At 39.3% G+C, this 1119790-nt stretch overlaps 4 protein-coding genes and 8 pseudogenes across 20 annotated transcripts; 8 read left to right on the top strand and 4 right to left on the bottom strand.

Annotated features, from left to right (window-relative positions):
• The first annotated feature begins 109120 nt into the window (after window positions 1-109120).
• On the top strand, window positions 109121-110571 carry LOC129024981 (FERM domain-containing protein 8-like; annotated as a pseudogene).
• Window positions 110572-126683: 16112 nt separating this feature from the next.
• On the top strand, window positions 126684-148912 carry LAS1L (LAS1 like ribosome biogenesis factor). Of its 12 annotated transcripts, none has more exons than XM_054471333.1 (14): window positions 126684-127101; window positions 127846-127971; window positions 128951-129020; window positions 130142-130223; window positions 131680-131964; window positions 132300-132346; window positions 133189-133298; window positions 136464-136549; window positions 136899-136949; window positions 137250-137456; window positions 137805-137952; window positions 143042-143535; window positions 146532-146682; window positions 148593-148912. In XM_054471333.1, exons 1-14 carry the CDS (start codon window positions 126803-126805, stop codon window positions 148717-148719), a joined length of 2283 nt encoding a protein of 760 aa, XP_054327308.1. In that variant the 5' UTR covers window positions 126684-126802; the 3' UTR covers window positions 148720-148912. The 12 variants fall into 12 exon arrangements, 9 of the variants coding, with proteins under 9 accessions (XP_054327308.1, XP_054327310.1, XP_054327312.1 ...); XM_054471334.2 differs by having other exon boundaries at window positions 126771-127101; window positions 146535-146682; XM_054471335.2 differs by lacking the exon at window positions 136899-136949 and having other exon boundaries at window positions 126734-127101.
• Window positions 148913-153581: 4669 nt separating this feature from the next.
• ZC3H12B (zinc finger CCCH-type containing 12B) lies at window positions 153582-617200 on the bottom strand. 2 transcript variants are annotated; one of them, XM_054471568.2, is made up of 10 exons: window positions 616711-617200; window positions 575907-575975; window positions 285310-285438; window positions 283071-283240; window positions 208888-208982; window positions 172074-172837; window positions 164207-164346; window positions 162223-162457; window positions 161465-161571; window positions 153582-159665 (listed from the first exon to the last, which is right to left on the bottom strand). In XM_054471568.2, exons 6-10 carry the CDS (start codon window positions 172679-172681, stop codon window positions 158245-158247), a joined length of 2511 nt encoding a protein of 836 aa, XP_054327543.1. In that variant the 5' UTR covers window positions 172682-172837; window positions 208888-208982; window positions 283071-283240; window positions 285310-285438; window positions 575907-575975; window positions 616711-617200; the 3' UTR covers window positions 153582-158244. The 2 variants fall into 2 exon arrangements, with proteins under 2 accessions (XP_054327543.1, XP_063516669.1); XM_063660599.1 differs by lacking the exons at window positions 283071-283240; window positions 285310-285438; window positions 575907-575975; window positions 616711-617200 and adding an exon at window positions 258969-259053.
• LOC129024108 (AP-1 complex subunit mu-2-like) lies at window positions 192677-194160 on the bottom strand (annotated as a pseudogene).
• On the bottom strand, window positions 251171-252832 carry LOC129024475 (transducin-like enhancer protein 1). Its single transcript, XM_054471569.2, has one exon. It carries the CDS (start codon window positions 252181-252183, stop codon window positions 251581-251583), a length of 603 nt encoding a protein of 200 aa, XP_054327544.1. The 5' UTR covers window positions 252184-252832; the 3' UTR covers window positions 251171-251580.
• LOC129024106 (peroxiredoxin-like 2C) lies at window positions 304485-305180 on the top strand (annotated as a pseudogene).
• Window positions 336243-339635, top strand: LOC129024473 (mortality factor 4-like protein 1; annotated as a pseudogene).
• ZC4H2 (zinc finger C4H2-type containing) lies at window positions 617124-732704 on the top strand. Of its 5 annotated transcripts, none has more exons than XM_063660601.1 (6): window positions 617124-617351; window positions 619744-619860; window positions 726858-727284; window positions 728848-729020; window positions 729893-730055; window positions 731198-732704. In XM_063660601.1, the coding sequence occupies exons 3-6, from the start codon at window positions 727129-727131 to the stop codon at window positions 731309-731311; spliced, it is 606 nt and encodes a 201-aa protein (XP_063516671.1). In that variant the 5' UTR covers window positions 617124-617351; window positions 619744-619860; window positions 726858-727128; the 3' UTR covers window positions 731312-732704. The 5 variants fall into 5 exon arrangements, with proteins under 5 accessions (XP_063516671.1, XP_054327541.1, XP_063516670.1 ...); XM_054471566.2 differs by having other exon boundaries at window positions 617209-617351; window positions 727113-727284; XM_063660600.1 differs by lacking the exon at window positions 619744-619860 and having other exon boundaries at window positions 617240-617351.
• A 213809-nt stretch (window positions 732705-946513) lies between these two features.
• LOC129025170 (biogenesis of lysosome-related organelles complex 1 subunit 2-like) lies at window positions 946514-946882 on the top strand (annotated as a pseudogene).
• Window positions 946883-975003: 28121 nt separating this feature from the next.
• LOC129025426 (grpE protein homolog 2, mitochondrial-like) lies at window positions 975004-975692 on the top strand (annotated as a pseudogene).
• Window positions 975693-1023278: 47586 nt separating this feature from the next.
• Window positions 1023279-1033604, bottom strand: LOC134739013 (uncharacterized; annotated as a pseudogene).
• Window positions 1033605-1041284: 7680 nt separating this feature from the next.
• Window positions 1041285-1042035, top strand: LOC129024717 (14-3-3 protein zeta/delta-like; annotated as a pseudogene).
• The last annotated feature ends 77755 nt before the right edge of the window (window positions 1042036-1119790 follow it).

Genomic DNA, 1119790 nt, shown 5'->3' with positions numbered 1-1119790 from the left:
TATTGTGAATAATGCTGCTATGAACATGCAAGTCCATGTGTCTTTTTGGTAGCATGATCTATTTTCCTTTAGGTATATACCTAGTAATAAGAATGCTGGCACAAATGTAGCTCTGTAATAAGTTCTTTGACAAATCTTCAAACTGCTTTCCACAGTTGCTAAAGTAATTCACATTCCCACTAACAATGTATAAGCATTCCCTTTCTCCACAGCCTCGCCAGCATTTGTTGTTTTTTTGACTTTTTAATACTAGTCATTCTGACTGATGTGAGGTGGTATTTCATTGTGGGTTAGATTTGCATTTCTCTGATGGTAAGTGATGATGGACATTTTTTTTCATATATTTGTTGGCCACTTGTATGCCTTTTTCTGAGAAGTGTCTGTTCATGTCCTTTGCTCATTTTTTTTTTTTTTTTTGAGACAAAGTTTCACTCTTGTTGCCCAGACTGGAGTGCAATGGCATGATTGCGGCTCACTGCAACCTCCACCTCCTGGGTTCAAGTGATTTTCCTGCCTCAGCCTCCCGAGTAGCTGGAATTACAGGTGCATGCCACCACGCCTTGCTAATTTTTGTATTTTTAGTAGCGACAGCGTTTCACCATGTTGTTCAGGCTGGTCTTGAACTCCTGGCCTCAGGTGATCCACCTGCCTCAGCCTCCCAAAGTGCTGGAATTACAGGCGTGAGCCGCCACGCCTGGCCCTTTGCTCATTTTTTAATAGGGTTATTTATTTTTAGATTATTGATTTGTTTAAGTGCCCTATAGATTCTAGATGTTAAGCCTTTGTCAGTTGAATAGTTTACAAATGTCTTCCTCATTCTGTAGGTTGTCTGTTTACTCTGTTGATAGTTTCTTTCGCTATGCAGAAGCTCTTTAGTTTAATTAGGTCTCACTTGCCAATTTTTGCTTTTGTTGTAATTCTTTTTGAGACGTAGACAAAAATTTTTAACCAAGGCCTATGTCAAGAAGTGTGTTTCCTAGGTTTTATTCTGTGATTTTTATAGTTTGAGATCTTAAATTCAAATACTTAATCCATATTGAGTTAATTTCTGTATATGGTGAAAGGTAAGGGTCTAGTTTCATTCTTCTGCATATGGCTAGCCAAGTATCTCAGCACCTTTTATTACATAGGGAGTTCTTTCCTATTGTTTGTTTTTGTCGACCTTGTTGAAGATCAGATGGTTATAAGTGTGAGGCCTGATTTCTGAGTTTTCTATATATTCTGTTCCATTGGTCTATGTGTCTGTTTTTGTACCAGTACCATGCTGTTTTGGTTATGATAGCCTTATAGTATAGTTTGATGTTGCATAGTGTGATGCCTCAAGCTTTGTTCTTTTTGCTTAAGATTGTTTTGGCTATTTGGGCTCCTTTTTGGTTCCATGTGAATTTTAGAACAGTTTTTTCTAATTCTGTAAAGAATGACATTGGTAGTTTGATGGGAATAATGTTGAATCTGTAAATTGCTTTGGGCAGTATGGCCATTTTAATGATATTGCTTCTTCCAATCCATGAGCATGGGATATTTTTTCATTTATTTGTGTCATCTCTGATTTCTTTGAGCAGTGTTTTGTACTTCTCCTTGAAGAGATCTTTCACCTCCTTGGTTAGCTGCTGTACTCCTAGATATTTCATTTTCTTTGTGGCTATTGTTTGGTTTTGTTTTGAGATGGAGTGTTGCTCTGTCATACAGGCTGTAATGCAATGGCACAATCTCAGCTCATTGCAACCTCCGCCTACTGAGTTCAAGCAATTCTTCTACCTTGGCCTCTGAGTAGCTGGGACTACAGGCATACACCACCATGCCTGGCTAATTTTTGTATTTTTAGTAGAGACAGGGCCATGTTGGCCAAGCAGGTCTCGAACTCCTGACCTCAGGTGATCTACCTACCTCAACCTTCCAACCTTCCAAAGCTAGGATTACAGGTGTCAGCCACAGCACCCAGTCTCTTTGTGGCTATGGTAAATGGGGATGTGTTCTTGAGAAAAACTGGTACCAGTCCTACTGAAACTATTCTAAAAAGAAATTGAGGAGGTGGGGCTCCTCGCTAACTAATTCTGTGAAGCCAGCATCAGCCTAATACCAAAATCTGGCAGAGACAAAATGAAAAAAGAAAACTTCAGGCCAATATCCCTAATGAGCATAGATGCAAAAGTCCTTAACAAAATACTAGCAAATGAATCCAGCAGCACGTCAAAAAGTTAACATGCCATGATCAATCGGCTTCATTCCTGGAGGGCAAGCCTGGGTCAATGTATACAAATCAATAAATGTGATTTGCCACATACACACAATTAAAAACAAAAATTGTATGGTCATTTCAATAGATACAGAAAAAGTTTTCAATACAATTCAACATCCCTTTATGATAAAAACCCTCAACAAACTAGGCATCAAAAGAACATACCACAAAATAATAAGAGCCATCTATAGGTGGCTCATGCCTGTAATCCCAGCAGTTTGAGAGACCGAGGTGGTTAGATCACTTGAGGTCAGGAGTTCGAGACCAGCCTGGCCAACATGGTGAAATCTTGCCCCTACTAAAAATACAAAAATTAGCCAGGCATGATGGCAGACACCTGTAATCCCAGCTACTTGGAAGGCTAAGGCAGGAGAATCACTTGAACTTGAGAGGCGGAGGTTGCAATGAGCTGAGATCACGTCACTGCACTCCAGCCTGGGTGACAGAGGAAGACTCCATCTCAAAAAAACAAAACAAAACAAACAAATAAAAGAGCCATCTAGCACAAACCCACAGCCAACGTCATACTGAATGGGGAAAAGCTGAAAGCCTTTCCCCTAAAGAACTGGAACAAGACTTGGCTGGGCACGGTGGCTCACGCCTGTAATCCCAGCACTTTGGGAGGCCAAGGTGGGCGGATCATGAGGTCAGGAGTTCAAGATCAGCCTGACCAACATGGTGAAACCTCATCTCTACTAAAAATACAAAAATTAGCCAGATGTGGTGGCACGTGCCTGTAATCCCAGCTACTTGGGAGGCTGAGGCAGGAGAATTGCTTGAACCCAGGAGGTGGAGGTTGCAGTGAGCCGAGACCACACCACTGCACTCCAGCCTGGCAACAGAGCAAGACTCCATCTCAAAAAAAAAAAAAAAAAAAGAACCGGAACAAGACAAGGATGCCCATTCTCCCCACTCCTATTCAACATAATACTGGAAGTCCTGGCCAGAGCAATCAGGCAAGATAAAGAAATAAAAGGTATCCAAATGGGAAAAGAAGAAGTCAAACTATCTCTCTTTGCAGATGATATGATTCTATACCTAGAAAACCACATAATCTCTGCCCAAAGGCTCCTAGATCTGATAAACAGCTTCAGCAAAATTGTAGAATACAAAATCAATAGCATTTCTATACACCAATAATGTTCAGGCTGAGAGTCAAATAAATAAAGCAATAAATTTTGAGGGCTAGAGCCAGAGAAGTAGTGCCTTCCTCCCCACTTCACCAAACAGAAGCTGGTTATGGTGATTATGGTCAATAGCTAGACATTGTTTAGGGGCTAGACATGAAACCCTTTGGCTAGGAGGGACTCATCTCAGTTATGCCCGTCTCCAGAGCAGAGCAGAGGCAGCTGAGGTGCTATCTTGTTCTTTAAGACCGCAGTGAAACAGCTTTGTTTCCTACCTCCTTGTAAACCATTTCATGCCTATATTCCCCAAACTTCTGATAGTCCCCCCACCTTACCCCCTACTGTGATCCTATTTGAACTGAGAGTTAGATCAATCATCCTGGGGCCAGAGTAATATCCATGAGTAGGTTTAGATCTGATGAGGTTTATGTCAGTGTTTCTAGAGAGAAGACATAGAAATAGGAGCCATACATCCACATATAGGTTGGTTACTCTGTGAGAGGAATGTAAGGGGTATGAAGAGATTTGGGTTTTTAGACAAGCTAAATTCAGAAAGTTCTAAGGGAGACAGGCAAGTCTTTTTCAAGCAGTACAGCTAATGAGGGCCAATATGAGCAGAGGTGGTACAGGGACATTCTGGAGCTGGAGTCCAAGAAAGCTGGGGGCATCTGAGTCAGTGGGCAGGAGATGCAAAGGAATATTTGGTCAGGGCTTTAGGGCCAGACTTGGGGTCCAGTTGGAAAGGCTCAGGATTCCCTGGGGGATGGGAATGTTCTGAAGCTGCAGCAAGTCTGGGCATCAAAGTCAAGGGAACAGTAAGCAAGAACTGCATGAAGCTGATTTATGTGATGCCGGGAGTGATGGCACATGCCTGTAATCCCAACACTTTGGGAGGCCGAGGCTGGTGGATCACTTGAGGCCGGGAGTTTGAGACCAGCCTGGCCAAAATGGTGAACCCTATCTCTACTAAAAATACAAAAAATTAGCTGGACAAGTTGGTACGTACCTGTGGTCCCAGCTACTTGGGAGGCTGAGGCAGGAGGATCTCTTGAACCTGGGAGGCAGAGAGGTTGCAGTAAGCCAAGATTGCGCCACTGCACTCCAGCCTGGGCAACAGAATGAGACTCCATCTCAAAAAAAAAAAAGAAAAGAAAAAAGGTGGCCAGGCACGGTGGCTCATGCCTGTAATCCCAGCACTTTGGGAGGCTGAGGAGGGTGGATCACCTGAGGTCAGGAGTCCAAGACCAGCCTGCACAACATGGTGAAACCCTGTCTCTACTAAAAATACAAAAATTAGCTAGACACGGTGGCATGTGCCTGTAATCCCAGCTACTCGGGAGGCTGAGGCAGGAGAATCGCTTGAGCCCGGGAGGTGGAGGTTGCAGTGAGCCGAGGTTGCGCCATTGCACTCCAGCAGCCTGGGTGACAGAGCAAGACTTCGTCTCAAAAAAAAAAAAAAAAGAAAAAGAAAAAGAAAAGAAAAATTAAGCTGATTTATATGAAAGTCTACGTCCAAGCTCAAGAGAGAAATGAAATTGGACTTTTAATTATCTGCAAATACATTGTTCCCATCCTAGATCTAAGTTCACTGCAATAAAGAAGCTTCTGCATTTCAAGTGGCATTCCTCCTTCAGGGGATGCAGTGCAGTGCAGAGGAGGCAATACCAGAGACAAACTGGTTGGGGAACAGCAAGGGATACTTTGCAAAAAGAATCCCCCCCAACCCAACAATCCACTGAACGGTAGCAATTGAAAGTTCCCCATCACTCAAAACTTTCTGAGGGCTGCTTTTCATTTTCATCCTTGTTGGAAAGTCCTTCTGCTTCACTCAGCACATTTGCTCTTGGGTTTTTCTTGCAGGAAGAATTAACTAAGCCCCTGAGATTGCTGTTCTAGCTTCATTCATAGAAGAGAAATGTGTCAGAGACAGATGAGAAAAAATATCAGCTTGGGGCCCCACACTCTGAGACTTTCTCTCTCTCTCTTTTTTCTTCCCCTGGGTCAGTAGTGCAAAGACTTGACTACTTGTGCCCCTTACACAGAAAAGAGAATAAACTAAAGTATTCTTGAGCTTATTCTTTAGATACTGTTGTCTCCCCTAAGGAAAAAGACCCTCTCACAGCATAATGTGGCTGAGAGTACAAACTGCAGTAGTAGGAAAATCATGCTTTTAACCATCCTCAGTCTTGTAGCTACTTCTTAGGAAAAAAAGCTAGCATCTGGGTAAAAGGAGAGAAGATAATATTAAACAAGGCACCTACTATGTGCTGAGCATTAGGGAGGCCATTTCAATATCTAACCTCAATGTAACCCTCACAAGAAATGATGGTTACATTGGTACAAATGAGGACATTGAGGATCTGAGGAGTGATGTGACTTATCCAAAAGTCACAAAAAGATTTGTTGATGGTGGCACAGGGATCTGGGCCCAGGTAGTGTCAGACCAAAGTCCACCTTCATCCCATCAGCCTGAATCTGTGACCTTCTCAGTCCTGAGCTATGACCAGACATACTCGAGGAAGGGGGTGTATTTTAAGATTCGCATCACCCCCGCACCTTGGTGGTCAGACTAATGGCTCGAGATAGCAGGTGGGTAATCATAAGCAGGGCTGATAAGGCGTTTTGCCAGTATCAAGTGTCTGGGAATATTTATTATTAATCACACTAATGGACCACCATGAGAGGACAAAGTTTCTCTCTGGCTTTTCATCTGATAGAGCTGGAAGCTTTTCAAGCACTTTCCCCAGCCAGCCAATATCAATTTAATTTGACCCACTATCCTCTTGGAATATGAAACTGGCTCCATAGACAGGATCTCCCAGTGAAGTCATCAGCCCCCCAGCCCTGCCCCCACTGACCAGTCACCCTGCATATGTGACCAGTCTGCATGTGCCCAGAGAGAAAACAGCCTGCTGAGCTCATGGCCCGTCTGTGAACCATCCGCATCCATCTGTGACCAGGTGCCTGTTAGGTGCCAGGTTCTATGAGAGGCTCTGTGAGGGGTGCTCACCCCCCTCTCCCCTCAAGCTCTCCTTCCCAGCAGCTCTGTATCTGTTGGTGGTTTTGCTGTTGGTGCCGTCTTTTATGTGCACAGTTTTATCATCTTTAACTCTGCCTGACCCCTGCCATCAGTCACCAAGCCCTGCTCTCTGTCTGTCTGTGTTTCCTTCACAGCTTCACTCCATCCCTTCTCCACTGCCAGTGCCCCAGGTCAGCCCTCCCCGACTCTGGCCTCAACTATCAGAACAGGTTCCTCCCTGGTCTCCCTGCCTCCAGGCTGCCTGTCCAGGCCAGCCTCCACGTGGTCACTTGGTGATCTTCAGAAACACAGCCTTTCATGTGTACTCAGAATTGGCAGGTGAACCCTCACACACACACCAATGCACACACTTACCTTCCCAGCCCTCTCTTCCTCCCACGGCTCCTCAGCACAGGCCGTGCCCTCTAGCTGGGCTACTTACTGCACGCAGCAGCACCATGTGCTTGCTCTTGTCTCTGGGCTTCCCGGGCCCTACCTCCTGCACTACGCCCTCCCTTGGTCTTTCCTGCCCTCCTCGTGCTCTCTGTCTCCCTCAGCCCCGCAGTGCCTGCAGTAGGTTCGCAGTGCTCATCTGGCCTCCCTCCCACATCCTGCTTTGTCTTGTCAGCCGCTGCTTTTTTTTATTTTAATTTTCCATTCCAGGCTGGGCTGTAGTTGCTCCCATAAAGGGATCACGGTTTTTGTTCCATGCAGAAGGAGTCCAGAACACTTCTAGGCATAATCTTGGAGCTCATGATAGGTTGCTCAGCTAGGCCAGAGAAGAGAGGGATCTGCTCATTTCCAGCCTTGCAGGCCTATCAACTTGTATTATGTTCAGTTTCTCTAAGGGCACACATTCCCCTTCACATTGCCTCAACTTATCCTGTTAGGAGACGAGACTAATGGAATAGAATCTCCTATGTCATCACTTCCTCTCTCCCAACTCACAACAACAAAAACAACACACACACACACACACACAGGCATAGATCTTTTCAGCTCTGCTCCCAGTCTGCCTTAGATAAACACTATACTGTGTACAAAGAGGCATTTACAAAGACATTCACTGCAATACTATAATAATCAAGGGAAACAACATAAATGTCCATCACTAAAGCACTAATTAAATACATTATGGTATATCCGTACAATAATTCAGCCTTTTGAAAACACAAGGTATTGGCCAGGCATGGTGGCTCATGCCTATAATCCCTGAACTTTGGGAGGCCAAGGCGGGTGAATCACCTGAGGTCAGGAGTTCGAGACCAGCCTGGACAATATGGTGACACCCTGTCTCTACTAAAAATACAAAAATTAGCCAGGCATGATGGTGGGCACCTGTAGTCCCAGCTACTTGGGAGGCTAAGGCAGGAGAACAACTTGAACCCGGGAAGCAGAGGTTGCAGTGAGCCAAGGTCATGCCACTGCACTCCAGCCTGGGCGACAAGAACAAGACTCTGTCTCAAAAAACAAAACAAAACAAAATAAAACAGAAAAACCACAAGCTATCATGAAAAGATGTTTCTGATCTATTAGACCTATTAGAAGATTCAGGGAGATGTCTATGTCTTCTTCTGAATCAGACTTCTGAATGCCAAGAGGCAGAGCTGGATCAAGTGGGAGAAAGCCACAGTGGGACATGAGGGAGAAGGTTTATATAGTCACAGCTGTCCAAAACTGGAGAGAGTCATTCAAAAAGTACTGAGGTCCTCATAATTGAAAGTTTGTTAACAAAGGTTAGATGACCCCGTACTCTGGGAGGTTGAAGAGAAAATTTCTATGCCCTAAGGGTCTATAAAATCAATATGTAAGAATCCCTCAAATAAAAACAGAGCCATTTTCAAATCATTATGTCATTCACTACCAAGAACATCTTAGGTAATCAGAGTGTCAATCCATATTTGACAGATAAGGTAACTGAGGCTCAAGAAAGTAAGGTCACTTGGCCATGATCTCATTATAAGTAGGGTCTTAAAACAAGTCTATATGACTTTATTATTCATCCTATAATGAAACAAGCCTATCTGACTTTATTATCTAACTTTATTATTCATTCGTTCAATTATCTGACTTTGTCATTCATTCATTCAACAATTTTTTGTGTGTATGCTTACTAAACAAAAGGCACTGTACTAGGCTCTGTGTATACAGACATGAAAAAAACAAAAGTTTCTACCCTTACAGGGCTCACGACCTAGTGAGGGAGACAGACAAAAAAAAGTAATATAATATATTTTTTCACCACTCCCCACATCCTAAGTGTTGAGGTATGGGGATCAAAGACTTCATCTCAGCAGGGCCAATAAAAACTATTACCCCGGCTTAAAAAGCTCCCACCTACAATGCTCTGAAAAAACAGTCATGGGTGACTGGACAAGGAACAGAAAGCAGGATGGCTCAGGGCTTTGAGCAGACCCTTCCCCTCTTACTAAGACCTCCATGAGAACACAACCCAAAAACTCCTGCTGGCCACTGGTGGTATATATGCTTTATTCATACGTATATGTCTTTACGTATATATAGCAAGATAGCTGCACATTTTTTTTCTTTAGTATATGTATGAGGGAAAGAGAGAGAGAGAAAGTGCCACCTTGAAAGCAGTAAATTTTGGAAACAGAACACCTGGTTTTAGTCTGTTTTTCCAATAACTAGTTCAGCAACTTTAGGTAAATCAATTGATTAACCAAAGCCTCAGTTTCCTGTAAAAATTAAGGTAATAATAATAGCTACCTCCCAATATGTTTGGTCAGGAGGATATATAAGGTTGGCTATAAGAAGGGTCTTTGCAAGGCCAGGCGTGGTGGCTTGCCTGTAATCCCAGCACTTTGGGAGGCCGAGGCAGGCGGATCATGAGGTCAGGAGATCAAGACCATCCTGGCTAACATGGTGAAACCCCGTCTCTACTAAAAAATACAAAAAAAAAAAAAAATAGCTGAGCGTGGTGGTGGGCGCCTATAGTCCCAGCTACTCAGGAGGCTGAGGCAGGAGAATGGCGTGATCCAAGGAGGTGGAGCTTGCAGTGAGTGGAGATCGCGCCACTGCACTGCAGCCTGGGAGACAGAGCGAGACTCTGTCTCAAAAAAAAAAAAAAAAAAAAAAAAGAAGGGTCTCCATAAAAATGATTGCATAGGGCCAGGTGCAGTGGCTCACACGTGTAATCCCAGCACACTGGGACGCTGAGGCAGGCGGATCACCTGAGGTCAGGAGTTCAAGACCAGTCTGGCCAATGTGGTGAAACCCCATCTCTACCAAAAAATACAAAAAATTAGCTGGGTGTGGTGGCAGGCATCTGTAATCCCAGCTACTCGGGAGGCTGAGGCAAGAGAATCACTTGAACCCAGGAGGTGGAGGTTGCAGTCAGCTGAGGTCACGCCACTACACTCCAGCCTGGGCAACAAGAGCAAAACTCCATCTCAAAAAATAAATACTTGCACATAGAAAAAGTGTGGTCTTAGCTATGTGTATGTGGCATATAAATGTAGGTTCTGGAGTCTTCCTGGGCCCCCAGATGTGCCTTTGTTTGGCCATGTGTATGTTATCCATACACATGGATAACATACACATGGAGCAAACAGGCTCCCATGCTTGCCTGTTTATGTGCCCATTTGCTTGTATGTGTGTTGTTGGGTCTAATCTGTATTTCCAAGTCAGCCTAATATATAGTAGCCCCTTCCTCCCACCACTTACCTTCCTAAAACACTTTTTCTCATTCTTTACTCCCTAGTCTCAGACGAGAACACATTTTAACATTATTTTTTTCTGAGAAATACAGGCCTCAAACATTCCTAACTATTTTTAAGAGACTTCCCCCTACTTCACACTACACCAAAGGCACTGGTTTATATTCAGCCTAGCCATGTATTTACATGAAGATGTGAGCCCATATGTGGCTGTGTCTCAGTGGGGAAAATGCAGGGCCATCCCTCATGTTTGAAGTGCCCCTTCAAAGCAGCCACATCATGTGTTCCTGGGCCTCTCCAGTGGCTCCAGAGAATGTGGTGTTGGCAAAATCATGCCACAGGGGAAGAGGAGAAGCCATTCTCCAGTTTCCTGTCACACACATACCACTCCCAACTCTCCAGCCTCCACTTTTCTAAGACTTTGGGATTGGGGGCCAAGAGGTCTGGTTCTACTTTCTGCAGGCCAACAAAGTCCTAAATATACTGCCATATGACTGGTTCCAAAGACATCCAGTCATTTATTCTGAGTATCAGAATGCTTGGGAGAAGAGAGAGAGCCCCGTGTTTAACTCATAGAGCCTCTGAATCTTAGAGCATGGTCCTTCATCACTGCCTAAATCCACCTCTCCCATATCCTCGTGAAAGAGTAAAAACAGAAAACAGAATCTTAAAATATTACACCTTTAACATCATCTAGGCTACGTGTCCCAATTTTACAAGTGAGAAAACTACGGCCAAGGGAAGTGAATGGACTTGGTCAGGAAAAAGACTAGTTCTCCTGACTCCCAGGTTAGGGTTCTTTCCACTGGGTCTCCAGACTCAAGAGCAATAAGAATCAAGCAAATTAATACAAAAGATTAATGATCCCATGCTCCTGTTGCTTTGGGGGACATCTGAAAATAGAAGCTGAGAAGTTCTTAAGGAGGGAGAAAAAAATTACAGGGGCTTGCTGGTGGGTCTCTCTGCTGAGAGCAGACCTGGACCAAGTACCTACCATGGCTCGGGGCCAGATCTGAGACCCAGGAGAAATGAGAGTTTCTCTTGTTTAGAAGCTGACCTGGAAACTGAAGAAGTCTTACTCTTCCTGTGACATGGGTTCTGGATCTCCAACAAAAGCTCCTGAAGGCAAGGATTGTGGCTTGCATTCTCTTTTCATCTCCCAAAAACTTACCCAGCTCCAGGCCTCCTGATTGATTGATGATGCTTGCCATAGAGATGAAATCATCCTGGCTCTGTGGGCAAAGGTCTCTGTCTTGATTAACCCTCAGACTGGCTGCATCACTGAACTGCAAGTGCACCAGCCTTCCGGTGCTCCACATTCTAATTGCCCCCATCTTCCAGGGGGCTGGATTAGCACAGCACATCCCAAGGGTCATGGGCTTGCCTGCTGGCCTAGGGAGGTTGCTTCCCATCCTCAGGGCTCTGACCTCATAGACTGCACAGGGGATGAAAGTAGAGGCTGGTCTTGAACTCCTGGCCTCAAGTGATCTTCCCACCTTTGCCTCCCAAAGTGCTGAGATTACAGACATGAGCCACCATGCCTGGCCTGGGATGGTGTTAATATGACTAGAGGGATGTCTGATAGAAGGGAAACACAGCAAGTACAGAGCAACTAAAAGGCCAGGTGCGGTGGCTCACGCCTGTAATCCCAACGCTTTGGGAGGCCGAGGTGGGTGGATCACCTGAGGTCAGGAGTTCGAGACCAGCCTGGCCAACGTGGCCAACGTGATGAAACCCCATCTCTACTAAAAATACAAAAAATTAGCTGAGCATGATGGCGGGTGCCTGTAATCCCAGCTACTCGAGAGGCTGAAGCAGGAGAATCACTGGAACCCAGGAGAGGGAGGTTGCAGTGAGCTGAGATCATGCCGTTGCACTCCAGCCTGGACAACAAGAGCGAAAGTCCATCGCAAAATAATAATAATAATAATAATAATAATAAATATTACTTCTTTCCTTGCCTATTTTTACTAAAATAGAATACATCCCCCAAAAAAAGAGCACCATATTCTCAATCTCAGAGATTTGTTTCTTTCACAGCACTTATAGTTTGAAATAACGTATTTTATCTGTGTATTTCCTTGTTTAATATCTACCTCCCTGTAGTAGACAGAATAATGGCACCCTGAACATACATATCCACATCTTAATTTTCTTTTCTTTCTTTCTTTTTTTTTTTTTCTAGATAGAGTCTCACTCTGTCCCCCAGGCTGGAGTGCAGTGGTGTGGTCTTGTATTTTTGGTAGAGACAGGGTTTCACCATGTTGGCAAGGCTGGTCTCAAACGCTTGAACTCAAGTGATCTGCCTACCTCAGCCTCCCAAAGTGCTGGAATTACAGGCATGAGCCACTGCGCCCGGCCTCTAATTTTCAAAACCTATTAATATGTTATGTTACATTACAAAGAGGAATTAAGGTTGCGGATGGAATTAAGGTAACTAATCAGCTGACCTTGAGATGGGAAGATTATCCTAGATTACCCGCCTGGGCACAGTGTAATCACAACGGTCTTTATAAGTGGAACAGTGGAAGAGGGAGGCATGAGAGGATGTCAGAGTGATGCAGTGTGAGGATTTGACCTGCTATTACTGGCTTTGAAGAGAGAAGGGACCACAAGCCAAGGAATGCAGGCAGTCTCAATAAGCTGGAAAAGACAAGAAAATTTATTCTTCTCTAGAGCCTTCAGAAGGAACTCAGCCCTGCTGACCATTTTGAACTTCTGACCTCCAGAACTGTAAGAAAATTAATTGTTGTTTTAAGCCACTCATAATTTGTTACGGGAAACATGGTAAACTATTACACTCCCCCATTAGATCATGATTTTGATGAGGGCAGGAAATAGGTCTGTTCTGCTCACCATCATAGCCCCAGCATACATTGTAGCACCCAGCACAGAGTAGGACCTCAATTAATATTAGGTTAAATAAATGAATGAAACTTGGGCATGCCTTATGGATCCTGCCTCCATAATGCCCCTTAATGTGGGATGCCATTTCATCCAAGGGGCTGAGCCCAAAGGAGGCTGGCACCTCCCCAGCCAGAACCTGGTAGGAGAGAAGCTGGAAGCCTGAGAACACCTACATCTTTTATGTCTCAGAAAAGGAGCCCCTGTTGGCTGGGTGCAGAGGCTCATGCCTGTAATCCCAGCACTTTAGGAGGCCAAGGGGGGGTGGATCACTTGAAGCCAAGTGTTCGAGACCAGCCTGGCCAACATGGCAAAACCCCGTCTCTACTAAAAATACAAAAATTAGCTGGGAATAGTGGCATGCACCTGTGGTCCCAGCTATTCGAGAGGCTGAGGTGCAAGAATCGCTTGAACCCAGGAGGGGGAGGTTGCAGTGAACCCAGGAGGGGGAGGTTGCAGGAGAGGGAGGTTGCAGTACCACTGCACTCCAGCCTGGGTGACAGAGTCTCACTCTGCCTCAAAAAAAAAAAAAAAAAAAAAAAAAGAAAAAGAAAAGAAAAAAAAAAGAGAAAAAAGGAGGCCTGTGGAGTCTATATTAACCACCTGTCTATCCACACAACAATGTGCACATGGTTTTTTTTTCATACCTATATATACAGAGAAATGATGATTCTCGTTCCAGAACCTTTTCTGGAGCACCTAGTGTGTGTCATGTGCAGTGCCAGGAGCTTGCACATATGTTATTTGTGGATGGTGGTGGTAGTGGTCTGTTTCACGTGTTATTTTTTTGTTATCTCATTTGTTCCTTGCTTTGGTGGGGTAGGGATTCCTAGTCCTACTATGAAAAGGCAAAGACAAAGTATGAGCCCAGCTCAAGGCCACATAGCCAGTGAGCTGGAACCCAGCTCTCCAGACAGACACTGTACCCAATTTTATATATATATATATATATATATATATATATATATATATATACACACACACACACATATACACACACGCATATACACACGCACACACACACACACACACATATATATATATATTTTTTTTTTTGAGATAGAGTCTCGCTCTGTCACCTAGGCTGGAGCACAGTGGCATGATCTCAGCTCACTGCAACCTCCGCTTCCTGGGTTCAATCGAATCTCCTGCCTCAGCCTCCCAAGTAGCTGGGACTACAGGCACCCATCACCACGCCTGGCTAATTTTTGTATTTTTTTTTTTTTTTAGTAGAGATGGAGTTTCATCATATTGGCAGGCTGGTCTTGAACTCCTGACCTTGTGATCCGCCTGCCCCTGCCTCCTAAAGTGCTGGGATTACAGGCGTGAGCCACGGGATCCTGGCTATATATATACATATATAAATTTTTTTTAAGCTACCACTTACCAGCACTTCTCCCTCACACACAAGATTGTACACATTGGACCTATGTTGTCTCTTCCCTTAGGCCATATCTTGAGCAGTCTACCTTCTCCCTGCTGAAGTAATACACTCTGCCTTTCGGCAACCATTTTTCCTCCTGGTAAAAAGAAGTAGTAAGTTGAGTAGAAAGGTCACAGGATTTGGCATCCCAGCCTAGATTCAGGTGTTTACTTGGCCACTTACGGACAGTGTGATCTTTGGCATTTTCTCCTCATCCACACCCAGGCCTTACCTCTCATTTCCAGCCACATCTTTTATTTTATTTTTTTATTTTATTTTATTTTATTTTATTTCATTTTATTTTTGAGATGGAGGCTCACACTGTCACCCAGGCTGGAGTGCAGTGGCATGATCTCGGCTCACTGCAACCTCCACCTCCCAGGTTCAAGCGATTCTCCTGCCTCAGCCTCCCAAGTAGCTGGGATTACAGACGCGTGCCACCACGCCCGGCTAATTTTTTGTATTTTTTGTAGAGACGGGGTTTCACTGTGTTAGCCAGGAAGGTCTCGATCTCCTGACCTCGTGATCCACCCACCTCGGCCTCCCAAAGTGCTGGGATTACAGGCTTGAGCCACCGTGCCCAGCCCTCTCTTTTATTTATTTTTTATTTTTACTTTTATTTTTGAGACGGAGTCTTTCTCTGTCGCCCGGGCTGGAGTGCAGTGGCACAATCTTGGCTCACTGCAACCTCTGCCTCCCAGGTTCAAGCAATTCTCCTGCCTCAGCCTCCCAAGTAGCTGAGATCACAGGCGCCTACGACCACACTCGGCTAATTTTTGTATTTTTAGTAGAGAAGGGGTTTCACCGCGTTGGCCAGGCTGGTCTTGAACTCCTGACCTCAGGCGATCTGCCCACCTCGGCCTCCCAAAGTGCTGGGATTACAGGCATGAGCCACCGCGCCTCCCAAAGTGTTGGGATTACATGCATGAGCGACCACTCCAGGCCTCAAAAACCCTTCTGATCATTCCTCTCCTCAAACTTGTCCCCTTCCAGAGATCTAAGAGTCATCTTTAATATCTTCTTTTTCCTCACGACCCCCCACCCCCTCCGGCCATTTCAACCCATTGCTAAGTTCTATCAATGAGCCATTCTAAAAACTTTCAAATTGGTCTGCTTCTCTCTATGTCCACTGCCACTACCCTGGTCCCAGCCCAGTCGAATGGACAACTACAGCAGGTTCCTGATTTTCCCACATCGTTTTTGGCTCTCCTCCATCCGTTTGTCCACAAAGAAGCCAGAGAAATATTTTCAATATGCAAAATCATGTCATTCTCCAGCTTAAAAACCTTCAATGGCTTCTCCCCTGTGCTTTTATGATGAAAAGAATCTTTGTCGTGGCCTTTAAAAGGCATTTATGATATGGCTCCTACCTATTTCTCTAGCCTCTCTCTACCAACTCTCCCTGTCACTGCTTGCATTCCAGCCACACTAGCCATTTTTCCATCTCTAAAATGTGTTATGCTTCCTCCAATCCATCCCCCATGAAGGTCTTTGAATACTGTTTATTCTACAAGGGAGCACATGTTTCCCCACCTTCACCATTTACGTAGTTAACACCAATTCAATCCTTCCTTTAGATCAAATATCACTACTTGTGGAACTCTCTAAAACCCATCATATGTCAGGATCCCTACCATATGTCCTTAGAGAACTAACCACCTGGCTGGGTGCAGTGGCTCACGCCTGTAATCCCAGCACTTTGGGAGGCCGAGGCAGGCGGATCACGAGGTCAGGAGTTCGAGACCAGCCTGCTAACATGGCAAAATCTCACCTCTACTAATAATCCAAAAAATTAGCTGGGTGTGGTGGCAGGCACCTGTAATCCCAGCTGCTTGGGAGGCTGAGGCAGGAGAATCGCTTGAACCCGGGAGGTAGAGGTTGCATTGAGCCGAGATCACGCCATTGCACTCCAACCTGGATGACAGTGCAAGACTCCATCTCAAAAAAAAAAAGAGAGAACTAACCACCTTTCCCCCATAGAACTTACCAACTTACTACAGTTTGCAAATATACAATTATTTGAGTCTTGAGTTGATTAATGTCTGTCTCCCCAAGTAAACCATAAGTTTCATGAAGGCAGGAACAGTGTTTGCTTTTTATCTCTATTGAACACCAGTGTCTATAATAAGAGTGAATGAGAGGTGGTGAATTCACAAAGGGCCTTGTACCTCATACTAGGGTTTGTTTTTTTGTTTTGTTTTGTTTTGAGATGGAGCTTCACTCTTGTTGCCCAGGCTGGAGTGCAATGGTGCGATCTCGGCTCACCACAACCTCCGCTCCCCGGGTTCAAGAGATTCTCCTGCCTCAGCCTCTCGAGTAGCTGGGATTACAGGCATGCGCCACCACACTCAGCTAATTTCTTGTATTTTTAGTAGAGATGGGGTTTCTCCATGTTGGACAGGCTGGTCTTGAACTCCCGACCTCAGGTGATCAGCCCGCCTTGGCCTCCCAAAGTGCTGGGATTACAAGCGTGAGCCACCACGCCTGGCCATACTAGGGGTCTTGAATGTTATCCTTGGGATAATGTTTTAAAGCAGGGAAGTGACTTGATCAAGTTTTTGTTTTTAGAAAAGATAATGTCACATGCCAAAGGAAGACAGAATTGAGGGGATGAGATGAGATGGGGGATATAGAACTCAGTTTGGAAGCCATTGTAATAGTTCAGGTAAAAAATAATGAGGATGCGAGCTATGTTATCTCCTGTGGGCCAGCTATCTCTCAACTCATTCATCTCTCAACTCATTCCACAAATGATTTGAAGTAACTCACCACAAGAAAGCAATAAAATTGTAAAATTAAATAAATACAACTTTAAAATCAGGATGAGAGAAGTGAAGATCAGGAAGTTAAAACTGAGGAACCCTGTTGAGGGGGGAAAAGGAAAGAGGAGAAATTATTAACAATAGAGTACAGACATGGAAGCCACATGCAACTGAGCTGTGAAAAGGGACACCCAGTTTTTATTGCAGAAAAGGAAAAGACATACTCATGCTTCAGTTATGGACTTGGATGGTAGTAGAGGTTGAATATTCATTATCCAATATGCTTGGAACCAGAAGTGTTTTGAAACTATGATTTTTCCAAATTTTGGGATATTTGCGTTATACCAATTGAGCATCTCTAATCCAAAAATCCAGAATTCAAAATGCTTCAAAATCTGAAACTTTTTGAGTGCCAACTTTTCGGATTAGGGATACTAGACCTATATTAGAAATGGGGAGAAGAGGATAAATTTGAGGGATTAAAGAGGTATTACAGAACAGATAGGAATTAGTGATTAGAAGCCCTATAATAGCACCAACTTGTGGAGCAGAAGGAAGAGAATGAAGTTTTTGGACATGGTGAATTTGAGGTACCCATGAACCATCAAGGTGGAGGCAGCTGGGCAGTTTTATCTCAATGTTTCCTCCTTCATCCCTGCTCTCTTTCACCTCACCAAGCATTTCCTCTATGTTGGAGCCACACCTAAGCATTTCCACATAGATTCAAAGTTCTGTGTCTTTGAGCCTTCTGCTCCTCAGTTTTACAATCTTTTTCCACCTGACCAACTCATACTCACCCTTCACAATACAAGTCAAATGTCATGTTTTGTGAAAAGAAAAGCTGTCCCCCTCACCACCCCCCTCCGCCACGCCCACAGAAACTCCCTTTCTTCTCTGTGCCCCCGCAATGCTTTGGACACTCAACTCCAGACAAACATACTTTAGGGAAAATCCATGGGGGCAGAAAGAAAGGAAAATCTGTGCTACCGAGACCTGGGAGTAGGAGGGTTCATTACATGAATCCCAGAAGACAGGTAGGAAAAACTCCACTGATACAGATGAGAGCAAGAATCAAAGCAGAGACCTTGAGGGATGCTTTGTCAGAGGCCAGCTATCAGCTATCAGAAGCCAGGAGGGTCCTGATATCTCCAGGCTCAGAGCAGCCTGGGAAGCACACTTGGGGAAGGATAGCCTGAAGGCCTGCCAGCCTAGGCCTGGAGTCTACATGGCTCAGCCTAAACCAAGCCCAGACAGGGGAGGGTGGGGCTGGGCCTCCTCCCAGCCCAGTAGCCCAGGGATGACTCAGGGCTTGGCGTCAGCTCCAGTACTTGGCAGTTTGTGCTAGAAGAGTGAGTGTTAGCTCTGTTCTGAGATTGGGGGTAACTAACTTTTCCATTGTTTTCAAAATCCCCCTCTGTTTGCCCTGGAGTTATGAGTGGCTATTTAAATCCCTTCATGGTGTTCTGACACCTACAGGGAAAAGTCCAAATTCCTTAGCAGGGCATATATGATCAGTCTCATCTCTTGTCCCATCACCCTGCTCTCCACTAATCCCAAGCCCTGGATTGGACTGAAAAGCCATGTTGTCTGCCTCCTCTGGGTCATTGGACATGTTTCCACTGCCTAGAATGTCATTCTGCTAATGGCTTCCCCCACTTACCGGGAGAACTATTACTTTTATTCTAGTCTCAGCTCACCTCATCTGAGAAGTCCCTGACCATAGCTGCTTCCCCAGTATGAATTTGATTCCCCCTGCCCTGAGCTGCCACGGTCCCTTTAGCTTCCTTTTTTCTTTGTACTCAAAGAGTATTTGTGGGAGAAATAAAACATAATGTCCTTTTTATGGGATTATGGGGGTCAGAGAGGTGGTTGGGCAAGTGATACGCAGTTCTGAGACGACGGAGCTGGGCATAATGATGTGCTAAGTTTGAAACCCAGCTCTGCCACTAATAAGCTGTATGATCTTGAATCAGTTATTTTACCTCTCTAGGCCTCCATCTTTCCATCTGTTTGATGGTGGGATAGGACTAAGAAGTGTCTATGGTCCCTTCCAGCTCTGATATCCTAAGATTTAGGGGAAAAGGTAAAGGAACTCATGGGAGAGAAGGAAAGAATATATGAAAGCCAGCCTACCACCACAAAGGATGTTACAGATTTAATTGGCAAGCATCCTGTGACCTTTTCAGCCTGGCAGGTACTGCTTATTATTTATAACATTCCATCCTGAAGTGCTATACAGATCACTAAGCCCTTTTGCTAATGTTATTCCATTTTGCAGCAGCCAGTGAGAGAGGCAGAACAAGCATTTAAAGGTTGGCCCCGTTTTACAGAAGAGAAAACTGAGGGAGAGAAAAAAGTGGTTGTCCCAATCAGTGCTCAAATAACTTAAGATCTAAATACTTGCAGTCACCCTGTGTAGGGTGACCGACATTTCCAGTTTGCTGGGAATGCAGAACTTTTCCGTTTCAAAACCAGGAAAGTCCCAGGCAAACCAGAAAGTTAGGTCACCTTACATAGGTAATTAGCTTTCCAGCCCTCGGTCACCCTTGAGACAATGGGTTGTAGCTGGAGAGCAATGGAGTAGTACCATACCTTCCCAGTGGGTCCCACCTGACAGGGGACCAAGAAGCTAATCCAGTTCCTTTTTCTTCTCCCTCAAACTAGATTACATCTAACTAGGCTTCTCTTGGTTTAGTGATTCATAGCCCTGGCTGCACATTAGAATCACTTGGGAAGTTTTATAAAAACAACTATGTCTGGACACCACCCCAGGCCAATTAAATTAGAACTTTCCAGCTTGAGTACAGTTGCTAGAACTTTCTAGCATCAATATTTTTAAAAGCTCTCTGGGTGATTCGAATGTGCGCTGGGCCTAGGAACTATGGAGCCTAGCTGGTTCTAAGATTTAACCACAGAGTACTTGGGCCCTTGAATAGAAAAACCACCTCCCCAAACGTCTCCTCCTACTCTTGCCTTGCCCAGCCTCCCAGCCTACAAATCTTCCTCTAAACACTCAGAAGCAGTCCTGTGCAGAATACAGAAGCCCTTCCCCACCCCTCCCCTTTCCTGGCAGCTTAAGGTGATCCTCTTCCCGGAATTATTGGCATTTTTGCAAAGGAATTTTGGAAAGCATTCAAGATTCAAAGTACAAAGCACTAATGAAAAATCAGACATTGGGGAGGTATCTTGAAACAAGGGAATAGGTCTAGCGCCCTTGGGAATCACACCACCTAGGTAACCACCTACCTATTCAGCCTAATAACAGAGCCAATTTGAGTTCTCTGACTCAGAAGAAGGGAAGAGGAGGAAGGAGTTCTAATCTAAGGGCTAGAAGACCTGCAGTTTCCACAGGTCAGATGCTCTGAGATAAGGGAGAAGCCAGTGGGATGGGGTGGCTGGGGAGGGGAGATCTCTCTGAGGGGATAGGGGTGGGAAGCTAAGCTGACTGGCCTTTGCTCTAACTCACAGCAGGTCCCATTGGTCTTTTTTCCCTGAGGCCCCTGCCCTTGCCTTTCCCGTCAGCCTCAGGCAGGCCATGCACGTCCACATTTGTCAAGTCTGAGCCTCTCAGAAACTAGAAAAGAATGGACTCAGAGGTCATCTGACTCCCTGACCATCTCCTTACACACCTTCAATGATGAGAAGCTCACTCCCAGTCCCTAGCTAGACAGCCTACTCAATCACAGGAGAGCTAGGGATTCAAAGAGCTGCATTTATATAAGTCAAAATCAGTTTCCCTGAGATTTACATTCTCTCTGGCCCAGATCCTTCAACTGTTTCCCTGACTTGAGTTCCACTCCCTCTCAGCTTACTTGCTTCCCTCTGGACAGACTCCAATTTGTCACTTGTTTGTATGACTTGTCTATGACTTGTGTTGCTTTGTGTGATATGCCGTGCCCAAACCTGGACCCTGGAGGACTCTGCCCAATGTACCTCCTTTCTTCCAAAATAATATATTTATTAGTATAATCCAGGATAACACACACACACACACACACACACCATAATGTACACTCTACATTCTGGTTTATAACCTGCTTTTTTTCACTCAACAGTATTCTTGGGCATCTTTGCATGCCAACTAATATAGGTCTATTTCACCATTTTATGTAGCTTCATAGTGTTTCATTGCATGGATGTATTATATATTTTTTTTTGAGATGGAGTTTCGCTCTTGTTGCCCAGGCTAGAGTGCAATGGCACGATCTCGGCTCACTGCAACCTCCGCCTCCCAGGTTCAAGCGATTCTCCTGCCTCAGCCTCCCGAGTAGCTGGGATTACAGGCACACACCACCACACCCGGCTAATTTTGTATTTTTGGTAGAGATGGGGTTTCTCCGTGTTGGTCACGCTGGTCTCGAACTCCCAACCTCAGGTGATCCACCTGCCTTGGTCTCCCAAAGTGCTGGGACTACAGGCATGAGCCACCGCGCCCAGCCAACACTGAGTTGTTTTCAATTTTACACTATCAAACAATTTTGTGATAAATAACCTTAGGCATATATTTCTACACACTTAGGTACATTTATTCCTCAGTAAACAAATTTTAAATTTTGATACATGATTTCAGTCTCCAGAGACAGTTTTCTAGCTTCCATTTCCATGAGAAATGGATACAAGAGCTATTATCCCCACGTGCTCATCAACACTTGGTATCATCAGTCATTTTAATCTCTGCCAATATGCTAAAATATATATATATACTTCACTTTTTTTTTTTTTTTTTTTTTGAGACCAAGTCTCACTCTGTTGCCCGGGCTGGACTGCAGTGGCGTGATCTCGGCTCACTGCAACCTCTGCCTCCCAGGCTCAAGTGATTCTCCTGCCTCAGCCTCCCAAGTAGCTGGGATTACAGGCTCACACCGCCATGCCCGGCTAATTTTTGTATTTTTAGTAGAGACAGGGTTTCGCCATGTTTGCCAGGCTGGTCTCAAACTCCCGACCTCAAGTGATCGGCCTGCCTTGGCCTCCCAAAGTGCTGGGATTACAGGCGTGAGCAACCACACCCAGCCTATCATTTGTCTTTTGAATTTGCTTTAACTTTTGCAACACAAAATAGTTTTTATTTTACTTTTATGTAGTCAACTGTACCACTAAAATAATACTTATTATTTCTGTCTTATGCCAAGATTTATTTATTTATTTATAGACAGATTCTTGCTCTGTCGCCCAGGCTGGAGTGCAATGGCGCGACCTTGGCTCACTGCAACCTCCGCCTCCCAGGTTCAAGCAATTCTCGTTCCTTAGCCTTCCAAGAAGCTGGAATTACAGGCATGAGCCACCACACCCAGCTAATTTTTGTATTCTTAGTAGAGACGGAGTTTTGCCATGTTGCCCAGGCTGTTCTGGGACTCCTGGCCTCAAGCAATCTGCCCACCTCGGCCTCTCAAAGTGCTGAGATTACAGATGTGAGCCACTGCGCCTGGCCCTGTGCTAAGATTATAAAATTATTAATACATATTTCCTTCTAGTACATTTAGGCTACCATACTTTTCCTCCTCCTTTCTCTGCCCTCCATCAGAACTCACCATCTGCTACCCACTCCCCTCTGCTTCCTGCTAGGTGACTGATAAATTAAAGCTGATAAACTGAGATATGATAATATCAGGCCACCAAGTATGCTGTTCTGATATTTTAATAGTGAATTATTGGAGAAGCTAGTGTTATCCCACAGAAGTATCTCTCTAATGGTGACATTTTGTTTGTTTGTTTTGTCGAGACGGAGTCTCACTCTTGTTGCTCAGGTTGGAGTGCAATGGCACTACCTCGGCTCACTGCAACCTCCACCTCCCAGGTTCAAGCGTTCTCCTGCATCAGCCTCCCGAGTAGCTGGGATTACAGGTGACTGCCACCATGCCCAGCTATTTTTTTTAATTTATTTTTAGTAGAGATGGGGTTTCACTATGTTAGCCAGGCTGGTCTTGAACTCCTGACCTCATGATCCACCCACCTTGGCCTCCCAAAGTGCTAGGATTATAGGCGTGAGCCACCACACCCGGCCAATGGTGACATTTTGAGTGCTGAAACAGGAACGTGAGGGAAATGATTTGGAGGAAGCAGATTCAGGGAGGTGGGGTGGTGTAATGGAAAGTGTATCAAGTTTAAAGATGAACAAATCTGCATTTTGAGTCCCCACACTAGCTGTGTGATGTTGACAATTTATGTCCCCTCCTAAGACCCACTTTCTTTACCATAAAATAAGAAGACTACCATGTGTTCTTTACGATTGTCACCTGTTTGCCATGTGTGTCCTTCCTTTCTGGTCTCATTCACTGGGGCACCCCTAGCATCTAGCACACCACCTGGCAGATAGTAGGTGCTCAGTAAATGTTTATAATCTGAATTAATGGATATGTGAGAAAGTAGCTAGCAAACAGTAAGTCCTGTGTACAATGGTTCCCATGCTTACCTTCCCTCTCAGAATCCTCCCAGATCAGGCCTAGCCTTCAGCTACCTCTCATGAAAGGAAGCTCTTAAATTTCTACTCCCTCCAACATCAGATAGTAAGGGACTGCCTTCTGCTTCCTGATTAAGATGTTGAGGTAGCCAAGAATCCCTGTACTAAGGAGGATCTGGAGGCAAAGCGGGACTTCACTCTGTTTCCCTTGGTGGAGCAGGTCATGCTGTCCAGGAGGTGCCAGTCTTCTCTAAGAGCAACACACAATACCCACATGCTGGCTTAGAAGCCAGGTTTTCCTGGCAGACAGCAAACCTCCAATCTGGGAGATTCTGATTTGGGTTCTGGCTCTTTCACTTATTTACCCTGCAACCTTATAAAATGAACTTTCAGGCCAGGCATGGTGGCTCACGCCTGTAATCCCAGCACTTTGGGAGGCTGAGGCGAGTGGATTACCTGAGGTCAGGAGTTCGAGACCAGCCTGAGCAACATGGTGAAACCCCATCTCTACTAAAAATATGAAAAATTAGCTGGGTGTGGTGGTGGGTACCTGTAATCCCAGCTACTCAGAAGGCTGAGGCAGGAGGATTGCTTGAACCCGGGAAGCGGAGGTCGCAGTGAGCCAAGATTGTGCCATTGCACTCCAGCCTGGGCAACAAGAGTAAAACTCCATCTCAGAAAAGAAAAAAAAGAAAATGAACTTTCTCTTTTCTGGACCTCTATTGATTCTTCTGAAAAATGAAGCTTATAATACCTGCCCTATTTCCCTCAGGAGGAGCAAGTGAGATATCTAAAGGTCCACAAATTTGTTCTAGCATGCAGAGTTATTTCATTGTGTTTTTACCATAACACCTTGCAGTGAGTATCATGATGCCTGTATTATAAGGTATGTAACTGAGACGCAGGAAGTGAAGTAACTTGCTGAAGATCACACTAGGAAATGGCAGAGGTGGATTCATATCCAGGTTTTTCTGGCAGGGTGTGGTGGCTCACACCTGTAATGCCAGCACTTTGGGAGGCTGAGGTGGGTGGATCACTTGAGGTCACGAGTTTGAGATCAGCCATGGCCAATATGGTGAAATGCTGTCTCTTCTAAAAATACAAAAAATTAGCCCAGCATGGGCTCACGCTTCTAATCCCAGCTACTTGGGAGGCTGAGGTGGGAAGATCACTTAAACCCAGGAGGTGGAGGTTGCAGTGAGCTGAGATCGTGCCACAGCACTCAGTCTGGGTGAAGGAGTGAGACTTTGTCTCAAAAGAAAAAAAAAAAGCAAAAAACCAAAATCCAGGTCTTTCTGATTATAGCTGCTCCTGCTAAATGCCAGGTACTATGCTAGGCACCGCAGATGCCACCATCAATAATTCCTAGTGCTTCAAGGTACTTACAGATTAGTAGGGGAAGCAGATGTATAAATATACTATCAAGTCACAGAGTGGTAAACATAATGGCAGAAAGCAGAAATGCTATGGGAGAATGGAAGGGAAGCACAAAAAAAGATGGAGCTTAAGCAAATACTTAAAGAGTGAGCAGGAGTTCTCCACGTAGATCACAGCAAGAGAAACTCATGCTAGGCAGAGGGACCAGCATGTACAGAAGCCAAAAGTATGGCAGCACACATCAAGTACAAAATACTGTTCTACCAAAGAAAGGGCAAACAAATCAAATGATTAGAATACAATCTAGAAGCAATCTGAAATAGGTAACAGAATTTATGGTTATCACCTGTTGAATTTTATGCAATGAGTATTTTTATTGACAATCCATGATCTAGCAGGTACTCTATCATGTACTGGGGAGATAGCCATGCTGAAAAATCACTACCATCATGGAACTTACATTCTAGTGGGGGAAGACGGGCAATAAACAAGTAAATCAGTCTAATGTATAGTATGTTAGATGGTAATAAGTGCTAAATAATAAAGCAGGGAAGGAGGTGTGGAGGACGTTGCAAATGTAGACAAGGAAGGTCAGTGAATGCCTCACTGAAAGGTAACGATTCAATAGAGGCATGGTGGCTCACACCTGTAATCCTAGCACTTTAAGGAGGCCAAGGTGGGAGGATCGCTTGAGCCCAGGAGTCCAAGACCAGCCTGGGCAACATAGTGAGACCCCGTCTCTATTTAAAAAAAAATGAAATAAATAGAGACATGAATGAACTGAGGGAAGAAGCAAGATATTTGGTAAAAGAGAATTCTAGACAGAGAAATTAACAAAGGACAAAGTTCTTAAGGTGGAGCTCGTATGTTCTAGGAACAGCAAGGAGGCTCTTTATGACTGGATCACTGTGGGGTGGGGGTTGGGGACAGAGAATATTAGGAGATTAAGTCAGAGAGGTGGGGAGGTCTATCTTTGGATAGGAGTAGGGTGTGGAAAGCTTAAAGAGTTTTACTTTTCTTTTCTTTCCTTTCTTTCTTTTTTTTTTTTCTTAAGATGGAGTTTCGCTCTTGTTGCCCAGGCTGGAGTGCGATGGCACGATCTCGGCTTACCACAACCTCCGCTTCCTGAGTTCAAGTGATTCTCCTACCTCAGCCTCCCGAGTAGCTGGGATTACAGGCATGTGCCACCACACCTGGCTAATTTTGTATTTTTGGTAGAGATGGGGTTTCTCTATGTTGGTCACGCTGGTCTCGAACTCCCAACCTCAGGTGATCCACCTGCCTTGGCTTCCCAAAGTGCTGGGATTTCAGGCATGAGCCACCACGCACGGCCTAATATTCTTTTCTTTTTTTTTTTTTTTGAGACTGAATCTTGCTCTGTCCTCCAGGCTGGAGTGCAGTGGCATGATCTTGGCTCACTGCAAGCTCCGCCTCCTGGGTTCACGCCATTCTTCTGCCTCAGCCTCCCAAGTAGCGGACTACAGGTGCCCACCACCACACCCGGCTAATTTTTTTTTTTTTTTTTTTTTTGTATTTTTAGTAGAGACGGGGTTTCACCATGTTAGCTAGGATGGTCTCGATCTCCTGACCTCATGATCCACCTGCCTCGGCCTCCCAAAGTGCTGGGATTACAGGTGTGAGCCACCGCGACCCTGGCCCTTCTTTTCTTTTCTTTCTTTCTTTCTGTTTTTTTGTTTGTTTGTTTTGTTTTGTTTTGTTTTTGAGATGGAGTTTTGCTCTTGTTGCCCAGCCCGGAGTGCAATGGCGAGATCTCGGCTCACTACAGCTTCCGCCTCCTGGGTTCAAGCAATTCTCCTGCCTCAGCCTCCTGAGTAGCTAGGATTACAGGTGCCCACCACCATGCCCAGCTAATTTTTTGTATTTTCCCATAGAGACAGGATTTCACCATGTTGCCCTGGCTGGTCTTGAGCTGCTGAACTCCTGACCTCAGATGATCCATCCACCTTGGCCTCCCAAAGTGCTGGGATTACAGGCATGAGCTACCATACCCAGCCTGCTTTTCACTTCTCTATGCTGTTTGAATTTCTATCTGCAGGCATGTGAGAGAGGAAGAGACAAAGAGAGGAAATAATGTCAGTTTGGGAGAATGGTAGAGAGTTTGGAAGGTTCTAAAGGGAAACACAGCAAGTAAGAAAGAAGTTTGAAAAGGTGAGTGGGGGCTAAATCACAAATAGGCTTATGTTTCAGGCTAAGGGGTTTTGGATTTTATCCAGTAGGTAGTGGGAAACTAGTGAAAACTTGAAGTAGAAGTGATACAGTCAGGGCTGCCTCTCCCCTGCACCCCACCCGAAAATATGATAGGTCTATCTGTCCAGTATAGAAGCTAGATTGCCCAGGGAGAAACTGGAGGCAGAGAAACCAAGCTGTTGCAACAATCCACTCCAGAGAGAGTAAACTAGGGCAGAGATGAAGGAAATGGATTTAAGAGATTCTCTTTTCTCCCTTCCTTCTTGAGAGATATTAATAGTGCCCTCTCTGGTCTTCACATATAAATATTTAAGGAGTGATATTAATAGCGCCCTCTCTGGCTTTCACATATAAATATTGAAGGGGTGATACTAGCTGACCTTTAGGATCCCTTCTAGCTTAGATACTTTGGGGTCTTGGGAATTGAGGCACACGTTATTCATCCCTTCCCACTCTCTGGATGGCTCATGATCTGCTGCTACTACTCTCCTCTCTTCCATGATGTCCCAATCTGGGCACAGCGTTACTGTTGTTTTGTCAGTGGCTGGTGGAAGCTAAGGAAGAATACAGGACAGGCTTCAGTTATGCTATCTTCAGTGAATCCTCTGGCATCCCAGACTGAATGGAGGGGATAGACACGCCTTCTGGGATATTTTGAAAGCTTCCAAAAATAGCCTCAAGGCCTCAGTCAGAGAGTGTAGGGCTGGGACCGCATTGGAACTCACAGTCTTTGCCAAGTTCCCACCCCAGTCTCCATCCCCTGACTGAATAAACCAGCTTTCCCTCCTTTTTCCTTAACGGTCTGCTGGAGGGCCCCCACCCAGGCCTGAAAAGTTTAAATTTAGCCCTAAGTCACCATTTCTATCTCTTCTGGAGAGAGAGCCCAGGATATAACAGCTTACCCTCTGTAAAGGTCCCTGTGGGCTCTGGGATGGGAAAGAAAATGAGACAGACAAAGACAGGGAGAGGTTGAGACTGAGACACTCACCCATAGATGTCAAAAAACAAAAGGAGAGACTGGAGTATGGGTAAGAGAGAGAAGAAAAGACAAGAGGCAGATCGACAAACAGAAAGGATAAGACAAAAGGAGAAACAGTCCAAGAGACTGGGGCAAAGAAGGAGAAGGACTAAGCAATAGGAAAGAATACAGCGGACAAGAAAAAACAAGAGATATGGGAAAAAGTATACAGAGTCGGAGACAGGCAGAGAGGAAAAGGGAGAGTAGGAGCCATAAAGACAGAATAAAAAAGGAGCCTCAATTATTTGTCCTGCCCTAAACCCTTGCATCAGGCCAACAGCCTGGGCTGGAGGGTTGGGCTGAGCCTTGGGAGTGGTCCCTGTGGAGTCCAGTGTCCGAGGGGTACTGACAGGGCTCCCAGGGGCCTTAACAGACAGAAGGCCCAAGGTAGGTGAGCCCAAGCAGCAGTGAGCCCAAGTGGATCAGGCACTCACATCCACCATGTACTGCAGATGTGTAGATAAATAGTCACCCTCAAACAAGTGTACAAAAAACTAGCCCCCAAAATGAGAATACTTTCCTATCTGATATTTAAAAACATTTTATATTAGTCATCATGAAGGTGATCAGAATATTAATAAACTTCCTTGTACTGATTTCAATGGCTTTTTTTTATTTTTTATTTTTATTTTATTTTGAGACCGAGTCTGGCTCTGTCGCCTAGGCTGGAGTGCAGTGTTGTGATCTCGGCTCACTGCAACCTCTGCCTCCCGGGTTCAAGTGATTCTCCTGCCTCAGCCTCCCGAGTGGCTGGGATGACAGATGTGTGCCACTAGGCCCAGCTAATTTTTGTATTTTTAGTAGAGACAGGGTTTCACCATGTTGGCCAGGCTGGTCTCGAACTCCTGACCTCAGGTGATCCACCCGCCTCGGCCACCCAAAGTGCTGGGATTACAGGCGTGAGCCACCGCACCTGGCCTTCAATGGCTTATTGTTGTTTTTCTTTTGCATTATATACGGACAGGAGCATCACATTCTGTTCATCTTCTAGGGCCTCTAAAGCCTTAATCTGGCCCTGCCACCATGGCTCTGGGTTGCACTGTAGGGTGAAGGGAAGGACATGCTCCCCTCCTGGGCCTGTTTCAATGCCTCTCTGACTGTTCTTCTCAGTCCTCTTTGCCAGGCCAAGGATTCTTGGGTCTCTGGACAGCAGTAGATTCTTTTTAGCATAAAACTGTCCTTTGTGGTGTGGTGGTTGGGTCGTGGGAGCTAGTCAGGGGAAACAAGGAGATGAGTGAAAGGAATTGATAAAGAAGGTGAAGAAGGGGATGTGGTCTGGTGGTAAGACGCTGGACCGAGTAAGTTCAAGGCCATACTCTGCTCTTGAACTGATGAGTGACATTGGACACATGACCATTCTTCTGAAACACAGCCTCTTTCTTAATAAAATGAGACTAATATCCATCATGTTAGGGTTCTCATGGCATTTCTGTGAGAATGAACTATCGAAAACTACAAGTGTGAGAAAGGTTCCTTCCTATTATTACAAATACTTTTAGAGAATGTTAGACTATTGAAGGCTGACATGCTTCCTGATACAGATAATGTAACTGAGGCTCAGAGGAAGAAGAGGCTGGCCCAAGGCAACACAGCCCAGTTTACAGGAGACTAGTCCTAGAATGCAGGTTTCCTTATCAGGCCAAAGTTTTCTGAATTTCACTACAGCAGGGACGAAGGAGAGAGCAGGAAAGCCTGTGAGAGGCCTGGGGAAATACAGGTCACACTGGGGCAGTGAGTTAAAGAATGGAAATCTGGGATCTGGGTTTATTGTCTTAATAAGAACTGAGATGTGATTAACTAAGTGTTTATGGCCATGTTTGCACTTTGTTTGGTGGTAGGTTAGAGAAGAATTGTAAATATGCGTAATACATAAAGAGCTTTTTATAACAGAAGCCCTTGAAAAGGGAGCATGCCAGCCTACCAAGGGTCCCATGAAGAAGTCACCTCCTTTCCAGTGGGCATCTGGGCAGAAATTTCTAGGAGAAAAGGGGTGCAAAAAAAGTCTCCACCTCAGTCAGATATCACTCTTGGGGATTCTGTGGCTCTCCAATGTCTATGGGGGTAAAGTCTAAACTCTTTTTTTGTAACAAGTAGGTCCTTGCTTGATCCCTCACAATGTCCTCCCCAGCTACATCTCTGGCTTATTCCCACTACTACCTCCCTAACCTACAGCCATATTAAATCTGTGGCTACCATAATATGCCCTTTCTGTCCTGTCTGCCTGAAATGCATCCATGCCAGCCCTCCCTTTGCTTAGCTAAGCTAACTTCTCCTTCAAGGCTTAGCTGAGGATTACTTCTCCTGAGAAATCCTCTGTGATGATCCTTCATCTTCAGTCTGGAGTCCCATATTTTTTGGATCATGACTCCTCCATTTAGCAATCTGGATTAACATTATTTGTTTCCACATCTTTGTCTTCCATGAGATAATAACTACTTTGATAGCAGGGACCATGTCATCTCCATCTATGTAGTAATAATTATAGCTAACATTTATCTAGCTGTGCCAGCCACTTTATACACGTGAACCTTCACGAGTCCCACTGAGGTAGGTACTATATGCCCAAGTCATACAAAGAGACATCACTACATAGCTATCAGAATGGCTACAATTAGAAAAACAGTGACAACACCAACGATGTGAAGAAATTTAAGGAACTGAATCAGTGAAGGATGTGGAGAAACTGAATCACTCATGCATCGTTGTTGGGAATGTAAAATGATACAGTCATTCTGAAAAACAGTTTGGTAGTTTCTTATAAAACTAGAAATGCAGCTACAGTGTGACCCAGTATGTCTTAGTCTATTTCATTCTACTATAACAGCATACCACAGATTGGATCATTTATAATGAACAGAAATTTATTGACTCTTGTTTTCTGGAGGCTCGAAAGTCCAAAATCGAGAGGTTAGCATCCGGCAAGGGCCTTCTTGCTGCATCATCCCATGGCAGAAGAGCAAATAAAGGGTAAGGAAGAGACAGTAAAAGGGGCCCAAACTTCCCCTTTTATAATGAGCCCACTCCCACGATAACAGCATTAATCCATTCACTCCAGCCTCATGGCTTAACAATCTATTATTAGGCCCCACATTCCAACACTGTTGCATTAGGGGTTAAGTTTCCAACACATGATTTTTGGGGGACATATTCAAACCATAGCTCAGTAATTGCATACTTAGGCATTTATCCCAGAGTAGTAAACATTTCTGTTCACATGAAAACCTGTACAGGAATGCTCATAACTGTTTTATTAATAATAGCCCAGGCTGGGCATGGGGGGGTGGGGCGGGTCATGCCTGTAATCTCAACATTTTAGGATGCTGAGGCAAGAAGATTGCTTGAGCTCAGGAATCCGAAACGAGCCTGGGTCTTTAGTTTGATTCCATGTCTACAAAATATAAAAATGAAAAAATCAGCCAGGTGTACCAGCACATGCTTGTCCCAGCTACTTGAGAGGCTGAGGTGAGAGGATCACTTGAGCCCAGAAGGTTGAGGCTGCAGCGCGCCATGATCATACGACTGCACTCCAGCATGGGCAACAGAGTGAGACCCTCTCTCAAAATAAAGTAATAATAATAGCGCCAAACTAGAAACTGCCCAAATGTCCTTCAGTGGGTGAATGGATAAACAAGCTGTGGTGCATCAATAACATGGAATACTATTCAGCAGTAAAAAGGAATGAACTATTGATATAGGTGACAATTTGGATTAATTTTAAAAGAATCATACTGAGTGAAAAAAGTCAATCTCAAGAGTTACACATTGTAAGAATCCATTCATATAACATTTTTGAAATGACAAAATTAAATGCGTGGAAAACAGAATAGTGGTTGTCAGTGGTTAAGAAGGATGTAGGGGGCTGGGCATGGTGGCTCACGTCTGTAATCTCACCACTTTGGGAGGCCAAAGTGGGCAGATCATTTCAGGTCAGGAATTCAAAACCAGCCTGGCCAACGTGGTGAAATCCCATCTCTACTAAAAATACAAAAATTATCCGGGCGTGGTGGTGGGTGCCTGTAATCCCAGCTACTCGAAGCTGAGGCAGGAGAATTGTTTGAGCCCGGGAGGTGGAGGTTGCAGTGAGCAGACATGGCGCCATTGTATTCCAGCCTGGGCAACAGAGTGAGACTCTGTCTCAGAAAAAAAAGAAGAAGAAGAAGGATATAGGGGTAGATGGGAGGTAAGTGTGACTATAATAGGACAACATGAGAGATCTCTGTGGTAGTGAAAATGTTCTGCATCTTGACTATATCGATGTCAGTATCCTGGTTGTGATATTACACAACAGTTATGCAAGATTTTATGAGTGCAGGTAACTGAGGAAAAATGCAGAGGACTATAGTATTTCTTTCAACTGTATGTAAATCTACCATTATCTCAAAATTAAAATTTCAAAAAATTATTAAAAGGAAATATTGACACATGATATGATATGAACCATTCAAAATTATACCAAGTGAAAGAAATCAGTAACAAAAGACCACAAAATGTATGATTTCATTTATATGAAATATTCAGAAAAGGCAAATCCATAGAGATAGAAAGTAGACCAGTGGTTGCCTAGTGCTGGGGTAAGGAGGGTGATAGGAATGGGAGTGACTGGTAAAAGGTGCAGGGTTTTTGAGGGGTTTTTGTTTGTTTGTTTGTTTTGTTTTGTTTTGTTTTTGAGGCAGGGTCTCATTCTGTCACCCAGGCTGGAATGCAGCGGCTCGATCATAGTTCATTGCATCCTCCAGCCCCTGGGCTCAAGTGATCTTCCCACCTCAGCCTCCCCAGTAGCTGGGATTATTACAGGTACATACCACCATACCCAGCTAACATTTTCTTTTTTGTTTTATTTTATTTTTTAAGAAATGGGCTCTCACTATGTTGCCTAGGCTGGTTTCAAACCCCTGGGCTCAAGCAATCCTCCTGCCTCAGCCTCCCAAAATGCTGGGATTATAGGTGTGAATTACTGCACCCAGCCTTTAGGGTTTCTTTTTAGGGTGACACAAATATTTTACATTTTGATAGTGGTGATGATTACACAACTCAGTGAGGACACTAAAAGCCAATGAATTGTACACTTTTTTTTGTGAGTCAAAGGCTCGCTGTATCACCCAGGCTGGAGTGCAGTGGCATGTTCTTGGCTCACTGCAGCCTCTGCCTCCCAGGTTCCAGCGATTCTTGAACCTTAGCCTCTCAAGTAGGTGGGATTACAAGCACCCGCCACCACACCCAGCAAATTTTTGTATTTTTTATAGAGACAGAGTTTCACCATGTTGGCCAGGCTGGTCTCAAACTCCTGACCTCAAGTCATCTGCCCACCTCAGCCTCCCAAAGTGCTAGGATTACAGGTGTGAGCCATCTCGTCTGAGTGAATTGTACACTTTAAAAGACTGAATTCCATGGTGATATGGTTTGGCTGTGTCCCCACCCAAATCTCAACTTGAATTGTATCTCCCAGAATTTCCACAAGTTTTGGTGGGGACCGGTAGGGGTGTAATTTAATCATGGCGGTGAGTCTTTCCCATGCTATTCTCATGATAGTGAATAAGTCTCACAAGATCTGCTGGATTTATCTGGGGTTTCTGCTTTTGCTTCTTCCTCATTTTGCTCTTGCTGCCACCATGTAAGAAGTATCTTTCACCTCCTGCCATGGTTCTGAGGCCTCCTCAGCCATGTGGAACTGTAAGTCCAATTAAACCTCTTTCTCTTCCCAGTCTCGGGTATGTCTTTATCAGCAGCATGAAAACAGACTAATACAGTAAATTGATACCAGTAGAGTGGGGCACTGCTGAAAAGATACCCAAAAATGTGGAAGCAACTTTGGAACTGGGTAACAGGCAGAGGTTGGAACAGTTTGGAGGGCTCAGAAGAAGACAGGAAAATGTGGGAAAGTTTGAAACTTCCCAGAGACTTGTTGAATGGCTTTGACAAAAATGCTGATAGTGATATGAACAATAAGGTCCAGGCTGAGGTGGTCTCAGATGGAGATGAGGAACTTGTTGGGAATTGGAGCAAAGGTGACTCTTGTTATGTTTTAGCAAAGAGACTGGTGGCATTTTGCCCCTGCCCTAGAGATTTGTGGAACTTTGAACTTGAGAGAGATGATTTAGGGTATCTGGTGGAAGAAATTTCTAACCAGCAAAGCCTTCAAGATGTGACTTGGGTACTGTTAAAAACATTTCTTTTTTTTTTTTTTTTGAGATGGAGTCTCGCTCTATTGCCCAGGCTGGAGTGCAGTGGCATGATCTTGGCTCACTGACTGCAACCTCCACTTTCCAGGTTCAAGTGATTCTCCTGCCTCAGCCTCCTGAGTAGCTAGGATCATAGACACCTGCCATCATGCCTGGATAATTTTTTGTATTTTTAGCAGAGACAGAGTTTCACCACGTTGGCCAGGCTGGTCTCAAACTCTTGACCTCAGGTGATCCACCCACCTCGGCCTCCCAAAGTGTTAGGATTACAGGTGTGATCCACTGCACCTGGCCAAAAACATTCTATTTTAAAAGGGAAACAGCATAAAAATTCAGAAAATTTGCAGCCTGATGTTGCAGTAGAAAAAAAAAAAAAAAACCATTTTTTTTTTTTTAGGACAAATTGAAGCTTGCTGCAGAAATTTGCATAAGTAGCAAGGAGCCTAATGTTAATCCCCAAGACCATGGGAGAAAATGTCTCCAGGCCATGTCAGAGGTCTTCACTGCAGCCCCTCCTATCACAGGCCCGAAGGCCTAGGAGGAAAAAGTGGTTTTGTGAGCCAGCCCCAGGGTCCCTGAGCTGGGTGCAGCCTAGGGACTTGGTGCCCTGTATCCCAGCCACTCCAGCCATGGCTGAAAGGGGCCAATGTAGAGCTCAGGCTGTGGCTTCAGAGGGTGGAAGCCCCAAGCCCTGGCAGCTTCCACATGGTGTTGAGCCTGCAGGTGCACAGAAGTCAAGAATTGAGGCTTGGGAACCTCTGCCTAGATTTCAGAAGATGTATGGGACGTGGATGCCCAAGCAAAAGTTTGCTGCTGGGGCAGGGCCCTCATAGAGAACTTCTGCTAGGGAAGTGCAGAGTGGAAATGTGGGGCTGGAGCCCCCACACAGAGACCCTACTGGGGCACTGTGAAAAGTGGGGTACCGTCCTCCAGGCCCCAGAATGGTAGCTCCACCAACAGTTTGCATTGTGCACCTTGAAAAGCCACAGACATTAATGCCAGCCAGGAGGGAGGCTGTATCCTGCAAAGCCACAGGGGTGGAGCTGCCCAAAACCATGGGAACCCATCTCTTGCATCATTGTGAACTGGATGTGAGAACTGGAGTCAAAGGAGATCATTTTGGAGATTTAAAATTTGACCATCCCACTGGATTTCAGACTTGCATGGGCCCTGTAACCTCCTTGTTTTGGCCAATTTCTCCTATATGGAATGGTTGCATTTACCCAACACCTCTACCCCCATTGTATCTAAGAAGTAACTAGCTTGCCTTTGATTGTACAGGCTTATAGGCAGAAGGGACTTGCCTTGTCTCAGGTGAGACTTTGGACTATGGACTTTTGGGTTAATGCTGAAATGAGTTAAGATTTTTGGGGACTGTTGGGAAGGTATGATTGGTTTTGAAATGTAAGGATATGAGATTTGGAGGGGCCAGGGGCAAAATGATATGGTTTGGCTGTGTCCCCACCCAAATCTCAACTTAACTGTAACTCCTAGAATTCCCACAACGGGACCCATGGAGAGGTAATGGAATCATAGGAGCCAGTCATTCCCATGCTATTCTCATGACAGTGGAAAAGTCTCGTGAGATCTAATGGGTTTATCAGGGGTTTCCACTTTTGCATCTCTCTCATTTTCTCTTGCCACTGCCATGTAAGAAGTGCCTTTTGTCTCCTGCCATGATTCTGAGGTCGCCCCAGCCATGTGGAACTGTAAGTCCAATTAAACCTCATTTTCTCGACAGTCTCAGGTATGTCTTTATCAGCAGCATGAAAATGGACTAATACATATGGTATGTCAGGTAAATATCAATAAAGCTCTTATTTAAAAATTATAGACCATGCAGCAAAATGGCAGTATAGACAGCTTCAAGTTCTCATCCTTCCACAGAAATATCAAAAAACAAGCAGAAACTGTCAGAACCAACTTTGTCAGAACTCTGGAAAACAGTCAAAATTTTTACAACAACCAAGTAAATCAAGGAAAAGAGGCAGCTGAAAATGGTAAGTAAATTGTGTAGTGTGTTTACTTGTCCGTGTCCCATCTCCTCCAGGATGTAGTGGCAGTCTTAAAGCAGTGGCATCCCATGTTCCCAGTGTGGGACCCTGATCCCTGGTTCCAGCAATAGCATAGCAGTTATTAATCACAAATCATAGTGTAAGTCCATTCTAATCTCTCTGGAGGCTTCCTGAAAGACTGACACAAGGTACTTGTTTTGTTTATTTTAACTCAGAACTTAGACCATACTAAGCATTCACTTCAGGCTCAGTGTAAGCCTGGATAAGTGTTGGATTGTCTCAGCACAGAGACAATCTGCAAAGACTGGAAGAGGTGTTTGGTTTTGATTTGGGGGTTTTTCGGCAGGAGGAGGAGGTTGCTTTTTTGTTGCTGTTGTTTATTGTTTGTTTTTGTTTCTAGCTTCTGGGATTCAAGGAAATCTCTATGAAAACACCAGCTGAACATAAGCTTTTAAAAAACAACCCAGAAACTTCAGTGACCATAAATGACAAGGGATACAACCTTTGCAAAAATAGATTAGAAAAGTTACTAAACATACAGACTACAACAGCCTTCAACAATCAACAAAACAGCAAACCCTGAAAAAAGAGGAGAATCTGATTTCCACAGTTACCACACTATAATATTCAAACGTACAGTTTTCAACGAAAACAAATCACAAAGCATACAAAAAAATGGGAAAGTAGCAAAATAAATGGATAGAAGCCATCCTCACGGAAGTCCAGACAATGGACTTGGGACAAAGACTTTAAGAGGCCAGGCACGGTGGCTCACGCCTGTAATCCCAGCACTTTGGGAGGCCGAGGCGGGCAGATCACAAGGTCAGGAGATCGAGACCATCCTGGCTAACACGGTGAAACCCCGTCTCTACTAAAAATACAAAAAATTAGCCAGGCATGGTGGTGGACGCCTGTAGTCCCAGCTACTGGGGAGGCTGAGGCAGGAGAATGGCGTGAACCTGGGAGGCAGAGTTTGCGGTGAGCCGAGATCGCACCACTGCACTCCAGCCTGGGCGACAGAGTGAGACTACATCTCAGAAAAAAAAAAAAATTGTATTAAATATGTTCAAAGAGCTAAAGGAAAACTTGGACAAAGTACTAAAGAAAATCAGGACAGATATATATTTGAAATTTTTAATATCAATAAAGAGATAAAAATTATTTAAAAGGGAAAAAGGAATACAAAAATCAAGTAGCAAAAAGGTAGAAGTAAGTTCTTCCATATCAGTAATCACTTTAAATGTAAATTGATTAAATCATCCAATCAAAAGGCAGAAATTGGCAGGATAGTTAAAAAACATGATCCAACTATATGTTGTCTGTCTACAACAGTCTCACTTTGTATTCAAAGACACAAATAGGTTGAACATAAAAGGATGGAAAAAAAGCATTCCGTGCAAATAGTAACCAAAAGATAGCTGGGTGGCAATATATGTATCAGACAAAACAAACTGTTACAAGAAACAAAGAATGAAATTATATATTGATAAAAGGGTCAATTCATTAATAATGTATAATTATTATAAACATATGTGCAACAAACAGTTAAAACCTCAAAATATGAAATAAGCTGACAGAAATGAAGGAAGAAATACACTGTTCTAAAATAACAGTGGAAGACACAATACCCTATTCTAAATAATGGATAGAGAGAAGATGAATAAGAAAGTAGAGGATTTGAACAGCACCATAAACCAGCTAGACCAACAAATATAGAACACTTCACTCAACAACAGCAGAATACATATTCTTCTCAAAACACACATTCTTCTCAAGTGCAAATGAAATATTCTCCAGAATAGACCATATGTTAGGTCATAAAACAAGTCCCAATAAATTTTTTAAACATTGAAACCATACAAAGTATCTTCCTCGACCACATGCAATGAAGTCAATAACTAAAGGAAAACTGGAAATTTTGCAAATATGTGGAAGTCAAATGACATAAGCAACCAATTAGTCAAAGAAGAAATTACAAAGGAGGTTAGAGTATACTTAGAGATGAATGAAGATGAAAACACAGCATACCAAAAATTTGGGAATAAAATGAAGACACTGATTAGAGGGAAATTTGTAGTTCATCCCTTGCTTCCTTCCTTCCTTCCTTCCTTCCTTCCTTTTTTCCTTCCTTCCTTCTTTCTTCTTTCCCTTTCTTTCTTTCTTCTTTCTTCTTCTTTCATTTCTTTTCTTTTCTTTTCTTTCTTTCTTCTTTCTTTTTTTTTTGACAGAGTCTCCCTCTGTCGCCCAGGCTGGAGTGCAGTGGTGCGATCTTGGCTCACTGCAACCTCCACCTCTCAGGTTCAAGCAATTCTTGTGCCTCAGTCTCCTGAGTAGCTGGGACTGGAAATTTATAGTTCTAAATGCTTACATTAAAAAATAAAAAGAGAAAGCTCAAGTCAACAACTTCACTTTACCCACTGAGGAAAAAAAAAAACACTAAACACAAAACTAGCAGAAGAGAGGAAATAATAAATATTAGAGTGGAGATAAACAAAATGGAGAATAGAAAAACAGTAGAAAGAATCAATGAAACCCAAAGTTGGTTCATTTTTAAAAATCAACAAAATTGACAAACTTTTGCCCAGAATGACAAAAAAAGAAAGAGGGAATACGCATGTAAGTAAGTAAAATCGGCCGGGCACAGTGGCTCATGTCTGTAATCCCAGCACTTTGGGAGGCCAAGGCAGGTGGATCACCTGAGGTCGGGAGTTCGAGACCAGCCTGACCAACATGGAGAACCCCCATCTCTACTAAAAATACAAAAGTAGCCAGGTGTGGTGGTGCACGTCTGTAATCCCAGCTACTCGGGAGGCTGAGAGAGGAGAGTCGCTTGAACCCGGGAGGCGGAGGCTGCAGTGAGCCGAGATTAAGCCATCGCACTCCAGCCTGGGCAACAACAACAGCAAAAAAAAAAGTAAGTAAAATCATAAATGAAAGTGGAGATATTACTACCAGCCTTGCAAAAATAAAAATTATTACAAAAGAATACTATAAACAATGGTTCATGAATAAATTAAATTAAGTGGACAAATTACTAGAAACACAAAAATTCCCTAAAGCAACTCAAGAAGAAATAGAAAACCTTAACCTACCTATAACAAGTAAAGATTGCAATAGTGGTGAAAAACCTCCCAACAAAGGAAAAACCAGAGCCAGATGATTTCACTTATAAATTCCGACAATTTTTTTTTTTTTTTTGCGATGGAGTTTCTCTCTTGTCGCCCAGGCTGGAGTGCAATGGCACGATTTTGGCTCACTGCAACCTCCGTCTCCCGGGGTTCAGTGATTCTCCTGCCTCAGCCTCCCAAGTAGCTGGGATTACAGGTGCCTGCCACCATGCCTCAGGTAATTTTTGTATTTTTAGTAGAGACGGGGTTTCACCACGTAGGCCAGACTGGTCTTGAACTCCTGACCTTGGGTAATCCACCCGCCTTGGCCTCCCAAAGTGCCGAGATTACAGGCGTGAGCCACTGTGCCTGGCCAAATTCTACCAAATATTTAAAGAAGAATTAAAGCCAATTATTTTCAAACTCTTTCAGAAAACAGAAGAAGGGGGAATACTTTCTAATTCATTATTTGAGGCCAGAATTAACCTGATACTAAAGCCAGATGAAGACACACAATGTAAAAAAAAAAAAAAAAAAAAAAAAAAAAGAAAGAAATAAATAAATTACAGGCTAACATCCCTTATGAAACTCTTTCAAGACATAGAAGGGGGAATGCTTTCTAACTCATTATTTGAGGCCAGAATTAACCTAATACTAAAGCCAGATGAAGGCATACAATGTTAAAAAAAAAAAAAATACAGACTAAACTCCCTTATGAATTTAGAGGCAAAGGTCCTCAACTAAATACTAACAAAGCAAATCTAGTCACATATTAAAAGGATTATACATCATAAAAATGTAGGATTTATCACCTGAATTGAAGGAACATTCAACCTAAGAAAAGCCAATCAATGTAATACATTACATTAATAAGAAGGAGGAGGAAAAACCCACATGGTCTTCTTAATTGAGATTGGAAAAGCATTTCACAAAATCTATACGTTTTGATGATAAAAACACTCAGAAAACTAGGAATAAAAGGAAACTTTCTCAACATGAAAAAGAACATTTATGGAAAAACTCCCAGCTAACATACTCAATTGTGAAAAACTGAAAACTTTTCCCCTTTAAGATCAAGAACAAGACAAAGATGCTGACTGGGAGCAGTGGCTCACGCCTATAATCCCAGCACTTTGGGAGGCCGAGGCTAGTGGATCACTTGAGGTCAGGAGTTTGAGACCAGCCTGGCCAACATAGCAAAACCCTGTCTCTACTAAAAATACAAAACCTAGCTGTGTGTGGGGGTGTGCACCTGTAATCCCAGCCACTCAGGAAGGTGAGGCAAGAGAATCACTTGAACCCAGGAGGCAGAGGTGTCAGTGAGTGGAAATCATGCCACTGCACTCCAGCCTGGGTGACAGAGTGAAACTCCGTCTCAGAAAAAAAAAAAAAGACAAAGATGCCTAGCTTCATCACTGCTATTCAAAATTGTACTAGAAGTTCTGGCTAGAGCAATAAGACAAGAAAAAGAAATTAAAACATCAGAATTGAAAAGAAGAAATCAGGCCAAGTGAGGTGGCTCATGCCTGTAATCCCAGCAGTTTGGGAGGCTGAGAAGGGTGGATCACTTGAGGCTAGGAGTTGAAGACCAACATGATTAACATGGTGAAACCCCACATCTACCAAAAAAAAATACAAAAATTAGCCAGGTGTGGTGGCGGGTGCCTGTAATCCCAGCTACGCGGGAGGCTGAGGCAGGAGAATTGTTTGAACCCAGGAGGCAGAGGTTGCAGTGAGTCAAGATGGAGCTACTGCACTCCAGCCTGGGCAACAGAGTAAGACTCCATCTCAAAAAAAAAAAAAAAAAGAAAAGAAAAGAAAAGAAGAAATAAAACTACCTCTATTCACAGATGACATGATTCCATATATTTTAAAATCCCAAATAATCCGCAAAAAAAGCTATTAGAGCTAATAATCAAATTCGGCCAAATTGTGGGGTACAATGTCAACACACAAAATCACTTGTATTTCTATTCAACAGAATCCAGAAAGGTGATTAGGAAAGAAATTCTGTTAAAATGGCATCTAAAAGAATAAAATACCTAAAAATAAATTTAACCAAGGAGTTGAAAAACTTGTACACTGGAACTAGGAAACTTTGATGAAATAAGTTTAAGAAAACCTAAATATACAGAAAGCATTCCATGTTAATTGGTATGAAGGCTTAATATTTTTTTAAAACACAGTACTATCTCAAATGATCTACAGATTTAATGCAATCCGTATCAAATTCCAACAGGTTTTTTTCTTACAGAAATGGGAAGGCTAATCCTCAAATTTTTTTTTTAATCCTAAAATTTATATGAAACTACAACAGGCCCTGAATAGCTAACACAATCTTGAAAAAGATGAAGAAAGTCGGAGGACATTTTTCTCAATCTCTAAAATTACTATGAAGGTACAAAAATCAAGACAGTGCAGTACTGGCATAAGTATAGTCATATAGATGAATGAAATAAAATTGAAAGGCCAGAAATGAATGCAGCCATCTGTGGCTAACGGCTAATCGATTTTTGATAAGGATGTTGAAACCATTCACTGGGGGAAAGAATAGTCTTTCCAACATATGGTGCCAGGACAATTGAATTTCTATATGAAAAGAATAAAGTTGGACCCTTATCTGACACCATGTACAAAAATCAAGTCAAAATGTATCAACCTTGTTTGCACATGTTACTAAAATTTTAGAAAGTATCAATCTGGGCAGGGCTTGGAGGCTCACGCCTGTAATCCCAGTGCTTTGGGAGGCCAAGGTGGGTGGATCACGAGATCAGGAGATCGAGACCATCCTGGCTAACACAGTGAAACCCCGTCTCTACTAAAAATACAAAAAATTAGCTGGTCGTGGTGGCACATGCCTGTATTCCCAGCTACTCAGGAGGCTGAGGCAGGAGAATGGCTTGAACCTGGGAGGTAGAGGTTGCCATGAGCCGAGATCACACCACTACATTCCAGCCTGGGTGACAGAGGGAGACTCCATCTCAAAAACAACAACAACAAAGAAGTATCAACCTAAATATAAGACCTAAAACTGTAAAACTCTCAAAAAAAAAAAATAAGTGAAAATCTTCATAATCTAGTATTTGACAATGGATCCTTGGAAAGGAAACCCAAAGTAACAAAAGAAAAAAAAATAGGTAAATTGGATGTCATGAAAATTTAAAACTTTTATGTATCAAAAAACATCATGGTTCAGGTGCAGTGGCTCAAACTTGTAATCCTAGCACTTTTGGAGGCTGAGGCGGGTGGATCACTTGAGACCAGTCTGGCTAACATGGTGAAACCCCATCTCTACTAAAAATACAGAAATTAGCCGGGTGTGGGGGCATGTGTCTGTAGTCCTAGCTACTTGAGAAGCTGAGGCAGGAGGATCGCTTGAACCCAGGAGGAGGAGGTTGCAGTGAGCTAAGATCGCAACACTGCACTCCAGCCTGGGCGACAGAGCGAGACCCTGCTTCACAAAAACGAACAAAAAACCATTACGAAGAAACAGAAAAGACAAGCTACAAAATGGGAGAAAATAGTTGCAAATTATATATGATAAGGAGTTAGTATCCAAAATATATAAAGAATTGCTACAGCTCAGCAACAAAAAGATGAATAACCTGAGTCCATTTTGTGCTGCTATAACAGAATACCCGAGAGTAGGTAATTTATGAGGAACAGAAAAGTATTGGCTTACACTTGTGGAGGCTACGAAGTCCAAGATTAAGCAGCTAGCATCTAGTGAGGGCTATCTTGATGTGTCATCACATAGTGGAAGGCTAGAGGGCAAGAGAGGGTGAGAGAGAGAGAAAAGGGGACCAAACTTGCTCTTTTATAATGAACCTTTTCCCACAATAACAAACCCACTCATGTGTTAATACACTTCATGACCTAATCACCTCTCATTAGGTCCCACCTCCCACCTCCCAATTGTTGCATTGGGGAGTAAGTTTCCAACACACTTTTGGAGGGATACATTCAAACCATAGCACAACCCAATTTAAAAAATGGACAAAGTACTTGAATAGACATTTATTCAAAGAAGATATAAAATATCAAATAAACACATAAAAATATGCTCAACATTTTTAGTCATTAGGAAAATGCAAAACAAAACCACAATGAGCTACCATTTCACAACCATTAGGATGGCTATAACCCAAAAAGAGTGGAGTATTGGTGAGGATATAGAGAAATTGGAGCTTCTGTGAACTCTTGGTGGGAATATTAAATGGTACAGGCACTTTGGAAAACAGTATGACAATTCCTCAAAAAATTAAAAACCAAATTACCATGTCATCTGGAAATTTCAATCCTGGGTATATACTCAAAGTAATTGAAAGCAGGGTCTCAAAGAGATACTGATACATCCATGTTCACAGCAGCATTGTTCACAATAGCTGAAAGGTAGAAGCAACCCAAGTGTCCATCAAAGGATGAATGAAATACACTAAATGTGGTATAGACATACAATGGAATATTATTCAGCCTTACAAGGGAAGGAAATTTTGACACAAGCTACAACATGGATGAAGCTTGAGGATATTATGCTAAGTGAAATAAACCAGTCACAGAAATACTGATACTGGCCAGGCACAGTGGCTCACACCTGTAATCCTTGCACTTTGGGAGGCCAAGGTGGGTGGATCACCTGAGGTCAAAAGTTTGAGATCAGCCTGGGCAACATGGTGAAACTCCGTCTCTACTAAAAATACAAAAATTAGCTGGGCATGGTGGCACACACCTGTAATTGCAGCTATTTGGGAGGCTGAGGCAGGAGAATCGCTTTAACCTGGGAGGCAGAAGTTGCAGTGAGCCAAGATTGTGCCACTGCACGCCAGCCTGGATGAAAGAGCAAGACTCCAAAAAAAAAAAAAAAAAAATGAAAGAAAGGAAGAAACTGTATGATTTAACTTGTATAAGGTAACTGAAGTAGTCAAATTCACTGAGACAGAAAGAAAAATTATGGTTTCCCTAGGGCTGGTGGAAGGGCAAAATGAGGAGTTGTTGTTTAATGGGTATAGAGTTTCAATTTTGCAAGATGGAAAGAGTTCTGGAGATTGGTTATATAACAATGTGAATATGCTTAACACTACAGAACTGTAAATCTACAAATTGTTAAAATGGTAAATTTTATATTATGTGTATTTGTTTTTGAGGAGTCTCACTCTGTCACCCACGCTGGAGTGCAGCGGCATGTTAAGTGTATTTTGCTACAGTTAAAAATAAACAAGTATTAAAAGCTTTAAAAAAGAATAGAAAGTAAATGTTGAAAAGTTGTGGGGAAATTCTAAGTTTCATACATTGTTGGTGAGAATGCAAAATGGTGCAGATGCTATGGGAAGCAGTTTGGCAGTTCCTCAAAAAACTAAACGTAGAATTACCATATGATCCAGCAATTCCACTCCTCAATATACACCCAAAAGAGTTTAAAACAGGTATTCAAACAGATACCTGTATGCCAGTGTTCACTGCATACAGCTATTGCATTCACAATAGCCAAAATATGGAAACAACTCATATGTCCATCAACATATCAATGGATAAATAAAATATGGTATATACATACAATGGAATATTATTCAGTTTTAAAAAGGAATGAAGTTCTTATATACGCTGTAATGTGAATGAGCCTTGAAAACATTGTTAATGAAATAAGCCAAAAACAAAAGGACAAATATTATATAAAGACACTTATAAGAACTATTCAAAATGGGCAAATTCATAGAGACAGAAAGTAGATTAGAAGTTACCAGGGACAGGAGGGAGGCCGGGAGTAGGAAGTTATTGCTTAATGGTTACAGAGTTTCCGTTTGGGATGATGAAAACGTTTCAGAAATAGATAAGTGGTGATGGTTGCACAACACTGTGAATGTAATTAAAGCCACTGAATTGAACACTTGAAAATGGTTAAGTTGGAAAATTTTGTGATATGTATTTTGCCACAGTTAAAAAAATACCAAAAAGAAAAAAATGGTAATAACGGCTACAATAAATATAACTCTTATGGCTATAATCTATTGTAACCATTTATGAAGTACCTACTCCATGCTAGGTCTAGGTACCGGGAAAATAGTAGTGAAGAACATTCTAGTGAGAGGAGACAGACAACTTACACACAAATAAGTTGTCAGGAAATCTACTTTTTTTTTTTTAGGTGGAGTCTTGCTCTGTCACACAGGCTAGAGTGCAGTGGTACGATCTCAGCTCATTGCAACCTCTGCCTCCCGGGTTCGAGCGATTCTCCTGCCTCAGCCTCCCGAGTAGCTGGGCCTACAGGCACATGCCACCATGCCTGGCTAATTTATTTGTATTTTTAGTAGAGATGGGGTTTCACCGTGTTAGCCAGGATGGTCTCGATCTCCTGACCTCATGATCCGCCCACCTTGGCCTCCCAAAGTGCTGGGATTACAGACATGAGCCACTGCGCCTGGCCAGGAAATCTACTCTTTATCCTTAATACTGTTATGGCCCTGGGACTATGTGGCTTCTGTTCTCCATGACCACTTGCTGAGCCCTGGCTTGGGTCAAGCCCTAGAGACTAGGTTGTAGAGCTACGTACTTTATATGTGATCAAGTTCACAGCAATGGGCATTTCCCGTACAAGCAGTCTCTGCCCCTCCCTTTCCTCTGCTCTTTAAGGGGTCAATTTTGCCTTGTTCTGGGCAGGCCTGAGCCTTAAACTCAAGAGCTGTCTTGGAATAACGGAGGCCAGGGTAGGCATGGAAGCCCTATATCCCTTTGCATTCTGGACACTTCACTGGCCTTTACTTCTCCTTGACTCAGTTCCTTGGGTGCATAGAGTGTTCTTGGCATCTTCCCCTGGTTTTTGCCCAGGCCTGTCTGATTGGCTTTCCAACCATCTCTTCCCTTCCCTACTCCCCACCAACCCCTTCAGGGACTTTGTATATATAGCTCCAGGGTTCTCAACATAATGAGAGCCCTGGAGCTATAAATATAATAAAAAATAAAATATAAATGAATAAAAAATAATGAGCTAATACAAGCCCCAGTTAAGTTATCAATTGGCTTTTTGGTGTTAAGCAGGCAAAACCAAACCAACAAGTCATTTATTCTTCAGTTTGGTAAACATTTAATGAGCTCTGTCTCAGGTGTTGGCAATTTCATTTCACAACCAGAATCATGGTAGTAACCATTTCTTGAGCACCTATTGTGAGCAGGACAATTCTCATGGATGAACTCACTGAATTTTTATACAACCCTGTATGTGGGTGGGGCTTATCCTTTTTCAGCAGAGAAGTTGAGGTTCAGAGAGACATGGCTGAGGTTATTGAGAATGCCTGGTACACTTAGACCATTCCAAAGCTCTTGTTTACTCCACACAGACAGCATATCATGTACTCTGCCAACACCTCACCTCAATGTTCCCCCATAATCCTCAGCACACACTGCATGCTTAGCCCCATTTTCCTCTTACATGTCTCACATATAAAATCTCCCTGATACACACTGCCTATATCCTGTGTTTCTTGCATTCCACACAAAAACTGAAATGCACATCCAGACTGACTTTACAAGGACACTGACACCCACAACTTTCCCTCCCCTGACACTTCGCATACACACACACACACACACACACACACACACACACACACACACACCCCTCACATACACATATTCCTGCATGGGCCTTGCATAAATAAGCCCTACCTTCCACCTACCCACTCAGGTATGAACACATCTCCTAGAAATACACAGTCACAACTGTGTTCTAGCAACAAAACTGGGTACAGAGGTTCTTCACTCACCCTGCCTCATGCTCCTCCCTTTCTCCTCCTCTCCCAGGCCTGCCCTGTCTCCATGCAAAACCGTCTTCATTTAACTCACACACAGTCTCATACCCACTGACAAGCTCTGGCCAGCCCATATCCAAAGATTGTAAATCCCTCCCACCCCCTTTCCTTGTTTGTCTGCCTCACACTGTGGCATTTGGAATCAGTTCGCAGAGGTGACTACACAGACAGAGCTTTGTCCTGCACCTCAGGGAAGGGCAGTCTGGTAGGGCTATGCCCCTTTCCATCTGCCCTTGCACCCTGCCTCCCTTTCAGTGTTGAAGACATTTCCTTATATCTTTTTATTTCTTAATTTTAATTGAGACAGAGTCTTGGGCTCACTTGGGCAGATCACTTGGGCTCAAGTGATCCTCCTGCCTCAACCTCCTGAGTAGCAACAATTACAAGCATGTGTCACCACGCCCAGTGACTTTTCCCTATATTTGCCTGTATGGTGGGAGAGGTTGAGCTCCAGAACCATGTCCCCTCCCTCCTGTCTTTCAAACATTTGGCTCAGGATAGGGCAGAATTGGAAGTGAGGGCAGGGAATGGTCTGGAATAGCAAAGACCTCCTGGGTTCACATAAAGGCATGGAGACAGGATCTTACCCAAGAACCCAGGCTTAAGATTGACAATTGGGTACTTGTTCTGTAGCCACCACCACTGGTCTCCTTCCCGAAGTTAACTCTCCGTGCCTTATTCTATGATATCCTGAATACAAGGGTGCCAGGGTCTTTCTTCACTACTAAATGTGCCTTTGGGTGACTCCTTCCCTGACCCTGTGTCTCTATTTTCCCCATCTGTCAAAGGAAACCCAGTTATGAGGTCTACTCTATCACCATAAGGAATGGAGAGTACATCAGGGTTATATCAGGCCTGGTGTTGGCTGGGAGTTTTCTCCATGGCTTCATTTTCTCAAGATCTCCCTCTGGGTCAAGCGCCCTGCAGGGGTTCCTTTGTATCATTTTAGAGCCAGAACTGACTTGTCAAAAGCAGTATGTTATAGTGTGATGAGTAAGCTGGCAAGCTTTGTGGTCAAACTACATACACTTGACTGCTTACTACTTAACCTAAGGCAAGTTGCTAAACCTCTCTGACCTCAATTTCTCTGTCTCAGAAATGGGGCTAGTGATATCTCTCTCACAGGGTTGTTTCACGGATTAAATGAAAAGATGTATAAAATACCTGGTCCATTGAAAATACTCAATAGATGTTTGTTGAATAAATGAATACACTAAGTAATACAGTTCTACTCAGGCTTAGCATCACAGATCCAATAAATATCAAATATAATTCCTGCCACTCAGTGTGTGTCCCACTGGAATGTAAGCTCCATGAAGGCAAGTCATTTATGTCTGTTTTGTACCTCAAGCTCCTAGAACAGTAACTTGCAAATAGTGACTGTTTGATAAATAGTTTTGAATGAATGAATAAGCAAATGAATTAATACTATATTGCAGCTACTGTGTTAGGCATATGGGACAGAATTCTACGACGGACAGTCCCTGTTCTCATGGAGGTTACAATCTAGTTAATTAAATTGATGATCAGGCTGAGAGCAGTGGCTCATACCTATAATCCTAGCACTTTGAGAGGCCAAGGCAGGAGAATTGCTTGAGTTCAGGAGTTTGAAACTAGCCTGGCCAACATGGCAAAACCTCGTCCACTAAAAATACAAAAATTAGCTGGGCATGGTGGCACACGCCTGTAGTCCCAGCCACCCGGGGGGCTGAGGCAGGAGAATAGCTTGAACCTGAAAGGTGGAGATTGCAGTGAGCCGAGATTGTACCACTGTATTCCGGTCTGGGGAACAGAGCAAGACTCTGCCTCAAAACATAAAAACAGGCCGGGTGCGGTGGCTCACACCTGTAATCCCAGCACTTTGGGAGGCTGAGGCGGGTGGATCACGAGGTCAGGAGATCAAGACCTGCCTGGCCAAGATGGTGAAACCTCGTCTCTACTAAAAATACAAAAATTAGCCAGGCATGGTGGTGGGCACCTGTAATCCCAGCTACTCGGGAGGCTGAGGCAGAGAATTGCTTGAATCCAGAAGGCGGAGGTTGCAGTGAGCCAAGATCGTGCCACTGCACTCCAGCCTGGGTGACAGAGCAAGACTCTGTCTCAAAAAAAAAACAAAAACAAAAAACAAAAAACAAACAAACAAAAAAACAACAAAAAAAAAGCATAAAAACAAAAAACAAAAAAAACCTCGGTACGGTGGTGCATACTTGTAGACTCAGTCACTTGGGAAGCTGAGGTAGAAGGATTGCTTGAGCCTGGGAGGTCAAGGCTTCAGTGAGCTGTGATCATGCCACTGCACTCCAGCGTGGGGGACACAGCAAGACCCTGTCTCAAAAATTGATTGATTAATCAATTAATGAAATTAACGATTGAACCTAGGCTTAACGCTGTGAAGGAGAATGATGGGATGCTGTGAGAGTGACACACAGAAGGAATTTCTTAGTCTGGGATATGGAAAAGAGTCTCTCAGAGCCAGTGAATATCTGAGCTGATGCCTGAGGAAGGAGTGAATCAGGTGATAAGTAAGGAGAGGAGGTGGTGATGGGTTTGAGTTGTTCAAATACCAGAAAAATGATCAGAGTGGCTGAATCGTGGTGAGAAAAGGAGTGAGTAGTAGGAGAAGGAGTTGGAAAAATTTGCAGAAACTAGATCTTGTAGGCTCTTTTGGGCTATGGCAAAAAATTTGGCTTGTGGTCCTCATGTGATGGAAAGACACTGGAGAGTTTCATGCAGGGGATTAGCATGATCTATGTTTTACAAAGATTCTTCTGGATTTATTGTAAAGAATGGGTTGTAGGGGGCAAGGGTAGAAGCCAGGAGACCTGTAAGGAGGCTAGGGCAAGTCATCCAGTTGACAAATGATAGGGACTTGGACTGGATTGGTGGGAAGTAAGTGAGGAGAGAGGTGGATGTGTTAGGGATATATTCTGAGTGTAGCAGGACTTGCTGATAGGCTGAATGGTTAGGGGTAATAAGAAAGAGGAGGCAAAGCTAACTCTTAGATTTCTGGCTTGCTACCTGGGTGGATGATGGTGCCATGTTTCTTTGGCAGGAAAGATTGTGTAGGAACAAGCTTTGGAGTGGCAATGTTCTGTTTTGGCTGTCTTTGATTTACCAGTGGTAAATGGAGAATTTACCAAATGGAAACGTCAAACCAAATGGAGATGTCAAATTATCAAATGGTAATTTATCACATGGAGATGTCAAACATTAATCTGGAGCCCAGGACAGAGGCTGAGGCATCTTTAATAGGATTGTAAGTCCTGAGTGTGCTGGAGAAGCCATGGGCTAGGTGCGAACAGAGGAATGACATAAACCAACTTTTGTTTTTAACATGATCACTCTGAATGCTGGATTGAGCATTGACTGTTGGGAGGTAAGTATGGAAGCAGGGAGACCAGGAAGGAGGCCACTTCAGTCATATAGGTGAAGTGTGATGATAGCTTAGAACAGGGTATTGGTGGTGGAGGTGGGCAGAAGAGGTTAGGTTCAGGATAAATTTTGAAAAGAGCCAATGGACTTTGATAATAGATTGAATATGACAGGTGAAGGAGATGGAAGAGTTAGAGGTGATCCCCAGGTTCTGGGTTCGTCCAATTATGTTGATGGCAGAGCCATTCACTGAGGTAGAGACCACTAGAGAAGAGCAGGTTTGGGGGAAAGATGTTTAGTTCAATCCCTTTCTCTGCCCTTCTTGCTCCCTATGCTTATTTCTGATCTGCTGCCACCTTCAAAAGGAGCCTATTCATTCTACCTGAAATCCACTATCAAATAATCCCTCCTTTATGTTGATGCATAGTGTTTCCTAACCTCTATAAACACCGCACACTTTCTCTGTGGGATGACTTGGATTCCTGTGGCTTCAACTGCCATCTTTATGCTGATGATTTCAAATATTCTATCTCTCTTCTCTGAGCTTCTCTGAGCTTGAAACCCACTCTTCTCTGAGCTTGAAACCCACATGGCCAGCCATCTACTGGCTATCTCCCTCTGGACATCCCACGTGCACCACAACCCTACCATGAACCAAACCAAAGCTGTCATATTGCTCCCTGGACATTTGTCCTCTGCTCCAGTGCATGATATAGAGTAGTTGTTAAGACATTGGGTTCTAAAACCAGCCTGCCTTGGCTTATATCCTGGCTCTGCAACTTACTAGTCACTTCAACTTTCTGTGCCTCATTCCCTTACCTGCAAAATGGGAATGATGGTAATGGTACCTAAGCCTACTTCATAAAGTTGTTATAAGGATCAAATGAATTAATCTATGCAAAGCACCTAAACCAGTTGCCTGGCACATAAGTAAGTACTTAATCACCTATTAATTTTACTATGATAATGGTGATGATGATGATAGTGATAATAATGATCTCTCAAATATGTTCCCTTCTGTCCCTCTTGACTGTGACTACCATATTGTAGGCTCCCTTTTTGCCTGGATCACAAGAGCCTGCTAACCTAACTGAATTTGAACATAATGGTAGATATGTCATGCACAGTGCTGGGCACTGTAATGACATAAAAGTTTATTAGATGTGGCTCTTATTCTTCTGGAGTCTGAAGAAGCACTATAACCTAGAACCATCCTGTCCAACATGGTAGCCATTAGCTTCAAGTGGCTATTAAATTTTAACTTTAGATTTATTAAAATAAATTATTATTAGAAATTAAATTCCTTAGTCACACTAATCACATTTCAAGTGCTCAGCCGCTTGAGGTCAGACTACTTAGATTCATAACCTGGATCTGTCATTTCCAGCTGTGTGACCTTAGGCAAGTTACCTAACCTATCTGAGCCTGTCCTTTCATCTATTAAATGGATCTAATAATAGTACATACTACCCCTGCTATCGACCTTACAGGGCTACTGTTAAGATAAAATGAGTTAACATTTGTAGAATGTTTTAGTTGTGGTTTTGGAATTCATTTTCTTTCTTTTGTTTTTTGAGATGAAGTTTTGCTCTTGACACTCTAGGCTGAAGTGCAGTGGCATGATCTCAGCTTGCTGCAACCTACACCTCCCAACTTCAAGCAATTCTCCTGCCTCAGCCTCCTGAGTAGCTGGGATTACAGGCGCCCACCACCACGCCCGAATAATTTTTGTATTTTTAGTAGAGACGAGGTTTCACCATGTTCGCCAGGCAGGTCTAGAACTCCAGATGTCAGGTGATCCACCCACCTTGGCCTCCCAAAGTGCTGGGATTACAGGTGTGAGCCACTGCACCTGATCTGGAATTCACTTTCTGTGTAATCTTGAGCATGTTGTTTCCCCTCCCTGGCCTCAGTAGGGGTAATCAGACTCCTCTATGTGATCTCTAAGGTCCCTACCAGTTACAATAGTCTTTAAGAGAAAGGAGCCTGTTTCAGATGGCGTAAAGGAGCTGAGATAGAAATGAACATGACACATCTGAGGCATGGTAATTAGAACTGCCATTTATCAAGTGTTAACTCTGTATGGGGCACCATATATACATTATTTCATTTAATTCTCACAACAGCCCCGTGAGGTAGAATTTATCTTCATTTTGTCAATAAAGAAGCTAAAGCTAGAGAAATAGCGGTTTGGAAAAGCAAAACCACTGCCCACTGTCACACAGCCAACAGTGAATGGTAAGGTACCCACTCAAACCCAGGTCTGCCTGACACCAAGACAAAACTCAAAGCCACCCTGCCACACCATCTAGGAGGCTTGATGAGAAGAGTGGAGCTGGAGAGTGGAGCTGGAGAGCCTTCCTCCATAATTATATCGGAGTCACTTCAATATAATTATGAAGGAAGCATTGGAGGGGAAAGACTGGAAACAGGGAGACCCATCAAAAGACTGTTGTATACAGATGGGAAATGATGGGTGTTCCTGAACTGGAGCAGCAGCCTTGGGGATGAAGAGATGGAAACAGATGGAGGACATCCTACTGTTACTCTGTCACTCTATCATTAATTCCCTGAGGGCAAGAACTCTTTTTTATCTTTGTAACTCACCCACTACCTGTGTTGTCTCCCCTGCCACACACAGACAGCACAACACAGCACTTTGCACACAAATCCACTGTTGGTTAAAACGGAATCACAAGGTCAGGAGATCGAGACCATCCTGGCTAACACGGTGAAACCCTGTCTCTACTAAAAATACAAAAAAATTAGCCGGGCTTGGTGGCATTGCCTGTAGTCCCAGCTACTCGGGAGGCTGAGGCAGGAGACTGGTGTGAACCCGGGAGGCGGAGCTTGCAGTGAGCCAAGATCGCACCACTGCACTCCAGGCTGGGCGACAGAGCAAGACTCCATCTCAAAAAAAAAAAAAAAGAAAAAAAAACGGAATCAATTAGATTTAATTAACAAGATTTGGTAACTGATTAGATCGGAAGAGAATACAAGATAGCTTCCAAGTTTAGAACTTGGGTCTTTGGAAGAATTTTGAAGTTGCTATCCATGGAGCTGTAGAATGCTCAGAGTAGGCCCTAACTGTCTTGCTTCCCTACCCTAAGATCTATTCTTGGCAGGGGCCAAGCTAGGGTAAAGCAGGCCTTCCCTCCCAAGCATCTGACATTCTGGGCTGGGAAGGAGGCTCTTTCTTCTTCGGCCTCCTTTCCACTTTCCCTAGCCTGGGCAATGAGTCCCTCTTCACAGTATTTGAATCAGAGGAAACAGACTGAGGAAGTGAAGAAAAAACAGGCTGCCTGAGCTCTGAGAGCCAATGTAAACACTCAGTGGTTTCCTGTTGTTGCAGCCCAAAGCGTCCCATGACATCATTCCTGGCCTTTCCAGAACACGCTGGTTCAGCCCAGCCTGTCAACCTGCCAGGGCTGAGTGGCAGTCACCTCCCTTCCCAACCAGGGTTAGATCTTCCAGAAATGGGGAACTTCTCCAAGCCAACCATTTCCCACCCGCCCAGCCAGCCGCCTTGGCCTTTCTAGCCCTATAAGGCATTTAGAGGCTGTGGGCTGGACACGCTGTCCCACTTTCCAGAGGCCCAATGGCTTTTGGGTCAGAGAATGATTTCCCAAACCGGAAAAGTTATTCTACTTCTTTTAATGGAGATTTGGAGTCAGGGGAGAGGGAGGAAGGTGTGACACACAGCTTATGAGACAGGCCCCAACTGCTTCCTCCCCTCCTCACCCCACCCCAAGGGCCCACAGGTTTATATTCTCAGTGTTGGTCACAGATTCCTAGGAGCAGAACTAGAAAGGCCCTCTGAATACCTTGTAGCCTAATCTTCACACAGTGCAGATGAGAGCACTGTGGCCCAGAGGGGTAAAGAGACTAGACCCAGTCACACATTGGTTAGAGCAGTATAAGCCCTCCACTGCCCGAGGTCTGAACCTGAGCTATCACAAGGCAGGATGACATTGTTGCAAGAGTTCTTGACAGGAAATCCAGAAACCAGGATTCAAGTTCAAATCCCTCTGTGAGATCTTGAATAAATTTCTCCTTTTCTCTGGGTTTTGGCTTAGACAGCTATAATTCAATTTCAAGGCAATAAATACTTATTGAGAGCTTACTGTGCTTGGTAGAGCTGATGGCTCTTGAGAAAGAGAAGAAAGCATGATGAGAACACTCGCCATTTCACAGGCTGGAATGGAAATAAAATGAAAGAAATGGTCTAAATTCTATAAGAGACCTTAAGCCTATGTGGACTCCATATCTCTGTCTCTGAGCAAAATCAAACCATAATCAGGGTTGTGGGGTCCTTTAAGGCTGCATTCCCCTCCCTATTACCTTCACAAGGCAGCAAAGAGTTCTTAATGGGCCAGAGTTTTGTTTGCAAAAAAGATTCCCAGTTCCGCTTCTCATTTAGCTGGGTAGATCTGCATAGAGAGGTGGCAAGGTCCTAAATTACTGTCTGGAAAATCAAGCCAAACACATTATGGTAATTCCTGTAGCCAGCAGTAATAGGATTTCAAGCTGTAGCTATGCCACAGAGCACAGGCAATTCGGAATAGCTCTTTTAGCCAATCAAATCCACCACAGCCTAGCTTAGCAAACACAATTTAGAAGCACGTTTGGGAGCAAAGATGCTTATTTCTGCACTTTAAGATGCATGAAGCAATGTGAAGTCATTCCTTTAGCCAATCAGTTTAACCACAGCATGGATTAGGTGAAACACGCACAGAGCAAGGTACAGACGCATTTAGACGCCTGGAGACGCCCATCCATACACAGATGCATATGCAGGAGGTTGCTCATGCACATTGGGAGACACACAAACTCTCAGAGCAGCCAACAGAAATTTTTAAAAAGACACACACACTCCAACCATAAGCTAGGAAAAGACAGCTACCTGTCTGGAGTTTTGGGTGGCTGCCTTTTGGCCCTCTGCTCATCTCTCTCCTTAGTCCTCCAACAATGGTCTGAATTCAGATCCTATGTTTTCTCTAAAGGAAACTTAGAAAGCCACCCCCAAAACCACTGCATCTATACCCACCCCCACCACACCACATCAGATTCTTATTACCTATCTGTCACCTGGACAACAGCAAAGATCTTCTGTCACGGCTCCCTGATGTCAGTATCTTTTCTCCAATCCATCCTCCATAGGGCTGCCTGCCAGAAGGAATCTTCCTAGAACTCAACCCTGTTCTTACTGCATCCCTTCTCAAAAGCCTCCCTTTCCTCCTCACTGTCATCAGAAGCCAACCCAGACACCTGTCATTCATGGGGTGACTAAAATCTTTTTCATGCCCTCTGCCCTCCAGAAGGCAGATGACACCTTGCTCAGCTGCCTATTCATGTCCTCTTCAAGCACTCCTACCCTCTGTGCTATTCCCTCGAACTAGAACCACCCGGTTCTGCACCTATCAAAATCTTACCTACTTTGGATATATTTTTTTAAGATGGAGTCTCGCTCTGTCGCCCACGCTGGAGTGTCATGGCGCTATCTCGGCTCACTGCAACCTCCGCCTTCCGGGTTCAAGTGATTCTCCTGCCTCAGCCTACCGAGTAGTTGGGACTACAGGCACACGCCACTACGCCCAGCTAATTTTTGTATTTTTAGTAGAGATGAGGTTTCACCATGTTGGCCAGGATGGTCTCGATCTCTTGACCTCATGATCTGCCCGCCTCAGCCTCCCAAAGTGCTGGGATTACAGGCGTGAGCCACTGTGTCCAGCCTTACTTTGAATTTTTGTAAAGAATAAGTGCATCTTTGAAATTCATTTTTTTTTTTTTTTTTGAGATGGAGTTTTGCTCTTGTTGCCTAGGCTGTAGTGCAATAGTGCAATCCCGGCTCACTGCAACCTCTGCCTCCCAGGTTCAAGTGATTCTCCTGCCTCAGCCTTCCCAGCAGCTGGGACTACAGGCGCGTGTTACCACCCTCAGTTAATTTTTTTTTTTTTTTTAATTTTTAGTAGACATGGGTTTCACCATGTTGGCTAGGCTGGTCTCGAATTGCTGATCTCAGGTAATCCACCCTCCTTGGCCTCCCAAAGTGCCGGGATTACCAGCGTGAGCCAGCACGCCTAGCCGCAATTAAAATTTTGGTTGTTTTCATCCTTCAAGCCCTGACCCACAAGTCACCTCCTCCATGAAGTCTGCCTCTAATCTCCCAAAAGTGCTGTGTAATAGAACCAAACTTACCCTAGTCAGCCTTAATAGGCATGCATGTATGTTGTATGTCTTCGTCCTCAGAGGAAAGCTGATGGGGGAAGACGGCAAAACTCCCTGATGCCAGTGCCTCCTCTGCAGCAGACAATGTGCTAGCACTCTTCCTGTGTTATTACATTACCCACAGTCCCTCAAAGACAGACTGACAAACCTCAAGGCCCCTAGACTCTCAGGCCAGTCTGTTTTGAGCTACTCTATCCTAGTCTTGGGTTTGAGTCCCGGCACTTCCACCAGCTTGCTGTGTGACTATGAACAAAGCTCAATTGCTCTCTGGCCTCGATTTTTTCAAGGGTTCTTTCACTTCTAGATTCTATTCAATACGTAGGATTTTATGCAGCTTCTCTCATGCGGCTGCCTGGGACTAGGTATATCCACTATCATATTATCATATTCATTCATATTTTTTCTCTCTCTCTATCTTTCCTTGTTTCTGTCTCTTTTCCCCTGTTTTTCTCTCCTCGCTCCTCTTCCCTTCTCTGTTTCTTTCTCTCTTCTGTTTCTCTGTCTCTCTGTTTCTTTCTTTTTCTTCCTGTCTCTATCTGTTTCTGTCTCTAATTCCTGCTCTCTATTTTTCTCTCTCCTCCTTTTTTTCCTCTTAGTCTTTCCCTCTTCCCCCCCACCCCACCTCTTTCTTCCTTTTCTCTGTCTCTTTGCCTCTGTCTCTTTGCCTCTTCCTTTATGCCTCTCTCTTCTCCTTCTCTGATTCTGTCTCTGTTTCATGAACTTCAACCTCAGAATCTGGCTAAATAACTTCCAATCCAAAATAGTTCTGGTGCTTCCTGAGTGTTGCTGGTGAGGAGAGGTAGAAATGGGGTCCCTCTGAGGTTTTCAGAAAGCTCAAGTTCCCTGCTCCTTGGGAAGGGTACCTCACAACGTTAAGGAGGAAGGCAGCAGGATGAAAGGTCTCATAACAGGCCCAGCTGGCTCCTACTCTCCAGCCTTTTACCCAAAGAAACAACACTGCCCACACATTACAAAGTGTCTTCATCTCCTAAATGATCTGAGCCAGAAGTTCTTAGAAACCATATTCCTACTCTCTTCTGACCCCATCCCACAAAATCATTTTGCAGATGTGAAAACTGAAGCCCATGCATAGGAAAGGACTAGCTCACTATTACACAGTGAAGTAGCAGAACTAGAACTAGAATGTTAGTGTTCTGACTCCTAATCAACTTCTGAAAAGGTTATAAAATTGATTCAATGTCACCAGCCAAAAAGCACTATTGGACTGGGCATGGTGGCTCACACCTGTAATCCCAACACTTTGGGAGGCCGAGGTAGGAAGATCGCTTGAACCTAGGAGTTTAAGACCAGCCTAGGCCACATAGCAAAACCCCATCTCTACAAAAAAAATTAAAAATTAGCTGGGCGTGGTGTTGCATGCCTGTGGTCCCAGCTACTAGGGAGGGCGAGGTGGGAGAATCACCAGAGCCCAGGAGGTTGAGGCTGCAGTGAACTGTGATCACACCACTGGACTCCAGCTTGGGCTATAGGGCCAGACCCTGTCTCAAAAATAATAAAACAAGGCTGGGCCAGGTGGCTGACATCTGTAATCCCAGTGCTTTAGGAGGCCAAGGTGGGAGGATCACTGGAGTCCTGGAGTTTGAGACCAGGCTGGGTAACATAGTGGGATGCTGTCTCAAAAAAAAAAAAAAAAAAAAAAAGCCAATCATGGTGGTCCTAGCTACTCAGAAGAGGCTAAAGTGACAGGATCACTTGAGCCCAGGAGGTTGAGGCTTCAGTGAGCTGTGATCAAGTTCTGCACTGCAGCCTGGGGAACAGAATGAGACTCTGTCTCAAATAAATGTGTAAGAAATAAATAAAATAAAATAAAGCACTGTTGGGGTTATTTTTCTAGTAGAAGAAGAGAAAGCTGATGATTGAAATGGGCAGAGTGGTGACCTAATCAATATCCAGGTTATGAACACTTAAAGGCAGGGTCTCTGTCACCTTTGTCTCCAATGAAAGCCCAGTACAGTATCTGGCCCCAGCTCAGTGATTAATAAATGAGGGAGGGAGCTGTCATCAGGCATTTGAGGGACACTGATGTCTCCTCTGGGACTCTGGGTATTTATGCAGACACTCCAGAAAGCTTGAAATCAGAGGACTGGGGATTTAGTCTCAGTCGGTCCAACACTGGTTCAGCTCCCCCCTCATTCCCCCCACCCCTCCATAAATGAATTTCTTCTTTATAAAAGAAGAGGTAATGGTATCTGCCTCGTCTGGCTCCCTGGAGCTTGAGGAAGCTGAAATGAAAAAAAAAAAAAAGAAAAATCGGAAAGAGCTTTGACAAAAACAAGACACTACTCTGCAAATGTGATGGCTGGATGCTATGGTGATGTCCCAGCTAGCAATTATGTTCTCAGCAGCAACTGTGGGCAATGAGTGAGTCATCTTCTCACTCTGAAAGCCAGAGGCCTTGAAAGGGGAGAAATGAGGTGAGTCTTTTCTTAAGAGTTTTTTGGAGGGGACCAGAGCAGACTCCCTCCCTCCCAACACACACACATACACACTATGCCCCAGATTCCAGCCTCCTGGGGATTCATAGTCAGCTTAAGCAAGGACTGCATCCCTACCTCTGTTATTTAATTCCAAGACACTGGGGTCCCTAAGTTATTGAGGTTTCTTGGAGACTAGAAGTCAGAGTCCCCAGTTTCCATTCAGTCCCAGTTCTACAGCCAGCCTTGGGCTCCGGTTCTGATTTTCACTAATTCACTCTGTGGCTTCAGGTAAATTACATTCGCTCTCTGAACTCTTTTCATCTATAAAGAAAAAAAAAACCAACAGGATGAACTAGATGCCTAACATTATGTTTCTGAATCTGGACTGGGATTCAGAAGACCTGGGTTTGAGTCCTAGCTCCATCACAACGACTGTACAACCTTAGTCAACTTCTTTCCGGGGCCTCAGTTTTCACAACTATAAAATGAGGCATTTGGGTTAGATGCTTGGCAGTGTGTTTCAAAAGTTCTGAACTGGCATTCAGGAAACGTGGATTCTAGCGCTAACTGCCACAGAGTGAATCACTGTCGGAGTTTAGACTGGTCTCATCTCTTCTCTGGGCCTGTTTCTCTATCTTTATCACGAGGATATTCAAATATAAGTTATCTAAACACACCCTCTGATTCTGACAGCCTGTGGTTCTAGAATTTTACAAGCACTGAAAATGAAGTGAAGAAAGGGAGAGGCCACACCCAGAGTAATTTCTCATAAACTGGCAAGTGGTTGCCCTCTATGGATCTGACCTGGAAGTGCAGGCCCAACTAGACCACTTGCTGTAGCAACCGCTAAAGAACTGAGGCCAGATGGGGGCGCAAGAGATCACTGAGTACTTCACTAGATAGGGCCAGAATCAGGCTGAGGTTGGCCTACAGACCTCCCAGTACCTCACAATGAGAGACATCCAGATAAGAAGTGTGTGCTGGGAGACTGGACCTTCTCTCCTAGTGACTAGAAACAAGAGGCTTTCCAGGGCTGTGCAGAGAGCATGGCCAGTAGGGTCTCTGCCATGGGCAAAGTGAGTAAATGTCGGGGGTGTGGATGAATAGGGGTGGAGTGTGACTGTGCTATGAGAGAGGGTATGGGAACAATTTAGTTCCATGGCTGAGAAGTTTTCACATGTGGGGCAAAGATATGGCAAGAACTGCTCAAATTAAAGTGTTTTTCAGCATCCCCATCTACTCCCTTCCCTCCTCAGAGAAGATAGAATTTATGCCCGGGCAGAAAAAAGGAATGACCTTAGTGTGAGAGCGAGAACCTAATAATGAGAAAGACTAGGGAGTGCTTGGTATTCAGGGAAGGCCCTACTGTCTAGAGGATTTGTAGTCTCAGTCTTGAGGTATTACTAAATTTGAGGGGCTTCTTGGACTCAGTATTGCAGGGCATTACATGCTGGAGGTGTAGGGTGGGTTCAGATATAGGGTTATGTTACAGAAACAGGTGTATACTAAGGCTTTCATGCTGTCATTCTATAATGTTTAATTATATAAGTAGTTCTAGGCAGGCCATGAAACACTGGGCTCCCCTCCCTCATCTCTCTTTCTTGGTTAAAAAGTCTGACCATCCAACTCAGATGCAAGGGAAACAACAAAGGCAGCCAGTGTTTCTTCTTGTGTGACAGGGATGGTTGCAGCCCTACTTCTCTCCTGATTCACTGTAGAAACCAGGTCAAGTTTTCAGCCTCTCTCTAGGCCTCAGTTTCCCCACCTGAAACAGGAGTGAGCTGGACTTGATGAGCTTCCAGGTTTCTCCCAGCCCTGACATTCTATCTGTTTATTTTTATAATGTTCTGTGGTATTCCATGCTTCTCTGCCCCTACCCAAGTAGGGGCCACCAATTCCCAAAGGTCCTTTCAACCCTAATATCCAAGCCTACTCATTCAAGCTTCCAAGGCTTTCCATTACATCCTAGTTCCACCCCCACCACTTCATCCCACCACCATCTCCTCATGCCACTACCACCATTGCTGCTGCCTAGAACAGGGTACAGTCTTCTCTACTTTTGTTTGGAAATTCTAACAACCCACCTCTGATGCTAATGAGTTGACAAAGATTGATACAGTATTGCTCTGAGGTAACAGAACTCCCAGTTCTGCCACTACTCGCCTTTGTGCCCTTAGGGAAATTCCCCCACTTCTCTAAACTTCATTTTTTCCCAACTCTAAATTAAGGACGGTGGACTAGAATGGTCTCTGAAAGCAGCAAATTGCTCCAACACCTTTCACTTCTAGGCAATGAGAAGGTCGAGATTGTCTTTGATGTTTTGCCATAATTCTGATCCTCTCTCAGTGTTCCTTAAATGGAAAGCTCTCTGCCTACAACCTCCCACCTCTGATAAGTACCCACAGTTTCCACCAGCAACTCCTAGACCTGTCTCCTTCCCTTCCTCAACCTGGTCCCAACACAAACAAAAAGTTTTTTTCTCCCAATCAAGGTGTCTGTGAGTGATAATAGTTTATTGTGAGGAACAGACTCAATGAAGATAACAAACTGCTTTTTACCCTATCAAATAATTTGCCTGCCGGGCGCAGTGGCTCACGCCTGTAATCCCAGCACTTGGGCGGGTGGATCACCTGAGGTCAGGAGTCCAAGACCAGCCTGCGCAACATGGTGAAACCCTGTCTCTACTAAAAACACAAAAATTAGCCGGGAGTGGTGGCATGCGCCTGTAATCCGAGCTACTCAGAAGGCTGAGGCAGGAGAATCACTTGAACCTGGGAGGCAGAGGTTGCAGTGAGCTGAGATCATGACATTGCACTCCAGCCTGGGTGACAGAGCAAGACTCCCTCTCAAAAAAATAATAAAATAAAATAAAATAATTTGTCTATAAGGTCTTGTCATTAGTTTATTGCACCACTCCACCACTGCTGATTCCCACAAGCCTCTCCCAGAAAAACCACAAACAGACCCTGGGATGGAGACTTTGAAGGATATTTTGAAGGATATTTTATTTAAAAGTTTTGTAAACAGAATTATTCTCACAGCTTCAGCAACAGCAAGGACTCAATTCAACCTCCCAGTCCAGACTAGTTGCTTGGGGTACTTCTCAGACAACTCAGTGGCTTGATTTGAAGTCAGACCTGAGATGGTCCCTTCTCTTCCTCCTGGAAGCCATTTCCAAAAGATGTGTATGGTGGGAAGCACCACAGGAAAAGGAGGGAGGAAAAAACATACAGGTAGTTAAAAAAAAAAATAGAAGAGGTGGGAAGGTAGCAGCGAGGATTGGGGTAGACCCATTGTAGGTACTAAAAAGTGTTTGGAAAAAATAATAAAGAATTAATAAATAAGCAAAATCAAAATTGGTCTTGGTTTGAGATGGAGTCCCTCTCTGTCTCCCAGGCTAGAGTGCAGTGATGCGATTTAGGATCATTGCAACCTCCTTCTCCTGGGTTCAAGCGATTCTCCTGCCTCTGCCTCCTGAGTAGCTGGCATTACAGGTGTGCACCATCATGCCTGGCTAATTTTTGTATTTTCAGTAGAGACGAGGTTTCACCATATTGGACAGGCTGGTCTCGAACTCCTGAGCTCAAGTGATCCGCCCGCCTCAGCCTCCCAAAGTGCTGGGATTACAGGTGTGAGCCACCGCACCCAGCCTCAAAATTGTTTTTTTAATCTGGAAGAGGAAATTGCTTGCCGATTGTTGCCAAAAATCCCAGTTTCTTCATTCCTGTCCATGTGATGTGCAATGATAACATTTCACATCTATAGGTGATTACATACTGTTATCATGGCTGAGATATTGTGACTAATACTGACTAATACATTATGATCAATGATGGCTAATACTATATCTAAAATATTATGAAAAAGTCACAGAGATGAGGACGAGTGGGCAAGGATAAAATGGGATGAAGAGAGACCAGGCACAGTGGCTCACACCTGTAATCCCAGCACTTTGGAAGGCCGAGGTGGGCAGATCACGAGGTCAGGAGTTCGAGACCAGCCTGGCCAACGTGGTGAAATCACGTCTCTACTAAAAATACAAAAATTAGCTGGGTGTGGTGGCACGTGCCTGTAGTCCCAGCTACTCGGGAGGCTGAGGCAAGAGAATCGCTTGAACCTAGGAGGCAGAGGTTGCAGTGAGCCAAGATGGCACCACTGAACTCCAGCCTGGAAACAGAGCGAGACTCCATCAAAAAAAAAAAAAAAAAAAAAAAAGGGGGGGATGAAGAGGATATCATGCAGTTACAGTACTTTGGTTCAGACCTGACTGACCCGCATCTGCCTGGAGTCTCTGAGGACCTTCAAAGGCCTTCTTATAGCTCTAAGGAGCATTTGTCCCAGGAGCAGTAGGGGGAGCAATGCTACAATCTGGCTATGCTTGGGCACTGAAGGTACCAATTGTCATCAATAGCCATAACCAGTTGCTGTCAGATCTCACAAACAATTAACTATCAATACCCACAGACAATCACAATTAATACTCATAGGCAATTGATATTGATATCCTGTGGCCACCATCACTCAGAAGTCTCTCATCTGGACCCTAGTCTAGATGGCAGGGGCAGGGATGAGGGGATGGAAGGGGAGAACTAGTTGAGAGGGAGATATAACACTAATCCAGGAAGAACTACTTTCTATCCTTTCTGGTCACTCCAGGGTTAAGAAAAAGGCCTGGGGTAGGGTAAGGGAAAGCTGAAGCCTAGCTAGCCTTGCCCCAGGCCCCTTCCTTCAGGGTGTTCCCTTGATAATAGGGAAAAGTATGACCTGCAGGTAATGGTTAGCTGATCCTGACTAGCAGGAATTGCCATGATCTGGGGCTCCTTCGTATCTGTAACCAGAAACTGGCAAAAGGAAAGAAGGGAAGGTGGGGTCCATCCCTCTGGATCAATAGGCCTATTTACAGGGTCCTACTGGGCCTTAGTTTCTGGCGAGCCAGGGCCACAGCATAATAGTGCTGGAAGTGGACCAGGAGCACAGGAACCAGCAAGACACCAGTGCACATGCCTGCAGTGGCTGTGACAGCAGCAGTGAGCTGGCCCAGAGCAGAGAGGGGATAGACATCTCCTTAGCCGACAGTGGTAAGAGTTATGACAGTCCACCAAAGACATGTAAAGATGTCTCCTAAGTGGGGCTCACTTTGACCTGAGATAGACATGCCTAAGAGCTCCCCATAGAGGAAGAGCAAGCCAAAGGATAAGATTTCAGCCACCCAAATCAGGAGAAAGGCAGACACCTCTTTCCAGGAAGAATGGAGGGTATGAACAAGGACTCTCATGGCCAAGGACTTCTCAAGGAAGCCCAGGAGACGAACCAGCTTGAGGACATGAGAGAATGAATGGCCCCAAGGATTAGGCTAAGATAGAGTTGCCGTACAGCCTTGTCACCTACCACCAATTCCAGCAATGCAGGCAACAAACAGAAGATATCAGCTAGACTGAGAGGGCTACACAGGAAGCACACCTTATTAGGGCAGGAAATGGTCCGGGCAAAGAGGTCAGTTCCAAACCAAAGGGGACAGAGCAGCTCCGGGTATAGCAGATGTGGGGCACGGCGGTAAACAAAACTGTTGTTCTGCTGCTACTGCTGCTGCTGGTTTTCCCCCACCCTCATCCCATGTTCCATAGTAGTGAAGTTGCCAGAGAAGTAATTCAGCTGGACTTCCATCTCCTGGAAGAAGATGCCCAGGGTACACACAGCAGAGTGTGGAGATCAGGGAAAGGCACTAGAGAAAAAGATGCTTGTCAGAAATCCCATTTGCCAGCATCTCCACCTCTCTAACTATACTTCCACCATTCTTGGCTTCCCTTTTTGAGGGATGCCCTCAAATTGTGCCGGAAGTCTATAGATTCGAGTCCCAAGCACCATGCCAAGTGTGTAGCCATTGTGGCATTTTGGGAGGGTCCTTTGGGGGTAGGAGTGTCTAGCATGGTGCCACACACTGTTAATGAGCTACCCTGGCCCCTAAGGAAGACTGAGGTTGGTCAAGAAGCACCCAGAGCCACGGTTTCCAAGTATTTTGCAGTCCCTGGCCTTCTATGTGGTTCAGCAGAAGGCATTCATGCATGCAGGCATTCTCACAGGCCTCCCAGGACAGAAAGTCCTGGGTATGGGTCTCCTTGCCACTTAGCTTGAGCCAGCAGCAAGGTGCCAGGGGTGCTTCCGCCAGGCCCCAATAAGCCAACTCCTCCTCTAGGACATCCCAACAAATGTTGGCAGGGCAGTGCAGCTGCTGAATATGGTAGTAGCCCAGCAAGTAGCCAAAGAGCTCAGGATTACAGTCAAAGAAAAACTCTTGGCCGGCCCTGGTGGCTCACACCTATAGTCAGGAGTTCCAGACCAGCCTGACCAACATGGTGAAACCTCTAAATACAAAAAAATTAGCTGGGCATGGCGGTGTACACCTGTAATCCCAGCTACTTGGGAGGCTGAGGCAGGAGAATCGCTTGAACCCAGGAGGCAGAGGTTGCAGTGAGTCGAGATTGTGCCATTGCACTCCAGTCTGGGCAACCAGAGCAAAATTCCATCTCAGAAAAAAAAAGAAAGAAAGAAAGAAAGAAAAGAAAAGTAAAGCTCTTGGACCAGTGGGCCCTGAGCAGCTGGGGTGCCAGGTGGGGATGGCTCAGTCGGCTTGTAGAGGCGGGTACCTGGAAAGGCCCTCATGGTGCTGATGTAGATCAGGTGGCGTATGCCACCAACATCCAGGATCAGTTTATTATCCAAGCCCTCCATGGAAAACTGTGAGCCTGCTTCTAGGCTGGCTGGGATCTGCTGGCAAGAGGAGGGATGAATGACAGGGGTTAGGACATGGCCCTCCTGCCTTCCTCTCCCTTCCCAGGTTTGGCCAGGGCAGAAAGGGGGCTGAGAGCCACAGAGGTGATGTGACAGCCCAGGCACCCAGGCAGGGAGCTGGAGTGCCTTTTCCTCCTGGGTCTTCAGGAATCAGGAGGACAGTGAGCTCTCAAGTGTGGTCACAGTGACTGGCCAGTCTCTCCTGGGCCCAGCGGTTCCAGGAGAAAAACCAGCCTAGCCTAGAAACAGATGTCTTTCAGGGGCTCTTGGGAGGCACCTGGTGGCTCTGAGAGAATAGTTGTGCCACGGTATACAGCAGGGGAAGTTACAGACAGGCAACTGCAGACTAAATGGCCAAGATAGGAATGGGGCGTCTCTTAATCTTCTGTCATCACTTTGAAAACTTGGGACTGGAGTGGGGTGGGATGGGGAAAGAAGTAAATGGAAGAGCTACCAAGGGAGGCTAAGTGCAGGGGATAGAGAGTGGAGTGAAAATGGGAGTGACAGGGAAGCTGTAGGGCCTTAGAGATCCCCAGGCCTCCACAGGGAGTAGGAGGTACCTGACGGGAGAAACTGGCTTGGGGGTCAGTAGATCTGACAGTGATGGTTATTGACTCCAACTCCCCTGGTGCCTGGTCCTGGGCACTCCTCAGCAGCAGCACCAGCAGCATTGGCACTAGCAGCCTCTGTGAATCTCTCCACTGGGCACCCTAAAATTGCTTTGGGCCTAATGAGTCCCTTGCCTGGGAATAGAAAGGAATAAGAACAGAGTGGGGAGTTGGGGAGGAGAGAGAGAGAGAGAGGGAGAGAGGGCAAGAGGAACACAGAAAAGCAAATGGTTGGGGGGTGGGGGTCAAAACACCTACACTGATCAACATTTCAGTGACCCCTATCCCCTGAGAAGAGTTTGCTTAAGCCTCCCATGTTTGTCCCTGAGGGCAAAAAAGAGGGCACAGGCTGGCACTTCCAGTCCAGGAACCTCTCCCAACCCCTAGCCAGCCCCGGTTCACTCACTTGGTTGTTTTGCATGGTCCACGAACACTGGCAGTTAAGGGACTGATGGCTGGTCGAGCGGTGGGGCCGGAGGTGGCTGGGCGGGTGGTGTGGCCAGCCTTGCTGCTGCCCCCGGAGCTCATGGCTGCCCCTGCATGGAGAGATCTCAGGCCCCAGGGCCAGGGTATGCTCAGGGAAGAGATAGCCAAGAGCTAGGGTTTTCCGGGCGCCTCTTGTTCCTGCTGTGGCCAGATGAGTAAGGGCAACAACTCAACCCAGGGCTATATGTGCCCCCACCTGCTTGTTTAGGGAGGCAGTCCTGGCCCCCAGCCAGAAGGACCCTGGCCAACTTTGCTTCTCCTCCTTCCTCCCCCTCCTGCCACTCGCCGCCCTTAGTTCCAGCCTGCAGCAGAGGGAAAGGAGGAGGCAGCAGCTGGAGGAAAAACAGTAAGTTAGGTGGTCAGGCTCCAGCCAAGAAGACATCTCACAAGACCAGTTAATATTTAGAACAACTTTCTCCCCCATCACCCAGCCCCACTCTAATTCCCCACCCTTCCCCCAGCTCTGCTACAGTCCTCCTATCAGAAGCCTGCAGAGGAGGAAGGGGCGTGGGGGGAGAAGCAAAACAAGGACCAGGAGACAGTCCGGGAGGCCAGATGTGTTCCTGACTGTATCCAGCTGTTTCTGCCCACTCATTTTTATTTTCTTTTCTCTAGAGGCCCTCATGCCAAGGCAGGGGATAGAGATTGGAGAAGGGGAGGTGCAGAGGAACAAGAGAGAATCCTGCTTGCCTGTGGCCTGTGCCAGAACTGGCAGATACTCCAGCCCCTTTGAGACAAGCCATAGCCCCTCCTTCCACCCTTCCCCGACTCCTGCCTCCAGGACCCATCCCTGAGGATTGGGCCAGTCTCCTATTTTGCTGAGAGTTTGCTAATGGAGCACCCAGATGAATCTAAATTCCAAGGTAGCCCCCACCCCTTGGCCCAGCCTCCATGCCTCTCTCCCTTCACCAGACCAGAAATTTCTATGAGGAATAAAAATTCCTGCCACAATCCAACACCCTCCCTAACTCTTCCTTTTCAGCCCATTCCTCCCTCAGAGCCAGGGCTGAGCTGAATTGAGAGTTACAAGACATGCGAGCAGGCTCCTGGCTCCTCTTCCCTCTTCATTACTGACTTGCTGTAAGGCTGGTGCAGCGGGTGGTTTCCTCAGTGGACTTCATGGCTAGAATGAGAGTGGAGGGGAGTGGTGACAAACATAAAGGTATACAGGGACCCCTGAGTTCAGCTCTACAGAGCCGGATTCTTAACAAAAAATGGCAAATAAGAATTTGGGCACTTGGAGATTTTCAGAGTGGGGAGGGTGGAAGCAGCTGCTCCCTCTCTCTGCCCGCCCCCTTTCCCTTCCCCTCACCTGTGCTTCTCCTCAACCACTCCAGCGCATTTGCTTCTTGCTTCCCTAAACCTGCCAGTCTCTTTTATGCATGGTGCTTTTCTTCGGGACACTGCTCTATCCCCTCCAACTGTATATCAACTACTTCTTCCATATCCATCTCTAATGTCTCACCACTTTGTGGGAGCCTGCCTTGATGCCTTTCCTCCAAGACAGGGTCCTGTCCTCTGCATTCTCATAACCTGCTTTGGTTTTTTTTTTCTTAGAGTACTTTTCATACTCCTCCCTCCAGCCATGCTCCTGGCATTGAGTGGGCACTCATCGGCTATTGAACAAACACAAGTTATAACCTCTTAAGGTTACCAGATCTCTCACTCTTCAGAATACAGTCTTCTGCTTTCCTTAAGTCTGACCTAAATCCCACCTGCTTTATTATCCTAACTAGATTGATGCCAGCTCCCATAATGCCTCAGCCTTTTCCTATTTGCCATGGGCTGGTGAGGTCTAACTGGAAACAAACTGTTTCTGCAAATGCCTAGTTCTGCAAATGCAGCCACAGCAGAGGCAGTTTGCCAGGTTTCCTGGAATGACTCTTCCATCCTTGAAGCAGGACCTCTTCTTGTTCCTCATAGGTCAGACCTTTAAAGCTTCTACCAAGTTGCCAAAAGCAATTGCAAAAATAAAAATTAAAATTGCCTGTAATCCCAGCACTGTGGGAGGCCAAGGGGGGGTGGATCACTTGAGCTCAGGAGTTCGAGACCAGCCTGGCCAACATGGTGAAACCCCATCTCTACTAAAAATACAAAAATTAGCTGGGCATGATGGTGGGCACCTGTAACCCCAGCTACTAGGGAGGCTGAGGCAAGAGAATCGCTTGAACTTGGGAGGCAGAGGTTGTAGTGAGCCGAGATTGTGCCACTGCACTCCTGCCTGGGTGACAGAACGAAACTGTGTCTCAAAAGATAAAATAAGGCTGGAAGCGGTGGCTCACGCCTGTAATCCTAGCACTTTGGGAGGCTGAGGCGGGCAGATTGCCTGAGCTCAGGAGTTCGAAACCAGCCTGGGCAACATGGTGAAACCCTGTCTCTACTAAAAATACAAAAAAATTAGCCAGGTGTGGCAGCGTGCGCCTCTAGTCCCAGCTACTCGGGAGGCTGAGGCAGGAGAATTGCTTGAACTCGGGAAGTGGAGGTTGCTCGACAGAGCAAGACTCCATCTCCAAAAATAAATAATAATAATAATAATAATAAAACAAAAATAGAAAATTAAAAAATAAAAATTGGCAAATAAGACCTAGTTAAAGAGTTTCTGTACAGAAAAATAAACTATCAACAAAGTAAACACAATCTACAGAATGGGAGAAAATATTGGCAAACTGTGCATCCAACGAAGTCTAATATCCACTATCTATAAGAAACTTAAATTAACAAGCAAAAAACTACAACCCCATTAAAAAGTGGGCAAAGGACATGAACAGACAGTTTTCTTTTTGTTTTTTGTTTTTTTTGTTTGTTTGTTTGTTTTGTTTTGTTTCTGAGATGGAGTTTCACTCTTGTTGCCCAGGCTGGAGTGTAGTGGTGCGATCTCAGCTCACCACAACCTCTGCCTCCCGGGTTCAAGGGATTCTCCTGCCTCAGCCTCTGAAGTAGCTGGGACTACAGGTACCTGTCACCACGCCTGGCTAATTTTTTGTATTTTTAGTAGAGACGAGGTTTGACTATGTTGGCCACACTGTTGGTCTCGAACTCCTGACCTCGTGAACAGCCCGCCTCAGCCTCCCAAAGTGCTAGGATTACAGGCATTATCCACTGCGTCTGGCTGACGCTTTTCAAAAGAAGACACGCATGCAGCCAACAAGCATATGAAAAAACGTTCAACATCACTTATCATTAGAGAAATGCAGATCAAAACCACAATGAAATACTATCTCACACCAGTCACAATGGCTAGCATTAAAAAGCCAAAAAATAACAGATGCTGGCAAGGCTGTGGAGAAAAGGGAATGCGAATACACTGCTGGTGGGAATGTAAATTAGTTCAGCCATTGTGGAAAGCAGTGTAGGGCCAGGCATGGTGGCTCACTCCTGTAATCCCAGCACTTTGGGAGGCTGAGGCGGGAGGATCACTTGAGACAAGGAGTTTGAGACCAGTCTGGGCAACATAGCAAAACCCTGTCTCTACAAAATAAAAAAATAATAACATTAGCCAGACATGGTGGCACACACCTGTAATCCTAGCAATTTGGGAGGCTGAGGTGGGAGGATCACTTGAGCCCAGAAGTTTGAGGCTGCAGTGAGCTATGATCATGCCACTACACTCCACCCTGGGTAACAGAGACCCTGTCTCAAAATAAATAAATAAACAAATAAAAGCAAGCAGTGTGGCAGTTTCTCAAAGAACTCAAAACAGAATTCCCATTTGACCCAGCAATGGGATTGCTGGGTATACACCCAACCAAAGGAATATAAATTGTTCCATTATAGAGACACATGCATGCCTATGTTCATTGCAGCACTATTCACAATAGCAAAGACATAGAATAAACCTAAATGACCATCAACGATAGACTGGATAAAGAAAATGTGGGGCCAGGTGCGGTGGCTCATGCCTGTAATCCCAACACTTTGGGAGGTCAATGCAGGAGGATTGCTTGAGCCCAGGAGTTCAAGACCAGCATGGGAAACATCGTGAAACCTTATCTCTACTAAAAATGCAAAAATTAGCCAGGTGTGTTGGCACACGCCTGTAGTCCCAGCTACTTGGGAGGCTGAGGCACGAGAATCACTTGAGCCCGGGAGGCAGAGGTTGCAGTGAGCTGAGATCATGCCACTGCACTCCAGCCTGGGTGACAGAGTCAGACCTTGTCTCAATAATAATAATAATAATAAAGAAAATGTGGTGCATATAAACCATAGAATACTATGTAGACATAAAAAGCCTGCATGCAGTGGCTCATTCCTGTAATCCCAGCACTTTGGAAGGCCAAGGCTGGTGGATCACTTGAGGCCAGGGGTTCAAGACCAGCCTGGGCAACATGGCAAAACCCCATCTCTACTAAAAATACAAAAAGTAGCCGGCCATGGTGCTACACATCGGTAACCCCAGCTATTCAAGAGGCTAAGGCATGAGAATCCCTTGAGCCCAGGAGGTGGAAGTTGCAGTGAGCCGAGATCATGCCACTGCACTCCAGCCATGTCAATAGAGCAAGAATCTGTCTCAAAAAAAAAAAAAAAAAAGGAATACCACGTAGTCATTAAAAGGAGTGATATCATGTCCCTTGCAACAACATGAATGGAACTGGAGGCTATTATCCTAAGTGAACTAATGAGGAACAGAAAACCAAATACCGCATCCTCTCATTTATAAGTGGGAACTACATGATGAGAACACATGGACACAGAGAGGGAAACAACAGAAACCAGGGCCTACTTGAGGGTGAAGGGTGGAAGGAGGGAGAGGATTGAAAAACTACCTATCAGGTACTGTGCTTATTACCTGGGTGACTAAATAATCTACAATCAAACCCCCGTGACATGCAATTTACCTATATAACAAACCTGCACACGTACCCCTGAACCTAAAATAAAAGTTAAATAAGCCAGCCACAGTGGCTTACGCCTGTAATCCCAGCACCTTGGGAGGCTGAGGCAGGTGGATCACCTGAGGTCAGGAGTTGGAGACCAGCCTGGCCAATATGGTGAAACTCTGTCTCTACTAAAAATACAAAAATTAAACAGGCATAGTGGTGAGCACTTTAATCCCAACTGCTCAGGAGGCTGAGGTTGCAGTGAGCTGAGTCTTTCATGCCATTGCACTCCTGCCTGGGTGACAGAGCGAGACTCTGTCTCAAAAAAAATAATAATAATAAAATAAGTTAAATAATTTTTAAAAGCTTCTACTATGTAGATTTTAGGACAGAGGAGAGTGGAATACTCGCTGTTGGAAGACTGCCCTCCTTCAGAATGCCCTCTCAGGCTCCCTTCCCCTTTAATCTACCATACTTTCAGTCAGGCTTGCCTGCCTTGTTCACCTTAACTGTCCCTTGGTGGCCTTGTATACGTGAGAAGTACTGGGTCTGGGTCTTGCCCTCTCCATACGGGAGGGCTAGAACTCTGTCCATATCTTGGGAGCCTGTCCCATACACTCTGTACCTTATTTGGCCAGGTGAAAAGTCTCTGTAAATCCAGAATCTGGCCCCAAACCATTTTTGTGAACTCTTTTCCTACTCCATTTCTCCTGCCACCTCAGACTACTCCTTATTCCCCCAAAACAGCATAATATACCCATCCCTCTGTTTTTCCTTAAGCCATTCCTTCCGCCCAGAAAGCCTGCCTTTCCCTCCCCCTCCTGCTTTCCCTTTCTCCAAACCCCGCCCCCACCACACACAGACATCTGTTCATCTTTCAAAGCCCAGTTAAAATGGCTCCTCCTCTTTGAGACCTTTCTTATCTGGTCAGAATATATCCCTCCTTCCTCCCTGTCACCTCCAGCAGTTTATAGTTCTATTTAGCACAGACTCCATTCTCCCTTGTGTACTGGTTATTTGTTTATTCATCTATTCCCCACTGGCTGGTAAACACTTTGAGATTTACTCATCCTGGTGTCCCACCCGCCATTCACTTCTCTCCCACCCACCACCACAGCCTTGCCTCTATCACACAGTGCCTGGCATCTAGTTTGTGATCAATGTTTACTAAGCAAATGAATGGCTCCTTATCTTTTCCCTAGCGCCGTGGAAGGCTCAAGAAAAATCCTGGCCCATGTGTTGTAGAGGATCCCTGCTTCCATGACCACCCCCTTCTCACCCTCACCCCCAAACCCATGCCTTGGCCCTTGTGCGCTTTTTTTTTTTTAACCCACCCTGTGTGTGACCCAAAGGCCCAAAATTGCATCGCTTGGATGATCATTGGGAATTCACTCACATAGTTGCAAAATTATGAAGCTGGAAGGGATTTCAGGGACCCTCCATCTGTCTCCTATTTCACAAAATGAGGAACTGAGGCTCCTAGAGGTCAAGAGATTTGCCGAAGTACCCTCAGCATATTAGGAGCCTAGTCAGAACTAGATCCCTGAAAAGTTTTGATATTTGGTTTGCTTTGCGTGTAGCCACCGCCCACTAACCTTGCACAGAAAAATGGGTAAATGGCGCCACATAGTGGCTAAGAGGCTTAGCGTCACCTAATGGTCCTGTTCCTTAAAAGTGTAATTTCCAACCACATCCTGCTTTGCCTTTGTCTCCGAAAGAGGAGGATACAGGGAGGTCACCTTCCAGGAATATCCCACAGGATATTCACGTAGCCCCAGCTGCTCCAGGCAGGAAACAAGACACAACCGTGTTCTTCAGTGTCTGCACCAGAAAGAGAGGGATTGGGGACAGCAGGCAGCTTGAAAGCCAGAGAGTCAGGCTTCCTAAAGGGGCTTGGAAGAAGGGTCTCAGACCTTCTGTAGCTGAATCAGCTCCGAAGGCTGCCTCCTGGGCCTGTGTTGCTGGGCTAGCTGCTTTACTGAATGGTTCTTTGCCACATTTGGCCTGCCAGGAACTGGCTTCACAGCCTGACACAGGCCCTTCTACCCAAAATACGCAGGTCTGAAAACTCAGCGTCCAGAGCTGAGAGGTAAATACCCCTAGATTCTTTCAATAGAAATTTTAAACAAGCTATCTTGGAGGTTCAGAAGCTGGGCTTTTCCCTCTTCGCACATAGAATTGCACTCTAGTTGATGCGACCCACCACTCCCCTGCCCCGCCCCACCCCACGAAACCTTCCTCATCCAGCAAGAATCTTCTACATTGTTGGTCAAAGGAAAAGGGACATTTAGACTCAGGCAGAAGAGGGAAAGGGAGACATGTTTGGTGTCATATGCCAAGATCTGACAGCATGCCTCATCTGGGAATGGAGATTCTTGGAAGTTCAGGAGAAAACAAGAAGCTCCCTAGGGCTAAACCTAGGGCAGGGCCACCTGCTTGGCCCTGCCAATGAGCCGTCATCCTTGACCCCCATTTGGCCTATGGCTTGAAGCCTGGATGGAAGGAAAATGGGGGAGGAATTGGGCCCCCAGGAAAATGAGGCTTGGCCCTCGCTGGCTCTGGGAATAAAATTGGGGGCTGATGACTGAAAATCAGGCAGAGGCTCAATAACAAATCAAGCAAGAGTCCTGGGGTAAATGAATCTTCATTATTCTCCCATCTGGGCTGTGAGTTCTAGGAATTTGTCCAAAGGATGAGGCCCTGAGTGAGCTGGCTGCTGGCAGGCTGGTTGTGGTGCTTAGAAAATTGGGTGAGGGGAGGAAAGGATAATAAATGAAGGGAAAATGGAGAGCAGTGGGGGTAACAGGAGCTTAGGCAGAGGTCAAAGCATATTTTGTGGGCTGGGATGGAATTTATGCAGCCAAATGATGTTTAAATGAAGTGATCTTAGAAATCAATTTCCTGGTTGGCTTGGAACTCCTAGGAGTAAAGCAAGACAACTTTCCACACATGAAGGGCTCAGACCACAAGTTTCTCTTCCATCCATTCCCCTCTTCAGACCTGGAGCATACAATGCCATTGTCCCCTGGAGTTGTCCCCTCACCCCAAAGGGGTGCTGATTCTGGAGCTGGGATGATTCTAATACTTGTTTTCTAACCTATTTACATCCATGGAGTATTCCATATACTTCAGCTACTTTTCAACATCTAACAGTTAGAATACCAGGGCAATCTGGCCATAATAGGTTACCACCTGGATGGCCATCTAATTAGCACCCCCATAGCTCTGTGAAGTTGGCAGGATGTCGAGAGCTCTCTGTCTCTCTCTCTCTGTCTAACAGAGATGGAGTCTCTCTGTGTTGCCCAGGTTGCTCTTGAACTCCTGGGCTCAAGTGATCCTCCCACCTCCCAAAGTGCTGGGATTACAGGTGTGAGCTACTACACCCAGCGGAGTTATCTCTATTTTGCAAAAGAGGAAATTGAGGTTCAGAGAGATGAAGTTGATTAGATGCAGAATATCAGTACTGGATAGATCTCAGATCATTCTAGTCAAAATCACATTTTGATAATCAAGGCCCAACTCCTCCTACCCCTCAATGCCCATTTCCAGTGACTAGGTACTCAAACACCTGCAGCAACTTGGAAATCTCTATGATCTAAGGCAAACTTTGTCCTTAACCCATAGCCTATTAGGTATGGGGCTTGAACTAGGAACCCAGGGTTTTAGAGAGGAGCTGGCACCTGACTTTGGGGAGCTTAGTGTTTCCCAAGTTGAAAGCTTTTACATGGTTTTAGCTAGTTTGCATCAGACATCCTCTTATGCTGTAGCCAAATCAAGACTCAAGGCGGGAGGGGGCAAAATCACCTGAGCAAAAGAAAGAGATAACAAGCAATAGAGTGCTGAAAATAAGCCTTTATCCTAGAAAAGTGTCTGGGCCAGGTAAAGGATGGGAGAGATGGGGTAGGACTGGAGGTGGGAGGGAAATGAAAAGTCTAACCAACTCCATGGAACCCAGAAGATTTGAAGGATATCCAGCCAGCCTAGGATTAGAAGTTTGGGTGCTGGTTAGAGGAGGCAGCATTGGGGTCTGATCCCAACTGGAGTGCTACTCCAATTGGGCCACTTTGTGCAGACCTTCCAGGTTAACAGCTGCCATGTTGCAGATAAACTCCTCATCCTTCACTGGAATGTCAAAGAATGAAATTTTAAGAGGAGGAATGCATGCCTGGGTGCGGTGGCTCATGCCTGTAATCCCAGCACTTTGACAGGCCGAGATGGGTGGATCTCCTGAGATCAGGACTTCGAGACCAGCCTGGCCAACATGGAGAAACCCCGTTGCTACTAAAAATACAGACATGAGTTGGGCGTGATGGTGGGCCCCTGTAATTCTAGCTACTGGGGAGGCTGAGGCATGAGAATCACTCGAACTCAGGAGGTGGAAGTTGCAGTGAGCCAAGATTGCACCACTGTACTCCAGCCTGGGCAACAGAGTGAGACTCTATCTCAAAAAAAAAAAAAAAAAAAAAAAAAAGGGTATGTGGGGGGTATAATGCAGCTCTCTTCTAGCTCTGAGTAGCTGTTAAAAAAAAAGGAATGCAGCTCTCTTCTAGCTCTGAGCAGCTGTTTTGGAATTGAAGGTGGGGGAGAAGTATGTCCCGAACCAGAGAAACTAACCTAAGAAATAATCCTGTAGTGTTGCTATTATATAAGTAATAGGCATCATACATAAGACTAGTATTAGTAGGAAAACTGGGGCCCAGGGAGAAGTTATTGTTTACATGACATCAAAACTAAGCAGACCATTTGGTCCGTTTTGGTCAAATTGGTTCACCTGATTGATTTAGTGGAAAACAATCAGCTGAGCTTCTTGGCATGAAGCTTACCAAATAAAAAGTTCCTTCAACTAAATTTTTTGCTTTTCCACTCCATATTTTTGATTCATGGAGACACTAAGTCTGGTTCTCATCTCACCTTGAATCCTCAGCACAGAGGACAGAGGCACTTTTGTACGCATCCCATGCCCACCACTGTTCCCTCTGCCCACCCTGCCCTTGCCAGACCTGGACTTACATCTAAGGAAGAAAAGGGTTCTGTAGGAAATAGCTTAGAATATACTACTTCTTTTTCCCTCTCTCTCCCTCTGCCTCCTTCTCCCTCTCTCCCTGTTTACCTCCCTCCTATGGATATATAAAGGGCTCTGGACTCCTAATCCAGGGCCCAGCCCTCTATACTCTGCTAGCAGGGGCTTCCTCTCAACCAGCTTATCCACTCACTGGTTTTGACAGTAACCATCTGTCCCTGGGGAGACCTAAGGAAGCAGTAGGAATGGAAATGGTTTCCTTGCTCTCTCTTCAGTTAAAGAAACGTGAGGAGGAGAGAGTCATTTCCACACAGTCCTCTTATTCCTTGCATGGCCCTGCTCTTGAAAGTCACCCCTGGTGAGGGAGACTTTGTCATATTTAAAGAAAAGGAAAGCAAGGAATTTTTCAAAGGAGTAAGAATAAGGAAGAGAAAAAACAAAAAAGGAAAGGAAAGGAAAGGAAGGGAAGGACATGGGGTCTTTCTCAACCGAGGTTGGCTAGCCTGATCCCTGAATTCTCACTAGGACCTCTGCTGAGTTTTGAAGACCTTGGGAACAATGAATTGCTCTACAACATCTATATCCTCTTCACCCTGCTCAGCATTCCCCCAGGAATTAGAGAGCCATCTTTTGTACAGCTGGGTATAAGTGAATGCATTTGTGAGTATTCATTTTAGGTTTTTTTTGTTGTTGTTGTTGCTGTTTTTTCCGAAAGAGAGTCTTGTTCTGTCACCCCAGGCCAGAGTGCAGTGGCGCCATCTCAGCTCACTGCAAACTCTGCCTCCCAGGTTCAAGTGATTCTCCTGCCTCAGTCTTCCAAGTAGCTAGGATTACAGGCACACACTATCGTGCCTGGCTAATTTTTTTTTTTTTTTTTTTTTTTTTTTTTTTTTAAGTAGAGACTGGGTTTCACCATGTTGGCCAGGCTAGTCTCGAACTCCTGACCTCAAGTGATCCACCCACCTCGGCCTCCAAAAGTGCTGGGATTACAGGCGTTAGCCACTGCGCCCAGCCGAGTATTCATTTTGGATGCTTATGGCCAGGGAATGATAGGCAGGAAGCAAAACAATGGAAGAATGGTAGAGAGGGCTGTTGGGGAATGAGAGGAGTAACAATCAAGAGACAAAAGAAGTTAAAGGAAAAAAGGAAAAGAGAAGGCTGTACAGAGGGAGCTTTAAAAAAGGTATGAAGCTGAACCCTCAGCCTGGAGCCACCCCCACAACCCCTCACCCCATGTGGTACTGCCATCTAGTCTAACTAGAGGATGGCACCTCAATATCTGGATACATAGGTCCTGCCTCCTCAATGAGGAGGAGACCAAAGTGTGAAGGCTTCTTTCCAACTTCCATGAAAACACTCCACCAAGAAGATACCTAATGAATAGGCCCTGATAAACTATGCATTCATGAGATAGACACTTATCTCTGGAAAAATAATCTCAGGGCCTGTCTAGGTCAATGCTCCTCTCTGCTCTCCACCACCACTGACTTGAAGGTGAAGAAGCCTAAAGGGAAGTTGCTCCTGCAAGTCAGCCACAGTTTATCTCACATTTGGGGATAAAGAGCCCCTAAATACTCCTCTAGCCATGTTAAAGGACTCTGGAGTAGTCAGCTTTAGGGTGCAGAGCCCAAATTATGGGCCCTGAAAAAGCAAATGAGGACTCTATACACACTCTGTCCTCTTGTCCTCATCCCAGCAATCCAGATAACCCACTGTTCAGGCCTCACCTTCAAGCAGGAGTGCCACACCACTTTTTAAACAGAACCCTGGAAAGGGCATAAGACAGCAAGTTGACTGCATATCCTCAAAGGATCAAAAAGCAATGAATGGGCCGGGCACGGTGGCTCATGCCTGTAATCCCAGCACTTTGGGAGGCTGAGGTGGGTGGATCACTTAAGGTCAGGAGTTCGAGACCAGCCTTGGAGACCAGCCTGGCCAACATGGTGAAACCCCGTCTCCACTAAAACAGGCATGGTGGCGGGTGCCTGTAATCCCAGCTACTTGGGAGGCTGAGGCAGGAGAATTGCTTGAACCTAGGAGGTAGAGTTTGCAGTGAGCTGAGATCATGCCACTGCACTCCAGCCTGGGTGACAGAGTGAGACTGTCTCAAAATAAATAAATAAATAAATAAAATAAAATAATTAAAAAGCAGAGAATGAAAAGGTTAGGGAAACATCTTTGCTAGTCATTTTCCTTCAAGTCAGAGGTTCCCAAATGTTGCTTGAGCAACCAGAGCCAGGCTCAAAACCCTAGAAGAATGTGGTAACAAATTGAGAAGGAGTTTCAGATTAGAACTAAGAATTTCCCTAAAGAGGCAATGTGCTATGAACAAGGCTATATAGAATATTTCAAAAATTAACTGTGCTCTCAAGCTCAAGACCAGAGAAATCATTTGCCTATTGTTCTGCAAGGATGTTCACCTTCCAGATACATTGTTCAGCGCTCTGATACCCACAATCTAACTTCTGTAGGAAACCAGGTCTACATGTCATCTAGTTTATTTTGCATGCAGACATGTCTATACCCAACCTTCAAAGACTGTTCTCCAATTGCCCTGGGAAGTGGGCAGGGCAACTTACAATGAATCCATTTTATAGCTGGAGGAAACTGAGGCCAGAGCAGCAAAGAGATTTGCATCAGATGGCAGAATTAGGAAGGATGAAACTTAAGTTATCCAAAATCCTAAGCCAGTTTTCTATCCCTATATTTTCACTTCTAGGTAGAGGCTGGAGAGAATGAGACCATACAAGACTTGTAAACAGCCCAAAAAAAATAAAGGAAGGAGCTTTGTGGGTGTCAGGAACTGAAAGGTGGAGATTATGTGGAAGAGGAAATCTGTGTATCAACATACAGACTGCCTGCATATCTGCCTAAATCAGCTTGCTTGCAATGAATATAGTTGATGGCCTGGTAGAGGAAAATGTCCACTTTGCAGAACATGAACATCATTTTCTGCCTATATAAAGGAGACAAAAACAGGCTTGAACTCAGGACTAAGGCTCAGTTATCTTTGGACCAAGTCAGGCACCCTGGTTGCCATGTCATGGGTCCTTAGCATGGGCCCCAGGGATCCCAGAGAGGTAAAAGAGAATCCAAAGCCCAGACCCTTGACCAAAACCTTGTCCAGTCTCAACCATTAAATCCACCCTTATAAAGGACTTTCAGACATTTGCAGAGCCCACAGGTCTCTATCCCAGGCCATCTGGCAAAAGAATTTCTAGAGCTCTGACAACTGGAGGAAATAGGCACAGTGGAAGAAGGTGAGTTTGACAGTCTGTGGAGCAAGAAAAGGGAGGTGATGTGAGGGAGTCAGGCAACTGCTCTGGCCCCAGGCTCTGATAATCTTCCGACAATTCCTCTCCCCCAGACATGCACTGGCCTCTTTTTCTGTTTTCTGGGAGGAGGGGGTAAGGTACGTGATACAGTTTGGCTTTTTGTCCCCTCCAAATCTCATGTTGAAATTTGATCCCCAGTGTTGGAGTTAGGACCCAATGGGAAGTGTCTGAGTAATGGAGGTGGATCCTTCAGGAATGGCTTGGCGTCATCTTCATGGTAATAATTGAGTTCTCTCTCTATTAATTCACGTGGAAGCTAGTTGTTTAAAAGAGCCTGACACCCCCTCACCTTCTTCCTCCCTCTCTCGTCATGTGACATATTTGCTCCCCCTTTGCCTTCTGCTATGATTGAAAGTTTCCTGAGGTCCTTACCAGAAGCAGATTCCAGCACCATGCTTCTTGTACACTCTGCAGAACCTGTTTTCTTTATAAATTACCCAGTCTTAGGTATAGCAATGCAAAATGGACTAAGATAGTGGACCTCTAGCCCAGTCCTAACCAGGGGAAATAAGAAGGGGAGAAAGGAAAAGGGATAGGATAGGACAAGAGACCTTTGATTCCTGGAGGAGACAAGTGAAAAGGCAGTTGGGTGGGTATCAACCAACTTAGGTTTTCAGTGAGCTGAGCCCCAGGAATAGAGGTGGGCTTTGCCCAGGCATCCCTGCTTACAGTAACAGGCCTGAGACAACCACAGGGAACAGAGCATCCAGTGACTTTAGAGGCCAACTTGGAGCCTGCTGCTCATAGACACTGGGGGTGTTGCAAGGGGAAGAAGGGGGCAGGGAGACGGGAGCATAGGAGAAATTAGCTGAGGGCTGTGAGTTCACCTTCACCACTTCCTTATTCTTATCTATGAGGTGGAAGAAAGAGCAGGGGACTAAACCTGTGGCAAATCTGATCATGGAAGAAGGTCACATTCCCTTTGTTCTCCAGACTACCCACGAAGTTTCTAAACATGACCACAGTTCTTGCGCGGACACGGCCTTCCTCCTGTGCAGATTAAGGCTATGTGTCTACAGCCTTGTGTGCCTGGGCCCCAGCCCAGCCATGACAGCCTATTTCTGTAGCACTCAACCTCTGTTCCCCAGGCAAGCGATACAGGACATAGTACACTCAGATTCACAGCCCTGAGTAAGTCACCATTACTCCTTTGGCACACACACACATAAGTTTACCATTAAATACTCACATGCAACTTGCTCCTTGATCAGAAACACATGTACCTACCTCCCCCGAAGATGTATGTGTGTATGACGCACACATACACTATCATAAAATATCCACAAGTACACACACCTGGACATACAGACTCTCACACACTACATATGCATACACTCAACTAAACCTGTACATATACATCTAGCCACACTCAGAGCATTCATATTCATCTCCTTTGGACATAAACATGTCCACAGTCTCTCACAATGAAACCTCCTTTGCAAACACACACAACTATGTTTCTTTACACACTCACATAATGATATACAGACACAGAGACACACAACCACACTCATTCACACAGGCTCTCACCCTCTGTGCTTACCTATACACATCCAGTACTTCCTACATGTACTCAGCAGATTGGTTTGCAAGTACTAATGCTTTATGTTGCTTTGCAAGTTCTTCTAGGTCTGTGTGATATCCTTCCTTCTGGCTCTTTGTCTTATACTCTTTTTCTTTTTTAAAACTTTTCCATATGAAAGTTTTCAAAACTATACAGAAGTAGTAAGAATAGTAAAATGAAGGCCCATGAACCCATCACCCAGCTTCAAAAATTATTTATGCATGTTTTAAGTTAAACAATTCAACAGACATTTCCCATGTTTCAGTTCTCTGCGTGTGTATGATGTTAGGACATAGCGGGGTGGCGAAGGGGAGCTGAAGACATAGTAGGTATTCAATAAATATTAGTTGAGTTGAAAATTTCCAGTCCCTGGATGGGCCTCTGAGGTTAAAGAAATGATGACTAAGTCACTATCCCTGCCCTTGGTGTGGTAGAGGAAACAAACATGAACACAAAATGCCCATAATTCATAGGGCTCAGTATTACACTAGAACAGGGGTTGGAAAATTATAGGCTGGGGACCAAGTCTAGATGGAAAATAAAGTTTTCATTTTGTTTGATTTTCTTTTCTTTTCTTTTTTTTTTTTTTTTTTTTGGAGACAGAGTCTTACTCTGTCACCCAGGCTGGAGTGCAGTGGCACAGTCTTGGCTCACTGCAATCTCCACCTCCCAGGTTCAACCTCAGCCTCCCAAGTGGCTGGGATTACAGGCGTGAACCACCATGCCTGGCTAATTTTTGTATTTTTAATAGAGACAAGGTTTTGCCATGTTGAGCAGGCTGGTCTTGAACTCCTAGCCTCAAGTGATCTGCCCTCCTCGGTCTCCTAAAGTGCTGGGATTACAGGCGTGAGCCACCGCACCCAGCCTGTTTTGGAAAATAAAGTTTTATTGGCACATAGCCATGCCCATTCAATTACATGTTGTCTGTGGTTGCAATGGCAGAGTTGAGCCATTGTCATAGAGACCATATAGCCCACAAAGATGAAAATATTTACTATCTGGCCTTTTACAGAAAAATTTTGATGACCCCTGCACTAGAGGGCTGGGGAAAAGACTCTGGGAGCTAATTTGATTCTGCCTTGGAGGGAACGTGGTAGTGGTAAGGGTCAGACAATGCCTCCCAGGGTGGCATGTGGACCTGGGTCTCAGAGGCAGAGTGTGAGTCATCATCTCTCCACTGTACCCATGCTCTGTACACTTGGTTCGCCCACCTACAACCTCCATGGAACACATTTGAAGAGCCCCATGTACCCCCCAAATACACATGCAGCCATTCCCTTTTCACATTTTACATCATCAAAGAAGAACTTTGAGGAAAGAGTGACGTCAAGGCCCAGGTTCCCATGCGTTACTTACCCAATGGGTAGAATATGTCTGACAGGACACTCATGCTGGCCAAAATCACCTACTCATTGGTCTCAAAGAATGCATTCAGAAGGGCTGGCAGCTAGGCCTGATGGAAACTACTCTGGGTCATCAAGCACAGACACACGGAAAGTTAGATCAGGAAGGCACCTCAGAGATCCCTGGATCCAAATGCATCCCTCTCTACTGACAGGTGGGAAAACTTACATGAGGCCCAAAGTGATTTGAACAAGGTCACACGACAAATTGGTAGCAAATTGGAACTGAGACTAGAACTTAGGTGTCCTGACTCTTGAAGCAAAGTGCTAGGCATCTATTAATAGTACAAACCTTTTACAGATGGGAAAAATAAGTTCCAGGGAAATGAAGATATTTTCCCAGTGTCACACTGCATGTTAGGGACAGAATTGTAGTGAGAATCCAGGGTGACTGAATCCCAGACCAAGGTTCTTTCAAGTATTAAACATCTAACTCGAGTGCCCAGAGGAGGCCTAAGATGCCCCAGATATTAACAGAAAGGCCAGGGGTCTTTCCACTAAGCCCCACTGCCTATCATGGAGCACACTAATGCTTTCCCAGCAAGGGGAGGAGGGTGATGAGAAAATCCACCTTCCCCAGCTTCCCCATTCCTGGAGGATGGCCTTTGCTAAGGGAAGGTCTGAGGTAGTGGTGCTAAAGCATTCCTCCCTTCCTCCCTCTGCTCAGAATCGCACCACACATTTGGGCCCTGTGCACCCAATATACCTAGGGTGTGGAAGATGTTATTGAAGCCATGCAGACTCACTAACCTCACCATCATGCTCCTGGCACAGATGCCTTTACACAGACAGCTCAGAAACGAGTCTCAAAACAACAACTTGGACACCAGAGAGCTTCAAAATGCTGGAAGAGTCAGTCCCTGAGGTTTTTGGCCCCTGAAAGGCTTTCCAGCTCATATTCTGCCAGCTGAGATGAGTCCTCCCCAAAGCAGGAGGCACTTCTGCCCTCAGTGCCCCTGTTACCAACCCACAACTACCCTGATCTCAGAGGAGAAATGACCATTGGAACCACATGCTGGTGAACTGAAGGAACTGTATAAGACTTGCACCTGCTAACCATAATCTGGGTCATCCCAAGTCTGTCCCTACCAGAGTAGGAACAGAGGCTTGGTGTCTGTTCTCTTCAAGGAGATAAAAGGTTTCAGGAGGGCAAGAAAAATTCTACGGGATCTCCCCAGGAATCTTCTTGTCTTAAATACTATGGATTTCCATATTCTCTAGTCTGAACCCCTCATTTTCCAGATGACCATACCAAGTCCCAGAGTCAATGGCTGGTTAGAGTCATACAACAATACAGACAATGAGCAATGTCCTGCACAAAAGCAAGTTACATTTGGAGGAAGATATACATGTCTGTCCTAGGCCAGCTCCTGGCTTCTGTGGGGTGGAGGTAGTTCTTACCTTGGTGAAGAAGACCATGGCTGCAATTCTGTGCTTCTTATCCTCAGTCTGGTATACGATGATGGAATACAAGAGAATTCCTGGAATCTGGAGACAGCAGAACTCCACCATGGCCCTGGAACAGAGAAACTTGAGCCATAAGACTGGTATCAAAACCAGCATTTAAGAAGGCTGGTATACTGTCTCCATAGCTGAATATGGCCTGGGGACAGTGGCAGCCTGAGAAATTCTTGCAGGAGATTTTGGGGAGGGACTTGGGAGCTTGGTTTTTTTTTTTTTTTTTTTTTTTTCTATAGAGAAGCTGAAGGTTCTCAGATTTGACCCCAAACTCCTAGACTGAGGCCCCTGCTGGCTCCCTCTCTGAGCCAAGCAGAGCCCAAGAGTAGCTGCTAATGGCCAGGGTCCTGCCTGTGACCCAACGTTTAGATCTGTCTTGCAATTTCAAGGAGTAAAAAGTCTAACGCTTTTGTTTCCCTAGGGTAGACCCTGGGGACATCACATCCCTTCGTTTTTTCACATCTAAGATACAGGATTATTGGGCTCTCATACTACCTCCATCTTGCCCATGGGCACCAAGAGGAGTGAGAAAACAGCCAGGTTGTCTCTTGTTCAATGAATAGGGGTCGGGGTGGCTTTAGGATCCAGAGGAGAAATGAATAGAGAAGTATAACAAAAAACTGACTCTTCAGCCAGCCCCCTTGAATCCTTCTCATGGATCCTGGGGTTACAGCCAGGATACAGAGGCTGACCGTCAGGGTTTCCTCTCTTTTTCTGCTCCTCTCTTTCTCCACTCCATTGAACAGTGCTCAATGACTCCCTGTGTCTGTTTATTGAACGAGCTGCTACTCTCTATCTACTTCCTCAGGGGAGGGGGTGGTATTCCCAGGCCCTCTTGGTACCAGGTTATGTATGAAATAAATGCCATGGCTGAAGGTTATAGGGCTGACAAGATTTGTTCAGGCTTCTTGAGCTTCAGAAAAATGAATTCCTCCAAGAGGCCTATTTTGCAGAGGAGACTGTACCACTTCTATGGAAATGCTGCAGCCACGTCCTCACCTGGGTAGTGTCAGCCAAAGTGCTCCTTCTGCCCCGCCCTCCTTTAGTGATGCCCATTCTCCCCCAAATCTCCAGGGCTCGGATAAGGTGAGTGAGGATTATCTCTGAGAGCAGTTCTGCCATGGGCAACTGTCAGAGGACAAATTTGGGGAAAATCATAGTAGTTTGGAAGCCAGAGACCTGAGTTTACAAGGGCTGATTTGTAGTCAGTTTTGATACTCACTCACTGTGGCTTTGGAGGGCCTCTTCCTTCTTGAGACTTAATTTCCTCATCTAACAAGTAGAGATGAAAGCACCCACTTCACTGATGGGCATTAAGAATATGAACATAGCTAGACTCAGGCAAGATGGCCGAATAGGAACAGCTCCAGTCTGCAGCTCCCAGCGAGATCAACGCAGAAGGCGGAAGATTTCTGCATTTCCAACTGAGGTACCTGTTTTGTCTCACTGGGACTGGTTAGACAGTGGGTGCAGCCCACGGAGGGCAGGCCAAAGCAGGGTGAGGCATCATCTCACCCGGGAAATGCAAGGAGTTGGGGGACTCTCTCCCCTAGCCAAGGGAAGCTGTGAGCAACTTTGCCATGAGGAATGGTACACTCTGGCCCCAACACTATGCTTTTCCCATGGTCTTCACAACCCACAGACCAGGAGATTCCCTCGGGTGTCTATGCCACCAGGGCCCTGGGTTTTGAGCACAAACCTGGGCAGCCGTTTGGGCAGACACTTAGCTAGCTGCAGGAGTCTTTTTTTCATATGCCAGTGGTGCCTGGAACCCCAGTGAGACAGAACTGTTCACTCCTCTGGAAAGGGGGCTGAAGCCAGGGAGCCAAATGGTCTAACTCAGTGGATCCCACACCCATGGAGCCCAGCAAGCTAAGATCCACTGGCTTGAAATTCTCACTGCCAGCACAGCAGTCTGAAGTCAACCTGGGACACTGGAGCTTTGATGAGGAGAGGGGCGTCCGCCATTACTGAGGCTTGAGTAGGAGTTTTTCCCCTCACAGTGTAAACAAAGCCCCTGGGAAGTTCCAACTGGGCAGAGCCCTCCATAGCTCAGCAAAGCCACTGTAGTCAGACTGTCTCTCTAGATTCCTCCTCTCTGGGCAGGGCATCTGTGAAAAAAAGGCAGCAGCCCCAGTCAGGGGCTTATAGATAAAACCCCCATCTCCCTGGGACAGAGCACCTGGGAGAAGGGGCTGCTGTGGGCACAGCTTCAGCTGACTTGAATGTCCCTGCCTGCTGGCTCTGAAGAGAGCAGGGGATCTCCCAGCACAGCACTGGAGCTCTGCTAAGGGTCAGACTGCCTTCTCAAGTGGGTCCCTGATGCCCGTGTCTCCTGACTGGGAGACACCTCCAAGCAGGGGCAGACAGGCACCTCATACAGGAGAGCTCCAGCTGGCATCTGGTGGTTGCCCCTCTGGGACAAAGCTTCCAGAGGAAGGAACAGGCAGCAATCTTTGCTGTTCTACAGAGTCTGGTGGTGATACCCAGGCAAATAAGGTCTGGGGTGGACCTCCAGGAAACTCCAGCAGACCTGCAGCAGAAGGGCCTGGCTGTTAGAAGGAAAACTAACAAACAGAAAGTAATAGCATCAACATCAACAAAAAAGGATGTCCACTCAGAAACCTCATCTGAAGGTCACCAACGTCAAAGACCAAAGGTAGATAAATCCATGAAGATGGGGAGAAACCACTGCAAAAAGCTGAAAATTCAAAAAACCAGAATACGTCTAAAGGATCACAACTCCTTGCCAGCAAAGGAACAAAACTGGATGAAGAATGAGTTTGACAGATTGACAGAAGTAGGCTTCAGAAGGTGGATAATAACAAACTCCTCCGAGCTAAAGGAGCATGTTCTAACCCAATGCAAGGAAGCTAAGATCCTGAAAAAAGGTTGGATGAATTGCTACCTAGAATAACTAGTTTAGAGAAGAACATAAATGGCCTGATGGAGCTGAAAAACACAGCACAAGAACTTCGTGAAGCATACACAAGTATCAATAGCCAAATCAATCAAGCAGAAGAAAGGATATCAGAGTTTGAAGATCAACTTAATGAAATAAAGTGTGAAGACAAGATTAGAGAAAAAAGAATGAAAAGGCACGAACAAAGCCTCCAAGAAATATGGGACTATGTGAAAAGACCAAACCTACATTTCATTGGTGTACCTGAAAGTGACCAGGAGAATGGAACCAAGCTGGAAAACACTCTTCAGGATATTATCCAGGAGAACTTCCCCAACCTAGCAAGACAGGCCGGTTGGGAGCAGGCCCCCCAAAATCTGGCCATAAACTGGCCACAAAACTGGCCATAAACAAAATCTCTGCAGCACTGTAATATGTTCATAATGGCCCTAACACCCACCTTTAGTTATTGTGGGTTTATGGGAATGAGGGAAAGGAACACCTGGCCCACTCAGGATGGAAAACTGCTTAAAGGCATTCTTAAGCCACAAACAATAGCATGAGCGACCTGTGCCTTAAGGACATGTTCCTGCTGCAGTTAACTAGCCCAACCTATTCCTTTGATTTGGCCCATCCCTTCATTTCCCAAAAGGGATACTTTTAGTTAATTTAATATCTATAGAAACAATGCTAATGACTGGCTTGCTGTTAATAAATATGTGGGTAAATCTCTGTTAGGGGCTCTCAGCTCTGAAGGCAGTGAGACCCCAGATTTCCCACTTCACACCTCTATATTTCTGTGTGTGTGTCTTTAATCCCTCTAGCACCACTGGGTTAGGGTCTCCCTGACCGAGTTGATCTCGGCACAGGCCAACATTCAAATTCAGGAAATACAGAGAACAACAGAAAGATATACCTTGAGAAAAGCAACCACAAGACGCATAATCATCAGATTCACCAAGGTTGAAATGAAGGAAAAAAACGTTAAGGGCAGCCAGAGAGAAAGGTCAGGTTGCTCACAAAAAGAAGCACATCATACTAACAGCAGATCTCTCTGCAGAAACCCTACAAGCCAGAAGAGAGTGGGGGCCAACATTCAACATTCTTAAAGAAAATAATTTTCAACCCAGAATTTCATATCCAGCCAAATTAAGATTCATAAGCAAAGAAGAAATAAAATCCTTTACAGACAAGCAAATGCTGAGAGATTTTGTCACCAATAGGCCTGCCTTACAAGAGTAACTAAAGGAAGCACTAAACATGAAAATGAACAACCAGTGCCAGCCACCATACCAAATTATAAAGACCATCGACACTATGAAGAAACTGCATCAACTAACAGGAAAATAACCAGCTAGCATCATAATGCCGGGATCAAACTCACATATAACAATATTAACCTCCCTCTCCCTCTCCCTCTCCCTCTCCCTCTCCCTCTCCCTCTCCCTCTCCCTCCCCCTCTCCCTCTCCCTCTCCCTCTCCCTCTCCCTGTCCCTCTCCCTCTCCCTCTCCCTCTCCCTCTCCCCTTTTTTCGGTCTCCCTCTGTTATCGAAGCTGGACTGTACTGCCGTGATCTCGGCTCGCTGCAACCTCCCTGCCTCGGGCTCCGGTGATTCTCCTGCCTCGGCCTGCCGAGTGCCTGGGATTGCAGGCGCGCGCCGCCACGCCTGAATGGTTTTTGTATTTTTGGTGGAGACGGGGTTTCGCCGTGTTGACCGGGCTGGTCTCCAGCTCCTGGCCTCTAGTGATCTGCCCGCCTCAGCCTCCCGAGGTGCTGGGATTGCAGACGGAGTCTCGCTAACTCAACGCTCAATGGTGCTCAGGCTGGAATGCAGTGGTGTGATCTCGGCTCGCTGCAACCTCCACCTACCAGCCTCCTGCCTTGGCCTCTTAAAGTGCTAAGATTACAGCCTCTGCCCCGCCGCCACCCCGTCTAGGAAGTGAGGAGCGTCTCTGCCTGGCCGCCCATCGTCTGGGATATGAGGAGCCCCTCTGCCCGGCCGCCCTATCTGGGAAGTGAGGAGCGCCTCTGCCCGGCCACCCATCGTCTGGGAGGTGAGGAGCGCCTCTGCCCGGCTGCCACCCCGTCTGGGAGGAAGTGAGGAGTGCCTCTGCCCGGCTGCCCCGTCTGGGAGATGAGGAGCACCTCTGCCCGGCCGCCCCGTCTGGGAGGTGAGGAGCGCCTCTGCCCGGCCGCCACCCCGTCTGGGAGGAAGTGAGGAGCGCCTCTGCCCAGCTGCCCCGTCTGGGAGATGAGGAGCACCTCTGCCCGGCCGCCCCGTCTGGGAGGTGAGGAGCGCCTCTGCCCGGCCGCCACCCCGTCTGGGAGGAAGTGAGGAGCGCCTCTGCCCGGCCGCCCCGTCTGGGAAGTGAGGAGCGCCTCTGCCTGGCCTCCACCCCGTCTGGGAGGAAGTGAGGAGCGCCTCTGCCCGGTTGCCCCATCTGGGAAGTGAGGAGCGCCTCTGCCTGGCCGCCACCCCGTCTGGGAAGTGAGGAGCGCCTCTGCCCGGCTGCCACCCCATGTGGGAAGTGAGGAGCGCCTCTGCCCAGCCACCCCTTCTGGGAGGTGAGGAGCGCCTCTGCCCGGCCGCCCCGCCTGGGAGGTGAGGAGCGCCTCTGCCCGGCCGCCCCGCCTGGGAGGTGAGGAGCGCCTCTGCCTGGCCACCACCCCGTCTGGGAGGAAGTGAGGAGCACCTCTGCCCAGCTGCCCCATCTGGGAAGTGAGGAGCGCCTCTGCCCGGCTGCCACCCCCTATGGGAAGTGATGAGCGCCTCTGCCCGGCCGCCCACTCTGGGAAGTGAGGAGCGCCTCTGCCCGGCCGCCCACTCTGGGAGGTGAGGAGTGCCTCTGCCCGGCCGCCCCGTCAGGGAGGTGAGGAGCGCCTCTGCCTGGCCGCCACCCCATCTGGGAGGAAGTGAGGAGCATCTCTGCCCAGCTGCCCCATCTGGGAAGTGAGGAGCGCCTCTGCCCGGCTGCCACCCCCTATGGGAAGTGAGGAGCGCCTCTGCCCGGCCGCCCACTCTGGGAGGTGAGGAGTGCCTCTGCCCGGCCGCCCCGTCTGGGAGGTGAGGAGCGCCTCTGCCTGGCCGCCACCCCGTCTGGGAGGAAGTGAGGAGCGCCTCTGCCCGGCCGCCCACTCTGGGAAGTGAGGAGCGCCTCTGCCCGGCCGCCCACTCTGGGAAGTGAGGAGCACCTCTGCCCGGCCGCCCACTCTGGGAGGTGAGGAGCGCCTCTGCCTGGCCACTCCGTCTGGGAAGGGAGGAGCGCCTCTGCCTGGCCGCCCCGTCTGGGAGGTGAGGAGCACCTCTGCCCGGCCGCCACCCCGTCTGGGAGGAAGTGAGGAGCACCTCTGCCCGGCTGCCCCGTCTGGGAAGTGAGGAGCGCCTCTGCCTGGCCGCCACCCCGTCTGGGAGGAAGTGAGGAGCGCCTCTGCCCGGCTGCCCCGTCTGGGAAGTGAGGAGCGCCTCTGCCCGGCCGCCACCCCATATGGGAAGTGAGGAGAGCCTCTGCCTGACCACTCCGTCTGGGAGGTGAGGAGCGCCTCTGCCCGGCCGCCCCGTCTGGGAGGTGAGGAGTGCCTCTGCCCGGCCGTCACCCCGTCTGGGAGGAAGTGTGGAGCACCTCTGCCCGGCTGCCCCGTCTGGGAGATGAGGAGCACCTCTGCCCGGCCGCCCCGTCTGGGAGATGAGGAGCACCTCTGCCCGGCCGCCCCGTCTGGGAGATGAGGAACACCTCTGCCCGGCTGCCCCGTCTGGGAGGTGAGGAGTGCCTCTGCCCGGCTGCCACCCCGTCTGGGAGGAAGTGAGGAGCACCTCTGCCCGGCCGCCCCCTCTGGGAAGTGAGGAGCGCCTCTGCCTGGCCGCCACCCCGTCTGGGAGGAAGTGGGGAGCGCCTCTGCCTGGCTGCCCCATCTGGGAAGGGAGGAGCGCCTCTGCCCAGCCGCCACACCGTCTGGGAAGTGAGGAGCGCCTCTGCCCGGCCGCCCCCTCTGGGAGGTGAGGAGCGCCTCTGCCCGGCCGCCCCGTCTGGGAGGTGAGGAGCACCTCTGCCCGGCTGCCACCCGGTCTGGGAGGAAGTGAGGAGCGCCTCTGCCCGGGCGGCCCCGTCTGGGAAGTGAGGAGCACCTCTGCCCGGGCAGCCCCGTCTGGGAAGCGAGGAGCGCCTCTGCCCAGGCGGCCCCTTCTGGGAAGCGAGGAGCGCCTCTGCCCGGGCGGCCCCGTCTGGGAAGTGAGGAGCGCCTCTGCCCGGCCGCCCCGTCTGGGATGTGAGGAGCGCCTCTACCCGGCTGCCCATCGTCTGGGATGTGAGGAGAGCCTCTGCCCGGCCGCCCCGTCTGGGAGGAGAGGAGCGCCTCTGCCCGGGCGGCCCCGTCTGGGAAGCGAGGAGCGCCTCTGCCCGGCCGCCCTGTCTGGGACGTGAGGAGCGCCTCTGCCTGGCTGCCCTGTCTGGGAGGTGTACCCAACAGCTCCAAAGAGACAGCGACCATCGGGAGCGGGCCATGAGGACGATGGCGGTTTTGTTGAAGAGAAGGGGAGGAAGTGTGGGGAAAGGAAGGAGAGATCAGATTGTTGCTGTGTCTGTGTAGAATGGGGTGGGCATAGGAGACTCCATTTTGTTCTGACTAGGAGAAATTCTTCTGCCTTGGGGTGCTGTTGATCTATGGCCTTTCCCCCAGCCCCCTGCTCTCTGAAACATATGCTGTGTCAACTCAGGGTTAAGTGGATTAAGGGCGGTGCAAGATGTGCTTTGTTAAACAGATGCTTGAAGGCAGCATGCCCTTTAAGAGTCATCACCACTCCCTAATCTCAAGTACCCAGGGGCACAAACACTGCAGAAGGCCGCAGGGACCTCTGCCTAGGAAAACCAGAGACCTTTGTTCATGTGTTTATCTCCTGACCTTCTCTCCACTATTATCCTATGACCCTCCCATATCCCCCTCTCCGAGAAACACCCAAGAACGATCAATAAATACTTCATAAATTTAAAAAAAAAAAAAAAAAAAAAAGGAAAAAAAAAAAAAAAAAAAAAAAAAAGTTTAAAAGCACCAGCCTAAGGCCGGGCGCAGTGGCTCATGCCTGTAATCCCAGCACTTTGGGAGGCTGAGGCGGGCAGATCACAGGGTCAGGGGTTCGGGATGGGCCTGACCAGCATGGTAGAGCCCCGTCTCTGCTAAAAATACAAAAATTAGCCAGGCATGGTGGTGCATGCCTGTAGTCCCAGCTACTCGGGAGGCTGAGGTGGGGGAATTGCTTGGGCCCGGGGGGCGGAAGTTGCAGTGGGCCAAGATCATGCCATTGCACTCCAGCCTGGGCAACAGAGCGGGACTGTGTCTCAAAAAAAATAAATTATTGTACATTTAAAAATAACTAAAAGAGTATAATTGGATTGTTTGTAACATAAAGGATAAATGCTTGAGGTGATGGATGCCCTGATGAGATTATTATGCATTGTATGCCTGTATCAAAATATCTCATGTACCCTAAAATAGATATACATACTATGTACCCACAAAAATTAAAAACTTTTTTTTTTTTTTTTTTTTTTGGGACGGAGTTTCGCTCTTGTTGCCCAGGCTGGAGTGCACTCGATCTCGGCTCACTGCGGCCTCCGCCTCCCGGGTTCAGGTGATTCTCCTGCCTCGGCCTTCTGAGTGGTTGGGATTGCAGGAGCCCACCACCACACCTGGCTAATTTTTTTTTTTTTTTTTTTTTTGTATTTTTAGTAGAGATGGGGTTTCGCCATGTTGGCCGGGCTGGTCTCGAACTCCTAACCTCAGGTGGTCCACCTGCTTCGGCCTCCCAGGGTGCTGGGATTACAGGCGTGAACCACCAGACTCAGCCAAAATTAAAAACTTTAAAAAATAAATTAATAACCACAGCAGTAGCTAGTAGCTAATGGCTACCAGATTGGACAGGACAGTGCAGCACCAGACTGTAAGCTCCCTTTGGGCAGAGACTGGACTATCTTGTTCACTCTTATGCCCTGATACATAACACAATTCCAACACATAAACAGCAGCTTGTTATTTTCTTTTTTAAAGACAAAAAATTGAAATTGTAATTTTTATTAAATTGTAAATAAAATGTTAAAAAAAAAAAAAAAAAGACAGTTACTTTAAGTCCATTTTAAACCCTCGGGCTAGAAATCGTATCACTGTTAATTAGCCACATTATTTGGTCTAACAGTTTTTCTTTATCATTCTGAAACTGGGTTTACCTAATACATTGATAAATTATTTCAAAGGTATTTTTATGGTTCAAATCACTTCACTTTTACCCTGACACGTATAAATGACTAGGAATGACCTTCAGATAGCGTTTAGCATCTGTAACCAATCTGACAATAATGTGTTCATCAGGTACCTATGGATTAAATCACATACGGGCATATTTAAGGTGAATGTCAGTCTGAAAAATAAATGTACTATATTAACTAAAAAAAAAAAAAAAAAAAAAAAAAAAAAAAAAACAATATTAACCTTAAATATAAATGGGCTAAATATCCCAGTAAAAATACACAGACTGGCAAATTGGATAAAGAGTCAAGACCCATCGGTGTGCTATATTCTGGAGACCCATCTCATGTGAAAACACACACATAGGCTCAAAATAAAAGGATGGAGGAATATTTACCAAGCAAAAAAATAAAAAGCAACAACAACAATAAAAAACAAGGGTTGCAATCCTAGTCTCTGATAAAACAGACTTCAAACCAACAAAGATCAAAAGAGACAATGAAGGGCATTACATAATGGTAAAGGGATCAATGCAATGAAAAGAGCTAATTATCCTAAATATATATGCACCCAATACAGGAGAACCCAGATTCATAAAGCAAGTTCTTAGAGACCTACAAGGAGACTTAGACTCCCACACAATAATAGTGGGAGACTTTAACACCTCACTGTCAATATTAGACAGATCGATGACACAGAAAATTAACAAGGATATTCAGGACTTGAACTAAACTCTGGACCAAGTGGACCTAATAGACATCTACAGAACTCTCCACTCCAAATCAACAGAATATACATTCTTCTCAGCACCACATCACACTTATTCTAAAATTCACCACATAATTGGAAGTAAAACACTCCTCAGCAAATGCAAAAGAATAGAAATCATAATAAACTGTCTCTCAGACTACAGTGCAATCAAATGAGGACTCAGGATTAAGAAACTAACTCAAAAACGCACAACTACTGGAAACTGAACAACCTGCTGCTGAATTACTACTGGGTAAATAATGAAATTAAGGCAGAAATAAATAAATTCTTTGAAACCAATGAGACCAAAGATACAACGTACCAGAATCTCTGGAACACAGCTAAAGTAGTGTTTAGAGGGAAATTTATAGCACTAAATGCCCACAAGAGAAAGCAGGAAAGATCTAAAATTGACACCCTAACATCACAATTAAAAGAACTAGAGAATCAAGAGCAAACAAATTCAAAAGTTAGCAGAAGACAAGAAATAACTAAGATCAGAGCAGAACTGAAGGATATAGATACACAAAAAAAAACCCTTCAAAAAAATCAATGAATCCAGGAGCTGGTTTTGTGAAAAGATCAACAAAATAGATAGACTGATAGCCAGAATAATGAAGAAGAAGAGAGAGAAGGAGCTGGTATCATTCCTTCTGAAACGATTCCAAACAATAGCAAAAGAGGGACTCCTCCCTAACTCATTTGATGAGGCCAGCATCATGCTTATACCAAAACCTGGCAGAGACACAACAAAAAAAGAAAATTTCAGGCCAATATCCCTGATGAATATCAATGCAAAAATCCTCAGTAAAATACTGGCAAACCGAATCCAGCAGCACATCAAAAAGCTTATCCACCATGACCAAGTCGGCTTCATCCCTAGGATGGAAGGCTGGTTCAACATCCGCAAATCAATAACTGTAATCCACCACATAAACAGTACCAATGACAAAAACCACATGATTATCTCGAAAGATGCAGTAAAGGCCTTTGGCAAAATTCAACACCTTTTCATGCTACAAACTCTCAATAAACTAGGTGTTGATGGAATGTATCTCAAAATAATAAGAGCTATTTATGACAAACCCACAGCTGATACCACACTGAATGGGCAAAAACTGGAAGCATTCCCTTTGAAAACTGGCACAAGACAGGGATGCTCTCTCTCACCACTCCTCTTCAACCTAGTATTGGAAGTTCTGGCCAGGGCAATCAGGTAAGATAAAGAAATAAAGGTACTCAAACAGGAAGAGAGGAAGTCAAATTGTCTCTGTTTGTAGATGACATGATTGTATATTTAGAAAACCCCATCATCTCAGCCCAAAATATTTTTAAGCTGATAAGCAAATTCAGCAAAGTCTCAGGATACAAAATTAATGTGCAAAAATCACAAACATTCCTATACACCAATAATAGACAGAGAGCCAAATCATGAGTGAACTCCCATTCACAATTGCTACTAAGAGAATAAAATACTTAGGAATACAACTTACAAGGGATATGAAGGACCTCTTCAAGGAGAACTACAAACCACTGCTCAAAAAAATAAAGAAGGACACAAACAAATGGAAAAACATTCCATGTTCATGGATAGGAGGAATCAATATCGTGAAAATGGCCATACTGACCAAAGTAATTTATAGATTCAATGCCATCCGCATCAAGCTACAATTGACTTTCTTCACACAATTAGAAAAATACTACTTTAAATTTCACATGGAACCAAAAAAGAGCCCGCATAGCAGACAATCCTAAGCAAAAAGAACAAAGCTGGAGGCATCACACTACCTGACTTCAAACTATACTACGAGTCTACAGTAACCAAAACCACATGGTACTGGTACCAAAACAGATATATAGACCAATGGAACAGAATACAGGCCTCAGAAATAACACCACACATCTACAACCATCTGACCTTTGGCAAACCTGACAAAAACAAGCAATAGGAAAAGGATTCCCTATTTAATAAATGGTGTTGGGAAAACTGGTAAGCCATATACGGAAAAATGAAACTGGACCCCTTCCTTACACCTTATACAAAAATTAACTCAAGATGGATTAAAGACTTAAGCATAAGACCTAAAACCATAAAAACCCTAGAAGGAATCCAAGGCAATACCATTCAGGACACAGGCATGGACAAAAACTTCATGACTAAAACATCAAAAGCAATGGCAACGAAAGCCAAAATTGACAAATGGGATGTAATTAAACTAAAGAGCTTCTGCACAGCAAAAGAAACTATCATCAGAATGAACAGGCAACCTACAGAATGGGAGAAAATTTTTACAATCTATCCATCTGACAAAGGCTAATATCCAGAATCTATAAAGAACTTAAACAAATTTACAAGAAAAAAACAAACAACCCCATCAAAAAGTGGGCGAAGGATATGAACAGACACTTCTCAAAAGAAGACATTTATTTTTGTTTTATTTTATTTTATTTTATTTATTTATTTTTTGAGATGGAGTCTCACTCTGTCACCCAGGCTGGAATGCAGTGGTGCGATCTCGGCTCACTGCAACCTCCACCCACCCAGGGTTCAAGTGATTCTCCTACCTCAGCCTCCCAAGCAGTGGGGATTAGAGGTGCCTGCCACCGTTCCTGGCTAATTTTTGTATTTTTAGTAGAGACAGAGTTTCAGCATCTTGGCCAGGCTGGTCTTGAACTCCTGACCTCATGATCCACCCACCTCGGGCTCCCAAAGTGCTGGGATTACAGGCGTGAGCCACTGCACCCAGCAAAAGAAGACATTTATGTAGCCAACAAACATATGAAAAAAAAGGTCATCATCACTGGTCATTAGAGAAATGTAAATCAAAATCACAATGAGATATCATCTCATGCCAGTTAGAAAGGGGATCATTAAAATGTCAGGAAACAACAGATGCTGGAGAGGATGTGGAGAAATAGGAATGCTTTTACACTGTTGGTGGGAGTGCAAGTTAGTTCAAACATTGTGGAAGACAGTGTGGCGATTCCTCAAGGATCTAGAAACAGAAATACCATTTGACCCAGCAATCCCATTACTGAGTATATACCAAGAGGATTATGAATCATTCTACTATAAAGACACATGCACACATATGTTTATTGTGGCACTGTTCACAATAGCAAAGACTTGGAACCAACCCAAGTGTCCATCAATGATAGACTAGATAAAGAAAATGTGGCACACATACACCATGGAATACTACGCAGCCATAAAAAACGATGAGTTCACGTCCTTTGCAGGGACATGGAAGAAGCTGGAAACCATCATTCTTACCAAACTAACACAAGAACATAAAACCAAACACCTCATGTTCTCACTCATAAGTGGGAGTTGAACAATGAGAACACATGGACACAGGGTGGGGAACATCACACACTGGGGCCTGTCAGGGGGTAGGGGGCTAGAGGAGGGAGAGCATTAGGAGAGATACCTAATGTAGATGACAGGTTGATGGGTGCAGCAAACCACCATGGCACATGTATACCTATGTAACAAACCTGCACGTTCTGCACATATACCCCAGAACTTAAAGTAGAAGAAGAAGAAGAAAATTGAAAAAGAAGAAAGAGTATGAACATGGCCAGGCATGGTGACTCACGCCTGTAATTCCAGCACTTTGGGAGGCCAAGGTGAGCGGATCACCTGAGGTCAGGAGTTCAAGACCAGCCTGGCCAACATGGTGAAACCCCGTCTCTATCAAAAATACAAAAAAATTAGCCAGACATGGTGGTGCACACTTGTAATCCCAGCTACTGGGAGGCTGAGGCAGGAGAATCACTCGAAGCTGGGAGGCGGAGGTCGCAGTGAATTGAGATCACGCCACTGCACTCCAGCCTGGGCAACAAAGAAAGACTCCATCTCAAAAAAAAAAAAAAACCAATGTGAACATGAACAGGTTTTGTTGGATAAAATGCCCACTACTCACAGGAAGGGTTGTTGTGAACTGTATTCTCTCGATCCTTTCCTGGCCAGGTCCTGGTCCTTGTTTTTGCCTAGGTCAAGACTCAAATCCCAGCCTTCAAGCCTACAACTTGAACCAGCCTCTGACAGATGGATAAGATGCTTCAGCTCAGAGTGTATGTGTAGGGGAAAGGCGTGTACAGGCAAGGGAGGAATGTCCTCCTGAAGACTAGGAAGATGGACATGAATCTTACTATTTTCTCTATTTATTTATTTATTTAGAGATGGACTTTCACTCTTGTTGCCCAGGCTGGAGTGCAATGGTGCAATCTCAGCTCACCGAAACCTCCGCCTTCCGGATTCAAGCGATTCTCCTGCCTCAGCCTCCCAAGTAGCTGGGATTACAGGCATGTGCCACCATGCCTGGCTAATTTTGTATTTTTAGTAGAGACAAGGTTTCTCCATGTTGGTCAGGCTGGTCTCGAACTCCTGACCTCAGGTGATCTGCCCGCCTCAGCCTCCCAAAGTGCTGGGTTTACAGGCGTGAGCCACCATTCCTAGCATATTAATATTACTTTTAAAAAATAGAGATAAGGTCTAATTGTGTTGCGCAGGCTGATCTCAAATTCCTGAACTCAAGCAATCCTTCTGCCTTGTCCAAAGTGCTGGGATTATAGGAATGTGCCACTGTGCCATTTCTATTTTCTCAAACGTTTACCAGAGAAACTCTTCTCTATGCCTAGTTGAAATTGGAATTAGATTGTGATTAATCCCAGTCCATGCCCCCTGAATATCTGTGTTCCAAGGAGATGGAACATAGATGTGCCCTATCAACCACGTAGCCTTTCTTTGGGTGATTAAAGTTGGATCCCAAAGAGGCCAGCTTCACTACCACTTCTGCCAGGATCCTTCACTCAGCCTTCTGTTCCTCATTTTGTTTAATTTTCCCCCAGGAGACATGAACCTCAGCTTAGATTAGGAAAATCTACGATAAAGACACATGCACACGTATGTTTATTGCGGCATTATTCACAATAGCAAAGACTTGGAACCAACCCAAATGTCCAACAATGATAGACTGGATTAAGAAAATGTGGCACATATACACCATGGAATACTATGCAGCCATAAAAAATGATGAGTTCACGTCCTTTGTAGGGACATGGATGAAATTGGAAATCATCATTCTCAGTAAACTATCGCAAGAACAAAAAACCAAACGCCGCATATTCTCACTCATAGGTGGGAATTGAACAATGAGAACACATGGACACAGGAAGGGGAACATCACACTCTGGGGACTGTTGTGGGGTGGGGGGAGGTGGGAGGGATAGCATTGGGAGATATACCTAATGCTAGATGACGAGTTGGTGGGTGCAGCGCACCAGCATGGCACATGTATACATATGTAACTTACCTGCACATTGTGCACATGTACCATAAAACCTAAAGTATAATAATAATAAAAGAAAAAAAAAAACAAAAAACAAACAAAAAAAAAGAACAAGATTAAATACTCTAAAAAAAAAAAAAAAAGCTAAGTGTTTGTTTGTTTCCCACAAAAGAAATTCTTTTTATTTTATTTTATTTTATTATTTTATTTTATTTTATTTTTTGAGATGGAGTTTTGCTTTTGTCGCCTAGGCTGGAGTGCAGTGGCGTGATGTAAGCTCACTGCGACCTCCGCCTCCTGGGTTCAAGCGATTCTCCCGCCTCAGCCTCCCGAGTAGCTGGGATTTCAGGTGCCCATCACCACACCTGGCTAATTTTTGTGTTTTTAGTAGAGACGGGGTTTCGCCATCTTGGCCAGGCTGGTCTTGAACTCCTAACCTCAAGTGATCCGGCCCCCCTTGGCCTCCCAAAGTGCTGGGATTACATGTGTGAGACACCGCACTCAGACAAAATGACTTAAAATTTTTTTTTTTTTTTTGAGACAAAGTTTCACTCTTGTTGCCTGAAGGCTGGAGTGCAATAGCACGATTTCAGCTCACTGCAACTTCTCCCTCCTGGGTTCAAGCAATATTCCTGCCTCAGCCTCCTGAGTAGCTGGGATTACAGGCATGCTCCACCACCCCTGGCTAATTTTATATTTTTAGTAGAGACGGGGTTTCACCACGTTGGTCAGGCTGGTCTCCAACTCCTGACATCAGGTGACCCACCCACCTCAGCCTCCCAAAGTGCTGGGATTAGAGGCGTGAGCCACAGTGGCTGGTGATAAATTATTTTAGAAAAGCTTCTAGTGTATCCTGAGATTGATGGAATTCTATGATTATTGTCAGAAGCAACTTTTTAAAATTGATAGTTAACAACAATGTATTGTATATTTCAGGAGCAACTCTTTGAAAGTAGCTAGTTCTAAAGAGAATTAAGGAGGAACAATTAATTTTCTAGAAGGTCTAGCTAAGGAAGTTAAAAAGTTAATTAAGGCAGCAGTCTGACTCAAAGATAGGTTTCAGAGAGAAGCTGAAAGAATTCAGTCTTAGGGGCTGATAGGTAAGGATTTGCAATGAAGTTGCTGGGGCTTGGCACGTTCAATGAAAATTTCTCATGCAGTCCCCACAAATTACTGATGTTAATGAAAGCATCAACTTCTTTTCTTTTCTTTCTTTCTTTTTTTTTTTTTTTGAGACAGGGTCTTGCTCTATTGCTCAGGCTGAATGGAGTGCAGTGGAGCAATCATAGTTCACTGCAGCCTCAAAATTCTGGGCTTAAGCAGTCCTCCCACCTCAGCCTACTGAATAGCTAGGACTGCAGGTGTGCGCCACCACACCTGGCTATTTTTTATTTTATTTTCTTTTTGTAGAGACAAGTTTTCCATATGTTGCCCGGGCTGGTCTAGAACTCCTGAGCTCAAGCAAACCTCCTGCTTCAGCCTCCTAAGTTGCTGGGATGACAGGCATGAGCCACTGCATCTGGCTAAAACATCAATTTATTAAACGGTCTTCATAGATTGTTTTATGTCAGGGAAATTTAAAAACTGATTTTTTATGATATTAAGGAATTCTTTAATGTGTAACAAGAGCAAATATATATATAATATATTATATAATATATATAATATATTATATATATTATATATATATATATTTTTTAATAATCCTTATCTTGGCTGGTCGGGGTGGCTCAAGCCTGTAATCCCAGCACTTTGGGAAGCCAAGGCAGATGGAACACTTGAGGTCAGGAGTTCGAGACCAGCCTGGCCAACATGGTGAAACTCCTTCTCTACTAAGAATACAAAAATTAGCTGGGTGTGGTGGCAGGTGCCTGTAATCCCAGCTGCTCAGGAGGCTGAGGCAGGGGAATCTCTCGAACCAGGGAGGCAGAGGTTTCAGTGAGCTGAGATCACACCACTGCACTCCAGCCTGGGCAACACAGCAAGACTCCATCTCAAAAAAAAAAAAAAATGTTGATCCTGTAGCTGGCACCAAATCTCTCCAGATCCCCAGGGTTTCAAGGACACTCCTCTCCTCTGAGATATCCTTTTGTGGAAATATTTGAAAAGCACTAGTCTGAGGGAAATAAGCAGATTTAGGGGTGCTAAGCTTGAAATGTTAACTATAAAGTAGGGAAAATTCCAGATGGATCTAAGATTTAAATGCTAAGAAAGAAAGAGACTAATGAATGCATAAGAAGAAGATTGTATAACCTTTAAGTGAAGAAACTCTAAATGTCATACAAAATCCAAAAGCCATACAAGAAAATATTGATGCATTTCACATAACATTTAAAACTTTTGCATCACAAAAATATATATGACAAAGTCAAAACACAAACAACAAAGTGGTATCAGATTTTATAATACATAAAACAAGTAAGAGAGGGGCTACTTTTCTCAATAACAAAAAGATCATATAAATCAGTAAGATTAAGATGAATAACAATGCAAAATGGGGAAAGGGCATGCACAGTAAGTAGACAGTAAGAGAGATGAATTACTGATAAAGATGCTCATCATTGCTCATAATGAAAGAAATTAAAATTAAAGTGAGATACAACTTTTCACGTATAAGATTATTAAGTTTGTTAATACTTAGTGTGAGTGACAGTGTGGGAAAACAGTCCATCTTCTACACAGCCTATTAAGAGTATAAATTGGGCAATCTCATTGGAGGGCAATTTGTCAGTATTAATCAAAAATGTTAAGTGTGTGCCAGGTGTGGAAGCTCATGCCTGTAATCCCAGCACTTTGGGAGGCTAAGGTGGGCAGATCACTTAAGGTCAGAAGTATGAGACCAGACTGGCCAACATGATGAAACCCCGTCTCTACTAAAAATACAAAAAAATTAGCCGGGCATGGTGGTGCACGTCTGTGGTCCCAGCTACTCGGGAGGTGGAGGGACGAGATTCGCTTGAACCCGGGATGCAGAGGTTGCAGTGAGCTGAGATCACATCACCGCACTCCAGCCTAGGTGACAAAGTGAGACTCTTTTGTCTCAAAAAAAAAAAAAAAAAAAAAAAAGTTAAGTGTGCATACTCTTTGATCCAACAGTTATATTTCTAGGAATTTAGCCTGCAGATATATCATACCTGTGCATGGACATGTGTACAAGGATAGTCACTATAGCATTGTTTCTAGTAGCAAAAGACTGGGTGGAGGGGGTGGAATCCCTAAACATTCATCATTTAGGGACTGATCAGTTAAACTACGGTATAAATTCTACCTCCATCTATATCTCTATTAAAAAGAGTGAGGTGAATATGTTTGTACTGATATGGAAAGTCATCCAAATAGTTAAGGGAACAAAGTAAGTCAGAGAACAGTGTAACTGGTTTGAGTCCATTTGTGTGAATAAAAAAAAAGGTTGTTCTGTAGAAATATTAACATTTTTTCAAAGAAACACACAAGAAACTGTTTTCATTGGGTACCCTTGTGGAATGAACCTGGTAATCTGGCTGTTTGTACTGTTTAAATGCTTTACTATGTGCAGGTATTGTTTTTAATATTTAAAAAAAACTAGTTAATTTTAAAATAACTTTTACCTACTGCCCAAGAAAAGAGAGTACAGTAATGCCTAAATCCTTTAGTTATTGTTTTTGCCACTTTCAGTGGGAGGGGGACAGGACTAAAGTCAAAGTGTGTGTGTCCCTTGGTAAAACCCAAACAGGAGATTTTTTTTCCCAGTGACAACCAGTTTAATTTAGCAGAGCTTGGAGGCAGAGCACTATACTGAGTATTCTATAAAGATGTATTCTCAGGCCGGGCACGGTGGCTCAGGCCTGTAATCCCAGCACTTTGGGAGGCCGAGTCAGGCTGATCATGAGATCAGGAGTTCGAGACCAGCCTGGCCAATATGGTGAAATCGCGTTTCTATTAAAAATACAAAAATTAGCCGGGTGTGGTGGCATGTGCCTGTAATCCCAGCTACTCGGGAGGTGGAGGCAGAAGAATCGCTTGAACCTGGGAGGTGGAGGTTGCAGTGAGCCGAGATCATGCCATTGCACTCCATCCTGGGTGACAGAGAGAGACTCCGAAAAAAAGAAAAAAATATGTATTTTCAAGGACAAGTAAGACCTATTTCTCTGCACCCTCACCCTTGGAGGCACAAAGGCACAGGAGTGCTGCTAGACTCCTTGCTCTACATGAATTCATCCTTCATAGTGAGGAAGTTTCTGAGGGGGATATCTGATATTGGTGACCCCCAAACATCTCAAAGATGTGACACTATAAAGCAACCACATAAACAAGTGTACAAAATAACCAGCTAAAATGATGACAGGATCAAATCCACACATAACAATACTAACCTCAAATTGAAACAGGCTAAATGACCTAATTAAAAGACAGAGAGTGGCAAGCTGGATAAAGAACCAAGACCATTGTTTTGAAGAGACCCATCTCACATGCAATGACAAACATAGGCTCAAAATAAAGAGATGGAGAAAAATGTACCAAGCAAATGGAAAACAGAAAAAAAGCAGGTGTTGCAATCTTAGTTTCTGACAAAACAGACTTTAAACCAACAAAGATTTTTAAAAAGACAAAGAATGGCATTACATAATGGTAAAGGGTTCTATTCAACAAACTTAACTATCCTAAATATAATATGCACCCAACACAGGCGCACCCTGATTCATAAAGCAATTTCTTAGAGACCTTCAAAGAGACTTAGACCCCCACAGAATAATAGTGGGAGATTTAAACATCCCACTGACAATATTAGACAGATCATTGAGACAGAAAATTAACAAAGATATTCAGGATCTGAACTCAGCACTGGATCAAATGGATCTGTTACATATTTACAGAACTCTCCACCCAAAAACAACAGAATATACATTCTTCTCATCACCACATGGCACATGCTTTAAAATCAATTGCATAAGGCTGGGCACAGTGGCTCACACCTGTTATCCCAGCACTTTGGGAGGCCGAGGCGGGCGAATTACCTGAGGTCAGGAGTTCGAGACCAGCCTGTCCAACATGATGAAACCCCATCTCTACTAAAAATACAAAAATTAGCCAGACATAGTGGTGCATGCCTGTAGTCTCGGCTCCTCAGGAGGCTAAGGCAGGAGAATCGCTTGAACCCAGGAGGCGAAGGTTGCAGTGAGCCAAGATTGTGCCATTGCACTCCAGCCTGGGCAACAAGAGTGAAACTCCATCTCAAAAAAAAAAAAAAAAATCATCACATAATAGGAAGTAAAACACTCCTCAGCAGATGGAAGAGAACTGAAATTATAACAATCTCTTGGGCCACAGCACAATCAAATTAGAAACCAAGACTAAGAAATTCACTCAAAACCATACAATTACATGAAAATTGAATAACCTTCTCCTAAATGGTTTCTCGGTCAATAATGAAATTCAGGCAGAAATCAGGAAGTTCTTTAAAACTAATGAGAACAAAGATACAACATACCACAATCTCTGGAACACAGCTACGGCAGAGTTAAGACGGAAATTTGTAGCACTAAATGCCCACATCAAACAGTTAGAAAGATCTCAGATTAACAACCTAACATCACAACTAAAAGAACTAGAAGTAGCTGAGGTCTAGAGAAAATGAGGGTCAGTGAGCCATCCCTTAGGAGGCAGAGGTAAAAGGAGGAATGACTTCTCTCAGGCTTACTGGCCCCAATCCCAAGAGGCAAGGCTGAAGGTGGAAGCTGGAAGGAAGAAGCCGGTCCATTCCCCTACCCTACACCACCTTCACTGACTCAGAGACTCAGGAAGATAGAGCAGAATGGATCCCACAGAGACCAAGAAGTCCCTCCCTGTCTCATGTTACAGAGATCTAAGAAGAAATTTGCCCAAGTCACACAGCAATTCAGTGGCAGAGCTGGAGCTAGAGCTCAGACTATGTGGCTCCAAATTCAGTGCTCTTTCCATAATATTAGGCTGCCCTAGCAACTCAATGGTGGACAAACAAAATGCCCCCACTAGCTTGCAAGGGAGTCTGGCTGAGATCCCATGGTTCCATCAAAGAGAGGAGATGAAACTGAATCACCCCGGCCTCCCTAAACCCGCATCCCAGCAAACATTCCTCATAACCACTACCTTCACAATCTGGGAGCTGTTTATAAGAACTTTCTCAAATGTTCTGGGATCTCTTGCTCCACTTCCAAAGTCACCTCTGACTGGCTGCCACCGTGATGGACCTTTTTCTTCTCTCTCTCTGTTTGGCTGCAGCTTTCCAGAAGAGCCCTGCTGGACAGCCCCAGGAATGCTGAGGTAGTGAAGCTGACTACACCCTTCATTTAGGTTTTGCTAAACTATCCGAGGCTTGGGGTCAGTAGCCTGCCCTGAAATCTCATATTATCCCTCTTGGCCTGGGTTCCCATTAAGGAACCCCCAATGCTAAGGAAAGGCTCTGCCCCTACCCCTTTCTACCAACTTCCCAAAGATGAGGTGGGCACTTTGGGAGGCTGAGGCAAGCAGATCACCTGAGGTCAGGAGTTTGAGACCAGCCTGGTCAACATGTTGAAACCTCGTCTCTACTAAAAATACAAAAATTAGTCAGGCGTGGTGATGGGCTCCTGTAATCCCAGCTACTTGGGAGGCAGAGGCAGGAGAATCACTTGAACCCAGGAGGCGGAGGTTGTAGTGAGCTGAGATCATGCCACTGCACTCCAGCCTAGGCAACAGAGTGAGACTCCATCTCAAAAAAACAAAAACAAAAGAAAAATGCAAAGATGAGTCAGGAGATAAAGAGGTGTGGAGAAGTGGCCCTCAGTCAAGAGACAGGAGGCAGACTTCTCTGGCTTCCTTGCCCAAAGATGGCTCATTTCTGGCCCCTGGGGAAAAAGGGGAATGGGATAAAATGGATGTCAAGGTCAAGAAAGAGTCTCCTATGAGGGAGAGAGATGACTCTAACTTGACTACTGTTCAAGTTCCTTTCTGCTCTCCAGCAAAAGCTTTCACAGAGCATTGAACTGTCCAGACCCTTGTAGGACAAAGGGAAGAGTGAAGTCCACCAAGAGAGGGAGATGGTGAGGAGGCAACTAAGCCCAGACTGTAATCTTAGCCTTTTGCTACACTGTAACGGTGTAGATATAAAACAGTCTACACCATTCCAGGGCATAGAAATGGGTGTCTTGCTACACTGTAATGGTGTAGACATAAAACAGTCTACACCATTCCAGGACATAGAGATGGGTGTCTTTCTTGGAGTCCCTAGAGACTGATATGGTTTGGCTGTGTCCCCACCCAAATCTCATCTTGAATGGTGGCTCCCATAACTCCTATGTGTCATGGGAGTGTTTGAAATGCTTGTTCCCCAGTGCCATAAAGAAATAGCACTTGAACATAAATTTAATTTCCTCAACAAGGCCATTTTTATACTTTCTGCAGAAAGGGTACACTTGCCAGCAGTTTTGCCACGAGAGTACACTGAACAAGAGACAGGGTCATTTACAACCTGACACGTCCACCCTTCTGCTGTATCCAGTTTCCATGGGGTGGAACGGGACCTCAAATTCTGTATTTGTCCCGACTGGCTAGCAACTTAGAACTTTCTAAAAGAAGCAAAGGCAGAAGAGAACAAAGGAAGGAGGAAGTAACTTGTGGAATGCTGAGAAAGGTAAAAACACCTTCAAATAAGGAAGAGGAACAGGCTATGGCCTAATGCTTTGCTTGGACCAGTATAAACATGCCAGGGCAAATATTTAGGCTAAATTGTGGGAGCTAAGAACATAAAGTACATTGATGTCTTTATTACAGCTAGCAGATATTTAAGAATGTTAGCACAGGTCTTTGAATAAATTTTGCTTCTAAGAGAAGTTACTATTTATTCCTAATTAGACGGGGAGGAAAGTCTTTGAAGAGGAACCTCTACTTTACTTTTTGCAGGAGAGACCTGGTGAATCATGGAGGTGGGTCTTTCCCTTGCTGTTCTCATGATAGTGATTAGGTCTCACGAGATCTGATGGTTTTATAAAGGGGAGTTCCCTTACCCAAGCCCTCTTGCCTGCTGCCATGTAAGATGTGACTTTGCTCCTTATTTGTCTTCAGCCATGATTGTGAGGTCTCCCCAGCCATGTGGAACTGTGAGTCAATTAAACCTCTTTCCTTTATAAATTATCCAGTCTCGGGTATGTCCTTATTAGCAGTGTGAGAACAGAATAATATAGAGACTATGCCCCAAACAGCCACCAGCTACCCTATCTTGGTAAACTCCACAGTGTATGAGAGAGGAGAAAAGAGCTCTTCAGCATTGGGGCAGCTGAGTTTTTGAGACCCTAGAATTGGGCCTGATAGGATTTCTTTAGAGAAACCAAGGTGAGTGTTTGGAGAAAAGATCAACATGTGTGTGTATAACTACACTAATAAGGTAGGCATTAACTCTACTGGGACTGATATTTGGGTAGTATGCAGGGATAGAGCTGTACAGGCTGTTAAAATATTTAAAAACTTCTATACTGATTGGTATCACTCTTCACTTGCACCACCACCGCCTTGATTCCTTCATGAGAACTCCTCCCCCTAGGACCTCCCCATATAATTCAACAACCAAAGGATTAATGCCTGGCATAGCAGGGGCCTCCAGGACTCTGCTCTAACACTAGGGCCACAAGAGTTTGTAGGTTGTCAGACTCCCTTCCAGGTGTCAAATATTTAGACTATCATCCCTAATTATCTCTACATACCCTGGGGAGAAACCAAGGTGCAGAGAGGTCAAGGTCACACAGCTAGTTCTATGGCTGATTGTATCCCTTCAAAATTCGTATGTTGAAGCTCTGACCCCCAGCACCTCAGAATGTGACTGTATTTGGAGACTGAGTCTTTAAATAAGTAATTAAGTTAAAATGAGGCCGTTGGACCGGGCATGGTGGCTCACTCCTGTAATCCCAGCATTTGGGAGGCTGAGGTGGGCAGATCACGAGGTCAGGAGTTCGAGACCAGCCTGACCAACATGGTGAAACCCTGTCTCTATTAAAAATACACAAAAAAATTAGCCGACTGTGGTGGCGCATGCCTGTAATCCCAGCTACTCAGGAGGCTGAGGCAGGAGAATCGCTTGAACCAGAGAGGCAGAGGTTGCAGTGAGCCGAGATCGCGCCACTGCATTCCAGCCTGGGTGACAGAGCAAGATTCCTCGGGCTTGGCGGCGGGGCAGGATTCCGGGCAGGAGCCTTGACTCTCAGGTGGCGGGCTCTGCGACCCTGCGAGATGGACGGGACGGAAGGCAGTGCCGGGCAGCCCGGCCCCGCTGAGCGGTACCACCGAAGCAGCGTGTCCTCCGTGGGAGCCCGAGCGGCTGACGTGCTGGTATACCCGGCGGATGACACGGTGGTGCCCCTGGCTGTGGAGAACCTGCCCTCGCTCAGTGCCCATGAGGGGCACCGCGCCGTCCGCAAGATCCTGCAGCTTCCAGACATCGCCCTGGATGTCTTCGCACTCTGGCTGGTCTCCCCTCTGCTGGAGGTGCAGCTGAAACCCAAGCACCAGCCCTACAAGCTGGGACGCCAGTGGCCGGAGCTGCTGCTGCGCTTCACCAGTGCCCCGGACGACGACGTGGCCACGGATGAGCCTTTCCTGCGGTTCCGAAGGAACATGTTCTTCCCAAAGCGGCGGGAGCTCCAGATTCGCGACAAGGAGGTCCTGCGGCTGCTCTATGAGGAGGCCAAGGGCAACGTGCTGGCTGCACGGTACCCGTGCGACGTGGAGGACTGCGAGGCTCTGGGCGCCCTGGTGTGCGCGTGCAGCTCGTGCCCTACCAGCCCGGCTGGCCGGCAGCCTGTGACCTGAGGGAGAAGCTGGACTCCTTCCTCCCTGCCCACCTCTGTAAGCGGGGCCAGGGTCTCTTTGCTGCCCTCCGGGGCCATGGGGCCAGGGCCGGGCCGGGCCGGGCGAGCAGGGCCTGCTGAACGCCTACCGCCAGGTGCAGGAGGTCAGCAGCGACGGTGGGTGCGAGACCGCCCTGGACACCCACTACCGCGCCTACCTCCCCAAGTGCCACGAGCTGCCCTTCTATGGGTGTGCCTTCTTCCACGGTGAGGTTGACAAGCCAGCCCAAGGCTTTTTGCACCGGGGCGGGCACAAGCCAGTTTCTGTGGCCATCAGTCTGGAAGGTGTGCACGTCATCGACAGCAGAGAGAAGCACGTCCTGCTAGGCCTGTGCTTCCAGGAGCTGTCATGGGACCACACCTCCCCTGAGGAGGAGGAGCCCATCCTGTGGCTGGAGTTCGACGGGGACAGCGAGGGCACACCTGTCAACAAGCCCCTCAAGATCTACTCCAAGCAGGCTGAACTGATGAGCAGCCTCATTGAGTACTGCATCAAACTGAGCCAGGCGGCGGAGCCCGCAGGCCCCCAGGACAGTGCGACTGGCTCGCACTCAGACCCCAGCTCCTCGCCGGCTCCTGTTCAGCGCCCCAAGCTGCAGAGGCAGGGCAGTGTGGTGTCCAGCCGGATCCAGCATCTCTCCACCATCGACTACGTGGAGGACGGCAAGGGGATTAGGCGAGTGAAGCAGAAGCGCACCACGTCCTTCTTCAGCCGGCAGCTGTCCTTGGGCCAGGGGAGCTACACCGTGGTGCAGCCCAACGACAGCCTGGAGCAGGGCTGAGGACGCTGTACCCCACAGGAGGAGGGCAACTGGGGGCCCTGGCCCGGCACTGTCCTCCTGAGGGGCAGGGGCCAGCTGCAACAGTCTCATGGGTCACCACAGGAGGAGGGCTGCCTCAGCAGATTTCTCAGACCACGGAGAAGTGATTTTTGGGCCCGGGGCCATGCCCGGGCTGTGCAGAGCTGGCCAGGCCCTCCCGCAGGGCCCCTCTGCAGCTTGCCCTCCCTTCCCCCCATTCCCCCGGATGCTGGGCCCTGCTGCTATCTCAGGACCATCCGATCAAGCTGCAGCTGCCACCCTCACCTAGAAACATGCCTTTGTGCTCACCTCAAGATGGGCAGTGTCCCCTGTTCTGAAGTGCCCGGTGGCAGCTCCAGTGGCAGAGGACCAAGGATTGAGGTTTGGGACCTGAAGGTCCAGTGTGTGCCTTTGGCCTCTTCCCTGGACTTGGGTGACCAGTCCCCACCTTCCTCCTGGTAGTGCTCCAACCCCTGGACTTGGATGATCAGTTTCCTGCCTTCCTCCTGCTGGTGCTCCACCCCCCACTGCCAGGCTGGGCCACCACCCTGAGGAGGGTGGGAGGGGCCTCCCTGGATTGAACCCGGACAGAAACATGGTGAGGGCCCCCACCACACCTCCCTGTTGAACCAGGAATGGAGGGAGCCAGGTAAGCCCCTACCTGGGGTCCTGTGCCCCTCGTTCTGGTCTCCTTTGCAGGCACGAGACACCAGAAAGAGCATGCCTTTCTGATAACCTTTGGTGATGTCACTGCTGGAAGGTGGCTGTCCTGTGGACCACCTGGCCTCCAGACCCACACTCACAGTCTGTGAAAAACTCCTGAGAATCCCCTGGTGGGCACTCCTTGGAGCCCAAGCAGCTCCCCTAGGGGACTGACCGGACCTGCCCTCTCCTCCCCGTGTCTGGGTCTTCAGGTTTTAGTTTGGTCTTTGTTCATCTGAGTTGTGCCGGGGCAATGCCAGGAAGGGCCCTGGGTAACCTCTGGTGCGCGCTCCTTCTCAGGTGGCACCATGGATTCCTCTGGGGGCCGGTGCACGCCTGGAAAAGCCTGGGCCACACGGGACAGTCTCTCTTTTCTCGAGGACACTTGGAAAGGTGACTGATGTGGGTGCTTGGCTTCTCTGGTCCCAGCTTGCCCTCCAGGGAGCAGGGGCTCTGTCTTGTCCCAGGTGAGCTGAGCTCCTGAAAGGAGGGCTTTCCCAGCCCTGGGACCCTCCGAGGTGGTTGTGTGGGTCTCACAGGTGCTTCCTGGGATTTCCTGTGGCAGCACAGGGCTTGGTTTTGTCTTCCGTTCCTGGTGGAAAACCATGGGAGAGGAAGCTCAGACCTCTACTCTAAGTATCAGAGCCCGTTCACCCTCTTCCCTTTGGTAGCTTGTGAATGTGCCAGGAGTTTTGAGGTGGGCTTGCCTTCTGGCAGCATGGACTTTATTTGTTAAAATAATAGGCGGAAAGAAGAGGCCTCTTTTGGAATGTCCTGGCCACAGGGTCATGTCAGCTGCCAGTTCTCGTCTGCCATCCTGGAGTTGCTCGGTCTCACCGAGCTGCCTGCCCGCCTGTTCTGGCGGCTCCAGTGCAGGTTGTCCCTGCTGCTTTGATTCCAGGTGATTTTATTATTTTTTTTATTTTTTTTTTTGAGATGGAGTCTCGCTCTGTTGCCCAGGCAGAAGTGCAGTGGCGCATCTCGGCTCACTGCAACCTCTGCCTCAAGCGATTCTCCTGCCTCAGCCTCCTGAGTAGCTGGGATTACAGGTGCATGCCACCACGCCCCGCTAATTTTTGTATTTTTAGTAGAGACGGTTTCACCATGTTGGTCAGTCTGGTCTTGAACTCCTGACCTCATGATCCGCCCGCCTCAACCTCCCAACGTGCTGGGATTATAGGCGTGAGCCACCACCCCCAGCTGATTCCAGGTGAATTCTTCTCTGATGGGCGGGCGAGGGTGTGTCCATGTGATGGGTTGGAGTGTGTGTGTCTGAGTACACAGATGATGTGTTTTCCCTTCAGCTTCTTACGTTTTCTGAGCATCCATTGTGCCTTAACATTTTCTGCTTGTCCTTTGGGACAAAGCAGTATTTTACTCATTCTTTGAATGTTCTCATTCTGTTGTATCATGTGACTTATTAATAAAATCAGTTTCTACCAAAAAAAAAAAAAACAAAAAAAAAAACACTGAAGCTGTTAGGGTGGGCCCTAATCCAATCTGACTGACATCGTTTTAAGAAAAGAATATAGGCTGAGTGCCGAGGCTCATGCCTGTAATCCCAGCACTTTGGGAGGCCGAGGTGGGAGGATCACGAGGTCAGGAGATCGAGACCATCCTGGCTAACATGGTGAAACCCCATCTCTACTAAAAAATAGAAAAAATTAGCCGGGTGTGGTGGCGGGCACCTGTAGTCCCAGCTACTCAGGAGGCTGAGGCAGGAGAATGGCATGAACCCGGGAGGCAGAGCTTGCAGTGAGCCAAGATGGTGCCACTGCACTCCAGCCTGGGAGACAGAGCGAGACTCCGTCTCAAAAAAAAAAAAAAGAAAGAAAGAAAAGAATATTAGGCCTGGCGCGGTGGCTTATGCCTGTAATCTCAGCACCTTGGGAGGCTGAGGTGGGTGGATCATGAGGTCAAGAGATCGAGACCATCCTGGCCAACATGGTGAAACCCCGTCTCTACTAAAAATACAAAAATTAGCTGGGCGTGATGGTGCATGCCTGTAGTCCCAGCTACTTGGGAGGCTGAGGCAGGGAGAATTGCTTGAACCCGGGAGGTGGAGGTTGCAGTGAGCTGAGATTGCACCACTGCACTCCAGCCTGGTGACAGAGCGAGACTCCGTCAAAAGGAAAAAAAAAAAAGAGAATATTGGAAAAGACAGACAGACACACCAGGGATGCATTAATACAGAGGAAAGACCATGTTGAAGACAGAGCAAGAAGGTAGCCACTGGCAAGCCAAGGAAAGAGGCCTCAAAAGAAACCAACCCTGCTAACACCTTGATCTTGGACTTCCAACCTTCACAAGTGTGAGGAAATACATTTCTGTTATTTTAGGCCACCAATTCTGTAGCATTTTGTTATGGCAGCCCTTACAAACTAACACAACTAGGTAATAACAGAGAGAGAAATTCATCCCAGGTCTATTTGCCTGCAAGCCCGTGCTCTGAGCAGGTCTTGCTTTCTCCATTTATACAATGAAGGGAGCCAGCTCTTATGAGAATTCAGTGAGGGAAACGATTTAGGATAATATTGAGAGACATGACTCCTCAGAGAGTATTCTTATCTGCCAGGAAAGATCTAAGAGTAGTGCCTTGTGCACAGTAAGTGCTCATAAAATGTGTATGGAGCTAAATGAGGGTATACCTCAACAAAGGGCCTGAAAGGGAAAAAATAACAAGTTTCCTAACCCTAGAGTGCCCAAATCCCAGAAACTGCTGCTGAAAGGAATTCACTGGAAAGCCTTTACTGAATGATGCGAACTAAGGAGTAGAACCAGGGTTGCCCAATTAACCCACTAATTTATTCTCCATACCCACACACTCACATGAAACAATGTAAGCCCTCCCCTCCCCATACCATACACACTCACCTCAAACTCTGACATACACTCTCACTCACATACAGGTACTTGCAAAGCTTACATGAGCTCCCATAGACACATCTTGCCCACACTTTCATATATATTCCACCATAGTCTTATGCCCTACACTCTGATACAAATGCATTTATTCATATATATATTCTCCCAGACACCATAACCTCCTGCCATTCACATATATTCCACATACTCACATACAACTCCACTACAAGCTCCCATATTTTCACATGCATTTCCTTTGTTTACATACACTTATATGCTCACATATACACATATGGATATTTGAACATACATAGAAAATAATCTAGCTGGGCACAGTGGCTCACACCTGTAATCCCAGCGCTTTGGGAGGCCAAGACAGGAGGATCACTTGAGCCTGGGAGCTCGAGACCAGCCTGGGCAACATAGGAAGACCCCATCTCTAAAAATACTTTTTAAAAATTAGCCAGGCATGAGAGTGTACACCTGTGGTCCTGAGTACCCAGCTACTCAGGAGGCTGAGGGGGGAGGATCACTTGACCTCAGGTGGTCGAGGTTGCAGTGAGCTGTTATCATGCTACTGCACTCCAGCCTGGGTGACAGAGGAAGACTCAGTCTCAAACAAAACCAAACAAACAACTCATATGTTGGACCTTAAACCCCAAGGTGATGGTATTAAAAGGTGGGGACTTTTGAGATATGATTAAGTCATGAGGTCTCTGCCCTTGTGAATGAGATTAAGGTCCTTATAAAATAGGCTTCAGATAGCTGCCTGGTGCTTTTATGTCATCTGCCATGTGAGAACACTGTGTTCATCCCTTTTGCTCTTCTACTATGTGAGGATGAAGCAAGAAGAAGCCATCTCAGATGCAGACAGCAGCCCTCACCAGACACTGAATCTGCCAGTGCCTTGATCTTGAACTTCTTAGCCTGTAGAACTACGAAAAATAAATGTATGTTGTTTATAAATTATCTGGCCTGTGGTATTTTGTTATAGGAGCAGAAATGAACTAGGGCACCTTCACTGTTGTTCAGAGATGGAACTGATCACTCCTTCTTTCGCATTCCCTCTGGCTTCTCTTACAGTACTCATATTCAGCCCCGATTTCTACTTATTTAAGGAGCAAAGCCCAGAAATGCTAAACAACTTGCCGAAGAATTCATTGCTAGTAAGAGGCAAAGACCTGGGTTGGGGAGGTGCTTATCTCATTGAGGGCAGGGATTCCATCTGATTTCTTTGTTTTCTTAGTTCCCAACACAAAACCTGGCACGTAGAAGTGGCTCAGTTTGAAAGGATGGAAAGAAGAGGGATAGAAGAGGAAAGAAAGAGGAAAAGCAAACTTGCTTCTGGGATTAGTTTGGTATTTGGCACTAGTTACCTTCCCTGAAAACTGTCAGACAGAGGGCACTTTGCAAAGGATCATGAACCAGACCATGTAAGGTACCTCCATCCTAATCAAACTCAGCAAGTTGAGGAGAAGGAGGCAGTAAAGGAAAGTGGAGGATATTCTAAGAGAAGCAGAAAGGCTGAGAAGAGTTTGAGAAAAACAAAAAGACAGATAGAATCCTGAGGTGCAAATATAGACTTATTCAGGAGGCCGAAAAAGAGGCCAGGATGTGGTAAGAGGGATGAAGATTAGAAAAGGGCCAAAGATTAGCCAGATTCACATCGTGGCCAAAGTGCTCCATGACAAACTTGAGAAAAAAGGCACCAGTCCAGCCCCGGCTTGAGCTTATAGGGGAGTGCAGAACTCATCCAGGATATCAGTTGCTAAATGTGAGGGGAAGGAGAATCAGGGAAATTAAGGCTCAGAGTCTCCCAGCTCAGGCCTATGTAATCACCTCTGCCCTAACTGGTATACCACAGTAATTGAAGCCAGGGGTCAACTAGCAAAGGCCCAAGGAACATATAACCCAAATAATGAAAGGCTTGAGGCAGGCTCAGAGGACATGGTCAACTCTCAGTTATCCATATGCTAATAAACAGTGGATTATTCACAAGGTTTTTTGTTGTTGTTTGTTTTGAATTCAAACCTGGTTTTAACCACTTCAACGTACCACCTCTTCCTCCTCCTACCACCTTCCCCAGGCAGCCAGCATCCCCTGAGAGACTGACTGTGACTCCTTCTGGGTCTTGAAGGCCTGTACCTATACCTCGCTGGAGTCAGGGTTCTCAGGGAGGAAGCTTTGGAGCACCTGATCCAAGACCTTCGCCGTCTGCCCATAGAGAACCTGGAAGGGAAAGAAGATTAAACAGTCATGGAATGGTTGAGGCTCCAGGCTCTCAGTGGGAGTAACCATAGGTGTGGAATGCTGTTATTGAGTTCCTGTCAGATGCCATAAACACCTTTTCTTTTTTCAAGCTTTCCTCACAAATCACCCTAAAAGTTAGCATGCATTGACAACATTTTGCAGGTTGAGGAAACAGACTTAGAAGGGGACGTAATTTCAGCCAAAGTAATAGAGCATTTAAGTAGGAGGTAGATTCTGCACCCATGGTTCCCTGAGTTCTAACTTCATGTTCTTGCCAATATATCTGTTGCTTCTGAAAGACCTTTCAAATCACAGAGAATTCTTTCTTTTCTTTAATCAACACATGTAGCGATGTATATTATTTCTTTCTGTCCCTTTACTTTTTTCTCTTTTTTCTTACCTTTCATTTTGTTCTTCTACTTTAGTTTTCTTCTTGCCAGCCTTCCATTATTTTCTCTGTCTTCTTTCCTCCCTCACTTTCCATATACATTTGCTTCCTAATATGGAGGATCCTGCTGTAAGAATTGTGGAAATCAATCAGCTCATAACCCCTGTTTTCAAGGAGTTCCCAGTAAAGCACCTACAGATACAAATTCACATGTCCACAGGATCACATGGGATATAAATAAATTCACCCCACTGCTTCTAGTACAGCATAATAAAAAGAGAACTTGGGTTGGAAATCTGGGTCTCAGTCTCTGCTTTGTCACTTACAGTATGACCTTGGGAAAATCACACTACTTTCTTGAGCCTCTGTTTTCTTATCTAGAAAATGGAAACAATAAAACTTGGTCTACAGCCTTCACAAAGGAGCTTCAAGGCTGGGCGTGGTGGCTCATGCCTATAATTCCAGCACTTTGGGAGGCCAAGGCAGGAGGATCACCTGAGGTGAGGAGTTTGAGACCAGCCTGGCCAGAGTGGTGAAACCCCGTATCTACTAAAAAATACAAAGTATATATATATATATATATATATATATATATATATATATATATTAGCTGGGTGAGGTGGCAGGAGCCTGTAATCCCAGCTACTCAGGAGGCTGAGGCAGGAGCATCACTTGAACCTTGGAGGCGGAGGTTGCAGTGAGTCGAGATTGCACCATTGCACTCCACCCTAGGCAACAAGAGCAAAACTTCATGTCAAAAACAAACAGAAAAATTAGCCGGGCGTGGTGGCACATGCTTGTAATCCCAGCTACTAGGGAGGCTGAGGCAGGAGAGTTGCTTGAACTCAGGAGGCAGAGGTTGCAGTGAGCCAAGATTGTGCCACTGCACTCCAGCCTGGGTAACAGAGCAAGACTCTGTCTCAAAAAACAAACAAGCAGACAAAACACACACACGAGAAAGATAAGAAGATATAAATAAGGAAGAAAGTGTTATGTAAAGCATCCAGTCTATAGTAGAGAAGTAATAAATGATAGCTCCTTTTCCAATACCATGATGCTTCTTGTGTCATTAATTGAGCTGGAGTTGACCTGGCATGGTGGCTCATACCTGTAAACCCAGCACTTTGGGAGGTCAAGGCAGGAGGATTGCTTGAGTCCAGGAGTTCATGGCTAGCCTGGGCAACATAGTGAACCCCATATTGAAAACGCTGTTGCAAAATTGTAACAGAAAATTGTTACAGTGAAAGAGGTCTGACCTAACCAACTCCATCTTGCTTCTAACCTCCAAACTGTCTTTGTTCATTCCTGGGCATAGGCCGAACTAACTCTGGGAGGAACTTAGTTTACAGTTTAACTTTGGAACAAAGATGATAACTGTCCTTTCCCAAAACAAACCCCCTTCCTGCCTGGGGAGTAGACTGTTTTCGTAGGACTAATAAATTAGCCACAAGATTAGAAATCATGGTTTAGGGCCGGATGCGGTGGCTCATGTCTGTAATTCCAGTACGTTGGGAGGCCGAGGCAGGTGGATGACTTGAATCAGGAGTTAGAGACCAGCCTGACCAACATGGTGAAGCCCCGTCTCTACTAAAAATAAAAAAAATTAGCTGGGCATGGTGGCACGTGCCTGTAATCCAGCTACTCAGGAGGCTGAGGCATGAGATCGCTTGAATCCGGGAGGCAGAGGTTGCAGTGAGCCGAGATCCTGCCACTGCTCTCCAGCCTGGGCGACACAGCAAGTCTCTGTCTAAAAAAAGGAAGAAAGAAGGGAAGGGAAGGGAAGGGAAGGGAAGGGAAGGGAAGGGAAGAAGGGAAGAGAAGGGAAGGGAAGGGGAGGGGAGGGGAGGGGAGGGGAGAGGAGGGAAGGGAAGGGAAGGGAAGGGAAGGGAAGGGAAGGGAAGGGAAGGGAAGGGAGAAAGAAAGAAAGGAAGGAAGGAAGGAAGGAAGAAAGAAAGGAAAGAAAGAAAAGAAATTATGGTTTAGGAGTCATGAAGCTGGAGGCTACAAGATTCTGACCCTCCCCAAATTGCTCCTGGGAAGCAATAACATCACTATTGTAAAACCTGTGAACCCTGAATAGCTGAGACAGGTCCCAGTCAATTTAGAAAGTTTATTTTGCCAAAGTTAAGGACATGCGCACCAGTGAAACAGTCTCTGAAGGTCCTGACGACATGTGCCTAAGGTGATTGGGACACAGATTGGTTTTATACATTTTAGGGAGACATGAGACATCAATCAATATATGTAAGATGAATAATGGTTCGGTCCAGAAAGGCGGGACAACTGGAAGCATAGGTGGGACAACTCGAAGCAGGGATGGGGCTTCCAGGTAGTAGGTATGTAAGAGACAAATGGTTACATTCTTTTGAGTTTCTAATTAGTCTTTCCAAAGGAGGCAATCAGATATGCATTTATCTCAGTGAGCAGAGGGATGACTTTGAACAGAATGGGAGGTGGCTTGGCTGGACAAGGTGGCTCATGCCTATAATTCCAGCATTTTGGGAGGCCGAGTTGGCGGATCACTTGAGACCAAGAGTTCAAGGCTACAGCAAGCTATGGTCACACTATAACTGTCCAATGGGTTCTACTTGCCTGCTGCCCAGATAGAGCCATTCTATCAAGATAGGAGAATTGCAACAGAGAAAGAATTCAATACACGTAGAGCTAGCTAAACGGAAGACATGAGTTTTATTATCACTCAAATCAGCCTCCCTCAAAATTAGGAGGCTAAGGTTTTCAAAAGGAGAGTTTGACAGGCAGAGGGCTAGGGTAAGGATCCTGCTGATTGGTTGGAGATGCAATCATAGGAGTGTGGAAAATGGTGCTTGTATGTGGAGTCCACTTCTGGGTGGGGGATCACAGGGGAATTGCTGGTCTAACTGGGGCCATGCAACAGTCAGAAATGCAAAAGTCAGTTGGGCACGGTGGCTCACGCCTGTAATCCCAGGACTTTATGAGGCCAAAGCCAGGAAACTGTTTGAGCTCAGGAGTTTGAGACCAGCCTAGGCAACATGGTGAAACCCCATCTCTACCCAAAACACAAAAAGGTAGTCTGGTGTGGTGCTGCATGCCTGTGGTCCTAGCTACTCTGGAGGTTGAGCGGGGAGGATCACTTGAGCCCAGGAAGCAGAGGTTGCAGTGAGCTGAGATGGCACCACTGCACTCCAGCCTGGGTGACAGAACGAGATCCTGTCTCAAAAATAATAATAAAATAAAATAAAATAAATGCAAAAGCCTGAAAAGACACCTCAAAAGGCCAATCTTAGGTTCCACAATAGTGATGTTATTTACAGGAGTAATTGGGGAAGTTGCAAGTCTTGTGACCTCCGGAATAATGGCTGGTAATCATTTAATTATGCCTACATCTTAGCGGAATTCAGGGCCCTCTCATCCTCCTAACTTGGAGGTCTTTCATTAGTTTTACAAAGGTAGTTTAGTTTTGAGAAGGGCTATTATAATTTAAACCATAAAGTAAATTTCTCCCATAGTTAGCTTGGCCCACACCCAGGAATGACCACGGACAGTTTGTAGGTTAAAGGCAAGATGGAGTGGGTTAGGTCAGATCTCTTTTACTTTCACTGTCATAATTTTGTTACTGCTATAATTTTTTGCAAAGGCGCTTTTAGCACCACTATACTGTAGCCTGGGTGACAGAGTAAGACCCTGTCTCAAAACAAACAAACAAACAAACAAAGGCTGAACTCAGTAACTTACGCCTGTAATTCCAGTAATTTGGGAGGCCTAGGTTTGTGGCCAGGAATTTGAGACCAGCCTGGGCAACAGGGTGAGACCCTATCTCTACAAAAAAAAAAAAAAAAAAAATTAGCTGGGTGTGGTGGCATGCCTACCCAGCTGGTAGGTAGGGGTCCAGTCCTAGCTGTTTGGGAAGCTGTAGCGGAAACATCTCTAAAGCCCAGGAAGTTGAGGTCGTAGTGAGCTATGGTGGCCTCACTGCACTCCAGCCTGGGTCACAGAGTGAGATCCTGTCTCAAAAAACAAAAGAAAACAAAACAACAACAACAACAAAAAAATTTTTTTTTTTTAAGACAGAGTCTTGCTCTGCTGCCTATGGTGGGGTGCAGTGGTGTGATCTCAGCCCATTGCAACCTCCGCCTCCCAGGTTCAACCAATCCTTGTGCCTCAGCCTCCCAAGTAGCTGGGATTACAGGCTCGCTCCACCATGCCTGGATAATTTTTGTATTTTTAGTAGAGACAGGGTTTCACCATGTTGTCCAGGCTGGTCTTGAACTCCTGACCTCAAGTGATCCACCCGCCTCGGCCACCCAAAATGCTGGGATTACAGGCGTGAGCCACCATTCCAGGCCAAAAAACAAAACTTTGAAAAGCTATTTAATGCCTACTATTTCAGGAAAAGAGTCTAGGGATTTATTATTCTAACAAGATAAGTTTCCAGTTTATAGGACCCCTTCTCTTCTATGTAAGGGATGGAAGCAGAGAGACCAGTTAGGAAGATAGTACAGTGATCCAGAGAAAACCAAGGCCTGAATTAGAACAGTGGCCATGAGAATGTAAAGAAGAGGACTGATTAAAAAGATAGTAGATTACGTAGTCTTGGGGGAGGGTGGCACCAAGGGTGAGGGAGAAGATGGAACAGTGGAAGTGAGTGAGGAGGTGAAGTAGTGGAGAATGATAATACTGTTACAGGACCCCACCACTTACCCAAAGTTAGCCTTTTGGTAGGGGGTTTCCTCACCAGAGTTCCTTTGAGGTTTGCCAGAAAGATGTTACAGGAAAGGGGTCCAGATCCAGTCCCCAAGGGAGGGTTTCTGGATCTCGTGCAAGAAAGAATTCAGGGCGAGTCCATGGAGTAAAGTGAAAGCAAGTTTATTAAGAAAGTTAAGGAAGGCTGGGCGCGGTGGCTCACGCCTGTAATCCCAGTACTTTAGGAGGCCGAGGTGGGTGGATCACAAGGTCAGGAGATCGAGACCATCCTGGCCAATATGGTGAAACCCTGTCTCTACTGAAAATACAAGAATTAGCCAGGCATGGTGGCGGGCGCCTGTAGTCCCAGCTACTCGGGAGGCTGATGCAGGAGAATTGCTGGAATCCGGCAGGCGGAGCTTGCAGTAAGCAGAGATCACACCACTGCACTCCAGCCTGGGTGACACAGGAGACTCCGTTTCAAAAAAAAAAAAAAAAGAAAGAAACAGAAAAAAAAGAAGAAAGTAAGGGAATAAGAGAATGGCTACTCCAGAGACAGAGCAGCCCCGAGGGCTGCTGGTTGCCCATTTTTTTTATGGTTATTTCTTTTCTTTTGTTTTTTTTTTTTTTTTTTAGAGACAGAGTCTCACTCTGTCACCCAGGCTGGAGTGCAGTGGCTTGATCTCGGCTCACTGCAACCCCCAACTCCTGGGTTCAAGTAATTCTCCTGCCTCAGCCTACCAAGTAGCTGGGACTAGAGGCGCACGCTGCCACGCCTGGCTAATTGTTTTGTTTGTTTGTTTGTTTTGTATTTTAGTAGAGACAGTGTTTCACCATGTTTCACAGGCTGGTCTCGAACTCCTGGGCTCAGGCAATCCACCCACCTTGGCCTCCTAAAGTGCTAGGATTACAGGTGTGAACCACCGAACCCGGCCTGATTATTTCTTGATGATATGCTAAACAAGGGGTGGATTATTCATGCTTCCCCTTTCTAGACCATATAGGGTAACTTCCTGACTTTGCCATGGCATTTGTAAACTGTCATGGCGCTGGTGGGAGTGCAGCAGTGAGGAAGACCAGAAGCCACTCTCATGGCCATCCTGGTTTTGGTGGGTTTTAGCCCGGCTTCTTTACTGCAACCTGTTTTATCAGCAAGTTCTTTATGAACTGTATTCTGTGCTGACCTCCTATCTCATCCTGTGACTTAGAATGCCTTAACCATCTGGGAATGCGGCCCAGTAAGTCTCAGCCTTATTTTACCCAGCCCTTATTCAGGATGGAGTTGCTCTGGTTCACATGCCTCTGACAATACGATTAACAATATAGGCGAGGCTGGGCGAGTGGCTCACACCTGTAATCCCAACACTTTGGGAGGCTGAGGTGGTTGGATCACCTGAGTCAGGAGTTCGAGACCAGCCTGGCCAACATGGTGAAACACTGTCTCTACTAAAAATACAAAAATTAGCCAGGCGTGGTTGCATGCCTATAGTCCCAGCTACTTGAGAGGCTGAGGCAGGAGAATCGCTTGAACCTGGGAGGTGGAGGTTGTGGTGAGCTGAGATCGTGCCACTGCACTCCAGCCTGGGCGACAGAGCGAGACTCTGCCAAAGGAAAAAAATATATATATATATATACATATATATATAGCTTAACTAACAGCTGCAAGTGCTTACAGTGTGTCATGCACTCTTCTAAGAAGTCCCTCCCCCCTCTCCCACCAGCTCTTCTTTCCTTTCTGAGACAGAGTATCCCTCTTTCGCCCAAGCTGGAGTACAGTGGCAAGATCTTGGCTACATAGTCCTAAACACATTTTAGCCAACCTGTAAAATCAGAAGGACTTCACTGCAACCTCTGCCTCCAGGGTTCAAGCCGTTTTCATGCCTCAGAATAGATGGGATTACAGGCGCATCACCACACCCGGCTAATTTTTGTGATTTTTAGTAGAGACAGGGTTTCACCATGTTGGCCAGACTGGTCTTGAACTCCTGGCCTCAAGTGATCCACCCTCCTCGGCCTCCCAAAGTGCTGGGATTATAGGTGAGAGCCACTGCACCTGGCCAATGCTCACCTCTTTTAATCCACATACCAGTCCTTTGAGACTATTATGCGAGCAATATTAATAAGTGCTCTTATTATTTCCGTTTACAGATGAAGTAAACGAGGCATAGAAAAGTTAAGTAACTTGCTCAAAGTTTCAAATAGTAAGTGGTGAAGACGCAATTCAAGCCCAAGCTACCTGAGTGCAGATACTGAGATTCAGATGACTCTGAATACTGTTGCCATGTATTGAATGACATAGGAGGAGGGACAGATTTTGGGGGAAAGTATTTAAGATTTAGACAGGTTGATATTGGGTTGCCTGCGGGATCACATGAGTGCAGCAGAAAGTTGATTAAATGTGTCTGGAGCGCCACAGAAAACTTAGCTAGAGACTTGAAGAATATCAACATATAGGTGTTTGCTTAGCCGGGGCCACAAGACTGCTCTAGGTGAACTAGATAACACAAAAGTGGAGGTTGGGGTGAAGTGAGGGGGAAGGAAATGGTGGAATAATGAAGGGGAAGCAGTAGCTTGAAGATACATTTGATTAACTTCAGGATTTCACAGACAATGCCTTGGACTTGGAGACTTTATTTAATTCATGCCCACTGGCACTGCTAGGAGTGTCCTACATCACTACAAGCCTAGGGATTCTTAGGATTCTTGAGCATCTGCCAGGACAGATCCATATTCCCTGTGGTAAGCTGAAATCATTGTCCCCCAAAAGATACTCACATCCTAATCCCTACAACCTATGAATGTTACTTTATGTGGTTAAAAGAAAAAGAAAAAAGAAAGAAAAACATTGGACTTCATTGCAATTAAAGATCTTGAGATGTGGAAATTAGCCTGCATTATCTGGGTGGACTCTGCCACCACATGTATCCTTTTAAAAGGGAGGCTGGGGGAGATTTTACAAACACAGAGGGGAAGATGGAGCAGAGAGAGATTTGAAGATGCTGGTCTTGAAGTTTGGAATAATATGCTCCAAGCAAAGGAATGCTAGCAGCCACTAGAAAAGACAAGGAGTGTATTCTTCCCTAGAGCAGCTGGAGGAATCACGAACCTACCAGTACCTTGATTTCAGCTCAGTGATACTGTTATCAAACTTTTGGCCTCCAGAACTATGAGAAAATAAATGTCTGTTGTTTTAAACCACCAAGTTTGTGGTAATTTGCTATAGCAACAACAGGAAACTAACGCAGTGCTTCTTCAAAATTACCACTATTTAACACACTTTGTCCACTAATTCCTAATTCTCAATAGGTCTCAGGCCCCATTTGCCACATATTAGACATAATGCTCTTGTTATATGCTTTGGTCATGTTTTCTTAGAACACACGGAATAGAGAGAACTTCAGCTCTATGTGGATGGAATGGGGATAAATAGGGGTCTTTGCCTGAAAAGTACTATGCAAAATTTTTAGCCTATAAACCCCAAAATGTGTGTGAATGATTGCCGCAGATCTAGCAGCTCCTCTGACTGGACTATATCTTGAGGAGTCATAGAAACCACTCCCCAGACTTCTTTGACAGCACACCGTCATGATCCTGAAGGAAAAAGGTTATCTGGTTTCAGGCAGACACCTGGCCAACTGGTTGGCATGGCTACTTGGGACAGAGTAACTGTCAGTCATGAATCATAGGCAGGCCAGGCACGGTGGCTCATGCCCGTAATCCCAGCACTTTGGGAGGTCTGGGCCGGTGGATCACTTGAGGTCAGGAGTTCCAGACCAGCCTGGCCAACATGGCGAAACCCTGTCTCTACTAACAATACAAAAATTAGCCAAGCATAGTGGCAGGCGCCTGTAATCCCAGCTACTCGGAAGGCTGAGGCAAGAGAATCACTTGAACCCTGGAGATAGAGGTTGCAGTGAGCCTAGAATTGTGCCACTGCACTCCAGCCTGGGCGACTGGGCCAGACTCCATGTCAAAAATAATAATAATAATAAAAGAAAAAGAAAAAAAAGAAAAATAAAATAACCATAGGCAGACTATATCTGAGGAAAAGTTGGCTGGAGAAAGAAGCACACATAGAGGATGAATTGGGATTTGTTGCTGTGAAGCGTAAAAGTGCCACTCACAGCAATGCTGTTAAGATCGTTAGCAACAGTTCTCTCTCTCTCTCTCAAGTGTTACATTGGAAAATAACTTCTGCAAGAAGGATTGGGACATAGTCCTAAACATATTTTAGTCAACTCGTAAAATCAGAGGAACTTCATAATACTGCTTTTCTCCCAGAACTCCAAAATACCAAGGAATTTTGCAGAAAAACTAAGTATACCTTGGTGGATGTTGAAACCAACATAGCAGTGGAATGTTGGCAGAGTAAAATTCTACAATTTTCTGCTATGACAGAGAATCTAGAGACCAGTCTACACCTCTCACTGTACAGATGGGAAAACTGAGACTAGTCTAAGTCCACATAGTTAGTGGCAAAATTTAGAGTAAAACTCAGGTCTCTAGGCTGGTACTTATTTATTTATTTATTTTATTTTATTTACTTTTGAGACAGAGTCTCGATCCGTCACCCAGGGTGGAGTGCACTGGTGCGATCTTGGCTTGTTGCAGCCTCCGCCTCCAGGATTCAAGCGATTCTTGTGCCTCAGCCTCCTGAGTAACTGGGATTACAGGCATGTGCAACCATACTAAGCTAATTTTTGTATTTTTACTAGAGACCAGGTTTCACCATTTTGGCCAGGCTGGTCTGGAACTCCTGACCTCAAGTGATCCGCCCGCCTGGGCCTCCCAAAGTGCTGGGATTACAGGCGTGAGCCACCACGCCTGGCCAGGCTGGTACTAATTTAAAAGGCAGGGCCCCTGGTTACCTGCCACAAAAGCAGATTTTTCCAACCCAACTGTAACTATTTCGATATGAGATATTTCCTCTGTAGCCCTGCTTCAGTGTCCAGTGTTTTACTAGGTTAGATCCTGATTCACGGCAATAAAAACATACTTAAAATCGCATTTTCAGTTCGCTGGATGACTACAATCAAGCTGCCACCCGCCGAGGGGAGCAAAATAAAGTTCCTCTTGCAGTGAAGACACACCGTTTCCGGTCTGGTACAGAAGCCGGTTAGCAACCAGGAAATTGGCGGAACCTAGAGGCTGAACTCTTGCACCTGGTGGGTTTGCTTTGTGAAAAGCACACTTCCGGCCGGCGAGTTTTTAACCCCGCACGTCATTAGGTCGGCGCCCAACTCTCACGTTCCGATTGGCCATGCTGACGCTGGAAGGCGGGCTTGCGTATGGGGTCACGCTCTCCTATTGGCTGCTGGTGCGGTGGCGGTTCGGAGTGAGGGTAGCATGTTGAGGGGAAGGCTGTGCGGAGCGGCGCGGGGCGGCACAGAGCTTGGTGTTGAGCTCAGTATGTCGTGGGAATCCGGGGCCGGGCCAGGTCTGGGTTCCCAGGGGATGGATCTCGTGTGGAGTGCGTGGTACGGAAAGTGCGTTAAAGGGAAAGGGTCGTTGCCACTCTCGGCCAACGGCATCGTGGTCGCCTGGCTCAGCAGGGCCGAGTGGGACCAGGTGACGGTTTATTTGTTCTGTGACGACCATAAGTTGCAGCGGTACGCGCTTAACCGCATCACGGTGTGGAGGAGCAGGTAAGGTGGCGGGTTCGGCCCTTTTGCCTGCGTGCTGGTGGCGCTGCACCTCTTCCTTTGTCGAGTTTCTATAAGGCCCTGTTCTCCAGTCTTCCCCTAAGTCGCCTAAAGTTGTCCCTCTCCCAGATGCCTGGGGGAACGCGGCAGCCATCTCTTGCGCTAATCCCGTTAGCGCAATGGAAAGTAAGGGGTTGTGCCTCAGCAATTCTCTTGTTGTATCTGTGAGGTTTACCCATTACCTCCAAAAAGTGACCTTCTCCCAACTTGGAGAGGATGCCGAAGGGACTAGTGAGGCCTGAGCCAGGGCTTAAGGAGTAGGTTAGTACCCTAGGTTAGATTTCCGATTCCAATGGGGAGGAAGTCTTGCCTGCAAGACAGTGTTTGAGTGGGGCACCTCAGTCCAGTTGGTAAGATTGAGTTGGGAGCCGACTAACAAGGGATAAGGGGCTCCTCTAGCTCAATGAGTTGATTTGGGGGTGAAAGAAAGGGATGTGTCCACACAACTGTTGATTGACAGTCTACCAGTTAGGTGTCCTGTATACGGCCTAGTCAGCCCCTCATGCCCTGTATACTGTTGGATCCCACAGACATTACCCTGTCTCCTCCCACCTTCTTGTTTTGTGTCTGTTCATGCTCTCTTGAACCAGAATATGATGGGTGTAGCCTGCAACAACCTAGGTTCTGAGGTGGAGGGTGGACCAGTGTAAGGTCTCTTTATGATGGTGCTGGACTGTGACCCTTTAGGTCAGGCAACGAACTCCCTCTGGCAGTGGCTTCTACTGCTGACCTGATACGCTGTAAGCTCTTGGATGTAACTGGTGGCTTGGGCACTGATGAACTTAGACTGCTCTATGGCATGGCATTGGTCAGGTAAGACCTGCATGGGGTAGGGGTGGAGGTTGGCTTTGGGGACTGGAGGCAGGGGAGGCATGTGATAAGCAAAACTTGGCTTCAGGTGTTACCTGAAGCAAAACCCTGCGTGTACCTCATTGTGGATCAGCCTGTGATTATTGCTTGACTTACCAGCTTTTGTTACCCTCGTCAACACATTCCTCTTTTTCTTCCTTTTTCCTGAAAGCCTTCTCTTCCATTTTTCTTTCTATCTTGGAATGTGGAGGAGGGGATTCAGACCAGGTGATCTCTGTGGGTCTCTTGGTGGTCTGATATTTTTTCTTACCTTTGAATTCTTCACCCAGAGGAACTTGTCTGAATGGCTCAACGTCCTCGCCTGTGATTTAATGTGGACTTTCCAACCCTGTCCCTGTCTATTCCTAGCACCACCCTTTTCCCCTTCTCTCCCTCATGAACACTGAAAGATTGCTGAGTTATGGAAGTGGAGACATGGGCTGGGAATTCCTGACTTACAAAGTGACTCATAATGGTTCTAGCTGTATACACGTCGGAAACAAAGGTTGCTACTGAGTTTTCATATCTGTCAAAGTCTTTGTTTATCTATTTTCCCCGTGTCTGCCTTGAGATCCTCCCTTTCTCTTCTTATTTTCTCCATTGGTTAGCTGTGCTCCCCATTATCTGATGTAGTCCTTTGCAGCATTTATAACATATTATGTTCTAGCCTAATACGTTACATTATATCATGATTATTTATCCTAGACCGAACTGTTCAAGGCTAGAGCAGTGTCTTATTTGTCTGTATGGCTTCATTATAGGGCAGACTCTCATTAAATGTTGGAATGGATGGAACTGTCCCTGCTCTGGCTGACACCAACTTGTAAGAATAGGACAGGACAGTCAGTGGAAAAGTGGAAATGCAGGGTTTCAGTAACTCAGCAAAGCGTTTGGAATAAAATGGTTCCTTGGGTTGTGCCACTTATTTCTCCCTCAACTCCAGGTTTGTGAATCTTATCTCAGAGAGGAAGACAAAGTTTGCCAAGGTCCCCCTCAAGTGTCTGGCTCAAGAGGTGCGTATGATTCAGTGAACTTGCTCAATTCTCTCTCCAAGACTGCTCAACAAATGGAGCATGGGGTAATGTGGGCACACAGTCAGACTAGCTCATCCCATCACTACCAGCCAAGCCCAGCAAGAATCCCAGAGCCTCAGCTTCCAGCCTGAAGGAGGCACAGTTGCTCCCTTGCTCTCATATGACTGGTATCTCAGAGGGCTTGGCCTGCCCAGCTTGCTGGGAGGAGCCCAAATGTAGCACTGGGTGGGGACAGGAAAGATGTGACAGTCACAGCGCCTGCCCTCAGGGAGCTGACAGTCTGAGGGAGGAGACAGCTCAGCTACTATGAGTCACTTTGTAAATCAGGAATTCCCATCCCATGTCTCTACTTCTGTAACTCAGACATTCCTACCCTGAGGAGTATGTGAAGTGTGTAGAGGCCCAGAGGGCAGGCATACTGTCAGTCATTAGCGCTTCCCGGAGGAGGTGTAGGAGGGAAGCAGGGGTAAAGGATACTCAGGGAGAAGGACAGGGGAGAGGGAGGCTGGAGAATGTGATTGTTAATGCTCATTCACAGGTATTTCTTTGTTGTAGAAGGGTGGTTGGTGGTTAGGGGAGGTGTGTGCCTTTTCTGTTTCTGATTTTCTTTTCTTTTTTTGAGACAGAGTTTTGCTCTGTTGCCCAAGCTGGAGTGCAGTGGCATGATCTTGGCTCACCACAATCTCCGCCTCCCAGGTTCAAGCAATTCTCATGCCTCAGCCACCCGAGTAGCTGGGATTACATCTGTATTTTTGGTAGAGACGGGGTTTCACCATCTTGGCTAGGCTGGTCTCCAACTCCTGGCCTCAAGTGATCCACCTGCCCTGGGCTCCCAGAGTGCTGGGATTACAGGATGAGCCACTGTGCCTGACCCACTTTTCTGACTTTCAATACCTCCTCCATAGAGCAGTAAAAAAAGAATAAGGAGAGCTAGTTTTTTTTCTTGGCTCTATCACTATGATTGGAATCTTCTTTCAGGACCTCAATTTCTCTAGTTGTAAAATGGGGCAGGGGGTGGTCAGGATAATTAATCTCTGGCTCCCTTCCAACTTTAATAATTATTTTCCAATTTCTGTACTCACACCCTCCCCTGTAATCAGGTAAACATTCCGGATTGGATTGTTGACCTTCGCCATGAGTTGACCCACAAGAAAATGCCCCATATAAATGACTGCCGCAGAGGTGAGTCCTCAGAGGGTATACCTATCACAGTTAAGCCCAGGGGCCTGGGCTTGGTGGCGCTGAGGGTAGAGGGATAGGCAGGAGAGTCTCCACCTGGAGTCAAGGCTGGGACTAGGGTGAAAGAAGTGAGTCCTCGCCTTGGGCACAACATTTAAAGTGGGGAGAAGTCAAAAGTTCCATAATCAAGATAAATAACATATTAATGTGGAAAAATTCATGATAAACATAATATCAAAACTTTAAGTAAAACAGGATTAGTATTACTGATTTCTCCTTTTGTTTCAGCTTCCAACATGGCTTGGCATATTTTGATACCTTGACTACAGAGGTTTTTTTGCCTGCCCTTAAGTTGTTTTTTGTTTGTTTGTTTTGAGACGAGTCTCACCCTGTTGCCCAGGCTGGAGTGCAGTGGCACGACCTTGGCTCACTGCAGCCTCCACCTCTCAAGTTCAAGTGATTCTCCTGCCTCAGCCTCTTGAGTAGCTGGGTCTATAGGCACATGCTACTATGCCTGATTAACTTTTTTTTTTGAGACAGAGTCTCACTCTGTCACTCAGGCTGGAGTGCAGTGGCACAATCTCAGTTCACTGCAACCTCCACCTCCTGGGTTCAAGTGATTTTCCTGCCTCCGCCTCCTGAGTAGCTGGGATTACAGGCTTGCGCCTCCACGCCTGGCTAATTTTTTTTTGTATTTTTAGTAGAGATGGGGTTTCACCATGTTGGTCAGGCTAGTCTTGAACTCCTGACCTCATGATCTGCCCGCCTCAGCCTCCCAAAGTGCTGGGATTACAGGCATGAGCCACTGCACCTGGCTGTATTTTTTTAGTAGAATTGGGGCTTCATCATGTTGGACAGGTTGGTCTCAAACTCCTGACCTCAAGTGACCTGCTCACCTTGGCCTCCCAAAGTGCTGGGATTATAGGCGTGAACCACAGTGCCCGGCCACTCCCCTTAAATGTTGTTCCTGAGGTAGTGCCTCATTAGTCTTACATACCTCTCCATAGTTGAGGTGGGGAGGTTGCCAGGCATGAGCCATCAGCAGTGTCATGAACCCAGGGGTTCCTTGGACATCCACCCCATCCCGATTAAGAATCCTGGATTTAGCCTCACTCTTTGTGATGGGAAAACAGATCTAGAAAAGGGGAGACTTGGCCAAGGCCATGTAACTAGCTAATGGGGCTGATTCCTGCTTCTCCCACTTACTAGCCCCTTGTTTTTGGCATCCCGTCTCTAAGTCCAATAATAGGTTTTTTTCTAGAAAAAGTGCTGGTGAGCAGGATAAAGCAAAGAACAGGGGGATAACCCAGAATGAAAGAGGCTGCTTCTGGATATTTGAGATTTGAACCTTGGAGCCAAGCCTTTTCCTGGGGCCTTCCCATAATACCCACAAGATGAGGCTGGAGGTCTGCTAGCTGCCTGCCTGATCCTGTGGCACTGCCTGCCTTCCCCCCTCTAGGCTGCTACTTTGTCCTGGATTGGCTCCAGAAGACCTATTGGTGCCGCCAACTGGAGAACAGCCTGAGAGAGACCTGGGAGTTGGAGGAGTTCAGGGAAGGGATAGAAGAAGAGGATCAAGAGGAAGATAAGAACATTGTTGTTGATGACATCACAGAACAGAAACCAGAGCCTCAGGATAATGGGAAAAGTACGGAGTCAGATGTAAAGGCCGATGGAGACAGCAAAGGCAGCGAAGAGCTGGATTCTCATTGCAAAAAGGCCCTGAGTCATAAAGAGCTATATGGTAGGTGTTTTGGAGGGCAGAAAGGGGCCCATGAGCCCAGAAGGCTCAGGCTTAGAGTTAACGCTGTTTATTTCCCTGGCTCAGCATTTCACCTGGGGCTGTGGTGAATCTTAGCTTAAAAAATTACTGTCACAAACCATCTTCCTGGCTAGTTGCTGTAGTATAATGGCTGTCACATTCGCCTCACAAACCATCTTGAGCCCTGTGAAGTAGTTGGGGAAGGAATTCTAGTTCCTCAATTACAACTCAAGAAATGAGGTGAGAGAGGCTCAGAATCCCATCAGGAGAAGGGGTCTGCGCTGGCAGTCCTATCTGTCTCCCCATTCTGTTTTCAGAAAGAGCCCGAGAACTGCTGGTATCATACGAAGAGGAGCAGTTTACGGTAAGAAAGTGCCCTGGACTTGGTGTGCTCTCATCTGCCCCAGCCATTTCTTCCCTCTTGCCAGCTACCTGAGAGAAGTCTTGAGAAGGAATTTGAAAGAAAAGTGACAAAGCATGAGGGAACTTCTCGGAAAGAGAGAGGGGGGAACTAGGAAGGAAACAAGAGGAGCAGAGTCCAATTGGCTGATCCTCCACACCGATGGAAGGGAACAGATGATGAAGTTTGCGGATAATCTGCCCCACTGGGTGGTAGGGAACAACTGGGAATGGGTAGTTGCGCAGTCCTGCAATTCCGCAGCTGACCGGTAGATGGGGCCCAAGAGCTTCCCTAAATCAGGTGAGCTGGAGGGGTGCTGTTTTTAGGGAGGTCACTCAGAAACCATTTAGCTCAGCCCTTCCTTTTCACAGATTAAGAAATTGAAGCCATGGATGAGTGAAGGAACAGGCCCAAAGTCACATATACAGTTAATGATAGAACCAGGATTAGCACCTGGATCTCCCAGTTATCTTTCTTCTATAACTCATTGCCTCCCCTCATCCCTGGCCCTTTGGCCTAAGAGTCTCTGTCTCCAGCCAAATTCCCCCATTGAACATCTCAGTATTTACCCACAGGAAATTCAGTTGGAGGAGGGAGGGAGGGAGAAGGAGGAGAAAGTCTCACATTTGAGAATCAGGCTATTTTTAGTTGCAAGGCCAATAGGGGAGTTGTGGGCCCACCCCTGCATGCCCTGCCCTGTCCCCTGCAGGGCAGTGCTGAGAGGTCCTATGGGAAGGGATCCTGGAGGGGTGGAGGTGGGTTGCTTGGCTGAACCAGCCTTCTGATGGGACCCTCTTTGCTGGCAGGTGCTGGAGAAATTTAGGTATTTACCTAAGGCCATTAAGGCGTGGAATAACCCGTCCCCACGTGTAGAATGTGTCCTGGCAGAGCTCAAGGGCGTTACATGCGAGAACAGGTGTGTAACTAGGTAACCGGGAGCTGCGTATTCTCTAGGATAGAGGGTAGCAGCCTCATTGAAATCGGTTTCCCTATCCTAGCTTGCCAACCTCTGCTCTACAAAATCCCAGGGATAATCCTGATCCCCTCCACAGTGACCCTACATTTGGCAGAACTGTCTGCCCTCAACCCTGCCAACTTCCAGGTGGGGGTTGCCTATACTAGAATGGCCAGAGGCAGGAATGCCCACTATCATCCATCTCCTGACCAGCTGCTTTCCTCTCTGTCAGGTGGCATGTGGAGCTCTTGACAACTAGGAAAATCCCTTGATAGTTACCACCTCACTCACTGCCTAGCCCTTGTCTAAGTTTGAGGTAAAAGATATATGTATGGTGGGCACTGCTAGTCTTGTCTTGTTTTTTGTTTTTTGTTTTTTGTTTTGAGACAGTGTCTTGCCCTGTTACCCAGGCTGTAGTGCAGTGGCGCAATCTCGGCTCACTGCAACCTCCACCTCCCAGGTTCAAGTGATTCTCATGCCTCAGCCACCAGAGTAGCTGGGACTACAGACGTGAGCCACCACACCTGGCTAGTTTTTGTATTTTCAGTGGAGACAGGGTTTCACCATGTTGGCCAGGCTGGTCTCAAACTCCTGGCCTCAAATGACCTGCCTGTCTGGACCTCCGAAAGTGCTGGGATTACAGGCATGAGCTACTGTGCCTGGCCTTTTCTCTTTTTTTACGATAGGGTCTTGCTCTGTCACCCAGGCTGGAGTGCAGTGGTGCGAACATAGTTAACTACAGCCTCAACCTCGCACGCTCAAGAAATCCTCCCACCTCAGCCTGCTAAGTAGCTGGGACCAACAGGCATGAACTACCACATCTGGCTAATTTTTTAATTTTTTGTAGAGATGGGGTCTCACTATGTTGCCCGGGCTGGTTTCAAGTTTTGAGATTCAAGAGATTGTCCTGCCTTGGCCTCCCAAAGTGCTGGGATCACAGGTATAAGCCACTGCAGCCGGCCTGGTCTTTTTTTTTTTTTTTGAGATGGAGTTTCGCTGTTGCCCATGCTGCAGTGCAGTGGCACAATCTTGGCTCACTGCAACCTCTGCCTCCCGAGTTCAAGGGATTCTCCTGCCTCAGCCTCCCGAGAAGCTGGGACTACAGGCACATACCACCACACCTGGCTACTTTTTGTATTTTTAGTAGAGACGGGGTTTTGCCATATTGGCCAGGCTGGTCTGGAACTCTTGACCTCAGGTGATCCACCTGCCTTGGCCTCCCAAAGTGCTGAGATTACAGATGTGAGCCACCACACCTGGCCTGGTGTTTTCTTTTGAACTGCCATTGGAGGGTATTAGCATCCCTTGGATAGTCATGGTTAGGGGAATAGAGGCGGGACCTTCTCAGGGTCTGGCTCCTAGAGACTAAGTTCCTTGTCTCTCAAGTATGGCTGTGAGCCTTTGTTTCCGAAACAAAGTGCTCAGCTCAGTCCAGAGCAGGCGCATAGTATGTCTACCATTCCTTCCTCCCTAGCTCTTGGGGGCTTTCTACCTAAATTCAGCTGGAAGGGCTTTGGGAGACTTTCCGCTAAGAACCTGTGGAGGCAATGCTAAACCTCAGCTAGAGAGAAGTTGGAGAGTATAGGTAGGTGGTGTAGGTAGCAGCGTAACCCTGGGTGAGAACTGCAGTGTAGGCTGGGATTGCCCCTGGAGTCTTTTCGTCATGTCCAGGATACTCGTTCCAAAAGTATTTTATCAGTGTTTGTCCAGCCTAGGTTTCTTGGCTCTACCCTTCAGCAAAAGGGTTGGTGGTGGCTTCATTAGCAGCTGGGAAAACTGTGCCCCTAACACAGTAGTGTCTGCTGGTAATGCTGGAGGGAAGGATCTAAGTATGTCAATTTTCCAGGCATTAGGACAACTTGGGAGCTCTTTTTTCCACGTCTAGGCTTGGTCAGTTAGGAGAATGTCTATTATCTGTTTAGTGTTGCTATAAAGGAATACCTGAGGCTGGATAATTTATGAAGAAAAGAGGTTTGTTTGTCTCATGCTTCTGTATCCTGTATGAGAAGCGTGGTGCCAGCATCTGCTTCTGGTTAGAGCTTCAGGCTGCTTCTTTCCCTCATGGCAGAAGGCAAAGGGGAGCCCACATGTGCAGAGATCAAATGGCAAGGTGGAGGGGGAGATGTCAGGCTCTTTTTTAACAACCAGCTCTTGCAGAAACTAATAGAACAAGAACTTAATACTGTGGGAACAGCACCAAGTCATTCATGAGGGATCCGACCCAATGACCCAAACCTCTTCTACAGGCACTAAGGTCAACATTGGGGATCAAATTTCAACATAAGATTTGGAGGGGACAAACATCCAAACTGTAGCAGAGAGCCTCTTGGGAAGCCACTAACTCTGGAGGAATCAGCTTGCTGTTGCTGGTGTAGGTTTGCGCTATTAACCCGTTTATGCCAGAGGTTGCAAAATTTTTTTTTTTTTTTTTGAAAAATCAGACCTTGGTGAAGACCTTGAGCAGTAGGATATAAATAACTCCCACAAGCTTAGCGTTCCAATAATGGAACACTAGGCATAAATGGGTTAATAGATAGGGATGAGAGATTACCCCTACAGCCTACTCCTGCAACCCCTCTAACTATGTTCTGGGTTTTTAGAACCCCTGGTAATAAGGCCTATGGACCATATTTGGTCTAGCAGTTGGGTCCCCAAGGTTTCTACTTCTAGGATCTAAAAGAAGGTAGCCAGGGAGAAGAGAAGGGGTAGGGTACTGGAGAATGGTCAAGAGAAACAGACTGCAAGAACTGAGTCTAAAAGCCCTTGACCCCATATCCCAGCATTTAATTCCTTCTGTGGATGTGGAACTTTTTCCTGTCTGTGTGTTGAAGTGTATTCAGACACTACTGCTCTTGTTATGGGCCATAGATCAGCATTAGTGCTTGGTAAGCGCTTGTTCAAAACCCACTGATCCCAGCCTCTAACCAGCCCCTGCCCGAGGAGGCTGAAGCCTAAGATCCAATTGTCAACTCCCTTCCTCCCCACTCCTACCCACCCACCACCCCTCTCCCTGTGCTGCTTCAGCCACTTGAGCCAGAGGCATTAGCTGCTTTGGAGGTGGGTGGAGGAGTAGGAGAGGGTCTTCTGCCAGCATCACTTTGCTAAAGTACTGTCCTTTTGTTCCAGGGAGGCTGTGCTGGATGCTTTTCTGGATGATGGCTTCCTTGTCCCCACATTTGAACAGTTGGCAGCTTTGCAGATAGAATATGAAGGTAGGGTTCTGGGGACTCACTGCACCCTTAGGGTTCTGATTCCTGGGTGGGAACACCTGGGGTGGGCTGGGGGCCCTGGGTTGGGGTGTGAAGGCTGTTTCCTGCCATTCCATGGCCTCTGAAAGTCCCTCAGCCTTCCTGGCTGAGCAGAACAGGTAGCCCCACTGACAGTTGTGGGGCTGTCCTTAAGTGGTCTGGAATGGGGTGGAGTGGGATGGGGTGGGGTTGGGGAGTCTTAATGACATTATTGTGCCATGTTCGTTGTGATTTAGCTGCTAGCTAGAGAGCTAGAACAGCAGAATTGGAGGGGCCTTGTGAGGTCATCTAGTCCAACATCCTCATGTTACAGATGGTCAGACTGAGGTCCAGAGAGGGGAAGGTACTGACCCAAAGTCACACAGTGAGTTATTGATAAAGCTGAAGCTAGAACCAGATCTCTGTTTTGTTTATACTTTATTTTGAGTCAGTTGTTGGTTGCCAGATACTAACTGGTTTCTCTCTCCCCACTGTTCTGCTCTCCTCTTTCCTTTGTTCTGCGGTGGCAACTCTGTTGTTGGTGGGGGGCTTGGCTCATGCGCGCGCACACATTCTCTTGCTCTCACTCTCACTTCCTTTCTCTTGCTGTCTCTTGCTCTCTCTTCCGTGCTCTCCTGCTCTCTCCCTCCTATTGCCCCCCAAATGGGTGTCCCTTACAAACCAGAAAACGTGGACTTGAATGACGTCCTGGTGCCAAAGCCGTTCTCTCAGTTCTGGCAGCCCCTGCTCAGGGGCCTGCACTCCCAGAACTTCACGCAGGCCCTATTGGAGAGGATGCTCTCTGAACTGCCAGCCTTGGGGATCAGCGGGATCCGGCCTACCTACATCCTCAGATGGACCGTTGAACTGATCGTGGCCAACACCAAGACTGGTGAGGGAGACTAGCCCTAGCCCTAGGGCCTAAGGCAGCCCAGGCAGGAGCCTCTGCCACTGTCCTCAGCTCTCTGCTAAGAAGCACCAGGCAAACACCTCCCGTGATAAAGGTTTAGGTTTGCCCAAGAGGGCCCCACGGCAGCAGTGGACAAATCTCCCTTTTCCTTTTCTTCTCAGAGCCAACTAAACTGGGCTGGGGCAAAGTGCCCTGAATTCTTTGAGCAGTTGGGAGGTATAGGTGGGGAGTCTGGGGGGATGGGGAGGGACAGAGCCAAACTTTCTGAGGTGAAATGTTGGGTGGGGGGCTCACTGCTTCCTTCTCCTTAGATCCTCTCTTCTCTCTCAGGACGGAATGCTCGCCGATTTTCTGCAGGCCAGTGGGAAGCAAGAAGGGGCTGGAGGCTGTTCAACTGCTCTGCCTCCCTTGACTGGCCCCGGATGGTTGAGTCCTGCTTGGGCTCACCTTGCTGGGCCAGCCCCCAACTGCTTCGGATGTAAGTCTCTTGAATTCCATCCGGTAAGAGGGTGAGGCCCTTCAAGCCTCAGGGCCACACTGCCCTAGAATGACTGAGTTAGAAGGGCCCTTTGGGGACAGTCTAGCCCAGTCTCACTCCCACTGACAGATGGGACAACTGAGTCCAGAGAGGGGAGGGGTAGGGTTTTCTTACCTAAGGTCATACAGCTTAAGACCTGACTGAACTGAGTCCAGTGTGGGAATGGATAAGACAATCCCCCTAGAGTGCTTAGCACAGTGGCCTGCACAGAGTAAGTGCACAATAAATGGTAGCTGCTGTTATTATTGAACCCAGGTCTTCTGACTCCAAGCCCAGTGCTGTTTCCTCTATTATCTTTCCAAAGTATACCTCTGATAGTTGTTTAGCAACCTTCAGTTGCTCCCTATTGCCTTCCTGTTAAGTCTAGGCTTCTTAGCCTGACATTCAAAGATCTTTCTGATTCTGGCCCAACTTACCATGGTAGCCATACCTCCTGTGAGTCTCCTTTACCCTATCCACCCTGGGTTCTATGGTCAAACTGAATATTGCACTGGTAAATACCTGTGGTTGTCTCCCTTTCCTTTTCTCTGTCATTTCCTGACCCTGAGCCACTTCCCTCATAATCATGGAAGCCTTTAGCACCTGATTCCCTTCTTGCTTTCTTGAGCAATATCTGTTTCATTTGGATGACTCATCTGACACTCTACAGCTCCTCAACTCCAGTGACTTTCATTCTCCACTACACTCAGCAACCCATTTCCATCATTCGGAGCTATTCCACCTCTGAAAGCTCACATCCCAGCATCCCACTCGGTGACCACCACTTCTCGTCCTTCTAGTTCTCACCCTTGCATCCCATGACATCTGCTCTTTGCCTGCATCCAGATCTCCATCCCTCCATTTCCTGCATCCCTTGACCTTGCTTCCCCTCTATCCTGTCTGTGGTTGCTCAGTTCGGCCACTCATCATCAGCACCTTCAGCTTCGCCCATCCTTTGGCCATATCTGACTTGCAAACCCCTGAGCTGGAATTGATCCTCCCCATTCTGCTCCCCTGCTCCTCAGCCCGGGTAGCTGAGCTCTGCTGGAGAAAACCACATAGCCCTGCGGATTGCTGCCACTGCAGAGGTATGATTTTTAATCTCGGGCGAGGCCTCAGTTCTGCTTGTCTGAACTTTTACTTGTTTTCTGACCACTTTCTCTCCCATTTCCTCACTATTCTAAACCCTTACCGCTCACCTCAAGCCCCTCCCCCTCTCCCATTTCACCCTAGCTTCCTCGAGCACATGGAGGCATCCGGCAGGGCCCCCTCGACCTGAGGTCCAGCCCTCGTGAACTGATCTGCGGCTGCACTCAACCTTCTCGCCAGTCTCAGGATGAGGTGGCCTTGCCCCACCTCAAAGCCTGCTCCTCCACCTGTGCTCTGGAGCCACCTCTGCCAGCATCGCTGGGGCCTCACCCCAGCCTCTACCTTGCTCTGCTGGCTCTTGCTCTTCAACCTAGGAACGTGCCTGAGCTTTTCTCATCTTAAACAAAACAACAATAACAGCAACACAAGCAAAATCTCCTTTGACCCTGCATCCCTCTGTTGGGTTATCATCAGCTTATCATTCCCACCCTTCCCATCAAAACATCTCAAAAGAGTAGTCTACACTCAACACTCCATTTCCTCACTACCCTCTTACTCCTCAACCTGCTGCAATTTGACATTCACCCCCAGAGTTGCTTTGACCTCCTAATTACCAAATCAGTGGGCCCTTGTCAGTCTCTGTGTCTGCTGCATTGATGCTGTTTACCACCCCCTCCTCGAAAAATGCCTGTGCTTATTACTAGTTCCTATAAAGTGCTGAGACCCAAATCTGTCTAGCCCTGCCCCTCCCCCAAGATTCAGCCTCCTGTACTCGACTGCATGTCAGACATCTCCCCTTGGATGGCCCACAGGCACCTTACTGTGACCAAAAGAGAACTGGTCGTCTCAGTCCCCATCTCAACTCTAAAGTGATCTTCCTCCTCTGTTCCCTATCTCACTTGGTGGCGGCACCATCTACCCTGTCCTGTTGACTCTCGAATACTTCCCAAATCTGAGGTTTTGTGTTGCCGTGTCTACTTCCCTTAGTGTCTCCTTCCCTCTATCAGACTAAGCTTTTCAAGGGCAAGGACTCTACATCAGCCGTCTGTGCCCCAGCACACCACACAAGTCTAGGCACCAAACAGGCCTCAGTAAATGTCGTTGAATTGAACCGTGCTCTGCTCTCTCATTCCCAGCAGTGCTGTCCTTGGTGGGAGCTGACCCAGTGCCTGGGGAATGAATGAAGTGGGAGTCTGGATGCCAAGACCCTCTTAGTCCCTGATCCCCCTATTGAGTCCAAAAGTCTTTCTTTAACCCTGATGGCATTTGGGACACAGAGGTATTTGTAAGGTTTTAAAAGTGGCTTTGTAGACAAAGTCAGTCAAGACAAGACTTCCAGGAGTTGGAACTGAACAGCCACATTGCCAGATGTGTGCTCCAGACTAGAAGTGATGTGGATGGGTGGGAAATTGGGAGGAGAACCAAAAGGGCCTGGATGAGTCAGAGTTTCGAGAGGAGGCATTTGAACAATTCAAGCAGGAGAAAGAATAAAGCAAGTTTCAAAGTCCAGAAGGAACATGGCATGTGTATATAATGGGAGGGAGGGAGTGACAAGAGCAGCATGGAGAGGTTTGGATAGGTGGCCTTCAAGGTACTTTCCAATCCTAAGTGCCTGCAGAGTGGAAGCTGCTGGTCTCGGAGAAGTCTGGACCACAGAGATCTTCTCCCAACCCAAGCATACCAGAGGGATGCGACACATGCCAGCAGTAACAGCGGCTCACTTGGGTACGATTCCTTGTGCACAGATCCTGCCTTTCCCAGATAAGCAGTGAATCTAGTCCTAATCGCCCCGTTACACAGAGTGGGGAACAGAGGGGGTTTGCCCAGGTATTATGCTGCAAGTTGGAGCTGGGGCCAGAATCCAGATAGCCTGTCCTTAGTCCCATGCTCTTCTGTAATACTCCACTAGATTGTATTATTGCAGAAAGCATCTGTTAAACACAGAACTTGGCTTTTGTTTTCCCCAGAGAAAAAATAAAAGATACTATTGGAAATTAAGTGTCAGGCATGGTGCTGTGTTTTTTTGTAGAGGTTAACTTCATTTACTTTGACACAGCAGTCTTGGGAGGTGGAAGTATTATATATTATACCCTATTTGACAGATAAGACATTGAGGCTCTAAGGAGTGATGGGACTTATCTAATAGCCACATATTTGTTGTTGGTGGGACAGGGATCTTGGCCCAGGTGGTGTGAGCCCAAAGTCCACCTTCATTCCATCAGCCTGAATCTGTGACCTTCTCAGTCCTGAGCTATGACCAGACATACTCGAGGAAGGGGGTGTATTTTAAGATTCGCATCACCCCCGCACCTTAGTGGTCAGACTAATGGCTCGAGATAGCAGGTGGGTAATCATAAGCAGGGCTGATAAGGCGTTTTGCCAGTATCAAGTGTCTGGGAATATTTATTATTAATCACACTAATGGACCACCATGAGAGGACAAAGTTTCTCTCTGGCTTTTCATCTGATAGAGCTGGAAGCTTTTCAAGCACTTTCCCCAGCCAGCCAATATCAATTTAATTTGACCCACTATCCTCTTGGAATATGAAACTGACTCCATAGACAGGATCTCCAGTGAAGTCATCAGCCCCCCAGCCCTGCCCCCACTGACCAGTCACCCTGCATATGTGACCAGTCTGCATGTGCCCAGAGAGAAAACAGCCTGCTGAGCTCATGGTCCGTCTGTGAACCATCCGCATCCATCCGTGACCGGGTGCCTGTTAGGTGCCAGGTTCTATGAGAGGCTCTGTGAGGGGTGCTCACCCCCCTCTCCCTTCGAGCTCCCCTTCCCAGCAGCTCTGTATCTGTTGGTGGTTTTGCTGTTGGCGCCGTCTTTTGTGTGCACAGTGTCATCATCTTTAACTCTGCCTGACCCCTGCCATCAGTCACCAAGCCCTGCTCTCTGTCTGTCTGTGTGTCCTTCACAGCTTCACTCCCTCCCATCTCCACTGCCAGTGCCCCAGGTCAGCCCTCCCCGACTCTGGCCTCAACTGTCGGAACAGGCTCCTCCCTAGTCTCCCTGCCTCCAGGCTGCCTGTCCAGGCCAGCCTCCACGTGGTCACTTGGTGATCTTCAGAAACACAGCCTTTCATGTGTACTCAGAATTGGCAGGTGAACCCTCACACACACACCAATGCACACACTTACCTTCCCAGCCCTCTCTTCCTCCCACGGCTCCTCAGCACAAGCCGTGCCCTCTAGCTGGGCTACTCACTGCACGCAGCAGCACCATGTGCTTGCTCTTGTCTCTGGGCTTCCCGGGCCCTACCTCCTGCACTAAGCCCTCCCTTGGTCTTTCCTGCCCTCCTCGTGCTCTCTGTCTCCCTCAGCCCCGCAGTGCCTGCAGTAGGTTCGCAGTGCTCATCTGGCCTCCCTCCCACATCCTGCTTTGTCTTGTCAGCCGCTGCTTTTTTTTTCTTTTCCTCCATTCCAGGCTGGGCTGTAGCTGCTCCCATAAAGGGATCACAGTTTGTGTTCCACGCAGAAGGAGCGCAGAACACTTCCAGGCATATCCTTGGAGCTCAAGACAGGTTGCTCAGCTAGGCCAGAGAAGAGAGGGATCTGCTCATTTCCAGCCCTGCAGGCCTGTTGGCTGTTTTGTGTATTTATGTAGCTTTTAAGTGCAGACTAATAGCTATCATTTATTGCATGCCCACTATGTGCCAGGCACTGTGCCAGGCATTCTATGTGAGCTTTCTTATTTACTCCTCCCAACAATCCTATACATTAGGTATCATTATTGCCCTCATTTTACCTGAGAATGGAAGTGAGGCACAGAGATGAACCACAGAGCTTGTTCTGGGTCCATGGTCCTGTTGTTTCTATGTTCTGTCTGCTCTACTACACTGCCTTTCAGAGGCAGGTCTGGAAGTTCAGAGACCAAGTTCAAACCCTGGAGTGTTGGGGTATGAAGTGGCTTGAGATTTTGAATCTTTCCTACCCCATCCCTCCCTTTGCTCAGCATCTTCAAAGCCATGGGGCAGGGCCTGCCAGACGAGGAGCAGGAGAAGCTGCTGCGCATCTGTTCCATTTATACCCAGAGTGGAGAAAACAGCCTGGTGCAGGAGGGCTCTGAGGCCTCCCCCATTGGGAAGTCTCCATATACACTAGACAGCCTGTATTGGAGCGTCAAACCAGCCAGCTCCAGCTTCGGGTCTGAAGCAAAGGCCCAGCAGCAGGAGGAGCAGGGCAGTGTTAATGATGTCAAGGAAGAGGAGAAGGAGGAGAAAGAGGTCTTGCCAGACCAGGTAGAGGAGGAGGAAGAAAATGATGACCAAGAGGAGGAAGAGGAGGATGAAGATGATGATGAAGATGATGATGAAGATGATGAAGAGGAAGACAGAATGGAGGTGGGGCCTTTCTCTACAGGGCAAGAGTCCCCCACTGCCGAGAATGCTAGGCTTCTGGCCCAGAAAAGAGGAGCTTTGCAGGGCTCTGCATGGCAGGTTAGCTCAGGTAAGAACTACTTTGTCCCCACATGAACTTCTTTTCTCTTTGGCTGGCTCTTGAGGCTTCCTTCTACCCTAGGAAGAGATGGAAAGTAGCAGGAGGTAGCCAATGTGAGGCAAGCCTGGAAGGCAGCCTGGTGCATAGATGACAGCTGGTTTCCCCCACCTCTTAGGATGGAGCCTGTGAGTGCCAGGGACCACTGTCAGGCTGCTGGCTACCTCACATAAGAGCACATTCTGAGAGGATGACATGGGTATGAGCCCTGGGCAGTAACAGAGGCAGAAGATAGCAAGAAGTAGGGAGTGTGTACATATATGGTTCTGCACGTGTTTTTCACTTGCAGTGAGACAGTGCTTTCTGTGTATGTGTGTGTGTGCCTTGAGGCTGGCTGGTGGTGAGACAAGATTTTGCTGTGTGTATTAGAAAGAAGGAACCTAGGAGGCCGGGCGCAGTGGCTCATGCCTGTAATCCCAGCACTTTGGGAGACCGAGGCGGGCAGATCACGAGGTCAGGAGATCGTGACCATCCTGGCTAACATGGTGAAACCGTGTCTACTAAAAATACAAAAAAAAAAAATTAGCCGGGTGTGGTGGCGGGCACCTGTAGTCCCGGCTACTCGGGAGGCTGAGGCAGGAGAATGGCGTGAACCCGGGAGGCGGAGCTTGCAATGAGCCGAGATCGAGCCACTGCACTCCAGCCTGGGCGACAGAGCGAGACTCCGTCTCAAGAAAAAAGAAAGAAAGAAGGAACCTAGGGCATTAAGTCAGAGAAACAGGAAGTGAGATCACAAGAGAGAATAAGGAGTGCTGTGATTTTTAGGTGAGCACACAAATTAGTGAGGCCAAAGCTAGGAAGAGGCTGCAGGGAGGGTTAGTGATAGGGATCTGCTCTTCCTTTTGAGTACCCTTGCTTAGGTTAATGAACAGGAACCTCGGAGGCCGGAACACCCAGAAGGGATGACAGAACAGTGTGGTGTCTGTGTGCTGAAGCCTGGGGAGGGAGGGAGAACAGCTGGGCCTGTGTGATGTGGGGTGTGCAGTGGCAGAGAGTGAGAGGGGAGGCAGTGAATGAGTTTATAGAGAAAGATACTATGGCCTTTGTTTGTCCTTGTATGGACAGGGTGGAAGGGCTGGAACATAAAACATAAAGTCTGTCTCTGTGTGTGTGTGTGTATGGGCGTGTGCCTGTACCTGCTGGCCAAACCATAGCCCAGTGACAAATAACTTAGGGCAAGGAGGGCTGTGTTGGGGGGTCTTTGTAAATATTGAAAGGGAGGGGCATTGACATAAGCAGAATTGTGTGTGCGTGTGTGTGTGTGTGTGTGTGTGTGTGTGTATAGGAAAAAGGGAAAAGTAGGGGCAGTTAAAGAAGTCATGGCCAAGCAGGCTGTCGTACAGCTTTGTGAAGAGGAGGCAGCGTTGCTGAAATCCATGAGGGCTAATAGGTAATCTGTGTGAGAGAGAAGTGATAGCATTGAGGTTGGCGGCTATGGAGGGGTAGTGGGAATAGGCAGTGAGATATAGCCATCCAGAGATGGCCTGTATGTTCACGCCGTCACTGGGGACATGTACAAGGGTATCAGGCTAAAGAAGCAGGGGTAGTGATGTAGACAGCATTGGGGATATTAGTGATGATAGAGAGATGATCGGGTCAGTGACAGAGCCTATGTAGGTAGTGGCCCCTGTGCACGAAGGTGTTTCTGTATCATGGAGTAATGCAAGACATTAAGACAGGCACAACTTCCAGTAAGAGAGCCAGGGGAGGGGGATGGACAAGTAGAGGAACAGTCCTTCCTGAGGAGCTCTGGGTTACATAAAAAGCTGGTCCAGGGTTGACACATTATAGAATGCCAGGGGCATCATGACAGGGAGAATTCTTTGAGTACCAGGGAGATGCAGAAGGCCAGAAATGGAATCTACATGGAATGCACCAGTGAAGGCTTCATTTGAAAACACTGAATGCATTTGTGGAAGGATGGGGAGGGACATTTAATATAATACTGTGTGGTAGGTGTCTCAGTGATAGGACAGAGGGGGATGGGGGATGCCCGGCATCCCCATTCTAAAGTGGAGCATCTGTATGTGGGGGGATGTGAGTTGTGAATGTGGAAAGTCTAGAACGTTAATTCTTTTCCTCTCTCCTTTGCCATTGCTCCTTCTGTGTGTACACATGTGTGGGAAGGTAGGGACAGGAAGATTCCTGGTTGTATGCCAGTGAATGAGGGGTGTGGGAGGCAGGGAGTGAACAGGACAGTCACTGAGTGAAGGGCTTAGGTATGTGTGCTTCTGTATACATATTTGGGTGGCTGTGAGGGGTGGGATGTGTGGTGAGACAGCCGTTCCCTAGAAAAGGGGTGTACCTTGTGCATCTTGGGGCAAGAACTGCAGGGGGCAGGGGAATATATTATCTCAGGGAGTCCACCCTGAGATGGGCATGGGGGTGTGTGTGTATCTCTGCATTAAGAAAATATGTGGTATTCAAATAGGCAGGGGAGTGTGTGTGTAGATTTGTAGGAAATCTAGGTCATTCAGCTACTCTGAGGTACTGGTGGGTTTGGGGTTTGGCGGGGAGGTGCTTTGGGAATTCTGGGACATCCAGACCCTCCATGATGTGTCCCTGTGTGTGTGTCTACAGACAGGGAAATAGGGATGAGGATGAAAAGTTGAAGCAGTGATACAGCCAGGTCAGAAGTTGTTGTTTGTGTCCGTGTGGAACATGCCTGGGGAATTAGGAAAAGAGCAAAGAGGGACAAAAATGTCTGTAGTTGTATACTTGTATATGTAAGCACATAGAGGGGGAGAAGGACCATAAAGAATGTGTGGTGAAGCACTCTGGTGGAGAGGGGCTCATGAGAAGTGATACCGAGAGCAGTGAAGCTGGAGATCCTGAGAGAGCCCACCTGTGCTAAGTGGGGTGGGTGGATGGACAGGGTGAACAGGCCTGTGCACCAGTCGGAGAACCAGCTCATCAGCCCAGTCTTGCCACTTCCCTTTGCTCCACAGAAGACGTGCGATGGGACACATTTCCCCTAGGCCGAATGCCAGGTCAGACCGAGGACCCAGCAGAGCTCATGCTGGAGAATTATGACACCATGTATCTTTTGGACCAGCCTGTGCTAGAGCAGCGGCTGGAACCCTCAACATGCAAGACTGAGTGAGTGCCCATGGCAAAAGGATTTCTCACCCCCTTTCTCTGCCACCTGTGGGAGGGAGAGAAGACAAGGTGAGGTGGGTGGGGGAGGTAGCTGTCCCCAGTCAGGGCCTAAATGAGTGAAGTGTAAGCCTCAGTCCCTGGCTGGGCCCTTGCCAGCTCTCCCTGTCCCTAGTGTGGAGAGCCAGTGAAGTAGCCACACACAGCTGGGCTTGGCATCCCTCTCAGATTGCATACAGTTTGTGCTTATGGATGGATGTGTGTGTGTGTGTGTGTGCACGCACACACACACATTTTGGGAGGAGAAGGGTCCATAGCTTTCAGCAGATTCTCTAACTGGTCCACCACTCCTAAAAAGTCAAAAATAGATGCTCTCATCCAGCTTTTTCATGTTCCTGAGGAGAAAACTGAGGCCCAGAAAGGGGAAGGGATTTGTCTAATGGTGCACAGAGTAATCAGTAGGCCTCCCCACACTGTCCAGGCACCTTGGTAGCAAGGCCTGCACAGGGCTTCGTGCTCTCCCTCAAAACTCGCCTCTGGATCACAGGCGTTGGGAGCCCTTGGGTCACCAGGGAGCCAGGAACCAAGCAGCCCTTGCTGAGGGGCTATGCTAGTAACACAAAGGAGCCCATCCAAAGGGCCTGTACATTCCAGAATGCTGGGCCATTCTGACCAGAGAATCCTGTGAGTACTAGAGAGGAACCCCTGCGGGCCCCTGAAACTGAGTCTTTCTCTTTGCTGCCTGCCCACTCCCTGGGAGATGAACCCCTCTTCATCTGGGCATTCTGGGAAAGGGCTATAGAATCCAGGGGCCCCAGAAGCAGGCCAGACCCAAGGCAATGCAATGGACTCTGTCCAAGGCCACGGGCCAGCAGGCCTCTTGGAGAGGAGAGGTGGCAGCTGGGGAAGCCAGGAGATCTGTAGTTGGGAGTGGGATTCACATGTCTGAGAGAGAGGTGCCCTTACCCCTCCTTCCCAACCAGCCTGGCCCTGGGTAAGGATGGCTTATTGAGTACCATGGATATCAAGGGTGAAGTGTGGGCAGCTGGAGCTGTTCAGTCAAGAAGGAAGCTGATTCACCCCAGCTCCCACACCCACTGTAGTAGGGAGGTTTCCTCTGCTGTGGAGGGGCATGCCCACCCCTGCTTCTTATCTCAGCTCCACCCCTGACTTGGCTATGTGGCCTTGGGCAAGTCCATTCCCATCTCTGGGCCTCAGTTAACTTGTCTGTAAGATTGTGGGTGATGGGAGGTGGTGGGACTAGATTATCCGTAAGGGTTCTTTCAGCTGCAGTAGTGTAACCATGGATCTGCCTGAGGGTAGGGTGATGGCTTTGCTCTCAGCTGTCACCCTCACCCAGCTGGAAGGACCTTGACTTGTGGGAAGCAGGGGAAGCAAGAGTGTTATGAGCAGGGCCAGGGAGAAGGAGGGCAGAGCCACCCTCCCTAAAGCAATCTTGCGATCGTGGACCTAGTCTTATAGCCCAAGCCTGGCCTTGGGCCCCTTAACCAGCTATTGGGTGTGGGAGGGATCCAGGCCCCCAAGCTGTAAGGCCTTGAAAGGATGCCCTGTTAAGGCAGCTACTTTCAATGTCTTGGGAGTCAGGTTATGTGGGGCCCCCTCCCCTACCTCAACCTAAACAGCTCTGCTTGAATCTGGTTTATCTACTAGGGCTCTGCATAAAGCTTCATTTGAAAAGTTCTTGCCTCCTTCCCTCCCTTCCCCAACTGAGGAGAGGGCCAAGCCAACCCTGGGGACCACACGAAGTCGTTTCTTGGATTTGCTCCAGTCTCTGTGTAAAGCCAGGCAGGAGAGTGGGCCCGTCCCACAGATACACACATGTCAAGCACTCTTGGCTCCTCCAGAGCCTAAAGCTGCCTCCTTCCCTGACTGACCTCCCACTCTCTCCTCAGCACCTTGGGCCTGAGCTGTGGTGTCGGCAGTGGCAACTGCAGCAACAGCAGCAGCAGCAACTTCGAGGGCCTTCTCTGGAGCCAGGGGCAGCTGCATGGGCTCAAAACTGGCCTACAGCTCTTCTGATGGCCATCCCTGGTGCAAGTGTTCATCCAGCCCGGCCAGGGCAACAGCCCACCCCCTAGTACAACTGATGCTCCCTGAGACAACCTGGGAGACAGCCTGGATCAGCCACATCAACTCAGTTGTCCACCACAGGGGAATTTTGAATGTCTTCTGTTTTTGTTTTGTTTTGAAAAATAATAAACAGGCAACTGTAGTTTTGGTGTTTGTGAGATGAAGAGTGTGGGTGCTGGGGCAGACCAGTATAGTTTTCCCTTTACTGTGGAGGCTCCAGACAAGGCTTTGACCAGGAGCTAGGTCCTGAGGTCCTTTGGGCCTCTGGCTTTGATTGCTCCTATAACCAGGCTCCACCCATATCTTATTCCGGACTCCTCAAACCATTTCTGTTCTCAGCTGTAGTATGAGGCCAGCTCACTTGGAAGCATCAGGCCCCAGAGGGATTGCTGGCTACAGAGCCTAGCGAGTGGCCAGGTGGTTTGCTTAGAGCCTCCCTGACAGCGGGAAGAGCCAGGCCACCTTGCTGCTACCCAGCAGGCTTCCTGCTGTTCTCCACACCTGCCCTCACTATGCACCAAACAGCAGTTGAAAGCCAGAGAGAATATTTTCTTTGTCACTTCTGCACTCTTTTGGCCTAGAAAAGTTGAGAGTGGGCTTCCCTGTGGTGTGCATTAGAGCCAGAGAAATATCTTAGGGACTGATCCAGAGCCCCTTCTCTGTGGTCACCAAATCCCCTCAGAAACTCACCTCACCTTAGAGTGCCTACCCCATGTCAGCCGTGAGCTACCAAGAGATAGGGATGAATAAACCATGTTTTCATTCCTTAGAGCCTTCAGCCTGGTGAGGAAGGACAGAGTGACCAAATGATAACCTAATGCCTCTGCTAGGTGCCTTAAGGGATTTCTGTAAATGGCCGCACCAAGAAATGACGGAGAGAGCTTATGCTAAGAAAATGCCAAAGAGGAATTTGGTAAAAGTGCTGTGCTAGAGCCCAGTCAAGAGTTTTAACTTGGATTAGGACCCCTAGAGTGTCTACAACACTTGAAAGGATATACTAAGTATCATTGTGGGTATATGTATAATCATTTTTCTAGCTTTTATCAAGTTGTCAAAGGGATCCATTAGTCCAACAGCCCAGCAGTGTTAAGATCTTTCCTGTGTATGATCCAAGCATTAGGCATGGGCAAAGCAGTCTTGTGCAACATCAGTTTCCTTCCAGCTCTTCCCTGTCCCCTCACAATGGCAAATGCTAGAAGTCTGTTGGCATCTTGGAATGGCAGAGCTGGAAGAGTCCTCAAAGAACATATAGGCCACATCTAGTGAAGGGATTTGCAGATGTGTACTCCAGGAGGTACTCCAGTGCCTGCTCTGTGGGGAGATAGGTGCCATAAGCTCTGGGTTCCCATCCAGCACTTCACCAGATTCTTATGTACTGGAATCATATATGAGATTTCTTTGGAAAGATGTTTTGGTTTGGTTTGGTTTTTGTTTTTTTTTGAGACAGCCTCACTCTGTCGCCCAGGCTGGAGTGCAATGGCACAATGTCGACTCACTGCAACCTCCGCCTCCTGGGTTCAAGTGATTCTCCTGCCTCAGCCTCCCAAGTAGCTGGGATTACAGGTGCCCACCACCAAGGCTGGCGAATGTTTTTGTATTTTTGGTAGAGACGGGGTTTGGCCATGTTGGCCAGGCTGGTCTCAAACCCCTGACCTCAGGTGATCCACCCGCCTTGGCCTCCCAAAGTGTTGGGATTACAGGCATGAGCCACCGCACCTGGCCAGAAAGATGGGTTTTGCTGCTAAAAAAATAAATAAATAGGGTCTGGAAGTCACAGTTCTAGTCTACGCCCCCCCACCCCCGATTGTATGCATTGAGACAGTGGGGCAGAAAAAAAAGAAGGGATTTGCCTAAGGCCGCAGAGCAAGTTAATAGGTCAGTATAGATCAGTGTTTTCTAGCAACTGTCAACATCACCTGGGTACTTGTTAGAAATGCAAATTATTGGACCCTATTGCTGACCTGAATCAGAAAGGGTGAGATTGGACAGCAATCTTTGGCTTAGCAAGCCCTTAAAGTGATTCTGATGCACACTGAGGTTTCAGATGCACTGGTATACAGGAAAAAGCTCGCCAAAGACCTGGGTTCCAGGCAAGCTCCACCACTTAAGAGGAGCAACCTTGGGCAAATCATGCCACAGTTTTTTCACCTGCAGGGAGATAATATTGCCTCACATGCTTGTAAGGATTGAAACAGACAATAGATGGGAAAGTGTTGTCTAAAGCATATCATGCTTTGTACGTGTGAGTGGTGTAGGTTCATGCCAGGGTCGGTAAGCCTTGAAATTGGGACTCAGGTCTCTATATAACCCATTGTCATGCTTTCCCCTGGCCCTCAAAGACTGATCTAAAGATGAGGAGCAGACTACATGAGCTCATTTCTAGTCTAGGTCCAGAGAGTAAGAGCCAAGGGTCATTGTTGGCTGGTATCCTTCTGGAACCTGGGAATTCTGAGGCCAGGTTGAAGGGCTTCAGATGGCAGGGATTGGTGGGTGGGGAGTGGAGCTGTCAGGAAGCAACCTTACTTAGCCTAGTGCCCATGGACCTTTTCTTTCTGATTAGAGATAAGAGCCTGATTAGAAAGTCAACTGCACACAATTTTCATTTTTGTTTCTATTTTTGGAGACAAGGTCTTGCTCTGTTGCACAGGCTTGAATGCAGTGGCACAATCATGGGCCACTGCAGCCTCCAATTACTGGGCTCAAGTGATCCTTCCACCTCAGCCTCCTGAGTAGCTGTGACTACAGGTGTTCACCACCACACCTGGCTAATGTTTGAATTTTTTTGTAGAGACAGGGGTCCTCCTGTGTTGCTCAGCTGGTCTCAAACTCCTGGCCTCAAGTGATTTTCGTGTCTCAGCTTCTATAGTGCTGGAATTATAGGTGTGAGCCACTGTCCCCAGCCTGAAATGCACACATTTAACTGGGAAACAGGGATAGGGGTCAAGGAAAGAGAGCATAGATTATATTATTATTCAACAACAGTAATTCAGAGATTCCCCTCTGATTGATAGGTAATTCATCAGTGGCAAAGAACATGGTTCCCGCGCCCAAGGAACTCCCTGTTTTGTGGTAGAGACGGTGTGCCAAAGTGAGGGACAAGAGCTAAGAGGTATTGCTCAATATTCCTGCAAGGCCCACCGTTGGGAGGGACTAACAGTAGCTTGACCAGGGGGTTGGACAGCTTGATAGAGGAGGTGACATTGGCACTGGGTCTTCAAAGGCAAGACTACTAGTCAGAACAAGGAGTAGAAGGAAGGTCAAAGTCTGGAGAGGTTGAGAAAGCATGGTTGGGGGCACCAATGCAGGATACAGGATAATTGGAACATGGTAATATGAAGGACTTGGTATTACATGAGGCTTGAGGGGAGGTGGAGAGGGATATGACCAGACTAGTTCATTTTCCACCTGAGATTAGGGCAGAAGCACTGGACGTTTGTTGATTGTCCCTTCTTGGAATTCTAGTAGTTCTTACCACTCTCCTTACCCTCATGCTGCCACTGCCCTCCAAGGAAGTCTTAATGTCTTACTTTATTCTCTGAGTGTGCTTCATTCCCCCACTGAGTGCAAGTTCCCCAAGATGGACTATTCCTCTTCTGTCTGCCTAGCTTAGTATAGGCCAGACCCCTATCGGGTACTCAGTAAGAACTTGATACATGTATGTCCAAGGAATGTGACAGGAAGAGTAAGAGACAGAACAGGAAAAAGGTAGGGAGAGATAAGCACTCTTAGTCCCGTGGAGGATGATAACAAAAAAAGATTCTCAGATTCACAAATAGCCTCTTCTAAAGGCTCATAGACTGGGCTGTGCTGCAACCATCATGGCCACCTCTACCTTTAGAATGAGACTGGCTTGGGGTGCGGTGGAGGGTGGGTAGGAGGCTCCAGAGAGAGGAACCAACTCCACCATGATAAAGGGCTTACCGGCCTGGGAGTCATGAGGCCTGGGCTTCCAGTACCTGCCTTTGCCACTAATTCTGTTCGGCCTTGGTCAAATCTCTTCAGTGCTCTTGGAGCCTCAGTTCATGCACTATACCCTGAAGAGGTTGATGCAGCTGAGCGCTCTGAGTGTGAAGTGTAGGCTAGTAGGCTCCTTTTGGCTCTGATATTCTGGCTGAGACAGCAGATGATGTATCGTTGGACCTGAGGCTATTCATTCAGGGGAGAAACTACAGGCTGCGTACAAAAATCAAGTCTGGGCCCTAGGCCCACCACTTGGTTCTGACTGGTGGGCAAAAGCAGGCCCAGCCCTGCCCTGCGGGGAGCACCAGTTCAATTAGCACTTGGAACTGTTAGTCTTCAAAATTTTGAGGACATATACTTACTGTGGTAAAATTCAGATGAACACATTTGGGGAAATCCCTGCCTTTATAGTTTATCTCAAAATATAAGTCACAAGGACATAAATCTAATACTTAGGAGCAAACTAGAGTATATGTATATGTATGTGTGGTATGGCTTTTGTTGTTGTTTTTTGTTTCTTTGTTTTGTTTTTTGAGATGGAGTCTCACTTTGTCGCCCAGGCTGGAGTGCAGTAGCACGATCTCGGCTTACTGCAACCTCCAACTCTTGGATTCAAGCAATTCTCCTGCCTCAGCCTCCCGAGTAGCTGGGATTACAGGCGCGGGCCACGACACCCGGCTAATTTATGTATTTTTAGTAGAGACAGGGTTTCGCCAGTTGGCCAGGCTGGTCTCGAACTCCTGACCTCAGGTGATCCGCCTGCTTTGCCTCCCAAAGTGCTGGGATTACAGGCATGAGCCACCATGCCCGGCCCATTGTTGTTGGTATTCTTAAAGAAACAGAGCCATGAGTGGTTAGTAGACAAATAGTTTATGCAGTAAATAACTGTGGTTACAGTTCATTGTTGTCAGCAATACAGCATTTTCCATCACAATTATAGGTGAAACAAAACCTCATGAAGTAGTCATAGCACATTCATGCTAGTGAGAGCATATTACAAAGCAATGCACGTGCATTATAGGGGCAGACAAAACTGGGGAAGGGCTATATTTTCACTCACCTCTGGTTAACTTTGTGTATTTTGTCATTAAGACTTACATTATGTTTGGGTCAAACAAAAAACCCAAAGAGATTTTATAAAAGTTTACAACCATTAAACAGTATTGTTTAATCCCACAAATGGATAAAGCAAACTACTATAGCTCAACAATACACAAACCAGGACTAAAAATAGTCAATCTATGTATATAGCTAGCTACCGTACAATAGATATTGAATATGCTGAGTCTTTACAAAGGCATTGACTATTTTAGACAAGCAGGTTCCAGAAATACACTTGTTTGTTTCCAATGAGAACTAACTGTAGTGCCATTTCAGTTGAAGACTATGCACTCCTCAGTGTCAGACGTGAGGATAAACAAACTAGGGGAAGGCAGAGGAGGGTTAGGAGGGAGACCTGAGCGGACTCTTTGGACAGCTCAGCATTACTTTCTCTGTGCAGATCCAGACCTGGTTCACAAAGTAGAACAAAGTGTATTGAAATTTTTGGCCCTCAAAAAGGGCATTTGTACAAAGTCCCATACTTACAGCACAGATTGAATGGTAACTGAGTGCCTCTCAAAATTAACTCTTCTATGTTAGAAGAAAACTCAGGGCCAAAGGTTAATGGAAATGAGTGTTTGAATTACTGTATAAAGATAATTTATTCCAAAATAGAAAAAAATGAATTTTAGAGAAGTATTCTCCTGGAAACTAGCAGGGGATGGGCAGAGAGAGAGAGAGAGGGAGAGAGAATCATGCTATGTGTTTTATTACTTAGAAGAAGAAAAGTTTTGTAGACCATTTCCATAAGGCATCTGTCATTCTCCCATACCTGGCACCTTAAGAGAGAGTGCAATGGCTCGATATTACCTTTGAAAAGGCTTCTTTTCCTTTGAGTTGTCTTACAGAAAGGGTGCCCTGGATTGACCATGCCACTCCGGGGTCACACTTCTCCTTTAGATCAAAATGAAAACAACAATAAAATCACAAAAAGAAGAAAAAAAATCAGAAAAGCTACAAAATTGAAGGCCTCAACAGGCACAGACTTCCTATGAGGTCAGAAAATCAGTGAAATAATTAAAATTACAAAGCACCTCTTGCAAAATATACTGTTTCTTGAAAACCACACAAAACGCTTTATAGTAACCCCTGCTGAGTGCTTAGAAGTAAGTATCCTGAAGGACACATGCTTAGTCCCATGAAGGAAGCTTGATTTTATTATCAAGGCAGCCGAGGGGGTCCCAATGCTTCTTTGTTATTTGCTGTTTTATAATTACAGACAAAATGGAAAGTCAAGAAGTGCGTAGACCTCAATATAAAGAAAATGTTTCTCTAATAACTAGGAACCATGCTGTATTTATGTATTCATAGTTGTATAGCTCCATTTGCAGATTCTTGCAGATGAGTCACTAACACTGACACTTTTTACACAAAATCCCTTTTGCAAGGACATATTAAATTTAATAGGCTAAAGAGAACTTATGCAATGTAATGCTTGAAATTGTACACATGATAGCTGTGCAGTGGTAATAAAGAGGCCTTGAAAAATTGTTTTTGTCTATAAATTACTACTGCCCTTTAGAAATAAAAGCTCCCTCACAACCCCTGAGCTACTTCCCTGTGACACACAGTGCCACAAACCTCATGGTGAAAATTCAGTGCCAAACCTAGCTTAAGATGAGTTTTGTACATTTGTTTCTATACAATCAGGAAAAAAAGAGATACAATTTGTATCAACAAAAGGTCATTTCTGGTCATTTGAGGCATTGCTCCTAGCCGCTTTTGGTTCATACCAAAAAGAAGAATGAGAGGAGAATGACAATCGTTTTTAGTAAATCAGAAATACATATGCTGCCTTAAAAAATATTTTCTGTATTGGGAGGAGCTTACACACTTTTTGAGTACTAAATATGAACATGTTCAAGACAAATTGTAGGTGACAAGATGAATCTTGTGCTTCTCTGTAAATTGTACAGCTAGTGGATAGTGTGGTGCCATTCATGATCTTGGTAGGAAGATGAACTAACTGGCACATAGGCAGTAGCATCATCTGAGATTGTCAAATACCCTGATTTAGACACGGGTCCGATTTAGAAAGTCCAAGAAGTTGAAGGTATGAAATGGTGTTTGTGTGAAATAGCAAGCACTGCAGTGGCAACTGTCACTCTGTGGATCTACCTGATAGAAAATACTTTTACTCTTTTTCAATATGCTGGGGTATATGAAGATCAGAGGATAGGAGATAGAATGTAAAGCTGTGGTTAACTCAAGTGAAACATTGGTTAAGATGCAGTATTGATCAACTTGGACAGAGACAGAAAGCCAGAAAGCAGCATGCAAGCCATTGTCAAACCACCAGAAACAACCCTGACTACAGCCTCACATTCAGAGTGTTTCACAGTAAGAAACATTTATAGGCAGTGTCACACCTTCTCATGAAGAAACAAAAGGCCAAGGCCCGGCCTTCTCAACTTTCATGAAAAAACGATCATAGAAGTTAGCAAGTTCCAGCTCAGGAAACAGTGAGCTGATCATGGTTCGAAATATTGAAATATACAATGGATTCAAAAAGGGAATTCGTTCAGTGCAGCTTAAAAAAAACAATAAACACCTCTTCTAGAGGCATTTAGCTATGAAGTTTTCCACCCTGAGCAAGATACAAGTTGCGCAAATGGTGTCGCCCAAACCAAAAGTCCTGCCTTCTAATAACTCATCTAACAATTATTTAACAGCAAGTGCACTCTTTGCATGGATTTAAAGTGCATAACTGAGCCAGCTATTAGTAAAGATGCAGTATCCCCTTTTGGAAACTTCCTTTTTCCACAAAGAAAATCCCCTGGTTTTGTTTCCTAGAGAAATTCTGTTCCACCAATGGTTGACCTTATTACCCAAAGGGTGGACAGGAAGAGAAAGTGGATACATGGCTGTGCACTGTCCTCCATTACATTTCATCCAATAATGTTGAATACTGCATAGGTCAGAAGTCCAAAGAGCATCCAATAGTCCCTCCTTGAGTGAAGCTTTTTTATTCACCATTTAATGCCACATGGGTTTGGCCATCTCTCCTGGGATAAGGGAAGTGGATTGTGGTAGTAAGTCCCCTGGTCCTTGTCAAACTCTTCTGAGCTTGTGTAGCACACACATACTATGCTTGGAACTTGAGCTTAACCATCAGTTTCTCTGCAGAAGACTGCAACCTGATCCCTAATTTGCTAAGGTGAAGAGACTTGGAAGGTAAGAACTGTTAATAAATGTTGGCAGGTAAAATGTGCAAAGGAAACAGAGTTGCTTTGCTCTGGTGCCTAAGAAAGCAATGTTCAAATATTGCCATATAATTTCACTCTCATAACTAGTTGAAACTGTGAAATGTGACTTAAAATCATCAAGTCAGATTAGTGACCTATACAGCTATAGATGGACTGTGTAGAGCCTACCCTCTCATTATCACTATATAAAACGTTATACAGAGATACACATACATCTCAAACCAAATATATATATTCATACATGCAATATAGTTGTTAATAATAGATTTAAAATATAGTTCTAGAAGCTTCAATGTGACCCTATAGCTTCGTTAATAAAGATTGAATGATCAGATATCCATGCAATAAAGTATGCATTTACTTTTAAATAGCTTTAAATATTTCTATTAGAAAAAACCTAAAAGGTTAATTCAACATATGATCTGATCCTGATGCTTTTGCTCTCTAAAATTGGATATATCATCCATACTTTGTAATATAGAATATGTGACTATGAAAACTCTGGTAGGCTGGGCGCAGTGGCCCACACCTGTAATCCCAGCACTTTAGGAGGCTGAGGTGGGCGGATCACTTGAGGCCAGGAGTTTGAGACCAGCTTGGCCAACATGGTGAAACCCCGTCTCCACTAAAAATACAAAAATTAGCCGGGCATGGTGGTGCAAGCCTGTAATCCCAGCTACCTGGGAGGCTGAGGCCATAGAATCGCTTGAACCCTGGAGGCGGAGGTTGCAGTGAGCAGAGATAGTGCCACTGCACTCCAGCCTGTGTAACAGAGTGAGACTCTGTCTCAAAAAAAAGAAAGAAAAAAGAAACGAAAAGAAAAAAAGGAAAACTCTGGTAATGGAATCCTCTGGGATTTCTTACATCTAGACCTCTCCCCCTGGGTTTTGTCCTCCATTACCTGCATGGTGCAGTGCAAAGGGGCATGGGACTTGGATTTAGAGGACTTGGGTGTGTGTCTTGAGTTAGTCATTTGCTAGCAGTGTGACCCTGGCTAGCCACTTAATTTCACTGACCTTCACCTTCCTTCTCTATAAAAGAGGTTGTTAGTAAGACGTACCTCACAGGGTTGTTAAGCGCTTAAATGATATAAACACTCTGTAACTTGTAAAGCGCAACACAAATTATTAGTTACTATAATTATTGTATTAGTGTATTATTAGTATTAATATTCATATTTGTATAAAGAAATCAGTACTATGTCATATCAACGTGCAGCCCTAAGCTTAGCAACAATCAAGGCTGCCAGTTGCTGGGCATCTGCTGTGTGGGGATTCTTCTCCATCACTGCAAGGACGATGTTAGAAGGGAAAATATTGCAGAGGTTCTTGTAGGTCTGATACTGGTGCTCTGGGATCATATGCTCCCTGGAATCATTGCACATTCCAACCCAAGGATTCCTCCAAAGCTGCTCCATCTTTTCAGGCACACTCCGTACCATGACTGGCTCATAACATGGTTGCATGAGGCTGTTACTCAAGGGATAGGAGTGGTAGCCATAGGAGTCAGTTGCACAGGGCAGCGGGTCCCAGCTGGCATGCTGTTCCCGGCACAGGGGAGGTCGTCTTTGCCTCACGGGGTTGCTCTCATAGAGGCGGGAGTCAGAAATGCTATCCATCCGAGTCATCACCAGGGCACGGCCTGGCTGGGGGGTTGCCCCAGGATGGATATTGGGAGGCATGGGGTAGTCTGCAGGACAGCTGGAACGTGTTCCAGTTGATGGGTGCTGGGCATGCAGAGCTAAGTGGGGGACTGACTGTTTGTGGGGGCCTTGCTTAGAATCCTCTGGGCCATAGCTCTGCACTCGTGTTAAGGCTTCATGGTAACCATGAGGAAAAGGCTGAAGTCGGTTCTGGGATGCTGAGCGGTGCAGCTTCAAATTGCCTTCAGGATGGGTATCAGCTACAGCCAAATACACGTTGTTGTAAGAGGAATAGTTGTCATTCCTGGTATGGCTCACACGGCTGTCAGAACAGAGGTTAGGATTCCGGGCATACACCCCCCGGTCTACTTCAGCCATGTAATACTCTCGGTTGTGCATGCTGTTGATGTTCAGTTTGGAGAAGTCACCTAACATTGAATAGTAGCCATGGTCCCCCATGGATTCAAACTTTGGGTATTGCTCAGCATAGCTAATAGGGGTCCCATGGCTGTTGGTAACCAGGATGGGAGGATACTGCATGCTGGCCATATGCTCCAAAGAGGCCTTCTGGTGGGGGAAATGGGAGGATCCTGGCACTGGGCTGCTGGCCGAACGGGTGTTGAGTGCACCCACTGCATGGCTTTTGGGGGGTGGGATTGTGGGAACACTTAGGGCAGTCACCAGCGAGGGGACAGAACTAGCCTCAGGCTTACGGGCAATGGACAGCCATTCCTCAGGCTCCACAGCCACAGACCGGATGCTGGGATCTGATTGGCGCTTGGGGGCCACACGTTTGACCTCTGAGGTTATCTCACCTTTGGCACTAGATATCCCTGTGCCACACTTGGCCAGGGTGCCTTCACTCATAGTTTTCACTGTGGACAGTTTGGCACTGATGCGGAGCTCATCAGCCACCGAACGCTGGGGTTGGTTGGCCCGCTCCGGATGGTAGTATTTGCACTTGTGGCCGTAGGTGCATTTTTTGCCTGAAAAATAATGCCTTGGGGTAAGACTCTCTCTCAGTGATGGAACCCTCTGTGCCAGAAACTGTTGTAATAATCTGGTCATTCAGGTTAGGGTTTTACTGTTTGGGGTAAAGGCAGAAAATTAACTGTCCACAAAGATGAGAGACAGACAACACCAAGGAGGCATCATACACTGTGATGGGAGAGAGAAGGTGGAAAGCTATGGAGAAAATTGCAGCATAAAAGCTAAGAGCTGGCTGGATGCGGTGGCTCCTGTCTGTAGTCCCAGCAATTTGGGAGGCTGAGGTGGGTGGATCACTTTAGCCCAGGAGTTCGAGACCAGCTTGGGCAACATTGTGAAACCCCGTCTGTAAAGAAAAATACAAACAAAATTAGCTGGGCATGGTGGTGCACGTCTGCAGTCCCAGCTACTCAGGAGGCTGAGGTGGGAGAATTCTTGAGCCTGGAAGGTCAAGGCTGCAGTGAGCCATGATCATGCCACTGCTCTCCAGCCCAGGTGACAGAGCAAGACCCTGTCTCAAAAAAAAAAAAAAAAAAAAAAAAAAAAAAAAGCTAAAGCTGAGCAGTTGAGCAGTTTTAATTTTTCGATAATGTACAACTTTGCCTAGGCATAATCTGCATGCTGAAGCAGTGTAGAGTAACAGAAAGCAGCATAGTGCAGTGCAAAGAGCACAGGTTTGGAGTCCAGTCAGATCTGAATTTCAATTCCAGCTACGTCCCTTACTAGCTGTGTGACCTTGGTAAGTGACTTTATTTTGTGAGCTTCATTTTCCTCTTCTGTAAACAAAGTTCATCATCATGCCTATATTATAGGGTCATTGTAAAGATTAAATGAGATAATGAATACGAAAGTACTCTGTGACTTAAATGTTAATTGAGGACAAAAACCAAAACACCCCACAAAACAAATGATCATCCAAAAAAACAGACATTCAAAGTAGCCTCAGATCAAGTAGCCCATGTCGCAATGTTAGGCACACAAATGTATCAGAGGGACTGGGGTAAGAGCATGAAACACTCTAGAAAACTATATTTATTAAAAAAAAAAAAAAAACTGGAAAGGGGCCGGGCATGGTGGCTCATGCCTATAATCTCAGCACTTTCTGAGGCCGAGGTGGGTGGATCACTTGAAGTCAGGAGTCCGAGACCAGCTTGGCCAACATGGTGAAACCCCCATCTCTACTAAAAGTACAAAAATTAGCTGGGCTTGGCATCATGCACCTGTAATCCCAGCTACTGGGGAGGCTGAGGCAGGAGAATCGCTTAAACCCGGGAAGCGGAGGTTGCAGTGAGCCAAGAGTGCACCACTGCACTGCAGCCTAGGTGACAGAGTGAGACTTTGTCTCAAAAAACAAACAAACAAAAAAACTGGAAAGGACAGATCTAAAGGAAAGGTTACTATTAATTGAAAGAGGGTGCAGTCACCTGCCTGAGACACATGTTCATCTTAGGGCCAAACTCAGTTTTGGTATTGCCCTTTCTACTTCCACAGGCCATATAGATTTCTTCATTTCCCTGCTCCCAGCAACATAGTTCAGGACTTAGGCAGCTAGAACACATGTGCTATTGTCACAAGTGACAACCAGTCTTCCCTTCAATTCTAGCTACCTTTTCCTCATTCAGTTTCTAAGATTTTTCTTTAAATACCTAACAGTGTACATGCAGACACAAACTTTAACTCAAAGACAGTGGACAAGCCAGGATTTCCCATTTGAAAGGGAAACCTGGAAGGGAAAAGTGTTCACAGAATCCTTATGTTTCCGGTGGTACAGAACTCAGTTTTGTATGTAGGTACTCACCATAAGGACATGGTTGCTTCTTATGCTCAGGAACAATGGGTCTCTTTCTTAAGAAATTTTCAAGGCTTGGGCCATGGCGTCCTAGTGGATCATCTGGAGGCATAAATCTGAAAGCAAGTAAGCAAGAGGTGACTGTCTTCCTTTCTGTCCCCTACTCCTTACTAGGAGTTCAGATTTTCATTACCTCTTGCCTGTACTGTTGTCACAGCCTTCTAATTGCCCTTCCTGCCTCAAGTCTATCCTCTGCTAATCTAGCAGTTCTTCCCTTTGTTGCCACTTTATCACATAGAAAGGATGATTTTCCCTGTTCATCATTCTTCCATGAACTACATGTTTGAGCCATGCTGGCATGTCTGCTGGTTCCCCCAACATGCTACCCACTTTCACACCTTCATAACTTTATTCATGATGTCCCCCTCACCTCTCATGCCTAGCAGCCCCCTTTCCTCCATCTGTAAACTTGATCTGAAATGTCATCTCCTCTGGGATGCCTTTTTCTATTACTTCACATAGACAAAGCAATTTTTAAAAAACAAATTTTAACTGTAGCTCTTATAACAAAACATTGTGGTTGTCTCTTTCGCTCCTCCACTACACTTTGAGTCCCTTAAGGGTGAGTCCTTTTCCTTATTCATCCTTTTATCTCTGTGGCAACTAGCAAAATGTATGATACACAGTAAGTGTTTGGTAAATGTTTGTTAAAATGTAATCTATTTCTACTGATAACTTGGTTATAGGCCTACTGGAAAGAAACGCACTTGTCATTCACAAAAGAATACATCAGCAACCGCTCCTCTATAAACTTCTTCCATTCTGGCTTTTCAACTTGAAGGTCTCGGTAGTTATCATTGGACACAATGATGCCATCAGAATCAAAAGCCAGTTTGACTATGAACCGGTCATCATAGCAGACAACCCTCCTGCCTTGGACTCTTCGGGATGGTGTGAAGACAAGAATCTTTTCCTTCTCCAGTTTTCGTAGAATATCTTGATCTGTCAAAATATGATCATATGCCACAGGGCAGAAATCATCTTGGGAAATTAACAATATTACCCCAATATTAAAAAGGCAAAAGTTGGTACTGGATGAAGATATTATTTGCCCTTAGAGGGAAAGTAGGCCCTGTTCCTGGCTACGATATCAATCTGGATTATGACCTTAGGCAAGTCATCTTCCTCTTTGGACTTCAGTCTTCTTTTTGATAAAATGAAGGAACTGGATTCAATGACATTTGAGTTTTAAAAACTACCATGAAGAGTGAGAGTGACACTGATATCTTAGCATTCTTGATGCTTGTTTTGCCCTTTGGCCAAAGCACCAGCTTTTTGGTTGTTGATTTCTAACAGGGAAGTACTGAGGATGTGTCTGCCAGGAGGAAACTAAAGCATCTCTCCTAGGGACTTACATTTTTGCCTTCTGCCTGAGGGAAGGCCAAAACTAGGGTGAAACATCAAGATATAGCAACTGAGTGCTGACCCCCTTTCCTTTTGGTCGCCTAGTTGCTGAGGCAAGAAAGCCTGCTGGCTGGGCTTGAGCAGGGCTAGGATCTATTCTCAGACTGAGGCTCAAGAGCCTGTTCAGCAGAGGGCAAATAGCTTCACACACAGCTCAGACAGCCATTCACGGGACTTTCTCATTAGGCACATCAGGCAACAGCTGATGCTCAGAAGACTGTTGTAAATGAACGTAGAGACCCCTCTGCCATTAGGACTGCGTCATGACTTTTGAAAACCTTAGGCATTTTTGCTTTCCTGAGCCCCTTCCTCCATAAGAAATGTTAAATATTGGCTGGGCATGGTGGCTTATGCCTGTAATCCTAGCACTTTGGGAGGCTGAGGCGGGCAGATAGCTTGAACCCAGGAGTTCAAGACCAGCTTGGGCAACATGGCAAAACTCCATCTCTACTAAAAATACAAAAATTAGCCAGGTGCGGTGGTACGCGCCTGTAGTCCCAGGTACTCAGGGGGCTGAGGTGGGAGAAAAACCTGAGCCCAGGGAGGCAGAGGCTGCAGTGAGCCATGATCACACCATGGCATTCTAGCCTAGGTGACAGAGTGAGACCCTGTCTCAAACAAAGATAAATATTAAATATTGAAAATTTCATTTTCAATTGCTTCGGTATAAAGCCAAGGATAACCCAGCTAGATACAGCATTATACATGCATTGCTATTATATTCAATTTTTTCTTCTGATGTGAGAAGAAAATAAAATTAAGACATTTCCATGGGACCTTAGCAATATCATTGGCCCTAGGTGCCAGACCTACTGTGTCTCCTGGATAAGTTGGCTCTGACTGCTGTGGGACTTTTCTTTCTCTCTATTTTATTCCCTAATTTGCAGACCCCACAATCACTTCTTTGGTACGGAATGAGATCCATTGTCCACCATGGTGTTTTTACTGTCTTGAAAACTTAGTCATGCTCATAACCAGATTCATCTCCCTTTAGTCGGAAGTCATCTCCCTTTAGTCGGAAGTCTATGGTCAAATAGAAAAGCACTCCTTTTTTTAAAAAACTATGTGCTTTATCTTTTGCCGAATTGAAGTTTTCTTTATTTAACTGTCAGATGCTACAAAATAATGATGACTTTCTTTGAATCTTTTTTCAAATATATGCTTAATAAAAATACTTTAAATATACTTAACAACTTTGAAAAATAAATATCTAAATTGGGACCATCCCCAAACTATCTTTCCAGATTTGCCTCTAGATGCAAAGAAATGTCTTATTTGACACAGTACCTGTAATTGGTGCATCAGGGCGGGATTGCTCCTTTCTCCATGCAGGCACAAATACAGTAATATCTTTATGGCCTTTATCTAGAAACCAATCCACAGCAAGCTGTATTCCTCTGCAGGAGAATTCTTCTTTATTCCCATGGCTTTAGGAAGATACAGAATAAGAGGAGAGAAGATTGATAATAGATAGCAAAGAAATATCTGAAGCAGGCTTTTTCTTAGTACCAAGGTATTAATAATAGACATTTACATTATTTTCCTTCTCTCTCTCTTTCTTTCTTCCTTTTGCTTCTTTTCTTTTCTTTTTTTCTTTATTTTGGCCTCACTTTGTCACCCAGGCTGGAGCACAGTGGCACGATCTCGGCTCACTGCAACATCCACCTCCCGGGTCCAAGTGATTCTCCTGCTTCCACCTCCTGAGTAGCTGGAACTACAGGCGCGCACCACCATGCCCAGCTAATTTTTGTATTTTTAGTAGAGACGGGGTTTTGCCATGTTGGCCAGGCTGGTCTCGAACTCCTGACCTCAGGTGATCCGCCTGCCTCGGCCTCCCAAGGTGCTAGAATTACAGGCATAAGCCACTGCGGCCAGCCATGACATTTACTTTCTTGATAATGCCAAGTAACATGCTTTTTAAAGAGCAAATCAAGATATTTTTATGTAATTATTACAAATTTGCCATTATTATTACAAACTTCATTCAAGGCCACAGATGGTTAGTAACAACTCCCAATTTATTGCAGCCCTGATGGCTATCTCCTATCACTAGTTCCATTTTCTCTCTTCTCTTTCTGTTTCTCCTACCACTTTCTTTTCAAAGATTAAGATATTCACAAAAAATGAAAAAAGTAAAGGTATCACCAGAGGTTTAAAGTTTATATAGAGTATTAATCGGGGATAAGTCTTAAGCACATATATATTAAGCTTCAAAAATAACATCGACAGCGAAAAAGATATGCACATAAATGCTCACTGAAAATTCTTATTACATATATCCATTTAATACAATGCACCAACAAAAATCATATTCATGAAAATTTTAAGATGTAGGAAATGCTCATAATTCTGAAAGAGAAAAGAAAAAATACAGACTATATATAATGTAACACCAATTTTGTAGAAGAAAACCTATGTATAAGCTTAGAAAAAATATGAGAAATAAGTACATCGAAATATTAATAAATATTGTTGTTCTGTGTGAGAGGGTTATAAGTGATCTATTTTCTTCCTCTAGTTCCAAAATATCCTCAAAAAATCAAGTATTTCTGGCTGGGTGCGGTGGCTCAGGCCTTTAATCCCAGCAGGTTGGGATGCCAAGGTGGGAGAATTGTTTGAGCCCAGGAATTTGCGACTAGCCTCGGCAACATAGCGAGACCCCATCTTTATTAAAAAGAAAAAAAAAATTCAAGTATTCTTTCTATAATCAGAACATGATATAAAGGAGAAGAAATTCTATCAGAATTACTTATAGGAATAAACATTGTGAAAACTTAAAAAGCCAAACAGAATTCATTTAAATAGAAATTGGAAGAGGGAAAATTTGCAGATAAATTGGGAAAAGATGCACTAGATTTGTGCCTCGTTTGGCTGTGAAAATTACGATCTCTTAGCATGGTATCTAGTGCTCTGACATATACATAAATCACACTAAATTATAGTTAATTAAACAGCTTGGATGGTAACAAATGGGCATACATGTACCAATTCTACTACAATCAAGTGGCTATTGTCTGTTAAGACTGATCAGAAGAAAATAATTGTTTTGTTAGAAGGCTAATTAAGACAATGTGATGGGGCTTCTCGCTTTGGATTCCTCACCTTCTCACTGGCACTAGCTCACTCAACTACAACAAAAATGAACTCCAACGTATTGTTCCCTTTCGATGAATTCATATGTAATATCCAGGGCCTCATCAGTTCTTGTACTGCAAGACTTCCCACTGTCTTATCACTCTTGAGGCAAATTGCAAAAACTTATTAAATGCTTTTATTAACATTTCCAAGCACATGCTAATCATGTTTAAAGCTCCCCAGTGAGTACCATAAAACAATTATACTACTCAACTGAAAGTTGAAAGCACTTAAGAAACAAAAGGAAAATATATTTAGCTGTCAATACACTCTAAGGTAGCCTTAGAGATAACTACCACTGACTCCTAAAAAGTTGAACAATGGGGAAATTATGCAAGACCACACTGCTTAAAGGGTTAATATTGGATGAACTCTGGAAGAGAAGACATTCAGTTGTGAATTTTCCCACTGCTACAGTGCTGGTAAGTATAAAGAATAACAGAACTTGGGAAAATTATCAGAATTGCCATTAGAGAGGATTTGAAGGAAAGGGATGGAATTTCATTTGGCTCTGCAGTGCTATGATCTTCTCCCAAACAGTCTAAGTCCAGAAATAAATATGAGAGTAACATTTGCTGTTAGATACTGCAACTTTATATTTTATTTATTTATTTATTTATTTATTTATATATTTTTTGAGACAGAGTCTTGCTCTGTTATCCAGGCTGGAGTGCAATGGCACCATCTCGGCTCACTGCAACCTCCGCCTCCCGGGTTCAAGCGATTCTCCTGCCTCAGCCTCCCGAATAGCTGGGATTACAAATGCACGCCACCATGCCCAGCTAATTTTTGTATTTTTAGTAGAGACGGGGTTTCACCATGTTGCCAAGGCTGGTCTTGAACTCCTGAACTTGTGATCCACCCGCCTCAGCCTCCTAAAGTGCCGGGATTACAGGCGTGAGCCACCACGCCCAGCCAACTTTATATTTTATACTGCCAAATTCTGTGTTAAAATTTTTTTTTTTCAGCCTTGGCAACATGGTGAGACCCTGCCTCTACAAAAGATTAGCTGAGTATGGTGATGCACACCTGTAGTCCCAGCTACTCGGGAAGCTGAGGCAGGAAAATCACTTGAGCCCAGGAGTTTGAGGTCACAGTGAGCTATGATCGTGCCACTGCACTCCAGCCTGGGTGACAGAACAAGGCCCTGTCTCTAAATATATATACATATAATCATTAAAAATGTAATATATGGTTATAGTATAAAATGTGGAAAATACATAAAATATAAAGAAAAAAACTCCAAAATCCAACTGTTTTACTACAATCCAGAGACAAACACTGTTAATATTTTGATATATTTATGTTCTGATATCAATTTCCTAACATACTGAGAATTATGTTAAGAAAAAATGTAACATACCTATAGCATCCCATTAAAATATATTAAAAATATGCCATTGAAGCATTTCATGAGGCACACCAAATGCCCAATAAGAATCAGAAGGCACTTTCAACATTTATCAAGGTGGCAATGAATACCTACACAACAGCCAAGTATGCAAAGTTTATTGCCCCCCAAACATTTAAGGAATGAATAATTTAAAAAAAAAAAAAAGAGGAAAATAAAGTAAAGCTTTTCAAGTGGCTTGTTTTTGCTTAAACCCACACAATGTCCTTTTGCAATCTAAAAAATGCCGAAAACCCTGGGACCTGCAAATTCACAGAGTATCTTGGTGACACTACAGTTCACTTTGTCTTGTAAACTTGCTTAGGAACCTCTCATGATCCAGGTTCCCAAGCCAAATTCAGCTTAGCAGATAGGTCATTTGCCCCACCCTCTGCAGTTGTTTTCTCTGGGGTTCAAATGTTTGGGCTTCTCCTAGACTTAACAAAGAATATGGTTGTATTTACACTTCAAAGCCTTAATTCCTCTGAAATGGATTTCTCCTCCCAAAAGAGACAGCTCTCAGAATGAATGTACGCTTTAGGATCTTAGCATATATCAATCAGTATGTGGACCGCAGGTGCACTACTACTGCAAATGTTAACCAAATGCTGCTAATGGCAAACGAAGCACCATAATTTTTTCTTTTTTTTTTTTTTTTCCAGACGGAGTCTCACTCTGTCACCCAGGCTGGAGTGTAGTGGCGCAATCTCGGCTCACTGCAACCTCTGCCTTCTGGGTTCAAGCGATTCTCCTGTACAGGCATGCCACCACCACATCCGGCTAATTTTTGTATTTTTAGTAGAGATGAGGTTTTGCCTTGTTGGCCAGGCTGGTCTCGAACTCCTGACCTCAAGTGATCCTCCTGCCTCAGCCTCCCAAAGTTCTGGGATTACAGGTGTGAGCCACCAGGCCCGGCCCATAATTTTATTTTATTTTTGGAGACAGGGTCTTGCTCTGTCACCCAGGTTGGAGTGCAGTGGCGTGATCATGGCTCACTGCAACCTCAACCTCCCTGGGCTCAAGCGATTCTCCCACCTCAGCCTCCCAAGTAGCTGGGACTATGGGCATGCACCCCCACGCTGGGTTATTTTTTGGTATTTTTAGTAGAGATGGAGTTTTGTCATGCTGCTCAGGCTGGTCTCGAACTCCTGGGCTCAAGCCGTCTGCCTGCCTTGGCCTCTCAAAGTGCTAGGATTACAAGCATGAGCCACTGTGCCTGGCCAGCATCATAATTTTAATGCAGGATAATCCAACAGGCTGAGAAACAACAGACATTAACATGTAGTTTGTCTAAGAAATACCAATCTCACCATAAACTTACAGCTAACTAATGAGGAAAACAAACCAAATTTAGATGAACAGTAATAACAAATCCATAAGTAGACTACAGCGCTGAACTTTGAGCATGTGAAATGTGATTGCAGAATAAATGGGACTCATCAGTAATTTACTACTCAGACAAAAGAAAAAGATGCTAACAAGGACTCAACTGGCAATTAAAAAAAAATTACATGGTCTACTCTGCACTATTTTAATATGCTCATAACAATAAGGTTGCACGCTATTTTTTGGCTCTATTTAAATCATGCGAGATGCCTTTAATTTAGCAAAGTAACTCATACAGGAGATCAAAGTTCATTTTCCTGTCAGTATAATAGCTTGCTACTGACATAGACCAGATATGTTGAAACTAATTATCCAAGTAATTAATCTCTGCATTATTCCTTAAAAAGCGAAAGAACCAGAGTGTCCTTCGTGATCAGCAATCCTTGAATAGAAGTCCAAAGAGAAGGAAGATATTACATTACCATGAAGCCAAAGTCCCCAATAATGCCTTAGGTTCTTCTCAACCTTAACTCCGAAACACAAAACCAGACCAGAGCAAAAAAAACAAAACAAAACCAAAAAAATGGTAGGCCTTGGGAATCAGGTCCGATCTAGGGTGTGCCGGGTGGTCTGGTTTGGTGACAGATTGAGTTGGACACATCCCAAACTCCTTCCCCTCAAGAATCACTCTTTCTTATGCCTGTTAGGAGGGGAGCAGAGACACCTTTGGCCTTTTGAACACAGACATTATCCTCTGCTTTTCACTGGCCCACTGCATCATTCTGATTGCTGTAGTATTGTGTGCAGGCCATTTAACTTTCTTGTTACTAATCTTTTGGTTTCCCCTCATTAAAACAAAGGAGCTGTCTAGCCTGCTTTACGTACCTTATAATTATGATGATGTCATGATTTTAAAAAATTGAAAAAGGAAATCTGTAAATGCATTCTCTGATACTAGCAAATATGCCATATATATATATATATATATATATATATATATACATATTTTTTTTTTAATAGGGTCTCACTCCGTCACTCAGGCTGGAGTGCAGTGGCGAGATCACTGCTTACTGTAGCCTTGACCTCCCGAGCTCAAGAGAACCTCCCATCTCAGCCTCCTGAGTAGCTGTGACTACAGGCATGTGCCACTATGCCTGGATAATTTTTGTATTTTCAGTAGAGACAGGGTTTCGCCATGTTGCCCAAGCTGGTCTTGAACTCCTGGGCTCAAGCAATCCTCCCACCTTGGCTTCCCAGTGTGTCGGGATTATAGGTGTGAGCCACTGTACCTGGCCCAAATATTCTTAATAACACTAATAGCCACATAATACTGTGTGATATTATGAAAAGAGAATTGGAGTCAGATTAGTGTTTTAATTTAAGCTTTGTAAGCTTGGGTAACCTTGGGTAGTTACTCAAACTCTCTGAACCTGAATCTCTTCACCTGCAAAGATGAACCAAATTAGTTTATTCTTATAGGGTCTCCAGTGGGGATTAATTCACATATGTAAAAGAATCTGGCACAGAATCAGTATTCGTAAATGTTAGCTTGTTTCATTTCATTCATTTGAAGTCAGAGGACTTAAGTTCGAGTTCTCACTTTACTGCTTACTAGCTATGTAAACTCAGGGAAGTCACTTACCTTTGCTGAGCCTTATTTTTTCATCTGTAAGATAAAGTTGATGTGAGGATTAAACAGGACTATATACTAAAGTGTATTTCCAGATAGTCTGCTAAGCATTTCCTGTATACAGCAATGGTACGGTTCATGACTTTCTCCCATCCTCACTCTCTCATGTCTCTGTGGGAGCACCCAATACCGTGGGAAAACAAGGCAAGATCCCTGCTTTCAAAGACAATGGCATAATCTAAGTTAAAACTTGCTAGACTAAGGCTTTCACTTTGCTCTGATTGCCTACTGTCTAGGGATTCTAGTGAGTCCATCAAGCAATGATAGACTCAATAGGAAAAAGGCTCCTGATTACTGGGGTTTTTTAAGCAAGGCTGGATTACAATTCATTTGAGAAATAGAAGAAGGGATTCCTATGGCTCTCTGACACAAAATTTAAAAAATGATATGAGAGAGTATGGAATAAATTATGAAGGCACTATAGGTACTATGTTAGTCTACTACTGCTGCTGTAACAAATTATCACACATTTAGTGACTTAAAATAGCACCAATTTATTCTCTTACAAGTTCAAGAGGTCAGAAATCTAAAATCAAGGTGTTGGCAAAGCTGTGTTCTTTCTGCAAGCTTAAAGAGAGAATCTGTTTCCTTGCCCTTTTCAGCTTTCTAGAAGCCACCCACATTCTTTTTTTTTTTTTTTTTCCTGAAACAGTCCAATGGGTGAGAAAGGCCACCCACATTCTTTGGCTCATAGTCCCTTTCTTAACGTCACTCCATCTTCTTGTTTCTGCCATTCCATCTCTTTCTACTTATTCTGATCTTGCTGCTTCCCTCTAATAAAGACACTTGTGATTACATTAGGCCCACTTTGATAATCCAGGGTAATCTCTCCCATCTCAAAAACCTTAATCACATTTGCAAAGTCCATTTTACCATATGAGATAATGTATTCAGAGATTCCAGGGATTAAAATGTGGACATCTCTAGGGGGCTATCATTCAGCCTACCACAGATATTGTAGTTCAGAGATCATCATTGGAATCAGAAAAATTAGGAAGTTCTTTGTGGAGATGGTGCATTTTGAAGGCTATGAAGATACAAAGGAGGCCACTTCTAAGTTGGGAAAAGACATGAACACAGGTAGTGGGGATAGAAATCAGCATAATTTTCATGGAGACCATTAAAGAGGTAGATGTAAATGCAGTAAGCATGAGAGATGCAATCAAATAGGAGGAGGGACAGGCCAGATCACAAAGAGCCTTAAAGCCAGGGAAAAGGATCAAAATTTTGTATAATAACAGTTGAGAGTTACTGAAAGTTCCTAAGTAAACCCCAAAGTGACTTTATAAAAGGAGCATTTTCAGGATGGTTAGTCTAGTAAAGTAGGGGTAGGACAGCAGACCACAAAAGGAACAAAGCTGAATGGCTATGTCTCCTCTGAAGCATCATCACTGATGTTGAAGCTGCCTTTAGAACACCTGAAAACAAGTTGGCAGCAACTTCAGTGGAGGAAGAAAAGGCAAGGGCAGGATAATTTTAGTCTCTGGCCACCTTCAGAAACACATGCCACAGTCAATAGCCATGCTCCTCTTATAATGATTTGCAAAGGAAGAAAATTTCTATGAGCTCAGGGCAGTTTTTTAAAATGAGAGAAAAAAACATACCAGGCTTACCTCATTGCCACATTACTTCCATCAATGACAACTGGCCTCAAATTGTCACTGTTATCTATTTCATCTTCAAGAGACAATTCAGGGCTTGCAATCTCTCTGGAGCTGGGCCCACGAGGCACTAACAGACTCAAGTTGATCTGCCCTTCTGAATCACCTTTGTTCCCAAGTCTGACAAGTTCTGCCAATACATCATTAATAAGTGATTCGGGGCCCAGCTTGTTTAGCACTGATTGAATCTGTTCCTCTGCATAGCCCAGCTTTAGCGCAAACTCCATCTTAGCTTGGTATTCCTTCTCCAAGTCAAGTTTACCATCCTGTAAAATGCTGCTCTGGGAGAAACTTGGACGATCTAGGCAGGGTGATCGACAGAGCTGGCGGTGTGGCTTGGAGTGCATCTCCTTTTTCTTCAACTGACCATCCCTAGGTTGGCAGCTCTTGCTGTTGTCACTACTCTTAAGGCTTATCTGTTCAGGGTCACTCTCAGAGCTCATCCACTCTTCAGAATCAGCATTGCCCTGCTCTGTGCTGTCCTGCTTAGGCTGCTGCTTCTCTTCCTTGGAGGCACTCTTCTCCATTTTTGGTGTCTCTACCTCAGCTGTGGCCGTCATCCCGTTTAGTGGGTCGTCTGAGGTCTAATCAGTTCTTTTTTTTTTTAGCCTGCTTGGAATCCACATGCAGTGGCATTCTTTTGTAGTAAAATGTCGTGGTAGTGATGGTGCAAGAGTTTGACTGTGTGGTTTGGTATGTTCAGATGTTACCAGTCCCTACAAATAAACACACATACCACATCATATTTAGTAAACTTTAGGAAAAGCATTTTAGAATACAGAAGTTTCTTCTTAAGAAACTACAGGTTTTTTGGCATTTGATTTTTCTGCTTACAACTTACATTAAAGATAAAGAGTCCCTAATTCTATAATAATTCTAGACATAAAAATTTCAGTGGTGGTAATAATGCTGTAATTCCCGCACCCCACCCCCTCCTGTTGCCCCCCTACCCCGCCCTGCGACATGGACACAAAATAACAGCTAAAGTTATCTGCTTATCACAACAATTTGGAGAAAGAGAAACATCATATTTCAACAAGGTGCAAGAATATATATATATATATATACACATACATATATATATACACACATACATATATTTCCATGGAAAGACTCTCTTTCTTCCTTTCTGCCAGGAAGTGTTTCCAGATCCCACACCATATCCTTCTTGCTAAGGCTAAAATCCACTCCTGAAAAGCACATGCGGGCTGGGCACAGTGGCTCATGCCTGTAATCCCAGCACTTTGGGAGGCCGAGGCGGGCGGATCACAAGGTCAGGAGATCGAGACCATCCCAGCTAACACGGTGAAACCCTGTCTCTACTAAAAATACAAAAAATTAGCCGGGCATGGTGACAGATGCCTGTAGTTCCAGCTACTCAGGAGGCTGAGGCAGGAGAATGGCGTGAACCTGGGAGGTGGAGCTTGCAGTGAGCCAAGATCGCGCCACTGCACTCCAGCCTGGGTGACAGAGCGAGACTCTGTCTCAAAAAAAAAAAAAAAAAGAAAGAAAGAAAAGCACATGCTCTCCAGCATTCCTCTTACTCTTTACAAAATATCAGGAACCCCATCTACTAGGGAGACTAGAAAACCATTAAAATTGCTTCAGACAATGGAAGCAGGCTCTAAGGGTTAACAGAGAGGTGTGTTTCAGATAAGAAAGGGTGTGTGTGCACTTTCCTGAATGTGTCTGAAATCTCTTTTTTAATTGTAATTGATAAACAAAAGGAGAAAAGGATAAAATCAGCTCAACTTGCAAGAGAAACCAGAACATAATAAAAAGTATTAATTACGAAGAGAATTAGGGACAATTTTTTTTCTTTTTTTTTTTTAAGACGGAGTCTTGCTCTGTTGCTCAGGCTATAGTGCAGTAGCGCGATCTCGGCTTACCACAACCTCCGCCTCCTGGGTTCAAGCGATTCTCCTGCCTCAGCCTTCCGAGTAGCTGGGACTATAGGCACATGCCACCATGTCCGGCTAATTGATGTATTTTTAGTAGAGATGGGGTTTCACTATGTTGGCCAGGCTGGTCTCAAACTCCTGACCTCGTGATCCGCTGGCCTTGACCTCCCAAAGTGCTGGGATTACAGGCGTGAGCCACCTTGCTCAGCAAAAATTTTATTTCTAAACTCCTTCTCTAACCTATCTCATCTGTCCCAGCAGGTTTCAGTTCTAACCTGGCCTAAGTGTGTTCTTTCCTTTGAGCCTCAGTTTCTTCATATGTAAAGTGAGGATATTGATAGCTACCTCATTGGTTAATTGTAAGGATTATATAATATATGTTAGGAAAATGCTTAGAAAAGTGAAGAGAACACAATAGATTCTGAATATACATAAAGGGGGTAATGATACAAGCATGGGTTTGGTTTTCTTTTTAAAAGAAGACTGACAGTGAGATAAGGCTATAGACCCGTGAGGACTGATGAGGTCTTCAGGCAGAAGCTGTGCTCACTCATCTAAAAATAGGCTACTGGCTGGGCACGGTGGCTCATGCCTGTAATCCCAGCACTTTGGGAGGCCGAGGTGGGTAGATCACTTGAGGTCAAGAGTTCGAGACCAGCCTGGCCAACAAGGCGAAACCCCGTCTCTACTAAAAATACAAAATATAGCTGGGCGTGGTGGGGGGTGCCTGTAATCCCAGCTACTTGGGAAGCTGAGGCAGGAAAATTGCTTGAACCTGGGAGGTGGAGGTTGCAGTGAGGTGAGATCACACCACTGCACTCCAGCATGGACGACAGAGTGAGACTCCGTCTCAAAAAATAAATAAATAAATAAATAAATAAATAAATAAATAAATAAATAAATAAAACCAGGCTACTTATGTGACCAGTGTGCTAGAGATTTCTAGTTACACCTCAATTCTGTTTCTTTTTTTGTGTGTGAGACGGAGTTTCGCTCTTGTTGCCCAGGCTGGAGTGCAATGGCATGAGCTCAGCTCACTGCAACCTCCACCTCCTGGGTTCAAGCAATTCTCCTGCCTCAGCCTCCCAAGTAGCCGGGATTACAGGCATGTTCCACCATGCCCGGCTAATTTTGTATTTTTAGTAGAGACGAGGTTTCACCATGTTGGCCAGGCTGGTCTTGAACTCCTTACCTCAGGTGATCCACCTACCTCGGCCTCCCAAAGTGCTGGGATTACAGGCGTGAGCCACCACACCCTGCCTCGATTCTGTTTCCACAAACAAGAAAAACCTCTAATGGTTTGAAGAATGCTATGGATAACTGCATGCTTACTTTAGGAATCACATTTGGAAACAGAGCCAAATGTAATCAACATCTCAGAAACGACATTCAGTCAACATATAATGACTCCTGGAATGATTACATTACCATTTGCGACTTTAAAAATTTCCCTTAGTGAATTAGTCAACACATAGACACCAATTTCCTTATAAGTTCCACATTTACTATCTGACTTACAATTTATTTTCTTCAGAATAATTTCTAGTGTACACAGGATATTGAAATATTTCCCCTGGATTTATTCAAAGCTTCAAAATCACTTAAAACCAACTGTTTATAAGATTAAATGTATATTTTCTTGGCAAATGGGAGGTACCTGTAAAATATAAGCTAGACTACTCTTAGCTAGTGGACTAGCTAGTATGAATGCTAGATAGTATGAATGTTTATTTCATACTATCAAATATTTAGTTCTGTCCAAATTGTCATTGGTGTGAATAATTTCACCATGCTTATGTAGACATACAATAGCAAATTTAAATTCAGGGAAAATATCACAAACATAGGAAACCCTTATTGAAATTACTTATTATTATGGAAGTTTCCTACTCAATAACCTAAAGTAGAAGAGAAATAAGTGGCTTAGCAGAAATAAACTCAGATTTCTCTTTCAAAACCTTAAGCAAGAATATCTTAAGTAAAATGTTGGTGATCTTTCCTAAAACCTGTGTAAGTGTGAAGGTGTCATGTGTTTGTCTATGTGTGTGTGTTTCTTTTATAATGCAAAAATCCTTGGGACAAGATAGCAAGAGTGTGTTTTTATTCAAAAGAACAGTCCCTGAGTGCCAGAGACTGTGCTAAGCCCCAGGGTGAGAAAGATAAACCAGAACCAAGCCTGTCCTCAAGAACTCAACCAACTAGTAAAACATTGGCTAGAAGTGACCCTAGAAATGCACTTCTATAGAAGATGAATATTTCAATTACAGTTCAAGCTGGGATACTCTTGTGAATGAAGGGAGTGTTTACTAATAGTTATGCAAGAACAACAGGCATAAACTAGGGATGTCTCAGGTAAACCTGGGTATATGATTGGTCACCTAAGTTACTTGCAAATTTTCATTGACATACAGAAGAGGAAATACTCAACTCTGTCAGGGTGGGAGATAGGTGTGGTGGTTGAAGAGATTAGGAAAGAATTCAAGAAGCATATAATATCTAGTCATCTGCTGACATTACTTAATTAATTCATTCAAAAATATTTATTTAGTGCCAACTATGCACCAGACAACATGTTAGAAGCTGAGGATATAAAATAAGATGAGGACTCTGATCTCAAGGAGCTTATAGCGATGTGGTGAGGAATGGGGAGACAGACAATAATCAAATAATCATATAATTCATAATTATAAACTGGCTAAGTGATTAAGCATTAAAAAGCACAGGGAGCTATGAGTTGAGCCTTAAAGGAAAGAGTTAAAATTTGCTGGGCAGGGAAGACTTTTTAAAATTACAAGTATATGAAGATTAATATGATATAGTGCCCTAGTCAACACCTCATGCCTAATATTATTGGCAAGGAGTAACAAATGAAAGCATTGAAGATGGCTAAAGCAAAAGAGTCACTTTTGCTCAAAAAAGAAAGGTGATTGGGAAGAAAAGTTTCAAAGATGTTGTTTTAGCTTATGACGTGTTAAAAAGGGTTGTTGGCTGGGCACAGTGGTTCAAGCCTATAATCCCAGCGCTTTGGGAGGCCAAGGCAGGAGGATCGCTTGAGCCCAAGATTTGAGATCAGCCTGGGCAACAGATGGTGAAACCTTGTCTCTACAAAAAAATACTAAAATTAGTCAGGCATGGTTGCACAGGCCTGTAGTCCCAGCTACTCTGGAGGCTGAGGTGGGAGAATGGCTTGAGCCCTGGAGGCAGAGGTTGTAGTGAGCCAAGAGGGCACCACTGTACTCCAGCATGGGTGACAGAGCCAGACTCTGTCTCAACAACAACAAGAAATAGAATTGTTACCTTTTATTGTTACTGTTTGAAAAAATCCACAAATGAATGCATTAAAGACTGGCATACTTTGGAAAATCACATTAGTCAGATGAAATTATAGAACTGGATGTAATTTGTTTTAAGAAGCTAAGAGCTTTGTAACCAGATAGCCACGTGTGGAAGATACAGAGCTTGCCTATAACTTGTTTAAGAATATGATCAAGCAAATGATTGCAAATTTGCATCTGAATCTAAAAAAAGCAGAGAAACATATGCAGGCAAAATCTGCTAAAAGTGACCTCGAGGAGGAATTTCCACCAAGAAAAAAAAGATCAAAGTCTTCTACTTTCTTTTCTCTCCCACTAATCTTTTTATTAGGAAATACAACTTATTCAGCTTGCATTTGCATAGAGAAATTTTCCAAGATGAGTCTTCAGGTTCTACTAAAAACTTGACTTCATCTTTTCCAGAATCTGCCAAATGACATCCTATACAGAGGCAGAAACATCTGGCCATTTCTAGTGAGCCAAAACCTTTGGAAATGTTCAAGAAAGCCCATTAACCACATAGAACAGAGTTACCCAGCAGTAATCAAGTCAAGAACAAAATAGTAAGTTCTCAATTATCTGCAGGTGGCCAAGCCACTTGTTATTGTGTTTTGTAAATGCATGTTTTGATAGAGACTTAGGGATGCCTACTTAGACAGCTGCCCTTCCCGCCACTTCTAGCAATTTTTTTTCATGAAAGGCATTCTCAAAGAAAATACACATATCAAAAATTATCTGCTGTGTGGGATTTCTGGTGGGCCCAGATAATTGAGAAATGACTATAGTTCAATCATCATAAGAATACTAAGCTTTATTTTCTTGGTTTCTCCTCTGAACTGGACCACTGTTTTTAGAATTACTTTTTTTGTTAACTTTTATTTTAAGTTCAGGGGTACATGTGCAGGTTTGTTACATAGGTAAACTTGTGTCATGGGGATTTGTTGTACAGATTATTTCATCACCCAGGTATTAAGCCCAGTACCCATAGTTATTTTTCCTGATCCTCTCCCTCCTCCCATCCTCCACCCTCTGTTAGGCCCCAGAGTGTGTTGTTCCCCTCTATGTGTCCTCAAAGACCTAAAGACAGAAATACCATTTGACCCAGCAATCCCATTACTGTGTACATACCTAAAGGATATAAATCATTATATTATAAAGACACATGCACGTGTATGTTCATTGCAGCACAATTCACAGTAGCAAAGACATTCAACTTAAATGCCCATCAGTGATAGACTGGGTAAAGAAAATGTGGTACATATACACCATAGAATACTATGTAGCCATAAAAAAGAATGAGATCATGTCCTTTGCAGGGATATGAATGGAGCTGGAGGCCGTTATCCTTAGCAAACTAACATAGGAACAGAAAACCAAATACTGCATGTTCTCACTTATAAGTGGGACCTAAAGGATGAGAACACATATAATTAGCTTCTAAGAGAACAAATTCAAATCTGTATCGTATCAAATAATCACATTTTACTTTAAAATGGCAAATAAAATAAGTTATAAAACTTCGATAACAGTAATAATATATAAACAATCATTTACATTTGCATTACATCTTAGAGTTGCCTAAGAGCATTCACATATATGCTCTCAATAGAGCCACATAATTACCTACACAATCCAGTTTTGAGATGTTATGACTTATATAGCCCATCTCCAATCCCCTGTGTCAAGCACATCAGCTAAAGAAGTTACACAAGCCCCTGAAAGAGCTATAAAGTAAAGGCTTTCTCAGATACTTTGGAGATAAAAGAGTTTGAAAACTTTACTGATTCTCAAAATGAAAAGGTTCACATAAAGGCACTCTGAGAAAATTGAAAATTCAAATCTTTCCATTTTTATTTATAATAAATAAATCACATGCAGGAATTATATCATAAAGGAGGTAAAGATTGTTTCTTAACCTCCAACTATACCCATCTGTTTGTGTGCTCTTGAATAGTTTATAGGTAGTAACACTTAGCAAAGAAACAAGTCTAAGAAAGCATATTTTCTGTGGTTTGTAAAAATGGGATTTCCCTCAAGCAATTAGAGCACTCTTGTCAGCCTATCTGGTTTTACATTACCATCCAAACAAAGTTGTTTTTTATATTTTACCCTCAATGCATTCTCAAAATGATACATGTCACAGCAAAAACTGTCACAATCAGAGCTAAAAACAACTGAGCTTATTCAAAATTTAGGATTTCATTTCAAAGGAGACCCAAGAGCTTTGTATGATTAAACTACGTCAATTCTTGTCCTCCCACTCCCGCACCAAATGTTGAAGCTTTAGACAAAATGTTTACAAAAAAGTAACAGTCTGTTGATTTTCATTACTCATTCATTTTTTTCAGGACTTCAAGCAAAGTAGACACACAATATTTTGATTTCAAGACCCATTATTCCCAGGTTTTGAACAGGGGCTCATTTTTCTGCTACCTTCCACAGTCACGTGTTCCATTAGAAAGGACGTATGTCTCCAGGATATCTAAAACATTTAGTACTACACACACTCTGTTGTCCAAACTAATTAAAACCACATTGTTAAATGTAACCTCAATTTATACTTGATTCAATCTTCCCCCACAAAAACATTTCTAGTGCTTGACACTCCAGAAGGACAAGAAAACTGTAGGTTACATACTTACTATTTTCTTCTCTCTACATAAAGAAGGTCTAGGAAAAGATCATTTCAAATTCATGCAGAGAAGCTGCATCGTATGCTACAGGAGACGGTCTCTGCTAGAGTAAGGGTTCAGTGAATGTGTGTTCTCTGGCCATTAGTGACAGCTGAGGAGCTGTTATGAAAGTGGCTTCTTCAGAAAACACACCCACTTCTATGATTCATTGGTGAAGTTTATTTTTTTTCTCTCTCTCTCCTCCTCTTCTGTCTTCTTTCTCTCCTCCCTCTCTTTTTCTTTTTGTGCCACCTATCCCCATCCCAAGACCCTTAGTCAAAAGCTATAGGGAAATATGGCTATGTCATTCTATAACTTATAGTAAATTGGAAAAAAAGAGTGCCTTTCTTATGACTTTCATAGTGATAAATATATCTTGAGCATCTCATTCAGTTAACAACACTGGGCTTGATCTTTCTTGATTCTCTCCAATTTAACTGCTTTGTTAAATGTATGGAATAGAGTACACCCTATTTTCTCTCTTTATAATTAAATCATTAGCCAGAATGAGAAAGGACACAAGGTTCGGGGCAATTCTGAGGGGTAGCGGCAGGATTGTAGCCATGACATCATCAGCTGAAGTCTAGTTAGTTCCAAAAATCTCCCAGATGAAATTCGAGATATATTGGGTGGCAAATAGGAGTAGGAGGGAAAGAGGGAATAGAAGGATCATAGAGGTTACAAGTTTTAATTGTTATTATTTCAACTAACATGCTGTTTGTTGTCACTTCCTTTCTCAAACAATTATATATTGCTTTTTTTCAAGAGCTGCTCTGTTTTATCTCAGCTGCAGGAGTAATTCTGTGGCCAGCAAAGTACATAAGAAACACAGTTTTAAAAGTATTTCAGAGGCTTTCAGAACAAGGAATGCTTAATAATGCATTCTTGTTATATTAAATATGTCAACCATATAATGACATAGGTACACTCTTGGCTGTCCCCCCATGAGTTGAGGATGCTGGTAATCCTTGAAGGCTCCCTGCAAGAATGGTAAGAGGTGTCTTAGTATAGTGAGAAATCTGCATTTGGAGGAGGAGTCAGGGTATTTGGGTTCAAATATTCCCTCTACCACTAATTTTTAATTCCCATCGTGGATACTAGGTACTTAGCACTGCTCTAGGTGCTGAGGCTTCTAAAATAAATAAGATGCAGTCCCTGTGAGGTGCTCACATTCTGGTAGGTGAGATAAACATGTAAACAAATAATCACAGAGCATAGAATATGTTCTCGTAAGGTTGTTTATAAATGCTAGGGGAATACCAAGGAGGTGTAAGAGGTAAGTAATTCTTCTGTCTGAGGTAAGAGAGGTGAAATTTGAGCTGGTTTTATCAGGAAAGGGGGAGTGAAAATGGGGAGGACATGCTAGGCAGATGGTATCGCATATGAAAGGGCATGGAGGTGTGAAAGACAATGGTGAGGTCAAGATTAGTGAGTAATGCTCTCCACACTAGTTCTCTCCCCTCTAGTTCACCCACTTAACTCCTGCTAGTTGTAACATTTGTTTCTCTCCCCAACTAGACAGTGAACTCTACTAAAAGTAAGAACTGTCCACATTCATGTTTGTATCTCTGCTTTCCCCAATCCCAACACCTAGCATACCTTTATGTATGTGATACGTTTTCAATGAATATTTTATTAAATATTTCATCCTTGTAGTACTCTTTTTTTTTTTTTTTTTTTTTTTTTGAGACAGAATTTCACTCTTGTTGCCCAGGCTGGAGTGCAATGGCATGATCTCGGCTCACTGCAACCTCCGCCTCCCAGGTTCAAGCAATTTTCCTGTCTCAGCCTCCCGAGTTGCTGGGATTACAGACATCTGCCACCATGCCTGGCTAATTTTGTGTTTTTAGTAGAGATACGGTTTTGCCATGTTGGTCAGGCTGGTGTTGAACTCCTGACCTCAGGTGATCCGCCCCCCTTGGCCTCCCAAAGTGCTGGGATTACTGGTGTAAGCCACCGCGTCTGGCCCATCCTTGTACTCTTATAGCCTCTGGCATACTCATAGAAGCCTGAAGTGAAGTTCAGCTGATCAAAATTATAAAGACCATTTGACATTAGACTAGTTATATATAGCCCTGGCTTTTACTCAAATAGTGGTAAGTTGGGTTAAAATGATTTCTTGTGAGTCATTGATTATCCAGGAAAGATATAATTAAAAATCTGTCTATGAGTGACTTTGTATTTCAGTTAACATTAATATCAGCTTGTTTAGAAAGCACTTTTTTTCCCACAGTAGAAATTAAAAATAGTGAAAACGATGTATAGTAACAAACCTCCAAATGTTTAAAAGTTCATGTAATTATATTTATGCCATGAAATCTTTTGATAGTTATATAAATTTAAATATACTAATGATGATGTCAGTGGGAACGACAGTGAAAGGACCTTAAAAAATTTGCTTGTCAGTAAAAGCAATGACAACACTGGCAAATTGTTAAAATCAACTTTTCCAGAATTCTGTTAGGCAGGAGAATAGGGTCTGGAAGTAGGGAACATAAGGCGAATTCGTACTTCAGCTATGGCAGGAAATATCATCTCCATAGGGTGTAGGCCAAGTAAATAACTTTGTAACTCTACTTCATCCTCTTCATTTACATAGGGTGTACCCCAAGTAATCAATGGAATCCTCTAGAGGGTATTTAAACTCACTAAAATTCTGTAATGGGGCCCTTGAGGCCCTGTGCTCTGGCCCGCTCCCACACTGTGGAGTGTACTTCAATTTTCAATAAATCCCTTCATTCCGTCCTTGCTTTGTTTGTGAGTTTCGTTCAATTCTTTGTTCAAGACACCAAGAACCTGGACACCCTCCACTGGTGACATCTGGAACTTAACGAAAGGTTTTCAATAACCCAAATAGTGTTTATTTAGTCAGGTGCGGTGGCTCTCACCTGTAATCCCAGCATATTGGGAGGCTGAGGCAGGCAGATCACCTGAGGTCAGGAGTTCAAGACCAGCCTGGCCAATGTGGTGAAACCCGTTCTCTACTAAAAATACAAAAATTAGCCGGGTGTGATGGCAGGCACCTGTAATCCCAGCTACTTGGGATGCTGAGGCAGGAGAATTGCTTGAACTCAGGAGGCAGAGGTTACACTGAGCTGAGACTGTGCCATTGCACTCCAGCCTGGGCAACAAGGGTGAAACTCTGTCTCAAAAAAAAAAAAAAAATACAAGTAGTGTTTATTTAAACAACAACAAAACAAAAATTCAAAGGCCTGGCTGAACCTCAGTAAGAATAGGAAAATTTGTGGCATTTGAATGTGCTCTATTCCCGTCTCCTCTTCCCAGAAACATGGTGGCCTTGAAAGCCAACAGCCTCACAATCACAGTAGCCATGAGAATTAGCAGCCTAGAAGCCAACAGAGGAAACTCAACAAATTTAGAGCTTCTCCAAAGTCCCATCTCTATAGAATTATTATTATCTGACCTGTCTGAAAGTTCCTTGGAAAACCTGACTTTTTCAAGGGCTTGTGTTTATTTTATGTGATTTAGAGCTCACTAATAATGAACAGCTTTTTCCTCAGGGATGTTTGTTGAAAACAATTAGAGACACTTGAAAAAAATATCACAGCTGCCTGAGGGGGTAATGACAGCTAGAGCAAACAAGAAGTTGACCAAAAAAACTTTAAAGGAAAAGCTGGGAATCAGATGTCCATAAGGGGCTTTGAAAAGCTTCCACATATTCCTGGGGATCTAGAAGGACACATGCTTGTGTAAGGTTGTGCATGTGTTCATGGAAGACCTGAAAAGTCCCTTATCCCTCACCTTTGGTTGACATTAAAGGTTTATGTAATCAGGAAGTGAAGGCTATAGCAAAGTTGTCAAATGCTTTCTAGGTGTTGAGAGTGTGCCACAATATGCATGCAAAGCCTCTTGGCAAAGGGAGGAAGACTTACTGGTTCAAGGCATTTAAGAGAAATGTTTTTGAACCAATAGCTGACAAATAAGCTATTCCAAGAAGAGATGTCAGTGGCCACACACAACAAATAATACAGACGTTTAAGAATTACTTCACAGGTCACTAAACAACAATTACAAAAACAAACCTTAGGAAGAAGAGAGAATCTGATTTCCAAGGTTGCCAATTATATTATTTAAAATGTTCAGTCTTCAACAAAAAAATTATGAGATATGCAAAGAAACAAAAAAAGTATGGCCTATATAGAGGGAAAGAAAAAGTCAATAGACATGAACAGACACGTCTCAAAAGAAGTCATTTATGCAGCCAAAAAACACATGAAAAAATGCTCACCATCACTGGCCATCAGAGAAATGCAAATCAAAACCACAATGAGATACCATCTCACACCGGTTAGAATGGCAATCATTAAAAAGTCAGGAAACAACAGGTGCTGGAGAGGATGTGGAGAAATAGGAACACTTTTACACTGTTGGTGGGACTGTAAACTAGTTCAACCATTGTGGAAGTCAGTGTGGCGATTCCTCAGGGATCTAGAACTAGAAATACCATTTGACCCAGCCATCCCATTACTGGGTATATACACAAAGGACTATAAATCATGCTGCTATAAAGACAAATGCACACGTATGTTTATAGCGGCACTATTCACAATAGCAAAGACTTGGAACCAAGCCAAATGTCCAACAATGATAGACTGGATTAAGAAAATGTGGCACATATACACCATGGAATACTATGCAGCCATAAAAAATGATGAGTTCATGTCCTTTGTAGGGACATGGATGAAATTGGAAATCATCATTCTCAGTAAACTATCGCAAGGACAAAAAACCAAACACTGAATGTTCTCACTCATAGGTGGGAATTGAACAATGAGAACACATGGACACAGGAAGGGGAACATCACACTCTGGGGACTGTTGTGGGGTGGGGGGAGGGGGGAGGGATAGCATTAGGAGATATACCTAATGCTAAATGACGAGTTAATGGGTGCAGCACACCAGCATGGCACATGTATACATATGTGACTAACCTGCACATTGTGCACATGTACCCTAAAACTTAAAGTATAATAATAATAAAATTTAAAAAAAAAAGTCAATAGAAACCATCCCTCCTGAGTTGGGCATAGTGGCATAAGCCCATAGTCCCAGCTACTCGAGAGGCTGAGGTGGAAGTATTGCTTGAGCCAAGGAGCTCAAATCTAGCCTGGGCAATAAAGTGAGACCCCATTTCTTTAAAAAATATTTTAAAAATACTGTCCCTGTGCAGGCCCAGATGTCAGGCTTACTTGACAAATATTTTAAATCAGCTGTTTAAAATATGCTTAAAGATTATAAGAAAGTATGTCAAAGAACAAAAGGAATGTAAGATGTCTTATCACATAGAGAATATTAATGGAAATTCTGAAGTTGAAAAGGACAATAACTGAAATAAAAAATCCACTGGAGAGATCAACAGCAGATTTTAGCTGGCTATAGAAAGAAGCATCAAACTTTATGTTGATAGGTTAAATGAGATTACCTAGTCTGAAGGGCAGAAAGAGAAAATAAAGAAAAATGATCAGAGCCTAAGAGACCTGTGATATATCACCAAGTGTATACACACACACACACACACACACACACAGGAATGTTTTTGAGTTTTTCCAACTTTGAGTTTGTTGAATTTTTTTTTTTTTTTTGAGACAGAGTCTTGCTCTGTCACCCAGGCTGGAGTGCAATGGCATGATCTCAGCAGCTCACTGCAACCTCCGCCTCCCATGTTCAAGTGATTCTTCTGCCTCAGCCTCCGGAGTAGCTGGGATTACAGGCACCTGCCACCATGCCCGGCTAATTTTTGTATTTTTAGTAGAGACCTGACCTCAGGTGATCCACCCACCTTGGACTCCCAAAGTGCTGGGATTACAGATGTGAGCCACTGTGCCCAGCCTATTGATCTTCTTGAATGTGTGGATTAAAGTTTTCCATCAAATTTTGGAACTTTTCAGCCATTAGACATCAAATATTTTTTGTTTTTTATTTTTCCTCTACTTCACACAACTCCTGTTTGTGTGTGTGTGTGTGTGTGTGTGTGTGTGTGTGTGTGTATAATGCTTGTTTAACCTCCTTGTAAAGTTTGTGTCTTCTAGGTTGCAACAGTCCCACACCAAATGATGGTCATGCAAGGATTCCAATCAATCCCTGCCTCAGATTTAGACTCTCCTGATGACCCTGCCTTGGATCCCCTAGACCAGTCAGCCAGAGATTTCCATGCCCTTGCTAGGCAGTGCCATTACCCCTAATCATCAGGAAGGAGGATGAACAAAGAATTCCAGGCAGGCTGTTCATGGTGGCTCATGTCTGTAATCCCAGCACTTTGGGAGACTGAAGCAGGCAGGTCATTTGAGGTCTGGAGGTTGAGACCAGCCTGGCCAACATGGTGAAACTGTGTCTGTACTAAAAATACAGACAAAAAAATTAGTCAGGAGTGATGGCGCATATCTGTAGTCCCAGCTACTCGGGAGGCTTAGGCAGGAGAATCGCTTGAACCTGGGAGGCAGAGGTTGCAGTGAGCTGAGATCATACCACTGAACTCCAGCCTGTGTGACAGAGTGAGACTCTGTCTCAAAAAAAAAAAAAAAAAAATTCCAGTCAGCAGTTTCACATGACTAGAGGCTATGGGCTGATAAAACCATGAAAAACAGGGTGTGGAACAAGTTGGCTAAGACTGACTGAATCCAATATGGTGCTGGATTTGACCTAGGTTTCACCTAGGACCTCTCTATATACTCATTAACATACTAAATCACACACCCACCAGCACCATGACAGTTCTGAGATTACCTATTATTGGTGTAAAAATGAGTGGCACCACAGTTCTGAGAAATCTTCACCTTTTTCCAGGAATCTTCATAAATATTCTACTCCCTGGTTAAATAAACCCATAAAAGTAGAAGCTGAAAACTCTATTGTGTGACTGACTCTTGAATATGCCTGCATGCCTCTTTCTTGAGTGTGTACTTTTCACTTTGCAATAAGTCTCTGTACTTTCAAAAAAAGAGAGAAAGAAATTAAAAACCCAATAAAGAACTTCAACAACATAATTGATCAAGAAGAATCTGTGAACTTGAAAATAATTGAAATTATCCAGTTAGAAAGACAAAAAGTAAAAAGAATCAAACAGACTGAAGAAAGTCTGTGTGACTTACAAGATAGTATAAAAATATAATGTATACATTATAGAATTCAGAAGGGGCAGTGAAAAAAAGGAGTAGAAATCTCATGTAAAGAAATAAATGAAAGAAGACTTTCCAAATCTAGGGAGGAAAATGAACATGTAGATCCATGACGTGAAAAGAATCCCAAATAGATCTTCACTGAGACCCATTATAATCAAATTGTCTAAAGTCAAAGATGAAGAAATCATTTTGAAAGCAGCAAGAGAAAAGTAAAATCTTGACATGTAGCGGATTCCTGTAAGACTATCAGTGGATTTCTCAACAGAAACCTTGCAGTCCAGGAGATCTGGTTTGGCTCTATGTCCCCACCCAAATCTCACCTGGAATTGTAATAATCCCCACGTGTCATGGGAAGGACCCAGTGGGAAGTAATTCAATCACAGGGGTGGGTGTTTCCCATGCTGTTCTTGTGATAGTGAATAAGTCTCAGGAGACCTGATGGTTTTATAAAGGGGAGTTCCCCTGCACATACTCTCTTGCCTGCTGCCATGTAAGACATGACTTTGCTCCTCCTTTGCCTTCTGCCATGATTGTGAGACTCCCCAGCCACGTGGAACTGTATGTCAATTAAACCTCTATATAAATTACCCAGTCTTGGGTATGTCTTTATTAACAGCCTGAGAATATACTAAAACAAACAAGGATGAAGAAATAATTTTGAAAGCAACAAGAAAAAAGTGAATCTTCACATGTAAGGGATCCTTGTAAGACTATCAGTGGATTTCTCAACAGAAACCTTGCAATCCAGTAAAGAGTAGGAACACATATTCAAAGTCCTGAAAGAAAAAAAAAAAACCTGCCATCAAAGAATACTATATCCTGCAAAATTATCCTTTAAAAATAAAGAAGGGAAACCTTTTCCCAGACAAACAAAAACTGAGGGAGTTCATTGCCACTAGATCTGCCTTACAAAGAAATATTTATGGGAACTCTTCAAACTGAAAGAAACACATGCTAAATAGTGATATGAAAGCATAAAATAGAGATATATAGATTAATGTAACAATGTAATGGTGGTGCATAATTTACTTTTAGCCTTTATATAAAACTTAAAAGATAAAAATTTTTAATGGATACAAAATATAAAAAAGCAGATTCTGAGTACACGAACACAAAGTGTGTGTGTGTGGAGGGATGTAAAAGTATAGTATTCTTTGTATGATATTTAAGCTACATTGTTATCGACTGAAAATCAAAGCATAAAACTAGAATATATTTTATGCAATCCTCAAGGTAACTGCCAGAAAACCTTTAATAGACACACAAAAGATAAAGAGAAAGCATCAAAGCAAATCACTACCAAAATAACTCATCAAACAACAAAGGAAGAGGCTGGGTGTGATGGCTTATGCCTGTAATCCCAGCATTTTGGGATACCAAGGCAGGCGGATCACCTGAGGTCAGAAGTTCGAGACCAGACTGGTCAACATAGTGAAACCCTGTCTCTACTAATACAAAATTAGCCAGGCATGGTGGCATGAGCCTATAATCCCAGCTATTTGGGAGGCTGAAGCATGAGAATCACTTAAGCCCAGGAGGCAGTGGCTGCAGTGAGCCGAGATTGTGCCACTGCACTCCAGCCTGAGCAACAGAGCGAGACTCTGTCTCAAAAAAAAAAAAAAATGGAAGAGAGCAAGATAGAAAAGAGAAACAAAACATCTGCAACATAGACAGAAAATAATTTAAAAATAGCAATAGTAAGTACTCACTTATCAGTAATTACCTTAAATGTAAATGGATTAAACTCACCAATCAAAGGCAGAGTATGGCTGAATAGATTTTTTTCTTTATTATAGAAATCCATTGCTTGCTAATGAATAGATTTTAAAAAAACAGGATCTAGTAATATGCTATCAATGACAGTCACTTTAGATTTAAGGGCACACATAAGCTGAGAAGTGAAGGGGTGGAACAAATATTTCATGCAAATGGTCACCAAAAGAAAGCAGGAGTGGTCATACTTATATCAGACAAAATATATTTTATGTTTAAAACTCTAGAGACAAAGAAGGTCAACTATGTAATGATAAAAGGGTCAATTAAGCAGGAAGATAAAACAATTATAAATATATACACACCCAACATCTGAGAACCTAAATATATAAAGCAAATATCAACAGATCTGAAGACAGCCATTGACAACACAACAATAGTAGAGGACTTCAATACCCCATTCACAATATCAGATACAGCATCCAGACAGAAAATAAATGAGGAAACATCTGGCTTGAAAAACATTACAAAACAAATGAAACTAATAGACATACATGGAACTTTCTACACAACAGCAGAAGAATACACATTTTTCTCAAGTACACAGGGAACATTTTCCAAATAGATCACATGTTAGGTCACAAAACAAGCCTTAACAAATTTAATAAGATCAACATCATTCCAGGTATATTTTCTGACCATAATGAAAAAAACTAGAAAGCAATAACAGCAATATATATGCTATGGGAAACAAGAAAAGGATAACAAGGAAAGGATGAAGATTATCATCACTTCTACTCAACGTGGTACTGGAAGTCCTAGCCAGAACAATTAGGCAACAGAAAGAAATAAGAGGCATCCCAATCAGAAAGGAAGAAGTTAAATAATCTCTGTAGGTGAAAGACTTATACACTGTAAATTATAAAACATTGATGAAGGAAATTAAATAAGACACAAATGAAAAGACATCCCATATTTTTGGATTGAAAGAATTAATATTGTTAAATGTTAAAATGTCCATACTACCCAAAGTGAGCTATACAGCAAACTTAATCTCTATCAAAATCCACTGACATTCTTTACAGAAATGGAATACACTCCATAAATCATATGGAACCATAAAAGACCCTGAATAGCCAAAGAAATTTTGGGCAAGAGGAACTACGATGGAGGTATCATACATCTCAATTTAAAAATATATTACATACTGGGTGTGGTGGCTCATGCCTGTGATCCCAGCACTTTGGGAGGCCGAGGTGGGTGGATCACCTGAGGTCAGAAGTTCAAGACCAGCTTGGCCAACATGGTGAAACTCTGTCTCTACTAAAAATACAAAAAAATTAGCTGGGTGTGGTGGCATGTACCTGTAATCCCAGCTACTTGGGAGGTTGAGGCAGAAGAATTGCTTGAACCCAGGAGGCAGAGGTTGCAGTGAGCCAAGATCGTGCCATTGCACTTTAGCCTGGGCAACAACAGTAAAACTCTGTCTCAAAAAACAAACAGATATATATATATATATATATATATATATATATATATATATAAAAAACAAAGGTATGGTAATCAAAACAGTATGGTACAAGCATAAAAACAAACATAGGCCAAAATAACAGAATTGAAAACAGAGAAATAAATCCACACCATTACAGTCAATTGATTTTCTACAAAAATGCCAAGAATGCACAATGGGGAAAACAGTCTCTTCAATAAACAGTTATGGGAAAACTGAATATCCACATGCAGAATAATGAAGTTAGACTATTATCTCATACTATACAAAAACCAACTCAAATTGGATTAAAGACTTAAACATAAGATACAAAACTGCTGAATTAACAGAAGAAAACATAGGAAAAACATCTTGACTTGGTCTGGGCAACGATTTTTTGGTTATGATCCCAGAGGCACAGGCAACAAAACCAAAAGTAGACAAATGGGATTATGACAAACAAAAACAAACAAACAACAAAAAAACAAAAAAAAACCCAACTTCTGTACAGTAAAGGGAACAATCAACAGAGTGAAAAGGCAACCTATAGAAAAGGAGAAAAATATTTGCAAAACATATATCTAATAAAGGATTAACATCCAAAATATATTGAGAACACTTGCAACTCAATAATAATGAAAATAAATAACTCAATTTAAAAATGAATAAAGGACCTAAATAGACACTTCTCCGGATAACACATATACTCAGCAGAAACCTTACAAGCCAGAAGGAACTGGGGTCCTATTTTTAGCCTCTTTAAACAGAATAACTGTCAGCCAAAGATATTTTTATGCAGCAAAACTAAGTTTCATAAATGAAGGAGAAATAAAGACTTCAGACAAGCAAATGCCGAGGGAGTTTTTCACTACCAGACCAACCCTACAATAAATGCTAAAGGAGTTCTAAAATTTAAAACAAAAGATAGATATGTGCCAGGATACCTTTGAGAGCATAAAACTCACAGGTCCTATAAAATAATAACACAATGAAGAAAACAAAACATCTAAGTAACATTCCTCATAATGACTGGAACAGTACCTCACATTTCAATATTAATATTGAATAAAATGATCTAAATGTTCCACTTAAAAGATACAGATTGGCAAAATGTATTAAAAAACACAAACCAGCTGGGTGCGGTGGCTTATCCCTGTAATCCCAGCACTACGTGAGGCGAAGGTGGGCAGATCACTTCAGGTCAGGAGTTTGAGACCAGCCTGATCAACATGGTGAAACCCTGTCTCTACTAAAAATATAAAAACTAGCCAGGCATGGTGGTGCATATCTGTAATCCCAGCTACTCAGGAGGCTGAGGCAGGAGAATCACTTGAACCTGGGAGGGAGAGGTTGTGGTGAGTTGAGACTATGCCACTGCACTCCAGCCTGTGTGACAGAGTGAGACTCTATCTCAAAAAAAAAAAAAAAATCACAAACCAAATATCTACTGTTTCAAGTGACTCACCTAACATGTAAAGATTCTTTAGACTCAAGATAAATGGGTAGAATAAGATATTACATGCAAATAGAAACTAAAAGCAAGCAGGAGTAACTATTCTTATATCATAGAATAGACTTTAAAGCAACAACAGTTAAAAAAAAAAGACAAAGAAGGTCATTATATAATGATAAAAGGATCAATCCAACAAGAAGATATATGTACCTAGCTCTGGAGTCCTCAGATTTATAAATCAATTATGAGACTTAAGAGAAGAGAAAGCAACATAATAATAGTGGGGAACTTAATCCACTGACAGCACTAGACAGCTCACTGAAGCAGAAAGTAAATAAAAAAACACTGGACTTTAATTGCCCTCTAGAGCAAATGGACCTAAGAGATATTTAAAGAACATTCTACCCCCAAACTGCAGAATATACATTCTTCTCATCAGCACATGGAATATTCTTCAGTATAGACCATATGATAGGCCATAACACAAGCCACAATACATTTTAAAAAATCAAAATCATATCAAGTATATTCTCAGACCACAGTAGAAAAAAACTAGAAATCAATTCCAAAAGGAATCCTCAAAACTATACAAAAATGTGAAAAATAAACAATTTGCTCCTGAATGATTTTTGGGTTAAAAACGAAATCAAGATGTAAATGACATCCTAAAACTCAGACCAGTGGGCCAGCAGGGCCTCTGGGCTCAGCAGCTATGAAGGAGGGACCCACAACACCCCCTAAGGCAGGTCATTGCTAGAAGGCACTCAGGATGGGGTACTTCAAGCCCCTCTTGTATTTCTTCGAATAAAATCAGGGGGACAAGGGAAAGCCCCAAGGGTGAGGACGGCAGGGAGACTCCCTCCTAGCCTATGGATTAAGGAAGAGGTGAGGAGGGGGCGGGTGCTGGGAACAATAAATTGCTAAGTCCAGAGCCCATCCTCACACACACATACACACCCACATTTCCTCCCTCTCTAAAATCTGCAGCAGGGACTATACAGAGGCCCCGTGTTCCAGCCCCCATCTCTTCTCCCTTTCTGTTGGTAGGAAGTTCCCAATGACCACTCTGCGTGATGTAGCGAAGCCAGGGCAAGACCTGATAACCTCTTTTCTCGATGATCTTCATATATCAGACCTGGATCCCAGAGACCGTGGAGTAGGGGATCTCAGACTTGACCCTAATAAGGGGCTGGCCCTCCACCTCCTTTTTCTCCACTCTAGGGAGGCCAAAGTAGGCTCACATCAGGTACTTCTTGCCCCCTCAGAAGGACTTAATACTCCAAATAACGATGTTTTTCTCCAGCACATACTTGGCACTGCACACGCTGGTCTTCAGGTGCGGGGAGTCGGCATCGTTGGGTATGGGTACAGACATCTCCACACTATTGGCCACTGACTGTTTCTTAAACTGCCTCTTGATCTTTTTTGTTTTTTGTTTTTGTTGTTGTTTTGAGACGGAGTCTCACTCTGTCGCCCAGGCCGGAGTGCAGTGGCGCAATCTTGGCTCACTGCAACCTCTGCCTCCCAGGTTCAAGCAATTCTCTTGCCTCAGCCTCCCAAGTAGCTGGGATTATAGGCACGTGTCCACACCCAGATAATTTTTGTATTTTTAGTAGAGATGGGGTTTCACCATGTTGGCTAGGCTGGTCTTGAACTCCTGACTTCAAGTGATCCACCTGCCTCCGCCTCTCAAAGTGCTGGGATTACAGGCGTAAGCCTCAGCGCCTGGCCTGCCCCTTGGTCTTGACAATGATCTCCACATGGCTGTGGGAGAACTTCCCAAGGACAGAGTCAATCCAGGTCAGTGGCTAGACCTGGGTGCTGAGGCAGTAGTACGTGAGCTCAAAGTCATCAATGGGCGAGATGGTGTGGTCATTGCCAAAGCACGAGAGCAACATGCTGGAATTTTACATCCTCCAGCTCTACCAGTTTGTTCTTGTGGCAGCCAGTGAGCTCGAAGAGCATGTAGTCATTGAGGCCCAGCCGCAGCTCTGGCATTCCCGACAGAAACACCTTGAGCTTGATGGTGCCAAAGATCTCACTCAGCAAAATGCTGCCTTTGGCATGGACCAGCAGGTTGGCAGACTCTATGACATCGATGAAGACCTCATTCCTCTTGTATTTGATGCCCTCGGAGCACCAGGACACAGCGTTGTTGATGGTGAGTGGCACCTGTGACTTGCCCCTTTGCAGATTGTTGCTCTGCTGTGTGGCGTACTCCTGCAGGATCTTGCTGTTGGTGGTCTGCTAGAAGCCTAAGTCAATTAGCTTGTTCAGTAACTCCTAGGCAATGACAAAGTTGTCCTGGATGCTGTCCTACTGTAGCTCCTTAAAGAGCGAGGTCTTTATCGATGTCATAGAGCCTGCCAAAGAACTGGTTGTATGAAGAAATACAAGAGGGGCTTGATATCCCCCTCGTTAGTGCCTTCTTGCAATGACCTGACTTAGGGGGTATTGGGGGTCCCTCCTTCATAGCTGCTGAGCCCAAAGTCCCACTGGCCCAGTGCTCGGAGTTTTAGGGTGTTGTTAAAAAGATGAATCTAAAAAATAAGGAAAAAAAAAAGAGAGAAAATTTCCATACTGCACAAAGCAATCTACAGATTCAGTGCAATTCCTATCAAAATACCAACATCATTTTTCACAGAATTAGAAAAAACAATCCTAGGCCAGGAGCGGAGGCCGAGGCAGGCGGATCACGAGGTCAGGAGATCGAGACCACAGTGAAACTCTGTCTCTACTAAAAATACAAAAAAAAAAAAAAAAAAAAATTAGCTGGGCGCGGTGGTGGGCGCCTGTAGCACCAGCTACTCGGGAGGCTGAGGCAGGAGAATGGCGTGAACCCAGGAGGTGGAGCTTGCAGTGAGCCGAGATGGTGCCACTGCACTCCAGCCTGCATGATAGAGTGAGACTCCATCTCAAAAAAAAAAAAAAAAAAAAAAGAAAGAAAGAAAAAACCATCCTAAAATTCATGTGGAATCAAAAACAAACCTGAATAGTCAAGGCAATCCTAAGCAAAAAGAACAAATCTGGAAGCATCACATTATCTGACTTCAAATTGCTCTACAAGGCTATAGTAATCAAAACAGCATGGTAATGGTATAAAAGTAGATACATAGACCAAAGAAAAAGAATAGATAACCCAGAAATGAAGCCAAATACTTACAACCAACTGATCTTCAACAAACCATATGAAAACATAAATTGGGGAAAGTACACCATATTCAATAATTGGTGCTGGGAAAAGTAGACAGACACATGTAGAAGAAAGAAACTGGATCTCTATCTCTCACCATCTACAAAAATCAACTCAAGATGGATCAAAGACATAAATCTAAGACCTGAAAACATAAAAATTCTAGAAGAAAACACAGGAAAAATACTTCTGGACATTGGCCTAGGCAAAGAAGTTATAAGTAAGACCCCTAAAACAAATGCAACTACAACAAAAATAAATGGGACCTAATTAAACTAAAAAGCTTCTGCACAGCAAATGAAAGAATCAATAGAATAAGCAGACAACCCACAGAATGGGAGAAAATATTTTTAAACTATTCATCTGACAAAGGACTAATATTCAGAACTACAAGGAACTCACACAAATCAGTAAAAAGAAAAATAAACAATGCCATCAAAAAGTGGGCAAGTGATATGAGTAGACATTTCTCAAAAGGAGATATACAAATGGCCAACAAACATATGAAAAAATACTCAACATCACTGATTGTCAGGGAAGTTCAAATTAAAATAACAATAAGGTATCGCCTTACCCTAGCTAGAATGGCCATTGTTAAAGTCAAAATGCAAATAGATGTTGGCTTGGATGCAGTGAAAAGAGAATGCTTATACGCTGCTGGTGATAATGTAAATAGTACGTTCTCTTTGAAAAATAGTTTGGTGATTTCTCAAAGAACTAAAAGTAGATCTGCCATTCAATCCAGCAATCCCACTACTGGGTATCTATCCAAAGGAAAAGAAGTCATTATATCAAAAATATACCTGCACATGTATGTTTATCACAGCACAATTCACAATTGTGAACTGTGGCACATAAGTGCCCATCAACAATTGAGTGGATAAAGAAAATGTGGTACCTGTATATCATGGAATACTAGTCAGCCATAAAAAGAATAATAAAATAATGTCTTTTGCAGCAATTTGGATGCAGCTGGAGGCTATTATTCTAAGAGAAGTAACTCAGGAATGGAAAACCAAATATCGTATCTTCTCACTTATAAGTGGGAGCTAAGCTATGGGTATGCAAAGGCATACAGAGTAGTAAATGGACACTGGAGTCTCAGAATGGGGTAGGTTGTGAGGTTAGTGATGAGAAACTATTACCTGGTACAATGTCCATACTCTAGTGATGGGTGCACTAAAATTTCAGACTTCACCACTATACAATTCATCCATGTAACCTAAAAACATTTGTACCAAGAAAACTATTGAAATATATATATATATATACTTTTATATATATATCGTTACATATATAAATATATAGAGAACAAAATTTAAAAAATACAAATGCCCAAGAAGTATAAGAAAAGGTGCTCAAAATTATTAATCAGGAAAATGCAAATCAAAAGCACAATGAGATAACACCTCACACCTGTTAGAAAGGCTATTATCAGTATGATGAACTATAACAAGTTTTGGGCAGGAAGTGAAGAAAAGAGAACCCTTATATATTGTTGGGAGAAATGGAAATTGGTATGCTTTATGGAAAATAGTATGGAGTTTCATTTCAAAATTAAAAATAGAATTACCTTACAATCCAGCAATCTCACTTTTGAGTACATAGGCTAAAGAAATAAAATCAGTATCTTGGAAAGAAATCTGCAATCCAATGTTCATTTGAGCATTATTCACAATAGCTGAGATGAAGAGAAAACCTTAATGTCCACTGATGGATAACAGGATAATGATAATGTGAGATCTGTCTATTTATCTATCTAATAATAATAATATGATATATATAGATAATGTGAGAGATGTGAGATATATAATGGAATATTGTTTAGTCCTATAAAAGAAAAAATCATTCTATTTGTGAAAACTTGGATGAATCTGGAGGGCATTATTCTAAGTTAAATAAGCCAGATGTAGAAAAATATATACCCCATGATCTCACTTATATGTAGAATCTAAAAATGTCAAACTAACAGAAACAGAGAGTAGAAGAGTGGTTACTGGGGGCTGGAGAGAGGAAGATGTGGGAGGATGTCTGTCAAGGGGTATAAAGTTTCAGTAATAATGAAAGACAAATAAGTTCTGGTGATCTAATGTACAACAATATCACTATAGTTAACAATATTGTATCATATACTTGAAATTTGTTCAGAGGGTAGATTTCAAGTGTGCTCATCACACATAAAAATGATAACTATGTGAGGTGATAGATATGCTAATTAGCTTTTTTGGGTGACTATTTTACAATGTGTGTGTACATATATATATGAGTATATTATATCAAAAATATATATATAATCATGAAGTTGTATGCCTTAAATGTATATAACTTAAAAATGTTAAATATACCGAAATTTGGAAAAAATAAAAGATATTAATATAACCTGCAGAATAATCTCTATGAAAATAACTCAAAAATATAATAAAAGAGATAACAAGAGATTAAAATAGTACACTAGAAAATCACTATTCAACACAAAATAAGGCAGTATTGGATGAAAAGAGTAAAAAAATTATCATAATACATATAGGAAATAGAAAGCAAAATAGCAGAAGTCCTTCAAAATCAGTAATTACATTCAATGTAAATGAATTAAACTCTCTAATTAAAAGACACAAATTGGAAGAATGGATTAAAAGACATGATCCAAATAAATGCTGTCTGCAAGAGACATACTATAGGTTAAAAGGCACAAATAGGGTGGAAGTAAAAGAATGGAAAAAGATATACCATGCAAACAGTAGCAAAAAAAGAGCTGGAATGGCTATACTAGTATCAAATAAAATACACTTTGAGAAAAAAATGTTACTAGAGAAAAAAAGTGGCACTTTATAATCATAAATGGATCAACCAGTCAAGAAGACAATGCAATTATAAATATATATGTACCTAGTAACACAGCCCCAAAATACATAAAGCAAAACCAGACAGAACTGAAAGGAGAAACCAACAATTCAACAATAATATTTGAGATCTTTAATACTCTCTTTCAATAATGGAAAGACCAACTAAGCAGAAGATTAATAATAAAACAGATGATTTCAACATTTCTACAAACCAACTAACCACAACAAGAATCTACAGAACATTACATTTGACAGCTGCAGAATGCTTATACTCCTCAAATACATATGGTAATATGTTAGGGCATACATAAGCATCAATAAATTTAAAAAGATTGAAATAATATAAATTATGTTCTCTATAAAATGAAATTAAATATACAATTAATGATGAAAGGAAGTTTTTAAAATTCAAAAACATGAAAAATATGTGGAAATCAATCAGATGATTCTAAATAATCAGTGGCTCAAATCAGAAACCACAAAGGAGATTAGAAAATACTTTGAGATTAATCAAAACAAAACCACATTATACCAAAATTTAGGAAATGCAGCAAAACAGTGCTTAAAGAAAAGTTTTCTACCTATAAAAACCGACATTAAAAAGAATAAAAATATCAAGTCAATAACCTAACCATTCACCTTAAGAAACAAACAAACAAAATCACAACAAAAGAAACTAAACTCAAAGAGAATGAAGAAAATAATAAATATTAGAACATAAATAAATACATACAATAAAACAGAATAAATCAATAAAAAGTAGTTTTTTTTGACAAAAATCAATAAAATTGACAAACCTTGGCTAGACTGACAGAGATTAAAAAAAGGAAACATAAATTACTAAAATCAGGAATAAAAGGGGATATTAATGCTGAACTTACAGAAATAAAATTATATGGAAATGCTGTAGTATGAATATTTGTATTCCAACCAATTATATAATTTAGACAAAATGTGCAAATTCCTAGAAAGACAAAATACTAAAATGGACTCAGGAAATGACTCGAAATCTAAACAGACCTATAATAAGTAAAGAGATTGAATTCATAATCAAAAAACATAAGAACCCAGTTAGGAAGTCAAAGTATCCCAGGGAAGCTCAAAGCTAAGAACAGCTGCATTGAAATAGGTATGAAAATGCTTTTAATTTTATCCATATCAGGCCCTCTCTCAGGTTAACACATCTCCCATTGGGAGCAAAAGTCCAACATACATTTTCTCCTTTGAGAGAGTAAGAAAATAGTAGAACATATATCTAACATTCTGACTTTTTGGGAAGCTGCTGTTTTTGTCTCACTTGACTCAAACAACTTATGGGAAACAGGAATAATTTGGATGGTTAGGAGCCACTAAGAAAAAAGAGGGCCCAGGAGCTGTGGCAGCACCAAAGAACTTGTAACAACAAAGACAGAAGCTGATACAGCTTGGCAAAACTGGGAAAAAGCAACTAGCTCATGGCTTCAGCAGTGGGAGAAGAGAAAAGTGAAATGTATATTCAATGGTCTGGCTCCTCGGGGAGCTGCCTAAAAAGACTGGTTTCTGTCTTGCGTGACTTAGAGTGGTGACAAGAAACCAGCATATTTTGAATGCCTGGGAGCCACTGAAAACAAAAGAATGCGCAGTGGGAGACACATATACAAAAGAGAAGGTGATGTAATGACAGAACAGGGAAAGATGCAGCTGCAAGCTTAGGAATGCCAACAGTCACCAAAAGCAGGAGAGGCAAGGAAGAAATTCTCTCTTATAAACTCTGGAAAGAGTGCAGCCCTGCCAACACCTAGATTTCAGACTTCTGGCCTCCAGAATTGTGAGAAAATAAATTTCTATTGACCTAGCTTGTTACAGCAACCTCAGGAAATGAAAATAAGAAACTTTCTGAAAGCCCACTAATTCACTTTTTATTTTTTAAAAGGAATCATAGATGACATAAAGAAATGGAAAAACATCCCATGCTCATGGGTGGGTAGAATCAATATTGTGAAAATGACCATACTGCCAAAAGCAATCTACAAATTCAATGCAATTCCCATCAAAATACCAGCATCATTCTTCACCATTTATTTTCGATTCAAGGGGTACTTGTGCAGCTTTGTTACATGAGTATATTACATTATGCTGAGGTTTGGGGTATGTTTAATCCCATCACCCAGGTAGTGAGCATAGTACCCAAGAGTTAGTTTTTCAACCCTTCCCCACATTTCTTCCTCCCCCCTCTAGTAGTCCCCAGTGTCTGTTGTTCCCATCTTTATGTCCATGAGTACTCAATGTTTAGCTCCCACTTATGTGTGAGAACACACACTCTTTGGTTTTCTGTTCTTGCATTAATTCACTTAGGACAATGGCCTCCAGAAGTATCCATGTTGCTGCAAATGAAATGATTTTATTCATTTTTATGGCTGTGTAGTATTCCATGGTGTATATACACCACATTTTCTACATCCAATCCACCATTGATGGACAACTAGGTTGATTCCATGTCTTTGCTATTGTGAATAGTGCTGCAATGAACATGTGAGTGCACGTGTCTTTTTGGTAGAATGATGTGTTTTCTTTTGGATATATACTCAGTAATGGGATTGCTGGGTCAAATGGTAGTTCCGTTTTAAGTTCTTTGAGAAATCTCCAAACTGCTTTCAACAGTGGCTGAACTAATTTACATTCCCACAAACAGTTTGTAAGCAAGAACCTGCCTTTTAAGGTCAAGCTATACTTCTTTCAAGCTACACAACTTCAGGGATGTCTTTTAAGTTCTCTGAGCAAATAAAACATTACTTTTAATCTATCTGATTAATGAAGTTTTTTATTTTACTTTTATTTTATTTTATTTTATTTTATTTTATTTTATTTTATTGAGAAGGCGTCTCGCTTTGTCCCTCAGGCACAGTGGCTTGATCTCACTGGAAATTCCACCTTCCTCGTTTAAGCAATTCTCATGCCTCAGCCTCCCGAGTAGCTAGGATCACAGGCGCCTGTCGCTACGCCCAGCTAAGTTTTGTATTTTTTAGTAGAGATGGGATTTCAACATGTTGGCCAGGCTGGTCTTGAACTCCTGAACTCATGTGATCCACCCGCCCCAGCCTCCCAAAGTGCTGGGATTACAGGTGTGAGCCACTGCGCCTGGCCTTGAAGTTTTTAAAAATGTGGTAATACCCAGTGCATAACAGGGTGAAGAAATAGGCACCTGAATATGCTCTTGGTGGCATTTTATTATATTTTTAATAGGCAATTGAATCATATTTATTAGGGTGGATTGGAAAAACAGCCAAATTCTTTTGATCTTTTTTCTTCAATGTTATAATTAACCACATCATTTAATTTTTTTAAGGTAGAGCTTTTTATATTTATTTATTTATTATTTTTTATTTCAATAGGTTTTTGGAGAACAGGTGGTGTTAGTGGTTATTTCTGAGATTATTCTTTTTTTTAAATCCTGAATTATTTGAGTATAAATTATTTTTTTATTATTTTATTTTATTTTATTTTATACTTTTAGGGTACATGTGCACAACGTGCAGGTTTGTTACATATATATACATGTGCCATGTTTGTGTGCTACACCTATTAACTCATCACTTAACATTAGGTGTATCTCCTAGTGCTATCCCTCCCCCTTACCTAGACCCCACAAGAGGCCCCAGTGTGTGATGTTGCCCTTCCTGTGTCCATGTGTACTCATTGTTCAATTCCCACCTATGAGTGAGAACATTTGGTGTTTGGTTTTTTCTTCTTGTGATAGATTGCTGAGAATGATAGTTTCCAGCTTCATCCCTGTCCCTACAAAGGACATGAACTCATCATTTTTTATGGCTGCATAGTATTCCACGATGTATATGTGCCACATTTTCTTAATCCAGTCTATCATTGTTGGACATTTGGGTTGGTCCCAAGTCTTTGCCATTGTGAATAGTGCCACAATAAACATACGTGTGCATGGGTCTTTATAACAGCATGATTTATAGTCCTTTGGGTATGTACCCAGTAATGGGATGCCTGGATCAAATGGTATTTCTAGTTCAAGATCCCTGAGGAATCGCCACACTGACTTCCACAAGGGTTGAACTAGTTTACAGTCCCACCAACAGTGTAAAAGTGTTCCTATTTCTCCACATCTTCTCCAGCACCTGTTGTTTCCTGACTTTTTAATGATTGCCATTCTAACTGGTGTGAGATGGTATCTCATTAGGTTTTGATTTGCATTTCTCTGATGGCCAGTGATGGTGAGCATTTTTTCATGTGTTTTTTGGCTGCATAAATGTCTTCTTTTGAGAAGTGTCTGTTCATGTCCTTCACCCACTTTTTGATGGGGTTGTTTGTTTTTTTCTTGTAAATTTGTTGGAGTTCATTGTAGATTCTGGATATTAGCCCTTTGCCAGATGAGTAGGTTGCAAAAATTTTCTCCCATTCTGTAGGTTGCCTGTTCACTCTGCTGGTAGCTTCTTTTGCTGTGCAGAAACTCTTTAGTTTAATTAGATCCCATTTGTCAATTTTGGCTTTTGTTGCCATTGCTTTTGGTGTTTTAGACATGACATCCTTGCCCATGCCTATGTCCTGAATGGTATTGCCTAGGTTTTCTTCTAGGGTTTTTATGGTTTTAGGTCTAACATTTAAATCTTTAATCCATCTTGGATTCATTTTAGTATAAGTTGTAAGGAAGGGATCCAGTTTCAGCTTTCTACATATGGCTAGCCAGTTTTACCAGCACTATTTATTAAGTAGGGAATCCTTTCCCCATTGCTTGTTTTTGTCAGGTTTGTCAAAGATCAGATAGCTGTAGATGTGTGGTATTATTTCTGAGGGCTCTGTTCTGTTCCATTGATCTATATCTCTGTTTTGGTACCAGTACCATGCTGTTTTGGTTACTGTAGCCTTGTAGTATAGTTTGAAGTCAGGTAGTGTGATGCCTCCAGCTTTCTCCTTTTGGCTTAGGATTCACTTGGCAATGTGGGCTGTTTTTTGGTTCCATATGAACTTTAAAGTAGCTTTTTCCAATTCTGTGAAGAAAGTCATTGGTAGCTTGATGGGGATGGCATTGAATCTATAAATTACCTTGGGCAGTATGGCCATTTTCATGATATTGATTCTCCCTACCCATGAGCATGGAATGTTCTTCCATTTGTTTGTATCCTCCTTTATTTCATTGAGCAGTGATTTGTAGTTCTCCTTGAATAGGTCCTTCACATCCCATGTAAGTTGGATTCCTAGGTATTTTATTCTCTTTGAAGCAATTGTGAATGGGAGTTCACTCATGATTTGGCTCTCTGTTTGTCTGTTATTGGTGCATAAAAATGCTTGTGATTTTTGTACCTTGATTTTGTATTCTGAGACTTTGCTGAAGTTGCTTATCAGCTTAAGGAGAATTTGGGCTGAGATGATGGGGTTTTCTAGATATACAATCATGTCATCTGCAAACAGGGACAGTTTGACTTCCTCTTTTCCTAATTGAATACCCTTTATTTCTTTCTTCTGCCTGATTGCCCTGGCCAGAACTTCCAACACTATGTTGAATAGGAGTGGTGAGAGACGGCATCCGTGTCTTGTGCTGGTTTTCAAAGGGAATGCTTCCAGTTTTTGCCCATTCAGTATGATATTGGCTGTGGGGTTGTCATAAATAGCTCTTATTAATTTGAGATATGTCCCATGAATACCTAATTTATTGAGAGATTTTAGCATGAAGGGTTGTTGAATTTTGTCAAAGGCCTTTTCTGCATCTATTGAGATAATCATGTGGTTTTTGTCTTTGGTTCTGTTTATATGCTGGATTACATTTATTGATTTGCATATGCTGAATCAGACTTGCATCCCAGGGATGAAGCCCACTTGATCATGATGGATAAGCTTTTTGATGTGCTGCTGGATTCGGTTTACCAGTATTTTATTGAGGATTTTTGCATCGATGTTCATCAGGGATATTGGTCTAAAATTCTCTTTTTTTGTTGTGTCTCTTCCAGGCTTTGGTATCAGGATGATGTTGGCCTCATAAAATGAGTTAGGGAGGATTCCCTCTTTTTCTATTAATTGCAGTAGTTTCAGAAGGAATGGTACCAGCTCTCCTTGTACCTCTGGTAGAATTCTGTTGTGAATCCATCTGGTCCTGCACTTTTTTTGGTTGGTAAGCTATTAATTATTGCCTCAATTTCAGAGCCTGTTATTAGTCTATTCAGATTAAACCTCTTCCTGGTTTCGTCTTGGGAGAGTGTATGTGTCGAGGAATTTATCCATTTCTTCTAGATTTTCTGGTTTATTTGTGTAGAGGTGTTTACAGTATTCGCTGATGGCAGTTTGTATTTCTGTGGGATCGGTGGTGATATCCCCTCTATCATTTTTTATTGCATCTATTTGATTCTTTTCTCTTTTCTTCTTTATTAGTCTTGCTAGCAGTCTATCAATTCTGTCGATGTTTTCAAAAAACCAGCTCCCGGTTTCATTGATTTTTTGAAGGGTTTTTTGTGTCTCTATTTCCTTCAGTTCTGCTCTGATCTTAGTCATTTCTTGCCTTCCACTAGCTTTTGAATGTGTTTCCTCTTGCTTCTCTATTCTCTAGTTCTTTTATATGTGACGTTAGGGTGTCAATTTTAGATCCTTCCTGCTTTCTCTTGTGGGCATTTAGTGCTATAAGTTTCCCTCTACACAGTGTTTCGAATGTGTCCCAGAGATTCTGGTATGTTGTGTGTTTGTTCTCATTGGTTTCAAAGAACATCTTTATTTCTGCCTTTATTTCGTTATGTACCCAGTAGTCATTCAGGAGCAGGTTGTTCAGTTTCCATGTAGTTGAGCGGTTTTGAGTGAGTTTCTTAATCCTGAGTTCTAATTTGATTGCACTGTGGGAGAGGGAGAGCATCAGGAAGAATAATGGATGGTAAGCTTAATACCTGGGGTGGGATGATTTGTGCAGCAAATCACCATGGCACATGTTTATCTATGTAACAAACCTGCACATCCTGCGCATATACCCCTGAACTTAAAATACATGTTGAAGAAAAAAAAGAAAATGTGGGCCAGGCATGGTGGTTCATGCCTGTAATCCTAGCACATTGGGAGGCCAAAGCGGGTGGATCACCTGAGGTCAGGGGTTCGAGACCAGCCTGGGCAACATGACAAAACCCCCTCTGTAGTAATAATACAAAAATTAGCCAGGCATGATAACATATGCCTGTAGTCCCAGCTACTCAGGAGGAGGAGGCAGGGCAATCTCTTGACCCAGGAGGTGGAGGTTACAGTGAACCAAGATCACACCACTCCACTTTAGCCTGGGTGACAGAGTGAGACTCCATCTCAAAAGAATTAAAAAAAAATTGATATGTATACAAATGGAATACTACTCTGACATAAATGAGAATGAAATAATGTCTTTTGCAGCATCTTGGATGCAGCTGGAGGCCATTATTCTAAGAGAAGTAACTCAGGAATGAAAAGCCAAATACTGTATGTTCTCACTTATAAGTGGGAGCTAAGCTATGCATACACAAAGGCATATGGAGTGATATAATGGACTTTGGAGACTCAGAAGCATGAGGGTAAGAGGGGGCTAACAGATAAAAAACTATATGTTGGGTTCAATTTACACTACTCAGGTGACCAGTGTGCTAAAATCTCAGATTTCATCACCATACAATTCATTCATGTAACCAAAAGCCACTTGTACCCCAAAAGCTATTGAAATAAAAAATACATATTTTTTAGGCTGGGTGCGTTAGCTCACGCCTGTAATCCCAGCACTTTGGGAGGCCGAGGAGGGTGGATCATGAGGTCAGGAGTTCAAGACCAGCCTGGCCAAGATGGTGAAACCCTGTCTCTACTAAAAATACAAAAATTAGCCGGGCATGGTTGCAGGCACCTGTAATCCCAGCTACTCTCTGATAGGTCCTAGTGTGTGTTCTTCCCCACCATGTGTCCGTAACACATTTTCTTTTCTTTCTCTTTCTTTCTTTTCTTTTCTTTTCTTTTCTTTTCTTTTCTTTCTTTCTTTCTTTCTTTCTTTCTTTCTTTCTTTCTTTCTTTCTTTCTTTCTTTCTTTCCTTCTTTCCCTCCTTTCTTTCTTTCCTTTCTTTTTCTTTCTTTCTTTCCTTCCTTCCTTCCTCTCTCTCTTTTTCTTTCTTTCTTTATTTCTTTCCCTCCCTCCCTCCCTCCCTTCCTTCCTTTCTCCCTTCCTTCCTTCCTTCTTTCCTTCCTTCCTTCCTTCCTTCCTTCCTTCCTTCCTCTTTCTCTCTTTCTTTCTTTCCTTTTCTTCTTTTTTTGGAGTATCATTCTGTCGCCCAGGCTGGAGTGCAGTGGTGTGAATCTCGGTTCACTGCAACCTCCACCTCCTGGGTTCAAGCAATTCTCCTGCCTCAGCCTCCTGAGTAGCTGGGATTACAGGCATGTGCCACCACGTCCAGCTAATTTTTATATTTTTAGTAGAGATGGGGTTTCACCATGTTGGCCAGGCTGGGCTTAAAATCCTGACCTCAGGCGATCCACCCACCTCAGCCTCACAAAGTGCTGAGATTACAGGCATGAGCCACAGTGCCCGGTCCCACATCTTCTTTATCCACACATTTGTTGATGGCCACTTAGGTTCTTTCTATATCTTTGCAATTGTTAATTGTGCTGTGATAAACATACACGTGCAGGTGTCTTTTTGATATGACTTATTTTCCTTTAAAGGGGTAGATACCCTGTAGTGGGATTGCTGGATTGAATCATAGATCTATGTTTAATTATTTAAGACATTTCCATAGTATTTTCCATAGAGATTATAATAATTTGCATTTCTACCAGCAGTGTATAAACTTTGCCTTTTCACCACATCCATGCCAACATCTTTTTTTTTTTTTTTTTTTTTTTTTTGAGACAGAGTCTTGCTCTGTTACCCAGTCTGGAGTGCAGTGGTGCGGTCTTGGCTCGCTTCAAGCTCTGCCTCCTGGGTTCACGCCATTCTCCTGCCTCAGCCTTCTGAATAGCAGGGACTACAGGTGCCCACCACCACACCCGGCTAATTTTTTTTGTATTTTTAGTAGAGACGGGGTTTCACTGTGTTAGCCAGGATGGTCTCGATCTCCTGACCTCGTGATCCACCTGCCTTGGCCTCCCAAAGTGCTGGAATTACAGGCGTGAGCCACCATGCCCGGCCCTTTTAACTTTTCAATAATGGTTATTCTGGCTGGGATAAGGTGGCGTCTCATTGTGTGGTATCTCATTGAGGTTTTAATTTGCATTTCCCTCATGATTAGTGATGTTGAGCATTTTTCATATGTTTTTCGGCCATTTGTACATTTTCTTTTGAGAAATGTCTATTCATGTAATTTGTCCGCTTTTTGATGGAATTATTATTATTATTTTTTCTTGCTGATTTGTGTGATTTCCTTGTAGTTCTGGATATTAGTCCTTCATCAGATGCATAGTTTGCAAATATTTTCTCCTATTCTGTGGGTTGTTTGTTTACTCTGATGATTCTTTCTTTTGCTGTGAAGAAGCTTTTTAGTTTAATTAGGTTTCATTTATTCATTTTTGTTATAGTTGGATTTGCTTTTGGGGTCTTAGTCATAACTTCTTTGCTTACACCAACATTCAGAAGAATTTTTCCTAGGTTTTCTTCTAGAATTTTTATAGTTTCAGATCTTAGATTTAAGTCTTGGATTTATCTTGGGTTGATTTTTGTAGATGTTGAGAGATAGAGATCCAGTTTCATTCTTCTACATGTCTCTATCCAGTTTTGCCAGCATTATTTATAAAACGGGATGTCCTTGAATTATTAAATTAAAAAAATCACAAAGACAAACAACAGACTTGATCAAACAGAAAAATAATGTCAAATTTAAAAGACAGGTCATTTGACATTATCTAGTCAGAAAAAAAGGAAAAAGAAAAGAAAAAGAGTGAAGACAGTCTACAGAATTTATGAATCACCATCAAGTGGGCTAATATACATATAATAGAAGTGCAAGAAGGAGAAGAGGGAGATTAGATTGGGAAGAGGGCTTATTTGAAGAAATGATTGCTGAAACAGCCCAAATCTGAAGAACCAAATAGACATCTAAATTAAGAAGCTCAAAGGACTCCAACAAAATTTATCCTAAGGAAGTCCATACTGAAAAGCATTATAATCAAATTGTCAAAAGTGAGAGGCAGAAGACAGAGTAAAATGGCTGAATAGAACCCCCAGTAATTGTCCCCACACCACAGGAACACGAAACTGAACAACTATCGACACAAGAAAGCACTTTCATAAGAACCTCCAATCAGGTGAATGGTCACAGTACCTGGTTTTAACATTATATGAAGGAAAGGGGCACTAAAGAGGATAAGAAAGAAAATCTTGAATTGCTGACACCATCCCTTCTGTATTCCTCTGCAGTGCCTGTGAGGCACAGAGAATGAAACTGTGTGTTTGAGGGAGGGTGAATACAGTGATGATGCGACTGTACATTGGAACTCAGTGCTACCCTGTCACAGCAGAAAGCGACACAGGACAGAATTTATCCAGTGCCCATGAAGGGAGCATTTAAACTAGCTCTAGCCTGAAAGGAATCATTTATCCCATCCAGCCATTGGAACCTGAGTTCTGGCTAGCCACACCACCAAGCATTAAAGCGCTCTGGGATCCTAAATAAATTTGAAAGGCAATTCAGGGCACGAGGACTGGAATTGCTGGAGAAATCCTGGTGCTGTGCTGGGCTTAGATCCAGTGGATTTTGAATGCACGTGACCCAGTAAGACATCAGCAGGAACAGCCAAGATAGTGCTTGTGTCACCTCTCTCCTAACCCCAGGCAGTTCAGCTTGCAGCTCTGGAAGAAACTCCTTTCACTTGAGGAAAGAGAGAAAAAGGTAAAGATGACTTTGTCTTGCAACTTGAATGTCAGCTCAGCCACAGTAAAATAAAGCACCAAGCAGTGTCCTCAGGCCCCCATTCCAGGCCCCAGTTCCCACATGACATTGCTAGACACAACCTGGGCAGAAGGGAACCTGCTGCCTTGAAGGAAAGAACCCAGTCCTGGCAGGATTCATCACCTGCAGACTAAAGAGCCTTTGGGCCTTGAATAAACATCAGCAGTAGCCAGGAAGTACTCACCATGGGCCTTGGGTGAAACCTGGTACTGGGATGGCTTCAGGTGTGACCCAGCACATTCTTAGCTGTGGTAGCAATAGAAAAACACTCTTTATGCTCTAGGAAAGAAGAGGACAGAGTAAAAAGCACTTTACCTTGCAACTTGGGTATGAGCTTAGCAACAATAAAATAAAGCAACAAGTAGATTTCTAAAATTCCTGACTCCTAGCCCCAGCTCCCAGACAGCATTTCTAGACCCATTCTGGGCCATTAACAGAATATGCCATCCTCAAGGGAAAGACATAAGCTTGGCTGGATTCACCAACTGCTGACTAAAGAGCTCTTGTGCCTTGAATCAAAATCAGTGGTACCCAGGCAATAGTTGCCACAGACCATGGGTGAGACCCACTACTTTGCTGACTTCAGGTCTGACCCAGTACAGTCCCAGTGGTGGTGGCCTTAGAGGTGTTTGTGTAAATCCACTTCTAACTCCAGGGAGCTCATTATGGAAAGAGAGACTCCATTTGTTTGGGGGAAAATAAAGGAAGTGAACAAGAGACTCTGCCTGGTAATCCAGGGATTTCTCTTGAATCGTACCCAAGACAACCAAGGCTACAGTGACCAAAGACTTAGATCACAACACTCAATTCCCTTTGAATACCTGAAAGCCTTCTCAAGAAGGATGAGTATAAACAAAGCAAAGCTGAAGATTACAATAAATGCCTAACTCTTCAATGCCAGACATCAAAGAACATCCTCAAGCATCAAGACAATCCAGGAAACATGACTTCACCAAATGAGCTAAATAAGGCACCAGCAACCAATTTCAGAGAGATACAGATATGTGGTCTTTCAAAGAGAGAATTCAAAATAGTTATTTTGAGGAAGCTCAGTGAAATTAAAAATAACACAGAGAAGGAATTCAGAATCCTATCAGATAAATTTAACAAAGAAATAGAAATAATTTTTAAAAACTAAGCAGAAATTTTGGAGCTGAAAAATTCAATTGGCATACTGAAGAATACATCAGTTTCTCAATAGCAGAACTGATAAAGTGGGAAAAAGAATTAGTGAGCTCGAAGACAAGCTATTTGAGTATACACAGTCAGGGGAGATAAAATAAAAATACTAATAAAAACAACAAAGTATGGCAACAAGATATAGAAGATAGCCTCAAAAGGGCAAATCTAAGTTATTGGCCTTAAAGAGGAGATAGGGAGAGAGATCAGCATAGAAAGTTTATTCAGTCTGTAGGAAGTTCCAAACTTTTCCACGTTTTCCTGTCTTCTTCTGAGCCCTTCAAACTGTTCCAATCTCTGCCTGTTACCTAGTTCTAAAGTCGCTTTCACGTTTTCAGGTGTCTTTTCAGCAACACCCCACTCTACTGGTAGCAATTTACTGTATTAGTCCATTTTCATGCTGCTGATAAAGATATACCTGAGACTGGGCAATTTACAAAAGAAAGAGGTTTAATGGACTTACAGTTCCACATGGCTGGGGAGGTCCCACAATCATGGTGGAAAGTGAAAGCCATGTCTCACATGTTGGCAGACAAGAGAAGAGAGAATTTGTGCAGGGAAATGTCTGTTTTTAAAACCATCAGGTCTCGTGAGACTTATTCACTACAATGAGAACAGCATGGGGCAGACCTGCCCCCATGATTCGATAACCTCCCACCAGGTTCATTTCACAACATGTGGAGAATTCAAGATGAGATTTGGGTGGGGACACAGCCAAACCTATCAGCTTGCTTCTTTGTTTTTAAATTTAGTGTGAAATTTTTATTAGTTTAAAGTAATGGGTTATAAGATGTAATTTGCAAGCCTCATGGCAGTCTCAAATAAAGAAACCAACAACAAATACACAAAAAGAGAAAGCAAAAATTAAAATGTAACACAAGAGAAAATCTTTCTCACAAAAAGGTAGATAAGAAAGAAGGAAGAAAGAGAAGACCACTAAATGAGCAGAAAACAGATAACAAAATGACAGCAGTAAATTCTCAATTATCAATAATAACATTGAACATAAATAGAGTAAACTCTTCAATCAACATACATAGAGTGGCTCAATGGATTAAAAAACAAGTCCCAACTATCTTCTGCCTACAAGAAACACATTTTACCTGTAAGAACACACATAGATTAAAAATAAAATGATGGAAATAAATATCTTGGTGTTGGGAGCAAGTCCCCCAAAGTCTGGCCATAAACTGGCCCCAAAACTCGCCACAAATACAATCTCTACAGCAAAGTAATATGTCCATAATGGCCATAACACCCAAGCTGGAAGGTTGTGGGTTTACAGGAATGAGGGCAAGGAACACCTGGCCCGCCAAGGGTGGAAAAGAGCTTAAAGACATTCTTAAACCACAAACAAAAGCCTGAGCGATCTGTGTCTTAAGGGCATGTTCCTGCTGCAATTAATTTGGCCCATCCTTTCATTTCCCTTAAGGGATACTTTTAGTTAATTTAATATCATCTATAGAAACAATGCTAATGACTGGTTTGCTGTTAATAAATATGTGGGTAAATCTCTGTTTGGGGCTATCAGCTCTGAAGGCTGTGAGACCCCCGATTTCACACTTCACACCTCTATATTTCTGTGTGTGTGTCTTTAATTCCTCTAGCGCCTCTGGGTTAGGGTCTCCCCGACCGAGCTGGTCTCGGCAAGTGGTGTCCATTCGTGGGGGCTCGAATCCAGGTTGAAGGGTCACCAGAGCGATGGTTGGAATGGAAAACTAGCTGGAGGACACCTGAGTACTCTTAAAGTAATCCCCATGGTGAGTAAGAAGGGGAGCTCGGAAGTGTCAGGGTAACAATGGGACAGGTATGGGGTCTGGTTCGTTTCACCTTGGAACTTTTTCACACTGATAATGAGGAGGAACAATTATAGCAAAGTGACAGAAGAGGTTACAGAGCATGTTTATTTGCCAGCTAAAGCTAAAGTGGCAAAGGAAGGAGAGGTTCATCCCTACCCTTCTGCACCCCCTCCTTATTATTTTGAGGAAAATGACCCCCCAGATCTTTCTTTTCCAGGGGACACTGGGTGAAAAGTAGTTGCCCCAGTGACTGTTCAAGCAGCACCTTGAGCGACAGCTCTTAGTTCTATTCAGGCAGGAATTCAGCAAGCTAGATGAGAGGGTGATTTAGAGGCTTGGCAGTTCCCTGTTAGAATACATCCCCCAGATCAAGAGGGAAATATTACAGCTACATTTGAGCCTTTTCCTTTTAAATTACTCAAAGAATTAAAACAAGCAATAAACGAGTATGGACCAGGTTCTCCTTTTGTAATGGGACTGTTAAAGAATGTTACTGTTTCCAGTTGGATGATTCCTACTGACTGGGACACTCTTACTCAAGCTTGTCTAACTCCTGCTCAGTTCTTACAATTTAAAACTTGGTGGGCAGATGAAGCTTCCATTCAGGCTGCTCGCAATGCCCAGGCCCAACCTCAAATTAATATAACTGCAGACCGACTTCTGGGGGTTGGCGTCTGGGCTGGTTTAGATGCATAACTGGTCATGCAGGATGATGCCATAGAACAGCTTAGAGGAGTGTGCATTAGAGCTTGGGAAACAATAACTTCAGGTGGAGAACAATACCCTTCCTTTAGTGCTATAAAACAGGGACCCAGAGAACCATATGTTGATTTTATAGCTCGGTTATAGGAGTCTCTTAAAAAGGTGATTTCAGATTCAGCTGCTCAGCATATAATGTTGCAGTTATTAGCTTTTGACAATGCTAATCCCGATTGCCAGGCTGCTCTGTGACCTATCAGAGGGAAAGCACATTGAGTTGATTATATCAAGGCCTGTGATGGTATCGGAGGTAATCTGCATAATGTTACCTTGTTGGCACAGGCAATGGCAGGACTGAGAGTGGATAAAGGAAATACTCCATATCCTGGAGCTTGTTTTAACTGTGGGAAGCATGGTCATACTAAAAAAGAATGTAGAAAAAATCAGTAAGTCAGGCCACCAGATAGGCGAAAAAAGAAAATTGATGAGCCTGAAATATGTCCAAAATGTAAAAAAGGAAAACACTGGGCTAGTCAGTGTCACTCTAAGTTTGATAAACAAGGGGACCCGATTTTGGGAAATGCCATGAGGGCCCCATTCTAAACCGGGGCATTTCTGGCTCAGGCCATTCCCTCACCCCTGTACAATGTCTGTCCCCCGCCACAGCTGGTAGTGCCACAGTAGATTTATGCTGCACAAAAGCTGTGAGCCTTCTGCCTGGGGAACCCCAGCAAAAGGTCCCAACTGGAGTCTGTGGACCCTTACCAGCAGGGACAATGGGATTACTTTTAGGAAGGTCTAGTTCAAGTTTAAAAGGCATACAAATACATACAGGAGTCATTGATTCAGATTACAATGGGGAAATTCAAATTGTTATATCTACTTCTGTTCCCTGGAAAGCAGAGCCAGGAGAGCGCATAGCACAACTCCTGATTGTGCCATATGTGGGAATGGGAAAAAGTGAAATTAAATGAACAGGAGGATTTGGAAGCACAAATAAACAGGCAAAACAGCTTATTGGGTAAATCAAATTACTGATAAACATCCTACCTGTGAAATAACTATTCAGGGAAAGAAATTTAAAGGTTTGGTAGATACAGGAGCAGACATTTCAATCATTTCTCTACAGCACTGGCCGTCTATGTGGCCAATTCAACTCGCTCAATTTAACATAGTCAGAATTGGTAAAGCCACTGAAGTATATCAAAGTAGTTATATTTTGCATTGTGAGGGGCCTGATGGACAACCTGGGACTATTCAACAAATTACAACTTCTGTACCTATAAATTTATGGGAAAGAGATTTATTACAGCAATGGGAGGCACAAGTTCTAATTCCAGAACGATTATATAGCCCACAAAGTCAACACACAATGCATGAAATTGGGGTATGTCCCTGGCATGGAACTAGAAAAAAATTTGCAAGTTTGAAAGAACCGCTTCAAGCAGAAAAAAAAGTTCCCACCAAAGATTAGGAAAAAAATTTTGATGGCAGCCATTGTTAAGCCTCCAGAACCTATACCTTTAAAATGGTTAACAGATAAGCCAATTTGGATAGAACAACGGCAGCAAAGTAAAGAAAAACCGGAGGCTTTAGAGAAATTAGTTGCTGAACAATTAGAAAATGGGCACATAGCTCCAACATTTTCTCCTTGGAATTCTCCAGTTTTCATAATTAAGAAAAAATCAGGTAAATGGAGACTGTTAACTGACTTAAGAGCCATCAATTCAGTTACACAACCTATGGGAGCATCACAGCCAGGATTGCCTTCTCCTGCTATAATTCCAAAAAATTGGCCTTTAATAGTCATAGGTTTAAAAAACTGTTTCTTTACTATCCTTTTAGCTGAGCAAGACTGTAAACGGTTTGCATTTACAATTCCTGCAGTAAACAACCTGCAGCCTGCTAAGCGTTTTCATTATTTTACAGATGGGTCTAGTAATGGTAAAGCTTCTTATTCTGGATCAAAAAGTAAAGTTTTCCAGATGTCCTGTACTTCAGCTCAAAGAGCAGAGCTTGTAGCTGTAATTGAGGTATTGACTGCTTTTGATATGCCTGTTAACATGATTTCTGATTCTTCATACGTGGTTCATTCCACACAGTTAATTGAAAATGCTCAGTTACAATTTCATATAGATGAACAACTGATGACAAAAACAAAAAAGGAGGAAAAATAGAGATTACAGGACAGCCCATACACAGTTGAATCTAGCATTATTTGGTGAAAAGATCCAATAACAAAAAGTTGGGAAATAGGTAAAATAATAACTTGGGGTAGAGGTTATGCTTGTATTTCTCCAGGCCAAAATCAACAGCCAATTTGGATACCATCAAGACACCTGAAACCTTATCATGAGCCAGATGCCAAGGAAGAGACTCCAGGAGGATCTCAAGTATCCCCCAGTTACAGCCATGTTGAGACTGATGCTGAGGAGGACCCCAACTGTCATGAGCAACACCTGTCGAACACAGCCACCCACCTAAGGACAGATCAAGAAGCTGTCGCAGATGGCAGAAGAAAACCTGAGGAAAGCGGGACAACCAGTCACAATGAATAATTTAATGGTAGCTATGATAGCGGTTATCACCACTGCCATGAGCATTCCTTCAATAAGGGCTGGTAATAATGCCTGGATGCAACCATTCTATGACACAGTAACACATGCTTTCTGATCTCAGTATTTACCATAATAAATCTGCTCCTATAATTGAGGCATACTGCCCTCAAAAACCTATTTGGAAACAGGATTGGACCCAGTTAGAAAAAATGAATGTACTTGTTTAGGAAGATTGCTTTGTAGAACAGGCAGAGGTGCTGCACAATGATTCCTATGGAATCATTATTAATTGGTCCCCTAAGGGGATGTTTAGATCAAATTGCACCTCTCAGTCTGCTTGCCACTGCCACACTATGTTCAGATGATCTGAAGAAAATGGTAAGATGGTAAGTATAATAAGAAGTATGGCAAAAGTTCTTATTATCTAGAACCATGGTGGTACAGTGGCACCTCAACCTCAAATGATATAGCTGGCTCTAGGAGCTTAACATAAGGATTTAAAATTAAAAGAACAAATATTTAAAGCATCCCAGGCACACCTGACCTTAATGCCAGGAACTGGAGTGCTTAAAGGAGCTGCAGACAAATTAGCCACTAGTAACCCATTAAAATGGATAAAAACACTTGGAAGCTCTGTGATTTCAATGACTGTGCTTTTAATCTCTGTTGTTTGTCTTTGTATAGTCTGCAGATATGGATCCTGACTCCTGTGAAAAGTAGCTCACCATGACAAAGCTGCCCTTGCTTTTATCTCTTTGCAAATCAAAGAAGGGAGACATGTTGGGAGCAAGCCCCCAAAAGTCTGGCCATAAACTGGCCCCAAAACTGGCCATAAATACAATATCTGCAGCAATGTAACATGTCCATAATGGCCATAATGCCCAAGCTGGAAGGTTGTGGATTTATAGGGATGAGGGCAAGGAACACGTGGCCCGCCCCAGGGCGGAAAACTGCTTAAAGGCATTCTTGAGCCACAAACAAAAGCCTGAGCGATCTGTGTCTTAAGGGCGTGTTCCTGCTGCAATTAATTTGGCCCATCCTTTCATTTCCCTTAAGGGATACTTTTAGTTAATTCAGTATCTATGGAAACAATGCTAATGACTGGTTTGCTATTAATAAATATGTGGGTAAATCTCTGTTTGGGGCTTTCAGCTGTGAAGGCTATGAGACCCCTGATTTCCCACTTCACACCTCTATATTTCTGTGTGTATGTCTTTAATTCCTCTAGTGCCTCTGGGTTAGGGTCTCCCCGGCTGAGCTGGTCTTGGCATTAGGAAAAAAGTTAAAGAAATGAAAGACCTCTATAATGAAAACTATAAAACATTGATGCAAGAAATTGAAGAGGACATAAAAAAGGAAAGATATTCCATATCATGGATTGGAAGAATATTGTGAAAATGTCCATACTACACCAAGTAAGCTACAGATTCAGTGCAATCCGTATCGAAGTATCAATGACATTCTTCACAGAAATAGAAAAAAATACTTTAAAAATATATATGGAGACACAAAGGACCGAGAACAGCCAAAGCTATCCTGAGCATACTGAATGAAACTGGAAGAATCACACTGCCTGACTTCAAAATATACTACAGAGCTATATTTAAAAAAACAGCATAATACTGCCACAAAATCAGACACATAGACCAATGACACAGAATAGAGAAACCAGAAATAAAACTAGACCTTTGACAAAGGTGTCAAGAACGTATAATGGGGAAAGGACAATCTCTTCAATAAGAGGTACTGCGAAAACTGGATATCCATATGCAGAAGAATGAAACTAGACTCTTATCTCTTGCTGCATACAAAAAGGCAGATTAAAGACTTAAATATAAGACCTCAAACTATGAAACTATTAAAAGGGAACATTAAGGAAACTCTCCAAGACATTGGTCTGGGCAAAGATTTCTTGAGTAATACCCCATAAGCACAGGCAATAAAAGCAAAAATGGATGAATGGGGTTATTTCAAGTTAAAAAGCTTCTGCACAGAAAAAAAAAGAAAGAATCAACGAAGTGAAGAGACAACCCATAGAATGAGAGAAAATATTTTAAAACTTCATCTGACAGGGGATTAATAACCAGAATATATAAGGAGCTCAAACAATTCAATAGGAAAATAATCTAAAAATATAATTAAAAATTAGGCAAAAGATTTGAATAGACATTTCTTAAAAGAAGACATACAAATACCAAACAGACATATGAAAATGTGCTTGACATTATTGAAGATCAGAGAAATGTAAATTAAAACTACAATGCGATATCATCTCACCCTAGTCAGAATGACTTCACCTAAGCCAGGCATGGAAAGACAAATATTGCATACTTGCAGTTATTTGTGGGAGTTAAAACTTAAAACAGTTACATTCATGGAGATGGAGAGTAGAAGAATTATTATCAGGGGTTGGGAAGGGTATAGAGTCGGGGAGCGGGGATGGTTAATGGGTACAAAAATATCATTAGAATGAGCTGGATGTGGTAGCTCACACCTGTAATCCCAGCACTTTGGGAGGCCGAGGTGGGTGAATCACTAGAGGGCAGGCTTTCAAGACCAGCCTGGGCCACATGGTGAAACCCTGTCTCTACTAAAAATACAAAAATTAGCTAGGCGTGGTGATGCACACCTGTAGTCCCAGCTATTTGGGAGGCTGAGGCAGGAGAATTGCTTGAACCCAGAAGGTGGAGGCTGCAGTGAGCCAAGATTCCACCACTGCACTCCAGCCAGGGTGATGGAGCAAGGCTCCATCTCAAATAATAATAATAATAATAATAATAATTAAAAATAAATAAAATGAATAAGATCTAGTTTTTGATAGTACAACAGGATGACTAAAGTCAATAACCATTTGTTGTACATTTTAAAATAACTGAAAGAGTATAATTGGAATGTTTGTAACACAAAGAAATGATAAATGCTTGATATGACGAATACTCCATTTACTCTGATGTGATTATTACACATTGTATTCCTGTATGAAAATATCTTAGGTACCCCATAAATATATACACCTACTATGTACTCACACAGTTTAAAAATTAAAAGTTTTTTAAAAAGCGAAGGGCCAAGAATCTTGAAAGCAGCAGGAGAAAAAGTGGCTTATCACGTATATGAGCTCCCATTTGATGGTTAATTTCAGGTGTCAATTTGACAGTGTAAAAGCATACTAAGATAGCTGGTAAAGAATTATTTCTGGTTATAGCTGTAAGGGTGTTTCCAAAAAAGGTTGGCATTTAAATTGGTGGACTGAGGAAGGAAGATCCACCTCACCCAATGTGTGTGGACACCATGCAATTGGTAAAAAGTCCGGATAGAACAGAAAACAAAGGAAAGTTGAATTTATTCTTTGATCTGGAGGTGGGACATTCATCTTCTACCTTTGGAGAATCATGTTGAGTTGTGGTTCCCAGTGTTGGAGAAGGGGCCTAGTGGGAGGTTATTGAATCATGGGGGCAGACATCCCCCTTGCTGTTCTTGTGACAGAATTCTCACAAGATCTGGTTGTTTGAAAACTGTGTGGTACTTCCCTCTTTACTCTCTCTTCCTCCTGCTACAGCCATGTAAGACGTGCTAGCTTCCCCTTGGCTTCTGCCATGATTGTAAGTTTCCTGAGGCCTCCCCAGACATGCTTCCCATACAGCCTGTTTATCCATGAGTCAATTTAACCTGTTTCTTTGTAAATTACCCAGTCTCAGGTAGCCATCTGTAGCAATGTGAGAACGGATTAACACAAGGTTCTCTTGCTTTTGGCCTCTGGGACCTGCATGAGCAGCTCCCCATATTCTCAGATGTTTAGCCTTTGATGGAAGAGTTACACCATTGGTTCTTCTGATTCTGACTTTCAGATTTGAATTGGGCTAACCTACTGTCTTCTCTGGTTCTCTAGCTCACATACAGTATACTGTGGAACTTCTCAGCCTCCCTAATAGTATGAGCCCATTTTCATAATAAATCCCCTCTCATCTATCTGACTATCTATCTATCTATCTATCTATCTATCTATCTATCTATCCTATTGGTTCTGTTTCTCTGGAGAACATTGACTAATACAGAGTTTGGCACCAGGAGTGGTTCTATAGAAACAAAATTTTAAGAATGAGTTTTATAAATTGGTTTTGGAAGATTTTTAGAACTGGCTCTCTAATGTCATTAAACTTAAAAATGCTAAGGACTCTATTTCCAATAGTACAGAAAGCACTGATTGTCCATTGTATGAACTGTATATAAAGATACACAAAATATTTGCCTTTGATATTCCTAATCAATCACTTATAAGAGGCAAGAAACTCAGTGACTCTGTATATGATACTTTCAAGTATTTGTGGAAAACTAAGAGATATAATGATGGTTGTTTGCTCCGAATGTTGCTGGATGAAGTGATAAAATAAAAGGATTAGCTCAGGGATTTAAATTCCTAGCTCAAGCACTGTATAAATAATCTAAGAGCTTCTAGGTGTGCCCTGAAGGAGAATCTTATCTCCTATAGCCACAGTGCTAAAACTGTTAAAAATCAAACACAGTTCCTTATCATGCAAATGGTTGAATTACAATGAAAGATGAACCCCCAACCTTGTAGGTTGTCTACTGTTAAAGTGAGGGCTTTGATTGGCAAATAATAGGATTCTGTAAGTTGGGAAGGAGATGTGTGAGAAGATAAAGCTGGGGACACAGCTTCTACATTCTGATAAGCCCTTTTTTTTCTTTTTGCCAGAGAAAGTGGCCTCTCCACTCCTAGTAGCAGCAGCCTCCACATTCCTAGTGATATTGGCCTTACCACCTCTGCCTAAGGGATCTAACTGCACTGCCTGAAAAGACAGTAATGGCCTCCAGGGAGGCAGTTATCAAGCCAGACAATGATTCTCCTCAGGACTCACCCACTACCCTTCTTTTCTTCTAGACCCATAACTAGACTCAAGTTCTAGCAGGCCCCTATAGATGAGGTACAAAGTGTGACACATGAGTAGGTTCAGCACACTGCAAAGAACTACTTGAGTCTTCTAATTTATACAAGTGAAAATCTGGGTAAAATGTAATAACATGGAAATTAAGGGTATGGGATAATGATGGAAGGAACATAAAGTTAGATCAGACCAAATTTATTGTAATAAACCCACTTAGCAGTGATTTTGCATTTAATACTGCAGCTCAGGGAGTTAGAAAGGGCTCTAACAATTTGTTTATTTGTTTAACTGAATGTGCATTAAAAAGTGGTCCACTGTGAACCAGTTGGAGATGCCCAATCTCCCTTGTTTTAACATAGAGGAAGGGATTCAAAGGCTTAGGAAGATTGGAATGCTACAGTGGATTTGTCACTTAAAACCTAATCATCTATACTGGGAGGGTCCGGAAAACATATATTTTACCAATACTATGAGAAACATATTTGTGAGGGGAACCCCAGCACCTTGATGAGCTCTGTGGTTTCTTTTCTCTGCAGGCCAGACCTTACAGTGTGAACTTCAGTCACTCAAATGAAAAACTTAAATGTAATGGGAGTAATAGGATCCCAAGGAGGCAGGAGCCAAGTAACAGCACTCAACTGCCAAAGACAAGATTGGCATACTTACTATAATGGACATCAGAGTCAGAGAAACAATCAGGATAGTGTGACTTACATGGACCTATGGCATCGATCATGGTATTACTGGAAGTGAAATATAAAAAGCCTACTAAAGTCTTACTTGACCAATATGAGGAGAAAACTTCCATGTCAAGTAAAGAAAAGTCTCACTCAAAGCATAAAATCAGAGAATCATGACCCTTCAAACAATTCTCAGAATTCAGATAGCTTACAGAAACAGAAACTCTTGAATGAAGGATAGGCCAGCTCCTCATGATGAAGAGCATAAGATACATTACTAAAAATGTATACCTTTAGTCTTTCTCCCAGCCTTCTCCAAATGGTCTTATGGCCATTTGCCAGGGAAACTGTACATTGGGTAAAAGAAAATAATCAGACCTTCTAGCGACTACTAGACATTAAATCTGAAGTGATCCTAATTCTAGGAGACTAAAATTGTGGTTTATAAGAGTAGGAGATTTAGAGGTCAAGAAATCAATCGAGTTTTAGCTCAGATTCATCTCACAATGGGCCCAGTGGATCTTTGAACTCATCCTGTGGTTAGTTCCCCAGTTCCAGAATGCATAACTGGAATAGACATACTTAGCATCTAGCAGAATCCCCACATTAGTTCTCTAACCTGTGAAGTGAAGGCTATTATGGTGTGAAAGGCCAAATGGAAGCCATTAGAGCTGCCTCTACCCATGATAATAGTAAACCAAAAGCACTATTGGATTTCAGGAGGTATTGCAGAGATTAGTGCTATCATCAAAGACTTGAAAGATGCAGGGGTGGTGATTCTCATCTCATGACTATTCCACTGGCCTATTTGCCTAGTGAAGAAGATAGACAAATCCAGGAGAATGACAGAAGATTATTATAAACTTAAACAAGTGGTAACTCAAATTCAAGCTGCTGTACCAGATGTGGTTTTATTGCTACAGCAAATGAACACATATCCTGGTACCTGTTATGCAGCTAATAACTTGGCAAATTCCTTTTATTCCATATCTCTCCATAATACCCGCAAGAAGCAGTTTGCTTTCAGCTGGCAATCCCAGTAATACAACTCTACTGTTCTACTTCAGGGGTATATCAACTCTCAAATCCTATGTCCTAATTTAGTTTGCAGGGATCTTGATTTCTTTCTTCTTCCACAAGATACCACACTGATCTACTATATTGATGACCTTATACTGATTGGACATAGGAGCAAAAAGTGGCAATGACTCTAGACTTACTGGTAAGACATTTGCATGCAGAGGGTGGTAAATGAATTTGTCCTTCTACCCAAGTCAAATTTCTTGGGGTCCAGTGGTGTGAGGCATGTCAAGATATTCCTTCTAAGGTAAAGGATACATTGTTGCATCTGGCCCATTCTACAACTGATAAAGAAGCATAATGTCTAGTGGGCTTATTTGGATTTTAGAAGTTACAAATTCCAAATTTGGTTGTCTTATTCTGGTTCATTTACGGGGTGACCCAAAAACCTGCTAGTTCTGAGTGGGGCCCAGAACAGGAGAAGGTTCTCCAATATCATCAGGTTGCCCTCCAAGTTGCTCTTCCACATAAGCCATAATATATAGCAGATGCAAAGGTGCTTGAGGTGTCAGTAGCAGATAGAGATGCTATTTGGAGTATGTGGCAGGCTGTTATACATGATTTGCTGTGCAGGCCTTTAGAATTTTGGAGTAAGTCACTGCCATAATCCACAAATAACTACTCTCTTTTGGGAGATCACTCTTGGCCTGCTACTGGGACTGAGAAGAGACTAAATGCTCAACCATAAGTCACCAAGTTACCATGCGACCTGGGCTGCCTATCATGAATGGAGTATTATCTTACCCACCAAGCCATAGAGTTGAACATATACAGCAGTACTCCATCATAAAATGGAAGTGGCATATATGTGACCAGCTGCAAACAGGTTCTAAAGGCATAAGTAAGTTATATAAAAAAGTGGCCCTAATACCCATGGTGTCTACTCCTGCTGTGCTGTCTTCTCTCTCTTAGCTTATACCTGTGTCCTCATGGGGAGTACCCTAGGCTCAGTTGACAAAAGAAGAGAAGACTCAGGCCTGGATTACAGATGGTTCTTCATGATACACATGCACCACTCAAAAGTGAACAGCTGCAGCATAACAGCCCGTTTCTGGAACATTCCTGGAAGACAGTGGTAAAAAACAAATCTTCCCAGTGGGCAGAAACTTAGACACAGCATTGTACTTGGTTGTTAATTTTGCTTGAAAGGAGAAATGGCCAGACGTGTGATTACATAACAATTCATGGGCTATAGTCAATGGTTTGGTGAGATAATCAGGGACTTGTAAGACATATGATTGAGAAATTGGTGACAAAGAAATGTGGGGAATAATTACATAGATAAATCTCTCGGAATGGGCAAAGAATGTGAAGATGTGGCCCATGTGAATGCTCACCAAAGTGTGATCTCACTAGAGGATAATTTCAATAATCAAGTAGATAGAATGACTCATTTTGTAAATATCCATCAGCATCTTTCACCAGCCACCCCTATAATTGCCCATTGGGCTCATAAACAAAGTTGGTGTTGGTGAAAAGGATGAAGATTATGTATCAGGTGAGCAACATGAACTGCAACTCACCAAGCCCAACTTGGCTAAGGCCACCACTGAGTCCCCAATCTGCCAGCAACAAAAACAAATACAAACCTCTGATATGACAACATTCCCAGAGTAATCAGGCATCTACTTGGTGGCAAGTTGATTACACTTGACTGCTTCTATCATGGAAGGAGCAGTATTTCATCCTTACTGGAATAGACACTTACCCTGGTTGTGGATTTGCTTTCCATATAGTCAATGTTTCTGCCAGAACTACCATCCATGGACTTACAGAATGCCTTAATCACCATCATGGTATTCCACACAGCATTGCTTCTGACCAAAGAACCCACTTCACAACAAAAGAAGTATGGTAATAAGCTCATGCTTAGATATTTCTTTTCACTGTGCATGTCTTACCATGTTCCCTACCATCTTGAAGTAGCTGGCTTGATAAAACAGAGGAATGGGGGGAGTTGGCGAAAGTGGCCAATTAGAAGCAGCTGCAGTCCATGGCACTCATGGAGAGGAACAAAATGGGTGAGTGAATACAGCACCGTCAACTGAAATATCCTGATTCTTGCATTGGGACTGATTAGGCAAACAACTCGATCCTTGGAGAATGAAGAAAAGCAGGATGGGGTGACAGCCCACCTGGGAATAACATGGAGCCAAGTGAACCCCCATCCTCAGCCAAAAGAAATGGTGAGTGCAATAGCAAAGACTTGGAACCAACCCAAATGTCCATCAATGATAGACTGGATTAAGAAAATGTGGCACATATACACCATGGAATACTATGCAGCCATAAAAAAGGATGAGTTCATGTCCTTTGTAGGGACATGGATGAAGCTGGAGACCATCATTCTCAGCAAACTATTGCAGGGACATAAAACCAAACACCATATGTTCTCACTCACAGGTGGGAATTGAACAATGAGAACACCTGGACACAGGAACGGGAACATCACACACCGAGGCCTGTTGTGGGGTGGGGGGAGGGGGATGAGATAGCATTAGGAGATATAACTAATGTAAATGACGAGTTAATGGGTACAGCACACCAACATGACACATGTATACATATGTAACAAGCCTGCACATTGTGCACATGTACCCTAGAACTTAAAGTATTAAAAAAAAAAAAGAAGAAGTGGTGAGTGATTGTGCAACTCTGCCAGGAAACCATGCTTCTCCCATGGATCTTTGCAACCTGTGGATCACGAGATCCCCTTGTGAGCCCACACTATGAGGGCCTTGGCTCCAACACACAGATCTGTGTGGAATCTTGGCAGAGCAGCTGCTCAGGCACACACAGAGACCCATGAGCTTTACATAATCTGGCCCCAAGATTTCCAACAAATGTGTGTGCAACACAGGCAAGGTGGGAGGTTTGTACATACCCCTAGGAAGGGGGCTGAATCCAGGGAGCCAAGCAGCATCATTCTGCAGGCCCCCTTTCCATGGCACCTCACAAGATAAGAACCCCTGGCTTGGAATTTCAGCCAGCCAATGGCAACTGGGTGGAGTCTGCCTGAGATTAGAGGGAGCTCCTGGTGGGAGAGGTGGCCACCATCTCTGTGGTCTAGTTGACTCAGCCATTCAAGACTGCTGGCTTTGGAGAGTCCAAGTAGTCTGAATGAGAAAGGGATCCCTCTAATGCAGCAGAGCTGCTTTACGAGATCATGGCTAGACTGCTCCTTTAAGCAGGACCTGATCCATTCCTCTTCACTGAATGGGACCTCCCTGCCAGGGCTTCAGACACTCCAGCCATTTATCTATGGACAGAGCTCTGATATCTCCATGGGACAGAGACCCCAAAGGGAGGGGTGGTCTCATGGTGAACAGTCTCTGCAGTTTGGTTGACTCAGCCACTCAAGCCTGCCAGCTTAGGAGAATCCAAATGGTCCAGGTGAGAAAGCCCCCCACCCTCTTCATTGCAGCACAGCTGCTTTGCCAGATTGTGGCCCGACTACTTCTTTAAGTGGGACCCCAATCTATTCCTCCTTACCGGTTGGAACCTCCCAGCCAGGGCTTCAGCCATCACAGCCAGTTTTCTACAGACAGAGCTCTGATCTCTCTCTGGAATGGAGTGCATGGGGGATGGGGCAGGCTGCCACCTTGGCTGTTTCAGCTTCTCTGTCAATCTAGCCTGTGGGCCCTGGAGAGCCCACATCAATTGCAGGCTGAAGAGATCACCAACACAGCATGCCTGCTCTACCCAAAAGCAGCCAGATTGCTTCTTTAAGTGGTCCCTCATCCTGTTCCTCCTGAATGGATGAGATCTTTCAACAGAGGTCTTCAACCACTCCTATAGGCATGTTCAGGCTGGCAATAGGGCAGTAACCTCCTGGGATGGAACTTCCAGAGGAAGGAGCAGCCTGCCATCTTTGCTATTTCACAACCTTCACTGGTGATACCACCAGGTAGGAAAAAAACCGAGGCAACTAGGGTCTGGAGTGGAACTCCAGCAAACTGCAGCAGCACTACGGAAGAGTGGCCTGACTGCCAAAACAAAAACAAACAGAAAATAACAACAACAACAGCATTAACAAAAAGACCCCCCAAAACCCCATTCAAAGGTCACCAATCTTAAAAATTAAAGGTAGATAAGCCCACCCACAAGGATAAAAAAGAATTAATGCAAAAATGCTAAAAACTTAAAAAGTCAGAGTGCCCTGTCTCCTCCAAATGACCACAACACCTCTCCAGCAAGGGCTCAGAACTGGGCTGAGGCTGAGATGGCTGAAATAACAGAAATAGGCTTCAGAAGGTGGGTAATAACAAACATCACTGAGCTAAAGGAACATGTTGTAACCCAATGCTGGAAGCTAAGAGTCATGATAAACAATACAGGAGCTGACAGCTAAAATAGCCAGGTTAGAGAGGAATGTAACTGACCTGTTAGTGCTAAGAAACAAACTACAAGAACTTCACAATGCAATCATAAGTATTAATAGCAGAATAGACCAAATGGAGGAAAGAATCTCAGAGTTTGAAGACTCTTTCTGAAATAAAACAGGCAGACAAGAATAGAGAAAAAGGAATTAAAACATGAACAAAACCTCCAAGAAATATAGGATTATGTAGAGACTGAACTTAAGATTGATAGAAGTACCAGAGACAGGGAGAATGTAACCAAGTTGGAAAACATACTTCAAAATATCATCCAGGAAAACTTCCCCTATCTAGCAATACAGGTAAACATTCAAATTTAGGAAATGCAGAGAACCTCAGTAAGATACTCCACAAAAAGATCAACCCCAATACACATAATTGTCAGATTTTCCAGGGTTGAAATGAAAGGAAAAATGTTAAAAGCTGCCAGACATAAAGGCCAGGCCACCTACAAAGGGAAGCCCATCAGACTAACAGCAGATCTCTCAGTGGAAACCTACAAGCCAAGAGAGATTGTAGGCCAGTATTCAACATCCTTAAAGAAAAAAGTTTTCAACCTAGCATTTCATATCCAGCCAAACTAAGCTTCATCAACAAAGAAGACATAAGATCTTTTAAGACAAAGAATGATGAGGGAAATCATTACCAGCAGATGTGCCTTACGAGAGCTCAAGAAGGAAGCACTCAATATGGGGAAAAAAAAACATTACCAGCCACTACAAAAACACACTGAAGTACAAACACCAGTGACACTATGAAGAAACTACATAAACAAGTCTGCAAAACAACCAGCTAGAATCATGATGACAGAATCAAATCCACATATAACAATACCAACCTCAAATCAAAATGGACTAAATGCCCCAATTAAAAGACACAGAATGACAAGCTACATAAAGGGCCAATACCCATCAGTATGCTGTCTTCAAGAGACCAATTTCATATGCAAAGATACACATAGGCTCAAAATAAAGGGATAGGGCCGGGTGTGGTGGCTCATATCTGTAATCTCAGCACTTTGGGAGGCCAAGGTGGGTGGATAAGCTGAGCTCAGGAGTTTGAGGCCAGCCTGGTCAACATGGTAAAACCCCATCTCTACTAAAAATTCAAAATTTAGCCAGGCATGGTGGCATGAACCTGTAGTCCCAGCTACTTGGGAGGCTGAGGTGGAAGAATCTCTTGAACCTGGGAGGCTGAGGTTTAAGTAAACCAAGATCATGCCACTGCTCTCCAGCCTGGGCGAGAGAGCACGACACCCTCTCAAAAAAATAAAAATAAAATAAAGGAATGGAGAGAAATCTACTCTGCAAATGGAAAACAGAAAAAAAACCAGGATTTGCAATCCTAGTTTCTGACATAGAAGACTTTAAACCAACAAAGATCAAAAAAGACAAAGAAAGGCATTACATAATGGTAAAGAATTCAATTCAACAAGAAGAGCTATCTATCCTAAATATATATGCACCCAATATGGAGCATAGATTCATAAAGCAAGTTCTTAGAGACCTTCAAAGAGACTTAGACTCCCACAAAATAACAGTGGAAGACTTTAACACCCCACTGACAATATTAGACAGATCATCGAGACAGAAAATTAACAAAGATATTTAGGACATGAACTTACCTCTGGATCAAGTAGACCTGATAGATATCTACAGAACTCTCCACTCAAAAGCCTCAGAATATATATTATTCTCATTGACACATGGTACTTACTCTTGATCACATAATTGGAAGTAAAACAATCCTTAGCAAATGTAAAATAACTGAAATCATAACAGTCTCTCAGACCACAGTGCAATCAAATTAAAAATCAAGATTAAGAAATTCACTTAAAACCACACAACTACATGAAAATTGATCAACCTTCTACTGAATGACTCTTGGGTAAAAAGTGAAATTAATATAGAAATTAAGAAGTTCTTTGAAACTAATGAGAACAAAGATACAACATAGCAGAATGTCTGGGATGCAGCTAAGTCAGTGTTAAGAGGGAAATTTATAGCACTAAATGCCCACATCAAAAAGCTAGAAAGATCTCGTTAACAACCTAACATCTCAATTAAAAGAACTAGAGAACCAAGAGAAAACAAACCCCAAATCTAGAAGGAGACAAGAAATAACCAAGATCAAAGCTGAATTGAAGGAGATAGTGACACAGAAAACCCTTCAAAAAATCAGCGAATCCATGAGCTGTGTTTGTTTGTTTGTTTGTTTGTTTTTGGAAATAATTAACAATATAGATAGACTGCTAACAAGAATAATAAAGAAGAAAAGGGGGAGGAGCCAAGATGGCCGAACAGGAACAGCTCCAGTCTACAGCTCCCAGCGTGAACAACGCAGAAGATGGGTGATTTCTGCATTTCCATCTGAGCTTTGAAGAGAGCAGTGGTTCTCCCAGCATGCAGCTGGAGATCTGAGAACAGGCAGACTGCCTCCTCAAGTGGGTCCCTGACCCCTGACACCCGAGCAGCCTAACTGAGAGGCACCCCCCAGTGGGGGCAGACTGACATTTCACATGGCTGGGTACTCCTCTGAGACAAAACTTCCAGAGGAACGATCAGAGAGCAGCATTCGTGGTTCACGAAAATCCGCTGTTCTGCAGACACCGCTGCTGATACCCAGGCAAACAGGGTCTGGAGTGGACCTCTAGCAAACTCCAACAGACCTGCAGCTGAAGGTCCTGTCTGTTAGAAGGAAAACTAACAAACAGAAAGGACATCCACACCAAAAGCCCATCTGTACATCACCATCATCAAAGACCAAAAGCAGACAAAACCACAAAGATGGGAAAAAAAAACAGAGCAGAAAAACTGGAAACTCTAAAAAGCAGAGCGCCTCTCCTCCTCCAAAGGAATGCAATTCCTCACCAGCAATGGAACAAAGCTGGATGGAGAATGACTTTGATGAGTTGAGGGAAGAAGGCTTCAGACGATCAAACTACTCTGAGCTACAGGAGGAAATTCAAACCAAAGGCAAAGAAGTTGAAAACAATGAAAAAAATTTAGACGAACATACAACTAGAATAACCAATACAGAGAAGTGTTTAAGGAGCTGATGGAGTTGAAAGCCAAGGATTGAGAACTACAGGAAGAATGCAGAAGCCTCAGGAGCAGATTCAATCAACTGGAAGAAAGGGTATCAGTGATGGAAGACGAAATGAATGAAATGAAGTGAGAAGGGAAGTTTAGAGAAAAAAGAATAAAAAGAAATGAACAAAGCCTCCAACAAATATGGGACTATGTGAAAAGATCAAATCTACATCTCATTGGTGTACCTGAAAGTGACGGGCAGAATGGAACCAAGTTGGAAAACACTCTGCAGGACATTATCCAGGAGAACTTCCCCAATCTAGCAAGGCAGACCAACATTCAGATTCAGGAAATACAGAGAATGCCACAAAGATACTCCTCGAGAAGAGCAACTCCAAGACACATAATTGTCAGATTCACCAAAGTTGAAATGAAGGAAAAAATGTTAAGGGCAGCCAGAGAGAAAGGTCGGGTTACCCACAAAGGGAAGCCCATCAGACTAAGAGCGGATCTCTCAGCAGAAACTCTACAAGCCAGAAGAGAGTGGGGGTGAATATTCAACATCCTTAAAGAAAAGAATTTTCAACCCAGAATTTCATATCCAGCCAAACTCAGCTTCATAAGTGAAGGAGAAATAAAATGCTTTACAGACAAGCAAATGCTGAGAGATTTTGTCACCACTAGGCCTGCCCTAAAAGAGCTCCTGAAGGAAACACTAAACATGGAAAGGAACAACTGATACCAGCCACTGCAAAAACATGCCAAAATGTAAAGACCATCGAGACTAGGAAGAAACTGCATCAACTAACGAGCAAAATAACCAGCTAAATTCATAATGGCAGGATCAAACTCACACATAACAATATTAACTTTAAATGTAAATGGACTAAATGCTCCAATTAAAAGACACAGACTGGCAAATTGGATAAAGGGTTGAGATGCATCAGTGTGCTGTATTCAGGAAACCCATCTCACATGCAGAGACACACATAGGCTCAAAATAAAGGGATGGAGGAAGATCTACCAAGAAAATGAAAAACAAAAAAAGGCAGAGGTTGCAATCCTAGTCTCTGATAAAACAGACTTTAAACCAATAAAGGTCAAAAGAGACAAAGAAGGCCACTACATAATGGTAAAGGGATTAATTCAACAAGAACAGCTAACTACCCTAAATATATATGCACCCAATACAGGAGCACCCAGATTCATAAAGCAAATCCTGAGTAACCTACAAAGAGACTTAGATTCCCACACAATAATAATGGGAGACTTTAACACCCCACTGTCAATATGAGACAGATCAACGAGACAGAAAGTTAACAAGGATACCCAGGAATTGAACTCAGCTCTGCATCAAACAGACCTAATAGACATCTACAGAACTCTCCACCCCAAATCAACAGAATATACATTTTTTTCAGCACCACACCAAACCTATTCCAAAATTGACCACATACTTGGAAGTAAAGCTCTCCTCAGCAAATGTAAAAGAACAGAAATTATAACAAACTGTCTCTCAGACCACAGTGCAATCAAACTAGAACTCAGGATTAAGAAACTCGCTCAAAACCGCTCAACTACATGGAAACTGAACAACCTGCTCCTGAATGACTACTGGGTACATAACGAAATGAAGGCAGAAATAAAGATGTTCTTTGAAACCAACGAGAACAAAGACACAACATACCACAATCTCTGGGACACATTCAAAGCAGTGTGTAGAGGGAAATTTATAGCACTAAACACCCACAAGAGAAAGCAGGAAAGATCTAAAATTGACACCCTAACATCACAATTAAAAGAACTAGAGAAGCAAGAGCAAACACATTCAAAAGCTAGCAGAAGGCAAGAAATAACTAAAATCAGAGCAGAACTGAAGGAAATAGAGACCAAAAAAACCCTTCAAAAAATTAATGAATCCAGGAGCTGGTTTTTTGAAAGGATCAACAAAATTGATAGACTGCTAGCAAGACTAATAAAGAAAAAAAGAGAGAAGAATCAAATAGGCATAATAAAAAATGATAAAAGGGATATCACCACCGATCCCACAGAAATACAAACTACCATCAGAGAATACTACAAACAGCTGTACACAAATAAACTAGAAAATCTAGAAGAAATGGATAAATTCCTCAACACATACACTCTCCCAAGACTAAACCAGGAAGAAGTTGAACCTCTGAATAGACCAATAACAGGATCTGAAATTGTGGCAATAATCAACAGCTTACCAACCAAAAAGAGTCCAGAACCAGATGGATTCACAGCCGAATTCTACCAGAGGTACAAGGAGGAACTGGTACCATTCTTCTGAAACTATTCCAATCAACAGAAAAAGAGGGAATCCTCCCTAACTCATTTTATGAGGCCAGCATCATCCTGAAACCAAAGCTGGGCAGAGACACAACCAAAAAAGAGAATTTTAGACCAATATCCTTGATGAACATCTATGCAAAAATCCTCAATAAAATACTGGCAAACCGAATCCAGCAGCACATCAAAAAGCTTATCCACCATGATCAAGTGGGCTTCTCCCTGGGATGCAAGGCTGGCTCAATATAGACAAATCAATAAATGTAATCCAGCATATAAACAGAACCAAAGACAAAAACCACATGATTATCTCAATAGATGCAGAAAAGGCCTTTGACAAAATGCAACAACCCTTCATGCTAAAAACTCTTAATAAATCAGGTATTGATGGGACGTATCTCAAAATAATAACAGCTATCTATGACAAACCCACAGCCAATATCATACTGAATGGGCAAAAACTGGAAGCATTCCCTTTGAAAACTGACACAAGACACGGATGCCCTCTCTCACCACTCCTATTCAACATAGTGTTGGAAGTTCTGGCCAGGGCAATTAGGCAGGAGAAGGAAATAAAGGGTATTCAATTAGGAAAAGAGGAAGTCAAATTGTCCCTGTTTGCAGATGACATGATTGTATATCTAGAAAACCCCATTTTCTCAGCCCAAAATCTCCTTAAGCTGATAAGCAACTTCAGCAAAGTCTCAGGATACAAAATCAACGTACAAAAATCATAAGCATTCTTACACTCCAATAACAGACAAACAAAGAGCCAAATCATGAGTGAATTCCCGTTCACAATTGCTTCAAAGAGAATAAAATACTTAGGAATCCAACTTACAAGGGACGTGAAGGACCTCTTAAAGGAGAACTACAAACCACTGCTCAATGAAATAAAAGAGGATACTAACAAATGGAAGAACATTCCATGCTCATGGGTAGGAAGAATCAATATTGTGAAAATGGCCATACTGCCCAAGGTAATTTACAGATTCAATGCCATCCCCATCAAGCTACCAATGACTTTCTTCACAGAATTGGAAAAAACTACTTTAAAGTTCATATGGAACCAAAAAAGAGCCCGCATCACCAAGTCAATCCTAAGCCAAAAGAACAAAGCTGGAGGCATCACGCTACCTGACTTCAAACTATACTACAAGGCTACAGTAACCAAAACAGCATGGTACTGGTACCAAAACAGAGATATAGACCAATGGAACAGAACAGAGCTGTCAGAAATAATGCCACATATCTACAACTATCTGATCTTTGACAAACCTGAGAAAAACAGGAAATGGGGAAAGGATTCCCTATTTTATAAATGGTGCTGGGAAAACTGGCTAGCCATATGTAGAAAGCTGAAACTGGATTCCCTTCCTTACACCTTATACAAAAATTAATTCAAGATGGATTAAAGACTTAAACGTTAGACCTAAAACCATAAAAACCCTAGAAGAAAACCTAGGCATTACCATTCAGGACATAGGCATGTGCAAGGACTTCATGTCTAAAACACCAAAAGCAATGGCAACAAAAGCCAAAATTGACAAATGGGATCTAATTAAACTAAAGAGCTTCTGCACAGCAAAAGAAACTACCATCAGAGTGAACAGGCAACCTACAAAATGGGAGAAAATTTTTGCAACCTACTCATCTGACAAAGGGCTAACTAATATCCAGAATCTACAATGAACTCCAACAAATTTACAAGAAAAAACAACCCCATCAAAAAGTGGGTGAAGGACATGAACAGACACTTCTCAAAAGAAGACATTTATGCAGCCAAAAAACACATGAAAAAATGCTCACCATCACTGGCCATCAGAGAAATGCAAATCAAAACCACAATGAGATACCATCTCACACCAGTTAGAATGGCAATCATTAAAAAGTCAGGAAACAACAGGTGCTGGAGAGGATGTGGAGAAATAGGAACACTTTTACACTGTTGGTGGGACTGTAAACTAGTTCAACCATTGTGGAAGTCAGTGTGGCGATTCCTCAGGGATCTAGAACTAGAAATTCCATTTGACCCAGCCATCCCATTAGTGGGTATATACCCAAAAGACTATAAATCATGTTGCTATAAAGACACATGCACACGTATGTTTATTGCGGCACTATTCACAATAGCAAAGACTTGGAACTAACCCAAATGTCCAACAATGATAGACTGGATTAAGAAAATGTGGCACATATACACCATGGAATACTATGCAGCCATAAAAAAGGATGAGTTCATGTCCTTTTAGGGACATGGATGAAGTTGGAAACCATCATTCTCAGCAAACTATCGCAAGGACAAGAAACCAAACACCACGTGTTCTCACTCATAGATGGGAATTGAACAATGAGAACACATGGACACAGGAAGGGGAACATCACACTCTGGGGACTGTTGTGGGGTGGGGGGAGGGGGGAGGGATAGCATTAGGAGATATAACTAATGCTAAATGACAAGTTAATGGGTGCAGCACACCAGCATGGCACATGTATACATATGTAACTAACCTGCACATTGTGCACATGTATGCTAAAACTTAAAGTATAATAAAAAAAAAGAAATCCTCCTCTCCCCAAAAAAATTCTGCATTGTATTCTTACAGTTAAATACCTAAACATAATCTAAAAATAAAGTTAATTAAATAATAATCATAGTACATTAAAAAAAGAAAAGGGAAGTATCAAATAATCAGAAATGATAAGGGGGATATCACCACTAACACCACAGAAATGCAAACAACCATCAGAGAATACTATAAACACCTCTAGGTAACCAACTAGAAAATCTAGAAGAAATGGATGATTTCCTGGACACATACAGCCTCTCAAGACTGAACGAGGACGAAACTGAATCCCAGAACAAACCAATAATAAGTTCTGAAATTGAGGCAGTAATAAATACCCTATCAAGAAAAAAAAAAATCCAGGATAAGAGATATTCACAGCTGAATTCTACCCAAGGTACAAAGAAGAGCTGGTACCATTTGTACTGAAACTATTTCAGAAAACGTAAAAGGATGGACTCCTACCTATCTTATTCTATGAGGTCAACATCATCCTGATACCAAACTTGGCAGAGATACAACAAAAAAAGGAAACTTAAGGCCAATATGCTTGATGAACATCAATGCAAAAATCCTCAGTAAAGCACTGGCAAATCAAATCCAGTAGCATATGAAAAAGCTTATCCACCATGATCAAGTTGGCTTCATTCCCTAGGATGCCAGGTTTTTTCAACATACACAGATCAATAAATGTGATTCATTGCACAAACACAACTAAAGTCAAAAACCACATGATTAACTCAACAGATGCAGAAAAGGCTTTTGATAAAATTCAATATCCCTTCATGTTAAAAACTCTCAATAAACTAGGTATTGAAGGAACATACATAAAAATAATAAGAGCTATATATGACAAACCCACAGCCAATATCATACTGAATGGGCAAAAGCTGGAAGCATTCTCCTTGAAAACTTGCACAAGACAAGGATGCCCTCTTTCACTATTCCTATTGAATATAGTATTGGAAGTTCTGGCCAGGGCAAGAGAAAAAAAATAAAGAGTATTCAAAAAGGAATAGAGGACATCAAATTGACTTTGTTTGCAGATGACATAACCCTATATCTAGAAAACCCCATAGTCACAGCCCAAAAGCTTCTTAAGCTGAGAAGAAACTTCAGCAAAGTCTCAAGGATACAAAATAAATGTGCAAAAATCACTAGCATTCATATACATCAACAACAGGCAAGCAGAGAGCCAAATCATGAATGAATTCCCATTCACAAATGCCATAAAATGAATAAAATACCTAGGAATAGAGCTAACAAAGGAAGTGAAGGATCTCTTCATGGAGAGCTAGAAACCACTGCTCAAAGAAATCAGAGATGACAGAAACAAATGTAAAAAACATTCTATGCTCATGAATAGAAAGAATCAATATCATGAAAATGGCAATACTGCCCAAAGCATTTTATAGACTCAATGCTATTCCCATTAAACTACCATTGACATTCTTCACTGAATTAGAAACAACTATGTTAAAATTCATATGGAACCAAAATAGAGCCCAAATAACCAAGACAATCATAAGAAAAAGGAACAAAGCTGGGGGCATCACACTACCCAACTTCAAACTATACTACAAGGCTACAGTAACCAAAACAGCATGGTACTGGTACAAGAATGAAACATAGATCAGTGAAACAGAATAGAGAACCCAGAAATAAGACCACACATGTACAACCATCTGATCTTTGACAAACCTGACAAAAAAGGCAATTGGGAAAGGATTCCCTATACGAAAAATTGTTCTGGGAGAACTGGCTAGCCATATGCAGAAAATTGAAACAGGACCCTCTCCTTACACCATAAACAAAAATCAACTCAAAATGGAATAAATACTTAAACGTAAAATCCAAAAATATAAAAACCCTAGAAGAAAATCTGGGCAATACCATTCAGGATATAGACACAGGAAAAGATTTCATGACAAAGACACCAAAAGCAATTGCAACAAAAGAAAAATTGACAAATGGGATCTAATTAAACTAAATAGCTCCTGCAGAGCAAAAGAAGCTATCATCAAAGTGAGCAGACAACCTGCATAGTGGGAGAAAAATTTTGCAACCTATTCACCTCACAAAAGTCTAACATCTAGCATATACAAGGAACTTAAAAAATTTAAAAGAATGGAAAAAACAACCCCATTAAAAAATAGGCAAAGCACATGAGCAGACACTTCTCAAAAGAAGGTGTATGTACGGCTAACAAACATTTAAAAAATACCTCAATATCACAGCTCATTAGAGAAATGCAAATCAAAACCACAATGAGATACCATCTCACATTAGTCAGAATGGCTGTTATTAATGTCAAGTCGGCTTCATCCCTGGGATGCAGGGTTGGTTCAACAGATGCAAATCAATAAGCACAATCCACATAAACAGAACCAATGACAAAAACCATATGATTATCTCAATAGATGCAGAAAAGGCCTACAATAAAATTCAACACCCCTTCATACTAAAAACACTGAACAAACTAGGTATCAATGGAACACATCTCAAAATAATAAGAGCTATTCATGACAAAACCCAAAAGGCAATTTGAACAAAAGCCAAAATTGACAAATGGGATCTAGTTAAACTAAAGAGTTTCTGCACAACAAAAGAAACTATCATCAGAGTGAACAGACAACCTACAGAATGGGAGAAAATTTTTGTAATCTATCCATCTGGCAAAGGGCTAATATCCAGAATCTACAAGGAACTTAAACAAATTTACAAGAAAAAAAAACCCCATCAAAAAGTGGGCAAAGGATATGAACACATACTTCTCAAAAGAAGACATTTATGTGGCCAACAAACATGAAAAAAAGCTCATTGTCACTGGTCATTAGAGAAATGCAAATCAAAACCATAATGTGATATCATCTCATGCCAGTTAGAATGGTGATCATTAAAAAGTCTGGAAACAACAGATGCTGGAGAGGATGTGGAGAAATAGAAATGCTTTTACACTGTTGGATGTGTAAATTAGCTCAACCATTGTGGAAGACAGTGTGGTGATTCCTCAATGATCTAGAACTAGAAATACCATTTGACCCAGCAATCCCATTACTGGGTATATACCCAAAGGATTATAAATCATTCTACTATAAAGACCCATGCACATGTATGTTTATTGTAGCACTATTCACAATAACAAAGATTTGGAACCAACCCAAATGCCCATCAGTGATAGATTGGATAAAGAAAATGTGGCATGGCCGGGCGTGGTGGCTCATGCCTGTAATCCCAGCACTTTGGGAGTCCGAGGCGTGCAGATCACGAGGTCAGGAGATCAAGACCATCCTGGTTAACAAGGTGAAACCCCATCTCTACTAAAAATACAAAAATTAGCCGGGTGTGGTGGTGGGTGCCTGTAGTCCCAGCTACTCAGGAGGCTGAGGCAGGAGAATGGCGTGAACCTGGGAGGTGGAGATTGCAGTAAGCTGAGATTGCACCACTGCAGTCCAGCCTAGGCAACACAGTGAGACTCCGTCTCAATAAAAAAAAAAAAGAAATAAAAAAAAGAAATAAAATGTGGCACTTATACACCATGGAATACTATGCAGCCACAAAAAAGCATGAGTTCCTGTTTTTTCAGGGACATGGATGAAGCTGGAAACCATCATTCTCAGAAAACTAACACAGGAACAGAAAACCAAACATCCCATGTTCTCATTCATAAATGGCAGTTGAACAATTAGAAGACATGGACACAGGGAGGGGAACATCACACACCAGAGCCTGTCAGGGGTGAGGGGCAAATGGAGGGATAGCATTAGGAGAAATACCTCATGTAGGTGATGGGTTGATGGATGCAGCAAACCACCATGGCACGTGTATGCCTATGTAACAAACCTGCATGTTCTGCACATGTATCCCAGAACTTAAAGTATAATAAAAAATAAAAATAAAACATCAAAAAATGTTTAGTCAAATATCTGAACATCCCGTGACCCAGTCAAGTTGATTCAAAATTTACCATCACAGGTCCACACCTTTGTCAATTTGGGACCATATACATTTTAAACTATACTTAATCTCCAAATATAGACCAACAAATGGTCAGAATTCCACCTAACAACTAATCGATATTGTGTCTCCTAATGGAAACATTCCCCTCTTGGGAACTAAGACCTTTCTGTCAGCAGAGCATAAGGTCTTAGGTACAGGAAGAGGCCAAAATTTTGCTAGCTGTTCACTAGGGGGTATCGTGAGTGGTGCCACTCTCATTTCCACCCTTTGATACTTGGATCCATGAATGCTGGCTATGGGAGAAAGAGCAACGTATATTGAATGCTGATTCTGAGCGTATATAGTCCTATGGAGAACCTCGCCTCAGCCCTGAAAAGTATTCCCACCTAGCTGACAATGTAACTGCAACTCCAAAAGGCCATTCCACCATGCTATCAAACCAGCTGCTTCAGAATGGTGTGGAACATGGTAAAACCTGTGAATTTTATGAGTATCAGCTCATTGCTGCACTTCTTTTTTTTTTTTTTTTTTGAGACGGAATCTTGCTCCGTCGCACAGGCTGGAGTGCAGTGGCGCGATCTCGGCTTACTGCAAGCTCCGCCTTCCGGGTTCACGCCATTCTCCTGCCTCATCCTCCCCAGTAGCTGGGACTACAGATGCCCGCCACCACGCCCAGCTAATTTTTTGTATTTTTAGTAGAGACGGGGTTTCACCGTGGTCTCGATCTCCTGACCTCGTGATCCGCCCGCCTCAGCCTCCCAGTCTTGGGATTACAGGCGTGAGCCACCGTGCCTGGCCCATTGCTGCACTTCTTTTGCTGTGAAGTGAGTTCCTTGATCAGAAGCAATGCTGTGTGAAATACCATGATTGTGGAGACAAGGCATTCCATAAGTCCATGGATGGTAGTTTTGGCAGTAGCATTGAGTGTAGGGAAGGCAAATCTGTTTGTGATTATTCCAGTAAGAACAAAATTCTGCTCCTTCCCTGGTAAAAGTAGTCCAATGTAATCAACCTGCTATCAGGTAGCTTGGCTGACCGTGCCAATAAATAATGTTGTATTGAGGACTCAGGGTTGGTCTCTATGGCTGGCAGATTGAGTAGAGGTGGCTGTACATAGGTTGGCCTTGGTGAATGGAAGTCCATGTTGCTGAGCCCATGCATAACCTCTACTCCTACCATCATGACCATTTTGTTCATAATCTCATAAGGTGGTGACAGAAGTGGCTAAGAAAAGAGGCTGATTGGTATTCATAGAACAGATAATTTGACTTTTAGTAAGATTTATTTCCCTCAGTCTGACACACAAATATCTTACCAATAAGTCTAGTGTTGTTGCTACTTCCTGTTCACTAGGTCCAGTCAGCATAGTGTCATCAATGTAATGAACCAATCTGATATCTTATGGAGGGAAAAACAATCAAGATCCCTGTGAATTAAATTATTGCATAGGGCTGGCAAGTTGATATACCCCTAAGATAGGACAGTCAAGGTGTATTGCTGGCTTTTTCAGCTGAAAGCAAACTGCTTCTGGTAAACTTCATTGACAAGAATGGAGAAAAAGTCATTTTGCCTGATTAATAGCTGAATATCAGGTACTAGAGAATGTGTTAATTTGCTCAAGCAATGAAACCACATTTGGTACAGTAAATGCAATTGAAATTACCGCCTGGTTAAGCTTATGATAATCCTTTGTCATTCTTTCAAATTTTTGTTTGGCTTTTTTTTTAATGGTTTCTATTTATTTATTGAACTTCTAATTTTGTTCATGTATTGTTTTCCTGATTTCATCTAATTGTCTATTTGTGTGCTTTTGGAGCTCACTGATCTTCTTCAATTGACAGGCAGTCTGTAGGTCTCTGTTTCTTTAGGGTTGATTGCTGGTGTTTTATTTTGTCCCTTTTGGTGTTGTCATGTATCCCTTACTGTTCATAATCCTTATAACCATGTGTTGGTACTTGTGCATTTGAAGAAGTAGATGCCTATTCTAGTCTTTAAAGACTGGCCTTAGCAGAGGAATCCCTTCACCAGTCTGCCCATCCAGATTCTGGATGGACTATCTGGTAGGTTCTACAAGCAGCCTGCTGCTAGAGTCCTCAGGTGGGATGGCCTATTGTATGGATCAACAGGTGGGTGAGCCTGGATCCTGGGCCCATGGCAGCTGGAGTTGCTTTGGGTCCCATTGGGGTTGATCTGCTGACAGGGTCCTTGGGTGTAGGACTGAAGTCTGTGTCTGTGAGGGGTGGTATGAAGCCTGGATTTGTAGGGGCCAATGTGGTGCCAGGGCAGACTCAAATGTGGTGCCAGGGCAGGCTTTGGGGCCTGTCCTAACACTGGGATAGGCCTTGTGCCTGGGTCCATGCAAATGAGCCTGAAGACTGAATCTATGAAAGCTGGCCTGGCACTGGAGTAGGCCTGATGCCTGAGTCCATAGGGGCTGGCCTGGAGCCTTGGTCCACATGGGCAGTCCTGGACCCTGGGTATTTAGGGGCTGGCCTGGTACCATAGTATGCAGGGGTATAAGTCTGAAATTTGTATCTGGTAGAATGAGCCTGGATCCTGGCTCCACTGAAGCCTGAGACTACTGGGACTGGCCTGAAGCTTGAGGCTGGGCTGGAGTCTTGATCTACATTGGCCAGTCTGGAACCTAGGCCCATGAGGGCGGGCCTGGTGCTTGGATCTGTGGAGACTAGCCTGGAAGCTAGATCCATGGGTGCTAATCTTGATCCTAGGGCCATAAAAACTGGCCTGGGGTCAGGGTCTACGGGAGTGGGCCCGGGTTCTAGGGCCATGGGGGCTGCCATGGTGCTGTGTTTCACTGTGGTGGGCCTGGGGCTGGAGTTGGAACAAAGCCATTTGTTTACTTCATTCTCAATGCTGTGCTCCCTGGACTTTGGGGAGGGGTCATATGTGTAATGTGAAACTGTCCTTCCTACCCTATTCAATTTGTCTTTTATTATTTCTATGCACTCCCAGGTGCTGTAATCCCTTACCTAGACTTACCATGTTTCTTCAAAAGAACAATCACTGAAGTGTCCTATTATACCATTTGCTGACCACAATTGTGAATCCACTGTCACTCTCCAAGATTCAGGCCAGTTGAATTGGGATGTAGTGCGAATCACCACCCCTGCATCTTTTAATTCCGTGATGGTGGCACTAATCTCTACAATCTCTCCAGAAATGTAATATTGCTTTTGGTTTATGATTTTCCTAGATAGAGGCAGTTCTAATGGCTTCCATTTAGGCCTCATTCCACAGGCCAGGGAACTGATGTGGGGATTCTACCAGCTGCTGAGTATATTTATTCCAATTACACTATCTGGAACTGAAGAAATAATCACAGGATGGATTTGGGGCTGCATGGGCCCACCATAAGATGAACCTGAGCTAGAACTTCATTAATCACCTGACTTCCATAAGCCCCTACTCTGTCTGAGGGGCCACAGTTACATTTTGGGTCTCCTAGAATTAGAGTAAGTTCAGATCTAATGCCCAGTAATCCTTAGAAGGTCTGATAATTTTTTCTCCCTTGCACAGTTACCCTGGTAAAAGGCCATAGGTCCCTTTGGGGAAGGCTGGAGAAAGATGAACAGTACAGGTTTTCAGTAGTATACCAGGGTTCTTCACCAAGGAGCCCTCGTCTTCCCTTCATTCTAGGGGTTCTGGGTCTGTATGCTGGTTCAAGTCTTGAAATGGACTTAGGGGCAATGTCGCTTAGTTTTCACTATTCAGGTAAAACTTTTGTTCACTTGACCTAGAACTATCCTGCTTATACAGATCAAGTAAGAATTTAGGAGTCTTCTTATCTATTTCACTTCTATTAATACCATGATCAGTGCCATAGGTCTGTGTGAGTCAGGCTATTCTGATTGTTGCTTTGACTTGGTTGTCCATTAAGGTAACCACACCCACTTTGCCTTTGGAAGTCGACTGTTATCACTTGGTTCCTGCCATCCCAGGTCCAATTACTCCTATTGCATTTAGGTTTTACCATTCAGTTACTGCAGTTCCCACTCTTAAGGTCTGGCCTACAGAGAAGAGTAGTGACAGAACTCAAGAATACTCATTTAAAGTGCATAGGAGTACAATAGATTTTTGTATTTAAAATTATCCATTACAGGATGTCTAACTTTTGGAATGATAGGCCAGTGTATCTCAAATTCCTCCATCAGAGCACTGGAATTGTACACAATGAGCTAGGGTATTCCATTATTTAAATAAAATAGTAATCTTATCTCAATTAATTAATTAATTATAAAACAATTAAGGTAGCATTCTCTCAACTTGAAATTCCCCTTCTGTATGTATTTTTAATCTTTTGACACTTGCTATAACTTCTCTGTATTAAAATATAAAATAAAATAGTAATGTATCTTCATAATTATATACTTAGCCCTTTATGTTTTGTTAAGCTAGTTCATAAAATTCTAAAAGACTTCAGGTCTCTGCAATCTGAACACAATTTGAAACTCACTGGGATAGGTGAAAGACATGAAGTAGATGGATAACAGCATGAGAATACAATAAGAAAAAGCATTAGATTGTACAATGAGAAGACCCACTTGGAGTGGATAGTATGTATCTTCTGGATTAGTAGAAAATAATGTTGGTTGGGTAATAATAAGGTACAGTACTATCTACCAAGGTCTGTCTCAGAGTCCCATTCTCTCCTGAAAGAATGAAATGCTCAGGATGCTCATTCAGAGGGAACAAAGGGCTTTGCCCATGCAAAAAGGCTGGGACTACTGATCAAATCCTTTAGGGGAGGAGATAAATGCTGACAGGAGTGCTTAGACTAGAGAAAGGCCAGAAATCAATTAGCTCCAGAGAGAATAATTTAATCTGCCATAGAATGTGGACCCTTTTGGTACAGAAGCTTTCCTACCCATTCCCTACTGAAGGTACACTTAAAATCCAGAAGGACAAAATAAAAGGCCTCTGAGAAGCCTAAGATGATTGAGTCTAGGAAATAAAGCTCATACACCTTTACTCATAGGAGAACTCCTTCATTCTGCTTATAAAGCCAACTAACTCATGGTATATAATTAAATTTTAATTCAATTTTTGTATGTAAAAGTATAAATAAACATGTTTGATTTAGGAGAAAATGACATCTTTTATAAAATCAAGAAAGGCTGATACTGTTTTCACTCAAAGGAATAATTATGGATAAAAGACATAAAAAACAAAATAAAATAAAAACACTTATAAAATACCTACTATATAAGGTTCTAGGAAATTACTACTCAGAGTGTGGTTTACCACCATGTACATAGGTATTACCTAGGAGCGCATTAAAATGCTGAACCCCAGACCTATTCGAACAGAATATGCATTTTAGAAAAATCCCCAGGTAGGTTTGAGAAGTAATGGTCTAGGCTTGGGAAATATTTCTCCAAGTGTGCCTTTTGAATACTTTCATCAGAATAATCTGGGGAATGGGTTAAAAAATCAAGGCTGTTAAGTTCTACCCAAGATATACTAAATCATATCTCTTGGAATGAGACCTAAGAGTTTGCAGTATAAACAAGTATAGTCAGGCAATAAATATCAAACTTGAAAATAATCAGAATCTATTGAAGGTCTTGTTAACAAATTGTGGGGCTCTGCCCCAGAGTTCTTTGATTCAGTAAGTCTGGAGTGGGCCTAAGATTTTGCATTTCTTTTTTTTTTTTTTTTTTTTGATGGAGTCTCGCTCTGTCACCCAGCCTGGAGTGCAGTGGCGGGATCTTGGCTTACTGCAAGCTCTGCCTCCCAGTTCACACCATTCTCCTGCTTCAGCCTCCCGAGTAGCTGGGACTACAGGCGCCCACCACCACACTCGGCTAATTCTTTTTTTTTTTATTTTTATTTTTAGCAGAGATGGGGTTTCACCACGTTAGCCAGGATGGTCTCGATCTCCTGACCTCGTGATCCGCCCACCTCAGCCTCCCAAAGTGCTGGGATTACAGGCATGAGCCACTGTACCCGGCCCGATTTTACATTTCTAATAAGTGTCTTGGTGATGTTGATGCTACTGTTCTGGGGATCACAATAGGAGAAACACTGTATTAGACATAATTTTCATAAGTTTTGTTATCTGGGTTTCCAAGTCTATAGTAACAGAAAGAATTAGAAGGGGAGTAGCCAGAGGCAGGTATACCAGTAACAGCAAGAAGCAACTTCTGACAGGCTGAGAATGAGGGGGAAAAACAGAAACTATAAAAAAGAGACATAAGAAATAAATATTTTTCTGAGGCTATTGAGTGTAAATGCAAATAATCGTCTGTGTCTCAATCCTGCCCCTCTCCCATGACTGCCAGTCTTCCAGTCCTTGGGGGCTAAGATCGTACCTTATATAATAGAAATGTGTGGTCATGGGTGTTAATTAATATTGAACCCCAATCATCATGAAGAAGTTTAATTCTGTTCAGACTACTGTTTAAGAAGGTATAGAATTGTACAATATATTTTAGAAATATTTTCATCAAGGGTCAATTTTTAAACACTAATTTTTAAATTGTCTGAAAAATTTGTTTTTGGAAAACATGCCCCCATTTCAAATGATGCAGGATAAATGAGGATTACTTGAAACTGAATCTCAAGTGATCTAAAGACAGTAATAACGATAACTGAAAATTTAAAAGCAAGTTAATTTTTTCATGTAATATCCACAGTAATACTTTGAAATATATTATCACAATTTCATAGAGGATAAGTATTTAAACTAAGGTTCAGAGAAGTTAATTAAATTTGTAAAACAAAAATAAAATTCTAAGCCCCTCAACCAACTGAATGGACCCCTCCTCTCAGCCAAGGGCATTCTATTGTTAACCTGAAAAACTAGTTCAGGCCATGATGGGAAGTCAGGGTCGGACAAGCCTCATTATGCCCTACTCCCTTTGGAGTTAAGACACAGCTGACCAGCATTAACATTAAAACAGAGATTTTAAGACTGATGAAACAGACTGTAGCAATAAGACACAAAATTCCAACCTAACTTTACTAGAGTATCACATAATAGATAGCAGGCCCTGAAATAAATAGAAGTATTTTACCCCAAAATATACTTCTTTGTCATATTTTGAAATGGCACTGCAAAGCTGTCTCTTGTGGAGAAAATCTACATTCTGTAGAGAATCTCCATTCCTTTCCATGTCTTTCCCCCCATCCAGGGGAGAATTAAAAAAGTTGGGTAATTTTTAGGTTTGCTAAGAGCTCTGAAGCCTGCTCCCTGGAGCCTTCATCAGCATGATAAAACCTTTGTCTTCACAATCCCTTATCTTCACCTAGACATTCCTTTTTATTGATTCTAGGTCTTTGGATAATAACTATTTTAACCAATTGCCAATCAGAAAAATATTTGAATCCACCCATGACCAGAAAGCTCCCACTTCAAGTTATCCCTCCTTTCTGGAGCAAACCAATGTATATCTACAGGTATTAATTGATGTCTTATGTCTTCCCAAAATGTATAAAACAAGCTGTAGCCCAACCACATGTTGGGCACATGTTCTTAGGTTTTCCTGAGGCTCTGTCACAGTCCATTGGTCACTCATATTTGGCTCAGAATAAATCTCTTCAAACATTTTACGAGTTTGACTCTTTGTCAACAAATCATTATGTATGCCATAAGTACATACACCTACTATGTTGCTGAAGATCACACAGCTAGCTAACCAGTGGCAGGTCCCAGATTTGAACTTAGATCTATCTGATTCCATCTCTCTATGTCATTCTGCTTTCTTAACAGTGAAAAAAGAAGCGAAGGTAGAGAATCTGGATACATAGACAACTCTGCTGGGTCTCTGAAGGCCATACTCCTTGTGGAGCTTCTTGTAAGACAGGCATCCAAAGTTTATTAACATGAGCAGTTTCTCTCACTTACAGAGGAATGACCAACCAAGAAACCACAGGGACTCCCCTAATGCTCCTGTGTGCCATAACTTACAATATATCTTCTTCCTCCTTCACCTTGACAGAATCAATAGAAATAGATAGTTCTATACTCTACATTTTATAACAAACAGAAAAATTACACAAAAAATCAAGAAGGCAATAGAGAACTTGAACAACACCATAAACCAGCTAGAAACCTAGTAGAAAAACATAGAACACTTCCAGCAAAGAAAAGCGCAGAACCAGATGGCTTCTCTGGGGAAATGTAGCAAACATTCAAAGAAGAATTAATATCAATACTTCTCAAACCCTTCCCCCCCCCAAAAAAAAAACAGAAGAGGAGTGAACACTTCCCAATGTATTCTATGAGGCCAGCATTATCCTGATTCCCAATCCTGCTGACAAAATCACAAGTACACAACAATATTCCTTATTTCTATAGATGAAAAATTCCTCATCAAAATTCTAGCTAATCAGATCCAATAGCATAATAAAAGGGTTACACACCAGCAATTAACATCTGAAAAAGAATAAAACAATTCAATTTACAATAGCACCAAAATGAATGAAATACCTAGAAATAAATGTAACCAAGGAGGTAAAAGACTTGTACACTGAAAACTGGTAATTAAAGAAGACCAAAATAAATTAAATGACATACTGTGTTCATAAAATGGAAGAAATAAAATTGTTAAGATGGTAATAATACTCACCTAAAGTGATCTACAGATTCAATGGAATGTCTACCAAATTTACAATGATGCTTTTTGCAGATGTGGAAAAGCTGAACCTCAAGTTCATATGGAATCACAAGGGTCCTCAAATAGCCACACATACAAAAAATCTTTAAAAAGTAAGAAAAAAGTTGGAGGACTCACACTTTCTGGTTTCAAACTTTACTATAAAGCTACAATAATCATAACAGCGTGGTACCATATAAAACTAAGCAGATAGACCAATGTAACAGAATTGGGAGTAGAGAAATAAGTCCATAAACCTATAGTCAATTAATGTTTGACACAGGTGCCAAGACTATTTGAAGAGAAAAAATAATTGCTTTAACAAATACTGTTAGAACAACTAGATAAAAACATAGAAAAGTTTGACCCCTACTTCACACCATAAACAAAAATTAACTTAAATGGTTCAATGACCCATATATGAGTGAAAACCATAAAACTCTTAGAAGAAAACGGGTAAAATTTCACAACCTCAGATTTTGCAATGGATTCTTAAATATGACACCAAAAGAAAAGCAACAACAAAAAAATAAATTAGACCTTACAAAAATTAAAACCTTTTGTACTTTAACAAACATGATCAAGAAAGTGGAAAGGCAACCCATAGAATGAGAGAAAACATTTGCAAATCATGTCTGATAAGAGACTAGTATCCAGAATATATTTAAAAATGTTTAAAATTCAACAACAAAAGGACAAACACCCCAATTTTTTAAAAAAAATGGGGAAAGGATTTGAAATAGATATTTCTCTACAAAGATATACAAAGGCAAACAAGCACATGAAAAGATGCTTAACATCATTAGTCATTAGGGAAATGCAAATCATAACCACAGTAGAGTACAACTTCACTCTCACTAGGAAAAAAAAACCCCAGAAAATAACAAGAGAATGGTTGGTGAGAATGTGGAGAAAATGGAATCCTTAAACACTGCTGGTGGAAATGTAAATTGGTTCAGACACTGTAGAAAACAGTTTTATAGTTCCTCAAAAAAACAAAACAAAACAAAACATAGAATTTACATAAAATCTCACAATTCTAGGGCTAGGTATATAATAGAAAAGAATTGAAAATAAGACCCGGTGCAGTGGCTTATTCCTGTAATTCCAGCACTTTGGGAGGCTGAGGTGGGTGGATGGCTTGAGCTCAGGAGTTCAAGACTAGCCTGGGTAGCATGGTGAAACCCTGTCTCTACAAAAAATACAAAAATTAGCTGGATGTGGTAGTGCATTCCCGCAGTCCCAGCTACTTGGGAGGCTGAAGTGGGAGAATCAATTGAGCCCCGGAGGTCAAGGTTGCAGTGAGCTGTGATTGTGCCACTGTATTCCAGCCTGGGGGACAGGGTGAGTGAAACCCTGTGCCCTGCTCCAAAAAAAACTTGAAAATATGTACTCAAACAAATACATGTACACATGATCATTGCAGCATTATTCACAATAGGCAAAATGTTCATCAAAGGATGAATGGCTAAACAAATGAATATTACTCAGACATAAAAAGGAATGAAGTACTGACACATGCTATAAGTATCGATACATGCTATATTTCAAAAGAATCTTGAAATAATGGTAAATGAAAGAAGCAAGGCACAAAAGGTCACATATTGTATAATTCCATATACATGAAACATTCAGAATAGATAAATACACAGCGACAGAACATAGATTGGTGGTTGTCAGGGGCTAAGGGCATTGGGGAATTGAAGAAACTGCTTAATGGGTAAAGGATTTTACTTTAGAGTGATAAAAATGTTTTATGAAGGGAATAGAAATGGTTGCACAACACTGTGAATACATTAAATGCCACTGAATTTTTTGCTTTAAAATGGTTACTTTATATTATCTAGATTTCACCTCAATAAGTTAATTTTGAAAAATTATATATGTATTTATTATTTGTAATATTGTTTTCATTTATTTTATTTTTATTTTAAATTTTTGTGGGTGTCTATATTTGTGGGGTACATGAGATATTTTGATATAAGCATGCAATGTGAAATAATCACATTATAAAAAATGTGGCATCCATCCACTCAAGCATTTGTCCTTTGTGTTACTAACAATCCAACTACACTATTATTTATTTATTTATTTTGAGATGGAGTCTTGCTCTGTCACCCAGGCTGGAGAGCAGTGGCATGAACTCGGCTCACTGCAACCTCTGCCTCCTGGGTTCAAGCGATTCTTCTGCCTCAGCCTCCTGAATAGCTGGGATTACAGGTGTGCACCACCACACCCAGCTAATTTTAGTATTTTTAGTAGAGATGGGGTTTCACCATGTTGGTCAGTGTGGTCTCGAACTTGTGACCTCATGATCTGCCCACCTTGGCCTCCCAAAGTGCTGTGATTACAGGCGTGAGCCACCAAGCCCGGCCACAATTACATTATTTTACTTATTTAAAAATGTACGATTAAGTTATTATTGACTAAGGTCACCCTTCTGTGTGATCAAATAGTATGTCTTATTCATTCTTTCTAACTATATTTTCATAGCCATTAGCCATCCCTATCTCCTCCTAGCCTCTGGTAAACATCCTTCTACTCTCTATGTCCATGAGTTCAATTGTTTTAATTTTTATATCACACAAAAGTGAGAACATGTGATTTCTCAGTCTGTGCCTGGCTTATTTTACTTAACATAATCATCTCCAGTTCCATACATGTTATTGTAAATGACAGGATCTCATTTTTGTGGCTTAATAGTACTCCATTTTGTATATGCACCACATTTTCTTTATCTGTTCATCTGTTGATGGATACTTAAGTTGCTTCCAAATCTTAGCTATTGTAAACAGTGCTGTGATAATCATGGGAGTGCAGATATCTCTTTGTTATACTGATTTCCTTTCTTTTAGTTACATATTCTGCAGTGGGATTGCTGGGTCATATAATAGCTCTATTTTTAGTATTTGTAGCAGCTTCCAACTATACAATATAGTGGTTGTGCTACTGTACATTTCCACCAACAGTGTACAAAGATTCCCTTTTCTCTACATCCTTGTCAGCACTTGTTATTGCCTGTTTTTGGATATAAGCTATTTGCACTGGGGTGAGATGATATCTTATTGTACTTTGATTTGCATTTTTCTAATGATTAATTATGTTGAGCACCTTTTCATATGCCTGTTTGTGGGTTATGTGTCCTTTGAGAAATTATTCAAATCTTCTGCTGATTTTTTTGTCAATTTATTATGTTTTCCTATAGAGTTCTTTGAGCTCCTTATATATTCTGGTTATTAATCCCTTGTCTGATGTGTGGTGTGCAAATATCTTCTCCCATTCTGTGGGTTGTCTCTTCACTTTGTTGATTGTTTTCTTTGCTGTGCAGAAGCTTTTTAGCTTGATGTAATCTCATTTGTCTATTTTTGCTTTGGTTGCCTGTGCTTAAGGGATATTGCTCAAAAAATTCTTGCCTAGACCAATGTCCTGGAGAATTTCCCCAATGTTTTCTTGTAGTAGTTTCATAGTTTGAGGTCTGATACTTAAGTCTTTAATCAATGTGGATTTGATTTTTGTACATGGTGAGACGCAGGGGTCTAGTTTCATCTTTCTGCACATGGATATCTAGTTTTTCCTGCACCATTTATTAAAGAGACTTTTTCCCCAAAGTATGTTGGCACCTTTGTTGAAAATGAGTTCACTTTAAGTGTGTGAATTTGTTTCTGGGTTCTCTATCATGTTCCATTTTTTTTTCTGATTTAATACCAGTACCATGCTGATTTGATTACTATAGCTCTGTAATATAATTTGAATTTGGATGTGATTTCTCCAATTTTGCTCTTATTGCATAGAATAACTTTGGCTATTCTGGGTCTTATGTATGCCTATATAAATTTTAGCATTTTTTTCTATTTCTGTGAATAATGTTGTTGGCATTTTGATAGGGATTACATTGAATCTGTAGATTGCTTTGTGTAGTATGAATATTTTACCAATATTGATTCTTCTAATAGATGAACATGGAATGTCTTTCCATTTTTTGGTGTCCTCTTCAATTTCTTTCATCAGTGTTTCATAATTTTTGAGAAATCTTTTTCTTCTTTGATTAATTCCTAGGTATTGAATTTTATTTGTGGCTATTGTAAGTGGGATTACTTTTTAAATTTCTTTTTAGGATTGCTCACTGTTGGGATGTAGAAATGCAATTGATTTTTTTTGTATGTTAACTTTGTAACCTCCTACTTTACTGAATTTATCAGTTCTAATTGTGTGTGTGTGTGTGTGTGTGTGTGTGTGTGTGTGTGTGTGTGTGTGTGGCCTTTAAGCTTTTCCAAATATGTGATCATATTGTCTGCAAACAAAAATAATACTACTTCTTTCATTCCAAGTTGGTTGCCATTTATTTCTTTTTCTTGTTTGATTGCTCTAGCTAGGACTTCTGCTACTATATTGAATAACAGTGGTGAAAGTGGGCATTCTAGTAATGTTCCAGATCTTAGACAAAAGGCTTTCAGGTTTTCTCCATTCAGTATGATACTTGCTGTGGAGCTGTCATATGTGGCTTTTATTTTTTTCAGTTTTAAAAATGGCTTTTATTTATATAAGTCATTGCACATTCCTAATACAGTGATTTCCTGAAAATTACAGTATTTGGTAAACATAAGATTTACAGTTTAGCCATACACAAAGCCTATTTATTTCTTGACAGAATAAAATACTTTTTTTCAAAAAATTAGTCAACTGCAATTTTGCCCAATATTTAATGCATACTAGAATTAAAGCCTATGAAACTAAGTAGTAACAGACGCAATTATCAAACCTTTCATTTGAACACATTCACTTTCAAATTTAACTTCTTATTTCGCCCCATTTAACATTACTTTCTTTGAAAATTACCCAATTAAGCAGTTAACAGTTTTCCATAATATGGTACAGGCCACTGGCATTAACTAGGCAGTTGCCAAGATGTCAAGATGCCTGCAATCTAACCAGATTGAGAAATCTACATATGCCCACAGCAAACCCTGCAAACTTCCAGGGTGACCTGTGTTTCAGTGGAAAGCTTTGCGACGGTTCCTCTTATCTCATTGTTTGCTCTCTGTATACGTTGGGGCTCTCTTTAGCGATGCACACAACTGTGCAGCACTGTAAGAGTATGAGGACAAAGTCCTAATCTGGCTTGCCGGGCCTCTCACCTCTGTGGTGCTCTGCATCGTGATGCTTCTTGTCATCTTTTATTGCCAAGTAAGACTGCCCACTCAGAGCACTAGACAGTGCAAGAAGGCCGGCACTGCCCCCGAGGGGCGGGATTCTAGGAGGCTGAAGTCCCGAAGGGTGAGGCGTAAGGGGAACTGGGGGTCTGTGGCCATGAGAACGATGCTGAGCTTGCAACTGCTGCTGCCCGATGATGGCATTCAACTCTGCCATGGTCACCTGTTTGGCACGTTCGACAGCCTGGGCCACCTGTTGTTGATGTTCCTGAGACAGAAATGGGATGACTTGTGCACAAATCGTATTCAATCTCTTGGCGATTTCAGTCTGTTTGTGCATTTCAATGTTTAATCCGTGTAACATTTTGTAATACATCACATAGTGCCTCTGCATTTCTGTCTTTTCACTTGCCAGTTTCTCACATTCCAATTTAAGGCTGCGACACTGCGCCTGCAGGAACTGGAATTCCTCTTTAATCTGGTCCAGGGACTCCGGGATAGTGAACTTGAAGGGCTGGCCTGCAGCCTGGTGCGGCGTCGGGTGCCTGCTCTGCGGGAACATCGCTCTGGCGGCGGCTGGGGCTCTGTTCCCCAGCAACTCAATTCTCCGGTCAATTTCCAACTTTAATCCCGCCGAGGAAAATTAAGCCGGAAAGCCAGGCAGAAACGGGGAGCGCGCTGGCCACGCACGCAGGCGCGCTCGGCCGGGCGCACCGGCCACTCGGCGCCCGCAGCTGCTCCGGCTCCAGCTCCCGTCGGTGCGGGCTCCGGCCCTCAGGGCCACATTAGTGGGCGCCCCAGGCCCAGCTGCTTCAAGAACCTGCGCGGAGACGTCGGGCGCTCCGGGACTGTGCGCGGGGGCAGTGCTCCAACCCCCCGGCCTCAGCCGCCCGGGCGGGGAGGCGGGGGCGCGGTGACTCCGACCGCACTCCCCTCGGCGATCCGCGTGCGCGGCGCCAGTCCTGGGCAAACAAATCCAGACGAGCTGCTTTTCTTTGCTCTTCTCCTGGTCTGCCTCCTCTTCGGGTTTTCCCCGAGGCGGCGGCGGGCGAGGTGCAGGTGGCGCGGCGGCCCCCGCTAACCCCACACAAACCCGACGCTTTCGGGGCGACTCCCGCAAGACTCGGCTGCGCCCTCGGCCGGGTGCTCGCAGGCTCCCGGGACGCAAAAGGGAGCGAGGTTGAGGACGCGGCGGAGGCTCCCGGCCGGGGAGCGAGGGATGACGAGGCGGAGAAAGTGCGCAGGGCGCGCCGGGAGGCGGCTCGGCACGGCCCGTGCGACCAGCACTCGGTGTTCTCCGCGGTTCTACAAACCCTGCGGCCCGAGGGGGCTACTCCACCGAGAGCAGTCCCGCAAGTGCCCGCTGCTCCTCGAGCCCAGGGAGCATCGGGGCGCTGCGCCTCGCGCGCACTCGCCCTGCACTGCCGGCCCGGCCGCTCCGGACCCTTCTTCCGAGCCCGTTCTTCCTCGGTCTTCTTTCTTTCCTTCCTTCACCTTCGTGTGCTTCGCCGCAAAGGGCGCTCCAGCCCACTGCAAAGTTCTCCCACCACCCGAGGGACTACATCCACGAGATGGTGGGGAAAACAGCAGGAGTGCGCTCCGCCAATCGGCCACCCTCCCCGGCGGGCAAACTCTGCGGGCGAGTCCGGAGTAGTCACAGCGGTGGGGCCAGCGGGGATTTTGGTCGCCGCGGGACGACGGTGGTCCGGGCTGGTGGCGCGGGTCCCGCCCGGCCGTGCGACGGTGGGGTGGCGCAGTCGGCTGCCTCCGGGACGCGGGGCACAGAGTTCCCGCAGCTGCTTCTGCTGCTGCTGCTCCTGCAGCCGCCGCTCCCACCACCACCACCGCCGCCGCCGCCGCCCGTGCCTCTGGCGCCGGTTACATTAACACGCGGTTTCACACTCCCGAGATAACCAGCGCCGGCCCCGCCCAGCCCCGCTCGGGCGGGGGACGGGAGCGCGGCGCCCTATCTGGATTTTATTATGTGGAGGTATGTTCTTTCTATCCCGTTTTATGAGAGCTTTTTTTTTTTAATCATGAAGGGATATTGAATTTTATCAGAAGCTTTTTGGCATCAATTGAAATAATCATATGGTTTTTATGCTTCATTCTGTTGCTATGATGTATCGCATTGATTGATTTGCATATGTTGGACCATCCTTGCATCCCAGGGATGAATCCCACTTGGTTATGATGAATTTTTTTTTTAAATTAACACTGAATTCGGTTTTGCTAGTATTTTGTTGAGGATTTTTGCATCAATATTCATCAGAGATACTGGACTGTAGTTTTCTTTTTTTGATGTGTCTTTGTCTGGTTTTGGTTTCAGGGTAATGCTGACCTCATATAATGAATTTAGAAGTATTTCCTGTTCTTCTGTTTTTCGCAATAGTTTTAGTAGGATGGGTACCCGTTCTCTTTAAATGTTTGTGGAAATCAGCAGTGAAGCCACTGGGTCCCTAGCTTTTCTTTACTGAGAGACTTCTTAATATGGCTTTGATCTTATTACTTGTTATTGGTCTGTTCAGGTTTTGGATTTCTTTCTGGTTCAATCTTGATAGGTTGTATGTACCTAGAAATTTGTCCATTTCTTCTAGATTTTCCAACTCATTGGCATATAGTTGCTCGTCATAGCCACAAATGATATTTGAATTTCTGCAGTATCAGTTGTAATGTCTCCTTTTTCATTTCTAATGCTTTTATTTGAATCTTCTCTCCTTTTATTAGTAAGTTCGGCTAAAGTTTTGTCAATTTTGTTTTACTTTTCAAAAAACCAACTTTTTGTTTCATTGATCTTTTGTATTATTTTCTTCATTTTAAATTCATTTATTTCTGTTTTAATCTTTATTTTATTATTATTATTATTATTGAGACGGAGTCTCCTTCTGTCACCCAGGCAGGAGTGCAGTGCTGCTATCTTGGCTCACTGCAGCCTCCGCCTCCTGAGTTTGAGTGATTCTCTTGCCTCAGCCTGCAGAGTAGCTGGGATTACAGGCACCTGTCACCACACCTGGCTAATTTTTGTATTTTTAGTAGAGGCAGGGTTTCACCACGTTGGCCAGGCTAGTCTCAAACTCCTGACTTGAATTGATCCGCCTGCCTCGGCCTCCCAAAGTGCTGGGACTGCAGGCGTGAGCCACCACACCCAGCCTATTAGTTCTTTTCTCCTACTAATTTTAGGTTTGGTTTGCTTTTGCTTTTCTATTTCTTTAAGATGTATCATTAGATTGTTTATTTGAAGTTATTCCTCTTTTTTGATGTAGGGACTTACAGCTATAAACTTCTCTCTTTGTACTGCTTTTGCTGTATCCCATAGATTTTGGTATGTTGTGTTTCCATTGTCTTTTGTTTTAAGAAGTTTACAAAAATTGTTTCATCAACCCACTCGTCATTCAGGAACATATTGTTTAACTTCCATGTGTTTTTATAGTTTCCCAAATTTATCTTATCATTAATTTCTAATTTTATTTTATTGTGGTCAGAGAAGATGCTTGATGTTATCTCAATTTTGTTGTATGTTTTCAGACTTTTTTGACCTATCATATGGTCTATTTTAAAGAATAATCCATGTGCTGAAGAAAAGAATGTGTATTCTGCCACCATCAGATGAAATGTTCTGTAAGTATCTATTAGATTCATTTGATCTATACTGCAGATCAAGTCTGATGTTTCTTTGTTGATTTTCTGTCTTGACGATCTGTCCAATGCTGGGAGTGGGGTGTTGAAATCTCCAGATATTATTGTATTGGGAACTATCTCTCTCTTTAGCTCTAATAATGTTTCCTTTACTTATCTAGGTGCTCTAGTGTTGGGTGCATATATATTTAAAATTGATATATCCTCTTACTGAATTTACCCCTTTATCATTATATAGTAACTTTCTTTGTCTCTTCTTATAGTTTTTGTCTTGAAATCTATTTTGTTTGATAAGTATAGCTAATCCTGATCATTTATTGTTTCCATTGGCATGGAATGTCTTTTCCATCACTTTTCTTCTAATCTATTTGTGTCTTTATAGGTAAAGTGTGTTTCTAGTAGGCAACAGAATCTTATTTTTAATACACTCAGCCACTCTATTTATTTTGATTGCAGACTTTAGTTCATTTACAGTCAACATTATTATTGCTAAGTAAAGACTTACTCCTGCCATTTTGTTATTTGTTTTCTGGTGTTATTTCTTTATTTTCTTCTTTAGTGAAGGTGATTTTCCCTGGTGATATGATTTATCTTGCTTTTTGTTTTTCTGTTTCCATTGTATTTTTTTTGTTTGTTTGAAGTTACTGTGAGGCTTGCACCTGCTATCTTATAACCTGGTAACTACTCAACCCTGTTTTCATAAACAAATAAAGAAACAAAAAGAAAACTAATACAAAATTCTATGCCATAACTTTATTTTCAAGTTTTTTAACTTTTTTGTTTCTATTTAGATCTTATTGTACTATGTCTGAAGAAGTTGCTGTAGTTATTATTTTTGTTTGGTTCATCATTTAGTTTTTCTAGCTAGCATTTTAGTTGATTACATGTCACAGTTGCAGTATTATAGCACTGAAGTATTTGGTGTTTTTTTCTGTGCACTTACTATTACCCATGAGTTTTGTACCTTCAGATGATTTCTTGTTTCTCATTAATGTCCTCTTCTTTCTGATTGATGTACTCCCTTAAACACTTCCCATAGGACAGGTCTCTCATGAATGAAATCCCTCAGCTTTTGTTAGTCTGTGGAAGTCTTTATTTCTCCTTCATGATTGAAGGGAATTTTTGCCATATATACTATTCTAGGGTAACAGTTTTTTCCCTTCAACACTTTAAATATGTCATGTCACACTCTCTTAGCCTGTAAGGTTTCCACTGAAAAGTCTGCTGTCAGACATATTGCAGCTCCATTGTATTTGTGTCTTTTTTCTTGCTGCTTTAAGTATCCTTTGTTTATCCTTGGTCTTTGAAAGTTTGATTATTAAATGCCTTGAGGTAGTCTTTGAGTTAAATATGCTTGGAGATATATAACTTTCTTGTATTTGAGTGTTAATAACTTTCTCTAGGTTTCAAAAGATCTCTGTTATTATCCTGTTGAATAAACTTTGTACCCCTATCTCTTCCTCTATCTCATTTGTAAGGCCAGTAACTCTTAACTTTGACACTTTGAGGCTGTTTTCTAGATCCTGCAGGCATGCTTTACTGTTTTATATTCTTTTCTCTTTTGTCTCCCCTAGCAGTGTATTTTCAAATAGTCTGTCGTCAAGCTCACTCTTTCTTCTTCTTGATCAATTCTGCTATTAAGAGACTGATGCATTCTTCAGTATGCCAGTTGTACTTTTTAGATCCAGAATTTCTGCTTGATTTTTAAAATTATTTCAATTTCTGATAAATTAATTTGATAAAATTCTGAATTTCTTCTTTGTATTATCTTGAGTTTCTTCAACACAGCTATTTTGAATTCCCTGTCTGAAAAGTCACATATCTCTGTTTCTCCAAGATTGGTCCCTGGTGCCTTATTTAGTTCATTTGGTGAGGTTATGCTTTCCTGGGTGGTGTTGATGCTAGTAAATATTCTTTGGTGTCTGGACATTGAAGTGATTGATATTGAATTTTAGTTTTCACAATCTGGATTTGTTTATACCTGTCCTTATTTGAAAAGCTTTCCAGAAATTAAAAAGGACTTGGGTGTTTTGATGTAAGCTGTATCTGCTTTAGGGAGCACCCAAATCTCAGTAATGCTGCAGTTCTTGCAGACTCATAGAAGTTGCACCTTGATGGTCATAAACGAGATTAGGGAGAATTTTCTGGATTACCAGGCAGAGACTCTTGCTCTTTCCCCTTATTTCTCCTAAACATATAGAGTCTCATTCTCTGTTCCAAGCCTCTTAAACCTGGGGTTGGAGGTACACAAGCATCCCTGTGGCCATCACCACTAGGACTAGGACCGTGCTGGGTCAGACCTGAAGCCAGCACAGCACTGGGTCTCACTCAAGGCCTGTTGTAACCACTTCCTGGCTACTGCTTATATTCACTGAAGGCCCTGGGACTCTATAATCACCAGGTGGCAAAGCCAGCCAGGCCTGTGTCCTTCCCTTCAGAGAAGTGAGTTCTCCCAGGTCCCAGGTGGGTCCCTAGGTGTCATCTAGGAGTCAGGAAATAGAGTGACAAAACTTAGAAGTCTACCTTGTGTTCTATTGTATTGTGGCTGAGCTGGCACTGAAACCATGACACACAGTTCTTTCAACTCTTCCTTCTCCTTTCTAAAAGAAGAGAACCTTCACTCTGTAGCAACCACCACCTTAGGCCATGAGGAGTTCTGCCAGACTACCACCAATGTTCTCTTAAGGCCCAAGAGCTCTGACATCCGCTTTTGGTGAATGCTGCCTGGCCTGCAACTTACCCTTCAGGGAAGAGGGTTCCCTTCTGGCCCAGGGCAGACCCAGAGATGCCATCCAAGAGTGAAGTCCTGAAATTGAGGACTCCAAGAGCCCACTTGGTGTTATATCCTCCTATAGTCATGCTGATATCTGAAGCCAGCAATTTCAGAGGCTTGCTCAAGGCCCTTGATGTAGCTCAGGGTCCAAGGCGTCTTCAGTTATCAGGTGATAAATGCTGCCAAGACTGGCTCCTTCCCTTCAACGCAGTGGGTTCCTTTCTGGCTCAGGGCATGTCTTGAGATGTCATCAGGAAACTAGAGCCTGAAATGGGGGCCTCACAATTCTGGTCATTGCCCTATCCTGCTGTGGCTGAGGTGGTATCTAAGATGCAAGGCAAAGTTCTCCTCACTTTCCCCATTACTCTCCTAAAGCAGAAGGAAAGGATCTGTTTTGGAGCCTCAAGCTGTGCAGCCTGGGGTTAGAAATGTGGTGATTTCAGAACTCCCTTAACTGTGCTGGCTGGTGTTTCAGTAGATCGTGTGGCCTCCCAGTCCATCGTCTCTGGGCTCAGTTTAGCCCTAGGACTTGCCTAAGAATTGCAGTCCTGATGACCTAGAATGCTTTTCAGGTTTACTTAGAGATACAGAGCACTTTGTCTCCCAGTAGCGATGTGTGAGGGAACTCAAGTTCAGACCACTAGGCTAGGTGACTCCCCTCTGGCTAAGGTTTCTTTAAATGCTCCCTCCATTAGTTCGACATGCATCAGGTAAGTTTGGTCCGGTTTTCCTCTCTGCTCTAAAAGGATTGCACTGAGATTAATGTCTCACAATTGCTGTGCTCACCTTCCCCCACCATCCAAAGAAGCTCTCTGTACCACACTGCTGCTGCCAAGGGTGGGGAAGGGGTGGCATTCGAGATTCAGGAATGTTTTTTCTGTCTCTTCAGTGCGTCTTTCAGCAGTATAGAGTTAAAAGCAGGTATTATGAGGGCTCACCTGATTTTTGGTTCTAATGAAGGTGTTTTTTGTTTTTTTTTTTTTTCCTCTGTAGATAGTAATTAAATTGGTGTCCTTGCGAGGGTGACGATTGGTGGACCCTTCTATTCTGCCATCTTGGTCCTCTCTGAAAATGCATTTTGTAATATTGTTGTTTCCTTGGAAAATATGTTTGCAGCTGCAGAAAAATAACTAACATTACCTTTGGATTAAACACCTATACTGAGTACTTCCTTGAAATGATTACCTACTGTGAAGTACAATCTGATCCAAAATAGTGGTAAATTCTTCCCTGAGATGAATTATCACCTAGGTAGATATTATTATCCAGATTAAGTAAATTGAAAAATGAAGCTGTTGAATCTTCTTTTCATTTTCTGTGCTTTGTGTTAGAACATCTCCCCAAAGAGTCAGGGTTTTTATTGAGGAATAAAATGACTGTGGGCTTCACTTTTAGGAGTATAATTCAGTAACAATGAGTAGAAGAACTAAGCAGACTGCTTTCCCGTCTTCCCCTTGCAAATTTTTTGAAGATTCTGCATTGAAATAATTATAACACTTTGATTTCAATCAACATTATTAAAATCTTTACAAGCATAAAAAAGGTGAATTCAATACAATTTGTTAGACTTATGAAAAATCTGTAGTGTTACTGTCTAAAAATAACAGAATTTGGGAAGAGAATGACAATAACAAGATATAGATAAGTTCCCTCAAGAGATTCCAGAGTCTTTTTACAAGCACCAGATGAGGCATAGATCTGATGACCTTTGAGTTTATTTCCTACTCTGAAATTTTAAAATTCTCTGATTTCTAAAATTCTCTGAGTTGTCCATCCATAAACCAGTTTCTCACAGCCAGCTCTATGGGCATATATAACATATATTCCCACTTTCATACTTTGGCAAAATAACAATAACAGCATTGATAACATCGATTGATGCTTCGGTATTTTTTATTTTAAATATTTTTTATTTTAAAATATTGTTTACTTTTTACTATAGTCACCCTGTTGTCCTAGCAAATACTAGTTGTCATTTATTCTTTCTATTTTTTTTGTGCTCGCTAACCATCCCCATTTTCCCTATCCCCCAACTGCCATTCCCAGCCTCTTGTACCTACTCTTCTACTCTCTATTCCCGTGGGTTCTGTTGTTATTTTTAGATCCCACAAATAAGTGAGAAAGTGGGATATTTGTCTTTCTGCCTGGCTTATTTTACTTAACATAATGACCCCCAGTTCCATCAATGTTGTTGCAAATGACAGAATCTCATTCTACTTTTATGGCTGAGTAGTACTGCATTGTTTACATATATTACATTGTCTCTACCCAGTCATCTGTTCAACACTTTGGTTGCTTCCAAATCTTGGCTATTGTGCATGGGGCTACAATAAACATGGGAGTGCAGATATATTTTTGATATACTGATATACTTTCTTTTGGGTATATATCTCACAGTGGGATTGCTGGAACATATGGTAGTTCTATTTTTCTTTTTTTGAGGAACTTCTAAACTGTTTTTCATAGTGGTTTTACTAATTTACATTACCACCAACACTGTATGAGGTTTCCTTTTTCTCCACATTCTCGCCAGCATTTGTTATTGCCTGTCTTTTGAATAAAAGTCATTTTAATTGAGGTGAGATAATATTTTATTGCAGTTTTGATGTGCATTTCTCAGATGATCAATGATATTGAGCACCTTTTCATACACCTGTTTTCCATGTGTATGTCCTCTTTTGAGAAATGCCTATTCAGGACTTTCACCCATTTTAAAATCTGCTTATTATATTTTTCCTTTCCTATAGAGTTGTTTTAGCTCCTATATATTCTGATTACTAATCCATTGTCATATGAATAGTTTGCAAATATTTTCTCTAATTCTGTAGGTTGTCTGTGCATTTTGTTGATTGTTTTCTTTGCTGTGCAAAACTTGTGATCGCATTTGTCCATTTTTGTTTTGGTTGCCTGTGCAATAAATAGCACTTAATAGTGTATTACTCAAGAAATCTTCACCCAGTCCAATGTCCTGATGAATTTCTCCAGTACTTGCCTTTAGTAGTTTCACAATTTGAGGTCTTATATTTGCATCTTTAATATGTTTGGATTTGACTTTTGTATATGGTGAGAGACCGGGATCTAGTTTCATTCTTCTGCATACGGATATCTAGTTTTCTTAGCACCACTTATTGAAGAGACAGTCCTTTCCCCAAAGTGTGTTCTTAGCACCTTTGTCAAAAATGAGTCCACTGCAGGTGAACAGACTTATCTCTGACTTCTCTATTCTGTTCCACTGGTCTATTTGTGTGTTTTTGTGTCAGTACCATGTATTTTGGTTACTATAAGTATTAGTACATTTTCATGCTGCTATAAAGAACTAACTTAAAAATGGGTAATTTACAAAGAAAAAAGGTTAAGTTGACTCACAGTTCTGCAGGCTTAACAGGAAGCATGACTGGGCAGCCTCAGAAAACTTATAATCATGGTGGAAGGTGACTGGAAAGCACATGCATCTTCACAATGTTGGAAGCATGCACATCTTCACAATGGCAGGACAGGAGAGAGAGTGAGGGTGTAAGTGTCACACTTTTAAGCCATCAGATCTCATAAGAACTCACTCACTATCATGAGAACTGCATGGGGGAAATCCACCCCAATGATCTAATTACCTCTCACCAGGTCCCTTCCCTGACACATGGGGATTACAATTCGAAACGAGATTTGTGTGGGGACACAGCCAAACCATATCACTATAGTTCTGTAGTATAATATGAAATAAGGTAATGTGATCACTCCAGTTTTTTTCTTTTTGCTCAGGATAGCTTTGGATATTCTGGGTCTGTTATGGTTCCCCATAAAATTTAGAATTGTTTTTCTATTTCTGTAAAAAGTATCAATGGTATTTGGAAAGGGATTGCATTAAATCTATAGATTGCTTTGGGTAGAATGGACATTTTAAAAATATGGATTCTTCCTATCCACAAACAGAGAATAACTTTCCATATTTTGGTGTTCTTTTTCATTTCTTGCATCCATGTTTAATTTTAAAAAATTTCACTTCTTTGGTTAAGTTAATTAATTCTATGTATTTTATTTTATTTGTAGCTATTGTAAATGGGATTGCCTTCATGATTTCTTTTTTTAGAAATGCTACTGATTTTTAATGTTAAATTTGTATCCTGCAAATTTATTGAATTTGTTTATCAGTTCTAATAGATTTTTGGTAAAGTCTCTGGGTTTTGTGAAGTATAAAATGATATCATCTGCAAACAACAATAGTTTGACTTCTTTCATTTTAATTTGGATGGTCTTCATTTCCTTCTCTTGTCTGATTGGTCTAGCTTGGACTTCTAGTACTATGTTGAATAACAGTGGTGAAAGTGAGCATCCTTGTTGTATTCCTGATCTTAGAAGAAAGGCTTTCAGGTTTTCCCCATTCAGTATAATACTAGCTATGGGTCTATTGTATATGCCTTTTATCATATTGACATATGTTTCTTGTATACCTAGCTTTTTGAGGGTGTTATTCTTTATGAAATGATGTTGAATTCAATGGATCTCTCTGCAGAAACCCTACAAGCCAGAAGACAGTGGGGCCCAATATTCAATATTTTTAAAGAAAAGAATTTTCAACTCAAAATTTCATATCCAGCCAAACTGAGTTTCATAAATGAAGGAGAAATAAATTTGTTTACAGACAAGCAAATGCTGAGGGATTCTGTACCACCAGGCCTGCCTTACAAGAACTCCTGAAGGAAGCACTAAATATGGGAAAGAAAACCGGTACCAGCCACTGCAAAAAGACACCAAAATATAAAGACCAGTGACACCATGAAGAAACTGAATCAACTAATGTGCAAAATAATCAGCTAGCATCATGATGACAGGATCAAATTCACATATAATGATATTAATGTTAAATGTAAATGGGCTAAATGCCCAAATTAAAAGACACAGACTGGCAAGTTGGATAAAGTCAAGACCTATCATTGTGCAGTATTCAGGAGACCCATCTCAAGTGCAAAGACACACATAGGGTCAAAATAAAGGAATGGAGGAATATTTACCAGGGAAGTGAAAAGCAAAAAAAGCTGAGGTTGCAGTCCTAGTCTCTGATAAAGCAGACTTTAAACCAACAAAGATCAAAAAAGACAAAGAAAGGCATTACATAATGGTAAAGGGATCAATGCAACAAGAAGAGCTAACTATCCTAAATATATATGCGCCCAATACAGAAGCACCTAGATTCATAAAACAAGTTCTTAGAGACCTACAAAGGGGCTTAGACTCCCACATAATAATAGTGGGAGACTTTAACACCCCACTGTCAATATTGAACAGAACAATGAGACAAATTATTAATAAGAATATTCAGGACTTGAACTCAGCTCTGGACCAGGTGGACCTAATAGACATCTACAGAACTCTCCACCCCAAATCAACAGAATATACATTCTTCTCAGCACCCCATAGCACTTATTCTAAAATCAACCATATAATTGGAAGTAAAACACTTCTCAGCAAATGCAAAAAAAAAAAAAAAAGACAAAAACGAAAAACCGGAAATTATAACAAACGGTCTCTCAGACCACAGTGCAATCAAATTAGAACTTAGGACTAAGAAACTCACTCAAAACCACACAACTCTATGGAAACTGAACAACCTGCTTCTGAATGACTACTGGGTAAATAAATAAATTAAGGCAGAAATAAATAAGTTATTTGAAACCAATGAGAATGAAGACACAACATACCAGAATCTCTGGAACACAGTTAAGCAGCATTTAGAGGAAAATTTATAGCACTAAATGCCCACATCAGAAAGCAGAAAAGATATAAAACCAACACCCTGACATCACAGTTAAAATAACTAGAGAAGAAAGAGCAAATAAATTCAAAAGCTAGCAGAAGACAAGAAATAACTAAGGTCAGAGTGGAACTGAAGAAGATAGAGACATGAAAAACCCTTCAAAAATCCATGAATCCAGGAGGTGGTTTTTTGAAAAGACTAACAAAATAGATAGACCACTAGCCAGACTAATAAAGAAGAAAAGAGAGAAGAATCAAATTGACCCAATAAAAATGATAAAGGGGATATCACCACTGATCCCACAGAAATACAACCTACCATCAGAGAATATTGTGAGCACCTCTACACAAATAAACTAGGAAACCTAGAAGAAATCAATAAATTCCTGGACATATTCACCCTCCCAATATTAACCTGAGAGAAGTCACATCCCTGAATAGACCAATAACAAGTTCTAAAATTGAGGCAGTAATTAATAGCCTACCAACCAAAAGAAAGGCCAGGACCAGACAGATTCACAGCCAAATTCTACCAGAGGTACAAAGAAGAGCTGGTACCATTTTTTCTGAAACTGTTCCAAACAATAGAAAAAAAGGGACTTCTCCCTAACTCAATTTATGAGGCCAGCATCATCCTGATTCCAAAACCTGGCAAAGACTCAACAAAAAAAGAAAATTTCAGGCCAATATCCCTGATGAACATCGATGTGAAAATTCTCAATAAAATTCTGGCAAACCAAATTCAGCAGCAAATCAAGTTGGCTTCATCCCTGAGATGCAAGGCTGGTCCAACATATGCAAATCAATAAATGTACTCCATCACATAAACAAAGCCAACAACAAAAATCACATGATTATCTCAATAGATGCAGAAAAGGCCTTTGACAAAATTCAACAGCCCTTCATGCTAAAAACTCTCAATAAACTAGGCACTGATGGAACATATCTCAAAATAATAAGAGCTATTTATGACAAACCCACAGCCCATATCACACTGAATGGGCAAAAGCTGGAAGAATTCCCTTTGAAAACTGGCACAAACAAGGATGCCCTCTCTCACCACTCCTATTCAACATAGTATTGGAAGTTCTGGCCAGGGCAATCAGGCAAGAGAAAGAAAGAAAGGGTATTTAAATAGGAAGAGAGGAAGTCAAATTGTCTCTGTTTGCAGATGACATGATTTTATATTTAGAAAACCTCATCGTCTCAGCCCAAAAACTCCTTAAGTTGATAAGCAACTTCAGCAAAGTCACAGGATAGAAAATCAATGTGCAAAAATCACAAGCATTCCTATACACCAATAATAGACAGAGAACCAAGTCATAATTGAACTCCCATTCACAATTACTACAACAAGAATAAAATACCTGGAAATACAACTTAACAGCTTAGAAGGGACCTGAAGGACCTCTTCAAGGAGAACTACAAGCCACTGCCCAAGGAAATAAGAGAGGACACAAACAAATGGAAAAACATTCCATGCTTATGGATAGGAAGAATGAATATCATGGAAATGGCCATACTGTCCAAAGTAATTTATAGATTCAATTCTATTTCCATCAAGCTACCATTAACTTTCCTCACAGAACTAGAAAAACTACTTTAAATTTAGTATGGAACCAAAAAAAGAGCCTGTATAGCCAAGACAATCCTAAGTAAAAAGAACAAAGCTAGAGGCATTAGGCTACCTGACTTCAAACTATACTACAAGGCTACAGTAACCAAAACAGCATGATACTGGTACCAAATCAGATATGTAGACCAATGGAACCGAATACAGGCCTCAGAAATAACACCACACATCTACAACCATCTGATCTTTGACACACCTGACAAAAACAAGCAATGGGGAAGGAATTCGTTATTTAATAAATGATGTTGGGAAAACTGGCTAGACATATGCAGAAAACAGAAATTGGAACCCTTCCTTACACCTAATACAAAAATTAACTCAAGATGGATTAAAGACTTAAATGTAAAACCTAAAACAATAAAAACCTTAGAAGAAAGCCTAGGCAATACCATTCAAGACATAGGCATGGGCAAAGACTTCATGGCTAAAACACCAAAAGCAATGGCAACAAAAGCCAAAATTGTCAAATGGGATCTAATTAAATTAAAGAGCTTCTGCACAGCAAAAGAAACTATCTCAGAGTGAACAGGCAACCTACAGAATGGGAGAAAATTTTTGCGATCTATCAATCTGACAAAGGTCTAATATCCAGAATTGACAAGGAACTTAAACACATTTACAAGAAAAAGAACAACCTCATCGAAAATTGGGTGAAGGATATGAACAGACACTTCTCAAAAGAAGACATTTAGGTAGCCAACAAGCATATGAAAAAAAGCTCATCATCACTGGTCATTAGAGAAATGCAAATCAAAACCACAATGCGATACCATCTCACACTAGTTAGAATAGAGATTATTAAAAAGTCTGGAAACCATAGATGCTGGAGAGGATGCAGAGAAATCGGAATGCTTTTACACTTTTGGTGGTTATACAGTGTGGTGATTCCTCAAGCATCTAGAACCAGAAATACAATGTGACCCAGCAATCCCATTACTGGGTATATACCCAAAGAATTATAAATCATTCTACTATCAAGACACATGTACACATATGTTTATTGCATATGTTGTACTTATACACCATGAAATATTATGCAGCCATAAAAAGGATGAGTTCATGTCCTCTGCAGGAGTATGGATGAGGCTGGAAACAAAACCAAACACTGCACTTTCTCACTCATAAGTGGGAGTTGAACAATGAGAACACATGGACACAGGGAGGGGAACATTACACATTAGAGCCTTTTGGGGATTGTGGGGCAAGGGGATGGAGAGCATTAGGACAAATACCTAATGCATGCGGTGCTTAAAACCTAGATGATGGGTTGAAAGGTGCAGCAAACCACCATGGCACATGTATACCTATGTAACAAACCTGCACGTTAAGCACATGTATCCCAGAACTTAAAATAAAATTAAATTAAAAAAGAAAGGATGTTGAATTTTATCAAATGCTTTTTCAGCATCAATTGAAAGGATCATCACTGCAGGACTCAGTGTCCATGGAGCAACTACCTTGTTCTCTACTAGCCCCATACCTACAGCCCAAGGGACCAGCAAACAATTGCCCTCCATCATGTTGGGTCCCATATCCCCCACTGGCTCACAGCCTCAGTCAACCAGGGACCTGACATCATTGCATGAATTATCACAGTATAATTCACTGTAATTCACATAATCACACCATTGTTATGAATCAAAATCTGCCCAAAAAGAGATATCTTAGTTTTCTCAAAATCAAAGAATGTTTTAAAAGACCACACAGCTGCTGAATAATCAACTTGTGAAACTGAGATGTTTCTAGAATGAAACAGTAAATGTGCCTGTAATAACTTAATTTTTTTATGTCAGAAAATTATATTTGTCTCCATCTTTTTTCCCACAGTATATTAAATAAAAAGGGAAATAAGGTATAAATAGACTTTGTAAACTTTTTACATTGAAAAAGCCATGAAGTAAGCAGATAAGACAGATATTCTGTAAATTGGAGGGGCATATAGGATATTTTTGAAAAGGCACCAAGTCCTCAGATGGGCTTAGAAAATTCACTGTATAATCCATATATCATTTTACTTGACTTGCACGTCTTCAGGTGCTTGTGTTTACTGTGTTCTTGCCATTAACTAAATGTCTCAGTCTGTCACAGTGTATAATATTCTGTGAATTTTCTTGTATTATAGTTTTATTGTTGGTCTCTTTGCATCGATGATACAGCAGCAACAACATTTTAAAATTATTGTTATTATTGATTCCTAGTTTTATTCTGTTTTGCCAGAGAAGATGCTTGATATTATTTCTATTTTGTTGAATACTTTAAGACTTACTTCTTGACCTAACATATGGTCTATCCTTGAGAATGATCCATGTGCTGAGGAAAATAATGTGTATTCTGCAGCTGTTGAATGAAATGTTCTGTAAATATCTCTTATGTTTATTTGATCCATAGTGCAGATTATTTCTGGTGTTTGTTGATATATTTTTAATGGTCTAGAAGATACATCCCATGCTGAAGGTGGTGGGGGGCAGTTTGAAGTCTCCAGGCATTATTGTATCTCTCTTATTCTATAAGAATATGTGCCTTATATATCTGGGTGATCAAGTGTTAAGTGCATATAAATTTACAATTGCTATATCTCCTGCTGAATTGACCACTTTATGGTTATATAATTATGGTCATTGCCTCTTCGTATAGGTTTTGTCTTGAAATCAATCTGATTTCAAGTATAGCAACTCCTGTCTTTTCTTTTTTTTTTTTTTTTTTAATACTTTAAGTTCTAGGGTACCTGTGCACAACATGCAGGTTTGTTACATATGTATACTTGTGCCATGTTGGTGGGCTGCACCCATTAGCTCATCATTTACATTATGTATATCGCCTAATGCTATCCCTCCCCCTCCCCCCACCCTACGACAGGCCCCGGTGTGTGACATTCCCCTTCCTGTGTCCAAGTGTTCTCATTGTTCAATTCCCACCTATGAGTGAGAACATGCAGTGTTTGGTTTTCTGTCCTTGCAATAGTTTGCTCAAAATGATGGTTTCCATCTTCATCCATGTCCCTACAAAGGACATGAACTCATCCTTTTTTATGGCTGCATAGTATTCCATGGTGTATATGTGCCACATTTTCTTAACCCAGTGTGTCATTGATGGAAATTGGGTTGGTTCCAAGTCTTTGCTATTGTGAATAGTGCCACAATAAACATACGTGTGCATGTGTCTTTATAGCAGCATGATTTATAATCCTTTGGGTATATATACAGTAATGGGATGGCTGGGTCAAATGGTATTTATAGTTGTAGATCCTTGAGGATTCACCACACTATCTTCCACAATGGTTGAACTAGATTACAGTCCCACCAACAGTGTAAAAGCATACCTATTGGGGGTGGAGCCAAGATGGCTGAATAGGAACAGCTCCAGTCTGCAGCTCCCAGCATGAGCAATGCAGAAGACGAGTGATTTCTGCATTTCCAATTGAGGTACCGGGTTCATATCACTGGGGAGTGTCAGAAAGTGAGTGGAGGACAGTGAGTGCAGTGCACCGAGCGTGAGCTGAAGCAGAGCGAGGCATCGCCACACCTGGGAAGCACAAGGGGTCAGGGAATTCCCTTTCCTAGTCAAAGAAATGGGTGACAGATGGCACCTGGAAAATTGGGTCACTCCCACCCTAATACTGCGCTTTTCCAATGGTCTTAGCAAACGGTACACCAGGAGATTATATCCCCTGCCTGGCTCGGAGAGTCCTACGCCCACGGAGCCCTGATCATTGCTAGCACAGCAGTCTGAGATCAAACTGCAAGGCGGCAGCGAGGCTGGGGGAGGGGTGTCTGCCATTGCCGAGGCTTGAGTAGGTAAACAAAGCAGCCGGGAAGCTGGAACTGGGTGGAGCCCACCGCAGCTCAAGGAGGCCTGCCTGCCTCTGTAGACTCCATCTCTGGGGGCAGGGCATAGCCAAACAAAAGGCAGCAGAATCCTCTGCAGACTTAAATGTCCCTGTCTGACAGCTTTGAAGAGAGTAGTGGTTCTTCCAGCACACAGCTGGAGATCTGAGAACGGACAGACTGCCTCCTCAAGTTGGTTCCTGACCCCTGAGTAGCCTAACTGGGAGGCACCCCCCAGTAGGGGCAGACTGACAGCTCACAGGGCTGGGTACTCCTCTGAGACAAAACTTCCAGAGGAACAATCAGGCAGCAACATTTGCTGCTCACCAATATCCACTGTTCTGCAGCGTCTGCTGCTGATACCCAGGCAAACAGGGTCTGGAGTGGACCTCTGGCAAACTGCAACAGACCTGCAGCTGAGGGTGCTGACTGTTAGAAGGAAAACTAACAAACAGAAAGGACATCCACACCAAAACCCCATCTGTATGTCACCATCATCAAAGACTAAAGGTAGATAAAACCACAAAGGTGGGGAAAAAACAGAGCAGAAAAACTGGAAACTCTAAAAATCGGAGGGCCTCTCCTCCTCCAAAGGAATGCAGCTCCTCACCAGCAATGGAACAAAGCTGGATGGAGAATGACTTTGACGAGTTGAGAGAAGAAGGCTTAAGACGATCAAACTACTCTGAGCTAAAGGAGGAAGTTCGAACCCATGGCAAAGAAGTTAAAAACTTTGAAAAAAAAATTAGACAAATGGCTAACTGGAATAACCAATGCAGAGAAGTCCTTAAAGGACCTGATGGAGCAGAAAACCAAGGCATGAGAACTACGTGATGAATGCACAAGCCTCAGTAGCCGACTCGATCAACTGGAAGAAAGGGTATCAGTGATGGAAGATCAAATGAATGAAATGAAGCAAGAAGAGAAGTTTAGAGAAAAAGAATAAAAAGAAACGAATAAAGTCTCCAAGAAATATGGGACTATGTGAAAAGACCAAATCTGTGTCTGATTGGTGTACCTGAAAGTGACGGGGAGAATGGAACCAAGTTGGAAAACACTCTGCAGGATATTATCCAGGAGAACTTCCCCAATCTAGCAAGGCAGGCCAACATGCAAATTCAGGAAATACAGAGAATGCCACAAAGATACTCCTTGAGAAGAGCAACCCCAAGACACATAATTGTCAGATTCACCAAAGTTGAAATGAAGGAAAAAATGTTAAGGGCAGCCAGAGAGAAAGGTCAGGTTACCCACAAAGGGAAGCCCATCAGACTAACAGCAGATATCTCGGCAGAAACTCTACAAGCCAGAAGAGAGTGGGGGCCAATATTCAACATCCTTAAAGAAAAGAATTTTCAACCCAGAATTTAATATCCAGACAAACTAAGCTTCATAAGTGAAGGAGAAATAAAATCCTTTACAGACAAGCAAATGCTGAGAGATTTTGTCACCACCAGGCCTGCTCTAAAAGGGATCCTGAAGGAAGTGCTAAACATGGAAAGGAGTAACCAGTACCAGCCACTGCAAAAACATGCCAAATTGTAAATACCATCGAGGCTAGGAAGAAATGGCATCAACTAACGAGCAAAATAACCAGCTAACATCATAATGACAGGATCAAATTCACACATAACAATATTAACCTTAAATGTAAATGGACTAAATGCTCCAATTAAAAGACAAAGACTGGCAGATTGGATAAAGAGTCAAGACATATCAGTGTGCTGTATTCAGGAGACCCATCTCACATGCACAGACACACATAGGATCAAAGTAAAGGGATGGAGGAAGATCTACCAAGAAAATGGAAAACAAAAAAAGGCAGGGGTTACAATCCTAGTCTTGGATAAAACAGACTTTAAACCAACAAAATCAAAAGAGACAAAGAAGGCCATTACATAATGGTAAAGGGATCAATTCAACAAGAAGAGCTAACTATCCTAAATATATATGCACCCAACACAGGAGCACCCAGATTCATAAAGCAAGTCCTTAGAGTCCTAGAAACAGACTTAGACTCCCACACAATAATAATGGGAGACTTTAACACCCGACTGTCAACATTAGACAGATCAACAAGGCAGAAAGTTAACAAGGATATCCAGGAATTGGACTCAGCTCTGCACCAAGCAGACCTAATAGACATCTACAGAACTTTCCACCCCAAATCAACAGAATATACATTCTTCTCAGCACCACACCACACTTATTCCAAAATCGACCACATAGTTGGAAGTAAAGCTCTCCTCAGCATATGTAAAAGAACAGAAATTATAACAAACTGTCTCTCAGACCACAGTGCAATCAAACTAGAACTCAGGATTAAGAAACTCACTCAAAACCACTCAACTACATGGAAACTGAACAACCTGCTCCTGAATGACTACTGGGTACATAATGAAATGAAGGGAGAAATAAATATGTTCTTTGAAACCAACAAGAACAAAAACACAACATACCGGAATCTCTGGGATACATTCAAAGCAGTGTGTAGAGGGAAATTTATAGCACTAAATGCCCACAAGAGAAAGCAGGAAAGATCTGAAATTGACACCCTAACATCACAATTAAAAGAACTAGAAAAGCAAGAGCAAACACATTCAAAAGCTAGCAGAAGGCAAGAAATGACTAAGATCAGAGCAGAACTGAAGGAAATAGAGACACAAAAAACCCTTCAAAAAATCAATGAATCCAGGAGCTGGTTTTTTGAAAAGATCAACAAAATTGATAGACTGCTAGCAAGACTAATAAAGAAGAAAAGAGAAAAGAATCAAATAGATGCAATAAAAATGATAAAGGGGATATCACCACTGATACCACAGAAATACAAACTACCATCAGAGAATACTTTAAACACCTCTACGCAAACTAGAAAATCTAGAAGAAATGGACAAATTCCTGGACACATACACCCTCGCAAGACTAAACCAGGAAGAAGTTGAATCCCTAAATAGACCAATAACAGGATCTGAAATTGTGGCAATAATTAATAGCCTACCAACCAAAAAAAGTCCAGGAACAGACGGATTCACAGCTGAATTCTTCCAGAGGTACAAAGAGGAGCTGGTACCATTCCTTCTGAAAGTATTCCAATCATTAGAAAAAGAGAGAATCCTCCCTAAGTCATTTTATGAGGCCAGCAACAGCCTGATGCCAAAGCCTGGCAGAGATACAACAAAAAAAGAGAATTTTAGACCAATATACCTGATGAACGTCAATGCAAAAATCCTCAATAAAATACTGGCAAACCGAATCCAGCAGCACATCAAAAAGCTTACCCACCATGATCAAGTAGGCTTCATCCCTGGGATGCAAGACTGATTCAACATACACAAATCAATAAATGTAATCCAGCATATCAACAAAACCAAAGACAAAAACCACATGATTATCTCAATAGATGCAGAAAAGGCCTTTGACAAAATTCAGCAGCCCTTCATGCTAAAAACTCTCAATAAATTAGGTATTGAAGGGATGTAGCTCAAAATAATAAGAGCTATTTATGACAGACCCTCAGCCAATATCATACTGAATGGGCAAAATCTGGAAGCATTCCCTTTGAAAACCGGCACAAGACAGGGATGCCCTCTCTCACCATTCCTATTCAACATAGTGTTGGAAGTTCTGGCCAGGGCAATCAGGCAGGATAAAAAAAAAAGGGTATTCAGTTAGGAAAAGAGGAAGTCAAATTGTCCCTGTTTGCAGATGACATTATTGTATATTTAGAAAACCCCATTGTCTCAGCCCAAAATCTCCTTAAGCTGATAAGCAACTTCAGCAAACTCTCAGAATACAAAATCAGTATGCAAAAATCACAAGTATTCCTATACACCAATAACAGACAAACAGAGAGCCAAATCATGAGTGAACTCCCATTCACAATTGCTTCAAAGAAAATAAAATACCTAGGAATCCAACTTACAAGGGATGTGAAGGACCTCTTCAAGAGAAACTACAAACCACTGCTCAACGAAATAAAAGAGGACACAAACAAATGGAAGAACATTCCATGCTCATGGATAGGAGAATCAAAATCGTGAAAATGGCCATACTGCCCAAGGTAATTTATAGATTCAATGCCATCCCCATCGTGCTACCAATGACTTTCTTCACAGAATTGGAAAAAAAACTACTTTAAACTTCACATGGAACCAAAAAGGAGCCCACATTGCCAAGACAATCCTAACCCAAAAGAACAAGCTGGAGGCATCATGCTAACTGACTTCAAACTATACTACAAGGCTACAATAAACAAAACAGCATGGTCCTGGTACCAAAACAGAGATATAGACCAATGGAACAGAACAGAGCCCTCAGATATGATACCACACGTCTACAACCATCTGATCTTTGATAAACCTGACAAAAACAAGAAATGGGGATAGGATTCCCTATTTAATAAATGGTGCTCAGAAAACTGGCTAGCCATATGTAGCAACTCCTGTTCTTTCTTTGTTTCAAATATCATAGAATATCTTTTTCCATCCCTTTATCTTCAGTCTGTCTGTGTCTTTACAAGGGAAGTCTGTTTCTCATAGGCAACATATCATTGGGTCTTTTTAAAATCAATTCAGCCACTCTATGTTTTTTGATCGTAGAATTTAGTCCATTTACATTTGATGTTATTAGTAATACTGAATAATTAGTAACATTCAATGATAAGTGAAGACTTACTCCTGCCATTTTGTTATGTGTTTCCTGGTTGTTTTGTAGTCTTATTTCTTTCCTTCCTTCTCGTCTTCCTTTTAGTGAAGGTAATTTTGTCTGGTGGTATGCTTTAATTTCTTAATTTTTTTTGTATCTGTTGTTCATTTTTTTGATTTGAGATTACCATGAGGCTTGCAAATACTATCTTATAACTCATTATTTTCAGGGTGATAATGTCTTAACACTCTTTACTTAAACAAACAAGAATAAAGTAAACTAAAAAACACTCTACACCTTAAATTAATCTCAAGTCTTTTTAATCTTTCAATTTCTATTTATATCTCACTGTACTGTCTTTGACTTGAAAAGTTGTAGTTCTTTTTGACTGGTTCTTCTTTAAGTGTTTCTATTTAAGATAGGGGGAGTTTACAAGCCATATTTATTGTGTTATAATATTTTGAATTTTCCTTTGTGCTTATCAGTGAGTATTGTAAGGTTAGATGATTTCTTTTTTTTTTTTTTTTTGAGACAGAGTCTCGCTCTGTCACCCGGGTGGGAGTGCAGTGGCATGATCTCCACTCACTGCAAGCTCCACCCCCCAGGTTCATGGCATTCTCCTGCCTCAGCCTCCCGAGTAGCTGGGACTACTGGCACCAGCCACCATGCCCAGTTAATTTTTTTGAATTTTTAGTAGAGATGGGGTTTCACCGTGTTCGCCAGGATGGTCTCGATCTCCTGACCTCGTGATCTGCCCGCCTCAGCCTCCCAAAGTGCTGGGATTCAGGCTGAGCCACCGTGACCGACCTCCAGATGATTTCTTATTGCTCACTAATGTACTTTCTTTCTGATCGAAGTACTTCCTTTAGCATTTCATGTAGGCTAAGTCTGGTGTTGGTAAAATTCCTCAGCTTTTGTTTGTCTGGGAAAATCTTTATTTCTTCATTATGTTTGAAGAATATTTTTGTTTGGTTAACCGTTTCTTTTTTTTCCCTGAAGCTCTTTAAGTATGTCATGTCACTTTTTTGTTGCTTGCAAGGTGTCCACTGAAAAGTTTGCTGCCAGGTGTATTGTGGCGCTACTGTATATTATTTGTTTCTTTTCTCTTGTTGCTTTTAGGATCCTTTCTTTACTCTTGACCTTTGGGAGTTTGATTATTAAGTGCCTTGGGGTAGGCTTCTTTGGGTTAAATCTACTTGGGGTTCTGTAAACTTCTTGTACTTAGATATCGATTTTTTTTCCAGGTTTGGTAAGTTCTGTGTTATTATTCTTTTGAATAATCTTTCTAATCATATCTCTTTCTCTACCTCCTCTTTAAGGTCAGTAACTCTTAGATTTGCTCTTATGAGGCCGTTTTCTAGATATTCTAAGTGTGCTTCATTGTTTTTTATTCTTTTTTTTGTCTCCTCGGACTGTACATTTTCAAATAGCCTACCTTCAAGTCCACTAATTTGTTCTTCTGCTTGATTAATTCTATTAAAAGACTTTGGTGCATTCTTCAGTATGCCAATTGCATTTTTTTCAGTTCCAGAATTTCTACTTGATTCTTTTTAATTATTTTAATATTTTTATTAAATTTATCTTATAGAACTTTGAATTCCTTCTCTGTGATATCTTGAATTTCTCAGTTTTCTCGAAACAGCTATCCTGAATCATCTGAAAGGTCACATATCTCTGTTTCTCTGGGATTGGCTCCTGGTGCCTTATTTAGTTTGGTGGAGTCATGTTTTCCTATATGGTCTTGATGCTTGCAGATGTTCTTTGGTGTCTGGGCATTGAAAAGTTATGTATTTATTGTAGTCTTCACAATCTGGGTTTGTTTGTACTCAGTCCATCTTGAGAAGGCTTTCTGGGTATTTGAAAGGACTTGGGTGTTGTGATCTTAGCTGTATCTGCATTAGAGGGGAACCCAAGCCCAATAATACTGTGGTTTCTGTAAACTCATAAAGGTATCACTTTGGTGGTCTTGGATAAGATCTGGAAGAATTCTATGTATTAAGGCAGAAACGCTTGTTTTCTTTCCTTACTTTTCCCAAACAGAATATCTCTCTTTGCTGAGCTGCTTGGAGCTAGGTGTCAGATGGCTTAAGCAGCCCAGTGAGTACCAACACTGGATATATGCTGGGTCAGACCTGAGGCCAGCAAAACACTCGGTTTCACCCAAGGCCCATTGTAACCACTGTCTGGCTACCACCTATTTCCACTCAAGGCTGGAGGGCAATACAATCTGCCGGTCATAGAGCCAGCCAGGGTTGCGTCTCTCCCTTCAGGGCAGCAAGTTTCCCCAGTACCAGGGCAGTCCAGAAATACTGTCCAGCCACCAAAGACTAGAGTCAAAAACCTTAGAAATCTACCTGTGCTATTGTACTATGGCTGAGTTGGTGCTCAAACAATGAGATGCTTTCCCTATCCTCTCCACAGGAAACAGAGCCTCAGCTCATTACCACCACCATCACAGGCCCACTGGAAGTATTTTCAAGCTACCACTGATGTTCACTTAATGCCCAATGGATCTTTAGCATGTGGTGAATGTTGCCAGGCTTGAAACTCACCCTTTAGGGCAGTGGGCTCCCTTTTGGCCCAAGGCACGTCCAGAAATGCTGTCTAAGAGCCATGGTCTGGAATCAGAGACCCCAAGAGCCCACTTGCTACTCTACCCTCCTGTGGCCAAGCTGGTACCTAAGGTGCAAGACAAAGTCCCCTTTACTTTTTCCTCTGCTTTTCTCAAGTAGGAGGAGTCTCTCACTGTAGCTATCACAGCTGAAAATGTGCTGGATCTCACCTGAAGCCAGCATGTCCCAGTCTCACCCAAGGCCTATGGTGTACTACCTGGGCATTGCTGTGGGTTATTCAGGGGCCAATATATCTTTAGGCAGCAGGTGATGGGTCCTGCCTGGATTGGGTCGTTTCCTTCAAGGTGGTGGGTTCCCTTCTGGCTCAGGATGTATCTAGAAATGTCATCCAGGAACTAAGGCCTACAATGGGGGACTCAAAACTTTGATCAGTGCTCCCCCCTACTGTGGCTGAGCTGATATTCAAGGTTCAAGACAAAGTCCTCTTTACTCTTCCCTCTCATTTCCACAAGTGGAAGAAAGGCGTCTCTTTTGCAGCCATGAGCTATGCTGTCAAGGGTTGGGGGCGATGTGGCATGTGCTCCCTTAGCCACTATGGCTGGTGTCTCAGCAGGTCACATTCCCCCGATGTGTACTGGCTCTTTGCTTAGCATAGCACTAGGACTCAGCTAGGAGTTGTGGTCCTTGTGTCCTACACTGCCTTTAAAATTTATTTAGAACCCCAAAGCACTTTAGTTTGCAGTGAACTCAAATTCCACCTGCTGGGTTGGATAATTCCCCTCTGGCTGGGGCTGGTCTAAATGCCTCCTCCATTGGCGGGCATCAGCTGAGTTCAGTCCTGTTTTGCTTTATGCTGTGACAGGGCAGCAAAACTCAAGTCTCACTGTGAAACTTGAGCTCAATGCAAGGTTTCACAACTGCTGTATCCTCCCTTTCCCAAGAGCACAGATTATTTTCTCACACCACACATCTACTGCTAGAGGATAGTGGAGAAGGAGTGGCATTAGAGATTCAAGACTTTCTTACCTACTTCAGTGCCTCATATGATTTGGCTGTGTCTCCTCTCAAATCTCATCTTGAATTGTAGTTCCCATACTCCCCATGTGTCATGGGAAGGACCTGATGGGAGGTAATTGGATCATGGGGGGCAGCTACCCTGCTTTTCTCATGATAGTGAGTGAGTTCTCACAAGATCTGATGGTTTTATAAGGGGCTTTTCCCCCTTTGCTGGACACACATCCTTGCTGATGCCATGTGAAGAAGGACATGATTGCTTCCCGTTCCCCCATGATTGTAAGTTTCCTGTGGCCTCCCGAGCCCTGCAGAACCTGAGTCAATAAAACTTCTTTCCTTTCTAAATTACCCAGTATCGGGCAGTTCTTTATAGCGGTGTGAGAGTGGACTAATACAGTGCCTATTTCAGTGATATAAAGTTAAAACCAAATACTATGAGTGCTCACCTGATTTTTTCTTCTTATGAATGTGCTATTTTTGTTTAGATAGTTATTACATTTGGTGTTCCTGTGGGAGGGATGCTTGATGGAGCCTTCTATTTGGCCATCTTACTCCATCCATAATCAATTAATGCTTAGTAATTTTTTTTTTTTACTTAAAAAATTTCAACTTTTGTTTTGGATTCAGGAGGTATATTTGCAAGTTTGTTACATGGGTATGTTACATGATGCTGAGATTTGCGGTATGATTGATCCTGTCACCCAGGTAGTGAGCGTAGTACCCAATAGGTAGTTTTTCTATATATATTACTATACTTTAATTTCTAGGGTACATGTGCACAACGTGTAGGTTTGTTACATGTGTATACATGTGCCATGTTGGTGTGCTGCACCCATTAACTCGTCATTTACATTAGGTATATCTCCTAATGCTATCCCTCCCACCTCCCACCACCCCACAACAGGCCCCAGTGTGTGATGTTCCCCTCCCTGTGTCCAAGTGTTCTTATTGATCAATTCTCACCTATGAGTGAGAACATTCGGTGTTTGGTTTTTTGTCCTTGCGATAGTTTGCTGAGAATTATGGTTTCCAGCTTCATCCATGTCCCTACAAAGGACATGAACTCATCCTTTTTTATGGCTGCATAGTATTCCATGGTGTATATGTGCCACATTTTCTTAATCCACTCTATCATTGATGGACATTTGTGTTGGTTCCAAGTCTTTGCTGTTGTGAATAGTGCCACAATAAACATACATGTGCATGTGTCTTTATAGCAGCATGATTTATAGTCTTTTGGGTATATACCCAGTAATGGGATGGCTGGATCAAATAGTATTTCTAGTTCTAGATCCCTGAGGAATCACCGCACTGTCTTTCACAATTGTTGAACTAGTTTACAGTCCCACCAACAGTGTAAAAGTGTTCCTATTTCTCCACATCCTCTCCAGCACCTGCTGTTTCCTGACTTTTTAATGATCACCATTCTAACTGGTGTGAGATGGTATCTCATTGTGGTTTACAAAATGGTTTTATATATGCTATCTCTTTCAATCCTAACAATTGTACTGTGGGGTGAATGGCATAATGCCTGTTGTATAAATGAAGAAACAGACTCAGATACATTATTCTTTCTTCCTTTTTCTCTATTTAGACAATCTACAAGGCCCACCATAGGAACTATATTCTTCACAGGAAAAACATAGACTGATTAACGTCCAACTTGAATTCAGTTCACCCTTCTCTGAATTCTTACTGTAAAGTCAGTTTTATGTATTTTACTACTGACATGCTATTTTTTCTTTTCAGTCTTTTCCTGTGTATTGTAATTTAGCAATGTAAAAAGACAAGCATAGATTTTACATTTAATGAATTTGATTCCTAACTGACCTTGATGCATACTTGTGTGATTTTATGCAGGATATCTAGTTCTCCAAACCTCAGTTTCCCCACCTGTGAAATGTGGATAACAATGCTTACCTCCCAATATCGTTTGGTTTATCAAATAAGAAAATTGAAAGTTTTCCTTCCTTCCTTTCTTTCCTTCCTTCCTTCCTTCCTTCTTCCTTCCTTCCTCTCTCCTGTCCTCTCTTCTTCTTTCCCTTCCTTTCTTAAAATATGTTCGCATTCAAATTGACGTTTTCCTTCCTTCTTCCCTTCCTTCCTTCCTTCCCTTCCTCTCTCCTGTCCTCTCTTCTTCCCTCCCTCCTTTCTTAAAATATGTCCACAATCAGGCTGAAAGCCCCATGATGTCAGTGCACATATCTTAAACCTCTGTTTCTTCCCCAACAGAGTTGAATTCATAATATTTGATACCTACATTTACTTGGAATTGGAAGGCTTGGAATGCATGTTTTTGGAGTACTAGGCTTCTACATATAGTCTCATCATCTAAGATCAACTTTCAGAGCCTTTGAATCTAAAATACTTTTGCTGGATCTAATTAAAATTTCAACATGCTGATAAGCAAGTTAATGGCTTCCATCTTCACAAATCATTTATTTGTCAAAAAGGGAAATGTAGTTTCTTTGATTTTAATGAATAGGTTTCCCCAGAAATTACACATTTTCTGAAATCATTATTAATACCAATTTTAAACACAAACTCTCCATTGGTGGCTTTTATCGTTGCTATGACACCAATAACAAGCAGTCACTACACTCATTGACAGAGAGAACTCACTTTAAATCCCTTAAAGTCTGCAATTACTTTTGGTTGGAGGTTAGTGAAAGAAGTGTGAGGTACACTTCAGCAGTTTCTAAAAAGTCTACACTAACACAAGGACTATGATAGACAATCCCCTAGAAAAATTGACATCTTCTTATATTCCATTCTTTATTCTTTCTCTTTCTGTTGTATGCCTGAGGGCTACAGCTCCAAATATTATATTTAAATAACCAGTTTCTTCAAATGATATTAAAGTGCTTTACAAATACTATTTCTTTAATCTTTCATAATGTCTAGAGCTCTGAAAGATGCATTAATATTTATTTGTACATTTGCTTGCATCTTGTTCAGAGCTTCAGTCTCAAGTCGGAAGAATTTTTTAAAAGAATATAAAACATTATCCTTATTCTTAAGTATTCTTACCTGTTCATACTTTTAGCATACATAAATAACAGTGACTCTTCCCTTTTTAATTCATTTTCCAGATGAGTTTCATTTATTCTAAGCCTGGATAAAATAATGTACAGCTTGCGGTAGTGGAAAAAAAAATGGGCTTAGAAATAGACCACAGATGGATTTCTGGATCCATCATATACTGGCTATGTGACTTTATACAGACCTTTAACCTCCTTGAGGCTCAATTACTTAATTTAGTACATAAAGATAAATAATAAAATGTGGTCATTATTATGAGACTCAAATGAGATGGTGGATCTTTGAAATACTTTGAAAATGTAAAGGATTATGCTAATTCTACCTCCGATAAAGCTATTAATGTAAGTGAATGTGTATTGTAATTCACAACAGAGAAATAATTTGTGCATTTTTTCTTTTTCCTTTTGAGGTATAAAATAGCATCCTAAAAATTAAATATATAATTTAAATCTTTCTATTAAAATTAAGAATAGGATATTAGAATATCAATGTTGGAATAGACCTTAGAGATAATCTAGTCCATCCCACATTACTGTATAAAAGGAGACAGGGAGGCCAAGAGGAAAAATAAACTTTTTTTTAGGTTATACAATTAGGCAGTGGTAAAATCAGGATTGGAACTCTGGTCCCCTTTCTTCCCATTCAATGTATTTCCTACTCTACTACAATGTCTTACCTAAATGGTCCTGTTGGGCTTTGTTATGAAGCTACTGTTCATCTCCAACTTTTCATTCATTGCTTTGAGCCAAGATTTTAATATGAACTGTTAAGCAGGCTTCTCCTTGGTGGGAGATTACTTTTCACAAAGAGAATGACCTAGAAGGCAATTCTTTCACACATTTTACCTTTCTGCCAGTAGATTGTAAACTATTGCATGGCTACTGGGGCAATAGGTAGGACAACCAGAAAATGTGACCCAAGGCTGGAGGTCATGTTATTTTTTCCTTAGGGATATATAGATATTGGTCTTGCTGGAGCAACAATAGAAAATAAGTTAGTGACTAGTATATGGTAAATATTCCTTTAGTGTTCATTTTATTCCATTTCTCCTCACATTATGCTAGAATGTTATTGCCTACAAAGTACTTTCATATTTTTTATTTCAAGTTATTTTCACAACAAATACATGAGGTAAGGATTATTCTCATATTACAGATGAGAAAACTGAGACTCTGAGAGAGTAAATTAATAGCCAAACTTCACACAGTAAACAAGAGAAGTAAGAGTTCAACCTAAATTCTCTGACCTCAAGTGAAGGGATCTTTCCACTATACCATAATGGCCTGCGATTTTGCCGTACTTAGTCAATTTTGAAAAATATTACTAAAGATGCGACTACAAATTAATAAATGCCATGTGGAAGAGGTTCTAAAGATTGTAACTAAACAAAAACAGACATATCTTAACCTTTCTTCGAAACTATATGAATACTTTTTTTCTTCCTCTTCTTTTTTTTTTCAATACAGACGAGGTCTCACTATGTTGCTCAGGCTGGTCTCGAACTCCTGAGCTCAAGTGATCCTCTCACTTTGGCCTCCCAAAATGCTGAGATTGCAGGAATGAGCCACCATGCCCAGGCAGCCACCATGTCTGGCCAACTACCTAAATACTTCTAAATTATAACAAGAGGCTTCAATTGCTTAGACTGATCAAGTGTCCAAAAGTATGCAACACAAGTCTAGAATCAGTCAGAATTAACCTTGCAATGCTGATTTAGCTAAACAAACAGATCTCAAAAGTTGGAAGGGCTTGATTCTACACTTACAAAGGATACTCTTATTCTGGAAATTTTGGTTCTCACTTATGTATTAATAATATATGGAAAAATGCAGAAGGAAAAATTAAAAAAAAGAACCATAGATGCTTCATTCCTGAGAATGGTTGCTTCTTTCTCTAGTGCAATTTTTTTAAAGTTGCATATATTGTGGTTGTGAAGTATTTTCTGAACATACCACGTGAAAAACTTTCCTCCAAAAACTATATAAAGTAGGGGCACAATGAAGTAGAGGTAGAATTCTTCATAAGAAAAGTATGAAATGATACAGTCACAGTTTTCTCTTAGATATTTAGATCTTTCTAAGCACAGTGTTAGAAGTCAGAGAGATCTGGATATAAAACAAAACCCTAAACTTAATAGCTATATGATCTTAGGCGAGTCAAATAACCTGCTTAAGATAGTTTTTTAATTTGTAAAATGGAGATGATAATACTTACATCATAGGATTGCTATGAGGATTAAATGTGATAACACATGTAAAGCTCTTGGTTCTTGATTTGTAAAGTTCCATAAGTGATATTCCCTTTCATCTCACTGCTTCCTATGATGATTTCCTGTTAATTCCAAAAGCCTACATATTTTCAACCTAAGAAGATAATTTTATTAGCTGTGTTGTTCAAATTTTCACCACTGATTTGATGCCTCAATCTTTCTGGAAGGAAGCTTCACTTTCTTATAAATAAAATGCCTTAACTTTTCATATTACACAGATTACCTCACTATAGTTTACTCTTTCAAACACACACACACACAACAACAACAACCACCACCACTAAAGTACCCACCTCTTAACACCTCAAAAATGTCCAATGTCTGGCATCGATCCTCAGCATGCTCAATTCTTCTTTGGAGGCCTGTAGTCCATGTCTGTATTTTTTACTTTTGTGACTTATCCATCACAACATGGCTTTTATCCTCTGTTGCTGAGGCAGAAATGCCGAAAGTAGTCCATAGCCTTGAGTAAAATAGATTCAATGAGCAGAAGGCAAACCTATGATGAGAACTTGATAAATCGACCACTGAAACACCTTTTACCCATTTAAAGTTCAGTATTATAATTAGGGCAGAAAGATATTTGGATCTCAAAGGCTGAGATAATTGTGCTAATTATTCAATAATTGTGCTAATCCAAGATGTAGCACTTTTTTAGTCTTTTATACATATTGACCCTGAGAATATTCCACAAGCCTAAGAAAACTTACTTTGTGACTGTAAGATTCAGTCTAAAAGAATAATAGCTGAGTTATATGTATAATTTTGAATTATATTTACATAAATTATAAATAATACCATTTTTAAAAAGAGAACCACGGATGAACAGTGAATTTCATAACTATTATCTAAATTTTATTAAGTAGCAAAATGTTTTTATATATATTCTATCTATGATTTACAGATTAGGTATGACTACTTCCTCTTTTTGACCTTTTATGCAAAACAAAATAAGATCATAAATCTTAAAAGACCACAATTTAGAATAAACATGAATTCATAACTCCTTGAAATACACTACATTTTCACCATGAGGAGAATTTTCTGATCTAATTAAATGAAAAGACATGTGCAGTTTACAAACTTGACAGAAACATACAAACAAAAAAACACTTGAATAAGAATAGCCATCCCTTTCTACCTCACTCCAAAATAAAATAATGTCATTTTGAGAACATTAAAATTAAAATGTTAATCATTACACTAATAACCACTTGACATTTTATAATTTTAGGTGGTTCAAAAAATGTTTTCTATCTGGAAGTCAGATCATTAAACTATGGTCCAGAAGCAAAGTGTGGCCTAACAAAGGTTTGTGGAGGGTCTTTTTATTCTTCCCACTACCCAGCTTTGGGAATTTTTCCATTCCTTAAAGATTTCTTTTAGTAGTATAGTGTCTGTGTTTTCCAAACTCCAAATCAGGCCATAAATTCTGACACATGAGGGTTTTGTATTGTTTCTTGGTGCCGGATGCAATCCAGGAGGTGTAACTTAGATATCAAAAAATTAGAATTTCAGGACACATGACATTAGGACCTCCTAAGGGTGTGTCAAGAAAATAAATAGATAAAACAAAAGAAAAAAATTAGAAGTTTTGGGATATTCTGAAGGTTTATAAAGATAATAAAAGGGAATGTTTGAAATTAAAGAATGCCTTGGAAAATTTGTTTACTGTGTGAATAAAACATTTGAGTCAAGGTTACTGGATAGGTAAAAAAAAATCAGTTAAAATCGAGAAGAAACTGGAAATCTTATTTAATCTGAAATTATTAGAAAGTATATTCTACAGTTCATTTATACATAAGCAAATTTCAAAAAAATGGTATGTAGCTTTATGTAAATATACTCATAACTCTCTATTAGATGTGTGACATGTTCAAGAGTGAGGTGCTTTTCTAGAGTTGATATTGTAGGGATCTTAGGGTTACTGCCCAACTTTGTATTATCAACCTGTGGAAAAATCTGTTCCCATGAAGCACTGAGATTTGAGCTGGCTATACTAGCAAACATGTTATTTGCAGCTCCTTTTTGCCACAGCTGTCATGATGAAAGAGTCAGTCTTGTGTACCTATATCTGCTCCTGAGAAGTCCCCTTCTGATTCTACAGTTGTAATGATTTATAGATGCAATAACAATATCTTTGTAGGTAGCCAAGAAAAGGGTCACAAGTTGCCTCCACAGTCAGGAAGGACACTAAGAAGAAAGTTCTGACTAGCTTTCATTCTGCTATACTGAGCTTCACGAGGACAGGGTGAGTGTTATTCATCTCTAAGGCCCTGTACTAAGCCTTACATGTAGTAGATGCTCAATAAATGTCTGCTAAATAGCTTGTAAGATCCTCAAGAGAGAAAGCATTTTCCTGATCTTCCAAGTTTTTCATTATGTACTCATCACTGAATAGCAGCTATTTTTGTGAGTTGACTATCATCACATAGGGAAACATAATAAGAAGCAATGTTTTGAAGAAGCAGATAAAGTGAGTCACGTAATAGTGCAAATGTAGATATGTATCCTAGAGGAGCTGCTACTCACCTACCTTCCTGTGTGACCAGGATGAAGGAGATAGGTGGTCATTATCTCTTCTTTCAAGTATCACCTGGAAAACCCATCATTCTTAAAAGAAGCAGTGGCATCTTGCAACTTGGCTATTTAGTCTATTTCCTTGTAGAGGGGTAAAAACAAGCAGAATTGGTGACTGTTAATTACATAACCCCCTCAGAGTTAAATCTTTATAGAAGACAGAGGTAGTGAAAGGGATTACAAAAGAATATTAGCCTTTGCTAGCTTTTCAGAAATTAATCCTCACGATTGTCTGACTAGACAGACAGAAAGAGAGAGGGAGGTAAACTAAAATAAACATGGCATAGCAATGACAAAGAACAAATACATATACAAACACAACATGATCCAAAGAATTTTCTAAAATTCATAAGCAAGTTAAAGGACTATCTGTCAGGACAGATGACCATCATGAAGAAGAAATAAGCTTCTATTAAAAGAAGAAGCCAAATAAGCCTACTTCCACCACTTGGAAAAAAGCAACATTCTCTTTGGTAGAACCGACAAACCAGAAACCATTTCTCCCCCGATGGGGAAAACCACCTTTCTTCTGCTTGGGCTTTTTTTTTTTTTTTTTTTTTTATTCTATATTTACCAAGAAATATATCGCTGCGATAGACAGTTCATGTATACTAAATCATCAATATAGTTTAAGCCAATAAAAGCCAAATTGAGACTATTAAGTAGCCTAATGCTGTGTAACAGTCCAATGCTTGACTTCCTTAAAAAAATATATATATATATTCTTTGGTGAAATCAGCTTCATTCAGTTTTATGTTTTTTTTTGTTCTTTTTTTTTTTTTTTTTTTTTCCAACAAGGCTGTTTATTTCCCCTGGGTGCAGGAGGGCTGAGTCCGAAAAGAGAGTCAGCAAAAGGAGATTGCAGTGGGGCCGTTTTATAGGATTTGGGTAGGTAATGGAAAATTACACTCAAAGGGGGTTGTTCTCTGGCGGGCAGGGGCGGGGGTCACAAGGTGCTCAGTAGGGGAGCTTCTGAGCCAGGAGAAGGAATTTCACAAGGTAATGTCATCAGTTAAGGCAGGAACAGGCCATCTGGATATATACGTGCAAGTCACAGGGGATATGATGGCTTAGCTTGGGCTCAGAGGCCTGACATTCCTGTCTTATATTAATAAGAAAAACAAAACAAAATAGTGGTGAAATGTTGGGGTGGCAAAAATTTTGGGGGATGGTATGGAGAGATAATGGGCGATGTTTCTCAGGGCTACTTCAAGCGGGATTAGGGGTGGTGTGGGAACCTACAATGGGAGAGATTAAACTGAGGGGAGATTTTGTGGTAAGGGGTGATATTGTGGGTTTGTTAGAAGTAGCATTTGTTGTATAGACTCATGGGTGATAGCCTGGATGTGGTTTTGTATGAATTGGGAAACTAAATGAAAGACACAAGGCCCAAATAAGAGAAGGAGAAAAATGTATGAAAGGACTAAGAATTAGGAGGAACCAGGACATCCAATTAGAGTACTCAAGAGGGTTCAGTGTAATTACTTGCTTGGTTGGTGAGTTTTTAGGCTCTATCCTTGACAGAATCCTCCTTTTTAAGTTGGAGGCTGAGCTTGGTGAGGTATGCTTTTAAAAGACCATTAGTCAGTTCTGCCTTTCCTGAAGATTGAGGATGGTAAGGGGTATGAATGTTCCACTGAATACCAAGAGCCTGAGAAACTGCTCGGGTGATTTGACTAACAAAGGCCAGTCCGTTATTGGACTGTATAGAGGTAGGAAGGCCAAACCCAGGAATTGTATCTGACAGAAGGGAAGAAATGACTGTGATGGCCTTCTCAGACCCTGTGGGAAAGGCCTCTACCCATGCAGTGAAAGTGTCTACCCAAACCAAGAGGTATTTTAGTTTCCTAGCTTGGGGCATGTGAGTAAAGTCAGTTTGCCAGTCCTGGGCAGGGGCAAATCCCCGAGCTTGATGTGTAGGGAAGGGAGGTCACAGGGCCTGAACAATCCCTGAGGAGTAGTAGAATAGCAGATGAAACACTGAGAAGTGATTCCCTTGAGGATAGATTTCCACGATGGAAAAGAAATGAGAGGTTCTAAGAGGCGGGCTAGTGGCTTGTAACCTACAAGGAAGACGTTATGAAATGACAACAGAATAGAATGGGCCTGTGTGGCTGGAAGGAGATATTTTCCTCGGTCCAAGAACCATTTGCTTTGTGTGTGAAGAGACTGATAGGTGGAAGTTTCAGTGGGGCAGTAGGTGGGAGTGACCAGTGACAAGGAGAAAAACTGCTGTGAAGGATAGAAGTTGGAATGCTAGCTGCCTTTTTAGCTACCTTATCAGCATAAGCGCTGCCCTGAGTGATGGGATCTGATGCCTTTTGATGGCCCTTGCAGTGAATGACTCTAGTTTTTTTTTTTGGAAGTAAAGGTACCTTGAGAAGAGTTTTTATTAAAGAGATATTAATGATGGAGGACCCTTGTGTAGTGAGGAAACCTCTTTTTGCCCATGTAACAGTAGGGTGGTACAGGATATGGAAGGCATATCTAGAGTCAGTATAAATATTGATGTGTAGTTCCTTTGCAAGAGTGAGGGCTCGAGTTAAGGCAATGAGTTTGGTTTGCTGAGAAGTAGTGGAGGGGGGCAGAGCAGTAGCCTCAGTGATAGATTTCGAATATACTATAGCATAGCCTGCCTTTGCTGGTGTGTAGCGATTAGACCTGGTGGAACTGCCATCAATAAACCAGGAGTGATCAGGGTGAGGAACAGAAAGAAGGAAATATGGGGAAGTGGAGTGAATGCCAGGTGTATCAGAGAGATACAGTCATGGGGGTCAGGTGTGGTATCAGGAATAATGTGGGAGGCTGAATTGAAGTCTGGGCCAGCAAAAATGGTAACTGTGGGAGACTCAACAAAGAGTGAGTACAGCTGAAGGAACTGGGGAGCAGAAAGTATATGTGTCAGGTGTGAGGAAGAAAATAGATTTTGGAAGTTATGAGAACTGTAGAGAGTGAGATGAGCAGTTTGTGATTTTGAGGGCCTCCAAAAGTATTAGGGTGGGAGCGGCCGCTGCATGGAGACATGATGGCCAGCCTAAAACAGTAAGGTCAAGTTGTTTGGACAAAAAGGCTACAGGGCACAGTCCCGGTCCTTGTGTAAGAATTCCGACTGCATAGCCCTGCATTTCAGCTGTGTGTAATGAAAAGGGTTGGGATGAGTCAGGGAGAGCTAGTGTGGGAGCAGTCTCTAAAGCTGTCTTCAAGGAATGGAAAGAGGAGTGGGGAAAGGATTTAGGATCCATGGGATCAGCTAGATTTCCTTTTGTGAGTTTATATAATGGTTTTGTTAGGATGGCAAAAACAAAAATGGTTTTGTTAGGTATCCAAAGGTGAAAGTATCCAACCATGCCCAGGAAGGAAAGGAGTTGTTGTTTTGTAGAAGGGGTCAGGGTTTGAGAGATCAGTTGGACATGAACGGCAGGGAGAGCAGGTGTGTTTTTATGAAGAATTATGCCGAGGTAGGTAACAGATGGAGAAGAAATTTGAGCTTTGGAGGGGGATACCCGATATCCTTTGGAGAATAAATGTTGAAGGAGCAGGAGGGTGTCTTGTTGAGAAGATTCAAAGGAGGGGCTACAAAGTAGAAGGTTATCAATATATTGAATAAGGTGAGAAGCAGAGGGGTGGAAAGAAAGTAAATCACGAGAAAGAGCTTGGCTGAAGTAATGAGGGCTGTCCCTGAAGCCTTGCGGCAGTACAGCCCAGGTAAGCTGCTGGGACTGATGGGTGTCAGGGTCAGTCCAAGTGAAAGCGAAGAGGGTCTGGGATGAAGGGTGCAAAGGAATAGTAAAGAAAGCAAGTTTGAGATCAAGAATGGAATAATGGGTTATGGAGAGGTTGTGGAGGGAGGTATTGAGGATAGGAGAGTATATGGGTTTGGCTCCACGGGGTGGATAGGCAAGACAATTTGGTTGATAAGGCGCAGATCCTGAACTAACCAAGATTAAGGCTTGTCCAGTTTTTGGACAGGTAAAATGGGGGAGTTGTAAGGAGAGTTTATAGGCTTTAAAAGGCCATGCTGTAACAGGTGAGTGATAACAGGCTTTAATCCTTTTAAAGCATGCTGTGGGATGGGATATTGGTGTTGAGCAGGGTAAGGGTGATTAGGTTTTAATGGGAAAGTAATGGGTGTATGATTGGTTGCCAGGGAGGAAGTAGAGATGTCCTATACTTGTGGGTTAAGGTGGGGGGGATATGAGAGGAAGATGTGAAGGAGGCTTTGAACTGGGGAAAAGGGCAGCAATGAGGTGTGGCTGTAGCCTAGGAATAGTCAGGGAAGCAGATAATTTAGTTAAAATGTCTCGACCTAATAAGGGAACTGGGCAAGAGGGGATAACTAAAAAGGAGTGCATAAAAGAACACTGTCCAAGTTGGCATCAGAGTTGGGGAATTTTAAGAGGTTTAGAAGCCTGGCCGTCAATACCCACAACAGTTATGGAGGCAAGGGAAACAGGCCCTTGAAAAGAAGGTAATGTGGAGTGGGTAGCCTCCGTATTGATTAAGAAGGGGGCGGACTTACCCTCCACTGTAAGAGTTACTCAAAGTGTCTGTAGGCTTTTGAGGTGATCGGGCAGTGTCAGTCTTCAGCCACTAAGCCAAGAAGATCTGGGAAGGAGTCAGTCAGAGAGCCTTGGGCCAGAGTTCCAGGGGCTCTGGGAGTGGCTGCCGGGTTGGACAGTCCAATTTCCAGTGGGGTCCCACACTGATGGGACATGGCTCAAAAGGAATCCCAGGCTGTGGGCGTTTCTTGGCCCAGTGGCCAGATTTCTGGCACTTGAAGCAAAATCCTAGGGTAGGCAGTCCTGGAGGAATGCCTGGCTGCTGCGGTTCAGATGTTTGGAAGTTATTGTGTGCTGGAGATGTGGCTGGGGTTTGTCTCGCAGTGGAGGCAAGGAATTGCAACTTAGAAATATGTTGCTACTTGGCTGCCTCTACTCTATTATTGTACACCTTGAAGGCGAGGTTAATTAAGTCCTGTGGTGGGGTTTGAGGGCTGGAATCTAATTTTTGGAGCTTTTTTTAATGTTGGGAGTGGGCTGGGTAATAAAATGCATGTTGAGAGTAAGATGGCCTTCCTCTGGGGCCTAGGACAGTAAAGTGTCTAAGGGTCGTTGCCAAATGGGATATGAGCTGGGCTGGGTTTTTATATTTGATGAAAAAGAGCCTAAATGCTAACTGCAGTTTTATGTTTTTACACAAAAATGTTTTTAAGAGGAACAGTAAACCAGAGAGAAGAAACCTGCAGAACTTTGGAGCCTTACTTACATGTGTTATTTGTAATTATATTTTCTAACAATAAAGATATGTTCCAATTTGAAGGCATTATTCGAGTTTGGCCTTGTAAGAGTAAAAAATGGACTGGATATTTGAGTGCCCAAAATCTTTTATTGGGGGCAAGAACCCAAAAAATATAATTCAAAGACTGAGTATGAATATTTGTTAATGTGCTAAAAAAATCAACAATCAGTCATGATGATATTTTTGTCACCCCTTATACTAGCCTTCTGTGTTTCACAGGAAGTAAATTATCAAACACAAATGAACCTTCCAAGAATGTCAAAATGTATCAGTTATTAGCTAAGGACTTAAAGAAAAACTTCTAAGGCTATAGCCTTCTTTAATATGATAACACATCTGAAGAAAGAAAAATTAAAATTTCAGAAAATATAATTTCATAGATGCAATCAGAAAAAAATCAAGAAAAGTTAAAAACTAATAAAATGTCATAAAATTATAGCTTACCAAATAATTCCATATATTTACCTCATTTGAGTTTTAGAACCAACATATAAAACAGGGAAATATTATTTCCTTCATTGTCTAAATAAGAACAGTGACAAATTTTAACGTTACTGTACTTATTCTAACTCATGAAACTCCAGAACTGGAATACAGGTCTTCTGATCTCTAGTACACATTTTCTTCTGCCTGCTAGAATGCATATACCACAATTTGTTGACTCATTCAACTGTGATGAACCCTTGAGTTATTTCCAGTTTTCCAAATTAAGTTGCTATGATTATTTGTATACAAGCCTTTGTGTAGATATATTCTTTTATTTGCCTTGATTAAATATCTAAGAATGAAATGACTGATCCATGTGGTAGTTGTATGAGTAACTGAAGAAGCTGCCAAACTGTTTTCCAAAGTAGTTGTATCAATTTATATTTCCATCTGCAGCGTTTGTAGGAGTTCTAATTGCTCTATATCCTTGCTATTGTTTTATATGGTCCATTTTTCAGCCATTGTAATAGGTAAGTGGTGGTATCTCACTGTGGTTTTAATTTGCATTCCCCTAATAGCTAATGATACTGAGCTTCTTTTCCTGCATTTATTTGCTATTGCTATCTCTTTTATGGTGAAGTGTCTATTCAGATATTTTGTGTTTTTAAAATTGTTTTCTTATTGTTGAATTTTCACAAAACAGGTTTATTGAAGTTTAATTCATATAACATACAATTCATCCAGTTAAAGTACAAGAATACCTTGAAAATATTGCATATTCAGTTCCAGACCACTACAAGAAAGCAAATATTGTAACAATGTAAATATCACAATAAAGTGAGTCACATGATTTTTTAGTTTTCTATTTCATTTGAAAGTTGTTTACACTATATTGTAGTCTATTACGTGTGCAATAGCATTATGTCTAAAAAATGCACATTTTTTTGAAAATATTTTATTGCTTGCCTGAAAATGCTAACAATCATCTGAACCTTCGGTGACTTGTAATCTTTTTACTGATGGAGGGTCTTGCCTTGATGTTTATGGCTGCTGAATGATCAGGGTGGTGGCTCCTGAAGAATGAGGTAGCTGTGGCAATTTCTTAAATTTAGAAAACAATAAAGTTTGCCAAATTCATTGACTCTTTCTTTTATACCATTTCTCTACAGCATGTGATTCTGGTTGATAACATTTTATCCACAGCAGTACTTCTTTCAAAATTAAAGTCTATGTTCTCAAACCCCACCACCACTTTATCAAATAAGTTTATGTAATATTCTAAATCCTTTGTTGTAATTTCAACAATGTTCACAGCATCTCCACCAAGAGTAGATTTCATTCCAAGAAACTGCTTTCTTTGCTCATACATAAAAAACAATTCCTCATTTATTAAAAAGTTTTATCATGAGACTGCAGCAATTGTTACATCTTCTGGCTCCGCTTCTAATTCTAGTTTTCTTGCTATTTCCATCAAATCTGCAGTTATTTTTTCCAGTGAAGTCTTGAACCCCTCAAAGTCATCCATGGGGTTGGAATCAACTTATTCCAAACTCCTGTTAATGTTGATATTTTGACCTCCTCGCATGAAGTGCAAATGTTCTTAATGGCGAGAATGGTGAATCACTTCCAGAAGGTTTTTAATTTACTTTTTCCCAGATTCATCAGATGAATCATTATCTCTGGCAACCATAGCCTTATGAAATGTATTTCTTAAATAATAGGACTTGAAAATCAATATTACTCCTTGATCTCTAGGCTGCAGGATGAATGCCGTATTAGCAGGAAAGAAAGCAACATCAATCTTCTTATACATCTCCATCAGAGCTCTTGTGTGACTAGATGCATTTTCAATGAGAAGTAATATCTTGAAAGGATGTTTTTTTCTGAGGCAGTCTCAACAGTAGGCCTAAAATATTCAATGAACCATGTTGTAGTGCTGTAAACAGATATGCTGTTATATGGACTTGGTTCCATTTATAGAGAATAAGCAGAGTAGATTTAGCATAATTCTTAAGGGCACTAGAATTTTCAAAATGGAAAATGAGCATTGGCTTCAAATTAAAGTCACCAGCTGCATTATCCCCTAACAAACAAGGCAGCCTGTCCTTTGAAGTTTTTTTTTTTTTTTTTTTCTTTCTCATGTTTTATTTTATCATTTTTTTCTTTAGGTTTTTTCCATTTTTTCTAATTTTTATTATTTTATTTTTCCATAAGTTATTGGGATACAGGTGGTATTTGGTTACATGAGTAAGTTCTTTAGTGGTGATTTGTGAAGTTTTGGTGTACCCTTCACCCAAGCAGTATACACTGCACCATATTTGTAGTCTTTTATCCCTCACCCCCTCCCAACTCTTTCCCCCAAGTCCCTAAAGTCCATTGTATCATTCTTTTTTCTTTTTTCTAAATTTTATTATTATTATACTTTAAGTTTTAGGGTACATGTGCATGACGAGCAGGTTTTTTACATATGTATACATGTGCCATGCTGGTATGCTGCACCAATTAACTCGTCATTTAGCATTAGGTATATCTCCTAATGCTATCCCTCCCCACTCCCCCCATCCCAAAACAGTCCCCAGTGTGTGATGTTCCCCTTCCTGTGTCCATGTGTTCTCATTGTTCAATTTCCACCAATGAGTGAGAACATGTGGTGTTTGGTTTTTTGTCCTTGCGATAGTTTGCTGAAAATGATGGTTTCCAACTTCATCCATGTCCCTACAAAGGACATGAACTCATCATTATGTATGGCTGCATAGTATTCCATGGTGTACATGTGCCACATTTTCTTAATCCAGTCTATCACTGTTGGACATTTAGGTTGATTCCAAGTCTTTGCTATTGTGAATAGTGCCGCTATAAACATACATGTGCATGTGTCTTTATAGCAGTATAATTTATAGTCCTTTGGGTATATACCCAGTAATGGGATGGCTGGGTCAAATGGTATTTCTAGTTCTAGATCCCTGAGGAATCGCCACACTGACTTCCACAATGGTTGAACTAGTTTACAGTCCCACCGACAGTGTAAAACTGTTCCTATTTCTCCACATCCTCTCCAGCACCTGTTGTTTCCTGACTTTTTAATGATCGCCAATCTAACTGGTGTCAGATGGTATCTCATTGTGGTTTTGATTTGCATTTCTCTGATGGCCAGTGAATAAGTGGTGCTGGGAAAACTGGCTAGCCATATGTAGAAAGCTGAAACTGGATCCCTTCCTTACACCTTATACAAAAATTAATTCAAGATGGATTAAAGACTTAAATGTTAGACATAAAACCATAAAAACCCTAGAAGAAAACCTAGGCAATACCATTCAGCAAATAGGCATGGGCAAGGACTTCGTGTCTAAAACACCAAAAGCAATGGCAACAAAAACCAAAATAGACAAATGGGATCTAATTAAACTAAAGAGCTTCTGCACAGCAAAAGAAACACCATCAGAGTGAACAGGCAACCTACATAATGGGAGAAAATTTTTGCAACCTACTCATCTGACAAAGGGCTAATATCCAGAATCTACAATGAACTCAAACAAATTTACAAGAAGAAAACAAACAACCCCATCAAAAGTGGGCGAAGGATATGAACAGACACTTCTCAAAAGAAAACATTTATGCAGCCAAAAACACATGAAAAAATGCTCATCATCACTGGCCTTTGAAGTTTTAAAGCCAGGAAATGACTTCTCCTGTCTAGGTAGATAAGTCCTAGGTGGCAGCTTCTTTCAGTACAGGGCTGTTTTGTCCACATTGAAAATCTGTTGAAAAGCTTGCCTTCTGCTAGCTTTTGAATTTGTTTGCTCCTGCTTTTCTAGTTCTTTTAATTGTGATGTTAGGGTGTTGATTTTAGATCTTTCCTGCTTTCTCTTGTGGGCATTTAGTGCTATAAGTTTCCCTCTACACACTGCTTTAAATGTGTCCCAGAGATTCTGGTACGTTTTCTCCTTGTTCTCATTGGTTTCAAAGAACATCTTTATTTCTGCCTTAATTTCGTTATTTATCCAGTTGTCATTCAGGAGCAGGTTGTTCAGTTTCCATGTAGTTGTGCGGTTTTGAGTGAGTTTCTTTTTTTTTTTTCTACATAAAGAATTTATTTAAATATTTACAAAACATTTTATTACAATTATTTACCTTTCTTAAAATATGACATAATAGTTTTTGAAGGAAAAACTGCTTATATACACAAATCATATCAATGAACTGGAAAACACTACTGATTAATATTTAATTGTAGCACTAGGCTCACTGAAGGGAGCAAATGGAAGGCATGATGTCTGTTTATAAAGGAGTTTAGAACTTATATGGGGAGACCAAAGTGCCATAATCATTCTTCAATAACTTTGAATAAAAATGGAAAAACCAAACAAGGAAAAATTAAATGTCTCCACAGTGAGCTGAATATTATTTTCAAGGAGAATTCAGTACACATATGCTCCTATAAGCATTTAAACACAAGCATTTAAAACACCTAAGCTGTGGTGTTGGCTTAGCATTTTAACAAATATTTTATGTAGCAGTAAGGCTTTGACTTGGAATTTGAGAAGATAAATAGGTGAATATTTTATTTGTGAAAAATGCTAACATTTAGGACCTCATTTGTTTAATCGCTGTGTATAAATAATTTTATGACTATTAGGTTTTTGAAGATGCTTTGAAAAGATATTAGCAGCTCAAATCAAAGCAAAATATTAAAATTATTCTTTTTTTTCTTTTTATTATTATTATTATTATTATTATTATTATTATTATTATACTTTAGGCTCTATGGTACCTGTGCACAACGTGCAGGTAAGTTACATATGTATACATGTGCCATGCTGGTGCACTGCACCCACCAACTCATCATCTAGCATTAGGTATATCTCCCAATGCTATCCCTCCCCCCTCCCCCCACCCCACAACAGTCCCCAAAGTGTGATGTTCCCCTTCCTGTGTCCATGTGTTCTCATTGTTCAATTCCCACCTATGAGTGAGAATATGCGGTGTTTGGTTTTTTGTTCTTGAGATAGTTTACTGAGAATGATGATTTCCAATTTCATCCATGTCCCTACAAAGTACGTGAACTCATCATTTTTTATTGCTGCATAGTACTCCATGGTGTATATGTGCCACATTTTCTTAATCCAGTCTATCATTGTTGGACATTTGGGTTGGTTCCAAGTCTTTGCTATTGTGAATAATGCCGCTATAAACATACGTGTGCATGTGTCTTTATAGCAGCATGATTTATAGTCCTTTGGGTATATACCCAGTAATGGGATGGCTGGGTCAAATGGAATTTCTAGTTCTAGATTCCTGAGGAATTGCCACACTGACTTCCACAAGGGTTGAACTAGTTTACAGTCCCACCAACAGTGTAAAAGTGTTCCTATTTCTCCACATCCTCTCCAGCACCTGTTGTTTCCTGACTTTTTAATGATTGCCATTCTAACTGGTGTGAGATGGTATCTCATTGTGGTTTTGATTTGCATTTCTCTGATGGCCAGTGATGGTGAGCATTTTTTCATGTGTTTTTTGGCTGCATAAATGTCTTCTTTTGAGAAGTGTCTGTTCATGTCCTTCGCCCACTTTTTGATGGGGTTGTTTGTTTTTTTCTTGTAAATTTGTTGGAGTTCATTGTAGATTCTGGATATTAGCCCTTTGTCAGATGAGTAGGTTGCGAAAATTTTCTCCCATTTTGTAGGTTGCCTGTTCACTCTGATGGTAGTTTCCTTTGCTGTGCAGAAGCTCTTTAGTTTAATTAGATCCCATTTGTCAATTTTGGCTTTTGTTGCCATTGCTTTTGGTGTTTTAGACATGAAGTCCTTGCCCATGCAAATAATTACTTCTTGAATACTAAATTCTGATGGAATTTTATTGTCACAGCTACAATAGAAATTGATGACATCAGCTCTGTATTTCTAATAGAATTATAACAATGGTAGTGTAATTTCTGTAGTATTCAATAAACATTGAGATATATGAATATAATCCTACTATTAATGAAGATTATGAAAACAGGTTAATCTAAGTTCCAAGCTAGTGAAAAGTATTTTGTCTTTCTAACCACTTTATATAATAGAAAATATATTATTCAATGTTACTGAATAAAACCTTTGTTCTGAGGCTTTTAACAAATTTAACAGACTTCACATTTACAACTGGAAATATAAATAAGAATTTCCTCCTCTTTGTTTTTTTGGTAATTGCTTATTGCTAGTATAGGTTATAGCTGCTGATTTTTTTTTGTTTTAATCTTCTACCTAGACAATTTACCACATTGTTTTATTTCTAAAAAAATTTTAGTAATTTGTTTCTATTTTCTATTCTTTTTTTTGAAAAAAGAAAAAGTTTTACAATTATGGTTTGCAATTACTAAAGAGCATTGTATACAACTGACAGTGTCAGTATATATAGATAAACAGTTGCTTAATAAGCTTTTTAAAATTTTATTATTATTATTACACTTTAGGTTTTATGGTAAATGTGCGCAATGTGCAGGTTAGTTACATATGTATACATGTGCCATGCTGGTGCGCTGCACCCACTAACTCGTCATCTAGCATTAGGTATATCTCCCAATGCTTTCCCTCCCCACTCCCCCCACCCCACAACAGTCCCCGAAGTGTGATGTTCCCCTTCCTGTGTCCATGTGTTCTCATTGTTCAATTCCCACCTATGAGTGAGAATATGCAGTGCTTGGTTTTTTGTTCTTGTGATAGTTTACTGAGAATGATGATTTCCAATTTCATCCATGTCCCTATAAAGGACATGAACTCATCATTTTTTATGGCTGCATAGTATTCCATGGTGTATATGTGCCACATTTTCTTAATCCAGTCTATCATTGTTGGACATTTGGGTTGGTTCCAAGTCTTTGCTATTGTGAATAATGCTGCAATAAACATACGTGTGCATGTGTCTTTATAGCAGCATGATTTATAGTCCTTTGGGTATATACCCAGTAATGGGATGGCTGGGTCCAATGGAATTTCTAGTTCTAGATCCCTGAGGAATCGCCACACTGACTTCCACAAGGGTTGAACTAGTTTACAGTCCCACCAACAGTGTAAAAGTGTTCCTATTTCTCCACATCCTCTCCAGCACCTGTTGTTTCCTGACTTTTTAATGATTGCCATTTTAACTGGTGTGAGAGGGTATCTCATTGTGGTTTTGATTTGCATTTCTCTGATGGCCAGTGATGGTGAGCATTTTTTCATGTGTTTTTTGGCTGCATAAATGTCTTCTTTTGAGAAGTGTCTGTTCATGTCCCTTGCCCACTTTTTGATGGGTTGTTTGTTTTTTTCTTGTAAATTTGTTTGAGTTCATTGTAGATTCTGGATATTAGCCCTTTGTCAGATGAGAAGGTTGCAAAAATTTTCTCCCATTTTGTAGGTTGCCTGTTCACTCTGATGGTAGTTTCTTTTGCTGTTCAGAAGCTCTTCAGTTTAATTAGATCCCATTTGTCAATTTTGGCTTTTGTTGCCATTGCTTTTGGTGTTTTAGACATGAAGTCCTTGCCCATGCCTATGTCCTGAATGGTAATGCCTAGGTTTTCTTGTAGGGTTTTTATGGTTTTAGGTCTAATGTTTAAGTCTTTAATCCATCTTGAATTGATTTTTGTATAAGGTGTAAGGAAGGGATCCAGTTTCAGCTTTCTACATATGGCTAGCCAGTTTTCCCAGCACCATTTATTAAATAGGGAATCCTTTCCCCATTTCTTGTTTTTCTCAGGTTTGTCAGAGATCAGATAGTTGTAGATATGTGGCGTTATTTCTGACAGCTCTGTTCTGTTCCATTGATCTATCTCTGTTTTGGTACCAGTACCATGCTGTTTTGGTTACTGTAGCCTTGTAGTATAGTTTGAAGTCAGGTAGTGTGATGCCTCCAGCTTTGTTCTTTTGGCTTAGGATTGACTTGGCGATGTGGGCTCTTTTTTGGTTCCATATGAACTTTAAAGTAGTTTTTTCCAATTCTGTGAAGAAAGTCATTGGTAGCTTGATGGGGATGGCATTGAATCTGTAAATTACCTTGGGCAGTATGGCCAGTTTCCACGATACTGATTCTTCCTACCCATGAGCATGGAACGTTCTTCCATTTGTTTGTATCTTCTTTTATTTCCTTGAGAAGTGGTTTGTAGTTTTCCTTGAAGAGGTCCTTCACATCCCCTGTAAGTTGGATTCCTAGGTATTTTATTCTCTTTGAAGCAATTGTGAATGGGAGTTCACTCATGATTTGGCTCTCTGTGTGTCTGTTATTGGTGTATAAGAATGCTTGTGATTTTTGTATATTGATTTTGTATCCTGAGACTTTGCTGAAGTTGCTTATCAGCTTAAGGAGATTTTGGGCTGAGAAAATGGGGTTTTCTAGATATACTATCCTGTCATCTGCAAACAGGGACAATTTGATTTCCTCTTTTCTAATTGAATACCCTTTATTTCCTTCTCCTGCCTAATTGCCCTGGCAAGAACTTCCAACACTATGTTGAATAGAAGTGGTGAGAGAGGGCATCATTATCTTGTGCCAGTTTTCAAAGGGAATGCTTCCAGTTTTTGCCCATTCAGTATGATATTGGCTCTGGGTTTGTCATAGATAGCTCTTATTATTTTGAGATATGTCCCATCAATACCTAATTTATTGAGAGTTTTAGCATGAAGCGTTCTTGAATTTTGTCAAAGGCCTTTTCTGCATCTATTGAGATAATCATGTGGTTTTTGTCTTTGGTTCTGTTTATATGCTGGATTGCATTTATTGATTTGCATATATTGAACCAGCCTTGCATCCCAGGGATGAAGCCCACTTGATCATGGTGGATAAGCTTTTTGATATGCTGCTGGATTCGGTTTGCCAGTATTTTATTGAGGATTTTTGCATCAATGTTCATCAAGGATATTGGTCTAAAATTCTCTTTTTTGGTTGTGTCTCTGCCTGGCTTTGGTATCAGGATGATGCTGGCCTCATAAAATGAGTTAGGGAGGATTCCCTCTTTTTCTATTGATTGGAATAGTTTCAGAAGGAATGGTACCAATTCCTCCTTGTACCTCTGGTAGAATTCGGCTGTGAACCCATCTGGTCCTGGACACTTTTTGGTTGGTAAGCTATTGATTATTGCCACAATTTCAGCTCCTGTTATTGGTCTATTCAGAGATTCAACTTCTTCCTGGTTTAGTCTTGGGAGGGTGTATGTGTTGAGGAATTTATCCATTTCTTCTAGATTTTCTAGTTTATTTGCATAGAGGTGTTTATAGTATTCTCTGATGGTAGTTTGTATTTCTGTGGGATCGGTGGTGATATCCCCTTTATCATTTTTTATTGCATCTATTTGATTTTTCTCTCTTTTTTTCTTTATTAATCTTGCTAGTGGTCTATCAATTTTGTTGATCCTTTCAAAAAACCAGCTCCTGGATTCATTAATTTTTTGAAGGGTTTTTTGTGTCTCTATTTCCTTCAGTTCTGCTCTGATTTTAGTTATTTCTTGCCTTCTGCTAGCTTTTGAATGTGTTTGCTCTTGCTTTTCTAGTTCTTTTAATTGTGATGCTAGGGTGTCAATTTTGGGTCTTTCCTGCTTTCTCTTATGGGCATTTCGTGGTATAAATTTCCCTCTACACACTGCTTTGAATGCATTCCAGAGATTCTGGTATGTTGTGTCTTGGTTCTCGCTGGTTTCAAAGAACATCTTTATTTCTGCCTTCATTTCCTTATGTACCCAGTAGTCATTCAGGAGCAAGTTGTTCAGTTTCCATGTAGTTGAGCGGTTTTGAGTGAGATTCTTAATCCTGAGTTGTAGCTTGATTGCACTGTGATCTGAGAGATAGTTTGTTATAATTTCTGTTCTTTTACATTTACTGAGGAGAGCTTTACTTCCAAGTATGTGGTCAATTTTGGAATAGGTGTGGTGTGGTGCTGAAAAAAATGTATATTCTGTTGATTTGGGGTGGAGAGTTCTGTAGATGTCTATTAGGTCCGCTTGGTGCAGAGCTGAGTTCAATTCCTTGGTATCCTTGTTGACTTTCTGTCTCGTTGATCTGTCTAATGTTGACAGTGGGGTGTTAAAGTCTCCAATTATTAATGTGTGGGAGTCTAAGTCTCTTTGTAGGTCACTCAGGACTTGCTTTATGAATCTGGGTGCTCCTGTATTGGGTGCATATCTATTTAGGATAGTTAGCTCTTCTTGTTGAATTGATCCCTTTACCATTATGTAATGGCCTTCTTTGTCTCTTTTGGTCTTTGTTGGTTTAAAGTCTGTTTTATCAGAGACTAGGATTGCAACCCCTGCCTTTTTTTGTTTTCCATTTGCTTGGTAGATCTTCCTCCATCCTTTTATTTTGAGCCTATGTGTGTCTCTGCACATGAGTTGGGTTTCCTGAATACAGCACACTGATGGGTCTTGACTCTTTATCATATTTGCCAGTCTGTGTCTTTGAATTGGAGCATTTAGTCCATTTACATTTAAGGTTAATATTGTTATGTGTGAATTTGATCCTGTCATTATGATGTTAGCTGGTTATTTTGCTCGTTGGTTGATGCAGTCTCTTCCTAGTCTCGATGGTCTTTACATTTTGGCATGATTTTGCAGTGGCTGGTACCGGTTGTTCCTTTCCATGTTTAGCACTTCCTTCAGGAGCTCTTTTAGGGCAGGCCTGGTGGTGAGAAAACCTCTCAGCATTTGCTTGTCTGTAAAGGATTTTATTTCTCCTTCACTTATGAAGCTTAGTTTGGCTGGATATGAAATTCTGGGTTGAAAATTCTTTTCTTTAAGAATGTTGTATTTTGGCCCCCACTCTCTTCTGGCTTGTAGCGTTTCTGCCGAGAGATCCGCTGTTAGTCTGATGGGCTTCCCTTTGTGGGTAACCCGACCTTTCTCTCTGGCTGCCCTTAACATTTTTTCCTTCATTTGAACTTTGGTGAATCTGACAATTATGTGTTTTGGAGTTGCTCTTCTCGAGGAGTATCTTTGTGGCATTCTCTGTATTTCCTGAATCTGAATGTTGGCCTGCCTTGCTAGATTGGGGAAGTTCTCCTGGATAATATCCTGCAGAGTGTTTTCCAACTTGGTTCCATTCTCCCCATCACTTTCAGGTGCACCAATCAGACGTAGATTTGGTCTTTTCACATAGTCCTACATTTCTTGGAGGCTTTGCTCGTTTCTTTTTATTCTTTTTTCTCTAAACTTCCCTTCTCACTTCATTTCATTCATTTCATCTTCCATGGCTGATACCCTTTCTTCCATTTGATCGCGTCAGCTCCTGAGGCTTCTGCATTCTTCACGTAGTTCTTGAGCCTTGGTTTTCAGCTCCATCAGCTCCTTTAAGCACTTCTCTGTATTGGTTATTCTAGTTATACATTCTTCTAAATTTTTTTCAAAGTTTTCAACTTCTTTGCCTTTGGTTTGAATATCCTCCCGTAGGTCGGAGTAATTTGATCGTCTGAAGCCTTCTTCTCTCAACTCGTCAAAGTCATTCTCCTTCCAGCTTTGTTCCGTTGCTGGTGAGGAACTGCGTTCCTTTGGAGGAGGAGAGGCACTCTGCTTTTTAGAGTTTCCAGTTTTTCTGCTCTGTTTTTTCCCCATCTTTGTGGTTTTACCTACTTTTGGTCTTTGATGATGGTGATGTACAGATGGGTTTTTGGTTTGGATGTCCTTTCTGTTTTCCTTCTAACAGACAGGACCCTCAGCTGCAGGTCTGTTGGAGTACCTGGCCGGCCGTGTGAGGTGTCAGTCTGCCCTGCTGGGGAGTGCCTCCCAGTTAGGCTGCTCCTGGTTCAGGGGTCAGGGACCCACTTGAGGAGGCAGTCTGCCCATCTCAGATCTCCAGCTGCCTGCTGGGAGAACCACTGCTCTCTTCAAAGCTGTCAGAGAGGGACATTTAAGTCTGCAGAGGTTACTGTTTTCTGTTTGTCTGTGCCCTGCCCCCAGAGGTGCAGCATACAGAGGCAGGCAGGCCTCCTTGAGCTGTGGTGGGCTCCACCCAGTTCAAGCTTCCGGGCTGCTTTGTTTACCTAAGCGAGCCTGGGCAATGGCGGGCGCCCCCCCCCAGCCTCGCTGCCGCCTTGCAGTTTGGTCTCAGACTGCTGTGCTAGCAATCAGCGAGATTCCGTGGGTGTAGGACCCTCTGATCCAGGTGCGGGATATAATCTCCTGGTGCACCGTTTCCTAAGCCCATCAGAAAAGCACAGTATTCGGGTGGGAGTGGCCCGATTTTCCAGGTGCCGTCTGTCACCCGTGGAAAGGGAACTCCCTGACCCCTTGTGCTTCCTGAGTGATGCAATGCCTGGCCCCTGCTTCGGCTGGCACACGGTGCACTCACCCACTGACCTGCACCCACTCTCTGGCACTCCCTAGTGAGATGAACATGGTACCTCAAATGGAAATGCAGAAATCACCCGTCTTCTGCGTCGCTCACGCTGGGAGCTGTAGACCGGAGCTGTTCCTATTCGGCCATCTTGGCTCCTCCCTTGAGTGAGTTTCTTAATCCTGAGTTCTGATTTGATTGCACTGTGGTCTGAGAGACTGTTTTTTATGATTTCCGTTCTTTTGCATTTGCTAAAGAGTGTTTTACTTCCAATTCTGTTGTCAATTATAGAATAAGTGCGATATGGTGCTGAGAAGAATGTATGTTCTGTTGACTTTGGCTGGAGAGTTCTGTAGATGTCTATTAGGTCTGCTTGGTCCAGAGCTGAGTTCAAGTCCTGAATATCATTGTTGAGTTTCTGTCTCATTGATCTGTCTCATATTGACAGTGCGGTGTTAAAGTCTCCCACTATTATTGTGTGGGAGTCTAAGTCTTTTTGTACATCTTAAGAACTTGCTTCATAAATCTGGGTACTCTTGTATTGGGTGCATATATATTTAGGATAGTTAGCTCTTTTTGCTGCATTGATCCCTTTACCATTATGTAATGCCCTTCTTTGTCTTTTTTGATCTTTGTTCGTTTAATGTCTGCTTTATCAGAGACTAGGATTGCAAGTGCTGCTTTTTTTTTTTTTTTACTTTCAATTTGCTTCGTTAATATTCATCCATCCCTTTATTTTGAGCCTATGTGTGTCTTGGCACATGAGATGGGTCTCCTGAATACTGCACACTGATGGGTCTTGACTTTTTATCCAATTTGCCAGACTGTATCTTTTAATCGGGGAATTTAGCTCATTTACACTTAAGGTTAATATTGTTGTGTGTTAATTTTACCCTGTCATTATGATGCTAGCTGGTTATTTTGCACATTAGTTGATGCAGTTTCTTCATAGTGTTTATGGCCTTTACAATTTGGTGTGTTTTTGCAGTGGTTGGTACCAGTTTTTCCTTTCCATATTTAGTGCTACCTTTAGGAGCTCTTGCAAGGCAGGCCTGGTGGTGACAAAATCTCTCAGCATTTGCTTGTCTGTAAAGGATTTTATTTCTCCTTTGCTTATGAAGCTAGTTCGGCTGGGTATGAAATTCTCAGTGGAAAATTATTTTCTTTAAGAATGTTGAAGTTCAGCGGTGGTGTTGCCCCTGTCCAGGCCCTGAGCAGCCCTGAGCATGGGCAGCCCCTCGTGGCTGCCATAGCCGAGCTGCCAGTGCTGGACTCTCACGGGTAGTTGGTGCCGTTTGGGGCTCTCCTCTGGGAGCGCCACACTATGGTAGTGTTTGTGTAACATTTCCTGTTTTACATTTGCAAGGAATATGTAGAGGATCTGCCCAAAATACCGAAGAGTTTCCTACAAGAAGCAAATGTCACTCTTATAGTGATTGAACAGTCATCCTACCATCCTATTGAGTCTTTTTGCAAACTGCCTGGATATTCTCATGAAATCTATTTCATCCTGAGAGGGAAATTTATAAAAGATTGGGAATGAAAAGAGGTGAAGAAATGGCCTCCTCAGGACAGAGCTCCCAGGTAAAGTCAAATATACTCTCAGGAAGCCTTTGGAGCTTGTGGTTGGCAGTGACTGGCCCTCTCTTTTATTTTCAAGGAGACCCAGCTCAGCAAGGTGGAACTCTCATTTTAGGTCCAGGTAACAACATCTATTTTATACACCGTGAGAGGAATATGTTGGATCACAAACCTGTCAACTCTGTTTTACAGCCTGTAGCAGTTTAGCATGTGAACTTTACAAACAGACTTTCAATTATCCATGTGTGAGTTAACATGGTATCTCACTTTCAACTGGACCTCCTGGAATGTGACCTTCAATGCTGGGTGTAATATCCCTGTGTAGTGTCTAACCTGCTGTTTCTTCCCAGCCTTTGAGGATTTAGGAAAGCATAAAGAGGCCTTGAACCAGTTGAACTGCATGCTGAGAAGCATCAGTTGTCAAAAATGTGATATATACTTTCATTTTATAGCTTTTAAAATTTTATACAAAATAACATATATGAATATACAAAATATAACTTTAAAAATTATAAAATCATAAATACCATTTAAATTATTTTACATTATGGTATATACAGTTAATGAAGGATTTTTTTTGGCAATTAATACAAATTCTGATGAAGAATATATAAAGGGAAGGGAGAGCAACACAAGAACATTTTATTCAGTGAAGAAAGCAAAATATTAAATTCTGTCAACAATATAACTGCATTTTTATATGTATATATTTGCATTTTTGTGTGCTTTGGAAAAAGACAGAAAATAAACACCAAAATGTTGCCATTAGGTATCTCTGTGTTAAGATGTCTTTTCTGCATTTCCCGACTGTTCTATAATGAGCATGATTAATATTGTGGGGCCAGGAAAAGGTCTTTAAACATTATCTGACAATTTTATGCCTAGAAAACAACCTTCAAAAGTGCAAATTATACAGGTTGCAGTCCATGTTTCCACCCTAATTGCTTTACTCAGAGGAAGTGTGGCAATCCGAACATCTCACATATAGCCAGTGTCCACAGCACCTTCTCACTACACACTTGCTATCCATTTCACTAGGATTTTTGGGAATTGGGGGAGCTATGGAGAAAAAAATTTTTTTAGATATTTAAGATATGTATTTAAAATACGGTTAGTGTGCCTTTTGAAAGGGGACTATAAGAATTTTATTTTATTTATTTATTTATTTTTGAGACAGAATCTTGCTCTGTCACCCAGGCTGGAGTGCAATGGTGCTATCTCAGCTCACTGCAACTTCTGCCTCCTGGATTCAAGTGATTCTCTTGCCTCAGCCTCCCAAGTAGCTGGGATTACAGGCACCTGCCGCTACACCTGGCTACCTTTTGTATTTTTAGTAGAGACAGAGTTTCACCGTGTTGGCCAGGCTGGTCTTGAGCTCCTGACCTCAGCTTCCCAAAGTGCTAGAATTACAGGCATGTGCCACCATGCCTGGCCAAAAATTGTTTAAATTTTTTAAAACTTTATGACTTAAATGTACACTATGGTTTAGTGTGCATTCCTAGAGAACTGGTATTTCTCACCCCCAAATTGCTCTTATTTGGAAGACTGTTGTCATTTTTATTTTTCTAGAATCTTAGTTTAGTTGGGAAGTGTCCCAGAATTCCTGATGAAAAAAGTGTAGCAAAATCAGAATTTTGGTAATTATTAGCAAGTATAATACTGCTTTGAACTCAATGCTTTTATATGAAGCATATGAAGTTACAAAAAATTAATGTATTAAAATATTTAAATATATTTTCATGTTTGTATAATCATGTTTTTATTCAATAAAAATGAAATTTCTCATTTAAATTATTTTAGAAAAAGAATGTTGAATATTGACCCCCACTCTCTTCTGGCTTGTAAGGTTTCTGCAGCGAGATCGACTATTAGTCTGATGGGCTTCCATCTGTAGGTAACCCAACTTTTTTCTCTGGCTGCCCTTAACATTTTTTTCTTCATTTCAACCTTGGTGAATCTGTCGATCATGTGTCTTGGGGTTGCTCTTCTCGAGGATTATCTTTGTGGTGTCCTCTGTATTTCCTGAATTTGAATGTTGGCCTGTCTTGCTAGGTTGGGGAAGTTCTCCTGAATAACATCCTGAAGAGTGTTTTCCAACTTGGTTCCATTCTCCCCATCACTTTCAGGTACAACAATCAAATGTAGGTTTGGCCGTTTCACATAGTCCCGTATTTCTTGGGGGCTTTGTTCATTCCTTCTCATTCTTTTTCTCTAATCTTGTCTTCACGCTTTATTTCATTAAGTTGGTCTTCAATCTCTGATGTCCTTTCTTCCACTTTATCAATTTGGCTGTTGATATATGTGCATGCTTCATGAAACTCTTGTGCTGTGTTTTTCAGCTCCATCAGGTCATTTATTTTCTTCTCTAAACTGGTTATTCTAGTTAGCAATACCTCTAACCTTTTTTCAAGGTTCTTAGCTTCCTTGAATTGGGTTAGAACAGGCTCCTTTAGCTCAGAGGAGTTTGTTATTACCCATCTTCTGAAGCCTAATTCTGTCAATTCATCAAACTCATTCTCCATCCAGTTTTGTTCCCTTGCTGGTGAGGAGTTGTGATCCTTTGGGGGAGAAGAGGCATTCTGCTTTTTGGAATTTTCAGACTTTTTGCGCTGGTTTTTCCTCATTTTTGTGGATTTATCTACCTTTGGTCTTTGATGTTGGTGACCTTCGGATGGTGTTTCTGTGTGGACGTCCTTTTTGTTGATGTTGATGCTATTACTTTATGTTTGTTAGTTTTCCTTCTAAAAGTCAGGCCCCTCTGCTGCAGGTCTGCTGGAGTTTGCTGGAGGTCCACTCCAGACTGTTTGCCTGGGTATCACCAGCAGATGTTGCAGAACAGCAAAGATTGCTGCCTGTTTCTTCCTTTGGAAGCTTTGTACTAAAGGGGCACCCGCCAGATGCCAGCTCTCCTGTACGAGATGTCTATCGAGACGCCTGCTGGGAGGTGTTTCCTCATCAGGATGCACAGGAGTCAGGGAGCCACTTGAGGAGACAGCCTGTCCCTTAGCAGAACTCGAGCGCTGTGCTGGGAGATCTGGTGCTCTCCCTTCAAAGCCGAGAGGTAGGAACATTTAAGTTTGTTGAAGCTGCGCCCACAACCACCCCTTCCCCTAGGTGCTCTGTCCCAGGGAGATGGGAGTTGTATCTATAAGCCCCTGACTGGGGCTGCTGCCATTCTTCCTGAGATGCCCCACCCAGAGAGGAGGAATCTAGAGAGGCAGTCTGGCTACAGTGGCTTTGCCAAACTGTGGTGGGCTCTGCCCAGTTTGAACTTCCTGGTGACTTTGTTTACACTGTGAGGGGAAAACTGCCTACTCAAGCCTCAGTAATGGTGGACACCCCTCCCCACACCAAGCTCAAGTGTCCCAGGTCGACTTCAGACTGCTGTGCTGGCAGTGAGAATTTCAAGCCAGTGGATCTTAGCTTGCTGGGCTCCGTGGTGATGGGATCCACTGAGCTAGACCACTTGACTCCCTGGCTTCAGACCCCTTTCCATGGGAGTGAAGAGTTTTGTCTCACTGGCATTCCAGGCGTCACTGGGGTATGAAGAAAAACTAGCAATTTTAATTATATTCAAATCTTTCCTTTGCATTCACAACTTGGCTGAATGTTTGGTGCAAGAGCCTTGCTATCTTGGTTGTCAACATGCCTTCCTCATTAAGTTTAATGACGTCTAGTATTTGTTCTAAGGTTAGAGACATGCGACTGACTTTTCCTTTCACTTGAACACTAATTGTAGGATTATTAATTGACCTAATATCAACATTGTTTTGCCTCAGAGAATAGGGATGCCCAAAAAGAGGGGGAGATATGAGGGAACAGTTGGTTAGTGGAGCAAGTGATCTTTGTTTTTGTTGTGTGTTTCAGAACACACATTTATTAAGTACCCTGTCGTATATGGGTTGCAGTCCATGGCATCCCAAAACAATAGCAATTGTAATATCAAAGATCACTTATCGCCCACACACAGTGGATCATGCCTGTAATCTGAGCACTAAGAAGGAGGCCAAGCGGGGGCAGATAGCTTGAGCTCAAGAATTTGAGACCAGCCTGGACAACATGGTGAAATCCCATACACACACACACACACACACACACACACACACACACACACACACACAAATTAGCTGGGGGTGGAGGCGCGCACCTGTAGTCCCAGCTACTTGGCAGGCTGAGGTGGGAGGATCACTTGAGCCTAGGAGGTCCAGGCTGCAGTGAGCCATGATCGTGCCGCTGCATTCCAACCTGTGTAACAGAGAGAGACCCTATCCCAGAAAACAAAAACAAAAACAAAGATCTCTTATCGCAGATCACTATAACAGATACAACGATAGTGAAAAAGTTTCAAATGCTATGAGAATAACCAAAATGTGACACAGAGACATGAAGTGAGCATAAATTGTTGGAAAAGTGGTGCCAATAGACTTGCTTAACACAGGATTGTTACAAACCTTCAATTTGTAAAAAAGGCAGCATCTGGGAAACATAAGGAAGTGAAGCACAGTAAAAACATATGTATGTATAAAGCTTAGTGAGTTTTAGTATATAGAGAGTTGTAAAACTGTTATCACGATTTAATTCCAAAAAGATTTTATCACCCCCCAAAATAAACCTATACCCGTTGGCTATCACTTCCCTTATTTTCTTTTTTTTTTTAAATTATACTTTAGTTTCTGGGATACATGTGCAGAATGTGCAGTTTTGTTACATAGGTATGCACATGCCATTGTGGTTTGCTGCACTAATCAACACATCACCTACATTAGGTATTTCTCCAATGTTATCCTTCCCCTAGCCTCCCACCCCCCAGACAGGCCCTGGTGTGTGATATTCCCATCCCTATGTCCATGTGTTCTCATTGCTCAACTCCCACTTATGAGAGAGAACATGCAGTGTTTGGTTTTCTGATCTTGTGATAGTTTGCTGAGAATGATGGTTTCCAGCATCACCCATGTCCCTGCAAAAACATGAACTCATCATTTTTTATGGCTGCATAATATTCCATGGTGTGTATGTGCCACATTTTCTTTATCCAGTCTATTATTAATGGACATTTGGGTTGGTTCCAAGTCTTTGCTATTGTGAATAGTGCCACAATAAACATAATTGTGCATGTGTCTTTATAGTAGAATAATTTATAATCCTTTGGGTATATATCCAGTAATGAGATTGCTGGGTCAAATGGTATTTCTAGTTCTAGATACTGGAGGAATTGCCACACTGTCTTCCACAATGGTTGAACTAATTTACACTCCCACCAACAGTGTAAAAGTGTTCCCATTTCTTCTATTCCTCTCCAGCATCTGTTGTTTCCTGACTTTTTAATGATTGCCATTCCAACTAGCGTGAGATGCTATCTCATTGTGGTTCTGATTTGCATTTCTCTAATGACCAGTGATGATGAGCATTTTTTCATATGTCTGTTGGCTGCATAAATGTCTTCTTTTGAGAAGTATCTGTTCCTATCCTTCACCCACTTTTTGATGGGGTTGTTTGTTTTTTCTTGTAAATTTGTTTAAGTTCTTTGTAGATTCTGGATATTAGCCCTTTGTCAGATGGATAGAATCCAAATTTTTTCTCCCATTTTGCAGGTTGCCTTTTCACTCTGATGATAGTTTCTTTTGCTGTGCAGAAGCTCTTTAGTTTAATTAGATCCCATTTGTAAATTTTGGCTTTTGTTACCATTGCTTTTGGTGTTTTAGACATGAAGTTTTTGCCCATGCCAATGTCCTGAATGGTATTGCCCAGGTTTTCTTCTAGGATTTTACAGTCCTAGGTCTTTTAAGTCATTATTCCATCTTGAGTTCATCTTTGTATAAGGTGTAAGGAAGGGGTCCAGTTTCAGTTTTCTGCATATGGCTAGCCAGTTTTCCCAACACCTTTTATTAAATAAGGAAAGATTTCCCCATTGCTTTGTCAGGTTTGTCAAAGATCAGATTGTTGTAGATGTGTGGTGTTATTTCTGAGGCCTCTGTTCTGTTCCATTTGTCTATATATCTGTTTTGGTACCAGTACCATGCTATTTGGTTACAGTAGCTTTGGAGTATAGTTTGAAGTCAGGTAGCATGATGCCTCCAGCTTTTTTCTTCTTGCCCAGGATTGTCTTGTTTATGCGTGCTCTTTTTTGGTTCCATATAAAGTAGTTTTTTTTCCCATTCTGTGAGGAAAGTTAGTGGTAGCTTGATGGGGATAGCAATGAATCTATAAATTACTTTAGGCAGTATGGCCATTTTCATGATATTGATTCTTTCTATCCTTGAGCATGGAATGTTTTTCCATTTGTTTGTGTTCCCTCTTATATCCTTGAGCAGTGGTTTATAGTTATCCTTTAAGAGGTCCTTCACATCCCTTGTAAGTTGTATTCCTATGTATTTTATATTCTTAATAGCAAATGTGAACGGGAATTCACTCATGATTTGACTCTCTGTTATTGGTGTATAGGAATGCTTGTAATTTTTGCATATTGATTTTGTATCCTGAGACTTTGCTGAAGTTGCTTATCAGTTTAAGGAGATTTGGGGCTGAGACGATGCGGTTTTCTCAATATAAAATTATGTCATCTGCAAAAAGAGACAATTTGACTTCCTCTCTTCCTATTTCAATACAATTTTTTTCTTTCTCTTGCCTGATTGCCCTGGCCAGACCTGCAAATACTGTGTTGAATAGGAGGTGTGAGAGAGAGCATCCTTGTCTTTTGCCGATTTTCTAAGAGAATGCTTCCAGTTTTTGCCCATTAGCTGTGGGTTTGTCATCAATAGTTCTTATTATTTTGAGATACATTCCATTAATAGCCACTTTATTGAGAGTTTTTACCATGAGGGGGTGTTGAATTTTGACTATTGAGATCATCATGAGGTTTTTGTGATTGCTTCTGTTTATGTGATGGATTACATTTATTGATTTGCGTATGTTGAACCAGGCTTGCATCCCAGGGATGAAGCTGACTTGATGGCATTGGATAAGCTTCGTGATATGCTGCTGGATTCGGTTTGCCAGTATTGTATTGAGGATTTTCACCTTGATGTTCATCAGGGCTATTGGCCTGAAATTTTCTTTTTCTGTTGTGTCTCTGCCAGGTTTTGGTTTCAGGATGATGCTGGCTTCATAAAATGAGTTAGGGAGGATTCCCTCTTTTTCTATTATTTGGAATAGTTTCAGAAGGAATGGTACCAGCTCCTCTTTGTCACTCTGGTAGAATTTCATTGTGAATCCATATGTTGTTCCTGGACTTTTTTTTTTGGTTGGTAGTCTATGAATTAGTGCCTCAATTTTAGAACTTGTTATTGGTTTATTCAGGAATTCAACTTCTTCTTGGTTTAGACTTGGGAGGGTGTGTGTCGAGGAATTTATCCATTTCTTCTAGATTTTCTAGTTCATTTGTATAGAGGTGTTTATAGTACTCTTTGATGGTAGTTTGTATTTCTGTGGGATCAGTGGTGATATACCCTACACTTTTTTTATTTGATCTATTTGATTATTCTCTCTTTTCTTTTTTATTAGTCTGGCTATCTATTTTGTTGATCTTTTCCAAAAAACAGCTCCTGGATTCATTGATTTTTTGAAGGGTTTTTTGTGCCTCTATCTTCTTCAGTTCTGCTCTGGTCTTAGTTATTTCTTGTCTTCTGCTACATTTTGAATTTGTTCGCTGTTGCTTCTTTAGTTCTTTAAATTTTGATGTTAGCGTGTCAAATTTACATCTTCCGTGCTTTCTCTGGTGGGCATTTAGTACTATAAACTTCCCTCTATACAGTGCTTTAAATGTGTCCGAGAGATTCTGGTACATTGTGTCTTCGTTCTCATTGGTTTCAAAGAACATCTTTATTTCTGCCTTCATTTTGTTATTTACCCAGGAGTCATTTAGGAGCAGGTTGTTCAGTTTCCATGTAGTTGTGTGGTTATGAGTTAGTTTCTTGATCCTGAGTTCTAGTTTGATTGCACTGTGGTCTGAGAGACTGTTATGATTTCCATTCTTTTGCATTTGCTGAGGAGCGTTTACTTCCAATTACGTGGTCAATTATAGAATAAGTGTGATGTGGTACTGAGAAGATTGCATATTCTGTTGATTTGGGGTGGAGAGTTCTGTAGATGTTTATTAGGTCCACCTGGTCCGGAGCTGAGTTCAAGTCCTGAATATCCTTGTCAATATTCTGTCTCGTTTATCTGTCTAATATTGACAGTGGGGTGTTAAAGTCTCCCACTATTATGGTGTGGTAGTCTAAGTCTCTTTGTAGGTCTCTAAGAAGTAGCTTTATGAATCTTGATGCTCCTGTATTGGGTGCATATATATTTAGGGTAGTTAGCTCTTCTCGTTGCATTGGTCCCTTTACCATTATATAATGCTCTTCTTTTTCCTCTTTTGATCTTTTTTGGTTTAAAGTCTGTTTTATCAGAGGTTAGGATTTCAACTCCTGCTTTTTTTTTTTTTTTTTTTGCTTGCTATTTGCTTGGTAAATATTCCTCCATCCCTTTATTTTGAGCCTATGTGTGTCTTTGCATGTCGATGGGTCTCCTGAATACAGGACACTGATGGTTCTTGACTCTTTATCCTATTTGGCAGCCTGTGTCTTTTAATTGGGGCATTTATCCCATTTACATTTAAGGTTAATATTGTTATGTTTGAATTTGATCCTGTCATTATGATACTAGCTGGTTATTTTGACAATTAGTTGATGCAGTTTCTTCATAGTGTCAATGTTTTTCACAATTTGGTATGTTTTTGGAGTGGCTGGTACTGGCTGTTCCTTTCCATGTTTAGTGCTACCTTGAGGATATCTTGTAAGGCAGGCCTGGTGGTGACAAAATCGCTCAGCATTTGCTTCCCTGTAAAACATTTTATTTCTCCTTAGCTTATTTTTTTATGTCTAGAAATTTTATGATTATTTTTAAATTATACTTTAAGTTCTAGGGTACATGTGCACAACGTGCAGGTTTGTTACATATGTATGCATATGCCATGTTAGTGTGCTGCACCCACTGACTCGTCATTTACATTAGGTATATCTCCTAATGCTATCCCCCCACTCCCCGCACCCCACAACAGGCCCCGGTGTGTGATGTTCCCCTTCCTGTGTCCAAGTGTTCTCATTGTTCAATTCCCACCTATGAGTGAGAACATGCAGTGTTTGGTATTTGGTCCTTGTGATAGTTTGCTGAGAATGATGGTTTCCAGCTTCATCCATGTCCCTACAAAGGACATGAATTCATCCTTTTTTATGGCTGCATGGTATTCCATGGTGTATATGTGCCACATTTTCTTAATCCATTCTATCATTGATGGACATTTGGGTTGGTTCCAAGTCTTTGCTATTGTGAATAGGGACACAATAAACATACGCGTGCATGTGTCTTTATAGCAGCATGATTTATAATCCTTTGGGTATATACCCAGTAATGGGATGGCTGGGTCAAATGGTATTTCTAGTTCTAGATCCCTGAGGAATCGCCACACTGACTTCCACAAGGGTTGAACTAGTTTACAGTCCCACCAACAGTGTAAAAGTGTTCCTATTTCTCCACATCCTCTCCAGCACCTGTTGTTTCCTGACTTTTTAATGATCACCATTCTAACTGGTGTGAGATGGTATCTCATTGTGGTTTTGATTTGCATTTCTCTGATGGCCAGTGATGATGAGCATTTTTTCATGTGTCTGTTGGCTGCATAAATGTCTTGAGAATTGTCTTTTCATATCCTTTGCCCACTTTTTGATGAGGTTGTTTGTTTTTTTCTTGTAAATTTGTTTGAGATGTTCTGGTTTTTGGAATTTTCAGCCTTTTTGCACTGGTTTCTCCCCATCTTTGTAGTTTTATCTACCTTTGGTCTCTGATGTTGGTGACCTTCGGATGGGGTCTCTGAGTGGATGTGCTGTTCCTTTCTGTTTGTTTGTTAGTTTTCCTTCTAAAAGTCAGGCCCCTCTGCCGCAGGTCTGCTGGAATTTCCTTGAGGTCCACTCCAGACCCTGTTTGCCTGGGTATCACTAGCAGAGGCTACAGAACAGTAAAGGTTGCTGCCTGATCTTTCCTCTGGAAGCTTCGTCCCAGAGGGGCACTTGCCAGATGCCAGCCAGAGCTCTCGTGTACGATGTGTCTGTCGGTCCCTAGTGGGAGGTATCTCCTAGTCAGAATACACAGGTTTCAGGTACCCACTTGAGGAGGCAGTCTGACCCTTAGCAGAGCTCAAGCGCTGTGCTGGGAGGTCCACTGCTCTCTTCAGAGTCATCAGGCATGGACGTTTAAGTCTGCCGAAGCTGCGCCCACAGCCGCCCCATTCCCCAGGTGCTCTGTCCCAGGGAGATAGGGTTTTTATCTATAAGTCCCTGACTGGAGGTGCTGCCTTTTTTTCAGAGATGCCCTGGCGAGAGAAGGAAAATCTGGCAGTCTGGCCACAGCAGCCTTGCTGAGCTGCAGTGGGATCTACCCACTTCAAACTTCCCAGTGGCTTTGTTTACACTGTGAGCATAAAACTGCCTACTCAAGCCTCAGTAATGGATGACTCCCCTCCCCACACCAAGCTCAAGTGTCCCAGGTCAATCTCAGACTGCTGCTGTGCTGGCAGCGAGAATTCCAAGTCAGTGGATCTTAGTTTGCTGGGTTCCATGGGGGTGGGACCTGCCAAGCCAGACCACTTGGCTCCCTGGTTTCAGCATCCCTTTCCAGCGGAGTGAATGGTTGTGTCTCGCTGTTATTGCAGGCACCACTGGGCTATGGAAAAAAAGAACTCCTGCAGCTAGTTCGGTGTCTACCCAAATGGCCGCCCAGTTTTGTGCTTGAAACCCATGGCCCTGGTGGGGTAGGCACCAGAGGGAATCTCCTGGTTTGCAGGTTGGGAAAACCACGGGATAAGCACGGTATCTGTGCTGGAGTTCCTCAGGCTCAGTCTCTCATGGATTCCTTTGGGTAGGGGAGAAAATTCCCCGACCCCTTGTGCTTCCTGGGTGAGGTGTCACCCCACTCTGCTTCAGCTCGCCCTCCATGGGCTGCACCCACCGTCCTACCAGTCTGAATGAGATGAACCGGGTGCCTCAGTTGGAAATGCAGAAATCACCCGCCTTCTGCGTCTATCTTGCTGGGAGCTGCAGACCAGAGCTGTTCCTATTCGGCCATCTTGCCAGCCTCCTATCACTTTCCTTATTATCCCTTATTATTTTCAATCTTTCTTTATATATTTCATATATGAGTCCTTTATTAGGAATGTAATTTGTAAATATTTTCCCCAGTGTGTGGCTTGTCTTTTCATTCACTTGGCAGTATTTTAGGAAGATGAGCAGTTCTCAATTTAATGAAGTCCAACTTATCAATTTTTTCTTTCATGTGCTGTTCAACTTTTTCCTCTTTCAAATAGGGATAGTGATTGTTTAGGTCTTTTTGGAAAATTCCCCAATCCAAACTTCAAACCCCTGTACCAATTTGCACCAATTTTTTTTTTTTTCTTTTTTGAGACAGAGTCTCGCTCTGTCACCCAGGCTGGAGTGCAATGGCGCCATCTCAGCTCACTGCAACCTCTACTTCCCAGGTTCAAGCAATTCTCCTGTCTCAGCCTCCCAAGTAGCTGGAATTACAGGTGCCCACCACCATGCCTGGCTAATTTTATGTATTTTTAGTAGAGATGGGCTTTTGCCATGTTGGCCAAACTGGTCTCAAACTGCTGACCTCAGGTGATCCACCCACCTAGACCTCCCAAAGTGCTGGGATTACAGGCGTGAGCTACTGTGCCCAGCCCAATTTGCACCAATTTGAAGGTAGGCTCTAGCCAGTTACATAGATTGTTTGATCCATGGTGTTGCAATTAATGTATGTATAGGGATTAGCACGAATTGGGTTCCAATTTTTTGTTAAGAGCTATTTATTTGTCCCAAGTCTTAATAAGTGGATTATTTCCAAAACCATGTGACAGTCACCCAAATTACTGGGCAAAATAATTTATGAAGGGACAAACAACCCAGAGATAGTAGTATGGAATCAAGTAACTCCCAATGGTCTGCAACAATTTATAAACAATCTTGAACCTAATTTACTAAGAAGGAACACAGGCTAGCAAAAACAGAGTAATCACCTAAATCTACAGAAAGTGCCACTGGATTTAATTTTCACTGGCAAAACCTATCAGAAAAGAGCAATAAAAATCTTAAATTCAAACCTTCTTCAAATGACTATAGCTCCAACTAATAAAATGTCAAGTATGAAATCAGTACATATTTTAGTTACCTGGGAATTTCTTACAAAACCTTGTTTAACCATATAGGATCTGGGCTTTTGTTTTGAAACCAACCAGCACACAGAACCATAAATAGCTGATATGAGTGGTTAAGAAGACAATATTTGAAGAAGAGACTTATTATTTTACAAAATGAAAACATTTAAATCCAAAATGGTTTACAAAATAAAAAAGGACTTGCCTTATATTTAAATCTAGAAGTGATTGTGATTAAAAAAATACTTTCAACTTTTTATTGACTAGTGTTCTACTTTAGGACAATATAGAGACATAGTTGAAGAACTCTAAACTTTATTAGTTATTTCATCTGTAATAAATATTCCCACATTTTTTAGTAAGAAAGAATTTATTAACATTCAAAGATATATACTTTATTGCATATTTACCGTAAACTCTTCCAAAAGTCTTTTATACTTGTAAATATCAAGAAGGGTATATCAGCACATGAATTCTGCTTCAATTGCTATGCTCACCAAAGAAAATAGTTACTATTTTAGACTAATACTGATGACACATAAGTAGATTTGCTGTGGTACACAGTGCTTATTTCCACATATTCTTTGTTGTAGTGATAAGCAGCAAGTAAAACAAAGAATAATATTAAGTGAGCTATAAATAGAGTAACCATTTCTATTAGATTAGGATTTAACAACACACATTACTGACAAAAGTTTAAAAGGCTTGGCTTGAATTATTATGAAAGGAAGTTCTTTTGAAAGAAAAGAAACACTGTATAATGCAAATATTCCAAAATCTGAAAGATTCTGAACTCTCAAACACTTCTGGTCCCAAGCATTTTGGATAAGGGATATTCAACCTTTACTAAAATCAGGGAAGGGAAATGGAGACAAAACTTCACAAACTTAAGCTCAGGCTTTCAAATTAAATGCTAAGTATTTCAGATTAAATAGTCTCCAACTCCATCGGATACCATTGGAAGCAAAAAGGAAACTAGATCCAGGAAGGTCAGAAAAACATGGAATTTTTTTTTACCACAGAATGCCACATAGAAAAACAACATAGAGAAAGTTTGGGCAAATTTTGATAAATGTTGTTTGGGTAGAAACCTATTTTTAGGTAACAAATGTGGTTTTTATTAATAATTGCTGGGGGAGATGTATGGAAAGAAAATGTGTGCATTAGGTCACTTCAAAAATTCTGTTTAACTTAGAAAGGGTGTATCTCTAAAGATAATTTAAAGAAGAACAGAACACATGCAAAAAAAAATAATGGGGACTTGATAAAAACTCAGGAATACTCTTTGGTAAAAACCATATAACTAAAACTATGAAGTATTAATAATCTGAAGTGGTACATCTAAGTTTAGTATATTTACTGCCATTTTAATATTCCATGCCTAGAATATACCAATTTAATAGAAACAAACGTTTTGCCAACCAGTAATGGCAGAAAAACTTTACATATTTTTAAAAAACATTAATTTTGTGAAAGTGGATGAAGTAGCACTCAGTAGTGAGCAATGAGTTTTGCCAAAGTTATCATCTTTCATTCTCCATTGTCAGCCCACTGTCTACCTTCTCTATTAATGTAGGTTAACCTAAATTGAGTGTTTCTGTGGCTTAAAGTTGTCAGAAGTCGATCACTGTATATTTCTATTTAAATGAGGCATGCATTTTTTATGTAGCAGTACAAAAACCCCTGTCATTATTCAGTTACCAAAAAATATACATATTTACATATGTATGTTACATGACACTGAGGTTTGGGGTATGAAAGATCCTGTCACCCAGGTAGTGAGCATAGTATGCAATAAGTGGTGTGTCAGCCCCAACCCCTCTGCCACTCTTCCTTCTCTAGTTGTCCTCAGCGTCTATTGTTCCCATCTGTATGTCTATATGTACCTAATGTTTAGCTTCCACTTATAAGTGAGAACATGTGGTATTTGATTTTGTTTCTGTGTTAATTTGCTTAGTATAATGGCCTCCAGTTTTCATGTTGCTGTAAAGGGCATGGTATTCCTTTTATGGCTGCATAGTAGTCCATGGTGTGTATGTACCACATTTTCTTTATCCAATCCACTACTGATGGGCACCGAGGTTAATTCTGTGTCTTTGTTATTGTAAATAGAGTTCTGATGAACATACAGGCACATGTGTCTTTTTGGTAGAATGATTTACTTTCCTTTGGGCATATACCAGGTAATAGGATTTCTGAGTCAAATGGTAGTTCTGTTTTGAGTTCTTTTAGAAATCTCCAAACTGCTTCCCACAGCGGCTGAGATAATTTACATACACAACAACAGTGTATAAGCATTCCCTTTTCTCCACAGCCTTGCCAGCATCTGCTGATTTCTAACTTTTTAATATTAGCCATTCTGACTTGTATGAAATGGTATCTCATTGTGTTTTTGATTTGCATTTCCCTGATGATTAGTGATGTGAAGGCTTTTACCATTTTTTTTTTTTTTTTTTGCCTCTTGTATGGCTTTATTCTTTCCAATTTTATTTCAGGTTCAGGGGATACATGTGCGGGTTTGTTACATGAGTAAATTGTGTGTCATAGCGGTTTGGTGCACAGATTATTTCATCACCCAGGTAATATGCATAGTACCCAATAGGCAGTTCTTTGATCCTCACCCTCTTCCTATGCTCCAACTTCAAGAAGGTACTGGTGTCTTGCTTTCTTCTTTGTGTTCATGTGTACTCAATATTTACCTTCCACTTATAAGTGAGAACGAGAACATGCCATATTTGGTTTTCTGTTCCTGTTCACTGAGGATTATGCCTCCAGCTGGATCCACATTGCTAAAAAGGACATAATTTCATTCTTTATAATGGCTGTGTAGAATTTCATGGTGTACATGTACTGTATTTTCTTTATCCAGTCACCATTGATGGGCATTTAGATGGAATCCATGTCTTCACTGTTGTGAATAGTGCCACAACGAACATATGTGTGTATGTGTCTTTATGTCAGAGTGATGTATATTCCTTTGGGTGTATACATAGTAATGGGATTGCTGGGTCGAATGGTAGCTCTAAGTTCTTTGAGAAATCTCCAAACTGCTTTCTGCAATGCCTGAATTAATTTATATTTCACCAGCAGTACATAAGCATACCTTTTCTCCAAAATCTTCCCACATTTGTTATTTTTTGCCATTTCCATAATAGTCATTTGAACAGGTGTGAGATGGTATCTCATTATAGTTTTGATTTACATTTCTCTGATGATGAGTGATGTTGAGTATTTATTCATATACTTGTTGGCCTCATGTATGTCTTCTTTTGAGAAGTGTCTGTTCATGTCCTTTACTCACTTTTTGATGTGGTTACTTGCTTTTTTGTCTGTTGAGTTGTTTAAATACCTTATAGATTCTAGACATTAGTCATTTTATTATTTATTTATTTATTTACTTTTTTTGAGACAGAGTCTTGCTCTGTTGCCCAGGCTGGAGTGCAGTGGCACGATCTCGGGTCACCACAAACTCTGTCTCCCGGGTTCAAGCGATTCTCCTGCCTCAGCTTCCCAAGTAGCTGGGACTACAGGCATGCGCCATCATGCCCGCCTAATTTTTGTATTTTTAGTAGAGACAGGGTTTCACTATGTTGGCCAGGCTGGTCTCCAACTCCTAACCTCGTGATTCACTGGCCTCGGCCTCCCAAAGTGCTGGAATTACAGGCATGAGCCAACGAACCAGACTAGTCCTTTATTGAATACATACTTTGCAAAATTTTTCTCCAATTCTGTAGGTTGTCTGTTTACTCTGTTGATAGTTTCTTTTGCTGTCTAAAAGCTCTTTAGTTTAATTAGGACCCACCTGTCAATTTTTGGTTTTGTTACAATTGCTTTTGAGGACTTGGTCATAAATTTTTTGTACAGAATGTAAAAAATGATAATTTTGGGGTTTTCTTCTAGGATTTTTATAATTTGAGGTCTACATTTAAATCTTTGAATCATCTTGAGTTACTTTTTGTATATAGTGAAAGATAGGGGTGCAGTTTCATTCTTTTGCATATTGCTAGCCAGGTATTTCAGCACAATTTATTGAATAGGATTCCTTCCCCCATTGCTTGCTTTTATTGAGTTTGTCAAAGATTAGATGGCTGTAGGAATGTGGTTTTACTGCTGGTTTATGTATTCTGTTCCATTATACTATGTGTATTTTTTTTTTTTAGTAGTACCGTTCTGTTTTGGTTACTGTAGCCTTATAGTATAGTTTGAAGTCAGGTAACAGGGTGCTTCTGGGTTTGTTCTTTTTGCTTAGCATTGCTTTGGCCATTTGGGTGCTTCTTTGGTTCCATATGAATTTTAAAATATTTTTTTCTATTCTGTGAAAAATGACGTTAAAAGTTTGATAGGACTAGTTTGAGTCTGTATATTGCTTTGGGTTGTATAAGCATTTTAACAATATTGATTTTTTTCCAGTCCATGAACAGGGAATGTTTTTCCATTTGTTTTTGTCATCAATAATTTCTTTCAGCAGTGTTTTGTAGTTCTTCATGGAGAGATCATTCACTTCTTTGATTAGATGTATTCCTAGGTATATTTTTATGTGACTATTGTAAATAGAAATGCATTCTTGATTTGGCTCTCAGATTGAGCACGGTTGATGTAAAGAAATGTTACCAAATTTTGTACATTAATTTTGTATCATGAAATTTTACAGAATCGTTTATCAGTTCTAAGGGATTTTTGGTGGCGTCTTTCTTTTTACGCTTAAACTTTATTTATTTAAGTTTTATTTTAAGGTCGGAGTACATGTGCAGATTTTTTATGTACCTAAACTCATGTCATGGGGGTGTGTTGTACAGATTATTTTGTCACCCATGTATTAAGCCTAGTACCCATTAGTTATTTTTCCTGATCCTCTTCCTCCTCCCAACCTCCACCCTCCAGTAGGCCTTAGTGTCTGTTGTTTCTGTCAATTTGCCCGTGTGTTATCATTTAGCTCAAATTATAAGTGAGAACAAGCTATATTTGGTTTTCTGTTTCTGTGTAAATTTGCTAAAATAATGGACCCCAACTCCATACATGTTTCTTCAAATGACGTGATTGCATTCTTTTTTATGGCTGCATAGCATTCCATGGTGTGTATGTACCATATTTGCTTGATCCAGTCTACCACTGATAAGCTCTTAGGTTGAGTCCACGTCTTTGTTATTGTGAATAGTGCTGCAATGTACATATGCATGCATGTGTCTTTATGATACAATGACTTACATTCCTTTGGATATATACCCAGTAATGAGATTGCTAAGTTGAATGGTATTACTGTTTTTAGCTCTTCATGGAAATGATACACCACTTTCCACAACGGTTGAACTAATTTACTCTATCACCAACAGTATACTTGTTCCTTTTTCTCTGCAATCTCAGCAGCATCTGTTATTTTTAGCCTTTTTAATAATAGCCATTTTGACTGGTGTGAGATGGTATCTCATGGTGGTTTTGATTTGCATTCTCTAATGATGAGTGATGTTGAGCTTTTCCTCATATGCTTATTGACCTCATGTATGTCTTCTTTTAAAAAGTGTCTGTTCATGTCCTTTGTCCACTTTTAATGCGGTTTTTTCCTTGTAAATTTATGTTTCTGATAGATTCTGGATATTAGACCTTTGTCAGATGCATAGTTTGCAAAAATTTTCTCCCATTCTGTAGGTTGTCTGTTTACTCTGTTGATAGTTTCTTTTGCTGTGCAGAAGCTCTTTAGTTTATATCTCAGTTTTCAGTTTTTGCTTTCATTGCATTCACTTTTGGTGTCTTCATCATGAAATCATTTCCCATTCTTTTGTCCTGAATGGTATTGCCAAGGCTGTCTTTGATAATTTTTATAGTTTTGGTTTTACATTAAAGTTTTTAATTAATCTTGAGTTGATTTTTGTATATGGTGTAAGAAATGGGTCCAGTTTCAGTCTTCTGCATATGGATAGCCAGTTATCCAAGCACCATTTGGTGAATAGGGAGTCCTTTTCCCATAGCTTGTTTTTATCAGTTTTGCTGAAGATCATATGGTTTAGGTGTGCAGACTTATTTCTGGGAACTCCATTCTGTTCCATTGGTCTATGTGTCTGTTTTTGTACCAGTACCATTCTGTTTTGGTTACTGTAACCTAGCTTTTTCTAGTTCTTTGAAAAATGTCATTGCAGTTTGATAGGAATAGCATTGGATCTATAAATTGCTTTGGGCAGTGTGGCCATTTTAACGATATCAATTCTTCCTAAACATGAGCATGGAAAGTTTTCCTATTTGTTTGCATCATCTCTGATTTCTTTTGAGCAGTGTTTTGCAGTTCTCATTGTAGAAATCTTTCAACTCCCTGGTTAGCAGTATTCCTAGATATTTTATTTTTTTGTGGCAATTGTGAATGAAATTGTGTCCCTGATGTGGCTCTTGGCTTGACCGTCATTGGTGTATAAAAATTCTAGTTATTTTTTACATCAATTTTCTATCCTGAGACTTCACTGAATTTGTTCATCAGCTTAAAAAGCTTTTGGGCTAAGACTATGGGATTGGGATGTTGTAGATGTATAACCATATCATCTCCAAACAGGGATCATTTGACTTTCTTTCTTCCTGTTTGGATGCCCTTAATTTCTTTCTCTTGCCTTATGGATCTGGCCAGAACCTCCAATACTATGTTGAATAGGAGTGATGACAGAGGGCATCCTTGTCTTGTGCTGGTTTACAAGGGGACTGCTTCCAGCTTTTTCCCATTAAGTATGATGTTGGCTGTAGGCTTATTATAAATGGCTCATTATTTTCATCTATGTTCTTTCAATAAATGCATTATAATGAGTTTTTAAAAGGAAGCGGTGTTAAATTTTATCAAAATCCTCTTCTGCATCTTTTGAGATAGTTATATGGCTTTTGTCTTTAGTTCTGTTTAGGTGATGAATCACATTTATTGATTTGTGTGTAGTGAACCAACTGTTTATTCCAGGGATAAAGCCTCCCTGATGGTGTTGGATAAGCTTTTTGATGTCCTGCTAGATTCACTTTGCCACTATTTTGTTGTGGATTTTTGCATTAATGTTCATCAAGGATATTGGCTGAAGTTTTTGTTGTTGTTGTTGTTGTTGTATCTTTGTCAGGTTTTGGCATCAGGATGATGCTGTCCTCATAGAATGAGTTGGGAAAGAGTCCCTCCTCCTCAATTATTTTGAATAGTCTTGGTAGGAATGGTACCAGCTCTTCTTTATACATCTGGGCAGAGCTTGACTGAATCAGTCTGGTACTGGGCTTTATTTTTTTTTTTAATTTGTTTGTAGGCCATTTATTACTGAACCAACTTCAGAACTTATTATTGGTCTCTTGAGGGATTCAATTTCTCCCAGGTTCAGTTTTGGGAGGGTGTATGTGTCCAGGAATTTATCCATTTTTTCTAGATTTTCTAGTTTGTTTCCATAGAGGTGTTTATAATATTCTCTGATGGTTATTTGTATTTCTGCGGGGTAAGTGGTAGTATCTCCTTTGTTGTTTCTAATTGTATTTGGAATGTCTCCCTTTTCTTCTTTATTAGTCTAGCTAGTCATGTACCTATTTTATTAACTTTTCTAAAAAACAAATTCTTGGATTCCTGGATCTTTTGTTTTTTTTTTTTTTTTTTTTGGTCTCAGTCTCCTGCAATTCAGCTCTGATTTTGATTATTTCTTGTCTTCTGTTAGCTTTGGGGTTGGTTTGCTCTGCTCTTTGTTCTCTAGTTCCTTTAGTTGTGATGTTGGTTGTTAAATTGAGATCTTTCTAATTTTTGGATGTGGGCATTTAGTGCTATAAATTTTCCTCTTAGTACTACCTTAGCTTTGTCCCAGAGATTCCAGTATGTTGTATCTGTGTTCTCATTAGTTTCAAACAACTTGTTAATTTCTGCCTTTTGTTATTTACTCAAAAGTAATTCAGGGGCAGGTTATTCAATTTCCATGTAGTTTCATGATTTTGAGCTATTTTCTTAGTCTTGACTTCTAATTATATTGTGCTGTGTTCCAAGAGAGTGGTTGTTATGATTTCAGTTCTTTTTCATTTGCTAGAGTGTTTTATGTCCAATTACGAGGTCGATTTTAGAGTATGTTCCATGTGGAGATGAGAATAATGTATCTACATTCTGTTGTTTTGGGGTGAAGAGTTCTGTAGATGTCTATCAGGCCCATTTGATCCAGTGCTGAGTTCAAGTCCTGAATATGCTTTCTAAATCCAGGTGCTCCTGTGTTGGGTGCATATATATTTAAGATAGTTAGGTCTTCTTGTTGAACTGAACCCTTTACCATCATGTAATGCCCTTTTTTGTCATTTTTTGATCTTCGTTGGTTTAAAGTCTGTCACTTTCTGAAATTAGGACTGCAACCCCTGTTTTTTTTTTCTGCTTTTCATTTGCTTGGTAGATCTTTCTCCATATCTTTATTTTTAGCCTGTGTGTGTCATTCCAGGTGAGACTGGTCTATTGAAGACAGCATACTATTGGGTCTTGGTTCTTTATCCAGGTAGCCACTCTGTGCCATTTAATTGGGGAATTTAGCTTGTATACATTCAGGTAGCCACTCTGTGCCATTTAATTGGGGAATTTATCTTGTTTACATTCTTAGTTAGTACTAATATATGTGGATTTGATCCTGTCATCATGATGTTCATTGGTTATTATCCAGATTTTTTTTTATGGTTGCTTTATAGGGTCACTGATCTGTGTACTTATGTGTGCTTTTGTAGTGGCTGGTAACAGTCTTTTCTTTCCATATTTAGTGCTTTTTTCAGGGGCTGTTGTAAGGCAGGTCTGGTGGTAAGTAATTCCCTCAGTATTTGATTGTTTGAAAAGGCTCTTATTTTTCCTTTGCTTATGAAGTTTAGTTTGGCTAGACATGAAATTCTTGGATGAAATTTCTTTTCTTTAAAAATGTTTAATATTTGTCCCTAGTCTCTTCTGGCTGGCATGATTTCAGCTGAGAGGTCCACTGTTAGTCTGATAGGCTTCTCTTTGTTGGTAACCTGACCTTTCTCTATAGCTGATTTTAACATTTTTTCTTTCATTTTGACCTTGGAAAATCTGACGGTTATATGTCTTGGGGATGATCTTCATGTGAAGTATGTTACTGGGGTTTTCTACATTTCTTTAATTTGAATGTTGGCCTCTGTATCTATATTGGGAAAGTTCTCATGGATGATATTCTGAAATATGTTTTCCATGTTTCTTCCATTTTCCCCATCTTGTTCAGAGACACCAATGAGTCATAGTATTGGTCTTATTACATAATTCTATATTTCTCAGAGGTTTTATTTGTTCCTTTTCATTCTTTTTTCTCTATTCTTGTCTGACTGTCTTATTTCAGAAAGCCAGTCTTTAAGCTCTGAGATTCTCTCCTCAGCTTGGTCTATTCTGCTATTAATACTTGTGATTGCATTATAAAATTCTTGTAGTGTGTTTTTTTAGCTCTATCAGGTGGGTTACATTCTTTTCTATTTTGGCTATTTTGTCTGTAAGATCCTGGGCCATTTTATTGTGATTTTTAGCTTCCTTAGATTGGGTTTCAATATATTCTGCATCTCAATGATCTTTGTTCCTATTCATATTCTGAATTTTATTTCTGTCATTTCAGCTACTTCAGCCTTGTTCAGAACCCTTGCTGGAGAGGTAGTGTGGTCATTTGAGGAAAGAAGGCACTCTGGCTTTTTGAGTTGTCACAGTCCTTGCACTGGTTCTTTCTGATTTTTGTGGGTTTATGTTCCTTCAATACTTGAAGTTGCTATCCTTTGGATGAGTCTTTTTCTTTTATCCTAATTGGTGACCTTGAGGGTGTGATTGTGGTATAAAGTAGGTTCAGTTGATTTGCTTCATTTCTGGAAGATTTTAGGGAACCATGGCTAAGCTCCTAACTCCTGAACTGCCTGCTCTAAATCTGGGAGACCTGTATTGGGCCCTAACTTTGTTCTTTGGTTCCTTGAAGTTAGAAACCCACTGCATTGGGGAATGGAGGTGCTGCCAGACCACTGGTAACTACACTCTGATGGGTGGTCCTAGCCAGAGTGTTTCATAGGGTGGTGGCAGCAGGATCCATTTTGCATGTGTCAGCAGCAATGGCAGTGTTAGGACAATGTGGTGCATGACTGTTGGCTGTGGCAGGGTGCCATTAGATGCTGAGATACCTGCGTATGTGTGGGTGTTCACAGCAGTAGTGAAGGCAGCATGGCTCAAGTAATCAGGGTGCCCCCACCGGCAACTGTGTAAGTGGTTGTTCTGGTGGTGGTGTTAGCACAGAAGCAAGGAGCTGGCAGGTGCCATTCTGTGGGATCCTTCTGTGCATTCATGGAGGTGAGGGTGGTCACTCACGTGAGGGAAGGCTCACTGTTCTCTTTTGCTTGTTTCACTCTGGCAGCAGTGTTGGTGCAGGAACGGGTCACTGGTAGGGGTTTGGGGTGCTGGTGGGCTCTTTGCCCATCAAGGCTCTGACTGCAATGGTGGTATGTTGGTTGTGGGGGTGAAGTGCACTCCCACCAGCAGTAGTGACAGGTCAGGGTGTGTGTGCACACATGCTCTATCAGAACATTAAAGCCAAAACCCAGCCCCCCACCATGCCAGAAAAGCAATGCGGGGGGTGGCTGTGGGCCTGGGGGAAGCTGCAGTGTAGAGAGGAAGTGGGTGGGCTTGTATGTGATCATGGGGGCCACCCCACTTGAGCTCTCTGCCAGTCAGGCATGGTTCATCATTGCAAGAGCTATGATCTGAGCCCCCAAAGCACTGCACACAGGCAAATCTAGGCTGGGGTCCCAGGAAACCCCAGCACACCAAGGGCTGCTCAGGTCAGACTGGCCTTGTCTGATGAGCAAGATCACCGTGTAGAGTTCAGGTCTGACATTTCCCCTAGGGCTAAAATCTCCTATGGGAGCAAATTGAGCCTAGGAGGATGGGCATCGCTGGCCATGCTCTGCTACAGATGCTCCTGCAACAATACTCTGGGACCAATATCAACTGACATGCTGCCCTTACCACTTCTCTAAGCAGCTCTCTTTGCCAACTCAAGTGTCTGTGATGTTTGAGGGGTCTTCTCTTGCCAGAATTCCAGAGGCCTGTGGTGAGAGCAACTTGCTTTTTCCCAGTTCAATTCATCCATTTCCCCAAAGTCACTGGGGGCCAGAAATGACTCCTGGTGCACTGTAGACCCATGCAGTGTTCCCAGCTTCCTCCCACTTCAGCCCAGCTTCTGTGTCTTCCCTCTGTCCATTCTCCATGCCTTCCCTCTGGAGATCTGTTAGGAGTGTGCTAGTAATCCTAATTCTAGTCTCTTGGTGGCAATTGTTGCTCCTGGTTGTGTGTAGTTGGCCATATTTTCCCTGCTTCTTAATGGAGTCTTTAGGGGTTTCTTTACGTATAGATTCCTTGTCAGGAAAGAAAGATGATTTGACTTCTTTTACTATTTGGAAGCTGTTTATTTCTTTCTCTTGCCTTATTGCTCTGGCTAGGACTTTCAGTACTATGTTGAATAAAAGTGTGGGCATTCTTGTCTTGTTCCAGTTCTTATGAGGAATACTTTCAACTTTTGTCCATTCAGTATGATGCTGGCTGTAGGTTTGTCATAGAAGGCTCTTATTATTTTGAGATATTTTCCTTCAACACCAATTTTGTTGAGGGTTTTTGTCATAAAGAGATATTGGATTTTATTGAAAGATTTTTCCTGCATATATTGAGACGATTTTATGGTTTTTGTTATTAGTTCTGTTTATGTGGTGAATCGTATTTATTGGTTTGCATGTGTGGAACCGACCTTGTATCCCAGGAATAAAGCCTACTTGATCATGGAAAATTAAGTTTTTGATGTGCTGCCAGATTCAGATTGCTAGTATTTTCTTGAGCACTTTTGCCTTATGTTCTTCAGAGATATTGGCATAGAGTTTTATTTTCTCTTTGTGTCTTTGCCTGATTTTGGCATCAGTGTAATTCTGGCTTTGTACAGTGAGTTAAAAGGAAGTTCCCTCCTTTTCAATTTATTGGAATAGTTTCAGTAGAATTGGTACCAACTCTTCTTTGTATGTCTAATGGAATTCAACTGTGAATCTATCTGTTCCAGGACTTCGTTTGGTTGGTGGGTTTTTAACTTACTGATTCAATTGTCCAATTTAATATTGGTCTCTTCAGGGTTTCCATTTCTTCCTGATTCAATCTTGGAAGGTTGTGAGTTTCCAGAAATTTATTCATTTCCTGTAGATTTTGTACACAGTTTGTGTACATAATTACTGCTAGCCTACCCTTATGAGAGAGCCTCATGGGAGTTCTAAACATGAAAATGAAAGAATAATACCTGCTACAAGAAAAAAATAACACTTAACTACACAGCCCAAAGACTCTATTAGAGCAACCATACAATAGAAACTATAAGGCAATCAGCTAACAACTTCAGGATAGGATCAAAACCTCACATATCAGTATTAACCTTGAACGTGTAAAAGGTGTAAATATCCCACGTAAAAGGTACAAAGTGGTAAGTCAGACAAAAAACAAGACTGATTCATCTGCGGTCTTTAAAAGACCCATCTCACATGTAATGACACCCAAAACATTTTTGAATGCCAAATATCCCCTTGTGAGTACTAAGGATTGTTCTGAAGACACAGAATGTGAGCTGGTGGCAGAAAGCTAGAACATTACTATGTATCCAGAAGGAACTTAATAGATATTTTCAAATCATGTAATAGTTTCTGATTAATTTTCAAAAAGGTCTTTTATCTGTTTCTCCAACTTTAGGATCACTTTTGTACTAGAGAATCATGCATGCTATCAATATCCTTCTAGTTAATTTTAAATTGTATATTGAAAAACTATAATTGTATCTATTTGTGGAATAGAAAGTGATGTTGTGATTTTTAAATATAAGGTGGAATAATTAAGTCAAGTGAATGAACATGCCCATCACCTCAAATCGCTAACAATTTTAGTAATGGAAACATTTGAAGTTACTTTCAGTGATTTTGAAATGTATAGTACTCGATTATTAGCTATATCTACCACATTGTACAATAGCTCTTAAAAAAGTCAGGCTATTCTGTCTATGGAGTAGCCATTCTTTTATTCCTTTACTTTCTTAATAAACTTGCTTTCACTTTACTGTATGGATTCACCTAAAATTCTTTCTTGCACAAGATCCAAGAACCCTCTCTTGGGGTCTAGATTGGGACCCCATTCTGGTAACATCTTTCTGATGAACCCCAAAGGGATGATACTGAGGAGACCCTTGGCTGAAAGGAAATAGACTGCAGCACCAATTGGCTGACTTTGGGTAAGTGGTGGGGTAGCCGGGTAAAGAATGGGATTGGGTTAGAGGTTCAGCTTAGAGGAGTTGGAGTCTCTTCTAAGACAGAGAGAGTTAAAAGACTCCTCTTAATAAAAGGCAAAAATGCTTGACCGAACTTGGGTTCAGGGCCCAACTTAGGAAGATTATAGCCCTTCCAAATATTTAGGGGGGTGGAGGCCCCCTTCTCAGTAAAGTCCCTTTTGGCTAAGAGTGAGTTTGGCAGTATGAGATGTTAACTCCTATTCTTTTTGGATTAATCTGCCTTGCACTCTTTGCTGATGTCTGTGGATGACAGGATTTGGCATGTACGGGGTCATGGGACATGAGAGCTTTTCTTCTCCAAAGGGGAAACTTGAGAGCTAATGGAACTGGTGGAAGGGGTCTCTTTGCTACTGACAAACCTGGACTTTTGATTCAGTGTTGCTGCAATAGGTGGGCCTTTCTCTGGCCTCCCTGAGATCCTTGCCTTTCCCACTCTGCCACAGGCAATGCTTCTCTACCTTCCTCTCCTTTCTCTTTTCTATATTTTCTGTTACTCAGGGTGACCATCTTGCCCAGAGACCACATGTTGAAACTCCTTCAATTCACTTCGAATAAATTAAAGATGACAGGACACAACCTGGGGCAAATTTAAGTCTTGCCAGTTCGATATTTGGTGCTAAGCAGCGTGGATAATATCTGTTTTGCCACATGTATTTTGCTCTGGCTGGAATGGAAAATGTTAATCTAGCTTCCCCAGGCAGTCCACTGGGGGACAACTTGCCAAACTTAGAGGGTTTTGCTTTTGGTTCCATGATTTTCCTTTGTGTTGTGGCTTGGCCCCCAGGGCAATGGTGTAGCGGCCTGGGTTGCCAGGGTCGCTCAGGGAAAGAAAACCCAGAAGCCTGGCAAGCCAGCAAAAGGGTATGAATTTCTTACCAGTCATGTTTCCAGCTTCTCTGTTTGTGCAAACTTGTTGAAGGAATGATAAAAATCACTATTTATCTTCTCTGTAAAGTTTTAATTAATAAGAAAAAGGATTCAAGAGGTTAGTCTTAAGCTGTAGTGAATTTGTTGTACTTTGTGTTATGAATTTGTCTTTCTGTATCTTTCTGTCAGAAAGAGGGGTCCCTTAGGATAGAACATGGGCCTAGGACCCCTGTAAGCCTGCTGTTCAAGATGGCCTAGCAAACTGGTCAGTTACAAACTATGCTACACTTCCCTGAAAAGAAAACAAAAACAAAAACAAACAAACAAAAAACCTGGATGAAGTTTCCTTCTCGTCTTTTTTCATGTCCTTGGGAGCTTGACCTTGAAACGATTTTGTGGTACTTTCTCTTGGTCTCTGCCATCCAGGGAACAGGAATTTTGGGGTTCATGTTGTAATTAGCCCTAAAAATTATCTCGAGCAGTTAAAAGTCTTTGCAAGCTCAAAATTGTCCTGCTCTAGGCTCTCTCTGGGAAGAGCAATGAAAGCTGCCCAATGATGTAGTCTGGCAGTTAAGGCTTTGCCATTTTACAATAGTACCCAGGTTCTTTTCTCAGCTTAGGGAATGAGTCGTTTCTCATTTGATATCTGTGTGACCTTTACAATTTGTTGATTCTATTCCCCTCCAAGAACTGTCTTGAATTTTCCCTTCTCTGAGCTACCTTTGAGGAGTCTAGATTTTGTAAAAACTCTTACCACCTCTTTGAAAATACCTTGTACACTCGTGGTTAAGTTATGACCTTAGTAAAGGCTTATTGGTTTCAATTGAGAGGTTAACTTTGGTAAAGCTAAAAAGCCAGAAATATTGGCTGTTTGGCCTGGCTAAAGATGGGTAATAGATTTAAAAGGACTTTCTTTTTTAAGCACTATGGTTAAAAGTCAGCTTAATTAAAAGTGGATATACGAGCTCTAACAGCCTGGGACTCCTTCAGAAAAAAAGAGGAGGCGCCACAGACCCCATTTTGAAAAAAATCCTCTGTCTTCCTTATGAAACCCTAGGAATTAGAAGTGGATAGATCCTTCTCAAAATCTAAGGCTTTGTTCTAGTTTGCATTGCATTATCTGATGTATAATACTTTAGGGGTATCAGAAATTACTTCATATTATGAGAGAGCTTTCATGTATAATAACTAGGTAGGAAATATACTTTTCGGGATAGCATATGGCAGTTATGAGGGAATACTTCAATCTCTGCACGTTTGGATCAGGGAAGCATGCTCTTAGCCACCTGGAAGGTACAGAAGTTTCCCCACACTGCCACTGAGAGATAAGACTCCCATGGGGGATGGGGCAATCACAGAACTGGCTGATTGGGTTGCTTTGTAATGAAATGCATGATAAAATCATTGCACTGTCTTGTTTCATAGCATTTCTCTTTTTGGAGATCTAAGATTTGATATAAAAATGGGACCCTTAATTTTGGGGGATCTGTTTTTGCCTTCAAGTTGTGCCTGCTTATTAGGTCAGAGAAACTGGCACTGTTCCTCCAAGAGCTCCACCCTGAAGCCAGTAATCCAATTAAAAATTGGCAAATGAAAAATCTTATAACTACTGGATTTTCTTCTGTCTCTCTCTACATTTATATGTGTTGTGTGTGTGATGTTTATATATAAAGGTGCTCCAATTAATTGGCTTAAAAATATTTTTTTCAGAAAAGCAAAAAATGTAATGCTCTTTAGTTTACATGACTTAAGTAATCTTTGAAAAATAAAAACAATTTTACATGCAAGATGTGCAAGGAAAGTGAAATATGTTTTTGGTAAAATATTATAAGAAGGTATGGGAATGTAGATTTTTCTGCCTAGATTAAAGGGTTAAAGGATTGTTTTAAGTTAGAGGGGAAAAAGCTGAAGGTTTCAGCAAGTGAAAGGTTTGTGAAAAATTAATCTTGTAAAAGAAATTCTGCATGTGAACATATTAGCTAAAGTTAAAGGAGTATTATTCAGTTTTTTCATAAATTGAACATTGGAATAAAAGCACAACAGGGTTTCCTGAGAGCAATGACCTGATCTTTAATAAAAAATTGTAAAGGGTTATAAAAGTTTATAAGAATATTACCTATAGTCATACTGATTAAGATTGGATACATTTGTCTATAAGGTTTTATTAAGAATTAGGTTTGACATCAATAGTACACTAATGCAATGGTGAAATATGGCTTATGTGGTATAAAAATCATACAGGAAACATTGTCAAAAATGGAATGGTTTTTGGCTTTCTTTGGACTGTATTTGTGTAAATATGATATTGGTATGTGTTCCTAATTTGTGAGAAACTCCTATAATTCTGATATGACTTACTGTATGTTATTAATAGTTATAATTGTTGTGTAAAATTGTTGTATGCTACAGAAGAACCAAAGTTTCCTTATCAATTGTGGTTTTAATAGTGGCTGTCCTAAGACATTTTGTCATACACAGACAATTGACTTGTTTTGGTCCTCTTTAGAAGGTTGTTTCATAATCAACTATAGAACTCTAACAGGTGTTTTTAAATGCAGGTTTCTGATAACTTTGGAGATAGTGACATTAGAATAGAGGAAAAAAATTTTGAGGACTCTGTTGGAGAGCTGAAATGTTCATGAATGTCAAGCAGGACAGGTGATAACTGCATGGACTGAACTAATAGAAGACTGAATTAATCTTTTTGACTTTTTGCTTAAAACATTGCTGATCCTTTGTTTTGTTTTTCAGTCAAGAAAACTTTTTTTGGGGAGCTATATACAGCTTTTAACATTGAGTAAACTATACTGCTGTGAAAAAAATTTGGAGGATTTTTTTCTCTCTACCTGATTTCTCCAGAATTTGGAAACTAGTTGTGATTATACTTAACTTATTGCAACATAGTTATTTGCATAAGTACAATAAGAATCTATTTTCCTTTGCAACAGGACACAGTTGGAGAAACTGGTTATTTTACCAAGCTTTGACTGGAATGGTGTGCTTTTCTTTAAGAAATTAAACTTGACTTATACAGCCAATAAAAGCCCCTTGGTAAAACTGGCCTCCTACCTTGTCTACACAGTACCTGTGCTTAGTTCCTTACCTGTAGTAAGTAAAGATTGTCACTTTCTGACAGGCCCAGGAGCCCCAAGTTTATATTAGGACCTCAGGAGGAGAAGAATTTACCCAACTCACAGGTATTTGATGGCACAAAACCATGACTAGGTTCAGCTTTTAAAAAAAGAGTCATATCTGAGATTCCTTATGGAACAGAGTTCCATTAAAGTCAATTTAAAAAGAGCTTATGTGACAAATAATTATTCTTGCTGCACTTATACAAATAAACAGGCCAAGTATAATAAGCCAAATTGGTCTTACCATGATTTATCTTTAGTACAAATGGAAGACTGGAGAGAGAAAAATTATGTTTCAAAAACTATGTATCTAATAACAGGTTTTTGAAACCTGTTATTAGATTCTAATCTCATCAGTTGTTTTTGAGTTTCTTTTTTCTGCAATTTAGGCTGATTGCTTATTTCTGTGAACCAACCAGTGATCTCTGGCTGCATCTCAGAAGAAACAAGAGGGATAGGTAATATAAAAATCCAGATAAGTATCAGTATTCTAATTCTAAACACATACTGGACTCATCTAGCAACCCCATATCAGTTTGATTCCAACAGTTGCACAGTTCATGGAAGGCCTTCTTATTTAGTTTACTTTGGATGATTTTGCTTATTTTGCTTTATTGTTGTAGGATATAGTGCAGTTGTACTCTTTGTGTAGGAACACAAGATAAGCTTACTGAATGTTTTCTTAAATTGAACATTTATTAATCTTCCAGATATCACCTTTTGTTGGAACTCAGTTATGCATGCCCCTGGACATAGCGATGCTTTCTGACTGATCTCCTCTCTATCCCAAATATGAGAGACCTTAATAATTAGGGAGGAACGTTATTGCCCCTGTTCAGCCTGAAGAAGTTACAGAAGACAAATTTTCATCCCTCTACAACCCTTAGGATTAAGGGTTCTCTTATAAAAGGGAGGGGAGAAATATGTAAGAGGTGTTCAAACCAGAGCAACTCCATCTTGAATAGGGGCTGGGTAAAATAAGGCTGAGACCTACTGGTCTGCATTCCCAGGATGTTAAGTTATTCTTTACAGGATGAGATAGAAGGTTGGCATAAGATACAGGTCATAAAGACCTTGCTGATAAAACAGGCTACAGCAAAGAAGCCCGCTAAAACCCACCAAAATTAAGATGGCAACAAGAGTGACCTCTGGTCGTCCTCACTGCTCACAATACACTAGTGATAATGCATTAGCATGCAGAAAGACACTCCCACCAATGCTGTAAAAGTTTACAAATGCCATGGCAACATCAGGAAGTTACGCTATATGTTCTAAAAAGGGAAGAAACACTCAGTTTTGGGGATTGCTCACCCCTTTCCCAGAAAACTCATGAATAATACACCCCTTGCTTAGCATATAATCAAGAAGTAATAATAAATATCTTCAGTTGAACAGCTCAAGCCACTGCTCTGCTTATAGAGTAGCCATTATTTTATTCCTGTACTTTCCTAATAAACTTGCTTTCACTTTACTGTAAAAATAAATAAATAAATAAATATATATATATAAATAAATAAATATTAACATTATTTTTCCTGTCTCACAGGCTTTGTACCCTTAGACTATGATCTTTCCATTCTACCTCCAGCCTTTGGTAACCAGCATTCTACTCTCTGCTTCTATAAGTTAAATCATTTTAGATTCCATGTATAAATGAGAATATACAGCATTTGTCTTCCTGCGTTTGGCTTATTTCACTTATCTCAATGCTCTCCGATTTCATCCTTGTTGAAAAAAAAAATTCTTCCTTTTAAAAAGCTAAATTGGAGCAAGTAGGAGTAATAGTCAGGGGTGCTGGAAGAAGGAGGAGGCAGTGAATCACTTATAAATGATGCCAAAGGAGGAGCCAAAGCCTAAACTCCAGGAGGGTGAGTGAGTGCTGCACTCTTTTGGACCCCTTTTTTATGAAGCAAAGTGTGTAGAGGTTGCCATAAAGGACAAACAAGTGAAATACTTTGTACATTACAATTGTTGGAATAAAAATAGGGTTGAATCATTCCAGAGAACAGAGTACTCAAATACGTGGACACCAATATGCAGAAACAGAACTTCAAAAACTCATTCAGGAACAATATGCAGACGGAAAGATGAGAGGGGCTGCCCCAGGAAAGAAGACATCTTGTGTGTAACAGAAACATGTTGAAGTAAAAGAACAAAAGAAGAAACAGAAAAAACCTGGAAATAGAGATGGTGGCAGTAACAATGAGATTCTGCAGCCTTTTTGGAAGAAAAGGGCCTGGGTAGATAAAATACTGGCAAACCGAATCCAGCAGCACATCAAAAAGCTTATCCACCATGATCAAGTGGGCTTCATCCCTGGGATGCAAGGCTGGTTCAACATACGAAAATCAATAAACGTAATCCATCACATAAACAGAACCTAAGACAAAAACCACATGATTATCTCAATAGATGCAGAAAAGGCCTTTGACAAAATTCAACAACGCTTCATCCTAAAAACTCTCAATAAATTAGGTATTGATGGGACGTATCTCAATATAATAACAGCTATCTATGACAAACCCACAGCCAATATCATACTGAATGGGCAAAAACTGGAAGCATTCCCTTTGAAATCTGGCACAAGACAGGGACGCCCTCTCCCACCACTCCTATTCAACATAGTGTTGGAAGTTCTGGCCAGGGCAATCAGGCAGGAGAAGAAAATAAAGGGCATTCAATTAGGAAAAGAGGAAGTCAAATTGTCCCTGTTTGCAGATGACATGATTGTATATCTAGAAAACCCCATCGTCTCAGCCCAAAATCTCCTTAAGCTGATAAGCAACTTCAGCAAAGTCTCAGGATACAAAATCAATGTGGAAAAATCACAAGCATTCTTATACACCAATAACAGACACACAGAGAGCCAAATCATGAGTGAACTCCCATTCACAATTGCTTCAAAGAGAATAAAATACCTAGGAATCCAACTTACAAGGGATGTGAAGGACCTCTTCAAGGAGAACTACAAACCACTGCTCAATGAAATAAAAGAGGATACAAACAAATGGAAGGACATTCCATGCTCACGGTAGGAAGAATCAATATCATGAAAATGGCCATACTGCCCAAGGTAATTTATAGATTCAGTGCCATCCCCATCAAGCTTCCAGTGACTTTCTTCACAGAATTGGAAAAAAACTACTTTAAAGTTCATATGGAACTAAAAAAGAGCCCACATTGCCAAGTCAATCCTAAGCCAAAAGAAGAAAGCTGGAGGCATCACGCTACCTGACTTCAAACTATACTACAAGGCGACAGTAACCAAAACAGCATTGTACTGGTACCAAAACAGAAATATAGACCAATGGAACAGAACAGAGCCCTCAGAAGTAATGCCGCATATCTACAACTATCTGATCTTTGACAAACCCGAGAAAAACAAGCAATGGGGAAAGGATTCCCTATTTAATAAATGGTGCTGGGAAAACTGGCTAGCCATATGTAGAAAGCTGAAACTGGATCCCTTCCTTACACCTTACACAAAAATTAATTCAAGATGGATTAAAGACTTAAATGTTAGACTTAAAACCATAAAAACCCTAGAAGAAAACCTAGGCAATACCATTCAGGACATAGGCATGGGCAAGGACTTCATGTCTAAAACACCAAAAGCAATGGCAACAAAAGCCAAAATTGACAAATGGGATCTAATTAAACTAATGAGCTTCCGCATAGCAAAAGAAACCACCATCAGAGTGAATAGGCAACCTACAAAATGGGAGAAAATTTTTGCAACCTACTCATCTGGCAAAGGGCTAATATCCAGAATCTACAATGAACTCAAACAAATTTACAAGAAAAAAACAAACAATCCATCAACAAGTGGGCAAAGGATATGAACAGACACTTCTCAAAAGAAGACATTTATGCAGCCAAAAGACACATGAAAAAATGCTCACCATCACTGGCCATCAGAGAAATGCAAATCAAAACCACAATGAGATGCCATCTCACACCAGTTAGAATAGTGATCATTAAAAAGTCCGGAAACAACAGGTGCTGGAGAGGATGTGGAGAAATAGGAACACTTTTACACTGTTGGTGGGACTGTAAACTAGTTCAACCATTGTGGAAGTCAGTGTGGCGATTCCTCAGGGATCTAGAACTAGAAATATCAATTGACCCAGCCATCCCATTACTGGGTATATACTCAAAGGATTATAAATCATGCTGCTATAAAGACACATGCACACGTATGTTTATTGAAGCAGTATTCACAGTAGCAAAGACTTGGAACCAACCCAAATGTCCAACAGTGATAGACTGGATTAAGAAAATGTGGCACATATACACCATGGAATACTGTGCAGCCATAAAAAATGATGAGTTCATGTCCTTTGTAGGGATATGGATGAAGCTGGAAAGCATCTTTCTCAGCAAACTATCACAAGGACAAAAAACCAAACACTGCATGTTCTCACTCATAGGTGGGAATTGAACAATGAGAACACATGGACACAGGAAGGGGAACATCACACTCTGGGGACTGTTGTGGGGTGGGGGGAGGGGGGAGGGATAGCATTAGGAGATATGCCTTATGCTAAATGAGGAGTTAATGGGTGCAGCACATCAACATGGCACATGTATACATATGTAACAAACCTGCATGTTGTGCACATGTTCCCTAAAACTTAAAGTATAATTTAAAAAAGACAAATAAATACAATGTGGTACACATAAAAAAGAAAGAAAATGAGGAAACATTTATGAACAGAGTTGAAGATAAAGATTCCTGAAGAGCTAAAACTATGGCTTGTTGATGACTGGGACTTAATTACCAGGCAAAAACAGCTCTTTTATCTTTCTTCCAAGAAGAATGTGGGTTTCATTATAAAGGATTATGCAAATTACAAGAAATCTCATGGAAACACAGATAATGACTATGCTGTTAAAGAATTTATGCCAGGGATAAAAGAATACTTCGACTTAATGTTGGGCACCCACCTACCCTACAAATTTGAGAGCATAGTATGCTGAAATTCTTGTAGATCACCCTTATGCAGCCATGTTCCAAGTGTATAAAGTGCCATATCTACTGAGATTATTTGTATAAATTGGAGCAATGTTGGCCTAGACACTGCTGGATGAGAAGATCCCTGCTTTATTACTGAATTATCTTCCTTATTTCCTAAAGTACCTGGCAAAGAATTCTGCAACTTTGTTTAGTGCCAGCAATTATCAAGTGGTTCCTCCTGAGTACCACTGTAAAGCTGTGTGAGAGGCACTATCGCTCAGTTATGTTTGGATCTCTGTAAACATATTTTTGTTGTTAGTCTTTCTCTTGTACAAACGATGTACTTTGAAGATGTTAGTGTATAACAGAATTGATGTTTGTTTTCTGTTTGATTTTAAACAGAGAAAATAAAAGGGGTTATAGCTCGTTTTTTCTTTTCTTTTTAAAATTTCAAAGTTGCTAGTGGTGTATTCAGTGATGGATGACAGAGAAACATGATATAGAGTGTTTTATTGCCTAGTTTATGAAGCTGTTTTTGAATGCTGTTGTTTCTATTCCTTTGATACTATGCCTTTTTATAATACCTGGTAATCCTATATGACAAAATGCTCTCATTCCTAATACCAAAGGTTCAATTCATTGTAACAACTGAACACACTCAATCATTTGTGCTTCTTTTTTTATGGTGCATAAAGAGCTCATCCTTTACAAGTCATCCATGTTGTTCTTTAGAGATTTTATCTTTGCTCAAATTGTTGGAGAATGGTGGCTTGTTTCATGGTTTTTGTATTTGTGTCTAATGCAAATTTTAACATAATAGACACAATGTATGCATACCTAGTTTTCTGGAAGAGTCAATCTTTTAGGAATTGTTGTAAAAATCTTCAATAAAATATTTTTAAAATTCCCAAAAAGCTAAACAGTATTACACTGTATGTATATCTATATATAGATATGTAGATACAGATATAGATCTATGTATATTTGTATAGATCTATATGTATCACATTTTCTTCATCCATTCATGTGTTGATGGACACAGGTTGATTCCATAACTTGGCTATTGTGAACAGTACTGCAATGACATCTCTGAAATACTAATTTTAAATATTTTGGGTAAATTCCTAGAAGTGGGAATGCTGGATCATATGGTAATTTTATTTTTAGCTTCTTGAGGAGTCTCTACACTGTTTTTCATAATGACTGTACTAATTTATATTTCCCCCAACAATGTACAAGGTTTCCCTTTTCTCTCCATCCCTGCCAAAACTTAATCTTTGTCTTTTTGATAATAGCCATTCTAAGAGAAGTGAGGTGATATATCACTGTTGTTTTAATTTGCATGTCCTTAATGATTAGTGATTGTGAGGGCTTTTTCATATATCTGTGGGCCATCTGTATGTCTTCTTTTAAAAGTATCTATTCAGGTTTCTAGCCCATTTCTTTTTAAAAATTGAGTTAAATTTTATTTTATTATTTGAAGTTAATGTGATTATTTAATACATTCATATAATTTGTAAAGATGTAATCAGTGTGCTTGGTATATCTATCACTCTAAAAAAGTTGTGTTTTCTTCATGTTAGAACCATTCAAATTCTTTCTTCTATCTATTTTATAGTAATACATAAGATTATTGTAAACTATGGTCATGCTGACAATCTATCTAACACTAGGTCTTATTTTTTTTTTCTATCCAAGCATATATTTGTACCTATTAATCAACTTCTCTTTATCGTCTCTACCTTATACTATTCCTGGCCTGTGGTCACCCTTTATCTGCTCTCTGTCTTCATGAGATCCACCTTTTTATCTTCCATGTATAAGTGAGAACATGCAGGATTTGTCTTTCTGTGCTTGGCTTATTTCACTCAACAATAATGACCTCCAGTCTCATCCATGTTTTTTGCCAATTTAACTGAATTATTTGTTTTCTTTCTATGGAGTTTATTGAGTTGTTTATAGATTTTGGTCATTAACTGCTTATCAAATACATGGCTTTCAAATATTTTCTCCATATGAGTAGGTTGTCTCTTCACTGTACCAATTGTTTCCTTTGTTGCACAGAAACTTTTTATTTCAATGTAATCCCATTTGTCTATTTTTGCTTTTGGAGTCAAGTATTAAATAACATTGCCCAGGCCCCTATGCTTTCTTCTAATGGATTTTGTAGTTTCAGTTCTCATGTTTAAGTCTTTATTTTGAGTTAATTTTTTATAATGTGTCAGACAAGGGTCAAATTTTATTGTTTTGTATATGGATATTTGGTTTCCCCAACATCATTTATTGAAGATATTGTCCTTTTCTCATTGTACATACTCGAAACCTTTGTTGAAAGTCAATAGACCATATATGTATGAGTTTATTTATTTATTTCTGGGCTGTATAGTCTGTTCAATTTTTTGATGCATCTATTTTTATCCAGATCCATGCTGTTTGAATTACTAGCATGTTGTAGGATAGTTTGAAATCAGGTAGCATGATATCTCCAGCTCTATTCTTTTGCTCATAATTGTCTTAACAACTGGAGATTTTATGATTTTTTTATATTTTTAAGAAAAATGACATTGGAATAGTGCTGAATTTGTAGATCACTTTGAGTGGTATAAACATTTAAAAAATAATTCTTCAAATCCATAAACATGGTCTAACTTTTTATTTACTTATTGTTTTTTCAATTTCTTTCATAAATGTTTTTATAGTTCTCATTATATAGATCATTTGCTTTGGTTAAATTTACTCCTAAGTAATTCATTAATTTATTTTTTGGAATAGTTATTGTAAATGGAATTTATCTCTTGATTTATTTTTGGGATAGTTCATTGTTAATGTAAAGAAAATCTATTGATTTTTGTTTCTTGATTTTGTAGCCTGAAACTTTATTAAATTTGTTTACCAGTTCTAGCTTTTTAGTGAAATATTAAGAATTTTTTCCATATAAGTTCATGACATCTGCAGATAGCAATAGTTTTATATCTTTCTTTCTCATTCAGATGGCTTTTATTTCCTCTCTAGCCTTATTTCTCTGACAAGGACTTTCAATACTATGTCAAGTGGAAGTGGCAAAAGTGGGCATTTTTCTATTATTCTGGATATTAGGATACATGTAGAGTGAAAGTCAAAGAATAGAAAAAGGTATTCCATGCAATGAAAACCAAAAGAGATTTGGGGTAGAAATATTTATATAAGATAAAATAAACTTTATGTAAAAACAACTGCAGAAAGAGACACAGAAACATTATGTAATAACAAAAAGACCAATTTGTTAAAAGAATATATATGAAATTGCAAATTTACATGTACCTAATACTGGAGCACCTAAATATTAAAAGCAAATACTAAAGAATCTGAAGACATAGATTGCAATACAATAAGAGTAGGGTACTTAAATACCCCACTTTCAATAATTATCAGATATTCAAACAGAAAATTAATAAAAAACAGAAGACTCAAACAACAGTTTTGATCAAATGGAAACAAAAGACATACAGAGAATAGTCCATCAAGCAGGACTAGAATACACACTCTTCTCAAGTACCCACGAAACATTCTCCAGGATAGACCATAGGTTAAGCCACATGAGGAGTCATAGCAATTTTAAGAAAACTTAAATCATATGAAGTAACTTTTCAGATGACAATGGTATAAAACCAGAAATCAATAACAGAAGAAATTTTTAAAAATTCAAAAATACATGGAAATTAAACATGTTCATGGGCAACCAAGGAGTCAATAAAAAAATTGAAAAGGAAATTGAAAAACATCTTGAGACAAAAATGAAAACATATTATACCAAACTTATGGAATGCAGCAACAACAGTTCTAAGGGAAAAGTGTATTATAATAAATGCTCACATGAAAAAAGAAAGGTCTCAAATAAACAACCTAACATTATGCCTCAATGAAACAGAAAAAAAGAAGAAACTCAAGATGGATTAAAGACTTAAATGCAAAACCTGAAACCATAACCCTAGAAGAAAACCTAGGCAATACCATTTAGGACATAGGCATGGGCAAAGACTTCATGACTAAAACACCAAAAGCAATTACAACCAAAGACAAAATTGACAAACGAAATCTAATTAACTTAAAGAGCTTCTGCACAGCAAAAGAAACTATCATCAGAATGAACAGGCAACCTACAGAATGGGAGAATATTTTTGCAATCTGTCCATCTGACAAAGATCTAATATCCAGAATCTACAGGGAACTTAAACAAATTTACAAGAAAAAAACAAACAACCTTATCAAAAAGTGGAAGAAGGATATGAACAGACCCTTCTCAAAGGACAACATATATGCGGCCAAAAAACATATGAAGAAAAGCTCATCATCACTGGTCATTAGAGAAATGCAAATCAAAACCACAATGAGATACCATCTCATGCTAGTTAAAATGGCAATCATTAAAAAGTCAGGAAACAACAGACGCTGGAGAGGAATAGAAGAAATGGGAACACTTTTACACTGTTGGTGGGAGTGTAAATTAGTTCAACCATTGTGGAAGACAGTGTGGCAATTCCTCCAGTATCTAGAACTAGAAATACCATTTGACCCAGCAATCCCATTACTGGGTATATACCCAAGGGATAATAAATCATTCTACTATAAAGACACATGCACACATGTGTTTACTGCAGCACTATTTACAATAGCAACGACTTGAAACCAACCCAAATGCACCTCAATGGTAGACTGGATAATGAAAATGTGGCACATATATACCATGGAATACTATGCAGCCATGAAAAAGAATGAGTTAATGTCCTTTGCAGGAACATGGATGAAACTGGAAACCATCATTCCCAGCAAAGTAACACAGGATCAGAGAACCAAACACCACATGTTCTCACTCATAAGTGGGAGTTGAACAATGAGAACACATGGACACAGGGAGGGGAACATCACACACCAGGGCCTTTCGGGGGATGTGGGGGCCCCCCACAACCTGGTGTTGGGTCTGATCACCCCATCACTCAACACAATAATAACTGTATATGATAAGGCAACAACATTATACTCAATGTTGAAAAACTAAAACCCTTTTATCTAAGATCCAGAACAACACAGGGATGCCAACTCTCACCACTTAAATTCAACACAGTATTGGATGTCCTTGCTAGAGTTATCAGGGAACAGAGAGAAATAAAACGTTTCCATATAGGAAAAAAGAAGTTAAATAGTTGCTGTTTGTTGACAACTTAATCCAAAATAAGAATACAAAATACCAAATACAAAATCACCACACATAAATCAGTAGTGTTTCTATGTACCAAAAATTAACTTTATAATAATTCCATTAAAATCACTAACACAAAAAATATAATACTTAGAAATAAATGTAACACTGAAAACCAAAAAACATTAATAAAAAATTGAAGAAGTAAAAAATAATTGGAAAAATTATTCTATGTTTACGGATTGGAAGAATTTATATTAAAATGTTCATAAAACTTAAGGTCACCTCCATATTCAATGCTATTCTGATCAAAATTTCAATATTTGTAAACAGAAACAGAAAAAAAAATCCTAAAACTTTGCATGGAATCAAGAAGAACCCTAAATAGCCAAAGCAATCTTGAGTGAAAGAACAAAGCTGATGAAATCACACTACCTGATTTCAAAATCTACGACAAAAATATAGTAATCGAAACAACATGGTACTGGCATAAAAACAAACACATAGACAAATGGAAAAGAATATAAAACCAATAAGTAAATCCATACATGTATGGTTAACTGATTTTCAACAAAGATGCCAAGAACACAAAATGAAAAATGAGCAGTCCCCCCAATAAATGTTGTTTAGGAATGTGAACATCCACACATGCAGAAGAATGAAATTAGTAGCTTGTGTCACACCACACACAAAAATCAACTTGCTTTAGTTTTGTCTGTTTAACTCCTCAAAAACTCGGGTGGAAATTTAATTTCCAATATCGGAGTTGAGGTCTAATGGAAGCTGTTCCAGTCATGGGGCCAGATTCCTAATGTATAGATTAATGCCATTCTTGAAAGGTGGGGGATGGTGAGTGAGTTCTTGCTGTATTAGTTCCTGTGAGAGCTGTTTAAGAGAAGCTGGCACTTCCCTCCCATCTCTATTGCTTGCTCTCTCACCATGTGATCCTTGCATGACAGATCCCCTTCAAGTTCGAACATGACTGGAAGCAGCCTGAAGTACTCACAAGAAAAAAATGTTGGTGACATACTTTTTGTCGTTGCTGTTTTTGATTTTATTTTAGGTTTACGGGTACATGTGCAGGTTTGTGATATAGGGAAATAGCATGTCATGGAAGTTTGTTGTATAGATTACCTAATCACCCAGGTATTAAACATAGTACCTGATAGGTAATCATTCAACTCGCTCCTTCCTCCCTCCCTACACCCCTAAGTAGGCTCCGGTGATATTGCTCCCTTCTTTGTGTCCATGTTTTCTCATCATTTAGCTCCCACTTATAAGTGAGAACATGTGACATTTGTTTTTCTGTTTCTGCATTTGTTTTTAAGGATAACAGCATACAGCTCCATCCATAATGGTTTTACATTAAGTCGTTAATTCATCTTGAGTTTATTTAGTTTATTTTAAGGATAACAGCATACAGCTCCTACCATGTCCCTGCAAAGGACATGTTCTCACTCTCTTCTATGGCTGCATGGTGTATATGTACTGTTTTCTTTATCCAGTCTACCATTGATGAGCATTTAGGTTGATTCCATGTCTTTGCTATTGTGAAAACTTCTGCAATGAACATACATGTGCATGTGTCTTTATAATAGAATTATTTATATCTTGGGGGCATATACACAGTAATGGGATTGCTGGGTCAAATGATAGTTCTGTTTGTAGGTCTTTGAGAAATCGCCACACTGCTTACTTCAATGGCTGAACTAATGTACACTCACACCAACAGTGTACAAGCATTCCTTTTCCTCTGTAAACTTGCCAGCACCAGTTAATTTTGACTTTTAAATAACAGCCAGTCTGACTGGTGTGAGACAGTATCTCATTGTGGTTTTGATTTGCATTTCTCTAATAATCAGTGATGCTGAGCTTTTTTGTTTCCATATGTTTCTTGGTCGAATGTGTGTCTTTCTTTCTTTCTTTTTTTTAAAGTGACTGTTGTGTCCTTTGTCCACTTTTTAATGGAGTTTTTTTTTTGTTGTTGTACATCTGTTTAAGTTCTTTATAGATGCTGGTTATTAGACGTCTGTCAGATGCATAATATGCAAAAATTTTCTCCCATTCTGTAGGTTGTCTGTTTACTCTGTTGATAGTTTCTTTGGTGGTGCAGAAGCTCTTTAGTTTAATTAGGTCCCATTCATCAATTTTTGCTTTTGTTGTGACTGCTTTTGCATCTTTGTCATAAAATTTTTACCAGGTCCTATGTTCAAAATGGTATTGCCTTAGTTGTCTTCTAGAGTTTTCATAGTTTTTGGTTTTACATTTAAGTCTTTAATTCATCTTGAGTTTATCTAGTTTATTTTTGTATACGATGTAAGGAAGGGGTCCAGTTTCAGTTTTCTGCATTTGGCTGAGCAGTTATCCCAGCACCATTTATTGAAAAGAAACTCCCTTCCCCATTACTTATTTTTGTCAGCCTTGTCAAAGACCAGATAGTTGTAGGTGTGCAGCCTTATTTCTGGGCTCTCTATTCTGTTCCATTGGTCTATGTGTGTGCTTTTGTACCAGTACTATGCTTTTTAGGTTGTTGTAATGCTGTAGTATAGCTTGAAGACAGGTAGCGTGATGCTTCCAGCTTTGTTCTTTTTGCTTAAAATTGCCTTGGCTATTCAGGCTTTTTTTGGTTCCACACAAATTTTGAAACAGTTTTTTTTTTCCTATTTCTTTGGAGAATATCATTGTTAGTTTAATTCGAATAGTACTGAAACCACAAATTGCTTTTGGCAGTATGGCCATTGTAATGATATTGATTCTTCCTATTCATGAGCATGGAATGTGTCTCCATTTACTTGTGTCATCTCTGATTCCTTTGAACAATGTTTTGTATTTCTCATTGTATACATTTTTAACCTTCCTGGTTAGCTGTATTCCTAGGTATTTTAATCTTTTTGCGGAAATTGTGAATGAGATTGTGTTGATTTGGTTCTTGGCTTGACTGTTGTTGGTGTAACGGAATCCCAGTAATTTTTGTACACTGATCTTTGCATCCTGAGACTTTTCCGATATTGTTTATCAGCTTAAAGAGCTCTTGGGGTGAGACTTTGAGGTTTTCCTAGACATAGGATCATGTCGTCTGCCAACAGGGGTAGTTTTACTTCCTCTCTTCTTATTTGTGTGCTATGTCTTTCTCTTGCCTGATTGCTCCGGGCAGGATTTCCAATACTATGTTTAATAGGAGTGGTGAGAGAGGGCACCCTTGTCTTGTGCCAGCTTTTGTCCATTCAATATGATATAGGATGTGGGTTTGCCACAAATGGTTCTTATTATTTTGAGGTATTTCCTTCAATGCCTAGTTTACTGAGGGTTTTTATTTAACACGAAGAGATGTTAAATTTTATCAAAAGCTCTTTTTTCATCTGATACAATCATGTGGTTTTTGTTTTTAGTTGTTTATGTAATGAATCACCTCTATTGATTTGTGTATGTTGTTCCTAATTTGTATCCCATGGATAAGGCACACTTGGTCAAGGTGGATTAGCTTTTTGATGTGCTGCTAGACTCGGTTTACTAGTATTTTGTTGAGGATTTCTGCATCTTTGTTCATCTAGGATATTGGCCTAATGTTTCCTTTTTGTGTGTGTGTCTCTGCCAGGTTTTGGTATCAGGATACTGCTGGCTTTATAGAATGAGTTAAGGAGGAGTCTTTCCTCAATTTTTGGAATAGTTTCAGTAGAAATGGTACCAGCTTTTCTTTATACATCTGGTAAAATTTGGCTGTTAAGCCATCTAGGCCTGTGCTTTTTCTGGATAGGAGGCTTTTTATTACCAATTCAATTTGGAACTCGTTATTTGTCTGTTCAAGAAGTCAATCTCTTCCTGGTTCAATCTTGGGAGGTTGTATGTTTCCAGAAATTTATCTATTTCTTCCAGGTTTTCTACTTGGTGTGCATAGGGTGTTTATAGTAGTCTCTGATAATTTTTTGTATTTTTGTGGGTTCAGTGGTAATATCCCCTTTGTCATTTCTGATTGTGTTTATTTGGATCTTCCTCTTTTTTCCCTTTATTAATCTAGCTAGCAGTTTGTCTAACTTATTCTTTCAAAGAACCTACTCCAGCATTCTTTGACCTTTGTATGGTTTTTCACAACTCAATTTCCTTGAGCTCCACTCTGATTTTGGTTATTTCTTGTCTTCTTCTCTGCTAGCTCTGGGGTATGTTTTCTCTTGTTTCTCTAGGTCCTCTAGGTGTAATGTTAGGTTGTTCATTTGACATATTTTTAACTTTTCGATGCCAGCATTTAGTGCTATACTATTCCATCTTAACCATACTTTAGCTGTGTCCCAGAGATTCTGGTATGTTGCATTTTTGTTCTAATTAGTTGAAAATTATTTCCTGATTTCTGCCTTAATTTCATTGTCCACCCAGAAGTCATTCAAGAGTAAGTTATTTAAATTAGCAAACAAAACAAAACAAAAAAAATCCCAACAAAAAGTGGGCTAAGGACATGAATAGATAATTCTCAAAAGAAGATATAAAAATGGGCTGGATCCAAATGAGAGAAAAGTTTCACAACCTACTCATCTGACAAAGGGCTAATATCCAGAATCTACAATTAACTCAAACAAATTTACAAGAAAAAAACAATCAACCCCATCAAAAAGTGGGCAAAGGACATGAACAGACACTTCTCAAAAGAAGACATTTATGCAGCCAAAAGACACATGAAAAAATGCTCACCATCACTGGCCATCAGAGAAATGCAAATCAAAACCACAATGAGATACCATCTCACACCAGTTAGAATGGCCATCATTAAAAAGTCAGGAAACAACAGGTGCTAGAGAGGATGTGGAGAAATAGGAACACTTTTACACTGTTGGTGGGACTGTAAACTAGTTCAACCGTTGTGGAAGTCAGTGTAGTGATTCCTCAGGGATCTAGAACTAGAAATACCATTTGACCCAGCCATCCCATTACTGGGTATATACACAAAGGACTATAAATCATGCTGCTATAAAGACACATGCACATGTATCTTTATTGTGGCACTATTCGCAATAGCAAAGACTTGGAACTAACCCAAATGTCCAACAATGATAGACTGGATTAAGAAAATGTGGCACATATGCACCATGGAATACTATGCAGCCATAAAAAATGATGAGTTCATGTCCTTTGTAGGGACATGGATGAAATTGGAAATCATCATTCTCAGGAAACTATCACAAGAAGAAAAAACCAAACACCACATATTCTCACTTATAGGTGGGAATTCAACAATGAGAACACATGGACACAGGAAGGGGAATATCACACTCTGGGGACTGTTGTGGGGTGGGGGGAGGGGGAAGAGAGAGCATTGGGAGATATACCTAATGCTAGATGACAAGTTAGAGAGTGCAGCGCACCAGCATGGCACATGTATACATATGTAACTAATCTGCACATTGTGCACATGTACCCTAAAACTTAAAGTATAATAATAATAAAAAAAGTAAAAAAAAAATAATAATAAAAATAAAAATGGGCTGGATGCGGTGGCTCACACCTGTAATCCCAGCACTTTGGGAGGCTGAGGTGGGTGGATCACCTGAGGTCATGAGTTTGAGATCAGCCTGGTCAACATGGTGAAACCCCATCTGTATTAAAAGTACAAAAATTAGCCAGGTGTGGTGGCATGTGCCTATAATCCTAGATCCTAGTTACTTGGGAGGCTGAGGCAGGAGAATCACTTGAACTCAGGAGACAGAGGTTGCAGTGGGCTGAGCTGAGATCACACCACCACACTCCAGCCTAGGCAACAGGAGTGAAACTCTGTCTCAAAAAAAAAAAAAAAAGAAGAAAGAAGAAGAAGAAGAAGGAAGAAGAAGAGAGAAGAAGGAAGAAGAAGGGAGAAGAAGGAAGAAGAAGGAAGAAGGAAAGAAGAAGGAAGAAGAAGAGAGAAGAAGGAAGAAGAAGGGAGAAGAAGGAAGAAGAAGGAAGAAGGAAAGAAGAAGGAAGAAAGAAGAAAGAAGAAGAAAAAAGGAAGAAGAAATACAAATGGCCAGCAAATACATGAAAAAGTTCTCAATATCACAAATGACCAGGGAAATGCAAATTAAAACCACAGTGCAATACCACATTACTCCTGCAAGAATGGCCATAATCAAAAAATCAAAAAAATAATAGATGTTGGCATGGATGCAGTTAAAAGAGAACACTTCTATCCTGCTGGTGGGAATTTAAAGTAGTACAACTACTATGTAAACAGTGTGGCAATTCCTTTAAGAAACAAAAGTAGAACTACCATTTGATACAGCAATCCCATTACCGGATATCTGCCCAGAGGAAAAGAAGTCATTATACAAAAAAGATACTTGCACATGCATGTTTATAGCAGCAAAACTCACAATTGCAAAAATGTGGAACCAGCCCAAATGATGACCATCAATCAGTGGATAAACTCTGATATATATATATATATATATATGTATATAGTGTGTGTATATATATATATAGTGTGTGTATATATATATAGTGTGTATATATGTGTGTGTGTGTATATATATATATATATATATATACAGTGTGTGTATACACATACACACAAAATAGGATACTACTCAACTATAAAAAAGTAATGAAATAATAGCATTTGCAGCAACCTCGATGGAATTGGAGACTATTATTCTAAATGAAATAGCTCAGGAATGGAAAGCCAAACATTGTACGTTCTCACTCATAAGTGGGAGCTAAGCCATGAGGATGCAATGGCATAAGAATAATACAATGGACTTTGAGGACTCATAGGGAAATGGTGGGAAAGGGGTATGGGATAAAAGACTACAAATTGGATTCAGTGTATACAGCTCGATGATGGGTGCACCAAAATCTCACAAATCACGGCTAAAGAACTTACTCATGTAACCAAAGACCACCTGTTTCCCCAAAACCAATGGAAATAAAAAAATTTAAAAGAGTAGGTTGTGTAATTTCCATGTAATTTTATGCAGTTCAGCAATTATCTTAGTATTGATTTAAATTTTTGTTGCACTCCTGCCCGAGACCCTGGTTGCTATGATTTTTTTTTTTTAATTGGTTGAGGATTGTTTGATGTCTGATTTTTTGGTCAATTTTAGAGTATATGCCATGTGCTCTACTATTATTTTGTGGCTAAGTCTCTTCGTATGTCTCTAAAAGCTTGCTATATAAATCTGGGTGCTCCTGTGATGGGTACATATATTTAGGATAGTTAGGTTTTCTTGTTTAATTTACCCCCTTACCATTATATAATGCCATTCTTTGTCTTTTTTTATTGTTGTTGGTTTAAAGACAGCTTTGTCTGAACTTAGAAGAGCAACCCCTGCAATTTTCTGTTTTCCATTTGCTCTGTAGATTTTTCTCCATCCCATTACCTTGAGCCCATGGGTTTCACTGCATGTGAGATGGATCTCTTGAAGACAGTATAACCTTGGGTCTTGATTCTTTATCCTACTTGCCACACTGTGCCTTTTAATTCAGTTATTTAGCCCTTTTACTTTCAAAGTTATTATTGATATGTGTGGGTTTGATTCTGTCATTGTTTTGTCAGCTGATTGTCATGCAGACTTTATTGTGTACTTGCTTTATAGCATCAATGGTCTATGTACTTAAGTGTATTTTTGTGGTGGTTGGTAACAGTCTTTCATTTCCATGTTTAGCATTTTCAAGGACTTTATTTAAGGCAATCCTGGTGGTTATGAATTACATTAGTACATACTTCTCTCAAAATAACCTTGTTTTCCTTCACTTATGAAGCTTAGTTTGGCTGGATATGAAATTCTTAGTTGAAATTTTTCATTACAAATGCTTAATATAGGCCCTAATCTCTTCTGGCTTATCGGGTTTCTGTTGAAAGGTCCACTGTTAGCCTAATGCTGTTACCTTTTAGGTCACCTTTCTCAACCCTCTAGGTGCCTTTAACATTTTGCTTTCATTTCAACCTTGCAGAATCCAATGACTATTTTATAGTACTTCACAGGGGTTCTCTCCCTTTCCTGATTTTAAATGTTGGCCTCTTTAGTGATATTGGGAAAGTTTTCATGTACACTACCCTCAAACATGTTTTCCAAGTTGCTTGATTTATCTCTCTCTATTTCAATGCTGATATGTTGTAGCTTTGGTCTGTTTATATAATCCCATCTTTTTTGGAGGCCTTGTCCATTCTTCTTTATTGCTTTTCCTTTTTTTTTTTATTTTTGTCTGACTGAATCGTTTCAGAGTATTGGTCTTAAAGCTCTGAGATTCTTTCCACAACTTGGTCAATTCTGCTGTTATTACTTGCAATTATATTATTAAATTCTTGAAGCCAGTTTTTCAGCTCTATCAGATCAGTTTGGTTCTTTCTTAAAAATGACCATACCGTTTTTCAGCTCGTGTATGATCTTATTTTACTCCTTAAGTTCATTGGATTGGGTTTTGACTTTTTCCTGGATGTGGATGATCTTCATTCCTATCTATATTCAGAATTCCATTTCTGTCATTTCAGCCATTTCAACTTTGTTAAGAGCCATTGCTGTAGAACTGGTGTGGTTGTTTGGAGGTAAGAAGACACTCAGGCTGTTTAAGTTGCCATAGTTCTTGTGCTGGTTCTTTCTCATCTGTGTGGCCTGATGTTCCTTCAATCTTTGACGATGCTCTCCTTTGGATGGATTTTTTTCTTTTTGGTTTTACCTTTTCTGATGTCTTTGGGGTTTGATTGTGACATAAGATGGGTTCATTCAACTGGCTTCATTTCTGGATGATTTTAGGGGGCCTAGGCTCAGCTCAGCATTCCTGATCTGGGTGCTCCAGCTCTGGGGGGCTGCTACAGGCCCCTGGCTTTTTTCTCTGGCACGTGGAGCTTAGGTTAGTGATTGTCACATCATTTACAGTATCCTTCTTTTGCTTCTCAAATGTATTTTCAAATGGTACTTTATCATTTCAAATATAATGCAAGAAACCTAAAACTGTATACTTCCATTTTTCTTCTCCCATTCTTCTGTGCTGTTGTCATATATTTTACTTCTACAAATGCTAAAAACCATAAAATTTATTATTTTTTCTACTTATTTAGAAAAATCAGTTATTTTATCATACTTCTACTTTTAATCAATCCGTATCATAATATTTAAAGTAGGTTTATTGTATACCACATATAGTTGAGATATTTAATTGTACAAATTAAATAAAAATTAATTGTATCTGAATTTAGAGCTGCCATTTATATATTTATGTTTTCTCCTTGTGTTATTTGTTCCTCTACTCCCTGTTTTAAGAACTTCTTTTGGATTTTAAAATAATTTTTAGTATTCAATTTTAATTAATTAGGTTTTTTGCTATATCTCTACCGTTTTAATGATTGTTCTCGAGATTATAATACAGATACTTAACTCCTTACAGTTAATTTAGAGTTAATATTTTACCACCTAAAATAAAAATATAGAAGTCTTATTACCATACAGTTTCCTTTATTCTCTCTTTTATATTGAAGTTGATATATGTCTTATGTCTACATACACAAAAATTTTCCCAAATTATATTTTACTTTCAATAGATAGTTATATATATATACTAAGGAAATTAGTCTACAAGGTTTACCCAGAAATGTACCATTTCTGTTGCTCTTCATTTCTGAATTATCAGTTTTCTTCTGGTATCATTTCCCTTCAACTTAAAAAAATATTTTTGGCATATCTTTTATGGAAGGTGTGCTGGAAACAAATTCTTTTAGATTTCCTTTCTCTGAGAATGTTTTCTATTTCACTTTCATTCCCGAAGAATATTTTCTCCAGATATAAAATTTTAGATGGATAGTTCATTTATTCAGCATTGTAACAATGTTGTTTCCATCTTCTGATCTTCATGATTTCTGGCGAAAAATCAGTAGTAATTTAAATCACTGTCCGCTGTACTTAATGTGTCATTTTTCTCGGTCTGCCTTCAACATGTTTCATTTATCTTTGATTTTCCAGCATTTTGATTGTAATGTGTCCGGGTGTGATTTTCTTTGTATTTCTCCTAAGCTTCTTAAATGTGTAAATTTACATATTTCACCAATTTGGGGTAAATTTCAGCTTTTATTTCTTCAAATTTTTTTCTGTACTCCTCTCTTTCTTCTCTCTGCCAGGAACTCAATTAATACCCACATTAGACCCTGTGATATTGTTCCACATGTCCCTGAGAATCGGGACTTAATTTTTTTTTTCTCTGTGTTCTTCTGAATGCATTAGTTCTACTGCTGTATTTTCAAAATCCAAGATAGTTCCTTCTATCATCCCAACTCTTCTATTAATTTCATCCAGTAGTTTATCTAAAATATCAGATTCTGTATTTCTTAAATTCTAAGATTCTTATCTTTCAAAAATAGTTTGTATCTCTTAGCTTAGGACTGCTGTTTCAATTCATTTCAAGAGTATTCACCTTGGCCTCACAGAGCATGGTTATAATATCTGATTTAAAATCTTTGTCTTTTAATTCCATCATCTGAGTCATTTCAGAGTTGGCATCTGTTGATTGTTGTTTCACTTGAGAATTTGTCAAATTTTTCTGGTTCTTTCTAAGCAAAGTAATTTTGGGTTGTATTCTTAAAATTTTCAATATTATACTATTAAGAATGGTATTAAAATTCTGAAAAAAACTTAATTTGTGTGTGCTTTAGCAGGCAGTTAACCTGGTTATATTTGGATCACAAATTCTGTCTCACTTTCTGTGCTTGTTACAATGTCATTTAAGTTTTCAAAACCTTTGATAAGCTGTTTGGGCCTGCCCTTTGTAAGTGCGAATCATAGTTTGTCTGCAACTTAGGCATTAGTTTACATTATAGTTCAGTTCTTAAAGCCTTTGCTATGCTTCCCTGGACATATTATGTGCACCCACAAATAGAAGATGAGTCTGAAGTTGTATAGGGTCACACACAAAATTAAGAGATCAACTCTTCAGCTCTCTCTTCTCCAGAATTTTTCCCAAATAATGTGAATAGCAAGAGCCATTTTCCTGATATTTGACATAAAAATAAAATTCTCCCATAATTTTAGACTCCACACTTAAAATAGAAACCATCATTAGTGTAATGTAGTAAGAGAAAATACAGAAAAATAATTATATGGGTTGAATGTTTGTGTCCCCCTCAAAATTCATGTTAAAAACTTAACAACCAGGCAGGGCATGGTGGCTCATGCCTGTAATCCCGCCCTTTGGGAGGCCAAGATGAGCAAATCACTTGAGATCAAAAGTTCAAGACCAGCCTGGCTAGCGTGGTGAAACCCCACCTCTACCAAAAATACAAAAATGAGCCAGGTGTGTTTGCATCTGCCTGCAGTCCCAGCTACTCAAGAGACTGAGGCAGGAGAATCACTTGAACCCAGAAGGCGGAGGTTGCAGTGAGCTGAGATTGCACCACTGCACTCCAGCCTGGGCCATAGAACGAGAGTCTGTCTCAAAAAACAAACAAACAAAAAAAACAAACAGACAAAAAAACAACTTAATAAGCAAAGTAAGAGGTGATTAGGTCATGAGGGTGGAGCTCTCATGAGAGGGATAAATGTCCTTACAAATAGATGTCCCAGAGAGCTGCTTTTCCCTTCCACCAGGTGAGGACACAGAGTGAAGACATCATTTTAAACTGGGAAATGAGACCTCACTATATATTCAGTCTACTGGAACCTTAACCTTGGACATCCCATTCTCCAGAACTGTGACATAAATTTTTGTTCTTTATAAACTTCCTAGTTTATGGTATTTTCTTATAGCAGCCTGAGAGGGCTAAGACAAATAATAATTGTGATTTCCCAAGCTTTCACAAGAGGGGCTCATTTTTTTTTTTGGCTCCTTTATCCAAAGAGATGGGTTTTTCCTCACAGTTTTTGGTGCCTGTGCTGCCAGCACAGAGGTGCAGATTCATTACTGTGGCAGGCATTGGAGAAGGGCTGAAAAAAAAAAAAAATAGAACCTCAGTGATTCCTTTCACACTATCCAACCCACAGAGGCCACTGTTCTGAATGCTCTGACCAGAAAGATGGGTTTCTCCCAGAGGTATTGTCTGTTCCCTTTATGCAACTCACCATTCCAGCCTGTCTTCAGATTAAATTTATGGGATAGTAGAGGGAGAAAACCAAGAAGCATATTGCTACTATATTGGTTGTTCTTCAAGTTTTATTTCACTCTCCAATATGCCAGCTATTAGTTACTTTTTTTTAATTATACCTTAAGTTCTAGGGTACATGTGCACAATGTGCAGGTTTGTTAAATAGATATACATATGCCATGTTGGTTTGCTGCACCTATTAAGTCGTCATTTATATTAGGTATTTCTCCTAATGCTATCCCTCACCCTGCCCCCACTCCCGGACAGGCCCTGGGGTGTGATGTTCCCCACCCTGTGTCCAAGTGTTCTCATTGTTCAATTCCCACCTATGAGTGAAAACATGTGGTGTTTGGTTTTCTAATCTTGTGATAGTTTGCGGAGAATGATGGTTTCCAGCTGCATCCATGTCCCTGCAAATGACATGAACTCATCCTTTTTTATGGCTGCATAGTATTCCATGGTGTATATGTGCCACATTTCTTTAATCTAGTCTATCATTGATGGACATTTGGGTTGGTTCCAAGTCTTTGCTATTGTGAATAGTGCCGCAATAAACATACGTGTGCATGTGTCTTTATAGTAGCATGATTTATAATCATTTGGGTATATACACAGTAATGGGATAGCTGGGTCAAATGGTATTTCTAGTTCTAGTTCCTTGAGGAATCGCCACATTGTCTTCCACAGTGGTTGAACTAGTTTACAGTCCCACCAACAGTGTAAAAGTGTTCCTATTTCTCCAGATCCTCTCCACACCTGTTGTTTCCTCACATTTTAATGATTGCCATTCTAACCAGTGTGAAATGGTATCTCATTGTGGTTTTGATTTGCATTTCTCTGATGACCAGTGATAATGAGCATTTTTTTTCATGTGTCTGTTGGCTGCATAAATGTCTTCTTTGGAAAAGTGTCTGTTCATATCCTTTGTCCACTTTTTGATGGGGTTGTTTTTTTCTTGTAAATTTGTTTAAGTTCTTTGTAGATTCTGGATACTAGCCCTTTGTCAGATGGGTGGATTGCAAAAATTTTCTCCCATTCTGTAGGTTGCCTGTTCACTCTAATGGTAGTTTCTTTTGCCTTGTAGAAGCTCTTTAGTTTAATTAGATTCCATTTGTCTATTTTGGCCTGTGTTGCCATTGCTTTTGGTGTTTTAGACATGAAGTCCTTGCCCACGCCTATGTCCTGAATAGTATTGCCTAGATTTTCTTCTAGAGTTTTTATGGTTTTAGGTTTAACATGTAAGTCTTTAATCCATCTTGAATTAATTTTTGTATAAATTGTAAGGAAAGGATCCAGTTTCAGCTTTCTACACATGGCCAGCCAGTTTTCCCAGCACCATTTATTAAATAGGGAATCTTTCCCCATTTTTGTTTTTGTCAGGTTTGTCAAAGATCAGATGGTTGTAGATATGTGGTGTTAATTCTGAGGCCTCTGTTCTGTTCCATTGGTCTATATATTGGTTTTGGTAGAAGTACCATGCTGTTTTGGTTACTGTAGCCTTGTAGTATAGTTTGAAGTCAGGTAGTCTGATGCCTCCAGCTTTGTTCTTTTGGCTTAGAATTGTCTTGTCTATGTGGGCTCTCTTTTGGCTCCATATGAACTTTAAAGTAGTTTTTTCCAATTCTGTGAAGAAAGTCATCGGTAGCTTGATGGGGATAGCACTGAATCTATAAATCACTTTGGGCAGTATGGCCATTTTCACGATATTGATTCTTCTTATCCATGAGCATAGAATGTTCTTCCATTTGTTTGTGTTGTCTTTTATTCCGTTGAGCAGTCTTTTGTAGTTCTCCTTGAAGAGTTCCTTCACATGCCTTGTAAGTTGGATTCCTAGGTATTTTATTCTCTTTGTGGCAATTGTGAATGGGAGTTCACTCATGATTTGGCTCTCTGTTTGTCTGTTATTGGTGTATAGGAATGCTTGTGATTTTTGCACATTGATTTTCTATCCTGATACTTTGCTGAAGTTGCTTATCAGCTTCAGGAGATTTTGGGCTGAGACGATGGGGTTTTCTAAAGTATGCAATCACATCATCTGCAAACAGGGACAATTTGACTTCCTCTTTTCCTAAATGAATACACTTTATTTCTTTCTCTTGCCTGATTGCCCTGGCCCGAACTTCCAACACTATGTTGAACAGGAGTGGTGAGAGAGGGCATCCATGTCTTGTGACAGTTTTCAAAGAGAATGCTTCCAGGTTTTGCCCATTCAGTATGATATTGGCTATGAGTCTGTCATAAATAGCTCTTATTATTTTGAGATACAGTCCATCACTACCTAGTTTATTGAGAGTTTTTAGCATGAAGGGCTGTTGAATTTTGTCAAAGGCCTTTTCTGCATCTATTGAGATAATCATGTGGTTTTTGTCTTTGGTTCTGTTTATGTGATGGATTATGTTTATTGATTTGCTTATGTTGAACCAGGCTTGTATCCCAGGGATGAAGTCGAGTTGATCGTGGTGGATAAGATTTTTGATGTGGTGCTGGATTCAGTTTGCCAGTATTTTATTGAGGATTTTCGCATCAATGTTCATCAGAGATATTCGTCTACAATTCTCTTTTTTGTTGTGTCTCTGCTACAGTTTGGTATCAGAAGGATGCTGGCATCGTAAAATGAGTTAGGGAGGATTCCCTCTTTTTCTATTGATTGGAATAGTTTCAGAAAGAGTGGTACCAGCTCCTCTTCGTACCTCTGGTAGAATTCAGCTGTGAATCCATCTGGTCCTGTACTTTTTTTGATTGGTAGGCTATTAATTATTGCCTGAATTTCAGAGCCTGTTATTGGTCTATTCAGAGATTCAACTTCTTCCTGGTTTAGTCTTGGGAGGGTGTATGTGTCCAGGAATTTATCCATTTCTTCTAGATTTTCTAGTTTATTTGCATAGAGGTGTTTATAATATTCTCTGATTCACTGATTTTTTTGAAGGGTTTTTTTTTGTGTTTCTAGCTCCTTCAGTTCTGCTCTGATGTTAGTTATTTCTTGCCTTCTGCTAGCTTTTGAATGTGTTTGCTCTTGCTTCTCTAGTTCTTTTAATTGTGATGTTAGGGTGTCGATTTTAGATCTTTCATGCTTTCTCTTGTGGGCATTTAGGGCTATAAATTTCCCTCTACATACTGCTTTAAATGTGTCCCAGAGATTCTGGTATTTTGTTATTTACCCAGTAGTCATTCAGAAGTAGGTTGTTCAGTTTCCATGTAGCTGTGCAGTTTTGAGTGAGTTTCTTAATTCTGAGTTCTAATGTGATTGCTGTGTGGTCTGAGAGACAGTTCGTTGTGATTTGTGTTCTTTTACATTTGCTGAGGAGTGCTTTACTTCCACCGATGTGGTCAATTTTGGAATAAGTGTGATGTGGTGCTGAGAAGAAGGTATATTGTGTTGATTTGGGGTGGAGAGTTGTGTAGAGGTCTATGAGGTCCACTTGGTGCAGACCTGAGTTCAAGTCCTGGATATCCTTGTTAACTTTGTTTCTCATTGATCTGTCTAATATTGACAGTGGGGTGCTAAAGTCTCCCATTATTATTGTGTGGGAGTCTAAGTCTCTTTGTAGGTCGCTAAGGAGTTGCTTTATGAATCTGGGTGTTCCTGAATTGGTTGCATATATACTTAGGATAGTTAGCTCTTCTTGTTTAATTGATCCCTTTACCATTATGTAATGGTCTTGTCTCTTTTGATCTTTGTTGGTTTAAAGTCTGTTTTATCAGAGCCCACGCTTGCAACCCCTGCTTTTTTTTTGCTTTCCGTTTACTTGGTAGATCTTCCTTCATCCCTTTATTTTGAGCTTATGTGTGTCTCTGCACGTATTTTTATGGTTTTGAGGGTTTCTTTTGGAGTTGTTTTCTAATTTTATTCCAATGTGGTCTGAGAGAGTACTTAATATAATTTTGATTTTCTTAAATTTACTGAGACTTGTTTTGTGGCCTATCATATAGTCTGTCTTCGAGAATGTTCCATGTACTGATGTAAAAGCATGTATCTTGTAGTACAGGTCTTCTTATGAGGAATTTCCACAGCATTTGTTTGACTAAAAATGTGTTTGCTTCACATTTGTTTTTGAAGAATATTTTTGCTGAATATAGTAAACTTAACATGCCAGTTCTGCTTTATTTTAGTGTTTTATTAAAGGTTGCATTCTATTGTCTTTTGCCTTTCACTGCTTCTTACAAGAAATCAAAGTAAAATTTTATCTTTCTCCCATAAAGAAATGTGTTTTCTTTCTGGTGACAACTTTAAATGTTTGTGTTTAACACTGATTCCAACAATTTGCTTATGGTATGCTTCAGGGAGTGGCTTTCTTGTGTATTCTACTACAGGTTTGTTTAGCTTCTTGATTCTGTGAACAATAATTTATTCAAAAAATCTGTACCTTGTTTTGGACTACACATATATATTAGACTACTTGATACTGTCTCACAGATAATTAAGGGTCTAGTCATTTTTTTCCCCAGGATCATTTTATTCTGTAGTTTATTGTGGATAATTTGTTTTCCTATGTTTCCAATTAACTGGTTGTTTATTTTCACTAATAGTCTGTAAAAATCTTCAAGACTTTTGATTTCTCTTATTGTATTTCTTAGTTTGAAAAGTCCCATTAGGTTCCTTTTCCATTGCTCATTTATCTGTACAAAAAGTTTATATTTTATCTTATATCCTAGATTATACTTAAATTCAAGTTTTAAAGTCTTCAAGAATTCTAAACCTTAGGCATTTGAAGATGCTTTTCTATTGACTGAATTTTATTCTAATTCATGGACACATATCTCTGCTTTTTGAGTTATGGTAATTTTTGACTGGATACTAGACACTTTATTTACATTGTTGAATATCTGGATATTGCTATATTACTTTAAAGACTGTCAAAACTCTAAACGCCTTCACTAAGATATAAGTACATAACAATAAACTAAATATTTACACTCTACAATTTTATAAGTTTTCACATACGTGTATGCCTAGAATACTATCACCACAAGCAAGAAGATGAGTATATCTACTATCCTTAACAATTTTCTCATGCTTCAATATAGTTAATTCTTCCAGCCTCTCACCATACCCACTTATCTGCTTTCTATCATGGGAGATTAGTTTGCATTTTCTAGATTTTCATGTGAATAAAATCACACAAAACATTCTAGTTTGTCAGGCTCGTTCACTCAGCATAATTACTTGAGATTTATCTAATTTATGGCATGTATCCATAGTAATTCCTTTTTATTGCTGAGTGGTATTCTACTGAAGGAATATACAACACCTTTCTTATTCAATCGTTAATAGACTTTTGGGTTATTTTCCTTTTTAGAGCTGCTATAAATATGTGTATAGTAATCTCTGTATGCACCTATGCTTTCATTTATCTTAGTTAAATATCTAAGATTAGGCGGGGCACAGTGGCTCATCCTGTAATCCTAGCAGTTTTAGAGGCCAAGGTGGATGGATTGCCTGAGCTCAGGAGTTCGAGACCAGCCTGGGCAACACAGTGCAACCCCGTCTCTATTAAAACACACAAAAAATTAGCCAGGTGTGGCAGAGTGTGCCTGTAGTCCCAGCTACTCGGGAGGCTGAAGCAGGAGAATTGCTAGAACCCGGGAGGCAGAGGTTGTAGTGAGCCGAGATCGCACCACTGCACTCCAGACTGGACGACAGAGCGAGAATCCATCTCTAAGAAAAAAAAAAATACATAAATAAATCTAAGAGTGGAATGGCTGAATCTATATCAGTGTACATTTAACATTTTAGTAATGTCAAACTTTTCCCCAAAATGTTGGACAATTTACAATCCCCCTAACAGTGTATGAGAGCTCTAGTTGTCCCATAACCTAGCCAACATTTCTTATAATCAACTTTTAAAAAATATATTTGTAACAAAAAGTTCATTTCTATTGATGGATTTGCAATTATCACAGGCAAAAGAAAATCAGAACTGCATGCAGAAAATTACTTCTTTCCTTATGCTACATCTGTAGACATTTGATTTTTATCATGATAGAGAAGGTATGAGTTCTTATATTGCTTGGCACAGTAGAAATAGAAGAAATAAATAAATATAACAAAAGGTCATTTCTCAGTGATTTCTATGTATGCTTTTTACTGGCAGTAAAACAGCACTTGGGTAAATCAGACAACAGTAAATTTAGAAATAATATTGGAAGCTATCTAGCCCAACATCCACTATTTACAGAAGAGAAAATAGAGGTTCGGTTAAATGACTCATGTAGTTATAGTGTTCTTGCCATTATAACACACTGTCCATTTAATAGGCATAAATGAGCGATATCACCCATTTATTAACCCACTGACCATGAGCTACAATTGTGAAGGGCACTGAGGAGTTCCTCCAGGAACTCAAAATCCAATTGGGAAAATGAACATTTAAATAACGAATAATAACATAACAAATTTCTTATCGATACAAACTGCAAAGAAAACACAATAAGAGCAATGAATTGTTCAAAGGATTAAAAGAGTGAGGAAAGAAAAAAGAAGAGTGGGAGTTTATCAGGCAGAGAAGGAGAGAAATGCTTTCTAGATAAGAGGGAAACCTTGATAGTGTTACCAAATAACTAACGATCCCAAGAGATGCTTTAGACTGATAGATCGTTATCTTTTAATGAGTCTGATTTCCAACACTAAATAAAAATAAAACCACTATTTGCTTAGTTTCAACTTCCTATGCTACCTACAATATATTAAGTGAATGGTAATATCTTCTTCTTTTCTTTTTAATGTTGCAGATTGGGAAAGGATTGTGGAGTGAGACAGACCTGGAGTTCAATCCCTGCTCTGTTTAATATTTGTATGGAGTTTGGTGATTAAATTGTAGTTCCCCCTTTCTCTGAGATTTAAAGTTTAACTAAATAGTACTTAATCCCTGGGGTTATTATGTATTCCAGAACTTAAAGTATAATCAACTTTTTAAAGCTAAGACAGTGTAATAGATGTGTGGTGTTATATCACTGTGACTTTAATTGCATTTCTTTAATGAGAAATAGTATTTATCATTGTTTCTTGTGTTTATTTGCCATCTCCATATCTTCATTGATAAAATACCTGTTCAAAGCTTGTGTCCATTATTTATGTTTTTTTATTACTTCTTATTGAGATTAAAATATTTATTACACTTGTACAATGTAAATATTTTTTCCATGTCTATAGCTTGTCTTTACAATATTTTTAAAATGTCTTTCAAATAGCAGAAAAATTAATTTTGATGAAGTCCAATTTATTATTTTTCTTTATTGATCATTCTATGGTGTCACACCTAATAAATTTTTGTCTAACCTAATAACACAAAAATTATTTCCCTTTTTTTCTTCTAAAAGTGTACTTTTTTATTTTTGGTTTTACATTTAGGTTTATGACTGGGTTGGATTTAATTATTGTACACTGTGAGATATGGGTAAATGTTCTTATTTTTTTTTGAGATGGAGTGTCGCTCTGTCCCCCAGGCTGGAGTGCAGTGGCGCGATCTTGGCTCACTGCAAGCTCTGCCTCCCGGGTTCACACCATTCTCCTGCCTCAGCCTCCGGAGTAGCTGGGACTACAGGCGCCCGCCACCACGCCCGGCTATTTTTTTGTATTTTTAGTAGAGACGGGGTTTCAGTGTACAGGTCTTGCACATTTTTTTATCAGATTCATCTCTATGTATCTGGTAATTTTTATGCTATTGTAAACAGTATTGACTTTTAAAATTCTCAAAGTTTATTGCTGGTATATAGAAATATGTTTGAGTTTTGTAAATTTACTTAGTGTCCTTCAAACTTTCATGTTTGATTGTACTGACTAGAAGTTATAGTACAATGTTAAATAAAAGTGTTCAAATGGAATTCTTATTTTGTTGCAGACCTAAGTAGGATGGCATTCAGTCTTCCAACATTAAGTTTTACACTAGCTATATAATTTTCAAAGAAGGTAAAGAAAGTTTCCTTCTGTGCCTAGATTACTGAGATATTTTATTAAAAATGGATGATGGATTTTGTCGAATGCATTTTCTGCATCTATTGGAATGATCAGACGGTTTTTCTTTAACCTGTTAATATAGCAAATAACATTGTTTAATTTTTCAAATGTTAAACTATTATTATTTTAAAAACTTTTATTTTAGGTTCGGTGGTACACATGCAGGTTTGTTATATAGGTAAATTCGTGTCACAGGGTTTTGTTTTACAGATTATTTTATCATCCAGGTACTAAGCCTGATACTCAATAGTTCTTTCTGCTCCTCTCCTTCCTCCCGTCCTTTGCCCTCAAGTAAGCCCTGACTTTAAGTTCTTGAAAAAAACTTAAAGTTTTTAATTTAAATGAAGTCCAGCTTATCAATTATTTCTTTCATAGACTGTGTCTTTGGTATTGTTGAAACCATCACAATACTCAAATTAACTTAGATTTTTTCAGTGTTATTTTTAGGAGTTTTATACCTTCACATTTAACCTTTAGGTTTGTGATCCATTTTAAATGTATTTTTGTTAATAGTGTGAAATCTGTGTTTAGATTTTTTTGTGTTGCATGCAGAGATCCAGTTATTCAAGTACCATTTGTTTAAAACGTTATTTGAATCACTGTATTACCTTTTGCTCCATTTTCAAAGATCAGTTTACTGTATTTATGTGAGTTTATTTACAGGTTCTCCATTCTGTTCCACTAAATTATTTGTGTATTTTCTAGACAGTATCATCCTGCCTTGATTACTGTACTTTATAGTAAGTCTTGAATGCAGGTAATGTCAGGCCTCTGACTTTCTTGTTCTTCAATTCTAAGTTGGCTATTCTGGGTCTTTTGCCTTCTCATATAAACTTCAGAATCAGTTTGTCAATATTCACAAAACAACTTCCTGGAATTTTTATTGAGACTGCACTGAACCTATAGAATAATTTGCAATGCAGTGACATCTTCAAAATATTTTCTTACTATCCATAAACATAAAATGTCTTCCCATTTATTAAGTTCTTCTTTAATTTTTTTCATCAGAGTTTTGTAGTTTTACTCCTATATCATGTACTTATTTTGTTTTATCTGTACCCAAGCATTTTATTTATTGGGTGCTAATGTAAATGGAATTGTGTGTTTAGTTTCAAATTCCACTTATTCATGAGATGTAGGAAAGCAATTGACTTTTGTATATTAATCTTGTATCCTGAAACTTTGCTATAATTGCTTTTTAGTTCAAAAGTTTTTTTGGTCAACTCAAAATTTTCTGTATAGACAATTATGTCACCCGTAAAAAAAAAAAAAGCAGTTTTTTCTTCCCAATATGTATATAATCTATTTTCTTTTCATGTCATATTGCATAACCTAGGACATCCAGTATAACATTGAAGAGTAGTGGCTACCAAGGACATTCTTGTCTTATTTCTTATCTTAGCAAGAAAGCTTCTAGTTTCTTTCCATTAAGTATAACGTTAGGTGTAGGTTTCTTGTACATTTTTCAGAAAGCAAGTTGAGGAAGTTCTCTATTCCTGGTTTGCTAAAAAGTTTTTTAAAAAAATCATAAATGGAATGTGGATTTTGAGAAAGGCTTTTTTTTAAGCTATGTATATGAATATGGCATTTTTCTTCTTTAGTCTGATAATGTAATAGGTTACATTAATGATTTTTAAAACATTTGTTATTTCAATAGGTTTTGGGAAAACAGGTGGTGTTTGGTGAAATGGATAAGTTTCTTTAGCAGTGATTTCTGAGATTGTGGTGCACCCATCACCAGAGTGATGTACACTGTACCCAATGTGTAGTCTTTTCCCCCCACCCGTCCCACCCTTTACCCCAAGTTTCTCAAGTCCATTGTGTCATTCTTATGCCTTTCAATCCTCATAGCTTAGCTCCCACTTATGAGTGAGTACATATGATGTTTGATTTTCCATTCCTGAGTTACTTGACTTAGAATAATTGTCTCCAATACTATTCCAGGTTTCTGCAAATGCCATTATTTCATTCCTTTTTTTTATGGCTGAATAGTATTCCATGGTGTGTATGTATATGCATATGTGTATATATATATAATTTTCTTTATCCATTTGTTGATTGATGGGCATTTGAGCTGGTTCCATATTTTTGCAATTGCAAATTGTGCTGCTATAAACATGAATGTGCAAGTTTCTTTTCTGTATAATGACTTCTTTTCCTCTGGGTAAATACTTAGTTGTGGGATTGCTGTATAAAATAGATCTACTGTTTGTTCCTTACTAAATCTCCATACAACTTTCCACAGTGGTTGTACCAGTTTACATTCCCACCAGCAGTGTAAAAGTGTTGCTTTTTCACCACATCCACACCAACATGTAGTGTTTTTTTTTATTTTTATTGTGGCCATTCTTGAGGGAGTAAGGAGGTATTGCATTGTGGTTTTGATTTGTATTTTCCTGATCAATAGTGATGTTGGGCATTTTTTAAAATATGTTTGTTGGCCATTTGTATATCTTCTTTTGAGAATTGTCTGTTCATGTCCTTAGCCCACTTTTTGATGGGATTTTTTTTTTTTTTTCTTGATGATTTGTTTGAGTTTCTTGTAGATTCTGGATATTAGTCCTTTGTCAGATGCATGGTTCGCAAAGTTTTTCTCCCATTCTGTAGGTTGTCTGTTTACTCTGTTGATTATTTCTTTCACTGTGTATAAGCTTTTTAGTTTAATTTAAAAAGTAGCAGGGGAGTGAAGTGGACTCTGTGAGGTTTTGGTACTAATTTTGTTTAGTTCGGTAGTTTTATGTTGGTTGGCGTTTGGTGGTTTTGTGTTGGTTTAGTCAGAAGATGGCGCTTTCAAGACAGCATCAGCTGTGGTGGTATAGGTAGGATACAAGCTTGCCCTAGGATTATCTGGATAAGTACTCAGGTTCCTCTTGTGATGGGCAGGGCCATAGTCTTCCCAAGAGATTAAGTCATTTATCTTTGGCTACCAGGGTGGGTAGAGAAAGACCACCAGGTGGGGGCAGGGTTAGGCTATCTGAGCTCAGACTCTCCTTGGGCGGGGCTTGCTTTAGCTGCTGTGGGGGATGGGGGTCTTTTTCTCAGGCTGATGAAATTGCATTCCCAGAAGGATTATGGCTGTCTCTGTTATGTCATACCGGTCGTCAGATGAGTGGGAGAAAGCCAGGAGAGGCCTCACCCAGCTCCCACACAGCCCAAAAGGCAAGTCTTACTACCACCCTGCCCCCTCAGCAGCACCAAGTTTATATCCAGGCAGCTGGTGAACAGGGGAACTTGCCCCAGGCTACAAGCCCTCCAGCTGAGAAAGCAAGCAGGGCTTTCAGGTTTCTTGACTGCCCTCCTGCTGTGGTTTCTGTGCTGATATCTGCATGCCCCATTCACCGTTCCCCCAAATTCTGTCCAGGAAACTTCGTGTTCAGTTGAAATTGTTACAGAGTTCATCTGGAAGTTTCCTTCTCCCTGTGCTCTTTCTCCAAGTCTATTGGCAGCCCTACCCAAACACCCCTGTGAGACAAACTCAGGAATGACTTCTCTGGGGACCAAGAGTGCCCACAGGGCTCATCCTGCTGCTTCCCTCTACTCCTATATTTCACTTGGCTCTCTAAATTCATCCCAGCTCTATGTAAGGTCAAATCCTTCTCCCATAATCTGGAACCTCAGGTTCCCCAGTAAGGATGTGTGTTTGGGAGTAGACGTTCCCCCTCTCACACTTTGGGCACTCACAGTTTTTTAGCTATCTCATGGAGCCTCTAGCAGCAAGCCACTTTCTTCAAAGGGTCTGAGATTCGCTCAGCTTTCCTTTTCCGGAAGTAGTTCTTGGAGCAAAATTTCATACTGGGAGTCTCCACACACTGCTCTGTCTGTTTGAGTGGAAGCTACAATTTAGTCCTGCCTGTTAGCTGCCATTTTTCTCCTAACGTTTAATTTAATTTAAATGCAGAATTTGAGCTCTCAGACCGAGGGCATTCCATCTTTGATGCTTATATTATTATTGGTCGGTTCAGGAACCTCCCCTCTTTCTGTCCATTCAGGCTTTCCAGTTCCTTTGTAATCTCACATTAATGACTTTTGAATGTTAAATCAGCCTTGCATGCCTGGAATAAATACCACTTGTGCTAAATAATTATTTTTTATATATAGTTGGACATCATCTGCTAATATTCTGTTGAGAATTTTTACATCTGTTTATGAGAGACATTGGTCAGTAGTTTTCCTTTATTGTGTTTTTCTGTGGTGTAGGCCTTATAGTAATGATGGCCTCACAAAATGAATTAAAAAATATTCCTTTTTCTTGCAAAATCTAAAAAACACTGTAGAGAATTCACACAATTTCTTCCTTAAATATTTGAGAAAATTCACTAGTCAACCCATCTGAACTTCATGCTTTCTATTTTGAAATGTCATTATGTAGTTCGTGACTGTATATCACTATTCATTTATCATCACCTGTTGATATGGTTAGGCTTTGTGTCCCCACCCAAATCTCATCTTGAATTATAATTTCCATAATCCCCATTATCCCCACGTGTCAAGGGAGAGAACAGGTAGAGGTAATTGAATCATGGGTGCAGCTTCCACCATGCTATTATTGTGACAGTGAGTGAATTCTCATGAGATCTGATGGCTTTATAAGGGCTATTTCCCCTTTGCTTGGCACATCTCTTTCCTGCTGCCTTGTGAAGAAGGTGCCTTGCTTTCCCTTTGCCTTCCATCATGATTGTAAGTTTTCTGAGGTTTCCACAGCTATGTTGAACTGTGAGTCAAATAAACCTCTTTCTTTTATAAATTATCCAGTCTCAGGCAGTTCTTCATAGCAGTATGAAAACTGACTAATATACCAGTCAACAAATCTTAGTTTGTTTCCATATTTTTGCTCTTATGAATGAACAATGAGCATAGGAGTGCAGATTTTTCTGTGAGGTCCTGATTTCATTTCCTTTGGGTATATACCCAGAAGAGGAATTTCTGGGTCATATGGTAGTTCCATTTTTAACATATTGAGGAACCTCCATACGATATTCCACAATGGCTTGAATTTAATTTGCTAGTCTTTTCCTAGTATCCTCTGGTAGAAGAAGCTCAGATCCTCAATTTTAGATCTTCATTGTTGTATAATATATGCATTCAATGCTATGAATTTCCCTCTAATCACTTCTTTTACTGCATCCCACAAATTTTAATAATTAGTATTTTCATTTTTGTCTAGTTAAAATTATTTTTTAAATTCTCTTGATGGGATTTTTTTTTTCTTAGTAATTTGTCTGAATTCCTTGTAGATTCTGGATATTAGTCCTTTGTCAGATACATAGATTGTGAAGATTTTCTCTCACTCTGTGGGTTGTCTGTTTACTCTGCTTATTGTTTCTTTTGCTGTGCAGAAGCTTTTTAGTTTAGTTAAGTGCCACCTATTTATCTTTGTTTTTGTTGCATTTGCTTTTGGGTTTTGGTCATAAAGTCTTTGCCTAAGCCAATGTCTAGAAGGGATTTTCCCATGTTATCTTCTAGAATTTTTATGGTTCCCAGTCTTAGAAAATTTAAATCTTTGATCCATCTTGGGTTGATTTTTATATAAGGTGAGAGATGATGATCCAGTTTCATTCTTCTACATGTGGCTTGCCAATTATCCCAGCACCCTTTGCTGAATAGGGTGTCCTTTCCCCACTTTATCTTTTTGTTTGCTTTGTTGCAGATCAGTTGGCTGTAAGTATTTGAGTTTATTTCTAGGTTCTCTATTCTGTGCCATTGGTCTATGTGCCTATTTTTATGCCAGTACCATACTGTTTCGGTGACTATAGCCTTATAGTACAGTTTGAAGTCAGGTAATGTGATGCCTCCAGATTTGTTCCTTTTGTTTAGTCTTGCTTTGGATTTGTGGGGTCTTTTTTGGTTCCATGTAAATTTTAGGATTTTTTTTTTTCTAGTTCTGTGAGGAATGATAGTGGTATTTTGATGAGAATTGCATTAAGTTTGTAGACTGCTTTTGGCAGTATGGTCATTTTCACAATATTGATTCTAGCCATCCATGAGCATGGGATGTATTTCTATTTGTGTCATCTATAATTTCTTTCAGCAGTGTTTTGTAGTTTTCCTTGTAGAGGTCTTTCACCTCCTTGGTTAGGTATATTCCTAAATATTTTATTTTATTTTGCAGCTATTGTAAAAGGAGTTGAGTTCTTGATTTGATTCCTCTTGGTCGCTCTTGGTGTATAGCAATGCTACTGATTCAGGTACATTGATTTTGGATCCTGAAAATTTACTAAATTCATTTATGAGTTCTATAAGCCTTTTGGATGAGTCTTTAGGGTTTTCTAAAGATATGATTATATTATTGGCAAACAGTGACTGTTTGACTTTCTCTTTACTAATTTAGATTACCCTGATTTCTACCTCTTGTCTGATTGCTCTGGCTAGGACTTCCAGTACTATGTTGAATAAAGAGGTGAAAGTGGGCATCCTTGTCTTATTCCAGTTCTCAGGTGGAATGCTTTCAACTTTTTCCCATGCTGTATAATGTTGGCTCTTGGTTTGTCATAGACGGCTTTTTTTTTTCTTTTATTATTATTATTATTATTATTATTATTATTATTATTATTATTATTATACTTTAGGTTTTATGGTACATGTGCGCAATGTGCAGGTAAGTTACATATGTATACATGTGCCATGCTGGTGCGCTGCACCCACCAACTCGTCATCTAGCATTAGGTATATCTCCCAATGCTATCCCTCCCCCCTCCCCCCACCCCACAACAGTCCGCGAAGTGTGATGTTCCCCTTCCTGTGTCCATGTGTTCTCATTGTTCAATTCCCACCTATGAGTGAGAATATGTGGTGTTTGGTTTTTTGTTCTTGCGATAGTTTACTGAGAATGATGATTTCCAATTTCATCCATGTCCCTACAAAGGACATGAACTCATCATTTTTTATGGCTGCATAGTATTCCATGGTGTATATGTGCCACATTTTCTTAATCCAGTCTATCATTGTTGGACATTTGGGTTGGTTCCAAGTCTTTGCTATTGTGAATAATGCGGCAATAAACATACGTGTGCATGTGTAGATGGCTTTTATTACCTTAACTATGTCCCTTCTATGACATCATTGCTGAGGGTTTTGCTCATAAAGAGTTGTTAGATTTTGTCTTCTTTTTCTGCAGCTATTGAGACAATCACATAATTTTTGTTTTTAATTATGTTTATGCAGTGTATCACATTTATTGACCTGTATATGTTAAATCATTCCTGGATCTCTGGTATGAAACCCACTTGATCATGGCGGATTATCTTTTTGATATGCTGTTGGATTCAGTTAGCTAGTATTGTGTTGAGACTTTCTACATCTATCTTCATCAGGGATATTGGTCTGTATTTTCCTTTTTTTGTTATGTCCTTCCCTGGTTTTGGTATTAGGGTGATACTGACTTCATAGAATGATTTAGGGAGGATTCTCTCTTTCTTTATCTTTTGGAATAGTGTCAATAGAATTGCTACCAATTTTCATTTGAATGTCTGATAGAATTCAGCTGTGAATCTCTCTGGTCCTGGACTGTGTGTGTGTCTGATTATTATTATTATTTATTTCAATACGTTTTTTGGGAACAGATGGTGTTTTGTTACACGAATAGTTGTTTAGTGGTAATTTTTGAGATTTTGGTGCACCCATCACCTGAGCAGTGTATACTGTACCCAAATGTGTAGTCTTTTATCCCTCACCAATCTCTGCCCTTTCCCCAAGTCCCCAAATTCCATTGTATCCTTCTTATGTCTTTGCTTCCTCATAGCTTAGTTCCCACATCTGCGTGAGAACATAAGATATCTGGTTTTCCATTCCTGAGTTACTTCACTTAAAATAAGAGTCTCCAATTCTATACAGGTTGCTGCAAATGCCATTATTTCATTCATTTTTATGCCTGAGTAGTATTCCATGGTATACATATACTGCATTTATTTATTCATTCGTTGACTGATGGGCAAAAGAGTTGGCTCCTTATTTTTGTAATTGCAAATTGTGCTGCTATAATCATGCATGTGCAGGTATCTTTTTCGTATAATGACTTTTTTCCTCTGGGAAGATACCTAGTAGTAGGATTGCTGGATTAAACAACAGATGTACTTTTATTTCTTTAAAGGATCTCCACACCCTTTCTGGATATATTTTTGTTGGCATTTTTTTTTTATTACTGTTTCAATCTCGCTACTTCTTATTGGTCTGTTAAGAGATTCTATTTCTTCCTGGTTTAATGTAGGAGGGTTGTATATTTCCAGAAATTTATCCATCTCTGCAAGGTTTCTAGTTTGTGCGTGTAAAGGTGTTCATAGTAGCCTTAAATAATCTTTTGTATTTCTGTGGTTTTAGTGGTAATTTCTTTCATTTCATTTCTAATTTAGCTTATTTGGATCTTCTCTATTCTTTTCTTAGTTAATATCACTAATGTTCTCCTAATTTTGTTTATCTTTTCAAAGAACCAGCTTTTTGTTTTATTTATCTTTTGTCCTTTTTTTGTTTGTTTCTATTTAATTTAGTTCTGCTCTGATCTGTGTTATTACTCTTCTTCTGTTGGGTTTGGATTTGGTTTGTTCCCATTTCTCTAGTCCCTGGAGGTGTGACCTTACTTTGTCTATTTGTGTTCTTTAAGACTTTTTGAGATGGGCATTCAATGCTCTGAACGTTCCTCTTAGCACTGCTTTTCCTGTATTCCAGAGGTTTTGATAAGTTGTGTCACTATTAGCGTTCAGTTCAAATAATTTTTTTAATTTCCATCTTGATTTTATTGTTGACCCAATAATCACTCAGGAGCAGGTTATTTAATTTCCATGTATTTGCATGGTTTTTAAGGTTCATTTTGGAGTTGATTTCCAATTTTATTCCACTATAGTCTGAGAATACTTAATATAATTTCAATTTTCTTAAATTTTATTCCACTGTAGTCTGACAATACTTAATATCATTCCAAGTTTCTTAAATTTACTGAGACTTGTTTTGTGGCCTAACCTATGATCTATCTTGGAGAAATTTTCATGTGCTGATGAATAGAATGTATATTCTGCAGTTTTTGGGTAGAATGTTTTGTAAATATCAGTTTAGTCCTTTTTTTTCTAGGATATAGGTTAAGTTCATTGTTTCTTTGTTGACTTTCTGTCTTTATGACCTGTCTAGTGCTGTCAGTGGAGTAATGAAGCCCCCCATTATCATTGTGTTGCTGTCTATCTCATTTCTTAGGTCTAGTACTTATAGTTTTGTAGATTTGAAAATTCCAGTGTTAGTTGCATATATATTTAGGATTGTGATATTTTCCTGTTGGACAAGTCCTTTTATCATCATATAATGTCCCTCTTTGTTCTTTTTGACTGTTGTTGCTTTAAAGTCTGTTTTCTCTGATATAAAAATAGCTACTCCTGCTCACTTTTGGTGTCCATTTGCATGGAATATCTTTTCCCACCCCTTTACCTTAAGTTTATGTGAGTCCTTATGTGTTAGGTGAGTCTCCTGAAGATAGCAGATAGTTGGTGAATTCTTCTCCATTCTTCCATTCTGTTTCCTTTAGGTGGAGCATTTAGGGCATTCAACGTTAGTACTGAGAAGTGAGTTACTATTCTATTCATTGTTTTAGTTGTTGCCTGAATAACTTGTTCTTTTTTGTCATTATGTTATTGTTTTACAGGTCCTGTAGGATTTATGCCTTTAGGAGGTTCTATTTTGATGTATTTCAAGGATTTGTTTCAAGATTTAGAGCTCCTTTTATCACTTCTTGTAGTGCTGGCTTGGTAGTGGTGAATTCTTTCAGCATTTCTTTTCTGAAAGGGACTATATCTTTCCTTTATTTATGTAGCTTAGTTTCGCTGAATACAAAATTCTTGGCTGATAATTTTCTTGTGTAAAGACGCTAAAGATAGGACCTCAATGTTTTCTAGCTTGCAAAATTTTTGCTGAGAAATCTGCTGTTCATCTGATAGGTTTTCCTTTATAGGTTACATGATGCTTTCACCTCATGGCTCTTAAGATTCTTTCCTTCATCTTGACTTTAGAGAATCTCATGATTATGTGGCTAGTTGATGATATTTTGGCAATAAATTTCCTGGGTGTTCTTTGAGCTTCTTGTACATAGATGTCTAGATCTCTAGGTATGCCTGGGAAGTTTTCCTGAATTATTCCCTCAAATACATTTTCCAAACTGTTATATTTCTTTTTTTCCTTGGGAACACCAATTATTCTTAGGTTTGGTCGTTCAACATAATTTCAAACTTCTTGGAGGCTTTGTTCATTTTTTAAATTCTTTGTTCTTTGTCTTTCTTGGATTGGGTTAATTCAAAAGCCTTGTCTTCGAACTCTGATGTTCTTTCTTCTACTTGTTTGATTCTGTTGCTGAGACTTTCCAGTGGATTTTGCATTTCCCTAAGTATATCCTTGATTTCCAGAATTTGTGATTTTTTATTTATGCTATGTATTTCTCGGGAAATTTTTCTGTTCATTTCCTGTATCTTTTTTTTTATTTCTTTAAGTTGGTATTCACCTTTCTCTGGTCCCTCCATGAGTAGCTTAATAACTGACCTTCTGAATTATTTTTCTGGCAATTCAGAATTTTATTCTTGGTTTGGATCCATTGCTGGTAATCTACTGTGATCTCTCGGGATGTGTTAAAGACACTTATTTTGTCACATTGCCAGAATTGCTTCTCTGGTTTCTTCTCATTTGGGTACACTATGTCAGAGCGAAGATCTGGGGCTCAAGAGCTGTTGTTCAGATTTTTTTTTGTCCCAAGGTGTGATCCCTTGATGTGGTGCTCTTTCCCTTCCCCTAGGGTTGAATTTTCCTGAGAACTGAACCGCAGTGATTGTTATTTCTCTTTTGGGTCTAGGCACCCAGCAGAGCTACCAGACTCCAGGGTAGTACTGAGGAGTGTCTGGAAAGAGTCCTGTGGTGTGATCCATCTTCCAGTTTCTCAGCTGTCGATACCATCACCTGCTTTTTCTGTGTTTATTTAGATGATCATGTAATTTCTCTTGAGAATTCTTCTTTGACCTATGAATTATTTACAGGAATGTTGCTTCATGTCAAAGTATTTGAATGATGTTTCAGCTATCTTTCTGTTATTTTATTCTATTTTTTGAGACAGGGTCTTGCTCTGTTGCCCATGCTTGAGTGCAGTGGTACAGTCATGGCTCATTGCAGTTTTGACTGTTCAGGTTTAAGTGATCCTCTTACCTCAGCCTCCTCAGTATCTAAGACCACAGGCAAGTACCACTATGCCCAGATAATTTTTTTATTATCTGTAGAGATAAAGTCTTGCTATGGTGCCCAGGCTGGTCTCAAACTCCTGGGCTCAAGCAATCCTCCTACCTTGGCCTCTGAAAGTTCTGGGATAACAGGAATAAGCCACCATGCCTCGCCTCTTTCCATTATTGATTTCCAGTTATTCTCAATAGTAAACTGAGAATATATATTGTATGCTTTAAAAAAAAAAAAAACTTCTATTTTAAGTTCAGAGGTACATGTGCAGGTTTGTTATATAGGTAAATATGTGCCAGAGTAGTTTGCTTGTTGCACAGATCATCCCATCACCCAGATATTCAGCCCAGTATCCATAGATCCTCTCTCTCTTCCAACCCTCCACCCTCCAGTAAGCCCCAGTGTATGTTGTTTCCCTCTATGTATCCATGTGTTCTCATCATTTAGCTCCCACTTATAGTGAGAACATGCTGTATTTGGTTTTCTTTTCCTGTGTTGGTTTGCTAAGGATTATGGCCTCCAGCTCCATCCATGGCCCTGTAAAGGACATGATCTCATTCTTTTTTGCATGCTGTTTATTCTCTTAAACTATTTAATGTGTTTTATGGCCCAGAATGTGATTTTTCTTGAATTTTCCATGTGAGATGAAGAATTGTGTTCCGTTGTGACTAATAGTCTATAGATGTTAATTACATCAAACCGATTGATTTTGTAGTCCAGTTAAATTATGTCTTTACTGACTTCTGCCTCATCTTTCCATTTCTAATATAAAACTTTTAAAGTCTTAATATGTAATAGCAGATTCATCTGTTTCTTCTTGTATTTCTCATAATAAGTTGTCACCTCACATATTTTGACATCCTATTGTTAGTTTCATACATATTCAGGATTGTTATGTCTTTAGAGAATTAATCCCTTCATCATTATGTAATGCTCCCTTTTATCCCTGATAATTTCCCTTACTGTAAAATCTGCTATGTCTGAAATTAACGCAGGTAATGTTCTTTTAATTGGTGTTAGCATTGTATATATTTCTCTATCTGTTGTTTAAAAACTATTATTTTGGTAAAAGTACTTAACTTGAAATCTACCCTTTAACAAATTTTAAAGTATAGCATACAGTATTAACTATAGGCATAATATTGTAGATATCCAGAATTTAATTATCATCACTAACTAAAAAATTATACCCATAGAATAACAACTACCCATTCTCACCAGCACCCACTCCTTAGCAACCACCATTTTACACTCTGTTTCTATGTGTTTCAATATTTTACATGCCTTATATAAGTAGAAGCATATAGTAATTGTCATTCTGTGACTGGACTATTTCACTTGGAATAATTTCCTCAAGGTTCATTTATGTTGTCACATATGGCAGCATTCCTGCTTTTTGAAGAGTGAATAATATTCCATTGTGTGTACATACTACATTTTGTTTATCTATACATCCACTGATGAACACTTAAAAGTTTCCACATCTTGGTATTTTCAATAGTACTGCAATTCACATGATAGTGAAAATATCCCATTAAGATCACCATTTTAATTCTTTTGAATAAATACCAAGAAGTAAATTTTTAAATATTATTTCTTAATATTTCTATTTTACTGTTTCGGGGAATTTCCATACTGTTTACATAGTGGTTGCACAATTTTACAGTTCAATAAGCACTGTACAGGGACTCAATTTCTCCACATTCTAGCCAACACTTATTTTTGTTTGTTTGCTTTATAATGGCCATCGCAAAAGATGTGAAGTGATATCTCATTTTGTTTTTTCTTATTTATATTTTAATTTGTTCAAATTCAGAGACTACATAAGAATTTTTTTACATGTATTTAAGGCATAGTGATCAAGTCACGGTATTTAGCATGTCCATCACCAAAATCAAATACATTTTTATAGTCATCCTACTCTGCTATCAAACATTGAATTTATTCCTTTTATCTTACTTTATGTTTGTACCCTTTAACACACTTCTCTTCATCCTTCCACATCCCCCCATTCACCTTTCCAGTCTCTATTATGTATTTTTCCACACTCTACCTCCTTGTGTTCAAATTTTTTAGCTCCTACATATAAGTGAGAATATGTGGCATTTGTCTTTTTGTGCCTGGCTTATTTCATGTAAGATGATGACCTCTAGTTCCATCCATGTTGCTGAAAATGATGTGATTTCATTATTTTTTAATGGATAAAACTATTCCATTGTGTATATGTACATTTCCTTTGCCCATTCGTCTATTGAGAATACTTGAGTTGAATCCATATCTTTGGTATTGTGAATAATGCTCCAATTAACACGAGTGCAGGTATTCCTTTGATATATTGGTATCTTTTCCTTTGCATAGATACCCAGTAGTAGGATTGCTTAAGTGAATGGTAATTCTACATATAGGTTTTGTTTATTTATTTACTTTTTTGGGAAGTCTCAACATTGTTTTCCACAGTGTTTGTATCAGTTTACATTCCCTCCAACAGTATATAAGCAATTCTTTTTCCCCACATCTTTGCCAAAACGTGTTTTTTTGTTTTTGTTTTGTATTTTTTTAAATAGCCACTCTGCCTGGCATAAGATAACATCTTACTAGGTTTGATATTCATTTTTGTGGTGATTAGTGATGTTCAGCATTTTTCATATATCTGTTAGCTATTTTGCATATCACCTTTTAAGAAATATCTATTCATGCTCTTTGCCCATATTAAATGGAATTATTTGTGTTTTCCTGTTGATTTGTTTGAGTTCGTTTTATATTCTGGATATTGGTCCCCTGTCAGATAAATAGGTTGGAAATATTTTCTGCCATTCAACAGGTTATCTCTTCATTCTGTTATTATTATTATTATTTTTTACTACATAGAAGCTTTTTAGTTTAAGCCCCATTTCTCTATTTTTGCTTTTGTTGACTATGCTCTTGAGGATGGATAATAAATTCCTTGCTTACGACAATGTCTAGGACAGTTTTATCTGTTTTCTTCTAATAGTATTATAGTTTTGGGTGTTATGTTTAAACTTAAACATTTTGGGTTGATTTATGTACATAGTGTGAGATAGAAGTCAAGTTTCATTCTTCTGCATATGACTTTCCAACATTCCCAGCACCATTTATTGAAGAGTGTCCTTTTCCCCAATGCAAATTCTTGTCAGCTTTGTCTAAAATTAGTTGGCTGTATGAATTTATTTCTTGATTCTCTATTCTGTTCCACAGATCAATGTCTCTATTTTTTACCAATACCATGCTGTTTTGGTTACTATAGCTTTTATATATAATATTAAATTAGATATTATGAATATAAAAATATTTATAATTATATAAAATATATACATAATAATATATAATATATCACGTACTCCCTGAACCTAAAATGAAATTTGAAATAATTTAAACATATACAGGTTTGTTACATGGGTAAATTGCATGTCACTGAGGCGTGGTTATGAATAATCTCATCATCCAGGAAGTGGGTATAGTATCTGATAGGTAGTTGTTCAACCCTCGCCCTCCTCCCAACCTGTAATATATTTTCAGGTTAGATAATATGATGCTTGCATTTTTGTTCACTTTTCTCAGGATTGCTTTGGCTATTCAGGCTCTGTGTCCCATGTGAATTTTTAAATTGTCTTTTTTCTAATTTTGTGAATAATGCCACTGGTATTTTGATTGGGATTACATTGAACTTGTAGATAGCTTGGGCAATATGGTCACTTTAATAACGTTAACTCTTCTGACCCATAAACATGGGATATTTTTTCATTTGATTATGTCATATTCAGTTTCTTTCATCTGTATTTTGTAGTTTTCCTTGCACAGATATTTTACCTCCTATATTCAATTTATTCTTAAGTATTTTTTTCTTTTTGTAGCTATTGTAAATGGGATTGTCTTCTTCATTTCCTTCTCAGCTAGAACATTTTTAATGTATAAAAATGCTAATATTTGTATGTTGATTTTGTATCCTGTAACATTACTAAATTCATTTATTAAATCTAAGAGTTCTTTTGTGAAGTCTTCAGATTTTCTAAATATAAGACAATATCATAAGCCAAGAGAGACAATTTGACTTTCTTTTTTCAAATTTGGATACTTTTTACTTTTTTCCCTTGCCTGACTATGCTGAAGAGAAGTGGTGAAAGTGGGCATCCTTGTCTTATTCGAGATATAAGACGAAAGGCTTTCAACTTTTCCCCACTCAGTATCACGTTAGCTGTGGATTTATCATATATGGCATTTTGTTGAAATTTATTAAGTGCTTTTTCTGCATCTATTGAGACAGTCATATTGTTTTTGTCCTTTATTCTGTCATGTGACATATCACATTTATTCTTTTATACGTGTTAAACCATAACTGCATCCCTTGCATAAATCCAATCTGATTTTGGTGTATTATCTTTTTTATGCACTGTTTTATTTGGTCTGCTAGTACTTTATTCAGAATTTTAGCATCTTTGTTCATCAGGGATATTGGCCTGCAGTTTTCTTTTTTTCTTGTGTCCTTGTCTGATTTTTGCCTCAGGGTAATTGCTGGCCTTATTGAATGAGTTATGGAGAATTCCCTTCTCTTCACTTTTTTGAAATAGCTTCAGGAGGACTGGTATACGTTCTTTGTACATTTGGTAGAATTAAGTGAATCCACCTGGTACTTGGCTTTTCTTTGTTGGAAGACATTTTATTATTAAGTAAATCTCACTACTTGTTATTGGTCTGTTCACATTTTCGGTATCTTCCTGGTTAAATATTGGGAGGTTGTATGTTTCCAGGAATTTATCCATTTCCTCAAGGTGTGCAAAGTTGTCAGCATGTAGCTGTTCATAATAGTCTGGTGATATACATATATATATACATATATATATATATATATATATATAAAAATTTCAGTGGTATCAGCTGTAATGTCTCTTTTTCACTTCTGATTTTGCTTATTAGGGTCTTCTCTCATCTTGTTTAGTCTAGCTAGTGGATTGTGAATTTTGTTTATCTTTTTGAAGAACCAACTTTTTGCTTCATTGCTACTTTGTATTTTTTAGCCATCATTAATTCTGCTCTGATACTTATTATCTCTTTTCTTCTACTAATTTTGGTTAGGTTTTTTCTGGTTCCTTGAAGTGCATTGTTACATTGTTAATTTGCAATTTTTTGCAGTTTTTAAATGTAGGCATTTATTTCTATTAACTTTCCTCTTGCCACTGCTTTCGCTGTATCTCACAGATTTTGAAATATTTCCATTTTCATTTGTTTCAAGGAATTTCTTTTTGTAAAGATGGCGTCTCACTATGTTGAGCAGGCTGATCTCAAACTCCTAGACACAAACAACATCCTAGACCTGCCTCAGCCCCCCAAAGTGCTGCGGTTACAGGTGTGAGCCATCACACATGGCCTCAAGGAATTTCTTAATTTCTATCTTCATTTCTTTCTCGACTCAATAGTTATACTCAAGCACATTTAATTTCCCTGTGTTTGTATAGCTTCCCAATTTCCTCTTGGTATGAATTTCCAGTTTTATTCCATTGTGGTCTGAAAAGATATTTGATATAATTTCAAATTTTTAAAATATATTGAGACTTGTTTTGTGCCTCAAGATATAATCTACCCTAAAGAATGTTCCATGTGCTGATAAACTAAAGTATATTCTGCAGTTGTTGAATAGAATGATCTGTAAATGTTTGTTAGGTCCACTTGGCCAAAAGTCCAGTTTAAATCTGACTTTTTTCTTATTGATGTGCTGTCTAGATAATCTGTCTAATTCTGGGAGTGGGGTGTTAGGGGTCCCACACTGTTACTGTATTGCAGTTAATCTCTCTAGATCTAGTAATATTTGCTTTATGAATCTGAGTGCACCGGTGTTGGGTACTTACATATTTAGAATTGTTATATCCTCTTACTTGATTGATTCATTTATCATTATATAATGATTTTGTCTTTTTTGCTTACCGTTTTGACTTAAAATTTGTTTTACCTGGTATGAATATAGATACAACTACTTGCTTTCGGATTCCATTTGCGTGGGATAACTTTTTCCATCTCTTTACTTTCACATGTGTATACATGTGTGTTTGCTGGTAAGGACAGTTTTTTGTGAGCAGCATATTATTGAATCATGTCTTAATATATATATATTTTATACATATATACACCTATGTATATATGTAGAGAATATATATGTATATGCATTTGATTGTTGGAAATGCTTTATTTTTCCTTCATTTCTGAAGATTATATGTATATGTATGTATTAGATACGTGTGTGTGTGTGTATACACACACATCCAGATATTCTATATTTTTTTCTCAACTTTTATTTTAGGTTCAAAGGGTTCATGTGCAGGTTTGTTACATGGGTAAATTGTGCATCACTGATATTTGCTATGTAAATTATCCCATCACCCAGGTAGTAGGCATAGTACTTGATAGGCAGTTTTTCAACCCTTCCTTCCCTCCAACCTCCCCGCTCTCATATTCTCCAGTGTCTGTTGTTCCCATCTTTATGTGTACCCAACTTTAGCTCCCAATAATCAGTGAGAACATGTGGTATTTGGTTTTCTGTTTCTGTGTTACTTTACTTAGGAGAATGGCTTCCAGCTGCATCCATGTTGCTGCAAAGGACACAGTTTCATTATGTTTTTATGGCTACATAGTATTCCATGGTTTATTTGTACCACACTTTCTTTATCCAGTCCATTGTTGATGGGCATCTAAGTTGATTCCATGTCTTTGCTATTGTGAATATTCATATGTTTAACATATGAGTGCATGTGTCTTTTTGGTAGAATAATGTATTTTTCTTTGGGTATATACCAAGTAATGGGATTTCTGGATTGAATGGTAGCTCTGTTTTAAGTTCTTTGAGGAACCTCCAAACTGCTTTCTATACTGGCTCTCTTTTAAAAGGAATATTGAACCCATTTACATTCAAGGTTGTTATTAATATGTGAGGATTTATTCTGTCATATTCTTAATATTTTTGGTTGTTTTCTATATTCTGTGTTCCTTTCTTTTTCTCTTATTGCCATTGTGGATTGGTAAATTTCCATAGCGGTGCCATTTGGGTCCTTTTTGTTCTTCCTTTGCTTGCTTGCTTTCCTAAAAAATTTTATACTTAGTGTGATTACATAATGGTGAATGCTGTCCTATCGCTTCTAGGTTTAAGACTCCCTTGAACATCTGTTGTAGTACTAGCGTAGTGGTAACAAATTCGCTCAGCATTTGTTACTTGGAAATGCTTTATTTTTCTTTTGTTTCTGAAAAATAATTTTGTTGCTGGGTGGCAGTATTTTTTTGTCAGCACTTTGAATATATCATCCCATTATCTTCTGGCCTATAAGGTCTCTGCTGAGAAATCCACTGTTAGTCTGATGGGGTTTACTTTTTAGGTGACTAGACACCTAAAAAGTAGGTTTTATCTTGCTGTTTTTAGAATTTTACTTTTAAACTTTTACTTTAGACAGCTTGATTATCATATGGTGTGGGGAAGACTTTTCTGCACTTGAAGTTCTATGCCTGGGGTTCCCTGAGGCTCCCGTATCTGAATGTCTAAATCTCTTGCTAGAAGGCATAAGAATGATGCCATGGACTTTGGGCACTCAAGGGAAAGGGTGGGAGAAGGGTAAGGGATAAAATACTATACATTATGTACTGTGCACATTACTCAAGTGAAGGGTGTACCAAAATCTCAGAAATCACTGCTAAAGAACTTATGCATGTAACCAAACACCACCTGTCTCCCAAAAACTATTGAAATAATAATAATAATAATAATAATAATAATAATAATAATAAATCTCTTGCTAGACTTGGGAAGTTTTCTTCTATTATTTTATTAAATAGGTTTTCTAATCCTTTCTTTGTTTCTTTGACCTAGGGGATAGCAATAATTTGTAAATTTCGTCACTGTATGTTTTCCCAAAAGTCATGAAAGATTTGCTCATTCCTTTTCATTTATTTTTATCTAATTGGATTATTTCAAAAAACCTTCAAGTTCTAAGATTCTTTCTTCTACATGGTTTCATCCATTATTGCAGCTTTCAAATATAGTTTTTATTTCTTTCAATGAATTCTGCAGTTTCATAATTTCTATTTGGTTCTTTTAAAAAATATCTGTCTCTAGTAAATTTCTTTTCTTTTCTTTTTTTTTTTTTGAGATGGAGTTTCACTCTTTTTGTTTAGGCTGGAGTGCACTCTTTTTGTTTAGGCTGGAGTGCAATGGCACAATCTCAGCTCACTGCAACCTCTTCCTCCCAGGTTCAAGTGATTCTCCTGCCTCAGCCTCACAAGTAGATGGGATTACAGGCACATGCCACCACACCCAGCTAATTTTGTATTTTTAGTAGAGACAGAGTTTCACCATGTTGGCCAGGCTGTTCTGGAACACCTGACCTCAGGTGATCTGCCTGCCTCAGCCTCCCAAAGTGCTGAGATTACAGACATGAGCCACCGTGCCCGGCCTTGTCTCTGGTTAAATTTCTTATTCATATCCTGAATTGTCTTTCTGATCTCTTTATATTGTTTTTCAGAATTCCCTCTATCTCACTGAGATTGTTTAAAACCAGTCTTTTAAATTCCTTATCTGGGATTCCAAAAATTCCTTCTGATTAAGATCTATTACTGGAGAATTGTTATATTTCTTGGAAAGGTTTCATATTTCCTTGCTTTTTCATTTTTTTGTGTGTGCTTACATTGATATCTGTACATCTGGTATAATAGTTACTTCCTATTTTTGAATTTACTTTCTTAGAGGAGGACTATCATGAAGATGTAGCTATGGTAATGGCTGGGTTGGGTACTTTGTCTTTGATTCTAGGTGCAAATAATAGCATACTCTCTGTATAATTTATTTGGCTGTAAGATGAAAAGTGCACATCCCCCTCACTCCTCAGTCCTGCTGGGGATCGATCCCCCATCCTGGCTGAAAGAGCCCACACTCAGCTGAGAACCAAGTCCAAGTAGTAACTCGAACACACTCACATCCTTGTATCAAATATCAGCAGCACAGTGCTCAATTATTGACACTGGGAACTGCTGCCCAGGCTTCACCCACTTCCTGACCCTGGCTGTAGGATTTCTCCCAGTTTGCTCCCCATCCTCGTAGCAACAGCCCAAGTTTCCATAATGCTCCAGTCTCAGTATCACTGGGTATCATGACACTGTACAGTTGCCACTGGCTACTTTTGAAAATGACACCTTTCTTTAGCGGCTTCTGTGTCAGAAAAGGTGTGGAATCTAGTGCTAGCTCCCTTCCTGGAGCAGTTCTGTCCCAAGGCCTCCCAGCAGCCTCCAATGTTAGTTTCAGGGTTTGCACTCATTCTTTGCTCACTTTCAAGCCCCAGATGTGAGAGCACTCCCAGATCATTTCCCTGTCCCAGTTGTGATAGCCCAGGTTTCTATAATACTGTAGTGCTGGTGCTGAGGGGTCCCAGGACTTTGTGTAGTTTGCCAGAGGCAAGTTTACAAAATGGTTCCTTGCTTAGCCACTTAGGTCTCAGAATGGGTATGAGACCCAGCATGAACTCCCTCCCTAGAGCAGGTCCCTCCCATGGTCTCTCAGCAGCTTCCCAAGTTAGTTTCAGGGGTTGGGAAAGACAAGGGGTTCTCCTGAGGCTAATAATACATAATTCCATGGTTCAGATGTGGGCCACTCAAACTCTCTTCATCTCTTCTTTGCATTAGGAAGTCAGTCCTGGCTTCCAGCCAATCCCATTCAGACAGGCCTCCTCTCTCCCTAATGCCCTTCTTTTGGCATACCCTGTCACTTCTTTGTTAAATTCCAGCATTCTATTTTGGATAAAGTACTCAAGTGTGATTGTCTATGCACTACTTTGGTCCTTCTAAGTAAAGAAGGCAGGCATGAAATGCTTCTAGTCAGTCATCTTGAATGCCCTTCTCTCATTGTAGTTTGATTTGCACTTCCCTGATGATTAGTAATGTTGAACATTTTTTTTCATGTACCTTTCGGCTATTTGTATGTGTTATTTGGAGAAATGTCTATTCAAGTCTTTTACTCATTTTAAACTAGGTTGTTTTATTTTTCTTATTGAGTTATAGGAGTTTGTTATGTGTTTTGAATATTAACCTTTCATTACACATATGGTTTGCAAATATTTCCCTCTCATTACACAAGTAGCTTTTTTACTTTGTTAACTGTTTCCTTTACTGTGCAGAGATTTTTGATGCAATCCCACTTGTCTATTTTGACTTTTGGCTGTGCTTTTGGTGACACATCTGAGAAATAATTACTAAAACCAATGACATTAGCTTTTCCCCTATATTTACTTCTAGGAATTTTAGTTTCATGTCTTATGTTTAAGTAATTAGTCCATTTTGAGTTGACTTTTGTGTATGGTGAAAGATAAAAGTTAAGTCATTTTTTACATGTGGATATCCAGTTTTAGTAATACATGTGGATATCCAGTTTTCACAATACCATTTGTTGAAGAGATTATTATCTCCCCATTGTGTACTCTTGTCATCCTTGGTAAATACAAATTGAGTATATATGCATGCATTCACTTCTGAGCTTTCTAGTCTGTTCCAATGGTGCCAATATCTTTTTCTCAGTACCATACTGTTTTGATTATTGTAGTTTTGAAATATAATTTAAAAACAGAAGGTGTGAGGCCTCCAACTTTGGTCTTCTTTTATTTTTTTTAATCTCTTTCTTTTTTTTTTTTTTTTTTTTTTTGAGATAGAGTTTCACTCTTTTTGCCCAGGCTGGAGTGCAAAGGTGTAATCTTGGCTCACTGCAACCTCCACCTCCCAGGTGCAAGTTATTCTTCTGCCTCAGCTTCCTGAGTAGCTGAGATTACAGGCATGTGCCACCAAGCCCAGCTAATTTTTGTATTTTTAGTAGAGAAGGGGTTTCTCCATGTTGGTCAGGCTGGTCTCAAACTCCTAACCTCAGGTGATCAACCTGCCTTGGCCTTCCAAAGTGCTGGGATTACAGGCATGAGCCACCACAACAGCCTCCAGCTTTGTTCTTACTGCTGAAATTGCTTTGGTGATTTGAAGTGCTTGGTGTCCATATGAGTTTTATTATCATTTTTGTATTACTGTAAAAAATGCCATTGTGATTTTGATAGGAGTTACATTGTATCTGAAAAATGCTTTGGGTAAACACTATTAAGTCTTCCAGGGCATGAACATAGGATATTTTTCACTTACTTCTGTTCTTAGTTTCTTTCATTAATGTTTTGTGTTTTCTTAGGATAGAAATCTTCTGCCTCCTTAGTTATGTTTATTCCTGCTTTATTCTTTTTGATGCTTTTGTAAATAGGATTTTCATTAATTTTCTTTTCTTACAGTCTATTTTTTAGTATATAGAAACAAGACTGTTTTCATGTCGACTTTTTATCTGGCAATTTTACTGAATTCATTTATTTCTTCCAATGGATTTTTTGTGTGAAACCTTTAAGGCTTTCTACATATAAGATCATATCAGTTCCAAAAAAGAGATACTTTTATTTATTTATTTATTTCTTATTATTATACTTTAAGTTCTAGCATACATGTGCACAACGTGCAGGTTTGTTACATATGTATACATGTGCCATGTTGGTTTCCTGCACCCATTAACTCGTCATTTATATTAGGTATTTCTCCTAATGCTATCCCTCCCTCAATCTCCCACTCCACAACAGGCCCTGGTGTGTGATGTTCCCCACCCTGTGTCCAAGTGTTTTCATTGTTCAATTCCCCCACCTATGAGTGAGAACATGCAGTGTTTGGTTTTCTGTCCTTGTGATAGTTTGCTCAGAATGATGGTTTCCAGCTTCATCCATGTCGCCACAAAGGACATGAACTCATCCTTTTTTATGGCTGCATAATATTCCATGTTGTATATGTGCCACATTTTGTTAATCCAGTCAATCATTGATGGACATTTGCGTTGGTTCCAAGTCTTTGCTATTGTGAATAGTGCTGCAATAAACATATGTGTGCATGTGTCTTTATAGTAGCATGATTTATAATCCTTTGGTATATACCCAGTAATGGGATTGCTGGGTCAAATGATATTTCTAGTTCTAGATACTTGAGGAATCACGAGACTGTCTTTCACAATGGTTGAACTAGTTTACAGTCCCACCAACAGTGTAAAAGCATTCCTATTTCTCCACATCCTCTCCAGCACCTGTTGTTTCCTGACTTTTTAATGATTGCCATTCTAACTGGTGTGAGATGGTATCTCACTGTGGTTTTGATTTGCATTTCTCTGATGACCAGTGACAATGAGCATTTTTTCATGGGTCTGTTGGCTGCATAAATGTCTTCTTTTGAAAAGTGTTTGTTCATATCCTTTGTCCACGTTTTGATGGGGTTGTTTGATTTTTTCCTGTAAATTTGTTCAAGTTCTTTGCAGATTCTGGATATTAGCCCTTTGTCAGATGGGTGTATTGCAAAATTTTTCTCCCATTCTTTAGGTTGCCTCTTCACTCTGATGGTGGTTTCCTTTGCCCTGCAGAAGCTCTTTAGTTTAATTAGATCTCATTTGTCTATTTTGGCTTTCATTGCCATTGCTTTTGGTGTTTTGGTCATGAAGTCCTTGCCCATGCCTATGTCCTGAATGGTATTGCCTAGGTTTTCTTCTAGGGTTTTTATGGTTTTAGGTCTAATATTTAGATCTTTAATCCATCTTGAATTAATTTTTGTATAAGTTGTAAGGAAGGGATCCAGTTTCAGCTTTCTACATATGGCTAGCCAGTTTTCCCAGCACCATTTATTAAATAGGGAATCCTTTCCCTATTTCTTGTTTTTGTCAGGTTTGTCAAAGATCAGATGGTTGTAGATGTGTCGTGTTATTTCTGAGGCCTCTGTTCTGTTCCATTGGTCTATATCTCTGTTTTGGTAACAGTACCATGCTGTTTTGATTACTGTAGCCCTGTAATATAGTTTGAAGTCGGGTAGCGTGATGGCTCCAGCTTTGTTCTTTTGGCTAGGATTGTCTTGGCAATGCGGGCTCTTTTTGGGTTCCATATGAAGTTTAAAGTAGTTTTTTCCAATTCTTTGAAGAAAGTCATTGGTAGCTTGATGGGGATGGCATTGAATCTATAAATTACCTTGGGCAGTATAGCCATTTTCATGATATTGATTCTTCCTATCCATGAGCATGGAATGTTCTTCCATTTGTTTGTGTCCTCTTTTATTTCGTTGAGCAGTGGTTTGTAGTTCTCCTTGAAGATGTTCTTCACATTCCTTGTAAGTTGGGTTCCTAGGTATTTTATTCTCTTTGTAGCAATTGTGAATGGGTGTTCACTCATGCTTTGGCTCTTTGTCTGTTATTGGTGTATAAGAATGCTTGTGATTTTTGCACATTGATTTTGTATCCTGAAACTTTGCTGAAGTTGCTTATCAGCTTAAGGAGATTTTGGACTGTGATGATGGGGTTTTCTAAATATACAATCATGACATCTGCAAAGAGGAACAATTTGACTTCCTCTTTTTCTAATGTAATATCCTTTATTTCTTTCTCTTGCCTGATTGCCCTGGCCAGAACTTCCAACACTATGTTGAATAGGAGTGGTGAGAGAGGGCATCCCTGTCTTTTGCCAGTTTTCAAAGAGAATGCTTCCAGTTTTTACCCATTCAGCATGATACTGGCTGTGGGTTTGTCATAAATAGCTCTTATTATTTTGAGATACGTACCATCAATACCTAGTTTATTGAGAGTTTTTAGCATGAAGGGCTGTTGAATTTTGTCGAAGGCCTTTTCTGCATCTATTGAGATAATCCTGTGGTTTTTGTCTTTGGTTCTGTTTATGTGATGGATTACGTTTATTGATTTTCATATGTTGAACCAGCCTCGCATCCCAGGGATGAAGCCAACTTGATCTTGGTGGACAAGCTTTTTGATGTGATGCTGGATTCAGTTTGCGAGTATTTTATTGAGTATTTTTGCATCGATGTTTATCAATGATATTGGTCTAAAATTCTCTTTTTTGTGTGTGTGTCTCTGTCAGGCTTTGGTATCAGGATGATGCTGGCCTCATAAAATGAGATAGGGAGGATTCCCTCTTTTTCTATTGATTGGAAGAGTTTCAGAAGGAATGTTATCAGTTCCTCTTTGTACCTCTGGTAGAATTCAGCTGTGAATCCGTCAGGTCCTGGACTTGTTTTTGTTGGTAGGCTATTAATTATTGCCTCAATTTCAGAGCCTGTTATTGGTCTATTCTGCAATTCAACTCCTTCCTGGTTTAGTCTTGGGAGGGTGTAGGTGTCCCAGAATTTATCCATTTCTTCTAGATTTTCTAGTTTATTTTTGTAGAGGTGTTTATAGCATTCTCTGATGGTAGTTTGTATTTCTCTGGGATTGGTGGTGATATCCCCTTTATCATTGTTTATTGCATCTATTTGATTCTTCTCTCTTTTCTTCTTCATTAGTGTCGCTAACAGTCTATGAATTCTATTGAACTTTTCAAAAAACCAGCTCCTGGATTCATTGCTTTTTTGAAGGATTTTTTTGAACCTCAAAAAGAGATAATTTTACTTCGTCCTTTTTGACTTAGATGCCTTTTATTTTTCTACGTTGTCTTATTGCTCTGGCTAGGACTTCCAGTACTGTTAAATTCAAGTGACATAACGGAAAATCCTTTCCATCTTTATGATTTTAGATTTCACTTAATTTTGTTGTTGTTGTTTTTGGTTGTCTTTTTTTGTTGGTTTCTTTTTTTCTTTTTTTTTTTGAGAGATGAGATCTTGCTGTGTTGCCCAGGCTGTCCTTGAACTACTGGCCTGAAGCAATCATCCCACCTTACCTTCTAAAAGCATTGAGATTACAAGTGTGAACCACTGTGCCTGGCTAAGATTTTGCTTTCTAAGTACTGAGTATAATATTAATTGTGAGCTTTTCATATATAGCCTTTATTATGTTAATTTCCTTCTTCATTAAAAGTTTTTCTTTTTTTAATCATGAAAAAGTGTTGAATTTTCCCAAAAGCTTTTTTGGAATCTTTTGAGACAATATATTTTTAAATCATTCTTTAATGTGGTCCATCACATTTATTGGTTTCCCTATGTTTAACCGTCCTTGCGTCCTAGGGATAAATATCATTTCATTGTTGAACTTTCTTAACATTCTGTAGGTTGTCTTTTCACTCTGCTGATTGTCTCCTTTGCTGTGCAGAAACTTTTTCGTTTATATTAATCCTACTTGTTCATGTTTGCTTTTGTTTCCTGTGTTTTTAAGGTCTTATCTGTCAAATATTTTCACAGACCAATATCCTGAAGTGTTCACCCTGTGTTTCTTTCTAGCAGTTTTCCATTTCAGCTATGACATTTAGGTGTTTGGTCAATTTTGAGTTGATTTTTGTATAACGTAAGAGGTAGGAGTCCAGTTTCGTTCTGCTGCATATGAATGTAGTTTTTCCAGCATCATTTACCAAAGACACTGTCCTTTCCCTAAGGAGTGTTTGTGAAACATTTGTCAAAGAACAATTGGCTATACAGCCAGGTGCAGTGGCTCATGCCTGTAGTCCTAGCACTTTGGGAAGCCGAGGCAGGTGGAATGCTTGAGGCCAGGAGTTGAAAACCAAACGAGCCTGGCTTACATGACGTAACCCTATCTAAAAATACAAAAATCAGCCAGATCACACCTGTAATCCCAGCTGCTCAGGAGACTGAGGCATGAGAATCGCTTGAACCTGGGAGGTGGAGGTTGCAGTGAGCCGAGATCACTCCTCTGCATTCTACCCTGGGGGTGAAAGAGCAAGACTCTGACTCAAAAAAAAAAAAAAAAAGTTGGCTATAGATATGTGGATTAATTTCTAGGTTCTTCATACTATTTCATTGGTTTATATGTCTTTCTTAATGCCAGTACCATGTTGTTTTGGTTGTTACATCTGTTTAGTATATTTTGAGGTCTGGTAGTGTGATACCTTAGCTTTATTCTTTTTAATCAGAATTACTTTGGCTATTTGTGGTTCCATACAAATTTTGCAATTACTTTTTTATATTTTGTAAGAAATGTCATTGTATTTTGATGGAAATTGCATTGAATCTGTAGATTTCTCTGGGTTGTATTGCCATTTTAACAATATTCTTCCAGATCCATGAGCATAAAATGTCTTTCCATTTGTTTGTATAATCTTTGATTTCTTTTTTCCAAGTTTTATAGTTGTCCATGTAGTCTTTCACCTGCTTGGTTAAATTTATTCCTAGGTATTTTATTTTTTTGGTAGCTATTGTAAATGAGATTGCCTTCTTGATTTCTTTTTCATGTAGTTTGTTGTTCGTGTATAGCAATGCCACTGATTTTTGTCTATTAACTTTGTAACCTGCAATCTCCTGAATTTGTTTATCAATTCTAAAAATTTTCTGGTAGTCAGTCTTCAGGTTTTTCTGTATATGTGACCATGTTGTCTGCAAACAGGGGCAATTTGACTACCTTCTTTAGAATTTGGATACCCTTTAACTCTTTTTGTCACCTGATGGACTTTCAGTACTATGTTGAATAAAAATGGTGAGAGTGGGCATCTTTGTCTTGTTCTAGTTCTTAGAGAAAAAGCTTTCAGGTTTTCCCCATTCAGTAAGATGTCAGCTGTGGGTTTGTCATTTATAATCTTCATCATGTTGAGATATTTTCCTTCTGTACCTAATTTATTAAGAGTTTTTATAAGAGTTTTTATTATAAAGTGATAATGAATTTTACCAAAAGCTTTTTATGCATCTATTGAGACGATCATATGGTTTTTGTTCATAATTCTATTGCTGTGATGCATGATGTTTATTGATTTGCATGTTTTAAACCATACTTGCTGTCCTGGGATAAATCCCATTTGGTCATGGTGTAATCTCCAATGTGTGGTTGAATTCAGTTTCACAGTAATATTTTGAGGATTTTTGTGTGTATATTTGTCAGGGGTATTGGCCTGTGGTTTTCCTTTTTTGTTGTGTCCTTGCTGCTTTTGGTTTCAGAGTTATGCTGGCTTCATAAAATGAGTTAAAAAGAATTCTCTCTGCTTCAGTTTTTTGGAATATTTTCAGAACAACTGGCATTAATTTTTTGTTAAGTGTTTGGTAGAATTCAGCAGTTAAGCCATACGATTTCTTTTTAGAAGTGTCTTTTCATGTCCTTGGCCCACTTTTTATTGGGGTTGTTTGTTTTTCTCTTGTAAATTTGTATAAGTTCCTTATAGATGCTGGATAGTAGACCTTTGTAAGATGCATAGTTTGCAAATATTTTCTCCCATTCTGTAGGTTGTCTGTTCAGTCTGTTGATAGTTTCTTTTGCTGTGCAGAAGCTCTTAAGTTCAATTAGATTCCACATGTCTATTTTTGCTTTTGTTGCAATTGCTTTCCGTGTCTTTACCATGAAATCTTTGCGTGTTCCTATGTCCAGGATGATATTGGTTAGGTTGTCTTCCAGGGTTTTTATAGTTTTGGGTTTTACGTTTAAGTCTTTAATCCATGTTGAGTTGACTTTTGTATATGGTGTAAGGATCGGGTCCAGTTTAAATCTTCTGCATATGGCTAGCCAGTTATCCCAACAACATTTATGGAATAGAGAGTCTTTTCCCAATTGCTTGTTTTTGTCAGCTTTGTCAAAGACATACATGTGGCCAACAAGCATATGAAAAAAGCTCAATATCACCAATTATGAGAGAAATGCAAATCAAACCAAAATTAATACCATCTCACAACACTGAGAATGGCTATTGTTAAAAAGCAAAAAAAAAAAAAAAAAAATGCTGGTAAGGTTGCGGAGAGAAGGGAACACTTAGACACCATTGGTGAGAGTGGAAATTACTTTTCAACCACTTTGGAAAGCACTTTGGCAAGTTTTCTTCAAGAGTTAAAAGCAGAAGTACCATTCGACCCAGCAATCCCATTACTGAGTATATATGCAGATGAATAGAAATCATTCTACCATAAAGACCCACACACACAAATGTTCATTAATCACAATAGCAAAGGAATGGAATCAATCTAAATGCCCATCAATGATAGATTAAATAAAAAAATGTGGTAATACACACCATAGAATACAATGCAGCCATAAAAAAGAAGATCATGTCTTTTGTGGGAACATGGATGGAGCTGGAGGCTATTATCCTTAGCAAACTAATGCAGAAACAGAAAACCAAATACTGCATGTTTTCACTTATAAGTGGGAGCTAAATAAGCACTTATGAACACAAAGAAGGAAACAATAGACACTGGGGTCTACTTGAGGGTGGAGGGCAGGGGGAGGGAGAGGAGCAGAAAAGATCACTATTGAGTACTGGGCTTAATACCTGGATGATAAAATAATCTGAACAAACCCCAGTGACATCTGTTTACCTATGTAACAAACTTTCACATGAATCCCTGCAGCTAAAATAAACATTAAAATAAAAGCCACATGATCCTGGACTTTACTTGTTGAAAGACTACATTACTGATTCAGTTTCATTTTTATTGTCTGTTTAGGTTTTCTATTTCATCTTAGTTCAATTATTTTTTAAGTGAAGGCAAGATTATCAAAAAAGTAAAGGAATAAAAAATGGCTATTCCGTAGGCAGAGCAAAGGCTTGAGCTGCTCAACTAAGGATACTTATTATTATTTCTTGATTATATGCTAAACAGGGAGATTATTCATAAGTTTTCTGGGAAAGGGGTGTGCAATTCCCGGAACTGTGGGTTTCTCCCCTTTTTAGACCATATAGGGTAACTTCTTGATGTCGTCATGGCAGTTGTAAACTGTCATGGTACAGGTGGAAGTGTCTTTTAGCATGCTAATGCATTATAATTAGCATATAATGAGCCACGAGGACAACAGAGGTCACTCAATGTGTTGTATGTGTCCAGGAGTTTATCCATTTCCTTAGGTTTTCAAATTTATTGGCATGTATTTGTTTATATTAGTCTTCATTACTCTTTCGTATTTTCATGTTATCCATTGTGATGGATCACACACAATGTTGAAAACACAGTGTTATCTATTGTGATGGATATTATTTATTTTTGAAGTTGGGTTGCCTTCTTTTAGTTTGTGATTTTATTTAGGTCTTTCATTTTTTTTCTTATTTATTCTATAAATAACGTTTGTCAATTTTGTTTACCTTTTCCAAATAACAACTTTCCTTTCATTGATCTCTTACATTCTTTATTGTCAATTTCATTTATTTTTGCTGTAATCTGTATTAGCTCCTTCCTTCTACTAATTTTGGATTTTGTTTACTTTTGTTTTTCTATTTACTGGAAGTGTATTATTAAATTGTTCATTTGAAATCTTTCCAGTTTTTTGATGTGAGAATTTATTGCCATAAACTTGCCTCTTAATACTGCTTTTACTGTTTTTCATAGGTTTTAGTATCTTGTGTTTCTATTTTCATTTGTTTCAAAAAATTTTTATATTTAATTGTTAATTTCTTCCTTCACTAATTGCTTATTGAAAAGCATGCTGTTTAATTGCCATGCACTTGTATCATTTCAAATGTTCCTCTTGTTATGGATAACTAGTTTTATTTTATTGTTATTAGATTAGATATTTGACATGATTTTGATTTTTTAAATTTTTTTTGAAACTTGTTTCTGTCCTAACATATGGCCAATCCTGTAGAATGTTCCATTTGCTGATTAAAATAATGTGTATTCTGCAGCTATTGGGTGAAATATTCTGTAAACGTCTCTTAGGTCCATTTGGTCTATGTTAGTTTAAATCTGATGTATCTTAGTTGATTTGCTGTCTAAATGGTCCGTCCAATGCTGACATTAGGGTGTTGAACTCCCCAACTATTACCCTATTATAGTCTATCTCTCTCTATAGATTTAGTAATATTTGCTTTATACACTTAAGGGCTCCAGTGTTGATACACATATATTTACAACTGCTATTTTCTCTTTCTTAATCGATCTCTTTATTACTATATAACTCATTTTTTGTCTCTTTTTAAATCTTCTTGACATCAACTTTGTCTGACATAATTATAGCTACTCTGCTCGCTTTTTGTTTCTGTTTGCATGTAGTACCTTTTTCCATTTCTTCCCTTTTAGTCTATGTGTGTCTTTACAGATGAGGTGAGTTTCTTGTCAGAATATAGTTGGGTCTTGTTTTTTCATCCATTCAGCCAATGTATATCTTTTCAATGAGAAATGTACATTCAAGGTTAATATTGATAGATGAGGACTTGTGCTTGTCATTTTATTGATTGTGGTCTCACCTTTTGTTCTTTACTCACTCTCCTATTATTTATTTTTGAAGTTGGGTTTCTTTCTGTAGTGATAAGTTTTGATTCCTTTTCCTTTCTCCTTTGTGTGTCAGCTCTACCAGTGAGTTTTATAGTTTCCAGAGGTAAGACTCACTTGAGCATTTCTTCTAAAACTAGTCTAGTGGTGATGAATTTCCTTAGTTTTTGCTTGTCTATGGAATATTTTATTTCTCCTTCATTTCCAAAGGATAGCTTTTCTGGAAATAAAATCCTTGGCTTATAGTTTTTTTTTTCTGCCAGACACTTTAAATATATCATCTCACTTTATCCTGGCCTGTAAAGTTTCTGCTGAGAAATTCACTGTTAGTCTAATGGAGATTCCCTTATACGTGACTTGATGCTTTTCTCTTGCTGGTTTTAGAATTCTTTCTTTTTCTTTAATGTTTTACAATTTGACTCTAATGTGTCTTGCAGAGGACCTGTCTGGGTTCAATCTGTTTGGGGTTGTTTGAGCTTCCTGGACATAGATGTTCATATCTGTCCCAAGATTTGGAAAGTTTTCTCCTATTATTTCATTCAATATGTTTTCCTCAGCTTTTCCCTTCTCTTTCTGAAACACCTGTAATACAAATAATTGTTCACTTAATGGTAATTTATAAATCCTGTAGGCTTTCTTAATTCTTTTTATTCCTTTTTCTTGCTTTTTTGTCTACCTGCGTTATTTCAAAAGTCCTATCTACAAGTTCAGAAAACCTTTCTTCTGCTTGGTCTAGTCTGTTGTTGAAGCTCTTAACTGTATTTGTTACTTAATTCATTGAATTAATCACTGCGGAATTGCTATTTGGGTTTTCTCTACATCTATCTCTTGGTTGAATTTTTCATTAAAATCATGGATTGTTTTCCTGATTTTATTGAACTGTCTAACTGCATTCTATTGTATTTCATTGAGTTTCCTTGAGATTATTATTTTGAATACTTTTTTTGAAATCGTGTATGTTTTCCGATGATTGGAGTCTGCAGAATTACTCTTTTCCTTTGGAGGTGTCATGTTATTTGGCTTCTTCATGTTTGATGTATCCCTATGTTGATTTTCATGCATCTGGTGTAAAAGTTGTCTCTTTCAATTTTATGGATTATATTTTGTAGGAAAAGAGATTTGTATAAATGGGTCTTGAAGTGTTGGTTTTGTGAAGTGCACTCACCTTTCTTCTAGGTGGACACAGTAGTGTGGCCTCTGTAATTTCTTCAGCTGTATTTCAAACTAGTAGCATCTGTGAGTTTCTCAGTTGCTTAGGCTGAGTGTGTGGTGGCAGTTGGGCAGCTTGCTAGGCATAAGCTTGCTAAACTATTTCTCAGGTCAGGAATACATGCATGAAGATAGTGGGTCAGTCAACTTTAGCCTGCTTCACTGCACTTGGGACATGGTGCTATTACTCTGATTGGGTGCATAGGCACACAGTTGCTTGACCTGCCTGGAGATATGCCTGCCAGGAGCAGCCTGCAGGGCTGTTTCTCAGTTCTGGCACTTGGACTGAAGGCTGTTTGGCTGGCCTGGGGGCTTATATGCCAGTGGTGGCTTATCGTGCTGTTTCTCTGGCTTGGAACATGGGTTCAAGACTACGTAGCCAGCCTGAAGTCATGTCTGCCTGAAGTGAGCAGAGGGTTGTTTTTCTCAGACCCATGACACAGTTGCACAGCTGCTTAGCTGGCCAGTGGGGCATTTCTATGGAAGGTAGTCCACAGGGCTGTCTTATAGACCTTGGATGTGGGCACAGAGCTGCTTGAGTAATCTGAAGATGTGTCCACCACAGGCGGCCTCCAGGGTTGTTTCTCAGTCATGGAATATGGATACACTGCTGCTGGCCAGCCTGTGGGTGTGTCTACCAGGGGTGGCCCAAGGATCTATTTCTCAGGTCTTGGATGTAGGTGCTAGGCTGCTTGGTTGGCCTGGAGCTTGTCTGCCAACAGTCCCTCGGGGTTGTTTCTTAGGTCCAGGACATAGGGTATTGGATGCTTGGTCAGACTGGGGGACTGCCTGCAAGAGGTAACCTGCAGGACTGTTTCTCAGCCCTTTTTGGGGGCACATGGCCATTGGACAGGATAGGAGTGTGTCTGAGTTGGGAGGGTGCTGTGGGGATGTTTATCAGGTTCTGAGTGGGAGCACATAGCCACTTCACTGGTCCAGGAGCATGTCAGCTTCTTGGAGTCTCAGAGGTCTCTTCTGCTTGGGGTTGGGTATGCAGCAGTCTGTCTGGCTCAAGAGTGGGTTCATCATGTGTGGGACTGCAGCTCTTGATAGAAGTGTGGCAATGGGGGTTGGTTTTCTTGCTGTGTAGAACCAGAGTCAAAGCCTATTTTGGACTCAGGCTCCACACAGCTGAGGTTGTGGCATTCAGTTACCCACGTGGGCTTGGGAGTAATAAAGATGGAGCCTCAGTGCTGGAGAGATGCAGTAGCTACTGGCCCCTAGAGCAGGCTGCACTCGGGCTCTGGTCTCAAGATGGTGCTGAGCTGTTGCAGCTTAGCTCACAGAGCAGGGGAAGTGCACATCTTGGGCTCCTAATCTGGGGCAATGCAGCTGCATGAATTCTCAGCAACTCTCCAAACTTGGCCCAGGACATGCAAGGATTGTGGAATTCTCCTAATGTAAGGACTGTAAGTGTTTGCAGTAGAAATGGGGAGTAATGAGGATCTTCTGCTTACTTTTTCCCCACAATGGGGAGTCCCTCCTGACTCCAGGAAGATCCAGTCTGAGTGGGGGAGACAAAGCTGCAGAGACTGGGTGACTCCATGCTGTCCTCCTATACTTCCAATAACCACAGCTGCATCTCCACTCTCCTGCTGCACTCCAACAATCTCCTTTGACACTGCAGTAAAATCTTAGCTGTTTATTAATTGCTGTGTTCCCTTCTTGGGTAAGGAGGATGAATACAAGTCATCTCTAGTCAGCCATCTTGCTGATGTTACTCCTATTTTTAATTTCTGAAGTTTAGTTTTGGCAGGCATTGTATCCATATTTGGCAAGTTTTTTTTTCCTTTCAGTATTTTGAATCTATCATTCCACTCCCTTATGTTTTGCAATGTTTCTGATTAGAAATTTCCTGATTATCTTATGGGTTTTCTTTTATGTCACAAGTCATTTTTCTCTTGCCGCTTTCAAAACTCTTTGTTTCTAACTTGACAATTTGATTATAATGTGTCTTACTGTGGATGTCTTTGGGTTCATCTCATATGGGACACAGTGAGTTTCCTGGACTTGACTGGCCATTTGTTTCTCCAGACTTGGGAAGTTTTTATCCATTATGCCTTTAAATAAAATTTTTACCCCTTTCTCTTTCTCTTCTCTTTCTGAGACTCCATTATGCATATATTTGCTTGTGTGATCATGTGCCACAAGTCCCTTAAGCTTCTTTACTCTTTTCCATTTTTTTTCTATTCAGACAGGATAATTTCCAATGACCTGTCTTCTACTACACTGGCATTTCTTCTGCTTGATCTAGTCCACTGTTGAAACCCTCTAGTGAATTTTTCAGTTCAGTTATTGTATGCTTCAGCTCCCAGATGTCTATCTGATACATTTCTTTTTAAAACTTTGGAAATATTTGCTACATTTCTTTTAACATTTTGGAACTAAACACTTAATCTTTTCTTTAGATTGTGTCAATATAATTTCAAGTAAGTGCTAACTGGAAGACCAATCCTGGAAATTCATAGAGAAAATATCATTCCAAAAATCAAGGATAACCAAGATACTCTTCTTCCACTGAAGTCACACTGTTAGTGGCCATAACAGAACAGTCAGCCAGTGTTATCCAGAATGTTAAGTGTTTGCCATATCATCCAGTTTTAGAATGTCTCAGAGACTTTCAGTTGCTAAAGTCAGAACACCAATTGAAACCAACAGAGGTTGGGTAGTAATTTCTTCTAAAATGTTAAGAATGCCACCTTTTTGGACAGTAATGCCTACAGTATTTACTTCTTGTAGATATTGATTTCCTAGTTCTGCTAATGAAGAAATGTGATTCAGGGCAGTGTTTTTAGATAGTGTAAATGAAGTTACCTCCATATCATCTGTAAAGTCATAAATGCAGTAGGATTCTATACCTCTCAATGTTCATGAATATTCAGGTAATTTTAGAGCTAGCTCTGATTTCTGGAGCACCATATCTTGTAATAAGAGCTCTATTCTTCACTAAATAGGAAATAAAACATAGGGCATCATAAATGGAGCATTTAGCTTTCCAATCATCAGTTTATTAGAATCATGAACAACAACTATAACTGCTTTTCCAGGGCCTGCACATCCTGCAGTCTTGAGCAATTTGCCGAACTATTTAAATGGACCCCTTTGGCTAAAGGAGCAGCACCCAGCATGTTAGTAGTGAATTGGTCAATATAAGCAACTGGCTTGTTTCCAATTGTTTTACAAATAAATTCGATGCCCTCTTTTCCAATATCCTTAATCACCATAATCTTCATTTTGTTTAGAAAGTGTAATTCAAGATCACTAAGAGCACCAATTAGAAGAGACTTCTGTGTGAGCAAGATGTTATCTCCAGTTTTTTTTTTTTTTTTTTTTTTTTTTTTTTTTTTTTACTAAATTTAGTATTAGGCTCTTTCTTTTATTTTTAATTTTTTTTGAGACAGAGTCTCCCTCTGTCGCCCAGGCTGGAGTGCAGTGGCGTGATCTCGGCTCATGGCAAGCTCCGCCTCCCAGGTTCATGCCATTCTCCTGCCTCAGCCTCCCTAGTAGCTGGGACTACAGGCACCTGCCACCACGCCTGGCTAATTTTTTGTATTTTTAGGAGAGACGGGATTTCACCGTGTTAGCCAGGATGGTCTCGATCTCCTGACCTTGTGATCTGCCCGCCTTGGCCTCCCAAGGTGCTGGGATTACAGGCGTGAGCCACCACACCCGGCCTAGGCTCTTTCTTTTCACAGCACTTGTTCCATGTGGGTAAGTCTGAAACTATTTGATTATCCATCTCTTCTGGGAGCAGAGAAGCAAAACTGAATAAGCCCAATTTTAGCCTTTTCAACTCTGGCTATCCCAGAATTTTCCACCTTTTGGGTGATAATCCCTTTCACTAACTCATTGCAATCAATTGTCCTGCCAAGTTACTTAACTACTTTAATATCCCTAAGATCCACAATGGTAGCTGTGGCTAGATCCATATCATCTGTAAAGTCAAAATCAAGGATAACCAAGATACTCTTCTTCCACTGAAGTCACACTGTTAGTGGCCATAACAGAACAGTCAGCCAGTGTTATCCAGAATGTTAAATGTTTACCATATCATCCAGTTTCAGAATGCCTCAGAGACTTTCATTTGCTAAAGTCAGATCACCAATTGAAACCAACAAAGGTTGGGCAATAATTTTTTCTACAATGTTAAGAATGCTAACCTTTTTAATCACTGGATTTACACTCATTGGAGAAATTAGACTGGAATGCTGAATAATAAGCATTGAGTTCAATAAATTGGTTGTACTATTTTAAAATGTTTCTTTGTCATTTACTTCCATAGGTTAAGACATGTCAGTTATAATTTTAATACCATTTCCCAAAGCCTTCTAGAATGACTCAGAGATGATGGCTAGATTAATCCCTTTCTGAAGAAGCTTATTATAGGAATATAAGAGAGATCCAGCAATAATGACCACTGATGTGGTGTCATCTCCGGCTTCTATATCTTGGAGCCTTAGACAGCACCACTAGGATTCTGGCTGCTGCATGTAACACTTAACATTTGTTTCAGAATGGTGGCAGCATCATATGTAATGGTCATATCACCTTCTCTATTTTTACTTTTTTATCCTTTCCTTTTGGTTGAAAGCTTGTTCTAAGAGCATTAGCAACCCTTTTACCATGTAGATGTTTCCCAAATTGATCTGAAATGACTTTTCAGTCTTTATAGGAACATTTCCTGTAGCCTCCAGCAGTCCTGGTGGGGATGGTGCTCCAGGATGCCATGGTCTGAGGCATGACAAACTTGGCTGGGTCTTCATGGGCTTGGAAATGATAGATGGACATGGATTCCAGCCAGCCATAAAATAGTGGTATAATCCTATTGCCTTCATGACTCTTCCAGAAGTCAGTGCCAATGCCAAGAGGAGAATGTTTTGTATTTTTTAATATTTTCTATCTCTTTGTTAAAATTCTCACTTTGTTCATGCATTTTTTTCTATTGAGTTGTACAGTTTTAACCCTCTATCAGTTATGTGGTTTGCAAATAATATTTTCCCAGGCTGTAGGTTGGCTTTTTATTGTGTTGATTATTCTCCTTACTACACAGAAGGTTTTTAGTTTGATGTAGTCCCATTTATTTATTTTTGCACCGGAAGTCTGAGCTTTTGGTATGATATCCAAAATATGATTGCCAATGCCAGTGTCAAGGACTATTCTCCTTATGTTCTCTTCTAGAAATTTTATAATTTCAGGTCTTACATTTAGGTCTTTTATCCATTTTGAGTCGTTTTTGTGTATTTTGTAAGTTAAGGGTCCGATTTCTTGCTTTTGCATGTTGAAATTTAGTTTTCCCAATACCATTTATTGAAAACATTCTCCTTTCCTCATTGTGTCCTCTTGGTGCTCTTATCAAAAATTAGTTGATCATATGTGTTTGGATTTATTTCTGGGCTCTCTATTCTGATTCACTTGGTCTATATTTCTGTTTTTATGCCAGTACCATACTATTTTAGTTACTATAGTTTTGTAATATAATTTTAAATCAGAAATTATGATGCCTCCTACTTAGATTTTCTTTCTTAGAATTCCTTTGGCTATTCAGGGATTTTTGTGGTACCATGCAAATTTTAGAATTTTGTTCTATTTCTATGAAAAACAACATGGAGATTTGATAGAAACTACCTTAAATCTACATATTGATTTGGGTAATATGAACATTTTAATAATATTCATTCTTATTATCCATGAACATGAGATATCTTTCCATTTATTCATGTCTTCTTTATTTTATTTCAACAATATTAGTTTTATAGTTTCAGGTATATAAATCTTTCACTTCCTTTTTTTAAAAAAATTATTCCTATGGTGGGTATGGTGTCTTATTCCTTTAAGCCCAGCCCTTTGGGAGGCTGAGACAGGAGAATTGCTTGAGACCAGGAGTGCAAGACCAGCCTGGGCAACATAGCAAAACCTTGTCTCTACAAAAGAAGAAAAAAAAAGCCAGGTGTGGTGGTGCATTCCTGTAGTCCCACCTACTCAGGAGGCTGAGGCAGGAGGATTGCTTGTGGCCAGAAAGTTGAGGCTACAGTAAGTCATAATCACATCACTGCACTCCAGCTTGGGTGACAGAGTAAAATCCTGTCAAAAAAAACTAATAATAATAAAAATAAAATTTTTATTTTTAATATTTTAACTTTAAATACTATTTTAAATTAAATTAAAATAGTATTTAAATGTTATTTAAATTTAAATTAAATATAATTTATTTAAATTTAATTTAAATTTAAATAAATTATATTTAATTTAAATTTAAATAAATAATATTTAAATTAAATTTAAATAAATTAAATTTAATTAAATTTAAATTAAATTTAAATAAATAAAATTTAATTAAATTTAAATTAAATTTAAATAAATTAAATTTAATTAAATTTAAATAAATTAAATTTAATTAAATTTAAATTAAATTTAAATAAATTAAATTTAAATTAAATTTAAATAAATTAAATTTAAATTAAATTTAAAGAAATAAATTAAATTAAATTAAATTAAATTTAAAATATTTAAATTAAAAAATTAAAATACTGCAACCTCCACCTCCCGGTTTCAAGCGATTTTCCTGCCTCAGCCTCTTGAGTCAATGGGACTACAGGCGTGCACCACCACGTGCAGCTAATTTTTGTATTTTTAGTAGAGATGGGGTTTCACCATGTTGGCCAGGATAGTCTTGATCTCTTGACCTTGTGATCCACCTGCCTCGGCCTCCCAAAGTGCTGGGATTACAGGCATGAGCCACTGTGCCTGGCTGAGATAATACTGATTTTTCTATGTTGATTTTGTATCTGCAGTGTTACTGAATTTATTTATTAATTCTAACAGGCTTTTTATCTCTATGATTTTCTAAATTTAATGTCATGTAATCTGCAAACAGACATACTTTTATTTCTTTCTAATTTGAATGCCTTTTTGCATTTGCTTGTCTGATTGCTCTTACTAATACTATGATAAATAGAAGTAGTGAGAGTGGGCATTTTTGCCTTGTATTATATCCTAGTGAAAAACTTTCCAGTTGTTTCCCAATGATTATAGTAGGTTTTTAATATATGGCCTTTATTATGTTGAAGGACTTTCCTTCTATACCTAAATTGTCAAAAGTTTTCATCAAGAAAGGGTGCTGAATTTTGTCAAATTATTTTTCTGTTATCAATTGAGATGATAATGTGAGTTTTATATTTGGTGAATGTAATGTATCACATTGATTTGCATATGTTAATGCAGCCTTGCATGCTAGACATAAGCTTCAAATAATCACAATGTATAATGTTTTTTATATATTGAATTTGGTTTGCTAATATTTCATTGAGAATTTTTGCATCAATGTTCATTAAATATATTGACTTGTAGTTTTGTTTTCTTTTGGTGTCTTTTTTTTGGTTTAGGTATCAAGGTGATGTTGGCCTCATAAAATGTGCTTGAAAGTGTTCCCTGTAGCTCTCTTTTTTGAAAGAGTTTAAAAATTATTATTGGTAACAATTCTTCTTTGAACATTTGGTAGAATTCAGCCATAAAATAATATGTCCCTGGGCTTTTCTTTGAAAGGTTTAAAATTACTTCTTCAATCTCTTTGTTATTGACATGTTCGAGCTTTCTAATTCTTCCTCATTCAATCATGGTAGGTTATATTTTTCTAGAAACGTATTTGTTTCCTCTAGGTTATCCAATTTGTTGAAATATAACTGTTCATAATACTCCCTTATATTCCTTTTTATTTCTGAGGTATCTGTTGTAATGTCTCCATTTTCATCTCTGGTTTTATTTATTTGAGTGTCATGTCTTTTTTTCTTTGTTATTCTAGCTAGGGCCTTATCGATTTTAGTTTTTCAAAGAACCAACTCACAGGATTATCATTTTTTCCTGTGGTTTTCCTGCTACTTGATTTTTTGCTCTGTTCTGATCTTTATTATTTCCTTCCTTCTGCTAACTTTAGGTTTAGTTTGTTCTTCTTTTCCTATCTCCTTGAGATATAAGGGTAGCTTATTTATAATATCCTTTAAAAAATTAGGCATTTATTGCTACAAACTTCTTTCTTAGAACTGCTTTTCTTGAATCATAGCGATTTTGATATGTTGTGTTTCCACTGTCACTTTTCTCAAGATACTTAAAAATTCCCCGTTTGATTTCTTCTTTGACTCACTGGTTGTACAGGAGAGATATTCTATATTTAGTGAGACATTGCTCTTGTGGTTATATTTAGATTTTTGTATACTGTACCTTTCAGATCTTTAGGCATATTTAGCACAGACGATTTAATTTTTTTTCTAATGAGTCCCATATCTGAGCTTCCTTATAGACAGGTTTTTTTTTTCCTTTTTTCCCCTGTGTATAGACCATATTTTTATAGCATACTTCTTCATTTTTTGTTGAAACCTGAAATTTTTGCATATTGTAATGTGGTAACCCTGGAACTTAGGTTCACTCCCTTCTACAGCGTTTGTTGTTGCTTTTTGTGGGTTGGTATTAGCCTGTTTAGTGACTTTTCTAAACTAAGTTTGTAAATTCTGAATTCTTTTTCTTGTGTAGCCAGTGAATTCTGTTTTGTTAGCTTAGCAGCCAGCTAGTATTTTAAACATAGTTTTCTTAAACAACTAAAGCCAAAAAAAAAAAAAAAAAAAAAAAAAGAAAGAAAAAGAAAATACTCTCACTCTTTGCAGATTGGTCTGTTTTGGGGTACTCCTTCAAAACTTAGGCAGGCTTTTTACAACCCTGCTTTAGTTTTCACATCCTGCTCGTGTGGAGCCCGAATGTCAGCCAGAGGTGAAAGCTTAGTGTCTTCTCAGGCCTTTTCTGAGCATTTGTCAAGCTCTGAGGATGCATGTGGACTTCTTAATTTCCCAGGGAGCTTTCAAACGTCCTTATTCCTCTATGTGTTGCCTCTCACAGACTCTTCCTTCCAGGCTTTTCAGTCTATTGCTTGTCCTGACTATTGTTCCTTGCCCTGGTGTGCTGTGACCAATATTTGTACCTTTAAATCCTTTCAACAAAAGCTGCCCATGAAGCCACCTCAACCATTAAAATTCTGATTGAGAGGAAACAAAGGCAAGCCCTTGCACTGGTCAAGTAGTTGTCAGAGAGGTGGAAAACCCACAAACACAATTCTTTGAGAATAGGGTTTGTTGTGCTCCCTCTGGCAGTAGCAACTTGCATCAGGAACATAAGCTTTTGCCCTCACGGCCACTACTAATCTAAGGTGTGGGGTATGGTAGGTAACAATTCAACAAATAAGCTGTTGTTACTGCAAAACAACAGCTTATTTATTCAAGCCTCTTTTTGGTTGTTTTAAGTTTTTTCATAAATTCCCTAACTTTGCAAAAGTTGATTCTGATGGTTATCTTCAGCTCATCAGTTGCTTTTGTGGAGTAATAGAGCCCTCGAGTTTCCTAATTTGCCATTTCCAGTGATGTCAGCCCCTTCTAGGTTTGTTTTAAAGCTTTGACAGGGCAGATCTGGAGTGGCTTTCATTCTTGGGATAGTTTGGTATTACAATTAAGATTTGACTCTTTGGGGATCTCATTCCTGAATGCCTGAGACTGTAATAAGGATATTTCTAATCTGTCTAATTGGAATTTTAGTTCCATGTACCTCTGTGTGAGTTCTGAGAAGTAGATTACAGTTCCTGGTAGTTGTCTTTACCAGGCATTGCTGAATTTCACTACATGTATATGCAGCTTTTTATTTGGCCAAATACTCAAGAGAATTTTTAACCAATTTTCTGGAGCTTTTTCTCTCTATAGTTATGGCCTCTCTAATACTCTCCTGCAAAATTCCCAGCCATTTCAGCCTCCTCAAATTCTGATCTAGCTTCTCAACTCAGGGAGACCACTGTGCTCTAGTTGTGTTACCACCCACTATGCCACAGTCTGGAAACTGCCTTCATGTACAAAGTTAGGGTGAACATTGGGCTCACTTGATTTGTTTCCCTTTTCTCAGGGATTATGGTCTTGTGCTGTTGGTTGTCCAATATCTGATAACAGGTTTCATTTATTCCCCTCTCCCTGCTGGTTTTCTTATTATTTATGTCAACAAGGCAAGTTGAATTCCAATTACTTTGTCATGGCCAGAAGCAGAAAGTTACAAACAACAGTAACAATAACAAATGATGTGCTCACTTAATATCTTCGACATTAAAATAAATTGATTAGGCTTCAGAAGGTTAAAAAAACTGGCAGAAATACAGCTACAGTATGTGGAATGGTGGCAACGATGTAAATGGTCTATAGACCTATTTTCATACATTAGGAAATGTTTACAAGCCTTTCCTTTGCTCATGAGATGAGACCGCTAATGGTTGCCATAATACAGACATTCAATTTTCACTAAAATTCCTACTAAGAAGTAGTATAAAGGCTGCCACCTGGCTGCCAGTAGGCTGGATATGGCTCACTAATTAATTTTGTTTGACCAGTACACTAATTTAAAAACTTGAATTTCAATGTCTTTTGGTGGACCATGCGCACTCCAGTTGCCCATAATCCTTATTTTCTTAGACACACTGTATCAGATATTTGTTATTTCATTAGTCTGTAAATTTGGAATTAGGCTCCTATGTTTAAATCTTGATTATCTGCCTACTTTTATTCTTGTACAAGCTAATTAACTTCTCTGAGCATCAGGTTTCTCTGAACAGCGAAGGAGATAATATTACTTACCTCAGAAGATAAAATGTACATATCTACATAAAATAGTACTTGACACTGATTATGTTAGAGATCGTAATTATTATGCCTCTGGAAGGTTTTGCCTAAGGCCGTCTTAATCGCAGAGAGGAAGTCTGCAGCCCCGAATTCTAGTGTTCGCTCTACCACTGTTTTGCTGTGTGACTATTTCTCCTCCCTAAATCTCAGTTTCCCATCCATACACTAAATGGTCTGATGCTGTATTCAACTTGTACATTCTATGATTCTATTTATTTGGGGGTCTCCTTGACTAATATGAATGAGAAGAAACATTTATACACATGAAAATGATCCTAACCTGATCACAACTAATTCTACCAGCAGACGTGTACTATAGTGGAAAGTACACAGACATTTTGACTTAGAAAATGTGGGCACAAGACTTGCTTTTACTATTTAACCCTGTGTGACCTCCAGCAAGTGTCACTTTTCTGGACTTCAGTTTTTTCATCTGTAAAATGAAAATAATAATAATCTCTGACTTCTTCACAAAGTAGTTGGCAGGACCAAATGATACAATGAATATAAACATAGGCAATGAGCTATAAGATGTTTAATGAATATTATTGGTTATTTAAAATTTTTTTTTACCTATGTCTGCCACTTCCCTTCTGGTGTGGAAATGAGATATGGGTCAATTCTGTATAGATAAAAATTAGGTAAATAACAAACTGAGTACATAAATGTTTTGTAAAAATTTAAAGCAATGACAAATTCACAGTAAGCAAAATAAAATTTGAACTTGAAACTGACTGAATGAATTGTATGCACTTGTCTTCATTTCCATTACACTTAAAACACTCAATTTTTTTTTACTTCAATAGCTTTTGGGGTACAAGTGCTTTTTGTTCACATGGATGAACTGTATAGTGGTGAAGTCTGAAATTTCAGTGCACTCATCACTTGAGTAGTGGACATTGTACCAAATATGTCATCTTTTATTCCTCACTTTCATCCCACTCTCCCTGCTTCTGAGTTGCCAATATTCATTATACCACTCTGGAACCCTTTGAGTATCCATAGCTTAGCTCCCACTTATAAGTGACAGGGTATTTGGCTTTTCTTTCCTGAGTTACTTCATTTAGAAGGATGGCCTCCCAGCTCCCTTCAAGTTGTGCAAAATACGTTATTTCATTCTTTTTTATGGCTGAGTAGTATTTCATGGTTTATATAGAGTACATTTTCTTTTTCTACTCATTGGTTGATGGGCACTTAGGTTGATTCCATATCTTTGCAATTGTGAATTGTACTGTGATAAACATATGTGTGCAGGTGTCCTTTAGATATATTGATTTATTTTCCTTTGTTAGATAGCTAGTAGTAAGATTTCTGGATTGAATAATAGATCTACTTTAAGGAATCTGCACAATGTTTTCTATAGAAGTTGTACTAACTTACATTCCCAACAGCAGGAAACATCCACTTTTAAGGCCATATCCCTGTAATATCTTTCTATCACTCAGATTACCTGCATATTAAAAATCTTGATATTCTGATATTACTATCTTATATTACATTTTTAGGCCATAATCTCCTATTCTTCTAGTTTCCTCATTACAATTACTCTTTTACTTTACAGAGTAAAAGTAAATGTTCCAGTTTCCTGGAATATTTATCCATGTTACCATGGTTCCATTAATTCAGCCCATGCATTTTTTTAATTTGAGGACTTTTCTCATGCTGTTTGCTCTACCTAGGATGCTCTTTTGCTTGCAAACTCATCTATTAAGTCCCAGATAATATGTAATTTCTATACGAGACATATACTCTCCCTACTAAGCACAATTAACCATCCCTCTTTTATGATCCCAAAGCAGTTTTAAAAAGATACCTATCAAAGCCCTATCACAAGATATTATAATTATATATGTGTTGCTTCTGTTAGTCTGTGAATTGCTCCAAAATTTTTTTATTGATAATAGCATGACTATTTATCAAGTGATTATCTGCCAACCATTGTACAAATGAACCTTATGCATATTATTTATTTTTAGGCACATAAAAGTCTCATGAGAAAGAATATTATCCCATTTTAAAGGTGAGAGAAAAAAAGCTTAGTGAAACTAATGAATTTGCCCAAAGTCATACAGTTAGTAAGCTCTAGGACGTGAACTCAGGTTTATATGACTTCAAAAATGGTACTCTTAACCACTATGTAATATTTTACAAACTATGTAGACCATGTCTTAGTTGTATCCCTATAACATATATTATAAGGAGGGGAGGGAGTGAGGCAGAGCGAGTAACAGGGGGTGGAGTGGGAGAGAAAGAGAATCTAGCAAACAGCAGATATTTAATATATTTACTGACTGAATAAAAATAACAATGCGTGAAAATTAATGAATACAATAGACTGTTTAATGAGGGAGAAAATGACCTTGCTTTACTAGCATTGTGATCTTGGACACATTGTGTCACCTCTTGGAGCCTGTGTCTTCAAGTCTTAAAACATAGCTACTATTTATATTCCAATGTTGTGAGAATTAGATAAAATAATTTAAAAACCTACATAGTTTATTTTTCCATTCTATATCATGGTATTGACAGGAATTTGTTTTTATAGTAGGAAGATGGAACTTATTATGTTTTTATCCTTACCACGATAAAACTATCAAACAAGTTACACAACATCACCCAAATTGACCAAAATGATTAAATTTCAAACACTGCAGGCTCAGAAAATAGAGAACCATTGAAATCATAAGTAGTCTGCCAGAGGCTGCTGCTGGCAGAATCTGCTTATTTATTTGGGAACATGAATGATTCCTCAGAAGATAATATCGACTTCCTTCCAGATGGTCACTACTGAAGGTTTTTCACTCAACTTAGTAACCTAACTTAATGCCAATTAAGATCTGTAGGTAGGTACCAAGTCCATATAATTGAGGTCAAATGAATGACTTGAAAAACTGAGTTTCCTGGTTATCAGAAAACTTTGCATTTTAAAACAATTAAAATACTAAATTGATTATATAGTAGGTTATATTTGGGAAAGAGATAGTGTGAAAGTACTTCCTTTCAAATAAGTCTACTTCTAACCATAGACTTTAAAGACCCTATAAAAAAGGAGCCTATAATAAAAGAGGGTGCCGGTAGAAATGAATACTATAAAATTTACTAAGGACACATGAACTCTTCAAAGACTGACAGACCAAAAAAATGAGCTATACTAAATTACATCTAGGGAGTGAAACCTAAGATATGTGCTAAGCATCTGCATATTTAGGCACTTTTCTCTTTAGATAAGTGACTCCTATGTTTCAGTTTTTTTCAAACCACCTTCCCAAGTTTTGACATATCTAGATATTTACTACCTGCATTATAGTATCTGGGTATTACCTGTATTATGATATTTTTTTGAGTTGACTCACTTTTATTTAACCTTTTCTTAAACTTTCCTTAAAATACTTTTCTTAAATCTTTTGCTTAGCCTTTTGTTAATTTCATTCATGAAATTATGGGTTTGATGTGATAGGTAGATAATTTTTCCTAATAAATATTAAATAAACACATAACTATTATAGGTAAAACAAAATAAATCCATCTAAGTATTACTTCAAATCATCTCAGGTGCCAGCAGTGGTATGGATGTATACCACACTCTGGGCAACACTGCCTCAGATTAAGAGAGATCACTGAAAGTCTATATACTTTGCCCATATTAAGTCAATGTCTTAGAGAATCATCACTGGAAAGTGTACTTTAATGCTATGCTGCCATAACATTATGGAAGGCTATTTCTGGAAATAGTCATATAAAATGACTAGACATACAAATTGAAATTGCTGTGAAAGGGTTAAAGACATTGCTGATTATCTTGTTTAATATCTGTGCAAGGTCCCAAATGAAAACTTTACTTTCAAATTTAGTGTCAGAAAACACTTAGTTATCTCTGTTCTCTTTCATAATGAAAGCTCTGTTACTATACATTTTTTTTTAACTTGGTTGCTAAGAAGCTCTACAACACCTCTGATGCTCAGTCTTAGCAACTATGTTAATCTCTGTGGTTAGCATAATGTGGTTTTTATAATTTGATTTAATGAATTTACTTTATATGTTTTATTTTAAGCACTTAAAATCATTCTTGTAAGAAAAGGTGATGAAAAGCAGAGAAAGAAAATATTACTGAATGCTTATAGTATATAACAGGCACTGTGCTATGACTTTACATTAGTTATCTCATTCATTGCTTAATAATTCTACAAGGCACATACTATTTTCTTAACTCTATAGATAAGCAGTATGAGATTCAGATAATTTTCTAATTTGTCCAAAGTCAAACAGCTAATAAGTGACACAGTTGTGAATTTATCCCAGTCTCTGAATGCAAAGGTGAATTTCTTTTCAGTATATTATACTAACCTCCATGTAAAAAGGTAGAACATCAACAAAAGGATTTAAAGAGAAGAAATTTTAGTTATATTTAATTTTTAAAAATCTCCCCACAGTTATCTATAGATGTTGTACTAGTTTACATTTCCACAAACAGTGTATGAGCATTCTCTTTTCTCCACATCCTCACCAATATCTGTTATGCTTTGTCTTTTTAAACATTTATTTTAGGTTCAGGGTACACGTACAGGTTTACTATATAGGTAAATTGCATGTAACAAATATTTGATGTGCAGGTTTATTTTGACAGCCAGGTAATAAGCATAGTAATCTACAGGTAGTTTTTTGATCCTTAACCTTCTTCCCGCCCTACACCCTCAAGTAGTCCCTAGTGTCTACTAATTAAGAATACAACCCCATTCTAATTTTCATTGTAGAGTTCTTTTGACCTTCCTGATTAGCTGTATTCCTAGGTATTTTATTTCTTTTTGGTGGCTACTGTGTTCTTAATTTAGTTCTCATCTTGCACATTCTTGGTGTAAATGAATGCTACTGCTTAAAATTTTTTTTATTTCAATAGGTTTTTGGGAACAGGTGGTGTTTTATTATATTAATAAGTTCTCTAGTGGTGATTTCTGAGATTTTGCTGCACCCATCACCTGAGCCATCTACACTGTACCCAATGTCTAGTTTTTTTATCCCTCTCCACTTCCTACCCTTTCCCCCGAGTTCCCAAAGTCCAGTGTATCATTCTTATGCCTTTGCATCCTCATAGCTCAGCTCCTACATATGAGTGAGAACATATGATATTTAGTTTTCCATTCCCGAGTTATTTCACTTAGAATAATGGTCTCCAATTCCATCCAGGTTGCTGCAAATGCCATTATTTCATTTCCTTTTATGGCTGAGTAGTGCTTCACTGTGTATATATATATTTTCTTTTTCCACTCATTCATTGATGGGCATTTGGGCTGGTTCCATGGTTTTGCAATTGAAAATTGTGCTGCTATAAACACGTGTGTGCAAGCATCTTTTTCGTATGACTTCTTTTCCTTTGGGTAGATACCTGGTAGTGGGATTGCTAGATAAAACAGTAGATCTACTTTTAGTTCTTTAAAGGAATCTCTACACTGTTTTCCATAATGGTTATACTACTTTACATTCCCATCAACAGTGTAAAAGTATTTCCATTGCTGTGCAGAAGCCCTTTTGTTTAATTAGGTCCCATTTGTCAATTTTATTTCACTTGCACTTGGTTTTGGAATCTTCATCATGAATTCTTTGGTAGGTCCTATATCCAGAATGGTATTCCCTAGGTTATCTTCCAGGGTTTTATAGTTTTAGGTTTTACACTTAAGTCTTTAATCCATCTTGAGTTGATTTTCATATAAGGTGTAGAGAGGAAATCTAGTTTCAATCTTCTGCATATGGCTATAAAGTTATCTCAGCACAATTATTGAATAGAGAATTTTTTCCTCATTGCTTGTTTTCATTGGCTTTATAGAAGATTGGATGGTTGTAGGTGTGCAGCATTATTTCTGTGCTCTCTATTCTGATCCATTAGTTTATGTGTCTGTTTTTGTACCAGTACTATGATGTTTTGATTATTGTTGCCTTGTAGTATAGTTAAGACACTGGGCACTGTGATGCCCCCAGTTTTGTTCTTTCTGCTTAGGATTGCCTTGACTATCAAGCTTCGTTTTGGTTCCACAGCATTTTTAATTTTTTTCTAATTCTGTAAAGAATGTCACTAGTAGTTTGATAGGAATAACATTGAATCTGTAAATTGCTTTGAGCAGTATGGGCATTTTAATGATATAGATTTTTCCTACCCATGAGCATGGAATGCTTCTCCATTGATTTGTGTTAATTCTGATCTCTCTGAGCAATGTTTTGTAATTTTCCTTGTAGAGTTCTTTCATCTCCCTGGTTAGCTGTATTCCTAGGTATTTTATTCTTTTTGTGGCTATTGCGAATGGAATTGTGTTCTTAATTTGATTCTCATCTTGCATATTGTTGGTGTATAGGAATGCTACTGATTTTTGTACATCGATTTGGTATCCTGAAACTTTGCTGAAGTTGTTTATAAGATTGAAGAGATTTAAGAAAGAAACTACGAGTTTTTCTTAGTATAGAATCATATAGTCTGCAAGGAGAAATAGTTTGACTTCCTCTCTTGCTATTTAAAAGCCTTTATTTCTTTCTTTTGCCTGATTGCTGTGGCTAAGGCTTCCAGTACTATGGGGAATGGAAGTGTTGAGAAAGCACATCCTTGTCTTGTTCCAGTTTTCAAGGAGAATGCTTACAGCTTTTGGCCATTTAGTATGATGTTGGCTGTAGGTTTGTCATGGGTGGCTCTTATTATTTAGAAGTATGTTCCTTTAATGTCCAGTTTGTTGAGGGTTTTCAACATGAAGGAATGTTTAATTTTATCAAAAGCCTTTTTTACATCTATTGAGATAATCATGTGATTTATGTTTTCAGTTCTGTTTATGTGATGAATCATTTACTGAGTTGAGTATATCAAACCAGGCTTGCATCTTAGGGACAAAAAGCCTGCTTGATTGTGGTGGATTAGCTTTTTGATGTGCTTGATTGTAGTAGATTAACTTTTTGATGTGCTGCTGGATTTGGTTTGCTAGTATTTTGTTGAGGATTTTGCATCTACGCTCATCATGGAAACTGGCCTGAAGTTTTCCTTTTTGTGTGTGTGTCTGCCAGGTTTTGGTATCAGGATGACACTGGCCTCACAAAATGAGTTAGGGAGGAGTTTCTCCTCCTCAAATTTTTGGAATAGTTTCAAGTAGGAATGGTACCAACTCTTTTTTCTATACATATCTGGTGGGATTCAGCTGTGAATTTGCCTGCTCTTGGGCTTCTTCCAGTTGGTAGTCTTTTTATTACTGATTCAATTTTGAAACTCATTATTAGTCTGTTCAGGGCTTCAGTCTCTTCCTGGTTCAATCTTCGGTGGTTGTATGTTTGCAGAAATTTACCCATTTCTTCTAGGTTTTCTAGTTTGTGTGCATAGGAGTGTTTTAGTAGTCTCTGAGGTTTTTGTTTGTTTGTTTTTTGTATTTCTGTGGGGTCAGTGGTAACATCCCCTTAGTCATTTATGATTATTTCAACCTCTCTTTTTTATTTATTAGTCTAGCTGGCAGTCTATCTTTTTTTTTAAAGGTTCTTTTTTTTATTATTATACTTTAAGTTCTAGAGTACATGTGCACAATGTGCAGGTTTGTTACATAGGTATACATGTGCCATGTTGGTTTGCTGCATCCATCAACTCGTCATTCACATTAGGTATTTCTCCTAATGCTATCCCTCCCCAAGGTCCCCACCCCCCACAGGCCCTGGCATGTGATGTTCTCTGCCCTGTGTCCAAGTGTTCTCACTGTTCAATTCCCACCTATGAGTGAGAACATGCGGTGTTCGGTTTTCTGTCCTTGCGATAGTTTGCTCAGAATGATGGTTTCCAGCTTCATCCATGTCCCTGCAAAGGACATGAACTCATCCTTTTTTTATGGCTGCATAGTATTCCATGGTGTATACGTGCCACATTTTCTTAATCCAGTCTATCATTGATGGACATTTGGGTTGGCTCCAAGTCTTTGCTATTGTGAATAGTGCTGCAACAAACATGACACGTGCATGGGTCTTTATAGTAGCATGATTTATAATCCTTTGGGTAGATACCCAGTAATGGGATCACTAGGTCAAATGGTATTTCTAGTTCTAGATCCTTGAGGAATTGCCACAGTCTTCCACAATGGTTGAACTAATTTACACTCCCACCATCAGTGTAAAGGCATTCCTATTTCTCCACATCCTCTCCAGCATCTGTTGTTTCCAGACTTTTTAATGATCGCCATTCTAACTGGTGTGAGATGGTATCTCATTGTGGTTTTCATTTGCATTTCTCTGATGAGCAGTGATGATGAGCATTTTTTTCATGTGTTTGTTGGCTGCATAAAGGTCTTCTTTTGAGAAATGTCTGTTCATATCCTTGTTGGCAGTCTTATCTTATTAATTCTTTCAACAAACAAATGCCTGGATTCTTGAATCTTTTGTATGGTTTTTCTTGTCTCAATATCCTTCATTTCAGCTCTGATGTTAGTTGTTTTTTGTCTTCTGCTAGCTTGGGTGTTGGTTGGCTCTTGTTTCTCTAGGTCCTCTAGGTGTAATGTTACGTTGTTAATTCGAGATGTTTCTAGGTTTTAATGTGAGTGTTTAGAGCTATAAACTTTCCTCTTAGCACTCCTTTAGCTGTGTCCCAGAGATTCTGGTATGTTGTATCTTTGTTCCAATTAGTTTCAAAGAATTTCTTATTTTCTGCTTTGATTTAATTATTTATCTGAAAGTCATTCAGGAGCAGGTTGTTTAATGTCAATGTAATTATATGACTTTGATTGATTTTCTTATTATTGATTTCTATTTTTATTGTGCTGTTGTCCTGGAATGTGTTTGGTATAATTACAGTTTTGTATTTAATTTGCTGGAAATGGTTTTATGTCCAACTGTGTAGTTAATTTTAGACTATGTGCCATATGTAGATGAGAAAAATGTATATTTTGTTGTTTTAGGATGGAGAGTTCTGTAGATGTCTGTCAGGCCCATTTGTTCAAGTGTCAAGATCAGTTCCCAAATATCTTTGTTAGTTTTCTGCCTCAATTATCTGTCTAATATTTTCAATGAGGTGTTGAAGTCCCCTGCTATTATTGTGTGGTTATGTATATATCTTCATAGGTTTCTGAGAACTTGTTTCATGAATTGTGTCCTACTGTGTTGGGCACATATGTATTTAAAATAGCTATGTCTTCTTGTTAAATTATGCCCTTTACTATTATGAATTGGCCTTCTTTGACTTTTTTGATTATTGTTGGTTTAAAGTCAGTTTTGTCTGAAATTAGAATAGCAACCCCTGATTTTTTCTGTTTTCCATTCATTTCATAGATTTTTCTCCATCCTTTTACTTTCAACCTGTGTGTGCTATTGCATGTGAAATGGGTCTCTTTAACACAGCTTACTGTTGGGTCTTGCTTCTTTATCGAACTTTCCACTTTGTGCCTTTTAATTGTGACATTTAGCCTGTTTACATTCTAAAGTTAGTACTGACTGGTATGGGTGTGATTCTATTATGTTGCTAGTTGGTTATTATGCAGACTTTTTGTATGGTTGCTTTATAGTGTTAATGGTCTATGTGCATAAGTGTATTTTTGTGGTGGCTGGTAATGGGTCTTTCATTTCTATATTTAGCACTCTCTTAAGGACTTTATTTAAGGCAGTCCAGGTGGTAATAAATTCCTTTAGTATTTGCTTTTCTCAAAAGAACCTTATTTCTTCTGCACTTATGAAGTTTAGTCTGGCAGGATATGAATTCTTTTCTTTACAAATATTGCTTATAGGCCCTCAATTTCTTCTGGCTTGTAGGGTTTTTATTGAAGGTTCCACTGTTAGCCTGATACTTTCCCCTTTGTTGGTGACCAGCCTCTTCTTTCTAGCTGACTTAACGTTTTTTCTTTCAATTTGACCTGGGAGAAGCTAATGACTATGTGTCTTGGGAATAGTCATCTTGTATAGTATCTCACAGGGGTTTTCTCCATTTCCAGTGTTGGCCTCTTTAGTGAAGTTGGGAAAATTTTATTAGATGATATCCTGAAATATGTCTTCCAAGTTGCTCAATTTCTCTCCCTCTCTTTCAGGGACACTGATGAATCACAGATTTGGTCTATTTATATAATTCCATATTTCTCAGAGTTGTTTTTTATCCTTCTTTATTTATTTTTTATTTTTATTTTTTGGTCTGAGTTATGTCAGAGAACTTTTCTTCAAGCTGAGATTCTTTCCTCAGCTTGGTTGATTCTGCTGTTAATACTTGTGACCGTATTCTGAAATTCTTGAAGTGAGGTTTTTCTGCTCTATCAGGTCAGCTTGGTTTTTTCCTAAAATGGTCATTTCATCTTTTATCTCCTGTATCATTTTATTGTATTTCTTAGAATTCCTGGATTTGGTTTAGACTTTTTCCAGAATCTTGGTGATCTTCATTCCTATCCATATTCTGAATTCGATTTCTGTCATTTCAGCCATTTCATCCTGGTTAAAAGTTATTGCTCAGCATCTTGTGCATTCTTTTGGAAGTGTGAAGACACTCTGGTTTTTTGAGTTACTAGGGTTCCTGTGCTGCTTCTTTCTCTGTATAGGCTGATGTTCCTTCAATCTTCGAAGTTGCTATCTTTTGAATGTGTTTTTCCTTTTGCTTTTATCTTCTTTGATGTCCTTGGTGGTTTTATTGTATTATAAGATGGGTTCAGTTGACTGGCTTGGTTTCTGGAAGAGTTTATCAGATTAAGGCTCAGCTCAACACTGTTGTGCTGCCTGCTGTAATTCTGCGAGGCTAGTGTTGGCCCCGAACTTAGTTCTCTAGCTCCTTGAGATTAGAAACCTGCTCTGATGGAAGGGTTGACGTGTTTCCAGACCACTGGCCACAACAGTGCAATGGGTGGTGACAGTCAATATGCTCCATTGAGTAATTGCAGTGGCATCCATAGTTGTTAGCATGTGGTTGCAGCAGCAGCAGCATGGCAAGGTGGGGTACCTGCTTGTCACCTGGGGCGGGATACTAGCAGGTGCAAGGGTGTTAGCATCCATTCAGGTGTTTCCAGCAGTGGCAGTGGCATGGTGGCAAGGGGCCACTGGTGTCTGTGCACATTTGTGCTGGCAGCAGTGACTGGGGGGGGTGGAGTGCTGGCAAGCACTGAGATGGAGGTCTCCATTTGTGTGTTCACACTGGCAGCAATGGCAGTGCACGGTGGAGCTGGGGCCGCTGGTCTCCTTGTGAGCATTTCCACAGGCAGTGGTGGTGCAGCAGGGTGGAGTGGGGTAGGGCAGGGTGCACTCGCGCTAGCAGCAGCAGCATGGTGGGGTGCACAGGAAGACCTGAACTGGTGGAGAACTGGAGTCAATGTCTGCCTCTGCTCACGGTGCACTGCCAAAATGATCTGGGGCCTGGCTGTGGGTGTGTGCCAACAAAACAGCTTGGGGGAGGCTGCAGTGGGAGAAAGATGCCAGTGTGCTGGTGCACATCGGTGTGGGCCACTCTGCTGGAGCTCTTTCATGGTCAGGCATGGTCTTCCAGCACAAAGCTATGATGCGGGCCCTTGGCAGGCACCCTATTTGGGCATCAAAGACTGTACTGCAAGCAGGCATGGCCAAGCTGGGGCCCCAGAAGAGGCCAGCAGACGGGGGGCTGTCAGGTAGAAGGGGTCACATCTCATCAGGAAGATTCCCTTGTTCTGTTCAGGTCAGACAGTTCCCCTAATGCTGAAGTGTACTAGGGGAGCATGGAAAACCTTGGGGTTATGGGAGTCCCTGGCTGTGCTTCACCACGGATGTTATTCCTGCACCAAGCCCTCTGGTCTGTGCGCCAGCTGGAGTTCTGCCCCTGTCAACTCTCTAAGCAGGTTTCCTTGCCACTTAAGTGTCTGTGGGGGTCATGGGTTCTCCTGCTGCCAGTATTCTAGAGGTAGTGGTGAGAAAAGGTTGCTCCCCATCTGCTCAACTTACTCTTTCCCTAGGAGTTGTTGGGGACCAGGAATGAATCCCGGTGCATGAGAGATCTATGCAGGGTTCTCTGCTTCCTTCTCCTTCAGCCCAGTATCTGTGTTCTCCCTCTCTCCATTCTCAATGACTCCTCTCTGAAGATCTGGCTTGAGTTCACCAGGCTTCCTGATGTCCTGGTCCCTTGGTGGCAGATGTTCCTTCCGGCTGCATTTAGTCAGACTACTTCCCTCAAGAATGAATTTTACTTTTATGTGAGGGGATAAATTGGCTATAATAAATACTTCATTAGTTTCTTGCTTCAAAAATTAAAATTTCTTAATGAATTTACTAATTTATTGCTGCTCTACATGTTCACCTAACTTCTAACATAATCCCAAAAAAGTATAATTTAAAGGCAAAGCAAATAAGGTCTAATGGAAGAATAATGTTAACAACAATATTATTTTATTTATTCTTGAGGAAATTTACCATGGGAGTTTATGTAAATGATCATATACTCACAGTACTTTTCTGAACTTTCTCCTAAAACACATACACGTAATGGTACAGGGTACTTTTAATCACTGACAACATATAATAATGAGAAAAAAGCCACCAAAAAGATCTGTATTAGACCAATGTAAATGGCCAATTTAAAAACTGACTGGTATTATATTGAGAGGCTAAATGGAGAGGTGAAAGGCTATAATAGAGACAAGGGCAAACTCCAGAAACAGGCTGAGCTCACTATACAGCCCTAACACTTGCTTGATATTTGACCTTTGGAAATTCCCTTAAGTTTTCTGTGCTTTGGTTTCCCAATCTGGAAAAAGAGGGTAATAATAGTATTTACATCATAGGGATTTTGTGTGTATTAATTTTTTAATACAGATAAAATGCTTAGAATAGTGCCTGACGCTGGCAGAGACACAATAAAAAGAGAGAATTTTACACCAATATCTCTGATGAACATCGACGCAAAAATTCTCAATAAAATACTGGCAAACCGAATCCAGCAGCACATCAAAAAGATTATCCACCATGATCAAGCGGGCTGCATCCCTGGGATGCAAGGCTGGTTCAACATACACAAATCAATAAACGTAATCCAGCATATAAACAGAACCAAAGACAAAAACCACATGATTATCTCAATAGATGCAGAAAAGGCCTTCGACAAAATTCAACAGCTCGATAGGGAGCCAAGATGGCTGAATAGGAACAGCTCCAGTCTACAGCTCCCAGCGTGACCAACACAAAAGACGGGTGATTTCTGCATTTCCATCTGAAGTACCGGGTTCATCTCACAAGGGAGTGACAGAAAGTGGGCACAGGACAGTGGGTGCAGTGCATCGTGCGCGAGCTGAAGCAGAGCGAGGCATTGCCTCACTCAGGAAGCGCAGGAGGTCAGGGAGTTCCCTTTCCTAGTCAAAGAAAGGGGTGACAGACAGCACTTGGAAAATCGGGTCACTCCCACCCTAATACTGTGCTTTTCCGACGGGCTTAAAAAACGGCACACCAGGAGATTATATCCCGCACCTGGCTCAGAGGGTCCTATGCCCACGGAGTCTCGCTGATTGCTAGCACAGCATTCTGAGATCAAACTGCAAGGCGGCAGCGAGGCTGGGGGAGGGGTGCCCGCCATTGCCCAGGCTTGCTTAGGTAAACAAAGCAGCCGGGAAGTTCGAACTGGGGGGAGCCCACCACAGCTCAAGGAGGCCTGCCTGCCTCTGTAGGCTTCAGCTCTGGGGGCAGGGCACAGACAAACAAAAAGACAGCAGTAACCTCTGCAGACTTAAATGTCCCTGTCTGACAGCTTTGAAGAGAGGAGTAGTTCTCCCAGCACCCAGCAGGAGATCTGAGAATGGGCAGACTGCCTTCTCAAGTGGGTCCCTGACCCCTGACCCCCGAGCAGCCTAACTGGGAGGCACGCCCCCAATAGGGGCAGACCGACACCTCACACGGCCAGGTAGTCCTCTGAGACAAAACTTCCAGAGGAACCATCAGACAGCAGCATTCACGGTTCACAAAAATCCACTGTTCTGCAGCCACCACTGCTGTTACCCAGGCAAACAGAGTCTGGAGTGGACCTCTAGCAAACTCCAACAGACCTGCAGCTGAGGGTCCTCTCTGTTAGAAGGAAAACTAACAAACAGAAAGGACATCCACACCAAAACTCCATCTATACATCACCATCATCAAAGAACAAAAGTAGATAAAACCACAAAGATGAGGAAAAAATAGAGCAGAAAAACTGGAAACTCTAAAAAGCAGAGTGACTCTCCTCCTCCAAAGGAATGCAGTTCCTCACCAGCAACGGAACAAAGCTGGACGCAGAATGACTTTGACGAGTTGAGAGAAGAAGGCTTCAGACGATCAAACTACCCTGAGCTACAGGAGGAAATTCAAACTAAAGGCAAAAAAGTAAAAATCTTTGAAACAAATTTAGATGAATGTATAACTAGAATACCCAATACAGAGAAGTGCTTAAAGGAGCTGATGGAGCTGAAAGGCAAGGCTCGAGAAATACGTGAAGAATGGAGAAGCCTCAGGAGGCAATGAGATCAACTGGAAGAAAGGGCATCAGTGATGGAAGATGAAATGAATGAAATGAAGCGAGAAGGGAAGTTTAGAGAAAAAAGAAGAAAAAGAAATGAACAAAGCCTCCAAGAAATATGGGACTATGTGAAAAGACCAAATCTATGTCTGATTGGTGTAACTGAAAGTGACGGGGAGAATGGAACCAAATTGGAAAACACTCTGCAGGATAATATCCAGGAGAACTTCCCCAAGCTAGCAAGGCAGGCCAACATTCAGATTCAGGAAATACAGAGAACGCCACAAAGATACTCCTCGAAAAGAGCAACTGCAAGACACATAATTGTCAGATTCACCAAAGTTGAAATGAAGGAAAAAATGTTAAGGTCAGCCAGAGAGAAAGGTCGGGTTACCCACAAAGGGAAGCCCATCAGACTAACAGCGGATCTCTCAGCAGAAACTCTACAAACCAGAAGAGAGTGGGGTCCAATATTCAACATTCTTAAAGAAAAGAATTTTCAACCCAGAATTTCATATCCAGCCAAACTCAGCTTCATAAGTGAAGGAGAAATAAAATCCTTTACAGACAAGCAAATGCTGAGAGATTTTGTCACCACCAGGCCTGCCCTAAAAGAGCTCCTGAAAGAAGCACTAAACATGGAAAGGAACAACCGGTACCAGCCACTGCAAAATCATGCCAAATTGTAAAAACCATTGAGGCTAGGAAGAAACTGCATCAACTAATGGGCAAAGTAACCAACTAACATCATAATGAAAGGATCAAGTTCCCACATAACAATACTAACTTTAAATGTAAATGGACTAAATGCTCCAATAAAAAGACACAGACTGGCAAAATGGATAGAGTCAAGACCCATCAGTGTGCTGTATTCAGGAAACCCATCTCATGTGCAGAGACACACATAGGCTCAAAATAAAAGGATGGAGGAAGATCTACCAAGCAAATGGAAAACAAAAAAAGGCAGGGGTTGCAATCCTAGTCTCTGATAAAACAGACTTTAAACCAACAAAGATCAAAAGAGACAAAGAAAGGCCAATACATAATGGTAAAGGGATCAATTCAACAAGAAGAGCTATCTTAAATATATATGCACCCAATACAGCAGTACCCAGATTCATAAAGAAAGTCCTGAGTGACCTACAAAGAGACTTAGACTCCCACACAATAATAATGGGAGAATTTAACACCCCACTGTCAACATTAGACAGATCAACGAGAAGAAAGTTAAAAAGGATACCCAGGAATTGAACTCAGCTCTGCAACAAGCGGACCAAATAGACATCTACAGAATTCTCCACCCCAAATCAACAGAATATACATTTTTTTAGTACCACACCACACCTATTCCAAAATTGGCCACATAGTTGGAAGTAAAGCTCTCCTCAGCAAATGGAAAAGAAAAGAAATTATAACAAACTGTCTCTCAGACCACAGTGCAATCAAACTAGAACTCAGGATTAAGAAACTCACTCAAAACCGCTCAAATACATGGAAAATGAACAACCTGCTCCTGAATGACTACTGGGTACATAACGAAATGAAGGCATAAATAAAGATGTTCTTTGAAACCAACGAGAACAAAGACACAACATACCACAATCTCTGGGATACATTCAAAGCAGTATGTAGAGGGAAATTTATAGCACTAAATGACCATAAGAGAAAGCAGGAAATATCCAAAATTGACACCCTAACATCACAATGAAAAGAACTAGAAAAGCAAGAGCAAACACATTCGAAAGCTAGCAGAAGGCAAGAAATAACTAAAATCACAGCAGAACTGAAGGAAATAGAGACACAAAAAACTCTTCAAAAAATTAATGAATCCAGGAGCTGGTTTTTTGAAAGGATTAACAAAATTGATAGACCACTAGCAAGACTAATAAAGAAAAAAAGAGAGAAGAATCAAATAGACACAATAAAAAATGATAAAGGGGATATCACCACCGATCCCACGGAAATACAAACTACCATCAGAGAATACTACAAACACTTCTACGCAAATAAACTAGAAAAATCTACAAGAAATGGAAAAATTCCTCGACACATACACCCTCCAAGACTAAACCAGGAAGAAGTTGAATCTCTGAATAGACCAATAACAGGCTCTGAAATTGTGGTAATAATCAATAGCTTACCAACTAAAAAGAGTCCAGGACTAGATGGATTCACAGCCGAATTCTCCCAGAGTTACAAGGAGGAACTGGTACCATTCCTTCTGAAACTATTCCAATCAACAGAAAAAGAGGGAATCCCCCCTAACTCATTTTATGAGGCCAGCATCATTGTGATAGGCAGGCAGAGACACAAGCAAAAAAGAGAATTTTAGACCAATATCCTTGATGAACATTGATGCAAAAATCCTCAATAAAATACTGGCAAACTGAATCCAGCAGCACATCAAAAAGCTTATCCACCATGATCAAGTGGGCTTCATCCCTGGGATGCAAGGCTGGTTCAATATACAACAATCAATAAATGTAATCCAGCATATAAACATAACCAAAGACAAAAACAACACGATTATCTCAATAGATGCAGAAAAGGCCTTTGACAAAATGCAACAACCCTTCATGCCAAAAACTCTCAATAAATTAGGAACTGATGGGACGTATTTCAAAATAATAAGAGCTATCTATGACAAACCCACAGCCAATATCATACTGAATGGGCAAAAACTGGAAGCATTCCCTTTGAAAACTGGCACAAGACAGGGATGCCCTCTCTCACCACTCCTATTCAACATAGTGTTGGAAGTTCTGGCCAGGGCAATTAGGTAGGAGAAGGAAATAAAGGGTATTCAATTAGGAGAAGAGGAAGTCAAATTGTCCCTGTTTGCAGATGACATGATTGTATATCTAGAAAACCCCATTGGCTCAGACCAAAATCTCCTTAAGCTGATAAGCAACTTCAGCAACGTCTCAGGATACAAAATCAACGTACACAAATAAGAGGCATTCTTATACACCAATAACAGACAAACAGAGAGCCAAATCATGAGTGAACTCCCATTCACAATTGCTTCAAAGAGAATAAAATACCTAGGAATCCAACTTAAAAGGGATGTGAAGGACCTCTTCAAGGAGAACTACAAACCAATGCTCAATGAAATAAAAGAGGATACAAACAAGGAAGAACATTCCATGCTCATGGGTAGGAAGAATCAATATCATGAAAATGGCCATACTGCCCAAGGTAATTTATAGATTAAATGCCATCCCCATCAAGCTACCAATGACTTTCTTCACAGAATTGGAAAAAACTACTTTAAAGTTCATATGGAACCAAAAAAGAGCCCGCATTGCCAAGTCAATCCTAAGCCAAAAGAACAAAGCTGGAGGCATCACGCTACCTGACTTCAAACTATACTACAAGGCTACAGTAACGAAAACAGCATTGTACTGGTACCAAAACAGAGATATAGATCAATGGAACAGAACAGAGCCCTCAGAAATAATGCCACATATGTACAACCATCTGATCTTTGACAAACCTGAGAAAAACAAGCAATAGGGAAAGGATTCCCTATTTAATAAATGGTGCTGGGAAAACTGGCTAGCCATATGTAGAAAGCTGAAAGTGGATCCCTTCCTTACACCTTACACAAAAATTAATTCAAGATGCATTAAAGACTTAAACATTAGACCTAAAACCATAAAAACCCTAGAAGAAAACCTAGGCATTACCATTCAGGACATAGGCATGGGCAAGGACTTCATGTCTAAAACACCAAAAGCAATGGCAACAAAAGCCAAAATTGACAAATGGGATCTAATTAAACTCAAGAGTTTCTGCACAGCAAAAGACACTACCATCAGAGTGAACAGGCAATCTACAAAATGGGAGAAAATTTTTGCAACCTACCCATCTGACAAAGGGCTAATATCCAGAATCTACAATGAACTCAAACATATTTACAAGAAAAAAACAAACAACCCAATCAAAAAGTGGGCAAAACACATGAACAGACACTTCTCAAAAGAAGACATTTATGCAGCCAAAAGACACATGAAAAAATGCTCACCATCACTGGCCATCAGAGAAATGAAAATCAAAACCACAATGATACCATCTCACACCAGTTAGAATGGCAATCATTAAAAAGTCAGGAAACAACAGGTGCTGGAGAGGATGTGGGGAAATAGGAACACTTTTACACTCTTGGTGGAACTGTAAACTAGTTCAACCATTGTGGAAGTCAGTGTGGCGATTCCTAAGGTATCTAGAACTAGAAATACCATTTGACTCAGCCATCGCATTACTGGGTATATACACAAAGGACTGTAAATCATGCTGCCATAAAGAGACATGCACACATATGTTTACTGTGGCACTATTCCCAATAGCAAAGACTTGGAACTAACCCAAATGTCCAACAATGATAGACTGGATTAAGAAAATGTGGCACATATACACCATGGAATACTATGCAGCCATGAAAAATGATGAGTTCATGTCCTTTGTAGGGACATGGATGAAACTGGAAATCATCATTCTGAGTAAACTATCGCAAGGACAAAAAACCAAACACCACATGTTCTTACTCATAGGTGGAACTTGAACAATGAGAACACATGGACACAGGAAGGGGAACATCACACTCTGGGGACTGTTGTGGGGTTGGGGGAGGGGGTAGGGATAGCATTAAGAAATATACCTAATGCTAAATGATGAGTCAATGGGTGCAGCACAGCAGCATGGCACATGTATACATATGTAACTAACCTGCACATTGTGCACATGTACCCTAAAACTTAAAGTGTAATAATAAAAAAGAAAAAAAAATTCAACAGCTAAAAACTCTCAATAAATTAGGAATTGATGGGAAGTATCTAAAAATAATAAGAGCTATTTATGACAAACCCATAGCCAATATCATACTGAATGGGCAAAAACTGGAAGCATTCCCTTTGAAAACTGGCACAAGACAGGGATGCCCTCTCTCACCACTCCTGTTCAACATAGTGTTCGAAGTTCTGCCAGGGCAATCAGGCCGGAGAAAGTAATAAAGGTATTCACTTAGGAAAAGAGGAAGTCAAATTGTCCCTGTTTGCAGATGACATGATTGTATATCTAGAAAACCCCATTGTCTCAGTCCAAAATCTCCTTAAGCTGATAAGCAACTTCAGCAAAGCCTCAGGATACAAAATCAATGTGGAAAAATCGCAAGCATTCTTATACACCAATAACAGACAAACAGAGAGCAAAATCATGAGTGAACTCACATTCACAATTGCTTCAAAGAGAATAAAATACCTAGGAATCCAGCTTACAAGGGATGTGAAGGACCTCTTCAAGGAGAACTACAAACCACTGCTCAATGAAATAAAAGAGGACACAAACAAATGGAAGAACACTCCATGCTCATGGATAGCAGAATCAAAATTGTGAAAATGGCCATAGTGCCCAAGGTAATTTATAGATTCAATGCCATCCCCATCAAGCTACCAATGACTTTCTTCACAGAATTGGAAAAAAACTACTTTAAAGTTCATATGGAACCAAAAAAGAGCCCACATTGCCAAGTCAAGCTTAAGCCAAAAGAACAAAGCCAGAGGCATCACGCTACCTGACTTCAAACTATACTACAAGGCTATAGTAACCAAAACAGCATGGTACTGGTAGCAAAAGAGAGATATACATCAATGGAACAGAACAGAGCCCTCAGAAATAATGCCACACATCTACAACTATCTGATCTTTGACAAACTTGACAAAAACAAGCAATGGGGAAAGGATTCCCTATTTAATAAATGGTGCTGGGAAAACTGGCTAGGCATATGTAGAAAGCTGAAACTGGATCCCTTCCTTACATCTTATACTAAAATTAATTCAAGATGGATTAAAGGCTTAAATGTTAGACCTAAAACCATAAAAACCCTGGAAGAAAACCTAGGCAATACCATTCAGGACATCGTCATAGGCAAGGACTTCATGTGTAAAACACCAAAAGCAAGGGCAATAAAGCCAAAATTGACAAATGGGATCAATTTAAACTAAAGAACTTCTGCACAGGAAAATAAACTACCATCAGAGTGAACAGGCAACGTATAGAATGGGAGAAAATTTTTGCAATCTGGTCATCTGACAAAGGGCTAATATCCAGAATCTACAAAGAACTCAAATAAATTTACAAGAAAAAAACAAACAACCCCATCAACAAGTGGGCAAAGGATATGAACAGACACTTCTCAAAAGAAGACATTTATGCAGCCAAAAGTCACATGAAATAATGCTCATCATCACTGGCCATCAGAGAAATGCAAATCAAAACCACAATGCGATACCATCTCACACCAGTTAGAATGGCTATCATTAAAAAGTCAGGAAACAGGTGCTGGAGAGGATGTGGAGAAATAGGAACACTTTTACGCCATTGGTAGGACTGTAAACTAGTTCAACCATTGTGGATGGCAGTGTGTCAATTACTCAAGGATCTAGAACTAGAAGTGCTATTTGACCCAACCATCGCATTACTGAGTATATACCCAAAGGATTATAAATCATGTTGCTATAAAGACACATGCACACGTATGTTTATTATGGAACTATTCACAATAGCAAAGACTTGGAAACAACCCAAATATCCATCAATGATTGACTGGATTCAGCAAATGTGGCACATATATACAATGGAATAGTATGCAGCCATAAAAAAGTTGACTTCATTTCCTTTGTAGGGACATGGATGAAGCTGGAAACCATCATTCTCCGCAAACTATCGCAAGGACAAAAAACCAAACACTGCACGTTCTCACTCACTGGTGGGAATTGAACAATGAGAACACTTGGACACAGGAAGGGGAACATCACACACTGGGGCCCGCTGTAGGATGGGGGGAGGGGGGAGGGATACCATTAGGAGATATACCTAATGTAAATGATGAGTTAATGGGTGCAGCACATCAACATGGCACATGTATACATATGTAACAAACCTGCATGTTGTGCACATGTACCCTAGAACTTAAAGTATAATAAAAAAGAAAGAATTCAGCAAAGTTTCTTCATACAAAAATCAGACAAATGTACACAAATCAGTAGCTCTTCTATACACCAAGAGCAACCAAGTGGAGAATCAAGTCAAGAACTGAACCCCATTTACAATAGCTGCAAAAAAAAAATTACTTAGGAATATACCTAAGCAAGAACTTGAAAGACCTCTACAAGGAAAACTATAAAACACTGATGAAAGTAATCATAGACAACACAAAGAAATGAAACATAGTCCAAGCTCGTGGATGGCTAGAATCAATATTGTGAAAATGATCATACTGCCAAAAGCATTCAACAAATTCAACACAATTCCCATCAAAATATCACCGTCATTCTTCACAGACTTAGAAAAAATTCTAAAATGAATATGGAACCAAAAGTCAGCCCACATAGCCAAAGCAAGACTAAGCAGAAAGAACAAAACAGGAGGCATCACATAACCTGATTTCAAAGTATACTATAAGGCCAAAGTCACCAAAACAGCATGGTACTGGTATAAAAGTACCAATTAGATCAATGGAACAAAGTGGAGAAACCAAAGGTAAAGCTAACTTATCTTTGACAAAGGAAACAAAAACATAAAGTAGGGATAGGACACCATTTTCAACAAATAGTGCTGGGATAATTGGCTAGCCACATGTAGAATAAAACTGGATCCTCATCTTTCACCTTACACAAAAATCAAGATGACTTAAAGACTTTAATATGAGAAGTGAAACTATAAAAATTGTAGAAGATAACATTGAAAAACCCCTTCTAGATGTTGGTTTAGGCAAGGATTTTATAATCAGGAATCCAAAAGCACATGCAATAAACACAAAGATGAATTGCTAGGACTTAATTAATCTAAAGAGCTTTTGCACTGCAAAAGAAACAGTCAGCAGAATAAACAGAAAACCCACAGAGTGAGTAAAAAACCTTCATGATCTATCCATCTGACAAAAACTAATATCCAGAATCTACAATGAAATCAAAAAAATCAACAAGAATGAAACAAACAATCCAATCAAAAAGTCAGCTAATGACATGAATAGGCAATTTTCAAAAGATATACAAATGACCAACAAACATAAAAGAATGCTTAACATCACTAATGATCAGGGAAATGTAAATCAAAACCACAATGCGATACCACCTTACTCCTGCACGAATGGCCATAATCAAAAAATCAAAAAAATAGTAGATGTTGGCATGGGTGCGGTGAACAGGGAACACTTCTACACTCTTGGTGAGAATGTAAACTAGTACAACCACTATGGAAAACAGTGTGTAGATTCCTTAAAGAACTAAAAGTAGAACTACCATATGATAGTTTGACATGCCATGAAATGTAGGCTCAATGAGAGCAGAGATCTTGTTATACTCACTGTTGTGTCCATAGTGCCTTTTAAATAGTGCCAGCATCGTAAGCACTGAATAAATATTTGCTGATTTAATATGCTAGGGTTTCTATCCAGGCTAAATATTGTATCCATTGAGTAATATATCAGTTCTTATTCCAAGACTACATTTTTTGAGTATTTTAGCCTGAAAAGTCACTTTAATACCTGATGAGGGAAGCTTTCCCAAATACTCCTTTCTAAAAAATGTTCTGGCTTGGTGCGGTGGCTCACGCCTGTAATCCCAGCACTTTGGGAGGCTAAGGTCACCTGGAAACAGGAGTTCGAGACCAGCCAGGACAACACGGCCAAACCCCATCTCTACTTCAAGAAATACAAAAATTAGCTGGGCGTGGTGGCGGGCCTGTGGTCCCAGCTACTCAGGAGGCTGAGACAGGAGAATCGCTTGAAACTGAGAAGTTGCAGTGAGCAGAGATCATGCCACTGCACTCCAGACTGGGCGACAGTGCGAGACTCCACGTCAAAAAAAAAAAAAAAAAAATTCGTGGCTAATCTTTCCTATTTGATCTTCCAAACAGAATTTCAAAACAATTCTGTCAATTTTCAAACATATTTTCAAACTTGCCTTTTATTATAAGTTTTTAAGGCATGTTAGCAATTTCAAATAGGCAAAAATAAAAGTACACTAAACACTTTTTAAACGTTTATTATAATTTCAAGGCTACAAGTACAGATCTGTTACACAGGTAAACCTGTGTCATGCAGGTTTGCTGCACAGATCATCCCATCTCCTAGATACTGAGCCTAGCATCCATCAGCTATTCTTCCTGATGCTCGCTCACTCTCTCTCCTCCCCAGCAACAGTCCCCAGTCTGTGTTGTTTCCAACCATGTGTTCTCATAATTCTGCCCCCACTTATGTGTGAGAACATGCAGTGTTTGCTTTTCTGTTCCTTCATTAGTTTGTTGAAAATAATGGCTTCCAAATCCATCCATTTTCCTGCAAAGGAAATTATCTCATTCTTTTTTACAGCTTCATAGTGTTCCATTGTGAATATGAACCACATATTCTTAATCCAGTATCCCATTGATAGGCATTTAGGTTGATCCCATGTCTTTGCTATTGTAACTAGTAATGCAATGAACATACGTGTGCATGTGTCTTTATAGCAGAGTGATTTATATTCCTTTGGGTATATACCCAGTAATGGAATTGCTGAGTCAAATGGTATTTCTGTCTTTAGGTCTTTGAAAAATCACCACACTGTCTTCCAGAATTGCAGAAGTAATTTACACTCCTGCCAAAATTGTATAAGCATTCCTTTTTCTACACAACCTCACCAGCCTCTGTAATTGTTTGACTTTAATAATAGCCATTCTGATTATTGTTACACGGCCTTCATTGCGGTTTTGGTCTAATGATCAATGATGTTGAGCTTTTTCTCATATGATTGATGGTCGCATGTATTGAAGTGTCTGTTTGTGTGCTTTGCCCACTTTATAATGGGGTTGTTATTTGCTTGTAAATTTGTTTAAGTTCCTTTTAGATGTTGATCTTTGTCAAATGCATAATTTGCAAACATTTTCTCCCATTCTGTAGGTTGTCTGTTCACTCTGTTGACAGTTTATTTTGCTGTGCAGAAAATCTTTAGTTTAACTAGGTCCCATTTGTCAATTTTTGTTTTTGTTGCAATTGCTTTTGGTGTCTTCGTCATGAAATCTTTGCCGGTGTCTATGTCTTGAATGATATTGCCTAGATTGTCTTCCAGGGTTGCTACAGTTTTGGGTTTTACATTTATGTCTTTAATCCATCTTAAGTTAATTTTTGTATATGGTATAAGGAAGGGGTTCAGTTTCAATCTTCTGCATATTGCTAGCCAGTTCCCCAGCACTATTTATTGAACAAGGAATCTTTTCCCCATTGCTTTTGTCAGGTTTGTTGAAGATTGAATAGTTGCAAGTGTGCAATCTTATTTCTGGGTTCTCTATTCTGTTCCATTGGTCTGCATGTGATTTTTTGTACCAGTACCATGCTGTTTTGGTTGCTGTAGCACTGTAGTATAGATTGAAGTCAGGTAGCATTATGCCTCCAGCTTTATTCATTTTGCTTAGAATTGCCTTGGCTATTCAGGTTTCTTGGTTTCATGTGAATTTTAAATTACTTTTCTCTAGTGCTGTGAAGAATGTCAATGGTGGTTTAATAAAAATAGCATTGAATCAATGAATTGCTTTGGGAAGCATAGCCATTTTAATAATATCAATTATTCCTATCTATGAGCATTAGATGTTTTTCTATTTTTTTGTGCCATGTATGATTTCCTTCAGCAGTGGTTTGTGGTTCTTCCATAGAGATCTTTCACCTCCCTAGTTACCTGTATTCCTAGGTATTTCATTCTTTTTGTGGCAATTGTGAATGGAAGTTCATTCATGATCTTGGGTTGACTATTGTTGGTGTATAGGAATGCTAGTGATTTTTGCACATTGATTTTGTATCCTGAGACTTTGCTAAAGTTGTTTATCAGCTTAAGTACCTTTTGGGTGAAGGCTATGAAGTTTTCTAAATATAGAATCATGTCACCTGCAAACAGGGATAGTTTGACTTCCTCTCTTCCTATTTGGATGCCCTTTCTTTTTTTTTTTTTTAATACTTTAAGTTCTAGGGTACATGTGCACAATGTGCAGGTTTGTTACATATGTATACATGTCTCTTGCCTGATTGCACTGGCCAGAACTTCCAATACTATGTTGAATAGGAGTGGTGAGAGAGGGCAACCTTGTCTTGTGCCAGTTTTCAAGGGGACTGCTTCCAGCTTTTGCCCATTCAGTATGATGTTGACTAGGGGTTGCTCATACATAGGTCTTATTATTTTGAGGTATGGTCCTTTGATGCTTAATTTATTGAGAATTTTTTTTAACATGAATGGATGTTGAATTTTATCAAAAGCCTTTTCTGCATCTATTGAGATAATCATGTGGTTTTTGCCTTTAGTTCTGTTTGTATGATGAACCAAACTTACTGATTTGCGTATGTAGACCCAACCTTGCGTTCCAGGAATGAAGCCTACTTGGTCGTGGTGAATAAGCTTTTTGATGTGCTGCTGGATTCTGTTTGCCAGTTATTTTTTAGAGGATTTTTGCATTTATGTTCATCAAGGATATTGCCCTGCAGCTTTTCTGTTATTGTATCTCTGCCAGATTTTGGTATCAGGATGATATTGGCCTCATAGAATGAGTTAGGGAGGAATCTCTCCTCCTTACTTTCTTGGAATAGTTTCAGTAGGAATGGTCCTGGGCTGCTTTCGGTTGGTAGGCTATTTTTTACTGCCTCAATTTCAGAACTTCTTACTGGTCTGTTCAAGGACTCAATTTCTCCCTGGTTTAGTCTTGGGAGGTTGTGTGTGTTCAGGAATTTATCCATTTCTTCTAGATTGTTGAGTTTATGTAGATAGAGGGGTTCATAATATTGTCTGATGATTGTATGTATTTCAGGGGAGGGTCAGTATTAACATCACTCTTGTCATTTCTGATTGTGATGATCTGAATCTTCTCTACCTATCAAGATGTCATATTTCAGGCAACTGTAACCAATAGTAAAGAGAAAAAAGACTTCAAATGAAGACCCTAAGATAGCTATCCTAAAGACTGAGCTTTGTAACCATATCAGGTATCATGGTAAAACACTGAAAAGTTTGGACTTTGTTGTCATTTCTTAATCGAATACACATAATAAGTATTAGAAACTATAATCTACAATACAGACATACCTTGTTTTATCATAATTTGCTTTATAGCACTTCAAAGAATTTGTTTTTTTTTTTTTTTTTTTTTGGCAAGGTATTGTTCTGTCACGGAGACTGGTGTGCAGCAGTGCAGTCATGGTCCACTGCAGCCTCAATTTCCCAGGCTCAAGCAATTCTCCTGCTTCAGACTCTCGAGACCACAGGTGCACACCACAGGTGCACACCATCACACATGGCTATTTTTTTTTTCTTGTACAAAAAGAACCTCACTATGTTACCTGGGCTGGTCTGAAACTCCAGAGCTCAAGCGATCTTTCTGTCTCAGCCTCCCAAGGTACTGGGATTACATTTGTGAGCCACCACACCCAGCATTTTTTTTTTTTTTTTTTTTTTTAAGAATTAAGTATTGTGGCAACTCTGTGATGAGCAAGTCTATTGGATCCATTTTTCCAAGAGCATATGCTCACTTCATGTTTCTGTGTTATGTTTCGGTAATTCTCACGATATTTTTTCATTATCATTACATCTGTTATGGTGATCTTTGATTACCGTTATTTGTATTTTTTATTTTTTTAACTGTTATGGATACATAACAGCCATAAATATTTTGGGGGTATATTTGATATTTTGATACAAGTATACAATGTATAATGATCAAATCAGGGTAACTGGGGTAGCTATCATCTTAAACATATATCATTTCTTTGTGTTAGGGATAGTACCATTCCACTCTTCCAGTTATTTTGAAATAGGTAATAAATTACTGTTAACTATAGTCATGCTATTGTGCTATTGGACACTAGATCTTTTACCCTCTAACTATATTTTTGTCCTCATTAACAAATTTTTCTTTAAAACTCCTTCCTGCTACTATTTCCAGCCTATGGTAAGCATCATTCTGCTCTCTGTCTCAATGAGTTTAATTTTGTATTAGCTCCAACATATGAGCATCAATAAGTAGTATCTGACTTTCTGTTCCTGCCTAACTTTGTTTAATATAATGTTCTCTAATTCCATCCATGTTGCTGAAAATAAAAAAAAAAAACGTCATTATTTTTATTGGTGAATAATATTCCATTGTGTATTTTTGGCACATTTTCTTTATTCGTTTATCCATTGATAGACACTTAGGTTGATTCCTATCTTGGATATTGTGAAAAGTGCTGCAATAAACATGGAAGTGCAGATATCTCTTCAATATACTGATTTTCATCCTTTTGAATATATTCCCAATTGTAGGATTGCTGAATGATATAATAATTCTATTTTTAGTTTTTTGATGACCTTCTATACTCTTTTCCATAGTGGCTATACTAATTTACATTCCCGCAAAGAATGTACAAAATTCCCCGTTTCTCTGCATCCTTGCCAGCATCTCTTATTATTTTTTTGTCTTCTTGATAAAAGACATTCTAACTGGAGTAAGATAATATATCATTGTGGGTTACATTTGCATTTCTCTGATAAATAGTGATGTTGAACATTTTTCATATACTTCTTGGTCATTTCTATGTCTTCTTTTGACAAATGTGTATTCAGATCTTTCACCCATTTGTAAAACAGAACATTTGTTTTTCCTATTTTCTTACATATTCTGGTTATTAATCCATTGTCAGTTGTATAGTTTGCATATATTTTCTCCAATTCTATGTGTTATCTCTTCTGTTCGTTGATCGTTTCCATTGCTGTGCAGAAGCTTAATACCTTGATATGATATCAATTGTCCATTTATAATTTGATTGCCTGTACTTTTTGGGTCTTACTCAAAACATCTTTGCCCAGACTGACGTACTTGGGAATTTCCCCAGTGTTTTCTTCTAGGAGTTTTATAGTTCCTGGTTTTACATTTAAGTCCTTTATCCATTGTGATTTGATTTTCATATATGGCAAGAGACGGGAGACTATTTTCTTTCTTCTGCATGTGGACATCTAAGTTTCCCAGAAACATGTATTGAAGAAATGGTCCTTTTTCAAATATGTTCTTGAAACCTTTGGCAAAAATGAGTTGACTGCAAATGTGTGGATTTATTTCTGGGTTTGTATAAACTATTCCATTAGTCTATGTGTATGCTTTTATGACAGCATCATGATGTTTTGGCTACTATACCTTTATAGTATAATTTGAAGTTAGGTAATATGATGCTTCCAGCTTTGTTCTTTTTGCTCAGGATTGGTCTGGATATTTTGGGTCCTCGTGGTTCCATATAAATTTCAGCATCTTTTAATATTTGCAAAAAATGTCATTGGTATTTTGACACAAACTGCATTAAATTTGTAGATCACTTTGGATGGTATGGATATATTAACAACATTGATACTTCCAATCTGTTAACACAGAATATTTCCATTTTTATGTCCTCTTTAATTTTGTTCATTGTTTTATACTTTTCATTATAGAGATCTCTCATTTCTTTGATTACGTTTATTTCTAGGTACTTTATTTTATTTGTAGCTATTGTAAATGAAATTAATTTCTTGGTTTTTCTGACTGTTCACTATTGGTTTATGAAATGCTACTGACTTGGGGAAACAAGCCAAAATGGCAAATTAGAAGCAGTTGCCGTCCGCGGCTCTCACAGAGAAGAATGAAAACTTCAAGTGAATTCAGCACCTTAGACTGAAATATCCAGGTCCTCGCATTGGGACCTGGTGACTAGGTGAATGGCTAAACCCACAGAGAATGAAAAAAGGCAGGGTGGGGTGATAGCCCACCTGGGAGTGGCACCAACCCAAAGTAACCCACGCCCATAGCCAAGGAAAGTGGTGAGTGATTGTGTAACCTTACTCGGGAAACCACACTTCTTCCACAAATTTTTGCAACCCACGGATAAGGAGATCCATTCGTGAACTCACTCCACCAAGGCCTTGGGTCCAATACAAAAAAGTGTGCAGAGTCTTGGCAGAACACTAGTTCAGGCTCACAGAAACCCAGGAGTTTTACTGACTCTAGCTCCACGAATGCTGGCAAGGTAGGAGATCCATTGGTACATTCTACTGAAAAAAGGGCTGAATCCAGGGAGCCAAGCATTGTTGTTTTGTAGGTCCCACCTCCATGGTACCTCACAAGTTAAGACCCACTGGATTGGACAATAGGCTGGAGACTGCCTGACACAAATGAATTTCTGGTGAGAAGGACGGCTGCCATTTCTGTGGTTAGGTTGAATCAGCCATTCTAGCCTGCTGGATCCAGGGGTTCCAGGCAGTCTGCCTGAAAACAAATCCCACACAATGCAGCACAGCTGCTGTGCCAGATCATGGCCAGACTAATTTTTAAAGTGGAACTCCAATCAATTCCTCCTCACTCAGGGGCGACCTCCCTGTGGGAATTTCAGCAACTCCAGCCAGGATTATACAAACAAAACTCTGACCTCTTCCAGGGATGAAGCCCCCAGAAGGAGGGGCAGCTGCCATTTTTGTGGTTCAGTCAACTAGGCAGTTCTAGTCCGCTGGCTCCAGGCAGTCCAGGTGGTCCTCATGAGGAGTCCTGCCACAATACAGCACTGCTGCTGTTCCAAATGGTGACTAGATTGCTTCTTTAAGTAGGACCGCAATCCATCCCTCCTCACTGGGCAGGGCCTCCCTGTGGGAATTTCAGCAACTCCAGCTAGGGTTATACAAACAGAACTTTGATCTCTTCCTAAATAAAAGCCCCCAGGAGGAGAGGTGGCTGACACCTCTGCAGTTCAGTCAACTCAGCCTTTCCAGACTGCTGGCTCTGGAGAGTCCAACAGGTCTGGACAAGGAAGAGTTAACACCCAATGCAGCATACCTGCTCTACCCAAAACCAGCCAGTCTGCTTCTTTAAGTGGGCCTCTGATTCTGTCTCTCCTGACTGGGTGAGAGCTCCCAAAAGGGGTCTCCAGACACCTCCTACCGGAGCATCTGGGTGACAACAGGTCAGTACCTCCCCTGGGACAGAGCTCCCAGGGAAAGAAGCACCCTTCACTGGTGATAACTCCAGGTAAGGGGAAAACCGAGGCAACTAGGGTCTGGAATGATCACCCTACAAAACACAAGAGCCCTATAGGAAAGTGGCTTGTTAAAAGAAAAACAAACAAATGAAAGCAACAACAAAAACATTATTAACAAAAACTGCTACAAATATCCCATTCACAGGTCAGCAGTACCAAAAACCAAAGATAAATAAGCCCACAAGGATGAAAATGAATCAGTGTGAAAATGCTGAAAAATGAAAAAATCCAGAGTGCCTCTTCTCCTCCAAATGACCACAACAGCTCTCAAGCAAGGGCTCACAACTGGGCTGAGGCTGAGGTGGCTGAATTGACAGAAGTAGGATTCAGAAAGTAAGTAATAACAAACTTTGCTGAGCTAAAGAAGCATGTTCTAGCCCAATGCAAAAACACTAAGAATCATAAAAAATATACAGGAGCTGAAAACCAGAATAGCAACTTTACCCAGGCATATAAAAGACCTGATGGAGCTTTAAAACATATGAGAAATTGACAATGCCATCGCAAGTATCAAAAGCAGAATAGGCCAAGCAAAGAAAATAATCTCAGAGCTTGAAGACTATCTTTCTGAAACCAGACAGACAAAACAAAGAGAGGAAAAAAAATTAAAAAACAAACTAAACCTCCAAAAAATATGGGACTATGTAAAAAGACTGAACCTATCACTGATTGGTGTACATGAAAGAGATGGGAAGAATGGAACAAACTTGGAAATCATACTTCAGGATATCATCCAGGAAAACTTCCAAAACCTAACAAGAGGTGCCAACATTCAAATTTAGGAAATTGAGAGAACTCCAGTCAGAAACTCCACAAGAAAATCAACCCCAAGACACATAATCATCAGATTCTTCAAGATTGAAATGAAATAGAAGATGTTAAGAGAAGTGAGAGAAATGCCAGGTCACCTGCAAAGGGAAACCCATCAGAATAACAGCAGAGCTCTCATTGGAAACCCTGCAAACAAGAAGAGATTGGGGGCCAATATTCCACACTCTTAAAGAAAAAAAAATTCTAACCCAGAAATTTATATTAGCCCAAACTAAGCTTCACAAGTGAGAGAGAAATAAGATCCCTTTAAGACAAGCAAATGCTAAGAAAACCTGTCACTACCAGCAAGCCTGCAAGGGTGCCAAAAAAAGCACTAAATAAGAAAAAGAAAAATTGCTATCAACCACCACAAAAACACACTGAAGTACACAGACTAGTGACACTATCAAGAAACCACATAAACAAGTGTGCAAAATAAACAGCTACCATCATAACATGATCAAATTCACACATAAAAATATTAACCTTAAATGTAAATGGGAGAAATGCCCTAATTAAATAACATAGAATGGCAAGCTGGATAAAGCGTCAAGACCCATCCATATGCTGTCTTCAAAAGGCCCACCACATGTGCAAATAAACACACGTGCAAATAAACTCAAAATAAAGGGATGGAGGAAAAAATATCAAGCAAATGGAAAAAAAAAAAAAAGAGCAGGGGTTGCAATCCTAGTTGCTGAAAAAACAGACTTTAAACCAAGAGAAACCAAAAAAGACAGAGAAGGGCATTACATAATGGTAAATGGGGTCAATTAAACAAGAGCTAACTATCCTAAATACATATGCACCCAATATGGGAGCACCAAGATTCATAAAGCAAGTTTTTAGAGACCTACAAAGAGACTTAGACTCTCATACAATAATAATGAGAGACTTAAACACCCCAATAACAATATTAGACCACTGAAAAAGAAAATTAACAAAGATATTCAGGATCTGAACTCACCTCTGGATCAAGCAGAACCATCTACAGAACTCTAAACCCAAAAACAACAGAATGCACATTCTTCTTATTGCCACATGGCACTTAATCTAAAATTGATAACATAATCGGAAATAAAACACTCCTCAGCAAATAAAAAAAACCCTGAAATCATAAGAAAGTCTTTCAGACCACAGCACAATCAAATTAGACCTCAAGATCAAGAAATTCATGGAAAACCAAACAACTACATGAAGATTGAAAAATCTGCTCCTGAATCACTCCTGGGTAAGTAATGAAATTAAGGCAGATATCAAGAAATTCTTTGAAACTGGTGAGAAGAAAGAGACAACGCACCAGAATCTGAGATGCAGCTAAAGCAGTGTTAAGAGGGAAATTTATAGCACTAAATGCCCACATTACAAAGCTATAGAATCTCAAATTAACAATCTAACATTACAACTAAAAGAACTAGAAAATTAAGAGCAAACAAACCCCAAAGCTAGCAGAAGACAAAACATAACCAAGATCAGCGTGGAATTGAAGGAGATAGAGACACAAATAAAACTTCACAAAACTCAGTGAATCCCAGTGCTGGTTTTTTGAAAAAAATATTGATATGTTAGCTAGACTAATAAAGAAGAAAAGACAGAAGAATCAAATAGCCACAAGCAAAAATGATAAAGGAGATATCACCACTGACTCCACAGAAATACAAACAACCATCAGAGAATACCACGAACACCTCTATACACATAACATAGAAAATGTAGAAAAAATGGATAAATTCCTGGACACACACACCTCCCAAGACTGAATGAGGAAGACATTGAATCCCTAAATAAACCAATAACAAGTTCTGAAATTGAGAAAGTAATAAGTATCCTACCAACCAACAAAAAAGCTAAGGACCAGGCAGATTTACAGCTAAATTGTTCCAGAGGTACAAAGAAGAGCTGGCAACTTTTCTACTGAATCTATTCCAAAAAATTGAGGAGGGACTCCTCCATATTTTCTACTAAATCTATTCCAAAAAATTTAGGAGGGACTCTTCCTCATTTTATGAGGCTAACGTCATCCTGATATCAAAACCTGAAAGAGATAAAAGAAAACTTCAGGCCAACATTCCTGATGAACATCGATGCAAAAATCCTCAATAAAATGCTGGCAAACTGAATCAAGCAGCACATCAAAATGCTTGTCCTCCACAATCAAGCTGGCATCATCCCCAGTATGCAAGGTTGGTTCAACATACACTAATTAACAAATGTAATTCATCACATAAACAGAAATAAAACCAAAAAACACAAGATTATCTCAATAGATACAGAAAAGGCCTTCAATAAAATTCAACATCACTTCATGTTAAAAACTCTCAATAAACTAGGTACTAAAGAAACATTCCTCAAAATAATAACAGCCATATATGAGAAACCCACAACCAATATCATACTGAATGGACAAAAGCTAAATGCATTCCCCTTAAAAACTGGCACAAGACAAGTATGTCCTATCTCACAACTCATATTCAATAGAGAATTGCAAGTTCTGGACAGGAAAATCAGGCAAGAGAAAAAAAAAGGCATTCAACTAGAAAGACAGGAAGTCAAACTATCCCTGTTTGCAGATGACATAATCCTATATCTAATAAATCCCATCATCTCAGCCCAAAAGCATCTTAAGCTGATAAGCAACTTCAGCAAAGTCTCAGAATACAAAATGAATGTGCAAAAATTGCTAGCATTTCTACACACCAACATGCAAGCAGAGAGTGAAACCACAAATGAACCCGCATTCACAAATGCTACAAAAAAATCAATTACCTAGAAATACAGCTAACAGGGGAGGTGAAGGACCTCTTCAAAACAAACAAACAAACTACAAACCACTGCTCAAGGAAATCATAGAGGACACAAACAAATGGAAGAACATTCCATGCTCATGGATAGGAATTGATATTATGAAAATGGCCTTATTGCACAAAGTAATTTATACATCCAATGCTATTCCCATTAAAATACCATTGACATTCTTCACAGAATTAGAATAAACTACTTCAAAATTCATGCTGAACCACAAAAGAGCCCAAACAGCCACAGCAATTCTAAGCAAAAAGAACAAAGCCAGACACATCATGCTACCCAACATCAAACTATACTCCAAGGCTACAGTAAGCAAAACAACATGGTACTGGTACAAAAACAGACACATATACTAATGGAAGATAATAGAGAACTCAGAAATAAAACAACACACCTACAACCATCTGATCTATGACAAACCTGATGAAAACAAGCAATGGGAAGATGATCCTCTATTTAATAAATAGTGTTGGGAGAATTGGCTAGCCATATGCAGAAAATTGAAACTGGAAGCCTTCCTAACACCTTATACAAAAATTAACTCAAGATGGAGTAAAGACTTAAATGTAAAACCCAAAACTATAAAAACCCAGAAGAAAATCTAGGAAATACCATTCAAGAAATAGGCATGGGCAAAGATTTCATGATAAAAATGCCAAAAGGAATTGCAATAAAAGCAAAAATTGACAAATGGGACCTACTTAAGTGAAAGAGCTTCTGCACAGCAAAAGAAACTATCTTCAGAGTGAATAGACAACCTACAGAGTAAGAGAAAGTTTTTGCTATCTGTCCATCTGACAACAGTCTAATATCTAGATTCTAAAAGGAATTTAAACAAATATAAAAGAAAAAAACAACCCCATTTAAAAGTGGGTAAAAAACATGGACAAACCCTTCTCAAAATAAAACATTCATGTGGCCAAGAAACATATGAAAAAAAAGCTAAACATCAGTGACTGATAGCCACAGGAAACAGAAATTCCAAGGCAGACAGGAACAGGTCCCTGGTGAAACTCGACCTTCAAACCAAAGAGAGCTGAAAGCCTGAAATCTGAGCTGCCTGTTCCAGATACAGCCCACAACCAGAGTGAAAACTTCTATCCCTGTCTTAGCCTCCCTCTCTTGTTTATTTCCTTCTGATAGATACCTTTTACAAAATAAAATGGTGTTTTTCCCAAAGCCCAACCATAAACCAATCAGCAGGCATTCCTCCATTCTAAGCCCATAAAAATGCTAGACTCAGCTTCAAAGACTACTGCATGCTTTCAGGTCCACTCTCAGAGCTGAGAGCTTTCCTTCTGTTGCTCAATAAAATTCTGCTCTGTGTTACTAACTCTCTGGTGTCCATGTACTTTATTCCACTTGGTCATGAAACAAGAACCCAGAACGTGACAAAAGGTGGAAGTAAAAACTGAGGTAACACCGTCCCACTTGCTGAGCTATGGAAGTAAAGAGCTGTGACATCTCTTGGAAGCTCAGACCTCAGGATTCCCTGATCAAGAGCTGTAACACCCTTGAAGCACCGTGATTGCTGGCATCTTCAAGTTTTGGGGCACCACCATGTTTCCCTGATATAGATATAGGCACCCAAGTTGGAATCTGCTTGCAGCATGCCCAGGCTAGCTGTGGGCTGAGTGCAGAGCCACAGCAGGCAAGCAATCCAGGCGGGGATGCAAGCTGAACTCAGCCTGCCAGGCTGAGTGGGCAAAGTGAGCCCAGCAGGCCCTGAGGGAGGCCCAGGCAGAGATGGCAGTGGCTGGAGAGATTTCCAGCTGGTGAAATTGCACCAAAGGAATCCTGTAACATGACCATTAGAGAAGTGCAAATCAAAACCACATCATGCCAGTAAAAATAGCAATTATTAAAAAGTCAAAAAACAACAGATGCTGGTGAGGTTGTGGAGAAAAAGGAACGTTTTTACACTGTTGGTTGGAGTGTAAATTAATTCAACCACTGTGGAAGACAAAATGGTAATTCCTCAAAGATCTAGAGGAAGAAATACCATTTGACCCAGCAATTCCATTACTGGGTATATACCCAAAGAAATATAATTTATTGTAGTATAAAGATACATGCATGCATATGTTCATTGCAGCACTATTCACAAAAACAAAGACATGAAATAAACCCAAATAGCTATCAATAAGAAACTGGATAAAGAAAATGTAATACATATACATGAAAAATATACTATGTAGCCAAAAAAGGAACAAGGTCATGTCCTTTGCAGGGACATGGATGGAGCTGGAAGCCATTATCCTCAGCAAACTAACGCAGTAACAGAAAACAAAACACTACATGTTCTCAGTTATAAGTGGGAGCTGAATGATCAGAACACATGGGGAGGAAACAACACACACTGGGGCCTTTTTGGAGAAGTGGTGGGGGGAGAAAGAGCATCAGAAAAAAATAGCTAATGGATACTGGCCTTAATACCAAGATGATGGGTTGATCTGCGCTGCAAACCACCATGGCACACATTTGCCTATGTAACAAACCTGCACATCCTGCACATGTATCCTGGAACTTAATAAATGCTACTGATTTTGTATACTGAAACTTTACTGGTTCTCTTTGTCAGTTCTAATAGACTCCTTTTTTTTTATTATTCTTTTGGTAGAGTCCTTAGATTTTTCTAAATATGAAATCATACTATCTGAAAACAAAAATAATTTGACATCCTCCTTTCCAAATTAAATACCTTGTGTTTATTTCTCTTGCCTAACTGCTGTGGCTAGGACTTTAAATACTATGTTGAATAATAGTGGTGAAAGTGGGCATCCTTGTCTTCCTCCAGATCTTAAAGAAAAGGCTTTCAGTTTTTCCCCATTCGGTATGATACTAGTTGTGGGTTTGTTATATATTGACTTTATCATATGGTGGTATGTTCCTTCTGTACCAAGTTCTTTAAAGAGCTTTTATCATGAAGAAATGTTGAATTTTATCAAGTATTTATTTGGCATATATTGAAATGACCATATGTTTTTTGGCCCTTATTCTGTTGATGTGATGTATCACACTTATTGATTTGCATATGCTGAACAATCTTTGAATCCCTGAAATGAATTCCACTACATGATGATGGATAATCTTTTTCTTGTGGGTTGAGTTGAGTTTGCTAGTATTTTTGCATGCATATTCATCAGAGATCTTGGCCTGTAGTTTTGTTTATTTTGTTTTTGTCCGGTCTTAGCATCAGGGTAATACTGTACTGGTAGAATGAATTTAGAATTAGTCCCTTCTCAGAATAGTCTGAAAAGGATTGATATCAGTTCTTCTTTACATAATTGGGTTGATAATACTCTCTCATGATGCTTTCAATTTCTGTGGTATCCACTGTAATGTCTCTTTTTTTGTCTCTGGTTTTATTTTTGTCTTCCCTGTTTTTCATAGTCTGGTGAAAAGTTTATCAATTTTGTTTATCTTTTGAAAAAACAACTTTTCATTCCATTTATCCTATATTTTTTCTCTCAATTTCATGTATTTCTTTTTTGATGTTTATTATTTCTTTTCTTCTACTAACTTTGGGTTTGCTTTGCTCTCCTTTTTCTAGTTCTTTAAAATGCACTATTAGGTTGTTTATTTGAAGTTTACATTTTAATATGTAGATGTTTATTGTTATAAATATCCCTGTTAGTACTGCTTTTTCCATATCCCATAAGTTTTGGTATGTTTTGTTTTAATTTTCATTGTTGATTTTTTTTAAATTTTCTTCTTAATTTCTTCATTGGCCCAATGGTCATTCAGGAGCACATTTGTTTAATTTCCAAATATCTGTATAATTTCCAAAGTTCTTCTTATTATTGATGTGTAGTTTTATTCCATTGTAGTCAGAGAAGATATTTAATATGATTTCAATTTTTTTGAATTACTTAAGACTTGCTTTGTGGCCTAACATATAGCCTATCCTTGAGAATGTTTCATATACTGGAGACAAGTGTGTATTCTGTAGCTGTTGGATAAAATGTTCTGTAAATGTCTATTTGGCCCATTTGGTCTATACTCCAGATTAAGTCCAATGTTTCTTTGCTAATTTTTTGTCTACATGATCTATCCAGTGCTGAAAGAGGGGTTTCAATGTCCCCCACTGTAACTGTAATGGGGTGTATATCTCTCTCTTTAGCATTGATAATATTTGCTTTAAACATCTGTGTGCTCCGGTGTTGGGCACATAAGTATTTACAATTGTTATATCTTCTTGCTAACTTGACCCACTTATCATTATATAAATCACATCCTTGTCTTTTTTAATATTTTTGGCATAAAAACTATTTTATCTGATATAAGTATAGCTGCTCCTCCTCATTTCTGGTTTCCATTTGCAGGGAATATGTTTTCCATCCTTAATTTTCAGACTATATACATCTTTACAGTTGAAGTAAGTTTCTCCTAGACAGCATATAGTTGAGTCTTTTTTTTTTTCCCATCCATTCAGCCACTCTATGTCTTTTGGTTGGATAATTTAGTTCATTTACATTCAATGTTAATATTGATATGTAAGGACTTACTACCGCTATTTTGTTATTTGTTTTAGTGTTGTTTTGTTAGCGCTCTCTTCCTTCCTTCTTGTCCTCCTTTATGTATGAGTGATTTTCTCTGGTAGTATGTTTTAATTTCTTGCTTTTTATTTCCTGTGAATTTATTATAATTTTTGCTTTGTGACTACCATGAGGCTTGCAAATAACACGTTATAAGCAATTATTTTAAACTGAGGATAACTTTGATCACAATGAAAAGCAGAATAACAAGCAATGAAAATACTAAAAACCCTGCACTTTAATTCCATCCGTACCACCTTCTGATTTTTTGTTCTTTCTTCATCTTTTTATATTGCCTGTTGCGGGAAGTCAGGGACCCTGAATGGAGGGACCAGCTGAAGCCATGGCAGAAGAACATAAATCGTTAAGATTTCATGGACATTTATTAGTTCCCAAAATCAATACTTTTATAATTTCTTACACCTGTCTTACTTTATTTTATTTTATTATTTTTTTGAGACAGAGTCTTGCTCTGTCACCCAGGCTGGAGTGCAGTGGTGCAATCTCAGCTCACTGCAAGCTCTGCCTTCTGGGTTCACACCATTCTCCTGCCTCAGCCTCCCAAGTAGCTGCGACTACAGGCACCCGCCACCATGCTTGGCTAATTTTTTTTTTTGTATTTTTAGTAGAGATGGGGTTTCACCGTGTTAGCCAGGATGGTTTCGATCTCCTGACCTCGTGATCTGCCCACCTTGGCCTCCCAAAGTGCTGGGATTACAGGCATGAGCTACCACACTCGACCTCCTGTCTTACTTTAATCTCTTAATCACGTCAACTTTGTAAGCTGAGGATGTATGTCACCTTACGACCCTGTGATGATTGCATTAACTATACAAATTGTTTGTAAAACATGTGTGTTTGAACAATATGAAATTTGATTGTAAAACATGGGTGTTTGAACAATATGAAATCAGTGCACCCTGAAAAAAACAGAATAACAGCAATTTTCAGGGAACAAGGAAAGATAACCATAAGGTCTGACTGCCTGTGGGGTCGGGCAGAATAGAGCCATATTTTTCTTCTTGCAGAAAGCCTATAGATGGATGTGCAAGTAGGAGAGATATCACTGAATTCTTTTCCCAGCAAGGAATATTAATAATTGAAACCCTGCAGAAGGAATGCATTCCTGGGGGTAGGTCTATGAATGGCCGCTCTGGGAGTATCCGTTTTATGCGGTTGAGATAAGGATTGAGATACACCCTGGTCTCCTGCAGTGCCCTCAGGCTTACTAGGATTGGGAAACTGCAGCCTGGTAAATTCTCCTCAGACTGGTTGTCTGCTCTCGAACCCTGTTTCCTGTTAAGATGTTTATCAAGATAACGCGCGCCCAGTGAGACATGGACCCTCATCAGTAATTCTAATTTTGCCCTTGCCTTGTGATCTTGCTCTGCCCTTTGCCTTGTGATCTTTTATTGCCCTTTGAAGCATGTGATCTCTGTGACCCACTCCCTATTCATACACCCCCTCCCCTTTTGAAATCCCTAATAAAAACTTCCCGGTTTTGTGGCTCGGGGTCCGCCATCATGGTCCTACCAATATGTGATGGCACCTCCGGAGGCCCAGCTGTAAAATTTCTCTCTTTGTACTCTTTCTCTTTATTTCTCAGACCGGCCAACACTTAGGGAAAATACAAAGGACCTATGGTGAAATATTGGAGGCTGCTTCCCCCAATAATTGCCCACCTTCTAACAAATTGTTATAGTTATTATCTCAAATAGGTTTATCCTTAAGTCTTCATACTAAAGATAGAAGTGGTTGACACACCAAAATTACAGCATTAAAGTAGTCTATCTTGGCCTGTGTAGTTACTTTTGATAATGAGTTTATAATTTCAGAAAAATTTGTGATGTTCATTAGCATTCTTTTCTTTCAGACTCAAGAATTTCCTTAAGCATTTCCCTATAATAAAGGTCTGATGTTGATATAAATCCATAGGTTTTATTTGTCTGGGGAAATCTTTACTTCTCTTTCATGTTTGAGGAATAACTGCTGAATATAATATTTAGGCTAGAATTTTTTTTCTATGCTTTTAAAAATTTCAATTGTTTTTTTTTTTTTGGCGCTGGGGGAAGGTGACATTTGTTTATAAGAATAATTTCTTTACTGGTGATTTCAGAGATTTTGGGGAACCCATCACCCAAGCAGTGTAGACTGTACTCAACTCATAGTTTTTTATCCCTCACTACCTTCCGACCCTTTCCCGAGTACCCAAAGGCAATTGTATCATTCCTATGTCTTTGCATCCTCATAGCTTAGCTCCCACTTATGAGAACATATGATGTTTGGTTTTCCATTCCTGAGTTACTTCACTTAAAATAATAATCTGCAATTCCATCCAGGATGCTGGGAATTCCACTATTTCATTCCTTTTTATGGCAGAGTAATATTCTATTGTATATAAATACCACAGTTTCTTTACACCTTCATTGACTGATGGGCATTTGGTCTGGTTCAATATTTTTGCAATTGTGAATTGTGCTGCTATAAATATGCATGTGCAAGTATCTTTTTCATATAATGACTTCTTTTCCTCTGGGTCGATACCCAGGAGTGGGATTGCTGGATCAAATGGTAGCTCTACTTTTAGTTCTTTAAGGAATTTCCACACCATTTTCCATAGTGGTTGTATGAGTTTACATTCCCTCATCATCATATCCATGTCACAATAACATCTATTATTTTTTGATTTTGTGATTATGGCCGATCTTGAAGGAATAAGATGGTATCACATTGTGGTTTTGATTTGCATTTCCCTGATCATTAGTGATGTTGAGCATTTCTTCATATGTTTGTTGGCCATTTCTATATCTTCTTTTGAAAACTGTCTCTTCATATCTTTGGCCCACTTTTTGATGGTATTGTTTGTTTACTTCTTACTAATTTGTCTGAGTTCTTTGTAGAGTCTGAGCATTGATTGTTAGAAGTATAGACTATAAAACTTTCTCCCACTCTGTGGGTTGTCTGTTAACTTTGCTGATTATTTCTTTTGCCGTGATGAAGCTTTTCAATTTAATTAAGTCCCATCTATTTATCTGTTTTTGTTGCATTTACTTTTGGGTTCTTGGTCATGAAGTCTTTGCCTAAGCCAGTGCCTAAAAGGGTTTTTCTGATATTATCCCCCAGAATTTTTATAGTTTCAGATCTTAGATTTAATTCCTTCAGCTGTCTTGAGTTGATCTTTTTTTTTTTTTTTTTTTTTTTTTGAGACGGAGTCTCCCTCTATCACACAGGCTGGAGTGCAGTGATCTGCAGTGATCCACAATGCCCGGCCGAGTTGATTTTTGTATAAGTTGAGAGATTAGGATTCAGTTTCATTATTCTACCTGTGGCTTGCCAATTACCCAATACCATTTGTTGAATAGGGTGTCCTTTCCCTACTTTATGTTTATGTTTGCTTTGTCAAAGATTGGTTGGCTGCAGTGGCACGATCTCAGCTCACTGCAACCTCCACCTCCCAGGTTCAAGCGATTCTCCTGCCTCAGCCTCCCGAGTAGCTGGGAATACAGGCATGCACAACCACACCTGGCTAATTTTTGTAATTTTAGTAGAGACAGGGTTTCACCATATTGGTCAGGCTGGTCTTGAACTCCTGACCTCATGATTTGCCTGCCTTGGCCTCCCAAAGCGTTCAGATTACAGGCATGAGCCACAATACCCAGCCGAGCTGATTTTTGTATAAGGTGAGAGATTAGGATTCAGTTTAATTCTTCTACCTGTGGCTTGCCAATTACCCAATACCATCTGTTGAATAGGGTGTCCTTTCCCTAACTTATGTTTACTTTGTCAGAGATCAGTTGGCTGTACGTATTTGACTTTATTTCTGGGTTCTCTATTCTGTTCCATTGGTCTATGTGCCTATTTTTATACCAGGACTATGCTGTTTTGGTGACTATAACCTTATACTATAGTTTGAAGTCGGGTAATGTGATGCCTCCAGATTTGTTCTTTTTGCTTAGTCTTGCTTTGGCTATGTGGGCTCTTTTTTGGTTCCATATGGATTTTAGGATGATTTTTTTTTCTAGTTCTGTAAAGAATGATGCTGGTATTTTGATGTGAATTGCATTGAAGTTGTAGACTGCTTTTGGCAGTATGGTCATTTTCACAATATTGATTCTAGCCATCCATGAGCATGGGATTTGTTTCCATTTCTTTGTGTCATCTATGATTTCTTTCAATAGTGTTTTGTAGTTTTTCCATGTAGAGGTCTTTCACAGCCTTGGTTATGTAATTTCCTAAATGTTTTATTATTATTATTATTATTATTATTATTATTTTGCAGCTATTGTAAAAGGGGTTGAATTCTTGAATTTATTCAGAGCTTAGTTGCTGTTGGTGTACAGCATGTCTGCTGATTTGTGTACATTAATTTTGTATCCAAAAACTTTGCTGAATTCATTTATCAGCTTTAGAAGCTTTGTGGATAAGTCTTTAGAATTTTTAAGGTATACAACCATGTCATCAGCAAATAGTCACAGTCTGACTTCCTCTTTACTGATTTGGATGCCATTGATTTCTTTCTCTTTTCTGATTGCTCTGGCTAGGACTTCTACTACTATGTTGAATAGAAGTGGTAAAAGTGAACATCCTTGTCTTGTTCTGGTTCTCAGAGGCAATGCTTTCAACTTTACCTTGTTCAGAATCATGTTAACTGTGGATTTGTCATAGATGGCTTTTATTACCTTGAAGGATGCCCCTTCTATGATGCTGCTGCTGAGGGTTTTAATCATAAAGTGATGCTGGATTTTGTAAAATGCTTTTTCTGCATCTATTGAGATGATCATGTGAGTTTTGTTTCTAATTCTGTTTATGTGGTGTATTACATTTATTGACTTGCAGATATTAAACTACTCCTGTGTCCCTGATATAAAACCCACTTGATCATGGTGGATTATCTTTTTGGTATGCTAGTAGCTTTTGTTAGCTTGTATTTTGTTGAAGATTTTTCTATCTATGTTCATCAGGAATATTGGTCTGTAGTTTTTTTTTTTTTTTTTTTTGTTATGTCATTTCTTGGTTTTGGTATCAGGGTGATACTGGCTTCATAGAATGATTTAGAAAGGACTTCTGTGTTTTTATCTTGTGGAATATTGTCAACAGGACTTGTACCAATTCTTCTTTGAATGCCTGACAGAATTCAGCTCTGAATCCATCTAGTCCTGGATTTTTTTTGTTGGAAATTTTTTTTTTTAATTAAAATTTCAATCTTGCTCCTTGTTATTGATCTGTTCAGAGTTTCTATTTCTTCTTGGTTAAATTTAGGAGGGTTGCATATTTCCACAAATTTATCCATTTCCTCTAGGTTTTCTAGTTTGTGTACATAAAGGTGTTCACAGTAGCCTAGAATGATCTTTCATAATTCTGTGATATTGGTTGTGTTATCTCCCGTTTTGTATTTAATTGAGCTTATTTGGAACTTCTCTCTTCTCGGTTAATTTTGTGAATGGTCTATCAATTTTATCTTTTCTAAGAATCAGCTTTTTGTTTTATTTATCTTTGGTATAGTTTTTTGTTTGTTTGTTTCGATTTCACTTAGCTTGGCTCTAATCTTAACTATTTATTTTCTTCTGCTAGATTTGGGTTTGCTTCTCTAGCTTCTTGAAATGTGACCCGAGATTGTCTATTTCTGCTTTTTCAGATTTTTTGATGTAGGCATTTAATGCTATGAACTTTCCTCTTAGCAACACCTTTTGCTGTATCCAAGAGGTTTTGATAGGTTGTGTCACTATTATAATTCAGTTCAATTAGTTTTTTAAATTTCCATCTTGATTTCATTGTTGACCCAAGCATCATTCAAGGGTAGGTTATTTAATTTCCATGTATTTGCATGGTATTGAGGGTTCCTTTTGGAGTTGATTTTCAATTTTATTCCACTGTGGTCTGAAAGAGTACTTGATATAATTTCAGTTTCCTTAAATGTACTGCAACTTGTTTTGTGGCCTATCATATGGTCTATCTTGGAGTATGTTCCATGTGCTGATGATTAGAATGTATATTCTGCAGTTGTTGGGCAGAATGTTCTGCACTATCTGTTAAGTCCATTTTTTCTGTGGTATAGTTTATTGTTCATTTGTTTACTTCCTGTCTTGATAACCTGTCTACTGCTATCAGTGGTGTACTGAAGACCCACACTATTATTTTGTTGTTGTCTGTCACATTTCTTATGTCTAGTGGTAATTGTTTTATAAACTTGGGAGCTCCAGTGTTAGGTGCATATATATTTAGGATTGTGATAGTTTCCTGTTGAACTAGTCCTATTATCATTACATAATGTCCCTCTATGTCTTTTTTATCTGCTGTTGCTTAAAACTTCGTTTGTCTGATATAAGAATAGCTACTCCTGCTCCCTTTTGGTGTCCATTTGCATAAAATATCTTTTCCACCTCTTTAAATTTATGTGAGTCCTTATGTGTCAGGTTAGTCTTTTGAAGACAGCAGATATTTGGTTCGTGAGTTCTTATCCATTCGGCCATTCTGTATCTTTTAAGTGAAGCATTTAGGCCATTTACATTCAATGTTAGTATTGAGATGTGAGGTCCTATTCTATTCATTATGCTATTTGCCGTCTCAGCACCTTGGGTTTTTTTCATTGTGTAGTTGTTTTATAGGTACTGTGAAATTTATGCTTTAGGGAAATTCTGTTTTGGTGTATTTTGATGATTTGTTTCAAAATTTAGAGCTCCTTTTAGCAGGTTCTGCAGTGCTGGCTTCATAATGGTGAATTCTCTCAGCATTTGTTCGAAAAGGACTATATCTTTCCTTCATTTATGTTTAGTTTTGCTGGATAGAAAATTCTTGGCTAATAATTGTTACGTTTGAGGAGGCTAAAGATCGGACCCCAATCCCTTTCAGCTTGTAGGGTTTCTGCGGAGAAATCTGCTGTTAATTTTATAGGTTTTTCTATACAGGTTACCTGATGCATTTGCCTCACAACTGTTAAAATTCTTTCCTTCATCTTGAATTTAGATAAGCGGATGACTATGTGCCTATGTGATAATCTTTTTGCAAAAAATTTCCCAGGTGTTTTGTGTGTGTGTTTGTGTGTGTATGTGTGCTTCTTGTATTTGGATGTCTAGATCACTAGCAAGGCTGCAGAAGTTTTCCTTTATTATTTCCTCAAATATATTTTCCAAACTTTTACACTTATTTTCTTCCTCTGGAACACCAATTATTCTTAGGTTTGTCATTTAACAAAATCCCCAACTTCTTGGAGGCTTTTTACATTTTTTACAATTCTTCTTGTCTTTGTTGGACTGGGTTAATTCAAAAGCCTTGTCTTTGAGCTCTGAAGTTCCTTCTTCTACTTGTTCAATTATACTTCTGAGACTTTACAGTGCATTTTGCAATTCTCTATGTGTGTCCTTCATTTCCAGAGTTGTGATTTTTTAAATTTATGCTATCTATTTCACTGGACTTTTTCCCCTTCATATCCTGTATCATTTTTTGATTTCTTTAAGTTGGACTTCACTTTTCTTTGGTGCCTCTTTGATTAGCTTAATAGTTGACCTTCTGAATTCTTTTTCTGGCAATTGAGACATTTTATCTTGGTTTGGACACATTGCCGGTGAGCTAGTGTAATCTTTTGGGGGAGTTAAATAACCTTGTTTTGTCATATTACCAGAACTGTTTTTCTGGTTCCTTCTCGTTTGGGTAGACTATGTCAGAGGGAAGATCTGGGGCTCAAGTGCTACTATTCAGATTCTTTTGTCCCACAGCATGCTCCCTTGATATGGTGCTTTACCTTTTCCCCTAGAGATCGAACTTCTTGAGAGCCAAACTGCAGTGACTGCTATTTCTCTTCTGGATCTAGCCACCCAGTGGAGCTACTAGTCTCCAGGCTGCTACTGGAAAGCATCTGCAAAGAATCTTGTAATATGATCTGTCTTCAAGTGTTAAAGCCATGGATACCAGCACCTGCTCTGTTGGAGGTAGCATGGGAGTGAAGTGGACTCTGTGAGGGTCCTTGATTTCATTTTTTATTAAGTGCACTGTTTTTGTGTTGGTTGTCTTCCATCCAGGAGGTGGCACTTTCAAGAGTGCATCAGCTGCAGTAGGATAGAAAGAATCATGTGGCAGGTGGGGCCATAGAGCTCCCAAGAGATATGTCCTTTTTCTTTTCCTACCAGGGTGGGTAGAGAAAGACCATCAGGTGGGAGCAGGGTTAGGTGAGTCTCAGATCAGACTCTGCTTGGGCAGGGCTTGTTGTGGCTGCTGTGGGGGATGGGGGTGTGGTTCCTGGGGCAATGAAGTTATGTTTCCAGGAAGATTATGTCTGCCTCTGCTGTGTCACACAGGTCACTAGAGAAAATGGGGAAAGCCAGCAGCCACAGGCCTCACCCAGCTCCCATGCAGCCTATACCCCAAAAGTCCTGTCTCACTCCCCCCCACCCCACGAACAGCACCAAGTTTATTTCTCAGCAGACAGTGAGGAGGGCTGAGAACTTTTACCAAGCTACAAGCCTCCTAGCTGAGAAAGCAAGCTGATTCAGTTCCTCGGCTGTCCCATGTAGCCTGCAGTGGCAATCCACTTCCTTCAAAGGGTCTGTGAATTCTCTTGGCTTTCCTTGTATGTTCATGCGGTAATTCTTGGAGCAAAATTTCATGATGTAGATCTCCACATGCTGCTCTGTCCATCTAAGAGGGAGCTGCAAGTTAGCCCTGCCTCTTATCTGCCACTTTCTTCCTTCTTTTCCTTCAGTACTTAGAATACATCACATCATTCCCTCCTGGCACATAAGGTTTCTGCTGAGAAGTAAGATGTAACAGAGTCCCTTTATATGTTACTTGCTTTTCTTTTGCTGCTTTTAGAATTATTTATTTTATCTTTGAGAGTTTGATTATTACATTGAACATTTGATATAGTCTTGAGTTAGTCTTATTTGTGTTGAATCTTCTTGGTGTTTCTTGACTTTCTGGTATCTGGGTCTTCATACGTTTCTCTAGCTTTGGGAAGTTCTCTGTTATTATTTATTTGAATAAAGTTTCTACCCCCATCAATTCTCCACATCCTCTTTAAGGCCAATAGCTCTTAATTTTTCCCATTTGGGCTTTTTCTAGATCTTATAGGCATGCTTTATTCTTTCTATTCTTTTTCCATTTTTCTTTTCTTTCTGTGCATTTTCATACAGCCCATCTTACAGCGCAGTAATTATTTCATCTTTTGATTAACTTTGCTGTTGGAAGACAATGATGCATTTTTCGGTTTAGTTGAATTTTATAGCTTCAGAATTTCTACTTGTTAAAATTATTTTAATATCTTTGTTAAATTTATCTGATTGAATTCTGATTTCCTTGTCTGTTATCTTGACGTTTGTCAAACTTCCTGAAGAAAGCCATTTCAGATTCCATGTCCAAGAAGTCACATATCTCCATAACTACAGGATAGGTCACTGGTGCCTTATTTAGTCTGTTTGTTGAGGTCTTTTTCCTGTATATTCTTGGTTCTTGTGGATGTACATAGATGTCTGGGCAATGAAGAGTTGGGTATTTATTCCAGTCTTCACAGTTTGGGCTTCTTTGTACCCGTACTTCTTGAGAGGGCTTTCCAAAAATTCAAAGGACAATGAGTATTGTTAACCTACGCCTGTGGTTCCTGCAGCCATTTCAGCACTAGGAGAACCCTCCTAAACCCTGAAACACTGCGACTCATGCAGATTCCTGGATATGCAGGCTTGGTGGATTTCGAAATGATAAAGAAGAATTCCCTGGGTTCCCAGACAAAGGTTTGCTTTTTTCCATCTCTTCCCCCAAGCAGGAGTCTCTCTCAGTGCTGGGCTGCCTGGAGTTGGAGGAGAAGCAATATAAGCACTCCTGTGGCCACAACAGTTGGTACTGCCCTGGGTTGCTCCTGAAGCCTATGACCTGGATCAGCCAAGTAAGGGCACCAGTCTAAGGCCTGTGGCTGATACTACCTAACTGCCACTAATTCAAGCCCCAAAGCCATTTTAGTCGGCACGTGGTAAATACTCCCTGAACTATATCCATCCCACCAAGGCAGCATATTCTCTTATGGCCTGGGGTGGGTCTAGAAATGCCATCCAAAGGAAAAGACCTGGAATATGGGGATTAAGGAATCCCTCTGATATTTTTAGCATGGCTCAGCTAGTACACATGTTGTAAGAAAAAAGTCTTCTGATCTCTTCCTTCTCCTTCCCTCAGGCTGAAGGAGTCTCTCCCTGCACTGCACTGCCTGGTGGTGAGGAAAGAGTGAAGTGGGCACTCCTGTGATTACTGCAGCAGGTGTTGCACTGGGTTGTATCTCAAGCCCACTGCCTCAGAGACCAATGCCGTACCAGGGCTTTTCCAAGGACAACGTTCTCTGTAGCCTGACTGACACTCAAACTCATTTAGAGCCCCAGGACACTTTAGTCAGCCAGTGGTATTAGGACTCAAATTCCTTCCTCTGGGGTGGAAGGTTCCCCTCTGCCCCAGGGCTGTTATAAATGCTCCCTCCATGGACACCAGCAAGGTTCTGCCCAGTGTTGAGTTCTGTGACAGGGCTATGCTGAGTTCCAGTGTGAAGTCCCACACTCACTTTGCTCTCTCTCCCTCAAGAACACATATACTCTCTCAGTGCTTTACTGCCTAGGATTGTGGTATAGGCAATATAAAACTGTCCTTCCTACCCTTTCCAATAACCCTTTCCTTGTTGTTATGTTGAAACCAGATACTGTGACCACTTGTCTGGCTTTGCGTTCATATGAAGGTGCTTTCTTTTGCATATATCGTTGTTTAATTCAGTGTTCCTGTGGGGAGACAACGGCTGGAGGATTTTATTTGACCATGCTGCTCTTCCTTCTTCCTTGATCAGTGTTCTTTGATGATATAACAATTATATGGGTGCTACAAACCACACCCATATGTGGCAAACTTAATCATTAATTGTTGGGCTATAATGACCGGCCATTTCCACATCTCTCTTCCTCTCATCAGGCTTCTCTATTCCCTGATACAAAAATATATTGTAATTAAAATAATTGATAACCCTATAACAGCCTCTAAGTGTTCAAGTAACAGATAGAGAAGCACATCTCTCTCTTTAAATCAAAGGCTAGAGACGATTACACTTAGTGAAGAAGGCATGTTGAAAGCTTAGATAGGCTGAAAGCTAGGCCTCTTCTGCCAAACAGTTAGCAGTTGTGAATGCAAAACAAAAGACATTGAAATAAATTAAAGTGTTACTCCAGTGAACATGCAGATGATAAAAAATTGAAACAGCCTTATTGATGTTAGTGAGAAAGTTTTAGTGGTCTGGATTGAAGATCAAACGAGCAACAAAATTCCCTTAAGCCAAAACCCAATACAGGGCAAGGCTGCAACTCTCTCCAACTCTATGAAGGCTGAGAGAGGTGAGGAAGAAAAGTTAAAAGCAAGCAGAAGTTGATTCATGAGGTTGAAGTAAAACAGCCATCTCCATAAGATTAAAGTGCAAGGTAAAGCAGCACATGCTAATGGAGAAGCTGCAAGTTTCCCAGATCTAGATAATAGATGATGGTGGCTACACTGAAAGTGTAGACGAAACAGTCTTCTATTTGAATAAGCTGCCGTCTACGACTTTCACAGATAGACAGAAGTCAATGCCTGACTTTAAAGCTTTGAAGCTTCAGGATGACTCTTGTTAGGGGCTAATGCAGCTGATGACTTTAAGGTGAAGCTAATGCTCATTTACCATTCCAAAAGCTCTAAGGCCATTAAGAATTATGTCAAATTTACTCAACATGTGCTTTGTAAATGGACCAACAAAGCCTGGATGACAGTACATCTGTTTATAGCATTGTTTACTGAACATGTTAAGCCCGTTTTTGGGACCTACTCATCAGAAAAAAGAATTCTTTTCGAAACATTACTGCTCATTGACAATGCACCTAGTCACTCAAGAGCTCTGACGGACAGCTATAAGGAGATTAATGTTGTTTTCATGGTGTGTGTGATATTAACACAACATCCATTCTGCAACTCATGAATCAAGAAGTATTTTTAACTTTCAAGTATTATTATTTAAGAAATATATTTTGCACAGCTATAGCTGTCAGAGATAGTGATTCCTCTGATGCACCTGGATAAATTAAACTGAAACCCTCTGGAAAAAAATCACCATCCCAAATGCCATAAAGTACATTCATGATTCATGAGAAGACGTAAAAATGTCAACATTAACAGAGATTTAGGTAAGTTTATTCCAAACTTTATGGATGACTTTGAGGTGTTCAGGACTTCAGTGGAGGAAGTCACTGAAGATGTGGTAGAAATAGGAAGAGAACTGCAATTAGAAGTGGAGACTGAAGATGTGACTGAATTGCTGCAGTCTCATGGTAAAACGGATGAAAATTTGTTTCCTATGACTGAGAAAATGAAGAAGTTTTTGAAGTGGAATCTACTCCTGGTAAAGATGATGTGAGCATTGTTGAAATGACACAAAATATTTAGAATATTACATAAATTTATACGACAGAAACTCAGTTCATAAAGAAGCAGCAAAATTTTAGAAGATTGACTCTAATTTTGAGAGAAGTTTGACTGTGGATAAACTGCTATCAAACAGCATCACATGCTACAGAGAAATTTTACATGAAAGGAAAAGTCCATTGATGTGGCAAATTTAATTGTTGTTTTATTTTAAGAAATTGCTACAGCCACCCTAATGTTGAGCAACCGCCACCCTTATCAGTCACCCTGATCAGTCAGCAGCCATTAACACTGAGGCAGAACCCTCCACCAGTAAAAATATTACAACTCACTGAAGACTGAGATGATCATTAGCATTTTTAGCAATAAAGTACCTTTGAAATAAGATATGTACATTTTTTAGACACAATGCTATTTCACACTAAGAGAATACCATATTGTGTAAACATAACTTTTATTTGTACTGGAAAATCACAATATTCATGTGACTTGTTATATGTGTGTGCGTGTGTGTGTGTGTACATATATGTGTATGTGTATATATATATGTGTGTATATATATATTTTTTACCTTGTTGCCTCCAAATGATTTACTTTATAGTGACATTAGCTTTAATACAGTGGTCTGAAAGCAAACCTGCAATATCTCTAAGGTATGCCTGTATATTTAATGAATGCCTACAAATCAGTAATAAAGATGAAGAGCCACAGGTATTTCAAAAAATAAGTAATCATTAAAACTAAAAACGTGACAACATGCTGAAATTCATCAGTAATTTGAGAAATATACACAAAAACAAAGTAACCACTTTATAGTTATCTGACTAGAAAAAACTAGAAAGGTGGAGCCTCCCACCAGACTCCATCTCCAACATTGAGATCACATTTCAACATGAGATTTGGAGGGGACAAACATTCAAACTATATCAACCATGTATAGTGCAAATATTTCAAAATCCTCAACATCTGAAATCTGAAACACTTCTTGTCCCAAGCATTTTAGATAAGAGATACTCAACCTGTATACCCTATGAGCCAAGTGATCCCGTTATGAGAAATTTTCACAGAGTATTGAGACACATATGAGAATTTTAATTGCAATAATATTTGTGGTGTTGGAGTGTTAGAAGCAAATTAGGTGCCCATCACTAAAGTAGTGAATAAATAAAATGTGGTAGATAGAGTATAAAAAATATTAGGCAGCAAGCCAAACAATGGACTTGGTATACTCATGGACACATTGATAGATTTTTTTTAAGTGCTGAATAAAAAGCAACAATTAGATATATAATATCATTCGTATAAATTTTATAATATATGCACAGAAAAAAATAAACAATTTACAAGGATTCACACATAAGAATATAGTACATATCAGAATAGTATAATATGGGGAGGTGGAGAAGAGAGTAGGGAATGGATAAAAGATAAATAAGTGAAGAAAATTCAAAAACCAACAAAAACAAAAACAAATAATGGCATTACACAGACCAATGATGGTAAGTGCCATGAACTAAGAATAATTAAGTGAACAAACTGGTTGGACTTTATTATCATTTATTAGTTCATAAAATATTTACAGACTATTCAGTACATTCCAGGCACTGTGCTAGATGCTGGAGATACAATGTTGAGCAAACCAGATATAGTCGATGTTCTCATAGAGCTAATAGTCTAACTAAGGGAGACAGAAAAACATTAAGAGAAATATATGTATATAATTACAGGCATAATTATAATTTTAAGTTGTTACGCCAATCTGTGTTTGGCATCCAACTCTATCAATTACTAGATGTATGACTTTGAGCAAGTTAATTAACCTTTCTGGAATTTAGTTTCTCTGTTTCTAAGATGGAAATAGTACCAACTAACTGATAAGGCTGTTGTGAAGATTAAACAATATAATGCATATTAAAGAATTTAGCATGGTGCCTAGAACATACTAAGTGCTCAGTAAATGGCAACAATTATTATTATTACCTAGCAACTCTTTGGTTTTTAAATTTTATTTTATTATTGTTATTTTTTATTCCCATAGGTTTTTGGAAAACAGGTAGTTTTTGGTTACATGAATAAATTCTTACAGCAAAAGAAACTATCATCAGACTGAACAGGCAACCTACAGAATGGGAGAAAATTTTCGCAATCTATCCATCTGACAAAGGGCTAATATCCAGAATCTATAAAGAAACAAATTTACAAGAAAAGAAACAAACAACCCTATCAAAAAGTGGGCAAAGGATATGAACAGACACTTCTAAAAAGTTCTTTAGTGGTAATTTCTAAGATTTTGGTGCACCCATCACCCGAGCAGTGTACGCTGTACCCAATGTATAGTCTTTTATCCCTCACTCCCTTCCCACCATTTCTCTTGAGCCCTTTAAGTGCATTGTTATCATTCTTATGCTTTTGCATCCTCATAGCTTAGCTGCCACATATCAGTGAGAACATATGATGTTTGGTTTTCCAATTCAGAATTACTTCACTTAGAATAATAGTCTCCAATTCCATCTGGGTGGCTTCAAATGCCATTATTTTATTCCTTTTTATGGGTGAGTAGTAGACCATGGTGTGTGTGTGTGTGTGTATATATATATATATATATACATATATATATATACACACACATATATGTGCTGCTATAAACGTGTGTGCAAGTACCTTTTTTGTATAATGACTTCTTTTTTTCTAAGTAGAAACCCAGTAGTGAGATTGCTGGATCAAATGATAGTTCTACTTTTAGTTCTTGAAGGAATCCCCATACTGATTTCCATAATGGCTGTATTAGTTTTCATTCCCACCAGCAGTGTAAAAGTGTTTCCTTTTCACCACATCCATACCAACATTTTTTTTTATTTTATTTTTTGATTATGGCCATTCTTGCAGGAGTAAGGTGGTATCATACTGTGGTTTTGATTTGCATTTCCCTGATAATTAGTGTTGTTGAGTATTTATTCATATATTTGTTGGCCACTGCTATATCTTCTTTTGCAAATTGTCTCTTCATGTCCTTAGCCCACTTTTTGATGGGATTGTGTTTTTCTTGTTAATTTCTTTGAGTTCCTTGTAGATTCTAGATATTAGTCCTTTGTCAGATGTACAGATTGCAAAGATTTTTTCCCACTCTGTGGGTTGTCTGTTTACTCTGCTGATTGTTTCTGTTGCTGTGCAGAAGCTTTTTAGTTTAATTAAGTCCTATCTATTTATCTTTGTTTTTGTTGTGTTTGATTTTGGGTTCTTGGTCATGAAGTCTTTGCCTAAGCCAATGCCTAGAAGGATTTTTCTGATGTTACCTTCTAGAATCTTTATAGTTTCAGGTCTTACATTTAAATCCTTAATCCATCTTGAATTGATTTTTGTGTAAGGTGAGAGATGAGGATCCGTTTCATTCTTCAACATGTGGCTTGCCAATTATCCAAGCACCATTTGTTGAATAGGGTGTCCTTTCCCTACTTTATGTTTTTGTTGCTTTGTCAAAGATCAGTTGGCTGTAAGTGTTTGGCTTTATTTCAGTGTTCTCTGTTCTGTTCCATTGTTTTATGTGCCTATTTTTATGCCAGTACCATGCTGTTTTGGTGACTATGACCTTATACTACAGTTTAAAGTCAGGTACTGTGATACCTCCAGATTTGTTCTTTTTGCTTAGTCTTGCTTTGGCTATGCGGGTTCTTTTTTGGTTCCACGTGAATTTTAGGATGATTGTTTTCTAGCTCTGTGAAGAATAATGTTGGTATCTTGATTCAAACTGCACTGAATTTGTAGACTGCTTTTGGCAGTATGGTTATTTTCTCAACATTGATTCTAGCCATCCATGAGCATGGTGTTTCCATTTGTTTGTGTTGTCTATGATTTCTTTCAGCAGTGTTTTGTAGTTTTCCTTGTAAAGGTCTTTCACGTCCTTAGGTATATTCCTAAGTATTTTACTTTTTTTGCAGCTATTGTGAAAGGGGTTGAGTTCTTGATTTGATTCTCAGCTTGGTTGCTGTTGGTGTAGAGCAGAGCTACTGATGTGTGTACATTAATTTTGCATGCAGAAACTTTGCTGAATTCATTTATCAGCTCTAGGAGCTTTTTGGATGAGTCTTTAGGGTTTTCTAGGTATATAATTATATTACCAGCAAACAGTGACAGTTTGATTTCCTTCTTACCAACTTGGATGGTCTTTATTACTTTCACTTGCTCTGGCTAGAACTTCCAGTACTATGTTGAAGAGGAGTGGTGAGAGTAGGCATCCTTGTCTTGTTCCAGTTTTCAGGGACAATGCTTTCAACTTTTCCCATTCAGTAGCATGTTGGCTGAGGATTTGTCATATATGGCTTTTATTACATTAAAGTATGTCGATTCTATGCTGATTTTGCTGAAGGTTTTAATCATAAAGGATGCTGGATTTTGTCAAATGCCTTTCCTTCATCTATTGAGATGATCACGAGATTTTTGTTTTTAATTCTATTTATGTTGTGTACCAAGGAGCCCTTTGACTGTCATTCAAGTCTATTCACTTTTATTAACATACAACTCTTTAAAATTCTGGTTACTTCTTTTGCTGGTAAGTGCTAGATTTAGTTAAACAAACTAGAATTGGGTTTAATGACAATGACAAGTGACAGCTATGAAAGAAGGGAGAAACTGGAAAATAGCATTAAAGAATGTTAATGATAATCTGGCTGAATAAAAAAAAAGTCAAAATACATTTGGTATTTTCTATTGTGAAATCAAAGATTCTATAAGTACTCATCAAAATTGAAAATATTTTCTCCCATGAAGTGAAAAGCTACCATTCCTACAATACATATATTTACATGTAACAAGTTATTCTACAATTAAGCTAGGCAGATAATGGATTACTACAGTTCCAAGGCCGGAAGAATAGTAGTTTTGAATAACAACTGTGAAATACTAACACTAAATTGTCTTAAAAATAAGATCTTGCTCCTTCCCAAAATCTTTCGTATAAAAGCTGCAGAGAAAAGAAGTAGGAAATGATCAGCAGATAACAGCTTACTGACAGTTTCTCAAATTCAAATATATAGAAAATCCATTGAAACACAATTAAGAAATAAAGAAAGAAAAGAGTTATTTCCAAAATATGTGAGGTTTTTAAGAGCTAATTTTGTTAACATTGATGATGCATGTTCAGTTTAGAAATCGAGCTACTTTTATAACCAGGAAAATATATCTCAAAAGGTAAGTCTACCACTTTGTAAATAAATCTTAATTACATGTTGCCTACCCATCTTAATTTTCACTGTGTTAACAAGCCAGGGAAAAGAACATCCACAGTTTGCTGATATGAGTTTGTGTTGTGTCTTTATAGGTATTTTAAGCTAAAGTCTAGGAAGAATGAAAATGTGATTTTCTCTGTCAATAATTATCATTATTTTATAATAGATACTAATCATTGATAATACTATACTTTTGAAAAATGACAGGCATTTTAGAAGGAGCAAAAAATAAAGCACATGATTCTAGTTAAATCTAAACTCGCTCTCTCCAAACCTCTAACTTACCCATTTAAGAATAAAATAATTCAGATGAAAGAGGGAGAGCTAGATGGCTGAATAGAAGGATCCACCGATCAGCTTCCCAACAGGAACACAAAATTGAACAAGTATCCACATAGAAAAGCGCCTTCATGAGAACCAAAAATCAGATGAATAAATGCAATACCTGTTTTCAGCTTCATATTCCTTAAAAAGGCACTGAAGAGGGTAGAAAATACAGTTTTGAATTGACAACACTGCTCCTCCTCCATATCCTGGCAGCAGCCACAGGGGATAGAGAGAGAATGTGCATTTGAGGGAGAGAGAACACAATGATTGTGGGACTCTGCATTCGAACTCAGTGTTGTCCTGTAACAGTGGAAAGCAACATGAGACATAACAAAGCTGGAACACATGGAGGAACCATTTATAACATCCCTAGCTAGAGGAGCATCACTCATCCCAGCATTTGGAACCTCAGTTCAGGAAAGCCCCACCATGACAGGCTACAGTGCTCTATGGTCCTCAACATAATGTGAAAGGCAGCCTAGACCATAAGGACTGGAATTCCTGGGCAAGTCCTGGTGCTGTGCTGGGCTTAGTGCCAGCGCACTTGCAGGGCATGCAACCTAGTAAAACACTAGCCAGGGTGACCAAGAAAGTGCTTGCCACCCCAATCCCGCAGCTCCAGGCAGTGCAGTTTGCAGCTCCAGGAGGTAATCCTTCCTTCTGCTTGAGAGGAGGAGAAGGGACAGTAAAGAGGACTTTGTCTTGCAACTTGGATACCAGCTCAGCTACAGTAGGATAGGGCAGCAGGTAGAGTCTTGAGGCTCCCATTCCAGGCCCCAACTCCTATACGACACTTCTAGACCCACTCTGGGCCAGAAAGGAATGTGCCACCTTGAAGAAAAGGACTCAGTCCTGGCAGAATTCATTACCTGCTGACTAAAGAGCCCTTGGGCCCTGAATGATCAGCAGTAATAACCAGGCAGTACTTGCATGGGCCTTGGCTGTAACTTAAGGTGTGCTGGCTTCAGGTGTAACACAGAACATTTTGGGCTGTGGTGGCTATGGAAAGAGATTCCTTCTGTTTTAGAAAAGGAGAGGAAAAAGTAAAGGGGACCTTGTCTCACACCTTAGGTACAAGAGGTGGAAGAGCTGTAAGCAACTCCTGGAGTCCTCAGTTTTAAGCCTTGGCTCCTGTATGGCATTTCTGGCATGCCCTGAGGCAGAGAGGAGCTCACTGCCCTGAAGAGAAAGTTCCAGGCTGGGCAGCTTTCAACAAAAGCTGACTGAAGAGCACTAGGGCCTTGAGTGAACATTGGCGGTAGCCAGGCAGAACTTGTCATGGTCCTGGGGCAGTGGTGGCCAGAGATTCTTCTGATTGAAAAAAAGGGGACAGTGGGAAGGACTTTGTTTGTGGCTTGGGTGCCTGCTCAGTCACAGTAGAACAGAGAACCAGGTAGGTTCCTAAGGTTTTTAACTCCAGGCCCAAGCTCCTGGACTACAGCTCTAGACCTTCCCAGGGCTGGGGGGAACTTGCCACCTGGAAAGGAAGGACACAAGGCTAGCTGGCTTCACCAAATTCTGATTGTAGAGTCCTAGGGCCTTGCAGGAATATAGGCAGTAGCCAGGCAGTGGTTACCACAGGCCTTAGGTAAGATCCAATGCTGTGCTGGCTTCAGGTCTGAACCAGCACAGTCTCAGTGGTAGTGACTACAGGAGTGCTTGTGTCACCCTTGCCCAATCTCCAGGAAGCTCAGAACAAAGACATAGACTCCATTTTTTTTTGTTTGTTTGTTTTCAAAGACAGGGAGGAGAACAAGAGCATCTGCCTGGTAACCCAGACACATCTTCTGGTTGTTATTCAAGACCACCAAGGCTGTATTCTGAGTCTGCAAAGCCACAACACCACTGGGATTTGAGTGTCCACTTATGCTACAATGACCAAAACCTTAGATCACAACAACCAAGTGCCTTTGGATTCTAGAAAAGCCTTCCCAAGAAGGACAGGTACAAACAATACTAGACAGTGAAGACTAAAATAAATTTCTAACTCTTCAAAGCCCAGAGACTGATGAACATTCACAAGCTTCAAGACTATCCGGGATAAAAAGACTGTATTCATCTGTTTTCACACTGCTAATAAAGTCATACCCAAGACTGTAATTTATAAAGAAAACTTATATTATATTATATAATATACAATATATAATATAATATATAATATATATTATAATATATAATATGTATTATATAATATATAATATATAATATGTATTATATAATATATAATATATAATATGTATTATATAATATATAATATATAATATGTATTATATAATATATAATATATAATATGTATTATATAATATATAATATATAATATAATATATATTAATATAAACCATATAATATAATATATATAATATAATATATGTTATAAAGTAATTTATAAAGGAAAGAGGTTTAATTGACTCACAGTTCTGTATGGCTAAGGAGGCCTCAGGAAACTTGCAATCATGGTGGAAGGCACCTCTTCACAGGGTGGCAAAAGGAGAATAAGAGCTGAGCGAAGGGAGAAGCCCCTTATGAAAGCATCAGATCTCCTGAGAACTTGATGACACGAGAATAGCATGGAGAAAACCAACCCTATGATTCAATTACCTGTCACTGGGCCCCTCCCACAACATGTGGAGATTATGGGAACTACAATTCAAGATGAGATTTGTGGGGGGGACAGAGCTAAACCATTTCAAGGACCTTAACAAACAAACTAAGGCACCAGGGACAAATCTTCGAGAGAGAGAGAGAGAGACAGATGTGATCTTTCAGACAGAGAATTCGAAATAGCTGTTTAAACAAACCCCAAAGCTAGCAGAAGACAAAAAAATAACCAAGATCAGAACTTAACTGAAAAAGATAGAGGCACAAAAAATCCCTTCAAATAATCAAGGAATAAAGAAGCTGTTTTTAAGAAAAAATTAATAAAATAGATCACTAGCTAGACTAATAAAGAATAAAAGAAAAAAGTATCAAATAAACAAGAACAAAAATGATAAGGGGGATAGCACCACTGACCACACGGAAAAACAAACAACCATCAGAGAATATTATAGACATCTATATATACATAAACTAGAAAATCTAGAAGAAATGGATAAATTCCTAGACACACCCACCTTCTCAAGACTGAACAAGGAACAGATTGAATCCCTAAATAGACCAATACCAAGTTCAGAAATTGAGGTGGTAATAGCCTACCAACCAAAAAAATAAAAATAGCTCAGGACCACAAGGATTCATAGCTGAACTTTTCCAGAGGTACGAAGAAGAGCTGGTACTATTTCTTCTGAAACTATTCCAAGAAATTGAAACAAAGGGACTCCTCCCTTACTCATTCTATGAAGCCAGGATCATCCTGATACCAAAACCTGGCAGACATACAACAAAAAGAGAAACTTAAGTCCAACATCCTTGATGAACATCGATGCAAAAATCCTCAATAAAATACAGGCAAACCGAATCTAGCATCACATCAAAATGCTTAGCCATCACAATCAAGTCGGCTTCATCCTCTTGATGCAAGGTTGGTTCAATACACACATATCAAAGATTTCATGACAATAATGCCAAAAGCAATTGCAACAAAAACAAAAATTGAAAAATGGGATCTAATTAAATGAAAGAGCTTCTGCACAGCAGAAGAAACTATAATCAGAGGCCAGGCAAGGTGGCTCATGCCTGTAAACACAGCACTTTGGGAGGCTGAGGTGGGCGGATACACTGAGACCAGGTTTTCTAGACCAGACTGGCCAATATCGTGAAACCTCATCTCTACTAAATATACAAAAAAAAAAAATTAGCCTGGTGTGGTGGTGTGCACCTGTAGTCCCAGCTACTCGGGAGGCTGAGGTAGGAGAATTGCTTGAACCTAGGAGGTGGAGGTTGCAGTGAGCTGAGATGATGCCACTACACTCCAGCCTGGGCAACTCAGTGATACTCTGTGTCAAAAAAAAAAGAGGAAACTATCATCAGAGTGAACAGACAACCTACAGAATAAGAGAAAATTTTTGCAATGTGTCCATCTGACAAAGGTGTAATATCCAGAGTCTACAAGGAACTTAAACAAATTTACAAGAAGAAAACAACCCCATTAAGATGTGGGCAAAGGATATGCACAGACACTTCTCAAAAGAAGACACACATGCGAGTAACAAACATATGGAAAAGAACCTCAACATCACTGATCATTAGAGAAATGGAAATCAAAACCACAATGAGATACCATCTCACACCAGTCAGAATGGCTATTATTAAAAAGTCAAAAAATAACAGATACCAGCGAGGTTGTGGAGAAAGGAATGCTTTTACACCATTGGTGGGAGTGTAGTTCAACCATTGTAGAAGGCAGTGTGGTGATTCCTCGAAGACCTAGAGGCAGAAATATCATTTGAAATTTGACCCAGAAATGCCATTACTGGGTATATACCCAGATAAATATAAATCACTCTATTATAAAGATACACACACACATATGTTCATTGCAGCACTATTCACAATAGCAAAGACATGGAATCAACCTAAATGTCCATCAGTGATAGATTGGATAAAGCAAATGTGGTTCATATACACCATGGTATACTGCAGCTACAAAAAAAAAAAAAATGAGATCAAGTTTTTGCGGAAACATGGATGGAGTTGGAAAACATTATCCTCAGCAAACAAATGCAGGTACAGAAAACCAGACACTGCATGTTCCCACTTATAAGTGGGAGCTGAATGATGAGAACACATGGACACATAGTGGAGAACAATACAGACTGGGACCTGTTGGGGGAGGTGGGGTTAGGGAGAGCATCAGAAAGAATAGCTAATGGATGATGGGCTTAATACTTAGGTGATGGGATGATCTGTGCAGCAAACCAGCATGGCACATGTCTACCTATGTAACAAACCTGCACATCCTGCTCATGTACCCCTGAACTTAATATAAAAGTGAAGAAAAATAAATAGCTGCCTTGAGGAAACTCAATGAAATTCAAGATAACACAGAAAAGGAATTCAGAATTCTATCAGATAAATTTAATGAAGAGATTGAAATATTTAAAAGAATCAAAGAGAAATTTTGTAGAAGAAAAATGCAGTTGAAATACTGAAGAATGCATCATAGTCTCTTAACAGCAGAATTGATCAAGCAGAAGAAAGAATTACTAAACTTGAAGACAGGCTACTTGAAAATACACAGTCAGAGGAGACAAAAGAAAAAAATTAATAAAAAACAATTAAGTATGCCTATGAGATCTAGAAAATAGCTTTTTAAGGGCAAATCTAAAAGTTATTAGTCTTATCTTTGGGGGGCCAACGTGGGCAGATCATATGAGGCCAAAAGTTTGAGACCAGCCTGGTCAAAATGGCCAAACCGCATCTCTACTAAAAATACAAAAATTATCTAGGTGAGATGACGATGCATGCTTGTAATCTCAGCTACTCGGGAGGCTGAGGCATAAGAATCGTTTGAACCTGGGTGGCTGAGGTTGTAGTGAGCTGAGATCATGCCATTGCACTCCAGTGTGGGCAAGAGTGAGACTGTCTCAAAAAGAAAAAAACAAAGTTATTGGTCTTGAAGAGGAGGCAGAGAGAGAGATTGGTGTATAAACTTTATTAAAAGGGATAATAACAGAGAACTTCCCAAACCTAGAGAAAGAAATCAATATCCAAGTTCCAGAAGGTTACAGAACAGCAAGCAAATTTAATCCAAAGAAGACAACCTCAAGACATTTGATTTTCAAACTCACGGAGGTCAAACATAAAGAAAGGATCCCAAAAGCACATCTGGCAGCAGACTTTTCAGTAGAAACCTTAAACGCCAGGAGACAGTGGCATGACATTTTTAAAAATCTGTACGAAAATAACTTTTATCCCAGAATAGTATATGCACCAAAAATATTCTTCAAACAAGAAGAAGAAATGAAGACTTTCCCACCCACAAAAATGTTGAGGAATTTCATCAACACTGGACGTATCCCACAAGATATATTAAAGGGAATTCTTCAATCTGAAAGAAAATGATGTTAATCAGCAATAAAGATATCATCTGAAGGTACAAAAACTTATTGATAATAGTAAGTACACAGAAAAACACAGAATGCTATAAAACTGTAAATATAATGTGTAAACTATTCATGTCTTGAGTCGGAAGTCAGATAATCCAATAAAAAATCCAATAAAAAATAATAAAGTGAGCTGGCAATCTGGGCATTGTAGGATAATTTGTTTTGCCAGCCTCTTGGTAAGTTGAAATTGTTTAGATAAGTTTCTCCAAATTTGGTGGAAAAATTGATGCGATTGGGTGGCTTGGTCTAGCAGTGATATCATAACCTGAAGGTCGGCTTAATCACTGCCATAAGCCAATGGCCAGGCAGAGAGCTGTGGGATCGAATGTGTGTAATAAAAACGGCTGTGTACGTTGATCTAGCAATTGCTGAAGTTGGAGAAAAAGAGTGAACAGGGCTGGCTCAAAGACTGGACTAAATCAGTGCTGTCTCAAGGTTTTGTAGTAAATAAACAATATGCAGAGTCACTAGCCATATTTATGGGCTGAGAGGAAAAATTTCCCAAGGCCAGAATCAGAGCCCCAGTTTCAGCTCTCTGAGTGCTAGTAAACCTAGATCGAGTGATTGAATTGTGTGGTCTCCACCAGGATGCCGCTTTTCCATGTTTACCAGACCCATCAGTAAACAGTGTTAACGCATTAAGTATGGGAGAGTAAACTATTTTTGTAGGTAAAACATTTACTAGACTTTTGGGGAATGACATAAATAGGTAAATTTCAAGGGCTGTTAGTAGAATATCACCCATAAAATGAATAAACCTGTAATTAGGAAACTTTTCTTACTGGGGAGCAAAGTTTGCTTTTAATTAGTCCTTAATTAACTCATTGGCCTTTTGTAATGTCTCTCCCTTTAGAGGTTGGTTTACTTAAATTGAATTTGGAGACAGATAATAATAGTGGCCATTATTAGAAACAGGTCTTTCAAATTCTTACATTTTACTTAAATTTTAGCAGAGAATTATAATCTGGGATGTCGCTTGTAAACAAGGAGCACAGGAGATTTTGCCTTGGGTTGCCTGCTGAGCTAGAGAGCTGAGCAGGCGGGTCCCTGGGCGGCAGCTGTTTTAGGTTTGTGAAGGCGCAGCTTTTTTCCTGTGCCATTTTTTGCCTGTGCTGGCTCCCTCCCCCAGCCGCCGGGTGGCTGTTTCCAGCCAGGGCGGACGCCCTAGTGCACGCCTCTGCTGGGGTGGACTTTGTCTCGCGCCTTTTGCCTTTCCCCAGTAGGCTCTTTGTTGCAGCTGCTGCCCTGTGGGTGGAGTTCCTGGGGGCACTTGCTGGCTCCATTTCTGTGAACTTCCCTGCTGCCAAGCCTTTCTTTTTTACTTACTGCTTGCTCTGCTTTGGCTTTGGCTTCTAATGCCTTTTCTTAACCCTTTAGGTACCTGATCGCTTTGCCAATCTTGCATTATTGGGCAGGCTAAGAGCCTTCCTTTTAATTCAGCCTGCTTAAGACAGGGACTGATAGCTGTAGCATATCCTCTGTCTTTTTTTCTGTCTATTGGAGGAGGAAGCTCCGGTAAAACCTCCGTTTCCTCTTTGTTATTTTGGCCTGGTGATATTAGGGCTGAGGGAAGAGGAGGTGATAAGGCAGGTGCCATTTTCTCCTCATCTCCCTTTTTAGGCTCTTGTGTGTGTAACGGAGCCAGGGCTACTCTAATTAAAGCCCATAACATTAAAGCTGTTACTGGGACCTGTTGTCTTTGTGCCTGATGTTGTTTAAGATTTCTCCCCATTGTTCCCAGAGTTCTATGTCTGGTGGTCCTTCTTCTGGGAACCATGGGCTTTGGGTTACAACAGTTGGCATTATAATTGAGCCTGTGAAACTGATGCTCTGCTAGCCTTAAGCAACTGCTTCAACACTTTTATATACTGTTTATGTTGCGCTAATAACTGTTGTCCCATGATAAAACCTCAGCTTGACCCAACTTCCCCCCAGAATTTGGTAACTTCGAGTGGGCACCTATGACTTACTGATTACTCACTGACTGGACCCCGCAGTTCCTTTTTTTACCCTCATTTTTTGGGGGGTCGCATTTCCTTCACGCTTCCTTCATAGCTTTCCTCATGAGGGCGGTCCTCACACTTCCTTCCCAGCTTGCCTCACGAGGGGCTCCAACTGCAGGGGGACTGTTTCTGCAGACCCCTGGATGTCCTCACAGGGGGCACCAGCTGAGACAGTGCTCCTTTCGGGGGGGCACGAGCTGTGGGGGGTGGGGGGAAGGGGCTGTTCCTGCAGACCCTTGATTCAGCGACCGATGAGTAAAGTCCGCTGACACACAGATATTCTGCTCTGCCAGTCTAGCTGAGGGTCTGAGCCACTTACTGGCTGCAAGCTGAGTTCTGTAAACAGTTCCACTTGGCCCTCATCAAAAAGTGAGGCTTGCATTTATTCAGTAAGACTAATTAATAAAAGCTGTGAGTAAACACCACTAGAGAGTAAAGATTAAAGGCCAGGTTCCAGGCCTAAAGCAAACAGCATTTGGGGGCAATAAACTTCTGCCAACTACCTGAGTAGGAGGCAGTAAAGTAACAGTCAATAGGACAAAGGTGTTAGTCTTAAGCCCATATAAGTAAACAGGTTAGTAAGGTAAACTTCCCACATTCCTTTGTACTTGCAACCTAATCTTTCTGGCTCCTGCAAAGAGACCCTGGCTGCTTTCAGCCAAGCAATCTGAAGCTATGCAAACTCTCAGGCATTCCGAGAGAGTTTTTGACTAGTACTATAACTACCTTTAATATTTTTTCCACCAGCCTGATCGAATCCCAACAAAATACAGTAACTTTTCAAGACATAGATAGTACAATAAGACATACATAGAAACAACAAAAAGTTAAAAAGCAGGGTATGAAGTTAAAGTGTAGAGTTTTTATTAGTGTTCTCTTTGCTTGTTGGTTTATACAATCAGTGCCAATTTGTCATCAATTTAAAATAATAGGTTACAGGTATTTGCAAGCTTCATGGTTACCTCAAATAAAAAAACCCACAAAGATACACAAAATGTAAAAAGTAACAAATTAAAGCATAACACCACAGAAAATCACCTCCACTGAAAAGGAGACAGGTAGGAAGAAAGAAAAGAAAGAAGACCACAAATCAACCAGAAAACAAATAACAAAATAGCAGAAGTAAACCCTTACTCATCAATAATAACATCAAATGGAACTTGATTAAACTCTCCATTAAAAAGACAGAGTGGCTGAATGCATTAAAAAAAAAATACCCAATGATCTATTCACTACAACAAATACACTGCATCTTTAAAGGCGCACTAGACTGAAAATAAAGGAAAAAGATATTCCATACAAATAGAAACAAAAAAAGACAAGGAGTAGCTACAATTATTGCAGACAAAATAAATTTCAAGACAAAAACTATAAAAAAGATAAAGATGGTCACTATATAATGATGAAGGATTCGTTGAGAAAGAAGATATCACAATTTTAAATATATATGCATCCAACACTGGAGTACCCAGATATATAAACCAATAAATTATTAGAGCTAAAGTGACAGGAGACAATACAATAATAACTGGAGACTTCAACAACCGAAGTTCAGCACTGGACAGATCATTCAGACAGAAAATCAACTAACATTGGAGTTAATCTGCACTATCGACCAAAAAGACCTAACAAATATTTACAGAACATTTCATTCAAAGGCTGCAGAATAGACATGATTCTCCTCAGCACATGGATAATTCCTAAGGATAGACCATATATTAGGTCAAAACCAAGTCTTAAAACATTCACAAAATTTGAAATTACATCAACTATCTTATGTGCCCACAAAGGAATAAAACTAGAAATCAATTACTAGAGGAGTTTGGAAACTATGCAAACACAGAAATTAAACAAAATATTTCCCTGAATGATCAGTGAGTCAATAAATAAATTAAGAAGATAATTAAATTTTTTGAAACAAATTATAATGGAAATGTGACACATCAAAATCCATGGGTGATATGATTTGGATCTCTGTCTCTGCCCAAATCTCATGTCAAATTATAATTCCCAGTGTTGGAGGTGGGGCCTGGTGGGAGTTGATAGGATCATGGGGGTGCATTACCCCCGTGCCACTGCTCTAGTGATATCTGGTTGTTTAAAAGTATGTGACACGTCCATCCTTCTTCCTCTTGCTCCAGCCACATGAAGTGTTGGCTCCCCATTTGCCTTCTGCCATGATTGAAAGCTCCCTGAGGCTGCCTCAGAAGCAGAAGCCACTATGGTTCTTGTACAGCCTGTGGAGCCATGAGCCAATTAAACTTATTTTCTTTATAAATTTCCCATTCTCAGGTATTTCTCTATAGCAATGTGAGAACAGACTAATACAATGAGATATAGAGAAAGCAACACTAAGAGGAAAACTTATAGGTAAAAATTCCTACATCAAAAATGTAGAAAAATTTCAAATAAACCACTTAATGATTCACCTTAAAAAACTAGAAAAGCAAGAACAATTGAAACCCCAAATTAGCAGAAGAAATAATAAAAATCAGAGCAGAAATAAATGAAATTAAAATGAAAAAAAAAAACCAACAACATAAAAGATCAATGACAGGAAAAGTTGGTTTTCTGAAAAGACAAACAAAATTGACATACCTTTAGCTAGAAAAAGAAAAAAGAGAGAAAACCCAAATAAATAAAATTAGAGATAAAAGGAAACATTACAGCCAATACTGCAGAAAGTAAAAGGATTATTAGAGGTTACATTGAGCAACTATGTGCCAATAAATTGGAAAATTTAGAAGCAAGGGATAAATTCCTAGACACATATAACCAACCAAGATTGAACCATGAAAAAATTCAAAACTTAACAGACTAATAACAAGTAATGAGATTGAAGACAAGATTAAACATCTTCCAGCAAATTGGCTTCACTGCTGAATCTCACCAAACATTTAAAGAACTAATGTCAACCCTCCTTAAACTATTCCAAAAAATTGAGGAGGAAGGAAGACTTCTATACTCATTCTATGAGGCCAGAACTACCCTGATAACAAAACCAGACAAAGACACATTAAAAGAAAAAAAAAAAAAACCTTCAGGCCAATATCACTGATTAATATTGATGCAAAAGGCCAGGTGTGGTGGCTCACAACTATAATCCCAGCACATTGGGAGGCTGAGGCGAGTGGATCACGAGGTCAAGAGCTCGAGACTATCTTGGCCTACATGGTGAAACCTTGTCTCTACTAAAAATACAAAAATTAGCTTGGCGTGGTGGCACGCACCTGTAGTCCTAACTACTCAGGAGGCTGAGGCAGGAAAATCGCTTGAACTGAGTCGAGATTGCGCCACTGCACTCCAGCCTGGCAACAGAGCGAGATTCCATCTCAAAAACTATCTATCTATCTATCTATCTATCTATCTATCTATCTATCTAATTTGTCTATCTGGGAAAATCCCCAATAAAATATTAGCAAAACAAATTAAAAAACATAAAAATATCATTCATCATGACCAAGTGGGATTTATCCTAGGGAGGGAGGAATGGTTCAACATATGCAAGTCAGCCAATGTAATCCATTGTATCAAAAGAATGAAGGACAAAAATCATATGATAAATTCAACTGATGCTGATAAAGCATTTGATAATATTCAACATCAATCCTAAATAAACCCCCCAAAAAACTGGGTATAGAATAAACATACCTCAACAAAATAAAAGCCATATACCACTGACCCACAGCTACTATCATACTGAGGAAAAACTGCAAGCCTTTTATCTAAGATCTAAAACATGACAAAGATTCCCACTTAACACCACTATTATTAAAAATGGCATTGAATGTCCCAGTTACAGCAATCAGACAACAAAAAGAAACAAAGGGTATCCAAATTGGAATGGAAGAAGTCAAATTATCTTTGTTTGATTATAGGATCTTATATTTGAAAAAACGTAAAGACTTTAGAACTAATATTAAAATTCAGCAACATTGCAGCATATAAAATCAACATACAAAAACCAGTAGTATTTCTACATGCCAACAACAATCTAAAAAAGAAACCAAGAAATAAACTCATTTACCATAGCTACAAATAAAATAAGATACCTAAGAATAAATGTAACTGACATTTCTCACAAGAAGACACGCAAATGGCAAACAGGTATATGAAAAGGTGCTGAATATCACTGATCATCAGAGAAATGCAAATCCAAACTGTAATAAGACATAATCTCACCCCAGTTAAAATGGCTTATATTCAAAAGACAGGCAATAACAAATACCAGCAACAACATGGAGGAAAGGGAAACGTTGTACACCGTTATTGAGAATGTAAATTAGTACAACTGCTATGAATAATAGTTTGAAGGCTTCTCAAAAAAAAAAAAAAAAAATAGAGCAACCACATGATCCAGCAATTTCACTGCTAGGTATATAGACCAAAGAAAGGAAATCAGTATATTGAAAAGATAGCTGCACTCCTGTGTTTATTGCAACACTATTCACAATAGCCAAAATGTGGAAGCAACCTAAGTGTCCATCAACAGATGAATAGATTTTTAAAAATGTGGTTCATATACACAATGGAATAATATTCAGCCATAAAAATGAATGAGATCTTATCATCTGCAACAATGTGGCTGGAATTGGAGGTCATTATGTTAAGTGAAAAAAGCCAGGTACCAAAAGACAAACTATGCATGCTCTCACATATTACTGAGTGTTAAAATTAAAACAATTGAACTCATGTAGATCAAGAGTAGACTGATGGTTACCAAAGGCTGAGAAAGATAGTGGTTGGAGGGTAAGGTTAGGGATGATTAATGCATGCAAAATTATAATTAGATAAAATGAGTAACATCTAGTATTGGATAGCACAACAGGGTGGCTACAGTCAACAACAGTTTATATTTTAAAATAACTAAAAATATAATTAGACGGTTTATAACACAAAGAATGAATGAATGCTTGAGATCACAGATACCCCATGTATTCTAATGTGATTATTATGCATTGTATACCTGTATCAAAACATCTCATGTGCTCCATATATGTATACCTACTACGTACCAGAAAAAAGTAAAAAAAAAAAAAAAAAAAAGTAAAATCAATAAAAATATTTAGGTTGGGTTGGTGCAAAAGTAATTGCGGTTTTTTGCCATTAATAATTATAAAGTCATTCTACCATAGACTTGACTAAATACTGTCCAAATCACTTTTTCCATTTGGTAGATATTTTTCTCTCTTCGGTAATCTCCTCTGAATTAGAAATGTATTTTCCCACCATAGTAGAGTCTCTTACCATTTTCCGTACATCATTAGAAAATCAAAAGATTAGCTCTGAAAACCTTTATAGTTTAGAATTTTAAAGCATTTTTTTTTCAGCCATCCAGAAAGAGCTGACCTGAGGCCTGTGAGCCCTGACCCTTTTACCCATAGAAACTGAGCCAGATCCACACTATCTTCTAACTTTTTCCCAATGGTCTAAAATTACATCCACCAATGTGAAGGGCAATTCACCAGCTGTCCACCTTAACAGGTGCAAGAACAAAGAGAAAGAAGAGAAATCACACAATAGTGCATAGAAGTTAATATGAAACTGAGGAAAGCTAAGAAAGATAGGTGGGATGCTAAAAAATGAAAAACAGTGGGGAGATTCCTTAAAGAACTAAAAGAAGATCAATCATTTGATCCAGCAATCCCACTGCTAGGTATCTACCCAGAGAAAAAGAAGGCATTATACGAAAAAGATACTTGCACACACGTTTATAGCAGCACAATTTGCAAGTGCAAAAATATGGAACCAGCCCAAATGCCCACCAATGAGTGGATAAAGAAAATGTGGTATATATATACCATGGAATACTACTCAGCAATAAAAAGGAATGAAATAATGGCATTCGCAGCAACCTGCATTGAATTGGAGACTATTATTCCAAGTGAAGTAACTCAGGAATGAAAAACCAAATATCATATGTTCTCACTCATATGTGGGAGCTAAGCTATGAGGATGCAAAGGCATAAGAATAATACACTGGACTTCAGGGACTTTGGAAAAAGGGTGGAGGGTGGTGAGGGGTAAAAGACTACACATTGGGTACAGTGTACACTGTTTGGGTGATGGGTGCACCAAATTCTCAGAAATCAACAATAAAGAACTTATTCATGTAACCAAACACCACCTGTTCCACAAAACCGTATTGAAATTAAAAAAAAAAAGAAAGAAATATAAGCTATTTTCCTGTCACTTTTTTTTTTTTTGAGACAGAGTCTTACTCTGTGGCCCAGGCTGGAGTACAGTGGTGAGATCTTGGCTCACTGCAACCTCGGCCTCCTGGGTTCAAGGGATTCTCCTGCCTCTGCCTCCTGAGGAGCCGGGATTACAGGCACCCTCCACCATACCCAACTAATTTTGTATTTTTTTGTAGAGATGGGGTTTCACCATGTTGGCCAGGCTGGTCTTGAACTCCTAACCTCAAGTGATCCACCCACCTCGGCCTCCCAAAGTGCTGGGATTACATGTGTGAGCCACTGCACCCAGCACCTGCTACTTTTCTATCACAGAAAAACCATAGCAACTAGGGCTTTGTAAATTGTTCTGTTGATGTCACTGTGAAAGACACAAAGAGTAATAATTTGGTACTCCAACTCCAAGCTACCCAAGGTGCTAGAAAGTTATTTTCTATGGAAAACCCTCCATAAACAATATAATCCAGACTGGTTTGATTCCGAAATGCGTGCCTTTCTCTGATTGTAGTACTGTTAAACTTTAATTTGTTTAGGTGCACTTGCTAATATAGATTTTGGGAAATCACAATAGACCAAAGCTGTGGTAGATGAAGCACATTCATTGCTCTGTTGGCATCTTACCATTCACACATCAATAAATAAGCTATATGAGCTTTAGGAAATCTTTCAAGATTTGGTTATCAAGAATGGTGCAATAGATACTTTACTAATTCTGCTTGCAGTTCCTGATATGCCATCTTTGGTGTGTGGTTATTTATATAATTTTACCTGGACACTTTCCAACTTTTGTTGTCATAAAAAATCCAACTCTACTATAAGATGCTGTTAAGCAAATTCTCTGTACTTTAGTTTATCTTCTGCATCATATTGATCTTGAGGTATTTATGGATATTTGGAGACTATTTCCTACCTCACTGATGGTGCAAATGAACCAACTTAAATTGTTTTAAAAACAAGAGTTTTGCCATAGCTCATAAAGGTTTTAGGAGCTACTGAATTACCAACTATGCAACTAGTCTAAAGAGACATAGGAAATACTGTCACTAGAACAGACTAACAGAATCAGGTTGTAGATGCACTTTCACTTTTCCCTAGCCTGCTTACTAAAGCAAAAACTAATATTTTGAAGAAAGCTGCAAGAACAATGTCAAAAATCACAGCTATCTGTCAGGACCCCATACAAGTTCCATTCTTTTTGCTTTCCTCTAGTCATTATTTGTTGGCTATTTTGACCTTCTCTTAAAGGCAGATTTGAAGATACACAAACAAGCTGTATGGTTAGTCACTATTTATACAAGTGAAGAAACAGGTGAACAGATTGTATACCATCCATATCCATTATGGCATGATGGAACCACTAAAAAACCTTTGAAGTTTAAAATATATTGTGATTGTCCTAATTATGCTTTACAGCTGTTGAGAAACTAGCTGAAACTGGAAAAAAAAAATCTTAGTACGGTGAAGAGCATGGAGATCTGGACAAAACTGAAGCTCTTCAAAACCGGAGAAAAAGTCTATGTAGATTTCATTAAGCTTAATTGAGACATTTTCTGTATAAATGAAGAAAATAATATATACAATGCACATATGTATGAAAACATCACTCAGTACCTCATAAATAGGTACAATTATTAGGTGTCAATTAAAAACAAAGTAAAACATAAAAATGAATATTATGTCAAAATCTATTGCTGATGGGCTACAGTTCAGGATTATACGCCTTAGACTTTCAGTTTTACATATTACTAATGAAATAGTTTGCTGTATACCATGTTTCTCTAGTAAGATCTCTTTTTACATGTGATTTGTAGTGCAGCACTTTTTACAACTCAAGTACACTTCAACAGTTCCAAACTATACATACCTTTAATAACCCCTCTCTAATCCCTTTCCCAAAGGTTTCTATTCTCAATTTACATATTACTGTTTAAAAGGTCCTAGTATCCACCAATCTCTGACTGCCCTTTTTACTAGTTTACAAATTCCATCCATCACAAAATCCACCTTCTGCAATATCTCACAGATTCAGTCAGTTGGTATGTATTGAGATCTATTATCTAGCAGGATGTGGAGTTCTGTTCATCCATCTGCTTGCTGTGAAACCCACAGCAATGTTGCTCTAAAGATCAAATGAGATGATCTGCAAAAAGACTCTGTAAAATACAACATGGTATACTATACATGAGTTTGCTAATGTTGCTATTGTCATCATTATTCTGTCAAAAGGGGAAAGGGGGTTGAGAAAACAAAAAATAATATAAGACATGTTCTCTGCTATCAAGATATAAACAACGTAGAAATATCAAGATAACATACCTCAAACAAGTTAAATTCTAAAATGCCTCATGGTATCAGGAAAAGGAAGAGGAAGGCAACTAACATTTATCTGATACTTACTATATATTAATGTGTTGTATGCTTTACATACATAATATCAATAGGAGTTCAAAACTGAACAAGTTCAACCTCACCTGGAATTCCAAATATGCTGGGCAGTCCATTTACTTCCTATTTCAATTCTTCTCAGAGTTGACTTTAAAATTATCCCACACACCACCCTCATTTACCCACAGAATGCCTCTTTTCTACTTTGCCAACATAATAAAGGGCATCAGGTAAAAACTTCCCCAAATTATTTCCTAATTTCCAACTTATCTATAAATATTCCTTGAACCATTTACTTGAATGCATTTACTACATATTAGGTATGATCAAGACACCAAGGATTCAACAATGAACAATAGGGATAAGTACCTTACATATTCTATTTGGGAAGACAGATAATAAACAACCAAACCTGTAACTATAAAAATATATTCATCTTTACTACCTTTATTTCCATCAGGAAAAGATAAGTATCTCACCAATAAAAATAACTTCTCCAAGTGTAACGTTGATTCTACAACCATAAGACTGTTTTCTTCATATATGTATAATCTTCTTAACTTTTATTTCAGGATCAAAGGTACATGTGTAGGTTTGTTATGTAGGTAAATTGCGTGTGACTGGGGTTTGGTGTACTCAGATGATGAGTATAGTACCCAATTAAGTAGTTTTTTGATCCTCACCCCCTCCCACCCTCCAACCTCAAATAGACCCGTGTCTGTTGTTCTCTTCTTTGTGTCCACATGTACTCAATGTTTAGTTTCCACATGTAAGTTAGAACACGTGGTATTTGTTTTTCTGTTCCTGTGTTAGTTTGCTTAGGATAATAATACCCAACTCCATCCATGTTGATGAAAAAGACATGATCTCATTCTTTTTTTATGGCTGCATAGAATTCCATTTTCTTTATTTTCTTTATTCAGTCTACCACTGATGGGCACCTAGATTGATTATATGTCTTTGCTATTGTGAATAGTACTGTGATGAACATATGTGTGCATGTGTCTTTAGACTGATTTACATTCTTTTGGGTACAAATACAGTAATGGAATCTCTGGGGCAAATGGCAATTCTGTTTTAAGTTCTTTGAGAAATTGCCAAACTGCATGCCACAATGGCTCAACTAATGTAAACTCCCATCAGCAGTGTATAAGTGTTGCCTTTTTTTCACAACCTAGCCAGCAACTGTTCATTTCGACTTCTTAATAATAGCCATTCTGGCTGGTATGAGATGATATCTCGTTGTGCTTTTGATTTGCATTTCTCTAGTAATTAGTAATATTGAGCAATTTTTCATATGCTTGTTGGCTGCATTTATGCTTCCTTTTAAAATGTGTCTGTCCATGTCATTTGCAAACTTTTAAATAGGGTATTTTGGGTTTTTTTTGTTTATGAAACTGATAAAGTTCCTTAAAGATTCTGGATATTAGACCCTTGTGAATGCACACATTGCAAATATTTTCTTCAATTTTGTAGGTTGTCTATCTACTGATAGCTTCTTTGCTGTGCAGAAGCTCTTTAGTTTAATTGGATCATATTTCTTAATTTTTGTTTTTGTTACAATTGCTTTTGGTGTCTTCATCATGAAATCTTTGCCATGGCCTATGTACAGAATGGTACTGACAGAGCAGGAGCATCATGATCTTGGACAAGCACTGCCATTTTATTTTTATTTATTTATTTATTTTTTAATTAATTCACTTTAAGTTCTGGGATACATGTGCAGAACGTGCAGGTTCGTTACATAGGTAAACATGTGCCATGGTGGCTTGCTACACCTATCAACACATCATCTAGGTTTTAAGCCACACATGCATTAGGTATTTGTCCTTATGTTCTCCAACCCTTGCCCCCACCTCCCAACAGGCACTAGTGTGTGATGTTCCCCTCCCTGTGTCCATGTGTTCTCATTGTTCAACTCCCACTTATGAGTGAGACTGAGCAGTGTTTGGCTTTCTGTTCCTGTTTTACTTTGTTGGGAATAATGACTTCCAGCTTCATCCATGTCCAGGCAAAAGACACGAACTCATTCTTTTTGATGGTTGCACAGTATTCCATGGTATACATGTGCCACGTTTTCTTTATCCAGTCTATCATAGATGGGCATTTGGGTTGGTTCCAAGTCTTTGCTACTGTACACAGTGCTGCAATAGACATACGTGCACATATTTCATTATAGTAGAATGACTTATATCCTTTGGTTATATACACAGTAATGAGATTGCTGGGTCATACGGTATTTCTGGTTCTAGATCCTTGAAGAATCGCCACACTGTCTTACACAATGGTTGAAGTAATTTACACTCCTACCAACAGTGTAAAAGCGTTACTATTTCTTCACATCCTCTCCAGCATCTGCTGTTTCCTAACTTTTGAATGATCACCACTGTAGCTGGTCTGAGATGGTATGTCATTGTGGTTTTGATTTGCATTTCTCTAATGACCAGTGATGGTGAGCTTTTTTTCATATGTTTGTTGGCAGCATAAATGTCTTCCTTTGAGAAGTGTCTGCTCATATCCTTTGCCCATTTTTTGAGGTTATTTTTTTTTCTTGTAAATATGTTTACTTTTATTGTAGATACTGGATATTAGACCTTTTTCAGATGGATAGATAGCAAAAAAAAAAAATTCTCCCATTCTGTAGGTTACCTGTTCACTCTGATGATAGTTTGTTTTGCTGTGCAGAAGCTGTTTAGTTTAATTAGATCCCATTTGTCAATTTTTGCTTTTGTTGCAATTGCTTTTGGTGTTTTAGTCATGAAGCCTTTGCACATTCTTATGTCCTGAATGGTATTGCCTAGGTTTTCTTCTAGGAATTTTATAATTTTAGGATTTATATTTAACTATTTACATCATCTTGAGTTAATTTTTTGCATAAGGTATAAAAAGGGGGTCCAGTTTCAGTTTTCTGCATATAGCTAGCCAGTTTTCCCAGCACCATTTATTAAATAGAAAATCCTTTTCCCATTGCTTGTTTTTGTCAGGTTTCTCAAAGATCAAATCATTGTAGATGTGTGGTGTTATTTCTGAGGCCTCTGTTATGTTCCATTGGCCTATGTGTCTGTTTTGGTACCAGCATCATGCTGTTTTGGTTACTGTAGGTTTGTAGTATAGTTTGAAGTCAGGTAGCGTGGTGCCTCCAGTTTTGTTCTTTTTGATTGAGATTGTCTTGGCTCCATGGACTTTTTTTTTTTGGTTCCATATGAAATTTGAAGTAGTTTCTGGTAATTCTGCGAAGAAAGTCAATGGTAGCTTGATGGAAACAGCATTGAATCTATAAATTACTTTGATCACTATGTCCATTTTCACGATCTTGATTCTTCCTAAAATTTTTTTTCAACTTCTTTGGGTCCTCTCTTATTTCCTTGAGCAGTGTTTTGTAGTTCTGCTTGAAGAGGTCCTACACGTAAATTCTAAGTTGTATTCCTAGTATTTTATGCTGTTTGTAGCAATTCTGAATGGGAGTTTACTCATGATTTGGCTCTCTGTTTGTCTATTATTGGTGTATAGAAATGCTTGTGATTTTTACACATTGATTCTGTATCCTGAGACTTTGCTGAAGTGTCTTATCAGTTTAAGGAGATTTTTGGCTGAGACAATGGGGTTTTCTAAATATACAATCATGTCATCTTCAAAGAGAGACAATTTGAATTCCTCTCTTCCTATTGTCTTGTGCCAGTTTTCAAAAGGAATGCTTTCAGGTTTTGTCCATTCAGTATGATACTGGCTATGGATTTGACATAAATACCTCTTATTATTTTGAGATATGTTCCATCAATACCTAGTTTATTGAGAGTTTTTAGCATAAAGAGATGTTGAAATTTATCAAAATCTTTTTCTACATCTATTGAGATCATTATGTGTTTTTTGTCATTGGTTCTGTTTATGAGACAGATTATGTTTATTGATTTGCATATGTTGAACCAGCATTGCATCCCAGAGATGAAGCCAACTTAATCATGGTGGATAAGCTTTTTGATGTGCTGCTAGATTTGGTTTGCCAGTATTTTATTGAGGATTTTTGCATCAAAGTTAATCAGGGATATTGGCCTGAAATTTTCATTTTTTGTTGTGTCTCTTCCAGGTTTTGGTATCAGGATGATGCTGGCCTCATAAAATAAGTTAGGGAGAAGTCCCTCTTTTTCTATTGTTTAAAATAGTCTCAGAATGAATGGTACCAGCCCCTCTTTATACCTCTTGAAGAATACGCCTGTGAAGTCGTCTGGTCCTGGGCTTTTTTTGGTAGATAGACAATTAATTTCTCAATTTCAGAAATTGTTATTGGTCTATTCAGAGAATTGACTTCTTCCTTAGTTTAGTCTTGAGAGTGAGAATATGTCCAGATATTTATTCACTTCTCCTAGATTTTCTTTGTAGCAATTTGCATAGAGTTTATTTGCATAGAGGTTTTTTATAGTATTCTCTGATGATAGTTTGTATTTCTCTGGGATCAGTGGTGATATCCTATCATTTTTTATTGTGTCTATTTCACTCTTCTCACTTTTCTTATTAGTCTAGCTGTTGATCTATCTATTTTGTTAGTCTTTTAAAAAACCCAGCTCCTAGATTCATTCATTTTTTGAAGGGATTTTTGTGTCTCTATCTCCTTCAGTTCAGCTCTGATCTTAGTTATTTCATGTCTTCTGCTAGCATTTGAATTTGTTTGCACTTGCTTCTCTAGCCCACTTTTTAGATCTTTTTTTTAAAAAAATAACTTTAAATTATGAGATACATGTGCAGAACATGCAGGTTTGTTACACAGGTATACACATGCCATGGTGGTGTGCTGCAACCATTAACCCGTCATCTACATTACGTATCTCTTCTAATGCTATCCCTCCCCTTACCCCAAACACCCCGACAGGTCCCATTCTGTGATGTTCCCCTCCCTGTGTCCATGTGTTCTCATTGTTCAACTCCCACTTATGAGTGAGAATGTGTGGTGTTTGGTTTTTTGTTGCTGTGTTAGTCTGCGAGAATGATGGTTTCCAGCTTCATTGATGTCCATTCAAAGGGCAGGAACTCATCTTTTTTATGGCTGCATAGTATTCCATGGTGTATATGTACCATATTTTCTTTGTCCAGTCTATCATTGACGGGCATTTGCATTGGTTCCAAGTCTTTGCTATTGAAAATAGTGCTGCAATAAACGTACATGTGCATGTGTCTTTATGGCAGAATAATTTACAATCCTTTGGGTATATACCTAGTAATGGGATTGCTGGTCAAAAGGTAATTCTGGTTCTAGATCCTTCAGGAATCGCACACTGTCTTCCACAATGGTTGAACTAATTTACACTCCCACCAACAGTGTAAAAGTGTTCCTATTTCTCCACATCCTCTCCAGCATCTCTTGTTTCCTGACTTTTTAATGATCGCCATTCTAACTGGCATGAGATGGTATCTCATTACAGTTTTGATTTGCAATTCTCTAATGACCAGTGCTGATGAGCTTTTCTTCATATGTTTCTTGGCAGCATAAATATGTCTTATTTTGCGAAGTGTCTGTTCACATTCTTCACCCACTTTTTTGATAAGGTTGTTTGTTTCTTCTAAATTTGTTTAAGTTCCTTGTAGATTCTGGATATTAGCCCTTTGTCAGATGGATAGATTGCAATTATATTCTCACATTCTGCAGGTTGCCTCTTCAATCTGATGATAGTTTGTTTTGCTATGCAGAAGCTCTTTAGTTTAATTAGATCCCATTTGTCAATTTTGGCTTTTGCTGTCATTGCTTTTGGTGTTTTCATCAGGAAGTCTTTGCCCATACATATGTCCTGAATGGTATTGTCTAGGTTTTCTCCTAGGGTTTTTATGGTTTTAAGTCTTACATTTAGGTCTTTAATCCATCTTGAGTTAATCTTTTCTATTGTTTCCCAACCCCTTGAGCTTCCCAGGTGAGGCAACGCCCCATCGTGCTTCATGAGTTTTTGGCTCATCCTTTGTGAGCTGCACTCACTGTGCAACCAGTCCCAATGAGATGACCCACGAACCTCAGTTCAAAATGCAAAAATCACCCACCTTCTGCATTGATCTCCCTGAAAGCTGCAGACCAAAGCTGTTCCTATTCGGCCATCTTGCCAGCTAACAGTTTGACTGCATTTTGACTGTAACCCATCACATGAGTTCAGGTATAGAATATTTCATTTGCTCAAAAAAGTTTTTGATTTTGGAACATCTCAATCTTTATATTTTCAGATTAGCAATTCTTGAGCTGGATAGTCATTACATTGGTTCTTATATAGCCATCAAAAATGTTTACAAATAAATTTCATGACATGGGGGAAATTTTTAAGTAAAAAAAAAAAAATGTTACATGCAAAATGAAGAGAGATGTGGCAAGAAGGCCAAAGGAACAGCTCTGCTCTGCAGCTACCAGAAAGACCAATGCAGAGGGGGGGTAATTTCTACATCCCCAAATGAGGTATACAGTTCATCTCACTGGGACTGGTTAGGCAGTGGGTGCAGCTCACGGAGGGTGAGCAGAAGAAGGGTGGGGTGTCACCTCACCTGGGAAGTGCAAGGAGTTAGGGACCTCTGTCCCCCATCCAAAGGAAGCCACGAAGAACTGTGCTATCTGGCCCAGATACTGTGCTTTTCCCACAGTTTTTGGAAACCCAAGACCAGAAGATTCCCTCATGTGCCTACACCGAAGGGGCCTGGGTTTCAACTACAAACCTGGGTGGTTTTTGGGGCAGAAAGTGAGCTAGCTGCAGGAGTTTTTTTTTTTTTTTTTTCCTCCATTGGCACCTGGAACCCCCGCAATACAGAACCATAAACTCCCCTGGAAATGTGGCTGAAGGCAGGGAGCCAAGTGGTCTCACTCAGCAGGTCCCACTTTCATGGAGCCCAGAAAGCTAAGAACCACTGGCTTGAAATTCTCACTGCGAGCACAGCAGTCTGAAGTCAACTTGGAACAATTGAGCTTGGTGGAAAGAGAAGTGTCCACCATTAGGGAGGTTTGAGTAGGCGGTTTTCCCCTGACAGTGCTAAGAAGGCCAGGAACTTCAGATTGGGCAGAACTCACCACAGCGCAGCAAAGCGGCTGTGAACACAGTACCTCTCTAGATTCCTCCTCACTGGCAGGGCATCTCTGAAAGAAAGGCAGCAGCCCTTGACAGGGGATTATAGATAAAACTCCCATCTCCCTGGGACAGAGCACCTGGGGAAGGGGCGGATGTGGGCACAGCTTCAGTGGTTTAGTGGACTTAAACATTCCTGCTTGCCGGCTCTGAAGAGAGAAGCAGATCTTGGCACATCTTCAGAGCAGCTACTGTTATTCTGCCAAAAGGAAGTGGAAATTTAGATAAATCTTTCAATCCTTGGATGGAAAAAAGTCCATTTTTACACAACGTCACTTTTGAAAAACAAGGAGTATTCTTCCAACACAGGACTTGAGCTCTGCTAATGGACAGACTACCTGTTCAAGTGCATCCCTGATCCTGTGCCCCCTGACTGGGAGACACCTCCCAGCAGGGGTCAACAGACACCTCATACAGGAGAGCTCTGGTTGGCATTAGGGTGGTGCCCCTCTGGGACGAAGATTCCAGAGGACAGAGCAGGCAGCAATCTTTGCTATTCTGCAGCCTCCACTGGTGTTACCCACGCAAATAGTTTCCGGAGTGAACCTCCAGCAAACTGCAGCAGACATGCAGAAGAGAGGCCTGACTGCTGGAAGAAAAACTAACAAACAGAAAGCAATAACATCAACATCAAAAAAAAGGACCCCCACATAAAAACCCCATCCAAAGGTCATCAGCCTCAAAAATCAGAGACATAACAAAAAAGAAAAACTTCAGGCCAATATCCCTGATGAACATCAATGCAAAAATCCTCAATAAAACACCAGCAGCACATCAAAAAGCCTATCCGCTACAATCAAGCTGGCTTCATCCCTGTGATGTAAGGCTGGTTCAACATACAAAAATCAATAAATGTAATCAGTCACATAAACAGAACAAATGACAAAAATCACATGATTATCTCAATAGATGCAGAAAAGGCCTTTGATAAAATTCAACATCCCTTCATGCTATTAACTCTCAATAAACTATGTATTGATGGAACATATCTTAAAGTAATAAGAGCTGTTTATGACAAACCCATAGCCAATATCATACTGAATGGGCAAAAGTTGGAAGCATTCACTTTGAAAACTGGCACAAGACAAGGACGCCCTCTCTAACCACTCCTATTCAACATAGTATTGAAAGTTCTGACTAGCACAATCATGCAAGAAAAAAAAAAAATAAAGCGTATTCAAACAGTAAGAGAGAAAGACAAATCGTCTTTGTTTGCAGACGACACGATGTTATATTTAGAAAACCCCATCATCTCAGCCCCAAAACTCCTTAAGCTGATAAGCAACTTCAGCAAAGTGTCAGGATACAAAATCAATGTGCAAAACCCACAAGCATTCCTATACACCAACAATAGATAAGCAGACAGACAAATCATGAGTGAACTCCCATTCAGAATTGCTACAAAAAGAATCAAATACCTAGGAATACAACTTACAAGGCACATGAAGGACCTCTTCAAAGATAACTACAAACCTCTGCTCAAGGAAATGAGAGAAGACACAAACAGATGGAGAAACATTCTATGCTCATGGACAGGAAGAATCAATAACGTGAAATTGGCCATACTGCCCAAAGTAATTTATAGATTCAATGCTATTACCATCAAACTACCACTGACTTCGTAGGCAGAATTAGAAAAAACTACTTTAAATTTTAAATGGAATAAAAAATGAGCCCATATAGCCAAGACAATCCTAAGCAAAAAGAACAAAGCTGGAGGCATCACACTACCTGATTTTAAAGTATACTACAAGGCTACAGTAATGAAAACAGCATGGTACTGGTAGGAAAACAAATACATAGAACAATGGAACAAAACAGAAGACTCAGATGTAATGCCACACATCTAGAATCATCTGATCTTTGACAAACCTGACAGAAACAAACAATGTAGAAAGGATTCCCTATGTAATAAATGGTGCTGGAAAAACTGATTAGTCATATGCAGAAAACAGAAACTGGACCACTTCCTTACACCTTATAGAAAAATTAACTAAAGATGGATTAAAAACTTAAGTGTAAAACCCAAAACCATAAAAATCCTAGAAGAAAACTTAATACTATACAGGACATAGGTATGGGCAAAGTCTTCATGACAAAAACACCAAAAGCAGTTGAAACAAATGCCAAAATTGACAAATGGGATCTAAATAAACTAAAGTGCTTCTGCTCAGCAAAGGAAACTATCATCAGAGTGAACAGGCAACATATAGAATGGAAAAATTTTGTACCCACCAGAAAAAGGTCTAATATCTAGAATCTACAGGGAACTTAAGAAATTTACCAGGAAAAAACAACCCCATCAAAAAGTAGGCAAAGGATATGAACAGACACTTCTTAAAAGAAAACATTTATGTGGCCAATAAACATATGAAAAAAAGTTCGTCATCACTGGTCATTATAGAAATGCAAATCAAGAGGTTCCAAGATAGCCAAATAACAGCTCCAGTCTACAGCTCCCAGTGTGAGTGACACAGAAGAGGAGTGATTTCTGCATTTCCAACTGAGGTACCGGGTTCATCTCACTGGGGCTTGTCAGACAGTGGGTGAAGTCCACAGAGCAGGGCGGGATATCGCCTCATCCGGGAAGTGCAAGGGGTCGGGGAATTCCCTTTCCTAGCCAAGGGAAGCTGTGACACATGGTACCTCGAAAATCGGGACATTCCCAACCTAATACTGTGCATTTCAAATGGTCTTAGCAAACAGCACACCAGGAGATTATATCCATCGCCTGTCTCGGAGGGTCTCATGCCCATGGAGCCTCACTCATTGCTAGCACAGCAGTCTGAGATCAAACTGCAAGGTGGAAGCAAGGCTGGGGGAGGGGCGTCCGCCATTGCTGAGGCTTGAGAAGGTAAACAAAGCAGCTGGGAAGCTCAAACTCGGTGGAGCCCACCGCAGCTCAAGGAGGCCTGCCTACTTCTGTAGAGTCCACCTCTAGGGGCACAGCATAGCTGAACAAAAGGCAGCAGAAACTTCTGCAGACTTAAACGTCCTTGTCTGACAGCTTTGAAGAGAGTAGTGCTTCTCCCAGAATGGAGTTTGAGATCTGAGAACGTTCAGACTGCCTCCTCAAGTGGGTCTCAGAACCCCAAGTAGCCTAACTTGTAGACACCTCCCCATAGGGGCCGACTGACACCTCATACAGCTGGGTACCCCTCTGAGACGAAGCTTCCAGAGGAAGGATCAGGCAGCACTATTTGTCGTTCTGCAATATTTGCTATTCTGCAGCCTCTGCTGGTGATACCCAGGAAAACAGGGTCTGGAGTGGAACTGCAGCAAACTCCAACAGGCCTGCAGCTGAAGGTCCTGACTGTTAGAAGGAAAACTAACAAACAGAAAGGACATCCACACCAAAACCCAACCTGTACTTCCCCATCATCAAAGACCAAAGGTGGATAAAACCACAAAGATGAGGAGAAACCAGAGCAGAATAGCTGAACATTCTAAAAATCAGAGCGCCTCTTCTCCTCCAAAAAAACACAGCTCCTCTCTAGCAATGGAACAAAGCTGGACGGAGAATGACTTTAACAAGTTGAGAGAAGAAGGCTTCAGACAATTGGTAATAACAAACTTCTCCGAGCTAAAGGAGGATCTTCAAACCCATTGCAAATAAGCTAAAAACCTTTAAAAAATATTAGATGAATGGCTAACTAGAATAAACAGCATAGAGAAGACCTTAAATGACCTGATGGAGCTGAAAACCGTGGTAAGAGAACTATGTGACACATGCACAAGCTTCAGTAGCTGATTTGATCAACAGGAAGAAAGGATATCAGTGATTGAAGATCAAATGAATGAAATGAAGTGAGAAGAGAAGTTTAGCGAAAAAAGAGTGAAAAGAAATGAACAAAGCCTCCAAGAAATATGGGATTATGCGAAAAGACCAAATCTATGTCTAATTGGTGTACCTGAAAGTGACAGAGAGAATGGGACCAAGATGGAAAACACTCTTCGGGATATTATCCAGGAGAACTTCCCCAACCTAGAAACACAGGCCAACTTTCCAATACAGGAAATACAGAGAACGCCACAAAGATACTCCTCGAGAAGAGCAATTCCAAGACACATAATTGTCAGATTCACCAAAGTTGAAATGAAGGAAAAAATGTTAAGGGCAGCCAGAGAGAAAGCTCAGGTTATCTACAAAGGGAAGCCCATCAGACTAACAGCAGATCTCTCGGCAGAAACTCTAAAAGCCAGAAGACCGTGGGGGCCAATATTCAACAATCTTAAATAAAATAATTTTCATCCCAGAATTTCATATCCAGCCAAATTAAGCTTCATAAGTGAAGGAGAAATAAAACACTTTATAGACAAACAAATGCTGAGAGATTTTGTCACCAACAGGCCTGCCTTAGAAGAGCTCATGAAAAAAGCACTAACCATGGAAAGGAACAATTGGTACCAGCCACTTCAAAAACATGCCAAATTGTAAAGACCATTGGTGCTAGGAAGAAACTGCAGCAAGTAACGAGCAAAATAACCAGCTAACATCATAATGACAGGATCAAATTCACACATAACAATATTAACCTAAAATGTAAATGCGCTAAATGCTCCAATTAAAAGACACAGACTGGCAAATTGGATAAGGAGTCAAGACCCATCAGTGTGCTGTATTCAGGAGACCCGTCTCGCGTGCAGAGACACACATAGGCTCAAAATAAAGGGATGGAGAAAGATCTGCCAAGCAAATGGAAAACAAAAAAAGCAGAGGTTGCAATCCTAGTCTCTGATAAAACAGACTTTAAACCAATAAAGATCAAAAGAGACAAAGAAGGCCATTACATAATGGTAAAGGAATTAATTCAACAAGAAGAGCTAACTATCCTAAAAATATATGCACCCAATACAGGAGCACCCAGATTCATAAAGCAAGTCCTGAGTGACCTACAAAAAGACTTAGACTCTCACACAATAAAAATGGGAGACTTTAACACCCCACTGTCAACACTGGACAGGTCAATAAGACAGAAACTTAACAAGGATATCCAGGAATTGAACTCAGCTGTGCACCAAGCAGACCTAATAGACATCTACAGAACTCTCCACCCCAAATCAACAGAATATACATTCTTCTCAGCACCATATTGCACTTATTCCAAAATAGACCACATAGTTGGAAGTAAAGCACTCCTTAGCAAATGTAAAAGAACAGAAATTGTAACAAACTGTCTCTCAGACCACAGTGCAATCAAACTAGAACTCAGGATTAAGAAACTCACTCAAAACCACTCAACTACATGGAAACTGAACAACCTGCTCCTGAATGACTACTAGGTACAAAAAGAAATGAAGGCAGAAATAAAGATGTTCTTTGAAACCAATGAGAACCAAGACACAACATACCAGAATCTCTGGGACACATTTAAAGCAGTGTGTAGAAGAAAATTTATAGCACTAAATGCCCACAAGAGAAAGCAGGAAAGATCTAAAATTGACACCCTAACATCATAATTAAAAGAACCAGAGAAGCAAGAGCAAACACATTCAAAAGCTAGCAGAAGGCAAGAAATAACTAAGATCAGAGCAGAACTGAAGGAGATAGAGACACAAAAAACCCTTTAAAAAATCAATGAATCCAGGAGCTGGTTTTTTGAAAAGATCAACAAAATTGACAGACCGCTAGCAAGACTAATAAAGAAGAAGAAAAGAATCAAATAGATGCAATAAAAAATGATAAAGGGGATATCACCACTGATTCCACAGAAATACAAACTGCCATCAGAGAATAGTATAAACACCTCTACAAAATAAACTAGAAAATCTAGAAGAAATGGATAAATTCCTGGACACACACACCCTCCAAAGACGAAACCAGGAAGAAGTTGAATTGCTGAATAGACCAGTAAGAGGCTCTGAAATTGAGGCAATAATTAATAGCCTACCAACTAAAAAAGTCCAGGACCAGATGGATTCACAGCCGAATTCTACCAGAGGTACAAGGAGGAGCTGGTACCATTCCTTCTGGAACTGTTGCAAACAATAGAAAAAGAGGGAATCTTCCTTAACTGATTTTATGAGGCCCACATCATCCTGATACCAAAGCCTGGCAGACACAACAAAAAAGAGAATTTTAGACCAATATCCCTGATGAACATAGATGCAAAAATCCTCAATAAAATACTGGCAAACCGAATCCTGCAGTAAAACAAAAAGCTTATCCACCATGATCAAGTGAGCTTCATCCGTGGGATGCAGGCTGGTTCAACATAGGCAAATCAATAAATGTAATCCAGCATATAAACAGAACCAAAGATAAAAACCATATGATTATCTCAACAGATGCAGAAAAGGCAATAGACAAAATTCAACAGCCCTTCATGATACAAACTCTCAATAAATTCGGTATGGATGGGACATATCTCAAAATAATGACAGCTATTTATGACAGACCCACAGCCAATATCATACTAAATGGGCAAAAACTGGAAGCATTCCCTTTGAAAGCTGGCACAAGACAGGGATGCCCTCTCTCACTACTCCTATTCAACATAGTGTTGGAAGTTCTGGCCAGGGCAATCAGGCAGGAGAAAGAAATAAAGGGTATTCAATTAGGAAAAGAGGAAGTCAAATTGTCCCTTGTTGCATATGACATGATTGTATATTTCGAAAACCCCATCATCTCAGCCCAAAATCTCCTTAAGCTAATAAGCAACTTCAGCAAATTCTCAGGATACAGAATCAATGTGCAAAAATCACAAGCATTCTTATACACCAATAACAGACAAACAGAGAGCCAAATCATGAGTGAACTCCCATTCACAATTGCTTCAAAGAGAATAAAATACCTAGGAATCCAACTTAAAAGGGATGTGAAGGACCTCTTCAAGGAGAACTACAAACCACTGCTCAAATAAAAGAGGACACAAACAAATGGAAGAACATCCCATGCTCATGGATAGGAAGAATCAATATCATGAAAATAGTAATACTGCCCAAGATAATTTATACATTCAATGCCATCCCCATTAAGCTACCAATGACTTTCTTCACAGAATTGGAAAAAAACTACTTTAAAGTTCATATGGGACCAAAAAAGTGCCTGCATTGCCAAGACAATCCTAAGCTAAAAGAACAAAGCTGGAGGCATCACGCTACCTGACTTCAAACTATACTACCAGGCTACAGTAACCAAAGCAGCATGCTACTGGTACCAAAACAGAGATATAGACCAATAGAACAGAACAGCGCCGTCAGAAATAATACCACACATCTACAAACATCTGATCTTTGACAAACCTGACAAAAACCAGAAATGGGGAAAGGATTCCCTATTTAATAAACGGTGCTGGGAAAACTGGCTAGCCATATGTAGAAAGCTGAAAGTGGATCCCTTCCTTACACCTTATACAAAAATTAATTCAAGATGGATTAAAGACTTAAATGTTAGACCTAAAACCATAAAAACTGTGTAAGAAAACCTAGGCAATACCATTCAGGACATAGGCATGGACAAGTACTTCATGGCTAAAACACCAAAAGCAATGGCAACAAAAGCCAAAAGTGACAAATGTGATCTAATTAAAATAAAGAGCTTCTGCACAGCAGAAGAAACTACCGTCAGAGTGAACAGGCAACCTATAAAATGGGAGAAAATTTTTACAATCTACCCGTCTGACAAAGGGCTAATATGCAGAATCTACAATGAACTTAAACAAATTTACAAGAAAAAATCAAATAACCCCATCAAAAAGTGGGCAAAGCGTATGAACAGACACTTCTCAAAAGAAGACCTTTATGCAGCCAAAAGACACATGAAAAAATGCTCATCATCACTGGCCATCAGAGAAATGCAAATCAAAACCACAATGAGATACCATCTCACACCAGTTAGAATGGCGATCATTAAATGTCAGGAAACACCAGGTGCAGGAGAGGATGTGGAGAAATAGGAACACATTCACATTTTTGGTGGGACTGTAAACTAGTTCAACCATTGTGGAAGACAGTGTGGCGATTCGTCAAGGATCTAGAACTAGAAATACCATTTGACCCAGCCATCTCATTACTGAGTATATACCTAAAGGATTATAAATCATGCTGCTATAAAGACACATGCATACGAATGTTTATTGCAGCAGTATTCACAATAGCAAAGACATGGAACCAACCCAAATGTCCATCAATGATAGACTGGATTAAGAAAATGTGGCACATATACACCATGGAATACTATGCAGCCATAAAAAACGATGGGTTCATGTCCTTTGTAGGGACGTAGTTGAAGCTGGAAACCACCATTCTGAGGAAACTATTGCAAGGACAGAAAACCAAACACCGCATGTTCTCACTCATAGGTGGGAATTGATCAGTGAGTACAGTTGGAAACAGGGTGGGGAACATCACACACTGGGGCCTGTCGTGGGGTGGGGAGAGGGGGAGGGATAGCATTTGGAGATATACCTAATGTAAATGATGAGTTAATGGGTGTAGCACACCAACATGGCACATGTATAACTATGTAACAAACCTGCACGTTGTGCACATGTACCCTAGAACTTAAAGGATAATAAAAAAGAAAGAAAAAAAAAGAAATGCAAATTTTTTTGTTTGAAAATTTCTACAACAAATGTCTAGTTTTATAACATCAAAATATAACTTTGTTTAAAGCACTTCATTTCCTCTATGTTCTCTAAGTTTTTCTTGTAAGTTTTCTCATCTCCCTCCCCAACTAAACTGCATAATGCCTGAGGACAAATAGTATGATTGATTTTATTTTCTGATTTATGTGAGAAACTTTGCTATGAGACTCTTGTTAATATTTTCAAGAAAGCTTCCTAATCCTGTGCTCTAACATTATTTAAACATACTATGGGCACATCAGTATTCACACAGGGCTACTTTTGAGGGGAAAGTGCCAGTATCTCTTTTTTCAGAGTACATAAGCCAGACCAACAGTTTGAAAACTCTTTATGATAGATGTTGATGAAAGTGTCTTTTCAAAAATTATGACAGTAAAAGAAATCTAACATAGCAGACTCCACCTTGCTTCTAACCTTATAAGCTGTCCTTGCTCATTCCTGGACAAAACAAAGCTAACTATAAGAAGCATTTAATTCGTTCAACTTTGAAACAAAGATACTAATCTCTTCCTAAAACTAACCTACTTCCTTTCTCAGGGACTGAAACCACCTTTGTAAAATGAACAAATTGGCAAAAAAGTTAGAATCATGCTTCAGGAGTCATGTAGCCAGAGGTCACAAGAGTTATATCCTCCCTAATTGCTCCTATAGATATTATCATTATTATAAAACGGGAGTGGTGTTTGAGGTGTTTTTCAGATCTTGCATTCTGATGGATCAACTGATACCACCCAGCCAAGTAACCACACCAAAAAACTGATTCAACCGGTTCTGTAACCCACACCCAGTAACTGATTCAGTGCAAAAAGACATCTTTGACCCCCTGTGATTTCATTCCCAACCCAAACAATCAGCATTCTCTATTCCCTAGTCTCTGGCCACCAAAATGTCCTTGAAAAACCCTAGCCTCCAACTTCTTGGAGAAGTGGATTTGAGAAATATCTCCCATCCTCTCACTTGGCTACCTTGCAATTATTAAACTATTTCTTTGTTGCAACACCTGTGATTCTCAGTGTATTGATTTTTATGGGCAGTGAGCAAAGAGAAATCATCAGGCTATAACAATAGGTAGTTTTTAACAAGCTAGGATAAATTTAATATTCAAATGAAATAAAATATTTGCTTACATTAAAAATCTGCCTATATAATAAAAGATATTTTATTTTCTCTGTATGCTTTTCTTAAATCAGTGTATCACTTCCTACTTCCCCTGAATCTGATAAAAGAAACCCATCAATTTATATCAGTGGTGGAAAGCTAGGAAAGAGAAAAAAAAGAAAAAAAAAAAAACAAGGAAATTCAGTATATATTAGTTGGTGATGTTTATGGTTAAATGGTAAATTCTGGGCATTTCCCCCAAATTCAACACGGTATGAGGAGGAAGACTAGGTGGGACAGTGTTAGGAGTTCAGTGAAAACTGTTCTTCCTCTCCTGTTAATCTTTTATCTTATATTAATAGTTTAGTTGGGAAGGTTGACTAGACAATTTCTCCATCCTTTTCTAAAAGTGAAGAAAGAAACAGGAATGAAAACTGTAACAATAAGAATACAATCAAGGTATGGCATTTCTTGTAAATAATAGTTTTATACCTATGTTTATAAGAAATAGAGGCATTATGCTATGCAATGAAATTCTTCAGGGGGGAGGAGCCAAGATGGCCGAATAGGAACAGCTCCGGTCTACAGCTCCCAGCGCGAGCGACGCAGAAGACGGGTGATTTCTGCATTTCCATCTGAGGTACCGTGTTCATCTCACTAGGGAGTGCCAGACAGTGGGCGCAGGTCAGTGGGTGAGCGCACCGTGCGCCAGCCGAAGCAGGGGCGAGGCATTGCCTCACTCGGGAAGCGCAAGGGGTCAGGGAGTTCCCCTTCCAGGGGTGACAGACGGCACCTGGAAAATCGGGCCACTCCCACCCGAATACTGTGCTTTTCCCACGGGCTTAGGAAACGGTGCCCCAGGAGAGTATAGCCCGCACCTGGCTCAGAGGGTCCTACGCCCACAGAGCCTCGCTGATTGCTAGCACAGCAGTCTGAGATCAAACAGCAAGTCGGCAGCGAGGCTGGGGGAGGGGCGCCCGCCATTGCCCAGGCTCGCTTAGGTAAACAAAGCAGCCTGGAAGCTTGAACTGGGTGGAGCCCACCACAGCTCAAGGAGGCCTGCCTGCCTCTGTAGGCTCCACCTCTGGGGGCAGGACACAGACAAACAAAAAGACAGCAGTAACCTCTGCAGACTTAAATGTCCCTGTCTGACAGCTGTGAGGAGAGCAGTGGTTCTCCCAGCACGCAGCTGCAGATCTGAGAACGGGCCGACTGCCTCCTCAAGTGGGTCCCTGACCCCTGACCCCCGAGCAGCCTAACTGGGAGGCACCCCCCAGCAGGGGCAGACTGACACCTCACACGGCCGGCCAGGTACTCCAACAGACCTGCAGCTGAGGGTTCTGTCTATTAGAAGGAAAACTAACAGAAAGGACATCCACACCAAAAACCCATCTGTACATCACCATCATCAAAGACCAAAAGTAGATAAAACCACAAAGATGGGGAAAAAACAGAGCAGAAAAACTGGAAACTCTAAAAACCAGAGTACCTCTCCTCCTCCAAAGGAACGCAGTTCCTCACCAGCAACGGAACAAAGCTGGACGGAGAATGACTTTGACGAGCTGAGAGAAGAAGGCTTCAGACGATCAAATTACTCCGAGCTACGGGAGGATATTCAAACCAAAGGCAAAGAAGTTGAAAACTTTGAAAAAAATTTAGAAGAATGTATAACTAGAATAACCAATACACAGAAGTGCTTAAAGGAGCTGATGGAGCTGAAAACCAAGGCTCGAGAACTACGTGAAGAATGCAGAAGCCTCAGGAGCCGATGCGATCAAATGGAAGAAAGGGTATCAGCCCTGGAAGATGAAATGAATGAAATGAAGCGAGAAGGGAAGTTTAGAGAAAAAAGAATATAAAGAAACGAGCAAAGCCTCCAAGAAATGTGGGACTATGTGAAAAGACCAAATCTACGTCTGATTGGTGTACCTGAAAGTGACGGGGAGAATGGAAACAAGTTGGAAAACACTCTGCAGGATATTATACAGGAGAACTTCCCCAATCTAGCAAGGCAGGCCAACATTCAGATTCAGGAAATACAGAGAACGCCACAAAGATACTCCTCGAGAAGAGCAACTCCAAGACACATAATTGTCAGATTCACCAAAGTTGAAACGAAGGAAAAAATGTTAAGGGCAGCTAGAGAGAAAGGTCGAGTTACCATCAAAGGGAAGCCCATCAGACTAACAGCGGATCTCTCGGCAGAAACCCTACAAGCCAGAAGAGAGTGGGGGCCAATATTCAACATTCTTAAAGAAAAGAATTTTCAACCCAGAATTTCATATCCTGCCAAACTAAGCTTCATAAATGAAGGAGAAATAAAATACTTTACAGACAAGCAAATGCTGAGAGATTTTGTCACCACCAGGCCTGCCCTAAAAGAGCTCCTGAAGGAAGCGCTAAACATGGAAAGGCACAACCGGTACCAACCACTGCAAAATCATACCGAAATGTAAAGAACATCGAGACTAGGAAGAGACTGCATCAACTAACGAGCAAAATATCCAGCTAACATCATAATGACAGGATCAAATTCACACATAACAATATTAACTTTAAATGTAAATGGACTAAATGCTCCAATTAAAAGACACAGACTGGCAAACTGGATTAAGACTCAAGACCCATCAGTGTGCTGTATTCAGGAAACCCATCTCACATGCAGAGACACACATAGGCTCAAAATAAAAGGACGGAGGAAGATCTACCAAGCAAATGGAAAACAAAAAAAGGCAGGGGTTGCAATCCTAGTCTCTGATAAAACAGACTTTAAACCAACAAAGATCAAAAGAGACAAAGAAGGCCATTACATAATGGTAAAGGGATTAATTCAACAAGAAGAGCTAACTATCCTAAATATATATGCACCCAATACAGGAGCACCCAGATTCATAAAGCAAGTCCTGAGTGACCTACAAAGAGACTTAGACTCCCACACATTAATAATGGGAGACTTTAACACCCCACTATCAACATTAGACAGATCAACGAGACAGAAAGTCAACAAGGATACCCAGGAATTGAACTCAGCTCTGCACCAAGTGGACCTAATAGACATCTACAGAACTCTCCACCCCAAATCAACAGAATATACATTTTTTTCAGCACCACACCACACCTATTCCAAAATTGACCATATACTTGGAAGTAAAGCTCTCCTCAATAAATGTAAAAGAACAGAAATTGTAACAAACTGTCTCTCAGATCACAGTGCAATCAAGCTACAACTCAGGATTAAGAATCTCACTCAAAACCGCTCAACTACGTGGAAACTGAACAACCTGCTCCTGAATGACTACTGGGTACATAACGAAATGAAGGCAGAAATAAAGATGTTCTTTGAAACCAACGAGAACCAAGACACAACATACCAGAATCTCTGGGATGCATTCAAAGCAGTGTGTAGAGGGAAATTTATAGCACTAAATGCCCACAAGAGAAAGCAGGAAAGATCTAAAATTGACACCCTAACATCACAATTAAAAGAACTAGAAAAGCAAGAGCAAACACATTCAAAAGCTAGCAGAAGGCAAGAAATAACTAAAATCAGAGCAGAACTGAAGGAAATAGAGACACAAAAAACCCTTCAAAAAATAAATGAATCCAGGAGCTGGTTTTTTGAAAGGATCAACAAAATTGATAGACCGCTAGCAACATTAATAAAGAAAAAAAGAGAGAAGAATCAAATAGATGCAATAAAAAATAATAAAGGGGATATCACCACCGATCCCACAGAAATACAAACTACCATCAGAGAATATTACAAACACCTCTATGCAAATAAACTAGAAAATCTAGAAGAAATGGATACATTCCTCAACACATACACCCTCCCAAGACTAAACCAGGAAGAAGTTGAATCTCTGAATAGACCAATAACAGGAGCTGAAATTGTGGCAATAATCAATAGCTTACCAACCAAAAAAAGTCCAGGTCCAGATGGATTCACAGCCGAATTCTACCAGAGGTACAAGGAGGAGCTGGTACCATTCCTTCTGAAACTATTCCAATCAATAGAAAAAGAGGGAATCCTCCCTAACTCATTTTATGAGGCCAGCATCATCCTGATACCAAAGCCTGGCAGAGACACAACAAAAAAAGAGAATTTTAGACCAATATCCTTGATGAACATTGATGCAAAAATCCTCAATAAAATACTGGCAAACAGAATCCAGCAGCACATCAAAAAGCTTATCCACCATGATCAAGTGGGCTTCATCCCTGGGATACAAGGCTGGTTCAATATACGCAAATCAATAAATGTAATCCAGCATATAAACAGAACAAAAGACAAAAACCACATGATTATCTCAATAGATGCAGAAAAGGCCTTTGACAAAATTCAACAACCCTTCATGCTGAAAACTCTCAATAAATTAGGAATTGATGGGACATATCTCAAAATAATAAGAGCTATTTCTGACAAACCCACAGCCAATATCATACTGAATGGGCAAAAACTGGAAGCATTCCCTTTGAAAACTGGCACAAGACAGGGATGCCCTCTCTCACCACTCCTATTCAACATAGTGTTGGAAGTTCTGGCCAGGGCAATTAGGCAGGAGAAGGAAATAAAGGGTATTCAATTAGGAAAAGAGGAAGTCAAATTGTCCCTGTTTGCAGATGACATGATAGTATATCTAGAAAACCCCATTGTCTCAGCCCAAAATCTCCTTAAGCTGATAAGCAACTTCAGCAAAGTCTCAGGATACAAAATCAATGTGCAAAAATCACAAGCATTCTTATACATCAATAACAGACAAACAGAGAGCCAAATCATGAGTGAACTCCCATTCACAATTGCTTCAAAGAGAATAAAATACCTAGGAATCCAACTTACAAGGGATGTGAAAGACCTCTTCAAGGAGAACTACAAACCACTGCTCAAGGAAATAAAAGAGGATACAAACAAATGGAAGAACATTCCATGCTCATGGGTAGGAAGAATCAATATAATGAAAATGGCCATCCTTCCCAAGGTAATTTACAGATTCAATGCCATCCCCATCAAGCTACCAATGACTTTCTTCACAGAATTGGAAAAAACTACTGTAAAGTTCATATGGAACCAAAAAAGAGCCCGCATCGCCAAGTCAATCCTAAGCCAAAAGAACAAAGCTGGAGGCATCACACTACCTGACTTCAAACTATACTACAAGGCTACAGTAACCAAAACAGCATGGTACTGGTACCAAAACAGAGATATAGATCAATGGAACAGAACAGAGCCGTCAGAAATAATGCCACATATCTACAAGTATCTGATCTTTGACAAACCTGACAAAAACAAGAAATGGGGAAAGGATTCCCTATTTAATAAATGGTGCTGGGAAAACTGGCTAGCCATATGTAGAAAGCTGAAACTGGATCCCTTCCTTACACCTTATACAAAAATCAATTCAAGATGGATTAAAGACTTAAATGTTAGACCTAAAACCATAAAAACCCTAGAAGAAAACCTAGGCATTACCATTCAGGACATAGGCATGGGCAAGGACTTCATGTCTAAAACACCAAAAGCAATGGCAACAAAAGCCAAAATTGACAAATGGGATCTAATTAAACTCAAGAGCTTCTGCACAGCAAAAGAAACTACCATCAGAGTGAACAGGCAACCTACAAAATGGGAGAAAATTTTCGCAACCTACTCATCTGACAAAGGGCTAATATCCAGAATCTACAATGAACTCCAACAAATTTACAAGAAAAAAACAAACAACCCCATCAAAAAGTGGGCGAAGGACATGAACAGACACTTCTCAAAAGAAGACATTTATGCAGCCAAAAAACACATGAAAAAATGCTCACCATCACTGGCCATCAGAGAAATGCAAATCAAAACCACAATGAGATACCATCTCACACCAGTTAGAATGGCAATCATTAAAAAGTCAGGAAACAACAGGTGCTGGAGAGGATGTGGAGAAATAGGAACACTTTTACACTGTTGGTGGGACTGTAAACTAGTTCAACCCTTGTGGAAGTCAGTGTGGCGATTCCTCAGGGATCTAGAACTAGAAATTCCATTTGACCCAGCCATCCCATTACTGGGTATATACCCAAAGGACTATAAATCATGCTGCTATAAAGACACATGCACACGTATGTTTATTGCAGCATTATTCACAATAGCAAAGACTTGGAACCAACCCAAATGTCCAACAACGATAGACTGGATTAAGAAAATGTGGCACATATACACCATGGAATACTATGCAGCCATAAAAAATGATGAGTTCACGTCCTTTGTAGGGACATGGATGAAATTGGAAATCATCATTCTCAGTAAACTATCGCAAGAACAAAAAACCAAACGCCGCATATTCTCACTCATAGGTGGGAATTGAACAATGAGAACACATGGACACAGGAAGGGGAACATCACACTTTGGGGACTGTTGTGGGGTGGGGGGAGGGGGGAGGGATAGCATTGGGAGATATACCTAATGCTAGATGACGAGTTGGTGGGTGCAGCGCACCAGCATGGCACATGTATACATATGTAACTTACCTGCACATTGCGCACATGTACCATAAAACCTAAAGTATAATAATAATAATAATAATAATAAAAGAAAAAGAAAAAAAAAAAAAGAAAAATTAAGGTGAAATAAAGACAATTTCACACATAAAAAAAAAAAAAAAAAAAGAAATTCTTCAGGTATTTTATAACCTCACGGATACACATTGAAATGTAATATTTATTAAAATATAGGTTAGGCTTTTAAAAATTAAACATTGGTAAACCAGATAAATAATTAATTTTAATATCATTGAGGAAGCACTACAAAGAAGGAAATGCATTCTGGGAATTTTTTTTAACAAAAAAATACTTTTCATAAAGGAATACAGTAATATGATGCTCAAACATAAAAATAAAAGATATTTTCCATAGGTCATTTATATAAAACATCACCTCTCCTTTTGTACTTTTTTTATAAATAGCTATTTTTAATTAATTATATTTAGTTTCAGAATATTAACTTTCCAGTTTGGGTGGGGGCCATTAACAGAAGCTTCCCATGAATCCTTTCTATTTGTCAGGATATTAGGATTCAGTTTAACTACCTGTAGAATACCAGGAGTAAAGATAAATACTTTGTCCTGACTTATACCATAAATTTCTTAGAAGCAAATGTTCTAATTACATGAAATTTTATATGATTCCCTTACATAATTATAGTTTCAAATGCAGTATTTATATGATGCAATATTCAAATTATAATAGTGGACTATTTAGGTTTTCAGGGGAAGAGAAATAATTCTCAAAATGGTAAAAGAAACAAATTTGCAGTACATTGGGTCATAATTTATTAAATATTTTTGATGCTTGAGAAAATAACATAATGTGAGGAAATATTCCGAAAGTAGCAATCTTAGGAAGGGTAGAGGTCTCAAGAGATGGATATAAACCCATCCAAATGATCTTAGAGTTGGGGAAAATACCCATTTCAGACTAGTATATTATTCTTGGAGAAAAAACCCAGTTGACACTAGGATATTATTCTCCATCTACTACTCAGGTTTCCAAGCAGAGAAGCTTTGTGGAAGAAGCCAGTGTGCCCTTGGTATTCACTGTTGACGAATTGAAGAAAAAAACGGCAAAATTATATCTTTTAGGAGTTTATATCTGAAGTCACACCTTTAAAGATTAAGGGAATTGCTAGATTCCTTGGTAATCTGAGTAATTAAAAATTTAAAATTTATAGGGATAGCTTCATTTCCATTAAACAAACTTATTTCTTGCTATTAGTAGGTATAACACAATTTGATGCTGTCACATACAGTTAATTTTGACAGGATGAACATACCCTACATGTCAATTTTTTCTATAAACTTGGTTTATTCCGAATACCTTATTAACAAGAAAGTCTCCACATTTTGGAGTGACATATTTTCAGTTGAACAATGTTTTAAGCCTTTATTTGTACTTTTATCATTTTGTAAATTGCATTGAGATTCTGAATGGAAAAATTTGTTTTTTGGTTTCTGATTGTATTTGTAGGAAGAAATGTAACCCTCATTTTGAAATATTCTACTGAAAAAGAAGTCTGTTATATTTTTTAGTGATGTTGTTTTTACAAGACATAGAAATCTTAAACAAAAATTAACTGCATAACAAATTTCTTCATAGTTATGAAAACAAAATTACAAAGGACTAAATTTTGATGTCAAAAAACATTCAATAACAAATGCTTGCATAAATGAATCATTATACATGTTATTTTTCAATTCTCTGTCCTCCAGAGTGATCAGAATAAAACCCCATAATAAAATGGGATTGTGTGCTTATCATTGGAAACAACTAGGATGGGAAGGCAGGGGAGAGTACATAGCCACTTTGCAGCCAGATTTATGGAGACTAGAATGCCAAAAGACAGAAAGAGTAGTGATAGGTTTCATTAGTAAAAGCAAGCAAGCAAAATCTCATCTGCAAAGAAGAAAGGGGAAGCAGGAAGGTAAGACAAATGGCACAAGACATGAAAAATAGAAAATCCTGTGTGGTTTTACAAAACTAAAATATTCAGACTATGCAGCCATGAAATGAAATGAGATCATGTCCTTTGCAGGGACATGGATGAAGCTGGAAGTCATCATCCTCAACAAACTAACACAAGAACAGAAAACCAAACACTGCATGTTCTCACTTATAAGTGGGAGTTGAACAATGAGAATACATGGACACAAGGAGGGAAACAACACACACCAGGGCCTGTTGGGGGGTCGGGGGCAGGGAAGGAACTTAGAGGATGCGTCAATAGGTGCAGCAAATCACCATGGCACACGAATATGTAACAAACCTGAACGTTCTGTATATGTATCCCGGAACTTAAAGTAGAATTAAAAAAAAAAAAAAATATTCAGTCTTTGTCTCAGCAACTATGAAGGTCCAGAAGGAGTGGGTTCATTTGATGTAGGTGCTGAGAAAATATTTATTTCTAGCAATAAATGAGTAATGTTCATATTGCTTCATTATGAAATCTCCTTGAAGATTCCTGCCACCTTTATGTTCAGTAATAATAACAGTATAAATATAATAAATTTATATAATAAATATATTATATATTATATATAAATATAATAAATATAATAAATATAAGCAGTAATAATAACATATAGTAAAACTGCAGCAATAGGAAAGGAAAGGGAAAAGAGATACGACAAAGTTAAAATTCAAAGGACTTCTCAACTAATTAGATATAGTGGAGTAAAATAAAAATAAAATATGACACTGGGGTTTCAAATGAAGAAAGAATATGCTCATAGATATTTAAGTTGTTATGGTAATAGTTTATAATAAAGTCAGGTACTTAAGGAACTCAATCAGTTTACTGGCTTTCTGTTGATTTTTACTTGGACAATGTGTGGTATATTGTTAAGTGGTTTCAGAAGTAAGATCTAAACATTACTATAAGTAGCATTATACAAGGGTAGTTACAGAAGATGCCCATAATACTTTACGTTTTATTTATTATTATTATTATTTGAGATGAAGTCTCACTCTGTGGCCCAGGCTGCAGTGCAGTGGCGCGATCTTGGCTCACTGCAAGCTTCGCCTCCCGGGTTCACGCCATTCTCCTCCTGCCTCAGCCTCCTGAGTAGCTGGGACTACAGGTGCCTGCCACCATGCCCAGCTAATTTTTTTTTTTTTTTTTTTGTATTTTTAGTAGAGACGGGGTTTCACTGTGTTAGCCAGGATGGTCTTGATCTGACCTCGTGATCTGCCTGTCTTGGCCTCCCAAAGTGCTGGGTTTACAGGCATGAGCCACTGCACCCGGCACATAATACTTTACTTTTAAAAGTGCTTTTGTCCTAAGGGAATGTTAAATAACTATCTGCTATGTAATTTTAACCTAATAACAACCTCAAGAGCTAGAAAAGTGTTATTCACATTTTTATATAACTGACAAAGAAACCTGCGCACAGAAAAATCAAATAACTCAAGTTCACACATTCATTAGAGGCAGAGACCAGGTGAGGATGCAGCCCAGCTGGTGTTCAGAAAAGCAAATGCTTTGTCACAGGACTGGAGATTATGTGGGCTTGGTAAAGCACAGGTAGATGTCTCATAGGGAACACTTGATGCATCTTTCCTCCAAGCTTAAGGCTTCTGAGATTTTAGATACCTTGGGGGCCTGAGACAGGATGGATAGTGTGGGAAATGAGAGCAATGGGGCCAGGTAGTCTCTCCTTCACAAGTCCTAACCAAAAAAACACAGAGAAACACACTTTAAACCCAAACAACTAAAGCTTCTATTAACCAGTTAACACTAGTATGGATTTGTGGAAACATAAAAGGAGACAAAATAAAAAAAGAGAGAGAGACAGGAGACATGAAGAAGAAGAAAAAGAGCACTGACAGGTCCAGACATCAGCGAGATGGCGGAATAAAATTTTCCAGTGCTTATCCCCACACAGTAACATCAATTTGAGTAACTGTCCATACATGAAAACATCTTCACAAGAACTAAAGAAACCAGATGAGACATTACAACATCTGGGTGTAGCACAGAAATAAGAAAAGACGCAATAAAAGGGTAGTAAAGACAGTTATGCATTATCCATGTAACCCCTCCCCAAACCCCAGGCAGCATAGTGCACAGGGAGAGATACCCTCTGCTTGGGAGAAGAAGAGGGAAATGAGCACTAGACTTCGCCTTGGACCCCAGCACTGGGTCTGCCCTAACAAAGCCAGTGCTGTGCAGGCTAGACTACTCAGACTCCAGACTGGTACCCATATACTGAGCCTCCAAGCCCAACCTGGTCTCCAGATGCATGCCAACACTAGGCTTGCCTCCAAAGACTCAGGGTCTAGGCATGCCCCAGGACCAGACTGGCCCCAGCAGCTTTGGGCTCTGGACCACCAGCAGTACTAGGCTGATCCCACAGCCCCAGGCTTCAGGCCAGCCTCCATGAACCCAGCCTCCAGGCTAGCTCTGCAAATACAGTCTCCAAGCCCACGGAGCATTATGCCATCCCTCACAGTCCCAGGCTCCAGGCCCGTCCAAGATTTCAGATCAGCCCAGAGCCAGGTCAGCCGACATAGCCTCACACTTCAGGCCCACCTTAGCATCAGATTGGTACTCCTGGCCTCAGGAACCAGGCTGGCACCTGTGGATATAAGTCCCTGGACTGCCCAATGCCAGGCCAGTCCCTGTGGCCCTATCCTCCAGGCTGGCCCCTATAGCCCCATGCTCCAACAGACTTAGGGTCCAGGCTTATCCCATTAGACCCCAGTGTTTGACCAGCCTCCAGAGACCCAGGTTCCAGGCCAGCCTACATGGCTTCATTACCAAGGCCTTGAAAACCTAGCCTCCAGGCAAGTACTCACATACCCAGCCTGCAAGCTCCCCCCAGGAAACTCAGGCTCCAGGCCTGTCCCCATAGCCCCATGCTGAAGGCCAGCCCATGAACCCAGGCTCCAGATAAGCCCCCACAGACCCAGGCTCCATGCTTTCCCCAGCATCAGGCAAGATCCAGGCTCCAAGATGATCTCTATGGCCCCAGACTCCAGTAGACCTTGGGTTCAGGGATACTCCAGTAGATCAAGGGTCCAGGATCATCCCTGATGACTCAGGCTCTAGGCCAATTCCCACAGACACAAAACTCAGCACTGCCTCCATGGACTCAGGCTTTAGACCTGCCCTAGAACTAGGCCAACAAACATGGATTCAAGCTGCAGGCCTGTCCCAGTGGACCCAGGTGCCAGGTCAATCCCAAGACCTACCTTATTTTTGCAGACTCATGCTCAAGGACCATCAAAGAACCAGGTCAGCCCCTATAGACCCAGGCTTCAGGCTGGCTCCTAAGGACACAGGCTCCAGGCCCACTCTCATAGGCCCAAGCTCTGAGCCCAACCACACACACCCAGTCAACAGGTACATCCTAATAGATTCAGGCTTAAGATCCAATTCCACATACTCAGGCACTGGGCCCATCCAAATTCTGACCAAGGTACCAGATCAGCCTTCCTGAAGACTGCAGCAGCAAGCCTGCCAGCAGACTGTACCAGACAGCCTGCCCAGAATCTCTGGATGAGCTGACTGGTGAAGGGCTTTCCCAAAGTCAGTATGTAAAAACTGGAATAAGACGCCACTTCTTCAAATGTGCAGATCATATCAAGCATCTTTTCCAACCACGATAGTATAAAACTCAAATTCCATAACAGGAGGAATATTGGAAAGTTTACAAATACATAAAAAGTAAACAACATGCGAAAGGAGGGATCATTGCGGATGAGAAACAGGACTAGATTTCAGCTTCAACTCGGATGGACACAGCGGCATGTGGAGGCTTGTATCATGAACTTTTGCTCCAGAACAGCTGCAAGAATAAATCAGAAAACCTGAGAGGACCCACAGACCCCTGCTGAAGGAAGCAAATTGCTCCTGCAGGACCTGGGAGACATTCCAAATACTGTGCTTGTATCTATGGCTGACAGACTCACAGATGGTTCACATCACAGGACTCTGAAAAAAATCCCCAATACCAGCCTGGAGCCTGGCAAACTTGCTGGGTAGCTAGATCCAGGGGAGAGATAATAATCACTACAGCTTGGCTCCCAGGAAGCCACATCAATACAAAAAGGGGGAGAGTACTTCATAAAAGGAACACCCCATGAGACAAAAGAATCTGAACAAGAGCCTTCGGCCCAAAACCTCCCTTCTGACAGAGACTACCTAAATGAGAAGAAACTAGAAAACCAACTCAGGTAATATGACAAAAAGATGTTCTTTAACACCCCCCAAAAATCGCACTAGCTCATCAGCAATGGACCCAAACCAAGAAGAAATCCCAGATTTACCTGAAAAAGAATTCAGAAGGTTAGTTATTAAGTGAATCAGGGAGGCATCAGACAAAGGTGAAGCCCAATGTAAGAAAATCCAAGTGAAGGGAGAAACATTCAAGGAAATAGCATAAATAAAAAACAAAACATCAGGAAACAATGGACACACACAGAAATGCAAAATGCTCTGGAAAGTCTCAGCAATAGAATTATACATGTAAAATAGAGCACTTCAAAGCTTGAAGACAAGGTCTTTGAATTAACCAAATCCAACAAAGACAAAGAAAAATGAATAAGAAAATATGATCAAAGACCCCCAAAACCCTGGGTTTATGTTAAATGACCAAACCTAAAAATAATTGATGTTCCTGAGGAAAAAGAGAAATCTAAAAGTTTGGAAAACATATTTGGGGGAATAATCGAGGAAAACTTCCCTGGACTTGCTAGAGACCTAGACATCAAAATACAAGAAGCACAAAGAACACCTGGGAAATTCATTGCAAGAAGATAATCACCTAGGCATTGCCATGAGGTTATCGAAAGTTAAGATGACGGAAAAAATCCTAAGAGCTATGGGACAAAAGCACGAGGTAACCTATAAAGGAAAACCTATGCGATTAACATCAGATTTATCAGCAGAAACCTTACAAGCTAAGAGGCATTGGGACCCTCTCTTCAGCCTCCTCAAGCAAAACAATTATCAGCCAAGGATTTTGTACCCAGCAAAACTAAGCTTCATAAATGAAGGAAAGATACAGTCTTTTTCAGACAAACACATGCTAAGAGAATTCAGCACTACCAAACCAGCACTACAAGAACTGCTTTAAATCTTGAAGTCAATCCTGGAAATACATCAAAACAGAACCTCTTTAAAGCATAAATCTCACAGGACTTATAAAACAAAAATACAATTTAAAAAACAAAAACATAAAACAACAAAAAAGAAGGTATACAGGCAACAAATAGCATGAAGAATAAAATGGTACTTCACATCTCAATACTAACATGCAAAGTAAATGGCTTAAATGCTCAACTTAAAAGATACAGAATTGCAGAATGGATAAGAATTCACCAACCAATTATACACTGCCTTCAAGAGACTCATCTATCACATACGGATTCACACAAATTTAAGGTAAAGGGGTGGAAAAAGATATCATGCAAGTGGACATCAAAAGTGAGCAGGAATATCAGACACAACAAACTTTAAAGCAACAGCAGTTAAAAAAAAAAAAAAGAAAAAACGAAGAGGGACATTATATAATGATAAAAGGCCTTGTCCAACAGGAAAATACCACAATCCTAATCCTAACTATATATGCACCTAACATTGGTGCTCCCACATTTATAAAACGATTAATAGCAGACCGAAGAAATTAGACAGCAACATAATAATAGTGAGGGACATCAATACTCCACTGACAGCACTAGAGAGGTCATCAAGACAAAAAGCCAACAAAGAAACAATGGATTTAAACTATACCCTGGAACAAATGGACCTTACTGACAAATACGGAACATTCGATTCAATAACTGCAGAATATACATTCTATTCAACAGCGCATGGAACTTTCTCCAAGATAGACCAAATGATAGGCCACAAAACAAACCTCAATACATTTAAGAAAATCAAAATTATATCAAGCACTCTCTCAGACCACAGTGCAATAAAACTGGAAACTCCAAAAGGAACCTCCAAAACCATACAAATACATGGAAATTAAATAACCTGCTCCTGAATGATCACTGGGTAAAAAATGAAATCAAGATGGAAATTAAAAAAAATTCTTCAACTGAATGACCATAGTGACAACCTATCAAAACCTCTGGGGCACAGCAAAGGCAGTGCTAAGAGAAAAGTTCATAGACCAGAACACCTACATACAAAAGTCTGAAAGAGCACAAACAGACAATCTAAGGTCACACTTCAAGGAACTAGACAAACAAGAACACACCAAACCCAAAACCAGGAGAAGAAAGGAAAAAACCAACATCAGAGCAGAAGTAAATAAAATTGAAATAAAAAAATACAAAAGATAAATAAAACAAAAAGCTGGTTCTTTGAAAAGATAAACAACATTGGTAGACCATTAGCAAGATTAACTATGAAGAGAGAAAATCGAAATAAGCTCAATAAGCAACAAAACAGGAGATATTACATGTGACACCATGGAAATACAAAAGAAGGCTACTATGAACACCTTTATGTAGACAAACTAGAAAACCTAGAAGAGATGGAAAAATTCTTGGAAAGATACAACCCTCCTAGCTTAAATCAGGAAGAATCAGATACCTTGAACAGGCCAATAAAAAGCAGTGAGATTGAAATTGTAATTAAAACATTACCAACAAAAAAATCCCAAGACCAGACTGATTCATAGCAGAAGTCTACCAGACATTCAAAGAAAAATTGGAACCAATCCTACTGACACAATTCCACAAAATAAAGAGGGAACATTCCCCAAATTATTACATTAAGCCTGTATCACCTTAATAAGAAAACCAGAGAAGGACATAACCCAAAAAAGAACTAAAGACCAACATGCCAGATGAACATAGATGCTAAAATCCTTAACAAAAATACTAGCTAACCAAATCCAAAACCTTATAAAACAGATAACTCAAGGCCAGGTGCAGTGGCTCACGCCTGTAATTCCAGCACTTTGGGAGGCCAAGACATGCAGATTACCCATCGTCAGGAGTTCCAGACCAGCACAGACAACATGGAAAAACCCCATCACTACTAAAAATTAAAAAAAAAAAAAATTAGTTGGGCATGGTGGTGTTCACCTCTAGTCCCAGCTATTCAGGAGGGTGAGGCAGAAGAATCACTTGAACCCAGGAGGTGGAAGTTGCAGTGAGCCGTGATCGCAGCAGTGCACTCCAACCTGGGCAATAGAGGGAGACTCCATTTCCAAAAAAAAAAAAAAAAAAAAAAAAAAAAGATAATTCACCATGATCAAGTGGGTTTCATACCAGAGATGCAGGGATGGTTTAACATACACAAGTCAATAAACGTGATACACCACATAAACAATATTAAAAAAAAAATCACTTGATCATCTCAGTAGAGGCAGAAAAAGAGTTTGACAAATCCAGCATCCCTTTATGATTAAAGCTCTCAACAATATCGGCATGCAAGGAACATACCTCAATATAATAAAAGCCATCTATGACAAATCCACAGCCAAGATCATACTGAATGGAGAAAAGTTGAAAGCATTCCCTCTGAGAAATGGAACAAAACAAGGATGCCCACTCTCACCACTTATCTTCAACACAGTACTGGAAGTTCTAGCCAGAGAAATCAGACAAGAGAAAGAAACAAAGAACATCTGAATTATTAAAGAGGAAGCCAAACTGTCACTGTTGGCTGATGATATGATTGTTTACCTAGAAAACCCTAAAGACTACTCCAGAAAACTCCTAGAAATGATAAAAGAATTCAGCAAAATTTCTGCATAAAAAATTAATGTACACGAATCAGTAGCTCTGCTGTATACCAACAGCGACCAAGTAGAGATTCAAATAAAGAACTCAACCCCCTTTAAAATAGCTGCAAAAACAAACAAACAAAAAAATCTTAGGAATATACCTAATCAAGAACGTGAAAGAGCTCTACAAGGAAAGCTACAAAACACTACTGAAAGAAATCACAGATGACACAAACAAATAGAAACACATCCTATGCTCATGGATACGTAGAATCAATATTGTGAAAATATCCATACTGACAAAAGCAAGCTACAAATTCAACACAATTCCCATCAAAATACCACCATTATTCTTCACAGAATTAGAAAAATAAACAATTCTAAAATTTTTATGGAACAAAAAAAGATTCCATGTAGCCAAAGCAAGAGTAAGTAAAAAAACAAATCTGGAGGCATCACATTACCTGATTTCAAACTATACTATATGGCCATAGTCACCAAAAAAGTGTGGAACTGGTATAAAAATAGGCACATAGACCAATGAAACAGAATATAGAACCCAGAAATAAAGCCAAATAGTTACAGCCAACAGATCTTTGACAAAGTGAACAAACACCCAAAGTGGGAAAGAAACACCCTTTTCAACAAATGTTTCTAGGATAATTGGCTAACCACATGTAAGAGAATGAAAGTGGATCCTCATCTCTCACCTTATACATAAATCAACTCAAGATGGATTAAGGACTTAAATCTAAGACCTGAAACTGTAAAAATTCTGGAAGATAGCATTGGAAAAACCCTTCAAGACACTGGTTTAGGCAATAATTTCATGCCTAAGAAGCCAAAAGCAAACGTAATAAAAACAAAGATAAATTGCTGGGAATTAAAGAACTTTTGCACAAAAAAAGGAACAGTCGGAGGGGAGGAGCCAAGATGGCCAAATAGGAACAGCTCCGGTCTACAGCTCCCAGTGTGAGCGATGCAGAGGACAGGTGATTTCTGCATTTCCATCTGAGGTACCAGGTTCATCTCACCAGAGAGTGCTAAACAGTGGGTGCCGGACAGTGGGTACAGCGCACTATGCACGAGCCGAAGCAGGATGAGGCATTGCCTCACTTTGGAAGTGCAAGGAGTCAGGAAATTCCCTTTCCTGGTCAAGGAAAGGGGTGACAGACAGCACCTGGAAAATCGGGCCATTCCCACCTGAATACTACACTTTTCCAACGGGCTTAGGAAACGGTGCACCAGGAGATTATATCCTGCACCTGGCTTGGAGGGTCCTATGTGCACAGAGTCTCACTGATTGCTAGCACAGCAGTCTGAGATCAAACTGCAAGGCAGCAGTGAGGCTGGGGGAGGGGCCCCCACCATTGCCCAGGCTCGCTTAGGTAAACAAAGCAGCAGGGAAGCTCGAACTGGGTGGAGCCCACCACAGCTCAAGGCCTGCCTGCCTCTGTATGCTCCACCTCAAGGGGCAGGGCACAGACAAACAAAAAGACAGCAGTAACCTCTGAAGACTTAAATATCCCTGTCTGACAGCTTTGAGGAGAGCAGTAGTTCTCCCAGCATGCAGCTGGAGATCTGAGAACGGGCAGACTGCCTCCTCAAGTGGGTCCCTGACCCCTGACCCCCAAGCAGCCTAACTGGGAGGCACCCCCCAGTAGGGGCAGAATGATACCCCACACGGACGGGTACTCCTCTGAGACAAAACTTCCAGAGGAACGATCAGACAGCAGCATTCACGGTTCACGAAAATCTGCGGTTCTGCAGACACCACTGCTGATACCCAGGCAAACAGGGTCTGGAGTGGACCTCTAGCAAACTCCAACAGACCTGCAGCTGAGGGTCCTCTCAGTTAGAAGGAAAACTAACAAACAGAAAGGACATCCACACCAAAAACCCATCTGTACATCACCATCATCAAAGAACAAAAGTAGATAAAACCACAAAGTTGGGGAAAAAACAGAGCAGAAAAACTGGAAACTCTAAAAAGCAGAGCGCCTCTCCTCCTCCAAAGGAACACAATTCCTCACCAGCAACGGAACAAAGCTAGACGGAGAATGACTTTGACGAGTTGAGAGACCAAGGCTTCAGACGATCAAACTACTCCGAGCTACAGGAAGAAATTCAAACCAAAGGAAAAGAAGTTGAAAACTTTGAAAAAACTTTAGATGAATGTATAACTAGAATAACCAATACACAGAAGTGCTTAAAGGAGCTGATGGAACTGAAAGCCAAGGCTCAAGAAATACATGAAGAATGCAGAAGTCTCAGGAGCCGGTGCGATCAACTGGAAGAAAGGGTATCAGTGATGGAAGATCAAATGAATGAAATGAAGTGAAAAGGGAAGTTTAGAGAAAAAAGAATGAAAAGAAACTAACAAAGCCTCCAAGAAATATGGGACCATGTGAAAACACCAAATCTGCGTCTGACTGGTGTACCTGAAAGTGACGAGGAGAATGGAACCAAGTTGGAAAACACTCTGCAGGATATTATCCAGGAGAACTTCTCCAATCTAGCAAGGCAGGCCAAAATTCACATTCAGGAAATACAGAGAAGGTCACAAAGATACTCCTCGAGAAGAGCAAATCCAAGACACATAATTGTCAGATTCACCAACATTGAAATGAAGGAAAAAATGTTAAGGGCAGCCAGAGAGAAAGTTCGGGTTACCCACAAAGGGAAGTCCATCAGACTAATGGCTGATCTCTTGGTAGAAACTCTACAAACCAGAAGAGAGTGGGGGCCAATATTCAACATTCTTAAAGAAAAGAATTTTCAACCCAGAATTTCATATCCAGCCAAACTAAGCTTCATAAGTGAAGGAGAAACAAAATACTTTATAGACAAGCAAATGCTGAGAGATTTTGTCAACAACAGGCCTGCCCTAAAAGAGCTCCTGAAGGAAGCACTAAACATGGAAAGGAACAACCGGTACCAACTGCTGCAAAATCATGCCAAAATGTAAAGACCATCGAGACTAGGAAGAAACTGCATCAACTAACGAGCAAAATAACCAGCTAACATCATAATGACAGGATCAAATTCACACATAACAATATTAACTTTAAATGTAAATGGACTAAATGCTCCAATTAAAAGATACAGACTGGCAAATTGGATACAGTCAAGACCCATCAGTGTGCTGTATTCAGGAAACCCATCTCACGTGCAGAGACACACATAGGCTCAAAATAAAAGGATGGAGGAAGATCTATCAAGCAAATGGAAAACAAAAAAGGCAGGGGTTGCAATCCTAGTCTCTGATAAAATAGACTTTAAACCAACAAAGATCAAAAGAGACAAAGAAGGCCATTACATAATGGTAAACGGATCAATTCAAGAAGAAGAGCTAACTATCCTAAAAATATATGCACCCAATACAGGAGCACCCAGATTCATAAAGCAAGTCCTGAGTGACCTACAAAGAGACTTAGACTCCCACACAATAATAATGGGAGACTTTAACATCCCACTGTCAAAAGTACACAGAACAATGAGACAGAAAGTTAACAAGGATATCCAGGAATTGAACTCAGCTCTGCACCAAGCGGACCTAATAGACATCTACAGAACTCTCCACCCCAAATCAACAGAATATACATTTTTTTCAGCACCACACCACACCTAATCCAAAATTGACCACATACTTGGAAGTAAAGCTCTCCCCAGCAAATGTAAAAGAAAAGAAATTATAACAGACTGTCTCTCAGACCACAGTGCAATCAAACTAGAAGTCAGGATTAGGACACTCACTCAAAACCGCTCAACTACATGGAAACTGAACAACCTGCTCCTGAATGATGACTGGGTACATAATGAAATGAAGGCATAAATAAAGATGTTCTTTGAAACCAACGAGAACAAAGACACAAAATACCACAATCTCTGGGACACATTCAAAGCAGTGTGTAGAGGGAAATTTATAGCACTAAATGCCCACAAGAGAAAGCAGGAAAGATCCAAAACTGACACCCTAACATCACAATTAAAAGAACTAGAAAAGCAAGAGCAAACACATTCAAAAGCTAGCAGAAGGCAAGAAACAATTAAAACCAGAGCAGAACTGAAGGAAATAGAGACAAAAAAACCCTTGAAAAAATTAATGAATCCAGGAGCTTGTATTTTGAAAGGATCAACAAAATTGATAGACCGCTAGCAAGACTAATACAGAAAAAAAGAGAGAAGAATCAAATAGACGCAATAAAAAAAGATAAAGGGGATATCACCACTAATCCCACGGAAATACAAACTACCATCAGAGAACACTACAAACACCTCTACGTGAATAAGCTAGAAAATCTACAAGAAATGGATAAATTCCTCGACACGTACACTCTCCCAAGACTAAACCAGGAAGAAGTTGAATCTCTGAATAGATCAATAACAGGATCTGAAATTGTGGCAATAATCAATAGCTTACCAACCAAAAAGAGTCCAGGACCAGATGGATTCACAGCTGAATTCTACCAGAGGTACAAAAAGGAACTGGTACCATTCCTTCTGAAAGTATTCAAATCAATAGAAAAAGAGGGAATCCTCCCTAACTCATTCATGAGGCCAGCATCATCCTGATACCAAAGCCAGGCAGAGACACAACCAAAAAAGAGAATTTTAGACAAATATCCTTGATGAACATTGATGCAAAAATCCTCAAAAAAATACTGGCAAACCGAATCCAGCAGCACATCAAAAAACTTATCCACCATGATCAAGTGGGCTTCATCCCTGGGATGCAAGGCTGGTTCAATGTACGCAAATCAATAAATGTAATCCAGCATATAAACAGAACCAAAGACAAAATCCACATGATTATCTCAATAGATACAGAAAAGGCCTTTGACAAAATTCAACAACACTTCATGCTAAAAACTTTCAATAAATTAGGTATGGATAGGACGTATCTCAAAATAATAAGAGCTATCTATGACAAACCCACAGCCAATATCATACTGAATGGGCAAAAGTGGAAGCATTCCCTTTGAAAACTGGCACAAGACAGGGATGCCCTCTCTCACCACTCCAATTCAACATAGTGTTGGAAGTTCTGGCCAGGGAAATTAGGAAGGAGAAAGAAATAAAGCGTATTCAATTAGGAAAAGAGGAAGTCAAACTGTCCCTGTTTGCAGATGACATGATTGTATATCTAGAAAACCCCATCGTCTCAGTCCAAAATCTCCTTAAGCTGATAAGCAACTTCAGCAAAGTCTCAGGATACAAAATCAATGTACAAAAATCACAAGCATTCTTATACAGCAATAACAGACAAACAGAGAGCCAAATCATGAGTGAACTCCCATTCACAATTGCTTCAAAGAGAATAAAATACCTAGGAACCCAACTTACAAGGGATGTGAAGGACCTCTTCAAGGAGAACTACAAACCACTGCTCAATGAAATTAAAGAGGATACAAACAAATGGAAAAACATTCCATGCTCATGGGTAGGAAGAATCAATATTGTGAAAATGGCCATACTGCCCAAGGTAATTTATAGATTCAATGCCATCCCCATCAAGCTACCAATGACTTTCTTCACAGAATTGGAAAAAACTACTTTAAAGTTCATATGGAACCAAAAAAGAGCCTGCATCGCTAAATCAATCCTAAGCCAAAAGAAGAAAGCTGGAGGCATCACGCTACCTGACTTCAAACTATACTACAAAGCTACAGTAACCAAAACAGCATGGTACTGGTACCAAAACAGAGATATAGATCAATGGAACAGAAGAGAGCCCTCAGAAATAACACCGCATATCTACAACTATCTGATCTTTGACAAATCTGACAAAAACAAGAAATGGGGAAAGGATTCCCTGTTTAATAAAGGGTGCTGGGAAAACTGGCTAGCCATATGTAGAAAGCTGAAAATGGATCCTTTCCTTACACCTTATACAAAAATTAATTCAAGATGGATTAAAGACTTAAACGTTAGACCTAAAACCATAAAAACCCTAGAAGAAAACCTAGGCATTACCATTCAGGACATAGGCATGGGCAAGGACTTCATGTCTAAAACACCAAAAGCAATGGCAACAAAAGCCAAAATTGACAAATGGGATCTAATTAAACTCAAGAGCTTCTGCACAGAAAAAGAAACTATCATCACAGTGAACAGGTAACCTACCAAATGGGAGAAAATTTTTGCAACCTACTCATCTGACAAAGGGCTAATATCCAGAATCTACAATGAACTCAAACATATTTACAAGAAAAAAACAAACAACCGCATCAAAAAGTGGGCAAAGGATATGAACAGACACTTCTCAAAAGAAGACATTTAGGCAGCCAAAAGACACATGCAAAAATGCTTATCATCACTGGCCATCAGAGAAATGCAAATCAAAACCACAATGAGATACCATCTCACACCAGTTAGAATGGCAATCATTAAAAAGTCAGGAAACAACAGGTGCTGGAGAGGATGTGGAGAAATAGGAACACTTTTACACTGTTGGTGGGACTGTAAACTAGTTTAACCATTGTGGAAGTCAGTGTGGTGATCCCTCAGTTTTCTAGAATTAGAAATACCATTTGACCCAGCCATGCCATTACTAGGTATATACCCAAAGGACTATAAATCATGCTGCTATAAAGACACATGCACACGTATGTTTATTGCGGCGCTATTCACAATAGCAAAGACTTGGAACCAACCCAAATGTCCAACAATTATAGACTGGATTAAGAAAATGTGGCACCTATGCACCATGGAATACTATACAGCCATAAAAAATGATGAGTTCATGTCTTTTGTAGGGATATGGATAAAATTGGAAATCATCATTCTCAGTAAACTATCGCAAGGACAAAAAACCAAACACTGCATGTTCTCACTCATAGATGGGAATTGAACAATAAGAACACATGGACACAGGAAGGGGAACATCACACTCTGGGGACTGTTGTTGGGTGTGGGGAGGGGGAGGGATAGCATTAAGGGATACACCTAATGCTAAATGACGAGTTAATGGGTGCAGCACACCAGCATGGCACATGTATACATATGTAACTAACGTGCACTTTGTGCACATATGTCCTAAAACTTAAAAGTATAAAAATAATAAAAAAAGAAAGAAAAAGGAACAGTCAGCAGAGTATACAGACAACTCATAGAGTGCAAAAATTCTTTAACAATCCATACATATGACAAAGAAATGATATCCAGAATGTACCATGAACTCAAACAAATTAACAAGAAAAACAATCCCATCAAAAAGTGGGCTAAGGACATGAACAGACAATTCTCAAAATAAGATGTACAAATAGCCACCAAGCATATTTAAAAAATGTTCAACATCACTAATGATCATGGAAATGCAAATCAAAACCAGCATGTGATACCACCTTACTCCTGCAAGAATGGCTATAATAAGAAAAATAGTAGATTTTGGCATGGATGTGGTGAACAGGGAATACTTCTACACTGCTGGTGGGAATGTAAACCAGTACAAGTACTATGGAAAACTGTAGAGATTCCTTAAAAAACTAAAAGTAGAACTACGACTTGATTCAGCAATCCCACTACTGGGTATCTGCCCAGAGGAAAAGAAGTCATTATACAGTAAAATTGGTTGCACGCGCATGTTTATAGCAGCACAATTCACAATTGCAAGAATGTGAATCCAACCCAAATGCCTATCAATCAAGTGGATAAAGAAACTGTGGTGTATATATAGTTGACTACTACTCGGCCATGAAAATGAATAAATTAATGGCATTCACAGCGACCTTGATGAGATTGTGGACTATTATTCTAAGTGAAGTAACTCAGGAATGGAAAACCAAACATCGTATGTTGTCATTCATATGTGAGAGTTAAGCTGTGAGGGTGTAAAGGCATAAGAATGACACAATGGATGTTGGAGACTTAGGGGAAAAGAGTGGGAAGGGGGATAAAAGACTACAAATAGGGTGCAGTGTATACTGTTCAGGTGATGGGTGCACCAAAATCTCACAAATCATCACTAAAGAACTTAGTCATGAAACCAAACACCACTTGTTCCCCAATAACCTATGGAAATAAAAAATAAATAATAATAATAGAAAAAAAAAAACAGAGGGCATATGTAGCTACTGAAGGGAAATAAATAGAACTCTTATTATAACAACACTATTATGAGGGTAAACTAAAGAGCCCATGTATGTGTAGTATGCCTTCAAAATGCTATTGTGATTTATATTAATAAATTATTATAAATTAAATTTAAAAAGTAAGCAACATGCTCCTGAACAAAAATGCATCAAAGAAGAAATTAAAAGGAAATTTTTTTAAAATCTTGAGACAAATGAAAATTGACATGCAACATACCAAAACATGAAATTCAGTAAAAACGGTTCTAAGAGAAAAGCTTTTAGTAATTAATGCCTACATTAAAAGGAAGAAAGCTCTTAAATAAATAACTTTACACCTCAAGGAGCTAGAAGAAGATTTAAAAAAGCCCATTGTAAAAGGAGATCAATAATAAAGATTAGAAAAGAAAGAAATGAAAAAGAGACTAGAAAACAGTAAAAGAAAAAAAATCAATGAAAGTAAGACTTGGGTTTTGAAAACATAAAACAGAATCAACAACTTTTAGTTAAACTAACAAATAAACAAAGAGAAGGTTCAAAATCAGAAATGGAAGAGAAGACATTACAAACAATATGATAAAACTGCAAGGATCATAAGTGACCACTAAGAACAACTATGTACCAACAATTTAGACAACCTAGAAACATAGGTAAATTCCTAGATGCATACAACCTAACAAGTCTGAATAAGGAAGAAACATAACATCTGAACAGATCAATAACAAGTAAGGAGATTAAATCACTAATAAAAATTATCCAATCAAAGGAAAGCCCAAGAACTGATGGCTTTACTGCTGAATTCTACCAGATATTTAGAGAGAAACTAATATTAATCCTTCTCAAACTTTTCCAAAAAATTGAAGACGTAATATCAAAGCCAGTGGACACTACAGTGGACACAAGAAAATAATAGAAAAGAAAATTATGGCCAAAATCTCTGATGAATATAGATGTAAAAAGTCTTCCATGAAATACTAGCAAAATAAATCCAGCAGCCCATTAGAAGGTTTATTCATCAAGATCAAGTGTGATTTATCACAGAACTGCAAGGATAGTTCAATATATACAAATTTATAAATGTGATATGCCACAATGACAGACAAAAAGACAAAAACCAGTTGATCATCTGAATAGATGCAGAAAAAGCATTCAACAAAACTCAACATCCCTTCATAATAAAAACTCTCATCAATGTAGGTATAGAAGGGAGGTACCAGAAGACAATAAATAAAGGCCATATATGAAAAACCTACAGCTAACATCATACTCTTCTCAACAGTAAAAAGATGAAAGCTTTTCTTCTAAGATCAAAAACAAGACAAGAATGCCTACTCTCAACACTTTTATTCAACATAGTACTGGAAGTCCTTGTCAGAGCAATTAAGCAAGAAAAATAAATAAAAAGCATCCAAATTGGAAAGAAAGAAGCTAAACTGTCCCTGTTTATAGACAACATGGTCTTATATAGAGAGAAAGCTAAAGATTCCAACCAAAAAAAAACTTTTAGAACTAATATAAGGATTCAGTAAATTTGCAGGATACAAAATCAATGTTCAAACGTTAATTGCATTCCTATATACTAACAACAAATTATCAGGAAAAATAAATCTAGAAAACATTCCAATTTATAATAGCTACACAAAAAGTAAAATGCTTAGGAATAAATGTAACCAAGAAGGTCAAATACCTCTATACTAATAACTATAAAACATTGATAACAAACTGAGAATGATACAAATGAATAAATGAAAAGCTATCCTGTATTCATAGATTGAAATCATTAATATTGTTAAAATGTCCATACTACTCAAAGCAATCTATATATTCAATGTAATCCCTATGAAAATTCTAATGACATTTTTTCACAGAAATATTAAAAGGAATCCTAAAACCCATAAGGGACCACAAAAGGTGCCAAACACACAAATGAATCTTAAGCAAAAATCACAAAGCTGGAGACATCACACTACCTGACTTCAAAGTATACCACAAAGCTATAGCAACCAAAACAGCATGCTACTGGCATTAAAACAGACATATAAGCCAATACAGAAAAATAGTCTAGAAATAAATCCACACATTTATAGTCAAATAATTTCCCACAAATGTACCAGGAATGCATAATGGAAAAAGGAAAGTCTCCTCCATAAATGGTGTGGGCAAAATTGCATATCCATATGCAGAAGAATAAAACTACACTCTTATTTCACACAATATGAAGAAATCAACTCGAATGGATTAAAGATTTAAAGATAAGACAGGAGACTCTAAAAGTAATGGAAGATAACATAGAAGACTAGTTTCTTGACATTGGTGTTGGCAATGATTACTTGAATATAATACCAAAAGCACAGACAACAAAAACAAAGTAGACAAATGAAACTATGTGAAACTAAAAATCTGCTCAGCTAAGTAAACAATCAACACAGTGAAGAGACAACCTATGAAATGGGATAAAACATTTGTAAACCATAGACCTGATGAGAAATGAATCTTTAAATTTTTACTTATCTTTAAATTTAAATGATTTAAACATTTTCATTAGAAAATCTAAAGTGCATGTGATTGTCTTTATAGCCTCACAGCTGATATTTTATAAATTTTTTATAAATTTTATATATTTTATATATTTATTTATATTATAAATATATTTATAATATACATTATAAATAAATAAATTATAAATAAACAAAATTTATAAAAAATTTATTTTTGCTAATAAATTTTATAAATTTTATAAACATTTCTTTAAATGAAAATCTTTAAATCACATGGTCCACTTTTTGCTTTCAGGAAGACAAAACAGACATTCTTTTCCCTATTTCTCCTGCTAAGTACAAACGAAACTCTTGAACATTATATATAAAACAAAAATAAGAAGACTGAAAGGTAATGAAAAGAAGGCCGCCTAGCTAGGGACTTCATGAGTTGAGGGACAACATAGCAATGAGTTCCCCTGGGTTCTCATTTTGTCTGTTATAGCCCAGACTTGGAAATGAAGAAGCCAGCATTCCAAAAATGCCATTGGGACAGACAATAAAAGTCTCAACAAAAGCCTGCTCTCTCTAGCCAAAAGATCATAAAAGGGGCAGTCTAGCAGGACAAAAATCTTTTAGCAAAACACCACAGAAAAAACTGTGAGATTACCCCAAACCATGCAAGCAAAAATTGAATGGGGGGCCTAGATAGCCACTCTTGCAAGTCTATAACAAGTAGCCTCAACACTCCTACCAAGACAGTGTCTCAGAAGGCCAAGTAGGAAGCCAAGACTTTCATCTCATCAGCCAGTAATAAACCTCTCCCACCAAACACACACAGTGTCAGTAAAGGCTATATGGGGATACAAAACTCTCACCCCTACCCAGGAGTCATGAATAGCCCTCCCCATTGGTCCTCTGTCAACAGAGGCTCAGTGAGAAACCTGGACTATTACCTCCACCTAGAAGTAATGAGGTAGTTCTCCCATTAGCTGTTGTAGTATCAGTGAAGTCCAGTTTTAAAACAGAACACTTAACCAAGGCCCAAAGTCTCATAACATAAAGCAAAAATTCTGAGGTTTCAATTGAAAATCTTTCATCATATTAAGACCAGAAAGGTCTCAACCAGAATTTCAAAAGACAATTAATAGATGACAACACTCAGAAAATAGAGAAATTGCAATAAACTGACAAACGTTTGAAAGCTGATATAATAGAAATGCTTCAGTAAACAACTATGAAAACACTTGAAAGAAATGAAAATAGAGAACTTCAGCAAAGAAACAGAAGATATAATGAAGAACCAAATGGGAATTTTAGAACTGAAAAATAACTGAAATAAGGCCAATGGATGTGCTCAACAGAATGAAAAGGATGATGAAATAAAAACAAAATCAGTAAACTGTAAGGCAGAAAAAATTACTCAAAAAAAAGAAAACAAACAAATAGAGCATCAGAGACATGTGTGGCTAAAAAAAAAAAAAATATCTAACCAACACTTGTATCATTGAAGTTTCAAAAGGAGAGAAGAAAAAGGCTGGGTCTGAAAAAGTACTACAAGAAATAACTGGCTGTAAACATCCCAAATTTAGCCAGCGTTACAAAATTACAGATTCAAGAAGGTGAGGAAAACCCAGAAAAAATAAGCTCAAATATATCCATTATAATATATATTATAATTAAACATGTGAAAATTAAGACAAAAAAATCCTGAAAGCAACCAAAGAAAAAGAACACCTTATTTAAGGTAAGTCCAAAAGAATGAATGAAGGAAGTCTCTAAACAGAAAAGAAATTAAAAAAAAATAAAATTTGGACTTTCAGGAAAAAGAAAAAACAACCTAGTAACAAAAAATATGAGTAAATAGGTTTCCCTTCTCCTCTTGAGTTTTCCAAATTATGTTTGAGAGTTTAAGCAGAAATTACAACATTGTGTGATGTGCTTCTAAATTTACATAGAGGGAAGAAAACTATAAATGTGGGAAGGTTAAGGAACATAAAAGTTGGTAGACTTTATACACTTCACTAGGAAAAAAATAATAACACTGGTAGACTGTTTTTGCATATATGTGTGTATACATACTTCATTATATATATTGTCAGGCCTCTGAGCCCAAGCTAAGCCATCATATACCCTGTGACCTGCGCATACGAAGTGGCTGAAGCAAGTGAAGAATCACAAAAGAAGTAAAAATGGCTGGTTCCTGCCTTAACTGATGACATTACCTTGTGAAATTTCTTCTCCTGGCTCAGAAGCTCCCCTACTGAGCACCTTGTGATTCCCGCCCCTGCCCACCAGAGAACAACCCCTTTGACTGTAATTTTCCATTACCTACCCAAATCCTACAAAACTGCCCTACCTCTAACTCCCTTTGCTGACTCTTTTCAGACTCAGCCCGCCTGCACCCAGGTGAAATAAACAGCCTTGTTGCTCACACAAAGCCTGTTTGGTGGTCTCTTCACACGGACGCACATGACATTTGGTGGCGAAGACTCGGGACAGGAGGACTCCTTCGGGAGACCGGTCCTGTGTCCTCACCCTCACTCTGTGAGGAGATCCACCTATGACCTTGGGTCCTCAGACCAACCAGCCCAAGGAACATCTCATGAATTTCAAATTGGGTAAGTGGTCTTTTCACTCTCTTCTCCAGCCTCTCTTGCTACTCTTCAATCTCCCTCTTTCGCTACCCTTCAATCTCCCTGTCCTTCCAATTCCAGTTATTTTTCCTCTCTAGTAGAGACAAAGGAGACACATTTTATCCATGGACCAAAAACTCCGGTGCTGGTCATGGACTAGGGAAGACAGTCTTCTGTTGGTGTTTGATCACTGCAGGGATGCCTGCCTGATTCTTCATCCACACTCCATTGGTGTCTGATCACTGAGGGGATAGCTGCCTTGGTCATTCACCCACGTTCCCTTTGTGGCAAGTCAATTGCAGGGATGCTTGCTTTGGCTGCGCACCCACATTGCAGCCCAGGGCTGCTCACCACCCCTCTTCTCTGTGTCTCTACCCTCTCTTTTCTCTGGGCTTGCCTCCTTCACTATGGGCAACCTTCCACCCTCCATTCCCCCTTCTCCCTTAGCCTGTGTTCTCCAAAACTTAAAACCTCAACTCTTGCCTGACCTAAAACCTAAGCATCTTATTTTCTTCTGCAACACCGCTTGGTGCCAATACAAACTCGATAATGGTTCTAAATAGCCAGAAAACGGCACTTTTGATTTCTCCATTTTACAAGACCTGTGTGATTTTTGTCGAAAAAATGGGCAAATGGGTCTGAGGTGCCTGACGTCCAGGCATTCTTTTACACATTGGTCCCTCCCTCATCTCTACTCCCAGTGTGACTCATCCCAAATCTTTCTTCTTTCTCTCCTGTCTGTTCCTTCAGTCTCCATCCCAAGCTCTGAGTCCTTTGAATCCTCCTTTTCTACAGACCAATCTGACCTCTACCCTCCTCCCCAGGCTGCTCCTCGCTAGGCCAAGCCAGGTCTCAATTCTTCCTCAGCCTCCGCTTTCCCACTCTATAATCTTTTTATCACCTCTCCTTCTCACACCCAGTCCGGCTTAGTTTCTTTCCACAACTAGCCGTCACCTACCTGCCCAACAATTTCTTCTTAAAGATGTGGCTGGAGCTGAAGGCATAGCCAAGGTTGATGTTCCTTTTTCTTTATCCGACCTCTCCCAAATCAGATAGCGTTTAGGCTCTTTTTCATCAAATATAAAAACTCAACCCAGTTCATGGCCCATTTGGCAACAACGCTTAGACACTTTACCGCCCTAGACCCAGAAGGGCCAGAAGGCCATCTTATTCTCAATATGCATTTTATTACCCAATCCACTCCCGACATTAGAAAAATCTCCAAAAATGAAATTCCGGCCCTCAAACCCCACAACAGGACTTAATTAGCCTCACCTTCAAGGTGTACAATAATAGAATAGAGGCAGCCAAGTAGCAATGTATTTCTGAGTTGCAATTCCTTGCCTCCACTGTGAGACAAACCTCAACCACATCTCCAGTACACAAGAACTTCCAAACACCTGAACCACAGTGGCCAGGCATTCCTCCAGGACGGCCTGCCTGAGGATTTTGCTTCAAGTGCCAGAAATCTGGCCACTGGGAGAAGGAATGCCTGCAGCCTGGAATTCCTCCTAAGCCATGTCCCATCTGTGCAGGACCCCACTGGAAATCGGACTGTCCAACTCACCCGGCAGCCACTCCCAGAGCCCCTGGAACTCTGGCCCAAGGCTCTCTGACTGACTCCTTCCCAGATCTTCTCAGCTTAACGACTGAAGATCGACGCTGCCCAATCACCTCGGAAGCCTCCTAGACCATCACAGACACTTTGGGTAACTCTTACAGTGGAGGGTCAGTCCGTCCCCTTCTTAATCAATACGGAGGCTATCCACTCCACATTACCTTCTTTTCAAGGGCCTGTTTCCCTTGCCTCCATAACTGTTGTGGGTATTGACAGCCAGGCTTCTAAACCTCCCCAATTCTGATGCCAACTTGGACAACATTCTTTTATGCACTCCTTTTTAGTTATCCCCACCTGTCCAGCTCCCTTATTAGGTTGAGACATTTTAACTAAATTATCTGCTTCCCTGACTATTCCTAGGCTACAGCCACACCTCATTGCTGCCCTTTTTCCCCAGTTCAAAGCCTCCTTCACATCCTCCCCTTGTATCTCCCCACCTCAATCCACAACTATGGGACACTTCTACTCCCTCCTTAGTGCCGACCATGCACCCCTTATCATCCTATTAAAACCTAATCACCCTTACCCCACTCAATGCCAGTATCCCATCCCACAACAGGCTTTAAGGGGATTAAAGCCTGTTATCACTCACCTGCTACAGCATGGGCTTCTAAAACCTATAAACTCTCCTTACAATTCTCCCATTTTACCTGTTCAAAAACCGGACAAGTCTTACAGGTTAGTTCAGGATCTGTGCCTTATCAACCAAATTGTTTTGCCTATCCACCCTGTGGTGCCCAACCCATACACTCTTTTGTCCTCAATACCTTCCTCCACAACTCACTATTCTGTTCTTGATCTTAAAGATGATTTTTTCACTATTCCCCTACACCCCTCATCCCAGCCTCTCTTTGCTTTTACCTGGACTGACCCTGACACCCATCAGTCCCAGCAGCTTACCTGGGCTGTACTGCCACAAGACTTCAGGGACAGCCCTCATTACTTCAGCCAAGCTCTTTCTCGTGATTTACTTTCTTTCCACCCCTCCGCTTCTCACCTTATTCAATATATCAATGACCTTCTACTTTGTAGCCCCTCCTTTGAATCTTCTCAACAAGACATCCTCCAGCTCCTTCAACATTTATTCTCCATTATTTTGGAGGGGGATATTGGGTATCCCCCTCCAAAGCTCAAATTTCTTCTCCATCCGTTACCCACCTTGGCATAATTCTTCATGAAAGTACACATGCTCTCCCTGCTGATCATGTCTGGCTAATCTCCCAAACACCAACCCCTTCTACAAAACAACAATTCCTTTCCTTCCGACGCATGGTTAGTTACTTCCACCTTTGGATACCTAGTTTTACCATCCTGACTAAACCATTATATAAATTCACAAAAGGAAACGTAGCTGACCCAACAGATCATAAATCTTTTCGCCACTCCTCTTTCCATTCTGTAAAAACGGCCCTAGAAGCTGCTCCCACACTAACTCTCCCTAACTCATCCCAATCCTTTTCATTACATAGAGCCAAAGTGCAGAGCAGTGCAGTCAAAATTCTTACACAAGAGCTGAGACCGCACCCTGTAGCCTTTCTGTCCAAACAACTTAACCTTACTGTTTTGGGCTGACCCCCACCCCCATGACTGTATCTCTCTCATCCACCTGGCATTCACTCCATTTCCTCATATTTCCTTCTTTCCTGTTCCTCACACTGATCACACTTAGTTTATTGATCGCAGTTCCACCACGCCTAATCACCCCTCACCAGCAAAAGCAGGCTATGCTATAGTATCTTCCTCATCTATCATTGAGGCTACCACTCTGCCCCACTCCAACACCTCTCAGCAAGCCAAACTCATTGCCTTAACTCGAGTCCACACTCTTATAAAAGGATTACAGGTCAATATTTATACTGACCGTAAATATGCCTTCCATATCCTGCACCACCGTGCTGTTATATGGGCTGAAAGAGGTTTCCTCATTATGCAAGTGTCCACCATCATTAATGCATCTTTAATAAAAGCTCTTCTCAAGGCCACTTTATTTCCAAAGGAAGCTGGAGTCATTCACTGCAAGGGCCATCAAAAGGCATCAGATCCCATCACTCAGGACAATTATGCTGATAAGGTAGCTAAAAAAGCAGCTAGCATTCCAACTTCTATCCCTCATGGCAGTTTTCCTCCTTCTCATTGGTCACTCCCACCTACTCCCCCACTGAAACTTCCACCTATCAATCTCTTCCCATACAAGGCAAATGGTTCTTGGACCAAGGAAAATATCTCCTTCTAGCCTCACAGGCCCATTCTATTCTGCTATCATTTCATAACCTCTTCCATGTGGGTTACAAGCCACTAGCTCACCTCTTAGAACCTCTCATTTCCTTTCCATTGTAGAAATCTATCCTCAAGGAAATCACTTCTCAGTCTTCCATCTGCTATTCTACTACTCCTCAGGGATTGTTCAAGCCCCCTCCCTCCCCTACACATCAAGCTCAGGGATTTGCCCCTGCCCAGGACTGGCAAATTGACTTTACTCACATGCCCCGAGTCAGGAAACTAAAATACCTCTTGGTCTAGGTAGACACTTTCACTGGATGGGTAGAGGCCTTTCCCACATGGTCTAAAAAGGCCACCACAGTCATTTCTCCCCTTCTGTCAGACATAATTCCTAGGTTTGGCCTTCCCATCTCTATAGAGCCCAATAACGGACCCACTTTTAATAGTCAAATCACCCAAGTAGTTTCTCAGGCTCTTGGTATTCAGTAAAACCTTCATACCTCTTACTGTCTTCAATCTTCAGGAAAGGTAAAACTGACTAATGATTTTTTAAAAACAGACCTCACCAAGCTCAGCCTCCAACTTAAAAACAAGGACTCTGTCAAGGACAGAGCCCAAAAACTCGCCAACCAAGCAAATAATCACACTAAACCCCCTTGAGCACTCTCTAATTAAATGTCCTGGGTCCTCCCAATTCTTAGTCCTTTAATACCTGTTTCTCTCCTTCTCTTATTTGGACCTTGTGTCTTCTGTTTAGTTTCTCAATTCATAAAAAACCATATCCTGACCATCGCCAATAATTCTACATGACAAATGTTCCTTCTAACAACCCCACAGTATCACCCCTTACCACAAAATCTTCCTTCAGCTAAATCTCTCCCACTCTAGGTTCCCATGCCACCCCTAATCCCACTCGAAGTAGCCCTGAGAAACATTGCCTATTATCTCTCATACCATCCCCCCAAAATTTTCGCTGCCCCAACATTTCAACACTATTTTATGTTATTTTTCTTATTAATACAAGAAGACAGGAATGTCAGGCCTCTGAGCCCAAGCTAAGCCATCATATACCCTGTGACCTGTGCATATACATCCAGATGGCCTGAAGCAAGTGAAGAAACACAAAAGAAGTAAAAATGGCTGGTTCCTGCCTTAACTGATGACATTACCTTGTGAAATTTCTTCTCCTGGCTCAGAAGCTAACCCACTGAGCACCTTTGACCCCCGCCCCTGCCCGCCAGAGAACAACCCCTTTGACTGTAATTTTCCATTACCTACCCAAATCCTATAAAAGTGCCCCACCCTAACTCTCTTTGCTGACGCTTTTTTCAGACACAGCCTACCTGCACCCATGTGAAATAAACAGCCTTGTTGCTCACACAAAGCCTGTTTGGTGGTCTCTTCACACGGAAGCATATGACATATATACTCTAGTGTGTACGTATATATATATATATATATATACACACACACACACATATACACACATACATAATAGAGCCATTAAAATTGATATACAAAGAGATACACTCAAAAAACACTATAGATATATCAAAATGAAACTCCAAAAAATGTTCAAGTACCTCAAAGAAGGCAAGAAAGGGTGAACAAAAAAAAGAAACAAAGAACATTCTGAAGCAAACAATAAAAAGGAAGACTTATAGGCCCTAACATGTCAATAATTACATGAAATGGAAATAAATTAAATACACCAACTAAAAGAGAGATTGATAGAGTAGATTAAAAAACATGACCTAACAATATGCCACCTACAAGATGATCACTTCAAATATAATAGACAAGTTGAATGTAGAAAGACAGAAAAAGATACAACATGCAAACCTTAACCAATGGAAAGCAGGAGTGCCTCTGTGTCAGAGTAAAGAAAATACAAGAGACAAGAAAATTATGCTATTATAAAAGGTCAATTCACCAATAAGTCTCAGCAACCATAATTGTGAATGCACCAAATAATAGAGCTTTAGAATGTGTGAAGTGAACACCGACAGAATTGAAAAGAAAAATAGACAAATCTTATAATTTTAGTTGGAGACTTCAACAACCCTCTCTTAACAAGTGATAGAACAATTATAAAATAAACAAGGATATAGGAGAATGCAAGAACACTACAAACCAACAGGAATTAATCAATATTTATTTAGAATAATCCACTCCAAAACAGAATACACATTCTTTCAATGCACCAACAAAACATATATTAATATAGACCATATCTGGACCACAAACAAAATTCAAAATATTTAAAAGAATTGAAATCATACCAAGGGTGTTTTCCAACCACAATGAAATCAATCTAGAAATTGATAACAGAAAGTTAATAGGAAAATCTACAAACACTTTGAAGTTAAACAACAATCTTCATATTCCATAGGTCAAGAAGAAAATCTCAGGAGAAATAAAATATATTGAACTGAGTAAAAACAAAAATATAACATCAAAATTCCTAAGATACTACCCCATTCTCCATGATGTGATTATTACACATTGCATGCCTGTATCAAAACATCTCTGGGCTTGGATTAAGATGGCAGATAGGTGGCAGAACTAGCTTGCAGCTCCTACTTGGATAGACAAAGCAGCATGTGGAGACTGACATTGTGAACTTTCATCCAATAACTACCACAGAAGCATACCAGGAAAGCCAAGAAACCACAAACCTTTTGAAGGAACTAGGTCACTGCTACAGGCTCCCTAAAATGCCAGAAAAACTGTGAGTCTGCTTGCTTTTTCAACAAGGAGGCTCATGGTCTGAGACAAGTTCTCAGTCTTGGTAGCTGGCTGCCTGAAAACAGACTGGTGCTATTGGTAGGGAAAATGATTAAAGTGAGACTGACCTTTGGGAATGTAAACTGTGTGGGAGGGGGGTGAGGCCCGTGACTGCCAGCTTTTCCCCACTTCCTGACAACTGTATGACTCAGCAGAGGCAGCCATAATCTCCCTGGGAATATAACTTCAGTGGACTGAGAACCGTATCATCATCCTCCACAGCAGCCACAGAAAGCCACACCCAAGAAGAGGCTGAGCTGAGACATACCTATCCCTGCCACAACCAGGTGGTCTTTCTCTACCTACCCTGGTAGCCAAAGACAAAGATCATAATCTCTTAGGAGCTCTGTGGCCCTACCCACCACCTGAAAAACCTGAATACTTAACCAGGTGTCCCTAGGGCAAGTTTGCATCCTCCCTATAGGACTGCCACCTCCTGGCTGGAGGTCAACCAACACAAAACCAATGCACTAAGCAAAAACACAACCAAGAACCATGCCAGAGTCCACTTCACTTTCCTGCTACCTCCACTAGAGCAGGTGCTGATATCCACAGCTGCAAGACCTGACGAAGAATCATGTCACAGCTTTCTTTGCAGACATTTCCCAGTACTAGCCCGGAGTTTGGCAGCTCTGCTGAATGGCTAGACCCAGAAGAGCAAAAGCAATCACTACAATTCGGTTCTAAGGAAGCCCCTTTCCTAGGGGAAGGGGGAGAACACCACACCAAGGGAGCACCTTGTGGGAAAAAGAATCTGAACAGCAGCCCTTGAATTCCAGATCTTCCCTCTGACATATTCTACCCAAATGAGAAGGGACCAGAAAATCAATTCTGATTAATATGACATAGCAAGGTTCTTTAACAGCCCCAAAAGATCATACCACCTCACCAGCAATGGATCCAAAACAAGACTAAATCTCTGAATTGCCAGAAAAAGAATTCGGAAGGTTGAATATTAAGCTAATCAAGAAAGCACCAGAAAAAGGTGAAGTCCAACTTAAATAAAAGCATTACATAAAATATAAAAAGAAATTTCTTCAGTGAAATAGATATCATAAATAAAAAAAAATCACAATCTTGATTTCTGGAAATCAAGGACACACTTTGATTAAATGCAAAATATGTTGGAAAGTCTCAGCAATAGAATTGAACAAGCAGAACAAAGAGCTTCAGAGCTTGAAGACAAGGCTTTTGAACTAACCTAATCCATCAAACCAAAGAAAAAAAAGTAAAAAAAATAATTGAACAAAACCTCCGGAAGCTTTGGACTATGTTAAACGTTCAAACCTAAAAATAATTGGTGTACCCAAGAAAGAAGAGAAATCAAAAAGTTTTGAAAAAAATATTTGAGGGAATAATCAAGGAAAACTTCTACAGCCTTGCTAGAGATCTAGACATCCAAATACAAGAAGCTCAAAGAACACCTGGGAAATTCTTCACAAAAAGATCATTGCCTAGGCACACAGACATCAGGTTATCTAAAGTCAAGATGAAGGAAAGAATCTCAAGAGATGTGAGGCAAAAGCGTCAGGTAACCTATTAAAGAGAACCTATCAGATTAGTAGCATATTTCTCAGCAGAAATCATACAAACTAGAAGGGATTTGGATCCTATTTTTAGCCTCCTGGAACAAAACAATTATCAGCCAATAATTTTGTATCCAGCAAAACTAAACCTCATAAATGAAGGAAAGATACCGTATTTTCCAGATACACAAATGCTGAGAGAATATGCCACTATCAAGCCAGCACTACAAGAACTACTAAAAGGAGCTCTAGATCTTGAAATAAATTGACTCAAAATATACCAAATATACTCAAAATATACCAAAACAATCTCCTTAAAGGTTCTGAATGAAAAAAAAAAAAAAGAAAAAGAAAACACACACAAGGTATTCAGGCAACAAATAGCACAATTAATAGAAGAGTACCTCAAATCTCAATACTAACTTTGAAAGTAAACGGCCTGAATGTTCCACTTAAAAGATACCGAATGGAGGAACAGATAAAAATTCACCAACCAAGTTTATGCTATTTTCAGGAAACTTCCCTAACACGTAAGAATTCACACAAACTTAAGATAAAGGGGTGGAAAAAGATATTCCATGCAAATGGACACCAAAAATGAGCCAGAGTACCTATTCTTATATCAGACAAAACAAACTTTAAAGCAACAGCAGTTTAATAGACAAAGAAGGAAATTATATAATGATAAAAAGGCCTCATCCAACAGGAAAATTCTAAATATATATGCACTTAACACTGGAGCTCCCAAATTCATAAAACAATTACTATTACACCTAAGAAATGAGACAGATGGCAACACAATAATAATGGGGGACTTTAATACTCAATTGACAGCACTAGACAAGTCATCAAGACATAAAGTTAACAAAAAACAATGAATTTAAACTATACTCTACAACGAATGGACTTAACAGATAATTACAGAACATTCTACCCAAATATACATTCTATTCATCAGCACATGGAACATTCTCCAAGATATAAGATAGTCCATAAAGAAGTCTCAGTACATTAAGAAAATCAAACTTATATCAAGAACTCTCTTAAACCACAGTGGAATAAATTTGCAAATCAACTCCAAAAGGAACTTCCAAAACCATGCAAATAAAGCAAATACATGGAAATTAAATAACCTGCTTCTCAACAATCATTGGGTTAACAATGAAATCAAGAAGAAAATTTTAAAATTCTTTGAACTGAATGACAATAGTGTCACAACTTATCAAAACCTCTGGGTTACAGCAAAAGTGGTATGAGGAAAGTTCATAGCATTAAATGCCTACATCAAAAAGTCTGAAAGAACACAAATAAACAATCTAAGGTCACCCCTCAAAAAATTGGAGAAAGAAGAAAAATCCAAACCCAAAGCCAGCAGAAGAAAAGACATAATGAAGATCAGAGCAGAAATAAACGAAATTAAAACAAAAAAATTACAAAAGATAAATGAAACAAAAAGTTGGTTCTTTGATAAGACAAAAAAATTGATAGACCATTAATGAGATTAACCAAGAAAAGAAGAGAGAAAATCCAAATGTCAATAAGAAATGAAATGGGAGACATTAAAACTGATACAACAGAAATATAAAAGATTGTTGAAGGCTACTATGAACACCTTTACACGCATATACTAGAAAATCCAGAGGATATGGATAAACTTCTGAAAATAAACAACCCTCCTAGATTAAACTAAGAAGATATAGAATCTCTAAACAAGCAAATAACAAGAAGCAAGATTGAAATGGTAATTAAAAAATTGCCAAGAAAAAAAAAAGTCCAGGACCAGACAAATTCAAAGCTGAATTCTATGAGATATTCAATGGAGAGCTGATAACAATCCTATTGACACTATTCCAAAACACAGAGAAAGAGGGAATCCTCCCTAAATCATTCTAGGAAGCCAGTATCACCCTAATGCCAAAACCAGGAAATAACATAAAAAAAGAAAACTACAGACTAATATCCCTGAAAAACATAGATGCAGAATCCTCAAAAAAATACCAGCAAACTGAATCCAACAGCATATCAAAAAGATAATCTACCATAATCAGGTGGGTTTCATACCAGGGATGCAGAGATGGTTTGACATATGTAAATCAATAAATGTGATGATATATCCAATAAACAGAATCAAAAACAGAAATCACATAATGATCTCAATAGACACAAAGAAAGCATTAAAAAAATCCAGCATCCCTTTACATTGAAAACTTCCAGCAAATTGGTATAGCATGGACATACGTTAATGTAATAAAAGCCATCTATGACAAACCTACAGCCAACATTATAATGAACAGGGAAAAGTTTGAAAGCATAGCCACTGAGAACTGAAACAAGACATGATTCCCACTTTTACCACTTCTATTCAACATAGTACTGGAAGTCTAGCCAGAGAACTCAGACAAGAGAAAGAAATAAAGGGCATCCAAAACAGTAACGAGGAAGTCAAACTGTCACTGCTTGCTGATGATATAATCACGCACTTAGAAAACCGTGAAGACTCATCCAAAAAGCTCCTACCTCTGGTGAATGAATTCAGTGAAGATTCAGTATAAAAAATTAATTTACACAAATCAGTAGCTCTGCTATACACCAACAGTGAACAAACTGAAAATCCAATCTATAACTCAACCCCTTTCACAAGAATTGCAAAAAAAAAAAAAAAAAACAACTTAGGAATATACCTAACAAAGAACATGAAAAAACTCTACGAGGAAATTATATTACACTGCTGAAAGAAATCACAGATGACAAAACAAATAGAAACACATCCTATGCTCATGGATGGGTAGAATCAATATTGTGAAAATGACCACACTGCTAAAAGCATTCTACAAATTCAACGCAATTGGAATCAAAATACCACCATCATTCATAACAGAACTAGAAAAAAACATGGTATTCAAATGAATAGAAGAAGGGGGAATCCTCCTTAACTCATTTTATGAGGCCAGCATCATCCTGATACCAAAGCCTGGCAGAGACAAAAAAAAAAAAAAAAAAAGAGAATTTTAGAACAATATCCTTGATGAACATTGATGTAAAAATCCTCAATAAAATACTGGCAAACCAAATCCAGCGACACATCAAAAAGCTTATCCACTATGATCAAGTCAGCTTCATCCCTGGATGCAAGGCTGGTTCAACATACACAAATCAATAAACATAATCCATCAAATAAACAGAACCAAAGACAAAAACCACATGATTTTCTCAACAGATCCAGAAAAGGCCTATGACAAAATTCAACAGCACTTCATGCTAAAAACTCTCAATAAACTAGGTATTGATGGGATGTATCTCAAAATAATAAGAGGTATTTATGACAAACCCACAGCCAATATCATACTGAATGGGCAAAAACTGGAAGCATTCCCTTTGAAAACTGGCACAAGACTTGTTAACTTTCTGTCTCATTGATCTGTCTAACATTGACAGTCAGGTGTTAAAGTCTCCCATTATTATTGTGTGGGAGTCTAAGTCTCTTTCTAGGTCTCTAAGGACTTGCTTTATGAATCTGGGTGCTCCTGTATTGGCTGCATATATATTTAGGATAGTTAGCTCTTCCTGTTGAATTGATCCCTTTACCATTATGTAATGGCCTTCTTTGTCTCTTTTGATCTTTGCTGGTTTAAAGTCTGTTTTATCAGAGACTAGGATTGCAACCCCTGCCTTTTCTTGTTTCCCATTTGCTTGGTAGATCTTCCTCCATCCCTTTATTTTGAGGAGGGAGGAGGGGGAATCTAGCATTAGGAGATGCTAGATTTATTTTGCATCCCTTTATTTTGGGGAGGGGGGAGGGGGAATCTAGCATTAGGAGATATACCTAATGTAAATGACGAGTTAACAGGTGCAGCACACCAACATGGTGTATGTATACACATGTAACAAACCTGCACGTTGTACACATGTACCCTAGAACTTAAAGTATAATAAAAAAAGAAAAAAAAATCCTAAAATTGAAATGGAACCAGAAAAGAGCCTGCATACCCAAAGCAAGACTTAGCAAAAAGAACAAATCTGGAGGCAACACATTATCTGACTTCAAACTATACTATAAGGCCATAGTCACCAAAACAGCATGGTATTAGTATAAAAACAGGCACATAGACCAATGGAACAGAATAGAGAACCCATAAATAAACCCAAATACTTACATCCAACTGATCTTAGACAAAGCAAACAAAAACCTAAAGTGAAGAAAGGACACCCTATTCAACAAATGGTGCTGGGATAATTGGCAAGCTATATGCTGAAGAATCAAACTGGATCTAATCTCTTACCTTACACAAAAATCAACTCAAGATGGCTCAAAGACTTAAATCTAAGACCTGAAACTGTAAAGATTCTAGAAAATAACATCAGAAAAACCCTTCTGGAAATTGGCTTAGGCAACAACTTCATGACCAAGAACCCAAAAGCAAATGCAACAGAAACAAAGATAAATAGATGGGACCTACTTAAACTAAAAAGCTTCTGCATAGTAAAATAAATAATCAGCAGAGTTAACACACAACCCACAGACTGGGAGAAAATCTTCACAGGCAATACATCTGACAAAGGACTAATATCAAGACTCTAAAAGGAACTCAAATGAAGAAGAAAAAAACAATCCCATCAAAAAAGTAGGGAAAAGACATAAAGAGACAATTCTCAAAAGAAGATATACAAATGGCCAAAAAGCATATGGAAAAATGCTCAATATCACTAATGATCAGGGAAATGAAAATCGAAATCACAATGTGATACCATCTCACTCTTGCAGGAATGGTTATTATCAAAAAATTTAAAAAATACATGTTGGCATCAATGTAGTGAAAAGGGAAGACTTTTATATTGTAGGTTGGAATGTAAACTGGTACAACCACTATGGAAAACAGTGGGGGAGATTCCTTAAAGAACTAAAAGTAGGTCTACTGTTTGATTCAGCAATCCCATTACTAAGTATGTACCCAGAGGAAAAAAAGGCATTATACGAAAAAGATACTTGCACGTGCATGTTTATAGCAGCACAATTAGCAATTGCAAAAATATGGAACCAGCCCAAATGCCCAACAATCAATGAGTGGATAAAGAAAATGTGGTAAATATATACCACTGAATAGTATTTAGCAATAAAAATGAATGAAATAATGGCATTCACAGCAACCTGCATGGAAGTGCAGACTATTATTTTAAGTTAAGTAACTTAGGAATGGAAAAGCAAATATCATCATGTTTTCACTCATATGTGGGAGCTAAGCTATGAGGATGCAAAGGCATAAGAATAATTCATTGGACTTTGGGGACTCGGGGAAAAGGCTGGGGCATGACGAGGGATAAAAGTCTACACATTGGGTACAGTTTACCCGGCTCGGATGATGGGTGCACCAAAATCTCAGAAATCACTACTAAAGAACTTATTCATGTAATCACATACCACCTGTTCCATAAAACCTATGGAAACAGAAAAATAAAAAAAATAAAAATTTCATGTACCCCCTAAATATATAAACCTATTATGTACTCACAAAAATTTAAAAACTTTTTAACGTAGAAAATACATTGTAAACATCTGTGGAAAGTAAAAAAAAAAAAAAATCCTGAGATACAACTAATGCAGTGCTGAAAGAGAAATTAATAGCACTAATTGAATAAGTCAAAAAAGAATAAAAGTCTCAAGTTCATAATCTGAGCTCCCACCTCAAGAACCTAGAAAGAGAACATAATCCCAAAACAAGTGAAAGAAAGGAAATAGTAAATAAAATCAGATAAATCAATGAACTTGAATAAATTATTTTAATATTAGAGAAAAATCAATTAAACAAATATCTGGTTCTCTGAAAATATCAATAAAATTAGTAAATCTCAATCAAGATGGACAAAGAAAAAAGTAAAAAACACAATTTATTAGTATCAAGAATGAAACAGGGGATGTGACTATAAAACCTGCAGACATGAAAAGAAAAATATGGTAATACTATGATGAGCTCTTCACACAGTCATCTGACAACTTAAGTAAAATAAACTGTTTATTATAAAATAGAAACTCTCACAAGAAATTCAATATGAAACATATTATTAGAATAGCTCTAGAACTCTAGAGAAAATTGGATTCATAATTTTAAAACTCCCAAAAAGAAATCTCCAATCACAGATGGTTTCACCAATTAAGTCTACCAAGTATTAAAAGAATTACAAGCAATCGTTTATAATATTTTCCAGAATGTAAAGAACTCTTTCCAATTCATTTTATGAAGCTACTATTTCACTGATATCAAATTTAGAAAAAAAAAAGTAGAAGAAAACTGCAGACCAATATCCCTCATGAACAAAATACAAAAATATTTAGCAGACTACTGGCAAACAAAATTCAGCAGAAAATTTTAATATGTATCATGACCAACTGGCCTTCATTCCAGTGGTATAAGACTTGCTCAATATTCAAACAAACAAAAATCAATGTATTTCACCATATTAACAGGCTAAAGATGAATATATATATATATATATATATATATATAAGCATATCTCAGATATTGCAGTTTCAGTTCCACACAACTGCCTAAAGCAAGTATCGCAATAAAGTGAGTCACATAAATTTTTCGGTTTCCCAGTGCATATAAAAGTTATGTTTATACTACACTTCAGTCTCTTAAATGTGTAATAGCATTATGTCTAGAAATGTACATACCTTAATTTAAAAATACTTCATTGTTAAAAATGCTATCTGAGCCTTCATTGAGTTGGAATGTTTTTGCTAGTGGAGGGTCTTTCCTCAATGTTGACAGCTGCTGACTGATCAGGGTGGTGGTTCCTGAAGGTTGGAGTGCTGTGGCGTTTTCTTAAAATAAGACAACAATGAAGTTTTCAACATCAATGGATTCTCATGCAAGATTTCTCTCTAGCATGCAATGCTGTTCGATAGCATTTTTTTTTTTTTTAAACAAGGTCTCATTCTCTCACCCAGGTTGGAGTGCAGTGGTGTTATCATGGCTCGCTGCAACCTCAAACTCCTGGCCTCAAGTGATCCTCCCACCTTGGTCTCCAAAATCGCTGAGATTACAGGCATGAGCCCACACACCTTGCCTGATAGCATTTTACCCACAGTAGAATTTCTCTCAAAACTGGAGTCAATCCTCTCAAATCCTGCCACTGCTTAATCAACTAGGCTTATGTAATATTCTAAATCTTTTGCCGTCATTTCAACAGTGTTCATAGCATCTTCACCAGGAGTAGATTCCTCTCAAGAAACCACTTTTTTTGCTGAGCCATAAGAAGCAACTCTTCATCCGTTATAGTTGTATCATGAAATTGCAGCAATTCCATCACATCTTCAGGCTCAACTTCTAATTCTACTTGTCTTGCTATCTCCATCACATCAACAGTGGTTTCCTCCACAGAAGCTTTTAACCTCTCAATGTCATCCATAAGGGTTGGAATCAACATATTCCAAATTCCTGTTAATGTTGATATTTTCACTTCCTCCCCTGAAGTACAAATGTCCTTAATGGCATCTATAACACTGAATCATTTCCAGAAGGTTTTCAATTTATTTTTCCAAGATCCATCAGAGGAATCATTATCTCTGGCAGCTAGAGCCTTATGAAATGTATTTCTTAAATAAGACTTGAACGTCAGAATTACTCATTGATCCACAGGCTGTAGAAGGGATATTCTGTTATCAAGCATGAAAACAACATTAATCTGTTTGTACATCTCCATCAGAGCTCTTGGGTGACTAGATGCATTGTCAATAAGCAGTAATATTTTAAGAGGAGTCCTTCTGAGCAGTAGGTCTCAACAGTGGGCTTAAAATATTCAGTACACCATGCTGTAAACAGGTATGCTGTCATCCAGGCTTTATAGTTCCATCTATACAGCTTACACTGAGTAGATTTAGCATAATTTTTAATGGTCCTAGGATTTTAGAATGGTAAATGAGCATTGGCTTCAACTTAAAATTCACCATCTGCATTAGCCCCTAACAAGAGAGTCAGCCTGTGCTTTGAAGTCAGACATTGACTTCTCCTAGATGGCAGCTCCTTCCAATAGAAGGGTGTTTATCAACATTCAAAATCTGCTGTCTATTGTAACCACCTTCCTCAACTATCTTAGCTAGTTCTTGTGGAGTACTTGCTGCAGCTTTTCCATCAGCACTTGCTGCTTCACCTTGTATTTTTATGTTATGAAGACAGCTTCTTTCCTTAAACCTCATGAAACAACTTCTGGTATCTTCCAATTTTTATTATGCAGATTCTTCACCTCTCTCAGCCCTCATATAATTGAAGACAGTTAGGGCCTTGCTCTGAATTAGGCTATGGCTTAAGGGAATTTTGTGGCTTATTTGATCTTCTATCCAGACCATTCGAAGTTTCTTCCTACAACCAATAAGACAGTTTTACTTTTGTGTCATTTATGTGTTTACTGGAGTAGCACTTTTAATTTCTTTTAAGAACTTTTAGTTTACACAACTTGGCTGTTTAGTGCAAGCAACCTGTTTTCAGACTATCTTGGCTTTCAAAATGCCCTCTTCACTAAGTGTAATCATTTTTCGCCTTTGATCTAAAGTGAGAAATATGCTACTCTTCTTTTCACTTGAACATTTAGAGGCCATTGTGTCTCAGAAAATAGGGAGACAAGACGAGAGGGAAAGAGACAGGAAATGGGAGGGGAAGGGGGTTAATGGCCAGTCCATGGAGTAATCAGAACACACACATTTATTGATTTAGTCTGTTGTCTTATATGGGCATGGTTTGTGGCACCTCAAAACAATTAGAATATAGCATCAAAGATAACTAATCACAAATCACCACAATAGATATAATGACAATGAAAAAGGTTGAAATATTGTGTGAATTATCAAAATGTGACACATGCTTTTGGAAAATGGCACCCATAGACTTGCTTGACATAGAGTTACCAAAACCCTTCAATTTGTAAAAAAATAAAAAAATAAAAAAATTGCAATACTTGCAAATTGCAATAAAGTGAAGCACAATAAGACAAAGTATATATATCCTTCAGTGCAGAAAAAGCATTTGCTAAAATTCAACACATGTACATGATAAAGACTCTCTGAAAACCAGGAATACATGGGAACTTCCTCAACTTGATAAAGAACATCTACAAAATGCCTACAGCTAGCATTATACTTGATGGTGAAAAGCTGAATGTTTTCTCCCTACAATTGGGAACAAGGCAAGGATGTATGCTCTTACTACTCCTAATTGATATAGTTCTAGTCATTCCAGACACTGCAATAAGGCAAGATAAGGATATAACAGTATACAAATTGGAAAGGAAGAAATAATAGTATCCCTATTAGCAGATGATATACTGTCTATGTAGAAAATCCCAAGGTGCCCACAAAACACTCCCAGAACTAGTAAGTGAATTCAGCAAGGTCTCAGGATACAAGATCAACATAAAATCAAATGTATCTCTAAATATTAGCAATGACCATGTGAACAACAAAATTAAAAATACAATACCATTTATAATTTACATTTGGCCAAAAGGCTGAAATACTTAGGTATAAATATAACAAACTATAGAGAGGATCTGTATGCTGAAAACTACACGAGGCTGATGAAAAAGTATTAGGGGAGATTTAAATAGATGCAGAGATATGAATTCATGGATTGGAATACTTAAAATAGAAATATGTCAATTTTACACAATTCCTACAATAACCCTAGCAAGATATTTGGTAGATATAGACAAGATTATTCTAAAATGTATATGGAAAGATAAAGAAATGAAAACAGTTAAAACAATTTTGAAAATAAGAAATTGGAAAGAAACATTCTTCCTAATTCGAACAGTAATCCAGATTGTATGGAATTAATGCTGGAATAGACAGGCTAGTGGAACAGAAATAGACCCACATAAATATGCCTAATTTTTGACAGAGGTGCAAATTCAAGTTGCCTTTTCAAAAATGGAATGCTGGAGCAATTGTGCATCCATAGGTAATAAACCTCTATCTGATTCTTATGTCTTATACCAAAGTTACTCAAAATGGATCAAAGACTTAAATGTAATACAACAAACTATAAAAATTTTAGCAAAAAAAAAAAAAGGGCAGAAGAAAATACATAGGATCTAGGACTAGGTGGAATTTTTAGACTTAACACCAAAAGCACAATCCATAAAAGAAAAATCGATAGACTGAATTTTTTCAAATATAAAATTTTTGTTCTGCAAAATACCCTGTTAAGAAGATGAAAGACAAACTACAGGCTAGGCGAAAATATTTAACTGCATATCCAATAAAGGACCAGTATCTAGAATGTAGTCTCAAAACTTAAGAGTAAAAATAAATCAAATTAGAAAGTAAGTAAAAGGCATGAAAATACATTTTAGCAAAGAGGATATACAGATGGCAAACACGCACATAAAAAGATGATCAACATCACTAGCCACAAAGGAAATGCAAATTAAAAACACAAATGAGATATCACTGCACACCTGTCAAATGGGCTAAAATACAAAGTAGTCCAAAAAGCACAGGAAAAGATGCTCAGCATCATCGCTCATTAGGGAAATGCAAAACAAAACCATGAGATACACTTCATGCCCACTAGGATGGCCATTAACAAAATGATAATAACAAGTGTTGATGAAGATGTGGAGAAATTAGAACCCTTATACATTTGCTGGAGGGAATATAAAATGGTACATCTACTTTGCAAAACAGTCTGACAGTTTCTCAGTAAATTAAATATAAAGTTAGCACATGACCCGGCAATTCCACTCCCTGGGTGTACACTCATGAGAACTGAAACAATGTGTCAACAAAAAGACTTGTACAAAAATGTTCATAGCAGCATTATTCATAACAATCAAAAGACAGAAACAACCCAAATGTTCATTAACTAGTGAATGGATAAACTACATGTAGTATATCTACAAATGGAATATTGTTTGGGCATTAAAATGAATGAAGTACTGATACAGGCCACCACATGCATCAACCTAGAAAACATACAAAGTGGAAGAAACTAGTCACAAAAGACCACAAATGTTATGATTACATTTAGATGAAACACTCAGAACAGACAAATCTGTTAAAACAGAAAGTAGATTAGTGGTTGCCTTGGGCTGGAGGAAATGCGTTGATTAGGTGATGATGGCTAAGAGATGCAGGATTTATTTTTGGGGTAATGAAAATGTTCTAACATGAATTGTTGTAATGAATCATAACTTGGAAAACATTAAAAGCCATCAAATTGTACACTTTAAGCAGGTGCATTGTATGATGTATAAATTATATCTCAGTAAAGGTGTCCCCAAAGTAAAATATAATGATGAAGGCAACAATAATCTGGCAGCTAATAAGAGTATTTTAGTCATGAGGGAGGAGCCAAGATGGCCGAATAGGAACAGCTCTGGTCTACAGCTCCCAGCGTGAGCGACTCAGAAGACAGGTGATTTCTGCATTTCCATCTGAGGTACCAGGTTCATCTCACTAGGGAGTGCCAGACAGTGGGTGCAGGACACTGGGTGCAGAGCAGTGTGTGTGAGCCGAAGGAGGGTGAGGCATTGCCTCACTCGGGAAGCACAAGTGGTCAGGGAATTCCCTTTCCTGGTCAAGGAAAGGGGTGACAGACAGCACCTGGAAAATTGGGTCACTCCCACCCAAATACTGCGCTTTTCCAACGGGCTGAGGAAACAGTGCACCAGGAGATTATATCCTGCACCTGGCTCAGAGGGTCCTACACCCACGGATTCTCACTGATTGCTAGCACAGCAGTCTGAGATCAAACTGCAAGGCAGCAGTGAGGCTGGGGGAGGGGCGCCCGCCATTGCCCAGGCTCGCTTAGGTAAACAAAGCAGCCGGGAACTAGAAATTCCATTTGATCCAGCCATCCCATTACTGGGTATATACCCAAAGGACTATAAATCATGCTGCTATAAAGACACATGCACACGTATGTTTATTGTGGCACTATTCACAATAGCAAAGACTTGGAACCAACCCAAATGTCCAACAATGATAGACTGGATTAAGAAAATGTGGCACATATACACCATGGAATACTATGCAGCCATAAAAAGGATGAGTTCATGTCCTTTGTAGGGACATGGATGAAACTGGAAATCATTCTCAGTAAACTATCGCAAGGACAAAAAACCAAACACCGCATGTTCTCACTCATAGGTGGGAATTGAACAATGAGAACAGATGGACACAGGAAGGGGAACATCACACTCTGGGGACTGTTGTGGGGTGGGGGGAGGGATAGCATTAGGAGATATACCTAATGCTAAATGATGAGTTAATGGGTGCAGCACACCAACATGGCACATGTATACATATGTAACTAACCTGCACATTGTGCACATGTACCCTAAAACTTAAAGTGTAACAATAATAATAATAATAATAATAATAAAAGAGTATTTTAGTCATTATGTACTCTAGGAATATACTGAAGGAGGTTGCCTATGTTGAATTGTACTAGTACCTGTATTAACCCTGAAATACTGGCACCATGGTGAAACTGGATGTTTCAGGAAAAAGCTGGGGCAAACCCAGAAAACCTTGAAGATATGTATAGTCAGCATTACATAATCATGTTTTGGTCAACAATGGATCACATATATGATGATGGTCCCATAAGATTATGATAGAGCTGAAAAATTCCCATCACCTAGTGACTCTGCAACCATTATAACATTATAGCATAAGATTTTACTCATATGTTCGTGGTGATGCTGGTGTAAACAAACATACTATGCTGCCAGTCATACAAATGTAGAGCATATGCAATTATATACAGTAAATAATACCTGACAATGATAATAAACAACTATGTTACTGGTTTCTGTATTTACTTCACTATACTTTTTATTGTTATTTTAGAGTGTACACTTTCTACTTAGTTTTTTTTTTTTTAAGTTAAGTGTAAAACAGCCTCAGGCAAGTCCTCCAGGAGGTATTCCAGAAGGCATTGTTATCATAGTAGGTGACAGCTTCATGTATGTTATCGCCCCTGAATATCTTCTAGTGGCACAAGATGTGGAAGTAGAAGAGAGTGATACTGATGATCCTGGCCCTGCGTTGGCCTACGCTAATGTGTGTGTGCGTCTTCGTGTTGACAAAGAGTTTTAAAAGTTAAAAAAAAATGAAATTAAATTAAAATTGAAAAGCTTATATACAATGTGTTTGCATTTTAAGCTAAGTGTTACTATAAATAAATTAAAAAGTTAAAACGTTTTTAAAATTCATGAAGTTATAAGTTATAGTAAGCAAAGGTTAATTTATTATTAAATAAAAATTTAAAAATAATTTTTCTGTAGCCTAAGCATATAGTGTTTATAAAGTCTACAGTATATATAGCAATGTCCTAGGTTTTCACATTCAATCGCCACTCACTCACTGATATACCCAGAGCAACTTCCAGTTCTGCAAGCTCCATTCACCAAAAGTGTCAAAGACAGGTGTACTATTTTAAATCTTTTATACCATATTTTTACTGTCCATTTTCTATGTTTAGAGACACAAACACTTGTCTTTGGGTTACAATTACCTGCAGTATTTACTATAGTAACAGCTGGAGAAGTTTGCAGCCTAGGAGCGCGAGGCTATACCATATAGTCTAGTTGTGTAATAGGCTTGTAATAGTCCATTCTAATGCTGCTATAAAGAACTGCCCTAGACTAAGAAAGAGGTTTGACTCACAGTTTCACAGGGCTCAGGAGACCTCAGGAAACTTACAATCATGGTGGAAGGGGAGGCAAACATGTCCTTCACATGGCAGCAAAAGGGAAAAGTACCAAGCCGTAGGGGGAAAGCCCCTTATAAAACCATCAGATCTCGTGAGAACTCACTCAATATCATGAGAATAGCATAAGGGTAACTGCTCCCATGATTAAATTACCTCCCACCAGGTCCATCGCATGACACATGGGGATATGGGAACTACAATTCAAGGTGAGATTTAGGTGGGGACACAGAGCTAAACCATATCAAGGTATACCATCTAGGTTTGTGTAAGTATACTCTATGATACTCACATAATGACAAAATTGCCTAACAATCCATTTCTCAGAAAGAATCCCTACAGTTAAGTGATACATGACTGTACTCCAATGGTGCCCACCTGATGACTAGACACCCCTTTTTTGCGGTAGCCTCTTTGTTAACACTGACCTAGGTCTTTATTGTCTCATAACTGATGACCAAAATCTACTAATTGGTCTTTTTCCTTTTATTCTCTGCCCCACAAAGCTTTTGCTTACATTTACAGCCATCCTGCACATCCCTGCCTCATCTCCTTTTGAGTTAAAAAGTTCTAGTAGCACTCCACTCTCAAGAGCTAAACATGCAAAGTTTGTCATTCAAGGTCCTTCCTAATCTGATCACCTCCTAACCTTTTGCACTCTTTAACATACTCCCCAGGTGATCTCATTCACCTCTTCTTTTTTAAACTATCAACTAAGTTACTAATGGCTTCCATATCTAGATCTCCAGTCTCAACCTACATTCATGTGAGTATCCATCTCCACGTGAATGTCTTCCATAGGCACTTCACAGGCTCTGGAACCAGACTGAGTTTGAATCTCGGCTTCAACTTGTGCTGTGTGACCCTGGAAAAGTTACATAATCTTATATGAAAATTGGAATACTAATAATTGTACCTACCTTATAGGATTGTTATGAGAATTAAATTAATTAATACATGTAAATTGCTTAAGACACTGACTGCACTGTGGTAAGTGCTCAGTTCATGTTGGCTTAAATTATAATTACTATTATTCACCAAACTGAATGTATCATCTTCCTGTCTTACTTGGTCCTTCCCATGTGTTCTTTCCTTGTTATCTCTCCAGGCTCTGCAACCAAAAACTTGGGACTCTTAATTACCTCCTTCCTTTTCTTCTTATTAAATCAAGAACCAATACGAAATGGTTTTACCCGTATTATTCTTAGTCTTTTTTCTCTCTCTATCACTATTACCTATACTCGATTTTAGGCATTCATCTCCTTTAAGAACTATAATACCTCCCACACAATCTCCCTTCCTCTGATCTTGTCTTCTTCAAATCCATCCTCTACCCACAGAGCAATGTACATAAAAGGTAAATTAAAACAAATAAATGAAATGCAAGTCTGACCAAGTCATGTCTATATTTACAATTCTGTAATGGCAAGCCATACACTTGTTTAAGTCCAAGCACAATGCCCTCCATGCTCCTCTCTACTTATCTAATTCATTACTATATCTACCAATATATCTACTTATCTAATTTATACCTTTCAATGCTATTAATGATTAGTGGATGCCCATGAGACCATAGCATTTGTGCAACCCTTGATCTATATTACTTTACATTTCATTTCTTTATGAAAATATTTTCTTGAAATATTGGGTTTTAATGCTCCCCAAAGTCAAGGACCATTGCTTACATCTCTATATATATTTTATCTCATTATTTTCTAAACTACAGGCCACAACCAATTAAATCAATTAAGTGTGTCACACTAGCATTGTTTTAAAAAATAAAACAGAATAAAGGATATCAGAGAGCACTGCATGTAATAAGAATAAAATGCTAGTTATCAATTTATTGACTTCAGTTCCAAGAGCCCTTCTCAGCAGACTCATCCAGGAAATGGTGAACAGCAGCGTGCAGCATCACCCCATGGGAAGCTTCTCTCTGGCAAACCTTTAGGCATAGAGTGCCATCAGTGTGGCTTCTTCCCATAAAATGCTTCCCTATCACCACCCAAGCAGTTTCCCAAAAAATGCTGCTCGCATGTCACCACATGAATGGCTACCCCTACTACCTTCTCAGGCAGCTTTGAAGTAGGCTCCAAGGCAGGGTACCTCTTCACGAATAATTCCCCATAGGATTCCAGAAAACAAATTTCCCCAGATTATCCGTGAGTCATTTCAGTGTAGCATCTCAGCTAATTTCTCTACCAACCAGTGAGTCATGACCACGCCCTTTCCAGCAAGGTCTAGATCTCAGTCCTCAGTCCCTCAGCCAAGGGAAAGATGGTCTTCTAGTTTTATTCCTTCCCTGGGCACTCTATCCCAGCACTAAGAGTAGTAGCTGCTCCCTATGTCCGCTATTCCTGTATTCTTTTTTTAAATTTTACTTTAAGTTCTGGGATACATCTGCTGAATGTGCAGGTTGGTTACATAGATTTACATGTGCCATGGTGGTTTGCTGCACCTATCAAACAGTCATTTAGGTTTTAAGCCCCACATGCTCTAGATATTTGTCCTAATGCCCTCCCTCTTCTTGTCCCCCACCCCCTGACAGGCCCTGGTGTGTGATGTTACCCTTCCGGTGTCCATGTGTTCTCATTGTTCAACTCCCACCTATGAGTAAAAATTTGTGGTGTTTGGTTTTCTGTTCCAGTGTTAGTTTGCTGAGGATGACGGTTTCCAGCTTCATCCATATCCCTGCAAAGGACAGGAACTCATTCTTTTTTATGGCTGCAAAGTATTCCATGGTGTATATGTGCCACATTTTCTTTATCCAGTCTATCATTGATGGGCATTTGGGTTGGCTCCAAGTCTTTCCTATTGTAAAAATTGCTACAATAAATATACATGTGCATATGTCTTTATAGTAGAATGATTTATAATCCTTTGGGTATATACACAGTAATGGGGTTGCTGGGTCAAATAGTATTTCTGGTTCTAGATCCCCAAGGACTCGCCACACTGTTTTTCACAATTGTTGAACTAATTTACACTCCCACCAATAGTGTACAACCATTCCTATTTCTCTACATCCACCCCAGCATCTGTTGTTTCCAGACTTTTAATGATCACCATTCTAAATGGTGTGAGATGGTATCTCCTTTTAGTTTGATTTTCATTTCTCTAATGACCAGTGATAATGAGCTTTTTTTCATATGTTTGTTGGCCACATAAATGTCTTCTTTTGAGAAGTGTTTGTTCATATCCTTCATCCACTGTTTGATGGGTTTGATTTTTTTCTTGTAAATTTGTTTGAGCTCCTTGTAGATTTTGGATATCAAACCTTTGCAGATGGTTAGATTGCAAAAATTTTCTCTCATTATGTAGGTTGTCTGTTCACTCTGATGATAGTTTCTTTTGCTGAGCAGAAGCTCTTTCGTTTAATTAGATCCCATTTGTTAATTTTGGCTTTTGTTGCCATTGCTTTTGGTGTTTTAGTCATGAAGTCTTTGCCCATGCCTATGTCCTGAATGGTATTGCCTAGATTTTCTTCTAGGGTTTTAATGGTTTTAGGTTTTAAGTTTAAGTCTATAATCCATCTTGCATTAATTTTTGCATAAGGTATAAGGAAGGGGTCCAGTTTCTGTTTTCGGCATATGGCTAGTCAGTTTTCCCAGCATCATTTATTAAATAAAAATCAGTTCCCCATTTCTTGTTTTTGTCAGGTTTGTCAAAAATCAGATGGTTGTAGACGTGTGGTGTTATTTCTGAGGCCTCTGTTCTGTTCCATTGGTCTATATATCTGTTTTGGTGCCAGTATCATGCTGTTTTGGTTACTGTAGCCTTGTAGTATAGTTTGAAGTCAGGTAGCATGATACCTCCAGCTTTGTTCTTTTTGCTTAGGATTGTCTTGGCTGTGCAGGCTCTTTTTTGGTTCCATATGAAATTTAAAGTAGTTTTTTCTAATTCTGTGAAGAAAGTCAATGGTAGCTTGATGGTAATAGTACTGAATCTACAAATACTTTCGGTAGTATGGCCATTTTCACGATACTGATTCTTCCTATCCATGAAAATGGAATGTTTTCCCATTTGTTTGTGTCCGCTCTTATTTCATTGAGTGTTGCGGGAAGTCAGGGACCCCGAAAGGAGGGACTGGCTGAAGCCATGGCAGAAGAACATGAATTTTGAAGATTTCATGGACATTTATTAGTTCCCCACTTTTATAATTTCTTACACCTGTCTTTGCTGCAATCTCTGAACATAAATTGTGAAGATTTCATGGATATTTATCACTTCTGTAATCAATACTCTTGTGATTTCCTAGGCCGGTCTTTACTTTAATCTCTTAATCCTGTCATCTTCATAAGCTGAGGATGTATGTCACCTCAGGACCCTGTGATGATTGCGTTGACTGCACAAATTGTTTGTAAAGCATGTGTGTTTAAACAATATGAAATCTGGGCACCTTGAAAAAAGAACAGGATAACAGTAATGTTCAGGGAACAAGGGAGATAACCATCAGGTCTGACTGCCTGAGAGACAGGTGTAACAGAGCCATATTTCTCTTCTTACAAAAGCAAATAGGAGAAATATTGATGAATTCTTTTTCTCAGCAAGGAACAGCCCTGAGAAAGAGAATGCATTCCTAGGGGGAGGTCTCTGAAATGGCCGCTCTGGGAATATCTGTCTTATACGGTTGTAGATGAGGGATGAAATAAGCCCCAGTTCCCCATAGTGTTCCCAGGCCTATTAGGATGAGGAAATTCCCGCCTAGTACATTTCAGTCAGACGGGTTTTCTACTCTCAAACCCTGTCTCCTGATAAGATGTTATCAATGACAATGCGTGCCTGAAACTTCATTAGCAATTCTAATTTTGCCCCAGTCCTGTGATCTTGCTCTGCCCCCATTTGCCTTGTGATATTTTATTGCCCTTGAAGCATGTGATCTCTGTGACCCACATCCTATTCGTACACCCCACCCCTTTTTAAATCCATAATAAAAACTTGCTGGTTTTGCAGCTCAGGGGGCATCACGGAATCTGCCGACATGTAATGTCTCTCCCGGACACCCAGCTTTAAAATTTCTCTCTTTTGTAGTCCTTCCCTTTATTTTTACATTGAGTTAACAGGGACGGGTTCCTCTGATACTTGAGAAGTGGTTTTTGTTCTCCTTGAAGTAGTCCTTCACGTGCCTTGTAAGTTGTATTCCTAGGTATTTTACTGTCTTTGTAGCAATTGTGAATGGGAGTTCACTCATGATTTAGCTCTCTGTTTGTCTACTATTAGTGTATAGAAATGCTTGTAATTTCTGCACATTGATTTCTGTATCCTGAGACTTTGCTGACGTTGCTTATCAGCTTAAGGAGTATTTGGGCTGAGATGATAGGCTTTTTTAAATATACAATCATGTCATCTGCAAACAGAGACAATTTGACTTCCTTTCCTCCTATTTGAATACCCTTTATTTCTTTCTCTTGCCTGATTGCTCTGGCCAGAACTTCCAATACTGTGATGAATAGGAATGGGGAGAGAGAGTATCCTTGTCTTGTGCTGGTTTTCAAAGGTAATGCTTCCAGCTTTTGCCCATTTGGTATGATACTGGCTATGGGTTTGTCATAAATAGCTCTTACTATTTTGAGATATGTACCATCAATACCTAGTTTATGGAGAGTTTTTAGCATCAAGGTGTGTTGAATTTTATCAAAGGCCTTTTTTTCACATATTGAGCTAATCATGTGGTTTTTCTCATTGGTTCTGTTTATGTGATGGGTTATACTTATTGATTTGCATAGGCTGAACCAGCCTTGCATCCCAGGGATGAAGCCAACTTGATCATAGTGAATAAGCTTTTTGATGTGCTGCTGCGTTGTTTGCCAGTATTTTATTGAAGATATTTTCCTCGATGTTCATCAGGGATATTGGCCTAAAACTTTTTTTTTCTTGTTGTGTCTCTGCCAGGTTTTGGAATCAGGATGATGCTGGCCTCATAAAATGAGTTAGGGAGAAGTCCCTCTTTTTCTATTGATTGGAATAATATCAGAAAGAATGGCTCCTACTAGTACTTCTGGAAGAATTAGGCTGTGCATCCATGTGGTCCTGGCTTTTTTGGTTGGTAGGTTGTTAATTACTGCCTCAATTTCAGAACTTGTTATTGGTCTATTCAGGGATTCAATTTCTTTTTGGTTTAGTCTTGGGAGGGTGTATGTGTCCAGGAATTCATCCATTTCTTCTAGATTTTCTAGCTTATTTGTGTAGAGGTGTTTATAGCATTCTCTGATGGTAGTTTGTATTTCTGTGAGATCAGTGGTGATGTCCCCTTTAACATTTGTATTGTGTCCATTTGATTCTTCTCTCTTTTCTTCTTTATTAGTCTAGCTAGTGGTTATTTATTTTGTTAATCTTTTCAAAAAACCAGCTCCTGGATTCATTGATTTTTTTGAATGGTTTTTCTTGTCTCTATCTCCTTCAGTTCTGCTCTGATCTTAGTTATTTATTGCCTTCTGCTAGCTTTTGAATTTGTTTGCTCTTGCTTCTCTAGTTATTTTATGTGATGTTAGGGTGTTGAGTTTAGATTTTTCCCGCTTTCTGATGTGGGCATTTAGTGCTATAAATTTCCCTCTAAACACTGCTTTAGCTGTATCCCAGAGATTCTGGTACATTGTAACTTTGTTCTCATTGGTTTCAAATAACATCTTTATTTCTGCCTTAATTTCATTATGTGCCCAGTAGTCATTCAGAAGCAGGACATTCAGTTTCCATGTAGATGTGCCATTTTGAGTGAGTTTCTTAATCCTGAGTCCTAATTTGTTTGCTCTGTGGTCTGAGAGACTGTTTGTTATAATTTCCATTCTTTTGAATTTGCTGAGGAGTGTTTTACTTCCAACTATGAAGTCGATTTTAGAGTAAGTGCTATGTGGTTCTGAGAAGAATGTATATTCTGTTGATTTGGGGTGAAGAGTTCTGTAGATGTCTACTAGGTCTGCTTGGTCCAGAGCTGAGTTCAAGTACTGAATAGCCTTGTTAATTTTGTCTCGTGGATCTAATGTTGACAGTGGGGTGTTATAGTCTCCCATTATTATTGTGTGGGAGTCTAAGTCTCTTTGTAGGTCTCTATGAACTTGTTTTATGAATCTGGGTGCTCCTGTATTGGGTGCATATATAATTAGGATAGTTAGCTCTTCTTGTTGCATTGATCCCTTTACCATCATGTAATGTCCTTGTCTTTTTGATCTTTGTTGGTTTAGTCTGTTTTATCGGAGACTAGGATTGCAACCCCTGCTTTTTTTTTTTTTTTTTCTTTACCTTTGTTTGGTAAATATTCCTCCATCCCTTTTTTTGAGCCTATGTATGTCTCCGTATGTTAAATGGGTATCCTGAATACAGCACACTGATGGGTCTTGACTCTTTATCCAACTTGCCACTCTGTGTCTTTTAATTGGGGCAATCAGCTCTTCTTGAGGAGTATCTTAGTGGTGTCTTCTGTATTTCCTGAATTTGAATATTGGCCTATCTTGCTAGGTTGTGGAAGTTCTCCCAAATAATATCCTGAAGTGTATTTAACAACTTGTTTCCATTCTCCCCATCACTTTCAGTGACCCCAATCAATCATAGGTTTGGTCTTTTCACATAGTCCCATATTTCTTGGAGGCTTTGTTTGTTCCTTTTCGTTCTTTTTTCTCTAATCTTGTCTTCACACTTTATTTCATTAAGCTGACTTCAATCTCTGATATCCTTTCTTCCACTTGATCAATTTGGCTATTGATACTTCTGTATCCTTCACGAAGTTCTCGTACTGTGTTTTTCAGCTCCATCAGGTCATTTACGTTCTTCTCTAAACTGGTTATTCTAGTTAACAGTTCCTGTAACCTTTTGTGAAGGTTCTTAGCTTCCTTGCATTGGGTGAGAACATCCTCCTTTTGCTCAGAGGAGTTTGTTATTACCCACTTTCTGAAGCCTACTTCTGTCAATTTGTCAAACTCATTCTCTGTCCAGTTTGCACCCTTGCTGGAGATGAGTTTCAATCATTTGGAGGAGATGAGGCTGTCTTGTTTTTGGAATTTTCAGCGTTTTTGAGCTGGTTTTTCCTCATCTTCATGGATTGATCTACCTTTTATCTTTGAGGCTGATGACCTTTGGATGGGGTTTCTGCGTGTGTGTGTGGGGGGGGGGGTCCTTTTTGTTGATGTTGAAATTATTGTTTTCTGTTGGTTAGTTTTTCTTCCAACAGTCAGGAATCTCTTCTGCAGTTCTGCTGCAGTATGCTGGAGGGCCACACCAGACCCTATTTGCCTGGGTATCACCAGCAGAGGCTGCAGAACAGCAAAGACTGCTGCCTACGCCTTCCTCTGGAAGCTTTGTCCCAGAGTGACACTGGTCTGGTGCCAGCCAGAGCTCTCCTGTATGAGGTGTCTGTCAACCCACTGGGAGGTTTCTCCCAGTCAGGAGGCACGGTGGTCAGGGACCCACTTGAGAATGCATTCTGTCCCTTAGCAGAGCTTGAGCACTGTGGTTGGAGAACTCCCCTTGTCAGGATCCGCTGCTCTCCTCAGAGCTGGCAGGCAGGAACATTTAAGTCCGCTGAAGCTGCACCCACAGCCACGCCTTCCTCCAGGTGCTCTGTACCAGTGAGATGAGAGTGTTATTTATAAGCCCCTGACTGGGGTTGCTGCCTTTCTTTCAGAGATGTCCTGCCCAGTCAAGAGGAATCTAATGAGGCAGTCTGGCCACAGTCACTTTGCCTCACTGTGTTTAGTTCCGCCCAGTCCTTAGCAGGGTCATGGCAAAGCCACCTACTCAAGTCTCAGTAATGGTGGACACCCCTCCCCCACCATGCTCAATCATCTCAGGTGGACTTCAGACTGCTCTGCTGACAGTGAGAATTTCAAGCCAGTGGTTCTTAGCTTGCTGGGCTCTGTGGGAGTGGGTCCCACTGAGTGAGACCATGTAGCTCCCTGGCTTCAGCCCCCTTTTCAGGGGAGTGAACAATTCTGTCTTGCTGGGGTTCCAGGCACCACTGGGGTAGGAAAAAAAAAACTGCAGCTAGCTCTGTGTCTGCCCAAACAGCTGCCCCATTTTTTGCTTGAAACCCAGGGCCCTGGTGGTGTAGGCACATGAGGGAATCTCCTGGTCTGCAGATTGCAAAAACTGTGGGAGAAGTGTATTATCTGGGCCAGATAGCACAGTCCCTCATGGCTTCCCTTGGCTGAAGAAGGGAGGTCCCTGGCCCCTTGCACTTCCCCGGTGAGGTGACATCCCACCCTGCTTCCGCTTGCCCTCCGTGGGCTGCACCCACTGCCTAACCAGTCCCAATGAGATGAACAGGGTACGTTAGTTGGAAATGCAGAAATTACCTGCCTCCTGCATTGGTTTCTCTGGGAGCTGCAGACTGTTCCACCACCTTGCCACCTTGCCAGATCCCCCTGTTCCTGTATTCTTTGGAATTCTCTTTATCCCCTATCAGTCAGTCTCCCACTACTCCAGTCTTTTGTTATAGTTGTTAATTCCTTATAATAACTTTCTGTGTTCAAATTACTTTGTGGTTCCTATTAGTATCTCTTGATTGTTATTTGACACAATAAAATTATTTTCTGAACTTTTGTTCCAGTTGTGTGTGTGTGTGTGTGTGTGTGTGTGTGTGTGTGTGTGTGTACTAAGACATGACTGTAAAATGCATTTATAACTATGGGTCACAGTTTAAAAGTTTGAAATTTCTCCCTCATTCATATCAGGTACTTAATAAATGAGATGCACACACATTCTAAGAGCTAGTTTAAGAAAGGCATTTTTCAAAAGCAAGATTTTCCCAAAATAATTTTAAAGGATCCTGATAAAAAACAAAATTGGTGTTTTAACAAGACATATGACCCATCAAACAGCCCTTAAGCAGCTCTTTAATGAAGTCATATTTAAAAGAAAGATATATAAAAATGGAAGAAGGACATTTGACAAAGGATGAGAACACAAAAGTCACAGTGCAGTAACTCTAAGAATTGTATTAAGGCTAAAGCCCAGAGTGACATAAGGGTTACAAAGATGCTAATTACAATACAAAATGACTTATTAAAAGAAGAATCAGACCAAAAAGTCCCATATAAGTAATGGGCTCACTCTTTTTAAAATACACTATCACGTTATCAGATAAAAAAGCAGGACTATTCAACCTCTATTTGTTTCATTTTCTCTACAAAAATGATTATCAAACTAGAATGTGTGAACAAATATGGTTATGAGAGAACTGAAGTACATTATGATATATGAGGACAGAGTAAAGGAATATTCAGCTATTCTAAAATAATATAATTTCCAGGACCAGATACATTATAAACTTGGACACATAAAATGGCTGATAGGACTTTGAAAGTAGAAGAGATACCTGAACACTGTATATAACATTTTCTGGCTTTTCTAAAATGGAGAAGAGGGAAAAACCAACAACTACATAAACTATAGAATGTCAAAAATAACATGAAAGCCCAGAAAAATTCTAGAATAAATTACTATTATAGATGATTCATGAATAACCTAGAACGGAAATTGGTAGTAGCCAGCATGAACCCAATAAAACTAGTAATGCTAAATTAACCTCTTTTGGTTGATTAGACTGAAAGAGCTAACACACACCAGAGATATGCTCTATCTTGTTCAGTTAAAGATTTGACATATTTTTCAAGATGCCCCAAAGTTAGATGAATTTGTAATTAGTAGGTTACAAAGAAAGGATAAGATTAATTAATTCATGTCAACTTGGAGAAACGTATCTAGGAACAAACCAGTAAAGGCTCCACTTTTGTCCTTTTCTTCTAAAAAATTTTAACAACTTATGGACAAAGGAGGCACGATTGCCAAATCTGGGTTGGATGGCTAGTAGGATGCATAAGGCAACAGGGTGTAGTATAATAGTTCTCAATCTTTTTGGTCTCAGGATCCCTTTACACTCTTGAAAAGTTTACAGGACTCCACAAAACTTTTGTTTATGTGAATTCTACCAATAGTAACCATATTATAATGGATCAATTTTTAGTTATTAATATATTTTCAATAACAATAAGCCCTTTACATGTTAATATAAAAACGATTATTTTTTACAAAAAAAATTTAGAGAGAAAAGTGGTACTGTTTTACACTTTTACAAATCTCTTCAATGTCTCACTTGTGTAGTTGTGGCAAAATTCTTGGATATTCTACTCCATTTGAACTTGATCTTTCTTAGCCAAAAGGCCAAAAAATGATTCTCTGCTCCATTTTCTTCAATGTTTCTTCTTTTTGCTTTTCAGTTTTGCAGTTTTCTACTGATATATCCTCAAGCTCAGAGTGTCTTTTCTCAACCATACCCATTCTATTAATAGGCCCATTAAAAGCATTCTTCATTTCTATCCAGCCTTTCTTTTTGATTCTTAGAATTTCCATGTCTCTGCTTACATTACTAATCTATTCTTACATGTTGTCTATTTTTCCATTAGAACCCTTAGTATATTAATCATCGTTTTTTAATTTGATTTTTAATTGCATTCCTTTGCCCCTTCCTCCATCTTCAAAGCCATCAGTATCATATCTTGTTTTAGTCACCACATTGCCTTCGTCTTTGATCACACATCTCCTTCTGTCTCCCTCTTATAAGGACATGTATGACAACAATAGAGCTGTATTAGTCCATTCTTGCATTGCTATAAAGAAATACCTAGGAGTGGATAATTTATAAAGAAAATAGGTTTCATCAGCTCACAGTTGTGCAGGTTGTACAAGAAGCAGAGAGGCATCTGATTCTGGGAAAGCCGCAGAAAGCTTATAATCATGGTGTGAAATGGCAGAAGCCACATCACATGGCAAAATCAGGAGCAAGAGAGAGACGCAGGGAGATGCCATACACTTTTTAAACAACCAGGTCTCATGAAAACTCACTAACGCAAGGACAGCAACAAAGGGATAGTGCTAAAACATTCATAAGAAATCTTCTCCCATGATCCAATCACTTCCACCAGGCCCCATCTCCAATACTGGGGATTACAATTCAGTATGAGATATAGGTAGGACTACATATCCAAATTGTAACAGGGCCCACTCAGATTGTCTAAGGATAATCTCCCCATCTCGAGATCCTTGATTTAAAAGGGACACCTGCAGAGTCCCTTCTACTATATAAGGTAACATTCACAGGTTCCAGGGAGTAGGGCTGGATATCTTCTGGAGCCAACCACAAGGTATAAATGTAAAGTCACCATCTAGGTTACAAAATAAACTGTTTAAAAAAAAATGTTTCATGTTCAGAGGAGGGAAGAAACCTAAACAGCAGATTATTTAAAAACAAGATTAGTAGATGCAATCAATGTGATCATTAGTGTGACTTGGTTACAAAAAAAACCTACATCTATTTATCAAAAGAAGTAGAGGGTGCAGAATATGAGACAAGAGGCCTAGCTATATCACACTTAGAATATTATACAGCCATGTACCACACAACAATGTTTCAGTCAATGATGGACCACATACACAAAGGTGGTCCCATAAAATTATAATGGAACTGAAAAATTCCTATCCCCTGGTGACATCATAGTCACTGCAACATTGTAGCACAAGGCATTACTCACATGTTTGTGGTGATGCTGGTGGAAACAAACCTACTGTACTGCCACGCATATAAAAGTATATAGCACATACAATTACATATAGTACATAATACTTGATAATAATAAATGACTGTTATTAGTTTATGTATTTATTATATTATACTTTTTATCATTGATTTATAGTGTACCCCATCTACTTATTTTTAAAAGTTAACTGTAAAACAGCCTCAGGGAGGTCTTTCAGAAGGCATTCCAGAAGAAGGCATTGTTATCATAGGAGATGACAGCTCCATGTGTGTTGTTGTCCCTGAAGACCTTCCAGTGGGAAAAGATGTTGAGGGGGAAGACAGTGAAACTGATTATCTTGATCCTGAATAGGCCTAGTCTAATGTATGTGTTTGTGTCTTAGCTTTTAAAGAAAAGTTTAAAAAGTAAAATATAAATAATTTTTAAAAGCTTATACAATAAGAATATAAAAAGGAAATATTTTGTACAGTTGTACATGTGTTTTTATTTCAAGCTAAGTGCTATTACAAAACAGTCAAAAAGTTTAAGAAAATTAAAAGTTTATAAAGTAAAAATGTTATACTAAGCTAATTCTTACTGAAGAAAAATATTTTTAATAAATTTAGTATAGCTTAAGTGTACAGTGTTTTATAAACCTTACAGTAGTGTACAGTAATGTCGCAGGCCTTCACATTCATTCACCACTCACTTGTTGACTCACCTAGAGCCACTTCTAGTTCTGCAAGCTCCATTCATGGTAGGTATCCTATAGAGAAGTACCATTTTTAATGTTTTATACTATACTTTTATTGTCCCTTTTCTATGTTTAGATACACAAATACCATTGTGTTACAATTTCCTATAGTATTCAGAACAGTAACGTGCTGTACAGGTTTGCAGCCTAGGAGCAATAGGCTATACCATATAGTCTAGGTGTGTAGTAGGCTATACCACCTAGGTTTGTGTAAGTACATTCTATGATGCTCATAACAATGACAAAATTGCCTAATAATGCACTTCTCAGAATATATTCCCAACACTAAGTAACACAAGACAGTAGTTTGTTACCACAATTTAAAAATAAACAATGAAAAACTGATGCATTTCTAGGGGGAAATAACTATGATCATGAAAGAACTAAAAAGTTTGTTCCATAAAAAATAACTAATATTTATGGTAAATACGCCAGGGACTGTTCTAAATATATTACTTATATTAGCTAATTTAATTATTTCAATAACTCTATGATGTAGATACTATGTGTTAATTGTCCCCATTTTCCAGAAGAACCAAGGCACAAATTAAGTAACTTGCTCAGAATCACATACAATAGTAAACTTCAAGGCCAGATTCAAACCCAGGCAATCCAGCTCTGGAGCCCACAACTTAGCTATATTGCTTTACTAACATACCAGGAAATGGAAGAGCAATTTCAGAAGGTGAAAAAAATCATCCTTAAATAACTGAAGGATTATCAGGTAGAAGGGGAATTAGAATTAGTCTGTGTCATTATAGAAAGCAAGACCAAGACTAAGCGTTGAAAATTACCAATTTGAAGGAGTTCAATAGGTCATTCTGAATCTGCTTTGTGAGGTTATGAGTTTCCCATTAATAGAAAAGATTAAGCAGAAGCTGAAAAAGAACACATGGTAAGTATCCTATGAAGAAGTAGCATTTTTAACCTTTTATATAGTATTTTTTACCATCCATGGAGCTTGCAGGACTAGAAGTTGCTCTGCGTGGGTCAATGAGTGAGTGGCAAGTGAATGTAAGGGCATCCATCCACTGCTGAAAATGTTCTAGTATCTAGATGGTGTTCTGAGTACAAATCACTGCTAGCACTAAAGAAAACCCCACTATTGCAACCATGGTGGAAAGTAGGTCTGGGTAGTTTGCAAAAGCCCCCCCCTTTTACTACCACACAAAAGGGCAGTCTTATCTCTCTTTTGAGAGTACTATCATAGATGATTTTTAAAGAGAGATTATAAGATTCAGCAGTAACTTGAAAGATTTTATGAATGTTAATTTTATCCAGCAGGCTAGGAATCTTACACAGGTTAATGTAAACACTGTCACCGTCACCATCCCAACGATATATCTGGAGGCCACAGACTATATTAAGGCAATGGTTTCCAAATATTTTTAAACATGACCCATAATAGCCAATACATTTTACATCATTACTAAGTGCAAGTGTTTCCGAAATAGTACTTCTCCTTACTATGTCCCAATGCACTCTGATATTTTCTATTCCTATTTCAACTTTTAAAAATTACTGACCATAACACATGAAATTGATTTCATGACTCCAACCAATGGGTTTCAACTTGTGGTATGAAACATTTTGAGCTAAGAGTAGTATTTACCTGTTGCTTCCCAAGTATTTCTGAAGTTTTCTACTGACAAAAACAACAGTTTTCTGTACTCTCAGTTCCTTTAATGACCTAATCTTCCTCCACCTTAGCTTAGCTACCCTGTCCTATGTCAGATCCTAGACCTTTATCTGCAATGGATCACTTCCAAAGTCTCATTTTCATGCATACTACTTTCTATCACCCTTGTCTTTACTGGCTCTCTAGAATACGAGCACTCCTAAAATTCTTTGATTTCACATCTAATCCGTTCACCTTGCCACCTTTGACTCTCGATCGCCCGTGTCCTCTCATGTCTTTGTTCAGTTTAGATTCGAAAATCCATCACCTTAGTTATCCCTTGTATATATCTTCAATTCCCATGCCAGTCTCTGGCTTTGCCATATTGCCTTGGGAAACTGCCAACTTCAGTTAAATTCAATTAACCTTTCTCCTTTTTGAAACAATTCAGTACTAAAGCCATTAGGTGGAATAAAGCAAAAGCAAGAAAGATGTCCACAGTAGGGGGTGTGCCTGTGTTGGCTTAGCATAGGGTGTCAGTGCCCTGACAGGATGAGGAGGGCATTCACCTAGAGGGCATCCTGGTATGCCAGAGCCCAAGGGAGGTGAGAAGGGCATCAATGATGAGGGAAATGCACCTGTTGTGGGTATCGGAGCTAAATGTAATGATGAGGTCATCCATTAGACTCAGAGAGCAGACCTAAAGAGAAGACTCAGAGCCTGGGTGTGTTAGAGAGGGCCAGCCAGAGCATCAGAACCCAAGCAGGATAAGGGAGGTATTCATGCTCAGGGTGCTCTGGCATGGGATATTAGAGCCCAAGCAGAGTAAGGTGGGTATCCATGTTGCAGGCCAGCCCAGCATTGTGTATCAGAGCTGAAACAAGCTTAGGACCCTATCCTTGTGGAGGCAAAGCCTGGCATGAGTTGTCAGCATCAAAGAATGAAGAATGTCTTAGTCTGTTTGGGCTGCTATAACAAAATACCATAAATTGGGTAGCTTATAAACAACATAAATTTATTTCTCACAGTTCTGGAGACAGGAAAGTCCAAGATCAAGGCACCCACAAATTCAGTGCCTGACGATGGCCACTTCCTGGCTCACAGACAACCATCTTTTCTCAGTAACCTCATATAGCATAAGGAGCAAATAAGTTATCTTGGATCTTTTATAATGGTGATAACTAATAACATTTGTGAAAACTCGGTGCTTATAACTTAATAACCTCCTAAAGGCCCCAACTCCTAACAGCCTCACAATAGTAATTAGGTTTCAACATATGGATTTCGGTGGGGGGCACAAACATTCAGACCACAGCAGTGAAAATGGTAACTGTGTGGAGAGGGTGTGCTGGAATGAGAGGTCAATTGCTGAACAAGATAAGGAGATTATCTGCATCCTGGTGGAAATGGAAGATCGGTTACAAGGAAATTTCTCAAACAAGTAAATATATTAAGGAAAATAGAAGTCAGGTTTCTTATTGTTACAAAGAAAAAGAGAAAACAAGAACAAATCCTGTGATATAGGACTGGCTTTAGAATTCATGGTTTTTAATATTTATAGATAAAAATAAATATAGATGTAAATACTGTGTGTGTAATCTTCAAAAGTGCCAAGGTCATAGAAGGCAAAGAAAGAGTAGAAAACTGTACCAACTGAAGGATACTAAAAAGACATGACAGATAAATGTAACACATGATTTTGAAGTGATCCGTGTTCCAAAAAAAAAAAAAGACATTATTAGCACAATTGGTAGAATGTGAATTAAATCTGAGGATTAGATTGTTATCTAATATCTAATATCTGATATCATTGTTACTTTGCTGTATGCTCTGTGATCATGTAGGAGAATGTCCTTGTTTGTGGGAAATATGCATTAAAATATTCAAGGGTGATAATGAATCAGGTCAGCAACTGACTCTCAAATGGTAGTTTTAAAAAGTTCTTTGTACTAGATGTCCAACGTATCCCTAAATATGTGATTCTTTCAAAATCTTTTTTTTCTTTTTTTGAGACAGGGTATAGCCCATACTGAAGTGAAATGGCACAATCATAGCTCACTGTAACCTCGAACACCTGGGCTCTTGCGATCCTCCCATCTTATATTTCCGAGTAGCTGGGATTACCAGTGCTTCAAACCAGGCCTGGCCAATTTTTTATTTTTTGTAGAGATGGGGTCTCACCATGTTGCCCAGGCTGGTCTTCAACCTCTGGCTTCAAGTAATCCTTCAGCCTCGGCCACACAAACTGGGGTAATATAGGTGTGAGCGATTACACCCAGCCTCTAAATCTTAAGAATAAAAACAAAATACCACAAAACCATGGTGATTTGGTTTCACATTTTTGAATTTTTTTATTTTTAATTTTTGTGAGTACATAGTAGGTATATATGTTTACGGGATAAATGAGATGTTTTGAAACAGGCATGCAATGTCAAGTAATCACATCAAAGAGAATAGGGCATCCATCTCCTCAAGTATTTATTCTTTGTGTTACAAACAGTCCAATTACTCTCTTTTAGTTATTTTTAAATGTGCACCTAAGTTATTATTCACTACAATCACCCTGTTGTCCTAGCAAATAGTAGGTCTTATTTATTCTTTCAACTATTTTTTGTATCCATCACTCATCTACACCTTCCCACTCCCATCTCCTCACTACCCCTCTCAGCTTCTGGTAACCATCCTTCAACTATGTCCATGAGTTCAATTGATTCAATTTTTAGATCCCACAAACAAGTGAGAACATGTGATGTTTGTCGTTCTGTGCCTGGCTTATTTCATTTAACATAATGACCTCTAGTTCCATCTACCTTGTTGCAAATAAGAAGATCTCATTCTTTTTTTTAATTATTATTATTATACTTTAAGTTTTAGGGTACATGTGCACAATGTGCAGGTTAGTTACATATGTATACATGTGCCATGCTGGTGTGCTGCACCCATTAACTTGCCATTTAGCATTAGGTATATCTCCTAATCTCATTCTTTTTATGGCTGAATAATACTCCGTTGTATATATGTACCATGTTTTCTTTATCCCTTCATCTATTGATGGACACTTAGGTTGCTTCCAACTCAGTTATTGTGAAAAATGCTGCAAGAAACACGAGAGTGCAACTATCACTTAAATATACAGACTTCCATTCTTTGGGTATATACCCAGCAATGGGGCTGCTGGATCGTATAGTAGCTCAATTTTCAGTTTTGTGAGGAGCCTCCAAACTATTCTGCATAGCGGTTGTAATAACTTACATTCCCACCAACAGTGTACAAGGGTTCCCTTTTCTTCACACCCTCACGACCATTAGTTATTCTCTGTCATTTAAATATAAGCCATTTTAACTGGGGTGAGATGATATCTCATTGTAGTTTCTATTTGTATTTCTCTGATGATCAATGACGTTGAGCAACTTATCATATGCCTGTTTGCCATTTGTATGTCTTCTTTTAAGAAATGCCTACTAAAATATTTTGCCCATTTTTTATTTTGCCCATCAGATTATTAGATTTTTTTTCTATAGAGTTGTTTGAGCTCCTTATATATTCTGCTTATTAATCCCTTGTCAGATTCATACTTTGCAAATATTTTCTCCCATCCTGTGGATTGTCTCTTCACTTTGTTGGTTGTACCCTTTGCAGTGCAGAAGCTTTTTAATTTGATGTGATCCCATTTGTTTATTTTCGCTTTAGCTGCCTGTGCTTGTGGAGTACTGCTCAAAAAATCTTTGCCCAGACCAATGTCCTGCAGATTTTCTCCAATGTTTTCTCAAATAATTTCATATTTTGAGGTCTTAGATTTAAGTCTTTCATCCATTTCTATTTGATTTTTGTATATGGCAAGAGTAGGGGTCTAGTTTCATTCTTCTGCATATGGATATGCAGTTTTCCCAGCACCATTAATGGAAGAGATTGTCTTTTCCCCAGTGTATGTTCTTAGCATCTTTGTTGAAAATGAGTTCAGTGTAAGATTGCGGATTTAATTCTGGGTTCTCTATTCTGTTCCATCGGTCTGTGTGTCTGTTTTTATTCCAGTACCATGGTGTTTTGGTTACTATGGTTCTGTAGTATAATATAATTTGAAGTCAAGTAATGCGATTCCTCTAGTTTTCTGCTTTTTGCTTAGAATAGCTTTGCATATTTTGGGTCTTTTGTCATGCCACATAAATTTTAGGATTGTATTTTCTATTTATGTAAAGAATGTCATTGGTATTTTGATAGGGATTGCATTGAATCTGTAGAGTACTGGGAGTAGTATGGACATTTTAACAACATTGATTCTTCCAATCCATGAGCATGGAATATTTTTTCCATATTTTGGTTGGTTGTCCTCTTCAATTTCTTTCATCAGTGTTTTATAGTTTTCATTATAGCAATCTTTCACTTCTTTGGTTAATTTGAGGTGTTTCATTTTATGTGTGGCTATTGTAAATGGGATTACTCTTTCCATTTCTTTTTCAGATTGTTCACTGCTGGCATATAGAAATGCTACTGAATGTTGTTATGTCGATTTTGTATCCTGAAACTTTACTGAATTTTTCATCATTTCTAGTAGATTTCTTGTGGAATTTTAAGGTTTTTCTAAGTATAAGATCATATCATCTGCAAACAAGGATAATTTGATTTCTCCCATTCCAATGTAGATGTCCTTTATATCTTTCTCTTGTCTCATTGCTCCAGCTAGGAATTCCAGTAATGTGTTGAGTAACAGTGGTGGCAGTGGGCATCCTTGTTGCATTCCAGAGTCTAGAGGAAAAGCTTTCAGTTTTTCCCCATTTAGTATGAAACCAGCTGTGGGTCTGTCATATATGGCTTTTATTATCTTGAGGTAAGTTCCTTCTATCCCCTGTTATTTTGCAGGTTCCTATCATGAAGTGATGTTGAATTTTATCACATGCTTTTTCCGCATCAATTGAAATGACCATATGTTTTTTATCCTTCATTCTGTTGATATGATGTACATCATCGATTGATATGTGTATTTTGAACTATTCTTGCATCCCAGAGATAAATCCAATTTGGTCATGATGAATGATCTTTCTAACATACTGTTGAAGTCAGTTTGCTAGAGTTTGTTGAGGATTTTTGCACCAACGTTCATCAACAATATTGACCTCCAGTTTTATTTTTTTGATATGTCTTTGTCTGGTTTTGGTAGGGTAATACTGACCTCATAGAATGATTGTGGAAGTCTCCCCACTTCCTCTAATTTTTGAAATAGTTTGAGTAGGATTGTTTTTCATTCTTTAAAGATTGGGTAGAATTCATCAGTGAAGCCATCAGGTCCCAGGCTTTTCTTTATTGGTAGACTTGTTATTACAGCTTCAATCTCATTACTTGTTATTGATCTGTTCAGGTTTTGGATTTCTTTCTGGTTCAAACTGGATAAGTTGTATGTGTCTAGGAAACTGTCCATTTCTCCTAAATATTCCATTTTACTGACATTTGGTTGCTCATCATAGCCACTAATGATCCTCTGAATTTCTGCAGTATCAGTTGTAATGTATCCTTTTTCACTTCTAATTTTATTAGTATCGTCTCTCCTTTTTCTTAGTTTGGCTAAACGTTTGTAAATTTTGCTTAACTTTTCAAAAAAGTAACTTTTTGTTTCTTAGGTCATTTGTATTGTTTTCTTCATTTCAATTTTATTCATTTCTACTCTGATCTTTATTATCAATTTTATTCTACTAATTTTGGGTTTGGTTTGTACTTGCTTTTCTAGTCCTTTAAGATGAATCACTAGATTATTTATTTCAAAGATTTCCTCCTTTTTGATGTAGACACTTACAGATATATACTCCCCATTAGGACTGCTTTTGCTGTATCACATAGGTTTTGGTATGTTGTGTTTCCATTTTCATTTGTTTTAAGATATTTTTCAATTTCCTTCTTAATTTCTTCATTGACCACTGGTCATTCAGGAGCACACTGTTTAATTTCCATGTTATTTGTGTAGTTTCCAGAATTCCTCTTGTTATTGATTACTAGTTTTATTCCATTGTGGTCACAGAAGATGTTTGATATTCTTTCAATTTTTTGAGACTTGTTTTGTGACCTAACTTACGGTCTATCCTTGAGAATAATCCATGTGCTGAGAAAAAGAATGTGTATTCTGCAGCTATTGGATGACATTTTCTATAAATATCTATTAGATCCATTTGGTCTACAGTTTAGATTAAGTCTGATTATTTTTGTTGGTTTTCTGTCTGGAAAATCTGTCCAATGCTGGAAGTGGGATGTTGAAGTCTAGCTATTATTGTATTGAGGTCTATCTCTCTCTTTACCACTAATAATATTTGCTTTATATACCTGGATGCTCCAGTGTTGGGTGCATATATACTTTAAATTGTTACATCATCTTGTTGAATTGACCCCTTTATCATTTTATAGTGATCTGTGTTTCTTCTTATAGTTTTTATCTTGAAATCTATTTTGTCTGATGTAAGTATAGCTATTCTTGCTCTTTTTTGGTTTCCATTGGCATTGAATATCTTTTTCCATCCCTTCATTTTCAGACTATGTGCGTCTTTATAGGTAATGTGTGTTTCATGTAGGCAACCAATCAATGGATCTTCTTTTTTCATCCAATCAGCCTCTCTACATCTTTTGATTCAGGAGTTTAGTCCATTTACATTTGATGTTATTATTGATAAATAAGAACTTACTCATGTCAGTTTGATATTTGTTTTCTGGTTGTTCTGTGATCTTCCCTTTCTTCCTCCTTTTCTTGCTGTCTTTCTTTACTGAAGGTGACTTTCTCTGGTGATATAATTTATTTTATTTTATTTTTATTTTTTGTGTATCCATATGTTTTTTAGTTTGAGGTTTACCATTAGGATTGCAAAACTATCTTGTAATCCATTATTCTAACCTGATAACTTAATGGTCTTTGCATTAAAAAAAAAGCAAAAAGAAAATTAATAGAAACTCTATTACTTAACTTTGTCCCCCTGCTTTTTAACTTTTTACTGTTTTATTGATATCTTATTATACTGTCTATGTCTAAAACAACTAAAAAGTTGTTTTTGTTATTATTTATGATTGATTCATCATTTAGTCTTTCTACTTAAGATATGAGTAGTTTACACACCATAGTAACATGTTATAATATTCTGTGTTTTTCTGTGTACTTACTATTACCAGTGAGTTTTGTACCTTCAGGTGATTACTTGTTGCTTATTAACATCTTTTTCTTTCTAGTTGAATTACTCCCTTTAACATTTCTTGTAGGATAGGTCTGTTATTGATTAAATCCCTTAGCTTTTATTTGTCTGGCAAAGCCTTTGTTTCTCCAGGTTTGAAGGATATTTTCACCAGATATACTATTCTAGGGTGAAAGTTTTTTTCCTTATGCACTTTTAATATATCATGCCCTCTCTCCTGGCCTGTAAGGTTTCCACTGAAATGTCTGCTGCCAGATATTTTGGCATTCCATTGTATGTTAATTGTTTCTTTTCTCTTGCTGCTCTTAGGATTTTTTCTTTATCCTTGATCTTTGGGAGTTTGATTATTAAATACCTTGAGGTAGTCTTCTTTCAGTTAAATCTTCTTGGTGTTCTATAAACTTCTTGTACTTGGATATTAATATCTTTTTCTAGGTTTGAGACTTCTCTGTTATTATCTTTTTGAATAAACTTTCTATTCCTATCTCTTTCTTTCTCTACCTCTTCGTTAAGGTCAATAACTACTAGATTTGCCCCTCTGAGGATATTTTCTAGATCCCATAGGTGTGCTTCATTGTTTTTTTTTTTTCTTTTGTCTTCTCTAACTGTGTACTTTCAAATAGCCTGTCTTCAAGCTCATTACTCTTTCTTCTGCTTGGTCAATTGTGCTGTTGCAAGACTCTGATGCATTCTTTAGTTTGTCAACTGAATTTTTCAGTTCCAGAATTTCTGCTTAATTTTTAAAAATTATTTTAATTGCTTTGTTAAATATATCTGAGATAAATCTGAATTCCAACTCTGTGTTATCTTCAATTTCTCTAAGTTTCCTCAACACAGCTATTTTGAATTCTCTGTCTGAAAGATCATATATCTCTGTTTATTGGGATTAGCCCCTGGTGGTTTATTTAGTTCACTTGGTGAGGTCATGTTTTCCTGGGTAGTGTTGATGCTAGTATGTGTTCTTTGGTGTCTGGGTATTGAAGAATTAAGGATTTAATGTAGTCTTCACTGTCTGAGCTTTTGTTCTTTTCCTTCTTGGGAAGGCTTTCCAGGTATTTTAAAGTACTTATGTGTTGTGTTCTAATCTGTATCTGCTTTTGTGGGCAACCCAAGCCCAGTAACACAGTGGTTCTTGCAGACTTATAGAGGTACTGCCTTGATGGTCTTGGACAAGATCCAGAAAAATTATTTGGATTACCAGGCAAATACCTGTTCTTTTCCCTTTCTTTCTCCCACACAGATTCTCTTCCTGCACTCTGAGCCACTTATAGGTGGGGGTAGAGTGACACAAGCACCCCTGTGGCCACAACCACTATGACTGTGCTCTGTCAGACCTGAATCCAGTATAGCACTAGGTCTCACCCAAGGCCTGATGTAACCACTCCTTGGTTACTGCCTATGTTCACTCCAGGCCCTGCAGCTCTTTAATCAGAAGGTGGCAAAGCAGGCCAGGCCAGGCCTGCATCCTTCCCTTCAGGGCAGTGAGGTCCCTCGGGTCCCAGGTGGGTCCAGAGGTGCCATCCTGGTGTCAGGGACTGAAGTAAAAAACCTTAGACGTCTATCTAGTGTTCTCTTTTACTGCCACTGAGTTGGCATTCAAACCACATGACACAGTCATTATGTAAAGTGAAATAAGCCAGGCACAGAAAGAGAAACATCACATGTTTTCACTTATTTGTGGTATCTAAAAATCAAAACAATTGAACTTGTAGAGATAGAGAGTAGAAGGATGGTTACCAGAGGCTGAAAAGGGTAGTAGGGGTTTTTGGGGAAATTGGGGATGATTAATGGGTATAAAAATTAGAAAGAATGAATGAGCCCTAATATTTGATAGCAAAAAATGGTGACTATAATGAATAATAATTGTACCTTTTTAATTAACCAAAAAAGTATAATTGGATTGTTTTAACACAAAGGATAAATGCTTGAGGGTATGGATGACCTATTTTCCATGATGTGACTATTATGTGTTACATACCTGTATCAAAATATCTCATGTACCACATTACTATATACACCTACTATGTACCCACAAAAATTAAAAATTAAAACAAAAGAAAATTCCTCCAAAGAGTTATCTATTCTCCGTGTCTCCACACCATGTATTGTCACTCTCTTGTCACACCTCAATCAATCTTTGATTTCAAGCCTCCACTGAGATCTCTCTCACTAAGGTCACTGATAATCTCCATATTGTCATATCCTATAGTCAATCCTCAAATCACATCTAGCTTGATCGCTCAGCAACATTTGTGACAATTGATTATGCCCTCATTCTGGAAATACTTAGTTCACTTGGATTTCATGACAATCATTTCTTCTTATGTTCCTCCTACCTTACTAGCTACTCATTCTCATCTCCTTCACTCGATTCTTTTACTTCCTGAACTTGAAATGTTGGAATGTGCCAGAGCTGGTCCTTGGACTCATTCTCTATCTATACTTATTCACTAAGTCTGTACTGAGTCTCACAGCTGTATTTACAATTTATAATCTGATGACTTCTAAATTTATATCTCCATCCTTGAAATACATATTTGTAAATCCAACTGTGTAAAAGACATTATCACTCACATATCTCAAACTTAACATTAATTTCCAGCCCTAGTCCCATCAAACCTGGTCTTCCGCCATTGTCTCCCTTCTTGGTAGATGCTGCCACCACTAACTTTGCTGCTTAGGATAAAATCCTTGGAACAACCCTTGAATCTCTTTCTCTCACATTCAAAATGCAATCCATCACCAAATCTTGTTAGTTTTGCCATTAATATATATCCAGAATCTCTGGAACAAGATGTTGTAAACTTACTTTTCCATGCTACCATCCTCTAAATTCAACTAAATACTCTGGAAATTACTGAACAGAAAAAATAAAATGACTCTGAAATATGGTAAGAAACTATATGAGTTAGCAACCTAAAGATTTGAGGAACAAGAATGCTATGAGTTCCCTGAGTTTTCTTTTTACCTCCTAAATATCCCAGACTAGGCACTGGGGAGACCTGCAATCCAGAACTGCCAACAGGCATAAAAAACAACAACAACAAAAACAAAAACAAAAACAAATTTAACCTTGCTTTCTCTGGCCTATGTTCTAGTAAAAAGCCCAACAGAGACCTAGTGGAGAGCCCCAACTCCTGTTCTACAACCAAGGTACCCGAGAATAACCTGATTTGCACAGAGAGGCAGCTGCAAAGCTCCTGGAAAATCCAGCTTCCACCCACAACGAGGTCATCAGCAGGTGAGCTGATCTGTCCACATAAGTAGCTTCAGAATCCTGATGGGCCATCCTGATCCACAAGGGCCTCCTGATCCACAACTAGGACATTGTCAGCTCACAGGAGTAGCAGTGAAGCTCCAGCAGTCCAACCCAACCCTGGCTCAACACCTCTAGTGCTTGCAGGCTGGTCTACCTGCAGTGGAAGCAGAGAAGGGCTGGTCCACCCAATTTCCATTCCAAACCCAGGGCACCACCATCTCCTAGTCTTCTATTAATTGACACAAGACTCAGTACCAGTAGCTTCTGCCTCAACCCCTGCAGGATAAGGTGGCTCAATGACACCAAGTGGCCCAGCAGAGTGCTTTGTGCCATGGCAGATGGCACTAATAGGGAATAAATGGGAGCTGAAGCACCATCAGAAAGACAAAACACATCAGAATGGCTCTGAAAACTAAACTGTCATTAGACCTAAGACCCACAAAAAATAGGCCAGAACCTGTACTCTAAACCTAAACAAGATCATTGCTTGCTAAAATAGATTTAAGAATCAAGAGATTCCTAAAATAGTAACCAAAATATTCATGATAAAATGGAAAATCATTCCTTATGCAAAGAACTAGGAAAACTACAATTTGACTGAGAAAAGATAATTAACTGATACTAATACCAAGATTATTCTGAAGTTGGAGTCACCTAATAAGAAAGTTAAAACTGATAAGAAAGTTAACTTTCATAAAAGTGCTTCAACAATTAAAAATATCTTTAAACAAATGCAAACAGCGTATCTCAACAAAGATATAGGAATTATTTATTTTTAAAAAAGAACCAAATGTAAATTATAAAATTAAAAAAATACAACAGCCAAAATAAAATTTAAAACTCACCAGATGGACTCAATACTAGATTAGAGGTGAGGAACAGAATCAGTGAAGTTAAAGACATATCAACAAAACTTATTCAATCCAAACAAAGAGAAAACAGCATGAAAAAGAAAAAGAAGAAAGCCTCAGGGATCTGTGGAACAATAACAAAAGACAGGACAACTGTCTGTTATCATCAGAATCCCAGTAGGAGATGAGAAAGAATGTGGGGCTAAAATAGTATTTAAACAATAACAAGAAACAGGGGTAACAAGCCAGGCATGGTGGCTCATTCCTGTAATCCCAGTGCTTTGGAAGATTGAGGTGGAAGAATTGCTTGAGGCCACGAGTTTGAGACCAGCCTGGGCAACATGGTGAGACCTGATCTCTATAAAAATGAAACAAAAATCAACCAGGCATGGTGGCACATGCCTGTAGTCTTAGCTACAGGGTCACTTGAGCCCAGGAGTTCAAGGCTACAGTTAGCTCTGATCACACCACTGCACTCCAGCAGCCTAGGTGATGGAGCAAGACCTTGAAGAAAAAAAAAAGAAAGAAGAGAAGAAGAAACAAAAAGAAAACAAATAATAAAATAGAGACTGGTGATGTCAGGAAGACGGCAGAATAGAAAGTAAGAAAACTTCCTTCCCCCAAAGGAGACACCAAGTCAACAAGCAAAAATACACAGATCAATTCCCTTCAAGAGAAATCCAGAAACTAGTTAAAAGGCTCCTGCATCACAGACAAGCTAAAACCAGCCACACGGAAGCTGGTAGGAAAATTCATGGTACTCACTCGCCATGGTCTCTCTGCCCAGCTTAGCATAGCATGATCAGCAGAAAACTCCCAATTCTTGGCTTCTTCCTAGAGAGAAAAAGAAGAAGGCTGAAACATATGTCCAACATGAAGACTTTTTAGGGGGAAGGCTGAGGAAATAATTTCTGTCTTCCCTGTATCTGGAGACTCGTGAAAAAGTGTGCTAGATTGAAGGCTACTGAGAACAAGGGCAAAAGTTTAGGCAAAAATAAAACAAAAATCAGCCAGGAGTATCACTCACCATACTCCCTCCTCCCAACTTGGCATAGAACAAGAGGGTGAAAACTCCCAATTCTCAGCTTCTCTCTAGGAAGGGAAAAAGTTGTGGCATGTGTCCCACATTCTGTCTTTTTGGGGGGGACTGCTTGAGAAATGGGTTTCTATCTCATCTCTCTCAGAAGGCGGACAGGGCTGGCATAGTCTAGATGTCTGGGGGATGCTGAAAACAAAAGAGATGTAAGTGATTTGCTGCTATCCCACAGGACATGCAGTAGAGAAGACAGATGTTAACACAGCTCAAAGGCTTCTCCCTCAGGGAGGGGAGACAGAAGAGTAAAGTGTATGTTCAACATTATAGCTTTTTGGGGTCTGACCAAGAAACTTCTTTTACTTTAAAACAGACTTCAATCTATTTTACTAGATTAAAAGCACTGATATGGTTCAGTACACTCTAGAAGCTTGGGGGAAACTAAGAACTAAAGAGAGATGTGAACTAATAAATCTCTTTAATTGAAAATTTGCATATACAAGTCCAGAGAAGAAATATACACATAAAATGTCTCAGAGGACCTCAAAATCTCTAATTAGGCTGATTTGTGAAGGTCTTTCCTTGCACAAAGCCAATCTATAAAGATTTGGCGAGGTGGTCATTTTCTTAAATGCAAGGATCCAACATAAAGGTACAAAGCAAACAAAGAAACAAGGAAACATGGCACAAAGCCAAAACAACAAAATAAGTCTCCAGGAACTGACCCTAAAGGAGATACATGAATTATCTGACAAACAATTCAAATATCCATCATAAAGATGCTCAACAAGCTCAGAACAATAGGATAAATAAAATGAAAATAACAAATCAACTGAAAACATAAAAAGACCCAAACAGAAAATTTTGAGCTAAAGAATACAATAAGTGAACTGAAAAATTCACTAGACAGTTTCAATATCACACTTGATCAACCAGAAGAAAGAAGCCGCAAACTCGAATACAGGTAATTTGAAATTATTAGTCAGAGAAACAAAAATAATAAAAGGACTTATGGGACACAATCAAGTGACTCAATATACACATTATGATATTAAAAGAAAAAGAAGAGACATAAAGGGACAAACATTTATTTAAAGAAATAATGGCCTAAATATCCCAAATCTAGGAAAGAATATGGACATCTAGACTCAAGAGGCCCAACAGAACCCAACTAATAGGAAACCAAAGGACTTCAAACTGACTACATTATGACTAAATTGTCAAATGTCAAAAACAAAGAGAAAATTTTTAAAGAAGTGGCTCATGACACACAAGACAGTCCCATAAAACTATCAGTAGATTTATCAGCAGAAACCTTGCAGGTCAGAAAGGAATGATATGATAGATTTGAAGTAATAAAAAAAACTGTTAACTAATAATATTATATCCAGAAAAACTGTCTTTCTAAATAGAAAGAGAAATGATTTCCCATATAAACAAAAGCAGAGAGAGTTCATCACAACTACATGCGCCTCATGAAAAAATGCTAAAGTGAGTCCTTTGAAGTTGATATGAAAAGATAATAGAAAACAGCACAAAGACAAATGAAAATAAAATCTCCACTGCTAAAAGTAAACATATAGACAAAACAAAATATTATAATACTGGAGAAGCTGGGCAAGATGGCTGACTAGATGCATCCAGGTGAACCAGCTGCCACTGAGGGACTGAGACAACTGGTGCACTCCTAGCAGATCTTCAGAGGTATGGCACTAAGAGTGGATGGAGGAAAGACCAGAAGCTTGGCTGAAGGAGGAGGAAGCTGGGAACCCTGCACAGGGCTACAGTACACCAGGACTTGTTCTTGGTCTCCAACAACTCTGGGAGAATGGGTGAGTTGAACTGGCAAGAAGCAACATGCTCTACAATGGGCTTCTGGAGTTCTGGTAGGATGAGACCCCTCTCCCACCACGGACACTTGAGTTGGCAGGGGAAGCCATTAGAGAAGTGGTAGGGGGAGCACTCCAGTTGGTGTAGAGCCCAGAGGGTTTGATGCTGGAATATCTATAGTGAAGTGCAGCCAGGGATGGCCATCTTCCTAGGCTCAACTTGCTTCCATAGGAAACTTTAGCTCTAGGGGAACTGTCATACCTGAACTCTACAGAATTTTCTTGCCCATTACACAAAACCAGTCCAATCTGAACACTCCTTGGTCTGCTGGCCTCTCCCAGGGCCCCAGCCTGGCTGCACTTGCTTGCAGTGTGGCTTCAGGTGCCCTGGGGGCCTACATTGTAGCTCTTGCACTGGTGAACCATGCCTGACCAGAAAAGAGTTCCAGCAGAGTGGCCCCCACAGACATATAACAGCCTGTCCCCTCCCACACTCCACTGCAGCTTCCTACGAGAGCATGGCCACCCCCACATTGCTTTGCCACTATGCATGTGCATGGACAGACTTTGCCTTCTCTGTCCCACCAGCGTATGTGTGTGTGTGCGTGTGTGTGTGTGTATGTACACCTTGCACTGCCACTGCTGCCAGTGTGATTGCATTCTTCCTCCCATCCCCCAACCATACCGCCATTGCAGTCAGAGTCTTTGCAGGCACAGAGCCTGTCAGCACCACTCATATCAGCATCTTGCCTCTGGGCTAACACAGCCACTGGAGTGAAACTAGGCTTAGAAAACAGAGGACACTCTGCCACCCTGAGAGGCCACCTCCACCTGTGTGAATGTGCACAGGGGGCACACACAGTACTGCTTCTGCCAACACCCCACCTCTGTGCTGACACCAACACTGGCATGACCAGGTGCACAGTAACAAGTAGGGATCTCCCCAGTGCCCAAGGCATGCTACCTCCTCTGCTTCTGCAAACATCCATATGGAGGCCTGCACCCTGGCACCTGCTAATGCCCTATAGTAGCCAACAAGCATGTACCCCACCATGTTGCTGCTGCCACTGCTGCTAGGACATGTGAACAAGAACAGATCTCACTGCCACAGCCCTGTGAAATTCTCTGGCCGCCACCAACCATCAGAGTGAGCCCTGCCCCCCCAATATCTTCAGAAACAAAGCAAGTTGACTGTACCCACCAAATACCACAAACTATCAAGGTCATCAAATAGGATAAATGAAAAAAAAAACTCATCCATAGGACAGCAACCTCAAAGACTAAATGAACATCAGCCCATAAAGATGAGAAAGAACCAGCACAAGAAACCTGACAGCTCAAAAAGCCAGAGTGCTTTCTTTGCTACAAATTATCACACTAGCCTTCTAGCAAGGGTTCTGAACCAGGCTGAGATGGTTGAAATTACAGAAACATTAGAAATGTGGACTGGAATGTTACAGAAACTGATAGGCAAAATAGCCAGTATAGAAAAGAATATAACTAACCTGATAGAGCTGAAAGCACATGGTACAAGAATTTCCTAATGCAATCACAAGTATTAATAGCAGAATGGACCAAGAGGAAGAAAGAATCTGAGAGCTTGAAAACTGCCTTTCTGAAATAAGACAGTCAGAAAAGAATAAAGAAAAAAGAATGAAAAGGAATGAACAAAACCTCTGAGAAATATGAGATTATGTAAAGAGACCAAATCAATAACCCACTGGTGTCCGAGATGAGGAGAATGGAAGCAACTTGGAAATTATATTTCAAGATATCACCCATGAGAACTTTCCCATCTTAGCTAGGGAGGTCAATATTCAAATTCAGGAAATGCAGAGAACCCACACAAGATAATTCACAAGAAGATCATCATCAAGACACATAACCATGAGATTCTCCAAGGTCAAAATGAAAGAAAAAATGTTAAAGGCAGCTAGAGAGAAAGGTCAGGTTACATACAAATAGAAGCCCATCAGACTAACAGTGGACGTCTCAGCAGGAACCCTACAAGCCAGAAGAAATTGGGAGCCAATATTCAACATTCTTAAAGAAAAGAAATGCCAATCAAAATTTTCATATCCAGCAAAACTAAGCTTCATATGCAAACAAGAAATAAGATCTTTTCCAGAAAAGCAAATGCTTAGGGAATTCGTTACCACCAGACCTGCCTTACAAGAGCTCCTGAAGGAAACACTATATATCAAAAAGAAAGATCATTACGAGCCACTTCAAGAACACATTTAAGTACATAGACCAGTGACAATAAAAAGCAACCACAAAAGCAAGTCTGTAAAATAACTAGCTAACATAATGACAGGAGAAAATCCACACATATCAATATCAACCTTGAATGGAAATGGGCTAAATTCCCCAACTAAAAGGCACAGGCAGGCTGGATAAAGAAGCAAGGCCCAATGGTATGCTGGTTTTCAAGAGACCCATCTTCCATACAATGACACCAACAGGCTGAAGGATGGAGAAAAATCTACTAAGAAAATAAAAAAAAAAAAAACAACTGAAAAAAAGCAGAGGTTGCAATCCCAATTTCAGAGAAAACAGATTTCAAACCAACAAAGATCAAAAAGAACAAAGAAAGGCATTATATAATGGTAAAGGGTCCAATTTAATAAGAAGATCTGACTATCCTAAATCTATATGCACCTAACACAGGTGCATTCACATTCATAAAGCAAGTTCCTTGAGACCTATGAAGAGACTTTGTTTCACACACAATAACAGTGCAACACTTCAACACCCCACTGCCAATATGAAAAAAAAATCATTGAGGTTAAAAAAAATAACAAAAAAATTCAGGACCTGAACTCAACACTTGACCAAATGGACCTAAAACACATTTACAGAACTCTCTACCAAAAGACAATAGAGTATATATTATTTTCACTGCCACATGATACATACTCTAAAATCGACCACGCAATTGGACATAAGACAACCCTCAGCAAACTCAAAAAAAAAAAAAAAAACAGAAATCATACCAGCCACACTCTTGGACCACAATGCAATAAAAATAGAAATCAAGGCTAAGGAAATTGCTCAAAATCACACAATTATATAGAACTTAGACAAGCGGCTCCTGAACCACTCTTGGGTAAATAATCAAATTAAAGTAGACATCAAGAAGTTCTTTGAAACTGATGAGAACAAAGACACAACAAACCAGAATCTCTGGGACACAGCTAAGGCAGTGTTAAGAGGGAAATTTATAGCACTAAACACCACATCAAAAAGTTAAAAAGATCTCAAATTAACAACCTAACATCATAATTACAAGAACTACAGAAGCAAGAGGAAACCAGTTTCAAAGCTAACAGAAGATAAGAAATAACCAGAATCAGAGATGAAATAAAGGAGATTGAGATACAAAAAAAAAAAAAAAATCAATGATCCCAAAAGTTGAAAAAACTAGACCAACCAGTAGCTACATTAATAAAGAAAAAAAGAAAGAAGATCCAAATAAATACAATCAGAAATGACAAAGGGAACATTACCACTGACCTCACAGAAGTAAAAATAACCATCAGGAGCTACTATGAACAACTCTATGCACATAAACTAGACACTCTAGAAGAAATCGATAAATTACTGAACACATACAACCTCACAAGACTGAAAATAAAAAAGACATTGAATCCCTGAAAGACCAATAACGAGCTCTGAAATTTAATTAGTAATAAATAGCCTACAAACAAACAAACAAAAAGCCCTGATTCACAGCTGAGTTCTATGAGATGTACAAAAAAAAAAAAAAAATCTGTACCACTCCCACAAAAGCTGTTCCAAAAATTAAGAATGTGAGACTCATCCCTAACTATTTATATGAGGTCAGCATCATCTTGATGCCAAAGCCTGGCAGAGACACAAAAAATAAAACTTCAGGCCAATATCCTTGATGAACATAGATGCAAAAATCTTCAACAAAATACAGGCAAACTGAATCCAGCAGCATATCAAAAAGCGAATCCATCATAATCATGTAGGCTTCATCCCTGGGATGCAGGGTTGGTTCAACACATGCATCAATTCATGCAATTCATCACATAAAAAGAACTAAGGAGAAGCATCACATGATTATCTGAATAGATGAAAAAAAGGCTTTCAATAAAATTCAACATTGCTTCATGTTAAAAACTCTCAATAAAGTAGGAAGACACAGGCCTGGCTTGCTTTGCCGCCTGTTGACTTCAGAGCCCCAGGGCCTTGAGGAAACTCAAAGAAAATAAAGATAACGCAGAGAAGGAATTCAGAATTCTATCAGATACATTTAACAGAGATTGAAATAATTAAGGATAATCAAATGGAAATTCTGGAGCTGTAAAATGCAATTGGCACACTGAAGAATGCATCAAAGTCCTGCAGTAGCAGAACTGAAGGATTAGTGATTAGAAGAAAGAATGAGTAAGCTTGGACACAGGTTATTTTAAAATACACATTGAGAGGATACAAAAGAAATAAGAATAAAAAATGATGAAGCACACCTACAAGATCTAGAAAATATCCTCAAAGGGGCAAATCTAAAAGTTATTGGCCTTAAAGAGGAGGTAGAAAAAAAGACAGCAGAAGAAAGTTGATTCATAGGGATAATAACAGAGAACTTCCCAAACCTAAAAAAAAGATATTGTTATCAAAATACAAGTTTATACAACACCAAGCAGATTGAACCCAAAGAAGAATACCTCAAGGCATTTAATAATCAAACTCCCAAAGATCAAAGATAAAGAAAAATCCCTAAAAGCACAAGAGAAAAGAAACAAACAATATACAATGGAGCTCCAATACATCTGACAGCAGACTTCTCAGGAGAAACCCTACAGGCCAGGAGAGAGTGGCATGATATATTTAAAATGCTTAAGGAAAAAAAAAAACTTTTAACCTAGAATAGTATATCTGGCCAAAAAATCCTTCAAGCATAAAGGAGAAAAAAAGACTTTCCCAGAAAAACAAAAGATGAGAGGTTTCATCAATACAAGACATTCTCCAAGAAATGTTAAAGGGCATACTTCAACCAGAAAGAAAAAGATGCTAATTAGCAATAAATAATCAACTGAAGGTACAAAATTTGCTGGTAATATTAAGTACACAGAAAAACACAGAATATTATAACACTGTCACTATGGTGTGTAAACTACTCTTATATTAAGTAGAAAGAATGAACAATGAACAAATCGAAAATAATAACTCCAACAACTTTTAAGACACAGTACAATAAGATATCAATAGAAGCAGCATAAAGTTAAAAAGCAGAGGGACAAAGTTAAGGCATAGAGTTTTTGTTAGTTTCATTTTTGCTTGTTTTTTTATGCAGAGTGTTAAGAAGTTATAGGATTAAAATAATGAATTATAAGATAATATTTCCAAGCCTCATTGTAACCTCAAACCAAAAATCAAACAAAGGATACACAAAAATAAAATGCAACAAAGTAAATCATATCACCAGAGAAAAGAACCTTCACTAAATGAAGACAGGAAGCAAAGAAGCAAGAGAAGACCAGAAAACAACAAAATGGCAGGAGTTCTTACTTATCAGTAATAACATTGAATGCAAAGGGACAAAACTCTCTAATGAAAAGAAATAACCTAGCTGAATGAATAAAAAAGAAAAAAGCAAGACACACTGATCTGTTCACAAAACAAGTTTTAAAACACTAAAAAAAAAAAAAAAAAGTAATATCAAGTACCTTCTCTGACCACAATGGAAAACTAGAAATCAATAACGAGAAATTTTGGAAATTACACAAATAGATGGAAATTAAACAAGCCCACTAAATGACCAGTGATCAATGAAGAAATTAAGAAAAAAAATTGAAAAATGTCTTGAAACAAATGATAATGGAACATAACATACCAAAACTCAAGGGATACAGCAAAAGCAATACCAAGAGGGAAGTTCATAGTTCAAATGCCTACATCAACAAAGAGAATAAACTTCAAATGAACATTCCAATGATGCATCATAAAGAACTACAAAAGCAAGCGCAAACCAAATGCAAATTAGTAGAAAAAAAGAAATAATGAGGATCAGAGCAGAAATGAATGCAATTGAAATAAAAAAAAAAGATGAATGAAACAAAAAGTTGATTTTTTGAAAAATTAAACAAAATTTAAAAACCTTTAGCCAGACTAAGAAAAAGAGTGAAAATACAAATAAATAAAATCAGAAATGGGATCTGGCAAGACGGCTGAACAGGAACAGCTGCGGTCTGCAGCTCCCAGCGAGACCAACACAGAAGGAGGGTGATTTCTTCATTTCCGACTAAGGTACACAGTTCATCTCATTGGGACTGGTTAGACAGTGGGTGCAGCCCACAGAGGGCAAGCAGAAGTAGGGTAGGGACTCACATCACCCAGGAAGCTCAAGATGCTGGTGAACTCCCTCCCCTAGGAAACGGAAGCTGTGCGAGACTGTGCTGTGAGGAATGGGGCTATCCAGCCCAGATACTACACTTTTCCCAAGGTTTTTGCAACCTGCAGACCAGGAGATTCCTTTGGGTGCCTACACCACCAGAAACCTGGGTTTCAAGAACAAAATGGGGCAGCTGTTTGGGCAGACACTGAGTTAGCTGCAGGAGTTTTTTTTTTTTTTAACACAAAAAAGAAACTGAGTTAGCTGCAGGAGTTCTTTTTGGAACCCCAGCGAGACAGAACAATTCACTCCTCTGGAAAGGGGGCTGAAGCCAGGGAGCCAAGTGGTCTTGCTCAGTAGGTTGCACCTCCACAGAGTGAAGCAAGCTATGATCCACTGGCTTGAAATTCTCACTGCCAGCATAGCAGTCTGAAGTCGACCTGGAACAATCAAGCTTGGTTGGGGGAGGGGCATATGCCATTACTGAGGACGGAGTAGGTGGTTTTCCCGTCACAGTGTAAACAGAGCCACCAGGAAGTTCAGACTGGGTGGAGCCCACCGCAGGGCAGCAAAGCTGCTGTAGCCAGACTGCCTCTCTAGATTCCTACACACGGGGCAGGTCATCTCTGAAAGAAAGGCAGCAGCCCCAGTCAGGGGCTTATAGATAAAACTCCCATCACCCTGGGACAGAGCACATGAGGGAAGGGGCAACTGGGTGCAGCTTCAGCAGACTTAAATGTTCCTGCCTGCCAGCTCTAAAGAGAGCAGTGGATCTCCCAGCACAGCACTCGAGCTCTGCTAAGGGACAGACTGCCACCTCAAGTGGATCACTGACCCCCATGCCTCCTGACTAGGAGATACCTCCCAGCAGGGGTCGACAGACGCCTCATACAGAAGAGCTCAGGTTGGTATCTGGTGGGTGCACCTCTGGGAGGAAGCTTCCAGAGGAAAGAATAGGAAGCAATCTTTGCTGTTCTACAGCCTCGATGGTGACACCCAGGGAAACAGGGTCTGGAGTGGACCTCCAGCAAACTTCAGCAGACCTGCAGATGAGGAGCCTGCTGTTAGAAGGAAAACTAACAAATAGAAAGGAATAACATCAACATCAATAAAAATAACACCCACAAAAAACCCATCCAAAGGTCATCAGCATCAAAGATCAAAGGTAGATAAATCCATGAAGATGAGGAAAAACCAGTGCAAAAATGCTAAAAATTCCAAAAACCAGAATGCCTCTTCTCCTTCAAAGGGTCACAACTCCTTGCCAGCAAGAGAACAAAACTGGATGGAGAATTAGTTCGAAGAACTGACAGATGTAGGATTGAGAAGGTGGGTAATAACAAACTCCTCCAAGGCGAGAAGCATATTTCAACTCAATGCAAGGAAGCTAAGAACCTTGAAAAAAGGTTACAGGAGCTGCTAACTAGAATAACCAGTTTAGAGAACATAAATGGCCTGATGGAGCTGAAAAAACACAGCACGAGGACTTTGTGAAGCATGCACAAGTATCAATAGGCAAATTGATCAAGCGGAAGAAAGGATATCAGAGATTGAAGATGAACTTAATGAAATAAAGAGTGAAGACAAGATTAGAGAAAAAAGAATAAAAAAGAACAAACAAAGCCTCCAGGAAATATGGAACTATGTAAAAAGACCAAACCTATGATTGATTGGTGTACCTAAAACTGACAAAGAGAATATAACCAAGTTGAAAAATACACTTCAAGATATTATCCAGGAGAACTGCCCTAACCTGACAAGACAGGCGAACATTCAATTCGGGAAATACAGAGAACACCACTAAGACACTCCTCGAGAAGAAAAACTACAAGACAGATAACTGTCAGATTCACCAAGGTTGAAACAAAGGAAAAATTGTTAAGGGCAGAGAGAGAGATAAGTCAGGTTACCTACAAAGGGAAGCCCATCAGACTAACAGTGGCTCTCTCTGCAGAAACCCTACAAGCCAGAAGAGAGTAGGGGCCAATATTCAACATTCTAGAAGAAAAGAATTTTCAACCCAGAATTTCATATTCAGCCAAACTAAGCCTCATAAGCAATAGAGAAATAAAATCATTTCCAGACAAGCAAATGCTGAGAGATTTTGTCACAACCAGGCCTGCCTTACAAGAGCTCATGAAGGAAGCACTAACTATGGAAAGGAAAAACTGGTACCAGTCACTGCAAAAATATACCAAATTGTAAAGACTATCAACACTATGAAGAAACCGCATTAATTAATGGGTAAAATAACTAGCTACCATCATAATGACAGGATCCAATTCAAACATAACAATATTGACCTTAAAAGTAAATGGGCTAAATGCTCCAATTAAAAGATACAGACTGGAAAACTGGATAAAGAATCAAAACCCATCAGTGTGCAGTATTCAGGAGACCCATCTCATGTGCAAAGACACACATAGGCTGAAAATAAAGGGATGGAGAAATATTTACCAAGCAGATGGAAAGAAAAAAAAAAGCAGGAGTTGCAATCCTAGTCTATGTAAAACAGACTTTAAACCAACAAAGATGAGAAAAGACAAAGAAAGGCAATACGTAATGGTAAAGGGATCAATACAAGAAGAAGAGCTAACTATCCTAAATATATATGCACCCAATAAAGGAGCACCGAGATTCATAAAGCAAGTTCTAAGAGAATGAAAAAGAGACTTAGACTTCCAAACAATGATAGTGGGAGACTTTAACACTGCACTGTCAATATTAGAAAGATCAACGAGACACAAAATTAACAAGGAGATTTCGGACTTGAACTGAGGTCTGGACCAAGTGGACCTAATAGACATCTACAGACTCTCCACCCCAATTCAATAGAATATACATTCTTCTCATAGCACATATTCAAAAACTGACCACATGATTGGAAGTAAAACACTCCTCAGCAATGCAAAAGAATGGAAAACATAAGACAAAGTCTCTCAGACCATAGTGCAATCAATTTAGAACTTAAGATTAAGAAACTCACTCAAGACCACACAACCACATGGAAACTGAACAACCTGCTTCTGAATGACTACTGGGCAAATAACGAAATTAAGGCAGAAATAAGAAAGTACTTTGAAAACAATGAGAACAAAGACACAACATACCAGAATCTCTGGGACACAGCTGAAGAAGTGTTTAGAGGGAAACTTACAGCATTAAATACCCATATCAGAAACTGGGAAAGATCTAAAATCAACACCCTAACATCATAATTAAAAGAACTAGAGAAGCAAGAACAACAAATTCAAAAGCTAGCAGAAGACAAGAAATAACTAAGATCAGAGCAGAACTAAAGGAGATAGAGACATGAAAACCCCTTCAAAAACTCGATAAATCCAGAAGCTGGTTTTTTGAAAAGAGTAACAAAAGAGACCGCTAGCCAGACTAATAAAGAAGAAAAGAGAGAAGAATCAAATAGACATAATAAAAAATGATAAAAGGGATATCACCAAAGATCCTACAGACATACAAACTACCATCAGAGAATACTATAAACACCTCTATGCAAATAAACTAGAAAATCTAGAATAAATGGATAAATTCCTGGACACATACATCCTACCAAGACTAAACTAGGAAGAAGTCGAATCCCTGAGTAGAACAATAACAAGTTCTGAAATTGAGGCAGTAATTAATAGCTTATCAACCAAAAAAAGCCCAGCTCCAGAGGGATTCACAGACAATTTCTACCAGAGGTACAAAGAAGAGCTGGTGCCATTCCTTCTGAAACTTCTCAAAACAATAGAAAAAGAGGGACTCCTCCCTAACTCATTGTATGAGGCCAACATCACCCTGATACCAAAACCTGGCAGAGAAACAAAAAAAGAAAATTTCAGGCCAATATCCTTGATGAACATCGATGTGAAAATCCTCACTAAAATACTGACAAACTGAATCCAGGAGTACATCAAAAAGCTTATCCACCACGATCAAGTTGGCTTCATCCCCAGGATGCAAGGCTGGTTCAATATATGCAAATCAGTAAACATAATCCATCACATAAACAGAACAAATGACAAAACCTCGTGATTATCTCAACAGACGCACAAACGGCCTTCAATAAAATTCAACAGGCCTTCACGCCAAAAACACTCAATAAACTAGGCATTGATGGAATGTATCTCAAAATAATAAGAGCTATTTATGACAAACCCACAGCCAATATCATACTGAATGGGCAAAAGCTGGAAGCATTCCCTTTGAAAACTGGCACAAGACAAGGATGCCCTCTCTTACCACTCCTATTCAACATATTATTGGAAGTTCCGACCAGGGTAATAAGGCAAGAGAAAGAAATAAAAGATATTCAAATACAAATAAAAAAAAGTCAAATTGTGTCTGTTTGAAGACGACATGATTGTATATTTAGAAAACCCCTTGGTCTCAGTCCAACAACACCTTAAGCTGATAAGCAACTTTAGCAAAATCTCAGGATACAAAATCAATGTGCAAAAATCACAAGCATTTCTATACACAAATAATAGACAAACAGAGAGCCAAATCATAAGTGAATTCCCATTCAGAATTGCTACAAAGAGAATGAAATACCTAGGAATACAACCTAGAAGGGACATGAAGGACTTCTTCAAGGAGAACTACAAACTACTGCTCAAGGAAATAAGAGAGGACACAAACAAAAGGAAAAACATTCCATGCTCATGGATAGGAAGAATCAATATCATGAAAATGGCCACACTGTCCAAAGTAATTTATAGATTCAATGTTATTCCCATCAAGTCACAATTGGCTTTGTTCACACAATTACAAAAACTACTTTAAATTTCATATGGATCCAAAAAAGAGCTCATATAGCCAAGACAATTGTAAGCAAAGAAAACAAAGCTGGAGGTATCATACTACTTGACTTCAAACTATACTACTAGGCTACAGTAACCAAAACAGCATGGTACTGGTACCAAAACAGATATATAGACAAATGGTACAGAACAGAGGCCTCAGAAATAACATCATACATCTACAACCATCTGATCTTTCACCAACCTGACAAAAACAAGCAAAGAGGAAAAGATTCCCTATTTAATGAATGGTGCTGGGAAAACTAGCTAGCCATATGCAGAAAACTGAAACTGGAACCTTTCCTTACACCTTAAACAAAAATTACCTCAAGATGGATTAAAGACTTAAACGTAAGACCTAAAACCATAAAAACCCTAGAAGAAAACCTAGGCAACACCATTCAGGTCATAGCCATGGGCAAAGGCTTCATGGATAAAACACCAAAAGCAATGGCAACAAAAGCCAAAATTGACAAATGGGATCTAATTAAACTAAAGAGCTTCTGCTCAGAAAAGAAACTATCATCAGAGTGAACAGGCAATCTGCAGATCGGGAGAAAAATGTTGCAATCTATCCATCTGACAACAGTCTAGTATCCAGAATCTACAAGGAACTTAAACAAATTAAAAAAAAAAAAACCCCATCAAAAAGTGGACATAGGATATGAACAGACACTTCTCAAAAGAAGACATTTATGCAGCCAACAAACATATGAAGAAAAGCTCATCATCACTGGTCATTAAAGAAATGCAAATCAAAACCACAATGAGATACCATCTCATGCCAGTTAGAATGGCGATCATTAAAGAGTCAGGAAACAACAGATTCTGGAAATGATGTGGAGAAATAAGAATGCTTTTACACTGTTGGTGAGAATGTAAATTAGTTCAACCATTGTGGAAGATACTGTGGTGATTCCTCAAGGATCTAGAACGAGAAATATCACTTGATCCAGCAATCCCATTACTGGGTATATACTCAAAGGATTACAAGTCATTCTACTATAAAGACACATGCACATGTATGTTTATTGCAGCACTATTTACAACAGCATAGACTGGAATCAACCCAAATGCCCATCAACGATAGACTGGATAAAGAAAATGCGGCACATATACACCATGGAATGAATACTATGCAGTCATAAAAAAGAATGAGTTCATGTCCTTTGCAGAAACATGGATGAAACTGGAAACCATCATTCTCAGCAAACTGACCCAGGAACAGAAAACCATACACTACATGTTCTCATTCATAAATTTGAGTTGAACAATGAGAACACATGAACAAAGGGAGGGGAACATCACACACTGGGGTCTGTTGGGGGATGTCAGACAAAAGGAGGGATAGCATTAGGAGAAATATCTAATGCATGTGGAGTTTAAAACCCAGATGATGAGTTGATGGGTGCAGCAAACCACCATGGCACATGTATATCTACGTAACAAACCTGCACGTTCTGCACATGTATCCCTGAACCTAAAGTATAATAAAAAAATAAAAATAAGAATAAAAATAAAAAAACAGAAAAGAAAAAGGATACATTACAACTGATATTGCAAAAATTCAAAGGATCACTAGTGGCTACAAAAAGCAACTATATGCCAAATAATTGGAATATCTATAGTAAATGGAAAAATTCCTAGATATATACAACCTACCAAGATTGACACAGGAAGACATCCAAAACCTGAATAGACCAACAACAAGTAATGAAAATGAAGCTAAAGTAACAAGTCTACGAGTACAGAAATGCCTGGGACCTGATGGCTTCACTGTTGATTTCTACCAAACATTGAAAGAAGAACAAATAACCAATCCTACACAAACTATTCCAAAAAATAGAGGAGAAGCGAAGACTTCCAAACCAGTGATGATGATCTTTTCTTCATATGTTTGTTGGCTGCATAAATGTTTTCTTTTGAGAATATCTTCTTTATGATGCCAAAGACAGACAAAGATAGATCAAAAAAAGAAAACTACAGGTGAATATATCTGATGAATATTGACGCAAAAATCCTCAACAAAATACTAGCAAACTGAAATCAACAATACATTAGAAAGATCATTCATCATGAGCAAGTGGGAGTTATCCCTGTGATGCAAGGGTGGTTCAACATATGCAAACCAATCAATGCAATACATCGTATCAACAGAATGAAACATAAAAATCATATGACCATTTCAATTGATATGGAAAAAGCATGTGATAAAATTCAACATCGTTTCATGTTGAAAACCCTAAAAAAACGGGGGATAGAAGGAACATAAAACCTCAACATAACTAAAGGCAAAAACAGCAGACCTATAGCTAGTTTCACACTGAAAACCTTTCCTCTAAGATCTGGAACACAACAGGGATGCACCCTGCCATCACTGTTATTCAACACAACACTGAAATTCCTAGCTGGAACAATGAAACAAGAGAAATATATGCAGTGCATCCAAATTAGAATGGAAGAAGTTAAACCATCCTTGTTTGCAGATGATATGATCTTATATTTTGAAAATCCTTAAAATTCCACAAGAAAACTATTATAAATGATAAACAAATTCAGTAAAGTTGCAGGATACAAAATCAACATAACAACACTAAGTAGCATGTGTATATGGCAACAGTGAACAATCTGAAAAAGAAATTGAAAAAGTAATCCATTTACAATAGCCATGCATAAAATTAAATGCCTAGAATTAACCAAAGAAGTGAAAGATAGCTGTAATGAAAACTATAAAACACTGATGAAAGAAATTGAAGAGGACACCAAAAAATGGAAAAAAATTCCATACTTATAGATTAGAAGAATCAATATTGTTAAAGTGCCCATACTAACAGTAGTCTACATATTCAATGCAATCCCTATCAAAATACCAATGACTTTCTTCACATAAATAGAAAAATCAATCGTAACGTTTATATGGCATGATAAAAGAACTAGAATACGCAAAGGTATTTTATGTAAAAATCAGAAAACTAGAGGAATCACATTACCTGACTTCAAATTATATAATACTACAGAGCCATAGTAACCAAAACACCATGGTACTGGCATAAAAACAGACACACAGACCAATGGAACAGAATAGAGAACCCAGAATCAAATCCCCGATCCTATACTAAACTCATTTTCAACAAAGGTGCTAAGAACCTACGCTGGGTAAGACAGTCTCTTCCATACATGGTGCTGGGAAAACTGGATATCCATATGCAGAAAAATGAAACTAGACCTCAACTCTTCCCATATACAAAAATCAAATTGAAATGGATGAAAGACTTAAATCTAAGACCTCAAAATTTAAAACTACGACAATAAAACATTGGGGAAAATCTCCAGGACACAGGTCTGGGCAAAGATTTTTTGAGCAATACCCCACAAGCGCAGGCAGCCAAAGCAAAAATGAACAAATTGGTTGGCGGGGGGGGGGTCCAAGATGGCCAAATAGGAACAGCTCCAGTCTACAGCTCCCATCGTGAGCAATGCAGAAGACAGGTGATTTCTGCATTGTGAACTGAGGTACTGGGTTCATCTCACTGGGGCTTGTCAGACAGTCGGTGCAGGACAGTGGGTGCAGTGCACCAAGCGTGAACCGAAGCAGGGCGAGCCATCACCTCATCCGGGAAATGCAAGGGGTCAGGGAATTTTCTTTCCTAGCCAAGCAAAGGAATGACACACGGCACCTGAAAAATCGGGTCACTCCAACCCTAATACTGCACTTTTCCAATGGTCTTAGCAAACAGCACACCAGAAGATTATATCTCATGCCTGGCTCGGAGGGTCACACGTCCACGAAGCCTCGCTCATTGCTAGCACACTCTGAGATCCAACTGCAAGGTGGCAGCGAGGCTGGGGGAGGGGCACCCACCATTGCTGAGGCTTGAGTAGGTAAGCAAAGCGGCCAGGAAGCTTGAACTGGGTGGAGCCCACCACAGCTGAAGGAGGTCTGCCTGACTCTGTAGACTCCACCTCTGCAGGCAGGGCATAGCTGAACAAAAGGCAGCAGAAACCTCTGCAGACTTAAATGTCCCTGTCTGACAGCTTGGAAGACAGTAGTGGTTCACCCAGCACGGAGTTGGAGATCCGAGAACAGACAGACTGCCTCCTCAAGTGGGTCCCTGACCCCCAAGTAGCCTAACTGGGAGGCACCCCTGAGTACAGGCAGACTGACACCTCACATGGCTGGGTACCCCTCTGAGACAAAACTTCCAGAGGAACTATCAGGCAGCAACATTTGCTGTTCAGCAATATTCGCTGTTCTGTAGCCTCCGCTGCTGATACCCAGGCAAACAGGGTCTGGAGGGGATCTCCAGCACTCTAACACACCTGCAGCTGAGGGTCCTGACTGTAAGAAGGAAAACTAACAAATAGAAAGGACATCCATACCAAAACCCCACCTGTATGTCACCATCATCAAAGACCAAAGGTAGATAAAACCACAAAGATGGGGAAAAAACAGAGCAGAAAAGCTGAAAATTCTAAAAATCAGAGCACCTCTCCCCCTCCAAAGGAATGCAGCTCCTCACCAGCAATGGAAAAAACTAGATGGAGAATGACTTTGAGGAGTTGAGAGAAGAAAGCTTCAGATGATCAAACTTTTCCGAGCTAAAGGAGGAAGTTCGAACCCATTGCAAAGAAGCTAAAAACCTTGAAAAAATATTGGACAAATGGCTAACTAGAATAACCAGTGTAGAGAAGTCGTTAAATGACCTGATGGAGCTGAAAACCATGGCATGAGAACAACGTAACGAACGCACAAGCTTCAGGAGCCGATTCAATTAACTGGAAGAAAGGGTATCAGTGATGGAAGATCAAATGAATGAAATGAAGTGAGAAGAGAAGTTTAGAGAAAAAAGAATAAAAAGAAATGAACAAAGCCTCCAAGAAATATGGGACTATGTGAAAAGACCAAATCTACATCTGATTGGTGTACCTGAAAGTGATGGGGAGAATAGAACCAAGCTGGAAAACACTCTGCAGGATATTATCCAGGAGAACTTCCCCAATCTAGCAAGGCAGGCCAACATTCACATTCAGGAAATACAGAGAATGCCACAAAGATACTCCTCGAGAAGAGCAACTCCAAGACACATAATTGTCAGATTCACAAAAGCTGAAATGAAGGAAAAAATATTAAGGGCAGCCAGAGAGAAAGGTCGGGTTACCCACAAAGGGAAGCCCATCAGACTAACAGCTGATCTCTCTGCAGAAACTCTACAAGCCAGAAGAGAGTGGGGGCCAATATTCAACATTTTTAAGAAAAGAATTTTCAACCCAGAATTTCATATCCAGCCAAACTAAGCTTCATAAGTGAAGAAGAAATAAAATACTTTACAGACAAGCAAATGCTGAGAGATTTTGTCACCACCAGGCCTGCCCTACGAAAGCTCCTGAAGGAAGCACTAAACATAGAAAGAAACAGCCAGTACCAGCCACTGCAAAAACATGCCAAATTGTAAAGACCATCGAGGCTAGGAAGAAACTGCATCAACTAATGAGCAAAATAACCAGCTAACATCATGACAGGATCACATTCACACATAACAATATTAACCTTAAATGTAAATGGGCTAAATGTTCCAATTCAAAGACACAGACTGGCAAACTGGATAAAGAGTCAAGACGCATCAGTGTGCTGTATTCAGGAGACCCATCTCACGTGCAGAGACACACATAGGCTCAAAATAAAGGGATGGAGGAAGATCTACCATGCAAATGGAAAACAAATAAAGGCAGGGGTTGCAATCTTAGTATCTGATAAAACAGACTTTAAACCAACAAAGATCAAAAGAGACAAAGAAGGCCATTACATAATGGTAAAGGGATCAACTCAACCAGAAGAGCTAACCATCCTAAATATATATGCACCCAATAAAGGAGCACCCAGATTCATAAAGCAAGTCCTTAGAGACCTACAAAGAGACTTAGACTCCCACACAATAATAATGGGAGACTTTAACACCCCACTGTCAACATGAGACAGATCAATGAGACAGAAAGTTAACAAGGATACCCAGGAAACGAACTCAGCTCTGCACCAATAGACATCTACAGAACTCTCCACCCCAAATCAACAGAATATACATTCTTCTCAGCACCACACTGCACTTACTCCAAAATTGACCACATAGTTGGAAGTAAAGCACTCCTCAGCAAATGTAAAAGAACAGAAATTATAACAAACTGTCTCTCAGACCACAGTGCAATCAAACTAGAACTCAGGATTAAGAAACTCACTCAAAACCGCTCAACTACATGGAAAATGAATAACCTGCTCCTGAATGACTACTGGGTACATAACGAAATGAAGGCAGAAATAAAGATGTTCTTTCAAACCAGCGAGAAAAAAGATAAAACATACCAGAATCTTTGGGACACATTTACACCAGTGTGTAGAGGGAAATTTATAGCACTAAATGCCCACAAGAGTAAGCAGGAAAGATCTAAAATTGACATCCTAACACACAATTAAAAGAACTAGAGAAGCAAGAGGTAACACATTCAAAAGCTAGCAGAAGGCAAGAAATAATTAAGATCAGAGCAGAACTTCACGAGATAGAGACACAAAAAAACCTTCAAAAAGTCAATGAATCCAGGAGCTGGTTTTTTGAAAAGATCAACAAAATTCATAGACCGCTACCAAGAATAATAATAAAGAAAAGAGAGAAGAATCAAATAGACACAATAAAAAATGATAAAGGGGATATCACCACCGATCCTACAGAAATACAAACTACCATCAGAGAATACCATGAATACCTCTATGCAAATAAACTAGAAAATCTAGAAGAAATGGATGAATTCATGGACACATACACTCTCCCAAGACTAAACCAGGAAGAATTTGAATCTCTGAATAGACCAATAACAGGCTCTGAAACTGAGGCAATAATTAATAGCTTACCAACCAAAAAAAGTCCAGGACTAGACGGATTCACAGCTGAATTATACCAGAGGTACAAGGCGGAGCTGGTACCATTCCCTCTGAAACTATTCCAATCAACAGAAAAAGAGGAAATCTTCCCTAACTCATTTTATGAGGCCCGCATCATCCTGATACCAAAGCCTGGCAGAGACACAACAAAAAAAGAGAGAATTTTAGACCAATATCCCTGATGAACATCGATGCAAAAATCTTCAATAAAATACTGGCAAACCGAATCCAGCAACGCATCAAAAAGCTTATCCACCATGATCGAGTGGGCTTCATCCCTGGGATGCAAGGCTGGTTCAACATACAAAAATCAATAAACATAATCCAGCATATAAACAGAACCAATGACAAAAACCTCATGATTATCTCAATAGATGTACAAAAGGCCTTTGACAAAATTCAACAGCCCTTTATGCTAAAAACTCTCAATAAATTAGGTATTGATGGGACATATCTCAAAATAATAAGAGCTATTTATGACAAACCCACAGACAATATCATACTGAATGGGCAAAAATTGGAAGCATTCCCTTTGAAAACTGGCACAAGACAGGGACGCCCTCTCTCACCACTCCTATTCAACATAGTGTTGGAAGTTCTGGCCAGCACAATCAGGCAGGAAAAGGAAATAAAGGGTATTCAATTAGGAAAACAGGAAGTCAAATTGTCCCTGTTTGCAGATGACATGATTGTTTATCTAGAAAACCCCATTGTCGCAGCCCAAAATCTCCTTAAGCTGATAAGCAACTTCAGCAAAGTCTCAGGATACAAAATCAATGTGCAAAAACCACAAGCATTCTTATACACCAATAACAGACAGAGAGCCAAATCATGAGTGAACTCCCATTCACAACTGCTTCAAAGAGAATAAAATACTTAGGAATCCAACTTACAAGGGATGTGAAGGACATCTTCAAGGAGAACTACAAACCACTGCTCAAGGAAATAAAAGAGGATACAAACAAATGGAAGAACATTCCATGCGCATGGATAGCAAGAATCAATATCGTAAAAATGGCCATACTGCCCAAGGTAATTTATAGATTCAATGCCATCCCCATCAAGCTACCAATGACTTTCTTCACAGAATTGGAAAAAACTACTTTAAAGTTCATATCGAACCAAAAAAGAGCCTGCATTGCCAAGTCAATCATAAGCCAAAAGAACAAAGCTGGAGGCATCATGCTACCTGACTTCAAACTACACTACAAGGCTACAGTAACCAAAACAGCATGGTACTGGTACCAAAACAGAGATATAGACCAATGGAACAGAACAGAGCCCTCAGAAATAATGCCACATATCTACAACTATCTGATCGTTAACAAACCTGAGAAAAACAAGCAATGGGGAAAGGATTCCCTATTTAATAAACGGTGCTGGGAAAACTGGCTAGCCATATGTAGAAAGCTGAAACTGGACCCCTTCCTTACACCTTATACAAAAATTAATTCAAGGTGGATTAAAGACTTAAATGTTAGACCTAAAACCATAAAAACCCTAAAAGAAAACCTAGGCAATACCATTCAGGACATAGGTATAGGCAAGGACTTCATGTCTAAAACACCAAAAGCAATGTCAACAAAAGCCAAAATTGACAAATGGGATCTAATTAAACTCAAGAGCTTCTGCATAGGAAAAGAAATTACCATCAGAGTGAACAGGCAACCTACAGAATGGGAGAAAATTTTTGAAATCTACACATCTGACAAAGGGCTAATATCCAGAATCTACAAAGAACTCAAACAAATTTAAAAGAAAAAAGCAAACAACCCCATCAAAAAGTGGGTGAAGGATATGAACACACACTTCTCAAAAGAAGACATTTATGCAGCCAAAAGACACATGGAAAAATGCTCACCATCACTGGCCATCAGATAAATGCAAATCAAAACCACAATGAGATACCATCTCACACCAGTTAGAATGGTGATCATTAAAAAGTCAGGAAACAACAGGTGCTGGAGAGGATGTGGAGAAATAGGAATGCTTTTATACTGTTGGTGGGACTGTAAACTAGTTCAACCATTGTGGAAGTCAGTGTGGCGATTCCTCAGGGATCTAGAACTAGAAATACCATTTGACCCAGACGTCCCATTACTGTGTTTATACCCAAAGGACTATAAATCATGCTGCTATAAAGACACAGGCACACGTATGTTTATTATGGCACTATTCACAATAGCAAAGACTTGGAACTAACCCAAATGTCCAACAATGATAGACTGGATTAAGAAAATGTGGCACATATACACCATGGAATACTATGCAGCCATAAAAAAGGATGAGTTCATGTCCTTTTAGGGACATGGATGAAGCTGAAAACCATCATTCTCAGCAAACTATCGCAAGGACAGAAAACCAAACACCGCATGTTCTCACTCATAGGTGGGAATTGAACCATGAGAACACGTGGACACAGGAATGGGAACATCACACCCTGGGGCCTGTTGTGAGGTGGGGGGAGGGGGGAGGGATAGCATTAGGAGATATACCTAATGTAAATGACGAGTTAATGGGTGCAGCATACCAACATTGCACATGTATACACATGTAAGAAACCTGCACATTGTGCACATGTACCCTAAAACTTAAAGTATAATAAAAATAAAAAAGACACACAAATAGGCACACAAATAGGCAAACAGGCACTTGAACAATAGAGCAGGAGGGAATACTTCTAAACTGTGAAAAGGGGCTCAATGTCATTGATCATCAGAGAAATGCAAATCAAATCTATAAGGAAATATTATCTTACTCCAGTTAAAATGGCTTATATTCAAAAGACAGGCAATAACAAATGCTGGTGAGGATGTGGAGAAAAGTGAACCCTTATATACTGATGGTAAAAAAGTAAATTGACAACTACTATGGAGAACAATTTGGAGGTTCCTCAAAAAACTAAAAATTGAGATAGCAAATACAACAGCAATTCTATTGTTGAGTATATACACAAAATAAATGAAATCGGTACGTCAAAGAGATATCTGCACTTCTATGGTGGTTGCAGCACTGTTAACAATAGCTAAGATTTGAGAGCAACCTATTTGTCCATCAACAGATGAATGGATAAAGAAAATGTGGCATATGTACACAATGGAATACTACTCAACCATAAAAAAGAATGAAATTCAGTCATCTGCAACAACATAGATGGAACTGGAGATCATTATGTTAAGACAAATAAGCCAGGCACAGAAAAACAAACATCATATTTTCTCACTTATTTGTGAGATCTGATAATCAAAACAATGGAGGCTGGGAAGTAGGGTTCTGGGGGGGAGGTGGGTATGTTTAATGAGTACAAAAAAAAAATAAAAAGAACGAAGAAGACCTACTATTTGATAGCACAATAGGGTGACTATAATCAATAATAACTTAATTGTACATCTTAAAATAGCTTAAAGAGTGGAATTGTATCGCTTATAACTCAAAGAATAAATTCTTGAGTGGATAGATACCCTATTCTCCACAATGTGCTTTTTCACATTCGATGTCTGTATCAAAACATATCATGTACCCCAAATATATAAATATCTACTATGTACCCACAAACATTTTAAAAAATAATAATTAGAAAAAGAATTATGGTGGGGCCTTGAACTTTGCTAAACGATAGACATAGTTAAACAATTACCTGCCATTGCTTTATGTGTTTTTCTATAAGTTGCTTACAGCTGCCGAGTCATGTAACTGGGGGTCACAAGTTTTACACTTCTCCAACTACTCCTATAGATAACATCACTATTATGAAACTTAAAAAAAACTGGTCTTTGAGATATTTTTCAGATTTAGCAGCAGACCAAGAGCTGACCAAGAGATGCCACCTGGTCCTGAGACAGCCCCCTCCCAGGAACTGACTCAGCTAAGCCAAGACAGTTTTAGGTACCCCTGTGATTTCATCCCCAGTCAATCATTTTTTAAAAGTTTCCTATTCTCTGCCTGCCAAAGTATCCTTAAAAAAACCGAGCCTCCAAATTCTCAGAGAGATGGGTTTGAGAGGTTTTTTCCCTTTCTCCTTATTTGCCTGGCCTTGCAATTATTAAACTACTTCTTTGCTGAAAAAAAAGTCTTAGGCTGAATCAATTATTTTTAATTTGTTCCTATTGTTAGGTAATGTATTCTTCCTTATTTGGATGTTTGGAGGATAGTTTCTTTGCTCATATGCTTTTTAAAAATTGCAAAATTTAATCTAGGTGAAATGTCCCTTTTCATTGATTTTTTTTCTGGTTCATGATGAATCCTTTCAAATAGAATACAGCATATCCATATTTCTTCCACCTAAAAAAGAAAGAAAGATCTCAATTAACAACTTAACTTTACATCTGAAGGCACTAGAAAAAGAAGAGCAAACTAAGACTAAAGTGAGCAGAAGGAAAGGAATGATAAAAACCAGAGCAGAAATACATAAAGAAGAAAAAAATAGAAAAGATCAATAAAATTAAAAGCTGCTTTTTTGAAAAGATAAAAAATATTGACAAATCTTTAGCTAGAATAAGAAAAGAGAAGACTCAAAACAATCAGAAATGAAAGAGGAAACATAAAAACTGATGCCACAGAAATTAACAGGATTAAAAGAAACCAATATAACCAAGTATTTGTCCATAAATTCAATAACCTGAAAGAAATGGATAAATTCCTAGAAATCTATAACCTACCAATGCTGAATCATGAAGAAAGAGAAAATCTGAACATACTTATAACTAGTAAGAAGATTAAATCAGTTAATAATCCCCCTACAAACAATCCTTCTTAAAGTCTTCCAAAAAAAATTGAAGGGGAAGGCATACTTCTAAACTCCTTTTATTTTTTTTTTTATTTTTTTTTTTTTATTTATTTTTTTTTATGAAGGAGTTTATGAAGACAACATTTTATGAAGACAACATTACCCTATTAACAAATCCAGACAAAGACACAACAAGAAAAGAAATCAATAAGCCAATATATTTGATAAGAATAGATGCAAAAATCTTCAACAAAATACTAGCAAGTCAAATTCAACAGCATATTAAAAAGGATTATAAATCATGGCCAAGTGAGATTTATCCTTGTGAATCCAGGATGGCTAACCATATAAAAAATCACTTAATATGATACATCACATTAAGAAAGTGAAGAATAAAAATTCCATGGTCATCTCAATAGACACAGAAATATTTTTTGACAAAATTCAACACCCTTTTTTGAGAAACTCTCAACAAACTAAGAACAAAAGAAAATTGCCTCAACAATTTTCAGCAAAACCATATATGGTCAACAAAATCATATATGAAAAGTCCACACCTAACATCATACTTCACGATAAAAAAACTGAAAGCTTTTCCTTTAAGATCAGGAACAAGGCAAGGATGCCTCTTGTCACCACTTCTATTCAACATAGCATTGGAAATCCTCTCCAGAGCAATTAGCTAAGAAAAAAAAAATGAAAACATCCAATAGGAAAGAAAGTAGAAAAATTATCTCTTTTAGCAGATGAAGTGATCTCATATATTAAAAATCCTAAAGACTCCACAAAAATACCTGTTAGAATTAATAAACAAATTCAATAAAGTTGAAGAACACAAAATCACAAATAAAAAGCAGTTGCACTTCCATAGACTAGCAATTAACAATCCAAAAAAATTAGGACAATTGTATTTTCAATGGCATCAAAAGAATATAATACTTAGAAATAAACTTAACCAAGGTGACAAAGAACTTTTATAATAGCTTAAAGAAAGTTGGAAAATTCTAAATATGTACATTAAAAAACACACTTTTGAATAACCAATAGGTCAAACAGGAAATCTTAATAAAAATTTCAAAATATCTTCAGACCAACAAAAATGAAAACACAACATACCCAAACTTATGAGATGCAGCAAAAGCAGTACTAATAGGGAATTTTATAGAGATAAAAACATACATTAAAAGAAAGAAAGAAAGATCTCAATTAACGACCTAAGTTTACATCTACAAAACTACAAAACATTGTTGGAAGAAACTAAAGAAGACATAAGTAAGTTGGAATACATCTGTATTAATGGATTGGAAGACTTAATAATGTTAAAATGTCCATACTATCCAAAGCTATCTACAGATTCAATGCGATCCCCATCAAAATCCCAATGGCATTTTTTACAAAAATAGAAAACAATCCTAAAATTCACATAGATCCACAAAGGACTCCCAATAGCCAAAACAATATTGAGAAAGAGCAACAAAGTTGGAGACCTCACACTCCAAGATTTTAAAACATATTACAAAGCTACAGTAATAAAAACAGTATGAAACTGACATAAAGTGAAACACACAGACCAATTTCGAAAAGAATAGTGAGCCCAAAAACAAACACACACACATGCAGTCAAATGATATTCAACAATGGTGCCAAGACTACATGATAGGAAAATGATAATCTCTTTAACGGATGGTGCCGGACAAACTGGATATCTACATGCAAAAGAATGAAATTGGACCCTTATCTTATACAATATACAAAAATCAACTCAATATGGATTAAAGACTTAACTGTAATACCTGAAACTATAAAACTCCTAGAAGAAAACATAAGGAAATAGCTTCATAACATCAGTCTTGGGAATGATTTTTTGGATAAGACACCAAAAGCACAGGCAACAAAAGGAAAAATAGACAAGTGAGACCAGATCAAACTAAAAACCTTCTGCATAGCAAAGGGACACATCAATAGAGTTAAAGGAAACCCACGGAATGGGAGAAAATACTTGAAAACCTATACAACTGATAAGGAGTTTATATCTCAACTATAAAAGGAACTCGTACAACTCAATAGAAAAAATGAACCAATTATAATATGAGAAAAGGATTTGAAGAGATATTTCTCCAAAGAAGACATACAAATGACTAACAAGTATATGAAAAGATGCTCAACATCACTAATCATCAGAGAAATGCAAATCCAAACCAAAATGAGTGATCACCTCATGCCTATTAAAATGGCCATGATTAAAACAAAACAAAACAAAAACCAGAAAGTAACTAGTGTCGTATATTAGGTCTTACAAACATGACATCTATAGGTAATAGTAGTGCACTGTATTCATGATTTTTGCCAAATGAACAGATTACAGCTGCTCATGCCACAGGAGGGAAAACAGGTAACTATATGAGATGACCCAATATGTTGATTTGTTTCACTATAGTAATATTTTTACTATATATGTGTACCTCATAACATCATTATATATGTATACCTCACTTATGTATAATAAAATTTACTTTAAAAAGAAAATAACAAGAGTTATTGAAAAATTGGAACTCTTGTGCACTGTTGTTGGGACTATATAATGGTGCAGCTACTTTGGAAAACAGTATGGAGGTTCCTCAGAAAATTAAAAATATAACTACCATATGATCTTGCAACCCCACTGCTGAGTATTTATCCAAAAGAATTGAAAACAGTATCTAGAAGAGATATTTGCACGTCTATCTTCATTGTAGCATTATTCACAATAGCCAGGATGTGTAAACAACCTAAATGTCCATCAATGGATGAATAGATACAGAAAATGTGGCATATGTGCATAATAGAATATTATTCAGCTTTTAAAAAGAAGAAAATCCTGTCATATCCAATCATACAATCCAGGCATACAACATGAGAACCCTGAGGACTTTATGCTAAGTGAAATAAACTAGTCACAGAAGGACAAATACTACATTATTTCAGTTATAGGAGGTACATAAAAGTAATCAAATTGATAGAACCCAGGGAAACGGGGAAATGTGGAGATGCTGTTCAATGAGTATAGAGTTTTAATCATGCAAGATACAAAGTTTTAGATATCTTCTGGACATTAATGTGCATATAATTTATAATACTGTACCGTACACTCAAAATTTTCTTAAGAGGGTAGATACCATGTTATTTTTTACCACAATTTTAAAAATTAAAGACTTAGCCCCAACATATGAATAATTATTTTAATATAAACTAAGTCTAAATATACCAATTAAAAGATAGAGACTGGCAGAGTAGTTTTTCTTTTAAAAAAAAATCGTAGCCCAACTATATGCAGTCTACAAGAAATTCACTTCAAATACACCTACAAGGGTAGGCTGAAAGTAAATGGATGGAAAAATATATATCATTGAAATATGAATTTTTAAAAAACACCAGTACATATACTAATAGCAGATAAAGAAGACTTCAGAGCAAAGAAAATTACTAGGAAGAAAGAGGGACATTATATAATATTCATGAAATAGCAGAATTACAGAGAAAGACAGAACAAATTAGAGATCAGATGTTTGAGGAGGAAAAGGAGGTGAGTGTGTCTTTATAAAGTGTTAGGCTGAAAGAGTCTTTGGAGTGGTGACAATTGTTAGAAACTATACATGTGAGAAAATGAGTAGAGCTATACACACACACACACACATACACAAAGTGCTTACAAAAGTAAGGAAAACTGAATAAGATAAACATTAGTTTCCTGGTTTCTGTATCATACTGTAGTTATGCAACATAACATTGAAGTGGGCTAGGTGAGCTACGAACAGGATCTCCCTGTACATTTATTGCAACTTTCTATGAATATTCATTTCAAAAATAATATGCAGGGGTACCTCATTTTATCACGATTTGCAGATACTGTGTTTTTTGTCTTTTGTTTCCAAACTGAAGTTTTGTGGCAACCCTGCATTGAGCAAATCTATTGGCACAATTTTTACAAAAGCATGTGCTCACTTCATGTCTCTCTTACATTTTGTTAACTCTCACAATATTTCAAAATTTTTCATTATAATTATATCTGTTATGGTGATCTGTGATCAGTGATCTCTGATGTTACTATCGTAATTGTTTGGGGGTACCACAAACAAGTGCCCATAGAAGATGGCAAACATAATCAATAAATATCTACATGTTCTGACTGCTAAACTGATTGGCCATTCCCCCATCTCTCTCCCTCCCCTCGGGCATCCCTATCCTGTGAGACATAACAGTATTGAAATCATGATAATTAATAACCCTACAATGGCCTTTTAAGTGTTCAAGTGAAAGGAAGAGTAGCACATCCCTCACTTTAAATCAAAGGCCAGAAATGATTACGCTTAGTGAAGAAGGCATATCAAAAGCCAAGATAGGCCAAAAACTAGGTCTCTTGTGCCAAACAGCTAGCCAAACTGTGAATGTAAAGGAAAAGTTCTTAAAGGAAATTAAAGTGCTACTCACTGAACACATGAATAATAAGAAAGCAAAACAGCCTATGGCTGTTAAGAAGACAGTTTTAGTGGTCTGGATGAAAAACCAAACCATCCACATTTCATTGAACCAAAGCTTAATACAGAGGAAGGCCCTAACTCTCTTTAATTCTATGAAGGCTGAGGGAGATGAAGAAGCTGCAGAAAAAAAGTTGGAAGCTAGCAGAAATTGATTCATGAGGTTTGAGGCAAGAAGCTGCAACCATAACATAAAAGTGCAAGGTGAGGCATCAAGTGGTGCTGAAGAAGCTGCAGCAAGTTATCCAGAAGATCTAATTAAGATAATGGATGAAAGTAGCTATATTAAACAATAGACTTACAATGTAGATAAAACAGCCTTCTATTGGAAGAAGATGCCATCTAGGACTTTCACAGTTAGAGAGAAGTCAATGTCTGGCTTCAAAGCTTCAAAGGACAGGCTGAATCTCCTGTTATGGGCTAATGTAGATGGTGATTTTAAATTGAAGCTAATGCTCATTTGCCATTCCAAAAATCCTAGGGCCCATAATAATTATGTTAAATCTACTCTGCCTGTGCTTTATAAATGGAACAATAAAGCCTGGAGGATAGCACATCTGTTTATAGCATGGTTTACTAAATATTTTAAGCCCACTGTTGAGACCTACTGCTCCCAAGAAAATATTCCTCTTAACATATTACTGCTCATTGAAAATACACCTAGTCACCCAAGAGCTCTGATGGATGTGTACAAAGAGATCAATGTTGTTTTCATGCTTGATAACATAACATCCCTTCTGCAGTCCATGAATCAAGGAGTAATTTGGATTTTCAAGTTTTACTATTTAAGAAATACATTTCATGAATCTACAGCTGCCAGAGACAATGATTCCACTACTGGATCTTGAAAACCTGGAAACAATACATCATTCTAGATGCCATTAAGAACATTTTGCTTCATGGAAGGAGTTCAAAATATCAACATTAATGGGAATTTGAAAGAAGTGGATTCCAATCCCCATGGATTATTTTGACAGGTCCAAGACTACACCAGAATAAGTAACTAGATTTGGTAGAAATAGCAAAAGAACTAGAATCAGAAGGGGAGACAGAAGGTGTAACTGAATTGCTTCAATTTCATGCTAAAACGATAATGGATGAGGAGTTGCTTCTTATGAATGAGCAAAAAAAGTGGTTCCTTGAGATGGAATCTACTGCTGGAGAAAATGCTAGGAACACTATGGAACCAACTACAAAGAATTAAGAATATTACATAAACTTGGTTGATAAAGTAGCAGCAGGATTTAATACGACTGATTCTAATTTTGAAAGAAGTTCTACAGTGGGTAAAATGTTGTCAAGCAGCATCACATGCTACAGATAAACCTCTTGTGAAAGAAAAAGTCTATTGATGCAACAAACTTCCTTTTTTGTCTTATTTTAAGAAAATGATGTAGCCACTCCCACCTTCAAGAACCACCACCCTGATCAGTCAGCAGCTATCTACATCAAGGAAAAATCCTCCACCAGCAAAAGGATTACAACTCACTGACAGCTCAAGTGATTCTTGGTATTTTATTTAGTAATAAAGTATTTCTCAATTAAAAGAATTAAGATTTTTTAGACATAGTGCTATTGCACACTTCAGAGACTGATGTATAGTATAAACATAACTTTTTTTTTTTTTTAAGTAGGGATGAGGTCTTGCTATGTTGCCCGCCCTGGTATCAAACTTCTGAGCTCAAGCAATCCTCCCACCTCAGCCTCCCAAAGTGCTGGAATTACAGGTGTGAGCCACCACTCTGGGCCATAAATATAACTTTTATATGTACTAGGAAACCGAAAATGTGTATGACTCACTTTATTGTTATATTCACTTTATTGTGGTCGTCTGAAACTGAACCTGCAATATCTGAGATGTGACTGTACATATGTATGTGTGTGTGTGTGTGTGTCTATACCTTCATAATCTGACGAATTTTCACTTTCCCCAGTACTACTACCCTAATCCAACCATTTTCTCTTACCTGGGTTACGGTAACATCCTCTTTAATTGGTCTCCCTGCTTATTCTCTTGCTCTTTCCGTGTGGAAGCCAGAATATTCTCTTTACACATAAATCAAATCAAGTTAATATTCTCTCTTTACATATAAATCAAATCAAATCACCCTCTCTCAATTTTTCAATGCCTTCCCATCATGTATAATAAAATCCCAAATTCCTATTTTGTCCTACAAAAGTCTATATGTTTTGGCATCTGAATACATTTCTGGCCTTATTTTCTCCCACTGTCTCACTCACCCTCTACATTCTGGATACATTAACCTCCTTGTTATTCATTGAACATACCAAGCAGGCTCCCACCTCAGGGCCTTTGCATATTCTATTCTTTCTGCCTGAAATGTTCTTCCTCTAGATATTCACATGTCCTACGCCCTTGCTTCATTCAGGTCTTTGCTTAATGTCACCCCATCAGATATCCTTTCTTGACCACTGTATCTAGAATAGCATCATCTATTGCTCCTTATTCCCTTATCTTGTTTTATCAGCCTTATAGCTCTTATCATTATCTGATGTTATACATTACGTATTATTTGTTTATTCACTGTCTGTATCATCCTCTAGATTGCAAACTTCATGAGCGTAGGGTCTTTGTTCTGTTTACCACTGTATCCCTAGTGCCTAAAACAGGGCTGTGCATGTAGCAACGCTCAATAAATGTTGAATGAATGTATAGATCAAAAGGAAAAAACTGATTTGATTACAATCTAGGTTTCCCAGTAGCCAAGATATCATGTTTATATCATTGCTTCTTTAAGTGTAGCAACTTTATACTATATAATCAAATTAATTATTTGTTCTTCAAACCTTTTCTTATATCTTTTAAGATTTTATTTTTGAAAAAATCAGATATTACCTATGGGCTTCTGATATTATTTCGGTTTCACTGTATTGACATGGGGAAATTGTTTTGCTTTACCTCTTTATTTACTTGCTTAGACAAAAATATCTATCAAACATTGCTGCATATTTTATGAGACTTCTTTTAAAGTGTGTTAACATTTTATCAGATACTCTGGTTAATGGGATGCTAGTATCTAGGAAAAACTAGAAACCACAAGGTTCAGATTATAGTCACAGCTTTTCTATTAATATTTTGTATTAATTTATATAATTATATATAGAAATTTATATATAAAAACCTTAGATAAGTTTTCATATTTTTATTAATTATCTCTGGGCCTCAATTTGCTTCTCCTTAAAATGAGGAGGGTAGATAATATGATCTCTAATGTTCATTATTGTTCTATGAATGAAGATAAACATATGGCAAATGTGCTCTATTTTGCTTTTTTTTAAGAAACATACATGTGTCTTCATATAGTTTATTCCATGCACCACAGTTTATACTTCATGGTAGACACTACTTGAGATTCTGTTTAGCCCACAATCTTTGCTTCTCTGGGAATTGTATGTCCCCTCCCTTAGGGTTGGGGCCTAATAACCATATTTATATGACATGATCTTGCCCCTCTAGCCATGGATAATCAGATCCTGGCTGGACATATAGCCCAACCTATGTCAATCAGAATTGGGAATTGGAATTCGTAGATACTGAGTCTCTTCTGATTGCCTGAATTTAGAATATGTAGACTTGGGATCTCTTGAATAAACCAGTTTTGGCTGTGTGCTGAGGACGTGAGAATAATGAAGTAGATACACTGAAAGAAACAAAGATAAACAGAAGACCCTATAGACCCAGGGGTGGTGAAGGGGAAGAGAAAGAGGGAGGAAATTTCCCTTAGCTATGGAGAGCTCGTCAACCTAGTTGAAGTCTCTCATGCACCTAGACTACACTTTCTGCACTTTCTTTTTCCTCTTATACTTAAACTCTTTTTTTCTTTAAGCTAGTTTGAAGTACACCTTTATTATGTACAACCAAAAATCCTTAATCAAGACACACACAACTGGGTCAGTGGTTCACAAACAAATTATGAGTAAAGTACAACCTAAAATTTTGGACATCTTATGCAAAGCATTTCTGCTTCAGTTTCATTACATACTTAAATTAATCCTTAGTAATTAGAAAATTCATGAGCCAAGTTATTGTATTCCATAGCCTTTAGTTAACTGAGTTTCAGGGCTATCTAGATTAGAAACAGTCGTATTCAAATGTAAATATAAAATTATCTTTCAAAATCAAAAGTTTTTATTTTTTTCTAAGCTTATACTCCCGTTAGCACAGATTACTAAGAATCAAATAGATTTCACTAATTCCTATTCTGCATTCAGTGTTCAGCTGTGAGAAAACTGTTACATGAATACTCAGTCTCTCTTCTTCTCATCCATAAATACACAAAGTGCCAAGTTTTTTCACACATGTCATAGGAATGGAAAAGGGAGTGGGAGACGGAGAAAATTATAGTTAGTTTTCCAAACAGCTAAGTTTTTATTCTAGTCAATCCAATAACCTGTGTACTATTCCTTCCCTTGCTCTTACTTTTAAGATCTAAAACCTGTAAGTAAAGAGCAACGAGTTACACAATAGAGGCAAATTATCATTACTGTGATAGGCATGAAACAAAGGACTAGCTTTTTTTCCCCTCTTAAAAGAGCATAAGTAGTAAATAACATGCCTCTAGCAACTCTAGTATTAGGTGTAGTTGTGCTCTATAGACAGCTTCACCCTAGTTCAAGTCTTTAACAAGTTAACCTTGTAACTTTAACAAGTTAGCCAGACCGGAAGTTCCAGTTTATTGTCAGAAGAATTTCATCTCAGAACATCAGAAATGCTGGATTTTAGTGCTTCTTGCATCATAACAAAAATATAACAAATCAGTACCAATATGCATGCATTCATTATATGATTATTATTTCAGAACTGGGGAACAAGAAGGTCCTGAAGTTTTACTACTTTTAGAGCTGCAGCAACACCATCAACATACAAAGACTAGACTACTAAGTATAACTTTTAATGCACACTTTACTTTCTTACTCTGATTAATTGATAGGAAGAGTTTGTAAGTGCACAGAATTTACATGCAGATGACATTGCTACTACAGTTTTTAAAACATCTGAAAGCAGTTTACCATAACCTGCCTCTATTTTGCTTACACTAAGTGATGTTCAAATCCCTTTTCTTGTAAATAGCCCAATACAATTAATGGCTCTGATTAGTAATACAGCACTTAGAAGATTTTTTAAATACACAAAACCTAGATGTTCCTCCCTTCTTATAACGTATTTTAATCAGTATCATATGCAGATACCCAGTAAAGAAGCTCCAATACTGCCTAACCTCTGGTAGGACTCTGGCTGCTTCTCCTGTAGAGTGTAATTCATTTTTAGCACGACTACTATATATATCTAGCCTATAACAAGTCCTTGGTTAGTGGGGCCTGAATTAATGAAATTTTGTTGTACTGTAATTTGGACCCTACTGATTCAGAATTTGTAATAATTCAGAAAGAAGCTGAAATTAAAGTGACTTTAGGGTTATTTTTGAATAAAGAGTTTGCTGAACAAATTTAAAAACAAGATAGTAGAAAGGATATTAAAACTACTGAAAAGAAAAAATGTGGCTGGGCACGATGGCTCACGCCTGTAATCCCAGCACTTTTGGAGGCCGAGGTGGGTGGATCACTTGAGCTCAGGAGTTCAAAACCGGCCTAGGCAACATGGTGAAACCTGGTCTCTACTGAAAATAGAAAAACTAGCTGGGCGTTTGTGGCGCACACCTGTAGTTCCAGCTGCTCAGGAGGCTGAGGTGGGAGGATTGCTTGAGCCAGGGAGGTGGAAGTTGCAGTGAACCGAGATCATGGCACTGCACTCCAGCCTGGATAACAGAGTGACACACTGTCTCAACTCCCCCCTCGCAAAACAAAACAAAAAAACTAAACAATGCTTCCAAGCAACTTTAAGTACTTTAGAAATATAATATCTCTTTACATATAATCCATTGATACACTAACGATAAATCATTCTCATATATTTATTAAATCAAGATCTCTAAGGGATCTTGTCCTAATCCTGGTTAATATATGTACAAGAAAACTGTAAAAACTGCAGTTCATAAAAAAATTCTAAAATTCAAAACTTCAACTATTTTAGACTTCTCCCTAAATTATTGCAAATTAAGAAAAATTTGAAACATGTAAAATCTAAGACTCATTTTTCTCATACCCCTATTTTTTTTCCTTGTTTCTACAGACTCACAGGTATCTGAACCAATTTGGCAGCAACAACTATGTAATCCAAGATTAAATCTATTGATAATAAGCAAAAAAAAAAAAAAAACAGTTAATAATGATAGTCCTAAAAGTATGCAGGAAGAGAAACAGAATATAAGGATCTATGTGCACATTTAAAGATTAAACTCAGCAAGAACCATTATATATTAGTACATAATATATACCCAGCCCTGAAAAGGGCAAGGAGCAACTTAAAAGTAATGAGACTGGCTTATATATGACCTGTGGAATCAAACTTATTACTTATGTCACACCCCCATATGTCAACTAGTATTCAATTTGAAAGAAAAATTAAATTAATTCCAAAAAGATGGTAAGAAATGTCACATGATATAAAAATAACTATTTGAATTCATCTGGTGAAAGATGCTATATAAATACAAAGCAGTAGTAATAAGACAGCCTGGAAGAACAGAGAAGTTATTCCTCTTTATTCTAAAATGAAAAAGTTCCTAAGTATAACTACATAAAGTTTAGATGGTAAAAACGCAATGAAGAAATCTGAAGCAATCCAAATGAAAGGATCCCTACTTCTATTCCAGAAGGACCCAACCCCTTCTGACTTTTTACTTCCTAGGATAAAGAAAATAAATTATTTTTGAAATAAAAACCTAGTGACTCAAAAATTGCCTGATTTAGTCACAGTATTTTAAAAGAACCTGGACAATTCTTCCTCTCAATACCACTTCCAGTCAAATCACCCAGTTTTAAATGCAGTTTATCCAATATGGGTTTGGCTTTTTAGACAATCACAGAAAATCTTTCCTAAATAACTTTATAAAAAGATAGATATCTTTTATGAAACTAATTTAAAGGCCAAAGAAGCAGCTGAAGAGTGACAGTGAGAACAAATCTATATACACAGTAGTTAGGAAAAGTAGAAGTGAGGTACAGAAAGTGAGCATAATGAGGAGCTATGTAATTCAAGGCTGTGAAAGGTTATAGTGATAATAAAACTGTACAATGGCTTTAAGTGAATATTATTTTAGAAATATATCCATTTTCACATTATTAATCATGTCAAAATTCAATTTCAGGTTTCAGTTAATATTTATTGCGTTTTAAAAATTGTTACAAAAAACTTATTACAGTAGAATACTATCAGTAACAAAGTTAATCTCCCTGTCAAATCCCAGTGGTGCACTTGTCAATAGGAAAATACGAATGAGTCAGACTACAAGGGAACTTTTGGACACCAAGAGTCTAAAAGGGATTAACAATTCATAAGATATGATATTGAGACAATAACTGTATATGAGACAGCTCCTGTGGATATTAGTTTACAACTTATATATGAAGGTGTTTGTTTTATTTTCTTTGTAGATACCACACTTTAAGAAGGAATGCTAGTCTCCACTTTTTTTTTTCCTACATTGAATTGGCTATAGGTATCTTTCACTTAGTAAAAAATGCTATGTTCCAGGAAAACTTGTTCTTAAAAAGAATCGCTGGGAAAAAGACATTTATCTCATAAACTTCCATCATACAATTGAGAGATCTGTGCTCAGCTGGGAAAATTTTTAGTCCAATGATATAATAAGGATCATACTTTAGAATATGATAATTCTTTTAAAACTACATATTTAAGGAAAATTATAACTTATAGATGCATCAGTGGTACTCAATGTAATACTGTCCTACCTCCAGACTCAGTCATTAGGTAAAAATATTGAGAATGACCCTATGTTACTTAACAGAAACTGACAGTTCTTTACCCTATTTTACATGCTGCCACCACTGAGGTTTAGCAATTTAACTAACATATGTACCTGCCTTAAATCGCCACAGTACTTACAATTGGACATACGACGTAATTTTAATTTTTTTGGCAGTTTCCCTCCTCTTTCCAAAGATCATCCCTTTGATACTGTCATAAGACCAGAAATGTACAATACTTACTTAGCAAAAATGATTTACTCCAATGCCTTCTGCATATATTTTGTTATCTGTTAACTGGTTAATTTCCAACAATAATCATAGCTATTTGCTGACTGTGTCCAGATAAGCCATTCTGTTCTCTAATAACTTGTTTATTTAATAGCTAATGTGCTAAGCAGAGGATGTTCAAAATAACAATTATATTTGTTGAGCCTAGAAACTATTAGCTACTGTGAATTAAAGTTAACTTTAATCAAAGAAGACTACTGCTGGCAGCAAAAGACACCAAAAAAAAAAGGACAGAAGGTGTATAAAGCCTCAAAAATGTCAAGTTTGAGTATATTGTTCCTCAGAGTAAATCTGTGAATTCTTTATATTTGGAATTCTAATATGTGAATTTCTGTTAGGAGACATACCTCTCTACGGATGGAATAACTCCATACCTTGTTATTTTTCTGTGTAAATGTCAACTTACAATGGCTGACTAAAACCTAGGAGACAATTAGTCATCTGACTAATTTTCAAATAGCAGAAGGTTGTTAGAAATGTACCAAAATAAGCTTTGCAGAGGTTTGTAATTGCAGTTTAAACATTGATGTTGTCAATTATTAATATATACATTAATAACATGATATTAGAACTTTGACAGATATGAATTTGTGGGACTCTGACATACCCCTCCCTTTGTTTTCAGAAAATGGTAGCAATAGCAGTACTAAATGTAGTACTAAAAACTAAGTTATCATATACTAATGAATCAAAATGAATGTTGCTTATAAAATTTCCCTAATTTATTTTATCAAGAAATAGTCTTTGGAGCATATTAATAATCTAATGGACTATCAGACCAGTGTTGTATGAAACACTTAGAATATAACTGTCTCTTAGTAGACAGTAAAAAAAATGTACAGGTTACAAAAACGTGAACTTAACACTCTACCTATATCTGCTTAGAAAACATTCTCACTTGCTTCAGGAAATAGGATGATTATTTTAAAGCCTGATTTCTATAGCATGTATATCTGTGAAATTATATTTAATTTGTTAATTTAGTATGTAGTTTATCATAGAAAATTATGCCCACTACAAAGAAGTTAATTGCCGCTGACAGTCCTTTTCTCCTTTAGGTTTATCTAGGAGAAAGTATGCAAAAGGATTAGAAAATCAAGTGCCTTAGCTCATGTTATGCTGAACTCTTCCACCTTCTACGAAAGCTTATACTTCTATTAAGAGCCAAATCAAGTATGACTTTCTCTACAAAGCTTTCTCAGAAAAATCCAGCCTACAGTATTCTCCCTTTACTCTTAACTCTTTTAGTCCTTATTCAATATGACTCTTCCAATTGTTGACCATGATGACTCATATATGTATTTTCCTTTTTCCAATGGTTAAGCAATTTACCCATCGGTAATTTACCGTTGGGTAAGCAATTTACCCAACTGGTAAATTGCTGTTTCTGTTCTATTCTCCACAATACCTGGTATAGTAGTAGGCATTCATTAGAAGCTAGAAAATAAAAACTTGTTGAAAGTCACTTAAAAAAAAAAAAAAAAAAAACTTCATTCCAGAGTTCACTGATCAAGTGCTTTGATAGCATTTGCAAAATAAGCCATCAATTTTATTTTATAATGTGATTATGACACCCTAGGTAAATGCTCTTAGAGTATGTGGCATCTTCATAGTCATACTCATTTCAATGGAATACTAGATTGGATTCAAATTACCGGAAGGTTCTCTAAGTATGTGAAGGTGAAGAGCAAGTATTCATATGATACACTATTATTTCAAATAATTCAGACTTAAATTCATCAAAAGCTTTTCCAAAAAAAAAAAAATTACCTTTGGAATCTAGCAACTAGAAGCATGTCAGCTTGCTAGAAGCATGTCAGCTTGCAAATGCACAAAACAAACAATACTCTCTGAGGTCCGAGATTATTTTGCAGTGGTACTAGAATTATACTGTGCTTTAATTTAAACTATACCCCCAAAGAACTTCAAACAACATGAAAGCTCCCAAAGCAAAGCATTTTACCCCAAACTAACAAAGTTTGCTGTCTTGACAGATTCACCCAATAAATTTAATCATAAATGGCATCTATATATCCTTTTAAAAAATCTTTAGCTCAAAAGCATTTACAAAAAAAAAGAAAATTTACCTTTTCCATTATTACGCTTCTCTCTCGCCACGTCTTATCAGATAAAAGAAACCTGAAACGGCTTAAAAACCAATAGGGAGGGAAAAGAACCCATCTTTTATTGTCTGCTCACAGAACTATCTTACAATCAAAATTACTAATCTAAATTCAGTATGCTTTTGATAGGTGTCATCTGTGAACTGTAAGTTTTTTCAACCATTTACTTTTAAGAAAACAACCTCAATCGTCAAAGATAATGTTGCTAATTTTCAAAAAAGCACCTCACAACTTTAGAACCTCATCTAATCACCTTGTCCAGAATATCACTTCCGGTGCCTCATGCCAATGTTTTCTGGAACCGACTATCTTCAACTGCAAGCTACCTCAGGAAGAACAGATATATCACAACCCATCCTCCCTTTTATTGGGGATATTTTAGGTTTCATCATCGTATTTATAATAAAAAAGAAGTGTGCCATGCTGGATGAAAAGTAGTTTGTAAAACCAATTTCCCCTATTATCAATCAGCCATTCTGCCTACTTCTCAAGTTTGATGGCACTTTAGAAGTCAAGTGGAGTGTGTGTTTGTTTTATTATTTTTATTATTTAATGTAAGTACTATCTTCCTAACGTACATGTCAGGAGTAAGAAGCCAGGCACAAGGCTTTCGGGAGCTCTCAGCACACGAGTAGCAACAACACTGAAAAGTAAGGGGCCACTGCAGCTATGTGTTCAAGACTTGAGGCATGGAGCGGCAGCAGCCCGGGGAATGGGCTCCTGAGAAGCCCGCGGTCAGGCTGAGCCTCCTGAGAGCAAGAGCGAGAGCCACAGCCAGAGCGAGGGGAAAGGGGCGAGCACGGCACTGGGAGAGTCTGTCCACGAATCAGGAACCAGGCTGCGTGACTGTACGTAGAATTATCAGCATCTATGGCATCTAAGAAGCAAAGCCAGGCCTTAGGCACCCACCCCGCATTCCTGGACGCCAGGGTTGAGACCAAAAAGTGGTGGCTATGAGAAGGAAAACTACCTCGAAGGGAATAGAGAGCCGCTAGCAGATGTGGGAGAGGCGTCAGAAGCTTCTGCAGGAGAAAGCAGCGATTCGCTCGCCTCCCGGGGCCCCGGAGGCCGGAAAGGCGCCCTAGAACCGAGCGAGTGCGATGCCACTACTCACCCCTACTCTCCTATGGTCCCCGTCGTCGCCCTGCTCGACGCAGCCCCTGCAGGGGGGAGCCCCTCCCCCGCCCGCCGCCGGGGGTGGGCTCGGCGGGCGAGAGAAGGCGGCGGCGCAGGTGTCCAACAGCCGGGGCCAGAGAGGAGCTGGGTGCAAGGGAGACAGCTTGGTGCCTTGCGCTCCGTGGCGCCGCCAACTTCACCACCATCGACGTGGAGGGACGAGGGGAGGCGATGGGGGGAAGGCGCTCGCCCAGCGGCCCGGACCCTCCTAGGGTACTAGGCCTGAGCCTCTGGAGGGACCGCCGTTACCAGTCCCCTCAGCGACGCGACCCCCAGGCCTGATTCCAGTACCTGGGCCCCCCTGGCCACAGAGCAGCGGCGGCTCCCTCTTGGGGCCGCGGTCGCAGCTGCATTCTCCTGCTCCTCCTCCTCTGGCGCCGCTGCCTACACACACAGCCCCGGCGCGGTTATCGCCGCGGCGCCCGGCCGCCGTTGCCTAGCAACTGTGCGCATGCGCCCCACCCCTGTCGGCGACTGCTGCCACCGCTGGCGCCTCTGTCGGAGCTCAGACCAGCAGGCCTGCGACCCAGAAAGTGCTCAAAACCCCACTTCCTAAGGCCTAGAAGGAGCGACATGAAGGTAAGGGTGGGTTAGGAGAGGTCCAGGATGCTCTGCAATTCGAGAGGCCCGAGGACTTGGGATACGACCGTCTCCCAGCCCCTCGACAGGCACCTCTGCGGTTAAGAGTGACAGTCCCAACAACCTCGCTACTTGTCTCACTGCCTTTTATTTGTCTTTTATTTGTTGTTATTTTATTTGCCTACTTATTTGTCTTGGCTCCTCCAATTCATCCTTCACAAGGGCTGCCAGGGTAATTTTCTAAATAACTTCTCTGACTATGTCACTCGTCTGCATAACTCAGGTGGTTAAGGGTCACCTCCCTTAATAGGGCCTAACAATTCTTGACTACTGCAACAGCATACTTTCTGGTTTCTTTGCCTTTAGACTTGTCTTTCTGCAATTTGTTCTCATACTTCTACCGGTGATCAAATGAAAATCTAGTCTCACTTCCTTCTGGCTTAGAGAATGGGCTTTGAAATTACAGCCAAGTTTGAATTTCTGCTCCACCACCAAGTAGCTCTGTTTCCTTGAGCTAGGATTTTTTTTTTTTTTTTTTTTTGACAGAGTCTTACTCTGTCGCCCAGGCTGGAGTGCAGTGGCGCCGTCTCAGCTAACTGCAACCTCTTCCTTCTGGGTTCAAGCAATTCTCCTACTTCAGCCTCCCAAGTAGCTGGGACTACAGGTGCAAGCCACCATGCCTGGCTAATTTTTGTATTTTTAGTAGAGACAGGCTTTCACCATGTTGGCCAGGCTGGTCTCGAACTCCTGACCTCAAGTGATCCGCCTACCTCCGCCTCCCGATGAGTTGGGATTACAGGCGTGAGCCACCGCGCCCGGCCTGAGCTAAGATTCTTAATCTGTCTAAATCTGTTTCCTTATCAGTAAAATGGGGATAATTATAATACCTATAGAGTAGTTATGAGGATTAAATGGAAAAGTGAATGTAAAGCACTTAACATACATAACTTACTGTGGCGCAGAGTAAGTGCTTAGTAAGAATTGGAGTTATTTTTCAATAGATTCATTATCTATAATAAAGGAGAAAATACAGATTCCCTAGCTTAACATTCAAAGTCCTCTAAGATCTTGCCTCTATTTTTCTAGCCCTAGCTCCTTCCACACCCCCTTAGGCACCCAGCCACAGACCAGTTTTTACCTTTTCTGAGACACATCTAGATCTATAAAGTGCTTAGACATATTTCCCAAACGTTCAGCTGGGTAAGAAATCTGCATAAACCCTCCAGTTAATTAACATGTAAATATCCAGTGATTCTTCTAAAACTACACTTTTTAATTTTAAAATATTGACACTGAAAATTGACATGTAGGCAATGGCTATGTACAAACTTGTGTGATATTCTAGGGGCTTATTTACTTGATCTTTTTGAAATTAGGTTTAGAGGTTCTGTATTAAACTTAATACAATGTATAAACATATTTACAAAATGTGCCCTGCTGGATGTTTATTTAATAAAATATTTAAACATTTTAGAAAGTGTAAAAATAGCTATGCCATGTGTAAGAACTTTAAGAAGCCCTATAATAAGTGCCAGTGAAACATTAGTGGAGGGCCAGGCATGGTGGCTCACGCCTGTAATCCCAACACTTTGGGAGGCCGAGGTGAGCAGATCACCTGACGTCAGGAGTTCAAGACCAGCCTGGCCAACATGGCGAAATCCCTCCTCTACTAAAAATACAAAAATTAGCCAGGCATGGTGGCACTTGCCTGTAATCTCAGCTACTTGGGAGGTGGAGGCGGTAGAATCACTTGAACCTGGGAGGTGGAGGTTGCAGTGATCCGAGATGGCACCATTACACTCCATCTGGGCGACACAACGAGACTCCATCCCCCAAAAAAAAGAAAGAAAGAAAAAAGAAACATTAGAGGAGAGCTCAAACGGACTGTCAAACTAAAATGAAACTTTATACAGACCAGCCAAAAAGTACTGAAGAAAGAGAAGAACAATTGGAAAGGCGAAAAAGAGTGAATCACTCTAGAACTAATTAAATAGAAGTATCAGATTGGAGATCATCAACAAGCTGTAACCAATGTGGAAGACCATAACATAGGGAATATATATTACAATTATGAATGTGGAAATGAGCTTGGACAGAGTTCTCACACAGCTCATACCTTTCCTTCCGTATGAAACAGACATGCCTTTCAGGTTCAAAGGAAAACAATTCCCTAGTATTCAGCCTTTTCTAATGACCATCAGTAACTCACAGGGACAGATTTTTACAAAATTTGCTTATATCTTCTAAAACCTGTATTTTACCACATAAAACCTATATTCTCTGTTCACTTATTGAACTAATCACATTCTATCACATTTTTTTATCAGTGAATAGAGAAATACATATATAAAATGTTGCTAGTCATCTTTAATTCTTCTGTGTTCCTTTCTAGATAAAGAACTGTGTCGCTGCTGTACTTAAACTCCTTAAGTATCTTTCCTGGGGTTTCAAGATAAAATTGGAGCTCCTTTGCCCACATCAGTGCATCTGCCTTTACTACGATAGAAAGGTAAAAACTCCTACAACGAACAGACATCTCTATATCAATATGGAAAAAAAAGAAAGCTGATTTATTATTGAGCAAGCACAACAGAGTACATGCATATAAGTAGCCTTCAAGAGACAGCAAATACAAAATAAAATTCTACACAAGTTATATATTGCAACAGTCCACTTGAGAATTGAGGCAGCTATTTGTTTGGTTAATTGAATTCTTCCAACAGAATAATAAAACTTTTCTTACCTCCCCAAAGATACCTCTAGTCTTCCTGAAAGACAAATGGTCACACCTTGAGATGGGCTCCTACATTAACTTTGAAGACATGTCTTTACATTTCAAAGAGAAATGTGACTTTGACCTTGGAAATATGTGTGCGTTATAAAACTGGAGACTGAGACTTTGTAGTCTCTGGAGAGATTTATCTACATTCCAAAAGTTAGAGAAAGGGTAAAGGTTCACTCTGTCCCCCAAGGAGATACATTAAGAAGCTAAGGAGGAGAAAATAATATATTTCTCTTTATTCACCTTCTTTTCATTTCTTTTTTTTCCTTATTCACCTTTATTTACCTTTACAATTACAAATCAGTGAGTTCTTCAAAAACAGAACTCTGTGCTGGCACAGTAGATGCACCTAGTAAATCAAGAGTAGGTCTTCCTTGAATAAATAAAGTCATAGAAGAAGATGTCAACAGATGAGTGGGAATTTGCCAAAAGGGGATAAAAATATCCCATGCAAAGGAAAAAGTATATTCAAAAGCCCAGAAAATTTGAAAGTGCATGATGTGTTCAGCAAAAGTAGAAAAGTGTGACTTATACGTATTTTATCTGTATTTATGGGCTGGGAAGTGTAAAGTTGTAATGGAGTTGAATATAGAGAAGTAGGTTGAGCAAAAGATTATGAAATGCCTTGTATGCCATGCCAAAGTTTGGAAAAGGTCTATATCTGATGGCTAAATACAGTGTTAAAGAAAATTTTTTCATGATACTTGTTAAAGATGGTAAGAAAGACTTAATTCAAGGAGGATTATTGTTATGGAGTTTTACAGTAGGGGAGAGAGATGAGGCTCAACTCTGAGTCCAACAAGGGAGGGAGTAACATTTATAAGTGGGAATTTGTAAACAAGGAGCACAGTGGAGGCATCAATTATTGGAAAATTACTAAGAGGAAACATTAAGTCTAGGGGAATTCTTGCTAAACCAACATGATGGAAATCTTGCTAAAGGCAGACCAGGGTAATAAGATATCACCTGATATCACCTCATCAGGGAGATGAGATATCTAATCAGATATCCAGAATTATCAGATACCAAGGGTAGGGGATTTCCACTAAACTGACTCAGCAGGATTCTTGCTAAAACTGAACTAAGCAAGCCAAGCTTAGTTGAGAAGAAGGCTCACAAGGGCCTGACTCAAATTTGGTCAAAGAGAGAGTCTTTGTCAAAGGCAAGGTACTATTACTTGTTTAGGAGTCTAGCACAAATATTAGACAGTGCTCCAGCCCCAAAGATCTTATAATCTAATGATGCAAGAAGACAAGTTAATAAATAATTTACATAAATGAAATCATAAATTGACAGATGTATTTGTGGGAGAGGGTATAAGATTGGAAATAGACTTTGAGTAAAGTTTCTGAGAAAGCTCCTTGGATGAGTTCATCTTGACATATAATATAAAGGGTCAGCTAGACACAGTGGCTCACTCCTGTAATCCTAGCACTTTGGGAGGTCAAGGCAGGTGGATCGCTTGAGCTGGAGACCAGCCTGGGCAATGTAGCAAAACCCTGTCTGTACAAACAAATACAAAAATTAGCTGGATGTGGTGGCATGTGCCTGTAGTCCCAGCTACTCGGGAGGCTGAGGTGGGAGGATGACTTAAGCCCAGGAGACAGGTTGCAGTGAACTGCAATTGCTCCACTGCACTCCATCTTAGGCAAGAGAGCCAGACCCTGTCTCAAAAAATAAAAAAGAAAAATAAAATAATAAAGAGTCTCCAGAATTGAAGTAATTCCTAGAATTCCAAACACTTGAACCCTTTGTGTCTGTAAGCTATAGATCTTCATCTTTTGTTCACTATTTCCATTCAAGCTCCTCTGAAGAAAATCACTATGACCTTTTAATGCAAATTGATGTTGCCACAGATTTAGTTTCTCATCTCCAAACTACTTGGCAGTCCTTTTTCTTGGTCAGTCCTTCTCCAGTTCCCCTCAGCTATTTCTCCAAACTTTAACCATTCTCCACTATGACAGATGACCTCATCCTTCACTCAGCAAATCTGCCACCCAACTGGTGACTTTATTACCTATGTTCCTTAAAAAAATTGCAGGTAACAGGAATTTTTCTCACCTACAATCTGCATCTGCTCCCATATTATACCCTTATTCCTCCAGTCTCATATAGACTAAATCTCCTATTAGAGCTCCTGATCTTTGTCTCATCTAGCACCTCAGAGGTCTTACCCACTTTTTCTTTCTAGCTCACGTACCTTACAACTCTCCCTCTCAACTATATTATTCTCCTCAGCCTGTAAACATACTCAAGACTCTTCCCTTCTTAAAAGACATACTCACCTGTGATCCTGGAGCCTCCTTCAGTTTCCTAGAAGTGTCTCCTGTTACCCTATCATGTTTCCTTCTCACCCAGAGGTCTCAAAAGTGGTTATCTTACATTCACTGCCTCTATTTCTTCACTTCCCATTCACCTTCCAACCACTGTAATAGGGATTTAACCTCTACCTCTCCACTAAACCTATTTTGTTAAGAACACCAGTTACTGACAAATTTCTCTATGCAATGGACACTTTTCAGTACGTTATTGGACCTCACTGCTACCTATGATAGTATTGATCATTTGAGTCTGCTTGAAAGTTTCTGCTCCACTTGATTCCAGACATACATTCTCTGTTCTTTTCCTTCCTCTTTATATTTTTTATTTATGTAACTTTCATGGACTCTTCTCCTTCAACCTACCCCTAAAACGTTAGTTTTCCCCCTCCCATAGTTCCACTCTTGGTCTATTTCTTTTGTTCTACTCTCCATGCTCTATTACCTGCACATGGATGACTTTAAAATATATATTACTAGCTCAGACCACCATCCTGAGATCTAGATAAATAGGTCCAACTGTCCACTCAACATCCTGACTTGGATGCCACCCAAGCAGTTCAAATTCAACCTGTCCATGCTTGAATGTATTTCCACATGCTAATGGGTTATTTGTCTTTGTTGGGGTAGATTCCCCAAAAAAATTCCCCAAAGAGAGGCCTGGCACAGTGGCTCATGCCTGTAATCTCAGCACTTTGGGAGGCCAAGGCAGGTGGATCAGGAGTTTGAGACCAGCCTGGCCAACATGGTGAAACCCTGTCTCTACTAAAAATACAAAAATTAGCCAGGCGTAGTGGCTTACGTCTGTGGTCCCAACTATTCAGGAGGCTGAGGCATGAGAATCACTTGAACCCAGGAGGCAGAGGTTGCAGTGACCCAGGATGGCACTACTGCACTCCAGCCCAGGCGACAGAGCAAGACTCTGTCTCAAAAAAAAAAAAAAAAAAAAAAAAAATCCCCGAAGGGAGACTCTGGTATTGTCACATAATGATTTCACCTTCTCACAGAAACAGATGAAATGACTGGATTGTGATCATTTTATGTGAGTCAAGCCAAGACTTCTGTACTTTTCCTGAAAAATAAGCTGCATATATGCACCAAGGAAGAATAAGTTGAATCACTAGAATTGAAACTTCATGAAGACAGGGATTCTTGCCTACTTTGTTCACTGATGTATCTCTAATGCTTAGAATAGTACCTGCCACATAGTAGGCTCTCAATAAATCTTTGTTGAATAAATGAATGGATGAATTTGTATATCCTCTTCTTAAAGGCCCTTTGGGAATTCCACTATATTATAGCAGCTAGCTAGCTAGATAGATAGATAGCTGGCTAGACAGATATAGATAGATATCAATATATATACATAGATTAGGGAGGTATATATCTTTTTGTGTCTGAAATAGGACAAAATGAAATTATAACTGCACCTCACCCAGATTTCTTCCTATTGAAAGTAAAGAAAAAGGAGGCAGAGAGGGATAAAAACACTTTATCTGCCTCTTGGAATAGCCATTTGGTAGTTCTTCAGCTCTTCCAGGTGCTCAGATCTCTGCTTTAGGAAAATCTCCTTTGTAGTATGCCTTCAATTCCCGCATGAGGAATGTCGTCTTCTGGAATCAAGACAATTCAGACAACTGAAGATGCCCACTTCAAACAGAAGGTTGATCTGGACCTCGTTTGGCATTATATTCAATAGTGAATAAAGGACACATGAAACCCTTTGCCTGAGCTCTGTCTCTTGGTGTGCTGAAATTTCTGTCTCACTGAGACCAAACAAAGCAAAGTATGATCTAATCCCAAGAGTGGATGCACTTCCAAGTTTGGCAGGCCCCCAACAGTCCTATTGTCCCTCTCTGGGTAGGTGTATTTTACCTTGTCTCCCAAACCAAAAACATAAAGGTCACCTCAGACTTTCTCTTCTAACCTCCTACATCTAATTAAGTTAATAAGCCTTGCTGATTCTATCTCCTAAATATCTCTCATATTCATTCATCATTCCTTTACACCTGCACCACCACCAATTTTGCCTTAATTTATTTATTTCCTCCTAATTTTTTCCAGGAGTATTTCAGCAACTTCCTAATCAGGCTCCTTACCTTCATTCTTACCTCTCTTCCAAACCATCTTCTGCACTGCCTCTTGAATAAGTTATCTAAAAATGCAAACCTTACCAAATTATCTCCCTGCTTAAAAACGTTTCAGAACTATTCCCCATTCCTTATTGATTACATTTCAAGCTCCACATTACTTTTCATAATCTGTCTCTTTTCCAGCCATATCCCCTACCATTCTCTACATTCTACTTCATGCTCAGGAATCTAATACTACTTGCAATTCTGTGCTGAGCATCGCTCTTCTTGGAGCTTCTCTTTCCATCACTTCCATCCTAATGTTACTGTAGAAGTTTTTAATGTTATGTGACCCGTTGGCCACAGTTAACCAATCTGGAACTATTATAGTCCTTCCTTGGGAGTCTGGAATCTAGATTAAGATATTTCATCCTGGTCTGGTTGCTTTCTTATGCTGAGCAGTATAAACTTCATAGCTGTTGGCAGCAGCAACTTTTCTACCATATGGTCTGGGGAAAAAGAAAATGCTGGTCTGCTATAAAAGATGAGGCAGAAACACAGAGAGATGCAGCAGTGAAAGAGGGAGAGTGTCCAGATAGCAGCTGAGTTCCTAGCTGCAGCTTATTCCTTGAAGCCCACCTGCCTTCTTGCTTTTGGGTTCCATAAGACACTTCTCTATCCTTGTGCTAAATTCCTTTTTTTTTTTTTTTTTTTGAGATGGAGTCTCGCTCTGTTGCCCAGGCTGGAGAGCAGTGGCACGATCTCAGCTCACTGCAAGCTTTGCCTCCCGGGTTCATACCATTCTCCTGCCTCAGCCTCCCGAGTAGCTGGGACTACAGGCGCCCACCACCACGCCTGGCTAATTTTTTGTATTTTTAGTAGAGACAGGGTTTCACCGTGTTAGCCAGGGTGGTCTCGATCTCCTGTCTCGTGATCCACCCATCTCGGCCTCCCAAAGTGCTGAGATTACAGGCTTGAGCCACCGCACCCGGCCACTAAATTCCTTTTGTTGCTCAAGCTAGTTTGAATTGAATAGCGGTACAAACATTCTACTCTCCCATATTAAACTACTTAGCTCTTCTGCATCTTTGCTTATTCTTTTCCCTTCGCCTGAAAAACAGTAGTTCTTTCCACAACCATTTTGCCTGAATAATTTATATTTGTAATGGTCCTTTTCCTGTATCTGGAAGGTACCTATATTTCTACTCTGCCCTTCATTCCTTCCTCCCCAAAGGGAAATATTTATATTATAGGTCAGATGGCATGACACTGATTAGGTCAGATTTAATAAAGGATGGGGTTGATATTTGCAAATAGGTCTCATGCCCATTCGTGGTCCTTCCATTCCTATTCCTCCTCTGTCCCTGTGGGTGGATACTGTAAGAGGGCCAGGGCCTACCTTGAGGCAGTTTCAGCAATGCTCTCTCTCTCTCTGTACCTAAGAAGACTGGCATCGATTCAGATTTATGTGTTATGTGGCTGGGTCAGAGGACAGTAACATTTGGATTTAAGCTTGGGGACAGGAATGCCATTGGGGAACCTCATTAAGGCTTCAAGTGAGCCACTTTTTAATCACATTTTCCCGTAGCTCTACACAGAAAATATTTTGTGCAGCGTCCTATGTTTAGTAATCAGTGTTGCAGCTGGTATTTAGAGGGAAAGAGATTCTCTCCTGAAGTAAGAGATCCTTGGGGGATGTAGACTGAAGAGGAGAGCTGCACTTAAGCTAGATTAGAAGGCAGAGTTCCACATGGAGAAAGCAAAATTCTCCTTATGGCCTCTATGGATAAAAAATGATTTTGGTTTGCATATTTTGGGGCATTGGTTGGAGGGATGGCATCTCGCTTTCCCCAATCCCACTCTCTCACTCAGAGCTGAGGAGTAGTATATTTCTCCAGAGAGATCACATCTTGTTGTGGCAGGAATTTAAATGGTAGGAGAAATGTTTATATTACCATTTAGATAACCAAAGTCTGGAGAATTCAAAATCTGAAGGAAAGCAATGCGATTATGGATGTTTGATAAGTGCCCATAGTAGCAGCACAGAACTAGTAAAGATTTGCAGCCTGGGCACCATATTGAGACCTAGTCTCTACCAAATATTTAAAAAAACTAGCCAGACATGGTGACCACCTGTGGTCCCAGCTACTTGGGAGGCTGTGGTGGGAGGATGGCTTGCGCCTAGGAAGTGGAGGCTGCCGTGAGCTGTAATTGTGCTACTGCACTACAGCTTGGTTGACAGAGCGAGACGGTGACTCAAAAAAAAAAAAAAAAAAAAAGGCAAAAAACAAACCAACAAAAAAACCATGGATTTGAAATTTCATGAAGCTTTTAGAAAATAAATATGACAGCTCAACTGCTCTCTCCACAGGCAATTTCTTCCAGTTGAATTTTATTTTATTTTATTTTCAGCTTTTATTTTAGATATGGGGAGTACATGTGTAGGATTGTTATATGGATATATTAGACTGAAGTAATGAACATAATACTCAATAGGTGGTTCTTCAACCCAAGCCCCTCTCGTTTTCTCCCCTTTCTAGCAGGTCACTGTGTATATTATTCTCATGATTACGTTCGTGTCTACTCAATGTTTAGCGGCAACTTACAAGTGAGAATATGTGGTATTTGGTTTTCTGTTTCTGCATTAATTCACTTAGGATTATGGCCTCCAGCTCCATCCATGTTGCTGCAAAAGACATGGTGTCATTTGTTTTATAGCTGTGTAGTATTCCATGATGTATATATACCACATTTAATTGATCCCATCTACCATTAATGAGCACCTGGGTTGATTCCATGTCTTAGGTATTGTGAATAGTGTGGCAATTAACATACAAATGCATGTGTTTTTTTTGTTTTGTTTTGTTTTTTTTGTATAATGATCTATATTCTTTTAGGTATATACCCAGGAATGTGATTGCTGTGTCAAATGGTAGCTCTGCCTTAAGTTATTTGAGACATCTTTAAGCTGTTTTCCACAGGGGCTGAACTACTAATAATTTAAAAATTTACATTCCAACCAACGGTGTATAAGTGTTCCTTTTTCTCTGCAGCCTCAACAGCATCTGTTGTTTTTTGACTTTTTAATAATAGCCATTCTGACTGGTGTGAGATGGTATCTCATGATGGTTTTGACTTGCATTTCTCTGATGACTAGTGATGGTAAACATTTTTTTATTATACTTTAAGTTCTGGGGTACATGTGCAGAATGTGCAGGTTTGTTACATAGGTATACACATGCCCTGGTGGTTTGCTGCACCCATCAACCCGTCATCTACATTAGGTATTTCTCCTAATGCTATCCCTCCCCTAGCGCCCCCCACCCGCCGATAGGACCCAGTGTGTACTGTTTCCCTCACTGTGTCCATGTGTTCTCATTGTTCAACTCCCACTTATGAATAAGAACAGGTGGTGTTTGGTTTCCTGTTCTTGTGTTAGTTTGCTGAGAATGATGGTTTACAAATTCATCCGTATCCCTGCAAAGGACAGGAACTCATCCTTTTTTATGGCTGCATAGTATTCCATGGTGTATATGTGACACATTTTCTTTATCCAGTCTATCATTGATGGGCATTTGGGTTGGTTCCAAGTCTTTGCTATTGTGAACAGTGCCACAATAAACATACGTATGCATGTGTCTTTATAGTAGAATGATTTATAATCCTTTGGGTATATACCCAGTAATGGGATTACTGGGTCAAATGGTATTTCTAGTTCTAGATCCTTGAGGAATCACCATACTGTCTTCCACAATAGTTGAACTAATTTACACTCCCACCAACAGTGTAAAGCATTCCTATTTCACCACATCCTCACCAGCATCTCTTGTTTCCTGACTTTTTAATCATTGCCATTCTAACTGGCATGAGATGGTATCTCATTGTGGTTTTGATTTGCATTTCTCTGAAGACCACTGATGATGAGCTTTTCTTCATATGTTTGTTGGCTGCATAAATGTCTTCTTTTGAGAAAAACTGAAAGCATTCCCTTTGAAAACTGGCACAAGACAAGGATGCCCTCGCTCACCACTCCTATTTAACATAGTATTGGAAGTTCTGGCCAGGACAATCAGGCAATAGAAAGAAATAAAGCGTATTCAGTTAGGAAAAGAGGATGTCAATTTGTCTGTCTTTGCAGATGTCATGATTGTATATTTAGAAAACCCCATCATCTCAGCCCAAAATCTTCTTAAGGTGATAAGCAATATCAGCAAAGTCTCAGGACTACTATTGACTTTCTTCACAGAATTGGAAAAAACTACTTTAAATTTCATATGGAACCAAAAAAGAGCCCTCATAGCCAAGACAATCCTAAGCAAAAATAACAAAACTGGAGGCATTATGCTACCTGACTTCAAACTATACTACAAGGCTACAGTAACCAAAACAGGATGGTACTGGTACCAAAACAGATATATAGACCAATGGAACAGAACAGAAGCCTCAGAAATAGCACCACACATCTACAACCATCTGATCTTTGACAAACCTGATAAAAAGAAGCAATGAAGAAAGTCATTGGTAGTTTGATGGGGATGGCATTGAATCTATAAATTACCTTGGGCAATTTGGCCATTTTCATGGTATTGATTCTTCCTATCCATGAGCATAGAATGTTTTTCCATTTGTTTATGTCCTCTCTTATTTCCTTGAGCAGTGGTTTGTAGTTCTCCTTGAAGATGTCCTTCACATCCCTTTTAAGTTGTATTCCCAGGTATTTTAATCTCTTTGTAGCAATTGTGAATGGGAGTTCACTCATAATTTGGCTTTCTGTTTGTCTGTTATTGGTGTATAGGAAGGTTTGTGATTTTTGCACAATGATTTTGTATCCTAAGACTTTGCTTTCAGTTTTTACCCATTCAGTATGATATTGGCTGTGGGTTTGTCATAAATAATTCTTATTATTTTGAGATGCATTTCATCAATACCTAGTTTATTGAGAGTTCTTAGCATGAAGGGGTGTTGAATTTTGTCAAAGGCCTTTTCTGCATCTACTGAGATAATCATGTGGTTTTTGTCATTGGTTCTGTTTATATGATGGGTTACATTTATTGATTTGCATATGGTCAACCAGCCTTGCATCCCAGGGATGAAGCCAACTTGATCGTGGTGGATAAGCTTTTTGATGTGCTCCTGGATTTGGTTTGCCAGTATTTTATTGAAGATTTTCACATTGATGTTCATCAGGGATATTGGCCTGAAATTTTCTTTTTTTGTTGTGTCTCTGTCAGATTTTGGTATCAGGATGATGCTGGCCTCACAAAATGAATTAGGGAAGATTCCCTCTTTTTCTATTGTTTGGAATAGTTTCAGAAGGAATGGTATCAGCTGCTTTTTGTACCTCTGGTAAAATTCGGCTGTGAGTCTGTCTGGACCTGGACTTTTTTTGGTTGCTAGGCTATTAATTTCTGCCTCAATTTCAGGACTTGTTATTGGTATATTCAGGGATTCGACTTCTCCCTGGTTTAGTCTTGGGAGGGTGTATGTGTCCAGGAATTTATCCATTTCTTCTAGATTTTCTAGTTTATTTGCATAGAGGTGTTTATAGTATTCTCTGATGGTAGTTTGTATTTCTGTGGGATCGGTGGTGATATCCCCTTTATCATTTTATATTGCAGCTATTTGATTCTTCTCTCTTTTCTTCTTTATTAGTCTGGCTTCTGGTCTATCTATTTTGTTAATCTTTTCAAAAAACCAGCTCCTGGATTCATTGATTTTTTGAAGGGTTTTTCATGTCTGTGTCTCCTTCAGTTCTGCTCTGATCTTAGTTATTTCTTGTCTTCTGCTAGCTTTTGAATTTGTTTGCACTTGCTTCTCAAGTTCTTTTCATTGTGATGTTAGGGTGTCGATTTTAGATCTTTCCTGCTTTCCCTTGTGGGCATTTAATTAGTGCTATAAATTTCCCTCTACACACTGCTTTAAATGTGTCGGAGAGATTCTGGTATGTTGTGTCTTTGTTCTCATTGTTTTCAAAGAACATCTTTATTTCTGCCTTAATTTCGTTATTTACCCAATAGTCATTCAGGAGCAGGTCGTTCAATTTCCATATAGTTGTGAGGTTTTGAGTGAGTTTCTTAATCCTGAGTTCTAATTTGATTGTACTGTGGATTGGGAAACTGTTATTATTTCCATTCTTTTGCATTTTCTGAGGAATGTTTTACTTCCAATTAAGTGCTCAGTTTTAGAATAAGTGTGATATGGTGCTAAGAAGAATGTATATTCTGTCGATTTTGGGTGGAGAGTTCTGTAGATGTCTATTAGGTCCACTTGGTCCAGAGCTGAGTTCAATCCTGGATATCCTTGTTAATTTTCTGTCTCATTGATCTGTCTAATATTGACAGTGGGGTGTTAAAATCTCCCACTATTATTCTACGGGAATCTAAGTCTCTTTGTAGGTCTCTAAGAACTTGCTTTATGAATCTGGGTGCTCCTGTATGGGGTGTATATATATTTCGGATAGTTAGCTCTTCTTGTTGCATTGATTCCTTACCATTATGTAATGCCCTTCTTTTCTCTTTTGAGCTTTGTTGGTTTAAAGTCTCTTAGAGTCTAGGATTGCAACCCCTGCTTTATTTTTGCTTTCCATTTGCTTGGTAAATATTCCTCCATTCCTTTATTTTGAGCCTATGTATGTCTTTGCACGTAAGATGGGGCTCCTGAGTACAGCACTTCGATGGGACTTGACTCTTTATCCAGTTTGCCAGTCTGTGTGTTTTAATTGGGCATTTAGCTCATTTACTTTTAAGGTTAATATTGTTATCTTTGAATTTAATCCTGTCATTATGATGGTAGCTGGTTATTTTTCCCATTAGTTGATGCAGTTTCTTCAGAGCGTCAATGGTCTTTACAATTTGGTATGTTTTTGCAGTGGCTGGTTTTGGTTGTTCCTTTCCATGTTTATTGCTTTCTTCAGGAGCCCTTGTTAGGCAGGCCTAGTGGTGACAAAATGTCTTAGCATTTGCTTGTCTGTAAAGGATTTTATTTCTCCTTCGCTTATGAAGCTTAGTTTGACTGGATATGAATTTCTGGGTTGAAAATTCTTTTCTTTAATAATGCTGAATTTTGGCCCCCACTCTATTCTGGCTTCTAGGGTTTCCACCGAGAGATCTGCTGTAGTCTGATGGGCTTCCCTTTGTGGGTAACCCGACCTTTCTCTCTGGCTGCCCTTAACATTTTTTCTTTCATTTCAACCTTGGTGAATCTGACGATTATGTGTCTTGGGGTTGCTCTTCTCAAGGAGTATCTTTGTGGCGTTCTCTGTATTTCCCGAATTTGAATGTTGACCTGCCTTGCTAGGTTGGGGAAGTTCTCGTGGATAATATCCTGCAGAGTGTTTTCCAACTTTGTTACATTCTTCCCGTCACTTTCAGGTACGCCAATCAGACGTAGATTTGGTCTTTTCACATAGTCCCATATTTCTTGGAGGCTTTGTTCATTTCTTTTCACTTTTTTTTCTCTAATCTTGTCTTCATGCTTTATTTCATTGAGTTGGTCCTCAATCTCTGATATCCTTTCTTCCACTTAATCGATTCAGCTGTTGATACTTGTGTATGCTTCACGAAGTTCTTGTGCTGTGTTTTTCATCTCCATCGGATCATTTATGTTCTTCTCTAAACTGGTTATTCTAGTTAGCCATTCATCTAACCTTTTTTCAAGGATCTTAGCTTCCTTGCATTGGGTTAGAACATGCTCCTTTAGCTCAGAGGAGATTGTTATTACCCACCTTCTGAAGCCTGCTTCTGTCAATTTGTCAAGTTCATTGTCTGTCCAATTTTGTTCCCTTGCTGGTGAGGAGTTGTGTTCCTTTGGAGGAGAAGGGGCATTCTGATTTTTGGAATTTTTAGCCTTTTTGCACTGGTGTCCCCATCTTTGTGGATTTATCTGCCTTTGGTCTTTGATGTTTGTGAACTTTGGATGGGGTCTCTGAGTGGACGTCCTTTTTGTTGATGTTGATACTATTCCTTTCGGTTTGTTAATTTTCCTTCTAACAGTCAGGCCCCTCTGCTGCAGGTCTGCTGGAGTTTGCTGGAGGTCCACTCCAGACCCTGTTTTCCTGGGTATCACCAGCAGAGGCTGCAGAATAGCAAAGATTGCTGCCTGTTCCTTCCTCTCGAAGCTTCGTCCCAGAGGGACACCTGACAGACGCCAGCCAGAGCTCTCCTGTATGAGGTGTCTTTTGGCCCCTGCTGGGAGGTGTCTTCCAGTCAGGATACATGGGGGTCAGGCACCAACTTGAGGAGGCAGTCTGTCCCTTATTAGACCTTGAATGCTGTCCTGGGTGATCTGCTTCTCTCTTCAGAGCTGTGAGGCGGGGACATTTACGTCTGCTGAAGCTGCGCCCACAGCCGCCCCTCACCTGGGTCCTCTGTCCCAGTGAGATGGGGGTTTTATCTATAAGCCCCTGACTGGGGCTGCTGCCTTTTATTCAGAGACGCCCTGCCCAGAGGTGAGGAATCTAGAGAGGCCTTCTGGCCGCAGTGGCCTTGCTGAGCTGAGGTGGGCTCCATCCAGTTCAAACTTCCTGGCAACTTTGTTTATATTCTGAGGGGAAAACTGCCTACTCAAGCCTCAGCAATGGCAGACACCCCTCCCCCCACCTAGCTTGAGTATCCCAGATCGACCTTAGACTGCTGTACTGGCAGTGAGAATTTCAAGTCAGTGGATCTTAGCTTGCTCAGCTTCATGGGGATGGGACCTCCCGAGCCAGACTACTTGGCTCCCTGGCTTCAGCCCCCTTTCCAGGGGAGTGAACGGTTCTGTCTCGCTGGCATTCCAGGTGCCACTGGGGTATGAAAAAAAAAAAGAAGCTCCTGCAGCTAGCCCAGCGTCTGCCCAAATGGCCGCCCAGTTTTGTGCTTGAAACCCAGGGCCTTGGTGACGTAAGCACTGGAGGGAATCTCTTGGTCTGCTGGTTGTGAAGACTGTGGGAAAAGCACAGTATCCGGGCAAGAGTGCACCATTCCTCAAGGTACAGTCTCTCACGGTTTCCCTTGGCTAGGGGAAGGAAATCCCCCAACCCTTTGTGCTTCCCAGGTGAGGCAATGCCCCACTCTGCTTCGTCCTGCCCTCCATGGGCTGCACCCACTGTTCAACCAGTCACAATGAGATGAACCAAGTGCCTCAGCTGGAAATGCAGAAATCACCCACCTTCTGTGTCAATCTTGCTGGGAGCTGCAGTCCAGAGCTGTTCCTATTCAGCCATCTTGCTGGCAACCAATGAACATTTTTTCACGTTTGTTGGCAGCTTGTATGTCATCTTTTGAGAAGTGTCTGTTCATGTCTTTTGCCCACTTTTTAATGGAGTTATTTAGTTTTTGCTTGTTGATTTCAGTTCCTTCCTTATAGATTCTGGATATTAGACCCTTGTCAGATGCATAGTTTGTGAATATTTTATCCCATTCTGTGAGTTGTGTTTATTGATGTTTTCTTTTGCTATGCAGAAGCTCTTTAGATATTGGCATTGGTGGTTCAGTGGTAGAATTCTCAGTTGAATTTTATTTAATGGGTTATAGACACTGCACAATTAGCACAAATTGACAGGCATACAGATGAAGTTAAAACCCCAGTTTTTTTCTGTTTCACCCTCTATCCTTGTTATCTGAACAATAGGCTTGGTAACAGCAATATGATAATGTTATTTTTGCTTAAGATTGTCGTAAGCATTTGATCCTACATTTTATGAGTGTGGAACTGAAACTTGAGAAAAGTGGTATCCAAGGGAGACTTGAATTTGTATCATTGCAACTTCAGAAGTGCTGGAGGAGTTACAACCCTAGTGAAATATAGCCAAGCATGCAGCTGCTGAAGGAAAACAGACTCCACCTAGGAATCTGGGTGAAATCTCGTCTGGCTGAGATACAGCAAAATAATACATTGGGGAGAAAGTTATTTTTGGCTTTAATTTCTTTGGGAATTCAATTTCTACATAGTACATAGATTTCAGCATGAAACTTTAACTTTCCTGAAACTTAATACTTAGAGTGGTTTCATATTGTTCAAATGTAGACATTCTGATATTGCTGTGCTGATGTTGCATTATTTGGACTATGCTACCAGGCAGTACTCATTGAACCAGGTTGGACAATTGTATATATGTATAATTTCGTATGTGAAATAAAATAGCAAGTAAATATTTGAACTGCTGTGCAGCTTTGGTCCTGGGAGGATAAACAAAATAATTGATGAGTGTCAGGGAGATGGTGTTAGAAAAGGAGGGGTAGAACTCATGGGTCTTCCCTCACAAGGGGGATGGTTATGGCTGACCATCATCTTGACTATTAAGCCCAAAGAGGTGAGAGAAAAAATGCAGAATAATCTAAGGGGAGAGGAGTCCTGATGCCTCTTTTCACATCAGAAATAACTCTAGCAGATGGTTTCCACATATTTTCCTACTATTTTCTTCCCTCTTTCTAAACGGAAGGGAACATCAAACCAACAGATCAGAATGTGAGACATGCCTGGATCACATTTACTTGTAGGCCAAAGAATGGGAACACTAGACTACAGACCAGGCAGCTGGGCAAAGCCTTGGTCTCAGCTGCTCCTCCTTCCATTTTGCTGGAATCATCAAAGTTCTTTCTTTTTAGCCATATGCAGCTGATAGAAAGGTAATATTTTTATTCATCCTTAGTTAGGGAAATACTAGACTCTCTTAAAACTCTAGCCATGTACTTCAAATCAGGTTTCCCAGAACTCTGTATTAGACATATTTAGCTCTGGTCCAACTAATAATAACATGATGCTCTGTTCCCAGTTTTTTAATTGTTCTGTTCTCAGGGAACAATTGAGAATTAAGAGTAAGGCAGAATCTGAGCATTCTTGGTTATTCTAGCCAAAACCAACAAAATCTCTTTACATTCCCAATACTATTCATCTTCTAACTTTATTCTAGCAGGTACTTATGGGATTATCTACTCCAAAACTCTCTCTAAAAAGTCTGCTTTCATCTTTTTTGTGCATCCTACAACCTACATGGTTGCAACAAGAGTTGTTATATTATTACAACATGATCATACTCCCTAAACATAGTTGATTGGACCAGGGAATAAGTATATTATTTCAGGCAGGCCAATCAGTACTTTCCCTAGGGTAAAGAAGCAGCATCAGCTGCATCTGTCTCTTTAATCAGAAAAGCAAGAGCTTTTCCGTAAGCTTCCCCAGGTTATTCCCACTTAAGATCTTTGGTCAAAACTGGGTGCATGGCCACCCTGACTTGAAGGAAGCTGGAAAAGTTAGTATCTCACCTGAAACTGGCCACACTGATGCCCAGAACCAATTTAAGTCTCTTTTGGCAAAGAGTAAAAGGGGAATGGGTATTAGGAAGGCAATTAACAGGGTCGGCCACATTGATATATTTATTTATAGATATAATGCAAAAATAAATTTGCTAAATATAAACCTAGCTGCCTTGCAAGGAGAGTAATTCATTTTAAAAATGAACTTTTTTGGCTATATATCTTTATGGATTGGGGTAAGCAAGCTAGTAGAAGGAATTGGGGAGGATAAAAGTGTTCTGCATAATAGAGGGGAATGTGTTTGAAACTATGGGAGCAATCTTGGAGGGAGAAGACTAAGAGAAGAGATGGGAAGAGGAGAAAGATGATGTAAAGACACATGGTTCCTGCTCTGAGCTTTCTCTTTACCTCCAAATCTTTAACAAAGTCTAGAACTCATGAAAGTATTATTGTGAATAGATTTCTTGTATAAACTAGTGAAGGGTTGAGGTCCATATGTATATTGTATTAAAGTGAAATATGTATAGGAAGTGCAGATGCAGGAGGCAGAGAAAAGAACCTGAGAAAAGAGTGTATAAGCCTCAGGGATTATCATAGAATCATGAGGAAAGTCAGGAGTTCACATATCATGGAATGAGAGAGGCCTAAACCAATTATTCCAAGATCTTTGAGGAGTAAGGCTAACCCAGCCAACATTTGGATTTTATGTGTTTCTTGTCCTTACCAAGTGGTGATCCCCTTGAGGCATGAGCTACCATCATACCCATCATTGCATGGAACATAGTAGATAATCTATAAATACTTGTTGAGTTAAATTGAATAGACCTGACCTATATTGAATTTCTCAATATGCCTATTTTAACTCCTTTAGTAAATTAGACTGTCCATTAAGAGTGTGTCTGATTCAGTGTTTTATTAAATGAGATGCCTAAAACATAGCAGGTGCTTAAAGGGCCAATTTTCAAAGCCCTGCTTTTATGGAGAGAAATAATGTTCCGGGTAATCTGAGTCCTATTTTTAGCATGCTCTGGAATACTGGCTCTGATTTCTTGGCATTTTGTTTCCCTTAGGCTGATATGAAAATGAATTTTTATTCTCAAGCAAATATTAATTGATGGCAGGGGGAGGCCGCACAGATACATGCTGTGTGGCAGAGGGAAACCAGTTTGGGATTTTAATTTGCCACCAATGATTAGCCAAATGGATAATCAAGAATTGGCAGTGTACAGCCATTACTCACAATTAGAAATTGTTTAGGCAGTTCATTTATTCTAAGTATAACTGGGTACAGAAACAAGACTGGAATGATAGACACATAATGTTGAGAATTATATGAAATTGTAGGTGATTTTTGCTTTCTGTATCATTTTGTGCAATTTCAAGCTACTGAATATGTTCATAAATGCTCTTTAAAATAAGTTCAGTTCAGTTTTGTTGATGGGACTAGAACTAACATTTACTGAATAACTATTATGTGTTGAGCACTACACTACACATTTTATAAATATATCATTTAATCTTTGGAGATAGTTTATTCACCCAGTTTTATGGATTATATAACTGAGTTCCAGAGAGGCAAAGTGACTTTCCCACAGATTACAGCCAAAAAGTACAAATATGAAGACTTAAACCCAGTTTTTTCTGTAGAGCTTGGTGAAATATGAATTGCTGGGCTCCTACAGTTCCTCCCATGAATTGCTCCCATAGTTTCTGACTTAGTAGGTTTAGGGAAAGGCTGAGAGTTTGCATTCTAAAAGTGCCCAGGTTATGCTGACCGTGCTATTCTTGGAATGACACCATGGGAACCATAGCTCCAGGGAATCTAAGTATATAAAAGCCTTAAGTCATCTCATCTTGGGTTTCCAAATCAGTGGACCAAGGCACACTGGTGTGAATTATAAGTGTGCAGAGGAATCCCTTTTGCCCTCAAAATGGTTGTGTAGGACCTAGGGAAACTAGTCACTCAAGCCACAAGCAGCCCTGTTGTTTACCTCCAGTGTGCTATACATACAAATATTATTTTCTATCATGTAAAAGGAATTAGAAAGCACCCATCTAGTCCATCCACTCATGAGGCCTGAATCCTTTCCACAAAAATCTCTAACAGATAGTCAGATTCTGCTTGAATTCCTTCAAAGATGAGGAACTCATTCACCTATGAAATATTTAGTTCCAATTTTAGACTGCTCTAACCTGATTATTATAAAGCTTTTTTTTTCTACACAAGCAGACAGCTGTGAGAAGAGAGAGCAGGAGAGAAAATATCTGAATCATGAGTTGTTAGCCCGTGGCAGAATGTTTAAATGGATGTTCTGGAGATGTCCATCATTTCTTTTCTGTAATTGTTTTGCTGCATAACAAATTACCCCTAAAATCTAGCAGCTTAAAAGAGCTGACATTTATTATCTCACTGTTTCTGTGGGTCAAGAATCCAAGCATACCTTGATTGAGTCCTCTGCTTCATGGTCTTTCACAGGTAACCATCAAGGTGTTGGCTTGGCTCTAGTCATCTCAAGACTCACCTTTGGTATAATCTACTTTCAAGTTCAGATGGTTGTTGGCAGGATTCAGTTATTTGTGGATTGTTGGACTGAGGGGCCTCAGTTCCTTGCTTGCTATTGAAGAGAGACTGCCATTAGTTCCTTGTCACAAGAGCCTCTTCAACATGGCAGCATGTTTGATCAAGGCCTGCAAGCTAAAAAAATCAATAAAGAGAGTCTGCTAGCAAGAGGGAAGTTGCAAACTTTTGTAATCTAATCTAGGAAATGACATCCCATGAGTTTTGCTATATTCTGTTCATCAGAAGCAAGTCACTAAGTCTAGCCCACCCCTAATAGGAGGGGATTACACAGAGAAATGGATACTAGAAGGCAGGAATCACTAGAGCCACTTTAGAAATTTACCTATTACATGAATACTTCCACACTCCTTAGAATAGCTATCCCTGGCAAAGCCCCAACAAGGCAACCCTTCTCACTGTTTCCTGATTGCCCTGGGTTGGAGGTTAGACACTGACTTGGATTAGACCACACAGAGACTGTCACTTGCTGCAGGGATTTGAGCTGGCAGGTCCTTGTATCAGAGACTTGTAACTGCCAACACAGTATCCATTTCCATATTCTTCGTTGCTAGCACGCCTGAGATTTTTTTCAGATCCACCATGTGCCTAGTTCACTTCCCCTGCTCCCTTTGCATGCAGCTTGGGGTGGCCATAAGTCTAGTTCTAGCTAATGAAATGTAAGGGAAAATTTGATGGGCATTTCTGAAAATGCTTTTCTTTCCCAATAAAAAGAGACAAAAACAGCTAGAATTTCTTTCTATCTCCTTCTTTATCTTTCCTGCCACGAATGTGGATATGATGGCCGGAATTGAGGTAACCACCTTGCAAGCACATGGAGAAGGTCACTGAAATGTTGGTCCTGCTATCATTGTGCTAATCTATCAACATTGATAACCCCCTGCATCTATACTTATTGAATGAGAAAAATCCTTGTTTAAGCCACTGTAGTTGGAATTGTTTATTGCTGCTGAAACCATGCCTACCTGATGTAGTCATGTAGAGAACTGGGACTTACATTTTTGGGCAACTATGATTAGCTAAGCACACTCGGATAGTGAACAGAGGATAAATTTAAAAATATGATTGTTGAGCAGATGTTTTGAGAGAGGAAGAAGTAAGATTATGTAGTACAAGAGAGAGTGAACGAGAGCAAGAGATGGAAAGGTTTTCCAGTTCTCTGAGACATAACTGGGTTCTTCTAAGTGTGTTACGCAAGATTCTCTACTGTATCATTACAATAACCCTCAATTACTTGAGCTAATTTCTGTAACTGGCAACCAAACATGCCTTGCATGAATACTTGAGTTATTTTTTTAAAGCATGTGACTTAAAGATTGCAATTAATGTACTAGATTTCTTTCTTTTTTTCTTTTCTCTTTTCTTTCTTTCTTTTTTTTTTTTTTTTGAGACGGGGTCTTCCTCTGTCACCCAGGCTGGAGTGCAGTGGCACAATCCGGCTCACTGCAACCTCTGCCTTCCAGGTTCAAGTGATTCTCCTGCCTCAGCCTCCCAAGTAGCTAGGATTACAGGCTAATGTACTAGATTTCTTTATGGCTTTCATAGCTGTAGAGCTACCTAGACTGAAGTCTACCAAACAACTACATTAATGTAGGCCACTCAAAGATGGCATACCTTCATGCCTGTGTGGTGGCACGTGCCTGTAGTCCCAGCTACTCGGGAGGCTGAGGCAGGAAAATCGCTTGAACCCAGGAGGCGGAGGTTGCAGTGAGCCAAGATTGCACCACTGCACTCCAGCCTGGCAACAGAGCAAGACTCCGTCTAACAACAACAAAAAAAATACAAAAAAAAAAAAGATGGCATACTTTATCCCCTGCATCTGGCCATTATTGGCCCCAGTCACTGCAGATTGACTCAATAGGGAACTCGTTCACTTCCACAAAATATTCGTTGATGTTCATCTCAGTTTGTGTCCCAGATCTATGGGGTTGTAATTTTCTTGGTTTACCACCATAATCTGATTGTCAAAAAAGACTGTAAATTGCATCCTGGGAGAAGAACTTCACTGCCACCATACCTTATACAAATATTGAAATTGGGTTCCAGACCTCTCCCTCACCCAGGGCCTTGCTAAATCCAGCTAATTCTCTCACAGACCAGAATCACATAAGAATTGAGCCAGGAAAATGGATTGAGTGAAGGGGGAACATGGTGTAACACAGTGGAAAGAATATGGGTTTTAGAGTCAGACAGACTCAAATCTAGCCTCAGTCACTTAGCTAAAGTGATCCTGAAACAAGTCACTCACCTTTTTGAGCCTCGGCTTCCTCAACAGTGATACAAGGATAATAATACCTATCATAGAATTATAGTGAGTAACAAAACTATCAACATTTGTAGAAAAGCTCTTTGCCTTACACTTGGCATGATGAAGTTTGTTGTTTTTTTTTTTTTAATCTAAACCTTAGAAGAAAAAGACTGTTTATTCTGTTTCTCGGCTACCAACTCAAGATCCAACTGAAATCTCATTTATTCTGAAAGTCTCAGCATTAAGCTGAAAAAACTAATTCATCAAAGAGGTTATCTACATTTTTTAATTTCTCTGAGTTTATGCAGGTATAATCAAATACTACTTTCAATAATTGAAATAACAGTTTGAAAATAGTAACTATGAAAATAAATTCTGAATTTATATTAAATAATCTCTCCATGTCCTATCAACAAAAAGTTCATCATATTGGCTTTAAATTATGTTTTCCTGAATATATTTAAAGAAATGCATATTCTAAAATATGTCAATAAAGGAACATGTGGTCTTTTCCCTAATTATTTTATGTGGCTTAAGAAATATTTTGGAAAAAATCTTACTGACATACTCAGTCTAAAAGATAAAGTTCGTCTGAGCTCCAGTAAGAGGAGAGATTTGGGGAGGAATAAAAACTAATTTGTGGCTCTTTTACAGAGTACCTCATCCCCTAATCCCACCTTTCCCCTACTATGGGATAGCTTCAATAGGAGTGGAATCCCAAAAAAGATTGGAAATATTCCTTATGGGAATTTAAGTCCATCCCAAAGAAAAAAAAAAGATTTGAAAGTCCTGAATTATTTGAGTATAACTGAGAAAAGCCCTAATGTGACTTAATATATCTGGACTTTACTAGGCTGAGTTTTCTGTCACTGGACAGGAAGCGGACTTGAGGTAGTACTGTTTGATTGTAAGTAAAGTTACAATGTTTGCACATCTGAGCGTGCAGATTGAAAATAAGGTGTCCATTACACATGTGAGCAGAAACACAAACAATAAGGGTCTTCAATTAAGAAAATAGACAATTCCATTGTGGAGACCAACAGAACCAGAGTGAAGAGAAATTTAAAAAAGACCAAAAGAGAAACTAAAGGTTTATCCTAATTTGTGAGTGATGGGCACTTGGAAGTTGATGCATCCTTTTTATGGTTGTTTTATACATTAGTTTAGGCTAATAGATAGTAAAAAGTCATATTGTCTTTATTCGAGAATGTGAGTTCAATAATTCGCAATATGTTCCTTTGTCTTCACAAATTCTGGCATTAAATGTGACTGCTCCAGGCATTCCTACCTAGGTTATGTAGTGTCAGGAACTCTGGAGAGTATGAGATTTTACCCTATGTGCAGGATAACAAGTTAGGCTGACACAGTTTCATTGGTGCTAACTGAAGACATGACGCTCCTGGGTCAAAGGCAAAGGACTTTATTACTTACAGCACAGCAAGTACCATAAACATCACATTTATGTTGATTACCCTTGCCACCCAAGTCTCACAGGAGTGATTTAAAAGGGCCCAGGTGTATGGATGCACATGCAGTGGATTTGTGCCATGCTGAAGAACCCTGAACTTAGGGAACCTGAATCTTTAATAATACACAGCAAACAAACCTGCCTGACTTTTGCTTTGCAGGGAAACATTACCTTTATTATACTGAAGAATAAGCAAACCTTCTATGCTCTGAATGAAGACACTATCTCTGTTTTCCAACATTGTTTGCTATACAAATATCCTTGAAAAGATGGTTGGCACAGGATAGAGGATTCTGGGGCGATGGTGGAGTGGAAAGCATCACGAATCTGTCTCCCCACCTAGACAGCAGTTGCACTGGCAGAGTCTGCCTGATAGTAACTATTTTCAAACTCTGGAGTCTATTGAAGGCTTGCAACTTCTGAGAGAAGGCTTGGACAGTACGGTGCAGTTAATTTGGGTCAATTTCAGGTCTTAGCACAGTAGCAGCTACCCATTCTCCCTGCATTCATCCGTGTGGCAGGCAGCTGTGCCCTGTGTTCCTGAAGTAGCTTGCAAAGAGCTTGTGGGAGTCTGCAGGGCACAAAAAGGACCTTGTCTTCCAAATACTGGAGAACTTTGCTTGTATTGCCAATTACTTTATAAAAAAAATAAAATATGGTAAATTATTATGGATACATAATAGTTGTACATATTTATGGAGTACATATGATGTTTTAATACTATTGTAAAATGTGTAATGGTCAAATCAGGGCAATTGCAGTGTCCATCACCTCAAACATTTATCATCTCTCTGTTTTAGGAACATTTTAATTCTACTCTTTTAGTTATATTGAGATATACAATAAATTATTGTTAACAATAGTCACCCTATTGTGCTACCAAACACTAGATCTTATTCCTTCTGTTTAACTGTATTTTTGTACTCATTAACAATACCATCTTTATCCCAACCTCCCCACTACCCTTCCAAGCCTCTAGTAACAATTATTCTACTCTATCTCCATGAGTTCAATTTTTTTACCTTCCACATATTAGTGAGAAAATGTGATATTTATCATTCTATGCCTGGCTTACCTCACTTAACATAATGGCCACCAGTTCCATCCAGGTTGTTGCAAATTACATGATTTCATTCTTTTTTATGGTTGAATAATATTTCATTGTGTGTATGTACTACATTTTCTTTATCCATTCATCTGTTGATAGACACTTAGTTTGATTCCGTAGCTTGGCTATTGTGAGTAGTGCTCCAGTAAACATGGGAGGGCAGCTATCTCTTTGATATATGGATTTCCTTTGTATTGGATGTATACTCAGCATTGGGATTGCCCGATCATATGGTAGTTCTATTTTTAGTTGTTTGAGGAACTTGCATATCGTTCTCCATAGTGGCTGTACTAATTTACATTTCTACCAACTGTGTACAGGGGTTCTCCTTTCTTCACATCCTCAACCAGCGTCCATTATTGCCTATATTTTACATAAAAGCCATTTTAACTGGGGTGAGACAAAATCTCATTGTAGTTTTGATTTCCATTTCTCTGATAGTGATGTTGAGCATTTTTTTTTTTGTATCTGTTGGCTGTTCGTGTCTTCTGAAAATTCTCTTGTCACTTATTTTGCCTATTTTTTAATCAGATTATTTGTTGTTGTTGTTTTCCTATTAAGTTTTTTGAACTCCTTATGTATTCTGGTTATTAATCCCTTATCAGATAGGTACTTTGCAAATATTTTATCCCATCCTATGTGTTGTCTCTTCACTTTGTTGATTATTTCCATTGCTGTGCAGAAGCTTTTTAGCTTGATGTGATCCTGTTTGTCCATTTTTGTTTTGGTCACCTGAGCATTTGGGGCCTTACTCAAGAAAAACTTGCCCAAACCAATGTTCTGGAGTGTTTATCCAGGGTTTTCTTCTAATACTTTCATACTTTCGGGTCTTATATTTGAATATTTAATCCCATTTAATTTGATTTTGATTCTTGTATATGGTGAGAGATAGGGGTCTAGTTTCATTCATCTGCATATGGATATCCCATTTTCCCAGCACCATTTATTGAAGAGTGATGGATTCTTCTGATCACAGAGGTACAAAGAAGCCAGAAGGCATTATTGTTGCACCTCCCCAATTGTTACAAGTCCCTTCTCCTCTGGCTGCAGTGACTTCCAAGAAATTTGAAGGGCTGGCACCCTTTTTATTTTCCCCTGTTACTTTTCTCCTTTTCCCCTCTTCAGAGCCAGATATTAAAGACTGGGACATTCAAAAACAACTGTATATATGGGAAAAATTAGAAAATGACTGTGCCTGGCCAGGGAAAGGCTCAAAAATTACCCATGAAGACTTTAGATTTACACTTCAGGCTGATACTTGGCATAGAGACAGTCTACAACAATAAAAACTTCAAAGCAATAAATAAAAACAGTAACAAAAACTAGAAAACCCTAGGTAAGGGAGACAATCTGCTTTTCAGAGTTACCAACATTACTAGATTCAAATGTCCACTTTTCAATGATAAATCACAAGACATACAAAGAAAGAGGAAAGCGTGGCCCTTTTAAAGGAAACGAATGAACAGAAACTGTCCCTCAGAAAGATCTGGTGGCAGGTATATCAGACAAAGACTTTAAAACAGTTGTCTCTTTTTTTTTTTTTTGAACAACAAGTATTTATTAGTGCCTACTATGTGCCAGACATTCTTCGAGACACTTCAGATACATCAGTGAACAAAGCAAATAACTCATCATGCCTGCATGAAACTTACATTTTAGTAAAGTATAGCTGGTTTAAATATGTAACTTTACTAATACTAAACAACTATGGAAATTATGATTACAGAATAAAAGGCAAATATTTCAAATCTGGATAAAATAAATATCATGTAACTGGAAAATTGTTAAGGAGAGAGGAGACAAAGCTAGTAGGTACTTATTTTTCACAAAGTGTCTACTTTTACTGTTTAAAATTGAAAAGCAGTTTAAAATACAATTATATGCTGCATAATGATGTTTTGGTCAACTGCACGTGCAAAGGTCACCCCATAAGATTATAATGAAGTTGAAAAATTCTTTTTTTAATTATTATACTTTAAGTTCTAGGGTACATATGCACAATGTGCAGGTTTCTTGCATATGTATACATGTGCCATGTTGGTGTGCTGCACCCATTAACTCGTCATTTACATTAGGTATATCTCCTAATGCTATCCCTCCCCCCTCCCCCCACCCCACAACAGGCCCCAGGGTGTGATGTTCCCCTTCCTGTGTCTACGTGTTCTCATGGTTCAATTCCCACCTATGAGTGAGAACATGCGGTGTTTGGTTTTCTGTCCTTGCGATAGTTTGCTGAGAATGATGGTTTTCAGCTTCATCCATGTCCCTAAAAGGACATGAACTCATCCTTTTTTATGGCTGCATGGTATTCCATGGTGTATATGTGCCACATTTTCTTAATCCAGTCTATCATTGTTGGACATTTGGGTTAGTTCCAAGTCTTTGCTATTGTGAATAGTGCCACAATAAACATACGTGTGCCTGTGTCTTTATAGCAGCATGATTTATAGTCCTTTGGGTATATACCCAGTAATGGAATGGCTGAGTCAAATGGTATTTCTAGTTCTAGATCCTTGAGGAATCGCCACACTGACTTCCACAATGGTTGAACTAGTTTACAATCCCACCAACAGTGTAGAAGTGTTCCTATTTCTCCACATCCTCTACAGCATCTGTTGTTTCCTGACTTTTTAATGATCACCATTCTAACTGGTGTGAGATGGTATCTCATTGTGGTTTTGATTTGCATTTCTCTGAAGACCAGTGATGATGAGCCTTTTTTTCATATGTTTGTTGACTGCATAAATGTCTTCCCTTGAGAAGTTTCTGTTCATATCCTTCACCCACTTTTTAATAGGGTTGCTTTTTTTTTCTAAATGTGTTTACATTCCTTGTAGATTCTGTATATTAGCCCTTTGTCAGATGGACAGATTGCAAAAATACTCTCCCATTCTGTAGGTTGTCTGTTCACTCTGATGATAGTTTCCTTTGCTGTGCAGAAGCTCTTTAGTGTAATTAGATACCATTTGTCAATTTTGGCTTTTGTTGCCATTGCTTTTGGTGTTTTAGTCATGAAGTCTTTGCCCGTGCCTATGTCCTGAATGGCATTGCCTAGGTTTTCTTCTAGGGTTTTTATGGTTTTAGGTCTTATGCTTAAGTCTTTAATCCATCTTGAGTTAATTTTTGTATAAGGTGTAAGGAAGGGGTCCAATTTCAGTTTTCTGCATACGGCTAGCCAGATTTCCCAACACCATTTATTAAATAGGGAATCCTTTTCCCATTGCTTGCTTGTGTCAGGTTTTTCAAAAATCAGATGGTTCTAGATGTGTGGCATTATTTCTGAGGGCTCTGTTCTGTTCCATTGCTCTATATATCTGTTTTGGTACCAGTATCATGCTGTTTTGGTTACTGTAGCCTTGTAATATAGTTTGAAGTCAGGTAGCATGATGCCTCCAGCTTTGTTCTTTTTGCTCATGATTGTCTTGGGTATGAGGGCTCTTTTTTGGTTCCATATGAAATTTAAAGTAGTTTTTTCCAATTATTTGAAGAATGTCAATGGTAGCTTGATGGGGGTAGCATTGAATCTATAAATAACTTTGGGCAGTATGGCCATTTTCACGATATTGATTCTTCCTATCCATGAGCACAGAATGTTTTTCCATTTGTTTGTATCCTCTCTTATTTCCCTGAGAAGTGGTTTGTAGTTCTCTTTGAAGAGGTCCTTCACATCCCTTTGAAGTTGTATTCCTAGGTATTTTAATCTCTTTGTAGCAATTGTGAATAGGAGTTCACTCATGATTTGGCTCTCTGTGTGTCTATTATTGTTGTATAGGAATGCTTGTGATTTTTGCACACTAATTTTGTATCCAGAGTCTTTGCTGAAGTTGCTTATCAGCTTAAGGAGATTTGGGGCTGAGATGATGGGGTTTTCTAAATATACAATCATGTCATCTGCAGAGACAATTTGACTTCCTCTCTTCCTATTTGAACACCCTTTATTTCTTTCTCTTGCCTGATTGCCCTGGCCAGAACTTCCAATACTATGTTGAATAGGAGTGTTGAGAGAGGATATTCGTGTCTTGTGCCAGGTTTCAAATAGAATACTTCCAGCTTTTGCCCATATAGTACAATATTGGCTGTGGGTTTGTCGTAAATAGATCTTATTATTCTGAGATATGTTCCATCAGTACCTACACTATTGGGAGTTTTTAGCATGAAGGCATGTTGAATTTTATCAAAGGCCTTTTCTGCATCTATTTAGTTAATTATCTGGTTGTTGTCATTGGTTCTGTTTATGTGATGGATTACGTTTATTGATTTGCATATGTCAAACCATCCTTGCATCCCAGGGATGAAGTTAACTTGATCGTGGTGGATAAGCTTTTTGATGTGCTTCCGGATTCGGTTTGTCAGTATTTTATTGAAGTTTTCTGCATCGATGTTCATCAGGGATACTGGCCCGACATTTTCTTTTATTCTTGTGTCTGTGCCAGGTTTTGGTATCAGGATGATGTTGGCCTCTTAAAGTGAGTTATGGAGGAGTCCCTCTATTTCTACTGTTTGGAATAGGTTCCAAAAGAATGGCACCAGCTCCTCTTTGTACTTCTGGTAGAAATAGGCTGTGAATCCATCCTGGGCTTTTTTTGCTTGGTAGGCTATTAATTACTGCCTCAATTTCAGAACTTGCTATTGGTCTATTCAGGGATTCAACTTCTTCCTGGTTTAGTCTTGGAAGTGTGTATGTGTCCAGGAATTTATTCATTTCTTCTAGATTTTCTAGTTTATTTGTGTAGAGGTGTTTATAGTATTCTCTGGTGTTAGTTTGTATTTCTGTGGGATTGGTGGTGGTATCCCGCTTATAATTTTTTTTTTTTGAGACAGAGTCTCACTCTGTCACCCAGGCTGGAGTGCAGTGGTGCGATCTTGGCTCACTGCAAGCTCTGTCTCCGGGGTTCACGCCATTCTCCTGCCTCAGCCTCCCAAGTAGCTGGGACTACAGGCGCCTGCCACCTTGCCCAGCTAATTTCTTGTATTTTTAGTAGAGACGAGGTTTCACCATGTTAGCCAGGATGGTCTCAATCTCCTAACCTCGGGATTCGCCCATTTCGGCCTCCCAAAGTGCTGGAATTACAGGCATGAGCCACCACGCCCGGCCCCCCTTTATCATTTTTATCATGTCTATTTCATTCTTCTCTTTTTTCTTCTTTATTAGTCTCGCTAGCAGTCTATCTATTTTGTTAATTTTTCAAAAAACCAGCTTCTTCATTCATTGATTTTTTGAAGGGTTTTTCATGTCTCTATCTCTTTCAGTTCTGCTCTGACCTTAGTTATCTCTCGTCTTATGCTAGCTTTTGAATTTGTTTGCTCTTGCTTTTCTAGTTGTTTTCATTGTGTTGTTAGTGTTTGATTTTAGATCTTTCCCACTGTCTGATGTGGGCACTTAGTGCTATAAATTTCCGTCTGAACATTGCTTTAGCATTGTCCCAGAGAATCTGGTACGTTGTCTTTGTTCTCATTGGTTTCAAAGAACTTATTTTCTGCCTTAATTTCGTTATTTACCCAGTAGTCATTCAGGAGCAGGTTGTTCATTTTCCATGTTGTTTTGCAGTTTTGAGTGAGCTTTTAAATCTTGAGTTCTAATTTGATTGCACTGCAGTCTGAGGGACTGTTTGTTATGATTTCCATTCTTTTGCATTTGCTCAGGAGTGTTTTACTTCCAATTATGTGGTCAATTTTAGAATAAGTGTGGTGTGGTGCTAAGAAGAATGTATATTCTGTTGAATTGGGGTGGAGAATTCTATAGATGTCTATTAGTTCCACTTGGTCTAGAGCTGAGTTCAAGTCCTGAATATTCTTGTTAATTATCTGGCTCTTTGCTCTGTCTAATATTGACAGTGGGGTGTTAAAGTCTCCCACTATTATTGTGTGGGAGTCTAAATCTCTTTTTAGGTCTCTAAGAACTTGCTTTATGAAAGTCAGTGCTCCTGTATTGGGTGCATATATATATTTAGGATAGTTTGTTCTTCTTGTTTTATTGATCACTTTACCATTATGTAACACCCTTCTTTGTCTTTTTGATAATTGTTGTTTTAAAATTTGTTTTATCAGAGACTAGGATTGCAACCCCTGCTTTTTTTTCTTTCAATTTGCTTGGTAAATATTCCTCCATCCCTTTATTTTGAGCCTATGTGTGTCTTAGCACATAAGATGGGTCTCCTGAATATAGCACATCAATTAGCTTAACTTTTTATCCAATTTGCCATTCTGTTTCTTTTAATTGGGGCATTTAGCCCATTTACATTTAAGATTAATATTGTATGTGTGAATTTGATCCTGTCATTATGATGCTAGCTGGTTATTTTGCCCATTAGTTGATGCAGTTTCTTCATAGTGTTGATGGTCTTTACAATTTGGTATGTTTTTGCAGTGATTGGTACAGTTTTTCGTTTCCATGTTTAGTGCTTCCTTCAGGATCTCTTGTAAGGCAGGCCTAGTGGTGACAAAATCTCTCAGCATTGCTTGTCTGTAAAGGATTTTACTTCCCTTTTGCTTATGAAGCTTAGTTTGGCTGGATATGAAATTCTGGGTTGAAAATTCTTTTCTTTAAGAATGTTGGATATTGGCCCCCAATAACCCTACAATCTTCTGGCTTCTAGGGTTCCTGCAGAGAGATCTGCTGTTAGTCTGATGGGCTTCCCTTTGTGGGTAACCTGACCTTTCTCTCTGGCTTCCCTTAACATTTTTTCCTTTGTTTCAGCCTTGGTTAATCTGATGATTATGTGTCTTCTGGTTGTTCTTCTTAAGGAGTATTTTAGTGGTGTTCTCTTTTTTTCTGGAAGTTGAATGTTGGCTTGTCTTGCTAGGTTGGAGAAGTTCTCCTAGATAATATCCTGAAGAGTGTTTACCAATTTGGCTCCATTTTCCCCATCACTTTCAGGTACACCAATCAAATGTAAGTTTGGTCTTTTCACATAGCCCCATATTTCTTGGAGGCTTTGTTCATTCCTTTTCATTCTTTTTTCTCTAATCTTGTCTTCATGCTTTATTTCATTCAGTTGATCTTCAGTGTCTGATATACTTTATTCTGCTGATCAATTTGGCTATTGATACCTGTGTATGTTTCACGAAGTTCTCGTGCTGTATTTTTCATCTCCATCAGGTCATTTATGTTCTTCTCTAAACTGGTTATTCTAGTTAGCAATTTGTCTAACCTTTTTCCAAGGTTTTTACCTCTCTTGTATTAGGTTAGAACATGCTCCTTTAGCTTGGAGGAGTTTGTTATTACCCACCTTCTGAAGCCTACTTCTCTCAGTTCATCAGACTCATTCTTGTTTGGTTTGGTTCCCTTGGTGGAGAGGAGTTGTGATTCTTTGGAGGAGAAGGGGCATCCTGGGTTTTGGGATTTGCAGCCTTTTTGCGCCGGTGTTTCCTCATCTTCATGGATTTATCTACCTTTGGTCTTTGATGCTGGTGACCTTCTGATGGGGTTTCTGTCTGGATGTCCTTTTTTTGTTGATGTTGATGCTATTCCTTTCTTTTTGTTAGTTTTCCTTCTAACAGTCAGGCCCCTCTGCTGGAGTTTGCTGGAGATCCACTCCAGACCCTGTTTGCCTGGGTGTCACCAGCAGAGGCTGAGGAAGAGCAAAGATTGCTGAGTGTTCCTTCCTCTGGAAGCTTCTTCCTAGAGGGGCACCCACCAGATGCCAGCCGGAGGTCTCCTGTATGAGGTGTCTGTTGGCCCCTGCTGGGAGGTTTCTCCCAATCAGGAGGCATGCAGGTTAGGGACCCACTTTAGGAAGCAGTCTATCCCTTAAGCAGAGCTCACATGCTGTGCTTGGAGATGTGCTGCTCTCTTCAGAGCTGGCAGGCATGAACGTTTAAGTCTGCTGAAGCTGTGCCCACAACCGCCCCTTCCCCCAGGTGCTCTGTCCCAGGGAGATGGGGGTTTTGTCTATAAGCCCCTGACTGGGACTGCTGCCTTTCTTTCTGAAATGCCCTGCCCAGAGAGGAGGAATCTAGAGGGGCAGTCTTGCTATGGAGGCTTTGTCGAGCTGTGGTGGGCTCTGCCCAGTTTGAACGTGCTGGAGGATTTATTTACACTGTGAGGGGATAACTGCCTACTCAAGCCTCAGTAATGGTAGATGCCTGTCCCCCTACCAAGCTCGAGAGCCCCAGGTCGACTTCAGACGGCTGTGCTGGTGTGAGAATTTCAAGCCAGTGGATCTTAGCTTGCTGGACTTCATGGGAGTGGGATCTGCTGAGCTAGACCACTTGGCTTCCTGGCTTCAGCCGCCTTTCCAGGGGAATGAATGGTTCTGTCTCACTGGCATTCCAGGAGCCACTGGGGTATGAAAAGAAAGCTCCTGCAGCTAGCTCAGTGTCTGCCCAAACAGCCACCCAGCTTTGTGCTTGAAACCCAGGGCCATGGTGGCATAGGCACCCGAGGGAATCTCCTGGTCTGCAGGTTGCGAAGATCATGGGCAAAGCATAGTATCTGTGCCGGAATGCACCGTTCTTCAAGGCACAGTCCCTCAGGGCTTCCCTTGGCTAGGAGAGTGAGTTCCCCAACCCTTTGTGCTTCCTGGGTGAGGCAATACCCCACCCTGCTTCAGCTCGCCCTCTGTGGTGGGCTGCACACAGTGTCTAACCTGTCCCAGTGAGCTGAGCCGTGTACCTCAGTTGGAAATGCAGAAATCACCCGCCTTCTGCGTTGATCTCACTGGGATCTGCAGACCGGAGATGTTCCTGTTCGGCCATCTTGCCAGCCACCCCAGTAATTACTTTAAATGCAAACAGATTCAACTCTTTAATCGAAGGACAAAGATTGGCAGAATAGATTAAGAAAAAAACAAACAAACAACAACAACAACAACAACAAAAAAACACATAATCCAACTGTATACTGTCTACAAGAGACTCATTTTAATCCAAAGACATAAATAAAAAAAGAAAGGATGGAATAATGTTCATATTAAATGCAAATAGTAACTCAAAGGGATCAGGATTGGTTATGCTAATATCAGACAAAATCAATTTAAAAAAATGATTATAAGAGACAGAGAAAAATATTATATATTAATAAAGCATTTAATATAGCCAATATAAAATTATAAAATTTATATACTTAATGATGAATCATCAAAATATATGAAGTAAAAACTGATAAAATTGAAGGAAGAAAATAGATAATTCTACAAAAATATTTGGAGACTTTAATATCCCCCTCTCAATAATTGATAGAACAACCAGACAGAAGATAAGTAAGGATATAGAGGACTTAACACAACAAACTAGATCTAACATATGCAGAACACTACACAACAATAGCACACGCATTTTTCTCAAGTGCATATATTTTTGAGGATAGATGATATGTTAGGCCACAAATTTAGCCAGTCTGTCAGTGTTTGCTTCATATGTTTTGAGGTTCTATTGTTTGGTGTGGATATGTTTATAATTGGAATATGTTTCTGACCTTTTTCTCAATGTATAATATCCTAGTTTTTCTCTTATAATAGAAATATTTTTGTCTATTTTGTCTGACATTAGTATAGCCACACCAGCTCTCTTTTGGATATTATTTGGATGGAATATATTTTCCATCTTTTCATTTTCAGTATGGTTGCATGTTTAGATCTAAAGGAATTCTCTTGTAGACAGTATATAATTGAATCATGTTTGTAAATACATTCTGCCAATCTCTGCCTTTTCATTGAGAGTTTATTTATATTTTGTGTTTACTTCTGCCATTTTGCTATTTGCTTTCTGTATGTCTTATATCTTTTTTGTCCCTCATTTCCTCCATTACTGCCTTTTCTGTGTGTTTAGTTGACTTTTTTGCATGCACTGTTTCTATTGCCTTCTCATTCCCTCTTGTTTATACTTTTAGATATTTTATGGTTACCATGTAGATTACATTTATCAACCTAAATTTATAACAATTTAGTTTGAATTGATACTAATTTAACTTTAATAGCCTACAAAAAATGCTACTTGGCTAGGCATGGTTGCTCACACCTGTAATCTCAGCATTTTGGAAGGCTGATCCAGGCAGATTGCTTGAACCCTGGAGTTTAAGACTAGCCTGAGCAATATGGCAAAACCCCTATCTCTGCCAAAAAAGAATATATATATATTAGCCAGCCATGGTGGTGTGGTCCTGCCATGCCTGTAGTCCCAGCTACTCAGAAGGCTGAGGTGGGAAGAACACCCGCACCTAGGTCATCGAGGCTGCAATGAGCTGTGATTGTGCCACTGCACTCCATCCTGGGCAATAAGTCAAGACCTTGTCTCAAAAAAAAAAAAAATGCCACTATATATCTTTGCCCCACACTTTATATTGTTGTCACAAATTACTTCTATGTATATTGTGTGACCAATAAGAGACTTATAATTCTTTTTACGAGTTTGTCTCTTAAATCATGTAGAAAATAAAAAGAAGTGTTAGAAACCAAAAATACGATATTACTGACTGTTAGATTTGCCTGTTTGTTTACCTTTACCAGAAATCTTTATTTCTTCATATGAGTTACTGCCTAGTTTTCTTTAATTTCAACCTAAAGGACTTCCTATATGTTTTCTCATAGGGGTGGTCCAGTGTTAATGAATTCCCTCACCTTTTGTTCATCTGGGTGTGTCTTGATAGTGCCATCATCCTTAAAGTATAGTTTTGTCAAATATAAAATTCTTGATTCACAATTTTTTCTTTTAGCACTTTAAATATGTTTTCCCACTGCCTTTTGGCCTCCATGGTTTCTGATGAGAATCAGCTGTTAATTTTATTGAGGATCCCATATACAGAATGAGTTGCTTTTCTCTTGTTGCTTTCAAGATTATCTCTTTGTCTTTAGCTTTCAACAATTTGATTACAGTATGTGTCAGTTTGTATCACTTTGAATTTATCATATTTGGAATTTGCTGCGCTTATGGGATGTATAGAATCATGCCTTTCATCAAATTTTGGAAGTATTCAGTCATTATTTCTTGAAATATTATTTTTACCATTTCTCTCTCTCTCTTTTTTTCATTCTTGGATTCCCAAATTTGTATGTTGGTCCACTTAATGGTGTACCACAGGTCCCTTAGGCTCTATTCACTTTTCTCTATTATTTTCTGTTTGTGGTTCTTAGGACTGGGTACTTCCAGTTGTCCTATCTTCAGGTTTGCTGATTCTGACTTCTGCCTGCTCAAATTTGCTACTGAACCCCTGTACTCAATTTTTTTTATTTCAGTTATTATACTTTTCAGCTTAAAAATCTGTTTGGTTCCTTTTTAAAATTAATATTCCTATATGAATATTTTAATTTTGTTCATACATTGTTTACTGATTTCCTTTAGTTCATTGCTCATGGTTTCCTTTAGCTCTTTTAGCATATTTATGACAGTTATGTTAAAGTCTTTGTTGCTTCCTCAGGGATGGTTTCTGTCTGTTTATTTTCTTTTTGAATAAGTCTTCTTTTCCTGTTTATTTTTTATGCCTTGTGCTTTTTTGTTGAAAACTGGACATTTGAATATTATAATATGGTAACTCTGGAAATCTGATTATTTCTCTTTCTCAGAGTTGGGTGGGTTTTTTTTTTAACACTGTAATAGCCTGTTTCATTACTTTTCCTATTTTTGCAGATACTATATTTCTTGTCTGTGGTTACTGTAGTTTCTGTTTCTGAGCTTGTGTTCACCTATGGTTTTGACATATTTCCTTGAATTCCAGGAGCTAAAACAAACAAACAAAAAATTCACCCATTTCTGTCTTTACAAGTTTTCTTTATGCTGGGCTGCTCCTTCATCACTTAGCCTGATCTTAGCCTTTGAACACTGAGCCTAGGGATCAGCCCACAGTGGAAATCTGTGCTCTTATCAGGTTTTTTCTGAGTATGCATCTTGTCTTGGGCATAAGTGTGGCTCTGTAAATTATTTCATATACAGATACTTTGAATGCCCTGATTTCCCAAGCAAACACTCCCAGATTTTTCTCCCAGACCTTTTGCATATTTCATTGCTAATCTTTTGCCTCAAGCATCTTCGTGTTATTTATTTGCCTTGCTTTACGATATTTTTAAGCAATGCTCACAAGTTTTCTGCCCTGAGTGGATTCCAAGGTAGGTAAAACAGAAAATAGCACCTTGCATCATTCCTTCAGGCAGCCCCCAGACAGTTAGAAAATAGTTTGCATGTGAGGTCTGCTATGCTTCTTCCAGAACCAGAGTCCGGTGTTCCACACTTAGAGTGTAGCTGCCATCTTCAAGATGTAGCTAAGTGTACCTAAGGCCTGATGTAGTGGCTCACGCCTGTAATCCCAGCACTTTGGGAGGCCAAGGCAGGTGGATGGCTTGAGCTCAGGAGTTCGAGACCAGCCTGGGCAATATGGCGAAACCCAGTCTCTACCAAAAATACAAAAATTAGCCAGGCGTGGTGGCACATGCCTGTGGTCCCAGCTACTGGGGAAGCTGAGGTGGGAGGATCACTTTAGCCCAGGAGGCATAGGATGAAGTGAGGCATAGACTGTACTCCAGCCTGAGTGACAGAGTGAGACCCCATCTCAACAAAACAAAACAAAAGACCACTGCTAAGCTTGAGAGGCAGTGGGGCAAAGGCAAGTAAAAACATCACAAGATATCCTACCATTTTAAAGTTGCCTTTTTCTTGATTTGGCATGTTCTCAGCTACTATAAACCACTCTTTTTGGGAGCCTGATAAAGTTGATTCTGACAGTTTCTGCTTCTTTTTAAATATTCCTGTAAAGGGATGGGAATGGAGTTGTTTACTCTGCCATTTTCCTGATATTACCTAGAAAATCTTTTTTTTTTTTTTTTAAAACGACAAGGGGATTCTGTGAAACTGATTTGCTTTTTTCCCCATGAATCCTAGAAAAGCATGACTGATTTTGTAATTTCCTTCTGACTTTGGCTGTTAAGAAGCTCTGAGATACATTTGTGGCTACCACTAGCAGTTATGTAAGATTTTGTTTTCTAGTTCTACTTCTGTATGTATCTTACTTTACGCTTTTATTTCCCATTTGTCCCTCTTTACTCTTTCATTTTCTTTGTTTTTTTGTTTGTTGGTTTTGCAATGTGTGTATCTTTGTAAACTGCATGAAATTCTTTTTGTGGAAGAAGGTGAGAGACAAATAAGGGACTAGGGTTAAGATTCTAATATTTTCACCTACTACTGGGCCACCTTTAAACTGTTAAAGAATCTACCATAAGTATTTGTTGAAATTCTGTTGCTTTAACTCCACAATGTTGCTTCAGTAAATAAAAAAGCCAAGCAGAGCACAAAAAGTATATCACAGATAATAATTCATGATTGTGAAATGAATTCCTGAACCTGACTTTCAACCATGAAGTTCATAGGCTGTAAATGGTAAAGTTAACAGGAACAAATTGGAAGTAAAAAAAGAGTGCAGGGTTCCTGAAACTTGAATAATATAAAGCAAAACTTTTCATGGATCCCTAAGAATATCCTAAGTTGAACAATATAGATATAATAACGTTTTATTTGTCTTGTTTATATAAAGTATTGCATAGTGGTCAACACATGAGCTCTGTAGTCAGATTGCCTGGCTTTGACCCTTGCTGTGTCACTTATGAACTTGGTGACCTTGACTAGTTACATTACCTCTCTGTGACTCTGTTTCTGCCACTTTAAAAATGAGAATAATAATAGAGCCTAATTCATAGCATTGTTGTGAGAATCATACTAATAATACCTGTAAAGAGTTAACTGTGCCTAGGCTGTATTAATCACTCAATGAAAGTTACTTATTATTTAATGATGAATCATCATGCAAAAGTGAAGTTATGTTTCCATAACTGGCAAAATAAAATACTTCAGGCATTTTTTTAAGTGGAGACACAAACATTTTAAAATTCTGATATAGACCTTTTTAATGGGAAATAATTATCTTGGACACGTGAAAATACACCTAAGTAGGATCTTGATTCTGCCATTTAGTAAGTGGTTTTGGCAAATTTACTTCACCTATTTGCATCTGAGTTTCCTCATCTGTAAAACGAGAGTTGAACTAATAACTGCCTTGAGGATGAAATGAAAGACTGCAGGAAAAGCACCAAGCAGAGTGTTTGCACATAAGTGCTCAAACGTTTCTTCTTATTATTCTGAAATAAAGAGTTGGCAGGTTTAAAATGAAGAGGAGGGGAGGCTCTGGGGGAGTAGGGTAGAGAAAGACCCTTAGCAATAAGTAGAGTCTTATTCCATTTGCACTGTTATAACAAAGTACCATAAGCTGGGTGCCTCATTAACAACAGAAATTTGCTTATTGCGGTTCTGGAGGCTGAGAAATCCAAGATCAAGGCACTAGCAGATTCCATGTCTAGTGAGGGCCTGCTTCCTCATAGATGGCTGTCTTCTCACTGTAACTTTACATGGCAGAGGGGGAATGAACCTCTCTCTGGCCTCTTTTATAAGAACGATGACCTAATCACCTCAGAAAGGACGCAGCTACTAATACCATCATCTTGGGTGTTAGGATTTTAACATAATTTTTTTAGGGGGACACAAAGACTCAGGTCATAGCAACTAGGAAACCTGAGATTAAGAACTAAAATCAATAAATCAGACAACACACGAATGGCAGGGTGATAACACCAAGACAGGGAGCTTGAAGGGAAGAGGTGGCTAAACTGATGCCATCTCCACTGGGGGAATGTTGTCAAATAAAATACAAGATGGCTGTTAAATTTGAACTTTATATAAACAAAAAAACCTAATATGTCTGAAATTTTGCATGACACATACTTGTACAAAAAAAGTATTTGATGTTTATCTGAAATTCAAATTTAACTGGGCATCTTGTATATTTGCTAAATCTTGCAACTCTATGGTGAAGGATGCAACAGCCTTGCTTGCAGAAGTTGGCTAATGAGAGCACAGTTAAGTGGCCCAGGACCAGGGTCCAATACCTGATGTGACATCACTAAGTTTAGCTTTCTAGTAGGTGTGTCAGGCAGCCAAGGATCCAGATTCCTGTGAAATACTCAGGAATCACCAAGGAAGTAGGACCTGGGATTTTGGAAGATTCTGCTCCAGGACACAGTCTGCATCCAGGAGGTGCAAGGATTAGATCTGTCTTAAGTAAAGGTGTTGGCAGACAGTGAAAGCAGGATGGAGAACGATGAGCCTTGATAGTGCTTGGTATGTGTGGGAGGGAAAGAGGGAATGGAACTTGGCGGTATCAACCACAGTAAACCATCAGCACAAAAGATGGGAAAAAAGCAGAAATCTAGCCCTGAAGACTGGGCACACCATGAGGCAGAGCAGACAAGTCAGAGTTAGAGAATGACGTACCAACATGACTAGTTCTGGTCCCTGGGATAACTGAATTCTGGGTATGCTTGGGATAAAGGAAGCTTGGGGAATTCAGCTATTGTGAGGGATGATCCCAAACCCAAGTTTGAGAATGTGAATAAATTCTGAACCCCACAAGGCAGTGGGCAAAGGTTATTATAACGCTTGCTGATGAGCTTATAAACTGGAGCATATTTGAGCCTGGATGTGGGCATTAGTGGATTCAGCTACAATCTTAGCAGATGTGTAGATGACATAGATTGAGGGATGTTTAATCTGAGCCTGTCAGAGATTGGAGTAAGGAGGGGAAGGTGAACAAGAATGCCCATTTGCTCTGAATGTCTCATTTATGAAAGGTCTTAAGTTGAGACTGAAGGGTTTATATTGTCACTGAAATAAGGCATGGTTTGACATTTTTATGAAGATATAACTCACCATAAATTTCACCAATAAAAATATACAGTTATGTTTTAAGTGTATAATTTAGTACATTTTCAATGTTTTGGAACCAGCATGACTATCTAATTCTTGAACATTTTCATACCTCATACCCATTAAGAAGTCACTCCCCATTTTTTCCTCCCTGCAGCCCCTGGCAACCATTAATTTACTCTCTGTCTCTATGTACTTGCCTATACTGTATATTTCACATGAATGGAATCATAAACATATAGTCCTTTGTGTCTGACTTTTACTTAACATCATATTTTCAAGGTTCATTTGCTTTAGCATGTGATCAATACTTCATTTGTTTTATGGATGAATAATGTTTCATTGTAAAGACAGACCACACCTTATTTATCCACGCATCAACTGATGGGTATTTGGGTTCATTTCTACTTTTTGGGCTCTTAAGGTTAATGCTGCTATGAACATTCACATACAAGTTTTTGTGTGGATTTATGTTTTTATTTCTCTTGGGTATATACCTAGGAATAGAATTAATGAATCATATGGGTAATTCTATGTTTAACTTGTTGAGGAACTGCTAGTGTTTCTACTTCTTTTCTTTCACTCCTGGCAAGCTGTGAGAATAGTTTTGTTTGTTTCATTTTGAGACAGGGTCACGCTATGTTTCTCAGCCTGGTCTTGAACTTCTAGGTTCAAATACTCCTCCTGCCTCAGCCTCCCGAGTAGTTGGATTTACAGGCTCTCACCACTGCACCCCTCCACTTTGTAATATGTCAGGATTCTTAAAAAATAGAAATAAATTTGAGCCTTTCAACCACTGATAAGTCCTATGCTTAACCAGTATTGACCACTGGGATGATCTTCAAGGTCTAGTGGAGATAACTGTGACAATGTAGCACCAAACGCCTAAATAAACTCTTATACAATCACCATTACATCTTCTCTTACCTTCCCTCTTTTATCTTAATTTCGCAGAGATAGGGAGATTTAAAATGAATATTCAGATCTTTCAGCTATACTGAATTTTCCAGGTAATGATACTTTCTTCACAGGAAGACATTATTATTTTCCCATTTTTGCAGATGGGAAACTGAGGCTCCAAGAAGTAAAGTGCCTTGTCCAAGGTCCCACATCCAATGAGTTGTTAAGCCTACATTGAATACTAGGATTTTCAATGCCTGGTCTAGGATCCTTTCAGTGTAGTCTTTGCCCCTATGTGCCTCTGAAAAAGGTAGAAGATTGCTGATATATTTGGGCTCCCAAACTGAATTCAGACAGCCTCAAAAATGTTGAAAGTTGATCATTAACACCAGAGTGGAAAGAAAGAAATTGGGGAGGAGGAGAGAAGGCATATTGTTTCTCTCTGTGAGCATAGTATGACTGGTAATAATTCATCTGAGGGGAAGCCGTTAACTCCCCATCTGTACAGCATTAATTCACTGAGGGCTGGGTCTATACTAGGCCCTGGAGATACAGAAAGAGAAGGAACAGGGCTGAAGCTAGAGTGAGGTGAGTGGAGGTAGTTGCCTTGAGCATAATTTTAAGGGAATGCTGAAAATCTCAGTAATCAAGATAAACAATATTTTTTCTTAGTTAACTTGTTATTTTTATTATAGATTCACATGCAGTTGCAGAAAAATGATACAGATAGATCTCATGTAAATTTTACTCTGTTTTCCCCAATAGTAACCCCTTGCAGAACTATAGTACAATACCACAGAGAAGATATTGACGTGAATATAATCAAGATACAGAACATTTCCACCAGCACAAGGAACCCTCATATTGCCCTTTTATAGCCACACCTACTTCCCTCCCACTACCATTCCCTCTGTAACCTCTGGTAACCACAAATCTGTTTCCCATTTCTATGATTTTGTCATTCCCAGAATGTTACATGAATAGAATCATATTGTATGTAACCTTTAGGGATTGACATTTTTTTACTCAGCATAATTATCTGGAGATTCACCCACAGATGTATCAATAGTTTTCTTTATTGTTGAGGAGTATTCCATGGTATGGATATACCAATTTGTTTAAACATTCACCTGCTGAAGAACATATGGGTTGTTTTCAGTTTTGGGCTATTATAAATAAAACTACTATAAATATGTATAGATTTGTTGTAAACATAAATTTTCACTTTTTTTCTGGGGTAAATGTCCAGGATTGCAATTACTAGGTCATGTGGTAGTTCCATGTTTCTCTTTTAAAAATACAAAACTGACAAACCATTGTCCATAATGGTTGTACCATTGTGCATGCTCACCTGCAATGTATGAGTGACTCCGTTTCTCTGTATCTTTGCCAGCATTTGGTATTGTCACCATTTTTTTACTTTAGTCTTTCTGATAGGTTATAGCAATATTGCATTGTGGTCTTAATTCGCATTTCCCAAATGGCTAATGACTTTGAAGAAATTTTCATGTAGTTACCATCTGTATAACCTCTTCAGTGAAATGTTTCTTCATATCTTTTGACAATTGTTTAAATTGTATTAAGTTTTTACTGTTGAACTTTGAGGGTTCTTAATATATTTTAGATGCTAGTCTTTTGTTGAATATGTAGTTTTCAAATATTTTCTCCTAGTGTATACCTTGTATTTTCATCTTCTTTCACACAGAAAAAAATTTCAATTTTGATAAAGTCCATTTTATCAGCTTTTCCTTTTATGGATTATGCTTTCGGTGTCAAATTAACTCCCATTCACAATTGCTTCGAAGAGAATAAAATACCTAGGAATCCAAATTACAAGGGACATGAAGGACCTCTTCAAGGAGAACTACAAACCACTGCTCAATGAAATAAAAGAGGATACAAACAAATGGAAGAAAATTCCATGCTCATGGATAGCAAGAATCAATATCGTAAAAATGGCCATACTGCCCAAGGTAATTTATAGATTCAATGTTATCCCCATCAAGCTACCAATGACTTTCTTCACAGAATTGGAAAAAACTACTTTAAAGTTCATATGGAACCAAAAAAGAGCCCACATTGCCAAGTCAATCCTAAGCCAAAAGAACAAAGCTGGAGGCATCATGCTACCTGACTTCAAACTATACTACAAGGCTACAGTAACCAAAACAGCATGGTACTGGTACCAAAACAGAGATATAGACCAATGGAACAGAACAGAGCCCTCAGAAATAATGCCACATATCTACAACTATCTGATCTTTGACAAACCTGACAAAAACAAGAAACGAGGAAAGGATTCCTTATTTAATAAATGGTGCTGGGAAAACTGGCTAGGCATATGTAGAAAGCTAAAACTGGATCCCTTCCTTACACCTCATACAAAAATTAATTCAAGATGGATTAAAGACCTAAATGTTATACCTAAAACCATAAAAACCCTAGAAGAAAACCTAGGCAATACCATTCAGGACGTAGGCATGGACAAGGACTTCATGTCTAAAACACCAAAAGCAATGGCAACAAAAGCCAAAATTGACAAATGGGATCTGATTAAACTAAAGAGCTTCTGCACAGCAAAAGAAACTACCATCAGAGTGAACAGGCAACCTACAGAATGGGAGAAAACTTTTGCAATCTACTCAAGGGCTAATATCCAGAATCTACAATGAACTCAAACAAATTTACAAGACAAAAACAACCCCATGAAAAAGTGGGCAAAGGATATGAACAGACACTTCTCAAAAGAAGACATTTATGCAGCCAAAAGACACATGAAAAAATGCTCATCATCACTGGCCATCGGAGAAATGCAAATCAAAACCACAGTGAGATACCATCTCACACCAGTTAGAATGGTGATCATTAAAAAGTCAGGAAACAACAGGTGCTGGAGAGGATGTGGAGAAATAGGAACACTTTTACACTGTTGGTGGGACTGTAAACTAGTTCAACCATTGTGGAAGTCAGTGTGATGATTCCTCAGGGATCTAGAACTAGAAATACCATTTGACCCAGCCATCCCATTACTGGGTATATACCCAAAGGATTATAAATCATGCTGCTATAAAGACACATGCACAGGTATGTTTATTGCGACATTATTCAGAATAGCAAAGACTTGGAACCAAGCCAAATGTCCAACAATGATAGAGTGGATTAAGAAAATGTGGCACATATGCACCATGGAATACTATGCAGCCATGAAAAAGGATGAGTTCATGTCCTTTGTAGGGACATGGATGAAGCCGGAAACCATCATTCTGAGCAAACTATCACAAGGACAGAAAACCAAACACCACATGTTCTCACTCATAGGTGGGAATTGAACAATGAGAACACACGGACACAGGAAGGGGAACATCACACCATGGGGCCTGTTGTGGGGTGGGGGGAGGGAGGAGGGATAGCATTAGGGGATATACCTAATGTTAAATGACGAGTTAATGGGTGCAGCACACCAACAGGGCACACGTATACATATGTAACAAACCTGCAACAAACCTGCACGTTGTGCACACGTACCCTAAAACTTAAAGTATAATAATAAAAAAAAGAATTCAGAGGTGATAATTTTGAGATGAGTCCAAAACAAAAAAAATCCTTTGCTTAGTCCTAGATCCAAAAGGTTTTCTCCTTTTTTTTTCTAAAAGTTTTATAGGTTTACATTTTACATTTAAATCCATCATCCATTCTGAGTTAATTTTTGCATAAGATGTGAGGTCTTTTGAGTAAAATTTTTTTTCCTAACAGATACTCACTTTCTCCACCATGATTTGTTGAAAAGATCATCCTTTCACCTTTGTGGAAAAAAAAAAAAAAAAAAAAAACAGTAAACCAGTTTGGCATATATATGTGAGTCTATGTCCGGGTCCTGTATTCTGTTCCATTGATCCATATGTCTGTTCCACCACCAATACTACACAGCCTTGATTACTGTAGCTATCTAATAAATGTTGACATCAGGTAGAATGATTTATCCCAGTTTATTCTCTTTCAAAATTGTTTTTAGCTATTTCAGTTCCCTTGCCTTTCTATATAAATTTTAGAACTATCTTGTCTGTGTCGGCCAGGCGCGGTGGCTCATGCCTGTAATCCCGGCACTTTGGGAAGCTGAGACGGGTGGATCACGAGGTCAGGAGATTGAGACCATTCTAGCTAACACATTGAAACCCTGTCTCTACTAAAAATACAAAAAAATTAGCCGGGCTTGGTGGCGGGCGCCTGTAGTCCCAGCTACTCGGGAGGCTGAGGCAAGAGAATGGCGTGAACCCGGGAGGCAGAGCTTGCAGTTTGCCTAGATCGCACCACTGCACTGCAGCCTGGACGACAGAGTGAGACTCCATCTCAAAAAAAAAAAAAAGAACTATCTTGTCTGTGTCTACGGAAAATATTTCTGGATTTTGATATCAGTTTCCATTAAACTTGTATGTCAATTTGGAGATAATTGACATTTTGTCCCAGTCTTTATCATTAGGCTCCTGCCTTGTTCTTTATGCCCCAATTTGCTGTCCAGGTCACCAGGTCGTCTAAAATGAAGACCTGCTTTTCTCTCACTGGACAATCTGTCTACCTTCCTCCATTGCTTCCATCTTGGAGACTACCTGAAGTCTGGTAGCTGGAACCCCTGTTTCCATGGACACACCATCTTGGAGCCAACTGCCCACTGGGACCTTCAAAACATGGACTGCCTTGGAGCCCTTCTTGTTCTGCATCTCCTACCTCTTGGGATGCCCCTACTAATTTACGTCACACTCCACTGGCTCCCTGAACTGTGGCTTGCCACTTAATATACTGTAGTCCAGCTTTATACCTGGAGCCTGAGTCTTCCCTCCTCACTCACTAACTCCAATGTCAGCATGTAGTAGCAGGGAGATGGGGGGATCTGGCCTTAGATTTTGGCCGCTTTTAGCTTGACCTGGCTTGCCACTGCTAATAAAGCTATACCAGGCCACATCTTGAAACATGGAAGGCAGAGCATCTAGCTTGGGACTGGAGGACTAATAGACCAAAAGGCTGTCTTTGACAAGTAAAGGATAGGCATGTTTGTCTTAATAGCACTTTTTTTCTTGTTGCATTTCTTTGATCTTTGGCCAAGCCTTGCTTACTTTGATCCTGTTTTTCTGTCTTTAAAATAAGGACAAATTGGAATAAATCACTTTTTCAATTTTTTTTTTTTTTGCAGTCTGAACATGTTTTTATTTTGTCATAATATTTAAATAGTTGATTGCATATAGAATTTAGGTTCAAAATTATTTTGTCTTAGAACATTGAAATTATTTCTACAGTGTGTTCTTTTTAATATATATATATATTTTTTTATGGTGACATTTCTTTTTTTTATTTTTTTATATTTTTTTAATTTATTATTATTATACTTTAGGTTTTAGGGTACATGTGCACAATGTGCAGGTTAGTTACATATGTATACATGTGCCATGCTGGTGCACTGCACCTACTAACTCATCATCTAGCATTAGGTATATCTCCCAATGCTATCCCTCCCCCCTCCCCCCACCCCACAACAGTCCCCAGAGTGTGATGATCCCCTTCCTGTGTCCATGTGTTCTCATTGTTCAGTTCCCACCTATGAGTGAGAATATGCGGTGCTTGGTTTTTTGTTCTTGCGATAGTTTACTGAGAATGATGATTTCCAATTTCATCCATGTCCCTACAAAAGACATGAACTCATCATTTTTTATGGCTGCATAGTATTCCATGGTGTATATGTGCCACATTTTCTTAATCCAGTCTATAATTGTTGGACATTTGGGTTGGTTCCAAGTCTTTCCTATTGTGAATAATGCTGCAATAAACATACGTGTACATGTGTCTTTATAGCAGCATGATTTATAGTCCTTTGGGTATATACCCAGTAATGGGATGGCTGGGTCGAATGGAATTTCTAGTTCTAGATCCCTGAGGAATCGCCACACTGACTTCCACAAGGGTTGAACTAGTTTACAGTCCCACCAACAGTGTAAAAGTGTTCCTATTTCTCCACATCCTCTCCAGCACCTGTTGTTTCCTGACTTTTTAATGATTGCCATTCTAACTGGTGTGAGATGGTATCTCATTGTGGTTTTGATTTGCATTTCTCTGATGGCCAGTGATGGTGAGCATTTTTTCATGTGTTTTTTGGCTGCATAAATGTCTTCTTTTGAGAAGTGTCTGTTCAATGCCATCCCCATCAAGCTACCAATGACTTTCTTCACAGAATTGGAAAAAACTACTTCAAAGTTCATATGGAACCAAAAAAGAGCCCACATCGCCAAGTCAATCCTAAGCCAAAAGAACAAAGCTGGAGGCATCACACTACCTGACTTCAAACTATACTACAAGGCTACAGTAACCAAAACAGCATGGTACTGGTACCAAAACAGAGATATAGATCAATGGAACAGAACAGAGCCCTCAGAAATAATGCCGCGTATCTACAACCATCTGATCTTCAACAAACCTGATAAAAACAAGCAATGGGGAAAGGATTCCCTATTTAATAAATGGTGCTGGAAAAACTGGCTAGGCATATGTAGAAAGCTGAAACTGGATCCCTTCCTTACACCTTATACAAAAATCAATTCAAGATGGATTAAAAACTTAAACGTTAGACCTAAAACCATAAAAACCCTAGAAGAAAACCTAGGCATTACCATTCAGGACATAGGCATGGGCAAGGACTTCATGTCTAAAACACCAAAAGCAATGGCAACAAAAGCCAAAATTGACAAATGGGATCTAATTAAACTCAAGAGCTTCTGCACAGCAAAAGAAACTACCATCAGAGTGAACAGGCAACCTACAGAATGGGAGAAAATTTTCACAACCTACTCATCTGACAAAGGGCTAATATCCAGAATCTACAATGAACTCCAACAAATTTACAAGAAAAAAACAAACAACCCCATCAAAAAGTGGGCGAAGGACATGAACAGACACTTCTCAAATATTTTTTAAGCAACAGATCACTGTATTGAAAAATATCTTCCACAAAATCCCCAAATATGAAAATAATACCAATTACGTTCTAGTTAAAAAAGGAATAGGGGTGGCTTCCCTTCACTCTAAAATCTTAAAGTTCTGCCAAACCCAGTTTGAAAACCATGGATATAACTGTCTTCTGAGAAGCCTTTCCAGCTTTGATGCCCACTAACATTTATAGGGTTAAATAAGCTGAGGAAGTAAGAGGGTCAAGTGGAGAAATGTTCAGGGAGCCTTTACTCAAAATGTGATGGCTTAGAGGAGTGTGGGCTCTAGCAACCAGCATGCCTCTGCTTGCCATAGGAAAATTGATTCAAGGTTTCTAACGGTGCCTGCAACAGATCTAGTTCTGAAAACACCTGTCTGGAAAACCCTTTCAGATTCTCCCTGGTAGAGTTTCTTAATCCCTCTTACGTTATCCCAGAGTTTACTATTCACTCCTCCATTATAACACAGTGCACATTGTATTGTCATTGCTTATTTACTGGCCCATCTCCAAATAAGCTATGAGCATCCCCAAAGCAGGAACTGTTCTTATTTCTCTGGATCTCCAGCCCCTAGGACAGCAGGCAAAGGACATGTCTTCTCAAAAGAAGACATACAAACAGCAAACAAGCATATGAAGAAATTTTCAACATCAGAAATATTCGGAGAAATGCAAATTAAAACTACTCTGAGATACTATCTTACACCAGTCAAGATGGCTTTTAATAAAAAGTCAAAAAACAACAGATGTTGGAAAAAAGGGAATGGTCGTACACTGTTGATGAGAATGTAAATTAGTTCAACCGCTATGGAAAACAGTACGGATATATCTCAAAGAACTAAAAACAGAACTACCATTCAACCCAGCAACCCCACTATTGGGTATCTATCCAAAGGAAAAGAAGTCATTATAACAAAAAAGATCCCTGTACTCATATGTTTATTGCAGCACTATTTACAACAGCAAAGTCATGGAACCAACCTAAGTGTCTACCAACAGTTGATTGGATAAAGAAAATGTGGTATATATACACCATGGAATACTATGTAGCTATAAAATAACAAAATCATGTTCTTTGCAGCAACATGGATGGAGTTGGAGGCCATTATTGAAACCAGCTTTGTGAACATTGTGACAGTGAGGAAAATCTGACATATGAAAACTCTAATAGTGAAAGAAATCTGACCTAACTGCCAACTCCATTTTGCTTCTAACCTCCAAGTTGCCCTTGCTCATGCCTGTGCATATGCCAAGGTAACTATGGGAGGAATTTAGTTTGTAGTTTAACAAACAAAGATGCTAATAGCCCCTTCCCAAAACAAATCCCCTTCTTGCTTGGGGATCAGGCCTGTTTTGTAAAACTAAGTAGCCACAAGATAAGAAATAATGGCTCAGGATTCATGCAGCCAGTGGTCACAAGATTGCTAGCCTCCCCAATTGCTCCTATAGATAACATCACTGTTGTAAAACCTAATATTGGTGTCTGAGATGTTTTTCAGACCCTGCATTCTGATGGACCAGCTGGGCCACCCAGACAAGTAAACTGGCTCATCTGGTCTTGTGCCCCAACTCCCAGGAACTGACTCAGTGCAAGAAAACAAGCTTTGACTCCTTATGAATTCATCCTTAATTCAACCAAACAGCATTCCCCATTCCCTAGCCGTCTGCCCATCAAATTGTTCTTAAAAATCCCTAGCCTCTAAATTTTGACGGAGGCTGATTTGAGTAATAATAAACTCTTGTCCTCTTGTTTAGCTGGCTTTGCATTTATCGAACTCTTTTTCTATTGTGAAAACCTTCTGTTCTCAATGCATTGGCTTTTCTGGGAAGTGAGCAAGATGAACCCCTTGGGTGATTACATTATCCTAAGTGAACTAACACAGGAGCAGAAAATAGAATATCACATGTTCTCCCTTATAAGTGGAAGCTAAACAAAGGGTATACATGGACATAAAGGTGGAGAAAATCGACTCTGGAGACTCAAAAACCATGGAGGATGGGAAGGAGGTGCAGGTTGAAAAACTGCCTGCTGGGTACAATGTCCAATATTTTGGTGATGGGTATGCTAGAAGCTCAACCCCCACCATTATGCATATAATATCCATGTAACAAACAAGCACATGGACCCCCGAATCTAAAATTTCAACAAAGAAAACAAGGAGGGTACTAATAAACGTGTTGAAGTGAAATGTTGGGTCAATAAGACATTCCTTGAATTCCTTTGTTTCTTCAATTACTCTTTTTCCCTCAAGAAACCCCAAATCATTCAAATTATTCCCCAAAAAGCTTATCTAAATATTTAGAAGGTGAAACTTTTTTAAGTTAAATGTTTGAATAGTGTTCCGTAGAGCTACATGCTATTTTTTGATCTAGTTTATGATATAAGCTGAGATATATTTTTATGTGCTAACATACACTATATATGATTTATCTTATTATTGGAAGAGTAGAGGGGAAGTTATTTGCCCTTGAGTCAGATAGCTAAAAATAGTAGAGACCACAGGTGAACTCAGGCAGCCTGACTGAAGAGTCTGGGTGCCTCACCACTATGCATACTGTCACCTGTGCTAGGAAAGGAAGGGCTATCTGGGAAGTCAAGCTGGGCAATTATATGTGATATATGCAAGGGGATTTTGAAGGCCCAGGAGAGGACATCTGCCTTCCCACTCCTCTCCCAATCCATTTACTTGCAGATACCAGATGTTTCATTCATAGGCATAAGGTTTGATCTATTGTTTACAAAGCAACCAACCCCTGGGTGGGGTACTACTAAGATTTATGAGTTATTTTTATTTTCCCAATCTGTTTCATTTTTATTTTATGAGTGTCATTTTTCAATGTACATTTTTATACGGTTGAATCTGTCCATCTTTTCCTTGGGGTTGCTTATCTGTCATTGTGGCTTTATAAGTTATCATCCCTCTAATGCTTCTACTATAATTGAAGACATTTTTGCCCCAGACTTAGGGGAAATAATGGCTACAACCTTCATATCAAATGCTGCCCTGCCCATTTTGAGATTTCTAAATGAAGCCTCTGTCATTGTCTTCTCAAGCCTAAATCAAGACAACTTATAGTTTTTTCATGCTTCTCTCCTGTTTCTATTCACTGAATTATCCCCAAATTTGGGTTCTCAAAATGACTCTGAGAATTAGGGCAAGTGGTGAGAAGGATGAGGGATATTGACCTGTAATGAATGCCTATTATAATTCAACCAATGTGCTAGGTGCTTTCTCATAACTTATCTCTTTTCATTTAATCATTAAACAGCTCTATGAGGGGGACAAGGGCCCTATGAGTAGTTCTAAAGTACCCCAGCCTGGGAAAGATGTGCAGGGAACCTGGTAAGACTCAGCCCTTTTGGAAACTCAATCCCATACTTAGTTCTGGTGATATAAAGGAGGCTGTTAGAAATGGAAGGTCATTGGAGCTAGACAGTCAGTTCTGGTCACTCTCAAAGAGGTGGGAATGGAAGAAGAGGGGAGGGTGTGGATGAAAGTTAACTAAGAAAACGCAGTAGATGTACACTAGACTGCTTTTATAATAGGATTTTTTACACTAGGGTTTTTTGGACTTGCAGAGGGGAAAAGTGGGGCTCCCCTACTTCCACTGCCAGATCTTTGTTCCCTGAAATTTGCATTTGGGGGATCTTGGTCAGTGACATTGGGTAGGTGAGAAAGAATAGAGGAGTGAAAGTTCAATGACATAAAGCCATCAAAAACAGCAAGAATCTCAGCTGAAACATTGCCTCTATGGTCTGACAAATTCTTAGTCATTCTTGAGACCTATTTACATCTTCTCTGCACAGGTTACACCTTATCTATTCCCGTATTTTGACACCACACTGTACTGTAATTAATAGGTAAATTTTCAGCCTCTTCTGTTCCTCAAAGGCAAGGATTTGCTTTTATTTATCTGCCTTGCCCGGTGACTCCTACGGTACTTCTTCCATTGACTGGCAAAGTCCGAGCTTAAGTAATTGTTTGTTGAATGGGTAAGTAGCTGGAAGTAACAAGGTTCTCCTTCCCACTCTCCTTTCCCTCAGCTTTTGCAGCATCTCCCTCCTCCCATCCTCCTCTTCCCCACCCCCGCCCCACCCTAAATTGAATGCCAAAGTTACTGGTCCCCAGGCAGCAGCTAGCACATTCAACATCTCCAAAGCTACTTTCCCTGCAGGGTTTCTTTCCATCCCCAAGGCGTAATTAGCGACTACCGCTAATCTTTTGCGGGTGGGTAGGTGCGAGGGCCCCCGAAGGGAGCGAATGGGTACGTCTCTCATCTCTCCAATTGCCTTCAGGAGTATTTTTTTCCCCATTTTCCCACACACGGGCCAGACGAATATCCCCATTCCTTTGCACTCTTCACAACCTTTGACATAATTATCTATAACAAATTGATTTAAAGTGTGGCTGCAGAAAGGGAAACAGGCATGTCTCGCTTGGCCTTCTGGGAGTTGTAGTCCTACAGGCCCCCGGGCTTCCTGGCTGGCCCTGAAGCTGCGGACTACAGCTCCCAGGCCTCTCCAAGCCCCTACCGCACAGGCTCATAGCCCCAAGCCCGGAGGAGGTGGCTACATTGTGTCTATTGTATCCCTTGGCTGGTGTATTTGTACATCTCTCGGGACGTGAAATTGACAGCGAAAAGTATGGCAGATGAGCAAGAAATCATGTGCAAATTGGAAAGCATTAAAGAGATCAGGTAAGTGTCACGTTGTCCCCCTCCCTGCCCCTCTCCAACCAACCCTTCGTTGCGGGAGAGGGCTAATTATCTATTGTTGGGCTGTTTGTCTAGAGGAGCTGGAAAGGGGCCCATTCACCACAGACTTGCCGGAGAGGTGAGGATGGGAGGGGCGCTGAGGAGAGTTGAGAGAGAGAGAGACCTCTTGCCGGATGTGACTGAGAAAACAAAGATGAAGAAACACGGGGTTGTTACCAAGACAGTTTTATTCTTCTCGAGGTGGAGGTCAGGGCTCTGCATTCATGGACACGTTTTTTAAAAGTACTTGTGTGCCCCAAGGTGTCTTTGGCTCCTTGCTCTTTAGGAATCGAGATTTTTTCCCAGTCTCTTGTTCAACTTCAGAACCTGGAGTTCGGGAAAGGCTTTTGAGAGCCAAGTCTAGCGCATCGGGGCTGGTGGCTGCTACCAGGGGCTGCCAAGTGGGGGTTGCAGAGGAATCTCAGCGGGCGGAGCTGGGAGAATGGCGCGCGCTCGTTTTCCTTTCACTCACTCGCCACTTTCTTCCTTCCTATCCCGCGCTTGGGAGGGGGATGGGAGCAATGGGGACTGGGGACGCTGTCGCTGCGCTGATGGTGGCATCGCGACAGCTGCTCTGAGGAGCTGGAGGTGACAGGCGGGCTGGCAAAGTGGGAGTTGCCGAAGTGGAGTCCGCTACCCGGTTGCTCCTGGAGCAGCTTTTGGCAAAGCGATGATATTGTCCTTGCTCAGAACACAATAGCGCCAGGCGGGCTGTGTGGGCTGGCACAAGGTCTTTCTTCACCTCCCTTTCTCAGCGTGAGCCCCTGCTTTGGCTTTTGCTCTCACTCTGAGAGTGGCCTGGGTCAAGCTCTCTCCCTGGAGTGTTTTCTGAGAACCCAAGGTGGAAGATGTCAAGTGTGTTTCTTTAAGAAATAAGACTTTGATCATGAGATTTAACCCTTAGAGTGCTGGATGAGACCTACACATGGTGATTAGTGGTGGTAGGTAAAGCACCTTGGTTTCTTCTTCTTCTTGAGGGGTGGCATCTCTCTTTCTACAAGAGAGGTAAAAGAAAGGAACTATCATTTATTGAGCCCCTTCCTGCCCCTGTGTGCCAGGCCCTTTGACCTACTTTTGCTCATTCAGCGAGTCCTGTGAGCTTCCCACTCCTCCTTTACAGCTGGGGAAATAGGGGCCCACAGAATTTGAGTGATTTTCCCACAGCCACACAGCTTGAAATTGCCACATTTTGTTGGTATGCCCGCAAAGGTATTCCTTTTCCCACTATGTCCCAGGCAAAGTCTGGAAAGGAGAAGGGAATATGTTGCAATTTTTTTTATTTTTTATTTTATTTTTATTTATTTTTTTTGCAAAAACATCAGAAGCTAGCTAGAAAGTGAGACACCTTAGTACAGTAGAATGCCAGCTGTGATAATAACGATGCAGCTAGTCAGAAGCTTAGGCTTGCAAATGGAGAGCCTAGACTTCCACTCTCACCAAGCTTCAAAGGAACCACCACCCCATGCCCAGAGAAAGACCAGTTGTGAGCAAGGACTTTAATACTCAGTGAAAATAGACCTCTCCCAGTGAAAACCATATGGAGAACCATGACTTCTACCCTTACCAGTGGTAACTAGGAGTTTCTACCTCAACCAGCTAGGATGGAATCAGCATAGGCCCAGAGAGAAGGCCAAACTTTCACCTCTAAACAGCAGTAACAAACAGCCCCTCCCCAATCTGGATGTCAAGAGACAGTGGAGAAACTGGACTTCTACTGTCCCTCTTCCATCCAAGAGAGTGGTAGAGGACTGCTACAACAAAAGATTTAAGTAAGATCCAGAGTATCCAACTTTTAATCAAAAATCACTTTCCATACTAAGATATCCACTTGAATGAGAAGAGAAAATAAACAGATGCCAATACTGAGATGACACCCATGTTAGAATTATCTGATAAGGATCTTAAAGCACCTGTCCTAAAAACATTTCGGTGAGCAGTTACAATACATTTGAAACAAATGATAATGTAGAAAATCTCAGAAAATGAATAGAAAGTCTCAACAAAGAAATATAAAACATAAAGAAGAACAAAGTGACATTTTTAGAACTGAAAAATACAGTAACATAAAAACCCCAAAAAACTCAATGGATAGGTTCAACAGTAAGGTGGAGAAGACAGAGGGAAAAAATAGCCTACAAATATAAAACAATAGAAATCACTGTGGAACTATAACAAAAGCTTTAACATTTATGCCAACAAATTCCCAGGAGAAAGAGGGCAGGATTGGAAAAGTATTGGGAAAAATAATGACGAAAAACTTCCCAAACTGTGCAAAAGACATAAACATTTAGATTCAAGAAGAGGAGCAAACACAAACATAATCGACACAAAGAAACACACTCCAAAACACATTGTAATCAACCTTCTGAAAATGAAAGAAAAAGGAAACTTCTTCAAAACAGCTGAAGAGAAACAATTCTACAAAGGAAAAAAAATATTAGAATGACAGATTTATCATCAGAAACTGATGATGCCCTAGCATTTTTTAAGTGCTGAAGGAAAAGAAGTGACAACCCATAAATCTATGTCCAATAATAATATCCTTCAGTATTGAATGGGTAATCAAGACATTCTCCAATGAAGAAATACTAAGGAAATTTAGACACACCCTAAAAAAAGATGATAGTAAGCTCTGAAAACAGAAAAGAAACAATAAACAGTAAGCAAAAACATGGTTAATACAATAGACTTTATCTTTCCTCTTGAAATTTCTTATATTTTGATAATTGAAGCTAAATTTATAATGTTATCTAGTGTGGTCTCAGCATATGTAGAGGATATTTAACACATTTATATTGTAAACTGGGGAATGTAAAGAGATGTAAAGGGGAGGACATGCTTCTACACTTCATTCAAGCATGTAAAGTGGTGATGTCAGAAGACTATTAAATAAACTATGTATATATAATATATTACTGAGAGAAAACACTGAAAATGCTATACAAAGAAATGTACTCAAAACATTATAAATAAATTAATATGAATTTTTAAAAAATGCTCAAGTCACCCACAGGAAGGCAGGGCAAAGAAAATGGAGAAACTAAAATTACGGAGAATGAACAGAAAACAAAAAATAAAAACGCAGACTTAGCCTTCATGTATCAATAATTATGTTCACAACAAATGGTCTAAATACCTTGCAAACATTAATCAAAATAAAGCAGGAATGGCCATCTTAATATCAAATAAAACAGACTTCAGAGCAAAGAAAATTCCTAGGGACAGATTACATAATGAAAAATATTCAATCTACCAAGAAGACATAACAATTCCAAATGTGTGTGTTCCAAAAGTGACTTAAATTAAACTGCTTTTGACAATTTTACAGTAATATACAAAGGTCAAGCCACTTGGTTTAAGAATTTAAAATGGAGAAAGTACTATAAATATATACTTGATGTTCACATATGGACAGATAAACATGTATGAGAGGTAGAAAGAAGGAAGGAGCAAAGGGTCAAAGAAACTGAAGAAAGGAACATTTGTCAAGCACCTTTTAATTTAAAAGCTCCTGGCTCATTTACTCTTTAGTCTTCCCAAAGGAAATCTGGGATAGGAATTATTACCCCCATTTTATGGATAAGGACATTGAGGATCAGATAGATTAGGCAACTTTCCCATGGTTACACAGCTAGGAAAGAAAAAATAATATATCCTCCTATTCACATGGCATGCGCATTTCAATGTTATTAACTGCCCTTACAAATGCTGATTATCTGATTAACCATTATTCACAGTTCTTCAACTGCTCTAATCCTAAATCTCCTGAAGTATAAGCATAGCAGCATATTTCTGTTAAAGAAATAATGTTTGCTGGACAGAAGCAGGAATGATGACGGCAGCATCATCTAATGACCTATTGAAGTCAAGCTGAGAGCCTTACACACATCCAGACACGAGCCCAGAAATATACACATTCATACTCAGCACTCACACCAATAGCAGAATTTGCAGTGGGAAAAACATCAGAAGCAGATTCTCCCACCACAGACCATTTTCTGCTTCTAACTCTGAACACACGCCCACCCCTGTCTTTCCTCCCAATCCCAATCACACTCCCACATTATGTTCCCAACCTCAGCCTCCAAATCCTACACTAATCTATTTTGCCCATGTTTTCCTTGGACTTTTAAAGGTGATGAAGGAGCATGTAGATAAGTGGAAGAAGAGAGACAAGAATGGAACAAAAGAAGGGAGATAGAAAAGAGAGAAAGGGAGGATAACAGTAATAAAACAGAGACAGTGAGTACAGGCACCAGTAAATGGACCAGAGCCCTACACCAGCTCCCCAAGTACATAACAATATTTCCTTAAAATGCACATGCCATCCATTCATGCGTATTGCGTACACTCACACCCTGATGTACACATATCCATACACAAAGAGCTTTCCTCACTTAAAAAAGAAAAAACCATTTTGGAAGGAGATGTTGAATTAAGTAGATACTCTTAAATGAATGTTTCTCGACTGGGTCCTTCTTTTCTTTTTTTCTTTCTACACACTCTTTTGAGTAAATTCCTGTACTTCCATGGCTTCAAATATTATCCTCCAAATCTCCAACCTCTATACCCCACCCACATTCATGCTTTAGCCCATACATATGACAGCCTACTGGGCTTGTCCGCCTGGAAGTTTCACAGATAAATCTCAGCTTTATATCTACGTCTCTTCCTACAGCAATCAAGCTCCTCCCCTTAAACCTTTGGTTTAATACCACCATTCTCTGCACACTTACCTCAGATGGCAATCTGAAAGTCAATGTTGACTCCTCTTTCTCTTTAATGACTCACCTGCAATCATTTAGCAAATTCTATTTCTATCCTGAATATCTTACTCAATACCTGCTCCACTCTCCACCTCCCAGTTCACTGCTTCATTTCAGGCCTTCATTATGACTGGCGTGGATATTTGTAATGCAGTATCCATTTCCATCTGAAGAATTACTTCCCTGTCTACAGTCTCTCCTCTATCTGCAATGTCATCCACATTGCTATGAGAACTACCTTCCTAAAGCATGGTTGTTATTTTATTTCTTAAACATCTTCACTAACTTTTCATTGTGTATGACAATCTTTTTGAAAAATACAAGCTGCATCCCATTATTAGCTCATAAAAAGAATTTAGTTGGTCACTAGTAGCATTTTTAAAAAAACTTTTTTAAAATAGAAAGGAAATTATCAACATACGTTGCATATGAAGTAGTAGGTATACTTTGGAGAAGGTTTTGTTTAGTTTTAAATATGTGTATGTGTGTATTGTGTCATGAGGTGAAATTCATTTCTCACTTATGTCATTTCTTACCATGTCTCTGTTGAACACACATTTGCCTATCGGTGTTTCCATGGCATTCATGCTGCCTCCCCGGAAATCTGTCCCGTACCCACCATTCTGACCTTATCTGCTGCTACTGCTTTTTATTCATCCTATCCTTTAGCCATATAGAAGGTCTTACTGTTTTATATATTTCCATTCCACCAGACCTTTGCCTCTGCAGATTCCTCATTCTAGAATGCCACTCTCCCATTCCAAGCATCTAAATCCTACTCATTTTTCAAGGAAGACCCATATGAAATGCCTCATCTTCTCCAAAACCTTCTCGAGTTCCCCAGTCAAAATGAATTACAATACCCCCACCACAGACTCCACAGGGAGATTTATTATAGCACTCAAGTTATCCCGTCTAATGATGGAATTTTGAATTGATATCCTCCCCCTTCCTTCCTTCCTCCCTCCCTCCCTCCCTCCCTTCCTCCCTTCCTCTCTTCCTCCCTTCTTCCTTTCCTTCCACCATTGGTGTGGCAGCCTTGGTAGGCTCCTCTGTTACCTGGCTTGGGGATTGACTCAGAACCAGTGCTTACTCAAGAGCAAGGCACAGGACAACTGGAACCTCTGGGACTTATGGATGGGCAAATTAAGCCAAACAATGCTGGCCACAGGAGAGAGAGTGAAAAGGTGTTGGCATTTGGTATTGAGATGTAAGAAAGTTTTCAGAATGAACTGTCATAAGAAACCTACTTTGCTGACAGTAGCTTTGTTTCCAGTTGAGCAAATAAATATTACTTGGAAGAATGCTTAGTACTTAGGCAATATTCTCACCAGACTGGAGTAAGCAGTCTAGCTCCTTTGTGTTCATTCAGTGACATTTACTGAGCATAAATCTGGGCCATAATCAGAGCTGGGCTATCCTTTGGTGGCCCATCACTTAGGATAAATTAGACCCATCGGAAGGATCTTCTAATCAAAGTCAATAGCTCTGATCTCTCCCTTGAGTTCCAGACTCACATATCTAACTGCCCATTTAACTTACACCCTTGCATGTGTCACTGGCATCTCAAACAGGCCCTCAACTCCAGCCCTACCCCTAAACATTTTTCTTTCCCAGTCTTCCCCATCTCAGTAAATGCCTCACTATGCTGAAATCTGGAAGCCATTCTTTATTCCTCTTTTTATGTGACCCTGTCCATTCACACCATTAGCATAGTGGTTATTATACTTGACCATGCAGGAGGTTCCACCTAAAGGGCTGTTAAATCATTGATTTCTGAGCCCCATTTCCAGGGTCTCTGATTCAGTAGATATGGAGTGGAGCCTGAGAATTTACATTTCTAACAAGTTCCCAGGCAATGCTGCTGCTGCTGGTGCAGGGACTACATGTGGAGAACAATTGCATTAGTAAGACCTGGCCAGTTATACCTATACAATATAATCTGGAACTGTCCACTTCTCATCATCCCCTCAACTTATTAACAAATACCAGCACTTTTCCATCAATCTCCAGTAAACAGTATCTTTTCACTTAATTTTCCCATCTTCAAGGCCTACAGGTCCCAGCTGTCCTACCCTGCGTTTTGACTGCGCACTGGGGCTGAGTCACCTCTGAAGCTGGGTGACAGATGAGCCTGCCAAGTTTGTCCCAGCAATGGATGATCCATGGCCCTAGAACTTCTCCTTCTTTGCACCTGTCCTCTTCCATATTTGCCAGAAAGAAATCGTTGAAAAGAAGGTATCCAGCTGAATGTTTTAGTCTTGGCTCAGGAGTCTGTCTGGAGAACCTGTGGCCTAGCAATCTGCTATGATTTGAATGTACCCCAAATTTCATGTGTTGAAACATAATCCTACCATTTTGATGGTATTAAGAGGAGAGACCTTTCGGGAAGTAATTAAGTCATGAAGCCTCTGCCATTATGAATGGATTAGTGCCTTAGAAAATGACTTGGAACAAGTTTAGACCCTTTTTTGTACTTCTGTGATTCCACCATATGAAGACACAACATTCATTCCCTCCTGAAAATGCAGCAACAAGGTGCCATCTTGGAAGGAGAGACCAAGCCCCTCACCTGACACCAAATCTGTTGGCACATGGATCTTAAACTTCCTAGCCTTTAGACCTGTGAGAAATAAATTTCTGTTCTTTACAAATTACCCAGTCTGTGGTATTGTGTTACAGAAGCACAAACAGACTAGGATAGGAGCTCAGGAATACTGGTCCAAAAGTTACCTAAGACTGTCATGCTGGTGACTGTAGAAACCCCAAAGTACCCTGAAAACCCTGTGGTTTCCCTGTGGTTAATGAGTCATACTAGCTGTGCTTTAGCCTCTTGGAAAAATCTCATTAGGAAATTTTATATATAAAATTGCATCTTTAATGATCTGGATGGCTTCCTCACTTATAGGGCCAAACATTCCACAGATTTCATCTCATTGAATCATCCAACAATTCCATGCAAGGCTACACTGAGTCCTGTTTTACAGGTAGAATTTCCAAGGTGCCAAGAGATTCCATGAAGTGCACTATTTCACCCTGAAAATTGATGACTGAGCCAGGACAATAATTCACCCTACTGGCCTGTTTTTTATGGCTTTAAATCCATCATATGATGAAAGTTCCTTGGTGTGATGGAAAGGTGATCAGATTTACAGCACTGGATTTTCCACTTCCTGAATTTGTCTTCTTGGGCAAGTCACTTCTCTCAGCCTCAAATTCTTCATGTGTGAAAATGAAGTGAAATATACCTGCCGGTGTGGTTCTTATGAAGAGTACATTTTGATAGCATGAAAAGTGCCTAATACAGTTGCTGGAACATAGTAGGCACCACAAATATAATAGCTATTGTTATTAAATAAAGCTATTATTAAATAAAGCCTTTCTTAACAGACAGTTGCTTTCAGTTCCTGGCACTTAGATAGATTCTTAATAAATATGAACCAAATGAATGAAATCCTTGCCACCCATGGTAATGTCTTTTCTTCTCTGAGGCTACTGATGCTATAATCACTCCCCTGGATTTACCACCTACCATTCAGTAGTTTTTCATTCCAAATGTAATGATTGAGCCCCGCTTATGACCAATGATAGGTGATGTGGAGGTTAAAGAGAGAAATATGGTATAGTGCCACTGTCTAGAAAGCTCTCGTGTATATAATTACTCTGATTTCAAGTTGCTTCATGCATAAATCTGTACCTTTTAGAGGACCCAGAGGACCATGACTATGTATGTGCCTTATGCTAGTTCCTTTCCCATCCTGGAAGTTTATTTATTCACCTCTGAAATAAAGAGGATAGATTTCATGGGTGACTTTGAAATAACGTTCTGACGAGCCCAGGGAATTCTAGGGAGGGTTATAAAGGGCCACTGTTATAGAGTCAAGTGATGGTTGAATTTGAGGACAGATTAATGATTCTGGGGGTCCCACTTCCACTTTAACCATAACAGTTATGATTTGTTCCGTTTTCTATATTGGATCTCAATCAGTTATTTTATTTGAAGGAAGGGATCTTATCATTCATCCACAAGAACCAGCACACTTCTGGATAAATAGTGCTTGCTTAATACAATTTTTAAGTCTGCTTGATTGATGGAAGTTTGTAAAGAGGGAATTTGGTATTGTGAGTACATCTAAGCAGTGACTGGCATGACACTGTGTAGATTAGAGAGACGAAGGGCCTTTTATTTAGATTCAGTCTTAGCTCAAACTTCTCAATTGCTGGACAGAGAATGGAAGGCTGGGAATTAGATGCAAATCCTGAAGGGCATAGTAAAGGCAATCTACCTCAGATGCAACAAATTATTTATTTATTTATTATTAAGCCATTAAGCTCCTTCTCATTTCTCCTGGCTGCCTTAATCAGCAAACTTAAAAAAAATCTATTCCCTCTACGTAAGCCTTTTGACAAGTCATTTATTTTTCTGGGAAAACATGAGCATGCTTAGAAGTTATGTTTAGTGGGAGTTGTAGGTTTAGATTTAATTCTGGGTGCAGTAAGAAGTCATTACAGGATAATTTGAGTTGTATTTTATATACCATAGGAAACATCCATTTCAAGTGTACAATTCAGCATGTTTTAATAAATTTAAAGAGTTGTACAATCATCACCACAATATTTTAGAAAATTTCCATCATTCCAAAATTAGCTCTTTGTTCAGTTTCAGTTGATCTTTGTTCTTATCCACAGCCCCAGGAAACCTGTAATATATTTTCTGTCTAAATAGAGTGGCTTTTTCTTGATGCTACATATAAATAGTTATACAAATGTAGCCTTTTGGGTCTGGCTTCAGTCACTTAGCTTATTGTTTTTGAGATTCATTCACATTGTAACATGTAACAGTATTTCATTCCTTTTTGTTGACAAATAATATCCCATTGCATGGATATCCCACATTTTGGGTGTTCACTCACAAGTTGAGGAGCATTTCAGTTATTTCCACCTTTTTGGCTTTTATGAATAATGCTGCTCTGCACATTTGTGTACAAGTCTTTGTGTGGGAAAATGTTTTCATTTCTACTGCTTAGATTCTCAGGAGTGAGATTTCTGTTTCATATTGTAAGTATATGTATAACTTTTTAAGATACAAGTGTTTTTGAAAGTGGATGTCCTAGTTTCCATCCCAAGAGGAAGTGTATGAGGGTCCCAGTTTCTCTACATCCTCAACAATACTTGTTAGTGTCTGCCTCAAAAAGACATTATAGCCATCCTAGTGGTGTGATGTGATAGCTCGCTGTAGTTTTAACTTGCATTTTCCTAATGACCAATCTTGTTGAGTATCTCTTCATGAGTTTATTTGCCACCTATATATCCTCTTCTGTGAAGTGTTTATTCAAACCTTTTGTTCATTTTTTAACTGGGCTGTTTGTTTACTGATTGTGAGTTTTGAGTGTTATTTACATTTTCTGGAAACACATTTTTACCAGACACTTGATTTGCAAACATGTTCTCCCAGTCTGGGACTTATCTTTTCATTGTCTTAACAGTGTCTTTTGAATTACAGACATTTTTTTTGTTTTGTTTTGTTTTGCTTGTTTGTTTGTTTGAAACAGGATATCATTCCGCCACCCAGGCTGGAGTTCAGCAGTGCCATCACGGCTCACTGAAGCCTTAAATTCCTGGGCTCCAGAAGTTCTCCCACTTCAGCTTCCCCAATAACTGGACTACAGGCTTGTGCCACCATGCCTGGCTAATTTTTCTTAAATATTTTGTAGAGACAGGGTCTCACTATATTACCCAAGCTGGTCTTGAACTCCTGGGCTCAAGCGATCCTCCCGCCATGGCTTCCCAAAGTGTTGTGATTATAGGTGTGAGACACCGCACTGAGCCAGAAATTTTTAATGTTGATGAAGAAATCCAATTTATCAGTATTTTTTATGGATTGTGAATTCTTGTGCCATTTAGGAGAAATCTTTGCCTAAGTCATATTCACAAAGATTTTCTCCTATATTTTCTTCCAGAAATTTTATTTTTAGGTTTCACGTTTAGGTCTATGATCCATTTTCACTTATTTTTTTTGTATGTTGCAAGGTATGGGTTAAGGATTTTCTTTTCCATTTGGATGTTCAGTTGTTTCACTATCATTTGTTTGAAAGACTTGTCCTTACATCTGTGGGTTTATTTCTGACCTATCTGCTTCATTGCTTTATTTGTGTATCTTTATGCCAATAGTTTGCTGATTTGATTACTATATCTTTTTAATAATTATGGAAACCAGGTCATGTAGGTTCTCCAACTTCATTATTCTTCCTCAGAAATAATTTTGGCTATTCTAGGCACTTTGAATTTCTATGAGTTTTAGATTCCCCTTGTCAGTTTCTACCAAAAACCATACTGGGATTTTAATAGAATTTTGTTGGATCTGTAGATTAGTTTGTTAGATTTCACCAGTGTGAAATGAAATAATGTCCTATTTCTGTTCTAGGATCTAACCCAAGATACCACATTGCATTTTTATGATTCCACTTAACTTATTTTATGACTTATTAGCTATAATGCTGTTTTATTATTTCAGTGGCTGCTTTAGAGTTTATCATATACATCCTTAACTTATCACAACCTACCTTCAATTGAGTGCATAATACTGCACATATAATGTAAGAAACATACAACACTATATTTCTCCCTTTCTGGCCTCTGTGCTATTGCATTTTGGTAATTTTTGGTTTAAACTGTTGATTATATTTTTAAGTAACTTAATTAAGGAAGAAAATAATCATGATATTTTTCTGTGTAGTTACCATTTTCAGTGCTCTGTATTCCTTTGTTTTGATACATTTCCCTCTGCTATCATTTTCCTTTTGCTTGAAGGACTCCCTTTAACATTTGTGGTAGTGCAGGTTTGCTGATGATATAGTATTTTACCTTTCCTTGTGTGAAAAGTTCTCATTTTACCTTTGTTTTCAAAGTTGTTTTCCCTGGGTAAATAATTCTATATTGGCATAGATTTCGTCAGTACTTTAAAAGTGATACACCACTGTCATCTTGCTTCCAACATTCTTTGATACTCTGTGTAACATATCCTTTGTTTCTGACTCCTTTACTGGTTTTGAGAAATTTGATTATGATATAGCTTGGTGTGATGTTCTTTATGGATTTTATGCTTGGAATTTGATGAATCTATTGGATCAGTGGGCGTATAGCTTTAATCAAATCTGAAAGATTTTTGGCCATTTATTCTTCAAATATTTTTATCTTCTTCTTTCTTCTTGGTCTTGAGTTACCTGTATTTTTAATTTAATTTAATTTAATTTGATTTAATTTAATTTAATTTAGTTTTACTGTGGTAAGGTCACAGAACTTGAGATCTACCCTCAACAAATTTTTATATTTACAATACAGTATTGTTAACTAGAAGCATAATGTTGTACTGCAAATCTCTTGCAGTTATCATCTTGCACAACTGAAACTTTATACATATTGAATAGCAGCTCTAAGTTTCCCCCTCCTTCAGTTCCTGGCAACTGCCATTCTACTCTCTGCTTCTAAGAATTTGACTATTTTAAATACCTCATATAAGTGGAATCATGCAGTATTTCTCATTCTGTGATTAGCTTATTTCACTTAGGATTATGTCCATGTTATCTCATATTGTAGGGCTTCCTTCTTTTTTAATGCTTAATAATATTCCATTGCATAAATATACTACATTGTTAATTCATTCATTTAGGTTGTTTTCATATCTGGCTATTGTAAATAATGCCATGATAAACACGGGAGTGCAGATATCTCTTTGAGATCCTGATTTCAATTCTTTTGGACAAATACCTAGAAGTAGGAGTGCTGGATCATATAGTAGTTGTATTTTATTTTTTGAGTAACATTCATACTATTTTCCATAGTGGCTGTGCTATTTTGCATTCCCACCAACAATGAACACAAGCTTCAATTTCTTGTCATTTTTGGCAACATAATTTTTAAAAAAATAATACCTATACTAGTCAGTGCAAGGTGATATTTCATTATAGTTTTGATTTATATTTCCCTGATGATAAGCAACATTGAACATCTCTTTTTATACCTGTTGGCCATTTTTATGTTCTTTGGAATAATGTTTATGGAACTCCTTTGCCCAGTGTTCAATCGGGTTAATAGTTTTTGTGCTATTGGTTTGTAGGATTTTCTTATATTTTATACAAATTAATCTCCATTATCAGATATATGATTTGCAAATATTTCATCTTTTATGCAGGTTGCCATTTTACTCTGTTTATTGTTTCTTTTGCTGTGCAGAAATATTTTAATTTGATGTAATCCTACTTGGTCATTTTTGCTTTTGTTGCCTGTGCTTTTGGTGTCATATCCATTAAATCATTGCCACAAGCAAAGTCTTGAAGCTTTTCTCTTATGGCTTCTTGTAGGAGTTTTGTAGTTTCAGAAGTTATGTTCAGTGTTTAATACATTTGTAGTTAATTTCTGTGTATGGTATAAGATAAGGGTCCAGTTTTATACGTTTGCATGTGGACATAGTTTTTCCCATAGCATTTATTGAAAGGACTATCGTTTCTTGCATTGTGTATTCTTGTAAACTTTGTCAAAGATCAAGTGACTGTATGTGGGTGGATTCATTTCTGGGCTCTATTTTTTCCCATGGCCTCTATGTCTGTTTTAATGGCAGTACCATACTGTTTTAATTACTGCAGCTTTGTAGTATATTATAAAATCAGGGAATGAGATTGTTCTGGCTACTTGGAGTTTACATGAATGTAAAAAAAAATGCCATTGGGATTTTTATAAGGATTGTATTGAATCTGTAGATTGCCTTGAGTAGTATGGTTAAGTCTTCCAATCCATGAACATGGATGTCTTCCCATATGTTTGTGTCTACCTTAATTTCTTTCATCAATACGTTATAGTTTCATTTATTGCTAATTATTTTGTTCTTTTCGGTGCTATCATAAGTGGGATTGTGTCTGAATTTCCTTTTCAGATAGTTTGTTGATAGTGTACAGAAACACAACTGACTGTATGTTGATTTTGCATCTTGTAACTTTAATGAATTCATTTATTCTAACAATCTTTTTGGAATTTTTTGGGTTTTGTACAAATAAGATTATGTCAACTGAAAACAGCAATAATCTTACCATTTCCTTCTCAATTTTGGTGACTTTTATTTCATTTTCTTGTCTAATTGCTCTGGTTGGTCTCTAGGGTCTATGTTGAATAGAAATGGCAAGAGTGGACATCCTTGTCTTTTTGCTGATCTTTCAGTGTTTTACCATTAAGTATGACTTAGCTGTGAGCTTTTCATATATGGCTTTTATTGTGTTGATGTAATTTCCTTCTATTTTTAGTTGTTGAGAGTTTCTATCGGGAAAGGGTGTTGAATTTTGTCAAAGGCTTTTTCTGCATTTATTGAGATGATCATGTGACTGTTATCTTTCATTCTGTTGATGTGATATAGTACATTAATTGATTTTTGCATGCTGATCTATCCTCACATCACAGGGATAAATTCCACTGGCCATGTTGTATGATACTTTTAATGTGCTGTTAAATCAGTTTGTTAGTCTTTTGTTGAGGATTTTTACATGTATATTCATCAGAGATAGTGTCCTCTAGTTTTCTTTTCTTGTGGAATCTTCATCTAGCTTTATCATTAGGGTAATGCTAGGCTCATAAAATGAGTTTGGAAGTGTCGCCTCTTCACTTTTTTGGAAAAGCTTGAAAAGGATTGGCATTAACTCTTCTTTAAGTGTCTGTCAGAAGTCACCAGTGAAGCCAGCTGGTCCTGGCCTTTTCTTTGTTGGGAAGTTTTTAATTACTGTTTCAATCTCCTTACTAACTACAGGTCTATTCAGATTTTCTATTTATACAGGACTCAGTCTTGCCAGATTGTATGCTTATAGGAATTTATCCATTTTTTATGTTATCCAATTTGTTGATATGTGATTCTTCATAGTAGTCTCTTATGATCCTTTCTACTTCTTTGGCATCAGTTGTAGTGTGTCATCATTCATCTCTGATTTCAATTAGTTGATTCTTTTCTATTTTCTCTTAGTCTAGCTAAAGATTTTTCAATTTTGTTTATTTTTTCAAAAAAAACCCCTCTTAGTTGAATTTAAAAAAATTTGATTCTTTATTTGGCTTATTTCTGCTCTCTCTTCATTATTTCCTTCAAAACTGACCAATAAATCACAACGGTTAATAGAATTATTAGCTGATGACATTAAAAGTTATTATAAATCCATTTCATATGTTCAAAAAGCTTGAGGAAAAACTGACCAAGTAGAGGCATGGCAGAGATAAAAAAGATTCAGATAAAAAGTCTATAGATGAAAACTATTATGTCTAAGATCAAAAAATTTCTTAGTTTAGAAAAAGAGGGAGAAAAGATTAGTGAACTTCCAGAAATAGTAATAGAAATCATCCCAAACAAAATACATAGGGTTAAAGATTTTTAAAATTAAACCGTATCAGCAAATTGTAGGACAACTTCATTTGGTTAAAAATACAGGTAACTGTCATTAAAAAACAAAGAAGAACATTATGTAATGATAAAACAGTCAATTCACCAGAAATATGTAACAATTATAAATATATATACACCCAATATCAGAACACTGAAATATATAAGGAAACATTGACAAACTGATGGTAGAAATAGACAGAAAGAAAATAATAGTAAGAGACTTCAATACCCCACTTTTAATAATGGATGGAACAGTCAGACAGAAAATCAATAAAAAACAGCAGGCTTAAGAAACACTACAGACCAAATGGACCTTACAGACATATAAAATATTAAACCCAAGAGCAACAGAGTAGATGCTCTTCCTGACTATACACAGAACATTCTCCAGGATAGAACACATTAGGACAATGAGCACATCTTAACAAATGTAAGAAGATCAAAATCCTACCAAGTATCTTTTCTGACCACAGTGAAATTCAACAGTAGAAGGAAAACTGGAAAATTCACAAATACCCATCTTAAGGGTTATATTTTTCCTGCTTATTTGTACATCTGGTAATAGTAAAGTGTGAATGGATGCCAGAAATAGTGAATTTTATCTTGTTGGTTGCTGCATGTATTTGTATTCCTATACTTAGTATCAGTTTTATCCCTATAAGTCTTGCTGTTAAGCATAGTTAAGTGGAACCAAAGTAGTGCTTTGTCTAGAAGTCATTTCCCCAGTACTAACGCAAAACGCTTCTTTGTACTTTAATGCTTTATGAATTGTGAAGTTCTTCTACCTTGGCTATTGGAAATAGTCACTCTTCCTAGGTCCATGTGGGCTCTGATCACTGTCCCCTTTGGGTGGTTATTTTCCTGGCCTTATGTAGTTTTCTTATATACATGTGCTAATCAATATTTAACTGAATAATTGGTGGAGGTGGAACCTCTGAAAATTGAGAGAGTCCCCTTTTTTTTCATTAAAAAAAAATAAAAACAGTGCTATTGCAATAGAGTTCTCTTTCTACATAGGTCTACACTCCCCAAAACTCTTTTCTGAAAATTTTTGATACCTTGGCTTCCCCAGAGTCATGGCTCAATTTTTTTCAATTGAAGGAGACTAGCAGGCTCTGACTGAGTTTCCCTTCCCTGCAGCCTAGAATATTTATCTAGGCATGAATATATAGCCATCTTAGGGCTCATCTAAGCCTTTCCATCTTTTAGAGATCACTGACCTTACTTGCCTGAAGTCCAGTGACTTAAGTGCTATTTTTTCATATATTTTGTCGGTTTTTTTCTGTTTTTAGTTATGTCTGGGAGGGTAAATCTGGTCCCTGTTACTCTATCTTGACTAGAAGTAAAAGTCAAGGTTATTTCTCAAATATGGTTTCAAAAGATCAGATTTTGTCATTTAAGAAACATATTTTACATTCAAAAATGTAAAGTCAGGGTGTGTCTTAAAATCCATTGGTGTTTTAATCATGCTTAAACATGTGACTGCTGTTTGCCAGGATGCAGTTGTGGTGGTGCTGTCAATATCTGAGCACATGTGAACTTTGCCATGACTATTCATATTGTCTTCTCTTAAACTGAATTATGTCCATGGTTGCCAACATGTACTGTCCATGGTTGCCACCATGTATTTAGGTTAATTGTCATTTAAAATGTCCTCAAAAAGATTTCACCATGATTCTCCATCAAAATAGAAAGCTATTTTGTATGAAGAAGAACTCAGACCAGAAAAGTCTGATAAAAATAATCTCTTAAATAAATCTACATTAGGTCTTTCAATTTGTATAAAATGTAAATTTTGAATTATAAGAAAACAATTTGTTATAATGTAATTGGTAGCATTTTTTCTTAGTAGTGTAGAAAATAATGTGTACCTTACATTCAAAGGCATCCTAGATTCAATTAAATAAAATAACTGATTAGCCAGGATGTTAATAATGCTAATCTAAGAAAGTCCTAAAATAACAGTGTTTAAAACAAGACAGTTTTAATTCTCCCTCACATTATTGATCTGGGAACAAGTTATTTGTGGTTTGTGGTGGTGTTTGATATTGGGGACCTAGGCTATTTTTATATTGTTGCTTCACTGTATACAGGGTATCGCCCTCATCTATATGATTCAAGATTGCCCACTGTTGTGTACACATTTTATCCAATAGGAAAGTAGCAATGGGAATGGTTCTTCCATTTATAGTCACAATCCAGAAGTTGTAGACATCATTTCTCCTTCCATAAAATTGACCAGAAAGTTGTCATACGGTCACAAATAGCTGCAAAAGGGATGGGGAAATATAGTCCTTATTTCAGACATCTTCATGCCCAGCTGAAAATCAGAGGGTCTATTACTATAGAAAGAGGGGAGAATGAATTTGGGGAGACAGGAAGTATTGTGTTGTTTAAGAGAGAAATGAGATCAGTTCAGGGTATATTCTGCTACATGTCTCCAATTGGGTGCCACCCCCAGTACCTTCTTAATTCTCCAGCTTTCTGAATGCAAACACAGATACAAGAGCCCCTATGCACTGCTTGTAAGAGTGTGAACTGTTATAGCCATCCTGCTGAGCAAATTGGCATTGCTTAATCAAAGTAAGAATGCACATTACCTGGGCCCCTGAAATCCAACTCCTGGGATAAATCACCCCCTACTACCACCAAAAAAAAATTACTGAGACAGGTACAAGGCTATTCACTTAAATGTTATTTTGGAGGTGGGGAGATAGAGGCAAAGTGGGAGTCTGTCCCTGGAAGAGTCAACAGATAAAATGTGGTTGATAGCCATATATAGAAGCAAGGAATTCTGGATATTAACTTGAGATTGCTGTTTGAAAACCATATTTTGGAAATTGGCCAATATAACAATTTTTATATACACATATATGTACATATATACACACACACATAAATACACACACACACACACACACATATACAGGCATGTGCCATATAATGATGTTTCAGTGAACAATACACCACATATACCATAGTGTGGTCCCTGAAGATTACAATGGAGCTGAAAAACTCCTATCACCTAGTGACGTATCCACTGTAACATCATAGTGCAATGTATTACTCACGTTTGTGATGATACTGCACTGCCAGTCATATAAAAGTCTAGCATATAAAATTATCTACAGTACATGATACTTGAAAATGATAACAAATGACTATGTTACTGGTTTATGCATTTACTATACTATAGTTTTTATCATTATTTTAGATTGTGCTCCTCTTACTTATTAAAAAAAAAAAAACTGTAAAACAGGTTCAGGCAGGGCTTTCAGGAGGTATTCCAGAAGAAGGCACTGTTTTCATAGTGGATGACAGCTCCATGCCTGTTAGTGCCCTTGAAGACTTTCCAGTGGGATAAGATGTAGAGTTGGGAGACAGTGACATTGACAATCCATACCCTGTGTAGGCCTAGCTAATATGTGTGTTTCTGTCTTTATTTTTATTTTTATTTTTTTAATTTTTGAAACCTGGTCTCACTCTCTCACCCGGGCTGGAGTGTAGGGGCACGATCATGGCTCATTGAAGCCTTGACATCCCGGGCTCAAACAACCCTTCCACCTCAGCCTCCCAAGTAGCTAGGACCACAGGCATGCACCACCACACCTGGCTAATTTATCATTTTTTTTTTTTTAATAGAGACGGGGTCTTCCTATGTTGCCTAGGCTGGTCTCAAACTCCTGGCCTCAAGCGATCCTCCTGCCTTGGCCTCCCAAAATGCTGGGGTTACAGACTTGAGCCACTGTTCCCAGCCTGTATCTTTGTGTTTAACCAAAAAGTCCAAAAAGTAAAAATAAATAATACAAACATAGAAAAAATGCTTATGAAATGAGGATATAAAGAAAAAAAATATTTTTGTACAGCTGTACAGTATGTTTTTGTGTCAAGCTAAGTATTATTGCAAAAGAGTTGTTAAAAGAAAAACTTCAGCCAAATTAAATTTAAAAGAGGTTAATTGAGCAATGAATGATTCATGAATTGGGCAGCCCTTAGAATTACAGCAGATGCAGAGAGACTCCAGCACAGCCATGTGATGGAAGAAGATTTATAGACAAAAGGGAAGTGACATACAGAAATCGGAAGTGAGGTACAGAAACAACTGGATTGGTTACAGCTCAGTGTTTGCACTATTTGAACACAGTTTGAACCCTCAGCAGTGTATGAGTGGTTGAACTATGGCTGCTAGGACTGGCCAAAACTCAGCTATTGTTACAGGCACATACTCCTAAGTTACGTTTTCAATCTTGTCTACCTATTAAGTTAGGTTATGCTTTGTCCTCACGGTCTCAAATGTGGAAGTAGAGTCCTTCTCAGGCTATATTTAGTTTGCTTTAACAATTCCTCCTTTTTGGTTACTTTCTCAATTTTGAGATGTTGACCAAAACTTTAGTCAATGATGTCACTATCACCATTGTAAATGTACTTATTTGGTCTTGAAACCCACTGGAAAACAGTAGAACAGTGGGTTTTACAAGGTGGGAACAAGGACAGAGTAGAGGGTACCTCCTTATGCTGGAACATACTGTTTGCAGGAGAAAAATAAAATCTGGTCTGTTCTAGGATCTATGTGTTTCCTTAAAGTCTTAGTTTGATGATGTCACATTTAGCATGAGCAACTCCATGTTTGTTTGGTTTGGTCTGTTAGGGCCTAATGCAAGAGCTCAGTCCAAAACAATGGCCTCCCATAATTTTGTTTAAAAATTCTACTTTTTGGGTCAGGTTCTCACTTAGGTGATAGTGTGACCAAAACTTAGGGCCTTAATGCCACTCTCAGTTACCATCATTTTGGGTTTCTGCTCTCAGCATGTAATTCATAAGTTACCATGTCTTCATGGTTGCATATTTTTTTCAGCTCTTGTCATCCCAGTTGAAGAGAGACCATTTGATATTCTGTAGATGGCTGCATGCAAACATTTAAAACTTTTGAGAGAATGCAGCGCACAAGGAAGACTACTATTATGACTATTGGGAGGATAACACCAACAGTTTGTAGTATGCTCCTTACCCAGGGTTCCCATAAATCAAACCACCTAAAATTAGATTAAAGAGTGGGCTAAAGAGTCTACTCACTTAACTAAGCAGTCTTTCCATTAATCCCCTACAACTGAATTTTTATAGTCTACATTTGATGTATTTCTCCATAGGCGACAAGTGCCAGCAGCTGCACAGATATTTTTCCATTGAGCCAATGCTAATATTTAGTATAAATTTCACAAGAGAATTTAAAGTCTGTTGTGTAGCCATAGCCTTTACAGTAAAATCTGCTATAGAGCCTATCATGAGGGATACATTTTTAATCATTGCTTCTTTTACTCCAAATGAAGGAAAAAAGATCTAACAAATGATGTCCTCTAGAAGAGTAAAGGCCTCCTCATAATGTTCGCTTTAACCCATGATGTGGGTTAAGAGGAGTGAACCAATGTTCTCTTTCTGACTGATTATGAGGCAACGTGTGTACTGTTAAAGCTTCTTATCTACATTGAGCCTTCATCTTTTATCTGTCAAAGTATAAGGTTATCCATGTATAAGTCTGGCTGCAAAATCCTTCACAAATAAAAGTATACCCCATAAGTACACACAACAGACCCTCTTTTCACTTCTATTGTTCATAGAGGCATAAGCAAGGAAAAAAAATAGTTAGACAAGAATCTCATGATGCTAGAGAAGTCTTGATCTTTGATCTTAGGAAAAGCTATTCACATCAGGGATGCCATCTTCTTCTGGGGAGAAACTTCCCAGGTTAACTTTACTTTAAGGGCTTCACTTGGTGTACAATTCCATGAGTGTGGAGGGAACCTTCTCAGTTGTGAGATTATGAACTTAAAATTCAAGGTCCTGAAGTTTTGCTGTAGTGTGGATGGCAAATACAGCCTTTATCTGATATTCTCAGAAGATCCAATTTTTGTGTTATAGATTGTGAAGGGGTTGATTGTCCTCAGTCAGTGATCCATAAAAACTTTCTTTACCTGGTGAAAATACCCTGTAGCATAATAATCTACTGTTATAACAGCAACACTCTTACATGGGAAAACTTTTATACACCAGAAAACATGCATTGAAAATGACAATTGAATGAAATTCCTATATAAATTGTTTAAATTGCCCATCAGCTAACCAAATGCACCTGAAGCTTTGATTGTTTTCCCAGGAATATGGGTGTGACAAACCAAATATTGATCATAAACTATTTCAGGAATTTAGAAAACACCACATTAATATATAATTAATTTGGATCATTTTATCTTTTCCATGATGAGTCATGGAATACAGAACCTTTAATAACAAAAGCTTTAACGACTCAGGGAGGACAAAGTGGCTATCCTGCTTCTCCATGAGTCCATGCTTAATTAACATTAGACTTTATGTCCTCTTGAATACCAGTTATTTCTCCAAATTAGGTACATAGCACTGATAACTGGTGGGTTATCATAGGTAATTTGACTTAGACCATGGAGTTTATTCAAATTGTATACCTAAACAATTTCAGTATTGGCTGATTCAGCATTCAAATCTGGCAGAGTATTTTCTTGTTATTCAATCATTTTCTGTTCTACTTGGGGTAGTAGTTTTATAAACCACTCCGTCTTTTCATTAAAGTTTCAGGAATTCTTATCCAGTCCAAATGATATGATTTTATAGAAACCTGTATTCAAGAGTGATTTTCAGGGACCTTTCAATCCTTTCATGACCTCCTAAAAGGCACCATATTATAGGATTTTGCATGCTTGTGAATTTTTCAGAAACAGCGTCAGCATTAAGCAACTAACTGTGGAAATGACTTCAAAGGGTTGTAGTTAAAAACACAATTAAAAGGAAAACTTGATTCTTTCTGTTGTCTACAATAACTTAATAAGCATAATAATGATTAATAGCAAGCACTCAAACATATTAGAAATTTTGAAATCCCATACAATTTTGGAACATATATATATATATATATATATATATATATATATATGTATTTTATTCTACTTTAAGTTTTAGGGTACATGTGCACAACGTGCAGGTTTGTTACACACGTATACACGTGCCGCGTTGGTGTGCTGCACCCATTAACTCGTTATTTACATTAGGTATATCTCCTAATGCTATCCCTCCCCACTTCCCCCAACCCCACAACAGGCCCCAGTGTGTGATGTTCCCCTTCCTGTGTCCATGTGTTCTCATTGTTCAATTCCCACCTATGAGTGAGAACATGCGGTGTTTGGTTTTTTGTCCTTGCGATGGTTTGCTGAGAATGATGGCTTCCAGCTTCATCCATGTCGCTACAAAGGACATGAACTCATCATTTCTTATGGCTGCATAGTATTCCACGTATGTGCCACATTTTCTTAATCCAGTCTATCATTGTTGGACATTTGGGTTGGTTCCAAGTCTTTGCTATTGTAAATAGTGCCACAATAAACATACGTGTGCATGTGTCTTTATAGCAGCATGATTTATACTCCTTTGGGTATATACCCAGTAATGGGATGGCTGGGTCAAATGGTATTTCTAGTTCTAGATCCCTGAGGAATCGCCACACTGACTTCCACAATGGTTGAACTAGTTTACAATCCCACCAACAGTGTAGAAGTGTTCCTCTTTCTCCACATCCTCTCCAGCACCTGTTGTTCCCTGACTTTTTAATGATTGCCATTCTAACTGGTGTGAGATGATATCTCATTCTGGTTTTGATTTGCATTTCTCTGAAGACCAGTGATGATGAGCATTTTTTCATGTGACTTTTGGCTGCATAAATGTCTTGTTTTGAGAAGTGTCTGTTCATATCCTTCGCCCACTTGTTGAAGGGGTTCTTTGTTTTTTCCTTGTAAATTTGTTTGAGTTCTTTGTAGATTCTGGATATTAGCCCTTTGTGAGATGAGCAGATTGCAAAAATTTTCTCCCATTCTGTAGGTTGCCTGTTCACTCTGATGGTAGTTTCTTTTGCTGTGCAGAAGCTCTTTAGTTTAATTAGATCCCATTTGTCAATTTCAACTTCTGTTGCCATTGCTTTTGGTGTTTTAGACATGAAGTCCTTGTCCATGCCTATGTCCTGAATGGTATTGCCTAGGTTTTCTTCTAGGGTTTTTATGGTTTTAGGTCTAACATTTAGGTCTTTAATCCATCTTGAGTTAATTTTTGTATAAGGTGTAAGGAAGGGATCCAGTTTCAGCTTTCTACATGTGGCTAGCCAGTTTTCCCAGCACCATTTATTAAATAGGGAATCCTTTCCCCATTTCTTGTTTTTGTCAGGTTTGTCAAAGATCACATAGTTGTAGATGTGTGTCATTATTTCTGAGGGCTCTGTTCTGTTCCATTGGTCTGTATATCTGTTTTGGTACCAGTACCATGCTGTTTTGGTTACTGTAGCCTTGTAGTATAGTTTGAAGTCAGGTAGAGTGATGCCTCCAGCTTTGTTCTTTTGGCTTAGGGTTGACTTGGCAATACGGGCTCTTTTTTGGTTCCATATGAACTTTAAAGTAGTTTTTTTCCAATTCTGTGAAGAAAGTCATTGGTAGATTGATGGGGATGTCATTGAATCTATAAATTACCTTGGGCACTATGGCCATTTTCATGATATTGATTCTTGCTATCCATGAGCATGGAATTTTCTTCCATTTGTTTGTATCCTCTTTTATTTCATTGAGCAGTTGTTTGTAGTTCTCCTTGAAGAGGTCCTTCACGTCCCTTGTAAGTTGGATTCCTAGGTATTTTATTCTCTTTGAAGCAGTTGTGAATGGGAGTTCACTCATGATTTGGCTTTCTGTTTGTCTGTTATTGGTGTATGAGAATACTTGTGATTTTTGCACATTGATTTTGTATCCTGACACTTTGCTGAAGTTGCTTATCAGCTTAAGGAGATTTGGGGCTGGCATGATGGGGTTTTCTAGATATACAATCATGTCATCTGCAAATAAAGACAATTTGACTTCCTCTTTTCCTAATTGAATACCCTTCATTTCCTTCTCCTTTCTGATTGCCCTGGCCAGAACTTCCAACACTATGTTGAATGCGAGTGGTGAGAGAGGGCATCCCTGTCTTGTGCCAGTTTTCAAAGAGAATGCTTCCAGTTTTTGCCCATTCAGTATGATATTGGCTGTGGGTTTGTCATAGATAGCTCTTAGTATTTTGAGATATGTCCCATCAGTACCTAATTTATTGAGAGTTTTTAGCATGAATGGTTGTTATATTTTGTCAAAGGCCTTTTCTGCATCTATTGAGATAATCATGCGATTTTTGTCATTGGTCCTGTTTATATGCTGGATTACATTTATTGTTTTGCATATGTTCAACCAGCCTGGCATCCCAGGGATGAAGCCCATCTGATCATGGTGGATAAGCTTTTTGATATGCTGCCAGATTTGGTTTGCCAATATTTTATTGAGGATTTTTGCATCGATGTTCATCAGGGATATTGGTCTAAAATTCTCTTTTTTTGTTGTGTTTCTGCCAGGCTTTGGTATCAGGATGATGCTGGCCCCATAAAATGAGTTAGGGAGGATTCCCTCTTTTTCTATTGATTGGAATAGTTTCAGAAGGAATGGTAGTAGCTGCTCCTTGTACCTCTGGTAGAATTCGGCTGTGAATCCATCTGGTCCTGGACATTTTTAGGTTGGTAAGCTATTAGTTATTGCCTCAATTTCAGAGCCTGTTATTGGTCTATTCGGAGATTCAACTTCTTCCTGGTTTAGTCTTGGGAGGGTGTATGTGTCAAGGAATTTCCAAGGTGGCCAAATAGGAACAGATCCAGTCTACAGCTCCCAGCATGAGAGACGCAGAAGATGAATGATTTCTGCATTTCCAACTGAGGTACCGGGTTCATCTCACTGGGGATTGTTGGATAGTGGGTGCAGGATAGTGGGTGCAGCGCACTGAGTGTAAACTGAAGTAGGGTGAGGCATTGCCTCACCCAGGAAGCGCAAGGGGTCAGGGAATTCCCTTTCCTAGCCAAGGAAAGGGGTGACAGATGGCACCTGGAAAATCAGGTCACTCCCACCCTAATACTGCGCTTCTCCAATGGTCTTAGCAAACGGCACATCAGGAGATTATATCCCGTGCCTGGCTCGGAGGGTCCTACACCCACAGAGCCTCACTCATTGCTAGCACAGCAGTCTGAGATCAAACTGCAAAGCAGCAGTGAGGCTGGGGGAGGGGCACCCGCCATTGCTGGGCTTGAGTAGGTAAACAAAGCAGCCGGGAAGCTCGAACTGGGTGGCGCCCACCGCAGCTCAAGGAGGCCTGCCTGCCTCTGTAGACTCCACTTCTGGGGGCAGGGCGTAGTTGAACAAAAGGCAGCAGAAACCTCTGCCATCTTAAATGTCCCTGTCTGACAGCTTGGAAGACAGTAGTGGTTCTCTCACCATGCAGCTTGAGATCTGAGAACAGACAGACTGCCTGCTCAAGTGGGTCCCTGACCCCTGAGTAGCCTAACTGGGAGGCATCCCCCAGTAGGGGCAGACTGACACCTCACATGGCCAGGTACTCCTCTGAGACAAAACTTCCAGAGGAACGGTCAGGCAGCAACATTTGCTGTTCACCAATATTCACTGTTCTGCAGCCTCCACTGCTGATACCAAGGCAAACAGGGTCTGGAGTCGACCTCTGGCAAACTCCAACAGACCTGCAGCTGAGGGTCCTGACTATTAGAAGGAAAACTAACAAACAGAAAGGACATCCACACCAAAACCCCATCTGTATGTCACTATCATCAAAGACCAAAGGTAGATAAAACCACAAAGATGGGGAAAAAACAGAGCAGAAAAACTAAAAATTATAATGATCAGAGCACCTCTCCTCCTCCAAAGGAACGCAGCTCCTCACCAGCAATGGAACAAAGCTGGACGGAGAATGACTTTGATGAGTTGAGAGAAGAAGGCTCCAGACGATCAAACTTCTCTGAGCTGGAGAAGGAAGTTTGAACCCTTGGCAAAGAAGTTAAAAACCTTGAAAAAAGATTAGACGAATGGCTAACTAGAATAACCAATGCAGAGAAGTCCTTAAAGGACCTGATGGAGCTGAAAACCATGGCACAGGAACTACATGATGAATGCACAAGCTTCAGTAGCCGATTCAGTCAGCTGGAAGAAAGGTTATCAGTGATGAAGATCAAATGAATGAAATGAAGCGAGAAGAGAAGTTTAGAGAAAAAAGAATAAAAAGAAATGAACAAATCCTCCAAGAAACATGGGACGATGTGAAAAGACTAAATCTACGTCTGATTGTTGTACCTGAAAGTGATGGGGAGAATGGAACCAAGTTGGAAAAACACTCTGTAGGATATTATCCAGGAGAAATTCCCCAATCTAGCAAGGCAGGCCAACATTCAAATTGAGGAAATACAGAGAAAGCCACAAGGATACTCCTCAAGAAGAGCATCTCCAAGACACATAATTGTCAGATTCACCAAAGTTCAAATGAAGGAAAAAATGTTAAGGGCAGCCAGAGAGAAAGGTCGGGTTGCCCACAAAGGGAAGCCCATCAGACTAACAGCTGATCTCTCCAAAGAAACTCTACAAGCCAGAAGAGAGTGGGGGCCAATATTCAACATTCTTAAAGAAAATAACTTTTAACCCAGAATTTCATATCCAGCCAAGCTAAGCTTCATAAGTGAAGGAGAAATAAAATCCTTTACAGACAAGCAAATGCTGAGAGATTTTGTCACCACCAGGCCTGTCCTACAAGAACTCCTGAAGGAAGCACTAAACATGGAAAGGAACAACCGATACCAGCCACTGCAAAAACATGCCAAATTGTAAAGACCATCCAGGCTAGGAAGAAACTGCGTCAACTAATGAGCAAAATAACCAGCTAACATCATAATGAGAGGATCAATTTCACACAAAACAATATTAAGCTTAAATGTAAATGGGCTAAATCCTCCAATTAAAAGACACAGACTGGCAAATTGTATAAAGAGTCAAGACCCATCAGTGTGCTGTATTCAGGAAACCCGTCTCACATGTGGAGACACACATAGGCTCAAAATAAAGGGATGGTAGAAGATCTACCAAACAAATGGAAAACAAAAAAGGCAGGGGTTGCAATCCTAGTCTCTGATAAAACAGACTTTAAACCAACAAAAAACAAAAGAGACAAAGAAGGCCATTACATAATGGCAAAGGGATCAATTCAACGAGAAGAGCTAACTATCCTAAATATATATGCACCCAATACAGGAGCACCCAGATTCATAAAGCAAGTTCTTAGAGACCTAGAAAGAGACTTAGACTCCCACACAATAATAATGAGAGACTTTTAACACCTCACTGTCAACATTAGACAGATCAATGAGACAGAAAGTTAACAAGGATACCCAGGAATTGTACTCAGCTCTGCACCAAGCAGACCTAATAGACATCTACAGAACTCTCCACCCCAAATCAACAGAATATACATTCTTCTCAGCACCACACCGCACTTATTCCAAAATTGACCACATCGTTGGAAGTAAAGCAATCCTCAGCAAATGTAAAAGAACAGAAATTATAACAAAGTGTCTCTCAGACCACAGTGCAATCAAACTAGGACTCAGGATTGAGAAACTCACTCAAAACCACTCAACTACATGGAAACTGAACAACCTGCTCCTGAATGACTACTGAGTACATAACAAAAGGAAGGCAGAAATAAAGATGTTCTTTGAAACCAACGAGAACAAAGACACAACACACCAGAACCTCTGGGACACATTTAAAGCAGTGTGTAGAGGGAAATTTATAGCACTAAATACCCACAAGAGAAAGCAGGAAAGTTCCAAAATTGACACCCTAACATCACAGTTAAAAGAACTAGAGAAGCAACAACAAACACATTCAAAAGCTAGCTGAAGGCAAGAAATAACTAAGATCAGAGAAGAACTGAAGGAAATAGAGACACAAAAAAGCCTTCAAAAAATCAATGAATCCAGGAGCTGGTTTTTTGGAAAGATCAACAAAATTGATAGACTGCTAGCAAGACTAATAAAGAAGAAAAGAGAGAAGAATCAAATAGACGCAATAAAAAATGATAAAGGGGATATCACCACTGATCCCACAGAAATACAAAGTACCGTCAGAGAATACTAGAAACATATATTAATATCATTCACTAAAAGATAACCTGAAGAAAGTTAATTTTTTTGACAGTGCTTCCCATGTAACTTACTATGTCAAATAATTCTGTTTACCTTTCCTCTGGGTGCTTAAGGGTCCCTCTGGAGCATTCCAAAGTTAGAGGTCACATAATATAATTTTGAAGCTGTAATTTGATTTTGGGAAGGCTGTCAAATATGGTAAAGGTTTAAAACAGTTTGATATGAAATAGAATTCTAGGTACTGTAAATCATTCATTTAGCTAAAATGATGATTCAAAAAATTTAAGAAGGCAAAAACTGTTACTCATTGATAGGCAGAAACCTTAGCTTTCTGAACAATCTGTCTCTTGTCTTTCTCTTCTTTTTTGGTAGTTTATTCAAAAGGCAAACAAAATTCTTTTATTGTCCTTTACTATTGCATGAAAATCTTGTTCAAGAGAGAAAGCAAAATTTCACCCTTGCATTAGTGTACCATGAATGTTAACCCTAATTCTTAAGAAATCTTATAGACAAATTGATTCAATCTTAATCATTTGGACCATTAGGTGAGATTCCCATAAACGTTTTATTACCCTTTACAAATTTTTGTTGAAGAGCAGATTAGTGCACTAAGAAAACCCTGTTGTGCTTTTATTTCAATGTTCAATTTATGGAAAAAACAAATAATAATACTTCTTTAAATTTAGTCAGTATGTTTACACACAAAATTTGTTTTACAATATTAATTTTTACGAACCTTTTACAACTTGGTCAAACGTTTACCTTTATCTTATCTAATTTAAAGCAATCATTTAGCCTTCTAATCTAGGCAAACATTTACATTTCCATGCCTTCTTATAATATTTTACCAAAAATACTTTTTATTGTCTTCACACACCTCACATATAAAACTTTTTTCAGTAGTCTCAAATACATGTTATAATGGTAACTCTCTAGAATTTTTATTTTTGTTGGAAAACCTGGCAAGTAAGTCATTTTAATTATGTAGTAGGTTTGGATCCTAGGAAATCAGACAGAGTACAGATAAGGTGTGACTCTTTCATCATTTCTGTTAGACTTTGCTGCTTCCCAGGTTAACATTTATGCATGTGTAAGCCAGAGGAACTCAGTTCTTCAGAAATTAAAAATTCAATTTGTACCTAAAATATTGGCTTTGCTCTCAGGTTCCCCTGATGAACTTAGCCAATGAGTTTTCCTACCTAGGTGTGCACAAAAAATGTGAAACAAAGGGGTAGAACGTAAAAATCCTCATGAATATTCAGAAGCCAATTTTTTTCAATTTCTACAATATTGCCATTTACTGCCTGTTTTTTTCTGACCCAGTCAGGTGTAAGAGTCCTCTAACTGTATCCAAGCCAGTTAATCACTGGAACAAAGCCAATCCTGGACCAAGTCCAGTTTCTATAGTGACTTACAAACCAAGTTTGGATGAGAAATTCGCCCAAAGAAACTCAAAGAGCTCAAAACACAAATCCATGAAGCTCTGAAAGCCAAAAGAGAACTTAACCAAGATCTCTAGCTCCTCTGATAGATCACACAACACAAATGGGTCCTTGCAGGTACCTTGCTTGTTCACTTAGTTCTCCTGGTGGTCGTTAGAAGTTCTACTTCAGATCCCACTTCTAACATCATCTGTTAAAAGAAAAAATTCAGCCAAATTAAATTTAAAGGAGTTTAACTGAGCAATGAACAATTCATGAATCAGACAGCCATCAGAATCACAGCAGATTCAGGGAGGCCAGCACAGCCACTTCATGGAAGAAGATTTATAAACAAAAAAAAAGAGAAGTGACATACACAAATTGGAAGTGAGGTACAGAAACAACTGGATTGGTCACAGCTTGGTGTTTGCATTATTCACAGTTTGAACACTCAGCAGTGTATGAGTGGTTGAAGTATGGTTTCTAGGATTAGCCAAGGCTCAGCTATTGTTATAGACACATACTCCTAAATTAGGTTTTCAATCTTGTCTACCTATTAAATTAGGTTATGGTTCATCCACAAGGACTCAAATATAGAAGTGCAGAGTCTTTCTAAGCCATATTTAGTTTGCTTTAACAGACTAAAAATGTTTTTAAAAAGTTTAAAGTTTATAAAGTAAAAGCATTACAATAACCTAAGTTTAATTTATTATGGAAGAAAGATATTTTTAAAGATAAATTTAGTTTAGCCCAGGTATACAGTCTAACTACAGCTGGAGTCTTCAACATACCTCTATCAACATTTGATATAACAAGCCAGAAATCATCAAGGATATAGAACCATCACCATCAACCAGCAGAATCTCACTGATATTTATAAAACACTTCACCCAGCAGCAGGATACACATTCTTTGCAAGTGTTCATGGAACATATACAAAAATAGATAGACCATTTCCTGGGATATAAAATAATCTCCAACAAATTTAAAAGAACAGAAATACAGAAATGTGTTGTCTGACATTAATAAAATCAAACTAAAAACCAGTAAGCCAGAAAAAAATACCAGAAAAATCTACACACACTTGGACACTAAACAACATATATCTGAATGATGTGCATTTCATAGAGAGTCTCAAGAAAAATAAAAATACACTAAACTGAGTGAGCTGAAAAATATCAAAAATTGTGAGATGCAGTAAAAGCAGTAATGAAAAAAATTAACAGCACTAAATGCTTACATCATAACAGAATAGATGCCTTAAAACTATAATCTAAGCTCCCACTTCAAGAAACTCAAGGAAGAATAGAAAAATAAGATGAAGGCAAGCAAAAAACAGAAACTAATAAAGGTAAGAACAGAAATTAATGAAATTGAGCCTAGAAAACAACAAAGAAATGAGTGAAACATTTATATATTTAAAACAACATATACACATTTCATGCACATTACCTGTGCTGTGAAATCCCACTCCTGAGATGAATCCCTGGTTGTTTTAAGAATCTATCTATCTATTTATCTATCCAAACATATATATTTAATATATATAAAACAACCAGGGTTTATCCCGAGTGAAATTTATATTTAAATAGATATGTGTGTGTGTGCACGCATTTAAAACAACCAAGGGGTTTTTCCAAGATGGCTGAATAGGAACAGCTCTGATCTGCAGTTCCCAGCAAGACCAAAGCAGGAGGTGGGTGACTTCTGCATTTCCAACTGAGGTACCCAGTTCATCTCATTGGGACTGGTTAGACAGTGGGTGCAGCCCACAGAGGGCGAGCAGAATCAGGGTGGGGTGTTGCCTTACCCAGGAAGTGCAAAGGACCAGTGACCTCCCTGTTCTAGCCAAGGGAAGCTGTGAGGCTGTGCTATCTGCCCCAGATACTACACTTTTCTTATGGTTTTTGCAACCTGCAGACTAGGAGATTCCCTCATGGACCTGTACCACCAGGGCCCTGCAATTCAAGCACAAAACTGCGTGGCTGTTTGGGCAGACACTGAGCTAGCTGAAGGAGTTGGTTTTTTTTTTTTTTTTTTCCCGCACCAGGGACACCTGGAACCCAAGCGAGACAGAACCGTTCACTCCTCTGGAAAGGAGGCGGAAGCCAGAAAGCCAAGTGATCTCACTTAGCAGGTCCCACCCCCACAGAGCCCAGCAAGCTAAGATCCACTAGCTTGAAATTCTCACTGCCAGCACAGCAGTCTGAAGTTGACCTGGGATGCTCGAGCTTGGTGGGGGGAGGGGCTTCCACCATTACTGAGACTTGAGTAGGTGGTTTTCCCCACACAGTGTAAACAAAGCCACCAGGAAGTTTGGACTTAGTGGAAACCATCATAGCACAGCAAAGCAGCTGTGGCCAGACTGCCTCTCTAGATTACTCCTCCCTGGGCAGGGCGTCTCAGAAAGAAAGGCAGCAGCCCCAGTCAGGGGCTCATAGATGGAACTCCCATCCCTGGGACAGAACACCTGGGAGAAGGGACGGCTGTGGAGGCAGCTTCAGCAGACTTAAATGTTCCTGCCTGCCAGCTCTGAAGAGAGCAGAGATCTCCCAGCAGAGTGCTAGAGCTATGCTAAGGGATGGACTGCCTTGTCAAGTGGGTCCCTGACCCCTGTGCCTCCTGACTGGGAGACACCTCCCAGCAGGAGTCGACAGACATCTCATACAGGAGAGATCAGGGTGGCATCTGGCAGGTGCCCCTCTGGGATGAAGTTTCCAGAGGAAGGAGCAGGCAGCAATCTTTGCTGTTCTGCAGCCTCCACTGGTGATACCCAGGCTAATAGGATCTGGAGTGGACCACCAGCAAACTCCAGCAGACTGCAGAAGAGGGGACTCACTGTTAGAAGGAAAACTAACAAACACAAAGCAATAACATCAACATCAACATAAAGGACTCCCACACAAAAACCCCATTTAAAGGTTATTAAAGTCAAAGATCAAAGTTAAATAAATCCATGAAGATGAGGAAAAACCAGTGCAAAAAAGATGAAAATTCCAAAAGCTACAATGCCACCTCTCCTACAAAGGATCACAACTCCTCGCCAGCAAGGGCATGAAACTGGATGGAGAAAGAGTTTGATGAATTGACAGAAGTAGGCTTCAGAAGGTGGGTAATAACAAACTTCTCTGAGCTAAAGGAGCATGTTCTAACCCAACGCAAGAAAGCTAAGAAATTTTATAAAAGTTGACAAGAACTGCTAACTAGAATAACCAGTTTAGAGAAAAACATAAATTACCTGATGGAGCTGAAAACACAGCACGAGAACTTCATGAAGCATGCACAAGAATCAATAGCCAAATCAATGAAGCAGAAGAAAAGATATCAGAGATTAAAGACCAACTTAAAGAAATAAAGTGTGAAGATAAGATTAGAGAAAAAAAAAAAACAAAAAGGAATGAACAAAGCCTCCAAGAAATATGGGACTATGTGAAAAGACCAAACCTATGATTGACTGGTGTACCTAAAAGTGATGGGGAGAATGGAACCAAGTTGGAAAACACTCTTCAGGACATTATCCAGGAGAACTTCCCCAACTTAGCAAGACAGGCCAACATTCAAATTCAGAAAGTACAGAGAACACCACTAAGATACTCCTCAAGAAGAGCAACCCTAAGACACATAAGCATCGGATTCACCAAGGTTGAAACAAAGGAAAAAATGTTAAGGGCAGACAGAAAAAGGCAGGTTACCAACAAAAGAAGCCCATCAGACTAACAGTGGATCTCTCTGCAGAAACTCTAGAAGCAAGAAGAGAGAGGGGGTCAATATTCAACATTCTTAAAGAAAAAAATTTTCGAGATTGAGACCATCCTGGCTAACATGGTGAAACCTCATCTCTACTAAAAAAATACAAAAAAATTAGCTGGGCGTGGTGGCGGGCATCTGTAGTCCCAGCTACTCAGGAGGCTGAGGCAGGAGAATGGCATGAACCCAAGAGGCTGCGCTTGCAGTGAGCCGATATCACACCACTGCACTCCAGCCTGGGCAACAGAGTGAGACTCGGTCTCAAAAAAAAAAAAAAAAAGAAAAAGAAAAAGAAAAAAGAAAAAATTTTTTAACCCAGAATTTCATATCCAGCTAAAATAAGCTTCACAAGCAAAGGAGAAAGAAAATCCTTTACAGACAAGCAAATGCTGAGGGATTTTGTCACCACCAGGCCTACCTTTCAAGAGCTCCTGAAGGAAGCACTAAATATGGAAGGGAAAAACTGATACTAGCCACTGCAAAAACGTACCAAAATATAAAAACCAATGACACTAGGAAGAAACTGCATCAACTATTGTGCAAAATAACCAGCTAGCATCGTGATTACAGGATCAGATTCACTCATAACAATAATAACCTTAAATGTAAACAGGCTAAATTCCCCAATTAAAAGACACAGACTGGCAAATTGGATAAAAAGACTCAAGACCCATCGCTGTGCTGTATTAAGGAGACCCATCTCATGTGCAAAGATACACATGCGCTCAAAATAAAGGGATGGATGAATATTTACCAAGCAAATGGAAAGCAAAAAAAAAGCAGGGGGTGCATTCCTAGTTTCTGATAAAACAGACCTTAAACAACAAAGATCAAGAAAGACAAAGAAGGGTATTACATGATGGAAAAGGGATCGATGCAACAAGAAGAGCTACCTATCCTAAATATATATGTACCCAATACAGGAGCACCAAGATTCATAAAGCAAGTTCTTAGAGAGCTACAAAGAGACTAAGACTTCCACACAATAATAATGGGAAATTTTAACACCCCACTCTCAATGTTAGGCAGATGAATGAGATGGAAAAAAATACAAGGATATTCGGGACTTGAACTCAGCTCTAGACCAGGCAGACCTAATAGACATCTACAGAACTCTTCACTCTGGATCAACAGAATATACATTCTTCTCAGCACCACATAGCACTTTTTCTAAAATCAACCACATAAAGGAAGTAAAACACTCAGCAAATACAACAGAACAGACATAATAACAGTCTCTCTGACCACAGTGTGATCAAATTAGAACTCAGGATTAAGAAACTCATTCAAAACCATACAACTTCAAAAGAAGACATTTATGCAGCCAACAAACATGAAAAAAAGCTCATCATCACTGGTCATTAGAGAAATGCAAATCAAAACCACAATGAGATACCATCTCACACCAATTAGAATGGTGATCATTAAAAAGTCAGGAATCAAAAGATGCAGTAGAGGATGTGGAGAAATAGGAATGCTTTTACACTGTTGGTGGGAGTGTAAATTAGTTCAACCCTTGTGAAAGACAGTGTGGCGATTCTTCAAGGATCTAACTAGAAATACCATCTGACCCAGCAATCCCATTACTGGGTATATACCCAAAGGATTCTAAATCATTGTACTATAAAGACACATGCACATGTTTGCTTATTGCAGCAGCATTCACAAGAGCAAAAACTTGGAACCAATGCAAATGCCCATCAATGATAGACTGGATAATGAAAATATGGCATTATACACCATGGAATACTATGCAACCAGAAAAAAGAAGGAGTTCATGTCCCTTGCATGGACATTGATGAAGCTGAAAACCATCATTCTCAGCAAACTAACACAGGAACAGAAAACCAAACACCACATATTCTCACTCATAAGTGGGAGTTGAACAACGAGAACATATGGGCACAAGGAGGGAAACATCACACACCGGGACCTGTTGGGGGGTGAGGGGCAAGGGGAGGGATAGCATTAGGAGAAATATGTAATGTAGATGACAGGTTGATGGGTGCAGCAAACCACCTTGGCACAAACCTGCACATTCTGCACATGTATCCCAGAAATTAAAGTATAATAAAAAAAAGTAAATGAATCCAGGAGCTGGTTTTGGGAAAGATTAACAAAATAGACGGCTAGCCAGACTAATAAAAAAGAAAAGAGAAGAATCAAATAGACACAATAAATAGTGATAAAGGGGATATCAACACTGAACCCACAGAAATAAAAACTACCATCAGAGAATACTAAAAACACCTCTATGCAGATAAACTAGAAAAATCTAGAAGAAATGGATAAATTTCTGGACACAAACACACTCCCAAGACTAAACTAGAGGGAAGTTGAATCCCTAATTACACCAATAACAACTTCTGAAAATGAGGCAATAATAGCCTACCAACCAAAAAAAAGTCCAGGGCCAGGCAGATTCACAGCCAAATTCTATCAAAGGTAAAAAGAGGAGATGGTACAATTTCTTCTGAAACTATTCCAAACAGTAGAAAAAGAGGGACTCCTTCCTAACTCATTTTATGAGGCCAGCATTATTCTGATACCAAATCCTGGCAGAGACACAACAGCAACAACAATAAAGAAAATTTCAGGCCAATATTGCTGATTAACATCAATGAGAAATACTGGCAAACCAAATCCAGCAGCACATCAAAAAGCTCATTCACCACGATCAGGTCGGCTTCATCCCTGGGATGCAAGGCTAGTTCAACATATGCAAATCAATAAACATAATCCATCACATAAACAGAAACAATGACAAAAACCTCATGATTATTTCAATAGATGCAGAAAAGACCTTCGATAAAAATTCAACACCTCTTCATGCTAAAAACATTCCGTAAACTAGGTATTGATGGAACATATCTCAAAATAATAAGAGCTATTTATGACAAACCCATAGCCAATATCATACTGAATGGGCAAAAGCTGGAAGCATTCCCTTTGAAATTCAGCAAAAGACAAGAATGACCTCTCTCACCACTCCTAGTCAACATAGTATTGGAAGTTCTGGCCAGGGCAATCAGGCAAGAGAAGGAAATAATGGTATTCAAATAGGAAGAGAGGAAGTCAAATTGTCTCTGTTTGCAAATGACATGATGGTATATTCAGAAAACCCCATTGTCTCAGCCCAAAGCTCCTTAAGCTCATAAGCAACTTTAGCAAAGTCTCAGGATACAAAATCAATGTGCAAAAATCACAAGCATTCCTATACACCAATAATAGACACACAGAGAGCCAAATCATGAGTGAACTCCCATTCACAATTGCTATTAAGAGAATAATATACCTAGGAATACAACTTACAAAGGATGTGAAGGACTGCTTCAAGGAGAACTACAAACCACTGCTCAAGGAAATAAGAGAGGACAAACAAATGGAAAAACATTCCATGCTCATGGATAGGAAGAATCAATATCATGAAAATGGCCATACTGCCCAAAGTAATTCATAGATTCAATGCTATTCCCATCAAGCTACCATTGAATTTATTCACAGAATTAGGAAAAACTACTTTAAATTTCATGTGGAACCAAAAAAGAGCCCGTAGAGCCAAGACAGTCCTAAGCAAAAAGAACAAAGCTGGGGATATCACGCTACCTGACTTCAAATTATACTACAAGGCTATGGTAACCAAAACACCATGGTACTGGTACCAAAACAGATATATAGACCAACGGAACAGAACAGAGGCCTCAGAAATAACACCACACATCTACAACCATCTGATCTTTCACCAATCTGACAAAAACAAGCAATGGGGAAAGGATTCCCCATTTAATATATAGTGTTGGGAAAACAGGCTAGCCATATGCAGAAAACTGAAACTGGACCCCTTCCTTACACCTTATACAAAAATTAACTCAGGATGAATTAAAGACTTAAATGTAAGACCTAAAATCATGAAAAAGAAAACCCTAAAAGAAAACCTAGGCAGTACCATTCAGGACATAGGCATGGGCAAAGACTTCATGACTGGAACACCAAAAGCAACTGCAATGAAAGCAAAATTGACAAATGGGATCTCATTAAACTAAAGAGCTTCTGCACAGCAAAAGAAACTTTCATCAAAGTGAACAGGCAACCTACAGAATGGGAGAAAATTTTTGCTATCTATCCATCTGATGAAGGTCTAATATCCAGATTCTACAAGGATCATAAACAAGTTTACTAGAAAAAACCAACCCCAATAAAAAGTGGGCAAAGGATATGAACAGACACTTCTCAAAAGAAGACATTTATGTGGCCAACAAACATATGAAAAAAAGCTCATCATCACTGGTCATTAGAGAAATGCAAGTCAAAACCAAAATGAGATAGTATCTCATGGCAGTTAGAATGGTGATTGTCAGGAAACAACAGAAGCTGGAGAGGATGTGGAGAAATAAGAAAGCTTTTATAATAATTGCAAAAATTTTCTCCCATTCTTTAGGTTGCCTGTTCCCACTGATAATAGTTTCTTTTGCTGTGCAGCTCTTTAGTTTAGTTAGATCCCTTTTGTCAATTTTTGCTTTTGGTGCCATTATTTTTGGTGTTTTGGACATGAAGACTGTGCCCATTACTATGTCCTGAATGGTATTGCCTAGGTTTTCTTCTAGGATTTTTATGATTTTAGGTGTTATGTTTAAGTCTTTCATCCATCTTGAGTAAGTCTTTGTATAAGGTGTAAGTAAGGGGTCCAGTTTCAGTTTTCTGCATCTGGCTAGCCAGTTTTGCCAACACAATTTATTAAATAGGGAATCCTTTCCCCATTGCTTGTTTGTGTCAGGTTGGTCAAAGATCAGATGGTTGTAGATGTGTGGTTTTATTTCTGAGGCCTCTGTTCTGTTCTATGTATCTGTTTTGGTACCAGTACCATGCTGTTTCTGTTCCTGTAACCTTGTAGTATAGTTTGAAGTCAGGTAGTGTAATGCCTCCAGCTTTGTTCTTTTTGCTTAGGAGTGTCTTGGCTATGCGGGCTCTTTTTTGGTTCCATATGAAGTTAAAAGTAGTTTTTTTCCAATTCTGTGAAAAAAGTCAATGGTAGCTTGATGGGGATAGCATTGAATCTATAAATTACTTTGGGCAGTATGGCAATTTTTATGATACTGATTCTTACTATCCATAAGCGTGGAATGTTTTTCCATTTGTTTGTGTCCTCCCTTATTTCCTTGAGCAGTGGTTTGAAGTTCTCCTTGAAGATAACCTTCACATCCCTTGAAAGTCGTATTCCTAGGTATTTTATTCTCTTAGTAGCAATGGTGAATGGGAGTTCACTCATGATTTGGCTCTCTGTGTGCCTATTATTGGTGTATCGGAATGCTTGTGATTTTTGCACATTGATTTTGTATCCTGAGACTTTGCTGAAATTGCTTATCAGCTTAAGGAGATTTTGAGATGAGACAATGGGGTTTTCTAAATATATGATCATGTCATCTGCAAACAGAGACAATTTGACTTCCTCTTTTCCTATTTGAATACCCTTTGTTTCTTTCATTTGCCTGATTGCCGTGGCCAGAAATTCCAGTACTATGTTGAATAGAAGTGGTGAGAGAGGACATCCATGTCTTGTGCCAGTTTTCAAAGCAAATGCTTCCAGCTTTTGCCCATTAAGGATGATATTTGCTGTGGGTTTGTCATAAATAGCTCTTATTATTTTGAGATACATTTCATTGATACCTAGTTTATTGAGAGTGTTTAGCATAAAGGGGTGTTGAATTATGTCACAGGCCTTTTCTGCATCTAGTGAGACAATCGTGATTTTTTGTCTTTGGTTCTGTTTATGTGATGGATTGCATTTATTGATTTGCGTTTGTTGAACTAACTTTTCATCCCAGGTATGAAGCCAACTTGATCATGGTGGATAAGCTTTTTAACGTGCTGCTGGATTCGGTTTGCCAGTATTTTATTGAGGATTTTCACATCGATGTTCATCAGGGATATTGGCCTGAAATTTCCTTTTTTTGTTGTGTCTCTGCCAGGTTTTGGTACCCGATGATGCTGGCCTCATAAAACGAGTTAGAGAGTATTCCCTCTTTTTCTGTTGTTTGGAATAGTTTCAGAAGGAATGGTATCAGCTGCTCTTTGTACCTCTGGTAGAATTCGGCTGTGAATTCGTCTGGTCCTGGACTTTTTTTGGTTGGTAGTCTATTAATTACTGCCTCAATTTCAGAACTTGTTATTGGTCTATTCAGGGATTCAACTTCTTCCTGGTTTAGACTTGAGGGGGTGTATTTGTCCAGGAATTTATCCATTTCTTCTAGATATTCTAGTTTATTTGCATAGAGGTGTTCTTAGTATTCTCTGATGATAGTTTATATTTCTGTGGGATCAGTAGTTATATGCCCTATGTTGTTTTTTACTGTGTCTATTTGATTCTTCTGTCTTTTCTTCTTTATTAGTCTGGCTAGCAGACTATCTATTTTGATGATTTTTTTCAAAAACCAGCTCTGGAATTCATTGATTTTTTTGAAGTTTTTTTCATGTCTCTAGCTCCTTCAGTTCTGCTCTGATCTTAGTTAATTCTTGTCTTCTGCTAGCTTTTGAATTTGTTTGCTCTTGCTTCTCTAGTTCTTTTCATTGTGATGCTAGGTGTCGATTTTAGATCTTTTCTGCTTTCTCTTGTGGGCATTTAGTGTTATAAATGCCCCTCTACACACTGCTTTAATTGTGTCCCAGAGATTCTGGTACATTGTGTCTCTGTTCTCATTGGTTTCAAAGAACATCTTTATTTCTGCCTTCATTTCATTATTTACCTAGTTGTCATTCAGGAGCAGATTGTTCAGTTTCCGTGTAGTTGTGTGATTTTGAGTGAATTTCTTAATTCTGAGTTCTAATTTAATTGCACTGTGGTCTGAGAGACTGTTATGATTTTCATTGTTTTGCATTTGCTGAGGAGTGTTTTACTTCTAATTATGTGGTAAATTTTAGAATAAGTGCAATGAGGTGCTGAGAAGAATGTATATTCTTTTGGTTTGGAGTGGAGAGTTCTGTAGATATCTATTAGGTCAGCTTGATCTAGAGCTGAGTTCAAGTCCTGAATATTCTTGTTAATTCTCTGTTTCGTTGATCTGTCTAATATTGACAGTGGGGTGTTAAAGTCTCCCACTATTATTGTGTGGGAGTCTGTGTTTCTTTGCAGGTCTCTAAGAACTTGCTTTATGAATCTGGGTGTTCCTGTATTGGGTGCATATATATTTAGAATAGTTAGCTCCTCTTGTTGCATTGATCCCTCTAACATTATGTAATGCCCTTCTTTGTCTCTTTTGACCAACAAACACAACCAACAGGTTGGTTTCAAGTCTGCTTTACCAGAGATTAGGATTGCAACCCCTGCTTCTTCTTTTTTTTTTTTTTTTGCTTTCCATTTGCTTGGTAAATATTACTCTGTCCCTTTATTTTGAGCCCATGTGTGTCTTTGCATCTGAGATGGGTCCCCTGAATACAGCACACTGATGGATCTTGACTCTTTATCCATTTTGCCAATCTATGTCTTTTAATTGGGGCATTTAGCTCATTTACATTTAAGGTTAATATTGTTATGTGTAAATATGATTCTGTCAATTTGATGCTAGCTGGTTATTTTGCCTGTTTGTCGCAGTTTCTTCATAGTGTCAATGGTCTTTACAGTTTGTTGTTTTTGCAGTGGCTGGTACCTGTTGTTTCTTTCTATGTTTAGTGCTTCCTTCAGGAGGTCTTGTAAGGCAGGCCTGGTGGTGACAGAATCTCTCAGCATTTGCTTGTCTGTAAAGGATTTTTTTTCTCCTTCACTTATGAAGCTTAGTTTGGGTGGATATGAAATTCTGGGTTTAAAATTCTTTTCTTTAAAAATGTTGAATATTGGCCCCCACTCTCTTCTGGCTTCTAGGGTTTCTGCAGAGAGATCTGCTGTTAGTCTAATGGGCTTCCCTTTGTGGGTAACCCGACCTTTCTCTCTGGCTGCCCTTAACATTTTTTCCTTTGTTTTAACCTTGGTGAATCTGATGATTATGTGTCTTGGGGTTGCTCTTCTCAAGGACTATCTTTGAGGTGTTCTCTGTATTTCCTGAATTTGAATGTTGGCCTGTGTTGCTAGGCTGGTGAAGTTCTCCTGGATAATATCCTGAAGAGTGTTTTCCCTGTTGGTTCCATTCTACCCATCACTTTCAAGTACACCAATGAAACGTAGGTTTGGTATTTTCACATAGTCCCATATTTCTTGGAGGCTTTGTTCATTCCTCTTTATTCTTTTTTCTCTAATCTTGTCTTCACACTTTATTTCATTAATTTGATCTTCAGTCTCTGATATCCTTTCTTCTGCTTGGTCGATTCGGCTATTGATTCTTGTGTATGCTTCACGAAGTTCTTGTGCCATGGTTTTCATCCCCATCAGGTCATTTATGTTCTTCTCTAAACTGGTTATTCTAGTTAGCAATTCTTCTAACCTTTCTCAATGTTCTTAGCTTCCTTGCATTGTGTTAGAACATGCTCCTTTACCTCAGAGGAGTTTGTTATTACCCACCTTCCAAAGCCTAATTCTGTCTGTTCATCAAACTCATTCTCCGTCTGGTTTTTTTCCCTTGCTGATGAGGAGTTGTGATCCTTTAGAGGAGAAGAGGCATTCTGGTTTTCATCTTTGTAGATTTATTTACCTTTGATTTTTATGTTAGTGACCTTAGAATGGGGTCTCTGAGTGGATGCGTTATTCCTTTATGTTTGTTAGTTTTCCTTCTAACAGTCAGGCCCCTCTGCTGCAGGTCTGCAGGAATTTGCTGGAGGTCCATTCCAGACTCTGTTTGCCTGGGTATCACCAGCGAGGCTGCAGAACAGCAACGATTGCTGCCTGTTCTTTCCTCTGGAAGTTTTCTCCCAGAGGGGCACCTGCCAGATGCCAGCCTGAGCTCTCCTGTATGAGGAGTCTGTTGGCCACTACTGAGAGGTATCTCCCACTCAGGAAACATGGGGGTCAGGGACTCACTTGAGGAGGCAATCTGTCCCTTAGCAGAGCTTGAACGCTGTGCTGGGAGGTCCACCGCTCTATTCAGAGCTGTCACACAGGGACCTTTAAGTCTGCTGAAGCTGTGTCCACCGCTGCCCCTTCCCACTGGTGCTCTGTCCCAGGGAGATAGGGGTTTTATCTATAAGTCCCTGACTGGGGCTCCTGCCTTTTTTTCAGAGATGCCCTGCCCAGAGAGGAGAAATCTGGCAGTCTGGCCACAGCAAACTGGCTGAGCTGCCATGGGCTCCGCCCAGTTCGAACTTCCCTGAGGCTTTTTTACACTGTGAGGGGAAAACGCCTACTCAAGCCTCAGAAATGGCGGATGCCCCTCCCCCCACCAAACTCGAGTGTCCCAGTCCATATCAGACTGCTGCTGTGCTGGCAGAGAGAATTTCAAGCCAGTGGATCTTAGTTTGCTGGGCTCCGTGGGGTTGGAACCCACTGAGGAAGACTACTTGGCTCCCTGGCTTCAGCCACTTTCCAAGGGAGTGAACTTTTTTTCTCGCTGGCGTTTAGGGTATGGGGGAAAAAAAAAACTGCAACTAGTTCGGTGTCTGCCGAAAGGGCCACCCAGTTTTGTGCTGGAAACCCAGGGTCCTGGTGGTGTAGGTACCGAAGGGGATCTCCTGGTCTGCGGGTTGTGAACACTGTGGGAAAAGCACAGTATTTGAGTTATAGTGCACAGTGCAGTCCCTAATGGCTTCCCTTGGCTGGGAGATGGAGTTCCCCGACCCGTTGCACTTCCCAGTTGAGGCAATGCCCCACCTTGCTTTGGCTCGTCCTTCTTGGTCTGCACCCACTGTCCAACCAGTCCCAGTGAGATGAACTGTGTACCTCAGTTGGAAATGCAGAAATCACCCACCTTCTGTTTTGATCTCACTGCGAGCTGCAGACAGCTGTTCCTATTTGGCCATCTTGCCAGCAATCAAGACACAAATTTTCTGATATCAGGAATGAAATAGAGGATATTGCTGCAGACCCCACAGGCATCAAAAGAATAACAACTATGAACAACTGTGTACATGTAAATTGGACAAATTGCATGAAATGGACCAGTTCATCCAAACACTACCACAGTTCACCCACAATATATTAGAGAATTTGAATAACCCTATGTCACTATTTAGGAAATTGAATTTGTAATTTAACAGTTTCCAAAAATTGAATCTTCAGGCCCAGCTGTTACAATGGAGTAAAAATGTTAAAAATTTTGGAGAATATTCCAAATGTTTAAGGAGAATCTTCCAGTCACTGCAATCTGTTTCTCAGGAAGCCACAGTCCTAGGGGAAGGGGGAGAGCACCACAACAAGGTAACACCCTGTGGGACAAAAGAATCTGAATAGCAAGTCTTCTCTCCCAGGTCTCTCTGCTGATAGGAACAGAGGTGTCCATCTGATCTGAATAGCCAAAACACTGGGACAAGGGTGAGGCTGTGAGGTGGATAGCTTTCCTGCTCGCCTGGCAGGGGAGTTGAGGTAGCTTCCACTCTTCACCCTTATAAAACCTCAGCACATCTAATTGAGAGCTCCTCCAGCACCCTCATCAAGTCTGGGGTCTTAGCCTACCATTATGTATGACATCTACTCACCTGCCTTAGCTACAACTGGTGCCTATACAGGGATCCCTTTCCTCTTGACCTGAAGCCTGAATCATCAACTCAGCAAGTATAAAAATGGGAGAAAAATAAATAAACAAATAAAGGGTACACCATGAGAGAAGGAAATAAGCTTTAAGAGATCCCTGCCATTCTGACCCCATAAGAAACAGTGAACTTGCCCACTTGCCCACACACCAAGAACTTAACTACTAAAACCATCATCTGGGGAAGCCAGTTGGAGAAGATTCTCTATAAATAAGGAACTCATACAGAGTTTTCATCCTAAAATCACCAAGAATCAAACTAAGCTAAAATAAACATTAAAGTATGATCCTTAAGAAAGAAAAAAGGAAGTTAAAAAAAAACACAGTCCAATAAAAAATAAATTCAAGAACAATTTGATTAGTCTACCCAAATGAGAAGGAACCAGAAAAGTAATTCTGGTAATATGACAAGACAGGGTTCTAAATCATCCTGAAAAGATCCTACTAGCTCCCCAGCATTGGATCCAAACCAAGAAGAAATCTCTGAAGTGCCAGATAAAGAATTCATAAGGTTGATTATTAAGCTACTCAGGAAGACAACAGAGAAAGGTGAAAACCAACTTAAATTTTAAAAAATCAGGATATAATTAAAATTTTTTCAGAGGAATAGATACTATAAAGGAAAAAACAATGAGAGCTACTGGAAATGAAAGACACACTTAGGGAAATACAAAATACAGTGGAAAATTTTAACAATAAGCTAGAACAAGTAGAAGAAAGAATTTCAGAGCTTGAAGACAAGACTTTCAAAATAACCCAAACAGACAAATACACATAAAAAAGAATAAAATAAATGAACAAAGTCTCCAAGGAATATGGGATTATGTAAAATGACCAAACCTAAGAATAAGTGTTGATTCTAAGAAAGAACAGAAATCTAAAAGTTTGGAAAACTTATTTGAGGGAATAATTGAGGAAAACTTCCCTGGCCTTGCTAGAGGTCTAGACATCCAAACCGAAGAAGTCAAAAGAACTCCTGGGAAATTCATTCCAAAACAATCATCATTAAGGCACAGGGTCATCAGGTTATCTAAATTCAAGATTAGAAAAACATAATTTTAAGAGCTGTGAGATAAAAGATAACCTATAAAGCAAAACCTATCAGATTAACAGCAGATTTCTCAGCAGAAACTTTACAAGCCAGAAGGGATTGGAGTCTTACCTTTCACCTCCTGAAACAAAATAATGGTCACCCTAAAATTTTCTATCTAGCAAAACTAAGCTTCATAACTGAAAGGAAGATAAAGTCTTCTTCAAAAACAAATCCTGACAGAATTTGCCGCCACCAAACAAGCCCTACAATAAATGCTAAAAGGAGTTCTAAATGTTGAAAGAAAACCTTGATATACACCAAAATATAGCCTTCTTAAAGCATAAATCTCACAGTGCCTATAAAACAATAACACAATGAAAACAATCCAAAGCATATAGGCAACAACTACATGATGAGTACAACAGTACCTCACATTTCAATACTAACATCGAATGTAAATGGGCCTCAACGCTACACTTAAAGATACAGAATGGCAGAATGAATTAAATAAACTTCCAACCAAGTATGTGTTGTTTTTAAGAGACTCACCTAATGCATAAGGACTCATGTAAGCTTAAGGTAAAGGGGTGGTAAAAAATATTCCACACAAATGGAAACCAAAAGCAAGCAGGAGTAGCTATTCTTATATCAGACAAAACAGACTTTAAAGCAACAACAGTTTAAAAAAAAAAAAAAAAGACAAGCAAGGACATTGTATAATGATAAAAGGATTAGCCCAACAGGAAAATATCACCATCCTAAATTATATGCACCTAACACTGGAGCACCTAAGTTTATAAAACAATTGGTACTAGACATAAGAAATGAGATAAACAACAACACAATAATATTGGAGGACTTCAATACTATACTTACAGCACTAGACAGATCATCAAGACAGAAAGTCAACAAAGAAACGGTGGACTTAAACTACACCCTAGAACAAATAGACTTAACATATATTTACAAAACATTCTTTCCAACAACTACAGAATATACATTCTTTTTTTCAGTGTATGGAACATTCTCCAAGATAGACCATATCATAGGTCACACAACAAGTTTCTATAAATTTAAGAAAATCAAAATTATATCAAGCATTTTCTCAAACCACAGGGGAATAAAATTGGAAATCAACTTCAAAAAGAACCCTCAAAACTATAGAAATACATGGAAAATAAGTAATCTGCTCTTGAATGAGCTTTGGGTCAACAATGAAATCAAGATAGAAATTTAAAAATTATTTGAAATGAATGATAATAGTTACACAGCTTACAAAAACCTGTGGGATACAGCAAAAGTGGTGCTAAGACAAAAGTTCATGGTGTTAAATGCCTAAATCAAAAAGTCTGAAAGAGCACAAATGGACAACCCAATGTCACACCTCAAGGAACAAGGGAAACAAGAACAAACTGAACTCAAACCCAGCAGAAGAAAAGAAATAACAAAGATCAGAGCAAAACTCAATGAAACTGGAACAAACAAAAACAATGCAAAAGATAAATGAAACAAAAAGCTGATTCTCTGAAAAGATAAACAAAATTGATAGACTGTTAGTGAGATTAACCAAGAAAAGATCCAAATGAACTCAATCAGAAATGAGACTGGAGATATTACAACTGATACCACGGAAATACAAAAGATTATTGAAGTGTACTGTGAACACCTTTTCACACACAAACTAGAATGTGTAGAGGATATGGACAAGTTCCTGGAAATATACAAGCCTCCTAGATTAAATCAGGAAGAAATAGAAACCCTGAACAGACCAATAACAAAAAGCAAAATTGAAACTGTAATTTTAAAATTGCCAACAAAATAAGTTCAGAACCAGATGGATTCACAGCTGAATTTTATCAGACATTCAAATAAGAATTGGTACCAATCCTACTGTAACCATTCCAAAAGACAGAAAAAGAAGAAATCCTCATTAAATCATTCTATGAAGCCAGTGTCACCCCAATACCAAAACCAAGAAAGAACAAAACCAAAAAAGCTACAGACCAATACCCTGATGAACACAGATTCAAAAATCGTCAGCAAAATACTAGCTACCCAAATCCAACAGCATATTAAAAAGATAATACACCATGATCAAGTCAGTTTTATCATAGGGTTGCAGGTATAGTTTAACATAAACAAGTCAATAAATGTGATACATCACATAAACAGAATCAAAATAAAAAATCATATGATTATCTCAATAGATGCAGAAAAAGCATCTGATAAAATTGAGCATCCCTTTTTTTTTTATAAAAACACTCAAAAAACCTGGCATAGAAGAGACATACCTCAAGATAATAAAAGCCATCTATGACATTCCCACAGGCAACATTATACTGAATGGGGAAAAATTGAAAACATTCTCCCTGAGAACTGGAACAAGACAAAGATGCCCATTTTCACCACTTCTATTGAACATAGTACTGGAAGTCATAGCCAGTGTAATCAGACAAGAGAAAGAAGTAAAGAGCATCCAAATTGGAAAAGTGGAAGTCAAAATGTCACTGTTTGCCAATGATATGATCATATGCCTAGAATACCCTAAAGAATAATCCAAAAGCTCCTTGACCTGGTAAATGAATTCAGTAAAGTCTCAGGATACAACATCAATGTACACAAATCAGTAGCACTGCTATATACCAACAATGACTAAGCTGAGAATCAAATCAAGAAGTCAACCCCTTTTACAACAGCTGCAAAAATAATAATAATAAAATAGAAATAACCAAGGAGGTGAAAGATATCTACAAGGAAAACTACAAAACACTCCTAAAAAAGATCATAGATGACACAAACAAATGGCAACATATTCCATGCTCATGGAGGGGTAGAATCAATAATATGAAAATGACCATACTGCCCAAAGTAATCCACAGATTCAATGCAATTCTAATCAAAATACCATCATCATTCTTCACAGAACAAGAAAAAAGCGATCTAAAATTCATGTGGAACCAAAAGAGAGCCCACATGGCTAAAGCAAGACTAAGAAAAAGCAACGAATGTGGAAGCATCACATTTCCCGACATCAAATTATACTACAAAGCTATAAGCTACCAAAACAGCATGGTAATGGTATAAAAATAGGCATGAAGACTAATGAAAGAGAATAGAAAACCCAGAAATAAGGCCAAATACTTACAGCCTTCTGTAAGTATTGACAAAGCATACAAAAACATAAAGTGGGGAAAGGACAACCTATTCAATAAATGGTGCTGGGAAAACTGGCAAGCCACATGTAGAAGAATGAAACTAGATCCTCACCTCTCACCTTATACAAAAATTAACTTAAAATGGATCAAAGACTTAAATCTAAGAACTGAAACTATAATACTAGAAGATAGCATTGGGAAACTTTTCTGGACATTGGCTTAGGCAAAGAATTCATGACTAAGACTCCAAAAGCAAATGCAACTAAAACAAAAATAAATAAATGGGACCTAATTAAACTAAAAATCTTCTGTACAGTGAAATTATCAGCAGAGTAAACAGACAGCCTATAGAGTGGGGGAAAATATTTGCAAACTATGCATCTGACAAAGGACTAATACTCAGAATCTACAAGGAACTCAAACAAATAAGCAAAAAAAAAAAAAAAAAAAAAAATCCCATCAAAAAGTGGGCAAAGGGGCAGGCGCAGTGACTCACGCCTGTAGTCCCACAACTTTGGGATTCCAAGGAAGGTGAAACCCTGTCTCTACTAAAAAGAAAACACAAAAATTAGCTGTGCACGGTGGCTTATGCCTGTGGTCCCAGGTATTTGGGAGGCTGAGGCATGAGAATTGCTTGAGCCTGAGAGGTGGAGGTTGCAGTGAGCTGAGATCATGCCACTGTACTTCAGCCTGGGTGACAAAGTGAGACTGTGCTTCAAAAAAAAAAAAAGAAGAAAGAAGAAGAAGGAGAAGGAGAATAGAAGAAGAAGAAAAGAAGGAGAAGAAGAAGAGGAAGCGGAAGAAGAAGAGGAAGAAGAAGAAGAAGAAGAAGAAGAAGAAGAAGAAGAAGAAGAAGAAGAAGAAGAAGAAGGCAGGCAAAGGACATGAATAGGAAATTCTCAAAAGAAGATATAGAAATGGCTAATAATCATATGAAAAACCCGCTTAACATCACTATGCTATACTGCAAGGCTGCAGTAACCAAAACAACATGGTACTAGTACCAAAACAGATATATAGACCAATGGAACAGAACAGAGGCCTTGGATTTAATGCCACACATCTACAACCATCTGATCTTTGACAAATCTGACAAAAACAAGTAATGTGGAAAGGATTCCCTATTTAATAAATGGTGTTGGGAAAACTGGCTAGCCATATGCAGAAAAATTAAACGGGACACCTTCCTTACACCTTATAGAAAAATTAACTCAAGATGGATTAAAGACTTAAATGTCAGACCTAAAACCATAAAATTCCTAGAAGAAAACCTAGGCAATACCATTCAGGACATAGGCATGGGCAAAGACTTCATGACTAAAACACCAAAAGAAATGGCAACAAAAGCCAAAATTGACAAATGGGATGTAATTAAACTAAAGAGCTTCTGCATAGCGAAAGAAACTATCATCAGAGTGAACAGGCAAACTACAGAATGGGAGAAAATTTTTGCAATCTATCCATCTGACAAAAGTCTAATATCCAGAATCTACAAGGAACTTAAACAAATTTACAAGAATAAAACAAAGAACCCCATCAAAAAGTGGGTGAAGGATATAAACAGACACTTCTCAAAAGAAGACACTTAAGTGGCTGTCAAACATATGAAAAAAGCTCATCATCACTGGTCATTAGAGAAATGCGAATTGAAACCAAAATGAGATACTATCCCACACCAGTTAGAATGGTGATCATTAAAAAGTCTGTAAACAACAGATGCTGATTATGTGGAGAAATAGGAATGTGTTTACACTGTTGGTGGAAGTGTAAATTAGTTCAACCATTGTGGAAGACAGTGTGGTGATTCCTCAAGGATCTAGAACCAGAAATACCATTTGACCCAGCAATTCCATTACTGGATATATACCCAAAGGATTATAAATCATTGTACTATAAAGACACATGCACACATATGTTTATTGCAACACAGTTCACAATAGCAAAGACTTGGAACCAACCCAAATGTCCATCAATGATAGACTGGATAAAGAAAACGTGGCACTTATACACCATGGAATACTATGCAGCCATAAAAATGGATGAGTTTATGTCCTTTGCAGGGACATGGATGAAGCTGGAAACCACCACTGTCAGCAAACTAACACAGGAACAGAAAACTAAACACTACATGTTCTCACTCATAAGTGGGATTTGAACAAAAAGAACACATGGACACAGGGAGGGGAACATCACACACTGGGGCCTGTTGGGGTGGGGGGCTAGGGTAGGGATAGCATTAGGAGAAATACCTAAAGTAGATAACGGGTTGATGGGTGCAGCAAACCACCATGGCATGTGTATACCTATGTAACAAACCTGCACGTTCTGCACATGTATCCCAGAACTTAAAGTATAATAATAAAAAAAGAAAGAAAAAATTGATAAATTGGACTTTTAAAAAAAAATTAAATACTCTTCCAAAGACCCTTTCAAGGTGACAAAAAGGCAAGCTACTGAGTGGGAGAAAATATTTTCAAGCCACGTGTCTGTGGAAGTACTCAAATCTGGAATATATAAAGAAGTATTAAAACTCAACAGTGAGAAAACAAATACGGTTGTCCCTCATTGTATAGAGGTCCTAGGCCTCTACCTGTACCAAAATTTGCACATATCCATACTCAATCTTACAGTCAGCCCTGGGCATACAAAAAGTCAGCCCTCCATATATGCAGGTATTACATCCTGCGAATACTGTATTTTTGATCCATATTTTGTTGAAAAAAATCCATGTACAAGTGAATCTATGCAGTTCAAACACATGTTGTTCAAGGGTCAATGGTAATCCAGTTAGAAAATGAACCAAAGACATGAGCAGACATTTCATAGAAAAGGATATATGTATGGCAAAGAAGTATGTGGAAAGGTGTTCCACATCAATAGGCATTAGGGAAATGCAAATTAAGATCACTTTGAAGTATCACTACATATTTATTATGATAGTTAAAATAAAATAGTTGGCCAGGTGGAGGGACTGGATCACTCATATTTTGCTGGTGGGCATGTGAAATGATACACTCTGGAACAGTTGGGCAGTTTATTGAAAAGCTAAATGTGCAATTATCATATAACCCAGCAATACTCTTGGATGAAAACTTAAGGTTACCCTAAAACTTGTACATGGATATTCATAGTGGCTTTATTCATAATTATCAAAAATTAGAGTCAGTCTAGATGTCCTTTAATAGACATGTTTGAGATTGCCATTGCATGGTGGTAATAAAGAATAGACCAACTTTAGTTGGTTTTATTTTTATATTTTAATTTTCTACACACAGCATACCCCCTTATTGTCTTCACCCCAGGGTAGACTGTTGTTACTGCCCTGCACTTGATGCACCACTATTGAAAGATATTAGCGGCACCATCAAAGCCTGCAGTGACATTGTTGTCCCTCCGCTAAAGCAAGGACCAGGCTTCCCTCAGAAACTGACTTTACAAATAGTAAATAGAGGCTCTTTCTGAAACCTATCTTCATAAACATATTTCCCTCTCCTAACAAGGAGTCTTGGCCCTTCTGCCCTTTAGTCAGGGTCTTGGTCCTTGGTATTTCTTGCCACAGGGGGCAATAGACAAAGGCTCCCAAACACCTTGAATGGAGGCAGACATTGTGGCTATGTACCTTGTACCCAAAGGATTAAGCTGCCATCTTGCTGGTGGCAGCCCTCCACCCCAGAGAGAGGAAATGCCACTGGTGCTTTGAGGAAGGCTTTGCGCCTTTGATTTTCCATGTCAAGTCAGCACTTAACTGTGACCCTGGACACATGAGGTGAAAAATCTTTGGTTTATTTTGGCATTAATGTATCTTGCCCAACAACATGGGTTTCTGTAAACAGAAGTAGGCATGGAGGGAGGATTAGATAAAAGGGACTCATCCAAGCAGGGATAGCTGCACTATGCTGATTTCTATTAAATGGCAATGGGAGAGACCCTCTTACCCCTGATTTCAGTTAGTGGTAGTTACTTTCATCTTAATAGAATTAATTACAAATTGGGAAGGCTTGGGTCAGCTTCATAAAATGCTGTTATTTATGTTGACATTTTTATGTGGCTTTAGCTAATATATTTTTTAATTTTAGATTCAGGGGCTACATGTGTACATTTATTATATGAATATATTGCATAATATTGAGGTTTGGGCTTCTAGTGTACCCATCACCCAAATAGTGAACATTGTATCCAATAGGTAATTTTTCAACATTTATTCCCTTCCCATTCTCCCACTAATGATAATTATTTTAATCTCAGTAACCAGCAATATACCTGGCCACTCATGCATGTGTACACACACAAACCCTATTTGCTGTAGTGGAAACCATTATGGTGAAGGAGATATCCATGGTGGAAGAGTTGGGCAGAGTGGAGAAAGAAGGACCCTATCATTTGTTGACTGTATGTGCCACATACTCTGCTTGGTGACTTTACATGTCTTAGCTCATTTAATCCTCACCACATAATGTGTAAAGTAGATGCTATTATTATTCCTGTGTTACTGATGAGGAAGCCAAGGCTGAGGGAAGTGAAGTGAGATGATCAGATAATGTCATTCTTCCGGTGCTTAAATTTATAAAACTTCCCCTTCCACTGAGGATAAAAGTCCCAACTCGTCCCAGTCTCCAAGCTGTGTTTTAGGCCCTGTCAAACTCCCTAGTTTTATCTAGGCCCCTCTCCCTCTTGCAGTAGGTGCTCCAGCCACACTGCTCTTTACTCAGTTCCTTTAATGTGCCATATTCTTCTTCTGTGGGGCCATTACTCATGCTATTCTTTTTGTCTGGACTGTTCTCCTGTGTGCCCACCTGCACTCACCAGCGAACTCCTATTCATTCTTCAGGTCTCAGATTTCACATCCTCAGTTCTCAGGGAAGCCTCCTCTGACTGTCCTCTTTACCCTGTAGTGTCCCTCAGACTATGTTAGGTCCCTTTGTTGTATCCTTCTATCACATTCTGCATCTCCTCCCTACCACTAATATGATTTTACATACAACCTTGTGTTCAGGATCGATTTTCTTCATTAGATGAAACTTGCTGTCTATATACTGTCTTGTTCTCTGCTCTATCCCTACTACCTAGTACAATGCCTGGCACATGATAGGTATTCAATAAATAATTATTGACTGAATATATATTGAAACCCTCTATAATTAATACATAGTAAGTGCTCAATAAATATAGTTAAAATACAGTTGTTATTATTGTCCAAAAGCAAATAGTTAATCAGAGGCAGAACCAAGATTTATAATCGAAGTCTGAGTCTAAAGTGCATGCTTCTTTTATGATATGACTTTGTCTGCAGAAATAGGTTCTTGGCCCAGCACTGCCCTAACTGGTTGTAGGACACTTAGGGTAAGACACTATACTACTCTGAATCTTAGTTTTTCCATCAGTAAAATGGTTATGGGAGTAGGCAAAGTTCAGATTTATCTTCATGTAACCTAGAAAAGGAGGAGAATAGAAGTCTAGATAGATGGGGATATAAGCAAATAAGTAATTAACCAATACAAATCAGTATCTTCCCTCTGCAAGACAGTTGATGAGCTATAACAAGAACCCTTGATGTTTTTATGCCCTTCAGCCTGGTAACCCTGTTCAAAGGCAATATAGAGTAGTGGATGGTATGTAGGCTTCGGTGTTAGAGAGCCCTGGTTCAAATCCCAACATCCAATTTACTAGCTCTGTGGTACCGGGCAAGTTACCATCCTGAACCTCACTCAATTCCCTTCTCTACAAATGGGATAACACCCACCTTTTAACCTATTTCTAAGGTTAAAAAAAAATACAATAGCATGAAAAGATGTTTTCTTAGTATAGAAAGAGAAACTTCTCCCACCATCCTACCCACCTAACAGTTCTTTCTGTAGTTCTGTGCCATTGAAGGCTACCTCTTGAGGCAAGAGGCACAGGCAATGTTGAGAAAAGAGAGACTGAAGACAAGCAGGCTGATGTCAGAAGCCAGAGTCCAGTGTGTGGAGTTGAATCACCCGTAGGATAGACTGGGGCAGAGGGGAAGATCAGCTTCTGAGGGAGAAGAAAGGAGACTACAAATCTGAGTAAGGGGATAATGGCTAGGCAGATCCTGAGAAGCATGGTAGGGAGCCAGTGGGAAGCCACATGCCTTAGAGGGCACCCCTTTCAAAACTTTGTAGCCCTTTCCCAGAGGCAGGCTTCAAATAATCTTATTAAAGACCCTTGAAACTGTGTTTCTTCCAAATCTTTTTCTTATTTAGTCACATGCATGTATGTTTTGAAATTGTAATCTTAGTGTGTACACTTTTTCAGCGAGTATCTTATCTTCAACATTTTCTATGTCACAAGTCTTCAGTGGCTGTCAAATATCCTAATTTTGCTGAAAGCCCAGAAAGTACATCTCTGTGTATGAACTTTTTGCTTCCTTGAATTACCTCCTTAAAATATATTCCCAAGTATAGGATTCCTGAGCCACAGGGTGTACAATTGGGATTTAATGACCAAAACCAGGTTTTTGTTTTTCTAAGAAAGAAATTACCTATAATATCCTTTCCCCTTCCTTTTCTGGAACTGATAAACACACCCTCTAGAGTTGTGCTGTCTAATATGACAGCCATTAGCCACACGTGGCTGTTTAAATTTTAAGTTTGATTAAATAAAATTCAAAACTCAGTTCCTCAGTAGCACTGGCCACATTACAAGTGCTCAGTAGTCACATATGCATAGTGGCTATTATACTGGACAGCACAGATACAAAACATTTCCATCACTGTAGTAAGTTTATTGGACAGTGCTTCCTTAGAGTTTCTCAAGAGATCATTTTTGGTTTCTTGGGTGGGAGTTCTTTGTGTTCAGGACTTTCCTGGGCATTGAGAGGCTATTTAGCATCTCTGGCCCATGTCCACTAAATGCCAGTAACACATTTCCTTGAGTCAATCTAACAGCCAAAACACTCCATATTTGCAAATGCCCCATAAGGGAACAAAATTAACCCCATTCGAGACCCACTGAGCTTTTAGAGGAAAACATCTCCTAACTTTTTCTTGAGACAAGGTCTTGCTCTGTCACCTAGGCTGGAGTGCAGTAGTGCAATCATAGCTTAAGCAATCCTCCTGCCTTATCCTCCTGAGTAGTTGAGACTACTGGCATGTACCACCATGTGTGGCTAATTCTTTCTTTCTTTCTTTCTTTTTCTTTTTCTTTTTCTTTTTCTTTTTCTTTTTTTTTTTTTTTTTTTTTGTAGATATAAGGTCTCACTATGTTGCCCACGCTGGTTTCAAACTCCTGGGCTCAAGTGATCCTCCTGCCTCTGTCTCCCAAATTGCTGAGATTACTGGCATGAGCCACTGCACCTGGCCTTCTTTTTTGAGATGGCCTCAGGTTGGCTCTGCCTGGAGAGGGGGAAGCTTGTAAAGATGGCTTAGAAAAAAAGTCCTGGCTCCATTTCTATTTTCTCCCTTCTTTTGCTGGCCTGTTTCCTGCTTTTTGCAAATTGCAGGAACAAGACCCTGCAGATGGAGAAGATCAAGGCTCGTTTGAAGGCTGAGTTTGAGGCACTTGAGTCAGAGGAAAGGCACCTGAAGGAATACAAGCAGGAGATGGACCTTCTGCTACAGGAGAAGATGGCCCATGTGGAGGAACTCCGACTGATCCACGCTGACATCAATGTGGTACGTGGCTGCCTGGAGCCTATCTCTAAAGCCCTTGAGAAAGAGGTAGTGGTGAGTGATAGGGCCTCTCCTTGAGATGTGGCTCTGGCCAAGCTCAGGGAGCAGGCATCAGTGCAGGCTGTGGTAGAGTAGAAGAATTCAGGAGTTGTGAGATCCAGCCCTGGCTCTGTCACTAACTGACTATATATCACTGGACAAGTCCCTTCTCTCTGGGCCTCATTTTCCCTCTCTGCACTATAAGAGGGACTCAGTACCCTCTAAATGTACTGATTTGATGTGCTCTCATTCTGGGATTCTGGGAGTTGAGAGCTAGTCTTGGGGAAAAGCAGAGCAGGCAGCTGCCTCTAGAATGTAGTTTAAAGCGCTCCAAGCTTTCAGTCAGACCAAACAAATCATCTCTGCCTGCTACCAAAGTGAGACTTCCTCATTGGTATCTCCTTTGGAAACTCTTGGAACATGGAATATGAACTGTCTGCTAAGGTGGTAAGCTCCCCTCTTTTGGAGTTATTCAAGCAGCATCTTAATGGACACTTGTATGAACTGCTGTACTGATGATTCCTTCACAAGGAAGGAGGTTGGCAGTGCTGACCAGTAAGGTCTTTTCAAACCTTTATCGCCCATAACCATGAGGAATATATTTTTTAAATTTACTTTCAAAGGAACTAAGTTTATATTTCTGGGAAACTCATTTCTGTGGCAATACTCATTTTCTGATGTTGTCAGACCTAGGATCATAAAGGAAATATGAATGAGGTTTGGACAGTAAGCAATTGGGATTTTCTGTGTTAGAGATCGCAGAATTCTAGATCTCGTAAAGTATTGACAGTTTGGCTGCCAGCTAACCAATGATACAGGGCCAGTTAAATGAGGAAGCTATTTGCCAGAAGGGCTAAGAATATAAGCCAGTGGATCTCAAACTTGAGCATGCATCAAAGCCACTTTGAGAGCCTAAGACACATATTGTTAGACTCCAGCCCCGATTTTCTGACTTTGTATGTCTGAGGTGAGCCTAAGAATATGCATTTCTGAGTTCCCAGGTGATGCTGATGCTGCTGATCCCTTGGCCACATTTTGAGAATCACTGATCTAGGAGAAAGACTGCTGGCCTGGGAGGCAGAAGCCCTAAGTCTTTATGCAGGATTTGATGCTAAGAAGTATTTCCCCAGGAAAGTCTCTTTTTCTCTTTGAGCCTCAGTTTTCTGTAAAATGGGAGTAAGGTGGACTAAATGAGCTCTGAAGGACATTCCAGCTCTAAGATACTATATTTGAACAATACCATTTATTTAGCAGTAAATATTAATTTAGCCCCTTTACTGAGTACTTTATATGAATTCTATCATTACATCTTCACGAAGATTGCATGAGTTAAGCACCAGATTATCACCATTATACAGATGAAGAAACTGAGGCTTGACCAGAGTTACATAGAGAGGGCATGGGAGATCAAGGACTTGAATATAGACTGAATAAGTTCTGGAGCTTGTGCTATTATTCACTCAGCTATAGAGCCTCTCTGAGAACCTTAGGATCTTTTCTCTGTGCCTTTCCCACTCTATGTTCCAGATGGAAAACACTATCAAACAATCTGAGAATGACCTAAACAAGCTGCTAGAGTCTACAAGGAGGCTGCATGATGAGTATAAGCCACTGAAAGAACATGTGGATGCCCTGCGCATGACTCTGGGCCTGCAGAGGCTCCCTGACTTGTGTGAAGAAGAGGAGAAGCTTTCCTTGGAGTAAGCTACCTGTCCCCAGTCCCTACAACATACCCTCCCTCTGACCCACATACATACCTACATACCTACACACACACGGGCATGTATACATACACAAAGCCTAGCCTGAAAGTCAGAGTACCTAGTTTTAGTCCCAGGCCTTTCAGTGGCTGACTCATTGTGTGATCTTGGGCAAGTCTCTGTGCCAGCTTGTTAAAACAGAAGGAGGATTATTAAACTGGATGAATTACTAGATGAATTAGAACAACTACTAGGTGGCTTTTTAAATTCTTTGTGTGATATTGACAATACAAGACTATGTCTATAACTCTTAAGAGATCATTTCCCAAGTCAGGGTCTAGAAGGGGATATCTAGAAACCTCTAAAAACACAAAAGACTGAGCTTTCCTGGTCTTCAGGAAGTAGGCTGGGACTTCATCTCCTGGCTCAGAGTTAAGAACTAGGCTTCCCTTGCAGAGAGACAGAATTTGACCTGGTAGAGGAAATCATTTCCTAAAGGTAGAGCAAGATGTCTGTGGAGTTTGTGAGCTTTCTATTCTTAGAGATATGTCACCCGAGGCCTTAGGACACTTAATAGGAATACTCAAAAGAGCATGAGATAGCAGATAGGACTGAATACCCTTTAAGGACCTTGCTAGCCCTAAGATTTCTTGGTCTTCTTGGCCTATCAGAGCTAAGGACCAAGAGGATTATCCTTCTCATCAGACATTGGGCCTAGTACCCAGGGACAATAGCCTTGTGCTTGGGAAGGTGTGGGGACCTTCTAGAATGAGCCACAGCTCAACCCTTGGTTGTATGGCATGGAGTCTTCAAGAGGAGCAAGGTTCTCGTTGCTTTCAGAATGATCTAGCCAGTGTCTCTCATCTCCAAAGTTACTTTGAGAAGCAGAAAGCAGAATGGCAGACGGAACCTCAGGAGCCCCCCATCCCTGAGTCCCTGGCCGCTGCAGCCGCTGCCGCCCAACAGCTCCAAGTGGCTAGGAAGCAGGACACTCGGCAGACGGCCACCTTCAGGCAGCAGCCCCCACCTATGAAGGTAAGTGAGCTGGGTAATGGTTGTGGAGGAAGCAAAGTATCCTCCCATGGAAGGGCCGTGGAAGGCTAGTTCTGGGTCTTTGGCTTTATTTATGCTGGGCCTTCTTTTAATAGCCTTTGCTTGTGACACAGTGGAAGGGGTGACATGGGTGTGCTGTGTTGGACCCACAGGTTTTGTTGCCCCATGTTCCCAGAGGTGTTAGAATGCAGGGAGATTTTCAGGCCCTGCTAAAGTGCAATTCTAAAAGTTAGAAATGACTCTTACACAAATATGTAATTAGCATGTATCATAAATGAGGGAACCAGCAGGATTATAAAGCTGGTTCCAGGAGGATTTGAGGAACAAATATCTATATAGTCAAGAAAGGAGAGGAAGGCTGAAACAAATTTGCAAAGTTAGATACAAAACTGGTTTACATCCCACAGGACAATAAAACTGTAACCTTTATAGTTACTTTTTCTTCCAAACAGAAGTAATTTGCATCTCTACTGGGCAAAAGCCATTTGCAGCTTATCAGTGTAACATCACAGAGCCTGGGTCCTAATCAATTGGTAAATAGTCAAACAAAGAGACATACTTCTAGAGCAGGGGTCATCAAACTACAGCCTACAGGTCAAATCTAATCTGTTCCCTGTTTTTGTTAAAGTTTTATTGGCCCACATGCATGTCTGTATTTGCAAGCTGTTGCAAACAACATGCATACAAGCTATTGTCTATTACTTCTTTCATGCAAAACAGAATTGAGTAGTTGCAGCAAAGATTATATGATGTAAAAAGTCTAAAGTATTTGCTGTCTTGGCCTTTCCAGAAAATGTTTGTTGACCCCTATTCTAGAAAATTAAATAGTCCTTAAGTGGGCCTGTTAGACAATGCTTCATTATAATGATGAATAGATGTGTAGTTATCATTTTGCCTTACTTTCTAGTTTCGTATACTTTTTCTCAACACCCTTCTCTGAACTGGGTTATGTCCTTCCTTCCCATCTTCTATGGCATCCAAGAATACTTGAGTCTACTCACTGATTATTGCTCCCTTCTAATGGGAAATCACTTTGCTTTCTGGGCCCCTGGGGAATCAGAAGTCTAAGCTGTTGCCTGGAAGAATCTGACCACTAACTTTCTTTTTCCTGTGTCCCTCACCAGGCCTGCTTGTCATGTCACCAGCAAATTCACCGGAATGCACCTATATGCCCTCTATGCAAGGCCAAGAGTCGGTCCCGGAACCCCAAAAAGCCGAAACGGAAGCAGGATGAATAAAGAAAGGGAGAGCACATGAAGCTTTGCTAATTATAACCCCTCACCTTGACCAGAGTCATTGATGTCCTGATGTGAAACGACCCTTGCCCAACCCCACGAAGTCTCCTATTTAATGTGATGGAAGCACAACCCCTCTCTCACTTTGCTCCTGTTTCTTTCTGCTCTTGGGATTTCTGGTTTAGGAAGAGATGTGGTTCAGGTGCTAAACAGTGTGTCTGATGATCCCTTCTCTCCCACTCACATTTCAACCCCTGCCCTTGTTTGGAGCTAAGGGAAGGGCAAAAGGCTCAGATATGATTCTCTATCTCTTGTGCCTGAGGCCTGGAGCCTAAGGAGCTGTAGGGTCTGAGGGGCAGGGGAGGCCCATATCTTGTTTCAGGTAAAGGACCCAGTATTTTCCCTCCTTGTACTTTTGCCTTAGGTTCTGAAGGGACAATAGTCTTCATGTTGGATTCTCCAACAGGCTGGGTGCATGTATCCCCCTACTCTTACCCTCATCTCATCCTTAAGGCCCATAGGTAGCTTGGACAGGCCCTCCTTTTCATAATCATTTGGGAGGCATGGCTGTAATTCTTTAGCTTGCCCCACTTCTGTCTCCCAGACATACTAAAATTCTTAGGTACTAGGCTGTTTGTCTTGGGATCTTAAGATCAGTGAACCTTCCCCCAATATCTAGTCTTTGCAAATTCTAGTAGAAGATTTCCACAGTGAAATCAGTAAGCCAGACCAACTCTACATCTCCTGCCTAACCTACTGCCTAAGTCATTAGGGCTGAGGGCTCAGCTGTAGGGGCTTCCTTAGGCTGAGATGGCCCCCAGGCTGACATCTGTGTTGGCTTTTGTTCAGAACCATTACTCTGGCACATGCTCAAGGAGTAGATTTAGATTTGAGTAAATGCCAATCACTTTACACATGAAGGTGGGTGGGACTTTCCTTCCATTCATCCCTTGCTCTCTTGGATCTGAACTCTTCTGTAGCCTCAGCTCAGGGCAGCTGCTGGCCTCTCCTGTCCTGTGGATTGTGCAGGTGGCCTTTCCTCCCAAAAGAAAAGGCATCAGGCTCCCCAAGCCCCACAGCTCTCCTTTCCACCAAAGCCAGGTTTCCTGGTAAGGTCACTCAAAGATAAGGGATGGGGATGGGGGCTGACTGACAAAAAATTTTAGCCCCAGGTCTCAGTACCTGGCTGGGGAGGGGGATATTTTTCCTTCCTTAAGTAGTTTTACATTGCCACAGTGTGTATGTGTTCACAATATAAAATGTTCCTCTGCTCTTTGAAAGTAAGAGTGTTGTGTCTGTACAAATCCTTTTAACATGCATTAATTGGAGTAAATTCTGAGTATCTACTGTGTATTGGGTAATACAAAAGATGTAATGTCATTTACCTTTCTGGGTAGCTCTTGTTTGCTCTTATTCATTCCACCTTACAAATGAGAAAGCCAGGCACCAAGGACAATAATTTACCTAATTATCACAATAATTTCCATTTATTTAGCACCTACTCTGTGCCAGGTCCCTATGCAAGTTGCTTAGTATAAATGATTGTATTTGACTCTCAAAATACCTTACAAGCTAAGTATTCTTATCACCATTTAAAAAAAAAAAAGGATACTGAACCTCCAAAAACTTAAAAGCTTTTTCAGAGTTAAACAGCTAGTAATAGGAAATTGCAGGATTTGGAGCCAGCTTTGTCCAACTCCAGAGCTCATTTTTTTCTACTTCTTCTCCATGATCATTTTTAAGAAAACCTTTCTCCCTTTTGGAATGGCTTGATGATGAGAGTGGTTGAAATAACTTTGGAACTGAAATCAATGACTGGGTGTCAAATGACTGATTCAGGGATATAAAGGCCTTGTTGCCTGTAGGGATACAATAGGGAACAACTTTAAATGGATATCCCAGCTTCAGAGCTCCCTTAGAGTAAGCTGAGTTTGCCATTAAGACTGCACCACAGATAAGCATCTCCCTCTGTCTAATCCTGCTTCTTTACCTCCCCTTCCCTTCCACAGGTGTTAATCCCAAGGGCTCCCTGAGTAATATCCTGTACACTAATCTGTCTCTGTGCTTGTCAGGGAATTCAACAGCTAAATAAAACCTCTCTGTGCCTCAGTGTCCTCATCTGGAAAATGGGGAAAATATTAGCACTTATTTCATGGGATTGTGAACAATGTGAGGCACATAGTAAGCACTCATAAGTATTAACATCCTTTTATCCACTGTGCCTCTGGGTTTAGGTAGATTGGAACACTAGTCAAAAATTATACTACTCATCTTCCCTGATATCACCGCAGGTTTTGTATAGCTACAGGCCTGCTTTTGAAGTGACTCAGGCTCACTCTGGGCAAAGGGAGGACACTCATCTGTGCAACTTGGAGTACATCTTAACCTGTATAGGCCGTAGTGAGTCCCTGTAAAGTTCAGGAGGCATGGCCATAGCTCTGCATCCTTGGCACAATGGAGGTCAGGTCTGTCAATTATGTTGTAGTGATGGTAACAGGTTTTGAACTCTAAGCACCAACAGCCAGGAAAGCCATTTCCTAGGGATGCTTTTGAAGGGGAAGAGAATAATCATGTGTTGAGCACCTACACCTGCCAGCCACTTGGTGGGGCACTACTATCTCATGTAGTCTTTCTGGTTCATTTATCTATTGCCGTGAAACAAACCACACAAACACTTAATGGCTTAAAACAACCATCTTTTATTTGCTCATGACTCTGCAGTTTGAGCAGAACTTGCTGGGAATGGCTAATTTCTGTTCTATGTGGTCTTGCCTCAGACAGCTTGGCTAAGGCTGTAAGATCCAAGATGGCTGCACTCTCATCTGGCACCTCACCTGGGGTGGCTGGAACAGTAGTGGGCTGGATGTCTTAATACCGACTCCAACCTTTGTAGTCTTTTATCCTCCAGGGCCTTTCTCCATTTGGCATTGCACTTCAATAATCAGACTTTTTTACCTGGCAACTGGCATCCAAGAGGGTGAAAACCAAAGCAGACTGACTTACCCTTCTCTTCCTTCTTCTCTGTCTCTCCTAACCCCCTTGTATTATTTTTTTCATTATATTTTTGTTCCTTCTCTTAATTCTTTATTCTCCCTTAAGCAAGTCTTGGGTTCACCTGCTCCACTGCACTTAGGCAAAAGAAACACAGACTTTTGAGGTAGACAGACTTGAGTCTGACCTGGCTTTGCCCCTTCCTACTTGCTGGGCAATTACTTTACCCTTTTTGAGCCTCAGTTTTATCATCTGTAAAAATGGACACATATAACACATGTAAACAGCAAGGTCTTTTGTGGCATAAAACCAGAAGTCATATAGCAATACTGCCTCTGCACTCTATTGGTCAAAGCAAGTCACAGGGCCAGCTCAGGTTTAAAGAGTAAAGGAAATATATACTCCATGTCTTGAAGGGAGGAGTTACATGCATGTCAGAGATGGGAGGAATTGTTGCCAGCCATATTTACAGACAATCCATCACATTTTCTGACAACAGTATTTTAAGGAAGGTGTTATTAGATTGATGCAAAAGTTGTGGTTTTTGCCACTACTTTCAATGGTAGACACCACATTTACTTTGGTACCAATGTAATATGCATCCCTTTTTACAGGTGATAGAACTGTGGCTCAAAAAAGGTAAAGTTGTTGCTTAACAAACAAGTAGGAAGGGGCAAAGCCAGGTCAGACTCAAGTCTGTCAACCTCGAAAATCTGTGTTTCCTTTGCCTAAGTGCAGTGCTGCAGGTGAACCCAAGACCTGGTTAATGGAGAATAAAGAAAGGAAGAAAAGGAACAAAAAATGTAGTGAAAAAGAAGACACGGGGCTTGGGAGAGAGAGAGAGAAGAAGGAAGAGGAGGGTGAGTAAGAAGAGTAACAGAAGTAAGGCAAGGTATCCTTTATATTTGCTTTACATTGAAAGCAGTTTCTTCAACATTTCCATTTCATGCTCACCTTGTTCTGTTGGTAAAGAATGTATTATTAACATACACATTTTACAGATGAGGTTAAGGGAACCAACTTGCCCAATAAAGATTACATAGCAGGTTATGAGCAAAGCCATAACTAGAACCTAGGCCTTCCAATCTGGGAATCACTTAGGCTGTCGCATTCTCTATATGCCGCACAGAGCAAAGATTAATTGTATGCATGTTTTGTGCCAGAGGTGGCTGCCTTTATATATATATATATATATACTTTAAGTTCTGGGGCACATGTGCAGAACCTGCAGGTTTGTTACATAGGAATACACATGCCACAGTGGCTTGCTGGACCCATCAACCCATCATCTACATTAGGTATTTCTCCTAATGCTATAGCTCCCCTAGCCCCCCACCCCCTGACAGACTCTGGTTTGTGATGTTTTCCTGTCTGTGTCCATGTGTTCTCATTGTTCAGCTCCCACTTATGAGTGAGAACATGTGGTGTTTGGTTTTCTGTTCTTCTGTTAGTTTGCTGAGAATGATGGTTTCCAGCTTCATCCGTGTCCCTGCGAAGGACATGAACTCATCCTTTTTTATGGCTACATAGTATTCCATGGTGTATATATGCCACATTTTCTTTATCCAGCCTATCATTGATGGGCATTTGGGTTGGTTCCAAGTCTTGCTATTGTGAACAGTATTGCAATAAACATATGTGTGAGTGTGTCTTTATAGTAGAATAATTTATAATCCTTTGGGTATATACCCAGTCATGGGATTGCTGGGTCAAAAAGTATTTCTAGTTGTAGATCCTTGAGGAATCGCTACACTGTCTTCCACAGTGGTTGAACTAATTTACACTCCCACCAACAGGGTAAAAGCATTCCTGTTTCTCCACATCCTCTCCAGCATCTGTTGTTTCCTGATTTTGTTAATGATCACCATTCTAACTGGCACGAGATACCATCTCATTGTGGTTTTGATTTGCATTTCTCTAATGACCAGTGATGATGAGCTGTTCTTCATATGTTTGTTGACTGTATAAATGTCTTCTTTTGAGAAATGTCTGTTCATATCCTTTGCCCATTTTTTGATGGGGTTGTTTTCTTCTTGTAAATTTATTTAACTTCTTTGTAAATTCTGGATATTAGCCCTTTGTGAGATGGATAGATTGCAAAAATATTCTCCCATTCTGTAGGTTGACTGTTTACTCTGATGATAGTTTATTTTGCTGTGCAGAAGCTCTTTAGTTTAATTAGATCCCATTTGTCAATTTTATTTTATTTATTTTTTATTTTTTGCCATTGCTTTTGGTCTTTAAGTCATGCAGTCTTTGTCCATGTTTATGTCCTGAATGGTATTGCCTAGGTTTTCTTCTACAGTTTTTATGGTTTTAGGCCTTCTGTTTAAGTCTTTAATCCATCTTGAGTTAATTTTTGTATAAGGTGTAAGGAAGGGATCCAGTTTCAGCTTTCTACATATGGCTAGCCAGTTTTTCTAACAACATTTATTAAATTCCCCATTACTTCTTTTTATCAGGTTTCTGAAAGATCAGATGGTTGTAGATGTGTGGTGCTATTTCTGAGGTCTCTGTTCTGTTGCATTGGTCTATATATCTGTTTTAGTAACAGTACCATGCTGCTTTGGTTACTGTAGCCTTGTAGTATAGTTTGAACTCAGGTAGCATGATGCCTCCAGCTTTGTTCTTTCTCTTTGGGATTGTCTTGGCTATGCAGGCTCTTTTTTGGTTCCATACAAAATTTAAAACAGTTTTTTTCTAATTCTGTGAACAAAGTTAATGTTAGCTTGATGGGGATAGCATTGAATCTATGAATTACTTTGGGCAGTATGGCCATTTTCACGATATTGATTCTTCCTATCCATGAGCATGGAATGTTTTTCCAATTGTTTGTGTCCTCTCTTATTTCCTTTAGCAGTGGTTTGTAGTACTCCTTGAAGAGGTTCTTCATATCCCTTGTAAGTTGTATTCCTAGGTACTTTATTCTCTTTGTAGCAATTGTGAATGGGAGTTCATTCATGATTTGGCTCTCTGTGTGTCTATTATTGATGCATAGGGATGCTTCTGATTTTTGCACATTGATTTTGTATCCTGAGACTTTGCTGAAGTTTCTTATCAGCTTAAGGAGATTTTGTGCTGAGACGATGCAGTTTTCTAAATATACAATCGTGTCATCTGCAAACAGAGACAATTTTAATTCCTCTCTTCCTATTTGAATACCCTTTATTTCTTTCTCTTGCCTGATTGCCCTGGGCAGAACTTCCAATATTATGTTGAATAGAATTGGTGAGAGAGGGCATCCTTGCCTTGTGCCAGTTTTCAAAAGGAATGCTTTCAGTTTTTACCCATTCAGTACGATATTGGCTGTGGGTTTGTCATAAATTGCTCTTATTATTTTGAGATACGTTCCATCAATACCTAGTTTACTGAGCGTTTTTAGCATGAAGAGGTGTTGAATTTTATCAAATGCCTTTTCTGCATCTATTGAGATAATCCTGTGGGTTTTGTCATTGGTTCTGTTTATGTGATTGATTACGTTTATTGATTTGGATATGTTAAACCAGTCTTGGATCCCAGTTATGAAGCTGACTTGATGGTGTTGGATAAGCTTCTTGATGTGCTGCTGGATTCGGTTTGCCAGTATTTTATTGAGGATTTTGGCATCGATGTTCGTCAGGGATATTGGGCTGAAATTTTCTTTTTTGTGTGTGTCTCTGCCAAGTTTTGGTATCAGGATGATTCTGGCCTCATAAAATGAGTTAGGGAGGAGTCCCTCTTTTTCTATTGTTTGGAATAGTTTCAGAAGTAATGGTACCAGCTTCTCTTTGTACCTCTTGTAGAATTCAGCTGTGAATCCCTCTGGTCCTGGACTTTTTTTGCTTGCTAGGCTATTAATTACTGCCTCTATTTCAGATCTTATTTTTGGTATATTCAGGGATTCTACTTCTTGTTGGTTTAGCATTGGGATGGTGTATGTGTTGAGGAATTTATCCATTTTTTCTAGATTTTCTAGTTTATTTGCATAGAGGTGTTTATAGTATTCTCCAATGGTGGTTTGTATTTCTGTGGTATCAGTGGTGATATCCCCTTTATCATTTTCTATTGTGTCTATTTGATTCTTCTCTCTTTTCTTCTTTATTGTCTGGCTCATCATCTATCTATTTTGTTGATGTTTTCAAAAAACCAACTCCTGGCTTCTTTGATTTTTTTGAAGGGTTTTTCATGTCTCTATCTTCTTCATTTCTGCTCTGATCTTAGTTAACTCTTGTCTTCTGCTAGCTTTTGAATTTGTTTCCTTTTGCTTCTCTAGTTCTTTTATTTGTGATGTTAGGGTATCAATTTTAGATCTTTCCTCCTTTGTCTTGTGGGCACTTAGTGCTATAAATTTCCCTCTAAACAATGCTTTAGCTGTGTCCCAGAGATTCTGGTACTTTGTGTGTTTGTTCTCATTGGTTTCAAAGAACTTATTTATTTCTGCCTTAATTTAGTTATTTACCCAGTAGTCATTCAGGAGCAGGTTGTTCGGTTTCCATGTTGTTGTGCGGTTTTGAGTGAGTTTCTTAATTCTGAGTTCTAATTTGATTGCACTGTGGTCTGAAATACTGTTTCTTATGATTTCCATTCTTTTGCATTTGCTGAGGAGTGTTCTACTTCAAACTATGTGGTCAATTTTAGGATAAGTGTGATGAGGTGCTGAGAAGAATGTGTATTCTGTTGATTTGGGGTGGAGAGTTCTGTAGATGTCTATTAGGTTCGCTTTGTCCAGAGCTGAGTACAAGTCCTGAATATCCTTGTTAATTCTCTGTTTTGTTGATCTGTCTCATTGACAGTGGGGTGTTAAAGTCCCCCACTATTATTGTGTGGGAGTCTGTTTTATTGCAGGTCTCTAAGAACTCGCTTTATGAATCTAGGTGCTCCTGTATTGGGTGCATATATATTTAGAATAGTTAGCTCTTCTTGTTGCATTGATCCCTTTACCACTACGTAATGCCCTTCTTTGTCTCTTTTGATCTTTGTTAGCTTCAAGTCTGTTTTAACAGAGACTAGGATTTCAACCCCTGCTTTATTTTTTTTTTATTTATTTATTTTTATTTTGCTCTCCCTTTGGTTGGTAAATATTCATCCATCCCTTTATTTTGGCCTATATGTGTCTTTGCATGTGAGATGGGTCTGGTGAATACAGCACACCAATGGGTCTTGTCTCTTTATCAAATTTGCCCGTCTGTGTCTTTTAATTGGGGCATTTAGCTCATTTACATTTAAGGTTTATATTGTTATGTGTGAATTTGATTATGTCATTAAGTTGCTAGCTGGTATTGCCCGTTAATGATGCTCTTTCTTCATAGTGTCGATGGTCTTTACAATTTGGTATCTTTTTGCAGTGGCTGGTACTAGTTGTTCCTTTCCATGTTTAGTGTTCCTTCAGGATCTCTTTTAAAGCAGGCCTGATAGTGACAAAATCTCTCAGCATTTGCTAGTCTGTAAAGGATTTTATTTTTCCTTTGCTTGTGAAGCTTAGTTTCGCAGGATATGAAATTCTGGGTTGAAAATTCTTTTCTTTAAGGTTGTTGAATATTGGCCCTCACTCTCTTCTGGATTTTAGGGTTTCTGCAGAGAGGTCCTCTGTTAGTCTGATGGGCTTCCCTTTGTGGTTAACCCAACCTTTCTCTCTGGCTGCCCTTAACATTCTTTCTTCATTTCAACCTTGGTGAATCTGACTATTATATGTCTTGGGGTTGCTCTTCTTGAGGAATATCTTTGAATTGTTCTCTGTATTTCCTGAATTTGAATGTTGGCCTGTCTTTCTAGCATGGGAAAGTTCTCCTGGATAATATCCTGAAGAGTGTTTACCAATTTGGCTCCATTTTATCCATCACTTTCAGGTACACCAATCACACGTAGGTTTGGTCTTTTTCCATAGTCCCATAATTCTTGGAGGCTTTGTTCATTCCTCTTCATTCTTTTTTCGCTAATCTTGTCTTCATGCTTTATTTCATTAAGCTGATCTTCACTCTCTGATATCCTTTCTTCCACTTGATCAATTCATCTATTGATACTTCTTTATCCTTCACGAAGTTCTTGTGCTGTGTTTTTCAGCTCCATCAGGTCATTTATGTTCTTCTCTAAACTGGTTATTCTAGTTAGCAAATCCTCTAAATTTTTTTTTCAAGGTTCTTAGCTTCCTTGCATTGGTTAGAACATACTCCTTTATCTCAGAGGACTTTGTTATTACCCACCTTCTGAATCCTATTTCTGTCAATTCATCAACTCATTCTTTATCCAGTTTTGTTCCCTTGCTTGCAAGGAGTTGTGATCCTTTGGAGGAGAAGAGGTGTTCTGGTTTTTGAAATTTTCAGCTTTTTGCACTGGGTTTTCCCCATCTTCGTGGATTTATCTACCTTTGGACTTTGATTTTGGTGACCTTCACATGGGGTTTCTGCGTGGACCTCCTTTCTGTTAATGTTGATGCTCTTTTTTTTGTTGTTTGTTTGTTAGTTTTTCTTCAAAGAGTCATGCCTTTCTGCTCAGGTCCGTTGGAGTTTTCTGGAAGTCCACTCCAGACCCCTTTTGCCTGGGTATCACCAGCATAGACTGCTGAACAGGAAAGATTGCTGTCTGTTCCTTTTTCTGGAAGCTTTGTCCCAGAGGCACACCCACCACATGCCAGCTGGAGCTCTCCTGTATGAGGTGTCTGTCGACCCCTGCTTGGAGGTGTCTCTCTGTCAGGAGGCACAGGAGTCAGGGACTCACTTGAGGAGGGAGTCTGTCCCTTAGCAGGGCTCAAGAGCTGTGCTGGGAGAACTGCTGCTTTCTTCAGAGCCAGCAGGCAGGAATGTTTAAATCTGCTGAAGCCTGCGCCCACAGCTGCCCCTTCCCCCAGGTGCTCTGTCCCAGGGAGATGGGGGTTTTATCTATAAGCCCCTGACTGGGGCTGCTGCTTTTTTTCTAGAGATGCCCCGCCCAGAGAGGAGGAATTTAGAGAGGCAGTCTGGTTACAGTGGCTTTGCTGGCTGACTCTTACACTAAAGGTAGGACCTCACTCCACAGGGAAAGGTCAGATGATTTTAACGGTCCTGCTGTTAAAGTCCAGTTTCCTGTTATCATTATGCTCTCAGCTTTCCCAAAGCAACTATCAGTATCTTTACAATGATCAACATCTCCCAAGCTGAACATGGGGAAGGCTATTAGCTCAAGTCCATGTACTGTTAGGCTAGTTACTTAACCTCTCTGGGCCTCAAATAGTCCTTTTCTTATAGCACTGTCATGAAGATTCAGTGAGCTAATACTTGTTAAGCGCCTAGAAGAGTACCTGAAAAGTGTTCAATTAGTGGTAGTTATGAGGAAGATGTTAGTAATGATGATTAGCTTCCTGAGAAGCCAAGGATGATGATGATGATGATGATGATGATGATGATGATGATGATGATGACTTACTCAGAATTCCAAATGTACAAAATCGTGGGTTCAATAGGTGAGGGGTTGTCCTTGTATAGGTTCTCCCATAATAGGCAAGCAGACAGCTAGGAGTTATGGTGCCTTTCCTGAAGATTGAGAAGACTCTGAGGCTCACCTGCCACCAGCCATTTAACCTGTGTGATGGTTGTAAAGGACGCAGACCCTTCCTTAAAACTAAGTAAAATTCCCCTTTTTTACTACATTCTGTTCTGCTTGTGGCTGGGAAGGGAAGTCCATCCTTAAACAAGTACTCCCCATCAGTAGTCTAGGATCTCATGCACTTCAGTGATTTCCATATTGCACAGTACAGGGAAATGACACCGACTCAGGAGCCAATTGTTTCTGTGTTCAAATCCCACATCTTCTATTTAGTAGCAGTGCATTCTTGAGCAGGTTATTAAACTTCTCTGATCTCCCATTTTTCTCATTGGTAAAATTTAGATAATACCTGCTCTGTGGGGTTGCAGTGAAATGTTTAAGAGTGATGGAGAGAATCATCATTCATTGGATATCCATAATGTGGTGGATTTTGTCCTAAGTGCTTTCACATACTTAATTACATATGGGGTGCAGCATAGTATAATCGCTAAGAGCATGGATACTAAAGCCAGATAGTCTGGATTCAAATCTCAACAAATTCCATTTGCTAACTATGTGACCTTTGGTGAACTCACTAACTTCCTGAAATCTCAGTACCCCAATCTGTAAAATGGAGATAATAGTAGAATCTACCTTATTGGATTGTTATGGAGAAAAAATGAGTTAATATTGTGAACATAAAAAGCATTGTTTGAGTGTTTGATAAATAACTAACCAAATCAAATATTCCTACCAACACTCAGTGTCATCAACGTAGAGACAAAATTATTGAGGTTCGGAGAGGTCAAATGTCTTTATATTTGGGTGCGTCTGATCCTACTGTATCCCAAAAGTGACTGAAAGAGTATCTGATACCAATTAGGTCCTCAAAAACATTTCATTCCCTTCCTCTAGACTTGGAGTTTGAAGGCTTGAATCTTGTCTTGGCTCAGAGTCAATGAGGAGAGGAGGGAAATTGATGAGACCAAGTCACACACTACAATAAGAAGCCACTGGGGGTTAATTCTCCCTACCCAGTGTTCAAGCTAGCATTTGCCTTCTTGACAGGCACATATATTAGTGATTCTCCTGCTTGTCTGCCTTCATTCTCCACTAAACCTGAGCTCCCAGAGAATGGATTCTGTATCCCCAACTGCCTAGACCACTCTCCTCTACCAGTAGGTACTGAGCTTCTGAGACTGAGAACACAGCCTTTCAGGATCATATTACAGACAAGCTCCTTTATTCCTAAAAAAATAGTTTCTCATCTGTCTCTCAGTTTGGGTCTCTAATTGAAGCTGGAGATAGGAAAATGAGAACTGGCACAGGTCATCCAACCACTGCTTCCCCTAGGACACTGCCCGGCAGATTTCACCTAAATTAGACTGCAATTGTGGAGGACAGTAGACAGGGGGCAGTAGGAAGGGGCACCATTAATTGTCCAATCCCAGACTTACTTCCAGCTGCCTTGGTACTAAGCAATGACAAGAAAGAGATGCCTTTAAGGAAAGCAGGACTAACCCTAATTCAACTTAATTACTGTTTTCCAGGTTATAGTAAATGGCATTCCAATGCATTGCTAATTCTGATACGTGTACACACATGCATACTACACACACAACTCTCTTCACCCTCTGGCTTTTTGCCCCCTCATGTCCCTCATTCCTCAGCCCCAATATCAGGCTTTATCATCTGTGCATTGGGAAATTCTTGTGATAAATAAAAGTTCCTATTCTGGCATTCTGGCAGCTTGTCTCTCCACAACTTTCCTTAGTACTTTGTCACTCTGCCATTTCCTACAGGACTACTGCATGTCAAGTGCATATCACTCCCTGCATTGCTACGTTTTGGAGAGTCAAAGACATATGAGACACATTTTCCTGTATCCATACATACTCTTCCCTCTCATCTCTGGACCAGCCAAAGCCAATCCCTCCATCTTTGTGTGGACCCACCTTTTACTGCTCACTCAAGCCCTACTAATCCCATGACATATCCATCCTCTTTCCCCCAATCCCAACCTTTACCCTGGATTATGAACAAGCTCAATTAGTGCTCATCTTTTAGAAAAAAAAGGAAAGAAAGAAATAACGGAAGGAAAGAAAAAGAGACACCCCTCATAAGACTTTATGTTTCTCATATCCCACCCTCTCTCTTTCTGTATTTTAATCAAACTTCTACATAGACTTCTAGATAGTCTGTGCCAACTGTCTCCACTTCTTTATACACATCTCCATCACTATAGTTTACCTCTGTTTTCCAATCCATGAAGAACCTCTGAGCAATCTCAGATCACTTTCACATTGTGAAAGTCAATGGACTTGAGTTGATCCTACTTGACTTTTCTTTGCCTACTGTATGATTAACTCTTCTTGCGCTGAAGACACTCCCTGGCTTCTTGTAATGCTCTATATAGGTTCTTTCTCCTACCATGGCCACTCTTTTGTATTCTTCTTTGTAGACTCTCGTACCTCTGACTGCTTTCTGGAAGCTGATCTACCTTGAAGTGTCAACCTCATCTCTCTTCTTTTTGCATGTTACAAAAAATTCTTTGAGAGATATCATCCACCTCCTGATTTCAACAGCCCCTCTACAACAATCACCTGCATATCTGTATGCAGATTTCCCACCTGAGCTCTAGACAAATAGGAGAATAATGACAATGGGCATTTATTGAGCACTTGCCGTGTGCCAAAAATCATGCCTAATATTTTACCTGCATTTTCTCATGGAATCTTCACAAAAGCTTTATGGAGGCAGAAATTTTTTTTGTTGTCCTCCCCATCTTAATGATTAAGAAAAGTGAGGCTCAATTGCTTAATTAATTTGCCTAATACCACAGCTAATAAGTGGTAGAATTAGTATTTAAATTTGAATCTGTTCAACTTCAGAGTTTTTGTTGTTAACCACTTTACTACTAGGTAGGAAATAACCCCATCATTTCCCGAGAGAATGGTACAGAATTCTTCACATGGAGAGCTTGTTTTCAGCTTTTGCAGAAAGGCTGGGAAATTAAAGATAAATCCATGCAGAAAGCACTGTGAAAGCTGGGGAAAATTTGGACAGGTGGAACCAAAGAAGAAAGGGTTTTCAAGGCTAAGGGAGCAACAAAACCCAAAGGCTGAGATGCAGAAAAACATACAGTTCTCATGCTGGGCGAAACAGTTTGACCTTTTCTTCAGAATAGTTTTACATAGCAACATGGAAGGTGGATGTGAGGGAGCAACAAAGGCAGAGAGATCATCTAGGAGGCTACTGCAATAGTAAAGGCAAAAGAGTCTTAACTAAGACAATGCATTAGGGATTGTGTGAGAGGAAGAGATTTAGCCAAAATTCAGAAGGGAGAAAAAGGGCTCCTGGGGGAACGAAGAGAACAAAAAACGATTGCCATGATGAGGGAGAAGGTTTAATTCAGAACCTGAGGCCCAGAGTCTTCCTCCTCATGTTTAGCAAGAGATGAAGATAAAATTAATGACTAGAGCATTTCTGGACTGTAGCATTAGGAGGTTTAGTGCAGGCTTGTCAATGCTTCAGGAATCTAGACCTGAATCCCAGCCCCTGAGTAATGTTATTTTTTTTCCCTGGGGTCAAATGTGTAGTTATGAAGAGGTACTTTGCTAATTGGGAACTGTGACTTCCACAATATAATCAGTTGCTAGAAGCTAGAGTTTTTCTCCATAGAAATCACCCCACATAGAAGTTGGTTATATTGGCCAGTATAGGGGAGGGAAATCCAGGCCTGGAGCCTCTGCTGACAGAGGGGAGAGATATGGAGGGGCTAGGTCCAAAAGCCAGGCTTGCTTTCCCAGCAGGGAACTTTACGGCCTGGGGCAAGGTCTGAGCAGGGCATTGAGGGAGTGAGACCAGCCTGGCCAACTGCATGGGAGCTGGATGAGGCCTCTTGCTACTGTCTATTTCCCACTTCCCTGGCACACTATATGAAACAGAAGAGGCAGCCAAGATCTCTGGAACATAACTCCACTGGGCCCGAGAACCACCTCCCATATCCCCCACAGTGGCCATGGCAAGCCCTGCCCAAGGAGAGTCTGAGCCCAAACCTACCTAACCCTGTCCCCACTTGATGGTATTTCTCGGCCCACCCTGATAGCCAAACACAACGGATAGAAACTCTGGTGGTCTCTTGAAAGTGCCATTGCCTGGCTGGAAGCAAACCAACTCAGATCATTACAGCAACTCATGACAGGATAACCCTGATCCTAGGAAGGATAAGATAATACCTAATTCTGCTTCCTGCAACGTCCTGGCTAACCAGAGGTCCTGAGTGTCTCCAGAGGACAACTGTACTGCTGGCATAACCAGCATTGGAGATAGCCAGCACAATAAACATATCTACAGCCGAGGACTCTTACAGAGTCTAACTTCAATTCCCTGCCAGCTCTACCAGTGCAGGTGCTGATATCCATGGCTGGGAGACCTGAAGATGGATAACATCACAGGACTCTTTGCAGACATTCCCCAGCACCAGCCTGGAGCCTGGCAGCCCCACTGGGTGGGTAGACCAAGAAGAGCAATAATGTTCACTGCAGTCTGTTTCTCAGGAAGGATCATCTCTAGGGGAAGAGGGAGAGCACCACGTCAAGGGATCACTCAATAGGACAAGAGAATCTGAGATGACCTTGAGTTTCAGACCTCTCCACTGAAATAGTCTACCCAAATGAGAAGGAACCCAGAAAAGTAATTCTCCTAATATGACAAAACAGGGTTCTATAACACTCCCAAATGATCACACAAGCTCCCCAGCAATGGATCCAAAACAAAAATAAGTCTCTAAATTGCCAGATAAAGAATTCAGAAGGTTGATTATTAAACTACTCAAGGAGATACCAGAGAAAGGTGAAAACAAAGTTAAAGAAATTAAAAAAAAAAAAAACAGGATCTGGATGAAAAATTTTCCAGATAAATATATATCATAAAGAAAAAATAATCAGAGTGTCTGGAAATGAAAGACACACATAGAGAAATAAAAAATGCAGTGAAAGTTTCAACAATAGACTAGAACAAGTAGAACAAGTAAAAGAAAGACAGAGCTCAAAGACAAGGCTTTTGAATTAACCCAAACAGACAAAGACAAGTAAAAAAATGAATAAAGTATCCAAGAAATTTGGGATTATGTAAAGTGGTCAAACCTAAGAATAATTGATGTTCCTGAAGAAGAAGAGAAATCTAAAAGTTTTGAAAACTTATTTGAGGGAATAATTAAGGAAACTTATTTGGCCTTGCTAGAGACCTAGACATCAAATACAAGGAATTGAAATAACTCCTGGGAAATTCATTGCAAAAAGATCATCACCTAGGTGCATAGCCATCAGATTATCTGAAGTCAAGACAAAGGTAAGAATCTTAAGAGCTGTCAGACAAAAGCATCAGATAACCTATAAAGCAAAACCTATCAGTTTAACAGCAGGTTTCTTGGCAGAAACCTTACAAGCCAGACGAGATTGGGGTCCCATTTTTAGCCTCTGAAAACAAAATAATTGCCAGCCAAAAATTTTGTATTCAGCAAAATTAAGCTTCATACATGAAGAAGAGATAAACTATTTTTCAGACCAAGAAATGCTGAGAGAGTCACCATTACTAAGCCAATACTACAAGAAATGCTAGAAGGAGTCCTAAATGTTGAAACAAAAGCTTGATATAAACCAAAATAGAACATCCTTAAAGCATAAATCTCACAAGGCCTACAAAACAATATCACAATGCAAAATAAACCAAAGTATTAAGGCAACAACTAGCATGATTAATAGAACAGCCCCTCACATCTCCATACTTACATAGAATGTAAATTGCCTAAATGCTCCACTTGAAACATACAGAATGGCAGAATGGATAAAAATCCACCAACCAAGTATCTGCTGTCTTCAGGAGACTCATATAACACATAAGGACTCATAAACTTAAGGTAAAGGGGAAGAAAAAGATATTCTACCCAAATGGAAACCAAAACTGAGCAAGAGTAGCTATTCTTATATCAGACAAAGGAGACTTTGACGCAACAACAGTAAAAAAAAAAAAAAAAAAAACATTAGTCCAACAGGAAAATATCAGAATCCTAAATATACATGCACCTAACACTGGAGATCCCAAATTTATAAAACAATTACTATTAGACCTAAGAAATGAGATAGACGGCAACAAAATAATGGCGGGACTTCACTCCACTGACAGCACTAGACAGGTTATCAATACAGAAAGTCAACAAAGAAAAAATGGACTTAAACTATTCCCTAGAACAAATGGACTTAACAGATATTTACAGAGCATTTTATCCAACAACTGCAGAGTATACAGTATTTTCTTCAGCACATGGGAGATTCTCCAAGGTAGACCATATGATAGGTCACAAAACAAGTCTCAATAAACTTAAGAAAATTATATCAAGTATCAAGTATCCTCTTTGATCACAGTGAAATAAAATGGGAAATTAACTACAAAAGGAACCCACAAAACTATACAAATACATGGAGAAATTAAATAATCTGCTCTTGAATGAGCTTTGAGTGTACAATGAAATCAAAATGGAAATTAAAAAATTATTTGAGCAGAATAACAGTGACACAATCGATCAAAACCTCAGGGATTCAGCAAAAATGATGCTTAGAGGAAAGTTCATAGTATTAAATGTCTAGATCAAAAAGTTTGGAAGATTACTAATGGACAACCCAATGTCACACCTCAAGGAACCAGAGAAACAAGAATAAACCAAACCCAACCCCAGCAGAGGAAAAGAAATAACAAAGATCAGAGCATATTCAATGAAATTGAAACTAATAAACAAAAAATACAAAAGATAATAAAACAGAAAGCTGGCTTTTTGAGAAGATAAACAAACGTGATAGACCATCAGTGAGATTAACCAAGAAAAGAAAAGAGAAGATCCAAGTAAGCTCAATTAGAAATTAAATGGAAGACATTACAACCAATACCACAGAGATACAAAAGATCATTCAAGTCTATTATGAACACCTTTACATAAACAAACTAGAAAATCTAGAAGAGATGGACATATTTCTGGAAACATACAACCCTCCTAGATTAAATCAGAAATAAATAGAAACTCTGAACAGACCAATAAAAAGTAGCCAGATTAAAACAATAGTTTTAAAAAATTGCCAAAAACAACAACAATGACAGAAAGCCCAGGACTTTTTTTGGAATACTTTCAGTATTGCTTTATGATGAAAACCCTCAACAATGTTTGCATAGAAAGGACATACCTCAATGTAATAAAAGCCATCTATGACAAACTCACAGCCAACATTATACTCGATGATGAAAAGTTGAAATTATTCCCTCTGAGAACTGGAACAAGACAAGAATCCCCACTTTCACCACCTCTATTTACATAGTATTGGAGATCCTAGCCAAAGCAATCAAAGCGAAAGAAATAAAGGACATCCAGGCCAGGCGTGGTGGCTCATGACTGTAATCCCAGCACCTTGGGAGCCAAGACAGGTGGATCATTTGAGGTCAGGAGCTCGAGACCAGCCTGGCCAACATGGAGAAACTCCATCTTTACTAAGAATACAAAAAAATTAGCTGGGTGTGGTGACACATGCCTGTAATCCCAACTAATTGGGAGGCTGAGGTAGGAGAATCACTTGCACTTGGGAGATGGAGGCTGCAGTGAGCTAAGATCACTGCACTCCAGCCTGAATGACAGAGTGAGACTCTGTCTCAAAAAAAAAAAAAAAAGAAAAGAACATAAATAAACGGCATCCAAATCAGCAAAGAGAAAGTCAAATTCTCACTGTTCACTGATAATATGATCATATACCTAAAAAACCCTAAAGACTCATCTAAAAAGCTCCTAGACCTGATAAATGAATTCAGTAAAGTTTCAGGATACAAAACCAATGTATACAAATCAGTAGCACTACTATACAGCCCCAGTGGCCAAGCTGAAAAACAAATCAAGAAGTCAATCCCTTTGACAACAGTTGCAAAAAATAAAATACTTAGAAATATACCTAACCAAGGAGGTGAAAGATCTCTACAAGAAAACTACAAAACACTGCTAAATCATAGATGACACAAACAAATGGAAACACATCCCATGCTCATGGATGAGTAGAATCAATATTGTGAAAATGACCATACTGCCAAAAGCAATCTACAGAGTCAACGGAATTTCCATCAAAATAGCATCACTATTTGATATGGTTTGACTGTGTCCCTACCCAAATCTCATCTGGAATTGTAGCTCTCATGATTCCCACGTGTCACCATAGGGACTTGGTGAGAGGTAATTGAATCATGGGAGTGGGTCTTTCCTGTGCTGTTCTCATGATAGTTAATAAGTCTCATGAGATCTGATGGTTTTATAAAGGGGAGTTCCCCTGCACACCCTCTCTCCTGCCTACCACCATGTAAGACATATCTTTGTTCCTCATTCACCTTCTGCCATGATTTTGAGGCCTCCCCAGCCATGTGGAACTGTGAGTCAATTAAACCTCTTTCCTTTATGAATTAACCAGTCTCAGGTACATCTTTCTTAGCAGCATGAGACAGAAAAATGCAGTAAATTGGCACTGGGTAGTGGGATGCTGCTGTAAAGATACCAGAAAATGTAGCAGCAACATTGGAACTAGGTAACAGGCAGAGATTGAAACAGTTTCAAGGGCTCAGAAGAAGATAGGAAGATGTGGGAAAGTTTGGAACTTACTAGAGACTTGTTGAATGGCTTTGACCACAATGCTGATAGTGATATGTACAATAAAGTCCAGGCTGATGTGGTTTCAGATGGAGATGAGGAACTTGTTGGGAATAGGAGTAAAGGTCACTCTTCTATGCAAGGAGGCTGGCAGCACTTTGCCCCAGCCCTAGAGATCTGTGGAACTTTGAAATAGAGAGATGATTTAGGATATCTGGCAGAACAAATTTCTAAGTGGCAGAGCATTCAAGAGGAAGCACAGCATAAAAGTTTGGAAAACTTGCAGCCTGACAATGCAATAGAAGAGGAAACTTCATTTTTCTGGGGAGAAATGAAAGCCACCTGCAGAAATTTGCATAAGTAAGGAGGAGCCAAAAGTTAATCACCAGGACAATGGGAAAAATGTCTCCAGGGCACGTCAGAGACCTTTAAAGCAACCCCTCCCATCAAAGGCCTGGAGACCTAAGAAGAAAAAATGGTTTACTGAGCCAGGACCAGAGCCTTTCTCCTTCGTGTAGTCTCAGGATGTGGTGCTCTGTGTCCTAGCTGTGGCTAATAGGGACAAATATAGAGCTCAGGCTATTGCTCAGAGGGTGCAAGCCTCAAGCCTTGGCAGCTTACACGTGGTGTTGGACCTGCAGATGCACAAAAGTCAAAAATTGAGGTTTGGGAACCTCTGCCTAGATATCAGAGGATGTGTGGAAATGCTTGGATGTCTAGGCAGAGGTGTGATGCAGTGGCATAGCCCTCATGGAGAACCTCTGCTAAGGCAGTGCAGAAAGGAAATGTGAGGTGGGAGCCCCCACACAGGGTCCCCCCTGGGGCGGTACCAAGTGGAGCTGTGAGAAGAGGGCCACTGTCCTTCAGACCCCAGAGTGGTAGATTCACTGACAGCCTGCACCGTGTGCCTGGAAAAGTCACAGACATGCAATGCCAGCTCATAAAAGCAGCCAGGATGGGGACTTGTACTCTGCAATGCCACGGGGGTGTAGTCGCCCAAGACCATGGGAGCCCACCTCTTGCATCAGCATGCCCTGGATGCCCTGGATTCAAAGGTTATTTGGGAGCTTTAAGATTTGACTACCCCACTGAATTTCTGAGTTGCTTGAGGTCTGTAGCCCCTTCATTTTGGCCAATTTCTCACATTTGAAATGGGCGTATTTACTCAATGCCTCCATTGTATCTGGGAAGTAACTAACTTGCTTTTGATTTTACAGGCTCATAGGCAGAAGGGACCTGCCTTGTCTCAGATAAGACTTTAGACTGTGCATGTTTGAGTTAATGCTGAAATGAGTTAAGACTTTGGGGGACTGTTGGGAAGGCATGATTGGTTTTGAAATGTGAGACCGTGAGATTTGAAGTCGGGAGCAGAATGATACAGTTTGGCTGTGTCCCCACCCAAATCTCATTCTGAATTGTATCTCCCATAATTCCCACATGTTGTGGGGGGACCCGGTGGTAGGTAATTGAATCATGGGGGTAGGTCTTTTCCGTGCTCTTCTTGTGACAGTAAGTCTAACAAGATCTAATGGTTTTATAAAAGGGAGTTCCCCTGCATACCCTCTCTTTTGCCTGCTGCTCAGCCATAAGAAGAAATGAAATAATGGCATTCACAGCAACCTGGATGCAGTCGGAGACCTTTATTCTAAGTAATGTAACTCAGGAATGGAAAACCAAATATCTTATGTTTTCACTTATAAGTGGGAGTTAACTTATGAGGATGCAAAGGCGTAAGAATGATATAATGGACTTTGGGGACTCGGGTGGAAGGGTGGGAGTGGGGTGAGGGATAAAAGACTACACAATGAGTACAGTGTACATTGCTCGGGTGATAGGCATACCAAAATCTCAGAAATTACCATTAAAGAACTTATCCGTGTAACCAAAAGTCAAAATCATGTTCCCCAAAAACTATTGAAATTAAAAAAATGGATAAGCAAACTATGACACATTTATATAATAGAATACTATTTAGCAAGAAAAGAAACAAATTCTTGATATATCGGACAACACATGGATCTTAAAAAAAATTATGCTGACTGAAAGAAGTCAGACACAAGGGTAAATCCTGTATGATTCCATTTATAAGAAGTTCTAGAAGAGGCAAAATGAATTTATAGGGAAAGATATTCGAACAATGTTTCTGAAGGATGGAGGGTTAGGATTAATATAGAAGGGGAATGAGGAAAGTTTCTGGGATGGTGGTTTTGATGGAAGTTCTCAAGACCACTTCCATGTTAGAAGATTTTATAGGAGGACTCACAGGTTTCAGCATCATGATTTATTCCAGTCCATGTTCATGGTTTATTACAGTTAAAAGATACAAAGCAAGAGCAGCCAAATAAAAGGGAGATGGGGTAAAGTCAGAGGAAACCAGGTATAGGCTTCCAAGAGTCATTTCTTAGTGGAATCACAAAGGATGCGCTTAATTCCACCAGCAAGTAGCTGTGACAACACTGTAAAATATTGTCTACCAGGAAGGTCACTGGAGACAGTGTGCTGATCTTTTTTTAATTAAGGGCTCTGCCTAGCATGTGCCAAAATTCCACACTCCCCAAAGGAAAGCCGATGTGAAGCATAAACCATACTATTTGCATGGAGCTAGACACAATGAGCCATCCTTACCATAGAATGGTGGGAACTATCCTAAAATTCAACTTCCCAGATGCCAGCCAAGTGCCAACCTTGTGAACAGTTCTTTTGAAGGATAACAGTCGAGACGAATAAGTTAACTCTTTCTGGCACAATGGTAGTTCTATATATTCATAGAGTTAGGATTACATAAGTGTATCACTCTCTTAGAGGTACACTTAAGTTCTGTATATTTAATTGTATGTAAATTTTACCTCAAAAGAAAAAAACTCTGTAAGCAATAGTAATGCTATACATTAATATACATATCAATTTTATTAATAAGCATATTTAAAGATGGAGTGTACTGATGATGTGTGCAAATATTTTGAAATGCATCAAAATTTAGGTGGATTGATGGATGAATAATAGAAGGATAGATATGTGATAAAAATAAGTCCAGCAAAATGCTAATTATAGGATCTAGGTGGGAATATATGGCTGCTAACCATAAAATTTTCTGTATTTCATTGTAATTTTATAATATTTCATAGTACCTTCAAGATGAAATATCGGGGAAAGATAATATCTATCTGGCAATATTACTTCATTGCCCCAAAACCTTGATTTACTTTCCAGCGTTCAATATACTTAATAATTTGACTTCTTATAATCAGCATAGCGCTCACTTACTTCCAAGGAATTTGAAGAGCACCAGGGAGAGCATGTGAGTAATGGAGAGAGGCATAGAAGGTGCCTCTCTGCACTCCCACTTAGGGTGACCAAGTTGTCCCAGTTTTCCCAGGACTGTCCTGGTTTTAAAATGTAAAGTCCTACATCTTGGGAAACCCCTCAGTTCTAGGCAAACTGGGATGCTTGGTCACCTTACTGCACCTGTGTGCCCAGCTGTGCTGTGAGTCTATTATTTTTCTGTTTAGAACAGCTGTCAACTATTATTTCTAATCCATGCTCAGGGGCTGTGGACAGTTGGAGGTCTGGTCCTGACACACTCATTCTGCCATATGGGCAGATGCTGCCCCCTGCTGGTGATAGAGTGTACCTGTTACAGAACCTCTCCCACAGGGCAGTAGCATTTATACCTGCTTTTTTTTTTTCTTTTATTATTATTATTATTATTATTACACTTTAGGTTTTATTGTACATGTGCGCAATGTGCAGGTAAGCTACATATGTATACATGTGCCATGCTGGTGCGCTGCACCCACCAACTCGTCATCTAGCATTAGGTATATCTCCCAATGCTATCCCTCCCCCCTCCCCCCACCCCACAACAGTCCCCAGAGTGTGATGTTCCCCTTCCTGTGTCCATGTGTTCTCATTGTTCAATTCCCACCTATGAGTGAGAATATGCGGTGTTTGGTTTTTTGTTCTTGAGATAGTTTACTGAGAATGATGATTTCCAATTTCATCCATGTCCCTACAAAGGACATGAACTCATCATTTTTTATGGCTGCATAGTATTCCATGGTGTATATGTGCCACATTTTCTTAATCCAGTCTATCATTGTTGGACATTTGGGTTGGTTCCAAGTCTTTGCTATTGTGAATAATGCCGCAATAAACATACATGTGCATGTGTCTTTATAGCAGCATGATTTATAGTCCTTTGGGTATATACCCAGTAATGGGATGGCTGGGTCGAATGGAATTTCTAGTTCTAGATCCCTGAGGAATCGCCACACTGACTTCCACAAGGGTTGAACTAGTTTACAGTCCCACCAACAGTGTAAAAGTGTTCCTATTTCTCCACATCCTCTCCAGCACCTGTTGTTTCCTGACTTTTTAATGATTGCCATTCTAACTGGTGTGAGATGGTATCTCATTGTGGTTTTGATTTGCATTTCTCTGATGGCCAGTGATGGTGAGCATTTTTTCATGTGTCTTTTGGCTGCATAAATGTCTTCTTTTGAGAAGTGTCTGTTCATGTCCTTCGCCCCCTTTTTGATGGGGTTGTTTGTTTTTTTCTTGTAAATTTGTATACCTGCTTTTTTCTCTTCCCCAACTCACAGTAGTCCTGGTCTTTGTCCTGCCTCCAATTCCATAGCGCACCATCTCTAAGGCCAGTGAAACACCATCCTTGGTTTCTAAGTCCTACTGCTAACTCTGACTCCAAGCATTCTTCAGCACCTGACCATGTACGTGTAACTACACTGCCCACCAGGAGGCATCTCGGTTCCATTCAGAAGATGGAAGAGCTAGCAGTTGATACTTAGTAACACCTGGGCAAAATGAAGAACCAGCCCAGGAGTTCCCCGAAAAAAAACAAATGGCTGCTATGCGTTTCCAAGATAGAAATGTCGGCAGGGCGCGGTGGCTCACGCCTGTAATCCCAGCACTTTGGGAGGCCGAGGCGGGTGGATCACGAGGTCAGGAGATTGAGACCATCCTGGCTAACACGGTGAAACCCTGTCTCTACTAAAAATACAAAAAATTAGCCGGGCGTGGTGGCAGGCGCCTGTAGTCCCAGCTACTCGGGAGGCTGAGGCAGGAGAATGGCGTGAACCCGGGAGGCAGAGCTTGCAGTGAGCCAAGATCGCGCCACTTCACTCTAGCCTGGGCAACAAAGCAAGACTCTGTCTCAAAAAAAAAAAAAAAAAAAGGCTGCCTTCCTTCTCCCTATGCTACTCTGGTAGGGTGTCAACTCACTTTAAAAATATGGCTTGGCCAGGCATGGGTGGCTCACGTCTGTAATCATAGCACTTTGGGAGGTCAAGGCGAGTGGATCACCTGAGGTTAGGAGTTCAAAACTAGCCTGGCCAACATGGTGAAACCCTGTCTCTACTTAAAAAAAATACAAAAATTAGCTGGGCGTGGTGGTGCACGCCTGTAGTCCCAGTTACTCTGGAGGCTGAGGCAGAAGAATCACTTAAACCCGGGAGGCGGAGGTTGCAGTGAGCCGAGATTGCACCACTGCACTCCAGCCTGGGTGACAGAGTGAGACTCCATTTCGAAAATATATATATATACACATAAAACATATATATATAAAACATATATATATAACACATATATAACATATATGTAACATGTATATAACATATATAACATATATAAAACATATATATAACATATATAACATATATATAACATATATAACATATATATAACATATATAACATATATACACATATATAACATATATACACATATATAACATATATACACATATATAACATATATATACACATTTATGTAACATATGTATATACACACATATATATAACATATATATACACACATATATATATAACATGTTATATATATGACTTGCCAGGACTTTTGACGGCCCTACATTTGGACTGACGCTTTCTAACCTATTTTCCTCTGTGGTACACACATGGGTGGGGGGCAGGGTGCGCTGAAGACAGATCAGAGACAAAATATAAAAACTATTTATTTATTTAGTTAGAGGCAAGGTCTTGCTCTGTCACCCAAGCTAGAGTGCAGTAGCACGATCATGGCTCACTGCAGCCTTCACCTCCTGGTTCAAATGATCTTCCTGCCTCAGCCTCCTGAGTACCGGGGACTACAGGCAAGCCACCATGACAAGCTAATTTTTTTTTTTATTGTTTGTAAATATGAGGGATCTTACTATGTTGCTCAAGTTCATCCCAAACTCCTGGCTTCAAGTCATCTTCCCACCTTGACTTCCCCAAATGCTGAGATTACAGTCAAATAATAGCTTTTGAAACAAATCCCACGGCATTCTGTTTTCAGCTGTCATTGTCTATGAAGATTAACTTACCTGCCACTGATGGCTGCACTACCTGGTTTACCTAGAGCACATGACCATCTTTTAGCCCTGTGTTTAGCCCCAGCTAACTGAGATGGAGAATTGGAGAGCAGACTGGAATAACTCTGGATTTCCACTAGCACCAGAGCCAGCTCCAACGTCTAGTGCAATAAAAAATTAGGGGCCATATGAAAGCTTGTGAAATGCCACCTTTCATCTCAAGAACACTCAAGGACACATTAGATTCAAGAAATCCAACAAATCAAAAGAAGTTCAGAGCCATTCACTACTAGAGAAAAGCATATATATGTTGGTGATGGAAGGTACTCCGTTTTTGCTCTGGCCATTTAAGCCAAATAAGAGATGCACACACTAAGCACCTGATGCCTCAAAAATATCTCAAGGCTGTTTATGACATGTCCCCAAGGCACTCCCATCCTTGTTCCTGATTTATATTTTCTCAAATCATATCCTTTTGGGATGCACATTATAGGCTCTGAAATCTTGATCTCCATTCTCCCGCTGGTCCTCCTTGGACCCTAAGGTTTAGAGTGACTGAGCCAGTGTTAGGACCCATGTTTACCCCCTCCATGCTGCCTTGGTGCTTTGTGTTCTGACTGCAATCTCTCTGATTACATCGTTGACCTCAGTCACTAGGCTTTCTAGACTGGCCAGGCCTGCTCTGACCCTATCATATAAGGAAGGGGCAATCAGACAGTTCCTTTCCCCTTCCCCTACCCTACCTCCCAACCACACCATGCCAAGCACTGCAACAGCCAAATAGTGGTACAGCTCTGGCTGAAAATCTCTATGACTCTCAATCCTTCCCTTCTCTGACTCTATGCTTTAGTAGTTATTGGCAGGGGGACAGGAGCTGGTAGACATTAAGCTTAATTCCAGGTCCAGCTTAATTCCAGGTCCTGCCTTTGATAATTTTTTCTCCCGTACACCAGTAGGCAGCTCTGGAGATCTCTAAACTCCTTTTTTAATTTCCCCAGAAGCATTATGCAGGATGAGTCATGATCAGTCACAGCATGGGGGAGGTGTTGACTGGGATAAGAGGACCTAAGGCTATGCTGGAATTCTATCTGAAGGGTAATTACTGGAAGATTGATGAGGTGTCTAAATGTCAGCTTAGACACATTCATCTTTCTTTTGCTGAAGTTCAGGGTTGGAAGATGGAGGAAGAGAGGAAAACTAGTCTCAGTTTCTCCTGGAAGCCTAAGAATACGATGGGTGTTCAACAAACCTAGGGCTCTTAGAAGCCTCCAATATATAATTCAACCAGCTTGATCAACATATATGAAGAAACTCAGCAGCTATTCTCTGTCAACCAGGGGAGTAAACTACAACAAACACTAAAGCTTCAAAAACAAATTCAATAATCCCTGTGTGATCCCATTCAAATCTCTTTAATATCTTGCCGGACATTAGAACCCATTTCTTATACAGCTGACCCTGTTACAAAATAGGAATTTAGAGCTGGAAAGGTACTTAGAGTCATTTCATCCAACTCATCCTTGTATGAATGGGAATATTGAACCCAGACAGGAGAAGGGACTAGCGCAAGGTACAAATCAGTCTATTACTGAGGCAGGGCTAGAACTGAGGTCTCCTCCTGAATTCCATGTTATTCCAAGTTTTTGATGCTACTTATGTCCTGATTCATCTAAACAGACAGATGTCTACCTACTGGCTCCTCACTTTTCTGGGGGCATCCAGAAATGGCCCTGTCCACAACATGATCAAACAAAGCCTCTGGCCATTGTTGCTGCATTCCATGCCATGTAAGGGACTCACATGCCAATTAACTGTGGTAGAGAGTTAGGCATAAAGGAGTTCAGCACTATAGGACAGGTCAACCCTGTTTTGGGAGAGATTCAGCACCATATGCCATCTAAGAAGCCTGAGACTGAATCACTCCCAGGGACAGGATGGTCTCACTGGCCAAAACCCATCTCTTAAGAGAAGACATTTTTTCCTTCCGTTCCAAATAAAAGCCTGTTAAACCTTCATCTCTGTTCCATTTCAACTCCTAATACCCAGATCTGTCCACACCCAAAAGGACTCTACCTCTGAAATTTTATGATTTCATGTCTCCTCTCTGCCCAACAGAACCCTGTCACATTTTCTAGTCTTACTCTTTTCTCCCACAGTCCCTCCTTCTCACCTTCTCCTGGACTTCACAGAGGCCTCAGGCCTGTGACCCTCTCCTGGTCCATCCATTGCATCCTGACATTTTTCCACAGCTTGGACCCCCTGGTCCATTGCTTCAACATTTCACTTGGCAATACCATCAGCTCTCCTTGTCCCCATCCTTCCTCTATGCTGCCCAGAGAAATCCAAGTCAAGGATCACTGCTGCTGTTGTCCTGGACAGTCAATGATGCTGGAATCACTTTCCAGCCCCATGTTACCTGGCCCAATTTAGCATTCATGGTCCCCAAACCCATTTGGACCTCTAGCATTTCCCTGTTAGCTGCTAGTTACCTTTTCTCCTGCTCTCTCAGTGAAGAGGACTGAGGGTTGTCACTTTGAGGCCATGTGGTGCTTAGAATCACGTGTGGTAAGGCAGCATAGGAAGTATAGGTGAAGAACAGTTTGCATTTATGCTGATCTGAGTTTGAAACTTGGATCTTCCACATATTAGTTGTATGACAATGGGCAAGTCAATAATCTTTTAAACCTCATTTCCTTCTGTAAACTATAAAACGTAGTGTTGTAAGAAATCCATCTAAGTTCTTAGAAAAAATGTTTGGTAGGCACTCAATAAATAGTGGCTGTTATTCCATAGTGCCCTGGGCAGCACTCTGATTGGCAATACATATTAATTTCAAGTCTGATTTCTTGGTGGGCAAAAGCTGCTGAGTGAGTTACTGCCCTGATTGGGGATTGGCTCAGGAACTTGGGTGGGCTTGGGCCTGTATGTGGGCACATGAGGGGCATAGGAAATACATGAGTGGAAAATCAAACTGCAAAATGTCTGGGGTCAGACAGATCTGACATCTTTGTGACTTGCGTTAAGCGAATTTATCTCTCTGAGCCTCTCTGTTGCTCGTATGTAAAATGAGGATAATAGTCTTTATTCATCACACATCCCAGGGTTTCAGGGGGGATTGAATAGCTTAGTGGATGGTAAAGTGCTTTTGTAAACTGTAATGAACTCTATTTATATTAGTTATATGTGTGTATATGGGTGTGTGTGTATGTGTGCATGCACGTGTGTGTGTGTCCTTTCTCATAAGAGCTATGATCCTGGACTCTGAACCAGAGGGTGCAGGAGACAGTGTTGGGGTAACCATTCCAGGATGTCATTCTTTTCTGCTTCCTTTTTCCACTTTTCAGAAGTCTTATGATGACATTGTGCCTACTCAGATGACCCAGAGTAATCTTAATACCAACTGATTAGGAACCTTAATTCTGTCTACAACCTTAATTTCTCTTTGTCATGTAACCCGACATATTCACAGGTTTCAGAGATTAGAATGTGGGAATCTTTGCAGAGAGGGTCATTACTTTGCCCACCACTAGTAATTTACAGGTTAAAGGACAGTTAACATACAAATCAACCAAATATTATCTCTGGATTTTGGATTGGATCCCAATTCAAACAAACCAACTGTAAATATAAGAAAATCAGAGAAATTTGAATACTAAGTGGACATTTGATGATATTAAGAAATTACCGTTAACTTTTTAATCTGTGATAATATTGTGGTAATGTTGGGGAAAAAAGAATCCTTGTCTTTTACAAATATGTACTGAAATATTTGGGGATGAAATGAGATGATGTTTGGGATTTGCTATAAAATAATCTAGTAAAAAGATGAATTAGTTAAGGGGGAATACAGTGGCCATGTGCAGACAAATGTTGAAACTGGGTAATGGGAAGATAAAAAATTATCATACTATTTTTCCACTTGTGTATATGCTTGAAAATGTTTATGAAAAATTAATCTGGATTTTTAAAAATATATAGATGCTCAGGCTCTGCCTCCAGGAGATCCTGACTCATTAGCTCCAAGGTGAAGCCCAGGAATATGAATTTTTAAAACTCTTCAGGTGACTCTGATGCCTAGCAGCTCACCTTGGCAACCTCCAAATCAGATTGTCTCCAATAATGATTTTTTTTTTATACTTTAAGTTTTAGGGTACATGTACACAACGTGCAGGTTAGTTACATATGTATACATGTGCCATGTTGGTGTGCTGCACCCATTAACTTGTCGTTTAACATTAGGTATATCTCCTAATGCTATCTCTCCCCCCTTCCCCCACCCCACAACAGGCCCCGGTGTGTGATGTTCCCCTTCCTGTGTCAAAGTGTTCTCATTGTTCAATTCCCACCTATGAGTGAGAACATGCGGTGTTTGGTTTTTTGTCCTTACGATAGTTTGCTGAGAATGATGGTTTCCAGCTTCATCCATGTCCCTACAAAGGACATGAACTCATCATTTTTTATGGCTGCATAGTATTCCATGGTGTATATGTGCCACATTTTCTTAATCCAGTCTATCATTGTTGGACATTTGGGTTGGTTCCAAGTCTTTGCTATTCTGAATAATGCCACAATAAACCTATGTGTGCATGTGTCTTTATAGCAGCATGATTTGTAATCCTTTGGGTATATACCCAGTAATGGGATGCCTGGGTCAAATGGTATTTCTAGTTCAAGATCCCTGAGGAATCACCACACTGACTTCCACAATGGTTGAACTAGTTTACAGTCCCACCAACTGTGTAAAAGTGTTCCTATTTCTCCACATCCTTTCCAGCACCTGTTGTTCCCTGACTTTTTAATGATCGTCATTCTAACTGGTGTGAGATGATATCTCATTGTGGTTTTGATTGGCATTTCTCTGATGACCAGTGATGATGAGCATTTTTTCATGTGTCTTTTGGCTGCATAAATGTCTTCTTTTGAGAAGTGTCTGTTCATATCCTTCACCTACTTGTTGATGGGGTTGTTTGTGTTTTTCTTGTAAATTTGTTGGAGTTCATTGTAGATTCTGGTTATTAGCCCTTTGTCAGATGAGTAGATTGCAAAAATTTTCTCCCATTCTGTAGGTTGCCTGTTCACTCTGATGGTAGTTTCTTTTGCTGCGCAGAAACTCTTTAGTTTAATTAGATGCCATTTGTCAACTTTGGCTTTTGTTGCCATTGCTTTTGGTGTTTCATACGTGAAGTACTTTCTCATGCCTATCTCCTGAATGTTATTGCCTAGGTTTTCTTCTAGGGTTTTTATGGTTTTAGGTCTAACATTTAAGTCTTTAATCCATCTTGAATTAATTTCTGTATAAGGTATAAGGAAGGGATCCAGTTTCAGCTTTCTACATATGGCTAGTCAGTTTTTCCAGCACCATTTATTAAATAGGGAATCCTTTCCCCATTTCTTGTTTTTGTCAGCTTTGTCAAAGATCAGATAGTTGTAGATATGCGGCATTATTTCTGAGGGCTCTGTTCTGTTCCATTGGTCTATATCTCTGTTTTGGTACCAGTACCATGCTGTTTTGGTTACTGTAGCCTTGTAGTATAGTTTGAAGTCAGGTAGCATGATGCCTCCAGCTTTGTTCTTTTGGCTTATGATTGACTTGGCGATGCGGGCTCTTTTTTGATTCCATATGAACTTTAAAGTAGTTTTTTCCAATTCTGTGAAGAAAGTCATTGGTAGCTTGATGGGGATGGCATTGAACCTACAAATTACCTTGGGCTGTATGGCCCTTTTCATGATATTGATTCTTCCTACCCATGAGCATGGAATGTTCTTCCATTTGTTTGTATCCTCTTTTATTTCATTGAGCAGTGGTTTGTAGTTGTCCTTGAAGAGGTCCTTCACTTCCCTTGTAAGTTGGATTCCTAGGTATTTTATTCTTTTTGAAGCAATTGTGAATGGGAGTTCACTCATGATTTGGCTCTCAGTTTGTCTGTTATTGGTGTATAAGAATGAAAAAAAAACATTGCAAAGTGGACCATGTGTATTTTAAACTTGTTTATACACAACATTTTCTTATGAGCATTTCCTCAAGGAAGTTGATTTACCTTAATATTTTATCTTCATAAGTTGTAAATTTAAATTTCTCAATGTTTGTAATTAAAAATATACATTAAATAAACCTCAGGTCATTTCCATTAAAAAAAAGAATGCATGTGATTTTTGCACATTGATTTTGTATCCTGAGACTTTGCTGAATTTGCCTATCAGCTTAAGGAGATTTTGGGCTGAGACGATGGGGTTTTCTAGATATACAATCATTTCGTCTGCAAACAGGGACAATTTGACTTCCTCTTTTCCTAATTGAATACCCTTGATTTCCTTCTCCTGCCTGGTTGCCCTGGCCAGAACTTCCATCACTACATTGAATAGGAGTGGTGAGGGAGGGCATCCCTGTCTTGTGCCAGTTTTCAAAGGGAATGCTTCCAGTTTTTGCCCATTCAGTATGATATTGGCTGTGGGTTTGTCATAGATAGCTCTTATTATTTTGAGATACATCCCATCAGTACCTAATTTATTGAGAGTTTTTAGCATGGAGGGTTGTTGAATTTTGTCAAAGGCCTTTTCTGCATCTATTGAGATAATCATGTGGTTTTTGTCTTTGGTTCTGTTTATATGCTGGATTACATTTATTGGCTTGTGTATGTTGAACCAGCCTTGCATCCCAGGGATGAAGCCCACTTGATCATGGTGGATAAGCTTCTTGATGCGCTGCTCTGATCTTAGTTATTTCCGAGAATAATTTTTGCCATGAAGTTCAAAATCTGATAACACTAGCTAGGCCAGGCTGTCACAGTGTCTGGAGTATAAAGGCACAGAGCAGTGTTTGCTGGCCCCAACTTCTCTACCACCATATCTTGAGCACAAGTCCCACAGCTCCTCTAGAATTGGAGGGAGTACAGGTCCTGGTCTTTTTATACCCATATTTTTATTCTCCATAATCTGCCTTCATTCTAGGTTACAGGGAAAATAATGCCAATTTGTATTTGTAATTCTTACCCCATGTTATTATACCAGGCTGGGTTTTCTTTGAATTTTTAATTTCTCTGTGTATATAGTAGGTGTACATATCTATAGGATACATGAGATGCTTTTTTTTCTAGGTATCGGAAATGCGTTCTATATCATCGGAAACCAAACCCAATGAGAGAGTCTATGGAGTTAAGGAAAAATTAGTTGCTTCTGCAATGTCTTTAGAAGACGTACAGGATGGAGTTAAGTTGCTGGAGCAGGTCAATTGCTAAGAACCATCTTATGTGATGCAGACCAGAAAAATTAACAACAAATAATACGTAAAAACTAGGCTTCATTAAAAACAAAACCAAAGCAAAAAATCCATCCATTTGTTCTTTCTTTTAGAATCATTTAAACATTTTTTTAAATGAAGCAAAATTTACATCACATGAAATTAACCATTTTCAGTGAACAATTCAGTGGCATTTAGTACATTCACAACATTGTGCAACCACCATCTTCAGCCGGTTCCAAAACATTTTCATCATCCCCAATCGGTCTCCATTAAGCAGTTACTCCGCAGTTCTGGGCAACCAACAGTCTTCTTTCCATCTGTATGGGTTTCACTATTCTGGATATTTCATACGAATGGAACCATGCAACATGTGACTTTTTGTCTGGCTTCTTTCACTTAGCATAATCATCCACACTGCAGTATGCATCATTACTTAATTCTTTTCTATGGCTGAATAATATTCCTTTGTATATCTGTACCAGAGTTTGTTTATCCATTCATTCCATCGATAAGGATTTGGCTAGGGTGAATAATGCTACTATGAACATGTGTGTTCATGTATTTGTTTGGGTACCTGTTTTAAATTTCTTTCCTGTGTAAGCCTAGGAGTAGGATTGTAGGGTTATATGATAATCCTATGTTTAACTTTTTGAGGAACCAGCCACTTATTTATAACCAGGATATTGCTTTAGACCTGCCAAAAATTGTAGAGAAAAAGGAAAATAGGACTTCTAGAAGCCCATTCCTGAGGAGATGGAGGTATGTACTGCTGACTGGTCATCAAACCCAATTCTTCATCTTCCTGAACACACAGCTAGGTTACATTTCCCAGCATCTCCTGCAGCTGAGGGGTGGAGGCATGTGTCTCCATTCCTGCCAGTAGAATATGAGCAGAAGTCATGTGTGGTAATTCTAGGCTTGGTTCATGAAAACCACGTGCAGGCAATCCTCCATGCCCTCTCCTCTTCTGCAGACTCCATACGGAAAAACCACATGATGAAGACGGAGAAGCCACCAGATGAAAGGAGCCTAGGGTTCAGAATTACCACTTGGAGGACACCTGCCATCGATCGGTACCATTGGTTTTAGCCTGTAAGTGAGTGAAAAAGCAACTGTTCTTCTCTGGAACCATGAGCGTTAATGAGAACTCCATCACAGCTTCTAGCATTACTTGACCCTTACTCTAAAGGCAAAAGAGAAGGCCACACCTTGCTCAGAAAGACCTGATGTGTGGGGCTAGTGCAAGGGGTCAAAGACTGAGGAGAGGCCAGAAGGCCAAAACAGCTTGAGACTGGAGTGATTTGAGCCCATGGTCTTTCTGGGTCACACCCAGAAAAAGATCCAGAGACTGGCCTCTAGAAAGCTTAAACATACTACCAGGACAGTATCAGGGCCAGCCTGAGCTATGACTGGCTGTAGTGTCCTTAGCATAAGGAAAGAAATGAGGCCTCTGCACCTAGTAAATTGTTTCAATCAGGAAAATTGTGAGTTAAAAAAAATGACTAGATTAAATAGACTTGAGCTTCCTTAGCCTCAGAAATCTGTTGATGCTCCTCTGTTTTTATGGTTTGTTGCTTTCTTTGATAATTTCCCATCTGTCTTCTTAGTTTCTTTAGAAATTTCCATTTGAAAATTCCAAATCAGGCTGAGTCTGATAAGGGATGGCAGAGTCAGGCCAAACTCAGGCCAGCTCTGCAGGGGAGAAGAGCACCCCTAGAGACTAGGTGAGGTAGTGCAGGGACTGGTGTTTCTCAATCTGGTATCTTGGTCTTTGGGACAGGCAATTTTTTCACCTGCAAGACCAAGAGCTTCAGGCTTCTTAGCATCCCTGGCCCTGCCCCCTACATGGCAGTAGAGCCCCAGTTGTGACAACCACAACTCCCCTAGGCATTTACAAACACTCCTAGGCAGGGCCATTCCTCTAAACCCAGGTTGAGGACGAGTGAATGGAAGATGGGAAGACCAGATAAAAATAGAAAATTTAGAAATCTAAAGAAGACCACAAGGGACTCCTGAAATGTGCCCTACCTTCCTAATAGCAGGGCTCTTCTGTAGCACCATCATAAAGACTCTCTCCTCTTTTTGTTTTTGGTTTTGTTGGTTGGGTTTTGTTTTGTTTTTGTCTTCTGCTTTGAAACAGAGTCTCGTTCTGTCACCCAGGCTGGAGTGCAGTGGCACCATCATAGCTCACTGTAACCACGATCTCCTAGGCTCAAGCAGTCCTTCTGCCACAGCCTCCTGAGCAGCTGGGACCACAGGGGTGCCCCACCACGCTTGGCTTTTTAAAATTTTTTGTTTTTTTTGTTTGTTTTTGTTTTTGTAGAGACAGTGTCTCCTTATGCTGCCCAGGCTAGTCTCGAAATCCCGGGATCAGGTGATTCGCCCACCTCAGCCTCCCAAAGTGCTGGGACCACAGTCATGAGCCACTGCATATGGCCTCTCTCTCTTTCTCTCTTTCTTAAGTTTCTCTCTAGACTAGTCCATCCTCCTTGTTGTTCACTCAGTTTCTAACCAGTTACTCCCTACCCCAATGTGGATCAAAATTTTCTGATTTTCAGCAGGGCACAGTGGCTCATGCCTGCAATCCCAGCATCTTGGGAGGCTGAGGTGGGCAGATAGCCTGAGGTCAGAAGTTCAAGACCAGCCTGGGCAACAGAGTGAGACGTCATCTCTACAAAAAATACAAAAATTAGCCAGGCCTGGTGGCGCATGCCTGTAGTCCCTGCCACTCAGGAGGCTGAGGCTGAGGTGGTAGTCCCTGCCACTCACCTGAGTACATGGAGGTCCAGTCTGTAGTGAGCCGTGATTGTGTCACTGCACTCCAGCCCAGGTGACAGAGCGAAGCCTTGTCCCCAAAATAAAAAAATTCTGATTTTTATTTTCTCGAAAATGTGCTTTTTCCCCAGCCTTAGACTACGCTTGTCAAACCCATGGTCTGCAGGGCACATGTGACCCCCAGATGGCTTTGAATGCAGCCCAAGTTAAATTTGTAAACTTTCTTAAAACATAATGAGTTTGCTTTTTTTTTGCAATTTTTTTAAGCTCATCAGCTATTGTTTTTGTTTACTTTTCCAAATCATATAGCATTTTATTTTTTTTTATTATACTTTAAGTTCTAGGGAACATGTGCACAATGTACAGGTTTGTCACATATGTATACATGTGCCATGTTGGTGTGCTGCACCCATTAACTCGTCATTTATATTAGGTATATCTCCTAATGCTATCCCTCCCCCCTTCCCCAACCCCACGACAGATCCTGGTGTGTGATGTTCCCCGTCCAGTGTCAAAGTGTACTCATTGTTCAATTCCCACCTATGAGTGAGAACATGCGGTGTTTGGTTTTTTGTCCATGCGATAGTTTGCTGAGAATGATGGTTTCCAGCTTCATCCATGTCCCTACATGAACTCATCCTTTTTATGGGTGCATAGTATTCCATGGTGTATATGTGCCACATTTTCTTAATCCAGTCTATCACTGATGGACATTTGGGTTGGTTCCAATTCTTTGCTATTCTGAATAGTGCCGCAATAAACATATGTGTGCATGTGTCCTTATAGCAGCATGATTTATAATCCTTTGGGTATATACCCAGTAATGCTATTCCTGGGTCAAATGGTATTTCTAGTTCAAGATCCCTGAGGAATCGCCACACTGACTTCCATAATGGTTGAACTAGTTTACAGTCCCACCAACAGTGTAAAAGTGTTCCTATTTCTCCAAATCCTCTCCAGCACCTGTTGTTTCCTGACTTTTTAATGACCGCCATTCCAACCGGTGTGAGATGGTATCTCATTGTGGTTTTGATTGGCATTTCTCTGATGGCCAGTGATGATGAGCATTTTTTCATGTGTCTTTTGGCTGCATAAATGTCTTCTTTTGAGAAGTGTCTGTTCATATCCTTTGCCCACTTGATGGGGCTGTTTCTTTTTTTTTTTTCTTGTAAATTTGTTTAAGTTCTTTGTAGATTCTGGATATTAGCCCTTTGTCAGATGAGTAGATTGCAAAAATTTTCTCCCATTCTGTAGGTTGCCTGTTCACTCTGATGGTAGTTTCTTTTCCTGTGCAGAAGCTCTTTAGTTTAATTAGATCCCATTTGTCAATTTTGGCTTTTGTTGCCATTGCTTTTGGTGTTTTAGACATGAAGTCCTTGCCCATGCCTATGTCCTGAATGGTATTGCCTAGGTTTTCTTCTAGGGCTTTTATGGTTTTAGGTCTAACATTTAAGTAAGTCTTTAATCCATCTTGAATTAATATTTTGTATAAGGTGTAAGGAAGGGATCCAGTTTCAGCTTTCTACATATGGCTAGTCAGTTTTCCCAGCACCATTTATTAAATAGGAAATCCTTTCCCCATTTCTTGTTTTTGTCAGGTTTGTCAAAGATCAGATGGTTGTAGATATGTGGCATTATTTCTGAGGGCTCTATTCTGTTCCATTCGTCTATACCTCTGTTTTGTTACCAGTACCATGCTGTTTTGGTTACTGTAGCCTTATAGTATAGTTTGAAGTCAGGTAGTGTGATGGCTCCAGCTTTGTTCTTTTGGCCCATGATTGACTTGGCAATGCGGGCTCTTTTTTGGTTCCATATGAACTTAAAATAGTTTTTTTCCAATTCTGTGAAGAAAGTCATTGGTAGCTTGATGGGGATGGCATTGAATCTATAAATTACTTTGGGCAGTATGGCCATTTTCACAGTAGTGATTCTTCCTATCCATGAGCATGGAATGTTCTTCCATTTGTTTTTGTCCTCTTTTGTTTCATTGAGCAGTGGTTTATAGCTCTCCTTGAAGAGGTCCTTCACATCTCTTATAAGTTGGACTCCTAGGCATTTTATTATCTTTGAAGCAATAGTGAATGGGAGTTCACTCAGGATTTGGCTCTCTGTTTGTCTGTTATTGGTGTATAAGAATGCTTGTGGTTTTTGCACATTGATTTTGTATCCTGAGACTCTGCTGAAGTTGCTTATCAGCTTAAGGAGATTTTGGGCTGAGATGATGGGGTTTTCTAGATATACAATCATGTCATCTGCAAACAGGGACAATTTGACTTCTTCTTTTCCTAATTGAATACCCTTTATTTCTTTCTCCTGCCTGACTGCCCTGGCCAGAACTTCCAACACTATGTTGAATAGGAGTGGTGAGAGAGGGCATCCTTGTCTTGTGCCAGTTTTCAAAGGAAATGCTTCCAGTTTTTGCCCATTCGTTATGACATTGGCTGTGGGTTTGGCATAAATAGCTGTTATTATTTTGAGATACAGCCATCAATACCTAATTTTTTGAGAGTTTTTAGCATGAAGGGCTGTTGAGTTTTGTCAAAGACTTTTCTGCATCTATTGAGATAATCATGTGGTTTTTGTCTTTGGTTCTGTGTATATGCTGGATTACATTTATTGATTTGTGTATGTTGAACCAGCTTTGCGTCCCAGAGATGAAGCCCACTTGATCCCAGGGATTAAGCTTTTTGATGTGCTGCTGGATTCGGTTTTCCAGTATTTTTATTGAGGATTTTTGCATCGATGTTCATCAGGGATATTGGTCTAAAATTCTCTTTTCTTGTCGTGTCTCTGCCAGGCTTTCATATCAGGATGATGCTGGCCTCATAAAATGAGTTAGGGAAGATTCCCTCTTTTTCTATTGACTGGAATAGTTTCAGAAGGAGTGGTACCAGCTCCTCCTTGTACCTCTGGTAGAATTCGGCTGTGAATCCATCTGGTCCTGGACGTTTTTTGGTTGGTAAGCTATTAATTATTGCCTCAATTTCAGAGCCTGTTATTAGTCTATTCAGGGATTCAACTTCTTCCTGGCTTAGTCTTTGGAGGGTGTATGTGTTGAGGAATTTATCCATTTCTTCTAGATTTTCTAGTTTTATTGCATAGAGGTATTTACAGTATTCTCTGATGGTAGTGTGTATTTCTGTGGGATCAGTGGCAGTATCCCCTTTACCATTTTTTATTGTGTCTATTTGATTCTTCTCTCTTTTCTTCTTTATTAGTCTTGCTAGCAGTCTATCAATTTTGTTGATCTTTTCAAAAAACCAGCTCCTGGATTCATTGACTTTTCTGAAGAGTTTTTTTGTGTCTCTATCTCCTTCAGTTCTGCTCTGATCTTAGTTATTTCTTGCCTTCTGCTAACTTTTGAATGTGTTTGCTCTTGCTTCTCTAGTTCTTTTAATTGTGATCTTAGGGTGTCAATTTTAGATCTTTTCTGCTTTCTTTTGTGGGCATTTAGTACTGTAAATTTCCCTCTACTCACTGCTTTGAATGTGTCCCAGAGATTCTGGTATGTTGTGTGTTTGTTCTCGTTGGTTTCAAAGAACATCTTTATTTCTGCCTTCATTTCGTTATGTACTCAGTAGTCATTCAGGAGCAGTTTGTTCAGTGTCCACGTAGTTGAGCAGTTTTGAGTGATTTGGGGTGGAGAGTTCTGTAGATGTCTTTTAAGTCTGCTTGGTACAGAGCTGAGTTCAATTCCTGGATCTCCTTGTTATTTTATGTCTCGTTAATCTGTCTGATGTTGACAGTGGGGTGTTAAGTCTCCCATTATTATTGTGTGGGAGTCTAAGTCTCTTTGTAGGTCTCTAAGGACTTGCTTTATGAATCTGGGTGCTCCTGTATTGGGTGCATATATATTTAGGATAGTTAGCTCTTCTTGTTGAATTGATCTCTTTACCATTATGTAATGGCCTTCTTTGTCTCTTTTAATCTTTGTTGGTTTAAAATCTGTTTTATCAGAGACTAGGATTGCAACCCCTGCCTTTTCTTGTTTCCCATTTGCTTGGTAGATCTTCCTCCATCCCTTTATTTTGAGCCTATGTGTGTTTCTGCATGTGAGATGGCTCTCCTGAATACAGCACACTGATGGGTCTTGACTCTTTATCCAATTTGCCAGTCTGTGTCTTTTAATTGGAGCATTTAGCCCATTTACATTTAAGGTTAATATTGTTACATGTAAATTTGATCCTGTCATTATGATGTTAGCTGGTTATTTTGCTCGTTAGTTGATGCAGTTTCTTCCTAGTATCAGTGGTCTTTACAATTTGGCATGTTTTTGCAGTGGCTGGTACCAGTTGTTCCTTTCCATGTTTAGTGCTTCCTTCATGAGCTTTCATAGGGCAGGCCTGGTGGTGACAAAATCTCTCAGCATTTGCTTGTCTGTAAAGATTTTATTTCTGCTTCACTTATGAAGCTTAGTTTGGCTGGATTTGAAATTCTGGGTTGAAAATTCTTTTCTTTAAGAATGCTGAATATTGGCCCCCATCTCTTCTGGTTGTAGATTTTCTGTCAAGAGATCAACTGTTATTTTGATGGGCTTCCCTTTGTGTTAACCCCATCTTTCTCTCTGGCTGCCCTTAAGATTTTTTACTTCATTTTAACTTTGGTGAATCTAACTATTATGTGTCTTGGAGTTGCTCTTCTTGAGGAGTATCTTTGTCGTGTTCTCTGTATTTCCTGAATCTGAATGTTGGCCTGCCTTGCTAGATTGGGGAAGTTCTCCTTGATAATATCCTGAAGCATGTTTTCCAACTTCGTTCCATTCTCCCCATCACTTTCAGGTACTCCAATCAGACATAGATTTGGTCTTTTCACATAGTCCCATATTTCTTGGAGGCTTTTTTCATTTCCTTTTACTCTTTTTTCTCTAAACTTCTCTTCTCACTTCATTTCATTCATTTGATCTTCAATCACTGATACCCTTTCTTCCAGTTGATCGAATTGGCTACTGAAGCTTCTGCATGTGTCACATAGTTCTCGTGACATGGTTTTCAGCTCCATGAGGTCATTTAAGGACTTCTCTACACGGGTTATTCTAGTTAGCCATTTGGCTAATCTTTTTCCAAGGTTTTTAACTTCTTTGCCATGGGTTCGAACTTCCTCCTTTAGCTCGGAGAAGTTTGATCATCTGAAGCCTTCTTCTCTCCACTCATCAAAGTCATTCTCCATCCAGCTTTGTTCCACTATTGCTGGTGAGGAGCTGTGTTCCTTTGGATGGGGAGAGGCGCTCTGATTTTTAGAATTTTCAGCTTTCCTGCTCTGTTTTTTCCCCATCTTTGTGGTTTTATCTACCTTCGGTCTTTGATGATGGTGACATACAGATGGGGTTTTGGTGTGGATGTCCTTTCTGTTTGTTAGTTTTCCTTCTAACAATCAGGACCCTCAGCTGCAAGTCTGTTGGAGTTTGCTGGAGGTCCACTCCAGACCCTATTTGCCTTGGTATCAGCAGCGGAGGCTGCAGAGCAGCAAATATTGCTGAACAGCAAATGTTGCTGCCTGATTGTTCCTCTAGAAGCTTCGTCTCAGAGGGGTACCCGGCTGTGTGAGGTGTCAGCCTGCCCCTACTGAGGGGTGCCTCCATCTTAGGCTACTTGGGGGTCAGGGACCCACTTGAGGATGCAGTCTGTCTGTTCTCAGATCTCAAACTCTGTGCTGGGAGAACCACTACTCTCTTCAAAGCTGTCAGACAGGGACATTTGAGTATACAGAGTATTCTGCTGCCTTTTGTTCAGCTATGCTCTGACCCCAGAGGTGGAGTCTATAGAGGCAGGCAGGCCTCCTTGAGCTTCAGTGGGCTCCACCCAGTTCGAGTTTCCTGGCTGCTTTATTTACCTACTCAAGCCTTTACAATAGTGGGCACCCCTCCCCCAGCCTCGCTGCCGCCTTGCAGTTTGATCTCAGACTGCTGTGCTAGCAATGAGTGAGGCTCCATGGTCATAGGACTCTCTGAGCCATGCGTGGAATATAATCTCCTGGTGTACCATTTGCTAAGACCATTGGAAAAGTGCAGTATTGGGGTGTGAGTGACCCGATTTTCCAGGTGCTGTCTGTCATAGCTTCCCTTGGCTAGGAAAGGGAATTCCCTGACCCCTTGCACTTCCTGGGTGAGGTGATGCCTTGCTCTGCTTCAGCTCATGCTCAGTGGGCTGCACCCACTGTCCTGCACCCACTGTCTGACAAGCCCCAGTGAGATGAACCCGGTACCTCAGTTGGAAATGCAGAAATCACCCGTCTTCATTGTCACTCATGCTGGGAGCTGTAGACTGGAGCTGTTACTATTCGGCCATCTTGGAACCTCCCCTGACCCCCCAAGATGTTTTAGTACAGGCATTGCAATGAGTAACAGTCACATCAAGGAAAAGTGGGTATCTATTTCCTCAAGCATTTATCCTTTGTGTTACAAATAATCCAATTATACTTTTTTGATTATTTTCAAATGTAGAATTAAATTATTATAGACTATAGTCACCCTGTTGTGCTAGCAAATACTTGGTCTTATTAATTCTTTATATTTTTAGTGTAGCATCCCCACCTGCCCCCACACTCCGTTACCCCTCCCAACCTCTGGTCACCATCCCTCTACTCTCTATCTCCATGAGTTCTATCGTTTTGATATTTAAATCCCACAAATAATTGAGAACATGTAATGTTTGTCTTTCTGTGCCTAGCTTATTTCACTTAACATAATGGCCTCCAGTTCCATCCATGTTGTTACAAATGACAGAATTTCATTCTTTTTATGGTTGAATAATATTCCATTGTGTGTAGGTACTGCATTTTCTTTATACATTTATCTGTTGATGGACACAGAGGTTGATTCCATATCTGCATTATTGCAAATAGTGCTGCAACAAACATTGGAGTGCAGCTATCTCTTTGATATAGCGATTTTCTTTCTTTTGAGTATACATATGGCAGTAGGATTGCTGGATCTTATGGTAGTTTAATTTTTAGTTTTTTGAGAAACCTCCAAACTGCTCTTCATAGTGGCTGTAGTAATTTATATTCCTACCAACAGTGTAAAAGGGTTCCCTTTTCTTCACAACCTTGCCAGCGTGTGTTATTGCCTTTCTATTGGATATAAGCCCTTTTAACTGCTCTGAGATGATCTCTCATTGTAGTTCTGATTTGCATTTCTCTGATGATCAGTGATGTTGAGCACCCTTTCATGTGCCTGTTTGCCATTGTATATCTTCTTTTGAGAAATGTCTATTCTATTTTTTTGCCCATTTTATGATCAGATTATTAGATATTTTCCTATGGAGTTGTTTGAGCTCCTTATATATTCTGGTTATTAATCCCTTGTCAGATGGGTAGTTTGCAAATATTTTCTCACATTCTGCAGGTTGTCTCTTAGCATTGTTGATTGTTTCCCTTACTGTGCAGAAGCTTTTTAACTTGATGTGATTCTATTTGTCCATTTTTGCTTTGGTTTCCTGTGCTTGTGGAATACGACACAAGAAAGTTTTGCCCAGACCAATGTCCTGGAGAATTTCCCCGATGTTTCCTTGTAGTGGTTTCATAGTTGTAGGTCTTAGATTTAAGTCTTGCATCTATTTGGGTTTATTTTTGTATATAGCAAGACATAGAGGTCTAGTTTCATCCTGCTGCACATGAATGTCCAGTTTTCCAAGCATCATTTATTGAAGAGACTGTCTTTTCCCCAATTTATGTTCTTGGCCCCTTTGTCAAAAATGAGCTCTCTGTAGATGTTTGGATTTGCTTCTGGGTTCTCTATTCTGTTTCATTGGTTTATATGTCTGTTTTTATGTGAGTACCACATTATTTTGATTACTATATCTCTGTAGTATAATTTGAAGTCAAGTAATTGTGATTCCTCTTGTTTTGTTCATTTTGCTCAGTATAGCTTTGGCTATGCTGGGTCTTTTATGGTTCCATATAAATTTTAGGATTGTTTTTTCTATTTCTGTGAAGAATGTTATTGGTATCTTGACAGAGATTGCACTGAATCTGTAGATTGCTTTGGGTAGAATACTCGTTGTCACAATATTGATTTTCCCTATCCATGAACATGGGATATTTTTTCCATTGCTTATGCCCTGTTCATTTACTTGCATCAATGTTTTATAGTTTTCATTGTAGGGATATTTCACTCTGTTGGATGTTTGTTTTCTGCTTCTTTTGTGGGTTTCTTTTCCTTCTTTGCTGTCTTCCTGTCTTCCTTTTAGTGAAGACGGTTTTCTATGGTGGTATGCTTTAATTTCTTGCTTTTTATTTTTTGTATATCAATTGATTGCTTTTCAATTTGAGGTTATCATGAGACTTTTAAATACTACCTTATAATCTATTATTTCAAACTGCTGACAACTTAACACAGTTTGCATAAACAAGAAGACACACGAAAAGAAAACTAATAAAATCTCTATGCTTTAACTTCATTCCTCCATTTTTTAAACTTTTGATTGTTTCTCATTATGTCTTATTGTACTATGTCATGAAAATTTTTTATAGTTATTATTTTTGATTGGTTCATCATTTATTCTTTCTACTTAAGAAAAGAGTAGTTTACACAGCACATTTACAGTGTTATAATATTCTATGTTTTTCTGTGTGCTTACTATTACCAGAGAGTCGTGTATCTTTTGATGATTTCGTCTTGCTCATTAACGTCTCTATCTTTCAGATCAAAGAACCCCCTTCAGCATTTCTTGGAGGACAGGTTGGTGTTGATGAAATCTCTCAATTTTGTTTGTCTGGAAAGTTATTTATTTCTTCTTCATGCTTGAAGGATGTTTTTGGATATACTATTATAAGATAAAAGATTTTTTCTTCAGCATTTCAAATATGTCATGCCACTCTTGCTCTGTAAGTTTTCTACTGAAAAGTCTGTTGTCAGACGTATTGGAGCTCCATTGTATGTTATTTGTTTCTTTTATCTTGCTGATTTTAGAATCTTTTCTTTATCCTTGACCTTTGTGAGTTCGATTACTAAATGCATTGAGGTAGTTTTCTTTGGCTTAAGTCTGCTCAGCAGTCTATAACCTTCTTGTGTTTGAATGTTGAATTTTTCTCTACATTTGGGATGTTTTCTGATATTGTCCCTTTGAATAAACTTTCTACCCCATCTCTTCCTCTACCTCCTCTTTAAGGTCAATAACTCTTAGATTTTCCATTTTGATCCTACTTTTTAGATTTTTTTTGGCATGCTTCATTCTTTTTTATTCTTTTGTCTCTTCTGACTGTGTATTTTCAAATAGCATGTCTTCGACCTCACTGGCTTTTTCTTCTGGTTGATCAATTCTGCTATTAAGAAAGAGACTCTGGTGCATCCTTCAGTATGTCAGCTGCATTTTTTAACTCCAGAATTTCTGCTTGATTCTCTTTAGTTATTTCAATGTCTTTATTAAATTTATCTGATAGAATTCTGAATTCCTTCTCTGTGTTGCATTGAATTTCTTTGAGTTTCCTCAAAACAGCTAGTTTGAGTTATCCGTGTAAAACTTCACAGTATTGGTCCCTTGTGTCTTATTTAGTTTGCTTCATGAGGTCATGTATTCCTGTACAGTCTTGATACTTGTGGATTTTCACTGGTGTCTGGGCATTGAAGAGTTAGGTATTTATTGTAGTCCTCACAGTCTGAGCTTGTTTGTACCCATTCTTCTTGGGAAAGCTTTCCAGTTATATAAAGGGACTTGGGTCCAAACCCCAATAATGCCATGGTTTTTGCAGACTTTTAGAGGTAACTCTGTGTTGGTCTTGGATAAGATCCAGAAGAATTTTCTGTATTACCAGGCAGAGACTCTTTTTTTCCGTTACTGTCTTCCAAACAAATGGGATCTCTTTATCTCTGTGCTAAGCCACCTGGAACTGGGGGTGTGATGATGCATGCAACCATGTGGCCAGCACCACTTGGACTGCATTGGGTCAGCCCTGTAGCCCAAATGCCACTGGGTCTCACCCAAAGCCATGAATGAATTTTATGAGCCAGTTTCTTTTCATTGAAAATAATTGGGGGCAGCATGCCTTGGTCTGATTTGAAGAGCAAGATACATCTTGATGTACTCCTTAAGCAGACAATCTCTCATTGAAGCAAAGCCTACCCCTAATTGCTCATACTTGGAAAAGAAAGCACATTTTTCAAGTGATAGGTTCTAGGTAGAAACTTTGTTAGGTGCTGTCTCACTAAATCTTCATATCTTCCATGTTTCTCCCTGGTCACACCAGCTTGGGAGAAAACTGGACTACAATTAAAACAAAACTTTTTTTTTTCTAGCTGTATTAAGATGCCTTAAGTGGAAAATCTAGTCCCTTAAAATGCCTCTTAAAACGATCTTGGAGTTCTCCTGGGAGGCAGAGATTGCAGTGAGCTGAGATCGTGCCGTTGCACTCCAGCCTGGATGACAGAGTGAGACTCTGCCTCAAAAAAAAAAAAAAAAAAAAAAAGAGATCTTGGAGTTCTCAGTAGGTTCACACAGATATTTTTTGTAATATGTTCTTTCTAGTTACCACATGTCATTAGTCATTTAACCCCATTTTTCTCTGTCTCCTGTTTTGTTTGCTGTTTCAATTACTTGCACTTTAAAGGGAAAAGTAGACCTTCGTTTACTAGTTTCACTCACCACAGGCAAACAAGCTGATGAAATCTCTAAGCCTCTTCTTTCTAAGTGTTAGAAATGAGTCCTCAGGGACAAGGCAAATATGAGTGACAGACCCTATACTGTAATTAGAATGCTTCCTCCAAATGCTGAGTCATTATTCTTGATTTTCCCATCCTTTAGGGTAACCGTTCTTCCAGAAGTCACCTTGGCTTCACGTGCAAACAGGCTTCTGCTCCTGTGGAATTGAAGGGACCATCCTATTGGCATTTCGGTTCTATCTGACTTTTAGAGTGAAGACAGATGAGATTCCTGTTACAAAAACCGTTCTAGTTAGACATTACTATCTCTACTTTACTGACAAAAGACTAAACCTCAGAGATTAAGTAATTGCATAACGTCACACCACTAGTGAATGACAGTACTGGGATTTGAGCCCAGGCAGTCTGATTCCAGGCTCTAAACTCTTTCTCCTTTTCTACACTACTATACACCCACATTGAACTTAATTTCATTTGCTTAATGCTTTGTTTTTTTCATGTTATAAATGTTGTGTCAAGGAGCGTGAAGAGAATGGCCTAAGACTAATGAAAGGTCTGTATTTTATCTTAGCTTCCTTAGTAGCTAGGATTATAGGCACAAGCCATTGCACACAGCTGACAATTATCATTAGCAAACAAGTTATAATAAGTGATTTATAAATGTACATAATATAATAAACATATAGTTTACTGTGCTATTGTGTCATGCAAATTTTGATAGTGAGTAAATTAAAATATGTTGACAGATAAAAAAAGAAATATAATTGGATAGGTGGGCTGGACCTGATTTCAGATGGCTTGGGAAGCCAGGCTGAAAAGGATTGAAAAGGGTGGGTTCACAATGACAGAGACTGAAAAGATCTTGTGATATCTGGAATAAGATGGGGTTGATGCAACCAAAATCTTGAGAATGTGAAGAGGTTGAGGGAAATAAAAATGAAGCTTTGTTGTTTTGGTTGTTGCTGTTTTCAGTGTCATAGAGACAGGCCTCAATTAGACTGGGTACTCAAGTCAAAAGGATTCCAAAGAAATTATGTCATAAGTAGAAAACAGTCTCTAAGGAGTAACTTTTATTTATGTCTCTACTCCACATTCACTGCGACTTCCTTCCAAAACAGATTCTAGGAAGCAAATTGAAAACTTAAATGTGAGAGGAAAATATACTCCTGGGTATTTTTAAGTGCTCAGTGTACATAGGAACCCATAACCTTAGACTCAGAAGAAAATTCTTCTTTCTTGCTTTCAAAATCTACATACAACCCCCATGCAGAAGCTCTGAGAAGGGGCTCTCACTTTCTTCCATACCATGTTACAACACTGTGTAGTTCAGTGTGGGAGAAAGCTACATTTTTAAGCTGAACTGAAATATTCCCCTGGTAGCTTGGTTTGCATTTATTATGTCTTCCTTATGCTATATGCTGAATCTATTTAGAAATCATCAGCAATTTATTCTCTGTGGCAGCCTTCCATATCTGAAGACAGCTCTTGCTGCCCTTGGCTACAACTTACACCACTCACTTGTGCCATAGAACAATCAAATATTATCTTTCATTTTGTGAAATGGCAACAAAAAAGTATAAGCTGAATTTCTTCAGGAAACAAAATTGCATATTTACCCAAAGATTATTTAATCCCAAACTTTCACTGACACACACACACACACACACGCAAAGCAAACACGATTTCATGGTTTTTATACAGTGTTGAGTGGACTTGGTGAAAGAGAGAATTAGGTTGTATTTTCAATGGAAAGTTCCATTTCTGTGGCCCTTTCTTGAACAAAAGAGAGTTGTTGCATGAGCCCTCTTGTATATATAGATGCCATGTGCAGCTCTGGCACTTTATTTATTGCAATTTGTTCTTGATGGAATAGTACAGTTAGCTGATCATATTGGAGAAAGAGAACTCAATTATAGCCTTGCTATTCCATAATTCTTGGTGATGGTTTGTTCACCCTTTCATGGATTGAGGTCCTTTAAGAAATAAGCCTTTAAAAAACCCTTCTTTGAACAGCTCTATCTCCTTGCCAGGGTATACAAGCCACATCATGCTCCCCATGGTAACCTTGAAAACCAGCAGCTTGGCAACCATGGTAGCTGGGAAAATAAGTGGTCTAGCCGACTGGGTTTGGACTTCCTAAAAACAAAAATCCTGTCTCCAAAAAATTGTCACCAGTTTACCTGTCAGGAAGTTCCCTAGCAAAACCCCATTCATAGGGCTTGCCATTATTTGACCTTATTTAGAGCTCAGGCTCAGGAGGAAAATCTCTGTTCCCAAGATTTTCACTGAAATCGATCAGTGGCAATTGTTTAACATTGCAGCTGCCTGAAGCAGTAATACTATTTGGGTCAGATGAGAGGCTGGTTTAAATACTTAAGAAAATCTACAGAATGAATTATTCACGGCAGGCTTTAAAAAACTCCAACACAGTCTTCTGAATCTAGAAGACAACAAACATATTCAGGGCTGTGTGTCTGCAAAGGAAAGACCTGAGAAGGCCCTAATGCATCACCTCTGGCTGGCCATGAGGGTTTGCACAAGAAGGAAATGAAAGCTAAGGCTGAGTTTTCAACTGCCTGCCAGAATATTGAAGGTACGCCCCAAAGCTTACACAGAACTCCTCAGCAAAGGCTGACAGGCTTATTGGTTCAAGCTAACCATTAAGCTAAATGAGAAAGATTGCAGTGGCTGCACTTGACAGGGAATGAAGACTTTACATAATTAGGAAAATTCATGAAGCAAAGAGCAACAACAGCAACATTATTATCATCATCATCAACAAAAACAAAACAACGTATCAGCAGGGACAGGGAAATTCTGATTTCCAGAGTTGCCACATTATTTAATGTAAAATGTCCAGTTTTTAACAAAAAAATATGAAATAGTCAAAGAAACAGAAAAAGTATAAGCCATACACAGGGAAAAAGAAATCAATAGAAACTGCCCTTGAGAAAGCCGAGATACTGGATGCAGTAAATGAAGACTTTAAATCATCTGCTACAAATATGTTCATAGTATTACAGGAAACCTCATCTAAAGAATGAAAGAAAATTACAAAAACAATATATCATTAAAGAGAGAATATCAAGAAAGGGACAGAAATTTTTTAAAACATCAAATAGATATTCTGGAATTGAAAAGTGCAATAACTGAAATAAAAAATTTCATAGAGGGGCTCAATAGCCGACAATCCGGCAGAAAAAGAATCAGTGAACTTGAATATAGGCGTTAAAGACTGACAATGGCTTCCAAAATATGCCCATGTCCTAATCTCTGGAAGCTGTAAATATTACATTATTTGGAAAATAAGTCTTTTCTGTTGTAATTAAGTACATGATTTTGAGATGAGAAGATTATTCTGATGTGCCCTAAATGCCATCACAAGGATTCTTATGAGAGAGATTCAAAACACACACACACACACACACAGACACATACACACAAAACCACACACGTGAGAAGGTGACGTGAAGATGGAGGCAGAGATTAAAGTGAGGCAGCCTCAAGCTAAAGAATGTCAGTAGCCACCAGAAGCTAAAATATTCAAGAAATAGATTCTCCCATAGAGCATCTAGAAGAAACACGGCTCTGCAAACACCATGATTTCAGACTTCTGACCTCCAGTACAGTGAGAAAATAAATTTCTGTTATTTAAGCCATCAAGTTTGTCGTAATTTTTTTACAACATTTGTAGGAAACCAATAGAATAAATCAATTGAAATTATGCAGGCAGAGAAACAGAAAGAAAAAAGAATGAAAGAAAATGAACAAAGCACTAAACACGTATGGGACAGTATACAAATATATTTATTAGAGGGGACCCAGAAGAAGAGAAGGGAGAAAAAGACAGAGAGAATATTTGAAGAAGGATAGCCAAAAACTTCCCAAATTTGATGAAAAATATCTGTAAATCTAAAATCAACAAACTTCAAGTAGCACAAATACCAAGGGGTTCAGACTTAGACACATCATATTAAAACTGTCAAAAGATGAAGACAAAGAGAGCATCTTTAAAACAGCAAGAGGAAAGCAACTCATTACATAAAAAGGATTCTCAATAAAATTAACCATTGACTTCTCATCAGAAACCATTGAGAATAAAAGACAGTGGATTGACATATTCATAGTGCTGAAAGGCAATATTTGTCAATAAAGAATTCTATATCCAGAAAAAAATCCTTCAAACAAAGGTGAAATGACAACATTCCTAGATAAACAAAAACTGAGACAATTTTTTCACTCAGACCCGTGCTACCAAAATAAATAAATAAGTAAATAAATAAATACATAAATTCTTTAGGCTGAAATATAAAGACACTAGACAATAACTTAAATCCACAAGAAGCTATAAAGATTACCAACAAAGGTAACTACTAATTTGTATATATAAAATACAGTAAGAAAATATATTTTTCTTTGTACTCTTTTTTATCCAACATAACATAGAAGACAACTGTATAAAGCACTTATTGTAAAACTATATTGATAAAAATTAAAACTATAATTTAAAAAAATGTAATATATATGACAATAATAGCCTAAAGGAGAAGGCAGAGAATTGACCTATATTGGAGCAACGTTTTTATGTTCAATTGAAATGTGGTTGGTATTAATTCAATTTTGATTGCATTAAGTCAAGATGTTAATTGTAATCTTCACAGGAAATACCAAGAAAATGACTCAGAAATAGAGTAAAAGAAACAACAGGGTATTAACATGATACACTAGAAAATATATATTTAACACAATAAAACAGTAATGAAAGAACAGACGAACAACAAAAGATGGAAGAAATAAAAAAAAATAGCAAAATGGCAGACATAAAAATTACCTTATTATTACTCATATGAATGTAAATGTACTGAAACCTATGACAAAAGGCAGAGATTGGTAGATAATGGATAAGAAACATAATGCAACTCTATGTTGTCTCTAAAACACACAGCTTAGATTCAAAGACACAAATAAGTTGAAAGTAAGAGGATAGAAAAGAGATATGCCATGCAGATAGTTACCAAAAGAGAGCCGGAGTGCTGTACTAATAGCAAACGAAATAGACCTTAGGGCAAAAACTGTTATTAGAGACAAAAACTGGACATATTTTGATGATAAAATGATCAATCCATCAAGAAGATATAACAATGACAAACACACATGTATAGGAAAACAGCCTAAAAATACATGAGGACAGAATTGAAAGGAAAAGTGAACAATAGTTGAAGACTGCAGTATACCACTTACAATAATGGAACAATTAGGTAGAAGGTCAACAAGGAAATAGAAGACTTGAACAACACTATAAACCATCTAGACCTATCAAAAATTTATAGTACTGTTTATCTAATATCACCAAAATACACATTCTTCTCAAGTGCCCATGGAACATGTGTTCCACATGTTAAGCCACAAAAGCCTCAATAATTTAAATGAATTGAAATCATACAAAATATGTTCTCTGGCCACAATAAATTTTAGTTAAAAATCAATAGGAAAAGGAAATTTAGGAGAATCTCAAATATGTTGAAATTAAACAACACACCTCTGACTAGTCAGTAAGTCAAAGACGAAATCACAAAAGAAAGTAAAAAAAAAAATGCTTTGAGTTGAAGAGTTGAAGTGAAGATGAAAACACAGCACACCAAAACTTATGGGATGCAGTGAAGCAGTGCTTAGAAGGAAATTTATAGCTGTGAAGAACAAACAGTTCAGACCAACAATTTAACCTTCCATCTTAGAAGCTGAAAAAAGAATAAGCTAAACCAAAAGCAAGAGAAGGAAAGAAAAAGTAGATTACACCAGAAACAAATAATATCACTAATAGAAAATTAATAAGAAAATCAACAAAACCAAATGCTGGTTCTTTGACAAGATCAGCAAAATTGACAAACCACAAGTCTTAACTAGAATTACCAAGAAAGAAAGTGAAAAGACTTAAATTACTAAAGTTGAGAATTAAAGAGGAAACATTACTATCAACCTTACAGAAATAAAAAATATTATGGGGGAACACTAGGATAACCTGTATGCCAACAAATTAGATAACCTGAATGAAATGAACAAATTCTTATGAAAACTTAAATACATTGCTGATAAGAATATAAAATGGTTCAGCCACTTTGGAAAGTGGTTTGGCTGTTTCTCAAAATATTAAACATAATGTTACCATATGATCTAGCAATTCTACTCATAGGTATGTATCTAAAAGGAATAAAAATATATATTGACACAATTGTTCATAAGGGTTAAAAAGTATAAATAACTCCCAAATCCATCAACTGATGAGTGCATAAATAAAATGCATATCCATATAATGGAATAATATTCATGCAATGAAATATTATTAAACAATAAAAGAAATGAAATATTAATACATGCTACAACATGGAAAGCCTTGAAAACATCATGCTAAGTGAAAGTAGCCAGTCAGCAAAGACCACATATTGTATAATTCCACCTACATGAAATGTTCAGAATAGGCAAATCCATAGAGACAGAAAAATAGACTAGTGGTTGATAGAAGCTGGATGGATGGAGAATTGGAAGTGATTACTTATATGTACATGGTTTCTTTTTGTAGTGATAAAAAGTTTCTACACTTAGTGGTAATGTGAATACCACTAACTGTGTGAATATACTAAACCATAAGTAATTTTACACTTTAAAAGGGCTAAGTATGTGGTATGAAAATTATATCTCAATAAATGAAAAGTATATTGTATACAACCCGCTACTGCTAAATTTTACTGGCTAAAAATTTTAAGAAAATTAAAAAAAAATAAATAAAGAAGGGAAAGGCAAAAAAATGGGTGTTGGAACTGAAGAGTCACATGCATTGAGTAGCTGAGACAACTGGGGCAACAGGCCCAGGAGAAAATCCCTGCCCCGACCCTGCCTGAGGTTTGACTAGCAGTAGTTAAAGCTTTCCAGTGGCTTCTGTTTAAATTAACCAGAGAAAAAAGATGAGCACCATTTCACCTGAGAACCTTCTGGAGCTCAACGGAAATCAGGCAGAGATTGAAAGGGAGTCAATTAAATGTGACTCCTCTTTGCTATTCCCATTGGGTCTTACTGCTGCTATGTTCCAAGCTGGAGGAGGTGGGGTAGTAGAGGTGGGGGTGCAAAGAGAGAATGAAGGAAAGAATTGGACAAGTTCTACCTTGCCATACTGATCCTGAGGTGCCATGGCTGAAACTCAGGAAACCCTAAATTGTTCCCAGGCCACCTCTCTATGTTCACAAGTATAGATTGGGAACAGCTTTAACAACCCCTCACCACCTGCTCCCAGAGCCCTCCCTGCCCTCCAGAAGACATTGCCTTCTGTTAATAAGGTTTGACTTCTGAGGACTTTGAGATTTTGCTTAAAAAATTATTAAACTCCTACTATAGACCAGGCACTGTGGTGTTTTTTTAAGCACTCCACTCCATTTAATTTTAAAAAGAGCACAACAGCATGGGAGGTGTTATTATCCTTATTTTACAGACATTTATTCAGATCGGGTCCTTTCTGTGTCTTTTCTATTTAAATCAATCAATAAATATTGACTGAGTACTCATCACATGCCAAACACATGTTCCAGGTACTGGGAAAGCAGCAGTAAACAAAGCAGACAAAATCCCTGTCTTTTTGATGCCTTCATTATAGAGGGGGTGACAAAGAATTAACAATTAAATATATAATGTCAGTATAATGTTGTTCTGTGAAGACAAGTAGAGCTGGATGAAGAGATAAAGTGACTGAGAAGTGGTATATTAAGAAAGTCAGAAAAGGCCCCTCTGAGGAGAGGGAGACCTAAATGAAGAGCAGAGACATAAATGAAGGAAGCTGGAGGCTGGAAGAAAAGTATTACTGGCAGAGAGAACAGAAAGTGCAAAAGCTCTAAGAAGGGAGTGTGTATTGTATATTCAGTAAACACACATTGAAATAACTTTGCTTTTACTTTATTTCTATTCTGAATGATATGAGAGTCATTGGAGAGGTTTGAGTAAGAGAGTAACATGAGTGGAGTTAACAGGATAACTTTAACTGTTCTAAGAACAGACTGTAGGGGACAACAATAGAAACAAAAAAATCCACTAGAAGGTAACTTCAGGTAAGGAATTAGAACAAGTGGAATAATTTCTTCTTGCTATCTACCTAGAGACAGTGATGTTATCCTCCAACACAGATGTATCCCACATACAATTACAGTCAGACATAGATAAAAACATACAAAGCCCAATACAAAGGCACTTCAAGAAGACATATGTACATGTAGATATGGAATACACCAATGTAAGCACCAAGACCCACACGTATACACACACGGATTCCCAACAAACAATATTGCACATTCAGGCACAAGCACATGCATAGAGAGGTATGCAGTAATTCACAAACATAAACACTCATAGACACAAATAAATACAAATTTACATATATATATCTACCGTATGTATATACACATGTATACATACATACATACATGGGCTGTTATCTGTCTGGTACTGCCAAATGAGTTTTTCATGGCTAGCATCTGTTCTGACTGGTCAGTGTCTATGCTGTCTTGATTTTTAAATAGTCTGTCTATCACACAGACATATATGCATGTGCATGCACGTGTACACACACACACACACACACACACACAACCTCTTCCTACCCTGATACTAGAGAAAAGTATTAAAATGGTGGCGCCTCACTTATACAAATTTTTGACCAGTGTGTGTGTAAACTTCTACTCTGGGTGGTTTGACATATGTCCCAGAAGCCGGTAGTCTTGGGAAACAGGATTCCCACCCCATTTGTTGTCAGGAGGATGTACAATCAAATGGCTCCTACTGATCCTATATCAGAAGACCACACAGGGAAACAGGGACAGTGGAATCTATGGAGTAATTAAAAGCCAGGAATACCATTATTCTCACTCATAGGTGGGAATTGAACAATGAGAACATGTGGACATAGGAAGGGGAACATCACACTTCGGGGACTGTTGTGGGGTGGGGGGAGGGGAGAGGGATAGCATTGGGAGATATACCTAATGCTAGATGACGAGTTGGTGGGTGCAGCGCACCAGCATGGCACATGTATACATATGTAACTTACCTGCATGTTGTGCAGATGTACCATACAGCCTAAAGTATAATAATAATAATAATAATAATAATAATAAAAAGAAAAAAAAAGATCACAAAAGAGATACTGTAAGGCCTGCCTGACATCATCAATGGGAAATGAGAATAAGATGAGGGCTGAGGGATGAGTGTATCTTTCATTGAAAGGAGAGAACACAGATGAGCTCATCTGACATTTTCACAGGAAGGGAGAGACAGAAAATATTTCTCCTTTCCTAGCAGGTTTTTTCAGTCTTTATGAGTTGAATAGCTGATACACATTGTGTCTAATAAAGAGATCACAGAAACCTCACTGGGAAAAAAAAAAAAAAAAAAAGCCAGGAGTAAGCTTCGTGCCTTTTGATAATGCAGTGATCTGCAAGATATATTGCTAACAGAATATATCTGTTAAAAGAGCAAAGTATAGAAAGGTTTAATGGTACACTCTCGTTTGGCTGAAAAGATTACACACACACACACACACACACACACATTGGTAAAACTTTCTTTTAACTTTACAGAACATAAATGTAAGAGATTAACAATATATAAAATCTTTGCCCTTACAATATTATTCCTTTTGATTGTTTCAAGGGTTGATTTAGTCACTTCTGAAACCTACCTTCACAATGTTGTACTCTTTTCATAGATAGATTGGTAAATAAATATGATGCATGTTCATATTCTCTTCCATTGCCATAATTTAGCTAGCTCTTTTCACATATTCACTTGTAATATTTTTTAAATGTTTGGAAGTCATAATAGGGGTCTCAAAAACAAATGTTTACAGCAAGGTCATCTACAAAGCATTATAAAAACAAGTGTAAAATGTGAAGAAATAAATTACAAGCAAGAAAACCTTATATTCATAGAAAACCTGTAAAATCTCTTCAGAGCAACACAGCTTGATTGTTTCTACAACATGCATGAAATTCAGATGGTGGTGCAAATACAATAAATTGATCTCTCTCTCTCTGCACAACCTCTTAGAACAACCCCCACACACTTACACTCAAACACAGAATATGGGGAAGGGCAAGGAATAATTGCCATTGTCTTCTTTTCTACTGGAAATCTTTACTAAACACTAAATAGATGTTTTAACTGTTAAAATTTACAGTTTGCATGTACAAGTATAAAGTCTCTTCTCTTCAAAATCAATTTATTGGTGAACTATATATTTACCAATATAAACAGCAGCACCAAAGCAGAGAAGAAATTGGTAGAAGGGGCTAGACTGAGAACAAGAGCCAATTCCTGGGTCAGAACTGAGAGGTGAGGAAGAATGGGTGGAGGAAAGGAAGGTGGCTGAGAGGAACAGTACTTATTTTCTGGTGCCTTTTTATAACAACCTGACAACAATTCTGAGGTGGGATGCAGGATCCCAGACTTGTGCTTTTAGTCTGAACTTCTCCCAGTGGACCAGGTCCTGGAGCTGACTGAGGGATGGGCCACTGGAAATCTAGTACCTCCTCAATTTACCCATGTTCCTTCTCTTGGGTCAGCTGGAGTGCCACTAGCCCACGTGGCCCTTTTGGAAATTAGAAAGATCAGAAAAATTGTAAAGATTAGAAGATTGCTCTTTAGGGAAGACACAGGCCTGGATAAGAACAGATAGCTTGGTAAGTGGAGTCTGGGCTGATCTCATCTCTCAATTACCAATATCCATGCCTTTCTTTGGGACCAGCACTCAGTGTAACAAGTTCTTTACCTAGTCCCTGGTGTACCAGAAAGAAGCCTAAGACAGGAGCTGAGTGACTCACAGCAAGAAAAACATTTTACCTGGCAACTATGTATATACACACCTAAACCCCTCTGCACACACATTTATACTTGAAACAAAGGGAAAAAACTCACTTAATTTGATGTACTCTGGTATTTTCTATTCTGTTCTAAAATGTGGTTATGATTCATGAAAATGTTTGCATGCTATTCACAATAGCAAAGACATGGAATCAACTTAAATGCCATCATTTAAGTTGATAGACTGGATGAAGAAAATGTGGTACATGTACACCATGGAATAGTATGCAGCCATAAAAAGGAATGAGATTATGTCCTTTGCAGGAACATGGATGGAGCTGGAAGCCATTATCCTTAGCAAACTAAAGCAGGAATAGAAAACCAAACAACACATGTTCTCATTGATAAGTGGGAACAGTGAAAACACATGAACACATGGATGGGAAAAAAACACACTAGGGCCTGCTGTCAGGGAGGTGGGGAGAGGGACAGCACCAGGAAAAATAGCTAATGCATCCTGGGCTTAATGCTTAGGTGATGGATTGATAGGTGCAGACATGGCACACGTTTACCTATGTAACAAACCTGCACATCCTGTACAAGTATCCCAAAACTTAAAATTAAATTACATTAATATACCTGGCCAAACAAAGCTTCATAAGTGAAGAAGAAATAAAATCATTTTCAGACAAGCAACTGCTGAGGAAATTGGTCACCACTAGGCCTTCCTTGCAAGAGCTCTTGAAGGAAGCACTAAATATGGAAAGGAAAAATGCTTACAAGCCACTGCAAAAACACATTGAAGTACACAGACCAGTGACACTATGAAGCAACTACATAAACAAATCTGCAAAATAACCAGCTAGCATCATGATGGCAGGATTCAATTCACACATAACAATATTAACCTTAAATGTAAATGGACTAAATGCCCCAATTAAAAGAAACAGAATGGCAAACTGGATAAACAGTCAAGATCCATCAGTTTGCTGTATTCAAGAGACCCACATCACATGCAAAGACACACATAGATTCAAAATGAAAGGACAGAGAAAAATTTACCAATCAAATGGAAAACAGAAAAGAGCAGGGGTTGCAATACTAGTTTCTGACAAAAGAGACTTGAAACCAACCAAGATAAAAAAGACAAAGAAGAACATTACATAATGGTAAAGGGGTCAATTCAACAAGAAGAGCTAGCTATCTTAAACATATATGCACCCAACATAGCACAATCAAATTAAAACTCAACATTAAGAAACTCACTGGAAACCACACAAATACATGGAAATTGAACAACCTGCTCCTGAATGACTCTTGGGTGTGTGATAAAATTAAGGCAGAAATCAATAAATTTTTTTTAAACCAATGAGAACAAACAGACAACATGCCAGAATCTTGGGGACACAGCCAAAGCATTGTTAAAAGGAAAATGTATAGCACTAAATGCCTACATCAAAAAGCTAGAAAGATCTCAAATTGACACACTAACATCATAACTAAAAGAACTGGAGAACCAAGAGCAAGCAAACCCCAAAGCTAGCAGAAGAAAAAAAAAAAACAAGATCAGAGAGAAACTGAAGGAGATAGAGGCACAAAAAACCCTTTAAGAAATCAATGAATCCAGGAGCTGTTTTTTTCAAAAATTAAAATAGATGGACTGCTAGCTAGTTTAATTAATAAAAAGAAAAGAGAGAATTAAATAGAAACAATACAAAATGATAAGGGGAATATTACCACTGACCTCACAGAAATACAAACAACCATTAGAGAATACTATAAACACCTCTATGCAAATAAAGTAGGAAATTTAGAAGAAATGGATAAATTCCTGGAAACATGCACCCTCTCAAGACTGAAACAGGAAGAAGTGAATTCCTGAATAGACCAATAACAAGTTCTGAAATTGAGGCAGTAATAAATAGCCTACCAACAAAAAAAAAGCTCAGGACCAGTTGGATTTACAGCTGAATTCTACCAAATATACGAGGAAGAGCTGACACCTTTTCTTCTGAAACTATTCCAAACAATCAAAAAGGAGAGACTCCTCCAAAAGTCATTCTATGAGGCCAGTATCATCCTGATACCAAAATCTGGCAGAGATAAAACAACTACAAAAAACTTCAGGCCAATGTGCCTGAAGAATGTTGATGCAAAAATTCTCAATAACATGCTGGCAAATCAAACAGAGCAGCACATCAAAAAGCTTATCCAACAAAATCAAGTTGGCTTAATCCCTGGGATGCAAGGCAGTTTCAACATAGGCACATCAATAAATATAATTCATCACACAAACAGATCTAAAGACAAAAACCATATGATTATCTTAATAGACACAGAAAAGGCCTTCAATAAAATTCAACATCTCTTTATGTTAAAAACTCTCAATAAACTAGGTATTGAAGAAACATACTCAAAAGAGCCATTTATGACAGACCAACAGCTAATATCATGCTTAATGGGCAAAAGCTGGAAGCATTCCCCTTGAATATCAGCACAAGACAAGGATGATCTCTCTTAATAGTCCTATTCAACATAGTATTGAAAGTTCTTCCCAGGGCAATCAGGCGAGAGAAAGAAATAAAGGTATTCAAATAGGAAGAGAGGAAGTCAAATTGTCTGTTTGAAGATGACATAAACATACATCTAGAAAACACCATCGTCTCTGTCCAAAAGCTTCTTTAGCTGATAAGCAACTTCAGCAAAGTCTTCAGAGACAAAACAAATGTGCAAAAGTCACAAGCCTTTCTATACACTAACAACAGGCAAGCCGAGAGCCAAATCATGAATGAACTCCCATTCACAATTGCTACAAAGAGAATGAAATACCTAGGAGCACTGCTGAAAATGGGAGTTAAGGACTTCTTCAAGTAGAACTACAAACCACTGCTCAAAGAAATGAGAGGACACAAGAAATGGAAAAACATTCCATGATCATGAATAGGAAGAATCAATATCATGAAAATGGCCATACTACCCAAAGTAATTTATAGATTCAATGATACTCCCATTAAACAAACATTGACTTTCTTCACAGATTTAGAGGAAACTATTTTAAAATTTATATGGAACCAAAAAATAGCCAGCATAACAAAGAAAATCCTAAGCTAAAGGAACAAAGCTGGAGGCATCATGCTACCAGGCTTCAAACTACACTACAAGGCTACAATAACCAATACAGCATGGTACTGGTCAAAACAGACACATAGACCAATGGAACAGAATAAAGAACTCAGAAATAAGACTGCACAGCTACAGCCATCTGATGTTCGACAAACCTGACAAAAACAAGCAATGGGGAAATGATTCCTTATTTAATAAACAGTGTTGGGAGAACTGGCCAGCCATATGCAGAATATTGAAACTGGACCCCTTTCTTACACCTTATACAAAAATTAACTCAAATTGGGTTAAAGACTTAAATGTAAAACCCAAAACTATAAAAACCATAGAAAAAAATCTGGACAACGCCATTCAGGACATGGGCACAGGCCAAGATTTTATGATGAAATCACTGAAAGCAATTGCAACAAAAGCAAACATTGACAAATGGGACCAAATTAAACTAAAGAGCTTCTGCACAGCAAAAGACACTATCATCAGAGTGAAGAGGCAACCTACAGAGTGGGAAAAAAGTTTTGCAATCTATCCATATGACAAAGGTGTAATATCCAGAATCTACAAGAGTGTAAACAAATTTATGAGAAAAAAAGCAAACAACCCCATCAAAAAGTGGGCAAAGGACATGAACGTACACTTCTCAAAAAAAAAAAAATACATTCATGTGGCAACAAACATATGAAAGAAAGCTCAACGTTACTGATTATTAGAGAAATGCAAATCAAAAACACAATGAGATACCATCTCATGACAGTCAGAGTGGTGATTATTAAAAAGTCAAGAAACAACAGATGCTGGTGAGGTTGTGGAGAAATAGCAATGCTTTTACACTGTTGGGGGGAATGCAAATTAGTTCAACTATTGTGGAAAACTGTGTGGTGATTCCTCAAACATCTAGAACAGGAAATAGAACATTCAATTCAGCAATTCCACTTACATACCCAAATGAATATAAATCATTCTACGACAAAGATACATACATGTGTATGTTCCTTGCAGCACCATTCACAATAGCAGAGACATGGAATCAACCAAAATGCCCATGAGTGATAGACTGGATAAAGAAAATGTGGTGCATATACACCATGGAATACTATGCAGCCATAAAAAAGAATAAGATAATGTCCTTTGCAGGGACATGGATGGAGCTGGAAGCCGTTATCCTCAGCAAACTAACCAGGAACAGAAAACCAAACACCACATATTCTCACTTGTAAGTGAGAGCTAAATGATAACACATGGACACATAGAGGAGAGCAATGCACATTGAGGTCTATCAGAGGGTGGAGGATGGGAGGAGGGAGAGCAGTAGAAATAGCTAATTCATACTGGGCTTAAAACCTAGGTGATGGGTTGATAAAAGTAGCAAACCATCATGGTACATGTTTACCTATGTAATGAACCTGCACATCCTACACATGTACCCCAGAACTTAAAATAAAAATTAAAATTAATTTAAAAAATAAATAAAATAAAATAAAATTATACTAAGAAAAAAAAAAAGAAAATAGTTGGATGACCTGTTAAGTTGTAAGCTACTATTTGAAAAATGCAGTTTTACTGTGGCTCAGAGCTTGAGGAAGACATAGCAAGAATGAGTTTCCTTAGTGGAGATAATAGGGGTACACACCTCATATGGTTGTGGTGGGTACTGAATGAAAATCATACAGAACACTCAACACAGGGCCTGGCACATACTAAGTGCTCAATAAACTGTTTCAGTTGGAAGTTACACATTTTGTGGCAGTGACCTGAGTGGACTGGTCATGTTATCAGCTAGGCATCCAATATCAAGGATTTTTTCCCCAGGCCAGAGGTTTTTAAACTGCTCTAAAGATCCCCAGATGGTTTCTTTGGATATCCTTGAGTATAGCCATCAAGGTCATGGTGATGTCTCAAGTGAACAGGGCCCCAGGTTGTCACTCATTTCAACAAAGTATTTCTGTTTATTAATTATTGTTTATGGTTCCACTTGATGACCTTTGAATGGAAAAACTCTTTCCAAAAACACCTGAGGGGGAATAAAAGTTGGTTTCTGTCTGAATAGCTGAGCAATCCTTAGAGACTAGAAATCCTTGTGGTGAGCAAAATATCTATGTCTGTTTGCAGGTTGGGGAGTAGGGTGGAGGCAGGGTAGAAACACATCATTTTCCTGAAGGCACACACCATAATCAATATGGTATCATGGCTGGGCCAGGAGGTGGGTTAGACATCAACTAAAAAAGAATTGTCAAAATACAAATCAGCAAGTCCTTTGTTAACATATTGGCAATAACTGAGGATTTCTTCATCAAATAAGTTAATTGCTTTTGTATCAGAAATTGCAGTTGTGTAGGGAAAGAGACAACATTTCAGAGGTATGTACTTGGCATAAAATGGTGCCATTGCTTGAACAGTTCCTAGACCGTGAAAGAGGCTGAGGATGGACTTAAAAGGCGAATGTGAGCCCAAGGTTTCAGCCTGGAGAGTCACTAGCTGTGTCTGCCTAAGACCAAAGAGCTGAATGAGATCAGTCAGTTGTTTATTCAACATCCCAGAGGAACAGCCAAAGGTTTGGTAACAGGGGCTGAGAGTGTGGCTTTGTGAAACCTTCCTCTGTTGGTGGCATTCAAATAGAGGATATGATGGTTAATATTGAGTGTCAACTTGATTGGATTGAATGATGCAAAGTATTGATCATGGGTGTGTCTGTGAGGGTGTTGCCAAAGGAGATTAACATTTAAGTCAGTGGACTTGGAAAGGGAGACCCACCCTCAATCTGGGTGGGCACAATATAATCAGCTGCCAGCATGGCCAGAATAAAACAGGCAGAAGAACATTAAAAGACTAGACTGGCTTAACTTCCCAGCCTACATCTTTCTCCTGTGCTAGATGTTTCCTGCCCTTGAACATCAGACTCCAAGTTCTTCAGCTTTGGAATTTGGACTGGCTTCCTTGCTCCTCAGCTTGCAGACAGCCTATTGTGGGGCCTCACCTTGTGATCGTGTGAGTCAATATTCCTTAATAGACTCCCTTTTATATATACATCTATCCATTAGTTCTATCCCTCTAGAGAACCCTGACTAACACAGAGGCTCAACAAATCAGGAAATGAAAGAGGTGTTCTCTGGCTTGCCTCTTTCTCAACTTAGCCCCTGGCCCTGAGATCATAAGCTGTTTTCTCAACTATGTATAAGTGGGGGCAGGGAGGGGCTGTGCTATAACCTGCCTCATAGGATAAGGGGTGGTTTTTAATATGTTTGTGGTCAATTCAGACTTATTACTGATGATTAGTGATACTAATCACATGCTGAGAGAAAAAATGAGAGGTAAGTTGCAACCTCCACAGTTGGCAGAAAGGCTGTTTATTCAACTCAATGGGCAAAGATGATACCAGAGGTTGAGGAGTTTGATAGGAGGGAGTAAAATGGAAAGACCTCAAAGTTTACAGGACTCAAGAATGTCCTAGGTCTCCCTCTTAGTAGCTGAGCATTTCTGCACAAGTTCAAGTTTATTCATTCATTCATTCAACAAACATTAACTGAGTACCAGCTAAGTGCCAGGCACTGTGCTAAGAGTGATTAGATAAATAATCTCACAATTTTACCATGGTAAAGACCATCAGTCAACAAGTATTAGCAAGTACTTTTTTCTGCCAAGCTCTGTGTGAGGTGCTGAGAATGGAACAGTGAACAAGTCAGACAAAGGCTTTACCCCCTAAGGAGCTTACATTCTAGTGGGTTGTTGGTGGGGGGGCATACAAGAAACAAGTAATAAATAAATAAACAAACACTTAGGTAATTTTCTGGGGGGGAAATGGAATAACATAGTACAGCGTAACTGAAAGGGGGATGGCAACTTAATATAGGGTAGTCAGGAAAGTGTCTCAGCTGAGACCTAAAGGGTAAGAGGAAGCCAAGTATGCAAAGAGGCAAGGAAAGAGTACTTCAGAAAGAGGGAACTTCTATTAAAAAGTCCTTGAAATGGGAAGGTGGTTGAGCTGTTAGGGGAAAAAGAAGTAGGCCAGTGTGGCTGGATCATGGTGAGAAAGAGTAGGTGGATGGAGGAGAGTGGTGCCAGAAGTGTTAGTGGAGATAGAGAAGGGACTCCTTCTAATCTCATTTTCTTATGTGTAAATTGGAGATAAAAAGAATAGCTAGTTAATCTCTCTAACCCTAGTGCCTAGTACAGAGGGTGGCACAGAGTGGACACCCTCTCTACTACTAGAGAGGACACCCTCTCTAATGGGTGTCTACTAAGTGTATTCTTTGCCTGATAGATAAGTCAAATTGAGGAGAGGAGGGAGAGACCTACTTAAAAGTATCCCTCTTAATACCTGTGACAGGTAGTGCTTGGCATAGTGGGAAATGCATGGCAAAAATACTCATGGAGTCACAGGAAAGTCAGCCTATGGCCATGCTCAATGCTGGCTCCAAGAAAGAAAACTTGGTGCTCTGGGCTTGTTACAAAACCAAATTTCCTGGGACCAGAAGTGGTTTCTGCTGATGCTCCTGGAGCTTGGGGAAAAGCCTAGTGACTAGGCCAGTGTCTGCATAGTGTGCTGGGCTATAAAAAGTGTTCAGTTAACAAGTTTAATATTGGTGGCACATGAGGCTCAGGAGGAAGGTTTCTCAGAATCTATTTTCCATCTAACAGTGTAAAATACCTGATCAGAACCATTGGAGATGACGATCACATATTAGCAACTAGACTTTCACTTCCTTTCCAAGCTCCAAATCAGATATCATTTTCCTCATTTCCCAGGCTTGAAGCCTCAGATCCTAGAGTCATAGAACCTCTGGGCAAGAAGAACCCCAAAGGTCACTTAATCTAACTGCTATGGTATGAATGTTTGTGTTTCACCTCCGACCCCCAAATTCATATTTTAAAACCTAATCACCAGGCGTGATGTCAGCAAGATGATGGAATAGGAGGATCCTGACTATCCCCTCTCCCATAGACATGCCTAGTAAATATCTATACATGGATCAATTTTCTCCAAGAGAAAGCCAAAATCCAGTTGAAAAACTCCTACACATTTGACAATTGATAAATTATCCACATCAAAACAGATAGGAAATGTGGAGATACACTCATGTGTTAACTCCACCTTAAGCACACCACTTCACCATCAGGAAGGAAATCTCAGCTCCCAGCTTTTTCTTGAAGGGTGAGGGGTTTGTACCACACATATAGTGTCCAATATTTATAGTTCCCGATTGGAGGGATTGGCTCTTAAAATCAGCTTGCTTGAGGAATGGCAGGGAAAGGTCATTGGAGCATTCCCCTCAAGCACAAAGAACAAAGGGGAGTTTTGAACCACATGAGCACTCTCAGCAGCTGTAGCCCCCAGGATTAGCCCAACTTCTAATTTTCCCCTGTAAAAGATTTGGCTGTGCAATTTTCAAACAGCTCCCTGTGGTTCTATTCTATAACAAGCCAATGTCTGGGAGTCTAGATAGCAGATAAAGAATAAAACAGCCACTGCATAGCAAAGGAAACAACGAACAGAGTGAAGAGAGAGACATCATGCAGTATGGGAGAAAATATTTGCAAACTTAATGATCCCGAATATGTGAAGAACTCAACTCAACAGCAAAAAACAAATGAACACAAATAGTCCCTTTAAAAGAAGGGCAAAATATCCGAATAGACATTTCTCAAAAGGAGACATATAGATGGCTAACAGGTATATGAAAAAATGCTCAACATGACTAAACATCAGTGAAATGCAAATTAAAATAACAATGAGATATCATTTCCAGCCCAGTTAAAATGACTATTATCAGAAAGCTGCAGATCATGGCTGACAGGAGATAGGATTAGATTGTAGCTCTGGATAGAGCAGCATTGCAGAGGCTTGCATTGTGAATTTTAGCTCCAGATTGGCTGCAAGAACAAACCAGCAATCTGAGAGGACTTACAGATCTTCTGAAGGAAGTAGCCTTCTCCTTCAGGACCAGGGAGACACCCCAAATACCGTGAGTGCCCCAACTGCAGAAGTGGGAAAGGGAGATCCTCAGCTTTTCTGAACACACACCTCCACTGGAGAAGCTGAATGTCTGTTTGTGAGAGACATTCCCAGCTTTACCTGGAGCTAAGTCAAGTTGGAAACCTAAGCCCAGTGAAATACAGGGGTGAAGAGGGTGGCAGGGAGGCCCTGGGAACTCATTGAATCCCCAAGCAGCCCATTCTTGCCTGACACCACAGGGATCGATCAAGAGGGAGGCCAGAGGAGCAGGGGGTAGAACCCCACCAGGGAGAAGGACTTTTCCAGCTGAACTCTTAAAAAATTTTAGTGGGGCCAGAAGCCTCCTGGCCAGAACTTGGGGGAGGGTGTGAATCCAGCTTGCAGACTTCACAGGTAGGGAAAGAACTAAAATCCTTTTCTTTCACAGCTGGGAGGTGGAGAGCCTCAGGCAAGTTTTCAAGCCTGTCCTCCATCTGGAAACAGACTTGGGGCTGTTGCAGGTGGCACAGTGGGAGTGACACCAGCCCTTTGGTTTGCATGGGAGCTGGGTGAGGCCTATGACTGCTGGCTTTTCCCACTTCCCTGACAACCTGCATGACTCAGCAGAGAGCCATAATCCTCCTAGGTACACAACTCCAGTGACCTGGGAATCTCATCCCATCCTGCGCAGCAGCTGCAGCAAGACGTTCCCAAGGATCCTCAGTTGAGACACACCCAGCCCCACCTCCACCTGATGGTCCTTCCCTACCCACCCTGGTAGTAGAAGACAAAGGACATATAATCTTGGGAGTTCTAGGGTCCTACCCACTGCCAGTTGCTACAGCTGCTGCTTTCTGGAAAGCACTATCTCCTGGCAGGAGTTCAACAAGCACAAAAATAAAGCATTAAACCACCAAAGCTAAGAACCCTTATGAAGTCCATTGAACACTCTGCCACCTCCACCAGAACAGGTGCTGGTATCCATGGTTGAGAGACCCATAGATGGTTCACATCACAGGACTCTATGCAGAAACCCCCAGCAGCAGCTACGAGCTGGATAGACTTTCTGGGTGACTAGACCCAGAAGAAAGACAACAATCACTGCAGTTTGGCTCACAGGAAGCCACAACCACAGGAAAAGGGTGTGAGTACTACACCAAGGGAACAGCCCTTGGGACAAAAAAAAATATGGACAACAACCTTCATTCCTAGACCTTCCCTCTGACAGAGCCTACCTAAATGGGAAGGAACCTGAAAACCAACCCTGGTAATACGACAAAACAAGGCTTGTCAACACCCCCCAAAAATCACACTGGTTCACCAGCAATGGATCCAAACCAAGAAGAAATCCCTGAGTTACCTGAAAAAGAATTCAGGAGGTTAGTTATTAAGCTAATCAGGGAGGGACCAGAGAAAGGTGAAGCCCGATGCAAGGAAATCCAAAATATGATACAAGAAGTGAAGGGAGAAATATTCAATAAAATAGATAGCTTAAAGAAAAAAACAATAAAAAATTCAGGAGACTTTGGACACACTTTTAGAAATGCAAAATGCTGTGGAAAGTTTCAGTAATAGATCTGAACATGTAGAAGAAAGAATTTCAGAGATTGAAGACAAGGTCTTTGAACTAACACAACCTATGAAAGACAAAGAAAAAAGAATAAGAAAATATAAACAAAGCCTCTAAGAAGTTTGGGATTATGTTAAATGACCAAACTTAAGAATAATTGGTGTTCCTGAGGAAGAATACATTTCTAAAAGCTTGGAAGACATTTTTGGGAAAATAATGAAGGGAAACTTCCCCAGCCTTTTTAGAGACCTAGACATGCAAATAGAAGAAGCAAAAAGAACATCTGGGAAATTCATTGCAAAAAGATCTTCATCTAGGCATATTGTCATCAGGTTATCCAAAGTTAAGTTGAAGAAAAGAATCTTAAGAGCTGTGAGACAGAATCACCAGGCACTCTATAAAAGAAAACCAATCAGATTAAGAGCAGACTTTTCAGCAGAAAACCTACAAGCTACAAGGGATTGGGTCCCTATCTTCAACCTCCTCAAACAAAACAATCTTCAACCAAGAATTTTGTACCCAGCAAAACTAAGCAACATATATGAAGGAAAGATACAGTTGTATTTCAGACAAACAAATGCTGAGCGAATTCACCATTACCAAGCCACCACCACTACTAAAATGAGCTCTAAATCTTGAAACAAATCCTGGAAACACATCAAAACAGAATATCTTTTTTTCTTAATCAATCATTTATTTTCAACAAGTGCACTATAAAGAACCTAAGAAATTAGAGAATTTTAATAACCCATAAACATGTTGAATCCATTTGCAGATTTAAATTTTGTATAAATAGTCATTGCATACATATATCAAGTGTACTTTGTTTATAATCACATTTATGCTATCGATACTCCTCAGAAGAAAACAGATTCTGCTTGGTTCTAACTTCAGTATTATGAACTCCAAATAATGCTTTGAGGACCTCCAAAGGAAAAACAGATTCTACTAGGTTCTAGCTGAAGTATTATCAACTCCAAATTGAAGCTGAAGTATTATCAACTCCAAATAATGCTTCGAGGACCTCCAAAGAAAAAGAGATTCTGCTTGGTTATAGCTGAAGTATTGTCAACTCCAAATAACACTTTGAGGACCTCCAAAGGTAAACCACTAATCCCTTTGGCCATTCATTGAGAGAGAAAGAGAGAGAGAGTTTTGAAGCAACAATGTACCATTAGTAAAGTTGCTGTGCAAAATTACCCCTCAGTCCTATTCTAAGCTCTAAGCTTACAGTTCAGTTGATTTTATTGTCCTCAAATAAGTATATACAATTCACATATGGGAGAAAAACACTAAATCAAGATGGCTATTTTCACTATTTTGCTTAAGATTCATATTTAAATATAAATCAGGAAGTTAATCCACAGTTTGAGAGATACTTATATTAGAAATGTTTTTTAAATGTTAAACTGATACATAATTGTAAATATGGTGTACGTACTGTTTCACATACAATGGGTATCGATCAAATCAGTGTAATTAGCACACCCATCAGCTCAAACATTTATCATTTATTTGTAGCAAGAACATTCAATACATTAACTATAGTCGCCCTATTCTCTCTCTCTCTCTCTCAATAAATGGCCAAAGGGATTAGTACTTTTACCTTTGGAGGTCCTGAAAGCATCATTTGGAGCCGATAATACTTCAGCTAGAACTTATTCCTCCGAATTTAACTTTGTACCCATTAAAAGTGATTTTGTGTGCAATTAACAGACAGATGTTCTACCCACACGTTGTTTTCCAAAATTATTATATCTTTAAAGCATAAAGCACACAGCACCTATAAAACAAAAATACAAGTTAAAAAGCAAAAACAAAAAACAAAGTATGCAGGCAACAAAGAGCATGCAACAGTACCTCACATTTCTATACTAACATAGAAAGCAAATGGCCTAAATGCTTCACTTAAAAGATACAGAACTGCAGAATGGGTAAGAACTCACCAACCATCTGCTGCCTCCAGGAGACTCGTTTAATACACAAGGACTCATGTAAACTTTAAGTAAGTGTAAGGTTAGCCAAGAGAAGGAACAAGTAGACCCCAAAGTCAGGCAAGCAAGTTTTTATTAACCTGCTGGGCTGCTCCACTGTGGAGGAGGCAGCCCTGCTTACAGGCTGCTGTGGGGTTTTATAGGGCAAGGGGCTAGGTTGGGGTGGGGGAAACTGAGTAGAGTTGCAGGTGTTTCAACCATTTCCTGGAAATGTTTTTGCCTGCTTGGCTAGGCAAGGTTGGCTAGGCAAGGTGGGCAGATGTCTTAACCACATCTTGGAACTGTTTACCAGTTCTACTGAAAGTCTTGCAGAAGTGGCTGTAGAAAAAGTGGAGAGGTGTTTGTAGGTGGTCACAAAGGACTGTATTGCAAAGGTCATGGAAGAGGAGGAGGGGTAGCTTGGTTCTCTAACATTCCAGCCTTTAATAGGTGATAAAGGAAGAGGAGTGACTTTATCATCTGACTGCTTCTAGCTGTAGAGGGGCAGTGTGCAAGGGGAAAAGCTAGGGGGCATTGGGATGGTTGTTTTTGAAGCCGCTGGTATGCTTGAAGAAGCAGCATACCTCGCACTGTCTCAAGGGTAAAGGTTTTGATGTGGTCCTGTAAAAACTGGGTAAGGAGACACATGAAGCAGGGTCCAAAAGCTAAGAGAAGAAAGATGGTTATAGCTGGGCCAAGGAGGGGTAGTCACCAGGGAACCCAGGAGCTAAGGGACCATGAGGACCAGAGGGACCAGGTAGCAGATGTGTTTTCTTTTATTTTTTGGGCTCAATCTTTGAGTTTTTTGACTGCATCTTGAACTAGGTCTGATTGATTGAGATAAAAGCAGCACTGTTCATCTAAAAAGATGCAGAGCCCTCCTTTTTCAGCAGTGAGCAAACCAAGGCCTCTGCGATTTTGAAGGACAACTGCTGCTAAGGAGTCTATCTGTGACTGGAGGGTTGAAACAGTGTTAGGTAAGTCTTCCAAACTGCTTGTAAGATCTTGTGAGAGGGAGCAATAGTACAGAGGGAAGTAGAAAGCCCGACCACTCTGGTTCCAACTACAGTTGTCATTCCTAGTCCTACTAGGATGGGTATTAACTGAACGGCCCTGCATTGGCACACTTGAGTTTTTACAGGGATTGGTAGGCTTTGGTTTCCTGGGACAATGTCGATTTTTGGGCTTAGAAAAACCAGAGTACAGGTACCAGTCCAGTTGGTAGGGTAGCAGAGGTAGGTGGAGGTACCGCACAGGAAGAATATGCCTTGGCTAGGTAAGCAAAATTGGTTGTGTATGTTAAAAAGGTGTGTAAGCTTGTGGTCTTTGTATATCCATGCTCCTAGGGTGCTTGCTAAGGTGGCTGTGTTGAGTGGCTGTAAGGGGGTATTGGGAGACTGTTGGGTTGAACCTGGATTTATGTTTTCCAAGTGGAGGAGAAACCATTTTTTGTCTACCAGAAGGCTGTGGTTATTGTTTAATAGAGGAATTAGGAGACATCTGTTTGTGGCGGGGGGCGGTGAACCTTACAGGGAGATGGAGTCCAGGGTTGAAGGGATAGGCAGTATAGGTGTCTTCCATTGCAGTAACCTGAATTTATGTTTTATAGTAGAGTGATATTAATTTTTTTGGGGGGGGGCAGAAAAGTACATGGTGACCCTAAAGATGGGAAGGCTAGTATGGTCAATTGGGCCTCGGAGTTGCACAGTGAAATTCCAGTGATTTGAAGGTAGGTGCCCTAAGAGGTGACCTGAGGGGAGGTGGCGTTGCATGCATAGAAGGGCTTGAGAAGTTAAGAAGGTGTTAGTGATTATGGTTCTGAGGATGGGCTTGGTATGGTTGGTATAAGGGGCTAGATAATTGAAATAGGGGCACATTAGCAGAACTGCCTGCCCTATTGTGGTGAGAGGTTTGTTTTGGAATAGGAATTGGAGAGACGTATTAAGGACTGTAAATCTGGGTATTGGTAGGGACTGCCCAGTTCATAATGGGAGTGGAAAGTTACTTGAGTAAAAACCCAGCCATGGGTTGAAGCAGGAATTGTGGTGTAAGCTGTAGTTGATAGAAGCAGAGCCAGCAGTCACTGGCTAGGGTAGGATTGGCCTGTTTAAGAGTGTGTAAGATTTAGGGTTTTGTGAGGTTAGTTAGGCATTGGTGGGGGAATGAGAGCTAGAGTGTGGGGGAGTAGAAGGGGTAGACAGGCAAAGGGTAAATAGGGAAGTAAAGAAGTGCATTTCATCTGGAGAAAAATCACACAAGGCACCTTGGAAGAGAATATCATCTATCCACTGTAAAAGAGAGTTGAAAGTGGGAGCTTGGGGATAAAACCAAAAACTATCTTGGCAAACGGAGGCGAGAAAGAGGATGAAGTGGCAACATAGGCATGGACAGGGCATTTAAGAGTGGTGATTATTTATTATAAACTGTGACTCCAGTTATGAGAATAATTGATAGGCAAGAGGTTAGAGTGACTGGGATTTTTGTCTGTTAATGTGCTACAATATATAATCCAACTGCAAAGAGTATGGTTAGAATGCTGCTTATTGCGATGGTGGCATAGTGAAAGACTTCCATTACAGATGGTGGGGGTGGAGGTAGAGGAGATGCTGAAGATTAAGTTGGGTGTTACTTATCTTTTATAGCTTCGTGAAAGACTTCCATTACAGATGGTGGGGGTGGAGGTAGAGGAGATGCTGAAGATTAAGTTGGGTGTTACTTATCTTTTATAGCTTCAGATGGAAAGTGGTTCTTCTGAAATATGAGTAAGGCGAAGCCGGGTTCATCCGATGGGGGTGCTGAGATATTTGTGGAGGACATTTGGTGGATTGGCTGTGGGTGGGTCAGGTGCAGGAGCCCTCTTTCATCTGGAAAGATGGTACCAAAAGGTATGTCCTGAGAGTTTGGCTGCAGTGGGAATTGTGATAGTAACTTGGAATGGACCTTCCCACTTGAGCTTGAGACTAGTTGGGTTGAGGGTCTTTAGGAAAATGTGTTCTGGTAGGAGAGTCTGGTTGGTGGGGCGTTCATGGGGTTTTGTGGGAGCTTAGTCCACTTGTTCATGGAGGAGATGGCAGATAAGGGAGAGTGTGGGGAGGTATTCTCCTAACTGAGAATCAGATGGGGGCCTGTTTTGTAGGAGGAAGGGATGTCCATACATTAATTCGAATGGGCTGAAGAAGGAGGGTGCTCTTGGACTGGCTCTAATGCAGGCTAGAGCTATGGGCAAAAGAGAAGTCCAGGGTTTTTGAACTTCAGGAGTGAGTATAGTTAACTGTGTTTTGAGAATTCCATTTGCCCTTTCAACTTTCCCTGATGACTGGGATCGGTAGGGTATATGGAGGTGCCACTGGACATGGAGGGACTGAGAAATCTGTTGGGTGATTTGGGAGATGAAGCTAGGGCCATTGTCTAATTGTATGGAGTGGGGGAGGTCAAATCTAGGGATGATTTCTGTTATAAGAATTTGGGAGACTACTGCAGCTTTTTCTGAAGAGGTAGGAAATGCCTCTACCCACCCAGAGAAGGTGCCTACAAGGGTAAGAAGAAATTCTGTTTTTTTGATGGGAGGCATGTGGGTTAAGTGCACTTGCCAATCTTCCCCTGGGAGTGTTCCTTTTAGCTGATGTATGGAGATGGAGGGAGAGCAGAGGGCCCTTTGGGAGGAAGTAACAGAGCATATATGACAGTTGGAGGTTATATTTTTAGTGAGGTGAATAAGTTGGGGGAGGAGAAATAAGGATGAAGGAGTAGGTAGAGGGGGCATGCACCGATATGGAAGGATTGCTGAAGAGAAGTTAGAATTTCTTTGGTTTGCTCTTTCAGAAGGGAGAGCTTTTTATTTTTCATTACCCAGTCCCCTTGAAGGGAGGCTCCCTCCTGTAGTAGCAAAGTCTTTTCTGTGGGACAGTACTTAGGTTGAATTCCTGGAGTAATGAGGAGGAGAGGGGCAGGGGCAGACAAGAGGGAGGCTTCTTTTGCTGCCTCATCAGCCTTTCTATTCCCTCTTGAGATTCATCTGATCCTGTTTGATGTCCTCTACAGTGTACAACTCCTGCTTTAGTTGGGAGGTGGGCGGCCTGAAGGAGTTGATAAATAAGGGGGCCGTTAGTGATGGGGGTTCCTTTGGCAGTAAGGAATTGTCTTTCTTGCCAGATGGCAGCATGGGAATGAATGTGGTAGGCAAAATTGGAGTCTGTATAAATGTTGACTCATTTGCCTTTGGAAGGTTTAGGGCCCTGGTGAGAACTATGAGTTCTGCTTTTTGAGAGGAGGTTCTTCGGTGTAGGTGCTTGGCTTCAATTACTCAGTCAAAGGAAGCAACTGCATATCCAGCAATTTTGGGGGAGTTGGTGGTTCCAGAAGAGGAGCCATTTATGAATAGTTGGTCATTGGGGATGGTGAGAGGCTTGGAGGAAATGTTTGGGAAATGTGGCTGTAGGTGGTCCAAGATGTCAGTGCAAGAATGAGTAGGAGGGGAAGAGGATATGGGGAGTAAGGATGCTGGGTTGAGGGTAGCACTTTTGGCAAGACTGAATTTGGGATTTTCAATAAAGAGGGCATGGAGTGACTGAATTTGGGAAGAAGAGAGGGAGTTTAACATCCAGGAGAGGAGATCCTGTAAATTGTGAGGGCTGTGGATGGTGGTGCTTTGGCTCAATGTTAGTTTTTTGCTTTCCAGAGCTAAAACAGCCACTGTTGCTAATGCTTTAAGACAGGTTGGCCACCCTTTGACAGTGTTGTCTAACTGTTTAGAGAGTAGGCTACAGGGGCAAAGGAAGGAGGATCCCCTTTCTGTTGCCATAAGACACCAAGGGCTATCCCTTGGCTTTCGGCAGTGTAGAGAATGAAGGGTTGGGAGATATCAGGTAAGGACAGGGCAGGTTCAGTAACAAGAACAGTTTAGAATTTATGGAAACTGGGAAGTATGTTGTGTGTGGGGCTTAGGGGTTCATTGAGGGAGCCAGGATGGCAAAGTTCCTAAAGAAACCTGCCAGTCCTAAGAAAGAGATAATTTCATTTTTTGAGGAAGGTGGAGGCTAGCTGTTTATTAAGGCTGCCTGTGCTGGGGTCATGGCTTGGGCCCTGGGGGAGAGTTGGACTCCTAAGTATATTACTGTTGGGTGGACTGTTGGGCTTTGAAGGGGGAGACCCTACATCCTTTGTTAGCAAGAAAGTTTAGAAGGGTAATTGTGTGAGTTTGAGAGTCTTTTAGAGAGGGGCTGCAGAGAAGAAGATCATCTACACATTGAGGGAGACAGCTGGGGGAAAGGTCTAAGGAGGTGAGGTCTTGGGCTAGAGCTTGTCCAAATAAGTGAGGGCTGTCTGTGAAGCCTTGAGGGAGGACAGTCCGTGTGAGTTGTTGTGATTAAAAGGTGTCAGGATTAGTCCAGGTGAAGGCAAAGAGGTTTTGGGAATCAGGGTGTAGGGGAATGGTAAAGAAGGCATCCTTTAAGTCAATCACAATGTAGTGGGTGGTGTTGGAGGGGATGAGAGAGAGAAGTGTATAGGGATTAGGGACTATGGGATGAATAAGGAGGACAGCCTGGTTGATGGCTTGGAGGTCCTGGACAAGTCAGTACAAGCCATCTGATTTCTTAACAGGGAGGATGGGGGTGCTATATGGAGACTGAGTTGGTCTAAGGAGACCGCATGAGCAGAGTTTGTTTATAATGGGCTGAAGGCCTTTTTGGTGGGTGAGAGAGATGGGGTATTGGGGTAGGTTGTGAAATTTGGAGGGGTGTTTTAAGTGGATTTTGATGGGATCATGGTGAGCAGCTAGGGATGGGTGGTGGTGTCCCACACTACTGGGTTAACAAGAGAGGCAGGGAGTGGGTACTGGGGAAAGGGGTCAAGTGTTGGACTAGCAGAAAGGAGCAGGAGACGCTGGTTGAGGGAGGCAGGAAAAGGTGATAAAAGCCTTAAATTTGGCTAAGAGGCTTCAGCCTAGAATAGAGGTTGGGCAGTGAGGCATGATAAGGAAAGAGTGTGAGAAAATGGTATTAAACAGGGAACAGTACAGGGGTCTGGTGGCACGGGGATTGGAGATAAGTCCATCAACTCCCACAACTGAGACTTGAGGGGGATGAGTTGGTCCTACAAATTCAGGTAAAGCCGAATAGTGGCCCCAGTATCAATTAAAAAAGAGATCAGCTTACCTGCCACTAGTAGAGTTACCCTGGGCTCTGATGCAGTGATGGCAGAGGGGGCCGGGGCCATGGGCCCCATCAGTCTTCAGTGGCCAGGCCAAGGAGTTGCAGGAGTATGAGTGATTCTCCACTCTTCAGCTTGATGAGGGGACAGTGGCTCGGGGGGCCAGGCTTTTGTGTTTGTGGGTTAAGAGGGCAGTCAGATTCCCAGTGGCCTGTTTGTTGACAGACTGGGCAGGGGCTTTTCGGTACTTATGGGTTAGGACATGCCCATGCCCAGTGGCCTTCTTTGCCACACTTAAAGCAGGAGGAAGACTGCTATTGGGTCTTTTGTTCCTTTGGGTGCTATTGCCAGGTTGGCGAATAGCCATGGCTAGTAGCTGGTATTTGGTGCAATCTCGTTAGGCCTTATTTATTTTTTCCTGCTCATCCTTATTATTAAAGACTTTGAAAGCCAGGTTGAGAAGGTCTTGTTGTGGGGTTTGAGGGCCTTCTTTAGCTTTTTAAAGTTTGTGCCAGAGGTCGGGAGCTGATTGGGAGATAAAATGGGCATTAAGAACTATAGTCTCTTCTTGGGAAGCAGGAATACATGGGTGTATTTTTGGAGAGCCTCTGTAAGGTGGGAGAGAAGTTCAGCAGGATTTTCATCTGCCCTCTGGGAAATCTCTTTGAGTTTTTCAAAATTTACAGCTTTATGGGCAGCTTTGTTAAGGCCTGCAATGAGGCAAGTAATCATATGGTTATGGGATGCCCAGCTGGGGTCTGCACTTTAGTATTCCCAAGGGAGCTCTTCTCAGGGGAGTGCCGTGGCCCCTACTAGCTTAGTAGGATCTTGCCGATAGAGGTAATTAGCGTGTGCTTGGGCCGTGAGCCACACTCTCCTTTTCTTCTGGAAGGAAGGTAGAAGAGAGAATGACATAGAGATCATGCCAAATAAGTTCATAGGACTGGGTAAGACATTTGAACTCTTTGATATAAGTATTGGGATTGAAGGAGAAGGACCTGAGACACATCAATTTGGGAAAGATCAGTAAGAGAGAAAGGAACATGGACATGGACAACTTCTTCAGCCCTTGCAACCTCCCGGAGGGGAAGTATGGGATCTGGTTGTTGGGCATGTTGGGTCTGAGAGTGGGTACAGGGTAGAAACAGGACTCAGAATCAGAAGTGGGGTGGTTAGAGAGAGTGAGTAAGAGGGGCAATGCTGGGACAGGAGTGTATGGTGGAGGGTCACGATGTTCTGGAGGAGGAACAGGATGAGGCCAGGGAATGAAAAAGTCTGCAGGGTCAAAGAAGGAGTCATCAGTTAGTACAGAAGGGGGGTCTGCTGAGAGCAAGTCAGGTTTAGAATGGGTGAGTAGGATTTGGAAAGTGGAGCAAGATTGGCAAAGTGAAGGGCAGTTATGGAAGGTGAAGAAAGCCTGAACATAAGGAATTTCAGACCATTTCCCATTGCAATGACAAAAATTGTCTAAGTCCCTGAATATATTGAAATCAAAAGTACTATTTTTAGGCCACTGGGAGCCATTGTCTAATTTACATTGTGGCCAAGCCATATTACAGTAGAAAATAAGCCTCTTGGGATGAACCTCTGAATGAAGCCTGAGAGTGTTAAGGTTGAGCAAGAGGCACCCCAGAGGGGTGGTTTTAGACAGAGTAGACTGAGAGGTTCCCATAGTGAATGGAGGATGGGGCAGAGGAAGAAGAGACTGCCAGTGGCAAGGACAGTGGGAGAGGGTGTCCCCGTCCCGTGGGCCTTGTTTAGTATACAGAAGGCAACTACAGAGTCAGGTGTCACTGAAATGGAGGAGCCATAGGCCTAGAGGCTGGAGGGAGCCCTTGGCCCACCACTGGGTTTTTCAGGAAGACAGAAATGGTCAAGGGTCCTGGGTGAATGGCAAGAGTCTCTCTAACTCACTCCTGTGTAGACTGTAGTGATGAATGAAGTTGTCAACAATGGAAGTGTCCAATAAATCCTCCAGGTCTTTGGCAGGTTCAGGAAGGGGAAAGTGGCTGGAAAATAGGGAAGGGAACCAAGGCTCTAGCGCATCCCAATGAGTGAGCCCAGGAGTGAAAGGGGGAGGGAAAAGGAGCTAGAGAGTATGCTCTAGGGACACCTGGCCAGAGCCTACCCCTTCCTGGGTTTTGGCACCAAAATGTAAGGTTAGCCAAGAGAAGGAACGAGTAGACCCCAGAGTCAGGCAAGCAAGTTTTTATTAACCTGTTGGGCTGCTCCACTGTAAACAGAGGTGGCAGCCCCACTTACAGGCTGTTGTGGGGCTTTATAGGGCAAGAGGCTAGGGTGGGGTGGGGGAAACCGAGTAGGGTTGCAGGTGTTTCATCCGTTTCCTGGAAATGTTTTTGCCTGCTCAGATAGGCAAGCTTGGCTAGGCAAGGTGGGCAGGTGTCCTAACCTCCTCCTGGAACTGTTTACCAGTTCTACTGAAAGCCTTGCAAAAGTGGCTGTAGAAAAAGGGGAAGAGGTGTTTGTAGGTGGTCACAAAGGACTGCATTGCAAAGGTCATGGAAGAGAAAGAGGAGGGGTAGCTTGGATCTCTAAGAGTAAGTGGGTGGAAAAAGACATTTTATGTAAATGGACACCAAAAGCGAGCAGAGGTAGCTATTTTTATATCAGAGAAAACAAACTTTAAAGCAACAGAGGCTAAAAGAGACAAAGAGGGACATTATATAACGGTAAGAGGACTTGTCCAACTGGACAATATTACAATCCTAAACAAATATGAACCTAACACTGGAGCTCCTAAATTTATAAAACAATTACTATTATACCTAAGAAATGAGATACATGGCAATACAATTATAATGGGGGAATTTAATACTACATTGAAAACACTAGAGAGGTCATCCAGACAGAAAGTCAACAAAGAAACAATGGATTTAAACTATACCTTGGAACAAATGCACTTAACAGATATATACAGAACACTTCATCCAACAAGCACAGAATATACATTCTATTCAACAGCTCATGGTACTTTCTCCAAGATAGACCATAAGATAGGCTATAAAATGAGCCTCAATACATTTAAGAAAACTGAAATTATGTCAAGTAATCTCTCAGATCACAGTGGAATAAAACTGTAAATCAACTTCAAAAGGAACCCTCAAAACCATGCAAATACATGGAAATTAAATAACCTGTTCTTGAATGAGCATTGGGTCAAAAATGACATCAAGATGGAAATTAAAAAAAATTATTCAAACTGAATGACAATAATGGCATAACCTATCAAAACTTGTGGGATACAGCTAAGGCAGCGCTAAGACGAAAGTTCATAGCCCTAATTGCCTACATCAAAAAGTTTGAAAGAGCACAAACAGGCAATCTAAGGTCACATCTCAAGGAAATAGAGAAAAAAGAACAAACCAAACACAAACCCAGCAGAAGAAAGGAAATAACCAAGATCAGAGAACAACTAAAGGAAATAAAAACAAAACAAAAAAAATTACAAAAGATAAATGAAAGAGCTGGTTCTTTGAGAAGATAAATAAAATTGATAGACTATTAGCAAAATTAACCAAGGAAATAAGAGAGAAAATCCAAATAACCTCACTGAGAAACAAAACAGGAGATATTACAACTGACATCAGTGAAATACAAGAGATCATTCAAGGCTACTATAAACACCTTTATTTACATAAACTAGAAAACCTAGAAGATTTGGATAAATTCCTAGAAAGATACAACCCTGCTAGCTTAAATCAGGAAAAAGTAGATACCCTGAGCAGATCAATAACAAGCAGTGAGATTCAAATGCTAATTTATAAATTACCAACAAAAAATTAGAGGACTAGAAGGATTCCCAGCAAAATTTTACCAGACATTTAAAGAAGAAAGATTGGTACAAATCCTTTTGACACTATTCCACAAGAAAGAGAAAGAAGGAATTCTCCCTAATTTATTCTATGATGCCACTATCACCCTAATGCCCAAACTGGGAAAAGATACAACCAAAAAAGAAAACTACAGATTGATATCCTTGATGAACATAGACTCTAAAATCCTTAACAAAATACTAGCTAACTAAATCCAACAACATATCAAAAAGATAATCCACCATGATCAAGTGGATTTCATACCAGGGATGCAGGGATAGTTTAACATACACAAGTCAATCAATGTGATTCACCACATAAACAGAATTAAAAACCGAAGTCACATGATCATCTCAATAGATGCAGAAAAAACATTTGACAAAATCCAGCATCCTTTATTATTAAAACCCTCAGCAAAATTGGCTTACAAGGGACATACCTTAATGCAATAAAAGCCATCTATGACAAACCCACAACCAGCATAATACTGAATGGGGAAAAATTCAAAGCATTCCCCCCTGAGAATGGGAACAAGATAAAAATGCCCATTCTTACCACTTCTCTTCAACTTAGTACTGGAAGTCTTTGCCAGAGCAATCAGACAAGAGAAAGAGATATAGGGCATCCAAATCGGTAAAGAGGAAGTCAAACTGTTTCTGTTTGCTGATGATATGATAGTTTTACCTTGAAAACCCTAAGGACTCCTCCAGAAAGCTCCTAGAACTGATAAAATAATTCAGCAAAGTTTCTGGATACAAGATCAGTGTACACAAATCAGTGGCTCTTCTATACACCAACACTTACCAAGCAGAGAAACAAATCAAGAATTCAACCCCTTTTACAACAGCTGCAAAAAGAATTAAAATACTTAGGAATATACCTAACAAAGGAGTTGAAAGACCTCTACAAGGAAAACTACTAAACACTTCTAAAAGAAATCATAGATGACACAAACAAATGGAAACATATCCCATACTCATGGATGGGTAGAATCAATATTGTGAAAATGACTGTACTTCCAAAAGCAATCTACAAATTCAACACAATCCCCATCAAAATACCACCATCATTCCTCACTGAGCTAGAAAAAAAAATTCTAAAATTCACATGGAACGAAAAAAGAGCCCACATAGCCAAAGCAAGACCAAGCAAAAAGAACAAACCTGGAGGCATCACACTACCTGATTCCAAACTACACTATAAGGCCATAGTAACCAAAACAGCTTGGCACTGCTATAAAAATAGGCACATAACCAATGGAATGGAATAGAGAACACAAAAATAAATCCAAATACTTACAGCCAGTTAATATTCAACAAAGTAAACAAAAACATAAAGTGGGGAAAGGACACCCTTTTGAACAAATGGTGCTAGGATAATTGGCTAGCCACATGTAGGAGAATGAAACTGGATCCTCATCTCTCACCTTATACCAAAACCAACTCAAGATGGATTAAGGGATTAAACCTAAGACCTGAAAATATAAAAATTCTAGAAATTAACATTGGAAAAACCCTCCTTGACACTGGCTTAGGCAAAGATTTCATGACCAAAACCCAAAAGCCATTGTAATAAAAACAAAGATAAATAGCCTGGACCTAATTAAACTAAAAAGCTTTTGCATGGCAAAAGCAACAGTCAGCAGAGTAAACAGACAACCCACAGAATGAGCAAAAATCTTCACAATCTATACATGTGACAAAGGACTAATATCCAGAGTCTACAATGAACTCAAACAAATCAGTAAGAAAAAAAAATCAATCTCAACAAAAAGTGGGCTAAGGACATGAATAGACAATTCACAAAAGAAGATAGAAAAATGGCCAACAAACATATGAAAAAATGTTCAACATCACTAATAATCAGAGAAATGCAAATCAAAACCACAATGCGATACCACTGTGCTCCTGTAAGAATGGCCATAATCAAAGAATTAAAAAACTGTAGATGTTGGCATGGATGCGACCATCAGGGAACACTTCTACACTGCTGGTGAGAATGTAAACTAGTTCAGCTGCTATGGAAAACAGTGTGGAGATTCCTTAAATAACTAAAAGTAGAACTACCATTTGATCCAGCAATCCCACTACTGAGTATCTACCCAGAGGAAAAGAAGTCATTATTCGAAAAAGACACTTGGACATGCATGTTTATAGCAGCACAATTTACAATAGCAAAATGGTAGAACCAACCCAAATGCCCATCAATCAACGAGTGGAGAAGAAAAAACTCTGATAGATATATATATGATGGAATACTACTCAGCCATAAAAAGGAATGAATTAACAGCATTTGCAAAGACCTAGATGAGATTAGAGACTATTATTCTAAGTGAAGTAACTCAGGAATGGAAAACCAAACACTGTATGTTCTCACTGATATATGGGTACTAAGCTATGAGGATGCAAAGGCATAAGAATGATACAATGGACTTTGGGGACTTGCGGGGAAGAGTGGGAGGGGGCGAGAGATAAAAGGCAACAAATATGGTGCAGTGTATACTGCTTGGGCGATGGGTGCACCAGATTCTCACAAGTCTCCACTAAAGAACTTACTCATGTAACAAAATACCACCTGTACCCCAATAAATAATTTTTTTTAAAATGGCTATTATCAAAAAGACAAAAAAAAAAAAAAAAAAACCCAGGATTTGGTGGATGTGGAGAAAAGGGAACTGTATATACACTGCTGGGAAAAATATAAATTAGTACAGTCTTTATGGAAAGCAGTATGGAGATTTCTAAAAAAAAAAAAAAAGTAAAAATAGAATTATCATATAATTCAGAAATCCCAGTATTGGGTATTTATCCAAAGGAAAGGAAATAAGTATATCAAGGGGAAACCTGCACTCCCATGTTTATTTCAGCACTATTCACAATTGCTAAGATAAAAAAATCAATCTAAGTGTCCATCAATGAATGAATAGATAAAGAAAATGTAGTATATGAGAGGACTTAAAAGTTTGTGGAAAAATAAAATTAAAAGATAAAAATGAAAAATATGAACTTTATTTTTTAACATAACCTAGAAGAAAGAAGTAAAATTTCCAGAAACAAGCATTTAAAGAATAACTAATATCTATATTTCTCCAACTCCTTCAGAAAAATGAAGAAAAAATACTTTCAAATTCATTCTACAAGGCCAGCATCACCCTAATACTCAAGCCAGACTATGACACTACAAGAAAAGAAAACTACAGGCCTATATCTCTGATGAATTTAGATGCAAAATGCTCAAGAAAATATTAGCAAACTAAATTCAACAGCACATTAAAAATACTATTCATCATAATCAAGTGGGAATTATTCTAGGGATGCAAGGATGCTTCAACATATGCAATCAATCAATGTGATACTTCACATTAACAGAATGAAGGATGAAACCACATGATAATCTCAATATATGCAGATACAGCTTTTGACAAAAATCCAACATCCTGTCATGAAGAAAACTATCAATGGGTATAGAAGGAATGTACCTCAACACAATAAAGGCCATATATAACAAGCCCACAGCTAATATCATACTCAATGATTAAAAATGGAAAGCTTTCCCTTTAAGATCAGGAAAAAGACAAGAATGCCCACTCTAGCCAAATATATTCAACATATTATTGGAAGTTTTATGGAGAGCAAATACACAAGAAAAAGAAATAAAAAGGCATCCAGATAGAAAGGGAAGTAAGGCCAGGCACTGTGGCTCATGCCTGTAATCCCAGCACTTTGTCAGGCTGAGGCAGGCAAATCACTTCAGTTTGGGAGTTCAAGATGATCCTGGCCAAAATGGAGAAACCCCGTCTCTACTAAAAATACAAAGATTAGCTGGGCGTGGTGGCAATCACCTGTAATCCCAGTTTCTTGGGAGGCTGTGGCAGGAAAATAACTTAAGCCCAGGAGGGGGAGGTTGCAGTGAGCTGAGATTGTGCCACTGCACTCCAGCCTGGGTAACAGAGTGAGACTCCATTAAAAAAGACATGTAAAATGTTCTGTGCTTGCTAATGACATAGTTTTATATATTGAAAACCCTAAAGACTTTACCAAGAATTGTTAAATAAGTTTAATAAAATTACAGAATACAAAATAAATATTAAAAAACCAGTAGCATTTGTACACACCAACAGCAAAGTATTTGAGAAGAACTTTAAAAATGCAATTCCATTTAAAATGACATCAACAAATAAAACACTTTTGAGTAAATTTAAGCAAACAGGTGAGTGATCTGTACACTAGAAACTATAACACATCGAAGAAAGAAATAGAAGAAGACCCAAATAAATGTAAAGATGAACTGTGCTCATGGATTGGAAGAATAAATATTATTTAAATGTCCTCATGCATTGGAAGAATAAATATTGTTTAAATGTCCATACTACTGAAAGCTACATACAGATTCAATGCAATCCCTTTCAAAATTCCAATGTCATTTCTCACAGAAATAAAAAAGTACTATTCTGAAATTCATATGAAATCACAAAATAGCCTAAATAGCCAAAGCAATCCTGAAGAGAAAAAATAAAGCTGAAAGCATCACACTCTCTGATTTCAAAATATAAACTTTTTGTACTCAAAATATCATGGTACTGGCATAAAACCAGACACACCAACCAATAAAAAAGTATAGAAAGCCAAGAAATAAACCCAAGTATTTACAGTCAGTTGATTTTTGACAAAGATGCCAAGAACACCCAGTGGAAAAAGGACAGCCTGAAATATAAATGATGTTAGAAAAACTTAAATATCCACACACAGAAGAATAAAATTGAATCCCTGTCTTACACTGTATAGAGAAATGAACACAAAATAGATTAAAGACTTCAACAAAATCTTGAAACTGTAAAACCGCTAGAATAAGGCATAGATCAAAGCACCACAACATTGGTCTGGTCTTGGCAATGATTTCTTGGATAGGACTCCAAAAGCAGAGGCAGAAAAAGCAAAAATTGACAAATGGGATTACACCAATATTTCAGTGTAGAAAATAAAACAATTAACAGAGTCAGGAGACATCACAGAGATTGGGAGAAAATACTTGCAATCCATATATCTGATGAGATTATATAAAAAATACATGAGGTTCAAGACTAAATCAGGAAGAAATTGAATCCCTAAACAAACAAATAACAAGCTTTGAAATTTGGTTGTATAGCCTACCGACCAAAAAAAGTCCAAGACCAGATAGTTTCACAGCTGAATTCTACCAAAAGTAGAAGAGCAGGTATCATTTCTTCTGACACTATTCCAAAAAATTGAAGAGAAGGGACTCCCCTGTAACTCATCCATGATATCAGCATATCCTGATACCAAACTCTGGCAGAGAGAAAACAATAAAAAAAATTTCTGGCCAATATCTTTGATGAACACTGATGCAAAATTCCTCAACAAAATACTGGCAAACTGAATCCAGCAGCACATCAAAAATCTTATCCACCGCAATCAATTAAGCTCTATTCCTAAGATGCAAGGTTGGTTCCACATAAGCAAATCAATAAATGTATTAATCATATCAGCAGAATTAAAGACAAAAAGCCCATGATTATCTCAAAGATACAGAAAAGGCTTTTGATAAAATTCAACACACTTTCACATTAAAAACTCTCAATAAACAAGTTATTGAAGGAGCATTCCTTAAAATAACAAAAGCCATCTAAGACAAACCCACAGCCAACATCATACTGAACAGGCAAAATCTGGAAGCATTACTCTTGAAAAGCAGTACAAGACGATGATGACCTCCCTCACCACTTTTATTCAACATAGTATTTAAAATCCTGGCCAGAGCAATCAGGAAAGAGAAAGAAATAAATGGCATCCAAATAGGAAGAGAGGGAGTGAAACTATTCCTGTTTTCATATTACATGATCTTATGTCTACACACTCCATAGTCTCAGCACAAAAGCTCTGTAAGCTGATAAAAAACTTCATTCACAATTGCTACAAAGAGAATAAAATACCTAGGATTACAACTTACAAGGGATGTGAAGAAACTCTTCAAGGAAAACTACAAACGACTGCTCAAGGAAATAAGAGAGGACACAAACAAATGGAAAAACATTCCATGCTCGTGAATAGAAAGAATCAATATCATCAAAATGACCATACTGCCTAAAGGAATGTATAGAATCAATGCTATCCCAATCAAGCCACCATTGAATTTCTTCACAGAATTGGAAAAAACTACTTTAAATTTCATATGAAACCAAAACAGAGCCCACATAGCCAAGACAATCCTAAGCAAAAATAAGAAAGCTGGAGGCATCACACTACCTGACTTCAAACTATACTACAATTCTACAGTAACCAAAACAGCATGGTACTGTTATCAAAACAGATATATAGACCAATCGAACGGAACAGAGGCCTCTGAAATAATGCCACACATCTACAACCATCGTATCTTTGACAAACCTGACAAAAACAAGCAATGGGCAAAGGATACCTTATTTAATAAATGGTGTTGGGGAAATTGGCTAGCCATATGCAGAAAACTGAAACTAGATGCCTTCCTTACAGCTTATACAAAAATTAACTCAAGATGGATTAAAGACTTAAATATAAGACCTAAAACCATAAAAACCCTAGAAGAAAACCTAGGCAATACCATTCACGACATAGGCATGGTCAAAGATTTCATGACTGAAACACCAAAAGCAATGGCAACAGAAACCAAAATTGACAAATGGGATCTAAATAAACTAAAGAGCTTCTGCACAGCAAAAGAAACTATCATCAGAGTGAACAGGCAACCTACAGAATGTGAGAATATTTTTACAATCTAGCTATCTGACAAAGCCCTAATATCCAGAATCTACAAAGAACTTAAACAGATTTACAAGAAAAAAATAAGCAACCCCATCAAAAAGTGGGCAAAGGATATGAACAGACAGTTCTCGAAAGAAGATATTTTTGTAGGCAAAAAACATATGAAAAAAAGCTCATCATCACTGGTCATTAGAGAAATACAAATCAAAACCAAATGAGATACCATCTCATGCCAGTTAGAATGGCAGTCATTAAAAAGTCAGGAAACTGATGCTGGAGAGGATGTGGAGAAATAGGAAGGCTTTTACACTGTTGATGGGAGTGTAAATTAGTTCAACCATTGTGGAAGACAGTGTGGTGATTCCTCAAGGATCTAGAACCAGAAATACCATTTGACCCAGCAATCTCATTACTGGGTATATACCCAAAGGATTACAAATCATTCTAATATAAAGACACATGCACATGTATGTTTATTACAGCACTGTTTACAATAACAAAGACTTGGAACCAATCCAAATGCCCATAATTTACAGACTGGATGAAGAAAATGTGGTACTTATACACCATGGAATACTATGCAGCCATAAAAAGGATGAGTTCATGTCCTTTGCAGGGACATGGATGAAGCTGAAAACCATCATTCTCAGCAAACTGACACAAGAACAGAAAACCAAGCACTGCATGTTCTCACTCATAAGTGGGATTTGAACAATGAGAACACAGGACACAAGGAGGGGAATATCACATAGTGGGGTCTGTCGGGGGGTGGGGGCTAGGGGAAGGGTAGCATTAGGAGAAATACCTAATGTCGATGATGGGTTGATGGGTGCAGCAAACCAACATGGCATATGTATAACAATGTAACAAACCTACATGTTCTGCACATGCACGCCAGAACTTAAAGTATAATGATAAAAAAAGACTTCAGCAAAATCTCATGATAGAAAATCAATGTAAAACTTTTACTAGCACTTATATACATCAAAAACAGTCAAGCCAAGAGCCAAATCAGGAAACAATCTCATTCAAAATTGCCACAGAAAGAATATAATACCTAGGAAAACAGCTAACCAGGGAGGTGAAAGATCTTTATGAGTAGAACTGGAAAACCCTGCTCAAGTAAATCAGAGATGGGGCAAATAGAAAAACATTCCATGTGCATGGATAGGAAGAATCAATATTATTAATATGGCCATACTGACTAAAGAAATTTATAGATTCAATGTTATTTCTACTAAACTACCAATCACATTCTTTACAGTACTAGTAAAAAACTGTTTTAAATCTCATAGGGAACCAAAAGAAGCCTGAATAATCAAGGAACTCTTAATCAAAAAGGACAACACTGGAGGCATCATGCTACACAACTTCAAACTACAGGGCTACAGCAAACAAAACAGCATGGTACTCGTACAAAAACAGACACATAAACCAATGGAACAGAATAGAGAACCCAGAATTAAGGCCGCACAGCTACAACTATCTGATCTTTGACAAAGCTGACAAAAACAAGTAACAGGGAAAGAATTCCCTATTCAATAAATGGTGCTGGGAGAACTGGCTAGCCATATGTAGAAGATTGAAACTGGACTTTTTCCTTACCTCGTATACAAAAATTAACTCAAGATGGATTATAGACTTAAATGTAAAATCCAAAACTATAAAAGCCCTGGAAGACAACCTAAGATTTCATGATGAAGACACCAAAGAAATTGCAACAAAAAGCAAAAATTGACACTAATTAAACTAAACAGCTTCTGCACAGCCAAAGAAACAGATTGAACAGAAAGCCTACATTATGGGAGAAAATTTTTGCAAACTATGCTACTGAGAAAGGTCTAATATCCAGCATCTACACAGAACTTAAACACATTTACCACAATAATCTGAACAACCCCATCTAAAAGTGGGCAAAGGACATGACCAGACAGTTCTCAAAAGAAGACATACATGTGGCCAACAATCACTTGAAAAAAAAAAAAAGCTAAACATCGCTGATCATTAGAGAAATACAAATGAAAACCACAATGAGATACCATCTCAAACCAGTCAGAATGACTATTTTTTAAAAGTCAAAAAATAACAAAGGCTGGTGAGGTTGTAGAGAAAAACAAATGCTTATACATTATTGGTGGGAGTGTAAATTAGTTCAGCTATTGTGGGAGACAGTGTGGTGATTCCTCAAATACCTAAAACAAGAAATATCATGCAACACAGCAGTCCCATTACTGGATATAGACTCAAAGGAATATAAATAGTTCTTTCATAAAGACATGCATGCATATGATCATTGCAGCACTATTCATGACAGCAAAGGCATGGAATCAACCTACATGCCCATCAATGGCAGAGTGAAGAAAGAAAATGTGGCACATATACACCATGGAATACTATGCAGACATAAAAATGAATGAGATCATGTATTTTGCTGGGACATGGATGAAGCTGGAGGGCATTATCGTTAGCAAACTAATGCAAGAACAGAAAATCAAATACTGCATGTTCTCACTTATAATTGGGAGCTAAATGATGAGAATGCATGGATACATAGAGGGGAGAAACACACACATTGAGGCCTATCAGAGGGTGGAGGGTGGGAGGAGGGAGAGGATCAGAAGGTTAATAACTAATGGGTACTAGGATTAATACCTGGATATGAAATATTCTGTACAACAAACTCCCATGACACAAGTTTACCTATATAACAAACCTGCGCATATACCCCTGAAATTAAAATAAAAGTTAAATTTAAAAAACACCTTTAGTAATGTAGTACTTCTTAAAAGATATGTATGCTATATATATATATATATATACTGTACATGCTATGTATAGTGCAATATATATATAAATATATGCTGTATATGCTATATATAGTGCAATATATATAGCATTACTATTCTATGTATACAGAACTCAAGCAACTCAATATCAAGAAAGCACATAACCCAATTTAGAAATGGGCCAAGGAGCTGAAAAGACATTTTACAAAAGAAGACATACAAATGGCCAACATATAAATGAAAATATGCTCAACATCACTAATCATCTGGGAAATGCAAATTAAAACCACAATGAGATATCACCTCATACCTGTTAGAATGGCTACTATGAGAAAGATGAAAGATAATATGTGCTGGCAAAAACGTGGAGAAAAAAGGACCCTGGTACACTGTCGTTGAAAATGTAAATTAGCACAACCATTATGGAAAGAACTTTGGAGATTCCTAAATAAACTAAAAATAGAACTATCTATGGAAAGCACTTTGGAGATTCCTAAATAAACTAAAAATTAGTACAGCCATTATAGAAAACACTTTGGAGATTCCTAAATAAACTAAAAATAGAACTATCTTATGACCCAGCAATCCCACTTCTGAGTATATATCCAAAGGAATTGAAATTGGTATGGCAAAGAGATGTCTGAACTCCCATATTTATTGCAGTATTATTCACTATACCCAATATATGGAAGTAATGTAAGTGTCTAGGAATAGATGAATGAATAGAGAAAATGTGGTATATATTAACAATGGAATACTATTCAGCTTTAAAATGGAAGGAAATTCTATTATTTACAACAACATGGATGAACTTGGAGAATATTATTCTAAGCAAAATAAGCCAGGCATGGAAAACAAAATATTGTATGATTTTACTTACATGTAGAATCTGAAAAAAGTCAATCTCATAGAAACAGAGAGTAGAAAGGTTACCAGAGGCAGCGGGGACAGGGAGAAAAAGACAAATGGGACACAATGATTAAAGGGTACCAAATTTCAATCAGACTAGAGAAATAAGTTTTAGGGATGTATTGCACTGCATGGTGACCACAGTTAATAATAAAGTGTTGTATATTTCAGAATTGCTAAAAAGAACAGATTTTTAATGTTCTCAGCACAAAAACATCATAAGTTGGTGATATGATAGATATGTTAATTAGCTGGATTTAGTCTTTGTACAATGTGTACATGGATTAAAGCATTACATTGTAACACATAAATATACAGAATTATTTGTTAATTAAAAATAAAGAAAAATCTCTGTCCTCACCTTTGAATGTTCTCATTGAGTGTTATGTCACAAGTGAAGACAGTAAATTCACTAAAAATATATATATTTTAAAAAAACATAGTTACCACTCTGATGGTGTTGAAAGGTGGGGCCTTTAGGAAGTGACTAGGTCATGAGAGCTCCACCCTCATGAATGAAATTGGTGCCCCACTGAAAAAGAGACCTCAGAGAACTATATAATCTCTTCCACAATTTGAAAACACAGCAAGAAGGTGCTGTGTGTGAGAAATAGGCACTCACCAGACACTGAACCTGCGGGTGTCTTGATCTTGGACTTCTCTTGCTCCAAAACTGTAAGAAATAAATTTATGTTGTTAACATGCTATCAAATATATAACTTATGAAGGTTTTATTTAAGATTTTTCAACTTTATGATAGTGTAAAAGCAATACACTTCCAGTATAGAATTCAATAAATGACATAAGATATTCAACATTTTATTCTAAAATCAGCTACATGTTAGAAAATTTTGCCCAACTGTGGGTGCATGTGAGTGTTCTAAGCATGTCTAAGGTAGGCTAGGCTAACCTATGATGTTCAGAATGTTAGATGTAAATGCATTTTTGACTTAGGATATTTTCAACTTACAACAAATTTAACAGGACATAACCCATCATAAGTCAAGAAACATCTGTATTTTGTTATAGCAGCCCAAAAGGACCAAGACACCAACCTCCCCACTCTCAGCTGGATGTAATCACTTCTCTCTTAGACACTGATTATGCCTCAATTTATTCTATATCTCTGCTGAAGAACGAGAGTGGTCATGAATGATGTGCTTCCTGTGTTCCAGACTCTTGGCTAGGCACTTTGCACACATTATACCACATGGACCTCAAAAAAAACTCCAATTCAGCAAATGTGGAAACTGAAGCTTAGAGAGGTGGAGGGATTTGTGCAAGGATACACAGTCCATTTCTGCACCAGTATTCATGTTTTGTTTTCCATGACATCATACTGTCACTAGTTGTCAAGCTTTCAGATTTCTCCAGTGACCGGGAACTCATATCTCTCCAGAGGAATCTAATTTCATTCATGGATACCTCTGAGAGTAGAAAGCTGAAATTGGTTCCCTATGTCTTCCACTCTTAGGGGTCTCATAGAATGAATGATTAGACTTTAGAGACCTGAAGACAAAGACCATGCTCTTCGAGGGTTTATCCTAAATCCTGGACTTGAGTCCTCTCTACAGTTTGCTCCTTTCTTTCTGAACTTGCACCGGTGTCCTTTGATTCTTGTACCTTAATTACACCCTTTCCCTTTGCCTCCCTATATAATGAATTCTTACAATTTTATTTTCCTTTGGCAATCATTTTAAATACAAAATTCACTTTCCTATATCAGAAGCAGTGCTTGGTTATCCTTTTACTTTTGCAGACATAGGAAAGATAAAACAATATACCATCATAAAGCCTGCATTGTAAGAAATGTTAAAGGAAGTCCTTCAAGCAGAATAAAAATGATAGCAGAGGAAAACATATATTTAAGCAAAGGAACAAAAAGCACCAAAAATGGTAACTACGTTTATTAAGTAGCATTTAAAAACTACTTATTATTTAAAACAGTTAAAAAGGTAATCAACACTTTAAACCAAAAAGTATAATAATGTAATGGCATAGAGGACAGAAAGGGAGAAATATAGTGCTGCAAGTTTTTTACAGTATATGTGCGGTAGTAAGCTCAATTGAAGTTAGGTTATGATAAGCTAAAGATCAATATTATAAAACCTGAAGCAACCACTAAAATAACAAAAGAGAGTCATAGTTAATAAATCAAAAAAGGTGATAAAATTAAATTATAAAAATGCAATGCGGTATCTTGGATTGGGTCGTAGAACAGAAATAAGTCATTTGTTTTCACACTGGTGAAATCCAACAAATTAATTTACAAATGCAATGGAATCCTATCAAAATCCAAGCATTTTTTTTTGTGGAAACTGACAAGTGGAATCTAAGCAAAGGGCCCAAAATAGCCAAAATTAAACCTGAAGAAGAATAGCAAAGTTGGAAAACTTATACTACCTGATTATAGGAATTATTATAAAGGTACAGTAATAAAAGCAGCAAAGTATTGGCATAAAGATAGACAAATAAATTAATGAAGCAGAAAGTTCACCAATAAACATACAAATATATGGACAACTGATCTTTGATAAAGGTGCAAAGGCAATGCTGTGGAGAAAGGATAGTCTTTCAAACAAATAGCTCTGAAACAACTGGACATCCATATGCAAAACAAATCTTCCACTCATATCTGTTACCATATACATGATGTAAGTAAAACTGGATCATAGATCTAAATGTAAAATTTAAAAATAACTTTCTGGAAGAAATTTTAGGAGAAAATGTTTGTGACTATGGCTTAGGCAAATAATTTTTTATATCGTACAAAAAGTCATTATCCATAAAAGAAAATACTGATGAGTTAGAATGGCGATCATTAAAAAGTCAGGAAATAACAGGTGCTGGAGAGGATGTGGAGAAATAGGAACACTTTTACACTGTTGGTGGGACTGTAAACTAGTTCAACCATTGTGGAAGTCAGTGTGGTGATTCCTCAGGAATCTAGAACTAGAAATACCATTTGACCCAGCAATCCCATTACTGGGTATATACCCAGAGGATTATAAATCATGCTGCTATAAAGACACATGCACACGTATGTTTATTGCAGCACTATTCACAATAGCAAAGACTTGGAACCAACCCAAATGTCCATCAATGATAGACTGGATTAAGAAAATGTGGCACATATACACCATGGAATACTATGCAGCCATAAAAAATGATGAGTTCATGTCCTTTGTAGGGACATGGATGAAGCTGGAAACCATCATTCTAAGCAAACTATCATAAGGACAAAAAACCAAACACTGCATGTTCTCACTCATAGGTGTGAATTGAACAATGAGAACACATGGACACAGGAAGGGGAACATCACACACCGGGACCTGTTGTGGGGTTGGGGGAGTGGGGAGGGATAGCATTAGGAGATATACCTAATGTAAATGACGAGTTAATGGGTGCAGCACACCAACATGGCACATGTATACATATGTAACAAACTTGCACGTTGTGCACATGTACCCTAAAACTTAAAGTATAATAAAAAAAAAGAAAGAAACTACTGATGAATTGGATATTACAAAATCAACATTAAAAACTTTTGCAATTCAATAGACAGTTAGGGGAATAAAAATGTAAGTTCCAGACTGGGAGACTATATTTGCAAAGTGTCTGATGAAGAACTTGTATTTAGAAAATACAAAGAACACTCAAAATTCACAAGCAATAACTAAACAACCAAACTGTAAAACAGGAAAAGTTTGAATATATACATCATCAAAGCAGGTATATGGGTGAAAAATAAAGTCATGAAGAGATGCTTGACAGGGTTAATCATTAAGAAAATGTAAGTTAAAACTGAAATGAGATACTACTTAATACCACTAGGATGGCTATAATGCCTTTTTGAGACAGACACTACCAAGTATTGTTGGGGATGTAGAGAAACTGGAAGCCTCATACACTGTTTCTGGAGATGAAAATTGGGCAAACTCTTTGGAAAACATGTTTTAAATATATTAAAAAGTTATGCATACATTTATCATATGAAACAGAAATTTTACCCTGGGAATCTAAGAAGGAGAAAAGACATATTTCCACACAAAGATCTGTGTGAAAATGTTTAGAGCAGCATTATTCATAAATGCCAAAAATGTGGAAAGAACAGAAATCATTGTGAAGTAATGAATAAATAACCAAAATGTGGCATATCCATTCAATGGTATATTATTTGTTTTAACAAAAGGGGCAAAATTCTGATACATGCTACAAGGTGGATGCATCTCCAAAACAATATGCTAAGCAACAGAAAAACGGGACCCAAATGATCACATTTATATAACTCGATTTATATGCAATGACCAGCAAAAGCAAATCTGTAAAGGCAGAAAGTATATGACTGTTTTCCTGAAGCCGTGTGTGGGAACAGAGATTGACTGAAACTGAGCATTAGAGCTCATTTGGGGATGATGGAAGTGTTTTAAAATAGTATCATGTTGATAGTTGTACAACTCTGTAAACTTTTTAAAAAAATAATTGAATTTTACACTTGAAATAGATGGTTTCTCTGGTATGTGAATTACAACCCAATAAATATCCTGCAATGGCTTCTTTTTTAAAATTTTACTTTAAGTTCTGGGATACATGTGCTAAACATGCATATTTGTTACATAGGTATACATGTGCCTATAGGGAGACCCCCTGAAACTATTGCCGTTGTATTGCAGGCTGCTGGCCAGATCCCGCAATATGTCCCATAGTGGTTTGCTGCATCTATCAACCCGTCATCTAGGTTTTAAGCCCTGCATGCATTAGGTATTTGTCCTAATGCTCTCCTTCTCCTTTCCCCCAACCCCTTTTCCCCCAACCCAACCCCTGGCAGGCCCCAGTGTGTGATGTTCCCCTCCCTTTGTCCATGTGTTCTCATTGCTCAACTCCCACTAATGGGTGACAATATGCAGTATTTGGTTTTCTGTTCCTGTGTTAGTTTGCTGAGAATGATGGTTTCTGGCTTCATCCATGTCCCTGCAAAGGACATGAACTCATCCTTTTTTATGACTGCATAGTATTTCGTGGTGTATATGTGCCACATTTTCTTTATCCAGTCTATCATTGATGGGCTTTTGGGTTGGTTCCTTGTATTTGCTATTGTAAATAGTGCTGCAATAAACATACATGTGCATGTGTCTTTATAGTAGAATGACTTATAATCCTTTGGGTATATACCCAGTAATGAGACTGCTGGGTCAAATGGTATTTCTAGTTCTAGATTCTTGAGGAATCACCACACTGTCTTCCACAATGGTTGAACTAATATACACTCCCATCAACAGTGTAAAAGCCTTCCTATTTCTCCACATCCTCACCAGCATCTCTTGTTTCCAGGCTTTTTAATGATCACCATTCTAACTGGTGTGAGATGGTATCTCATTGTGGTTTTGATTTGCATTTCTCTAATGACCAGTGATAATGAGCTTTTTCTCATATGTTTGTTGGCTGCATAAATGTCTTCTTTTGAGAAGTGTCTATTCATATCATTCACCCACTTTTTGATAGAATTGTTTTTTTCTTGTAAATGTGTTTAAATTCCTTGTAGATTCTGGATATTAGCTCTCTCTCAGATGGATAGATTGCAAAACTTTTCTCCTATTCTGTAGGTTGCCTGTTCACTCTGATGATAGTTTCTTTTGCTGAGTAGAAGCTCTTTAGTTTATTTAGATCTCATTTGTCAATTTTGGGTTTTGTTGCCACTGCTTTTGGTATTTTAGTCATGAAGACTTTTACTGCACCCTGAGTTAAAACTAAACCCACAGTTCCTTCTGAAACCAAATTCTAAGCATGCTTGTATTTTCCCAGAAAAATAAATGAGTTGTCAAAAGGCTTGTGTAGAGGGAATAGGCTTTTAATAAGTTTGTTGATTAAATAATCCAGGAGGAATGAGAAGGGGCTTAATGATGAAAAAAATAAATGAGGACTTATTAGATTTGAGATAGATTGCTTTTATCATGTTCTTTGGACTTAACAGCTAATTCCTATCCTTTCATTCTCTGTCCAGCAACTGAGAAGTTTGAGCTAAGATTAAATCTAAATAAAAGGCCCTAACTCTCTCTTATCTAGACATAGAGCATCATGCCAGTCACAGCTTAGATACACTCACAATACTAAATTCCCTCTCTTTACAAATTTCCATCATTCAAGCAGACTAAAAAATTGTATAAAGCAACTACCATATATCCAGCAGTGTGCTGGTTCCTGTAGGTGAATGAAGAGAAGCTCTCTTCCTTCAAATGTAATTTTTTTATTGAGACCAAATATAGAAATAGAACAAGTCATAACTGTTATGGCAGAAGTGCAAGTGGAAGTGGAAGTGGGCCCCCAGAGTTCTTAATCTCTCTACAAATCCAATCCTCACCTGAATTTACCAGAGTGACCCTTGATGAGCCTCCCTGGAGCTCCTTGGGTTCCTCAGAACATTATCTCAAAGCCACTAATCAAATCTGTCCTCATTATTTTAGAAATGAAGAGACAAATGTCCATAATTGAGAAGGACTAGCAGAAGGCAAACAGTAATGGTCCTCTGGGTCCTCTGAAAGTATAGACTTATGCATGGAGCAACTAGAAATCAGAATAATTATATATATGAGAGTCTTCTCAACACTGGCACTACACTATATCATTTTTATTTTTAGAGATGGGGTATTTTACATTGTTCAGGTTTGAACTCCAGTCCTCAAGCAATCCTCTTACATCAGTCTCTCAAAGTGTTCACAGGCATGAGCCACTGTGCATGGTTGAAATTGGTATCTTGATAGAGATTGCATTAAATCTGCATATTGCTTTAGGGAGTATGGTCATTTTAATTATATTAACTCTACCAATCCATGAACATGGAATTTCTTTTTATTTGTTTGTGCCCTCTTCAACAATTTTGTTCATCGGTGTTCTGTAATTTTTCCTGTAGAGGGCTTTCAGTTCTTTTGTTAAATTTATTCCTAGATATTTTATTTATTTATTTATTTATTGGTAGCTATTGTTAATAGGACTGCCTTCTTAATTTATTTTTTAGCTAGTTAATTATTGGTGTATAGAAATGCTACTAATTTTAGATATGACCCTCCACTGACCCCACTGAGGGCTTTCTTGTTACTACCAGATATGAATGGAAGTCCATGTTCCACCTGTGGTCTCCAGTGACACCATGGCAGATGGGCTCATTACTGCTGAGCAGTGATGACAATTATGACACCCCTACTAATCGTTCTCTGACAACTCTCTAGTAGGTAGGTTTGGACTCCTCATTACAGCCTGGTAAGGGTGGAAGTCTAGGCTCTCCATTTGGGCCTTTCTTGATGAGGGTGGTGTGAGGCCCTAGTTTTTTTCTGTGATGTTTGCTTGGAGTAGAACAATTATTATCTAAAAGTTGTTTGCCTTATTAGCCTGCCCCTTTCATGGTCCTTTGGCTGCAAAGAGCAGGCTTTTCTTTTTAGTCTGTGCCCATTGGTGTTTCTGGGTTATTGGCTTCTCCAGTATCCATTCTGGGATATATGAAAAGAAAACTCTGGGAATTTACCAACCATGTAGTTCTTCAGGTTCCAAAACCCCTAGCTCATCTGTCTTCTTTCTACACTTCAGAGTCTTCTTATGGTTTTAAAAATGTTACATCCAGTGTTTTGTTGTACTTAGCAAGAAGTATAGGAAAAGTACCTCTATTCCATTTGCCCTCTTAAACAGGGCTTGTGGCAGGGTTTTGATGTCCTTTAGTAGCTCCTGATAAATATGAAAGCTCCTTACATGATGAAAGGCAGGTGAAGCATAGGTGATCAATGTGTAGACACTGGATGCAGATTTTATAGGTTAAAATTCTGGTATTGCTACCTTCTATTCAAAAGACACAGGTCAAATTTCTTAACCTGTGCAAACTGCATTTATTCTCATCTGGAAAACAGTGTCAATTTTATCTGCTATCATAGGGTGCTGAGACAATACAATACAAATCCATCTTAGCACAGAGCCTACCAAATATTACGAACTTAATATAGGTTAACTATTATTATTGTTGCCCTTAGAAAGGAAAGCTGAAGTTGAGTTCAGGTAGGGAAGCCTTGCTTGACGTGGGTAGGGCAGTGGAACAAGCACTGAGTGGACTCAGAGTCAAGTACTACGATTTTAGCCCCAACTTTGACATTAACTCTCTATTGGACCTTGGTTCATCCCTTCCCTTCTCTGGGCCTCAGTCTCCTCATCTGTAAAACAAAGGGACTGAGCTTCTGTGAGTCCTTGTAAAATCCAAGTTTCTCTAGCTTTATTGTTCTTCTCACTAGTGTTAAGGGGGGATTTTGAAGGAGCTCGTCTTTTCCTCCAGGCCTCTGTAATTTTAATCAATCCATTATCCCATTGGATATATATATATATATATATTTTTCTTCAAAAAGCTTAAAGACCTTGGAGAAGCCAACTGGCTTATCATGCCCTGCTGAGGTGATCTTGCTGGATGTCAGGAGGTACCTAATAATCAGGGGAAATTTGCTTGCACTTACTAGCTAGAGGGCATGCTGTTTAGAGTCCTGAGAAAACCTCAATCCATCTATAAGAAGAAAGGTGTCTCAGAATCCATGAAAGCATGGGCTAGAGCAGACTAATTCATCAGACTCAATGTGTTGACATCTTTGCCAAGGTGCATGCTTTTCTTCAAGTGCTCTGGGAAAGAAATTTCATCATTGTCTTTTCACTCTAACTGTTCAGGCTGTGAATCAGAGCCAAGTATTACATGGGGATGGATACAGAAGTGTGTTTGTTTGCTAGGGCTGCCATAACAAAGTACCACAGACTGGGTGACTTAAACAATAGAAATTTAATTTCTCACAGTTGTGGAGGCTAGAAGTCTGAGAAAGAATTGTTCATGGTGATGATTTTTTCTGAGGGCTGTGGTCTCTTCCAGGCCTCTTTCTTTGATTTGTAGATGTCCACTTTTTCCATGTGTCTTTGCATTTTCTTCCTTTTGTGCATATCTGTGTCCAAATTTCCTCTTTGAATAAGGAAACCAGTCAAATTAGATTAGGGCCCACCCTAATTATCTTATTTTAATCTATTTACCTCTTTAAAGACCCTATTTTCAAACACAGTCACAATCTGAGATACTGGAACTTAAGACTTCAATACATGTTATTTATTTATTTATTTACTTATTTTTATTATTTATTTATTATTATTATTTTTTCTCACTCTGTCACCAGGCTGGAGTGCAGTGGCACTATCTCTGCTCACTGCAACCTCCGCCTTCCAGGTTCAAGTGATTCTCCTGCCTCAGCCTCCCGAGTAGCTGGGACTACGGGTGCACACTGCCACGCCCAGCTAATTCCCAGCTAATTTTTTTTTTTTTGTATTATTAGTAGAGACGGGGTTTCACCATGTTAGCCAGGATGGTCTCGATCTTCTGACCTCGTGATCCACCCACCTTGGCCTCCCAAAGTGCTGGGATTATAGGCGTGAGCCACCGCGCCCAGTCTAATACATGAATTTTTAGGTGGCGTCTTCAGCCTTCATCAACCCACTGGGAGAAAGTGTAACTATTCAACCCACTAACCGAAACCCTTGTTCTCAAGGAAGTTTAGCGTGTGGAAGAGAGGGCTTTGGGTAAAATAATAATTAGGCTTAGTCCGCTTTCCTGCCATACCCACATCTATTCCAAATTTTCTTGATAATTATCACTTTGGGGTTTCCAAAGCCATAGGTCTAGAGAATTTCTAATGCCACAAGACACAGTCTTATAATACATCAGGGCAGGTGCACTAAACAAAAGGCCCCATTCTGATCTGTTTCCAGCTATTGCTACATGATCTTGGAGCCAGTAGACTTTAACCTAGAGGTTGGGCACGGCCTAAGTGATGAGAGTAATTCTTAGAGATTAAAGCAACCAGGAAAGTAAGAATCAAGCCCCTGGCCATCAACAACAGTCCTGTAACTGGGCTTTAGGTTTTCCTCAGTTCCCATCTTAGAGACCAGGATTGGTTAACTATGTGTATCCTTAGTTACCTGGGTTTACCTGGTACCCTGATATTTGAGAGTCAGTTCTCAGGCTTCATTTACGCAACCTCTCAATGTCATTTGACATGACTGATCACTCCCTGCTCCTTAGAATTCTTTTCTGACTTAGGTTCCAAGATACCATATTCTCCTGCTTTTTCTCCTCCCTGTCATGGCTGCTCCTTCTCAGTCTCCTTTGCTAGTTCTTTCTTATTACCTTGACTTTCAAATATTGGAGGGTCCCAGGGCTCATTCTTGCACCTCTTTTCTTCTCTATCCATATTCTCTTGATGATCGTATCCAGTATTATGGTTTTAAATGCTATTTACTTCTGTCTCTCAAATTTCTCTCCCCAGCCAAAAACTCTCTCCCAAATGCCAAGCATATATATTCAACTGCCTTTCCATCACATCTACTGAATGTCCTAGAGTAACTTAATTTTAACACATGCAAATTCAACTTCTGATTGTATCCCTCTAACTACTTTCTTCCAGTCTCCAACATCTTAGAAATGGCAGCCTAATCCTTCCAAGTCCAGGTTAAAAACCCTGTACTCACACTTCATTCCTCTGTTTCTCTCATACCCCACACTCAATATATCAGCAAATCCTATTTACTCTTTGTAAAAGTCAGGCTTAATGAAATATAATTTACATATAATAAAATTCACCCTTTTAGATGTACAATTCCATGAATTTTGACAAATTCTTCGATTCATGTAATTACCACCCCAATCAAAATATGGAACAGATGTATCAAATTCAAAAAGTAACCTTGGGTTCTTTTGCAATCAACTTCTCTGAATCCCAGCCCCTGGAAACCACTATTCCTGTTTTCTGTCTGTACAATTTTGCCTTTTTCAGAATATCAGAGAAATGCAATCATACATTTAGTTCTGGTTTCTTTTGTTTAGCACAATGCTTTTGATATTCACCAATGTTGTTACATGCATCAGTAGTTTTTCTTTTTTTATTGCAGAGTAGTATCCCATGGTACGGATGTACCACATTTTTTTCATTCACCAAGTGATAAACATTTGTATTGTTTCCAGATTTGGTTATTATGACTGAATATGAGATAAATATCCTCAGGATTTAATGAGGACATATGTTGTTATTTCTCTTGGGTAAATATCTAAGAGTGGGATTGTTGGATCATATGGCTGGTGTATGCTGTGGCTGTAGCACTTTGGATTCCTTTCAGCTATGCATAGGTGTTTTATCTTCCTCACCAGCACTTGGTATTTCCAAGTTTTTTAAAAAGAATTTTCTAATGGATATAAAGTTGTATCTCACTGTGATTTCAATATGTCTTTTCCCTGATAATGCTGAAGACCCTTTCATGTCATTGTTATTCATAATTTTTTTATTTGTATATATATTTATATTTTATAATATATAATATATAATATATAATATATAATATATAATATATAATATATAATATATAATATATAATATATAATATATAATATATACTTAATTTTTTTTACTTTAAGTTATGGGATACATGTGCACAATGTACAGGTTTGTTACATAGGTAAACATGTGCCATGACGGTTTGCTGTAATTATCAACCTGTCACCTAGGTTTTAAGCCCCATATGAATTAACTATTTGTCCTGATGCTCTCCCTTGCATCACCCTTCCCAATAGGCCCTGGTGTGTGTTATTCCACTACCTGTGTCCATGTGTTCTCATTGTTCCACTTATGAGTGAGAACATGCAGCGTTTGGTTTTCTGTTCCTGTGTTAGTTTGAGAAGGATGGTGGCTTCCAGCTTCATTCATGTCCCTGCAAATGACATGATCTCACTCCTTTTTGTGACTGTAGAGTATTCCATGTTTTATATGTACCACATTTCTAAAATCCATTCTATCATTGATGGGTGCTTGGGTTGGTTCCATGTTTTTGCTATTGTGAATAGTGCTGCAGTAAACATACTTGTGCATGTATCTTTATAATAGAATGATTTATATTCCTTTGGGTATATACCCAATAATGAGATTCCTGGTTCAAATGATATTTCTGGTTCTAGATCCTTGAGGAATCGCCACACTGTCTCCCACAATGGTTGAACTAATTTATATTCCCACCAACAATGTAAAAGTGCTCTTATTTATTCACAGCCTTGCTAGCATCTGTTGTTTATTGACTTTTTAATAATAGCCTTTCTGACTAGCGTGAGATGGTATTTCATTGTGGCTTTAATTTGCATTTCTTTAATAATTAGTGATGTTGAGCTTTCTTTCATATGTTTCTTTGCCCCATAAATGTCTTCTTTTGAGAAGTATCTGTTTATTTCCTTGCCCACTTATTGATGGGGTTGTTTGTTTGTTTGTAAATTTGTTTAACTTTTTTTTTCAATTATTTATTTATTTATTTATTTTTATTTACTATTATTATACTTTAGGTTTTAGGGTAAATGTGCGCAATGTGCAGGTTAGTTACATATGTATACATGTGCCATGCTGGTGCACTGCACCCACTAACTCGTCATCAAGCATTAGGTATATCTCCCAATTGGATCCCTCCCCCCTCCCCCCACCCCACAACAGTCCCCAGAGTGTGATGATCCCCTTCCAGTGTCCATGTGCTCTCATTGCTCAATTCCCACCTATGAGTGAGAATATGCTGTGTTTCGTTTTTTGTTCTTGTGATAGTTTACTGAGAATGATGATTTCCAATTTCATCCATGTCCCTACAAAGGACATGAACTCATCATTTTTTATGGCTGCATAGTATTCCACGGTGTATATGTGCCACATTTTCTTAATCCAGTCTATCATTTTTGGACATTTGGGTTGGTTCCAAGTCTTTGCTATTGTGAATAATGCCACAATAAACATGCGTGTGCATGTGTCTTTATAGCAGCATGATTTATAGTCCTTTGGGTATATACCCAGTAATGGAATGGCTGGGTGAAACGGAATTTCTAGTTCTAGATCCCTGAGGAATCGCCACACTGACTTCCACAATGGTTGAATTAGTTTAGAGTCCCACCAACAGTGTAAAAGTGTTCCTATTTCTCCACATCCTCTCCAGCACCTGTTGTTTCCTGACTTTTTAATGATCGCCATTCTAACTGGTGTGAGATGGTATCTCATTGTGGTTTTGATTTGCATTTCTCTGATGGCCAGTGATGGTGAGCATTTTTTCATGTGTTTTTTGGCTTCATAAATGTCTTCTTTTGAGAAGTGTCTGTTCATGTTCTTTGCCCACTTTTTGATGGGGTTGTTTGGTTTTTTCTTGTAAATTTGTTGGAGTTCATTGTAGATTCTGGATATTAGCCCAATAACCCTTCATGCTAAACACTCTCAATAAATTAGGTATTGATGGGATGTATCTCAAAATAATAAGAGCTATCTATGACAAACCCACAGCCAATATCATACTGAATGGGCAAAAATTGGAAACATTCCCTTTGAAAACTGGCACAAGACAGGGATTCCTTCTCTCACCACTCCTATTCAACATAGTGTTGGAAGTTCTGGCCAGGGCAATTAGGCAGGAGAAGGAAATAAAGGGTATTCAATTAGGAAAAGAGGAAGTCAAATTGTCCCTGTTTGCAGATGACATGATTGTATATCTACAAAACCCCATCGTCTCAGCCCAAAATCTCCTTAACCTGATAAGCAACTTCAGCAAAGTCTCAGGATACAAAATCAATGTACAAAAATCACAAGCATTCTTACACACCAACAACAGACAAACAGAGAGCCAAATCATGAGTGAACTCCAATTCACAATTGCTTCAAAGAGAATAAAATACCTAAGAATCCAACTTACAAGGGATGTGAAGGACCTCTTCAAGGAGAACTACAAACAACTGCTCAAGGAAATAAAAGAGGATACAAACAAATGGAAGAACATTCCATGCTCATGGGTAGGAAGAATCAATATTGTGAAAATGGTCATACTGCCCAAGGTAATTTACAGATTCAATGCCATCCCCATCAAGCTACCAATGACTTTCTTCACAGAATTGGAAAAAACTACTTCAAAGTTCATATGGAACCAAAAAAGAGCCCGCATCGCCAAGTCAATCCTAAGCCAAAAGAACAAAGCTGGAGGCATCACACTACCTGACTTCAAACTATACTACAAGGCTACAGTATCCAAAACAGCATGGTACTGGTACCAAAACAGAGATATAGATCAATGGAACAGAACAGAGCTGTCAGAAATAATGCCACATATCTACAACTATCTGATCTTTGACAAACCTGACAAAAACAAGAAATGGGGAAAGGATTCCCTATTTAATAAATGGTGCTGGGAAAACTGGCTAGCCATATGTAGAAAGCTGAAACTGGATCCCTTCCTTACACCTTATACAAAAATCAATTCAAGATGGATTAAAGACTTAAACATTAGACCTAAAACCATGAAAACCCTAGAAGAAAACCTAGGCATTACCATTCAGGACATAGGCATGGGCAAGGACTTCATGTCTAAAACACCAAAAGCAATGGCAACAAAAGCCAAAATTGACAAATGGGATCTAATTAAACTAAAGAGCTTCTGCACAGCAAAGGAAACTACCATCAGAGTGAACAGGCAACCTACAAAATGGGAGAAAATTTTCGCAACCTACTCATCTGACAAAGGGCTAATATCCAGAATCTACAATGAACCCCAACAAATTTACAAGAAAAAAACAAACAACCCCATCAAAAAGTGGGCAAAGGACATGAACAGACACTTCTCAAAAGAAGACATTTATGCAGCCAAAAAACACATGAAAAAATGCTCACCATCACTGGCCATCAGAGAAATGCAAATCAAAACCACAATGAGATACCATCTCACACCAGTTAGAATGGCAATCATTAAAAAGTCAGGAAACAACAGGTGCTGGAGAGGATGTGGAGAAATAGGAACACTTTGACACTGTTGGTGGGACTGTAAACTAGTTCAACCCTTGTGGAAGTCAGTGTGGCGATTCCTCAGGGATCTAGAACTAGAAATTCCATTCGACCCAGCCATCCCATTACTGGGTATATACCCAAAGGACTATAAATCATGCTGCTATAAAGACACATGCACACGTATGTTTATTGCAGCATTATTCACAATAGCAAAGACTTGGAACCAACCCAAATGTCCATCAATGATAGACTGGATTAAGAAAATATGGCACATATACACCATGGAATACTATGCAGCCATAAAAAAGGATGAGTTCATGTCCTTTGTAGGGACATGGATGAAATTGGAAATCATCATTCTCAGTAAACTATCGCAAGAACAAAAAACCAAACACCGCATATTCTCACTCATAGGTGGGAATTGAACAATGAGAACACATGGACACAGGAAGGGGAACATTACACTTCGGGGACTGTTGTGGGGTCAGGGGAGGGGGGAGGGATAGCATTGGGAGATATACCTAATGCTAGATGACGAGTTAGTGGGTGCAGTGCACCAGCATGGCACATGTATTCATATGTAACTTTCCTGCACATTGTGCACATGTACCATAAAACCTAAAGTATAATAATAATAATAATAATAAAAAACCCTAGAAGAAACCCTAGGCATTACCATTCAGGACATAGGCATGGACAAGAACTTCATGTCTAAAACACCAAAAGCAATGGCAACAAAAGCCAAAATTGACAAATGGGATCTAATTAAACTCAAGAGCTTCTGCATAGCAAAGGAAACTACCATCAGAGTGAACAGGCAACCTACAGAATGGGAGAAAATTTTCGCAACCTACTCATCTGACAAAGGGCTCATTTGTTTAATTTTCTTGTAAATTCTCAATATTAGACCTTTGTCAGATGGGTAAATTGCAAAAATTTCTCCTATTCTGTAGGTTGCCTGTTTGCTTGCTCTGATGGCAGTTTCTTTTGCTGTGTAGAACCTCTTTGTTTAATTAGATCCCATTTGTCAATTTTAGTTTTTGTTGCAATTGTTTTTGATTATTTCATCATAAAATCTTTGCCCATGCATATGTCCTGAATGGTATTGCCTATACTTTCTTCTAGGGTTTTTATGGTTTTGGGTTTTACATTTAAGTCTTTAATCCATCTTGCATTAATTTTTTGTTTAAGGTGTAAGGAAGAGGTCCATTTTCAGTTTTCTGCTTATGGCTAGCCAGTTTTTTTCGACATCATTTATTAAATACGAAATCCTTTCTGCATCGTTTGTCTTTGTCAGGTTTGTCAAAGATCAGATGGTTGTAGATGTGTGGTCTTATTTCGGAGGTCTCTCTTATGTTCCATTGGTCTATATATCTGTTTTGGTACCATTACCATGTTGTTTTGGTTACTACAGCCTTGTAGTATAGTTTGAAGTCTGGTAGTGTGATGCCTCCAGCATTGTTCGTTTTGCTTAGGATTATCTTGGCTTTGTGGGCTCTTTTTTGGTTCCATATGAATTTTAAAGTAGTTTCTTTCTAATTCTGTGAGGAATGCCAATGGTAGGTTGATGGGAATAGCATTGAATCTACAAATTACTTTGGGCAGTATGGCCATTTTCGTGATATTGATTCTTTCTATCCATGAGGATGTACTGTTTTGCCATTTGTTTGTGTCCTGTCTTATTTCCTTGTGTAGGCTTTTGTAGTTCTCCTTGAAGAGGTCGTTCATGTCCCTTGTAAATTGTATTCCAAGGTGTTTTTTTCTCTTTGCAGCAACTGTGAGTGGGAGTTCATTCATGATTTGGCTGTCTGCTTGTCTATTGTTTGTGTATAGGAATTCTTGTGATTTTTGCACACTGATTTTGGATCCTGAGGCTTTTCTGAAGTTGCTTATCAGCTTCAGGAGTTTTTGGGCTGAGATGTTGGGGTTTTCTAAATATAGAATCATGTCATCTGCAAACAGAAGGCATTGACTTCCTCTCTTTTTATTTGAATACCCTTTATTTCTTTCTCTTGCCTGATTGCCCTGGCCACAACTCCTAATAATATGTTGAATATGAGTAGTTAGAGAGAGCATCCTTGTCTTGTGCCAGTTTACAAAGGGAATGCCTCCAGCTTTTGCCCGTTCAGTATGATATTGGCTATCAGTTTGTCAGTAACGGCTCTTATTATTTTGAAATATGTTCCATCAATACCTAGTTTATTGAGAGTTTTTAACATAAAGCGATGTTGAATTTAACCTAAGTCCTTTTCTGCATCTATTGAGATAATCATGTGGTTTTTGTTATCAGTTCTGCTTATGTGATGGATTATGTTTATTGATTTGCATATGTTAAACCAGCCTTGCATCCCAGGGATGAAGCTGACCTGTTCATGGTGGAGAAGCTTTTTGATGTGCTGCTGGATTCAGTTTCCCAGTATTTTATTGAGGATTTCTGTATCTATGTTCATCAGTGATATTGGCCTGAAGTTTGTGTGTGTGTGTGTGTGTGTGTCTGCCCAGTTTTTCTATCATAATGATGCTGGCCTCATAAAATGAGTTGGGGAGGAGAATTCTATGTTTTTCAATTGCTTGGAATAGTTTCAGAAGGAAAGGTCCCAGCTCCTCTTTGTGCTTCTGGTGGAATTTGGCTGTGAATCCATCTTGTCCTGAGCTTTTTTTGGTTGGTAGTCTATTTATTACTGCCTGAATTTCAGAACTGGTTATTGGTCTCTTCAGGGATTCAATTTCTTCCTGGTTTAGTCTTGGGAGAGTGTATGCATCCAGGAACTTATCCATTTCTTCTAGATTTTCTAGTTTATTTGCTTAGAAGTGTTTATAGTATTCTCTGATGGTATTTTGTATTTCTGTAGGGTCAATGGTGATATTCCCTTTATTATTTATATTGTGTCTATTTGATTCTTCTCTCTTTTCTTTTTTGTTAGTCTAGATAGCAGTCTATTTTCTTAATTTTTTAAAAAAATAGTTTCTGGATTAATTGATTTTTTGACGGGTTTTTCATGTCTCTCTCTTTTTCAGTTCCGCACTGATCTTAGTTGTTTCTTGTCATCTGCTCGCCTTTAGATTTTTTTGCTCTTGCTTTTCTAGTTCTTTTAGTTGTGATGTTAAGGTTTCAGTTTGAGATAATTCTAGCGTTTTGATGTGGGCATTTAGTGTCATAAAATTTCCTTTTAACACCACTTTAGCTGCTTCCTGAGATTCTGGTACTGTGTCTTCTTGTTCTCATTGGTTTAAAAGAACTTTTTGATTCCTGCCTTAATTTCATTATCTATCCAGAAACAATTCAGAAACAGGTTATTCAATTTCCGTGTAGTTGTGTGGTTTTGAGTGAATTTCTTAATCCTGAGTTCTAATTTGATTGCACTGTGGTCTGAGAGACTGTTTATTATGATTTCATTTGTTTGCATTTGCTGAGGAGTATTTTTCTTCCAATTGTGTGATTGATTTTAGAGTAAGTGTCATATGGCATTGAGAAGAAGGTATGTTCTGTTGTTTTGTGGTGGAGAGTTCTGTAGATAACTGTTAGGTCCACTTGATCCAGGGCTGAGTTCAAGTCCTGAATACCTGTGTTAATTTTCTGTCTTGTTGATCTGTCTGACAGGGGGTGTTAAAGTTTCCCTCTATTATAGTGTGGTAGTCTAAGTCTCTTCGTAGGTCTCTAAGGACTTGTTTCGTGAACCTGAGTGCTGTATTGCGTGCATATATATTTAGGATAGTTAGCTCTTCTTGTTGAATTAATTTCTTTACAATTATGTAATGTCCTTCTTTGTCTTCTATGATATTTGTTGGTTTAAAGTCTGTTTTGTCCAAGACTAGAATTGCAATCCCTGCTACATTCTGCTTTCCATTTGCTTGGTAAATTTTACTCCATCATTTTACTTTGAGCCTATGTGTGTCTTTGCATGTGAGATGGGTCTCTTCAATACAGCACACTGATGGGTCTTGACTCTTTATCCAGTTTGCCAGTTTGTGTCTTTTAATTGGGATATTTAGTCAACTTACATTAATGTTAAAATTGTTACGTGTGAATTTGATCCTGTCAGCATGATGCTAATTGGCTATTTTGCACATTAGCTGATGCCTTTTCTTCATAATATCATTGGTATTTATATTTTGGTGTGTTTTTGGAGAGGCTGGTACCAGTTTTCCTTTCCATATTTAGTGCTTCCTTCAGGAGCTCTTGCAAGGTAGGCCTGGTGGTGATGAATTCCCTCAGCATTTGCTTGCCTAGAAAGGACTTTATTTCTTCTTCACTTATGAAGCTTAGTTTGGTCAGATATAAAATTCTGGATTCAAAATTCTTTTCTTTAAGAATGTCAAATCTTGGCTCCCACTCTCTTTGGACTTGTAGGGTTTCTGTTGAGAGATTTGCTGTTAGTCTGATGGGCTTCCCTTTGTAGGTGACCTGACCTTTATCTCTGGCTGCCCTTAACATTTTTTCCTTCATAACAGCCTTGGAGTATCTCATGATTATGTGTCTTGTGGTTGACCTTCTCATGGAGTATCTTAGTGGGATTCTCTGTATTTCCTGAATTTGAATGTTGACCTGTCTTGCTAGGTAAGGGAAGTTCTCCTGGATAATATCCTGAAGTGTGTTTTCCAACTTGGTTCCATTTTCCCTGTCTCTTTCAGTTAGTCTAATCAGTTGTAGGTTTTGTCTTTCTACATAGTCCCATAATTCTCAGAAGTTTTGTTGTCCTTTTAAATTATTTTTTATCTAATCTTTTCTGTCTGCCTTGTTTCAGCAAGGTAGTCTTCCATCTCTGATATTCTTTCTTCTGCTTGATTGATTTGGCTATTGATACCTGCGTATGCTTTGCGAAGTTCTCATGCTGCATTTTTCAGCTTCATCAGGTCATTTATATTCCTCTCCAAACTGGTATTCTTTTTTTATATTATTATTATTATACTTGAAGTTTTAGGATACATGTGCACAACCTGCAGGTTTGTTACATATGTATACATGTGCCATGTTGGTGTGCTGCACCTATTAACTGGTTTTCTAGTGAGCAGCTCCTCTAATATTTGATCAATGTTCATAGCTTTTTTGCATTAGGTAGAACATGTTCCTTTTCCTCAGTGAAGTTTGTTATTACCCACCTTCTGAAACCTACTTGTGTCAATATGTCCAGCTTATCCACTTTCCAGTTCTGTGCCCCTGCTGAAAAGGTGTTGTGATCATTTGGAAAAGAAGAGGCATTCTTATCTTTTAGGGTTTTCAGCGGTTTTTGTTGTTTTTGTTGTTGCTCTTGTTGATTCTTTCTCATCTTCATGAGTTTGTCTAGTTTTGATCTTTGGATGAGGTTTTTATGGGGATTTATTTTATTTTTTAAAGAATTCAATAAATGTTTATTATTAGGAAACAAAAATATGGTATTTTCTTCTTCTTTTTTTATACTTTAAGTTCTAGGGTACATGTGCACAATGTGCAGGTTTGTTACATATGTATACATGTGCCATGTTGGTGTGCTGCACCCATTAACTCGTCATTTACATTAGGTATATCTTCTAATGCTATCTCTGCCCTCTCACCCCACCCCATGACAGGCCTCGGTGTGTGACGTTCCCCACCCTGTGTCTAAGTGTTCTCATTGTTCAATTCCCACCTATGAGTGAGAACATATGGTGTTTGGTTTTCTGTCCTTGTGATAGTTTGCTGAGAAGGATGGTTTCCAGCTTCATCCATGTCCCTACAAAGGACATGAACTCATCCTTTTTTATGGCTGTATAGTATTCCATGGTGTGTATATGCCACATTTTCTTAATCCAGTCTATCATTGATGGACATTTGGGTTGGTTCCAAGCCTGTGCTATTGTAGATAGTGCCACAATAAACACACATGTGCATGTGTCTTTATAGCAGCATGATTCATACTCCTTTAGGCATATATGCAGCAATGGGATGGCTGGGTCAAATGGTATTTCTAGTTCTAGATCCTTGAGGAATTGCCACACTGTCTTCCACAATGGTTGAACTAGTTTACAGTCCCAACAACAGTGTAAAATTGTTCCTATTTCTCCACGCCCTCTCCAGCACCTGTTGTTTTCTGACTTTTTAATGATCACCATTCTAACTGGTGTGAGATGGTATCTTATTGTGGTTTAAAACGATTTGCATTTCTCTGATGGCCAGTGATGGTGAGCATTTTTTCATGTGTTTTTTGGCTGCATAAATGTCTTCTTTTGAGAAGTGTCTGTTCATGTCCTTCGCCCACTTTTTGATGGGGTTGTTTGTTTTTTTCTTGTAAATTTGTTGGAGTTCATTGTAGATTCTGGATATTAGCCCTTTGTCAGATGAGTAGGTTGGGAAAATTTTCTCCCATTTTGTAGGTTGTCTGTTCACTCTGATGGTAGTTTCCTTTGCTGTGCCGAAGCTCTTTAGTTTAATTAGATCTCATTTGTCAATTTTGGCTTTTGTTGCCATTGCTTTTGGTGTTTTAGACATGAAGTCCTTGCCCATGCCTATGTCCTGAATGGTAATGCCTAGGTTTTCTTCTAGGGTTTTTATGGATTTAGGTCTAACATTGAAGTCTTTAATCCATTTTGAATTAATTTTTGTATAAGGTGTAAGGAAGGGATCCAGTTTCAGCTTTCTACATATATCTAGCCAGTTTTCCCACCATCATTTATTAAATAGGGAATCATTTCCCCATTGCTTGTTTTTATCAGGTTTGTCAAAGATCAGATGGTTGTAGATGTGTGGTATTATTTCTGAGGGCTCTGTTCTGTTCCATTGGTTTGTATCTCTGTTTTGGTACCAGTATCATGCTGTTTTGGTTACTGTAGCCTTGTAGTATAGTTTGAAGTCAGGTAGCGTGATGCCTCCAGCTTTGTTCTTTTGGCTTAGAATTGTCTTGGCAATGTGGGCTCTTTTTTGCTTCCATATGAACTTTAAAGTAGTTTTTTTTTTTCCAATTCTGTGAAGAAAGTCATTGATAACTTGATGGGGATGGCATTGAATCTAAAAATTACCTTGGGCAGTATGGCCATTTTCATGATATTGATTCTTCCTATCCATGAACATGTAATGTATTTCTATTTGTTTCCGTCCTCTTTTATTTCCTTGAGCAGTGGTTTGTAGTTCTCCTTGAGGAGGTCCTTCACATCCCTTGTAAGTTGGATTCCTAGATTTTTTATTCTCTTTGAAGCAATTGTGAATGGGAGTTCACTCATGATTTGGCTCTCTGTTTGTCTGTTATTGGTGTATAGGAATGCTTATGATTTTTGCACATTTATTTTATATCCTGACAATTTGCTGAAGTTGCTTATCAGCTTAAAGATATTTTGGGCTGAGACCATGGGGTTTTCTAAATATACAATCATATCATCTGCAAACAGGGACAATTTGACTTCCTCTTTTCCTTATTAAATACCCTTTATTTCTTTCTCCTGCCTGACTGCCCTGGCCAGAACTTCCAACACTATGTTGAATAGAAGTGGTGAGAGAGGGCATCCTTGTCTTGTGACAGTTTTCAAAGGGAATGCTTCCAGTTTTTGTCCATTTGGTATGACATTGGTTGTGGGTTTGTCATAAATAGCTCTTATTATGTTGAGATACGTCCCTTCAATACCTAATTTATTGAGAGTTTTTAGCATGGAGGGCTGCTGAATTTTGTCGAAGGCATTTTCTTCTATTGAAATAATCCTGTGGCTTTTGTCTTTGGTTCTGTTTATATGCTGGATTACATTTATTGATTTGCATATGTTGAACCAGCCTTGCATCCCAGGGATGAAGCCCACTTGATCATGGTGGACAAGCTTTTTGATGTGCTGCTGGATTCGGTTTGTCAGTATTTTATTGAGGATTTTTGCATCGATGTTCATCAGGGATATTGGTCTAAAATTCTCTTTTTTTGTTGTGTCTCTGCCAGGCTTTCATATCAGGATGATGCTGGCCTCATAAAATGAGTTAGGGAGGATTCCCTCTTTTGTATTTATTGGAATAGTTTCAGAAGGAGTGGTACAAGCTCCTCCTTGTACCTCTGGTAGAATTTGGCTGTGAATCCGTGTGGTCCTGGACTTTTTTTGGTTGGTAGGCTATTAATTATTGCCTCAATTTCAGAGCCTGTTATTGGTCTATTCAGGGATTCAACTTCTTCCTTGTTTAGTCTTGGGAGGGTGTATGTGTTGAGGAATTTATCCATTCATTCTAGATTTTCTAGTTTATTTGCGTAGTGGTGTTTATAATATTCTCTGATGGTAGTCTGTATTTCTGTGGGCTTGGTGGCAATATCCCCTTTATCATTTTTTATTGCATCTATTTGATTCTTCTCTCTTTTCTTCTTTATTAGTCTTGCTAGTGGTCTATGAATTTTGTTGATCTTTTCAAATAACCAGCTCCTGGATTCATTGATTTTTTGAAGGGTTTTTTGTGTCTCTATCTCCTTCAGTTTTGCTCTAATCTCAGTTACTTCTTGCCTTCTGTTAGCTTTTGAATGTGTTTGCTCTTAGTTCTCTGGTTCTTTTAATTGTGATGTTAGGGTGTCAATTTTAGATCTTTCCTGCTTTCTCTTGTGGGCATTTAGTGCTATAAATTTCCCTCTACACACTGCCTTGAATGTGTCCCAGAGATTCTGGTATGTTGTGTCTTTGTTCTCATTGGTTTCAAAGAACATTTTTATTTCTTCCTTCATTTCTTTATGTAGCCAGTAGTCATTCAGGAGCAGGTTGTTCATTTTCCATGTAGTTGAGCAGTTTTGAGTGAGTTTATTAATCCTGAGTTCTAGTTTGATTGCACTGTGGTCTGAGAGACAGTTTGTTATAATTTCTGTTCTTTTACATTTGCTGAGGAGTGCTTTACTTCCAACTATGTGGTCAATTTTGAAGTAAGTGCAATGTAGTGCTGAGAAGAATGTATGTTCTGTTGATTTGGGGTGGAGCCTTCTGTAGATGTCTATTAGGTCTGCTTGATACAAAGCTGAGTTCAATTCCTGGATCTCCTTGTTAACTTTCTGTCTCATTGATCTGTCTAATGTTGACAGTGGGGTGTTAAAGTCTCCCATTATTATTGTGTGGGAGTCTGAGTCTCTTTGTAGGTCTCTAAGGGCTTGCTTTGTGAATCTGGGTGCTCCTGTATTGGGTGCATATATATTTAGGATAGTTAGCTCTTCTTGCTGAATTGATCCCTTTACCATTATGTAATGGCCTTCTTTGTCTCTTTTCATCTTTGTTGGTTTAAAGTCTGTTTTATCAGAGAGTAGGATTGCAACTCCTGCTTTTTTTTTGTTTTGTAGCTCTTCCTCCATCCCTTTATTTTGAGCCTATGTGTGTCTCTGCACGTGAGATGGATTTTCTGAATACAGCACACTGATGGGTTTTGACTCTTTATCCTATTTGCCAGTCTATGTCTTTTAATTGGAGCATTCAGCCCATTTACATTTATGGTTAATATTGTTACATATGAATTTGATCCTGTCATTATGGTGTTAGCTGGTTATTTTGCTTGTTAGTTGATGCAGTTTCTTCCTAGCCTCAATGGTCTTTACAATTTGTCATGTTTTGGCAGTGGCTGGTACCGGTTGTTCCATTCCAGGTTTAGTGCTTTCTTCAGGAGCTCTTGTAAGGCAGGCCTGGTGGTGACAAAATCTCTCAGCATTTGCTTGTGTGTAAAGGATTTTATTTCTCCTTCACTTACAAAGCTTAGTTTGGGTGGATATGAAATTCTAGGTTGAAAATTCTTTTCTTTAAGAATGTTGAATATTGGCCCCTACTCTCTTCTGGCTTGTAGACTTTCTGCCAAGAAATCTGCTGTTAGTCTGATGGGCTTCCCTTTGTGGGTAACCTGATCTTTCTCTCTGGCTGCACTTAACATTTTTTCTTCATTTCAACTATGGTGAATCTGACAATTATGTGTCTTGGAGTTGCTCTTCTCGAGGAGTATCTTTGTGGCATTCTCTGAATTTCCTGAGTTTGAGTGTTGACCTGCATTGCTAGGTTGGGGAAGTTCTCCCGTATAATATCCTTCAGAGTGTTTTTCAACTTGGTTCCATTCTCCCTGTCACTTTCAGGTACACCAATCAGATGTAGATTTGGTCTTTTCACATAATCCCATATTTCTTTGAGGCTTTGTTCAGTTCTTTTTACTCTTTTTTCTCTAAACTTCTTTTCTCACTTCATTTCATTCATTTGATCTCCAATCACTGATACCCTTTCTTCCACTTGATCGAATCAGCTTCTGAAGCTTGTGCATTCATCACATGGTTCTCATGCCATGGTTTTCAGCTCCATTAGGATATTTAAGGTCTTTTCTATGCTGTTTATTGTAGGTAGCCATTTGTCTAATCTTTTTTTGAGGTTTTTAGCTTCTTTGTTATGGGTTGGAACATCCTCCTTTAGCCCGGAGAAGTTTGTTATTACTGATCATCTGAATCCTTCTTCTGTTAGCCCATCAAAGTCATTCTCCATCCATCTTTGATTCATTGCTGGTGAGGAGCTGCATTCCTTTGGAGGAGAAGAGGCACTCTGATTTTTAGAATTTTCAGCTTTTCTGCTCTAGTTTCTCCTCATCTTTGTGGTTTTATCTACCTTTGGTCTTTGATGATGGTGACGTACAGATGGGGTTTTCATGTGATGTCATTTTTGTTTGTCAGTTTTCCTTCTAACAGTCAGGACCCTCAGCTGCAGGTCTGTTGGAGTTTGCTGGAGTTCCACTCCACACGCTGTTTGCCTGGGTATCACCAATGGAGGCCGCAGAACAGCAAATATTGCAGAATGGTAAACGTTGCTGCCTGATCCTTCCTCTGGAAGCTTCGTCTCAGAGGGGCACCCAGCTGTATGAGGTGTCAGTTGGCCCCTACTGGGAGGTGTCTCTCAGTTAGGCTACTCAGGGGTCAGGGACTCACTTGAGGAGGCAGTCTGTCCGTTCTCAAATCTCAAACTCCATGCTGGGAGAACCACTACTCTCTTCAAAGCTGTCAGACAGGGACGTTTAAGTCTGCAGAAGTTTCTGCTGCCTTTTGTTCAGCTATGCCCTGCCCCAAGTTGTAGAGTCTACAGAGGCAGGCAGCCCTGCTTGAGCTCCGATGGGATCCACCCAGTTCGAGCTTCCCAGCTGCTTTGTTTACCTACTGAAGCCTCAGCAATGGCAGTTGCCTCTCTCCTAGACTTGCTGCCACCTTGCAGTTTGATCTCAGACTTCTGTGCTAGCAGTGAGTGAGGCTCCATGGGCGTGGAACCCTCCAAGCCAATCGTGGGATATTGGTGTGCCGTTTGCTAAGACCATTGGAAAAGCACAGTATTAGGGTGGGAGTGTCCCGATTTTCCAGGTACCATCTGTCATGGCTTCCCTTGGCTAGGAAGGGAATTCCCCGACCCCTTGTGATTTCTGGGTGAGGCGATTCCCTGCCCTGCTTCAACTCACAGTTCGTGGATTGCACCCACTGTCCAACAAGCCCCAGTGAGATGAACCTTTTACCTCAGTTGGAAATGCAGAAATCACCCATCTTCTGCATCACTCATGTTGGGAGCTGTAGACTGGAGCTCTTACTATTTGGCCATCTTGGAAGGAGTCGCTTATGGGGATTTTTTGTTGTTGTTGATTCTGTTATTGTGCTTTTCTGTTTTTGTTTGTTTTATGTTTTCTTTTTTCTTTTTTTTTTTTTTTTCCAATAGTCAAGTTCCTCTTCTGTAGAACTGCTTTGGTTTTCTGGGGATTCACTTCAGGCCCTATTCATCTGGTTTGCTCCCATGCTTGGAGATGTCACTTGAGAAGGCTGGAGAATAGCAGAGATGGGTGCCTTCTCCTTCCTCTGTGATCTCTGACCTCAAGGGGCACTTACCTGATGTTGGTAGAAACGTTCCTGTAAAGGATGTCTGACAACCCCTGTTGGGAGGTCTCACCCATTTGGGTAGCTGGGGAAGCAGGACCCATTTAATGAAGCACTTTGGCTGTTTCTTGGTGGAGGGGCTCTGCTGCACTGGGGGAAACCCACTCCTCTGGGGTTCCTGGATTTCTCAGAGCTAGCAGGAGGAAAGACAAAGTCTGCTGGTCCAAAGGGACAATGGCCACCCCTCCCCCTAAGGGTTCATGCCCAGGGAGATTAGAGTTCTGTTCCTGAGCCCCTGGCTGGAGTTGGAGTTCCTGCAGGAGGCCCTGCAGCCTCAGTGTTGGCTGCTGTCCCTCCCCCACGGAGCTAATATGGCTTAGACTGCAGGCAGCCACAGCAGTGGTGATGGCCACCACTTCCCCCAGGAACTTGACAGACTTAGGCTGATTCCAGCCCAGTGGCTGTTGAGAATCTGTGCAGCTCTGTAGTTGAGACCCAAGGTCCCAGTGGCATGGGCTCCCGAGTGGCATCTTCCAATCTGTGGGTTGCGCAATTCTGTGGAAAAAACATGGTTTCCCAGGCTGGGTAGCACGCTCACTCACCACCTCCCTTGGCTGGGGTGAGGATTACCCTGCCCTGTGTGGCTCTCAGGTGGTCTGCTGCACTACACAGCTTTTCCTTCCTCTCCGTGGGTCATGACAGCCACCTAGTCGGTTCTAATGACAAAACCTGGATACCTCAGTTGCTGGTGCAGGATTCACATACTGTTTTGGATCTTTTTGTTGGAAGCCTCCAATCGCCACTGCTTCTAGTTATCCATCTTGGCCCTGCCCCCCATAAATCTTAAGTGAAGGCCTGTTTAAATATTTTGCCTACTTAAAAGTTGGGGTTTTTATTGTTTAGTTGTATTCAGTTATATATTCTGGATATAAGCCCTTTATCATATATGTGTTGTGCAAATATTTTCTCCCAGTCTATAGCTTGTCATTCCATTTTCTGAACAGTGTAAGATGTAAGCTGTAAACTCTACTTTTAAAATGTATTCACAATCTCACCACTTCTCATGTCTTCTATGCTGTTATGCTAGTCCAGGTCACCATCATCTCTTGCTTAGACCACTGCAATACTATCCTATTTGATCTCCTTGCTTCCACTTTTGTCTCCATTAAGTGTATTCTCCACATAGTAGCAAGAGTGATGCCATTAAAACTTAAAACATATTATGTCATTACCTGTTTAAAACCATTTAAATTTCCATTTCAGAGTAAAAGTCAAAGTCCTTAAAATGGTCTATAAAGTCTTATATGATCTGCAAAACCCTTTCTACTTGTCACCCCTCTGACCTCTTCTACTACTCTCCTCTTCATCCATTTTATTCCAAATTCACTAACTTTTTTTTTTTTTTTTTTTTTTTTTTTTTTTTTTTTTTTTTTTTTTGCTATTCCTCAAAATTCTAAGCACGTTTATATCTTTGCATTTGCTGTCTTCCTTGGAACAGTCTTCTCCTAGATATCTTCATGGCTTACACTCTCATCTTTTTTAGGTGAGGCTTTCTCATTGAAGCCTTCTCTGTCTTTTGTCATCTCCCTTTTCTGACTTACTTTTCCACAGCATTTATCATCATCAGACATATTATATAATTTACTTATTTGTTTAAGTTTACTATATATCTTTCTCCCACCAGAGTGTAAGTTCCATACGGAGAGATTTTTTTTTTCTGTTCTGTTCAAGGCTGTATACTAGTCTAGAATAATTCTTAGCAAATAGTAGATGCTCAATGATGATTTTCCTAATGAATGAATGATTTTCTCTGTGTAGCTTCCTGTCCCAATTTTCTAACACTGTGCTCTGCTAAACACCTTATCTCAGACCCAAATGCCAAGAATCTGGCTTATCTGTCACCTATTCTGGTTGTATTCCTTAGAATCCAATTCATTGCCAGCTGGACTGAACTTCCTTCAGATACCTATCTCTTTGAAAGAAGGGATCTAGTTCTACATCCCAGCACCTTTCTTTTCATCCTTCCCTATTGTAGTCAAACAGGGCTTATAAGTCTGCTTCCTAAGATATCTGCAGAATATGGAACATTATGTTTTCACTTTGTGGCAGGGAAGCTGACAAAACTCCATAGTAGAGTGAGCATCCTTTCAGAGAAAAGCCTCCAGATTTTCCCTGGCCCAGCCTGTCTTCCACAATGCAAAGAGCAAGAAACCACTGACACTTGCCAAGAGTCTTTGTACAGTCTTGATAAATCACAAACCACTTTATTTCTCAAGTCAGATATGGTACAGCTAGTGTAGCAGCTTGTAATTTAATGATCAAAGGTGAACCACATGACTCTCACTGTTGAGAACCACAAAACTCAACCATATGACCCTCACTTTTGAGACTCTTCTATACCTCTAATGACAGGAAGCGTCGACTTAAAGGCTCCAGATGCAGAGAGCAGATGGATTTGAAGGTATAACTCACAAATATTACAGATTTGGTTTCAGACCACTGCAATAAAGTGAATATTGCAATAAAGTGGTTCATGGAAATTTATTGGTATCTCAGTGCATATAAAAGTTTTATTTACACTACACTGAAATCTATTGTGTGCAATAGCATTATGTCTAACAAATGTATGTATCTTATCAAAAATAGTTTATTGCAAAAAATGCATATGATCATCTGAGCCCTCAAGGAATTGTAATCTTTTTACTGGTGGAGGCTTTGCCTCAATGAAGCCTCAATGATGGTGGCTGCTGACTGATCAAGGTGGTGTATGCTGAAGGTTGGGATGGTTGTGGCATTTTCTTAATGTAACAGTGAAGTTTGCCACATTAATTGGCTCTTCCTTTCACAAAAGTTTTCTATGTAGCATGTGGTGCTGTTTGATAGCACTTTACCCACTGTAGAATTCCTTCTTTTTTTTTAATTATTATTATACTTTAAGTTTTAGGATACATGTGCACAACGTGCAGGATTGTTACATATGTATACATGTGCCATGTTGGTGTGCTGCAACCATTAACTCGTCATTTAACATTAGGTATAGCTCCTAATGCTATCCCTCCCCCCTCCCCCCACCCCACAACAGTCCCTGATGGGTGATGTTCCCCTTCCTGTGTCCATGTGTTCTCATTGTTCAATTCCCACCTATGAGTGAGAACATGTGGTGTTCGGTTTTTTGTCCTTGCGATAGTTTACTGAGAATGATGGTTTCCAGCTTCATCCATGTCCCTACAAAGGACATAAACTCATCATTTTTTATGGCTGCATAGTATTCCATGATGTATATGTGCCACATTTTCTTAATCCAGTCTATCATTGTTGGACATTTGGATTGGTTCCAAGTCTTTGCTATTGTGAATAGTGTTGCAATAAACATACGTGTGCATGTGTCTTTATAGCAGCATGATTTATAATCCTCTGGGTATATACCCAGTAATGGGTTTGCTGGGTCAAATGGTATTTCTAGTTCTAGATCCCTGAGGAATCGCCACACTGACTTCCACAAGGGTTGAACTAGTTTACAGTCTCACCAGCACTGTAAAAGTGTTCCTATTTCTCCACATCCTCTCCAGCACCTGTTGTTTCCTGACTTTTTAATGATTGCCATTCTAACTGGTGTGAGATGGTATCTCATTGTGGTTTTGATTTGCGTTTCTCTGATGGCCAGTGATGATGAGCATTTTTTCATGTGTTTTTTGGCTGTATAAATGTCTTCTTTTGAGAAGTGTGTGTTCATATCCTTCACCCACTTTTTGATGGGGTTGTTTTTTTTTCTTGTAAATTTGTTGGAGTTCATTGTAGATTCTGGATATTAGCCCTTTGTCAGATGAGTAGGTTGCAAAAATTTTCTCCCATTCTGTAGGTTGCCTGTTCACTCTGATGGTGGTTTCTTTTGCTGTGCAGAAGCTCTTTAGTTTAATTAGATCCCATTTGTCAATTTTGGCTTTTGTTGCCATTGCTTTTGGTGTTTTAGACATGAAGTCCTTGCCCATGCCTATGCCCTGAATGGTAATGCCTAGGTTTTCTTCTAGGGTTTTCATGGTTTTAGGTCTAACATGTAAGTCTTTAATCCATTTTGAATTAATTTTCGTATAAGGTGTAAGGAAGGGATCCAGTTTCAGCTTTCTTCATATGGCTAGCCAGTTTTCCCAGCACCATTTATTAAATAGGGTATCCTTTCCCTATTTCTTGTTTTTGTCAGGTTTGTCAAAGATCAGATAGCTGTAGATATGCGGTGTTATTTCTGAGGGCTCTGTTCTGTTCCATTGGTAGTCTTTTAATCACTTAAGTCTTAAATCTGCTTCATTTCCTGTAACCATTTTGTAAGTGAATGTTGATATCTTTCTCTAGGTTTGGAAATTTCTCTGTTATTATCCTTTTGAATAAGCTTTTACCCCATCTCTTTCTCTACCTCCACATTAAGTCCAATAAATCTTAGATTTGCCCTTTGGAGGCTGTTTTCTGGATCTGTAGGTGTGCTTCATTTTTTTTTTTTTATTTTGTCTCCTCTGACTGTGTATTTTCAAATAGCCTATCTTCAAACTCACTAATTCTGTCTTCTGCTTGATCCATTCTGCCATTAAAGAACTCTGATGTATTCTTCAGTATGCATTTTTCAGCTCCAGAATTTCTGCTTGATTTTTAATACTTATTTGAATCTCTTTGTTAAATGTATCTAAGAAAATTTTGAATTTCTTCTTTGTGTTATCTTGAATTTCTTTGAGTTTCTTCAACACAGCTATTTTGAATTCTCTGTGTGAAAAGTCACATATCTCTGTTTTGCCAGGATTGGTCCCTGGTTGCTTATTTACTTCACTGTTTGAGGTCATGTTTTCCTGGATGGTGTTGATGCTAGTAGTTGCACTTTGGTGTCTGGGCATTGAAGAATTGGGTATTTATTGTAGTCTTCACTGTCTGGATTTATTTGTAGCCATACATCTTGAGAAGGCTTTCCAGCTATTTGAAAGGACTTGATTGTTGTCATGTTAGGTGTTTCTGCCATAGTGGGCACCCCAAGCACAGTAATTCTGTGGTTCTTACAGACTCATAGAGGTACTGCCTTGATGGTCTCAGACAAGATCCAGGAGAATTTTCTGGGTTGTCAGGCAGAAACTCTTGTTCTCTCCCCTTACTTTCTCCCAAACATACAGTCTCTTTTTCTGTTTTGAGCCACCTAAAGCTGGTAGCAGAGTGACACAAACAACCTTGTGGCCATTACCACTATGACTGCACTAGGTGAGACCTGAAGCCAGCACAGAACTGTGTCTCATGCAAGGTCTGCTATAACAACTCCCTGGCTACTGCTTATGTTCACTTAAGGCCTTAGGGCTCTACAATTAGCAGATGGCAAAGCCAGCTAGGCCTGTATTCTTCCCTCCAGGGTGTTGAATTCCCCTAAACCACACATGTGTCCAGAAGTGCCATCCAGGAGTCAGTCAAAAACCTTAGAAGTCTACCTTGCATTGTATTGTATTGCAGCTGAGCTGTCACTCAAACCACAAGACATGGTTCTTCCCACTCTTTCCTTCCCTTTCCAAAGACAGAGGAACCTCACCTTGTAGTCACCACCACTTCTGGCCATGAGGAGTACTGTCAGATGACCACTGATATCCCCCTAAGGCCCAAGGTCTCTTAAGTTAGCTTGTGATGAATGCTGCCTCACCTGGGACTTACCCTTCTGGCCTAGGGCAGGTCCAGAAATGCCATCCAGGTGGATTCAAGTCCTGAAATTGGGGACTTCAGGAGCCCACTTGGTGCTCTATCCCCCTGTGGTGGTGTTGGTATCTAAGGTGCAAGACAAAGTCCCTTTTACTTTTTCCTCTGCTTTTCTCAAGCAGAATAAATTTTGCCCCATAGCCACCACAGCTGGTAATATGTTGAGTCTCACCTGAAGCCAGGAAGTCTCAGAGGCTTATCCAAGTCTCTTGATGTAGTACCTGGGTATTATTGCTGGTTTTTTAGGGCCCAAGGGCTCTTCAGGTAGCAGGTAATGAATGTTGTCTGTACTAAGTCCTTTCGTTCAAGGCAGTGACTTCCCTTCTGTCCCAGAAGGTGTCTGGGAATGTTGTCTTGGAGCTAGGCCCTGGAACAGGGGCCTTACAACATTGACTGTTGCCTTCTTCTGCTGTGGCTGAGCTGGTACTTAAGATGCAAGACAAAGTATTTTCCACTCTTTCCTCAAGTGGAAGGAAGAGGTCTCTTTTGGCGCCTTGAGCTTTGTAGACTGGGGCTATGGGAGGGGGTATGCCAGTACTCCTTTGACTGCCCCAGCTGGTTTCTCAGTATGTCACATGGCACCATCCACAGCAGTCCACTGTCTTTGGACCTAGTTCAGCCTCTAGAACTGCTGACGAGTTGAAGTCTTTATGGCCTAGACTGCCTTTTGCGTTTACTTAGAGACCAAGAGAACTTTGGCCCTTGGTGATGAGGTTTGCAGCTACTCAGGTTCGGATCACTGGGATCAGTGATTCCTCTCTGGCTGGGGCTAATGTAAATGCTCCCTGTGTGGGTGGGCCTCAGCTGAGTTTGGTCTAGTTTCCCTTTCTGTCTTAACAGGACAGCACTGAGTTCAAGTCCTCAGAATTGCAGTGTTCTTCCTCTCCCCGTGCCCAGAGATGCTCTCTACAACATGCTGCTGCTGCTGGGGGTGGGAAAAGGGTAGGATTGGTGATTCAGGGCTTTTTTCTATCTCTTCAGTGCCTCTTTCAGCAATACCAAGCAAATGGAAAGCAAAAACAACAACAACAACAAAAGCAGAGGTTGCAATCCTAGTCTCTGATAAAACAGACTTGAAGCCAACAAAGGTCAAAAAAGACAAAGAAGGACATTACATGATGGTAAAGGGGCTAATTTAACAAGAAGTGCTAACTATTCTAAATATATGTACACCCAATCCAGGAGCCTCCAGATTCATAAAACAAGTTCTTAGGGACCTACAAAGAGACCCAGACTCTCACACCATAACAGTGGGAGACTTTTACATTACATTGTCTGTATTAGACAGATCAACGAGACAGGAAATTAACCAGGATATTCAGGACTTGAACTCAGCTCTGGACCAAGCAGACCTAATAGACATCTACAGAACTCTCCACCCCAAATCAACAGAATATACATTTTTCTCAGCACACATAGCACTTATTCTAAAATCAACCACATAAGTGGAAGTAAAACACCCCTCAGCAAATGCAAAAGGATGGAAATTATAACAAACAGTCTCTCAGTCCACAGTGCAATCAAATGAGATGTCAGAATTAAGAAACTCACTCAAAATAGCACAATTACATGAAAATTGAAAAACCTACTCCTGCATGGATACTGGGTAAATAGCGAAATTAAGGCCGAAATAAAGAAGTTCTTTGAAACCAATGAGAACTAATAGAGAACATACTAGAATCTCTGGGACACAGCTAAAGCAGTGTTAAGAGGGAAATTATAGCACTAAGTGCCCACATCAGAAAGTAGGAATGACCTAAAATCAACATACTAACATCACAATTGAAAGAACTAGAGAAGCAAGAGCAAAAAATTTCAAAATATAGCAGAAGACAAGAAATAACTAAATCAGGGCAGAACTGAATGGGATAGAGAAACGAAAAACCCTTCAAAAAAATCACTGACATCCTGGCTAACACGGTGAAACCCTGTCTCTACTAAAAATACCAAAAAAAAAAATAATAGCCAGGCATGGTGGCGGGTGCCTCTAGTCCCAGCTACTCGGGAGGCTGAGGCAGGAGAATGGCGTGACCCCAGAAGGCAGAGCTTGCAGTGAACTGAGATCCCACCACTGCACCAGCCTGGGTGACAGAGCGAGACTTTGTCTCAGAAATAAAGCAAAAAAATCACTGAATCCAGGAGCTGTTTTTTTGAAAATACTAACAAAATAGATAGACTGCTAGCTAGACTAATAAAGAAGAAAAGAGAGAAGAATAAAAAAGCACAATAAAAAATAATAAAGGGCATATCACCACTGATCCCACAGAAATAAAAACTACCATTTGAGAATACTATAAACACCTCTATGCAAATAAACTAGAAAATCTAGAAGAAATGGATAAATTCCTGGACACATACACTTTCCCAAGACTAAACCAGGAAGAAGTTGAATCCCTGAAAAGACCAATAAAAAGTTGTATAATTGAGGCAGTAATTAATAGCCCACCAACCAAAAAAAGCCCAGGATCAGATGGATTCACAGCCAAATTCTACCAGAGGCACAAAGAAGAGCTTGTACCATTCCTTCTGAAACTATTCCAACCTTTAGAATAAAAAATATTACCCCCTAACTCACTTTATTAGGCCAGCATCATCCTGATATGAAAACCTGGCATATACACAACAACAACAACAAAAATTTCGGGTCAACATCTCTGAAGAACATCGATGTGAAATTCCTCAATAAAGTACTGGCAAACTGAATCCAGCAGCATATCAAAAAGATTATCCACCATGATCAAGTTGGCTTCATCCCTGGGATGCAAGGCCGGTTCAACATATGCAAATCAATAAACATAATACATCACAGAAAAACAGAACCAATGGCTAAAATCACATGATTATCTCAATAGATGCGGAAATGGTCTTTGGTAAAATTCAACAACCTTCATGCTAAAAACTGTCAATAAACTAGGTATTGATGAAGCATATCTCAAAATAATGAGAGCTATTTATATTCAATACCATACTGAATGGGCAAAATCTGAAAGCATTCCCTTTGAAAACCAGCACAAGACAAGGATGCCCTCTCTCCCACTCTTATTCAACATAGTATTAAAAGTTCTGACCAGGGCCATGAGGCAAGAGAAAAAAATAAAAAATATTCAAATAGGAAGAGAGGATGTCAAATTGTCTCTGTTTGCAGTTGACATGATTCAATATTTAGAAAACCCCATCATCTCAGCCCAAAAACTCCTTAAACCTATAAGCAACTTCAGCAAAATCCCAGGATAGAAAATCTACGTTCAAAAATCACAAGAATTCCTATACAACAGTAATGCACAAACAGAGAGCCAAATCATAAGTGAACTCCCATTCACAATTGCTACAAAGAGAATAAAATATCTAGGAATAAAACTTACAATGGACATGAAGGGGATCTTCAAAATGAACTACAAACCACTTCTCAAGAAAATAAGAGAGGACAAAAACAAATGGAAAAAATTCCATGCTCATTGATAGGTAGAATCAATATTGTGAAAACGGCCATCTTGCCCAAAGTATTTTATAGATTCAATGCTATTTTCATTAAGCTACCATTGACTTTCTTCATATTATTAGAAAAAACTACTTTAACTTTCATATGGAAACAAAAAGAGCGCATATAGCCAAGACAATTCTAAGCAAAAAGAACAAAGCTGGAGGCATCACTGTACCTGACTTCAAACTATACTACAAGGCTACAGTATTCAAAACAGCATTTTACTGGTACCAAAACAGATATATAGACCAATGGAATAGAATAGAGGCCTCAGATATAACACCACACATCTACAAGCATCTGATCTTGGACAAACCTGACAAAAACAAGAAATGGGGAAAGGATTCCCTGTTTAAAAAATGGTGCTGGGAAAACTGGCTAGCCATATGCAGAAAACAGAAACTGGACCTCTTCCTAACACTTCATGCAAAAATTAACTCAAGATGGATTAAACACTTAAATGTAAGACCTAAAACTTAGGTCTAAAATTTAATTAGATCCCATTTGTCAATTTTGGCTTTTGTTGCAATTGTTTTTGGCATTTTCATCATGAAGTCTTTTCCCATGCCTATGTCCTGAATGGTATTGCCTAGGTTCCTTCTACGGTTTTCATGGTTTTAGATTTTACTTTTAAGTGTGTAATCCATCTTGGGTTGATTTTTGTATATGACGTAAGAAAGTGGTCCAGTTTCTGTTTTCTGGATATGGCTAGCCTGTTTTCCCAGCACCATTTATTGAATAGAAGATCCTTTAACCATTGCTCGTTTTTGTCATGAGGATGAAATGTTTTTCCATTTTTTTGTGTGTATGCTTTCTGATTTCCTCGAGCAGTGGTTTGTAGCTCTCCTTGAAGAGATCATTCACATCCTTTGTTGGCTGTATTTGTAGGTATTTTATTTTCTTCATAGCAATTGTGAATGGGAGTTCATTCATGATTTGGCTGTCTGCTTGTCTATTGTTGGTGTAAAGGAATGCTTGCAATTTTCGCACATTGATTTTGCATCCTGACACTTCACTAAAATTGGTTGTAGGCTTAAAGAGTTTTTGGACTGAGATGATGGAGTTTTCTAAATATACAATCATGTCGTCTGCAAACAGAAACAATTTGACTTCCTCTCTTCCTATTTCCATACCATTTATTTATTTCTCTTGCCTGATTGCCCTAACCAGAACTTCCAATACTATGTCGAACTGTAGTGGTGAGAGATGGCATTCTTGTCTTGTACCTGTTTTCAAAGGGAATGCTTCCAGCTTTTGCCCATTCAATATGATATTTACTGTGGGTTTACCATAAACTTCTTTTATTATTTTGAGATATGTTCTATAAATAACTAGTTTATTGACAGTTTTTAGCATGAAGAGATGTTGAATTTTATCAAAGGCCTTTTCTGCATCTATTGAGATAATCATGTGTTGCCTTTGGTTCTGTTTTTGTGATGGATTATGTTTATCGATTTGTGTATGTTGAACAGCCTTGCATCCCAGGAATGAAGCCGACTTGATCGTGGTGGATAAGTTTTTTGATATGCTGCTGGATTCGGCTTGCCAGTATTTTATTGAACATTTTCTCATGGACGTTCATCAGGGATATTTGCCTGAAGTTTTCTCTTTTTTGTTGTGTCTCTGCCCGGTTTTGGTATCAGGATGATACTGTCTTCATCAAATGAGTTCAAGAGGAGTCCCTCCTTTTCAAGTGTTCGGAATAGTTTCAGAAGAAATTATATCAGCTCCCCTTTGTTAGATATGTACTTTCAGTGCCTAGTTTGTTGCAGATTTTCTTTCTTGAAGGGATGTTGAATTTATTGTTTTTGTTTTTAATTCTGTTTATGTTTTGAGTCACATTTATTGATTTGCGTATGTTGAACCAACCTTGAATCTCAAGAATGAAGCCTACTTCTTTATGGTGAATTACCTTTTTCATGTGTTGCTGATTTTAGTTTGTGAGTATTTTATTGAGGATTTCTGTGGCTATGTTCATCAGGGGTATTGGCCTCTATTTTTTTTGTTTTTTTTTTTTTTGGTTGTGCCTTTGCCAGGTTTTCATATGACATTGATGCTGGCTTGTTAAAATGAGTTAGACAGGAGTTCCTCTTTGATTTTTTGAAATAGTTTTAGTAGAATTGGTACCAGCTCTTCTTTGACTATATGGTAGAATATTTCTGTCTCAATTAATCTAGTCTGGGGCCTTTTTTGTTTGGTAGGTTATTACTGATTCAATTTCAGAACTTGATATTGTTTTGTTCAGAGTTTCAATTTTTTCCTGATTCAATCTTGTGAGGTTGTATATTTCCAGGAATTTATCCATTTCCCCTAGATTTTCTAGTTTGTGTGCACAGAGGTGTTCATAGTAGTGTCTGAAAATCTTTTGCATTATTGTGGGATTGGTTGTGATGTCACCTGTGTTGTTTTGGATTGTGGTTATTTGAATCTTCTCCCATTTTTTCTTTGTTAATCTAGCTACTGGCCTATTGATCTTATTTATCCTTACAAAAGCCAACTTTTTTTTTTTTATTCTTTGCATGAATATTTGAGTCTCAACTTCATTCGCTTTTGATTCCATTTTACCCATTTCTTTTTTTCTCCTAGCTTTGGTATTAATTTGTCTCTATTCTTCTAGTTCCTCTAGATATGATATTATATCATTAATTTGAGATCTCCTAACTTTTTGAGATAGGTGTATAGTGCTACAAACTTTTCTGTTAGCACTGCTTTTGCTGTATCCCAGAGATTTTGATATGTTGTGTCTCTGTTTTCATTAATTTCAAATAATTTTTGATGTCTGCATTAATTTAATTTTTTTACCAAAAAGCCATTCAGAAGCAAGTTTTTCAATTTCCATGTAATTGTGTAGTTTTGAGAGATTTTATTGGTATTGATTTGTACTTTTATTGCACCATGGTCCCAAAGTATATTTGGTATGACTTAAAATTTTTTAAATGTATTGAGACTTGCTTTATGGCTGACCATGTGATTCATCTTGGAGTATATTCTGTGTGCAGATGAGAAGAATGTATATTTTGTGGTTAATGGGTGGAACATTTTGTGGATGTCTATTAGGTTCAATTTTGGTCAAGTGTTGAATTTAAGTCCAGAATTTCTTTGTTAGTTGTCTGCCTTGATGATCTGTCTAACGTTCTCAGTGGGGTGTTGAAGCTCTCCACTATAATTGTGTGGCTGCCTGTGCTTTATTGTAGGTCTGGAAGTACTTGTTTTATGAATCTGGGTATTCCAGTGTTGGGTACCTATCTAGTTAGTATAGTTAAGTCTTGTTGAACTGAATCCTCTATAAGTATGTGATGCCCTTCTTTCTTCTTTTTTACTGTTGTTGGCTTAAAGACTGTTTTATCTGATATAAGAATAGTAGCCCCTGTTCTTTTTTGTTTTCTATTTGTTTGATAGATCTTTCTCCAATCCTTTACTTTGAGCCTAAGGCTGTCATTACATGTAAGGTGGGTCTCTTTTTTTGTTATTGTTGTTGTTTTTTTCATACTTGCCACTCATGGCTTGTAAGTGGGGCATTTAGATCATTAACATTCAACATTAATATTGATATGTGCAGTTTTTATCCTACTATGAAGTTGTTAGCTGGTTGCTGTGTAGTTACTGTCGTGTGATTGCTTTATAGGGTGAATGGGCTATGTACTGAAGTGTGTTTTTGTGGAAGCAGGTATTGTTATTTTATTTCCATGTTTAGATCTCCCTTAAGGATCTCTTGTAAGCCTGATCTGGTGCTAATAAATTCCTTTACACCTTGTTTACCTGGAAAATATTTCATTTCTCCTTCACTTCTGAAGCTTAGTTCAGTGGGACAAAAAATTCTTGGTTGGAATTTCTTTCCTGAAGAATGCTAAAACTAAGCCCCCAGCTTTGAATCTTCCTGCTGAGAAATCTGTGGGTTCATTTTGTACATGATGTGACCTTTTCTTCTAGGTGTCTTTAAGATTTTTCTTTAGTGTTGACCTTGAACAGTCTGGTGACTATGTGCTTTGGTAATGTTTTGTTTGTATGGTATCTCATAAGGTGTTCTCCAGATCTCTTGTATCTGGATTCGTACCTATCTAGCAAGGTTAGTGGATTTTTAAAAAAATTATTCTCTCATACATGTTTTCCAAGTTGTTTACTTCCTCTTCCCTCTCAAGAGTGCCAATAATTTGTAGGTTTGGTAATTTTACACAATCTCATACTTCTCAAAGATTTTCTTTATTGTTTTTTAATTCAATTTTCTTTATTTTTGTCTGACTGGGTTAGTTCAAAAGAATGGTCATCAAACTCTGAAATTCTTTCTTCTGCTTTGTCCAGTCTATTGATGAAGTTTTCAATTGGTTTTTGAAATTTCTTAAGTAAGTTTTTCAGTTCCAGAAGCTCTAATTTATTTCCTTTTGCAATGTTTATCTTTTCCTTTATTTTCTGGATTGATTTAGAAGGTTCTTTGTGTTGATTTTCAATCTCTTTTGGATCTCATTGAGCTTCCTTTTATTCCATGTTTTGAACTCTTTGTCATTTCTGAGTTTCCATTTTGGTTAGAAACCATTTGTGGACAACTAATGTTATCATTTAGTGGAGTCATTACACATAGATTTTTCATGATGACATAATTTCTGCGCTGGTTTCTTCTCATCTGGAGACACTGACACTTCTAATTTTTGTAATTATTTTCCTGGATAGAGATTTTTTTCTTTCCTTCTCAATAATATTGTCATTTTGCATTTTCCTTCCCTTTCCATTACTTTGTAAGGGATATGACTATATAGAAGGCTGGGTATGGTCTTTTGGCTTTGCTTCTGTAGCCTTATGTACTTCTCTTGGCAAGTTTTATATTGGGCTTTATGATTCAACATACAAGCCAATAGATGACACTTATGGATAAAAGCCAGCTGTGGCCATTGTGGCTGGGAATATACTTGATTTTTGCTTACTGGGAGAAGTTATATGTTGACTCAGGCAATGGGCTGATCCATGGAGCGTACAGTGATCTGAGCTCCCTGCTCATCTCCAAGCAGTACCAAGATGGGTGGGTCCAGAGTAGGCAGGCCTACTCACAGGCCTCCCAATGGCAGGCACAAGCACCAGCACCAAGGAATAATCCAGTGTTCCCAGATGCGTGCCTAATGTGGATAACCAAGTGCCCAGATGTGTGCCTAAATGTGGATGCGGAGCTAGTAAATCTCCTTGGTCCCAAGTACTCTTTATGGGGGGTGGCCTAAAGTCCTAATCCAGGAGAGTGGGTGCTCCTGCTGCTTGCAGAACTGCCTGGATGTGTAGTATAGAATGCCCAAATGTACCAGAATCTCTGTTTAGGAAGGGTTGGGTGGTTCAGGCTGCTAATCCAGGCAAGCAGCTGTTTTGAATGCAAGATATACCTCGAAGTGAAGTGTGGACAGCCCCACTTCACCACGATCTCTTCGCAGAAAGGATAGGGCTACTTAGGCTACTAATTCAGGTGAGCAGGTCCTTCAAATGCCTGGAGATCTGCTTGGGCATGGAGTGGAGAGGGCCCTGTTTCACCACAGCCTCTGTACAGGAAGGATGAGTAACTCAGGCTGCTGATCCACCCAAACAGGTGCTCTGACAACCTGGAGATCTACCTGGATGTGAAGCAGAGAGGGCCCCAATTCACCACAGTCTCTGCACAGTAAGGGTGGGGTGACTCAGGCTGCTGATTCAGGCAAGTGGGTGCTCCAAATGCCTGGACATCTGCTGGGTGTGAAGTGAAGAGGGCACTCCTGCACCACAATGTATGCCCAGGAAGAATGGGGCAACTTGAGCTGCTGTTTCAGGCAAATGGGTGTTCCAAATGGTTGGAGTTCTGCCTGGGGATGGAATGGAGGGAGATGCACTACACCACCATCTCAGGGAAACAGGCTGGGACACCTATCAGTGACACACCAACCTTACCAGGTTACCAAGCTGGCCCTTGCTGCAAGTCTTCTTGCCCAAAAGAAACCCTGGCTTTAGCGGCTCCCAGGGAGACAGGATGGGGAAGAACACATTCTCACATTCTGCAATGCAGAAGAGCACAGTTTTGGCACCTAATGCTTAGGTGCTTTCCACAATTCTGTCTGGGAAAGCCCCTACCCTACTCCAATCTTTGGCCTGAAACTAAAATGCTGGCACAGCCATGCTGTTGGGTCACCAAGGAATAACTGATTTCATATTTGCCTGGATTAAAAGTGACATCCTGCTCTTAGTCCCAGGTCTGGGAGGATACCTGCAGCTTTTCTCAGTGTCTTTCCTTCTGAGCACTTTCAAGCCTCTCCAGAAATTAGCTCCAAGGCTGAAAGAAATAAAGTGCTTCCCTTGTCCTGGTTTGCTCAGATCTCCAGGGGAAAGATGAATCACAGCAGGAGGCTTTTTGCCTCTCTCATCTATTGGGGCTTCATGCAATTTTATCAGTTGGATGCCATCAAAGGAGCTGTTTTCTTATTATCTTCTTTCCAGGTTCAGCAGTGTCATTCACAATTCTGGTAGATTTCTGTTTTTCTTCTTAAATTAAAGCTCACAGAATTGATCTTTACGCACTTTTTACTATTTCCAAGTGGCTGCGGCATGATAAAAGCATCTAATTTACTGTCTTGGAAAAAACTTTTTTCAAAATTGGAATCAATTTTCCCATACCTTTCCACTGCTTTGTCAAAAAAGTTTATGTAATATTCTAAATACATATATTTATGTATTTATGTATATATATATTTTATTTTATTTTATTATTATACTTTAAGTTTTAGGGTACATGTGCACAATGTGCAGGTTAGTTACACATGTATACATGTGCCATCCTGGCGTGCTGCACCCATTAACCCGTCATTTAGCATTAGGTATACCTCCTAATGCTATCCTTCCCACCTCTCCCACCCCACAACAGTCCCCAGAGTGTGATGTTCCCTTTCCTGTGTCCATGTGTTCTCATTGTTCAATTCCCACCAATGAGTGAGAACATGCGGTGTTTGGTTTTTTGTCCTTGTGATAGTTTACTGAGAATGATGATTTCCAATTTCATCCATGTCCCTACAAAGGACATGAACTCATCATTTTTTATGGCTGCATAGTATTCCATGGTGTATATGTACCACATTTTCTTTTTTTTAATATTGTTTGTATTATTATTATTATTATTATACTTTAGGCTCTATGATACATGTGCACAACGTGCAGGTAAGTTACATATGTATACATGTGCCATGCTGGTGCGCTGCACCCACCAACTCGTCATCTAGCATTAGGTATATGTCCCAATGCTATCCCGACCCCCTCCCCCCACCCCACAACAGTCCCCGAAGTGTGATGTTCCCCTTCCTGTGTCCATGTGTTCTCATTGTTCAATTCCCACCCATGAGCGAGAATATGCGGTGTTTGGTTTTTTGTTCTTGCGATAGTTTACTGAGAATGATAATTTCCAATTTCATCCATGTCCCTACAAAGGACATGAACTCATCATTTTTTATGGCTGCATAGTATTCCAAGGTGTATATGTGCCACATTTTCTTAATCCAGTCTATCATTTTTGGACATTTGGGTTGGTTCCAAGTCTTTGCTATTGTGAATAATGCCGCAATAAACATACGTGTGCATGTGTCTTTATAGCAGCATGATTTATAGTCCTTTGGGTATATACCCAGTAATGGGATGGCTGGGTCAAATGGAATTTCTAGTTCTAGATCCCTGAGGGATCGCCACACTGACTTCCACAAGGGTTGAACTAGTTTACAGTCTCACCAGCACTGCAAAAGTGTTCCTATTTCTCCACATCCTCTCCAGCACCTGTTGTTTCCTGACTTTTTAATGATCACCATTCTAACTGGTGTGAGATGGTATCTCATTGTGGTTTTGATTTGCATTTCTCTGATGACCAGTGATGGTGAGCATTTTTTCATGTGTTTTTTGGCTGCATAAATGTCTTCTTTTGAGAAGTGTCTGTTCATGTACTTTGCCCACTTTTTGATGGGGTTGTTTATTTTTTCTTGTAAATTTGTTTGAGTTCATTGTAGATTCTGGATATTAGCCCTTTGTCAGATGAGTAGGTTGTGAAAATTTTCTCCCATTTTGTAGGTTGCCTGTTCACTCTGATGGTAGTTTCCTTTGCTGTGCAGAAGCTCTTTAGTTTAATTAGATCCCATTTGTCAATTTTGGCTTTTGTTGCCATTGCTTTTGGTGTTTTAGACATGAAGTCCTTGCCCATGCCTATGTCCTGAATGGTATTGCCTAGGTTTTCTTCTAGGGTTTTTATGGTTTTAGGTCTAACATTTAAGTCTTTAATCCATCTTGAATTGATTTTTGTATAAGGTGTAAGGAAGGGATCCAGTTTCAGCTTTCTACATATGGCTAGCCAGTTTTCCCAGCACCATTTATTAAATAGGGATTCCTTTCCCCATTTCTTGCTTTTCTCAGGTTTGTCAAAGATCAGATAGGTGTAGATATGTGGCATTATTTCTGACGGCTGTGTTCTGTTCCATTGATCTATATCTCTGTTTTGGTACCAGTACCTTGCTGTTTTGGTTACTGTAGCCTTGTAGTAGAGTTTGAAGTCAGGTAGCGTGATGCCTCCAGCTTTGTTCTTTTGGCTTAGGATTGTCTTGGCAATGCGGGTTCTTTTTTGGTTCCATATGAACTTTAAAGTAGTTTATTCCAATTCTGTGAAGAAAGTCATTGGTAACTTGATGGGGATGGCATTGAATCTGTAAATTACCTTGAGAAGGATGGCCATTTTCATGATATTGTTTTTTTCTACCCATGAGCATGGAATGTTCTTCCATTTGTTTGTATCCTCTTTTATTTCCTTGAGCAGTTGTTTGTAGTTCTCCTTGAAGAGGTCCTTCACATCCCTTGTAAGTTGGATTCCTAGGTATTTTATTCTCTTTGAAGCAATTGTGAATGGGAGTTCACTCATGATTTGGCTCTCTGTTTGTCTGTTATTGGTGTATAAGAATGCTTTTGATTTTTGTACATTGATTTTGTATCCTGAGACTTTGCTGAAGTTGCTTATCAGCTTAGGGAGATTTTGGGATGAGACAATGGGGTTTTGTACATATACAATCATGTCATCTGCAAACAGGTACAATTTGACTTCCTCTTTTCCTAGTTGAATACCCTTGATTTCCTTCTCTTGCCTAATTGCACTGGCCAGAACTTCCAGCACTATGTTGAATAGGAGTGGTGAGAGAGGTCATCCCTGTCTAGTGCCAATTTTCAAAGAGAATGCTTCCAGTTTTTGCCCATTCAGTATGATATTGGCTGTGGGTTTTTCATAGATAGCTCTTATTATTTGGAGTTACATCTCATCAATACCTAATTTATTTAGAGTTTTTAGCATGAAGAGTTGTTGAATTTTTTCAAAGGCCTTTTCTACATCTATGGAGATAATCATGTGGTTTTTGTCTTTGGTTCTGTTTATAAGCTGGATTACATTTATTGATTTGCGTATATTGAACCAGCCTTGCATCCCAGGGATGAAGCCCACTTGATCATGGTGGATAAGCTTTTTGATGTGCTGCTGGATTCTGTTTGCCAGTATTTTATTGAGGATTTTTGCATCAATGTTCATCAAGGATATTGGTCTAAAATTCTCTTTTTTGGTTGTGTCTCTGCCCGGCTTTGGAATCAGGATGATGCTGGCCTCATAAAATGGGTTAGGGAGGATTCCTTCTTTTTCTGTTCATTGGATTAGTTTCAGAAGGAATGGTACGAGTTCCTCCTTGTACCTCTGGTAGAATTCAGCTGTGAATCCATCTGGTCCTGGAGTCTTTTTGGTTGGTAAGCTATTGATTATTGCCACAATTACAGATCCTGTTATTGGTCTATTCAGAGATTCAACTTCCTGTTTTAGTCTTGGGAGGGTGTGTTTGTGGAGGAATTTAACCATTTCTTCTAGATTTTCTAGTTTATTTGTATAGAGGTGTCTCTCAGACCACAGTGCAATCAAACTAGAACTCAGGATTAAGAAACTCACTCGAAACCACTCAACTACATGGAAACAGAACAACCTGCTCCTGAATGACTACTGGCTACATAACGAAATGAAGGCAGAAATAAATATGTTCTTTGGAACCAGCGAGAACAAAGACACAACACACCAGAATCTCTGGGACACACTCAAGCTAGTGTGTAGAGGGAAATTTGTAGCACTAAATGCCCACAAGTGAAAGCAGGAAAGATCCAAAATTGACACCCTAACATCACAATTAAAAGAACTTGAAAAGCAAGAGCAAACACATTCAAAAGCTAGCAGAAGGCAAGAAATAACTAAGATCAGAGCAGAACTGAAGGAAATAGAGACACAAAAATCCCTTCAAAAAATTAATGAATCCAGGAGCTGTTTTTTTGAAAGGATCAACAAAATTGGTAGACCGCTAGCAAGACTAATAAGGAAGAAAAGCGAGAAGAATGAAATAGATGCAATAAGAAATGATAAAGGGGATATCACCACCAATCCCACAGAAATACGAAGTATCATCAGAGTATTTAAGTATATTTGTGTATGTTTATTTATATATTATGTATTTATGTATGTTTATGTAATATTATAAATATTCCACTTTTGTTTTCATTTCAAGAATATTCATGTAATCTTCACTAGTAGATTTCATCTCAAGAAACCACTTTCTTTGCTCATCCAGAAGAAGCACCCACTAATTTATTAAGATTTTATAATGAAATTGCAGCAATTCAGTCACATCTTCCACATCTGCAGTGACTTCCTTCACTGAAGTTGTGAACCCCTCAAACTTGTCTATGAGAGTTTGAATCAACTTCTTCCAAATCTCTGTTAATATTGATATTTTGAACTCCTCCTTTGAAGCATCAATGTTCTTAATGGCATCTAGAATGGTGAGTCTTTTCCAGAAGGTTTTCAATGCACTTTTCCCAGATCTGTCAGAGGAATCACTATGACAGTTATTGCCTTATGAAATGTATTTCTTAAATAATAAGACTTGAATGTAGAAATTAGTCTGATTCATGAGTTGCAGAAAGGATTTATGTTAGCAGGCATGAAACACTATTAATCTCCTTGTACATCTCTACCAGAGCTCTTGGGTGCCTATGTGCATTGCCAGTGATAAGTGAGATTTTGAAAGAATTCTTTTTTTTCTGAGTAGTAGGTCTCAACAATGGGCTTAAAATATTCAGTAAGTCCTGCTGTAAACAAATGTGCTATCATCTAGGCTTTGTTTTTCCATTTAGAAAGCATAAGTGGAGTAGAATTAGCATAATATTTAAAAGTACTTAAAATTTTGGAAATGATAAACAAGCATTGGCTTCAACTTAGTCACCAGCTGTGTTAGCCCCTAACAAGTGAATCAGTCTGTCTTTTGAAGCTTTGAAACCAGAGATTGAGTTGTCTTCTCTAGCTATAAAATTCATAGATGGTAACCTTTTCCAATAGAAGGCTGTTTTGTCTACATTGGAAATTTGTTGCTTAGTGTAGCCACCATTACCAATTATCTTAGCTAGATATTTTGGATAACTTGCTGCAGCTTCTCCAACAGCACTTTTTGCCTCACCTTGTGATTTTTATGTTATAAAGATAGCTTTATTTCTTAAATTTTATGAACCAACGTTTGCTAGCTTCCAATTTTTTTTTCTGAGGCTTCTTCACCTCTTTCCTTTCACAGAATTGAAGAGAGTTAGGGTCTTGCTCTGGACTAGGCTTTGGTTTAAGGGAATGTGGTGGTTTGTTTAATTATCTACCCAGATCCCTAAAGCTTTATCCCTATAAGGATGTTTTACATTTCTTTATCATTCGTATGTTCATTGGTGTAGCACAATTAATTTTCTTTAAGAAATTTTCCTTTGCATTTACAGCTTGGCTAACTGTTTAGTGCAAGAGTCCTAGCTTTCAGCTTACCTAAACTTTCAAAATGCATTAATCACTAAGCTTAATCATTTATAGCCTTTGATTTAAAGTGAGAGATGTGTGAATTTCCCTTTTACTTGAACACCTAGAGGCCATTGTAGGGTTGTTAATTGGCTTAATTTCAATATTTTTGTGTTTCAGGCAATAGGAAGGCCCAAGAAGAGGAAGAAAGATTGAGGAAATGGTCAGTTTGTGCAGCAGTCAGAACATATGCATTTACTGATTAAGCTTGCTGTTATATATGGATGCAGTTTGTGGCACCTCAAAATAATTACAAAAGCAACATAAAAGATCACTGATTACAAATCGCCATAACACATATAATAAGAATGGAAAAGTTTGGTATATTGCAAACATGACCAAACTGTGACACAGAGACACAAAGTGAGTGCATGGTGTTGGAAAAAATGGTGCAATAGACTTACTCAACACAGGGTTGACACATATCTTCAATATGTAAAAAATGCAAAGTCTGCAAAGTGCACTAAAGAAAAGCATAATACAATGAAGTATGCCTACAGATAATTGCCAATGACTCATGCTCAGAATTACAGAAAAATGAGTGTTGTTCCTTTGAGAAGGAAATGTTCCTGGGTCTGGGTTATCATAAGAAGTCATATCAGGATGGATAGAAACCAGAGGCTTGGTAAGACGCTTCCCTTAAAATGTCAGAAGGTAAAACTGTCAGAAACACCATTGCCAGCACTCCTGAGCCTGGCATGAGACTGAGGACCCTAAATGTAGTGGCTATATATCTCTCGTGTTCTGCTGTAGCCCTGAATCCTGGCACAGATCTGGAGTTCAATAAATCTTTGCTGAACTTTTTAATAATCCTACTACATTCTTTGTGAGCCATTTTCTTAGCTTTTTAATCAATTTGCTTAGATACTTAGAGTTACTCTGACTTTCAAGGGTATTCATGACTGCTCCATACCATAGTGTATAGGTTAAAGGAGTAAAAGAAGACTGAAATCCAGTCTGCACTCCACTAGCCAAACTGTGTGTCCTACAACTAGGCTGTGCCCCCGAAGAGGAAAAAAGTACTTTTTAATTTGCACAAAGGTACTGTGTGGCCTAATGACATTCCTAGGAGTATTCATTATTGGCTTTGGGATGCATCAGGGTACATTAAGGAAAACATTAGGTTAGGCCACAGACTAGTAAGAGAGCTAGCTATGACATGACATGTGTCACGATAGAAGGAAGAAAGTGAGCTGTGTTCCCAGATAGGAATAAAGTGCTATTGGGGCACAGATGTAGGAAAGATCCACTTCCAGGTGGAGTGATCATTACAAGGTTTTAAATGACATTTGAGCTGGTGATTTAAAAATAAGTAGGATTTGAGTAAGCAGCTAAGTAGGGGTAACATGTGGAGGACATTACAATTAGAGGCAATAGCACAAGTAATAGCACAGAGACAAGAAAGTGTCGAGATTGAAGTGGAGAAAATTGAGTAGCTCAAATGTCTGATAAAATTGTTGGGAGATACTAAGTAGTTGGAAAGAGGTCAGGAAGGACTTTGAATGCCAAACTAAAAGGACTGAATTTTATTTAGTAAGCCAATGTTTTTTTTTTTTTTTTCAAGTATAGCAATTAGAACCTGCATTAGAATCACCGAAAAATGTATGTCTCCTCCACCAAGACCTACTAAAAGAAAACCATATAGGTCAAGGGTTTAGGATCTACAATTTTACTAAGCACACTCTCAGGCAATTCTGCTGTTTCCTAAATATTGATAACTGCACTCTGCCGCAATGGACTATCCTTGAATAAGGAAGAACCATAATATAAGCAGAGTTAGGGAAGATGTATGTAGAAGACATATAGGAAATGGATCAGATTGGTGGTATGAAGATTTCTTTTGTGTTCCACATTCCTTGAGTGCCTGCAATACAGCCATCATATGTTAGGTCTTAGAGCTACATAGATTGCTAGAAACTCCTGCCCAGGGAGGTTAAAGGCATAGCCACTGCCTGGATTCCCAAATGCCCACTTCCAAGGGAAAGTTTGCTATCTCTTAGGTCTATGGCTCCAAGAAGACTTAACAAACCTCTGCACCATTAAGTTTGTATATATTTTCATAGAGAATATAGTACTTCTATGCCTACAGAAATTAGGCATGAGGGCTCTCTAAAGCTCCACTGTTACTTTTGTTTCTGGAAACTTCCAAAGGAGAAAATAAATTAGGAGCAGTAAGTTGGGAGTGAACTCTGCATGCAGGGTACTTAGCTTTAGCTTCAGCAGCTTCTGATGGTGTGTGTGTGTGTGTGTCTATCCTTTCTTCTGTTCTCATGCTAGATTTGGGGAATCCAGGGTCTCCAGTGAATACTTTGGAAAGGGCTTGCTCACACTGAGCATTCTCTGTCTCTCTTCTACCCTCTATCTGGTCTCATGACTCTATCTCTTTGAAAGACTGAGTCTCAAGGGCTATCCATGTTCTGATGAGAGGAAGGCCTAAAGAGAAGCTTTTGTTTTCCTGCCAGGGAATACCCACTTAGCAATTTGACCAGCTGAGAATCCAGCTAAATGTTTGGGGTTACAAACACAAGTCACAGTTCCTGGGGATTCAAGGCCAAATGATAAAGTGGAAATATTATTAGGATTAGAGCTCTGACACTTCCAAATTGTGTGACCTTCAGCTTAACCTCACAGAGCCTCAGTTTCATCAACTCTCTAATGGCAATACCAATTGCTAATCTGCCTTTTCTAACAGGGTAGTACTGCAAACCAGTGCAGTAAATGTTTGTCAGCCATGCAGTCTGGAGCGCAGGGTTATTGGTCCCACGGCCACCACCTCCATTCAGGTCCACACTGCCTTGTCTAATGTATGACATGGCAGAACGTACCCTCTCTCTCTCCTCCTCCCTCCCATTTCACTCCCCTCCCTCCTCCCATTTCACTCCCCTCCCTCATTTAACTCCTTTACCAGCTTCAGGATCACACATTATCTGCATGTTGGACTGCACTTCATAGCCTCGGCTTTGATCTGTGAATTCCACAGACTCTTCAAACCTGTCTTCTTCATAACCTGCTTAATAGTTCATTGTTTGGGCATTTTGAAACATATTGGAGGCTCTAGAGAGCAGGAATGTGAGGATTAACTTGTTAGATGTTGACTCTGAAGGGGAGAAAGAGAGCAAGGCTTAGTGCCAGGAGACCTAGATGGAGCTGCTCAGGGAGGAGCAAAATGGAAATTTAGCCACTTTTGCCACATAGTGGGGCTGCTTGCATCCAGAGGTTTTCACAGGGACAGCTACCTTCCTCAGTGAGGGCCAGCTGATGCAAGGCCATTCTGAGCCTTCACACAAATTAGTAAGAAATGTTTTGCCCTACTACCACCCTATTTCTATAGATGAATTTGACAAAGGTGTCCCTTCTGAGCAGTTGTAGCCTTAGCTAGAGGACTATGCCTTTGTTCTCTAGGTAGAAGTTGCCCGACACCAGGCTGCAAATACTGGTGAGTAGATTGTGGGCTGAATTCCATCTGCTGTTCACCTCTCAGTTGTGAAACTTTAGGTAATTAAACACAGTGTTATTGGGCCTGAGTCCATGGTGGTTCCATGTTGTCCCTGTTCCCACCCCAGCCCAATTGTTACCACTGGGAAGTGAGCCATTCAAGTCTGAGGACAAAGTTCTTCTGTTCCCTAAGGCACTGGGCAGGACCTATACAAGGTGCTTGTTGAGGGAGGAAGAGCTAAAGGTAGGGAGATAGAAGAATGTCATAGGACTCGGCTTTCCACAAATATCTCTCTATGTCAACTGAGCCTGGAAATCTGACCAGAGGCCTAAGGGTCTCCCAAGAAAATAAGTAGGCTGCAAAATGGACTGTTACACTCCCAACCAAGAAGACTGTTGGAGAGGAAATAATTATAAAAGTGCTGGAATCTATTTATGGCTCTGTCACAGGCTCCCTGGGAGCCAGTCACTTCCTTTCCTGCATCTTGGTTTGCTCATGTGTGTAATGAGGCAGTTGGATAAAATCAGGAATGTTAAATATGTGGTGCTACTCTCCACACCCATGTCTATGGAAGAAAATGATAATAAATAATTGCTTTTTTTGTAGAGCCATGATAACTGCTTTGGAATGTCTGTCAACACAGTGTTTTTCTACCAACCATTTATAGGTGCCATGAAAGATAAAAGTTAGAAAGGTAGCTTAGTATAACAGTAATGAGACAAGCACTCTTGAATCAGATTTCAGTTTCAATTCCAATTATAATTTTTTAAGCTATACGACCCTGGATAAATTTATTGACTTTCTCGAAGCCATTAACTTGTTCTGCTACAGAATTATACAATAGTAGAACTCACCTTCCTGGGTTGTTGTGCAAATTTTATTATAACAGCCCTGTGAGGTGGGCACTATTATCATCTCCAGTTTATAAATAAAAAATTTGAGAAACAGGAAAATTAACCAACTTTCCCTTGGATTTAAACTCAAAATATATACTATGTTAAGGCAGTGGCCAATCACTTAGTGTTCTTGGTCTGCCCTGCACAGGAAGCTATCTGAAGCAGAGGAGTGATAGAAGAGACTTGAATATAGGACAGGAAGCTCTGGATAGTAGTAAGCTTACAGCTAATATACTCTACCACCTCAGAGACAGTTGGAAAAATGGAAGTCTAAATCAAGAGAGCAGGTTGGGAACTTTCCAAAGTCCTATTTGAAGCTGTTTCTAATCCCAGGTAGCCTGCCTGGGACAAGGGTGCTCTGGGGACTGGAGGGTATCGAGTGAAATAGGCAGTGTTTGTAGGGATCCTTGAGGAGGAGTGAGAAGTTGGTAGCCTATCAAAGGTAATGGGAGTGAACTCTGTATAGGAACCCAATGGGGGTACGGTGCTTACTCGCTATATCAATGCTATAGTAAAATCAACTGATTTTAGTAAGCCAATGTTCAGTAAAAATACATATAATATTTTATATATGGTATAAATATTTATAACAATGATGACAAATGCTCCAAAATGCTAAGTGTGGTTTAATATTTGGATAAAACTATCAATATACATTTCTTATTATTATTATCTTATTTTTTAAACATTTTATTGCAAACATATCTAACATTTCTAATTGGATACAGATAAATAAACTTTATTATTTTAAAAAATGTTTTTTGGGGTATTAACTCACTGTTTGATATTGTCTTTCCTATGTAAATCACACACATGATGTACTCTCCAAAACTTATGTTGCATTAAAATGCTACAAGAACTTTAAAAATATTGATTTTAAAAATTCTCAGTGAGACACGAAAGAGTTCTGAACAATAATGCAAAGAAATTAGAAAAAAGCAATTCAGGATTTAAATGAGAAATTTACCAAAGAGATAGATATTTTAAAAAGGAACCAAATAGAAATTCTGGAACTGAAGATCTCATTGAAGGAAATACAAAATACATTTGAAAGCTTCAACAATGTACTATATCAAGCAGAGAATCTCCAAACATGAACTCAGGTATTTTGAAATAGTTCAGTCAGAAAAAAATAAAGAAAAAAGGATAAAAGGAATGATAAAAACTTTTGTGACATTTAGGACAACATAAAGCAACTGAATATTTGAATTATCAGTATCCCTCAGGGCAAAGACAGTACTAAAACATTACAAAACCTATTTAATAAAGTAATAGACAAAAACTTTCCAAATCTAGCAAGAGATTTAGTCAACTAGATAGAGGAGGTTCAAGGACCCCCAGGAGGATACAATGCAAGGAGTTCTTCTCCATGACGCATTATGGGCAAACTGTCTAAAGTCAAAAATAAAGTCCAAATCCTAAAAACAGCAAAAGTGCCTAGTCACCTATAAAAGAAACCCATCAGACTAACAGCAAATTTCTCAGCAGAAACCTTACAGGCCAGAGGCGAATGGGATGATGAAAGGAAAAAAGTCTCCCAAGAATACTATACCCAGCAAGATTATACTTCATAAATGAAAGAGAAATAAAGTATTTCCTAGGCAAGCAAAAATTGAGGGAATCCATCACCACAAGAACAGTCCTACAGGAAGTGATTAGGCGAATCCCACATCTGGAAGCAAAAAAAGAATATATACGATTTGGGGGATCAGTCAGAGTCATGGAAGAAGCTATAGGGAGAGAAGCAGGACTTTTGAAAGGTCAGAGGGCTCTGCAAAGTTTCAGGGAAGAATAAGCTGAAGGCGGCTGTTCTCTTACCTTGGGACAGAGAGCAAGGAGTAGGTACAAGGGAACATAAAGAAGTTTATCTAAATAGGCTTGTTTACTTATGTTGTCCACAAACTGACCTTTTATCATCCGTGCAGAAGACTGCTCCCTGCAAGGGGGAACAACAGTGTTAATTACCCACAGACTGTTATCTCCAGGCTTTCAGCATTATGTCTGTACTGAATAAAAGCAAAGAGCTTCAGCTTATTGAGACCTCTCTCTCTCTTTGGCCCCTAGTGCCAGCAGTCCCCTAGCAGTTCTTACATGGTATACCTGTATCTGAGTACTCCTTTTATCCATCACTCAGCCAGGGTCTGTGGGACAGATCCGGCACATGGTGCCCCATGTGAGGAATGCTGCAACGGATTGTGACAGAACCCTCAAAAATGAAGGTGAAGAGACTGTACAGTCAGTAAGTCATTGGTGCCCACTTGGGATTTCCAAGATTGAGGGAATTTTCAAGCTAGGGTTCATCATGGGACAACAGTTATCAGCTCAACAGCAACAGTATATAAAAGTATTGAAACAGCTGCTTAAAGCTAGCAGAGCCTCAGTTTCAGAGACTCAATTAAGGGACCTAATGCAAATTGTTATTTCCCATGGTTCCTGGAAGAAGGCATGCTAGAACTAGAGCTCTGGGAACAAGTGGGGAGAAATCTTAAACAACATCATGCACAAGGGCAAGAGGTCCCAGTAACATCTTTAACATTATGGGCCTTAGTCAGAGCTGCTTTGGCCCCACTCCACACAGAAGAGCATAAAAAGAGAAGGGAGGAGGAACCATCACCTACCTTACCGCCTCATCCTCCACCCTCAGCCCCGCCATTACCGGGTAAAGATACAAAAGAGGAAATGGAGGTTTTCCCTGAGCCCCTCCCCCAATAAATTGGAAGAAAGACAAGGGATACACTACAGTTATGGGACCCTGTCTTAGGCAAGTGGCATTAGAAGGGGAGCTCTTGGCCTGCCCGATGATGCAAGATCAACAAGGCAATCGGGTATATGAACCCATTACTTTAGACACTTATGGAGAGATAACAAAAGCATTACAGAAAACAAAGTCACTAGCCCATTTATGAAAGGATTAATTGAGATCATAGAAGATAACTTCCGTATGACCCCATGGGACTGGTCAGTGCTAGCTAAAACAACTTTAGAGCCCAGTCAGTACCTCCTCTGGAAGGCAGAATATGATGAGTTGTGCAAACAAGCCAACCAGAAACAATTGGCAGGGCAAAACATATGAGTCACACAGAAACAAAACATTATTGGCATTGGGGAAGCACACACAGCTAAGCAGAGCATGTGCCCCCTAACATATAGTTATTCAGAGGGGAGGAGAGCAGTCATACAATTGCTAATCATGCCCATCTCTGGTAACCTTTGGGGACAGGACCTGTTAGCCTGATGGGTGGGTCACTCTGCAGACCCCTTTCTAATTATGACCACTGTTGTAATTCCTCCCCTACCCCTGACGTGGCTCTCTCACAATCCGATTTGGGTAAAACAGTAGCTTTTAAAGAAAGAGAAATTATAAAGAGCCCATGAATTAGTTGAGGAACAATTAAAAGCTGGCCATATAGAACCATCAACCAGCCCTTGGAATTCACCCGTTTTCGTTATTCCCAAAAAGTCTGGTAAATTGAGAATTTTGCATGATGTATGTGCTATCAATGCTAATTTGCAACTTATGGGGCCCCTTCAACAGGGGCTCCCTTCCCCTGTGGCAATTCCTTGAGATTGGCCTATAGTCATTATTGACTTAAAATACTTGTTTTTATGCTATTCCTCTTGCAAAACAGGACAGAGAAAAACTTGCATTTACAATACCAGCTACCAATAATGAAAGGCCAGCTTACCAATTTCAATGGAAAGTACTTCCTCAAGGAATGCTAAATAGTCCTACCATGTGTCAATATCATGTAACTCAAGCTTTTCTCCCCAGTAGAAAAGCATTTCCTAATTGCAAGATCATCCATTTTATGGACGATATCTTACTGGCAGCCCCAACAGAGCCGATACTTTTAAATTTATATGCCTCTGTCAAAAAGAATACACAGTTAAGAGGTTTAATCACAGCACCTGAGAAAATACAGACGTCCTCTCTTTGCAAATATCTTGGATGCATACTAACTTCTCAGTCAATGAGAAATCAAAAGGTTAAATTGAACACTGACAACTTACACACCTTAAATGTTTATCAAAAATTACTGGATGATATTAACTGGCTTCACCCCACCTTGGGCACAACTACTGTCAAATTAAAGTACCTGTTTTCTATCCTAAAGGGCAATGCAGCCCTAGACTCCCATAGGTATTTAAACCCTGCTGCAAAAAGGGAAATTGAGGAAATAGAGGAAGCCATTTTTCAGAGGCAACTAGATCACATAGACCTATGATATTCAGTCCAATTGTTTGTTTTTCCTACTAAACATTCCCCAACAGGATTAGTAGTACAGATGGCCCCAGGGCTATGCTTCCTAGAATAGGTGTTTTGCTCACATACTGGGACTAAAACACTATCTCCTTATGTCCAGCTAGTTAGTAAAGTCATCTATAGAGGCCACAGATGATGCAATCAATTGCTGGGTTATGACCCTGATGTCATAAGAATATCCTTAAGTAAAAAACAGTTTGAGACAGTCCTGCCTCTATCTCTAGACCCTCAGATAGCACTCGTTGATTATGTGGGCCATATAGTACATGCCTTTCCTGCTGACAGTCTACTGCTGTTCTTATCTCAGGAGTATATCTCTAGACCTTCAGATAGCACTCGCTGATTATGTGGGCCATATTGTACATGCCCTTCCTGCTGACAATCTACTCCAGTTCTTATCTCATACTCCTGTAGTTATGCCTACAAAGATAGTTCACTCCCTCATACCTAACGCTTTAATGCTTTTCACTGATGGCTCTGGTAAAAATGGAAAAGCAGCTTTTTTGTGGGAACTGCCTAGATCTCTCATTCGATGTGGATTTACTAGCACTCAGAGAGCTGAGGTTGGAGTCCTAATATTGGCCCTAAAAACCTTTTCTGCTCAGCCTATCAATATTGTCAGTGACTCTGCTTACTCCATTTATTTATTGCAGAACCTTGAGACAGCCCTCATCAAGTCCACTCTTGAGCCCACCCTGTGTGCACCTTTTGTTTGACTTCAGCAATTGCTAGGTCAACGAACACATCCTATTTTTATTACACACATTTGAGCCCGCAGCTCGCTGCCTGGCCCACTGGCTTATGGCAATGATCAAGCATACCTGCAGGTTATGACATCACCACTTGACCAAGCCACCCAATCACATCAATTTTTCCACCAAAATTGGAGAATTTTAACTGAACAATTTCAACTTACCCAAAGACTAGCTAAACAAATTATTTTACAATGCTCAGATTGCCAGCTCACAGACACGTCCCTTTTTACAATAGGCATTAACCCTAGAGGACTAGAACCTAATCAGTTACGGCAAACAGATGTTACACACATCCCTGAAGTTGGAAAACTAAGATATGTACATGTTTCCATTGATACCAATTCCCACTTAATTAGCACTCATGCTCTTGGATATTCCACCTGATATGTCATTAAACATCTTCTCTTAACTTTTCTGTTTCTGGGGTGGCCCACACAAATTAAAACTGATAATGGTCCAGCTTATATCAGCTCACAATTTCAACAATTTTGTCACATGTGGAACATCCAACATTCCACAGGCATCCCATGTAACCCCCAAGGATAGGCCATGATAGAATGTCCGTGTCCACTCGACTTTTAAAAATATGCTCAGAATACAAAAAAGGGGGAATATGAGTAAGGACCCTGCAACGCTATTGGCACAAGCCTTATTTACCCTTAATTTTTAAAACTTAGATGATAAATTTTAATCAGCCACGGAAAAGCATTTTCCAAAAGCCCCTCAAGACATAAAACATCGGTTTTATGGAAAGATGTAAATAGTAATCTATGATGTGGTCCAAATAATTTGTTAACGTGGGGAAGAGGATATGCTTGTGTTCACATTCCCTCAGGTCCTCTTCAGATTCCAGCACTATGCATCAAACCATACCTTAGTGAGGCTAGGACGCAACCTGGTACCAGAAATGAAGGAAATGATCCTGCCGGACATGCAGCCCCAGACAATGCAGCTTCCTTGGACAACACAGACTCTGAACATTATCTGGGGGGATGGTGAAGAAAACAACTCAGGAGCCTGAGTGAATCCTGCTCCAGAAAAAGACACCATTCACTCCAGATAATTTGTTCCTTGCTATGCTTTCTGTTGTACATTGCAACTCTTGTAGATTAATTAACCTTTCTTATTCTCTCACTCTGCCAGCAATCCACACTTGCTACTCTCTATTGGGCCAAGCTTCTGGATTCACCTTTCTTCTGCCCTCTTACTTGGGCAGACACTCCCTCCCCATCCTCTAAAAATGCCACTGCTTGGCTGGGAGCAGATGACGTACCCCCAGTTGGGTTCCTTAATAATGACACACATTGGACTGAGGTGCCAAGTAACACTACATATCACTCCTTGATTGGAAAATAATATAATTAATTATACTCACGTTTATCTCATGTTATTTACTAATTCGAGGATGCAAAGCTGGAAAACGAGCTATAACTGCTATGCCTGACAAACCTGTTGCTGCACCCATCTGTACTCTTCAATCAACAAGACCTGATACAAAAAAAAACAGAAAATGGGAAGTTGTGCGGGATAGGTCAGAGTGGTGGAAGAAGCTATAGGGAGAGAATCAGGCTTTTTGAAAGGTCTGAAGGCTCTGCAAAGCTTCGGGGGAGAATAAGTTAAAGGCAGCTGTTCTCTTACTCTGAGGCAGAGGGTGAGGAGTAGGTACAAGGAAATGTAAGGAAGTTTATCTAAATAGGCTTGTTTACTTATGTTGTTCAGAAACTGACCTTTTATCATCTGTGCAGGAGACTGCTCCCTGCAAGGGGGAAAAACAATGTTAATTACCCACAGATTGTGTTGGCTTCAGGTTTTCAGCATTATGTCTGTATTGAATAAGAGCAAAGAGCTCCAGTTCATCAAGACTGCTCTCTCTCTTCGGCCCCTAGTGCCAGCACTCTACTAGTGGCTCTTACATTGTATATCTATGTCTGAGTACTCCTTTCATCTGTCAGTTGGCCAGGGTCTGCAGGATGGATGCAGCATACCATAATGCAAATACACAAAACTATAAAACTTACTGGTAAGGCAATCACTCAAAGGATAAAGAAAAAGGACTCAAATTATACCATTACAGAAAAAAAAACCCACAATGACAAAGAAAAATAAAAAAAGAAGAACAAATATTATATAAAACAACCAAGAAAATAATAAGCACCATGACATGAACAAAGCCTCAAATATTAATAATCTTGAACATAAATGGATTTAGTTATCCACTTAAAAGACATAAGATGGCTAAATAAACTTAAAAATTCAACTATAAGCTGTTTCCCAGAAACTCACCTTACTAGTAAAGACAGATATAAACTGAGAGTAGAGGGATGGAAAAGATATTTCGTGCAAACAGAAACCAAAAGTGACCAGGACTAGCTATATATGTATCAGATTAAACAGGCTTAAAGTTGGAGAGAGTTAAAAAAAAGAGAGACAAAGAAAATCATTATATAAGGAGACCAATCCAGCAAGAAGATATAAAAATTCTAAATTTATATGCACCCAACACTGGAGCATCCAGATTCATAAGGCAAATATTACTAGATCTAAATACAGAGATAGAGGGCAATACAATAAGTGGGCGACCTCAACATCATATTTTCAGCATTAGAAAGATCATCTAGACAGAAAATCAACACAGGAACATTGAATTTAAACTAGACTTTAGGTCAGTTAGGCGTAACAGACATTTACAGAACATTTTATCAAACAAATACAGAATATATATCTTTTCAATTCTAGGAAAGGCCATATTTTAGGCAACAAAACAAGTCTCAATAAGTTTAAAAAACCAAAATTGTATCAAATATCAGACCACATTGAAATCAATAACAAGAGAAACTTTGAAAACAATTTCAGTGACTGGAAATTAAATAATATGCTCCTGAATGACCACTGGGTCAATGTAGATATTAAGATGGAAATCAGAAATTTCTCCAAAAAAATGAAGTAGAAACACAATATTCCAAAACCTATGGGATACAGCAAAAGCAGTGCTAAGAAGGAGATTTATAGAAATAAATGCCTACATCAGAAAAATAGAATGATTGTAATTAACAATCTAACAATGTTCCTCAAGAAACTAGACAAGCAAGAATAAACCAAACCCCAAATTAGCATACTAAAGATCAGAGTAGAACTGAATAAAATAGAGACCAAAAAAATACAAATGATAAATGAAATAAAAGTTGGTTCTTCAAAAAGATAAGCAATACTAATAAAATACTAGCTAGACTAACAAAAAGAAAAAAGAAAGAAGACTCAAACAAAATCAGAAATGAAAAAGGAGACATTAAAACTCATTCCACAGGAACACAAAAGATCATCACAGGCTATTACGAACAACTATATGCTGGCAACCTGGAAAACCTAGAGGAAATGGACAAATTCCTGGAAACATGCAAGCTATCAAAACTCAATCAGAAAAGAAAAAAGAAGAAAACTCGAGTAGCAAATACAAAATGAAGAACTACTACCTGAAACTCTTCCAAAAAAATTGAAGAGGAGAAAATTCTCCCTAATTTATTCTACAATGTCATCATAACCCTTATACTGAAACAAAAATACAACAAAAGAAGAAAACTACAGGTCAGTATCCATGATAAACATATAACAAAAATCCTCCACTGAATACGAGTAAACCAATCCAACAACACTTGGAAAAGATAATACACCATAATCAGATTGAATTTGTATCAGATGCAAGGATGGTTCAACATATGCAAATCAATAAAAGTGATAGATAATATCAACAGAATGAATAAAAACCATAAATTTATCTCAATAGACATGGAAAAAGTATTTGACAAAATCCAACATCTCTTCACTATCAAAACTCTCAAAAAACTAGGCATAGAAGAAACATACCTCAACATGAGAAAGGTTATTTATGACAGACACACAGCTAACATCATACTGAATGGGGAAAAGCCTTTCCTTTAAGAATTTAAACAAAATAAGGTTTCTTAACTTCACTACTCCTATTCAACATAGTACTGGAAATTGTAGCCAGAGTATTCAGGCAAGAGAACAAAATAAAATGCATTTGAATTGAAAAAGAAGTCAAATTGTTCCTCTTTGCTGATGATATAATCTTATGTCTAGAAAAACCTAAAGACTCTACTAAAACTTTTAATTTTAATAAATGAAGTCACTAAAGTTGTAGGATACAATATTGACATACAAGAATCAGTAGTATTTATAGACACCAATAATGATCCAGCCAAGAAATAAATAATAAAGCTGTCTCATTTACAATAGATGAAAAAATAAAATTTCTAGCAATAAATATAATAAAAGATCTCTGCAAGGAAAACTATAAAATACTGATGAAAGAAATATAAGATGACACAAGTGAATGGAGAAATATCCCATACTCATTGATTAAAAGAATTAATATCATTAAAATGATCATATTGCCCAAATCTATATACAGATTCAGTGCAATTCCTATGATAATACAACATTGTACTTTACAGAACTAGAAAAAACAATTATAAAACTCATATGATACCAAAAAAAAACAGCTCAGATAGCCAAAGCAATCCTGCGTAAAAGAGCAAAACTAAAGGCATCACATTAACTGACTTCAATATATATTTCAAGGCTATAGTAACCAAAACAGCATGATGTCAGTATAAAAGTGACACACAGACCAATGAAAAAGAGTAGAAGACCCAGAAATAAAGCCACATGTTTATAATCAACCAATCTTTGTCTAGCCAAACAAAGTTATTTTGAGGAAAGGGCACTCTCCAATAAATGGTATTTGGAACATTGGATAGCCACATGATGAGGAATGAAAGTGGATCCTCATCTCTCACCATAGACAAGAATCAACAAAAGATGTATTAGAGACTTAAACATGAGCCTCAAGACTATGTAGCTACTAGAAGAAAATATAGGAAAATCTCTCCTGGACATTGGTCTAGGCAAATAATTTATGACTAAGACCTCAAAAGTACAGACAACAAAAACAGACGTAGACAAATGGGACTTAAACAAAAAAGCTTCTGTACAGCAAAATAATAGATTGACGAGATTTTATTGAGTGGCAGAAAATATTTGCAAGCTATTCATGTAACAAGGTACTAATATCCAAAATATACAAGCAACTGAACTCAACAGGAAAAAAAAAATCCCATTAAAAAGCGGGCAAATAATATGAATGGACATGTCTCCAAAGAAGATACACAAATGGCCAATACATGTACAAAAATGCTCAACATCACGAATCATCAGAGAAATGCATACCCAAACCACAATGAGATATTACCTTACCCAAGCCAGTATAGCTATTGTTAAAAAAGACAACAAAAAAATTATCTTGGTGAGTATGCAGAGAAACTCTCATATGCTGATTGGTGGAATGCAAACTATTAAAGCCACTATGAAAAATACTACTGTGGCTCATTCAAAACCTAAAAATAAAACTACTATTCTATCTAGCAATCTCACTACTAGGTATCTACCCAGAGAAAGAAAAACCAGTATATCAAAAAGATATCTGTACCCTCATGTTTATTGCAGCACTATTCACAATAGTAAATATATAAAATCAAACTAAGTGTCCATCTACAAATAAACAGTTAAAGAAAATGTGGTGTATGTATACACGGTAGAATACTATTTGGCTAAAAAAATGAAATCATATCATTTGCAGCAACATAGATGGAACTGGAGGTTATTATGTTAAATTAAATAAGCCAGGCATAAAAAGACAAATATCACATATTCTTGCTATATGTGGGAGCTAAAAAGTTTCATAGCATCAAGTTATCAAAGTAGAGCATGGAAAGACAGATAACAGATACTGGGAAGGGTGAGTGTGGGGGATGTGGGTGGATAAAGATAAGTGGGCTAAAGTGTACAAACATAACCAGCCAAACTAAGTTTCATAAGTGAAGGAGAAATAAAATCCTTTACAGACAAGCAAATGCTGAGTTTCTGTCACCACCAGGTCTGCCTTACAAGAGCTCCTGAAGGAGGCACTAAACATGGAAAGGAACAACCAGTACTAGCCACTGCCAAAACATGCCAAATTGTAAAGACCATAGATGCTATGAAAAAACTGCATCAATCAATGGGCAAAATAACCAGCTAACATAATAATGACAGGATCAAATTCACACATAACAGTATTAACCTTAAATGTTAATGGCCTAAATGCCCTAATTAAAAGACATAGATTGGCAAATTGGATAAAGAGTCAAGACCCATCAGTGTGCTGTATTCAGGAGACACATCTCATGTGCAGAGACACACATAAGCTCAAAATAAAGGGATGGAGGAAGATTTACCAAGCAAATGGAAAGCAAAAAGAAGCAGGGGTTGCAATCCTAGTCTCTGATAAAACAGACTTTAAAACAACAAAGATCAAAAGAGACAAAGAAGGCCATTACATAATGGTAAAGGGATCAATGCAGCAAGAAGAGTTAACTATCCTAAATATATATGCACCCAATACAGGAGAAACCAGATTAATAAAGCAGTCCTTAGAGACCTGCAAAGAGACGTAGACTCCCACACAATAATAATGGGAGACTTTAACACATCACTGACAACATTAGACAGATCAACGAGACAGAAGGTTAACAAGGATATCCAGGACTTGAACTCAGCTCTGGACCAAGCAGACCTAACAGACATCTACAGAACTCTCCACCCCAAATCAACAGAAGATATATTCTCCTCAGCACCATCATGCACTTATTCTAAAATTGACCACATAATTGGAAGTAAAGCACTCCTCAGAAAACTTGAATGAACAAAAATCACAACAAACTGCCTCTCAGGCCACAGTGCAATCAAATTAAGACTCAGGATTAAGAAACTCACTCAAAACCACACAACTACATGGAAACTGAACAACTTGCTCCTGAATGACTACTGGGTAAATGAAGAAATGAAGGCAGAAATAAAGATCTTTCCTGCTTTCTCTTGTGATCATTTAGTGCTATAAATTTCCCTCTACACACTGCTTTAAATGTGTTCCAGAGATTCTGGTACTTTGTGCCTTTGTTCTCATTGGTTTCAAAGAACATCTTTAAATGTTTAATTTTCAACCCAGAATTTCAATTATATGGAAGGAACAAATTTGATGTCTGATAGCAGAGTAGAGTGACTAGTTAATAATATATTGTATGCAGGTAATGGACACCCTAGATACCATGACTTGACTACCCATGATTTTCAGGTACACCAATCAAAGGTAGATTTGTTCCTTTCACATAGTCCCTTATTTCTTGGGGGCTTTATTCATTCCTTTTTACTCTTTTTTCTCTAAACTTTTCTTCTCACTTTATTTTATTAATTTGATCTTCAATCACTGATTCCCTTACTTCCACTTGATCGAATCAGCTACTGAAGCTTGTGCATGCATCATGAAGTTCTCATGCCATGGTTTTCAGCTCCAACAGGTCATTTAAGGTCTTCTCTACACTGTTTATTCTAGTTAGCCATTCGTCTAATCTTTTTTCAAGGTTTTTAATTTCCTTGGGATGGGTTAGAACATGCTCCTTTAGCTCAGAGAAGTTTGTTATTACTGACCTTCTGAAGCCTACTTCTGTCAACTTGTCAAAGTCATTCCCTGTCCAGCTTTGTTGCATTGCTGGTGAGGAGCTGCAATACTTTTGAGGGAAAGAGTCACTCTGATTTTTAGAATTTTCAGCTTTTCTGCTCTGGTTTCTCCTCATCTTTGTGGTTTTATCTACCTTTGGTCTTTGATGATGGTAAATTACAGATGGGGTTTTGGTGTGGATGTCCTTTTTGTTGATGTTGATGTTATAGTTCCACCTTAGACCCTGTTTTCCTGGGTATCACCAGTGGAGGCTACAGAACAGCAAATATTGCAGAACAACAAATATTGCTGCCTGATCCTTCCCCTGGAAGCTTGCTCTCAGAGGGGTACCTGCCAGTATGAGGTTTCTGTTGGCCCCTACTGGGAGGTGTCCCCCAGTTAGGCTACACAGGTGTCAGGGACCCACTTGAGGAGGCAGTCTGTCTATTCTCAGAGCTCAGTTTGAGCATCCCAGCTGCTTTGTTTACCAACTCAAGCCTTACCAATAGTGGATGCCCCTCCCCCAGCCAGGCTGCCACCTAAAAGTTTGATCTCAGACTGCTGCTCTAGCAGTGAGCAAGGCTCCAAGGGCATGGGACCTGCAGATCCAGGGACAGGAGAGAATCTCCTTGTATGCCAGTTGCTAAGACTTTGGGAAAAGCACAGTATTTGGAAAGGAGTGTCCCTTTTTTCCAGGAACAGTTTGTCATGGCTTTCCTTGGCCAGGAAAGGGAAATCCACTGACCCCTTGCACTTCTCAAGTGAGGTGAAATCCCGCTCTGTTTTGGCTTCCACTCCATGGACTGCACACACTGTCTAACCATTCCCAATGAGAAGAATCAGGTACCTGAGTTGCAAATGCAGAAATCACCTGTCTTCTGTGTGAGTCACACTGGGAGCTGCAGACCGGAGCTCTTCCTATTTGACCATCTTGGATCACAAGCCATTAATGTTTTTTAATCTGCACAAATTATGGGGTATATGTGAAAATATACAACATTCAAATCAAAGAAATACACAGAACACCAAAAAGATACTCCTCGAGAAGAGCAACCCCAAGACAGATAATTCTCATAATCACCAAGGTTGAAATAAAGCAAAAAAGGTTAAGGGCAGCCAGAGATAAAGGTCGGGTTACACACAAAGGGAAGTCCATCAGACTAACAGCAGATCTCTCAGCAGGAACCTTACAAGCAAGAAGAGAGTGAAGGCCAATATTCAACATTCTTAAAGAAAAGAATTTTCAACCCAGAATTTCATATCCACTCAAACTAAGCTTCGGAAGTGAAGGAGAAATAAAATCCTTTACAGACAAGCAAATGCTGAGAGATTTTGTCACCACCAGGCCTACCTTACAAGAGCTCCTGAAGGAAGCACTAAACATGGAAAGGAACAACCTGTACCAGCCACTGCCAAAACATGCCAAATTGTAAAGACCATAGATGCTATGAAAAAACTAGATCAATTAATGGGTAAAATAACTAGCTAAAATAATAATAACAGGATCAAATTCACACATAACAATATTAACCTTGAATGTAAATGGGCTAAATGCCCTAATTAAAAGACATAGACTGGCAAATTGGATAAAGAGTCAAGACCCATCAGTGTGCTGTATTCAGGAGACCCATCTCACATGCAGAGACACACATAGGCTCAAAATAAAGGGATGGAGGAAGATCTACCAAGCAAATGGAAAGCAAAAAGAAGCAGGGGTTGCAATCCTAGTCTCTGATAAAACAGACTTTAAACCAACAAAGTTCAGAAGAGACAAAGAAGACCATTACATAATGGTAAAGGGATCAATGCAGCAAGAAAAGCTAACTATCTTAAATACATATGCACACAATACAGGAATACCCGGATTCATAAAGCAAGTCCTTAAAGACTTACAAAGAGACTTAGACTCCCACACAATAATAATGGGAGACTTTAACACCCCATTTTCAATTTTAGACAGATCAACAAGACAGAAGGTTAACAAGATATGCAGGACTTGAACTCAGCTCTGGACCAAGCAGGCATAATAGACATCTACAGAACTCTCTACCACAAATCAACAGAATATAGATTCTTCTCAGCACCATCTCGCACTTAATCTAAAATTGACCACATAATTGGAAGTAAAGCACTCCTCAGAAAATGTGAAAGAACAGAAATCACAACAAACTGTTTCTCAGAACACAGTGCAATCAAATTAGAACTCAGGATTAAGAAACTCACTCAAAACCACACAACTACAAGGAAACTGAACAACCTGCTCCTTAATGACTACTGGGTAAATAACAGAACGAAGGCAGAAATAAATATTTTCTTTGAAAACAATGAGAACAAACACGCAACATACCAGAATCTATGGGACACATTTAAAGCAGTGTGTAGAGGGTAATTTATAGCACTAAATGCCCACAAGAGACAGAAGGAAAGATGTAAAATTGACACCCTAACATCACAATTAAAAGAACTAGAGAAGCAAGAGCAAACAAATTCAAAAGCTAGCAGAAGGCAAGAAATAACTAAGATCAGAGCAGAATTGAAGGAGATAAAGACACCAGAAAACCCTCAAAAATAAATGAATCCAGGGGCTGGTGTTTTCAAAAGATCAACAAAATTGATAGACTGCTAGCAAGACTAATAAAAAGAAAAGAGAGAAAAATCAGGTAGACGCAATAAAAAATGACAAAAGGATATCACCACTGATCCCACAGAAATACAGACTACCATCAGAGAATACTATAAACACCTCTATGCAAATAAACTAGAAAATCTAGAAGAAATGGATAAATTCCTGGACATACACACCCTCCCAAGAATAAACCAGGAAGAAATTGCATCTCTGAATAGACCAATAACAGGTTCTGAAATTGAGGCAATAATTAATAGCCTACCAAGCAAAAGTGCCCAGGACAAGATGGAGTCACAGCTGAATTCTACCAGAGGTACAAAGAGTAGCTGGTACAATTCCTTCTGAAACTATTCCGATCAATAGAAAAAGAGGGAATTCTCCCTAACTCATTTTATGAGGCCAGCATCATCCTGATACCAAAACCTGGCAGAGACACAGCAAAAAAAGAAATTTTTAGACCAATATCCTTGATGAACATCAATGTGAAAATTCTCAACAAAATTCTGGCAAACTGAATTCAGCAGCACATCAAAAGCTTATACACCACGATCAAGTTGGCTTCATCCCTGGGATGCAAGGCTGGTTCAACATATGCAAATGAATAAATGTAATCCATCACATAAACAGAACCAACGACAAAAACCACATGATTATCTCAATAGATGCAGAAAAGGCTTTCGACAAAATTCATCAGCCTTCAAGCTAAAAACTCTCAATAAACTAGGTTTGATGGAATGTATCTCAAAATAAGAAGAACTATTTATGACAAACCCATAGCCAATATCATGCTGAATGGGCCAAAACTGGAAGCATTCCCTTTGAAAACCAACACAAGACAAGGATGCCCTCTCTCACCACTCTTATTCAACGTAGTGTTGGAAGTTCTGGACAGGACAATCAGGCAGAGAAAGAAATAAAGAGTATTTAATTAGGAAAAGAGGAAGTCAAATTGTCCCTGCTTGCAGATGACATGATTGTATATTTAGAAAAGCCCATCATCTGAGCCCAAAATCTCCTTAAGCTGATAAGCAACTTCAGCAAAGTCTCAGAATACAAAATCAATGTGCAAAAATCACAAGTATTCCTATACACCAATAACAGACAGAGAGCCAAATAATGAGTGAACTCCCATTCACAATTGCTACAAAGAGAATAAAATACCCAGGAATCCAACTTACAAGGGATGTGAAGGACCTCTTCAAGGAGGACTACAAACCACTGCTCAGTGAAATAAAATAGGACACAAAGAAATAGAAGAACATTCCATGCTCATGGGTAGGAAGAATCAATATCATGAAAATGGCCATACTGCCCAAGGTAATTTATAGATTCAATGCCATCCCCATCAAGCTATCAACTACTTTCTTCACACAATTGGAAAAAACTACTTTAAATTTTATATGGAACCAAAAAAGAGCCTGCATTGCCAAGACAATCCTAAGCAAAAAGAACAAAGCTGACGGCATCACACTACCTGACTTCAAACTATACTACAAGGCTACAGTAACCAAAACAGCATGGTACTGGTACCAAAACAGAGATATAGACCACTGGAACAAAACAGAGGGCTCAGAAATAACACCACACATCTACAATCATCTGATCTTTGACAAACCTGACAAAAAGAAGAAATGGGGAAAGGATTCCCTATTTAATAAATGGTGCTGGGAAAACTGGCTAGCCATATGTAGAAAGCTGAAACTGGATCCTTTCCTTACACCTTATACAAAAATTAATTCAAGATGAATTAAAGACTTAAATATTACACCTAAAACCATAAAAAACCTAGAAGAAAACCTAGGCAATACCATTCAGGACATAGGCATGTGTAAAACTTCATAACTAACACCAAAACAATGGGAACAAAAGCCAAAATTGAAAAATGGGATCTAATTAAACTAAAGAGCTTCTGCACAGCAAAAGAAACTACCATCAGAGTGAACAGGAAACCTATAAAATGGGAGAAAATTTTTGCAATCTACCCATCTGACGAAGGGCTAATATCCAGAATCTACAAAGAACTCAAACAAATTTAGAAGAAAAAAACAACCGCATCAAAAAGTGGGCAAAGGATATGAACAGACACTTCACAAAAGAAGATATTTATGCAGCCAACAGACACATGAAAAAATGCTCATCATCACTGGTCATCAGAGCAATGAAAATCAAAATCACAATGAGACACCATCTCATACCAGTTAGAATGGTGATCATTAAAAAGTCAGGAAAATACAGATGCTGTTGAGGATGTGGAGAAATAGGAACGCTTTTACACTGTTGATGGGAGTGTAAATTAATTCCACCATTGTGGAAGAGAGTATGGCGATTCCTCAAGAATCTAGAATTAGAAACACCATTTGACCCAGTCATCCCATTACTGGGTATATACCCAAAGGATTATAAATCGTGCTGCTATAAAGACAAATGAATATGTATGTTTATTGCAACACTATTCACAATAGCAAAGGCTTGGAACCAACCCAAATGTCTGTAGGTGATAGACTGGATTAAGAAAATATGGCACATATACACCAGAGAATACTATGCAGCCATAAAAAAGGATGAGTTCATGTCCTTTGCAGGGACATGGATGAAGCTGGAAACCATCATTCTCACCAAACTATAACAAGGACAGAAAACCAAACACTGCATGTTGTCACTCACAGTTGGGAATTGAACAACGAGAATACTTGGACACAGGATGGGGAACATCACACACCGGGGCCCATTGGGGGCTGGGGGCTGGGGAGGGATAGCATTAGGAGAAATACCTAATGTAAATGATAGGTTGATGGGTGCAGCAAACCAACATGGCACATGTATACCTATCTAACAAACCTGAACGTTGTTCACATGTACCCAAGAACTTAAAGTATATTTAAAAAAAAAAAAGAATTAGCAACAGATAAATAAATAAATAAATAAAACCTTTAGTCCTTCTAACTGAAAAAACAAAACATAACAAACAACGAAAGAAACATTAATGGCTCACTTTTACTAAGCCCTCTGTGTCAGATGCTGCTAAGTGTTTCATACTCATTATCTTACTTCATTCTCATAGTAGCTCTGTGAGTTAGGTAATAGTATTTGTGCCACTTTATAGGACAATAGACATTCAAAATGGACGTGAATCTTATCCCAGGCCATACTTAACAAATGGCTGGCCTATTTTTGCCCATCTTGTTTTTTTAAGACAGAGCTCTAGCTTTTTCATACTTTTATTCAGAGCTTAGCACATTGTAGATATTAGATTAATATTAAACAAGGGTGACAAAAAACAAGAGAGGCAGCTGAAAAAGCAATAGTTTAAGAATATGATCACTTCTAAGGAATAACATTAAGGTGGTATGATGTTTCATGTCAACATTTTTTTGAATTCTACCTTTTGAGTTAGCTTGCTCAATCTCTCACATATTCTCTTGCTCTCACTGCCATTTTACAATCTGACAAAATAAATTTTAAGACAGTGAGGAACACAACTGAGTATTCATGTCCTGCAGCATATGCAGATCTAAGGTGGTTTCCTTCAGTGTCCCCCAATCAGTTCTATACAAGAGCTAGAAAGTATTCATTTTGATTACTGGAAAGGGAAAGAGTGATGATGTAGCTAAACTTGATTTTCAAAATGTTAACGGCTTATTAAGTCAAAAGTACATTATTGGTCATTTAATTTATAACCTCAACCGAATGTAAGGATCTCCTTTGACTTCTATGTCTTGATGACAAGAAGCTCACTCTTTGTCCAGGTTGACAAGAAGCTCACTCTTTGTCCAGGAAGCTCACTCCCCAAATGAATATTTCTAAGTTTTAGAAAGTACTTTTTTAATTTGGATTAAAACCTGTATGTAGGAGTTAATAGAAAGAAAGAAGTAAATCTTAATAACAGTAGCAGCTTCCATTGGCTGAATGCATTTTATATGCTTAGCTCTTTGTTCATTTTCACCACTTCAAGGATGGTTAGGATTTACCCTATGGCAGGGGCTCAAATGCATTCAGTATATAAATTAGTCTATTTAAGCCATGGCCATTTTTAAATCTTATGTGATTAGAAATACAAAAAGTGACCTTGTATCTGATTGATCTCAAAGCCTCTTTTTGTTCTTCTTTTTTTTCATTGTGTGTTGAATGAATATGTTTATTTTCTCTTTTTAAATTATACTTTAAGTTCTAGGGTACATGTCAGACTTGAAGAACACTAGGATCAAACCCACTCATTTTACAAATCAGGAAACTGAAACCCAGAAAAAATAAGTGATTTGCTCAAGGTGACAAAGTTACAAAGGGGAAGAGCTAGAACTTAGTTTAGTTGTCTCTGTCTGACGTTTTGCTCTTAATTCGAGGACTTCATGTCTTCTAACTCTTCAAGGCTGTTGAATGGTTTCTTGAAATCCTCTAAGTTCTGTAACACATTATTGTCAGATGTATGCTCTTTATTTGAGTCTCTGACATGTTATTGGAAATTTGTTATTGACTCATAATTTCTCTACTGGTAACTTCCACTTGTGGCAACAATGTGTATATGTATATATACAGATAATCAATTTGCTTACTTCTGAAATTTATAAATAACTCAGGGTCATTATATAAGGCTGTTCATGCATTGCTATAAAGAAATACCTAAGACTGAGTAATTTATAAGTAAAGAGGTTTAATTGGCTCACAGTTCTGCAGCATCTACAAGAAGCATAGTGGCATCTGCTTCTGAGAATGCCTCAGGAAGCCTCCAACCATGACGCAAGGCAAAGGGGTGTGGGGCAGGCACATTACATGGTGAGAACAGGAATGAGAGAGAGAGACAGAGAGAGAGTGGAGGGAAAGAGCCACACACTTTAAAATGACCAGATCTTGTGAGAATTCCGAGCTAGGTCTGACTTATCATCAAGGGATCAGCCCAAGCCATTCACAGGGGATCTGTTCCCAGGATCCAAACACCTCCTACCAAGCTCCACTTCCAACACTGGGGATTACAATTTAACATAAAATTTGGGCGGGACATCCAAATCATATCAGTCACCATCAGAAAATTTGGAGCTAATAAAATATAAGCAAAACTGAGTGATTATATTGCATTCTGAAATTTCAAGGAATCCAGTTTTTTGTTTGTTTGTTTTGAGATGGAGTCTTGCTCTGTGGCCTGGGCTTGAGTGCAGTGGCTCGATCTTGGCTCACTCTAACCTCTGCCTCCCAGACTCAAGCAATTCTCCTGCCTTAGCCTCCCGAGTAACTGGGATTACAGGTGCATGCCACCACACCTGGCTTATTTTTGTATTTTTATTAGAGATGGGGTTTCACCATGTTGGCCAGGCTGGTCTCGAACTCCTGACCTCAAGTGACCCACCCACCTCAGCCTCCCAAAGTGCTGGGGTTACAGGTGTGAGCCACTGCACCTGGCCCAGGTGATTTTATTTATTTGTTTTGACAGAGTCTTGCTCTGTCATCCAGGCTGGAGTGCAATGGCACAATCTCTGCTCACTGCAACCTCTGCCTCCTGGGTTCAAGTGATCCTCCTGCCTTAGCCTCCTGAGTAGCTGGAACTACAAGTGCACGTCACGATGCCCAGCTAGTTTTTGTATTTTTAGTAGAAACGAGGTTTCACCATGTTGACCAGGATGGTCTCGATCTCTTGACCTTGTGATCCACCCATCTCGGCCTCTCAAAGTGCTGGGATTACAGGTGTGAGCCAACGCTCCCAGGCCCAGATTTTTTTAAACTTTACTACTTTCCTCCTAAAAAGGGCTTTCATTATCTCAAAGTCTCAGTTTTAACCTCCTCTTTCATCACTTTTCTGCCATTCCTCATTCATCCCTTTAGCATTACTTTGAGATGACACCTTTCTATTCCAAAGTTCTATTCTCTCCCCTACTTCTGCTCTTAACTCTTCTAAAAATAAAATGTTCTGAATCTATAGCCTCTTTCCTACAAGCTTCCAGCTTTAGTTGAGTATCCAGCCTCTGCTAAACCAGTGTCCTGAGTGGCTAAAATACTGGCCCCATTTATAGAGGCAGGCACTTATTCATGCTCATAGACTCTTCATTCTAAAAAATGATCTGAATAATGAAGTGATGTAGAATGCTAAGAATCTCAGGAGGAGTGTCATATTTCCAAAAGGAACTGGGGTTTCATTGTTGCTGTAAGTAATGACTCTTAGTATTAGGCAATTCTGTAGTGTTTTCTGTTTCATTTTAGCTTATGAAGGTATCATTCTACAGTTAGATATTACCTGTTCTTTTTATGCTCTGCCTGGGATCTCAACAGGATACAATTAAAGTTTAAGATTTCATGAGATCATAAAGACAGAGGAAGAGAGTGAAGTATTGGATTCTTGTGTAATTAATAATATCCCCCACTCATGGTCATCAATCAGTTAGTCACAAAGGGTTTATTGACTTTAGGAAGGGTAATAATCATAATATTAAAGTAGAAGATCTCTGTATTCTTACATTTTAGTTAACAGAATACAAAGAGACATTTCCCATATGAAATCACATTGAGAAGGACCATTTCACTTTCCCCAAATATAAAAATTTAACCAATACCATCAAGAGGTTGTTCTATTACATCTTGTTTTATAGTGGTAGCGAAATGAATGACATCAGCTTTTTCCTACTCCTAGCATAAGTCATTTACTTTACTGGCTTAGTAGATGAGTGGCTATTTCCAAAGTTACATGAACCAGACTCAATCTGTTGTCTAGACACCCTATTACATCTGCCTTCAAACAACTGTCACATTTGTTTCAGAGATTTGTCATTAGTTCTGTCTTAATAATTGCATCAGATTTGTCTGCATTAGACCTTGAAGATAAAATCAGGGCTATACTTGAGACAGAAGCTATGTCAATCATGTAATAATAATAATAACATTGCTAGAACATGTATAAAGTTTATAAGGCAATTTACATCCTTTATGTCATCTAATTCTCATAACAATCTGCGTGGTGTCATCATCCCTCATTTACAGTTTGTGAATCTGTGTCTCAGGAATTTGCCTAAGGTAATTATAATATATAATTAAAATGCATACAGGTTATCATGCGGGATGCTTTAAAATCAGTGTTTCTTTTAATCCCCTCAATATGGTTCAGAGATATGTATTATCAATATCCCTATTTTACAAATGAGGGAACAAAGCATAGGAATATTAGTAAACTGTGTAAGATTAGAGAGCTGTAAAGTACAAATCTGAACTTGAACCTTGGTTTGACTCAAGAGACTGTCTTTTTGTTTGTAAATAAAAGTGGACATTATTACAAAAGTCTTTCTTTTCCATCTCCATTCTCATTCTTGAATAACTCACTCCATAGAAATGGACATTATCCTGGATTTAATGTGTATCCTTTCACACAATGTTTCTATAATTTATTGATAGTTATATATTCAAATGTAGCAGGCAGAATTGTTTTGTTGTTAAAATTACATGAATGATATTATGCTGTAAACATTGTTCTATTAATGCTTGTTTTTTAATTCAATGTTTTACATCCGTTGATACAAAGAGTTAGAGTTCATTCACTTTTACCTGCTGTGTAGTATTCTGTTGATTGGCGATATCACTACTACTACATTCTCCTATTGATGAAGAGGTAGATTGGTCCTAGTATTTCACTGTTATTGACAATGATGCTAGGAACACTGTTTAATGTGCTCCCACCTTCAGTCTGGTACTCACTATCTACTTTATAACTTTGTTTTCTATATCATTTTATATACATTAAATTACTTGTCATATTTTTTGTCTGTCTTCTTCAAACTTTATTAAGCTGGTGACTTTGTTTTTTTCACTAATTCCTCAGTACCTAGAACAGTTTATGGCACATGTAGGTTCATCATATATATGTGTTAAATAAATTAATAAATGGATTTAAATATTTAATCTATCTGAAATATATGTTTGTGCATATTATCTAATTATCTTTTGCCTGCAAGAATAGTCAATTATCTTGAAACAATTTTTGTACATTTATTTATAAAACAACACCTCTCCCATATTGTATGTTCTTGTATATGTGTGGATCTGCTTCTAGTCTCTCTTTTTCATTCCACTGATTTATTTGGGTATCTCTATAATAATATCACAATATTTCAATTGCCAGAACTGCATTATAAGTTTTTGTATATTAGATAGTACAAGATCCCTTCTCCTTGTTCTTTTCTCAGAATTGCCTAAGATGTTCTTAGGTCTTTATTCTTCCATATAAATTTTCAGAATCTGTCAAGTTCCAAATAAAATATTTTTGAGGTTTTTCCTAGGAGCCTGTATAGCTCATCACTATAACACACTACCGGGAAACAGCAGTACCACACTGACTGCTGACTCTAAATATCTACAAGCTCCTATCATGCCCTGGTGCCTCTCTCTAGAGTGGCAGACACAGCAGCAACAGCAGAAGCTAGTCATCTTCTACCAATAAGGACTGAGTGGAGCCAGGAAAATGCCAGGTGCTGCTTTCTACCACTAAGACGTCTCCACCTTCCTCTGTAAAGTTGAAAAGAGTTTACATAGTAATAAAACCTTAGGTATCTGATCCCCCCTTTAATAGTAATTCAATCTCTCTAAGGCTTAGTTTGCTCATTTGTGTATTTAGTAAACTAAAAGAGTAATATATAAATGTTAGTAGTAGTCGCTGTTATCAGCCCATCTTCTGGAAGCTGTTGTCAGGTCTACATCAGTTCTCAATAGAAATTTTGTTTTGTGCTTAAGCCTTCTCTATACATAAAAATTGTCAGTGTAATAAGATAATATTAGAGAAATAGCTTGGTGATGATAGAAGGCACATTATATGACCCAAACTTCTTTACCTGTACTAATTGGGGAAATGTTAGTCTAAATAAGCAAGCAACTATCATTATAAAATAATTTAAAGTAAAATTTAATTACAATCAAGAATAGAGTATCTAGAAACAGCTTATAATAAAATGCTTTTTAGTAAACATTTTCAGCTTCCTTTATTGAAAAGAGTATGCTTATTTCCAATTAGTGAAATCAATTTGTGGAAAAAGAGTATTGTCATTTTTTTCAAAGAAATATTTGCAAATTTTATTATTGTTTCACTTTATTAAAAAGGCAATAGATGTTTGTTATAAGAATTCAACAGTTTCTATCGATAGCATAATAGAACAAGTGGAAGAAAGGATATCAGAGATTAAAGATAAACTTAATGAAGTAAAGCCTGAAGACAAAATTAGAGATAAAAGAATAAAAAGGAATGAACAAAGCATCCAAGAAATACGGGACTATTTGGAAAGACAAAACCTACGTTTGATTGGTGTACCTGAAAGTGATGAGGAGAATGGAACCAAGTTGGAAACCACTCCTCAGGATATTATGCATGAGAACTTCTTCAACCCAGAAGACAGGCCAATATTTACATTTAGGAAATACAGAGAACACCACAGAGTTATTCCTCGAGAAAAGCAACTCCAAGACACAATCGTCAGATTCACCAAGGTTGAAATGAAGGAAAAAATGTTAAGGTTGGCCAGAGAGAAAGGTCGGGTTACCCATGAAGGGGTGCCCATGAGACTAACAGCAGATCTCTCTGCAGAAACCCTATAAGCCAGAAGAGAGTGGGAGCCAATATTCAACATTCTTAAAAAAAATTTCAACCCAGAATTTCATATTCAGCCAAACTAAGCTTCATAAGTGAAGGAGAAATAAAATCCTTTACAGACAAACAAATGATGAGGGATTCTGTCACCAAGAGCTCCTGAAGGAAGCACTAAACACGGAAAAAAAGAAAAAACTATGATACTAGCCACTGCAAAAATATACCAAATTGTAAAGGCCATCAATACTATGAAGAAACTGCATCAACTAAGGGGAAAAATAACCAGCTAGAATCATAATGACAGGATCAAATTCACATGTAACTATATTAACCTTAAATGTAAATGGGCTAAATGCCCCAATTAAAAGACACAGACTGGAAAATTGGATAAAGAGTCAAGAGCCATCAGTGTGTTGTATTCAGGAGACCCATCTCATGTGCAAAGACATACATAGACTCAAAATAAAGGGAGGGAAGAAGATTTACCAAGCAAATGGAAAGAAAAAAAAAAGCAGAGGTTGCAATCCTAGTCTCTGATAAAACAAACTTTAAACCAACAAAGATCAAAAAAGACAAAGAAGGGCATTACATAATGGTAAAGGGATCAATGCAACAAGAAGAGCTAACTCTCCTAAATATGTATGCACCCAATACAAAAGCACCCAGATTCATAAACCAAGTTCTTAGACACCTGAAAAGAGACTTAGACTCCCACACAATAATAGTGGGAGATTTTTACACCTTACTGTCAATATGAGACAGATCAATGAGACACAAAATTAACAAGTATGTTCAGGACTTGAACTCAGCTCTGGACCAAATGAAGCTAATAGACATCAACATAACTCTCCACCCCAAATCAACAGAATATACATTTTTCTCACCACCACATCACACTGATTCTAAAATTAACCACATAATTGGAAGGAAAACACTCTTCAGGAAATGCAAAATAACAGAAATCATAAAAAATGGTCTCCAGACCACAGTGCAATCAAATCAGAACTCAGAATTAAGAAACTCACTCAAAACTGCACAACTACATGCAAATTGAAAACACTGCTCCTAAATGACCACTGGGTAAATAAAAAATTAAGCAGAAATAAATAAATTATTTAAAACCAATGAGAACAAAGACACAACATACCATAATCTCTGGGACACAGCTAAAGCAGTGTTAAGAGGGAAATTTATAGCACTAAATGCCCACAGGAGAAAGCAGGAAAGATCTAAAATCAACACCCTAACATCACAATTTAAAAAACTAGAGAAGCAAGAGCAAGCAAATTCAAAAGCTAGAAGAAAACAAGATATAACTAACATCAGAGCAGAACTGAAGAAGACAGAGACACGAAAATCCTTTCAAATAATCAATGAATCCAGGAGCTGGTTTTTTGAAAAGATTAACAAAATAGATAGACCACTAGTGAGACTAATAAAGAAGAAAAGAGAGAAGAATCAAATAGACACAATAAAAAATGATAAAGGGGGTATCACCACTGACCCAACAGAAATACCAACTACCATCACAGAATACTATAAACACCTCTATTCAAATAAACTAGAAAATCTAGAAGAAATGGATATATTCCTGGACACATACACCCTCCAAAGACTAACCCAGGAAGAAGTTGAATCCCTGAATAGACCAATAAAAAGTTCTGAAATTGAGGTGGTAATTAATAGCTTACCAAGCTAAAAAAGCCTAGGATCAGATGAATTCAGAGCTAAATTCTACCAGAGGTACAAAAAAGAGCTGGTACCATTCCTTCTGAAACTATTCCAAACAATAGAAAAGGAGGGAATTAAATTTCAATATTCTGAGCTTTGGGAAAGAAATTCCTGAATTAGCTTTCCATTAAAGTTGCACAAATCAGTGATAAAAAAAAAAAAGAAAAGGAGGGAACTCTCCCTAACTCATTTTATTAGGCCAGCATCATCTTGATTCCAAAACCTGGCAGAGAAACAACAAGAACAACAACAACAAATACAACCAAAAACTTCAAGCCAATATCACTGATGAACATCAGTGCAAAAATCCTCAATAAAATACTAGCAAACAGAATACAGCAGCACATTACAAAACTTATCCACCACGCTCAAGTTGGCTTCATCCCTTGGTTGCAAGGTTGATTCAACACATGCAAATCAACAAATGTAATTCATCACATAAACGGTGCCAATGACAAAAACCACATGATTAACTCAATAGATGGAGGAAAGGCCTTCAACAAAATTCAACACCCCTTCTTACTAAATCTCTCAATAAACCAGGTATTGATAGAACGTATCTCAAAATAATAACAGCTATTTATGACAAACCCACAGCCAATATCATACTGAATGGGCAACAGCTGCAAGCATTCCCTTTGAAAACCAGCACAAGACAAAGATGACCTCTCTTATCCCTCCTATTCAACATAGTATTGCAAGTTCTGGCCAGGGCAATCAGGCAAGAGAAACAAATAAAAGCTATTCTAATAGGAAGAGAGGAAGTCAAATTGTCTCTGTTGGCAGATGACATGAGTATCTATATAGAAAACCCCAAAATCTCAGCCCAAAATCTCCTTAAGCTCATAAGCAACTTCAGCAAAGTCTCATGATAGAAAATCAATGTGCAGAAATCACAAGCATTCTTATACAGCAAAAACAGACAAACAGAGAGCCAAATCATGAGTTAACTCTCATTCACAATTGCTACAAAGAGGATAAAACACCTAGGAATACAACTTTCAAGGGATATTAAGGACCTCTTCAGGGAGAACTACAAACCACTGCTCAAGGTTGTGAAAATGGCTATACTTCCTAAAGTAATTTATATATTTAATGCTCTCCACATCAAGCTACCATTGACTTTCTTCACAGAATTAGAAAAAACTACTTTAAATTTCATATGAAACCAAAAAAGAGCCTACATAGCCAAGACAATCCTGAACAAAAAGAACAAAGCTGGAGGCATCACGCTACCTGACTTCAAAGTATACCACAAGGCTACAGTAATTGAAACAGCATGGTACTGGTAACAAAACAGATATATAGACCAATGCAACAGAACAGAGGCCTCAGAAATAATGCCACACATCTACAACTATCTGATTTTTGACAAACCTGAGAAAAACAAGAAATGGGGAAAGAATTCCCTATTTAATAAATGGTGTTTGGACAACTGGCTAGCCATATTCAGAAAACTGAAACTGGACCTCTTCCTTACACCTTATACAAAAATTAACTCAAGATGAATTAAAGACTTAAACCTAAGACCTAAAACCATAAAAACCATAGAAGAAAACCTAGGCAGTACCATTCAGGAAATAGACATGGGCAAAGACTTCATGACTAAAACAACAAAAGCAATGGCAATGAAAGCCAAAATTGACAAATAAGATCTAATTAAACTAAAAAGCTTCTGCACAGCAAAAAGAAACTATCATCAGAATAAACAGGCAACCTACAGAATGGGAGAAAATCTTTGCAATCTACCCATCTGACAAAGGGCTAATATTCAGAATCTACAAGGAACTTAAACACATTTACAAGAAGAAAACAAACAACTCCACCAAAAAGTGGGTGAAGGATATAAACAAGCATATCTCAAAAGAAGACATTTATGTGGCCAAAAAATATACGAAAAAAAAGCTCATCATCACTGGTCACTAGAGAAATGCAAATCAAAACCACAATGAGATACCATCTCATGCCAGTTAGAAAGGCGATGATTAAAAAGTCAGGAAACAACAGATGCTGGAGAGGATGTGGAGAAACAGGAACCATTTTACACTGTTGATGGGAGTGTAAATTAGTTCAACCATTGTGGAAGACAGTGTGGCAATTTCTCAGGGATCTAGATTTAGAATACCATTTGACCCAGCAATTTACTGGGTATATACCCAAAGGATTATAAATCATTCTACAATAAAGACACATGCACAGGTATGTTTATTGCCACACTGTTCACAATAGCAAAGACTTAGAACCAACCCAAATGCCCATCAATGATAGACTGGATAAAGAAAATGTGGTACATATACACCATGGAATACTATGCAGCCATAAAAAAGGATGAGTTCATGTCCTTTGCAGGGACATGGATGAAGCTGAAAACCATCAGTCTCAGCAAACTAACACAGGAATAGAAAACCAAACACCACATGTTCTCACTCATAAGTGGGAGCTGAACAATAAGAACACATGGACACAGGGAGGGGAACATCACACACTGGGGCCTGTTGGGGGTTAGGGGTGTAGGGGAGGGATAGCATTATGTGAAATACCTAATTTAGATGATGAGTTGATAGGTGCAGCAAACCACCATGGCACGTGTATACCTATGTAACAAACCTGCACGTTCTCCACGTTTCCTAGAACATAAAGTTTAATAATTCAAAAAAACGAATTCAACAGTTTCATAAATAGATTTTGTAAAAAGTAAAAATCATTCATAATTCTGTTCTCCAGAAAAATAAACTTTTTTTGTAAATCCTGATTTTTAAAAATGGTATAATACTATTTTACAATTTTTTTGCAGTTGGCCATGAAATCCACCACACACAGATCTATTTCATTTGTTTTAACTGCTATGTAATTTATTAAATGCTATAAGTCATTTTAACAATAGTTCTCTTAGAATGCCCTTGTTTTCAGGAAATATTCACTGGAGGATTTAGGGAAAAAAACTCATGTCTACAAGTTTCACAAGTTTCAAAAGAAAGATGTATGTGTATGTGGAGGAGTGGAGAGTTAAGAATAAAGATGGTAAAATGCTCACATTTTGATGACAGGGGTTAAGGGTCATATGGGATTTTTAAACAATTTATGCAACTTTTTTTATAAAACTGAAAATATATCAGAACAACAAGCTAAAAATAATCCGGCACTTTGGGAGGACAGGGTGAGAGGTTTGGTGAGCCCAGAAGTTCAAAACTGTACTCCCTTGTCTGGGAAAAAAAAATAGTGATTGCCAGGAGTGAGATATAAATAATGAAGAACAAAGGATGTTTAGGGTGGTGAAACTCTTCTGTATTGTACAATAATGGTAGATAGATGATCTTATGCATTTATCAAAACCTATAGAACTTTACTACACTGAGTAAAACAATATAGGCAAATTTTTATTTTATTTTTATTTATTTATTTATTTATCGAGCCAGAGTCTCAGTCTGTCACTCAGGCCGAAGTGCAGTGGCGCGATCTCGACTCACTGCAACCTCTGCCATGTTCAAAGTATTCTCCTGCCTCAGCCTGCCAAGTAACTGGGATTACTGGCACCCACCACTATGCTTGGCTAATTTTTGTATCTTTAGTAGAGACATAGTTTCACCATGTTAGCCAGGCTGTCAAACTCCTGACCACAATTGATCCACCCGCCTCAGTCTTCCAAAGTGTTGTAATTATACGCATGAGCAAGTTTAAAAAGGTTTCCATATATGAACTCTACAATCTTATTTACATAAGAGTAAAATTTTACTTTTTTTTTAGGACTGTGTTCATTCTCATTTCTTCAAGCCTAGGAATTTCAGCTGTGGAGATACAGAGAATCTGAATTTCAGTACTTCTGAGAGGTACTGGCTGCCTGTATTAGTCCATTTTTATTACTGATAAAGACATACATGAGACTAAGAAATTTATAAAGAAAAAATAGGTTTAATGGACCCAGAGTTCCATGTGGTTGGAGAGGCTTCACAATCATGGTGGAAGGCAAAAGGCACACCTTACATGGCAGCAGGCAAGAGAGAATAAGGGCCAAGTGAAAGGGGTTTATCCTTATAAATCCATCAGGTCTTATGAGACTTATTCACTACCATGAGAACAGTATGGAGGAAACTGTTCCATGATTCAGTTATCTCCTACTGGGTCCCTCCCACAACACATGGGAATTATTGGAGCTACAATTCAAGATGAGACTAGGGTGGGGACAAAGCCAAACCATATCACTGCCTATACACAAGTTAACAAACTCAATATTGCCTCACTTTAAAAAACTGGTACTATCATTGGCTATTGATGACAGTGTAAGTTAGTACAATTTTAGTGAAGGGCAGTTTGAAAATACCTATTGCAAGGAAAAATGCACAAGTTTTCAACTCAGAAATTCCATTTATGGATATCTTTTCTAAAGAAAAACATGTATGTACACAGTGAGAAAGGTACAAAGGTGCTTATGATAGCACTGGTTGAAAAAGTAAAAGATTGACAACAGCTTAAATGTTCATGAATATGAAACTAGCTAAATAAATAATAGACTATCTTCTTTGTAGAATACTATGTAACAGTTCAAAAAAATGGGAAGGAACAGAGCAATAGAAAGATCCTCTGATCATGCCCTCCCACGGGAACACCAAATTTAATAACTATCAGTACAGAAAAGCACCTTCATAAGAACCAAAATTCAGGCGAGGAGAGTGAATCTGTGAGCTTGGTAGAGGGAGAACACAGTGGTTGTGAGACTTTGCATTAAATTCAGTGCTGCCCTGTCACAGCAAAAAGCAAAACCAGGCTGAATTCAGCTGATGCTTGCCCATGGAGGGAGCATTTAGACCAGCTCTAGGCAGAGGAGTATTGGCCATCCCAGTGGTCAGAATTTGAGTTCCAGCAAGCCTTACCAATGTGGGATAATGTGCTCTGGGATTCTAAATAAACTTGAAAGGCAGACTGGGCCACAGGAACTGCAAATCCTAGACAAGTCCTAGAGCTGAACAGTGCTAAGAGTCAGTATACTTGAGAGGCATGTGAACTATTGAGATACCAGATGGGGCAGCTAAGGGAGTGCTTGTGCAACCTCTTGAACCCCAGGCAGCACATCTTATGGCACCAAAAGAGATCCCTTCCTTCTGCTTGAGTACAGGAGAGGGAAGAGTAAAGAGGACTTTGTCTTTTATTTTGAATAACAGCTCAGCCATAGTAGGACAGGGTAACAGTCAGAGCTGTGAGGCCCCCATACCAGGCTGCAGCTTCCAGATGACATTTCTGGACACATCTTGAGATAGAAGGGAAAGCACTGCCTTGAAGGGAAGAATCCAGTTTTTACCAGGACTCATCATCTGTTGACTAAAAAGCCCTTGGGTCCTGAATAACCAGCACTAACACTCAAGTAGTATGCCATGGGTCTTAGGTGAGAATCTGAGTTATGCTGGCTCTGGGTGAGATCCAGCACATTTCCAGCTGTAGTGGATACAGTGAAAGACTCCTTCTGCTTAAGAAAAGCAGAGGGAAAAGTAAAGAGGCCTTTGTCTTGCATCTTAGGTACCACCTAAGCCACCAAGTGGGCTCTTGGTGAGTTCAATCCATATATTGGCTTAAGGACAGCATTTCTGGAACTGCCCTTGAACAGAAGAAAAGCCACTGCCATGAAGTGTGAGCTGCAGGCCTATCAGTATTCACCCCAAGTTGACTGAAGGGCCCTTGAGACTCGAGTGAACATTGGCAGTAGCCTGGCAGTACTCTCCTTGGGCCTGTTGGCTGAAGAACATGAAAAGAGACTCTACTGCCTGGAGAAAGGAGAGAAGAAAGTGAGGACTTTATTTTGTGGTTTGGGTGTCAGCTCATAAACAGTAAAATAGAGCACCAAATAGATTTCTAAGGTTTCTGACTCCAAGACCCAGCTTTTGGATGGCATCTCTGGACATATCCAGGGCCCAGGGAAACTTACTGCCTTGATGTAAAAGATGTAAGTTCTGCTTGCCTCAGCATCTGCTGATTGCATAGTCCTAGGGTCTTGAATAAACATAGGTGGTAGCCAGGTAATGGTTACAGCAGGCCTTGGGTGAGACCTAGGGCTGTACTGGCTTTAAGTAAAAACCAGCACAGTCCCAGTAGTGTGGTAACAGGGGTGCTTATGTCTCCCATTCTCCAACTTCAGGTGTCTCAGCACAGAGGCAGAGACTGTTTGTTTGGGAGAAAGTAAGGAAAGAAAACAGGAGTATCTGCCAGGTAATGCAGAGAATTATTCTAGATCTTAAGACCATCAAGGTATCACCTCTAAGAGTCTGCAAGAACCACAGTGTCACTGGGCTTGGGGTGCCCCCTAATGCAGATATGGCTGAGAACACAACACCCAAGTCTTTTCAAATATGTGGAAATACTTCCAAGAAAGACAGGTACAAAGAGGCCCAGACTGTGAAGACTACAAAAAATACCTAACTCTTTAATGTCTGGACAATGACAAACATCTTCAAGCATCAAGACCATTCAGGAACACAACCTCACCAAACAAACGAACAAACTAACTAGGCATCAGAAATCAATCTTGGAGAAACAGAGATATGTGAACTTTCATACAGAGAATTCAAAATAGCTGTTTAGAGGAATCTCAAAGCATTTCAAGAAAACAAGGAGAAGGACTTCAGACTTCTATTAGATAAATTTAACAGAGATTAAAATAACCAAAAAGTGTCAAGCAGAAATTCTTAAGCTGAAAGATGCAATTCACATACCGAAAAATGCATCAGCCTCATCAGAAGAAAGAATTGGTGAGTTTGAAGGTAGGCTATTTAACAATAAACAGTCAGGAGAGACAAAAACAATTAAATGAAGTGTGCCTACAAGATCTAGAAACTAGCCTCAAAAAGGCAAATATAAATGTTATTGGCCTAAAAGAGGAGGTAGAGAAAGATAAATAAGCAGAAAGTTTATTCGAAGGGATAATAAAAAAGAACATCCCAAACCTAGAGAAATATATCAATATCCAAGCACAAGAAGGTAAAAAAAAACAAGAAGACTTAACCCAAAGAAGACTACTTCAAGGCATTTAACAATCATACTCCAAAAGGTCAAGGATAAAAAAAGGATCCTAAAATCAGCAAAAGAAAAGAAACAAATAACATAAAATGGATCTTCAATACATCTGGCAGCAGATTTTCAGTGGAAACCTTATAGGCCAAGAAAGAATGGCATGACATATTTAAAGTGCTGAAGGAAAAATCTTTTACTCTAGAATAGGATACCCCATGAAAATATTCTTCAAATATGAAGGACAAATAAAGACTTTCCCAGGCTAACAAAAGTGAGAGATTTCATCAACACCAGACGTGTCCTACAAGAAATGCTGGGCGCCGTGGCTCACACCTGTAATCCCAGCACTTTGGGAGGCTGAGTTGGGTGGATTACGAGGTTAAGAATTCGAGAGCAGCCTGGCCAACATGGTGAAACCCTGTATCTACTAAAAATACAAAAATTAGCTGGGCATGATGGTGCACACCTGTAATCACAGCTACTGGGGAGGCTGAGACAGGAGAATGGCTTGAGTCCAGGAGGCAGAAGTTACAGTGAGATGAGATCGTGCCACTGCACTCCAGCCTGGGTGACAGAGCAAGACTTCATCTCAAAAAAACACAAACAAACAGAAGAAGTGATAAGGGAGTATTTCAATCAGAAAGAAAAAAAGAAAAGGATGCTAATGAGAAAAAAACAGATATTTATATGAAGATACAAAACTCACTGGTAATAGTAAGAAGACAGAAAAACAGAATATTATGAAACTGTTACCATACAGTGCAAACTACTCTCAATTAGAAGGATTAAAGAATAAACCAATTAAAATTAATAACTACAACAACTTTTCAAGGAACAGACAGTACAATAAGTTAGAAACAGAAACAACAAAAAGTGAAAAAGCAGAGGGAAATGTTAAGGTATAGAATTTTTATTAGTTTTTAGTTTTGTTCTTTGTTTCTTTACGCAAACAGTGTTAAGTTGTTATCAGGTTACAGCTGAATGAGTTGTGAGATTGTATTTGCAAGCCTCATGGTTAACTTAAATCTAATATCATAAAATGGATCCCAAAAGATTAAAAGGAAGTAATAAAAGCAACTTTTTGGAATAGTTTCAGTAGGAATGAGAATAGATCTTCTTTGTACATCTAGTAGAATTCGGCTGTGACTCTGGTGTTATTAGTATTATTATAAAATAAATATGGTTATTGAAACTAGCTGTATCTTAGGAAATCATAAAAAAGCATTAACATTAAAGAAATTCAAAGCACTCCACCTTTCTTGAGAGCATATGAGGGAGATATTAGTTATTACATGGCTCATTCTGAGACTATCTATATTATATAGTGTAATCTTCAATTTGAGCTTATTCAAAACTTATGATTATGGACAGAGGTACTGGAAAAGTATATCTTTTCTCGACAAACTTTCTCTTCATACTGAAAACTTATTATATGAACAAGATTGGCAGAGGTGTACAGAAAGGAACAGATAAAAGCTAAGAGAATAAGCTATTTTTAGGCATCCTTGACAATGTTAAGAGCTGCTGGGATCGTTACATAGAATTAACTTGCTCACAGAAAATGCCTTTGACAAAATTCAACAACCATTCATGCTAAAAACGCTCAATAAATTAGGTATTGATGGGACATATCTCAAAATAATAAGAGCTATCTATGACAAACCCACAGCCAATATCATACTGAATGGGCAAAAACTGGAAGCATTCCCTTTGAAAACCGGTGCAAGACAGGGATGCCCTCTCTCACCACTCCTATTCAACATAGTGTTGGAAGTTCGGGCCAGGGCAATTAGGCAGGAGAAGGAAATGAAGGGTATTCGATTAGGAAAAGAGGAAGTCAAATTGTCCCTGTTTGCAGATGACATGATTATATATCTAGAAAACCCCATTGTCTCAGCCCAAAACCTCCTTAAGCAGATAAGCAACTTCAGCAAAGTCTCAGGATACAAAATCAACGTACAAAAATCACAAGCATTCTTACACACTAATGACAGACAAACAGAGAGCCAAATCATGAGTGAAATCCCATTCACAATTGCTTCAAAGAGAATAAAATACCTAGGAATCCAACTTACAAGGGATGTGAAGGACATCTTCAAGGAGAACTACAAACCACTGCTCAAGGAAATAAAAGAGGATACAAAGAAATGGACGAGATTCTGGTAGATGGCTAAACAGGAACAGCTCCGGTCTACAGCTCCCAGCGCGAGCGACGCAGAAGATGGGTGATTTCTGCATTTCCATCTGAGGTACCGTGTTCATCTCACTAGGGAGTGCCAGACAGTGGGCGCAGGTCAGTTGGTGAGTGCACTGTGCGCCAGCCGAAGCAGGGGCGAGGCATTGCCTCACTCGGGAAGCGCAAGGGGTCAGGGAGTTCCCTTTCCAGGGGTGACAGATGGCACCTGGAAAATCGGGCCACTCCCACCCGAATACTGTGATTTTCCGACGGGCTTAGGAAACGGTGACCCAGGAGAGTATAGCCAGCACCTGGCTAAGAGGGTCCTATGCCCACGGAGTCTCACTGATTGCTAGCACAGCAGTCTGAGATCAAACAGCAAGTTGGCAGCGAGGTTGGGGGAGGGGCGCCCGCCATTGCCCAGGCTCGCTTAGGTAAACAAAGCAGCCCGGAAGCTTGAACTGGGTGGAGCCCACCACAGCTCAAGGAGGCCTGCCTGCCTCTGTAGGCTCCACATCTAGGGGCAGGGCACAGACAAACAAAAAGACAGCAGTAACCTCTGCAGACTTAAATGTCCCTGTCTGACAGCTTTGAGGAGAGCAGTGGTTCTCCCAGCACGCAGCTGGAGATCTGAGAATGGGCAGACTGCCTCCTCAAGTGGGTCCGTGACCCCTGACCCCCGAGCAGCCTAACTGGGAGGCACCCCCCAGCAGGGGCAGACTGACACCTCACATGGCCGGCCAGGTACTCCAACAGACCTGCAGCTGAGGGTCCTGTCTGTTAGAAGGAAAACTAACAGAAAGGACATCCACACCAAAAACCCATCTGTACACCACCATCATCAAAGACCAAAAGTAGATAAAACCACAAAGATGGGGAAAAAACAGAGCAGAAAAACTGGAAACTCTAAAAAGCAGAGCACCTCTCCTCCTCCAAAGGAACGCAGTTCCTCACCAGCAATGGAACAAAGCTGGACGGAGAATGACTATGATGAGCTGAGAGAAGAAGGCTTCAGATGACCAAATTACTCCGAGCTACAGGAGGATATTCAAACCAAAGGCAAAGAAGTTGAAAACTTTGAAAAAAATTTAGAAGAATGTATAACTAGAATAACCAATACAGAGAAGTGCTTAAAGGAGCTGATGGAGCTGAAAACCAAGGCTCGAGAACTACGTGAAGAATGCAGAAGCCTCAGGAGCAGATGCGATCAAATGGAAGAAAGGGTATCAGCCCTGGAAGACGAAATGAATGAAACGAAGCGAGAAGGGAAGTTTAGAGAAAAAAGAATAAAAAGAAACGAGCAAAGCCTCCAAGAAATGTGGGACTATGTGAAAAGACCAAATCTACGTCTGATTGGTGTACCTGAAAGTGACGGGGAGAATGGAACCAAGCTGGAAAACACTCTGCAGGATATTATCCAGGAGAACTTCCCCAATCTAACAAGGCAGGCCAACATTCACATTCAGGAAACATGGAGAACACCACAAAGATACTCCTTGAGAAGAGCAACTCCAAGACACATAATTGTCAGATTCACCAAAGTTGAAATGAAGGAAAAAATGTTAAGGGCAGCCAGAGAGAAAGGTCAGGTTACCCACAAAGGGAAGCCCATCAGACTAACAGCGGATCTCTCAGCAGAAACCCTACAAGCCAGAAGAGAGCGGGGGCCAATATTCAACATTCTTAAAGACAAGAATTTTCAACCCAGAATTTCATATCCTGCCAAACTAAGCTTCATAAGTGAAGGAGAAATAAAATACTTTACAGACAAGCAAATGCTGAGAGATTTTGTCACCACCAGGCCTGCCCTAAAAGAGCTCCTGAAGGAAGCGCTAAACATGGAAAGGCACAACCGGTACCAGCCACTGCAAAATCATACCGAAATGTAAAGACCATTGAGACTAGGAAGAAACTGCATCAACTAACGAGCAAAATAACCAGCTAACATCATAATGACAGGAACAAATTCACACATAACAATATTAACTTTAAATGTAAATGGACTAAATGCTCCAATTAAAAGACTCAGACTGGCAAATTGGATAAAGACTCAAGACCCATCAGTGTGCTGTATTCAGGAGACCCATCTCACGTGCAGAGACACACATAGGCTCAGAATAAAAGGATGGAGGAAGATCTACCAAGCAAATGGAAAACAAAAAAAGGCAGGGGTTGCAATCCTAGTCTCTGATAAAACAGACTTTAAACCAACAAAGATCAAAAGAGACAAAGAAGGCCATTACATAATGGTAAAGGGATTAATTCAACAAGAAGAGCTAACTATCCTAAATATATATGCACCCAATACAGGAGCACCCAGATTCATAAAGCAAGTCCTGAGTGACCTACAAAGAGACTTAGACTCCCACACATTAATAATGGGAGACTTTAACACCCCACTGTCAACATTAGACAGATCAACGAGACAGAAAGTCAACAAGGATACCCAGGAATTGAACTCAGCTCTGCACCAAGCAGACCTAATAGACATCTACAGAACTCTCCACCCCAAATCAACAGAATATACATTTTTTTCAGCACCACACCACATCTCTTCCAAAGTTGACCATATACTTGGAAGTAAAGCTCTCCTCAATAAATGTAAAAGAACAGAAATTATAACAAACTATCTCTCAGATCACAGTGCAATCAAGTTAGAACTCAGGATTAAGAATCTCACTCAAAACCGCTCAACTACATGGAAACTGAACAACCTGCTCCTGAATGACTACTGGGTACATAACAAAATGAAGGCAGAAATAAAGATGTTCTTTGAAACCAACGAGAACCAAGACACAACATACCAGAATCTCTGGGATGCATTCAAAGCAGTGTGTAGAGGGAAATTTATAGCACTAAATGCCCACAAGAGAAAGCAGGAAAGATCCAAAATTGACACCCTAACATCACAATTAAAAGAACTAGAAAAGCAAGAGCAAACACATTCAAAAGCTAGCAGAAGGCAAGAAATAACTAAAATCAGAGCAGAACTGAAGGAAATAGAGACACAAAAAACCCTTCAAAAAATTAATGAATCCAGGAGCGGTTTTTTTGAAATGATCAACAAAATTGATAGACCACTAGCAAGATTAATAAAGAAAAAAAGAGAGAAGAATCAAATAGATGCAATAAAAAAATGGTAAAGGGGATATCACCACCAATCCCACAGAAATACAAACTACCATCAGAGAATATTACAAACACCTCTACACAAATAAACTAGAAAATCTAGAAGAAATGGATAAATTCCTCAACACATACACCCTCCCAAGACTAAACCAGGAAGAAGTTGAATCTCTGAATAGACCAATAACAGGATCTGAAATTGTGGCAATAATCAATAGCTTACCAACCAAAAAAAGTCCAGGACCAGATGGCTTCACAGCCGAATTCTACCAGAGGTACAAGGAGGAACTGGTACCATTCCTTCTGAAACTATTCCAATCAATAGAAAAAGAGGGAATCCTCCCTAACTCATTTTATGAGGCCGGCATCATCCTGATACCAAAGCCGGGCAGAGACACAACCAAAAAAGAGAATTTTAGACCAATATCCTTGATGAACATTGATGCAAAATTCCTCAATAAAATACTGGCAAACAGAATCCAGCAGCACATCTAAAAGCTTATCCACCATGATCAAGTGGGCTTCATCCCTGGGATGCAAGGCTGATTCAATATACACAAATCAATAAATGTAATCCAGCATATACACAGAACCAAAGACAAAAACCACATGATTATCTCAATAGATGCAGAAAAGGCCTTTGACAAAATTCAACAACCCTTCATGCTAAAAACTCTCAATAAATTAGGTATTGATGGGATGTATCTCAAAATAATAAGAGCTATTTATGACAAACCCACAGCCAATATCATACTGAATGGGCAAAAACTGTAAGCATTCCCTTTGAAAACTGGCACAAGACAGGGATGCCCTCTCTCACCACTTCTATTCAACATAGTGTTTGAAGTTCTTGCCAGGGCAATTAGGCAAGAGAAGGAAATCAAGTGTATTCAATTGGGAAAAGAGGAAGTCAAATTGTCCCTGTTTACAGATGACATGATAGTATATCTAGAAAACCCCATTGTATCAGCCCAAAATCTCCTTAAGCTGATAAGCAACTTCGGCAAAGTCTCAGGATACAAAATCAATGTACAAAAATCACAAGCATTCTTATACATCAATAACAGAGAGCCAAATCATGAGTGAAGTCCCATTCACAATTGCTTCAAAGAGAATAAAATACCTAGGAATCCAACTTACAAGGGATGTGAAGGACCTCTTCAAGGAGAACTACAAACTACTGCTCAAGGAAATAAAAGAGGATACAAACAAATGGAAGAACATTCCATGCTCATGGGTAGGAAGAATCAATATCATGAAAATGGCCATCCTTCCCAAGGTAATTTACAGATTCAATGCCATCCCCATCAAGTTACCAATGACTTTCTTCACAGAATTGGAATAAACTACTTTAAAGTTCATATGGAACCAAAAAAGAGCCCGCATCGCCAAGTCAATCCTAAGCCAAAAGAACAAAGCTGGAGGCATCACACTACCTGACTTCAAACTATACTACAAGGCTACAGTCACCAAAACAGCATGGTACTGGTACCAAAACAGAGATATAGATCAATGGAACAGAACAGAGCCCTCAGAAATAATGCCACATATCTACAACTATCTGATCTTTGACAAACCTGACAAAAACAAGAAATGGGGAAAGGATTCCCTATTTAATAAATGGTGCTGGGAAAACTGGCTAGCCATATGTAGAAAGCTGAAACTGGATCCCTTCCCTACACCTTATACAAAAATCAATTCAAGATGGATTAAAGACTTAAACGTTAGACCTATAACCATAAAAACCCTAGAAGGAAACCTAGGCATTACCATTCAGGACATAGGCATGGGCAAGGACTTCATGTCTAAAACACCAAAAGCAATGGCAACGAAAGCCAAAATTGACAAATGGGATCTAATTAAACTCAAGAGCTTCTGCACAGCAAAAGAAACTACCAACAGAGTGAACAGGCAACCTACAAAATGGGAGAAAATTTTTGCAACCTACTCATCTGACAAAGGGCTAATATCCAGAGTCTACAATGAACTCCAACAAATTTAGAAGAGAAAAACAAACAACCCCATCAAAAAGTGGGCAAAGGACATGAAAAGACACTTCTCAAAAGAAGACATTTATGCAGCCAAAAAACACATGAAAAAATGCTCACCATCACTGGCCATCAGAGAAATGCAAATCAAAACCACAATGAGATACCATCTCACACATTTAGAATGGCAATCATTAAAGAGTTAGGAAACAACAGGTGCTGGAGAGGATGTGGAGAAATAGGAACACTTTTACACTGTTGGTGGGACTGTAAACTAGTTCAACCCTTGTGGAAGTCAGTGTGGCGATTCCTCAGGGATCTAGAACCAGAAAAACCATTTGGCCCAGCCATCCCATTACTGGGTATATGCCCAAAGGACTATAAATCATGCTGCTATAAAGACACATGCACACGCATGTTTATTGTGGCAGTATTCACAATAGCAAAGACTTGGAACTAACCCAAATGTCCAACAATGATAGACTGGATTAAGAAAATGTGGCACATATACACCATGGAATACTATGCAGCCATAAAAAGTCATGAGTTCATGTCCTTTGTAGGGACATGGATGAAACTGGAAATCATCATTCTTAGTAAACTATCGCGAGAACAAAAAACCAAACACCGCATATTCTCACTCATAGGTGGGAATTGAATAATGAGAACACATGGACACAAGAAGGGGAACATCACACTTTGGGGCCTGTTGTGGGGTGGGGGGAGGGGGGAGGGATGGCTTTAGGAGATATACCTAATGCTAAATAACAAGTTAATGGGTGCAGCACATCAGCATGTCACATGTATACATATGTAACTAAGCTGCACATTGCGCACATATACCCTAAAACTTAAAGTATATTAATAAAAAAAAATTAACTTGCTCACTTAAATCTCATGATTGTCTATTCTTGTAAACATTTATCAGCTGATTTATTTCTACCAATTGATTCAATTTAACATCTGCTAATTAATACTCAATATTTATGAGGTACTTTGCTTGACCCAGAGAGTCTACAGAGTGGATTTACAATCTAGTGAGTAAGACACAATTATAAATACTTTCCAGTACCATACTATAGAATGTCATAAGTACTTAATAGGGGATAGGTATACATTGTGAAAAAATAAAAAAAAGAAATGATTCTTTCTGACTGGGGGTATCAGGGAAGGCTTCACAATGAAGAGGTAGCACCTGAAAGACACAACTTATTTTGATTGACATAAAAGAGCTTTGTGAACTTAACGAAAGTTTTTACATCCTCTTGAAAGTAATATAATTCCATATTTTAAATCTGGCCGGTAATTTAGACATCTAAATATTTGTTCAAACTGCCGTCTCCTTTCACCCCCCTACTTCATCTTCAATTACACCTAATTAGTTAAAATTTACTATGTAATGTTATCCAAAAAATACACAATTTGCTATGCTTTTATATAAAGCCATAAGCAAGAATCACTTTCTAGCTGGGCTTGATGAGCTTTGTGGGTTTGTAAAATGTGTATCTGTGGGATCAGCATGAGGAAAGCAATCTGAGAGTTTGCAAAAGACATATTGTAAGCTAGTGATTCTCCCAATTCTCTGGTAGTTTACCTTTACAATTTTATTTCTCAGAATCCACCTGACTGATCTCAATTTTTCCCTCCTTCTTTGCTTCCAGTAGCTTTTTAAAATGACTTTTTAAGGCTTATCTCTTAAAGTCTAACCAATTATTTCCTTTTGTGTCTCCCTTAGTTGTAGTCATACAATATAAAATTGGAAGAATTGTTAAAAATAGTTTAGTTCACTCTCCCATTGCTTTTTTTCAGAGAAAGAAACTGAAGTCTAGAGAGGTTAAGATTTTACACAAGATCACATGATTACTTTGGAAAAAGGAACCTGCTATATGGTCAAATGAGCAAGTTTTCTTGCTAATTTAATACCTAATTTTTGATCTTGTTAAATTGAGTTCTGAATAAGCTTCCTATTCTTTGTATTGGGATTTGTAAGGAAGTTAGTAAAATACAAAAGACCTAGGGAATCCTTCGAGGGGACACTTATCCTTCATCAAGTTTTAATCATGAATTGCTTAATCTGCAACAGATCTTGGGAATTATCTAATTAGAGTAATGTAATGTGTTGATTCCAGACAAGGGTATTGTAGTTCACCTTTCTTTGTAATCTACAGATGATCTACATAATTTACCTGTTCAGAGTAGAATCATTTTTATTCCTCAATTCTTCTACCTCACAAGAAAATCTCATTGCTTTTGTTCTGCCTTTAGTGAGTTTGAAAAGAGATCCTGTCTCTCTTATATACTAATGACTCAAATTAATTTTTAAAGTGCTTGGGAACACTAAGTTATTAGAATAAATAGCTGTATAACTGTATCAGTCAACCCTTCTTTTAAAGGTTTGATTCTCATTTTATTGTATTGTTCCTAATATTTTTAAAATTTTTGTGGGTACACAGTAGGTGTATATATTTGCAAGGTACACAAGATATTTTGATTCAAGTTTGCAAAGTCAAATAAACACATCATGGAGAATGAGGTATCTATCCATTCCTAAAATATTTATTCTATGTGTTACAATGAAGTTAAATTATTTAAGTAACTCTAAAACATGCAATTAAGTTATTATTGATTATAGTAATCCTATTATGCTCATCAAATAATAGGTCTTATTTATTTTTTCTTATTTTGGTACCTATTATGATTCTCACTTTAAATAACAGCATTAGAGATTGAAATTTCTGGACACTTGATTGACTAGCGACTTATATATTTGGTAGAATGAAGATAAATTTTTCACTGTTTGACTTTTTAGTTCTCTTAGCACCTACTGCATCAACATAACCACATCCTGCTTGACTCCTGGGTGTTTGAGCATTGATGATTAAGAGCAAGAAGCCACTGTTTGCTAAACTTGTTGAGGTGCTCTTGAGAAATAGTATTAGTCTGGTGTATACAGCAATTATTCCCTAATTAATATATTAATGTCTTTGAATCAGGAGTTTAAGTAGTACTCACACCTATCATCTGTTTTGCATTAGACTGAAAATTTACTCCAAGGTTAACTGCATTTCTGCCTCACACTGAATCGTATTTCATATATATCCATATAATTAAACAAATACGAATTTGTCACATGCAGTGGTAGTTCCATTTATGTAAGTGGAAGTTTTGAAGTCAGGCCTTAATTTGCACTCCCAAAATGTTTGCTAGGTTTCTCCTACTATCCTGTAGTTTTATGCTATGGAGAATAGTAAGCTGACACCTGCCTTACTATAAATCAGATGTTGTGCAGCAACCTAAAAATTTAATACTAGCCCTTGTAATTAGATATGGATGAAATAAGATAAGTAACATTTTACAAAGATTTTCTCCTCATTGATGCTTTGAAAGTGGGAGGGAAGTGAACTTTCTTAAAAATAAAGAACTTCGGGCTTAATTCCCTATTCCATATCCAAGACTGGATGATTTGCACATGACTATGAAATCAAAGAATTTTACACTCAGAAGAGACCTCAAGTATTATGTAAACCAATTTTCTCATTTACCTATAATGAAACTAAAAGATGGATAAGTGATATAGCATTTTTAAAATCACAAAATTAGGTAGGGACAAAGCTTGGACTGAAACCAAGGTCTACAAATGCTTAAAACCATTGGGCATAACATCAACTTACCTGCTTTAGCTACAACTATTGCCTACCCAGGGCTCTTTCCCCTACTGACCTGAATCTTGAATCATCAACTCAGTAAATAAAATACTGGGAAAAAATAACCTAAAATTTTGTGCACTATGGGAGAATGAGATAGGCTTTAGAACATTCTTGCCATTCCAACTCCGTAGGAGACAATGAACTTGCCCACACACCAAGTACGTAACTACTACAACCAGCATCTGGGAAAGCCAGTGCACAAAGACCTTCTATAACTCAGAAATGCATACAGAGTATTCACCCTTAACAGCATCAAGAATCAAATCAGGCTATGATAAACTGTAAACATTAAAATCAGATCCTTAAGAGGAAAAAAATAAAATATGTTCAAATCAAAAATAAATTCAAAAACAATTTGAAGAAATAGTCTACACAAATCAGAAGAAACTAGAAAAGTTAATCTGGTAATGTGAGAAACCAGGGTTCTATAAAACCCCAAAAAGGTTACACTAGCTACACAGTAATTAATCCAAACCAAGAAATATCAGATAAATAATTCAGAACGTTGATTATAAAGCTATTCAGGGAGCTGCTAGAGGAAGGCAAAAACAAACATAAAGAAATTTTAAAAATTAGGATACAAATAAAAAATTTACCAGAGAGATATGTATCATAAAGAAAACAACAATCAGAACTTCTAATCAAAGTTAAAAAATAGACTCAAAACAAACAAACCAAGTCTTCAAGACATATGAGATTATGTTAAATGGCCAAACCTTAGAATGATTGGTGTTCCTGAGGAAGAAGAGAAGTCTAAGTGCTTGAAAAATTAAAGAAATAATTGAAAAAAAGTTTCCTGGCCTTGCTAGAGATCCAGATATTGAAATACAAGAAATTCAAGGCACCCCTGGGAAATCTATTGCAAAAAGATCATTACCAAGGCACACAGTCATCAAGCTATCTGAAGTCAACACAAAGTAAATAATTTTAAGAGCTATGAGACAAAAGCATCAGGTAACTTCTAAAGTGAAATCTATCAAGCTAATAGCAGATTTCTCAACAGAAACTTTAGAAGCCAGAGGAGATTAGAGTCCTATCTTTAGCCTCCCGAAACAAAACGATTCAGTCAAGATTTGTATATCCAGCCACATTAAGTTTCATTAATGAAGGAGAAATAAAGTCTTTTTCAGACAAACAAATGCTGAGAAAATTCACCACTACCAAATGAGCACAACAGGAAATGTTAAAAGGAGTTCTAAATTTTGAGCCAAAAGGTTTATATGCACCAAAGTAGTAACTTAATAAAGCATAAATCTAGTTTTTTCTTTTTTTGAGATGCAGTTTTATTCTTGTTGCCCAGGCTGGAGTGCAATGACATGATCTTGGCTCACTACAGCCTCTGCCTCCCAGGTTCAAGCGATCGTCCTGACAGCCTCCCAAGCAGCTGGGATTAGAGGTGATCACCACCATGCAAGGCTAATTTTTTGTTTATTTTTAGTAGAGCCGGGGTTTCACCATGTTGGTCCAGAGATAAAGTATAAATCTTACAGGGCCTATAAAACAATAACACAATGAAAAAAAGTACCTAGGTAACAACTAACATGATAAATAGAACAGTACCCCCCATCTCAGTATTAACATTAAATGTAATGGCCTAAATGCTCCACCTAAAAGGTACAGAATGGCAGAATGAATAAAAAAAAAAAATCCACTAACCAAATATCTGTTGTCTTCAAGAGACTCATCTAACACGTAAAGACTCATATCAATTTACAGGAAAGGGATGGAAAAATATATTACATACAAATGAAAACCAAAAGCAAGCAGGAGTAGCTATTTTTATATAAGACAAATAGACATTAAAGCAACAGCAGTAAAAAAATACATTATATAATGATAAAAGGATTAGTCCAATGAGAAGATATTACAATCCTAAATTTATATCAAGCTAACACTGAAGCTCCCAGATTTATAAAATAATTACTACTAGACTTAAAATATGTGATAGACAGCAACCCAATAATAGTGGGGAAATGAAAATGTACTGATAGCACTATACAGGTAATCAAGACAGAAAGGCAACAGCAACAAAAAAAAATGGACTTAAGCCATACCCTAGAGCAAATGGATTTAACATGCTTACAGAATATTCTTCCCAACAATTGCAGAACATGCATTCTTTTCATCAGCACATGAAACATTTTTCAAGATAGACTATATAATAGGCCACAAAACACATCTATATAAATTTAAGAAAATCTAAAGTATTTTCTCAGTCCACAGTGGAATAAAACTAAAAATCAACTCCAAAAGGAACTCTCAAAACTATACCAATAAATGGAAATTAAATAATCTGCTCTGGAATGATTTTTGGGTTGAATATAAAAGATAATAGTGACAAAACTTATCAAAAACTCTGGAATACAGCAAAAGCAGTGCTAAGAGTTTATAGCATTAAATGGCTACATCAAAAAGTTTGTAAAAGCACAAATCGACAACCTAATGATACACCTCAAGGAACTATAAAAACGAGAACAAACTAAACCCAAAGCCAGCTGAAGAAAAGAAATAACAAAAATCAAAGCAGTAATAAATGAAATTGAAACAAAACAAACAATAAAACAGATAAATAAAACAAAATCTGTTTCTTTGGAAAAATAAACAATATTGATAAGCCATTAGCAAGATAAAGCAATATAACAAGAAACAAGATCAAAATGAGCTCAATTAGAGATGAAACTGGAGATATTACAAAGAATACCACAGAAATATAAAACATTATTCCAGGGTACTATGAACATCTTTCTGTGCACAAACTAGAAAATCTAGAGAAAATAGATAAATTCCTGGAAACATACGACCCTGATAAATTAAATCAAGAAAGAATAGAAACCCTGAACAGACCAATAACAGGCAGTGAGATTGAATCAGTAATAAATAATTACCAACAAAAAAAGTCCAGGACCAGAGTGATTCACAGCTGAATACTATCAGATATTTGAAGAATTGGTACCAATCCTACTTAAACCATTCCAAAAGATATAGAAATAAGGAATTCTCTTTAAATCATTCTATGAAGCCAGTAACCCTAATACCAAAACCAGGAAGGGACATAACAAAATAAAAAGAAAATGAGAGACCAATATCTCTGATTAGCATAGATGTAAAAATCCTCAACAAAGTACCAGCTAACTGATATGATTTGGATTTCTGTTCCTTCTCAAATCTTATATTGCATTGTAACACCCAGAGTTGGAGGTGGGCTCTGGTGAAGATGTTTGGATCATGGGGGCCGATTTTCCCCTTTGGCTCTGTTCTTGTGATAGAGTACTCAATGAGATCTGGTTATTTAAAAGTGTGGGGCCCCTCCCCCTTCACTCTCTCCTGCTCCTTATCTACCATGTAAGATGCCTTGATTCACCTGCTCTGCCAAGATTTTAAGATTCCTGAGGCCTCCCCAGAATTTAAGCAGATGGCAGCATCATGCTTCCTGTACAGCCTGTGGAACTTTGGGCCAATTATACTTTTTTTCTTTATAAATTACCCAATCTCAGGTATCTACTTATAGCAGTGTGAGAATGGACTAATACACTAACCGAACTCAACAGCACATCTAAAATATCATGATTAAGTGGGTATCATTCCAGGGATGCAGAAATGGTTTAACATGTGCAAATCAATAAATGTAATACATCACATTAGTAATAGAATTGCAAACAAAAACCATATAATTATATCCATGGACAGACAAAAAGTATTTGATAAAATCCAGTATCCTTTTATGATAAAAACCCTCAACAAAATAGGCATGCAGTGGACTTACCTGAAAGTAATAAAAGCCATATATGACAAACCCACAGCCAACATTATACTGAATGGGGAAAAGTTTAAAGCATTCTACTGAGAACTGGAAAACACAAGGATGTCAACTTTCACCACTTCTATTCAACATAGTACAGGAAGTCCTAGCCAGAGCAATCAGACAAAAAAAAAAAAAAGAATTAAAGGGTATCCAACTTAGAAAAGAGGAAGTCAAACTGTCATTGTTCACTGATGATATAATTGTATACCTAGAAAATCCTAAAGACTCATCCAAAAATTTCTAGATCTGATAAATGAATTCAGTAGATTTTTCAGGTTACAAAATCAATGTGGACAAATCAGCAGCACTGCTAAGCACCAACAACAACCAAGCTGAGAATCAAATCCAAAACTTAACCTTCTTTATAACAGCTACAGAAAAATACTTAGGAATATACGTAACCAAGAAGATGGAAGATTTCTAAAAGGAAAACTACAAAACACTGCTGAAAGAAATCATAGATGACACAAACAAATGGAATCACATCCCATGCTCATGGATGGGTAGACTCAATAATGTGAAAATGACCATAGTGCTAAAAGCAATCCACAGATTCAATGCAATTCCCATCAAAATACTATCAACATTCTTCACAGAAGTAGTAAGAGAATCCTAAAATTCACATGGAACCAAAAAAGAGCTCACATAGCCAAAGCAATACTAAGCAAAAAGAACAAATCTGGAGGCATCACATCACCTGACTTCAAATTATACAACAAGGCTACAGTTACCAAAACAACATGGTACTGTTATAAAAATAGAAACATAGACCAATGGAACAGGATAAAGAACCTGGAAAAAAATCTAAATATTTACAGCCAACTAATCTTTGACAAAGCATACAAAAATATAAATTTGGGAAAGAACACTTTATTCAATAAATGGTTCTGGGAAAACTGACAAGCCACATGTAGAAGAATGAAACTGGATGCTCATCTTTCACCTTATACAAAAATCAACTCAAGATAAATAAAAAAATTTACATCTAAGACCTAAAACCATAAAAATTCTAGAAGATAACATAGAAAAAAACTCTTCTGGACATTAGATTAGGCAAATAATTCATTACTAAGTCCCCAAAAGCAAATGCAACAAATCCAAAAATAAATAGATGGGACCAGATTAAACTAAAAGTCTTCTGCATAGCAAAAGAAATAATCACTAGAGTAAAGAGAGAACCCGCAAAGTAGGAGAAAATATTCTCAAACTATGCATCTAACAAAAGAATACTATCCAGAATTTACAAGGAACTCAAACAAATCAGCAAGAAAAAAAAAATCCCATCAAAAAATAGCAAAGGACATGAATAGACAATACTCAAAAGAAGATATACAAACATCCAACAAACGTATAAAATGCCCCAAATTACTAATCATCAGGGAAATGTAAAATAAAACCAGAATGAGATACCACCTTACTCCTGCAAGAATGGCCTTAATTAAAAAGTCAAAAATAATAGATGTTAGCATTGATATGGTGAAAAGGCAACACTTTTACACTGCTGGTGGTAATGTAAATTAATATAACCACTGTGGAAAATACTATAAAGATTCCTTAAAGAAGTAAAAGTAGAACTACCATTTGATTCAGCAATCCCACTACTGTGTATCTACCCAAAGGAAAAGAAGTCATTACATGAAAAAGACATATGCACACACATGTTTATAGCAGCACAATTTGCAGTTGCCAAAATATGAGACCAATCTAAATGCCATTCAACAAATGACTGGATAAAAAATGTGGTTCATATACACTATAGAATACTACTCAACCATAGAAAGAAATAAAATAATGTCTTTTGCGGCAACATGAATAAGCTGGAGGTTTTAATTCTAATTAAAGTAACTCAGGAATGGAAAACCAAATATCGTTGGTTGTCACTTATAAGTGGGAGCTAATCTATGAGGATGCATGAGGCATGACTGATATAATGGACTTTGGGGACTTAGCTGGGGGAAGGTTGGGAGTGGGGTGAGGGATAGAATATTACATATTGGGTATGGTGTACACTGCTTGGGTGATGTGTGCACTAACATCTCAAAAACCACCACTAAAGAACTTATCCACGAACCAAAAACCACCTGCACCCCCAAACTATTGAAATTTTTATAAATTACAAATAAAAATAAATAGAAATAAAATAAAATAATTCAAAATGTATTAAAGACCTAAGTGTAAGAACTAAAACCATAAAACTACTACAAGATAACCTAGAGGAAAATCTCTATAACATTGGTCTGGGCAATGATATTTTTATATATTACCCCAAAAGCAAAGGCAAAAAAGCAAAAATAGACAAACGAGAGTACATCAAACCAAAAAGCTCCTGTAATGTCAAGGGAACAATCAACAGAATGAAGAGGCAACTGACAGAATGAGAGAAAATACTTGCAAACTATACATCTGATCAGGGTTTAATATGCAATCTATACAAGGAACTTAAATAAATTAATACTTAGAAAAAAATAACTCAATTATAAAATGGGCAAAGGACCTGAACAGACATTTCACAAAAGAAGGCATACAAATGCCCAATAAACATATAAAAAAACCCAACATCATTAATAATCAGAGAAGTACATATTATAACCATAATGACATATGACTTAAAAGCTGCAAGAATGGCTATCAAAATGAAAGAGAGCAAGTGTTGGAGAAGATGTGCAGAGAAGAAAACTGTGGCAAACTGTTGCCGGAAATGTAAATTTGTACATTCATATGTGTGATTGTTAATACTGAGTGTCAACTTGATTTGATTGAAGAATACAAAGTATTGGCCCTGGGTGTGTCTGTGAGGGTATTGCCAAAGAAGATTAATATTTGAGTCAGTAGGCTGGGAAAGGCAGACCAACCCTTAATCTAGGTGGGCACAATCTAATCAGGTGTCAGCATGGCTAGAACATAAGCAGGCAGAAAAATTTGAAAACAGAGGCTGGCCAGGCCTCCCAGCCTACATCTTTCTCCCATGCTGAATGCTTCCTGCCCTTGAACACTGGACTCCAAGTTCCCAGCCTATTGTGAGACCTTGTGATAGGGTGAGTTAATACTTAATAAGCATATATATATTCCATTAGTTTTGTCCCTCTAGAGAACCCTAATACAGAATTTTGTACCAGGATTGGTTCTAGAGGAACAGAATATTAAGGACGAGGATAATCCATTGGTTTTGGGTTTCCTGGAGATGGTTGCTTATTATGATTAGACCCCAAAATGCTAATGACTCTACTTCTAATAATAGGGAGAACACTGATAGTCCTTGGCATGAGCTTTTTAGAGATTTATGCAAAAAAAATGCATTTGACACCCGATTCATTGCTCATGAGATGCAAGGAATTTAGTGACTCTATAGATAATACCTTTGACGATACGGGGAGAACCAAGAAACATAATGAAGCTGGTTGGTTTCTTCTAAGTTTGGTGGACAAACTGATGAAAGAAAATGATGAATGATAAACTCAGAGATGCTATCTCCCAGCTTCAGAAGTAGATACTGAACTTCAAATCTGCTAAGATTTCCCTGAGTGAGTCTTATCTCCTGTAGAGAAATAGCTGAAACTGTAGAAAAACAGATGCAAGCTCTTATGTGAATGGCTGACCTGAAATGAAACGTGCATGCACAACCTTGCCAGGTGCCTACTGTTAAAGTGAGGTCATTGATTGGAAAAGAATGCGCCCTTGCAACTTCTAATGAAGACAGGTGGGAGAACCCTGATGAAGCTGAGGACTCTGAGTTTGTTAATTCTGATGAATCTTTTTTGCCAGAAAGAAAAAAACAGCTTCCCCATCCCCAGTAGTGGAAACATCCTCTCCCCGATCCATACTGCAGTCAGCTTTTCCATTTTTGTCTGAGGAGATAAACCCTGTGCTGCCTGAGGCAACAGTGATGGCCTGCCTTGAGGCAGTTGCCAGGCAAGATAATTTTGATTCTGCTCAGAAGCCACCACCAACACCTCTATTTGCCTCTAGACCTATAACTATACTCAAGTTCTGGTGGGCCCCCAGAGTTGAGGTTGACAGTGTGACCCATGAGGAGATGTGCTGCACTCAAAAAGAACTGCTTGAGTTTTCTAATTTATATAAAGAGAAATCTGGAGCACAGTCATGGGAATGGGTATTAAGGGTGTGGGATAATGGTGAAAGGAACATAGAGTTGAATCAGGCTGAATTTCTTTATTTGGGCCAACTAAGTAGGCACTCTGCATTTAATGTTGCAGCTTGGGGAGTTAAAAAGTTCTAATAATTTATTTGCTAGGTTAGCTGAAATATGGATTACAAGGTGGCCCACTGTGATCAAGCTGGAAATGCCTGATCTCCCTTGGTTTAATGTAGAGGAAGGGATCCAAAGGCTTAGGGAGATAATGATGGTGGAGTGGATTAGTCACTTTAGACCCACTTATTTCAGCTGGGAAGGTCCAGAAGATATACGCTTGACCAATGCCTTATGAAACAGATTTGTGAGGGAGGCACCTGCATCTTTGTAGAGCCCTGTAATTGCTCTTTTCTGTATGTCAGATCTAACAGTTGGAACTTCAATCACTGAACTACAAAATTTAAATACGATGGGAATAATTGAGTCCCAAGGTGGCAGGCACCAAGTGGTGGCACTCAAACATCAAAGGCAAGTTGGACAAAGCTACTGTAATGGACAGCAGAGGCAAAGCAGTAATAAGAGTAGTCTGATTCATGTAGAGCTCTGGCATAGGCTCATTAATCATGATGTTCCTAGAAGTATAGTTGATAGGAAGCCTACTGCATTCCTACTTAATTTATACAAGCAGAAAACTTCTAGGTCAAATGGACAAAAGACTAATTTGAATTATAAAAACAGAGAATCATGGACCCTCAATCAATTTTTAGACTTGAGCCAGTTTATAGACCCAGAATGCCTTGAATGAAAGACAGGCTGGGTCCCCTTGAGGAAGGACCCCACTACATTACCAACAATGTACGCAGTGAATCTTTCTTCCATCCTTCCCCTAGGAGACCTCTGGCCTTTCACCAGGGTAACTGTGCATTGAATAAAGTGAAATGATTGGACATTTTGGGGACTACTCGTTACTGGCTCTGAGCTGACATTGATTCCAGGGGAACCAAAATGTCATTGTGATCCTCCAGTTAAAGTAGGGACTTATGGAGGTCAGGTAATTAAAGGAGTTTTAGCTCAGGTCCTACTTATAGTTGGTCGAGTGGGTCCCCAGATTCATCCCGTGGTCATTTTCCTAGTGCTACAATGCATAATTGGCATAGACCTACTTAGCAGCTGGCAGAACCCCCACATGGCTCCATGATTGGTAGGGTGAGGGATATTATGGTGGTAAAAGCCAAATGGAAGCCATAAGTGCTGTCTCTACCTAGAAAAATAGTAAATCAAAAAGAATATTACATCCCTGGAGGGATTGCAGAGATTAGTGCCACCATCAAGGACTCGAAAGAGTCAGGGGCAGTGATTCTCACCACATCCTTGTTCAACTCTCCCATTTGGCCTGTGCAGAAGACAGATGGATCTTGGAGGATGACAGTGGATTATCATAAGCTTTGGATTATCATAAGCTTAACCAATTGCAGCTGCTGTACCAGATGTGGCTTCATTGCTTGAACAAATTAACACATCTCCTGGTACCTGGTATGCAGCCATTGACTTGGCAAATGCCTTTTTCTCCATTCCTCTTTATAAGGCCCACCAGAAACAATTTGCCTTCAGCTGTCAAGGCCAGCAATATACCATTACTTTCCTAACTCAGATATATTTCAACTCTCTGGCTTTGTGTCATAATCTTATTCAGAGAGACCTTGATTGCTTTTCACTTCCACAAAATATCATATTGGTGTATTACATTATGCCAACTGGATCCAGTGAGCAAGAAGTAGCAAACACACTGGACTTATTGTCGAGACATTGTATGCAAGAGGATGGGAAAAATATCTGAATCAAATTCAGGGGACCTTCTACCTCAGTAAAATTTCTAGGGTTCCAGTGGTGTGGGTCCTGTCGAGATATTCATTCTAAGGTGAAAGATAAGTTGCTGCATTTGTCCCCTCCACAGGAAAAAAAAAAAAAAAAAAGGCACAATGCCTAGAGGGCCTATTTGGATTTTGGAGGCAACACATTCCTCATTTGGGTGAGTTACTTTGGTCCATATGTCAAGTGACCCGAAAGGCTGCCAGTTTTGAGTGGGGTCCAGAACAGGAGAAGGTTCTTTAACAGGTCCAGGCTGCCGTGCAAGCTGCTCTGCCACTTGGGCCATATGACCCAGCAGATTCAATGGTGCTTGAGGTGTCAGTGGCAGATAAGGATGTTGTTTGGGGACTTTGGCAGGCCCATATAAGTGAGTCACCACGGAGGGTTCTAGGATTTTGGAGCATAGCCCTGCCATCTTCTACAAATAACTACTCTCCTTTTGAGGGACAGCTCTTGGCCTGTTAATGGGCTTTAGTGGAAACTGAACGTTTGACTATGAGTCATCAAGTCACCATGCAACCTGAACTGCCTATCATAAATTGAGTGCATTGTGACCCATCTAGCCATAAAGTGGGTCATACATAGCAGCATTCCAGCATCAAATGGAAGTGGTATATATGAGATCCAGTTCGAGCATGTCCTGAAGGCACAAGTAAGTTACATGAGGAAGTGGTTCAAATGCCCATGGTCTCCATTCCTGCCACACTGCCTTCTCTCCCCCAGCCTGTACCAATGGCCTCATGGGGAGTTTCCTATGATCAGTTGACAGGCAAAGAGAAGACTAGGGCCTGGTTCACGATGGTCCTGCATGATATGCAGGCACCACCTGAAACTGAAGAGCTGCAGCACTACAGCCCTTTTCTAGGACATTCCTGAAGGACAGTTGTGAAGGGAAATCTTCCCAGTGGGCAGAACTTCAAGCAGAGCACCTGGTTGTGCACTTTGCACGGAAGGAGAAATGGCCAGATGTGTGATTATATACTGATTCATGGGCGGTAACCAATGGTTTGGCTGGATTATCAGGAACTTGGAAGAAGCATGATTGGAAAATTAGTGACAAAATAGTTTGGGGAAGACATCTGGGATAGACCTCTCTGAGTGGTCAAAGACTGTGAAAATATTTCTGTCTAACGTGAGTGCTCACCATCGGGTGACCTCAGCAGGGGAGGATTTGAATAATCAAGTGGATAGGATGTCACATTCAGCAGACATCACCAAGCCTCTTTCCCCAGCAACCCCTGTCATCGTCCAAGGGATCCATGAACAAAGTGGCCATGGTGGCAGAGATGGAGGTTATGCATGGGCTCAGCAACATGGACTTCCACTCACCAGGGCTGACCTGGCTATGGCCACTGCTGAGTGACTAATTTTCTGGCAGCAGAGACCAACACTGAGCCCTCAATATGGCACCATTCCTCAGGGTGATCAGCAAGTTACCTAGTGGCATGTTGATTATATTGAACATTTTCCATGATGGAAAGGCAGAGGTTTCTCTTCATTGGAATGGACACTTACTCCAGATGTGAGTTAATCTATCCTGCATGCCATGCTTCTGCCAAGACTACCATCCAAGGACTCACGGAATGCTTGTCCAATGTCGTGGTATTCCACACAGCATTGCCATTGCCTCTGACCAAGGCACTCACTTTACAGCTAAAGAAGTATGGCAGTGGGCTCATGCTCATGGAATTCACTGGTCTTACCATGCTCCCCATCATCCTGAAGCAGCTGGATTTATAGAACAGTAGAATGGTCTTTTGAAGTCACAATTACAATGCCAACTAGGTGACAATACTTTGCAGGGCTGGGGCAAAATTCTCCAGAATGCCATGTATGCTCTGAATCAGCATCCAATATATGGCACTATTTCTCCCATAGCCAAGATTTGCATTTCCAGGAATCAAGGGGTGGAAGTGGAAGTGGCACCACTCACCATTACCCCTAGTGATCCATTAGCAAAACTTTTGCTTCCTGTTCCTGTGACACTACGTTCTGGTGGCCTAGAGGTCTTTGTTCCAGGGGGAGAAAGGCTGCCACCAGGAGACACAATGATTCCATTAAACTGCAAGTTAAGATTGCCACCTGGACACTTTGGGATCCTCCTACCTTTAAATCAAAAGGCTAAGGAGGGAATTACAGTGTTTGCTGGCATGATTTACCCAGATTATCCATATGAAATCAGTCTACTACTCTACAATGGAGGTAAGGGAAAGTATGCATGGAATACAGGAGATTCATTAGAGTGTTTCTTAGTATTACCATGTCCTGTGATTAACGTCAATGGGAAACTACAACAGCATAGTCCAGGCAGGACTACAAATGACCCAGACCCTTCAGGAATGAAGGTTTGGGTCACTCCACCAAGAAAAAAACCCAAGACCTGCTGAGGTGCTTGCTGAAGGCAAAGGGAATACAGAAATGGGTAGCAGAAGAAGGTAGTCATCAATACCAGCTCAGACCACTTGAGCAAATGCAGAAACAAAGACTGTACTTGTCTTGAGTATTTCCTCCTTCTTTTGTTAAAAACGTGTTTGTGCATATATACACGTGTACTAAGAGAATATCTTCATTTTATTTCCTTTCTCCTGTATCAACTGACATAAAATGTATTGACTTCACATCAGCATGTAAGTATTGTTAACTTTATGTAATAGTATTTGGGTTGGGGATTGGTGAGTTTCTGCTTCTATGAAGGAAAGTTGTATTATGTTAGACATAATCATGTCCTTATCATTGTCTTTATTTCAAGGTTATATGTGATCTCAGGAGATATGTATGGGTTTAAGTTGGCAAGGGGTGGACTTGTGATGGTTAATACTGTCAACTTGATTGGATTGAAGGATACAAAGTATAGATCCTGAGTGTATTTTTGAGGGTGCTGCCAAAGGAGATTAACATTTGAGTCATTGGGCAGGAAAAGGCGGACCTACCCTTAATCTGGATGGGCACAGTCTAATCAGGTGCCAACGCAGCTAGAATATAAGCAGGGAGAAAAATGTAAAAAGAGAGACTGGCCTGACCTCCCTGCTTCAATCTTTCTCCCATGCTGGATGTATCCTGCCCTCAATACCAGACTCCAGAGTTCAAGTTCTTCAGTTTTGGAATTTGGATTGGCTCTAATGGAATAGAATATGAGTATATATATTATATATAATAGTATACATCTAACAGTATCTATCAGATCTATTAAAATATAATAGTATACAAAATATACTATATATTATGAACTATATTTATACTAAATATATACTACAAACTATATATTATATATAGTATATATACCATATATATACTATATACAATATAGTATATATATGGTATATATACTATATACTATATATATTATATATATGGTATATATACTATATACAATATATATTATATATATGGTATATATACTATATACCATATATATTATATATGGTATATATACTATATACCATATATATTATATATATGGTATATATACTATATACCATATATATTATATATATGGTATATATACTATATACCATATATATTATATATATGGTATATATACTATATACCATATATATTATATATATGGTATATATACTATATACTATATATATTATATATATGGTATATATACTATATACTATATATATTATATATATGGTATATATACTATATACTATATATATTATATATATGGTATATATACTATATACTATATATTATATATATGGTATATACACTATATACTATATATTATATATAGTATATATACTATATAATCTATATATTATATATATAGTGTATACACTATATACTGTATAGATATATATATAGTATATACACTATATACTATCTATAATATATATGGTATAGACACTATATACTATATATATTGTATATATGGTATATATACTGTATACTATATTCTATCTATAGTATATATACTGTATACTATATATATTCTATCTATAGTATATATACTGTATACTATATATTCTGTCTATAGTATATATACTGTATACTATATATTCTGTCTATAGTATATATACTGTATACTATATATTCTATCTATAGTATATATACTGTATACTATATATTCTATCTATAGTATATATACTGTATACTATATATTCTATCTATAGTATATATACTGTATACTATATATTCTATCTATAGTATATATACTGTATACTATATATTCTATCTATAGTATATATACTGTATACTATATATTCTATCTATAGTATATATACTGTATACTATATATTCTATCTATAGTATATATACTGTATACTATATATTCTATCTATAGTATATATACTGTATACTATATATTCTATCTATAGTATATATACTATATATTATATATAGTATATATACTATATATTGTATATACAGTTTATATACTATATATAGTATATATACTATATATTATATATATATTATATGTACTATATATTATATATGCACTGAATATACTAAACATTATATATAGTATATGTACTATATAGTATATATTATATGTATTGTATATATACTATATACTACCTAGTATATATTGTATATATACTATATACTACCTAGTATATATAGTATATATACTATATACTACCTAGTGTATATAGTAGTATATATACTATATACTACCTAGTGTATATAGTAGTATATATACTATATACTACCTAGTGTATATAGTAGTATATATACTATATACTACCTAGTATATATAGTATATATACTATCTACTACATAGTATATAGTATATGTAGTATATATAGTATATATACTATGTATTATATATAATATAATGAGAACACCTAATATCTACTAGATATAAGTAACAATATATAATAGTAATCAAATAATATATATATAATATATATAGTATTCTATATTATATATATAATATATATAGTATTCTATATTATATATATTATAAATGTATAATATGATAAATGTTATAGATATATTCTATATTATATATATTATATATAATGTATGTTACATATATAATATATAATATATATATAATATTCTATATACAATATATAATGAATATATGTTATATATAGAATATTATACATAATATATTATATATAATAATATATTATGTATATATAATATATATAATACATATAATATCATATATCATTATATTATATTATACTATATATAATATATATTATACATAATATAATATTATATAATATAATAAGAGTACCTAATATCTATTAGATATAAGTAACAATATATAATAGTAATCTAATACTATATATATTCTGTATTAGAATTTATATATTCTACATTAGAATATATATTCTAAATTAGAATATATATTCTATATTAGAATTTTTATTCTACATTAGAATATATATTCTATATTAGAATTTCTATATTCTACATTAAAATATATAGATTCTACTATATATATTCTACTATATATATTCTGCTATATATATATTCTACTATATATAGTATATACAGCATATACACATACTATATATACAATATATATATTCTACCATATATATTCTACTATATATAGTAGATAGTAGATACTATCTACATATATATATAGATAGATATATATATATATAGATAGATAGTATATATATGGTATATATACTATAGATAGCATATATACTATATATAGTATATATATATAGTATATATAGTATAGATAGTATATATACTATATATATACACAATAAGTGGTATATATATACATATACACTATATATAGTATATATATACAGTATATATATACATATACACTATATATAGTATGTATATACAGTATATATACATATAGACTATGTATACACATATATACAGTATATATTCACATACACTATATATACACATATATATACATATACACTATATATATACATATACACCATATGTAGTATATATATACAGTATATATACATACACACTATATATATACCATATATAGTGTATATATAGTATATATAAGGTATAGTATATATATGGTGTATATATAGTATACATATAGTACTATATATATTATATACTCTATACCTATGTATGCTATATATACTACTATATACTACTGTATACAATAGTATACATATAATATATGCTATTATATATAGTATATATATAGTATATACTACATATATACTATATATATAGTATATACGACATATATACCATATATAGTATATACGACATATATACTATGTATAGTATATACTACTATATGTAGTATGTATATATATTCTATATATATTATATATAGTAGTATATATATAGTATATATATACTACTACATAAATTATGTATATATATTCTATATATATTATATATAGAGTATATTTATAGTATATATATACCACTATATACACCTACAATATATAGTATATACATAGTATAAATATATACTCTGTATTTACTATGTATACTGTGTATACTACATATATATTCTACTATATATTCTACTACATATAGTATTCTACTGTATATACTATATATACTATCTATACTATCTATAGTATATATATACTATAGATAGTATAGATATATAATATATAGTATCTATATACTATAAAAATATGCTATGTATACTACATATACTATTTATATAGTGTATATATACTCTATATATCTATATATACTATTTTTACATACTATATATACCATATATAGTATATTAGTATATATATAGTGTATTATATATATACTATATATACTACATACTGTATGTATACTATATATACTATATACTATATATGATATATATACTATATATACTATATACAATATATGCTATATATACTATATACAATATACAATATATACTATATATATTATATACCATATATAATATATATATTATACTATATATAGTCTTCTTATATATATATATTCTACTATAAATATATTCTACTATATATAATAGAATATATTTATTCTACTATATGTGTATTCTACTATATATATTCTGCTATATATATATTCTACTAGATACTATATATACGATATATACTATATATGCTCTATATATACTATATATTATATATAATATATAATATATCTATTATATAGAGTATATATAGACTATATATAGTATATTATCTGTGCTACATATATAGTGTATATTACACATATTATATATATACTATACATATATTATATATATAGTATATATATTATAGTATATATGTAGTATATGTAGTGTATATAGCATATAGAGTATATATGCTATGTACTATATATATACTATATACTATATATACTATATATACGAAATATATATACTAAATATACTATATATGCTTTACTATATATAGTATTCTCCTATATATATTCTACTATATATACTACTATGCATATATTCTGCTATATATATATTCTACTATATCATCTACTATATATGTATTCTGCTATATATATATTCTACTATATATATTCTACTAGATTTATTCTGCTATATATATATTCTACTACATATATTCTACTATATATATTCTGCTATATATAATACATACATAGTAGAATATATATATAGCGGAATATATATATATAGTATATAATATATATATATTCTACTACATATATATAGGATATATATATATTCTAGTATATATATTCTACCATATATATATAGGATATATATATATTCTACTTCATATATAGGATATATATATATTCTACTATATATATTCTACTATATATTATATATATATTATATATAACACATAGTATATATATTATATATACTATATTGTATATATTATATACAATATATAGTATATATAATATATACTATATATGATATATAGTATATATTATATATAGTATATATGATATATAGTATATATTATATATAGTATATATGATATATAGTACATATTATATATAGTGTATATATGATATATAGTACATATTATATATAGTATATATATGATATATAGTATATATTATATATAGTATATATATGATATATAGTATATATTATATATAGTATATATATGATATATAGTATATATTATATATAGTATATATATGATATATAGTATATATTATGTATAGTATATGTATAATATATAGTATATATACAATATATATAGTATATATAAATATATTATATATAGTACATATATTATATAGTATATATACTATATAATATGTAAAATATATATACTATATTATATATAATATGTAGTATATAGTATGTATACTATATATAATATGTAGTATACATACTATATACTACATATTATATATACTGTTATATGTATAATATATATATTATAACGTAGAAGATATATATATTCTACCATATATATACTATATATAGTGTATATATATACTACATATATACTATATATACTATCTGTAGTTTGTATATATATACTATATAGATACTATATATACTCTATATATACTATATATAGAGTATATATACATGGTATATAGAGTATATATATATGGTATATATACTATATATAGACTATATATTGTATATATACTATATATATAGTATATATATACTATATACAGACTATATATACACTATATATAGACTCTATATATACACTATATATATACTCTATATAATATATACTACACATATTATATATAATGTATATAATAAATATATTCTACTATATATAGTGGAACATATAGTATAGAATATTTAAATTCTAATATAGAATATATATATACTATTAGGATATTTATTAGAATATTTTAATATACTTCTAATATGATTCTCTTCTAATATTGTAATATAATTTTAATCTAATATTCTAATATAATTCTAATATTCGAATATATTTCTAATATTCTTATATATATTAGAATATTCTAATATTCTCTTCAGTTCTGTCCCTCTAGAAATCCCTGACTAATACAATATGGTAAACTTTATGGATGTTCCTCATAAAATTTAAAACAGGATTACTGTATGATTCAGAAAGCTCACTTTTCATTATAAAGCCAAAGGAAATGAAATCAATTTGTTGAAGAGATATGTGCACTCCCGTGTTCACTGCAGCTGTATTCACGATAGCCAAGATATGGAAACAACCTAATTGGCCATCAACAGATAAATGAATAAAGAAAACGTGGTAGATATACAAATTGGAATACTATTCTGCCTTTAAAGAGAAGATAATACTGTCACTTGTGAGAACATGAATGAACCTGGAGGACATTATATAAAGTGAAACAAGACAGGCACAGGCACAGAATGATGAATACCACATGATTTTCCTTATATGTAGAATCTAACTAACATTTCCTCTTGAACAAGCCACTGGTAACTACCATTCTTCCCTCTGCTTCTATGGGTTTTACTATTTTAAGTAAATGTTAAGTAAATAAATGTTAGTAAAAAGGTACAAAGAAAAAAGTTCAAGTGATTTCTTGTACAATATAATGACTGTAGTTAATAACAAAGTATTGTATACCTGGAAATTGGTAAGAGAGTAGATATTAAGTGTTCTCACCAAACATATAATTAGATGAGGTAATTCTTAAGTTGATTAACTCAATTTAGGCATTCCACATTGTATACATATTTCAAAATATGTTGTACACCATACACTGATATAATTTTTATTTAATTTAAAAATACGTAAATACATAAAAATTTTTTTTTAATTGTGAGATAAATGAGTTAGTAAGAATTGGAGCCTGCCACTCACAGCAGCCAATGCAGTCATGAATGTAGAAAATTTTCACTGAGCCCTATTTACCTTGAAATTCAAACAATTATAAATGTTACATCTGTTTTATTTCATTTTTGAGACTGCAATGTAACTACAATAATACAAAACAGTAATAGTTCTAAAGAAAGATTTAAAATAAAATGCATAAATACTTGCATCTGAACTTGAATTAAAAGTTTCTTCAAAACTGAACAAAGAATGGTGCTTCATCATTCAGATTTATTACATTTATAATAATAAACTCAAAACTAAATGTAAAACTTAATAAATAAATAAATAGAATTATTTGTCAAGCGCCTCACAACTAACCATGACACACTGAGAGTTTACATCACTTTTAGTACCTTAATGCTGACCTACAGTGGTGGTCATCATGCTTGTTGATGCTGCAATTATGCATCCCTTTCAGTGAATCCTTTTTGAGAAGGCATCCTCATACATATTTATTCATTTATAAATTATATATCATAGTATGAACATTATAAACAGTATAATAATGTACACAAAAGATGACATTTTTAATGACAGGATGATGAAAATGATAGTATTGAAATTTTAAATTTATGTTTATTGATGATAAAATAAAACTTTTACTCTCACTGAAAAATTATCTTAGATGTAGCAATGTGATTGAATATGCTTTTTTTAGATCTTGGAATAACATTTGGTATCATAATCCAAAGCTCTGATAGTATATTCAATTTGTTTCAGCAGTTTAGTATTTATTTTACAAAGACTAAAGACAACGTGATACATTTTGCATCTGTGTCCCCACCAAAACCAAAACTTTTGTCAAACTGTAACCCCCAGTGTTGAAGATGGGGCCTGGTGGGAAATTGGATCATGGGGGCAGAGTCCTCATGAATGGGTTAGCACCACCTGCTTGGTGCTGTTCTTCTGTCAATGAGTGAGTGAGTTATCATGAGATCTGGTTGTTTAAAAGTACGTACCACCTCCCACCTCTCGGTTTTGCTCCTGCCATGTAAAATGATTGCTCCCACTTTGTCCTCCGCCATGAATAAGAGTTCCCTGAGGCCTCCGCAGAAGCAAATGCTGCCATGCTTCCTGTACAGCCTGTGGAATCCTGAGCCCAATTAAACCTATTTTCTTTATAAATTTACCAATCTCAGGTATTTTTTATAGCAGTGTGAGAACAAACAAATACACAGTTTACTGTTAATAGGTGTTTAGATATTAATTTTTACTGTTCATACACCTGTCTTGATAATTTGAAATTTATGTCCAAATTTATGAAATCTGATTGGATCAGTGCTTTTTTAATTTGCTTGCTTTTACTAGTAGAGTGGCTGAAGGATCACTAGAAATATTAATATAAGTGTTAGCTCTGCCATTTTCTTATTACTGTTACAATTCATTTTTAAGTAAGGAGAAAAACATGTTTTAATAAAAATGATGTTTTTAAATTTTAATTTTACACTATTAATGGACTCCAAATTATTGGCTTTATGTCTATCAACATTTAATGCAGTGTTACTCATCTGCTTTTAATTTTACTATGTATTATTCATTTGTTCAGTTGTTTTCTGATACAGTATTTCAATACGTTAATTCTGTAGTATACCTTTTTCAATTTTTATTGTGAATTAAGCATACATCATAAAATTATCTATAATATATGTACAGTTTAAAAAATAATAAAATTAATATCCCTATACTTACTACCTAGGGCAAGAAACAGAATATGGCTAGTAGTGCAAAAGTCCTCTGTATAACCCACCCAGAATGCACTGCCCTTTCTTGCCAATGGTGATAAACACTATCTGAAGTTTTTTATTAATTATACCTTTTTTCTTTATAGTTTGACCACTGTGTGTATATCTCTTCTTTTTTTTTTTTAACTTACAATACATGAAACCATACTGTATGTGGTTTTTAGATGCTTTTTTCACTCGACATTATTTTCTGGAGACTCATACATATCACTCAATACAGCTATAGTTTAGTTTTTCAGGCTGTGTACTTTTCTGTCTTTATTTATACATTAATTTATTTATCTATTCTACTATTGATAGACATTTGGGTTGTTTGCATATATTTAATATTACAAACAGTGCTGCTGAAACATTCCTGTATATGTTTCCTGGGAGCAAATACGTAAGAATTCATTTAAGGGGAATTGTTGGATGAAAGGGTATGCAAATGCTTGACTATGCTGGGTGATACAAATAGTAAGTTTTGGAAGTGGTTACCAATTTAAATTCTCTTCAGCAATATGTGAGAGTTCCCATTGTTCTACATTTTCACCAAAACTTGGTTTACAAAACTTTTTGATTTTTTTTCCCATCTGGTTTTGGTAAAAGATTATCTCAGGAACTCATCTTTCATTTTCCTCATAACCAATGAGATTGTATATATTTGTATATATTTATGTATCATTTTTATTTTCTCTTCTGTCATGGGCATATTCTTGCTTTTTGTCGATTTTTCTATTGTGTTTGTCTTTTTCTTATTGCCTTCTAGAAATGTGTTGTATTTCTGGTTACTAATACTCTGGCTGGATACATTGCATATTATTCTCCCAGTTGTAACTTACTTATTTCCATTCTTTTTATGGTGATTTTTAGATGACAATAGATTCTTATTTTAACATAGTTGAACTTGTTACTCTCTTTCATTATTGTTTGGATGTTTAGTGTCTTGTTTAAGAAAAGTTTCTCGTGGAAGAGGCCAAGATGGCTGACTAAAAACCGCTGTGGTCGAAGGCTCCCACCAAGAAGAACAAAAGTGGCAAGTGAATCCTTCACCGGCAACTGAGGTATCTAGGTTCTCTTATTGAGGCTGATTAGATGGTAGGCATGACCCACAGAGAGTGATAAAAAGCAGGGTGGATTGATGGCCCACCTGGGAACTGCACAGGGCAAGGGAAGGACCCACCCCTGCCAAGGGAGGCACTGAGTGATTGTGCTACCTTGCCCAGGAAGCCACATGTTTTCCATGGATCTGTACACACCATGGATCAGGAGATCCCCTTGTGAGCCCATACCACCAGGGCCTTGGGCCTTAAGCACAGAGCTGTGCAAATTCTCAGCAGCTGCTCTACTGGAGACTGCCTAAGACTACTAAGTTCCTGTGGGAAGAAGAAGCCACCATCACTGAAGCTGCCAGCTGCCTAAAATGATTGAGCTCCTTAGGTGAGGTGTGGCTGCCATCACTGTGGCTGCCTGCTGCCTAACACAACTGAGTTTCTGAAGGGAGGGGCAGCCACCATCACTGCAGCTGCCTACTTCCTAAGATGACTGAGCTCCCAAGGGGAGTGGCAGCAGCCATCACTGCAGCTCAGCTCCAGTCTGTGGTTTTCCCCTGCTGGTGCTGGGGACACTGGGCAGTTTGGACCCAGGAGGAATTCCCACAGTGCAGCACAGTGGCTGTGGCAGATTGTGGCCAGACTGCCTTCTTAGGGTGAACTTGGGTCCATCCCTCCTCAGCAGGCAGGGCCTCCCTGTGGGAATTTTAGCAACTCCAGCCAGGAGTTTACAGACAAAACTCTGATCTCCCTGGAATGGAACCCCTAGAGGGAGGGGTGGCCATAATGTCCATGAATCAGCAGACTTAGTCTTTTCCCCTGCTGCCTCTGAGAAATCTGGGCAGTCCAGACAAGTGGAATTCCCCCTAGTGCAACACAGCCCCTCCACCAATGGATAGCCAGAGTGCTTCATTAAGTGGGTCCCTGATACCATGCCTCCTGACTCAGTGAGATCCCCCAAGAGGGGTCACCAGACACCTAATACATGAACATTCCTGCTGGCATCAGTTTGGTGCCCCTCTGAGACAGAGCTCCCAGAGAAAGAAGCAGGCAGCCATCTTTGTTGTTTTGCAGCCTCCACTGGTGATATCACCAGATGCAGGAGGGACCCAGGTTAATAGGGTGTAAAGTGGTCCCCAGGACACCCTGCAGCAGCTCTATAGAAAAGAGACCTATTAAAAGATAAACAAACAGAAAGCAACAACAACAACAGCATCAACAAAAAGTCCCCATAAAACCCCATCCAAAGGTCAGCAGTTTCAAAGACTGAAGGTAGATAAAGTTATAAAGATGAGAAAGAATCAATGAAAAAATGCTGAAAACTATAATTGCCAGAGTGCCTCTTCTCCCTCAGATGATCACAACACCACTCCAGGAAGGGCACAGGACTGAGCTGAGGCTGAGATGGATGAACTGACAGAAGCAGGCTTCAGAAGGTGGGTAATAACAAACTTCACTGAGCTAAAGGAACATGTTCTAACCCAATGCAAATAAGCTAAAAACCATAATAAAATATTAAAGGAGCTGTTAACTAGAATAACCAGTTGGGAGAGGTACATAAATGACCAGATGAAGCTGAAAAACAAAACAAGAGAACTTTACAATGCAACTGCAGGTATCAATAGACAAGTAGACCAAGTGGAGGAAAGAATTTCAGAGCTTGAAGACATTCTTGCTGAAATTAAGACAGGCAGACAAGACTAGAGAAAAAAGAATGAAAAGGAACAAACAAAACCTCTGAGAACTATGGGATTATGTAAAAAGACTGAACCTATGACTGATTGGGATGCTGGAAAGAAACAGGGAGAATGAAACCGAGTTAACAAACCTACTTCAGGATATCATCCAAAACATATTTCAGGATATCATCTTCCCCAGCCTAGCAAGATAGGCCAACATTAAAATTCAGGAAATCCATAGAACCCCAGTAAGATACTCTATGAGAAGAGCAACTCCAAGACACATAATCATGATACTATCCAAGTTTGAAATGAAGAAAGACATTGTTAAGGGCAGCCAGAAAGAAAGGCCAGTCACCTACAAATGGAAGCCCATCAGAATAACAGCAGACCTCTTGGTGGAAATTCTACAAGCCAGAAGAGATTGGGGGCCAATATTCAACATTCTTAAAGAAAAGAATTTTCAAACCAGAATTTCATATCTGGCCAAACTAAGCTTCATAAGCAAAGGAGAAATAAAATTCCTTTCAGACAACCAAATGCTGTGGGAATTTGTCACCACCAGGCCTGCCTTGCAAGAGTTGCTGAAGGCAACACTAACTATAAAAAGGAAAAACCTTTGCCAGTCACAAAAAAAAAAAAAAAAAACACTGAAGTACACAGACCAATGACACTACAAAGTATTAAATCAACAAGCCTGCAAAATAACCAGCTAGCATCGTGGTGACATAATCAAATTCACACATAACAATATTAACCCTAAATGCATGTGGGCTAAATGCCCCAATTAAATGACACAGAATAGCAAACTGAATAGAGTGGAGACCTATTGGTGTGCTGTATTCAAGAGACTCATCTCATGTGCAAAGACACAAATATGCTCAACAGAAAGGGAAAAAGAAAAATATAGCAGCAAATGGAAAGCAGAAAAAAGCAGGGGTTGCAATCCTAGTTTATGACAAAACAGACTGTAAATCAACAAAGATCAAAAAAGACAAAGAAGGGCATTATATTATGGTAAAGGAGTCAATTCGACAAGAAAAGCTAACTATCCTAAATATATATGCACCCAATATGGAAGCACCCATGTTCTTAAAACAAGTTCTTATAGACCCACAAAGAGGCTTAGACTTCCACACAATAATAATGGGAGATTTAACACCACACTGTCAATATTAGACAGCTCATTGAGGCAGAAAATTAACAAGAATATTCACGACAAGAACTCAGCTCTTGGTCAAGTGGATGTCATAAATATATACAGAACTCTCCACCTAAAAACAATGGAGTATACAATCATCTTAACATCAAATGGCACTTACTCTAAAATTGATCACATAATTGGAAGTAAAATGCTCTTCAGCAAATGCTGCCAAACTGAAATCATAACAAACAGTCTCTCAGCCCACAGTGCAATCAAATTAGAACTCAATATTAGAAACCCCACTCAAAATTACTCTACTAAGTGAAAATTGAACAACCTGCTCTGAATGACTCCAGGGTAAGTAATGAAATTAAGGCAGAAATCAAGAAGTTTTTTGAAACCAATGAGAACAAAGAGACAAAAAGTACCAGAATCTCTAGGACACAGCCAAAGCAGTGTTAAGACGGAAATTTATAACAGTAAATGCCCACATCAAGAAGTTAGAAAGATCTCAAATATACATTCTAACACCACAACTAAAAGAACTAGATAACTGAGAGCAAACAAACCCCAAGGCTATAGAAGACAAGGAATAACCAAGATCATAGTAGAACTGAAGGAGACAGAGACACACAAAACCCTTCAAAAAATCACTGAATCCTGAAGCTGTTTTTTTTTGGAAAAAGTAATAAAATAGACCACTAGCTAGACTAATAAAGAATAAAAGAGAGAAGAATAAAATAGAACCAATGAAAAACGATAAAGGGGATATCACTACTGACCCCAAAGAAATACAAGCAGCCATCAGAGAGTACAACAAACAACACTCTGCAAATTTACTAGAAAATCTAGAAGAAATGGATAAATTCCTGGACACATACATCCTCCCAAGACTGAACCAGGAAGAAGTTGAATCCCTGAATAGACCAATAACAGGTTCTGAAATTGAGACAGTAATAAATAGCCTACTGACTAAAAAAAGCCCAGGAACAGATAAATTTACAGCTGAATTCTACAAGAGGTACAAAGAGGAGCTTGTACTATTTCTTCTGAAACTATTTCAAGCAACTGAAAATGAGGGACTCCCCCCTAACTCTTTTTATGAGGCCAGCATCATGCTGATACCAAAACCCAACAGAGATACAAGAAAAAAGAAAATTTAGGCCAATATCCCTGATGAACATGATGCAAAAATCCTCAATAAAATACTGGCAAACCAAATTCAGAAGCACATCAAAAAGCTTACACACCACAATGAAGTCATCTTTGTGTCCCAGATGCACGGCTGGTTCCAAAAAATGCAAATCAATAAATATAATTGATAACATAAACAGAACTAAAGACAAAAACAACATGATTATCTCAATAGATGCAGAAAAAGGCCTTCAGTATAATTCAACATCCTTTCATGTTGAAAACTCTCAATAAGCTAGGTATTGATGAAACATATGTCAAAATAATTAGAACAATTTATGACAAACCTACAGTCAATATCATACTGATCAGGCAAAAGCTGAAAGCATTTTGCTTAAAAAATGAAATAAGACAAGGGTGACCTCTCTCACCACACTTATTCAACATAGCATTGGAAGTTCTGGCGAAGGCAATCAGGCAACAGAAAGAAATAAAGCATATTCAAATAGGAAGAGTGGAAGTCAAATTGTCTCTTTTTGCAGATGACATGATCCTATATCTATAAAATTCCATTTTCTCAGATTAAAAACACCCTAAGATGATAAGAAACTTCAGCAAAATCTCAGGATTCAAATCAATGTGCAAAAATCAGAAGCATTCCTATCACCATCAATAGACAAGCAGAGAGCCAAATCATGAATGAATTCCCATTCACAATTGCGACAAAGAGAATAACATACCTAGGAATACAGCTAACAAGGCAAGTGAAGGACCTCTTAAAAGAGACTACAAACCACTTCTCAAGGAAATGAGAGAGGACACAAACAAATGGAGAAACATTCCATGCTCATAAACAGGAAGAATCAATATTGTGAAAATGGCCATACTGCCCAAAATATTTTACAGATTCAATGCTATTCCCATTAAAATACTGTTGACATTCTTCACAGAATTAGAAAAAATTACATTAAAATTCATAGGAAACCAAAGGAGAGCCCATATAGCCAAAATGATCCTAAGCAAAAATAACAAAGCTGGAGGCATCATACTGCTCAACTTCAAACTGTACTACAAGGCTACGGTAATGGTACTGGTACAAAAACAGACACATAGACCTATGGAACAGAATAGAGAACTCGGAAATAAGACCACACATCTATAACCATTTGATTTTTGGCAAATCTGACAAAAACAACCAATGAAAAAAGGATTCCCTATTTATTAAATGGTGCTAGAAGAACTGGCTAGCCATATGCAGAAAATTAAAACTGGACCCCTTTCTTACACCTTATACAAAAATGAACTCAACATGGATTAAAGTCTTAAGTGTGAGACTCCAAACTCTAAAAATCCTAGAAGAAAATCTAGGCAATATCATTTAGGACATAGGCATGGGCAAAGATTTTATGATGAAAACCTCAAAAGCAATTGCAACAAACAAAAAATTGGCAAATGGGATCTAATTAAACTAAAGAGCTTCTGCGCAGCAAAAGAAACTATCATCAGAGTGAACAGGCAACCTACAGAATGGGAGAAAATTTTGGCAATCTATCCATCTGACAAAGGTATGATACTCAGAATCTCCAAGGAACTTAAACAAATTTACCATAAAAAATAAAACAACCCTATCAAAAAGTGGGCAAAGGACATGAACAGACACTTCTCTAAATAAGACATTTATGTAGGCAGCAAACATATGAAAAAAAGTTCAACATCACTGATCATTAGAGAAATGCAAATACAAAACCACAATGAGATGCCATCTCATGACAGTCAGAAAGGTGATTAGTAAAAAGTCAAGAAACAATAGACATGGGTGAGGCTGTGGAGAAATCAAAACACTTTCACTGTTGGTGAGAATGTAAATTAGTTCAACCATTGTGGGAGACAGTGTGTCGATTCCTCAAAGCCTAGAGGCAGAAATACCATTTCATTTGACCCAGTAATTTTATTACTGGGTATATACCCAAAGGAATATAAGTCATTCTATTATAAAGATACATGCACACGTATGTTCATCACAGCACTTTTCACAATAGCAAAAACATAGAATTAACCCAAACGCTCATCAATGATAGACTGGATAAAGAAAATGTGTTACATATATATACCATGGAATACTATGCACCCATAAAATGAAATGAGATTATGTCCTTTGCAGAGACATGGATGGAGCTGGAAGCCATTATTCTCAGCAAACTAACGCAAGGACAGTAAATCAAACACCACATGTTCTCACCTATAAATGTGAGCTGAACAATGAGAACGCATGGACACAGGGAGGGAAACAACACACACTGTCACTGGAGGGCAGGCAAGGGGATGGAGAGCATTAGAAAAAATAGCTAATGTGTGCTGGGCTTGATACCTTGGTGATGAGTTGACAGGTGCAGCAAACTATCGTGGTACATTTTTACCTATGTAACAAACCTGCACATCCTGCACACGTATCCTGGAACTTAAAATAAAATAATGAAAAAAAATCAAAACAAAATAAATAAAAAATGAAAAAAATGAAAAGAAAATAAATAAAAAATGGAAAAAGGAAAGAAAAGTTTCTCAAGCAGGGCAAAACCTGCCATGATGTTGCCTGAAGTGTCCTAGTGACCCGATGTGAGAAACTCACTTGAGACATTGCCACCATGGAAACAGCTGAGGAAACAAAGGAGCCTGCTGAACCTGAAATCACTGAGCTGTGCTGGGACATGTTCTCCAAAATGGACATTTATCTTACTGGAGAATTGACGACCACCAATGAAGACTATAAGCTCCTGGAAAATGAATAAACTACTCAGCTTGAAGTATCTTGAAATAAAAGATATTGCTATAAACATTAGTAGATACTTAAAGGACTTAAGTTTAAGTTCAGTAGTATGCTGGACTGCAGCCTTATCTGGATCAGATCAATGTCATTGAAGAGCAGGTAGCAGCTCTTGAGCAGACAGCTTAAAAGTTAAGTGCATTTTTTTTAAAAACTGGAAGCCAAGTACAAGAAGTTGGAGAAGCGATGAAAAACTTATTTCTATGGGACAAAGTCTTTTTTACTGTGGAAGATGTTTTATAAGATGTGAATACTGAGGCTGATGAATTGTCAAATCTCCTCAAAATAAAACTATGCTGATCTTTCTAGGAAGATCTCAATGTTGGAATAAACTGTAGGACTGTGGCTGCTCCTGTACCTCCTTTGAGGCAGTAACTCTTGAAAACTCACACTTATAACTTCTTATTTTTACCTGAATGCTTCATCATCCATTCAGGATAGAGAATCTCAAAGTTCAAGGTACACTTGGGTGTGCCAGTAAAATCAAATAAGAGGACCTATTTTCTCTAGTAGTGGTTGATTACCACATTATTTTTGTACATGACTGGTTTTTAAGTTATTGTAAACGATTTTTTTTCTGTTAATGATGCTAATATGTCCTTAATGAGATTCTAATTTTCTTTTAAAAAAACAAAGTAGTTATTTTGCAGTTTATAACCTTGTGAATGTTAGTAATTTACTTTCCCATAATATTGCAAATAACATAAACATCTTAAAATAAATCCAGGCTGCATCTTTTAGGTTGAGCAGAAATAGTGAAAGGAATGTTTTGATACATTGGTCTATGAAATAAACGCCTCTTTTCTCTTCTATGTGAGTCAGATATTTGGAGATGGATGACATCTTGATAAGTGCTCCCTTTTGGAAATGTGTTAAAGACAAGATATGTATATCTGTGCATGATTTGGGTGGGGAGATGGAAGCTGACACTCATAAAATATAGCATTTTATAAAATTTTTAACAAACCTGCACATTGTGCACATGTACCCTAAAACTTAAAGTATAATAAAAAAATTTTAAAAAGGAAGAAATGCTTCTATACCCTGCAGTCATAAAAATATTTTTGTTAATATATTTTTTAAACATTTCAAAGTTTTGCTTTTTCTCTTTCAGACCTTGATCCATCCGGAATTGATTTTTGATATATGGAGAAAGATATCCCTTTTTGCATATGAACTATCACATCCTTTTAAAATTAAAAACATTTTTTATATTTATGATGTGCAACATTATGTTTTGATACATGTATGCACTGTGGAATTTCTAAGTCAAGCTAATCAACATACACATTATTTCTACACTTATTTATTTATGATTGATTAGTGATGACTATGTACTTAACAATAATTTTATAATCCCAGCACTATCTACAAGTATCCCTTTTTTTTCCTGCTGATCAGCAATGTCTACTCCAACACATATCAGTTTCGTATATGCAAGGGTTTATTTCTGGCTTTCTATTTGATTCCCTCATTCATTTGTCTATACAAGCACCAAGTCTACACTGGTGGAATTATTATAGTTTTATAACGTACTGATACGCACTAGATCTAGTCCTCTGACCAGGCAGTTCTTCAAGAGTATTTTGGCTACTATTTAATATTTGTTGTTCTCTATAAACTTTAGAATCAGCTCATCAAGTTCCATGGGAAATGTTTTTTAAATCTTTACTGGGATTTGACTCTATTTTGAATTTTATAGATATATAGATGAATTGGGGAAAAAAATCAATATCTTTTTAATATTTAATATTCTAGTCCATGAACTTTTTATATCTGTCCATTTATTTAGGTATTCTTTAATGTCTCTTAGTAAAGTTTTACAATTTATACAGAAAGATATTGCACATATTTTATTAGATTTAGATACTCTATATTTCTATTGCTATTAAGAGTAGTGTTTTTTTAAATTATATTTCACAACTGTTTGTTGCTGGTATATAGAAATGTAGTTCACTTTAGGTTCTCCTACCCAAACACAATCAAATAAAATACATAACAGAAGAAAATTTGCGAAATTCAAAAAAAGTGAAAATTCAACAACATTCTTTTAGCAGAGATTCAAAGAAAAAATCAATCGGAGAATTAGAAAACACTTTAAAGTGAATAATAATGAAAATACAACATGCCAAAACTTATGGGATGCAAGTAAAGCAATGCTTAGAAGTAAATTTATAGCTATAAATGCCCATATTAGAAATGAAAAAAAATCTGAATAACCTTCCACCTTAAGACACTAGGAAAAGAAGAGCAAAATAAATCAAGCAGAGAAGGAAATCATAAAGATTAGAGCAGAAATTCATGAAATAGAGAATTTAAAAACTATAGAGAACATCAATGAAACCAAAAGCTGGTTCTTTGAAAGATCAACACAATTGATAAATCTTGAAAGAGAAGAGAGAAGACTTAAATTACCAACAACAGGAATAAAAAATGAGACATTACTATGAACCATATGCACAAAAAATGCTTTTAATGAAATACTATAAACAATTCATTCCAACAAATTAGGTAATCTAGACAAAATGGTCAAACTTCTAGATGTACAGAAACTACCAAAACTGAGTCAAGAATAAACAGAAAATGTGAATATCTCTTAAAAATAAAGAGACTGAGGCCAGGTGCGGTGGCTCACACCTGTGATCCCAGCACTTTGGGAGGCCGAGGCTGGCGAATCACGACGTCAGGAGGTGGAGACCATCCTGGCTAACACGGTGAAACCCTGTCTCTAGTAAAAATACACAAAATTAGCGGGACGTGGTGGCAGGCGCCTGTAGTCTCAGCTACTTGGGAGGCTGAGGGAGGAGAATGGCATGAACCCGGGAGGTGGAGCTTGCAGTGAGCCAAGATAGTGCCACTGCACTCCAGCCTGGGCGACAGAGTGAGACTCCGTCTCAAATAATAATAATAATAATAATAATAATAATAATAATAATAAAATAAAATAAAGGGACTGAGTTGTGGTAATATTTGTTTTTTCCAAAATAAAAACCCAGTACCATATAGTTTCTCTGGTGAATTCTACCAAATGTTTCACAAACTTTTCCAAAAGTATAAAAAGAGGAAACACTTTTCAACTCATTCTATGAGGACACTACATTACCCAGAGAACAAAGCCAGGCAAAAACATCTAAAGGAAACTGCAGACCAATATCCCTTATAAATACAAATGCAAAAAGCATTAACAATATATAAGCAACTGAATTTAGCAGTATATAAAAAGGATCATACACCATAATTAAGTAGGATTTATCCCAGGAATGCAATGTTAATCTAGCATACAAAAATCAGTCTATGTAATACACTCTATTAATAGAATAATACACTGACCATCTCATCAGATGCAGAAAAGTCATTTGACAAAATCTAACACCATTTCATGAAAATAGCACTTAACAACTAATTATAAAAGAGAACATCCTCAATTTGCTGAGGCACACCTATGAAAAACCCACATCTACTATCATACTTAATAGTGAAAGATTGAAAGTGTTCTCCTAAGATCAAGAACAAGACAAGGATGTCTTCTCTCATCACTTCTGTTCAAAACTGTACTAGAGGCTACAGCAAAGGAAATTTGGCAAATACAAATCCTCCAGGCTTGAAAGGTACATTCATTCACAAATGACATGATTTGCATTTTGGAAACCCTAAGGAATCCATACACAAAATTATTAGAGCTAATAAACTACCTGAGCAAGCAGTATAAAAGATCAATATTCAAAATTTACTTACACTGATGCGCTAGCAATGAACAATACAAAAATAAAACTATATATAATTTTTTATATTTGATAAACTATATATAGTTTTGATAGTTTTATAGTTCATGTTTGAAATGAAACTATATAAAAATGTATATATATATGAAACTAATGGAAAGTTTCATATAGGTATATAAACTAAAGTTTCATATATGTATTTATATATAAATAATGGAAACTAATGGAAAGTCATATATTATTATTAGTTTCATATATAGTAATATACTATTATTAGTTTTATATGTCTATATTATATATAGCTCATAAATAGTCATATACTATTATTAGTTTCACATATATATGAAACTAATGGAAAGAAAACAATTCCATTTACAATAGTATCAAATAGTATCAATAGCATCAAAAATAACAACATTCTGAGGAATAAATTTAACAAAATAAGTGCAAGGTATAAACAAATAATTACAAAACATTATTAGAGAAATTAAAGAAGACTTAAATTACCAAAATCAGAAATGAAAAATCCTGCATAAATGGAAAGACATCCTGTATTCATGAATGGAAAAATATAAAATTGTTAAGATGGCAATACTCTCCAAATTTTGATCTACTGATTCGATGCAATCCCTATAAAAATCCCAACTGCCTTTTTAAAATAGATTGACAAGACAGTTCTCAAATTCATATGGAAATACAAGGGATCCTGAACACCTGAAACAATCTTGGAAAAGAACATAGTTAGAGGACTCATATTCTTCATTTCTAATCTTGCTGCAAAGCTACAGTACTTAAGAGTTCATGGCACTGGCATAGGGATAGACACATAGATGTAAGAAATAGAATTTAGAGTCCACTTCTGTGATGCAAGAAGGAGGGACTAGATGACCTTCACAATCCTCTCTAGCCTAATCATTCAGTGGTACAAATGGTGGACACATATCCCCTTTGGCATACCAGGATCCACGTCCCCTTCCTTTTAGCAAACAACCTCCTTATAAAACAACAACAACAACAACAACAACAAAATCTGTGAGGAGCATCCTGACTAGGCTGCCCTGCTTCCTGCTCCATAGTAGCCCCCTTGGTACCTGTAACCAAGACTAGCCTCCCAGCCTCATTTTGATCCAGGGAGCACCCATGAACCTTAAGTTGAATCCCCGTTTTGTTAAGTTACTCAAAATCGGTTTCCGTCACTGTCAAAGAAATGCTTTAACTGATAAATAAAACATTTCCATATCCTGAACATAAAGATGCCCATTCTTTAATATGGAACTCTTGTCCTATTGCTCACCTTTGTTTTCCTCACTTCTGCCATTTTTGCTTATCAGCTACTAAGGTCCCTTACCTCTCTTCCCCTTTCTAAAAGAGAAAGAGAAAGAGGTGATAAATCCAGGATAAACAAAACTGTTTAGAAGTATAACCTTAAAGATAGCCACTGCAAAAGACATAAAACCCCAGAACTGTATTGTTTGAATCAGATTGTGTTCATTTAACTGTTCTTTATGAGCTGGACGCCAGGCACTGTGCTAGCATGCGGGGACACAAATGAATAAAAAATAAGCAGGTAAGCCTTTCCTGGAGCAGTTCACAGTCTAGCCTCACTAGACAGATTAAAACGGAAGTTACTTGGCAGTATAGTATCCTCATGTTTTATGATATTTTGCATTATGTCTATTTGACACTTTATATAAAGATATTAATAAAGTCTCACTTTATAAGCAAAAAGGGTTGAGAGTCCACATATAAATCCTTACATTTAGAGTCAACTGATTTTTAACAAGGAAGCCAAGAAATTCAACTGAGGAAAAAAGGGATAACAGTCTTTCCTACAAATGACGCTGGGAAAGCTTGATAGTCCATGCAAAGAAATGAAGTCAGATCTGTACCTCACACAAAGTATGAAAATTAACCCAAGATTGATCAGAGAGCTAAATGTAAGAGCTGAAAATATAAAACTTTACATAGATGTAAAACTTTGTGACTTTGGGTTAGACAATGATTCCTCAGATATGATCCCCAAAACACAAGCAAGGAAAGAAAACTTAGGTAAACTGGACTTTAAAAAATTAAAGCTTTTGTGCTTCAAAGATAACTTAAAAATAAAATGATAACCCACAAATGGGAGAAAATATTTACAATAGGAATAAAAGACAACTAATTCAAATTGGAACTCTTTGGAGAGTTTTCCTCAAGAAAATAAATTTGTTAAATACTTGATATGTCTGAATTTCTTGAAGGATTGAGACCAATGGTGAACAACTTGGGTTGAACTAGTAATAAGCACATAGAAAGCTAATAAATGAGATAGTTATTAACTTCGAGAAAATTAGAGTTATACAGTAAAAGACAAGTAATCATAGTTTACTGTGTGGTTCAGTTTGTGAATAGCTTTAGCTAAACATAATAGTGTAAACATTGCATATTTATATTACCAAAATTACAATTTAGTCCTATGCTATTAGGAAGCTACTTGTATGTGATTGAGGGTGGAGAATGGGGATGGTGAAAGAGAAAAATCCTCTTCGTTGGAGGGAATTCAATAGATAATGCCTACCTATAAAAAATAAATGAGCAATCACTTCTTTCTTACTTAGAGAGATGGAGATACATTTACAAAAGAATCATCTAAGAAAGCTGAAAGTGACCGTTTCCAGGGAGTGGGAAATGGCTCATGTGGAGACAAGTAAGGGACTGTTGTTTTCTTTTTCTTTTCATTATTATTATTATACTTTAGGTTTTATGGTACATGTGCGCAATGTGCAGGTTAGTTACATATGTATACATGTGCCATGCTGGTGCGCTGCACCCACTAACTCGTCATCTAGCATTAGGTATATCTCCCAATGCTATCCCTCCCCCCTCCCCCCTGAGAACACATGGACACAGGAAGGGACTGTTGCTTTCTTAATGAGCCTTGTAAAATTATTTGTCTCTTTGTGTTCTCATATAATTTTGATAAAAATTAAAAGTAAATTTACAAAAAGAGATAAAAATAATTGGAGATGTACATGATTTTGAAGATGCTAGAGAACAAAGTTATGGGAATTGAAGCCTATCTTTTCCTGTTAAGTAGAAAATTAAGTAATTTCCTTAGAGTGAAAAGGGTAGAGGGGTATGGATGACGACATTTCAGAAAAGTTGTCGTAGAGAAAAGGAAAGGTGCTTAGTGAAAGATTTTGAATATCACTGAAGGCCTAGCTGAGACTGGAGCTAATGTAATGGAATATGAGTATAGCCTGGGAGCTGGAGCAGAGTATAGAAAATGAACAAGTCGTTTTGCTTGTTTGTTAGTTTTTTGTTTTCAAGGTTGGGAATTTACGCTACAACATTAAGGGACTGAAGGAATGGATGGTGCCTGTGAGAATGCAATTGAAGTTTTTGCACCTGAGGTCTGGGCTGGGTAGCGAAAAAAATAAAGCAAAATTGGAATCTGGATAGCCTAAGAGAATAGGTAGTGATTGAGGGAAAATAAGATACATATATCCCAGCATCTCCTGGGAATAAAGTGGCAGATGTTGAACCAGACTCCAAATATGACAGCACATGTGAGACAGTGATCTAGATATTTATAGGTGACAGCAGTCAGGACGGAAAGAAGGTGGTAGTATTGGAAGGAAGGAGAGGAGAACTAAGAATAATGGAGGAAATTGGCTCAGATTGCAGTTTGAGGATTGTGGCTCTGCTGATCCTATAAGTAAAATCCAATCAGGACAGTCTCCCAACCCTGTTGATAATCCTGGTTCCCCATGATCTTATAAGAATAGAGTGAAGGAGGAGCAATTTTTGGAACTGAAAATAAAATGTACAGATTCAATGAAAGAAATAGGATTAGTACATATTTGTATGCTAGAATTTGAGTATACAGTTGTATGTCTTGATTTTCTATTTTTAATTTGAAAATTAAATTTGAAACTTTTAACTATATAAAATATATTTTTTCTTTGACACATAATATTTGTATTTATTATTATTTTATTATTGTAATTATATTTTGGGGGTACAGTGTGATTTTGATACATGTGTACAATGTGTAATAAAGGAGAACAATTAGCATATCCATTACTTCAAATCCTTATCATTTATTTCTGTTAGTAACATTCAAAATTCTCTCTTCTTGAAATTTTTAAAAATACAATAAATTATTGTTTGCTATAGTTACCCTACAGGGCTATAAAATACTGGAGCTTATTCCCCCTATCTAGCTGTAACTTTGTACCTATTAACTAATCTTTTTCTATCCCCCTCTTCCCTCCTCTTCTCAGCCTCTAGTAACAACTATTCTACTCTCCATTTTTTATAACAACTTTTTTCAGCTTCCATACATAAGTGAGAACATGTGATATTTAGCTTTCTGTACCTCACTTATTTCACTTAACATGATGTCCTCCAGTCTTATCCATGTTGCTGCAAATAACAGAATTCCATTCTTTATTATGGCTGAATAGCATTTCATTGTTTATATATAACAATTTTTTATCCATTTATCTGTTGATGGACACTTAGTTGGATTCCATATTTTGGGTATTCTGAATAGTGCTGCAATAAACATGAAAGTGCAGTTATCTTCTGGACATACTGATTTCCTTTCCTTTGGATATATAACCAGAGGTAGGATTTCTGGACTGCATGGTAGTTATATTTTTAACTCAGAATCTTCATGTTGTTTTCCATAATGGCTGTATTAACTTACAGTCTCATCCACAGTGTACAAGAGTTTCCTTTCCTTTGCATTATCATCAGCATTTGTTATTTTTTGTCTATTTGATACAAGCCATTTAAAAAGAGGTGAGGTGATATCTCACTGTGGTTTTGATTTGCATTTTTCTGATAATTAGTGATGTTGAGCAGCTTTTCCTATATTTGTTGGTCATTTGCATGTCTTCTTTTGAGAAATGTCTATTCAAAGTCTATGCCTGTATTTTACTCAGATTATTTCTTACTGTTGAATTGAGTTCCTTGTATATTCTGTATATTAATCCCTTATCAGGTGAATAGATTGAAAATATTTTCTCCAATTCTTCAGGTTGTCTATTCACTCTGTTGATTATTCCTTTTGCTATGCAGAAGCTTTTGAGTTTGCTATAATTCCATTTGTCTATTTTTGTTTTTGTTTCCTGTGCTTTTGAGGTCTCAACCATAAAATCATTTCCCAGATCAATGTACTGAATCATTTACCCTATTTTTTTCTAGTAGTTTAAAGTTTGGGATCTTACATTTAAATTTTTAATTCATTTTGAGTTTTTTTTTTTGGTATATGGTGAGAGATAGCCATCTAGTTTTATTCTTATGCACGTGGTTATCCAGTTTTCCCAGCATTATTTATTGAAGAGTGTGTTCTTTTCTTAGTGTATATTCTTGGCACCTTTGTCAGAAATCAGTTGGCTGTAAATATGTGAATTTATTTAGGGGTTCCCTATTCTGTTCCATTAGGCTGTGTGTCTTTTTTATGCCAAGTACCATGTTGTCTTTATTGCTGTTGATTTATACTGTATTTTGAAGTCAGATAGTGTGATACCTCCAGCTTTGTTCTTTTTGCTCAGAATTGCTTTGGCTATTCAGGGTTATTGCAGTTTCATACACATTTTAGGATTCTTTATTGTATTTCTCTGAAGAATGTCATTGATATTTTGAAAATAATTTCATTGAATCTGTAGATTACTTTGGATAGTACCGTCAGTTTAACAATATTTATTTCTCCAATCCAGAAACATAACATGTTTTTTCAGGGTTTTTTGTCTGCATCTTCTTCAATTTTTTTCATCTGTGTCTTGTAGTTTTCATTATAGAGATTTTCACACTCTTGGTTAAATTTATTCCATTTATTCCTAGTTATTTTTTGTTGCTATTATAAATGGAATTGCTTTCTTGATTTCTTTTTCAGCTAGTTCATTATTGGTGTATATAAATGTTACTGAATTTTGCATGTTGATTTTATATCCTGCAACTTTACTAAATTTGTTCATCAGTTCTAGAGTTTATTGGTAGAAGCTTCAGATTTTTCTATATATAACATAATGTCATCTGCAAACAAGAACAATTTAATTTATTCCTTTCCAATTTAGATGTGTTTTATTGTTTGCTCCTGCCTAATTGCTGTGGCTATATCTTTCAATATTATGTTGAATTAGAGCAGTGAAAGTGAGCATCCTTGTTTAATTTCAGTTTTTTCAGAGAAAGTTTCAACTTTTCTCCATTCAGTATGAAGTTGATTGTGGGTTGGTTATATATATGGCCTTTATTGTGTTTAGGCATAATCATTCGATATGTAATTTGTTGAGAACTTTTTTCTTTATCATGAGTAGATGTTAAATTTTATCAAATGCTTTTCTGTGTCTGGAGATTATCTTTTTTCGTGTTTTGTTGATGTGATGTGTCATTTTTATTGATTTGCATATGTTAAACAATTCTTGCATCTCTGGGTTGAATTCCACTTTATCATAGAGTATAATCTTTTTGATGTGCCATGAATTTGGTTTGCTAGTATTTTTTATTATTTTTGCATGTATCATCAAGGATATTTGTTGTGGTTTTCTTCTGTTATTTTGTCCTTGTCTGATTTTGGTATCAGAGTAACGCTGGTCTCTTAGATGAGATTGGAATAATTATATCCCCTTCCATTTTTTTGAAATTGTTTGAGAATAATTGGTTTTAGTTCTTCTTCAAATGTTTGGTAGAATTCAGCAGTGAAGCTATCTGGTCCTGTGCTATTCTTTTTGGGGAAACATTTTATTACTAATTCAATTGAATTATTTACTATTGGTGTTTTCAGATGTTCTATTTCTTCCTTGTTCACTCTTGGTAGGTTGTGTGTGTCCAGGAATTTGATAATTTTCTCTAGGTTTTCAACTTGTTGGTACATAGCTGTTCATAGTAACCTCCCCTGATCATTTTTATTTGTGTGGTATAATTTGTAATGTCTCCCTTTTCATTTCTGATTTTATTTATTTGGGTCTTCCCTCTTTTCATTTTAGTCTACCTAATTTTTTTAAGTTTTTCAAAAGACTAACATTTTGTTTTATTAATCTTTTGTATATTTTAGTTTCTATTTAATTTATATCTGCTTTATTTTTATTTCTTTCCTTTTACTAATTTTTGGGTTTAGTTTTTTCTTGCTCTTCTACTTCCTTGAGGTACATTGTTAGATAGTTTGAATCTTTCAACTTTTATGATGTAGGCATTTATTGCTATAAATTTCTCTCTTAATACTGTTTTTACTGTATCCCATAGTTTTTTATATGCTGTGTTTCCAGTTTCAATTAATTCAAGAAACTTAAAATATCTTTCTCAATTTCTTCCTTGACCCAATGGTCATTTGGGAGTATGTTGTTTGGTTTCTACATGTTTGTAGAGTTTCCAAAGTTCTCCATGTTATTGATTTCTAGTTTTATTCTATTGTGGTCATACAAGACACTTGACATAATTTTGTTTTTTCAAAATTTGTGGAAGCTTGTTTGGGGACCTAGAATGTGGTCTATTCTGCAGAATGTTTCATGTGCTGGTGAGAAAAATGTATATACTGCAACTATTGAATGAATTGTTCTGTAAATGGTGGTTAGATCAATTTGACATATAATGATGTAAATCTGATGTTTCTTTTTTGATTTTCTATCTATATGATATCTAATGCTGAAAGTGGGGTGTTGAAGTTCCCAATTATTGTTGTATTGGAGTCTATCTCACTTTATTTCTAATAATGCTTGTTTATATATCTACTTGCCACAGTATTGGGTCTACATATATTGTTACTGCCTCTTTCTGAATTGATCCCTTTATTATATAGTGACCTTCTTTGTCTCTGTCTACAGGTTTTGACTTGCCATCTATTTTATCTAAGTGTAGCTATTGCTTCATGCTCTTGGTTTTCATTTGCATAAAATTTTTTTATATCCTTTCACTTTTTAGTCTGTTTGTGTCTTTACAGGTGAAGTGAGATTCTTGTAGGCATTATATATTTGGGACATATTTTAAATCCATTCAGCCAGTCTATATCTTTTAAATGAGAAATTTAATCCAATTACGTTCATAGTTACTATTGATAGGTGAGAACTTACCCTTGTCATTTTGTTGTTTCTGGTTTTTTGTATATACTTTGTTTCTTTCTTTTTTTCTTTTTTTTTTTTAACTTTTATTTTAGGCTTGGAGGTAAATGTGAAGGGTTTCTACATATGAAAATTCATGTTATAGGGGTTTGTTGTATAGATTATTTCATCACACAGGTATTAAGCCCAGTACCCAATAGCTATTTTTTTCTACTTTTCTCCCACCCTCTTATTTTTATTGTTTACCTCAGAAAAACTTTGTGGTTTTCTGCAGTGACTGGGTTTGATTCCTTTCTCATTTGTGCATCTGCTCTACAAGTAAATTTTATAATTTTTCATGTTTTTATAATGGTAGTTATCATCCTTTTGCTTTCAGATGTAGGACTCCCTTCAGCATTCTTTATAAAGGCAAGCTAGCGGTGATGAATTCCCTCAGTTTTTGCTTGTGTGGGAAACAATCTATTTCTCCTTCATTTCTTAACAGTAGCTTTGCTGGGTATAGTATTCTTGGTTGAATTCTTTTTCTTTTAGAGCTGTAAATATACAATCTCATTATCTACTGGCATGTAAGGTCAGAAAAATGCTGTTAGTCTGATGGAGATTTCTTTATATATGACTTGATGCTTTTATCTTAAGGTTTTTAATACTTTTGACAGTTTGACTATAATGTACCTTGGAAAGGACCTTTTTGAGTTTACACAGTTTGGGGACTTTCAGGATCTGAATTTCATATCTTCCCAAAATTTGGGACTTTTCTACAATTATTTTATTATATCCATTTTCCTATCCCTTCTCCTTTGGAAACTTCCATAAGGTGAAAATGTGGTTGCTGAATAATGTTTCATAAGTCCTAGAGGCCTTCTCCATTATTTTTAATTCTTTTTTTTTTTTCTGACAGGGTTATTTTAAGAAGACCTAGAGTTCCAGTTTAGAAATTATTTTTTTCTGGTCTAGTCTGTTGTTAAATCTCTCATTCATTAAATCATTCAGCTCTAAGATTTCTGTTCAGATCTTTTTAGAATATCTATCTCCTTGTTGAATTTCTTATTCAGATACTAAATTATTTTCCTGATTTTATTGAATTGTCTAACTGTATTGTCTTGTATCTTGCTGAGTTTTCTCAATTTTTTTTCTATTGAGACAGAGTCTCAGTTTTTCACCCAGGCTGGAGTACAGTGGTGTGATCATGGCTCACTACAACCTCTACTTCCTGGGTTCAAGCAATTCTTGTGCCTCAGCCACCCAAGTAGCTGGGATTACAGATGTGGGCCACTACACCCAGCTAATTTTTATATTTTTAGTAGAGATGGGGTTTCACCATGTTGGCCAGCCTGATCTTGAACTCCTGGCCTCAAGTGATCTGCCCACCTAGGCCTCCCAAAGTGCTGGGATTACAGGCATGAATCACTGTGCCCAGTCTAAGATTATTATTCTGAATTCTTTTCTGGCTATTATTAATTTCTATTTCTTTGAGGTCAGTTACTAGAGAATTATTGTGTTTATTGGTAGTGTTATATTTTTCTGCTCTTTCATGTACTTTGTATTCTTTTCATTAATATCTGCACATCTGGTGGAATGGTCACCTCTTATAATTTTGTAAGGTATTCATATGAAAAGACTTTCTCCTGCAGGTGTGTCTAGGGTGTTGGTTGGATAGGGTACATTCGTTTTGGTTTGGCTGGGTGCAGGAGGGTAGCCTCCCTGCAGTTTATTCAGCTATAGTCAACATCAGCAATGTCTTCATGTGCTTTGATGGCTCAGGTGACAGGATTCTGTGTAGTTGATGTGCCTGCTTGGGATATGCTTTCCTGGGTGTTGTGTGCCTGCTTGGTCCCTGCTCCAAGAAAAAGCAGGGTTGGTTAACCAGTGGATCTGCTTGGGTGCTGCTCCCCTGGGGGTGGTGTGCTAGGCTGGATCACATTCTGGGGAAGCACAAGGCTGCTTCACAGCCTTGAGACTTGCCTCAGATGAAATGAACAGCTATATGTAGATATCTGGAAGAATTCTAAATACAGGGGCTTTTTTTCCCAGATCCATCCCTCTGGCTTGTAGATGTATTCTTGTTCACCAGCCTGAAATCCCTCTGAGACATGGAAGTTTTAAGAACTGTGTGACTGTACAATAATCTGTCAGGGACAGACAAATGTAATATCTTATACACTATTGGTGGGAATGAAGACTTAAGAGGCAATTTGGAAATATCTAGAAAAGTTGTATATGCACACATTCTATAACCCAGAAATTACACTTTGGGATATATACCCCAGATAAACTCTTAAACATGCATATACATGACATGAGCAAGATTGTTCATTGTAGAATTGTTTGTAATAATGAAAAACTAAAAACTGTCTAAATGGTCATCAGCAGAAAAATGGATAAACTATGGTATAGTAAGTAATAGAGATACTATATTTCAATGGAGATGAATAAATAACTACATATATTGACATAAATAAAAACTAAAAGTGGAGTAAATAAATTGCAGAAATACATGTTTATATGGAGCCATTTATAAACAAGTTTAACTCCATGAAAAATACTGCCATTTTGTAGATATTTATACATGTAATAAAAATATAAAAACAGGCATGGAAATAATAAACATCAAATGTAAGATATAATCATTACCTCCGAGATGTAGGAATAATGCAATCAGGGAGATAAATGAGATTTCAATTATATTTGTAATGCCTTATTTTTAAAAACTGGATGGTGAATACACAGGTGTTTGATACATTATTCTTTACACTGCTTCTATGGGTAAAATATTTTATCACATTTTTTTAAAACAACCATACCCAAAGGTCCACATGAAAGAATATTTGTCAGTTATATATATTACTATCTTTTATTCTCTGATAAGCAAGGGTTTTTAGATTGATGAACATTAAGGAAGACTTGTAAGGATTTAAGGAAAGAGGAATCTGACCCCTCATCTTCCCTAAGGGCACCATGTGCCACCATCTTTTTATGCCTGGGTCCTCTTCCAGTAGCTATACTTTTTCACAAAGTGCTATAAATATTCATGTGGATTTGAGAACAATTAAAGCTGCATTGGTCAAATCTCCGCATTTTAGCTATAAGTAATTTGAGGCCCATAGAAATGAGATTACTGGTTCAAGGTCACAAAGTTAGGTGATGTGTAACTGGGACCCAAATTCAGAACTTCTATGTTAGTTGTCTTCCTACTATACCATGATAACTTCTGTGGATTTGCCCTCTACAATTTGGCTCTCATTTATCTAGTGTCATCATTCATTTTCTGACCTCCCTTTTATTTATCCTTACTGTGTTAATTTTACCTCCTGAGTTCTTGATTCATCTTTTTCTCTCTTGTTTTCTGCTTTTAGCCTTAGCCATGTTTTAAGATGTAGCTCAAATCTCACCATGTCTAGGAAGCTATTTCATAATACTGCAGCTCCTGCTTCTTTAAGATCCTATGAAATTTATAGTCATTATCACCTACTTTAGCACTTAATTGCCCTCTAAACATTTCAGGTGTATTTATTTTCTCTCTAAACTCTCTAAATAGGATGTGAGCAAACTATAATATTTCATTATATTCCTCTCAGTCCTTAACACAGTGTTGGGTATATAGTGTGTAACAATGAAGTGTTGTTGATCCTCTTATTAACTGTAAATACAGAGATTTCTTGTTATTATCCATATATCAAAGCACAAATGTTTCATGTTACAGAGTGCAGTTACTACATTTCCGCCTGGACATAATTTACACGAGTAGGTGTAGTGATTACACAGGCATTGTGGTCCACTCGTTGCTGTCTCTTATTTTTGTAACATCCTTCCGTGAGTTCTCTAGTTTCAGATTAATCAATCTATGGCTTTGGATGAATTACCAAAGCCAACTACTCCCAAGTTTATGGTTTAATTAGCACACACACACACACAAAAACAAGCAAATACATAAAACAACACTCCTGCATTTGTCATTTTTTGCACCACAATTGGATTGGTCATTCATTACCTCAGGGGTAACTACACATTGTTCATTCTCTAAAGGGAGCAAAACTCTGACTTAATTTCAAGTTCCCCAGAAGATGTTTTCTATGAGTGCTTAAAAGAGCATTTTTAAAAAACTTACTCAATATTGACAAATTATAGTTTTATATATTTATGGGGTATAAAATGGTGTTATAATTTTTTAATACAATGGGGAAATATACAATTAATCTAATTAACATATCTGTCACCTCGAATATTTAACATTTTTGTGATAACATTAGCAATGTACTTTTAGTTATATTCAAAACTTATTCCTTCCATCTAACTGAGGCTTTTGTACCCTCTGACCATCATCTTCCTATTTCCCAGCATCTGGTAACCACCATTCTACTCTTTGCTCGGGTGAGTGAGATTGTTTTAGATTTCACATATATGTAAGAAAAAGCTGTATTTGTCTTTCTGTGTTTGGCTTATTTCACTTGGTATAATGTTCTACAATTCCATCCATTTTGTGGCAAATGACTGAGTTTCTTTTTTCTTAAGGCCAAATAGGAACATATTTTGTACATAAATTAAATTTTCTCTATCCACTTGTACCTTGATGGATGCATATGTTTATTCCATAACTTGGCTATTAAAGATAGTGCTGCAATGAACATGAGAGTATTAATGGTTCTTTGACATACTGATTTCAAGTTTTTAGGATATATACACAGAAGTGGAGTTGCTGAGTCATATCGTAATTCTATTTTCAATTTATTGAGGAACTTCCATACAGTTTTTTTTATGGTTGTGATATGAACAGGAGGGCAGGAAATACTAGGTAGGAAAGGGCAGGGTCCCTGGCAAGGGTTCCACCCTAAAGCCTGGACCCATAGCCCTAAATGAGAAGTTCACATTTCTGTTTTCCCACACAAATCTTGCCTTTTCAAAAACCACCCTGGGCCACCACACTTACTATCCTGTATGCATAAAAAACCCAAGCTCCACTGGCAGAGGAGAAGAGTGAAGCAGCAGAGAAGGAGAGAGGAGAAGCAGCAGCTGGACATCAAAGAGAAGCAGCTTGACTTCAGAGGGAGTTGACAATGGAATTTTGGAGAAGAGTTTGGCAGGGACAGTCAAAGTCCAGGGAAAAATTACCTTCCTGCTCCATCCCCCTTCCAGCTCCCCTTCTCACTGAGAGCCACTTCTACCAATCAGTAAAATTCTCCACATTCACCACCCTCCAATTTGTTCATGCAACCTCAGTCCTTCTGGATGCCAGACAAGAACCCAGGTGCAGGTGCAAGAGGCTGTCACACTGACTCTCCACTGAGCTGTTTAACATTTAAGCCATCCATGGATATCAAAGCTAAAGGTGCTCACTGTAAAACACATCCTCTGGAGTTCCAGGGCTCACAGGCAATCCCTAGATGCTGCTGGGGGCCAGTACAGTGTTTGTTCCTACCGGTGCTCAAAGGAACTCACCCAAGCTCCTGCACCCCACCCCCTCACCTGCGTGCTTTCCTGCCCACAAGGAGATTGAGCACTGTGGACTGAGTAAGCAAGCCATCCCTTCAAGAGTCCCATGGAGGGGTCAAAGGAACTATCTTGTCTCATTTGTTCTAATTTATATTCCCCTCAACAGTGTACAAATATACCTTTTTCTCAACATCTTCACCTGCACTTGTTATCTTTTGCCTTTTTAATTATAGCCATTTTTAATAGGTTTGAGGTGATATCTCATTGTGGTTTTAATTTACATCTTTCTAATGATTAATGATGTAGAACATTTTTACATGTATCTATTAGCCATTTGTATGTCTTTTTTGAGATGTATCCGTTCAGTTACCCTGCCTGTCTCTCCCATTAGACTGGTAAGCTCCAGAATGGCACAGAGCATGCCTGATTTTGTTTAGTATTATATTTCCAGTTCCTAGCATAATGCCTGACTCATACTGCTGGTGCAATGAATATTTACTGGATGAATTAGCTTTAGTCTGCTTTAATCTCTCCAGTTTACCAATGAAATAATGTTTCAAGCCCACACATGATAATATCACTCCTCAATTCAGAAACCTTCCTTGTGGTTCCACTACACCTTAGAATAAAGTCTATTCAATACTTCCTAGAATACACACAATGAGGGATCCCAGCCTACTCCTCACTTCAACTCTGTTTCTTTCCTGCTCTACTTTTCACCCCAAGTCAGTCACACCATAATTATTGCCATTCTCTAAATGTGCCATCCTCTTTAATTTCTCTTCACTTTTATGGATGCTATTTTCTATCATGTGATATGATTTTTCTTTTTTCTGCAACCAACAAGTGCTTATTAATCCTTCACAGTTTATGTCAGTTGTCATCTTCTCTGTGAAGATTTTTCTCACCTCCATTTTAGTAAGCAAAATGTACCACCTCCTGTCCTGTAACACAGAGCACTTTTCACTTACTTTTTTACAACAGTTACTGCATTGTTTGTTAATTACTTGTTTTTCTCTTGTCTCTTTTCCCTACCCCAGACCGTACTCTTTGAGGGCAAATATTAATATTACTTTTCTATGCATCTGACCTGGTACTGAACATAATTAAGTGACTGCATGTTTCCTTGCTTACTTCTCTAATGGAGGCACCAAGAAAATGCCAGTGCATATTTTGCCAAGCCTTGATTGTCCCCCAAGGCTGGCATGACTGGAGGATCAAGACGTCATATGAGTTTAGAGAAAGGAAATCTCAGTATTGGCATGAGTAAGTCAAAACAGTTTAAAAAAAAGACAAAAACAACAAACAAATACTTTATTGAGCAATTGAGACTTGAAGCTTGATATATAAGGGAAGGGGGAGTAAAGGAATGGTTAGAGAATGTAATGAATTTGATTTTAGACATGTTGAACTTAGTGACAGCTTCATATAGAAATAGAGATGTCCTGAAGGCAGTTGGAAATATGATACTGAAGTGCAGATGAGAGGTTACAGCTAAATATATAGTTAGTCACTAATTTACAAAGTTATCACATTCCAAAAGTTCACTTGTAAGTTTTGGTGTTGGAACTCAAAATGTAGTTTTTCATAGAGGCAATACTTAAGTGGTGATTATGTCTATTAGACCACAAATGTATAATCTTGTTATGTAGCTGAAATAACATATATTTGCAATAAATAGTATAAAATATTATTGTAATTTTAGTTGTTAAAATGGAAAAGCAACAAAATTGAATATGAAAAATTCCCTGTTTTGAATACTAGTACTTGAGGTAATAGCAAATTTAAACACAGGAATTTGCAGAATTTGATAGAATTTCATGGAGATTCTGAATGAGCTCCATAGACACTTTCAAAGGCTTTAGAGCTTTATTTTTTATTTTTTAGGAAAAAGGTCTTACTCTGTCATCTAGGATGGAGTGAAGTGGTGTGATTATAGGTCACAGCAGCCTCAAACTCCTGGGTTCAAGTAGCCCACATACCTACAACTGCTGAGTGACTGGAACTACAGGTGCATGCCACCTGCCTGTCAAGTTTTATGATAGAGTGTTTTTTAAATTGCTTATTTCAGTTAAAAATCTCAGGATTTTGCATCACTAGTACTACCCTTCCCTTGCTTTCTGGCCTTCACTGGGGTTATTAGGGGCTCACAGATAGAAAAAAAAGGTAGGAATCGAAATCAAGAAAAGGATTGAGTGTGTTCCCAAAGATCACTGAGCAGTAGTTGATAAAAAGAAGAGACCAAATGTTTCAAGAGGATGTTCATTTAAAAAATTGCCTGAGGAATTACCTTGAGCTGTCAGCCATAAAAGACAAAGAAAATTTAACATGTTCATACATTCGTTAAACAAGCAAACAATATTCTTCTAAAAGGAAATCAATGTAGAAAGACTGTCAGCAATGTTGCTTTGTTGTTTCAAAGTATCATCATCCCAAAATGACTTGGTTGCTACTCAAAGTGAGTATGGAATGGTAAAGTAACATGGTTGTCCCATTGGGGATTGGAGGGGAAAGTAGTATAGAAACAGCTGTGGATATGCAAGACATGCTTTTAAAGCTAGGTGTTTGCAACTAGAGAAATAATTACAAAAATGGGCAAAAGATTTGAATAGAAACTTTTCAAAGGAAGACATACAAATGGCAAACAAATATATGAAAAGGTGCTGAACATCATTAATCATCAGAGAAATGCATATCAAATCTACAATTAGATGCCATCTTACCCCCGTTAAAATCACTTTTCTCCAAAAGTCAGGCAATAACAAATGCTGGTGAGAATGTGAAGAAAAGGGAACTCTCATACACTGTTGGTGATAATGTAGATTAGTACAACTGCTATATAGAACATTTTGGAGGTTTCTCAAAAAACTAAAAAGAGAGCTAACACACAACCAGCAATTCCACTTCTAGATATATACCCAAAAGAAAGGAAATCAGTAAATTGAAGAGATATCTAAACTCTTATGTTTATTGCAGCACTGTTTACAATAGCCAAGATTTGGAGGCAACCTAAATCTCCATCAAGAGATGAATGGATAAAGAAAATGTGGTACATATAAATAATGGAGTACTAATCAGTCATAAAAGAGAATGAGATTCTGTCATTAGCAGCAACATGGATGGGACTGAATGTCATTATGTTAAGTGAAATAAGCCAGGCACAGAAACACAAACTTTCCATATTCTTGCTTATTGGTGGGGGTGAAAAGTTAAAACAATTGGAATAGTAACAGCTCTGGTCTGCAGCTCCCAGTGAGACCAATGCAGAAGGTGGGTAATTTCTGCATTTCCAACTGAGGTACCCAGTTCATCTCATTGGAACCGGCTAGGCAGTGGACGTGACCCACGGAGAGTGAGCAGAAGCAGGGTGGGGTGACACTTCACCTGGGAAGTGCACAGAGTGGGGGACCTTCCTCCCCTAGCCAAGGGAAGACACGAGAGACTGTGCTACCCACCAGGGGTACTACACTTTTCCCATGGAGTTTTGCAGTCTTCAGATCAGGCTTATACCACCAGGCCCTGAGTCTCAAGCATGAAACTGGGTGGCTGTTCGGGCAGGCACTGAGCTGCAGGAATTTTTACATACACCAGTGGCACCTGGAACTCTAGGGAGACAGGATAACCATTTACTCCAGTGGAAGGGAGGCTGAAGCTGGGGAGCCAAGCAGTCTCACTCAGCAAGTCCCACTCACACGGAGCCCAGCAAGCTAAGAACCACAGGCTTGAAATCCCCATTGCCAGCACAGTAGTCTGGCGTTTGCCTGGGATGACCAAGTTCTGAGGAGGGAGGGGTGGCTGCCATTACTGTGGCTTTAGTAGGTGCTTTTTCCCTGAATGTGCTAAGGAGACTTGGAGGTTTGGACTGGGTGGAATTCCCCACATTACAGCAAAGCAGCTGTGGCCAGACTCCTCCTTTAGATCTCTCCTCACCAGGCAGGGCATCCCTGCAGGAAGTCCACCAGCTCCAGTCAAGGACTTATAAACAGAACTCTCATCTCCTTAGGATAGAGCACCTCGGGGGAGGGTTGGCCACAGTCCCAGGTTCAGCAGACTTAATTTTTCCTTCCTGCTGGCTCTGAAGAGATCAGATGATCCCAATGAGGGGGATTCCCCCAACATAGTGATATGGGAGTGGGGCAGGGAAGTCCTGGGAAGGGAAGTGTCTGGTCCCTGGCTAGGGCTTCAACATCAGGCCTGTGCCCACAGACCTAGGTGAGGACAAGCATTTCTGTTTTCTGTGCCCAAATGTTGCATTTCCCAAGAACACTCTGGCCCACCACACCCCCATCCTATGCCTATAAAAACTCTGAGACCCTAGTGGACATGCATACTAGATGTTGAGAAGAGCACATTGCTGGGAGAAAACACTAGCAGGTGGATGTTGAGAGAATGTTAGAAGGAGCATGTCAGTGCAACAGCACACTGACAGACACTGGCAGGCCAGCAGGCATCAACCAGCAGAACTATGTGGAGTTTTTCTGGGGTGGTTGGAAAGGAGCCCAGCCGCTAAGTGGTCTGTCTCCAGGGGAAAACTACCTTCCCACTCCATCCCCTTCTGGCTCCCCAATCTGCTGAGAGCTACTTCCACTCAATAAAATCTTGCACTCATTCTCCAAGCCCACATGTGATCTGATTCTTCTGGTATACCAAGGCAAGAAACCCTCTGTCCTTGTGATAAGGCAGAGGGTCTAATTGAGCTGACTAACACAAGCTACCTGCAGATGGCTAAACTGAAAGAGCACACAATATCACACACCCACCGGGGCCTCAGGAGCTGTAAACATTCACCCCTAGACACTGCTGTCAGGTTAGAGTCCCACAACTTGCCCATCTGCATGCTCCCCCTAGGGGTTTGAGCACTGGGGCAACAGACTGAGCCACACCCCCATTGCAGGCCCTGTGAGGGGAATAAGGAAACTTTTCCCATTTCAACAACACACCAGCCCTGCTAAGGGACAGACTGCCTCCTTAAGAGGGTCAGGGTGAGACCTCCCAACAGGGGTCAGCAGACACCTCAGACAGGAGAGCTCTGGCTGGTATCAGGTTGGTGCTCCTGTGGGTAAAATCTTCTAGAGGAAGGAGCAGGAAGCAATCTTTGCTGTTCTGCAAACTTCGCTGGTGATACGAGGCAAACAGGGACTAGAGTGGACCCCAGCAAATTGCAGCAGACCTACAGAAGAGGGGCCTGACTTTTAGAAAAAACAAACAAACAAACACAAACAAAAAGCAACAACATCAACAAAAAAGACCCCAAAAAAACCCATCCAAAGGTCATCAACCTCAAAGATCAGAGGTGGATTAGGAAAAATCAATGAAGATGAGGAACAATCAATGAAAATGAGGAAAACAATAAAGATGAGGAAAAACCAATGCAAAAACGCTGAAAATCCCCAAAGCCAGAATGCCTCTTCTCCTCCAAATAATTGCAACACTTCTCCAGTAAGGGCACAGAATGGGGCTGAAGCTGAGATGGATGAACTGATAGAAGCGGGCTTTAGAAAGTGGGTAATAATGAATTTCATTGAGCTAAAGGATTAAGTTCTTACCCAATGCAAAGAAGCTAAGAACCATGATAAAATATTACAGGAGCTGTTAACCAGAAAAAAACCAGTCTGGAGAGAAACATAAATGACCTGATGGAGCTGAATAGCATAACACAAGAACCTAATGAGGCAAAAACAAGTATTAACAGCCAAATAGACCAAGCAGAAGAGAGAATATCAAAGCATAAAGACCATCTTGCTGAAATAAGGCAGGCAAACAAGATTTGAGAAAAAAGAATGAAAAGGAACAAACAAAACCTCTGAGAATTATGGGACTATGTAAAAAGACTGAACCTACGACTAACTGGAGTACCTGAAAGAGATGGGGAGGATGCAGAAAAGTTGGAAAACACATTTATGTCATCCAGGAGAACTTCCCCAACCTAGAAAGACAGGCCAATATTCAAATTCAGGAAATCCAAAGAACCCTAATAAAATACTTCATGAAAAGATCTACCCCAAGACACATAATCATCAGATTCTCTAAGGTAAAAATAAGGGAAAAAAATGTTAAGTGTAGAAAGAGGGATAGGCCAGGTCACCTACAAAGGGAAGCCCATCAGATTAACAGCTGAACTCTTAGCAGAAACCCTGCAACCCAGAAGAGATTGGGGGCTAATATTCAAAATGCGTAAAGAAAGGAAATTCCAACCCAGAATTTTATATTTGGCCAAACTAAGCTTCATAAGCAAAGGAGAAATAAAAACTTTTTCAGACAAGCAAATGCTGAGGGATTTTGTCATCACCAGGCCTTCCTGAAGGAAGCACTAAACATGGATGGATAGGAAAAACCATTACCAGCCTCTACAAAAACACATTGAAATCCTCAGATCAATGACACTATAAAGCAACAACATTAACAAGTCTGCAAAATTAACCAGTGAGCATAATGATGACAGGTTCAAATTCACACATAACAAGATTAACCTTAAATGTAAACGGGCTAAATGCCCCAATTAAAAGACACAGAATGGCAAGCTGGATACAAAGACAAGACCCATTGGTGTGCTGTATTCAAGAGACACATCTCATGTGCAAAGACACACATAGACTCAGAATAAAGGGATGGAGGAAAATTTACCAAGAAAATGGAAAGCAGAAAAAAGCAGATGTTGCAATACTAGTTTCTGCCAAAATAGATTTTAAATCAACAAATATCAAAAAAGACAAAGAAAGGCATTACATAATGTTAAAGGGTTCAATTCAACAAAATAAGCCAACCACATTAAATATATGTGCACCTAATACAAGAGCACCCAGATTCATGAAACAAGTTCTTAGAGAACTACACAGAGACTTAGACCCCCACACAATAATAGTGGGAGACTTTAATACCCCACTGTCAGTACTAGACACATCATGAAGACAGAAAATTAAAAAAGATATTCAGGATTTGAACTCAGCTCTAGACAAAGAGGACCTGATAGATATCTACAGAACTCTCCACCCAAAAACAACAAATATACATTTTTTGGTGCCACATGACAGTTACTCTAAAACTGATCACATAATTGGAAGTAAAACACTCCTCTGCAAATGCAAAAACCTGAAATCATAACAAACAGTCTCTCAGACCACAGAACAATCAAATGAGAACTCAATATTAAAAAGCCCACTGAAACACACAACTACATGGATATTGAACAACATACTCCTGAATGACTCCTGGGTAAATAATGAAATTAAGGCAGAAATCAAGAAGTTATTTGAAAACAATGAGAAAAAAGAGACAATGTACCAGAATCTCTGGGACACACCTAAAGCAGTATTAAGAGGGAAATTTATAGCACTAAATGCCCACATCGAAAAACTAGAAAGATCTCAAACCTACACCTTAACATCACAACTAAAAGAACCAGAGAACCGAGAGCAAACAAACTCCAGAGCTAGCAAAAGACAGGAAATAACTAAGCTTAGAGTGGAACTGAAGGAGATAGAGACACAAAAAAACCCTTCAAAAAATCAACAAATTCAGGAACTGTTTATTTGAAAAAGTCAATAAAATAGACCACTAGTAAGATTAATAAAGAAGAAAAGAAAGAAGTTTCAAATAAACACAATTAGAAATGATAAAGGGGATACCATCACTGTACCCAAAGAAATACAAACAGCCATTAGAGAATACTATGAACACTTCTATGCAAATAAACTAGAAAATCTAGAAGAAATTGATAAATTCCTGGACACCTACACCCTCTAAAGTCTGAACCAGAAAGAAGTTGAATCCCTGAATAGACCAATAACAAGTTCTGAAATTGAGGCAGTAATAAATAGCCTACCAAAAAGAAAACAAAAACAAAAACAAAAAACCACGTCCAGATGAATTTCAGCTGAATTCTACCAGAGATACAAAGAGGGGTTTGTACCATTTCTTCTGAAACTGTTACAAACAATTGAAAAGGAGGGACTCCTCCCTAACTCATTTTATGAGACCAGCATCATCCTGATACAAAAAATTGGCAGAGATACAACAACAACAAAACACTTCAGGCCAATATTCCTGATGAACATTGATGCAGATATCCTCAATAAAATACTGGCAAACCAAATCCAGCAGCACATCAAAAATCTTATGCACCATGATCAAGTCAGTTTCATCCATGGGATGCAATGCTGGTTCAACATATAAAAATCAATAAATGCAATTCATCACAAAAATAGAACTAAAGAGAAAAACCACATGATTATCTCAAAAGATGCAGAAAAGGCCTTGAATTTGATGAAATTCAACATCTCTTCATGTTTAGAACTCTCAATAAACTATGTACTGATGGAACATATCTCAAAATAATGAGTTATTTATGACAAATCCACAGCCAATATCATACTGATTTTGCAAAAGTCGGAGGCATTCCCCTTGAAAACTGGCACAAGATGAGGATGCCCTCCCTCACCCCTGTTATTTAACATAGTGATGGAAGTTCTGGCCAGGACACTCAGGCAAGAGAAAGAAATAAAGGGTATTCAGTTGGGATAAGAGGAAGTCAAATTGTCTTTGTTGTGACCTCGTCGTCTCAGCCCAAAAGCTTCTTAAGCTGATGAGCAAGTCTAGCAGTCTCAGGATACAAAATCAATGTGCAGAAATCACAAGCATTCCTATACACCAACAACAGATGAGCAGAGACCCAAATCATAAATGAGCTCCCATTCACAATTGCCATGAAGAGAGTAAAATACCTAGAAATGCAGCTAAAAAGAGAAGTGAAGGATCTCTTCAAGGAGTACTACAAACCACTGCTCAGGGAAATCAGAGAGGACACAAGCAGATGCAAAAACGTTCCATGCTCATGTATAGGAAGAATCAATATCATGAACATGGCCACAGTGCCCAAAGCAATTTATGGATTCAATGGTATTCCAATTGACCTACCACTGACATTCTTCATAGAATTAGAAAAAAAACGATTTTAAAGACAATCCTAAGCAAAAAGAACAAAGCTGGAGGCATCATACTATCCTACTTCAAACTATACTACAAGGCCACAACAAGCAAAACAGCATGGTACTTTTACAGAAACAGGCACATAGACCAATGGAAGAGAATAGAGAACTCAGAAATAAAACAGCACATCTACAACCATCTGATCCTTGACAAACCCCCAAAAAACAAGCAATGGGGAAAGGATTCCCTGTTTAATAAATGGTGCTGGGAGAACTGGCTAGCCATAGGCAGAAAATTGAAACAGGATCCCTTTCTTACAACTTACACAAAAATTAACTCAAGATGGATTAAAGACTTAAATGTAAAACCCAAAACCATAAAAACCCTAAAAGAAAATCTAGGCTGTGTCATTCAGGATATAGGCATGTGCAAAGACCTTATGATGAAATTTTTGAAAGCAATAGCAACAAAATCAAAAATTGACAAATGGGATCTAATTAAACTAAAGAGCTTCTACACAGCAAACAAAACTATTACCAGAGAGAACAGACAATCTATAGAATGGGGGGAAACTGTTGCAATCTATCCATCTGACAAAGGTCTATTATCCAGAATTTACAAGGAAATTTACCATTAAAAAAATACAACCCCATTAAAAAGGGGCAAAAGGACATGAACAGACACTTCTGAAAAAAAGAGACATACATGCAGCCAACAAACCCATGAAGAATAGTTCAACATCACTGATCATTAGAGAAATGCAAATAAAAAACACAATGGGATACCATCTCATGCCAATCAGAATGTCAATTATTAAAAAGTCAACAAACAACAGATGTTAGCAAGGTTGCAAAGGAATAAGAAGACTTTTACACTGTTGGTGGGAATGTAAATTAGTTCAACCATTTTGGAAGGTAGTAGGGTGATTCCTTAAAGGTATAGAATGAGAAATGCCATTTGACCCAGCAATTCCATTCCTGGGTGTATACCCGAAGGAATATAAATCATTCTATTATAAAGATATATGCATGCATATGTTCATTGAAGCATTATTCACAATAGAAAAGACATGGAATCAACCCAAATGCCCATCAATGATGGGCTGGATAAAGAAAATGTGGTACATATACACCATGGAGTACTATGCAGCCATAAAAAAGGAACTGGATCATGTCCTTTGCAGAAAGATGGATGAAGCTGGAAGCCATTATCCTCAGCAAACTAATGCAGAAACAGAAAACCAAACATGGCATGTTCACACTTATAAGTGGGAGGTGAACAATGAGAACACATGGACACAGAAAGGGGAACAACACTTACTGGGGCCTGTTGGGGGATGCGGGAGAGCATTAGGAAAAAAAGCTGATGCATGCTGGCATTAATACCTAGGTGATGGGTTGATAGGTGCAGAAAGCCACTATGGCATATGCTTACCTATGTAACAAACCTGCACATCCTGCACATGTACTCTAGAACTTAAAGAAAAAAAAATCAAAAATAAATTTAAAAATAAAACAATTGTACTCATGGAGACAGATGGTAGAAGGATGGTTACCAGAGGCTGGGAAGAATAGTAGTGGTGGGAGGGAAATGGGGATGGTTAATGGGTATAAAAAATAGAAAGGATAAGACCTAGTATTTGCTAGCACAACAGTATGACTATAGTCAAAAATAATTTAATTGTACATTTTGAAATAACTAAAAAAGTATAGTTGGATTGCTTATAACACAAAGGATAAATGCTTGAGGTGATTCACCCTGATGTGATTATAATGCATGGCATGCCTGTATCAAAATATTTCATGTAACCTATAATTATATACACCTACTATGTACCCAAAAAATTAAAAATAGGTCAGGTGGTGGCTAAGCCTGTATTCCCAGCACTTTGGGAAGCCAAGACAGGTGGATCAATTGAGGTCAGGAGTTCAAGACCAGCCTGGCCAACATGAGGAAACCCCAATTCTACTAATAATACAAAAAATTAGCCAGGTGTGGTGGCAGGCACCTGCAATCCCAGCTACTCAGGAGGCTGAGGCAGGAGAATGGCTAGAACCTGGGAGGTGGAGGTTACAGTGAGCCGAGATTGCGCCATTGCACTCCAGCCTGGGCAACAAGAGCAACACCCCGTCTCAAAAAAAAAATTATAATTAACGAAATATTGAGCAAGTGCGCCTGTGCTGCCTCCATCAGCCGAAGTCGGGAACATGGCCATGTGGTCGATGTGGGCGGGCCACCAGCAGGTGTAGCACCTACTGGCCTAGAGTGCCTCATGGGAGAGCAAGGGATGCCCACTTCCATTCAGCACTGCCACCCAGGGAACCGCTGGTGAGGACTGCCATTCCGAGGACCCTCCTGATGAGCTTGGGCCGTCTCTTGCTGAACAAGACTTAAGGGTAAAAGCTGTTAAACTGGAGAAGGAAGTGCAGGATTTAATGGTGAGATACCAGAGAGCTATAGCTGATTGTGAAAACATAAGGAGGTGAACCCAGAGATGTGTGGAAGATGCCAAGTTATTTGGAATCCAGAGTTTCTGTAAGGACTTAGTGGAGGTGGCTGACATTTTGGAGAAGACTACAGAGTGCATTTCTGAAGAATCAGAGCCTGGGGACCAGAAGCTCACTCTGGAGAAAGTCTTCCAACGGTTGTTACTTTTAGAAGCAAAGCTGAAAAGTGTGTTTGCCAAGCATGACCTTGAGAAGCTGACACCCATTGGTGACAAATATGATTCCCATGAGCATGAATCCTCTGCATTGTGCCAGCTGGTGTTGTGGTGCAGTCTGGCACCATGGCATTAATGAGACAAGATGGTTACAAACTTCATGGCTGGACCATTAGACTTGCCCAGGTAGAAGTGACAGTGGAGTCTCAGAGAGGTCTGTGAAGAAGCCATCAGGAAATGAACGTTCTCCCAGAGTGCGGTTACCTGTGTTTCTTTTATTTATTAAAGTAGTTTTGTATTGCACATGTGGTACTTCATGTGATATGTTTTGGATTTAGTCATATTGGTTTTATTTCTAAGATATTCTATTGATTTAATGTGACATGTTTTGTGTCATCAGAAGTCTTACCATTGGGCATTTGAATAGTGTGACATCTTCCGATGGCCTTTATGAAAACATGGTTAGGAAAATTGGTACTCTGATGAATTTGAATCCAAAATTCTTTTAACTATGTGTTTTCAACTACATGTTCCTTCCTAGTAGTCCCTATAACAGGAAATTTATAGTATCTTGTATTTTGTGGAAAAAGGAGATGGTAGGGATTGGTTCAACATTTAGGTACTTAGAGGATAAGTCTTCTTTGTATTCTTGTAAATTTACTCTTGTATACATTTAGATCATTTGGATTTATTTTATACACATAGATTTTCGGGACTTTACCTTTTGCTTTCTTTCCTTTTAGTCGTCTTTTGTACTTGTAATGCAACTAGATAGGCTTTATGCTCACATCATTGTCTCATACCCACCTTTTCTCATCCCCAGTTGCAGGGGCTAAAGGTCTAGGTGAGACTTGGAAGGAAAGGAACATGAGAAAATTTGAGTTACCTAAGACCCTTTCAAGCAAGAATGACCAAAAAGCCTTGGGCTGTCTTTGCTCTGAGTTATCTTCAAATTATTTTCAGCCTCCCTGTCATATAATCATTTTTGGCAAATTGAGTTAGCACTAACAGCTAACTACCCAGATGGCTGTATTCAGATAATTTACCTACAACTTCTCATTCTACCAGCCCTTACTCCTCTTCCCCTTTGTCAATTTTGCCTTATAATCCTTTATTAGATGATGGGAGGTGATGATCAAGACAAAAGTGTTAGGTCCCCATGATTTCGCATTTCATTTATTAATAGTTATGCTTACATTTTTTAAGCTTCCTCTTGATCTATTTATGTTATTTTTTGTGATAAGAACACTAAACATAAGTATTCACTCCTTTCAGCAATTTATTTTCTGTGTTGCCCAGGCTGACCTCCAACTCCTCGGATCAAGAAATTCTGCCTCAGCCTGCCAAGTAGCTAGGACTACAGGCACTTACCACTCTGCCTGAGAATTTTTTTTTTTTAGTTGGTACTCACAAATCACTACCTCTGTTATACTGACAAGCTTTATTTCCTATTTTTTGTATCTGTTAGTTCACATTTGTGTAAACATCTAGCTCATCTTTTATATATTAACCTCCTAGAGTTAATGGGATTATGTGTTTTTTTTTCAGTCTTATAGCTGGCGTTCTCTAAAAGATTTGTCCAATAAATGACTTAATGAATGAATGATACATCAGTCAAACTTTAGGGAGGCAGTCAATTATGGATATTTTAATGTTGGAATAGGCCTTAACGATCAAATCTCACCTTTTCTCCTTCTGAAGTTTGAAAACCTAGTCATTTTAAGACTGGACCCAAGGAAAATAATCTCTAAACTATTGACTAAATTTCAGTAAGAATATAAAGAACAACTAGATATTAACATCCAACTTGTAAGATTAATGGGCATGCAAATAAGTTTCCAGCAGACAATCAGATGTTGTTGCATGTCCAGATTGTATAGGTTTAGGTTTAAGTTACTACTCATAAAACAAATCCATTTCCACTGGAACTCTATGACCTCATTCAGTGGAGTGGTAAAATGTTATCCTTTTATACATTATAGATAATTCTAAGACAGCACAAAAATGTATCAACAAAGCCATCTCCTTGTAGGCCCTACCATCTTCATCAGACTTAGACACTTAAAAAACAAGTAAATAAGCACTTTTAAAATGCAATCAAGACAGGGGTGTTCCAAGATGGCCGAATAGGAAGAGCTCCAACCTACAGCTCCCAGCGTGAGCGACGCAGAAGATGGGTGATTTCTGCATTTCCAACAGAGGTACCGGGTTCATCTCACTGGGGCTTGTCAGACAGTGGGTGCAGGACAGTGGGTACAGGACACCAAGCATTAGCCAAAGCAGGGTGAGCCATCTCCTCACCTGGGAAGCACAAGGGGTCACGGAATTCCCTTTCACAGCCAAGCGAAGCTGTGACAGATGGCACCTGGAAAATTGGGCGACTCTCACCCTAATACTGTGCTTTTCCAATGGTCTTAGCAAATGGCACACCAAGAGATTATATCCCATGCCTGGCTCAAAAGGTCCCACGCCCATGAAGCCTCGCTCATTGCTAACACAGCAGTCTGAGACCAAATTGCAAGGCGGCAGCAAGGCTCGGGGAGGGGTGCCCGCCATTGCTGAGGCTTGAGAAGGTAAACAAAGCAGCCCGGAAGCTCGAACTGGGTGGAGCCCACCGCAGCTCAAGAAGGCCTGCCAGCCTCTGTAGACTCCACCTCTGGGGCAGGGCATAGCCGAACAAAAGGCAGCAGAAACCTGCAGACTTAAATGTCCCTGTCTGACAGATTTGAAGAGAGTAGTGGTTCTCCTAGCATGGAGTTTGAGATCTGAGAATGGACAGACTGCCTCCTCAAATGGGCCCCTGACCCCCAAATAGACTATGTGGGAGGCACCCCCCAAGTAGGGGTAGACTGACAACTCAAACGGCTGGGTACCCCTCTGAGATGAAACTGCCAGAGGAACGATCAGACAGCAACATTTGCTGTTCAGCAATATTCGCTGTTCTGCAGCCTCTGCTGCTGATACCCAGGCAAACAGGGTCCAGAGTGGACCTCCAGCAAATTCCAACAGAACTGCAGCTTAGGGTCCTGACTGTTAAAAGGAAAACTAACAAACATAACGGACATCCACACCAAAACCTCATCAGTACATCACCATTACCAAAGACCAAAAGTAGATCAAACCACAAAGATGGGGAAAAAACAGAAAAGGAAAACTGAAAATACTAACAATCAGAGCACCTCTCCTCCTCCAAAGGAACGCAGCTCCTCACCAGCAATGGAACAAAGCTGGACAGAGAATGAACCTTGAAAAAAGATTAGATGAATGGCTAACTAGAATAACCAATGCAGAGAAGTCCTTAAAGGACCTGATGGAGCTGAAAACCATGGCACGAGAACTGCATGATGAATGCACAAGCTTCAGTAGCCGATTCAATCAACTGGAAGAAAGGATATCAGTGATTGAAGACAAAATGAATAAAATGAAGCGAGAAGAGAAGTTGAGAGAAAAAAGAATAAAAAGAAATGAACAAAGTCTCCGAGAAATGTGGGACTATGTGAAAAGACCAAACCTACGTCTCATTGGTGTACCTGAAAGTGACGGGGAGAATGGAACCAAGTTGGAAAACACTCTGCAGGATATTATCCAGGAGAACTTCCCCAACATACCAAGGCAGGCCAACATTCGAATTCAGAAAATACAGAGAATGCCACAAAGGTACTCCTCAAGAAGAGCAACTCCAAGACACATAATTGTGAGATTCACCAAAGTTGAAATGAAGGAAAAAATGTCAAGGGCAGCCAGATAGAAAGGTCAGGTTATCCACAAAGGGAAGCCCATTGGACTAACAGCTGATTTCTCGGCAGAAACTCTACAAGCCAGAAGGGAGTGGGGCCTAATATTCAACATTCTTAAAGAAAAGAATTTTCAACTCAGAATTTTATATCCAGCCAAACTAAGCTTCATAAGTGAAGGAGAAATAAAATCCTTTACAGACAAACAAATGCTGAGAGATTTTGTCACCACCAGGCCTGCCAGGAAAGAAACAACTGGTACCAGCCACTGCAAAAACATGCCAAATTGTAAAGACCATCGATGCTGGGAAGAAACTGCATCAACTAATGAGCAAAATAACCAGCTAACATCAAATTCACAGGATCAAGTTCACACATAACAATATTAACCTTAAAAGTAAATGTGCTAAATGCTCCAATTAAAAGACACAGACTGGCAAATTGAATAAAGAGTCAAGACCCATCAGTGTGCTGTATTCAGGAAACCCATCTCATGTGCAGAGACACACATAGGCTCAAAATAAAGTGATGGAGGAAGATCTACAAAGCAAATGGAAAACAAAAAGGCAGGGGTTGCAATCCTAGTCTCTGATAAAACAGACTTTAAACCAACAAAGATCATAAGAGACAAAGAAGACCATTACAGAATGTTAAAGGGATCAGTTCAACAAGAAGAGCTAACTATCCTAAGTATATATGCACCCAATACAGGAGCACACAGATTCATAAAGCAAGTCCTTAGAGACCTACAAAGAGACTTAGACTCCCACACAATAATAATGGGAGATTTCAACACCCCACTGTCAACATTAGACAGATCAATGAGACAGAAAGTTAACAAGGATATCAAGGAATTGAATTCAGCTCTGCAACAAGCAGACCTAATAGACATCTATGGAACTCTCCACCCCAAATCAACAGAATATACACTCTTCTCAGCACCACACCGCACCTATTCCAACATTGACCACATAGTTGGAAAGCGTTCCTCAGTAAACGTAAAAGAACAGAATTTATAACGAACTGCCTCTCAGACCACAGTACAATCAAACTAGACCTCAGGATTAAGAAACTCACTCAAAACTGCTCTACCACATGGAAATTGAACAACCTGCTCCTGAATGACTACTGGGTACATAAGGAAATGAACGCAGAAATAAAGATGTTCTTTGAAACCAATGAGAACAAAGACACAACATACCAGAATCTCTGGTGCATGTAAAGCAGTGTGTAGAGGGAAATTTATAGGACTAAATGCCCACAAGAGAAAGCAGGAAAGATCTAAAACATAAACCGTAACATCACAATTAAAAGAACTAGAGAAGCAAGAGCACACACATTCAAAGGCTAGCAGAAGGCAAGAAATAACTAAAATCAGAGCAGAACTGAAGGAAATGGAGACACAAAACATCCTTCAAAAAATCAATGAATCCAGGAGCTGGTTTTTTGAAAACATCAACAGAACTGATAGACAACTAGCAAGACTAATAAAGAAGAAAAGAGAGAAGAATCAAATAGATGAAATAAAAAATGAAAAAGGGGATATCACCACCAATCTCATGGAAATACAAACTACCATCAGAAAATACTATAAACACCTCTGTGCAAATAAACTAGAAAATCTGGAAGAAATGGATAAATTCCTCGAAACATATACCTTCCCAAGACTAAACAAGGAAGAAGTTGAATCTCTTAATAGACCAATAACAGGCTCTGAAATTGAGGCAGTAATTAATAGCTTACCAACCAAAAAGAATCGAGGACCAGATGGATTCATAGCCGAATTCTACCAGAGGTACAAGGAGGAGCTGGTACCATTCCTTCTGAAACTATGTGAAACAATAGAAAAAGGATAAATACTTCCTAACCCATTTTATGAGGCCAGCATCATCCTGATACCAAAGCCTGGCAGAGACACAACAAAAAAAGGTAATTTTAGACCAATATCCACGATGAACATCGATGCAAAAATCCTCACAAAATATTGGAAAACCGAATCCAGCAGCACATCAAAAAGCTTATCCAACATGATCAAGTGGACTTCATCCCTGGGATGGAAGGCTGCTTCAACATATGCAAATCAATAAACGTAATCCAGCACATAAACAGAAACAAAGACAAAAACCACATGATTATGTCAATAGACATAGAAAAGGCCTTCAACGAAATTCAACAGCCCTCCATGCTAAAAACTTTCAATAAATTATGTATTGATGGGACGTATCTAAAAATAATAAGAGCTATTTATGACAAACCCACAGCCAATATCATACTGAATGGGCAAAAACGGGAAGCATTCCCTTTGAAAACTGGCACAAGAAAGGGATGCCCTCACTCACCACTCCTATTCAAAATAGTGTTGGAAGTTCTGGCCAGGGCAATCAGGCAGGAGGAAGAAATGAAGGGTATTCAATTAAGAAAAGAGGAAGTCAAATTGTCCCTGTTTGCAGATGACATGATTGTATATCCAGAAAACCCCATTGTCTCAGCCCAAAATCTCCTTAAGCTGGTAATCAACTTCAGCAAAGTCTCAGGATACAAAATCAATGTGAAAAATCACAAGCATTCTTATACAGCAAAAACAGACAGAGAGGCAAATCATGAGTGAACTCCCATTCACAGTTGCTTCAAAGAGAATAAATTACCTAGAAATCCAACTTAAAAGGGATGTGAAGGACCTCTTCAAGGAGAACTACAAACCACTGCTCAATGAAATAAAAGAGGACATAAACAAATGGACAAACATTCCATTCTCATGGGTAGGAAGAATCAATATCATGAAAATGGCCATCCTTCCCAAGGTAATTTATACATTCAATGCCATCCCCATCAGGCTACCGATGATTTTCTTCATGGAATTGGAAAAAACTACTTTAAAGTTCATAAGAAACAAAAAAGAGCCCGCATTGCCAAGTAAACCTTAAGCCAAAAGAACAAAGCTGGAGGCATCACACTACCTGACTTCAAACTATACTACAAGGCTACAGTAAACAAAACAGCATGGTACTGGTAACAACACAGAGAGATAGACCAATGGAACAGAACAGAGCCCTCAGAAATAATACCACACATCTACAACTATCTGATCTTTTACAAACCTGAGAAAAACAAGAAATGGGGCAAGGATTCCCTATTTAATAAATGGTGCTGGGAAAACTGGCTAGCCATATGTAGAAGGCTGAAACTGGATCCCTTCCTTACACCTTATACAAAAATTAATTCAAGATGGATTAAAGACTTAAACGTTAGACCTAAAACCATAAAAACCCTAGAAGAAAACCTAGGCAATACCATTCAGGACATAGGCATGGGCAAGGACTTCATGTCTAAAACACCAAAAGCAATGGCAACAAAAGCCAAAATGGACAAATGGGATCTAATTAAACTAAAGAGCTTCTGCACAGCAAAAGAAACTACCATCAGAGTGAACAGGCAACCTGCAGAATGGGAGAAAATTTTTGCAATCTACTCATCTGACAAAGGGCTAATATCCAGAATCTACAAAGAATTCAAACAAATTTACAAGAAAAAAACAAACAACCCCATCAGAAAGGGGGCAAAGGATATGAACAGACACTTCTCAAAAGAAGACATTTATGCAGCCAACAGACACATGAAAAAATGCTCATCATCACTTGCCATCAGAGAAATGCAAATCAAAACCACAATGAGATATCATCTCACACAGGTTAGAATGACGATCATTAAAAAGTCAGGAAACAACAGGTGCTGCAGAGGATATGGAGAAATAGGAACACTTTTCCACTGTTGGTGGGACTGTAAACTAGTTCGACCAATGTGGAAACAGTGTGGTGATTCCTCAGGGATCTAGAACTAGAAATACCATTTGACCCAGCAATCCCATTACTGGGTATATACCCAAAGGATTATAAATCATGCTGCTATAAAGACACATGCACACGTATGTTTATTGCAGCACTACTCACAATAACAAAGACTTGGAACCAACCCACTTGTCCAACAATGGTAGACTGGTTTAAGAAAATGTGGCACATATGCACCATGGAGTACTATGCAGCCATAAAAAACGATGAGTTCATGTCCTTTGTAGGGACATGGATGAAGCTGGAAACCATCATTCTCAGCAAACTATTGCCAGGACAAAAAACCAGGAACCACGTGTTCTCACTCATAGGTGGGAATTGAACAATGAGAACACTTGGACACAGGAAGGGGAACATCACACATCGGGGACTGTTGTGGGGTGGGGGGAGGGGGCAGGGATAGCATTAGGAGATATACCTAATGTAAATGACAAGTTAATGGCTGCAGCACACCAACATGGCACATGTATACATATGTAACAAACCTGCAGGTTGTGCACATATACCTAGAACTTAAAGTATGATATATATACATATATATATATATATTTATAAACTAAAAAAAAACTAAATAAATAAAATGCAATTGAAAGACTGGTGGTAAGCTTCTAAAACCAGAACATCATTTGGCATTTCACTAAGTGTATATTGTAAATTTAATGATCAATCAGGGTTCACAATAGGAAGTTCTCTTTTTTGGCCTTCATTTCCATGAGATTGACAGGTGGTTACAATAAGAAAATGAGCTGATTATAATTATTCCCTGTGCGTCTTTAAAAAAATTTTTTTTAATTTTTTTATTATACTTTAAGTTTTAGGGTACATGTGCACAATGTGCAGGTTAGTTACATACGTATACTTGTGCCATGCTGGTGTGCTGCACCCATTAACTCATCATTTAGCATTAGGTATATCTCCTAATGCTATCCCTCCTCCCTCCCCCCAACCCACAACAGTCCCCAGAGTGTGATGTTCCCCTTCCTGTGTCCATGCGTTCTCATTGTTCAATTCCCATCTATGAGTGAGAACATGTGGTGTTTGGATTTTTGTCCTTGCCATAGTTTACTGAGAATGATGATTTCCAATTTCATCCATGTCCCTACAAAGGACATGAACTCATCATTTTTTATGGCTGCATAGTATTCCATGATTTGTATGTGCCACATTTTCTTAATCCAGTCTATCATTGTTGGACATTTGGGTTGGATCCAAGTCTTTGCTATTGTGTATAGTGCCGCAATAAACATATGTGTGCATGTGTCTTTATAGCAGCATGATTTATAGTCCTTTGGGTATATACTCAGTAATGGGATGATTGGGTCAAATGGTATTTCTAGTTCTAGGTCCCTGAGAAATTGCCACACTGACTTCCACAAGGGTTGAACTAGTTTACAGTCCCACCAACAGTGTAAAAGTGTTCCTATTTCTTCACATCCTCTCCAGCACCTGTTGTTTCCTGACTTTTTAATGATCGCCATTCTAAATGGTGTGAGATGATATCTCATTGTGGTTTTGATTTGTATTTCTCTGATGGACAGTGATGATGAGCATTTTTTAATGTGTCTTTTGGCTGCATAAATGTCTTCTTTTGAGAAGTGTCTGTTCATGTCCTTTGCCCACTTGTTGATGGGGTTGTTTGTTTTTTTCTTGTAAATTTTTTGGAGTTCATTGTAGATTCTGGATATTAGCCCTTTGTCAGATGAGTAGATTGCAAAAATTTTCTCCCATTCTGCAGGTTGCCTGTTCACTCTGATGGTAGTTTCTTTTGCTGTGCAGAAGCTCTTTAGTTTAATTAGATCCCATTTGTCCATTTTGGCTTTTGTTGCCATTGCTTTTGGTGTTTTAGACATGAAGTCCTTGCCCATGCCTATGTCCTGAATGGTATTGCCTAGGTTTTCTTCTAGGGCTTTTATGGTTTTAGGTCTAACATTTAAGTCTTTAATCCATCTTGAATTAATTTTTGTATAAGGTGTAAGGAAGGGATCCAGTTTCAGCTTTCTACATACGGCTAGCCAGTTTTCCCAGCACCATTCATTAAGTAGTGAATCCATGGTAGTTTCTTTTGCTGTGCAGAAGCTCTTTAGTTTAATTAGATCCCATTTGTCAATTTTGGCTTTTGTTGCCATTGCTTTTGGTGTTTTAGACATGAAGTCCTTGCCCATGCCTATGTCCTGAATGGTATTGCCTAGGTTTTCTTCTAGGGCTTTTATGGTTTTAGGTCTAACATTTAAGTCTTTAATCCATCTTGAATTCATTTTTGTATAAGGTGTAAGGAAGGGATCCAGTTTCAGCTTTCTACATATGGCTAGCCAGTTTTCCCAGCACCATTTATTAAATAGGGAATCCTTTCCCCATTGCTTGTTTTTCTCACGTTTGTCAAAGATCAGATAGTTGTAGATATGCGGCGTTATTTCTGAGGGCTCTGTTCTGTTCCATTGGTCTATATCTCTGTTTTGGTACCAGTACCATGCTGATTTGGTTACTGTAGCCTTGTAGTATTGTTTGAAGTCAGGTAGCGTGATGCCTCCAGCTTTGTTCTTTTGGCTTAGGAATGACTTGGCGATGCGGGCTCTTTTTTGGTTCCATATGAACTTCAAAGTAGTTTTTTCCAATTCTGTGGAGAAACTCATTGGTAGCTTGATGGGGATGGCATTGAATCCATAAATTACCTTGGGTTGTATGGTCATTTTCACGATATTAATTCTTTCTACCCATGAGCATGGAATGTTCTTCCATTTGTTTGTATCTTCTTTGATTTCATTGAGCAGTGGTTTGTAGTTCTCCTTGAAGAGGTCCTTCGTGTCCCTTGTAAGTTGGATTCCTAAGTATTTTATTCTCTTTAAAGCTATTGTGAATGGGAGTTCACTCATGATTTGCCTCTCTGTTTGTCTGTTATTGGTGTATAAGAATGCTTGTGATTTTTGTACATTGATTTTGTATCCTGAGACTTTGCTGAAGTTGCTTATCAGCTTAAGATTTTGGGCTGAGACAATGGGGTTTTCTAGATATACAATCATGTCATCTGCAAACAGGGACAATTTGACTTCCTCTTTTCCTAACTGAACACCCTTTATTTCCTTCTCCTGCCTAATTGCCCTGGCCAGAGCTTCCAACACAATGTTGAATAGGAGTGGTGAGAGAGGGCATCCCTGTCTTGTGCCAGTTTTCAAAGGGAATGCTTCCAGTTTTTGCTCATTCAGTATGATATTGGCTGTGGGTTTGTCATAGATAGCTCTTATTATTTTGAGATACATCCCATCAATACTTAATTTATTTAGAGTTTTTAGCATGAATGGTTGTTGAGTTTTGTCAAAGTCCTTTTCTGCATCTATTGAGATAATCATGTGGTTTTTGTCTTTGGTTCTGTTTATATGCTGGATTACATTTATTGATTTGTGTATATTGAACCAGCCTTGCATCCCAGGGATGAAGCCCACTTGATCATGGTGGATAAGCTTTTTGATGTGCTGCTGGATTTGGTTTGCCAGTATTTTATTGAGGAATTTTGCATCAGTGTTCATCAAGTTTATTGGTCTAAACCTCAAAATGGGAGAAAATTTTCACCACCTACTCATCTGACAAAGGGCTAGTATCCAGAATCTACAATGAACTCCAACAAATTTACAAGAAGAAAACAAACAACCCCATCAAAACGTGGGCGAAGGACAGGTACAGACACTTCTCAAAAGAAGACATTTATGCAGCCAAAAACACATGAAAAAATGCTCACCATCACTGGCCATCAGAGAAATGCAAATCAAAACCACAATGATACCATCTCACACCAGTTAGAATGGCAATCATTAAAAAGTCAGGAAACAACAGGTGCTGGAGAGGATGTGGATAAATAGGAACACTTTTACACTGTTGATGGGACTGTAAACTAGTTCATCCATTGTGGAAGTCAGTGTGGCAATTTTCAGGGATCTAGATCTAGAATACCATTTGACCCAGCAATTTACTGGGTATATACCCAAAGGATTATAAATCATTCTACTATAAAGACACATGCACAGGTATGTTTATTGCCACCCTGTTCACAATAGCAAAGACTTGGAACCAACCCAAATGCCCAACAATGATAGACTGGATAAAGAAAATGTGGCACATATTCACCATGGAATACTATGCAGCCATAAAAAAGTATGAGTTCATGTCCTTTGCAGGGACATGGATGAAGCTGGAAACCATCATTCTCAGCAACCTAACACAGAAACAGAAAACCAAACACCACATGTTCTCACTCATATGTGGGAGTTGAACAAAGAGAACACATGGACACAGAGAGGGGGACATCACACACTGGGGCCTGTTGGTGGGTGAGGGGCTAGGAGAGGAATAGCATTAGGTGAAATACCTAATATAGGTGATGGGTTGATGGGCTGATGAGTGCAGCGAACCACTATGGTTCATGTATACCTATGTACAAAACTGCACGTTCATCACATGTACCCAATAACTTTAAGTATAATAATACAAAAAAGCTAAATAGTATTTAAATAGCAATTTATCTATTTATGTATTTAACAACAGATATTTCAGCTGTTTCCATACTTTAGCTATTGTGAATAATGTTGTAATGAATTTAAGAGTGCATATATCTTTATGGGGTGGAGATATCTTTTTTTTCAGCATACCTATGGTTTGAATATGTCCCCCAAGGTTCATGGGTTGGAAACTTAATCCCTAATGTGGAAATATTAGGAAATGAGACCTAATTGTATATTTTTTGCACATGGGGGCATGACCCTCATGAATGAATGAGTGCCATTACCACAGGACTGTTTTCATTATCACAGGTGTAGGTTCCTTGTAAAAGCACATGTTTGTCCCTCTTTTTTTCTCCCTTGTCCTCCTTTTGCCCTTTCTCCATGTGTTGTTTTCTGCCATGAAATAATGGTGTAGTAAGGTCCTCATGTGATACCAGCTCCCTAATGTTGGAATTTCCAGCCTCCAAAACTATGAGCCAGTACATTTCTGTAAATTATAAATTATCCAGTTTGTGATACTTTATTACAACAGCACATAACAAACAAATGTAGGTATGTACCAAAAAGAGAAATTGCAGGGTTATATAGTAGTTATATTTTCAATTTATTTATGAATATCTACAGTGTTTTACCCAACAGCTGCATGAACTTACATTCTCACCATTAAACAAAGGTCCCTTTTTCTACACACTCTCACCAACCCTTGTTATCTCTTTCCTTTTTGATGATAGTCATCCTAACAGGAATGAGGTAATTTTTATTTGCATTCCTGGTGATTAGTGATGTTGAGCATACACCTTTTGTCTATTTTTATGTCTTCTTTGGAGAAATGCCTACTCGGGTCTTTTGCCCATTTTTATTCAGGCTCTGAGTTTTTTTTTTTTTTTTCTACTGAGTTGTTTCAGTTTCTTATATATTTTGGATATTAACCTCTTATCAGACATATGGTTCACAAATATTTTCTCCCAATTCATAGACTTCCTTTTCATTATAGTGATTGCTTTCTTTGTTGGTTGGAAGTGTCTTCGTTTGAAGTAGTCTCAATTGTTTATTTTTCCTTTTGTTGTCTGTGCTTTTATTTGTGTATTAAAAAAATTCTTGCCAAAAAATTTTGTCAGAGATTTTTCCTATTTTTTAGGAGTCTTACTATTTTAGATTTTATGTTTAGGCCTCTAATATATTTTGAGTTGATTTTTGTATGAGGTGAAGTTGGGGCCAATTTTATTCTATTACTTGTGTGTAAGCAGTTTTTTCAAAACAATGTACTAGAAAGACTATTTTTTCTCCATTGTGTATTCTTGATGTCACTATCAAAATTTAGTTTAGCATATATGCTTGGATTTATTTCTAGGGGTTCTATTCTGTTCCATTTGTCAATTTGTCTGTTTTCATGATGGTAACATACCATTTTGATTACTATAGTTTTGTAGTATACTTTTAAGTCAGATAGCATGATATTTTCAACTTTGTTTTTCTTTCTGTATTACTTTGGCTATGCAGGGTTTTTTATGGTTCCATATGGATTGTATAATTTACTTTTCTATTTTTGTGAAACATGCCATTGGAATTTTGGGCAAAACTAAATTGGATCTGTATATCACTTTGCAGAGTATGTACATTTGAACAATACTGATTTTTCCAATTCATGAACACAAGATATTTTTCCATTTATTTGTGTCTTCTTCAATTTATTTTATCAATGTTGTATAGTTTTCAGTACACAAATTGTTTACTTTCTTGGTTAAATTTATTTTATTTTTTGTTGCTATAATAAATGGAATGGTATACTAGTCTGTTCTCACGTTAGTATAACAAACTACCCGAGACTGAGTAGTTTATAAAGAAAAGAGGCTTAATTTCCTCACAGTTCTGCAGGCTATACAGGAGACATGGCTGAGGAGGCCTCAGGAAACTTATAATCATGGCAGAAGGTGAAGGGGAAGCAAGCCCATTGCCACATGGTGACAAGAGAGTGGTGGATAGGGAAGTACCACAGATATTTAAACTATCAGATATCATGAGAACTCACTCACTATCACCAGAACAGCAATAGAAAAATCCACCCCCATGATTTAATCACCTCTCACCAGGTCCCACACCCAACATTGGAAATTACAATTTGACATGAGGTTTGGGTGAGGACACAGAGCAAAACCATATTATCCCCTGCTTGGCCCCTCTGAAATCTCATGTCCTTCTCACATTTCAAAACACAATCATGCCTTCCCAACACTCCCCAAAGTCTTAACTCATTCCAGCATTAACTCAAAAATTCATGTCCAAAGTCTCATCTGAGACACGGCAAGTTCCTTCCACCTATGAGCCTGTAAAATCAAAAACAAGCTAGTTACTTCCAATATACAATAAGGGTTCAGCCACTTGGTAAAGTTCTCATTCCAAGTGGAATAAATTGGCCAAAACAAAGAGGCTACAGGCCCTATGCAAGTCTAAAACCAAGCAGGTCAGTCACTAAATCTTAAAGCTCCAGAATAATCTCCTTTGACTCCATGTCTCACATCCAGGACACAATAATACAAGGGTTGAGCTCCCAAGGCCTTTGGCAGCTTTGGTCCTGTGGCTCTGCATGGTAAAGCCCCCATGGCTGCTTTCTCAGGCTGGCATTGAGTGCCTGCAGCTTTTCCAGGTGCATGGTGCAAGCTGTCAATGAATCTACCATTCTGGAGGCTGGAGGACCATGGCCCTCTCCTCACTGCTCCAATAGGGAGTGCCCCCATAGGCACTCTGAGTGGTGTCTCCTATCCCACATTTCTCCCCTGCACTTTACTAGTAGAGGCTCTCCATTAAGGTTCTGTCTCTGCAGAAGACTTCTGCCTGGATATCCAGGCATTTCTATACATCACTTGAAATCTAGGTGGAGGCTCCCAAACCTCAAATCATGCCTTCTGTGCACCTTCAGGCCCAACATCTCATGGATGTTGCCAAGCATTGAGGCTTATGTCCCCTGAAACAATGGCCCAAGCTGTACGTTGGTCCCTTTTAGCCATGGCTAGATCTGGAGTGGCTGGGACATAGGGTGTCATGTCCCAAGGCTGCACAGAACAGCAGGGCCCTGGATTTGGCACATGAAACCATTCTTCCCTCATAAACCTCCAGGCCTGTGATAAGAGAGGCAGCTTCTAAGATCTCTAAAATACATGGGAGGCATTTTCACCATTGTCTTGGCTATTAGTATTTGTCTCCTCTTTACTTATGCAAATTTCTGCAGCCAGCTTGAATTTCTCCTTGGAAAATGTTTTTTCCCCACACATAGTCAGGCTGCAATTTTTCCAAACTTTTACACTACACTTACTCTTTAAGTTCCAGTTTTACATCATTTATTTGCCCATGCATGTGATGTAGGCTGTTAGAAGCAGCCAGATTATAACTTGTATGATTTGTTGCTTAAAATTTTTTTTTCGGTCAGATACACTGATTCATTTCTTGCAAGTTCAAAGTTCCACAGATCTCTAGAAAAGGGGCACAATGCTGCCAGTGTCTTTGGTAAAGCATAGCAAGAGTGACCCTTACTCTAGTTCCCAATAAGTTTCTCATCTCCATCTGACACCACTTCTTCCTGGAATCCATTGCCCATATTATTATCAATATTTTGGTCAATAATTCAACAAGTCTCTAGGAAGTTTAAAACTTTTCCTAATATTCCTGTCTTCTTATGAGCCTTCAAAACTGTTCCAACTTCTGCTCATTACCTAGTTCCAAAGCTGCTTCCACATTTTCAGGTATCTTTATAGAAATGCCTCACTTCTCTGATATCTTTTTTTTGTATTTTTCCATTCTTACATTGCTATAAAGGACCAACTGATACTGGGTAGTTTATAAAGAAAAGATGTTTAATTGATTCATAGTTCTGCAGGCTGTACAGGAGGCATGGCTTGGGAGGCCTCAGGAAACTTACAATAATGGCAGAAGGTGAAGGGAAAGCAAGCATGTAACATGGCAACAGAAAAGAGAGGAAGAGAGAGAGAACAAAGGGGGAATTGCCACAGACTTTTAAACCATCATATCTTATGAGAACTCACTATCACCAGAACAGCAAGGGAAAAATATATCCCCTATGATCCAATCACCTCCTACCATGTCCCCCAACATTGGAAACTATAATTCAATGTAAGATTTGGGTGGGGACACAAAACCAAACCATATAAGATGGCTTTCTTGATTTTTTAAAACAACTCATTACTTTTTTTTACAGAACACAGTAAAAGTTTGCTAACTATATTCCTCATAATGTACATTACATCGCTGGACTTGTTGACCCTACATGTCTGCACTTTAGAATTTTTTCCCTTACCTCTCCCCATTTCCTTCTTTACCAGCCCCTTGATAACCACTGTTTTATTCTCTATCTCTGTATATTTGATTTTTTTCTTTTAAATTTTATCTGTGTGTGACACAATGAAATATTTTTTCTTCTCTTTCTGGTTTATTTTACTTAACATAATATCCTACAGACTTATTCATGTCTTGCAAGTGACAGGATTTTCTTCATGTTTAAGGGTTAATAGTATTTTATTTTGTATATATACCTCATTGTGTTTATCAATTCATCCACCAACAACAGATGATTAGGTGTTTCCATATTTTGGCTATTGTGAATAATGCCACAGTAAACATGGGAGTGCGGATACTTCTCACAAAAGTTAACTACTTCAACTCCTGTGGAAATACAACCAGAAATATTGCTGGATTATATGATATTTCTATTTTAACATTTTTCAGGAGCCTCCATACTGTTTTTCAGAATGACTGCACCAATTTAAATTTCCACAAACAGTATAGTGGGGTTTCCTTTTCTCCACACCATTGCCAACATTTGTTATATCTTGACTTTTCAATAATAGCCATTCTGTCAGGTGTGAAGTGATATTGCAGTGTTTTTAACTTGCATGTAACTAGTGATTAGGGATGTTAAGCAACTTTTTATATAGCTGCTGAACATTTTTATGTTTTTTTTTGAAAAAATAATGTCAGCTTAGGTCATTTGTCCTTGCTTTATTTGGGTTATTTGTTTTTCTGCTATTGTATTGGAAGAGTTCTTTATAAATTTTGATGATTAATCCCTTATCAGACGAGTGGTTTGCAAATGTTTTCCCAATGTATAGGTTGTCTTTTCGTTTTATTGATTGTGTCCTTTGCAGTGCAGTAGCATTTTAGTTTGATGTAGTAACATTTATTTATTTTTTTCTTTTTTGAAGCCATTGTAATATCAAAAAACTCATTGTTATGACCAATGTTAGGGAGCATTTCTCCTATGTTTCTTTCTGGAAACTTTGTGATTTCAGGTCTTGCCTTTATGCCTTTTACCAACTTTTATTTTGTTTTATTTTTGTATGTGGAAGTGTCATTTTCTCAGCACAATTTATTGAAGAGGTCATTTTTTTCTCATTATATTCTTAGTACCCTTCCCAAAAATTATTGACTTATGAAGTTTAGATTTATTTCATAGTTTCATATTCTGTTTCATTTCTACATGTTCTTGTTTTTATGCCAGTACTATACTGTTTCAATTACTACAGCTTTGTAATATAATTTTAATCCAGGAAGCATACTCCCTCCAAATTTTTTTTTCTCCATATTACTTTGACTATTTGGGGTCTTTTGTGGTTCCATGTGAATGTTAGGAATTTTTTTCTGTTTCTGTGAAGAATTTTGTCAGAATTTTGATGAGAATTGCATTGAATTTCTACATCACTTTGGGTAGTATAGACACATTAACAATATTAATTCTTTCAATCTATGAGCATATAATATTTTTCATATTTTTCCACTTATTTGTTTCTTCTTTCATTTTTCAACGTTTTATGTTTTCATTGTTTAAATCTTACCTCCTCAATAAAATTTATCCCTTTGCATTTTAAAATTTTGATGCTATTATATGTGGGATTTTTCTGATTATTTTTCAGCTAAGTTGTCATTTCTATGTAGAAATGTTACTAATTTTTGTATGTTGATTTGCATCCTGCAACTTTACTGAATTTATTTACTAGTTCTAACTTTTTGGTGGGATTTTGGAAGATGCTGTAATTGAAGATAAAGGAAGTGGGGCTGCCAGCTTGGTGTTGCCAGGAAAAATGGCCCCAAGACCTGGACCAGACCCAAAACTAGGATGAGTAAAGAAACCTGGGACACCACATTTTTACCATGAACTTCTGATATCCTGCATGTAGGAGTTTCCATCATCCCCACAAAACTTTGAACGAGCAGGGAAGCTGTGTGAGGAACACAGAAAGGCACTGCCTGAACACATATGGAGCCCAAAAGACTTCAATGTGCTGAGCAAAACCAGCAAAATGAAACTCTGGAGGCCTAACTCTCAAGACTGTGTGTCCTGCTCTAAGCAGCTACAGTTCCTAGTATGTGACAAGTAGGGAGAAAGAGTCCATGCACACTCACATGTCCAAGATAGTCCCCACTGTGATTGCCATAGGACTGAAATGCATCTGAATCATGTACCCCCATAACTGTTGGTTACTTGCAAGGCTGCCTGCCTGGCTGTTTCCACATACGGGTACTCACAGCACAGCCTCCATTGCCCGGCCTGAGTGGTTTGTTGGTATGCTGGGAGCAGAATTTACCCCCATATTACAGCTAATGCTTGACTCTGAAGGGCAAGAGGACAAACCCAATGGCCTGGTCACAGTTCCCCAGTGGTCAAGCATACTGCCCAGGGGTATTGAAATAAGATTTATCGACTGATTTCAAGTGAAGGAGGAGCTCTCGCTTTCTGATAACAGAGAAGTGTGTGGCTCAGAAGAGTGTGACTGTGTAAGAGCTGGGTGCCTTTCACTTTGCAGGACTGAACTGGGAAGATTATGACCAGATAGCCAAGGTTTCTGCTACAAGGAGTCTCACAGTCTCGAATGTATAAAAAGGATCATCAGTCTTGGCATGGATGGCTTGGCAATAGCATAATGAGTCAGGCCGGCTGTCAGATGCTGGAGGAACACCGGCTGAATCAGGAGTGTGGGTGCTGAAGAGGTCCTATTGTAGACCAATGGGCTAAAAACCCAAAGCTGCCACTTTTTCCTGAGTAGGCTCTGTGATGGAAGGAACACACTTCCAACCCTTCCTGATGTGTTGTCCAAACTGCCTGTGAGTTGCCTATAGACCCCTACCATGGTCAGTCCTTGCACCCACCTTAGAGAGCCTTGTTGTGGGCTCACTTAACCTAACCCCACCCAGCTCTGCCCTCTCCAGCCACCATGGCAGAAGAGCATGGAACAAAATATTGAGAGGCCTACTGACCACTCATAGTCAGGAACATTTCAGTACTTCCCACAATCAGCAAGACCCAAGTAAAAATCCCACTGCCATTACTGAAATTACCTCTCACATTCAAATGCCACCTACTGGCCAGAGAATCAAACTGCATGGCCCTTCACAACTGCTGACATCATTGTGCAGAGCTCAGCTGGGTCATACTTAAAAATGTCAAGCCTGCAAAATGAACTGCACAATCCAGTATAATTCCTGTTGTCAGAAACGCAAGGCAATGGGAAATAATATAAGCCTCCTAAGACCTATATCTTCCCATCTCTGTAGGAGACAGTGAGCCTAACCACACACAACACATCACTACTAAAATCTATACACAACTATCATTTGAGAGACCACGACTACTACATTAAGTCTATCCATAACCAAGGAATTCATACAGAGCCTTGGCCTCATAAAAGCACATAGAAGAAAACCTAAAAGATGGTAGCTAACACGGACAACAGTCTCATTCTCAAAGGGGAAATAAAACAATTCCAGCCTCAGAAAAGTAAATAAAAAATAAGAACTGAACTTTCTATAGGTAAGAAAAAACCGGTACAAGAAATCCTGCAACATGAAGAAACAGAATGTTATGACATCCCCAAATTATCACACTAGTTCTCTAGCAATGAATCCTAAACAAAAATTTTGAAATGACAGATAAAGAATTCAAAAAATGGAGAATAAGGAAGTTCAATGACTTCAATAAATGAATAAATTGAGAGTAAGAAGGCTTAATAACAAAAGAAAATTTAACACCAATACAAATAAACAAAAAATAACAATTTAGGAGAGTTTTTTTTACTAAGCAGAATTTCCGGAAATAGAATATTTACTGAAAAAATTTTAAAACACAGTTGAAAGTTTTAGCAATAGAATAAACCAAGCAGAAGAAAGAATTTTAGAGCTCAGAGACTGATCTTTTGAATTAACTCAGCTAGACAAAAAAGGAAAAGAAAAAATAATTTTAAAACCTGAATAAAGCCATTGAGAAATATGAGATTATTTAAATTAACCAAACCTATGATATCTAGACATCCCTGAGGGAGAATAAAAACTAAGAATATTGGAAAGCATATTTAAAGAAAAAATTTAGTGAAATTTTTCCAATTTTTCTAGAGACATAGACCTCAAGATACAAGAGATTCAGAGAACATCCAGAAGATACTATACAAGATGAGCATCACCAAAGAACAGAGTCATCAAACTTTCCAAGATCGACATGCAAGAACAAATGCTCAAAGGAGCTAGAGAGAAGTGCCAAATTACTTATAAAGTAAATTCTATCAGACTAACAGCAGATTTCTCAGTAGAAATGTTATAAGCCAGAAGAGATTGGGAGCCTATTTGTAGCCTCTCTGAAGAAAAAAGAGGCTGGGCATGGTGGCTCATGCCTGTAATCTTAGCACATTGGGAGGCCATGGTAGGAGGATCACTTGAATCCAGGAGTTTAAGACCAGCCTGAGCAACATAGAAAGATACCATCTTGATTGTCTTTTAAAAAAAGAAAATAGAAACATTAGCCAAAAATTGTATATCCTGCCAAACTATGTTTCATAAATGAAGGAGAAATAAAGTCTTTTCCAGACCACCAAACACTAAGGGAATTTGTCACCACCAAATTGATACTACAGGAACTGCTCAAAAGAATTCCAAACATGGAAACAAAAGGACAATATTTACCATCATAAAAAATATATGTAACTAGAAATCTCACAGGTTCTAGTGAGAAATTACACAATTGAGACTCCAAAGCAATTACCTAACAAAACTGTGACAGGAACAAGATCTCACAAATCAATATTAACTATGAACATAAATGGCCTAAATGCTCCATTTAAAAGATATAGGCTAGTAATTTGGATTTAAAAAAATTCAACCATCTCTTGCCTACAAAAGATCCACCATATAGATAAAGTTGCCCACAGACTCAAACCAAATGAAAAACAAAAGCAAGCGGGAGTGGCCATGCTTATATCAGATTAAACAGGTTCAAAAAGACAAAGAAGATAGGCAGAAAGTCAATGAAAAAACTCTTGGCTTGAACTGGACTGTACACCAATGTCCTTAATAGACATGTATAGAACATTCTTCCCAACAATTGTTGAATGTTCATTTTTCTCAACTCTGCATAGAACATTCTCTAATATTGACCATATATTTGTCCACAAAGTAAGTCTCTAACAACTAAAAAAAAAACAAAATAAAGCCAAATATTATCTCAGAAAACAGAAAAATAAAAATAGAAATCAATACCAAAAGAAACTCTCAAAATGAAACAAGTAAATAGAAACTAGACAAATTCCTTTTGAATGACTTTTGAGAAAACAATGAAATTAAAGTAGGAATCAAAAAAAATTTTGAAACAAATAAATTACAAATACAATATACCAAGACGTCTGGGATATAGTGAAAGCAGTGCTAAGAGGAAATTTTATAGTATTAAATGCTTACATCAAAAAGATAGAAAGATCTCACATTAACAACCTAACACTACACCTCAAGGAACTATAAAAGCAAGAACAAGTCAAACCAAAAGCTAACATAAAGGAAAAAATAAAAAATATCAGAACAGAACTAAATAAAATTAAGACCAAAAAAATGGATTAACAAAAAATTAGATTTTTAGAGGATAAACAAAATCAATAGACTGCTAGCTAGTTTAACCAAGAAAAAACAGTAAGAAAATTTTATAAAGCACAATTAGATATAATAAAGGTGACATGACAACAGATATCACATAAATACAAAAGATCATCAGAGCTTACTATAAACATCTCTGTGCACAAACTAGAAAACCTAGGGGAAATAGATAAATTTTTGGAAACATACAAACTCCCAAGACTGAATCAGGAAGAAATAGAAATCATGAACAAACCAATAAGTATTGAATGGAATTGGTAATTTTAAAAAATCTGACAACATAAAATAAGCCCATGGCCAGATAAATTTACAGCCAAATTTTACCAGATATAAAGAAAAGCGAGTACCAATCTTACTAAAACTATTTCAAATAATCAAGGAGGAGACATTCCCCACTAATCCATTCTTCAAAACAGTATCACCCTGATACCAAAATCATGCAAGGACATCACAAAGAAAGGAAGCTACAGGATAATAGCTTTGATGAATGTGAACACAAAAATCCTAAACAAAATATTAGCAAACCATCCATCAGCACATCAAAAAGATAATTTATCATGATGAAGTGAAATTTATTTCAGGAATGCAAATACAGTTGCATATTTGCAAATCAATGAAAGTGATTCACTACATAAACAGAATTAGAAACAAAAACATTATGAGCATCTAAAAAGATACATTAAAATTATTTAATAAATTCCAACATTCCCTCATGATAAAAAACCCTTAATAAACTAGACATTGAAGGAACATGCCTCAAAAGACATTCACCACTCCTTTTCAACATGGAACTCAAAATCTTAGAGCATTCAAGCAAGAGAAAAAAATAAAAGACATCCAAATTGAAAAAAAAAGGAAAGTCAAATTAGTTCTGTTTGCTTATGACATGATCTTATACCTAGAAAATTCTACAGACTTTTTCAAAACACTCCTAGACTGGATGACTGACCTCAATAAAGTTTTAAGACACACAATCAATTTTAAAAAATAGCATTTCCATACACCAACAGTATACAGGCTGAGAAATAATGAAGAACTCAAACCTATTTATGAGAGCCACACAAAAGAATAAAATAGGTAGGAATATATTTAACCAAAGAGGTTGATATCGTTTGGCTGTGTCCCCACCAAAATCTCATCTTGAATTCCCACGTGTTGTGGGAGGGATCCAGTGATGGGTAATTGAATCATAGGGACAGGTCTTTCCCATGCTGTTCTCATGATAGTGAATAACATCTAAGGAGACCTGATGGTTTTATAAGAAGGAGTTTCCCTGCACAAGCTCTTTTTACCTGCTGCCATTCATGTAAGATGTGACTTGGCTCTCCTTGCATTCCACCATGATTGTGAGACCTCCCCAGCCATGCAGAAAAGTCCATTTAATCCTTTTTTCCTTTATAAATTAACCAATCTCAGGTAGGTCTTTATCAGCAGTGTAAAAAATGGACTAATACAGAGGTGAAAACTGCTACAAGGAGAACTACAAAACACTAATAAAAGAAACCATAGATGACACAAACAAATAGAAAATCATTTCATGCTTACAGATTGAAAGAATCAATATAAAATGACCATACTGCCCAAAGCAATCTATGGGTTCAACATAATTTCTATCAAAAAGACTAATGTCGTTTTTTACAGAATTAGAAAAAAAAATCACAAAATTCATAAGAAACCAAAAAAGAGCCTGAATAGCCAAAGCAACCATAAGCAAAAAGAAAATAGTTGGAGTAATTACGTTACCTGACTTCAAATAATACTAGAAAGCAACAGTGACTTAAATGGTATGGTCCTGGTCTAAAAATAGACACATAGATCAGAACAGAGAACCCAGAAATAAAGTTGCATACCTATAACCAACTGATCTTTGACAAGGTTGACAAAACTAAACAATGGGAAAACTCATATTTTATTAAATGGTGCTAGAAAAATTTTCTAGCCACATGAAGAAGAATAAAACTAGATCACTATCTCTCACCGTATACAAAGGTTAAGTCAAGGTGAATTAAAGACCTAAATCTAAGACTTAAAACCATAAAGTCCTAGAAGAAAACCTAGGAAATACTTTTTAGGACATTAGTCTAGCCAAACAATTTATGTCCGTGACCCCAAAAGCAAATACAAAAGAAGCAAAAATAGACAAATAGAACTTAACCGAACTGAGAAGCTTCTGCACAGCAAAAAATAATAATAAACAGGGTAAATGGACAATGTAAAAAATGGGATAAAATATTTGCAAATTATGCCCCTGACAAAGGACTAATATCCAGAGTCTATGATGAACTTCAAAAACTCAACAAGAAGAAAACAAATCCCATTTTAAAATGGGAAAAGAACATGAACAGACTTGTTAAAAAATAAGACATGCAAGTGGGCAACAAACCTACTAAAAATACTCAACATCACTAATAGTTAGAAAAATGATATATCATCTTATGTCAGAGAGCAAGGGTATTATTTAAAAATCTAAAAAGAACAGATATTTGTGGCAGAGAAAAGATCACATTTTGTTTCCCACACTGTTGGTGAGAATGTAAATTAATACATCTATGGGAAAAGTATGGAGATGTCTCAAAGAACTAAACATAGAACTACCATTTCACCTAGCAGCGTCAGTACTGGACATCTATCCAAAAGAAAAAAAAAATTACATAAAAAAGACACCCGAACTCATGTTTACCACAATGCTATTCATAATAAGATAGTCATGGAATCAACCTAACTCCTCATCAATGTATGATTGGATAAAAATAGTGTGGTATATACACAACATGAAATACAATGAGGCCATAAAAAAAACTGATTAAATCAATGGGATGTGGAGCAAGATGAGTTAATAGAAGTTTTCACCGATCTTCCTCCCTATAAGAAAAACAAATTCAGCAACTATTCATATAAAACAGCACATTTATTAAAACCAAAACTCAGGTGAAAAATCACAGTACCTAGTTCTAACCTTATCTCACTAAAAGAGGCACTAAAGAGGATAGAAAAGGCCATCTTGAATTGCTAATGCTATCCATCCCTCATCCCTTGACAGTGGCCATGTGGCAATGAGAGTGAATCTGTGTACTTTAGGGAGAAGAATAACAGTGGAACCATGCACTGGAACTCAGTGTTTTCCCGTCACAATAGAAAGCAACATGGGGCAGAAATCAACTGGTGCCCATGAATGGAGCGTTCTGACCAGCCACAGACAGAGGGGAATCACCCATCCCACTAGCTGGAACCTGAATTCCAGAAAGCATTACCATTGTGGGCTATAGTGTTCTGGGGTTTTAAATAAATTTGAAAGGCAGTCTAGCTACAAGGACTGAAATTTCAGGGCAAGTCATGTTGCTGTGTTGGCCTTAGAGTGAGTGGACTTGGGGGACATACAACCCAGTGAAACACAAGCTGGAGTGGACAAGAGAGTGCTTACACCACTTTTCTTCCAACCTCAGACAACAAAGTTAACCATTATAGGAGAAACTCCTCTGCCACCCTGCCACCTGAAGAGAAGAGAGGGAAGAGTAAAAAGAACATTGTCTTCCAACTTGGAAACCAGCTCAGCCATAGTAGGATAGAATACCATGCAGAGTCTTGAGGAACCCATTTCACACGCTAGCTCCTGGATCACATTTATAAACATGCCCTTCACCAGAATGGAACCAGTTGCAATAAATGGAAGGACTCAGTCCTGGCAAGATTCACCACCTGCTGACTACACAGACCTGAACAATCACAGGCAGTAGCCAGGTAGTGATTACCACAGACCTTGAGCAAAACTGCATAATGTGCTGGCTTCAGGCCTGACTCAACGCAATCCCAGTAATGGTGACCACAGGAGTACCTGTGTAACCCCTCTCACAGCTCCATATACCTAAGAACAGAAAGAGAGGCTCTGTTTCCTTGGGATAACATAAGGAAAGAGAACAAGAGCCTCTGCCTGGTAATGCAGAGAAATCGGGATTCTATCCAAGACCACCGAGTATGTATCTACAAGTCTGCAGGTGCCACATGATTACTGAGCTTGGAGTACTAACAAATGCAGATACGACTACAGTTACTGAAAACTTAGATCAAAACACCTGAGTTCCATCAAATATCTGAAAAGCCATCACAAGAAGGCTGGGTAAAAACAATCCGAGACTGCAAAGGCTACAATGAATACCTAAACCTTCAATACTCAGAAACCAACACACATTCACATTAAGACTACCTGGGAAAACGTAACTTCACCAAACAAACTAAATAAATCACCAAGAACCAATCTTGGAGAGAAAAAGATATGTAACACTTCAGATAGAGAACACAAAATACCTGTTTTGAGGAAACTAGAGGAAATTAAAGACAACATGGAGGAAGAATTCAGAATTCTGTCAGGTAGACTGAGGAGACTTAAATAATTATAAAGAACCAAACAGAAATTCTGGAGTTGAGGAATGCAACTGACATACTGAAGAATACATCAGAGTGTCACAAAAGCATAATTTATCAAAGAAAAAAAATCAGAGAACTTGAAGACAAGGTACTTGAAAACCAACACAGTCTGAGAAGACAAACTACAAACATATTTTAAAAATAAAGCACTCCCACAAAAGCTATAAAATAGTCCCCAAACTGCAAATCAAAGAGTAAGTGGCCTTATTGTGTCTCTGCCAGGCTTTGGTATCAAGATGATGCTGGCCTCATAAAACGAGTTAGTGAGGATTCCGTCTTTTTCTATTGATTGGAATAGTTTCAGAAGGAATGGTACAAGCTCCTCCTTGTATCTCTGGTAGAATTCGGCTGTGAATCCATCTGGTCCTGGACTTTTATTGGTTGGTAAGCTGTTAATTATTGCCTCAATTTCAGAGCCAGTTATTGGTCTGTTCAGAGATTCAACCAAAGCCTGGCAGAGACACAACAAAAAAAAAAGAGAATTTTAGACCAATATCCCTGATAACCATTGACGCAAAAATCTTCAATAAAATACTGGAGAACTGAATCCAGCAGCACATCAAAAAGCTTATCCACCATGATAAAGTGGGCTTCATCCCTGGGATGCAAGGGTGTTTCAACATACGCAAATCAATAAATGTAACCCAGCATATAAACAGAACCAATGACAAAAACCACATGATTATCTCCATAGATGCAGAAAAGGCCTTTGACAAAATTCAACAACCTTCATGCTAAAAACTCTCAATAAATTAGGTATTGATGGGATGTAACTTAAAATAATATGAGCTATTTATGAAAAACCCACAGCCAATGTCATACTGAATGGGCCAAAACTAGAAGCATTCCCTTTGAAAACTGACACAAGACAGGGATGCCCTCTCTCAGCACTCCTATTCAACATAGTGTTGGAAGTTCTAGGCAGGGCAATCAGGCAGGAGAAAGAAATAAAGGGTATTCAATTAGGAAAAGAGGAAGTCAAATTGTCCCTGTTTGCAGATGACATGATTGTAAATCTAGAAAACCCCATCATCTCAGCCCAAAATATCCTTAAGCTGATAGGCAACTTCAGCAAAGTCTCAGGATACAAAATCAATGTGCAAAAACCAAAAGCATTCTTATACACAACAGACAAACAGAGAGCCAAATCATGAGTGAACTCCCATTCACAATTGCTTCAAAGAGAATAAAATACCTAGGAATCCAACTTACAAGGGATGTGAAGGACCTCTTCAAGGACAACTACAAACCACTGCTCAATGAAATAAAGGAGGATACAAACAAATGGAAGAACATTCCATGCTCATGGGTAGGAAGAATCAATATCATGAAAATGGCCATACTGCCCAAAGTAATTTACAGATTCAATGCCATCCCCATCAAGCTACCAATGACTTTCTTCACAGAATTGGAAAAAATTACTTTAAAGTTCATATGGAACCAAAAAGAGCCCACATTGCCAAGTCAATCCTAAGCCAAAAGAAGAAAGCTGGAGGCATCACGCTACCTGAGTTCAAACTATAATACAAGGCTACAGTAACCAAAACAGCATTGTACTGGTACCAAAACAGAGATATAGACCAATGGAACAGAACAGAGCTCTCAGAAATAATGCTACTTATCTACAACTATCTGATCTTTGACAAACCTGACAAAAACAAGAAATTGGGACAGGATTCCCTATTTAATAAATGGTGCTGGGAAAACTGGCTAGCCATATGTAGAAAGCTGAAACTGGATCCCTTCCTTACACTTTATAAAAAAATTAATTCAAGATGGATAAAAGACTTAAATGTTAGACCTAAAACCATAAAAACCCTCGAAGAAAACCTAGGCAATACCATTCAGGACATAGGCATGCGCAAGGTCTTCATGTCTAAAACACCAAAAGCAATGGCAACAAAAACCAAAATAGACAAATGGGATCTAATTAAACTAAAGAGCTTCTGCACAGCAAAAGAAACTACCATCAGAGTGAACAGGCAACCTACAGAATGGGAGAAAATTTTTGCAATCTACTCATCTGACAAAGGGCTAATATCCAGAATCTACAATGAACTCAAACAGATTTACAAGAAAAAAACAAACAACTCCATCAACAAGTGGCTGAAGGATATGAACAGACACTTCTCAAAAGAAGACATTTATGCAGCCTAAAGACACATGAAAAAATGCTCACTATCACTGGCCATCAGAGAAATGAAAATCAAAACCACAATGAGATAACAGCTCACACCAGTTAGAATGGTGATCATTACAAAGTCAGGAAACAACAGGTGTTGGAGAGGATGTGGAGAAATGGGAACACTTTTACACTGTTGGTGGGACTGTAAACTAGTTCAACAATTGTGGAAGTCAGTGTGATGATTCCTCAGGGATATAGAACCAGAAATATCATTTGACCCAGCCATCCCATTACTGGGTGTATAACCAAAGGATTATAAATCACGCTGTTATAAAGACACATGGACACGTATGTTTATTGCGGCACTATTCACAATAGCAAAGACTTGGAACCAACCCAAATGTCCAACAATGATAGACTGGATTAAGAAAATGTGGCACATATACACCATGGAATACTATGCAGCCATAAAAAAGGATGAGTTCATGTCCTTTGTAGGGACATGGATGTATCTGGAAACCATCATTCTCAGCAAAGTATCGCAAGTACAAAAAACCAAACACCGTATATTCTCACTCATAGGTGGGAATTGAACAATGAGAACACATGGACAAAGGAAGGGGAACATCACACACTTGGGCCTGTTTTGGGGTGGGGGTAGGGGGGAGAGATAGCATTAGGAGATATACCTAATATTAAATGATGAGTTAATGGGTGCAGCACACCAACAGGGCACATGTATGCATATGTAACAAACCTGCACATTGTGCACATGTACCCTAAAACTTAAGGTATAATTTAAAAAAAAGGAGTTAGTGGCCTTAAACTCAAGGTAGAAAGAGAAATCAAGGTAGAAAGTTTATTCAAAGAGATAATAACAGAGAACTTCCCAAGTATAGAAAAAAGTTTTGGTATGGTTTGCATCTGTGTCCCCACCCAAACCTCATATCAAGTTGTGGTCTCCAGTGTTAGAGTTGGGGCCTGGTGGAAGTTGATTGGATCACAGGGGCAGTTTTCTATGAATGGTTTAGCACCATCCACTTCATGCTGTCCTCATTATAGTGAATGAGTTATCATGAAATCTGTTTAAATGTGTGTAGCACTGTATACCTCTTTCTCTTGCTCCTGCTCCTGTCACATGAGATGTCTTGCTTCCCCTTTGCCTTCTTTCATGATTGGAAGCTTCCTGAGGCCTCCTTAGAGCAGAAGCTGCTATGATTACCCAGTCCCAGGCATTTCTTTAGAGCAGTGTGAGAACAAACTAATACAAATATTGATATTCCAATACAAGAAGGTTATGGAACACCAAGCAGATTTAACCTAAAGACTACCTCGATGCATCTAATAATCAAATTTCCAAAGGTCAAAGATAAAGAATTATAAAAGCACCAAGAGAATAGAAACAACATACAGTGGTGCTCCAATACATCAGACAACATATTTCAGTGAAAATTTTATGGGCCAGAATATAGCACCATGACATATTTAAAGTGCTAAAGGAAAACAAAACAAAACAAAACAAACAAACAAAAAGCCCTTTTACTCTAGAAGAGTATATCCAGAAAAAAAAAATCCTTCAAACATAAAGGAGAAATAAAGACTTTTTCAAATAAAAGCTGTGGGATTTCATCAACACGTGTCTTACAAGAAATAGTAAAGGGAGTCCTTTAATCTGAAAGAAAAGGACATTAATGACCAATAAGAAATCATGTGAAGGAACAAAACACCTGGTAATAGTAACTGCACAGAAAAACACACAGTATTATAACACTGTAATTCTGGTATGTAAACAGCTTATATCTTCAGTAGAAAGACTAAAAGATGAATGTATCAAAAATAATAACTACAGCAACCTTTTAGGACACAGACTGTACAAAAAAGATATAAATATAAACAACAAAAAGTTAAAAAATGAGAAGATGAAGTTAACATGAAGTTTGTATTCATTTATTTTTTGCTTTTTGTTTATGCAAACATTGTTAAGTTGTTATCAGCTTAAAATAATGGGTTACAAGATAGTATTTGCAAGCCTCATGGTATCCTCAAATCAAAATCATGCAATGAATACACACAAAAAAGCAAGAAATTATGTCATGCCATGAGAGAAAATTACTTTGATTAAAATAAACACAGGAAGGAAAAAGAAGAAGAGAAGATCACAAAACAACCAGAAAAAAAACAACAAAGTGGCAGGATTAAGTCTTTATTTATCAAGAATAACATTGAATGTAAATTGAGTAAACTCTCCAATCGAAAGACATAGAGTGGTTGAATGAGGCAGAACCCAATAATCTGTTGCCTACAAGAAACACACTCACCTATAAAGACACGCATAGACTGAACATAAAGAAATAAGAGAAGGGAATCCATGCCAAAGGAAACAAACAAAAAGAGCAGGAGTAATGATAATTATATCAGGCAAAATAGATTTCAAGGCAAAAAGTGAAAAAAGAGAAAAAACGTTACTATATAATATACAAGTCAACTCAGCAGAAGGATATAATATTTGTAAGTACATATGCACCAAACAGTATAGGACAAAGGTACATAAAGCAAATATTAGAGTTAAATAGAGAGATAGACCCAAGTACCAAAATAACTTCGGAAATTATCATCCCACTTTAGGCACTGAACATATCATCCAGACAGAAATTCAACAAAGATATAACAAACTTAAGTTGCACTATAGACCAAATGATTTATTTACAAAACATTTCATTTAATGGCTGTCACACATGAATCATTCTTAAGGACAGACAGTATATTCAGTCACAAAACAACTGTTTAAAGACCCAAAGTTGAAGTTATATCAATTATCTTCATTGACCACAATGGAGTAAAACTATAAATCAATAACAAGAGGAATTTTGGAAACTATAAAAACAGATGAAAATTAAACAATGTTCCCCTGAATAAGCAGTGGGTCAATGGAGAAATAAAAAAGAAAATTAAAATATTTCTTGACACCAATCATGATAGAAACACAAGATAACATAACCTATGGGATATAGTAAAAACAGTACTAAGTGGAAATTTGACAGCTATGGACATCTGCAACAAAAAAGTAGAAAAACTATAAATAAACAATTTAGTGATGAAGAGAAAATGAAAAAAAAAAAAAGTAAAGGAAAAGAAACAATAAACACCAGAAAAAACTAAATAAAATTGAAATGAACAAAACAATACAAAAGATCAATGAAATGAAAAGTTGGTGCTTTAAAAAGGTAAACAAAATTAGCATACCTTTAGACAGGCTAACTGAAAACCAAAAAGAAAAAATAGAGAACACCCAAATAAATAAAATCAGAGGTGAAAAAAGAGACATTACAACTGAGACCCCAGAAACTGAAAGGATCATTATAGGCTGCTATGAGCAACAATATGCTGATAAATTGAAAAACCTAGAAGACATTCACAATTTCTAGACACATAAAGTCTACCAAAATAGAACGATAAAGACTGCAAAACCTGAAGAGACCAATAAAAAGTAACAAGATCAAAGCCATAATAAATGATCTCTCAGCAAAGGAAAGCCCAGGATATGATGGCTTTACTGCTGATTTTTACCAACCATTTAAAGACTAACCAATATCAATTCTACTCAAACTCTTCTGAAAATGAGATCAAAAAAGAATACTTCCAAACTTATTCTACAAGACCATTATTACCCTGATACCCAAGCCAGACAAAGACAGGGCAATATCACTGATAAATACTGATGCAAAATTTCTCAAAATAATTTTAGCAAACTGAATTCAACTACACATTTAAAAAATCATTCATAGGATATTGCTTAAGATGGCAGATAGGAGGCAGGACTCTCTTGTAGCTTTCACTTGGACAGACAGAGCAGTGTGTGGAGACTCACATTGTAAACTTTTGCTCCAAGAACTACCAGAGGAGCATACCAGGAAAGCCGAGAGAACCCACAGACCATTTAAAGAAACTGGATCACTGCCACAGGCGCCCTGAGACACTGAAAAAAAAATGGTGAATCTGCTTGCTTTCTCAATGGAGAGGCTCGTGGTCTGAGGCAAGTCCTTAGCCCTGGTTTCTGGCTGCCTGAAAATAGACTCGTGAGACAGGACTTTAGGACTGTGAGCTGCATGGGAACAGGGTGAGGCCTGTGACTTCTGGCTTTCCCTCACTTCACTGGTGGCCTATATGACTCAGCAGAAGCAGCCATAATCCCCCCATAAATATAACTCAATTGGGCTGAAAACCACAACCTCATCCCCCACAGCATCCACAGCAAGCCCCATCCAAGAAGAGGATGAGCTCAGATACAGCTATCCCTGCCCTCACCTGATGGTCTTTCTCTACCTGCCCTGGCACCTGAAGACAAAGGTCATAGTTTCTTGGGAGCTCAGTGGCCCTGCCCACTGCCTGAGAAACCTGAATACTTAACCAGGTGTCCCTAGGATAAGTTTGCATACTCCCCATAGGACCACAGCTGATATGCTCTAGAAAGCATCACCTTCTGGCTGGAGGTCAACCAAGACAAAACCAGTGCACTAAACAAAAACACAACCAAGGACCCTCAGAGAGTCCAATTCACTCCCTGTTACCTCCACTGAAGCAGGTGCTGGTATCCATGGCTGCAAGACCTGAAGACAGATAACATCACAGGACTCTTTGCAGACACTCCCTAGTACCAGCCTGGAACCCAGTAGCTCTGCTGTGTGGCAAGACCCTGAAGAGCAAAAACAAACATGCCAAAAAGATCTCATCAGTCTCCTACTTAGAGAAATAAAAAAAAATCAGGATATGAAATGAAAATTAGTCAGTAAAATAGCATAAATAAAAATAAAAACAATAAGAATTTCTAGAAATGAAGACAACACTAAGAGAAATGCAAAATTCACTGTAAAGTCTCAGCAATAGAATCGAACAAGCAGAAGAAAAAACTTCAGAGCTTGAAGACAAGTCTTTTAATTAACCCAATCCAGCAAAGACAAAGAAAAAAGAATTTTTGCAAAAGAACAAGGTCCCCAAGAAGTTTGAGACTATGTTAAACATCCAACCCTAATAATAATTGGCGTTCCTGAGGAAAAAGAGAAATCTGAAAGTTTGGAAAACATATTTGAAGAAATAAACAAGCAAAACTTCTCCAGCCTTGCTAGAGACCTAGACACCAAGAAGCTCAAAGAAAATCTGAGAAAATTATTGCAAAAATATCATCACCTAGGCACATAGTCAGCAGGTTATCTAAAGACAAGAAGAAGGAAAAAATCTTAAGAGCTGTGAGGCAAAAGCATCAGGTAACTGACAAAGTAAAACCTATCATACTAAAAGCAGATTGCTCAGCAGAAACCCTACAAGCTAGAAGGTATTGGGGACCTATTTTTAGCCTACTTAAACAAAACAATTGTCAGTCAAAAATTTTGTTTCCAGCAAAACTAAGCTTTATAAATGACAGAAAGGTAGTCTTTTCCAAACAAATGCTGAGATAATTTGCCACTACTAAGCCAGCACTACAAGAACTGCTAAAAAGAGCTTTAAAATCTTGAAACACATCCTCAAAATACTGCAAAATGGAACGTCCTTAAAGCATAAATCTCACAGGACCTATATAACAATAACACAATAATATAAAAAAGGCATTCGGGGGCTGGGCACAGTGGCTCACACCTGTAATCCCAGCACTTTGGGAGAGAAGGTGGGCAGATTACATGAGATCAGGAGTTCAAGACCAGCCTGGCCAATGTTGTGAAACCCCATCTCCACTAAAAATACAAAAAAATAGCTGCATGTTGTGGCGGGTGCCTGTAATCCCAGTTACTTGGGAGGCTGAGGCAGGAGAATTGCTTGAACCCGGGAGGCTGAGGCTGCAGTGAGCCAAGATGGTGCCATAGCACTCCAACCTGGGCAACAAGAGTGAAACTCTGCCCCCCGCCCCAAAAAAAAGGCATTTAGGGAATAAATAGCATAATGACTAGAAGAGTACCTCACATGTTAATACTAACATTGAATGGAAATGGTTTAAATACTCCACTTAAAAAATACAGAATTGCAGAATGGATAAGAATTCACCAACCAAGTTTCTGCAGTCTTCAGGAGACATGACTAACACACAAGGACTCACATAAGCTTAAGATAAAGGAGTAGAAAAGGTATTCCATGCAAATGGACAACAAAAGCGAGCAAGAGTAGCTATTCTTATATCAAACAAAACACAATTTAAAGCAACAGCAGTTCCTCACTCAGGAAGTGCAAGGGGTCAGGGAGTTCCCTTTCCAGGGGTGAGAGACAGCACCTGGAAAATCGGGCCACTCCCACCCGAATACTGTGCTTTTCTGACAGGCTTAGGAAACGGTGCCCCAGGAGAGTATAGCCCGCACCTGGCTCAGAGGGTCCTACACCCACGGAGTCTCACTGATTGCTAGCACAGCAGTCTGAGATCAAACAGCAAGTCGGCAACAAGGCTGGGGGAGGGGCGCCCGTCATTGCCCAGGCTCGCTTAGGTAAACAAAGCAGCCAGGAAGCTTGAACTGGGTGGAGCCCACCACAGATCAAGGAGGCCTGCCTGCCTCTGTAGGCTCCACCTCTGGGGGCAGGGCACAGACAAACAAAAAGACAGCAGTAACCTCTGCAGACTTAAATGTCCCTGTCTGGCAGCTTTGAGGAGAGCAGTGGTTCTCCCAGCATGCAACTGGAGATCTGAGAATGGGCTGACTGCCTCCTCAAGTGGGTCCCTGACCCCTGACCCCCAAGCAGCCTAACTGGGAGGCACCCCACCAGGGGCAGACTGACACCTCACATGGCCAGCCAGGTACTCCAACAGACCTGCAGCTGAGGGTCCTGTCTGTTAGAAGGAAAACTAACAGAAAGGACATCCACACCAAAAACCCATCTGTACATCACCATCATCAAAGACCAAAAGTAGATAAAACCACAAAGATGGGGAAAAAACAGAGCAGAAAAACTGGAAACTCTAAAAAGCAGAGTACCTCCCCTCCTCCAAAGGAATGCAGTTCCTCACCAGCAACGGAACAAAGCTGGACGGAGAATGACTTTGACGAGCTGAGAGAAGAAGGCTTCAGAAGATCAAATTACTCCGAGCTATGGGAGGATATTCAAACCAAAGGCAAAGAAGTTGAAAACTTTGAAAAAAATTTAGAAGAATGTATAACTAGAATAACCAATACAGAGAAGTGCTTAAAGGAGCTGATGGAGCTGAAAACCAAGGCTCGAGAACTACGTGAAGAATGCAGAAGCCTCAGGAGCCGATGTGATCAAATGGAAGAAAGGGTATCAGCCCTGGAAGATGAAATGAATGAAATGAAGCAAGAAGGGAAGTTTAGAGAAAAAAGAATAAAAAGAAACGAGCAAACCCTCCAAGAAATGTGGGACTATGTGACAAGACCAAATCTACGTCTGATTGGTGTACCTGAAAGTGACAGGGAGAATGGAAACAAGTTGGAAAACACTCTGCAGGATATTTTCCAGGAGAACTTCCCCAATCTAGCAAGGCAGGCCAACATTCAGATTCAGGAAATACAGAGAACACCACAAAGGTACTCCTCGAGAAGAGCAACTCCAAGACACATAATTGTCAGATTCACCAAAGTTCAAATGAAGGAAAAAATGTTAAGGGCAGCCAGAGAGAAAGGTCGGGTTACCATCAAAGGGAAGCCCATCAGACTAACAGCGGATCTCTCGGCAGAAACCCTACAAGCCAGAAGAGAGTGGGGGCCAATATTCAACATTCTTAAAGAAAAGAATTTTCAACCCAGAATTTCATATCCTGCCAAACTAAGCTTCATAAGTGAAGGAGAAATAAAATACTTTACAGACAAGCAAATGCTGAGAGATTTTGTCACCACCAGGCCTGCCCTAAAAGAGCTCCTGAAGGAAGCGCTAAACATGGAAAGGCACAACCAGTACCAGCCACTGCAAAATCATACCGAAATGTAAAGACCTTCGAGACTAGGAAGAGACTGCATCAACTAATGAGCAAAATAACCAGCTAACATCATAATGACAGGATCAGATTCACACATAACAATATTAACTTTAAATGTAAATGGACTAAATGCTCCAATTAAAAGACACAGACTGGCAAATTGGATAAAGACTCAAGACCCATCAGTGTGCTGTATTCAGGAAACTCATCTCACATGCAGAGACACACATAGGCTCACGATAAAAGGATGGAGGAAGACCTACCAAACGAATGGAAAATAAAAAAAGGCAGGGGTTGCAATCCTAGTCTCTGATAAAACAGACTTAAACCAACAAAGATCAAAAGAGACAAAGAAGGCCATTACATAATGGTAAAGGGATTAATTCGACAAGAAGAGCTAACTATCCTAAATATATATGCACCCAATACAGGAGCACCCAGATTCATAAAGCAAGTCCTGAGTGACCTACAAAGAGACTTAGACTCCCACACATTAATAATGGGAGACTTTAACACCCAAATGTCAACATTAGACAGATCAACGAAACAGAAAATCAACAAGGATACCCAGGAATTGAACTCAGCTCTGCACCAAGCAGACCTAATAGACATCTACAGAACTCTCCACCCCAAATCAACAGAATATACATTTTTTTCAGCACCACACCACACCTATTCCAAAACTGACCATATACTTGGAAGTAAAGCTCTCCTCAATAAATGTAAAAGAACAGAAATTATAACAAACTATCTCTCAGATCACAGCGCAATCAAGCTAGAACTCAGGATTAAGAATCTCACTCAAAACCGCTCAACTACATGGAAACTGAACAACCTGCTCCTGAATGACTACTGGGTACATAACGAAATGAAGGCAGAAATAAAGATGTTCTTTGAAACCAACGAGAACCAAGACACAACATACCAGAATCTCCGGGATGCATTCAAAGCAGTGTGCAGAGGGAAATTTATAGCACTAAATGCCCATAAGAGAAAGCAGGAAAGATCCAAAATTGACACCCTAACATCACAATTAAAAGAACTAGAAAAGCAAGAGCAAACACATTCAAAAGCTAGCAGAAGGCAAGAAATAACTAAAATCAGAGCAGAACTGAAGGAAATAGAGACACAAAAAACCCTTCAAAAAATCAATGAATCCAGGAGCTGGTTTTTTGAAAGGATCAACAAAATTGATAGACCACTAGCAAGATTAATAAAGAAAAAAAGAGAGAAGAATCAAATAGATGCAATAAAAAATGATAAAGGGGATATCACCACCATTCCCACAGAAATACAAACCACCATCAGAGAATATTACAAACACCTCTATGCAAATAAACTACAAAATCTAGAAGAAATGGATAAATTCCTCAACACATACACCCTCCCAAGACTAAACCAGGAAGAAGTTGAATCTCTGAATAGACCAATAACAGGAGCTGAAATTGTGGCAATAATCAATAGCTTACCAACCAAAAAAAGTCCAGGACCAGATGGGTTCACAGTCGAATTCTACCAGAGGTACAAGGAGGAGCTGGTACCATTCCTTCTGAAACTATTCCAATCAACAGAAAAAGAGGGAATCCTCCCTAACTCATTTTATGAGGCCAGTATCATCCTGATACCAAAGCCTGGCAGAGACACAACCAAAAAAGAGAATTTTAGACCAATATCCTTGATGAACATTGATGCAAAAATCCTCAATAAAATACTGGCAAACAGAATCCAGCAGCACATCAAAAAGCTTATCCACCATGACCAAGTGGGCTTCATCCCTGGGATGCAAGGCTGGTTCAATATACGCAAATCAATAAATGTAATCCATCATATAAACAGAACCAAAGACAAAAACCACATGATTATCTCAATAGATGCAGAAAAGGCCTTTGACAATATTCAACAACCTTTCATGCTAAAAACTCTCAATAAATTAGGTATTGATGGGTCATATCTCAAAATAATAAGAGCTATTTATGACAAACCCACAGCCAATATCATACTGAATGGGCAAAAACTGGAAGCATTCCCTTTGAAAACTGGCACAAGACAGGGATGCCCTCTCTCACCACTTCTATTCAACATAGTGTTGGAAGTTCTGGCCAGGGCAATTAGGCAAGAGAAGGAAATCAAGGGTATTCAATTAGGAAAAGAGGAAGTCAAATTGTCCCTGTTTGCAGATGACATGATAGTATATCTAGAAAACCCCATTGTCTCAGCCCAAAATCTCCTTAAGCTGATAAGCAACTTCAGCAAAGTCTCAGGATACAAAATCAATGTACAAAAATCACAAGCATTCTTATACATCAATAACAGACAAACAGAGAGCAAAATCATGAGTGAACTCCCATTCACAATTGCTTCAAAGAGAATAAAATACCTAGGAATCCAACTTACAAAGGATGTGAAGGACCTCTTCAAGGAGAACTACAAACCACTGCTCAAGGAAATAAAAGAGGATACAAACAAATAGAAGAACATTCCATGCTCATGGGTAGAAAGAATCAATATCATGAAAATGGCCATCCTTCCCAAGGTAATTTACAGATTTAATGCCATCCCCATCAAGCTACCAATGACTTTCTTCACAGAATTGGAAAAAACTACTTTAAAGTTCATATGGACCCAAAAAAGAGCCCGCATCACCAAGTCAATCCTAAGCCAAAAGAACAAAGCTGGAGGCATCACACTACCTGACTTCAAACTATACTACAAGGCTACAGTAACCAAAACAGCATGGTACTGGTACCAAAACAGAGATATAGATCAATGGAACAGAACAGAGCCGTCAGAAATAATGCCACATATCTACAAGTATCTGATCTTTGACAAACCTGACAAAAACAAGAAATGGGGAAAGGATTCCCTATTTAATAAATGGTGCTGGGAAAACTGGCTAGCCATATGTAGAAAGCTGAAACTGGATCCCTTCCTTACACCTTATACAAAAATCAATTCAAGATGGATTAAAGACTTAAATGTTAGACCTAAAACCATAAAAACCCTAGAAGAAAACCTAGGCAATAGCATTCAGGACATAGGCATGGGCAAGGACTTCATGTCTAAAACACCAAAAGCAATGGCAACAAAAGCCAAAATTGACAAATGGGATCTAATTAAACTAAAGAGCTTCTGCACAGCAAAGGAAACTACCATCAGAGTGAACAGGCAACCTACAAAATGGGAGAAAATTTTCGCAACTTACTCATCTGACAAAGGGCTAATATCCAGAATCTACAATGAACTAAAACAAATTTACAAGAAAAAAACAAACAACCCCATCAAAAAGTGGGCGAAGGACATGAACAGACACTTCTCAAAAGAAGACATTTATGCAGCCAAAAAACACATGAAAAAATGCTCATTATCACTGGCCATCAGAGAAATGCAAATCAAAACCACAATGAGATACCATCTCACACCAGTTAGAATGGCAATCATTAAAAAGTCAGGAAACAACAGGTGCTGGAGAGGATGTGGAGAAATAGGAACACTTTTACACTGTTGGTGGGACTGTAAACTAGTTCAACCCTTGTGGAAGTCAGTGTGGTGATTCCTCAGGGATCTAGAACTAGAAATTCCATTTGACCCAGCCATCCCATTACTGGGTATATACCCAAAGGACTATAAATTATGCTGCTATAAAGACACATGCACACGTATGTTTATTGCGGCATTATTCACAATAGCAAAGACTTAGAACCAACCCAAATGTCCAACAATGATAGACTGGATTAAGAAAATGTGGCACATATACACCATGGAAAACTATGCAGCCATAAAAAATGATGAGTTCACGTCCTTTGTAGGGACATGGATAAAATTGGAAATCATCATTCTCAGTAAACTATCGCAAGAACAAAAAACCCAACACCGCATATTCTCACTCATAGGTGGTAATTGAACAATGAGAACACATGGACACAGGAAGGGGAGCATCACACTTCGGGGACTTTTGTGGGGTGGGGGGAGGGGGGAGGGATAGCATTGGGAGATATACCTAATGCTAGATGGCGAGTTGGTGGGTGCAGTGCACCAGCATGGCACATGTATACATATGTAACTTACCTGCACTTTGGGCACATGTACCATAGAGCCTAAAGTATAATAATAATAATAATAATAATAATAATGATAATAATAATAAATAAAATAAATAAATAAAAAGACAAAGAGAGAAACTATATAACGATAAAAGGATGAGTCTAACAGGAAAATGTCACAGTTCTAAATATATATGCCCTAACATTGGAGACCCCAAACTTATGAAACAATTACTGCTATATCTAAGAAATGAAATAGACAGAAACACAGTGATAGTGGGTGACTTCAATACTCCACTGACAGCACTAGACAGGTTATCAAGACAGAAAGTCAACAAGGAAACAATAGACTTAAACTATATCCTACAACAAGTAGACTTAACAGATATCCTCAGATCATTCTACTCAGCAACTGCGGAATATACATTCTATTCATCAGCACATGGAACGTTCTCCAAAATAGACCATATGATAGGTCACAAAACAAGTCTCAGTAAATTTAAGAAAATTGAAATTATATCCAATACCCTCTCAGACCACAGTGGAATAAAATTGGAAATCAACTCCAAAAGGAACTCCCAAAACCATGCAAGTGCATGGAAATTAAATAACCTGCTCCTGAATCATCGCGTGAATGATGAAAACAAGATGGAAATTTAAAAATTCTTTGAACTGAACAATAATAGTGACACAACCAACCAAAACCTCTGGGATACAGCAAAAGCGGTGCTGAGAAAAGTTCATAGCCTTAAAAGCCTACATCAAAAAGTCTAAAAGTGGCTGGGCATGTTGGCTTATGACTGTAATCCCAGCACTTTGAGAGGGCAAGGCAGGGGTATCACTTGAGGTCAGGAGTTCGAGACCAGCCTGGCCATTATGGTGAAACCCTGTCTCTACTAAAAATAGAAAAATTATCTGACCATGGTGGTACATGCCTGTAATCTCATTTATTCAGGAGGCTGAGCCAGGAGATTCACTTGAATCCAGAAGGCAGAGGTTGCAGTGACCTGAGATCACTCCACTGCACTCCAGCCTGAGCAACAGAGTGAGACTTCATTTTAACAAGAGTCTGAAAAAGTGCAAACAGAAAATCTAAGGTCACACGATGAAACTGGAGAAACAAGAACAATCCAAACCCTAAACCAGCAGAATAAAAGAAATAACAAAGAGCAGAGCAGAACTAAATGAAATTGAAACAATTGAAATAAACAATAAAAAATATAAATGAAAAAAAGCTGGTTCTTTGAAAAAAAATCAATAAAATTGATAGACCATTAGCAAGATTAACCAAAAACAATAGAGAGAAGATCCAAATAAGCTTAATTAGAAATGAAACAGGAGATATTACAACTTATACCACAGAAGTACAAAAGATTATTGAAGGCTACTATGAACAGCTTTATGTGCATAAACCAAAAAACCTGAATATGGGTAAATTCCTGGAAATATACAACCCTTATCAATTAAACCAGAAAGATACAGAATCTCTGAACAGACCAATAAGAAGCAGCAAAATGGAAATGGTAATTTAAAATTGTCCAAGAAAAAAAAGTACAGGACCAGATGGATTTACAGCTGAATTCTACCAGACATTCAACGAATAATTTGTACCAGTCCTACTGACACTCATCCAAGAGATAGAGAAAGAAAGAATCCTCCACAAATTATTATATGAAGCCAGTATCACCTTAATACGAAAACCAGGAAAGGGCATAACAACAAAGGAAAACTACAGACTAATATCTCTGATAAACATAGATGCAAAAATTTTCAACAAAATACTGGTGAACAAAATCCAACAGCATATCAAAAAGAAAATTCACCATAATCAAGTGGGTTTCATACCAGGGATACAGGGATGGCTTAACATATGAAAGTCAATAAATGTTATACACCACATAGAATGAATTAAAGACAAAAACCAAATGATCATCTCAATAGTTGCAGAAAAAAGATTTGACAAAATTCAGCATCCTTTTACAATTAAAATCCTCAGCAAAATCAGCATAGAAGGGACATACTTCAAAGTAATAAAAGCCCTCTAGATAAAATCAACAGCCAACATTATACTGTACCGAAAAAAGTTGAAATCATTCCTTCTCAGAACTGGAACAAGACAAGGATGCCCACTTTCACCACTTCTATTTAAAATAGTACTGGGAGTCCTAGCCAGAGCAATCAGAAAAGAGAAAGAAATAAATGGCATCCAAATCAGTAAAGAGGAAGTCAAATTATTGCTGTTTTCTGATGATATGATTGTATACCTGTGGAACCCTAAAGCCTTCTCCAAAAAGCTCCTAGAACTGATAAACAAATTCAGCAAATTTCCAAGATACAAAATTAATGTAAGTAAATCAGTAGCTCTGCTATACACCAACAGCAACCAAGGGGAGAATCAAATCAAGAATTTAACCCCTTTCACAATAGTTGCAAAAAATAAAATAAAATACTTAGGAATATACCTAATCAAGGAAGTGAAAGACCTCTACAAGAAAATCTGCAAAACACTACTGAAATAAATCATAGATGACACAACAAATGGAAACCCATCTGATGCTCATGGATGGGTAGAATCAATAATGTGAAGATGACCATGCTGCCAAAAGCAACCTACAAATTCAATGCAATTCTTCTCAAAATACCACCACCATTTTTCACTAAACTAGAAAAAATATCCTAAAATTTATATGAAACCAAAAAAGAATCTGGATAGCTAAATTAAGACTAAGCAAAAAGAACAAATCTGGAGGCATCACATTACCCAACTTCAAACTATACTATAAAGCCATAGTCACCAAAACAGCATGGTATTGGTATAAAAATAGGCACATAGACCAATGGAATGGACTAGAGAACTCAGAAATAAAGCCAAATATTTACAGCCAATAGATATTGGACAAAGCCAACAGAAACATAAAGTGGGGAAAGGACACCCTATTCAACAAATGGTGCTGAGATAATTGGCAAGCCACATTTTGAAGAATAAAACTGGATCTTCATCTCTTACCTTATACAAAAATCAATTCAATATGGACCAAAGACTTCAATCTAAGACCTGAAACCATAAAGAAGATAACATCAGAACAATCTTTCTAGACATTAACTTAGACAAAGACTTTATAACCAAGAACTCCAAAACAAATGCAACAAAAAACAAGATAAACAGGTGGGGCTTAATTTAACTAAGAATCTTCTGATAAATAATCAGCAGCATTAATAGACAACCCACAGAGTGGGAGATAATCTTCACAATCTATACACCTGACAAAAAAATAATATCCAAAATCTACAAGGAATGCAAACAATTCAGTAAGGAAAAAACAAACAATCCCATCAAAAAGTGGGGTAAAGGCATCAATAGACAGTTCTCAAAAGATATACAAGTGGCCACCAAGCATATGGAAAAATGCTCAGCATTACTAATTATCAGGAAACGCAAGTCAAAACCACAATGCAATACCACCTCACTCCTGCAAGAATGGCCATAATAAAAAAGTAAAAAAAAAAAATAGATGTTGAAATGGATGCAGTGAAAAGGGAGCCCTTTTACACTGTTGTTGGGATGGTAAATTAGTACAACCACTATGGAAAACAGTGTGAAGATTCCTTAAAGAAAAAAATGTAGATCCAGCAACCCACTACTAGATAACTACCCAGAGGAAAATAAGTCATTATACAAAAAAGATACTTGTACACACATGTTTATAGCAGCACAATTTGCAATTGCAAAAATCTGGAACCAGCCCAAATGTCCATCAATCAACAGGTGGATAAAGAGAAATTTATATATATATATATAGAGAAATTATGAATATATATGAATGTTATACATATAAATTTATATATATATGAATAAGTTATATATATATATATATGAATGAATAAGTTTTTAGTGGTAATTTCTGAGATTTGGTGAACCTATCACCCAAGCAGTGTACACTGTATCCAATGTGTACACCTCTCACCCCTTTCCCACTCTTTCTCCCAAATCCTCAACGTCCAATGTATCATTCTTGTGCTTTTGCATTCTCATAGCTTAGCTCCTGCGTATGAGTGAGAACATATGATGTTGCCTTCCCATTCCTGAGTTACTTCACTTAGAATAATAGTCTCCAATTCTATGCAGGTTCCTGTGAATGCCATTATTTTATTCCTTTTTACAGCTGAGTAGTATTCCATGATACACATACATATATAAGAAACTGGGTGATGGGCAGAGGCTGGAAGAGTTAAAAGGGCTCAGAACAATATAGAAAGATGAGGGAAATTTTGGAACTTTTTACAGACTGGTTAAATGGTTGTGTCCAAAATGCTGATAATGATATAGACAGGCTGATGAGGTCTCAGATGGAGATGAGAAACTTATTGGAAACTGAACTAAAGGTCACTTTTGTTATGTGTTAGCAAAAACCCTGGTGGCATTGTGTACCTGCCCTAGGGATCTGTGAAATTTTGAACCTTAGAGTGGTAATTTAGGGTATTTGGCAGAAGAAATTTCTAAGCAATAAAGCATGCAAGATTTGACCTGGCTGCTTCTTACAGCCTATGTCATATGCATGAGCAAACAAATGCTGTAAAATTCGAACTTATATTTAAAGAGGAAGCAGAACATAATTTTTTTTTTAAAATGCAGCCTTGCCATGTGGTAGGAAAGAAAAACCCATTTTCAAGGGATGAACTCAAGCAGGCTACAGAAATTTGCATAAGTAAAAGGGAGCCAAGTGCTAATAGCCAAGACAATGAGAAAAATGCCTATAGGCCTTTCAGAGACTTCCATGGCAGGCCCTTCCATCACAGACCTGGAGGCCTAGAAGGACTGAACAACTTTTTGGGCCCATTACAGGTCCCCACTGCCTTGTAAAGCCTCTGGACATGGACCCCTGGATTCCAGTTGCTCCAGCTCCAGCAATGGATCAAAGGGACACATGTACAGTTTAGGCTGCTGCTTCAGGAAGTGTAAACCATAAGCCTTGGTGGCTTTTACATGATGTTAAGCCTGTGGGGGCACAGTATGCAAGAGTTAAAGCTTAGGAACCTCCAACTAGATTTCAGAGGATGTATGGAAAAGACTGAATGTACAGTCAGAAGCCTGCTGCAGGGGGGAGCCCTCATTGAGAACCTCTACTAATGCAATGCAAAGGGGGAAATGTGGGGTTGAAGCCCCCTTGCAGAGTCCCCTTGGGGGCACTGCCTAGTGGAGCTGTGAGAAGAGGACCATCATACTCCAGATCCAAGAATGGTATATCAATTGACAGCTTGCACCCCGTGCCTAGAAAAGCCACAGCCACTCAACACCAACGAGTGAGAGCAGCTTCTGAGGCTAAGCCCTACAAAACCATAGGGGTGGAGCTGCCCAAGGCCTTGGGAGCCCATGCCTCACACCAGTGTGCTCTGGATGTAAGACATGGAGTTAAGGGAGATTATTTTGAAGCTTTAAGATTTAATGACTGATCCACTGGGTTTCAGATTTGCATGAGGCCTGTATCCCCTTTCTTTGACCAATTTCTCCCTTTTGGAACAGAAGTATTTATCTAATGCCTATATCTTCATTGTATCTTGGGGGTAACTATTGGGGAAAACCAGCCCCTGATATTCAATGTGGGTCCTTTTCTATTTTCCTTAAGTATTGGCCAGTCTGAGAAATAAAGGGAAATTGTACAGAAGAGAGAAATTTTAAAGCAGGGTGTCCGGAGGAGATATGACATGTTGGCAGATTCTGTGATGCCCCCTGAGCCATAAAACCGGCAAATTTTTATTAGCGGTTTTCAAAAGGGGAGGGAGTGTACGAATAGGGTGCGGGTCACAAAGATCACATGCTTCACAAGGTAATAAAATATCACAATGCAAATGGAGGCATGGCGAGATCACAGGACTGGGGCAAAATTAAAATTGCTAATGAAGTTTCAGGCACACATTGTCATTTATAACATTTTATCAGGAGACAGGGTTTGAGGACAGAAAACTGGTCTGACCAAAATTATTAGGCGGGAATTTCCTCATCCTAATAGGCCTGGGAGCGCTACAGGAGACCAGGGCTTATTTTATCCCTTATCTACAACTATAAAAGACAGACATTCCCAAAGCGGCCATTTCAGAGACTTCCCCTTGGGAACGCATTCTCTTTCTCAGGGATGTTCCTTGCTGAGAAAAAGAATTCAGTGATATTTCTCCTATTTGCTTTTGAAAGAAGAGAAATATGGCTCTGTTCTGCCCAGCCCACAGGCAGCGAGACTTTATGGTTATCTCCCTTGTATGCTGAACATCGCTGTTATCCTGTTCTTTTTTCAAGGTGCACTGATTTCATATTGTTTAAAAAATTTGTGCAGTTAACACAATCATCACAGGGTCCTGAGGCAACATTCATCCTCAGCTTATGAAGATGACAGGATTAAGAGATTAAAGACAGGCATAGGAAATCACAAGAGTATTGATTGTGGAAGTGATAAGTGTCCATGAAATCTTCACAATTTATGTTCAGAGTTTCCAGTAAAGACAGGTGTAAGAAATTATAAAATTATTAATTTGGGGAACTAATAAATGTCTATGAAATCTTCACAATTTATGTTCTTCTGCCATGGCTTCAGTCGGTCCCTCCATTCGGGGTGCCTGACTTCCTGCAACAGGTAACTAAAGTTTTTTTTATTATTATTATTTTATAGGCTCATAGGCGGAAGGGACTAGCCTTGTCTCCAATGAGACTTTGGACTTTTGAGTTAATGCTGAAATGAGTTAAGATTTTAGGGGACTGTTGAGAAGCCATGATTCTATTTTGAAATGTCAGAAGGACATGAAATTTGGGAGTGGCCCAAGAAAGAATAATACAGTTTGGATCTGCATCCCTTCTCAAATCTCATGTTGAATTGTCATCCATAATGTTGGAGAAAAGGCCTGGTGAGAGTTTATTGGGTCATGGGTGTGGAGTTCTCATGAATGGTTTAGCACTATGCCCTCTTGTTACTGTATAGTGAGTGAGTTCTCACAAGATCTTGTTTAAATGTGTATAGCACATCCCTCCCCCCTTGGTCCTGCTCCTGCCATGTTAGATGCCTGCTCCTGCTTTGCTTTCCATCATGAGTAGAAGCTCCCTGAGGCCTCCCCAGAAGCAAATGCTTTAATGCTTCCTGTACAGCCTGTGTAATCATGAGCCAATTAAACCCATTTTTTATAAATGACCCAGTCTCAGGTATTTCTTTATAGCAATACAAGAACCGACTAATACATCTAACTTTAAGTTTTACTACACAGCTATAGTAACCAAAACAGCATGGTACAGGCATAAAAACAGACACATACACCAGTTGAACAAAATAGAAAACTCTGCAACAAATTTATACATCTTCAATGAACTCATCTTTGACAAACGTGCCAAGAACCTATATTGGGGAAAGACAGTCTTTAGTAAATGGTACTGAGAAAACTTATTATTCTGCATATGGACATCTTTTGCCATATACAAAAATCAAACCAAAATAAATTAAATATTTAAATATAAGACCTTAAACTATAAATCTACTAAAAGAAAAGACTGTGAAACTCTTGGGACATTGGGATAGGCAAAGATTTCTCTAGCAATGTCGAACAAGCACAGACAACAAAAGCATAAATGGACAAATGGGATCATATCAAGTTAAAAAGTTTCTATACAGCAAGAAATACAGTCCACAAAGTGAAGAGATAACCCACAGAATAGGAGAAAATATTCACAAACTCCCCATCTGAAAAGGGATTAATAAGCAGAATATAGAATAAGCTCAAATAACTCCATAGGAAATAATCCAATTAAAACTAGGCAAAAAAATGAATATACATTTCTCAAAAGAAGGCACATAAATGGCAAACAAGTATATGAAAATGTGCCCAACATTATTGATCATCAGATAAATGCAAATACAATGAAATATCAACTTACCTCAATTGAAATGGCTTTTATTAATATTCAAAATTCAGGCAATAACAAATGCTGGTGAGGAGGTGGAGAAAAGGAAAAGTGGATATACTATTGTTGGGAATGTAAATTAGTACAGCCACTATGGAGAACAATTTGGAGGTTTCTTAAAAAATTAAAAATATAACTACAATATGATTCTGCTATACCACTGCTAGATATATACCCAAATTATCAGTATATGGAAGATATATCTGTACTCCCATATTTATTGCAGCACTATTCACAATAGCCAATATTTGAAAGAAACATAAGTATCTATCAATAGATAGAGAGATAAAGCAAATGTGGTACATATACACAATGGAGTACCATTTAGCCACAAAAAAGAATGAGATCTTGTCATTTGCAACAAAATGAATGAAAGTGGATGTCATTATGTTAATTGAAATAAGGTTGGCACAGAAAGAAAAACATCATAGGTTCTCATTTATTTGTTTGAGTCAAATTAAAACAACTGAACTCATGGAGATAAAGGGTAGAATGATGATTACCAGAGGCTGGGAAATACAGTGGGTCAGGAAAATTGGGATGGTTAATGGATACAAACATATAATTAGATAAAGTAAATAAGATCTAATATTTGATAGCACAACAGGATGACTATGGTCAACAATAATTTATTTTACATTTTAAAATAACTAAAAGAGTATGATTGTATTGTTTATAACACAAGGAAAGGATAAATGCATGAGGTCATAATGACCCCATTTATCCTGGTGTGATTATTATGCAATGTATGCCTGTATCAAAATATCTCATATACCCTATAAATATAAACACCTACTAGGTACTCAAAAAATTATAAAAATAATTAAAAATTATAGAAATGTAGGAAATCATGTTCTTTTCAGCAACATGGATAGAGCTGGAGGCCATTATCATGAGTAAAATATCTCAGAAACAGGAAATCAAATACTGCATGTTCTCATTTTTATGTGGGAGCTGAGCATTGGGTACACATGGACATAAGGATGGAAATAATCAACAGTAAAAGCTATGTATTAGTCAGGGTTCTCTTAGAGGGACAGAACTAATAGGATATATATATATATATATTTATTGGGTTATGGGGGTGGAGTTCTCATGAATGAGAACAGGATATATATATATCCTGTTAGCTCCATATTTATGTATAGGATATATATATCTTATTATTTATATATATATAGAACTATATATATGTAGACAACTATATATAGTCATATATATACACATATGTATGTATATATATACATGACTATACGTCATATGTATATATGTATATGTGTGTGTGTATATATATATACACATATATATACATATATATATATATATAGAAAGAGAGAGGAGCTTATTAACTATTAACTTACATTATCACAAGGTCCCATAATAGGCTGTCTACAAGCTGAGGAGCAAGGAGAGCCAATCTGAGTCCCAAAACTGAAGAACTTGGAGTCCAATGCTCGAAAGCAGGAAGCATCCAGCATGGGAGAAACATATAGGATGGGGGACTAGGCCCATCTCTCCATTTCACGTTTTTCTGCCTGCTTTACATTTGCTGGAAGCTGATTAGGTTGTGTCACCAGATTAAGGGTGGATCTGCCTTCCCCAACCCACTGACTCAAACGTTAATCTCTTTTGGCAACACACAGACAGGAACACCCAGGATTAATACTTTGTGTTCTTCAATCCAATGAAGTTGACACTCAGTATTAACAATCACAAGTACGCCCCTTGTCAACTTGAACCCACATATACCTCCTGAGATCATACATGATTTTTAAGTTAAGAAAATAATGAGGTCATAATTACACTGAACATAATACAACTATGCTTCGTACAACCAAAAACGAACCAATCCCCAACCCCAATACTATTACATAAATAATTAAATGTTTACATGAAGTCAATAAATATTATGTAACATGATAAAGGAAAAGAAAATAAAAGGAAGATATTTCCTTAGTACAACTGGTACATGCACAAACATGTTTTTAACAAAACAAGGAGGAAATACTCATGACAGTTATCGTTCTCATTTCTGGAGCTGGTCACATGGTTGTAGCTGGTATTGATGAAGAGACACCCTAATGGATCTCCTGTATTCCATGCGTGCTCTTCCTTACCTCCGTTGTGGAGTAGTAGACTGATTTCATCTTGATAGTCCAGGTAATCACTCCAGCCAACACTATAAGTCCCTTCTTAGCCTTTTGACTTAAAGGTAGGAGAAGCCCAAAGTGTCCAGGTGGCAAACTTAACTTCCAGTTTAATGGAATCATTGTTGTGTCTCCTGGAGGCAGCATTCCTCCCTCTGGAACAAGACCTCTAGGCCAGCAGAACATAATGTTGCAGGAAGAGGAAGCAAAATTTTGCTAGTGGATCACTAAGGGTGATGTTGAGTTGTGCCACTTTCACTTCCACCCCTTGATTTCAGGACCCTTGAATCCTGGCAAAGGGAGAAACAGTAACATATATTGAATGTTGATTCAGAGCATACAAGGCCTTCTGGAGAATTTTGCCCCAGCCCTGCAAAGTATTGTCACCTAGTTGGCATTGTAATTGTGACTTCAAAAGGCCATTCCACCATTCTATCAATCCAGCTGCTTCAGGGTGATGGGGAACATGGTAAGACCAGTGAATTCCATGAGCATGAGCCCACTGCTGTACTTCTTTAGCCATAAAGTGAGTGCCTTGATGAGAGGCAATGCTGTATGGAATACCATAACGGTGGATAAGGCGTTCTGTGAGTCCATGGATGGTAGTCTTGGCAGAAGCATTGCATTCAGGATAGGCAAACCAATATCTGGAGTAAGTGTCTATTCTAGTGAGGACAAACATCTGCCCTTTCCATGATGAAAGAGGTCCAATATAATCAACCTGCCACCAGTTAGCTGGCTGATCACCTCGAGGAATGGTGCCATATCGAGGGCTTGGTGTGGGTTTATGCTTCTGGAAAATTGGCTGTAGCCAGGTCAGCCTTGGTGAGTGGAAGTCCATGTTTCTGAACCCATTTATAACCTCCACATCTGCCACCATGGCCACTTTTCTCATGGGCCCATTGGGCAATGGCGTGGTTGGCTGGGGAAAGAGGCTGAGTGATATCCAAAGAAGGGGTCATTGTATCCACTTGATTATTAAAATCCTCCTCTGCTGAGGTCATCTGTTGGTGCACACTCACATGGGATATAAATATCTTCATAGTTTTTGACCATTCAGAGAGGACCATCCACATAACTCTCCTCCAAATTTCTTTGTCACCAATTTTACAATCATGCTTCTTCCAAGTCCCTGACCATCCAGCCAAACAGTTGGCTACAGCGCATGAATCAGTATGTAATCACACACCTGGCCATTTCTCCTTCCATGCAAAATGCACAACCAGGTGCTCTTCTCAAAGTTCTTCCCATTAGGAAGATTTCCTTTCACGACTGTCCTTCAGGGATGTCCTGGAAAGGGGCTGTAGTGCTGCAGCTGTCCACTTTTGGGTGGTGCTTGCATATCGTGCAGAACTGTCTGTGAACCAGGCCTGAGTCTTCTCTTCATCTGTCAACTGATCATAGGAAACTCCCCATGAGGCCATCGGTGCAGGCTGGGTGGCAGGAGTGGAGACCATGGGCATTTAAGCCACTTCCTCACGTAACTTACTTGCGCCTTCAGGACCTGCTCAAGCTTGATCACATGTATACCACTTCAATTTGATGATGGAATGCTTCCGTGCATGACCCACTTTATGGCTAGATGGGTCAGAAAGCACCCAGTTCATGAAAGGCAGTTTAGGTCACATGGTGACTTGATGACCCATAGTCAAACATTCAGTTTCCACTAAAGCCCAGTAACAGGCCAAGAGCTGTCTTTCAGAAGGAGAGTAGTTATCTGCAGAAGATGGCAGGGCCTTGCTCCAAAATTCTAGAGGCCTCAGCTGTGATTCACCTATGGGAACCTGCCAAAGGCTCCAAATAGCATCTCTATCTGCCACTGACTCCTCAAGCAGCTTTGGATATGCTGGGTCACATGGCTGAAGTGGCAGAGCAGCTTGCACAACAGCCTGGACATGTTGCAGAGCCTTCTCCTGTTCTGGATCCCACTCAAAACTGGCAGACTTTCAGGGCACTTGATAAATCAGCCTGAGCAACACACCCAAATGAGGAAAGTGTTGCTTCCAAAATCCAAATAGGCCCACTAGGTGTTGTGCTTCCTTCTTGGTTGTAGGAGAGGCCCAATACAGCAACTTATCCTTTACCTTACAAGGAATATCTCAACAGGTACCACACCGCTGGACCCCTAGAAATTTTACTGAGGTAGAAGGTCCCTGAATTTTAGTCAGATTTATTTCCCATCCTGTAGTACACTAATGTCTCACCAATAAGTCCAGTGTGTTTGCTACTTCTTGCTCACTGGATCCAATCTGCATAATGTCATCAATGTAATAGATCAATGTGATATCTTGTGGGAGCGAAAAGTGATCAAGTTCTCTCTAAATAAGATTATGACACAAAGCCGAGAGTTAATATACCCCTGAGGTAGGACAGTAAAGGTATATTGTTGGCCTTGCCAGCTGAAGGCAAATTACTTCTGGCAGGCTTTATGGACAGGAATGGAGAAAAAGGCATTTGTCAAGTCAATGGCTGCAATACCAGGTACCAGGAGACATGCTAATTTGCTCAAGCAATGAAGCCACATTTGATACAGCAGCTGCAATTGGAGTCACCATTTGGTTTAGCTTACGATAATTCACTGTTATTCTCCAAGATCCATCTGTCTTAGGCACAGTCTAAATGCGAGAGTTGAATGGGGATGTGGTGGGAATCACAACTCCTGCATCTGTCGTCTTTGATGGTGGGAATAATCTCTGCAATCCCTCCAGGATTGTGATATTATTTTTGATTTACTATTTTTCTAGGAAGAGGCAGTTCTAATGGCTTCCATTTGGACTTTCCCACCATTATAGCTCTCAACCTACCAGTCAGGGAGCCAATGTGGGGATTCTGCCAGCTGCTAAATATGTCATGCCAATTATGCATTCTGGCACTGGGGAAATGACCACAGGATGAGTCTGGGAACCCACTGGACCCACTGTAAGTGAGACTTGAGATAAAACTCCATTAATTACCTGACCTCCATAAGCCCCTATTTTAACTGGAGGACCACAATGACGTTTTGGGTCCCATGGAATCAACATCAGTCAGAGTCAGTGTTTAGTAGTCCCTGAAATGTCTGATCATTTCACTTTCCCCAGTGCATGGTTACCCTGGTAGAAGGCCAGGTATATCCTTGGGGAAGGATGGGAGAAAGATTCACTTCATAAATTATCATTAATGTAGTGGGATCCTTCCACAAGGGGACCCTGCCTCCCCTTTATTCAAGGGGTTCTGGATCTGTAAATTGGCTCAAGTCTGGAAATTGATTTAGGGCCCATGATTGTCTGTTTTTATAATTTAAATTAGTCTTTTCTCCATTCAACCTAAAAGTTTTCTGTTTGTATAATATATGTAGAAATGCAGTAGGCTTTCTATCAATTTCACTTCTAGGAACATGGTAGTTAATTAGCCAATTCCAGAGCTCTTCATGAGTCAGACTATTCTGTTTGCTGCTTTGCATCTGCTGTCTATTATGGCAGCTACACTCACCTTGCCTTTGACGGTTGTGTGCTGCCACTTGGCCCCTGCCATCTCAAGATCCAATTATTCCCGTTGTATTTAAATTTTGTAGTTCAGTGACTGTGGTTTCCATTGTTAGATCTGACATACAGAGAAGAGCAATTACAGGGCTCTTCAAAAATGTAGATGCTGCCATCACAAATCTATTTTGCAAGGCACTGGTTAATGGTATATCTTCTGGACCCTCCAAGCTGGGATGAGTAGGACTAAAGTGACTAATCCACCCCACCAGCCCAATCCCCCTAAGCCTTATGGATCCCTTCCTCTACATTAAACCAAAAGTGAGCAGCCATTTCCAGCTTGCTCACAGTGGGTCATCTTTTAATTCATATTTCAGCTAACCAAACAAACTATTGGAACCTTTTTTAACTCCCTGAGCTGCAACATTAAATTCAGAGTCCCTACTTAGTGGGCCCAAATAAATAAATTCAGCCTGATCCAACTCTACGTTCCTTCCACCATTATCCCGTACCCATACCTGTTCTCATGATTTCTGTTTATATATATTACAGAACTCAAACAGTTCTTTTTGAGTGTAGCACACCTCCTTATGGGTCACACTCTCAACCTCACCTCTAGGGGCCCACCCGGACTTTAGTCTAGTTATATGTCTAGAAGCAAACAGAGGTTTTGGGGGTGTCCCTTGAGGAGAATCAACATTATCTAGCCTGGCAACTGCCTCAGGAGTGGGCATCGCTGTTGCCTCAGGCAGCGCAGCATTTATCTCCTCAGACAAACGTGGAAAGGCTGATGGCAGCATGGGTCAGGGAGGGAATGTTGCCACTATTGGAGACAGGGAAACTGTTCCTTTTGGCAAAACAGGTTCATAAGAGTTTACAAACTCTGTGTCCCCAGCTTCATCAGGGTCCTCCAACACATCCCCATTCCAAGTTTCACGGTCCCATTCTTTTCCAATCAATGCCCTTACTTTAACAGTAGACACCTGGCACAGCTGTCCATGCACCTTTCATTGCAGGTCAGCCACTTGCATGATAAGAGCTTATGTCTGTTTTTTGTTTTTTTTGTTTGTTTGTTTGTTTTGTTTTCACAATTTCAGTTCTTTTTCTACAGGAAATAAGACTCTCACTCAGGACAATCTCAGCAGATTTGAGGCTCAGTATCTGCTTCTGAAGCCAGGAGACAGAATCCCTGAGTTCATCATTTTCTTTCATCACTTTGTCCACTCAACTTAGAAGCAACCAATCAGCTTAATTATGTTCCTTGGTTCTCCACATATGGTAAAAGGTATTATGCAGAATCACTAAACTCCTTGCCTCACATAAGTGGTAAATCAGAAATGTCAAATGCATTTATTTTACATAACTCTCCAAACAATTTATTCCAAGGACTATCAGTGTTCTCCATACTATTAGAAGAATCTTTGGATCTAATCACATTAGGCAGCCAACTCCAGAAACCCCCAAACTAATGAAAGAACCCCATCCATAATATTCTTCTCCTCTATCCCTACTCCTGGTACCAAAGTCTTATTAGTCAGGGCTCTCTTAGAGAGACATAACTAATTGGAAATACACACACACACACACACACACACACACACGAGTTTATTAAGCATTAACTTACATGATCACAAGGTCCACAATAAGCTGTCTGCAAGCTGAGGGGTAAGATGAGCCAGTCTGAGTCCCAAAACTGAAGAACATGGAGTCCGATGTTCAAGGGCAGGAAGCATCCAGCACGGGAGTAACATGTAGGCTGGGAGGTTTGGCCCATCTCTCCTTTTCACATTTTTCTGCCTGCTTTATATTCACTGGAAGCTGGTTAGATTGTGCCCACCAGTTTAGGGGTTGATCTGCTTTTCCCAGATCTCTGACTGAAATGTTAATCTCTTTTGGCAACACCCACACAGACACACCCAGGATTATTACTTAGTATCAATCAATCCAATGAAGTTGACACTAAGTATTAACCATCACACTCTACAAGGTGGGAAGGTGGGAGTGGAGTAAGGGTTAAAAAATTACCTATTGAGTACAATGTTTACTATTTGCTTGATAGGTACACTAGAAGCCTAAATCTCACCATTGTGCAACACTCCCTTGTAACAAATCTGCACATATACCTCCGAATCTAAAATTAAAAACAAAAAAATTGATTCTCTTGTAGGCAGCATATAGGTAGGTCTCTTTTTAGCTATTCAATCATTCTATGAGTTTTCACTGGGGAATTCAATTCATTTGTAGTCAAAGTAATTATTGATGAGCAATAAGTTATTATTGACATTTTGTTAATTGTTTTCTAACTTTTTAAAGATACTTTCTTCTCTTCTTTGTTTCTTGCTGTTTTGTGATTTGATGATTATTTTCTCTAATGGTATGTATGCTTTAATTTCTATTTTGTGTGTGTATCTACTAAAAGTTTTTGCTTTAGGCTATCATAAGGCTTATGTAAAACATCTTCTAGTTATGCAGATTTATTAAAAGCTGAGAACAACTTAACTTTATTGGGATACAAAAGCTCTGCACTTCTATTCCTCCCATTTTTTTTTTGTTTTTGTTACAACAATTCATGTTTATATAATGTTTCAATTAACACATTATTTTGCCTGTAGTTATTTTTAACATTTTTGTCTTTTAACCCTTATTCTAGAGTTATAAGTGATTTACTTATCACCATTACAATCTTAGAGTATTCTGAATTTGACCATATACTCACTTTTACCAGTGCATTTTATAGTTTCATACATTTTTATGTCACTAATTAGCACTCTTTTTTCTGGTTGATGAACTTCTTGTGGCATTTCTTTTAAGGCCAGTCTAGTGGTAATGAACTCCTTTAAGCTTTCTTTTTTTAATCTGGGAAAGTCTTAATCACTTTTTTCATTTGCAAAGGATAGCTTTGCTATATATTCTTGGTTGGCAGAGGTTTCATTCAGCAATTTGAATATACCATTTCCCTCTCTCCTGGCATGCAATGTTTCTCTTGGGAAATCTACTGATACACTTATAAGTATGTCCTTAAATGTGAGGAATATATTTTCTCTTGCTGCTTTCAAAATTTGCTCCTTGTCTTTTCTTTTTAACAGTTTGAATATGTCTTGATGGATTCTATGGAGTGATCTCAATGGAGACTGTGAGATTCATGTATCTGCATGTTCGTATCTCTTCAGAGATTTGAAAAGTTGGCAACTATTATTTATTTACATAAGCTTTCTCTATTTCATTCTTATAATGAAAATGCTAGCTTTCTCCATGGTGTCTATAAGTCCTGTGGATGTTCTTCATTCCTTTTTCTCCACTCACTGGATCCTTTTTGATGACCTTTTTTTATTCCTTCAGCAGATCTAATTGAGGCTTTATTTTGGGAAAAATACAAATAAATTTGTTTTTATTTGGGGGCATGGGCAAGTGAGGATACCCCATGCAATAAACTGCCCACAAGGGTGGGCTAAGGGGTAAGGATGAGCCTCAGATGGATCTCCTGTTCCCTATGCTCCCCTGTACAGCAGCATCCCTCACAGGCTCTGGGGCAGCCACAGGAAGGGGAGGTTGGGAGGGTCTGCTACAGCCATTCACTTGGGCAGTGCATCAGAGGACTCGAACATTGGCTTCCCATCATAGGTCTTGATCTTCCTCACAACCATGGCCCTATAGGAGCTGGTACAGCTGAAGAAGCCAGAGGCCCTGCCAAAGCCACGGCTGGACCCCAGGCCATTGTTAAAGCCAGAGCTTGTGAGGCCTTCATAAGCTGAGCTCAGCACCTGAATAGCCACTTGTAGTCTTCATATGGATAATCATGTTCTGCATTCCAGACTCCAGGCAGCTCTATTCACCTTCCAGAAGCTTCCTGTAGGTGTCAGTCTCAATGTCCGGGGCTTGATTGACTCTCATCAGTTCCTGATAATTATGCAGCTCCCATGCCATATCCTGCTTGGCCCACTGCAAGACAGCCTCCAGTTTCACCAGCTTGGTGTAGGCATTCTTAATGACCAGCTCTTCACACTGCTCTGCATCCACAATGGCAGCCTCCAAGGAAGCCCTCTGGCCTTTAAGACCCTCAATCTGTGCCTGGAGCCAGCTGATGTTCTGGTTCATTTTGGAGATCTCCATCTTTCTTCAACACAAATCATCCGTGTGCTTCCCAGCCAGTGTCTGCAGCTTCTCATACTTAATCTGGTATATGTTTTTAGCCTTGGCTCAGCTGTGGTTGATGATCTTCCCATACTGGGCACAGCCCTTGGCCATGGTGCTGTCCATGTGCAAGGAGTGGCTGTTGTTCCTGAACAGAACCACAGATATGTTAAAGATATGGGACTGCAGCTTGCAGATATCCTCTTTATATAGCTGCCTGAGAAAGCTGATCTCATCAGTCAGCCCTTCCAGGTGATACTCCAGCTCTATCTTGCTCATGTAAGCTTCATTCACATTCTTCTTAAAGAGGACAAATTCATTCTCCATCTCTGCACCCTTGTTGATATCATCATCATACACATTACTGAAGTCCTCCACCAGCCCCTGCATATTGCCAAGCTCTGCCTCCAGCTTCAGCTTCTCTTGTTCCAACCTTTCCAGTTGCCTGCAAAGGTTGTTGATGTAGCTCTTGAACATGTTCATGTTGCTCCAAGCTGTCTTCTGCTGCTGCTGCAAGAGGCTTCACTTCATCTTCAGCATCCTGTTCTGCTACTCCAGGAACTATACCTTGATGATGAAGGAGAAAAACTTGTTGTTGAATGTCTTGATGGGGTCCTTCTACTGAGTTTTCATGGCCTTGACGTTGGGGTCCACATCCAACTTAAAGGGGCTCAGCAGGCTCTGGTTCACCATGACAGCTGTAATGCCTCCTATACCACTGGCCCCAGCATATCCTCCACCTAGAATCATGCCAGTAACCAGGCCACTACAGAAGCTGGTGCTGCTACAGACTCAGGAAAAGCTTGAAGAGCTGATGCAGGTACTGGGCCTTCTTATGTAGGAGTGGCTGTTGAAGGCCCAGGGGCCAGAGCTGGATGCTTTGTAGGAATTCTGGGTCACCCTGATGGACATGGTAGAGTCAGGAGTGGAGCCAGGTGGGCCAAACCAAACAGAGATTTGAGAAGGAACCAAGAAGCTGCTTCTAGGTGGGCTTAAATGACCTATCTTTGAGTTCACAAATTCTTCTGTTTGATCAAGTCTGCTATTGATGATCTCCATTGCATTTTTTATGCATTGTATTCTTCAGCTCTAGAATTTCTGTTTGTTTCTTTTTTAAATCATTTCTATCTCTTTATTGAACTTCTTGTTTTCTGTGTGTGTTTATTGTTATTCTGATGTTTGTCTATCTGTGCTCTCTTATAGCTCACTGAGCTTCCTTAAACAATTATTTTAAGTTCTTTGTCAGGAAAACCATACATATCTATTTTTGGGGAGGTAGATTACTAGAAAACTATTGTGTTTCTTTGATGGTGCTATGTTTCCCTGATTTTTCATGTTTCTTATTGCCTTGCATTGCTGTCTGTGCATTTGATGGAGCAGTCACCTTTTCCAGATGTTACTGGCTTGTTCTCAGAGCAAAAGACATTCACCTACATGTGAGTGTGAGGGTGATGCTGGGGCAGAGTGTGGTGGTTTCAGCTTCAGTAGGAGTCAAGGGATGTTGTCTCCATGTAGCGAGAATCAATGTCAACAAATATTGAAGAGGTTCCCAGAGATTAAGGCTGTGGGTGTCCTCAGTGACATTGAGAGCTATGGGGTTTTTCAACAGCAAAACTTCTGGGAGTGTTCTGTTCTCTTTTTTTCCCACAGGGGAAGACATAGCCAAGGGGATTCCTCTTGTCACCAGGTCTAATTCACAGGTTTGCTTGCAGTAGTAATGGCACAGGTTTCTGATGAGTGGAATCCATAAAGTAGTCATAAGGAAGGAGAATCAGACTTCTCCATTTGTGACAACCCTCCCACTCACTCTACCAGGCACCAAGCAGATGGAAAATCTCCCTTCAAATGACAATTTTTACTCTGGAAAAAGTGAAACTGAAGTAGTCAGCCAGCACAATGATCTCCAAGATAACACAGGTAAGGAGTTAGTTTAGAAATTTATCAGATAAATTTAACAAAGAGATTAAAGTAATTTTTTTTAAATTTAGAGACTGGGCCTTCTGCTGTTGCCCAGGCTGAAATGCAGTGGTGCAGTCATAGCTCACTGCAGCCTCAAACTCCTGGGCTTAAGCAATCCTCCTACCTCAGTCTCCCAAAGTGATGGGATTATAGGCATGAGTAATCATGCCTGGCCTAAAGTAATTTTTAAAAAATCAAACAGAAATTTCAAAACTGAGAAATACTTCTGCTAAACTGAAGAACTATTTACAGGTTCTCAACAGTGGAAATATACGAAGAAGAGGAAAGAATCAATGAGCTTGAAGACCAGGTGTTTGAAAATGCACAATAATAGGTGAAGCAAAATGAATGAAGAGCACCTACAAGATACATAAAAATCTCTGAAAATATCAAAACTAAAAATTATTGGTGTTCAAGAGGTAACTGAGCAAGAGCAAGGAGTAGAAAGCTTATTCAAAGAGATAATAACAGAAAACTGTCCAAAACTTGAGAAATATATAAATATCCAGGTACAAGAAGTTCTTAAAATACCAAACATCTTTAACTCAATAGGACTACTCCAATAATCAAAATAGCAAAGATCGAGGACAAAGAGAGGATCCTAAAAGCAGCAAGAGGAAAGTTGCAAGTAACATTTAAAGGAGCTCCAATTCATCTGGCAATGAACTTCTCAGTGGAAACCATACAGGCCTGCAAAGAATTGAATTAAATTTTCAAAGTACTCAGAGAAAAAAATTACCACGAAAGAGTATTGTAGTCCAGAAAACTATCAGTTAAATATGAAGGTATAAAGAGATAAAGTCTTTCCCAGACAAAGAAAATCTGAGAGAATTCAACACCACCAGGTAAATCTTGCAAGAAATGCTAGAAGGGAGTCTTACAAAGAAAAAAAAACATTCAAAAGAAAACTTTTCAAGGTATGAAACCCACTAGTATAATTAAATACATGGACAAACACAGAATACTCTATTACTGTATTTGTGCTGTGCAAATCCACCTATAAGTCTAGCCCAAAAGACAAATGAAGCACAAAAGAAAAATCTATCAAAAATAATAATTGCTACCGCAACTTAAGAGATAAGTAATATAAGATAGGTAGATTAGGACAATTAAAAATCAACATGTGGAAGAGATGAAGTTAAAGTGTAGATTTTTTGTGTGTTCTTTGCCTTTGTTTCTATTTTTTTCTGTGTGATCTAAGATTAGTTGTCATATCTTTTAAATAACTTGTATTTATAAGGTGTTTTTCTTGTAAGCTTCGTGATACTCACAGTACAAAACTCTATAACAGATTCACTAAAAATAAAAAGCAACACATTAAAACATACTACCAGAAATAATCACTTAACTGCAAAGTAAGACATAAATAAAGGATGAAAGTAAGAGAGGAGTCTCAGAACAACCAGAATACAAGCAACAAAATGGTAGTAGTAAGTCCTTTCTTATCAATAGTAACAATGAATGTGATGGTCTCCATTTTGCAATTAAAAGACACAGAGTGGTTGAATGTACAAAAATAAAAGATCCAACTATATTCTGCCTTCATGAAACCCACTTCACCTATAAACACATACAATGAAGGTGAAGGAGTAGAAAAGATATTTTATACAACTAGAAACTAAAAAAAAAAAAAAAAGGCCCAGAAGCAGTAGCACATGCCTGTAATCCCCAGCTATTTGGGTGGCTGATGCAGGAGAATTGCTTGAACCTGGGAGGCAGAGGTTGCAGTGAGCCGAGATTCAGCCTGGGTGACAAGAGTGAAACTCCATCTCCAAAAAAAAAAAAAAAGAAAAAAGAAACCAAAAAAAGAGCAGTAGCAGCTATACTCATATCAGATAAAATATATTACAAATCAAACACTGTATAAAAAAACAAGTCACTATATAATGATAAAGGGGCCAATTCAGCAAGAACATAAATATTATAAATATCTATGAATCCAATATCAGAATTCCAAAGTACATAAGCAAAGATTAATAGACCTAAAGAGAGAGATAGACTGCAACACAATAATAGTAGGGGCCTTTAATACCTCACTCTCAGTAATTGACAGATCATCCAGACATAAAAGCAGACTTCATCCAGACAGAAAAGCAACAAAGAAACAGCGGAGTTAAACTACACATTAGATACAATAGGCTTAACTGACATTTACAAAACATTTCACTCAACTGCTGCAGAATACACATTATTTTCAGCAGCACATGGAACATTCTTCAGAATAGACCATATATTAGGCCACAAACAAGTCTGAACAATGTTTTAAATAAAAATCCTATCAAATATCTTTTCTGACCACAATGGAATAAAATTAGAAATTGATAACAAGAGAAACCTCAGAAAATACACAAACACATGGAAATTAAACAATATGCTCCTGAACAACCGAAGGGTCAATAAAGAAATTAAGAAGGAAACTTGAAAATGTCTTCAAACAAATGAGAACAGAAATACAACTTATGGAAATCAATCAGATACAACAAAAGCAGTATTAAGAGGAAAGTTTACAACAATGAATGCCTATATAAAAAAAGTAGAAACTCTTCAAATAAACTCATACTGCACCTCTGGAACTAGAAAAGTAAGAGCAAACCAAATCTCAAATTAGCAGGGAGAAAGAAATAATACAGATCTGAGTAGAAATAAATGAAATTGAGACTAAAAACACAATACAGGTGATTAACAAAACAAAAAGTTGGTTTTCTGAAAAGAAAAACAAAACCAGCAAACCTTCAGCTAGACTAAGAAAACAGAGAGAAGACTCAAATAAATAAAATCAGAAATGAAAAAGTTGACATAACAACTTAGACATCAGAAGTACAAAAAAATCGTTAGAGACTACTGTGAATAACTAACTATACACTAACAAATTGGAAAACCAAAAAGAAATGGATAAATTCCTTGGATACATACAACCTACCAAAATCAAACCATGAAGAAATAGTAAACCTCGGTAAACCAGTAACAAATAATGAAATCAAAGTCATAATAAAAAGTCTCTGATCAAAGAGAAGCCCAGTAACCGGTGGATCCACTGCTGAATTCTACCAAACATTTCAAGAAGAATTAATAAAAATCCTACTCAAACTCTTCAAAAAAATTAAAGAGGAGGGAATACTTCCAAGCTCATTCTATGAGATCAGCATTAACCTGACACCAAAACCAGACACAGATAAAACAAGAAACAAAAACTACAGGGCATTATTTACTGATGAAAATAAATACAAAAATCCTCAATCAAATACTAGCAAACCAAATTCAACAACATAGTAAAAAGATCATTCACCATGGTCAAGTGAAATTCATCCCAGGGATACAAGGATGGTTCCTTATAAATAAATCAATAAACATGATATATTGCATTAATAGAATTATGAACAAAAATTATATGATTATTTCAGTAGGTGCCAAAAAACTTGATTAAATTCAGGATTCTTTTATGATAAAAAACCCTCATCACGGGTATAGAAGGAACATACCTCAAAATAATGAAGGCCATATATGACAAGCCCATGGCTAACACTGTACTAAATTGGAAAAAATTGGAAGCCTTTCCTCTAGGGACTGTAACAAAACAAAGATGCCCACTTTCAACAACAGTATTCAACATAGTACTGGAAGTCTTAGCCAGGGCAACTAGACAAAAGATGGAAATAAAGGACATCCAAATTGTAAAGGAAGAAGACAAATTAGCCTTGTTCACAGATGAGAAGATCTTTTTTTTTTTTTTGAGACAGAGTCTTGCTCTGTCGCCCAGGCTGGAGTGCAGTGGCGCAATCTTTGCTCACTGCAAGCTCCCACCTCCTGGGTTCATGCCATTCTCCTGCCTCAGCCTCCCAAGTAACCGGGACTACAGGAACCAGCCACCACGCCGGGCTGATTTTCTGCACTCTTAGTAGAGATGGGGTTCCATCTTGTTAGCCAGGATGGTCTCGATCTCCTGACCTCGCGATCCACCTGCCTCAGCCTCCCAAAGTGCTGGGACCACAGGCATGAGCCACCAAGCCCAGCCAGATGACAAGATGTTATACGTAGAAAAACCTAAGGACTCCACCAACGTTAGAATTGATAAATGAATTCAGTAAAATTGCAGGATGCAAATAAACACAAAAATATTAGTAGCATTTATATACACCAACAGCAAATGATCTGAAAATCAAGAAAGCAATCTCATTTACAATATTTACAAAAAAAAATATATAAAATACCTAGGAATCAATGTAACCAAAGAACTGAAAGATCTATACACGGAAAACTATAAGACTTTGATGAAAGAAATAGATGATAAAACAAAAAATGGAAAAATATGCCATGCTTATAGATTGGGAGAATTAATATTGTTAAAATGACAATGCCACCCAAAGCAGTTTACATGTTAAATGTCATCCCAATCAAAATACACATGATATTTTTCACAGATATAAGAAAAAAGTTGAAAATTTATATGAAACCACAAAAGTCTCTAAATATTCAAAGCAATCTTGGGGAAAAAATAACAAAGCTGTAGGCATCACCCTATCTGACTTCAAAATATATAACAACATTATAATAACCAAAACAGCATAGTGGTGGTGGCCTAAAAACAGACACACAGACCAATGGAATGGAATAGAGAACCCTGAAATAAATCCACACATTTACAGTTAACTTATTTTTGACAAAGGTGCCAAGAATATACACTGGGGAAAGGGTACTCTCTTCAATAAATGATGCTGGGAAAATTAGATATGCACAGACAAGGAAGGAAATTGGACCCTTATCTCATATCACATACAAAAATCCACTCAGAATCAACTTAAGACTAAAAGAAAATGTAGGGAAAAATGAAATGACATTGGTCTGGGCAATGATTTGTTGGATTTGGCTCCAAAAGATTAGGCAACAGAAGCACAAATAGCCAAATGTGATTACATAAAACTAAATAGCTTCTGCATAACAAAAGAAACAATGAACAAAATGAATAGATGACCTACAGATTGGGAGAAATATTTGGAAATAATACATTTTATAAGGGATGAATTTCCAAAATATATAAGGAACTCAAACAACTCAATAGCAAAAGAACAAATAACCCAATTTAGACCAGGCATGGTGGCTCATGCCTGTAACCACAGCACTTTGAGAGGCTGAAGAGGGCAAATCATTTGAGGTCAGGAGTTGGAGACCAGCCTGGCCAATATGGTGAAACCCCATCTCTACTAAAACACAAAAATTAGCCAGGTGTGGTGGCATGCTCCTGTAGTCCTAGCTACTTGGGAGGCTGAAGCAGGAGAATTGCTTGAACCCGGGAAGCGGAGGTTGCAGTGAGCTGAGATCATGCCATTGCACTCCAGCCTGGGTGTCACAGGGACACTCTGTCTCAAAAGTAAATAAATAAATCAGTAAATAAATAAAATAAAAATGGACAAAGGACCTGAATAGACATTTCTCAAGACATACAAATGGCTAACAGATATATAAAATAATGCTCAACATCACTAATCATTAGGGAAATGCAAATTAAAACCACAATGAAATATCACCTCACACTTGTCAAAATGGCTAGTATCAAAGAGATGAAAAATAACAGGGAAACCCTGTCTGCAGAGCGGCTTTAGCCTGTGAGCAGCGAGACCCAGGGACAGTCTCAGCCCTGCTGCTGCTGACACCAAGAGACTGCTGAGCCCCGGTTCATAGGCCACCACTCACTTTCAGAAGGCCAAACTGGCCGAGTAGGCTGAGAGATATGATGACATGGCAGCCTGCATGAAGTCTTGTAACTGAGTAAGGAGCTGAATTGTCCAATGAGGAGAGGAACCTTCTCTCAGCTGCTTATAAAAATGTTGTAGAAGCCCGTAGATCATCTTGGAGGATCCTCTCAAGTACTGAACAAAAGACAGAAGGTGCTGAGAAAAAAACAAACAGTAGATAGTATGAGAATACAAAGAGAAAATTGAGATGGAGCTAGGAGATATCTGCAATGATTTACTCCTTTTTTGGAAAAGTTCTTGATCCCCAATGCTTCACAAGCAGAGAGCAAAGTCTTGAAAATGAAAGGAGACTACTACAGTTACTTGTCTGAGGTTGCTGCTGGTGATCACAAGAAGGGGATTGTGGATCAGTCACAACAAGCATACCAAGAAGCTTTTGGAATCAGCAAAAAGGAAATGCAACCAGCACATCCTATCAGACTGGGGCTGGCCCTTAACTACTCTGTGTTTTATTATGAGATTCTGAACTCCCCCAGAGAAAGCCTGCTGTCTTGCAAAGACAGCTGCCAATGAAGCTATTGCTGAACTTGATACATTAAGTCATACAAAGACAGCTGCCAATGAAGCTATTGCTGAACTTGATACATTAAGTCATACAAAGACAGCACGCTAATAATGCAATTACTGAGAGACAACTCGACATTGTGGACATCAGATGCCAAGGAGATGAAGCTGAAGCAATAGAAGTAGGGGAAAATTAACTGGCCTTCCAACTTTTGTCTGCCTCATTCTAAAATTTACACAGTAGAATGTTTGTCATCCATACTGTACCACAAATAGCTTTTTGTTTATGATTTTTGACAGGTTTATTTTACTTCTATTTGAATTTCTATATTTCTCATGTGGTTTTTATATTTAATGTTAGGGGATTAAAGCCAGTTAACATTTAGGGAGTTATCTGTTTTCATCTTGAGCTGGCCAATATGGGGATGTGGAATTTTTATACAAGTTATAAATGTTTGGCATAGTACTTTTGCTACACTGTGGCTTCACAAGGGTCGGTTTTAACACTTCCATATCTAAGCAAAGAAAACTGCCTACATATTGGTTTGTCTCGGTGGGGAATAAAAGGGATCATTGGTACCTTGGGTCCAGTCACAAGTAATTGTGGGCACTTTAAGGTTTGGAGCCTTTACATCCTAAAAGAATACTTTAGGAAATCTGTTACCAGCTTCTTATAGTTGAGGTATTCTAATGGTATCAGTGATTTGGAAACTATTGCCAATAAAGTAAACCACTTCCTCCCAGGCAGCAGTTAGGCATCTCTCCTTCTTGAGATCAGGGAAATCTCTATGAAAAGACTATATTCCAGCAGTCTCAATTGTGTGATAATTATTATCTTAATATGTGGTGTCCCACACAGTCTTGTGAGATGAAGATATAGAGATTATTAATAGGCCACATTTGAGTTATTATTAATAGACCACATCTCAAGGCAACCTGCCTTGAGATCTAACTATCCTTATGCCTCCTGACTTTTGCTGTTGTGTGAATAATAAGATCACAAATTGTTTAACACAGGATATGTTACCGCTGTGGTGTCAGTTCCTGGATTTCATTTTAATAGATTTTTGACCAGAACGTACTCTCAAGGTAGTGTGACCATAATAGAATTTATTGTTTAAATTCTGGAATCTGTAGGCCAAATTTTGATGTGTAACCTTCCACAGCTTCAGCTGGGCTTGGCAGATTTGAAATTCTCTGAAAATTTTCTGTAGCGTCATTTTCCTGCATGTTGCTATTTTGCTGACCCTCTTTGTAAAAGCCCATGAGTTAAGTGCTGCATTTATATTGCAAGCTGTTCCTTTGATTTCTGAGATATGAGGCACTGAAGTAACATCTTGGACATTTCAAACTTCAGACTCCGTTCAGTCAAACAGCATTACTGTAGAAGAAGTTGTTTTGAACTTCATATACATGATAATGCCATAACTCCATCAAATGAATCACCTGAATTTTAGTTTTGACAAGCAAGATGGCTGTATGGAAAACTTGTTAATGTCCTTACTAAAGATTGTTGTGCTGAGATGGTTATACTAACAGCCTAGATTTCACCACTACACAACTATCCATTTAACAAATCTGCACTTGTACTTTTTAAATCTATACAAATAAGAAATAATTTAAAAAATAAAAAGATTGTTGTGCTGATGTCACTGGCAAGAGGACTGCTTAAAGGGTTAAGATAATCAAATGCCCCATCCTAGGGGAGCCACATTTTTGTTAATAGTTTATATTAAGACAGAATGTGTATTTTCATATTTTAAATATTCTCTAATGATGATAATAATAGCAAAAATAAAAAGAATGCAAGCTCCTCAACATATAAATCTTAGAGACCAAAGTAATAGCTATCCTCAAATATGGTTACCCACCCTACTCTCCATAAAAAAGCAACCATAGTGAATAGTGCCGCAATAAACATATGTGTGCATGTGTCTTTATAGCAGCATGATTTATAATCCTTTGGGTATATACCCAGTAATGGCATGGCTGGGTCAAATGGTATTTCTAGTTCTAGATCCCTGAAGAATTGCCACACTGACTTCCACAATGGTTGAACTAGTTTACAGTCCCACCAACAGTGTAAAAGTATTCCTATTTCTCCAAATCCTCTCCAGCACCTGTTGTTTCCTGACTTTTTAATGATTGCCATTCTAACTGGTGAGAGATGGTATCTCAGAAAATGTGGCACATATACACCATGGAATACTAAATGAAGAGTTCATGTCCTTTGTAGGGACATGTATGAAACTGGAAACCATCATTCTCAGCAAACTATTGCAAGGACAAAAAACCAAACACTGCATGTTCTCACTCATAGGTGGGAATTGAACAAAGAGAACACATGGACACAGGAAGGGGAACATCACACTCTGGGGACTGTGACTGTTGTGGGGTGGGGGGAGGGGGGAGGGATAGCATTAGGAGATATACCTAATGCTAAATGACGAGTTAATGCGTGCAGCACACCAACATGGCACATGTATACATATGTAACAAATCTGCACATTGTGCACATGTACCCTAAAACTTAAATTATAATAATAATAAAATTTAAAAAAGCAACCATAAAAATGTGTATTGACTCTTAAATTTTTAATGAGAAAAGAAGACTTTTTAATAAAAGAGGACTAGAGTAAAAAGTAAATATGGTAGTATAGATGTCATTAACCAAAAGCAATGTGGCATAAAACAATTTTTGTTAGCCTAGAACTTTCAAAGAATCTAGATCTAGACTTTTACTAGGTTTTTTTTTTTTTTTTGAGATGGAATTTCACTCTTGTTGCCCAGGCTGGAGTGCAATGGCACTATCTCAGCATACCTCAACCTCTGCCTCCCGGGTTCAAGCGATTCTCCTGCCTCAGCCTCCCAAGTAGCTGGGATTACAGGCATGCACCACCACACCCGGCTAATTTTGTATTTTTAGTAGAGATGAGGTTTCTCCATGTTGGTCAGGCTGGTCTCGAACTCCTGACCTCAGGTGATCCACCCAACTCAGCCTCCCAAACTGCTGGGATTACAGGTGTGCGAGACCATGCCCGGATTTTCTTTGCTTTTTAAAAATGAATTTTATTGTGTATATTTAGTATGTACAACATGATGTTATAAAATACATATGTAGTAAAATGGTTACTATAATGGAGCAAATGAATAAATCTATTATCTCACATCGTTACCCATTTTTCTCCCTGTGGCAAGAGAAACTCATAGCCTACTCATTTAGCAAAAATCTTGAATATAATGAACTAATTAATATTAACTATAGTCCTCATGTTGCACATTGCTGTCTAGTTGCATTGCCTAGTAATCCTCCCTTTCCTGAAACTGGTCCTTAAGTTGCACCTCATCCCTGATACCCCAATAGTTACTGGCAGTCATTTAGCAAAAATCCTAAATACAATGAACTAGTAGTATTAACTACAGTCCTTATGTTGCTCATTGCTGACCTGTTGCAGTACCTAGAAACCCTCTCTTTCTTGAGACTGATGCTTAAGTTACACCTCAGTCCTGATACCCCACCAGGTACTGGCAGCCTCCATTCTCCAAGTGCAAAACCCTGCCTCCATTCTCTGACCCCTAATAGGAATACTGCTATATGTAGACTGGTCTCTCATCATGACTACCTGGACACCCTACAGACATGCCCCATATCTCTGATTGGATACTGAGAAAACAACTGCTTTGAAAGCTAGGCTTGAGACAATGGAACACTCTTATATACTCTGTTTATGTTGAATGGCCTTTCTTTTCAGAACCATTCCTAGTAACCAAGCCACTGTCACCCAAGCTTGGCGTCACCCCACTCTGCTTCACCACAGTGAGTGGGTATCCACTACCACTGCCCATGTTGTTCAGGTACCAGCATGTACATCTTTCCTTTGTGACTTGTCATGTATTCTTAGAGCTCTTCAGTTATATACATTATCTCCTTTGTTCAGTCTTAGGTTCCATCATAATGCCTATTTGTGAGCTAAGGTCTGAGGTTCCCAGGCTTTCGTATTTCAGTAGTATCATATTGAATCTATTAATAGTCTAATCATTTTGCTGTCCCAAATATCATTACCTATTCATTTTTTTTCCAGTTAGTGGGTAGATTTGAGCAGTTTCAATGATGATTTCAAAAAATATGATTTTGATTTTGGAAGCAAAATAACTGTCTTAACCATCTGAATTTTTGCCAATCACATTTGGATAGTTGGCCAATATAATAGGTCTTTTTAAATTCCACAGAATAATTTTGCATGACTGTTTATGATCAAATTACAGATTACGTAGGACATTTTTATTCCCAGTGGTCTATAAATAAAACATCACCTAGACTCGTTTACATTTAGTAGGGACTAAACAGAGTAGATCATTTGGTGTATACCCAGCTATAAATTCTGATTTTATGACACTTCGAAGCCTAAACCTTGTTGGTAACTGGATAACTGGTGAATCTTCAGTTCTTGCAATAGGTAAATTATATCATCCATAAATAGGCTAATAATGCATGAAGCACTTGAGATTTTCAGTTATATTCTTACAGAAATTGCCAGTGGTTTTCCTTTTCAAGCAAAATGGAATGTAGAGAGTAGACAACTCATTTCTTTCTTAACTGCAAAATAAAAAAAAATTCTTTAATTTTATGTGGTTTCATTCCTTACTTAGAGCATTAACTAGCTGGAGGAAAATTTATCCAAATTGCTTTTTTTAAAACAAGTTTTCAAAGTAATATTCATTTAAGGCAGACAAAAACTTTTGCAGTGCCTATCTGATGTTACTGTTGACATCGACAATTTGTACTATTTATAGTAGTGCACTCATTTAAAAATTCTCCTTCCACTGCCTGCCAAGTGCCTATTTATGATAAATCTGCTTTGGTCTTTATGAATACATTCTAAAATTATATTAATCCATTCTTAGCTAATATGGACATAAACTATCTTGGTAAAAAAAAATTATAAAGGACTGACTATAAGACCCATTCTTTCGAGGATCTGTTTCACGTTTACACGAAATTATGATGTGTCTGCCTATGAGAATTGTGCCTTCTTCTAAAATGCCATTGAAACATTTTATCAAATGATTCTTAAAATAGTCCTTCAAATATTCTTAAAAAATTCTGCAGTCAGCCCATCTTATCCTGCGCTTCAGGGATGGGATTTGAAACAGTGGTTGGTTGAAGAGGAACAGCTCCAGTCTGCAGGTCCCAGCATGATCGATGCAGAAGACAGGTTATTTCTGCATTTCCAACTGAGGTACCTGGTTTATTCTCATTAGGACTGGTTGGACAGTGGGTGCAGCCCACAGAGAGTGAGGCAAAGCAGGGTGGGGCATCACCTCACCTGGGAAGCACAAGGGGTCAGGGGATTTCCCTTTCCTAGACAAAGGAAGCCATGACAGACTACTTGGAAAAACAGGACACTCGCACACAAATCCTGTGCTTTTTCCAAGGTCTCAGCAACCAGCAGAGAAAGTGATTCTCTCCTGTGCCTGGCTCAGTGGCTCCGACACCCATGGAGCCTTGATCACTGCTAGCGCAGCAGTCTGAGATCAAACTGCGAGATGGCAGCCTGGCTGGGGGAGGGATGTCCACTATTGCTGAGGCTTGAGTAGGTAAACAAAGCCTCCAGGAAACTTGAACTGAGCGGAGAACAGTGCAGCTCAACAAGGCCTATGGCCTCTAGACTCCACCTCTGTAGGCAGGGCATAGATGAACAAAAGGCAGCAGACAACTTCTGCAAACCTAAATGTCCCTGTCTGACAGCTCTGAAGAAAGCAGTGGTTCTCCCAGCACGGCGTTTGAGCTTTGAGAATGGACAGACTGCCTCCTCATGTGGGTCCCTGAACCCTGTGTGGACTAACTGGGAGACACCTCCCAGTAGGGGCTGAATGACACCTCATATAGGCGACTGCCCTTCTGGAACAAAGCTTCCAGAGGAAAGACCAGGCAGAACTATTTGCTGTTCTGCAATATTTGCTGTTCTGTAGCTTCCGCTGGTGGTACCCAGGAAAACAGGGTCAAGGTAGAACTCCAGTAAACTCCAACAGATCTGCAGCTGAGGGACCTGACTGTTAGAAGGAAAACTAACAAACAGAAAGGAATAGCATCAACGTCAACAAAAAGGACATCTACACCAAAATCCCATCTGTAATTCACCATCATCAAAGACCAAAGGTAGATAAAACCACAAAGATGAGGAGAAACCAGAGCAGAAAAGCTGAAAATTCTAAAAATCAGATTGACTGTTTTCCTTAAAAGGATTGCAGCTCCTCTCCAGCAATGGAACAAAGCTGAATGGAGAATGACTTTGAAAAGTTTACAGAAATAGGCTTCAGAAGGTCGGTAATAACAAACTTCTCCAACCTAAAGGAGAATGTTCAAACCTATTGCAAGGGAGCTAAAAACCTTGAAAAAAGATTAAACAAATGGCTAACTAGAATAAACAGTGTAGATAAGACCTTAAATGACCTGATGGAGTTGAAAACCATGGCGTGAGAACTTTGTGATGCATGCATGAGCTTCAATAGCTGATGAGATCAAGTGGAAGAAAGGGTACCAGTGATTGAAGATCAAATTAATGAAATAAAGTGAGAAAACAAGGTTAGAGATAAAAGAGTAAAAAGAAATGAACAAAGTCTCCAAGAAATATGGGACTATGTGAAAAGACTAAATCTATGTTTGATTGGTATGCCTGAAAGTGATAGGGAGAATGGAACCAAGTTGGAAAACACTCTTCAGTATATTATCCAGAACTTCCCCAACCTAGAAAGGTAGGCCAACATTCAAATTTAGGAAATACAGAGAACACCACAAAGATACTCCTCGAGAAGAGCAACCCCAAGACACATAATTGTCAGATTCTCCAAGGTTGAAATGAAGCAAAAAGTGTTAAGCACAGCCAGAGAGAAAGGTTGAGTTACCCGCAAAGGGAAGCCCATCAGACTAACAGTGGATATCTCTGCAAAAACCCTGCAAGTCAGAAGAGAGTGGGGGCCAATATTCAACATTCTTAAAGAAAAGAAGTTTCAACCCAGAATTTCATATTCAGCCAAACTAAGCTTCATAAGTGAAGGAGAAATAAAATCCTTTACAGACAAGCAAATGCTGAGAGATTTTGTCACCACCAGGCCTGCCTTACAAGAGCTCCTGAAAGAAGCACACATGGAAAGAAACAACCAGTACCAGCCATTTCAAAAACAGGTCAAATTGTAAAGACCATCAATGCTATGAAGAAACTGCATCAATTAACTGGCAAAATAACTGGCAAACCTCATAATGACAGGATCAAATTCACACATAACAATATTAACCTTAAATGTAAGTGGGCTAAATCCCACAATTAAAAGACACAGACTGGCAAATTAGATAAATAGCCAAGACCCATCAGTGTGCTTATTCAGGACACCCATCTCACATGCAAAGACGCACACAGGCTCAAAATAAAGGGATGGAGGAAGATGTACAAAGCAAATGGAAAGAAAAAAAAAAAAAAAAAACAGGGGATGCAATCCTACTGTCTGATAAAACAGACTTTAAACCAGCCAAGATCAAAAGAGACAAAGAAACCCGTTACATAATGGTAAAGGGATCAATTCAACAAGAAGAGATAACTATCCTAAATATATATGCACCCAATACAGGAGCACCCAGATTCATAAAGCAATACTTAGAGAAGTACAAGGAGACTTAGATTCCCACACAATAATAATGGGAGATTTTAACACATCACTGTCAATATTAGACAGATCAATGAGACAGAAGGTTAACAAGGATATCCAGGACCTGAAATCAGCTTTGCAAAAACCAGACCTAATAGACATCTACAGATCTTTCCACCCCAAATCAACAGAATACACATTCTTCTCAGCACCACATCACATTTATTCTAAAACTGACCACGTAATTGGAAGTAAAACACTCCTCAGACAATGGAAAAGAACAGAAATCACAAAAACTGTCTCTGAGACCACAGTGCAATCAGATTAGAACTCAGGATTAAGAAACTCACTGAAAACTGCACAACTCATGGAAACCAAACAACTTGCTACTGAATGACTACTGGGTAAATAATGAAATGAAAGCAGAAATAAAGATGTACCTTAAAACCAATGAGAACAAAAACACAATGTACCAGAATCTCAGTGACACGTTTAAAGCAGTGTGTAGAGAGAAATTTATAGCACTAAATGCCCACAAGAGAAAGCAGGAAAGATCTAAAATCAACACCCTAACATCACAATTAAAAGAACTATAGAAGTAAGAGCAAACAAATTCAAAAGCTAGCAGAAGGCAAGAAATAACTAAGATCAGAGCAGAACTGAAAGAGATAGAGACACAAAAAAACCCTCAAAAAATTAATGAATCTAGGAGCTGGTTTTTTGAAAAGACCAACAAAATTTATAGACTGCTAGCATGACTAACAAAGAAGAAAAGAGGGAAGAATCAAACAGACACACTAAAACATGATAAAGGGGATATCACCAATGATCCCACAGAAATACACACTACCATCAGAGAATACTATAAACACATCTACCCAAAGAAACTAGAAAATCTAGAAGGAATGGATAAATTCCTGGACACATACACCCTTCCAAGACTAAACAAGGAAGAAGTCGAATCTCTGAATAGACCAATAAGAGGCTCTGAAATTGAGGCAATAATTCATAGCCTACCAACCAAAAAAAGTCCAGCACCAGACGGATTCACACCCGAATTCTACCAGAGGTACAGAGAGAAGCTGGTACCATTCCTTCTGAAACTATTCCAATCCATAGAAAAAGAGAAAATCCTCCCTAACACATTTTACGAGGCCAACATAAACCTGATAACAAAGACACAACAAAAAAAGAAAATTTTAAACCAATATGCCTGATGAACATTGATGTGAAAATCCTCAAAAAAATACTGGCAAACTGAATCCAACAGCACATCAAAAAGCTTATGCACCATGATCAAGTCAGCTTCATCTCTGGGATGCAAGTCTGGTTCAACATACGCAAATCAATAATCATAATCCATCACATGATGAGAATCAAAGACAAAAACCACATGATTATCTCAATAGATGCAGAAAAGGCCTTCAACAAAATTCAACAGCACTTCACGCTAAAAACTCTCAAAAAACTAGGTATTGATGGAACATATCTAAAAATAATAAGAGCTATTTATGACAGACCCTCAGCCAATAGCATACTGAATAGGCAAAAACTGGAAGCACTCCCTTTGAAAACTGGCATAAGACAGGGTTGCCCTCTCTCACCACTCCTATTCAACATATTGTTGGAAGTTTGGGCCAGGACAGTCAGGCAAGATAAAGAAATAAATGGTATTCAATTAGGAAAACAAGATCTCAAATTGTCCCTGTTTGCAGATGACATGATTGTATATTTAGAAACCCCATTGTCTCAGCCTAAAACCTACTGAAGCTGATAAGCAACTTCAGCAAAGTCTCAGGATACAAAATCAATGTGCAAAAATCACAAGCATTCCCATGCACCATTAATAGACAAACAGAGAGCCAAATCATGAGTGAACTCACATTCACAATTGCTACAAAGAGAATAAAATACCTAGGAATCCAATTTACAAGGGATGTGAAGGACCTTTTCAAGGAGAACTACAAACCACTGCTCAATGAAATAAAAGAGGACACAAAGAAATAGAAGAACATTCCATGCTCATGGATAGGAGAAATCAATATCGTGAAAATGGCCATACTGACCAAGGTAATTTATAAATTCAATGCCATCCCCCCCCCCCATCAAGCTACCAATGACTTTCTTCACAGAATTGGAAAAAACTACTTTAAAGTTCATGTGGAACCAAAAAAGAGCCTGCATTGTCAAGACAATCCTAAGCCAAAAGAACAAAGCTGGAGACATCCCGCTACCTGACTTCAAACTATACTACAAGGCTACAGTAACCAAAACAGCATGGTACTGGTACCAAAACAGAGATATAGACCAATGGAACAGAACAGAGCCCTCAGAAATAATGCCGCATATCTACAACTATCTGATCTTTGACAAACCTGACAAAAACAAGAAATGGGGAAAGGATTCCCTATTTAATAAATGGTGCTGGGAAAACTGGCTAGCCATATGTAGAAAGCTGAAACTGGATCCCTTCCTTACACCTTATACAAAAATTAACTCAAGATGGATTAAACACTTACATGTTAGACCTAAAACCATAAAAACCCTAGAAGAAAACCTAGGCAATATCATTCAGGAGATAGACATGGGCAAGGACTTCATGACTAAAACACCAAAGGCAATGGCAACAAAAGCCAAAATTGACAAATGGGATGTAATTAAACTGAACAGCTTCTGCACAGCAAAAGGAACTACCATCAGAGTGAACAGGTAATCTACAGAATGGGAGAAAATTTTTGCAATCTACCCATCTGACAAAGGGCTAATATACAGAATCTACAAAGAACTTAAACAAATTTACAAGATAAAAACAACCCCATCAAAATGTGGGCAAAGGAAATGAACAGATACTTTTCAAAAGAAGACATCTATGCAGCCAACAGACACATGAAGAAATGCTCATCATCACTGGTTATCAGAGAAATGCACAAAACCACAATGAGATAGCATCTCATGCCAGTCAGAATGGTGAACATTAAAAAGTCAGGAAACAACAGGTGCTGGAGAGGATGTGGAGAAATAGGAATGCTTTTACACTGTTGGTGGGACTATAAACCAGTTCAACCATTGTAGAAGACAGTGTGGCAATTCCTGAAGGATCTAGAACTAGAAATGCCATTTGACCCAGCAATCTCATTACTGGGTATATACCCAAAGGATTATAAGTCATGCTACTATAAAGACACATGCATATGTATGTTTATTGCGGCCCTATTCACAACAATAGAGACTTGGAACCAACCCAAATATCCATCAATGGAAGACTGGATTAAGAAAATGTGGCACATATACACCATGGAATACTATGCAGCCACAAAGAAGGCTGAGTTCATGTCCTTTGCAGGGACATGGATGAAGCTGGAAACCATCATTCTGAACAAACTATCACAAGGACAGAAAACCAACCACCACATGTTCTCACTCATAGGTGGGAATTGAACAATGGGAACATTTGGACACAGGGCAGGGAACATCACACACTGGGACGTGTCATGGGTTCAGGGGATGGGGTAGGGATAGCATTAGGAGAAATACCTAATGTAAATGATGAGTTAATGGGTGCAGCAAACCAACATGGCACATGTATACATATGTAACAAACCTGCACATTGTGCACATGTACCCTAGAACTTAAAGTATAATTAATAAAAGAAAGAAAGAAAGAAAATGTGGCATATATACACCATGGAATACTATGCAGCCATATAAAAGGATGAGTTCCTGTCCTTTGCAGGGACATGGATGAAGCTGGAAACCATCATTCTCAGCAAACTGTCACAAGGACAGAAAACCAAACACCACATGTTCTCACTTATAGGTGGGACTTGAACAATGAGAGCACTTGGACACAGAGCGGAGAACATCACACACTGGGGACTTTCAGGGGGTGGGGGGGGCAGGGGGAGGGATAGCATTAGGAGAAATACCTAATTTAAATGATGAGTTGATGGGTGCAGCACACCAAATGGCACCCACATACCTATGTATCAAACCTGCACGTTGTGCACATGTACCCTAGAACTTAAATTAAAAAAAATAGTGGTACTACAAAATCTTTATGCGTAATGTGGAGTCTAGAAATTTATCATTTTAAGATTCTATTGCACAGTAGGGTGAGTATAGTTAACAATAATGTATTGTATATTTCAAAATAGCTAGAGGAAAATATTTTGATGTTCTCACCAGAAATAAATGATAAATGTTTCAATGAAATATTTGCTAATTACCCTGATTTGATTATTACACAATGTAACATGTGTTAGTGCATCACATTGTACCCCATAAGTAGGTACAATGATGAAATATTAATTAAAAATAAAACTTTTAAAAAGGTGGTTGTGCAAGAACAAAAAACCAAACACTGCATATTCTCACTCATAGGTGGGAATTGAACAATGAGAACACATGGACAGAGGAAGGGGAACATCACACTTCGGGGACTGTTGTGGGGTGGGGGGAGGGGGGAGGGATAGCATTGGGAGATATACCTAATGCTAGATGACGAGCTGGTGGGTGCAGCACAGCAGCATGGCACATGTATACATATGTAACTAACCTGCACATTGCGCACATGTACCATAAAACCTAAAGTATAATAATAATTAAAAAAAAATGCTGAATGAAAAAGTTGGTAAAAAAAAAGGTGGTTGTATTAATATTAGTAATTACATTCCTGTAGTACTTACAATCCACAAAAAAAAATTCTGAAATATTGAATCATTTGATCCTCATAGCAGTCTTACATGGTAGTTCAGGTACGTTCACTGAACACTTGCTATATCCTTTGGTGATATAACATTGAAATTCATTCATTTATCAAAAATGAGTGCCTCTTATGTGTCTGACTCTTTTTCAAGTACTAGGGGTTCAAGAATGAAAAGAGACCCTGCCCTCATGGATCTTACAATCTAGGAAGGAGACAGGTAACAAGAAAATTGGAAATATATAAAATTAGGTAGTTGTTATTACTATGAAGAAAAAGAAAAAAAGTTAATGGCACAGATAGGGAGTTACCAGAGGTGTTAGTTTAAATAGGCTTCTCAGGGAAAGCCTTACTGAGGGAGACAGCAGAGATCTTAATGAAGAGAGATCTGCCATTCATTCAACAAACAAGATGTCTACCATACACCAAACACTAACATACACAGTGGTGACTCAATCACTGCCCTCAACAAGTTCGTAGTCTAGTAGGGAAGATAAATGAATAAGCAAATTCAATAATGCAAACATGGTATATACTGTAGAAGTGTTTTGGAAATATTGTAAGACTCTAGATAAGAGAATAATTAATTCCACTTGGGATAAAAACAGAAAGAGCTTCTCAGGAAGCACTTCAGAAAAATGGTATTTAAACCTAACCTTAAAGAATGAGTAAGAGATTGCCAGGTGGATAGGGGTGGAAGAGGGGAAGGCATTCCAAACAGCTAGAACAGTACAGTCAAAGATGTAATGTTGTGAAAAGTGTTATATATATATATACATACATATACATTTCTTCATAAAATATTTGTTGGAGGAATAAATAAGGCAGATCAGGTGTGGTAAAAACATGTGGAGTGGGGGGAGGGGGGAGGGAGAGCATTAGGAGATATACCTAAGGCTAAATGACAAGTTAATGGGTGCAGCACACCAGCATGGCACATGTATACATATGTAACTAACCTGCACATTGTGCACATGTACCCTAAAACTTAAAGTATAATAATAAAAAAAGAAAAAAAAATCCTTTCCTTAGCTAAGTTGAGAGAGAGAGAGAGAATTTCCCTTCTCCCTAACCCTCACCACTCTCACACACATAGCTTCTTTGTGTGTGAAGCTTAATCCACTTGGGCTAATATAACAAAAATACCATAGACTGGATGGCTTAAGCAACAAACACTTATTTCTCAAATTTCTGGAGGATAGAAGTTCTAGATCAAGGTGCCATCAAATTCAGTGTCTGGTGAGGGCTCACTTGTTTCATAGATGGCCATCTTCTTGCTGTGTCCTCACATGGCAGAAGGCAAAAGGGGTGAGAGAGCTCTCCAGGGTGTCTTTTATAAGGGCACTAATCCCATTCATGAGGGCTCTGTCCTTATGGCCTAATCACTTACCAAAGGCCCCATCTCCTAATGCCATCATATTGGAGGTTAGGATTTCAACATACGAAGTTTGGGAGAACACAATCACTCCATAACACACACAGACACACACACTAACACACACACACACCCCTTCCCACATTTTTGTAACTCAATGGACAGAGTCTTCATTCTTGATAAATGACGGGGGTGGGGGGTTATAAACTCCAAACCAAGGAAACTCTAAATAGACAGATATAATATAACTTTTATGCCTCTTCTGATGAAACAAATCTCTAGAGCAGGTAATCACCCCTCAAAACAGGAAGAACAAAGAGAAATGGAAAAGAGAAGCCAAGAGGGCATCATTCCAAAGTGATGAGACTATCTTGTTAACAAAGCCAGGAAATAGGCATTTGTAATACTTTCTTAGCTACTTATATAATGGATACCAGTCGTACCAGAGGTGACACAAGATTGAAGATGGGAAAATTATTGATCAAGTCTTCAGCAGGCGTCTCCTACATGCACCATAACTTGCTAGGTGTTATTTATGATAACCAGTGAGATATTAAAGCATTTTATAATTTGTATAGACATTTGAAAGCCAAGAGGATCAAGTATCTTAAAGGATAGAAGTAGATTTCAGTCAGCTATAATCAGGTGACTAAAAATAGGGTAAAAATTAATTTATGTTAAATCTATTTGAAGTACAATAGTAGGCTTATCATTTAAAAGTGGTGTCAATCCTTTTTGTAAAGTGACAAACCTTTTAGATATGACAATATGAACATATATTGTTTTAATTTATATTTATGCTTTAGAAGTCTGGGTTTGGCAGTGTGGGGCTTGGAAATGAGGACTGAAGGGCCTCTGCCATATATTTATATTCATATTCAATACCCAAAGAGGCTTGATAAATGTTGGTTGACTGAAAGAATCCCAAATCAGATGGATCAGATTTCAAGATCCATCATTTGAAACCAGAAGAATCCGTTGAATTAACCTAGCTACTGGTTTTCAAAGGCTTTTTAGGGGTTGAGTCCACAAAATCCTTTCCTTAAAAGGAAGCCTTATATGAATCTTGATGTGTAAAAAAGATAAAACAGAGCTATTCTGAAGCAATAGGAAAACCTTTCTCACTCAGTCCAAGCTACCTCTCTGGAATTCCATTTATAAATACAGAAACTGAAATTCAGAGGGAGAAATGCTTTATTCACCCATTCACATATTCACTCATCTGTCAAATACCTATTGCATGATGGTTATGTGTCTACCACTGTGTATTATGTGCTAGGGATACAAAAGTGAACAAAAAGAGATAGGAGCCAGAACACATGTGGTCTTAGCTAAGAGCAGAATGACTTCTTATATTGGGGCATACAGGAAGGCAGAGTATGGCTAAAGAGGCAATAGCAAGGTGTGGTGGGAGGGAGAGAAGAGTTTGCTTCACATGGCTTATATTTCCTCAGTGAAGTACGAAGCAAGATCATGAGCTGAAAGGGAGGTGAGGAGAAGAATTTGCAGGAAGTTTTAGTAAATGGAAAATTATATAATCTCAGGAAAGAGAAAAGTCAGCCCACTAAAAAACATTCCACAACTGCCAGGCAAAAGTAGGAGTCAAGCTTAAAACTCCTGACTTTTTGACCAAATGTCAGTGAAGATCAGAAAGGAGAGACTACTTCTACCTAGCTTTATACCATCCTCATACTTGGACAACAGGCGGCCCTATTTTCCTCCTGTCAAGAACTCAGTAAAAGCCTAGTGCATGAGACACCCATCTTTCAGGTCATAATGACTGATTCAAATTTAGTATGATTATTACCTATAAGAAATAGTCATGAATTAGCATATTAGATTCTCAGATGCCTTAATTTTAATCTCCCATAAATTTCTCCCTAGTATAGTATAGAAAGATTACTGCCTTGGGATCCATGAGTACTGGGTTTGAATTCCAGTTTTGACATTGGATAGGTGTATAAAATTACTTTTTCCTTTCTAGATCATAATTTCTTTATCTGTAAAATGAGAGATAAGGAGAGGAAGTTTATTTTTTTATTTTTTAATTTCTTTTGTTATTATTATTATACTTTAAGTTCTAGGCATCCTCCCACCCCACAACAGATCCTGGTGTGTGATGTTTACCTTCCTGTGTCAAAGTGTTCTCATTGTTCAATTCTCACCTATGAGTGAGAACATGCAGTGTTTGGTTTTCTGTCCTTGCGACAGTTTGCTGAGAATGATGGTTTCCAGCTTCATCCATGTCCCTACAAAGGACATGAACTCATCCTTTTTTATGGCTGCATAGTATGCCATGGTGTATATGTGCCACATTTTCTTAATCCAGTCTATCATTGTTGGACATTTGGGTTGGTTCCAAGTCTTTGCTATTGTGAATAGTGCCACAATAAACATACGTGTGCCTGTGTCTTTATAGCAGCATGATTTATAATCCTTTGGGTATATACCTAGTAATTGGATGGCTGGGTCAAATGGTAATTTTAGTTCTAAATCCTTCAGGAATTGCCACATTGTCTTCCACAATGGTTGAACTAGTTTACAGTCCCACCAACAGTGTAAAAGTGTTCCTATTTCTCCACATCCTCTCCAGCACCTGTTGTTTCCTGACTTTTTAATGATCACCATTCTAACTGGTGTGAGATGGTATCTCATTGTGGTTTTGATTTGCATTTCTCTGATGACCAGCGATGATGAGCACTTTTTTCATGTGTCTGTTGGCTGCATAAATGTCTTCTTTTGAGAAGTGTCTGTTCATATCCTTTGCCTACTTTTTGATGGGGTTGTTTTCTTCTTGTAGATTTGTTTGAGTTCATTGTAGATTCTGGATATTAGCCCTTTGTCAGATGAGTAGATTGCAAAAATTTTCTCCCATTCTGTAGGTGCCTGTTCACTCTGATGGTAGTTTCTTTGGCTGTGCAGAAGCTCTTTAGTTTAATTAGATCCCATTTGTCAATTTTGGCTTTTGTTGCCATTGCTTTTGGTATTTTAGTCATGAAGTCCTTGCCCATGCCTATGTCCTGAATGGTATTGCCTAGGTTTTCTTCCAGGGTTTTTATGTTTTTAGATCTAACATGTAAGTCGTTAATCCATCTTGAATTAATTTTTGTATAAGGTGTAAGGAAGGGATCCAGTTTCAGCTTTCTACATATGGCTAGCCAGTTTTCCCAGCACCATTTATTAAATAGGGAATCCTTTCCCTATTTCTTGTTTTTCTCAGGTTTGTCAAAGATCAGATAGTTGTAGATATGCAGCATTATTTCTGAGGGCTGTATTCTGTTCCATTGGTCTATATCTCTGTTTTGGTACCAGTACCATGCTGTTTTGGTTACTGTAGCCTTGTAGTATAATTTGAAGTCAGGTAGCATGGTGCCTCCAGCTTTGTTCTTTTGGCTTAGGATTGACTTGGCAATGTGGGCTCTTTTTCGGTTCCATATGAACTTTAAAGTAATTTTTTTCCAATTCTGTGAAGAAAGTCATTGGTAGCTTGATGGGCATGACATTGAATCTATAAATTACCTTGGGCAGTGTGGCCATTTTCATTACATTGATTCTTCCTGTCCATGAGCATGGAATGTTCTTCCATTTGTTTGTGTCCTCTTTTATTTTGTTGAGCAGTGGTTTTTAGTTCAAGGAGAGGAAGTTTAGATAGAAATCTATGCTGACTAATTTTTCCTTGTTTACCCAGGACTTTTCTGCTTTTAAAACTGAAAGTCCAACATCCTGGAAACCCCCTAAGTCCCACACAAACTGAATGGTTGGTCACCTTAACTAGATCAGCATTTTTCGAAATACTACTTGACACTAATAGATTTTTTTGTAGAAAAGGGAGTTCTAGGATGAAAGAAACCTGGAAAATTGTGCCTATACATGGCTCTTTTCTGAAGAACTTTGACTATCATAAATCTCAGGCAAGGAACCTAGTATATAGTATTTTCCAATCTTATTCAACCACAGGACTCTCTTCCCCCAGAGTATCTTAGAAGACTACCATTCCGTGGATAACACATTGAATAATACTGAATTAGATGGTAAGATTGCTTACAGTTGATAAACAAATGCTTAATTATCTGAGAGTAGCAAGGTATAAGGACTTCCACAGGAACTTGTCGGCTATATGGGCAATTTGGAGATTGGTCTACATTTGAAATTTACTGGGGGAGATTGGTCAACTTTTGAAATGTACTGGGGGAGATTGGTCTAATTTAAAGAATGTATTGTTTGACCACAGAGTTCTTTGGAATCATAGAATTCAGGCTATCTAAAGTTTGATTCATCAGAAGACTGGGGAAGACAATATACCAAGATAGTAAGTCTGGGTGGTAGGAGTATGGTAATTTTTTAATGTTTTTAATATTTTCCAAATTTTATAATAGAAAAAATGAATTACTTTTATTTGCACCCAAAGGAGTTATTTTAATAATTTTTGATTTTTCAAATTCACACGGTATTTTTAGAGCCCCACTAAGGTCGTTAGAACTAACTTCTCTGGCTTGATTTACCTGGTATCTATTGAGAGTACAATGGTTAAAAACACAGGCTTTGGAGTCAGATCTGAATATGAATCTCAGCTATGCTTCAGACAAATTAGCCTCTCAGAATTATAAGCTTTTCATCTATAAAACTGTGGCTGTAGTACCCTCTACCTCACAGGTTGTTTCAAAGATTAAGATAGATAATAAGGCCAGGCATGGCAGCTCATGCCTGTGCTCCCAGCACTTCGGGAGGGTGAGGTAGGATGATCACTTGAGCCCAGGAGTTCAAGACCAGCCTGGGTAACATAGTGAGACCTTACCTCTACTAAAAATAAAAAAAAAGATAGCCAGGCATGTTAGTGCACACCTGTAGTCCCAGCTACTTGGGAGACTGATGTGGGAGGATCACTTGAGCCCAGGAGATGAAGGCTGCAGTGTGCTGTGATCATACCATTACACTCCAGCCTGGGAAACAAAACAAGATCCTGTCTCAAAAAAAAAAAAAAAAAAAGGAATAATACGAAATATTTATTTAGTCCTGGCTTTAGTACTGCTTTGTGACTGCATAGCTGTGTGGCTTTGGGCAGGACACTTTCCTTCTCCAGGACTTTGTAAAATGATGTGATATGGTAGGGAAAATGTTGGTTTGGTAGTCAGAAGACTAGAGTAATAGCTCTACCACTAACTATATGATTGTAGGCAAACCACTACTTCTTTTTATGCCTCAGTTTAAAATGGAGAATGGAAAAATGATTGGGATGATTTCTAAGATTATTTATGGCTCTTAACAGCCTAGTAGGAACAAAAGTGTGTTGCTAGCTATCCCCACCTCTGTTTGTATCAGACAATCTGTATTGAGCACCCACTGTGCACATATTCATGCATTTGCTAACCATATATTAAGCATTAAAAAAACATTGCCACCCTTTATAGATGGAGATATTCAATCATCTGCAATACTTGTCTTAAACATTCCTGAGTTTAGGGACTTGTGTGCTTACCAACTTTTTTGCTATTACAAACAAAGTTGAATACCAGGCACTCACTCTCCTTATTCCTCCTTTACCAGATATAGGGGGCCTTACTTCTAACCTTCACATTGTTTTTGTCACCTCGGGCCCCTAAGCCTGTGCCCTGAGTGGGCTTCTCTTTTACCACCTGTACAATGAAGGGAGATAGAGTCAAAGGTCTCTGAGGACTTTTCCAGATCACTGGCCCTGGGAAATGGCCTCTGAGGCCTTCTGCTGGATGTAACCGTTGCCAAACAGAATAAACCAAAGTGAATCATCACTGAAGGCAAGAATGAAACCTTGATGTCCTGGTTCAGCTCAGAATACGCTCCAATATCTCTGGACACTATAACCAGGCCAGAGGTTGCCCAGTCTATTATTTCCTACTATAAACATGGCTGATCATACCTGGGCCCACATGATGGGACCTTTTCTGGAGCCAAAATGGTCCTCTACTCCTCAGATTCCACCCTCACCTGGCTACAAATAACCTGAAATTCATAATTCAACTGATTCCTTTGGGGTGAGGCATTGTCCTTCCAAAAATATATATATTTCCCAGCAAGTGACTACCACTACCTCTTCTCCTTATTTAATAGGTGAAGAGGGAGAGAATGCTTGAGAGCTCTGAGAATCCTGGGGCAGTGAGGAGGGTTGGATAAGGAAGCTATAGTATTTCCTGGAAAGTCCTTAGCTAGAAATCAGAACACCTAGACTGTCTTTGCCACTTAATTACTTTGAGATATTAGACAAATCATTCCACTGGACCTACTTCCTTAATTGTGAAATATGAATAATACCTGTTTGGCCCAACTTCTCTGAAGTTTAAGGAGGATCAAAAGAGAAAAGTTCAAGTGAAAATAATTTGTCAACTAAGTGCCCTTAAAGCACATGAGGAATTCTTTTGACAGATGCCCCAAGTCTAATTGCCTGGGACTTGATCGACTCTAACAGCTCTTTCAGAACCATGGTCTGGGAGTTATGCAAATACAGTCTCTGGTCAGAGATGAATTTGGAAAGTAGAGACAACTTGGGAAATAAGCCAGACAATTAAGGAAGCTAGGTTTATTGTCCCTTAATAGAAAATTAGGCCTGAAGCTTTTGGGGAATGTGTTTACTTGTAGCTACAGATAGTTTTTTCTTTCCCTTTTTGTTCTTAACAAGGGGAAATTTTGCTTACATCCTCTTTAAGAGGCTGCATCTGAAAATCATCGTGATGTGTTTTTGCAAACTTTCCTACTGTCTCTAGTCTTCTCCCTGTTAAACTCTTGTTGGAGGAAAGGGAACACATGGAGATTAAAGGCTGTCTCTCTCTCTTTCTCCAGGATTGACCATAAATATTCACCTTCTTGAGAAGGAAAGGGGATTTAGCATGCAAGCTGTTTTCTGTGTGCTAGTAGAAACTTTAAGAATGCAAAGAGCTGAAGAAACTTAATCTTCAGTCACTGAATTCAATTCAGATTTCATTTCCAGTTTAGCAAATTGATTCTCTCCAACTGCAAACACCAAATGAGGCTTGTGGGCACTGCAATTTCTCATCGGGTTTGTCTCAGCAATAGTAGTTTTCATTGACTCTACCACTTCTCTCTGGGGGAGTGTCTTCTACTTTATAGACCTTAAATCATTTCATTCTGCTTGTCCTCCTTTAAAGCAATGTTCTTTAAAATTAATCTTTTAAACCACTGGAAAGTTATGGACAGCCAGGAATTATTGTTCCCTTTACTTGGGCTGGAGTCAGGCCTCAAGTTTTCAGTTGTCATTGCTAGCCAATAGTTCTCCAATGAGGACTTATTGATAATAGATGACATCAAGAATTCACTAGGTGCTCTGGACTGGAAAATTGCCCTCTGAAGTGTAGAGTCTTTTGTTATTTACAAAGCATTTTCATACCCATATCTCATTTGATTCTCATAACAGCTTCACAGGTCAGAGTAGTTATTCTGGCTTCTGTTTTACAAATGAGAAAATTGAGGTGAAGCCAAGTTAAGTAACTAACCCCAGGTCACACACAGCCAGTAGGTGAGATAGTCAGGACTTAATCTGACATTCTTTTAAGTCTACCTTGCTGTCAGCAAACTGGTGAGATGGGGTAGATACTATAAAGGCCCACTAAACTAAGAGCCAAGATTTCTGGGTTACAGTCCTTACCTGATCACCCAATTTGCTCTGTGATTTTGAAAAATCACTTCCTATCCCTAGGGCTCAAGTCCTCTGTCCTGTAAAGTGAGAGTAATGGCTAAGATCTTAGACTTTAATTTCAGACAAACTTGAGTTCAAATCCTAGCTTGGTCAGTTACTAATTGTGTGATCTTTGGCTAATTGATTTACCTCTTTGAATCTGTTTTCTCATCTGTGAAATTATATAATAGTACACATTTTGTAGGTTGTAGGAGATCTGTCAGTGTGGTGGGAGAAATTATAGAAAAAAGATGCAAACCTTCTTGGAAGGCCAGGAGGTTTTACAAAAGCTTTGAAAGAGGATTTGGCTGAAGCCAGCCAGATTCTCTTATCCAGAGCCTGAAAGCAAAGGTTAGATAACAAGAGGATGTAAATAAATTGATCTAGATAAATTAGTTTACTTAGGCCTCGGAACCTGGCCTTTAATTATCCCTGCACAAGACCTGGGGCAGGGCACAACCATGTGACCATGTTAATTACCCACAAGTGTGTTGACTCAAAGCCTTTGTCATTAAATCTGTACTAAAGAAATGCCTTCAGTGCCAGCTTGTCATGGCTGTGGCCACTGTGACTCTTTATGGCATTCTCCTCGATGTCTGTGAGCAGCCCGGTCCCCTACCATGCAGCCAGGGAAAAAGCCTGTGTCTGTGTACATTTTTTCATCCATTGTTCGGCCAGGGTCTGTGGGTCAGGCCTGGAAGTAGATTTGTTGTAAGGATTCAATGAGATACTGCATGTAATGCTCCTTAACGCAGTGCCCAGGTGGCAGTAAGCCCTTAAAAAATCTTATCTGCTATTATTACAATTATAGTTATTATACTAGATGTGATTTACAAGGGCATATCCACTTCTGAAATTTTCTAAGTCCAAAAGACTGTATACTTGTAAAAAGAGGACATTAGAGGAGTTAAATATACTGAGCAGCATAAGACATTATTACTATTGCCAAGGTATTTGCAGATTTTTACAGAACACTAAGACCTCTACCCCCCAGGATTTAGAACTTGGTAGAGACTAGCAGTCATGTGAGCCTAATCAATTAATTGCCATCAAACACCCACAGATTCCATACTGAGTGCTATAGTCAGTTCATCCCTGTTCTCCTGGTATCCATTGGATTCCAACAAAGACCATCTCCTTGACCAAACTTTAGCTAGGCTCCTCTGAGCCCTCTTTTTGACTAGGCTTTGTCCTTGGGCCTTATCTTTGGCCCATCTAGTCCAGTGGTAGCAAGAATCCTTCTAAGTCAGTATAGAGAGAATCTCTCACCCTTAACATCTGATCACCCTGGCCTGCCTTCAGCAAGAATTCTGTTAAATCAGTTTAGCAAGAAACACCCAATCCTTGATGTGACTTTTTAGTAACTTTCCATCCACTTGCTCCATCCCAACAAGCAGAATGAGGTTCTGCTTGTTGGCTATAAATCCCTACTTGTCCCTGCTGCATTTGGAGTTGAGCCTGATCTCTCCCATATTATGATAGCCTCGACATCTATTAACAATGTTCCTAAAATTTTTCTTACCATTTTAACTGTCGTAATATTTTTTTCCTTAGTAATTCTGCCTATCTCCAATGCACTCATAGCCTGTACTATACAATGTAGCACTTTATCAAACTCTGTCTTATATCCTCTGATTGTCTCTTGCATGTAAGTCCAAAGCCATTGCTTTGTTCATTGTTCAACTAAGATTAGAATCCTGGACTCAGAGGCCTCACGTCATTAGCAGAGGTGCCAAGGAAAGGCCCGTCATTATTTCTTGACTGAGAGTAGAAAGGGGTAGGGAGTAAAAGAGGTCTCATTCTTTAAAGCACCTCAGTACAATAGGCATCCAGTGATCCATCCAGCTTGGCTAAGCACTGTTCCTTATATTTGGATACAGAAAAATATAAAGGAGGAAAGTATCTTAGCATAAAAATGTTTCAAGCCAGGATCAATTAATGCCAACAACTTGAAGGCATATCAAGCCCACCTGAGTCTTTTCTGTTTTCTTCTGAGTAGAGAGGGAGGTCGTGGTGGGGCAGCCAGTTGGGAAGGGAGAGAGGGGATCACTGAACTATTTTCAGTTCAAATTAAGAGGCAGGACAGGGGCAATGGCTCACGCCTGTAATCCCAACACTTTGGGAGGCCGAGGTGAGTAGATCACCCGAGGTCAGGAGTTTGATACTAGCCTGGCAAACACAGTGAAACCCCATCTCTACTCAAAATAAAAAATTAGCCAGGCATAGTGGCGCACACCTGTGGTCCCAGCTACTGAGGAGGTTGAGGCAGGAGAATCACTTGAACCCAAGGGGCAGAGGTTGCAGTGAGCTGATCACACCATTGCACTCCAGCCTGGGTGACAAAAGCGAAACTCCATCTCAAAAAAAAAAAAAAAAAGTTTAGAGGTGTACACAGTTGCAAATAAGCCTAGCTTGCTGGTACCTCTACTAGAAGTGGCTCTCAGACTAATCCTTCTACAAACAAGACTAAGATAATGACAAGAGTGTGTCTTGTTCAAGCAAGGGATTGCTACAAAAAAATACTAAATAGTTTCCCATCTTTGTGGGTGGAAAGTAAACTGGACTGGAAATTGAAAAAAACTGAAATCTAGCTCCAGCGCTGTAGCTCACACATTATGACTCCTCCCTGGACCTGCTTCTTTATCTGTAAAAGGAAGGGGTAACTTTGCTGTCCAGTCTGCCTATACCTTGTGGCCAATCCCATCAAAGCCCATGCATAGAATCTTCTGGAGAAACCATATAAATTCTGGGGACCATTGCAGGATTCAGAGCGCTGAAGTTTGGTTCTGTCTTTCAAATTCTCTTTCTTCAATTCTTAGAATTTTACTTCACTTGTCTCCTCAAATTCATGTCACACTGTGTGCATGAATGAGTGAACCAAGTCACTTCTTAGGCATACCACTTCTCCATCTCCGTAAGTGAGAAGCAGATAGTGGTTCATGGAATCAGCAAAGCTAGATTGTCACACAGGAATCTGAAGCTTGCATGAAGGAAGCTATAGGATGAGGACATCCTCACCCTGGGAGACCAGCAGTTCAGACCAGAAAGGGCTCATCTTACAGACATTGCAGCAAGGTCTATATGAGTTCAAAGTGTTGAAGGGATGAATTCAAGGAGCTGGGAAAGAGGGAAATAACTGAGGCCCTGTGGATGAATGTGGAACATCACAGGGGAGCAAGTCCAGGATAAGATGAAAGAGCAAAAGATCCAGGTTTCAGCTGGTAGTGGGCAAGTCAGTGATCTTTCTTGGGTTTGATTTCTATCTGTAAAATGAAAACCCACAATATGTACTCTGCTTTGTCTCTGGGAAAAGCAGGTTTATTTTGAGGAGCAAAGTTAATAATATGTCAAAGAGCTTCATAAACTATAAAACTATATATAATGAAAAGTTTTAAAATATTACTGATAATGGTAGGAGCAGAGGCATGGGACCATGGAATAACAAGAGACAACTGGAACATAATGGAGTGAACATATCAAAGTAGAGATGCCAGATAAAATACAACAGACATTGCAGGAAATTAAATTTAAATTGCATGCCAAATTAAATTTAAATTTCAGATAAACAATGAATACTTTTGTAGTGTGCTCCAAACATTACATAGGACACATATATAGTAAAACAAATGTGTGGTTTATCTAAATTTAAATTTTAATTGAGCAGCTGCACTCTTCTTTACTAAATTTGGCAACCCTATACCAAGTCCTACCCTGTCACTTTACTTTGGATAACTTACCTCATTACCTACGGCCTCAACTAACCCCAGCAACCTCCCAAGCTGACTCTAAGGATCAAAGAAGGTAAAGGATGTAAAAGTGAAGCATTACACAAATGCAAGGTATTATTTTTATTCCACTCTGAGACACTTTCTGCTTCTCTTACTGAGAAAATTCCAGCTATAATCAAGCATTTTATCTGTCTCTTAAATCACTCAGTATATACAGTAGGAAAAGTGAAAGATTACTGTAATAGGCTGAATAATATTCCCCCATATATAAGTCCATGTCCTAATCTTTGAGACCTGTGAATGTTACCTTATATGGCAAAGGAAATTTTCAGATGTGATTAAATTAAGGATCTTTTGATGGGGTGACCATCCTGGACCATCTGGATGGGCCCAATATAATGACAATGGTCCTTATAAAAAGAAGGCAGGGGGATTCAGAGCCAAAGGAATGAGTGATGTGATTACAGAAGCAGATATTAGAACGATGCACATGAAGACGGAGGAAAGGATCACAAACCAATGAATACAGGCAGCCACTATAAGCTGAAATAGGCAAGGAAACAGATTCTCCCCTCCCCTACCTCAACCCCAGAGCCTGCAGAGAGACCAGTCCTGGTGACACACCTTGACTTTTGTGCAATGAAACTACTTTTGGACTTCTGACCTCCAGAAATGTCAGATAATACATTTGTATCATTTTAAGCCAGTACATTTGTAGTAATTTGTTACAGCGGCAATAGGAAACAAAGACACTTACCTTGCAACTGCTTCTAAGTTGGATCAGATCTAGCCCAAGATGGAAAGGCACAGAACAGAAATAAGTGGTTTTCAGTCCTAGCTGTACATTACATCAAACAGAAATCTTTTTTAAAAAAAATTAATATCTGTGCCCAGATGTAGCTGGTCTGAGGTAGGTCCCCATCTGTACTTTTTCCAAGTTCCCAGATGATTCTAATGTGCAGTCAGAAGTAACCACTGTCATAGATAGAGCTGGAAAGGAGCATAACTATCTATTTCATCATCCTATTTTGACAGGAGGAGAAACTGAGGCCTATGGGGCAAAGTAACTTGCCCAAGGTCACACAGAAAACTGATAGCCAAGCCTACAACAAGAAAGTGTCTAATCAGCATGTGTGAGCATTCCTGAAAGAATCACTAAACTGGCAATAAGCAAGCAAATCAACATGAAGGGAGGTGAATGGGATGGGCATTTTTTTTCCCTTAAATTCAGTATTTGCGGTAGCCTTTCTTATTCTTCCACAGATCCGATCTATACTAAAGCAGTAATCACCTCTGGGTCCCTGAGGTCTCTAATTCAGGCTTCATTGGTTCAAGGACCAGAAGAAACTATTCATGGGTAAGTTATGAATAATTCTTCCTACCTGATTGATCCTGGAAGAAGTTATTAATTTGCAACTGTAAACTTAAACACTTGTAATTTAAACCATTCAGATTATTTTGGGGAGGTTTTGCATGTTTGCCCTGTTGAAAAATATTTTGGCTTAATTATATCTCAGAGGTCAGGCCATCTATTAGCAGCAGCAGGTTTCGGCCCTTAGGAAAAGAGCAATAAATCCTTTTCTACTTCCTTTAAAATTTGCAACCTGCAGTCTTTTTCTAGAAATCCTACTTTCTCCTGTGAAGTGCAGGTGCAGTCCCCATTGATCTCTAGCTATCTTTAAAGTTCTCCATTAAATATTGTTCTGAAAAAGAAATATGTATCTACATATGCATGCATTCGTGTGCATGTATTTCATGCTGACAGTTAAAGTCCCACAGTTGGCCGGGGATGGCTCACGCTTGTAATCACAACACTTTGGGAGGCTGAGATGAGCAGATCATTTGAGGTCAGGAGTTTGAGACCAGCCTGGCCAACATGGCGAAACCCCGTCTCTACTAAAAATACAAAAATTAGCCGGGCGTGGTGGCATGTGCCTGTATTCTCAGCTATTCGGGAGGATGAGGCAAGAGAATTGCTTGAACCCAGGAGGCGGAGTTTGCAGTGAGTTGAGATCACACCATTGTAACTCCGTCTCAAAAAAAAAAAAAAAAAAAAAGCCCCACAGTTATCAGGGTGAGCTGAATCCCCAAAGCCCCACAGTTATCAGGGTGAGCTGAATCCCCAAACTCCCTCATCTATCTTGTAGGAAGCCAGGGTCTAAATGGGAGATTAAATGGCTAATTCTGGAGTAAATATTAACCAGCACAAGTGAAATACTGCCTTCTTATAAGTTTCCCTCAGCATATAAACATGGGATACACTTTTTAATGCGTTAAGAAACCTTAAGACCACCTTGGAACTGATGAGAACATTCCCACTATAGACATAGTTTCCCCCACTCATCAGCTAAATTATATTGTTTGCAAGTGAAGCCCTTCCCCTTTATGAGAAAGCAATGACAGCAGCCACAGTGTACTGTTAATAAAAACCAGGCAGACGAGACTCTTGTCCATCTTAAGAGGAACTTTTTTTATTAGAAAACAGAAAACCAGCCGGGTGCAGTGGCTCACGCCTGTAATCCCAGCACTTTGGGAGGCCGAGGCAGGGGGATCATGAGGTCAGGAGATCGAGACCATCCTGGCTAACACGGTGAAACCCCGTCTCTACTAAAAATACAAAAAATTAGCTGGGCGTGGTGGCAGGCGCCTGTAGTCCCAGCTGAGGCAGGAGAATGGCGTGAACCCTGGAGGCGGAGCTCACAGTGAGCCGAGATTTGCGCCACCGCACTCCAGCCTGGGCGACAGAGCAAGACTCCGTCTCAAAAAAAAAAAAAAAAAAAAAAAAGAAAACAGAAAATCACCTCTAAGATCCAGGGCTGGGTCTGAGCTTTGTTTTCCCGTTTGCTTGGTGCTTCCCTAAACAATGAGGTTCAGGATAAAACAAGGGGTCCTGGAGTAGTGTGCCTGGGGTGTGTGGACCAGAGGCTGGTCCATATGAAATTATGCCAACCAATAGGGAAGGAAGGGGCAAAACAATGGGAAGGAGGGTTGTAATAAAGTGGAATCAAAATCTTCAAGCTTACTGAACACTTGAATACAAGGGCTTTTATGCTTGTACAGCATTGGAACTTCCCACGCTCAGAAAATATTCACTTAGAAACAGGAAAAGATTGGTTATTCACAGGCAGTTGCGGGGAGGTGGTCAACTTGAAGTAATCTTGTCCTAAGAGATGGTGCAGAAAGTGAGATTTGGGGGATATCGCTCAATTATTTTATAGCAGCCCCATAATAGGTTGTGAAGAGTAGAATAAGCTCTTCAGGGCTCATGTTTAGGCTTTGCCCTTGGAGAGGCTCTGAGTCCTCTGTATCACACATGCCTGGGCTTTCTGGATCCTGAATCTTACTCATAACGGGCAGCCTGATTATGTGGTTAACTGTGGAATCAGAGATGACAGAGATGTGGGCCCTGTCCTGCAAGGAGCTCTGCCCAATTGGGAAGATGACTGACAAACAACCAAGTACAGTCCTGCTATAAGCAGGCAAGTCTGCAAATATACATCAGAGACTGTGAGTGGGCAGCTCTATCTGAGACAGTGAAGATGTGTTTCCCAAAGAACAGGTGTAACTTTCAATGGAAAGAAAATACTGAATTTAGAAATCAGAATTAGTAAAGACAGAGGCAGAACTACTCTAAAACACAAATTCGGGAGAGACAGTGAAGGATGGTTTCTGTCTAGAGCTGAATTTTGAAGAATTACTATTTAGGAATTTTCAAGGTGGACAAGAAAGTGAGGAACATTCAAACAAAGGGAACAAAATATATAAAGTACCATACAAAACACCATAGTGATTTTAGGCATCTAGAAATAACTTCCTATTCCTAGTACAATGCTTACAGTTTTCAAAGTATTTTTGTAGAAAATGCATTCATATGGCTCAAAAGTCAAAATCATAAACAATGACATGCAATTGAGGAATCTTGTTCCTACCTCTGTCCCTGTCCACATAGTACTAGTATCATCCTTGAAGCCCCCAAGGATTACCTCTTTTATTAATGTCCTTTGTATCCCTCCAGTGTTCTTACATGAAAACACAGGAAAATTCAAATCTGTATTCTCACACCTGTTCCATTCCACAAAAGGTAGCATAGCATATACTGTTTTGCACCTCGCTTTTTTTCTACCAAACAATATGTTCTGGAAATCTTTCCATTATCAGTTTACAGAGAACTTCTTCAAATTTTTTGGTTGGCTTTATAGTATGCCATTGTCTCTGTATCATAATGTAACCTGTACACTATTGATAGACTTGATAGACACTTAGTTTATATCTAATGTTTTCCCATCATTTCTAAATTTCTTCAACAACCCAGATACTATTATTATACCATATTATACGTGAAAAATCTGAGATTCAGAGACAACAAATGAAATGCTGATGGTCTCAACTGCTTATTAGTAGCAACAAACCTAAATTGGTTCATTTGGAGACTGAATAGGAAACCCTATGCTTCTTGCTGACACCACCCTTGAATTAGATATGTTTACTGGCTCATAAAACCGCCAAAGCATATTGAACTGAGTGGAAGTAAGTCCAAATAAAATATCTTTAATAAAATGTCCTGCTTGTAATCCCAGCACTTTGGGAGGCTGAGGTGTATGAGTTGCTTGAGCCCAGGAGTTCAAGACCAGGCTGGGTAACATGGCAAAACCTTGTCTCTACAAAAAAATAGAAAAAAAAAATTAGCTGGTCATGAGGATGGATGCCTGTAGACCCAGCTACTTGTGAGGCTGAGGTGAGAGGATCACCCGAACCCACAAGGCTGCAGTGAGCAGTGATCATGCAACTGTGCTCCAGCCTGTAAAAGGAGTGAGACCCTGGGTAAGAGAGTGCAACCTTGTCTTAAAAAAAAAAAAATCCTGCTGCCATGTAAGAATTCCCGACCCCTGTGGCAGCTGTAGTGGCATGGAGAAGCTACCAAACTAAGAGGACTACTTGTTAAAAAAAATACTAGGTCTACTAGTTACCAACAAATGTGAGGACAATGTGAACTAGATATTTTTAAAGTTCTATAGAAACTAAAGTTCCACATCCTCATATGAGGTGGTTTTATCGGCTCCAAATTTCAAGAACAATGGCTATATAACTTCTCCAAACCTCTAAAAGTGTCTGTAGCAGCCATGAGGGAATCCAGGGCAGAGCTATTTTTGAGAAATGGCAGCTATTTGTGGAGTATTATGTGAGTGGTACCAGCAGGTATCCCTCCCCAAAGCAATCTTATTTTTACTCCTTGCCATTGTTCCTGAAATGCCACCAGTGAATATTTAAACCTTGGAGAGAAATACCTCACACCACCATAGAAAGTTATGACAACTTAGAGTAAGGCCATAAAGAAGTGGGACAGGGGACTGCCTTTTAGTGGGAGGCCAAAGCAAATTTGATCAGTATTTCCTGAATATATAAGTGCCAGGCACTGTGCTCCTCCCCATTGTAGGGAATGCAAAGATGAATAAGATACTATCTCCACCCTAGTCTAGTAGAGACAGGTAAAACAGTGTGTCTACTAGAAAGGTGACTCTGACAAATACTGTAATAGAAGTTTGGGAGTTGTGAGAAGGGAGAGAATTTCATTCTGGCTTCTTGGAAGAGCTGGAATTGGATCAGAAATTTCAAGAAAAAGCACTATTGTATGCCAGATGCTGTTTCAAGGAAATGTAGTACCATTTATTTAGCACTTATTGTGTGCCAGATGCTATGCTAAGTGTTTTGCATGCATTTATTTAATCCTCACAACAACCTTATTTTACAAATGAGAAAACTGAGTCTCAAAGATAAAGTAATTTACCCAAGGTGAACCAGTTGCTAAATAGAAAGAGGCCAGATTTAAATCCACCTCTTTCTGATTTCAGATCTCAAATGCTTCCTTTTTATTTTGTTTTATTTTTATTTTTTCAAGACAGGGTCTCATTCTGTTACCCAGGCTGGAGCTCAGTGGTGCCATCACGGCTCACTGCAGCCATGACCTCCTGGGCTCTGGTGATCCTCCTGCCTCAGCCTCCTGAATAGCTGAAACTACAGGCACACACCACCACATGCAGCTATTTTGTATTTTTTGTAGAGACAAGGGTCCCACTATGTTGCCCAGGCTGGTCTTGAATTCCTGAGTTCAAGCAATCCTCTCATCTTAGCCCCACAAAGTGCCAGGATTACAGGCTTCAACCATGGCAACTGACCCTTAAATGCTTCTTAATCGCTGTGTTCTACTGACTCTTGAGACAACAGACAGAGGTAATGGAAGTTCTAAGCAAAAGGAATAAGGGTGGCAGAGTAAGAGAAATGAGGATATATTCTGGAAGAGGTGGGATCTGTGAGGGAAAATAGGATGGGAAAATAGGAAGTACTTCTTGGAACTTCTGCCTACCAAGTGGGGCAGGCTCTGCAGGTGTGTAAATGAGCACCTCTGCTCTGCTTTGTGGGTTAGAGGAGGGATCTTTCTTCACTTCAGAAGTGACCCTGGAAGGGGAGTTCAGCCAGCCAGTCGGGCAGTTTATAGTAGAACCTCAGGGGACACCAGTAGGCTGTGGAGACATTATCATATATATTTAAAACATGTATGTGCCAGGCACAATGCTACATGTATGGTCTCTTTTAGTCCTCAGCCATCCTGCAAAGCAGGGGTTAGACCTGTTTTACACAAGGCCACACACGGCTGTGGTCCAGGTCCCCCTAGGCCTGCTGGCACTTTCCAATACTTTGGGGTGTCCTAAGCCCTCAGATCTAGGGACTTGAGTAGTGAAGACACTATACAGAGGACATATTGGGCTGGAGGAAATCTGGTACTGAGCTCCCTGATGCCTCCACCGGTATTAATTTTTCTGGCTAAGACCATCCTAGGCCCAAAGAAATGCAAAGCCTCCAGGGTAGCCTTGGGGTTGGGGACTGGGGAGTACTGCTTGCAAGAGTCCCAGGACTTCCAGGCTATTTGAGAACAGGGAAGACAAACAGGAATGAGCGGGGCAGGGAGAGAGCCCCAAGGTGGGCTCAGAAACACAAAAATGTTGTCCAATCAAGAAAAATGAGTTTTAACGTGATTTGAAGGGAGAAGGGTCAGACAAGCCTTCTCGAAGTCCTGTCCCTGTCACAATTCCCACAATCTTTTCTTCCCCGACACATCCTCAAAGGGAGGGGGAAGCAAAGGCAATACTTTTCAGCATGGGGTCTCTGCTGTCTGGCACAGGGTAGGTGCTCAATAATAAGCAAATAAATGATATTTTATTTATCTCAAGCTGAGACCAATCAGGAACACATCTTAGTGGGTGAATGGGATCTGATGAGTAACTGCTTCTCCTAGACAGGGAGTCCCAGACTTCCCCAAGAGCTCAGGTGAAGGTGGACTGTGGGAGCATTCCAAACCCCTGCCTGACAAACACTTACATTTGAAAGCAAAATTATGAGGCAAAGGGTCTTGGGATCTGATTTCCCAAGGTAGACCTAGGTTGCTGGGTTCAAGACCATCCTGAAGCACTTTCCTCTCAGTTATAATAAGACTTTTGTAATTCATAGAAATCATCTGATTCCTCATAGCTCCATCCCAACCTGATATAAGTAGCAAGCTATTGAGGAAGCAGGTTCTGAGAAGCAAAGTGCCTGACCTAAAGTCACACAGTTAGGATGGGGTGGAATTGGAGTTCCAACATTGGTCATCTGACCCTCCATTTACCATGCCAAATACCTTGAATTCCCCTGGCACCAATACATGAACCCAGTGGAAAGAAGACATCTCCCTCCCCTGCCACAGTCTTAGCTCCCCTCTGCTACTCACATCAACCCCAGGATTAGCTTCTGGAGATGGGATCATAGCCTCATGGGAGTGCCAAGGTGCATCCTCTGGACACTGTCCCTGACCTAGCCGAGCCTGGAGGGTGGTACAACAGTAATGAAGATTACGTATCCCACAGCAGAAAGTAGTATTGGGCTTATCATATCCCTCTGGGCACTGGAAGCCTCCATGCCATAACCATGTACTATCCATCCAGAACTCACCTTGAGCCATGGCACCTCTGGGCATAGCCAGCAACAGGGCACTGGCCTGGAATAGCAGCCTCAAACCAGACCGCTGAGCCTTACCCATAACAAGTGGCCTAGACACCCACCCACACACATGGCTGTGATCGCCCAGCACTGCTCAGCCACCCATTAGCCACAGCTTGTCTTGCTTGGAAGCCCAGGGCAGGTCTCAGGTGGCTCCTGTTAGGGACAGATGGCCCCAGAAAGCTTCTTAGTACTGCAGACACTTTCCCTAAACCTCTCCGCACTGCCCACCCTTCCCCCAAGCCTCTTTACATTTCTAAGCCCTTATCAAGGAACCACAGTGAAGCCAGCAGACTTCACTTATCAGACCTTGCTGCAATAAGCAAACCCTAATTACAAACCATCCAGACCACACAGGGGGAGGTCATGGGAAGCATAAACAAACTTTACCAAGTCTTTGCTATTGTGAATAATGCCGCAATAAACATACGTGTGCATGTGTCTTTATAGCAGCATGATTTATAGTCCTTTGGGTATATACCCAGTAATGGGATGGCTGGGTCCAATGGAATTTCTAGTTCTAGATCCCTGAGGAATCGCCACACTGACTTCCACAAGGGTTGAACTAGTTTACAGTCCCACCAACAGTGTAAAAGTGTTCCTATTTCTCCACATCCTCTCCAGCACCTGTTGTTTCCTGACTTTTTAATGATTGCCATTCTAACTGGTGTGAGATGGTATCTCATTGTGGTTTTGATTTGCATTTCTCTGATGGCCAGTGATGGTGAGCATTTTTTCATGTGTTTTTTGGCTGCATAAATGTCTTCTTTTGAGAAGTGTCTGTTCATGTCCTTCGCCCACTTTTTGATGGGGTTGTTTGTTTTTTTCTTGTAAATTTGTTGGAGTTCATTGTAGATTCTGGATATTAGCCCTTTGTCAGATGAGTAGGTTGCGAAAATTTTCTCCCATTTTGTAGGTTGCCTGTTCACTCTGATGGTAGTTTCTTTTGCTGTGCAGAAGCTCTTTAGTTTAATTAGATCCCATTTGTCAATTTTGGCTTTTGTTGCCATTGCTTTTGGTGTTTTAGACATGAAGTCCTTGCCCATGCCTATGTCCTGAATGGTAATGCCTAGGTTTTCTTCTAGGGTTTTTATGGTTTTAGGTCTAACATTTAAGTCTTAAATCCATCTTGAATTGATTTTTGTATAAGGTGTAAGGAAGGGATCCAGTTTCAGCTTTCTACATATGGCTAGCCAGTTTTCCCAGCACCATTTATTAAATAGGGAATCCTTTCCCCATTTCTTGTTTTTGTCAGGTTTGTCAAAGATCAGATACTTGTAGATATGTGGCATGATAGACTGGATTAAGAAAATGTGGCACATATACACCATGGAATACTATGCAGCCATAAAAAATGATGAGTTCACGTCCTTTGTAGGGACATGGATGAAATTGGAAATCATCATTCTCAGTAAACTATCGCAAGAACAAAAAAACAAACACCGCATATTCTCACTCATAGGTGGGAATTGAACAATGAGAACACATGGACACAGGAAGGGGAACATCACACTCTGGGGACTGTTGTGGGGTGGGGGGAGGGGGGAAGGATAGCATTGGGAGATATACCTAATGCTAGATGACGAGTTGGTGGGTGCAGCGCACCAGCATGGCACATGTATACATATGTAACTTACCTGCACATTGCGCACACGTACCATAAAACCTAAAGTATAATAATAATAATAATAATAATAATAATAAAAGAAAAAAAAAACAAACTTTACCTACACACTTTTGTAAGTTCCTGCTACCATAAACGTCACGAGGTGATATGTGGCAAAATTAACCAGCAAACAAGCCTGGAATGCGGCCATACCAAAGAACTGCCCCAAACTCCTCTCCCCAATATAAACCCCTCATTTTGTAAGCTCAGGGGCTGTCTCCTCTGAGTATGGTGGAGCATCCTGGCAGGTTCAATAAACTTCCTCGCCTGGCTTTGGGTCTATTCTTCCTTTCTCTTGGCTGACCTTACAGCTCCTTCGTGAGAAGCCTGAACTACTCATCCTGCTCTCTACTCCTGCCCCACCCCCGTCCGTGCCCCAGCCACCTGCTGCCTCTAGCTAGCAGCTGAGAGGCTGGGTTTCTACCCACTTCCCTCCCCTTCTCCCATTTCCCTTTAATGGCTGCCTCCCTTTATTCCCACCAGTGCAGGCCAGAGGGGTGTACATGTGTTCACATGGGAATTGCTGGGTGCTCAATTGTTAATATTAAAGCTGAAAATATTTTAGCATATTATAAGATCTATAATCTTATAATATTATTGAAATTCACTTTCAAATCCTATACAATGGAAAATTGCAGAAGATAACCTCTTGAGTCTTTTCCAGCTCAAATGTTATATGTTTTGGGGATTTATTTCACAGGGAAATGCATAGTAACAACAATCTCGCCCTGTTCTTTCAGTAACCCTTAATTTCTGCCCTTCTCTTTCCTGACTCACTATGGCAGGCCCTCTCCCCACACACTGCCAAGCGCCTATCTGTCTCTGCTAGGGTTAATTCTGGGCTCTTTTCTTTATAACCCTCCCCCCAACCACACACACATACATGCCTACACCCTAATCCATACAGTTCCTTATCATAAACATTAATATTTGTTGTTTTCTAGGTCATAGCACTGTACTATCTCACTGTTACAATTGACCCCAGTTTTCTTTAATTTTGCCAGGATCCAGTTGATTCTTTCTTTAGGGTCCAGATCTGTTTATTTTGATCTTTGATTAAAAAATTAATTCTTAGCAATTTTTTCTCCAACTATACAGTTCCCATAATATTCAACTGTGTGTTATTTGCAGTTTACAAAGCATCTTCACATCTGTTATCTCTTGCATTCCTTACAAGCCCATGAGGTAAGTGATCTTCCACTTCACGGATGAGAAAACTGAGACTTGGTAAGAATTGTAGTGTGCCCAGACTCACACGGACAGAAGTGACAGGGCCAGGACTCATCCAGGACTATCTGATAAATTAGAACAGAATAGAAAGTTCAGAAGTTGATTCAAATACATATGGGAATTCAAATATACATGGTAAAGGTGGTTTTTCAAATCAGTAGAGAAAAAAATTGCAGTAAATGGCATTGGGACAATTGAGTAGTCATCTGGAAAAAAATAAAGCTATATACCTCTCTAATTCATGTCATACATCAAAATAATTTCCGTATGGATCAATAACTTAAGTGTAAAACAAGCTATTATTATAAGAGAAAATATTAAATACATTTTTAATAATCAATCTAACAATGACATAGAACCCAGAAACCACAAAAAAAAAAAAAAAGGATAAATTTGACTCTATAAAATTCAAATTTTCTGCATGGCAACAGAAAGCAAAATGCAACAATAAATATTTGCAACTTTCTTATCACAAATGGCTAATTTTCTGTTTAAAAAGCTCCTAAAAGTCGGCCCAGGGTAGTGACTCATACCTGTAACCCCAGCACTTTGGGAGGCTGAGGCGGGCAGATGGCTTGAGCCCAGGAATTCAAGACCAGCCTGAGCAACATGGCGAAACCCTGTCTCTACCAAAAAAATAAAAAATAAAAAAAATAGCCAGGCATGATTCATGGGCCTGTGTTCCCAGCTACTCAGGAGGCTGAAGTGAGAGGATAGCTTGAGCTCAGGAGGTGGAGGTTGCGGTGAGCAGAGATTGCACCACTACACTCCAGCCTGGTTGGCAGAGCTAGACCCTATCTCATAAAACAAAAGCTCCTACAAGTCATAGGAATAAGACCAAAAACTCAGTGACAAAAAAATTGGCAAAATATATTAATAGAACAGTTTATACAAAAGGAAATACAAGTGTCTTTTAAATATATAAAAGATGGTTATAGTCTCATCATAATAAGAGGAAAGCATAATCAAACTGTGCTATATCATTTTTCACCTATCATATTGGCATAAATGAAAATGTTTGTAAGCACTGTATTAGCAAGGATATAAAGAAACAGTCATTCTTATACATGGCCAGTGAGAATATAAATCAAGAACAACCTCTATAGTGGGCATTTTGTCTATATCAAGATTTTTAATGTGTGTATCTCTTGACCCAGCAATTCCACTTGTGGGAATTTATCTCACAGGTATACTTGCACATTATGGATATACAAGGAGATTCAATGAAGTGTAGTTTATAAACAATCTAAATGTCTATCGGGGTCTCTTTAAATAAATTACAGTACGTCTATCTGTATGACAGAGTACTATGCAGCCATTGACAAGTATGAACTCTATTTGCTGTTGCAGAATAATGTAAGTTTAAAATGCAAGATGCAAAGCAGCATGTTATAGGTATGCTATCATTTGTGTGGAAATTTAAGAAACCATAATAGTGATTTTTTTCCAGGAAGGTGAATTTGGCGTGACTTAGGTACAGGGGAGGGAGCGAAACTTTCTATTCACTATATATATTTTTATAGTTTGAATTCTATGTTATTAGTGTTTTCTACCTATTCAAAATATGAACTTAAAAAATATAGATCTTACTAGAAGACTGCAAGTATTCTTCCCTCCACACCATGGTGCAGCTCACAATTCTCATTTCACTCGCTCCTGGCCCACTGACTGAATTACTTGAATATGACACACAAACACACACACATAAAGTTTAATACTACTTATCACATATAATTCTCTTGAAGAGAAAAACATAATGTATGTGGAATGCCTGGCAAAGGGTGGGCATTTGATACCTAATATCTATTATTGCCTAAGAACATGTGATGCATATGTTATTGATGCAGGATTTTTCTCAGCCACTTTGCCAACCAGGGACCTCCATGGACGGCAATGCCCCCATGCCTGGGGGGTTGCTTGTCCTCAGGCCTGCCTCTGGAGGCACCCCGCCTACTTGGCCTGCCTGTGTTATAGATTGTACCCACATTCTGCAGTTCATGAGCTCTTGTTCTACATCCAAGAAGAATGAAGGGTGAAGATGGGCGGAGAAGAATTTTCTTGAGCCACAGAACAGCTCTCAGCAGAGAGGGGACACGGGAGGTGGTCCCCCATCCACATAATCAGGTAGTTTTTCTCTCAGTGTGGCTGGGTCTGGGGCTTTTTATGGACTCAGAATGGGAAGTGCACACTGATTGGTTTGTGAGTATTCAGAAATGGTTAAGGTAAAGACATCACTCAAAGGTGAACATGACAGCGTAGAAAACCAACTAGGAAAGGGAAGAGAAATGTAAAATAGATGAAGGGTGGGAATCAATCAGAGGCAAGCGTGTCAAAAGGGGAGACATGTTCTCAATCCGGTTCATGGATTTGATTTCTAGCTTCGCTTTCAGGCTTTAAACTGTCTTCTGCTTGGAGGTGGGGTTTCACTGGGGACCCACCTCATCTGCCTAGGCATTTGGCTGCCTCCTGCTGCTATTATTATGAATCCCACTGATCCAGATCTATACTCTGCATCCCTTCTGTATTTTCTCTTTAGCTCTCACCAGATTGAAATATTCATATTGATGATCAAAATTTGAGTGTTGAGATGTCTCTCATTGCCAGGAAGTCACATTTCTGGGTAGTCTTGTCAAAGTTATTGATTTATGGCTGTTGTTGCTTATAGAATCTTTGGAGTATTATGAATTTGGTTTTTTAAGAAGTAAAACAACGAGAGATGTGGATTATAACAAAAAGAACATTTGTATGTTAGAACGAAAAAACTATTTTATTGAGGAGTCAATTAAAAACATGAAGAAAATGAAATGTAGGTTTTCTTAAGAGACTCACAGTCAGAAAGTAGGCAAATAATGAAACTTAAAAACAATGGACAAGGCTAGAATTAAATAACAGGTACACTATAGGTGTTTTAAAACATATTTTTTCAGTCTTTTTTTTACTACAGATAAATTTTACTAGGAGTAATTTATTTGTAAAATAAATTATAATATTATATTTGGCCTGATTATTTGTATAAAAGGTTTTACAGAAATAGTATTAATAGCACTGTTAAGCTATAGGGTGTAGGTCATAGTGTCTGATGTGGCCTTATTAGGTTAGTTTCTAGCTGTTTGTGGCAATAGTGAGCAGTTTTAAGAGATGAATACATAGCTCAAACGGAGGAGTAGGACGTGATTGCTGTCTCATCTGAATGTCTCTCTGGGCCTGATAATCTAAAAGGACGTGCGTTCCTCAGACAAGAGTTCTTTTCTTTTCTCAGTTCCTTTCAGCAACTAAGGGTAGCAGCCCACAGAAACAGAGCCTCTTTAATGTAATTACCTCCCTCAAAGCAGCAGAAAGAGCCCAGACCCGGGGGTCAAAATACCTGGCAAGTTCTTTCCCCTCCCTAGTGTCAGGAGCCCAGTCGGCCCAGGTTTCTGTGTGAGAAGACCTACTGAAATATCCCACACTGCTGGCTGCTGGGTGCTTGCACAATAGTAGCCATCATTTACTGAATGCCTACTTTTTGCCAGGTACTCCACACACATTGAACTTTTTGTCCTCAAAATAATTGCATGAGATTAGTAATATTGGCCCCATTTTATAAGTGAGACAATAGTCTCAGAGAGGCAAAAATAACTTGTCTGAGGTTACACATCTAGCTCATAGCACCACAAATATTAAGTCAGATCTACCTGTCTCCATCATAAAAATTCTGTTCCCGTATACCTCAATTCTTGAACCTCACTCCATAGGCATTCTTTGGGATTGGGGTATTTCCTGAGCCCTGCCAACTCTAGCTCCCATATGCAGGATTATATCCTCTTCCTGCAGAGACCTAGTCGGCAAGCTCTTTCCCAACTCCTTCCATGGCTATCCTGTCTTCTGCTTCTTTGGAGAAATTCAGAAGCCTCTGGGAAAGGGGCTCAGTCTCTTCACCTCCCTGAGATCCATTCCTCATTGGTTAAATAGATTTAGACATACACATGCTCTGCCCACCACATGGGATCTTGTGAGGATCCTTGACAAAATTTAGGGGAAATATTTTTCCAAAATTTTGGAAATGGTTGTTTTACTGGCTCTTCATGCTTCCTCTCTCCTCCATCTGGGAAAATATAGTGCTCTGTACTTGTTCTCCCTCTGCTGGCCTGGCAGCAGCATAGCTTTAGCTAGTACTATTGAGAGCTGGGTCTTAATTTGTGGTACGGTAAAGGGATCAGTAGAATACTGGAGTTTGTACTGTACATACACAAAGAGGTCTACAATCCTTTGAAAGTCAATACTTTCCTTAGCAGTTGCTAAGTACTGACTGAGGTAATGACAAACAGAGAGCCAAATCACGAGTGAATTCACATTCACATCCACAATTGCTACAAAGGAATAAAATACCAAGGAATCCAACTAGCAATGGATGTGAAGAACCTCTTCAAGGAGAATTACAAACCACTGCTCAAGGAAGTAAGAAAGGACACCAGCAAATGGGAAAACAGTCCATTCTCGTGGATAGGAAGAAACAATATCATGAAAATGGCCATACTGCCCAAAGTAATTTATAGATTCAATGCTATCCTCATCAAGCTACCATTGACTTTCTTCACAAAATTAGAAAAAAAAAAAAACTACTTTAAATTTCATATGGAACCAAAAAAGAGCCCACATAGCCAAGACAATCCCAAGCAAGAAGAACAAAGCTGGGAGGCATCATGCTATCTGACTTCAAACTATACTACAAGGCTACAGTAACCAAAACAGCATGGTACTGGTACCAAAACAGATATATAGACCAATGGAACTCAACAGAGGGCTCAGAAATAAGACCACATATCTACAACCATCTGATCTTTGACAAACCTGACAAAAAAAACAAGCAATGGAGAAAGAATTCCCAATTTAATAAATGGTGCTGGGAAAACTGGCTAGCCATATGCAGAAAACTGAAACTGGATCCCTTCCTTACACTTTATACAAAAATTAACTCAAGATGGATTAAAGATTTAAACGTAAGGTCCAAAACCATAAAAATCCTAGAAGAAAACCTAGGCAATGCCATTCAGGACATAGGCATGGCAAAGACTTCATGGCTAAAACACAAAAAGCAATGGGAACAAAAGCCAAAATTGACAAATGGGACCTAATTAAACTAAAGAGCTTCTGCACAGCAAAAAAATAAATCATAAATAAATAAATAAATAAATAAATAAATAAATAAAAATCAGAGTGAACTGGGAGAAAATTTTTGCAGTCTATCCATCTCACAAAGGGCTAATATCCAAAATCTACAAAGAACTTAAACAAATTTACAAGAAAAAAACATCAAAAAGTGAGTGAAGGATATGAACAGACACTTCTCAAAAGAAGACATTTACGCAGCCAACAAACATATGAAAAAAAGCTCATCATCACTGATCATTAGAGAAATGCAAATTGAAACCACAATGTGATACCATCTCACACCAGTTAGAATGGCAATTATTAAAAAATCAGGAAACAACAGGTGCTGGAGAGGATGTGGAGAAATAGGAACACTTTTATACTGTTAGCGGGAGTGTAAACTAGTTCAATCATTGTGGAAGACAGTGTGGCAATTCCTCAAAGATCTAGAACTAGAAATACCATTTGGCCCAGCAATCCTATTACTGGGTATATACCCAAAAGATTATAAATCATTCTACTATAAAGACACATGCACACGTATGTTTATTGCGACATTGTTCACAATAACAAAGACTTGGAACCAACCCAAATGCCCATCAATGGTAGACTGGATAAAGAAAATGTGGCACTTATACACCATGGAATGCTATGCAGCCATAAAAATATATGAGTTCATGTCCTTTGCAGGGACATGGATGAAGCTGGAAACCATCATTCTCAGCAAACTAATGCAAGAACAGAAAACCAAGCACTATATGTTCTCACTCATAAGTGAGAGTTGAACAATGAGAATACATGGACACAGGAAGGGGGACATTACACACCGAGGACTGTTGGGTTGTGGGGAGCTAGGAGAGGGATAGCATTAGGAGAAATACCTAATTTAGATGAAGGGTTGATGGGTGCAGCAAACCACCATGGCACGTGTATACCTATGTAACAAACCTAGGTATTATTGTTGGACATTTGGGTTGGTTCCAAGTCTTTGCTATTGTGAGTAGTGCCACAATAAACGTACGTGTGCATGTGTCTTTATAGCAGCATGATTTATAATCCTTTGGGTATATACCCAGTAATGGGATGGCTGGGTTAAATGGTATTTCTAGTTCTAGATCCCTGAGGAATCACCACACTGACTTCCACAATGGTTGAACTAGTTTACAGTCCCACCAACAGTGTAAAAGTGTGTTCCTATTTCTCCACATCCTCTCCAGCACCTGTTGTTTCCTGACTTTTTAATGATCACCATTCTAACTGGTGTGAGATGGTATCTCATTGTGGTTTTGATTTGCATTTCTCTGATGGCCAGTGATAATGAACATTTTTTCATGTGTCTTTAGGCTGCATAAATATCTTCTTTTGAGAAGATTCTGTTCATTTCCTTCGCCCACTTGTTGATGGGGTTGTTTTCTTCTTGTAAATTTGTTTGAGTTCATTGTAGATTCTGGATATTAGCCCTTTGTCAGATGAGTAGATTGCAAAAATTTTCTCCCATTCTGTAGGTTGCCTGTTCACTCTGATGGTAGTTTCTTTTGCTGTGCAGAAGCTCTTTAGTTTAATTAGATCCCATTTGTCAATTTTGGCTTTTGTTGCCATTGCTTTTGGTGTTTTAGACACGCAGTCCTTGCCCATGCCTATGTCCTGAATGGTATTGCCTAGGTTTTCTTCTAGGGTTTTTATGGTTTTAGGTCTAACATGTAAGTCGTTAATCCATCTTGAATTAATTTTTGTATAAGGTGTAAGGAAGGGATCCAGTTTCAGCTTTCTACATATGGCTAGCCAGTTTTCCCAGCACCATTTATTAAATAGGGAATCCTTTCCCTATTTCTTGTTTTTCTCAGGTTTGTCAAAGATCAGGTAGTTGTAGATATGCAGCATTATTTCTGAGGGCTGTATTCTGTTCCATTGGTCTATATCTCTGTTTTGGTACCAGTACCATGCTGTTTTGGTTACTGTAGCCTTGTAGTAAAATTTGAAGTCAGGTAGCGTGATGCCTCCAGCTTTGTTCTTTTGGCTTAGGATTGACTTGGCGATGCGGGCTCTTTTTTGATTCCATATGAACTTTAAAGTAGTTTTTTCCAATTCTGTGAAGAAAGTCATTGGTAGTTTGATGGGGATTGCACTGAATCTATAAATTACCTTGGGCAGTATGGCCATTTTCACGATATTGATTCTTCCTACCCATGAGCATGGAATATTCTTCCATTTGTTTGTATCCTCTTTTATTTCATTGAGCAGTGGTTTGTAGTTCTCCTTGAAGAGGTCCTTCACATCCCTTGTAAGTTGGATTCCTAGGTATTTTATTCTCTTTGAAGCAGTTGTGAATGGGAGTTCACTCATGATTTGGCTCTCTGTCTGTTATTGGTGTGTAAGAATGCTTGTGATTTTTGCACGTTGATTTTGTATCCTGAGACTTTGCTGAAGTTGCCTATCAGTATAAGGAGATTTTGGGCTGAGAAGAGGAAATCTAATCCTTTCTCATCACCTCTACTCACTACACCCTGGTCCAAGCCACTATAATCTTTCATCTGGACACTTGCAGTAACCTCCTTATTTGTTTACTTGTTTCCACTCTTGTCCCCTTAAAGTCCATTCTGCACCAGCAGCCAAGCTTTTTCTGTTTTGTTTTGTTTTTTTAAATAAGGTAGATCACAATCCTTTCCTACTCGAAATCTTCAAGTGGCTTCTCATTATATTTGGAGCAAAATCAAACTTTTTACTAAAGTCTAAAAAGGCCCTACAGGATGTATCCCTTCCTTGCCTTTTCAGCTGTATCTTCTGCTCCCAGCCACTTTCCCTCAGCCTCACTAACTTTCTTGCTCTTCTTCAAACACCAAACTTATTTAAGGACCCAAAACATTTTCTCTAGAGATTTTCTAAAATAGCTACTACCACTTTTCCCTTGCATCACTCTATATCATATCCTGATAATTCATCGTAAGGATCACCAACTAACATATTTGTTTGAAATGCAGTCAGGGACCTTGTTTTACATCAGTTTTGTTCAACTGATGTAAAACCCCAATGCCTAGTACAGTGCTTGACACATAAAAGAAACCTCAGCACCTGAATCTGTCTTGACCCCTTGGATGTGGATCCTTGAGACTCACTTTCTTCAGGCTTTTCTGACACTGGTTTCCACATAGTTCTTGGCTCTACTTGTTTCCTTGATTAAGTACTCTCCATTGTCTCAGTGAGAAATTATTCTAGCCCCAAGATCTGCACAGTCTCATTCTCCCTGAAGATGAAGGTCAGTATAGGTCTACCTGGTGATGAAGGTCAGTGTAAGTCTACCTGGTGTATAACCTATGAGATAAGTTTACCTCCCAATATACCTCCTCCTTACTTCTAAGAAGGCATTGTGGGCCAGGCACGGTGGCTCACGCCTGTAATCCCAGCACTTTGGGAGGCCGAGGCGGGTAGATCACGAGGTCAGGAGATCGAGACCATCCTGGCTAACATGGTGAAACCTCGTCTCTACTAAAAATACAAAAATTAGCCAGGCATGGTGGCGGGTGCCTGTAGTCCCAGCTACTAGGGAGACTGAGGCAGGAGAATGGTGTGAACCTGGGAGGTGGAGCTTGCAGCTAGCCGAGATCGCACCACTGCACTCCAACCTGGGGGACAGAGCGAGACTCCATCTCAAAAAAAAAAAAAGGCATTGTGTGACTGAATGAGCTAAAATTATAAAAGGAATGTGAGGGCCTTTTGGATGACTGCTGCTGTTTGCTAAATCATTAGAAGCATCTCATTTTATTCTTAGGCCTCTACAGTAGCCATACTAATATGCACTTGGTCAAACTGTGTATTCATTTCCCCATACCCTCAAAACTTCATATTATTAATATTTTAACTTTTTAACAAACTGCTGGTATAAAATTGTTTCTCATAATTATTTTAATTTGCATTTCCTTGATTATACTAGCGAGGTTCCATAATCATGTATAATTTTATCAGGTTGCAGGCCACATTGTAATTCTTTTTCTGTGAATTGTCTGGGTTGGGATTTCAACCTACTTTTCTGTGAATTGTCATTTGCCTGTTTTTCTCTTGAGTCATTTGTCTCTTTTTTTGATTTGTAGAGGCTGGTGATTTATTTTGGATGCAAATATTTTGACTATTATTTATATTGCAAATATTTTCTCCTAGCCTGTGATTTGTCTTTTCCGTTATTTATGATTATTTTCTGCACAAAAATTTTATGTGGAATGTGGTCAAATTTACCAATATTTTTCTTAACTTTTTTGTGTCCTCTTTAAAAGGGCATTCCATCCTCTAAATCCATGAGCATATGTGCCTATACTTTTTTCAAATACTTTTTTTATAATTTTGGTTTTGGTGGCTAAACTTTTAATATAACTGGGATGTATTTTATGAAAAGTCTGTGATAGAGAACAAAGAGATAATTTTTCCCCCAATGAATGCCCAGTTGTCCACAGATATTTATTAAATTGTTTGTTTTCAACTTATTTGATATGTCACCTTTATGATGTACTAAATTTTCATATATACATTTGTCTGTTTCTGGATTCTTTATTCTTATTCTTGGTCCATTTATATATTTGTCTGCACTTTTCTTATCAATACCACATTGTTTTCATCACTATGGCCTTATTATCTATCTTGATATCTTACAGAGAGAGTACTTTATCTTTGTCCTTTATGAAAATTATTCTGGCTATTCTTGCATATTTAATATACCATACAAATTTTAGACTAAGTCTGTCAAATTTCATTTTAGAAATCTTGTTGGGATTTGCACTGAATTTATGAATTAATTTGGGGGGATTAACATTTTTATGATTTTTTATCTTATAAATAAGAGTAATATGTCTCACCATGTTTTTGTTCTTCTTTAAAGTCTTTCAATAAATTTTTATACTTTTTTCCATGAAGGTCATGTCCATCTTTGGTTGAATTTACTCCTAGATACTTGATACATTTTATTGCCATTGTAATGGTATTTTTATAAAAAAATTACATTTTCAGGCTGTTTATTGCTGGTATATAGAAATGCAGTGGATTTTTATATATTGATCATATACCCAACAGCTCTGCTCAATTTTTTATTATAATTTTTACATAGATTATTTGAAGTTTTTTATTTGAGTTTAATGGTAGACAAACATATTGTTTATGAAAAATGAGCTTTATTTATTCGTTTCCAATTAATATTACTTTCTCTCTCTCTCTCTCGTGTGTGTGTGTGTGTGTGTGTGTGTCTTACTGTACCAGCTAAAACCTTTTGAACAGCATTGAGTAGTAGTGGTAGTAGAAGGTGTTAACTAGTAATGGGTCTCCTTGTCTTCTTCCTGACTTTGAAAGAAATACTTCTAATGTTTCACTCTTAAGTGTGATGTCTGCTGTACACTTTTTGTAGAAACTTTTTATCAGACTAAGGTATCTCTGGACCAGGTACAGTGGCTCACATCTGTAATCCCAACACTTTGGGAAGCCGAGGTTAGTGGATTGCTTGAGCCCAGGAAGTCAAGGCCAGCCTGGGAAGCATAGTGAGACCCCATTTCTACATAAAAAAAAAAAAAAATTAGCCAAGTATGGTGACACATGCCTGTGGTCTTAGCTACTTGAGAGGGTGAGGTGGGAGGATCACTTGAGCCTGGGATATTCAGGCTGCAGTGAGCCGTGACTGCAAAATCTTACTCTAGTCTGGGTGTCAGTGCAAGATCCTGCCTCGAAAAATAAATAAAAAATAAAATAAATTTAAAAAATAAAGGTAGCTGTCATCTGTGGTGGAGATTGCTAATTGTCTACTCAATATCCAGTCTCCCCTTCTCTCTGACTAACAGAACTCTGATTTTGTTAGGGGTAGAAATGTTCTCAGACTTTAAGGAGTCAACACTTCCCTACCTCCTTGCAGATAAGGATGGTCATGCAACACAGTACTGGACAATAAAATGTAACCGAAAGTTATTTGGTGGCGCTTTGTGGCAAGCTCTTAAAATATGGGTGTGTCTTAGTCCATTTGTGTTCCTAGTAAAGGAATGCCTGAGGCTGGATAATTTAAAAAGAGAAGAGGTTAATTTGGCTTACATTTCTGCAGGCTGTATAAGAAGCAAGGTGCCAGCATTTGGGAGTGCCTTAGGCTGCTTCCATTCATGAAGGAAGGGGAAGGGGAGATGGTGCGTGCAGAGGTAATATGATGAGAAAGGAGGCAAGACAGAGTGTAGGAGGTGTCAGGCTCTTTTTAATGATCAGGTAGGGTGTGGGTAATACAGGGAGAAATCACTCATTACTACCAGGATTGCACCAATCCATTCATGAGGAATCTGCCACAATGACCCAGATACCTCCCACCACGCCCCATTTTGAATACTGGGGATCAAATTTTAACACAAGACTCGATGAGGCAAAAAAACATATCTAAGCCATAGCAGCTTGTGTGTGTGTTTTCAGAAATATGAAAGAAGCTCAGATGACACATATAATTTAGCCTTTTAGTTGATCCTTCTTCCTCACTGAAATGTGTAAGTAATGACTGGAGTGTCAGCAGCCATACTGTGCTCCACCATGAGAGAAAAGCCAAAAGAATCGGAAACCTTATTCTGACATCCTTGGAGCCACTGTTCCTGCCCTGGACTGCCCATCTCTGTACTTCTTGTTATGATGAGAGAGAAAAAAATGACCCTATCTTATTTAATCCATTGTTATTTGGATTTATGCTTGTTGTTGATACATTTGGACAGCTTTATTAAGGTATAATTGATATCTAGTAAAGTGCACATGTATAAAGTGTACCATTAGATAACTTCAGATATATGCATAAAGCCACAAAACCAACATCACAATCAAGAAAATGAACAAATCCACAACTCCCAAACATTTTTTCATGTCCCTTTGCAATCCCTCCCATCCATCCCCAGGCAATCATTGACATATTTTCTATCAGTATAAATTAGTTTGAATTATCTAGAGATTCATATAATGGAACCATAAAGTATATATTCTTATCTATCTGGATTTTTCACTCAACATAATTATGTTGTTAATCATCCAGCTGTTTAGTGTCAATGGTTCATTTCTTTATATTGCTAAGTAATATTCAAGTTTATGGGTATACCAAGATGTGTTTATTTACTAACTCATTAAGGGACATTTAGGTCGTTTCCAATTTTTTGTTATTAAAAATAAAGCTTCTGGCTGGGCACAGTGGCTCACGCCTCTAATCCCAGCACTTTGGGAGGCTGAGGCAGGCGGATAACCTGAGGTCAGGAGTTCAAGACCAGCCTGGCCAACATGGTGAAACCCTGTCTCTACTAAAAATACAAAAATTAGCCGGTCATGGTAGTGGGTGCCTGTAATCCCAGCTGCTGGGGAGGCTGAGGCAAGAAAATTGCTTGAACCCAGGAGGTGGAGGCTGCAGTGAGCTGAGATCATGCCACTGCAATCCAGCCTAGGTGACAGAGCGAGACTCTATCTCAAAAATAAATAAATAAATAAATAAAACTTCGGTGAACATTCATGTACAAGTCTTGTGTGGATGTATGTTTCCCTTCTCTTGGGTAAATACCTAGAGTTTGAAAGGACAGATCATGTGGTATGTATATGTTTAACTTTTTCAGAAAATGCCAAGTGTTTTCTTTTCCTCAGTGAAATCCATGAATATTGTGAGAAAACTCTTCAGAGGGATATGAAGGAAATACCCTAAAGAATAGGGATTAACTACTGAATATTTTCTGATTTAAAACTGCTTGCTAGGCTGGGCTTGGTGGCTCACGCCTGTAATTCCAGCACTTTTGGAGGCCAAGGTGGACAGAATACTTGAGTTCAGGAGAGACCAGCCCGGGCAACATGGCAAAACTTTGTTCCTACGAAAAATACCAAAAAGAAAAAAGAAAAAAGTCAGATGTTGTGGTGTGTGACTACAGTCCCATCTACTCTGGAGGCTGAGGTAGGAGGATCACTTAAGCCTGGAAGGTTGAGGCTGTAGTGACCTGAGATCGCACCACTGCACTCCAGCCTAGGTGATAGAGTAAGACCCTGTCTCAAAACAAACAAACAAACAAACAAACAAACCAACAAACCAATAGCCTAAAATTTATACTTTCACATTTTATGGTAGGTAAATTATTCAAAATTCATTAAAATATTGTGTGTTTAAGTGTCACTGAAGAAATAGTGTTATGATGGTCACATTTTGGCTACCTGTGTTCATAATGTTTTATTCTTTGAGCTTATTTTGCTACTGATTTGTACCTTGTGTTCAGTTATTTTGGAAGATATTTTGTCAGCATTCTCTAGAATGAATTCTGAGGAGAAACTGACGTAAAAGTTTGTCACAAATGTCATCTAAAATATATGATTCTCTCTGCACCAGTTTTATCTTATGAGTTGATCTTATCACTGGAAACTGAAAACTTCGATGAACAAAATTAATATTGAAATAAGAAATTGTTTTATATTGTGTCATTTAGACACTTTCTAGTACAAAATGGTAGCACTAACTCAGATTAGGCAAAAACACCTACTATATGGTGTAGATTATTTTAGCCTTGGAGGCCTGGTGGTACAGTTAAGAAAGTAATCACTATACATATTTAAACATCTTAAAATGGTCTTTTCTCTAATGCATATTCTTTTTGAAGACTTTACTAAATTTACATTTAAAAGGGAAAACCAAAAACAGGAAAGTTTTTAAAATGTATTATCTGCTCTATGCTGTATAAATGCAGCATGCTGGTTATGAAGATCCATCAAGGTTCCACTTACGAGAAGGAGACATTTGTAAGTGGAGCAAGGGGCCCCACAGATTGGCTGGCTGCATATTCACTCCTTTGTGCATTCAGTCTGTTATCACAGATGGATCCCACGATTGGGATCCATCCAGTATGGGTCAGTGCACCTAAGACAGGCCACTTAACTCCATAGAAATACCTCACCCCAATTTCAGGGTCCTCTCTCCTGAGCCTAGATATGCCAGGGTCCTGTTGCAATGTAAATGGCTTCAAAGTGATCTCTATGGATAAATGCTGATATTGGGTATAGAACTGAACAATGTGCTCAACTTGTTCATTTTCTTCTATTTTATTTTTGTAATTTCTATTGCAAACAGCATTGGAAGTCACTATTTTGGACATGTATTTTTATAAACCAGGTAATTTATTATTATCATGGAATTTGGACTAGGTTTGTTTCATTTGTTAGCTGTTTTTAGTCAAAAAGGAAATGACTGCCTCCTCTCTGTTCAAGTGTGAATCTCAAGTACAGATTATGGATAACAGGCAGGGTTCTATTAGAATAGGAAAGCACTCTGGAAACACTGGTTGCACACATTGAATCAGCCTTGAGCCTAGAGATGAAAAAGAGCTCTGCTCTTATCTTTGACACATGAAACTCAGAGCCCCAGTGCTGAAAAGAACTGGGGCCCTCTGCAGGGCTCCTTGATGATACCCAAGGTTCATATTTGAAACACTGAATGGGATACTGATTTAATAAGGATTTAATGCTGTGTAAGTCATGATAATAATGTATGAGTGCATCTGGATGATTTTTAATGTAACTCCTCTGGTATTCCATACTGTTAGTAAATACAGGTGTGTCCTTTAAGGTTGCATATCTCAGAAGTACTATTGTCTAATGTTTTATAATAAAATACATTATGTGTGTTTTGATTGATGAAAATAGACTACATTTTAAAAGGGAAAAATAAAAAGAAACTGCCAAGCTGTTTTCCAATGTGGTTTTATCATTTTTCATTCAGGCCACCAATTCCTCCACATCTCTGCCAACAGTGGTATCCCATTGTGGTTTTATTTATTTAATTTTATTTTTTGAGACAGGATCTCACTCTGTCACCAGACTGAAGTGCAGTGGTGCAATCACGACCCACTGTAGCTTCAACCTCCTGGTCTCAAGTGCTCCTCTTCGCCTCCCAAAGTGTTGGAATTACAGGTGGGAGCCACCACATCCAGCCTACATTGTGGTTTAAATTTGCACTTCTCTAATTACTAATAATGATAAACATCTTTTCATGTGCTTATTTGCCACCCGTGTTAGCCTCTTTGTTAACATATCTGTACAAATAATTTGTCCATTTTGTTATTGGGTTATTTTCATAGTATTAAGATTTGAAAATTACTTATATGTATAATTTTGATACAGATTGTTTATCAAAATATGCTATGCAAATATTTTCTCACCATCTTTGGCTTGTCTTTTCATTCTCCCAGAAATACATTTTGAAAACAGAATATTTTAATTTTAATGAAGTCCAATTTATCTTTTTTTTTAATGGATGCTGCCTTTGGTGACATATCTAAGACTTGCCTAAACCAGCTCAGGCTGTCATAACAAGGTAACACAGATCGGATAGCTTAAAAAACATTTATTTTCTCAATCTGGAGGCTGGAAGTCCAAGATCAAGGTGCCAACAGTTTGGCACCTGATGAATTTTCTATTCCTGGTTTGAAAATGACCACTTTCTCACTGTGTTTTTCACATGGACTTTCCTTTGTGAGTGGAAAGAGAGATAGATCCCTGGTGTCTGGTGTCTCTTACTCTTCTTATAAGGACATCAGTACTACCGTATTGGATTAGGGCCACATGCTTATGTCCTCATTTAATCATAATTGGCCCATCTTCAAATACAGTCAGATTGGGGGTTAGGACTTCTACATATGAAGTTTGGTGGGGACACATTCAGTCCATGACATCAAGAAACAAAGATTTTCTCCTAGAAAACTTAGGGTTGGGGATTTTACAGCTAGGTCTATGAGCCATTTGGAGTTAATTATTGCATATAGTGCAAGGTATGGATCAAAGTTTCTTTTTTGCATATGTATCCATATGTAGTAAATATTAAGCCAACCAAACATTCCTTTGTTTTTCTTTTGAAAATTTTTATTTTAGGTTCAGGGGGTAAATGTGCAGGTTTGTTACATTGGTAGATTGCATGTCAGTGGGGTTTGATATACAAATGATTTTATCACCCAATTAGTAAGTATAGTACTCAATAGATAGTTTTTCAACTCTCACCCTCCTCCCATCCTCCCCACCTCAAGTAGGCCCTGGGGTCTATTTTCTCATCTTTGTGTCCACGTGTACCCAATGTTTAGCTTCCACTTATAAGTGAGAATATGCAGTATTTGGTTTTCTCTTCCCATATTTATTTGCTTAAGATAATGGCCTCTAGATCCATCCATGCTGCTGCAAAGGACATCGTTTCTTTTTTTTTTTTATGGCTTTGTAGTATTCCATGGTGTATATATACCACATTTTCTCCTCCTCCTCCTCCTTCTTTTTCTTCTTTCTTCTTCTTTTTTAAGACTGTCTCACTCTGTCACCCAAGATGAAGTGCAGTGGTGCGATCTCAGCTCACAGCAAGCTCAGCCTCCCGAGTAGCTGAGATCGCAAGCAGGTGCCACCATGCCCAGCTGATTTTTTATTTTTATTTTTGTATTTTTAGTAGAGACAGTGTTTTTCCATGTTGCCAAGGTTGGTTTCAAACTCTTGAGCTCAAGTGATTCGCCCTCCTCAGCCTCCCAAAGTGCTGGGATTACAGGTGTGAACCACCACACCTGGCTTTGTGCCACATTTTCTTTATCCAGTCCACAACTGATGGACATCTAGGTGGATTTTTGTCTTTGATATTGTGCATAGGACTGTGATAAACATATCCATCCTTGTGTCTTTTTGGTAGAATTATTTATATTCCTTTGAGTATATATCCAGTAACAGCATTGCTGGGTTGAATGGTAGCTCTGTCTTAAGTTGTTTGAGAAATCTCCAAACTGCTTCCCACAGTGGTTGAAATAATTTACATTCTCACCAGCAGTGTATAAGTGTTCCCTTTTCTTCACAGCCTTACCATTTGTGATTTTTTGAGACAGATTCTCACTCTGTCACCCAGGTTGGGGTGCAGTAGTGCAATCATGGCTCACTGCAACTTCTACCTCCTGGGTTCAAGCGATTTTCATGCCTCAGACCCCAGAGTAGCTGAGATTATAAGGCGTGCACCACCACACCTGACTCATTTTTTTGTATTGTTAGTAGAGACAGGGTTTCACCATGTTGGTCAGGCTGGTCTTGAACTCCTGACCTCAAATGATCAGCCTGCCTTGGCCTCCCAATGTGCTGGGATTACAGGCGTGAAGCACCGCACCCGGCCTATCTTTTAACTTTTTAAATAGCCATTCTTATTGGCATGAGATAGTATCTCATTGTGGTTTTGATTTGTAAGTCTCTAATGATTAATGATGTTGAGCATTTTTTCATATGCTTGTTGGATGTGTTTATGTCTTCTTTTCAGAAGCATTTGTTCAACCCAGCATTCTTACTTGACCATAATATATTTTTATATTGTTGAATTCAATTTAATGAAATTTAGTTTAGAATATCTGCATCTGTGTTTATGAGGGATATTTGTCTGTAGTTTTCATTTCTTGTACTGTGTCGGTTTGTTTTGGTATTAGAGTAATGCTTGTCTCATAGAATGAGTTGTGAAATATTCTCTCCCCTTCAATTTTCAGGAAGAGTTGCTATAGAATAGGTATTCATTCTTTTTCCTCTTTTTTTTTTTTCGAGACAGAGTCTCACTCTGTCACCCAGTCTGGGGTGCAGTGGTGCCATCACAGTTCACTGTGGCCTCAAACTCCTGGCTCAAGGAATCCTCCCTCCTCAGCCTCCCAAGTAGCTGGGATGGGTGTGCACTGCCATACCCTGCAATTTTTTTAAAAGAAACTTTTCAGCAGAGACAAAGTTTCATGCTTCTTCCCAGGCTGGTCTCAAACTCATGAGCTCAAGTAATCATCCCACTTCAGCCTCCCAAAGTGCTGAGATTACAGGCCTGTGATATCATGTCCAATGGTATTATTTGTTAAATTTTTGGATGAATTAGCCAGTAAAATTATATGGACTTAGTGCTTTATTTGTGGGAAGGTTATGAACTGAAAGTTCATTATTTTTTAAGAGGCAGAGTCCCACTATGTTGCCCAAGCTGGTCTTGAATTCCTGAGCCCAAGTGATTCTCCCACCTTGGCCTCTCAAATTATTGGGATTATAGACATGAGCTACTGTGCTTGATTGAAAGTTCAATTTTTAAATAGATTTAGGCTATACAAGTTATCTATTTCTTGTTAAGTGAGATTCAGTAGTTTGCCTTTCAAGTAATTTGTTAATTTTTTTAACTTGTCAAATTTACTAACATAAAGTTGTACATAATGTTCCCTTTTTAACTTTTTATCATCTATAAAATGTGTATTGATGTCACCTCTCCCATTCTCAATACCACCAATTTGTGTCTTCTCTCTTTTTTGCCGATTAGTCTTGTCAGAAGTTTATCAATGTTATTGCTCTTCTCAAAGAACTAACTTTGATTTAATTGACTTATAAAATCATTTTTCTGTTCTCTACTTTACTGACTTCCAGTCTAATCTTCATTATTTCCTTTCATTTGCTTATTCTAAGTTTAATTTGCTTTTTTGCTCATTTATTTATTTATTTATTTATTTAACTTTAAGTCCTGGGATACCTGTGCAGAACATGCAGGTTTGTTACACAGGTATATGTGTGCCTTGGTGGTTTGCTGCACCTATCAACCCAACATCTACGTTTTAAGCCCTGTGTGCATCAGCTATTTGTCCTAATGCTCTCCCTCCTGTTGCCCCCACCAACAGGCCCTGGTGTGTGTTTTTCCCCTCCCTGTGTCCACGTGTTCTCATTGTTCAACTCCCACTTGTGAGTGAGAATATGTGGTGTTTGGTTTTCTGTTCCTGTGATAGTTTGTTGAGGATGATGGCTTCCAGCTTTATTCATGTCCCTGAAAAGGACATGATCTCATTCCTTTTTATGGCTGCATGGTATTCCATGGTGTATATGTACCACATTTTCTCTATCCACTCTATCATTGATGGGCATTTGGGTTGGTTCCATTTCTTTGCTATTGTAGATAGTGCTGTAATAAGCATATGTGTTCATGTGCCTATATAGTAGAATGATTTATATTTCTTTGAGTATATACCCAGTAATGGGATTGCTGGGTCAAGTGGTATTTTTGGTTCTAGATCCCTGAGGAATCACCACACTGTCTTCCACAATGGTTGGACTAATCTACATTCCCACCAACAGTGTAAAAGCATTCTTATTTCTCCACATCCTTGCCAGCATCTGTTGTTTCTTGACTTTTTAATAATCTCCATTCTGACTAGCGTGAGATTTTATCTCATTGTGGTTTTGATGTGCATTTCTCTAATGATCAGTGATGTTAAGCTTTTTTTCATGTGTTTGTTGGCCACATGAATGTCTTCCTTTGAGAAGTGTCTCTTCATACCCTTTGCCCACTTTTTGATGGAGTTCTTTGAGATTTTCTTGTAAATTTGTTTAAGTTCCTTGTAGAGTCTGGATACTAGACCTTTGTCAGATGGGTAGATTGAAAAATTTTCCTCCATTCTGTGGTTTGCCTTTTCACTCTGATTATCGTTTCTTTTGCTGTGCAGAAGCTCTTTAGTTTAATTAGATCCCATTTGTCAATTCTGGCTTTTGTTGCAATTGCTTTTGATGTTTCAAAAATAAAATCTTTGCCCATGCCTATGTTCTAAATGGTATTGCCTAGATTTTCTTCTAGGGTGTTTATGGTTTTGGACTTTACATTTAAGTCTTTAATCCATCTTAATTTAATTTTTGTATAGGGTGTAAGGAAGGAGTCCAGTTTTAGTTTTCTGCAAATAGCTCACCAGTTTTCCCAGCACCACTTATTAAATAGGGAATTCTTTCCCCATTGCTTGTTTCTGTCAGGTTTATTGAGGATCAGATGGTTGTAAATGTGTAGTGCCTGGCTTTTTTAAAATTTTTATTTTATTATTATTATTTTTTTTGTGTAGAGACAGGTTCTTGCTGTGTTAAGTAGGCTGGTCTTGAATTCTTGGCCTCAAGTGATCCTCCTGCCTTGGTGCCAAAAAGTGATGGGATTACTGGAGTGAGCCACTGAACTCAACTTATTTCAACTTTTTTGAGGAACTGCCAGACTATTTTCCAAAGCAGTTGCATCAGTTTTAAATTTCCTAATCCAGTCTATCATTGTTGGACATTTGGGTTGGAACCAACCCAAATGTCCATCAATGATAGACTGGATTAAGAAAATGTGTCACATATACACCATGGAATACTACGCAGCCATTAAAAAGGATGAGTTCATGCCCTTTGTAGGGACATGGATGAAGCTGGAAACCATCATTCTCAGCAAACTATCACAAGGACAAAAAACCAAACACCACATGTTCTCACTCATAGGTGGGAATTTAACAATAAGAACACATGGACACAGGAAGGGGAACATCACACACTGGGGCCTGTTGTGGGGTGGGGGGAGGGGGGAGGGATAGCATTAGGAGATATACCTAATGTTAAATGACGTGTTAATGGGTGCAGCACACGAACAGGGCACATGTATACATAGGTAACAAAACTGCACATTGTGCACATGTACCCTAAAACTTAAAAGTATAATAAATAAATAAATAAATAAATAAATAAATAAATAAATTTCCACTAGCAATGTGAGTGTCTCAATTTCTCTACATCTTCACCAATACTTGTTACCCTCTGACATTTTTCTTACAGTCATCCTCACTGGCAAGCAGTGGTATTTTCTCATGATTTTGATTTGCTTTTTCTTATTGACTAATGAGGTTGAGCATCCATTCATATGTTTATTGGCTATTTTATATCTTCTTTGTTGAAATATATATTCAGACCTTTTGCTCATTTTTAAATTGGGTTATTTGTCTTTAAGTATTCTCTTTTTTCTTTTCTTTTATTTTTCTTTTCCTTTTTAGAGACAAGGTCTCACTCTTTTGTTCAGGTTGGAGTGCAGTGGCACAATCATAGCCCACTGCAACCTCAAACTACTGGACTCAAGTGACCCTTCCATCTCAGGCTTTCACATAGATAGAACTATAGGCACACACCACCACATCTGGCTAATTTTTTAAAAGCTTTTGTAGAGATGGGGTCGTGCTATGTTGTCCTGGCTTGTCTCGAATTCAAGGGCACAAGAAATCCGCCTGCCTCGGCCTCCCAAAGTACTGAGATTACAAACATGAACCACTGCTCAGTGTATAAGGGCTATTTATACTGTTTTGTAGTTTTCAATGTACAGGTCTTCTTACATACTCTTTTGAAAAACAGAATTTGGGTATTTTACTACTCTGTAATTTTATGATCATTTGTGTGTGTGTGACTTGTTGAGAACTCACTTTTTACCTAAAAGTCATAAAGACATTTTCCTATATTATCTTCTAAAATGTTACAGTTTTCTTTCATATTTGACTCCTTAATCCAACTGAAATAAAATTGTATGTGATGTGAATTAGGATTACAATTATTTTTTCCCCAAATTGATAATCAATTTCTCAGTACCATTTACTGACTCTTTTCCTCAAGATCCTTATGCAAGCTATGTAATTAATAAGCTTTCATTATGTGCATTGGTCATTTTATGGGGCCTTTGTACTGTTGCACTGGTATATTTCTGTATCCCTACACTAAAATCACACTGTCTTAATTTCTATGGAATTATGGTAAATTTTGACATTTGGTATGGCAAAAACCCTAACTTTTCTTCTTCTTTGGAAATACCTTGGCTGTACTTGGTAGTTTTCTCTTTCATAAAAATTTTAGAATCAGCTTGACAAATGTCATAAATATGCTTTTGAAATTCTATTGAAATTGCACTGAATGCATACATTAATATGGGAAGCCATGGCATCTCTATGAAATTGGTTTTTTCTTTCCACGAGGATGTTACATGTCTCCCTTCATTTAGCTCTTCTTTAATGTCTGTCTTATTTTTTTTTTTTTTTTGAGACAGGGTCTTGCTCTGTTGCCCAAGCTGAAGTGCAGTGGCATAATCATGACTCACCACAGCCTTAATCTCCCAGGCTCAAGTAATCCTCCCACCTCAGCCTTCTGAGTAGCTGAGATGGCAGGCACATGCCACAATGCCTGGCTAATTTTAAATTATTTTGTAGAGGTGAGATATTATCTTGCCCAGGCTGGTCTCGAACTCCTGTCCTCAAGTGATCCTCCTGCCTTGGCCTCCCAAAATACTGGGATTACAGGCATGAGCCACTGTGCACAGCCTTTAATGTCTTTCAATAAAATTTTTTCTCATGCCGTACACAAACATCGTATACATCTTTTGTTAAATTTATTCCGAGTACCTTTGCATTTATTACCACATTTGTAAATGATCGTTTAAAAATTATGTTTTCAGTTTTGCACTGAGATAGAGAGATGTGTTACACTTTAGGCATTAATTTTCCCCCCATCAACCTTGTTACAAAATAACTTACTGATTATAATAATTTGTCAATAATTTGGGGGATTTTCTACACGGACATTTATCTCTGTGTCTATAATAACAGTTTTGTTTATTTATTGCTTTTCTCTGATAGTAATGTGAACACTTTTAAGATTTCACCATTGGCCTTGTGGCGGCTCATTTGCGAGGCAAAGGCTGGAGGATTGCTTGAGCCCAGGAGTAACAGACCAGCCTGGGCAATGATGTGAGACCCCCAACTCTACAAAAAATAAAAGAATTAGCTGAGTGTGTTGCATACCTGTGATTCCAGCTATGAGGGAGGCTGAGGCAGAGGATCACTTCAGCCCAGGAGGTTGAGGCTGCAGTGAGCTGTTTTCACCACTGCACTCCATCCTGGGCAACAGAGCAAGACCCTGTCTAATGAATTAATTAAAAATAAAAATATTTCACCATTAAGTAATGATATTGCTTGTAGGGTTTTTTTATGGCTATCCTCTATTAGCTCAAGGAAGTTCCCTTCTGTTTCTAGTTTGCTAAGGTTTTTTTTTTTTTTTTTGACTGTGTCTTGCTCCCAGGTGGGAGTACAGTGGCACAATCTCAGCTCACTGAAACCTCTGCCTCCCAGGCTCAAGCCATCCTCCCACCTCAGCCTCCCAAGTAGCTGGGACTACAGACATGCAACCACCAAACCTGGCCACTTTTTTTGTATTTTTTATAGAGACAGGGTTTCACCATGTTGCCCAGACTGGTCTTGAACTCTTGAACTCAAGCGATCTGCCCACTTTGGCCTCCCAAAATGCTGGGATTACAGGCATGAGCCACTGAGTCTGGCCTGCTACTTTTTTTTTTTTTTTTTTTTTTAGTCACCATGAAAGAATGTTGAATTTTATTATATACTTTCTCCGTATCTCTCAGAGCGATCACATAGTTTAGCCCCCTGCTTTGATCTGCTAATGTGAAATACATTACCAGATTTTTCAAAGTAACACTATTCCTGCATTCCTGGGCTAAACCGATTTTGATCTTTTCTTTTGTCATATATTGCTGGATTGTTGCACTCATATTCAAAAGTTAAATGATCTGTGGATTTTCCTTTGTCATTTAGTTATTGTTTGGTTTTTGTACCAAGTTTAAGCTAGTCTCATAAAAACAGCTGGGAGCCAGGCATGATGGCTTATGCCTGTAATCTCAGCACTTTGGGAGGCCCAAGGCAGGAGGATCCATTGAGCCCAGGAGTTTGAGACCAGCCAAGGCAACATGGTGAAACCTCGTCTGTACAGAAAATAAAAATAAAAAAATTAGCCAGGCGTGGTGGCAAGTGCCTGAAGTACCAGCTAGTTGGGAGGTTGATGTGGGAAGATCACTTCAGCTTGGGAGTACTAGGCTACAGAGAGCGTGATCACACCACTGTACTCCAGTCTAGGTGACAGAGCGAGGCCTTTTCTAAAAAAAAAGTTGGAAATTATTCCCTCTTTTCCTGTATTCTAGAAGAGTATTTATAAGATTGGAATGATCAGTTTTTCAAATCGCCTTTTAAACTATCTCTGCCTAATGTCTATTAAGGATGTTTTTCCCACTACTAGATCATTTTAAAAATTATTGAATAATTAGTCAAGGTTTTAATTTCTCTTTGAATCACTTTTGGCAAATTTGGTCTTTATAGAAAAAAAAGTTTATATTGTTTATAGTATCCTCTTAGTATCTTTATAACCTCTGCAGACCTTGTAGGCATGTACCTTTTCTTATTTTTAATATTGTGCTTTCTCTCTCCTGCTCTTTTTATTTTTTCTTTTGAGACAGGGTCTTGCTCTGTCACCCAGGCTGGAGTGGCTGAAGTGCAGTAGTGAGATCATGGCTCACTGCATCCTCAAACTCCCAGGCTAAACTGATCCTCCCATCTCAGTCTCTCGAGCAGCTGGTACTATCAGCACGTGCTGCCACAACCTGCTAAATTTTTTAAATTTTTGTTTTGTTTTGTTTTGGAGACAGAGTCCCGCTCCGTCGCCCAGGCTGGAGTGCAATGGCGCAATCTCGGCTCACTGCAACCTCCACTTCCCGGGCTCAAGTGACTCTACTGCCTCAGCCTCCAGAGTACCTGGGAATACAGGCATCTGTCACCATGCCTGGCTAATTTTTATATTTTTAGTAGAGACGGGGTTTCACTATATTGGCCAGGCTTGATCTGAACTCCTGACCTCAGGTAATCCACCCGCCTCGGCCTCCCAAAGTGCTGGGATTACAGGCATGAGCCACCGCACAAGGCCAATTTTTAAACTTTTTGTAGAGACAGGATCTCTCCGTGTTGCCCAGGCTGATCTCTAACTCCTGGGCTCAAGCAATCCTCCCACCTCAAACTCCCAGAATGTTGAGATCTTAGGCATGCGTCATCCTGCCAAGCCAGGTTTTGTTGTTGTTGTCGCTGTTTTGCTTTTTTATTGAGAATACTTGCCAGGGATTTACTAACATTTTTAGTGCATCAGCTTTTGGCTCAGTTAATATTCTTTGACATATATTTATTTTCTATTTCACTTGTGATTACTGGCATTTTTCTTTCTTTCTTTCTTTCTTTAATTTTTATTTATTTTTAGACAGTGTCTTACTCTTTTGCCCAGGCCGGAGTGCAGTGGCACAATCACAGCTCACTGCAGCCTTGACCTCCCTGGGCTTCGGCAATCCTCCTACCTCAGCCTCCCAAGTAGCTGAGACTAAAGTGGGCTCCAACACACCAGGCTGATTTTTGTATTTTTTGTAGAGACAGAGTTTTGCCATGTTCCGCAGGCTGGTCTCAGACTTCTGGGCTCAAGCAATCTGCCCGCCTAAGCCTTCCAATATGCTGGGATTATAGGCATGAGCCACCACGCATTCTTTTTATTTTCCTGGCTTTAATTCCATTGGTCTTTTTTGATTTAATAAGATATGCTCAACATCTTAATTTTCAGCCTTCCTTACCTTCTAATATAAATATTTAAAGCTGTGTTATTAGATACATATAAGTTAAAATTGTTGTGTCTTCAAAGTAAATTAAATCTATTACAATTATGTAGTGACTTTATTTCTAGTAATACTTTTTGCCTTGGTCTATTTGGTTTGCCATTAATATAGCTACACCAGCTTTCTGTCAGTTAGTATTTACCTAGTACATTTTTCCCCACTGTTTTTACTACAGCCAGTCTCTCTGTATTACTATGTTTAAACATGTCCTTTGTAACAGAATATAGATAGATTTTTCCATTTTGAACAATCTGTCTTTTACCTGGATAATTTAGTACACTTGTTGTTACCGATATATTTGAATTTATTTTTACCATCTTATTTAGGAATTTCTCTTTAACCCACTTTTTCTACCTTTTCCTTTTCATTTATATTACCCTTTTTCTTTTTTCTCTCTACTACACTGGAAGCACACTCTTTTTTTGTTTGTTTGTTTGTTTGTTTTGCTTTTAGCAATCGCTCTACCTAGAACATTTAACGTGTATGCTTAACAAAGTTAAAAAAATCAACATTCATATACTCATCCAGAAAAATACAGAAGCCACAGAAAATCTTAGCTCTATTTACTACATACCAATATATATGCTTTTCCTCTTAGTATTTTAGTTATCTTTTTTAACCCCACAAATTAGACATTATTATCAATACTTCATTCAGTCAATAGTTAAACATCTGCTCACATATTTACATTCTTATTTTACCCATCCTTCTTTCTTGCATCTCAGACCTTCCATCTGGGGTATCTTTCTGACTCAAATGTATCCTTCAGAATTTCCTGTGGCAAAGGTCTCTTTATGACACACCATCTCAGTTTTCTTTTTGGCTTGGTTTGGTTTGGTTAAAAATGTCTTTATTTTTCCCTCATTCTTTAAAGACAGTTTACAAGGTATAGAATTCCTAGTTGACAATTATTCTTTTTCAGCACATTGGTAATATAAATTTATTTTTTCTCATTTTCATTGTTATGAGAAGTAAATTGTCAATCTAATTATTATTCCTGTGTAAGTAATCCATCTTTTTTGGTTATTTTTAATGATTTTTTTTTCTTTGTCTTAGGGATTCTACAGTTTCACCATAATGGTTCTAGGGTGAGACATCTTAGAATGTTTGCTTAGGATCAATTAGGCTATCTGAATTCAACTACAGCTGCATTTCCTCAATTCAAAAAAATATTTCTATTGTCTTCTTATGGAAAGCCAATTAGATGTATATTACAGCATCTCACTCTACTTTCTTTGTCTCTCATTTATATTTTCCATCTCTATGCTATCTATGTTGTATCCTAGGCTATTTCTTCAAATCTGTTCAGTGGTTCATTTCTTTTTGTATATGTCCATTGAATTTTCTTTTTAATTTCCATTATTATATTATTTCTTTGAAAATCATTTTTATATATGTATGTATATATGTATAAAAATATGAATGATTTTTGTATCTTCTGTATGTGTATATATACAGAAGGACAAAGTGGGGAAGAGGAAGACCAGCTAAGGCATATTTGGCTTCAAACCACCAGTCCCTTAAGTGGGGATTCCACACGAATCATCCCCGAATTCTGACTGATTTTTAAGCTTCCCTCACTAGTTCTAAATGGCTGCCCCTTTTAACTTCTTTGTCTCTTTGTCACAGTTCATCTTTTGAGGACCAGATCAAAATCTACATTTGCGTAAGGTGGTCTTATCCTTCTGGACATGTTTTTTTTTTTTCTCTCTAAAACCTGAGTAAGTCTTTTCATCATTTTACCCATCCTAAAAGCTCCAGATTCTTCCTATATTTCTGTACAAATGTAGTTTCCAGAGCCAAGATACAACAGGTATAGGCAGATAAAAATAATTCTTTGGCCATTGAATTTGTAGTCAGTTTAATTTCCACTCCATTTCAGCCCATGGAGATGACTCATACCCTATGGAGCTCAGGCTCTGCTCTCTCTTTGTCTGTTTAGAGGGTGTGTGTGTGTGTGTATTTTAGCCATGGGAGAACCCCACCCATTCCTTCCAGGCTGCTGACATACATGATCAAGGCCAAGTACCTCCTCATTTCCCCAGAACCCAAGAAGATCAGGATAAAGAGGCAGAGATAATGCGGAGCAGTGGCCATGGGGTCATAGGCTCTTTTGGAAGTCCACCCAAAGGTGCGCCATTCAATAGCTCAGCCGGTAGAGCAGAGGGCTGTAGACTGCACAGAAGTCCACACACAGAAATGAGGACAATTTTAATGTGAGCCATCCCTGGTAAAATAAATAAATCCCTGGTCCTGCCAGGAATGGATTCCTGTTTGCTCCTGGCAGCTTCAAAGATTTCATTTTGTCCTTGCCCAGGTCCGATTTTATTTTCCTCTAGAATGGAACTTTTGGGAGCATAGTCCTGATGCCCTCTGTTTGAGAGTATAGTAATAATGCTGATGATAATGATAACTAGTATTCATCTTACATTCACTCTACATCAGATGCCATGTTATGTGCTTCACAGGCACCATATCATTTCACCTTCACAAGAGGCTCATGAGAGAAGTATGACTCTTGGCTCCTGTATGACAAGAAAGAAACAGAAGCCCAGAAAGGCTAAATAACTTGCCTAAGGTCACAGAGCCTATATTCCACCACAAGCATGACATATTACAGGTCAAGTGATCTTTTCCTGTCCAACACACTGTTTCTACGTGTATATACCTCTCCGAATTTGTCCATGTAGATACCCGCCCTCCTGTTTCTCATTTCCAGTCAGTTCTTTACTGATAGCATCACCACAACCTCAACTCCTGGTCTTTCTCTGGGGAAGTGCCAGCCTGCCCATGGGAACAAGCAGGGCCCTTTCTGATTGATATCACTTCTGCCAAAGAGCATGGGTCCCTAGGCAATTAGTGCAGGTAGGTGTCTCCTTCTGGATCTCTTCCTACCCTGACTACATGTCTTGTCCCAGACCAATGTCAAGGAATTGTTCCTAGGCCCAGTCAAAATCTCAGAGCTCATGGCCCAGCCTTGTGTCCTTACAGCTTCCTCTCCCCCAGTCTGGCTCAACCATCCTGTCCACTTTCTCCAGCCCATATTAATTGTTGAGTGGGTTTAGCTCCCATACCAAGTGATTAGTAGACTTAGTTATTGGTTAATATTACCATGATCACTGTTACTGCTCCTTATCAGAGCCCATCTGCTTAGACCGCAGCCTGTACCCCACATGCGGCCTGGCCCTAAGACCCTGGCAGACCCTCCCTCAACCCCAAAATACACAAATGCCTTCATCCTACTTCTTGTGTCCTGATCTTCGCAGATTTTGACACCTTTACACAGCTCTTCATCTTTCTTCATCCTTGACACTTGGGAAGGTTCTCCCAGCTCCATCCAGGTTCTATTCCCCCACACTGCTCTTCTGATTATACTACTTTGTGCTGCTTCATTAAAACTGTTCATCTAGTCTGATGCGGTTCCTAGGCTCTGACCCCGCTGCTAGTTGGTGTCTTCTGCCCCATCTCCTGACCCATAGAGTCTCTCTCCTTGCCTTGCTTTCCACCTCTGGTTTTATCTTTGGTCTTTGTCTCTTACACCTTCTCTTGTCTTTGGCTTTCCCTTTGATCCTTGGACCTGACATATGATACTACAACTCCAACACAGGCCTTGTCTCTTCTCCACATAGAATGTGTTTTCAATTTCTGCATTTTATTTGTCTCAAGCGATAGGAGCAACAATGTTGCAAGGAACACGGGGCCTGGACCACAAAATAATAATATATAACAGATATTTATATTGTGTTTACAATGTGTCAAGTATGATTCAGTGAGCCTTCTATGCAATGATTCTTTTAATTTTCACAACAACCTCATAATCTGTAGGTACTATAATTATCCTGTAGGTACTATCGTTATATAAAGAGAAAAGACTACGTTCCTTTTCCAAGGTCACATACCACAGTAGCGTAAGTCAAACCTAGCAGCTTACTCTAATCACTGTTCTATCCTGTCTCTCTGAGGGCTTATTAGTCACACAAAACATTTTTGTTTTGTGAACAAAGCTGTCTTACCTAACCTCAACTCTCAGGGCCATACCTTGGTGTCAGATGATAAGGCCAGAATTCCTGCCTGGTCTGCTCCAGCCCGTGCAAAAGGGATTCAGTCATTTTCTCTGGCTGATGTGTGGCATTGGCAAAGTGATGATTTCTGATAAGGGATGAAGAGAGGAGGAGCTGCTCACAGTCATATCAGAATATGAATTAGAAACATGTTAGAGTGTGCTTGGGCCTTTCTCACTTACTATATTATCTGAGGTTCACAACTCTTCTGGTTCCACACAATTCCTAGAAACCTGTACCTTGATGTAGACTGCCATATTAAATGCTCCCACTAGGCCAGACAGGGGATGGGGGAACACATATAAGAGAAGTTATGGAATTGGAATCAGGGGGGCCTTGTGACTGATTGGAGGGGAGGTGACAGAAGCTGAAGGGCAGGGTGGTGGAAAGTTTAAGATAAGTTTCAGATTCTGAACTTGTGTTTCTAGGTGATGCCATTTACCTACATAAGTTGAAGGAGCAGGTTTGATGAGGTAAGTTTGAATAGGTTGAGTTGGAGTTATTGTATCCAAGTGGAAATGTTTAGGTAACAGCTGCACATAGGTCTAGAATTCAGGAAAGGACTGGCAACAAAGATCTGGGAGCCAACAGCATATAAGTATCAGGTGAAACCATTTTCATTTCAATCAGTTGCTTGAACATGTATTCAACAATAACTCCATCTCAAATATTTATTGAGTCCTGTATGAGCTAAGCCCTTAGCAAGGCAGTGGAGATCAGTGCTGAATATGACATAGTTTCCTGTTTTTTGACTAATAGGAGAGATATGCAATAAATCTAAAGCTGAGACATTATGAAAAGAGCAAAAATGTAAACAGGTATATTTTATGGCAGTAACATGGAGAAATTGATGATTGTCTATAACTCTGGGGGTCATGCGAAAAATTGTGGAGAAACCATGGGAGCAGGTTATTGAGCAATGCATTCAAGTTTTCCAGAGGAGTAAGGGGGTGGGAGCAAAAGTTTATATGGAGGCAGTAGTGTGTGCAAAGGTGAGAAATGATGTGGTGTATTTTGGAAATAGTATCCAATTTGGTATTGCTGGAGCATAAAATGTGAGGGAGTGCCAAGGAGGTCTAGATAGAGATGAGGTTGGAGAGGCAGGCAAGACCCATATCTTGAAATAACTTGATAGCTGCATCATGGGGGTTGGATGTACCTTAGGTGTTAAGTGGCCATCAGAAGGTTTTAAGCAAGAAGAGATTTAAGCAGATGCGAATTTTAAACAGGCTACTTTGTTATCAACATGTGGGTGGGGTACATAGAAAGTGAGGCTAGAAAAGGGAGAACAGTTAGTAGGCTCTCGCCAAGGTAATAGAGGATAAGGGCTTGCAGCAAGGAAGTGGCAGCAACAATGAGATGGTACAATGAAAAGAAAGAGGTAATAGGAGAGATACAGGGGAGGAATAGTTAGGATGTCACTGGGTTGGATGATGAGTGACAGGAATGAGAGATTCCCAAGTTTCTGACTCAATTGAGTGGGTGAATGGTGAGGATGAGTAGCAGATTTGTTTGCTTCCTTGGTGAGGGAGGGAGAGAAGATGAATTTAGTTTTGAACAAACCTGGTTTGAGGGGCTCGATGGATATTCAGATGAAGATGTGGAATAGGTAAATGGATATATGGAAGTAGGTGTTTGTGTGTGTATATACATAAATTTCTCAAGAGAACTATTTAGCAGAAGATAGAGGCTTGCAAATCATAAGTAATTTATGCTAAAGGTTTTAAATGCTGGGGAGGAGGTTATGATGGTTAATTTTATGCATCAACTCTGAAGGTATTTTTGGATGAGGCTGACATTTAAATCATTGAACCTTGACTAAAGCAGGTTGCTGTCTATGTGAATGGACCTTACACAAGTAGTTGAAAGCCTAAATAGAATAAAAGACCAGCCTCCCTGAGCAAAAGAAAATTCCCCAGAATAATGTCGTTAGAATTCATCTGCACCATCAGCCTTCTTGGATTTCCTGGTTGCCCAGTCTTTGGACTGAAACTGCACTATAAACTCTCCTGGGTCTTGGACCTGCCAGCCCACACTGCATATTTTGGACTTGCTAGCCTCCATAATCATATGAGCCAATTCCTTATAATAAATCTATTTATCTATTATCTAGATGAATATCTCTCTCTCTCACTCTCTCTCTCTCTCTCTCTCTCTCGCTCTCTTTCTCCCTCTCTCCCTCTTATTCGTTCTGTTTACCTGGAGATCCCTGACTAATAAAAAGATATAAAGTCAAAAAGAAAAGAGAGCTAAGAATAACACCTAAGGCCTTCTTTGTAGAAGTGACAAGCGAATCCTAAAATTCATATGGAAATGCAAGGGACCCACAATAACCAAAATAATATTTAAAAAGAGGAGCAAACTTTAAAGGCTTATGTGTCCTGATTTCAAAACTTACCACAAAGCTGTAGTAATCCAAACAGTGTTGTACTGGCATAAATAAAGAAATATAGATTGATGGAACAGAAAAGAGAGTTAAACCCATACAATTATCTTCAATTTCTTTTTGAAAGGATATCAAGACATTAAATGGAGAAAGAAATCTTTCCAACAAATTGTGTTGAGACAATTAGATACCCATATCTAAAAGAATGGAGTTGAAAAAATACCTCACACTACACAGGAAAATTAACTCAAAATGAATCACAGACCTAAATGTAAGTGCTATCACCATAAAACTCTTAGAAAAAAAAAAACATAAATCATTGAAATCTTAGATTAGGAAAAAAAATCCTTATATATGATACCATACGCACAAGCAACATCAGACCAAAAATAGGTAAATAGGCCTTTACCAAGATTGTAAACTTTTGTGCATCAAATGGCATTACAAGAAAAAGAAAAGACAAGCCACAAAATGGGAGATAATTTTACCAAATAATGCGTCTGATAGGGAACTTGTTTCCAGGATATATAAGGAATATTTTCTGCTCGACAATAAAAAAGAAAATGTCTCAGTCTCTTTGGGCTGCAACAACAAAATACCCTAAGCTATGTAGCTTACAAACAACAAAGATGTATTTATTTCTTGGCTAGGAAGTCCAAGATCAAGACATCAGCAGATTCAGTGTCTTATGAGGGTCTACTTTGGGGTTCATAGATGCCACCTTCTAGTTGTGTCCTCACATGGTGGAATGGACTTACTACCTCTCTGGGGTCTCTTTATAAGGGCGCAAATACCAGTCATGAAGACTCCACTCTTCTGACCTAATCATCACAAAAAGGCCTCACCTCCTAATATCATCACCTTGGAGGTTAGGATTTCAATATATGAATTTGGGGAGGACACAAACATTTGGACCGTAGCAACAAATAATTAAATTTTAAAATGAGCAGATGATTTGAATAGACACTTCTCCAAGGAAGATATACAAATAGTCAATAAATAAGAACAGACACTCACCATTGTCAGTAACTAGGAAAATGCAAATCAAAACTGCAATGAGATACCACTTCATGCATATTAGTATGGTTGTAATAACAAAAAGTCACACAATAGCAGTAAGTGTTGGAGAGGATGTAGAGAAATTGGAGTGTTCGTATTTTGCCAGTGAGCTACTTTTGCTGGTGGAAAACAGTATGACAATTTTCAAAAAGTTAAATATAAAGTTATTATTTGATCCATCAACTCCACTCCTATATATATACCCCAGAAAAAGGAAAACATATGTCCACACAAAAGCTTGTATATGAATGTTCATATCAGCATTAATAGTAGCCAAAAGGTGAAAACAACCCAATGTCCCTCAACTGGTGAATTGATAACAAAATGTGGTAAAGTGTTTGTATATCTACACAATGTAGTAGTATTTAGCCATGAAAGGAATGGAGTACTGATACTTGTTTTATTTCTGATTTTAGTAATTTGAGTCTTTCTCATGTCTATTCTCTCCTCTCTCTTTCTCTCGCTCTCCCTCTCTCTCTCTCTCTCTCACACACACACACACACACACACATAAGTCTAAGTAAAGATTTGTCAATTTTATTTTTTCAAATAACCAAACTTTGGCCTTGTTGATTTTCTCTATTGCTTTTCTCTTCTTCATTTTATTAATTTCTACTCTATTCTGGTTTTTTAAGGTAGAAACTTAGGTTATTGATTTGAGACTTTCCTTATTTTTTTATTTCAATGGTTTTAGGGTAACAAGTTGTGTTTGGTTACATGGATAAGTTATTTAGTTGTGATTTCTGAGATTTTGGTGCACCCACCACCCATGCAGTGTACACTGCACCAATGTAGTTCTACTTTTAGTTCCTTAAAACTATCCATCATCTCCCTTCCACCCTTCCCCCTCAAGTCCCCAGAGTTCATTGTATCATTCTTCACCCTTTGCATCCTCATAGCTTAGCTCTCACTTATGAGTGAGAACACATGATGTTTGGTTTTCCATTCCCGAGTTACTTCACTCAGAATAATGGTCTCCAACTCCATCCTGGTTTCTGTGAATGCCATTATTTTGTCCCTTTATATGGCTGAGTAGAATCCATGGTGTATATATACCACATTTTCATTATCCATTTGTTGGTTGATGGGCACTTGTGCTGGTTCCATATTTTTGCAATTGCAAATTGTTCTGCTATAAATGTGTGTGCAAGTGTCTTTTTTATATAATGACTTCTTTTCCTCTGGGTAGATACCCAGTGGTGGGATTGCTGGATCAAATGGTAGTTCTAATTTTAGTTTCTTAAAACATCTCCATACTGTTTCCCATAGTGATTGTACTAGTTTACATTCCCACCAGTAATGTAAAAATGTTTCTTTTTCACCACATCCATGCCATCATCTATTTTTTTAAATTTTTTAAAATTATGGCCATTATGCAGGAGTAAGGTGGTATCATATTGTGGTTTGGATTTGCATTTCACTTATAATTAGTGATATTGAGCATTTTTATATGTTCGTTAGACATCTGTATATTTTCTTTTGAGAATGGTCTATTCATATATTTTGTCCACTTTTTGATGGGATTACTTGGCTTTTTATTGCTGATTTGTTTGAGTTTCTTGTAGATTTCTTGTAGGTTCCTTTGTATGATGCATAGTTTGTGAATATTTTCTCCCACTCTGTAGGTTGTCTGTTTACTCTGCTAGTTATTTCTTTTGCTGCTTAGAAGCTTTTTAGTTTTAATTAAGTGCTATTATTTTTGTTTTTGTTGCATTTGCTTTTGGGTTCTTGGTCATGAAGTCTTTGCCTGAACCAATGTCTAGAAGAGTTTTTCTGATGTTACCTTCTAAAAGTTTTATGATTTCATATCTTAGATTTAAGTCATTGATCCATCTTGAGTTGATTTTTGTATAAGGTGAGAGATGAGGATCCAGTTTCATTCTTCTACATGTGGCTTGTCAATTATCCCAGAACTATTTGTTAAATAGGATGTACTTTCCCTATTTTATGTTTTTGTTTGCTTGTTGAAGATAAGTTGGCTGTAAGTATTTGGCTTTATTTCTGAGTTCTCTATTATGTTCATTAGTCTACATGCCTATTTTTATGTCAGTACCATTCTGTTTTGGTGGCTATAGACATGTAGTATGGTTTGAAGTTTGGCATATGATACCTCCAGATTTGTGTTTTTTCTTGTTTTGTTTTGTTTTGTTTTGCTTAGCTTTGCTTTAGCTATACAGGCTCTTTTTGGTTCCATATGAATTTTAAGATTTTTTTTTCTAATTCTGTGAAGAACGGTGATGGTATTTTGATGGGAATTGCATTGAATTTATAGATTGCTTTTGGCAGTATGGTCATTTTCACAATATTGATTCTACCCATCCATTAGTATGGGCTGTGTTTTCATTTGTTTTAGCTTCTTGTATTTGAATGTCTAGAACTCTAGCAAGGCTGGAAAAGTTTTCTTTATTATTTTCTGAAATATTTTTCCAAACTTTTATATTTCTCTTCTTCTGGAACACCAATTATTCTTATGTTTTGTCGTTAAACATAATCCCAAATTTCTTGGAGGTTTTGTTCATTTTTTAATTATTTGTCTTTTTCTGGTTGGGTTAATTTGAAAGCCTTGTCTTCAAGCTCTGAAATTCTTTCTTCTAATTGTACTGGTCTACAATTGAGTCTTTTCAGAGCATTTTGTATTCCTCAAGTGTGTCTTTCATTTCCACAAGTTGTGATTGTCTTTTCTTTCTGATATCTATTTCTCTGGAGACTTTTTTCCATCCATATATTGGATTTTTAAAATTTCTTTAAGTTGATTTTCACCTTTCTCTAGTATCTCCTTGAGTAGATTAATAATCAACCTTCTGAATTCTTTATCTGGCAATTCAGAGATTTCCTCTTAGTTTGGATGCTTTGCCGTAGAGCTAGTGCGATCTTTTGAGGGTGTTATAGAACCCTGTTGTTTCATATTACCAGAATTACTTCTCCACTTCCTTCTTATTTGGGTAGACTATTTCAGTGAAAAGATCTGGAACTCAAGGGCTGCCGTTCAGATCCTTTCGTCCCATCAGCTGATCCTTTGATGTGGTGCTCTCCCCATTCCCCTAGGGATGGGGCTTGCTGAAAGCCAGCCTGCAGTGATTTTAATTGCTCTTCTGGGTCTAACCAGCCAATGGGGCTACCAGGCTCCAGGCTGGTGCTAGGAAATGTTTGCAAAGCATCCTGTGTTGTGATCTGTCTTCAGGTCTCTTGGCGATGAATACTAGCACCTCCTCTGGTGGAGGTAGAGAGCAGAGAAGTAGACTCTGTGAGAGTCCTTGGTTGTAGATATTAGTGTGCTGGCTTTCTTGCATGCTGGTTTATGCTAGCAGTGAAGTTGTCATGTAGACAGACTCAGGACCTCTGGTTAGCCAGGATATTGCAGGCAGTGGAATTAGCTGTTGTGTTTCTCTTTAGATCTTATTTAATTTCTTTCAAAATGTGTTTTGTAGTTTTCAGTGTACAAATCTTGCATTTATTTTGTTAAATCATTCCAAACTACTTCATTGTTTTTGAGGTTAATGTAAGTGGAATTGTTTTCCTAATTTCATTTTTACATTATTCATTGCAAACGTATAGGAATACAATTAAATTTTTATATTGGTCTCATATCTTGAAACCTTGTTGAACTTGTTTATTAGTTCTAATACTGTTTTAGTAGATATATTAGAGTTTTCTATACATGAGATCATGTATCTGTGAATAGAGTAGTTTTTCTTTTTCCCTTTCCAATCTGGATGTGTTTTGTTTCATTTGCTTCCCTAATTGCCCTGGCTAGAATCCCCACTACAATAAACAGCAATGGTGAGAACAGACATCTCTGTCTTGTTCCTGATGTTTGCATTCAGTCTTTCACCATTAAGTATGATGTTAGCTGTCAGGTTATATAGATGTCTTTTCACATGTAGAGAAAATTCCTTTCTATCTATAATGTGTTGAGTGTTTTTATTAAGAAATGTATTTATATATCTCTTGATATATTTCAAAGTGGAGCCTATACAGTTTCTTGATGATACTGTGTGAATGAGAGGAGTAAAAAATGACTCAAAGGTATTTTGTCTGAGAAATTGGAAGGAAGATGTTGCCATTTAATAAAATGAAGAGAGAGGGACAAGGATTAAGAGAAAGAACAAGAGATCAGTTTTGTAGATGTTAAGTTTGGAATAAGTATTAGATATTTACATAGAGATATTGAGTAGGCAATTGGACAAATGACTCTCAATTTCAGGAAAGTCATCAGGGCTCAATATGTACATTTGAAGTTCATCAGTGTACAGGTGGTATTTAAAACCATAACCTAGGAAGTGAGTGTAGCTAGAGAGGCAAAAAGTTCATGATCACTTCTCTAGTGGCCCAATAGCCCTCAATGCCAAGGCCCTAAGATTTCTGAAGTCTGAGCTTTATTCCTGGATTCAGTGGAGATTCACTAGAGACCACTGTGGGGGAAAAGGAAAAGGCCCTACCTTGTCTTCAACCAAAGAAGCTCCTCCATCATATTGAGGTTACTTGACTAATGCAAGTTTAGAGATTGCTGCCTTAGATTATGTTGTTTACAAGAGCAATATGTTTAGCTGGGTTTGGGCCTTGTCTTTAAGACTTTTAGGTGGATTTGAGTTTATGAGAAATTTTTGCGCTTGACCTTTTCTGGGGCCAGGACCCAGTAATCCTGGAGATTCAACCATGTATGTGTCTCATCTGCAGTCACTAGATAAACCTTGAGCTCCTGGTGGAAATGCAGGACAACAATATGTTCTAAGTAGGAGATTTTTTGATAAAGGAAAGCTCCCAACACACTTAATAGGCTTGAACATTTGTACAATGGTTCTTGCTACCTGGAATGTGTACCTCTTTCTAGCTTAACACCTGGAGGGCCTGGAGCTGCCTGAGATTGCAGAAGTTTGACCTCAAATGCATAGTGAAGTAGGAAAAGAAGGAAAAGGACAGCAGGATAAAGGTGAGAACACAAACAGGAAGGCCCTTACAGCAAGTCTGGGAAGATAAATAGAGACATATGTTGGCTGCTACACCACTACCCTCTTCAGCCCACAATAGTCTCAGCAAGGTTGTAATGTATTCCTATTTTGCCTCCATGGATAGTACCAAGATTCCAGTGAAGAGGAATTTTAGGGTTTACTGTAGATTTTCATTGATATACTTCCATATGGACTGGAAGGATCTCTGAATTTGAAAGAAGGGCATTCCAATTTCTATTTCTTTTGGATCTACTCACATGCTCTGGCCACAGGCTAAAATACATGGCACAGTGCAGTTTTCAGAAGAGCTTTTTCTTGACTGAGTATATTAAATAATTTTTAGTCAACATGGACACTGGCAGGGTGAGCTGAAGAGCTCACAACAATGTGGATGGCAAAATGTTTAAAGGCCAGCCATGTGCAGAGCTCTATGATAGACACTGTGGTAAGTACAAGCATAAAAAAGACATGACCCTTGTTTCCAAATAGCACAGAACCAAGTGAAAGTTAACAGATACCTGAATCACTTTAGCACAGAGGAGATGGGGCATGTATAATAAGACAAATATATATGCTGTGGGAGAAGGAGCAAGCTAGGCTCATTTCTAGTTGAGAAATCAGATTGCCTCCTAAAGGAAGTAGCATTTTAATCAAGCTGTGAAATCGTTATCATTATCATTATTGTCAGTATTATTGCTACACCAGAGGAGATCAGAACTCTGCTCCCTAAAATCCCACCCCACAGGAAAATATAGTCAGACCTGGGCAAGGACAAAATGAATCTTTGAAGCTGCCAGGAACAGGCAGGAATCTGTTCCTGGCAGTACCAGGGATTTATTTCTTTGGCCAGGGTTGGCTCACATTAAAATTGGCCACATTTCCTCTGTGTAGACTTCTAAAATAGTCTGTGACCCCGTGGCCACTGCCCCATGTTCTCTTTGCCTCTTTATCCTGGCCCTCTTACATAAAGAGGAGCTACTTGGCCTTGATCATATATGTCAGGAGCCTGAGAGGTATCAGTGGGGTTCTTCCATGGCCAAAACACATGTATACTACAAAGTGGGAGCAAGGCATAAGCTGTATAAGGAAGGAGTTATCCCTGTGGGCTGAAGTGAAGTGGAAATTAAACTAATCACAAATCCAATGGCCAAAGTGTTAGTTTTAACCAACCATAGCTCTTGTGCCTTGGCTCTGGAAATCACATTTGTTCAGAAATAGAAAAAGGATCTAGAGCTTTTAGGATGAGTCAAGTGATGAGAAAACTTTCCCTGGCTTTGGGGAGAAAAAATCATATGCAGAAGGAATAGAACCACCTTACACAAATGCAGATTTTGTCCTGGTCCTCAAAAGATGAACCATGGCAGCAAGAGAGATTAAAGGAGACAGCCATTTAGAACTAGTGAGGGAGGCTTAAAAATCAATGGTCACTTTGGATGGCCAAGGATGGAAAATCACTTGAGGCTAGGAGTTCAAGACTAGCCTGGGCAACATAGCAAGGCCTTGTCTCTTAAAAAAAAAAAAAATCAGGTTTAATTCAGGAATAATTTATCGGAAATCCTCACTTAAGGAGCTGGAGTTTTGGCCTTGGCTGGTCTTTCCTCTACTTTATTCTTCAGTTTAGCAATGCCCTGCATTTCCTCTCCCATTAATTTTTTAGCTTTTTCTTTTGTATTTATTTATTAAGTTTTATTTTAAGTTAAGATGTTCATGTGCAGGTTTGTTAACTTAGGTAAACTTCTGGCATGAGGGTTTGTTGTACAGATTATTTCATCACCCAAGTATTAGGCATAGTACCCATTAGTTATTTTCTCTGATCCTCTCTCTCATCCCAGCCTCCACCCTCAAGTAGGCCAAATATGTGTTGTTCCCCTCTGTGTGTCCATGTGTTCTCATCATTTAGCTCCCACTTATAAGTGAGAACATGTGGTATTTGGTTTTCTGTTCCTGCATTAGGTTACTAAGGATAATGGCCTCCAGCTCCATACATGTCCCTGCAAAGGACATAATCTTGTTCTTTTTTACGGCTGCATAGTATTCTATTGTGTATATGTACCACATTTTCAAATTCAATCTATCATTGGTGGCCATTTAAGTTGATTCTATGTCTTTGCTATTGTGAGCAGTGCTGCAATGAACATAGGCATGCATGTATCTTCATAATAGAACAATCTGTATTCCTTTGGTTGGGTATATACCCAGTAATGGGATTGCTGGGTCAAATGGTACTTCTGCCTTTGGTCTTTGAGGAATCGCCACACTGTCTTCCACAATGGTTGAACTAATTTACACTCCCATCAACAGGGTTTAAGCATTTCTTTTTCTCCAAAACCTCACCAGCATCTGTTTTGCCTTTATAGTAATAGCCGTTCTGACTAGTATGAGATAGCATCTCATTGTGGTTTTGAGTTGCATTTCTCTAATGATCAGGGGTGTTGAGCTTTTTTCTTTGATTGGTGGCCACATGTGTGTCTTCTTTTGAAAAGTGTCTGTTCATGTCCACTGACCACTTTTTAATGGGGTTGTTTGTTTTTTTGTGTGTGTGTAAATTTGTTTAAGTTCCTTATAGATGCTGGATATTGGACCTTTGTCAAATGTAGAGTTTGCAAAAATTTTCTCCCATACTGTAGGTCGTCTGTTTACTCTGTTGATACTATCTTTTGCTGTGTAGAAGCTCTTTAGTTGAATTAGATCCCATTTGTTAATTTTTGCTTTTGTTGCAATTGCTTTTGGCATCTTTGTCATGAAATCTTTGCCTGTGCCTATGTGCTGAATGGTATTACCTAAGTTGTCTTTCAGGGTTTTTGTGGTTTGGGGTTTTACATTTAAGTCTTTAATCTGCCTTGAGTTAATTTTTGAATGTGGTATAAAAAAGGGGTCCAGTTTCAATCTTCTGCATATGGCTAACCAGTTATCTCAGCACCATTTATTGAATAAGAAATCCTTTCCACATTGCTTGCTTTTGTCAGTTTTGTCAAAGATCAGATAGTTGTTGGAGTGTGGTCTTATTTCTGGGCAATCTATTCTGTTCCTTTAATCTACATGTCTGTTTTTGCCCCTGTACCATGCTCTGTTTGTTTCTGTAGCTCTGTAGTATAGTTTGAAGTCAGGTAGTGAAATGCCTCCAGCTTTGTTGCTTTTGCTTAGGATTGCCTTGGCTATTCAGGATCTTTTTTGGTTCCATATGAATTTTACAATAGTTTTTTTCTAGTTGTCTGAATAATCTTAATAGTAGCTCAACAGGAATAGCATTTAATCTATAAATTGCTTTGGGCAGTGTGGGTATTTTAACTATATTAATTCTTCCTATTCAAGAGCATGGAATGTTTTTTTCCATTTGTTTGTATGATCTCTAATTTCTTTGGGCAGTGATTTCTTTGAGTAGTTCTCCTTTTAGAGTTCTTTCACCTCCCCAGTTAGCTGTATTCCCAGGTATTTTATTATTTTTGTGGTAATTGTGAATAGGAGTTCATTCCTAGTTTGGTTCTCGGCTTGATTGCTGTTGGTATATAGGAATACTAGTGATTTTTTCACATTGATTTTGTTTTCTGAGACTGCTGAAGTTGATTATCAGCTTAACAAGCTTTTGAGCTGAGACTATGGGGTTTTGTAGATACAGGATTATGGATTATGTCATCTGCAAACAGGGATAGTTTGACTTCCTCTCTTCCTATTTGGATGGCTTTATTTCTTTCTCTTGCCTGATTCCCCTGGCCAGGACTTCCAATACTATGTTGAATAGGAGTGGTGAGAGAGATCATCTTTGTCTTGTACAGACTTTTAAGGGGAATGCTTTTAACTTTTGCCCATTCAGTATTACGTTGGTTGTGGGTTTGCCATATATAACTCTTATTATTTTAAGGTATGTTCCTTCAACACCTAGTTTATTGAGAGTTTTCTTTTAACATGAATTGACTTTGAATTTTTATTGAAAGCCTTTTCTGCATCTATTGGGATAATCATGTGCTTTTTGTATTTAGTTCTGTTTATGTGATGAATCACATTTCTTGATTTGTGTATGTTTAACCAACCTTGCATAAGGTTGATAACCATGAGAAAGCT

The sequence above is a fragment of the Pongo pygmaeus genome, chromosome X (assembly GCF_028885625.2).
Source record: "Pongo pygmaeus isolate AG05252 chromosome X, NHGRI_mPonPyg2-v2.0_pri, whole genome shotgun sequence".
In the NCBI taxonomy this organism is placed as follows: Eukaryota; Metazoa; Chordata; class Mammalia; order Primates; family Hominidae; genus Pongo; species Pongo pygmaeus.
The sequence above is the reverse complement of the archived record's forward strand: the minus strand, read 5'-3'. Positions and strand labels throughout refer to the sequence as shown.

What these genes read in the sequence shown, in the direction of transcription:
- LOC129024475 (XM_054471569.2), bottom strand. Translation starts at nt 252,183, where the DNA reads ATGTTCCCGCAGAGCAGGCACCCGACGCCGCACCAGGCTGCAGGCCAG.
- LAS1L (XM_054471333.1), top strand. Translation starts at nt 126,803, where the DNA reads ATGTTGAGGGGAAGGCTGTGCGGAGCGGCGCGGGGCGGCACAGAGCTT. An exon ending in GGCGTTACATGCGAGAACAG is followed by an intron (nt 133,299 to 136,463) that starts GTGTGTAACTAG and finishes CTTTTGTTCCAG; the next exon opens with GGAGGCTGTGCTGGATGCTT. An exon ending in TGCATGGCAGGTTAGCTCAG is followed by an intron (nt 143,536 to 146,531) that starts GTAAGAACTACT and finishes TTTGCTCCACAG; the next exon opens with AAGACGTGCGATGGGACACA.
- ZC3H12B (XM_054471568.2), bottom strand. Translation starts at nt 172,681, where the DNA reads ATGACGGCCACAGCTGAGGTAGAGACACCAAAAATGGAGAAGAGTGCC. An exon ending in GGAAGTAATGTGGCAATGAG is followed by an intron (nt 164,347 to 172,073) that starts GTAAGCCTGGTA and finishes ATCTTCCTAAAG; the next exon opens with CCATGGGAATAAAGAAGAAT. An exon ending in GAAGCAACCATGTCCTTATG is followed by an intron (nt 159,666 to 161,464) that starts GTGAGTACCTAC and finishes ATTATTTTTCAG; the next exon opens with GCAAAAAATGCACCTACGGC.
- ZC4H2 (XM_054471565.2), top strand. Translation starts at nt 671,350, where the DNA reads ATGGCAGATGAGCAAGAAATCATGTGCAAATTGGAAAGCATTAAAGAG. An exon ending in TCCACGCTGACATCAATGTG is followed by an intron (nt 727,285 to 728,847) that starts GTACGTGGCTGC and finishes TCTATGTTCCAG; the next exon opens with ATGGAAAACACTATCAAACA. An exon ending in AGCAGCCCCCACCTATGAAG is followed by an intron (nt 730,056 to 731,197) that starts GTAAGTGAGCTG and finishes GTCCCTCACCAG; the next exon opens with GCCTGCTTGTCATGTCACCA.